This window comes from Dendrobates tinctorius, unplaced genomic scaffold (genome assembly GCF_039654945.1).
Source record: "Dendrobates tinctorius isolate UK_male_01 unplaced genomic scaffold, ASM3965494v1 ptg000129l, whole genome shotgun sequence".
Lineage (NCBI taxonomy): Eukaryota > Metazoa > Chordata > Amphibia > Anura > Dendrobatidae > Dendrobates > Dendrobates tinctorius.
The window spans coordinates 32,233,740-33,250,000 of NW_027361797.1; the positions used below are offsets into that span (position 1 = coordinate 32,233,740).

Below are 1,016,261 nucleotides of genomic sequence, written 5' to 3' on the forward strand. Positions count from 1 at the left end.
GAAACACACCTTTCCTTGTGTCCTTCACCCCAACCAAGATTGAAGGATGATGCAGGCCATACTACTGATTACTCCATGGAGCTGTTTTCACATACCATGCCTGGATTATCAAGTCAAATGGTGAATTACCCAGGCCAAGATGAATCTGACATGGAGTGCACTGATGCACAGCCGCTGATGGATGATTCTGCTGGTACATTCACTCAGAGCACTACATTGTCCTCGCAGAGTACAGAGCCAGATTCTGACCCTGATGAGACTCAGGTGCCCCTTCCCGCACACTATACCACCATACACGGTGACACAGAGGAAGGTGCACATGACATAGAAGAGGAGGTGATGGATGACCCAGTTGTTGACCCAGATTGGCATCCATTGGGGGAAGAGGGTGCTGCTTCCAATAGCTCAGATGAGGAGCATCCACAGCAGACATCGACATCGCAACAGCTGTTATCTGGCAGGCCCGGAGCACTCCAAAGACAGGTTCCAAACATCAAAAGAGTTGCTGGACAGCTTGTCCAGAGGGTCAAAAGATCACAGCGTGCTAGGCCGCAAAATGTCTGCCAAAGTAGGAAGAGTGCAGTGTGGCACTTTTTTGAACAAAATCCTCATGATCAGGCCAAGGTTATCTGTAAGAAGTGCGCAAAGACCTTTAGCCGAGGGAAAAATCTGAAAAATTTGAATACCAGTTGCATGCTTAGACATTTAACCAGCATGCACTTGCAAGCGTGGACACAACACCAAACCTCAAGTGCCACATGTGCAACTGATCACAACGAAGGTAGTCAGCAACGCTACATTGTTTCCCCCACTGTAAGCCCACCGGTTAGCACAGCAGCAAATGTTGAGGTGTCGTTGCAAGGCCACAGCAGTCAGGGAATCCCACTGTTATATCAACGAAAGACTGATTCTAGGCCATCAGAAAGAACACCAACTCCATCACCATCATCAACCCTCTCTCAGTCCGCCCTGTCCACCGCTACTTCCACCATATGCAGCTCTCAAGTCCAGCTCACCCTCCCAGACACTATGAGTAGGTCAAGAAAGTACTCAGTCTCTCATCCGCGTACACTGGGTTTGAACGCCCACATTGCCAAACTAATCTCGTTTGAGATGATGCCCTTTCGGTTGGTGGAAAGCACAGCTTTCCGCGAACTCATGGCCTATGCAGTACCACGCTATGACCTACCCAGTCGCCACTTCTTCTCTCGCAAAGCCATCCCAGCCCTCCACCATCATGTGAAAGACCGCATTGTCCATGCACTCAAGCAGTCAGTGAGCGGAAAGGTGCACCTCACAACTGATGCATGGTCCAGTCGGCATGGCCAGGGCCGTTACGTGTCCATCACTGCGCACTGGGTTAATGTGGTGGATGCAGGGTCCACAGGGGACAGCGGTGGTGGGACAGTGCTGCCTAACCCATGGTATAGGAAACAGTTGGCTGTAGGCGTTCGACCCTCCTCCTCCTCCAGAAGCGAAAGCTCGTCCACAGAGCGCAGTCGTACGAGCACTCCATCTGCAGCTGCCACTGTTGCACACGATGTGTCCCCCTATCGAGCAGCTAGTGGAAAGCGTCAGCAGGCTGTGTTGCAGATGATGTGTTTGGGCAACAGACACACCGCCGAGGTGCTGGCCGAGTACTTGAAGCGACAAACTGAGTCATGGCTGGGCAGTGTACATCTTGAGGCAGGCAAGGTAGTTAGTGATAACAGCCGTAATTTTGTGGCAGCCATAGCCCTTTCAAAACTCAGCCACATACCTTGCTTGGCTCACACCTTGAACCTGGTGGTGCAGTGCTTCCTCAAAAATTATCCGGAGTTAACAGCCCTGCTCCAGAAGGTGCGAAGACTGTGCGCGCACATCCGCCGGTCGCCTGTACACTCCGTTCGTATGCAGAAGCTGCAGCGATTGCTCCACCTTCCCAACCACCGCCTCATTATCGACATTGCAACAAGGTGGAACTCCACCCTGCACATGGTGGAGCGGCTGTGCGAGCAGAGGCAGGCCATAATGCATTTGTGGGAGGATACACGGCCAGGCACTTTGAGAGCAGACATGGAGTTGACAGGTGTGCAGTGGTTGAAGCTGAAAGACCTCTGTAAAGTCCTTCAGTGTTTTGAGGAATGCACACGGCTGGTAAGTGCAGACGACGCCATCCTAAGCATGAGCATCCCACTTATGTGTCTGCTCATGCAAACTTTGACGCACCTTAAGGAGCAGGCGTCTGCAGCCAATGTTGATGAGGAGGAAGAGGAGGAGGGAATCCTTGATGACATTCAGCCATTGTCTGCTCAGGGACCTCTCCTGGACGAGGTGGAGGAAGAAGAGGAGGAGGAGGATGATGATGGGGATGATTACTTAGGGGAGGAGGATGCATCTCGTGGGGCAAGTGAAAATGTTGGCGTGACAAGGTCTGGTACAGGGTTTGTGCGTGACTGGAGGGATGTGGATTTGCCAGAAAGTGCTCCTCCACCCAGCACTCGCAGTGCATCATTGACACCGGGAACATTGGCCCACATGTCAGATTATGCCTTGCAGATCCTAAAAAGGGACCCCCGCATTGACAAAATGATGAACCTATGACGACTACTGGTTGGCCAGCATCCTGGATCCACGCTATAAAGGCAAATTACAAAACATCATGCCACAGAAGAACCTTGACCTAATATTGGCTAATAAACAAGCAACTCTGGTAAATCGGTTGCTTGAGGCATTCCCAGCACACAGCAGCGGTGATGGTTCTCACACGAGCCGTACGGGCCGGGGGCAGCTTGGCAGAGGTGTTCGTGGTGCACACAGCAGAAGTGGCGTTGGAGACAGGGGTTTCATGACAATGTTGTGGGCTGATTTTTCAAATACCGCTCACACAACTGGTTATACTGCATCGATGGAAAGTGACAGGAGACAGCAGTTGTCAACTATGGTTACAAACTACTTTTCCTCCCATATCGATGTTCTCCCACACAGGTCATTCCCCTTTGACTATTGGGCCGCTAAACTGGACACCTGGCCTGAATTGGCACAATATGCCTTACAGGAGCTCGCTTGCCCAGCTGCAAGTGTGCTATCGGAAAGAGTCTTCAGTGCAGCTGGATCAATCCTGACAGAAAAAAGGACCCGTCTGTCAACCCAAAATGTGGATGATCTAACCTTCATTAAAATGAACCATGCATGGGTTTCCAAGGATGTTGTCCCACCTTCCCCTGATGACACATAGGGTGACAGAAAAATGGCTTGCTTTGGTCCACCTCTTCCTGGGACTTCACCTATTTCGCCTTTTGCATCAGCTGAATGTCCAACATCAACATATGCCACTTTCTAAAACTCCCTAACTGTGCTGCCTCCCCCCCATGGCCGGGGTCACCACCTAGCGCAGGACACCGTGCGAGTGCCGTTGCCCTGGACAGGTGGGTAGGCCGACTCTTGGGCGCGGGCACTGGCACAGGGTCCCTCATAGTGCAATCAAGTGTCTCTGACGGTGGTGGTGCACATCCGCCGTCAGACACACCGCCGTACTATGAGGGGCCCAGTGCCAGTACCGACGCCCACGAGTGGGCCCCCCTTGCTTGGGCAGGGCCCCAGCATTTGCAATCTTTACCTCTCCCTGCTCCTACGCTGTGTAATCTGGGCCATCAAATCCATACGGTGCCTGACACCGTCTGAGCCTGCCTCCTGATGTATAGACATATATTTTGAATGTGTACGCTATCCATACATGTTATCCGGGGATACGGTACCCTTTCTAACCTTTGTGCAATCACGTGCAATCCATAGTGGGCCTAACACCGTCTGAGCCTGCCTCCTGAGACATATATTTTGAATGTGTACGCTATCCATACATGTTATCCGCGGAAACGGTACCCTTTCTAACCTTTGTGCAATCACGTGCAATCCATACTGGGCCTAACACCGTCTGAGCCTGCCTCCTGAGACATATATTTTGAATGTGTACGCTATCCATACATGTTATCTAGGGATACGGTACCCTTTCTAACCTTTGTGCAATCACGTGCAATCCATACTGGGCCTAACACCGTCTGAGCCTGCCTCCTGATGTATAGACATATATTTTGAATGTGTACGCTATCCATACATGTTATCCGGGGATACGGTACCCTTTCTAACCTTTGTGCAATCACGTGCAATCCATACTGGGCCTAACACCATCTGAGCCTGCCTCCTGATGTATAGACATATATTTTGAATGTGTACGCTATCCATACATGTTATCCGGGGATACGGTACCCTTTCTAACCTTTGTGCAATCACGTGCAATCCATACTGGGCCTAACACCGTCTGAGCCTGCCTCCTGAGACATATATTTTGAATGTGTACGCTATCCATACATGTTATCCGGGGAAACGGTACCCTTTCTAACCTTTGTGCAATCATGTGCAATCCATACTGGGCCTAACACCGTCTGAGCCTGCCTCCTGAGACATATATTTTGAATGTGTACGCTATCCATACATGTTATCTGGGGATACGGTACCCTTTCTAACCTTTGTGCAATCACGTGCAATCCATACTGGGCCTAACACCGTCTGGGCCTGCCTCCTGATGTATAGACATATATTTTGAATGTGTACGCTATCCATACATGTTATCCGGGGATACGGTACCCTTTCTAACCTTTGTGCAATCACGTGCAATCCATACTGGGCCTAACACCGTCTGAGCCTGCCTCCTGAGACATATATTTTGAATGTGTACGCTATCCATACATGTTATCCGGGGATACGGTACCCTTTCTAACCTTTGTGCAATCACGTGCAATCCATACTGGGCCTAACACCGTCTGAGCCTGCCTCCTGAGACATATATTTTGAATGTGTACGCTATCCATACATGTTTTCTGGGGATACGGTACCCTTTCTAACCTTTGTGCAATCACGTGCAATCCATACTGGGCCTAACACCGTCTGAGCCAGTCTCCTGATGTATAGACATATATTTTGAATGTGTACGCTATCCATACATGTTATCCGGGGATACGGTACCCGTTCTAACCTTTGTGCAATCACGTGCAATCCATACTGGGCCTAACACCGTCTGAGCCTGCCTCCTGATGTATAGACATATATTTTGAATGTGAACGCTATCCATACATGTTATCTGGGGATACGGTACCCTTTCTAACCTTTGTGCAATCACGTGCAATCCATACTGGGCCTAACACCGTCTGAGCCTGCCTCCTGATGTATAGACATATATTTTGAATGTGTACGCTATCCATACATGTTATCCTGGGATACGGTACCCTTTCTAACCTTTGTGCAATCACGTGCAATCCATACTGGGCCTAACACCGTCTGAGCCTGCCTCCTGAGACATATATTTTGAATGTGTACGCTATCCATACATGTTATCCGGGGATATGGTACCCTTTCTAACCTTTGTGCAATCACGTGCAATCCATACTGGGCCTAACACCGTCTGAGCCTGCCTCCTGAGACATATATTTTGAATGTGTACGCTATCCATACATGTTATCCGGGGAAACGGTACCCTTTCTAACCTTTGTGCAATCACGTGCAATCCATACTGGGCCTAACACCGTCTGAGCCTGCCTACTGATGTATAGACATATATTTTGAATGTGTACGCTAGCCATACATGTTATCTGGGGATACGGTACCCTTTCTAACCTTTGTGCAATCACGTGCAATCCATACTGGGCCTAACACCGTCTGAGCCTGCCTCCTGAGACATATATTTTGAATGTGTACGCTATCCATACGTGTTATCCGGGGAAACGGTACCCTTTCTAACCTTTGTGCAATCACGTGCAATCCATACTGGGCCTAACACCGTCTGAGCCTGCCTCCTGAGACATATATTTTGAATGTGTACGCTATCCATACATGTTATCTAGGGAAACGGTACCCTTTCTAACCTTTGTGCAATCACGTGCAATCCATACTGGGCCTAACACCGTCTGAGCCTGCCTCCTGATGTATAGACATATATTTTGATTGTGTACGCTATCCATACATGTTATCTGGGGATACAGTACCCTTTCTCACCTTTGTGCAATCACGTGTAATCCATACTGGGCGTGAGAATGGCTGGCGAACTGTTAAGCAAGCTACAGCACCTGTGGTTTACACACGTAAGTTTTTCATTTTTTCAGGAATGACGGTTAGGCCTAATTCCGGAACTGCGGTTGACCTGCACTTACTGGGAAATCATTGTTCACGGGTAATAATTGTAATCAGTGATCCCCATCACTAACGTTGTTCAGCGGGTTATCTGCACCTGTAAGCGACAAACGCTGGCCTTTTCAGTGTAGCGCACATGCAGCCACGGACATGTAAGGGCATGACACACCAGTTATTGGCCAATCTCATGTGCCAGAGCCTCACGTGTCCCTCTAGTAAGCCGGACTCGGACCCCGGGGCATGACGGAGTCTCGTTCGTTAACGGAATTAAGCTTGCAATGTGTGCATCTGTTCTGTAGCTGGCATGGTTGAGGATTCCCAGGTGGAGTCGAATTTCACCGTAGGCTCCACCCTGGTGGTGCCCTTCTGGACATTCCTTTAAGGTTCAGCTTTGCAACCATACTACCCACGTAAAACAAACACTTTGCCTTCATGAACGCTGTTTGGAGGGTCATGACTCGTCGGAATAACGCCGCCCAATCAGTTAACCTGCTAGAGAGATCTTTCATTGCTCCCAAGCATGACATCACACTCCCTAGGAAGAAGGTAATGCCACTGTGGCGACCGTACTCCTGGGGGCGACACAAGTGCACTGATGCCCAGCCACTGCTCGATGAATCTGCTGGTACATTGACCCAGACCACTACATTCCCCTCGCACGCTACACGACCTGAATCTGACCCTGATGAAACTCAGGTTACCCTTCCCATATACAGTTCCATTTTACACGGTGACAAAGAGGAAGCTGCAGATGAAAGTGCAGGTTCGGCCCACCCGCCATCAGACACACCACCGTACTACCATTGGCCCTGTGCCAGTGCCGTCGCCAACGAGTGGGCCCCCCCTGCTTGCCAGGATCACAGCACTTGCAAAGTTGAAATACTGTGCAGTGAGATGGAAGATGGGGACGACGAGGAATCCAGACAAGTACAGGGATTCCCTAGCGAGGAGACTTATTTGATTGTTTTCAATGTTGGGACAGCAATTTTTGGGGAGCACTATACTCTGGAGAATGATAGATGGTGCCCACCATACACTGGAACATTCCAAAGGTGGACATCAGACACTGGAGCAGCATTTACAGGGCCCATTATACACTAGAGCATTAGAAATGGGGCCCATTATGTTTGGAGCATTATTTGGGCCCATAAGACAGTGGAGCTTCATCCATGGGGACCAACATATACTGTAGCATTATGTGGAGCTCATCATATACTGTTTCAAACATTATATGGGACCAATGATTCTGTATGAAGAAATAGATGGGCCTCGTCATGAGATGTAAAAAGTGAGGTATTTTTCATTGTACTATACCGCTATTTCTCTGCCGTATCGGAGCATGATGAGTTGTGGTATGTGTTAAAGGGGCGCTCTTTCGCCCAGGGCACATGAAAACCTGCAGCCAGCCCTCCCCCCCCCACAACTTTAGCCAAATAACCCCCATTTTTCAGTGCGTAACTTGTATTATGAAGTTAATTAAGGTTGACAAGCTTAAGTAAGAAGAATTGATGCTTTTGGCATTCAAATGGGCACTGTAGGTGTGTTTCCTGTCCTCCTCTCACTGCCGACTTTTATTCCCCATTGACTTACATTGGGTTTCGTGTTTCGGGACGACCCCGACTTTTCCCTATAATCGGACGATCTTGCTCGACCCGACTTTTGGAAAAGTCGGGTTTCACGAAACGAAACGCGACCCTAAAAAACCAAAAGTCTCTCAACTCTAGTTAATTGCATTTTCCGATATATTGACGGAATTAGAAATACTTAGATTTTTAGAGAATATATTACAGACAATAAATTATTTTAAAGCAAGTCTTTAATTTTATTACATTTATACCTTTCTAGTATAATTTCGTTGGGGCATTTTAGAGAAATCTATTTATGAAGTTTTATCATCAAGTGCATCCGAGCGGGCACTGAACTCTTCAACTGTGTGGTAAGTCACCATCCACTGCCTGATTGACAGATCACCCTTCCCTAACTGATCCTTCATAATTGCCCTGGTTTGTTTCATCAGAAGCAGTGGCGCCTGGTCAGTGAGCTCCTGAGTAGAGTTGAGCGAGCATGTTCGGAATCGGTCGCCAAATCTGAATTTGCCTTACACGAGCCATATTGGTAACTTATTCATGCTGAACTGATGTCTGATGAACAAATTCATTCATTTCTACTCCCATTGACGTTCGACTGTATTCGATGAATATTGCAAAAATAATATAGGATTACTTAAAGTGGAGCCTAAATTCAATATAAAATATATTTTTTTACTAAAGATTCATCACTGGAATATACAAAAAAGACAATTTCGCTTCTTGAGGAGAAGTAGAAGATAGATGTTCAGGTAGACGGCGTTGCTGTGAAAAGCAGTAGTTCAATGTGTGGTAATACATCAAGTAGCTTATATTAATATTTTTCAGGTTTGTAAAATTGATGAAGTTAAGTTTTGAGAAAGGGTTTGGTATGAACCTGAAAAGCCTAAATATTAGCTACTTGAAGTATTATCACACGTGAAACTACTCTTTTTCACAGCAGAGTGGTCTACCAAAACGTATATCTCCTATGTCTCTTCAATCTACATCCAAAAGAAGATCCTTTTTTATCTGCCGATGTGAGTGCAGCAGCTGAATAACCATTATTGGAGTTGTGAGCAGGTACGCACTAGGGCTGAAATTCAGCCCTGACATTTGAAATCACACAGGTCCATGTTGTCCCCGTTCCCAAGCACCAGATGGGATATAATACCCTGGATGGAGGAAAGCAAGACTTACTACAAGACCAATATTTCTAATGATTCTCATGGCCTGCTGGGGTAAGTGACGGAGTCAGCGACTTTGTGCTTTGTCACAACTCTTAACATTATCGGTGTCTTCAGTACACCGATTCTATTAACAACGCAGCAGAAAAGGCGGCCCATGACCAGACAGGCCCTTCTGGCATTTGCCAGAATTGCTAGATGGCCAGTCCGGCCCTGGTTGTGACATACACAACCCAATCAGGTGAGCAACCCCCTCATCCTCCGACTGCACTTTTACAATACATTATTACACTATCTGCACTTGTATCTCTTTTTCTTTTCTACAAGTCCATTTCCTAGCTCAATCAAAATTGTTTTTTACAGAAAATCATCTGTTTCTAAATTCATTTTATCCTGATCTTGATAGACACATTAATCACAGACAATACAAATACTTGGTGCATTTATATGAGACATTCTCCATGAGTAAAAAAAAATGTTACTACTATCAATAAATCCCTAAGATGTGCGAATCTTTTGAATGTTGAGATTCGGACAATTTTTTCAAAACAATGCTATTAGCTGCTAATTCATTGATTTGTCATAATAAATCAATGAATTAGCATCAAAAGTCCGGCAATGCCTCCCATTGTCCTGAAAAGACATGTGCAACTCATAAGACTGTATTCAACCTTTTTCAAGCTCATTAATGCAAACACAACCTTAGAAATGTCAAAGTGACCTCAATATAGTTGACTCTGGGTAGATTGATGGCAAACATTCTGCTGTGCTCTCACACTTTGTTTTACCGCTTCTTCAGTGTTTTATCTCTCCCTAGTCAACTTGAGTGTTTTTAAGCTTTCTGATATTCTTTCAATAAACTCTAGGCTCTAGCCATGAAGAGACGTATGAAGAGAAGCTGTTCTGGCATACGTCCAAGAATAATAATTAAAGGCAGAAATTCATTTTGACCATTAAAATATATTAGTGCAAAATGTGGAAAACACAAATGTTTTGAGTCTGGTACATGTTTCAAACGCTGGTTCCCGGATAACTACCTCCTGCATCTGAAAGCTCTGGTTCAAAACTCATTGACAAGGAGTGACAGATTTAACTCTTCCTTCTGTCTGGTACTAGGCCTAACCCTTGTTTTATTTTGTCCAACAAACTTACTATAGATTTTAATATTCTGTACGGCAAGCTAAACCATTTTAATCATATTTTATTTTAAATTAATTTTCACCTCTGAATATTTTGATATATCAGCCTTTAATGGACTCAACCAAACCATAATATGCTTTTTTTTATTTTAATATATTTTTTTCAATTTTTGTACTTTATTTTTAGTCCCCTGTGGGCAACTTGAGCCTGCAATGGTTTGATCACTTGCCCTATACACTATATTACCGCAGTATTGCAGTATATAAAGAGAATCATAGTTTCCTGCGAAGCCCTGCCACAGGCTGGTCTTCACAGGAATACTGTAATGGCTGGCACAAGAGCCTTCAGTAGGCCACCAGCAGCCATGGCAACCCTTTGGCACACCATGAATATGTTGCAAGGGTGCTGATGAAAAGGAGTAACCCCTGGACTGCGCTTCTTAGCTGCTATCAGAGTTTGGCATTGGCATTTAAGAGGTTAACAACAGTGAGCAGAGCGCAGCTCTTTGCGCTGCTGTTAGAGGCAGATGCAAGCTATATGTAGGCATCTGTCTTCTGAAAATGGTGCGGATGTGGCTATTGAGCCCGCATGATCAAAGCGGACCCTACGCCAGTACATCCAAAGTTAATAAGGGGTTAAAATATTAGTGAAGAATAGAAAGTACCAGAGAAATGTCACAGGAGTTAGACCACTGATGTATATCTACTATAAATCTATTGAAGTCAAGCTGTTGCTTCTCGATATTGTGAAAACCATCATGATTGTTGTCTCATATAAGACTTTGTAACCACCAATCTTGTTACCGCTTTATGAGTAAAGTGCTGTTGAACAGTCTGTGTATGCCTTCACTTGTTCAAACATCCCTAAGTAAGGAACTATTATATAATCGAGGGCTACAGCAGTATACATTACTTAGAGGGTCACACCACCTGCTGGTGCGTCAGGAGTTTTAGTTTGCCCTAGGCCAGACTATACGAATGTGCTCCATTTAGAGGAATACATTTCCATCAAATAGTTTAGTATGAGCGGAAGGCAGTGTTAAACATTGTAAAAGCTTGTGCGGAAGTACAGTATAGGGATAACAGCTTGTATTGTTCTTTCTTTTAATTGTTTCCCTCTTGGTGCTGATTTTAGTGACCAAGTCACTCTCCACTGCAGTGGCCTCATAGTTCCTCGCTTTTCCACTCTAGAAGTTCCCTCTCTCTTGGACTATATTAACTCCTATGGTACTGGGCTTCTATAGGGTGTCTTGGTATAGACTCTGTCTTTCTCTTCATGCCTCTCAATCTCAGGGCCTCTTTACCCTTAAGGCTCACATGCAAGTCAGTCCTCTCCTCTACTTCCAGGTTGACTCAAACATTCTCTTCACCATCATAGCAGACTCAACTATTTGCTCTTAGTAGTGTTTCAACTTTGCCACTGCTCACTAGTGGTTTACTTCCACCAATACTGTTCTCACTAGGTACTTCTGTGGGTCTCCTTGTCCTGCACACACTATAAACTGGTGGGTATTCCAATCCTGGGTCAGTGCACCGGAGCAACACCTCCTTTCGGGAATTTGAGGACGTGCACCCATTGATTAGTCTTCCATTTTATATGTTGCAGGCTCTTGAGGTCACATGAGGCTTCAAGCTACTAACATGACCACTGTACCTGTCCCCAAAATATGAGATACAGAGGCAATTATATGTGCTGGGCGCTAGCTCAGGGGTACTCTGTCCTAATACTGACCGACCCCTACAATTCTCTAAACCAATTCAGTAATTGAGAACAGTCAGGCTGAAATATCCCTATGCCAAAAATGTTCAAGTCTCTTGTAAAATGTAATTCAGAGGATAGTTTTTAGCCCTCTTACATACCAATGCCTCCATCTCCACTTATGAGTAATCTAGTAATTTGGGTATAGTCAGTGAAGTCAGCTACTAGCCACTTACTGCCACTCACTCTAAGAAGATAGTGAGCTGGAATGGAAAAGGTGGTAGAACAGATGCTTAGAAATTATTATTTGGACAAGATTTAATAGTGCTATGATTGGTCTAAAAGTCACATTGTCAAATAGTTAATGCAATGTGTTAGGGACCCTATGCGCATTAGACTAATACTGCATAAACCCCAAAAACAGACTGAAAAGGATGCAAATTGTAAGGACTCGAGAATCAGAAAACAAAAAAAATCCTTAAAAACAATGTAATTTTTTAAATATGTATTAAAACCAACAATCAAAGACATTCAATAAATGATAAAAAATGTGGCGGGGCTCAAAGAGGGGAAAACAATTCTAAAAGTAGTTGAGAGTCTCTCTTTTACTATATGTATCCTATATAGGTAACCCTACCTGTCTGCGGAGGTTGACACCCTAATAGATTGATAAGGTGCCCCCGCTCAACGACTAATATCCCTCCCTAGCCCAAGTGAGCCCTACCACCGGTATAAGTACAGTAACTGTATTCAAATTGCTGTTATGTTTTTCAATAGTTTTCAATTACGTGGCAGACTAGGAGTGTAACTCTGCCATTTCTAATATCTCCCAGGTGTTCATTTAAGTCATTACGGAGCTGTCTCTTAATTTTACCCATATAGTTCATAAGGCTGGTGCACGTACACAAATACACCAGTCAAGTTCTCTTAAAATTCGCAAATTGTTTTGTGTAATAATTTCGACCAGTCACCGTGCTCCTGAAGGTCTTAGAAGGGGTAACAAAACAACAGAAACTACAAAAGCCATATCTATGTGTGCACACAGATCTGAGGTAATGCCATGTGCCCGCTGGTCTGGGTGGAGTAAAATGACCATGAACTAAGGAGTCCCGTAAGCATTTTGGTTCTATATATACAGCTTTGGCAAAAATTAAGAGACCACTTTAAAATGTTCAGTTTGTCTGATTTTTGTCTTTATAGGTATATTTTTGAGTAAAATGTAAATTGTTCTTTTAGTCTACAAACTTCTGACAACATGTCTCCCAATTTCCAAGCAATATTTTTTTTTTTTCTGAAAAGAAGAAATGGTAAAATTTTTTAAAAAAAACCCAGTACTTTCAGACCTCAAATAATGCAAAGAAAACAAGCTCATAATCATTTACAAACAACAATACTAATGTTTTAACTCAGGAAGAGTTCAGAAAAAAATATTTTGTGGAGTAACCATGATTTTTAAAAACATCTTTCATGCATCTGGGCATGCTTGCCACCAGTCTTTCACACTTCTTCTGGCCCAAAAATTTAAGCAGTTCTTTGTTTGATGGCTTGTAACTATCCATCATCCTCTTGATTACATTCCAGAAGTTTTCAATGGGGTTTAGGTCTGCAGAATGGGCTGCCCATGACAGGGTTTTGATGTGGTGGTCTCTTAATTTTTGCCAGAGCTGTATGATTATCAAATTCAACCCATTAAACAATTTCTTCTGACAATTCATATGCCTTTTGTTTGCTACAACTATACATGATCAAAATGTATTTGGTGTCTTATACTAGTACTGGGGCTCACTAGAGCTAGAGAGGGATATTCGTCATTGAGTGGGGGCCCAATATTGTTATATTAGTGTGCCAATCTCCACTTACAGGCAAGGTTACCTCTTTAAGGCACAGATAGAGAAAGAAAAACTTTCGTTGTCTTTTAGAATTGTCTTCCTCTCTTTGAGCCCTGCCTCTGACAAAATTATTATCATTTATTGAATGTCTCTGAGTGTTGGCTTTAATAGATAAAACTTCCCCTGATGAAGCCGTACGGGTTACGGCGATACGCGTGGGGTGATGGTCTAGGGCATGGCATCTATGGATTTGCACCTTAATTGCGGCAATTGATTCTTTTTTGGTAATATTTTCTACCTCTTGCTCTCCCTTCTTGCCTTCTTTTGGATTATTAGTATATTGAAGGTTGGATCTTTGCCCTTTCTGGCCACCTGGACTTATTATAGTCTTGGATTGATTTGTTGTGTGTGGCTGTACTCTTGTACTTATGGGCTGTATTTTGTTTAGGGCTATATAGCCCTCATGAGCCTGGGAATAGGGGGAGTCTATTGTCACGCTGTAATCAGATTTATTTGCAGATATTGTATATGCTTTCGTGCTTGATGTATATTGTATTAATATGTATTATGGATATCATGGATGCCATTGTTTTCTGATTTTATCATGTTTGTATCCTGTATAACTTTTTGTATCAATAAAATGATTTCACTATAGTATAATCTACTTTTGGATCAGTATGCGCCTTTTTTGCCGTGGTGTTTTGCTCTTTGCGTCTTTTCCCTAATTTCTATATCCACTGCTGCAGCACCTGGTTACATTATTGATGTTGTGATTATGTTACACAGCTTGGTGCGCCAAAACCCCACTTTTTGTCTTGGTTTAATAGATATTGAATAAATTCCATTGTTTTTACGTTTTTTTGGCTTTGTTTTCTAATTCACAAGCCTACCAATATTGGCAGGATTATTTGACATTGTAATGTTTATGGGGGGGATCCCCCGACTTTCCACTGACTGATGATGTTGGGAGAGAGCAGGATATGACTTATTGGATTTTCCTTTTCTTCTTAGAGAGAAAAGCTGAGACCAGAGGTATCTGGCAGCGGCTGTCATATAGAAAACAGCAATGCTAGAGCAAGCTGAGCATTTCTGTATATTGGGGGATTTTTGAGAGATGGTTGTCACTCAACGGTTGGCTGAAAGTTAATTCCGCTGACAGCTAGCTGTTGTGTATGTTGGGGGCTTTTAAAAAAGAAAAGTTGTGTAAAGTGTGTTTCCCTTTATCCTCTCTCTAGGTTTATTATCTCGGCATGTAAGATTTAATCCATAATGTTGTAGACCTCCGTTGCATTTATATGGTGTGTTATTCAGACAGTGATTGATTATGAAGAACAAGTGCCTAAAGAACAAGGAGCTTAGAAGATTTTCAGAAGGTGTTATAAATATCTCACTTAGTGTTGCATTATAGGATCTGATGACATTTAAACTAATGATCATTCAGCCCATAAACATTGCAAAATAATGACAAGCCTTTTAGGAAATTACACTGACCTTAATATGTTGTGAGGGCATGTGTATAAAGAGAACATATCGTGGCATGCAATAACTCATTAAAGGAGAAAATATGAGTTAGGTTTAGTGTGAGCAGATAGCACAATAGGTTTCCCCTTAAAAGCATGGCTTATTTTGCATTGTCATGTAAGGGTGCTATTGTGTTTGTACCCTTGAAGGCTTCAATCACGTCAATGTATAATATGAATTGTGTCTTGCATCTTTTGTAAATATTGTGTCATGTGAATTGTTTTGTATTGTGATGACTGCCTGTGTAATGTATAATGTGAAGTAATATAAGATAAGTAATGTAATATATAGTGTAAGGAACATTAATAGTTGGGACTAGGCCACAGTGGGAGGGGCTAGTGTTAGGGAGAGTGATTGCTTCCTGCTAGGAAAGCAGATAGGGTCTGGAGTGCAGAATGAACAATGCTGCTTCCGAGGGTGACTCTAAATGAGAAGAGACTGAACAGAAGGGGTAGCGAAATCCTGAGGATGTGACGGAGAGACAGAGTGGCCTTCTTAAGACGGTTCCTAGGAGAGGATGCCTAGCCACAAAACCTTGGGCTTGTAATGCTGAAAAAGTTACAAAATTACATAGTTATATAGGTTGAAAAAAGAACCAGGTCCATCAATTTCAACCTTTCTCCACCAATAATACATTTTCTCACCTATTAATGTGCCCAAATGGCACTAAGAGACTAGGACTAGTGAATGGTCCTGAGCGGAGGCCCAGGGAGCCAGAAGTGGAAGAAATAGGATGCCAAACTGCTGAACAAGTAAAGAAGACTTGTTGTTCAGGACTGTAGCATTAAATCTGGTTTATCGCAAGGTAGGGAGAAACATTGGACATAAATAGTCTTGGAGTATACTACAGAGGAAGGAGACTGTTTGGCTTCATGTTGCAAAGGAAACGTTCATAAGACTTTGTACCGTCTACCGCTAATATATAACTGTTACCAAGTTGCCATTTAGTAAAGAGTTTATTTTTGAATGGTGGTGTACCTCATGGAACTGTGAAATGTATGCTACTGGCAAATCCTGCAACAGCAGTTATATGCGGCCTGCATAGTCAAAATGCCCTTACAGCACAAGTCCACACACCCAGCCTGGATCTCCACCTCCATGTAATGTGCCAGGGTACCAAAGACGAGTGCATCACCCACGGCTACCACCCCGTGCCACGTCTGACACTATTTTTTATAAGGATGAAGGCTAGCCACGTACATATAAATATGTGTGTGCATATATATATATATATATATATATATATATACACATATACACAGGGTGTGCCATTTATAAGGATACACCTAAATAAAATGGGAATGGTTGGTGATAACCACTTCCTGTTTGTGGCACATTAGTATACGGGATGGAGGAAACTTTTCAAGATGGGTGGTGACCATGGTGGCCATTTTGAAGTTGGCCTTTTTGGATCCAACTTTATTTTTTCAATGGGAAGAGGGTCATGTGACACATCAAACTTATTGAGAATTTCACAAGAAAAACAATGGAGTGCTTGGTTTTAACTTAACTTTATTCTTTCATGAGTTATTTACAAGTTTATGACCTCTCATGAAATGTGATCAAAGTGCTGCCCATTGTGTTGGATTGTCAATGCAACCCTCTTCTCCCACTCTTAACACACTGATAGCAACACCGCAGAAGAAATGCTAGCACAGGCTTCCAGTATCCGTTGTTTCAGATGCTGCACATCTCGTATCTTCACAACATAGACAATTGCCTTCAGATGACCTCAAAGATAAAAGTCTAAGGCGGTCAGATCGGGAGACCTTGGTGGCCATTGATCTGGCCCACGACGACCAATCCACTCTCCAGTAAACTGTTCATGTAGGAATGCTCGCACCTGACACCCATAATGTGGTGGTGCACCATCTTGCTGGAAATGAATTTTTAGAACGGTGAGTGCCATCTTTTCTTCTCACATGGATTCAATTATGTCTGTGATGCTATCCTGGAGTATTGCTCTAGTGCACATAGCACTAAGAGGATGGGTTGGTGCATCTGAGCCAGATTTTACCAGCAGCCTGAGAGATGGGACTCTATGGCTGGCCAGATACCTCACCTCTGGATGAGGTAAACAAGTTAAAATGGAGTCCATTGTTTGGCACATGATTGTGTGTGGAAGGAGAAGGCCTCCTGTCTGGCATGTCAGATCGAACTGCTGTACTGGACGTTATCCAGCCTGTGTGATCAGGGCTGGCCTTCAAGAGACTTTACCAAAGCAACTGTGCACTTTATTTTGCCTGCAATAATGGCTGTTTATTTTTCCTTTGCTTGTGGCATGGTTTATGAAGATCAGAACACACTGAACCAGAGCAATACACACAGTATACAGTATATCAACTAGTACTCTTGTATAGACATATAAAGTGCATACGGAAAGTATTCATACCCCCTTTAAATTTTCACTCTTTGTTTCATAGCAGCCATTTGGTAAATTCAAAAAAGTTCCTTTTTTTCTCATTAATGTACACTCTGCACCCCATGTTGACTGAAAAAAACCCCAGAAATGTAGACATTTTTACAAATTTATTAAAAAATAAAAACTGAAATATCACATGGTCATAAGTATTCAGACCCTTTGCTCAGACACTCATATTTAAGTCACATGCTGAACATTTCCTTGTGATCCTCCTTGAAATGGTTCTACTCCTTCATTAGAGTCCATCTGTGTTTAATTAAACTGATTTGTAAAGGCGCACACCTGTCTATATAAGACCTCACAGCTTACAGTGCATGTCAGACCATATGAGAATCATGAGGTCAAAGGAACTGGCCAAGGAGCTCAGAGACAGAATTGTGGCAAGGGACAGATCTGGCCAAAGATACAAAAGAATTTATGCAGTACTCAAGGATCCTAAGAGCACAGTGGCCTCCATAATCCTTAAATGGAAGAAGTTTGGGACCACCAGATGTCTTCCTAGACCTGGCCGCCAAGCCAAACTGAGTAATCGTGGCAGAAGAGCCCTGTTGAGAGAGTTAAAGAAGAACCCCAAGATCACTGTGGCTGAGCTCCACAGATGCAGTAGGGAGATGGAAGAAAGTTCCACAAAGTCAACCATCACTGCAACCCTCCACCAGTCTGGCCTTTATGGCAGAGTGGCCTGACAGAAGCCTCTCCTCATTGCCAGACATATGAAAGCTGGCATAGAGTTTGCTAAAAAACATTTGAAGGACTCCCAGCCTATAAGAAATAAGATTCTCTGGTCTGTTGAAACGAAGATAGAACTTTTTGGTGATAAATCTAAGTGGCATGTGTGGAGAAAACCAGGCACTGCTCATCACCTGCCCAATACAATCCCAACAGTGAAACATGGTTATGGAAGCTTCATGCTATGGGCGTGTTTTTAAGCTGCAGGGACAGAACGACTGGTTGCACTTGAAAAAAACATGAATGCGGCCAAGTACAGAGATATTCTGGATGAAAACCTCTTCCAGAGTGCTCTGGACCTCAGACTTGGCCGAAGGTTCACCTTCCAACAAGACAATTACCCTAAGCACACTGCTAAAATAACAAAGGAGTGGCTTCCTTGCAACTCTGTGACCAGCCAGAGCCCTGACCTAAACCGAATTGAGCATCTCTGGAGAGACCTGAAAATGGCTGTCCACCAACGTTCACCATCCAACCTGACAGAACTGGAGAGGATCTGCAAGGAAGAATGGCAGAGGATCCCCAAATCCAGGTGTGAAAAACTTGTTGCATCAGTCCCAAGACTCATGGCTGTACTAGCTCAAAAGGGTACTTCTACTCAATACTGAGCAAAGGGTCTGAATACTTATGACCATGTGATATTTCAGTTTTCTTTTTTAATAAATTTGCAAAAATTTCTACATTTCTGTTTATTTTCAGTCAACATGGGGTGCAGAGTGTACATTGATGAGAAAAAAAATGAACTTTTTTGAATTCACCAAATGGCTGCAATGAAACAAAGAGTGAAAAATTTAAAGGGGTCTGAATACTTTCCATACCTTCTTTAATTGGTGGTAGTGATACATATGTGCATACAGAGGAATGGCAGACCTTTCAGATTAGTGCAATAGAACCAAAGGAGAAGATGCTGAATAAAGGTCAAAGAGGGGTCATTCAAAGGATGAGATGAAGTAGCAATGAACTAGCTTGGACATTTCAAAGGAAACGCTTCCTTTCGCCTCCTGACGAACCCAAGTGAGTAACATCCCCACAATATATATATATATATATCTTTATTCTATAGAATCCACTTGCTCTAGCAGCAATTAAGGTAAATGTACAAGCTTGTTGACTCTGGTGAAAAGTATTTTGGAAGTTTAGAGTCATCATAACCTTCAGCAAAGTCCTCATGAAAAGAAAATAGCCCTTTTCTGGGCACAAAGGCAACAGAGAATAAACAGTCCATATATACAGCACCAGTTCAGCCATATAGCTATCAGTCCTGCACTCACTACTTTCTGGAAGAGATTGAGCAATACAAACAAGGTCCTTCCTCTTCCGTGCACAGACAATAATGACATCCTACCTGCTTTATATAGGTCATACCACATAACCACGGTGACTCATGTCTCTCCTCGAGGACCTGTCAAGCGGCCATCTTACAGTATACATATATACATACACACGTACACTCACTGGCCACTTTATTAGGTACACCATGCTAGTAAGGGGTTGGACCCCCTTTTGCCTTCAGAACTGCCTCAATTCTTCGTGGCAGAGATTCAACAAGGTGCTGGAAGCATTCCTCAGAGATTTTGGACCATATTGACATGATGGCATCACACAGTTGGCGCAGATTTGTCGGCTGCACATCCCTGATGCGAATCTCCCGTTCCACCACATCCCAAAGATGCTCTATTGGATTGAGATCTGGTGACTGAGGAGGCCATTTGAGTACAGTGAACTCATTGTCATGTTCAAGAAACCAATCTGAGATGATTCGAGCTTTATGACATGGCGCATTATCCTGCTGAAAGTAGCCATCAGATGTTGGGTACATTGTGGTCATAAAGGGATGGACATGGTCAGCAACAATACTCAGGTAGGCTGTGGCGTTGCAACGATGCTCAATTGGTACCAAGGGGCCCAAAGAGTGCCAAGAAAAAATTCCCCACACCATGACACCACCACCACCAGCCTGAACCGTTGATACAAGGCAGGATGGATCCATGCTTTCATGTTGTTTACGCCAAATTCTGACCCTACCATCCGAATGTCGCAGCAGAAATCGAGACTCATCAGACCAGGCAACGTTTTTCCAATCTTCTACTGTCCAATTTCGATGAGCTTGTGCAAATTGTAGCCTCAGTTTCCTGTTCTTAGCTGAGAGGAGTGGTACCCGGTGTGGTCTTCTGCTGCTGTAGCCCATCTGCCTCAAAGTTCGACGCACTGTGCGTTCAGAGATGCTCTTCTGCCTACCTTGGTTGTAACGGGTGGCAATTTGAGTCACTGTTGCCTTTCTATCAGCTCGAACCAGTCTGCCCATTCTCCTCTGACCTCTGGCATCAACAAGGCATTTCCGGCCACAGAACTGCCGCTCACTGGATTTTTTTTCTTTTTCGGACCATTCTCTGTAAACCCTAGAGATGGCTGTGCGTGAAAATCCCAGTAGATCAGCAGTTTCTGAAATACTCAGACCAGCCCTTCTGGCACCAACAATCATGCCACGTTCAAAGGCACTCAAATCACCTTTCTTCCCCATACTGATGCTCGGTTTGAACTGCAGGAGATTGTCTTGACCATGTCTACATGCCTAAATGCACTGAGTTGCCACCATGTGATTGGCTGATTAGAAATTAAGTCTTAACACACAGTTGGACAGGTGTACCTAATAAAGTGGCCAGTGAGTGTATATAGACAATATAAGTGATCCAATTCTGTCCTGAGCTATTGGGCACCTTTGTTTTGTTATTTTTGGTCATAAAATTGACCCTTATCCTGGCTACAGCTCACAATAATTTCTGGCAAAGAATTTTTTACACTTCTTTTTCACATACCAATAGAAAAGTGGACCTTACCTTAGCTTCCACTTTTGGTTTGTTGAGCAAAGACAAGATGCCTTACTTGAAACCTATATAATATATTATGACTTCTACCAGATTATTGGAGATGGGATGTTGATCCATGGAACAACTCTGATTGCCGCAGCTGCAGTCGGGAAGACATTTTGCTCCTAATATCTAGTAATTGACATCTTCTGTGGTCTTAAGAAGGTCTTCCAGATGCAAGTATTATATATGGCTCCCCAACACCCACTGAATTTTACATCAGTAAAACAAAAAACCTAAAGAGAAATACGTTTTTCTTCTTTTCTACCCTGTAAGGAGCATCCAATAATTCAACAATTGCAATTTTTTTTTTATTTTCTAATACATTGATTTACTTTTTGCAAGAACATGCATCTTCATTGAACCATAACCAGGCTGATCATAGACTAATCTGCCTTCTGGTAGAATGTAGGTATGGGAAAAAGGTTAACTGAAATTATCACTATTTCTAGCAAATATCATGCATTGTTTAAATGGCTTGCATTTTTTTTAATTAGGCCGGGATCACACATGCGAGGAATACGGACGCGTCTCGCATGTTAATACCCGGTACTGCCACTGGCACTCGGGAGCGGAGCGTACGGTTCCATGTATTGCTATGCGGCCCCACGCTCCGATCTGAGTGCCGGCGGCAGCGTCGGGTATTAACATGCGAGACGCGTCCGTATTCCTCGCATGTGTGATCCCGGCCTTAGACCGATTTTCTTATGTTAAAGTTGATAAATGAGAAGACCATGGTATGTATCAGCTAATATCTCGCTAGTTAGTCTATGTACTTTATATTTTTTTGTGTTAAGTCATTTTACCATACTATGCATTTTTGCTTTCAAAATATGAAGAGTGAATTTGAAGAACCTTATTGCTAAGAACCATCAAATCGAATCTAAACAAAATCCAGTTCATTTTTAATTAGAACAAATTTTGCAGATTTTAGCAAACCCACATTTTTGGGAATCCAGGGAGCTGCCATTTTGATTGATTTACATGGGCCAGAAAAAAGATTAAAACAGAAAAAAAATCAAACTTATCTAGCTCCTCGAGTGTCCCTGCTGCATGTCCTGCTTTAGTTTCCCAGGCCTCTGCTCCACTCTGGCCCTAGTTCTCCTCGATCATCTCCGGTGACGCCTCTGATGCCAGTGAAATCTTGACTCACGTTCAGATGTCATGTCTAGCTGACTCCGATGGGAATATATACTACTATTGTGCAATATAGACAGTGTAAGCTAATTAAATAGTTTAAAAATGCACAAAACTATTTCAGGCAAACACATATGGTATATATACATACTGTATATATGTATTGTACAAGTCTAATTTCAATAAATTCTGAGTTTCAAATATTCTACTTAGTCTAAATGTTCAAAATCAACCTGCCACCAGTTTTTAGTGTCAGAACAAATGCCCCCACCTTTTACAGCTCCTGTCTCTCTGTATATCCCCAAAAATACCTTTTGAATTGTTAATGAGGTTTGAAAATCAGATGGTCTGGTTAGGTGGGCGTCATTGCTGCGGCATCTGTGCCTCCTCTCGTCACTAATCACCATCCTCCAGCTTTGATTGATGTGGATAACATGTCCTGCAATTTCTAAAAAATTGCTTTTATTGTGTAAAAGTAGCAAAACATAAAAACTCTGCATACAGTAGAGGAAATAAGTATTTGATCCCTTACTGATTTTGTAAGTTTGCCCACTGATAAAGACATGAACAGTCTATAATTTTAAGGGTAGGTTAACCCCTTAATGTCCAATGATGGACACAGTCCGTCATCAGACATCTCCCCTGCTTTGATGAGGGCTCCGGCGCTGAGCCCGCATCAAAGCCGGGACATGTCAGCTGTTATGAACAGCTGACGTGCCCGCAATAGGCGCGAGTGGAATCACCGTCCGTCCGCGCCTATTAACTAGTTAAATGCCGCTGTCAAAGCTGACAGCGTGCATTTAAATAGCATTTCCGGCCGCCGGGCCGGAAATGACGTCACCGCCGACCCCCGTCACGTGATCGGGGGTCGGCGTCATGTTGCCTGGACAACCAGAGGTCTCTATGAGACCTCTATGGTTGTTCCAGGCATATGGCTTTCAGCACCACCCGGTGGTCGGCGCTGAAAGCACAGCAGTAAATCTGCCACATATGGGCGATCTGCTCATCGCCCATATGTAGCAGAGCCGATCGGGTTGCGCAAGCTTCTAGCCTCCTATGGAGGCTATTGAAGCATGCCAAAAGTAAAAAAAAAAATGTTTAAAAATAAAAAAAAACCTAAAAGTTCAAATCACCCCCCTTTCACCCAATCAAAATAAAACAGTAAAAAAAAAATCCCACATACACATATTAGGTATCGTCGTATTCAGAATCGCCTGATCTATCAATAAAACAAAAGCATTAACCTGATCGCTAAACGGCGTAGCGAGAAAAAAATTAAAAACGCCAGAATTACTTTTTTTGGTCACCAAGACATTGCATTAAAATGCAATAACGGGCGATCAAAAGAACGTATCTGCACAAAAGTGGTATCATTAAAAACGTCAGTCCGGCACGGAAAAAATAAGCCCTCACTCGACCCCAGATCATGAAAAATGGAGACGCTACGGGTCTCGGAAAATTGCGCAATTTTTTTTTTTTTTTTAGCAAACTTTGGAATTTTTTTTCACCAGTTAGATAAAAGAGGACATAGACATGTTTGGTGTCTATGAACTCGTAATGACCTGGAGAATCATAATGGCAGGTGAGATTTAGCTTCTAGTGAACCTAACAAAAAAGCCAAGCAAAAAACAAGTGTGGGATTGCACTTTTTTTGCAATTTCACCGCACTTGGAATTTTTTTCCCTTTTTCGAGTACACGATATGGTAAAACCAATGATGTCATTTAAAAATACAACTCGTCCCGCAAAAAATAAGCCCTCACATGGCCATTTAAACGGAAAAATAAAAAAGTTATGGCTCTGGAAAGAAGGGGAGGGAAAAATGAAAATGTAAAACCAAAAATACCCCTGGTCATTAAGGGGTTAATTTTAACATTGAGAGATAGAAAAACAAAAATAAAATCCAGAAAATCACATTGTATAAATTCTACAATTTTTTTTTAATAAATTTTTTATAATTTACACAATGTGATTTTCTGGATTTTATTTTTCATATTCTATCTATCAGTGTTAAAATTAACTGACCCTTAAAATTATAGACTGTTCATTTCTTTGTCAGTGGGCAAACTTACAAAATCAGCAAGGGATCAAACACTTATTTTCTTCACTGTACATGAGTGTGTGCATGCATGTGTATGAATGAGTGTGTGTGTGCATGCGTTTATGCATGTGTGTATGTATCTGTTTGTGCATGTATGTGTGTGTCTGTATGTGTGTGTTTATGAATATGTGTGTGTATGTGTTTATGCATGTAAGTGTTTATGAATGTGTATATGTGTAATTAGTCCTGGTGCCCGCCCGTACCACAGTATTAGCACAAAAGATTTAAATTCTGAAATGTGGCCTCCTGCCTGCACCACACTATTAGCACAAACCATTTAAATGCTGGAAGGTTGATTACACACAGGATCCTACCTAGCTGAACGAGCTGACAATAAACCACCTACCTAAATATCTAACTACTTGCGGCAGCAGCAGCAGCCTCTATGCGCTGTTACACTTACAAAATGGTGCAAAAACAACTTGTTTTTTTTTTTTTATCTGGAGAGGGACACGTCACTTTGGCAGCCAATGACAAAAGCCCTTGTGTCTGGATGTTGTGAATGGTTTTTGTGACATGATTGGGTGCCTAGATCTCCACCCATTAAGTTAAAAAAAAAAAAACTACATTCGGCCGCTACTCCAAGTTCGCACATCTCTAATGACAAGCACTTTTTACTCTTTGTGTCATCCCTATTTCCTTACAGATTGTAAGCTCTTGTGATCAGGGACCTCCTTTCACCTGTCCGGTGATGAGTCCGCACCTTTTCAAGCACATGATAGCTGATCCGATCAACTGACTTGTGCCGCTATCAGCCGCAAGAGGAATCGTGATCCTCCCGCTGCTGTTAACCTGTTAAATGCTGCTGTCAAACACTGACAGCGGCATTTAATGGAGCATTTCCAGTAATCCAACCTGTGGTCATCACTGCCGGATTGCTATGAGCACCACCTGGTGGTCAGCGCTCATAGCAAGTGAGGTATTCTGCTACATGCAGGTGATCTGATCATCAACTGCATGTAGCAGAGCCAATTGGGTTATGGCAGCTTCTAGTCTCCCATGGAGATTATTGAAGCATGCCAAAAGTGAAAAAAAGTTTTTAAAAATATAAAATGAATAAAAAATATGAGGCTGCGTTCACACATCACGTTTTCGCAGCGATTTTGCTGCGAAAATGCAAAAAAACAGCATCCCATGCAATCCTATGGGATTCCGCAATGCTGTGCTAATGCTGCGGATTTTCCCGCGGCGGAATCACATCGCGGAAAAATACGCAGCATGCTCATTATTTTGCGGAATTGCAGCGATTCCGCCCACATAGGAATGCGTTGTTCTGCTTACTTCCCGCATGTAGCTGTGCCCAACATGCGAAAAGTAAGCAGAACATTTGTGGATGGTACCCACGGTCCGGAGGAGAGGAGACTGTCCTCCGGGCTCTGGGTAACGTATCCCTGTAAAAAACAGAATTAAAATAAAAAATTGGGTTATAGTCACCTTCCGGCGTCCTGCGCAGCCTTCCGATGCTCCCGCCAACTCCTGTTCCCAGTAATGCTTTGCGGCAAGGACCTGTGATGACATAGTGGTCTCGCGAGACTGCTACAGTATCGCGAGACCGCGACGTCATCAAAAGTCTCGCAAGGCATTACCGGGATCGGGAGCATCGCGATGATCGGGAACGCTGCGTGGGACGCTGGAAGGTGAATATAACACGATTTTTTATTTTTTTAATTATTTTTTACATTAGATCTTTTTACTACTGATGCTGCGTAGACAGCCTCAATAGTAAAAAGTTGGTCACACTTGTCAAACACTGTTTGATGAGTGTGACCAACCTGTCAATGCGTTTTCCAAGCGATGCTACAGATCGCTTGAAAAACGCTAGCATTCTGCAAGCTAATTACGCTTGCAAATCGCTAGTTTTTCCGTGGGAAAATCGCGGGAATTTAAAATGCGGTTTTCCCATGGAATGGAATCCGGAATTCTCACAGTAACTTCCATGGGAGTTCAGCAACGTGTGCACTTAGCCTAAAAGTTCAAATCACCCCACTTTCACCCCATTCAAAATAAAACAATTAAAAAAATCAAACATAAACATATATGGTATCGCCGTGTACAGAATCGCCCCAGCTATCAATATAAAAAAGGATTGACCTGATCATTGAACAGTGTAGTGAGAAAAAAAGTCAAAACACCAGAATCACATTTTTTGGGTCACCGCGACATTGCATTAAAAAGCAATAATGGGCGATCAAAAGATCATATCTGCCCCAAAATGGTATCATTAAAAAGTCAGCTTGGGGCGCAAAAAATAAGCCCTCACCCAACTCGAGATCACGAAAAATGGAGACGCTCGGAAAATTTTGCAATTTTTTAACAAAGTTTGGAATTTTTTTTTCACCATTTAGATAAAAAAGAACCTAGTCATGTTTGGGGTCTATGAACTTGTAATGACCTGGAGAATCATAATGGCAGGTCAGTTTTAGCATTTTGTGAACCTAGTAAAAAAGCCAAACAAAAAACTACTGTGGGATTGCACCTTTGTTGCAATATCACCGCACTTTAATTTTTTTTCCCATTTTCCAGGACATAATATGTTAAAACCAATGGTGTCATTCAAAAGCACAACTCATCCTGCAAAAAATAAGCCCCCACATGGCCATATTGACGGAAAAAAAAAATGTTGTGGCTCTGGGAAGAAGGGGAGCGAAAAACGAAAACGCAAAATCAAAAATACCTCCGGTTATGAAGTGGTTAATTGTTGAATTTTATGTTACCCTATAATGCCTGATATTGTTTGTAGATGCCCTCTCTGGCTTGTTAAGTGCTGTGGAATGTTAGTGCTATATGAATAAAAGTATTATTATAATTAGGATTATTTATACACACTATATATAGTACACTTATGCTACAACCACTCAGAAAATACATGGTGAAAACATTATCAATGAAACATTAATACTTATTACGAACGTCCAAGGCAAACACAAAATACTAAGCTACTCATATATAAAGGGCAAGATTTTTAGAGAGATGGATGAATCAGTTCCATGGAATAAAATGGATTGTAGAGATTTTATCTGACTGGAGATTTTCTACTCACTGCTTTATAAATCTAGACAAAGACTCTGGAGATACCAAGGGGCTTAATTTACACCACACAATATGAACAATACTGCAGGCATCCCCATAAATGTCACGCTAAGCCCCTAAATCTTGATATGGAATAAGGATGCAAGGCATGTTTGGAGTCATTTGTCAATGCATTAAGCTGAATTTATGTTCCAAATATTCTCTGCGTGTCCATAAAACATCTGCCGAGTAAAAAAAAAAAATCACAGCTTTTATTCAGGAAAATGACACAGATATCAGCAGCACAGCTCTACTATTGCTTAAATTTCAATACCATTTCCTCATCCTTGTGTTAAGTATAACTTCCTAGGCAATAAACATATGCAAGTATATATACTGTGTATATATATATATACATATATATAAAATAAGTGTTTGATACGCTGCCGATTTTGCACGTTTTCTCGCCTACAAAGAATGGGGAGGTCTGTAATTTTTATCGTAGGTACACTTTAAAGGGAATCTGTCACCCCATTTTAGTCCTATCAGCTGCTGGCACCACCATCAGGACTTATCTACAGCATTCTGCAATGCTATAGATAAGCCCCCGATGAAACCTGAAAGATAAGAAAAACCCGTTAGACTATACTCACCGGGGGGCGTGGTCCGGTGTGGTGGGTGTTGCAGTCCGGCGCCTCCCATCTTCATATGATGCCATTCTCCTCCTTGCTTCTCCATCAGCTCCTGTGCAGGCATACTTTATCTGCTCTGTTGAGGGCAGAGTAAAGTACTGCAGTGCGCAGAAGCCGGGAAAGGTCAGAGAGGTCCGGCGACTGCGCACTGCAGTACTCTGCTCTGCCCTCAACAGGGCAGATAAAGTACGCGTGCGCAGGAGCCGTGGCAGAAGTAAGAAGGAGGATATCATCGCATGAAGATGGGAGGTGCCGGACCGGACCGCGACACCCATCGAACCGGACCGAACGCCGGGGTGAGTATAATTGAACTCATTTTTCTGATCTTTCAGGTTACGTTGGGGGCTTATCTACAGCATTACAGAATGCTGTAGATAAGCTCCTGATGGCAGTGTCGGCAGCAGATAGGGCTAAAATGGAGTGACAGGCTCCCTTTAACTGTGAGAGACAAAATCTTAAAGAAAAATCAAGACAATCTCACTGTATGATTTTTACATAATTAATTTGCATTTTGTTGCATGAGATAAGTATTTGATAGAATAGAAAAAAAAGAATATTGGGTGCAGAAACCTTTGTTTGCAGTTACAGAGGTCAGATGTTTCCTGTAGTCCTTGACCAGGTTTGCACACACTGTAGCAGGGATTTTGGCCCCCTCCTCCATACAGATTTTCTCCAGATCTTTCAGGTTTCGGTGCTGACGCTGGATAACAATGAGTGATGTATACTCTCTTGAGGGTCCACAAACATGAAATAGCAGACAAAATACAGCCATTTTTTACTTGGAAAATTGTTGAGAAGCCATTACGTCTTCAATTTTAAAACAGTGAACATTTTTCAGTGTCATAAATAAAGTGATACTTTTTGATTGCTTGTGATAAGCTATTGTGTCCTCATCTAGTAAAAAAAACAAAGTCAATTTTTGCCCCCTTGCATCCCTGCCAACCATGACTTCTTTCCTTTGTGCTGCTTGTGTATAAACATAAGCAAGGCAGGCATCTGCCCTCAAAGGAAGATAATTTTGGACCGTTTTTTACAATTTAAGTAGTCTAAATATTCCGATACTGCAGAGTGTGGTTACTAAGGCTGTTGGTTACCATCTAGTTTTTCCTAGTCAGAGAGCTTGAGGTCACTTGTACTTTGATAAGACTGTGTTTGTATTTAAGAGCTCAAAATGGTTCAAAGTAGGCAAGTCATAGCTTGGTGATCTTTGCTTTGACTGATATGATTGGCTTAATTTGTTCCAAAATTGATTTATTTGTTCTTTTTCCCATTTCAAAGGCATCAATTCTTCTCCTTTCTTGTTTCTTCATTTTCCACATTTCCCATGAGTATGTTACCACGGAAAAGACCAAACTATGTACTAGCCCTGTCTTCTTTGTTATTGAAATGTTCCTTGATTTGAATACTTTGTTCAGTGACTTTATTATTGCTTTGCCCATAGCAATTCTATTGACTTCCGGTGTCGTCCCTGCATCTTGAGTGATCATTGATCCAAGTAGGTTGAATTCCTTTAGAACTTCCAGTTCATTGATGTTCATGTCCAAATGTGTCCTGGTTGTATATGGCAGTAGTCAATAGCTTTGTTTTCTTTGTATTGAGTAGCATTTTGATGTTCAAGCTTTCCATCTTGACACGCTGTAATAAGTCCTTCATTCCATCTACACTTCTTGCTATCAATGTTGTATTGTCTGCGTATTTAATATTGTCCAATTGATTGCTTCTTCTTTTCGGCAAGTCCAGCCTTCCTGACAAAACCTTCTGCATATAAATTGAAGAGAAATGTTTACAGGATGCAGCATTGTCTGATGAACCATGTCATGTCGATGTGTTCTGTTCTGACTTTTGCTTCTTGATTGATGTAAAAGTTTCTATTGAGACTGATGGTATTCCAAATTTTCTGGTGATCAACACAGTCGAAGAGTTTGCTGTAGTCAATGACACAAAAACAGATGTCCTTGATGTATTATTCAGCCTTTTCCATTATCAGTCTAATGTTAGCATTCACATCTCTTGTTCCTCAGCCTTTTTTGAATCCTGCTCATTCCTCTGGCAGACAAAATAGCACTGCAACTGTCCTTGTAGGATCTTCAGTGGTATTTTTGCCGGCACAAGGTATGAGCGCCATAGTCATATAGTCACCACAGTAGGTACCATCTCCCGTCTTCAGAATAGGAACGTCTATCTTGTCCTGTTCTTGAGCCATTTACCAGTTGTCTATATCTGTTGACACAGACATGTGATGACATCAACTGCTGTTTCAGAAGACTTTATTAGCTGTAGTTGAATATTGTCACATCTCTTTGTTGTTTGACAGCAGCATTATCGCAGCAATGACTTTGTTTTTCAGGATGTTTGGCTCTCTATCATTTCCAGTCTCATTTCCTTCCCATACCTCAAAGTCATTTTTGTAGAGGTACTCCATGTACTCTCTCCATCTTTCCTTGATCTTTTCTGGCACAAGTTAGTTTCTTGCTGTTGACGTCTATCAACATGCCTACTCTTGGTTGAAACTTTTGTTGTATCTCTTTGATCTTTAGGCGTGCCTTTCTGACCTTACCCCTCAAATGTCCACTTTCTATTTCTGTACATATCTATTATAGCACCCCGCTCAAATTCAGGGGCCCATTGTTTCACTAATGTATTAAAAGCAGACTGCTTGGCTAGTTGCTCATGTTACGTACCTGTGTGAATTTATGAGCAAAACCTAAATTCATTGAGTAAGAGGTGTGTTCCAATGCTTTAGTTCATGTAGTATGTTTTGAGGCTTTGCCTTTGATGGTACATTTTATAAGTGTTTTTTTTTTGTACATGGATAGATTTGTATTATTATTTATTAATACACTGGCAGACTGTCATAAATGGTTTTAAAACCAAGTAAAAAGGGAATATTTTATTGCTAACAGAGCAACTTAGCTACATCCCTGTAGAACATCCACACACAAGCTATTGATATTGTGCCATATTACATTATTATCACAGAACTAACTCCCAACCAAATGAAACCTTAAATTCCTTGAAGCAACAAGGTAACAACAAGCTGCCACTTTGCTTTATTTTAGTACTTCTGAATGATTTCCCTCTGGACAAACTAGAAACATTCAAATGATGGCTTGAAAAAGTAGATTTGACAGGCAACAAGGTTAGTACAGAAGCAAGAGATTTACAGTACGGGTGGGTCAGAGTGTTACAGATTCTATGACACTGTGACAACTTCAGTAACGTAATACAAAGTTTTATTGAAAAAATGTAAAAAAAAAACTATTTTTTTCTAGGTCTAAAACATGATATTTTATTGAAAGCACTGAGCAGACAGATAACAATTTATACTATGTTGAACTACAAAAGGTTTACGGCTTAACGTCCAAAGTAAAATCAATTTTAGGCAGCCTTACTAAGTCAGCGGATTGGGTTTTGTGGTTTTAGTGATTTGAACCTAGATGACCATGGGACCTTAAGTATTTATCACATAGACAACATTTATCATACATCCACAGAATAAATGAGGAATGTATCTAAGTATGAGATCCAGCTACTAAGACCACCACCGATTCCAAGAACTGAGGGCATGAACTCTCTTCTGTCAGTTCAGAGCATGTGTGACCACCACTACTATGGACAGTGAATGGAGTAATGATCACTAGTGTTGAGCATTCCGATACCGCAAGTATCGGGTATCGGCCGATACTTGCTGTATCGGAATTCCGATACCGACTTCCGATATTTTTTCAATATCGGAAGTCGGCATCGGAATCGGAAGTTCAAAGTTGATTGACAGCCTGACGTCATCATGATGCGCGGTGTGTGCGCATCATGATGCGCCGTCATTTCGGGCCTTCCGGGGGTCTCTGCCGGCCTGCCGGGGGGCTGTGCCGGCCTGCCGGGGGGCTGTGTGGACTGCCCGGGGTCTGTACCGGCCTGCCGGGGGGCTGTGCCGGCCTGCCGGTGGTCTGTGCACCCTGTGGGGGTCTGTACCAGCCTGCCGGGGGGCTGTGCTGGCCTGCCGGTGGTCTGTGCACCCTGTGTGGGTCTGTACCGGCCTGCCGGGGGGCTGTGCCGGCCTGCCGGGGGGCTGTGCTGATGTCCGGGGGTCTGTGCAAGCATCGTCCGATGGGACTACAAGTCCCATCTGGCGATGCCTGCTACCATGACAGTGATTGACACATTAGCCAATGATGGGACAGTAGTAGTCCCATCATCCGGCTAATGTGTTAAATGTTAAAAAAAAAAAAAAAAAAAAAATACTACATACATACTACATGCATGCTACATACATACTACATGCTACATACATACTACATACATACTACATACATACTACATACATACCACATATATACTACATACATACTACATACATAACACATATATACTACATACATACTACATACATACTACATATATACTACATGCATGCTACATACATACTACATGCTACATACATACTACATGCTACATACATACTACATACATACTACATGCATGCTACATACATACTACATGCTACATACATACTACATATATACTACATGCATCCTACATACATACTACATGCTACATATATACTACATACATACTACATACATACTACATGCATGCTACATACATACTACATGCTACATACATACTACATATATACTACATGCATGCTACATACATACTACATGCTACATACATACTACATATATACTACATACATACTACATACATACTACATGCATGCTACATACATACTACATGCTACATACATACTACATATATACTACATGCATGCTACATACATACTACATGCTACATACATACTACATATATACTACATACATACTACATACATACTACATGCATGCTACATACATACTACATGCTACATACATACTACATATATACTACATGCATGCTACATACATACTACATGCTACATACATACTATATATATACTACATACATACTACATGCATGCTACATACATGCTACATACATACCACATATATACTACATACATACTACATACAATACATTCATACAATACATACATAGACATACAGTACATATAACATAGAGTAACATACTTACCAATACTTGTCACATTGTTCCCCGAAGCCATTGTCTTTTACGGAATAAATATTAACATAACAAACCACAAAAATACTCACCCACGATCCGAAGCAGTCCACGAGTGTGTCCCACGACGATCTTGGGTAGAGAACGGCAGCATCAGCTGTTGCTGCCGTTCTCTACGGGCTGCAGGAATCCAATGACGGAAGGTAGGTATCCTTCCGCACTGTATTCCTCCGCGCCACTTAAAAAAAAAAAAAGTCCCTAGTCTCACTTTATGCCATTGCTGCGTGGGAATTTCCCACACAGCAATGGCATAAAGTGAGACTAGGGACTTTTTTTTTTTTTAAGTGGCGGAGGAATACAGTGCGTAAGGATACCTACCTTCCGTCATTGGATTCCTGCAGCCCGTAGAGAACGGCAGCAACAGCTGATGCTGCCGTTCTCTACCCAAGATCGTCGTGGGACACACTCGTGGACTGCTTCGGATCGTGGGTGAGTATTTTTGTGGTTTGTTATGTTAATATTTATTCCGTAAAAGACAATGGCTTCGGGGAACAATGTGACAAGTATTGGTAAGTATGTTACTCTATGTTATATGTACTGTATGTCTATGTATGTATTGTATGAATGTATTGTATGTAGTATGTATGTAGTATATATGTGGTATGTATGTAGCATGTAGTATGTATGTAGCATGCATGTAGTATGTATGTAGTATGTATGTAGTATATATGTAGTATGTATGTAGCATGTAGTATGTATGTAGCATGCATGTAGTATATATGTAGTATGTATGTAGCATGTAGTATGTATGTAGTATGTATGTAGTATATATGTAGTATGTATGTAGCATGTAGTATGTATGTAGCATGCATGTAGTATATATGTAGTATGTATGTAGCATGTAGTATGTATGTAGCATGCATGTAGTATGTATGTAGTATATATGTAGTATGTATGTAGCATGTAGTATGTATGTAGCATGCATGTAGTATATATGTAGTATGTATGTAGCATGTAGTATGTATGTAGCATGTAGTATGTATGTAGCATGCATGTAGTATGTATGTAGTATGTATGTAGTATATATGTAGTATGTATGTAGCATGTAGTATGTATGTAGCATGCATGTAGTATGTATGTAGCATGTAGTATGTATGTAGTATGTATGTGGTATGTATGTAGTATATATGTAGTATGTATGTAGCATGTAGTATGTATGTAGCATGCATGTAGTATATATGTAGTATGTATGTAGCATATATGTAGTATGTATGTAGTATGTAGCATGCATGTAGTATATATGTAGTATGTATGTAGCATATATGTAGTATGTATGTAGCATGTAGTATATATGTAGTATGCATGTTGCATGCATGTAGTATATATGTAGTATGTATGTTGCATGTAGTATGTATGTAGTATGTATGTTGCATGTAGTATATATGTAGTATGAATGTAGCATGTATGTAGTATGTAGTATGAATGTAGCATGTATGTAGCATGTAATTTTTTTTTTTTTTTTTTTACATTCAACACATTAGCCGGATGATGGGACTACTACTGTCCCATCGTTGGCTAATGTGTCAATCACTGTCATGGTAGCAGGCATCGCCCGATGGGACTTGTAGTCCCATCGGACGATGCCTGCACAGACCCCCGAAGCCTGCACAGCCCCCCGGCAGGCCGGCACAGCCCCCCGGAGCCTGCACAGCCCCCCGGCAGGCTGGCACAGCCCCCCGGCAGGCCGGCACAGCCCACCGGAGCCTGCACAGCCCCCCTGGCAGGCCGGCACAGCCCCCCGGCAGGCCGGCACAGACCACCGGAGCCTGCACAGACCCCCTGGCAGGCCGGCACAGCCCCCCGAAAGGCCCGTACAGACCCCAGAGAGGCTGTACAAGGGAAAAACAGGATTTTTCTTATTCCGATACCGGAAGTCCCATAGACTTGAATGGGACTTCCGGTATCGGAATCGGCGACACCGATACTTTTTTTTAAGATCGGCCGATCCATTCCGATCCGATACTTTGAAGTATCGGACGGTATCGCTCAACTCTAATGATCACACATTTTCACTTCTGCTCCATTTACGAAGAGGACATTGAGCTTAATATACCTGAGCATAAAGGCTCCAATTCATTAACACTGGTGTTGCACCAGTTTTGGTGAAGGGGTGTGTTGGAGTCAAAGGTGCCTGATTCATTAAGAGGCAAATTCCTCGTAATGAATCAGACATGAATTATAAATCGCGTGAGTCTCTGTGTGACTCACCACAAATCTTACTTTAGCCAGTAAATGGAGTAAAATTTCTGGCATAAAGGTACATGATTTTGATGAACTGGTGTTGTCATGCCACATCCCGCATGTGGTCTTACTCCATTTACTGACTAAAGTAAAATTTGTGGGGTGTCGCACAGAGACATGTCCGATTAATTACGAGGAATGGTCCTCTTAGAAAATCAGGCACCTCTGATTCCAACACACCCCTTCATCAAAACTGGTACAATGCTGGTCTTGAAAAAAATAAATCAAAAGTAGAGTGAAAATGCCAGAAATCGCAACATTTTTTCACAACTTCTTGTTGCGTAAAAATTTTGCAGATGTTCATCATGGTTTATGCCAGAATATGGCATAAACACTGTGACAAATCTAGTAGTTTACAAAATGGAACCACACTGCACAAAGTATCCTTGGGAACTTCCAGATGTCGTCCAATTTTACTCCAAGTTTTCCTCTAGAAATGCTAAATTCAGTTCTTGTGGAGGAAAACTATCTAATTTAATGCATATAATTTTTGTCAACTTGCGTGCATTAGCCTTTTCTTTTTTTTCCACAAATTTTGTGCATGTTTCATTGAAATGAAGTAATGCCACGTGTTCTGCCCTCTTAATAGGGCAAAGAATGTTTTATTATTGCTGGGTTAATTATAGCACCATCTAGTGGTGGCTGAATTAATAGCAGTGTCTTCAATAGCATTATAAAGCCTGTGACTTTAACAGATGCAATGCACATGGGATTAAAGCAGTGCTTTGTGGGAAGGAAGCAATGTATTCTGGGATGAAGAAGGGCCATTTTGCTTCTGTGGATCTCATAGGATGCACATGTTATTTTGTCTTCCTGTGTAAACTTTGTTTTTCCTGCAATTTCTCTACTTGAGTCACTACCCGGCTAAAGCATATCTGGTAAGCTTAATCTTTCTTGCAATGCAGTGATTCAGAGAGGTGTTATTTACTGTCTAGCAGCCAAGAGATGTCATTAACCCTTTAGTTGCCAGTTCTCAGTAAATGTAATCATAAACTAATGTGTTTCTATGTAATGTTTGCATCTCAATGTACACTTCTGTGATTGTGTTAGCTGTGATCATTTGCCCAATACTTATGCATGTTATTTGTATTCCTTGTAGTTATACCGCGCATGTTCTATACCCTTCAAAAATAAACAAGTTAGACTACAGAGAACAGTCTGCTTATTTTGGAAGACAGAGCTGTGGTTTATACTGTATGCTGGATTGCACATCGTGTCATCGTGCCTGAAGGCAGAAGAGTAAAACAGATCGTCATATGCCTGCGACAGTGAATTCAAGCTGCAAGGGACCGCTATCACCCAGACTGCTCTGCACATGGGTACTACAGCAGCTGCCATACAGCTGCAGGAGACAAGCCCAGGGCTCAGTAAAGGACCGCCTGTTGCACGTGGTTATTGCATAGACAGTACGGGACTGCTAACACCCACTGCTCTGCATACGGGTATCACAGCAGGCGCCATACAGCCGCAGAACGCCACTGCAGCCCGCCAAGAAGTACTACATCTTTCCCGCCATGCGGAAACCCACCATACATAGACTGTTTCCCTCTAATATACTAAGCAGTACTTAGCTAAATGCACTATGTCTTGGAAAAGTACATCCTCACTCAAAACAAGGTCATGGGCAAGCTCCAGCAGGTCGTCCTTAGCAAAGCTAGCTGCTGTTGCTCATGACGAAGCAGCCAAAGCGAGATCCTCCTTCGCCGAAAGAGAGATGCATCTAAAGCTGAGACTAGCAGATCAAGATACAGAAACCGCACGCCTGCAAGCCGAAACCGCACATCTGCAGGCAGAGAGAGAGGCAGAAGCTGCATGCCTGCAAGCCGAAACCATATGTTTGCAGGCAGAGAGAGAAGCGGAAACTGCACGTTTGCAAGCAGAGCTAGAAAGACTTGCGGCAGACAAAGAGACAGCAGCTGCAATAGCTAAAGCAGAGTGCTTGGAAGCTATGAAGAATCCTGCTTCTTAAAGACACAGGAGCATTCTCGGACCAGATCTAGAGCAGCAAGATCCAGCGCAACGCCTTCCGACGTAGATGACAGCCCTGGCCCATCATATCGATCAGCCCATGCCAATTACCAGCAATCCAACCCCGAGCTTCACTACCATAGGCGAGGAGACTTCCAGCACAGAGATGTCGACCACAGCTGCCGTTCCACTGAAAAGAAGGTACAGATCCCAACCCGCCTTAAAGAGACATCTTCTTCACCAACAAGGTACCGCACACATTATCCGGAGTCACAAGTGTCTTACAGGTATGGTGATGCACCAGACACTAGACATGACTATCACACACCTGCTTGTGCCAGCACTGATGGAGCCATCAAGGACCTTGCAAAGTTCCTTGCCCGCCAAGATATGGTTACAAAGGGACTTGTAAAGTTCACTGACAAACCCGAGAACTATCGGTCATGGCGAGCCTCGTTCCGGAACGCCATTCATGGTCTGGACCTTTCTTGTGGTGAGGAGTTAGATCTCCTGGTGAAGTGGCTCGGAAGAGAGTCAGTCGAGCATGCCAAAATACTGAGAGACATTAATGTAAAGCATCCTCGCACAACCCTACGTAAGGTGTGGGGAAGACTCGATGAATGCTATGGGGCAGTAGAAGTCATAGAGAATGCTTTATATAAAAGAATTGAGGATTTTCCTAAGATAGGACCTAAAGGTTATCTAAAGCTTAGAGAACTGAGAGATTTGTTGAATGAGTTGCAGGTTGCTCAGCAGGAAGGAGACTTGCCCGGATTGGCATTCTTAGATACCGCTAGGGAGGTCAATCTGATAGTACAGAAACTTCCTTACAACCTACAAGAAAAGTGGATTACATGTGGTTCAGGGTATAAACACAATCATAACGTATCATTTCCTCCCTTCACTGCATTTGCTGATTTTGTCACCAATCTAGGATTAGAAATGACCCGAGTTTTGATTTTACTCTGTCGTGCTCCACTGCCACTGCTGTCAAACCCGGTAAGACACCCGTGGCAGTCCATAAAACTAACATTGATTACACAGGCCCTCATCACAAGGTGATTAAACCCCCTCCAGACGAGAGTAAATCTCAGGATGTCAGTAAATATCGTCCTCTACACAAGAAACCACATCCTCTACTAAAATGCAGAGCCTTCAGGGAGAAGTCTTTAGAGGATCGCAAAGGTTTCCTCAAGGAGAACAACATCTGCTTCAAATGTTGTGCCGCAACCTCTTACTTTGCCAGGAACTGTGAAGCTAGCATGAAATGTGCAGAATGCAGCAGCACGGATCACAATACAGCCTTGCACCCTGGATCACCTACACGAGTGTTGTCGCAAGCAGAGGAGCACGATGGAAAGCAGAAGGACACTGACGAAGACACCCCGAATGTCAGCTCTAAATGTACTGAGATCTGTAGAGGACTCACAGGAGGAAGATCCTGTTCAAAAATCTGCCTTGTCCAAGTTTATCCTGCAGGCCACAAGGGCAAAGCCTTCAAGATTTATGCAATCCTGAATGACCAAAATAACAGGTCTCTAGCCAGATCCATCTTCTTTGACAACTTCAGCATTGTAGGCCCTGGTTCTCCCTACACCCTGAGAACATGTTCAGGTACCTTTGAGACGGCGGGGAGAAAAGCAACTGGATACAAAGTGGAGTCCATAGATGGCCAGACCTGCCTATCACTACCGACCATCCTGGAGTGCAACCAGATTCCTGACAACAGGTCAGAAATACCTTCATGGGAGGTGGCGACATATCACCCCCATCTAAAGCGTATAGCCCACCTGATACCTGAACTAGATCCTGGAACCCCAATAGCTCTACTTCTGGGGAGAGATATTCTACAAGTCCACAAGGCTAGAGAATGTATAAACGGCTCCAGGAACGCTCCATATGCACAGAGGCTCGACCTTGGATGGGTCATCATAGGAGATGTCTGCCTAGGAGGAGCACACAAACCAGCCTTAGTCGACAGCATGCTTACCAATACTCTTGAAAATGGACGTCCGTCTCTCTTCCAGCCATGTAAGAGTAGCTTCCTGGTAAAAGAGTTGCCACACAATGCTCCTCTACCTTGTCCATTAGCTGATCCTTCCTGTAAAGAGCACTCATGTGACGGTGACCAAGATCACATAGGGTGCACAGTTTTCCACAGAACAAGAGAGGAGAACAAGGTAGCAATGTCCATAGAAGACAGATTGTTTTTGGACATCATGGATCGAGAGATGGTAAGAGATGAGTCAAAGAGTTGGATGGCCCCTCTACCATTTAAACCCCAGAGGCAACGCTTACCCACCAGTCAGAAGTCTTGTAAGGGTTGGCACCATTGCAAACACGCATTTACCGCTCCGAACCTGGAAAATGCCCAAAACACGATAATTCGTACCATACAACGCGAGTGTTATGCCAAAGAAGTAGACAACCTCAACAAAGGTCAACCCATTTCTAGAGACAGCGTCTTGAAAAAGCTTGATCCAATAATTGACCAAAACGAGCTGATAAGAATTGGAGGTCGTCTTCAGGAAGCCAATGTGGAATTCATGAAAAAAACACAAACTCCGTGGCGCGACTCAAAGCCCAAAGATGGCCAATCTCCCATCAGACAGACTTAGTATGGATCCTCCCTTTACCAGTGTTAGACTGGATGTATTCGGGCCGTGGTCTGTGGTTGCATGGCATACTAGAAGAGTCCAAGCCAACGCAAAACGCTAGGCAGTTATGTTTACCTGCATATCCATCAGAGCGGTCCACATCGAAGTGATTGAATCCATGGACACATCAAGTTTCATAAATGCACTCCGACGCTTCATTGCCATCAGATGCACCGTGAAATACATTGGCTCTGACAGAGGCACAAATTTCATAGGAGCAGTGAAAGAACTCCAAATTCCTTCCAACCTAGACATTACCAGTGTGGAAAGATCAATTTACCACTCTCTTCTCACATGGGAGGTGCTTGGGAGAGGATGATAGGAATAGCACGCAGAATCTTAGACTCTATCTTCTTGCAAGAAGGTAGCACAAGACTCACACATGAAGGTTTTACTACATTCTTGGCAGAAGTTTCGGCCATCATAAATGCCAGACCATTGACTGCACTATCCAGTGATGCGGAAGATCCAACCATTCTCACTCCCGCCATGTTACTCACTCAGAAAACCGAGACTCCTAGCGCTCCACTGGGAGAATTCAGCAACAAGGACCTCTACAGATGTCAATGGAGACAAGTTCAAAGTCTCTCCAATACTTTCTGGGACAGATGGAGAAAGCAATACCTCTCCACCTTACAGCCTAGGAAGAAGTGGCAGATCGACAAGCCGAACATCAAACCCGGGGATATTGTGCTCATGAAGGACAGTCACATCGAAATGAGTGGCCTCTGGGCCTCATCACCAAGGTGTTCTTAAACAAAGATGAGAAGGTGCGCAAGGTCGAGGTCAAAGTGTGGAAGGCTGGGGAGAGAAAACTATTCCTCAGACCAGTTGCGTAGCTAATTCTATTGCTTTCGCCTAAAGAGCCTGTAAGTGGCATTAGTTAATGCCAAGTGGGGAGTGTTCTGCCCTCTTAATAGGGCAAAGAATGTTTTATTATTGCTGGGTTAATTACAGCACCATCTAGTGGTGGCTGAATTTATAGCAGTGTCTTCAATAGCATTATAAAGCCTGTGACTTTAACAGATGCAATGCACATGGGATTAAAGCAGTGCTTTGTGGGAAGGAAGCAATGTATTCTGGGATGAAGAAGGGTCGTTTTGCTTCTGTGGATCTCATAGGATGCACATGTTATTTTGTCCTCCTGTATAACCTTAGTTTTTCCTGCAACTTCTCTACTTGAGTCACTACCGGGCTAAAGCATATCTGGTAAGCTTAATCTTTCTTGCAATGCAGTGATTCAGAGAGGTGTTATTTACTGTCTAGCAGCCAAGAAATGTCATTAACCCTTTAGTTGCCAGTTCTCAGTAAATGTAATCATAAACTAATGTATTCCTATGTAATGTTTGCATCTCAATGTACACTTCCGTGATTGTGTTAGCTGTGATCATCTGCCCAATAGTAATGCATGTTATTTGTATTCCTTGTAGTTTTACTGCGCATGTTCGATTCTCTTCACAAATAAACAAGTTAGACTGCAGAGAACAGTCTGCTTATTTTGGAAGACAGAGCTGTGGTTTATACTATATGCTGGATTGCACATCGTGTCAGCGTGCCTGAAGGCAGAAGACCACATTTTAGAACTGGCTGATACAGATTCTAGATCTCACTGATGAAAGAAGGCTAGAATTGGCACAACCATGTGTATTAGATCCGTAATTAATCGGGGTTGAGATTATGGCTTGATAATGTACCCATGCTAGGCTTCCTGGGTGCACACCATAAGAAAATAACAATTATCAAATCTGCAATGCTGAATAAGGAAAATGGTGGCCCTCACCGTCCCATTAAAAACTGTCTTTTATTGTAGAATCATGTAAAAAAGCAGAGGCAGGAGAGAACCATGTGGACTCTAACACACACTTTTTTCCTCCAAAATTTTGGAGGAAAGTGGTGGGTGCATCTATAGTCCGGATGTACCTTAGTTCCGCTGTGGCTGGGGGGTGGTGGTGGTGGTGGCGAACCAGTGGATGACAGGATGCAGGGGCCGGCTGCTGCAGCAAACTCATATGCCCACTGTTAAAGAAAATTAATATTCATTGCTCCCCATGCCCATGGTCCCTCCCACCTCTATGCACTTAAGCTGGTACTGAGAGGTGGGAGGGATTACAGGAGTGGAGAGCAGTGAATATTCATCTTCATTAATAGCAGGCACACTGTTAGCCACAGCTGCTGTCTTCCTGCATCTGCTATCACATTTGCCCTCTGTTAAAGAAAATAAATATTCACTGCTCCTCACACCTATGGAAGTGCAGTGCAGTAAATATTCATTTTCTTTAATAGCAAGCACATGTGATCACCCAGCAGCTGCAGGAAGCCGGTGGCTGCAGCTAACACTGTGTCCACTATTAAAGAAGATGAATATTCACTGCTCTCCATTCCCATAATCCTGAGCATGGGGAGCAGTGAACATTCCGGCAGCTGACCTCGTTGTGTGGACGCACATGGCAGAGATATCATGCGCTGCTTACAAGCTGAAATCAGCTGTTGGCATTAGCACAGGATGCCGCGGAGCAAGGGAGCGAAGGGAAGGTAAGTAGAATCGTTTATTTTTTATGTTTGCAGCACGATAGGGGCCATGTACAGTTGTGGCCAAAAGTATTGACACCCCTGAAATTCTGTCAGATAATACTCAGTTTCTTCCTGAAAAAGATTGCAAACACAAATTCTTTGGTATTATTATATTTATTTAATTTGTCTTAAATGAAAAAACACAAAAGAGAATGAAGCAAAAGCAAAACATTGATCATTTCACACAAAACTCCCAAAATGGGCCAGACAAAAGTATTGGCACCCTCTGCCTAATACTTGGTTGCACAGCCTTTAGCCAAAATAAATGCGACCAACCGCTTCCGGTACCCATCAATGAGTTTCTTACAATGCTTTGCTGGAATTTTAGACCATTCTTCTTTGGCAAACTGCTCCAGGTCCCTGATATTTGAAGGGTGCCTTCTCCAAACTGCCATTTTTAGATCTCTCCACAGGTGTTCTATGGGATTCAGGTCTGGACTCATTGCTGGCCACCTTAGAAGTCTCCAATGCTTTCTCTCAAACCATTTTCTAGTGCTTTTTGAAGTGTGTTTTGGGTCAATGTCCTGCTGGAAGACCCATGACCTCTGAGGGAGACCCAGCTTTCTCACACTGGGCCCTACATTATGCTGCAAAATTTGTTGGTAGTCTTCTGACTTCATAATGCCATGCACACGGTCAAGCAATCCAGTGCCAGAAGCAGCAAAGCAACAACAAAACATCAGGGAACCTCCGCCATGTTTGACTGTAGGGACTGTGTTTTTTCTTTGAATGCCTCTTTTTTTCTCCTGTAAACTCTATGTTGATGCCTTTGCCCAAAAAGTTCTACTTTTGTCTCATCTGACCAGAGAACATTCTTCCAAAACGTTTTAGGCTTTTTCAGGTAAGTTTTGGCAAACTCCAGCCTGGCTTTTTTATGTCTCGGGGTAAGAAGTGGGGTCTTCCTGGGTCTCCTACCATACAGTCCCTTTTCATTCAGATGCCGACGGATAGTGCGGGTTGACACTGTTGTACCCTCGGACTGAAGGGCAGCTTGAACTTGTTTGGATGTTAGTCGAGGTTCTTTATCCAACATCCGCACAATCTTGCGCTGAAATCTCTTGTCAATTTTTGTTTTCCGTCCACATCTAGGGAGGTTAGCCACAGTGCCATGGGCTTTAAACTTCTTGATGACACTGCGCACGGTAGACACAGGAACATTCAGGTCTTTGGAGATGGACTTGTAGCCTTGAGATTGCTCATGCTTCCTCACAATTTGGTTTCTCAAGTCCTCAGACAGTTCTTTGGTCTTCTTTCTTTTCTCCATGCTCAATGTGGTACACACAAGGATACAGGACAGAGGTTGAGTCAACTTTAATCCATGTCAACTGGCAGCAAGTGTGATTTAGTTATTGCCAACACCTGTTAGGTGCCACAGGTAAGTTACAGGTGCTGTTAATTACACAAATTAGAGAAGCATCAATGATTTTTCGAACAGTGCCAATACTTTTGCCCACCCTCTTTTTTATGTTTGGTGTGGAATTATATCCAATTTGGCTGTAGGACAATTCTTTTTGTGTTTTTTCATTTAAGACAAATTAAATGAATATAATAATACCAAAGAATTTGTGTTGGCAATCATTTTCAGGAAGAAACTGAGTATTATCTGACAGAATTGCAGGGGTGTCAATACTTTTGGCCACAACGGTATGCCAGGATGGGGATGAGGAACATGTATATCAGGATGAGGGGACCATGTATACCAGGATGGGTGATCATGAATACCAGGAAGGGGAAGGGGGACCATGTATGCCAGGATGGGGGGACATACATTCCAGGATGGGGATCATATATACCAGGATGGTGATATTAGTACAGAATTGAAGGACATTACCCCTATAACAGTGTCAGCAGCAGATATCCCCTCCATAACAGTGAGTCATGACCACATTTTTGATTCATTTTCCTCTTCTAAAACTTAGGGGCATCTTATGGTCTGATACGTCTTATAGTCTGAAAAATATGGTATATTTAATACATATTTTTTCAAATCTGGTAATGCACGGAGGGCTTAGCTATGATGGCAGGTGTTGTGGTGGAGAAAGATTGGTCTTTTGGAATTCAATATGCCAGATCCTTTATTTTTGGGAGAGTTTTGCTGCCTCCAGAGATGATGGGCAGCTGCTCACTTTCCTGTCCCAACACACAACACATGCTCATTCAGATTAGCTATGTGGGGGAGAAGTTGTAAGGAAATGAAGGGCCATCCTGCCAACATCCCAACAGTGGGGACTTTTGTCAGTATCACATTCTATCGTCTTGTCTTTTTTTATTGCCCGATTCCTTGGAGGATCTGTTGTGTAGTAGATCCTGATGGATGCCATTGACTTTTATTACAGTTAGAATAAAAACAGCATTGATTATTGTTGAAAATTACACCTCTATTCTTTTGCATCAGTTTTCCAAAATAAGCTTCATTGTACTTTAAATTGAATTAAAACATAAATATATATAGGAAGGTTCAGATAACATTCAGCCGGCAAAAAAATGTTCTTTCTTCGTGCTTTAGACACATTTTAATCTAGATGTTATTCTTCAATCACCCAGTTTTGTTATTTCCATTTCATGCTACAGCAGATTTCACTTAAACAAGCCTCTGTGACATTCTGTTTAGGAAGTAAAAATCATTTTGTTGTAGAGTCATTTTTATATGTAAGACAAATATAACCCAATGAGGCTCAACTTTCTCCACAAATCTATAAAGAGGACTCATCATTGTCCATTATTTCTCTTAAAAGACAAGTGTAATAAGAAAGGCAGTAAAATAAAAGGATTTTCTTCTAAGCTGTAGGAATCTGAATGTAAGAGAATATGAGTAAATGCAATGCATTGATAGTAGCCTCAAGTGCTAAAAGGATCATCTGGTTTAGAAAATAACCTCCATCAATTTGCCAGAAAGGAGAAGGGCTAGAAAACCTTTTTTCTCTTTGGAGGCATAGCTTTCTCATTCATTATACAGATATGGTGGCTTGAGAAAGTATTCACCCCCTTGGCATTTTTCATGTTTAGCTACCTCACAACTTAGAATTTCACTGTTGTTTTTTGAGGGTTTGCATCAGTTCGTGTAAAGAATATGCAAACAACTCTGAACATAAAACCTGCAAAAGACAAAGTGAGCAAAAACCCTGCTGTAACTAAATAAGTAAAAGCAAAAGCGCATCTAAATAATACAGAGTTTTTAGTAATACTGTTTTTGATCAAAAGTAGCATGAAAGCTATCCCACCCCGACACGGTAACTCTGTTCGGGATAGTCCTACACTGTCTAATATTAAAAACCTTGCCTTGTGTCAAAGTTGACCTCAATGTGTGAACAAGGGCAGACAAATGGACTGGGTCCCAACCAGTGGACATCATCCAGGGGAAGCCTTATATACAATTTCCAGCTCAGGAGAGGAAGGCCACACCCCAGCTTGCACAGAATGCAAAAATACAAAGAAAAAAACACAAAAATTGAGCTTGGTTTGAGTTGATACACACGCAGCATATAAATGCATGTTGACATTGGCCATAAAACATAAAACATTTAGTTTTCTTTGTTTGTGAAGCAAACAACAAATAGGACAAAATAACTGAAAACCTCAGAGTGCTTAACTATTCACCCCCTAAGGTCAATACTTTGTAGTGCCTCCTTTTTCAGCAAATACAGCTGCAAGTTGCTAGGGATAAGTCTCTGAGCTTTCCAGATCTTTCCGCTGGGATTTTTGCCAAATGCTCAAGGCAAAACTGCTCCAGCTCCTGCAAGTTAGATAGTTTCCTCTGGTGAACAGCAATATTCAAGTCTGACCACAGATTCTCAATTAGATTAAGGTCTTGGCTTTGACTAGGCCACTTCTAAACATTTATACGTTTCCCCTTAAACCACTTGAGTGTGCTTTGAGTCATTGTTTTGTTGGAAGGTGCAACCCAGTCTCTAATCACTGAAAGACTGAAACAGGTTTTACTCAAGAATATCCCTGTTTTTCACACTATCTTCCCCTCTTCTCGGATCATTTCACTGTACCTGGTGCTGAAAAGCATCCCCACAGAATGATGGTGATGCTCCCATGTCTCACTGTGGGGATGGTGTTCTTGGGATGATGAGCGTTGCTGGTTTGGCACCAGACATAGCGTTTACCTTGGTGGCCAAAAAGACCAATTTTGGTTTCATCTAAATACAACACCTTCCTAAGTACATTTGGGCAGTCTCCCACATGTCTTTTGGCAAACTTAGAATGAGCCCTACAAATTTTGTGTTTAAGTAAATGCTTTTTCCTGCCCACTCTTCCATAAAAGCCACATCTATGGAGTGTGTGGCTCATTGGGGTCGTATGGACAGATACTCTGCTTGGGAACTTTGCAGCTCCTTCAGGGTTTCCATTGGTCCCTGTGCTGCCTCTCTGATTAATGCCTTTCTTGCCTGGGCTGAGAGTATAGGTGGACAGCCCTCTCTTGGCATGTTTGTTGTGGAACCATGTTCTTTCCAATTGATGATAATGGATTTAATGGTGCTCTGGAGATCAATAGAGCTTGGGATATTTTTTATAACACAACCCTGACTTTTACTTCTCAACAACTTTGTCCCTGACTTGTCTTGAGATCTCCTTGGTCTTCATGGTGTTGTTTGGTTAGTGGTGCCTCTTGCTTAATGGTGTTGCAGCCTCTGTGGGCTTTCAGAAAAGGTGTGTATATACTGACAGACTATGATGGCACACAGGTGGACTTCTTTTCACTAAGTGTGTGACTTATGATGGTAATTGATTGCATCAGAAATTTTTATAGGCTTCATCGCCTAAGGATCTGAATACGTATGCTCATGCCAATATTAAGTTATTTGATCCCATAAATTTAATTTATGCCTATATTGTAATCACTTCATTTCACTAAATTAGATTATTTAGTGGTGAGGTGATGCATTGCACAAATTGAATTTCAAAAATATTTAAACACAGGTTATAGTGTAACAAAATAAGTAAAAAGTCAAGGGGTGAATACTTTTCCAAGCCACTGTAGCCCACTCATCTAACTGGGCACCAGATTATCCTTCATTTCCTCTTTAAGGTACAATTGAACAATTAAACACTTGCTACCAGCAAGTGCCAACATGCCATAAAAGCACATGGTGCAGTTCCAATGGGAATAATGATGAACCTTGATTGTTTGTTGTCCCTTTGATATTGGGTTGTGACGATGTATAGATAGAAACTAGAGATTAATGAATATTTCAAAATTAAATTTTGCCAAATATTTCCCAAATATCTGATTCTCATTGAATCGATTCGCCATGAATCGCAAGTACTGATAAATATTTCATTATCCATAAAAGATATGTAACACTCTGAGGTCTACTAAGAATGTACTGAACCTTTTTTCAGCTTTTAAGTGCAAACAAAGCCCTAGAAATGTGAAAGAAATTGTAAAAGCTTTTGATTCTTTCACGGGAGCTTTTTAAATGGCACTGTGATGCGTTGCTCAGTGCAAAAAATATATATACACATCTCTTTACGGGTTCTTTTGGTTCCTACAAAGCAGGGGTCTTATGCATGCAATGCCATTATAGAACCTCAGGTCAGAGGTCCAAAAACTTTTACCATTTCCTTGTCTCATCCCTCCGGTAGGAGTCTGGATTCTGGGATTAGGCAGCAGAGATGGAACAGCGTTCTAAATGTGTGCACAAGGCAATTGATTGGTGTTGTTCATATAGCGCAACTAAACTAGGTGAGAAGTATTTTGGTCAACCTATTCAATATCTGATCTCTGTTACAGCAGGAAATGCTGTTTCTTTCTTTTTTCTTAGAAATATGAAGTGACCTCAACATATCTTGCTTGGGACAAATGGACGGTAACTAGTAATAACCAACTACTATTTAACAGCACACTCACTAACAGATGATTTAGGCTTTTTTAACTGTATATGTAGAAAAAAAAAATTAACCTTTTTGGAGGGTATATGCCTGCTTTGCTGATATTGTGGCTTTTTCACAATAAATTGTGCAAAAATGTTCCCTGTTTCGGGAACATAAAGAGTTTTATTCTTTGCTACATGAGGAAACTATAGTTTTTTTACAAGTCGTCCAAAAATTATCTCTTTTTTGGAATCAGCAAAAGAAAAAGTTTTGTCTTCTGAACAAGTTGTGCAAAAATTAGTCCTATTGTGGAATCTTAGAGAGGTTTGCTATTTTCAAAATAAATAAACAATGGTGTATTCTCAAGCTTTGCAAAAATTATCCCTTTATTTAGGGAGCAGAATTGGGTAAGCTGTTTTGAAAGCGAAGGCGAAATGGATTTTTAACTAGATATGAAATAGTTATCCCGTTTTTTGGAATCCACAAACAGTTTGCTATTCGCAAAATGAAAAAACAATTTCAATAGTAAGCCATCCAAAAATTATCAATTATTTAGGGAGCAGGAACAGGTAAGCTGATTACAAAGTGGGGAATCAATGACTTGTCTACAAGTGGTGAAACAATTATCCCTATTTTGGGAGCAGTTTCAAGTTTGTTAACCTGAAGAGGGTACTTTTCTCAGCAGCAGTACAGGATAACTATAGATCATGCTGGACAACCAGGAGACGTGTGTGGGCATCTAGCAGCAATGGCATCAAAAGTGGCAGCGGTAGCAGCAACCACACAGTATAGAATATCACATGGTAAGAAAGTACATGTCTGTCAGTGTTTGGACAGATCTGGCAGTTCAGGCAGCAGTAATAGAGTATAACACCCTGGGGAGTAGAGAGGGATCTTCCAGTCAGCGATGTAGACAGCAGACGTATGCTTTCCTAATCAAGGAACACAGCTCATACTGGTGATACATCAATTTTGACTTCCTTTTGAAAGCCTGAAAAAAATCCCAAATTTTACTTTTAAAGGGAATCTGTCACCCTTTTTTTGGCCTATCAGCTGCCGGCATTGACATCAGGGGCTTATCTACAGCATTCTGTAATGCTGTAGATAAGCCCCCGATGTAACCTGAAAGATAAGAAAAACACGTTAGATTATACTCACTGGGGGGCGGTCCGGTCCGATGGGTGTCGCGGTCCAGTCCGACACCTCCCATCTTCATACGATGCCGTCCTCTTCTTCCCTTCCTGTAGTGGCTCCAGCGCACGCACCCTGCTCTGCCCTGTTGAGGGCAGAGCAGAATACTGCAGTGCACAGGCACCAGACCTCTCCCGACGCCTGCACACTGCAGGACTCTGCTCTGCCCTCAACAGGGCAGAGCAGTGCGCCTGCGCCGGAGCCACTACAGGAAGGGAAGAAGAGGATGGCATCGTATGAAGATGGGAGGTGTCGGACCGGACCGTGACACCCATCGGACCGGACCACCCCATTCCGGTGAGTATAATCTAACGTGTTTTTCTTATCTTTCAGGTTACATCGGGGGCTTATATACAGCATTTCAGAATGCTGTAGATAAGCCCCTGATGTCAATGCTGGCAGCTCATAGGGCAAAAAAAGGATGACAGATTCCCTTTAAACCAATGGTCTAAAAGCATGCCTATCCAATAATTATCCCTATTGCTTGATGTTAACAATATGTCTGTCATTCCCAAAACATTCAAGGATACATCTTGTCAGCAAGACCAAGGGCCCTTTGTGTTCACTTTCCTCACCATGTTGCGACGGTTGGTAATCATGGCATGTCATCACTTTCATTGTCATTTTCTTTTCACTCTGTCAGCCTCATCTTTTGTCTGTGCCTAGAATAACTCAATGTTTGCCTCAACATCCATCTGTTGCTGCTTCTCCTCCTTCACATACAGCCATAAAGTGGTGATGAACACGTACAAGTTACTCTTCTTCCTCCATCCTTTGTTGCATCCTGGTGAGCGTTTTTCCAAGATAAATAAGAGGGGATGACAACACTGATGCCACAGTTGCCCCTACAGACAAATTTAGTAGCCTATTCAATAGGCTTCAATAATGAACACTAGTGATAAGTGAGTATACTTGTTGCTCGGGTTTTCCCGAGCATGCTCGGGTGACCTCCGAGTATTTTGGCATGCTCGGAGATTTACTTTGTGTCGACGCAGCTGCATGAGTTGAGGCTGCTAGACAGCCTGAATACATGTGGGAATTTCCTAACACACAGGCAATCCCCACATGTAGTCACGCTGTCTAGCAGCTTCAAATCATGCAGCTGCGTCGACAGACTAAATTTCCGAGTACGCCAAACTACTCGGAGGACACCCAAGCATGCTCGGGGAAACCCGAGCAACAAGTATACTCGCTCATCACTAATGGATACGCATGCCTCATCGGCTGCCAATAGTGGATCTCAAAGTAACCCTTGCTCCAGTTTGGCTGTTGCATGAAATACAGTAGTTTGTCACCATTTTACGCTGCACATACAAATAATCCAACAAATGGACTGTGAAATCGAATTGAGATGTCACTCTGGCAGACCATTTTGTTTTGTAAAGCCATTATGCATTTTAGGTAACACGTAGAAGGTATCTGTTTGGGGATTGTCTGGTATTAGTTCCAGTAGTGAAGATGAAGTAGAATCAAACCCATTGATGATATGTGTTAGTTCCTCTATGTATTTTTTGGTGGGATCTTCATGAAATGGAGTGTAGTATTTTCTATCTAAGAGTTGTTGTGTTCTTTCTAGATGTAAGCTGACATGTTCATGATGACTACAGTTCCTTCTTTGTCTGCCGGTTTGATGATGATACTGTTATTGGATTTTAAGGATTGTATGGCTTTTATTTACTCTATGCTGATATTGTGAGACACTTTTTTGTCCAATCCTTATGGTCTTTGGCAAAGTACAGCCTGGCTCTCCTTTGCTTCTCATTGATGAAAGACTTTTTTCTAGCGCTACATGACTTGAACCCTACCTCTAGAAGCCTGCTACAAACTGGTCTTGACGTGCACTTCACCCCAGCTGCCATTTGCCATTCCTTTTGTAGGTCACTTGATGTCATCCTGTGGTTGCTAAGTGACATTCGAATAAGATGACGGTCATCCCGATCAGTGAAGAGTCATTTTCGCCCTCTGCCGGTCTGTTTTGTTGTCTTCAATGTCTGCTGCTTGACCTAGTTGTAATGGACTTCCATCTTAGAAATTTTAAAGATGGAGGCAACATGACTCTCACTGTATCCCTCTGCTAGTAAAGCCAGAATTGAGCCCTTATTTTCCTCCCTCAAGACTTTTCTGTTCAACTCCTTTGGCATGGTCAAAAGTTATTTTTTCTTTCCTATTACTTTTGGGATATTACTAGCACATGTTTTGCCATCCAGCTTGTCCTATTGCAAGAGGATTGTGAACACCACAGCAGGGTTTTTTATACTTTCCTTCGTTAAATAAGATTTGGTTTAGGTGATCACCTAATCAGAAGCACATTAAGTAGAATGAGGTGTACTCTGGTCAGAATTCAACTGACACTGGAATGGAATGGCTGTCAGACATGTAGAGAAGCTGATTTTTATAAAACTGTGCAGTGGTCTCTTAATTTTTGCCAGAGATGTATATTTTTTTCAGTCAAGAAGGAGTGCAGAGTGTACATTAAGGAGAAAAAAAAATGAACTTTTTTGAATTTACCAAATGGCTGCAATGAAACAAAGAGTGAAAAATTTAGAGGGGTCTGAATACTTTCCGTACCCACTGCATATATATATGTATATATATATATACATATATATATGCAGTATATCCGCAGTGGCTACGGAAAGTATTCAGACCCCTCTAAATTTTTCACTCTTTGTTTCGTTGCAGCCATTTGGTAAATTCAGAAACAGTTCATTTTTTCTCCTTAATTTACACTCTGTACACCATCTTGACCATTCTTGACCAGCTCTGTGACCATTCTTGACTGGCCCAGCCAGAGCCCTGAGCTAAACCCAATTGAGCATCTCTGGAGAGACCTGAAAATGGCTGTCCACCAACGTTTACCATCCAACCTGATCAAACTGGAGAGGATCTGCTGGAAGAATGGCAGAGAATCCCCAAATCCAGGTGTGAAAAACTTGTTGCATCATTCCCAAGAAAACTCATGGCTGGGCCAGACATGGCTCAAAACTTATGACCATGTGATATTTCAGTTTTTCTTTTTTAATAAATTTGCAAAAATTTCTACATATCTGTTTTTTTCAGTCAAGATGGCGTGCAGAGTGTACATTAATGAGAGAAAAATGAGCTTTTTTGTATTTACCAAATGGCTGCAATGAAACAGAGTGAAAAATTTAAAGGGGTCTGAATACTTTCCATGCCTACTCTATATAAATACTGTACAAATGCATTGTAGTGCACAAATAAGTAGTATAGGCAGTAGGCTCCCTGGCAGCAATAGTTTCTTAATGATATGCAGAAGAGGAGCAGCATAGACTAGCATAAAACATGTCATAATATGTGCAGAAATATATATGGTATCAGCATACTAATAAGGCAACTTAGGGAACCTGGTGGTGTCTTCACTGCTATAGGAACAGCAAAGGATATACAGTTGTGGCCAAAAGTATTGACACCCCTGAAATTCTGTCAGATAATACTCAGTTTCTTCCTGAAAATGATCGCAAACACAAATTCTTTGGTATTATTATATTCATTTAATTTGTCTTAAATGAAAAAACACAAAAGAGAATGAAGCAAAAGCAAAACATTGATCATTTCACACAAAACTCCCAAAATGGGCCAGACAAAAGTATTGGCACCCTCTGCCTAATACTTGGTTGCACAGCCTTTCGCCAAAATAAATGCGACCAACCGCTTCCGGTACCCATCAATGAGTTTCTTACAATGCTTTGCTGGAATTTTAGACCATTCTTCTTTGGCCAACTGCTCCAGGTCCCTGATATTTGAAGGGTGCCTTCTCCAAACTGCCATTTTTAGATCTCTCCACAGGTGTTCTATGGGATTCAGGTCTGGACTCATTGCTGGCCACCTTAGAATTCTCCAGTGCTTTCTCTCAAACCATTTTCTAGTGCTTTTTGAAGTGTGTTTTGGGTCATTGTCCTGCTGGAAGACCCATGACCTCTGAGGGAGGCCCAGCTTTCTCACACTGGGTCCTACATTATGCTGCAAAATTTGTTGGTAGTCTTCAGACTTCATAATGCCATGCACACGGTCAAGCAGTCCAGTGCCAGAAGCAGCAAAGCAACCCCAAAACATCAGGGAACCTCCGCCATGTTTGACTGTAGGGACCGTGTTTTTTTCTTTGAATGCCTCTTTTTTTCTCCTGTAAGCTCTATGTTGATGCCTTTGCCCAAAAAGTTCTACTTTTGTCTCATCTGACCAGAGAACATTCTTCCAAAACGTTTTAGGCTTTTTCAGGTAAGTTTTGGCAAACTCCAGCCTGGCTTTTTTTATGTCTTGGGGTAAGAAGTGGGTCTTCCTGGGTCTCCTACCATACAGTCCCTTTTCATTCAGACGCCGACGGATAGTGCGGGTTGACACTGTTGTACCCTCGGACTGAAGGGCAGCTTGAACTTGTTTGGATGTTAGTCGAGGTTCTTTATCCAACATCCGCACAATCTTGAGTTGAAATCTCTTGTCAATTTTTGTTTTCCGTCCACATCTAGGGAGGTTAGCCACAGTGCCACAGGCTTTAAACTTCTTGATGACACTGCGCACGGTAGACACAGGAACATTCAGGTCTTTGGAGATGGACTTGTAGCCTTGAGATTGCTCATGCTTCCTCACAATTTGGTTTCTCAAGTCCTCAGACAGTTCTTTGGTCTTCTTTCTTTTCTCCATGCTCAATGTGGTACACACAAGGACAGAGGACAGAGGTTGAGTCAACTTTAATCCATGTCAACTGGCAGCAAGTGTGATTTAGTTATTGCCAACACCTGTTAGGTGCCACAGGTAAGTTACAGGTGCTGTTAATTATACAAATTAGAGAAGCATCATATGATTTTTCGAACAGTGCCAATACTTTTGTCCACCCTCTTTTTTATGTTTGGTGTGGAATTATATCCAGTTTGGCTGTAGGACAATTCTTTTTGTTTTTTCATTTAAGACAAATTAAATGAAGATAATAATACCAAAGAATTTGTGTTTGCAATCATTTTCAGGAAGAAACTGAGTATTATCTGACAGAATTGCAGGGGTGTCAATACTTTTGGCCACAACTGTAATATCGTCTGTCATTCTAGAACACAATAGTGAGTTTCTTGTGGCACATGTTCTTATTTTTTGTAAGTGTTTCAGACTCACTTTCAACCCATTTACAAGCTATTTTGACCCAATTAACGATGCTAAAGACATATTGGAATGGATTAATGCCCAAGAAGCAATAATATATTGCAGTACTGACAAAAGAAAACTGTTTGCTGAATACTTTTTATTGTTTTTGACTTCTTGTGTCATTTGCTTTCATGCAATAGAAGAGCCCTTGCTGTTAATTTTCACTTTGGCAGTCCACCATTATGAGCCTTGGGAATCACTGCAGTATTAACTAATTTGGGATACTTGGGGGAGTCAGCGGGCGCAGAACCAGCATGGACCAGGGATCGTCCCGCCACACTCCCACTCTCCCTTTAATATGGGCAAAACGCTACTCTGACACGCCAGGGTGAAGATAAAACAATGTGGCAATACTTTATTGAACCACAAAACAGGCAGATAACATTTACAACAGTCCCAGCAAACTTCCCCAAGATGGTGCACATTACAGTCTCACCCTGACTCGCCAGGATAAGAGCAGCTGTGACTTCAAAGCTTTCAGGGTCGATTACCCCACCTGTGGTAAGCACACAGAGAGGAGGTAACGACAAGCATAGGAAGATTACAGTCCATTCGGGTACAAGGCCAGTTGACCCGAGGTCCACAACCTGACTTCTCCGAACATATCCATGGTGCCAGGTGACCGAATAGTCCACCCTAGTTTCTCCAAACTTATCAATAGGTGCCAAGTGACCTGATGGTCCCAACCTGGCTTCTCCAAACATATCCATAGGTGCCAGGTGACTGACTGGTTCCCACCTGGTTTCTCCATAAGAATCCATAGGTTCCAGGTGATCGGATGGTCCCAACCTGGGTTTCACAAATGTATCCATAGGTTCCAGGTGTTCGGATGGTCCCAACCTGGGTTTCACAAACGTATCCCTGGTTCAGCGATGGTGAACTGTGTACTGTGTAATAACTGTGTCTGACCATGAAGGAATGTGGTCTGATCATACCACAGATACTGGGCAGGGAAGGGAGCAGAAGAGAGTATGCAGACATTACAGCATGGGATCACAGCTGCTGCATTTTGTGAGGTAAAACATTTCCCTGCCCGTTTAAAAACAATGCTATACCTCAGAGAAAAAATTGTTTTACCTCACAGAAAAAATAACTTACTTCACAAAACTTATCAGCTGTGATCACATGCTGTCCTGCCTTTGTTTCCTCCCCTGCCCAGGAGGTATGGTATGATCAGACCATGTTCCTGCACGGTCAGTCACAGCCATTACACAGTACATAACAGGAGCACATTTATAAGATTATCTCAGCACAGGAATATTTTTTTTAACATATCCAATGGAGGAAATTATTTTAATTCTAAAATCTATTGATTTAAATGTACTTTGTTTGTGGGAAAACACCTTCAAGGCATATTCCAACCAAACCGTTGGATTCTAAACAGGATTACAAGAACCAAAAGATACAAGTCCTCTATATTTTAAAATGTAAACCTCAAGTTCATGAGAAAATATAAGAAATTATCTTCAGTGTTAGTTCTCCAAGCTGTACCTTATTCTTCACTACCAAGGAATCAATTCTTCCATATGTCATGAGAAGCAATGATATGTGTCGACAAGTCAGCACATTACAAAATCGTTCTCTGCAATGTCCATTTGTTTTGGAATTAAACATATAATTCTCTTTCAAAAATGGGATCTTCGAATGTTCTAAACCATGCCAACCGATTTTAACCATGCCATACATTTCCCTTAGCGCTGCATCTAAGCAGTCTGTTATTGTTGGAGGGTCATTGGGATGAAGGTACAGATGTTTGCTTTGCTAGCATATTTGGAAATAGATCAGTAAGCTGTTAATAGAATGCCAAAGGCTATGACAGATGACTGTGGCTTATGCAGAACCCTGGGGACAGCAAATCAGCATGACCTTGTAATTCCACACTGACGTCAATACATCAGCAATGAAGAGAATCATATGTTTGCGGCAAGGAAGAGAAGACAACTTCTGACAGTTAGGCCACAACCAAGTTGTAATATTGTGAATATGACATAAATAAGATGAAAAAGGTGTCGTATTAGCTCAAGTATAGTATCATACACATGGAAGCTGTACTGCACTTGATATATTATAGCATTATTATTATCAAGTGACACCTAATTACCCACCGAGACCAATTGGTGTAAAATATGTTGTAATTCGTCTTTTTAGCTTTACATCTTGATTAATTGGAAAATCAAGAGTAAAGACAAATATTCCTAAAGGGAAATGAATAATATAGGTAAATAAATATATGTCAAAATCATAAGCATTGAATCCTATGCACACAGGAAGAAAAACTGGGATCAAAAGGTTCAAAATTAAGAAGTTCAGCACCAGTACAGATTAATAAAAATGTGCATTTTATTTTACCTATTCACAATCCATGTTGCAGTAGAAAATCTCAGGCAGTACACAGGCAGGAGTTCGCAGAGCTCATACAGCATATTAATATGGTGCTCTGGTTGTGCTGGACCTGAAATTGTGCCCTTGTGATCAAGAGCAGGATTGACAATGCAAAACATACCTGTATCCTGCTCTAATGGTGGACATCAGGGAAACATCTGATCTTTATATGCGCATATGCATTGAATTTTCTGAAATTCACAGTTTCATGTAAGTTGGAACATTTTCAGATTCAATTCACCGTTTGCAAAAATAAAAACTTAACACCATTTCCCATAGTGTTGAATCAACAGAGAGCAGGGAAACGTCATTTTGCTTTGCTACGAGGGCTTCCTAGTTGTGCCCTGCAGCTATGACATCTTATGGATATTATACCTTGTACAGTGGTGGTCAGTACCTGGGTCATAAAAGATGAGCGGTTCCCAATGCAGCACAGTTTATACGGCAGAGTCATTTTCCATCTCCAGAGTCACTGGGAAAGTCTCCCCCACCTGTAGAGTGTAAGCTCTAATGATCTGTGGGGTCCTCTCTTTCTTGTCTGTAAAGAGTAACCTCTTATTTTCATAGGGGCCTTTCTGTCTTATAAACCTATGATTCAGTTGTAAGGGACCTCCAGGGTAATCGTGCCCAACCCCCTGCTTAATGCAGGATTCACTATACCATCTCATCTCCAGTAGGGATGAGCGAGTAGTGAAATACTCGGACTCGCTGTACTCGTTACGAGTAGCTCCTAATACTCAGATATTTGTAACGAGTAGAGAGTCCAATGTAAGTCAATGGGAAATGTGAGTAATTGGCAGAGAATGTGTGTGGGCGGAGAATGCGTGTGGGTAGAGACTATGTGTGCACGGAGAATGTGTGCGGAGAATGTGTGCGGGCGTCTCTGTGTGTGCGTGTGGGGCCTGTGTGGGACTCTGCCGGGCCTGTGCCGGTGCTGTGCCGGCCTTTGCTGGGCCTGTGCAGGGATGTGCCATGCTCTGCCGGTACTGTGCAGGGCTGTGTCAGGCTCTGCCAGGGCTGTACGGGGCTGTGCTGGACTCTGCCGGTGCTGTGTGGGGCTGTGCTGGCCTCTGCCGGGGCTGCGCCGGCCTCTGCCAGGGCTGTGTGGGGCTGTGCCAGCCTCTGCCAGTCCTGTGCGGGCCTGTGCCGGCCTCTGCAAGGCTGTGCTGGCCTCTGCCGGGCTTGTGCAGTGCTGTGCTGGGCCTGTGCGGGGCTGTGCCGGCCTCTGTCGGGGCTGTGAGGCCCTGTGCCGGCCTCTGCCGGGGTTGTATGGGGTTGTGCCGGCCTCTGCCAGGGCTGTGCCGGGCCAGTGCACGGCTGTGCTGGGCCTGTGCGGGGCTGTGCTGGACCTGTTCTGGCCTCTGCCGGGGCTGTGCGGTGCTGTGCGGGGCTGTGCCGGCCTCTGTCGGTGCTGTACGGGGCAGTGCCCGCTTCTGCCGGGGCTGTGCCTGGCCTGTGTGGGGCTGTGCCCGGCTGTGCGGGGCTGTGCCGGGATGTGCAGGGGCTGTGTGGGGCTGTGCCGGGGCTGCGCCGGGCTCGGGCTCTGTGGGCATCGTCCGATTGGACTACTTGTCCCATCCGGTTATGCCTGCTTCAGTGACAGCATTAGTGGATGATGGGAAAGTAGTATTCCCATCATCCGGCTAATGTGGTGAATGTTAAAAAAAAAAGACATACAGAACATATAACATACAGTACATACACATAACATACAACACATAACATAGAGTACATACTCACTGCACACACTGCGGTCACATCAGCTGGTGTGGCAGCTCTCCACAGGAGATCATCGTGGGACAATCGTATTAATTGGATTACGATGGAAAGGTGAGTATATTGTTGGTTTATTTTAATTGTTTTGCAGGTGAGCGAGGGCTTCGGGGAATTAGGTGTGTGCAGTGAGTATGTACTCTATGTTATGTGTCGTATGTTATGTGTATGTACTGTATGTTATATATTGTATGTTCTGTATGTCTTTTTTTTTTACATTCACCACATTAGCCGGATGATGGGAATACTACTTTCCCATCATCCGCTAAAGCTGTCACTGTAGCAGGCATAGCCAGACGGGACAAGTAGTCCCATCGGACGATGCCCGCACAGCCAGCAGGGCCCGAGCCGGCATATCCCTGCAAGCCCCGGCACAGCCCCCACACATCCCCGCACAGCCCCAACACAGCCCCGCACAGCCACGACACAGCCCCGCACAACCCCCGCACAGGCCCGGCACAGGCCCGCACAGCCACGGCACAGCCTCACACAACCCCATCAGAGGCCGGCACAGCACCGCACAGCACCAGCAGAGGCCGGCACAGTACCACACAGGCCCGGCACAGGCCCAGCACAGGCCGGCACAGCCCGGCACAGGCCTGGCAAAGCCCCGCACAGCCCCAGCACAGTCCCGCACAGCCCCAGCAGAGGCCAGCACAGCCCCACACAGCACCAGCAGAGGCCGGCACAGCCCCGCACAGGCCTGGCACAGCCCCGCACAGCTCTGGCACAGCCCCAGCACAGCCCCACTCAGCCCTGGCAGAGACCGGCACAGCCCCGTACAGCAGAGGCCAGCACAGTACTGCACAGGCTGGCACAGTCCCACACAGACAAGGCACACACACACAGCCTCGCAAACAGACACACACAGCCCCGCAGACAGACACGCACACATTCTCCACACACACGCACACAGCCTCACAGACCCCCGCACACATTCTCCGCACACACACAGTCAAAGCCTATGACTCATAGGCTATTACTATGACACTTCATGGCCAGCCAATCACAGTAATGCCACAACAAAGAAGGTGGCGGCTTTACTGTGATTGGCTAGCACATGCCGGGCCGGAGATCCGACTATTGCGAGGCGAGTAGTGAAATTTACTCGCTAGGATTCAAGTACCACATTACTCGCCGAATACCAAATCCTATCGAGTATACTCGCTCATCCCTACTGTCCAGCCTATGTTTGAAGACTTCCATTGAAGTAGAATTCACCATCTCTCATGGCAACCTGATTCACTCGTTGATCACTGTCAAAAAGTTTTTTTTATAATATGTAGTCTTTATCTTCTTCCTTTCAGTTTCATTCCATTGCTTCTCGTGTTTCCATGTGCAAATGATAATAAGGATAATTCCTCTATACTGTGACATCCCTTCAGATATTTGTAGACAGCTAGTAATTCTCCTCAGCCTTCTTTTTTGGAAGCTAAACATTCCCAGATCCTTTAACCTTTCCTCATAGAACATACTTTCCAGTCTACTGACCATCCTGGTAGCTGTTCTCTGAACTTGCTCCAGTAAATTACTGTATTCTTATCCAAGAACTTGCATACATGCTGTTTAATAATTTGTTCAAATATCTATCCTGGTATAGATGTAAGGCTCACTGGCCTGCAATTTCCTGGCTCCAGCTTTTTTCCTTTTTTGAAGATAGGGACAACATTTACCCTTTTCCAATTTTCTGGGACTTCTCCTGTTCTTCAGGATTTTTGAAGGATTCTCTCTAGTGGTTCTGCAATTTCCTCTGCTAACTATTTCAGTACCCTAGGATGTAATTCATCTGGATCAGGATATTCAATTAATTCAAAATTATCTAAGTGTTCCCTCACTATCTCCCTGTTTATTGATAGTGTAGATTATTTTATTCCTTTGATAGCACTGTGAAGATCTGTTGCTGTTACATGTGCTTTCTTAGAGAACATACTGTAGATGCAAAATAGGAATTTAAAAGTTCGACCTTCTCAGCATCATTTTTCACCACTTCACCCTTTTCATCTTGTAAAAATCCTATAGCATGTTTGACTTTTCTTTTGCTTTTGATATACCCACAAAATTATTTTTTTATTGCCTTTGGTCTCCCTTGCAAGCCTCACTTCATTACTGTCTTTGGCTCTTCTAACGCTCTGCATTCAATGCAGACATCATTATATTCTTCTCTAGATAAGCCCCTCGCTTTCCTTTTGATATACATTTCTTTATTCCTTCTTAGCAAGTGTCAATCTATCCTGGTCTCTTTAGATATCCTGGTTTTCTGTAGAGTGTAAGCGCTTATGATCAGTGGGGTCCTCTCTACTGTAGTGGTAATGGCCTCTATTGTGCCCCCATACAGTATGATCATCCACCTTTGTGACCCTAAACAGTAGTAGTGTCCTCCTTTATACCCCATACAGTAATAATGTCCCCATTAGAGTTGAGCGATACCGTCCGATACTTCAAAGTATCGTATCGGATGGTATCGGCCGATCTTTAAAAAAAGTATCGGTATCGCCGATTCCGATACCGGAAGTCCCATTCAAGTCTATGGGACTTCCGGTATCGGAATAAGAAAAACCCTTTCCTGCCCTTGTACAGCCTCTCTGGGGTCTGTACGGGCCTTTCGGGGGGCTGTGCCGGCCTGCCAGGGGGTCTGTGCAGGCTCCGGTGGTCTGTGCCGGCCTGCCGGGGGGCTGTGCAGGCTCCGGTGGGCTGTGCCGGCCTGCCGGGGGGGCTGTGCCGGCCTGCCGGGGGGCTGTGCCGGCCTGCCGGGGGGCTGTGCAGGCTTCGGGGGTCTGTGCAGGCATCGTCCGATGGGACTACAAGTCCCATCGGGCGATGCCTGCTACCATGACAGTGATTGACACATTAGCCAATGATGGGACAGTAGTAGTCCCATCATCCGGCTAATGTGTTAAATGTAAAAAAAAAAAAAAAAAAAAATTACATGCTACATACATACAACATGCATACTACATACATGCTACATTCATACTACATACTACATACATGCTACATTCATACTACATAAATACTACATGCAACATACATACTACATATATACTACATACATACTACATATATACTACATGCATGCTACATACATACTACATGCTACATACTACATACATACTACATGCATGCTACATACTACATGCTACATACATACTACATATATACTACATGCATGCTACATACATACTGCATGCTACATACATACTACATATATACTACATACATACTACATACATACTACATGCAACATACATACTACATATATACTACATACATACTACATATATACTACATGCATGCTACATACATACTACATGCTACATACTACATACATACTACATGCATGCTACATACATACTACATGCTACATACATACTACATATATACTACATGCATGCTACATACATACTGCATGCTACATACATACTACATATATACTACATGCATGCTACATACATACTACATGCTACATACATACCACATATATACTACATGCATGCTACATACATACTACATGCTACATACATACCACATACATACTACATGCATGCTACATGCTACATACATACTACATATATACTACATGCATGCTACATACATACTACATATATACTACATGCATGCTACATACATACTGCATGCTACATGCATGCTACATACATACTACATACATACTACATACATACCACATATATACTACATACATACTACATACATACTACATGCTACATACATACTACATATATACTACATGCATGCTACATACATACTGCATGCTACATACATACTACATACATACTACATACATACCACATATATACTACATACATACAATACATTCATACAATACATACATAGACATACAGTACATATAACATAGAGTAACATACTTACCAATACTTGTCACATTGTTCCCCGAAGCCATTGTCGTCTACGGAATAAATATTAACATAACAAACCACAAAAATACTCACCCACGATCCGAAGCAGTCCACGAGTGTGTCCCACGACGATCTTGGGTAGAGAACTGCAGCATCAGATGATGCTGCCGTTCTCTGCGGGCTGCAGGAATCCAATGACGGAAGGTAGGTATCCTTCCGCACTGTATTCCTCCGCCACTTAAAAAAAAAAAAGTCCCTAGTCTCACTTTATGCCATTGCTGTGTGGGAATTTCCCATGCAGCAATGGCATAAAGTGAGACTAGGGACTTTTTTTTTTTTAAGTGGCGGAGGAATACAGTGCGGAAGGATACCTACCTTCCGTCATTGGATTCCTGCAGCCCGCAGAGAACGGCAGCATCATCTGATGCTGCAGTTCTCTACCCAAGATCGTCGTGGGACACACTCATGGACTGCTTCGGATCGTGGGTGAGTATTTTTGTGGTTTGTTATGTTAATATTTATTCCGTAGACGACAATGGCTTCGGGGAACAATGTGACAAGTATTGGTAAGTATGTTACTCTATGTTATATGTACTGTATGTCTATGTATGTATTGTATGAATGTATTGTATGTAGTATGTATGTAGTATATATGTGGTATGTATGTAGTATGTATGTAGTATGTATGTAGCATGCAGTATGTATGTAGCATGCATGTAGTATATATGTAGTATGTATGTAGCATGCATGTAGTATATATGTAGTATGTATGTAGCATGTATGTATGTGGTATGTATGTAGCATGTAGTATGTATGTAGCATGCATGTAGTATATATGTAGTATGTATGTATGTATGTAGCATGTAGTATGTATGTAGCATGCATGTAGTATGTAGCATGCATGTAGTATATATGTAGTATGTATGTAGCATGCATGTAGTATATATGTAGTATGTATGTAGCATGTATGTATGTGGTATGTATGTAGCATGTAGTATGTATGTAGCATGCATGTAGTATATATGTAGTATGTAGTATGTATGTGGTATGTATGTAGCATGCAGTATGTATGTAGCATGTATGTAGTATGTATGTAGTATATATGTAGTATGTATGTAGCATGTAGTATGTATGTAGCATGCATGTAGTATGTATGTAGTATGTATGTAGCATGCAGTATGTATGTAGCATGTAGTATGTATGTAGCATGCATGTAGTATATATGTAGTATGTATGTAGCATGCATGTAGTATATATGTAGTATGTATGTAGCATGTATGTATGTGGTATGTATGTAGCATGTAGTATGTATGTAGCATGCATGTAGTATATATGTAGTATGTATGTGGTATGTATGTAGCATGCAGTATGTATGTAGCATGTATGTAGTATGTATGTAGTATATATGTAGTATGTATGTAGCATGTAGTATGTATGTAGCATGCATGTAGTATGTATGTAGTATGTATGTAGCATGCAGTATGTATGTAGCATGCATGTAGTATGTATGTAGCATGCATGTAGTATGTATGTAGTATTTTTTTTTTTTTTTAACATTTAACACATTAGCCGGATGATGGAACTACTACTGTCCCATCATTGGCTAATGTGTCAATCACTGTCATGGTAGCAGGCATCGCCCAATGGGACTTGTAGTCCCATCGGACGATGCCTGCACAGACCCCCGAAGCCTGCACAGCCCCCCGGCAGGCCGGCACAGCCCCCCGGCAGGCCGGCACAGCCCCCCGGAGCCTGCACAGACCACCGGCAGGCCGGCACAGCCCCCCGGCAGGCCGGCACAGCCCCCCGGAGCCTGCACAGCCCCCCGGCAGGCCGGCACAGCCCCCCGGCAGGCCGGCACAGACCCCCACAGGGTGCACAGACCACCGGCAGGCCGGCACAGCCCCCCGGCAGGCCGGTACAGACCCCGGGCAGTCCACACAGCCCCCCCGGCAGGCCGGCACAGCCCCCCGGCAGGCCGGCAGAGACCCCCGGAAGGCCCGAAATGACGGCGCATCATGATGCGCACACACCGCGCATCATGATGACGTCAGTCTGTCAATCAACTTTGAACTTCCGATTCCGATGCCGAATTCCGATATTGAAAAAATATCGGAAGTCGGTATCGGAATTCCGATACAGCAAGTATCGGCCGATACCCGATACTTGCGGTATCGGAATGCTCAACACTAGTCCCCATACATTAGTAGTGTTCCCTATTGTGCCTTCCATACAGTTGTAACAGCCCCATCAAACCCCTATACAGTAGTAATGACCCTCTTTGTATCCTCATATATTTGAACATAGTCCCCCCATACAGTTGTTACGTCACATTTGTGCTCCCAAACATTATTAACATCTTTCTATGTGTCCCATATAATTATAATGTCATCCTTACACCAACATATAGTAGTAACATTCTTTTAAACCTATTTAAAAGTAATATCTTTCTTTCTATCCCTTATAAAGTAGTAATGTTCCCCTCTGTGTCCCTATATGGTACTTTTATTAATACTGTCCCGTCAAATTGGTCCTCTTGCTAATTCCCTCTTCATTAATAGTGCTTTCATACAGTAGTTATAATATTGATCCCCTTTTACTAATTGTGCCCCCCACATAGGTGTTCCCTTTAGCAAGCTCAGGTCAACTTTTTGCTGAATCATAAAGGGCTTGAAAATAAAAAATAAATAAAACTCTCTTCACTGCTCACCTCTCTGGCCACCTCTATTATGTGATGTCCCCAATACGGTTTTTGATGCAGCTTGTGATAGCCATCACGCTATGCATTTTCACGAGACTGTCAGCCTCCACTAAGTTGTGACGGACTCAGCTTCTGCTGAGTCGATTTTTTGAGTGGACCCTCTGGGTTGTGGCATGCACCCACTGAAGGCGAACTGACCTTGTGAGGAACCACCCCCTATACAGGGATTGTCATGGGCAAGACCAAGGGGGTGAGCCACCACGACTGCTGGGACCAGACTGCCAGCTCAGGGGGACACAAGTGAGTGTCTAATAATAGGAACGAGCAAGATGCAAAACATATAGCGAGGTCACTGGGTTTTTTCAATAAACGTGGTTTCAAGCTTTAATCAGGTGCAAGGCATAAACAGTGAAACACAGCAAAGTGCGTGCAGGGGCACGCCAAATGTTCAAGGCATAACACGTGCTAGAAAACATACCAGGGTCCAAGGCAGGGTACGTGCTAGGAGACACACCAGGGTTTCAAGGCAGGAGGCCTGCTAGGAGACACGCCAGAGTTCAAGAGAGGATGCGTGCTAAGAGACATGCCAGAGTTCAAGAGAAGATGCGTGCTAGGGGACACGTCAGAGTTCAAGAGAGGATGTGTGCTAGGAGACACGCCAGAGTCCAAGACAGGGTGCATGCTAGGAGACACGCCAGGGTCCAAGGCAGGGTGCATGCTAGAAGACATGCCAGGGTCCAAGGCAGGGTGTGATGGCATCGGACTCCGGACTACTGGCAACGACCGACAGGATCCAGGCATCAGGCTGCGGAAATCAGCTCCGGACATCAGGCTGCAGTCATCTGGTTCCGGAACTCAGGCAGCAGTCAGCAGGTTTCGGGAATCCGGCAAGCAAGCCAGGGTTCAAGGCAGGGTGCATGCTAGGAGCCATGCCAGGGTTCGAGGCAGGGTGCGTGCTAGGAGCCACGCCAGGGTTCGAGGCAGGGTGTGTGCTAGGAGCCACGCCAGGGTTCGAGGCAGGGTGCGTGCTAGGAGCCACACCAGGGTTCGAAGCAGGGTGTGTGCTAGGAGCCACGCCAGGGTTCAAGGCAGGGTGCGTGCTAGGAGCCACGCCAGGGTTCGAGGCAGGGTGCGTGCTAGGAGCCACACCAGGGTTCGAGGCAGGGTGCGTGCTAGTAGCCACGCCAGGGTTCAAGGCAGGAGACACGCCTCACTGGCCAGTGCACATGGCTGAGACACAAGCAAGCGGCACGACTAAGGCACAGGAGGCGGGCAAGGGGCAATCTGTCACGTATGCCTGTCCTGTGTGACACGACCCGAAGGCCGGTAACTAAAACAACAAGACTGACATGTGACACTGTCCTGTGTGACACGACCAACAGGTCGGTACTGAAACAACAAGACAAGGGGAAGGGAAAACCAGACAGGGCAAGGAAAAGACAAAGCAAGGAGCGGAACCTAGGCAGAAGCACAGAGCGAGCTCAGAGAGAGTACAGGAAAGGAGAGTGTGCCAGGAGGCACCACAAAGCAAGGCAGAATACAGAGCTAGCAGCGGAGCATAGGCCGAAGCCCAGAGCCGGGTCAAGGAAGAACCTTGAGACTAGCCTGGAAATGTGCTGGAGAAGCACCATAGGTCAGAGAGCAGAAATGGTGTGTGTGCCAGGAGGCACAACAGAGCACCAAGCAGTGCAAAGGCAAGACATGGCAAAGCAGGCAAAGGCAGAGAACACAGGAAGGACTACAAGTCAAAGCATAGCAAAAGGAAGACATGGCAAAAAAGGGCAAGGCAGAGAACACAGGATGGACTACAAGTCAAAGCATGACAGAGATAAAATAATGGCACAAAGGACAGCACAAGACATGGCACAGGACAAGAGGAAGAATACAAGTACAGAGCGTGTGCAGAGATGCACGACATGGCAGAGTGCAGGGGCACAGAATACGTGGAGCGACCAAGCAGACCAAGCAGCCATGCAGGGAAGCCACACGGTAATCAGGCCACGACCATAGGAAGGGGTGGTCTGATATAGGGCATTAGCACCTGCACTTCCGGGTCAGGACCAGGAGGGGACTTCCGGTTCAGTTCCTCCAGGATCATAGAGAGCATTGCTAGATCAGACTGGGCTGGACCATAGAGAAGGTCACATGATCAGGGGCTCCAGAAACACTGAGAGGGTAGATGGGTCAGACAGTGCTGGAACATAGGAAAGGTCACATGATCAGGGGCTCCAGAAACACAGAGAGGACTGCTGCATCAGACAGTGCTGGAAAGGTCACATGATCAGGGTCTTCAGGAACACAGAGGATTGCCGCAGGCAGAGCAGAGACAGCTGGTCACACAGCCATGGCATGCAGACACGAGGTGAGGTGCGCATGCACACTGCTCCAGGCATCTTGCAGCACAACAGTCACGAGGTGCATGTCCACACTGCTCCAGGGATCTTGCAGCATAAGACATGAGAGACCTCCAGGGCGCCCGCAGGGACCCGGCACTGGGGGCAAAGCGGCATGACAGGTATGGCAGGCGTGACATAAGTCCTGCAGGGCGTTCTCTCATAGAGTGTGCATTATAAGGTTATGGCGTGTCCACGACCTTACAAAGCTCTTACACAGAGAACGCAACCATGCTTGGGACTTCTCTGTATATGCCCATTGTAAAGTCATGGCAATATCGTGACGTCATGAGACCACAGCCTTATGACATACACTCTAGGCCGGTACTTCCATCCTCAATGAGGCCCAGGATGACTTTGCACTTGTGCAGTCATGTCAAGCTTTGTTCTTGACTGAATGATCAACTTAGCATGAAGATGTAGCGCATGTGGTGGTAAGAAGATGCAACGAGGACACTATGGGGAACAGTGAGCAGCATAAGAGAAAGCTTTTTTTGCAAACTATCCATGAATTTACGGAAGGTTGAAATAATTTTTTATAAATTGATATGTGCATTTGTTGTTTATCACATTATCAAAAGATTTTACTGAAAAAAAAGATATTTTATAATATATGATAAAATACTCCTTTATGTATGTTATCGAAAAGGAGGTATTGGGGTTAAGAAAATAAAGTATTCTGAATAAATTGGATATCTGAAAATTTGACTTTATCTAATAGAAACTATATTTTTGCAAATTAGATTCAATCACACTGAAAGCATGAAATTGGAAAACCTTTGAAAATATGTGCAAGGAAAATAGCGAGACAGATAGTCAATGTATAATCACAAAAGAGGAATCCAAACACTCTGATGTGATCCTTTGTGTATAATGACTGAGGTAATATGGAAGCAGAAAGGAACAGGTTGTTTTTCATGGATTGTAAGAATGCATTTTATATAATAGCATATAGTAGGAAGAGAAATAGAATAATTTACAACTCAGTGGCTAAGGATTGTAAAGAAATGTAGAAATTGATTAAAACTTGGCTTTCAGGCAGAAAACATGAGGTTTTAATGCAGATTGTCATTCACTATTCAGAAATTAGGAAGGGAACATGAGATGCTGCAGGGAAGCATTATCTCCACTCTTGTACTTTATATGGGGATGTCTCAGAGAAGGATTATGTTCTTATAACATGTTAAGAGGCAATTTTAGTTTCCCTTAGCATAATCTAGAGAGGAGCTCACTTTGTGTCTTTTACAGAACTTGATTTTTTTGTAAAAATATTTTAAAGCATACCTATCCCTCCATAGGAAACCCGTCACAAAGTTGGAATGTTTTTGGAAAACTTGCCAATCTAATATGTCTATGTACCGTCACATTCATCTACTCTGTAACTTGCCATTTGCTCTTTTTCAATGGGTGGGTCCTCTTCATCAGAATTCTTCTAGCACAATAGGTTACTTACTTCCCAGAAAGCTTTGAGTCTGCCATTGTCCAATGGATGGCCTGTCCTGAACTGAGAGCTTGCCTCTCTCTTATGTCTGAATACAGTTTGACAGACAGGAGAGCAGGAGCAGAGAGATACAAAGTCCTGCAACCACTTTCTGTAATCTGTCTTGGCTTTGTTGCTGGAGACAAACTACATTAAGGGTCCGTTACACACAGCGATCTCGCTGGCAAGATCGCTGATTTTGTGTGTGTGACATCCAGCAGCGATCGGCCCCCCCGCGGGGTATCGCTGATCGTGCTGGATCGTCCTGGCCCGTTTTTTCATCGCTGGTCTCCCGCTGGCCAGCACGCATCACTGCGTGTGGCAGCGGGAGCCAGCGATGAGCGACACTGCACGCTGGTTACCAACGTAAACATTGGGTTTCTAAGGGCTGCGGGACCCTTAGAAACCCGATATTCACCCTAGCTACCAGCGTGCACTGCAGGCAGGGCGGGAGGTGGAGGCAGAGCGGCGCACAGATCGGAGTAGCTCTGCTATCTGCTACTCCAGTCTGTCAGACCGGAGTAGCAGATAGCAGAGCTACGCTGGTCTGTCTGCGCCGCTCTGCCTCCACCTCCCGCCCTTCCTGCAGTGCACGCTGGTATCTAGGGTAAACATCGGGTTTCTAAGGGCCCCGCAGCCCTTAGAAACCCGATGTTTACATTGGTAAGCAGCGTGCTCGCTGTTCTTGATCACTGGAGGGGCTGTCTATGTGACAGCTCACCAGCGATCAGCTAACAATGTCCCAGCAATCCCATCCTTGTCGGATCGTTGGTGGGATCACTAGGACATCGTTATGTGTAACAGTACCCTTAGACAACAGGCAGTGGACAGCAAGTTAGACCAAAAGGTGACTAAGTGGCCAGCACTTTGGAATGATTTTTAAGGGGTAAGACAACATTATATTTAAATAAACAGATTTTCAGATTGTCTGATCATCATATAAATATTAGAGTTGGTGCAAATCGCCTCGCAGGACCCTGTCCAGTGACCAGTTCAATAGTCTCTTGCCATCAGACCCGAACCTTGAGAATTGCCTCCTACCTCCCAGCATCTGCGGCTCTTCTTTTGAATCAGGACATATACATCGCGCCGCAACAATGCCGATGATTCTCAAGGCTCCTGACCATGTACCAGAGATTACTGACCTGGCTGGTGGACTGGGCTTGCAAATCGATTCACAATAACTCTAATAGATATTTATCAAATAGAAATGAGCAAATCAAATCAAGGCAAATCATATTATCTTACAATTTCACAAAAATTTTGGATTTGCCATATTTTTTTCGATTTGATTCGCTTGAACGAATCAAAATGGCAATCTGCTGGTTTTTCTTTTCCTTGATTGTTTTTAGGTATAGGAAAGGGTTGAAAATGATGGAAAACAACAACATTATATTCACCATGCTCCTCACCTGTTTAGGTGCCGCAGCTCCACACCTCATTCCCGACTCGCTCGCTTCCTTCCTCTAGCTGTGTTCTCTATTTTTACTGTTTGGTTGCTCTTGCATGGACAAAGGCTCAAAAGATGTCATGACATCATGAACATATCCAAATCATGACTTTGTGGGAGGTCTATTGAGTGCCAGAGGCATTGAAGTCCAAAGAACACTTAAGATAGAAAAGAAGACTGGAAATAGAGGGAGGAAGCAAGTAAGCAAAGGGTGGGCAGGGAGCTGCGCCCCAGGACAGGTGAGAGGCAAGATAAGTACAATTATTTTTATTTTTTGAACCCCTCCATTTATTATGTTTTGGGGTTTAGAGAGACCTCCCAGCATGATAAATGGCTTTTGCCAACAATTCAATTAACGTCAAATTTAATCGTAATTGAATTTGCTGTCAAAATTCGAGAGAATCAAAACAAATTTTGACAGATTCGCTTATTTTTGTTATTATCATTCCACATCATCAATAAGGTCATATAAATTATCTGTCAATCAAACCATAATATATACATAGACCCTAGTTGCAAGTGGTCGACCACGAAAACAGCACAAAAAATATTACCTAATATTTGAACCTATGTGGGCCATTTTGGATTATTTTTGTTTTCTGAAGTGCACATGTGCTCACTGGTATTGAAGTTACAAAAGCTCTAGTATCTGAAGAAGCCCAATGTCACTTCTAATTTGAGAAGACAGAATTATTACAGCGGGTCTGGTTAAAGGTTTTAAGTTGAGTCCAGAAGCTTTAACTTATCTCTCCATCACTGGATTACATGGGTAAAGAGACATTGTCATAGAATTAGGTTAACAAGGTGTACAATTCTATGCTCTGGAATAAAAAAAAAGATCATGACAGCGTAGGCAACTAAACGGTATAATATAATTGCTATGTAGTGGGACAAAAAAAATAAAATAAATAAATGAAAAAGGAAAAAAAAGTACATCCATAAGCACTTTCATGACTAAAAAGTCATAAAAAAATAGAAAAAGGAAAAAAATTACGTTTGTAACACATGCATGCCGTTCTGCAGAGATGGGCAGAAAATCTTTTTTGTAAATTTTATTATAAAATCTAATAGACCTTATTTCTGCTTTCCTATCCGTGGTTACCAAACAGGCACCAGGTGTCTCATGCACGGCAGCTATGAGAAGGTTTTTGACCCTAAGAAGTCCCGCTACCAGGGTTGGGCAATGGAAAGTGAAGAGAAGGAGTAGGCATGAGATAATCTGGAAATGTCACTTGGGAGGAATAGGGTGCAGACAACTGGTTGGTGTGAGGGAGGAAAGTATTTGGAAAATCAAAACTGAAAGATGATATCAGACAACGTTTGTGGAGTGAACACCGGGTCAGGGATGCAACTTGATGGAGGCATGGAGAACTGGAGAGGAGACAGGGAGCCGTTGGAGTGGCTGGAGAGGTGAGTGGTCAGGTATGAATTTTTTTTTCTTTTTAAACTTTTGCCGGCTCTCTTCTGTTCAGCAAGATGGAAGCCACCCCTGGCTACCATTTTGTTGAATTCCCACAAAGTAAATTACAAAAATGATATGTTCTGTAGATCTTAATAAAATTTTAGTAGAATTCATTTCCACTTGAATAAATGCTCCCAAGTATAATAATATTACATCATGACTTGCCTTTTATGGAACATTTGCCTTTCAGTTCTGTGATTAAATACATATGATATACCCCTTTCAATGTAGTAACTAAACCTTCTTTATAAATTTACTTTGCCTGGCTTTAATTTCCTATCCAATGCACATTTTAAGGGGTCAAATATCAACCTATATTGCTCTGCACATTAAGCATAATTTAGTTCTTGCTGTCTATGGTGAAGATTGACAATCTGCTTCATAAAAATGCCAATAACTGTTAAATAACCCAGTAAGTAATGAGATCCTTAATGTAAATGTAGAAAAAAAGCCAAGCTATTCTACCATTAGTCAAAAGCTATCTTAGTGATGAAAATTTGACAGCCCACACACCGTCTATTGGAAATCTAAACATAGAAACATGAATATAAAACTTTGACGTGTGCTGTAGCTAATCTGCTGTCAACTCCCAAACTCTACTCTGCTCTCAGTTTCAAAATATAGTAAAATGTGGGGGAGGTTTTGTTTATTTATTTTTACCATAAATTAAATGGAGATATTTGAATATTTCACTTTTAATCTCTGCACCCCCCCGGCCTGTGGGAGTACTGTCCTTTAAGCTGCTGTGTATACTCTGCACCTACTACCTGTGGAAGTACTGTCTTTGAAGCCACTTTGTGTACTCTGCACTCCCGCATCTGTGGGAGTACTGTCCTTTAAGCCGCTGTGTGTACTCTGCACCCCCTGCCTGTGGGAGTACCGTGCTAAAGGCCACTGTGTGTACTCTGCACTCCCCTACTTGTGGGAGTACTATCCTTTTCGCTGCTGTGTGTATTCTGCACCCTCTGCCTGTGGGAGTACTGTCCTTTAAGCCGTTCTGTGTACTCTGCACCCCCCGCCAGTGGGAGCACTGTCTTCTAAACCGCTGTGTATTCTCTGCACCACCCCACCTGTGGGATTTCTGTCCTTGAAGCCACTGTATGTGTGCACTCTGCACCCTCCTCCTGTGTGAGTACTGTTCTTTAAGCCGATGCATATACTCTGAACCTACTACCTGTGGGAGTACTGTCCTTTAAGATGCTGTGTGTGTACTCTGCACCCTCTGCCTGTGGGGGTACTGTCCTTTATGCCGCTGTGGGTACTCTGCACCCCCCACCTGTGGGAGTACTGTCCTTTAAGCTACTGCATGCAATCTGCACCCACCCTGTTTTTTGTAGTAGTAGTCTGAGAAATAAATAATTGACATCATATGTCTCATTGCCATTAGAAGGCCAAATAAATATTTTTTCAGGACCACTATGTATTTTCTAGTAGTTCCACAAATAAATATATTTCATCACCCTCTTCCTTGAAATTTCTAGGACCAAAAAATAATTTCTCTGGACTGGTGAGTGTTTTTTTACTGGTCTGTGAAATAAATAATTGACATCAGCGGTCTAGTTACAATTTCTAGACGCAAAAAATAGATTTTCTAGACTGGTGTGTTTTTTACTAGTCTGTGAAATAAATAATTGGCTTCAGCCATCTTGTTGCCATTTCTAGGTCCAAAAGTAATTTTTCAGGTCCTCTGTGTGTTTTCTAGTACCGTTGCAAATAAATTACTCTACTCTTCTGCCATCTCTTTGCGAGTAATGTTTAGAAAAAAACACTTCCAAAACTGTGAGAACATCAAATAAGGAACGTAGATGTGGTCATGGTGGTGCTGTTGTAGCTGCTCATGGTGATGGTGCAGCTGATACAGGGAGAAGACATGGTCGTCATGTGCCTGCTACATGCTCAAATATGAAATCTTCCTCTGGTTCACGCAGGCAACAGGTCGTTATCAGTCCTTTCGTAGGCCCGAATACCACTGCACAAATAGTGAGGCCACAGAATGTTAAAAAGTACTGGATGGCTGAGGGTGGTTCCAGTTCCTTTGCATTATCCTCCACTCAGTCCATTGCAGAAAGTGCACAGTTGGCAACTAAGGACCATGGTCATCTGGCTTCCACCTCTCACCATTGTAAATCAGCCAAGCAGTCTTTGTTCCAAGTCATGCAGCAGTCTTGCATGCTTTTTGATTACTCAGCTGGCTGGAGTTCCGTGGCCCATCCACATAGCCCTGCCCCGTAAGTGGGAGAGACTGAGTTCACTGATGCCCAACCACTTATCAGGCTGGAGGATGAGTACGTGAGAGAGCTAGTGCACATGGCTAGTGGTCCATCGCAGCACATGTCGGATGATGACGAAACTGCCAACTGCAGCATCCTTCTGCAGACTGACAAGGAGTGCAGGGTTGAGGAGTCGGTGGAAGATGATGCTGGGGATGATGAGGTACTACACCTCACATGGAGCAGAGGCCATCTTAGTGACGTGCGCAGTTCGGATGAAGAGGAGCTGGCCACATTGCCACAGCAGCACAGCAAAAAAGGGAGCAGTGTGCAGCTGCTCTATTGTATGCTACTGAAGATAAAAGTTTGACTCTGGGTGAAATTTGTAAGCTGCTTCTGTAGGGGTATTCTGCCCCATGGGTTGTGGGTGAAATTTTTAACTGGACTGTTGGTAGCAAGCCTCGCTATGGACCACCAGCTCGATTAAAGATCATACTAACTGCTTTTCATTGGTGGCAATTGTAATGCACACTACGGGAGCATACATTTTGGAGCTGTGGGTATACTGTGCCCCAATGTCTGGGTGTGACATTTTTAATCAGCTTTCTCTGGGAAATGTGAAATCATGCTTTGTGGGAGGAATTTGTTATCAGCTACTTTGGGATAAATGTGGATACATGCTCTGGGTGAAATTTCTTATCAGGTTCTGTGGGATAAATGTAAGTAGCGATGGCACTACTAGCACCAGCTGCAAAAGGTAATATTAAAATATTAATAGTAATGTAGATACATCCTATTTTGGCAGAGATGACTCATTTTGCATGATGTAAGGGAGTGGGATCACCAGAAGGTCAGGACACATTGACTGGTCCACTGAAATGCAAATCCATTTAATCCAGTTAATAAACAGGGATTATATACACCAGTACTGCTCTGAAGATGGCACCATATTTGCCATTATTAATGGAAATGCACTTCAAAAGTATGACATAAACCTAAAAAAAAAGTGACAGCTGAATCCTCTTACCTTAAGAAGTGTCACCAAAAGAAAAAACCCTAATGATACGTACCAGTTTTGGATTATATTTCTCAAAGTGTATTATGCAATTTTTAATTAAGCACTAAATAATGAGGCACAGAATATTCATAAGACACTTATTTAGGTTAATCCTTTCAGTTCTCCACTTGAAGGCTCTCTTTGAATGACATCCTCAACGTAAAAAGTCTTTAGGAATTCATACTTCTGTTCTAATGTTCGATTTCATATCCAAGAAGTAGACACCTGTGACATTTCAGATGCTTTGTACACACAATTACATCTTATGAGGACCCATCCCCAAAGGATTCACAACAGATTTTATATTGAGATTTTTTTTCAAGCATTTAAAGACTGAGAAAAAAGATAGGAAAAAAACAACAAAACACATTTTCTGTTTAATTAATTGCTCTAGAGGGCATAAAGAACTTTGCAAAAGCTGGATGCATTTTATATTTATCTTGCTGTTCTCCCCCAAAATATAATGTGTTATTAGAGCCATAAGAAAAAGCTTGCCTGTGAAATTCGGAGAGGAGAGAACACAACAACATCTGTCGAGGAGTGAAGAGCAAAACAGATAAAATTGGGTTAAATTTGACAAAATAATTGAGAAATTATTCATTTAAAGACAGTGGAGAATTCTACTCTTGATTGTTTAAGGCCAAGTCCACCATTTCAGCCAAATTCCTTTGCTCTCAGGAAATACCAATTTTTGGCTACAGAGATCCAGCTGGAGTAAAGAGACTTACAGGCAATGTTCTTTGGAAACAATACTGTATGTTAATTATGTATTATCCTGACAAAGAAAAAAATCTCTCTCCAGTACCAAGTGTGGGTAGTAGTGATGAGCGAGTACACTTGTTGTTCGGGTTTTCCCGAGCATGCTTGGGTGTCCTCTGAGTATTTTGGCGTGCTTGGAGATTTAGATTTCGTTGTTTCATCTGCATGATTTGCGACTGCTAGACAGCATGAATACATGTGTGGAATGCCTGTTTGTTAGGGAATTCCACACATGTATTCAGCCTGTCTACAAGTTGAAAATCTTGCAGATGCTAAATCTCCGAGCACGCCAAAATACTTGGAGGACACCCGAACATGTTCGGGAAAACCCGACAACGAGTATACTGTCTCATCACTAGTGAGTAGCTATCAGTCAGTGCTGACTCATTAAAGAGCTCTGAAACTACCAATTTCAGACAATCCAGACATCAATCTGTAGACACCTGTTTCAGAGATCATTGAGATGCCTCAGATCTAGCTCTTTGGTGGTATCAATTCTGACTTTTTCCTACGAAGCATTGTCTGTAAAGCCCCCGTCACACATAGCGATCTCCCTAGCGAGATCGCTGCTGAGTCTCAAGTTTTGTGACGCAACAGCGATCTCACCGGCGAGATCGCTGTGTGTGACACTGACCAGCGACCGGCCCCCCTCCCGGTTATCACTGATCGTCCTGGAATGGCCAGGATATTTTTTTGATCGCTGGTATCCCGCTGGCCAGCACGCATCGCTGATTTGGCAGCTCACCAGCGATCATGTAGCAACACACCAGCGATCCTGACAAGGTCATATCGTTGTCGGGATTGCTGGTGCGTCGCTATTTGTGACGGAGCCCAAAGCCTCCATAAACCATCTGTATCTCTGGAAGGTGATTCAGTATTCACCAAGATCTATGTACTGATGAGAGGTATAGTGCCTGAACAGTACTCTTCAAATGGCTGAAAGCTAAAATCTCTGATCATGTTTCAAGACTTTCCTATGGGTCAAATATTAACTTACAGTTACACTAAAGAGCTAATTTTCTTTATATTGCAACTTCAAAAATGTTTTTTTTTGGTTACAGCTCTATTGTGGACCAATGTGAACCAGATTAGGCATAGTGTGGGCACTACTAATCCAATCCTTTGGGTTTGCCCATGTATAATTGCATCATAGACAAAATTGCATACACTGTTCATGATTTTAACGATAATATTTTTCTAAACATTTAAGTATACTTGCCCTTTGTGCCTATTTCCCTAATATTAGGAATTCATAGGTTGTCTCCATCCCAAATTCACTGAATGTGGATAAAATTTGTATGGAGTGTTATGCAGATTCCAAATGCTCAACACTTGACCTTGAGGGATCTAAAGCCCCCGTTACACATAACGATGTCCCAGCGATCCCACCAATGAGCCGACATGATGGGATCGCTGGGACATCGTTAGACAGCCCCAGCAATCAGGACGCTGGACGCTGGTTTCTAATGTAAACCGCGCGACTCCTGGATACCCGATGTTTACATTAGAAACCAGCGTCCAACATCGCTGATTGCTGGACTCTCGCTGCCACACGCAGTGATGCGTGCTGGCCAGCGGGAGACCAGCGATCGAAAAACTGCCCAGGCCAATGCTGCACGATCAGCGATAACCGGCAGGGGGGCCGGTTGCTGATCCCCGTCACACACAGCGATCTCGCCAGCGAGATCGCTGTGGCGTCACAAAATCAGCGATCTCGCTAGCGAGATCGCTGTGTGTGACGGGCCTTAAGATCTTTTCCTTTTTAAGTGATCCTCTCATATAAAAACTCTCATTGAAGCAATCTGAATTACTTGAAGGCTCTCTGAAATTTGCTGAGACAACTATCATAACTCTGCCATTTAGGAATGCCTCTGGTATGGACCGCTGTATCAATAAATGGTGTAAACTTCAATTGCTTTCCCAATTGTTACTTAAAAGGGATTGTTCACTACTAGTGTTGAGCATTCCGATACCGCAAGTATCGGGTATCGGCCGATACTTGCTGTATCGGAATTCCGATACCGACTTCCGATATTTTTTCAATATCGGAATTCGGCATCGGAATTGGAAGTTCAGTTGATTGACGGCCTGACGTCATCATGATGCGCGGTGTGTGCGCATCATGATGCGCCGTCATTTCGGGCCTTCCGGGGGTCTCTGCCGGCCTGCCGGGGGGCTGTGCCGGCCTGCCGGGGGGCTGTGTGGACTGCCCGGGGTCTGTACCGGCCTGCCGGGGGGCTGTGCCGGCCTGCCGGTGGTCTGTGCACCCTGTGGGGGTCTGTACCGGCCTGCCGGGGGGCTGTGCCGGCCTGCCGGGGGTCTGTGCTGATGTCCGGGGGTCTGTGCAAGCATCGTCCGATGGGACTACAAGTCCCATCGGGCGATGCCTGCTACCATGACAGTGATTGACACATTAGCCAATGATGGGACAGTAGTAGTCCCATCATCCGGCTAATGTGTTAAATGTTAAAAAAAAAAAAAAAAAAAATACTACATACATACTACATGCATGCTACATACATGCTACATGCATGCTACATACATACTACATATATACTACATACATACTACATACATGCTACATACATACTGCATGCTACATACATACTACATACATACTACATGCATGCTACATACATACTACATATATACTACATACATACTACATACATGCTACATACATACTGCATGCTACATACATACTACATACATACTACATGCATGCTACATACATACTACATATATACTACATACATACTACATACATGCTACATACATACTGCATGCTACATACATACTACATACATACTACATGCATGCTACATACATACTACATGCATGCTACATACATACTACATACATACTACATACATACTGCATGCTACATACATACTACATACATACTACATACATACTACATGCATGCTACATACATACTACATATATACTACATGCATGCTACATACATACTACATGCTACATACATACTACATATATACTACATACATACTACATACATGCTACATACATACTGCATGCTACATACATACTACATACATACTACATACATACTACATGCATGCTACATACATACTACATGCATGCTACATGCATGCTACATACATACTACATGCTACATACATACCACATATATACTACATACATACAATACATTCATACAATACATACATAGACATACAGTACATATAACATAGAGTAACATACTTACCAATACTTGTCACATTGTTCCCCGAAGCCATTGTCTTTTCCGGGATAAATATTAACATAACAAACCACAAAAATACTCACCCACGATCCGAAGCAGTCCACGAGTGTGTCCCACGACGATCTTGGGTAGAGAACTGCAGCATCAGATGATGCTGCCGTTCTCTACGGGCTGCAGGAATCCAATGACGGAAGGTAGGTATCCTTCCGCACTGTATTCCTCCGCCACTTAAAAAAAAAAAGTCCCTAGTCTCACTTTATGCCATTGCTGTGTGGGAATTTCCCACACAGCAATGGCATAAAGTGAGACTAGGGACTTTTTTTTTTTTAAGTGGCGGAGGAATACAGTGCGGAAGGATACCTACCTTCCGTCATTGGATTCCTGCAGCCCGTAGAGAACGGCAGCATCATCTGATGCTGCAGTTCTCTACCCAAGATCGTCGTGGGACACACTCGTGGACTGCTTCGGATCGTGGGTGAGTATTTTTGTGGTTTGTTATGTTAATATTTATCCCGGAAAAGACAATGGCTTCGGGGAACAATGTGACAAGTATTGGTAAGTATGTTACTCTATGTTATATGTACTGTATGTCTATGTATGTATTGTATGAATGTATTGTATGTATGTAGTATATATGTGGTATGTATGTAGCATGTAGTATGTATGTAGCATGCATGTAGTATGTATGTAGCATGCATGTAGTATATATGTAGTATGTATGTAGCATGTAGTATGTAGCATGCATGTAGTATATATGTAGTATGTATGTAGCATGTAGTATGTATGTAGCATGCATGTAGTATATATGTAGTATGTATGTAGCATGTAGTATGTATGTAGCATGCATGTAGTATATATGTAGTATGTATGTAGCATGTAGTATGTATGTAGCATGCATGTAGTATGTATGTAGCATGCATGTAGTATATATGTGGTATGTATGTAGCATGCATGTAGCATGCATGTAGTATGTATGTAGTATGTATGTAGTATGTATGTAGCATGTATGTAGTATGTATGTAGCATGCATGTAGCATGCAGTATGTATGTAGCATGCATGTAGTATATATGTAGTATGTATGTAGCATGTAGTATGTAGCATGCATGTAGTATATATGTAGTATGTAGCATGTAGTATGTATGTAGCATGCATGTAGTATATATGTGTTATGTATGTAGCATGTAGCATGCATGTAGCATGCATGTAGTATGTATGTAGTATATATGTGGTATGTATGTAGCATGCAGTATGTATGTAGCATGCATGTAGTATATATGTAGTATGTATGTTGCATGTAATATTTATGTAGTATGAATGTAGCATGTATGTAGTATGTAGTATGAATGTAGCATGTATGTAGTATGCATGTTGTATGTATGTAGCATGTAATTTTTTTTTTTTTTTTTTTTTTTTTACATTTAACACATTAGCCGGATGATGGGACTACTACTGTCCCATCATTGGCTAATGTGTCAATCACTGTCATGGTAGCAGGCATCGCCCGATGGGACTTGTAGTCCCATCGGACGATGCCTGCACAGACCCCCGGAGCCTGCACAGACCACCGGCAGGCCGGCACAGCCCCCCGGCAGGCCGGCACAGCCCCCCGGAGCCTGCACAGCCCCCCGGCAGGCCGGCACAGCCCCCCGGCAGGCCGGCACAGCCCCCCGGCAGGCCGGCACAGCCCCCCGGAGCCTGCACAGACCACCGGCAGGCCGGCACAGACCACCGGAGCCTGCACAGACCCCCTGGCAGGCCGGCACAGCCCCCCGAAAGGCCCGTACAGACCCCAGAGAGGCTGTACAAGGGCAGGAAAGGGTTTTTCTTATTCCGATACCGGAAGTCCCATAGACTTGAATGGGACTTCCGGTATCGGAATCGGCGATACCGATACTTTTTTTAAAGATCGGCCGATACCATCCGATACGATACTTTGAAGTATCGGACGGTATCGCTCAACTCTATTCACTACTGTTATAGTGATTGCCTATGGGTCGCCTGCCAGGGCCGTGGGGTACTCGGAGCAGGGCCCGGTGGATTTCAATGGGAAATGTCACAGTGGCAGTGACCCTGGGCGTCCATGTAAAAGGGGGGTAGTGTGGCTGATGATTAAAGTTTATAAGTGGATGATTCGTGACGCCACCTGTGGTGTTCAGCAATGAAGATGTTAAGACGACGCTGCAGACAGATCCGCTGGGACAGATGGTGTGGTGCAGCAATGATGTTGTGGCCCTCCACAGGTAGGGCCGTAGTCCCAGGGCAGTGTAGATGAAGAGCTAGTGAGGAGAGGAGAACGGTGTAGTGTTAAGCGCAGAGATGTACACTAGCAGTGCTGAGTGGGTTGGCGCAGGAATAAGCGGAGGACACCAGGGCATGTAGTTCCAAAGCTTTACTCACAGTCTGTTGTGCATACAGGTGCCCGCCTCGGTGCCGTGTCCTCCAGGTCAGGGGCTCAGCCAACTTCCAGGCAAGATGAAGTACTCCGTTCCAACACTCCGCCAACATATGCCTTCTCTGAACGTCTCCTTTCTAGAGCTTGTATTGAAGTACTTGTGGTTGTGTGTTAAACCGAAGTTCCTCCGTTAAGATGTTCCTTTGAACTCTACTTGTACGGCAGACAGCTGTAGCCTGCTTCGGGGACTCCTTACTACCAAGTCCAGGCTCACTCATGTTGCTGTTGTGCCCCCAATTCTTGTGTGGGAATAAAGTGGTGACAACTTCTATTCCTCCGGTGTCTGCTGCAGGACTATTAGTATCCATACAACCTCGGGGACCGGACCCCGGCCATGTGCTTAGAACTTGAGGAAGGGTTCCACTCTGACTCTAGTCCTTAGTTCTCTTCTTCTCCTCACGTTCCATACTAATCTTTCTTTCTTATGGAGAATCAGGCTTTCTAGTTGTCTTTCCCGTGCCAGCTGTCTCAGGTCACTGAAGACTGCTGCAGCACCTCCTTCAATCCTTCCCTCTCAGGGGATCTTCTCTCACAGACTGACCTAGTCAGACTCACCTTGTCCTAATAATCTCCCGCTCTCTTGTGCAGACTAAGCTCCACCCACCTTCCAGCACTCTTCGTGTTCCAAGCAGGGAGCCACCAAAGGTGCTTTGCTACACTGCTATGTTGTGTGGGATGCAGGTGTTGGAGTGTGGTCAGGAGTCTCCACCCTACCTGGATGGTGGGGTACCACACCTCAGTAGGAGGTGCAGGACCTCTGTGGCTACTGAACACTCAGGGGCGCCACATACCCCCCGTTAAACACAGCACGTCCGCGGGCTGCAAGTGAAACAAAGATGTTACAAATTTTTGAAATGCTTGATAAACAGTTCTTAAACTAAACTTCCCAATATGGGAGGCATTGACTCTTGAACGTTGCATAACAATTTAGCAAACTATCTATAACATAACATATTACCTAATTTAAAGTGCGAAGGAAGTACTAATTATTAAGACGTTTACTACCAATTCAAGTATTATTATTGTCACTGCAGTATCTCTTTCTTTTTCTTTCGTCATACACATTTCCACATTTTACTGTTTCTTCTAGACCATGGGTGACAACCGCTGATGCCTGGTTCGTCACCTGCATTCAAATTTTTATTCAAATTTCACATCTTTATTCAAGCATTACTACAAGACTAAATTCTATAACTCTGTTGCTATCAATATCTTTATTAAAAACTATCATGACAACCTATTCTTATCCTTCACTATAAAATACTAAGCATTGATCATTAAGACATTAGTGCGATTAGTGCATTCTTGGATAAAGTAGACACTAGTCCAGCCCAAAATGTCTTGAAATGTCCTTATGATAGGAGCAGAGCTCCAAGTCCGAGGTAGTTCCTATTTAAAGAAGACTTATGTAAAACCAAGAAAGGGCACCTTAAAAGGCGCAACTATATACAATAAAGTTTGTGAATCATTTCAAGTTCATGATCACTGCAGTTCTAATTTCAATTATACTAATGCCAAAAACTAGGCAAACTTGGGAAAAACATGATAAACAATGAGGCACAACGGTGCCAATACCCTCCTGGGTAACAGTTTAAACAATTCAGTTTGTTGCAGTCATTTTTGGATGCTTCCTTATTGGTGGTCTCCTCCTGGGGTAGTGGAAGCTGGTTTCTTTTGCTGCTTCCAGGGGAGATTATTTTTACAAAATCCCACACAAAATGTTTTTGCGAAAAGAAAGGAATAAGCCAAAATTAAAAAATAACAATTTATTCATCAATAATAAAATTGATAGTGCGTCATAGAGGGAAAGTAAATGGATCTACTGGCTTGGAAGTATGTCACCACAAGGGCTTAATGAAACTTTAAGTTTCAATGCATTTTTGTGAATTCCTTTTAGGTCCTATTCATATTGTTTTTGCCTGTTATTCTGTTTCTATGTGTGCATTTTTATGTTGATTTTAATTGTTTGTTTTTATTTCTATAGTAATTTGAATGCTTAGATGGAATTTCTTTATCTCATGTGATGTGGCTTTCAGCAGATTCATGAATAATCAAGAGGAGTCTTCAGCTTTTTCATATATGAATATACAGAACAAGTCAATTCCTTTATAGGATCCCTTCATTTTTCCACTAATATATTTTTTCACTTTTTAGTATATTATTTTAAGTAATTAATATATGTAATTTTATATATGTATATATAATTTATATTATTGATTTACATTTACGTGCACAGTATTGTGTATGGATACACTTTATTAACAATATGTCGTTTACTTTATTATTTTATGCGCTACCTTTTTAATTCATGAGTTAATCTCTACTCTATATATATTTATTCACTAGCATTTTATTTTTTGATTATTTAATCATTTGTTGTTATTCACTACTAACTCAGTACTTGTCCTTCATTCACACAAGCTTCTGTTATATCTCAGCGCTTGGTCAGCGCATGCGCAGCTCAGAACGGCTCCTTGATTTCACGTTCTGCTCATTATGGATACGCTAAAGCTTCCCAGGCTTGCGTTCCATGAGCGGTAAATGTGAAGTCATTTTTTCACATAGGAGTGAGTTCAGGGAGTGGCACATGCGCACTGATGGACCGGTGATGCCGACATTAAGAACAGCTGATCACCGGGGTATTTATGGACAAGCACTCACATAGCACACATAGTTTGCCCCTCATTGAGGAAGCCATACGGTGAAACGGCGCTGTCGGGGTAGCCTAAAACCAATGAACACCAGTGGTACAGACACTTACGTAAGTTGATATTTGCAACATGCAGCTTTGCACTATTTATTATATGCATTGTCTAGATCATTCAGAATGCTGGGTGATGTTGTGCAGAGAAATTTAATGCCAGTTTGGCGGGATATTTATATGAAATGACTGCACTCATGAAATTCATTTTTTATGGCATCATAAAGGAGATTTGGAGATATATTTTATTGTGCACTGAACAGATTATTTATTTATTATCTCCCTTCTAACTAATGGTTGCTTGATACTTTGACACCCTGCATTTTTATGCACTTATGCTGCGCTATTTATACCAAACAACTGAACATATTTATTGAAGATAGTTTCATTGCGCACTGAGTATATTATTTTTTATTATTTCCCATTTAACCATTCGTTGTTTTAACATTCTGATACTCTGCAAGTTTATATGCACATATGTTGCGCTATTTACAATAATTAACTGATCATATTCACTGTGCTTTTTTGTATATAGTGAAATTGGAGAAACTCTTTTTGTGCATTGAACATATTATTTATTGATTATCTCCAATATAACTTTTTGCCTTCTGACATTTTGATATTTGAATTTTATACACTTGTTGTGTTACTCTTTATATGTAATCATTTATATTTATTGCGTTTTTTTGCACATGTATTTTGCATATTTTTTAAAAATAATCATTTATTGCTTTTTGTCTGCACTTGTACTTTGCAGATTTGCACATTGCTAATTGTTATTTTTTCATCTGATACTAATTTGCATAGAATTTTTCAATATATATTTACAATACTAATATAAACGCAATAATTTGTTATAAGATTATATCATTGTATTTTTACAAACATTTAATATTTGATACAATGCGCAATCGGTTGTTGGAAGATTATACTATAGTGTCTTAAACTTTACTGGTGTAACTACTTGATCTTGGCGGTTTTTTGGAAATTTCCTTGTCTTGTCAATTTTATTATTGATGAATAAATTGTTATTTTTTAATTTTGGCTTATTCCTTTCTTTTCCCACAAAAATTTTGTGTGGGATTTTGTAAAAATACTTTGTTGCTGGAAGGTAGTATTTTCACTCTGTGGATTATATGATATGTATTCCAGGGGAGATTGTCTACTTTTTTCACCTCCTGGCGGATTGACGAATTGTTGGTATTCCTTCTCCCAAGGAGTTAGGTTGGTGGCTGCCTGTGCAGATGAGGTAGCAGCTGGTGGAACTGCTGCCTGTGGTACAGCAGGGGTAGCAACTTGTACCTGGGGGTGTTGTACTTCAGCTTCAGGTGGTATCTCTGCTGCCTTGGCTTTTGGTCGGACCACGGGTGAAACTTTCGCCTGTGGCCGCTTGTAGGGTGAAACGCGGGAATCATGAATCTCTGGAAGGGGGAACCCATGATGCATAGTAACACCCATCAGCTGCTCAGACTCCTTTGCTGAGATGAGAAGATGTCAAATGGGACGCGCCTGCTCCAGCCTTGCCCTTTTTAGCAGAGCCTTCTTCCACTTCCCCATCGCAGTCAGCTTAGTTGCCATGCCAGCAGTCTCAGGTCACTGAAGACTGCTGCAGCACCTCCTTCAATCCATCCCTCTCAGGGGATCTTCTCTCACAGACTGACCTAGTCAGACTCACCTTGTCCTAATAATCTCCCGCTCTCTTGTGCAGACTAAGCTCCACCCACCTCCCAGCACTCTTCGTGTTCCAAGCAGGGAACCACCAAAGGTGCTTTGCTACACTACTATGCTGTGTGGGATGCAGGTGTTGGAGTGTGGTCAGGAGTCTCCACCCTACCTGGATGGTGGGGTACCACACCTCAGGAGGAGGTGCAGTACCTCTGTGGTGACTGAACCCTCAGGGGCGCCACACCTATCCTTAGGACAGCTTATCAAAATTAGACTGGTGTAGGTGCAACACCCATCCCCCTCACCGATTACGTGTTTTCAGGTCTGGCAGAGACCGGATGTTGTCAGTTCCACTCCTATTCATTCAAATAGGGTCAGTTGTGCACTCTTTGGGACCGACCACTAAGCAGTTGACGGAGCTGTGCTGTACAGCTTCACAAGTGATAACATCCGGATGTTGCCGGCATCAACAACATATGATAGGTGAGTTTGCCAGATGTCCCACCCCCACTAATCTGGTATCAATGACCTTTGCTGAGGATAGGGAATATGTATAAAACTGATGGACAACCCTTTTAAAACCTTTGAGGACACCAAGTTCTTTACCCACTCCAAGCAAGAAGCTACATCAGAAAGAGACCTATTGCTCTAATCAGACTTTTGTGTTATTGAGATTTTTAAAACATTTTTGGCAATGTTTTTTTCTTTTCATATCAAAACCATTATTAAAAAAGAAAATTAGTAAAACTTGCAATTTTCCAAAGCATACTTGTCACCCATAATCCACTGCAACAGGTACGCGACGAATAAAGCCCCCTTCACACATAGCGAGATCGCTAGCGATATCGCTAAAGCATCACCGATTTTGTGATGCAACAGCGATATCGCTAGCGATATCGCTACATGTGACACTTACCTCCGACCGGCCCCCCTGCTGTATATCGCTGATCGCGCGAGATCGTCCTTGTCCATTTCTCATCGTCGGCTTCCTGTTGGCACCGACGAGCGACTCATGGACGCGGGAGGAAGTCATCATCAGAGCTGCCGTCTGACAGGTAAGAACGACCGCCGACCGCTGCTATGTCGCTGGTGAGATCTGCCTGTTTGGCAGCTCACTAGCGACCATTTAGCGATGCACAAGCGATCCTGACCGGGTCGTATCGTTGTCGGGATCGCTGGTGCATCGCTAAATGTAACGGTACCTTAACACAATTTCTGACTAGTAATATGGCTTGCACAGTATTCTGCATGTTTCATCAGTTTGTTAGCTCCATATCTAATTGTCAGTTGTCCTTGAGCTCAGTTACAGAGGACTTGAAGGCCAAGATGTCTCTCACACACACCACAAAAGCAGAAGGGAAAATTCTGCTCTTATGTTTATCCCACATAAACACCCACACATAAAACCAGCAAAACCATGGAGGACATTAAACAGTTAAAGCAAAAGTGAATATCCAGCATCAGATTCTTCTGTTAAAAACCATGTATTCATTTAGCAAAAAATATATAAAAATTTAAAATTTGCGGCTTCACATCCAAAAAAAATTAAAATATTATGCAAACACATTTCAGATGTCTGTCCTTATCACTCTCTCCCCCCTATTCATTGAATCTATGTATTATTCACAAACTAGTACCCTCATCTTCTTCAGTCATATAGTTGTATTATTATTGTATGTAGTATTTGTCCATTGCTTTCAGGGTTTCTTTTCATAACTCTTTTGCTGAGCTATGAGTTCTAACATGGCTGCTGCATTCCCTGTCTCAGCTTTTATATAGGCTATTATAGTCCTTCCTTCTTGGCTGCAGCATGTGATGTAATAGCTGCAAGGCATTATACGGAAGCTCATGTGGTCTCACTTGAAGTCATGTGAACTTTTTGTGGCTGCTGCAATCTTCTGCAATGTGTAAAATTGCGCCGGTCATTTCTTTTGCGATTAACCTGAATCAAAAGACAAATTATACAAATTTTCTAGGACCTGCAAATTTTATTAAATGCGATACAAATTTGATTTGCAACAAATTGATTTGCTCATCTCTACTTTATATCCATATTTCTTATCTTCACTTGTTGCATTGATTTTTTGAAAGTTTGTTGAGACGACAATAAGTCAAATATCAGGAGATGCAATCCAATTTTGCAGTCAAAATATTAAAGCTCTATAACAAATATCAATATCAAAATTAAGAAAATGTAATATACTTTCAAGTATTTAATAATAAAAATAATTGCATCAAAATTTCAGTTTGTTTAGTCTGTTTCCCGATCCCTTAATCCAGCATCTGTAAAGCCTCACGTATAAAATACAGAATGCCTTCCTTCACATACTGTGACAGCATTAAGATCTTATACCGGTTAATATATGTAATTCCTATTACACTCATTCGCTTTAGGCATAGAATTTGCATCTTGTCCAACCGATTTAGCCCAGTCCTCTAGGAGAGAGCCTGATCCATATATTCTGGACTAGAATACAAATGATCAAATGGCTTTAACCTTCCGAGTCATCAAGAAGCAGAGAACATCTAGAATAATTCAGTTAAGAAACTGATTTGCTTTTATATTGCCTTTTTATACTCTGGGATATGCATTGACGAGTCCCAGTAGTGTAGTAGTTTTTCAGCCTAGACAATTCCTTATCTTATGGGAAGATTTATAAAATTACATTTTGTTTGTTAAAGGTGCACATCTTTGAAGCTAATGGAACAAGACTATAAACATCATTTTGTAAAATATGTACAGTACAGTGTCATATAAAAGTTTGGGCACCCCTCTTCACAATGACTGTTATTGCAGAATATCCCAGAATTAGGGGCTCCTTCCCTGTCCTTTAAGTTAGGGACGCCATAGGTATCCCTGCTCCCTGGATTATTTCTGCTGGTGAAGACACCGGGGCCACATGAAATGCTGGGTTCCTAAATCAGCCCTTATCTGTCCCCTCCCCCACTCAGGGAAATGGGGAATTATAATGTTTAAGAATACACAAACCAGACTAACAAGGGAAGACGTACAGGGATAAATGAAAATATTATTCATACAAATATGCACTCACAAACAACACAGTGGAATACCAGAAAGTAAAGAACAAATAGGAGAGAATGAGGACATGCACACAGACACATCCCCAAACAGCAGTCTTCTGAACAACCCTCCAAACGCCCCCTCAAACAACTAACACCTCCAACCAGGCAGAATGAAACTAACACTGGCAATCTCTAATTGCCACAGGTCAGTATCTATAGCAGAGGGGAGTGTTCAACACTGTACAGCAGAGACCATCAAAGCAGGAAAGCTCGAGAAGCTCTCAACTGAACAGATCAACCCCTGCACTGTTAGCAGAAACGTGCACTGTTTAACATGATGGTGAAGTTCTTCTAATTAGTCCAGGAGTATGTGAAATCAGACACCATGGTCTTTTGGCCCTTCTCTGTCTTGGTAAACCCGTGACAGTCCCCCCCTTATCTTGATCTCCACTGTTCCTGTTAACTGCTATTTTTTAATTTCATTTTGAACTGAGGAAAGGGAAGCTTGAAAATGCTTTACTATCTTCTTATAGCCTTCTCCTGCTTTGTGGGCCTCCACCATTTTCATTTTCAGAGTGCTAGGCATCAGCTTAGAAGAATCCATGGCTGCTGTTTGTTGGCACAAACTAAGCTGTGAAATTTGCATCACCTGGCTTTTTCTAATGGAGATAGTGAACAAGCCATAACCCTGACAGGCTAATTAAGGTATGAAACTTGGTCACTGTTGTCTGAGCACACAAATCTTCAAGGATGCTCAAACTTTTGCATTTGCCCATTTTCCTTTTGTAATTTTTAAAATGTAAAAAATGATAATATATTTTTTGCTTGCCTAAAATTTCGAAGAGAATGTGTCATCTTTAACTTTAGGCCTTTCAGAAATCATGTCATGTTCAACTCGATTAACTGATTACAATAACAGTAATTGTGACCAGGGGTGCCCAAACTTTTACATGCCACTGTATATACTGTATGTTATATACATTTGGAATAATTTTATATTTACATTAGTAGAACATTTTTATTAATAATGTACGTCCTTAACAATTGTTAAGAAAAGGCCATTCAAATATTTGGGGAAGATTCACAAGGAGTGGACTGCTGCTGGAGTCATTGCTTCAAGAGCCACCACACACAGACGTATCCAGGACATGGGCTACAAGTGTCGCATTCCTTGTGTCAGGCCACTCCTGACCAATAGACCACGCCTGAAGCGTCTTACCTGGGACAAGGAGAAAAAAGACTGGACTGTTGCTATGTGGTCCAAGGTGTTGTTTTCAGATGAAAGTAAATTTTGCATTTCATTTGGAAATCAAGGTCCCAGAGTCTGGAGGAAGAGTGGAGAGGCCACAACCCAAGCTGCTAGAGATCAAGTGTGAAGCTTCCACAATCAGTGATGGTTTGGGGAGCCATGTCATCTGCTGGTGTAGGTCCACTGTGTTTTATCAAGACTAAAGTCAGCACAGCCGTCTACCAGGAAACTTTAGAGCACTTCATGCTTCCCTCTGCTGACAAGCTTTTTGGAGATGGAAATTTCATTCTCCAGCAGGACTTGGCACCTGTCCACACTGCCAAAACTACCAATACCTGGTTTACAAACAACAGTATCACTGCTTGATTGGCCAGCAAACTTGCCTGACTTTAACCCCATAAAGAATCTATGGGGTATTGTCAAGAGGAAGATGAGAGACACCAGACCCAACAATGCAGAAGAGCTGAAGGCTGCTATCAAAGCAACCTGGGCTTCCATAACCCCTCAGCAGTGCCACAGGCTGATCGCCTCCATGCCACGCCACATTGATGCAGTAATTGATGCACAAGGAGCCCTCGACCAAGTATTAAGTGCATTTACTGAACATACATTTCAGTAGGCCAACATTTCAGATTTTAAAATCATTTTTTCAAGCTGGTGTTATATAAAGTATTCTAATTTACTGAGATAATGACTTTTGGGTTGTCATTGGCTGTAAGCCATAATCATCAACATTAACAGAAATAAACATGTGAAATAGATCACTCTGTCTGTAATGACTCTATATGAGTTTCACTTTTTGTATTGAAGAACTGAAATAAATTAACTTTTTGATAATATTCTAATTCAGTGAGAAGCACTTGTATGTACTATTATGTTCAGCCTTCAGTTTACTATCAGAGAGCAGATCAGAGAGAGGATTCAGCTTTATTGCACCCAAGTGGAAGAGGTGAGCCACTACAAGCAAGAGCAACATGACAATTGTCAAAATGATTCAGGTATAGATTACTGCCAACTTTCATACATCTACGGCTGATACTAATGATTAAATTGGCCATACTATCTGCCTTACTGACTGTCCGTTACCTGTCTTCTACATAGTTCTGCTATTGCCAGTGCCGATGGCCCATGCTGAGCTGGGAAACTACTCTTTCTGTCCATCATGACATCTATACTAGAGTACTAGGAATGAGCAGCCCTGTCGAAGGTCGGATTCGGCCAAACTTTAGTATAAAATTCTGTTCAGGTACCAGAACTTGACCTTAACTTGACCCTGAACCCAAACCCCATATAAGTCAATGGAACCCGAACTTTGAGTTTGCAAAATAGCTGTAAAATGGTAGTAGTAAAGGGGAGGCTGCAAAAGGAAGCAAAACGATGGTAAGAGCAGGACAATTGCCCTGAAATCAAATGTGGATATGGATAGGGAAATTATTTAAAACTAGATGATGGCCCAATTCTAAGGCATTGGGTATTCTAGAATATGTATGTAGTTTATTTAAAGGGAATCTGTCATTCCATTTTTGCCCCATAAGCTGGGGTCACTGCCATTAGGGGCTTATCTACAGCATTCTGTAATGCTGTAGATAAGCCCCCAATGAAACCAGAAAAATAAGAAAAACACGTTAGATTATACTCACCGGAGGGGGGAGGTTGGGTGTCGCAGTGCAGTCGGGCGCCTCCTATCTTCAGATGATGATGTCCTCCTCCTTGCTTCTCCCTCCGGTCCTGTGCACATGTACTTTATCTGCCCTGTTGAGAGCATAGTAAAGTATTGCAGTGCGCAGGCGCTGGGAAAGTTCAGAGAGGTCCGGCACCTGTGCACTGCAGTACTCTGCTCTGCCCTCAACAGGGATGATAAAGTACGTGGGCGCAGGAGCCGAGGGAGAAGCAAGGAGGAGGACATCATCGTATGAAGATGGGAGGCGCCGGACGGGACGGCGACACCCATTGGACTGGACCGAACACCGGGGAGAGTATAATCTAACTCTTTTTTCTTATCTTTCAGGTTTTATCAGGGGCTTATCTACAACATTACAGAATGGCGGTGGCTGCATGGCAATTGTCGGGAGATCAGCGGCAGTGGCGTGCGTCGTTCGAATTCAGTGCCAATTCGTGGCCGGACTGCGCCTGTCGCTGATTGGTCGCAGCCGGCCGGGCGCAACCAATCAGCGATGCGGCATTTCTGTTACAGACAGACAGAATTAGATGATTATATAGTAGATAGCATAGAATAAAAAAAAATCTTGAACCAGGAGACGGTGATCCAAGCGGAGAAGTGGAGGACTGGAGCAATGCCTTGCATCTGTAGTTAATCATACTTGCTAATAAACAAAGAAATGAAAAAAACTATGTGAGGTTCTCCCTATTTTTAATAACCAGCCAAGGGAAAAGTGACAGCTGTGAGATGGTCTTATAACCCCTTCATGACCTTAGGATTTTCCGTTTTTGAATTTTCATTTTTTGCTCCCCTTCTTCCTGGAGTCATAACTTTTTTATTTCTCTGTCAATATGGCCATGTGAGGGCTTGTTTTTTGTGGTACGAGTTGTACTTTTGAACGTTACCATTGATTTTACCATATAGTGTACTGGAAAATGGGAAAATCCAAGTGCAGTAAAATTGCAAAAAAGTGCAATTCCACATATTTTTGTTTTTTTTAACATATTCACTAAATGCTAAAACTGATCTGCCATTATGATTTTCCTGATAATTGTGAGTTTGTAGATATCAAACATGTATAGGTGCTTTTTTAAAGTAGTGAAAACATTTTTGTAAAAAACAAAATGCCGCCATATTTTGAAACCTGTAGAATCTCCATTTTTTGGGGTTCTAGGGCTGGGTGAAGGTTTTTTTTCTCATGCCTAGCTGATGTGTTTATTGATACCATTTTGGGGTAGATACTATATATGTTATAATATTTTTTTGCAATGCTGCAGCAACCAAAAAAAGTATTTCTGGCATTTTGATTCTTTTTCTTTTTAAGAGACTTTTACATATGGGATTAATTTAGTTTATAGTTTGATAGATTGGGTGTTTGTGAATGAAGCAATACCAAATATGTGTATTTTTTATTGTTTTTTTAAATGGGGTAAAAGTGGATTGTTTTGAACTTTTATATAGCCCTACTTTGTGTAGCAGAAATTATCATCTCCATGGGTCACGCGCCGGCGTCCATGGATGATCTGCAATGACAGGCACGGGGTTCCTCTGCAGACTCTCGGCTGTCATGCCAACCCATCTGTGCTCTGTGATCATGTGACAGGGGCGCCGATGAGCATGATATGTAATGCCCTTACGGTAAGTACAAGTTAAATGCAATTGTCAGAAATTAACAGTGGCATTTAACAGCCACAGATGGATTGCAATTCCAACCTCTGCTGTTATGGTCATATGTCAGGTGATCATGATAATCAACTGTCATGTGCCTGAAAAGATGCTGGCTTAACACCGGAGCCCGCATCAAAGGAGGCGACTTATGTCGTACCTATAAGTCATAGGTCATCAAGGGGTTAAAATAGGGTGGACCCTTTTTTGGGTCCCTCCATTTTTAATAAGCAGTCAAGGCAAAGCAAATGGCTGGGGGCTAAAATTAATAGGTTGGGAAGGTCCATGGATATTGGCCTCTTCCCAGCATAATAAAGCCACTCGACAGCTGTCTGCTTTCCACTGGCTAGTTATAAATAATAGTGGGGGTCTTATATAATTTTTATATAATTTATTTATTTTTTACTGTCCCAATGATAATCAGAGCTTAGTGGTGGCGCCACCCATGATCCAATACTTAATTATTCAAACTATAGGTAGAAGAGAGCGCAATAGGGTCTTATCAGGGTGATTTATAAAAGACAATATAGAGCTATACTCACCGTTTCCAAGAGAGAGCCGAGCATATAGAATCAATTTGTCAGCCTGCTGCACGTCCAATGGTCCACTCAGTGACCACTACGTAAATCTCTTTATGGAATAAAATTTTTGGACTTATGTGCGCTGCTAGACAGCATATCAAATCCAGATCATGTAGATAAATTGACCTTTTATTTCCCAAAGCGCGTTGTGGCGTGGGGACGGCATCACGGGCTGTAAACACCTCTCTTCACTTTATAGTAAGTATACCCTTTTGGGAACTTGGAATTCATGCGGCTTGCCTATTTTCATTGAGTGGGCAGCAAGCTCAATAATGATAATATAACCAGAGATTTTGGTGGACACTTATGGTAATTTAAGAGAAATGCTATTTGGCATAATATAATAGGATTCCTTGGTGTTACTCTTATATGGTATATATATTTCCCTTGTATTTACATAACATAGGATATGCTTATGATAATTTGCATTTATGTATAATTTATGCCATTGGGCTTACTAACAAGACTTTTTCATTATGATATGTTATATATTTTCCATTGTGATATAGGCATAACCCTTAATGTAAACATGGTTTTTTTTTGAGCCAGTAAATGCTGTCCCCTTGGGGTATGTTGTTTGCATTGACTGAAAGTAGCATTTTTATGGATTTTTAATAATTAAATAAATACATTTTTTGACATCATTTATGGTTCTTTTCTGTTGGTGTCATTTGAAATACTGCCTCCTTTGGTTTGTGTATATTGCTTAGGGAAGTACCATTTGCAGTATTGGTGGACAACAAGTGGATTAATACGTAGAATTTAGTAGTCTAATCTTTAGCTTTGCTCCTAAAACTTTAGGTGTGTAGTGTGTACTCATTTTTGCATAATTGCCTTGAATTAATTTGTTAGTTAAACTACTTTTTTGGATGTGCAAAATAACAAATCTTGTTAACAATCAATGTTCCACATTTGTGGGAGTGTTAGTAGTATAATATCCCATAGAAATATAGATATATGCACAGAGATCAGAACAAAAACTACGAATATCATTGAAAAAAAAATGTGGTACCATTTCTGAAATTTCCTATAATGTTTGAGACTTAGTCTCACTATGACACCACACATCCTTTATTATTGAATTGCTCTAGCTTGCTTTATTTAGTGCCTTTTAATAATGCTGTCACATTCGTTATCTGAACAAAGAACAGGGTTGTGTTTTGGAAAACTCATTATTTTGTTGCAAACAAAACTGTGTTCAGGAGCAAATGTTGTTCTTGTTAATAAGGTCACCAATATATGTTTGAAAATATAAATGAGAGTCTTTGCAACGCCTTTGACTTAACGAAACGACAACATAGTAATTAGCATCAGTGCTGACTAACGATAGTAAGATAAAAATACAAAGTACAAAAGCACAATTATGTGAGAAAGTTTTAAAAATACTGCAATAGTTCATTGTTTACTTGGTGGAGTAGAAACTTGGCATTCTTACCAGTGATAATGAGGAAGCAGAACCTTGTATCCCATGGAAAGTGTTGTAAATAATACAATGTAGAAGTAATTTCAAGATCAAATGTATTTTTGATTCTTTAGTTTATTAAAGTTGTCTGGATTACCAGCCACTAGGGATAAGATAAGCAGATAGTTTGAAATTCAAATTTGTCAGATTCACTGGATTTTCATGAAAAATTTGATTTGTATGAATAAATTCATCAAATATAATAAAGTATATAATATGTGTATAACATTCTGAGGTCATTTGGAAGTGTACTTAACTCCCTTTTGAGCTCTGTAATGCAAACACTGCTTTATTAATGTCAAAATGACCTCAACCGATCTGACTAAGTGAAAACAGATGGTAACTAACAGCCTATTTAACCACACACTGGAGTATTAGACTTTATAGGGTACGTACATTGTAAAAATAGTCCAAAAATTATCCATGTTTGAGGACAGATGCCTACCTTGTTAGTGCATATACTGTGATGCAGTAACCTCTGTTACAGTTAGGGGGCGCTGTGTATGCATTTCAGGATGTGTTTGGAGGCATAATTAAGATGGTAAAGTAGGGAATGGCATTACTGTAAATGGCCGGTATGTGCCGCAGAGGTTCTCTGCGCTGTAAGCCCAAAATGATATGGTTATGCTGGGACTTATAGTTCCACAAGTATTTGTGTATTACTTATACGGTTGGCTTATAGGGTTAGTCAGAGTGCTGGGCGGGAACTGACTAACCACACATGCACTGCCCATCCATGGGGTGATTACAACAATATAATGTGACTGAGGTCTGGTCACATGGACAGAGTGTGTGTAGCTGAATGATTCAGGGTGCTAGGTCCTGGAAGGTCTGGGTTGGAAGATCCTGCAAGTAGGATCGGATTCCTGGAGCACGCAGTGAGACCTTGGACCTGGTGGCATGGGTGTTGGACAAGTGTCCTAAATAGCACCCGGACAGGCCAAATGTGTGTGCAGAGCCTGATACGGCCCCACACTGAGAAAGACGCTGTCCTGTTGAAGAGATTTGACTGACGAGGTGTCAGCCTGTGGAGCAGGAACTTCTGAGAGGAAACCCCGGGCATGGGGATAGAACTATGTGCATTGACAATGGTCAGTTAGTGAGTTGTGCGGTCATCTGGTGACTGGAGAGAGTCTGGCGTGGCTGGTGAATGCTGTATAAAGCCATACGTGATGAAGTAAGAAACTATGTGTAAGTCGGTGATGTGCAACCTGGCTTATGGAGCAGTTTATGACATTTAAATAAACCGTATGAACTGTTTTGTGTGAAAAACTGTGCCTGATTACGTTAATCCGCTGCCAAGCGAGTGTTCCTCAACACACTCAGTAAGCGCTACGCCACAATACACAGGCAATGCAAATGGAAGAAGTGATGGGTTTTTCACATGGTTGTTTCAAAAATGATCCATGTTTGGGACAGGAAAGATATGTATCTTGTACCGTGTTAGCCAGTAGATAGAAGAATATTTAGAATTGAGAGTCCTCAGTGGTTGATACCTTTTAATGGCTAACTGAAAAGATGGTAACACATTGCAAGCTTTCGAGACTACTCAGGTCTAGTGTTGAGCATTCCGATACCGCAAGTATCGGGTATCGGCCGATACTTGCTGTATCGGAATTCCGATACCGACTTCCGATATTTTTTCAATATCGGAATTCGGCATCGGAATCGGAAGTTCAGTTGATTGACGGCCTGACGTCATCATGATGCGCGGTGTGTGCGCATCATGATGCGCCGTCATTTCGGGCCTTCCGGGGGTCTCTGCCGGCCTGCCGGGGGGCTGTGCCGGCCTGCCGGGGGGCTGTGTGGACTGCCCGGGGTCTGTACCGGCCTGCCGGGGGGCTGTGCCGGCCTGCCGGTGGTCTGTGCACCCTGTGGGGGTCTGTACCGGCCTGCCAGGGGGCTGTGCCGGCCTGCCGGGGGGCTGTGCTGATGTCCGGGGGTCTGTGCAAGCATCGTCCGATGGGACTACAAGTCCCATCGGGCGATGCCTGCTACCATGACAGTGATTGACACATTAGCCAATGATGGGACAGTAGTAGTCCCATCATCCGGCTAATGTGTTAAATGTTAAAAAAAAAAAAAAAAAAAAAATACTACATACATACTACATGCATGCTACATACATACTACATGCTACATACATACTACATACATGCTACATACATACTACATACATGCTACATACATACTACATGCATGCTACATACATACTACATGCTACATACATACTACATATATACTACATACATACTACATACATGCTACATACATACTGCATACATACTACATACATACTACATGCATGCTACATACATACTACATATATACTACATGCATGCTACATACATACTACATGCTACATACATACTACATATATACTACATACATACTACATACATGCTACATACATACTACATACATACTACATACATACTACATGCATGCTACATACATACTACATATATACTACATGCATGCTACATACATACTACATGCTACATACATACTACATATATACTACATACATACTACATACATGCTACATACATACTGCATGCTACATACATACTACATACATACTACATGCATGCTACATACATACTACATGCATGCTACATACATACTACATGCATGCTACATGCATGCTACATACATACTACATGCTACATACATACCACATACATACTACATACATACTACATACTACATATATACTACATGCATGCTACATACATACTACATGCTACATACATGCTACATACATACTACATACATACTACATACATACTACATGCTACATACATACTACATATATACTACATGCATGCTACATACATACTACATGCTACATACATACCACATACATACTACATACATACTACATACATACTACATGCTACATACATACTACATATATACTACATGCATGCTACATACATACTACATGCTACATACATACCACATACATACTACATACATACTACATACATACTACATGCTACATACATACTACATATATACTACATGCATGCTACATACATACTACATGCTACATACATACTACATACATACTACATACATACTACATACATACTACATGCTACATACATACTACATATATACTACATGCATGCTACATACATACTACATGCTACATACATACCACATACATACTACATACATGCTACATATATACTACATGCATGCTACATACATACTACATATATACTACATGCATGCTACATACATACTACATGCTACATGCATGCTACATACATACTACATACATACTACATGCTACATACATACCACATATATACTACATACATACAATACATTCATACAATACATACATAGACATACAGTACATATAACATAGAGTAACATACTTACCAATACTTGTCACATTGTTCCCCGAAGCCATTGTCTTTTCCGGAATAAATATTAACATAACAAACCACAAAAATACTCACCCACGATCCGAAGCAGTCCACGAGTGTGTCCCACGACGATCTTGGGTAGAGAACTGCAGCATCAGATGATGCTGCCGTTCTCTACGGGCTGCAGGAATCCAATGACGGAAGGTAGGTATCCTTCCGCACTGTATTCCTCCGCCACTTAAAAAAAAAAAAGTCCCTAGTCTCACTTTATGCCATTGCTGCGTGGGAATTTCCGCGTATGCGTATGTAGTATGCATGTAGCATGCAGTATGTATGTAGCATGCATGTAGTATATATGTAGTATGTATGTAGCATGTAGTATGTAGCATGCATGTAGTATATATGTAGTATGTATGTAGCATGTAGTATGTATGTAGCATGCATGTAGTATGTATGTAGCATGCATGTAGTATGTATATGGTATGTATGTAGCATGTAGTATGTATGTAGCATGCATGTAGTATATATGTGTTATGTATGTGGTATGCATGTAGCATGCATGTAGTATGTATGTAGTATGTATGTAGTATATATGTAGTATGTATGTAGCATGTAGTATGTATGTAGCATGCATGTAGCATGCAGTATGTATGTAGCATGCATGTAGTATATATGTAGTATGTATGTAGCATGTAGTATGTAGCATGCATGTAGTATATATGTAGTATGTAGCATGTAGTATGTATGTAGCATGCATGTAGTATATATGTGTTATGTATGTAGCATGTAGCATGCATGTAGCATGCATGTAGTATGTATGTAGTATATATGTGGTATGTATGTAGCATGCAGTATGTATGTAGCATGCATGTAGTATATATGTAGTATGTATGTTGCATGTAGTATTTATGTAGTATGAATGTAGCATGTATGTAGTATGTAGTATGAATGTAGCATGTATGTAGTATGCATGTTGTATGTATGTAGCATGTAATTTTTTTTTTTTTTTACATTTAACACATTAGCCGGATGATGGGACTACTACTGTCCCATCATTGGCTAATGTGTCAATCACTGTCATGGTAGCAGGCATCGCCCGATGGGACTTGTAGTCCCATCGGACGATGCCTGCACAGACCCCCGGAGCCTGCACAGACCACCGGCAGGCCGGCACAGCCCCCCGGCAGGCCGGCACAGCCTCCCGGAGCCTGCACAGCCCCCCGGCAGGCCGGCACAGCCCCCCGGCAGGCCGGCACAGCCCCCCGGCAGGCCGGCACAGCCCCCCGGAGCCTGCACAGACCACCGGCAGGCCGGCACAGACCACCGGAGCCTGCACAGACCCCCTGGCAGGCCGGCACAGCCCCCCGAAAGGCCCGTACAGACCCCAGAGAGGCTGTACAAGGGCAGGAAAGGGTTTTTCTTATTCCGATACCGGAAGTCTCATAGACTTGAATGGGACTTCCGGTATCGGAATCGGCGATACCGATACTTTTTTTAAAGATCGGCCGATACCATCCGATACGATACTTTGAAGTATCGGACGGTATCGCTCAACTCTACTCAGGTCTCTTCATCAGGCTAGACTAATACAACATCTGAAGTCACATATTTATACACAAGACAGCACAGAAATAACGCAATAGATAAGACAAGTGATGTGCAGCAGAATTGTCATTATGGGAGAGGGATAAACATAAATGTTGGAACAGTTCATAGATAAGGAGCGTGAAAGTATTATTGCCCTCTGATAGGGGTCTGGTTCTGTGTTGTGATGACCCATGTTTGGGAAGTATCAAGAGCTTTTTTCTTTGTTAAATGAAGAAATGATAGCTTTTCACAAAGCATCTCAATAGTATGCCTTTATTTAGAGAGCAAAAACAAGTGTGCCATTTTCAACAAGACAAAGTAATGGCTTTTTAGCTAGGAATGAAAGCAATGTCCTTTTTTTGGGATCCACAATAGATTTGTTATTCTCAAAATCATTAGAAAGCAGTAACAGGTAAGTTCATTAAGTTGAAGAAGCAATGGCTTATTATCAATCAAAAAATTATCCCCATTTTTGGTTGTTTAATATTTGTGCACACTCAAGAGTGTATATTATACAGTACATTACAGCTATATGTGCAGTGGCAGCAGCAGAACCTGTATGGTAGAGAGTTACGACACGGCAGACAAAGAAGTGTAATATAGTGTAGAACCAGCAACGGCAGCCAGGCAGAAGAAGGCCTCTATAGTGATGAGCGAACCCGAACTCTGAACACGGACCTTTTCCCAGAAGTCCCTTTTATTGTTCAGGTCTGGTGCCGAATAAAATTTGTTGAAAGGCTGGAGCACAGCCCATCAACAAGCTTTAGGGCTGTGGGCACTTCTGGAGCCATCCCAGCAATGTCAAGTATTGGATCATCTTTATGGAATAAAATTCTTGGACTTATGTGCGCTGCTAGACAGAATATCAAATCCAGATCATGTAGATAAATTGACCTTTTATTTCCCAACGCGTTTCGAAGTCCATAACACTTCTTCCTCAGGGGATGACATATAATGTGAACAGCGCCGCATACAAGTTTTTTATTGTGCATTAACATACCAGGCAGCCGCCCCCTCCATGTATTGGTAGGCTGTGAGTGGTTGTTTCATCGGTATTCTTGCACCTGTGTTGCCATCTTAATTATATGGGCCCACTGCATCCTGATTTGTCTGGAGGCCTGGACGGGTAAATCTTTTTGCTCTTTTGCTGTTTTCTATTATTAGAGGATTTTTAAGTCCTCTTTCTGTGCTATTTCAGAGTTAGGATTTAGTGTTAGGTACCCGTAAACGTGGAGACCTTTGGCACAGGTTACGGGCTCAAGTATTTTGGCCAAAATATCAGCTAATACTCCACATTTTTTAATGTGTTTTTTGCACTTTTTATTCAGGGTGCAGTTGGGCCCATTTGGTCTTGTAAACTGCCGTGTCTGTTCACATGGCATGCATTTTGATAGTGCTGGGCCAGCCCGCCTGAGCTAAAAGAAGGGTGTCACTACTAGGCTGGTCTGGATGCTGTGCATGGCCATAGTGTGAACAGCGCCGCCTACAAGTTTTTTATTGTGCATTAACATACCAGGCAACCGTCCCCTCCATGTATTGGTAGGCTGTGAGCGGTTGTTTCATCGGTATTCTTGCACCTATGTTGCCATCTTAATTATATGGGTCCACTGCATCCTGATAGTGCATTTGTCTGGAGGCCTGGACGGGTAAACCTTTTCACTATTGAGTACACAGCAGAAGCTGCGGAGGCATGACTTCCTTATTCGTTTGCTAATATTTGAACTGTTATATTGTACCATACCTCTAATATTGTTTAGCTCTACATCTCCCTGCGTGGAGTATTTCCCCTGTAAATAAATCCTGTTAACCCTTGCTCTGTTGCCTGCGTACCGTCACTGCATCCCGCGTTCCTGCTTGTTATCTTACATTTGACGTAGTCGGCAGGATGCAGGGCCAGTATACTGCTAGGGAAAATTTTGAATAATCTCCCCAAGTTCACAGGGAGCAATGTACGTTTATAGAGCTGCACTGAGCGGGTCAGTGGGATGATGAGGATGTACCCCATGACTACTATGTTAGAGGCGGAGATTGCCGTGGTGCAGGGGCGGGCTGGGCCAGGTGGCAGAGAGGCATTTGCCCCCCGGGCCGGTTAATTAGCATCAGACAGGGCCCACCCGCCCCGCAGCCACAGCGTGCAAATTACATGATGGAAAAAAACATGGCCGCCGTGGCCCGCAGTAGTGAAGAGGAGAGGAGAGGAGAGCGGCGAGCCACACACAGAGCGTGGGGCTGCTGGGCGGGATTCAGTTACTGCACTGACTGCAGGCTGAGACCGCGTTGCCGTGGCTGGGATTGGAGCAGTAGTGTAGTTCAGCTCTAATCTCTTCTGTATGCACAGGACCTGTGATGAGGTCACAGGAGGGGAGGAGTCAGGGGTCACATGATCAGGGCCCTCGGTGTATGCAGGACTCTGCTGTGCTGCTTGTCATAGTGCTGGATGAGGGGAAGTGTAAGTGTGGGGTCAGGAGAGGTTTACAGGGTCAGGGTGGATGTAGCAGTGTAGCAGAGCCGTGTGTGTATGAGGTGTACGGAGCAGAGCAGTGTGTTTACGGAGCAGAGCCGTGTGTGTACGAGGTGTACGGGAGCGGAGCCGTGTGTGTACGAGGAGTACGGGAGCGGAGCCGCATGTGTACGAGGTGTACGGAGCGGAGCCGTGTGTACAAAGTGTACGGAGCGGAGCCGTGTGTACAAAGTGTACGGAGCAGAGCCATATGTGTACAAGGTGTACGGAGCTGAGCCGCATGTGTACAAGGTGTATGGAGTGGTGCCGTGTTTGCAAGGTGTACGGAGCGGAGCCGTGTGTACAGAGTGTACGGAGCGGAGCCATATGTGTACAAGGTGTACAGAGCTGAGACGCATGTGTGCAAGGTGTATGGAGCGGAACCATGTGTACGAGGTGTATGGAGTGGAGCTGTGTGTACGAGGTGTACGGAGCAGAAAGGCATTTGTATGAAGTGTATTGAGCGGAGCCAAATGTACAGAACAGAGCCGTATGTGTGTACAAAGTATATCGAGCGGAGCTGCTTGTATACTATGTGCACGGAGCGGAGCCATGTGTGTACGAGGTGCACGGACCGGAGCCACGTGTGTACAAGGTGTATGGAGCGGAGCCGTGTGTATGAGGTGCACGGAGCGGAGCCACGTGTGTACGAGATGTACGGAGCAGAGATGCGTTTGTATGAAGTGTATTGAGCGGAGCCGTGTGTACAAAGTGTGCGGAGCGGAGCCATATGTGTACAAGGTGTACGGCACTGAGCCGCGTGTGTACAAGGTGTATGGAGCGGAGCCGCATGTGTACAAGGTGTACGGAGCAGAGCCGCATGTGTATGAGGTGTACGGAGCGGAGCCGTGTGTACGAGGTGCATGGAGCGGAGCCACATGTGTACGAGGTGTACGGAGCAGAGCCACGTTTGTACGAAGTGTATTGAGCGGAGCTCTGTGTGTACAAAGTGTACGGCGCTGAGCCGTGTGTGTACAGAGCGGAGCAGAGCCATGTGTGTAAAGGGTGTGCGGAGTGGAGCCGTGTGCACAAGGTGTACTGAGCAGACATGCGTTTGTATGAAGTGTGTGGAGCGGAGCCATATGTGTACAAGGTGTATGGAGTGGAGCTGCATGTGTACGAGCTGTATGGAGCGGAACCGCGTGTGTACGGAGCGGAGCCGTGTGTACGAGGTGCATGGAGCGGAGCCACATGTTTACGAGGCGTACGGAGCAGAGCTGCATTTGTACGAAGTGTATTGAGTGGAGTCTTGTGTGTACAAAGTGTACGGAGTTGAGCCGTGTGTGTACAGAGCGGAGCAGAGCCGTGTATGTACAGGGTGAACGGAGTGGAGCCGTGTGTTTATGGAGCGGAGCCGCGTGTGTACGGGGTGGACGGAGCGGAGCTGCGTGTGTACAGGATGTACGGAGCGGAGCCGTGTGTATGGATTGTACGGAGCAGAGCCGCGTATGTACGGGGCATACGAAACGGAGCCCTGTGTGTGCAGAGCAGAGCCATGTGTGTACCAGGTGGAGCCGCACGTGTATGGAGCGGAGCCGCCTGTGTGCCAGGTGTATAGAGCAAAGCCGCATGTGTACAAGGTTTATGGAATGGAGCCATGTGTGTACAAGGTGTACAGAGTGTGGCCACGTGTGTACAAGGTGTACAGAGCAGAGCCGCATGTGTACGAGGTTTACAGAGTGAAGCCATGTGTGTACTGAGTGGAGCCATGTGTGTGCGAGGTGTATGGAGCGGAGCCGTGTTTGTATAAGGCATAGAATCATAGAATCGTAGAGTTGGAAGGGACCTCCTGGGCCATCTGGTCCAACCCCCTGCTCAAAGCAGGATTCGCTAAATCATCCCAGTCAGATGTCTGTCCAGCCTCTGTTTGAAGACTTCCGTTGAAGGAGAACTCACCACTTCTCGTGGCAGCTTGTTCCACTCATTGATCACTCTAACTGTCAAAAAGTTTTATCTAATATCTAATCTGTGTCTCCTCCCATTCAGTTTCATCCCATTGCTTCTAGTCTTTCCTTGTGCAAATGAGAATAAAGTTGATCCTTCTACAATGTGACAGCCCTTTAGATATTTGTAGACAGCTATTAAGTCTCCTCTCAGTCTTCTCTTTTGCAAACTAAGCAATCCCAAATCCTGCAACCTTTCCTCATAAGACAGGGTTTGCAGACCGGTCACCATTCTGGTTGCTCTTTTCTGAACTTGCTCCAGTTTGTTGATGTCTTTTTTAAAATGTGGTGCCCAAAACTGGACACAATATTCCAGATGAGGTCGGACCAAAGAGGAGTAGAGGGAAATAATGACTTCACGTGATCTAGACTGTATGCTTCTGTTAATACATCCTAGAATTGCATTTGCCTTTTTTGCTGCTGCATCACCCTGTTGACTCTTATTCAGTCTGTGATCTATTAGTATACCCAAGTCTTTTTCACATGTGCTGTTGCTTAGCCCTATTCCTCCCATTCTGTATATGCTTTTTTCATTTTTATTGCCCAGATGTAGTACTTTGCATTTTTCCCTGTTAAAAACCATTCTGTTAGCTTCTGCCCACTTCTCCAGTTTATTTATATCTTTTTGAATCCTCTCTCTCTCTTCTCTAGTATTAGCTATCCCTCCTAGCTTTGTGTCATCAGCAAATTTAATCAGTTTACCCTCAATTCCTTCATCTAAATCGTTGATGAAGATGTTGAACAATACAGAGCCCAGGACAGAGCCCTGTGGTACCCCACTTGAGACATTCTTCCAACTGGATGTGCAGCCATTTACGACCACTCTTTGGGTCCGATCACTAAGCCAGTTATGAATCCACCTAACAGTTGCCTTGTCAATTCCATACTTAGTCATTTTTTCAATAAGCATTGTATGAGATACTTTGTCAAATGCTTTGCTGAAGTCAAGATATACTATATCTTCAGCATTTCCTTGATCCACCCAATCAGTGATTCCATCATAGAAGGAAATTAAGTTAGTCTGACATGACTTATTAGTTACGAACCAATGCTGACTCTGTTTAATCACTTCATTCTTATCCAGGTACTGACATACATGTTGTTTAATAATCTGTTCAAAGATCTTTCCTGGTATAGAATTCAGACTCACCGGCCTATAGTTGCCTGGGTCCACCTTCTTCCCCTTTTTGAAGATAGGAACAACATTTGCTCTTCTCCAGTCCTCTGGGACTTCTCCTGTTCTCCAAGAATTTTCAAAGATTATGGAGAGGGGTTCAAAAATTTCTTCTGCTATCTCCTTCAGTACTCTGGGGTGTAATTCATCTGGACCTGGAGACTTGAATTCATTTAGGTTAGCTAAGTGTTTCCTCACTATCTTTCTGTTTATAGATATCCTGGATTCTTCTATTCCCTTAATAGGACAGTGAAGAACAGTTGATGCTACATTTCCTTTCTGAGAGAAAACAGATGCAAAATAGGAATTTAAAAGTTCGGCCTTCTCAACATCCTGTCTTACCATTTCTTCATTTTCATCCTGTAAAAATCCTATAGCATCTTTGACTTTTCTTTTACTTTTGACATATCCCCAAAATCCTTTATTATTGCTTTTGACATCTCTTGCAAGCCTCAATTCATTGTCAGCTTTAGTTATCTGATTTGTGCCCTGCAGGTTCTGCAGACAGCATTATATTCTTCTTTAGATATGCCTCCCTCTTTCCATTTTATAAACATTTTTTTCTTCCTTTTTAGCATGTGCTTAAGTTCTGTGTTCATCCATCCTGGCTTCCTTAAATGCTTCCTATTCTTCCCTCTTTTTGGAATTGTTAACAATTGTGCTTTGAGAATTTCATTTTTCAAGATTTCCCATCCTTCCTGGACATTTTTGTCTTTAAGGATATCCAGCCATTGGATCCCTCCAATTCTCTTTCTGAATCCCTTAAAATCTGCCTTTCTGAAATCTAACCTTGACGTCTGAGTCTTCACAGGTCTTCCTCCTTTAGTTATCCAAGATTCTAAAATAGCATGGTCGCTGCCTCCTAGGGTCCCAGCCACTTTTACCTCCTCAACCATTTCCTCCCTGTTTATTAGGATTAGATCCAAGGTAGCAGATCCCCTTGTCTTCTCCCCTACCTTTTGGAAGATAAAGTTGTCAGCAAGAGAGGATAAGAATTTCCTTGACCTGTTAGTTTTGCCTGAGAGAGATTCCCAACAAATGTCTGGATAGTTGAAATCTCCCATGACAACTATGTCATATTTTTTGGAGAACTTGGCCATTTGATGCATAAAGAGTTCATCCATATCTTCAGCTTGCACAGGCGGCCTGTAGTAAATGCCTACAATGGTGTCCTTTCCATTGTTCTGTCCTTGTATTCTTACCCAAACAGTTTCCACAGAACTCCCAGTCTCTGAAGCTTCAATCTCTGTGCAGATATACGCGTTTCTAACATACAATGCAACACCTCCTCCTCGTTTCTCAAGTCTGTTTCTTGCAAATAAGTTGTATTCTTCTAGTCTTGTATTCCAATCATGTGTATTGTCCCACCAAGTTTCAGTGATTCCAATGACATCATATTTCTTTTCCCGTGTTAGTAGTTTCAATTCTCCTTGATTGTTCCCCATGCTTTGTGCATTAGTATACAAACATTTTAGTTTGTGATTGGTTTCTCTTTCTCCAATATTTTTATGAATTAGATTCTTTTGTCTTTGTTCTTCCTTTCCACTTCTAATAGCAGAGTTCTCAATAGCATTTGTCAGGTGTATGGCTTTTTCTGGTCTTTTGCTTCCCTTCCCATGTTGTTCTAGTTTAAAACTCTCCTTACAAGTGTAGCAAGACGACTTCCAAATACATGTTTTCCAGTCTTCGTAAGGTGAACCCCATCTCTAGCAAGTAGTCCATCGTAAAGTTAATTCACTCCGTGATCCATAAATCCAAATCGTTGTTGATGGCACCATCGACGTAGCCAGTTGTTCACCTGCAGAATCTTATTCCACCTTCTTGTTCCATGGCCATCCACTGGGAGGATGGAAGAGAAGACCACCTGCTCTCCCAGTTCTTTCACTTTCTTGCCTAAGTCTTCAAAGTCTCTGCAGATGGTTTCCAGGTCATTTCTTGCGGTGTCATTTGTCCCCACATGTAGTAGCAGGAATGGGTAGTCATCTGTAGGTCTGAAGAGTCCTGATATCCTGTCAGACTCATCTTTAATTTTTGCACCTGGAACACAGCACATTTCTCTTGAAGTTATATCCGGTCTGCAGATAGCGGCCTCTGTTCCTCTCAACATGGAATCCCCCATGACCACCACTCTGCGTTTCTTCTTCACAACATTTTTCTTTCTCCATTGAGGAGGACTCTGAAGGCGTACAAGGTTGCTGTTTGTGGGCAAAGTCTTATCCTGATGTATTTCTTCATCGTTTTCCTGCGTGAGAGCCTGGTACTGGTTCCTGAGAAGTATGGGTGCTGACTGCCTCCTGATCCTCCTGCTTCTCTGGGTCACATGTCTCATTCCTCTGTTTCTTCAGGTGCACTTCAAATTTCTTCTCTTTCTGTAACATGAAGAGATAATTCTGCTCTGTCTAAGAACTCTTCATCTTCCTTAATGATCTTCAGCGTAGCTAACCTCTCTTCGAGATTTTGCAACTTTTCCTCTAACAGGGACACAAGCTTGCAGTTGTGGCATGTGAAGTTTGGCTTTTCCACTGGTAAGTCTGTGAACATGTAGCAAGAAATGCAGCTCACCAAATGGCTCCTGGCCTCTTCCATATTGAGATTTCTTAAAAATGATGAAAGATGAGCCAAAATTCGAGCGCCGATAGAAAGTGGAACCGTGTGTATGAGGTGTGCGGAGCCATACGTGTACAAGGTATATGGTGGGGAGCATTTATACCTCCCAACCGTCCCGGATCCAGCGGCACAGTCCTGACTTTGAGAGAGAGTCTGCCCTGGCTGGGAGCTTTTCCCACGGACACAGGAGTACATGGCAGAGCACTTTAAAATTTGCACGTGACTTTCCACCAGAAATGACGTGCTAGAAGCTGACCAGAAATGAGGTAATTTCGGGAGGAGATTGTGATGGAACCATGGAGGCACTTAGGGGAATGCTTCAGATCCATCACTGTGTTCTCCGACAGCACGGACAGCGAGATGGCCTTGGACTCTGGAATGTCGGCCATGATATGTCCTGCACCGGGAAGCTCAGGTGGGCATTACAATGGGAGCCGGCCTACTATAGTATCTTTATAGAATCTTTCTTCTTGCTGTGTCTTTCTCTCTCTCTCTGTTCTTTCTTTCTCTCTCTGTTTCTTTTTCTTTCCCCTCTTTTTCTCTCTGTAATGTTTCTTTCTCTCTCTGTTCTTTCTTTCTCTCCCTGTTCTTTCTTTCTCTCCCTGTTCTCTCTTTCTCTCCCTGTTCTCTCTTTCTCTCTCTGTTCTTTCTTTCTTTCTCTCTAATCTTTCTTTTTTCTTTCTCTCTCTGTTCTTTCTTTCTGTTCTTTCTTTCCCCTTTTCCTTTCTCTCTCTCTGTTCTTTCTTTTGCTGTGTTCTTTCTTTCTTTCTTTCTCTCTCTCTCTAATCTTTCTTTCTCTCTCTGTTCTTTCTTTCTTTCTTTCTCTCTCTGTTCTTTCTTTCCCCTTTTTCTTTCTTTTTTCTCTGTTCTTTCTTTCTTCTCTTTCTTCCTCATTTTAGAGGGCCACATCCACATTTTAGAGGGGCACATCATGTGACCCTCTAAAATGTTGATGTGACTCTCTACAATGTGGATGTGACTCTCTACAATGTGGATGTGACCCTCTGTATTGCGGATGTGACCCTCTATAACAGGTGTGGGCATGTAATTTTCCTGAACTGGCCACATGAGAGACCATGACTGTCGTGGAGGGCCGAATCAATAGGCCAAAATTAATTCTTCTCAATATTAATATTGATATTTTATAATTATTATATTATTGATAATTTTATTAATATTAATTGTATCAGAATTGCATATTGAGCAGAATTAAGAATGCCGACAACCCCCTATATATCGTTTGAACCCGAGCACAGTCCCTTCAGTATATTGTATGAGTGCCCCCAATAGCCCCTTATATGCGGCATGAGCCCCACACAGCCTCCCCATATACTGCATGAGACGCACACAGCCTCCCCATATACTGCATGAGCCCCACACAGCCTCCCTATATATGCAGCATGAGCCCCACAGAGCCTCCCTATATACAGCATTAGCCCCACACAGCCTCCCCGTATACTGCATGAGACCCACACAGCCTCCTCCTATACTGCATGATCCCCACACGGCCTCCCTATATACACTGCATGAGCCCCACACAGCCTCCCCATATATATACTGCATGAGCCCCACACAGCCTCCCTATATACACTGCATGAGCTCCACACAGCCTCCCCATATAAATACTGCATGAGCCCCACACAGACTCCCTATATACACACCATGTGCAGCAGCACATCACCCCCTCATGTCACCCCAGGTGTGCAGCACCATGTCGTCACCCACCCCAGGTGTGCAGCACCATGTCGTCACCCACCCCAGGTGTGCAGGCCCATGTCGTCACCCACTCCAGGTGTGCAGCACCATGTCGTCACCCACCCCAGGTGTGCAGCACCATGTCGTCACCCACCCCAGGTGTGCAGCACCATGTTGTCACCCACCCTAGGTGTGCAGCACCATGTCGTCACCCACCCCAGGTGTGCAGCACCATGCCGTCACCCCCATAGCCTCCCAATGCCCACCCACATAAGGAAAAAAAAACACCACATACTCACCTCGTCCCGTTCCCCGTCACTGTGCTTCTCTCCCTGCCTCCGGTACGCAGACTCTCCGGAGTAACAGCTGACGTGATGACGTCATTTCATTGTGTCAGCTGTTTCACACACTGGTGAAAGAAGTGGCCGGCCCCTCCTCCACCAAAGGAGTCAGCAGCGCACATGGAAACAGCGAGAGGCCAGGTGGGCATCATGCGGCCCGTGGACCTCTAATTTCCAGCCTCACAGCTGTCTTGTTCCAGATGTGGTCCCCGGGTCGCACTTTGCCCAGGTCTGCTCTATAATGTGGATGTGACCCTCTGTAATGTGGATGTGACCCTCTAGGTTACGGTGTGCCACAGACCACAGGCCAGAGTCCCACTCCTACTCCAGTCCCTGCTGCCCAGTGCCTGCGCCCTGCGGTAAGTGGTGTCCACGTCCAATATTATCCCTATTTGACAAATGGGTGCTATCCCTGACGGTGCTTCAATACTGTAGCGCATAGCACACTACAGCTGATTGTAAACAATATATACACAGTATATACAGCTCTGGCAAAAATCAAGAGACCACTTTAAAATTTTCAGTTTGTCTGATCTTTCTCTTTATATTTTTGAGTAAAATGTAAATTGCTCTTTTATTCTATAAACTACTGACAGCATGACTCCGAATTTCCAAGCACTAAATTTTGTATTTATTTTCTGAAAATGAGAAATGGTCAAAATAAGAAATGCAGAGTGCTTGCAGACCTCAAATAATGCTAAGAAAACAAGTTCATAATCATTTAGAAACAACAATACTAATGTTTTATCTCAGGAAGAGTTCAGAAATCAATATTTTGTGGAATAACCATGATTGTTAATCCCAGCTTTCATGCGTCTTGGTATGCTTTCCACCAGTCTCACACTGCTTTTGGGTGACCTTATGCCACTACTGGTACAAAAGTGTAAGCAGTTCTTCTTTGTTTAATGGTTTGTGATTATCCATCTTCCTCCTGATTACATTCCAGAGGTTTTCAATGGGGTTCAGGTCTGGAGATTGGGCTGGCCATGACAGGGCCTTGATGTGGTGGTCGCTTAATTTTTAAAATTTTTTTTTTATAAATATATATATATCACCGCGCTGAAAATATGGGGCTGACATATCGGCTGGTTGTATAGGCGCTACTACAACCACTACCAATAATTTAGTTAAATTACAGTAGTATTACCATGTACTGATGGTGGTGGTATAGCGTGCTGAGGGTTCAGAGAGCTGGACCTGCAGCATGGCAGGATTTGTGCTGATATCAATATATGGTATGCTGTGGACCCCTGGCTGACACGCTGATATGAAGCAAATGAGAGAAATAAATTTTTAAATTGAGCACTTACTTATGTTTTCGGTGGTGATACACTAACAGAGCCTTTTTCCTATTGATAAGTATGTATTGTTCCTCAAGCATTTTTATGAAATGGGTTGTTAGGTATACCACTGTTGCACATATACTCAAGAGACCTAAACCTTACAGGGAATCTGTCCCCCCTTTTTTCGAAAATGAGCTGCCGGCACCGACATCAGTGGCTTATCTACAGCATTCTGTAATGCTGTAGATAAGCCCTGGATGTAACATGAAAGATAAGTAAAAGACGTTAGATTATACTCACTGGGGGGCATTGCAGAATGCTGTAGATAAGCCCCTGATGTTGGTGCCGGCAGCTCATATTCGAAAAAAGGGGGGACAGAAGGGCCGCGGGCTGCGTCACAGTGGGCCACTGCATTGTGCTTGCCCCCCAGGCTAAAATTTGCCAGCCAGCCCCTGCCGTGATGACCCTTGACAGAGAGGCGAGGAATTCCGTCATGCTGTGACCCCCCCCAGGTGTGAGACACCTTTGACAAAGTACTGCAAATACTTGAAGAGACGCACGGAGACCCCACAGACGTAGGACAATTACGCATGCGTTTCTTCCGGTGTATTCAAAGAGAGGGGGAGACCGTGACGCAGTACATGAACGCACTACAGGAGCTACACACTGAAATTCTTAAGAAAGACAGCATGGGCATAGAACCCCCCGACATAGTGCTGCGAGACCAGTTAGTGAGGGGCCTGAGAGATGGGCAGGTGTTGCGTGAGCGCCTGCGAGCTAACTCACGCATAACTTTGGCAAATCTTGGCACAGAGGCACACATAGGCAAGCAGGAGCAGGGGGTTGCAGCCTTGACAGGGATGGTCAAGTGTTGTAGAGTACCCACCCCGAACGAGGAAGAGCCGAAGTGGTCCTGCGAATTGCGGAAGGGAATGAGAAGAATTTGGGAAGAGGTCAAGGGCCTGAAGGAAACCCTTGCTGCTGTCCTGGAGTACAACGTCCTACCCCTAGGTAATTCATGGCTAGGGGCAGAAGAAGTCAGAGGGGAGGTGCGAAGCATGAAAGCAACTTTAGTAGCAGCTCCAGACTTTAACACCGTTTCATGGGGTAAAGACTGGAAGCAGAAGGGATACGCTTCCCACAGAGGCTGACAAGGGTGTTGGACATGTAGAAGAATGGGACACCTGTCCAGATGTTGCCCTACTCAAGACAGGTGACGGGGAATGTTCGCTCATCCCTCTGGAAGTCCTGTCAATTGAAGAGAATGTCGTCCCTGGGAGAAGTGGTACCACAAAAAGAGAGGAGCCGCACCCAGTCAGAGCCACAACAGTGGACGCCGGGAAGAGATGGAGAAGGTGTCGACTGTCTACGGTGAGATGGCTACGCTGGTAAGGTGTGAGGAGGCGAGCCTGGTGGAGCTCCAACTTGGATCCGAAGGTTCTGTCTGTGAGACTCAGCCTGAAGAAAAGAAAGAGCCAGATGTCCCTGAAGCTCCCACTCCCACGGTTCCTGTTTGTAAGAAGGAAATATCACTTGACTTGTCCTCTGAAAAAGACAGTTTGCTGGCCATCAGCTCAGGGGGCCCTGATACAATGGAAGACCTGCAATGTGTCCCTGAGATACTCCTGCCAGAAATGGTAGACTATGAAGAGGAAATAGGTCCTGAGACATTACCTTCGACAGCTCCAGAATATGAAGAGGTGAGTCTGGTGACACTCCAAACTGGATCCAAGGGTGCCGTCCGTGAAGATCAACTCGAAAGGGAAGAACAAGTGTCTAGTCGAATGATTCACCGAAGCCTGTCATGTCCCTGCTTGTTATGGGAACCTGTAGAAAGGGAACAGGTGCCATGTGTTCCCAGTACGCCCACTTCCACAAATCCCATTTGTGAAAAGGAAGAACTAGTGGCTTCGCTCTCTGAAGTAGCAAGTTCGCCGCCCGACAGCCCCGGGAAATGTGACCGGTTGAAAGAGACAAAGCAGCCGGGTGAAGCAGAGAGTGTGGCTGAAAAACAATGGGAAGTAATGCCCGCGGGACCCTGCGGGGACGACGAAGGGCCCAGTCTACATGATCTTAATTCATCTGATCTCAGTCCTGACGGCAGTGCGCCTGTCAAAGAGAGGGGGTGCCTTGGACAGGAATTGCCAGTACTTAGTCCACAGACTGAGGAGTCTGAGCAAGACCTCTCTAAGGTTTCCGAAAAAGACATGGAAAAGGACGAACCGTCTGCTGGCAGCAAAGCTAAGGCTGGTTTCACACTTGCCTTTTTTTGCGCAAAAAAATGCATGCATTTTTTAAAAAAAATCATGCGCAAAAACACAAAAAAGCATACAAATGCACGATGCGTTTTTTTATGTGCGTTTGCACTGCACACACAGCGCAGCGCAAAAAAAACGCAAGTGTGAAAGTAGCCTAAGAAAAGGAAAAAGAAGAGGAAAGGTGTGAAAGTGATTGATGTTGCAGAGAAATTGGATGAGACAGAAGATGTGAGAAAAGCAACTAGAGTCCCTACCACTTCACTTGGGAGTTGGAGTGACCTCTACAAGCCTTACTGGGAGAAAATGGAGCCAGAAAGGCAGGAGGAGTTGCAAATTGTGGGCAGCTGTAGGCCCTCAGGTGACCATCCTGGAATACAACGAATCCTCGCCCGTGGAAGGGCGAGTTAAAAGAGAGGGGACGTATAAGGATATAGACTGGACCGCGGGTACCTGCATGCCGGGTCTGGAACTGAAGGAGCTGCATTCTCTGTTCCTGGGGGGAAGCCTGAGCGGGGCGGACCTTCCCCTGAACCCTAGAGAGACGGAGCTGCCTGCTGACAGGAGGGGGCGGGCAGAGACAGAAAAGTGTTATGATTGAGTCACCGTAGGAGGCAGACACAAAAATAGAAGCTACGTCCAGAAAACCAGAGAAGTTGGCAACTATCAGATTGCAGACTCCTGAACCTATCAACACATCTAGCAGTAGCCGTGGGGGGTTCCTACGATGCCCTAGACCCCTCGATCACAGCCGGAGAGGTAAATAGCCAGAAAAGGAAATCTAAACTGCCCCAGAGCAGACCCCAAAGTAAAAGGCAGCCCCGAACATATAATGACGGTGAAGCAAGATGAAAAAACACTCACACAGATAGAAAGATAGGCTGAGCAAACAATGGGGCCCAAGCTAACTAAACAGAACAGGAAAGGAAGGTTGCTGTCTGCAATCTGCCAAAAACCCTATCAAAGACATAAGCCAACAAGCTGATATGGAAAAAGACCCTGAAGCAGCTAGGCTTCAAAAACTAAATCAGCACTCTGGTATTTTCAGAAGACAGAGCTAAAGGAATTCAGCTCACCCCAGCAGGGAATGGCAGAAATCCAGAAAAACAAAGCAAAACAAAGTCAAAGCACCAATGCAAAAAGCCGAGCAGAAAACTTAGCTTTAGAAGAGCAGGAATTCAGACTGGTCTCCAAGGATCCCACAGAGAAATCACCCGCAGGGCAGAAGGGCGTCAGCAGCCTTATATCCAGTCAGCAACTCCACTCAGCCAGTCATCATCAGGCTCAGGTGTTTGATAATCAGGCTCACTACCTTTCTTTACCAGAAGAGGGAGTTCCTCGGGCCTCAGTAGTGAAGGGGAAAATGAACTCACAACAGTAGGGGGATAAAAGAAAAAAGCGTGTGAAGGTGACAGGAGGGGGCGGGGAGAAACAGAAAAGGGCACACAGCAGCAGGGGGATAAAAGAAAAAAGCGCGTGAAGGACTGCAGTCTGGCGCCGGCGGGGAACAGCACAGAGAGCAGCGCACAGGAGACTGGTAAGCAGTACGCACGGGTCCCCCCTTCCTCACCAGAGCGTACCAGGGCAGTGACAGGCAGTGCTGCACCTGAAGAGAGTATTTCCCCTGTAAATAAACCCTGTTAACCCTTGCCCTGTTGCCTGCATATCGTCAGTACATCTCGCGTTGCTGCTTGTTATCTTACACAAGTTTAGATATTAGACAAAGATAACACAAGTAATCACAAAATGCAGTTTATAAATTAAGTATTTATTATAAAGCGGAAAATGAATCCAAACCTACAAGACCCTGTGTGAAAAAGTGATTGCCCCTTAAACTTACTAGAAATAGGCAGCGCAGGGTCACACATTACACCACTGCTCCCATGGAGCAGACAGAGTGAGGTCACATATTACATCACTGTTTCCATAGAAGTGGACACAGCAGGGTCAGACATTACACCACTGCTCCCATAGAAGTGGACAGAGCAGGGTCACACATTACACCACTGCTCCCATGAAATAAGAGGGGATTATAGGGAGAAAAATGGGAAGCGCAAGCTTCTAAGTGTAGTAGTTAATTGTCAAAGGTATATGCTCAGTGTGAATACACACCTATTTGGTGTCTTGAGATACTGCATGTAGATCCAATCCCTGGATCACTCCATTCCTCTTTCCATTCAGTTTGCTGCAAAGATCTGGGAACTATTGAGAGCACTGGAGAGTGCTTTCATAGGTAGTAACACTTGGTGAATGTTTTTCCCAGCAATATGCGCTCCTGAAGGATGCATCATCATTCTTCAGGAGCGCATATTGCTGGGAAAAACATTCATCAAGTGTTACCACTGCTCCCATAGAAGTGGACAGAGCAGGGTCACACATTACACCACTGCTCCCATATAAGTGGACAGAATGGGATTACGCCTTCCACCACTGTTCCCATAGAAGTGGATGGAAGAGGGTCACATATTACACTACTACTCCCATAGAAGTGGAACAAGCAGGGTCACACATTACACCACTGCTCCTATAGAAGTGCACAGTGTGGGGTCACACATTACACCACTGCTCTCCTAAAAGTGAAAAGAACAGGGACACACATTATACCATTGCTCTCATAGAAGTGACCGGAGTGTGGTCATGTGTTATACTACTGCTTCCATTTAAGTGGATAGAGCGGGGTCACACATTTCTAAGGGATCAGTGGTGTAATGAGTGACCCTGCTCCATCTACTTCTATGGGGCAGTGGTGTAATGTGTGTCCGCCTGCACCGACCTGCTTGTATACCAGTTGTTTCTGCCTGTAACCACCTGCGTGTGCATCACCCGTATCTGCTAGTGACTGTCTGCATACCAGTCGTAGCTGCCAGTACCTGCCTGTCTATGAGTTAGCTGAGCTACAGTATACCTACTGTACATTACTTGCCTGCGCCTGTCATTACAGTGTCCTATACCCTTGGAGGTCAGCTGCTATTGCCGGACGTCGCCCTGGAGTCATACCTGGCAGTTACCTGCCCCACAAGCCTGACTTCACCACTAGAGGCTCCAGCAAACACCAAGGTCTAGGCTTAGTCACGTCCCTTCGCGGTAACTCTGGTCCGTAGCACAGTGGGGGCCACGATCCACGCTAAACGGTCTGGGCACGAGCGTAACACTGTGGAGCTGATAACAGGGCATATGGGTCGCCCTCCCAGGGCAGTGGGGTACTCGGTACCGGGCCGATCTCTCAGAGGGGATTGTCACAGCAGCGGTGACCCGGTCCGTGGCCCTGGGCGCCAATGTAAGAGGGGTTGAGTTGGGAATAAAGTTTATAAGTGATTCGTGATGCCACCTGTGGTGTTCGGAAAGGGAGGTGTTAAGCCGGCACTGCAGACAGATCCTCTGGGACAGACGGTGTGGTGCAGCAATAATGTTGTAGCCCTCCACAGGTAGGGCTGTTGGTCCCAGGGCAGTGTTGCGGAATATTTAGGAAGAGGGTGCAGTGTTTGGCACAGAGATGTAGCAGTGCTGAGGATGTTGCAGGAAGGAGGCAAGGACACAACAGGGTGCAGTTTCTTTACCTTTACTTGGCAAACGCAGTCCAGGGTCCTGATTACAGATGGCACAGGAGCAGGCTAGCCTGGAAGCAACTCAAGAATCTCTCTATCAGATGGGTTGTGTAGTCTCCTTCCAGCGCTGGCTTGAGGTACATGCAGTACAGTGTTACACTGAAGTTCTTCCTTCTTATCGTCTCTTAGAACTACCTCGCATGGCAGACAGCTGTAGCCCTCTATCTCTCTTGGCTCACCCGTCGCTGTTGTGCCTCCGAGTCTTAGTTGGGAATAGAGCATTTACAACTTCCTATTCCTCTGGTTTCTGTTGCAGGACCTTCAGTATCCATACAACCGTGGCGACCAGGCTCCAGATCATGCGCTATCACTGAGAGGGAGCTCTCTATCCTCAGCTCAACCTCCAGCTTCTCTCCACACGTCTACACATGTTGCCCTCCTCACACTAACAGACTAATTTCCCATCCTGGCCCTCAGAGAGCACTCCTCCCCCAATTTTGGTTCAGAGCTCCCTCTGCTGGCCCGGAGTGGGAACTGTGTTGCCTGAAAATGATTAACTGCTAGAGAGACCCTTCCTTGCTTCCAAGCATAGAAGGCAATGCCATTGTGGCGACCATACTCCTGGGGGCGCCACACATATATGGAGTGTCTAGCAAACCCCTAAGCCCGTTTTGCCACGTTTGCTTCTTCCTGGGGGGAGAATGCGTGCAAAAACACTCCTCCACTCCTTTCCCTGGTTCAAAAGCCCATGCAGGTCCAACATGGTCCACAAATGGAATCTAAAAAACAAAAAAAGAGAGAATTAAAGACAAAACACTGTCCCTCATTCACCATTAGAAAACAAAAAGTTCCCATGCAGTTATGACATAGTTATTGGCGTTCCCACGATGATCCTCGAATCCAATGTCCAAAGGCAATGGAGCCTCATTCAAAGTACAAAACTCCACATGCTGTAGCAGCATCCACTCCGTCCCACTGCGCTTCACAAGACCCACCGGCTATGACATCAGTAACTACACTGCTCATCATTACGAGTCACGCTACCCTCTGTATAGTGGCCCCATATAGTGCCCCACAGTATAATGGCCCCATATAGTGCCCCACGGTATAATGGCCCCATATAGTGTCCCACAGTATAATGGCCCTATATAGTGCCCCACAGTATAATGGCCCTATATAGTGCCCCACAGTATAATGGCCCTATATAGTGTCCCACAGTATAATGGCCCCATATAGTGTCCCACAGTATAATGGCCCTATATAGTGCCCCACAGTATAGTGTGCCCCACAATGTAATAACCCCACATAGTGCTTCCCATATTGTGCACCATACAGTACAGTTCCTGCTATACTATTATATGGGGCCCATTCTGCATAGAGCCTTATATGGGGCCCATTCTGTATAGAGCATTATATGGGGTCCATTCTATATGGAGCAATAGATGGGGTGAATTCTGTATGGAGTATTATATGGGTCCCATTATACTGTATGAAACATTATATGGGGCCCATTATTCTGTATGGAGCAATATATGGTGCCCATTATTCTGTATGGAGCATTAAATAGTAATGCTGTATGTAGTAATTTATGTGGCACATTATACTGTATGGAGTAATATATGGGGCCTTTATTCTGAATGGAGCATTATATGGGGTCCATTACTCTGTGTAGAGCATTATATGGGGCCCATTATTTTGTATGGAGAAATATATGGGGCTAATTATACTGTATGGAGCATTAAATGGGGCCCATTATTCTGTATGTAGTAATATATGGGGCCTTTATTCTGAATGGAGCATTATATGGGGCTCATTATTCTGTATGGAACAATATATAGGGATCATTATGCTGTATGGAGCATTATATGGGGATTATCATGCTGTATGGAGCATTATATGAGGATCATTATTCTATATGGAGCACTATATGGGGCCCATTCTGTATGCAACATTATATGAGGCCCATTCTGTATGGAACATTATATGGGGCCCATTCTGTAGGAAGCATTACATGGGGAGAAATTCTTTAGAGTATTATATGAGGCATTGGGCCCATTATACTGTATGGAGGGAGTACTATATAGGAGGAAATTGACTTTTGTAAAGGGTGCACTGCTGACTGAGTTTCTGGTGGGGTACATTTATCAATATCACGTCAACCTCTAATACTACTGGCACTAAACCCCTGAATCTTATGAACCTCTGCTCTCTCCATTATCTATAGAGCTGCTGAGCGCTGCGCTTGGCTCTTTCCATCAGTTGCATAAACAATGAAAAGAGCAGAAGTCAAGCATGTGCCTCTCCAATCCATTCATGGCTGAGCTGCAGAGTCCTGTTGTCAGGATTGCTGGGGGTCCCAGAGGTTAGTCCGCCAAAAGTCAATAAGTTATCCCTTATCATCGGGATTGGGAATAACTTGATTTATTTGGGGAAAAACCTTTTATCAGGTAACAGATGGTATACAGTATATACATGGTTGGTGTCATGGTCCAGTCCAGAATTTTCTTTTCTGCTATCCTCTCTCTGGACTGGTCATGTGGGGGTTAATCTCCTCGGCCGCGTTCTGGAGCTAGCTGGGCTATTTCAGTCCATAACAGCCTGCTGACCAGTGTTAGTGATAGCTCAAGCTTCCAGTTTAGAGCCTCTGACCCTTGTACCTTGGTGTTGCTCCTGCCTTTGACTTGCATCCACGTGTATGACCCAGACTGATCTCTGACCCTTTCTCTTGGTATTCGTTTCTGCTGCTATGTTCTCTGTCTGGCTTCTGATTCCCCGGCTTGTACCCTGACCACGTCTTCCATCTCATGTTTTTGGACACCGTGCTCATGTTTCGCTTTTTGACCCTCGGCTTGGTATTTTGACTACATGTATTGCTGCTACTGCTGGTGCGTCTGCTCCTGATAGTTTCTGACTCGGTTCGTCTCACCATTCTCTCGTTACCTGTGACACCTGTGCAGTTGCTCAGCATTGCTGCTCTTAGAGTGTAACCTCTCTTCCCTCACCAGCTCCACCTGGTGGAGGTTTCACTACAGTTGGACTCAGCATAATTGAATCCTAAAGGAGATATATATCTCCATTTCACTAAAAAAAAATATATAATTATATATATTTCTAAAAATTTCCAACAGGGTGGGTATGTGGTTTGGTTGGTAATTTTTGCTGGAGAAAGACTCATATCAGAAAAGTAGTGAAGGCGCCAGGGCACACATTCCCCATGTGTCTTCTCTATAATCTGAACCTAGTCAGCCTTTGTTGGTCTCGTCACATTTGTTACTGGATGACAAGAACATATATAGAACTTCCTTCACTAATTAGCTTACACCTAATTAGTTTGCCACCATCAATGTTTCTGTTGCCATTATGCCGGTTAATTGATTAGAAATGTGTAAGATAAATGCGTTCTTTTGAGGGTAAACTAGATAATTTGGTGATTGTGCAATGATTCTTTGCAACATCCAATTAATATTGACCATTTTAGTAATTTATTTCTGGTAATAAATTGACTCTCGTATATTTCCGGTGTAATATTATAGGACGCATCTGGTCCTATAATATTTACTAGTTTATTAGTAATCATGTTCAGTATCAACTTCACTGTAATAACAAATATATATGGAATTTCGCTCATCTTTTTCTCGTCAATGTTCGAACATGACTGTCTTTACACATCTGTATCTGAAGCTCAAAGGAATGGGTACTACAACACTCCCATGCCTCTCATACAGTAACATTTACAATAAAGTAACATTACTGTTGGAGCCAAGCTCGGTAGAATGGCCGATAAACGACTTTATCAGCAAAAGAAGGATAACGCCGTCTATCAGATCTTGTATACAAAGGAGATCCCACATGGTGGAGCTAGAAAGCATAAAGTCAGCATTGTGAGTTCTATCATAGAAAACGAACAAGGTTTCTGTGTTTTACTGAGCCCTCTCAACCTCTAGCAGTGGGGTGCACTACTCTTCCAGGTCCAAGGAGGCGCTCCATAATGGAAGAAAATACCATTTAAAGGGAACCCATCACCAGGTCTTCCAAAAATAAAGTGCGGCCATCACCTTTCCGGCTTCTTTTACAGCATTCTGGTATACTGTATGTCTCCAATCACCTATGCAAGTCACAAAAAAAGACCTTTTATTATACTTGCAGTCCGGCACGATGGGCGCCTCTGATCTTCATCCGGCGCCTCTTCTTATCTTGCAATTGCAGTCCTCCTTCATTGCTTCATGTGAATGATGCATCCTACGTCATCTACATTGTCCCCTAAAGTGAACATTATTTTAATAATAAGTAGTATTATTTGGTAATTGTGTGACACCAATCTAGGAAAGCAAGTATATAGTATATGGGATAGCAATAGGTAGATCTATGTGCTTCAAAATTGTCAAGGCTAAAGTTCAGCACCAATCCAGTCCCTGATATACTTGCCAACCAATCTGATTTTATACTAATGTTTCTGATTCATGAGCTTAATAAATCGACAATAACTAAAACCAGGTAAGAGGCCTGTATAATCGATAATGAATACATAAATATAGCAGAAATAAAGCGATACTGTATAAACTATTCACTATTGTTACGGTAAAGCCTTCTGTCCTTTAAATCCGATTGATAGTTTATTCTGCAGCCAGTAGATAATAATGATTTCTTTCACATAAGACTGAGGAAAAATTATCCTTCGTGGATCCGTCGTTTTCAATTGTGGAAGCCAATTTGGTGACTTAAACACAAACAACTCTTTTCATGCCTGTAATTCTGAAGCCATTAAACATAAGTTTAGGAAAGCGTTGCAGTCTGACCCATTCAAGTCTAGAAGGGGTTTAGATTGATTTACAAAATGGACGCACAGTTTGTATTTCTCCACATGTTCGCCTTCCATTTTACTTTGACCTGGAAATCATTGATAATGGGAACAGTCTTCCAAATGGAAATGCAATCCACAATGTGAACGCAATTAATTAAAGCTGGCAATAGACAATAAATAATTGTCAAAATTTTCCAGCTGACAATTACAATGGCTAATTCCCCCATTATTATACACACATCAATATAGAAGGGGAGAACAATTGACTGCCAGATATATGTAACACCACTTATCAAACCATAAAGTTTATAATCCAAGAAAAGAAAAATAGAGTTTGTTCAATCTGTGTTTCCATTGACGGTAAACGAGCCTGTCGGCTCAAATAGAAATAGATCAGCACTAGTGATGAGCGAGCACTAAAATGCTCTGGTACTCATTACTCAAGTCTAGCAAATTGTAATGCTCGAGTGCTCAACCCGAGGATCGAGTATAATTGAAGTCAATGAGAAACTCGATCATTTTTCCGGCACCCCAACCAACCAAAGGTCTGGAGGTGGGCTAAAAATTGCGGAAAATGATGGAATCAGCGCTGGCATGACAAGGGAACATCATAGGGAAGACCCCTGGAAGCATCTCTGAATCCCATGTTGCTGCTGGGAACAATGTTGTCAGAGTATTACGCCACTTTTACGGACTGAAAATAAAACCTACAAAACTGTAGTTAAAATGGATTTGATTGAACAAAATGTTAAGAAACATTTTTTCCAGGGTAATGACTTGTATATAAGGAAAAATAAATACAAGAAAAAAAATGCTCCCCTACACCTTGGGCTGTGTTCACATGTAGTGTTTTATTGCCTTTTGCTGTGTTTTTTGCACATTTGCATTGCTTTCATTGGTAAAAAAAAAAACATTTGCAGGAAACATAATTTTAGCATTTTAATACCTTATCTTTCCATGTGGTGTGTGACACATTCTCAGACATATCTTGTGTAATTTATGAAGGAGGTACTCTGAAAGTCACAATTTTTTTTTCTTTTCTAATCCATTAGGCGCCATCACTATTTGTAGCGGTCCAACAGGCGGCCCTTACAATTGTTAGAGAGCCAGCAGGTGGCCCTTACTATTGTCAGAGGGCCATCAGGCAGCCCTCACTCTAATTTTAAAGGGCCAGCAGCCAGTCCTCACTAAAGGCCCCGTCTCACATAGCGAGATCGCTGATGCGTCATTTTTTTTAATAATTCCTCTACTAGCGCCTTCTGGTATTGCAACATTTTATTAGACCTCTCCACCACGGGAAGGAGAGATGTAAAGTTCTCCTTGTAGCATGGGTCTAAAACCAGTGATTAGTATTGGCCAAAATGCGTACAACACGAAGATCACGAGAAAGGCAGCGGAACATAAACTCAGCCATGTGTGTCAGACTTCCAACAGCCAAGACTTCCCTGTCCCCACTAAGAGGGTGGCTGTCCATGTTGTCCTCCTTGTCCATAATCTTCTCTTCCTCTTCAGGCCATGCACGCTGAACAGATAGGATGAAGGTGGAGTGGGTGCTATGATCTGTAGCGCAACCAGCTCCTGTTGCTCCTTCTCATTATCATCCAGTCCATGTTGAGAAGATCTCTCCATCTAAATTCTTAGGGTCCCGTTTCACATAGCGATGATCCAGCGATCCTGACAACGATACGACTTGGTAAGGATCGCTGGTGCGTCACTACATGGTCGCTAGTAAGCTCTCAAACAGGCAGATCTATTCAATGACGCAGCAATGATACGGTGATCCGTATAACGACCTCAGTGGTCTTTGGTACCTTGTCACACAGCAGCTATTCTGACGACTCCCGCCTGCGTCCCTGAGTTCTGTGTCGCCAACGAGGCCGCTTGTCGGAGTCAAACACAGCGATACATGCTGGCCAGCGGGACGCCAATGATCAAAAAATGACCCAGGACATTCGAGCATGATCAGCGATATCCAGCGGGGGGACTGGTCACAACTATGTATCACACGCAGCGAGATCGCTGGTGAGGTCGCTGTTGTGTCACAAAACCTGTGATGTTTCAGCGATCTCGCTAACAATCTCAGTATGTGAGATGGGGCCTTTAAGGCCCCGTCACACACAGCGAGATCGCTGATTTTGTGATGTCACAGCGATCTCGCCAGCGACATCGATGTGTGTGACACACATCAGCGACCAGCTCCCCCGTCGGGTATCGCGGATTGTGCAGGATCGTCCTGGGCCATTTTTTGATCGTTGGTCTCCCGCTGGCCAGCACGCATCGCTGTGTGTGGCAGCGGGAGACCAACAATCAGCGGCGCTGCACGCTGGAATCTAAGGTAAACAGCGGGTTTCTAAGAGCCGCGCGGCTCTTGGATACCCGCTGTTTACCCTGGATACCAGCATACATGCTGGTTTCCAAGGTAAACAGCGGGTATCCAAGAGCTGCACGGCTCTTAGAAACCTGCTGTTTACCTTAGATACCAGCTTGCTCGCTGGTCCTGATCGCTGGTGAGTCTGTCTATGTGACAGGTCACTAGCAATCAGCCTAGCGATGTCCCAGTGATCCCATCCACGTCGGATCGTTGGTGGGATCGCTGGGACATCGTTATGTGTAATGGGGCCTTTACTCTCACTGCACTAACTAGAAAGTGTTCCTCTTGCTAATTGTCCCTGACCCTTGCACACTGGGGCTGTTCCTGAACACATTAACTGTTTCCATCCTAAATGTGTCTACTTCCCGAACTTATCAAATCAAATCAATCAAATCAAATTTATTATCGCCAAGTACATATTACATATATACAATGAATTCTTTGTGGCAAAGAGGCAACATAATATATAACAACAGATACAACAAGTAACATCTAACAAGACAGATACAGCATATAGTCTACACATGACGATTTAATTGTTGAACAGAGAGTGGATAGAAGCTGTTCATATGGCGGTTGGTGCTGCATTTGGGGACTCTGAAGCGATGTCCTGAAGGGAGTAGTTGGAATGAGGAGTGTCCTGGGTGAGAGGGATCGGATGAAATTTTCAATGCGTGGGATCGAATACTCTTATCATAAAGATCCTGGATTTTAGGCAGGGGGGAACCTATAATTCTCTCTGCTGTTCTGAAAGTCCTTTGTAAGCGGAGTTTGTCATGCGCAGTGGCTCCCCCATACCAGACTATCAGAGAGGAACAAATCACAGATCTGATGACAGCATTAAAGAATAAGATCAGCAGATTCTTAGACAAACCATATCTTTTCAGCTGACACAGGAAGAACATCCTCTGTTGTGCTTTTCTTATAACAGCATCCACGTGTTTCCCCCATTTAAGATCATGAGAGATGATAACACCAAGGAATTTGGTCTCTGTGACCCTAAGAACCACTTTGTCATGGATGTAGATTGGAAGTATCTCATGTTGATCTTTCCTAAAATCCACAACCATTTCAGCAGTTTTTTTTAGTGTTGAGTACAAGATTATTGGCTTTACACCAGTCACATATTCTTTCCACCTCACTCCGATACAAGTCTTCAGCATTTCCCCTGATGAGACCAATCAGTGTCATATCATGGGCAAATTTCAAGATTTTTACTGAGTCTGCTGAAGAGATGCAATCATTCGTATAGAGAGAAAACAGTAACGGGGACAAAACACACCCCTGAGGTGCCCCGATGTTTGTGACCAAGGTGTCCGAAGTGAATGGTCCAACTTTTACACTCTGTATCCTGGCTGTCAGGAAGATATAAATCCACAAGCATAAGTTGAGAAGGACTCCAAGAGCTACCATTTTCTTATGAAGTAATTCGGATCAATGGTATTGAACGCTGAGCTAAAGTCCATGAAAAGAATCCGGACATATGAGTGCAGTTCATCTGTATGATCCAAAATGTACTTCAGTGCCAGATTGACAGTGTCGTTTGCCGAACGATTCTCCTTATAGGCAAACTGAAGCGGGTCCCATAGCTTCTGCGTGAATTTTATCAGGTGGGAGATCATAATTCTTTCGAAGACTTTCATAGCTACAGATGTGAGTGCTACTGGTCTATAGTCGTTCAACTCAGAGGATCCCACTTTCTTGGGGACAAGGATAATTGTGGAATTTTTCCAACACTGAGGTACAACGCACTCTTTCAGTGACACATTGTATATATTTGTCAGTATAGGGGCAAGCTGGGTAGCACATACTTTCAGACACATTGGAGATACACCATCAGGGCCAGGTGCCTTTTTGACCTTAAGTCCCTTTAGGATGCGTATCACCTCTGCCTCGGAGATCACTACTTGGGTGTTGCACAATGAATGATCTTTATATGAACAGACTGAGGAGCTTAGAGATGAATAGCCACTGTGTGTAGAGCTTGCCTCAAATCTGCAGTAGAATTCATTTAACTCTGCTGCCCGACTTCTGCTGGGGTTCACTATAGTGGGGTGGCTTTTATAATTGGTGACCTCTCTTAATCCTCTCCATGCAGATCTAGTATCTTTTGATGAGAACCTTTCCTCCAGAATCTTTGCATACTCGTGTTTGGCTAACTTGATCTCTTTAGATAGCGAGTTCCTAAGTTTCTTGAATTCAGTAATATCGCCTGCTTTATAAGCCTCCTCTTTTCTCTTACGGATCAACCTGACTTTATTTGTAAACCACGGCTTGTTGTTTCCCCGAAAGTGGACAGATTTGGATGGAATAAACGTGTCTTCACAAAAACGGATATATGAGGACACTGCATCAACCCATTCATCCAGACCCGAGCATGTTTCCTGGAATACCTCCCAGTCCGTGCATTCAAAGCATGCTTGTAGTTGCAATTTTGCCTCCTCAGACCATGTCTTCTTTGTATAAACTGTAGGTATGGATGTTTTCAACCTTTGCCTGTAGGCTGGAATTAAATGAATTAGACAATGATCTGAAAAACCCACTGCTGCTCTCCTCACTGCCCTGTAGGCCCCTTTTATGACTGTATAGCAGTGATCAAGCGTATTATTGTGCCCACCACTGCACTATACCCAATCCCATTTTATAGCTAAGGCCGGGGTCAAACTAACCGATGCAAAATACTGTCCGTAGTTTACAGGCGTAATACGGATGAATGACCCCTAAATAGTGCTCCGTATGTCATCCGTAAGCAAGGTGTGGTCGCGTATTTTGCGCATGTCAGCATCCGTATGGAATCGGTATGGAATCCGCATGGAATCCGTATTGCGAGATTTTCTCGCAGCCTTGCAAAATGGACAGTTAACGGTTTTGAGGCCTGCTAACTATTTAAATCATTAGCCTGCACCCTATTTATTGCCTCAGGAACAGGTGTGTCAGGAACACCGCACTGCACTTGCTCACTGAGCCAGTGCGGGTGTCCTGAGTACAAAGACAGTACTCAAAGATACCTGTGGAGCAGGGCAGCAGCGGTGACGATGCGTGCCTCAGAGTATCAGGACCTGAAGCACATGACTGCTGGGAGCGTGGCCTAAGCTCCACAGATCTAGGAGCTGCAGGGAAACTCCTAGAAAGGTAACTACGGGACAATGTTACCAAGGGGCATAGACAGAGACAGAAACCAGACGAAGCCAGGGTCAAAGCACCAGATAGCAATACAGTACCACGGGGTTAAGACAGAAAGGATAGTCAGGACGTAGCAATAGGTCAGAAAACCAGAACGGGCAATAGACGGTACAATAGGGACAAACTGTAACGGAGTAACGATAGCCAAGCCAGGAGGTCAGAACCGGAGAAGACAGTAGTACCAAAGCGAGAGACGGAGTACAGAGTGAGGGAACAGGCCGGGTCATACACGGGAAGCAAACAAGCAACCAAGCAACGCAGAATACCAGGGGTCAGACACACCAGAACAACAGTATAGCTGACAGAGAACCCTGGTAAAGAGTGAGTATAAATACCCCTCCCAGATCCAGAAAGAGGCCACGAACACTTAACCCTGTGAGTGCAGGGCAAGAACCCTGTTCAAACCTTGACAAGGTGGCTGCCTCCATTCTGGCCATTTGTGACCTTGCCTTCACTAGGTGTGTTGCTGTTGTATGTGCAACATGGCACAGTCTGAGTTTCAACACAACTGAGCAGGTTTTCTTCAACTGGCTTTTGTCACGCCGCTTTGGCCAACCATACCCAGTGATAGTGGATCCGCGGAGGAGGAGACGCATGTGGGTACATCCACTTTTGAGGCAACGACTCACAAGAGGTCATTTTCACCGCCTCTATTCTTCTCTGCAGGAGCATCCTGTAAAATTCTACCAATACTGTCGCATGAGCCTTGAAACATTTGATCGACTCTTGGAGACAGTGCGCCCTGGGATAACCTTTCAGGACACAAGGATGCGCAAAGCTATATCTGCAGAGGAGCGACTTCTACTCACAATACGGTATGTACTACCCAACCACATTCTCTATGTTCATAATGTGTTGACCAAAGTATTTATTTTTGGCTTCTTTGACTAAGTTTAATGCCCTCATCTTAGTCCACATATGTTTCAACTTACAGACCAGAATGTTATGTGTAATATATACTAAATATCACTTAGTAATTGTGCGACCAAATATGTGTGTGTTAGTCGATCTGAATTCCTAACAAGTTTGGTATGTATGTACCTGTTTTTTTTGTAATTTGTGCATTCTAAAATCTTCCTTTTCTGTTGTTCTTCAGCTTCCTGTCCACTGGCCTGTCTTATGCTGCCCTCCACCATGAGTTTCTCATTGGAAGATCTACCATTTCTGGCATAGTTAGGTCAACATGTATTGAAATCTGGACAAGACTACATCAAGTCGTTATGCCCGAGCCCAGGATGGAAGACTGGTTGAGAGAGCGTGATGTTATTGAGGCTGTTCGCCTTGACTTGGGAATATAGTTAGCTGCAAAAAAAGTGACTAATTGAATAAGGGCAGCACGCCTTTTCTATGCATTATCAAGTGAGTAGTCTATTTTGATCCTTTGACTTTCCCAGTATAGCGCGGTGAAATATTGTCTTTTTTACAGACATGCAATATGTGTCAGAAATGCGTAAGGTAGCCTTGCCTGTCATGGTGGCTTATTAATATGATTTGAAAACCTTCCTAATAAATGTGAGTTTTATCTTTTTTATCTAATTTTGATGATGGAGAACACCTCTTTTTTCCTTTGTATTGGGACTTAGAGCACCAGTTGAAACACACTGGACATCTGGCATCAGACCGCTTATGGACACTGATATAAGGTATGCGTAAACAATTTGCATGTTTTTAAGCCCTTATAAATTGTGGTAAGTTGGGGAAGGAGAAGGCGGAAGAGCAGCCTGTGGTTGCTGCTGGCTACTTTGCCCAACATTGCCCTGTGTGTGGGCATACTGTTGTCCATGATGTGGGTAGTGTCCTTCCTCCTGGGATTGTTGGGGGTACTGGCCAGAGGAATAATGAGGAGGGGCATTTTGTTGGCTCGGGTAGGCCCGTGTCTCATACCCACCAATATAGCCATGTCGTCCCCAACCAGGTTGGGACCAGCCTCCATCACTATGTGGGAAAAAGTGGCCATATTGGTGGGATTGGCTAGAGGCAGACATATGTTGTTGCTGTTGTGAAGGTTGGGTAGGGGGAGGAAGGGGGTAAGGTGTAGGCCCACGTATTTGAGTATCTTCAGACCCTGCTTGAGCAAGCATCTGTGTGGATGGTCTCATGCGCATTAGATTTCGGGGGCAAAGCTGCCACCTCTCCAGATATTCAAATAGCTCATATGGGGTATTGGGGGGTGTGCTTGCATCAAGCAGGATCTGAAAACATCCTCGAATACGGACCCTCACCCCACGGGAAAGTGCATGGAGATAAAGGGCCAGGCTACGTGAGTATGCCTCCTCCCCATCATCTGTATTCACTCTAGCCAGATAATTTAGGACCCCTGTGTCCACATTGGTCCTGGTATCTTGGGCAGGGATGTGGCGCCTTCTTCATCCTCGCCGGGATGTTCCAGCAGGCTGTGGGGAGCCCCGGATCTGGGCAGTTGGGCTGCTGCTCATGTTGCCCTGCTCCTCCAGTATGGGTGATGGTGCAGCAGCAGACGGTCCTGGTGGTGGGGTTTGGGGCGCAGGCAATGGGTTCTCCTGAGATGATTCTTCACCCATGCTTCTTGTAGGGGGAGAAGATGGGCCAGCCACCTCATCCCCTACAGGGTCAATTATGGGCTCTGTATCTGAGCCTGTTCCTCTATCCGTAAGGTTGGTGTGAGTTCTGTTGTGAAATAGAACAGAGCCAAAAATACATTAATATTTTTGGCCCTGTAAAGTATCGGTGTAATGTGGTGTGAGGTATCTACTTACGGTCTCAGATCCAGAATAGGGGCGAGGAAGGAGAGGCGGTCGTAATAAATATATTTTTGTTTGACGTAGCCCGCATCCCCACTCCTGGACCGCTGCTGACGTTCCCGCCTGTACTGATCGCAGATGCTGCGCCAGCGTTTCCTCACATCTTCCACTGCAATGTGACAGGAAATATTCTCAAATTTACATTACATATTTGATCGGTCACATTTGCTACCAGTAGTCTAGGCATGTGGCCTTCTGGGGTGTGCTTTCTACCCAGGGTGGCATATCCAATTGGGGCATCCAGGCCAGATACACAGGGTCACAATAGTTCATGTATCAAGTAACTACACTTAATAACTTGGTTGGCCAAGAGGATGAGGAGCTTGTGGCCTGGGCAAAATTATGACAGTGTCAAACCATGTGTCACATCAAAATCTACCCGCCTCATGAGGAAAAAAGTAGAAGCACAGGAAGGGGGGGGGGGCTGATTTTGTATGCATTTTTTGATGTGAGGTAATTTTAATCAGTTTTTGGCCTTGTACTTACTCAGTTTCTGCTGCTCCTCACGTGGCCGATCACCAAAATCATGGAACATCTGGCGACATGCGCCTCCATGACGCCTCCTTTCTTGCCCGGTTCGCATAATGGGTATCACGTTGGTCCCAGAGTTCTGGCCGCTCCTGAACCAGTACAATGAGCATCTCCACATTCAGGAAATATGGCACCATGACGCTGCTGTACTCCATGGAGGCGTACTTCCTGGATGTCTGGAGCGGTTTTTGAGCTCATTTGCATGTCTAGGCTTCCTGATGATGGATTGGACCATTTCCTGTCATCTGGCAAAAGACCTGCGTATTTCTCGCAACTCACACGTGTGGTCCGTGTGTAATCTGTATTTTTTGCGCTCCCATAGACTTGCATTGGCGTATTACGGGCGTAGTACGCTGACAATTGCAGCATGCTGCGATTGGCACGGTCCATAGAATACGGACGAGAAATATACGGCTGTTGGGAGCAAACCCATAGAGAATAATTTGTCCGTGTGTAATGCGTGCTTTTAACGCCTCTCACTCATCCGTATTCCTCTCTAGTGTGACCCCGGTCTAAATCTTAACCTATGTCCTATGTACTAATCTTATCTTTTCCCTATATCTTATATATTTATCAGAACACATTGAGTCATCCACATATTTTAGCAATACATTAGACATGTCTATAATGTTCTATGCATTATAAAACACTTTCATATGCACAGGTTATATAACCATTTTTCTAATCAAAGGAGAAGCTCACAACCAACCTTGTCACTCTCTTACATTGACATATATAAAGTTTCTGATAATAAAATATAGAAAAAAAATAATCTATAGCTTTCAGAAGGTTTTTTGTGGCATCTAGAGATTTAATAATACTGTATTGTATGAAAAACAAAAAAAATTACAATTCAGATAATACCTATATCATGAGATACTAATTACTCCATTTGGTTAAAAAAAATGGATTGTACAAAATGTTTCAGAAGTCTTAATATATTCTTTAAAAAAATTCACAACAAATAAAAATAAAATAAATAATAAAAGATTTTTTTGTGCTTGTCGGTTTCTGAATTAAAGAGTTGTTCCCAAAATTACAATTTGGTTTTAGAATAATCTACAAATATATTGATTTAATTGTGTAACTATAACCAATTATTAAATCTGCTCCATTTTTGCATATAGCACTCCTTAACCCCTTAACCCCCAAGGCACACTATACCACCATACACGGTGACACAGAGGAAGGTACACATGACATTGAAGAGGAGGTGATGGATGACCCAGTTGTTGACCCAGATTGGCATCCATTGGGGGAAGAGGGTGCTGCTTCCAATAGCTCGGATGAGGAGGAGGAGCATCCACAGCAGACATCGACATTGCAACAGCTGTTATCTGGCAGGCCCGGAGCACTCCAAAGACAGGTTCCAAAAATCAAAAGAGTTGCTGGACAGCTTGTCCAGAGGGTCAAAAAATCACAGCGTGCTAGGCCGCAAAATGTCTGCCAAAGTAGGAAGAGTGCAGTGTGGCACTTTTTTGAACAAAATCCTCATGATCAGGCCAAGGTTATCTGTAAGAAGTGCGCAAAGACCTTTAGCCGAGGGAAAAATCTGAAAAATTTGAATACCAGTTGCATGCTTAGACATTTAACCAGCATGCACTTGCAAGCGTGGACACAACACCAAACCTCAAGTGCCACATGTGCAACTGATCACAAAGAAGGTAGTCAGCAACGCTACATTGTTTCCCCCACTGTAAGCCCACCGGTTAGCACAGCAGCAAATGTTGAGGTGTCGTTGCAAGGCCACAGCAGTCAGGGAATCCCACTGTTATATCAACGAAAGACTGAATCTAGGCCATCAGAAAGAACACCAACTCCATCACCATCATCAACTCTCTCTCAGTCCGCCCTGTCCACCGCTACTTCCACCATATGCAGCTCTCAAGTCCAGCTCACCCTCCCAGACACTATGAGTAGGTCAAGAAAGTACTCAGTCTCTCATCCGCTTACACTGGGTTTGAACGCCCACATTGCCAAACTAATCTCGTTAGAGATGATGCCCTATCGGTTGGTGGAAAGCGCAGCTTTCCGCGAACTCATGGCCTATGCAGTACCACGCTATGACCTACCCTGTCGCCACTTCTTCTCTCGCAAAGCCATCCCAGCCCTTCACCATCATGTGAAAGACCGCATTGTCCATGCACTCAAGCAGTCAGTGAGTGGAAAGGTGCACCTCACAACTGATGCATGGTCCAGTCGGCATGGCCAGGGCCGTTACATGTCCATCACTGCGCACTGGGTTAATGTGGTGGATGCAGAGTCCACAGGGGACAGCGGTGGTGGGACAGTGCTGCCTAGCCCACGGTATAGGAAACAGTTGGCTGTAGGCGTTCGACCCTCCTCCTCCTCCTCCAGAAGTGAAAGCTCGTCCACAGAGCGCAGTCGTACGAGCACTCCATCTGCAGCTGCCACTGTTGCACACGAGTTGTCCCCCTATCGAGCAGCTAGTAGAAAGCGTCAGCAGGCTGTGTTGCAGATGATGTGTTTGGGCAACAGACACACTGCCGAGGTGCTGGCTGAGTACTTTCAGCGACAAACTGAGTCATGGCTGGGCAGTGTACATCTTGAGGCAGGCAAGGTAGTTAGTGATAATGGCCGTAATTTTGTGGCAGCCATAGCCCTTTCAAAACTCAGCCACATACCTTGCTTGGCTCACACCTTGAACCTGGTGGTGCAGTGCTTCCTCGATAATTATCCGGAGTTAACAGCCCTGCTCCAGAAGGTGCGAAGACTGTGCGCGCACATCCGCCAGTCGTCTGTACACTCCATTCGTATGCAGAAGCTGCAGCAATTGCTCCACCATCCCAACCACCGCCTCATTATTGACATTGCAACAAGGTGGAACTCCACCCTGCACATGGTTGAGCGGCTGTGCGAGCAGAGGCAGGCCATAATGCATTTGTGGGAGGATACACGGCCAGGCACTTTGAGAGCAGACATGGAGTTGACAGGTGTGCAGTGGTCGAAGCTGAAAGACCTCTGTAAAGTCCTTCAGTGTTTTGAGGAATGCACACGGCTGGTAAGCGCAGACGACGCCATCCTAAGCATGAGCATCCCACTTATGCGTCTGCTCATGCAAACTTTGACGCACCTTAAGGAGCAGGCGTCTGCAGCCAATGTTGATGAGGAGGAAGAGGTGGAGGGAATCCTTGATGACATTCAGCCATTGTCTGCTCAGGGACCTCTCCTGGACGAGGTGGAGGAAGAAGAGGAGGAGGATGATGGGGATGATTACTTAGGGGAGGAGGATGCATCTCGTGGGGCAAGTGAAAATGTTGGCGTGGCAAGGTCTGGTACAGGGTTTGTGCATGACTGGAGGGATGTGGATTTGCCAGAAAGTGCTCCTCCACCCAGCACTCGCAGTGCATCATTGACACCGGGAACATTGGCCCACATGTCAGATTATGCCTTGCAGATCCTAAAAAGGGACCCACGCATTGCCAAAATGATGAACGATGACGACTACTGGTTGGCCAGCATCCTGGATCCACGCTATAAAGGCAAATTACAAAACATCATGCCACAGGAGAACCTTGACCTAATATTGGCTACTAAACAAGCAACTCTGGTTAACCATTTGGTTGAGGCATTCCCAGCACACAGCATCGGTGATGGTTCTCACACGAGCCGTACGGGCCGGGGGCAGCTTGGCAGAGGTGTTCGTGGTGCACACAGCAGAAGTGGCGTTGGAGACAGGGGTTTCATGACAATGTTGTGGACTGATTTTTCACGGACCGCTCACACAACTGGTAATACTGCATCGATGGAAAGTGACAGGAGACAGCAGTTGTCAACTATGGTTAACAACTACTTTTCCTCCCATATCGATGTTCTCCCGCACAGGTCATTCCCCTTTGACTATTGGGCCGCTAAACTGGACACCCGGCCTGAATTGGCACAATATGCTTTACAGGAGCTCGCTTGCCCAGCTGCAAGTGTGCTATCGGAAAGAGTCTTCAGTGCAGCTGGATCAATCCTGACAGAAAAAAGGACCCGTCTGTCAACCCAAAATGTGGATGATCTAACCTTCATTAAAATGAACCATGCATGGGTTTCCAAGGATTTTGTCCCACCTTCCCTTGATGACACATAGGTTGCCAGAAAAATGGCTTGCTTTGGTCCTCCTCCTATTCCGTGAACTTGACCTATTTCGCCTTTTGCAGCAGCTGAATGACCCACATCTACATATGCCACTTTGTAAACCTCCCTAAGTGGGCGGCCCCCCCATGGCCGGGGTCACCACCTAGCACACAAAACCGTGCAAGTGCCGTTGCCCTGGACAGGTGGGTAGGCCGACTCTTGGGCATAGGGTCCCTCATAGTGCAATCAAGTGTCTCTGACAGTGGTGGTGCACACCCGCCGTCAGACACACCGCCATACGATGAGGGGCCCAGTGCCAGTACCGACGCCCACGAGTGTGCCCCCCTTGCTTGGGCAGGGCCCCAGCATTTGCAATGTTTACCTCTCCCTGCTCCTCCGCTGTGTAGTCTGGGCTGTCAAATCCTTCACTGGGACTGCCACTACAAATTGATTGAACTGAAAGATGATGGTTAAGATGTAGCTATGCCCTGTCCTGCTGGCCGGGCTCTACCTCCAGATGATCAGTGGCTTCCATTTCTTATGGACGTCGACTCACAATTACATGCAGTGGAGGTTTATCATCAGCTTTCACAGTTTTCCTACTCACAAACGTGTGACATTCCGGCGCACATTTCAAAATGTGCCCTCTCATGCCAATCAAATAGAATCGCCTACGGCCTGTGGCTTCTGTCTTTTGCACTCCAAAGTTTCGTGACAGATCAAGATAGCCAGTGAGCACCATGTTTACATCGCTCCCTGTGATAAAAATTGGATTGAGATGAGTAACAGTGATGGAATCCACGGAAGTGCGATACAGCAAGACTTTATTCACAAAAAAATGTTTTCACTGTCTCAATACACAAATTAATTGAGGGTCAGCATCGCCTATGAGAATTGTGATGGAAGTTTTTCCCGTGAATAATAATTCCTAGATTTCTGCAATCAATAGCCTTTATGTCACTAATTGTATGCATCTCATTTCCTATTGCGGAGAGGCTGGACTGTATTACTGAGACAGAAATATATATGAAGATTCAAAAATAACACCAAAAGTATATAGTTGTGTACGCCTCAAATGCATTTCCTTTTTTCCACTTTTTAGATTGCTGTGTAATCCATATTGAGAACACAGAGATTTTGCATGTTTAAACTATGCTATATATACCTGCTATCCAGTGATAAAGTACCCTTTCTCAACTTTGTACAATCTGGTCAAATCCATACTGGGCCTGAGAACATCTGAGTCTGCCTCCTGATCTATAGACATATATTTTTAATGTGTAAACTAGGCTACATATATACGTGTTATCCGGTGAAACTGTACCCTTTATCAACTTTCTACAATGTTGTTGAATCCATACAGGGCCTGAGAACGGCTGCCGAGCTGTTAAGCAAGCTACAGCACCTGTGGTTTGGACACGTAATTTTTTCAGGAATGACGGTTAGGCCTAACTCCGGAATTGCGGTTGACCTGAACTTACTGGGAAATCATCGTTCGCGGGGAATATTCTGAGTCCCAGATCCCCATCACTAACGGAGTTCAGCAGGTTATCTGCACCTGTAAGCGACAAAAGCTGGTCCTTTCAGTGTAGCGTGCATGCAGCCCTGGACATGTACTGGAATGCTAGACCTGTTATTGCTCGATCTCACGTGCCACAACCTCGCGTATCCCTCTAGTAAGCTTGACGCGTACCGCGGGGCCATGCCGGAGTCTCGGTCGTTAACGGAATAAAGCTGAGAAATCGCTAGCACAACTACAAACGGACATACCACACCACACACAGAATCGACAAAGCTTGCAATCTGTCCATCTTTTCTGTAGCTTGTTTGGTAGTGGTTTCCCGGGTGCAGTCCAATTAAGCCACAGGCTCCACTCCTGGTGGTGCCCTTTTGGACATTCCTTTAAGGTTCAGCTTTGCAATCATACTGCCCCCGGAAACCAAAAACTTTGCCTTCAGGGACGCTGTTTGGAGGTTCGTGGGAATAACGCCCCCCGATCAGCAGTCAGCATATGGGTCGCCCTCCCAGGGCTGTGGATTACTCGGTACCGGGCCGGTGTCAGTGGGATGTGTCACAGCATCGGTGACCTGGACGGTGGCCCTGGGTGCCCATGTAAATGCTGTGGTATAATGGTAAAGAGTTTATATAGATAGTTTGACGCCACCTGTGGTGTTCGGCAACATAGATGTTAGGCTGACGCTGCATGCAGATCCTCTGGGACTGATGGTGTTGTGCAGCAAAGATGGTGAAGCTCCCCACAGGTGGAGCTGGAGTCCCAGGGAAGTGTAGATGTAGTGATGGGGGAAAGGCACAGGCGGTGTAGGTGCTGGTACCCAGATGTAGCGGTGCTGGAATAACTGTAGGACACCAGAGCATGCAGTTCCAAAGCTTTACTCACAGTCTGCAGGTTACACAGATGCCTGCCTCCGTGCTGTGTCCTCCGGGTCAGGCCCTCTGCCAACCTCCGGGACCAGAATGGAAAGCTCCCTTCCAACACTCCGCCAACATGTACCTTCCTGAACGTCTCCTTTCTAGCGCTTGTGGGGGAAGCACTCACAGGACTGTGGTTCACTGAAACGCCTCCTGTCTAACAGATGTTCCTCAGACTTTACTTGTATGGCAGACAGCTGTAGCCTTTTCCTTCTGCCTCGCACACTTCGATGCTGGGGCCTCCGAGCCTTAGTTGGGTACAGAGCATTTATAGCTGTTACTTCCCCCGGTTTCTGCTGCAGGAACGTCAGTGTCCCTACAAACTCGGAGACCGGAATCCGGACCATGCGCTCCAGCTAGGAGTGAGCCTTAACTCTGCTCATCCTCCATCTCCCCTTCTCACGTCCACAAGGCAGTCTCGTATGGGGAGTCCTACTCTACGTTTTTTATGTTCGCTGTGCCATTGCGGCCTCCTAAATGTATAAAAGCAAGACCTCATTACATGCACACTGTACCTCAAGCATTTCAGAATCGCTCCTAAGGCACCAGAGAGGACAAGCGCAGTGCATGTAATGAGGTCTTGCTTTTATACATTTAGGAGGCCGCAATGGCACAGCGAACATAAAAAACGTAGAGTAGGACTCCCCATACGAGACTGCCTTGACGTGGCGGGGTAGCTCAAACAATTGATCAATTTTTTGCTAAATGTCTCATTTTTGAATACAGATAGAAACCAATGTGTGTTTTCACACTTTATGTATTACGTTCTGACCACAAGCAGCGCTGGCTTCTCCCCCTCTTTTTTCTTGATATTGGTTTTGTGGCTGACCACCACTGTAGCCGTGCGCGCTGGGTCATGTACGCTATTCTTTCTGTTTTCTTAGTGATTGATCTAGGCTGCTGTTCACATTAACAGCGGCCCTGCCGTGCCCTAGGCTTTATTTGATTACGCACCTGTATCTGGGCCTGGATCGTCCTTTATCTGTGGTGCTGGTCAGGCAGTGTGGAGGTTGGACCTGAAATGTCTGCATGGACCTGGCTAACCTTTATCTGCGCTTGTCCTCTCTGGTGCCATAGGAGCAATTCTGAAATGCTTGAGGTACAGTGTGCATGTAATGAGGTCTTGCTTTTATACATTTAGGAGGCCGCAATGGCACAGTGAACATAAAAAACGTAGAGTAGGACTCCCCATACGAGACTGCCTTGACGTGGCGGGGTAGCTCAAACAATTGATCAATTTTTTGCTAAATGTCTCTTTTTTGAATACAGATAGAAACCAATGTGTGTTTTCACACTTTATGTATTACGTTCTGACCACAAGCAGCGCTGGCTTCTCCCCCTTTTTTTTCTTGATGTCCATTTTTGGAGGTATTGGAGAATTTAAAATGGATATCAGTCATGAGATGTAAGAAGTGAAGTATTTTTCATTGTACTATACTGCTATTTCTCTGCCGAATCGGAGCATCATGAGTTGTGGCATGTGTTAAAGGGGCGCTCTTTGGCCCTGGGCCCACGAAAACCTGGAGCCAGCCCTCCCCCCCACAACTGTAGCCAAATAAACCCCATTTTTCAGTGTGTAACTAGTATTATGAAGTTAATTAAGGTTGACAAGCTTCAGTAACAACAATTTATGCTTTTGGCATTCAAATGGGCACTGTTGGTGTGTTTCCTGTCCTCCTCTCACTGCCGACTTTAATTCTCCATTGACTTACATTGGGTTACGTGTTTCGGGATGACCCCAACTTTTCCCTATAGTCGGCCGATTTTGCTCGACCCGACTTTTGGAAAAGTCGGGTTTCATGAAACGAAACTCGACCCTAAAAAACCAAAAGTCGCTCAACACTACATGTCACGTTTGGAGAGCCCCTGATGTACCTAAACAGTGGAAACCCCCCACAAGTGACACCACTTTGGAAACTAGACCCCCCAGGAACTTGTCTAGATATGTAGTGAGAACTTTGAACCCACAAGGGCTTCACAGAAGTTTATAACGTACAGCAGTACAATTAAAAAATCATATTTTTTCCACAAAAATGATCTTTTCACCCCCAATTCTTATTTTTGCAAGGGTAACAGGGCCCTAAAAGTTATTGTGCAATTTGTCCTGAGTACGCTGATACCCCATATGTTGGTGTAAACGACTATTTGGGCGCATGGCAGAGCTCAGAAGGGAAGCAGCGCCATTTGACGTTTTTGGCTGGAATTGAGATCGGACACCATGTCGCATTTGGAAAGCCCCTGATGTACCAAAACAGTGAAAACCCCCAACAAATGACACCATTTTGGAAACTAGACCCCCCAAGGAACTTATATAGATGTGTGGTGAGCACTTTGAACCCCCCAGTGCTTCACAGAAGTTTATAACGACCCGGAGTGAAAATAAAAAAATTGTATTTTTTCCACAAACCTGATCATTTAGTCCCCAATTTTTTTATTTTCCCAAGTGTAACAGGAGAAATTGGACCCCAAAAGTTGTTGTCCAATTTGTCTTGAGTACGCGGATACCTCATATGTGGGAGAAAACTACGGTATGGGCACACGTCGGGGCTCGGAAGGGAAGCAGTGACGTTTTAGAATGCAGACTTTGATGGAATGGTCTGCGGGTGTCATGTGCGTTTGGAGAGCCCCTGATGTACCTAAACTATTGAAATTCCCCACAAGTGACCCCATTTTGGAAACTAGCCCCCCTGGAACTTATCTAGATGTGTGGTGAGCACTTTGAACCCCCAAGTGCTTCACAGAAGTTTATAACGCCCGGGCGTGAAAATAAAAAAATCATTTTTTTTCCACAAAAATGATATTTTTGCCCCCAATTTTTTATTTTCCTAAGGGTAACAGGAGAAATTGGACCACAAAAGTTGTTTTGCAATTTGTCCTGAGTAGGCTGATACCCCATATGTGGGGGTAAAACACTGTTTGGGCGCATGGCAGAGCTTGGAAGGGAAGGAGAGCCATTTGACTTTTTCAACGCAGAATTGGCTGGAATTGAGATCAGATGCCATGTTGCGTTTGGAGAGCACCTGATGTGCCCAAACAGTGGAAACCCCCCAATTATAACTCCAACCCTAACTCTAACACACCCCTAACCCTAATCTCAGCCCTAACCCTAGCCCTAACCCTAACCCTAGCCCTAACCCTAGCCCTAGCTCTAACCCTAGCCCGAACCTTAGCCCTAACTCTAACCCTAATGGGAAAATGGAAATAAATACATTTTCTTTTAATTTTATTATTTTTCCCTAACTAAAGGGGTGATAACGGGGGGGTTTGATTTACTTTTTATAGCTGGTTTTTATTTTTGGCAGCTGTCACACGCTAAAAGACGCTTTTTATTGTAAAAATAAATAGCATCACCACATACTGAGAGCTATAATTTTTCCATATTTTGACTCACCGAGTCATGTGAGGTCTTATTTTTTGCGGGACTAGTTGACGTTTTTATTGGTATCATTTTCGGGCATGTGACATCTTTTGATCGCTTTTTATTCCGATTTTTGGGACGCAGAATGAACAAAAACCAGCGTTTCATGAATTTCTTTTGGGGGGTGCGTTTACACTGTTCCGCCTGCGGTAAAATTGATAAAGCGGTTTTATTCTTCGGGTCAGTACGGTTACAGCGATACCTCATTTAGGTCTTTTTTTATGTTTTAGCGCTTTTATGCAATGAAAACAATTTTATATAAAAAATTATTATTTTTGCATCGCTTTATTCTGCGAGCTATTACTTTTATATTTTTTTGCTGATGATGCTGTATGGTGGCTTGTTTTTTGTGGGTCAAGATGGCGTTTTCAGCGGTACCATGGATATTTATATGCGTCTTTTTGATCTCGCGTTATTGCACTTTTTGTTTGGCGGTATGATAATAAATCATTATTTTTTGCTTAGTTTTTTATTTTTATTTTTTAAGGGGTTCGCTAAAGGGGTTTACTAGTGGGACAGTTTTATAGGACAGGTCGTTACGGACGTGGTGATACCTAATATGTGTACTTTTATTGTTTTTTTTTTTATTTCCAAAAAATGAATTTATTAGAGAATATTTTTTTTTTTAATTTATTTAGCGATTTTTTTAAAATTATTTTTACACCTTTTTTTTTAACTTTATTACATTGTCCCAGGGGGGACATAGCTGTCATATGACAGATCAGTGATCTGTCACAGGCACTGCACAGGCTTTCCTCATGCCTGCGCTTTGCAGGCACTGAGGAAGCCAGCTCCGTGCAGGCCCCCGAATGTCCCCATCGCCATCTTGGATTCAGGGACCTGCAGGGATGGAGCCCCCCGCAGCAGCGCTGCACATTGCGCTGCTGTGGGGGGCTCAGGGAAGCACGGAGGGAGCCCCCTCCCTGCCGATGCTTCCCTTTAACCCCCGGTACACTGCGATCGTGTTTGATCGCGGTGTGCAAGGGGTTAATGTGTCGGGGGCGGTCCGTGGAACACCAAGCTCTGGCCCAGTCCCAACGGCGGGTTGAGGACTCAGTTCAGGGGGTACTTTCCACAGGCTTTCAGCAGGTGGGGAATAGAGATGTTATTTTAGTCCCACCCGAATCCCCGGTTAAATTGCCAGATACATTTTCTGGTAACAAAGATGAATTCAGAGCATTTAATAAGGGCTGTAAGCTCTTTTTCTCTTTGAGACCCCACTCCTCTGGGGATGAGAAACAGAGGGTGGGGGGTTATGTCCCTACTTAGGGGGTCCCCACAAGCCTGGGCATTTTCGCTTTCCTCTTCTGCCCCTGAGAGAATGTCTGTGGATGCATTTTTTGAAGCCTTAGGGCTTATTTATGATGAGTCTGATAGAGTGCGTTTGGCTGAGGACAAGGTGATGAGTGTCTGTCAGGGGGAGCACTCGGCCGAGTGGTTCTGTACTGAATTCAGACGTTGGGCAGCCGAGATTTCTTGGAGTGATGCCGCCCTTTGGGGGCTGTTTCATAAAGGCCTGTGTGAACGTCTGAAGGATGCCTTGGCACTCCATCCTCCACCTGACTCCCTGGAGGATGCCATGACCCAAGCGGTTCGCATGGATCGCAGACTGCGGGCTAGAGGCATTATGCAACTGGAAACATCATTATTCTCCAGTGGAGATGAGACCCGGACTCTTCTTGTGGCTATGGAGGTGAGTGCTGTCACCTGTGAGGAAAAGGAAAGAAGACGTCGCCGGGAGAAGCAGTTGTGCTTCTATTGTGGGGAATGTGGACACTGGAAGAAGGACTGCCCCTCCTGTCCGTCATCCTCCAAGATGGCGGGAAACAACTAGGTCTGGGTAGTAGTCGAGGAGGCTACCCAGACCTTCAGGTACAATTTTCCTCCCATGCAAAAATGGTGCTGCAGGTGGAACTGGAACTTGGTAATGGTCCGGTTCAGACTACTGCTTTTGTTGACTGTGGTTCTGCTGTGAACCTGATTGATACAAAAATTATGACTCTTAATAAGATAGGGACAGTCAGGCTTCCGGATCCTGTCAAACTTGTGGCAATTGACTTGTCCCCTCTTACCCAGGATGGTATCTGTTGCAGGTCTGAACTTTTTTCTCTAAAAGTGGGTTCCACTCATGTGGAAAAACTAAGTTGTCTTGTGCTAGATAACTTGCCTGCAGGACTGGTACTGGGGATGCCTTGGCTTCAACGCTATAATCCTACCATTGATTGGGTTACAGGGGAGATCATTCAATGGGGATGCAAGGATAAATGTGGTAACCTGGGACATCTTGTTAATGCTGTTAAATCCGTATCTGTGTCATCTGTCGGTCTGGAAGGTATTCCGGAGTACCTGAAGGATTTCGAAGACGTTTTTTCCGAAAGTGAGGCTGAGGCGCTGCCACCACATAGACCCTATGATTGTGCCATTGATTTAGTACCCGGAGCCAAGTTACCTAAGGCTCGATTGTTCAGTTTGTCTGGGCCTGAGCGCCAAGCCATGAAGGAGTACATAGCTGAGAGTCTCCGCAAAGGGCATATCAGGCCTTCTGTGTCACCTGTGGCAGCAGGATTCTTCTTTGTGACTTTCGGGAACTGAATAACATAACGGTTAGGAACACTTACCCGCTTCCCCTCATCCCAGACTTATGTAACCAGTTAGCTGGGGCCCAATGGTTCTCCAAGTTAGAGCTCCGGGGGGCTTACAATCTGATAAGGGTTTGGGAAGGGGACGAGAGGAAAACTGCGTTCCTCACATCAGAAGGACTCTTTGAAAACCTGGTTATGTCGTTTGGGTTAACTAATGCACCCGCTATTTTCCAGAATTTCATCAATGTTGTGTTTTCTGACCTGATAGGCCGTTTTGTTATTATTTATTTGGATGACATTTTGGTGTATTCCCCGGACAGCCAATCTCACTTGCAACATCTATAGACTGTTCTCCAGAGACTCAGGGAGAACCAATTGTTCGCTAAATTGGAAAAATGTTCGTTTTTTTGTACAGGAACTGTCTTTTTTGGGGTTAATCATAGAATCATAGAATCGTAGAGTTGGAAGGGACCTCCTGGGCCATCTGGTCCAACCCCCTGCTGAAAGCAGGATTCGCTAAATCATCCCAGTCAGATGTCTGTCCAGCCTCTGTTTGAAGACTTCCATTGAAGGAGAACTCACCACTTCTCGTGGCAGCCTGTTCCACTCATTGATCACTCTAACTGTCAAAAAGTTTTTTCTAATATCTAATCTGTGTCTCCTCCCATTCAGTTTCATCCCATTGCTTCTAGTCTTTCCTTGTGCAAATGAGAATAAAGTTGATCCTTCTGCAATGTGACAGCCCTTTAGATATTTGTAGACAGCTATTAAGTCTCCTCTCAGTCTTCTCTTTTGCAAACTAAACATTCCCAAATCCTGCAACCTTTCCTCATAAGACAGGGTTTGCAGACTGGTCACCATTCTGGTCGCTCTTTTCTGAACTTTCTCCAGTTTGTTGATGTCTTTTTTAAAATGTGGTGCCCAAAACTGGACACAATATTCCAGATGAGGTCTGACCAAAGAGGAGTAGAGGGAAATAATGACTTCACGTGATCTAGACTGTATGATTCTGTTAATACATCCTAGAATTGCATTTGCCTTTTTTGCTGCTGCATCACACTGTTGACTCATATTCAGTCTGTGATCTATTAGTATACCCAAGTCTTTTTCACATGTGCTGTCACTTAGCCCTATTCCTCCCATTCTATATATGCTTTTTTCATTTTTATTGCCCAGATGTAGTACTTTGCATTTCTCCCTGTTAAAAACCATTCTGTTAGTTGCTGCCCACTTCTCCTGTTTATTTAAATCTTTTTGAATCCTCTCTCTCTCTTCTCTAGTATTAGCTATCCCTCCTAGCTTTGTGTCATCAGCAAATTTAATCAGTTTACCCTCAATTCCTTCATCTAAATCGTTGATAAAGATGTTGAACAATACAGGGCCCAGGACAGAGCCCTGTGGTACCCCACTTGAGACATTCTTCCAACTGGATGTGCAGCCATTTACGACCACTCTTTGGGTCCGATCACTAAGCCAGTTATGAATCCACCTAACAGTTGCCTTGTCCATTCCATACTTAGTCATTTTTTCAATAAGGATTGTATGAGAGACTTTGTCAAATGCTTTGCTGAAGTCAAGATATACTATATCTACAGCATTTCCTTGATCCACCCAATCAGTGATACCGTCATAGAAGGAAATTAAGTTAGTCTGACATGACTTATTAGTTACAATCCCATGCTGACTCTGTTTAATCATTTCATTCTTATCCAGGTATTGACATACATGTTGTTTAATAACACAGGTCAACGAAAAAAAATTTTTTTTCTGGTGTCCAAAATATTTTAATGAATTTGGGGTATTTTTGGGGTGCTGATTCTGAATATGTCATCAGTTTTGCCAGATTGGCTCAAGTTTTTGAGATTTTTGGTATCTTATTTATAGCACTTGTTGGTAAATGCGACGCATCATCTCATTAATTTCTTTGGATTAGTACTTGAACTGAGCAGTTCTCAATATAGTTTTGTGTTAATTAGTGTTCTAAAAGTTTGTTCATAGCTTGATTTTTGCACTAACTTTATGTTGTTGTCTGTTTTCCAGTGAAAAGCATGAACTCATCATGAAGAAGTTGTCTTAACGATCCAGACTCATTCTGTTACATTTGTGGTGAATATACACTGCCAAAACATAGAAGAAACATAACACACTTCGTAAAAAAAGTGTATTTTGCCTATTTTGGGGTTATGCTTGGGGACCAAGACAAGTTTTGGGCACCACACATAGTGTGCAAAGCATGTATCGAATTATTACGAAAATGGAGCAAAGGACAAAGAAAAAGCTTCAAATTTGGTGTTCCAATGGTGTGGAGAGAGCCAAAAAATCATCATGATGACTGTTATTTCTGTGCAGTGCAAGTGCAAGGATTCAATAAGCATAAGAAACGAAAATGGGAGTAACATGGAATCTGCAAGAAGGCCTGTCCCTCATTGTGAAGATGTGCCTGTACCTGTGTTTACCATAAATAACAGTCATCATGATGATTTTTTGGCTCTCTCCACACCATTGGAACACCAAATTTGAAGCTTTTTCTTTGTCCTTTGCTCCATTTTCGTAATAATTCGATACATGCTTTGCACACTATGTGTGGTGCCCAAAACTTGTCTTGGTCCCCAAGCATAACCCCAAAATAGGCAAAATACACTTTTTTTACGAAGTGTGTTATGTTTCTTCTATGTTTTGGCAGTGTATATTCACCACAAATGTAACAGAATGAGTCTGGATCGTTAAGACAACTTCTTCATGATGAGTTCATGCTTTTCACTGGAAAACAGACAACAACATAAAGTTAGTGCAAAAATCAAGCTATGAACAAACTTTTAGAACACTAATTAACACAAAACTATATTGAGAACTGCTCAGTTCAAGTACTAATCCAAAGAAATTAATGAGATGATGCGTCGCATTTACCAACAAGTGCTATAAATAAGATACCAAAAATCTCAAAAACTTGAGCCAATCTGGCAAAACTGATGACATATTCAGAATCAGCACCCCAAAAATACCCTAAATTCGATGAAATATCTTTGGCACCAAAAATGCTGTTGACCAGTGTAATTTGTTCAAAGATCTTTCCTGGTATAGAAGTCAGACTCACCGGCCTATAGTTCCCTGGGTCCACCTTCTTCCCCTTTTTGAAGATAGGAACAACATTTGCTCTTCTCCAGTCTTCTGGCACTTCTCCTGTTCTCCAAGAATTTTCAAAGATTATGGAGAGGGGTTCAAAAATTTCTTCTGCTATCTCCTTCAGTACTCTGGGGTGTAATTCATCTGGACCTGGAGACTTGAATTCATTTAGGTTAGCTAAGTGTTTCCTCACTATCTTTCTGTTTATAGATATCCTGGATTCTTCTATTCCCTTAATAGGACAGTGAATAACAGTTGATGTTACATTTCCTTTCTGAGAGAAAACAGATGCAAAATAGGAATTTAAAAGTTCAGCCTTCTCAACATCCTGTCTTACCATTTCATCATTTTCATCCTGTAAAAATCCTATAGCATCTTTGACTTTTCTTTTACTTTTGACATATCCCCAAAATCCTTTATTATTGTTTTTGACATCTCTTGCAAGCCTCAATTCATTTTCAGCTTTAGATAATCTGATTTGTGCCCTGCAGTTTCTGCAGACAGCATTATATTCTTCTTTAGATATGCCTCCCTCTTTCCATTTTATAAACATTTTTTTCTTCCTTTTTAGCATGTGCTTAAGCTCTGTGTTCATCCATCCTGGTTTCCTTAAATGCTTCCTATTCTTCCCTCTTTTCGGAATTGTTAACAACTGTGCTTTGAGAATTTCATTTTTCAAGATTTCCCATCCCTCCTGGACATTTTTGTCTTTTAGGATATCCAGCCATTGGATCCCTCCAATTCTCTTTCTGAATCCCTTAAAATCTGCCTTTCGGAAATCTAACCTTGACGTCTGAGTCTTCACAGGTCTTCCGCCTCTAGTTATCCAAAATTCTAAAATAGCATGGTCACTACCTCCTAGGGTCCCAGCCACTTTTACCTCCTCAACCATTTCCTCCCTGTTTATAAGGATTAGATCCAAGGTAGCAGTTCCCCTTGTTTTCTCCCTTACCTTTTGGAAGATAAAGTTGTCAGCAAGAGAGGATAAGAATTTCCTTGACCTGTTAGTTTTGCCTGATTGAGATTCCCAACAAATGTCTGGATAGTTGAAATCTCCCATGACAACTATGTCATATTTTTTGGAGAACTTGGCCATTTGATGCATAAAGAGTTCATCCATATCTTCAGCTTGCACTGGCGGCCTGTAGTAAATGCCTACAATGGTGTCCTTTCCATTGTTCTGTCCTTGTATTCTTACTCAAACAGTTTCCACAGAACTCCCAGTCTCTGAAGCTTCAATCTCTGTGCAGATATACGTGTTTCTAACATACAATGCGACACCCCCTCCTCGTTTATCAAGTCTGTTCCTTGCAAATAAGTTGTATCCTTCTAGTCTTGTATTCCAATCGTGTGTATTGTCCCACCAAGTTTCAGTGATTCCAATGACATCATATTTCTTTTCCTGTGTTAGTAGTTCCAATTCTCCTTGTTTGTTGCCCATGCTTTGTGCATTAGTATAGAAGCATTTTAGTTTGTGATTGGTTTCTCTTTCTCCAATATTTTTATTAATTAGATTCTTTCATCTTTGTTCTTCCTTTCCACTTCTAATAGCAGAGTTCTCAATAGCATTTGTCAGGTGTGTGGCTTTTTCTGGTCTTTTGCTTCCCTTCCCATGTTGTTCTAGTTTAAAGCTCTCCTTACAAGTGTAGCAAGGCAACTTCCAAATACATGATTTCCAGTCTTCGTAAGGTGCACCCCATCTCTAGCAAGTAGTCCATCGTATAAGTAGTTAACTCCGTGATCCAGAAATCCAAATCGCTGCTGACGGCACCATCGACGTAGCCAGTTGTTCACCTGCAGAATCTTATTCCACCTCCTTGTTCCATGGCCATCCACTGGGAGGATGGAAGAGAAGACCACCTGCGCTCCCAGTTCTTTCACTTTCTTGCCTAAGTCTTCAAAGTCTCTGCAGATGGTTTCCAGGTCGTTTCTTGTGGTGTCATTTGTCCCCACATGTAGTAGCAGGAATGGGTAGTCATCTGTAGGTCTGAAGAGTCCTGATATCCTGTCAGACACATCTTTAATTTTTGCACCTGGAAGACAGAACATTTCTCTTGAAGTTATATCCGGTCTGCAGATAGCGGCCTCTGTTCCTCTCAACAGGGAATCCCCCATGACCACCACTCTCCGTTTCTTCTTCACAACATTTTTCTTTCTCCATCCAGGAGGACTCTGAAGGCGTACAAGGTTGCTGTTTGTGGGCAAAGTCTTATCCTGATGTATTTCTTCATCGTTTTCCTGCGTGAGAGCCTGGTACTGGTTTCTGAGCAGTATGGGTGCTGACTGCCTCCTGATCCTCCTGCTTCTCTGGGTCACATGTCTCCATTCCTCTGTTTCTTCAGGTGCACTTCGAATTTCTTCTCTTTCTGTAACATGAAGAGATAATTCTGCTCTGTCCAAGAACTCTTCACCTTCCTTAATGATCTTCACCGTAGCTAACCTCTCTTCGAGATTTTGCAACTTTTCCTCCAACAGGGACACAAGCTTGCATTTGTGGCATGTGAAGTTTGGCTTTTCCACTGGTAAATCTGTGAACATGTAGCAAGAAATGCAGCTCACCAAATGGCTCCTGTCCTCTTCCATCTTGAGATTTCTTAAAAACGATGAAAGATGAGCCAACATTTTTCAGCTGCAACGAACGGCCAAAACCCAGTGATCGTTGAGCTCGTGGAGACTCTTCACTTATCCCAGAAGGCACTGGGAATATGCAAATGATCTCCTCAAGACTCTTCCCCTGGTTTTCCGATTTCCTCTTTTCAGCTGCAACGAACGGCCAAAACCCAGTGATCGTTGAGCTCGCGGAGACTCTTCACTTATCCCAGAAGGCACTGGGAATATGCAAATGATCTCCTCAAGACTCTTCCCCTGGTTTTCCGATTTCCTCTTTTCAGCTGCAACGAACGGCCAAAACCCAGTGATCGTTGAGCTCGCGGAGACTCTTCACTTATCCCAGAAGGCACTGGGAATATGCAAATGATCTCCTCAAGACTCTTCCCCTGGTTTTCCGATTTCCTCTTTTCAGCTGCAACGAACGGCCAAAACCCAGTGATCGTTGAGCTCGCGGAGACTCTTCACTTATCCCAGAAGGCACTGGGAATATGCAAATGATCTCCTCAAGACTCTTCCCCTGGTTTTCCGATTTCCTCTTTTCAGCTGCAACGAACGGCCAAAACCCAGTGATCGTTGAGCTCGCGGAGACTCTTCACTTATCCCAGAAGGCACTGGGAATATGCAAATGATCTCCTCAAGACTCTTCCCCTGGTTTTCCGATTTCCTCTTTTCAGCTGCAACGAACGTCCAAAACCCAGTGATCGTTGAGCTCGCGGAGACTCTTCACTTATCCCAGAAGGCACTGGGAATATGCAAATGATCTCCTCAAGACTCTTCCCCTGGTTTTCCGATTTCCTCTTTTCAGCTGCAACGAACGGCCAAAACCCAGTGATCGTTGAGCTCGCGGAGACTCTTCACTTATCCCAGAAGGCACTGGGAATATGCAAATGATCACCTCAAGACTCTTCCCCTGGTTTTCCGATTTCCTCTTTTCAGCTGCAACGAACGGCCAAAACCCAGTGATCGTTGAGCTCGCGGAGACTCTTCACTTATCCCAGAAGGCACTGGGAATATGCAAATGATCTCCTCAAGACTCTTCCCCTGGTTTTCCGATTTCCTCTTTTCAGCTGCAACGAACGTCCAAAACCCAGTGATCGTTGAGCTCGCGGAGACTCTTCACTTATCCCAGAAGGCACTGGGAATATGCAAATGATGTCCTCAAGACTCTTCCCCTGGTTTTCAGATTTCCTCTTTCCAGCTGCAACGAACGGCCAAAACCCAGTGATCGTTGAGCTCACGGAGACTCTTCACTTATCCCAGAAGGCACTGGGAATATGCAAATGATCTCCTCAAGACTCTTCCCCTGGTTTTCCGAGGGTTGATTGTGTCCTGTGAGGGGTTTCGTATGGATCCTAAGAAGGTGCTGGTGATCGCTGACTGGGTTCAGCCTCGAGATCTCAAGGGGCTCCAGCGCTTCTTAGGATTTGCGAACTATTATCGGAGGTTCATTAAAGGTTTCTCACAAGTGGTTAAACCACTCACGGATCTTGCCCAGAAGGGCGCTGATGTAAAAAATTGGTCTGCACTTGCCAAGGAGTCCTTCTCAGCTATTAAGAAATATTTCATGTCCGCCCCGGTGTTGGTACATCCAGACCCATCCAAGCCATTCATTGTGGAGGTGGATGCTTCTGAAGTGGGTGTGGGGGCTGTGCTGTCCGAGGGTCCGGCCACCCTTACCAATCTCAGACCCTGTGCCTTCTTCTCCAAGAAGTTCTCTTCAGCTGAGAGAAACTATGATGTAGGCAATAGAGAACTTCTTGAGGTCAAGCTGGCGTTTGAGGAATGGAGGCACTTTTTGAAGGGGCAGCTCACCCTATCACGGTTGTCATGGATCACAAAAATTTGGCATACCTTGAATCTGGTAAGAGGCTTACTCCTAGACAAGCCCGTTGATCACTTTTTTTTCACGATTTCAGTTCTCCATTACTTTTCGACTGGGGTCCAAAAATGTTAAAGTGGATGCCCTGTCCAGAAGTTTTGACCCAGTGTCTCCCCCTGAGCTACCGTCCTCCATTCTTCCCCCAGGGGTGGTAGTGGCGGGGGTCTCATCTGAGTTGGAACAAGAAATTCTAAGGGCTCAGGCCCTAGCTCCAGCAACCAGGCCAGGGGATAAATGCGGCCTAGACTTCTGCAGGAGTTTCATGAGTCTAGGCTGAGCGCTTATCCCGGTGTCACGGCCACTAGAGAGGCAGTAGCCAGGGGTTTTTGGTGGCCTTCACTAAGGTCCGATGTAAAAAAATTTGTTTCTGCTTGTGGCGTGTGTGCCTGTTCCAAAAGCTCGCATAATCGGCCGGCTGGGGAACTCATACCTTTACCGGTTCCTGATAGGCCATGGACTCATCTTTCCATAGATTTTATTACCGGCCTTCCACCTTCCAGTGGCAATACTGTGATCTGGGTGGTGGTGGATAGGTTTTCTAAACAGGCCCATTTCATTCCCTTGGCAGCATTATCATCAGCAGAAACATTGTCCAGGTTGTTTGTGCAGCATGTGGTCCGATTGCATGGGGTACCCCTGAATGTTGTGTCTGACAGAGGTGTGCAGTTTGTTGCTAAATTTTGGAGTGCGTTCTGTATGAAATTGGGCATCTCACTCTCCTTCTCGTCGGCATATCACCCAGAGAATAATGGTCAGACAGAACGCACCAATCAATCCCTGGAACAAATTCTCAGGTGTCTGACCTCCACCAGACAGGAGGATTGGTGTGATGCGTTACCGCTGGCGGAATTCGCTTTTAACAACCGGGTGAGTCAGTCCACCAACATGTCCCCATTCCTGATTAACTATGGGTTTAATCCGCATTTTGGGTAGTTTTCACGTGTGGATTCTGGTTGTCCAGGGGTAGAGGGGTCCGTTCAACGGTTAAAAAACCTCTGGGCTGAAGTCCAGCGTAATATCTCTCGGGCCCAGGGGAGGTACAAATATTTTGCTGACAAAAAGAGAGCCTTTGGGAGACATGTTTCAGGTGGGAGAGAAGGTTTGGCTTTCCACACGTAACATCAACTTAAAGGTACCATCAGCTAAGTTGGGACCAAAGTTCATTGGTCCGTACGAGATTATGGAGATAGTCAAACTAGTGGCATATAGGTTGCGTCTCCCCGCCTCCTTAAAAATATCCAATGTGTTCGATAAATCTCTGTTGAAATCCGTAGGGTCTGTCAAAGAGGACTCTGAGCCTGTTGTTCCTCCAGTGCTGGTGGAGGATCAATTGGAGTATGAGGTCGGACATATTGTGGACTCTCGGTGGGTGCGCCGCTCTTTGCAGTACCTGGTCCACTGGAAGGGATATGAACCAGAGGAGTGCTCATGGGTCCCTGCTCGCTCTGTACATGCAGATCGCCTGGTTCAGGCTTTCCATGCCAAGTACCCGGGGAAGCCTGGGGGTCCAGAGGCCCCCCGTTGAGAGGCCCCCCATTGAGAGGGGGGTACTGTCATGATCCCAGTGCAGGTTTGTGACCTGCACACCTGGGGTTAATGATTGTGGCCTCTTTTTGGTTCTGGGAGAGCTTCTTAAACCCCTGGGAAGCTCCAATCCCTGTCAGTTATACTTTTGCCTTTGGCCGAGTGTGGTGACCTCTGTGTGCCTGTGCCTGTTCGTTGTTATAGCTTGTTTATATGGTTCTGACCTGGTTCTGTTCCCCATTGTGAGTTTGCCTGTTGATTCTGTACTGCGCTTCCCTCTCTGTGTATGACTCATTGCCTGTGATCTGACTACTCTCTGCTCGCCCCTCTTGTACCTTGCAGCTATCTCTATGTAAGATTCATTGGCTACGTCCTGACTATCCTCCCATCTATGCCCCTTGGTAACTTTGTCTTGCAGTTACCCTTCTAGGAGTTCTCTTGCAGCTCCTAGCTCTCTGGAGTTTAGCCCACGCCCCTAGCAGTCACGTGCTTCAGGTCCTGTTGCTCTGAAGTACGCATCTACTCGGCTGCTGCCCGCTCCACAGGTATCTTTGAGCACAGTTCGCTTTACTCAGGACACACACACTTGCTCAGTGAGCAAGTTCAGTGCGGTGTTCCTGACATCCAGGGTACACAGCGGGTAACTAAGCGCGTGGTGCTTAGTTACCCGCTGTTTACCTTGGATACCAGCTCCCAGCGTCAGCTTACAGTGCTGGGAACTCGCTGATTATTGGTCTCCCACTGCCATACACAGCGATGCGTGCTGGCCAGCGGGAGACCAACAATCAAACAATGGCCCAGGACATTCCTGCACGATCAGCGATACCCGGCGGGGGACGGTTGCTGATGCGTGCCATACACAGCGAGATCGCTGGCGAGATTGCTGATGCGTCACAAAATTGGTGACTCATCAGCGATCTCGCTTAGTGTGAAGAACCCCTTAGATTAGCTTGATGATAACTCCGAGAAGTGAGAATAGTCAGGGAAGCACACATATGATTGTGATGTAGGAGTCTGCAGTACTGAAGAAGGTGTTGCTGGCAAGCATAGATTTAGCAAATAAGAAGAGGACTGCCCATTCAACTTCATAAAGCTGGAAGCAGGGCAAAAGAAATGAAAAATTACACACAGGTACAAAAAGAAATGTTATGTTGCACATAGTCTGTAAATTAACTATAAGTATGCAATTACTGTTCTTTGTGGGAAAAAATGTGATTCTGGGAATAACCCTTTAATGCGCAATTCGTATGTTCACTCATTTGAGTAATTAGTATAACTAGAGATGAGCGACTTTGCCTTTTTTCGGGTTGAGTCGTGAAACCCGACTTTCGCAAAAGTCGGGTCGAACGAAATCGACCGACTATAGGGAAAAGTCGGAGGCCGACTGAAACACGAAACCCAATGCAAGTCAATGGGGAAGCAAAGTCGGCAGGGAGTGGAGGACAGTAAACACACCTACAGTGCCCATTTCAATGCCAAAAACATCAATTCTTAAAACTGAAGCTTGTCAACCTTAATTTACTTCCTAATAATAGTTACGCATTGAAAACTGGGGGGTTATTTGGCTATAGTTGTGGGGGGGTTGGGCTGGCTCCTGATTTCCGTGTGCCCTAGGCCAAAGAGTGTCAGTGCGCCCCTTTAACACATACGACAACTAGAGTTGAGCGACTTTTGGTTTTTTAGGGTAGCGTTTCGTTTCGTGAAACCCGACTTTTCCAAAAGTCGGGTCGAGCAAGATCGTCCGATTATAGGGAAAAGTCGGGGTCGTCCCGAAACACGAAACCCAATGTAAGTCAATGGGGAATAAAAGTCGGCAGTGAGAGGAGGACAGGAAACACACCTACAGTGCCCATTTGAATGCCAAAAGCATCAATTCTTCTTTCTTAAGCTTGTCAACCTTAATTAACTTCATAATACAAGTTACGCACTGAAAAATGGGGGTTATTTGGCTACAAACTGTGGGGGGGAGGGCTGGCTCCAGGTTTTCATGTGCCCTGGGCAAAAGAGCGCCCCTTTAACACATACCACAACTCATCATGCTCCGATACGGCAGAGAAATAGCGGTATAGTACAATGAAAAATACCTCACTTTTTACATCTCATGACGAGGCCCATCTATTTCTCCATACAGAATCATTGGTCCCATATAATGTTTGAAACAGTATATGATGAGCTCCACATAATGCTACAGTATATGTTGGACCCCATGGATGAAGCTCCACTGTCTTATGGGCCCAAATAATGCTCCAAACATAATGGGCCCCATTTCTAATGCTCTAGTGTATAATGGGCCCTGTAAATGCTGCTCCAGTGTCTGATGTCCACCTTTGGAATGTTCCAGTGTATGGTGGGCCCCATCTATCATTCTCCAGAGTATAGTGCTCCCCAAAAATTGCTGTCCCAACATTGAAAACAATCAAATAAGTCTCCTCGCTAGGGAATCCCTGTACTTGTCTGGACAGGTGCTGTAGCTTGCTTAACAGCTCGCCAGCCGTTCTCACGCCCAGTATGGATTACACGTGATTGCACAAAGCTGAGAAAGGGTACCGTATCCCCAGATAACATGTATGGATAGCGTACACATTCAAAATATATGTCTCAGGAGGCAGGCTCAGACGGTGTTAGGCCCAGTATGGATTGCACGTGATTGCACAAAGGTTAGAAAGGGTACCGTATCCCCGGATAACATGTATGGATAGCGTACACATTCAAAATATATGTCTATACAGCATGAGGCAGGCTCAGACGGTGTTAGGCCCAGTATGGATTGCACGTGATTGCACAAAGGTTAGAAAGGGTACCGTATCCCTGGATAACATGTATGGATAGCGTACACATTCAAAATATATGTCTATACAGCATGAGGCAGGCTCAGACGGTGTTAGGCCCAGTATGGAGTGCACGTGATTGCACAAAGGTTAGAAAGGGTACCGTATCCCTGGATAACATGTATGGATAGCGTACACATTCAAAATATATGTCTCAGGAGGCAGGCTCAGACGGTGTTAGGCCCAGTATGGATTGCACGTGATTGCACAAAGGTTAGAAAGGGTACCGTATCCCTGGATAACATGTATGGATAGAGTACACATTCAAAATATATGTCTATACAGCATGAGGCAGGCTCAGACGGTGTTAGGCCCAGTATGGATTGCACGTGATTGCACAAAGGTTAGAAAGGGTACCGTATCCCTGGATAACATGTATGGATAGCGTACACATTCAAAATATATGTCTATACAGCATGAGGCAGGCTCAGACGGTGTTAGGCCCAGTATGGATTGCACGTGATTGCACAAAGGTTAGAAAGGGTACCGTATCCCTGGATAACATGTATGGATAGCGTACACATTCAAAATATATGTCTATACAGCATGAGGCAGGCTCAGACGGTGTTAGGCCCAGTATGGATTGCACGTGATTGCACAAAGGTTAGAAAGGGTACCGTATCCCCGGATAACATGTATGGATAGCGTACACATTCAAAATATATGTCTCAGGAGGCAGGCTCAGACGGTGTCAGGCACAGTATGGATCTGACGGCCCAGATTACACAGCGGAGGAGCAGGGAGAGGTAAAGATTGCAAATGCTGGGGCCCTGCCCAAGCAAGGGGGGCCCACTCGTGGGCGTCGGTACTGGCACTGGGCCCCTCATAGTACAGCGGTGTGTCTGACGGCGGGTGTGCACCACCACCGTCAGAGACACTTGATTGCACTATGAGGGACCCTGTGCCAGTGCACGCGCCCAAGAGTCGGCCTACCCACCTGTCCAGGGCAACGGCACTCGCACGGTGTCGTGCGGTAGGTGGTGACCCCGGCCATGGGGGGGGAGGCAGCACAGTTAGGGAGTTTTAGAAAGTGGCATATGTTGATGTTGGACATTCAGCTGATGCAAAAGGCGAAATAGGTGAAGTACCAGGAAGAGGTGGACCAAAGCAAGCCATTTTTCTGTCACCCTATGTGTCATCAGGGGAAGGTGGGACAAAATCCTTGGAAACCCATGCGTGGTTCATTTTAATGAAGGTTAGATCATCCACATTTTGGGTTGACAGACGGGTCCTTTTTTCTGTCAGGATTGATCCAGCTGCACTGAAGACTCTTTCCGATAGCACACTTGCAGCTGGGCAAGCGAGCTCCTGTAAGGCATATTGGGCCAATTCAGGCCAGGTGTCCAGTTTAGCGGCCCAATAGTCAAAGGGGAATGACCTGTGTGGGAGAACATCGATATGGGAGGAAAAGTAGTTTGTTACCATAGTTGACAGCTGCTGTCTCCTGTCACTTTCCATCGATGCAGTATTACCAGTTGTGTGAGCGGTATTTGAAAAATCAGTCCACAACATTGTCATGAAACCCCTGTCTCCAACGCCACTTCTGCTGTGTGCACCACGAATACCTCTGCCAAGCTGCCCCCGGCCCGTACGGCTCGTGTGAGAACCATCACCGCTGCTGTGTGCTGGGAATGCCTCAAGCAACCGATTTACCAGAGTTGCTTGTTTATTAGCCAATATTAGGTCAAGGTTCTCCTGTGGCATGATGTTTTGTAATTTGCCTTTATAGCGTGGATCCAGGATGCTGGCCAACCAGTAGTCGTCATCGTTCATCATTTTGGCAATGCGGTGGTCCCTTTTTAGGATCCGCAAGGCATAATCTGACATGTGGGCCAATGTTCCCGGTGTCAATGATGCACTGCGAGTGCTGGGTGGAGGAGCACTTTCTGGCAAATCCACATCCCTTCAGTCATGCACAAACCCTGTACCAGACCTTGCCACGCCAACATTTTCACTTGCCCCACGAGATGCATCCTCCTCCCCTAAGTAATCATCCCCATCATCATCCTCCTCCTCTTCTTCCTCCACCTCGTCCAGGAGAGGTCCCTGAGCAGACAATGGCTGAATGTCATCAAGGATTCCCTCCTCCTCTTCCTCCTCATCAACATTGGCTGCAGACGCCTGCTCCTTAAGGTGCGTCAAAGTTTGCATGAGCAGACGCATAAGTGGGATGCTCATGCTTAGGATGGCGTCGTCTGCGCTTACGAGCCGTGTGCATTCCTCAAAACACTGAAGGACTTTACAGAGGTCTTTCAGCTTCGACCACTGCACAACTGTCAACTCCATGTCTGCTCTCAAAGTGCCTGGCCGTGTATCCTCCCACAAATGCATTATGGCCTGCCTCTGCTCGCACAGCCGCTCCACCATGTGCAGGGTGGAGTTCCACCTTGTTGCAATGTCGATAATGAGGCGGTGGTTGGGAAGGTGGAGCAATCGCTGCAGCTTCTGCATACGAACGGAGTGTACAGGCGACCGGCGGATGTGCGCGCACAGTCTTCGCACCTTCTGGAGCAGGGCTGTTAACTCCGGATATTTTTTGAGGAAGCACTGCACCACCAGGTTCAAGGTGTGAGCCAAGCAAGGTATGTGGCTGAGTTTTGAAAGGGCTATGGCTGCCACAAAATTACGGCCGTTATCACTAACTACCTTGCCTGCCTCAAGATGTACACTGCCCAGCCATGACTCAGTTTGTCGCTTCAAGTACTCGGCCAGCACCTCGGCGGTGTGTCTGTCGCCCAAACACTTCATCTGCAACACAGCCTGCTGACGCTTTCCACTAGCTGCTCGATAGGGGGACACATCGTGTGCAACAGTGGCAGCTGCAGATGGAGTGCTCGTACGACTGCGCTCTGTGGACGAGCTTTTGCTTCTGGAGGAGGTGGAGGAGGAGGAGGGTCGTACGCCTACAGCCAACTGTTTCCTATACCGTGGGCTAGGCAGCACTGTCCCACCACCGCTGTCCCCTGTGGACCCTGCATCCACCACATTAACCCAGTGCGCAGTGATGGACACGTAACGGCCCTGGCCATGCCGACTGGACCATGCATCAGTTGTGAGGTGCACCTTTCCGCTCACTGACTGCTTGAGTGCATGGACAATGCGGTCTTTCACATGATGGTGGAGGGCTGGGATGGCTTTGCAAGAGAAGAAGTGGCGACTGGGTAGGTCATAGCGTGGTACTGCATAGGCCATGAGTTCGCGGAAAGCTGTGCTTTCCACCAACCGAAAGGGCATCATCTCAAACGAGATTAGTTTGGCAATGTGGGCGTTCAAACCCAGTGTACGCGGATGAGAGACTGAGTACTTTCTTGACCTACTCATAGTGTCTGGGAGGGTGAGCTGGACTTGAGAGCTGCATATGGTGGAAGTAGCGGTGGACAGGGCGGACTGAGAGAGGGTTGATGATGGTGATGGAGTTGGTGCTCTTTCTGATGGCCTAGAATCAGTATTTCGTTGATATAACAGTGGGATTCCCTGACTGCTGTGGTCTTGCAACGACACCTCAACATTTGCTGCTGTGCTAACCGGTGGGCTTACAGTGGGGGAAACAATGTAGCGTTGCTGACTACCTTCGTTGTGATCAGTTGCACATGTGGCACTTGAGGTTTGGTGTTGTGTCCACGCTTGCAAGTGCATGCTGGTTAAATGTCTAAGCTTGCAACTGGTATTCAAATTTTTCAGATTTTTCCCTCGGCTAAAGGTCTTTGCGCACTTCTTACAGATAACCTTGGCCTGATCATGAGGATTTTGTTCAAAAAAGTGCCACACTGCACTCTTCCTACTTTGGCAGACATTTTGCGGCCTAGCACGCTGTGATCTTTTGACCCTCTGGACAAGCTGTCCAGCAACTCTTTTGATGTTTGGAACCTGTCTTTGGAGTGCTCCGGGCCTGCCAGATAACAGCTGTTGCGATGACGATGTCTGCTGTGGATGCTCCTCATCTGAGCTATTGGAAGCAGCACCCTCTTCCCCCAATGGATGCCAATCTGGGTCAACAACTGGGTCATCCATCACCTCCTCTTCTATGTCATGTGCACCTTCCTCTGTGTCACCGTGTATGGTGGTATAGTGTGCGGGAAGGGGCACCTGAGTCTCATCAGGGTCAGAATCTGGCTCTGTACACTGCGAGGACAATGTAGTGCTCTGAGTGAATGTACCAGCAGAATCATCCATCAGCGGCTGTGCATCAGTGCACTCCATGTCAGATTCATCTTGGCCTGGGTAATTCACCATTTGACTTGATAATCCAGGCATGGTATGTGAAAACAGCTCCATGGAGTAATCAGTAGTATGGCCTGCGTCATCCTTCAATCTTGGTTGGGGTGAAGGACACAAGGAAAGGTGTGGTTCATGAACATGAGCCTCCAATGACGACTCAGTGCTTTTACTTTTTACAACTGAAGAAGAGGAGGCGATAGAGCTGGAGGCTGAGTCAGCAATGTAAGACAAAACTTTTTCCTGATGCTCTGGCTTTAAAAGCGGTTTGCCAACTCCTAGAAAACTAAGCGTTCGAGGCCTTATGTAGCCAGACGATGACGCAGGGTCAGCACCTCCTGCATTCGGTCCTATTTTGCTCTTGCCACTACCATCAGATCCACCACCAACACCATCATTACCAGCTGCCAACCCCCGCCCAATTCCACGGCCTCTTCCACCAGCCTTCCTCATTTTTGGTAGAAATGTAGACAAAATCCAACAAACTATATAGTAATGTAAAACAAGGTACAAGGTGTCTATAGGACAGGGGAGATTTTGAATTTCTGCACACACTTGTGGACAGTGGACACTTTTGGATTGTGTGAGGCCCACTGATATCTGAGCGCTATGTGACAGGCTCGATGGCACTGCTGTGACAAAAGTGACTAGAGGATAAGGGAGATTTTGAATATCTGCACACACTTTTGGACACTGGACACTTTTGGATTGTGTGAGGCCCACTGATATCTGAGCGCTATGTGACAGGCTCGATGGCACAGCTGTGACAAAAGTGACTAGAGGATAAGGGAGATTTTGAATATCTGCACACACTTTTGGACACTGGACACTTTTGGATTGTGTGAGGCCCACTGATATCTGAGCGCTATGTGACAGGCTCGATGGCACAGCTGTGACAAAAGTGACTAGAGGATAAGGGAGATTTTGAATATCTGCACACACTTTTGGACACTGGACACTTTTGGATTGTGTGAGGCCCACTGATATCTGAGCGCTATGTGACAGGCTCGATGGCACTGCTGTGACAAAAGTGACTAGAGGATAAGGGAGATTTTGAATATCTGCACACACTTTTGGACACTGGACACTTTTGGATTGTGTGAGGCCCACTGATATCTGAGCGCTATGTGACAGGCTCGATGGCACTGCTGTGACAAAAGTGACTAGAGGATAAGGGAGATTTTGAATCTCTGCACACACTTTTGGACACTGGACACTTTTGGATTGTGTGAGGCCCACTGATATCTGAGTGCTATGTGACAGGCTCGATGGCACAGCTGTGACAAAAGTGACTAGAGGATAAGGGAGATTTTGAATTTCTGCACACACTTGTGGACAGTGGACACTTTTGGATTGTGTGAGGCCCACTGATATCTGAGCACTATGTGAGAGGCTCGATGGCACTGCTGTGACAAAAGTGACTAAAGGATAAGGGAGATTTTGAATATCTGCACACACTTTTGGACAGTGGACACTTTTGGATTGTGTGAGGCCCACTGATATCTGAGCGCTATGTGACAGGCTCGATGGCACAGCTGTGACAAAAGTGACTAGAGGATAAGGGAGATTTTGAATTTCTGCACACACTTGTGGACAGTGGACACTTTTGGATTGTGTGAGGCCCACTGATATCTGAGCACTATGTGACAGGCTCGATGGCACTGCTGTGACAAAAGTGACTAGAGGATAAGGGAGATTTTGAATTTCTGCACACACTTGTGGACAGTGGACACTTTTGAATTGTGTGAGGCCCACTGATATCTGAGCGCTATGTGACAGGCTCGATGGCACAGCTGTGACAAAAGTGACTAGAGGATAAGGGAGATTTTGAATTTCTGCACACACTTGTGGACAGTGGACACTTTTGGATTGTGTGAGGCCCACTGATATCTGAGCGCTATGTGACAGGCTCGATGGCACTGCTGTGACAAAAGTGACTAGAGGATAAGGGAGATTTTGAATTTCTGCACACACTTGTGGACAGTGGACACTTTTGGATTGTGTGAGGCCCACTGATATCTGAGCGCTATGTGACAGGCTCGATGGCACAGCTGTGACAAAAGTGTCTAGAGGATAAGGGAGATTTTGAATTTCTGCACACACTTGTGGACAGTGGACACTTTTGGATTGTGTGAGGCCCACTGATATCTGAGCACTATGTGACAGGCTCGATGGCACAGCTGTGACAAAAGTGACTAGAGGATAAGGGAGATTTTGAATTTCTGCACACACTTGTGGACAGTGGACACTTTTGGATTGTGTGAGGCCCACTGATATCTGAGCGCTATGTGACAGGCTCGATGGCACTGCTGTGACAAAAGTGACTAGAGGATAAGGGAGATTTTGAATTTCTGCACACACTTGTGGACAGTGGACACTTTTGGATTGTGTGAGGCCCACTGATATCTGAGCGCTATGTGACAGGCTCGATGGCACTGCTGTGACAAAAGTGACTAGAGGATAAGGGAGATTTTGAATTTCTGCACACACTTGTGGACAGTGGACACTTTTGGATTGTGTGAGGCCCACTGATATCTGAGCGCTATGTGACAGGCTCGATGGCACTGCTGTGACAAAAGTGACTAGATGATAAGGGAGATTTTGAATTTCTGCACACATTTGTGTACAGTGGACACTTTTGGATTGTGTGAGGCCCACTGATATCTGAGAGCTATGTGACAGGCTCGATGGCACAGCTGTGACAAAAGTGACTAGAGGATAAGGGAGATTTTGAATTTCTGCACACACTTGTGGACAGTGGACACTTTTGGATTGTGTGAGGCCCACTGATATCTGAGCGCTATGTGACAGGCTTGATGGCACAGCTGTGACAAAAGTGACTAGAGGATAAGGGAGATTTTGAATTTCTGCACACACTTGTGGACAGTGGACACTTTTGGATTGTGTGAGGCCCACTGATATCTGAGCGCTATGTGACAGGCTCGATGGCACAGCTGTGACAAAAGTGACTAGAGGATAAGGGAGATTTTGAATTTCTGCACACACTTGTGGACAGTGGACACTTTTGGATTGTGTGAGGCCCAATGAATATCTGAGCGCTATGTGACAGGCTCGATGGCACAGCTGTGACAAAAGTGTCTAGAGGATAAGGGAGATTGGATTGCTTTTAAAAAAGCAGTTTGCGGAGCAGTGGGTAAACAGCAATGCCAGCCTGTCAGGAAGCCTTAGAAGGCAGCCCAACAACCAACACCACTGATACACCACTATATAGCCTCCCCTTGCACTGCACACACAGTGACTGGTGTGTTGTGCAGGCCAAATTGCTAGCAGCAGAAGTAGTTTTTTTTTCTTCTCAGCAGGACAAAAAAAAAAAATTGGGATTGCTTTTAAAAAAGCAGTTTGCGGAGCAGTGGGTAAACAGCAATGCCAGCCTGTCAGGAAGCCTTAGAAGGCAGCCCAACAACCAACACTACTGATACACCACTATATAGCCTCCCCTTGCACTGCACACACAGTGACTGGTGTGTTGTGCAGGCCAAATCGCTAGCAGCAGAAGCAGTTTTTTTGTCTTCTTCCCTGCCTAACGCTCTCCCTACAGAATCAGCAGCAACCTCTCCCTATACTAAGATCGGCAGAAGTAAGATGGCGGTCGGCGTGCACGCCCTTTTATACCCCCTGTGACGCCCACCAAAGCAAGCCAATCACTTGCATGCCCTTCTGAAAGATGGTGGTGACCCGTGCCTATGTCATCACGTTGCCCACAGTGTCCGTGGATCCTGATTGGCTGAAAAAGAGCTCAAAACAAACTTTTGAAACGCGACTTTGGCGCGTAAGTCGCCGACCTCGTGGCCGACCTCATCCTAGGGTCGGGTTTCGTTTCATGAAACCCGACTTTGCCAAAAGTCGGTGACTTTTGAATTTTTTCGACCCGTTTCGCTCAACTCTAACGACAACTCATGATGCTCCGATACCCCACAGAAATATAGGTATAGTACAATGACACATACTTCACTGCTTACATGACATGACTGATCTATTTTAAATTGTACAATAGCTCAAAAACAGGACAGCATATTACTCCATACAGTGTTATGGCCACCACATTGTGCGCCATACAGAATAATGAGCCCCATATACAGTGGGGAAAAAAAGTATTTAGTCAGTCAGCAATAGTGCAAGTTCCACCACTTAAAAAGATGAGAGGCGTCTGTAATTTACATCATAGGTAGACCTCAACTATGGGAGACAAACTGAGAAAAAAAAATCCAGAAAATCACATTGTCTGTTTTTTTTTTCATTTTATTTGCATATTATGGTGGAAAATAAGTATTTGGTCAGAAACAAAATTTCATCTCAATACTTTGTGATATATCCTTTGTAGGCAATGACAGAGGTCAAACGTTTTCTGTAAGTCTTCACAAGGTTGCCACACACTGTTGTTGGTATGTTGGCCCATTCCTCCATGCAGATCTCCTCTAGAACAGTGATGTTTTTGGCTTTTTGCTTGGCAACACGGACTTTCAACTCCCTCCAAAGGTTTTCTATAGGGTTGAGATCTGGAGACTGGCTAGGCCACTCCAGGACCTTGAAATGCTTCTTACGAAGACACTCCTTCGTTGCCCTGGTGGTGTGCTTTGGATCATTGTCATGTTGAAAGACCCAGCCACGTTTCATCTTCAATGCCCTTGCTGATGGAAGGAGGTTTGCACTCAAAATCTCAAGATACATGGCCCCATTCATTATTTCATGTACCCGGATCAGTCGTCCTGGCCCCTTTGCAGAGAAACAGCCCCAAAGCATGATGTTTCCACCACCATGCTTTACAGTAGGTATGGTGTTTGATGGATGCAACTCAGTATTCTTTTTCCTCCAAACACGACAAGTTGTGTTTCTACCAAAAGTTCCAGTTTGGTTTCATCAGACCATAGGACATTCTCCCAAAACTCCTCTGGATCATCCAAATGCTCTCTAGCAAACTTCAGACGGGCCCGGACATGTACAGGCTTAAGCAGTGGGACACGTCTGGCACTGCAGGATCTGAGTCCATGGTGGCGTAGTGTGTTACTTATGGTAGGCCTTGTTACATTGGTCCCAGCTCTCTGCAGTTCATTCACTAGGTCCCCCCGCGTGGTTCTGGGATTTTTGCTCACCCTTCTTGTGATCATTCTGACCCCACGGGGTGGGATTTTGCGTGGAGCACCAGATCGAGGGAGATTATCAGTGGTCTTGTATGTCTTCCATTTTCTAATTATTGCTCCCACAGTTGATTTCTTCACTCCAAGCTGGTTGGCTATTGCAGATTCAGTCTTCCCAGCCTGGTGCAGGGCTACAATTTTGTTTCTGGTGTCCTTTGACAGCTCTTTGGTCTTCACCATAGTGGAGTTTGGAGTCAGACTGTTTGAGGGTGTGCACAGGTGTCTTTTTATACTGATAACAAGTTTAAACAGGTGCCATTACTACAGGTAATGAGTGGAGGAAAGAGGAGACTCTTAAAGAAGAAGTTACAGGTCTGTGAGAGCCAGTAATCTTGATTGCTTGTTTCTGACCAAATACTTATTTTCCACCATAATATGCAAATAAAATGAAAAAAAAAACAGACAATGTGATTTTCTGGATTTTTTTTTCTCAGTTTGTCTCCCATAGTTGAGGTCTACCTATGATGTAAATTACAGACGCCTCTCATCTTTTTAAGTGGTGGAACTTGCACTATTGCTGACTAACTAAATACTTTTTTTCCCCACTGTATTTCTCAATACAGAATAATTGGTCCCATATAATGTTCCATACAGTATATGATGAGCTCCACATAAAGCTCCATATATAATGGGCCCCATTTGCAATGCTCCAGTGTATAATGTGCCCCTTAGATGCTGTTCCAGTGTCTGATCTGCGTCATTTACAATGCGCCAGTACATGATGGGCCTCATGGATGATGCTCCAGTGTATCATGGGCCCTAATAATGCTCCATATATAAAGGGCCCCATTTGTAATGCTCCAGTGTATAATGGGCCCCTTAGATGCTGCTCCAGTGTCTGATCTGCCCCATTTACAATGCTCCAGTACATGATGGGCCTCATGGATGATGCTGCAGTGTATCATGGGCCCTAATAATGCTCCATATATAATGGGCCCCATTTGTAATGTTTCATTGTATAATGTGCCCCTTAGATGCTGCTCCAGTGTCTGATCTGCCCCATTTACATTGCTCCAGTACATGATGGGCCCTATTTTTAATTAAACCAGGCATGGTATGTGAAAAGAGCTCCATGGAGTAATCTGAGGTGTGTGCTTCCACATCCTTCACTTTTGGTGTGGGTGAAGGACACAAGGAAAGGGGTTGCTCCTGACAAGAAGCCTGCAGATACGACTCAGTGCTTGCATTTTTTACAACTTCAGAAGAAGAGGCAATAGAGCTGGAGGCTGTTTCAGCAATGTAAGCCACAAACAGTTCCTGATACTCGAGCTTTAAAAGCAGTCTACCTACTCCCAGAAAAGGGAGCCTTACAGGCCTTCCAGAGCTACACCATGATGCTGGCTCAACACCTCCTGCTTTAGCTGCTATTGAGTTTTTGGCACTACCAGCAGATGTACCACCACCACCACCATCAGTACCAGGTGGCCCTCCACGCCCACATCCGCATCCTCTTTGTCATAGCTGCTTTTGTTCTGGCCAAGTGTCAGCTGTCCAGATCACCAGTGAGTCCGAATTGTGAGGTTTTTCGCCCTTTCTGTTGCAAGCGCTTGGAGACAGAGACTTCAACACACAAGCCGTGGTCAAATCACTTTATCTGACGTAATGAAATACAAGACATGTTTTTATACCATTTACAACAATATGTGACTCTATGGAGCTCATTTGGCCCCCACCATCACCTCAGGGTCGTACCTTGTTTACAATATACCCAGAACACGTTGTTGAGAACAAATATGATAACAAGTATAGTTTCCTTGAAGACAGAGACTACTAGTCTACATAAGAATAATTCTAGCAATAATAAGGCAAAAGGCAATTGAAGTCTTAAAGGCATTTAAAGGGATATAAAAGCAAACCATTAACTCTTCTATATCAATTTCCCCCTTTTGTAAATGGTATAACCTTTGCCACAGGGTCAGCTGATGTCCACAAAGGAGCTACTGTCTCATGGGTCTAGTACCCATAAGGGGGCTTCCTATCTGCTTCGCCCATCCACCCTCAGTGTGGACACTCACTTTCCCCATCAGCAATGGCCACCTGGGGTCTATGATACACTACAGAAGGTTCAGCCTTAGATTCTTTTTTTCACACATACATTATTCAGTAGCTTAAGTAATACATATATTAGCGCTTTTACGGCTACATAAAATAATAAGCAAAACAACAAAATTTGCATACAAGTCTATATAATGCCAAAAAAAATCCATCCTGCTAAGCTATTAAACCAATTTGCTGGATTTAGGAAAGAGAATGTGTTACCCCACCAGTAATCTCTGTTTGCACTGTGTTGTTTTAACCATTGGTCTCTAAGTTCACCTATTTTGTCTATACTGGCCCTGATCTGGAGATTGCCAACAGGGTCGATATAATTACAACAGGTGGGACCAATTATTTGACACATTCCTCCTTCTTTTGCGGTCAGGTAATCTAGTACTATAGTATGTTGGTTAGTAACTACGATTAATTGTCTCTGTATTGTATTAGTTTCATTAAGAACTTCAAGAATCTGGAAAATCTGATCGTCCAGGTAGTCGGTAGCTTCCACTAATTTATTCCACATTTGGGTTATGAAGGGGTATATTAGCATACTACGGAATATTTTATTTGTTATCCCCATTTCTACTAGATGCGGCCTACCATTTGGCTTATTGTCTGCAGCCCTTCTATACGAGGTGTGAATTGGAACTGCTGCAGTGTCTATTTTACTATGAGGAACTATGAAAGTGGCTGGTGTCAGTTTACCAAGAGTGCAGACCCCTCTTATGTCCGGGCTCACCCACCTGTAGGCACGATGTCCGAAAACCAAGAATACTCCTTTGGGGAGAACACAAACGTGACCAGGGGTCTGTATACATTGGTATAAACTCAAAAGTCCTGACCTACTGTAGGCTTATGGGCACACCAAGTATTATTCATTTGTTTTCCACTTACACCAGATGTACAGTTACCCCTTTCTTTCCTTATTATTTTACCCGTAGATGATTTACAGCCTTCAACACCATCTTGGTACACCGTCTTATTAACCTGTGTTTGATCATGAGTGTATATGCAGAAGCAATTATTGTCCTCACCACAGGTGTCTGCTCCAGTGTGTTGAAGACTGAACCACAGTCCATCATTGGGAATAGGGTCTGAGTGAGGGATTTCAGTCCTCCTCCTGGCGCCCATATTTCCGACATCTGAGTCATATTCCCGCCACAACATTTGTACCTTTAGGCCACGTTATATTAAACTGAAACCAGGGATTAGCGGCCCATTTGACTATAGCCAATGAGGCAGATATATCACGGGGCACATCTTTTCCCCAAAACCCAAATTGAGTCCAAGTCTCATTGTGTATGCAGTGTGGGGTTAATACCTCCCATGGCTCCAGAGGTAAGGCTAAGTATGGCATGGTCCTCGCAGATACTGGGCTGTGTGTACAGATCCAACAGTCCTTCGGTTTCTGTCCTTCCATGTCCTTTATAAGAGCATGATGCCGAATAAGTTTGTTGTCCCAGTCAACATTTAAGAGTTTGTCCTGTGTCTCTGCAGAGTGCAGTAATCCTGTCACTGCCAGCAAGGTGATGAGGAGAACAGGCATTCTGCTGTTGACAGGACCTTCTTGCAGTGACTGGCGTGGATCCAGGTGGGCTTTCCCTCAAGTTTTACTGAAGTGGATGTGGTCAGCTGGACTTGGAAGGGGCCGTCAAATCGTGGGTCCAGGCTCCTTCTCACGTGTCTGCGTATAACCACCCAATCACCTGGATTCAGCTGATGCACATCTGCACTGACATTAGGATCTGGAATGGATGAGAACACATGTTTATGCACCACATTAAGTCTTTCCTGCAAGGCCTGGACGTAGGCTGTCATAGCACCGTGTTGCATTTGTAGCACCTGTGGGAAGTACAGACCAGTCTTTGGTGCACTACCAACAGGACTTCAGAAGGAGACAAGCCTGTGTTTCTATTTGGAGTGTGTCTGACTGAAAAGAGTGCAAGAGGCAAGCACTCTACCCAGCTCTTTCCTGTGTCTGCCATGGCCTTTTGAATTTTCAGTTTAAGTGTCCCATTTAGTCTTTCCACTTTCCCACTACTTTGTGGCCTATATGGTGTATGAAATGTTTGCTGTACCCCGGGGCCTGCATGACTTCCCTCATTATTTCTCCCGTGAAGTGTGTACCCCTATCTGTTTCTGTGGCTTCTGGGACACCATACCTGCAGATCAGTTCTTTCATCAGTTTGTCTGCAGTCGTTTTAGTACTTGCACATTTTACCGGATAGGCTTCCGGCCAACCAGAGAAGAGATCTACACATACTAGGATATTTGCATACACTCCTACCTTGGTAGCTGTATGTCGTCAATCTGCAGTCTCTGAAACGGGTAGAGAGGCCTAGATGTCGCTTTCTTAGGGACTTTTACTGTTTTACCTGGGTTGTGCTGTGCACAGATGAGGCATGATTGTACAAGTTTCGCGTCTGCATAACTCAAAGCAGGAGCGATCCAGAAGGCATCTACCATGGCACTCATGTGACTTTTTGAGGTGTGAGTGGGGCCATGTGCTGCTTGCGCCATGATTGGGAACAGGGACTTTGGTGGGCACAATTTATCCTTATTCTCCCATACTCCATTTGAGTTCAGCTCAGCTCCCAGTCTCCCCCGGTGTACCTTCTCTGTTTGGGCAGCTTTTTGCAGGAGGGATTTCAGGACATCTAGGCTCAATGTGGCTGGAATACGCTGACTCCCCGCCACCATCCACTGCTCTCTCTAGGCCGCCTTGTGCTACTTTAGCAGCCTCGTTCACCCTTCTGTTGCCCTCTACCTCCACGGAGTCACCTTTGTGTGTGCTTTTACCTTGACAATGCCAACCTGGACTGGTAACATCAATGCCTCCATCAATTGTTTCACCAGCTCTGCATTTTTAATGGGCTTCGAATCTGTGAAAATATTAGCGACTTTACCTGCAGCGGCTCTACACGCCTCAGTGAGTGCCTTCAACTCTGCCTCCTGCGCCGACATGTGAGGAGAGAGTGGTTCCGCTCGGATTACCTCATGTGAGGATACTACTGCATATCCAGTGTAGAATCGTCCATCCTGGTGGTATCTGGAGCCATCTACAAAAAAAGAAACTCAAAGTCTGCATTAGGAACCAGTGTTTCATGAACGTGTGCAAACCCAACTGTCTCCTGACTCATCAGTTCTATGCAGACATGTTCATGTGTCATGTCAAAGTATCCTTCCTCACTTGCTAATATGGTCACCAATTCCCCCTTTTCTGAATCCACAGCCAGGAGGGTGGCTGGATTCAGAACGTTACATCTTTTGATGGTGACATACTCAGGAATTAGTAGAGCACACTCAAGTCGTAGCTGTCTGGCCATAGACAGATGTTTTGGTTGAACTTGTACGAGTATGGCATGGATGTCATGTGGGGAATAGATTGTCAAAAGAAACGTCAGTGTGATCTCACATGCCTTTCCTAGTAGTAGTGCAGCTGCTCCTACCGCACAGAAACAATCGATTTTGTGTGAGGTCCCGGGTCTGATGACAAGCAGTCATAAAGTGGTTGGAATATTTGTGAAGCGGACCTTATCCAAGGCCTACTGTAGGTCACTAAACCTAGGAAAGTGCATAGATGCTGATGTGACCTGGGTAGAGGGAGATCTTGAATTGCCTGTTTCCTGTCAGGTGCCTGGTACCTTCGGCAATACAATGTCCCAACAAATGTCACCTTTTGTTTGTAATACTGTAATTTGTCACGTGAGACCTTGCAACCCTTTCCTGATAAATAAAAAAATAAAAAGAAAACATAGCAAGGAAACCATAGCTTCCCTGCAGGACCTCTGGTCCAGGTAGAGCAGCAAAAGGTCATCCACGTACTCTAATAGTACAATCAGCGGATGACGTGATTGCCACTACTCAAGCTTCCCTGCCGTCACTGCTGAATAAATGGCAGGGGATTTCTTTCCCCCTTTGTGGGAGGACTGTCCAACAATATTGTTCACCTTTATGAGTAAAGGAAAAAGATACTGACAGTCAGGGTACAGAGAAAAATGCACCTGCTAAATCAATGACTGTGAAACATTTTGACATTACTGGGATCTGTGACAGTATTGTGTGTGTTAGGGACGATTGAGGTTACACTCACTGTATCATCATTAATAGCCCTTAAGTCATGAACCTTTCTGTAAGTGTCAGCACATGTTCATGAAGATCTTTGCAGTCCGGGGGGGGTTTCCTTGCACCAGAACCCCTGCCTTAACATACTCTCTAATATCTCTGCTCGGGGCAATTGATTTGGCTAGGCTCAAGGGGTATTGCTTAACACAAGGAAGAGTGGTTCCTTTTTTTTTTTCAATTTAATCATGACAGGGGGAATGGGCAACCGACCCACATAATTTTTCCCCCCTTGCCCAAATAGTGTCTGGCACCTGTCCCATTTCTTCATCCTCAGGCATTTTGGTGTCAGGTGTTAGTTTCACCGCTTTTGTCATATACACCATTGCCGCAATCTTACACAAATGTTTATCTGAGAGGGGAGTTGTGACTGTAATACCCTCAGGAGAGTATTGTATGGTGGCCGGGATCGCACTCAGCACATCTGCTCCCAGTAAATTCATAGGGGTATTGTCACTAACAATAAGTTTTGTAAGTACCACAATTCCAGCACCTCACTGTTTCTATGTCCTTAGGACCCTTATTACGTCTCCACTTTTTTCCTTGTGCTCCAGCATACATAACAGGTCGTGTTATCGTCCTTGTTTGCTCAACTTCTTTAGCTACCTTAAGGAGCTCTTTCGGATCTACATATCTCCATTCAGGTCTGGCTGTCTGTACTGCGTCTCGTAAGTCTTTGTTCATACCGTCAATGAATGCATTCACCAGTATTCTAACATCAAGTGGGTTTATGCAAATGTACCCCATGTCTGCCCATTTCAGCTGTAACCGTCCAAAGTACATCTCTACACTCTCTCCTTTTTGCTGTGTCACATTAGTCAGGAATACGGACTGCTCTGATTGTTCCACTGTAGCCCAATGTCTTAGTGACTCACAGTATGTCTCCCCAGATCGTGCAGATTTATCATCCATGCCCCAAGCCTGATTCTTTGTCACATCTGTGTGTGTCTTAATTATATGTCTTAGTGCGTCACCTGCCTTTAAACTCACCAACCTCTCTAGGTCTGCCCAGGTACACCTATATGTCTGCTGTATTTCCTTTATGTGTCTGTAAAACGGGAATGATTGGTCTTCAGGGTCAGGCAACTGCTTCAACAAAGCTAGCTGGTCAGAGGGGCTCCAGGGATAATACACCTGCATCTTTCTTATTCTAGTCGCACTTCTAGGTCCTGATGGGGTTGGTCGTCTGATGTCTACTGTCAGCTTACTCCTCGAAGGTCAATGTCCCCACTACCCACTATCCACACTATTATGTCAGCTTCTTATGATCTTGTCTGGATAGGATTTAGCGCAACTCACTTAGGTCAGTAGCACAGGTCACACAAGTAGCTATTCAGTCTGGGTTTGTCTGAGTCTGACCACCGTGTTTACAAGTCCAGCTGTTTTGTCTGGGTCTCTGGTTAAATTTTGTCAATCAAAACATTCATAATACACCTTCCATACTGCTGCACATTCATTCTCAAGCATCATTTATTCACTTGCTATTTTCTTCCCTTGTCTGTGCCTTTTTGTACATCCAAACATTCACACTCTGGTATTTTTGCCTTTTTAAATATTGGTCCAACCTGTTTCACTGCTTCCTTTCTTCTCTGTCTTTTACAATTTGCATAGCTGTCTTGGATCTCATTGGGGGCACCAACTGTACACAGAAAAAGTTGCCATGGCTTCAACCTTTTTCTGCCGACAGCTCACCTTTCTTCTGAAATGCCCTCCCACTGTGCCTGGACATCTGTCTTACAGGCCACACTTAGCAAGTCAGAGAGAGCCTGCCAAGGTGTAGCGGGAAGGCTCCTTGCCTCACACCCGGTAGACCTACAGGATGTAACGGGAAGGCTCTCTGCCTCTCACCCGCTAGATCAGCTGACTACATAGGAATAGGCCTTCTTCCTTCTAGCCCAGCTCCATGGATTGTGGGAAGGCTACTTCAACTTAGACAGCTCACCTTTCTTCTGAAATGCCCCTCTGTGTGTCTGGACCTCTGTCTTACAGCCCACACATAGCAAGTCAGAGTGAGCCTGCCAAGGTATATCCAGAGGGCTCCTCGCCCTCGCCTCTCACCCACAACAAAAAACCCGCTGACTAAAGTAAGAAGGCCCAGGTGTGATAGGCCTCTGACCTACTTTATCAGCCGTACAGTCAGCTACCTCCTCTGTTGATACACAATTTGCTATACAAATCAATCACACAACTAGAAGCAGGTTCAAACACATTAATGACCAAACAATCACTTACAATGACCAAACAATCACTTACAATGACCAAACAATCACATACAATTTCCTTCTAAATTAGGCACAATATTTTACTTTTAACTTCCAACTTCAATTAAGTACTGTTGCTTTAAAATGCACAAATCTTTCAGCGTATACCTTACGGATAGAATTACAGAGAATTTTGAGCACAGCTCACACTCAGCAGAGATAAGAGCGAAGGGAGAAGAAAAACTGCGCAGCGGCATCATTCCCCCCCCCCCATCAGAATGCAGCATCGTCCTTCACAGAATTCCGTAGTTCTTTAGACTTATCAAAATCAATTTCTACAAAGAAACTCAAAATCACGGGATTTCACTGTAAGAGCAGATAACTGTATAATGAGATTAACCATGCCTTGCCCTTTTTCTGGCCAAATGCATTCAGGAAACTTTACAATGTAATGCCACATATAACACGAGCTATATCATTACTCAATTCATTCAGTCTCAGATGTAGATTTGAAATATCTATAACACATCTGTCCGGGATTCCACCACAACTAGAAAGGTAACAAATCTCTTGACACAAAAATGATGTGTGATGATTCATTCATACGTGCTCATTCAGGGATATATTTATACTCAATTACTCATCTCTCATCTTATTCAGAGGTTCTCATAGACATATATACAAGGATTCACACAGCCTGCCTATCTTGGACCTTGGATTTAACACCTTAACCTACAGCAGTGTCCACTGACACTCTGAGAACACCAAAGCCAACTTTTTTTAAACAACAAGAATCAATGAAAACCAAACCAACGTCAGAAGGTCCAAAACAACCAAAAACCACAGCCCTATACAAAATGCAGCCTCATATGATTTACTGCCAATCAAAAACAACAACAACTGCACAGAGTCTATCCCAGACTTTGTGCTACACAGTACACCAGTACACAACCAGTTAGTATATTAGTATATTGCCACAACAGTTTAACAGATAATACAGATGACAATTATTATGTTATTACTCTATTATTCAACTCTCATACAGACATACTCACCACTCACTGATGATGTGGGTTCTTTTGAACCGTGTTTGTACAGTCTTACCCAGAGATATGTAGACAACCCTTAGAAAGGTTGCAGATGCAGAATCAATGTAAGAATACATGTTCTTACCTGCTGCAGCCTGGATTCTGCATTTTCAACCTCCCAGGAAGCTCCCACATACGGATTCCGAATAGGCTGGCTTCCACGGCCCCACGTTGGGTGCCAAAAACTGTCATAGCTGCTTTTGTTCTGACCAGGCGTCAGCTGTCCAGATCACCAGTGAGTCCGAATTGTGAGGTTTTTCGCCCTTTCTGTTGCAAGCGCTTGGAGACAAAGAGACTTCAACACACAAGCCGTGGTCAAATCACTTTATCTGACGTAATGAAATGCAAGACATGTTTTTATACCATTTACAACAATATGTGACTCTATGGAGCTCATTTGGCCCCCACCATCACCTCAGGGTCGTACCTTGTTTACAATATACCCAGAACACGTTGTTGAGAACAAATATGATAACAAGTATAGTTTCCTTGAAGACAGAGACTACTAGTCTACATAAGAATAATTCTAGCAATAATAAGGCAAAAGGCAATTGAAGTCTTAAAGGCATTTAAAGGGATATAAAAGCAAACCATTAACTCTTCTATATCATCTTCCACCATACTTCTTCATGTTTTTGAAAATGGACCCAAAATACCAGCAGATATATGGTACTGTATCAGAAGCGTAGAGCTCTGTACAGTCTATGGATAACAGTAAATCTCTGTATATATTTCATGAGGCATACACAGACGCTCACAGGCTCAGTATGGATTACCCAATAAAATAACAAGTTGAAAAAGGTATAGTATCACCAGATACAAGGTATATATAGTATAGTGTAAACATTCTGATTCTCTGTATACATTTCAGGAGGCAGACACAAACGCTCTCAGGCCCAGTATGGATTATGCAAGAATATGAAAAGCTGTAAATGGGTTATGTAACACAAGCGTACAGCTGTATGCAGCGTTGGGGTAATCTTAAAGTTCCAAATATATTGCCGGAGTAACAGACAGACGTTTACACGCTCATTATGGATTACACCAGAATCTAAATAGCTAAAAAGGTAACTGGATCAGAAGTGTTCTGCTGTATACAGTGTTGGCCAAATTGAAAATATCAATATATATTTCCGTAGTCACCCTCAGACGCTCACTCAGTTTGGTTTTGACCATAATAAAAAATGTTGTAAAAAAGTTCCTGGATAACAAGATAGCAAGTATATATATTTTTAGGGTACAATTGAAATCTCCGTATAAATTGTCCCGTAGTCACTCTCAGACGCTTACACAGTATGGATTTGACCATAATGCTAAATGTCGAACAAAGGTACTGTATAACAAGATACAAGCTGTATCGAGTAAAGTGTAAAAATTTGTTTCTCCGATTCACCATATATATATAGAAGGCGTAACCCACACACGCTCACTCACTATGGATGATGTAGGGAAGGTGGACTGACAGACAAACCAGCCTGTAGTGAGAAGCAGAGGTGTAGCGCAGTGTAGGTGTGAAACCGCTAAGATAAAGAGAAAGGGTGCAGTGTTTTAGCTTGCCCATTGGAGGGCAGTGGAGAGTGTAGGAGTGGGACTGAATAACTGCCATTGGTCAGAGAAACTGTTAGGTGATGGTGGGCGGAGTTACCAGAAATGGAAGTATAAAAGGCTGAGGGAAGGTTCTGGAAGAGTCAGTCAGCGAAGGGAGCACAGTAAAGAGGAAGTTCTGCTGAGGAAATAGAGACAGTGGAAAGGCTCTAGAGAGGACTGAAAGTTGAGTCGTTCACGGGGGGTGGCCCAGAGGACGGTAGCCGCAGACGAAGACAGCCTGGGGCTATCATACGGATGGTGTGCTCAGACTGATGCAGCGCTATGGTGGTTGGGTCTAGGCCAGCCACAGTGGAAGAGCCACAGATGACGCCACAATTATAGTTACAAAGGAAGTGAAGGTACCGGGGCCTGTGTAGAGAAATGTGAAACGGCTGTGGTGAATTGCTGTTATCGACAGAAGGATGGGCACTAAAAACGGACCTGTTCAATACAAACTCTGTCTCAGTCTTGTGTTTGTCTGCGGCAAGAAGAGGGTCCCCCCCACAGTTGGTTATCCTACAGATGATACCTTAATACAAATTTTTGAAACAAGGTACTGTATCAGCACATACCAGGTGTGTCCAGTCTAGGGTTAAATTTCCATCTATACTTCTGGAGTCAGATACAGACACTCACAGGCTCACTATATATTACACCAGAATTAAAAAAGTAGAAAAAGGGAAAGGTATTCATAGCGTACATCAGTATACAGTGTTGTGGTACTTTTAAATCTTTGTATACATTTCAATCTCAGTAAGCCAGTCAAGAATCACTACTACTGGAAATTACATGGATACAAGTATAGATTCAAAGTCGAGTGTTAGTAGAAATTTTGGAATTGCTCATCACGGGGAAACCTCCCGGTATATGTTGCAGAGGCGATGCAGACCCTCAATTACTGTGTCTGTGGAGAAAGCGAAAAAGGTTCTATGTGAAGAAAGGATTGCTTTATCGCAGTAGTGTGGATCACATCACCGTTACTCATCTCCATCAAATTGTGATCACAGGGAGAGATGTACCCATGGTCCTCACTGCCTATCATGATGTGTCTGGTCATTTTGGAGTGCAAGCGACAGAAGCCACAGGCCGTAGGCTATTCTATTGGATTGGCATGAGAGGAGACATTGAAAAATGGTGGCAGGAATGTCACATGTCTGTGACTATCACAACTGTGAAAGGTGATCATAAACTCCCACTGCATCCGCTTGTAAGTTGACGTCCATTTCAAATGGTAGCCATTGATCATCTGAAGGCAGAGGCCAGCAGGACAGGCCATAGCTACATCTTAACCATCATTGATCAATACACCAAATTTCGAGTGGCCGTCCCTGTGAAGGATTTAACTGCCCAGACTACACAACGGTGGAGCAGGGAGAGGTAAGTATTGCAACTTGCAAGTGCTGTGGCCATGACCAAGCAGGGGGGGCACAATCGTGGTCGATGGTACTGGCACAGGGCCCCTCATAGTACGCTGGTGTGTCTGACGGCGAGTGGGCCCTCCCACCGTCTGAGACACTGTATTGTACTATGAGGGGCCCTGTGCCTTTGCCGTCGGCCATCAGTGGGCCCATCCACCTGTTCAGAGCAACGGCACTTGCCCGGGTGCGCCAGGTCTTGACCCCAGCCGTTGGGGAAAGGGTGGGCAGCCCAGTTAGGGAGGTTTAAAAATTGGCATATGTAGATGTGTTGGATGGACATTCAGCTGCTGCAAAGGGTGTAATTGGGCAAGTCCGAGGAAGAGTAGGTGTGCTTAATGGTGGCGGTGGTCTTACAGTGGGGTTAGCAATGGAGCGTTGTTGGCTACCTTCAGTTGGAGCAGGTGCACATGTACTACCTGAGGTTTTGTAATCCGTCCACGCTTGCAAGTGCATGTTGATTAAATGTCTAAGCATGCAACTGGTATTCAAATTTCTGAGTTGTTTACCTCAGCTAAAGGTCCTTCCGCACTTCTTACAGGTAACCTTTGCCTCATCAGTAGGATTTTGGACAAAGAAGTGCCACACTGCACTCTTCCTACTATGGTAAACATTTTCTGGCCTTGCACTCTGTGCTAAGTTGACCGTCTGGTCAAGCTGTCCTGCAACACTTTTAGTTTTTGTTCCACATTTTAGGACAGCTATGGGCCTGCTAGATAACCGCTGCTGCGATGTCAGTGCCTGCTGCGGATCCTTCTCCTTATCTGAACTATTGACAGCGCCACCCTTCTCCCCCAATGGATGCCAATCCGGGTCCAGAACTGGGTCATCCATCACCTCCTCTTCAAAGTCATCTGCACCTTCCTCTTTACCTTCCTCTGTGTCACCGTGTAAGGTGGTATGGTATGCGGGAAGGGGCACCTGGGTTTCATCAGGGTCAGATTCTGGCTCAATAGACTGCGAGGGCAATGTAGTGCTGTGGGTCAATGTACCAGCAGAATCATCTAGCAGTGGCTGTGCATCAGTGCACTCCATGTAAGATTCATCTTGGACTGGGGAATTCAGGATTTGACTGGATAACCCAAGCATGGTATGTGAAAAGAGCTCCATAGAGTAATCTGAAGTGTGGGCTGCCGCATCTTTAACTTTTGGTGGGGGTGAAGGACACAAGGAAAGGAGTTTTTTATGACCAGAACCCTGCACTGACGACTCCATGCTTGCAGGTTTCGACCGTTCAGAAGAGGAGGCAATAGAGCTTGTGGCTGTTTCGGCAATGTACGCCAAAACCTGTTCCTGATGCTCCGGCTTTAAAAGCGGTTTTCTTACTCCAAGAAAAGGCAACTTTACAGGCCTTCTTGGGCCAGAGGATGACGCAGGATAAACACCTCCTACCTTAGCTGCTATTGTGCTTTTGCCAGAACCAGCCGACGCACCACCACCATCAATACCAGCTACGCCCCCCTGCCCACGTCCACGGCCTCTTCCATCATACTTCCTCATGTTTGGGAAAATGTACCAAAAATACCAGCAGAGAGATGGTTGCTGTGTAAGGTGTATTAAACAAATTAAATCAACGTATATATTATGTTAGTCACAGACGCTCTCACAGTATGTATTGGAACGTAATCCAACAAGCAGATATACGGAACTGTTTGAAAAACGGACACGACTCTAAGGTGTAGGTCTGGAAAAATGGAAAAACTCCTCGCTTTTTTTTTTTCCGGAGTCACAAACAGGTAGCTTCTATTTGTCCGTGCTAGAAGGCGGTACATGGTAGTGTATGAGGAGCGTACACCGCTGTACGGTGTGTGTATGTAAAATTGTCAAGCTCCGTGTATTTGTATACGGACTGACACACGCTGTCTCTGTCTAGTTTAGACCGTAATTAAACAGCAGATATACGAAACTGTTTGAAAAATGGACACGACTCTAGGTGTAGGTCTGGAAAAATGGAAAAACGCCTCAGCTTTTTTTCCAGAGTCACACACAGGTAGCTTCTATTTGTCCATGCTAGAAGGCGGTACACGGTAGTGTGTGAGGAGTGTACACCGCTGTGCGTTGTGTGTATGTAAAATTGTCAAGCTCTGTGTATTTGTATACGGACTGACACACGCTGTCTCTGTCTAGTTTAGACCGTAATCAAGCAGCAGATAAACAAAACTGTTTGAAAAACGGACACGACACTAGGTGTAGGTCTGGAAAAATGGAAAAACTCCTCGGCTTTTTTTTCCAGAGTCACACACAGGTAGCTTCTATTTGTCCATGCTAGAAGGCGGTACACGGTAGTGTGTGAGGAGCGTACACCGCTGTACAGTGTGTGTATGTAAAATTGTCAAGCTCCATGTATTTGTATACGGACTGACACATGCTGTCTCTGTCTAGTTTAGACCGTAATCAAACAGCAGATATACAAAACTGTTTGAAAAATGGACACGACACTAGGTGTAGGTCTGGAAAAATGGAAAGACTCCTCAGCTTTTTTTTCCAGAGTCACACACAGGTAGCTTCTATTTGTCCGTGCTAGAAGGCAGTAAACAGTAGTGTGTGAGGAGCGTACACCGCTGTACGGTGTGTGTATGTAAGCTCCGTGTATTGGTATACGGACTGACACACGCTGTCTCTGTCTAATTTAGACCGTTATCAAACAGCAGATATACGAAACTGTTTGAAAACGGACACGACTCTAAGGTGTAGGTCTGGAAAAATGGAAAAACTCTTCGGCTTTTTCTTCCAGAGTCACACCCAGATAGATTCTATTTGTCCGTGATACCAGCCGGTACACGGTAATGTGTGAGGAGCGTACACCGCTAGACGGTGTGTGTATGTAAAATTGTCAAGCTCTGTGTATTTGTATACGGACTGACACACGCTGTCTCTGTCTAGTTTTGACTGTAATCAAACAGCAGATATACGAAACTGTTGAAAAACGGACACAACTCTAAGGTGTAGGTCTGGAAAAGCGGACAAACTCCTCGGCTTTTTCTTCCAGAGTCACACACAGGTAGCTTCTATTTGCCCGTGATACCAGCCAGTACACGGTAGTGTGTGAGGAGTGTACACCGCTGTAGGGTGTGTGTATGTAAAATTGTCAAGCTCCGTGTATTTGTATACGGACTGACACACAGTCTTTGTCTAGGTTAGACCGTTATCAAACAGCAGATATACGAAACTGTTTGAAAAACGGACACGACTCTAAGGTGTAGGTCTGGAAAAACTCCTCGGCTTTTTCTTCCAGAGTCACACCCAGATAGCTTCTATTTGTCTGTGATACCAGCCGGTACACGGTAATGTGTGAGGAGCGTACACCGGTAGACGATGTGTGAAAAAATGAACGCTCTCTAACTCACCAGGACAAAATAATAATATTTGGAGTGCTTTGAAAAAAGCAGTTTAAACAGCAGTGTGCGCACAGCAATGCAGCTAGCAGGTAGCCTTAAAAGGCAGCCTTATCACCACCAGCGCTGCTGCACACAACAAAAATCCTCACCTTTCACTGCACACTAACTGTGCAGTGAAAAGCACCATCAGCAGAAGCAGTTTTTTTTTTTCTTCTTCCCTGCCTAACGCTCTTCCTGTTCAGAATCAGCAGCAGCACCTCTCCCTATTGTATGCTCGGCAGAAGTAAGATGGCGGTCGGCGTTCACAGCCTTTTACACCCACTGTGACGCCACACAAAGCTAGCCAATCACTTCAATGCCCTTCTCTAAGATGGTGCTGGCCGCTGCCTATGTCATCACGTTGCCCACAGTGTGCGTCCTCCATCATTGGCTGAAAAAAGGCGCTGGAAGCATAATTTGAAACCCGACTTTGGCGCTCGGGTCGCCGACATCATGGCCGACCTCACTCTATGGTCGGGTTTTGTTTCATGAAACCCGACTTTGGCGAAAGTCGGCGATTTTTTAAATTGACTGACCCGTTTCGCTCAACTCTAAGTATAATCCTTTTCTATGTATTTATTTAGTGTTTAATAGTGATACATTTATTAATAAAAAATTATACGCCACATAATATGTTTGAGAGCCAGCAATTCATTCTTTGATGAAAAACATATACAGACCATTTTTCCTATGGATTTGCTCTTCTATTATATCTTCTGTACTAATATATACTGTTGTAGGCACAGCGTTACAAAACCTCCTATGCCTGGTACTGATGTGATAATAATTGCTCTGTTCATTTCTTAGTAATGACTTTTCCGTATTTACAATTGAATTCTATAGACGATTATGTACATTGTATCTTAAAGTTATTTGTCACAATGCATCCGCATGTAATCAAAGCTCTGCAGCCAGAAAAAACTGCCGATGACAGCCTCAGAAAGGAGGCTCAGAGAGAACAACCTTTCAGACCTGTGGATATTTTATAACATTTTCTGTCGAAAGGTGTTGTTATGTAAGTACATACATCAAAACCTGCACTCCTACCGATTTTGCAGTGTATTATTCATTGACAGGTTAGAAAAACTCATGCAGCCCCTACTGGGTCTCTGTTCCTCAAAGGTCAGGAACAGCTCAGACAAAGTCTGCCACTTGGCTTTTAAAGTCAGTTGGAATCAGATCCTATTAGTAACCGAGTCCAACTGAGAGCCAGAACTGTTCTTGCTAAATAATTGATTGTACTGTAAATTGGTAGAGACACTTTGCTGTAGAATCGACAGGCTGAAGAGAAGACACAGCAGATCATGGAATAATTGTTTCAGTTGTTAAATATAAAATACTTTTTTTAGTACATCATTATATCAGTGTATAGGGGTATATAGGTTATGATGACATCTGGGTGCATACTTAGCCTAAAGGTGAATTTTGTTATTTTGTTAAATGGATTGTTGCTTAATCTCAATTTATTACCTATTTCCAGGATGGTATACCTTTCCAATGTCTGGGATTCCCATTAGTCTCAAAAATGGTGTCCAAAGTCCACCGCTTAATCGGAGCAGTGAAGGAGTATATGTGCTTGGAGTCTATGCGAGTCTATTCTGTACTTAGGTATTTCCATCAGTACTACTGACTTTGAATGGAGTGTTAGTGCAAATTTCTTGACCGCACTTTTATTTAAACATGGGCCTTGGGTACCCATTCTTGGAATTGGCGGAACCCACAGATATTGGGTTCTAAGGGGGTTATGTTCCTCCTTATGGAGAGTAACATCACAAAACAATCACTGACCTCAGGGAGACGAGTCAAAGAAAACACTGCGGCAGCCGGCAAAGGCGCTCAATCAGTGAAATCCTAGGTGCATTGCTCCCTGGGAAATAAGAATATGCAAATAAAGTCCGTGGAGCCTTATTTAAGAGTCTCAAACATGGGACTAGCCAGATCTTCCTCCAGGGAAGGACCCAGCCAAGGGGTGGCTCCTTTCGGAAACCACCATTACCACCATATTAAGTGGCCCTTTAAGTCAATATCCAGCTCTTTACGAGTTTAAAGATATGACAAGGGAGGAAGATCTGGCTAGTCCCGTGTTTGAGACTCTTAAATGAGGCTCCACGGACATTATTTGCATATCCTTATGGAGAGTGACATGCCTGACCTGCCAGGATAAGAAGGCTTATAAGGTCGTGCAATGCTCTTCTAGTAAATTAAATATGCAAATTGCCCCTAAGGTGAGGAGGAGGACTTGAACTCTAGTGCCACCTATTGGAAGTAGCAATCCTAAAAGTCAATATTGACCCTTTATTGAGCAGTAAAAATTAAGATTCTGGTTTCACTTTTATCGTAAGTCATGGCAAGGCTGGATAAAGGGTCGATATTGACTTTTAGGATTGCTACATCCAATAAGTGGCTCTAGAGTTCCAGTTCTCTTCCTCTCTGAAGAGGCAATTTTCATACCACAGATGTTGGAAACATATTACTTATTCTATTAATTCTCAATTGTCTGTGCTAATTCAAAGTCTGTGGTATGCTCTAAATCCTTTTGAGCTCCATTGTGCATACCCAACCACCACTCTATTTAAACAGGGGACTTCTGACTGGAAGGGATCCAAGCAGTGGAACCCCTCAGCTCTCAGCAACTTTTCACCTATCCTCAAGAATGGTCATACCTTGGGTTTAAGGCAAAGAAAACAGTGAGTTCTCTACAAATTTCCTAACAATACTATTCATGGGATGTAATCAATTACAACTTCAGTAGAGCTGGTCATCTTAGAAACACGAAGACCAAATTTGCCCTTGTAGTTGTCATGTAAAAGTCGACCAGGGCAGTAGTCGTGACTGATATTTTCAAGTATTGTATACCCTGGCCTCCCTCTACAGGAAAACAGTACCTCTTCTCTTGCATGGTACTATCAGTACTCATGGTGCTGTCAGCGTCTTCTTTGCTGCGCTGGCCTGAAGCTGATCCTGGATCCCAATGAATAGAGACACAGTCCAGGGCAACTCTTTACTGAGCAAATTTATTTACTTCAGGACACAGCACATCCACGTAGTTTCCAGTATTTCCATCATAGTAAAGACGGCACATTACTTCATTTTTCCCTTCACTGTTCCTTGTGTCACTAAGTGTGTCCGCGGGATGGAGCGTCTCATACTGCCCCTCAGTGTCCTCCCTGTAAAGCGTCACCATGGTGAAGCACTCTCCTGCCCGTTTCTCCCCAAACATCAGAGATCCACAACAATCTGGAGTGATCTGCCCGTACACTTTTACGGTTACCTTCAATCTTCCTCTGCTTCCTTCCTTTCTTTTCCTCTCTACTGCTGGTTCTGCTGTACCTTCCTCTTCTCTATGTACCTGTGGCGCCCCCAGGAGTATGGTCGCCACAGTGGCTTTGCCTTCCTCCAGGGGAGGGTAATGCCAGGCTTGGAGGCAATGATGGGTCTCTCTCGCAGTCAATCTATGCATGCAACACAGTTCCACTACAGGCCAGCAGGGGTAACTCTGGACCGGGATTAAGGGGAGGAGTGCTCTCTGAGGGCCAAGAGGAAGGAGTGGTTAGTTAGTTAGTTAGTCTGCGGAGGGTGAAGTGTGCAGACGTGTAGAGAGAAGCTGGAGGTTGAGCTGGGAAGGAGAGCTCCCTCACAGTGAGCGCATGAGCTGGAGCCTGGTCTCCACGGTTGTGCGGATACTAACGGTCCTACAACAGATACCAGAGGAGTAGGAGGCTGTAAATGCCCTACTCCCATCTAAGACTTGAGGGCACAACAGCTGCTTGGATAGAGAGCCGGGACTCAGGAGAAAGGAGCCCCTGAGATAGGCTACAGTTGTCTGCCGTGCAAGTAAGGTTCTTGAGAACATCTGACAGGAGGAACTTCAGTGTTACTCGGTACTAGGAGTACTTCATTCAAACAAGCGCTAGGAAGGAGACTGCACAGCCCGTCTGCTGAGAGAGAATCCCTGAGTTGCTTCCAGGCTAGCCTGCTCCATTACCATCTGTAATCAGGACCCTGGACTGCAGTTATCAAGTAAAGGTACAGAAATTGCACCCCGCTGTGTCTTGTCTGCTTCCTACCCTTACGGCACTGCTACATCCCCGTGCCAACCACCTCTACACTGCCCTGGGACTATAGCTTCACTTGTGGGGAGCTTTTACATCTTTGCTGCACCATACCGTCAGTCCCAGCGGATCTGCATGCAGCGTCAGCTTAACACCTCCCTTGCCGAGCACCACAGGTGGCGTCACGAACTATTCATCTAACTACATTCCACCATTCACCTCTTCTTATTACTTGGGCGCCCAGGGCCACGGTCCGGTCACCGCTGCTGTGACACATCCCACTGACACCGGCCCGGTACCAAGTACCCCACAGCCCTGGGAGGGTGACCCAATTTGGCATCACGAACAGGATTACGGAGCCCGGTACCCCCGGGTCCTGTGTGCCATAGACTGTGTGTGAAAATTGCCGCCAATTGCCGCCATTGCCTCGCTGCTTGGCGCGTGCAGGAAGAAGGGGCAGGCCTTCGTGGCTGGAGCCTGACACAGAGCGTGAAGAGGTGAAGTGACGTGCGGGAAGAGAGGACAGCGCGCGAGAGAAGGAGGGGCTGAGGCCTACAGCCCGGAGCGTCGGGCCTGTGAAGCGGCCGCCGGTGAGCTCACATAACCCCCGGCCCTAGCTAACGTTAACTAGGGGGGGAAGAGGATGTCCGCGCCAGACGGCAATGCAGAGGCAGGCGCTGTTGCCAACCCCACAGCACCGCAAGGAGGAGCGCCCACCGCAGCGGTCTCCATAATGCCGCTGTCCATGCCCTACATACCGGGAGCGGCCTGGCTACCGCAGTACTCGGGTGAGTCGCATACCCTGAGTGAATTTAAAGAGAAACTGTGCAGTTTGTTTAAAGTATACCCTCTGTCTGAAAGCCAGAAAGTGAATATCCTGATTGGACAGCTAACGGGTGCAGCGCAGAGAGAAGTGAAGGCCTGGCAGGATACTGGTAAAGAGACTGTTGCAAAGATCCTGGCCAAGCTGAGAAGCACCTTTGACATCCGCACTGCCGCTGAAATCAAGATGAGGTTCTTTGGCTGTAAACAGAAGGCGCAGGACAGTATAAGGGACTATGCTCTCAACCTGCAGGAGGTGCTGCGAGCAGTTAAGCAAGTTGACCCTGACAGTGTGAAGGAGGAAGATAAACTGTTAAAGGAGCAGTTCATTGAAGGACTCCTATCCAGTACCTACAGAGGACAGTTGCGTATCATAACCCTGCAAAACCCTGATCTGGACTTTCATGATTTTAAGGACAGGGCTATTCGGGTACTGCAGGAATCCACTGACAGCCGTCCAGCGCCCCCTAGGCGCCCAGCGATCACCTACCATCAGGAAGCAACATCTTTTCCTTCCATCCCTGTGGAGGCTGATGCACAGACTCTGGATAAAGATCCAACTGAGGAGCTGCGTCTTCAGGTCCAGGAGTTGACCAAAGGGATGGCTGCACTTACGAAAACCGTGCAGTCCCTGCAAGTGTCCTCCAAAGAAAAGATCCAGCTTGCTTCCAGTCCAGAGGATGTCCCGTGGCTCCGGAGGAGGAGAACCCCACCACTTCGAGGAAGGAACAACGATCGCTATGACCAGGATGGACGTCCCATCTGTCGTCGCTGCTACAAGGCAGGTCATCTTGCAAGATTTTGTCCTTTAAACGAGCAACCCTTGGGGCAGAGGGCCAACCCCCAGGAGTAGGATCCCCAGGCCCAAGGAACTGGAGAGCCAAGTATGTTGGAGGGAGACCGATCCTTCCTGTGGTGATTGACGGCATCCCCATGAATGCTTTGCTGGACACTGGCTCCCAGGTGACCACTATGCCATACATTCTTTATAAGAGGTATTGGGCTGACTCTGAACTTACCCGTGGCCCAACTGATGAACTGACAGTAGTTGCCAGTAATGGTCAGTCTTTGCCACAGATAGGATGTAAAGAAATTACTGTTAAAGTGGGTCGGGTAGAGCTAAAATCTCAAGGTCTGATAGTTGTTGATATTGATCGACGTGAATGTAATCCCATGATGACTCTTGGTACAAATGTAATTGAAAACTGTCTGAGGTTATTGTCTTGTTGCAACAGGTGGCTGAGACTGCTGGTTCCAGTGAACGAGTCCTGCAGAAGGAGATCAGAGCCCTGATGCAAAGACAACAGGTAGAACTCTCTGGCGGAGAAATTGGCAGTGTCAGAGTGAGTGATCCCTTCCCCATTGCAATACCCCCAGATGTGAAATGTTGGTTTGGTGTCGGGCAGCTATAGGTCTTAGAGGGAGAGATTACCAGGCATTGGTAGAACCAGTATACTCCGATAGCAGGCCCACTGTCCTGACAGCCAGAGGGGTGGTTGATGTACAAAAGGGGAGAGTACCTGTACGCCTTTTGAATTGTGGGGAAGAGGAGGCCACGATCCATAGGTACGCCACAGTTGCCAAGCTACTCACTGTCAATAACAACTCTTTGCAGGCAGCAGAGCCCTTGGTCTCATCCGAACAGGTGGAGGACAATGGCTCTGTGAAGCAGCCGGAGGAGTGGTGCCAGCAACTGCAGGTGGGGACTGACTTTACACCTTCATACCAGAAAAATGGGGTTTACAGAGTGACACAAGAGTATGAGCGGGTATTCAGCAAACACCCACTAGATTTTGGGCAGGCAAAAGGGGTTCAACATCATATCCCCACTGGAGACCATCCACCCATAAAGGAGAGGTACAGACCTATACCCCCAACACAATATCAATGTGCTAAGAGTATGTTGAGAGAGATGAAGGAAGCTGGGGTTATCAGAGACAGTTGTAGCCCATGGGCAGCTCCAATAGTTGTTGTAAAGAAAAGGATGGTACCATGAGAATGTGTGTTGATTACAGGAAAATTAATAGCATTACACATAAAGATGCCTACCCATTACCTAGAATTGAGGAATCATTAGCTGCACTTAAAACTGCTAATTACTTTTCCACCTTGGATCTCACCAGTGGGTATTGGCAGGTTCCCGTGGCAGAGGCAGACAAGGAGAAAACAGCATTTACCACTCCAATGCGTCTCTGTGAGTTCAATTATATGCCATTCGGGCTCTGCACTGCCCCAGGAACATTTCAACGGCTGATGGAGTGCTGTCTGGGACCCATGAACTTTGAGACAGTCCTGTTGTACCTTGATGATGTCATTGTTTTCTCCAAAACCTATGAAGATCATCTGGAACACCTGGCTGAAATGTTTGAAGCTTTGTCCAATTTTGGCCTGAAGGTGAAGCCTTCCAAATGCCACCTCCTGTATCCCAAGGTACAGTACCTCAGTCATGTGGTCAGTGCAGAAGGTGTGGCACCACATCCTGACAAGGTCACAGTCCTCCGGGACTGGCCGAAGCCCAGCAACCTTCATGAAGTACGCCACTTCCTTGGACTGGTAGGCTACTACCGAAGATTCATCCAAGGCTTTACCGAAATAGCCACCCCTATGCAAAACCTTCTGGTTGGGCAGTCCAAGAAGACCAAACAGAAAAGTTCCACCTTTGAATGGACTGAAGAGTTGGAGAGATCCTTCACTCGGCTGAAGATGGCTCTCACAGGAGATGAAGTTCTGGCCTACCCAGATTATGACAAACCCTTTGTGCTGTACACTGATGCCAGCAACGTGGGACTAGGAGCAGTACTGTCGCAGGTACAGAATGGCAAAGAAAGAGTGATCTCCTACGCCAGCAGGAAGCTGCGCCCCACTGAAAGGAACCCTGACAACTACAGTTCTTTCAAGCTGGAGTTCCTTGCCATACTCTGGGCTGTCACCGAAAGATTCACACATTACCTAGCCTCCGCCAAGTTTACTATCTTCACGGACAACAATCCGTTGACTCACTTGGACACTGCAAAACTAGGTGCACTGGAGCAGCGGTGGATGGCTCGGCTGTCTAACTATGAGTTTACTATCAAGTACCGAGCAGGGGACAAGAATGCCAATGCTAATGCGCTGTCCAGGATGCCCAATCTGCCTGATGCAGGAAAAGACTCGGAGGCTCTTGAAGAAATAGAACTACCTCCCTTCCACCAGCCAATTGTGGCCCAACGTGCCCAAGGAGTGAGAAACCAACGGTCTGGCTTGAAGGAGGTCACCCTGAATCCATTGCCCCATCATGATTGGGCAGAAACGCAAGATAGTGACCCTGCAGTCCACCTGGTGAAGGAGCTGCTGACACGAGCTGACTCACGTCCAGAGTCGGTTGCTCCTGAAGAAACTCAGCAGTTGTGGAAGGAGAGAGGCCAGCTGTTCATTTATGATGGGAAGCTGTGTTGGAGGAGTATGAATGCCCGCACTCATGAGCTGGTTTGGCAGGTGATAGACCCAAAGAGAGAGGCATCAATGGTCCTGGAAGCATACCACAATGGAGCTGGACACTTCGAATGGAAGAAGTTGGAAGCATTGCTCCGAGAGAGGTTCTACTGGGCTAGTATGAGGAAAGCCATTGAGAGGTGGTGCCGGGAGTGTGGACAATGTAACCTGCGCAGATAGAATCGGGACAGCCAGAGAGCTCCTCTACAGCCAATCATCACCAAACAGCCCCTTGAGTTGGTAGCCCTGGACCATGTGAAGCTGGTTCCAAGCCGGTCAGGCTACATCTATGCTCTTACCATTGTGGACCACTACTCAAGATTCCTGGTAGTTGTGCCTGTCAAAGATCAGACGGCCAGGACGGCAGCCCGAGCATTCCAACAGCAGTTCTGTAGACCACATGGTTATCCTGAAAGAGTGCTTATGGATCAAGGTCCAGCTTTCGAGGCAGAAGTATTCCAAGAATTCTGTAACCTGTATGGTTGTAAGAAGATCAGGACAACACCGTACCACCAATAGACCAATGGCATGTGCGAGAAGATGAACCAGGTAGTGATTGACCTCCTGAAGACTTTGCCCTTGGAGGAGAGGAATCTGTGGCCAGAGAAGTTGCCCGATCTGGTAGACCTCTACAACCATATTCCAGTGAACTCTACCAACTGTACCTCAGCCTATTTAATGAGAGCAAGACCAGGTAAGCTGCCTATTGACTTAGACATGGGAGTCCTGACACCTGAAGTAGCGTCACCAGATGCTGATTGGGACACGGAGAGGCAGCAACAGTACAGGAGAGTTCAAGAATGTGTGGAAAGGAGTCTGGCTCAGGCAAGACAAAAGCAGGAGAAGCTTTACAATCAAAATGCACCTGCCATTCCTTTGTCACCGGGAGAGCAAGTCTTGAAAAGGAAGAGAAGATTGCACAAATTGGATGATCAATGGGAAGCTGAGCCTTATACCATTCTGCCCTCGAACTTTGATAATACTAAGGTATGCCTTGTTAGTAAAGATGGAGGAGAGACATCAGCAGCGGTATCGAGAGATCATTTGAAGTTATGCCCTGACCAGTTAAAAGAAAGAAAAGAAGAACCAGATAACATCCAACCCATAGTGGAAGAAGAGAAGCACAGTGCTTGGCGAATTCCCTGCGAATTGGACTAAAGTGAACGATGCTATAGTGGTGCCAGTGTTGACATTTCCCCAATTGGTAGCACAGGAAGATGTGACTCAAGGAAATCCTGAGGATTAGGAAAATCAGGCAGCAGATGCCACACCAGCAGTGGAGCAAGAGAACCCTCGTCCTGCCAGTGGTGAACCTGTTATGCCCCTGGTGAGTCTAAGAGTTCACAGACAATCTAGGATCCCTGTACCATGCAGAACCCCCAGTAGTGTATCCAGTACATTAACCACTACGCCAGTATTACGCAGGTCTACCCGCATTACACAAGGGATACCACCCATCAGATATCGTGTATAGATAAATGTAAATGTTGAAATTGTAAGTGTATATATGTAACTGTTTTTCAAGTTTTGTGCCTACAGGTAACTTGTAAGAGTTTCCTTTGCAATTGCCAGTTTTATCTTATGGGCATTGTACCACAGGACTTGTGTGTGGTCAAAAACTTTCCTTGTAAATATTTCACCATTTGCCCAGGGATGGACCATGGACATTGATGCTTGGACTTATCATCATATTACGATTTTTGAAGCACTTGGTTTTTGTAACTTTTTAATTTTTAACTCTTGTACAATTATTATTGTCTAACTGTTTATCTGTTTCATGTTTTTGTTCAGCCCAGGAGTGCTGACTTGCACTAGGGGGGAATGTGGCGCCCCCAGGAGTATGGTCACCACAGTGGCTTTGCTTTCTTCCAGGGGAGGGTAATGCCAGGCTTGGAGGCAATGATTGATCTCTCTCGCAGTCAATCTATGCATGCAACACAGTTCCACTCCAGGCCAGCAGGGGGAAATCTGAACCGGGATTAAGGGGAGGAGTGCTCTCTGAGGGCCAAGAGGAAGGGGTGGTTAGTTAGTCTGCAGAGGGAGAAGTGTGCAGATGTGTAGAGAGAAGCTGGAGGGTGAGCTGGGAAAGGACAGCTCCCTCACAGTGAGTGCATGAACTGGAGCTTTGTCTCCACGGTTGTACGGATACTAACGGTCCTACAACAGATACCAGAGGAGTAGGAGGCTGTAAATGCCCTACTCCCATCTAAGACTTGAGGGCACAACAGCAGCTTGGATAGAGAGCCGGGACTCAGGAGAAAGGAGCCCCCGAGATAGGCTACAGCTGTCTGGGGAATCTGTCACCCCTTTTTTGAGATATCATATATTGATATCATTCAATTGTGTGTCACATAAGGATTCTCTTGGTACTTTTGCTTCCCCCTGACCCCGCACCTTTCATGCATAAATACCTTTTTTATATCGGTTCAGATGTATGTAAACTGCCGCAGTCTGGTCCGATGGGCGGGGCTTATTCACCTGCTCCCCCCTACCTGTCTTGCTCTATGCAAGAAGAAATGCATAGAGCAAGACAGGGAGGGGGAGCAGGTGAATAAGCCCCGCCCATCAGACTGGACAGCGGCAGTTTACATACATCTGAACCAATATCAAAAAGGTATTTATGCATGAAAGGTGCGGTGTCAGGAGAAAGCAAAAGTACTAAGAGAATCCTTATGTGACACACAATTGAATGATATCATTATATGATATCTCATAAAAGGGGTGACAGATTCCCTTTAAAAAAAAATAAAAAAATGGTGCATGTTGTAATATTCTGAGATTCATCATTTTGATTGATTTTATTTATCTTTCCATTTGATAGAGCAGTGTGAAGGCTTTTGTAATAAATGAGGCAATGTCAAATCGCAGATTTTTCATTTAGCAAATAGGAAAAGGGGATGGATTTGAAAATATACATTACGTTTTTAAATCTTTTTTCTTTTAAACTGTTTTTACATTTTTCCTAAGACACATTAGTGGATTTGAACCTGCAGCTCAAAGAGGTGGTTCAATAACTATAAAACTCTTTATAACCACCTTGCTTTAAAGTGAACCTGTCAGCAGTTTTGGCCCATATAAGATACGGCCACTGCATTTCAGGGCTTATCTACAGCATTCTATAATGCTGTAGATAAGCCACCGATCCGACCTGAAAGATAAGAGAAATAAGTTTTATTATACTCACTAGGGGGGTGGTCCGGTCCAATGGGTGTCGCAGGTCCTGATCCGGCGCTTCCCATCTTCTTGCGATGCCGCCCTCCTGTTGCTTCATCGCTCCTCAACCCTTCTCCCCAACCCTGCACAGTCACCGACTGGAGTGGCACCAGCAGGTATGGACTGGGACTGAAATTCAGCCCTGGCATTTCAAATCACACCGGCCCATGTTTTCCTCGTTCCCAAGCACCAGATGGGATATATTACTAATATTACCCTGGATAGAGGAAAGCAAGATTTACTACAAGACCAATATTTCTAATGATACCCGTGACCTGCTGGGGTAAGTGACGGAGTCAGCGACTTTGTGCTCCATCACATCTCTTAACAGTATGAGTGTCTTGAGAACACAGATTCTGCTAACAACGTGTCATACAAGGTGGCCCATGACCAGACAGACCCTTCTGGCATTTGCCTGAATTGCCAGATGGCCAGTCCGGCCCTTGGCACCAGATGCAGGAAGACACAGATACTGTTTGGTACATAGTCATACTCTTATCGAGAATCCTCACTACGCAGTGCCCATGATGTGAGGATTTACAAGTCTGCAGCCACATAGAGTGACTGTAGACTTGTAGCTTAAGACCAGATGACCCCTTTAATACGGGCTTTTTTTTATAAGTTGGTCGAGCATGATGGGAGATGGGGGAAAAATATGTTCTGCTTAGGGGCCCTTCACTGTCAGTATTCGCTCCTGCATAAGAAAATGTAGTATAAGACGTCTTTACAATGAACCCTATCAGTATGATCTAAACTCTTCCTTACTACTCCTAGTAGTCACATAATACAGATCAACATTCAAGAAGGTTGTGCTCCACAATATGATTAATTCAATGTTTCCTCTTATTCACTTTGTTTCTTTTCTCATGTCTTGCTCTCAATTTACAGTATATAGAGGAGACTTCGGGAACATATAAAATTTCCCAACGGCAAAATGGTAAACCGACCTTAATGCTTCTACTGGGTGAGTCTATAGTTTTTAATTATAGATGGTTACATCGTAGACGACTTTCTGCTGTTAGGATTAGGAAGAGCGCTGTAGGCTTTGTGCGCCTGTTTATTAATAATAAGTGACAGATCGTTTCGCATTCTCCATAACAAATCCAGTCTCTGTTGGCATTTCATATTTTTACTTCTAAAATTTTGCCAAAGGATGAAACTTTTAGAAATATCTTTTTTATTCTGCCTTTGGAACCGAAATTGCATCCTTCCTAACTAATATCTTATAGCCTTTGTTTTTAATTGTATGGTTGAGTGGAAATCCGAGGACATTTTGTGCAATTCACTAATGCTATGCAACCTTTCTGACTTTGGCTCGTTGTCAGTTAATTAATGTGGGATTAATATTCCATTTGTGACGGTGTAATTTTAGATCAGATGAGCTACATAGTAATAAATTATACCATTAAATATGCATGAAGATAGCATATATCTAGATCTCACTTTCTTTAGATTAATAATCTCCAGACGAGAAGAACTGAAATCTGAAATCTTGTTTAAACAATTTTAACGACTTTGGTGAATGATATATGTAATTATATCTATTTCATGCGTCAGATTAAAGGAACATGCAGAGTAAAATGAACATAATGTGCTATGTGCATGTCCACCAAGTTCAACCGAGGAATGGGAAAGGGTAAAGGGAATGGTCACATGTCCACCAGGACCTGCTCCTGAGATATTTGGTTCTGTTGCCAGGTGCCACCATATTCATTCTGCGTGAGGCACTGATGATAAAAACAACATTGTAACCAATAGCTCTGGATGGCACAGTCTCTGTCCAGCCACTAAAGCCCCCTTTACATTTAGCGATGCACCAGAGATCCCGACCACGACATGACCTGGTCAGGATCGCTGGTGCATCGCTAAATGGTCGCTAGTGAGCTGCCACACAGGCAGATCTCACAGCGATGCAGCGACTCAGCAGCGGTCGTTACTTACCTTTCAGACGCGGCGATGATGACGTCCTCCCGCCCGCGTCCACGCGTCACTCGTCGGTGCCAGCAGGAAGCCCAGCAGGAAGCAGCCAACAAGAAATGGACGTGGACGATCTCGCTAGCAATATCGCTGCTGCGTCACAAAATCGGTGACGCTTTAGCGATATTGCTAGCGATATCGCTATGTGTAAAGCCCCCTTTAGATTTGGGTGGTTGGGACTTGTATTGTTGTCCAGTTTGGCAGTATGTGTGTGCTGTCTAGCAGGAGTGATCAGTTCCCTGCTCCAGTCAATTGGACAGCTCCACACCCTACCAAAGCTTCCAACTTACTGCTGGGAGCTGCCATAGACTTGTACTTCTCTGGTTCAATCCTGCCTGTTTAGCTCCTTTTTGTTTCATTGCTCCTTGTATTGACCTTGGCTTATATTTTCTTACTATTCTTACAGATCCTGATTTTGCCCTTCATGCGACATCTCGGCTTTGACCCTGCTTGGCGACCATTCCTGCACACTTGAGGACAGTAGCCCTTTTGTAGGTAGCAATCCACTGGACCCCATTGTAAGTCCAGAACCCTGCATAGTAATTAAAGGGTGTCGGGGCTTCTCTGGAGTCTGCCAGTCGAAGTGGCTTATACCAAGTCTGTCTGAGGTAGCCTTTTTGAGCCTGTGGCCTCAGACATATGCTACAGGAATGGGATATATACGGTATATACATCATTAATGCATTATCCTGTCTGTCCTAAAAAAAGCAGGCTTTCTAATCCCTCAGGACAGTTGATTTTTTACTTCTTTGGGACAACTTATCAAAAAGTCACGGACAGACTATATTTTTTTATGGACACATTGTAAAACCATAGTAAATCGTTAAGTTTAAAAGTGATCCATGTCTACAGCCAACAATTCTGAAAATACATCACCTGTATTCACTGTAAACTGTAAAATGATGACTATTACAGTCAAAATAATCTACATACAGTGGGTTTCTTCACTTTTAAAAAAAAATCATGGATGCCTTAAAAAAAATTTTGGTACAGGGCAAAAAAGTTTCCTATTTTTATGTGCTGTCCTGGAATTACTCCAGATGCAGGGAAAAGTCTTCTATCTTCTGAGGGGGGTTACGGTACATGAAACAGCTTTAGACCCTACTTTTTATATGGGCCATTTATGCACAGTTTTATCATATCCTTCCTAGATTTCTCTTCTCAAGACTAAATAAATTTAATAGAAATTTTTAATCTTTCCTTATAAAGGCGAACCTCCATCCAACTTATCAGTTTTGTGGATTTGCTTCTTTCTCCACCAGGACTTATTATTCATTTTCAAAATTCTCAATTTCTGTGTAAAATCTGTATTCAGTGAAGACAGATTGTTATATGACTGAAATAAGAGATGACAGTTGTTTTTGATAAGATTCCAGTAGGGTCGGAGGCAGGAGCTCTTCCTATAGCTACTCCCTTCTCCTCTCTCCCCTCTGCATAGAATCTTATCAGCACTAACTCCCATCTCTTGTGTCGGTAATGTAAAAATTTGTCTTCAATGAATACAGATTTTACTCAGAAATTGAGAATTTTGAAAATGAATGAGACCAGTCCAGGAAGATCAGAAAACAGATTTCTCTGATAAGAAATATTGTAAACTTGCTTATCTTCATGAGTACTGTTGATTTTGAAAATAAAAATTAAAACAATAGTTACACTTGAAGTATTGTATAAGTTAAGGGGTCAAAATAAACCATGCATTTAATGAAAATTTCTCATCATATTTGATGCAGTCTGCTAGCTTGGAGGTGGTAACCTCTGCGAGTGTATAATGAAATGTTATGTTACTTTCTTAATCATTTGCAGAATTGTATCTCTTAATCTTTATCTTTTTTTACTATCAGTTCATTAAACATGTTTCATCTAGTCAATAAAAGCACAAGTGACATAGACTTATTAAAGAAAGCTTGGATGGACTAGAACACTAGTGCCCAGATAGCAAGGACTGTTTATGCAAACAGCGGCACGTGCTGCGATCTGGTGTATGGTGCGAGACTTATGTAATAAACCAGTATCACAATGACTCACACTCACCTGACAAATGATAATTATTTATAAGATAGTGATTATAACCCGTAATGTGGACGGATCTGCATTCAACCATAAGCACTTCCCAAGTACAGTGAAAATATTGCCTATGGATGAATAATTAACTGTTTCTCTCCGGAGTAATTGTAGATGTAGCAGATGCATCTGTCACTTGCTAATTGTCATTTGTTATCAGTGGTTACTGTGTAGCAATGTCATACTGATTCATTACGCAACGCTGGCATAACATACCAGCTGTCTAAACTGTGCATACTTTCCTATATCAAGTGAATGCTAGGCATATTTATTTCACATTGATGATGGGTCATGATGATGATCCATTTTGCGGCTAGCTAGATAAGGAGGATTTTGCATTTGGATTTCCCTGTGGTTATGTGTATTTATTTATTTATCCATTCATTCATCCATGTACATTTAATAGCAATATGTGTCTTGCATATTATTACATGTATAATTGCATAATATTATAATACTAAACATCTCACTGTGTGTGATTATGAGAGCAGACTGTCAGTCATTACATGTCTCACACTGGTAGCACTCACTTTTATTTATAATAAGCTCCAGAGGCAGATTCTCAGGGAGTAATTATGAATAAATAATATAATCCACTGGCACTCGACACACAGATTGGTTTCTAGCTGCTTTGTTTGGGTGACAACAACCACCTAATGTCAGAGGTAGAGGAATGAACAAATGGATAATCCAAATAGCGCTCAGAACCAATAAAATAGGGAAAAGAGAGGAGATAGGTTGTCCTCATACAGAGTTTGGCGGTTACCATACACAAATCCTCCCAGCTTAACGTGGGGCCACACTGTGGGAGGATACCATTAATTTCACTAGAGTAATGGTGTCACTTAAAGGGAATCTGTCACCTACTTTTGACGGGCTATTTAAATGAGGTCGGTCCGGTCCGATGGGCGGTGTTTCTGATCTTTGCCGCCTCCCCATCCTTGGCTGCCGTCCGCAGTTTTTTCATGAATAGGAGTAGGTGTCTGCCATTTTTCGCATGTGCTCTAAGCACTCTTTGCCTGTGCATGCGCAGTATGCTTTACCCAACTGCAGGCAAAGCCAAAAAGCCTGACTGCGCATGCGCCGATTAACTAGGCCCCGGAACACAGCAAAATACTTCCGGGGTTTAGTTAACCGGCGCATCCGCAGTCAGGCTTTTCGGCTTTGCCCACAGTTGGGAAAAGCATACTGCGCTTGCGCGAGCCAAGAATGCTTAGCGCACACGTGAAAAATGGCGGACACCTACTCCTATTCATGAAAAAACTGCGGACGGTGGCCAAGGATGGGGAGGCGGCAAAGATCGGAAACACCGCCCATTGGACCGGACCGACCTCATTTAAATAGCCCGCCAAAAGTAGGTGACAGATTCCCTTTAATTTGCTTCTGGATAAAGTGTAACACTAAAGATGACATAAGTAATAGAATGTATACATTGTATACAACATTCTATTACACAGGGTGGGCCATTTATATGGATACACCTAAATAAAATGGGAATGGTTGGTGATCTCAACTTCTTGTTTGTGGCACATTAGTATATGGGAGGGGGGAACTTTTCAAGATGGGTGGTGACCATGGCGGCCATTTTGAAGTTGGCCATTTTGGATCCAATTTCATTTTTTCAAATGCGAAGAGGGTCATGTGACACATGAACCTTATTCAGAATTTCATAAGAAATACTAATGTGCCACAAACAGGAAGTTGATATCACCAACCATTCCCATTTTATTTAGGTATATCCATATAAATGGCCCACCCTGTATATATGATCTTCAGTGGTACACTGAAGTGAGTCACTGTAATGCCGTAGCCATCTTGGTTGTGGCATTATTGTGATTGGCTGGTAGTCTGACATCATCAGAGATTATAAAAGAATAGGCACCACTTGGCTCAACACACTGACATCATTCCACCATTGCACAGCTCTTTGTCTTTAACTCTTCATATTGGAGGGAGAGATTGCTTGTCTAAGCATGTGTGCAAAGTATAACGAATCAGAGGCCTGTAGTGTTGATGATACTGTTACTAAAGCTGAGCCATCATACATTTCTGAGACACACAGTGTTATTTGGTCTATGAACATTTTTGTGTTCTCTAAAAGTGAACAAAAGCTTTTAAAAATATTGTTGGCTTTCATTTCTCAGTTATACAGTGTTACGTGCTCTGTGAACATTTCTGTGATCTCTAAAAGTGAACAAAAGCTTTAAAAAAAGTTGTATGCTTCCATTTCTCAGCCATACAGTGTTACGTGGTCTGCGACTATTTTTGTGATCTCTGAAACTGTTAAAAAGCTTTCAAAAATTTTGTAGGTTTCCATTTCTTAGATATACAGTGTTGCGTGGTTTGTGAATATTTCTGTGATATCAAAAAGTGAACAAAAACTTTTTAAAAATTTTGTAGGCTTCAATTTCTCGGACATGCAGTGTCAAGTGGTCTGTGAACATTTCTGTGATCTCTAAAACTTCTAAATAGCTTTTAAACATGTTGTAGCCTTCCATTTCTCACCATACAGTGGTACGTGGCCTGTTAACATTCCTGTGATCTCTAAAACTGAGAAAAGCATTGAAACATTTTGTCTGGATTGAATTTGATTATCATCCATACATTTTTGCGTTCTTTCTGTTACATTACAGTGGCGCAAACTCACAAAAACCTCTTTGATTGCTGCAGGCAATCAATCTTTTTCTTTTATTAGAAATAAACTTGGTTTTGAGAGACCTAGCAATTACAAAATGCTTAAGGCGTGCGTTAAGGGACGGGGAAGTGGAAGTGTTAATGATGGTGCATGCTGATGCCGAGGACATGGGGCAGGTGGGACTAAGCCTGTTGCTGGAACACAAAAAACATGCCCATCCACAACCCATAGGTTCCTGTCCCACTTTGCAGGGAGGCACAGCACAATGCTTCTAAAGCCAGAGCAGTACGAACAGGTGGTAAGTTGTATAGCAGATAATGCTTTGAACAGGCTTGGCAGCATCACACAGTCTTCCACATGGTCCAGTCTCACCAGCGTAAAGTCTGGATGACTTAATCCTCACCCTGATCCTTCTTTCTCCCACCATGTTGAGTCCTAGGAGACTAGTGATCCCACACTAGAACGCTCCATGTAGCTCTTTCCCTCAATATTTCTTGATTGCGGACTCTCAGTCTGCATGCTCCATGAGGGGCAGAAGGACATGCTGTTCAGTGATGCACAAATCTTAGGCTACTTTCACACTTGCAGGTTTTTTGCGCTGCGCACCAAGCGCAGAGCAAACGCAGATAAAAAACGCATCATGCGTTTGTGTGTGTTTTTTTGCGGGTTTGGGTGCGTTTTTTTAAAAAAACGCATGCGTTTTTATGTGCATACGTGCGCATTACCATGCGCACGTATGCGCACCCATAGACTATAATGGGTGTTTGGATGTAAAAAAGCATTGCGTGCTCATGCGTTTTTTGGGGGCAAGTCGGACGCACAAAAAATGCAACAGGATGTATTTTGTGCGCCCAAGCGCACACTACAAAAAAACGCATGCGCATACAAACGCGTACAAACGCATGTGTATGCGCACCTATGCGCACCCATGTAAAAGCTAGGGAAAAAACCGCATGCGTTTTTTTGCGCTAAAAAACAGCGGAAAAAAAACCGCAAGTGTGAAACCAGCCTTAGAGCAGCTATGACCTCAAGAACGTGACCATGGGAAATTGAAAATTTTGGATAAGCATGAAGATGATGATGAAACACAGTTGCAGTTAAGTCTTGTTGTTAAGTCACAAAGTCAGGAGGAAGAGGCAGTTGTGTGACCAGAGGGACAATGAGGGGAAACTGTTCTGCAGACCATCAACTCTCCTGAATTTCTCAGTGAAACAGTTAGGTGTTCCCCAGTCTCAGACCACCACCAGCATGATCAAGCTCATACCCTCTAAGCACTCGCCTGGGTCTGCGATTGGTGCGATCGGGTGACACCACTGTCTCTTCCCCTGCGTTAGGTGCTTCCAAATCCTTTTTCCAAAAAACTGGCATAAATGCCTCCTGCTCTACACCTATCCTTGCACATTCCAACTTAGCATCATCAGGCAATTCCAAATCCTTGTCCCAGCTCAGCATTCAGTTGTCCCTTCAACAGGGCTTGGAATGAAAAAGAAAATTTCTAGCCACAGACCCACAGGCCCAAATGCTAAACAGGCCCATTTCCAGGCTGCTTGCTGTGTAAATGTTGCCATTTAGGCTGGTAGACACAGACGATTTCTGCCAGCTCATGGTGGCAACCATTCCTTGGTTCTCAGTCGCCAGCCAACACTTTTTCTCCCGTTGTGATGTCCCTGCCTTGTACCAGCACGTGTCCAGGAACATCACCCGTACCCTTACCAATCCACTTACTGGTATTGTGCACTTAATGATTAACACGCGGACAAGCGCTTGTGGCCAGGGATGCTACATTTCCCTGACAGCACACTGAGTGAACATTATGGAGGCTGGGGCCGAGTAACACTCCGACACAGCGCATGTGCTCCAGATGCCGAGGATTGCTGACCCTACTTTTATCAGGGTTTCCTCCACCTCCTACAGCAGTTCCTGCACCTCCTCCTGCTGCTCCTCATTCTCCTTCTCTGATGTGCTCCTTTGAGTTACTTAAAGGAATAAGAGACCAGACGTATCTGTGGTTTTGGCATCTCAACTTACAACAAGGCATTGTCGTGTGTGATAATGGGTGTAACCTGGTGGTGGCTGTGAAGCTTGGCAAGCTCACACACGTACCATATTTGGCACATGTGCTCAACTTGGTAATTCAGCATTTTCTGAAAACATACCGAGATTTTTCAGAGGTTCTGATAAAGGTACACTGCATCAGTGCCCATTTCCACCAGTCGGCTACAGCTGCTGCCACTCTGGCAGTGCTGCAGCAGCGCATGCAAGTGTCAGCTCACCGACTGGTGTGCGACATCACCACGTGCTCGAACTCCACAGTGCACATAATGGCAAGGTTTTATGAGCATAAGAGTCCAGTGGTTGAGTAGCAGCTCCAACATGCCTGTCGGTATTCTGGTCAGATGCCGCACATAACAACTGAAGAGTGGACATGAATATCTGACATTTGTTTGGTTCTCCAAGACTTTGAGGACTCCACAATGATGGTGAGCTGCCATGACACCATAGTCAGTGCAACTATCCTGCTTCTATTCCTACTTAAACAGTCGCTGCTCACAATTAAACAAGCTTATTCAAGCTTTGCTTGCGGACTAGGTGGGGATGGAGGAAGGCATAGCACAGAGAAATTGTAGCCTGCCCAACCTCAACTTATCTGCTCAGCTCAGATTGGGTAACAACCTTCATCCTGTCTCTGCTACATGGATTGACTGAGGATGGGAATGAGGAGGAAGAGAGGGGTTAGGAGAAGGAGATGGAGAATCATCATCATGGTGGAGACAGGGAGTTGTCTGTATGGAGCTTGACACAAATGGCCGACTTTATGTAATGCTGCTTACCCTGTGACCCTTGCATTGCATTCAAATTCACCAAAAAAGAGTACTGGTTGTTCACCCTGCTAGACCCATGCTACAAGGGGAACTTTTCATCTGTTCTTCCTGAGGTGGAGAGGTCTTGTAAAATGGTGCTTTACCAGAAGGCCATTGTTGAAAATATGTTGAAAAAATTCCTCTCAGACAATGCTAGTGGTAGGAGGCAAGCTTCCTTGCCCAACCTAGGAGGAGAGGCAAGGGAGACACACAGCAGAGGCAGGAGTACACTGTCAAAGGCATGGGACAATTTTATGACACCATTGCTGTGCCCAGCGCCTAATGACTGGGTATTTTTGACACGGAGGGAAAAGTTTTTAAAGATGGTCAAGCAATACCTGGCAGACCAAACCAGCGTACTCCCTTAGTTCTCTGTACCTTTTAACTATTGGGTCTCAAAGCTGGACGCCTGGCATGAGCTGTTCCTTTATGCCATGGAAGTGTTGTGCCACCCTGCTGCTAGCTTCTTGTCTGAGTTGGTTTTTAGTGCCACCAGGCAGATCATAACAGACATGTGCTTTCTCCTATCAACAGAGAATGTGCACAGGCTCACAAAATGAACAAAGCCTGTATTATTCCACACTTTTCCACACACAGATGACAGCAGCAAATAAAGTGCTTATAATATTCAATATTTTAATGAGGCCCCCCAGTTGTTGCCTTTCAGAGGGTCTATGGATGACCCTCCTCATAATTTCTGTCTGGCTTTGAACTTTCTCCAAAGACTTTATGATTGTATATCAACTGCACTTTCAAACTATTTTTGTTCAACATTTTTTTATGGATTCAATGAGTCATCCATGCAGTTTAGCCAGGTTATCATTGTATGACAGTGGTATGTAAAACTTTCAAAGAGCGTAGATAAATATTTCAGGGCTAGATTACTCATCCATGCAGTTTTATGTGCTTCCTGTCACATTTTGGTGGCATATAACAGTAGAAAAAAACATTTGAAAATTTTGCTTGTTTCTTCACATTTCTTGCCCATACACTATTTCATGTTCTGGGGTACTATTTTGTAATATATAACACAGAAAAAAAATATTTTGTCTGGGTTAAATCAGTCAGCCATACAGTATTACATGTTGTTGGGTACATTTCTTTGGCATATAACCCTTTAAAAATGTTTTAAAAATTTTATCGTTATTATATTGATGACCCATTGACTATTCCATGGTCTAGAGAACATTTCCTGGGTATATAACTCTCAAAAATATTGTTCAAAATTAATTGGTATTATATTGCTCATCCATAGGGTATTACATCTTGTTGGGTAAATTTTGTTGCTATATCAGCATAAGAAAAAGTTAAAAATTTCATCACTATTATATTGCTTATCCTTAGACTATTCTGTGGTCTGGAGTACATTTTGTTGGTGTATATGTCAGGCATCGATCCCGAGCCTTGTCTGTCTCGGCAGTCCCCCAATCGGGCCCGGCCGCTGCAAGTCTTGCTCAACATAGACATTGGTCCCAGCGTCTTGCTCAGGCTCGTGGTGTATGCTTGCTTATTGCTGGCTCTCCAGCCAAGCCCTTAGTAACCAGTGATATTCAGGTGCAGTCTGGCACTCTGGAGTCTAAGTCCAGAGATCACTGTACTGAGCATGTCCGTGACGTGGCGTCTTCTCATTGGTGGTCGAATGTCAGCTGTTCTGGTTATGTGGCCATGCCAGATTGGTCCACGGGCAAGGTCCTGTCCGACTGGACATGAGCCTAGTGTATGAAAGGCTCTCAGAGAAGCTTGTCGGTGAGCTAGTATCGTATATTTTATGGTCTGAGTGTGGATACTCTACCAATCTGTCTGTATGCTGTGAGATTCTGTCTAGCCTTGGGACTGAACACGTTGGCAGGCAGTTAGCGTCATTGGGGGCAATTAGTTGTTGACTTAGCACCTGTTTACTACACGTTTGTGGTTAGCACAGTGGAGTTACAGAGCAAGTTCAACCCTCAGTCAGGGTATTATATCTAGAGTCATTGATGTTTCACGTGCTATCCCTGTGACTTTTAACAGGGTATTGCACTTAGTATTCTTTTGTTTTGTTCATTTCTGTGGTGCAACAGAGCTTGGAACCCATGCCATGTTCACACTGAATGGTGATAACTCTGTACAAGCATTCGCTCGCTGTGTGTTCCATCATTGCTTACTAGCAGCAGTTATTCATCTCTGCAGAGTGGACCCTGGGTTGCGATTGCACTTTATTATTCAATTTTATTTTGTTGCAATCTGCCAACCCTAACAGTATAAACCTCCCAAAACTTGTTCACAAACTTTATTGGTATTATATTGCTCATCCATAGACTTGAAAAAACTTGTTTAAAAGTTTGTTGTTATTATAATGCTCACCTATAGACTATTGAGTGGTTTGGAGTACTCTTCGATGGTATACAACCCTCAAAAAAACTTGTTCAAAATGTATTGGTATTATATTGCTCATCCATAGGGTATTACATCTTCTTGGGTACATTTTGTTTTTATGAAAGCCTCAATGAACTTGTTCAAAATTTATTGATATTATATTGCTCGCCCATAGGGTAGTGCATCTTTTTTATCACATTTCGTTGCTATAAAAGCCTTAAAAAACTTGTTAAAAAATAAAAAAAAATCAGTATTATATTGCTTACCAATTGGTTATTCCGTGGTCTGGAGTACAGTTCGTTGGTATATAACCCTCAAAAAACTTGTTCAAAATTTAATATTTTCATTTTTTCCTTCAACACTGCTTTCATTCCTGTGAAGCACCTAAAGAGTTAATAAACTTCTTGAATGTAGTTTTGAGCACTTTGAGTGGAGCAGTTTTTTTAAAATAGTGTCACTTTTGTGTATTTTATGTATGTCTCATAAGCCCCTCAAAATCACTGCAAATGTGATGTGGTCCCTAAAAAAATAGTTTTATAAATTTTATTAGAAAAATGAGAAATTGCTGTTAAACTCTTAACCCTTGTAGCTATCTAGCAAAAAAAATATGCTTCGAAATGATGCAGATGTAAAGTAGACATGTGGCAAATGTTATTTATTTTCATATTTTGAAGACTATAAGACAGTTTTTCACCCCAAATGTGGGAGGAAAATGGGGATGCATGTTGTAGTCCAAATGTGGCATATTGGGGGGCAGTGGAGTGGGGCCACAGAAGGCAGAGTCACCAGAGTAGTCCAAATGTAGCATACTGGGGGGGCAGTAGAGTGGGGCCACAGAAGGCAGAGTCACCACTGCAGGAAGCTGACGGCTGCAGGGGTGGAGCGATGCTGCAGTCCATGGGCTGGGAGGAGAAGTGTCCCGGCAGTGTTCAAGAAAATGTCGGAGGTGCAGTCAATAGCAGAGTCCCTGCTCTGCGCATTGCTCTCCCGGAGGTGGCCTACAAGAAAATGGCCGAAGGAGGCGGCACATGGGCAGATTGATATCTTGGCTCATCATTGAGCTGTCTACTAAGTGTGGGTTTCCACCTCCAGTAGGCGTATACTTCTGAAAATAATGCATGACAGAGCACTCGGTGACTCCATCTCCATCGTTATAGTTATTGGTCCTCATTGGCCCACACATCGGACATAAGCCCCAAAAGGACTACAGAATGTGGTGAAGAATGCAGTGTGAAACGGCCCTAAGATGATGATTATATTCTTCAACAAGAATTGTAAAATCTGACCAAAAATGGATCTAACACGTACAAGAAAATAAAAGATGTATTACAAAAATCCCTAAAAAATATTTCCATATTGCTATGATAGTTGCCTTTAGGAGAATTACTTTTTACTTTTTGTGTCTGGCGTACGCGGGAAAAAAAAAGAGAAAAATAATTTTCTAGTAAAATGTAACTCCCGGCAGAGGATTGTTAATACTGTAGCCTCACCCTGCTGATGACCTTATTACTTCATCTAACTAATTACGTGGCATGTGAACATTAAAATCTAAGAACATTTTCAAAGTTTTTGCTATTTTACTATAGTTGGTTTCCATAGCAACTGTTCTCCCTATAACGGGCATGCTGTTGTGGACGTTGCTATTGCCTGCACTTAAGAAATTTAACAGCTTGTGCAACCATCATTTTTCAATGTGCTAAAAATATCACATTTGAGAATATTAAGGTTTGAGCTGTTCGGAAATGCAGTCTATCATTTAATCCTCACTAAGGCTTTTAGGATGTTGGGTCTTTTAGGAGCCATCAATATTTGTACTGAATTATGAATTGCAAAATATTTTACATTGCCATCATTTTGGCTCTTTATATGAACCCATATCTTATTAACAGCTTTCCATCTGTCCAATAACTCAAACGCATAATTATGTGAAGCAGCCAGTCTCAATTTAGATGACAATTTTACATTTGTTCCTGGGAAAGGTCAAAAGTAGCAAAGACGCCCTGCCGGCAAGCCATAACCATGTTGTGCTGCTAATGGACGAAAACAAATTATTACATTTGTTTCATTTGATCTGCATTTTCATGGAAAATTGAAAGGCAAATCAAGTCAACCAAATACCAGTTTAATGCACTTTCTAACTATTGTTTTTCTTGAACATGAATGTTTTGTTTTGAAAATAAATGACTTTGTTCATTTTAGCAGATATTTTGTTCGCATCTTACATCTTTTTTTCCAATTTTGTGTGCATAGAATAAATGTAAAAATGTAAAATACTTGAAAATATAGCTGTCACGATCCATTTTTGGATCTGTGGCAGATTGGATTCTCACATATAAACTTTTTTCCTTTCAGGCCATCCGGGTTAATGCAATTTTTCCCCCTGCTGGCCTGCTGGTGTAACAGCATTTTTGCTGGGTTAGCTGAGGTGGGTGGTGACCACTCCCACCTACCCTTCAAGAGGTCACCTGATGCATCAGCTGACCATTGGTGTTAGCGTTCATGCTACAGCGACCTAGCTGGAGGAAGGCCCTTGCTTGGAGCAGTGGTGCCTCAGCTGTTTATGGTGTATCTGGTGTCGTGATCCTGCTGTGAGGTGCTTTACAGCAGAAAGCTAAGTGTTGTATTTTTGTTACCTTGATCCTTTTGCTGTCTGTTTATCCTTACCTTGTGTTGTATTAGTGCAGCGGTGAGACCAGTGTCCTCACTCTCCAATTTCCTACTCAGGGTAGGTGCAGGGCAAGCGAGGGCTTAGGTATCCTGCTTAGTGACAGGTTGAAAGAACCTGTATAGGGACATTAGTAAGATCAGGGCACTTCCTTAGTTAATAGGAGGAGGTGCCCATTTTCCCCGTTCCCTACCGACAGGGCCCACCGTTGTCAAAGTTTCCCCTGGTGTTTCCTGGTGTGTTTTTTGTTTTGTTGTTTGGTGACCAACCAATTGGGTCATGTCGCACTGGTCAGTCACTCTGTGACAATAGCTTTGACTACTTACAGTAGAAATCTCAAAAAATATTATTCAGTTGGGGTACTTGCATGATCTCCATATAAAAATGCTTTCATAGTCAGGATTAAAAAGGACATGTCACTTATCCAAACAACTGAGCTATAAAACTTGTAAAAATCCCCTTATTCTGACACTCTCTTCCGTTTTATCATGCGTCGCTCCATTGCAGAGATATTCACATTTGTTGCTTTAGGAGTGCAGCATGTGAAATCTCTGCTTTGCAGTGCAACTGAGTTTTTCCTTAGAGTCTTATCTGGGGGCTTGCACTTCCACTCCCTCTCAGACACTGCCAATCACAGCTCAACAAAGTCTGAGACAGACTGTTAAATCAGATGCTTAGCGCTGTAATTGACAACATCTGAGAGGGAGGGGTGAAAGCGCATGCCACCAAGGAAGACCCTGAAAAAAAGCACAGTTGTACTGCAAGCAGAGTTTTTCACATGCTGCACTCCAAAAGCAACAAATGTAAATGTCTCTGCACTTGAGTGACTAAGAGCAAAGCGGAAAAAAACAGCAGAATCAAGGATTTTTACAATTTATTTATTTAACTCAGTTTTTTCAGCAAGTGACTGGTCCTCATTAAGTGCACAAATAATGGGGACGAGTTTGATCATAATTGTAAACTATGCAGGTACTATAGATTTTATTACTGTGGGGGAACGATACTCTAAACCATTAGGAAGAGAAGCTAAACTAATTTTTAAGTTTTGATATTGGTTTGTGAGTTAGAACAAAAAATTACATTGATGGGAATATGAAAACTAATCTATAAAACTAATAAAATAAAATTAATACTAATTAATAATAAAATACCTGAGCGAAAGGTTCAGAGTACTGGGCATAGTGTCAGATGACTTCTTTTACTTTGATCAATCAGTCACTCTTTTATCACCTTACTGTGCCCAATGAGATCTATTTGATAGAACACAATCCGCCAACATCTAATAACATTGATAGGGATGTGTTCTCAAAATTCTCAAAAATAGGTAAAAAAACAAATGAGTCAGATTTTAAAGTTATGCAAATACATGTATACACACACCTTTGAGAAAAACTCTATAAAATGGTCTGATTGGGAATATTTTTGTAAGTGGACAGTCTTTACGACACTTGAGCGAATGCTTTTATTTGCTAATTTTATGTGGATACAGTCCTCTTAAAACATAAAACACACATAAAACAACAATACAGCAAACGTAGTTTATAAAATACATAATCGCATCTCCGCAAAGCTGGAATATATGTTTGTCCAAATTGCTTCTATGGCTCATGGTGGAACAAGTGAACTTACCGGTGGCTGAGTACTCGGCCATCATGCCTGTCTGTTCACTGTCAGACAAGCGTTCCAGCAACAACCACGCTGAATTTGTTACACAAGAAAAGGCAGTTTGCATAATAACATTATATGCAGTTTTAAAGCAGAGACTCATATTCCAGACACCATTAATTTCAATGCTGCAGTAATGAATCCCTTGAATGTATTTAGAAAAGTTCGGTTAAGGTTATTATTGATTTTGATACTTTCCAAGTCTAAATGAGTTGGCAGTTCAGATACTGTAATTTCTAGGCATTTGGCTTATTGGGACGAGTAGCTTTGTTTCAAATAAAGCTCCGTTTTATTGGGTTCTGTTCGCTTTTTCCTATGGACAGCTGGTAACTATAATCCATACTGCCACGTTTCGATCTACTTTAGGAACTGATCTGACTGTTATTGGGCTTTATTTTCCAAATGTCTAATTTTTCAATAAATACTTTAAATTGGAAAATAAATTTTTTATGGTTTTAAATGTTTGAAATAATTTCTTCTTTTCTAGATTTACCAGGATACATTAACCTGAGTATATGGGACATCATCAGAAAATTTTGTATTTTATTAGTGTTCAGTCAAATAAAAACAACATTTCTGTAAGACAGGCTATTTGAGGAGCAACTAGAAGTTATTGGAAAGCGCTTCTCTGCTTTTTGTGATTTTTTTGTTGTATTTTTTGTTAGCATTTATTTAAGGAAAAGTAAAAAGTAAGAAGAAAAAAATAAGTTACAAATGGCTTAGAGTGGATCAATTCAATACAAATCTAATTAATGTAAAATGGTATGAAATTTGTCATTTGAAATTTGGTTTGCGTGAATTGCCCCTCCAAAATGACCTCCGTAATTTCAATCGGTACAGAAGATTGTATCAGAAACAGAAGGCTGACATCACATCAACCTTAATTACTCCATAATGCCATGTAGCTATCCATTTACATGGTATAGTGCAACCAAATTGGAGGGATTATCAAAGCCTTTATAAAATAGAAAGTGCAGCAGGGAATGCAGCAACCATTTCAGGGTGATTATAAGATAAGAGGACATTGGAGCTCACAGTTCAGCAATATGAACAAGAAAAGAAAGCAGACTATGATTCATCAAAGTATTTACTTGTATAGCACTTTCGCAAGTTGTAAAAATTTTGTGCAACGTGTAGCAGAGCAATAACTTTGCCATTTTTGGGAATTTTCATACCAGTCTTGGGGCGGAGTGGGGTATGGCAAAGCCTGCTCATCTACATGGTGGGCAATTTATATGATTACACCTAAATAAAATGTGAATGGTTGGCGATATCAACTTTCTGTTTGTGGCACATTAGTATAGAGGAGGGGGGAAACTTTTCAAGATGGGTGGTGACCATGGTGGCCATTTTGAAGTTGGCCATTTTGGATCCAACTTTATTTTTTCCAATGGGAAGAGGGTCATGTGACACATCAGTCTTATTGAGAATTTCACAAGAAAAGCAATGGTGCATTTGGTTTTAACGCAACTTTATTCTTTCATGAGTTATTTTCAAGTTTATGACCACTTATAAAATGTGTTCAAAGTGCTGCCCATTGTGTTGGATTGTCAATGCAACCCTCTTCTCACACTCTTGACACACTGATAGCAACACCGCAGAAGAAATGCTAGCACAGGCTTCCAGTATCCATTGTTTCTGATGCTGCACATCTCGTATCTTCACAAATATCTAAAATCATTGTAAGTCAGAGGCAGTGTGCTATTGTAGGATACTAGCAGGAATGCGGGATGCAGCAGCGTGCAGGAGGCAGAGCAAGGGTCAACAGGTTTATTTACAGGGGAAATTACTCCAAGCAGGGAAATGAAAGAGTTAAACGGTATTAGGCTGAGTTCACACGTGACTTTTTTTCGCGTTTCCGCGGCGGTTTTAACCGGGCGATTTTGCCGCGAAAACGCGAAAAATAAGCATCCCATGCATTCCTATGGGATTCTGCAATGCTGTACTAATGCTGCGGTTTTTACCACGGCGGAATCGCTTCGCGGTAAAAACCGCAGCATGCTCATTAATTTGCGGAATCGCAGCGATCCCGCACCCATAGGAATGCATTGTTCCGCTTACTTTCCGCATGTGGCTGTGCACACCATGCGGAAAGTAAGCAGAACATTTGCGGATGGTACCCACGGTCCGGAGGAGGAGACTGTCCTCCGGGCTTTGAGTACCATATCCCTGTAAAAAATAGAATTTAAAATAAAAAATATTGTTATTTTCACCCTCCGACGTCCCGCGCAGTCTTCCTGCTTCTCTTCACGCTCTCGTTCCTAGTAGTCCTTTGCGAAAATGCCCGCGATGGCGTCCGTTCTCGTGGGATCGCGAAGTCTCGCGGTCATTCGCGCGACGTCATCGCGAATTACCGCGAGACGTCGCGATCCCGCGAGAACTGACGTCATCGCGGGCATTTTCGCAAAGGATTACTGGGAACGGATGCGCGGGATGTCGGAGGGTAAGAATAACACCATTTTTTTTTATTTTTTTTTTTACATTCTATCTTTTACTATTGATGCCGCATAGGCGGCCTCAGTAGTAAAAAGTTGGTCACACTCGTCAAGCACTATGTTTGACGAGTGTGACCAACCTGTCAATCAGTTCTCCAAGCGGTGCTACAGATCGCTTGGAGAACGCTAGCATTTTGCAAGCTAAATACGCTTGCAAAATGCTAGTTTTTCCGCGGGAAAATCACGGGAATTTAAAATGCGATTTTCCCGCGGACTGGAATTCCGGAATTCTCGCGGTAATTTCCGCGAGAGTTCCGGTACGTGTGCACTTAGCCTTAAAGGCACAGCACAATAGTAACAGTACAAATACATGACAATTTGCGTAACCGGTAGATTAGGAAGTCCTGACTATGCAGCTTCTGCTGCATACTCAATAGCGCCGACAACGGCAGGCGCCGCGTCTCCTCCTGGAGGTCACTGTAAACGTTGGTCCGCCTTCGGGTGACAGTGGTCGGTCTCCGGCACCTTCCACTGCCCCTTGTCTATATATTAACATGACTATTTAAAATGGGCCAAAGAACTGTGCAAGCCAAATGTGGCCCTGGAAAGTCTGTCCTAACTGACGCAGTCAGGTCACAAGGGGTCAGAACAACTATTGAGGGTCCACGTCAGAGATGTGGGTGTCAGGCCTATGAGTGATCCCTCCTGAGCAGCGTGTGTGCGGTACTCACGGTGACGTCGTGCACGGCACCAGTACTCTCTGACTCTCTGGCGGTCACTAGGTACACACCATTGGCCCTGCTCCCCCGGGTCCCCGCTGTTGGCGGCAGGCGGCACTGGACTGTCTGGCATTGTTACTCCCGGCCGAAGCACTACTCACTATGTCCACTGCGACACCCGGGTTGGCTCAGTTCTGGGTATACTGCTCAGCAAGGCTCTGCTCTGCGCAGATAGGCTCCGCAAGACTCTGCTCTGCCTAATTTGGCTCCCCAAGACTATCTCTGCTGGCAACCGTAGCTCCCTCTTTCTTGCCTGTCGCCACACTGGAACTCTCTTGGGGGAAAGACGGCGCACCGCTCACAGTTCTCCCGGCTGCTCTCAGCGCAGCCCTCTGCACTACTGTCTGCAGGCACCAGGCTCTGCATCTTTGCGCGCTTTTTCTCTTTATCCTGCCAACCCTGCACGCTCTTTACAGCTTCCTCCCGCCCCCCTGTTGCTCCAGGAAGCTCCGTTTCTCTCAAGCTTTCCCCAGACTGCAGAAGAAGTTCCGCCTCCCTTATCCTTCCTCCCTGGGACAGAGGATGAAGCCTTTCTGGACCCAGCATTCAGGTACCTGTGGTCCAGTCCACGTCCCTACACTATTCTGATGCACCAATACTGTGTTCTTTTCATTTCTTGTGCAATCACTTTTGTTAAGTAGTGAATGATTGCTTTTGCAAAATACAAAAGAATATTCCACAAAATCCAGAAACTTATCTGTGTCATTCTATTTCACATAATTTGCCGGTCAGAAACAATAGTTTTTTGCATATCTGTTTCACTAGTTAAATTGCATGTTCCGGCTGTTTGGATGCGTACCTACTTAAAATTTCTTATTTTGTCATTTTTGGGAAGAAGGTTGAATAGAAACCAAAATTTAAAAAATGCATACATTATTATTATTATTATTATTATTATTATTTATTGTTATAGCGCCATTTATTCCATGGCGCTTTACATGTGAGGAGGGGTATACATAAAAACAAGTACAATAATCTTAAACAATACAAGTCATAACTGGTACAGGAGGAGAGAGGACCCTGCCCGCGAGGGCTCACAATCTTCAAGGGATGGGTGATAATACAGTAGGCGAGGGTAGAGCTGGTCGTGCAGCGGTTTGGTCGATCGGTGGTTACTGCAGGTTATAGGCTTGTCGGAAGAGGTGGGTCTTCAGGCTCTTTTTGAAGGTTTCGATGGTAGGTGAGAGTCTGATATGTTGTGGTAGAGAGTTCCAGAGTAGGGGTGATGCGCGAGAGAAATCTTGTATGCGATTGTGGGAAGAGGAGATAAGAGGGGAGTAAAGAAGGAGATCTTGTGAGGATCGGAGGTTGCGTGCAGGAAAGTACCGGGAGACGAGGTCACAGATGTATGGAGGAGACAGGTTGTGGATTGCTTTGTATGTCATGGTTAGGGTTTTGTAATGGAGTCTCTGGGCAATTGGGAGCCAGTGAAGGGATTGACAGAGGGGAGAAGCTTGGGAATAGCGGGGGGACAGGTGGATTAGTCGGGCAGCAGAGTTTAGAATAGATTGGAGGGGTGCGAGAGTGTTTGAGGGGAGGCCACAGAGCATGAGGTTGTAGTAGTCAAGGCGAGAGATGATGAGGGCATGGACTAGGGTTTTTGCAGATTCTTGGGTGAGGAATGAACGGATGCGTGAAATATTTTTGAGTTGAAGTCGGCAGGAAGTGGAAAGGGTTTGGATATGTGGTTTGAAGGAGAGATCAGCGTCAAGGATTACTCCGAGGCAGCGAGCTTGTGGGACTGGGGAGAGTGGGCAGTCATTTACTGTAATTGATAGGTTCGTAGGGGGGGTCACGTGAGATGGGGGAAAGATGATGAATTCTGTTTTGTCCATGTTGAGTTTCAGATATCTAGTGGAGAAGAAGGATGAAATAGTGGACAGACATTGAGGGATTCTGGTTAGTAGGGAGGTGATATCTGGTCCAGAGATGTAGATCTGTGTGTCATCAGCATAAAGATGATACTGAAAGCCATGAGATTCTATGAGCTGTCCCAGGCCAAAGGTGTAAATAGAGAACAGCAGGGGCCCAAGGACTGAACCTTGTGGGACTCCGACAGATAGGGGGCGAGGTGAGGAGGTGGTGTGTGAGTGGGAGACGCTGAATGTCCGGTCTGTTAGGTATGATGAGATCCAGGAGAGGGCCAAGTCTGTGATGCCGAGGGATGAGAGGGTCTGTAATAATAGGGAATGGTCCACTGTGTCAAAGGCAGCCGACAGGTCCAGGAGGAGGAGGACAGAGTAGTGTCGCTTGCTCTTGGCAGTTAAGAGGTCATTGGTGACCTTAGTAAGGGCAGTTTCAGTGGAGTGGTGTGACCGGAAGCCAGATTGTAAGCGGTCGAAGAGGGAGCGAGAAGAGAGATGGGAGGACAGTTCAAGGTAGACGTGTTGTTCCAGTAGCTTGGAGGCGTATGGGAGAAGTGATATAGGGCGATAGCTAGATACAGAGGATGGGTCAAGAGAGGGCTTTTTGAGGATAGGTGTGATGGAGGCATGTTTAAAGCTTGAGGGGAAAACACCAGTTGTTAGTGACAGGTTGAAGAGATGGGTTAGGGTTGGGATGAAGACTGTGGTGAGGTTTGGGATGAAGTGGGATGGGATCGGGTCGAGTGCACAGGTGGTGAGATGTGATCTTGAGAGTAGAGTGGAGAGTCGATCTTCTGTAATGGTGGAGAAGTTGGTTTTGAAGGTGGAGGGCTGGGAAGTCGGGAGGAAGGGCTCTGGGGGTTGTTGACCAAAACTGTCCCTGATGTTATCAATTTTCTGCTTGAAAAATGAGGCAAAGTCTTCAGCTGAGATGAGTGGGGAGGGAGGAGGTGCTGGGGGGCAGAGGAGAGAATTGAAGGTGTTGAATAACTGTTTAGGGTTGTGAGACAGGGAGGATATGAGAGATGAGAAGTAGGTTTGTTTAGCTGTGGCGAGTGTGGTCTTGAAAGTAGTGAGGGACTGTTTGAATGCGATGAAGTGCTTGTTGGAGTGGGATCTTTTCCATCTGCGCTCAGCAGCCCTGGAAGCTCGCCTCAGCTCTTTGGTCAGGCTGGTGTGCCAGGGCTGTCTGTTGATTTTGCGAGTTTTGGTATGTGTAAGTGGGGCAGCGGATTCCAAAGCTACAGCTATTGTGGTGTTATATAGAGCGGCAGCGTCATCCGCATTGTGTAAGGAACTTATATCTGTAAGAGGGAGGAGGGATTCAGAGAATGAGTGTAGGTCAAGGTGTTTAAGATTCCTGCGAGGGTGTGAAAGTTTGTGGGGTGGGGATTGTAGACATGGAGTGAAGAGGGAAGAGAATGTGAGCAGGTTGTGGTCAGAGAGAGGAAGAGGTGAGTTAGAGAGGTTAGATAGGGAGCAGAGGCGGGTGAAGATGAGGTCCAGTGTGTGGCCATCTTTGTGGGTGGCTGTAGAAGACCATTGAGTGAGGCCGAAGGAGGAAGTGAGAGATAGAAGTTTAGTGGCAGCTGAGAGGGAAGTGTCGATGGGGATGTTGAAATCGCCCATGATGATAGTAGGGATGTCCGCGGAAAGGAAATGAAGTAACCAGGTGGTGAAGTGGTCAAAGAAGGTGGTGGCTGGCCCTGGGGGGCGGTAGATGACAGCCAGTTGGAGGTTGGAGGGGGAGTAGATGCGCACAGAGTGCACCTCAAAGGAAGGGAGGGTAACAGAGGGTGGCAGTGGGATTGGGGTGAAGGAGCAGGTATCTGACAGGAGAAAACCAACTCCTCCACCATGTTTGCTGCTGGGGCGGGGGGTGTGAGAAAGGTGGAAGCCGCCATACATTGAACATGTATATCTGTTTGACAACTGTACATGCCAAATCTTCACTGGAGCCTGCTGCCACATTTTGCTTTCTCTACATGTACCTACCTACTTAGCATGTCTTGTCATGTCCTTTTGGCAAAGGTTGAATGATTGGCGTTTGAAAGATTGTCAAAACTTAATATAGTGTTACACAAAATGTATAGTAAAAGAAAAAGTGTTAATGGCAATTCATGGGGTAGTGTAAAAGAAAAAAATAATAGTATCATGACTAAGAACGTGAGAGCTGCTAGTAGCAGCAGAAATGACAACACCAACCCTGGCAGCAACAGTGGCACTAGTACTAACAAATACACCCTCACTATTGGCACCCTTTGCCTCCAGAAAACATATTAATGGGGAGAAAGTTTAGGGAATTATGGAATATTTGACACATTACTCTTTTCAGTTATAGTAGGTTGTTACCTCTGACAGCGATACCATATCTTTTAGTCTGTGTTTTGAACAGTCTGCCTGGTCACAAATAACTAGAAGGGATAATTTTTGGACCATTTTTTAATTTTAAAAATACATAAAAATTCTGTCTGTGCACTTTATTGAGACATGGGCTATTGGTTGCTACCTGGCTACCATCCATTTTATGGTGAAGTCACTATGACATTATTAAAGCTGTGTTTAGGTTAAAAAAGCTTACCTAAAATGGATTGGGTACATTTCTAGGAGTTAATCACTTATTTTATTTATTTGAACAATTGAAAGCTTTGAAGTATTGCAATTCATGCAGCCAAATAGAATTTTTGGGAAAAAAATAATGAGAATTGGCAAATTTAAATTTAAAAAAAGTAAATAATTTCTGACGTAGAAATTATAAATTGAAGGAATTGTATACAGAGAGCATAGAAAGATAAAACAAAAGGGGGGGATTTATCATGGCAAGAGTTGACTCTTGAAGTCAGTTTTAATTTGGGGCTTCATTTCTATTTCCTGCACCAAGTGTATTAAAGTATCACACAATGTTTGATGAATTTGGCAAATTTTTGAACAGTACACTTTTATCAAGGTTCTGACAAAAGTGTTCCACCGTAGCACTGAAGCTCTGTACTTTGCATAGGGACTTTCTGATATGTCTTAATTAAAGCCATTTTTTTTTTGGATCTCATTGTGACATTATAATTTTTTCTACCTTGGCCACCGAGCAGACTGAACTTTGGCTATGTAAATGTGTTTTTACGATATCATGGTACGTAGTATTGAGTTGACATGCCATGATTTGTTTGTTTATCTTTACGGAAGCTATCTAGGTTACTGTTTAGGGGTTTAGGAGAGATCCTCTCTCCATTGATGTCCAATAGCTAAAATTTGTGCAAGATTCCTCCCTACTCCTCCCATGATTGGCAATCTGGTAAATTTGCTCATATGAAATAGGGGTAGTGAGGTGACAAAAGACCCTTCCAAGTATGAGTTTCAAAATAGTTGGAAGAATAGTTTAACCTTTTTAGTGGGATCCTATTTGAGTTACACTAAGATACTATTGGATTTGAGGATTTCTAGTTGGGTATGTTGAGTAAAATTATTTACTTTTAATTACGAAATTATGCTATTTTTCTAATGATTCCACTCTTCTGCATGTCTAGGATGGTCTCATTTTGCTCATATCATTCGACTGATGATCGTGTGATCTGGGTAGAAGACATATGTCTGCTGGCGAGTCACTTAGCCACTAAGTCATTCTGGGCAGAAAATGAATTTCCTAAAATGTATGCAACATCATATAAAATTATCAGCAAAATGCAATAACCATTGACGAGAAGAGGTATAACTCTCATCTCCTAGAAATATACTGCTTTGTTATACACTATATTTTCTACAGGGCGACAGCTCAATACATAATTAGTACTCATCAAACAGCAAGCTTTGTACCGGAATAATCATCTCAACAATACTGTAGGTCTCCTGCATCTCAGCTTTCTGTTTCAGGTGATATACAATTATTAGATGCTGTGAAAATGACTTACAATTCATAAAAAGACACTTTCTGTGGAGGTAATATAGTGCAATATTGCAAACCTAATCATGTGTCGAGGTACAAATTGTTTTCAGAGACAGAATGCATGGGACAGCAGGTACTCTCTAATTACTCTGGGAAAACAACTTAAAGAAATACATCCCAATAATAATTTGCCCTTGTTATTTACAGTCAAAGTAACATTACTGATAAATGAACTGTAAACCATTGGGGTTTCATTGCGGAAAATACATTAGCCTGATTTTTAACTAAAAATATTGCTGAATCCAAAATCATAATTTGCAGCCTCTGTTAAAGGAGTCATCTGCTTTGTTACAAGTGTTCCCCAAAAATAAACTGATCATTAGTGCCCCAAATAGGTTTTCCATTTTTTTAAGCTTGCCAATAAAGAAATCATTAAGAAAAAAAACAAGTAAGTCTTACTTAATTACCACTCATATCCCCAGCCGATTTATTTCCACTGTTGCGGTGGTCTTTGCAGAGAGTCAGTGCTTATAACCCCTATGCTGGAGAGATTGGGGATTTTTTTATTATAACAAGATCAGGAAAAATTGCTTTCATTTGCAGGAAAACTTGATGCCATATGATCTGGCAGTATTTAAAGTTTTTTGCAATACTCAGTGAAATGTGGTTACAGGTTGCAAAAGACTTTCATTCTCTTGTAAATGTCACCAAGAATAGTGACCTTGATGATAAGTTAATACTAGAGATGAGAGTATTAATCCACAGAAGATCGAGTTTGAGTCAAGTTTTTAGCCATTTCAGTTCACAGACCTCTCGCTCTTCTCTAGAGTGTAAGCTCTTATGGTCAGCGAGGTCTTCTATCTCTTCTGTAGAGTGTAAGCTCTTATGGTCAGTGGGGTCCTCACTCCTGTAGAGTGTAAACTCTTATGGTCAGTGGGGTCCTCTCTCTTGAGAGTGTAAGCTCTTATGGTCATCAGGGTCCTCTCTCTCTCCTGTAGAGTGTAAGCTCCTATGGTCAGTGGAGTCCTCTCTTCTGTGGAGTGTAAGCTCTTATGGTCATCAGGGTCCTCTCTCTCCTGTAGAGTGTAAGCTCTTATGGTCAGTGGGGTCCTCTCTCTCTTCTGTAGAGTGTAAGCTCTTATGGTCAGTGGGGTCCTCTCTCTTCTGTAGAGTGTAATATCTTATAGTCAACGAGGTCCTCTCTCTCCTGTAGAGTGTAAGCTCTTATGGTCATCAGGGTTCGCTCTCTTCTGTGAAGTGTAAGCTCTTATGGTCAGTGAGGTCCTCTCTCTTCTGTAGAGTGTAAGCTCTTATGGTCAGTGGGATCCTCTCTCTTCTGTAGGGTGTAAGATCTTATGGTCAGCTGGGTCCTCACTCTCTTTCGTGGAGTGTAAGCTCTTATGGTCAGTGGGGTCCTCTATCTCCTTTTCCTCACATGCATTTTCCAAGGAATTACAAGCTTTCCAGTATTGAGATTTGTCACAAATGTATTTCCCATAAATTAAATTTTGCGAAAATTTCTGTGGTCGGCTGATTTGAGTTTCAAAAGATTCACTCATCTCTAATTATGTGTGCAGTAGTCATTGCATTAAAATTGCAAACAAGTATTTGTATCATATGTTTATCATTTATATGCATAGACATTATTTCACCAAAATGGCATTTTGAAGTAACATACCCCTTTTTCAGATCAAAAGAACTATTTGGTAGACTAGCACTCGCGTATTATTAGATTGGGGTCAACAGTATATGACTATTGAATATTGACTATTCCATCTGCAATATGCCCAGTTCCACATACAGAATTACTGCCAGTTCCAAACGCACCAGAAACATTTTTAGTTGAGTCAAGTGAGGAACAAAAGGGCGCTCGGTGTCATAAAGGATCTTCCTCTCACAACCCAGACTTCCTCTCACAACCCAGACTTTCTGTCAGCAATCTCAACTGAAATACACCTTATAACACAAAGTGAAATGAATGATCTTGTTTCAGATTTGGAATCTACCCAAGAGTAAGTTTGAGCTCTTAGGCTCCAGGCCACAGCAGTAGAATCTGCTAGCGGGCGATGTTTGGTTGGTTTGTTCTTCAACCTTGATGAAGTTCTTGTCAGATACTTCTTCATGGAGGGCAGTCTTGGGGCATGCAACAACATCAAAAGTTTAATGGAAGCTCTGAAGATAAGTCATAATCCAGAAGAATGTAGGCTCTTCATCTATTTGTCCAAAGCAACCTTAAAAGCCTTCCTGCTACATAATAGCAATGTGGTACCTTCAATTCCAGTTGGTTAAGCAGTCCACATGAAAAATCTGTGACAACATGAAACAGCTGTTGAGGTGTCTGAACTATGACCAACATTTGTGGCCTCTCTGTGGTGACTTAAAGTTGGTTGTCCTCCTACTTGGTCTACAGGGTGGATACACAAAATGATGCTGTTATCTGTGTGAGTGGGATAGTCATGCAAAAGAATATCATTACAATTACAGAGACTGGTCTCTCCAACATTCACTTCAGCCAGGGAGTAAAAATGTCCTGCATCTAATACTTGTTGACCCACATAAGATTTTGTTACCATCATTGTTTATCAAGTTAGGTCCAATGAAGAACTTTCAAATAGTTAACATCCAGCGCCTCTTTGGATGATTGATCCCAGGAAATCCAAAGTTTCTTAAAGCATCTATTTTTCTTCATGGTTAAAAACAGGTAGCAAAAAGGTTAGGCAGTTTAGATACACTCATGATTGTAAAAAAGTCATAGAAACCAACATGTTTCGACCTGAACAAGTCTTAATCATGGTTTTATTAAAGACACCAAATCAGTGATACAAACCTTTGAAAATTTTGAGTGGGAAAATAGCATGAGTTGGATTACTGCAGATGCGGTAGCCCTAAACCCCTCAATACCCCACAAAATACTCGTAAGCGTTAGAATACTTCCTAAAAACTATTTTCCTTTAATAAAGAGTACTATATCCAGAAAAGAGGCATCAGTATGGGGGGGAATTTTCCCCTTCGCTGGCCAATCTTACAATGGCGCTGTGGGAAGAAAAATATATGTTTTCCATTACGAATCAATACTATAAAAAACTACAATGGATGGGGAGGTATATTGATGATTTTTTGAAGGCAACTCCATGATTAAGACCTGATCAGGTCAAAACATGTTGATTTCTATGACTTTTTTACAATCATGAGTAGTGTTGAGCATTCCGATACCGCAAATATCGGGTATCGGCCGATATTCGCGGTGTCAGAATTCCGATACTGAGTTCGGATACTTTTTGCATGTCGAATACCGGAATCGGAAGTTCCCATAATGCTATGAGCCAGCTTGATTTGATTCAGCCAAAGAGGAATCCTCAGAAGTGTGGACATATCCTGTTAGGCATGTAGGCATGTTAACTAATGGCATGGCTGTGATTGGCTGCTGAAATGATGTCATGATGCACTATAAAAGCCGCCGCCGCCATTTAGGGTTCACTCTGCTGTGAATTCAGTTAGGGACAGGCTGCTGTTCAAGACTCAGAGGGACAGTTAGAGATAGCGATTTGCTATATAATATTGTGCTTTACCCAGGCTACATTATCAATCACTGTAGCTTTCTTTTGACTTGCAGCGCTGTTCACAGCTGTCTGCAAGGTCTGTGTGAGTGCAGCTCATGCTGTAGTGTGTCCTACAGCCACCTCTGGTTGTAGGCCGCTCAGCGTGCGTCACTGCCTCATACATATTTATTTTTGTTTTATTGCTGCTCATTTTTCATTAATTCTCCTATTAGTGTGCATCCATCCATATCCATCTACATTGGTTGCAAACACTATAGAAGTAGACAGCGGAGCCTTTCTGCAGCCTTTCAGTGCTAGTGCCCAGTTCTCTGCACTGTTCACGGCTGTCTGTGAGGTCTCTGTGTGTGAGTGCAGCTCACGTTGTAGTGTGTTCTTCACCACCTCTGGTTGTAGTCCGCTCAGCGTGACGCCTCATACATAGTCCTTTTTTTGTTTTATTGCAGCTCATTTTTCCTGATTTTTTTCTCCTATTAGTGTGCTTCCATCCGTATCCATCTACATTGGTTGGTTGCAAACACTATATAGGAGTAGATAGAGGAGCCTTTTTTCTGGCTTGTGCCCTGCAGCCGCAGCCAGATTAGTATTAGCCTAATTTTTGGAGCCTCATCTATTGCATTGTAGGTTACCTTCCTTCTTTGTAATAGCTCCAAAAAGTTTGTGATACTATCGCTTTCACATCTTTGGTCACATCCTTTTTGCTTTTAAGAAAAAAAAACACGTAAATAAAGTTCACCAAACACTCCACTTGACAGTTGTGTAGGCCACATTAGCTCATATTAAAGTGTAGTCCACACACTTTATGAAATTAGTGTTTCTTATACCTGTTAGCAGCTGTTCAGGAATAAGCACACTAAGCCCCCCCTTTGTACTTTTCTGCCTATCTTTATCAGTCTACCAAGATGAAGAAGGCAGGGAGTAAGGCACATGGTCATGGGCGTGGAGCTTCAGCAGGGAGAGGACGTGGGGATTCTGTGCCTGCTGCGGGCACCAGTGACTCAGCATTCCCCAGTTTTACCAGGCAACAGTCCTTTATGTGCATCTTTGTAGGACCTCACCAAACCCCACTGCTGCGGGACGAACAAATTGAAGCCGTTGTCGGATGGATGGCAGCTAACGCATCGACTTCAATTACTTCCACACCCTCTCAGGGCCAGAGCACTGAAGGGCAACCATCTGTCTCTTCACCACCTGCCAAATTGCCCAGGCAGTCAGAGAGCCCTGGACAGGAGCCATCTCTACTTCTGTTCTCTGAATCTCTTGGCTTGGAAACAGGGGGCCAGCTAAGCAGTATTCTAGAATGTGAAGAAGAGGGAGTATGCAGTGATGCGCAACTGCTTTGCCCCTCTGAATCTGAAGAGGCAGGTGGGCCAGTGCCTATGGTCAGCACACCTCAGTACGCATCAGATGATGAGACTCAGGTGCCACTTTCTGGTGTGTACTGTGCTGGCGAGACTACCCAGGAGAAGCAGGCATTTGAAGAGGGTAGTGTAGATGATGAGGTCCTTGACCCATCATGGCGTGAGGAACAGGAAGGTGGTGGGAGCAGCTCTGAGGAAGAGATTCCATGAACGGCCAAAACAGGAGGGAGGAGGGGGCAGACTTGGTTGCCTGTAGCCTCCACTTCGGCACCCGTTAGGCGCTCCCAGGACTTGCAGGTCGTGGTCCTTTTTTGACACAGTTGCAGATGACATTTGCTTTGTCAAATGCAAGCTGTGTAATCAGAAAGTCAAAAGAGGGAAAAGTGTCAGCAACCTCAATACCACAAATATGTGGAAACATGTGCTGACCAAGCACGTGGTGGAGTTACAAAGACACACTGAAGACGTAGGCCAACCTACAGCACCACCTACCACTTCTTCAGCTCGTGTTGGGGCCTCTTCCTCCAGCTCACACACAGCTGGTTCGGCTTCCTCACAGGATCGCCATGGAAGAACCTCTGGCACTGTTGTCCAGAGACCCTGTGACATTCCACCCACAGCACCACGTTCCCTGTCATCCTCACACTCCCAGGCCACTCTACAGCCATCGGTAGCACAGGCATGGGAGAAAAGGTGGCCATACTCTGCAAACCATCCCTGAGCACAAGCTCTGAATGCTGGCATTGCAAAACTACTGGCCCTTGAAATGCTCTCATTCAGGATGGTGGAGACTAACACCTTCCGTAACTTCTTGGCATTGGCAGTCCCACAATACACCGTGCCCAGCTGCTTTTATTTCAGCAGGCAAGCCATCCCTGCCCTGCAAAAGCATGTGGAGGGAAAAATTAAATATGCGCTACTAAACGCCGTCAGTAGCAAGGTCCACCTGACCACCGATGCGTGGACCAGTAACCATGGACAGGGACGATACCTTTCCCTCACTGCCCATTAGGTCAATGTTGTGGAGCTGGGTACAGATCTTGAGAGTGGCGCTGTACGTGTTCTACAACTCCAAGGATTGCAGGAATCCAGTCTGTAAACATTGACTCCTCCTCATACTCCAGTTCCTCTGAATCAGCGCTGCAGGAGCCGTCACGGTCTACCTCCACATGAATCCGTGAATGCTTACCCGATATGAGCACAGCCATGGCCAAATGTCAACAGGCCGTACTGAAATTAATTTCTTTGGGGAATCGAAGCCACACAGCGCAGGAGCTCTGGAATGCCATCAAGCAGGAGAGCGACGTGTGGTTTGTGCCAGCGAATCTCCAGCCAGGCTTGGTAGTGTGTGACAATGGCCGAAATCTGGTGGCAGCTCTGGGCCTAGGCAACCTCATTCACATCCCATGTCTGGCACATGTGCTCAACGTGGTCGTGCAGAGCTTTCTGAGGGACTATCCGGAGCTTGATGCACTGCTGCACAAGGTCCGCATAGAGTGGGTGCACTTGCGGCGTTCCAGCATGGCAAGATCGCGCATTGCAGCTCTGCAGCGCCGATTCCACCTTCCGGAACATCGCATCATATGTGACCTACCCACCAGGTGGAATTCAATGTTACATATGTTGGAGCGGTTGTGTGAGCAGCAGGCAGCAGTAATGCAGTACCAGCTGCATCAGGCGCAAACAAGTCGCACTGTGCGCTGGTCACACTTCAGCACCACTGAGTGGGCCTCTATGAAGGACATCTGCCATGTTTTGCGTGCCTTCGATGATTCCACGCGGATGGCGAGTGCAGATGATGCACTAGTCAGCATGACTGTCCCCCTTATCTGCCTGCTTCAAAAAACACTGCAAGCACTAAGGGAGGAGGTTTTGGAAGAGGTGGAGGAAGAGGAGTGACAAATGCCATCTGCTTTTGGACAGTCTGCGCAACGTGGTTCCTCACAAAGGCCTAGGCAGGGGACACTTTGTGAGGAGGATGAGGAGGAGTCAACGGAGGAGGAAGACATCTCTCCAGAGGAGGGAGATACACAATGCTCTAGTAGTCAGTATGTACAGCGAGGGTGGGGTGATGCAGAGCAGGCAGAGATGACGCCTCAAGCAGGGGACAGCGTTTCTTGGGCAGTTGGGAGTCTGCAGCACATGGTTGATTTCATGCTGCAGTGCCTGAGAAATGACTGCCGCATCGCCCACATTCTCAACACGGCGGATTATTGGGTGTACACACTCCTAGATCCTCGCTACCGGGACAACTTACAAAGCCTCATAACATCGTTGAATCGGGAGCGTAAAATGCGGGAGTACCAAGACACACTGGTGCATTCCATCATGTTCTCCATTCCACCCGAGAGCAGTGCTGCTAGTGCTTTACAAAGCAGCTCTGTGCATCGAGGCAGTGGAGGAAGCTCTGCACAAAGAGGGAGCAGAGGCAGCTCCTCAGCACAAGGCAAGACCAGTATGGCCCAAATGTGGCAAAGTTTTGTGTGCCCGCCACAAATGTCTACACCATCACAGACGGCTCCAGTCAGCAGGAGGCAACGTTTCCGTCAGATGGTGAGACTACATGTCTTGCCCTCTCAGTGTACTCCAAGACGACTCTTCCCCCTTCAAGTTTTGGGTCTCTAAGCTGGATACATGGCCAGAGCTTAGCCAGTATGCATTGGAGGTGCTGGCTTGCCCTGCTGCTAGTGTATTATCGGAACGCGTCTTTAGTGCCGCAGGTGGTGTATTAAAATACCGTCGCAAGCGACTATCCTCCGATAACTTTGACCGGCTTACTTTTCTGAAAATGAACAAGGCCTGGATCTCGCCGGAATTTGCCAGTCCTCTTCCAGAATAAATAATTGGTTGGCAACAGTATCCAGGTCTCCTGTTGTGTTCATGTTTCTACCACCTGAACTGTAATCCCTGGGCTCCAACACCGCCAGTTGTTGCTTAGAAGTGCCATCTGTACAGAGAAAAACACATGCTCCAGTGTTAGTGGGGTTCAGTAACGTCAGCTGCTCCCCTGCTGTGTGTCCGGCAAAGTCTCCTGCTGCCTCCACATTCAAACTAGATCAGATAAAAAACTTGCTCCAATTAGGCCTCAGCCTAAACCCTGATTGAACCTGGGCTCCAACCCGCCAGTTGTTGCTCAGAAGTGCCGTCTGCACAGAGAAAAACACTAGCTCCTGTGTTAGTGGGGTTCAGTAATGCCAGCTGATCCCCTGATGTGTGTCTGGCAATGTCTCCTGCTCTGTCCACATTCCCATTACTAGTAGTAGGAATGTGGACAGAGCAGGAGACATTGCCAGACACACATCAGGGGATCAGCTGACGTTACTGAACCCCAGTAACACAGGAACAAGTGTTGATTGTGCAGACAGCACTTCTGAGCAGCAACTGGCGGTGCTGGAGGCCAGGGTAAATACTAGAGACAGAGTGGAGCCAGAGGCCTAATTGGAGCATGTTTAAAATCAGTAGTAGTCTACAACAGATATTAAACTTGATGAAATTAGGCCTCAGCCTACACCCTGATTGACCCTGGGCTCCAACATCGCCAGTTGCTGCTCAGAAGTGCCGTCTGCACAGTCAACATACGCTCCAGTGTTATTGGGGTTCAGAAATGTCATCTGATCCCCAGCTGTGTGTCTGGCAATTTCTCCTGCTCTGTCCACACTCACACACAACTATAGATTTTAAAGTTGCTCCAATTAGGCCTCTGTCTCCACTCTGTTTGTAGTATTTTCCCTGGGTTCCAGCACCGCCAGCTGTTTCCCGGCATTGTCTTTGGCACAGGTACTCCCTCCTGCCCAGCCTGGTTCCAGCATGCCTGCTGTTTCCGGGTAGTGTGAATGTCACTTTGCCACCAATACGTTGTCCTGTCGTGTTGCGGTCGGGTTAGCTGAGTCTATGGTGCCTGCAGTTTCGGTGCTTCCTATGTGGGCTGCGGGTTCCGGTAATAAAGGCTGGTTCCGTAGTGCCAATAGGACAAGCACCCCCTGTAGGACTGTGGGTTTCGGTAACTGCGGCTGGCTCGCGGCCTTCCAACTTTGTTTTTCATGGGTACCTTCGGCCACCCATCCGGGTTCCAGCACCGTCAGCTGGTTCTCGGCAGTGCCTTTGGCCTAGGTGCCTCCTTCTCGGTATCTGAGTTCCAGCAATGTCTGCTGGTCCTTGGTAGTGCTTTCTAGCACAGGTACCTCCTGCTTAGTAACCGGGTTCCAGCACTGTCAGCAGGTCCACGGTTGTGCCATTGACTCTTGTTCCTTCTGCTGCCCCTCCGGGTTCCAGCACCGTCAGCTGGTCCTCGCTAGTTCCATTTGTCTTGCAGCTTCTGCTACCCATCCGGGTTCCAGCACCGTCAGCTGGTTCTCGGCAGTGTCTTTGGCACGGGTACTACCTCCTGCCCAGCCTGGTTCCAGCACACCTGCTGTTTCCGGGTAGAGTCAACGTCACTTTGCCACCAATACGTTGTCCTGTCGTGTTGCGGTCGGGTTAGCTGAGTCTATGGTGCCTGCAGTTTATGGGCTTCCTATGTGGGCTGCGGGATCTGGCAACAAAGGCTGGCTCCGTAATGCCAATAGGACAAGCACACCCTGTAGGACTGTGGGTTTTGGTAACTGCGGCCGGCTCGCGGCCTTGCAACTTTGTTTTTCATGGGTACCTCCTGCTACCCATCCGGGTTCCAGCACCGTCAGCTTTTTCTCGGCAGTGCCTTTGGCTGAGGTGCCTCCTTCTCGGTATCCGAGTTCCAGCAACGTCTGCTGGTCCTTGGTAGTGCTTTCTAGCACAGGTACCCCCTGCTTAGTAAGCGGGTTCCAGCACCGTCAGCTGGTCCTCGGTAGTGCCATTGGCTCTTGTTCCTTCTGCTGCCCCTCCGGGTTCCAGCACCGTCAGCTGGTTCTCGTCAGTGTCTTTGGCACGGGTACTCCCTCCTGCCCAGCCTGGTTCCAGCACACCTGCTGTTTCCGGGTAGTGTCAACATCACTTTGCCACCCATACTTTGTCCTGTCGTGTTGCGGTCAGGTTAGCCGAGTCTATGGTGCCTGCAGTTTATGGGCTTCCTATGTGGGCTGTGGGATCTGGCAACAAAGGCTGGTTCCGTAATGCCAATAGGACAAGCACCCCCTGTAGGACTGTGGGTTTCGGTAACTGCGGCCGGCTCGCGGCCTTGCAACTTTGTTTTTCATGGGTACCTACTGCTACCCATCTGGGTTCCAGCACCATCAGCTGGTTCTCGGCAGCACCTTTGGCTGAGGTGTCTACTCGGTATCCGAGTTCCAGCAACGTCTGCTGGTCCTTGGTAGTGCTTTCTAGCACAGGTACCTCCTGCTTAGTAACCATGTTCCAGCACCGTCAGCTGGTCCTCGGTAGTGCCATTGGCTCTTGTTCCTTCTGCTGCCCCTCCGGGTTCCAGCACCGTCAGCTGGTTCTCGGCAGTGTCTTTGGCATGGGTACTCCCTCCTGCCCAGCCTGGTTCCAGCACGCCTGCTGTTTCCGGGTAGTGTCAACGTCACTTTGCCACCAATACTTTGTCCTGTCATGTTGCGGTCGGGTTAGCAGAGTCTATGGTGCCTGCAGTTTATGGGCTTCCTGTGTGGGCTGCGGGATCTGGCAACAAAGGCTGGTTCCTTAATGAGAATAGGACAAGCACCCCCTGTAGGACTGTGGGTTTCGGTAACTGCGGCCGGCTTGCGACCTTGCAACTTTGTTTTTCATGGGTACCTTCTGCTACCCATCTGGGTTCCAGCACCATCAGCTGGTTCTCGGCAGCGCCTTTGGCTGAGGTGCCTCCTTCTCGGTATCCGAGTTCCAGCAACATCTGCTGGTCCTTGGTAGTGCTTTCTAGCACAGGTACCTCCTGCTTAGTAACCATGTTCCAGCACCGTCAGCTGGTCCTCGGTATTGCCTTTGGCTCTTGTTCCTTCTGCTGCCCCTCCGGGTTCCAGCACCATCAGCTGGTCCTCGCTAGTTCCATGGGCTCTTGCAGCTTCTGCTACCTATCCGGGTTCCAGCACCGTCAGCTGGTTCTCGGCAGTGCCTTTGGCTGAGGTGCCTCCTTCTCGGTATCCAAGTTCCAGCAAAGTCTGCTGGTCATTCGTAGTGCTTTCTAGCACAGGTACCTCTTGCTTAGTAACCGGGTTCCAGCACCTTCAGCTGGTCCTCAGTAGTGCCATTGGCTCTTTTTCTTTTTGCTGCCCTTCTGGATTCCAGCTCCGTCAGCTGGTCCTCGCTAGTTCCATTGGCTCTTGCAGCTTGTGCTACCCATCCGGGTTCCAGCACTGCCAGCTGGTTCTCGGCAGTGCCTTTGGCTGAGGTGCCTCCATCTGGGTATCCGAGTTCCAGCAACGTCTTCTGGTCCTTGGTAATGCTTTCTAGCACAGGTACCTCCTGCTTAGTAACCGGGTTCCAGCACCGTCAGCTGGTCCTCGGTAGTGGTTATCACTCTGGATCTCCCTGATGACGACCCTGAAGACGACGATCCTGAAGACCACCCCAAAGAAGACGACCACGAAAACGATGACCCTGAAGACGATGACCCGTAAGACCACCCCGAAGAAGACCAAAAAGATGACCCTGAAGAAGATGACCAAGAGGACAAAGAAGATGAAGACAACCACCAAGATACAGAACAGCAAGAGACAAAAGACCTAGAATCAGAAGACCAAGAAGCAGAAGACCAAGAAGCAGAAGAACAAAAAGCAGAAGAACATTAAGCATAAGACTAAAAATCAGAGCAAAAGATATTAGCTAAATTATAAGCAGAAGAAGACTAAGCAGTGTATGGGGGTGAGTCCGTTCCTCCTTGTGGTGCCCCTGGAAAATGCCTGCTGCTGCAGGCCAAACTGAACGTGGACAAATCCTGTTGTAAATCTTTTGTGACAGGCAGAACGGCTGGTGTAATCTTCAAACTTTTATAGATAACAACTACAAGAATGCCTGTCACAAATAAGAACATGATGAAGAAGAAGAATAAGAAGAAGATGAAGAAGTAGAATATGAAGAAGAATAATAGTTGAATAAGAAGAATATGAAGAATGTAAAAAAAAAGAATAATAGGAAGAAGGTGAAGAAGAAGAAGATGAATAAGGTGAAGAAGAAGTTGATGAAAAAGATGCTACTGCTGCTGAGGATCATGAAGGAGAAAGTGTGGCAGAAGTAAAAAAGAAGGTGAAGAGCATGGAAGTAGTGAAACATACATATCTGATAAAATTTAAAAAAGGTTAACATAGTCAATATCTTTGTAACTCCGAACGTCTTTAAAAAAAAAATGTATTCCTGCTATTCCATTTGATTGGGCTAAACCTCTATGCCTTTAATGTCTCCTCCACCTCCCCCAATACATTCTACATTATTATTAGTTGCTTTTCTTCATGTAGAATTAACCTACAAGGAAAGAAAGGGTTTATTTTAATTCCGATATTTCTGTCCCACTGACTTGCATTGGTTTCCGGTATCGGAATTGGCGATATCCGATACTTTTTGGTTATCGGTCCGAACCCATCCGGGTTCCAGCACCGTCAGCTGGTTCTCGGCAGTGCCTTTGGCCTAGGTGCCTCCTTCTCGGTATCCGAGTTCCAGTAACGTCTGCTAGCCCTTGGTAGTGCTTTCTAGCACAGGTACTTCCTGCTTAGTAACCGTGTTCCAGCACTGTCAGCTGGTCCACGGTTGAGCCATTGGCTCTTGTTCCTTCTGCTGCCCCTCCGGGTTCCAGCACCGTCAGCTGGTCCTCGCTAGTTCCATTTGCTCTTGCAGCTTCTGCTACCCATCCGGGTTCCAGCACCGTCAGCTGGTTCTCGGCGTGTCTTTGGCACGGGTACTCCCTCCTGCCCAGCCTGGTTCCAGCACGCCTGCTGTTTCCGGGTAGTGTCAACGTCACTTTGCCACCAATACGTTGTCCTGTCGTGTTGCGGTCGGGTTAGCTGAGTCTATGGTGCCTGCAGTTTATGGGCTTCCTATGTGGGCTGCGGGATCTGGCAACAAATGCTGGTTCTGTAATGCCAATAGGACAAGCACCCCCTGTTGGACTGTGGGTTTCCGTAACTGCGGCCAGCTCGTGGCCTTGCAACTTTGTTTTTCATGGGTACCTTCTGCTACCCATCTGGGTTCCAGCACCATCAGCTGGTTCTCGGCAGCGCCTTTGGCTGAGGTGCCTCCTCGGTATCCGAGTTCCAGCAATGTCTGCTGGTCCTTGGTAGTGCTTTCTAGCACAGGTACCTCCTGCTTAGTAACCATGTTCCAGCACCGTCAGCTGGTCCTCGGTAGTGCCATTGGCTCTTGTTCCTTCTGCTGCACCTCCGGGTTCCAGAACCGTCAGCTGGTCCTCGCTAGTTCCATTGGCTCTTGCAGCTTCTGCTACCCATCCGGGTTCCAGCACCATCAGCTGGTTCTCGGCAGTGCCTTTGGCTGAGGTGCCTCCTTCTCGGTATCCGAGTTCCAGCAACGTCTGCTGGTCATTGTTAGTGCTTTCTAGCACAGGTACCTCCTGCTTAGTAACCGGGTTCCAGCACCGTCAGCTGGTCCTCGGTAGTGCCATTGGCTCTTGTTCCTTTTGCTGGCCCCCAGGTTCCAGCTCTGTCAGCTGGTCCTCGCTAGTTCCATTTGCTCTTGCAGCTTCTGCTACCCATCCGCGTTCCAGCACCGTCAGCTGGTTCTCGTCAGTGACTTTGGCTGAGGTGCCTCCATCTCGGTATCCGAGTTGCAGCAACATCTGCTGGTCCTTGGTAGTGCTTTTTAGCACAGGTACCTCCTGCTTAGTAACCGGGTTCCAGCACCGTCAGCTGGTCCTCGGTAGTGGTTATCACTCTGGATCTCCCTGACGACGACCCTGAAGACGATGACCCTGAAGACCACCCCGAAGAAGACGACGACCACGAAAACGATGACCCTGAAGACGACGACCCGGAAGACCACCCCGAAGAAGACCAAAAAGATGACCCTGAAGAAGATGACCAAGAGGACAAAGAACCTGAAGACAACCACCAAGATACAGAACAACAAGAGATAGAAGACCAAGAAGCAGAAGACCAAGAAGCAGAAGAACAAAAAGCAGAAGAACATTAAGCATAAGACTAAAAATCAGAGCAAAAGATATTAACTAAATTATAAGCAGAAGACTAAGAAGTGTATGGGGGTGAGTCCGTTCCTCCTCGTGGTGCCCCTGGAAAATGCCTGCTGCTGCAGGCCAAACTGAACACGGACAAATTCTGTTGTAAATCTTTTGTGACAGGCAGAACGGAAGGTGTAATCTTCAAACTTTTATAGATAACAGCTACAGGAATGCCTGTCACAAATAAGAATATGATGAAGAAGAAGAATAGGAAGAAGATGAAGAAGTAGAATATGAAGAAGAATAATAGTTGAATAAGAAGAATATGAAGAATGTAAAAAAAAAATAATAGGAAGAAGGTGAAGAAGAAGAAGAAGAAGATGAATAAGGTGAAGAAGAAGTTGATGAAAAAGATGCTACTGCTGCTGAGGATCATGAAGGAGAAAGTGTTTGAGAAGTAAAAAAGAAGGTGAAGAGCATGGAAGTAGTGAACCATACATATCTGGTAAAATTTAAAAAAGGTTAACATAGTCAATATCTTTGTAACTCCGAACGTCTTTAAAATAAAAATTTATTCCTGCTATTCCATTTGATTGGGCTAAACCTCTATGCCTTTAATGTCTCCTCCACCTCCCCCAATACATTCTGCATTATTATTAGTTGTTTTTCTTCATGTAGAATTAACCTACAAGGAAAGAAAGGGTTTATTTTAATTGCGATATTTCTGTCCCATTGACTTGCATTGGTTTCTGGTATCGGAATCGGCGATATCCGATACTTTTTGGGTATCGGTCCGATCCAATCCGATCCGATATTTCACGATATCGGATGGTATCGCTCAACACTAATCATGAGTGTAAAAATGTTTTAAGAAACTTTGGATTTCCTGGGATCATTTGTCCAAAGAGGCACTGGATGTTAACTATCTGATGCACATCTACTTTCACCCAGTGGATCCGTGCTGCCTGGAGGACACATTAACCAGATGAGGAGCTGAGCTGACAATCTCAAAGTTTTTTTTTATAATGATGAACTTTGGAAATAAAATGGATAAAAATGCAAAAGCATTCAAGTATCGCATTGATAAATGTCCAAGGTTGAGTGAAGCCATAATAAAAGAAGTAGTGTTAGGTGCCAGGATTTTCCCGCTGCATGGGATGGATCCCAAGCCTTGTCTGGTGCTGTGATCTCCCATTCAGGCTCAGCTGCTGGGATGACTTCTTAGCACAGACTTCGGACCCAGCGCCTTGCCCAGGCTCATGCTGCATGTTTAGTTGCTGCTGGTTCTCCAGCTAAGTCTATGGTGATTACTGGTATACACGTGCAGCCTTGTACTCTGGAGCCTAAGTCCAGATTTCACCCTTCTGAGCATGTCCGTGATGTGGCACCTTCACATTGGTGCTCGGACCTCAGCTGCTCGGGTGATGTGGCAGCTTCAGATTCACAGGCAAGGTCCTGTCTGTCTGGACATGAGCTTAAGGTATAAAAGGCTCTCAATGGCGCATGCCTGTACGCTAGTATCATTTGCGCTGTGTGTTTGTGGGTGGAGACTCTGCTGCTCTGTCGGCTTGTATGAATGCCTAATTTTCCTTAGAGAGGCAGGATTTTCTTTTCACTTGACCTAGCGTCTGTCTCGGCCATGTGTGCGGTTAGCACGGGCTGTTTACAGGGCACAGTCAACCCATGTGCTTAAACCCTATTGTTTTTACTGGGTATTGCACACACCTCATTTTGTACCGCTTGGCGGTTAGCTGAGTTGGAACTTATATTTTTGCGCCACTCTGTGGTCTGCTGAGTTAGTGATTTATATTTTCTTTGCCACTCAGCAGTTAGCTGAGCTGGTATTCCTCTTCCTGTGTGTACCTCTCTGTGAAGTTATCAGATACTGGTATCTTGCGTTCAGGTCACACTGTGTGGAGTTAACACAGCGTGTTTCTTTTTGAACATTCACTGCATGGCTCCGCCATTGTTCATTAGCAGCAGTACATCATCTCTGCACAGTGGACCCCCGGTTGCGATCGCACTCTATCATAATTTATATTTAGTGCGATCTGCCAACCCTAACAGTGAGTCTTTATTGGACATCAGATTCATAAGCTTCTTCAAGACAAGGAGTTTCTCTGTTTCTTGCAGGGCAAGGAAAACCCTGCATGGGTAGCATTCAAATTAGTGGTAACTAATTTTTGAGGAAACTCAAAAGCAGATAACAATGAAGAGTTGATGGAAAGTCTCCTCAAAGTATAGAAGGATCTTGGATGTAACATGATCATAAAGATTTATTTCTTACATTCACATCTAGACTTTTTTCCACCAAATTGCGGAGCAGAGAATGGTGAGAGACTTCAGCAAGATATTGCGGTTATGGATAATAGAGCTCAAGGAAAAAGAAATCAATTAATGCTTGCAGATTACTGTTGGTCCATTGTAAGACATGATCCAATGAAGGAGTACAAGAGACAAGCAAAAAACTGAGTGTCACTGAATGAGGACCAAATTTTGTTGTGCAATTTCTGTAACGGCTTATAATTCACAATAGTGTTTAGACATGTTTTATTATTTTGATTGTTGTTAAATTTCCTTTAAATAAATATCAGAAAATTGGCGTAACAAAATATTCTGCATCTTTATATTTGCAAAAATAGTAATGTTTCAAAATACTGAAAGCTTTATGCATTAATTATATGTAGCAGTAAAAGGAAACTCTTTGATATCATAGAAACAAGAGCAAATTAAATACACTGCTCAAAACAATAAAGGGAACACTTAAACAACAGAATATAACTCCAAGTAAATCAAACTTCTGTGAAATCAAACTGTCCACTTAGGAAGCAACAGTGATTGACAATCAATTTCACATGCTGTTGCACCAATGGAATAGACAACAGATGTAAATTATTGGCAATTATCAAGACACCCTCAATAAAGGAGTGGTTCTGCAGATGCGGACCACAGACCACATCTCAGTACCAATGCTTTCTGGCTGATATTTTGGTCACTTTTGAATGTTGGTTGTGATTTCACACTCGTGGTAGCATGAGACGGAGTCTACAACCCACACAAGTGGCTCAGGTAGTGCAGCTCATCCAGGATGGCATATCAATGCGAGCTGAGGCAAGAAGATTTGCTGTGTCTGTCAGCATAGTGTCCAGAGGATGGAGGCGCTAACAGGAGACAGGCTAGTACAACAGGAGATGTGGAGGGGGCCCTAGGAAGGCAACAACCCAGCAGAAGGACCGCTACCTCCACCTTTGTGCAAGGAGGAACAGGAGGAGCACTGCCAGAGCCCTGCAAAATGACCTCCAGCTGTCAGGAACACCGCACTGCACTTGCTCACTGAGCCAGTGCGTGTGTCCTGAGTACAAAAACAGTGCTCAAAGATACCTGTGGAGCAGGGCAGCAGCGGTGACGATGCGTGCTTCAGACTATCAGGACCTGAAGCACGTGACTGCTGGGGGTGTGACCTAAGCTCCACAGAGCTAGGAGCTGCAGGGAAACTCCTAGAAAGGTAACTACGGGACAAGTTACCAAGGGGCATAGACAGAGACAGAAACCAGATCAAGCCGGGTCAAAGCACGAGATAGCAGGACAGTATCAAAGGGTTAACTAGAGCGGATAGTCAGGACGTAGCAATAGATCAGAAAACCAGAACGGGCAATAGACGGTACAATAGGGACAAACTGTAACGGAGTAACAATAGCCAAGCCAGGAGGTCAGAACCAGAGAAGACAATAATACCAAAATGAGAGACAGAGAACTGAGTGAGGGGACAGACCGGGTCATACACAGGAATCAAACAAGCAATGCAGTATGCACGCACACCAGGGGGTCAGACAAACAGCCAGAATAACAGTATAGCTGACAGGGAATCCTAGTCTGGAGTGAGTATAAATACCCCTCCCAGATCCAAAGAGAGGCCGGCAAAAGTTAACCCTGTGAGAACATGACATTAACCATTAGCCATGACACCAGCACGCCACAAATGTGCATGTGTCTGCACAAATGGTTAGAAACCGACTCCATAAGGATGGTCTGAGGGCCCGATGTCCACACATGGGGGTTGTGCTCACAGACCAACACCATGCAGGACACTTGGCATTTGCCACAGAACACCAGGATTGGCAAATTCACCACTGGCGCCCTGCACTCTTCACAGATGAAAGCAGGTTCACACTTGGCAGTGGGTCAGTAATGGTGTGGGCTGGCATTTCTTTGGAGGGCTGCACAGCCCTCCATGTGCTCACCAGAGGTAACCTGACTACCATTAGGTACCGAGATAAGATCCTCAGACCCCTTGTGAGACCATATGCTGGTGCGGTTAGCCCTGGGTTCCTCCTAATGCAGGACAATGCCAGACCTCATGTGGCTGGAGTGTGTCAGCAGTTCCTGCAAGATGAAGGCATTGAAGCTATGGACTGGCCCGCCCATTCCCCAGACCTGAATCCGATTGAGCACATCTGGGACATCATGTCTTACTCCATCCACCAATGTCACATTGCACCACAGACGGTTCAGGAGTTGGTGGATGCTTTAGTCCAGGTCTGGGAGGAAATCCCTCAGGAGACCATCTGCCACCTCATCAGGAGCATGCCCAGGCATTGTACAATACGGAGGTCATACAGGCACGTGGAGGCCACACACAATACTGAGCATCTTTTCCTTGTCATGAGGCATTTCCACTGAAGTTGGATCAGCCTGTAATTTTATTTTCCTCTTTGAATTTGAGTATCATTCCAAATTCAGACCTCCATGGGATATTCATTTTGATTTACATTGATAATTGTTATGTTTTATTGATCTGAACACACTCCACTGTGCAATGAATAAAAATTAGCAACTGGAATATTTCATTCAGAGATGTCTAGGATGTGGTATTTTAGTGTTCTCTTTATTTTTTGGAGCAGTGTATTTTCAGTGTCAGATTTGAATGAGGTCAAAATCATTAAGAAATGGCTCATTTCATAATTGAACCTGACAACTTTTGCACATGTGTAGAGCAGTGTTATTTGTCATTTTGAATTAGGCTACATTCACGTAACCATAGAGGGGTCATATTTTACTGTCTATGTTACGGCTACATTTCCCAGCCCAACTATGATCACTAAAAGAAAAAAAATTAAATACAGGGTGCTCTATAGTGCAGAACCGTAGCTAAACAAGTGTGTAACACATATGAAGAGACAGGTTGTAGCGGTGGTATGCTCACCTATATAAAATGTTTTCTACCAGGTACGGCTCTGTTTCGACACCTTAGGATATGCAAGACTCAGCAACACCTTTTGGAAGTGCACTGAGCAGCAGGGTGGTGTACTGGTAAAAGGGAAAAAAAAAATCTTTTAAATCTTCTGCCTGAGCGAGTGTGAACGAGCTGGGTGTGACCTGAGCGTAAGTGCGAATTGTGGTAAGTGTGTGACTTGAGATTCAGTGACTTTGGATTCAGGGAGTTTCCAAGGGAGGTATTACTGAATTTCTGTTATATTTTATTAATACTTTTTATTTATTTTTGCTTATCTTATTGACTGGTGCAATCCCCATTAGGATGTGCTCCACTATTGCCAATGCCATCCAGTGCACGTCTTGCCGCATGTATGAAATCCTTGAACAGCCGGTCGAGGGTGCATACTGCTGTGCAAGATGTGAGCACGTTGTGCATTTGGAAGCCTAGATACTGGATCTAAATGTGCAGCTGGCAACACTGTGATCCATAGACAATATGGAAAGGAGTCTTCTGCTCACTGAGCAGACGCTCAATGGGATAGATGATGGGGGGATGCTAGGTTGGAGCTGCAGGACAATGAAGCAGCTAGCTGGGTGAAAGTTAGAAGGCGGGGTAGAGGGAAGAGCACCAGGGAGGCTAGTCCTGATCTGGCACACCCCAATAAGTTTGCTAAGTTGGCAGATGAGGGGAGTGTTAGTGCAGGAGTAGCACTGCTGCAGCAAGGCATGTCCTCTGAAAGCTGGAGGAGTGTCTGCTCCAGTAAGGGGGGAAATAGGAGAGCAGGGCAGGCCAGACAGGTTCTGGTAGTGGAGGACTCAATTATTAGGGGAACAGATAGGGCAATCTGTCACAAAGACAGGGATCGTCGAACGGTGTGCTGCCTACCTGGCGCTCGAGTCCGACACATCGCTGATCGGGTTGACAGATTACTAGGAGGGGCTGGTGAGGATCCAGCGGTCATGGTGCACATTGGCACAAATGACAAAGTTAGAGGTAGGAGGAAGGTCCTTAAAGATGATTTCAGGGAATTAGGCTGTAAGCTTAAAGCAAGGACCTCCAAGGTGGTATTTTCGGAAATACTTCCTGTACCACGTGCCACGCCAGAGAGGCAACGGGAGATTAGGGAGGTTAATAAGTGGCTCAGGAATTGGTGTAGGAAGGAGGGGTTTGGGTTCCTGCAGAACTGGGCCGACTTCTCAGTTGGCTATAGGTTCTACGCTAGGAAGGAGCTGCACCTCAATGGGAAGGGTGCAGCTGAGCTGGGGGAGAAAATGGCTAGAAGGTTAGAGGAGTGTTTAAACTAGGGATGAGGGGGAGGGTATTCCTTTTATAGGAGGGGAAGACAGTGCAGATATAGACCTGGGTGCAAATAATGAAATTGGGGGTGGCATGGGGGTGGGGTTAGAACAGTTAATAATTTAAGAAAGAATAGAGGTACAGAGAGATACATAAAGTGCAAGTATACTAAAGCCAGAAGCCTTGCCAACAAAATGGAGGAATTGGAGTTAATGTTGTTGGAACATAATTATGACATGGTGGGGATATCTGAGACATGGCTGGACGAGAGCCATGACTGGGCGGTTAATTTACAGGGCTATAATCTATTCAGAAATGATCGTACAAATAAACGAGGGGGAGGCGTGTGTTTATATGTAAAATCATCCTTAAAACCCATCCTTCGTGATAATATATATGAATCTAATGAAAATGAAGAGTCCCTGTGGGTGGAGATAAGGGGAGGGGGGAAAATAATAAATTACTGATAGGGGTTTGTTATAAGTCTCCAAAAATAATGGAAGCAACAGAGTATATCCTCATAAAGCAAATAGATGAAGCAGCGACTTAAAGAGAAGTCATTATTATGGGGGACTTCAACTACCCTGAAATACATTGGGGAACCGAAACCTGCAGTTCCAGCAAAGGTAATAGGTTTTTGACAACTATGAGAGACAATTACCTTTCACAACTGGTTCAGGACCCAACAAGAGGGGGGGCACTGCTAGACCTAATATTAACCAACAGGCAAGACCGCATATCAAATGTAAGGGTTGGGGGTCACATGGGTAATAGTGTTCACAAATTAATAAGTTTTCATGTATCCTTTAAAAAGATGTGTAGTAGAGAGGTTACAAGGACACTAAACTTCAGGAAAGCAAATTTCCAATGGATGAGAGATGATCTTGGTGCAATTAACTGGGACGATATCCTGAGGCATAAAAAGACACAAAGAAAATGGGAGAGTTTATTAGCATCCTGAATAGGACTTGTGCACAATATATACCGTATGGGGATAAACATGCGAGAAATAGGAGGAAACCACTATGGCTAAATAGAGCTGTAAGGGGAGCAAAAAAAGATAAAAATAAAGTGTTTAGAGAATTAAAGCAAGTAAGGTAGTGATGAGGCATTAACTAAATACAGAAGATTAAATAAATTCTGTAAAAAGCAAATCAAGACAGCAAAGATTGAGACAGAGAAACTCATTGCCAGAGAAAGTAAAAATAATCCCAAAATTATCTTTAACTACATAAATAGTAAGAAACTAAAAAATGATAGTGTTGGCCCCCTTAAAAATAGTCTGGGTGGATGAGGATGAGGAAAAAGCCAATATGCTAAATGACTTTTTTTCAACAGTATTTACACAAGAAAATCCAATGACGGATAACATGATCAGGGATAAAAAATTCTCCATTAAATGTCACCTGCTTAACCCAGCAGGAAGTACGGCGGCGTCTAAAAATCACTGAAATTGACAAATCCCCGGGCCGGGATGGCATACACCCCCGAGTACTGCAGGAATTAAGCACAGTCATAGATAGACCATTATTTTTAATCTTTAAAGATTCCATAATAACAGGGTCTGTACCACAGGACTGGCGTATAGCAAATGTGGTGCCAATATTCAAAAAGGGGACAAAAACTGAACTTGGAAATTATAGGCAAGTAAGTTTAACCTCAACTGTGGGTAAAATCCTGGAGGGTTTTCTACGAGATACTATACTGGAGTATCTGGAGAAGAATAACCTCATGACCCAATATCAACATGGGTTTACAAGGGACCGTTCCTGTCAGACTAATCTGATAAGCTTTTATGAAGAGTTAAGTTCCATACTGGACCAAGGGAATGCAGTGGACGTGGTGTACATGGACTTTTCAAAAGCTTTTGATATGGTGCCACACAAAAGGTTGATGCATAAAAGGAGAACAATGGGGATAGGGGAAAATATGTGTAGGTGGGTTAAGAGCTGGCTCAGGGATAGGAAACAAAGGGTGGTTATTAATGGAGCACACTCGGACTGGGTCACGGTTAGCAGTGGGGTACCACAGGGGTCAGTTTTGGGCCCGCTTCTTTTTAACATATTTATTAATGACCTTGTAGGGGGCATAGAGAGTAGAATTTCAATATTTGCAGATGACACTAAACTCTGCAGGGTAATCAATACAGAGGAGGACAATTTTATATTACAGGAGGATTTATGTAAACTAGAAGCTTGGGCTGATAAATGGCAAATGAGCTTTAATGGGGATAAATGTAAGGTCATGCACTTGGGTAGAACGAATAAGATGTATAATTATGTGCTTAATTGTAAAACACTGAGCAAAACTGTCACTGAAAAAGACCTGGGTATATGGGTGGATGACAAACTCACATTTAGTGGCCAGTGTCAGGCAGTTGCTGCAAAGGCAAATAAAATAATGGGATGCATTAAAAGAGGCTAGATGCTCATGAGGAGAACATAGTTTTACCTCGATATTAGTCACTAGTGCGACCACACTTAGAATACTGTGTACAGTTCTGGTATCCTGTGTATAAGAAAGACATAGCTGAACTGGAGCGGGTGCAGAGAAGCGCCACCAAGGTTATTAGGGAACTAGGGGGTCTGCAATACCAAGACAGGTTATTACACTTGGGGTTATTTAGTTTGGAGAATCGAAGGCTTAGGGGTGATCTTATTACAAGTATAAATATATGCAGGGACAATACAAAGACCTTTCTAATGATCTTTTTACTCTTAGACCTGTGACGGGGACAAGGGGGCATCCTCTACGTCTGGAGGAAAGAAGGTTTAAGCATACTCACAGACGCGGATTCTTTACTTTAAGAGCAGTGAGACTATGGAACTCTCTGCCATATGATGTTGTAATGAGTGATTCCCTACTAAAATTTAAGAAGGGTCTGGATGCCTTTCTTGAAAAGTATAATATTACAGGGTACTGTATATACACTAGTTTCCTTAATATTGCGTTGATCCAGGGAGCTAGTCTGATTGCCGTATGTGGAGTCAGGAAGGAATTTTTTTCCCCAATGTGAAGCTTACTATTTGCCACATGGGGTTTTTTGCCTTCCTCTGGATCAACATGTTAGGGCAAGTTAGGATAGGATATGGGTTGAACTAGATGGACTTAAAGTCTTCCTTCAACCTTAATAACTATGTTACTATGTTACTATGTTACCATGTTACCTCTTCTCTTATGACCGGTCAGCTGGATGGTGCCGCAGTTAAATCCAATAATAATTAAAAATAAAAAAAAACCATTATAAAATACAGTGAACTGAAGAATAGAAATAACTCAGTTGTATCCTTTCAAAGTATTTATTAGAATGTGGATAAAAAACAGGTCTATGAATTTTGGCACTGAAGCAGTGCCTTCCTCAGGCACGAAACAAACATCCATGTACCAATAAATGCTTTGAAAAAATGCACCAGATTCCTTCTCTTATTTTATTCTACTTCTGCTCTTTTTTTATTTTTAATTATTATTGGATTTAATGGCCGCAACCTCCAGCTGACAGGGTATCCAAGAAGAGCTGCAGCTTCCAGGCGTTGAAACAGAGTTGTGCCTTGTAGTAGCACATCTCATATAGTTGGAAACACTACCTCTAGCACCCTGTTTGTCATCATATATGTTAAACACTTTTTAGCTATGGTTCTCCTCTGTGGAACAACCTGTTTTTTTTCTGTTGATCATTTAGTGATCACGGTTGGGCAAGAAATTGCATCCGTAACACAGATAGTAATTTCCAGGTTGCTATTGGTGTCACGTAAGGGATCATTCACATGGACGTATTTCCGGTCCTAGAGTGATCCGACAAAACATCAAATCATACTCGAATCAATGTTATTCTATGGGTCAGTGTACATTTCCAATTTTCTTTGAGTCATTCCAAGAAAAAAATTGCAGCATGCCTGAGATGAATCCAATATATCAGATCACACTCGGCCATGCAAGTCAATAAGTTCATGGAAAAACATTGGACTTAATTTGGATGAATTTCATTGACTGTCATTATGGAGAAGACGTAGGCATTTTTTTTCCGTCTTCTCCTTATCTCCTTATCTGAGAAAATCAGATCATGCTATGATCACACTCTGATCAGAGTGTGATTTGCATAATTGTTCCGATTTTCTCGGATGAGAGAAAATGGTGGCGTGACCCTAGCCTAACAGAAATAAGTTAGAGAAATATTTCATACCCATAAACATATATCAAAATCTAGTAGGACAATTTTCTGGTGCAGGTTTATTATAAAGAAGTATAACATTTTTGCAGAATGGCAAGTGACGTAAGCTTATACCAATATAACGTGTGAAAAATGGTTTTGTATTTTTCACATGCTTTTCATACAGAGTACATATTATTAGCCATTAACCTCTAGGTCAATTTTCAGCAATTAATTATATTTATTTGCATGAAAAACTATACTGTAGGAATTAAGCATTTATGAATCTGAAATCTCCCATGGACCTCAGCAAAGACTCCAAGTGTTAAAATATACAGTAAGCAGCGGTTTATTAATAAAATATCTAATTTCTATGAAGCTTCACTAATAGTCCTCTGGAGAAAAGCCTAAACCACAATTCCCTAGTAACATATATAGCTTTCAAGATTCATTAACTCACTTGCCACAAGCAATAGCAAGTTCTGTACTTTTTGAGTTCATAAAGCAGACTGAAGATGATGCATGGAACGCTCTAATGGGACATCGCAACCTTTTCGGCCTTAATTTCTTTTCACCGCTATTGAAAATAAAGCTAAATTAAATCTTAGGGGTCCTGATTAATCAGATTGTTGTTTCCATTTATCACCAAAGTATTCCAGCTTATACAATCTTTTCCTGTTAAATTATGTTTTGGATTATGCTTACCAGCACAATAATCATTTGTATTGGGTCAATGCTTCCCCCGACATTGTACCTTATCCTGCACAACTTTAGGAGAGTAGGGTTTGAAGGGCATGCTTTTAAAGGGAACCTGTCACCCCCCCCCCCCCAGGGCGTTTTTAACTAAAAGAGCCACCTTCAGCAGCACTAAGGCTGCATTCTGTGAAGGTGGCTTTTCTGTTTCTGACCCCCATTAACGCCGATAAATTGACTTTTATAACTAGGTCCTCATACCTGGATTCAGACAAAGAGGTATGGCGGGTCCCTCTGTTTAAGCCATCTCCCAGCTGTCCATTAACCCCCCTGTAGCCTCCCGGCACCACCTCCTCCTGTGTTGGATGTCGGAGGGTGCCTGCGTTGTTCCAACAGTTCTCGAGCATGCGCAGTGCGCGCTGCCTGGGAACTGACATCAGGCTATCAAGCCTGCGTGTTTTGGAGTCCCATGATCCCGCCCCGCAGAGTGTTATGAAGTATTCACACTGCGGGGCTGGGAATCTTGCACCTGCTCATAGAACAGCTTTAGCTTTGCATGCCCCCATCTCCCTCCTCCTCCTCTTTCATTTTCCTCCTTTGGCAGTGTCTGATGAGCTGAGCGGTTCACTGGCAGTAAAGCTAGCTATGGCATACCAGATACAAGACGCCCAACGGTATTCTGGTCAGCCTCTGTACATAACTGAAGAGTGGGCATAGATATCTGAAATTTGTGATTTTCTCCAAGAGTTTGAGCACTCCACAAAAATGGTGCACAGCGATGACCCCATAATTAATGCAAAGATCTTGCTTCTGTGACTACTTTAACATTCACTGCTGACAACTAACCATGAAGCTTTGCATGCGGACCAGGTGGAGATGAAGGAAGATATGAGACCGGGATATACTACCCAGCCCAGCTTCATCTCTTCTGCTCAGTGTGGATTGGGTAACAATGAGTAGATGGAGGCTGAGGAGGAACTGAGCAACCATATGAGCTGATTGCTAGCGCAACAGATGCTAGTACCTACACAAGCTTTGTCCCGTCTATCCTATGTGGATGGGCTGAGGAGGGGAATGAGAAGGAATAGATGGAGTAGGAGGAGGAGATGGAGAGTAGTCATCATGGTAGATACAGGGAAGTTTTGGCTGTAGAGACCTTGACACATATGGCTGATATTATGTACTACTGTCTTTCCCATGACTCTTGTGTTATATTCATCTTGGCCAAGAAAGAGTTCTGGTTGTTCATTGTGGAAAATATGTTGAAAACATTCAGATCAAACAAAGCTAGCGGCAGGGAGCAAGCTTCCTTGCCTAACCAAGGAGGAGAGGTGAAGGAGACACACACCAGGTCCAGGAGAGTCAGAGGTACACTGTCAAAGACCTGAGACAATTTCATTGACACCCTCCCAGGGTTCCGTCCCTGATGACCAGGTATTTTTGACAAGGAGAGAAAAGTTTTTGAAGAGGGTCAAGCAATGCCTGGCCAACAAAACCAGTGTACTCCCTAATTCCTCTGCGACCTTCAACTATTGGGTCTCAAAGCTGGACATCCCACATGAGCTGTCCCTTTATGCCTTGGCGGTGTTGTACTGTCCTGATGCTAGCAGAAAATGCTGACAGGCTCACTCTGATAAAAATGAACAAAGCCTGGATTAGCCCTGACTTTTCCACACCACCAGATGACAGCAGCACATAAAGTGTTTTTAATCTTATATAATTGAATAAGGCCCTCCAGTTGATGCCCTCAAGGATGTATGGATGACCCTTCTAATAATTTTTTTTCTGGCCTTTCAGTTAGTGCAGAGCCTTTATGAGTGTAGAAGTACCACAACTATACTTTCTTAATTGTTTTATGAGGCACTCCAGTTGGTGCCTTCAAGGATGTATGGATTACCCTCAATATATTTTTTTCTGATTTTGCACTGTGTGAAGAACTTTTACGAGTGTTGAAGTACCACAACTACACTTTCTTAATATTTGTATGAGGCACTACAGTTGGTTCCTTCAAGGGTTTGTGGATGACCCTATTTGAAATTTTTGGCAGGCTTTGCACTGTGGTTTACTTAAATTATTATTATTTTATAAATTCTTTTTAAATTTTAGTAAAAAAAATATACACACTGGTGCTCCTGGGTTATGTGAAGTTTGTAGCTGCAAGTTTTGTTTTTATTATAATCAGTGAGTACATTATGGTGGCCATAATACTGTATAGAGGTATATGGGGAGTGCAGTATATTGTATGGACTAAAAAAGGACTATGGGTAGAGAATTATATTGTATGGACTATGGGGAGTGCATTATACTGTATGGACTATGGGGAGCTCCTTATTGTATCAATTATGAACGTACTAGGCAATCTGATTTCGCGGGATAAAAAGAATCTAAGGGCCCCGTCACACATAGCAATCTCGCTAGCGAGATCGCTGCTAAGTCACAACTTTTGTGACACAACAGCGATCTCACCAGCGAGATCGCTGTGTGTGACAGCAATCAGCGACCGGCCCCCCTGCCAGTATCGCTGATCGCTGCTAGAAACCTCTGGACATTTTTTTCGTCGCTGATCTCCCGCTGGCCAGCACGCACCGCTGCGTGTGACAGGCGGGAGACCAGCGATCAGCTGTAAAATAATAAAAAAAATAAAAAATATTGTTAATATTCTCACCTTCCGGCGTCCCGCGCAGTCTTCCCGCCTCTCTCCACGCTCCCGGTCCCAGTAATCCTTTGCAAGAATGACCGCGAGACTTTGCGATCCCACGAGAACGGACGTCATTGCGGTAATTCTCGCAAAGGATTACTGGGACCGGAGCGTGGAGAGAGGCAGGATGGCTGCGCGGGACGCCGGAAGGTGAGAATAACAATATTTTTTATTTTAATTCTATTTTTGACATGAATATGGCATCAGTGCTAACGAACACAGCGATACCACGCGCGCGGCATCGCTGTGCTAATCGCTGGTGAAGCTGTCTGTGTGACAGTTCACCAGCGATCACATAGCGACTTACCAGCGATCCTGACACGTTGATATCGTTGTCAGGATTGCTGGTAAGTCGCTATGTGTGACTCCAGCTTAAGACCAAGGTTGAGACAAATAAACTGTATTAGCAAAGCAAAGAGTATAACATAAACTAACAGAGAAATTCCTGAAATTACAGCGAAGTGCAACCAGAGCAAAACGGAAATGTCCAGCAACTGTGCTAGCGGAGCACGACCGCTAACTCAAGCAAGTCCAGAAATTATATGCGGCAAGAGTGTGACCTGCACTTATACATGGTAGTCCAGAAATATGCAAACAGTGAAGCTGGCACCTTTCATGGATGTCCAGAAATATGCAGATGGTGAACAACAAGGAGACGTTTCTCCAGTGTACTTCTTTTAGGGCTGAAAAAGTCCAGCTAAAGTCCAGCACCGCAGCCCGCAAAGACACAGTACAGGAGTAAATACTCAGATAATAATAATGTCAAAAAATCTTACAGACCACAGCAGTTCCAGAGATGTGTAGCTCCTCTCCTTAGAAGTCTGGACAATAGGTAGAACAGCCTGGATCAGGAAGCAGCGCAGAGGACTGAAGGTAGCTGGAAGTGATGAAGCAGAGCACAGAGTAAATGAGCAGCAATAGGAACTCCAGAAGCAAGGAGGAGGAAACTCTGAAGCTACCTGCAACAAAATACTCAGGCAAGGAATATTTCCTGACCCGGACTTTAATAACAGGAAAGACAGGAAGTTCAAGGCCAGGGCAAAGTACTAGACTCCGTCTTGGAAGAGGACAAAACAGGCTCCATGGAACATCCGGAAACCTTACACTTATACTGTATGGAGTATGGGGAGTGCATTATACACTATGGAGTACGAGGAGTGCATTATACTGTATGGATTTTTGATAACTATGGGGAGAGCATTATATTGTATGGCCTATGGGGAGTGCACTATACTGTATTGACTATGGAGGACTATGGGGAGTGCATTATACTGTATGGATTATGGGCACTGCATTATAGTGTATGGACTATGGATGACAATGGAGATTGCGTTATACTGTATGGACTTTTTGAGTACTATGAGGTGTGCATTATACTGCACGAACTATGGGGAATCCATTGTATTGTATAGACTATGGGGAATGCATTATACTGTATGGACTATGGAGAACTGTGAGGAGTGCATTATATTGTATGGACTATGAAGAGTGCATTATACCGTGTGGACTATTGAGGACTATGGGGAGTCATTATTGTATTTAGTGAACTATGTGAGGGGCATTATAATATTTGGAGGGTTATGTGGGGGCCATTATAATATTTGAAGGTCTATGTGGCAGTCTTTATACTTTATGGAGGGCTATGTGGAGACCATTATACTGCATGCAAGCAATTATACAGTGTGAAAGTTTGTGTTGGGTCCATCATACTGTGTGGGGGCTGTTATACTGTGGGGAGAGCTAGTGGGGGCCATTATGCAGTGTGGTGAGGTGTAGGGGCATTATACTGCATGTAAGCCCATTATACTGCATGGAGCGCTGTGTGGAGGTCACAGTTGGGGAATCATACTGTGTTGGGCTCACCATACTTTGCCAGGGAAGTTCAGGTGAGGCACAGTAGGGTCATCATTCTGTACATGTGGAAGGTACTGTGGAGGAATTCACTGTGGTGTATCATACTGTGTTAGTGGGGTTTTGTTCACTATGGGCACAATGATAGGGGAATCTAGGGCTTCAGTAGTAGGAAAATTACATTGTAAAGGCTGCATAGTTGTGAGATATGCTCTTCTGTGATCCTGACAAATATTAATTATCTTTTTTCTTGTTGAGGGGCAATGAGAATTTCTGCTGCAGAGCTCTATGATTTCTATAGATGCCCATGGCTTGATCCACCTACTACAGGGGCTGCAGCAACCTTATCTAATGCCATATCAGGGATGTGTTAGGCGCCTGGATTTTCCCGCTGCACGGGATGGATCCTGGGCCTTGTTGGGTGCTGTGGTCTCCCATTCAGCCACGGCCATTGGGACTGCTGCTCAGCATGGACGTCGGTTCCAGCATCTTGCTCAGGCTCGTGCCATACGTTTGGTTACCGCTGGCTCTCCAGTCAAAGTCTATGGTAACAAGTGTATTGCACATTCCGCATTACGTCCTGGAGTCTAAGTCCAGAAATCACCGTACTGAGCATGTCCGTGATGTGGCATCTTAATATTGGAGGTCAGATGTCAGCTGCTCTGGTGAGGTGGCAGCTCCGGATTGGTCCACGGGCAAGGTCCTGTCCGTCTGGGCATGAGTCTATTGTATAAAAATCTCACAGAGGCGCTTGCTGGTGCGCTTGTATCATTTATGATTGGTGTGTGTGAGTGGATACACTACCACTCTGTATGCATGTGAGTGTGTTTAGATACCTCCTGAGTTTTAGCCTGTTAGGGCTTTTTGTATCCGCTTGGCTTAGTGTCTGTTTCCTACATGTATGCGGTTAGCTCAGTGGACGTACAGGGCAAGATCCAACAAAAGAGCTGTGCTTCACAGTTTTTGTGTTTTTCTTTTGACTCAGCATCTGTTTCGGTCATGAGTGCAATTGGCATGGGTCAGTCATAGAGCGAGCTCGAACCCCTTAGCTCTACCTCTCTGTGAAGCTAACAGAGCCTAGTATTGTGCATTCTGTTCATACTGCATGGAGTTAATGCAGTCCTATTTAGGAGTTCGCTCGCTGTCTTTAGTTCGTCATTGTTCACATTAGCAGCAGTTTTACATTTCTGCACGGTGGACCCAGGGTTGCGATCGCACTTTATTATTTATCAGGTGAGCAGTACCAACATTTGATCACCATGTTACTTTGGATAACATCCTATTGCGCTCTTCTTATTTTCTTGTTATTTTCCTAGATTCACATGCAGTGGCAATATGGTAAATCACTGTCATCAATTCCTGTAGCATCTTGGTGATCCAGTTACATTTGAATGAATAGCTCAAAATCAATCGGTACATTTTTGATCGTCATGTAGACCAATGGCCTTTAAGACTTATGGCTTATCCATGGAGTTAGAGTATGTTTTTTGCATGCTATTTTGTATATGATATTGACATCATAAATAACATCTTTTCTTCATGAAGCCATGAATATTCTGCTTAGATAAAGGGTTGCTGTCATATTAGGAAAGCTGTGTATATTTTATAAACCAGAAAATTATGTACACCAGCATAAAATGCTCATTCTGCTGTTCAATCCGAAAATCTATCCCGTGATTTGTTTGCCTAACACAAGACAGAAAGGAAGTATTGTCTCATAAGCAAAATGAGCAGCTGCACCCTGCCGAGACAAGTGTTCTGGCATTGGCAGGGCACCATTAAGTCTTCTGATAGGAAATGCACAGAAATAGTATTTTCCTGATACATGACTCAGCCAGTATCACATATAGGTAAGAACTATCTGAGACTACCACTGTTTTGCAAGTGTAGCTACATGCATGACCAAGATGTGGATTAGTGTTTTCATAACTCTACTTTTCATCCATAAATCTTTTTCTCTATGGAACATCTGTGTGAGGACAGCAGGCTACTAAATGGTTTAGCCCAAAGTAATGAAGTTGTTGTAAACTAACAGTGGGAAGATGGATGTCATATATTAATTTATCTCCAATGTCAGGACCTGTGGAGCATAGCTGCCAGTCATTCCTAAATGGAGATTAGAGGTTTGATAGTGGACCACCTAAAGACTACTGATTATGAACTAGTTCACTGTAAACTATGACCAACTTCTGGACCAGATGTCATTAGAAGGGTTGTCACATCTTCATCAAAGATTAAAATGGCAAAGTCCATGTACTACCAAGGTGCACATAGTAGGAAGGATCCAGCTTTGGTCAAAAAAATGTTGTTTCTTTATTAGAGTCATTAAAATTAAAGCAATAGTTGTGACATCTTAGCAGTTTAATGAAGTATGGAAGGTGCAAGGGAATAAACTGATCAATGTTAATTTATTCATTTGCAATGTATGTGGTCCCTCCTTTCAGTGGCACATGAAGTAGGCACTACAGACCCATGATCCTGCAAAGTAATGTATTCTTCTCAAGTAAAATATATCTCTATTAGACAGCACATTTTTGCACAAATGGTTATTGGCCCCATTTTATTGGCACCATTAACACCATGTGTTCATGTACTGATGTTGGTTATGGTAATGTATTCATGTACTGGTGATGGTTTTGGTGCTGAATTCATGTAGTGAGTGATAATAGATTTGGTGAGGTATTCATGTTCCAATAATTGTCCTGTTGCTTTATACAGCATGTACTGAGAATGGTTTTGGTGATGTATTCATGTACTGATGATGGTTCTGGTGCTGTATCCAATAACTAATAGTAGTCCTGATGCTATATTCATGTACTGATAATGGTTCTGATAGTGTGTTCATGTAATGATGATGGCTCTGATCATGTATTCATGCACTGGTCATGCTTGTGATGCTGTATTCATGTACTGATGGTGGTTCTGTTCTGGGGGCAGTATGGTGGCTCAGTGGTTAGCACTGCAGCCTTGCAGTGCTGGGGTCCTGGGTTCAAATCCCAGCAAGGATAACATCTGCAAGGTGTATGTTCTCCCTGTGTTTGTGTGGGTTTCCTCCTGGTTCTCTGGTTTTCTCCCACATTCCAAAGACATACTGATCGGAAATTTACATTGTGAGCCTCATTTAGGACAGTGATGATAATGTATGTAAAGCACTTTGTAATATGATAGCGCTATGTAAGAAAAAGCATAATAACAAATAACTGTACATATGAATCAATCTATAACTATTTAGTTAACGTGCAACATGGCTATGTTTATATAGTGTAAGTTCTGACAAGTTAACTACATCTTTATTCATGTTAGAAGAATTAAACTTTTGTATTTGCTGCTGTCTTTTTGACGTTCCCATGCCACAGGCTGAACTTCACAGGTACAGTATACAGACCTATACTGTAATGTTGCTGTATTCATGTACTGGTGGTGGCTCTGTTCTGGGGGCAGCATGGTGGCTCAGTGGTTAGCACTGCAGCCTTGCAACTCTGGGGTCCTGGGTTCAAATTCCATCAAGGATAACATCTGCAAGGTGTTTTTATGTTCTCCCTGTGTTTGTGTGGGTTTCCTCCTGGTTCTATGCGATCAGATAATTGCAGGTACAAGATCCCTATGGGGACTACAAAATATTAAAAAAATAAAAATTTTAATCCACCCACTTCTCCTTCTGTTAAAAATAAATATATTAAAAAATAAACAAACTTCATTTCATCGCATCTGTAAAAGTCTGGCTTATCAAAATTATCAAAAAATTAATCAACTTATATGATAAAGAGGAAAAAAAATCAAAATGTTAGAAATGCATTTTTTGTGTCACCTCATTTGCCTAATAAATTGCAATAAAAAGTGATCAAAACATCGTATGTGCCCAGAATTGGTGTAAACAAAAACAACAACTTACCACGCAAAAAAAAACAACAAGCATTATTCAGCTCCATTAAAAAAATAATAATTTTAAGGGTCTCACAAAATGAAACCACAAACCAAAAAGGTTTTAAAAAAATCAATGAAAGTTTGCTGTTGCCATAATCACACTTAGGCTACTTTTACACTTACCGCTTTTTTGTGGGCCACTTTTGCGGGCCGTATCGCCGCAATTTTTACGATCTGCCGCAATAACGGACTGCAAAAAAGCTTGCGGACCACCGTTTTTCATTTTTCCAATACTATGGAAATAGTATTGGAAAAAACAAGTCGTTCCACAAAACCGAAAGTCACGGTACGCCGCAAAAACAAACCTCCATTTGTTTTTGTGGCCCCATTGATTTTCAAAGGGGACCGTGTCTGTACGCCGTGAAAAAGATCGAGCAAGCTTGATCTTTTATCACGACCGCAAATACGGCCCTCATGGTCGTACGGCACACGGCGCACCATAGATTTTTTTGCGGGCCGATTTTGTGGCCTCATAGAAATCTATTGGGGTCGCAATATCGGCCCGCAAAAACACGGTAAGTGAAAAAGCATCCTTACCTGAAGAATTATATCCACTTGCCATTTTACATTACAATGAATATCGTAAAAACATAACCTAAAAAACAATGATGAAAATGCATTTATTCACTGAAGGTTTATATTTCACTGTGGGGAGAGGCACAATTTAAATTTTTGCCACAGATAGCAGGAAAGTTACAATCAACCTCAGTTTTTGGCCAAAAAAATCGATTGAACCATCAAAGATTGATAACTCTTAAAACAACACAAAGAATATGACTATGTAGAAAATCATTTTTTAATCTATTTTTCTTTCAATAGCACAAAGGTAAGTAAGCTGATCTCATCATTTCATGGTTGCTTTCTATCCAATAATCCCGTTCCTCCTTTTCGGATACAATTGAATTATTTTGTTTGTATAAAAGTCAGATTTGTAAATTTAATTAAAGCATCGGTATGAGATGTGGAGATGTCTGCCCGTTAACGTGAATGTGAAATGTTTCCTGGCTGCAGGAGGGATTTGAACAGTGATTTGATGGAGACGATACATTTTCTTAAATTAAATTTAGACCCTGAAGGAAAACTAGATAAAAGCATGGCATACAAACAATACAATTTCCAAACATAATTTTAAAGCAAGTGATTTTGTAATGCCACATTTTTTACAGTGTTGTAGTCTGAAGAGTTCCTGAAAATCATCTCGGAAACAAATAATTATTTTCGGTTTGAGGTGTTAAAGGAAATCCCACTTGTATGGCCTCCAAAAATTTGTATTGGTCTGTATCATTATTGCTTTAGAGGGTTTGTTCATGTTATACTGTATAAGATCTAACAGAGCATTATTTCTAGAAAATCTTGTAAATCTGTTCCTTGGAAATAAAAGAAACTTTGGACTCAGCTCCTCCAATTTCAAAATGTCTATGTTGTATCCATTGGCTTTGTGCAAGAATATGTCCAAAAAGGTGTCACAACAAAAAAATTCAAAAATGTACAAAAAATTGTGTAACGCCTTCAAGACATGGCCAGACATATATGGATGCGCCATTTCTGGGGCTGCTGAGAGCTGATAATTTTAATTTTGAGGAGGCCAATATCCATGGCCCCTTCCTAGGCTATTAATATCAGCCCACAGCTGTCTTGTTTAGCATTTGATGGTTAGTAAATATAGGGGAGATCGCATGTCATTTTTTTGGGGGGTCTCCCCTATAATAACCAGTAAAGACTAAGCAAACAACTGTGAGCTGATATTAATAACTTGGGAACCTTTATGGCTAATCGCCCCTTCCCACAATATTAACATCAGCCCACAGCCGTCGGCTTTCCCTCAGATGGTTGTGAAAATAAAGGTGGTCCGCAGGCCCTTTTTTAAAATATTAATTTATTTATTACCTAAATGGAGAGGCGCCAGCTGGTGAATACACTCATCATTGTGCCTGATCTCACTACTATCAGTGAAACCAGGTGTATGATGATGAGAGTAGTACTCTTGTCAACCAATGCTTGTGACTGGCGGTAACCTTATCAATGCCGGTCACAGCTGCTATATCACACAGTGTAATCTGTGTGACAGCATAAGAACCACAGCGCCATGACCTAGGATAACATTTAACGTTACCACCGATCAGAGCCGCTGTTTCTCGCGCTGTCATACAGATGACAGCATGGGGAACACCGGATGTTCAGGCACCCCATTCATTTGAATGAAGTCCGGGTTCAAGATCGGTTATCGTTCTTGTACCTGAACTGAAACATCCACAGGTCCGCCCATCACTACTCATTACCACCATATACCACCAGGAAAACTATCAATTATTCAATTCACTACCCTATGGCACTAAGTAATTTGCCATCATCACATCCACTTCTTTGTACCTCTAAGGACTGCAGCATTAACCACTTCTTGGTCATAAATCACTACAGATGCAGGCATTACCATACTGTATATATTGTTTAAAGGGAATCTGTCAGTAGGATCAACTCTCCTAAGCCGTCTATATGGGATTTTAAGTCATATAAAGTTGAATAAATGATATCTTGATATCTGTGATTCAATTGCTTATTCCAGAGACATTCATGTTGGTCTATACGTAAATGAGCTGTTTTAGATCTATGTGTTGGACATACAATAGATCTTTCTGAGATTCTGCCTCTAGAGCACATTTTAAATGAAATGGGGCTTTACCAGTATGAAACATGTCAGTCTGCTCTACTGATCTCCATTTCTCACACCGGCAATGTCCCCTTTTATCTATATATATAATTGTCTTATCATGTCTGTCTGTAACCGAAATCCTGCGTCGCTGATTGGTTGCGGCAGCTAGGCCGTGACCAATCAGTGAAGTCGCTTAGTCGTTGCGGCAACACGGCTACATCGCTTATTGTACAGGCACATTACAGCCGTTAAAGGCATCACTGCTGCGTCGCTCATTACACAGGCACAGTCCTGTACATATACAATACATTAGGTAAGAGCAGAACAGTGACTGCAGCTCTGGGTGTAATAGGAGTACATTAGGTAACAGCAGAACAGTGACTGCAGATCTGGGTGCAACTGGAGTAGAATACATTAGGTAACAGTAGAACAGTGACTGCAGCTCTGGGTGTAACTTGTGTACAATACATTAGGTAAGAGCAGAAAAGTGACTGCAGCTCTGGGTGTAACTGGAGTACAATACATTAGGAAAGATCTGAACAGTGACTACAGCTCTGGCTGTAACAGGAGTATAATATATTAGGTAAGAGCAGAGCAGTGACTGCAGCTCTGGATGTAACTGGACTACAGTACATTAGGTAAAAGCAGAACAATGACTGCAGCTCTGGGTGTAACAGGAGTACACTACATTAGGTAACAGCAGAACTGACTGCAGCTCTGGGTGTAACAGGAGTACATTAGGTAACAGGAGAACAGTGACTGCAGATCTGGGTGTAACTGGAGTACAATGCATTAGGTAACAGCCAAACAGTGACTGCAGCTCTGGGTGTAACTTGAGTACAATACATTTGGTAAGATCTGAACAGTGATTGCTGCTCTGGCTGTAACAGGAGTATAATACATTAGGTAAGAGCAGAATGGTGACTGCAGCTCTGGGTGTAACTGGACTACAATACATTAGGTAAAAGCAGTACAGTGACTGCAGCTCTGGGAGTAACTGGAGTTCAATACATTAGATAACAGCAGAACAGTGACAGCAGCTCTGGGTGTAATTGGAGTACAATACATCAGGTAACAGCAGAACAGTGACTGCAGCTCTGGCTGTAACTGGAGTACAATACATTAGGTAACAGCAGAACAGTGACAGCAGCTCAGGGTGTAACAGGAGCATAATACACTAGATGGTGGCCCGAATCTATCGCATTGGGTATTTTAGAGTCTCTGTTAAAATAAAATATAGTTATATACTCACCTTCCAACGGCCCCCGGACTCTGTCCCTCCTCTCACCACGCGCCCGGCATCTTCCGGTTTCAATAATGCTTAGCGAGAAGGGCTGAAGATGACGTCACTCTCGCGAGAGCGCAATGTCATCAGCGGTGTTTCGCGCAAAGCATTACTGGACCGGAAGATGCCAGGAGCATGGAGAGGAGAGAAAGAGTCCGGGGGCCGTCGGAAGATGAGTATATAAGTATTTTTTATTTTAACAGAGACTCTACAATACCCGATGCGATAGAATCGGGCCACCATCTAGTTTAATATAAGCTTTAAAGACAGAATCTCGGGAGATCTATGTCTAGCCCATAGATCTTAACAGGTAATTGGAATATTAAGAAAACTCAGGATTTCTCTGAAATAAGTAATTCGATCACAGATATCAAGGTATCATTTTATTAAGTTTTCTATGTCCAACATGCCTATATAGATGAGTTTGAAGGGTTGATCCTACTGACAGATTCCCTTTGTGTAGTAGCACAGACATTAGTATAATTTAGCACAGACTAGGCCTCGCTTATCAATATTTTTTATGTCTCCTGTTTACACCAAATACAATACTCAATAAAATCCCAATAAGACGACCCTTTTTTCAATTTGAAATTATGTAGTAGGTCCTGACCTAGAAATTGCAGTTGATTAGCTGTTGATACAGTAAGTTTTACATGGAAGATTATTAATTTATGCTACTTTTGTAAATATGTAAATTAATGGAAAGACAGCATAATACGTGGGTGGGCTAGGTTTGCCAGAGCATCAGTTCCTTTTATTGAGCAGCTGTACACTTTGAACTCTGTAGCAAAATATTCACAGTAAAACCAATAAAATGACTTATTATTGAATATTCTACCCAGTGTGAGACCATTAGGTCTGATTATATACGTATATAGATAGTACAAACTATAAAAAGTGGAAATACTAACATAGTCCTTAGGTGCACATTGACAAGAGAAGAAGAATAAAATCTTATTTTGGCAGAAGCCTATAGGCTTGATGTGCATAATCATAACAGCAGAGCTATTGTTCATTGCCTGTCATCGTCTATTGGAAAATCTGAAGCTGTAAGCAAGAGCTGTCCTGTGTGACAAATCATTTTATAAATTTATAGCCTCCAGGATCCCAGAAGCCGACCCTGTAAACATAATCAATTTTAAAAATCAATGTCAAATATGGAACTTGCAATGATAATCTGAACTTGACAAATTTCACAATGAACCGCTAGGTTTTGCCAGGACTCGTTCTTTAACTTTTTAATAACAGTTTTCTATTTTTTTATATATAATTTTCAGACACTGGATTCAATTCTCAAATGTCTAAATTGTATATGTACAATTTTTCATTAAATAGCAGCGGTCAAATGTTTTTACACCCGTTCAATCAGTTGTTTTCCTTGTCCTTATTGGATTGTACACATTGTGGATTCAGACTGATAGCAGCAAATCTCCAAACGGACACATATAATAAACAATGAGTAAAAAAATATGGGTGAAAAACACCCAGTATATGTGTGAAATATTAGATTACTTAAAGGGAATCTGTCACCCAATTTTAGCGCTATAAGATGCGGCCACCGCCATCAGGGGCTTATCTACAGCATTCTGTAATGCTGTAGATAAGCCCCCGATGAAACCTGAAAGATAAGAAAACCACGTTATATTATACTCACCGAGCCGGCGGAGTCGGGGGCGGTGGGTGTTGTGGTCCGGTCCGGCGCCTCCCATCTTCATACAATGATGTCCTCCTCCTTGCTTCTCCCTCGGCTCCTGTGCAGGCGTACTTTCTCTGCCCTATTGAGGGCAGAGTAAAGTACTGCATTGCGCAGGCGCCGGAAAAGGTCAGAGAGGTCCGGCGCCTGCGCACTGCAGTACTCAACAGGGCAGATAAAGTACGCGTGCGTAGGAGCCTAGGGAGAAGCAAGGAGGAGGACGGCATCGTATGAAGATGGGAGGCGTCAGACGGGACGGCGACACCCATCGGACCGGACAGAACTCTGGGGTGAGTATAATCTAACTATTTTTTCTTATCTTTCAGGTTACATCGGGGGCTTATCTACAGCATTACAGAATGCTGTAGATAAGCCCCTGATGGAGGTGCCGGCAGCTGATAGGGCTAAAATGGGGTGACAGATCCCCTTTAAAATATTCCCGTTTACTCTGATGACAGATTGACAGATTTACACCCCCTTCTCATTTTCTCAAGCAGCTTCAGCAGGTAGTCACTTGGAATGGCTTTTCAACAGTTTTTATGGAATTTCCAGAGATGCTAAGCACTTAGAGGCTGCTTTGCTTTCACTATGTGGTCTAACTCATCCCAGACCATCTTAATTGAGTTGAAGTCAGATGATTGTGGAGGCCATATCATCGGATGCAGCTCCTTCTTGGTCACATAGTGTTAACATAGATCAAATTACACTGTTAGGCGCAAGAGTTTCACATTTCTATTCATGCCCATTACATTTCTATTGGCTCATAGTTCAGAGGGAACATTTCCTTTGCCTGCGACCCTATTTTAAATGCTTAGAGGTGCAGAAGTCCTGAGTACACCATACAAGGCTGTGCTGTATTGATTTTCTGAGCGCTCGTAAAACAAATCTTGTTAATTAGCAGTTTGAAAGGCATAGAAGAAAGTGTATTTTGCTCACAACTTTAACAATAAAGTCCTGCTTTCCATAGCCTCCTCTGAAACGTTGATTTTGAAAAATGTTTGCTACTTGATGTCTGTGCATCATTTAAAATGGCTGTTTTTAAAGTGCTGCCAATTTACAGTTTCTGAGGCTGGTAACTCTGATTAACTTATCCACTGCAGCAGAGGTAATTATTGTTCTTGCTTTCCTGAGAGGCACTTAGTAACATAGTAACATAGTTGTGATGCTCCTGCGGTCTCAGTCTCCACAGGGTACTGCACTTCATCCAGAGGTGTGGTACTCTGCTCTCAGGTAAGGAACAGGCACTGCCAGGACTCACACACCAGCACCCAACACTAGTCCCCATCTGGCATCTGGCGAGGGGGTAGTTAATTAGAGGGTGTGGGTGGAGAAAGTAGAGAAGGGGTGGTGCATAAGGGAGTGACAGTTGGTGGGAGGAGTTAGTGCTGAGGTAGAGAGATTGTTCTGGAAGGAGTCAGTCAGGAGAGAGAGAGAGAAGAAATCGCTTATGGAGATTGAAGCTGAGTGCAGCTTGTTTCCAGACTAAAGAGGGTGAGAGAGACGGAAAGAAGATAGAGAAGAAAGGAAGGAAAGCTCCAGGAGGAGAGGAAGAAGAGGTCTTAGGGGCTCGGATAGTGAGCAATCCATCCGTGGGGACCGCATCCATCGGTGTGGTCTGTGGAGGGACCAGTTCGCAGTTAGGGGACCAGCCCGAAAACTAGTGGAGAAACTAAGGACTCACCTAGGAAACTGGAGGCCCCAGTATCTTTAAATGCTGCAGCTGACCCCACACTTGCTATGAACTCATTTTCTGGTCTGCCTCTGGTTTCTGGTGAGGGAGCTGGTTGTGCTGACAGAGGAGTTGTGAGTTCTCTTTCCGGGCTCCCTCTGGTGGTGGCAGGAGGTAATGAAGCTGATCTAATTAACAGAGACCTGCCACATGATAATGAGGAAGAGGATTGGACAGCTGGAGTCTCAGACTGGATTTAAGACAGCCGACTCCCTATTCCCATGCTGGTGATTTTTTCCTGCCTCCTGGGGTCTTAGTTTCCAGCTCAGTTCCTGCCTTCTCGAGCTAAGTTGTCTTTACTAATGTTCACATTTGATTTGGTTTGGTCTATTCAGTTTTTTGTGTGGTCAGCCAGCCCCGGCTGGGGCTGTGCTGAATTTCCACTCTTATGTCACTGTATGTGCCAGTTTGTTTTTTGTCCCTTATTAGATTGGCCCCTTTTTGCTCTGTTCTCAGAATATGCCAGAGTGCTGTTATAGTGGGTGAAGTCTATTGACTTCAGGGTTTTTTTGCTATCAGAAGTGTTGGACATTTTTGCAGGGTTTTTTTGGCGTGATTGCAGACAGTATCTTTCCTTTCCTGTCCTTTCTAGTTAGCGTGGGCACCATCATTTGCTCAGCCTATTTTCCTGCCTGTGTTCGTGTTTTCATCTTGTCTCACCGTCGATACTTGTGTGGGGGTTGTCTATTCCTTTGGGGTCTGCTCTGGGACAGTTTTAGATTTCCCCTTTTCTTGCTTTAGGCTTATTTAGTCCTCCGGCTGTGGCGAGGCGTCTAGAATCATCGTAAATATGCTCCATGGCTGCTGTTAGTTGTGTCGTTAGGATCAGGGGTCTGCAATCCGCGTAGTTACCAACCTCTCTGGCTTTGTGTGACTTAGCTTGGTTTTGATTTCCTCCTCGGTGACCAATTCATAACAGAATCACCAGCCATACCACAGACTCTAGGATACTCAAAAACAGGAAAGAATTGTTAAAAAACAAAGTGTCAGAATTTTTTTTTTATGCGTATTTTTTCCTCTTTTTCTCTGGGGCCGTAGGAGGATTTTTTCTCTAGTGGAGATTAAGCAATTGTCTGATCGTGTGGAGCAGCTCGCTGCTGAAGTGCAGGGAATTTCCACCTATCTCGCTCAGCCACATGCTGTTGAACCAAAGATCCCTACTCCTGATGTGTTTTCTAGGGATCGGTCTAAATTTTTGAATTTTAAGAATAATTGTAAATTATTTCTTGCCTTGAAGCCTAACTCATCCGGGAGCTCTGTGCAGCAGGTTAAAATTGTCATCTCCTTGCTGCGCGGCGATCCTCAGGATTGGGCTTTTTCACTGACACCTGAAAATCCTCTTCTGACTAATGTGGATGCATTTTTTCAAGCCTTGGGGTTGTTGTATGATGAACCTAATGCTATTGATCAAGCTGAGAAAACCCTATTGGCATTGAACCAGGGTCAGGATTCTGCAGAGTTATACTGTCAAAAATTCCGAAAGTGGGCGGTCCTTACTACATGGAATGATGGTGCATTGGCAGCTCTCTTTCAGAAGGGTTTATCAGAGACCGTAAAAGATGTTATGGTGGGATTTCCTGTTCCCTCTGGTCTTGATGATTCTATGTAATTAGCCATTCAAGTTGATCGGCGTATACGTGAACGTAAAACTACACGAGAGGTGTTGCCACCTTTTGAACAAACGTCTGAACCCATGCAATGTGATAGGGTTTTGTCTAGGGCGCAACATCAGGAGTTTAGAAGGCGTAATAAGCTGTGTTTTTTCTGTGGAGACGCCTCTCATACTATTTCTGTCTGCCCTAAACGAGAGAAATGATTTGCAAACACATTTGCTGTAGGCAGTGTACAACCTAAGTTTCTTTTGGCAATTACTCTGATCTGCTCCTTATCCACATTTTCCGCTAAGGCTTTTGTATATTCAGGAGCAGCTTTGAATCTGATGGACTTGGACTTTGCTAAATGTTGTGGTTTTCCTATGATACCTCTGCGGATGCCTATTCCTTTGAGGGGTATTGATGCTACTCCTTTGGCGGAGAATAAACCTCAGTTTTGGACCCATCTGATAATGCGAGTTGCCCCAGACCACCAAGAAAATTGTAAATTTTTGGTGCTGCACAATTTGCATGATACTATTGTTCTGGGCTTTCCCTGGTTGCAAACTCATAATCCAGTTTTGGATTGGAAATCTGTGTCTGTGGTGAGTTGGGGTTGTCAGTGTGTTCCTAGGGACACTCCTGTTTTCTCCACCTCTCCTCAATCTCATGATATTCCTGATTATTTGGCTGATTTTTCTGATGTATTTAGTGAGAGTAAGTCTGCATCTTTGCATCCTCATAGGAGTTATGACTGTGCAATTGAGTTTATGCCAGGGTGTAAATTTCCCAAGGGTCGCCTTTTCAACTTATCAGTACCTGAACATGATGCTATGTGATCCTATATTAAGGAGTCGTTGGAGAAGTGTCATATTAGACCATCTTCTTCACTCTTAGGCTGGTTTCACACTTGCGTTTTTTTGCTCTGCTTTTTAGCGCAAAAAAACGCATGCGTTTTTTCCCTATACTTTAACATGGGTGCGCATATGTGTGCATTTTTATGCGCATGCGTTTTTTTGCAGGGTGCGCTCGGGCGCACAAAATGCATCCTGTTGCATTTTTTGTGCGTCCGACTTGCCCCCAAAAAACGCATGCGCACGCAATGCGTTTTTTTACAGCAAAACACCCATTAAAGTCTATGGGTTCGCATACGTGCGCATTGTTATGCGCACGTATGCGCAAAAAACGCATGCATTTTTTTAAAAAAATGCACCAAAACCCGCAAAAAACGCACACAAACGCATGATGCGTTTTTTTCATGCGTTTGTGTGCGCAAAAAACGCGCAGCAAAAAACGCAACTGTGAAAGTAGCCATAGGTGCTGGGGGTTTTTTGTGGCCAAGAAAGATGGTTCATTAAGACCTTGTATTGACTATCGTTCCCTTAACAAGATGACAGTTAAATATCAGTACCCGTTGCCCATGATGTCTGATTTATTCTCCAGAGTTAAAAGTGCCTGCTGGTTTACTAAGCTTGACCTCAGGGGGGCATATAATCTTATTTGCATCAAGCACGGGGATGAATGTAAGACGGCGTTTAATACTCCGGAGGGACATTTTGAGTACCTGGTGATGCCTTTTGGGCTCACTAATGCCCCTTCTGTCTTCCAGTGCTTCATGAACGATATTTTCCGAGATTTTGTCGATAAATTTTTGATTATCTATCTGGATGATATTTTGATCTTCTCCAAGGATTGGGATTCTCATGTGGAACATATTCGACTGTGTTCCGGATCTTGAGGGAGAATTCCCTGTATGTCAAAGGATCTAAATGCCTTTTTGGAGTACAGAGGATTTCTTTTTTGGGATTTATTTTGTCCCCGTCAACTATTGAAATGGACCCGGCCAAGGTACAGGCCATTTACGATTGGGTTCAGCCCACTTCTTTGAAGGCCCTCCAGAAGTTTTTGGGTTTTGCTAATTTTTATCGGAAATTTATAGCAAAATTTTCTAGTATTGCCAAGCCATTGACTGATTTGACTAAGAAGGGTGCTGATGTGTTAAATTGGTCTCCGGAGGCTGTTTCTTCCTTTCTTCCAATCCTTTATGAATTATATTTTCCGGGACTTTGTGGATAAGTTTTTGATAATCTATCTGGATGATATTTTGATCTTTTTCAGTGATTGGGATTCTCATGTGGAACATGTCCGGATGTGTTCTGGATTTTGAGGGAGAATTCCCTGTTTGTTAAGAGATCAAAATGCCTCTTTGGTGTACAGAGGATTTCATTTTTGGGATTTATTTTGTCTCCGTCGACTAATGAAATGAAGTTTTTGGGTTTTGCTAATTTCTATCGTAAATTTATAGGTAATTTTTCTGGTATTGTCAAACCACTGACTGATCTGACCAAGAAGGGCGCTGATGTGCTGAATTGGTCTCCAGAGGCTGTCTCGGCATTTCAGGAGCTTAAGTGGAGATTCACTTCTGCTCCGGTTTTGCGGCAACCTGATGTCTCACTCCCATTTCAGGTGGAGGTAGAAGCTTCTGAGATTGGTGCAGGAGCTGTTTTGTCCCAAAAAGATCCTGTGACTTCTAAAATGAATCCCTGTGCCTTCTTTTCTCGAAAGTTCTCCCCATCTGAATGCAACTATGACGTGGGGAATCGGGAATTGTTGGTCATGAAGTGGGCATTTGAAGAGTGGAGACATTGGTTGGAAGGAGCTAGACATCAAGTTGTGGTCCTCACCGACCACAAGAATTTGATTTATCTGGAGTCGGCCAAACGCTTGAATCCTAGACAGGCTAGGTGGGCCTTGTTTTTCATGCGTTTTAATTTTGTGGTCTCTTTTCTTCCGGGCACTAAGAATGTTAAGGCAGACGCCCTTTCTAGGACTTTCTTTGCTGATTCTCTTATTGTGACCGAGCCTACTACCATCCTAGGTGAGGGGGTAGTTCTTTCTGCCATTTTGCACGATTTGAGATGCGCCCTGGAGGAATTTCAGGAGGATAAACCTGAGCGTTGTCCTATGGGAAAATTGTATGCTCCTGACCAGTGGAGGAAGAGAGTGATGTCTGAAGTTCATTGCTCCGCATTGGCTGGTCATCCAGGTATTTTTGGTACCAGAGATTTGGTGAGTCTGTCTTTTTGGTGGCCTGCTTTATCTCGTGATGTCAGGAATTTTGTGCAGTCCTGTGGGACTTGTTCTCGGTCCAAACCCTGTTCTCATTCTAGTGGGTTGTTGATGCCCCTGCCGGTGCCCAAGAGGCCATGGACCCATATCTCAATGGATTTTATTTCCGATCTTCCTGTCTCTCAGAGAATGACTGTTATCTGTGATCTGTGATAGATTTTCTAAGATGGTCCATCTTGTACCACTCCCAAAGTTGCCATCTTCCTCTGAGTTGGTGCCCTTATTAAGGTCAGCACAACCAGCTCCCTCACCAGAAACCAGAGGCAGACCAGGAAATGAGTTCACAACAGTACCTCCCTTGAGGAGGGGTCACCGAACCCTCATCCACGCCACCAGGCCGATCAGGATGGGCCCGGTGAAAAGCACGAACCATCTATTGGCATGAATGTCAGAGGCAGAGACAAAAAAATTATCCTCCTGGCCATAACCCTTCCATTTGAACAAATACTGGAGTCTCCGTCTAGCCAAATGAGAATCCAATATTTTTTCTACCTCATATTCCATATTGCCTTCAACCAATACAGGGTCAGGAGGCACCGCCACAGGAACTACTGGCTCAACAAACCTCTTCAACAGAGATTTGTGAAATACGTTATGGATCTTAAACGCAACTGGAAGAGCCAATTGAAAAGAAACAGGATTAAGAATCTCCAAAATCTTATAATGTCCAATAAATCTTGGCTTGAACTTTGGATACGCAACCTTCATAGAGATATTCTTTGATGACAACCAAACCATATCACCCACTTTAAACCGGGGACCAATGCTCCTTTGCCGGTTGGAAAACTGCTGGGCCTTTTCCTGAGAGAGTGACAACTTATCCACCACTTGGTCCCAAATCTGCTGCATTCTCTCTACCACAGTGTCCACACCTGAGCAGGCTGAAGATTCCACTTGCCCTGAAGAAAATCGAGGATGAAACCCAAACGATATCAAAGTGGCAGAACTAGCTCTATTGTTTAGCGTGAATTTGGCCAATGGCAAAAATGAGACCCAGTCATCCTGATCAGCAGATATAAAACATCTCAAATAGGACTCCAAAGTCTGGTTTGTCCTCTCAGTCTGCCCATTGGTCTGAGGGTGAAACGCAGAGGAGAAAGATAACTGAATTCCCAGCTTGGAACAAAAGGCTTTCCAGAATCTGGAAACAAACTGAACTCCACTGTCCGATACAATGTTCTCAGGAATCCCATGCAACCGAACCACCTGTTGTAAAAACAGGGGTACCAACTGTGAGGAAGATGGCAACTTTGGGAGTAGTACAAGATGGGCCATCTTAGAGAATCTATCACAAATCACCCAGATAACAGTCATTCTCTGAGAGACAGGAAGATCAGAAATAAAATCCATTGAAATATGGGTCCATGGCCTCTTAGGTACCGGCAAGGGCATCAACAACCCACTAGAGCGAGAACAGGGTTTAGACCGGGAACAAGTCCCACAGGACTGCACAAAACTCCTGACATCACGAGATAAGGCGGGCCACCAAAAAGACCGACTCACCAAATCTCTGGTACCAAAAATACCTGGATGACCAGCCAATGCGGAGCAATGAACTTCAGACATCAATCTCTTCCTCCACTGGTCAGGAACATACAATTTTCCCATAGGACAATGCTCAGGTTTGTCCTCCTGGAATTCTGAAAACAAACCTATTTCAACACCCTCATCACCTCACTGTCCAATAACCCGAAACGTCTCTTTGACACTTTTCATTCTCTACTCAACCCAAGAGTGCAGGCTCCTACCACGGATCTTCAAGCTGACGATCTGGCCAATTACTTCAAAGAAAAAATTGACCAGATCCGACAGGAAATTATCTCCCAATCACCTCATACCATGCACTGTCCTCCCTCCCCCACTGCATCTAGCTCACTCTCTGACTTTGAACCAGTCACAGAAGAAGAAGTAAGCAGGCTCCTTGCATCTTCTTGCCCAACCACTTGCACCAGTGACCCATTTCCGTCACATCTACTCCAGCCCAGTTCCCCTGCTGTCACCCCTCACCTAACTAAAATATTTAACCTCTCTCTCTCTCTTCTGGTATCTTTCCCTCCTCATTTAAGCATGCCATCATACATCCACTACTTAAAAAACCATCCCTCGACCAAAACTGTGCCGCTAACTATAGACCTGTTTCTAATCTTCCCTTCATCTCTAAACTCCTGGAACGCCTGGTCCACTCCCGTCTTATCCGCTATCTCTCAGAAAACTCTCTTCTCGACCCTCTCCAATCCGGTTTCCGCTCTTTACTTTCTACTGAAACTGCCCTCACTAAAGTCTCTAATGATCTACTAACAGCTAAATCAAATGGTCATTACTCCATGCTAATTCTCTTGGATCTCTCTGCAGCATTCGACACTGTGGATCATCAGCTCCTCACTATGCTCCGTTCCATTGGCCTCAAGGACACCGTTCTCTCCTGGTTCTCCTCCTATCTCTCTGACCGCTCCTTTACTGTATCTTTTGCTGGCTCCTCCTCCTCTCATCTTCCCCTTACTGTTGGGGTTCCTAAAGGATCAGTCCTAGGCCCCCTCCTCTTCTCTTTGCATACTGCCCCTATTGGTCAAACAATCAGTAGATTTGGTTTCCAGTACCATCTCTATGCTGACGACACCCAATTATACGCTTCTTCTCCTGACATCATGCCAGCCTTTCTAGAAAACACCGGCGATTGTCTAAATGCTGTGTCTAACATCATGTCCTCACTATATCTGAAACTGAACCTGTCAAAGACTGAACTCCTTGTGTTTCCTCCCGCTACTAATGTACCTATACCCGACATTGCCATTTCCGTGTGTGGTTCTACTATTACTCCCCAGCAACATGCCCGCTGTCTTGGGGTCATACTTGACTCTGAGCTTTCCTTTGCCCCCCACATCCGATCACTGGCTCGCTCTTGTCTTCTGCACCTCAAAAACATTTCTAGAATTCGACCTTTTCTTACTTTTGACTCTGCAAAAACTCTTACTGTTTCTCTTATTCATTCTCATCTCGACTATTGTAACTCCCTTCTAATCGGTCTCCTCTCATACCAAACTCTCCCCCCTCCAATCTGTCTTGAATGCAGCTGCCAGGATCATATTCCTCGCCAATCGTTACACCGATGCCTCTACCTTGTGCCAGTCATTACACTGGCTACCCATCCACTCCAGAATCCAGTACAAACTTATTAGCCTCACCCACAAAGCCCTCCATGGCTCAACACCACCCTACATCTCCTCCCTTGTTTCAGTATACCATCCGACCCGCACCCTCCGTTCTGCTGATGACCTGAGGTTAGCATCCTCAATAAACAGAACCTCCCACTCCTGTCTTCAAGGCTATACACGTGCTGAGCCAATTCTTTGGAATGCACTTCCCAGGTAAATACGATTAGTCCCCAACCCCCACAATTTTAAGTGTGCCCTGAAAACGCATTTATTCAGACTGGCCTATCGCCTCAACATATTAACCTAATCTATCCCTGTGTGGCACAGCCAAAAGTATTACCATAACCAGGTTCCCCGCATCATGTCCCCACATGCTTTATGCATCCATTAGCCCTCTGCATCCGTACTGTTACACACTTAACATTATGGCTGGTCCATACAATCAGGGCAACTGTTACCACCCACCTTTCGTGTCTCCCCTTTTTTCCTCATAGATTGTAAGCTTGCGAGCAGGGCCCTCCTTCCTCTTGGCAGCTGTTATAATCTATGTGATTATTGTTATGCTGTAATGTATATTGTCTGTACAAGTCCCCTCTGAAATGTAAAGTGCTGTGGAATAAGTCAGCGCTATAGAAATAAAATTTATTATTATTATTATTATTAATTCTTCCAGAGCACGTCTCAAATCGGGCGAGATGGCAGAAAGAATTACCCCCTCACCTAGGATGGTAGCAGGCTTGGTCACAATAGGAGAATCAGCAAAGAAACTCCTAGAAAGGGCGTCTGCCTTAACATTCTTAGTGCCTGGAAGAAAGGAGACCACAAAATCAAAACGCGTAAAAAGCAAGGCCCACCTAGCCTGTCTAGGATTCAAGCGTTTGGCCGACTCAAGGTAAATCAAATTCTTGTGGTCGGTGAGGACCACAACTTGATGTCTAGCTCCCTCCAACCAATGTCTCCACTCCTCAAATGCCCATTTCATGGCTAACAATTCCCGATTCCCCACATCATAGTTGCGTTCAGATGGGGAGAACCTTCGGGAAAAGAAGGCACAGGGATTCATTTTAGACGTCACCGGATCTTTTTGGGACAAAAAAGCTCCTGCACCAATCTCTGAAGCGTCTACCTCCACCTGAAAAGGAAGTGAGACAGCAGGTTGCCGCAAAACAGGAGCAGAAGTGAACCTCCGCTTCAGCTCCTGAAAGGCCAAAACAGCCTCTGAAGACCAATTCAGCACAACAGCACCCTTCTTAGTTAAATCAGTCAGTGGTTTAGCAATACCAGAAAAATTAGCTATAAATTTACGATAAAAATTAGCAAAACCCAAAAACTTCTGGAGAGCCTTCAAAGAAGTGGGTTGAACCCAATCATAAATGGCCTGTACCTTGGCCGGGTCCATTTCAATAGTTGACGGAGACAAAATAAATCCCCAAAATGAAATCCTCTGTACACCAAAAAGGCACTTCGATCCCTTAACATACAAGGAATTCTCCCTCAAAATCCGGAACACAGTCTGAACATGCTCCACATGAGAATCCCAATCCCTGGAAAAGATCAAAATATCATCCAGATAGATGATCAAAAACTTATCCACAAAGTCCAGGAAAATATCATTCATGAAGGACTGGAAGACAGAAGGGGCATTAGTGAGCCCAAAAGGCATCACCAGGTACTCAAAATGTCCCTCCGGAGTATTAAACGCCATCTTCCATTCATCCCCATGCTTGATGCGAATAAGATTATACGCCCCCCTGAGGTCAAGCTTAGTAAACCAGCAAGCACCTTTAACTCTGGAGAATAAATCAGAAATCAGGGGTAACGGATACTGAAATTTAACCGTAATTTTGTTGAGGGAACGATAGTCAATACGAGGCCTTAATGAACCTTCCTTCTTGGCCATGAAAGAAAACCAGCACCTAAGAGCGAAGAGGATGGTCTAATATGACCCTTCTCCAATGACTTCTTAATATAAGATCGCATAGCCTCGTGTTCGGGTACAGATAAATTGAAAAGTCGACCTTTGGGAAATTTACACCCAGGTCTCAACTCAATTGCACAGTCATAACTCCTATGAGGAGGCAAAGACGCGGACTTGCTCTCACTAAATACATCATAAAAATCAGCCAAATATTCAGGAACATCATGCGACTGGGGAGAGGTGGAGAAAACAGGAGTGTCACCAAGAGCACACCGACAACCCCAACTCACTACAGACACAGATTTCCAATCCAAAACCGGATTATGGATTTGCAACCAGGGAAAACCCAGAACAATGGTATCATGTAAATTATGCAACACCAAAAATCTGCAATTTTCTTGGTGGTCTGGGGCGACCCGCATTATCACCAGGGTCCAAAACTGAGAGCTATAATTTTTTCATATTTTGACCCACTGAGTCATGTGAGGTCTTATTTTTTGCAGGACGAGTTGACGTTTTTATTGGTATCATTTTCGGGCCCGTGACATCTTTTGATCGCTTTTTATTCCGATTTTTGGGATGCAGAATGAACAAAAACCAGCGCTTCATTAATTTCTTTTAGGGGGTGTGTTTACACCGTTCCGTGTGCAGTAAAATTGATAAAGTAGTTTTATTCTTTGGATCGGTACGGTTACAGCGATACCTCATTTATGTCGTTTTTTTATGTTTTGGCGCTTTTATGCAATGAAAGCAATTTTAAGTTAAAAATAAATATTTTTGCATCGCTTTATTCTGTGAGCATATATGTAGTTTCCGGTTTTCTTGCAATATTATTGGCTTATAAAGTGAAATGATGCTATTGGTACTTGAGAACCTTGCATAATTAAGCAAAAGATTATAAAAGATGTGACTAAAATAAAGGGGCTTAGTGATCTGCCTCGATCCTCCCGTACAGAGACCCCAGTCTCCGTGTGGTCATTTGGAGTTGCTAGCAACACTAGAATAATTTGGAAATCACTGGCTCAACCGTGAAGGGTTAATTTAGCCATCCCAAAATAGCTACCTCGACAGTGGCGCCCAACGTGGGGCCCCGGAATAGGGACGCCTCTGCCCCCGGAGGACAACAAGACAAAGGACCCTCGGAGCGGACACAGGTGCTGGAAAATTGGGACTGATCACCCCCCCCACGACCACGTTAAGTTGGCAGTTATACTGTTCAGACTGACCGTTGGTGTGGTTTTCCTGTGCTTGTTGCTGCAAAGAGGATCTGAGGTTTGTCCCCTGGTGGGGTGATTCATGGGTGGAATCATATAGAGGTGCAGTCCCGTTGGGGGCCCAGTGCTCGAACCGTACCTCATAAGGGACGGACACCCCGGATTGACCAGTGATTGTGACTCTCTTTATAGTCAAAATATCCTGAATCCCTGGTCATTGTTTGTTATCAGGCGTGGTCATGTGATCGAAGACTGGGTAGGATACGTAACTCAGGTATATATAGATAGATATACTGTATATAACCAGAGGTGTCCGGAGGGATAGTCTGAGACGTCCTCCTCCTTTCACTGAGTACCGCGAATTTTGGGCTTCCCAGAAGGGGTTGACCCTGTGGAACAAACGGAGACGGCTGCTCCAGTATTGTGCACAACTGAAGTAAGGATTTTTAGCTCTAAAGGAGAGAATTATGTTTCTATGGAAGAAAAAGAAAAGTTTGGAATTGTGTGAAGGATCAGATACTGTTAGTCTTATGATTCAAAGACGAGGAAAGAAATGTGTCAGGAATGCAGGAAAAATATTTTCGATTCTGGGATTTCCTAAGGGCGGGAGCTTGCAGCCTATGCTATGGGACAAAGGAGTTAAAAGGTTGACTGATGATGGACTACTTGAAGGCGCTGAGGAATTCCGTGGCTTGGCACATGAATTGTATAATGAAGGTTATGTGGACATTGAACAGCAAGTGAATTCTGATTGTTTCTGTTACTGCTATGTGGAAGAAGGAAAAATTGTCTATTATGACAGGGACAGGATGATTTGTGGTTCAAGCAAGTGACTGTGGTTTGACAATGTGATTGGTTACGAAGGAACTAAGATTGATATTAATGTGTCAGGGAAATAGTTAAAAGTGATGATTTGAAAGAAGAGGTCTCCCTGCTAGATGACAATTGTACAAGGAGACCGAGAGTTGCAGCCCCCACCTCTGCTGACGGCACCTATTATCTTCTGCCGGCAGCCTAAGTCCCCGTTATTGCTAGTGGTTATGAGTAGCCACCCCTTCCATTTACCAGCTCCAGAAAAAAAAAAATAAATAAATACGTTTTCAGTACACTTTAACCTGCTCTGTTCAGGAGAAAAAAAAAAAAAAGAGCAAACAGCAGCCTCTAGCCCCCACTGCAGCAGCGAGCACACAGTGTGCCCTTCAGCCCACACAGCAAACTCTGCCCCCCCTCGACTTCAGCTAGTGGGAACCCTGCTCCTCAGCCCCTCCCTGCTAATTCTCGTTACTGCTCAGTTTGTAATCTCTCTCATATGCCCTGTAAATTTACTAGGGGCAGATTTATTATCACAGTTCTGCTCCTGAATACAATTCCAAGATGATGGTCAGATGGTTTTTTTTTTTTTTTGTTATATAATCCCTATGTAGATGAAGACAGTGAAGATAAATCTGTATTTTGCATGCCCTTCCTACAGTTATGATGGCCCTGATAGGCCCAGATCCACCCCCAATATTGCCTGAGAATCAATGACTCACCCCATACCTCTCAGAGATACTATCTAAAATCTGGTCAAAAGGGTCAAATGATATAGGGAAAATGCCAGTAAGTGTTTCTCAAACCTGGTGCCTAATCCACATACTCTTTTGTCCCAAATACCCCAGGATGCTGCTTGGTTTACAGTTATTGATCTTACCAATGCCTTCTTTAGCATTCCGTTACACAATGACTGCCAGTTTCTATTTGCATTCACTTAGCAGGGACGACAGTTAACATGGACAGTTATGTCACAAGGGGCCCAAAACAGTCCAAACCAGGTTGCAAAAAATATCAGCAGGTGTCTTTTGCCATTGCTGCCACTGTTAGCCTCCTTAAAGCATCTGGCAGCACTGAACTGTCGGGTTTCGGCCTCAGGACTTCAGTTCTGCCTTGGTCAAGTGATATTCTTGGGTCACTGTCTACTTCAGGGTGCCAGACACCTCGCAGAAGAAAGAAAAATAGCTGTCAGCTCCCTTCCTTTCCCAAAAGATGAAGCTGAACTCCAGCGTTTTCTTATGCACTTATTGTTGTCAGTGGATACCGGATGCATCCCGCATAATGCAACCCCTTTACAGCGCCTTGAAAGACGGTATAATGAACTATAAGGAAAGATGGCAGTGATGAGGATTACCTCCAATATGATTGTTCCCAACTTCTGACTGAAGAATCAGCTACTCCACCAAATGTGGGAATCCACTCCCAAATCCTGATCTGGTGTTATAGACGGATGGTTCAAGATATGCTGACGAGTTTGGTAGATTCCACACGGGATATGCTGTTACCACAGAGGACACTGTAGTGCACGCAGCTGCACTCCCGCCCTCATAGTCAGCACAAGAAGCAGAACTCCAGGCTCTGTCTACTGCATGTACTTTGGCCAAGAACAGACGGGCTAATATATACACGGACTCAGGGTATGCATTTGGTATTGCTCATGATTTTGGGGCTCTATGGGCCAATCGAGGGTTTATTACTACTGCCGGAACCCCAGTGAAAAATGCTGAAGCTGTTAAAACCCTCATGGACTCAATCAAATTACCTACTCAGGTGGCCATTATCAAAGTTAAGGCGCACGGTCCTAGGAACAGACCATAGACTGTTGGCAACACATTTGCGGATATGCAAGCAAAAGCCGCCGCTCTCTTACCCGTTGAACCAACCATACCAACTATGGTGACCACACGCTCTCAACGTAAACAGTTACAAGAAGCACTGACCCTACAAGAACCTGATGATCTACAACAGACTGAAGTTTTCTATCGGACCCTGCGAGACCGCTTAATGACGATGCAGAGAATGTCTCCAAAGGAAGAGGTGAAGCAATGGAAGACTGATGGGGGACGAATGGATAATGGTCTCTGGAAAAAGGACCGACTTGTGTGTCTCTCTAAGTGGATGTACCCTGCTATTGCCACATGGGCCTACACATCGAGGAAAAAATCAGGCCTTCGCACTGGTGCAAAAATTCTACTGGGCCCCGGTTCTCCAGTTGGCCGGAAGCATTCCCTGTTACCAACATGACTGTAAAGACCACATCGAAGAAACTGGTGATGGAAGTTATATGCAGATATGGGGTTCCAGAAGTTGTTGAAAGTGATCAAGGCCCGGCCTTTTCTTCTCATGTGTACCAAGAAGTTCTGACAATGCTTGGATCCACTGTAGCCCTCCATACTCCGTACCACCCACAATCCAGTGGGGAAGTTGAGAGGCTGAATGGCACACTGAAGGGACAATTGACCAAAATGATGCAGGAGACTACGACTCCATGGCCAGAGCTCCTACCCACTGTACTATACCACATCCGTACTACCCCTATTACAAAACATGGCTTGTCCCCATATGAGATATTGTTTGGTACTAGGCCCCCAGTTGCAAATTTCCAGCCTTAGCAGTTATCAGAAGAGACTGACCGTGTTGTTCAATATGTTATTCTGCTTAGTAAAAATCTTGCTAACACCTATGTTCTAGTTTTCTTTTCCTTTCCAGATTCAGCAGAAACCGACACTTGTCATAACCTGATGCCTGGTGATTTGGTAGTCGTGAAAAGGCATGTCAGGAAGCGCGGACTAGAACCCTTGTATGACGGTCCCTATGAAGTCCTCCCCATCACCCAACAAGCCAATAGCAAATGAAGGGGACATAATGTTTTGGTTTTCCGCATTTTTCATATTATTATTATTGGTAGAAGTTAAAAGTTAAAGTTAGAAGATATTCAATGACTCAGAGATTAATACGATAAAGACAATGATCGTAATAAGGACAGTTGGTGGTCAGACACTTTCTCCTTTCTCAATCCAGCCAATTGATTTAAGGGAATTGGGGGCTGGATAGCTGGGATCTTACAGAGCTTGTTACACATTGCTGCCTGTATCTTTGTTGTATATGTGATACTAAAACTTGTTCTTTGGTGTATTTCTGTATGTATTAGGAAATTCTGCACTAAGACAGCTAATGATGATACCAAAGGCGTCGTTGCCCCTGCTCTTCTCTGCACCGATCTCAAAAGGATACTTGATGAAGATGTTGAAGCCAAGCACATGGCTACCTACAAAGTTCAACATCACCGTCATCAAAAATTGTTATTCGTGAACTGCAGTATACAGGGGGGATGGGTGCGCCGCGACAGCCATGACTAGTAACACGGCATCAGTCATGTGAAGACCAGTACCCCTCAAGCTGTTAGCTTGGGATAGCACCTCTGATGCTGCATATGTGTTAAAAAAATTTATCTAGGGGGGAATGTTAAGGGTTAATACTAAAATCAGAGTTGAAGTTTCGTTTTATCCATTCAATGTAAAGTTTCGTTTCTCCGTTTTTGCTGCTGTAAGATAAATTTTTGTAATTGGCATGGGCTGTCATGAAACCAGATTGTTCTCATCAGGTGCAAAGATAAGGGAGGTGGGAATGTTAAACTCTGAAGAATATGCCATTATACTACTTTCTATTTGGATACGGACATATATGTAGTTTCCGGTTTTCTTGCAATATTATTGGCTTATAAAGTGAAATGATGCTATTGGTACTTGAGAACCTTGCATAATTAAGCAAAAGATTATAAAAGATGTGACTAAAATAAAGGGGCTTAGTGATCTGCCTCGATCCTCCCGTACAGAGACCCCAGTCTCCGTGTGGTCATTTGGAGTTGCTAGCAACACTGGAATAATTTGGAAATCACTGGCTCAACCGTGAAGGGTTAATTTAGCCCTCCCAAAATAGCTACCTCGACACTATAACTTTTTTATTTTTTCGCCTATGATGCTGTGTGGTGGCTCATTTTTTGCGGGATAAGATGACGTCTTCAGCAGTACCATGGAAATTTATATGCATCTTTTTGATCGCGCGCTATTGCACTTTTTGTTCGGCGGTATGATAATAAATCATTATTTTTTGCTTCGTTTTTTATTTTTATTTTTTAAGGGGTTTGCTAAAGAGGTTAACTGATGGGACAGTTTTATAGGGCGGGTCATTATGGACGCGGCGATACCAAATATGTGTACTTTTTTTTTTTTTTTTTTATTATTTCCAAAAAATGAATTATTTAGGGAATATATATATTTTTTAATTTATTTAGCGATTTTTTTAAAATTATTTTTACACTTTTTTTTTAACTTTATTAGATTGTCCCAGGTGGGACATCACTGTCCTGTGACAGATCGCTATTCTGTCACATCACAGATCGCTGTGACAGATCAGCAATCTGTCACAGGCAGTGCTGCAGGCTTCCTACTAGCCTGCGCTTTGCAGGCATGAGGAAGACAGCTCCCTGCAGGCCCCCGAAGGTCCCCGTCACCATTTTGGATCCGGGGACCTGCAGGGAAGGAGCCCTCCCGCAGCAGTGCTGTACATTGCGCTGTTGTGGGGGGCTCAGGGAAGCACGGAGGGAGCCCCCTCCCTGCCGATGCTTCCCTTTAACCCCCGGTACACCGCGATCATGTTTGATCTCAGTTTGCCAGGGGTTAAAGTGTCGGAGGCAGTCCGTGACCGCCCCTGACACATTGTGCCGGGTGTCAGCTGTGATAATCAGCTGACATGTGGCCGCGATCAGCTGCGCTCCCCCCGTGAGCGCAGCTGATAGCATTAGACGTAATATTCCCTCCATGGGAATTAGGTCCCAGGTCACATGGACGGAATATTACGTCCATTGTAGGAAAGGGGTTAAAGGATACATGAAAACTTATTAATTTGTGATCACTATTACCCAAGTAACCCCCAACCCTTATATTTGATATGCGGTCTGGCCTGTTGGTTAATATTAGGTCTAGCAGTGCCGCCCTTCTTGTTGGGTCCTGAACCAGTTGTGAAAGGTAATTGTCTCTCATAGTTGTCAAAAACCTATTACCATTGCTGGAACTGCAGGTTTCAGTTCTCCAACGTATTTCAGGGTAGTTGAAGTCCCCCATAATAATGACTTCTCCTTGAGTCGCTGCTTCATCTATTTGCTTTACGAGGATATTCTTTATTGCTTCCATTATTTTTGGAGACTTATAACAAACCCCTATCAGTAATTTATTATTTTCCCCCCTCCCCTTATCTCCACCTACAGGGACTCTACATTTTCATTAGATTCATATATATTATCACGCAGGATGGGTTTTAAGGATGATTTTACATATAAACACACGCCTCCCCCTCGCTTATTTGTACGGTCATTTCTGAACAGACTATAGCCCTGTAAATTAACCGCCAAGTCATGGCTCTCGTCCAGCCATGTCTCAGATATCCCCTCCATGTCATAATTATGTTCCAACAAAATTAATTCTAATTCCTCCATTTTGTTGGTGAGGCTTCTGGCATTAGTATACATGCACTTTATGTATCTCTCTGTACCTCTGTTCTTTCTTAAATTAGTAACTAGTGTTGAGCATTCCGATACTGCAAATATTGGGTATCGGCCGATATTCGCTGTATCGGAATTCCGATACCGAGTACTGATATTTTTACAATATCGGATACCGGAATCGGAAGTTCCCATAATGCAATGAGCCAGTGTTGTGACTGTGATTGGCTCCTGAAATGATGTCATCATGATGCGCGGTCTGTGCAGGCCTGCCGGGGGTCTGTGTGGGCTGCCGGGGGGCTGTGCGAGCCTGCCGGGGGTCTGTACGGGCCTGCTGGAGGTCTGTACGGGCCTGCCAGGGGTCTGTGCGGGCCTGCCAGGGGTCTGTGCGGGCCTGCCGGGGGTCTGTGCGGGCTGCCGGGGTCTGTGCGGGCCTGCCGGGAGTTGTGTGTGTGTGCAGGCATCGTCCGATGGGACAAGTCCCATCGGGCTATGCCTGCTACAATGACAGTGATTGACACATTAGCCAATGATGGGACAGTAGTAGTCCCATCATCCGGCTAATGTGTTGAATGTAAAAAAAAAAAAAAACATACATACTACATACATACTACATATATACTACATTCAGACAGCATACATACATACATACTACATACTACATATATACTACATTCATACAACATACATACATACATACTACATATGTACTACATTCATACAACATACTTACATACATACTGCATACTACATACATACTACATATATACTACATTCATACAACATACATACTACATACATACTACATATATACTACATTCATGCAAAATATATTCATACATACTACATTCATACAACATGCATACATACTACATATATACTACATTCATACAACATACATACATATATACATACTACATATATGCTACATTCATACAACATACATACATACATACATATATACTACATTCATACAGCATACATACATACTACATACATACTACATATATACTACATATATACTACATTCATACAACATACATACTACATACATACTACATACAATATATTCATACTTTCATACAATACATACATATAGACATACAGTACATATAACATAGAGTACATACTCATCATCACTTGTCACTTTGATCCCCAAAGCCAGTGTCATCTTTAAAAAATATTAAAATAACAAACAAGCGATATACTCCCTGATCTGCAGAAATCCACGAGTGTCCCACGACGATCTCCTGCACTGAATCAGTGAGAGGTTACTATAGTTCACTGGTCTCACTTTATGGCAAAAGCTGTGTGGGAACTTTCTCACACAGCAATTCCAAAAGTGAGACTAGGGACTATTTTTTTACAGTGGCGGAGGAATACAGTGCGGAAGGATACCTACCTCCCGTCGTTGTATTCCTGGGGCCCCTAGAGAGTGGTGGCATCAGCTGATGCTGCTGTTCTCCACGGGAGATCATCGTGGGACACTTGTGGATTTCTGCGGATCAGGGAGTATATCGCTTGTTTGTTATTTTAATATTTTTTAAAGATGACACTGGCTTCGGGGATCAAAGTGACAAGTGATGGTGAGTATGTACTCTATGTTATAAGTACTGTATGTCTATATGTATGTATTGTATGAATGTATTGCATGTAGTATGTATGTTGTATGTCTTGTGGTGTAGTGACCACTATGTCAGCTAGGGGGTGCTGTGTGGGTGTCCCAGGACGGGTGTACAGGCACATTCAGTGTGGTAACAGGAGCAGGGTCCTAAATGACCATTATGGGTCTCAAGGTGGGTGGCCTTGGGATGCAGGCTCCAGGGTGTATTGATCAGCAGAGGTACTGCTGATCTTTCTGTTACACTGTGTCAGGGAAGCCTGTATGTGCAATACAACCTTTAGTGATGTCATAGCCATGTGATCACCTGTGGGTGTGGTTACAGGGCTATGTAATTGAGGTGTTTGGCACATGTGAGAGTGTGGAGGGAGTCTGTCAGAGTGTGGACAGACTTCCATGTGTCCAGGTGGGACACTACAGAGAGTGTATATGGGGAGGACTACAGCTCCCAGCATGTGCTGAGACTCTCAGTCTGAGTCTGAAGCCACGGACATTTCTGTTCATTTGCCTGAAGTGAAGGTTACATTTCAGTGTTATGCTGTCTATGGTTTATGGAGTAATAAACCTGGTGAAATTTTAAAGGAACGTGCCTCATGTTTGTCTCCCGCTGCACCTAAGCGAGTCGAATCCCTACAATTGGTGACGGACTGCGGGCAGCGATTCCCAGAAGCACGTATGGCAGTGCTGTCGATTCTGAGCCAGGAGAGCAGACGGTCTGACAACTGTGAGTAATACTGACCGAGGTCAGAGAAAGTGACTGTATTAAAATATGTGGGATACCTCTGAGGAGAAGAGGCGTCCAGGAACCTGTGTGGCCGACACAGGTAACAGACAGGAGTCTGTGTTGCACTGAGGTCAGTGAGAGACTGTGTTCCTGGAGGGGTCAGTGAGCAAGGTCCTGGAGGGTCAGTGTTGGGAAGAGCCCTGAAGCACGTGCTATGACCTTGGACCTGGTGAGGCGTGTGTTGGGCAGTCTCAGGCGGAGACGGATGTCCTGAAGAGCACCCGCTGAGCCCCTGGACCTGGTGAGGCTGGTGTGTTGGGAGACCCTGGGAGGAGGGTCGGCTCCCTGAATAGCACCCGGTGTGCCCTGTGTGGTGGACGGTCTCAGGCGGAGACGGTACGTCCTGAGTGGCACACGAACAGGACACGTGAGAGACTGTGCATGTGTTTTTTTTTTCCTTTTCCTCGTTTTCTCTGCAAAAACCTGAAAGTGCTTGCTGTGGCTCAGTGGGGTCATGAAGGTCTCACAGCACAGGGCCCTGGTGTTTTTCCTTTTTTGGGATCTGCCCTGGGAGCATTGGTAGCAGACGCTGTCTGTCTACACCATCCTGCTGCAGCTTTATTGCATGTGACTAAGCGGATACAGTAGTTGTGGCTTTACATAACTATTAAGGGTGAGTACCCTGTATTATTGCTGCATAACCCATTATACCTGCACTGGTAAGGCCCTATGGGCGCACTTTTGTGGCTTTTTTATCTTTGAGGGTGACAAGCGGCTTCCAGTAATCCGGCGGGGTTACGAAGGGGACAAGCGGCTTCCAGTGGATCGGCGGGTCCACGAAGATGGCGCAGCAGGAACTGCAGTGACACCAGCCACTGTGTGTGTGTGAACGGCAGCTGGAGGTGCCGGTGGTTTGTGACAGCAGAAGCTGTGGTGGTGCCAGCAAGGACTTGTCTGGTATCGTGAGAGACAAACTGTGTGGTGTGAACTGTGGCCTAAGAGGTTCTGCAGGACGGACATGGGGAAATCCCAAAAGGGAGTGGTAACCCAAAAGGGGGCGGTGACCCAAAAGGGAGTGGTAACCCAAAAAGGGGTGGAGTCCAAAAAGGGGGTGGTGACCCAAATTGGAGTGGTAACCCAAAAAGGGGTGGAGTCCCAAAAGGGGGCGGTGACCCAAATTGGAGTGGTAACCCAAAAAGGGGTGGAGTTCCAAAAGGGGGCGGGGACCAAAGGTGGTGAGTGCCAAGGTAGAGGAATACCACGGGACTTAGTCTATACCTGGGAGAGGGGCCGGGACTTTCTTTTGTTTGATGACGTTTGGTCTGACGATGGAGATGCTTCGACTGTGGGGCCAGCGGACACTGAGACAGTGACGGCTCCTGACATGGACAGGTCAGAGGTAGAACTGACCAGAGGAAGAAGTACATCTGCCCAACTGACGGACCTGACGTCTCGTGATAAGACAGATGGTGGGCTGGGAGATGAGACTACTGGACTAGACACATTGGTGCTGGACGGTAACTGGAGGGTTCACTCGACTGGTGTGACTGACCCAGTGGTACCCTTTGATGATATAATTAAAGAGGTAGTGGTGAGACACGTGCTGGCCAAAAGAGAACAAGATCATGAGATACAGCTGATAAAGGAGACTGTAACAGAACATGTCGAACGGGAAAGAGTCCTAAGGCAAGCAGCTGAGCACAGAGTGGATAAGCTGGAGAAGGAAGTCTCTGAGCTCAGAGGTCACCTGTCAGCATGTAAAACCATGAACAAAACCCTGTTGGAAGATATGGAGGTGCTCAGAGAGGCCCAAGAGAAGCATCAACAGGAGATTCTCAGGAGAGAGGATCAGCGTCGCTACCTGGCAGAGGAGCGAGATAAAGTTCTGCAAGAACTCAGTGGAGTAGTAAAAGGTCTTCTGCAGAAGAAGTGGATGGGTGAAGACGTACAGTGGCCGTGCCCGACTGATAGCAAGGCAGAACTGCCAAAGCCCATCTTGGAAAAGGGTCCTGAAGACTGTAAATCTCAGGAAGATGGTGAGCCAAGAGCTGCACAAGACAGTCACCCGGTCTTGGCAGATACCTTGAGGGAAGTGTCCGTGGGGAACCCAGAGCCATCTGTCCAGGATGAGAGCAAGTCCATGACCTTCAAGTGCGTGATGGAGGTACCCGAAAACGTGCGAGAAGCGTGTGCCAGCGAAGGTGTCCATGAGACCTTTAAAAAGGCAGTAAAGGCCTATAGTGTGAGCTGGGCACCAGAAACAGACCAGTTGGTGATACTGGCAGAAACGGAAGACACAGAGAGAAGGGTGGCTGTCCTGAAGGAGATGCACCTACAATGTCTCCGCACGGAACAGATGCTCGTGGAGCGTAATAGGAAAGCCGCTCGACGTCTGGAGCTTGCAAGGGAAGCACAAAGTCGGCTGGGCTTTGTGGAAGACATAATTCCGGTACCCAGAAATCTGGTGGGGAAAGTCGTTGGCAGACTTGGAAAGGTGATGCAGGAGATGGTGAATCGGTCCTGTGTGAAGAGAGTGAGGATCCCACCTGCTGGTGAAATCCAAGTCATTATTGAAGATGACATGGTTCCTGTCATTGTGGTTGGTTCGGTGGAAAGCATTGGGAAGCTTCGCATGCTCCTGGAATATCGGGTAGCGTACCTGAAGGAGATTGAGCAGCTAAGACAGGATCGACTGCAGATGAATGAGCAGATAGAGAACGTCAGTTGGCGTCCACCTCCAACCCAAGGTGTAAGGACCCGAAGGGATCCTCCAAGGAATGAAAGGACAGGTAGTCGAAGGCAAGAACGTCGAGAGTCCGCAAGTGGCCGTTCTAATCGTAGTAACATAGGCACGAGACCCGGTGGTGGACATAGTGACAGAGGGTCAGACTCAGACCAGCCAGTTGGCCCAGCTGGACGTGGGACTCATGACAGTGTGAACTGGGAGAGCCGGCCGGTGAGAGAAAGGTCGGGTGACGGAGCGCACTGCAAACAGGTGGAGACTAAAGAGTGTCTGATCACACTGACGGACGTTGACGGGAAGGCCAAAGCCCAAGGCCGAGATACTGACCGCTGGGGGCGGGGGAGGCCTAACGTGAATATGAGGCAGTTTGACTACCGAAACAGACGGAGATGGTCCTCTCGACTTGTAGGGCAAGGTGACATGGGTGCCAGGTCTCAAGATACCTGGGTGATGTCATGTGTTCAACCCCACAAGTTTGAACAGAGGGGGGAGGTATGTGGTGTAGTGACCACTATGTCAGCTAGGGGGCGCTGTGTGGGTGTCCCAGGACGGGTGTACAGGCAAATTCAGTGTGGTAACAGGAGCAGGGTCCTAAATGACCATTATGGGTCTCAAGGTGGGTGGCCTTGGGATGCAGGCTCCAGGGTGTATTGATCAGCAGAGGTACTGCTGATCTTTCTGTTACACTGTGTCAGGGAAGCCTGTATGTGCAATACAACCTTTAGTGATGTCATAGCCATGTGATCACCTGTGGGTGTGGTTACAGGGCTATGTAATTGAGGTGTTTGGCACATGTGAGAGTGTGGAGGGAGTCTGTCAGAGTGTGGACAGACTTCCATGTGTCCAGGTGGGACACTACAGAGAGTGTATATGGGGAGGACTACAGCTCCCAGCATGTGCTGAGACTCTCAGTCCGAGTCTGAAGCCACGGACATTTCTGTTCCTTTGCCTGAAGTGAAGGTTACATTTCAGTGTTATGCTGTCTATGGTTTATGGAGTAATAAACCTGGTGAAATTTTAAAGGAACGTGCCTCATGTTTGTCTCCCGCTGCACCTAAGCGAGTCGAATCCCTACAGTCTGTAGCATGTTTTATGTATGTTGTATGTATGCAGTATGTATGTAGTATGTACTATGTATGTATGTTGTATGAATGTAGTATGTATGTTGTATGTTTGAATGTAGTATATATGTATTATGTATGTAGCATGTAGTATGTATGTACAGTGGGGAAAAAAAGTATTTAGTCAGTCAGCAATAGTGCAAGTTCCACCACTTAAAAAGATGAGAGGCGTCTGTAATTTACATCATAGGTAGACCTCAACTATGGGAGACAAACTGAGAAAAAAAAATCCAGAAAATCACATTGTCTGTTTTTTTTTCATTTTATTTGCATATTATGGTGGAAAATAAGTATTTGGTCAGAAACAAGCAATCAAGATTTCTGGCTCTCACAGACCTGTAACTTCTTCTTTAAGAGTCTCCTCTTTCCTCCACTCATTACCTGTAGTAATGGCACCTGTTTAAACTTGTTATCAGTATAAAAAGACACCTGTGCACACCCTCAAATAGTCTGACTCCAAACTCCACTATGGTGAAGACCAAAGAGCTGTCAAAGGACACCAGAAACAAAATTGTAGCCCTGCACCAGGCTGGGAAGACTGAATCTGCAATAGCCAACCAGCTTGGAGTGAAGAAATCAACTGTGGGAGCAATAATTAGAAAATGGAAGACATACAAGACCACTGATAATCTCCCTCGATCTGGTGCTCCACGCAAAATCCCACCCCGTGGGGTCAGAATGATCACAAGAACGGTGAGCAAAAATCCCAGAACCACGCGGGGGGACCTAGTGAATGAACTGCAGAGAGCTGGGACCAATGTAACAAGGTCTACCATAAGTAACACACTACGCCACCATGGACTCAGATCCTGCAGTGCCAGACGTGTCCCACTGCTTAAGCCTGTACATGTCCGGGCCCGTCTGAAGTTTGCTAGAGAGCATTTGGATGATCCAGAGGAGTTTTGGGAGAATGTCCTATGGTCTGATGAAACCAAACTGGAACTGTTTGGTAGAAACACAACTTGTCGTGTTTGGAGGAAAAAGAATACTGAGTTGCATCCATCAAACACCATACCTACTGTAAAGCATGGTGGTGGAAACATCATGCTTTGGGGCTGTTTCTCTGCAAAGGGGCCAGGACGACTGATCCGGGTACATGAAAGAATGAATGGGGCCATGTATCGTGAGATTTTGAGTGCAAACCTCCTTCCATCAGCAAGGGCATTGAAGATGAAACGTGGCTGGGTCTTTCAACATGACAATGATCCAAAGCACACCGCCAGGGCAACGAAGGAGTGGCTTCGTAAGAAGCATTTCAAGGTCCTGGAGTGGCCTAGCCAGTCTCCAGATCTCAACCCTATAGAAAACCTTTGGAGGGAGTTGAAAGTCCGTGTTGCCAAGCGAAAAGCCAAAAACATCACTGCTCTAGAGGAGATCTGCATGGAGGAATGGGCCAACATACCAACAACAGTGTGTGTCAACCTTGTGAAGACTTATAGAAAACGTTTGACCTCTGTCATTGCCAACAAAGGATATATCACAAAGTATTGAGATGAAATTTTGTTTCTGACCAAATACTTATTTTCCACCATAATATGCAAATAAAATGAAAAAAAAACAGACAATGTGATTTTCTGGATTTTTTTTTCTCAGTTTGTCTCCCATAGTTGAGGTCTACCTATGATGTAAATTACAGACGCCTCTCATCTTTTTAAGTGGTGGAACTTGCACTATTGCTGACTGACTAAATACTTTTTTTCCCCACTGTATGTATGTTGTATGAATGTAGTATATATGAAGTATGTATGTAGTATGTATGTTGTATGAATGTAGTATATATGAAGTATGTAGTATGTATGTATGTTGTATGAATGTAGTATATATGTAGTATGTATGTATGTATGAATGTAGTATATATGAAGTATGTATGTAGTATGTATGTTGTATGAATGTAGTATATATGAAGTATGTAGTATGTATGTATGTTGTATGAATGTAGTATATACAGTATGTAGTATGTATGTAGTATGTATGAATGTTGTGTGAATATAGTATATATGAAGTATGTATGTAGTATGTATGTTGTGTGAATGTAGTATATATGAAGTATGTATGTAGTATGTATGTATGTTGTAAGAATGTAGTATATATGTAGTATGCATGTTTTTTTTTTTTTACATTAAACACATTAGCCGGATGATGTGTCAATCACTGTCATTGTAGCAGGCATAGCCCGATGGGACTTGTAGTCGCATCGGATGATGCCTGCACACACACAACCCCCGGCAGGCCCGCACAGACCCCCGGCAGCCCGCACAGACCCCCGGCAGCCCCGTACAGACCACTGACAGCCTGCACAGACCCCCGGCAGGTCCGCACAGACCCTCGAGAGGCCCGCACTGACCCCCGAGAGGCCCATACAGACCCCGCCCGCACACACAGACACGCACAGTGTCCGCCCACACTCTTCCCCCCTCCCGAGCTGGATGTACAAGTAAAGAAAGGGTTTTTTTAATTCCGATATTTCTGTCCCATTGACTTGAATGGGGTTTCCGGTATCGGAATAGGCGATACCCTATACTTTTTGGGTATCGGTCCGATCCAATCCGATCCGATACTTCACGGTATCGGATGGTATCGCTCAGCACTATTAGTAACTGTTCTAACTGTTCTAACCCCACCCCCCATGCGACCCCCAATTTCATTATTTATGCCCAGGCCTCTATTTGCACTACCCTACCCCCAATCCCTAGCTTAAACACTCCTCCAACCTTCTAGCCATTTTCTCCTCCAGCACAGCTACACATTCCCCATTGAGGTGCAGCCCATCCCTAGCATAGAACCTGTAGCCAACTGAGAAGTCGGCCCAATTCTCCAGGAACCCAAACCCCTCCTTCCTACACCAATTCCTGAGCCACTTATTAACCTCCCTAATCTCCCGTTGCCTCTCTGGCATGGCACGTGGTACAGGCAGCATTTAAAAAAATGCCACCTTGGAGGTCCTTGCTTTAAGCTTGCAGCCTAATTCCCTGAAATCATCTTTAAGGAATTTCCAGCTACCTCTACTTTTGTCATTTGTGCCAATGTGCACCATGACCGCTGGGTCTTCACCAGCACCTCCCAGTAATCTGTCAACCCGATCAGTGATGTGTCGGACTTGAGCATCAGGTAGGCAGCACACCATTCGACGATCCCTGTCTTTGTGACAGATTGCCCTATCTGTTATGAGCTCATTTTCTGCTCCACCAGCTGGGAGTTCTCCTTCTGTTCTCCCTCTGGTGGTGACAGGAGGTAGTGAGGTTGGTTTAATTGGTAATGGTCTGCCACCTGACGAGGAGGATAATGATTGGATCTCTGGAGTATCAGACTGGATATAAGACAGCCGACGCCCTATCCTGGTGCTGGTGATTCAGTCTGCTTCTCAGGTCTTGGACTTCAGCTCTGCTCCAGTCTTCTCAAGTTAAGTTTGTTTTTGCTAATGTTCACACTTGCTCTTGTTGGTCATCTCAGTTTTTGTGTGGTCAGCCAGCCTGGCTGGGCTGTGCTGAATTTCCACTCTTATTTATCTGTATTGCCAATTTGCCTTTTTGTCCTTTATTAGATTGGCCTCTTTTTTGCTCTGTCTCAGAATATTTCAGAGTGCTGATATAGTGGGAGAAGTCTAGTGACTTCAGGGTTAATTTTGTTATCAGAAGTGTTGGACATTATTTTGGGTTGGGTTTTTTGGCAGATTGCAGATAGTGTCTTTCCTTTCCTGTCCTTTCAAGTTGTTTTGGCCCCTTCGCTTGCTCAGCCTATTTTTCTGCCTTTGTTTGTGTTTTCATCTTGCTTCACCATCAATACATGTGGGGGGCTGTCTTTCCTTTGGGGTCTGCTCTGGGGGAGTTAGTTTTCCTCTTTTCTTACTTTAGGCTTATTTAGCTCTCTGGTTGTGACGAGGCGTCCAGGACCATCGTAGGCACGCTCCACGACTGCTGCTAGTTGTGATTTAAGATCAGGGATCTGCAATCTGCATAGTTACCAACCTCTCTGGTTTTCTAAGACTTAGCGTGTGTTGCTTTTTTTCTCCTCGGTGACCCATTCATAACAGAATCACCAGCCATACCGCAGATTCTAGGGTACTCAAAAGCAGGAAAAAATTGTTTAAAAAAAAAAAGGAGAAAGAGAAAAAAAAAAGTGTCAGAATTTTTTTTTTTATATATTTTTTCCTCTTTTTCTCTGGGGCCGTAGGAGGATTTTTTTTTCTTCTCCTAATGGAGATTAAGCAATGTCTGATCGTGTGGAGCAACTTGCTGCTGAAGTACAGGGAATTTCTACCTACCTCATTCAGTCACATGTTGCTGAACCCAAGATCCCTACTCCTGATGTGTTTACTGGGGATCGGTCTAAATTTCTGAATTTTAAGAATAACTGTAAATTATTTCTTGCCTTGAAGCCTAACTCATCGGGGAGCTCTGTGCAGCAGGTTAAAATTGTCATCTCCTTGCTGCGCAGCGATCCCCAGGATTGGGCTTTTTCTATGACACCTGAAAATCCTATTCTTACTAATGTGGATGCATTTTTTTAAGCCTTGGGGTTGTTGTATGATGAACCTAATGCCTTTGATCAAGCTGAGAGAACCCTGTTGGCATTAAACCAGGGTCAGGATCCTGCAGAGTTATACTGTCAAAAATTCCGAAAGTGGGCGGTCCTTACTACATGGAATCATAGTGCACTGGCAGCTCTATTTCGGAAAGGTTTATCAGAGACCCTAAAAGATGTTAAGGTGGGATTTCCTGTTCCCTCTGGTCTGGATAATTCTATGTCATTAGCCATTCAAGTTGATCGGCGTTTACGTGAACGTAAAACTACACGGGAGGCACTGCCACCTTCTGAACAAATGTCTGAACCTATGCAATGTGATGGGGTGTTGTCTAGGGCGCAACGTCAGCTTAGAAGGTGTAATAAGCTGTGTTTTTTCTGTAGAGACGCCTCTCATACTATTTCTGTCTGCCCTAAACGAGAGAAACGTTTTGCACACACATTTGCTGTGGGCAATGTACAACCTAAGTTCCTTTTGGCAATTACTTTGATCTGCTCCTTGTCCACGTTTTCCACTAAGGCTTTTGTGGATTCAGGAGCAGCTCTGAATCTGATGGATTTGGACTTTGCTAAACTTTGTGGTTTGTCCATGACGCCTCTGCAGACACCTATTCCTTTGAGGGGTATGATGCCACTCCTTTGGCAGAGAATAAACCTCTGTTTTGGACCCAGGTGACAATGCGAGTTGCCCCAGACCACCAAGAAAATAGTAAATTTTTGGTGCTGCATAATTTGCATGATACTATTGTTCTGGGTTTCCCCTGGTTGCAAACTCATAACCCAGTTTTGGATTGGAAATCTGTGTCTGTGGTGAGTTGGGGTTGTCAGTGTGTTCTTAGGGACACTCCTGTTTTCTCCACCTCTCCTCAGTTTCATGATATTCCAGATTATCTGGCTGATTTCTATGATGTATTTAGTGAGAGTAAGTCTGCATCTTTGCCTCCTCATAGGAGTTATGACTGTGCAATTGAGTTGATGCCTGGGTGTAAATTTCCCAAGGGTCGGCTTTTCAACTTATCTGTACCCGAACATGATGCTATGCGATCCTATATTAAGGAGTCGTTGGAGAAGGGTCATATTAGACCATCCTCTTCATCTTTAGGCGCTGAGTTTTTTTTTGTGGCCAAGAGAGATGGTTCATTAAGACCGTGTATTGATTATCGTTCCCTTAACAAGATGACGGTTAAATATCAGTACCCGTTACCTCTGATGTCTGATTTATTCTCCAGAGTTAAGAGTGCCTGCTGGTTTACTAAGCTTGACTTCAGGGGGGCGTATAATCTTATTCGCATCAAGCACGGGGATGAAGGGAAGACGGCGTTTAATACTCCGGAGGGACATTTTGAGTACCTGGTGATGCCTTTTGGGCTCTCTAATACCCCTTCTGTTTTCCAGTCCTTTATGAATGATATTTTTCGAGACTTTGTAGATAAGTTTTTGATCATCTATCTGGATGATATTTTGATCTTTTCTAGTGACTGGGATTCCCATGTGGAACATGTCCGGACTGTGTTCCGGATTTTGAGGGAGAATTCCCTGTTTGTTAAGGGATCGAAATGCCTCTTTGGTGTACAGAGGATTTCATTTTTGGGATTTATCTTGTCTCCATCGACTATTGAAATGGACCCGGCCAAGGTACAGGCCATTTATGATTGTGTTCAGCCTACTTCTTTGAAGGCTCTCCAGAAGTTTTTGGGTTTTGCTAATTTCTATCGTAAATTTATAGGTAATTTTTCTAGTATTGTCAAACCACTGACTGATCTGACCAAGAAGGGAGCTGATGTGCTGAATTGGTCTCCTGAGGCTGTCTCAGCATTTCAGGAGCTAAGGCTGGTTTCACATTTGCGTTTTTTGCGCTGGAAAAAAACGCATACGTGCGCATGCGTTTTTTCCCCTATATTTAACATGGGTGCGCATACCTGCGCGCTGGCAAGCGCACGTATGCGATTTTCATGCGCTGCGTTTTTTTGGGGTGTGCGTTTGTATTTTACAGACGCAGCATGTTGCATTTTTTGGCCCTGCAAAAAAGCGCATGCGCACGTATGCGCACGTTTTGCGCTAAAAATGGCCATTATAGCCTATGGATGCGCATACGTGCGCACTGGCATGCTCATGTATGCGTTTTTTTAGCGCTGCGTTTTTTTGGTAGTGTCCACTTGTTGTACTAGTTATAATCTTCTAAAGTCAAAAAAAAAAAGTCTATATAAAGGAGGTGCCTGCCAAAACTCTGCCACTACTACACTGACAGATTGGAGAGCAGACAGTCAACAAGGAAACCATCTTCTATCAGCGAAGAATGTGAGTATATTACATTATATGCCTGTCCTTTTAAATTATGTATGTACTAATGATTTTTATTATTTTTACATGCAGTATGTCTTCAGAATCCGAGTATTCCCCATCGCGGCAGGAATTGGCGCAAGCAGACCGTGAGGTGATTATTTTCGTGCATCTGGTAAGTATATCTGCTGCTTCTCCAAATCTTACGTTTTTTTCAACTTTTTTAAGACATCGTCATCATCATCTTCTTCTGCGGACGGGACTAGTGAGGGCGAAGAGCAGGAGCAGCGAAGCCAAGTCCCGGTGGTGATACGGAATGTATGTATCAAATGATTTGTAATGTTCTTTATTTTTTATCTTCTATTTTTACTCTTTTTTATGTTTCTTTTTTTGTAACTTTTTATTCAATTTAAATTTGATTATTCTAATGAATGTGTTTTGTCTAGGTTCCACAACGGGATGAAGACGTCTACCTGGATAATGAGCAGCTCATCAGCCTGGTCCAGGAGCGTTCGCCGTTGTGGGACAGCCGTGACCGGCTGCACAAGGACATTGTGGTGACCCGGCGGCTATGGAATGAGGTGGCCGCAGCGTTGATGGATGGCTGGGACAGCGCCACAGCATCCTCCAAAAAGGCGTTTAGTGAGTATTTCCCTGCTCTGTATTGTGCCGCAGTGACTGTTGTCCTTGACGGCACTGTTGGGTTTCGTGCTAGGCATATTCTAGCAGGAAACCCAACAGTGTCATCGGGGTCTACAGTGACTGCTTTGAGTATTGTATTGCTACATTGTGCCGCAGTGACTGTTGTCCTTGACGGCACTGTTGGGTTTCGTGCTAGGTGTATTCTAGCAGGAAACCCAACAGTGTCATCGGGGTCTACAGTGACTGCTTTGAGTATTGTATTGCTACATTGTGCCGCAGTGACTGTTGTCCTTGACGGCACTGTTGGGTTTCGTGCTAGGTGTATTCTAGCAGGAAATCCAATAGTGTCATCGGGGTCTACAGTGACTGCTTTGAGTATTGTATTGCTACATTGTGCCGCAGTGACTGTTGTCCTTGACGGCACTGTTGGGTTTCGTGCTAGGTGTATTCTAGCAGGAAACCCAACAGTGTCATCGGGGTCTACAGTGACTGCTTTGAGTATTGTATTGCTACATTGTGCCGCAGTGACTGTTGTCCTTGACGGCACTGTTGGGTTTCGTGCTAGGTGTATTCTAGCAGGAAACCCAACAGTGTCATCGGGGTCTACAGTGACTGCTTTGAGTATTGTATTGCTACATTGTGCCGCAGTGACTGTTGTCCTTGACGGCACTGTTGGGTTTCGTGCTAGGTGTATTCTAGCAGGAAACCCAACAGTGTCATCGGGGTCTACAGTGACTGCTTTGAGTATTGTATTGCTATATTGTGCCGCAGTGACTGTTGTCCTTGACGGCACTGTTTTTTTTTTTTTAACAACAGTGGACAAAGTCCGAACACGTTGGCGTTCGATCAAGGACCGCTTCAACAGTGATGTTCGTGCTGAGGGCCAGGTTCGCAGTGGATCTGCGTCAAGGACCAGAACTCGATACCGTCACTATCACGCATTGCAGTTCCTAAGACCGGTCCTTGCCACGAGATCGTAAGTATTATAAATTTTGGGTTTTTATTTTTATTAATCTGTGTTTTTCTAATCCACAGCTGATGCTTCTTGTAAAGGCATGGTAGTAATGATTTTCCTTTCTTCCACAGCACCTGGAGCAGCACCCTGCAACCTGGCCCTGGAGCGGTCCTTCCTCGGACGTCCTCTGACCCGTCCCAGCCATCCGACAGCCAGGAAGCACCTTGCAGGTCAACCACACACACAGCTGGTGACCAGGAAGCTGGGCCATCAGGTGTTCCCCTGTCCCAGGTCTCTGCCACTGGTTATGCGGGCACTACCCGCCAGCGGCAGAGGGCCTTGGACAGGAATGTCTTGTCCGAGTTTATGCATTTGAGCGAGGCCTTTAATTCCAGCCTCAAGTCACTGTCCGACAGAGTTGAAAGCGGTTTTGCACTCATGGAACGTGGTTTTAACCACTTTGAACACCGCTTCAATTCTGTAGAACAGCGCCTTGACCGTCTGGAGGCCGACCTCAACAGACCAGCACACCATTTTTTTAGTAAGATTGAAAAGGGCATGGCGGAACACCTTAGTCCTGAGCAACAGCTGAATGTGCTGCAGGCCTGCAACAATGCTTTCTTGCAGGCTATGCAGCATAATCGGTACGGTCAGCAGTCAGTGGTGTCATTTCCACCTGTGCCACAATTGACTCGCTTCACCTCACTACTGACTTGTGCTGCATACCACTGCAAGGACACCTCTAGTCAAAGCCAGGACACCCACCGTTACACCACCACAAGTCTGAGTGCAGCTGGTCACTTCACCGACACCACCATGGCAAGCGCTGCTCCTGTCTGGAGCACCACCGCCACTCCCATGCATGCGTGGAGCTCAGCCACCACTAGGCAAACATGGAACAGCCCTGCCGCTACAACAACATGTAGTAGCCCTGCCACCACCACTCTGCAAACCTGGACCATCACTGCCGCCACCAGTCCTCCTGCAAGGACGAGCACTGCCAACGAAGAGCAGCAGCAGCAGCCACCTCAGCAGCAGCCACCTCAGCAGCAGCAGCAGCCACCTCAGCAGCAGCAGCAACCACCTCAGCAGCAGCAGCAGCCACCTCAGCAGCAGCAGCCGCCACCTCAGCAGCAGCAGCCGCCACCTCAGCAGCAGCAGCCGCCACCTCAGCAGCAGCAGCCGCCACCTCAGCAGCAGCAGCCGCCACCTCAGCAGCAGCAGCAGCCACCTCAGCAGCAGCAGCAGCAGCCACACCAGCAGACGGGGGACCTACATTCAATATTTGCCCCTAGTTCAAGGCGAAATCTATCAAGGCGGGCATTGGGCCAAAGTCGGTCCAGGCACACAAGCCTACGGCGACATGCCATTACAACTAATGTACCTGAACAGATTTCCTCTCCTCCAAGTGTTCCTAGTTTAATTCCCTTAACTGGACTACCTTCCCCCACAAGTTTTGTTGCCCCTTCCCCTCAAACACCGTCTTCAACTGCAAGTGTTGCATATTCCCTGCACACCCCCAAATTGAAACCATCTGCCCCCAAACGCCGGAAAAAATAATTTTTTGGTTTATTTTTGTGATTAAAAATAAATTTACATTTGTGGTTCACCATTACAAAGTTTCATTAATGTTGTTTGCGCCGCTCACACACACTGATGGGTAAATACATGTTAAAAACCAACCCAAGGCCTAGTATAGTCATATGTGAAATAACACGGACTAGTATAGTCATACCAAGGCCTAGTGTAATAACTCGAGTTTTACCAACTTGGATCTGGTTTCATGAAAAACAAACTGTTGAAACTTGTCTTAAAAATAAGTTTCTTTCTAGTTTCACCAGTTTGTTTTTTGTGAAACAAGATGCTAGTTGTTAAAAATCGAGTTATTACAGTAGGCCTTGGTATGACTATACTAGGCCGTGGTATTTCACATATGACTATACTAGTAGGCCCAAGGCCTACTATACTCATATTTGAAATACCACGGCCTAGTGTAGTCATTCCAAGGCCTAGTGTAATAACTCTAGTTTTACCAACTAGAATCTGGTTTCATGAAAAACAAACTGTTGAAACTTGTCAAGTTTCACCAGTTTGTTTTTCGTGAAACAAGATCCTAGTTGGTAAAAATCGAGTAGGCCTTGGTATGACTATACTAGGCCGTGGTATTTCACATATGACTATACTAGTAGGCCCAAGGCCTACTATACTCATATTTGAAATACCACGGCCTAGTATAGTCATTCCAAGGCCTAGTGTAATAACTTGTAAGTTGGAATGGAGCAGATTACATTCATCCACTCAATGCTGACTTGTATTCCCCATGGACTTTCATTGGGGTTGGGTTTTGAGGGTTGTGTTTTGAGAAAATCACATACTTTTTTTTCAACTAGTTGCACAATTTTCTCTTGAAAAAAATTGGTTTCCTGATTCATGGCCTGCAGCTTTGCTCGTTCCAATATATTTCACGCAGACTATCAATGCTGCATTTTAACTCATATGTGTATTTACCTGCCCAGGTGTGTGAACATCAAAAAATTCAGTTATACATGGGAAGTTTTTTATTTAATTGGAGTTTAAAAAATATAGTGCACTCAGTAATGGTATCAAATAAGGTTTTTTATTACCATAAACAAACAAAAACATTACACCATTTCATCTTGCCAGTGCACCCGTCCTACATCAGAAATAAAGTAGGCCGCAAATTGGTCCCTCATTTGGCCAACTTCAACGGATGACCTGAGAGTGTGCTGAGTGAATTCAGGCAATGGGTTAGGAGCATCATCGTCCAGTTCAAAGGTCGGGTGCTCTTTAGCCATCACAAAGTTATGTAGAACCACACAGGCCTTCACCACCTCATCGACTGTTTCAAGTTTAAGATTAATGGCCGTGCCAAGAATTCGCCATCTGGAGACAAGAATCCCAAAAGCACACTCGACAGTTCTTCTGGCCCTGGTCAGCCTGTAATTAAATATTTTTTTGGTGTGGTCCAAGTCCCGGCTGGAGTAGGGTTTCAGTAAGTTTCCGCACATTTGAAAAGCCTCATTGCCAACCATTACAAAGGGCAGTGGCGGAGCTTCAGTGTAAGGAAGAGGCCGTGGCATAGGGAAATTAAATTGGTTGCCATACAACCTCCGGCCCATGTCTGAGTTTTTAAAAGCCTGTGAGTCATTACCACGGCCAAATGCTCCAATGTCCACTGCTACAAACATACATCCGGCATCCGCAATCGCAATGAGTACTATTGAAAAGTACTTTTTGTAATTATAGTACTCAGATCCCGTTCTTTGGGGTTTGATGATCCGTATGTGTTTACCATCAACAGCTCCCAAACAGTTGGGAAAATTGCATACTGTCCAGAATTTGTCAGCAATTTCCATCCACTTTTCAGCGGTGGGCAGGGGCATAAATTCTGGACAAAGAACATTCCAGAGAGCCCGGCAGGTGTCAGCAACAATTCCAGACAAGGTAGAGATTCCAATACGGTACTGGAAGTGTAGTGAAGATAGGGTTTCTCCAGTCGCCAGGAATCTGTGAACAGACAAAGAAGTAAAATTAATATTTATGTATATTATTTTAAAAAACTATAAAATAAAATATTAGTACATTCACGAAAACTAATTACCCAAGGTTTTGAATACTAAATTTAAAAAAAAACCATCAGACCGCACCCCTTGGTTTTTAAAACATACCGTAATGTCACCAGTAGCCGTTCCTCAGGAGGAATCGCACGACGGAGCTGTGTGTCCTGTCTCCGGATGGATTGTTGGACACGAGCAAGCAAATACATGAAACTTTCGTGGGACATCCGGATATAATCTGTAAATTTCTCCGGGTTTGACTGGAGCTCGCTGTAGAGGGTGTGGTATGCCCCACGGCTCTCCCGGAGTTCAACAATCAGATGTATCCACATACGCCGCCGTCTTCGCCGCCTCTCTCTCTTCCTTTGTTCATGGCAAGCAACTGCATACGCCTGAGCCATCGCGATGTCCAAATCCAAGTTGAAGTGAAAACTCTTCCAGCGCAGATCCATGGTCACGAGAAGAATCAAGCAAATGTGAAGAATACTGTAGACAGGGTCTATATATTAACATACCACACCCACAATGAAGTCCCATTGGTCTTGTGTGTTGTTGAATGGTTGTTTTTTCTTTTTTGTGGGGTTTTTCCAAAATCTGTAAAAAAACGCAAACGCACAAAAAACGCATACAAACGCGCAAAAACGCTGCGTTTTTTTCCTGCATGCGCATAAAAATGCTTGAAAAAAACGCAGCGTTTGTATGCATTTGTATGCGTTTTTTCAATGCGTTTTTTTGCGGGAAAAACGCGCTGCAAAAAAAAGCAAGTGTGAAACTAGCCTTAAGCGGAGATTTACTTCAGCTCCAGTTCTACAGCAACCTGATGTCTCACTTCCATTTCAAGTGGAGGTAGACGCTTCTGAGATTGGTGCAGGAGCTGTTTTGTCGCAAAAAGACCCTGTGACTTCTAAGATGAATCCCTGTGCCTTCTTTTCTCAAAAGTTCTCCCCATCTGAACGCAACTATGACGTGGGGAATCGGGAATTGTTGGCCATGAAATGGGCATTTGAGGAGTGGAGACATTGGTTGGAGGGAGCTAGACATCAATTTGTGGTCCTCACTGATCACAAGAATCTGATTTATCTGGAGTCGGCTAAACGTTTGAATCCTAGACAGGCTAGATGGGCCTTGTTTTTCACGCGTTTTCATTTTGTGGTCTCCTTTCTTCCGGGTACTAAGAATGTTAAGGCAGACGCCCTTTCTAGGAGTTTCTTTGCTGATACTCTTAATGTGACTGAGCCTACTACTATCCTAGGTGAGGGGGTAGTTCTTTCTGCCATTTCGCCCGATTTGAGACGCGCCCTGGAGGAATTTCAGGAGGATAAACCTGAGCGTTGCCCTATGGGAAGATTGTACTGTATGTTCCTGACCAGTGGAGAAAGAGTGATGTCTGAAGTCCATTGCTCCGCATTGGCTGGTCATCCAGGTATTTTTGGTACCAGAGATTTGGTGAGTCGGTCATTTTGGTGGCCTGCCTTATCTCGTGATGTCAGGAATTTTGTACAGTCCTGTGGGACTTATTCTCGTTCTAGTGGGTTGTTGATGCCCCTCCCGGTGCCCAAGAGGCCATGGACCCATATCTCAAAGGATTTTATTTCTGATCTTCCTGTTTCTCAGAGAATGACTGTTATCTGGGTGATTTATGATAGATTTTCGAAGATGGTCCATCTTATACCACTCCCAAAGTTGCCATCTTCCGCTGAGTTGGTACCATTGTTTTTACAACAGGTGGTTCGGTTACACGGGATTCCTGAGAACATTGTGTCCGATAGAGGGGTCCAGTTTGTTTCCAGATTTTGGAAAGCCTTTTGTTTCAATCTGGGAATTCAGTTATCCTTCTCTTCCGCGTTTCATCCCCAGACCAATGGGCAGACTGAGAGTACAAACCAGACCCTGGAGTCTAATTTAAGATGTTTTATATCTGCTGATCAAGATGATTGGGTCTCATTTTTGCCCTTGGCCGAATTTGTGCTGAGCAATAGAGCTAGTTCTGCCACTTTGATGTCACCCTTTTTCTGAAATTTTGGGTTTCATCCTCGATTCTCTTCAGGACAAGTGGAATCTTCGTCCTGCCCAGGTGTGGACACTGTGGTTATGAGAATGCAGCAGATATGGGACCAAGTGGTGGATAAGTTGTCACTCTCTCAGGAAAAGGCCCAGCGTTTTTCCAACCGGCATAGGACCATTGGTCTCCAGTTTAAATGGGTGATATGGTTTGATATTCCTATGAAGGTTGCATCGCCAAAATTTAAGCCAAGATTTATTGGACCTTATAAGATTTTGGAGATTCTTAATCCTGTTTCTTTTCGATTGGCTCTTCCAGTTACGTTCAAAATCCATAACATATTTCACAAATCACTGTTGAAGAGGTTTGTTGAGCCAGTAGTTCCTGTGGTGGGACCTCCTGACCCTGTTTTGGTTAAAGGCAATGTGGAATATGAGGTAGAGAAAATATTGGATTCTCGTTTGGTCAGACGGAGACTCCAGTATTTGGTCAAATGGAAGGGTTATGGCCAGGAGGATAATTCTTGGGTCTCGGCCTCGGATATTCATGCCAATAAATTGGTTCGTGCTTTTCACCGGGCCCATCCTGATCAGCCTGGTGGAGTGGATGAAGGTTCGGTGACCCCTCCTCAAGGGGGGTACTGTTATGAGCTCATTTTTTCCTCCACCAGCTGGGAGTTCTCCTTCCGTTCTCCCTCTGGTGGTGACAGGAGGTAGTGAGGTTGGTTTAATTGGTAATGGTCTGCCACCTGACGAGGAGGATAATGATTGGATCTCTGGAGTATCAGGCTGGATATAAGACAGCCGACGCCCTATCCTGGTGCTGGTGATTCAGTCTGCTTCTCAGGTCTTGGACTTCAGCTCTGCTCCAGTCTTCTCAAGTTAAGTTTGTTTTTGCTAATGTTCACACTTGCTCTTGTTGGTCATCTCAGTTTTTGTGTGGTCAGCCAGCCCGGCTGGACTATGCTGAATTTCCACTCTTATTTATCTGTATTTGCCAATTTGCCTTTTTGTCCTTTATTAGATTGGCCTCTTTTTTGCTCTGTCTCAGAATATTTCAGAGTGCTGATATAGTGGGAGAATTCTAGTGACTTCAGGGTTAATTTTGTTATCAGAAGTGTTGGACATTATTTTGGGTTGGGTTATTTGGCAGATTGCAGATAGTGTCTTTCCTTTCCTGTCCTTTCAAGTTGTTTTGGCCCCATCGTTTGCTCAGCCTATTTTTCTGCCTTTGTTTGTGTTTTCATCTTGCTTCACCGTCAATACATGTGGGGGGCTGTCTTTCCTTTGGGGTCTGCTCTGGGGGAGTTAGTTTTCCTCTTTTCTTACCTTAGGCTTATTTAGCTCTCCGGTTGTGACGAGGCATCCAGGACCATCGTAGGCACACTCCACGACTGCTGCTAGTTGTGATTTAAGTTCAGGGATCTGCAATCTGCATAGTTACCAACCTCTCTGGTTTTCGGAGACTTAGCGTGTGTTGCTTTTTTTCTCCTCGGTGACCCATTCATAACACCTATCTGTTCCCCTAATAATTGAGTCTCCCACTACCAGGACCTGTCTGGCCTGCCCTGCTCTCCTATTTCCCCCTTAACTGGAGCAGACACTCTTCTGGCTTTCAGAGGGCATGCCTTGCTGCAGCAAAGCTACCCCTGTACTGACAGTCCCCTCATCTGCCAACTTAGCAAACTTATTGGATTGTAAAAATAAATAAAAAGTATTAATAAAATATAACAGCAATTCAGTAATACCTCCCTTGTAAACTCCCTAAATCCAAAGTCACTGAATCACAAGTCACACACTTACCACCGTTCACACTTACGCTCAGGTCACAATCAGCTCGTTCACACTCGCTAAAGCAGAAGATTTAAAGAGATTTTTTTTCCCTCAGCAGCAAACCACCCTGTAGCTCAATGCACTTCCAAAAGGACTTGAGCCCCAACCAGCTGTCCCTTATAAACCCTTAATTATGAACCCCCACCCAAATTAACCCCTTGTGAATATAGATTTAAAATAAGAGATTAATCCTGTAGAGAGAAAAAATAGCTTCTAATAATTTTCCAGATTGACTGACGATTACATGTTAAAGTAATAATGAACTGACATTTCTATTTATTTAGTTGAGTGGGTCTTCCCATATTCTGGCTTAGACAACTTGTAGAATAGAGCACAGCATTGTAAAAATTGTACTCCAACACTTCCTATGGAAAACACACTCATTCTGGTTTGTTTCACATGTGTTTCTTCACTCCTTGTTTTCATATGTGTTCCATCGTGGTTTTGCTGCCTTCGGTCTGAATCGAAAATGTATACTTTCAAATTTGACCAAGAAAAACCCCTGCATGAACAGATTTGTCCAAACTTTTGACTGGCCCTGGGTATATATAAATTCTTCATGGTCTCTGCTTGTAATTTGTTCAAAACAATATACATCTGCAGTATATAGGGTTCATTCAGACTACTGTGCACATTTTTGCAGCAGTAAAAAATTAATCAGAGAAGAACTGTTGGATTTCTCATATCATCCATTTTTAAAACAAGTCCCATACAGTGAATAAGCAATTTGCAAAAAGAAATCAGAATGGAATATCAGAATAAAGAAATTTTAGGCCTCTTCCACATGAGCGTATTATTATACGTCTGTAATACAGATCCGCAATACGGACATTTCTGAGCTGTATGACGAACGCATAAGTTTTTGATCATTTGGCATCTGCATTTTCAGTGATTAATATTGTTATTACTATTGGTCAAAAATATGTCCATGTTTACCACATTGAAAATAATAGCAATGAATGGAAATATGGATACAAAACCCGGTCAATTATTGATGTAATACTGATATTACTCATGCATTTTAAGCTCTCTCTGTAGACTATCGGTGTATTGTAATTGCAAATGAGATTGAAATAGCACATGCTGTGTTTTTTTTTTTTTTTAAATGGACGTTAAAAAAGTTCCCATGAGAATTTTCCCTTTGGTTTACATTAGTATTCTATTTCAATCCATATAAAATGAATGAAATATGAATGACAAATAGCTTGAGTGAAAGCGACCTAAATCTTTATGCTGTCTGGTTTTTGAAGGAGAAGATTTTATTTAGAGGCAATAAGGCACAGTTTGGGGAGATTTAGAAAAGTGTCACTTAATTTTGGAGCTTTTTAATAAAGCATATGCCCTGGTTTGAGCAGCTGTACCTCTTGAGCTCACTTCTGAACCATCTTTTGAGCAATAGGTGGAGGTCTCAGCGCTTGGATCCTCTACTGATCTGCACAGAATTTAATGTTGTACAAGGTATTAAAAAATGTTAAGTTTAGTTGCAATTTAAAGCTGGGTTCAGACCGCCATACCAAAACTCGGGCCAGTTATGTCCACAAATTACGGATGAGGGTAGCTCCCTGTGCATCTCCGTGTGCTTCTCTGCATATTAAACTAGTACAGGAGCTCCCTGTTCTCTATAAGCTCTAGTTTGGTCCACAAATTGTAGACCATTGATACATGTGAAAAACATTTGATTTGCAGCTAATAAATACTGAACAAATAAAGCCAGGCATGTCATTCGAAGAAAGGACCACCAAGCTCTGACTTGCCTATTTTGGACACATTATACAAAGAGAGCAATCACTGGAGAAGGGCATCCTGGTCGGAAGAAAAGATGGAACAAGGTGAAGAGGAAGACCAGCAACCGATGGCTTGACGCTATCAAGATAACAGCAAAGAATACCCTGATGGACCTATAAGATCAGTCTTCCTACAGATGATTCATCCATCAAGTTGCGATGGTTTGAGATTGAGCCAAAGGACATTAAAAAAATACTGAAAGGCCACTAATAGCACGGAAAAGAGAGAGACCAAATTAGCACTTAAGGGTTTAATATTGCCCTTCTTGCCTGCCGTGTGTGAGGAATAAAAAGGCTATTATTAAGGTGCTGTTATGGCAGGATATCTCAGATCAAATAATTCACAGTCTCACTGATTAGTTACAGAACTTCCCTATGTACATCACTTTAATTTTTGGATTAATATTCAGAGACTCACACTACTCCTCACATTTTCAATGTCGTTCGGCACTGCAGTACTACGCCACAATCAGATTTGACTTTTTTCTATCCCTATGTGAAATGAATTGTGAGCTCTGACCTCCTTGGCTGGGCCCCTATCTTTTTATACTGGCTTTTTAGAGCCCCCCTGTGTTTGGCTTCACTACAACCGTGTGATGTTATACAACTGTACGAAAAAAATGAACAGCATTCCATCTGGGTGAAGATAAAATTTCTTATGACATCTTTATTCTGCCAAATGCAACGTTTTGACCCATGAGGGTCTTTTTCTTTTTAAATATTTGTATTAATTTTTAGATTAATACGAGAAGAGGGGGGAAACAAGGGAAAAAAGGGAAACATAAAATATAGAGAACTCCACTCTAATACACAGACATTTACAAGTGATAACATTTCAATTCAGACTTAGCACCTAAGAATAACATTAAACATAGCCCCTGGGTAGTAACAAGATTTACATAAATTTGGAGTTCCATACTCCCCACTTAAGATGGTATTTGGGTAATGAATTATTAAAAGCTATTCTTTCCTCCATCAGGCTGTGTGAACGCAGAATCTCAAGGATATCTACGAACACAGGCACATTTGGTTGTTTCCACCGGAAAGCGATGAAATTCTTAACAACTAGAAAAATATGGATTATTACATGCTTTATAGAGGGACTAATGATTTCAAGGTCCAGAGACAAGATTGCCATCCTGGGAGTAACATCTATTTTAATTGAAGATAAAAAATTTATGTGGTTTTTCACCTCTGTCCATAGAGTTCTCAGACTCGGACAACCCCAGAACATATGACTGAGGTTTCCCCGTGAATTACAGTTCCTCCAGCATAAATATGTCAATATGAGAAAGCCTAGATGGTGTATAATACCACCGTGTCATAACTTTGAAGAAAACCTCATGTAAAGCCATAGATGTAGTGGAGCCATAAGAGTTTTTTATAGCCAATTCCCATTCATCATCTTGAAATGTCGTTTTTAGGTCTGCTTCCCATCTAACCATGTAACAACTTTTAGTAAATATAGTATCACCGTTAATTTGTAAGTAAATACTTTTAAGGCTCCATTTATGCTTATTTGTAGGATTGCTCACTAAAGAAGAAATATTCTCCAAATTTAAGGATCTACTATTTAGAAATAGTTGAAGATGGTCTTTCAAGATCATGTATGACATAAACTCCGTTGATGGCATATGAAACTTCTCTCTGATCCCGGAAAATGAAGTAATACAAGTACCGTCCAATATATCTCCAACCCTTTTAATATTAGACTCGAACCATACATTAGGTAGAAAAAACTTATATATTACTGTAAGTAATTTCAGAGGAAAGTTTTGCATAATAGAGTTTATAATTCTTTTTCTTTAGCTGGGCAAATTTCTTCCAAGCCTCAAGAATAGCATGAAAAATTGGTTTTGTATGGTTTTTTAATGATGGTTTTAAGATATGAGAAAAAAATAAATCTTGTAACGAATCATAAGTGTTGGAAGCCAATTCTAGGTCGATCCACGCTGGGGGGGTCCCCCTCTTTAAACCACCACTGGCTGTGTTTCACTAAAGTTGCCTGATAATACGCCCAGATGTTTGGTAAAGCTAGGCCCCCATTTCTTTTCCTTTTATATAAGATATTAGTTGCAACCCTCAGTTTCTTATTACCCCATACGAATAAGTTTATCAGATTTTGAATTTTGGTTATTAATTTTGCATTGATTTGTAGGGGAATGGTTCGGAAAATATATAGGATCTTGGGTAGTATAAAAGACTTTACCGCTAGGACTTTACCAAGTAAAGTAAGATTCAGTAGATTAAAGTGCGCAAAGTCTTTGGTGATAGTGTCAACAAGAGAAGCAATGTTAGTAGACACAATTGATTAGAAGTTACCAGCGATTTGAATGCCCAGATATACCAGGTTTTCCTTTGCTAGTTGAAATTTAGTCCTGTCCAAAATTTCCCCAATATCCCTATGTGCCATATTAAAGGGCAGAATTTTAGATTTATGTGTATTGATTTTAAAAAAGGAGATTTTAAAAAATTGCTCCAAGATCGTCATCAGGGCCTCAATTGATTTGGTCGGGTCTGTGATAGAAATGAAAAGGTCATCCGCAAATAACGCGAGTTTATGGGAACGTAATTTGGTGTTTATACCTATAATTAGGGTATTCGTCCTGATTGCTTCTGCAAGGGGTTCGATTGCCAATGCAAACAGCAGGGGAGAAAGGGGACACCCCTGCCTGGTGCCATTGGAAATGGTAAAGGGTTTAGAAAAATGATTATTTATGTAAATTTTAGCATTTGGTTCAGCGTATAGGGAAAAAATGGTAGATACAAATTTATTATCGAATCCGAATTTAGTCAAAACGTTTTTAAGGTACAACCAATTTAATCCATCGAATGCCTTCTCTGCATCCAGTGACATGAACAGAGAAGGCACATTTGAAATCTTGACCAAGTGGAGTAGGTTTAGTATTCACCTGGTTCCGTCAGTTGCTTGTCGGCCAGCAATAAACCCGACTTGATCGTTTGTTATCAATTGCGGCAATATATCTTTGAGGCGATCTGCCATAATTTTAGAGTAAATTTTTACGTCCCCATTAATAAGGGAAATGGGCCTGTAATTATGAACGTTTTCTGACTCATTCTGTTTTTGGGTAGCATTACTATGGTGGCCTCCAAAATGTCTTTAGGGAAGGAACCAGAAGTGGACACATGATCGAATAATTTTTTTAATTGCGGGGAAATGAGTTTAGAGAATGTTTTGAAATATTCATTAGTGAAACCGTCAGGTCCCGGGGATTTTAGTAGTTTCAGCTTATTGATTGCATGGATGATTTCCTCAGTACTAATAGGATTGTTTAATAGTTCTAAATCTGACTGATCTATTTGCGGAAGATTTAAACCAGCCAAAAAAAAATCAATCACTGATTGGTCTGGAATTGGAGTTGAGGAGTCTTTTTTTAAGTTATACAGCTTGCTAAAATATGCCGCAAAAACATCCGCTTCTGCTCGGCCTACAACTTGCAACAGTGACCCTATTGCTTCACATCTCCTGCAGTCTCTCTCACCAGTGGTCACCACTCACCTGACTAAAATATTTAACCTCTCTCTTTCTTCAGGTATATTTCCCTCCTCATTTAAACATGCCATCATAACCCCTTTACTTAAAAAGCCATCCCTGGACCAGAACTGCACTGCTAACTACAGACCTGTCTCTAACCTTTCCTTCATCTCTAAACTCCTGGAACGCTTGGTCCACTCCCGTCTAATCCGCTATCTCTCGGATAACTCTCTTCTCGACCCCTTACAATTTGGTTTCTGCTCTTTACACTCCACTGAAACTGCCCTCACTAAAGTCTCTAATGATCTAATAACAGCTAAATCGAAAGGTCATTGCTCCTTGCTGATTCTCCTGCATCTCTCTGCCGCATTTGACACTGTGGATCACCAGCTCCTCCTCACTATTCTCTGCTCTATAGGCCTCAAGGATACAGCCCTCTCCTGGTTCTCCTCCTACCTCTCTGACCACTCCTTCACTGTATCTTTTTCCAGCTCCTCTTCCTCTCCTCGTCCCCTTACTATCGGGGTCCCGCAGGGCTTAGTCCTAGGCCCCCTCCTCTTCTCTCTATACACTGCCCCTATTGGGCAATCAATCAGCAGATTTGGGTTCCAGTATCATCTCTATGCTGATGACACCCAATTATACACTTCTTCCCCTGATATCACCCCTACCCTAATTCAAAATACCAAGGATTGTCTATCTGCTGTCTCTAACATCATGTCCTCCCTCTATCTGAAACTAAATCTCTCCAAAACTGAACTTCTTGTGTTTCTCCCCTCTACTAACCTCACTCTACCTAACATCGAAATAACCCTGGAGGGTTCAACCATACTCCCAAGCAGCATGCCCGCTGTCTTGGGGTCATATTCGACACACAACTTTTCTTTACTCCCTATATCCGATCACTCACTCGCTCTTGTCACCTGCATCTTAAAAACATCTCCAGAATCCGACCTTTTCTCACCTTTGAAACTGCTAAGACTCTTACTGTTGCTCTTATTCATTCTCGTCTGGACTACTGCAACTCTCTTCTGATCGGTCTCCCTCCTACCAAACTTTCTCCTCTCCAATCCATCTTGAATGCGGCAGCTAGTGTCATATTTCTGTCCAGCCGCTTCAACGATGCCTCCATATTGTGCCAGTCATTACACTGGCTACCTATTTGCTACAGGGTCCAATATAAACTCATCTCTCTCACCCACAAAGCTCTCCACAGTTCTGCACTGCCTTATAACTCCTCTTTCATTTCTGTCTATTGCCCTACACGTGCCCTCCGTCCTATAAATGACCTAAGACTAACATCCCCCGTAATCCGAACCTCGCACCTCCGTCTCCAAGACTTCTCTCGTGCTGTGCCAGTTCTCTGGAATGCACTTCCCCAGATGATCAGGCTGATACCTAGCCCTGACCTATTCAAGTGCGCTTTGAAAACCCATCTCTTCAAACAAGCCTATCACATCAACTACTCAGTAAACTAACTTTGCCATGTTCTCTCCTTCCAAATATTATTTTGAATCTGCACCCTACTATTCATCTGTCTCCACACCCTCCATGCACACGATAACTGCACTTGATACTTGACTATTGCACTTAAAACACACGGGCTAATGACCGGATCATGCAGCTTTATATTAAAATCCCTATTTATTATAATTGCCAGACCTGAAATAACAAGCACTTCTCACCTACTGTGTCCCCCCCCCATTTCCTTGCAGATTGTAAGCTTGCGAGCAGGGACCTCACTCCTAATGTCACTGTTTAAATTGTCTTAACTTGTATTGAATTTATTGTCTGTACATGTCCCCACTTAATTGTAAAGTGCTGCGGAATATGTTGGCGCTATATAAATAAAAATTATTATTATTATATTATTATTATCCACGATATCTTGCGGGAGAAACTTGATAATCTCTGAAGGGGATTTGATCTTATTTATTCATCTGTGCGTTCACGTTTTAACTTGTCCATCATGTGTCTCGTTGGTTTATTTGACGACGAATACAAAACAAATTTAGAAGCTCTAATAGCTGAGTCATATTCAGTCAGAATCTGTGAGCTAAGCTCATGATGTAATTTTAATATTTCTAGACGTAGGGCGTGGGAAGGGGTAGTTGAGTTGCTCTGCTGCTCCTCTTTTGATTTTATTTGTAGTTGTAGCGTGGTTATCTTCTCTCTCCTTTCCTTTTTATATCTTGAGGAGAGCTGCATAAATAAATAAACTTTATTTTTATATAGCGCTAACATATTCTGCAGCGCTTTACAGTTTTGCACATATTTTCATCACTGTCCCTGATGGGGCTCACAATCTAAATTCCCTATCAGTACGTCTTTGGAATGTGGGAGGAAACCAAAGTGCCCGGAGGAAACCCACGCAAACACGGGGAGAACATACAACCTCCTTGCAGATGTTGTCCTTGGTGGGATTCGAACCCAGGACTAACCACTGAGCCACCGTGCTGCATAAAACATCTCCTAACAACAGCCTTGTGAGCCTGCCATAACGTAAATGGATTTGTGCCTTCTAAAGAGTTTTCAGTAAAATAGTTACTGATAGTTTTTTCAATAATTTGATTATATTTGGGAATTTTGAGCAAAGTCTGATTTACTTTCCAGAGGAAAGTGCTCTGAGTTGAGGGACCTACATTGAATTTTGCCATAAGCGGGGTATGATCTGAAAAAGACTTGTTCAGGATCTCAACTTTCCTGAATCTGGGCAGAGACAAAATATTTGTAAGGAAAAGGTCGATTCTTGATGCCGAACTATGGATGTCAGAATAATGCGTATACTCTCGAGATGACGAATTGGGCATCTGAAGACGTCGAACATTTCATGTTTAATTAGCCAATCACTCAAAAAGGAGGTAGAGAGTCGCGCCAGGGAGGATGAGTCCATACATCTATCAGGGACATTATTAAAGTCACCAACCAGCACCTGTTCCCCTTTCTTAACTTTATCAATTTTTTTAATTAATTTATTAAAGAATGGGAATTGTTTTTTGTTAGGGGCATAAATGTTAACGATTGTAAACAGCTTGCCATTAATTGTACAAATAAGAATGTGGTATCGACCACTGATATCGGCTTCCTCACTAATCAATTGAAATGATACTTTGTTGCTGATAATGGTTATGAAACCAGCTATTTTTTTGTTACTTAGTGCTTTGAAAATATGAGAAAATTGTTTATGCCTGAAAACGGGGTGGTTGTCTCTCGCCAAACTCGCTTCTTGTAGACAAGCGACGTCGGCTTGATACAACTTGATTTCTTTCCATGTTGTGTATCTTTTATAGGGGCTATTAAGGCCTCTGACGTTATAAGAGAGGATATTGATATCCATCTTTCCCTACCCTAGGGGTCGAACAAAAGGTACGTAGTCTGGAGGAAATATATGAAAAAGAAAACAATAAAGACAAAAAGTAACTAAGGAATGCCAATAAATGGACATCTCCTGAAGGAAACCAAACTATGGTTTCTCTTCTGAGTTCGGGGGTAAAACAAATGTGGCAAAGGTCCCACGTGACCAGCCAATGTCTATATAAAATATGCTGTAAAATTACAATAAATTAGAACTATTAATTCCAAAGAAGGAAATTCAAAAGGTAACACTAGTTTGTATGTTTCAACCTTTGTCTGTAAGGTCTTTGTGAAGGAAGGCAATGAAATCCCAACCTTCATCGACATTAAGTAGGGGGATGTTTTTTACCCTTATGCCATACAATTAATTTGGTAGGAAAAGCCCACCTACATGATACCTCCATGTCTCTCAACTTAGTAGTCACTTCTCGGAAAGACTTCCTCTCCTCCATTGTGTTTTTGGAGAAGTCTGAAAGCACTTTAATGTTCTCATAAGGAGCCGGAAAGGCACCACGTTCTCTTATAAATCTTAGAACCCCATCCTTGGTTTCAAAAAAGAGCAAACGTAAGATCGTGTCCCTCGGTTTATCTGGCGGTATACCTCGTGGAAGGGGCAGCCTATGTACCCTGTCAATTGTTAGCTGCAAGTCTGATAAGGAGGGGACTGCCTTTTTAAAGAGGGCTTTTATGTAATTAGAGAGATCATCATTCTGCAGGACCGTCTCCGGGATTCCTCTTATTTTCAGATTATTGCGTTGACTCCTGTCCTCCAGATCTGTAAGTTTGGATCTCATAGATGCGATTTCCTGCCTCAGGTCTGAGTTTTGTTTTAGGATTGACTCTGTCTTGTTTTCCACCTTTTCAATTCTGTTTTCATTTATTTCGAATCGGTTTGTGAATCTATCACAGATCTCCTGCATGAAATCTCTCTGTGACTCGAAACCCATTGTAATGGAGTCTTTTAAGGATTTGCAGAAGTTGGCCAGGACTCCCTCTGAGACTTGTTTATCTGAGGCCAAGAAGACCTCGTAATTGACCATACCAAGTGAGGGAACAGTCTGGTGAAAAGATTCCGGACAACCCTTTTTGGGAGGGGCTTGATCGGGCTACCATTAAATGGAGATTCCTCTGAAGTGCAATCAGAATCAGAAGCTGCAATCCCTGTCCCTTGAGCCCCATTTCCAAGTTTTTCCTCTTACTAGAGTGAGACATGTCCATAGTGAGTTCATCTGTGTTAACTGTCTCGGTAATTGTACCCGCCTTTGTATTAGATTTTTGTGTATTGGTCTGAAAATCGGGGAGCAAGTCCCTATTTGTCGATTTCTCCTTTGTCCCTTTACCGTGACAGGCATTCAAAGTTTTCGATGAGGAATTCACTCATTCCTCTACTCTTTTATGAGGCGATCTAGATTTGGTGGGACTATGTAGATTAGTAGAATCGCCAGGTTGCTCAGTTTTAGTAGTATTCCATGTTTTTTGAGTTCTGGTGGTTTGCCCTTTAAAGTTCAAGCCTCCAGTCGCTATGTCTTCAAACAATGAACGTGTACGGCAAGAAATATAATATATTTTATAAATGTAAATTGTCAATAAAGTCTCTGTGAAATGGTGGGCAGAGCAAGGAAGCACTCCCAAACTTTATTTCGGGAGTCAGAACCCTAATAAGCAAAGTTATTTTGCCTCACAATAGGCTTTAGAAAGATAAAGTAAGAACCCTTTACTTGGCGGCAGCCTCCACACTAGCGTTTACAGCGGGGTCTTATTATAATGAATGTAATCCAGACCACTATAATTATGGATCCAAAAGGTATCCTCAACTGTAGGACCTGTCAATGGTCTGTTACCCTCTCCCCCTGTTTCACTCAGTGTAGACACAAGGCTTGCACAGCAGATTCCCAAAACTATAATTCTATATTATTATAAACCATATATAATGGAATAGATAGGCAATATATAAATATCCTTCAGAGAAGATAAGCAATGCACGTTAAGAACCTTTTATGCAACAGCCTCCACACAAGCGCTTATAGCAGGGTTTTATTATAGTAAATGTGATCCTTCCTGACCACTATATTTATCAGGTCCAAGAGGTACCCTAAGTATAGGACCTATTAAAATTCTTTTTTATTTTTACCCCCTATTCCACTCAGTGTGGACAGCAGATTTGCACAACAGTTTCTCAATATGATAGCTCTATATGTTATCTAATATATAAAGCTCAAGTGTGTATGTGTGTATGTATGTGTGTGTGTATGTATGTGTGTATGTCCGGGATTGGCATCCGCACCGTCGCAGCTACAGCCACAAAATTTGGCACAGTCACACGTCTGGACCCCGAGAGCGTCATAGGCTATGTTGTGAGGTGAAATTTTAACCCCGCGCGTTCCAATTCACCAAACAATTTTTCCCCTATCTGCATAATGGGGAAAAAGTGTGTGTGTGTATCAAGCCCCGCCCCTCATTATGATGTCATAATGGCTGCCATGGCGATGCTGATGTCATCATAGGTTGCAAGCCCCGCTGCTCATTATGATGTCATAATGATTGACTATGGGATGGAGGATGTGTGATGGGTATATGGGCACTGGATTATGGGATGGAGGACTTGTATGACGGGTATATGTGCACGGGACTATGGGATGGCGGATATGTATGATGGGTATATGGGCACGGGACTATGGGATGGAGGATATGTATGATGGGCTCTTCAGCTAGTTATATATAATATTGAAAGGCAAGTAGTATTGTTTGAAGATTCAAAGATAATCTATGATCTATTAGTGGAACTATGCTAAATAACAAGGCAATATAAATATACCATGCAAAGGTGTCCCGCAGATATAATGTGGCGCCCCTGAGGCGCAGTCGCCACAGAGGTACTGCACCTTCTCCTAAGGTGTAGTGCCCCACCATCCAGGTAAGGTGGGAACTCCTTGCCACACTCCAACACCTGCATCCCACACACAAGGATAGTTCAGTAGGTCCGTCTAGCAGCTTCAGACTGGGGATAGCAGAGCACCCTTCGTGGAGCTCTAATTCGTAACACGAGATGTGCTGGGAGGTGGGTGGAGTTAGTATAAAAGAGGGGGAAAGTGGAGGATTGGAGGTCAGTCTGACAGAAGGTCAGTCTGGGGTAAGTCCCAGAGAAGGAAGAGTTCAGTTCTGAAGTTAGTTTGAGTTCAGTTTGAGTTCAGTTTAGAAAGAGTGCTGCAGCTGCCTCAGTGATCTGAGCCAGCTGGCACGGGAAAGAGAAGAGAAAGAGAAAGACGTAGACCTGCAACCTAAGCTTCCATAAGAGAGAGAAGGAACAGCGCGGAACGAAGGAGTAGGAGAACAGAGAGGAGTTGTGGGTTGGAAGAGGAACCCTGCCTATAGGTTCTCAGCGCAAGGCCGGGGCCCGGTCCCCGAGGTTGTATGAACACTTATGGTTCTGCAGCAGACACCGGTGGAGTAGTTGGCTGTAAATGCACTGCTCCCATCCAAGACCTGGGACACAACAGCAACCGATTTGCGAGCCAGGACTCTGAGAGGAGTCCCCGATAGAGGCTACAGCTGTCTGTCATACAAGTAAGATTCTAGGAACATCTGACAGGAGGAATTCCAGAGAACTACGGTACTGGAGCTCTTCACATTAAAAGGCGCAATAGCGGAGTCGTTCAGGAAAGGCACATATTTGCGGAGTGTTGGAGAGGAGAACCCTGACTTGCCCGGGAGGTTGATTGAGTCTCTACCCCGGAGGACACGGCACGGAGGCAGGCACCAGTGGGTACCACGAACTGTGAGTAAAACTTTGAAACTACAAGCCCTGGTGTCCTCCATTCATTTGCCGCTAACACCTTCAGCACCGCTACATCTGGGTACCAGCATCTATACCATTCAGCGCCCCAGGGCCACGGACCGGGTCACTGCTGCTGTGACACATTCCCCCTTGACACCGGCCCGGTACCGAGTACCCTGCTGCCCTGGGTGTGAGGGGCGACCCAATAACAAATGCTGTTTTAGAAGCCGGCAATCAGGATTTCCACTTCACTGTAGGATGTGCAAATGTGCGTTGGAATTTCAGCTTCCAAGAAATGTACAGGGGGGGCTCCCACAGTACAATAAATAGGCAGCAGTTTATTTATTTTCCTCACCACCAGGAGTTTTCCTAAGTTTGCACTCCCCTTATTACCAATTTGCATGTTAGAATGCACCACCTCTGCATACTCTTTATCCCCCACTTCTTATATCATACACTATTGAATGGGTAACCAAAGAATATGCAACACTCTTAATATACAGTATATATAACTCTTACAAGGAATGTCCCATAAAAAAAGTTACGATGCTCCAATAATGCGTCAGCAGAGTTCCTTGGCTTTGCGAATATATAATAGGAAGGAATTGACTCCAATTACTATGTGCTGCTAGATGGGAGGGAAATCTGTCTCCCCAAAAAAAAAGGTAGTATACAAAATAAGCTCCAGTAGCGAAAATGTACACCCCCTTAATATAAGACAGAGTGTAAAGAGGCACAAGAAAGGGATAAATGTCACCTGCAGCGTGAATAGGATGAAGCTTTTAGGGCCAATTTATTATGTGCTGCCAGACGGTAGAGAAAATTGCCCCCCCAAAAAAGGTGGTACACAAATTAAGCTCCAGTAGCGAAAATGTACAATATAAAACAGAGGGTAAAAATGGACACAAAAAAAAAAGAAAAAAAAAATGTCACCTGCAGCCTGAAGAGATTAATCCTTTAGGGCCAAGTTATGTGCTGTCAGATGGTAGGGAAAACTGCCCCCCCCCCCAAAAAAAAGGTAGTACACAAGTTACGCTCCAATACCAAAAATGTACACCCCCTTAATATAAAAAAGAGTGTAAGGAGGCACAAAAAAATTATGTCACCTGCAGCTTGAGGAAGTTGAATCCTTTTGCTCACCACAGCCCTAACAGGGCTTTTGTGTAGAAGAAAAATAGCTGCTTTTGCTTCTTTCACTCAGCCGCAATGTGACTCATATATCCAGCGGCTAGTGTTGATGCCTCCGGTCCCTTTGAGTCAGTTCTGGTATCTTCCTGCTTTCTCTGTATCTTCTGTGTCCTCACCGCTTCTTCACTCTATCCGCTTCTATCTTCCTCTTCTTCTAGCTTCCGCCTCGTCAGCTGTTTTCATTCTCCAGCTCTGTCACGGCTCCTTCTTCACTCCACCTCTTAATTACCTCAGAGCAGCGGTGGTGTTCGCGCCTTTTTTTCTTCACAACGGCGCCTCTTGTTCCCGGTCTTCCGATGGCCGCGATGACTCCTCTTCACAGGCCTTCGGGTAGGCCTGCGTTACCTCACAGAGGAGGGACTCCCGGACTCCCAATGCCGGCTTCCCGTCAAAAGCGCAGCTCCTCTCACAGCTCCTTTCAGTCAGCTGCAACAGGGAAAATATTAGTCCCGCTTTTTAGAAAATGGCACCAAACGACTCCAGAAGGGTTGTGGACAGTCTCAGGAAGTTTTTTTAATCCGGGTTCCTCTTTGGGTTGATATTTTTTGTCGCTTCACTGGCTGGTCATGCAGGAGCTCAGAGCTCACACGACCGCCACCATGCTGAGCTCAAGCCACGGCCCTCTTCAGGGTCTTTTTCAAACATTATATTGTTGTAATCAAAAGTTTACATACCCCAGCAGAATGTTTGCTTTCTTGGCCTTTCTTTAGAGAATATCAATGATAACACCAAAACTTTTTCTCTACTTATGGTTAGTGGTTTGACAATAAATGGCTTCACCCAACCACTAACCATGAGTGGAGAAAAAGTTTTGGTGTTAACATTCATATTCTCTGAAAATGGCCAAGAAAGCAAAAATTCTGCCGGGGTATGTAAACGTTTGAGCACAACTGTAGCTAAAGGGCAGTGGCGACTCGTCAGCAAGGCTTGGCAAAACGTCATTAGCCTACTTGCTGATGCTACAGCAGTGTGGGAAATGGCGTTGTGCATATTTTTGTTTAAGTAGTAATAGAATGGTAGAGTTTATAGGAAGGGGTATGGTCAACTACAATTTGATAGATTTACTAATTATGGCATCCACAAAAATGTGCAATTTTTTGTCCCACCAATATGCCTGCAGCTCCGAAGAGAAAATATTCTAAAATAATCTGTCTTCTAATATTTATTTTATTCATTTCTCCTAAAGACTCCTTTTTGCCTTGACAGTTTTTCCATTACACTACTGACTTATTGATGAGTTTTTGTACCGCACAACTGTGAAATGTTTTGGATAAATAATTTCTATGCATATGAATCAAGTGCTAGTGTCTTTCAGAAATAAGTTGTGCTTCACAAGTCAATTTGAAGAGGAACAGCAAAATAAGAGATGACGTGAGGCTGCAGGCATCCTAAATAGTCGCCGATGTATTCAGAGCACGAAGCAAAATGAAAATAAAGCTGAAATGTCTGAAATTTATATTTGCTCAAGAAGTAAGTAAAAGTATCTTTTTAATTATACCAATAAGTACAGAATAACATGCCGCCTTTAGAATTCTAGTACGAATTACAGTTTTAGTTTGCAACAAAAAAAGTGTAAAAATATTTAAAATCGCATAAATAGGACTGCATTTTTCATAATTAATAATACTTGACTGAAAGCATGACAAAAAATTGTTTTACTTGCAGCTATTAAATACATTCTTGATGTATTTTTTCTTGAAAATATATCTGCTAAACTGTTAATACGTAGGGGTATATTGACATGATGCTTCGTGCTGCTCTGCTGTATTTTTCTCAAATCATGTTAAAATCAACAAATTTTTGCCATTATTTTAAAAATCGTGGCAAAAACTATTAGTCTTTATCGCAAATTCAGAAAAAATATTGTGCTTCCCCCCATATGTTCTCCATACCGTGTTTTCTACCCCTTCATGTTCTCCATACCCCCCTCATGATTTCCATTCCGTGCTTCCCCCACCTCCATGTTTTCCATACTGTGCTTCCCCCCTTATAGTTGCCATATTGTGCTTCCCCACCTGTCAGGCTGCATCTTCAGCTTTGCGAGCGATTACCTGCTCCAGGATCTTGCATGTCAGGTCAGGGAGCTGATTGGAGCTCAACTGACCCCAGAAGTGCCGGGGGACACGAGGGATCGTGAATACAAATTAAAGCGGCGGACCCGCTCCCTTCTTCAGGTAGACGCCAGTTTTCTTGAAGTGTCTAGAGGAGGAAGGGAGATTTTTTAAAAATTGTTCTTAGGCTGGAGTCACACTACCGTAGAATACGGTCGAGTACTATGCAAGAAAACATTGCATAGCACTCGGCCCAGTGTTAAAATATGGGGCAGCTCACATCAGCGTTTATTTTCCAGCCTTATTCGACATGCATGTAAAATCGCAGCATGATGTGATTGGCACTGAGACTTGGCCGAGAATAGCCAATGCAAGCTCATGGGTGCGAGAAAAAAATTGCACAGCACCTGGCCATGCGTGTGATGTCCAATTTTTACACACCGATGTCCTTTGAAAAGCAGGCAATTCATCTGCCATGTACAGTAAAATCACAGAGTGACAGGTTAGAATAGAATAGATGGAATAGATATATACACATAGACTACATAGATATATAGATGTCAGTGACACACACATATATATGTATATACAGTATATTACATAGATACATAGACAGAAGAAAAGCCGGCAATTCAGCAGCTGAGTAGTGCAATATCACAGCAGGAGCCGACAGGATAGAAGAGATGGATTACATACAGTAAATACTCTTAGAATAGGTAGATATACAGATGTCTGTGACACATACAATTAGTGCAGTGTGTTTGCAGCTTACTGTACATGTATTTAATTAATAGAAGATTATTTTTCTGAAAAAAATGGCGTGGGCTACCACGTAATTTTCTTAACTAGCAGAGGGAAAGCTGATGGCTGGGGGCTGATGTTTATAGCCTGGGAAGTGGGTAATACCCATGGAACTTCCCAGGCTATTAATATCAGCTCACAACTGTATATTTAGCCTTTACTGGCTTTGAAAATGGGGGACCCTAAAAAAATGATGTCGGTTCCTCTATAATTAATAACCGGCAAAGGCAATGCAGACAGCTGCTGACTGATATTAATAGCCTAGGAAGGGACCATTGATACTGCCCCACCAGGCCAAAAACTTCAGCTCTCAGCTGCCACAGAAAAGGTGCATCTCTAAGATATGTCACTTCTGCTACTTAGCCTTGCTCTTCCCACTTGCCCTGTAGCCATGGCAAGTGGGGTGATGGTTGGGTGTGTTGCTGTCACCTTTGTATTGTCAGGTGACATCAAGCCCCGAGGTTAGTAATGGACAGGTGTCGATAAGATGCCCCCATTACAAACCCCATAGACAGAGCGTATAAAAACACACACAGATAAAGTCCTTTAATTTAAAGATTGACACAGACTCCTTTAATAAATCTTAATTAAACCATACTTACGACCCCGCCCATTCCACCAACGCCATTGTCTTCTGCAAAAGAGTTAAAAAACAAACAACAATATTCTTCAACTTTTCTCAGAGAAGATGATAATCCATTTGTCATCCAGCAGAGACACTGAGCAACCCTTGACTGTGGAACTACTAGGCCAAAAGCCACTGTGTGTACTCTGCAACCAATATCTGTGAGAATACTGAGCCTTTAAGCCACTGTGTGCACTCTGCACTTCCACATGTGGGATTACTGTACCTTTAAGCTGCTGTATGTACTCTGCACTGCGCCTCTGGGAATGCTGTTCCTTTAAACCACTGTGTTCTCTGCACCCACTCACCTGTGGAAGTACTGTTCCTTTAAGCCGCTGTGTGTTTTCTAGTAGTCTGCAAAATAAATAATTGGCATCAGCAGTCTTATTGCCATTTGTAAACCAAATAAATAATTTTTCTGGCCCGCTGTGTCTTTTCTAGTCATCTGTGAATCAAATAATTTACATGAGCAGTCTCATTGCCATTTGTAGACCATATAAATAATTATTCTGGGCTGCTCTGTGTTTCTAGCAGTCTGGGAAATAAATAAACCTCAGAAGAAGGACTTGCTTTGCCATTTGTAGGTCAAACAAATACATTTTCTTGACCACTGTGTCCTTTCTAGTAGTCTGGTAAATAAATAATTGAAAATTTAAGTAAAAAATTGTACTTTTTTAGACAAACTAATTTGTTTGTCTAATAAAGTACAATTTTTTACTTAAATTTTCATGCGCATGTTGCTTCCCTATTTTATATGATAATTTATTATTGGAAATGTGTAGTACAGTTGACCACTTATATTGGGCAACCTAAATAACTAATTGGCATCAGCCATCTGTTTGCCATTTGTAGGCCAAATAAATCATTTTTCTGGACTGCTGTATATTTTCTAGTAGTCTGTGAAATAAATAATTGGAATCAGCAGTCTTGTTGCTATTTGCAGGTCAAAGAAATCATTTTTCTGGACCACTGTGTGTTTTCTAGTAGTCTGGGAAATAACTATTTGTCATCAGCCTTCTCATTGCCATTTGTAGGCCAAAGAAATAATTATTCTGGAACGCTGTGTTTTTTTTAGCAGTGTGTAAAAAATATTTGTACTCTGTAGCTTTTTTTTGGCTAGTAGTGTGTGTTAAAAATAATTGTACTTTGCAGTGTTTTTTTGCGAATAGTATGTGTTAAAAGTTTTTGTACTCTGCAACATTTTTTGTGAGTGGTGTGTGTAAAAAATAATTGAACTCTGCAGTGGCTTTTTGCGAGTAGTGTGCCTAAAAAAAATTGAACTCTGCAGTGTTTTTTGGCGAGTAAGGAGTGTCAAAAATAATTTTTTTTGCTGGAAGTATATGTACGAAATTATTGTACTCTACAGCTTTTTTTGTGAGTGGTGTGTGTAAAAAATCATTTTACTATGCAGCCTTTTTTGCAAGTAGTGTGTGAAAAAAGAATTGTACTCTGCACTTATTTGTCTGTTTTTTTGTATATATTCTTTATTTAGAAAATTTTAATAATACAACAGAAAATGAAAAAAGGGTAACTGTCATGCTCGCACCTTGGCTGAATGGCGTGAGCCGTGGGGTTGTGGCCCCACTGTGCCACAAACCAGACTACCCTGCAAGGGGGGTGACTATGACAGCTACCTCGGTCTTTGCTGGAGTCTCTGATGGTGAGGTCAGGCTTGTGCGGCAGATAACTGTCAGGTACCACTCCAGGGTGGTGTCTGGCTGTGGCTGCTGATCCCACTTGGGGACAAGTCACTAGGACAGGTGCTATAGACAGGCAGGCAGGTAGGCACGGCTTGGAGACACAGGGCAGGCAGGCACGGCTTGGAGACACAGGGCAGGCAGACATGGCTTGGAGACACAGGGCAGGCAGGCACGCTTGGAGACACAGGGAAAGCAGGTGTGGTGTATGAAGGAACAGGTAGGGACTTGTTAGCACAGCAGGAACTGGTACTGGCAGGAAGGAATGGAATATGATGGGTCAGGTTTGGACCTGTTCACAGGAGGAGCAGGCATGGATGCGGAGCCGCAGGAGTGTGGAGTAGGCAGAGCCACAGGAGTGCAGAGTAGGCGGAGCCGCAGGAGTGCGGAGTAGGCAGAGCTCCAGGAGTGTGGAGGAGGCGGAGCCGCAGGAGTGCGGAGTAGGTGGAGCCGCAGGAGTGCAGAGAGACACTGCAGCAAGAGGTTCTGCAGTGACAGCAGGAGTGGAGCAAAGCTGAACCACAAGGTCTGTGGAGAGAAGCTGTAGCAAGAGGTTCTGCAGCAGCAGAGCAAAGCTGAGCCACAAGGTCTGTGGAGAGAAGCTGCAGCAAGAGGTTCTGCAGCAGCAGAGCAGGCAGTGCTGCAAGGGTGCAGAGCAGTCAGAGCTGCAGGGGTGCAGAGGCACAGACAGAGCTGCAAGGCTGCCGAGGCACAGACAGAGCTGCAAGGCTGCAAAGGCACAGACAGAGCTGCAAGGCCGCAGAGGCATAGACAGAGCTGCAAGGCTGCAGAGGCACAGACAGAGCTGCAAGGCCGCAGAGGCATAGACAGAGCTGCAAGGCTGCAGAGGCACAGACAGAGCTGCAAGGCTGCAGAGGCACAGACAGGGAGGACACAAGGAAAGACACAGTAGGGGAGGAAGCCAAAGACAAGGAGGCAGGGGTAGGACAAAGTTCAGACAAGGTACAAGGACAAAGACTCAAGGACCAGGATATGCTGCCTCCTGGCAGGCGGACAAGGTACTAGGCAAGACAAGTAGTATTCCTCCAGGGAAGGAGGAGATACACAGGAGAGGATCTGGCAGGCTCAGTAGCAAGATGCTAACTGAGTTTAGACATTGTACAGGCAATGTTCCAGTGGGTGTGGCAGACGTAAATAGTCCAGGGCTCTAGGTCATTGGTCAGGGACAGATTAGACAGGTGCTCCCTGACTGCATTAGAACCAGAGAGCTCTGGCGCCGCCCCCCTATACACACATAGCCAGGAAGCATGCAGGAGAGCAGAGGCACAGAGCATAGAGCATAGAACTGGCAGCAAACAGAATTCACAGCATGACCCGGAGCAGTGAGTAAGTTGGTGTGCGGGGGATGGGAGGCCATGCAGTGATGCCAGCAGGGTTGTTACAGTAACTATTTTCCAGAAATAGTAAAAGAAAGATTGAGAGGAAAGAAAAAAAACCAATTGTAATTAACCACAACGATAACAATACAAGCTGCGGATTTGCGAACCAAAAGGGTTGTAAGAAGAGTTTAAAAACTAGGGGCAGTTGTGGTGAGGGACACGGGAAGGAAATTTTGACCTCCATCCACAGCTCCTGCGCGATGTAGGATTTTCCCCAAAACAGATGTTTTTCAGAACAACTTGCTATCGATTTCCCCTGGCTGTGCTGAAATTGGTTGCGCAGGTTTTACTTTGACCAGATATGGGGGTCAACGAGGAGGCCTCACCATTCATCCAATGGTACGAAATTGCACAGTACGTCCTGTTGATTGCTTGCATCAAAGGAAGGTTTTTCATTTTGGCCCGTAGCAGACACAGATCGACCAAGCCTTCTCTCTCCCTGCAGCACCACAACCATCACCACCACCAGCAACAAGGCCACATCTCCTATTTGATGTTCTCCTCATTGTTTTCAAGCTAAAAAATTGTAGATTATTATATGGCCTGTATACAGAGAGAGAGTGGCCAGCAGATTATTGCACTACCTGTTTTAAGAGCACCCCAAAAAAATCAATAAAAAAAACAAAACTCAAAAACAGTGTTGGCTATCTCCTCCTCCGCCTCTTCCACCTACACCTTCATATCCTCTTCAATCCCCTGCTTCACTTGGACCAAAGCTTCCTGTTTCAAGATTATAACTTTTTTCTTTTCATTTATTTTGTGTTATTTTAAGTCATTTTACTATCCACATTTGATTGCATGACAATTGTCCTGCTCTTACCCCCATTTAGCTTCCTTTTGCAGCCCCTTAGCCATTACTATGACCACTTTACAGCCAATTTTAAGCATCAAAGTTCAAATCCCCATTGGCTTCTATTGGGTACGGGTCAAGTTTGGGGTAACGTTCAAAACTGAATCAAACTTTTAACTGTAGTTTTGTCGAACCCGGAAAACCCGAACATCCCGGGTCCGCTCATGCCTGTAATGTCCACACGTTATGAAGAATTCAAGGTATTAAACTTTAGATATCTTTTATTCTTCGTCCTCCAGCACACAGCATAACAGTTGCATTACCATGCTACACAGAAGTGAAACTGAAACTTCCCTTCTCATCCCTCTTGTCTCCACCCCCCAAGCCCCATAAGTCTGGCTTGCTTAAAGAGACAGATCTAATTATTATACATTACATCATCCCTTTTTTTTTTTTTTTCTATAAATAACCCATATTACTGATAAATGCAACAACATGAAAACGTCCAAAGAAATCATGTGTCCGTTTAGTCTTATTTGTTCAATTCCAAGACCAGAGAAACAAACAAAAAATAAACAAAACAAAACTGTAGTTATACTTCTTCAATAAGCCTCGATGGAGCTCTTCTCTCTCGTGTAGGATAACGTCTGGGCTCATTGAGAGGGTTCAGTATTGATGGACCAGCTACCTCTTGTTGGTCCTCTCCACCATCGGATACTAAATCTTCCACCAAAGAGAGTTCATTGTCATCATTCTGCGGTATGATTTTAAAATATGAAGAATTTCGCGTTATGGAGTGTCCATCTCATTCAGCCGTGATCATGCTGCCTTTCCTTTTAGTAACATAATATTTTGCAGGACCATATACAGGTGAGGTCTTGTTGGTTGGTCTTTGACGTACCACCACGACATCCCCTCTTTCGATGACACTTGACTGTGTCCTTCGCCTTCTGTCTGCATAACGTTTCATGGCTTGTTTGTTGGAGAAATCTGTGGATCTCACTGAGGAGTCACTCGGTCGGGGATGGCTGGTCACATCAAGGAGACGTATACGCAGGGTTCTGCTGAACATTAACTGAGCTGGAGCAGCATTAGTAGTGGAGTGTGGCGTATTGCGGTAATTACGCATGAATTTGTATAATGACTGTTTCAGTGGGATGTGCTCCAGGCTCGCTGCCTTGATACGTTTCCCCAGAGTGCGCATAAAACGTTCCACAATTCCATTAGCTTGCGGCCAGCAAGGTGTGATTTTCCTGTGATTGAATCCCAAGTATTCAGAAAATTGTGTAAACACATGTCCATTGAAGGGAGGTCCATTGTCTGTTTTGACCACTCTTGGAATACCATATGCCGAGAAAATGTCGTCCATCTCCGGTATGACATTATTAGCAGATGTTGAAGAGATAAATGAAATGACAGGGTATCGAGAATATTCATCAATTGTTACGAGAATGTATTGGCCATTTGGCAATGGTCCATATATATCGACTGCCACTTCCTCCCAGACAGCAGTGGGTAACGGAGACATTTGTAATGGGAACCACACTTTTTCTCTGAGTAACTTCTTTGTGCCAACAATTCCTAAATGACCTTCATGTGCTATCTGTATGACTAAGTTACGCAAAGTCTTAGGTACAACTAGTTTGGTACCTCGAAGAATGAGGTGTTCTTCAGTGACTGATAATTCCTCACGTACGTTTGAGAATAGTTTTAACTCTTTCAGATCAATCTCAGAATCAGGAAATTTTTCCTTTTGAATTTCATGCCACCTTCGATTTTGGATGATTTGTATTAGGGCACAGAGTGTCTTGTCTTTTGTTGTTTCATTTATAAATTGATCAAGAGAAAGTGCTTTTGGCACGGCATGATCTGTAACAAAACGTAGGTATTCTTCAATAGAGGAATGCACAGGTATATCATCATTAGTAGGATGTCTTGAAAGATAATCAGCCGGATTACTGCATTTTCCAGGTTTGTGAACAATTTTATAGTTGTAGTCCTGTAGACGTAGGCCCCATCGTTCAATTCGTGCATGCATTTTTGCTCTGGGATTTCCAAAAATTGTAAGAAGTGCTTGATGATCTGTGACAATGGTGAAGGGAGCTCCATAAAGAAATAAGTGAAAGTGTTCACATCCCCAGACAACTGCCAAGCTTTCTTTTTCAGGTTGAGAATATTTTCTTTCAGTGTTTGTTAAGCTCTTACTTGCATAAGAAATGATGTGAGGATTTTGAGTGTTATCCCTGTACTGTGCTAGAATAGCACCCAGTCCCACGGGACTGGCGTCCACAATCAGTTCAGTTCGAAGAGCTGGATCAAAATAAGCCATGGTGGTCGTCGAGCAGAGTTCATTTTTAATTGTTTCAAAAGAGGCCTGACAGTCTTGAGACCATTGAAAAATACAACTTTGTTTAGTAAGTTCCCGTAGTGGATTGCTGATTGTTGAAAAATTCGGAATATATCTAGCACAGTAACTTGCCATTCCAAGGAAAGAACGCACTTCACTGGCATCCTGTGGAATTGAGGCTGTTCTGATAGCTTCAACTTTCTTGGGGTCTGGTTGTACTCCTTTTGCCGAGAAGATGTGACCATAAAATTCTAATGAACCCTTGTCCAACTCGCACTTCTCTTTGTTTAAAGTGAGTCCAGCAGAAAGCAGACATTCGAAGATAGCATATAGAGCACGATTATGCTCAGCTTGAATTTTACCAAAAACCAATATGTCATCACTGTAATTAAAGGCATTTGGGATGTGTTGAATGACACTCCTTATTGCATCCTGAAAAATTTCTGCTGCTGAGCAGACTCCAAAAGTCAATCTTTTGTATCTTCTGAGGCCCACATGGGTGGAAAATGTGGTCAAGTATCGGGACTCTGGACTCAGTTCTAATTGATGATATCCCTTATTGAGGTCGAGCTTTGAGAAGACGGTGGCTCCATTTAATAAATGAATAATGTCATCAATCGTAGGTGAGATATGTCTTTCCCTCTGGATAGCGGTGTTGGGCAGGCGCATGTCAACACACAGTCTCACTTGATCAGGAGTCTTTGGTTTTGGAACTACCACAAGTGGAGAGACCCACGGAGTGGGACCAGTAACAGTTTCAATAACGTCCTCATCCATGAGCAATTGGAGTTCCTTTTCTACCTTCTGTCTCAGGTGAAATGGAATACGCCTGTGAGGCTGGGCTACTGGATGAACATTGTCGTCCACATGAAGGTGTACTTGAGAGTCCTTTAGTTTTCCCAAACCACTAAATAGGGAGGGAAAGCTGTTCACCATAGTTTGTACATCCATATCCGCAGGGTCAGTTATGGCATGAATAATCTGGATGAGCCCTAGCTCCAAGGCAGTGTGATAGCTGAGAAGACAGCCTCCCGATCCTTGTAATGTGTGGAAAGTGGTTTTCTGCCTGTTTTCTTTATATCTAATTTCAGCATCAAATTGTCCCATTATAGCTAGAGGTGTTTTAGATCCATAAGGAAAGATTTTAGTGTGCACTTGTTGTAAGACTGGCCTTGTTTTCAATTGTTCATATGTAGTGCCATCTATGATATCCACTGAAGCTCCTGTATCTATTGTAAAGGTAATGTCAGTGTTGCAGATTGAGAGTGTAACACAGGGAGACTGTACTGAACCAGTGACAGAGGTAGTGAACACATAGTTCTCAGTCGCAGACATGTCTTCTGTGTCCTGATTTATCACTTTTACATCTGCAGATTTTGTCATAGGCAGCTGAGGCTTGTAATGCGCTGATTTGCAAACAGCTGCAAAATGATTCCCTTTTCCACATTTACTGCAGGTTTGTCCCATAGCTGGACATTTGTTCTGGTGGTGAGGGAAATCCTGTCCACATCTATAACATTTCTCCTGTTTCTGGGCTTGTTTGTCTGGTAAATTTTTCTGTTTGAGATTATGCACATGTAATTTATCCCCATTCTCCATTACGGTAGCCTGATGATCTGCTATTTCTATAGCACGGGCCATTTTGAGCAAATCATGTAGAGAGTTATCCTGCTGCAGAGCCTTACACCTTAGGTTATTAGACGAGCAGGTGACAATTATTTGAGTTAGAATTTCATCATCTACATCTGTAAAGGCACATCCATGTGCTAACTCTTTCAGCCGTGTGACATAAGTGTCTATGGACTCTTCTGGAAGCTGCTTGGCAATCCTGAATTTATATCTTTCATATCTGATGTTCTGTTTGGGGTTGAAGTAGCCAGTGAGAGCTTTAGTGCAGTTGCTGTATGTGTCTGTTTCTGCTGCAGGTAACGTACTGTATATGTCATAGACTCCTGTGCCTGCACAATGCAGGAGCAAAGCTCTCTTTCTTTTTTCCTCCTTTATGTCCATGGCTTCTAGGAAATTCTCAAATCTGTTTAGCCATTTTCTCCAGTTATGGGAGAGATTAATGACATCAGTCATATCGAATTGTGGGAATGTGTGCAAGTAGTCAGCCATGATAGAGTCTCTCAGTGGTGCTGGCGTGTGAAGCGGTAAAATATAGTCCGTACTCACAGCAGTAGGTGATTATATCCCATCCTCGTCGCCAGTTGTAATGTCCACACATTATGAAGAATTCAAGGTATTAAACTTTAGATATCTTTTATTCTTCGTCCTCCAGCACACAGCATAACAGTTGCATTCCCATGCTACACAGAAGCGAAACTGAAACTTCCCTTCTCATCCCTCTTGTCTCCACCCCCCAAGTCCCATAAGTCTGGCTTGCTTAAAGAGACAGATCTAATTATTATACATTACAATGCCTAGTCCTCAGCGCTGCAAAGTTACAGTGCTAACTATGAGCCTCAGTGCTGCCCATGACTTTATATACATAAATATGGCTTACAGGTGTATTTTATTCCAGCACGAATAAAGGAGGTATTAGGTATTAAAAAAAATTAATATCCAGTCACTGCAGACACAATGTTCAGTTAGTAAATATATTTCCTATCAGGCATGTGGATGATCATTAGGCGAAGCAATGTTCAGTAAGATATGAGGTTTCCAGCTCACCTGCTGCTAATCTGCAGATTTTTAATCGGATGTTTCTAACTGCTTGTGGTTTATGTCTTTGAATCTGTCCATGAAACTGGAAAATCACAGTAAGGATTGCATGCCAGGGCATGTGGCAAAGTATTCCAAGTCGGGAAGTCAATTGTGATGCTGAACAGTGAGACTACTGAACTATCAGGATGACTTTTCATAGGATGACAAATGCCATATGAATCCTATCAGCTGGATTATGGGGATATGTTACTTGCTAAGACCAGTGAGAACAGTAGTGATGTGTGTCCACCATGCTGTATAGTGATATTGGAATACTATGTACACAGAGAATCATTCACAGAAATACACGACTATTCCTCTGGTCAAGACCCAGATCTTCACATTCCAGCAAAATACAGCATATAAATTTGGACGGGGCCTAACAAAGAGTACATGGCCTACAAGAAATACAAAAAAACAGGCAACCACTTTTTAGGAAGCTTATCTGTTACAGATAAATGTTAGGTATCACTGCTTGTCATGTCCACTGTCATGGTATGGGATGCATAGCTTGTAGAGATGGCAGAATTGATGTGAAGGACATCATGTCTCCGGTATCTGAGCTGTTTTTCCCAAACTAACATAGATGGGAGAATCAATTTGCAGGTCCCTGATCCATCAGCCAGGTCAATAATATGTGACGCTAGGCCTGCGTATCTCCTACGGCATTCCTGACTTTCTTTTGACTAGCCAGGCTGGTGCAACGTCATCGTTGAGGAGTAGAGTTGAGCGAAACGGGTCGAAAAATTTCAAAAGTCGCCGACATTTGGTAAAGTCGGGTTTCATGAAACGAAACCCGACCCTAGGGTGAGGTCGGCCACGAGCTCGGCGACTTTAGCGCCAAAGTCGCGTTTCAAAAGTTTGTTTTCCGCCCTTTTTCAGCCAATCAGGATCCACGGACACTGTGGGCAACGTGATGACATAGGCAGGGGTCACCACCATCTTTGAGAAGGGCATGCAAGTGATTGGCTTGCTTTGGGGAGCGTCACAGGGGGTATAAAAGGGCATGCACGCCGACCGCCATGTTACTTCTGCTGATCTCAGAATAGGGAGAGCTGCTGCTGCTGATTCTGTAGGGAGAGCGTTAGGCAGGGAAGAAGACACCAAAAACTGCTTCTGCTGCTAGCGATTTTGCCTGTACAACACACCAGTCACTGTGTGTGCAGTGAAAGTGGAGGCTATATTTTGCTGGATCAGCTGTGTTGGTTGTTAGGCTGCCTTTTAAGGCTTCCTGATAGCTGCATTGCTGTTTTCCCACTGCTCTGCAAACTGCTTTTTTAAAAGCAATCCAAATTTTTTTTTTGTCCTGGTGAGGCACTGAGCGTGCATTTTTTCACACCATACAGCAGTGTACGCTCCTCACACAGTACCGTGTAACGGCTGTTATCTCGGCCACAGTGAAGCTATCTGTGTGTCACTCTGTAAGAATAAGTCGAGGACTTGTTCCATTCTTACAGACCTACACCTTCTAGTTTTGTCTGCTTTTCAAACAGTTAAGTATATTTGCTGTTTGATCACATTCAAAACTATAGAGAGACAGCATGTGTCAGTCCGTATACTTAAAAAACACGGAGCTTGACAATTTTACAGACACCGGACAGCGGTGTACGTGCACGCTCCTCTCTCAGTACCGTGTAACGGCTGTTATCATGGCCACAGTGAAGCTATCTGTGTGTCGCTCTGTAAGGATAAGTCGAGGACATGTTCTGTTCTTACAGACCTACACTCTAGGGAGATTCCTATTCTGCCCAATTCTATATACACCTTGCAGTTTGTCATACACTAGCCAATTTCTGCCTGTGACATAGCGGTGTGATATTCACTGGGCCTCACACAATCCAACAGTGTCCACAAGTGTGTTCAGAAATTCTACATCTCCCCTGTCCTATAGTGACATTTTTCACACCTGCGACATTGAGCCTGTGACATAGCGGTGTGATATTAACTGGGCCTCACACAACAGTGTCCACAAGTGTGTTCAGAAATTCTACATCTCCCCTGTCCTATAGTGACATTTTTCACACCTGCGACATTGAGCCTGTGACATAGCAGTGTGATATTCACTGGGCCTCACACAATTCAACAGTGTCCACAAGTGTGTTCAGAAATTCTACATCTCCTCTGTCCTATAGTGACATTTTTCACACCTGCGACATTGAGCCTGTGACATAGCGGTGTAATATTAACTGGGCCTCACACAACAGTGTCCACAAGTGTGTTCAGAAATTCTACATCTCCCCTGACCTATAGTGACATTTTTCACACCTGCGACATTGAGCCTGTGACATAGCGGTGTGATATTAACTGGGCCTCACACAACAGTGTCCACAAGTGTGTTCAGAAATTCTACATCTCCCCTGTCCTATAGTGACATTTTTCATGCCTGTGACATAGCGGTGTGATATTAACTGGGCCTCACACAATCCAACAGTGTCCACAAGTGTGTTCAGAAATTCGACGTCTCCCCTGTCCTATATACACCTTGTACCTTGTTTTACATTACTATATAGTTTGTGGGATTTTGTGTACATTTTTACCAAAAATGAGGAAGGCTGGTGGAAGAGGCCATGGAATTGGGCGGGGGTTGCCAGCTGGTAATGATGGTGTTGGTGGTGGATCTGATGGTAGTGGCAAAATAGGACCGAATGCAGGAAGTGTTGAGCCTGCGTCATCGTCTGGCTCCACAAGGCCTTGAAGGCTTAGTTTTCTAGGAGTTGGCAAACCGCTTTTAAAGCCAGAGCATCAGGAAAAAGTTTTGACTTACATTGCTGACTCAGCCTCTAGCTCTATCGCCACCTCTTCTGAAGTTGTAAAAAATAAAAGCACTGAGTCGTCATTGGAGGCTCATGTTCATGAACCACACCTTTCTTTGTGTCCTTCACCCCAACCAAGATTGAAGGATGACGCAGGCCATACAACTGATTACTCCATGGAGCTGTTTTCACATACCATGCCTGGGTTATCAAGTGAAATGGTGAATTACCCAGGCCAAGATGAATCTGACATGGAGTGCACTGATACACAGCCACTGATAGATGATTCTGCTGGTACATTCAGTCAGAGCACTACATTGTCCTCGCAGTGTAATGAGCCAGATTCTGACCCTGATGAGACTCAGGTGCCCCTTCCCGCATACTATACCACCATACACGGTGACACAGAGGAAGGTGCACATGACATTGAAGAGGAGGTGATGGATGACCCAGTTGTTGATCCAGATTGGCATCCATTGGGGGAAGAGGGTACTGCTTCCAATAGCCCAGATGAGGAGGCGGAGCATCCACAGGAGACATCGACATCGCAACAGCTGTTATCTGGCAGGCCCGGAGCACTCCAAAGACAGGTTCCAAAAATCAAGAGTTGCTGGACAGCTTGTCCAGACGGTCAAAATAGCACAGCGTGCTAGGCCGCAAAATGTCTTCCAAAGTAGGAAGAGTGCAGTGTGGCACTTTTTTGAACAAAATCCTCATGATCAGGCCAAGGTTATCTGTAAGAAGTGCGCAAAGACCTTTAGCCGAGGGAAAAATCTGAAAAATTTGAATACCAGTTGCATGCTTAGACATTTAACCAGCATGCACTTGCAAGCGTGGACACAACACCAAACCTCAAGTACCACATGTGCAACTGATCACAAAGAAGGTAGTCAGCAATGCTACATTGTTTCCCCCACTGTAAGCCCACGGGTTAGCACAGCAGCAAATGTTGAGGTGTCATTGCAAGGCCAAAGCAGTCAGGGAATCCCACTGTTATATCAAGGAAAGACTGAATCTAGGCCATCAGAAAGAACACCAACTTCATCACCATCATCAACCCTCTCTCAGTCCGCCCTGTCCACCGCTAGTTCCACCATATGCAGCTCTCAAGTCCAGCTCACCCTCCCAGAGACTATGAGTAGGTCAAGAAAGTATTCAGTCTCTCATCCACGTACACTGGGTTTGAACGCCCACATTGCCAAACTAATCTCGTTAGAGATGATGCCCTATCGGTTGGTGGAAAGCGCAGCTTTCCGCGAACTCATGGCCTATGCAGTACCACGCTATGACCTACCCAGTCGCCACTTCTTCTCTCGCAAAGCCATCCCAGCCCTCCACCATCATGTGAAAGACCGCATTGTCCATGCACTCAAGCAGTCAGTAATTGGAAAGGTGCACCTCACAACAGATGCATGGTCCAGTTGGCATGGCCAGGGCCGTTATGTGTCCATCACTGCACACTGGGTTAATGTGGTGGATGCAGGGTCCACAGGGGACAGCGGTGGTGGGACAGTGCTGCCTAGCCCACGGTATAGGAAACAGTTGGCTGTAGGCGTTCGACCCTCCTCCTCCAGAAGCGAAAGCTCGTCCACAGAGCGCAGTCGTACGAGCACTCCATCTGCAGCTGCCACTGTTGCACACGAGGTGTCCCCCTATCGAGCAGCTAGTGGAAAGCGTCAGCAGGCTGTGTTGCAGATGATGTGTTTGGGCGACAGACACACCGCGGAGGTGCTGGCCGAGTACTTTCAGCGTCAAACTGAGTCATGGCTGGGCAGTATACATCTTGAGGCAGGCAAGGTAGTTAGTGATAATGGCCGTAATTTTGTGGCAGCCATAGCCCTTTCAAAACTCAGCCACATACCTTGCTTGGCTCACACCTTGAACCTGGTGGTGCAGTGCTTCCTCAACAATTATCCGGAGTTAACAGCCCTGCTCCAGAAGGTGCGAAGACTGTGCGCGCACATCCGCTGGTTGCCTGTACATTCCATTCGTATGCAGAAGCTACAGTGATTTCTCCACCTTCCCAACCACCGCCTCATTATCGACATTGCAACAAGGTGGAACTCCACCCTGCACATGGTTGAGTGGCTGTGCAAACAGAGGCAGGCCATAATGCATTTGTGGGAGGATACACGGCCAGGCACTTTGAGAGCAGACATGGAGTTGACAGGTGTGCAGTGGTCGATGCTGAAAGACCTCTGTAAAGTCCTTCAGTGTTTTGAGGAATGCACATGGCTGGTAAGCGCAGACGACGCCATCCTAAGCATGAGCATCCCACTTATGCATCTGCTCATGCAAACTTTGATGTACCTTAAGGAGCAGGTGTCTGCAGCCAATGTTGATGAGGAGGAAGAGGAGGAGGGAATCCTTGATGACATTCAGCCATTGTCTGCTCAGGGACCTCTCCTGGACGAGGTGGAGGAAGAAGAGGATGAGGAGGATGATGATGGGGATGATTACTTAGGGGAGGAGGATACATCTCTTGGGGCAAGTGAAAATGTTGGCGTGGCAAGGTCTGGTACAGGGTTTGTGCGTGACTGGAGGGATGTGGATTTGCCAGAAAGTGCTCCTCCAACCAGCACTCGCAGTGCATCATTGACACCGGGAACATTGGCCCACATGTCAGATTATGCCTTGCAGATCCTAAAAAGGGTCCCCCGCATTGCCAAAATGATGAACGATGACAACTACTGGTTGGCCAGCATCCTGGATCCACGCTATAAAGGCAAATTCCAAAACATCATACCACACGAGAACCTTGACCTAATATTGGCTAATAAACAAGCAACTCTGGTAAACCGGTTGGTTGAGGCATTCCCAGCACACAGCAGTGGTGATGGTTCTCACACGAGCCGTACGGGCCGGGGGCAGCTTGGCAGAGGTGTTCGTGGTGCACACAGCCGAAGTGGCGTTGGAGACAGGGGTTTCATGACAATGTTGTGGACTGATTTTTCAAGTACCGCTCACACAACTGGTAATACTGCATCGATGGAAAGTGACAGGAGACAGCAGTTGTCAACTATGGTTACAAACTACTTTTCCTCCCATATTGATGTTCTCCCACACAGGTCATTCCCCTTTGACTATTGGGCCGCGAAACTGGACTCCTGGCTTGAATTGGCACAATATGCCTTACAGGAGCTCGCTTGCCCAGCTGCAAGTGTGCTATCGGAAAGAGTCTTCAGTGCAGCTGGATCAATCCTGACTGAAAAAAGGACCCGTCTGTCAACCCAAAATGTGGATGATCTAACCTTCATTAAAATGAACCATGCATGGGTTTCCAAGGATTTTGTCCCACCTTCCCCTGATGACACATAGGGTGACAGAAAAATGGCTTGCTTTGGTCCTCCTCTTCCTGGGACTTGAACAATTTCGCCTTTTGCATCAGCTGAATGTCCAACATCAACATATGCCACTTTCTAAAACTCCCTAACTGTGCTGCCTCCCCCTCCCATGGCCGGGGTCACCATCTAGCGCACGAAACCGTGCGAGTCCCGTTGCCCTGGACAGGTGGGTAGGCCGACTCTTGAGCGCGGGCACTGGCACAGGGTCCCTCATAGTGCAATCAAGTGTCTCTGATAGTGGTGGTGCACACCCACCGTCAGACACACCGCCATACTATGAGGGGCCCAGTGCCAGTACCGACGCTCACGAGTGGGCCCCCTCTGCTTGGGCAGGGCCCCAGCATTTGCAATCTTTACCTCTCCCTGCTCCTCCGCTGTGTAGTCTGGGCCATCAAATCCATACTGTGCCTGACACCGTCTGAGTCTGCCTCCTGATCTATAGACATATATTTTGAATGTGTACACTATGCTATCCATACATGTTATCCGGGGATACGGTACCCTTTCTCACCTTTGTGCAATCACGTGTAATCCATACTGGGCCTGAGAACGGCTGGCGAGCTGTTAAGCAAGCTACAGCACCTGTGGTTTGCACACGTAAGTTTTTCATTTTTTCAGGAATGACGGTTAGGCCTAATTCCGGAACTGCGGTTGACCTGCACTTACTGGGAAATCATCGTTCGCGGGTAATAATTGTAATCCCAGATCCCCATCACTAACGTTGTTCAGCGGGTTATCTGCACCTGTAAGTGACAAACGCTGGCCTTTTCAGTGTAGCGCACATGCAGCCACGGACATGTAAGGGCCTGACACACCAGTTATTGGCCAATCTCATGTGCCAGAGCCTCGCGTGTCCCTCTAGTAAGCCGGACTCGGACCGCGGGGCATGACGGAGTCTCGTTCGTTAACGGAATTAAGCTTGCAATGTGTGCATCTTTTTTGTGGCTGGATGGTTGAGGTTGCCCATGTTGAGTCAAATTACGCCGTAGGCTCCACTCCTGGTGGTGCCCTTCTGGACATTCCTTTAAGGTTCAGCTTTGCAACCATACTGCCCACGTAAAACAAACACTTTGCCTTCATGAACGCTGTTTGGAGGGTCGTGACTCGTGGGAATAACGCCGCCCAATAAGTTAACCTGCTAGAGAGATCCTTTGTTGCTCCCAAGCATGACATCACACTCCCTAGGCGGAAGGTAATGCCACTGTGGCGACCGTACTCCTGGGGGCGACACAAGTGCACTGATGCCCAGCCACTGCTCGATGAATCTGCTGGTACATTGACCCAGACCACTACATTCCCCTCGCATGCTACACGGCCTGAATCTGACCCTGATGAAACCCAGGTTACCCTTCCCATATACAGTTCCATCTTACACGGTGACAAAGAGGAAGCTGCAGATGAAAGTGCAGGTTCGGCACACCCGCCGTCAGACACACCACCGTACTATCAGGGGCCCTGTGCCAGTGCCGTCGCCAACGAGTGGGCCCCCCCTGCTTGCTCAGGATCACAGCACTTGCAAGGTTGAAATACTGTGCAGTGAGATGGAAGATGGGGACGACGAGGAGTCCAGACTAGTACAGGGATTCCCTAGCGAGGAGACTTATTTCATTGTTTTCAATGTTGGGACAGCAATTTTTGGGGAGCACTATACTCTGGAGAATGATAGATGGGGCCCACCATACACTGGAACATTCCAAAGGTGGACATCAGACACTGGAGCAGCATTTACAGGGCCCATTATACACTAGAGCATTAGAAATGGGGCCCATTATGTTTGGAGCATTATTTGGGCCCATAAGACAGTGGAGCTTCATCCATGGGGACCAACATATACTGTAGTATTATGTGGAGCTCATCCTATACTGTTTCAAACATTATATGGGACCAATGATTCTGTATGGAGAAATAGATGGGCCTCGTCATGAGATGTAAAAAGTGAAGTATTTTTCATTGTACTATACCGCTATTTCTCTGCCGTATCGGAGCATCATGAGTTGTGGTATGTGTTAAAGGGGCGCTCTTTTGCCCAGGGCACATGAAAACCTGGAGGCAGCCCTACCCCCCCCACAACTTTAGCCAAATAACCCCCATTTTTCAGTGCGTAACAAGTATTCTGAAGTTAATTAAGGTTGACAAGCTTAAGTAAGAAGAATTGATGCTTTTGGCATTCAAATGGGCACTGTAGGTGTGTTTCCTGTCCTCCTCTCACTGCCGACTTTAATTCCCCATTGACTTACATTGGGTTTCGTGTTTCGGTCGGACCCCCGACTTTTCCCTACAGTCGGCCGATTTTGCTCGACCCGACTTTTGGAAAAGTCGGGTTTCATGAAACGAAACTCGATCCTAAAAAACCAAAAGTCGGTCAACTCTATTGAGGAGTGATTGACACAAATTCCAAAGAGGATCCAGGAATGTCAGGAGGTAACGAGACTTGTAGTCATCCCGTCCAGTTATCACAGATTACTCACTTGGCCAATGGATCAGAGACATGCGAATTTATTCTCCCATAATTATAATTATAATAATTTTTATTTCAATAGCGCCAACATATTCCGCAGCACTTTACAATTAAGCAGGGACATGTACAGACAATAAATTCAATACAAGTTAAGACAATTTAAACAGTGACATTAGGAGTGAGGTCCCTGCTCGCAAGCTTACAATCTACAAGGAAATGGGGGGGACACAGTAGGTGAAAAGTGCTTGTTAATTCAAGTCTGGCAATTATAATAAATAGGGATTTTCATATAAAGCTGCATGATCTGGTCATCAGCCCGTGTGTTTAAGTGCAATAGTCAAGTATCAAGCGCAGTTATCGTGTGCATGGAGGGTGTGGAGACAGATGAATAGTAGGGTGCAGATTCAGAATAATATTTGGAAGGAGGGAACATGGCAAAGTTAGTTTACTGAGTAGTTGATGTGGTAGGCTTGTTTGAAGAGATGGGTTTTCAAAGCGCGCTTGAATAGGTCGGGGCTAGGTATCAGTCTGATCGTCTGGGGAAGTGCATTCCAGAGAGCTGGAGCAGCACGAGAGAAGTCTTGGAGACGGAGGTGCGAGGTTCGGATTACAGGGGATGCTAGTCTTAGGCCATTTGTAGAATGGAGGGCACGTGTAGCGTGATAGACAGAGATGAGAGATGAGATATAAGGCGGGGCAGAACATTGGAGAGCTTTGTGGGTGAGAGAGATGAGTTTATACTGGACCCTGTTGCGAATAGGTAGCCAGTGTAATGACTGGCACAATTGGTAAAGCGGCTGGACAGAAAAATGACCTTGGCTGCCGCATTCAAGATGGATTGGAGAGGAGAAAGTTTGGAAAGAGGGAGACCGATCAGAAGAGAGTTGCAGTAGTCCAGACGAGAATGAATAAGAGCAACAGTAAGAGTCTTAGCAGTTTCAAAGGTGAGAAAAGGTCGGATTCTGGAGATGTTTTTAAGATGCAGGTGACAAGAGCAAGTGAGTGATCGGATATAGGGAGTAAAGGAAAGTTCAGTGTCGAATATGACCCCAAGACAGCGGGCATGCTGCTTGTGAGTTATGGTTGAACCCTCCAGGGTTATTTCGATGTTAGGTAGAGTGAGGTTAGTAGAGGGGAGAAACACAAGAAGTTCAGTTTTGGAGAGATTTAGTTTCAGATAGAGGGAGGACATGATGTTAGAGACAGCAGACACACTATCCTTGGTATTTTGAATTAGGGTAGGGACGATGTCAGGGGAAGAGGTGTATAATTGGGTGTCATCAGCATAGAGATGGTACTGGAACCCAAATCTGCTTATTGTTTGTCCAATAGGGGCAGTGTATAGAGAGAAGAGGAGGGGGCCTAGGACTGTGCCCTGCGGGACCCCGATAGTAAGGGGACGAGGAGAGGAAGAGGAGCCGGCAAAAGATACAGTGAAGGAGCGGTCAGAGAGGTAGGAGGAGAACCAGGAGAGGGTTGTGTCCTTGAGGCCTATAGAGCGGAGCATAGTGAGGAGGAGCTGGTGATCCACAGTGTCAAATGCGGCAAAGAGATCCAGGAAAATCAGCAGGGAGCAATGACCTTTCGATTTAGCTGTTATTAGATCATTAGAGACTTTAGTGAGGGCAGTTTCAGTAGAGTGTAAAAAGCGGAAACCAGATTGTAAGGGGTCGAGAAGAGAGTTATCCGAGAGATAGCAGATTAAACGGGAGTGGACCAAGCATTCCGGGAGTTTAGAGATGAAGGAAAGGTTAGAGATAGGTCTGTAGTTAGCAGTGCAGTTCTGGTCCAGGGATGGCTTTTTAAGTAAAGGGGTTATGATGGCATGCTTAAATGAGGAGGGAAATATACCATCTCTACTAGCTTGGGATAAAGAGCTCAGATATCGGATTCATGATGCTAGCAACAGGCAACTGCTTTAAATAATTCTCACCCTACTTTACCCTTACATGTGTAATGATGTCCTTCATCACCTAATTTATTATAACATCTGCAAAGGAAACCAGACTGTCGTAAAACTACTTATTGACCAGAAGGATTGAAAGTAAAAGCCACGTGAAATTGAAGTGTCCCTGATATCTCACAGGTTTGCAGAACGCACTCATGTCATCATATATTTAACTTTCTTATATAGCACAATTAATTCCAACGTATTTTACAGGTATCGTCATCTCCGACCCTATTGTGGCTCACAATCTAAATTTGCTATTAGTATGTCTTTGGAGTGTGAGATGAAGCTTGAGAACCGAGAGGAAACCCACACAAACATGGGGAGAACATCCAAACCCTCTGAAAATGATGCTCTTGATGGGACTTAAACTCAGGATCCCAGCGTTACAAAGCAACAGTGCCAACCACCGAGCAGCCACCGTGCTGCCCATTAAACTATGCGGTCTGGTCTTTGAGAATGTTATATTCTTTTCTGTTTCTGCCAATCCAGTAAATGCAAACAATTTACCATGTTTCATGAATCAATCTAATGACTTTTTCACCTAAATTCACATTTGCTTTCATAAAATCTCATAAAGTGTAAGTGAAGATTTTTCATAAGTCATATAAATAGTCAGATGCTCCTTAGCAACAGGCTCAGACTTTCAAATTTTCATTACTAGTGGCAGTTCGTGTCCTGCTTCTAAAGAATATTTGGCAGATTTGAAAATGACATTGAAGCTTAAACTAGATTTAAAAAAGCCTCTGTCCCCAAATGTTCTTTGCATGTGTGGAAACTATTTATTATTTATTTTACTCTCTTATATAGTACCATTAATTGCACAGCACTTTATAGACATCATCAGCATCTCTTCTAAATTCCCTATCAGTATGTCTTTGGCGTGTGGGAGGAAACCGGAGTACCCGGAGGAAACCCACGCAAACGCGGGGAGAACATACAAACTCCTTGCAGATGTTGTCCTTGGTGGGATTGGAGTCAAGGATCTCATAGCTACAAGGAACCACACTGCACTTTATAGTTGAATGATATACAATGACATGTAAAAGTTTGGGCACCATTGGTCAAAATTACTGTTATTGTGAACAGTTAAGCAAGTTGAAGATGAAATGACCTCTAGAAGTCCTAAAGTTAAATATGACACATTTCATTTGTATTTTAGGCAAAAAATATATAGTCATTTTTTACATTTTAAAAATGACAAAAAGGAAAATGGGCCGATCTTCAACTTGCTTAATTCATCTTCAACTTGCTTAACTGTTCACAGTAATAGTAATTTTGACCAGGGGTGCCCAAACTTTTACATGCCACTTTAATAGTTGCTTTGTGCACACAATCTTGGCTGAAAGTGTTGGCACCCTTATAATTGTTCGATAAAATCAAGTATTTCTCCCAGAAAATTATTGCAATTGCTTCATATTTTGTTATATCCATGTTTATTTCCTTTTTGTGTATTGAAACAACACAAAAAAAACAGAAAGAAAGACAAATTGGAGATAATTTCACATAAAACCCCAAAAATGGGCCGGACAAAAAAAGGGCACCCTCTACTTAATATTTGGTTACACACCCTTTGGAATAAATAACTGCAATCAATCACTTCCTATAACCATCAACAAGCTTCTTACAACTCTGAACTGGAGTTTTTGACCACTCTTCTTTTGCAAACTGTTCCAGGTCTCTCATATTTAAAGGGTGTCTTCTAACAACAGCAATTTTAAGATCTCTCCACAGGTGTTCAATGAGATTTAGATCTGGTCATTTTAGAACTCTCCAGAGCAACCCATAACCTAGGAAGCAAACCCAGATTTCTGACACTGGGCGTTACATTGCTAGCCAAAATCCTTTGGTAATCTTCAGATTTCATGATGCCTTTCACCCAATCAAGGCACCAAGTGCCAGAGGCAGAAAAACAATCCCAAAAACATCTTTGAACCTCCCGCATATTTAACTGTAAGTACTGTGTTTTTTTCTTTGACGGCCTCAATTCCATTTTTGGTGAACAGTAGAATCATGAGCTTTACCAAAAACCTCTATCTTGGTCTCATCTGTCAATAAGATGTTTTCCCTGAACGATTTTGGCTTACTCACATACATTTGGACAAACTACAGTTTAGTTTTGTCTTTTTATGTCTCTGTGTCAGCAGTGGTATCCTATGTCAGCAGAAGTTTGCACTGACAATGATGCACCCTGAACCTGCAGGACACCTTGAATTTCTTTGGAACTTATAGAGCCTGCTTATCTACCATCTGGAACATCCTGCATTGCAACCTTACATCAATTTTTCTCTGCCATCCATGTCAAAGGTGATTAGGTACATTGCATGAGTTCTAAACTTCTTGATTATGTTTCGCACTGTTGATAAAGGAAACAGCATGATCTCTGGAGAAGTATTTGTAATCTTGAGATTGTGGATGCTGCTCAATGCTTTGATTCTCCAGTCCTCAGACAGTTCTCTTCTCTTTCTGTTCTCCATTCCTAGTGTGGCCCACAGACACATAATGCAAACATTAAGTCACCTTCTCCCCTTTTCATCTGGTGTCAGGTGTGATTTTCATATTACCTGCACCTGTTACTTGCCACAGGTGAGTTTGAATGAGCATCAGATTGCTTGAAACAAAGTTGTTTACCAACATTTTTGTAAAAGTGTTTTGTTAAAATTTGTCTAGTTTACCTTTTTTTCTCACACAAAGGAAATAAACATTTGTATAACAAAACTTGTATAATTACAATAATTTTCTGGGAGAAATACTTAATTTTCTGGAACAATTTTAAGGGTGCCAACACTTTAGGCCATAACTGCATGTGGGTGCTCTTTTTTCATAGGAGTTTGCGCCAACAGCAGAGTCATGTGCACAAATCAGTCTATATTTAGGAGCTTAAAGAAGCTCTATTAGAGATTGGGGTTGAGGAGCTTCAATATGTTTATCTTTCCTCTAATAAAAGGAACCAGCAAAGCCACAAAAAGAGGACTTAAAAATCCTCCCAAAAATTCAAATAACAGCAGAAAAAAGACAGATGTTTACACAGGATGCAGTGGACCCATTTAACACAGGTGCAAGAATGCCGATGAGACAACCACTCACAACCTGCCAATCCATGGTGGGGGCGGCTGCTTGGCATATTAATGCACAGAAAGGTCTGTATGCGGCGCTGTTCACATACAGGTGATGCAGAGCATCTGGCTTACAGCCTATTAGTGATGCCCATATTCTTTAGATCAGGCGGGCTGCCCAGTGCTATCCAACATGCATCCCGTGTGTGCAAACACCACAGTTTACAGTACACAGTCAAATTGGCCCAGCTGCGCCCTGAAAAAGAAAGTGCAAAAAACACATACAAAAATATGTAAGGTACAGTATTAGTTGATATTTTGGTCAAAATATGCAAGCTCGCAACCCACGTCAAACCCCCTCCATGGATTGGCAGGCTGAGAGTGGTTGTCTCATTGACATTCTTGCACCTGTGTTAAATGGATCTGGATCCACTGCATCCTTTTAGTGCATTTGTTTGGAGGCCTGGGCAAGTAAACATCTCTGCCTTTTTTCCCCTAATAATACTGCAATATCTAATATTATAAAGTATAACTGGTTTATAGAAAATTATTAATATATATTCTTTAACCCTTTGCTAACAATAGTGACTGCGGCACCCGGGCTTTATGACTCAAGATGTGGATTCCTTCTATCACTTCTCCTTCCTCTTTGCTATACAACATCATGGGATTCCAATTGCTTGTGATTTTGACATCTACCATTAAGCCCTGGAAAAGCTTACAGAAAATCAATAAAATTACAACATTTGCAATACAGAAGTATTGCAGTGTATTGTGTCAGTGAGCAAGTGCTTGCAGGCTAAAAGTTATTAAAAAAAAAAAAACATAAAATAAACAAAATTGTCAATCACCCATTTTTTCCATTAAGTAATAAAAAATCTTAAAAATAAACATATTTGGTAAAGTTCGTGTGAATCGATTTGTAGGACTCTGATCTATTTCGCCATATCAGTAATCTCTGGTCACTGGATATGATCCCTAAGAACCACCACCTCCCTCCTGACATCCACGGCTCTTCTTTTTAGTAATCAGGTTGGCGTGACGTCAACGTTGCGTGAGGCCAGCTAACCAAAATACTGTAAGAGCCGCAGATGCCGGAAGGTGGAAGATCCCAGTGTTCCCATCTATTGGCCAGAGATTACTGACACGGCTGCTGGACTGATTCCTGCAAATCAATTAACACCATCACTAATATTTAGTTTTATATACTTAAAAAAAATAAAAACCTTTAAAATACTTAATTATTTATCCCATATGATATATGCTGTAAAATGCAGAATTGTTATTTTTTTCATCAGCTTGCTGGCACAAAAAAAACCTGAAAAGTTATCAAAAATACAAATGTAACCCAAAATGGTATCAATCTGTTTTATTTATTTTTTGAAGCTGTAAAACTTTTAAAAAAATTATACAAATTTTATATCTCCTTTCTCCTGACCTATAGAATGTTAACATGTCATTTTTACAGATATATTACAACTCGTTCTGCAAAAAAATAAGCCATTTTACAATTAGGCAGAAAAGAAAATTAAAAAGTTGATCTTGAAAGACACTGATGAAAAAAACAAAAGATGAAAAGTTAAAACCCAAAATTTTCGCCCCAATGGTCCGTTTTATGTTTAGTTGTTCTGTTTACTACAAAGTTGAGGGAATTCCAGATTTTTATTGCTAACATGGAACACAATCATCCTAGTTCATATTGCCTTAAGTTCCAGATTACAGAAGAATAATAAAGACGAAACTTTCGTAAACTCATGTAATCTTTGCGAATATTTGCATTTTCAAAACTGGTTATCTCCAAGTTACCCTTAAGCACTATAGAAATGTATGGCTTCTTTCACTGATCAGAGCTTTGCTTCATAACCTATGATCAGTTAGATTAGTCCACAGCTCAACAGCTTAATTCATTTTTCCTGCTAAAGAAGAATAATGGAATTAATCAAAGCATTCTGGAGTCATGAATCGCGGACACTTAGAAAACAGAACAAGCCGGCCTTTGAATCATTCTTATTCTTGATCATGTATTATTTTAATCATCCTTTTACTTATAAAATATAGGAGGGTTAGCGTGACTTCAGGCTTAATATTCTGATAATCCTTGAAGTCACATCTTGCAACCAATCGACTAGTAGGATTCTCTTTTATTATAATATATTTGTTCTCAAATTTCCATGGCCAAGTCACCAAAAAACAGAAACAGGTATTTTTGATGCATGAAAATACGTCATCGGTTCATTTATACACTATAATTGTATTCTGCAATTTATCTGAATGTGATCTTCAAGAACTTTCAATTGAATGATAAAATATGGGAGATACAGGAAAGATATATATCTTTGTACCGTGTTAGCCGGTAGATAGAAAAATATTCAGAATTGAGAGTCCTCAGTAGTTGATACCTTTTAATGGCTAACTGAAAAGATGGTAATACATTGCAAGCTTTCGAGACTACTCAGGTCTCTTCTTCAGGCTAGACTAATACAAAATCTGAAGAGTCACATATTTATGCACAATACAACACAGAAAAAATGCAATGGATAAGACAAGTGACGTGAAGCAGAACTATCAATATGGGAGAGGGAGAAACATAAACATCGGACCAGTTCATAGATAAGGAGTCCGGATGTTTTATAGTCCTCTGATTGGGGTCTCCTAATGTGTTGTGATGCCCCCACCAGGTTTTGAAAGCAAATTCCCTAATTGATGTAAAAAGACATAAATCCATGCGACACATTCATTCCAGCAATGAGAGTGTCAAAGGTCGTCATAAATTTATACTCCCAAACACGTCTCTCTCTCTGAGATATGAAGTTACCATTCAATACCAGTAATTTCATATCCATGGTGTTGTGGTCCATCATACAAAAATGTTTTGCCACAGGTAGATCCATTCTTTTTTCTCTTATTGTGTGACGATGAGCATTCGTCCTTGTTCTAAGCTTTTGCCCTGTCTCCCCCACATACAGACCCCCAGTTGGACATTTAGTACAAATAATTAAGTACACCACATTAGATGTAATGCAGGTGAAAGTACCTGGGATCTTGTAGTCCTGATGTGAGTTGGGGATCTTTATCTTGTCTGTGGTCATTATAAATGGACAAGTTTTACATTTTTTCTGGTTGCAAGGAAAGGTTCCTGCAGCTGTTGGAGAGGACAGGGAGCTTCTGACAATGATGCTTCTTAAATTTGGGGGCTGCCTAAAACACAGCAGTGGGGGGTCTGGAAAAAATGGACTGTAATCGGGCATCTTTTTGTAGTAAAGATTGTAATTTCCGTGCAGCTCCCCTTAGCACTTCCAGATTTGGGTCGTAGGTGACTACTAGAGGCACCCGGTTATAAAAAACCTCGCCCGTACAGTCTATCAGCCTACAGGATTTCCTGTTCCTGAAATATAACAGTCTTTTGGAAAACCACAGGGGTTCATCAAAGACTGATCAGTTCAAATTTTGCCTGGGAAACACGAGGTCTTTCTGATATGGTCAATTTTCATTTTTAAATTTTTGTCCCCCTCCATCACACTTTTTCCAAGAACCATAACTTTTTTTTTACTTTTCCATCAGCACCAATGCATGAGGGCTTGTTTTTGAGGGACACCATTTATTTTACCATATACTGTACTGGAAAACGGGAAAATAATTCCCAGTGCGGTGAAAAAAAACAATAAATAATGTATTTATGACAATGTTTTTTGGGGCATTGTTCTTACGGCGCATATTGTCTGGTAAATCATGATTGTCCAGGTCAGTACAATTACGGGGATCCTAAAGTTATCCATTTTTTCTTTTATTGGTAAAAAAATTTACTGGGTTGATATTTTCAGAGACCTGTAACAATTTAATTGTCGATGGAACTGTGTGAGGGCTTATTTTTGGAAGGCAAGCCATCCACTGTTTTGGAGTAGATACTGCATTTTGATTGCTTCTTACTGCATATATTTTGTTGCTTTGATTCTTCTCTTTATGGAGTTTATTGATTGGGTTAATTAATTTTATATTTTGATAGAAAGGACTTTTATGGACACATGAACATTAAATATGAGCTTTTGAGCTTTTTAAAAAACATTTTTAATATATGTTTAAATTGGGAATGGTGTGTAGTTTGAATTTTTATGTCCTAAAGCTTGCGATCCTCTGTGCTAAAAACAGTAATACTATGGTGTTTCAGTCTATACTATAAAGCACAGTTTCCACAGCCTGGGATTGAATTTGGATGGAGTTCCATCATGGCCGGCATACAGGTCTTGCTAAGGGGTACTGTTATGATTCCACCACACGGCGGGGAAAGAAGGTGCCACTGAGCTCCACCCCCCCGCTGACCCTACCTACTTGCCGGTCCCACCCTAGCCGGTGGGCGACAACTGGGCGGCGGTCCCTTCCTCGGCGTAAGTGCAGGGAGCTACAGTGAGGGTAAACCGAGGGTGGAATTAATGCTGGACAACCTAAGGGAGACAAGCAGCAGCAAGGAGGACTACAAGAGTGATACTAAAGAGAGAACGAACCTGAAGGGTTAATCCACGAAACCCAAAACTAACACACCAAACAGTACTAAACTTTCAGCAAAGACAAAGCGGAAAGCTAGAGTCCAGAGGTACTCAGACGAAAGAGAGACCGGGAGGCTGTCAGAGGTTGTACCGGGCAGCGCAGTGGAGAAGGCAGGAATCCGTACCACAAAAGAATCACCGGCAAGGAGTGAAAGCCCTGAGGAGTGCTAAATAGGAAGAAGGCGGGACATACGAACAGGAAACAGTGAAGCAGCCAATCACCAGAACGGGGAAGAATGATGAACGAAAAAGAACTAGTTGATCCGGACCCTCACCCGGGGAAGGCTTCTCAGGAAAATCGACATGGAACCTCCTACACAACCTGGGGGCATGAACCTCGGAATGAGACACCCACGACCTCTCCTCAGGGCCATACCCCTTCCAGTCCACCAGGTACTGCAGGACCCCACGAACTTTCCTGGAGTCCAAGATCTTTCTTACCTCAAACTCGGGGTGACCAAGTACAACAACAGGAGCAGGAGGTGTGTCAGCAGGACAAACTGGAGGTACATAAGGTTTTAGGAGAGAAACATGGAATACCCTATGCACTCTCATCGCCTGGGGGAGGTCCAATTTGATAGAAACAGAGTTGATTATCTGAGATATTTTAAAGGGCCCAATGTACCGGGGAGCCAGTTTACCAGAGGGGACTCTCAGTTTCAGATTTTTAGTAGAAAGCCACACTTTCTGCCCAACTTCAAAGGAAGGATGTTACATCACCTGCTGCCACGCTCCCCGCTGCTCCCCCTGTGCCGCTCGTGGCCGCGTCCTCTGCTCCGCCTCACGAGCGCCGGCGCGCTCTCCTCTCCCGGCGCGCTCCCGGTAGGCGCGCGCATCCTCCTGCGTCCTCTCCTCCGCCGCCGCTGCCGGCCTTCCGTGCCCGCTGGGTGCGCCTGCGCACTGCGCGCCACTAATCCTGCTTTCACTGCTCCACCTCCTGTCCCCTCCTGACCCGGAAGCGCTGCTTGCCGCCCTTTATCTAGCAGTCCCGCCTCCTGCTCGGTGCCTGACTATCCATTGTGCCTAGCACGGCTTATTCAGGTCCCCTCTGCTCTGCACTTCTCCTGCCTAGCGCCTTGTCCTGTTTCCTCTGTGCCCAGTCTCCTCTTGTGATTGCTCCCTCTGTTTTTTTCCCTAGTGTCTGCTTCGTCACCGGTCTCCAGCTCCCGCCGCAGGGTCTACCTCTGTCTGCCTGGATCCGTACCTGCCTAACCTAACCTTGTGGCTATCCCTGTTCTCTCCCTACTGTGTCCCCGGGTACCAGCTTCCGCGGCGATAGTCTCTCCGAGGCTTGTCCCAGACGCTCCCTGTATAGGGGGTGGTCCACTTGGCCAGCTCGCCTCGAGGAGGTTCGTCGTCGCGGTCCTGCGGGTTCACTTCCGGTTCCCCTCAGTTCTCCAGCATAACAGTATAGTCAGGCCATGGACCCCGCTGGTGCTCCGACCCCAACCCAAAAAGAGCTCCTATTCTTAAGGGAGAATCAGGCAAGGATAATGTCCTTCCTTAAATCCATGGAGACCCGCTTGTCATCTCTACAGGCCTCTGATCCTGGGACCGCCTCCCAGCTGGGCAGTCTCCAACAGGAGCTGGCTCAGCAGCGAGACACCCAGGCCCATATATTGAATTATATGGCTTCCATAGATAATCGTCTCCTTGCCCTGCAGTCTGTAGCCTCGACCCCGGCCCAGGCGGCGGTATCCCATCCGCCGCCCCGTTTGGCAAAACCCCCCCGTTATAGTGGCGATTCTAAATCGTGCAGGGGTTTTTTGAATCAGTGTCAGCTCCATTTTGAGCTATTGCCTCTACAGTACCCCACCGACAGAGCCAAGGTGGCCTTTGTCGTGTCCCATTTGGAGGGTGAGGCTTTAGCCTGGGTAAACCCCCTTTGGGAGCGTGATGACCCCTTGGTCTCCCAACACTCCACCTTCCTTGACTCTTTTCGCAAGGTGTTCGACGAGCCGGGTCGCGTAGCCTCTGCTACCGAGTCACTTTTTAACCTGCAACAGGGCTCGCTCTCCGTGGGTCAATACGCCATTCGCTTCCGTACCCTGGCCTCCGAGGTTGGATGGAACAATGAGGCCTTGGTAGGAGCTTTTTGGCGGGGCCTCTCAGGTCGAATTAAAGATGAATTAGCAGGACGGGACACTCCAACCTCGTTGGAGGATCTAATTTCCCTGGCTATACGCATCGACTTGCGCTTCCAGGAGCGTTCTCGTGTTCCAACCGCTGCCCGCAGCCCACCTCGCTCACGCCCTGCCCTGGCGTCGGCATCCCCCGCACCTGAGCCTATGCAAATAGATCGCCTCAAGCCAGTGGAGCAACGCCGCCAGGAGAGGTTCACTCAGGGTCTTTGCCTGTATTGTGGGAGTGCATCACACTTCTTGCGTTCCTGCCCTGTGCGTCCGGGAAACGCCTCCGCCTAGGACAGGTAAGAGAGGCCTCCCTAGGTACCAATGACTCCTCTCTACCCTTGACTCTTTCTGTTCTCTTGCACCTTGGTTCCAAGCGTTTCTCCGAGTGGGCTTACATAGATTCAGGTGCGGCTGGAAATTTCATTCAGCTTGAGGCAGTCAGGAGGCTTCGTATTCCGGTCAGATCCCTGGAGACTCCTCGGCAGATTGCATCGGTTGACGGCCAACCCCTGCGGGTGTCCGTTACACAGGTCACCGAAGAATTGGACCTTCAGATCGGCGCCTTGCATCTGGAGAGGATTGCCTTCTATGTGCTGCCGACCCTATCACACACTATCCTGTTGGGTCTTCCTTGGCTAAGAAAACACGAGCCAATCTTGGACTGGCGGTCTGGTGACGTCGTACGGTGGGGACAGTTCTGTCACAGAGGGTGTTTGCTTTCCGTCCAGCCAAGAGACTCCTCTCGGCCAACTTCGGTATCTCCAGATTTACCTTCGGCCTATTGGGCCTATGCGGATGTCTTCAGTAAGAAAGAGGCAGAGGCCCTGCCCCCTCACCGTTCCTATGACTGTCCCATCGATCTCGTTCCCGACTCTACTCCTCCCCGAGGTCGGATTTATCCGCTGTCGCCATCAGAGACCCAAGCCATGTCCGAATATGTTCAAGAAAACTTGGCCAAAGGCTTCATTCACCCTTCTTCCTCGCCCGCGGGTGCGGGTTTTTTCTTCGTCAAGAAGAAGGACGGAACCCTGCGTCCCTGCATTGACTATCGGGGACTCAACGATATTACAATTAAAAACAAATATCCGCTTCCTCTCATCCCGGAACTGTTTGATCGTCTCCGAGGGGCGCAAATCTTTACCAAATTGGATTTGCAGGGAGCCTACAACCTAATCCGCATCCGTTCCGGAGATGAGTGGAAAACGGCTTTCAACACCCGCGATGGCCACTATGAATATCTGGTTATGCCCTTTGGTTTATGCAACGCACCCGCCGTGTTTCAAGAATTCGTCAATGATGTCTTCCGGGACCTTCTCTATTCTTGTGTGGTGGTGTACCTGGATGATATTCTGGTATTTTCCTCGGACCTGTCTTCTCACAGAAAGGACGTCCGTCAAGTCTTGTCGCGCCTAAGAGAGCATCGTCTCTATGCCAAACTTGAAAAATGCGCCTTTGAACAGTCCTCTCTACCGTTTTTGGGCTACATCATTTCTAATACTGGTCTACGGATGGATCCGGGAAAATTGTCGGCCGTACTAAACTGGCCGCGTCCCCAGGGAGTGAAGGCCATCCAACGATTCCTGGGGTTCGCCAATTACTACCGGCAGTTTATTCCACACTTTTCCTCCCTGACCAGCCCTATCTCCGCTCTGATCCGTAAGGGGGCTAATCCCCACTTCTGGTCTCCTGAGGCCGAAGACGCATTCCGCTCCCTGAAACAAGCTTTTGCAACGGCTCCCGTACTCCATCGCCCAGAGGTCAACAAAACCCTTCACTCTGGAAGTAGATGCCTCTGCCATCGGAGCCGGTGCACTTCTCTCCCAGACGGCACCCTCTGGTCGATTGGTCACCTGTGGCTTCTTTTCTAAGTCCTTCTCCACCCCGGAGAGAAACTATACCATTGGCGATAGAGAACTGCTCGCCATCAAGTTGGCCTTGGAGGAATGGCGGTACCTCCTCGAGGGAGCGGTCCACCCCGTCAGGATCTACACTGACCACAAGAACCTGGCGTACATCCGGACGGCGCAAAGGCTCAATCCCCGTCAAGCCAGGTGGTCTCTGTTCTTCGCTCGGTTCGATTTCGAACTCCATTTTCGCCCCGGCGATAAGAACCTCAAGGCAGATGCCCTATCCAGGTCCTTTTTGGTTACCGACTGTGACGAAGAGCCTTCGCACATCGTGGATCCTAGCAAGGTCATGGTGGTTGCTCCTGTAAACCTAACTTCATTGCCCCCGGGTAAGACGTTTGTTCAAGAGGACAATAGGAGACGAGTCTTACAGTGGGGTCATGCCTCCAAGCTAGCTGGCCACGGCGGTCTCAAGAAAACCCTCTCCTTCATCTCTCGTTATTACTGGTGGCCCTCTCTTGCTCAAGATACCCAAAGTTTTGTCGCCTCTTGTCCGTCTTGTGCCAAGAATAAAGTTCCCTGACACTTACCCGCTGGTCTTCTTCACCCGCTCCCGGTTCCTTCGGCTCCCTGGCAGCACATCGCGTTGGATTTTATTACCGATCTACCTCGGTCTTCGGGTCACACAGTCATCCTCGTGGTTGTAGATCGATTCTCCAAAATGGCACATTTCATCTCCCTGCCTGGGTTGCCCTCCGCTCCTGAACTGGCGAGAATCTTCTTTTCCCATGTCTTCCGGATTCACGGTTTTCCTCAGCATATCGTTTCGGATAGAGGAGTTCAGTTCACTTCACACTTCTGGCGAGCCCTGTGTAAACGCATGGATGTCACTTTGGACTTCTCCTCAGCCTTCCATCCTCAAACTAATGGTCAGGCTGAGCGCACAAACCAGATTTTGATAAACTATCTTCGCCACTTCTCCAACGCCCACCACAACGACTGGTCCCACCTGCTCCCGTGGGCCGAATTTGCCTACAACAACCACATCAACGAGTCTTCGTCTAAATCTCCTTTCTTCATCGTCTACGGGCAACATCCCAGTGTACCTCTGCCGGTACCCCATGTCTCGGGTGTGCCGGCAGCCGATCTTCTGACCGAGAAGTTCTCCAGGGTCTGGCAGGAAACCAAGTCTGCACTCGAGTTAGCGCAGGATAGAATGAAGAGACACGCAGACAAAAGGCGTCTGGATTCTCCGTTGTACCATCCCGGAGATAAAGTGTGGCTGTCCTCCAAGTTTGTTCGTCTCAAGGTCCCCTCATATAAGCTAGGCCCTCGGTATATCGGGCCTTTTGAGGTCATGGCTCGCATTAATAACGTTGCCTACAAACTAAAACTTCCCGCCTCACTGCGAATCCCCAATTCTTTTCACGTGTCCCTCCTGAAACCTGTCATTTTTAACCAGTTTCATGCCTCTGTTGGTCACTCTCCCCAGCCAGTCTCTGGCCAGGATGTCTTTGAGGTCCAGGACATCCTGGCCGTAAAGAGATCTAGAGGGAAGACCCTCTTCTTAGTTGATTGGAAAGGTTTTGGTCCCGAGGAGAGGTCTTGGGAACCCCGGCAAAACATCCAGGCTCCCCGCATTCTTGCCAGGTTCCTTGCCAGTCTCAAGAAGAGGGGGCGTAAAGAGGGGGGTACTGTTACATCACCTGCTGCCACGCTCCCCGCTGCTCCCCCTGTGCCGCTCGTGGCCGCGTCCTCTGCTCCGCCTCACGAGCGCCGGCGCGCTCTCCTCTCCCGGCGCGCTCCCGGTAGGCGCGCGCATCCTCCTGCGTCCTCTCCTCCGCCGCCGCTGCCGGCCTTCCGTGCCCGCCGGGTGCGCCTGCGCACTGCGCGCCACTAATCCTGCTTTCACTGCTCCACCTCCTGTCCCCTCCTGACCCGGAAGCGCTGCTTGCCGCCCTTTATCTAGCAGTCCCGCCTCCTGCTCGGTGCCTGACTATCCATTGTGCCTAGCACGGCTTATTCAGGTCCCCTCTGCTCTGCACTTCTCCTGCCTAGCGCCTTGTCCTGTTTCCTCTGTGCCCAGTCTCCTCTTGTGATTGCTCCCTCTGTTTTTTTCCCTAGTGTCTGCTTCGTCACCGGTCTCCAGCTCCCGCCGCAGGGTCTACCTCTGTCTGCCTGGATCCGTACCTGCCTAACCTAACCTTGTGGCTATCCCTGTTCTCTCCCTACTGTGTCCCCGGGTACCAGCTTCCGCGGCGATAGTCTCTCCGAGGCTTGTCCCAGACGCTCCCTGTATAGGGGGTGGTCCACTTGGCCAGCTCGCCTCGAGGAGGTTCGTCGTCGCGGTCCTGTGGGTTCACTTCCGGTTCCCCTCAGTTCTCCAGCATAACAAAGGACTTCTCCTCCGCTTCCTATTAGCAAAGCGGCACTGTGACTCATGAGCCTTTTTGATGTTGCTTTGGACCTGCTACCAAACCGACCGCAGATCAGAGGAAACAATCTCTACCTCAGGACTGTCCGAGGGGTCCTCAGAGAAAGAGCTGGATTTAGGGTGAAATCCCATGTTGCAGAAGAAGGGAGACATCCCTGTGGAAGAGTTCACCCTATTATTTATGGCAAACTCTGCCAAGGCAATAAAAGATGCCCAGGTCTCTTGCTTATCAGCCACATAGTAACTTAAGAATTGTTCAAGGGCTTGATTGGCCCGTTCTGTCTGCCCATTGGTCTCCGGGTGAAAGGCCGATGAGAAAGCAAGGGAAACGCCAATTTTACTACAGAAAGCTCTCCAGAATTTGGAGACAAATTGGGTACCCCTATCTGAGACAATATTAGAAGGAATTCCATGCAGCCGCACCACATGATTTAGAAACAAGGGGACCAATTGCTTGGCGGATGGTAATTTGGGTAAAGGAATAAAGTGCGCCATCTTACTAAAGCGATCTACCACAACCCACAAGGTAGTCATTCCCAGGGAGGGAGGTAAATCAGTAACAAAGTCCATGGACAGATGGGTCCATGGCTTGGAGGGAACAGGTAGAGGACATAGTTCTCCCAAAGGCCGTGAGCGGTTAACCTTAGACCGGGCACAAATGTCACACGCCTTGACATAGGCAGTGGCATCCCGGCGTAAAGTCGGCCACCAAAAATTTCTGGAGATTGACTCCATAGTACCCGAAATACCAGGGTGACCTGAAAGAGGAGAGTTGTGGTATTCATTCAGCAGTCTCAAACGCAAATGACAGGGAACGAACCATTTATTATCAGGAGAGCCGGACGGAGACAAATGTTGAAATTGTTTAACTTCAGCAAACAAATCAGAGGTATTAGCAGCCAAAAACACTTTCTCAGGTAAAATGGGAACAGGTGGGATGTTTGACGGTTGTTCAGGCAAGAAGCTTCTAGATAGCGCGTCTGCTCTGGCGTTTTTGCAGCCGGGTCTGAAAGAAATCACAAAATTAAAACGTGAAAAGAACAACGCCCACCTTGCCTGTCTTGGATTTAGCCGTTTGGCCGTTTTGAGATATTCAAGATTCTTATGGTCGGTGAGGACAGTAACAGGATGTTTGGCCCCCTCCAGGAAATGCCGCCATTCCTCAAAGGCCAACTTTATAGCGAGCAGTTCCCTGTTCCCAATATCATATTTTTTTTCTGCTGGGGAAAACTTCTTTGAGAAGAATGCACAGGGTTTCAAATGAGTCAAAGACGAAGTCCCCTGTGAAAGTACTGCCCCCACCCCCGCTTCCGAGGCGTCAACCTCAACAACAAAGGGTCTCTCCTGATCGGGCTGGGTAAGAACAGGAGCAGTGGCAAAGCTCTCCTTAAGAAACGTGAAGGCGTCCACTGCATCCTTACTCCAGTTTACCAAGTCGGAACCTTTCACAGTAAGATCTGTGAGAGGTTTCACCACAATAGAGAAGTTTTTTATAAACTTGCGGTAATAGTTGGCAAACCCCAGAAATCTTTGAAGAGCTTTCAAAGATGCAGGACGAGCCCAATTAAGAACCGCTTTTACCTTCTCCGGCTCCATTGTGATGGCCTGGGGTGTCAAAATATGACCCAAAAAAGATAGACTTTGGACCCCGAAAATACACTTTTCTTGCTTGGCGAAAAGTTGGTTATTGCGGAGTACCTGGAGTACATCCCTTACATGATTCAAATGTGAGTCCCAGTCAGGAGAGAACACCAAAATATCATCCAGATAGACAATTACATAGCGGCCAAAAGCATGTTGGAAAATATCATTGGTGAAATTTTGAAAAATCGCCGGAGCATTGCACAGCCCAAAGGGCATAACCAGACACTCGAAGTGGCCCTCGGGGGTATTGAAGGCGGTCTTCCACTCGTCGCCAGCCTTTACACGAATGAGATTATACGCCCCTCTCAGGTCCAACTTCGAGAACCATCGAGCCCCCTGAACCTGGTTAAACAGGTCCGGAATCAACGGTAGTGGATATTGGTTACGGACAGTTATCTCATTAAGACCTCGGTAATCTACACACGGCCTGAGTCCTCCATCCTGTTTACTGACAAAAAAGAAACCTGCGGCCAGGGGTGAGGTGGACGGACGAATATGCCCCTTTCTTAGAGCCTCTTGTACATACTCACGTAAAGCTTCTCTTTCAGGAGGAGATAAATTGTATAAGCGTCCCTTAGGGAATTTACAATTGGGAACCAAATTGATAGTACAGTCATAAGAGCGATGAGGTGGCAACCGCTCAGACTCCTTCATAGAAAAGACATCTGCGAATTGGCCCAAAAGACTCTGAAGAGAAGCTTGTACGGAGACGATACCACAAACGTGTGTTAACAGGCATTTCTGTGAACAATCTGCACCCCACTTCTCTAATTCACCAGAAACCCAGTTAATGTTGGGATTATGGAGCTGGAGCCATGGGAGCCCCAATATGACACTAGTTGGGAGGTCATGCATAACCAAAAATGACAGTTGTTCCACATGCAGTACACCAACCTGAAATGATAGCAATGGAGTACAGAGACTAATCTCCCCATTAGCTAGTGGGGTGTTATCAATACCAACTAATTTAGTGGGGTGAGCGAGTGGAATTAAAGAAATACCCAAAGAGACAGCAAACTCATAACACATAAAATTAGCAGTAGCCCCTGAATCAATCATGGCCACTCCTTCTCCCTTAGAGGAGGAGAAAGCGATAGAAATTGGCACTAAGAGTCTCTTAGAACTTAAAGGAATTACCTGTCCACCCACAGGCCTAGGTGGTGTATTCCGAGAAGATTCTTGTGGAGTGCAAGGGCGCCGCGGGCAATCCTTTATCCAGTGCCGAGGATCCCCACAGTAAAAACAGGTTCCAAGTGCGTGGCGTGGACGGCAAGGACTAGGTTCTGTGGTAGTTTGCATGGCTCCCACTTCCATAGGTTCGGCAGCTGGCAGACTTGGAACAGCCGGAGTGACCCTAGAGAAAACGGAAACCTGCGCTGCTGCCTGCTCCGATCTCCTCGCCCTTAACCTGCGATCAATTCTGACCATTAAGGCCATCAGCTCCTCTAGAGACTGGGGCAGGGTGTAATGTACCAGTTCATCCTTTAGGGCTGGAGAAAGGCCCCGCTGAAATTGATTCCGTAGGGCGGGATCATTCCAATGGGTAGCTAAGCTCCATCTACGAAACTGGGTGCAATAAATCTCTACCTCCTGATCACCCTGGAACAGGGAGGTGAGATTTGCCTCGGCCAGAGCTACTTGGTCAGGCTCATCATAAATATTCCCTAAGGCTTGAAAGAAGTCGTCTACTGAAACACGGAGATTTGAATCTGGCGGCAGAGAGAAGGCCCACTCTTGGGGCCCCTCCCGTAAGCGAGAGATTATGATACGGACTCTTTGAGCTGGAGGACCAGAAGAAAGAGGTCGTAATTGAAAATATAATTTACAATTTTCTCTAAAAGAAACAAATTGGCTTCTATCTCCGAAAAATGGCTCGGGTAAGTTAACTCTAGGCTCAGAATTAGTTGTCCCTGCCACGGCAGCTGCTTGAATTTGCTCCTGACGCTGGACCTGCGCAGCAAGATCTTGCACCAGCTGAGTAAGACCCTGCATCTGATTGACTAAGGAGGTCATAGCGTCCATTTGGGTGGCCGGTGATTATGTTATGATTCCACCACACGGCGGGGAAAGAAGGTGCCACTGAGCTCCACCCCCCCGCTGACCCTACCTACTTGCCGGTCCCACCCTAGCCTGTGGGCGACAACTGGGCGGCGGTCCCTTCCTCGGCGTAAGTGCAGGGAGCTACAGTGAGGGTAAACCGAGGGTGGAATTAATGCTGGACAACCTAAGGGAGACAAGCAGCAGCAAGGAGGACTACAAGAGTGATACTAAAGAGAGAACGAACCTGAAGGGTTAATCCACGAAACCCAAAACTAACACACCAAACAGTACTAAACTTTCAGCAAAGACAAAGCGGAAAGCTAGAGTCCAGAGGTACTCAGACGAAAGAGAGACCGGGAGGCTGTCAGAGGTTGTACCGGGCAGCGCAGTGGAGAAGGCAGGAATCCGCACCACAAAAGAATCACCGGCAAGGAGTGAAAGCCCTGAGGAGTGCTAAATAGGAAGAAGGCGGGACATACGAACAGGAAACAGTGAAGCAGCCAATCACCAGAACGGGGAAGAATGATGAACGAAAAAGAACTAGTTGATCAGAAATTGAATATTCCGACTGGCTGTGTGGCACAGCCAGTAAGGCAGCGAAACATGCTGTGGAACCCAGACTAGACCCCGGTACGAATCCTGACAGGTACTTCACGCTAAGCGAGATCGCTAGCAAGATCGCTGATGCATCACCGATTTTGTGACGCAACAGTGACCTCGCCAGCGATCTCATTACGTGTGACACTTAGCAGCGACCGGGCCCCTGCTGCGATGTCGCTGATCGTGCTCAAATGTCCTGGGCCATTTTTTGATTGCTGGTGTCCTGCTGGTCAGCATTCATCATTATGTTTGAAACCAACAAGTGACCTCGTTAGCGACTCAGAAATCATGGACGCAGGCGGGAGTTGTCAGAATCGCTGCTGTGTGACACTAAGCGACGCACCAGCGATCCCGCCGAGATCGTTGCGGCGTCGTTGGGTAAATTTGACTGTTTGACAGCTTACTAGCAGCGACCGCTTAGCGACGCACCAGTGATCCTTACCAGGTCGTATCATTGTCGGGATCGCTGGTGCGTCACTTAGTGTAAAGGAACCATAACATAGCAACCCATTGGTGCCCCGTGATCGCTTTGCAGGGTGGTGAATGGGTGCATAAAATGAAGTTGACGTAGGATTTTAACAGATTAACAGTTGTGAGCTTAGCTCCACTCCACCTGTGGCTATTAGAGGCAGGTCCTATGTGTGAAACACAGCCATTATCTGCCAGATATGAGGCGGGCTTTGAGCCTTCTCCATACCTCCACTCCCGTTTTGTTACATACATGTAAGGCAGATCTGGAAAGAGGTTAAAGTGATTGTTCACTTGAAAAAACATAGAGAATGAGCTTAGCTATTGAAATGAGCTGGTAGGCTTTCACCCTTTACTCAAAGCGCATATGCTTGTTGACACAGGATTCTCCCTTTTTTGTTGAGTCTAAGCTGGATGTGAAACTGTTCGGCCCTAGGATCAACACTAGAGTAGAACGAATTTATCAATATTTGGTTCTGATTACTATCGGCCGCGAATATCGAATTTGCAATATTCGCCAAACATAGCTTAACGCCTTTGGAGTCAATGGGAGTAGAAATAACCGAATATGTTCGAAAACGATCGTCAAACATAAATTCGACACAAATAGGGTACCAATATGGCACAAATATGGCAAATTCAGATTCGGCAACCATTTTCAAATATATTCGCTCAACTCTAATTAGCACTGATATTTTGAGATCAGGGTTCCTCAAAGAGACCTTGTCAGCACAATTTTGTAATGTAAGAGAAAGAGATCACATAGAGCTGAAAAGCATTTGAGGGAAATCCACACAATCCTTGCCTGACTGATATAATCATACAATGCGTAAAATGATGACAATAGGTTTTGAGAAATACTGTATGTGTAAATTGAATAGCATATTGTTCAAATTCACCAAGACCTGCAGAGTTCAAGTAACACAACTTGAATTCGATTCTACCCCAATCAATTTGTTTTACTTCACTGTTATTGAAGTCTAAAGGAACCAGAAAATTAAAATTCCAGTGGACGAAAGAGGACAAAAATTTGATCACAATGAAGTGTAAAAACATTGAATCTATATTTTAGCTGCACCGTACTGATGGAAATTTTAGATTTTGTCGCAAGCAGCATGAATCGATGAATCCTTTCTGTCGAGTAACAACAGTTCACGATGGCGGAGGTGGAGTATATAGTGTAGAGAATCATTTAGAAGAATTAAGTTAAATGTTTTAGCACAATTTTATGAACTTAAGGTTCTTTTACACTTACCGTTTTTTTTTGCGGCCAGTTATTCCAAGCCTTTTTTGTGGCCTGCATCGCCGCAATTTTCATGGTCTGCCACAATAATGGACCACAAAAAACTTGCGGATCGACATTTTTCAGTTTTCTAATACTATGGAAATAGTATTGGAAAAAAAAACTGCGTTGCGCAGAACCGGAAGTGACGGTGCACCGCAAAAATAAACTTCCGTTGTTTTTGCGGCTCCATTGATTTTCAATGGGGGCTGTGTCCGTAAGCCATGAAAAAGATCGAGCAGGCTAGATCTTTTTTCACGGCCGCAAATACAGCCCTCACAGCCATACGGCACACTGTGCACCGTGGAATTTTTGCGGGCCGATTTTGCGGCCCCATAGAAATCTATTGGGGCTGCAAAAACAGCTAGCAAAAACATGGTAAATGTAAAAGAAGCCTTAAACTAATAAAAGTGAAGATCACACCATTTGGGAGTATCACACCACTTCTTCATTTGTAATGTGTCCCTCAATTCGAATGGAAGAACATTTGAGCAGTATGCTTACCTGAGTATTATGGCTTAACTCTGAGTGGGTAAATTCAGGGGGAAAGGGTACCTTCATAGCATCTGTTTACTCCAAGGCAAAAGGGCAGTTTTATGAGGGTACTGTAGCACTAAGATCTTATCGTAGATTGGTTTGTAGGAACATTACATATTCTCTTCCTTCTTTGGCCTTCACTGTCCCAGTATTTTAATCCTATACGATATCTCTGTTATGAGGTAGAACAGGTTGTTCAGAGAAGGTCTGTACTTCTGTCTAGTTTAGGGTAATTGCTAGAAGCGAATGATTTTAACTCCTTGTGGAGTTGAAGCCATGACAAATTGTTATGGTTCTGAAGGCAAATGAAGATGCAATGTGCTACTAGAAGAAGGTCTCTGATGAAGTCACCATTCAGTATATTTTATGGATTACATCTATGTTTATTTTCGGAAACACTGGTCATAATTAATTCCAAAATAAAAATACATTAATTTAGCTTTTGTTCTAATCACAATATTCTCTGAGGCTGATCTGTTGTTATTGTTGCTAAACACATAATTGTGAGCATATTGTACATGTCTTGTATGACCCTTGAGGCCATCAGAAACTCTCAAGCTTGTTACCACAGTAATACTTCATTTTATCAGTTAATTAATGATTATTCTAGGGATTTACACTGTGATTCATAAACAGAACCACAACAAAAATATATGTGGCCAATCTGCATTACTTTCTATGATTGGCACCCATTATATGCATTAAAGATGCAATTTTAGGAATTCTTTCCATAAATAGTTCTATAGAAAATTCCACAATCTCATTTGTGTTTATTTAGCATCTGAATATTATTTTTTTCTTTTGATGCAAAAAGTGGAGCTATAATTTGCAGCATTATGGGATCCTAAATTTTAAAAAGCAGTGGCTCCCAAGTGACTTCAAACCAGGCAGTCCCAAGAGATCAAATTACCTTATCATGGCAATTGGTGTCACACAAAATCACGTGACAAGAAGGAGGTAGTGAGGTTAAGTAGGAATGGTTTCCTTGGGACATATTTTGGTACATTGAATAATAGTATACAAAAGAACAGAAAGTTCACCAGGATTATCATAAAAAAGTAAAGCATTTAGACAATCACCAGTCATAGATCGAGACATAACACATAGCTGAGTTAGGCTTTTAAAGTGATGTTCAACTGTAGAGATGACGGAATCAAGAAAATCACCCGTTTCACCGACTTTTCCCTAAAAAAAATTTTGGCAGAAAAGTTACTCTCCATAAACTGAATTTTCTTTATTATACATTGGGGTTTCTCCGGCCCACAAAGAAGAATAAATGTAAGATGTGAAAAACTAAAAAATACTTATGCCCAGCTTACCACTCACCTCTCCTGCCCTTCACCATGACCCGTCCGGTCCACGTCGCATCTTCTTATAAACAAAAGTGCGCACAAGATCACAATATGATGGGGTCACCTCACCCTGCGTGAGCAAATGTGGAAACATCCCAGTACTCATCAGAGTCGGAACTCCTGGCCTAGTGTGAAGAGCCATGGGGATTCAGCACTCATGGTGGTGATAAGAAATTGTGGCAAGCACTGGACAGGTGATGGTGAATAGTGGTAGGTGTTTTATGGTGATTGGTAAGGTGAATATAAGTATTTTTTTTAATTTTCTAATCTTTTGATTGCCCTTTATGGTTCAGCAAAATTACAAAAAGAATACGCATTTTATAGATTAGTAAAATGTGAAAAAAATTTAATTTCACTATGATACATTCATTCACCTATACTCAGCAGCATAGTAATAGAGTAGTCCAGAACTAAGAACAATATAATCCTTAGCACTCACCATATATCTTTTCCAATTAGTTTATTATTCATAAATAACAGGATCACAGGAGAAGTAGTATTCCAAAATAACCTACAGCTGACTCTTTGTTAGGGTTTGGGGAATGTTGATCTCTGTTGCGATTGTGTATGTTTACAACATCTTGCCTGTAATGGACAGATGCGATCTTATGGTTTGTATGTGCTATTTTTGAGGTTTTTAATATACTAGATTTCTCAATCTAAGGTTTAAAAATAATACTAAAAAACTCATTAACCGCAAGGGGGAAAAAAGGGTGTTGTGGATAAAGAAGTAAATCTACGTAGGACTGTGTCACCTTATTGAATGAGAATACACTTGTTCTTTTTTCTTGCAGCTTATATTAAAGTATAATGTAATTATCTGTGTATTGAATAAATAATTTAATTATCTAGTAATTGTGCCCTTTTTTGTACTATTCTGTATATAATCAACATCTGTGCATTGCTGTTTTTCATTATAAGTGTTGCCTCTAAAGATTGTAATGTATGTGTATTTAACAATTAATGTTGTGGTATTCCTATAAGTCGTTAAGAAGGCAAATGTACACTCAAAATAGCAGTAGATTATTTAGGACTATAGTGCCAGTGTCAGGCAGCTGCCACCAAAGCAAATAGGGTTATGGGATGCATTAGAAGAGGTCTGGGGACACGAGATGAAAACATAATTCTCCCTCTGTACAAATCACTCGTCAGACCACACTTGGAGTATTGTATGCAATTTTGGACGCCAGTGCTCAAGAAAGACATTACTGAACTTGAAAGGGTTCAAAGGCGGGCTACTAAAGTGATAAATGGAGTTGGTTCACTACAATACCCAGAAAGGTTATCAAAATTAGGTCTATTTACTCTAGAAAAGAGAAGACTTAGGGGAGACTTAACATATATGTACAAGTATATCAGAGGGCAATACAGAGATCTCTCCAGTGAACTGTTTGTACCAAGGACTGTGACAAGAACAAGGGGGCATTCTCTTCGTTTGGAGGAAAGACAATTTCTGCACCAGCATAGAAGAGGGTTCTTCACGGTAAGAGCAGTGAGGCTCTGGAATTCTCTTCCTGAGGAAGTGGTGATGGCCAACTCACTGAATGAATTTAAGAAAGGAATGGATGCTTTTCTTGTGAGTAACAGTATAAAAGGTTACGAATAACATAATATTATAGGTAGATGGTTGACCCAGCTTAAAGGAAGGAATTTTTTTCCCTATGGAGAAAATTGTCTTCTACTCTGTGGGTTTTTTGCCTTCCCCAGGATCAACAATGCAGAACAGCGGCACTAAAATAGGCTGAACTAGATGGACATAAGGTCTTCCTTCAGCCTCCAAAACTATGTTACTATAAAGGTTCACTCACACCACTAATTTTTTTTTATCGAGGGCACTCTATCCAATTTTATTCAATGCTCAGGCAAAGAAACCCTGACGCGCGTTTCACAATTGCTTCTTCCTTCGCCTGAGCAGCTCCTTTATCCAGGTATCATTATCACTTCCAATTGAGCCCCCACATGATTCCTCCATATCTGTATTCAAAACAGCCTTCTATAAATGTGTTTTTTTCTATGCCTTTGCATTATATACTGCAATTTCTACTACCCTTTTGGGATGATGATCAGCTAGGTCTTCTCTCTCTCTCCTATACAATGTAAGTATTGTGGTCAGTGGGGTCCTGTCTCTTTCTACAATAGTGTGTAAGCATCTTATGATCAGTGAGGTCATCTGTTATGAACGAGTCACCGTAGGAGGCAAAAACAGAAATGCTAGCTAAGTCCAGAAAATCAGAGAAGTTGGCAGCTATCGGATTGCAGACCCCTGAACCTATCAACAACAACTAGCAGTAGCAGTGGGGGGTTCCTACGGTGCCCTAGACCCCTCGATCACAGTCGGAGAACTACATAGCCTAAAATGCCCCAGAGCAGACCCCAAAGCAATAGGCAGCCCCCAACATATAATGACGGTGAAGCAAGAAGAAAAAACACTAACACAGATAGAAAGATAGACTGAGCAAATGATGGGGCCCAAGCTAACTAGATAGGACAGGATAGAAAAGCTGCTGTCTGCAATCTGCCAAAAACCCTATCAACACAAGAGCCAACAGACTGACAGGGAAAAAGGCCCTGAAGACGCTAGGCTTCAAAAAGACTATGTCAGTACTCAGGTATTTTCTGAAGACAGAGCAAAAAGACACAAAGGAATTCAGCTCACCCCAGCAGGGAATGGCAGAATCCAGAAAAGCAAGGCAAAATAAAACCAAAACACAAATGCAAAAAGCAAGGCAGAAAACTTAGCTTTTGAGGAGCAGGAATCAGACTGGTCTCCTAGAATCCCTCAGAGAAATCACCAGCGAGGCAGAAGGGCGTCGGCTGCCTTATACCCAGTCAGCAACTCCCGTCACCCAGTCATCCTCTACCAGCTCAGGTGTTTGGCAATCAGCCTCACTACCTTCCTTCACCAGAAGAGGGAGTTCATCAGACCTCAATGGTGAAGGGGAAAATGAACTTACAACAGTCATCTCTCTCACCTATAGAGTGTACGCTATTATGGTCAGTGGGATCCCCTCTCACCTATAGAGTGTAAGCTCTTATGGTCTGTGGGGTCCTCCATCTCTCCTGTAGAGTGTAAACTCTTATGCTCAGCGGTGTCCTCTCTCTCCTATAGAGTGTAAGCTCTTATGGTCAGTGGGATACCTGTGACGAGCGTCAGCTTACACTGAGTCGTTTTTCTTTGAATGAGTGGACCCACTGGGCCGTGGCACCCACCCACCTAGGGCGAGCTGACCTAGTGAGGAACCACCCCCTATACAGGGAGTGTCAGGGGCAAGACAAAGGGGTTGAGCCACCATGGCTGCTGGACCAGATGACCGGCTCAGGAAGCAAGACGAGACAAGGCATTAGTTCAAGTAAACTTCATTCAGGAACACTTCAGGGTACAACAGGTGTAAAGGTGAACACACAAAGAACACAAAGCAAGATGCGTGCAAGGGCACGCCGAGGTCCAAGGCATGAGGAACTCTTCAAGGTAGAACAGGTGCAAAACGTGAACACACAGAATCCATATAACAAGGTGCGTGCCAGGGCACGCCAAAGTCCATGGCAGGGTGCGAGGAATCGGACTCCGGAAGACTGGCAAGGGCTGACAGGGTCCAGACATCAGAGTGTAGACATTTTGCTCCAGACCTCCGGCAGTAGTCAGCTGGCTTCAGGAATCCGGCAGACAAACTAGGAGACAAAACAGGGTGCATGCAAGGACACACGCCAGGATCAGATTCACAAAACGGAGACCTGCGCATGCCAAGGGACATGCCAGGGACGGGTACAAGGATGAAGGCCTGTGCGTGCGGGGGCACACCAGGGAGGAGCACAAGGACGGTGGCCTGCGCGTGCGAGGGCACGCCAGGGACGGGTTCAATGGCATCGGAATCCGGGGTGCTGGCATCGACCGACAGGGTCCAGGAATCAGGCTATGGACTTCAGCTCCCGACATCAGGCCGCAGTCATCTAGGTCCGGACCTCTGGCAGCGGTCGGCAGGTTACGGGATCCGGCAGGCAAACTAGGGTTCAGAGCAGAGCAAAAGGCTTTGTGCAAGAGTAGGAACAGTGCGAGAACCAGCGTGCGTGCAAGGGAGCACGGAGAACACAGCTGGAGGCACCGGCAGGTGGTACAATTGATGGCATAAGCAGGTGGGCACGACTAGAGGCGGCACCGCTGCGGCCACGCAGCCGGAAACCATTATAGCACTGGACAGCGGGCACAGCTGAGGCACACAGGCGAGCACGGCTAGAGGCGGCACGGCTGAGGCACACCTGGCAGGCACAGGTGACCAGTTATGTGCACGGAGGCACGGAGCCATAAGGCAGGGCTAGGCAAAGATACAAAAGACGCGTGCAGACAGCACGGCTAAGCCTAGTACGAAAAGTGCAAGAGCGCACGAAGTATCAGAGACAAGGCATAGAGTAGTAGAAAGGACCCTGCGTATACAAAGGACATGCCAGGGGCAAAGTACAAGGCGAGACCTGCGCATACCGAGGGGCACGCCAGGGACAGAGCACAGAATGGAGGCCTGTACGTGTAGACAGACACGTCAGGGACAGGGACAGAGTTTAGCAGCGGAGCGTAGGCCGAAGCCCAGAGCCGGGCCAAGGGAGAACCTTGGGACTAGACTGGGTACAGAGCGGAGGCCTGCACGTGTAGACAGACACGTCAGGGACAGGGACAGAGTCTAGCAGCGGAGCGTAGGCCGAAGCCCAGAGCCGGGCCAAGGGAGAGCGGAGACCTGCACGTGTAGACAGACATGTCAGGGACAGGGTACATAACGGAGCCTGCACATGTAGGAGACACAACAGGGACAGGGTACAGAGCGAGGCCTGCACGTGTAAAGAGGCACATCAGGGACAGAGCAAAACATAAAAAGGAAACATGGTAAGGACAAACAGAGCACGGAGGACAACAGGAGACAAAGCACAAGACAAGAGACGGAATACGAGCACAGAGCGTGTGCAGAGACGCACGACAGAGCAGAGTGCAAGGGCACAGAATAGAGGGAGCAACCCCACAGACAAAGCAGCCATGCAGAGAAGCAACACAATACTCAGGCCCTGAGCATACGAAGGGGCGGTCTGATATAGGGCATAGCACCACCACTTCCGGGTCAGGACCAGGAAGAGCTTCCAGTTCAGATCCTCTAGGATCACAGAGCGCAGTCACATGATCAGGATTCCAGACATGCAGGGATGATTGCAGAACCGGACAGTGCAGGATCCTAGGAAAGGTCACATGATCAGGGTTTCAGACATGCAGAAATGATTGCAGAACCGGACAGTGCAGGATCCTAGGAAAGGTCACATGATCAGGGTTACAGACATGCAGAGATGAATGCAGAACCAGCCTATGCTGGAACATAGGAAGGACACATGATCAGGGATTCTAGAGCAGAAACGCAGGCATCCTGCAGCTCAACAGACATGAGGTGAGTGTGCACACTGCTCTAGGGAACATGCAGGATAGCAGACACGAGATGCGCGTGCACACCGCTCCAGGGTTTCTTGAGGCAAAACAGACATGGCAGACATGACAGACATGGCGGACATGACAATACCCCTCTCACCTATAGAGTGTAAGCTCTTATGGTCAGCAGAGACACCTCTCTCTTCTCCCCATGTGTAATATTGCAAACTATTAAAAGCTTTCCGTTATTGAAATTTGAGCAAATTTATTCACCGCAAATCAAAGTTTTAGTAAAATTCGGAGAAGGTGTCAAATTTCATTCTGCTCATCTCTAATGTTCTGCAAAAAAAGATAATAATAAAGTAAAGATTTGCAGTATCTTCTATCATCCATTTGATGAAAAAAGCTTTGCACCAGAAATCCATTCCAGCTCCTGAAAATGTTATCTTAGGCCATCCAGGAACATAAAGATTAAACCAAGCGACTGAGGGCCAGTGGGGAAAAGGGTAAATTGCATTTTTCATGAATCATTAATACTACATCATAATGAATATTTCACACCTAGCAAACTTCTAATGAAAATGTCATTTCAGTGCACAGTTTTCCTGACGTCCTATTAATCATCTCGCTATTAAAGTAGAGAACAATAAAGGAAATTGATTTTTTAATTAGGCGTCATGATATTTTAAATTAAAGGTTATTCAAAAAACAGTTATCATAGATATGTTACCCTCTCTTAATCGCATAGGAACACGCTGCTTTGGCCACTGGCTATTACCCAAAGTCAATATGACTGATGTTAGATATTATCGACAAGTACAATTTCAATTTAAGATTCCGCAGCGTTTTGTCTAAGGGCGAATAGTTGACAAAAATATGGTTAAATATAAAAACACACATGTCCGCTTGTGCGCATAATGCTAAGACAAAGCATATTGTCAGCTCAGTTAACATGGAAGGCAATTGTAGCAAGACAAATGATTGTATCCCGCAGAGTCATAAATTCATGGCTGCTGATTTATGTTCAATATCCCTTTTTTCCAGGCGAAAAATAATTTATAATGCTACAGAAATCTTCCCTGCTACCCATGTATGCTATTTACGGGCATACATGTCATAATGTTTGCACCCAACTTACCATTGAACCATTCATCTTTTTCTACTCCTGAGCTTTTTTAATTAACACATCTCAAGTCGAATTGCATGTATCTTTTGAGCTCAAGGTCATGAGTGTCACAGTCGGTTCTTGGGGTAAGGTTGGAATTTGGTAAATTAATATTGAAAACTTTGTTATAATAGTACTACAAATTGATGTCATACATAAGGTTTAGACTTTAGACATTTTGAGGAAGGAAGGAAATGGAGATTATACTGCCATAATACTGCCCAAATATCGGTGTCAAAAGAAATTATGTGGAGCTCCTCCGCGCTGCTGAACAGTTGAAAGACGCCAGTCCGAGATAAATAAATTGTGGTTTTTATTCTTAGTCTATGTGTTTCAAAGTTACAGGTACTTCTTCAGGAAAAGACAGACCACATGTAGCTTCTTGTGAAGAAGAAGGGCCTGTAATTTTGAAATGCATAGAATAAGAATAAAAACACAAAATGTATTTATTAAATTCATCTCGGACTGATGTCTTTCAACTGTTCAGCAGTGTGGAGGATCTCCACATAATTTCTTTTGACTCGGATATCTGATGGTCACAAGGTGGCCCGTGGATCTGCAGCATCTGATAAACACATCCTACAAGCGAATAAAAACTGGCGCAGTGTCAGACTGAAGAACATTGGGCCCACCAGAGGATTTGATTCTGAGGGCCCACCTTTCTCTCCCACTTAAGAGCCATATAGCAGCTGCAAGGTTTGCACTATGAACGCTCCTGAAGAAGAAGCCAGGGCTCACCGGAGGATTCTACGGTTCTCGGGTGGACCAGTCCAACCTTGGGCATCATTTTAGCAAAACCTGATATCTTTTCCTTGATGCCTACCCTATTTTGCGCTATTATTTCTCCCCAGTATATGTACTTACGAAATATCAACACTATGGTGCCTAAATAAATGTAACAAGGCTTTGTCAGAGGTGGCCTGGCAGCTTCAAATAGGGCTTCCATGGACAGGCTTTGTTCAAGCTACTCTATCAGATGGCTTGCTCTTTAACATTTCAACTTGAAATATGCAGCTCATTGGCAGAAATCATTTTTTTTTAAACATTGGAGTCTCTTAATGCCACTGTCCCCCCCAAAAATAAGATCTCATACATCTATGTTGTTGAAAAAAATAGAAAAGGTCTGGCACTTTGAAGATCGGGAGGAAAAGTCTGAAAGCACAAAAGCACATCAACGGAATGGGGATAAACTAAGAAAAGCAATGACCCCCGTATAAGTCTACAACTTTTAAAACCACTCATCAGTACAAGATATATGCATCATCTTGACTTTTTTTTTCTGAAGAGCAGTTCTTCTGACTCCTGACTCCATTGTGATTACCAGTATTGGCCAAACTTCACAGACTATGAAAAACAAAAATCACAAAGAAATAAGAACTTCATTGGAACTAATTTAGAAAAGTTTCCTTCTTACTTGAAAAGCAGCACAAGTAAAACACATGAATAGCAGATGGTGCACAATCAGTTTCGCCTTCTAGCTTCGTCAAGGGCGATAAGCTCTGAAGATTTAGTAGGAAAATAATCTATTTTGAGCCAATTTATATAAAAAAAAATGGTGTGGTTGGAAAACACTTTCCACCAGACACATGTTTCCATCTGTTACATTATTTTTATTACATGTGTAAGATTTTCTGTAAAATATACATTTATCTAAATACTGAATAGCGCTTTGTTTAGGAAGGTTATATAACTCAAACTGACAAATCAAACCATTTCTTGCTTTTTTCCCAAATCAGAATTATTAGAGTGTTTGGATATCTTGCATTTTGTAATTTCCGTTGCTGTACAGCACATTTGTTCTCTGTTGATTAAAAATCACTTTGTAATTACATCTCAGTGAATAGGGAGTTATTGGGATAGTCAGCGTTAATGTTCTGCTGCAGAATAAATGCTCTCATTTTAGCATTCCTGTCTTATTTACTGCGGCATGATCAAGCCAGTGCTTTTCGATAGAATTAAAGGAGAAATAATGCGTATATATGATTCACTTCTAACAAGCCGCTTGTGCTTGTTTTCAAGCAAAACATGAAAAAAAAACAAGTAATGTGAGCTATATCCATTAATCCCCTGCCAGGCGCGTTTCGTTCATTACAACAAAATATTCTTGTTTGTTTGCACTTTTTTTTATTGTTTTTTATTAAAAGCTTTTTTTTCCAAATCATCATAGGCAAAGATCTTATTATATTTATTGATGTCAGTTTGAATAGTGCCTCCATAACTGTAAGCTGAATAACATTGAGTATCTGACTCATTGAGGCCAATGTTCCAATTGTCTAAAACTGGCCAAATACTAGAGACTAGAAATGAGCGAAAAGAGCTGAACTACTGTGGTCCAGTATAAGGTTTGGTCTTCCATGGCAGCCGGACAGGGGCTGTGTTGACTTTGACAATTCTCTTTCCAGCATAGTGGGTGCCTCTGACGCTTATCAAGCCTACAAGACATCATCATGTCGTGGTGCAACTTACATCATGACTACTAACTAGGCCTCGTGCAACACCATGATGTCGTGGGGGCCTAATAAGTATCAGAGGTACCTAGAATCCTTTGAAGAAAGGAACAGTGCCCTGTTACCACTGTCACGGAGGATGTTGGATGAGGGTAGCTTGACTATTTGTGCTAATCTCTATGACATATTTCAGACCTTTCCTGTCTACTGGACCTGTAACCTAATCAAAAAAATAATTAAATGACTTGTAAGAGTCTCTGAGCTCCCTGTTTCTGCCACTTTTTTACGTTACGTGTGTGTAAAGGGGTGAAACATAAGAAGGACAAGAAAGGGTTTACCTCCTCTGCTCCATGCCTGGAGCCATATAGCTGCACAGTAGGGTTGCCAGGGGGAAGACTCTTGGACCTGGACCGACTGCATCATGGACCTGTCATATAATACTTAGGAGAAGAAACACAAGAGCACGCAATAAATTCCATGTAGAAAAATATAAATTTTTTATTATTAAATAGTTTACAAAAAATGGATAACAAAAGATGTGCTCATAAACAATTTGGACAATAAATCCCATGTACCGACCAAATCCCCTCCAGATGGAAAACCAGGTGAGAGTATACTGAAGGCCTCAAATCATGTCTAAGAACTAGGTATCGCCCCAGCAAATATGAAATCCATAATCACGGTAGCGGTAACTGGTATTACCAGTATCAATACACGCTAACAGCGGAGATCAAAGTGCTGGTGGAAATAATAGATGACCATCGGAAAAATGCCACCCCAGCAGATGTAAAGTGAGTAATCATGGAAGCAGTGACTAATGATACAAGTGCCAAGCATACACTGCCAGTGATAGTCAAAAACGCTGGTAGTAGTACAGAATCAAATAAATAACAACTCACCAGGGAGGGGAGGAGGAAGGGGTCCAGCAGTGGGGCCTCCGACGCGCATTTCGTGACGTCCCCCGCCGCTTTATCAAGGAGGAGTGTATGGCAGTGTATGCTTGGCACTTGTATCATTAGTCACTGCTTCCATGATTACTCACTTTACATCTGCTGGGGTGGCATTTTTCCGATGGTCATCTATTATTTCCACCAGCACTTTGATCTCCGCTGTTAGCGTGTATTGATACTGGTAATACCAGTTACCGCTACCGTGATTATGGATTTCATATTTGCTGGGGCGATACCTAGTTCTTAGACATGATTTGAGGCCTTCAGTATACTCTCACCTGGTTTTCCATCTGGAGGGGATTTGGTCGGTACATGGGATTTATTGTCCAAATTGTTTATGAGCACATCTTTTGTTATCCATTTTTTGTAAACTATTTAATAATAAAAAATTTATATTTTTCTACATGGAATTTATTGCGTGCTCTTGTGTTTCTTCTCCTAAGTATTATATGTTATTGAGCTTGCGTTAGGGTGTTGGAGCTGGGTTGTCCCTTGTCTCCTTCATACCCCTTATTTATGGGACTATTGTTGTCAACAAATCATGGACCTGTCAGTAGCAGTGGGGAGGAGGAAGTTGTGCTGCACAGGAAGGAAGCCGGTCAGAGAGCCAGAAGACAGGGCATGCTGAGGGGGGATCAGCTTGTGCAGGGGAGAGAGCAGGACGCAGCTGCACACCGCAGAGGAGAGAGGTCTCACGGCCAGAGATCTAAGACAGGTGGACAGGACACAGATATTGCGGCCCGTGAGTACCTGAAAGCGGGGTCTTCAGTGAGTAGCGAAGTGCGTCCTGCAGACCGTGCAGAGACTTATAGAGACACCAAGCCCCTGATTCCTGCTGAGAGAATTATAGAGATAAAGAGCCCCTGATTCCTGCTGAGAGACTTATAGAGACACAGAGCTCTTGATTCCTGCTGAGAGACTTATAGAGACACAGAGCTCTTGATTCCTACGGAGAGACTGTTTAGTTTTGGAGCATAGACTCAGAGCAGGGGACACCCGGAATGCCTTGTGTTCCCCCTGCCTGTCCTCATTAACCCCCGAGACCCCTGTTGTGGGTGCATAGAGACTGCAGAGCCTACAGCGACTAGAGAGACAACAAGTGCCGCTGCTGACGTGGGAGAAGACGACCCTACAAGCAAGTACTCATCAGACTGATAAGTTCCAAGAACACCTGTTTCTAACTGTTATTCTTTTTGACTGTTTGATATACTGCTTTAAAACCAGTTTAACCCCCACTGCTTTCTCCCTGCAAGGAGTATCATATCCCTGTAAATAAAACCCCTTAACTTTTGATCTGCCTTGGTTCCGTGGTGACATACCAGCACCTGCACGTTTATTACATGTGCACTGAGGGTGGGTTAGTTACTGGCTAAGGCATCGATCCTCCATTTTATTCACTGAACTGATTAAGGCCTAATGCAAGGGTGCACAATCTTTTTTGGTCCAAGTGTCACATTGTCATACTGAACCAATACAAGGTCAGCACTAAAAATTACAGCAGCATCACCTTCAGTGACATTGGTGGCGTATCAAAAGTATATACAATGAATATACAAATTCTACTTAGAGGAATCTTGCCTCCACCAAACTGTGCTCTAATGGTAGGCTCACAACTTTCTGATGAGGATTTCGGCACAAATTATGCTTCTATATCCATGTAAAAATTTGTCAAATTTTCTTTGAATTAGTTTAACCCCTTCACCCCCAAGGGTGGTTTGCACGTTCATGACCGGGCCAATTTTTACAATTCTGACCACTGTACCTTTATGAGGTCATAACTCTGGAACGCTTCCATGGATCCCAGTGATTCTGACATTGTTTTCTCGTGACATATTGTACTTCATGTTAGTGGTAAAATTTAATTGATATAACTTGCATTTATTTGTGAAAAAAACGGAAATTTGGCAAAAATTTTGAAAATTTCGCAATTTTCCAACTTTGAATTTTTATGCCCTTAAATCACAGAGATACAGCACACAAAAAACTTGATAACTAACATTTCCCACATGCTTACTTTACATCAGCACAATTTTGGAACCAATATTTTTTTTTGTTAGGAAGTTATAAGGGTTAAAAGTTGACCAGCGATTTCTCATTTTTACAACACCATTTTATTTTTAGGACCACATCACATTTGAAGCCACTTTGAGGGGTCTATATGATAGAAAATACCCAAAAGTGATGCCATTCTAAAAACTGCACCCCTTAAGGTGCTCAAAACCACATTCAAGAAGTTTATTAACCCTTTAGGTGCGTCACAGGAATTTTTTTGAATATTTAAAAAAAATGAACATCTAACTTTTTTTCACAAAAAAATACTTCAGGTTCAATTTTTTTTATTTTACCAAGGGTAACAGGAGAAATTGGACTGCAAAAGTTATTGTGCAATTTGTCCTGAGTACGCTGATATCTGATTTGTGGGGGGGAATGCCTGTTTCGGCGCATGGCAGAGCTCAGAATGGAAGGAGCGCCGTTTGACTTTTTCAATGCAAAATTGGCTGGAATTCAGATCGGATGCCATGTCACGTTTGGAGAGTCCCTGATGTACCTAAACAGTGGAAACCCCCTACAAGTGACCCCATTTTGGAAACTAGACCCCCCAAGGAACTTATCTAGATATGTGGTGAGAACTTTGAACCCACAAGGGCTTTACAGAAGTTTATAACGTACAGCGGTACAATTAAAAAATCATATTTTTTCCACAAAAATGATCTTTTCACCCCAATTTTTATTTTCCCAAGGGTAACAGGACCCTAAAAGTTATTGTGCAATTTGTCCTGAGTACGCTGATACCCCACATGTGGGGGTAAACCACTATTTGGGCGCATGACAGAGCTCGGAAGGGAAGCAGCGCCATTTGTCGTTTTTGGCTGGAATTGAGATCAGACACCATGTCGCGATTGGAAAACCCCTGATGTTCCAAAACAGTGGAAACCCCCCACAAATGACACCATTTTGGAAACTAGACCCCCTAAGGAACTTATCTAGATGTGTGGTGAGAACTTTGAACCCCCAAGGGCTTCACAGAAGTTTATAACGTAAAGCCGTACAATTAAAAAATCATATTTTTTCCACAAAAATGATCTTTTCACCCTCAATTCTTGTTTTTCCAAGGGTAACAGCACCCTAAAAGTTATTGTGCAATTTGTCCTGAGTACGCTGATACCCCACTTGTGGGGGTAAACCACTATTTGGGCGCATGGCAGAGCTCGGAAGGGAAGCAGCGCCATTTGACGTTTTTGGCTGGAATTGAGATCGGACACCATGTCGCGATTGGAAAACCCCTGATGTACCTAAACAGTGGAAACTCCCCACAAATGACACCATTTTGTAAACTAGACCCCCCAAGGAACTTATCTAGATGTGTGGTGAGCACTTTGAACCCCCCCAGTGCTTCACAGAAGTTTATAACGCCCGGGCGTGAAAATAAAAAATTCGTATTTTTTCCACAAACATGATCTTTGAGTCACCATTTTTTTATTTTCCCAAGGGTAACAGGAGAAATTGGACCCCAAAAGTTGTTGTCCAATTTGTCCTGAGTATGCTGATACCCCATATGTGGGAGAAAACTACTGTATGGGCACACGTCGGGGCTCGGAAGGGAAGTAGTGACGTTTTGGAATGCAGACATTGATGGAATGGTCTGCGGGTGTCATGTTGCCTTTGGAGAGCCCCTAATGTACCTAAACAGTGGAAACCCCCCACAAATGACCCCATTTTGAAAACTAGAACCCCTAAGGAACTTATCTAGATGTGAGGTGAGCACTTTGAACCCCCAAGGGCTTCACAGAAGTTTATAATGCCAGGGCATGAAAATAAAAAAATCGTATTTTTTCCACAAACATGATCAATTAGTCCCCAATTTTTTCATTTTCCCAAGGGTAACAGGAGAAATTGAACCGCAAACGTTGTTGTCCAATTTGTCCTGAGTATGCTGACACCCCATATGTGGGAGAAAACTACTGTATGGGCACACGTCAGGGCTCGGAAGGGAAGTAGTGACGTTTTGGAACGCAGACTTTGATGGAATGGTCTGCGGGTGTCATGTGCGTTTGGAGAGCCCCTGATGTAACTAAACTATTGAAACTCCCCACAAGTGACCCCATTTTGGAAACTAGACCCCCCACGGAACTTATCTAGATGTGTGTTGAGCACTTTGAACCCCCAAGTGCTTCACAGAAGTTTATAACTCTCGGACGTGAAAATAAAAAAATCATTTTTTTCCACAAAAATGATATTTTTGCCCCCAATTTTTTATTTTCCTAAGGGTAACAGGAGAAATTGGACCCCAAAAATTGTTTTGCAATTTGTCCTGAGTAGGCTGATACCCTACATGTGGGGGTAAAACACTGTTTGGGCGCATGGCAGAGCTTGGAAGGGAAGGAGCACCATTTGACTTTTTCAACTCAGAATTGGCTGAAATTGAGATCAGACGCAATGTTGCATTTGGAGAGCCCCTGATGTGCCCAAACAGTGGAAACCCCCAATTCTAACTCCAACCCGAACCCCAACACACCCCTAACCCTAATCTCAGCCCTAACCCTAACCCTAGCCCTAACCCTAGCCCTAACCCTAGCCCTAACCCTAGCCCTAACCCTAACCCTAATGGAAAAATGGAAATAAATTCATTTTTTTAATTTTATTATTTTTCCCTAACTAAGGGGGTGATAACGGGGGGGTTTGATTTACTATTTATGGCAGTTTTTATGTTTGGCGGCTGTCGCACGCTAAAACACACTTTTTATTGTAAAAATAGTTTTTGCTTCACCACATATTGAGAGCTATAATTTTTCCGTATTTTGACCCACCGAGTCATGTGAGGTCTTATTTTTTGCGGGACGAGTTGACGTTTTTATTAGTACCATTTTCGGGCACGTGACATTTTTTGATCGCTTTTTATTCCGATTTTGGGGACGCAGAATGAACAAAAACCAGCGTTTCATGAATTTCTTTTGGGGGAGTGCGTTTAAAAAAATTGATAAAGCGGTTTTATTCTTCGGGTCAGTACGGTTACAGCAATACCTCATTTAGGTCGTTTTTTTATGTTTTGTCGGTTTTATGCAATGAAAACTATTTTATATAAAAAATAATTATTTTTGCATCGCTTTATTCTGCGAGCTATAACTTTTTAATGTTTTCGCTGATGATGCTGTGTGGTGGCTCGTTTCTTGCGGGACAAGATGATGTTTTCAGCGGTACCATGGATATTTATATGCGTCTTTTTGATTGCGCGTTATTACACTTTTTGTTTGGCGTATGATAATAAATCATTTTTTGCTTCGTTTTTTATTTTTATTTTTTAAGGGGTTCGCTAAAGGGGTTAACTAATGGGACAGTTTTATAGGGCGGGTCGTTACGGACGCGGCGATACCTAATATGTGTACTTTTATTGTTTTTTTTTTTATTTCCAAAAAATGGATTTATTTGGGGGAATATTTTTTTTTTTTCTAATTTATTTGGCGATTTTTTTTTAATTATTTTAACTCTTTTTTTTTTTTAACTTTATTAAATAGTCCCAGGTGGGACATCACTGTCCTGTGACAGATCGCTGATCTGTCACATCACAGATCACTGTGACAGATCAGCAATCTGTCACAGACATTGAAGAAGGCTTCCTCATGCCTGCGCTTTGTAGGCACTGAGGAAGCCAGCTTCCTTCAGGCCCCCGAAGGCCCCCGTCGCCATCTTAGATTCGGTGGCCTGCAGGAAAGGAGCCCCCCGCAGCAGCGCTGCACATTGCGCTGCCGTGGGGGGGGCTCAGGGAAGCACGGAGGGAGCCCCCTCCCTGCCGATGCTTCCCTTTAACCCCCGGTACACCGCGATCGTGTTTGATCGCGGTGTGCAAGGGGTTAACGTGTCAGGGGCGTGTCCGTGACTTTGCTGGTCACTCAGGCATACGCTGTGACGCTCAGTGTTAAAAAAAAAAGTCCATTGGGTTTATTAGGCTAGGTTCACATTAGCGTTTGTGTGCGCAGCATTTCATCTGCGTGCCCAAACGCATGTCAAAACGCATGCAAATGCATGTTTACGCCGCATTAGCTTACGCATGACGGCAAAAAAACCCCGCGTTTGCATGCATTTTTTGCATGCGTTTGCGTTTTTGCAGCACATGCGTTCGGAGAATTTCCTTGACATAAGCCACACCCAATGGGCGTGTCTCATTTCCCGGACATGATTATGTGAAAAACTGACTGTAATGCGTTTAATTGACACACTCATCAGCATGCACATGAATGCGCATATTTGATGGATTTTTTCGCTTCCAAAAATCCAACATGATGCGTTTGCCGGACCCACCGCACACAGAGAAACGACGCATGCATACGCAGATGCATGCAAACTGATGCAAATGCATGCCCTTGCATACACCATGTTAAAGATAGGGAAACATGATGCATGCTGATTGCTGCGGTTGAAACGCTGCGCAAACAGACGCAAATGTGAAACCAGCCTAAGTTAACAGCATAAATGGCACCTCAGGAACCAAGTAGTATAAATCCATCAATACAATGTCCTTTAACCATTCAGCTCTATGGGAAAACACTGTCTCTTACTGACCCCAATCAGCATAACACAGACTCCTTCCCATTACCTGTTGGTGTCGGCCACACAGGTTCTCGGATGCCTCTTACATCCTCAAAGGTATCCCGTAAATATAGCATAACACATTCTCTCACTGACCCCAGTCAGTATCACTCACAATTATCCGACTGTGCACTCCAGAGGTATCTCACAGACCTCCTTCCTCTGGCTCAGCCTAGCCAGCACTCCTCAGGCTGTGCGATGTCCAGCAAGCAGGTTTGGTCTGGAGCCACACATGCAGGAAGACTTCTCCTTCACTGCACACAGACCACTCTGTCGTGTCCAGCCTGAACACATGGAAGTCTGTCCACTCTGGCAGACTCCCAAACACTCACTGCCATGTGCCAAACACCTCCATTACATAGTTCTAAGCACACCCAGGTACCTATCACATGGCTAGTCAGGTGATATGACATCACCGCAGGTCCTCAAACACACAACCACACACAGGCTTCATCTTGGGTGTTCAGACACACCCCCTTGGGTGGGCATGTAGGTGTGTGGACCCAACCATCTGTCCAAGTCACCTGGAAGCCTCCCAATGTAAAGCAAATCCCTCACCAGCAGATCTGCTGAGCAAAACACACCCAGCATTCCATCACAGGGTCACCCACCTCTGTGATACATACCGGCCATTCATCACGACACCGGTCATTGTCTCACCATTATATTACACCTCCCAGCATATCCTGAGGAGCCCATACAGTGTCGGCTAGCTGTAACAGGGGTCACAGTATATATACACAGTGATGAGCAAAAGGGTAACAATGTTTTGAACTTTTGACTTTCAGGCTCCATATCTCAACATCCACTACTGCTTCAAATGTGAGACTACCATCATTTATAGATAATCATCTTGGCTAGCTCATACATAAATTTGTCTTTCAACTATTTTTGTCATGTCACTGCATTGTTACTGCTTTTCTCCTAAAAATCTAAAATTTTAGTTTTTATTATTTTGTAAATCCACCTTTGGCTTTCAACACTGCCTGAATCCTTCTGGACATGCTCTCCATTAGATTCAAACATGTCTCTACCAAAATTTGATTCCAGGTCTCTTCCACACATTCCTAAAGTGGGTGCATACTGGTCGGCCCACTTGGGTATGTATGCAGTTTTTTCTCTCTACCCACAAGTGTTCGATTGGGTTGAGATCTGGAGACTGTGAGGGCCAATCCTGCCCATCTACTTCATTGTCATTGAACCATTTCTTTGCCAATGTCAACATATGCTTTTGGTTGTTGTGATACTGTGTTTTGTAGAATTAGAGTATATTGCTGCTGCTGGGGTTCTATGAGGGTTCTACACAAAAAGAGAAGTGCAGAACTCAATAACTAAACATAAAAAAATCTTTATTTTTACATGTTTAAAAATAATTAAAAACATGCAACATCAAATATATAGAGATTTGTGTCAATTAGGTACAGTATATGTCTAAACACAGGGGGATATGTCAGTATATATTAATATATGCACCATGGCCGGAAAGGAAATGTATGTCTTCTAAGTAAACATATATGGTGGAAAAATATGGAGACCATAAAATATGGTGGATAAAAAAATTAGCTTAGTGGAAACTTATTATTCAAGCGCCCCAACGCACCTTTCGACAATCTTTTTGGGGATGTCTTATGGTTCTTTTTGGGGGTGTCTTATTGTTCAGTGCTCAAGAAATAGTTTCTAAAAGTGCTAAAGATTTTGGCTACACAAAGATAAAGTGCAGAAATTCATATAAGAGCATTCTGTATAATACATACACAATGGTATTTACATGTTCACCCAAGAGAAAGCACCCGACATGCGTTTCGCATACAGCTTCATCAGTGAATAAATAGACCACACAAAATACATGCTGCTTAACTATAATTGTACCAATCAGAGCCTTCCAGACCAGATATGAATATGATGTCATTCAGAAATGCTGAATTTTAGTTACAAGGTTTATATGAATACAGAGCTCTAAAACAGGAAGTGAGGAAAGATACCGGTACCTACGCCGTACAAGAGACAGTGAGATCACATTACAATAAGTCACGTGATTGCAGTAATAGTGCATTGTGACATAGGCAGTCCTCACAAGAAGAAGAAGAATTGAGACTCAAAAGGGAAGGTCAGTTCACCTGCAGGATAAGGATACCGATTGCTTGAAGTACTGCAAGATACATAAGAAAGCGAGATTCCAGGAAAAGGATCCTTCATGTTCCTGACTTTGAGGTGGGCTTACACTCTGAGCCCACATCTTTACCGACACGTGATGGCTGATTTATTCAGCCATCATGTGCCTTTAACAGCCTCGGGTGGAGCAGTGCTCCGGCCACAGCTGTTAACCTGTTAAATCCTGCTGTCGATCTCTGACAGAGTGACTTTACACGCTCCGACAGAGGTGCGCGTCATTCCACGCTCTCATCAGCGTGCCAGTGATGTGATCATGGGGCACCGATAAGTTGTGATAACAGCCAGGGGTTTGCTGATGACCCACTTGCCTGTCATTATGATACTCCTTTGAAAACGATCGGATAATTGTAGATTCAAGTCTCCTAAGGGGACTATTAAATGAAGTAAAAAAATAAATAAATAAAAAATTTAAAAAAAAATACAAAAGTTCAAATCACTCCCCTTTTGCGTCATTAAAAATAAAACAATTTAAAAAATACACATATTTGGTATCCCTGCGGTCATAACAATCAAATCTATCAAAATATAAAATGAATTAATACAATTGGTAAACGGAATAATGATAAAAAAAATCTGAAAATGACAGAACATTGCAATAAAATACTATAAGAGGTGATCAAGACATTGTATCTATCCCAAAATGGTGTCATTAAAAATGTCCACAAAGGTTGCAAAAAATAAGTCCTCACACAGCCCCAAATCCCGAAAATTGAAAACGTTTTGAGTCTCGGAAAATGTCCACACAAGCAAAACATTTTTTGCTTACAAATTTTCAAATTATTTTCACCACTCAATTAAAAAAACTATACATGTTTGGTATCTGCATACTCGTACTGCCACGGAGAACAATATTGCCAGGTCAGGTTTACCACATAGCGAACAAATGGGAGAAAAAAACTAAAACAAAAGAATAGCAAAAGTTTACAGCTGTTTTTCCATATCCACATATGGATGATGAGAAGAGGGAAATTATGATCTTGTCCAGCCTAATAAGTTAGCTATTGACCATTGCATCCAGGAGATGATAGTATGGAGATACGACTGGACATGTGTGCAGCTTTGTCCATTCTATTCTTCACAATTTACCAGAACAGGTCAACTAGCAAACTTGGCAGTATCAGTAACTAGAGATGAGCGACTTTGCCTTTTTTAGGGTCGAGTCGGGTTTCATGAATCCCGACTTTCTCAAAAGTCGAGTCGAACGAAATTGGCCGACTATAGGGAAAAGTCGTGAAACACGAAACCCAATGCAAGTCAATGGGGAGAAAAGTCGGCAGTGAGTGGAGGACTGTAAACACACCTGGCATGAATTTTAACCCTAGAGGCAGCGAAATCTCTCTCTCTCTCTTCTCTCTCCCTCTCTCTCTCTCTCCCACTCCCACTCCCACTCCAGCTACGCTCTGCTTCTCTCATTGGCTGAAAAAAGTCACGTGCAAGCATTCGGTGAAACCCGACTTTGGCGCTTGGGTCACCGACCGCATGGCCAACTTCACACTGTGGTCGGGTTTCGTTTCATGAAACCCGACTTTGGCGAAAGTCGGCGACTTTTGAATCTGACCGACCTGTTTCGCTCAACTCTGTCAGTAACTCTTATAGAAATTGTTGCCGTGGTTTCATATAGGGAACAATTGTACAGAACCATAATATAAAGAAATGCTCACAGAGAGGATATAAATAAAATCTTGATGCTGACATGGCTCATTTTTTTCCTCCAGACCTTTGCATGTCTCAATTAAAATTCGAGTCATACAGAAGTAAAGTACAGACACAGACTATGGACTGCCTTACCACCATTTGCTAGTCCTATTACCAGTTAGCTGAAGAGGCGACCACGAGTAGTTTCACCATTTTTCCCTGTGATCATACAGGAAAATGCTTTTAAATATCTAGGTTGTTGAAAACAATGCAGATAGCCAAAAGCAACAGTGGACTGGATTATCTAATATATAAAGCTCAATGTGGGTGTGTATATGTTTGTATGTATGTGTGTGTATGTCCGGCATTGGCATCTGCACCGTCACAGCTACAGCCACAAAATTTTGCACAGTCACACGTCTGGACCCCAAGAGCGTCATAGGCTATGTTGTGAGGCGAAATTTTAACCCCGCGCGTTCCAATTCACCAAACAATTTTGCCCCTAGGTACATAATGGGGAAAAAGTGTATGTATGTATGTGTGGATGTCCGGCATTGGCATCTGCACCGTCACAGCTACAGCCACAAAATTTTGCACAGTCACACGTCTAGACCCCGAGAGCGTCATAGGCTATGTTGTGAGGCAAAATTTTAACCCTGCACGTTCCAATTCACCAGTTTTGCCTATTCTTATCATTTCTATGGTGTATCGTCCTTCTGTAAAGCTGGAAATAACACAATTTATTACCGTGCCAACACAGACCACCCTCTGACACAGACTGCAGGGGGAGCCCAGTATCACACAGGATAGGATTAGATACATGGCTCAGCAGTCAGTATCACACAGAATAGGATTAGATACACAGCTCTGCAGTCAGTATCACACAGGGGAGGATTAGACACATGGCTCAGCAGTCAGTATCACACAGGATAGGATTAGATAAACGGCTCAGCAGTCAGTATCACACAGGATAGGATTAGATACACAGCTCAGCATTCAGTATCACACAGGATAGGAATAGATACACGGCTCAGCAGACAGTCACACAGGATAGGATTAGATACACAGCTCAGCACACAGTATCACACAGAATAGTATTAGATAGAAGGCTCAGCAATCAGTATCACACAGAATAGGATTAGATACACAGCTCAGCAGTCAGTATCACATAGGATAGGATTAGATACATGGCTCAACAGTCAGTATCACACAGGATAGGATTAGATACACAGCTCAGCAGTCAGTATCACACATCATAGGAATAGATACACGGCTCAGCAGACAGTATCACACAGAATAGGACTAGATACACAGCTCAGCAGACAGTATCACACAGGAGAGGATTAGACACACGGCTCAGCAGTCAGTATCACACAGGAGAGGATTAGACACATGGCTCAGCAGTCAGTATCACACAGGATAGGATTAGATAAACAGCTCAACAGTCAGTATCACACAGGATAGGATTAAATACACAGCTCAGCAATCAGTATCACACAGGATAAGAATAGATACACGGCTCAGCAGTCAGTATCACACAGAATAGTATTAGATAGGCGGCTCGGCAGACAGTATCACACAGAATAGGATTAGATACACGGCTCAGCAGTCAGTATTAGGGATGGGCGAATCCTGAAATACTCGGAATCGCTAGACTCTAACGAGTCCGACTCGGAAACTCGCTATTCGTTGCGAGTCTAGCGAGTCCAATGTTAATGAATGGGGATGCGAGTATTGCAGCGATTCCTGTGCTGCCATTTTTTTTGTTCCGCTTACTTCCCGCATGTGGCTGTGCACACCATGCGGAAAGTAAGCAGAACAATTGCGGATGGTACCCACGGTCCGGAGGAGAGGAGACTGTCCTCCGGGCTTTGGGTACCATATCCCTGTAAAAAATAGAATTTAAAAATAAAAAATATTGTTATTCTCACCCTCCGACGTCCCGCGCAGCTTCCCGCCTCTCCACGCATCCGTTCCCAGTGGTCTTTTACGAAAATGCCCGCGATGGCGTCCGTTCTCGCGGGATCGCGAAGTCTTGCGGTCATTCGCGCGACGTCATCGCGAATGACCGCGAGACATCGCGATCCCACGAGAACGGACGTCATCGCGGGCATTTTCGCAAAGGATTACTGGGAACGGATGCGTGGAGAGGCGGGAAGGCTGCGCGGGACGTCGGAGGGTAAGAATAACAATATTTTTTATTTTTTTTTACATTTTATCTTTTACTACTGATGCCGCATAGGTGGCCTCAGTAGTAAAAAGTTGGTCACACTTGTCAAACACTATGTTTGACGAGTGTGACCAACCTGTCAATCAGTTCTCCAAGCGATGCTACAGATCGCTTGGAAAACGCTAGCATTTTGCAAGCTAATTACGCTTGCAAAATGCTAGTTTTTCCGCGGGAAAATCGCGGGAATTTAAAATGCGATTTTCCCGCGGAATGGAATTCCGGAATTCTCGTGGTAATTTCCGCGAGAGTTCCGGTACCTGTGCACTTAGCCTTATTTGCATTGGACTCGTTACTGTGCGAGTAATCACTTGGAAACTCGCAGAGTACCGACTCCTGCGAGTCCCCTACTACTCGCAGAGTAACGAGTCCTAACGAGTAGATTCGCCCATCCCTAGTCAGTATCACACAGGATAGGATTAGAAACATGGCTGAGCAGTCAGTAACACACATGATAGGATTAGGTACACGGCTCAGCAGTCAGTATCACACAGGATAGGGTTAGATACACAGCTCAGCAGATGGTATCACACAGGATAGGATTAGATACACTGCTCAGCAGTCAGTATCACGCAGGATTGGATTAGATACACGGCTGAGTAGTCAGTAACACATGATAGGATTAGATACACAGCTCAGCAGAAAGTATCACACAGGAGAGGATTAGGTACACAGCTCAGCAGACATTATCACACAGGATAGGGTTAGATACACAGCTCAGAAACAGGATGTGCCAAAGGAGAGGACATTTTCATTCCAAGAATTCCACTCATTCCCTCTGATTTGTTCTTTGATTTTAAACGCCTCCAGTTTCCAGTTCAACTGCTATTTGCAATGTCCATTAACAAAGCTCAGGGACAGTCCTTGAAAGTAGTGGGGATCGATTTGCAATCTCCATGCTTTTCTCATGGTCAACTTTTCGTGGTCTGTTCAAGAGTTAGTATACTGTCCTCATACACGTTAGCAGGGTGTGCAATGAGACATGTAGCTAAACCCCCTGTCTTCTTGAAGAACAGAGGCTGTAAAATTGTAACCTTCTTTTATTGATTGCAGATGTGACAGGAAAGGGTGAAACTATAGAATGCAATAACAGGAGCATTTAAGAATATATAACTGCACAGAGCATAAAATACAGATAGTCTGCAATACACAGTAACATGAGGTAATACATAGGTACCATGAGGTAATACATAGGTTCCATGAGGTAATACATAGGTAACATGACATGAGGTAATACATAGGTACCATGAGGTAATACATAGGTAACATGAGGTAATACATAGGTACCATGAGGTAATACATAGCTGATGATTACCTATTTAATACGACAAACGTTATAAACACAAGAATATAACACCTAGATAGTGCTTACCAACTATGCTTAGAGCAGGCTGTTTAAGAAGCATGAAGAACACAAATGCTGTAGTTTCTCCTAAGACACATGGAGGATTAATGGCTGCTGTTCCCCTCACAGTGTCATAAACAAGACTATGATGTAACAGGAACAATCCCACAATACATTGCAAATTAAACTAGAATCTATTCATTAAACGGCCAGCAGGTGGTGCTGTTACCTTACAGTATGAAATATATGAAGGATTAATACATAAAAAATGACTTTCTAGACAGCAATTATATGGCTGGACATTACACTCCCCGCTTGACATCAGCCGACGTAACTATTGTGTTTATTGGACGAGAACAGCAGAACGAGTTCCCCTACTGGCTCGAGGAACAATTTGGTCTCGCTTTGTTTTCCTATTTTTACTTCCACCTTACGTACGATTCCATCCTTACTTGGGAATGTCTGGGTAATGAGACCTAATGGCCATTCATTTCTTCGAGACTGACAGTCTTTCATTAGTACTATATCGCCAGGCTGGAGGTTAGGCTTGCTGGTTTACTGTTTTTTCCACTTGTCCCAAAAGGCATTGGAGAGACTCTGTACTTGTCTCCATCGACTCCTGTAACAGTCTTAAACATTAAATTCTCCAGGTGGAGAGCAATTAGGGTCGGTCTTCTGCGTAAGCAGCAGGGCTGGGGTGAGAACAGTTGGGTCATCAGGATCACTGGAAATTGGAGTCAACGGTCTGGCGTTTATGATGGCTGGCACTTCGGCCATGAATGTTGTCAAGCTTTCGTGTGTCAGTCTTGCAGATCCTTACTGTAAGAAGATTAAATTGAGGATTCTCCTTGCGACACCTATCATTCTCTCCCATACACCTCCCATATGTGAAGAATGTGGTGGGTTGAACGTCCAAGTACACCCTTGTACACTTAGGTATTTTTCTACATCATATCCAAGTTGGAATAGAGTTGCAGCTCTCTTGCTGCTCTAAGTTTCCTCAGAACATTATCTTTTGGTATTGGTCGTTGATGGGTTAAACAGTCGATTTCTTTGGCATAGTTTTCCCGATGTACAGCTCGGATAATTATATTCTTCGACTGCTCTAGCTGTAGAGCTGTGAGGACGTGTTTACCATGGTGCCAGTGGTCCTCAAAGTCTTGAAGTGTAGGTGCTAACTCTGTATGACCGTTCTTACATATCTTCTCCATAAAGGTTAAGAAATGGTCTTTCATCTCTGGTTTATTATGGAAGCTGTGCCTGAGGGAGACAAATCGTTTGTAAACTTGTTCTCTGTTGTTAGGCAAGCATTGTCTTTGAGGCTTGAAGAGTAGAGGTGCAATCCAGCTCTTCGTTTTGTCTTGCACCATTCCTTGCTCCATCATCTCTAGGAACAGTCTATCTTCAAATGACATTGCTATCCGATTATCTTCTTTGGTCTTGTGGAAGACCGTACACCCAAGGTGATCTTGGTCACAATTCTGAATGCAATCATCATTGGCACAACTCGCTAAGATACTTGGTGCTGAAGTGCTGTGTAGCAACTCCTTTATGAAGTAGTGATTTTCACATGGTTGAAGGAGAGAGAGATCAAGCGTACTGGTAAGCATGTTGTTAACCACTGTCGGTTTGTGTGCTTCTCCTAAACAGTCCTCTCCTACAATGACCCACCCAAGGTCGAGTCTCTGGGCATATGGAGCATTGTGAGAGCCATTGATATGCTGCCTAACCTTGTGGACTCATAGAATATCTCTCCCAAGGAGCAAGACTATTTGAGCCTATGGGTCAAGGTTAGGAATCAGGCGTTCTATACGCTTCAGATGAGGATGATACGATGTCACTTCAGGCATAGGTAGCTCTGACCTGTTGTCACGAATCTGGTTACATTCCAGTATGGTTGGTAAGGGCAGACACATTTGGTCATCTATAGACTCGACTACGTAGCCTGTTGTTCTTCTACCAGCTGTCTCTACTATACCGGCACAAGTTTTCAAAGAGTAGGGGGCACTGGGTCCTCTGACGTTAAAGCTATCAAAGAAGGCAGACTTGGCTAATGACCTGTTACTCTGATCATCTGAAATCGCGTATACTTTGATGGCCTTGTCCTTTTCGTCTGCTGGGTAAACTCTCACTAGGGAAATTTTAGAGCAGGACTTGCCTCCTATGAAATTTCCACAAACTTCTGTACACTTAGAAGTAATGGCTGGAGTGTCAGTATTTGAGTCCTTCGGCTCCCCGCTATGCTCTTGGGGCAAAGCATCCAATGGTGGTCCAGGGTGTAGAACTGAGTTATGTTCGGTGCTGTCACATTCGGTACACCTTGCACTAACCTCACAGTCCCTGGTGAAATGGGATGTTGAAGAGCAGCATTTGTAGCAGATGCGGTTCTCCTTAAGGAAGGCCATCCTTTCTTCCAATGACTTCTCTCTGAAAGCTCTGCACTTAAGTATGGAATGTGGCTTCTTGTGTAAGGCACACTGCCTGCTTGGGTCCTTGGAGTTGTCTTCTCCTTGACCGGAGCTGAACTCTTTGTGAACTGAACCTGTGGAAAAAATGTTAGTTTTGTGAACCTCTACAGTTGTTCTACAAGGTTTACTAACAGAGTTATTGGCACATGACAGCAAGAAATCAAAGCTAGGATCATTTCTAATTTTTGCTTGTTCTGAGACAAAATCTACAAACACATTGAATGGAGGAAATGGTACATTGTAAGTCTGATTATACCTAGAACCATATGTAACCCATTTGTCTTGCAGGTTATATGGGAGTTTTTGAACTATAGGGTTCACACCTCTAGCAGTGTCGAGATATGTCAACCCCACAAGATCTCCTTCTGCTTTTGCTACACACAACTCCATTAACAAGTCAGTTAATTCTCTGAGCTTTGAATAATCCTTGTTCGCTATTCTAGGAAAGTCCTCTATTCTTTTAAACAAGGCACTTTCTATAACCTCTACTGAGCCTTAGCATTCATCAAGTCTATTCCAAATTCTTTTGAGGCCGACATCTGGATAATTTACATTAATGTCTCTGATTCTCTTTGCGTGTTCGGCAGACTCACTTCCTAGCCATTTTACCAAGAGATCCACTTCTTCACTACATGATAGAGCTATGTCTCTTATGGTATTATTGAAGGAGGCTCGCCAAGCCCTGTAGTTTCAGCACAATCGCTGAACTTTACAAGTCCCTTAGTGACCAACTCACGTTGAGCAAGGAACTTGGCAAAGTCCATCGTGGCTTGATTGGCACTGATGCCAGCTGATCGAGTGTTGTCAGAGTACATATGTTCTGTGTGATCATACCTGTTAGATGTCTCTGGTTTGGTCCAACTGCTGTAGTACCTTTCTGAAGTGAAGGGATTCTCTTTAAGCCGGGACAGATTCCGGATCTTCTGTTCTGGAGAAAGATTATTGTAGTCAGTATCATCCCAATGTGTATTTCCTTGCTTTTGGTAGGGAGACTGATAGTTGGCTTTCTGGGGATCCGAATTATCTGGTTGGCTTGACTTGTTGACAAAATGCTCTGTCTTCGCCTGTGGGTCTGGAGCGTCATTTGATTTGGAATGCTGATGGACGTACTCTGCAGTACGCTGAAATGGATCGTGAGTAACTTGCTGTAGGCCTAGCACACTGCTGCGTCTGCTGTGTTCGTCGTCAGAATATACGGCAGCATCTAAGGCTTCTGCTTCTGCAATGGCAGCTGCTGTTTCTTTTTCAATAGCAAGTTTCTGTAATGTTGCTTCAAGGCGCGCTTTCTCTTCATCCAGGCATGCTTGTTGGCGTGCTTTCTCTGCATCCAGGCATGCTTGTTGGCGTGCTTTTTCTGCATCCAGTGACGCTTTTTCCGCATCCAGGCATGCTTGTTGGCGTGCTTTTTCTGCATCCAGGGATGCTTGTTGTAGTTTCAATTCTATCTCTTGCTCAGCAAAGGTGCTTCTTGCTTTTGCCGCTTCAGCTTTTGCGTGGGCAATAGCGGCGGCATTGCTGACGGATGATATCTTGGAGGAACCAACTCGTGATCTCGTCTTGAAAGAGGATGCTCGGCCTTGAGACATGATTCAACAGTTAGGCGACCGCTGTGATATCCCTTTGTCGGCTCTGCGTGGATAATGGCGGGCTCCGTATGGTCCGATTATTCGGTCCGACCGTTAGGAGGTTGCTGCAATATTCGTATGCAATAACCGTATGCTTGGATAATGGCAGACTCTGTAACGTCAGATCTTCTGAGCTTGTTCTCAGCAGTTGTTTCACTATACTGTCCTCATACACGTTAGCAGGGTGTGCAATGAGACATGTAGCTAAACCCCCTGTCTTCTTTAAGAAAAGAGGCTGTGAAATTGTAACCTTCTTTTATTGATTGCAGATGTGACAGGAAAGGGTGAAACTATAGAATGCAATAACAGGAGCATTTCAGAATATATAACTGCACAGAGCATAAAATTCAGATAGTCTGCAATACACAGTACCATGAGGTAATACCTAGGTTCCATGAGGTGATACATAGGTAACATGACATGAGGTCATACATAGGTACCATGAGGTAATACATAGGTAACATGAGGTAATACATAGCTGATGATTACCTATTTAATACAACAAATGTTATAAACACAAGATTATAACACCTAGATAGTGCTTACCAACTATGCTTAGAGCAGGCTGTTTAAGAAGCATGAAGAACATGAATGCTGTAGTTTCTCCTAAGACACATGGAGGAATAATGGCTGCTGTTCCCCTCACAGTGTCATAAACAAGACTATGATGTAACTGGAACAATCCCACAATACATTGCAAATTAAACTAGAATCTATGCATTAAACGACCAGCAGGTGGTGCTGTTACCTTACGGTATGAAATATATGAAGGATTAATACACACAAAAATGACTTTCTAGACAGCAATTATATGGCTGGACAGAACAGTTGGAACTGCCAAAAATCTGTTCATCTTTGCACCGAAAGGAAAAACCAAAAATGTTGTTTATCAAAAGGCTCTTGAATGAGTTGAAAATAAAAGACTATCAATACTTGGGTAATCGTTTAGTTAATTTGTGTTGCAAATCTGTAGTGTTGAATATATGATGTGAAATGTTTTTATGTGCAATATAATCATTATAATTTGTTATAATTAACCACAGTTGGTTACTATGCCCAGGCAACCCTGGGCTCTTCAGCTAGTAATAAATAAAAGGCAAGAAGTTTGATGTTTAGAATGTCTCTCTAAGAGGTATCAAGCTTGAACAGAGGTGGTAAGTTGGTGTAAAGTAACAATCTAACTCTGATAGCATATTTGTTGTACTTTTGATCATCTGCTTGCAAACACTTCAGCAGCACTTCCTTCACACAGGCAAAATCTCTTTGTCTCTTTTACATTCTCAATGATATTCATTGCCCCTTCTCTTAGTCACCTCTCTTGGCAGTGACACCCTGCTGGAGCTCTAGTCTGGCAACTTGCAAACTACATTGTCAGTTATCACACCACAATTCCTCACATATAGGCACGTATATTTCACACTCTCTGATGTGGTAATTCTCTTTACACTCAGGTTTCAGACACATCTTGTGTGGAAAATCTTATGGTTGGGAATAAACCTCTGTACTCCCTTTCTTGCCTCTAACAACAGCTAACTTCATCTTGTCAGTGGGCATACAATTCACTCACAGGAGCAAGCCACTTTGCTCTCCTCTATAGTGGAAATCCTCAACCACTGTATGTAATGGTGGATCGCTAATCCGAAAGAGCTTTTTTCTTTCTATTGGGGCAAACTACAACCATTAAGACACAAAATGGAGTTTTGCACATGCTCATTTGTAGTCCTAACCAGTTCTGTGGGGTGGCTCACCAACTGCTAGCTTCTCGTTTCTGTTGACCACAGTCTGCAATCCCCTTCTGAACTCAGACAACACAAAACACTCTATAAAAATGAAGCAGTCCATGAATGCTATCGTCACACTCCCCAAGACTCTGCATTTCACACACCAATCTCAGTATATTAACCCCATGTGCTCTTTAATTACGCACTTCCGACATCACTCGGTGGCTTGCATTCATCCATTGCATTGCAAGTCTGGGCATGCAAGATCTGAGTGATTTCACCTGCAAAAAATATATTGATGCACACAACACCGATCCCTAGTATCAAACATGCTATAATAGATCTATCGCACACTTGTAGCCGCGTACATATAGCATTCTATAAAACATTGCATTACATATAACAGCATATCATTACATCGAGCACAGTCGTGAGCAGTACAACACGGAGCAATGGAGGTTCACATAGCAACAGTCTTTGTTATTTGTAAGAGGACGGAAGACCCACTTTCAACCCTCTTGCAAGCAGCTTGGCAGCAGTCACACCATGCCTTCTCAATCTCAGCCAGGATATTAATCAAATTTTTCTAAAAATACCTTTTGGTGTAGAAACATTTAATACCATGACATTAGCTTAATAGCAGATGCCGCAACAATCTGTCATTAATTCTGCACTGTGCAGGCTGAAACTTTAAATCTGTCAGTGATCATTTTTAGCAGGCTTGATGTTAGGGAATTTTTTTTTTCATTTCCCAATATAATTCAATAATATAAAGCATCTAACCGATGGCTGTATATTTAAATAATATCCACAACACAGAATACATTTATAAAAGGAGTTATGGACCACTTTTTAATTTTAAAGGGAACTTGTCCCTTTGAGAAATGCTAGATTACCTACAGGTGCTTCTCACAAAATTAGAATATCACCAGAAAGATAATTTATTTCAGTTCTTCAATACAAAAAGTGAAACTCATATGTTATATATAGCCATTACAAACAGTGATTGTAACTTGCTGCTGTAGTGCAGTACAGCGCAACCTCCACCAGGGGGTGATGGTGAGAGATGAGAGGTTGCACACACACAGCGTAGTAACACAGAGCAACAGCACAGGTGTCACAGGTAATGAAAGAGTGGTCAGACTAGCTGAAGTCAGCAACTGTCAGGAGCAGAAGTACCAGGGGAGATATCAAGTGCATACTCAGGGTTGAGTGAGAAGCCAGGACCTACCAGGAATGTGGTATCAGAAACATAAGATGTAAGCCGTTGTCAGGGTACAAGCCAGAGAGTCAAAAAACTAGTCAGAAAGCGTGGTATCAGAAACGAAAAAAAACAGAAGCAGAGTCCAGAGATCAAGCCAAGTCATACACAGGTCCAGGTAATCAAGGGCAGGAGGAACACTAAAGGAATACAGGTCAGAGGCACTAGCTTGGAAGCTTGCAGTATAGCTGATTCTGGCCTGCAGGTTGCAGAGGACTGAAGTAGCCTAGCCAGCTCCAGAACGAGGAAGAGGGGATTAACCCCCGCATGACCAGTCCAAAGAGAAGACAGCATAAAACAAACTCTGGACTGGATCATGACAGTGATCTATTTCACATGTTTTTATTTCTCTTAATGTTGATGATTATGACTTACAGCCAATGAAAACCCAAAAGTCATTATGTCAGTAAATTAGAATAATTAACAAAAAAACACAGTTGAAAAAGAAATTCTAGAATCATGCAAATTCTTCTCTTATAATGGTTTAATTGGTTAACGCTATTTAGGGGACGAACACATGGTTCATCTGGCCTCCTCATGGCCACAACTTCATCCACCTGAACCATACCAATGTCCACACGAATGTGAAACAAGATCGTTCCATTGGCTTGCCATGGGTGAACAGTGGTTTGGCCGTTGCCTCGCCGATGCGTTAGGCCACACCCCAAGTCATCTGCATATAATTGTGTGAAATTCCACATTACCTTGAAGCTCTTTGCTGAAAACTGATTTTTCAGGAACCCGATTAATAGAATTTTCTGGTGTTTTGAACATTTATAATAAAATGTATTCAGCGTGACATTACTATGAGATCAGATTTCTATCAAGGTTAGTGCTGGTTAGTATACGAACAGGATATTTAGTACAAGCAATGAGTCAATATTATGTAAATGAAAGCTATGGACTAAAATCCTGCATTTCTTTTGACATTATTTTAGTGCCACATTATTTTATTTTCTAAATCTGTTTGCACAGATGAAGTCTACCAAAAGCACATAACATAAGCTTCAATGGCTGTCTGACGTGCTTTGAATTCTATCAACAGTGGTCAACTTTTGACAATACATTGTCTGAAGTCTTTGTCATGTCAGACTACAAATGGCTTTTGTAGTCAGACACTTTTTGAACAGGTAATGGATTGCTGCACAATGATGAGTTATTTCTCTAACTTCATGAGGAAATGCTTTCTACTGGGCTGTTAGATTTAGAAACAACACCACTATCATATCCAGTATAAAAGCATGAAAAAGCCAAATCATAACAAAATCATATTGTATAAAATGTTCAAATTAATTTATCCAACTTTTATCATTTGAATATTTGAAATATATTTGTTAATTAATTAAATGAAATAATATATATATATAGTACATACTGTATATTATATACAGATTCATATAGTATACAGTGGGTACAGAAAGTATTCAGACCCCTTCAAATTTTTCACTCTTTGTTTCATTGCAGCCATTTGGTAAATTTAAAAAAAGTTCTTTCTTTTTCTCATTAATGTACACTCTGTGCCCCATCTTGACTGAAAAAAACAGATGTAGAAATATTTGCTAATTTATTGATATGATTTAGGGTCAGCAGATCAAATTCATCAATATAGAGGATCAATAGGCACTTATAACAAATCATCTCATTCCTCTTATTGGTCCATCCCTATCTATACATAATACCCATCAATAAATTGTCAAACCAGGAAGTCCCTATGGGACCCAGATTTACAGCACACCACCTTCTCCAAACACTTCTGGGTCTCTGTGATGACGTTCTTGCATCTGCATATCGACACAGCTCTGGATTGAAGCAAGGGTGCATGTCAGAGAATCTGGATCTAGCATCTGCACAGGAAAAGCTACAGCTCACATTTTGGCTGGTCACTCACCAGCAGCACACTCTGCTCAAGATTCAGCAGACTGACAAACCTAGTGAACATGGGCCCTGGTTCTTAGTAAAAAAAAAAAGCTAGGTAGGTGCATCTATTCAAATCCTGCTGAGCTAGGATTTAATCCTGTCCCACCTAGCTCTGCTACAGTGTTAAGTTATATTGTTTGTTTAAATAGCCTGTAACATTGTAATAATATAATCCTTAGCAATATCTGCTCTGCTATAAATTTGTCAAATAAACTCACCTCAATTATAGCAGATGGCTCCTAGAAAAACTTGTTTTGACAGGCCTATTACCATATTTAATAATGTTTTGCATCGTATTGCTATATATTTGCTGTGAAGTTGTAAGTAAATATGATAATGAAAACTATTGGGACCCAATAGTAATTATAATGGCACGGCAGTCAGTTCTCATCTCATCAAAGAGTATGAGTCCATAGCAGGTTCAAGCACAAAAAACGCTCAATAAGTATAATAATAAAGGTTTCTGTTGAAAACTTTAATATATCACCATTCACCTATATTTCGGTTTTCTATTCATCTACTTTAGTGGGATCACATTTAATGAAGTGTAGGAATTTCCCCTGAGATAACATTTTTAATTGCTCTGATTCTCACTTATGTCTTTAAGACATCCTCGGTGGCATTGATTGATTTCAATTTGCATTCCTGCACTGTTTAATTGGATGAAAATAGTCAAGGCACAGAGTGTCTGTTCAATCCAAATACTGAAGAAAGATCGGTGACAAAAAAAAAAGAACACTTCCAAAGGGACAATTCTCTTCCTTATTTTCAGTAGAAGACACACTTATATAAATTGTGTGTTTTGGATGTCAGTTTTTTCTCTGGAGTAGGTTGTATCAGTTACACCCTGAAGCCGGTGGCTTATAATGTCTGTGACATTATGAAGAACAATCTTTTGTTAAGGCAGTGACATCCAATTGGTGACGAGATCACATGTGGCTGTTAGGGCTGGCGGAACGCACCAAATAATAAAGATGGTAATAAGGTGCGTTCGCAGCCCGAGGTCCACCGTGCAGGGGTGGTAACCTGGATGCTTTATGGCGGTATACTATAAAGACACACGCGGGTTATCGTCACCTGGTGTGCATGGGGGCGGACTCTGTTGCTTCACAGAGCCACACTACAACTGAACATAAACGCCGGAGCCTGTTTGTGCTCACAGAGCTTGGCTAAAAGAGCGCACAGTGTATGGCCACAGAACGCTACCCCAAGGACACGGGGTTAGAGTCTCTCTAGGCCCACTGAGCGCGCGGCATCGCTGCCACGAGCGCCGCTAAAGACGCTGGCAGTGGAGTGTGGAGCACGTGCACTGAGGCGTGCTGGATCACTGGTGAGGACCAATGTCTGACTCCAACCCTGACCTACCTACACCTAAGCCTGGGTGCTAGCAGGCTAGGCTGCACAACACATGCGTACCAAGGTTTCATAATGAGTCAGTCACCAGATACATTCATACGTGCATACATCTCTCACACCTTATAGTCTGTAAATACAGTTTATCCTAGTGCATGGGCGAGCGGCCATGCGAACCTTTTATAGCCGCGGGCGTCCGGGACCTTCCTGGCTTCTCGGATGGGCTAATCTGAACATGAGCAGGACCTGAGCACGTGACCCTCGATCTCCAATGGGAGATCACTCCACGGGCATGCTCAGTGGCCCGACATGAGGCCTTAGTCCCTGGAGAAACTTGCTGCTGAGCAGCATGCATTGTCATAGCTGTGCCAGAGGTGGCAGCAGCAAGAAAACCCATGGAGTTGGCCTGGGCAGAGCGCCAGGACCGACGAATCTGCTGAACAGGCTCTACTGTGGCCAAAGAAGAATGGGAGACCACTGGGTGCAAGGCTCTGGATTCCTGCTGTGCAGTGGCAGGAACCTGACGCCTAACAGTGGCGTATATACACCAAAATATATGTTGAATGTATCACTATTGTATTGTATACTGAATACAACATGGTGGGTCAATGGTTAGCACCAGGGCCGGACTGGCCATCTGGCAATTCTGGCAAATGCCAGAAGGGCCTGTCTGGCCATTGACCTCTTTGTCTGCTATGTTGTTAATAGAATCAGTGTTCTCAAGATGCCCATACTGTTAAGAGTTGTGAAGAAGCACAAAGTTGCTGACTCTGTCACTTACCCCAGTAGGCCACGGGTATCATTAGAAATATTGGTCTTGTAGTAAATCTTGCTTTCCTCCATCCAGGCTTATATTGGTAATATATCCCATCTGGTGCTCAGGGACAGTGACAGCATGCGCCTGTGTGATTTCAAATGCCAGGTTTTGAATTTCAGTCTCAGTCCGTACCTGGTTAGCACTGTTACTTTGCAGTGATTGTCCTAGGTTCAAATCTCACCAAGCAAAATATTTTTAACCCAAGAAAGCATAGCTATGACCATAAATCACCATAAAATTGAATATACTTTATTGGTACACAATAGTAAAAATGTATCGAAAAAATAATAATCCACACAATGTAGAGGAAAAGAAAAGCTGAGGTGGCAGCCAGGGAAAATCGAGAACCCCAAGTGATATCAATGTGAAAAGTGACTTACATTAATACATATGAGATAGTACATGTGTATGAGTGGCATCAGGGATAGAGATATAAATATGAAAATGCAAGGCGTACAATGTACATAGTAAGTTACAGATTTAGTACTCCATGGTGGCAGCCATAATAATAAACACACATATATAGTGAACCCATATACAAATGTAATACATATTCAGATACTATAATACCAACCAAAGGTAAGGGAGAAGTCGAGATGCCCAGCCATCCAGCCAGCCTGACGCACGTTTCGCCCAACGTGCTTCATCTGGCTACTCTGGTTTCCTCCCAACACTTCAAAGACATACTGATAGGGACCTTACATTATGAGCCCCAATGGGGACAGTTATGATAATGTCTTTAAAAGGAATCTGTCACCCCATTTTTGGCCTTTAAGATGCAGCCACAGCCATCAGGGGCTTATCTACAGCATTCTGTAATGCTGTAAATAAGCCCCCGATGTAACCTGAAAGATAAGAAAAACGAGTTAGATCATACTCACCCGGGGGTCCAGTCCGGTCCGATGGGTGTCGCAGTCCGGTCCGGCGCCTCCCATCTTCTAGCGATGACGTCCTCCTTCTTACTTCTGCCGCGGCTCCTGCGCAGGCGTACTTTATCTGCCCTTTTGAGGGCAGAGAAAAGTACTGCAGTGTGCAGGTGCCAGACCTCTCTCCCCTTTCCCGGCACCTGCACACTGCAGTACTTTACTCTGCCCTAAACAGGGCAGATATAGTACACCGGCACAGGAGCTGCGGCAGAAGCAAGGAGGAGGACGTCATCGCTAGAAGATGGGAGGCACCAGACCGGACCGCGCCCCCGGTGAGTATAATCTAACTCATTTTTCTTATCTTTCAGGTTACATCGGGGGCTTATCTACAACATTACAGAATGCTGTAGATAAGCCCCTGATGGCGGTGGCTGCATCTTATAGGGCAAAAATGGGGTGACAGATTCCCTATAAAGTGCTGCAGAATATGATGTTGCTAAATGAATAAGTAAAATAAATAATAATGAATAGCCCTAGTATAAAGGACAGCAGCAAAGGGCAGAGTAAAGAATTGTAGTGCGCATGTGCCGATGCTCTTTGGCAATTCCGCATGCATCTGTCTTACAGTACTTTGCTCTGCACTCGGCAAGGCAGAAAGAAGTGCGCCTGTGCAGTGGTGAGATGCTGAGGACACTGTGTGGATGACAAAGGACTCTGCTGGCACCTGCCTGCAGAAAGTTTTTTTTTAAGTATGTACATATATTCATTATGTAAACTAGGGGGCAGATCAGTCTGCATTATGAATATCTAATCAGAGCACCACCTGAAGACCCCACACAGGCTGCCCCGGAGCACGGCCATATCATTAACTAAAAACTGAAAATAAAGATTAAACAACAACCACAAGACGGATTTTATCACCAGGTATCATTTTAATCAGTATAATGGCGCCGACCTGACACTTTCTGTAGGTTACTATGCACAATCCTGCTGACAGGTTCCATTTAATTAGTCCTACACATGACCTGGGGGAATTTTAGCCCACTCCTTCCTACAAAACACCTTCAACTGTCTTACGCTGATGAGTTTTCCTGCTCTTTACACATCCTTCCACAACATTGCTATAGGATAAAGCACTTAGCTAGATAAAGGAGTCAAACATTTTTAAGGAAAATTATTTAAAAAGTTGCTTAACTTTGCATTTAAGAAGCCAATGAACAATGCAAGAAAAACTGTGCAAAGGTGGACAAATCCTTTAAATTGTAAAACTGACCAGCAAACATGGCTGACTACTTGCTGGAAAAATAATTATAAAGTTGTAATATGTATTATATATGAAGCAGCTGTATTCGCATTACTTAATTTTTTTCACTGAATTTATCAGGATTGTTCTAGAGTTATATACTCGGTGACATCTCTGCCGTTTTAGGACAGCACCTTGGATTAGATAATCATTTGGGAATGCACAGTTATGTATGTAGACAGCAGAAGCCTCTATGGATTGGTTCCTTTCAGCTGAATGCCCAGTTAAAGTTGTCAAAGTTTGTATTGTTGTAGAAAATTGTGACAAGCTGTCCCTTGTCACACGCTCCAATGCGGTTCATATATGGAATGACGCTCGTGTTTCAGAAACATATCCGAACAAGTCAAAGACTTTGCTTCATTACGTGGAGCTAGGGATGAACCCAACTCGATGCGATAATGCCCCATTTTACATCCCCTTAGTGACATCTTCCATTCATTATGTGCATACACTTTTCAATATTTAATACTCAGCTGTCAGTGCACAAAATGAACCAAAATTTACAGTGACATAATAAAATAAACTAGTAATATATGTATGTAAAGCAGCCAAAATTTATGAATATAATTGCAGAGAATCCAGTGCAAGTTCAGTACATCCTGGGTGTACAGTATATTTGGGGACATTCATCATCAAATCTTATCTATATATATAAAGCTGAGTGTATGGCTGTGTGTGTATGTATCAAGCCATGCCCACTCCACATAGCCCCGCCCACTGGCAGCTTGAGAGCGGGGTTGCAGAATGAAAGTGCGGGACTTGGGTGGAGAGTGAAGCTGCAAGGGAGATAGCGGGATATGGATGGAGAGAGGGGCTGCGGAGGGATAAAGCAGGATGGCGCATGGAGAGCAGGGCTATGGAGGGAAAGTGCGGGCTATAGAGGAAGAGCGGGATACGGATGGAGAGTGGAGCTGTGGAGGGATAGAGTGGGACGGCACATGGAGAGCAGGGCTGTGGAGGGAGAGCGGGACACAGATGGAGAGTGGGGCTGTGGAGGGATAGAGCTGGATGATGCATTGAGAGCGGGGCTGTGGAGGGGGAGAGCAGGGCTGTGGAGATAGAACGGGACACGGATGGAGAGCGGGGCTGCGGAGGGATAGAACCGAATGGTGCATGGAGAGCGATGCTGTGGAGGGAGAGAGCAGGACAGTGGGTGGAGAGTGAGGCTGCGGAAGGAGAAAGAGTGATGGCGGGTGGAGAGCGGGACTGTTAAGGGAGAAAGTGGGACCCACAGTTAGTTACTATGCCCAGGCAATGCCAGGCTCTTCAACTAGTTAAAAATATTTTCAGCAAAATAGAGTTCTCAGTGACTTGAACTTTGGCCATTTATGTTATAGTTAGTCTGATGTTTCTCTAATCATGGCAGCTTTAGCAGAAGCTTGACTGTCATCTTACTATCATAATACCCCTGAGGAAACTGTACTTTACAGCAATACATGTGGTGTTTCCTTCTCCACCTCCAGTACTGGTCTCTCTCATTCTTTCAATCATCTTCTCTTGGCTTGCTTGTTTCATTGGCAACATGTCACGTTGTATGTATAATTCTTTTATTTTAGACTACATTTCCTAATCTTGGTGTATTTAAATTTTTGTGCATTTTTTTCAAGAGGATTTTTGTTTGCATATTTCTTAGGCTGGTTTCACACTTGCTTTTTTTTGCAGCGCGTTTTCCCGCAAAAAAACGCATTGAAAAAACGCATACAAAAGCATACAACTGCTGCGTTTTTTTCAAGCATTTTTATGAGCATGCATGAAAAAAACGCAGCGTTTTTATGCGTTTGTATGCGTTTTTAGTGCGTTTTTACCGCGTTTCCGTTTTTTTCCAATATTAGGTGGCCCCTCACACTAACCCAAACCATGATTTTACTAACCCTGACCCTAACCCTAACCCTAACCCTGACCCTAACCCTAACCCTAACCCTGACCCTAACCCTTAACCAAACCATACTTAACCCTAACCCAAACCCTAAACCTTAACTAACCCTAACCCTGACCCTAAACCTAACCCTAACCCTAACCCTGACCCTAACCCTAACCCTAACCCTAACCCTGACCCTAACCCTTAACCAAACCATACTTAACCCTAACCCTAACCGTAACCCTAACCCTGACCCTAACCCTGACCCTAACCCTAACCCTAACCCTGACCCTAACCCTTAACCAAACCATACTTAACCCTAACCCAAACCCTAAACCCTAACTAACCCTAACCCTGACCCTAACCCTAACCCTGACCCTAACCCTAACCCTAACCCTTACCCTAACCCTAACCCTAACCCTGACCCTAACCCTTAACCAAACCATACTTAACCCTAACCCAAACCCTGACCCTAACCCTTAACCAAACCATACTTAACCCTAACCCAAACCCTAAACCATAACTAACCCTAACCCTGACCCTAAACCTAACCCTAACCCTGACCCTGACCCTAACCCTAACCCCCTTAACTAACCCTAACTCTAACCCAAACCCCTAAATTCCATGGTTAACAAAAAAAATGCATGTGCAAAAAAACGCATAAGCATGCCAATGCGCACATATGCGCACCCATAGACTATAATGGGTGTCTTGCTGTAAAAAAACGCATTGCGCGCGCATGCGTTTTTTTGAGGCAAGTCGGACGCACCAAAAAATGCAACAGGTTGCATTTTGTGCGCCCGAGCGCATACCGCAAAAAAACGCATGCGCGGTAAAACGCGTACAAACGCATGTGTATGCGCACATAAGCGCATCCCATGCAAAGTATAGGAAAAAAAACGCATGTGCTATTTAGCGCTAAAATACCGCGAAAAAAAACGCAAGTGTGAAACCAGCCTTATTGAGTACAATTTCATACATTTAGATTTTTAACTTAATGTAATCTGTATAGTTTAGGGGACTTTTGGGGAATTAATGTAACAGTTTTGTCTATTATAATCACTTGTTTTTCAAACTATGATTGCACTGTTCATTGTAATTCTGGCTGAAATTTGCATTTCCACGGTGGACAGTTTAAATTTGTGTTGTTGTAAGATTGTTGACCACAGAGGATTTGCCTAGGTGTCCTGTATTATCCTCTCGATTTTTAGACATTGTAAATATCATGTAAATTGATTAAAGGGGTATCCTCTTTCATCATATCCCAGCTGTTCTTGACCTTGACTGTGGCAATAAAATAATTTTAGTGAACCCAGCATCAGATATTTCTCCAATTATGGCTGTTTCAGCAGGAGATGAACTGTCATAATTCTACTATCCTAATTCCCCTGGGGAAACTGTACTTTACAGCAATACTGTGACACTGAGTCACTTCCCATGGACAAGCCATGAGATAAGGAGGTCAGGGAGTCCAGGATCAGATACCAGGAGGGCACCTCAAAGGTAAAAGGGTAAGACAAAAGAATGATCAAAAAAGGCAAAATCCAAGGTCAGGCAGCAAAGGTCAGAGTATGTCAAAGGCAAAGGGGCATTACAAAAGAATGTTCAAAAGGAAAAGTCCAAGGTCTGGCAACAAAGATCTGAATAGCTGAACACAAAGCACAAGTCACACACACAACTAAGCAAAGCTGGGGGGCATGTTGCAGGTGTGCGCACTGGCCCTTTAAGAACAGGGCAGCATGTGTGCACCAGGTGCGCTGTCGGGAACTAGACCTACCAAGAAACAGAGAGCACACCGATGGATATGCCGCGTAGCTGGTGTGGTGAGTATGTCAGCGTCCCTGCATGAAGGGGGAAAGGGAACCATCCAGAGGCGCTGGCATTAATGTTACAGCTGTCGTTAACAATACTGGCAGCCCAACATGCCCCTGATTCTATAGGATGGCTAACCTATCACTCAGTGTGTCCCTAGAACCCAATGATTGGTGGATTGTGTGCAGTTTCCGTCTTCACTTCTATTAATTCTCTCGGTTTTAGGTGTTTTTGTTCTCATGTAGCGGTGTTGGTGTTGTTTATACCTTCTTATTGCATTAATATTTATACCTTCTTATTGCACTAATAAAGCTGTTATACACACGTGGTCAAAAGTTTTGGTACCCCTTGTTTAAAAAACCCACAATGGTGACAGAAATAACTTGAATCTGAGAAAACTAATAATAAATCAAAATTCTATGAAAATGAACAAATGAAAGTCAGACATTGCTTTTCAACGATGCTTCCACAGACTTTTTAAAAAATAAAACTCATGAAATAGGCCTGGACAGAAATGATGGTACCCCTGAAAATAAAGTGACAAAAGGGACATGTTAAATCGCGGTGTGTCCACTAATTAGCATCACAGGTGTCTACAACCTTGGAATCAGTGAGTGGGCCTGTATAGAGGCTACAGATACTCACTGTGCTGTTTGGTGACATGGTGTGTATCACACTCATCATGGACCAGAGGAAGCTAAGGAAAGAGTTGTCTCAGGAGATTAGAAAGAAAATTATAGACAAACATGTTAAAGGTAAAAGTTATAAGAGGGTACCAACATTTTTGACTACATGTGTATATGTACTAGATGTGCACATTTATGCGACCTTCTTGTTGTTTTTGACAAAGTAGTAGCTTGACTGGCATAATACGGCCAAGCATCCACTCCAAGACAGCATGAACCACGGAAGCAGAGCCTTATGTATAGTGCTGTATAAAGTCCTTACTAGCATCTGCAAAAATGAGATGATATTAAACGGTTAAAAATTTCAATAGGACAACATCAACAAATTATTATTCTTTTGCAGATTTACATTGAGCTAGTTAAACTGAACTGAAATACATTATACCTTTTGATGATGATTTTCATTAAGCATAGTTTTTATGTGCCAGAGATAGTCCTACATTACTTCAAATTACCAGCAATTCCCATATTAATGCCTCTTTCCCATACAGATAAATATCACAGTAGATGTTATTTATTCTTGTATCTTCTATAATTTATATCATTTTTTATCATCTCGTTTGACTTATTTACAATGTTTCTCGCACACATGATTTATTAAGAACAAAAACAACCCAATCACAAATTTAAGCTAATGACTCATTTGCCACTGTGAAGTAAGAGTTTTCCCTGGTGGAAAATAACTCAATTTTTTTTTTTTACAACAGCAATTTAAGAACAATTATAAACATTCATTTTCAAAATTGCAGCTATAGTGTCTTGAAAAAGTATTCACACCCTGTAGACTTTTTCACATGTTTTCACATCACACCCATAAACTTAAATGTTTTTTTTTTATTTTTATTTTATGTGATATACATCTTGTTATCTACACATTTTTTCCCTCCTTCTTCTTGTTTTTCAGGCTTCCTTTTGAATTTGAACCCCAACCCCTCAGTGGTGCCCTAGGCGTTTGGGCATCCATTTTGGTCTATACATATCTCCATGTACCAGTGTGTTTAACCTGTTTTTTTAACGCTTGATAAAGATGCTGTGGGCAGAGAAAATGCTGCAATGCGCATGCGCTGGTGCCCTTTTGACCTTTCTCGGCGCATGCGCACTGCAGAAATTAGCTATGCCCTCGTCAAGGCAGAGAGAAGTGCGCCTGTGCAGAATTACGAAGATGAACACTGCGGATGACGTAGGATTCATCATCCACACGAACAACAGATAATGGTTTGAAGCACAAGAAAAGAGGCACCGGACCAAGATCAGAGATGCCCATCAGACCGGACTGCGCCGTATGTGAGTATAATAAAATGTCTTTTTTTTGCGTTACAGAGCGAATTGGAGACATACAGTATGTGCAGCATTATAGAATGTTGTCATATGGGGCTGAGAGATGGTGGCTGTAGGTGATATCGGAAAAAACTGGTGACAGGTTCCCTTTAACCATTTGGTGACTATATTGTCACCAACATGATCTTTTTTGATAGATAATGTAGTAACTAAACAATCTGAAAATCACTTTATTTAATAATCATATTGTTTTACCTCTGATAAATCCTTTGAAGGTGTTCATCAATAGGTGTCTCTTGAAATTGCTATCTACCACCAGTTGTCAATTGTAATCCATCTCTAGTAGCACTGACACTGAGATGACTGGTTATAAAAGGCAAGTCTTTATCTTTCCACAGAAATTAAAGGTGGGTCATCATTATCTCTATGGATGGAAGTGAGGACAGGTCTTTATCTCTCTGCAGTAATTGGAGGTGGGTCATCATTATCTCTATGGATGGAAGTGAGGACAGGTCTTTATCTCTCTGCAGTAATTGGAGGTGGGCCATCATTATCTCTCTGTAGGAAGTGGGGACAGGTCTTAATCTCTCTGCAGTAATTGGAGGTGGGTCATCATTATCTCTCTGTAGGAAGTGGGGACAGGTCTTTATCTCTCTGCAGTAATTGGAGGTGGGTCATCATTATTTCTTTGTAGGAAGTGGGGACAGGTCTTTATCTCTCTGCAGTAATTGGAGGTGGGCCATCATTATCTCTCTGTAGGAAGTGGGGACAGGTCTTAATCTCTCTGCAGTAATTGGAGGTGGGTCATCATTATCTCTCTGTAGGAAGTGGGGACAGGTCTTTATCTCTCTGCAGTAATTGGAGGTGGGTCATCATTATCTCTCTGAAGGAAGTGAGGACAGGTCTTTATCTCTCTGCAGTAATTGGAGGTCGGTCATCATTATCTCTCTGTAGGAAGTGGGGACAGGTCTTTATCTCTCTGCAGTAATTGGAGGTGGGTCATCATTATCTCTCTGTAGGAAGTGAGGACAGGTCTTTATCTCTCTGCAGTAATTGGAGGTGGGCCATCATTATCTCTCTGTAGGAAGTGAGGACAGGTCTTTATCTCTCTGCAGTAATTGGAGGTGGGCCATCATTATCTCTCTGTAGGAAGTGAGGACAGGTCTTTATCTCTCTGCAGTAATTGGAGGTGGGTCATCATTATCTCTCTGCAGGAAGTGAGGACAGGTCTTTATCTCTCTGCAGTAATTGGAGGTGGGTCATCATTATCTCTCTGTAGGAAGTGGGGACAGGTCTTTATCTCTCTGCAGTAATTGGAGGTGGGTCATCATTATCTCTCTGCAGGAAGTGAGGACAGGTCTTTATCTCTCTGCAGTAATTGGAGGTGGGTCATCATTATCTCTATGGATGGAAGTGGGGACAGGTCTTTATCTCTCTGCAGTAATTGGAGGTGGGTCATCATTATCTCTCTGTAGGAAGTGGGGACAGGTCTTTATCTCTCTGCAGTAATTGGAGGTGGGTCATCATTATCTCTCTGTAGGAAGTGAGGACAGGTCTTTATCTCTCTGCAGTAATTGGAGGTGGGTCATCATTATCTCTATGGATGGAAGTGAGGACAGGTCTTTATCTCTCTGCAGTAATTGGAGGTGGGTCATCATTATCTCTCTGTAGGAAGTGGGGACAGGTCTTTATCTCTCTGCAGTAATTGGAGGTGGGCCATCATTATCTCTCTGTAGGAAGTGAGGACAGGTCTTTATCTCTCTGCAGTAATTGGAGGTGGGTCATCATTATCTCTCTGCAGGAAGTGAGGACAGGTCTTTATCTCTCTGCAGTAATTGGAGGTGGGTCATCATTATCTCTCTGCAGGAAGTGGGGACAGGTCTTTATCTCTCTGCAGTAATTGGAGGTCGGTCATCATTATCTCTCTGTAGGAAGTGGGGACAGGTCTTTATCTCTCTGCAGTAATTGGAGGTGGGTCATCATTATCTCTCTGCAGGAAGTGAGGACAGGTCTTTATCTCTCTGCAGTAATTGGAGGTGGGTCATCATTATCTCTATGGATGGAAGTGGGGACAGGTCTTTATCTCTCTGCAGTAATTGGAGGTGGGTCATCATTATCTCTCTGTAGGAAGTGAGGACAGGTCTTTATCTCTCTGCAGTAATTGGAGGTGGGTCATCATTATATCTCTGTAGGAAGTGGGGACAGGTCTTTATCTCTCTGCAGTAATTGGAGGTGGGTCATCATTATCTCTCTGTAGGAAGTGAGGACAGGTCTTTATCTCTCTGCAGTAATTGGAGGTGGGTCATCATTATCTCTATGGATGGAAGTGGGGACAGGTCTTTATCTCTCTGCAGTAATTGGAGGTGGGTCATCATTATCTCTCTGTAGGAAGTGGGGACAGGTCTTTATCTCTCTGCAGTAATTGGAGGTGGGCCATCATTATCTCTCTGTAGGAAGTGAGGACAGGTCTTTATCTCTCTGCAGTAATTGGAGGTGGGTCATCATTATCTCTCTGCAGGAAGTGAGGACAGGTCTTTATCTCTCTGCAGTAATTGGAGGTGGGTCATCATTATCTCTCTGTAGGAAGTGAGGACAGGTCTTTATCTCTCTGCAGTAATTGGAGGTGGGTCATCATTATCTCTCTGTAGGAAGTGGGGACAGGTCTTTATCTCTCTGCAGTAATTGGAGGTGGGTCATCATTATCTCTCTGTAGGAAGTGGGGACAGGTCTTTATCTCTCTGCAGTAATTGGAGGTGGGCCATCATTATCTCTCTGTAGGAAGTGAGGACAGGTCTTTATCTCTCTGCAGTAATTGGAGGTGGGTCATCATTATCTCTCTGTAGGAAGTGGGGACAGGTCTTTATCTCTCTGCAGTAATTGGAGGTGGGTCATCATTATCTCTCTGTAGGAAGTGGGGACAGGTCTTTATCTCTCTGCAGTAATTGGAGGTGGGCCATCATTATCTCTCTGTAGGAAGTGAGGACAGGTCTTTATCTCTCTGCAGTAATTGGAGGTGGGTCATCATTATCTCTCTGCAGGAAGTGAGGACAGGTCTTTATCTCTCTGCAGTAATTGGAGGTGGGTCATCATTATCTCTCTGTAGGAAGTGAGGACAGGTCTTTATCTCTCTGCAGTAATTGGAGGTCGTCATCATTATCTCTCTGTAGGAAGTGGGGACAGGTCTTTATCTCTCTGCAGTAATTGGAGGTGGGTCATCATTATCTCTCTGCAGGAAGTGAGGACAGGTCTTTATCTCTCTGCAGTAATTGGAGGTGGGCCATCATTATCTCTCTGTAGGAAGTGGGGACAGGTCTTAATCTCTCTGCAGTAATTGGAGGTGGGTCATCATTATCTCTCTGTAGGAAGTGAGGACAGGTCTTTATCTCTCTGCAGTAATTGGAGGTGGGTCATCATTATCTCTCTGAAGGAAGTGAGGACAGGTCTTTATCTCTCTGCAGTAATTGGAGGTCGGTCATCATTATCTCTCTGTAGGAAGTGGGGACAGGTCTTTATCTCTCTGCAGTAATTGGAGGTGGGTCATCATTATCTCTCTGTAGGAAGTGAGGACAGGTCTTTATCTCTCTGCAGTAATTGGAGGTGGGCCATCATTATCTCTCTGTAGGAAGTGAGGACAGGTCTTTATCTCTCTGCAGTAATTGGAGGTGGGTCATCATTATCTCTCTGCAGGAAGTGAGGACAGGTCTTTATCTCTCTGCAGTAATTGGAGGTGGGTCATCATTATCTCTATGGATGGAAGTGGGGACAGGTCTTTATCTCTCTGCAGTAATTGGAGGTCGGTCATCATTATCTCTCTGTAGGAAGTGAGGACAGGTCTTTATCTCTCTGCAGTAATTGGAGGTCGGTCATCATTATCTCTCTGTAGGAAGTGGGGACAGGTCTTTATCTCTCTGCAGTAATTGGAGGTGGGTCATCATTATCTCTCTGCAGGAAGTGAGGACAGGTCTTTATCTCTCTGCAGTAATTGGAGGTGGGTCATCATTATCTCTATGGATGGAAGTGGGGACAGGTCTTTATCTCTCTGCAGTAATTGGAGGTGGGTCATCATTATCTCTCTGTAGGAAGTGGGGACAGGTCTTTATCTCTCTGCAGTAATTGGAGGTGGGTCATCATTATCTCTCTGTAGGAAGTGAGGACAGGTCTTTATCTCTCTGCAGTAATTGGAGGTGGGTCATCATTATCTCTATGGATGGAAGTGAGGACAGGTCTTTATCTCTCTGCAGTAATTGGAGGTGGGTCATCATTATCTCTCTGTAGGAAGTGGGGACAGGTCTTTATCTCTCTGCAGTAATTGGAGGTGGGCCATCATTATCTCTCTGTAGGAAGTGAGGACAGGTCTTTATCTCTCTGCAGTAATTGGAGGTGGGTCATCATTATCTCTCTGCAGGAAGTGAGGACAGGTCTTTATCTCTCTGCAGTAATTGGAGGTGGGTCATCATTATCTCTCTGTAGGAAGTGAGGACAGGTCTTTATCTCTCTGCAGTAATTGGAGGTGGGCCATCATTATCTCTCTGTAGGAAGTGAGGACAGGTCTTTATCTCTCTGCAGTAATTGGAGGTGGGTCATCATTATCTCTCTGTAGGAAGTGAGGACAGGTCTTTATCTCTCTGCAGTAATTGGAGGTCGGTCATCATTATCTCTCTGTAGGAAGTGGGGACAGGTCTTTATCTCTCTGCAGTAATTGGAGGTGGGTCATCATTATCTCTCTGCAGGAAGTGAGGACAGGTCTTTATCTCTCTGCAGTAATTGGAGGTGGGTCATCATTATCTCTATGGATGGAAGTGGGGACAGGTCTTTATCTCTCTGCAGTAATTGGAGGTGGGTCATCATTATCTCTCTGTAGGAAGTGAGGACAGGTCTTTATCTCTCTGCAGTAATTGGAGGTGGGTCATCATTATCTCTATGGATGGAAGTGAGGACAGGTCTTTATCTCTCTGCAGTAATTGGAGGTGGGTCATCATTATCTCTCTGTAGGAAGTGGGGACAGGTCTTTATCTCTCTGCAGTAATTGGAGGTGGGCCATCATTATCTCTCTGTAGGAAGTGAGGACAGGTCTTTATCTCTCTGCAGTAATTGGAGGTGGGTCATCATTATCTCTCTGCAGGAAGTGAGGACAGGTCTTTATCTCTCTGCAGTAATTGGAGGTGGGTCATCATTATCTCTCTGTAGGAAGTGAGGACAGGTCTTTATCTCTCTGCAGTAATTGGAGGTCGTCATCATTATCTCTCTGTAGGAAGTGGGGACAGGTCTTTATCTCTCTGCAGTAATTGGAGGTGGGCCATCATTATCTCTCTGTAGGAAGTGAGGACAGGTCTTTATCTCTCTGCAGTAATTGGAGGTGGGTCATCATTATCTCTATGGATGGAAGTGGGGACAGGTCTTTATCTCTCTGCAGTAATTGGAGGTGGGTCATCAATATCTCTCTGTAGGAAGTGAGGACAGGTCTTTATCTCTCTGCAGTAATTGGAGGTGGGTCATCATTATCTCTCTGTAGGAAGTGGGGACAGGTCTTTATCTCTCTGCAGTAATTGGAGGTGGGCCATCATTATCTCTCTGTAGGAAGTGGGGACAGGTCTTTATCTCTCTGCAGTAATTGGAGGTGGGTCATCATTATCTCTCTGTAGGAAGTGGGGACAGGTCTTTATCTCTCTGCAGTAATTGGAGGTGGGTCATCATTATCTCTCTGTAGGAAGTGAGGACAGGTCTTTATCTCTCTGCAGTAATTGGAGGTGGGCCATCATTATCTCTCTGTAGGAAGTGGGGACAGGTCTTTATCTCTCTGCAGTAATTGGAGGTGGGTCATCATTATCTCTATGGATGGAAGTGGGGACAGGTCTTTATCTCTCTGCAGTAATTGGAGGTGGGTCATCATTATCTCTCTGTAGGAAGTGAGGACAGGTCTTTATCTCTCTGCAGTAATTGGAGGTGGGTCATCATTATCTCTCTGTAGGAAGTGGGGACAGGTCTTTATCTCTCTGCAGTAATTGGAGGTGGGTCATCATTATCTCTATGGATGGAAGTGGGGACAGGTCTTTATCTCTCTGCAGTAATTGGAGGTGGGTCATCATTATCTCTCTGTAGGAAGTGAGGACAGGTCTTTATCTCTCTGCAGTAATTGGAGGTGGGTCATCATTATCTCTCTGTAGGAAGTGGGGACAGGTCTTTATCTCTCTGCAGTAATTGGAGGTGGGCCATCATTATCTCTCTGTAGGAAGTGGGGACAGGTCTTTATCTCTCTGCAGTAATTGGAGGTCGGTCATCATTATCTCTCTGTAGGAAGTGAGGACAGGTCTTTATCTCTCTGCAGTAATTGGAGGTGGGTCATCATTATCTCTATGGATGGAAGTGGGGACAGGTCTTTATCTCTCTGCAGTAATTGGAGGTGGGTCATCATTATCTCTCTGTAGGAAGTGAGGACAGGTCTTTATCTCTCTGCAGTAATTGGAGGTGGGTCATCATTATCTCTCTGTAGGAAGTGGGGACAGGTCTTTATCTCTCTGCAGTAATTGGAGGTGGGCCATCATTATCTCTCTGTAGGAAGTGGGGACAGGTCTTTATCTCTCTGCAGTAATTGGAGGTCGGTCATCATTATCTCTCTGTAGGAAGTGAGGACAGGTCTTTATCTCTCTGCAGTAATTGGAGGTGGGTCATCATTATCTCTCTGTAGGAAGTGGGGACAGGTCTTTATCTCTCTGCAGTAATTGGAGGTGGGCCATCATTATCTCTCTGTAGGAAGTGGGGACAGGTCTTTATCTCTCTGCAGTAATTGGAGGTGGGTCATCATTATCTCTCTGTAGGAAGTGAGGACAGGTCTTTATCTCTCTGCAGTAATTGGAGGTGGGCCATCATTATCTCTCTGTAGGAAGTGGGGACAGGTCTTTATCTCTCTGCAGTAATTGGAGGTGGGTCATCATTATCTCTCTGTAGGAAGTGAGGACAGGTCTTTATCTCTCTGCAGTAATTGGAGGTGGGCCATCATTATCTCTCTGTAGGAAGTGAGGACAGGTCTTTATCTCTCTGCAGTAATTGGGGTGGGTCATCATTATCTCTCTGTAGGAAGTGGGGACACGTCTTTATCTCTCTGCAGTAATTGGAGGTGGGCCATCATTATCTCTCTGTAGGAAGTGGGGACAGGTCTTTATCTCTCTGCAGTAATTGGAGGTGGGTCATCATTATCTCTCTGTAGGAAGTGAGGACAGGTCTTTATCTCTCTGCAGTAATTGGAGGTGGGCCATCATTATCTCTCTGTAGGAAGTGAGGACAGGTCTTTATCTCTCTGCAGTAATTGGAGGTGGGTCATCATTATCTCTCTGTAGGAAGTGAGGACAGGTCTTTATCTCTCTGCAGTAATTGGAGGTGGGCCATCATTATCTCTCTGTAGGAAGTGGGGACAGGTCTTTATCTCTCTGCAGTAATTGGAGGTGGGTCATCATTATCTCTATGGATGGAAGTGGGGACAGGTCTTTATCTCTCTGCAGTAATTGGAGGTGGGTCATCATTATCTCTCTGTAGGAAGTGAGGACAGGTCTTTATCTCTCTGCAGTAATTGGAGGTGGGTCATCATTATCTCTCTGTAGGAAGTGAGGACAGGTCTTTATCTCTCTGCAGTAATTGGAGGAGGGTCATCATTATCTCTCTGTAGGAAGTGGGGACAGGTCTTTATCTCTCTGCAGTAATTGGAGGTGGGTCATCATTATCTCTCTGTAGGAAGTGGGGACAGGTCTTTATCTCTCTGCAGTAATTGGAGGTGGGCCATCATTATCTCTCTGTAGGAAGTGAGGACAGGTCTTTATCTCTCTGCAGTAATTGGAGGTGGGTCATCATTATCTCTCTGTAGGAAGTGGGGACACGTCTTTATCTCTCTGCAGTAATTGGAGGTGGGCCATCATTATCTCTCTGTAGGAAGTGAGGACAGGTCTTTATCTCTCTGCAGTAATTGGAGGTGGGCCATCATTATCTCTCTGTAGGAAGTGGGGACAGGTCTTTATCTCTCTGCAGTAATTGGAGGTGGGCCATCATTATCTCTCTGTAGGAAGTGAGGACAGGTCTTTATCTCTCTGCAGTAATTGGAGGTGGGTCATCATTATCTCTCTGCAGGAAGTGAGGACAGGTCTTTATCTCTCTGCAGTAATTGGAGGTGGGCCATCATTATCTCTCTGTAGGAAGTGGGGACACGTCTTTATCTCTCTGCAGTAATTGGAGGTGGGTCATCATTATCTCTCTGTAGGAAGTGGGGACAGGTCTTTATCTCTCTGCAGTAATTGGAGGTGGGCCATCATTATCTCTCTGTAGGAAGTGAGGACAGGTCTTTATCTCTCTGCAGTAATTGGAGGTGAGCCATCATTATCTCTCTGTAGGAAGTGAGGACAGGTCTTTATCTCTCTGCAGTAATTGGAGGTGGGTCATCATTATCTCTCTGTAGGAAGTGGGGACAGGTCTTTATCTCTCTGCAGTAATTGGAGGTGGGTCATCATTATCTCTATGGATGGAAGTGGGGACAGGTCTTTATCTCTCTGCAGTAATTGGAGGTGGGCCATCATTATCTCTCTGTAGGAAGTGAGGACAGGTCTTTATCTCTCTGCAGTAATTGGAGGTGGGTCATCATTATCTCTCTGTAGGAAGTGGGGACACGTCTTTATCTCTCTGCAGTAATTGGAGGTGGGCCATCATTATCTCTCTGTAGGAAGTGGGGACAGGTCTTTATCTCTCTGCAGTAATTGGAGGTGGGTCATCATTATCTCTCTGTAGGAAGTGAGGACAGGTCTTTATCTCTCTGCAGTAATTGGAGGTGGGCCATCATTATCTCTCTGTAGGAAGTGAGGACAGGTCTTTATCTCTCTGCAGTAATTGGAGGTGGGCCATCATTATCTCTCTGTAGGAAGTGAGGACAGGTCTTTATCTCTCTGCAGTAATTGGAGGTGGGCCATCATTATCTCTCTGTAGGAAGTGGGGACAGGTCTTTATCTCTCTGCAGTAATTGGAGGTGGGTCATCATTATCTCTATGGATGGAAGTGGGGACAGGTCTTTATCTCTCTGCAGTAATTGGAGGTGGGTCATCATTATCTCTCTGTAGGAAGTGAGGACAGGTCTTTATCTCTCTGCAGTAATTGGAGGTGGGTCATCATTATCTCTCTGTAGGAAGTGGGGACAGGTCTTTATCTCTCTGCAGTAATTGGAGGTGGGTCATCATTATCTCTATGGATGGAAGTGGGGACAGGTCTTTATCTCTCTGCAGTAATTGGAGGTGGGTCATCATTATCTCTCTGTAGGAAGTGAGGACAGGTCTTTATCTCTCTGCAGTAATTGGAGGTGGGTCATCATTATCTCTCTGTAGGAAGTGGGGACAGGTCTTTATCTCTCTGCAGTAATTGGAGGTGGGCCATCATTATCTCTCTGTAGGAAGTGGGGACAGGTCTTTATCTCTCTGCAGTAATTGGAGGTCGGTCATCATTATCTCTCTGTAGGAAGTGAGGACAGGTATTTATCTCTCTGCAGTAATTGGAGGTGGGCCATCATTATCTCTCTGTAGGAAGTGGGGACAGGTCTTTATCTCTCTGCAGTAATTGGAGGTGGGTCATCATTATCTCTCTGTAGGAAGTGAGGACAGGTCTTTATCTCTCTGCAGTAATTGGAGGTGGGCCATCATTATCTCTCTGTAGGAAGTGGGGACAGGTCTTTATCTCTCTGCAGTAATTGGAGGTGGGTCATCATTATCTCTATGGATGGAAGTGGGGACAGGTCTTTATCTCTCTGCAGTAATTGGAGGTGGGTCATCATTATCTCTCTGTAGGAAGTGAGGACAGGTCTTTATCTCTCTGCAGTAATTGGAGGTGGGTCATCATTATCTCTCTGTAGGAAGTGAGGACAGGTCTTTATCTCTCTGCAGTAATTGGAGGAGGGTCATCATTATCTCTCTGTAGGAAGTGGGGACAGGTCTTTATCTCTCTGCAGTAATTGGAGGTGGGTCATCATTATCTCTCTGTAGGAAGTGGGGACAGGTCTTTATCTCTCTGCAGTAATTGGAGGTGGGCCATCATTATCTCTCTGTAGGAAGTGAGGACAGGTCTTTATCTCTCTGCAGTAATTGGAGGTGGGTCATCATTATCTCTCTGTAGGAAGTGGGGACACGTCTTTATCTCTCTGCAGTAATTGGAGGTGGGCCATCATTATCTCTCTGTAGGAAGTGGGGACACGTCTTTATCTCTCTGCAGTAATTGGAGGTGGGTCATCATTATCTCTCTGTAGGAAGTGGGGACAGGTCTTTATCTCTCTGCAGTAATTGGAGGTGAGCCATCATTATCTCTCTGTAGGAAGTGAGGACAGGTCTTTATCTCTCTGCAGTAATTGGAGGTGGGTCATCATTATCTCTCTGTAGGAAGTGGGGACACGTCTTTATCTCTCTGCAGTAATTGGAGGTGGGCCATCATTATCTCTCTGTAGGAAGTGGGGACAGGTCTTTATCTCTCTGCAGTAATTGGAGGTGGGTCATCATTATCTCTCTGTAGGAAGTGAGGACAGGTCTTTATCTCTCTGCAGTAATTGGAGGTGGGCCATCATTATCTCTCTGTAGGAAGTGGGGACAGGTCTTTATCTCTCTGCAGTAATTGGAGGTGGGTCATCATTATCTCTATGGATGGAAGTGGGGACAGGTCTTTATCTCTCTGCAGTAATTGGAGGTGGGCCATCATTATCTCTCTGTAGGAAGTGAGGACAGGTCTTTATCTCTCTGCAGTAATTGGAGGTGGGTCATCATTATCTCTCTGTAGGAAGTGGGGACACGTCTTTATCTCTCTGCAGTAATTGGAGGTGGGCCATCATTATCTCTCTGTAGGAAGTGGGGACAGGTCTTTATCTCTCTGCAGTAATTGGAGGTGGGTCATCATTATCTCTCTGTAGGAAGTGAGGACAGGTCTTTATCTCTCTGCAGTAATTGGAGGTGGGCCATCATTATCTCTCTGTAGGAAGTGAGGACAGGTCTTTATCTCTCTGCAGTAATTGGAGGTGGGCCATCATTATCTCTATGGATGGAAGTGGGGACAGGTCTTTATCTCTCTGCAGTAATTGGAGGTGGGTCATCATTATCTCTATGGATGGAAGTGGGGACAGGTCTTTATCTCTCTGCAGTAATTGGAGGTGGGTCATCATTATCTCTCTGTAGGAAGTGAGGACAGGTCTTTATCTCTCTGCAGTAATTGGAGGTGGGTCATCATTATCTCTCTGTAGGAAGTGAGGACAGGTCTTTATCTCTCTGCAGTAATTGGAGGTGGGTCATCATTATCTCTCTGTAGGAAGTGAGGACAGGTCTTTATCTCTCTGCAGTAATTGGAGGTGGGCCATCATTATCTCTCTGTAGGAAGTGGGGACAGGTCTTTATCTCTCTGCAGTAATTGGAGGTGGGTCATCATTATCTCTATGGATGGAAGTGGGGACAGGTCTTTATCTCTCTGCAGTAATTGGAGGTGGGCCATCATTATCTCTCTGTAGGAAGTGAGGACAGGTCTTTATCTCTCTGCAGTAATTGGAGGTGGGTCATCATTATCTCTCTGTAGGAAGTGGGGACACGTCTTTATCTCTCTGCAGTAATTGGAGGTGGGCCATCATTATCTCTCTGTAGGAAGTGGGGACAGGTCTTTATCTCTCTGCAGTAATTGGAGGTGGGTCATCATTATCTCTCTGTAGGAAGTGAGGACAGGTCTTTATCTCTCTGCAGTAATTGGAGGTGGGCCATCATTATCTCTCTGTAGGAAGTGAGGACAGGTCTTTATCTCTCTGCAGTAATTGGAGGTGGGCCATCATTATCTCTCTGTAGGAAGTGGGGACAGGTCTTTATCTCTCTGCAGTAATTGGAGGTGGGTCATCATTATCTCTATGGATGGAAGTGGGGACAGGTCTTTATCTCTCTGCAGTAATTGGAGGTGGGTCATCATTATCTCTCTGTAGGAAGTGAGGACAGGTGTTTATCTCTCTGCAGTAATTGGAGGTGGGTCATCATTATCTCTCTGTAGGAAGTGGGGACAGGTCTTTATCTCTCTGCAGTAATTGGAGGTGTGTCATCATTATCTCTCTGTAGGAAGTGGGGACAAGTCTTTATTTCTCAGCTGTAATTGGAGGTGGGTCATCATTATCTCTATGGATGGAAGTGGGGACAGGTCTTTATCTCTCTGCAGTAATTGGAGGTGGGTCATCATTATCTCTCTGTAGGAAGTGGGGACAGGTCTTTATCTCTCTGCAGTAATTGGAGGTGGGCCATCATTATCTCTCTGTAGGAAGTGGGGACAAGTCTTTATTTCTCAGCTGTAATTGGAGGTGGGTCATCATTATCTCTCTGTAGGAAGTGGGAACAGGTCTTTATCTCTCTGCAGTAATTGGAGGTGGGTCATCATTATCTCTCTGTAGGAAGTGAGGACAGGTCTTTATCTCTCTGCAGTAATTGGAGGTGGGTCATCATTATCTCTCTGTAGGAAGTGGGGACAGGTCTTTATCTCTCTGCAGTAATTGGAGGTGGGTCATCATTATCTCTCTGTAGGAAGTGGGGACAGGTCTTTATCTCTCTGCAGTAATTGGAGGTGGGCCATCATTATCTCTCTGTAGGAAGTGGGGACAAGTCTTTATTTCTCAGCTGTAATTGGAGGTGGGTCATCATTATCTCTATGGATGGAAGTGGGGACAGGTCTTTATCTCTCTGCAGTAATTGGAGGTGGGTCATCATTATCTCTCTGTAGGAAGTGGGGACAGGTCTTTATCTCTCTGCAGTAATTGGAGGTGGGTCATCATTATCTCTCTGTAGGAAGTGGGGACAGGTCTTTATCTCTCTGCAGTAATTGGAGGTGGGTCATCATTATCTCTCTGTAGGAAGTGGGGACAGGTCTTTATCTCTCTGCAGTAATTGGAGGTGGGTCATCATTATCTCTCAGTAGGAAGTGAGGACAGGTCTTTATCTCTCTGCAGTAATTGGAGGTGGGTCATCATTATCTCTCTGTAGGAAGTGGGGACAGGTCTTTATCTCTCTGCAGTAATTGGAGGTGGGTCATCATTATCTCTCTGTAGGAAGTGGGGACAAGTCTTTATTTCTCAGCTGTAATTGGAGGTGGGTCATCATTATCTCTATGGATGGAAGTGAGGACAGATCTTTATCGCTCTGCAGTAATTGGAGGTGGGCCATCATTATCTCTCTGTAGGAAGTGGGGACAGGTCTTTATTTCTCAGCTGTAATTGGAGGTGGGTCATCATTATCTCTCTGTAGGAAGTGGGGACAGGTCTTTATCTCTCTGCAGTAATTGGAGGTGGGTCATCATTATCTCTCTGTAGGAAGTGGGGACATGTCTTTATCTCTCTGCAGTAATTGGAGGTGGGTCATTATTATCTCTCTGTAGGAAGTGGGGACAGGTCTTTATCTCTCTGCAGTAATTGGAGGTGGGTCATCATTATCTCTCTGTAGGAAGTGGGGACAAGTCTTTATTTCTCAGCTGTAATTGGAGGTGGGTCATCATTATCTCTATGGATGGAAGTGGGGACAGGTCTTTATCGCTCTGCAGTAATTGGAGGTGGGCCATCATTATCTCTCTGTAGGAAGTGGGGACAGGTCTTTATTTCTCAGCTGTAATTGGAGGTGGGTCATCATTATCTCTATGGATGGAAGTGGGGACAGGTCTTTATCTCTCTGCAGTAATTGGAGGTGGGTCATCATTATCTCTCTGTAGGAAGTGGGGACAGGTCTTTATCTCTCTGCAGTAATTGGAGGTGGGTCATCATTATCTCTCTGTAGGAAGTGAGGACAGGTCTTTATCTCTCTGCAGTAATTGGAGGTGGGTCATCATTATCTCTCTGTAGGAAGTGGGGACAGGTCTTTATTTCTCAGCTGTAATTGGAGGTGGGTCATCATTATCTCTATGGATGGAAGTGAGGACAGATCTTTATCGCTCTGCAGTAATTGGAGGTGGGCCATCATTATCTCTCTGTAGGAAGTGGGGACAGGTCTTTATTTCTCAGCTGTAATTGGAGGTGGGTCATCATTATCTCTCTGTAGGAAGTGGGGACAGGTCTTTATCTCTCTGCAGTAATTGGAGGTGGGTCATCATTATCTCTCTGTAGGAAGTGGGGACATGTCTTTATCTCTCTGCAGTAATTGGAGGTGGGTCATTATTATCTCTCTGTAGGAAGTGGGGACAGGTCTTTATCTCTCTGCAGTAATTGGAGGTGGGTCATCATTATCTCTCTGTAGGAAGTGGGGACAAGTCTTTATTTCTCAGCTGTAATTGGAGGTGGGTCATCATTATCTCTATGGATGGAAGTGGGGACAGGTCTTTATCGCTCTGCAGTAATTGGAGGTGGGCCATCATTATCTCTCTGTAGGAAGTGGGGACAGGTCTTTATTTCTCAGCTGTAATTGGAGGTGGGTCATCATTATCTCTATGGATGGAAGTGGGGACAGGTCTTTATCTCTCTGCAGTAATTGGAGGTGGGTCATCATTATCTCTCTGTAGGAAGTGGGGACAGGTCTTTATCTCTCTGCAGTAATTGGAGGTGGGTCATCATTATCTCTCTGTAGGAAGTGGGGACAGGTCTTTATCTCTCTGCAGTAATTGGAGGTGGGTCATCATTATCTCTCTGTAGGAAGTGGGGACAGGTCTTTATCTCTCTGCAGTAATTGGAGGTGGGTCATTATTATCTCTCTGTAGGAAGTGGGGACAGGTCTTTATCTCTCTGCAGTAATTGGAGGTGGGTCATCATTATCTCTCTGTAGGAAGTGGGGACAAGTCTTTATTTCTCAGCTGTAATTGGAGGTGGGTCATCATTATCTCTATGGATGGAAGTGGGGACAGGTCTTTATCTCTCTGCAGTAATTGGAGGTGGGTCATCATTATCTCTCTGTAGGAAGTGGGGACAAGTCTTTATTTCTCAGCTGTAATTGGAGGTGGGTCATCATTATCTCTATGGATGGAAGTGGGGACAGGTCTTTATCGCTCTGCAGTAATTGGAGGTGGGCCATCATTATCTCTCTGTAGGAAGTGGGGACAGGTCTTTATTTCTCAGCTGTAATTGGAGGTGGGTCATCATTATCTCTATGGATGGAAGTGGGGACAGGTCTTTATCTCTCTGCAGTAATTGGAGGTGGGTCATCATTATCTCTCTGTAGGAAGTGGGGACAGGTCTTTATCTCTCTGCAGTAATTGGAGGTGGGTCATCATTATCTCTCTGTAGGAAGTGGGGACAGGTCTTTATCTCTCTGCAGTAATTGGAGGTGGGTCATCATTATCTCTCTGTAGGAAGTGGGGACAGGTCTTTATCTCTCTGCAGTAATTGGAGGTGGGTCATTATTATCTCTCTGTAGGAAGTGGGGACAGGTCTTTATCTCTCTGCAGTAATTGGAGGTGGGTCATCATTATCTCTCTGTAGGAAGTGGGGACAAGTCTTTATTTCTCAGCTGTAATTGGAGGTGGGTCATCATTATCTCTATGGATGGAAGTGGGGACAGGTCTTTATCGCTCTGCAGTAATTGGAGGTGGGCCATCATTATCTCTCTGTAGGAAGTGGGGACAGGTCTTTATTTCTCAGCTGTAATTGGAGGTGGGTCATCATTATCTCTATGGATGGAAGTGGGGACAGGTCTTTATCTCTCTGCAGTAATTGGAGGTGGGTCATCATTATCTCTCTGTAGGAAGTGGGGACAGGTCTTTATTTCTCAGCAGTAATTGGAGGTGGGTCATCATTATCTCTATGGATGGAAGTGGGGACAGGTCTTTATCTCTCTGCAGTAATTGGAGGTGGGTCATCATTATCTTTCTGTAGGAAGTGGGGACAGGTCTTTATTTCTCAGCTGTAATTGGAGGTGGGCCATCATTATCTCTCTACAGGAAGTGAGGACAGGTCTTTATCTCTCTGCAGTAATTGGAGGTGGGTCATCATTATCTCTCTGCAGGAAGTGAGGACAGGTCTTTATCTCTCTGCAGTAATTGGAGGTGGGTCATCATTATCTCTCTACAGGAAGTGGGGACAGGTCTTTATCTCTCTGCAGTAATTGGAGGTGGGCCATCATTATCTCTCTGTAGGAAGTGGGGACAGGTCTTTATCTCTCTGCAGTAATTGGAGGTGGGTCATCATTATCTCTCTGTAGGAAGTGGGGACAGGTCTTTATCTCTCTGCAGTAATTGGAGGTGGGTCATCATTATCTCTCTGTAGGAAGTGGGGACAGGTCTTTATTTCTCAGCTGTAATTGGAAGTGGGTCATCATTATCTCTATGGATGGAAGTGGGGACAGGTCTTTATCTCTCTGCAGTAATTGGAGGTGGGTCATCATTATCTCTCTGTAGGAAGTGGGGACAGGTCTTTATCTCTCTGCAGTAATTGGAGGTGGGCCATCATTATCTCTCTGTAGGAAGTGGGGACAAGTCTTTATTTCTCAGCTGTAATTGGAGGTGGGTCATCATTATCTCTATGGATGGAAGTGGGGACAGGTCTTTATCTCTCTGCAGTAATTGGAGGTGGGTCATCATTATCTCTCTGTAGGAAGTGGGGACAGGTCTTTATCTCTCTGCAGTAATTGGAGGTGGGTCATCATTATCTCTCTGTAGGAAGTGGGGACAGGTCTTTATCTCTCTGCAGTAATTGGAGGTGGGTCATCATTATCTCTCTGTAGGAAGTGGGGACAAGTCTTTATTTCTCAGCTGTAATTGGAGGTGGGTCATCATTATCTCTATGGATGGAAGTGGGGACAGGTCTTTATCTCTCTGCAGTAATTGGAGGTGGGTCATCATTATCTCTCTGTAGGAAGTGGGGACAGGTCTTTATTTCTCAGCTGTAATTGGAGGTGGGTCATCATTATCTCTCTGTAGGAAGTGGGGACAGGTCTTTATCTCTCTGCAGTAATTGGAGGTGGGTCATCATTATCTCTCTGTAGGAAGTGGGGACAGGTCTTTATTTCTCAGCTGTAATTGGAGGTGGGTCATCATTATCTCTCTGTAGGAAGTGGGGACAGGTCTTTATCTCTCTGCAGTAATTGGAGGTGGGCCATCATTATCTCTCTGTAGGAAGTGGGGACAAGTCTTTATTTCTCAGCTGTAATTGGAGGTGGGTCATCATTATCTCTCTGTAGGAAGTGGGGACAGGTCTTTATCTCTCTGCAGTAATTGGAGGTGGGTCATCATTATCTCTCTGTAGGAAGTGGGGACAGGTCTTTATCTCTCTGCAGTAATTGGAGGTGGGTCATCATTATCTCTCTGTAGGAAGTGGGGACAGGTCTTTATCTCTCTGCAGTAATTGGAGGTGGGTCATCATTATCTCTCTGTAGGAAGTGGGGACAGGTCTTTATCTCTCTGCAGTAATTGGAGGTGGGTCATCATTATCTCTCTGTAGGAAGTGGAGACAGGTCTTTATCTCTCTGCAGTAATTGGAGGTGGGCCATCATTATCTCTCTGTAGGAAGTGGGGACAAGTCTTTATTTCTCAGCTGTAATTGGAGGTGGGTCATCATTATCTCTATGGATGGAAGTGGGGACAGGTCTTTATCGCTCTGCAGTAATTGGAGGTGGGCCATCATTATCTCTCTGTAGGAAGTGGGGACAGGTCTTTATTTCTCAGCTGTAATTGGAGGTGGGTCATCATTATCTCTCTGTAGGAAGTGGGGACAGGTCTTTATTTCTCAGCTGTAATTGGAGGTGGGTCATCATTATCTCTATGGATGGAAGTGGGGACAGGTCTTTATCTCTCTGCAGTAATTGGAGGTGGGTCATCATTATCTCTCTGTAGGAAGTGGGGACAGGTCTTTATCTCTCTGCAGTAATTGGAGGTGGGTCATCATTATCTCTCTGTAGGAAGTGGGGACAGGTCTTTATCTCTCTGCAGTAATTGGAGGTGGGTCATCATTATCTCTCTGTAGGAAGTGGGGACAGGTCTTTATTTCTCAGCTGTAATTGGAGGTGGGTCATCATTATCTCTATGGATGGAAGTGGGGACAGGTCTTTATCTCTCTGCAGTAATTGGAGGTGGGTCATCATTATCTCTCTGTAGGAAGTGGGGACAGGTCTTTATTTCTCAGCTGTAATTGGAGGTGGGCCATCATTATCTCTCTACAGGAAGTGGGGACAGGTCTTTATCTCTCTGCAGTAATTGGAGGTGGGTCATCATTATCTCTCTACAGGAAGTGGGGACAGGTCTTTATCTCTCTGCAGTAATTGGAGGTGGGTCATCATTATCTCTCTGTAGGAAGTGAGGACAGGTCTTTATCTCTCTGCAGTAATTGGAGGAGGGTCATCATTATCTCTCTGTAGGAAGTGAGGACAGGTCTTTATCTCTCTGCAGTAATTGGAGGAGGGTCATCATTATCTCTCTGTAGGAAGTGAGGACAGGTCTTTATCTCTCTGCAGTAATTGGAGGTGGGTCATCATTATCTCTCTGTAGGAAGTGGGGACAGGTCTTTATCTCTCTGCAGTAATTGGAGGTGGGCCATCATTATCTCTCTGTAGGAAGTGAGGACAGGTCTTTATCTCTCTGCAGTAATTGGAGGTGGGCCATCATTATCTCTCTGTAGGAAGTGAGGACAGGTCTTTATCTCTCTGCAGTAATTGGAGGTCGGTCATCATTAACTCTCTGTAGGAAGTGGGGACAGGTCTTTATCTCTCTGCAGTAATTGGAGGTGGGTCATCATTATCTCTCTGTAGGAAGTGAGGACAGGTCTTTATCTCTCTGCAGTAATTGGAGGTGGGTCATCATTATCTCTCTGCAGGAAGTGGGGACAGGTCTTTATCTCTCTGCAGTAATTGGAGGTGGGTCATCATTATCTCTCTGTAGGAAGTGGGGACAGGTCTTTATCTCTCTGCAGTAATTGGAGGTGGGTCATCATTATCTCTCTGCAGGAAGTGGGGACAGGTATTTATCTCTCTGCAGTAATTGGAGGTGGGTCATCATTATCTCTCTGCAGGAAGTGAGGACAGGTCTTTATCTCTCTGCAGTAATTGGAGGTGGGTCATCATTATCTCTCTGTAGGAAGTGGGGACAGGTCTTTATCTCTCTGCAGTAATTGGAGGTGGGTCATCATTATCTCTCTGTAGGAAGTGGGGACAGGTCTTTATCTCTCTGCAGTAATTGGAGGTGGGTCATCATTATCTCTCTGTAGGAAGTGGGGACAGGTATTTATCTCTCTGCAGTAATTGGAGGTGGGTCATCATTATCTCTCTGTAGGAAGTGGGGACAGGTCTTTATTTCTCAGCTGTAATTGGAGGTCGGTCATCATTATCTCTATGGATGGAAGTGGGGAGAGGTCTTTATCTCTCTGCAGTAATTGGAGGTGGGTCATCATTATCTCTCTGTAGGAAGTGGGGACAGGTCTTTATTTCTCTGCAGTAATTGGAGGTGGGCCATCATTATCTCTCTACAGGAAGTGGGGACAGGTCTTTATCTCTCTGCAGTAATTGGAGGTGGGTCATCATTATCTCTCTACAGGAAGTGGGGACAGGTCTTTATCTCTCTGCAGTAATTGGAGGTGGGTCATCATTATCTCTCTGTAGGAAGTGGGGACAAGTCTTTATTTCTCAGCTGTAATTGGAGGTGGGTCATCATTATCTCTATGGATGGAAGTGGGGACAGGTCTTTATCTCTCTGCAGTAATTGGAGGTGGGTCATCATTATCTCTCTGTAGGAAGTGGGGACAGGTCTTTATCTCTCTGCAGTAATTGGAGGTGGGCCATCATTATCTCTCTGTAGGAAGTGGGGACAAGTCTTTATTTCTCAGCTGTAATTGGAGGTGGGTCATCATTATCTCTATGGATGGAAGTGGGGACAGGTCTTTATCTCTCTGCAGTAATTGGAGGTGGGTCATCATTATCTCTCTGTAGGAAGTGGGGACAGGTCTTTATCTCTCTGCAGTAATTGGAGGTGGGCCATCATTATCTCTCTGTAGGAAGTGGGGACAGGTCTTTATCTCTCTGCAGTAATTGGAGGTGGGTCATCATTATCTCTCTGTAGGAAGTGGGGACAAGTCTTTATTTCTCAGCTGTAATTGGAGGTGGGTCATCATTATCTCTCTGTAGGAAGTGGGGACAGGTCTTTATCTCTCTGCAGTAATTGGAGGTGGGTCATCATTATCTCTCTGTAGGAAGTGGGGACAGGTCTTTATCTCTCTGCAGTAATTGGAGGTGGGTCATCATTATCTCTCTGTAGGAAGTGGGGACAAGTCTTTATTTCTCAGCTGTAATTGGAGGTGGGTCATCATTATCTCTCTGTAGGAAGTGGGGACAGGTCTTTATCTCTCTGCAGTAATTGGAGGTGGGTCATCATTATCTCTCTGTAGGAAGTGGGGACAAGTCTTTATTTCTCAGCTGTAATTGGAGGTGGGTCATCATTATCTCTATGGATGGAAGTGGGGACAGGTCTTTATCTCTCTGCAGTAATTGGAGGTGGGTCATCATTATCTCTCTGTAGGAAGTGGGGACAGGTCTTTATGTCTCTGCAGTAATTGGAGGTGGGCCATCATTATCTCTCTGTAGGAAGTGGGGACAAGTCTTTATTTCTCAGCTGTAATTGGAGGTGGGTCATCATTATCTCTCTGTAGGAAGTGGGGACAGGTCTTTATCTCTCTGCAGTAATTGGAGGTGGGTCATCATTATCTCTCTGTAGGAAGTGGGGACAGGTCTTTATCTCTCTGCAGTAATTGGAGGTGGGTCATCATTATCTCTCTGTAGGAAGTGAGGACAGGTCTTTATCTCTCTGCAGTAATTGGAGGTGGGTCATCATTATCTCTCTGTAGGAAGTGGGGACAGGTCTTTATCTCTCTGCAGTAATTGGAGGTGGGTCATCATTATCTCTCTGTAGGAAGTGGGGACAAGTCTTTATTTCTCAGCTGTAATTGGAGGTGGGTCATCATTATCTCTATGGATGGAAGTGGGGACAGGTCTTTATCGCTCTGCAGTAATTGGAGGTGGGCCATCATTATCTCTCTGTAGGAAGTGGGGACAGGTCTTTATTTCTCAGCTGTAATTGGAGGTGGGTCATCATTATCTCTCTGTAGGAAGTGGGGACAGGTCTTTATCTCTCTGCAGTAATTGGAGGTGGGTCATCATTATCTCTCTGTAGGAAGTGGGGACAGGTCTTTATCTCTCTGCAGTAATTGGAGGTGGGTCATCATTATCTCTCTGTAGGAAGTGGGGACATGTCTTTATCTCTCTGCAGTAATTGGAGGTGGGTCATCATTATCTCTCTGTAGGAAGTGGGGACAGGTCTTTATCTCTCTGCAGTAATTGGAGGTGGGTCATCATTATCTCTCTGTAGGAAGTGGGGACAAGTCTTTATTTCTCAGCTGTAATTGGAGGTGGGTCATCATTATCTCTATGGATGGAAGTGGGGACAGGTCTTTATCGCTCTGCAGTAATTGGAGGTGGGCCATCATTATCTCTCTGTAGGAAGTGGGGACAGGTCTTTATTTCTCAGCTGTAATTGGAGGTGGGTCATCATTATCTCTCTGTAGGAAGTGGGGACAGGTCTTTATTTCTCAGCTGTAATTGGAGGTGGGTCATCATTATCTCTATGGATGGAAGTGGGGACAGGTCTTTATCTCTCTGCAGTAATTGGAGGTGGGTCATCATTATCTCTCTGTAGGAAGTGGGGACAGGTCTTTATCTCTCTGCAGTAATTGGAGGTGGGTCATCATTATCTCTCTGTAGGAAGTGGGGACAGGTCTTTATCTCTCTGCAGTAATTGGAGGTGGGTCATCATTATCTCTCTGTAGGAAGTGGGGACAGGTCTTTATTTCTCAGCTGTAATTGGAGGTGGGTCATCATTATCTCTATGGATGGAAGTGGGGACAGGTCTTTATCTCTCTGCAGTAATTGGAGGTGGGTCATCATTATCTCTCTGTAGGAAGTGGGGACAGGTCTTTATCTCTCTGCAGTAATTGGAGGTGGGCCATCATTATCTCTCTGTAGGAAGTGGGGACAGGTCTTTATCTCTCTGCAGTAATTGGAGGTGGGTCATCATTATCTCTCTGTAGGAAGTGGGGACAGGTCTTTATCTCTCTGCAGTAATTGGAGGTGGGTCATCATTATCTCTCTGTAGGAAGTGGGGACAGGTCTTTATCTCTCTGCAGTAATTGGAGGTGGGTCATCATTATCTCTCTGTAGGAAGTGGGGACAGGTCTTTATCTCTCTGCAGTAATTGGAGGTGGGTCATCATTATCTCTCTGTAGGAAGTGAGGACAGGTCTTTATCTCTCTGCAGTAATTGGAGGTGGGCCATCATTATCTCTCTGTAGGAAGTGGGGACAGGTCTTTATCTCTCTGCAGTAATTGGAGGTGGGTCATCATTATCTCTCTGTAGGAAGTGGGGACAGGTCTTTATCTCTCTGCAGTAATTGGAGGTGGGTCATCATTATCTCTCTGTAGGAAGTGGGGACAGGTCTTTATTTCTCAGCTGTAATTGGAGGTGGGTCATCATTATCTCTATGGATGGAAGTGGGGACAGGTCTTTATCTCTCTGCAGTAATTGGAGGTGGGTCATCATTATCTCTCTGTAGGAAGTGGGGACAGGTCTTTATTTCTCAGCTGTAATTGGAGGTGGGCCATCATTATCTCTCTACAGGAAGTGGGGACAGGTCTTTATCTCTCTGCAGTAATTGGAGGTGGGTCATCATTATCTCTCTACAGGAAGTGGGGACAGGTCTTTATCTCTCTGCAGTAATTGGAGGTGGGCCATCATTATCTCTCTGTAGGAAGTGGGGACAGGTCTTTATCTCTCTGCAGTAATTGGAGGTGGGCCATCATTATCTCTCTGTAGGAAGTGAGGACAGGTCTTTATCTCTCTGCAGTAATTGGAGGTGGGCCATCATTATCTCTCTGTAGGAAGTGAGGACAGGTCTTTATCTCTCTGCAGTAATTGGAGGTCGGTCATCATTAACTCTCTGTAGGAAGAGGGGACAGGTCTTTATCTCTCTGCAGTAATTGGAGGTGGGTCATCATTAACTCTCTGTAGGAAGTGGGGACAGGTCTTTATCTCTCTGCAGTAATTGGAGGTGTTCCATCATTATCTCTCTGTAGGAAGTGGGGACAGGTCTTTATCTCTCTGCAGTAATTGGAGGTGGGTCATCATTATCTCTCTGCAGGAAGTGGGGACAGGTCTTTATCTCTCTGCAGTAATTGGAGGTGGGTCATCATTATCTCTCTGCAGGAAGTGAGGACAGGTCTTTATCTCTCTGCAGTAATTGGAGGTGGGTCATCATTATCTCTCTGTAGGAAGTGGGGACAGGTCTTTATCTCTCTGCAGTAATTGGAGGTGGGTCATCATTATCTCTCTGCAGGAAGTGGGGACAGGTCTTTATCTCTCTGCAGTAATTGGAGGTGGGTCATCATTATCTCTCTGTAGGAAGTGAGGACAGGTCTTTATCTCTCTGCAGTAATTTGAGGTGGGTCATCATTATCTCTCTGTAGGAAGTGAGGACAGGTCTTTATCTCTCTGCAGTAATTTGAGGTGGGTCATCATTATCTCTCTGTAGGAAGTGGGGACAGGTCTTTATCTCTCTGCAGTAATTGGAGGTGGGTCATCATTATCTCTCTGTAGGAAGTGGGGACAGGTCTTTATCTCTCTGCAGTATTTGGACGTGGGCCATCATTATCTCTCTGTAGGAAGTGAGGACAGGTCTTTATCTCTCTGCAGTAATTGGAGGTGGGCCATCATTATCTCTCTGTAGGAAGTGGGGACAGGTCTTTATCTCTCTGCAGTAATTGGAGGTGGGCCATCATTATCTCTCTGTAGGAAGTGGGGACAGGTCTTTATATCTCAGCAGTAATTGGAGGTGGGCCATCATTATCTCTCTGTAGGAAGTGGGGACAGGTCTTTATCTCTCTGCAGTAATTGGAGGTGGGTCATCATTATCTCTCTGTAGGAAGTGGGGACAGGTCTTTATCTCTCTGCAGTAATTGGAGGTGGGCCATCATTATCTCTCTGTAGGAAGTGGGGACAGGTCTTTATCTCTCTGCAGTAATTGGAGGAGGGTCATCATTATCTCTCTGTAGGAAGTGGGGACAGGTTTTTATCTCTCTGCAGTAATTGGAGGTGGGCCATCATTATCTCTCTGCAGGAAGTGAGGACAGATCTTTATCTCTCTGCAATAATTGGAGGTGGGCCATCATTATCTCTCTGTAGGAAGTGGGGACAGGTCTTTATCTCTCTGCAGTAATTGGAGGAGGGTCATCATTATCTCTCTGTAGGAAGTGAGGACAGGTCTTTATCTCTCTGCAGTAATTGGAGGTCGGTCATCATTAACTCTCTGTAGGAAGTGGTGACAGGTCTTTATCTCTCTGCAGTAATTGGAGGTGGGTCATCATTATCTCTCTGTAGGAAGTGAGGACAGGTCTTTATCTCTCTGCAGTAATTGGAGGTGTTCCATCATTATCTCTCTGTAGGAAGTGGGGACAGGTCTTTATCTCTCTGCAGTAATTGGAGGTGGGTCATCATTATCTCTCTGCAGGAAGTGGGGACAGGTCTTTATCTCTCTGCAGTAATTGGAGGTGGGTCATCATTATCTCTCTGTAGGAAGTGAGGACAGGTCTTTATCTCTCTACAGTAATTGGAGGTGGGTCATCATTAACTCTCTGTAGGAAGTGGTGACAGGTCTTTATCTCTCTGCAGTAATTGGAGGTGGGTCCTCATTATCTCTCTGCAGGAAGTGGGGACAGGTCTTTATCTCTCTGCAGTAATTGGAGGTGTTCCATCATTATCTCTCTGTAGGAAGTGGGGACAGGTCTTTATATCTCAGCAGTAATTGGAGGTGGGTCATCATTATCTCTATGGATGGAAGTGAGGACAGGTCTTTATCTCTCTGCAGTAATTGGAGGTGGGTCATCATTATCTCTCTGTAGGAAGTGGGGACAGGTCTTTATCTCTCTGCAGTAATTGGAGGTGGGCCATCATTATCTCTCTGTAGGAAGTGGGGACAGGTCTTTATCTCTCTGCAGTAATTGGAGGTGGGCCATCATTATCTCTCTGTAGGAAGTGGGGACAGGTCTTTATCTCTCTGCAGTAATTGGAGGTGGGTCATCATTATCTCTCTGTAGGAAGTGGGGACAGGTCTTTATCTCTCTGCAGTAATTGGAGGTGGGTCATCATTATCTCTCTGTAGGAAGTGAGGACAGGTCTTTATCTCTCTGCAGTAATTGGAGGTGGGTCATCATTATCTCTCTGTAGGAAGTGGGGACAGGTCTTTATCTCTCTGCAGTAATTGGAGGAGGGCCATCATTATCTCTCTGTAGGAAGTGGGGACAGGTCTTTATCTCTCTGCAGTAATTGGAGGTGAGTCATCATTACCTCTCTGTAGGAAGTGAGGACAGGTCTTTATCTCTCTGCAGTAATTGGAGGTGGGTCATCATTATCTCTCTGTAGGAAGTGGGGACAGGTCTTTATCTCTCTGCAGTAATTGGAGGTGGGTCATCATTATCTCTCTGTAGGAAGTGGGGACAGGTCTTTATCTCTCTGCAGTAATTGGAGGTGGGCCATCATTACCTCTCTGCAGGAAGTGGGGACAGGTCTTTATCTCTCTGCAGTAATTGGAGGTGGGTCATCATTATCTCTCTGTAGGAAGTGAGGACAGGTCTTTATCTCTCTGCAGTAATTGGAGGTGGGTCATCATTATCTCTCTGTAGGAAGTGGGGACAGGTCTTTATCTCTCTGCAGTAATTGGAGGTGGGTCATCATTATCTCTCTGTAGGAAGTGGGGACAGGTCTTTATCTCTCTGCAGTAATTGGAGGTGGGACATCATTATCTCTCTGTAGGAAGTGAGGACAGGTCTTTATCTCTCTGCAGTAATTGGAGGTGGGTCATCATTATCTCTCTGCAGGAAGTGGGGACAGGTCTTTATCTCTCTGCAGTAATTGGAGGTGTTCCATCATTATCTCTCTGTAGGAAGTGAGGACAGGTCTTTATCTCTCTGCAGTAATTTGAGATGGGTCATCATTATCTCTCTGTAGGAAGTGAGGACAGGTCTTTATCTCTCTGCAGTAATTGGAGGTGGGTCATCATTAACTCTCTGTAGGAAGTGGGGACAGGTATTTATCTCTCTGCAGTAATTGGAGGTGGGTCATCATTATCTCTCTGTAGGAAGTGAGGACAGGTCTTTATCTCTCTGCAGTAATTGGAGGTGGGTCATCATTATCTCTCTGCAGGAAGTGGGGACAGGTCTTTATCTCTCTGCAGTAATTGGAGGTGTTCCATCATTATCTCTCTGTAGGGAGTGAGGACAGGTCTTTATCTCTCTGCAGTAATTGGAGGTTGGTCATCATTATCTCTCTGTAGGAAGTGAGGACAGGTCTTTATCTCTCTGCAGTAATTGGAGGTGGGTCATCATTATCTCTCTGTAGGAAGTGGGGACAGGTCTTTATCTCTCTGCAGTATTTGGAGGTGGGCCATCATTATCTCTCTGTAGGAAGTGGGGACAGGTCTTTATCTCTCTGCAGTAATTGGAGGTGTTCCATCATTATCTCTCTGTAGGAAGTGAGGACAGGTCTTTATCTCTCTGCAGTAATTGGAGGTGTTCCATCATTATCTCTCTGTAGGAAGTGAGGACAGGTCTTTATCTCTCTGCAGTAATTGGAGGTTGGTCATCATTATCTCTCTGTAGGAAGTGAGGACAGGTCTTTATCTCTCTGCAGTAATTGGAGGTGGGTCATCATTATCTCTCTGTAGGAAGTGGGGACAGGTCTTTATCTCTCTGCAGTATTTGGAGGTGGGCCATCATTATCTCTCTGTAGGAAGTGGGGACAGGTCTTTATCTCTCTGCAGTAATTGGAGGTGGGCCATCATTATCTCTCTGTAGGAAGTGGGGACAGGTCTTTATCTCTCTGCAGTAATTGGAGGTGGGCCATCATTATCTCTCTGCAGGAAGTGAGGACAGGTCTTTATCTCTCTGCAGTAATTGGAGGTGTTCCATCATTATCTCTCTGTAGGTAGTGAGGACAGGTCTTTATCTCTCTGCAGTAATTGGAGGAGGGACATCATTATCTCTCTGTAGGAAGTGAGGACAGGTCTTTATCTCTCTGCAGTAATTGGAGGTGGGTCATCATTATCTCTCTGTAGGAAGTGGGGACAGGTCTTTATCTCTCTGCAGTATTTGGAGGTGGGCCATCATTATCTCTCTGTAGGAAGTGGGGACAGGTCTTTATCTCTCTGCAGCAATTGGAGGTTGGTCATCATTATCTCTCTGTAGGAAGTGAGGACAGGTCTTTATCTCTCTGCAGTAATTGGAGGTGGGTCATCATTATCTCTCTGTAGGAAGTGGGGACAGGTCTTTATCTCTCTGCAGTAATTGGAGGTGTTCCATCATTATCTCTCTGCAGGAAGTGAGGACAGGTCTTTATCTCTCTGCAGTAATTGGAGGTGTTCCATCATTATCTTTCTGTAGGAAGTGAGGACAGGTCTTTATCTCTCTGCAGTAATTGGAGGTTGGTCATCATTATCTCTCTGTAGGAAGTGAGGACAGGTCTTTATCTCTCTGCAGTAATTGGAGGTGGGTCATCATTATCTCTCTGTAGGAAGTGGGGACAGGTCTTTATCTCTCTGCAGTAATTGGAGGTGGGTCATCATTATCTCTCTGTAGGAATTGGGGACAGGTCTTTATCTCTCAGCAGTATTTGGAGGTGGGCCATCATTATCTCTCTGTAGGAAGTGGGGACAGGTCTTTATCTCTCTGCAGTAATTGGAGGTGTTCCATCATTATCTCTCTGCAGGAAGTGAGGACAGGTCTTTATCTCTCTGCAGTAATTGGAGGTGTTCCATCATTATCTCTCTGTAGGAAGTGAGGACAGGTCTTTATCTCTCTGCAGTAATTGGAGGTTGGTCATCATTATCTCTCTGTAGGAAGTGAGGACAGGTCTTTATCTCTCTGCAGTAATTGGAGGTGGGTCATCATTATCTCTCTGTAGGAAGTGGGGACAGGTCTTTATCTCTCTGCAGTAATTGGAGGTGTTCCATCATTATCTCTCTGCAGGAAGTGAGGACAGGTCTTTATCTCTCTGCAGTAATTGGAGGTGTTCCATCATTATCTCTCTGTAGGAAGTGAGGACAGGTCTTTATCTCTCTGCAGTAATTGGAGGTTGGTCATCATTATCTCTCTGTAGGAAGTGAGGACAGGTCTTTATCTCTCTGCAGTAATTGGAGGTGGGTCATCATTATCTCTCTGTAGGAAGAGGGAACAGGTCTTTATCTCTCTGCAGTAATTGGAGGTGGGTCATCATTATCTCTCTGTAGGAAGTGGGGACAGGTCTTTATCTCTCTGCAGTAATTGGAGGTGGGCCATCATTATCTCTCTGTAGGAAGTGGGGACAGGTCTTTATCTCTCTGCAGTAATTGGAGGTGGGCCATCATTATCTCTCTGTAGGAAGTGGGGACAGGTCTTTATCTCTCTGCAGTAATTGGAGGTGGGCCATCATTATATCTCTGTAGGAAGTGGGGACAGGTCTTTATATCTCAGCAGTAATTGGAGGTGGGCCATCATTATCTCTCTGTAGGAAGTGGGGACAGGTCTTTATCTCTCTACAGTAATTAGAGGTGGGCCATCATTATCTCTCTGTAGGAAGTGGGGACAGGTCTTTATCTCTCTGCAGTAATTGGAGGAGGGTCATCATTATCTCTCTGTAGGAAGTGGGGACAGGTCTTTATCTCTCTGCAGTAATTGGAGGAGGGCCATCATTATCTCTCTGTAGGAAGTGGGGACAGGTCTTTATCTCTCTGCAGTAATTGGAGGTGGGTCATCATTATCTCTCTGTAGGAAGTGGGGACAGGTCTTTATCTCTCTGCAGTAATTGGAGGTGGGTCATCATTATCTCTCTGTAGGAAGTGAGGACAGGTCTTTATCTCTCTGCTGTAATTGGAGGTGGGTCATCATTATCTCTCTGTAGGAAGTGAGGACAGGTCTTTATCTCTCTGCAGTAATTGGAGGTGGGTCATCATTATCTCTCTGTAGGAAGTGGGGACAAGTCTTTATCTCTCTGCAGTAATTGGAGGAGGGCCATCATTATCTCTCTGTAGGAAGTGAGGACAGGTCTTTATTTCTCTGCAGTAATTGGAGGTGGGTCATCATTATCTTTCTGTAGGAAGTGGGGACAGGTCTTTATCTCTCTGCAGTAATTGGAGGTGGGTCATCATTATCTCTCTGTAGGAAGTGAGGACAGGTCTTTATCTCTCTGCAGTAATTGGAGGTGGGTCATCATTATCTCTCTGTAGGAAGTGGAGACAGGTCTTTATCTCTCTGCAGTAATTGGAGGAGGGCCATCATTATCTCTCTGTAGGAAGTGGGGACAGGTCTTTATCTCTCTGCAGTAATTGGAGGTGGGTCATCATTATCTCTCTGTAGGAAGTGAGGACAGGTCTTTATCTCTCTGCAGTAATTGGAGGTGGGTCATCATTATCTCTCTGTAGGAAGTGGGGACAGGTCTTTATCTCTCTGCAGTAATTGGAGGTGGGTCATCATTATCTCTCTGTAGGAAGTGGAGACAGGTCTTTATCTCTCTGCAGTAATTGGAGGTGGGTCATCATTATCTCTCTGTAGGAAGTGAGGACAGGTCTTTATCTCTCTGCAGTAATTGGAGGTGGGTCATCATTATCTCTCTGTAGGAAGTGGGGACAGGTCTTTATCTCTCTGCAGTAATTGGAGGTGGGTCATCATTATCTCTCTGTAGGAAGTGGGGACAGGTCTTTATCTCTCTGCAGTAATTGGAGGAGGGCCATCATTATCTCTCTGTAGGAAGGGAGGACAGATCTTTATCTCTCTGCAGTAATTGGAGGTGGGTCATCATTATCTCTCTGTAGGAAGTGGGGACAGGTCTTTATCTCTCTGCAGTAATTGGAGGTGGGTCATCATTATCTCTCTGTAGGAAGTGGGGACAGGTCTTTATCTCTCTGCAGTAATTGGAGGTGGGTCATCATTATCTCTCTGTAGGAAGTGGGGACAGGTCTTTATCTCTCTGCAGTAATTGGAGGTGGGCCATCATTATCTCTCTGTAGGAAGTGGGGACAGGTCTTTATCTCTCTGCAGTAATTGGAGGTGGGTCATCATTATCTCTCTGTAGGAAGTGAGGACAGGTCTTTATCTCTCTGCAGTAATTGGAGGTGGGCCATCATTATCTCTCTGTAGGAAGTGAGGACAGGTCTTTATCTCTCTGCAGTAATTGGAGGTGGGTCATCATTATCTCTCTGTAGGAAGTGGTGACAGGTCTTTATCTCTCTGCAGTAATTGGAGGTGGGTCATCATTATCTCTCTGTAGGAAGTGGGGACAGGTCTTTATCTCTCTGCAGTAATTGGAGGTGGGCCATCATTATCTCTCTGTAGGAAGTGGGGACAGGTCTTTATCACTCTGCAGTAATTGGAGGTGGGTCATCATTATCTCTCTGTAGGAAGTGGGGACAGGTCTTTATCTCTCTGCAGTAATTGGAGGTGGGCCATCATTATCTCTCTGTAGGAAGTGAGGACACATCTTTATCTCTCTGCAGTAATTGGAGGTGGGTCATCATTATCTCTCTGTAGGAAGTGGGGACAGGTCTTTATCTGTCTGCAGTTATTGGAGGTGGGTCATCATTATCTCTCTGTAGGAAGTGAGGACAGGTCTTTATCTCTCTGCAGTAATTGGAGGTGGGTCATCATTATCTCTCTGTAGGAAGTGAGGACAGGTCTTTATCTCTCTGCAGTAATTGGAGGTGGGTCATCATTATCTCTCTGTAGGAAGTGGGGACAGGTCTTTATCTCTCTGCAGTAATTGGAGGTGGGTCATCATTATCTCTCTGTAGGAAGTGGGGACAGGTCTTTATCTCTCTGCAGTAATTGGAGGTGGGTCATCATTATCTCTCTCTAGGAAGTGAGGACAGGTCTTTATCTCTCTGCAGTAATTGGAGGTGGGTCATCATTATCTCTCTGTAGGAAGTGGGGACAGGTCTTTATCTCTCTGCAGTAATTGGAGGTGGGTCATCATTATCTCTCTGTGGGAAGTGGGGACAGGTCTTTATCTCTCTGCAGTTATTGGAGGTGGGTCATCATCTCTCTGTAGGAAGTGAGGACAGGTCTTTATCTCTCTGCAGTAATTGGAGGTGGGTCATCATTATCTCTCTGTGGGAAGTGGGGACAGGTCTTTATCTCTCTGCAGTAATTGGAGGTGGGTCATCATCTCTCTGTAGGAAGTGAGGACAGGTCTTTATCTCTCTGCAGTAATTGGAGGTGGGTCATCATTATCTCTCTGTAGGAAGTGGGGACAGGTCTTTATCTCTCTGCAGTAATTGGAGGTGGGCCATCATTATCTCTCTGTAGGAAGTGGGGACAGGTCTTTATCTCTCTGCAGTAATTGGAGGTGGGTCATCATTATCTCTCTGTAGGAAGTGAGGACAGGTCTTTATCTCTCTGCAGTAATTGGAGGTGGGTCATCATTATCTCTCTGTAGGAAGTGAGGACAGGTCTTTATCTCTCTGCAGTAATTGGAGGTGGGTCATCATTATCTCTCTGTAGGAAGTGGGGACAGGTCTATATCTCTCTGCAGTAATTGGAGGTGGGTCATCATTATCTCTCTGTAGGAAGTGAGGATAGGTCTTTATCTCTCTGCAGTAATTGGAGGTGGGTCATCATTATCTCTCTGTAGGAAGTGGGGACAGGTCTTTATTTCTCAGCTGTAATTGGAGGTGGGTCATCATTATCTCTCTGTAGGAAGTGGGGACAGGTCTTTATCTCTCTGCAGTAATTGGAGGTGGGTCATCATTATCTCTCTGTAGGAAGTGGGGACAGGTCTATATCTCTCTGCAGTAATTGGAGGTGGGTCATCATTATCTCTCTGTAGGAAGTGGGGACAGGTCTTTATCTCTCTGCAGTAATTGGAGGTGGGTCATCATTATCTCTCTGTAGGAAGTGGGGACAGGTCTATATCTCTCTGCAGTAATTGGAGGTGGGTCATCATTATCTCTCTGTAGGAAGTGAGGATAGGTCTTTATCTCTCTGCAGTAATTGGAGGTGGGTCATCATTATCTCTCTGTAGGAAGTGGGGACAGGTCTTTATCTCTCTGCAGTAATTGGAGGTGGGTCATCATTATCTCTCTGTAGGAAGTGGGGACAGGTCTTTATCTCTCTGCAGTAATTGGAGGTGGGTCATCATTATCTCTCTGTAGGAAGTGGGGACAGGTCTTTATTTCTCAGCTGTAATTGGAGGTGGGTCATCATTATCTCTCTGTAGGAAGTGAGGATAGGTCTTTATCTCTCTGCAGTAATTGGAGGTGGGTCATCATTATCTCTCTGTAGGAAGTGGGGACAGGTCTTTATCTCTCTGCAGTAATTGGAGGTGGGTCATCATTATCTCTCTGTAGGAAGTGGGGACAGGTCTTTATTTCTCAGCTGTAATTGGAGGTGGGTCATCATTATCTCTCTGTAGGAAGTGGGGACAGGTCTTTATTTCTCTGCAGTAATTGGAGGTGGGTCATCATTATCTCTCTGTAGGAAGTGAGGACAGGTCTTTATCTCTCTGCAGTAATTGGAGGTGGGTCATCATTATCTCTCTGTAGGAAGTGAGGACAGGTCTTTATCTCTCTGCAGTAATTGGAGGTGGGTCATCATTATCTCTCTGTAGGAAGTGAGGATAGGTCTTTATCTCTCTGCAGTAATTGGAGGTGGGTCATCATTATCTCTCTGTAGGAAGTGGGGACAGGTCTTTATCTCTCTGCAGTAATTGGAGGTGGGTCATCATTATCTCTATGGATGGAAGTGGGGACAGGTCTTTATTTCTCAGCTGTAATTGGAGGTGGGTCATCATTATCTCTCTGTAGGAAGTGGGGACAGGTCTTTATTTCTCTGCAGTAATTGGAGGTGGGTCATCATTATCTCTCTGTAGGAAGTGGGGACAGGTCTTTATTTCTCAGCTGTAATTGGAGGTGGGTCATCATTATCTCTCTGTAGGAAGTGAGGACAGGTCTTTATCTCTCTGCAGTAATTGGAGGTGGGTCATCATTATCTCTCTGTAGGAAGTGAGGATAGGTCTTTATCTCTCTGCAGTAATTGGAGGTGGGTCATCATTATCTCTCTGTAGGAAGTGGGGACAGGTCTTTATCTCTCTGCAGTAATTGGAGGTGGGTCATCATTATCTCTATGGATGGAAGTGGGGACAGGTCTTTATCTCTCTGCAGTAATTGGAGGTGGGTCATCATTATCTCTCTGTAGGAAGTGAGGACAGGTCTTTATCTCTCTGCAGTAATTGGAGGTGGGTCATCATTATCTCTCTGTAGGAAGTGGGGACAGGTCTATATCTCTCTGCAGTAATTGGAGGTGGGTCATCATTATCTCTCTGTAGGAAGTGAGGATAGGTCTTTATCTCTCTGCAGTAATTGGAGGTGGGTCATCATTATCTCTCTGTAGGAAGTGGGGACAGGTCTTTATCTCTCTGCAGTAATTGGAGGTGGGTCATCATTATCTCTCTGTAGGAAGTGGGGACAGGTCTTTATTTCTCAGCTGTAATTGGAGGTGGGTCATCATTATCTCTCTGTAGGAAGTGGGGACAGGTCTTTATCTCTCTGCAGTAATTGGAGGTGGGTCATCATTATCTCTCTGTAGGAAGTGGGGACAGGTCTATATCTCTCTGCAGTAATTGGAGGTGGGTCATCATTATCTCTCTGTAGGAAGTGAGGATAGGTCTTTATCTCTCTGCAGTAATTGGAGGTGGGTCATCATTATCTCTCTGTAGGAAGTGAGGATAGGTCTTTATCTCTCTGCAGTAATTGGAGGTGGGTCATCATTATCTCTCTGTAGGAAGTGGGGACAGGTCTTTATCTCTCTGCAGTAATTGGAGGTGGGTCATCATTATCTCTCTGTAGGAAGTGGGGACAGGTCTTTATTTCTCAGCTGTAATTGGAGGTGGGTCATCATTATCTCTCTGTAGGAAGTGAGGATAGGTCTTTATCTCTCTGCAGTAATTGGAGGTGGGTCATCATTATCTCTCTGTAGGAAGTGGGGACAGGTCTTTATCTCTCTGCAGTAATTGGAGGTGGGTCATCATTATCTCTCTGTAGGAAGTGGGGACAGGTCTTTATTTCTCAGCTGTAATTGGAGGTGGGTCATCATTATCTCTCTGTAGGAAGTGAGGATAGGTCTTTATCTCTCTGCAGTAATTGGAGGTGGGTCATCATTATCTCTCTGTAGGAAGTGGGGACAGGTCTTTATCTCTCTGCAGTAATTGGAGGTGGGTCATCATTATCTCTATGGATGGAAGTGGGGACAGGTCTTTATCTCTCTGCAGTAATTGGAGGTGGGTCATCATTATCTCTCTGTAGGAAGTGGGGACAGGTCTTTATCTCTCTGCAGTAATTGGAGGTGGGTCATCATTATCTCTCTGTAGGAAGTGGGGACAGGTCTTTATCTCTCTGCAGTAATTGGAGGTGGGTCATCATTATCTCTCTGTAGGAAGTGAGGACAGGTCTTTATCTCTCTGCAGTAATTGGAGGTGGGTCATCATTATCTCTCTGTAGGAAGTGGGGACAGGTCTTTATCTCTCTGCAGTAATTGGAGGTGGGTCATCATTATCTCTTTGTAGGAAGTGGGGACAGGTCTTTATTTCTCAGCTGTATTTGGAGGTGGGCCATCATTATCTCTCTACAGGAAGTGGGGACAGGTCTTTATCTCTCTGCAGTAATTGGAGGTGGGTCATCATTATCTCTCTACAGGAAGTGGGGACAGGTCTTTATCTCTCTGCAGTAATTGGAGGTGGGTCATCATTATCTCTCTGTAGGAAGTGGGGACAGATCTTTATCTCTCTGCAGTAATTGGAGGTGGGTCATCATTATCTCTCTGTAGGAAGTGGGGCAGGTCTTTATCTCTCTGCAGTAATTGGAGGTGGGTCATCATTATCTCTCTGTAGGAAGTGAGGACAGGTCTTTATCTCTCTGCAGTAATTGGAGGTGGGTCATCATTATCTCTCTGTAGGAAGTGGGGACAGGTCTTTATCTCTCTGCAGTAATTGGAGGTGGGTCATCATTATCTCTTTGTAGGAAGTGGGGACAGGTCTTTATCTCTCTGCAGTAATTGGAGGTGGGTCATCATTATCTCTCTGTATGAAGTGAGGACAGGTCTTTATCTCTCTGCAGTAATTGGAGGAGGGTCATCATTATCTCTCTGTAGGAAGTGAGGACAGGTCTTTATCTCTCTGCAGTAATTGGAGGAGGGTCATCATTATCTCTCTGTAGGAAGTGAGGACAGGTCTTTATCTCTCTGCAGTAATTGGAGGTGGGCCATCATTATCTCTTTGTAGGAAGTGGGGACAGGTCTTTATCTCTCTGCAGTAATTGGAGGTGGGCCATCATTATCTCTCTGTAGGAAGTGGGGACAGGTCTTTATCTCTCTGCAGTAATTGGAGGTGGGTCATCATTATCTCTCTGTAGGAAGTGGGGACAGGTCTTTATCTCTCTGCAGTAATTGGAGGTGGGTCATCATTATCTCTCTGTATGAAGTGAGGACAGGTCTTTATCTCTCTGCAGTAATTGGAGGTGGGTCATCATTATCTCTCTGTAGGAAGTGAGGACAGGTCTTTATCTCTCTGCAGTAATTGGAGGAGGGTCATCATTATCTCTCTGTAGGAAGTGAGGACAGGTCTTTATCTCTCTGCAGTAATTGGAGGTGGGCCATCATTATCTCTCTGCAGGAAATGGGGACAGGTCTTTATCTCTCTGCAGTAATTGGAGGTGGGCCATCATTATCTCTCTGCAGGAAGTGAGGACAGGTCTTTATCTCTCTGCGGTAATTGGAGGTGGGTCATCATTATCTCTCTGCAGGAAATGGGGACAGGTCTTTATCTCTCTGCAGTAATTGGAGGTGGGCCATCATTATCTCTCTGTAGGAAGTGAGGACAGGTCTTTATCTCTCTGCGGTAATTGGAGGTGGGTCATCATTATCTCTCTGCAGGAAATGGGGACAGGTCTTTATCTCTCTGCAGTAATTGGAGGAGGGTCATCATTATCTCTCTGTAGGAAGTGAGGACAGGTCTTTATCTCTCTGCGGTAATTGGAGGTGGGTCATCATTATCTCTCTGCAGGAAATGGGGACAGGTCTTTATCTCTCTGCAGTAATTGGAGGTGGTCCATCATTATCTCTCTGCAGGAAGTGAGGACAGGTCTTTATCTCTCTGCAGTAATTGGAGGTGGGTCATCATTACCTCTCTGTAGGAAGTGAGGACAGGTCTTTATCTCTCTGCAGTAATTGGAGGTGGGCCATCATTATCTCTCTGTAGGAAGTGAGGACAGGTCTTTATCTCTCTGCAGTAATTGGAGGTCGGTCATCATTAACTCTCTGTAGGAAGTGGGGACAGGTCTTTATCTCTCTGCAGTAATTGGAGGTGGGTCATCATTATCTCTCTGTAGGAAGTGAGGACAGGTCTTTATCTCTCTGCAGTAATTGGAGGTGGGTCATCATTATCTCTCTGTAGGAAGTGAGGACAGGTCTTTATCTCTCTGCAGTAATTTGAGGTGGGTCATCATTATCTCTCTGTAGGAAGTGAGGACAGGTCTTTATCTCTCTGCAGTAATTTGAGGTGGGTCATCATTATCTCTCTGTAGGAAGTGAGGACAGGTCTTTATCTCTCTGCAGTAATTGGAGGTGGGTCATCATTATCTCTCTGTAGGAAGTGGGGACAGGTCTTTATCTCTCTGCAGTAATTGGAGGTGGGCCATCATTATCTCTCTGTAGGAAGTGGGGACAGGTCTTTATCTCTCTGCAGTATTTGGAGGTGGGCCATCATTATCTCTCTGTAGGAAGTGGGGACAGGTCTTTATCTCTCTGCAGTAATTGGAGGTGGGCCATCATTATCTCTCTGTAGGAAGTGGGGACAGGTCTTTATCTCTCTGCAGTAATTGGAGGTGGGCCATCATTATCTCTCTGTAGGAAGTGGGGACAGGTCTTTATCTCTCTGCAGTAATTGGAGGTGGGTCATCATTATCTCTCTGTAGGAAGTGGGGACAGGTCTTTATCTCTCTGCAGTAATTGGAGGTGGGCCATCATTATCTCTCTGTAGGAAGTGGGGAAAGGTCTTTATCTCTCTGCAGTAATTGGAGGTGGGTCATCATTATCTCTCTGTAGGAAGTGGGGACAGGTCTTTATCTCTCTGCAGTAATTGGAGGTGGGCCATCATTATCTCTCTGTAGGAAGTGGGGACAGGTCTTTATCTCTCTGCAGTAATTGGAGGTGGGCCATCATTATCTCTCTGTAGGAAGTGAGGACAGGTCTTTATCTCTCTGCAGTAATTGGAGGTGGGCCATCATTATCTCTCTGTAGGAAGTGGGGACAGGTCTTTATCTCTCTGCAGTAATTGGATGTGGGCCATCATTATCTCTCTGTAGGAAGTGGGGACAGGTCTTTATCTCTCTGCAGTAATTGGAGGTGGGTCATCATTATCTCTCTGTAGGAAGTGGGGACAGGTCTTTATCTCTCTGCAGTAATTGGAGGTGGGTCATCATTATCTCTCTGTATGAAGTGAGGACAGGTCTTTATCTCTCTGCAGTAATTGGAGGTGGGCCATTATTATCTCTCTGTAGGAAGTGGGGACAGGTCTTTATCTCTCTGCAGTAATTGGAGGTGGGCCATCATTATCTCTCTGTAGGAAGTGGGGACAGGTCTTTATCTCTCTGCAGTAATTGGAGGTGGGTCATCATTATCTCTCTGTAGGAAGTGGGGACAGGTCTTTATCTCTCTGCATTAATTGGAGGTGGGTCATCATTACCTCTCTGTAGGAAGTGGGGACAGGTCTTTATCTCTCTGCAGTAATTGGAGGTGGGTCATCATTATCTCTCTGTAGGAAGTGAGGACAGGTCTTTATCTCTCTGCAGTAATTGGAGGTGGGTCATCATTATCTCTCTGTATGAAGTGAGGACAGGTCTTTATCTCTCTGCAGTAATTGGAGGTGGGTCATCATTATCTCTCTGTAGGAAGTGGGGACAGGTCTTTATCTCTCTGCAGTAATTGGAGGTGGGTCATCATTATCTCTCTGTAGGAAGTGGGGACAGGTCTTTATCTCTCTGCAGTAATTTGAGGTGGGTCATCATTATCTCTCTGTAGGAAGTGAGGACAGGTCTTTATCTCTCTGCAGTAATTGGAGGTGGGTCATCATTACCTCTCTGTAGGAAGTGGGGACAGGTCTTTATCTCTCTGCAGTAATTGGAGGTGGGTCATCATTATCTCTCTGTAGGAAGTGAGGACAGGTCTTTATCTCTCTGCAGTAATTTGAGGTGGGTCATCATTATCTCTCTGTAGGAAGTGATGACAGGTCTTTATCTCTCTGCAGTAATTGGAGGTCGGTCATCATTAACTCTCTGTAGGAAGTGGGGACAGGTCTTTATCTCTCTGCAGTAATTGGAGGTGGGTCATCATTATCTCTCTGTAGGAAGTGAGGACAGGTCTTTATCTCTCTGCAGTAATTGGAGGTGGGTCATCATTATCTCTCTGCTGGAAGTGGGGACAGGTCTTTATCTCTCTGCAGTAATTGGAGGTCGGTCATCATTAACTCTCTGTAGGAAGTGGGGACAGGTCTTTATCTCTCTGCAGTATTTGGAGGTGGGCCATCATTATCTCTCTGTAGGAAGTGGGGACAGGTCTTTATCTCTCTGCAGTAATTGGAGGTGGGCCATCATTATCTCTCTGTAGGAAGTGGGGACAGGTCTTTATCTCTCTGCAGTAATTGGAGGTGGGCCATCATTATCTCTCTGTAGGAAGTGGGGACAGGTCTTTATATCTCAGCAGTAATTGGAGTTGGGCCATCATTATCTCTCTGTAGGAAGTGGGGACAGGTCTTTATCTCTCTGCAGTAATTGGAGGTGGGCCATCATTATCTCTCTGTAGGAAGTGGGGACAGGTCTTTATCTCTCTGCAGTAATTGGAGGTGGGTCATCATTATCTCTCTGTAGGAAGTGGGGACAGTTCTTTATCTCTCTGCAGTAATTGGAGGTGGGCCATCATTATCTCTCTGTAGGAAGTGGGGACAGGTCTTCATCTCTCTGCAGTAATTGGAGGAGGGCCATCATTATCTCTCTGTAGGAAGTGAGGACAGGTCTTTATCTCTCTGCAGTAATTGGAGGTGGGCCATCATTATCTCTCTGTAGGAAGTGAGGACAGGTCTTTATCTCTCTGCAGTAATTGGAGGTCGGTCATCATTATCTCTCTGTAGGAAGTGGGGACAGGTCTTTATCTCTCTGCAGTAATTGGAGGTGGGTCATCATTATCTCTCTGTAGGAAGTGAGGACAGGTCTTTATCTCTCTGCAGTAATTGAAGGTGGGCCATCATTATCTCTCTGTAGGAAGTGGGGACAGGTCTTTATCTCTCTGCAGTAATTGGAGGTGGGTCATCATTATCTCTCTGTAGGAAGTGAGGACAGGTCTTTATCTCTCTGCAGTAATTGGAGGTGGGCCATCATTATCTCTCTGTAGGAAGTGGGGACAGGTCTTTATCTCTCTGCAGTAATTGGAGGAGGGTCATCATTATCTCTCTGTAGGAAGTGGGGACAGGTCTTTATCTCTCTGCAGTAATTGGAGGAGGGCCATCATTATCTCTCTGTAGGAAGTGGGGACAGGTCTTTATCTCTCTGCAGTAATTGGAGGTGGGCCATCATTATCTCTCTGTAGAAAGTGAGGACAGATCTTTATCTCTCTGCAGTAATTGGAGGTGGGTCATCATTATCTCTCTGTAGGAAGTGAGGACAGGTCTTTATCTCTCTGCAGTAATTGGAGGTGGGTCATGAATATCTCTCTGTAGGAAGTGGGGACAGGTCTTTATCTCTCTGCAGTAATTGGAGGTGGGTCATCATTATCTCTCTGTAGGAAGTGGGGACAGGTCTTTATCTCTCTGCATTAATTGGAGGTGGGTCATCATTACCTCTCTGTAGGAAGTGAGGACAGGTCTTTATCTCTCTGCAGTAATTGGAGGTGGGTCATCATTATCTCTCTGTATGAAGTGAGGACAGGTCTTTATCTCTCTGCAGTAATTGGAGGTGGGTCATCATTATCTCTCTGTAGGAAGTGGGGACAGGTCTTTATCTCTCTGCAGTAATTGGAGGTGGGTCATCATTATCTCTCTGTAGGAAGTGAGGACAGGTCTTTATCTCTCGGCAGTAATTGGAGGTGGGTCATCATTATCTCTCTGTAGGAAGTGGGGACAGGTCTTTATCTCTCTGCAGTAATTGGAGGTGGGTCATCATTATCTCTCTGTAGGAAGTGAGGACAGGTCTTTATCTCTCTGCAGTAATTTGAGGTGGGTCATCATTATCTCTCTGTAGGAAGTGAGGACAGGTCTTTATCTCTCTGCAGTAATTGGAGGTCGGTCATCATTAACTCTCTGTAGGAAGTGGGGACAGGTATTTATCTCTCTGCAGTAATTGGAGGTGGGTCATCATTATCTCTCTGTAGGAAGTGAGGACAGGTCTTTATCTCTCTGCAGTAATTGGAGGTGGGTCATCATTATCTCTCTGCAGGAAGTGGGGACAGGTCTTTATCTCTCTGCAGTAATTGGAGGTGGGCCATCATTATCTCTCTGTAGGAAGTGGGGACAGGTCTTTATCTCTCTGCAGTAATTGGAGGTGTTCCATCATTATCTCTCTGTAGGAAGTGAGGACAGGTCTTTATCTCTCTGCAGTAATTTGAGGTGGGTCATCATTATCTCTCTGTAGGAAGTGAGGACAGGTCTTTATCTCTCTGCAGTAATTGGAGGTGGGTCATCATTATCTCTCTGTAGGAAGTGGGGACAGGTCTTTATCTCTCTGCAGTATTTGGAGGTGGGCCATCATTATCTCTCTGTAGGAAGTGGGGACAGGTCTTTATCTCTCTGCAGTAATTGGAGGTCGGTCATCATTATCTCTCTGTAGGAAGTGGGGACAGGTCTTTATCTCTCTGCAGTAATTGGAGGTGGGCCATCATTATCTCTCTGTAGGAAGTGAGGACAGGTCTTTATCTCTCTGCAGTAATTGGAGGTGGGTCATCATTATCTCTCTGCAGGAAGTGGGGACAGGTCTTTATCTCTCTGCAGTAATTGGAGGTGGGCCATCATTATCTCTCTGTAGGAAGTGGGGACAGGTCTTTATCTCTCTGCAGTAATTGGAGGTGTTCCATCATTATCTCTCTGTAGGAAGTGAGGACAGGTCTTTATCTCTCTGCAGTAATTTGAGGTGGGTCATCATTATCTCTCTGTAGGAAGTGAGGACAGGTCTTTATCTCTCTGCAGTAATTGGAGGTGGGTCATCATTATCTCTCTGTAGGAAGTGGGGACAGGTCTTTATCTCTCTGCAGTATTTGGAGGTGGGCCATCATTATCTCTCTGTAGGAAGTGGGGACAGGTCTTTATCTCTCTGCAGTAATTGGAGGTGGGCCATCATTATCTCTCTGTAGGAAGTGGGGACAGGTCTTTATCTCTCTGCAGTAATTGGAGGTGGGCCATCATTATCTCTCTGTAGGAAGTGGGGACAGGTCTTTATCTCTCTGCAGTAATTGGATTTGGGCCATCATTATCTCTCTGTAGGAAGTGGGGACAGGTCTTTATCTCTCTGCAGTAATTGGAGGAGGGTCATCATTATCTCTCTGTAGGAAGTGGGGACAGGTCTTTATCTCTCTGCAGTAATTGGAGGTGGGCCATCATTATCTCTCTGTAGGAAGTGAGGACAGGTCTTTATCTCTCTGCAGTAATTGAAGGTGGGCCATCATTATCTCTCTGTAGGAAGTGGGGACAGGTCTTTATCTCTCTGCAGTAATTGGAGGAGGGCCATCATTATCTCTCTGTAGGAAGTGGGGACAGGTCTTTATCTCTCTGCAGTAATTGGAGGTGGGCCATCATTATCTCTCTGTAGGAAGTGAGGACAGGTCTTTATCTCTCTGCAGTAATTGGAGGTGGGTCATCATTATCTCTTTGCAGGAAGTGAGGACAGGTCTTTATCTCTCTGCAGTAATTGGAGGTGGGTCATCATTATCTCTCTGTAGGAAGTGGGGACAAGTCTTTATTTCTCTGCAGTAATTGGAGGTGGGCCATCATTATCTCTCTGTAGGAAGTGGGAACAGGTCTTTATCTCTCTGCAGTAATTGGAGGTGGGTCATCCTTATCTCTCTGTAGGAAGTGGGGACAGGTCTTTATCTCTCTGCAGTAATTGGAGGTGGGTCATCATTATCTCTCTGTAGGAAGTGGGAACAGGTCTTTATCTCTCTGCAGTAATTGGAGGTGGGCCATCATTATCTCTCTGTAGGAAGTGGGGACAGGTCTTTATCTCTCTGCAGTAATTGGAGGTGGGTCATCCTTATCTCTCTGTAGGAAGTGAGGACAGGTCTTTATCTCTCTGCAATAATTGGAGGTGGGCCATCATTATCTCTCTGTAGGAAGTGGGAACAGGTCTTTATCTCTCTGCAGTAATTGGAGGTGGGCCATCATTATCTCTCTGTAGGAAGTGGGGACAGGTCTTTATCTCTCTGCAGTAATTGGAGGTGGGTCATCATTATCTCTCTGTAGGAAGTGGGGACAGGTCTTTATCTCTCTGCAGTAATTGGAGGTGGGCCATCATTATCTCTCTGTAGGAAGTGGGAACAGGTCTTTATCTCTCTGCAGTAATTGGAGGTGGGTCATCATTATCTCTCTGTAGGAAGTGGGAACATGTCTTTATCTCTCTGCTGTAATTGGAGGTGGGTCATCATTATCTCTCTGTAGGAAGTGGGAACAGGTCTTATCTCTCTGCAGTAATTGGAGGTGGGTCATCATTATCTCTCTGCAGGAAGTGGGGACAGGTCTTTATCTCTCTGCAGTAATTGGAGGTGGGTCATCATTATCTCTCTGTAGGAAGTGGGGACAGGTCTTTATCTCTCTGCAGTAATTGGAGGTGGGTCATCATTATCTCTCTGTAGGAAGTGGGAACAGGTCTTTATCTCTCTGCAGTAATTGGAGGTGGGTCATCATTATCTCTCTGTAGGAAGTGGGAACAGGTCTTTATCTCTCTGCAGTAATTGGAGGTGGGTCATCATTATCTCTCTGTAGGAAGTGGGAACAGGTCTTTATCTCTCTGCAGTAATTGGAGGTGGGTCATCATTATCTCTCTGCAGGAAGTGGGGACAGGTCTTTATCTCTCTGCAGTAATTGGAGGTGGGTCATCATTATCTCTCTGTAGGAAGTGGGGACAGGTCTTTATCTCTCTGCAGTAATTGGAGGTGGGTCATCATTATCTCTCTGTAGGAAGTGGGGACATGTCTTTATCTCTCTGCAGTAATTGGAGGTGGGTCATCATTATCTCTCTGTAGGAAGTGGGGACAGGTCTTTATCTCGCTGCAGTAATTGGAGGTGGGTCATCATTATCTCTCTGTAGGAAGTGGGAACAGGTCTTTATCTCTCTGCAGTAATTGGAGGTGGGCCATCATTATCTCTCTGTAGGAAGTGGGAACAGGTCTTTATCTCTCTGCAGTAATTGGAGGTGGGCCATCATTATCTCTCTGTAGGAAGTGGGGACAGGTCTTTATCTCTCTGCAGTAATTGGAGGTGGGTCATCATTATCTCTCTGTAGGAAGTGGGGACAGGTCTTTATCTCTCTGCAGTAATTGGAGGTGGGCCATCATTATCTCTCTGTAGGAAGTGGGAACAGGTCTTTATCTCTCTGCAGTAATTGGAGGTGGGCCATCATTACCTCTCTGCAGGAAGTGGGGACAGGTCTTTATCTCTCTGCAGTAATTGGAGGTGGGTCATCATTATCTCTCTGCAGGAAGTGGGGACAGGTCTTTATCTCTCTGCAGTAATTGGAGGTGGGCCATCATTATCTCTCTGTAGGAAGTGGGAACAGGTCTTATCTCTCTGCAGTAATTGGAGGTGGGTCATCATTATCTCTCTGCAGGAAGTGGGGACAGGTCTTTATCTCTCTGCAGTAATTGGAGGTGGGTCATCATTATCTCTCTGTAGGAAGTGGGAACAGGTCTTATCTCTCTGCAGTAATTGGAGGTGGGTCATCATTATCTCTCTGCAGGAAGTGGGGACAGGTCTTTATCTCTCTGCAGTAATTGGAGGTGGGTCATCATTATCTCTCTGCAGGAAGTGGGAACAGGTCTTTATCTCTCTGCAGTAATTGGAGGTGGGCCATCATTATCTCTCTGCAGGAAGTGGGGACAGGTCTTTATCTCTCTGCAGTAATTGGAGGTGGGCCATCATTATCTCTCTGTAGGAAGTGGGAACAGGTCTTATCTCTCTGCAGTAATTGGAGGTGGATAATCATTATCTCTCTGCAGGAAGTGGGAACAGGTCTTTATCTCTCTGCAGTAATTGGAGGTGGGCCATCATTATCTCTCTGTCGGAAGTGGGAACAGGTCTTATCTCTCTGCAGTAATTGGAGGTGGGTCATCATTATCTCTCTGCAGGAAGTGGGGACAGGTCTTTATCTCTTTGCAGTAATTGGAGGTGGGTCATCATTATCTCTCTGTAGGAAGTGGGGACAGGTCTTTATCTCTCTGCAGTAATTGGAGGTGGGTCATCATTATCTCTCTGTAGGAACTGGGGACAGGTCTTTATCTCTCTGCAGTAATTGGAGGTGGGCCATCATTATCTCTCTGTAGGAAGTGGGGACAGGTCTTTATCTCTCTGCAGTAATTGGAGGTGGGCCATCATTATCTCTCTGTAGGAAGTGGGAACAGGTCTTTATCTCTCTGCAGTAATTGGAGGTGGGCCATCATTATCTCTCTGCAGGAAGTGAGGACAGGTCTTTATCTCTCTGCAGTAATTGGAGGTGAGTCATCATTATTATCTCTGCAGGAAGTGAGGACACATCTTTATCTCTCTGCAGTAATTGGAGGTGAGTCATCATTATCTCTCTGTAGGAAGTGGGGACAGGTCTTTATCTCTCTGCAGTAATTGGAGGTGGGTCATCATTATCTCTCTGTAGGAAGTGGGGACAGGTCTTTATCTCTCTGCAGTAATTGGAGGTGGGTCATCATTATCTCTCTGTAGGAAGTGGGGACAGGTCTTTATCTCTCTGCAGTAATTGGAGGTGGGTCATCATTATCTCTCTGTAGGAAGTGGGGACAGGTCTTTATCTCTCTGCAGTAATTGGAGGTGGGCCATCATTATCTCTCTGTAGGAAGTGAGGACACATCTTTATCTCTCTGCAGTAATTGGAGGTGGGTCATCATCTCTCTGTAGGAAGTGGGGACAGGTCTTTATCTCTCTGCAGTAAATGGAGGTGGGTCATCATTATCTCTCTGTAGGAAGTGAGGACACATCTTTATCTCTCTGCAGTAATTGGAGGTGGGCCATCATTATCTCTCTGTAGGAAGTGAGGACAGGTCTTTATCTCTCTGCAGTAATTGGAGGTGGGTCATCATTATCTCTCTGTAGGAAGTGGGAACAGGTCTTTATCTCTCTGCAGTAATTGGAGGTGGGTCATCATTATCTCTTTGCAGGAAGTGAGGACAGGTCTTTATCTCTCTGCAGCAATTGGAGGTGGGTCATCATTATCTCTCTGTAGGAAGTGGGGACAAGTCTTTATTTCTCTGCAGTAATTGGAGGTGGGCCATCATTATCTCTCTGTAGGAAGTGGGAACAGGTCTTTATCTCTCTGCAGTAATTGGAGGTGGGTCATCATTATCTCTCTGTAGGAAGTGGGGACAGGTCTTTATCTCTCTGCAGTAATTGGAGGTGGGTCATCATTATCTCTCTGTAGGAAGTGGGAACAGGTCTTTATCTCTCTGCAGTAATTGGAGGTGGGCCATCATTATCTCTCTGTAGGAAGTGGGGACAGGTCTTTATCTCTCTGCAGTAAATGGAGGTGGGCCATCATTATCTCTCTGTAGGAAGTGAGGACAGGTCTTTATCTCTCTGCAGTAATTGGAGGTGGGTCATCATTATCTCTCTGTAGGAAGTGAGGACAGGTCTTTATCTCTCTGCAGTAATTGGAGGTGGGTCATCATTATCTCTCTGTAGGAAGTGGGGACAGGTCTTTATCTCTCTGCAGTAAATGGAGGTGGGCCATCATTATCTCTCTGTAGGAAGTGAGGACAGGTCTTTATCTCTCTGCAGTAATTGGTGGTGGGTCATCATTATCTCTCTGTAGGAAGTGAGGACAGGTCTTTATCTCTCTGCAGTAATTGGAGGTGGGTCATCATTATCTCTCTGTAGGAAGTGAGGACAGGTCTTTATCTCTCTGCAGTAATTGGAGGTGGGTCATCATTATCTCTCTGTAGGAAGTGAGGACAGGTCTTTATCTCTCTGCAGTAATTGGAGGTGGGTCATCATTATCTCTCTGTAGGAAGTGGAGACAGGTCTTTATCTCTCTGCAGTAATTGGAGGTGGGTCATCATTATCTCTCTGTAGGAAGTGGGGACAGGTCTTTATCTCTCTGCAGTAATTGGAGGTGGGTCATCATTATCTCTCTGTAGGAAGTGGGAACAGGTCTTTATCTCTCTGCAGTAATTGGAGGTGGGCCATCATTATCTCTCTGTAGGAAGTGGGAACAGGTCTTTATCTCTCTGCAGTAATTGGAGGTGGGTCATCATCTCTCTGTAGGAAGTGGGGACAGGTCTTTATCTCTCTGCAGTAATTGGAGGTGGGCCATCATTATCTCTCTGTAGGAAGTGAGGACACATCTTTATCTCTCTGCAGTAATTGGAGGTGGGCCATCATTATCTCTCTGTAGGAAGTGAGGACAGGTCTTTATCTCTCTGCAGTAATTGGAGGTGGGTCATCATTATCTCTCTGTAGGAAGTGGGGACAGGTCTTTATCTCTCTGCAGTAATTGGAGGTGGGTCATCATTATCTCTCTGTAGGAAGTGGGAACAGGTCTTTATCTCTCTGCAGTAATTGGAGGTGGGTCATCATTATCTCTCTGTAGGAAGTGGGGACAGGTCTTTATCTCTCTGCAGTAATTGGAGGTGGGTCATCATTATCTCTCTGTAGGAAGTGGGGACAGGTCTTTATCTCTCTGCAGTAATTGGAGGTGGGTCATCATTATCTCTCTGTAGGAAGTGGGAACAGGTCTTTATCTCTCTGCAGTAATTGGAGGTGGGTCACCATTATCTCTTTGCAGGAAGTGAGGACAGGTCTTTATCTCTCTGCAGCAATTGGAGGTGGGTCATCATTATCTCGCTGTAGGAAGTGGGGACAAGTCTTTATTTCTCTGCAGTAATTGGAGGTGGGCCATCATTATCTCTCTGTAGGAAGTGGGAACAGGTCTTTATCTCTCTGCAGTAATTGGAGGTGGGTCATCATTATCTCTCTGTAGGAAGTGGGGACAGGTCTTTATCTCTCTGCAGTAATTGGAGGTGGGTCATCATTATCTCTCTGTAGGAAGTGGGAACAGGTCTTTATCTCTCTGCAGTAATTGGAGGTGGGCCATCATTATCTCTCTGTAGGAGGTGGGAACAGGTCTTTATCTCTCTGCAGTAATTGGAGGTGGGCCATCATTATCTCTCTGTAGGAAGTGGGGACAGGTCTTTATCTCTCTGCAGTAATTGGAGGTGGGTCATCATTATCTCTCTGTAGGAAGTGGGGACAGGTCTTTATCTCTCTGCAGTAATTGGAGGTGGGCCATCATTATCTCTCTGTAGGAAGTGGGAACAGGTCTTTATCTCTCTGCAGTAATTGGAGGTGGGCCATCATTATCTTTCTGTAGGAAGTGGGAACAGGTCTTATCTCTCTGCAGTAATTGGAGGTGGGTCATCATTATCTCTCTGCAGGAAGTGGGGACAGGTCTTTATCTCTCTGCAGTAATTGGAGGTGGGTCATCATTATCTCTCTGTAGGAAGTGGGGACAGGTCTTTATCTCTCTGCAGTAATTGGAGGTGGGTCATCATTATCTCTCTGTAGGAACTGGGGACAGGTCTTTATCTCTCTGCAGTAATTGGAGGTGGGCCATCATTATCTCTCTGTAGGAAGTGGGGACAGGTCTTTATGTCTCTGCAGTAATTGGAGGTGGGCCATCATTATCTCTCCGTAGGAAGTGGGAACAGGTCTTTATCTCTCTGCAGTAATTGGAGGTGGGCCATCATTATCTCTCTGCAGGAAGTGAGGACAGGTCTTTATCTCTCTGCAGTAATTGGAGGTGAGTCATCATTATTATCTCTGCAGGAAGTGAGGACACATCTTTATCTCTCTGAAGTAATTGGAGGTGGGCCATCATTATCTCTCTGTAGGAAGTGAGGACAGGTCTTTATCTCTCTGCAGTAATTGGAGGTGGGTCATCATTATCTCTCTGTAGGAAGTGGGAACAGGTCTTTATCTCTCTGCAGTAATTGGAGGTGGGTCACCATTATCTCTTTGCAGGAAGTGAGGACAGGTCTTTATCTCTCTGCAGTAATTGGAGGTGGGTCATCATTATCTCTCTGCAGGAAGTGGGGACAGGTCTTTATCTCTCTGCAGTAATTGGAGGTGGGTCATCATTATCTCTCTGTAGGAAGTGGGGACAGGTCTTTATCTTTCTGCAGTAATTGGAGGTGGGCCATCATTATCTCTCTGTAGGAAGTGGGAACAGGTCTTTATCTCTCTGCAGTAATTGGAGGTGGGTCATCATTATCTCTCTGTAGGAAGTGGGGACAGGTCTTTATCTCTCTGCAGTAATTGGAGGTGGGCCATCATTATCTCTCTGTAGGAAGTGAGGACACATCTTTATCTCTCTGCAGTAATTGGAGGTGGGTCATCATTATCTCTCTGTAGGAAGTGGGGACAGGTCTTTATCTCTCTGCAGTAATTGGAGGTGGGTCATCATTATCTCTCTGTAGGAAGTGGGGACAGGTCTTTATCTCTCTGCAGTAAATGGAGGTGGGCCATCATTATCTCTCTTTAGGAAGTGAGGACAGGTCTTTATCTCTCTGCAGTAATTGGAGGTGGGTCATCATTATCTCTCTGTAGGAAGTGAGGACAGGTCTTTATCTCTCTGCAGTAATTGGAGGTGGGTCATCATTATCTCTCTGTAGGAAGTGGGGACAGGTCTTTATCTCTCTGCAGTAAATGGAGGTGGGCCATCATTATCTCTCTGTAGGAAGTGGGGACAGGTCTTTATCTCTCTGCATTAAATGGAGGTGCGCCATCATTATCTCTCTGTAGGAAGTGAGGACAGGTCTTTATCTCTCTGCAGTAATTGGAGGTGGGTCATCATTATCTCTCTGTAGGAAGTGAGGACAGGTCTTTATCTCTCTGCAGTAATTGGAGGTGGGTCATCATTATCTCTCTGTAGGAAGTGGGGACAGGTCTTTATCTCTCTGCAGTAAATGGAGGTGGGCCATCATTATCTCTCTGTAGGAAGTGAGGACAGGTTTTTATCTCTCTGCAGTAATTGGTGGTGGGTCATCATTATCTCTCTGTAGGAAGTGAGGACAGGTCTTTATCTCTCTGCAGTAATTGGAGGTGGGTCATCATTATCTCTCTGTAGGAAGTGAGGACAGGTCTTTATCTCTCTGCAGTAATTGGAGGTGGGTCATCATTATCTCTCTGTAGGAAGTGAGGACAGGTATTTATCTCTCTGCAGTAATTGGAGGTGGGTCATCATTATCTCTCTGTAGGAAGTGGGGACAGGTCTTTATCTCTCTGCAGTAATTGGAGGTGGGTCATCATTATCTCTCTGTAGGAAGTGGGGACAGGTCTTTATCTCTCTGCAGTAATTGGAGGTGGGTCATCATTATCTCTCTGTAGGAAGTGGGAACAGGTCTTTATCTCTCTGCAGTAATTGGAGGTGGGCCATCATTATCTCTCTGTAGGAAGTGGGAACAGGTCTTTATCTCTCTGCAGTAATTGGAGGTGGGCCATCATTTTCTCTCTGTAGGAAGTGGGAACAGGTCTTATCTCTCTGCAGTAATTGGAGGTGGGTCATCATTATCTCTCTGCAGGAAGTGGGGACAGGTCTTTATCTCTCTGCAGTAATTGGAGGTGGGTCATCATTATCTCTCTGTAGGAAGTGGGGACAGGTCTTTATCTCTCTGCAGTAATTGGAGGTGGGCCATCATTATCTCTCTGTAGGAAGTGGGAACAGGTCTTTATCTCTCTGCAGTAATTGGAGGTGGGCCATCATTATCTCTCTGCAGGAAGTGAGGACAGGTCTTTATCTCTCTGCAGTAATTGGAGGTGAGTCATCATTATTATCTCTGCAGGAAGTGAGGACACATCTTTATCTCTCTGCAGTAATTGGAGGTGGGTCATCATTATCTCTCTGTAGGAAGTGGGGACAGGTCTTTATCTCTCTGCAGTAATTGGAGGTGGGTCATCATTATCTCTCTGTAGGAAGTGGGGACAGGTCTTTATCTCTCTGCAGTAATTGGAGGTGGGTCATCATTATCTCTCTGTAGGAAGTGGGGACAGGTCTTTATCTCTCTGCAGTAATTGGAGGTGGGTCATCATTATCTCTCTGTAGGAAGTGGGGACAGGTCTTTATCTCTCTGCAGTAATTGGAGGTGGGCCATCATTATCTCTCTGTAGGAAGTGGGAACAGGTCTTTATCTCTCTGCAGTAATTGGAGGTGGGCCATCATTATCTCTCTGCAGGAAGTGAGGACAGGTCTTTATCTCTCTGCAGTAATTGGAGGTGAGTCATCATTATTATCTCTGCAGGAAGTGAGGACACATCTTTATCTCTCTGCAGTAATTGGAGGTGGGTCATCATTATCTCTCTGTAGGAAGTGGGGACAGGTCTTTATCTCTCTGCAGTAATTGGAGGTGGGTCATCATTATCTCTCTGTAGGAAGTGGGGACAGGTCTTTATCTCTCTGCAGTAATTGGAGGTGGGTCATCATTATCTCTCTGTAGGAAGTGGGGACAGGTCTTTATCTTTCTGCAGTAATTGGAGGTGGGTCATCATTATCTCTCTGTAGGAAGTGGGGACAGGTCTTTATCTCTCTGCAGTAATTGGAGGTGGGTCATCATTATCTCTCTGTAGGAAGTGGGGACAGGTCTTTATCTCTCTGCAGTAATTGGAGGTGGGCCATCATTATCTCTCTGTAGGAAGTGAGGACATATCTTTATCTCTCTGCAGTAATTGGAGGTGGGTCATCATTATCTCTCTGTAGGAAGTGGGGACAGGTCTTTATCTCTCTGCAGTAATTGGAGGTGGGTCATCATTATCTCTCTGTAGGAAGTGGGGACAGGTCTTTATCTCTCTGCAGTAAATGGAGGTGGGCCATCATTATCTCTCTTTAGGAAGTGAGGACAGGTCTTTATCTCTCTGCAGTAATTGGAGGTGGGCCATCATTATCTCTCTGTAGGAAGTGAGGACAGGTCTTTATCTCTCTGCAGTAATTGGAGGTGGGTCATCATTATCTCTCTGTAGGAAGTGAGGACAGGTCTTTATCTCTCTGCAGTAATTGGAGGTGGGCCATCATTATCTCTCTGTAGGAAGTGGGGACAGGTCTTTATCTCTCTGCAGTAATTGGAGGTGGGTCATCATTATCTCTCTGTAGGAAGTGGGAACAGGTCTTTATCTCTCTGCTGTAAGTAGAGGTGGGTCATTATCCTTCTGTAAAAAGTAAGGGAGTGTTTTTTTTACTCTCTGCAGGAAGTAGTTACATGTTTTTATTCTTTTGCAGGAAGTAGAGACTGGTATTTATCTCTCTGCGAGAAGTTGGGGTGGGTCATTATCTCTGTAGGAAGTGAGGGTGGGTCTTCATCTCTCTGCATGAAGTGGAGGTGGGTCATTAACTCTCTGGTGGCAGTGGGTATGGGTCTTCTTCATCTCTCATCAGGAAGTGAGGGCAGATCTTTACATCTTTGCAGAAAGGGAGGGTGGGTTATTATCTTTCTGCAGTAAATGGGATCAAGTTTTTATCTCTCTGTAGGAAGTGGTGTTGGGTTTTTGTCTCCCTGCAGAAAGTGGAGGTGAGGCTTTGTCTTTTTGCAGGAAGCAAGGGGGAGGCTTTATCTCTGCTTTTGTTGCCCTGTCTGTCAAACTGCACACGGATATACATGACAGATAAATGAGCTTTCAGTTCAGAGCAGGCAAACCATTGGGCAATGGTAGTATCAATGCATGCCGTGAAATGAGGGAATGAAAGTTTCCGCACCAATAATGCTGGCTGAATGCTGATGAAAAGGAATCATTTACTTTAAAAGAGTGGATAACAAGTTGCAGAATGCGGAAATGGGGATAGTCTCTGACGTATTAGTCTGGAATTTGCGCAAAAAGCAGTTTGGGGAGATGAAGTGAAAAGACCATGCATTTCTATTGGTTTTGTGTGGAACATGTAGGCTTTAAATATTTATCCCCTTCTTCACAGATGGACATTGTCAGACACTGCTTGTAAAAACCATCATAATTTGTAATTTACAGTTTATTAAAATTTTCAGCCATTCTTGAGATACTGTATCTTCTTTCCCTTTGTTTACAGCTCATTGCCTAGGAAACCTGCCACTGCTGCTGTCTAGCTTGTAATCACCGCTCGGTAGCTGGCTGGGGTTATGAGCTAGCAGCGCACTAGGTGGTGGTTGTTCTCCAACATAACGAGCTGTAAACAAAACATCTCAAGAAAGGCTAAAAATTCTATTAAGCAGTAAATTGAAAAATGTCGTTTTACTATCACTATCCGACAATATCCATTTGTGAAGATGTACATAACCAGTGGCGTAACTAGAGTCCGATGGGCCCCAGTGCAAAAGTTGGACTTGGGCCCCCACCTGTATGTTCGTCAGATGTATGACCCCTTGTAGGGTTCTAGATCCTGTGAAGACACAAGTTCATCCTCTCATGCAACAATGTCCCTGATCCTGGCGCCTTCCTGTAATAATGTCCCTCATCCTGGTATTCTCCCATATATAGTGTCCTCCATCCTGGGCCATTTCTTGGCATAATTTCCCCCATCCTGGAATATAGTCTCCATCCAGGGGCCCTTCCTGGTATAATGTCTCCCTTTAAAGATATAGTTGTCACGTGTACCAGTCCTGTGTGACACGACCCGCAGGTCGGTAACTAGAACAAGACCAACACATGTACCTGTCCTGTGTGACACGACCCGCAGGTTGGTAACTGAAACAACAAGACAAAGGGGAAGGGGAAACAGTTACAATGGTGGGTCCTGCAATAGGGAACGGGGACGTGGAGACCTCCTGCACTCCCCTGAGGCAGTGTCCCTAAACACTCCTAACGTTCCCTATACAGGCTCCTCACCTGGCGTTGACCAGGATACCTGCATCCCTAACTCACCCTGCACCTATCCCTTTCTAGGGAGCTGGGTGATGCGGACACAGGGCTCACCGCTGTACTAATACACACAAAGGAAAAAGGGGAAAACACGAAAACACTTATCTTTCTCTGCTGCAGTCACCAGGCAGCAGAGTGCATCACCGGATTAACTTTCAGCAGTGGCTCGACACCTCAGAGCCAGCTGCTACCTTCGCCATCTTTCTCTGCTGCAAACACCGGGCAGCAGAGTTCAGCACCAGTTTTAGCAGTTGCTCAACACCTCAGAGCCTGCTGCTCACTTCACCGTGGTTGGAATCCACAAAGGATCTGCTATCACCAACCCCTGCTGATAGACCAGCTGACCTTATATAGCAAAGGAGGAGCTGTCACATCAGCAGGGGTCAAAAACAAATGTAATAACCCCAGTGACCACCGGGGGCAAAAGGTAAAACAAAGAAACCATCATAATGTAATGACACTTGTGGCCACCGGGGGCAAAAACCCATTTTAAGCTCCCAGGTCTGAAAGGAAAAAAAAAGGTTTAACTGAGGGAATCCCGAATCTGACACAGATCCAAGAATTGGACTGTGACAATAATGCCCTCAATCCTGGACCCCTTCCTGGTATAATATCTCCATCCAGGGCCCCTTCCTGGTATAATGTTGCCCTTTAAAGATATAATGTCCTCATTCCTGGACCTTTTCCTGGTATAATGTCTCCATCCAGGACGCCTTCCTCACATAATGTCTCCATCCAGGGCCCCTTCCAAGTATAATGTCTCCATCCAGGGCCCCTTCCAGGTATAATGTCTCCATCCAGGGCTCCTTTCAGGTATAATGTCTCCATCCAGGGCCCCTTCCTGGTATAATGTCTTGAGTTACTCGCACCCTCCACGATTGTTACACCCCTGGGAATAACCCTTCAAACATTTCTATTGCCTTAAATGGCAAAGCACAGGTTACTATTGATTTGAAAAAAAAACCTAAGAACTGAAGAGCCTGTTGTGATTTATTTTTGCAGAGTGTTTACACTCTTCTTTTTTATACTTATTTAGGTTACATCTGTCATTCTGTCATTCTTCCTCTGCCTGCTAGCGAAAGCGAGGTGATAACATTCGATTTCACTATAGGCGGTAATAGCTTTCGGACTTGTCTTCAGTGTAGGCTGTTTAATTAGTAAATGTAATTACTGCAATATTAAATCATTATTTTCACATGGATAAACATAACAAAATGAAAAAAGGCAAAATATTCAAGTAAATTGGACTTCCCACTTTTAGACAGTTTTTTGTGTAATGTCAGCAGCATACATAATACAGCCATACTGCCACACAGTGACAAAATAATATCACTACATATGGCCCACATAATATCACCATATGGTACTCAAACTCAATGAAGTACCCAAATAATATTCTTTGAAGTAGCCCAAGTCTGAAAGAAAATTCCTAAATAATAGTATCATACACAACTAAATGTAACTATATGGTTATAAGTTTGCTCATGAGCTTCCGTTCTCATCCCTAGTGATCACCTAAAAATTGGGAGCCCTGGGCAATGGCCTCGCTTGATACCCCCTACATTTGGTCTTGGCTAGATACTGTAAGGCTGTGTGCACACGTCTGGAATTCCTGCGGATTTTATGCGTTTTTGATGCTCTTTTTTGCCGCGAAAACGAGCCAAAAACGCTGCAAAAATGCATAAAATAAGCAAGCCATTGTATTCAATGGCATTCTGCACGTGCTGTGCTAATGCTGCTTATTTTTCCGTCGCAAAATCGCATTGCGGAAAAATACGCAGAATGCCCATTCTTTGTGCTGAATCACGGGAATTCCACACACATAGTAACATAGTAACATAGTTATTAAGGTTGAAGGGAGACTTTAAGTCCATCTAGTTCAACCCATATCCTATCCTAACTTGCCCTAACATGTTGATCCAGAGGAAGGCAAAAAAAACCCATGTGGCAACAAGTAAGCTTCACATTGGGGAAAAAAATTCCTTCCTGACTCCACATACGGCAATCAGACTTGCTCCCTGGACGGGAAGGTAAGAATAACACGATTTTTTATTTTTTTGATTATTTTTAACATTATATCTTTTACTACTGATGCTGCATAGACAGCCTCAATAGTAAAAAGTTGGTCACACTTGTCAAACACTATGTTTGACGAGTGTGACCAACCTGTCAATCAGTTTTCCAAGCGATGCTACAGATTACGCTTGCAAATCACTAGTTAAAATGCGGGAAATACGCGGGAATTACACATGCGGAATTCTAGCATATTTCCCGCAGCAGGGAGTTGTGGAATTCCCGCGGCAATTCCGCAACGTGTGCACATAGATGTCACTCTGAGTACAAATTAAGTAGCACCTGAGAGGATAAAAGTTAAGCAATTGCTAGCTTAAAAATGCCCTAGTTTATCATCTTCCATTCGTTTCAGACATTCATTAATGTTCCAGTTTCAGATTTCCCGCAGCTTTCCGATAATCCCACATTATCTAGCGAAATCCTGTAATGAGGCGACTTTTTCAACAATATTTTAATTGTTACATTTAATCAGGCCGCTCTTTGTATTTATTAGTTTATTATAAGACATCTATTTAAAGAACTTATTAGAGACACTAATTTTTGTAATCTGTATTTATTTAAATTAATTAAAGTGACATTAATTGGCATTATTCCCCGTGGTCTGGCAAAATAATTTGCATTAACTACAGATGATTAACCATGTAATCACTCAAACCTATTTTTTTTCCCAATGATTTCAGAATAATTCTGCTGCTTTAATAGACGCCCACACATGCATATACTATACGTATTGCCATTGCAGAAATGTCCAAAAACATATTAATGCAAATATATAGGGAGCTTCACTATAGAAGTAACTCACAAAATGCATAAGGGTTTAGGGGTGTGTGAAAATACAGCCACCTGATAAATGGATACCAAGTATCCGAACACACCACTCACAGAAAGAGAGTTTAAAGTGCAACAAATTTTATTAAAGATACAAGGTTTTCATAAAATCTCAAAGTCAAAATTTGCATATAGTAAAACATATTAAGAGTTTTTACCCAAGTCAAACGCACAAAGTGGAATAAAGGGAATACATGCAGGCTATGGGGTCTTGTGACATTCATACAAATACTAGCACATTAACATGCAATAAATAGACCATGTCCATGGTATTCAGAATAAACCATAAAGTGCAAAGTGCAGGTGCATATAGCGTATGACACATACCCACGATAGTGCGCCTGTCCACAGTACCACAAATGCCCCGACGCGCGTTTCGCATACCGCTTTCTCAAGGGGAGGGGTGCATACAGTAAATCAATTTATAAGGAAAATAGAAAAATCAGCATTCAATACGCATACTACTAATACGTATTTATAGGCTTGTGATCACACCTACATCAATGTCTATAAGGCTAGGATCTCACGACCGTATTTTCTGTCTACTGAGAAAATTGGTCCCATTATACTAATCCCACTCTGATCAGAGTTTGATCAGAGTGGGATCATAGTTTAATCCGATTTTCGGATGCAAACTGTGGATGCAAATTATGGATGCTGTGATTTTTCCTTGGACAGACTGAGTCTGCACAACCCCATAGAATCATATTGGTCCAAGTGCGATCCAATGTTTTGAGAGACCAAACTTGGACCAAAAATCCAGGCATTTGCACAAGGCTTATCACTCTTACTGTGTTCGGAGCAAGACTGATGTATATCAATGAGCTACTGGCTGTTGTAACCTGATATACTGGTGCAACAACAGTTGAGATACATAGAAGAAGGCATAATACACAATAGACTCTGAGTCTTGCCCTATTTTCACCTATTTTTGCATTATTTATGTGTAGTTTAGAGGTACAATGTTTGTGTCCAATATATCAAAGTTTTAATTATAGTTTTATTTTTTATTTGTTATATATCATTTATTTTCTTTATTAAGTGTAGGGCACTAGTATTTGTATATACGGTTTATGCTGTAGTATTGTTTCTATGTTTCTATGAAAAGGAATGCTGCATTCACTCTCTGCCCTGTGCAGATGGCTTTCCCTGCTCGGTCTTCCAGCATCGGATGTGACAAACCTACTGCTTTTATTTCCATTTTTAAAGCATTATGGATAGAGTTGAGCGAAACGGGTCGCTCATATTCAAAAGTCGGCGACTTTCGCTGAAGTCGGGTTTCATGAAACGAAACCCGACCATAGCGTGAGGTCGGCCACGAGGTCGGGGACCAGAGCGCCAAAGTCGCGTTTCAAATGATGCTTCCAGCGCCCTTTTTCAGCCAATGATGGAGGACGCACACTGTGGGCAACGCGATGACATGGGCAGCAGTCACCACCATCTTTGAGAAGGGCATGCAAGTGATTGGCTGGCTTGGTGTGGCGTCACAGGGGCTATAAAAGGGCGTGAACGCCGACCGCCATCTTACTTCTGCCGATCTTAGCATTAGGGAGAGGTTGCTGGCTGCTGATTCAGAATAAGGGAGAGTGTTAGGCAGGGAAGAAGAACCAAAAAAACTGCTTCTGCTGGTAGCGATTTCCACTTACAACACAACAGTTTGTGTGCAGTGACAGGGGAGGCTCTATTTTTGTGCATCAGCTCTGTTGGTTATTAGGCTGCCTTATAAGGCTCCCTGATAGCTGCATTGCTGTTTGCACACTGCTGTGCAAACTGCTTTTTTAAAAGCAAAAGTTATTTTCTTCCTCTTTTCTGCACAGTTACCAAGCGTTCATTTTTCCACCCTTTTGTGTGTGCAGCACTACTGCTTATTAGGCTGCCTGCTGCCATACTTGGATTGAGAGCATCATTGTCAGCGTCCTCAAATCTCTAGTGAGATCCAAATTCTCACCAATTCTATAGACACCCTCCACCTTGTCATACACCATCCAATTTCAGCCTGTTACATTGAGGTGTAATCTCTACTGGGCCTGAGACAATAGTTCAGCGTTCTCAAATCTATATAGGAAAGATGTATATCTTTGTACCGTGTTAGCCAGTAGATAGAAAAATATTCAGGATTGAGAGTCCTCAGTAGTTGATACCTTTTAATGGCTAACTGAAAAGATGGTAACACATTGCAAGCTTTCGAGACTACTCAGGTCTCTTCATCAGGCTAGACAAATACAAAATCTGAAGTTTCACGTCACTTGTCTTATCTATTGCATTTTTTCTAGGCTGTATTGTGCATAAATATGTGACTTCAGATTTTGTATTAGTCTAACCTGATGAAGAGACCTGAGTAGTCTCGAAAGCTTGCAATGTGTTACCATCTTTTCAGTTAGCCATTAAAAGGTATCAACTACTGAGGACTCTCAATCCTGAATATTTCTCAAATCTATAGTGAGATTCAAATTCTCACCAGTCCTATAGACACCCTCCACCTTGTTATACACCATCCAATTTCAGCCTGTTACATTGAGGTGTAATCTCTCCTGGGTCTGAGACAATAGTTCAGCGTCTTCAAATCTATAGTGAGATTTAAATTCTCACCAATCCTATAGACACCCTCCACCTTGTGATACACCATCCAATTTCAGCCTGTTACATTGAGGTGTAATCTCTACTGGGCCTGAAACAATAGTTCTGCGTCCTCAAATCTATAGTGAGATTCAAATTATCACCAATCCTATAGACACCTTCCACCTTGTCATACACCATCCAATTTCAGCCTGTTACATTGAGGTGTAATCTCTCCTGGGCCTGAGACAATAGTTCAGCGTCCTCAAATCTATAGTGAGATTCAAATTCTCACCAATCCTATAGACACCCTCCACCTTGTCATACACCATCCAATTTCAGACTGTTACATTGAGGTGTAATCTCTACTGGGCCTGAGACAATAGTTCTGCGTCCTCAAATCTATAGTGAGATTCAAATTCTCACCAATCCTATAGACACCCTCCACCTTGTCATACACCATCCAATTTCAGCCCGTTACATTGAGGTGTAATCTCTCCTGGGCCTCAGACAATAGTTCGGCGTCCTCAAATCTATAGTGAGATTCAAATTCTCATCAATAGTAGATACACCTTCTACCTTGTTTTACAGTACCATATAGCTGGTGGTATTTTGGGTACATTTTCACAAAAACGAGGAAGTATGGTGGAAGAGGCCGTGGAAGTGGGTGGGGGTTGTCATCTGGTCCTGATGGTGGTGGTGTTGGTGGTGCATCTGTTGGTAGAGGCAAAAGCACAATAGCACCTAAGGCAGGAGGTGTTGAGCCTGCGTCATCATCTAGCTCCACAAGGCCTCAAAGGCTCCCTTTTCTGGGAGTAAGTAAACCACTTTTAAAGCCAGAGCTTCAGGAACAAGTTTTGGCTTACATTGCTGACACAGCCTCCAGCTCTCTCGCTTCCTCTTCTGAAGTTTCAAAAAATAAAAGCACTGAGTCGTCAGTGGAGGCTCCTGGTCAGGAACAACACCTTTCCTTGTGTCCTTCACCCCTACCAAAAGTGAAAGATGTGGCAGGCCACACTACCGATTACTCCATGGAGCTCTTTTCACATACCATGCCTGGGTTAGCAAGTCAAATCGTGAATTCCCCAGTCCAAGATGAATCTGACATGGAGTGCACTGATGCACAGCCACTGCTAGATGTTTCTTTTGGTACATTCACTCAGAGCACTACATTGTCCTCGCAGTGTACTGAGGCAGAATCAGACCCTGATGAAACACAGGTGCCCCTTCCCGCATACTATACCACCTTACACGGTGACACAGAGGAAGGTGCACATGAAATTGAAGAAGAGGTGATGGATGACCCAGTTGTTGACCCAGATTGGCATCCATTGGGGGAAGAGGGTGCCGCTGCCAATAGCTCAGAAGAGGAGGAGGAGGATCCGCAGCAGGCAACAACATCGCAACAGCTGTTATCTGGCATGACCGTAGCAGTCCAAAAACGTGTTACAAAAACCAAAATAGTTGCAGGACAGCTTGGCCAGACGGTCAAATTAGCACCGCATGCAAGGTCTCAAAATGTCTTCCATAGCAGGAAGAGTGCAGTGTGGCACTTTTTTGAACAAAATCCTAATGATCAGGCAAAAGTTATCTGTAAGAAGAGCGCAAAGACCTTTAGCCGAGGGAAAAATCTGAGAAATTTGAATACCAGTGGCATGTTTAGACATTTAACCACCATGCATTTGCAAGCATGGACGGACTACCAAACCTCATGTACACCTGCTCCGAATGAAGGTAGTCATCAACGCTACATCGCTTCCCCCACTGTAAGCCCACCGGTTAGCACACCACCAGCAGCAAATGTCGAGGTGTCGTCGCAAGGGCAATGGAATCACAATGTTATTGCTACAAAAGACTGAATCTAGGCCATCAGCAACACCACCAACACCATCACCAACCCTCTCTCAGTCCGCCATGTCCAACGCTAGTTCCACCATATGCAGCTCTCAAGTCCAGCTCATCCTACCAGAGACTCTGAGTAGGACAAGAAAGTACTCATCCGCGTACACTGGCTTTGAACACCCACATTGCCAAACTAATCTCGTTAGAGATGATGCCCTACCGGTTGGTTGAAAGCAAAGCTTTCCGTGAGCTCATGGCCTACGCAGTACCACGCTATGACCTACCCAGTCGGCACTTCTTTTCGCGAAAAGCCATCCCAGCCCTCCACGTGCATGTGAAAGACGGCATTGTCCATGCACTCAAGCAATCAGTGAGTGGAAAGGTGCACCTCACAACAAATGCATGGTGCAGTAGGCATGGCCAGGGCCGTTACGTGTCCATCACTGCGCACTGGGTTAATGTGGTGGATGCAGGGTCCACAGGGGACAGCGGCGGTGGGACAATGCTGCCTAGCCCATGGTATAGGAAACAGTTGTCTGTAGGCGTTTGACCCTCCTCCTCCTCCTCCAGAAGCGAAAGCTCGTCCACTGAGCGCAGTCACACGAGCACTCCATCCGCAGCTGCCAGTGTTGCACACGAGTTGTCGCACTATCGAACAGCTAGTGGTAAGCGTCAGCAGGCTGTGTTGAAGATGATGTGTTTGGGCGGCAACAGACACTCCGCTGAGGTACTGGCCAACTCCTTGCAGCGACAAACTGAGTCATGGCTGGGCAGTCTACATCTTGAGGCATGCAAGGTAGTTAATGATAACGGCCGTAATATTGTGGCAGCCATAGCCCTTTCAAAACTCAGACACATACCTTGCCTGGCTCACACCTTGAACCTGGTGGTGCAGTGCTTCCTCAATATTTATCTGGAGTTAACACCCCTGCTCCATAAGGTGCGAAGACTGTGCTCACACATCCGCCTGTCGCTCGTACACTCCAGTCGTATGCAGAAGCTGCAGCGATTGCTCCACCTTCCCAAGCACTGCCTAATTATCGACGTTGCAACAAGGTGGAACTCCACCCTGCACATGGTTCAGAGGCTGTGCGAACAGAGGCAGGCTGTAATTCATTTGTGGGAGGATACACTGGCAGGCAGACATGGAGTTGTCTGGTGTGCAGTGGTCGAAGCTGAAAGACCTCTGTAAAGTCCTTCAGTGTTTTGAGGAATGCACACGGCTGGTAAGTGCAGACGATGCCATCATAAGCATGAGCATCCCACTTATGCGTCTGCTGACGCAAACTTTGACGCAGCCGAGGGGGAAGAGGAGGAGGGAAGCCTTGATGACAGTCAGCCATTGTCTGCTCAGGGAAGTCTCGTGGACAAGGTGGAGGAAGAAGAGGAAGAGGAGGAGGATGATGGGGATGATTATTTTGGGGAGTAGGATGCTTCTCAGGGGGAAGAAAAAATGTTGGCATGGCAAGGTGAGGTACAGGGTTTGTGCGTGACTGGAGGGATGTTGATTTGCCAGAAAGTGCTCCTCCACCCAGCACTCGCAGTGCATCATTGACACCTGGAACATTGGCCCACATGTCTGATTATGCCTTGCAGATTCTAAAAAGGGACCCCCGCATTGCCAAAATGATGAACGATGATGACTACTGGTTGGCCAGCTTCCTGGATCCATGCTATAAAGGCAAATTCCAAAACATCATGCCACAGGAGAACCTAGAGCTAATATTGGCTAACAAGTAAGCAACTCTGGTAAACCGTATGTTTGAGGCATTCCCAGCACACATCGGTGGTGATGTTTTTCCAACGAGCCGTAGGGGGCAACATGGAAGAAGTGTTCGTGGTGCACACAGCCAAAGTGGCGTTGGACACAGGAGTTTCATGATCATGTTGTGGACTGATTTTTCAAGTACCGCTCAAACGACTGGTAATACTGCATCGATCGAAAGTGACAGGAGACAGCAGTTGTCAACTATGGTAACAAACTACTTTTCCCATATCGATGTTCTCCCTCACCGGTCATTCCCCTTTGACTATTGGGCCAGTAAACTTGACACCTGGCCTGAATTGTCACAATATGCCTTACAGGAGCTCACTTGCCCTGCTGCTAGTGTGTTATCTGAACGAGTCTTCAGTGCTGCTGGATCAATCCTGACAGAAAAAAGGACCCATCTGTCGACCCAAAATGTTGATGATCTAACCTTCATTAAAATGAACCATGCATGGGTTTCAAAGGATTTAGTCCCATCCTCCCCTGCTGACACGTAGGTTGCCAGAAAAATGGCTTGCTTTTGTCCTCCTCTTCCACGGACTTCTCCAATTACTCCATTTGCAGCTGCTGAATGTCCAACATCAACATATGCCATTTTTTCCACCTCCCTAACTGGGCTGCCTCCGCCCACGGGGCCGGGGTCACCACCTGGCACACGCACCCGTGCGAGTGCCTTTGCCCTGGACAGGTGGGTGGGCACTGTTTGGCAACGGCACTGGCACAAGGTCCCTCACAGTAGAATCAAGTGTCTCTGACGGTGGGGGTGCACACCCGCCGTCAGACACACCGGCACGAGTGGGCCCCCCCTGCTTGCTCAGGGCACCAGCACTTGCAATACTTACCTCTCCCTGCTCCACCACTGTGTAGTATGGCCTGTTAAATACTTCACTGGGACTGCCAATACAAATTTGGTGAAATGATAGATGATGGTTAAGACGTAGCTATGCCCTGTCCTGCTGGGCTCTATCTTCAGATGATCAATGGCTTCCATTTGTTATGGATGTCGACTGACAATAAGATGCAGTGGTGGTTTATCATCAGCTTTCACAGTTTTCCTACTCACAGACGTGTGACATTCCTGCCCACATTTTTAAATGTGTCCTCTCATGCCAATCCAATAGAATTGCCTACGGCCTGTGGCTTGTGTCTTTTGCACTCCAAAGTTACCTGACAGATCATGATAGGCAGTGAGGACAATGTCTACATATGTCCCTGTGATCACAATTTGATGGAGATGAGTAACGGTGATGGGTTCCACGGTACTGCGATACAGCAAACCTTTCTTCACAAGAACTGTTCTCGCTGTCTCCACAGACAAAGTAATTGAGGGTCAGCATCGCCTCTGAGAATTCTCCCGGGAGTTTTTACCGTGATTAGTAATTCTAAAATTTCTGCAATCACTCGACTTTCCGTCTGTACTTGTATCCATCTCGTTTACTCTTCGCGGAGAGTCTGGACTGTCTTACTGAGACTGAAATATATATGAAGATTGAAAAATACCCCAACAGTGTATACTGGTGTATGCTTCGAATACATAACCCTTTTTCTACTTTTTAGATTCTTGTCTAATCCATACTGAGGCTTTGTCGGACTCCGGAAATATACACGCAGATTTTTAAAGTTTAAACTATGCTATATATACCTGTTATCTGGTGATACTGTACCCTTTCTCAACTTTGTACAATCACGTCAAATCCATACAGGGCCTGAGACCCTCTGAGTCTGCCTCCTGATATATAGACATAGGTTTTTCATGTGTAAACTATGCTACATATATACCTGTTATCGGGTGATACTGTACCCTTTCTCAACTTTCTACAATCTTGTCGAACCCATACTGGGCCTGAGAATGTCTGAGTCTGCCTCCTGATTAGAGATGAGCGGTGTTCGAGTCGACCTGTTCGCCAAGTTAAAATTCCAGCTGTTTTGGGCGGTGTTCGTGCCGTTCGTCGATCTCGAACACTTTGCTTAAAATTCGTCTGTTCGAGGTTCCGTTCGAGAACGGTTCGTTCACCAAAAGCTTAACTTCATTTTCACATCAATAATAGTTTTCAATGTTAATAGACTGTTTCATGGCATAGTAGCGGTGTGTGGTAGCAAGCGGTGTAGTACACCTGTCAAGGAGCTACCCCATGTGTGTTTCTAATTATTTTTTACCGCATCTTGTCCAGAAATCCTTTTGGGCCCTGTAGCACTGTCTGCTACTCAGCAGAGGAGCCCACCAGTGAACCAAGCTATGCCGCCTGTTTATGTAAGAACTGTGTGCTACTCAGCATAGGAGCCCAGCTGTTAAGCAAGCTACAGCACCTATGGTTTGGACACTTAATTTTTTATTTTTTCTGGAATGCCGGTTAGGCCTAATTCCGGAATTCCGGTTGACCTGCACTTACTGGGAAATCCTCGTTCGCGGAGAAGAATTGTAATCCCAGATCCCATCACTAACGGGGTTCAGCGGGTTATCTGCACCTGTAAGCGACACACGCTGGACCTTTCAGTGTAGCGTGCATGCAGCCCCGGACATGTAAGGGCATGACAGACCTGTTATTGATCGATCTCGCGTGCCAGAGCCTCGCGTGTCCCTCTAGTAAGCTTGACGCGTACCGCGGGGGCATGCCGAAGTCTCGTTCGTTATCGGAATTAAGCTTACAAATCGCTAGCACAACTAAAAACGGACATCCACCACCACCCCCAGGATCAACAAAGCTTGCAATCTGTCAATCTTTTCTGTAGTTGGCATGGTTGAGGTTTCCCGGGTGAAGTTGAATTAAGCCGCAGGCTCCACTCCTGGTGGTGCCCTTCTGGACATTCCTTTAAGGTTCAGCTTTGCAACCATACTGCCCCCGGAAACCAAACACTTTGGCTTCATGGACGCTGTTCGGAGGTTCGTGGGAATAACGCCGCCCGATCAGCAGTTTGCCTAATTTATGGTGGGAAGTCCGACGGTATACAGTCATATGTAAAAGTTTGGGCACCCCTATTAATGTTAACCTTTTTTCTTTATAACAATTTTGGTTTTTGCAACAGCTATTTCACTTTCATATATCTAATAACTGATGGACTCAGTTATATTTCTGGATTCAAATGAGGTTTATTGTACTAACAGAAAATGTGCAATCTGCATTTAAACAAAATTTGACCGATGCAAAAGTATGGGCACCCTTATCATTTTCTTGATTTGAACACTCCTAACTACTTTTTACTGACTTCCTGAAGCACTAAATTGGTTTTGTAACCTCATTGAGCTTTGAACTTCATAGCCAGGTGTATCAAATCATGAGAAAAGGTATTTAAGGTGGCCACTTGCAAGTAGTTCTCCTATTTGATTCTCCTATGAAGAGTGGCATCATGGGCTCCTCAAAACAACTCTCAAATGATCTGAAAACAAAGATTATTCAACATAGCTTTTCAGGGGAAGGATACAAAAAGTTGTCTCAGAGATTTAACCTGTCAGTTTCCACTGTGAGGGACATAGTAAGGAAATGGAAGAACACAGGTACAGTTCTTGTTAAGCCCAGAAGTGGCAGGCCAAGAAAAATATCAGAAAGGCAGAGAAGAAGAATGGTGAGAACAGTCAAGGACAATCCACAGACCACCTCCAAAGACCTGCAGCATCATCTTGCTGCAGATGGTGTCACTGTGCATCGGTCAACAATACAGCGCAATTTGCACAAGGAGAAGCTGTATTGGAGAGTGATGAGAAAGAAGCCGTTTCTGCAAGCACGCCACAAACAGAGTCGCCTGAGGTATGCAAAAGCACATTTGGACAAGCCAGTTACATTTTGGAAGAAGGTCCTGTGGACTGATGAAACAAAGATTGAGTTGTTTGGTCATACAAAAAGGCGTTATGCATGCGCTGTATTGTTGACCGATGCACAGTGACACCATCTGCAGCAAGATGATGCTGCAGGTCTTTGGAGGTGGTCTGTGGATTGTCCTTGACTGTTCTCACCATTCTTCTTCTCTGCCTTTCTGATATTTTTCTTGGCCTGCCACTTCTGGGCTTAACAAGAACTGTACCTGTGTTCTTCCATTTCCTTACTATGTTCCTCACAGTGGAAACTGACAGGTTAAATCTCTGAGACAACTTTTTGTATCCTTCCCCTGAAAAGCTATGTTGAATAATCTTTGTTTTCAGATCATTTGAGAGTTGTTTTGAGGAGCCCATGATGCTACTCTTCATAGGAGAACTACTTGCAAGTGGCCACCTTAAATACCCTTTCTCATGATTTTATACACCTGGCTATGAAGTTCAAAGCTCAATGAGGTTACAAAACCAATTTAGTGCTTCAGGAAGTCAGTAAAAAGTAGTTAGGAGTGTTCAAATCAAGAAAATGATAAGGGTGCCCATACTTTTGCACCGGTCAAATTTTGTTTAAATGCAGATTGCACATTTTCTGTTAGTACAATAAACCTCATTTGAATCCAGAAATATAACTGAGTCCATCAGTTATTAGATATATGAAACTGAAATAGCTGTTGCAAAAACCAAAATTGTTATAAAGAAAAAAGGTTAACATTAATAGGGGTGCCCAAACTTTAACATATGACTGTATGATTGTCTTCGATTTCAGATTTTTACTGTTTTTTGGCATGTTACATTTTTATTCCAGCCTTTCTTGACTTCATAAGGGCATGACATGCCTATATCTGTGTCTCCTCCTCCTTTTACTCCTCCACCTCTTTTCTATATGTAGTTGCCCTTTTCCATATGTTATTTTTGTATTCTGAGCATTTTGTCTGCTTTGGGACACCTTTTAAGGTGTTTTGTAATTGTTTTCTATGTGTTTGTATGTGTTTGTGTTTGCCTGCCATTGTTTTCAATGGTGTTCGACGTTGTTCGTCGAACAATCGACATACATTCAACGAATTTGCCTCGTGTTCGACGAACCAAAACGAACTGGAACACTAGTGGGGTGGCTCAACACTACTCCTGAATATATAGACCTACATTTTTAATGGTTAAACTATGCTATATATATCTGGTATCTGGTGATACTGTACCCTTTCTGCCAGGAAGTCCTCCTCCACCCACCACTCTAAGTGTATCATTAACACCTGGAACATTGTCCCACATGTGTGATTATTTGTTGCGGATCTTCTTGTTATATTGTGGTGTGATCCATCCTGAGTGTGTGACAGTCTGTGGGTTACTCCTGCAATTTAGATGTACATTTAAAAATTACCCCAACACTAGTGTATACAGCTCTACGCTTGTGATACATTACCCATTTACTGCTTTTTATATTCTGGTCTAATCCTAACTGACCAAGTGAGAGTTATTTTCTGACTGTGGAAATAAATACTGAGATTGATAACAATGACCCCTACACTGTGTACAGCTGTACTCTTCAGATCCCTTACCGTTTTACGGCTTTTTAAATTGTATTGTAATCCATACTGAGCCTGAGAGCGTCTGAGTCTGCCTCCTGAAATATCTACGGAGATTTAGAATGTTTAAACTATGCCATATATACCTGCTATCTGATGATACTGTACACTTTTTCTACTTTTTCTATTCTTGTCTAATCCATACTGAGCCTCTGAGCATCTCTGTGTGACTGATAGAATATATAGGGAGATTGACAGTCATCCTTTGACTGTATAGAGCTGTACGCTTCTGATACAGTACCATATATCTGATGTTATTTTGGGTTCATGTTCTGCAACATTTTGAAGTTTGGTGGAAGAGGCCGCGGACGTGGGCGTGGGGGGGCCAGCTGGTGCTGATGGTGGTGGTGCATCTGCTGGTAGTGGCAAAAGCACAATAGCAGCTAAGGCAGGAGGTGTTGAGCCTGCATCATGGTCTGGCTCCGGAACGCCTGGAAGGCTACCTTTTCTGGGAGTAGGTTAATCGCTTTTAAAGCCGGAGCATCATGAACTGGTTTTGGCTTACATTGCCGAAACAAACTCTAGCAAATATGCCCTCCTCTTCTGAAGTTTCAAAAAATGCAAGCACTGAGTCATCAAGTGCTGGCTCCTGGTTGGGAAAAACCCCTTTCCTTGTGTCCTTCACCCCCACCAAAAGTGAATGATGCATCAGGCCACCCTTCACATTAGTCCATGTAGCTCTATCATACCATGCCTGGGTTATCAAGTCAAATCGTGAATTCCCCAGACCAAGATTAATCTGACATGGAGTGTGGGTGGCCAGCCAGGGCAGTGGGGTTAATCGGTACCGAGCCGGTGTTTCAGAGGGATGTGTCACGTTGGTGGTGATGACTCTTCCGTGGTCCTGGGCATCCATGCAAAGGGGTGAATAACGTTTATAGGTGAATGATACGTGATGCCACCTGTGGTTTCTGATCACATTGACCCGCGCTACAATGTCGCTTCTCTGGGACAGATGTTGTGATGTAGCTAAGATGTAGAAGCCCTGCACAGGTAGGGGCGTAGTCGCAGGGCAGATGAAAGAGTTGGTAGATGGTGTGCAGTGCAGGATGTAGCAGAGCCGTGCGCCAGGCGCAGGAGAAAGATGACAGACAATCGTGCTGTTCCTTTACCTGTAGTTGGTAAGTGCCGTCCAGGACCCAGAGTACAGATGGAGAAGGAGTTGGTCAGCCTGGAAGCAAATTTGGAATTCTCTCTGCAGATAGGTAGTGTGGCCTCCGTTCTAGCGCTTATCTGAGGTACTCGCAGTACTGAGTTCACTGAAGTTCCCCCTGTTGACTCTCTTTTGGAACTTTCTCGTATGGCAGGGAGCCATAGCCTTTTCCTTCTGGCTCACACACGTCGCTGCTGGGGCCTCCGAGCCTTAGTTGGAAACAGAGCATTTCCAGCTGCTACTTCCTCCGATTTTTGCTGCAGGACCGTCAGTGTCCCTACAAACTCGGAGACCGGAATCCCGACCATGAGCTCCAGCTAGGAGTGAACCTTAACTCTGCTAATCCTCCAGCTCTTTAGAGGTAGCAAATTGGTATATCAAACAATAAAACATAACCTTTAATGATTCTTTAAAAACCATACATCAAATCAAAATATGGTTTTTAAAGAATCATTAAAGGTTATGTTTTATTGTTTATGATATACCAATTTGCTACCTCTAAATATCTGACATTGGTTTGAGACACCCCCGCTATATAATCCTCCAGCTCCCCTTCTCACGTCCACACACTTCCCCTTCCCTTCACAGACTGCCTTAACTTCCCTCCTCCTGACCACAGAGAGCAGCTCCTCAGCAGTCAGGTTCAGAGGTCTCCCTGCTGGCCTGGAGTGGGAACTGTGTGTTGGTTTAACTGCTAGAGAGATCCTTCGTTGCTCCCAAGCATGACATCAAACTCCCTAGAAGGAAGGTAATGCCACTGTGGCGACCATACTCCTGGGGGCGCCACAAGTGCACTGATGCCCAGCCACTGCTAGATGATTCTGCTGGTACATTGACCCAGACCACTACATTCCCCTCGCACTCTACACAGCCAGAATCTGACCCTGATGAAACTCAGGTTCCCCTTCCCGCATACTATACCACCTTACACGGTGACAAAAGAGGAAGGTGCAGATGAAAGTGCAGGTTCCTTGAGTAGGTGGGGGAATACTCATGGGCGACGGCACTGGCACAGGGCCCCTCATAGTATGCAAAAGTGTCTCTGCCGATCACCCGCCATCAGACACACAGCCGTACTGTGAGGGGCTATGTGCCAGTGCCGTCGCCAACGAGTGGGCCCCCCTGCTTGCTCAGGATCACAGCACTTGCAAAATTGAAATACTTACTTCTCCCTGCTCCACCGCCGTGACGTCTTCTGTGTTTCCTGACAGTGACATTCTGGTCAGAGAGCACGATGACATCACGTCTGTACGCCCTCTGCCTAAACAGTCCAAGTGCAGTGAGATGGAAGATGGGGACGATGAGGAGACCAGACTAGTACAGGGATTCCCTAGTGAGGAGACTTATTTAATTGTTTTCAATGTTGGGACAGCAATTTTTGGGGAGCACTATACTCTGGAGAATGATATATGAGGCCCACCATACACAGGAGCATTCCAAAGGTGGACATCAGACACTGGAGCAGCATTTACAGGGCCCATTATGCACTGGAGCATTAGAAATGGGGCCCATTATATATGGAGCATTATTTGGGCCCATAAAACAGTAGAGCTTCATCCATGGGGATCAACATATACTGTAGCATTATGTGGAGCGCATCATATACTGTTTCAAACATTATATGGGACCAATGATTCTGTATGGGGAAATATATGGGCCTCATTACTCTGTATAGCGCACTATGCGGTGGCTATAATACTGTATGGAGTAATATACTGTCTGTTTTTGGAGCTAGAATTTAAAATGGATATCAGTCATGAGATGCAAGAAGTGAAGTATTTTTCATTGTACTATACCGCTATTTCTCTGCCGTTTCAGAGGATCATGAATTGTGGCATGTGTTAAAAGAGCCCAGTGACACTCTTTGGCCCAGGGCCCACGAAAATCTGGAGCCAGCCCTACCCTCCCCCCACAACTTTAGCCAAATAACCCCCAGTTTTCAATGCCTAACTATTATAAAGTAAATTAAGGTTGACAAGCTTAAGTAATAAGAATTGATGTTTTTGGCATTAAAATGGGCATTGTAGGTGTGTTTCATGTCCTCCACTCACCGCCGACCTTGGTTCCCCATTGACTTGCATTGGGTTTCGTGTTTCAGTCGGCCTTCGACTTTTCACGATAAACGGCCGATTTTGTTCGACCCGACTTTTGAGTAAGTCAGGTTTCATGAAACCCGCCTCAACCCGAAAAAAGGCAAAGTCGCTCATCTCAAATTATGGATTCATATAATGGAAATAAAAGTTGCATGTTTTGATTCCTGATATTGGACCTGAATTATTATTATTTTCATCGTTTGTATGTACAGTACATGTGACGGTAATATTTGTTAGTTCAGTATATAGCGACTCTGAAAATGACATAAAATAAAATTTTAAAAAATCTAAGAAAACTGGCAACCATATTTTCCAACACCAGGTCACAATACTAATGCACTACAGAATGCAGGAGACCCCCATGATAAAGGTGGATTCAGCACAGGAGTAAAATACTGATGAAACTACCACTCACACGCTGAGCATTCATGGAGGGGGTTGTGGCCCTAGTATTATAAATGAAAGCTGCACTGTGTAACGCTATAGTATGCAAATATGGAATATATGAAAATGGAATTGCATAAGTTAACATGAAGATATGTACCATAAAAATTGGCAAATTCATATGTGTCCAATGGCTAACGACAAGGCGACCTTATTTGTTAGGAACCTAATATGATTCCTCTATTGGGCTGATAGTGTCATGCCCCAGAGGCCGTGGGATACTCGGTACCGGGCCGGTAGTCTTAAAGGGATGTGTCACAGAGACAGTGACCTGGTCCGTGGCCCCAGGTGGTCATGTAAAAGGGGTAGAATTGAATGGGAATAAAGTTTATGTAGTGATTTGTGACGCCAGTTGGAGTGTTCGACTGTAGTATAGCCAGCACTGCAGATGATCCTTGGGGGAGTAGATGGTGATGGCAGTGCAGATGTTTAACCCTCTCCAACCAGGGCTGACCCCCAGAGATTGTGATGGTAGTAGAAGGCATGGAGTAATAAGACAGGAGACAAGTGAAGTCACTTTACCATTTACTGTAGTTCATGTGCAGTTCAGCGGAGATATTTCAGCTCTCACCAGGTTACAGTCTGCTCTGCAGAATGGGAGTTATCCTTCACTCTGTTGTGACTCAGTGTAAGCTTCCTGCTAATCTAATCCCTTCTAGGACCAAGGGGTCCCGGAGTTTGGAACTTTCCAGTGTAGCCACTACTCACTGTGTTTTCCTCCTCTGGCAACTTGCAGCTTGGATCCTGTGTGAAGCTCCAGTTCCTTCTTGCACAATCCTTCGCTGATCCTAGTTTGCTGCTGTCTTCCCGGGGGAAAACACCCCACTGTTGGTTGTATAAACTCAGAGAAGAAAACAGCTGCACTCTGGGAAATTTTGATTTTCAATGCAAAAAAAATTTTTTATTATTGAAGACACCACAGGGGAATAGTGCGTTGAGGTAACGTTTCGACCTTATGTCGGGTCTTTTTCAAACCTCACTAGAAGAGACACATGCAAAGATAGACATTAGGATATATACAGTGATAATCACAAAAATGTACAAACTCTGTAGAGGTTTAAACAGATATACATATTTACACAATTACATATTTACACTATATACAAAATCATCATATACAGGATCGTTGTGTGCAAAATCATTATAGAACAAAATTGTACAAATCAATCAGTTAGCCCATAGGATGTTGGAGTTAGATCCAGTAAATATTGATTGAAGCAGCTGTGGAGCTGGGTTACGGCGAGGCCGGCATAATGGAGCAAATCACATAAATGCAACATAATCAGGCAGTGCAAGCATGGAGACTGACCTTAAAGCACAAGAGAAAAAGAAGCAATCACGGCAGTATGAATGTGCAGGAGGGGCTGAAAAAGGAGGAAACAAACAAGAGGTTTGGATCAGAATAGGACACTGCAGTAGGGAAAAGAAAGGGGGTAGGAGGGACAGAGGAGAGGCATACCTAAAGTGCCATATGTAGAAGTCCGGTCTGGCAGGGACCAGGCAGAGGTCCTGAGATGAGCTGAGGGGACAGGCAATGCAAGAGTTAACAGCATGAAAGCATTCTAAAGTAGCTCACAGTGCAGCACTGCTGCAGGACATACCTGGAAGCGTGGGGCAGCTAGCGCCGTCTGTGGTGTAGTGTGCAGGCACTGGTGGTCAGTGAGTTAAAGTAGCCTGGAGACCGGAAGTCAGTGGGAGTGTCTGAGGTGTGCTACTGTGCGGGAAACATCAGTGGTGTGTACTGAAGCGAGGCTTGTAGCGCTGTTGGTGGGGGCGCCTGCGCTGTGTGCTGAAGGTAGAAACTATGGTGGTGTCTTCAATAATAAAAAAAATTTTTTGCATCGAAAATCAAAATTTCCCAGAGTGCAGCTGTTTTCTCTTCACTGGATGACTGTCTGGACTAAGTTCCAGGTTCAGCTTGCACCTACCTCATATCCACAGAGTGCACGCCTTGTCTGTATCACTACTGGTTGTATAAACTCACACAGTCTCTCAGCTTACCACCCTGCTCTGGAAGCATGGACGGCCTAGGGGCTGACTCCCTGATGCTTCTTAGCTTTACTCCTGGAGGGAGCACATGGCATGGTTTCCAAGAGCGTTCTCCATCTTTCCTCCACCTTCTTCTTCACTGAAAACCATAACTCTCGACTCCTCCCCCCTCCCAGTTAGGGTATGTCTGCAAGGCTCTAAACTTCAGGCAAGTAAGAGAGTGAGGTAAATTGTGTGAGTGTGTTGTGATCTTTAGCAGAGAAAGCATAACTCCCATTGCTCACAAAACACATACAAAACAGTACATATTTAACACTTTTGTGGCGGTAAAGACGCAGGGCACCACAATAGCCTACAATGATGTGTGTAGATAGGATTAAACTGTGATAAAATCTAAATCTACCATATGCTGATGGGTGGAGTGCTAGGTCAGAAAGCCTGAGTATACAAATATCAAAGACTCACCGTCACTTCCAATTCACTTCACCTACAATTATATGTGTAGGTAGAATCGAGCTGTGATTAAAACTGTGCATTCCACCGATCAGCCTATGGCGGGACACCACTCTATGCAGCTCATCTGTTCCTACCCTCCTGTGGTCCAACTCTATATGTATTAAATCCATTTAAGTCATTTTTATCATTTATTGTGGGATACCTACTGTACATTTATCATAGTATCATTATTCTTGTTAAGTCTAGGCACTGATTTTTAATTATATTTTAGTAGAAATTCCAAAAAAGATTTGTATTTTAACTTGATGGGTCTGTTCCTCATTCTATATGATTGTTTTCATACTGGAATTTGTATTAATTCATCATACAATGCAAAATACAGTCCGGATCTGCAACACATGTGATTGCCTGGAAAATCCAGCCAATTAGCATTGGCCTCTCATTGGTAAAACAGCTGAATTATTAAATTGTATGCACCGATTGGCTGCCTCTACAATATGGTACAGTGTGGTATTACATGGGCATGTGCAATACTGCTTTATTCCTGTGCTATGATAAGCTACTTTGAATGCCAAGTAAATGTGGCCTTGCTTTATTTTTATGGCATTATCTGAACTATATAGAAAGAAATATGGCAGTATCAAGAATTATAAAGCTAAGGCTTTGTTCCCATCTATATTGGAGTTTCGATCAGTAACCTTTGATGCAGATTCCATAAAAATAGCTGCATGCTTTAGCATTCGCCCCTGTGTCCTGGTGCTATGAAACTAAAATATCTCTTTGTCATCTTGAACCAATAAGATGGACTCTTAAAATTAATTCATTCATTCTTATATACATGCATTTAAAGTGGTTTTACACTACTTGGACAACCAATTCTAGATCCCTATGTTACCCCCTTGTAAAATAATAACCTCTTATACTCACCTCCCAAGCAAGCACTGTTCCATCAGTGTCAGCAGTGGCTCTCCCAGGACTCACTTGACACTATTATGTCACGCGATCCCTGCAGCCAATTGGAGCTGGATTCACTCTCAGCAATGCAGCTCTCACTTCCTCTGGAGGTATGTGATTTATCCGTAGGAGAAGAGCATGAAGCAAGTGCTGATTGGCCACAAGGATCACATGACATAAAGTCACGTGAGTCCTGGAAAAGCCAGTGCCAACACTGCTGAAATGGAGCCCGTATCGGAGGGGAGTATAAGGGGTTATTATTTTAATGGGGAAAACATGTGGATTCAGATGGGGTTGTCCAAGTAGTGGACAATTTCATTAAGACTTTCTGGTTTTCTAATATCTGGCAGATTGTGTATAACAATTAGATGTCTTTTTCTAATAAGTGGTGTCTGAAGCACATTTGTAGCAATATGTTGTTTTTTTTTCAGTTCTCTATTCTAAGCTCATCTTTTGACCCATCTTTTCTATGATGATTGAAGACAGCTTTCCAAGCATTTGGTGACTCCAGCGGGAAAAGAGTTATTTAATGCTCCAGTTTCTGAGATGGCTAATTTTACATGTCTCCAATCTGAGTGCATCTGACATTTATGTCAAAATGGGATTAAGTGTAAAAGATGAAAGATATTGATTTACATTCTATGTAAGTAACACTGCTCGAGTAAGAAAACACCTTCCTGCAGCAGCATTAATGTACAACCATTATCTACAGCTGCTGTTATTGTCACGACTGCAGCCGCAGACGCGGCCCAGCAGGGGCCTCCACGCCGATGGCAAGGGGGCGGGCGTTCCCCGGGGATGCAATATGGACCCTCTATACCACAGAGGGAGACCCGGGTCTACCCAAACTAGGGAAGGGCAGCGACCGGGATTCTGTGGCAGATGAGCATGTGGACAAGGACATGTAGGACTTGATGACACCGCACAACTTCAGGTATAAGGAAAGTAACGTTTACTTAAAGTAAAGTCACAGTACATAGATGAAACAGGGCTATGCCAGGCTCCCGATTCCACACCTCCCAGAAGGGTACCACCCAGGGGACCTCAAGGCACCAATGGATCATCGAAGCACACATAAGCGGGACATCGGAACACAGGCAGGACATCAGGGTACACGAGGTCATCAGGACACATGAGGTCATCAGGACATCAGGGTACATGAGGTCATCAGGACATCAGGACGCACAAGGTCAACAGGACATCAGGGTACACATGAGATCATCAGGACATCAGGACACACGAGGTCATCAGGACATAAGGACACCTGAGGTCATCAGGACATCAGGACACACAATGTCATCAGGACATCAGACAGGAGTCGTTTGGTTCCAGACATCACTGCAATCATCAAGCTCCAGGCAGCGGTCATCAGGTTCCAGACTGCGGTCGTCAGGATCCGGGCATTGGACCTAGGAAGGAACTCAAGCGTGATGGTGCTAGAACCGCAGGATTGTTGGGTCTGCATGGAGCTAGCACCGCATGGTAGTCAGAGCACAGGCTAGTAGATGCTCAACAGGAACACCGGTTACAAGAGACTCAGAGTCACTGGGTGCAAGGCTCCAAACACAGAGGGATTCCGGGAACATAACACAGCAGACAGTTCAGACATAGTCAGGTACGGGATAGGTACAGGATCAAGGATTCAAGCCCGAATATACCACCTCCGGGGCAGGGCGAGTGAACAGGACAAAGCAGGAATCAAGGCAGGGAATTTGGTACCAAAACAGAGACAGACGAGGTCCAGGGACACAGACATGAGACACACATGGCAAGGTTCAGGAGCTTGTGAGTAGCTCTGGCCCCACCCATAGGGCAGGGCAAGTTTATAAAGGAGCTGCCCCTCAGCAAATGGCTGGGGACAGCATTTCAAGTTCACACACTAACCCTGATAAAAGCAGGGGAGGTGTGGCTGCGCACGCCCTAAGCACACACAGAAACCATTGCAGCACAGTCACTGCAGGAACTGCAGCCTAGAGCACCAGGCACCGTCTGCAAGCCTAGACACACGTGGAAAGTCATGCACCAGCTGCAAATGACCTCGCAAACCGTGGACAGCTTCCACAGCGGCAACCAGGGACCGCACATGCGGATGGTCAAGCAGCAGAGCAAAGACCTAACACCACATGTGCAGCTATGCAGCAGTGCAGGGAACTGAGCAGGTTCCATACAGGTAACAGCCAGCAGTATCCCAGCTCAATTAGGGGGAAAGGAGTAAGGGGTTAAATCAAACACATGCATTGTCACGCCGACAAGCAGATACAGACAGAACGGCATGACAATTATATTAATGTTAAAGGGAAACTGTCAGGTTCTCTAATCATCAGAAACCGCCATTATATTGTTATATACACTTATTGCTTTATGCTAATAAACTCTTTTATGTAATAAGGGTAACATTTCCTGGTTTTAGAAAATAACTTTTTAGTACCATATGTAAATGAGTCAGGACTAGTCTGGAGGGGAGAGACTAGTCCTGCCCCATTGAGTCAGCGTGATTGACATCCTTCATACAATCTCCATCATGATAGGACTGCTGTAAATATTGCAAATATGCACAGAGTCTTCCCTGCTAGTGGTTTTATTGTGACTAGTGATGTACGAACCCGAACAGTAAAGTTCGGGGTCAGTACCGAAACCCTACTGTTCATGCATGGACCCTGAACACAAACTTCTCCAGGATATCTGTGTTACTGTTTGGGATCGGCAGCTCAAACATCGGCTGTTTCCCACGCTGTCTCAGCTGACATCAAGCCCACAGGTTAGTAATGGAGAGGCATCAGTAAGATGCCCCAATTATTAAACCCATAGTATTCTTGCAATAAAAACAGCAAGAATAAAGTCATTTATTTGAAATAAAACTGCCCACCCTCTTTATCCTATTTATTTAAAAAAATTAAAATAAAAAACACATATTCCTCCCTTGTCCTACGAGAAGATAATCCATATCTGTCCCACAAAAAACTCTAGCTCTGCTACATCTGGGTGGTTTATTGAGTGGTGGCATGATGTAACCACTCAGCAAGTCAGCCAGAACACACTGAGACAGGAGCGTGAGAACACTCCTGCAGTGTATAGCGCTGACGTGAGAAAGGTCACCAGAGTTCATAGCTGATGAACCCCGGTTACCTCACTGACGTAATCACTTGCTGCGTGAAGTTCTCAAGAGCTCTGACATCAGTGAGGTGACCGGGGTTCATAAAAAATGAACTCTGGTGACCTTTCTCATGTCAGTTCTACACACTGCAGGAGCGCAATCATGCTCCTATCTCAGTGTTCCAGCTAGCGTGGAGAGCTTTCGCATCACTGATGTGAATACTCTTCAAATAATCAGGATCATCATGGGACATGGCCAGTAATGGATTATCATCGGACAGGTGAAGAATATGCTGTGTCATTATTTTTTGCTTTTTACAGTGGGACATGGGCAACAATGGATTATTGGCGAACAGGTGAGGAATATGGTATTTTATTATGTTTTAATTTTTACAGTGGAACAATGGCATCAATGGATTATCAGCAGAAAGGGGAGTATAACTTTGTTTTTTTCAGTTTTAGTTTTTTAGAATAAATGGGAAAAGGAGGGTGGGGAGTTTTTATTTCAAGTAAAGGAGTTTATTCTGGCTGTGTATTCCTTACAATCTGACTTTGGGGTTAGTAATGGACACCTCTCCATTGGGGACACCCAATGCCAGAGGCTATTTCTCCTGGATGATTCAGCTGACACTAGCCAACTACCACTGTTGCAAGCTAGTCAAAAGTCGACAGCACATGCTGGCTTGCCCTTGATAGGCAGTGCATGGCAGTGATGTCATGTGCTACCCGTGCTGGAGTCAGCTGTAGACTTCAGCGCCGGCCATAGAGGAGGACAATGCATGCTGTAAGAGCGGAGTAAGGTAAGAATAATTGTTTGATTATTTTTAAAATATGCTAATGTGCTGGAGAACAATGGAATAGGGTCAGGATGGGGGGCATTATACCAGGAAAGAGCTAAACATTGGGGCATTATATCAGGATGGGGCCCAGTATGGAGGGCATTATACCAGGATGGGGCCCAGCATAGAGGGCATTATACCAGGGTGGGGCCCAGCATGGAGGGCATTATACCAGAATTGGGCCCAGCATTGAGGGCATTGTATCAGAATGAGGACATTATACCCAAATGGGACCCAGTGTGGGTGACATTGTTATAGGATAGGGAGCATTATTACTGGAAGGTCAAGGACAGGGGACATTATTACTGGAAGGGGCCAGGATGGGACATTATTACTGGAAGTTGCCCAAGATGGCGGACATTTTTATTGGAAAGAGTCCAGAATGGGGACATTAATACATGATGGGGAACACTATATCAGGTAGGGGCCCAAGATAAGGGACATTGTTATAGCAATAGTTCCCAGAATGGAAGACATTATTCTTGGAAGTGTCCAAGAATGGGGAACATTATTACATGATGGGGAACACTATATCAGGAAGGGGCCCAGGATGAGGGACATTGAAAAAAAAAACTATAACAAAACATAAAAAATTATTTAAAAAATATGTTTAAAGCATTCAATTTAGTTTAAACAACAGCTAATTTCTGGTGATAAATTTCACATTTTAGACTAAGGCTACTTTCACACATCAGGTTTTCGGCATCAGGCGCGATCCGGCGTCGTGCCGGAATGCCGGATCCGGCAAATGTTTTTTAAAACCTGAAGTGCCGGATCCGGTTTTCTGCCGGATCCATCTTGTTCTTGACAGACAAAACCGGATCCGTCTCATCCGGTTCATCCGTTTTTCTATCCGTTTTTCGACGGATTACGCCGGATCCGGTTTTTAAAATTGACCCTTGTGGCCTTCCGAACGGGATTGGCTACTGGAAAACTAGATATAGCATGTTCCTACAGCCCTTCTTTGACAGGTTGTAGAGAAGAAAGTGCAGGTTGGAGAGAAGAGCAAGTTACTGGCGAAGATGGATGTTGTCATTGGAAATATTACCACTAGAAGTTCTGTGACGGTTTCAGGGACAATTTTCCACTATACTTTATGTCACCTCAAGGCAGAGTACACTGGGATGACAGAGTGTGAAAGATTTGTGCCCTAAACGTGTGTACCTTCTGGACCAACAGTATATACCTTTGCCAACCAAAGTTGGCTATCTTGTCATGGTCTTACTATTTTTACCTTTAGGCCACAGGTGTGTACCTGGTTGTGTTTTATGCAAAGTATTTCACCTTTTAACAAAAGTTGTGTACATTGGTAGGAAATCACCAATAATAAACACAACTTTTTAGGTGAAATACTTTGCTTCAAACACAACCAGGAACACAACTGTGGCAAAAAGCTAAAATTTACCCACAGTTATATACCTGGTTTTGAATACCTTTTTACCTTTGAAATACCCTGTATTTAACCTTTTTTTAAAACATAGTTCGCCGCAGAAAGAAATGACAGACAACCATTGTGAAACGATAATTTAACTTTTATTTAAATTTTTTTTTTTGTAAAATGTTTTTAAAGTGCAAAAAACTTTTTTAATAAAGGTTTTAAACCCAATGGGCATTTTTATTACAAAAAACACACATTACAAATCTGTGTACTGTGGGGTGGAAATACTGCTGGAGGGGCTGCGGGACACTTCGACACTGGGTGTGTGGAGAGAGGACTGGGATCGTGGTGGGGAAGGAACAGTTAGAGGTGAAGGTGTGGAAAAAGCTACAGAATGGGTGGACATGTGGGAGGCAGAAGAGGTGGTGGGCGGTGGAGTGGAGGGTTGGGCAGGGACTGTAGGAGCAGATGATGTTGATGGAAAGTTGTATGGGGAAGGAGTTTGGTACGGGGAAGGAGTTTGGTACGGGGAAGGAGTTTGGTACGGGGAAGGAGTTTGGTACGGGGAAGGAGTTTGGTACGGGGCAGGTTGCTGGAAGTGGGGAGATGTCTGGTACTGGGGAGGTTGCTGGTACTGGTGAGGTTGCTGGTATGTAATAGGAGGGGGAGGATGGAAAGTGGCTGGAGGGGGTGCAGATGTAATAGGAGGGGGAGGATGGAAAGTGGCTGGAGGGGGTGCAGATGTAATAGGAGGGGGAGGATGGAAAGTGGCTGGAGGGGGTGCAGGTGGAGGAACTACAGTGGTGGGAGGTAACCTGCTGTAGAGCACCGTGGCACGAATGCATTACATGCATCTGCTGGGTAGGACATAGTGTTGCCATGCGCTCCACAACAGACCTGAAAAAGGTGTGGTTTGGCGAAGATCTTGCTTCTGAATGCATGGTTTGCAGAAGTGTCTTCACCTCCAGAATGCTGGAGTTGATCTGCTGAAAGCCTGCGGAGATTTGCTCTGACAAGACTTTGAGACAGTTCTGGAAAGATGCATTCAGATGCAAGAACTCTTGCGCATAACTCTTTTCCTGACCCCTCTGCCGCTGCCGCCCAGTACCCGCAGGTGTACTAGAGGTGGCAGGGGCAGAAGGGTGGGGTAAAGGGAAAGCGATCTCCTCACCAGCAGCTTCATGTAATGTAGGCGGCCACGATGCTCCTGTGCTGGTGGATGGGACAGATGGGTCGAATGTGTGGGAAGGCTGGGAAGGTGCAGATGTACCGGGGCGGTCGAAGTGTCCCTCGGTGCCGGTCTCCTCAGGGATCGCCTCAGAAGGGTCCAATCGTGCAGGCTCCCGAGTGCTGCTCACCGTGCTGTGTAATAAAGAGAAAAAAAAACAATTAAAATACTGACATGGTATGGCCCTGGCTGAAAAAAAAAGTTACATCTAACATTTTTTTCACATGTGGTGTGTAATATTTACCTTCTGGTGAGCATTGTTTCCCGGAGGAACGACAGGGCTTGTGCGTACTTGTACTTGCTCCTGCGTCCTCCAGATCCACTTGGGGCCCGCATCTCTTTATTGAACTCCTTCTTGAAACGATCCCTCACAGACCGCCACCGATTCACAATTCTGTTCCCTGAAACGAGAAAGGAGTGGTTAGTATATAACATCAGTGTTTCACAAACTCCAGTCCTCATGGTCCCCAGGGGTCATGTTTTCAGGATTTCCATAGTAAATAGAAATCCTGAACACATGATCCGTGGGGACCACGAGGACTGGAGTTCGGGAAACACTGGTTTACATCAAGCAACCGGTACTGTATATACTTACGCTCTTTAATCTGGGCCCGAGCTTCGAGGTCCTCCCAGTGGCCCACAAGGAGAGAAAAGATTTCCTCCCAGAGTCGTCGGGTAACGATCAGGTCAGCGTGGCGGCGGTCAGCCATATTCCAGAGCGGCTCCCTTTCTCTGACGAGATCGATGAGGCGGTCCACATCAATCCCTCCATCCTCACAGTCAGAGTTGGGAGCACGCTGTGAAGGCTGTTAAAGAAAAAGACAAAAATAACATAATTAGCCTCCACAAAAGAAATGAAATAAAAAGTGCAAAAAAACAAAGCAAAAATATTTATACTTACACGCTGGTGACCGCCGCGTTGCTGTCGCCGACGACCCTGGGAGGCACTGCGAGGACCTCTTGGCCGAGCACCAGATTGGGAAGACTAGAGAAGAAAACAAAAAATGTTATGTCTTTGGATGTAGGCATTTGTTTGCTGTGTGTGGTCTGCAGAACATTGTTTTCTATGTGTTGTGTGTAGTGTGATGTTGTGTTTCTGCGTTTGATGCAAAAAACTTACCAATTGTGAGCCCACTCCAGGTGTCTGTCCACCCCTTCCTTCTTCTTCTGGGAGCTCCTCTTCATCTTGTGATTCCTGTTTTGAAATAAAAGTCAATGAATAGACATATATTACAGAGATGATGGATTTTGGAAATAAAAACTTACCGTCAAATGCTGACGATGCGAGGGAGGGCTCCCAGAAGAAGATGTGCTGTCCTGTTGATGGCCAGACTCCATGGCTGTGGGTATTGCTGCTGCTGTTGCTGCTGCCAGTGATGCCATTTCTGCTGCTGCTGCTGCTGCTGCATCTCTTGGGCGGCTGTTGAATAAAGAGAAACAAAGGGCCAATGAATATCTTGATATTCCATGGCCCTAGTTTGGAGGAATGGGGGATTTGATAATTACCGTCTCTCATCTGCTGCTGGACTCCCCTCCTCAGCATGTTCCATATGCTGTTCCATTTGCTGCTCCATTTGGGGTGGTGGTGGTGCTGATGGTGCTGCAGTGGTCTCCTGCCTTCTCCTGCTGCGCTTGGTTGCTTTCTTGGGTGGCATGTTGGGTGTGGCTGAGGGTCCCATTGTCTTGCTTTTATATATCTCCTGTGGGCAGAGCTACTGAGCATGCTCAGACCAAAAAACCGGATCCGGCGCATTGCGGCGCTCATAGGCTTTCATTGTGTGAAAAAGCCGGACGCGCCGGATCCGGCGTGTCCGGCTTTTTCGCCGGAGACAAAAAACGTTACAGTAGACGTTTTTTCCAGACGCCGGATCGCGACACATTGCCGGATCCGGCGAAAACCGGATGAAACGCATGGCCATCCGGCGCGATCCGGCGCAAATGCAAGTCAATGGGGGGGAAACCGGATCCGGCATTGCATTTCGCCGGATCCGGTTTCTGTCAAAAGCGCCGGATCGCGCCTGACGGCGAAAACCTGATGTGTGAAAGAGGCCTTAGTGTCATTTTGTGTTGTTTTAGTACGTTTACTTTTATACAATATTTACGATGCACATATTCATACCAAGTGAAAACTGCAGCAACCGGCAGTCCTTGCGTTCTTCATTCGCATCGCAGGGTCATGTCACGATAAGTGTTTTTACCTTGACCAATTTAATTAACATGGCTTGCAACAAAGTAATAATTTCTGCCAAACCAAAACTGATGTTAAATTTGATGTTCAAAAGAAATGTTCCTTTCTACATAAATACATTTTCTGGAGATAATATGCGGAGAGCCTGCAGCCCCAGAAACATGTCATTATTAACCTTTTTATTAACCATCTTTCTTTGGTGTTAAATAAAAGCATTAAAGTTTTCAGGAGAAGGTTTATAGGCTTTATGTGAGAATCACTTTCATATTCAGGATTTACATTTTCAACACATTCAAAATCGAATTTCACAAAAATGGACTTTTGATCAGGGTTATTTAATATAAAATACATATAAAATCTACCTATTATCTTCTCCTGGAGGGGGCGGCCATATTATGCCTCTATCAAGTGCGGACACGTTTCACAATCTTTTTCAGATGTTTCCAGGAAATACAGTCATTACGTATTAAACAGATGCAGTTCATTACAAAAAAATAATTTCAATATAATATTTAGATACCCATAAAAGTGACTCAAGAACGGTCTAAAATTTTGATGTAATAGCATAATGCAGAGGCATATATAGACAGAGGGTTTCAAAAGCAAAGATCAAAATGAGCTCAGGATATTGGCATCAGTTTTACCACCTAAAATGGACTGATACTTATTTTTTTAATCCAATTTTCGCATATGCAGCAAAATAGAGATCGGTTGAATGGGCCAAGAAAGGAACTTGACAAATTTGAATTTCAGCATATTATTTTATTTTTATCTGTAACTTTATGGAAAACCCTCTATAAATTTCCCAGTGTTATAAAAACCCAGCCTCCTCTAACCTTTTGCCAAACAACAGCAGCCATGGGTTCTTCTAAGCAGCTGCCTAGCATTCTGAAAATGAAAATTGTGTAAGCCCACAAAGCAGGAGAATACTATAAGAAGATAGCAAGTTGCCCTTTCTTCAGTTTGAAATGTTATTTAAAAAATGGCAGTTAACAAGCAGTGGAGGACAAGATAAGGTCTTGAAGGGCAAGCAAAATTTCAGTGAGAGCTGCTCAAAGGAATGCTAGAGAGGCAAATCAGAACCCCTGCTTGACTGCAAAAGACCTGCAGAAATAGTTAGGAGACTCTGGAGATTGTAGTACATTGTTCTACTGTTCAGAGACACCTGCACAAATACGACCTTCAAGGAAGAGTCATGAGAAGAAAACCTCTCCTGCGTCCTCACTATAAAATTCAATGTCAGAAGTATGCAAAACAACATCTAAACAAGGCTCATGCATTTTGGAAACAAGTCCTGTGGATCAATGAGGTTAAAACAAAACTCTTTGGCCACAATAATCAAAGATATATGTGAAGAAAGAACGGCACAGAATTTCAGAAACAGAACATCTCACCAACCATTAAGCATGGGGATGGATCAATCATGCTTTGGGGCTGTGCTACAGCCAATGGCACAGGGAACATATCACGGGTAGAGGGAAGAATGGATTCAATGAAATTTCAACAAATTATTGATGCAAATATAACACTATTTGTAAGAAAAACTGAAATTGAAAAGAGGATGGCTTCTACAAATGGATAATGATCCTAAACCCACATCAAAATCCACAATAGACTACCTCAAAAGGCAGAAGATGAAGATTTTACAATGGTTCTCACAGTTCCCCGATCTGAACATCAATTAAAATCTGTGGCTAGACCTCAAAATAGCAGAGGAAGCAAGACGACCCTGGAATCTCACAGAACCAGAAACTTTTTCCAAGGCAGATTGGATGAAAATTCCTCAAACAAGAAATGGAAGACTCTTGGCTGGCTACAAAAACCGTTTACAAGCTGTGATACTTGCAAAAGGGGATGTTACTAGGCAATCACCTTTCAGGATGCTCAAACATTTGCATCTGCCCATTTTCCATTTGGTAATTTTAAAAATGTGAAAGATGGAAATACATATATATACAGTCATATGTAAAAGTTTGGGCACCCCTATTAATGTTAACCTTTTTTCTTTATAACAATTTTGGTTTTTGCAACAGCTATTTCACTTTCATATATCTAATAACTGATGGACTCAGTTATATTTCTGGATTCAAATGAGGTTTATTGTACTAACAGAAAATGTGCAATCTGCATTAAAACAAAATTTGACCGGTGCAAAAGTATGGGCACCCTTATCATTTTCTTGATTTGAACACTCTTAACTATTTTTTACTGACTTTCTGAAGCACTAAATTGGTTTTGTAACCTCATTGAGCTTTGAACTTCATAGCCAAGTGTATCAAATCATGAGAAAAGGTATTTAAGGTGGCCACTTGCAAGTAGTTCTCCTATTTGATTCTCCTATGAAGAGTGGCATCATGGGCTCCTCGAAACAACTCTCAAATGATCTGAAAACAAAGATTATTCAACATAGCTTTTCAGGGGAAGGATACAAAAAGTTGTCTCAGAGATTTAACCTGTCAGTTTCCACTGTGAGGAACATAGTAAGGAAATGGAAGAAAACAGGTACAGTTCTTGTTAAGCCCATAAGTGGCAGGCCAAGAAAAATATCAGAAAGGCAGAGAAGAATGGTGAGAACAGTCAAGGACAATCCACAGACCACCTCCAAAGACCTGCAGCATCATCTTGCTGCAGATGGTGTCACTGTGAATCGGTCAACAATACAGCGCACTTTGCACAAGGAGAAGCTGTATGGGAGAGTGATGCAAAAGAAGCCGTTTCTGCAAGCACGCCACAAACAGAGTCGCCTGAGGTATGCAAAAGCACATTTGGACAAGCCAGTTACATTTTGGAAGAAGGTCCTGTGGACTGATGAAACAAAGATTGAGTTGTTTGGTCATACAAAAAGGCGTTATGCATGGAGGCTAAAAAACACAGCATTCCAAGAAAAACACTTGCTACCCACAGTAAAATTTGGTGGAGGTTCCATCATGCTTTGGGGCTGTGTGGCCAATGCCGGCACCGGGAATCTTGCTAAAGTTGAGGGTCGCATGGATTCAACTCAGTATCAGCAGATTCTTGACAATAATGTGCAAGAATCAGTGACGAAGTTGAAGTTACGCAGGGGATAGATATTTCAGCAAGACAATGATCCAAAACACCGCTCCAAATCTACTCAGGCATTCATGCAGAGGAACAATTACAATGTTCTGGAATGGCCATCCCAGTCCCCAGACCTGAATATCATTGAACATCTGTGGGATGATTTGAAGCGGGCTGTCCATGCTCGGCGACCATCAAACTTAACTGAACAGGAACTGTTTTGTAAACAGGAATGGTCACAAATACCTTCATCCAGGATCAAGGAACTCATTAATAGCTACAGGAAGCGACTAGAGGCTGTTATTTTTGCAAAAGGAGGATCTACGAAATATTAATGTCACTTTTATGTTGAGGTGCCCATACTTTTGCACCGGTCAAATTTTGTTTAAATGCAGATTGCACCTTTTCTGTTAGTACAATAAACCTCATTTGAATCCCAAAATATAACTGAGTCCATCAGTTATTAGATATATGAAACTGAAATAGCAGTTGCAAAATCCAAAATTGTTATAAAGACAAAAGGTTAACATTAATAGGGGTGCCCAAACTTTAACATATGACTGTATATATATATGTTGCTCAAAAAAATAAAGGGAACACTTAACCAACACAATGTACTAGGATGTGCTCCCTTTATTTATTTTAGCAGTATATCTATTTTGCTTAAAAGACAAAGGAAATTGTCAGGGTTAGGGGGCTATATGACCTTTGGCCGCACACGGCTATCACATGAGCAGGGGGGCTTATCTTAGTTATCCCACCGCTGACACACTGTGATGAAAAAACAGCAAGCTAGTCTTGCCCTAACAATTTACCGCAGGGGCTATTTTAGTCATCCCACTGCTGCCACACTATATCACGAACTGCCGGGATTTATGTTTATCCCACTTTTCAGTTCCACATTGGAACTTGCTGCTCTCCGCCTTTACCCTCAGGTCAGTCAGGGAACTGCACCTAGGATAATTAGTAATCGGACAGGCTACTTGTTGTGCACTGGCTATTATGCCCACTGCAGCGAGGCAATTATAAAGGCTCTGGCCGCAGCCACACAATCAGCTTGTAAAACCCGCTCCGTCACTGCCAGTGCTACCCACCTAGCCAAAACACACCGCTGTCACCAGCTTCCGATTTCTCGATTAATATTTAGAATTAACAAAGGGGTACGAAGCCAACCCAAATTAGTAGCATAATTACTACAGGCACGTAAAAGTTGGGTATAGAACATGGAGACGAACTAGTAGTTTTATATTTACTCCAAAAGGTAGGCAGTGTTTACAGAAGATATAAAAAGATTTTACCATATGAGACAATTAAATTATGTACAAGGCGAATACAAATAAAAAAGAGGATTAACAGAAGAAATAAACTCACATGTTACTTAGATTATTTCAGGCAAAACCATGCTGGTGGGAGGAGCCAGACATCACAATGCACTGAGTGGTCTGATTGCAGCAACTTCCCTGGCTAGAAGTGACTGCAGACTGAGAGAAAGTCCCTTATACCTCTGGGCTTGCGACATCACTAAAGGGGCTGGCTTGTGGTGGTCCTCCCCCCTGCTTTCAGAGTTACAATCTGCCTTAGAAACTTATAATAATCATATCTCACAGAGGGGACCTCGTATAGAAACACACAGAGCATCATCTTATTCAGCTTGTCGCTGGCGTTCATTGAAAACCAAACACAAAGCATTGGGCTGCCCCGGCTGCACAGGAATCCAGTTCTTGGATTCTGCTGGAACTGGAATCTAGCAAAAGGCGCTGAAGGGACGCTCTATCGAAGCACATCCCCATATGTCATTTTCATATTTCTGTCACTGATTTGGCCCGAGTTATGGCCTCTTTAATATCTCCATCTCCCATATATATATATCTAATATATAAAGCTCAAAGCGTGTATGTGTGTATGTGTGTATGTGTGTGTGTGTGTATGTTTGTTTGTATGTCCGGGATAGGCATCCGCACCGTCGCAGCTACAGCCACAAAATTTGGCACAGTCACACGTCTGGACCCCGAGAGCGTCCTAAGCTATGTTGTGAGGCGAAATTTTAACCCCGCACGTTCTAATTCACCAAACAATTTTGCCCCTATCTACATACTGGGGGAAAAAAGTGTGTGCGCGTCAAGCCCCGCCCCTCATTGTGATGTCACAATGCCCCTATTTGCATACTGGGGAAGCAGTGTGTGCGCGCCAAGCCCCGCCCCTCATTATGATGTCACAATGGTTGCCATGGCGACGCTGATGTCATCAAAGGTTGCAAGCCCCGCCGCCGCTCATTATGATGTCATAATGGTTAACTATGAGATGGAGGATGTGTGATGAGTATATGGGCACCGGACTATGGGATGGAGGAGATGTATGATGGGTATATGGGAACGGCACTATGGGATGGAGGATATGTATATGGGCACGGGACTATGGGATGGAGGATATGTATGATGGGTATATGGGAACGGGACTATGGGATGGAGAATGTGTGATGGGTATATGGGCACTGGACTATGGGATGGAGGATATGTATGACGGGTATATGGGCACGGGACTATGGGATGGCGGATATGTATATGGGTACGGGACTATGGGATGGAAGATGTGTGATGGGTATATGGGCACTGGACTATGGAATAGAGGATATGTTTGACGGGTATATGGGCACAGGACTATGGGATGGAGGATGTGTGATGGGTATACGGGCACTGAACTATAGGATGGAGGATATGTATGACGGGTATATGGGCACGGGACTATGAGATGGCAGATATGTATGATGGGTATATGGGCACTCGACTATGGGATGGAGGATATGTATGATGGGTATATGTGCACGGGACTATGAGATGAAGGATGTGTGATGGGTATATGGGCACTCGACTATGGGATGGCGAATATGTATGATGGGTATATGGGCATGGGACTATGGGATGGAGAATATGTATGATGGGTATATGGGCATGGGACTATGGGATGGAGAATATGTATGATGGGTATATGGGCATGGGACTACGCAATGGAGGATGTGTGATGGGTATATGGGCACTCGACTTTGGGATGGAGGATATGTATGATGGGTATATGGGCACGGGCCTATGGGATCGTGGATATGTATGATGGGTATATGGGCACGGGACTATGGGATGGAGGATAATTATAATTTTCTATAACTAACCACAGTTAGTTACTATGCCCGGGCAGCGCCGGGCTCTTCAGCTAGTATATATATATATATATATATATTTAAGAAGAACATGGTCTCTTTTGGACAAAGGACAGCTCTGGCTAATTAACATCCCTTAGGGGGGAAGGGGAACAGGAAGGAGCGAGTGAGGAAAGAGTGTAGTGTTACAAGCTGTAAGTGAAGATGCAGGCAGGGAAAAAGGAATGGGGGGTCGAATCTACAGCGTGTGTGAGTGTGAATAGTAGAGTCTGGAATGTTCCAGAAAATGTGATAATAGGGAAAAAAATACATGATACATTACATTATCGTTACAGAAATGTGTCATCTTCAACTTTAGGCCTTTTAGAGATCAATTCATCTTCAACTTGCTTAACTATTCACAATAACAGTAATTTTGGCCAGGGTGCTTAAACTTTTACATGCCACTCTATCTATGCTCAGGGAAGTATTAGGGACAGAGGGAAATTTACAATGTGATGGCTGACCATTGGTCATGCTTTTTTTCCATAGGACATCCTTTATTGAATAAGTATCTCAATGGGACAACTCCAGTCTTAAGGGGCCTTTACACATAGCGATATCGCTAAAGCGTCACCAATTTTGTGACACAGCAGCGATATCACTAGCGATATCGCTATGTGTGATACTTACCTCCGACCGGCTCCCCCGCTGTCTGTCGCTGATCACGCAAGATCGTGCAGCTCCACTTCTCATCGGGCGCTTCCTGCTGGGCTTCCTGCTGGCGCCGACGAGCGACGCGTGGACGCGGGCGGGTGGGCGTCAGGATCGCCACGTCTGAAAGGTAAGTAACGACCGCTGCTGCGTCGCTACATCTCTGTGAGATCTGCCTGTGTGGCAGCTCACTAGCGACCATTTAGCAATGCACCGGCGATCCTGACCGAGTCGTATCATTGTCGGGATCGCTGCTGCATCGCTAAATGTAAAGGGGCCTTAAGTGACATAAAGGAATGGTGCCCTGTTTGAAAACCTCTCTATTCAATTAGAGCATCAATTTTTGGAATAGATGACGAGGTATAGTACTTTCTTTTAGCCTTTTTGATTACTAAATGGCTTGATTTCGAAACTGAAAAACTTTAGGCCTTCATTATCTAGGTAAGACACAAAGAAGAATAGGGCATTAACAATACCTGTTTGCTGAGTGTTGGGAGAAGTACGCAGAAGCCTGTAGCAGGACTGTGACAGTGAAGGAATTAAAGCCATCCTATTTAATATTGAAACACAGATTCTTAGTGTTAAGTTAAATAGCCAACATGGTAATTGTGGCATATCAGTGTTTTTTTCTTGACACGAGCCGTAATAGGTTCTTGGAAGATTTGTTTTTGACTCAACTTCGTAAATTACTGGTTCATATGTAAATGACTGAAAATGAGCTAGCAGGGGACATTAATGAATTAGAAACGCAAGATTTCTAGCCGTCCCAGTAATTTAATTTGTTCCTTTTTCTTGCAGACTATCCATCACTATAAATCCCTGATAATTAGAATTGTAGACCCATGCTGTAGTCTGAAGACATTCTACCAGGACAAATTGTTAATATTCTCCTGTTTTTCTCCAGAAGCTTAATTTAACAGAATATCTTGGTATTAAAAGATCCAGGCATAACTTCTTGCCTGCAACAGAAAATCTGTAACAGTCTGCAAGAATCCCCAAAACATCAGTAAGTGGATGTAACTGCTACCTCTGCATCCCGTAGAGTAACACCCATAGTAAGGTTTTTGAAGATTTCCATTTGAATGCATTGCTGGAGCTGTTCCCATCTCTCCATCCCGTATAGAGCAGACAAAAATATACTACAACCATTCAAACGAGCTGCTACAAAGTAATATTTTTCATGTCAATCCAGGAGACACTTTCTTAACTTTAAAGCAAATTAGAATTTTCTCACCAAAAGCAATTAAAATTAATTATATGCCCCTATTTGGAAAGAAATGTAATGGTGTATCCTGTGACCCATGTTCTTAGTACTAAACACCTGTGAGAACAATAAAAGTTTACACCTCCTTTGAATTCTCTAGTTTTACATATGAGGACATGAGAAAAAACATCTGTTCCTCAGAATGTCTTAGAATTAAGTAAATACATCCTCCCGTGAATAAAAATGCATAAAAAATTACACTGTGATATTGTGCATTTAAGAAAAAGTAGACCAAAAATAATAAGCAGTAGAGATGAGCGACTTTGCCTTTTTTAGGGTCGAGTTGGGTTTCATGACTTTCTCAAAAGTCAGGTCGAACGAAATCGGCCGACTATAGTGAAAAGTCGGAGGCCGACTGAAACACGAAACCCAATGCAAGTCAACGGGGAAGCAAAGTCGGCAGGGAGTGGAGGACATTAAACACACCTACAATGCCCATTTCAATGCCCAAAACATCAATTCTTATTACTGAAGCTTGTCAACCTTAATTTACTTCATAATAATAGTTACGCATTGAAAACTTGGGGTTATTTGGCTAAAGTTGTGGGGGGTAGGGCTGGCTCCTGGTTTTCGTGTTCCCTGGGCCAAAGAGTGTCAGTGCGCTCCTTTAACACATAGCACAACTCATGATGCTCCGATACGGCACAGAAAAATAGGTATTGTACAATAACAAATACTTCACTGCTTACGTGACATGACTGATCTATTTTAAATTGTACAATAGCTCAAAAAAAGGACAGTATATTACTCCATTCAGTATTATGGCCACCACATTGTGCGCCATACAGAATAATGAGCCCCATATATTTCTCCATACAGAATAATTGGTCACATATAATGTCCATACAGTATATGATGAGCTCCACATAATGCTATAGTATATGATGGTCCCCATGGACGATGCTCCAGTGTGTTATGGGCCCAAATAATGCTCCATATATAATGGGCCCCGTTTGTAATGCTCCAGTGTATAATGTGCCCCATAGATGCTGCTCCAGTGTCTGATCTGCCCCATTTAGAGTGTTCCAGTATATGATGAGCCCCATGGATGATGCTCCGTTGTCTTATGGGCCCAAATAATGCTCCATATATAATGGGCTCCATTTCTAATGCTCCAGTGTATAATGTGCCCCATAGATGCTGCTCCAGTGTCTCATTGGCCCCATTTAGAATGCTCCAGTATATGATGGGCCCCATGGATGATACTCCAGTGTCTTATGGGCCCAAATAATGCTCCATATATAATGGTCCCCGTTTGTAATGCTCCAGTGTATAATGTGCCCCATAGATGCTGCTCCAGTGTCTGATCTGCCCCATTTAGAGTGTTCCAGTATATGATGGGCCCCATGGATGATGCTCCGTTGTCTTATGGGCCCAAATAATGCTCCATATATAATGGGCTCCATTTCTAATGCTCCAGTGTATAATGTGCCCCATAGATGCTGCTCCAGTGTCTCATTGGCCCCATTTAGAATGCTCCAGTATATGATGGTCCCCATGGATGATACTCCAGTGTCTTATGGGCCCAAATAATGCTCCATATATAATGGTCCCCATTTGTAATGCTCCAGTGTATAATGTGCTCCATAGATGCTGCTCCAGTGTCTGATCTGCCCCATTTAGAATGCTCCAGTATATGATGGGCCCCATGGATGATACTCCAGTGTCTTATGGGCCCAAATAATGCTCCATATATAATGGGCTCCTTTTCTAATGCTCCAGAGTATAATGTGCCCCATAGATGCTGCTCCAGTGTCTGATCTGCCCCATTTAGAATGCTCCAGTATATGATGGGCCCCATGGATGATACTCCAGTGTCTTATGGGCCCAAATAATGCTCCATATATAATGGGCCCCATTTGTAATGCTCCACTGTATAATGTGCCCCATAGATGCTGCTCCAGTGTCTGATCTGCCCCATTTAGAATGCTCCAGTATATGATGGGCCCCATTTTTAATTAACCCAGGTATGGTATGTGAAAAGAGCTCCATGGAGTAATCTGAAGTGTGTGCTGCTGCATCCTTCACTTTTGGTGTGGGTGAAGGACACAAGGAAAGGGGTTGATCCTGGCCAGAAGCATGCACTGACGACTCAGTGCTTGCATCTTTTTAAATTTCAGAAGAGGAGGCTATAGAGCTGGAGGCTGTTTCAGCAATGTAAGCCAAAAACAGTTCCTGATGCTCCGGCTTTTAAAGCAGTCTACCTACTCCCAGAAAAGGGAGCCTTACAGGCCTTCCAGAGCTACACCATGATGCAGGCTCAACACCTCCTGCCTTAGCTGCTATTGTGTTTTTGGCACTACCAGCAGATGCACCACCACCACCATCAGTACCAGGTGGCCCTCTATGCCCATGTCCGCATCCTCTTCCACCATACTTCTTCATGTTTTGGAAAATGGACCCAAAATACCAGCAGATATATGGTACTGTATCAGAAGCGTACAGCTCTATACAGTCTAGGGATAACAGTAAATCTCCGTATATATTTCATGAGTCATACACAGACACTCACAGGCTCAGTATGGAGTACACAATAAAATAAAAAGTTGAAAAAGGGTACAGTATCACCAGATACAAGGTATATATAGTATAGTGTAAACATTAGGAATCTCCGTATATATTTCAGGAGGCAGACACAAACGCTCTCAGGCCCAGTATGGATTACACAAGAAAATGAAAAGCTGTAAATGGGTAATATAACACAAGCGTACAGCTGTATACAGTGTTGGGCTAATCTTAAATCTCCAAATATATTTCCAGAGTAACAGACAGATGTTCACTGGCTCATTATGGATTACACCAGAATCAGAATCAGAAGCGTACAGCTGTATACAGTGTTGGCCAAATTTGAAATCTCGGTATATATTTCCGGAGTCACCCTCAGACGCTCACTCAGTCTGGGTTTGACCATAATAAAAAATGTTGTAAAAAAAGGTACTGGATAACAAGATAGCAAGTATATATATTATAGGGTACAATTGAAATCTCCGTATACATAGTCCCGTAGTCACGCTAAGATGCTTACTCAGTATGGATTTGACCGTAATACTAAATGTCGAACAAAGGTACTGTATAACAAGATAGAAGCTGTATCGAGTATAGGGTAAAAATTGGTATCTCCGATTCACCGTATATATGGAAGGCATAAACCACACACGCTCACTCCCAATGGATGATACCGTAATAACACATTTTTAACAAAGGTACTGTATCAGCACATACCAGGTGTATCCAGTCTAGGGGTAATTGTAAATTTCCGTCTATACTTTCGGAGTCAGACACAGACACTCACAGGCTCACTATGTATTACACCAGAATTTAAAAAGTAGAAAAAGGGAAAGGTATTCGAAGCGTACAACAGTATACAGTGTTGTGGTACTTTTAAATCTTCGTTTATATTTCAATCTCAGTAAGCCAGTCCAGACTCTCCGCTACTGGAAACTACATGGATACAAGTACAGACGGAAAGTTGGGAATTACTCATCGCGGGAAAACCTCCCGGTAGATGTTGCAGAGGCGATGCAGACCCTCAATTACTGTGTCTGTGGAGACAGCAAAAACGGTTCTTTGTGAAGAAAGGATTGCTTTATCGCAGTAGCGTGGATCACATCACCGTTACTCGTCTCCAAAAAATTGTGATCACAGGGAGAGATGTAGACATGGTCCTCACTGCCTATCATGATGTGTATGGTCATTTTGGAGTGCAAAAGACAGAAGCCACAGGCCATAGGCGATTCTATTGGATTGGCATGAGAGGAGATATTGAAAAATGCTAGCAGGAATGTCACAGGTCTGCGACTATCACAACTGTGAAAGGTGATCATAAAGCACCACTGCATCCGCTTGTAATTTGACGTCCATTTCACATGGTAGCCATTGATCATCTGAAGGTAAAGGCCAGCAGGACAGGCCATAGCTACATCTTAACCATCATCGATCAATACACCAAATTTCTAGTGGCCATCCCTGTGAAGGATTTAACTGCCCAGACTACACAGCGGTGGAGCAGGGAGAGGTAAGTATTGCAACTTGCAAGTGCTGTGGCCATGACCAAGCAGGGGGGGCACACTTGCGGTTGACGATACTGGCACAGGGCCCCTCATAGTACGCCGGTGTGTCTGATGGCGAGTGGGCCCCCCACCATCAAAGACACTGTATTGTACTATGAGGGGCCCTGTACCAGTGCCGTCGGCCATCAGTGGGCCCATCCACCTGTTCAGAGCAACGGCACTTGCCCGGGTGCGCCAGATGTTGACCCCAGCCCTTGGGGGGGTGGGCAGCCCAGCTAGGGAGGTTTAAAAAATGGCATATGTTGATGTGTAGGCTGGACATTCAGCTGCTGCAAATGGCGGAATTGGGCAAGTCCGAGGAAGAGGAGGACAAAAGCGAGACAGTTTTCTGGCAACCTATGTGTCATCAGGGGAAAGTGGGACAAAATCCTTTGAAACCCATGCATGGTTCATTTTAATGAAGGTTAGATCATCAACATTTTGAGTCGACAGACGGGTCCTTTTTTCTGTCAGGATTGATTCAGCAGCACTGAAGACTCTTTCAGATAATACACTAGCAGCAGGGCAAGCGAGCTCCTGTAAGGCATAGTGTGCCAATTCAGGCCAGGTGTCCAGTTTAGAGGCCCAATAGTCAAAGGGGAATGACCTGTGAGGGAGAACATCGATATGGGAGGAGAAGTAGTTTGTAACCATAGTTGACAACTGCTGTCTCCTGTCACTTTTAATCGATGCAGTATTAGCAGTCGTGTGAGCGGTACTTGAGAAATCATTACACAACATGGTCATTAAACCCCTGTCTCCAACGCCACTTCGGCTGTGTGCACCATGAACACCTCTTCCATTGTGCCCACTATGGCTCATGGGAGAACCAGCACCGCTGCTGTGTGCTGCGAAAGCCTCAAACAAACGGTTTCCCAGAGTTGCTTGTTCGTTAGCCAATATTATCTCTAGGTTCTACTGTGGCATGATGTTGTGTAATTTGCCTTTGTAGCGTGGATCGAGGATGCTGGCCAGCCAGTAGTCATCATCCTTCATCATTTTGGCAATGTGGGGGTCCCTTTTTAGGATCTGCAAGGCATAATCGCACATGTGGGCCAATGTTCCAGGTGACATAGAATCATAAAATCGTAGAGTTGGAAGGGACCTCCTGGGCCATCTGGTCCAACCCCTCTGCTAAAAGCAGGATTCGCTAAATCATCCCAGTCAGATGTCTGTCCAGCCTCTGTTTGAAGACTTCCATTGAAGGAGAACTCACCACTTCTCGTGACAGCTTGTTCCACTAATTGATCACTCTAACTCTCAAAAAGTTTTTTCTAATATCTAATCTGTGTCTCCTCCCATTCAGTTTCATCCCATTGCTTCTAGTCTTTCCTTGTGCAAATGAGAATAAAGTTGATCCTTCTACAATGTGACAGCCCTTTAGATATTTGAAGACAGCTATTAAGTCTCCTCTCAGTCTTCTCTTCTGCAAGCTAAACATTTCCAAATCCTGCAACCTTTCCTCATAAGACAGGGTTTGCAGACAGATCACCCTTCTGGTCGCTCTTTTCTGAACTTGCTCCAGTTTGTTGATGTCTTTTTTAAAATGTGGTGCCCAAAACTGGACACAATATTCCAGATGAGGTCTGACTAAAGAGGAGTAGAGGGAAATAATGACTTCACATGAGCTACACTGTATGCTTCTGTTAATACATCCTAGAATTGCATTTGCCTTTTTTGCTGCTGCATCACACTGTTGACTCATATTCAGTCTGTGATCTATTAGTATACCCAAGTCTTTTTCACATGTGCTGTTGCTTAGCCCTATTCCTCCCATTCTGTATATGCTTTTTTCATTTTTATTGCCCAGATGTAGATGTAGCACTTTGCATTTTTCCCTGTTAATAACCATTCTGTTAGTTGCTGCCCACTTCTCCAGTTTATTTATATCTTTTTGAATCCTCTCTCTCTCTTCTCTAGTATTAGCTATCCCTCCTAGCTTTGTGTCATCAGCAAATTTAATAAGTTTACCCTCAATTCCTTCATCTAAATCGTTGATAAAGATGTTGAACAATACAGATGTTGTCAATAATGCACTGCCACTGCTGGGTGGAGGAGCATTTTCTGGCAAATCCACATCCCTACAGTCACGCACAAACACTGTACCTGATCTTGGAACGCCAACATTTTCTATTGCCCCCTGAGATGCATCCTCCTGCCCAAAATAATCATCCCCCTCATCCTCCTCCTCTTCCTCTTCTTCCTCCACCTCGTCCAGGACAGTTCCCTGACCTGACAATGGCTGAATGTCAGCAAGGCTTCCCTCCTTCTCCTCCTCCTGTTCCTCCTCCTCTGCTGCAGACGCCAGATCCATAATGTGCGTCAAACTTTGCATGAGCAGATGCATAAGTGGGATGCTCATGCTTATGATGGCATCGTCTGCGACGACCAGCCGTGTGCATTTCTCAAAACACTGAAGGACTTTACAGAGGTCTTTCAGCTTTGACCACTGCACACCCGACAATTCCATGTCTTCCCTCAAACTGCCTGCCCGTGTATCCTCCCACAAATGCATTACAGCCTGCCTCTGTTCGCACAGCCTCTCAACCATGTGCAGGGTGGAGTTCCACCTTGTTGCAACGTCTATGATTAGGCAGTGCTTGAGGAGGTGGAGCAATCGCTGCAGCATATGCATACGACTGGAGTGTATGGCCGAGCAACGGATGTGCGAGCACAGTCTTCGCACCTTATGGAGCAGTGATGTTAACTCTGGATAATTATTAAGGAAGCACTGCACCACCATGTTCAAAGTGTGAGCCAGGCAAGGTATGTGTGTGAGTTTTGCACGGGCTATGGCTGCCACAAAATTGCAGCCGTTATCACTGACTACCTTGCCTACCTCAAGATGTAGACTGCCCAGCCATGACTCAGTTTGTCGCTGCAAGTAGTCGGCCAGTACCTCCGCGGTGTGTCTGTTGTCACCCAAAGGCATCATCTTTAACACAGCCTGCTGATGCTTACCACTAGCTGTTCGATAGTGGGACACCTCGTAGGCAACACTGCCAGCTGCGGATGGAGTGCTGGAGTGACTGCGCTCTGTGGACGAGCTTTCGCTTCTGGAGGAGGAGGAGGGTCAAAAGCCTACAGCCAACTGTTTCCTATACCGTGGGCTAGGCAGCACTGTTCCACCGCCGCTGTCCCCTGTGGAGCCTGCATCCACCACATTAACCCAGTGCACAGTGATTGACACGTAACGGCCCTGGCCATGCCTACTGGTCAATGCATCTGTAGTGAGGTGCACCTTTCCGCTCACTGACTGTTTTAGTGCATGGACAATGCGGTCTTTCACATGCCGGTGGAGGGCAGGGATGGCTTTTCGAGAAAAGAAGTGCCAACTGGGTAGGTCATAGCATGGGACAGCATAGGCCATTAGCTCGCGGAAAGCTTCGCTTTCAACCAACCGGTAGGGCATCATCTCTAATGAGATTAGTTTGGTAATGTAGGCGTTCAAACACAGTGTACGCGGATGAGAGGATGAGTACTTTCTTGTCCTACTCAGAGTGTCTGGTAGGGTGAGCTGGACTGGAGAGATGCATATAGGGGATGTAGTGGTGGACCGGACGGAGTGAGAGGGGGTTGGTGATGGCATTGGTGGTGATGGCCTAGATTCAGTGTTGTGTTACAAAACCATTGTGATTCTCTGAGTGCTTTGGCCTTGCGACGACACCTCCACATTTAGTGCTGGTGGTGTGCTTAACGGTGGCGGTGGTCTTACAGTGGGGGAAGCGATGGAGCGTTGCTGGCTACCTTCAATCGCAGCAGATGCACATGTGGTACCTGAGGTTTTGTAGTCTGTCCACGCTTGCAAGTGCATGTTGATTAAATGTCTAAGCATGCAACTGGTATTCAAATTTCTGAGTTGTTTACCTCGGCTAAAGGTCCTTCCACACTTCATACAGGTAACATTTGCCTCATCAGTAGGATTTTGGACAAAGAAGTGCCACACTGCACTCTTCCTACTATGGTATACATTTTCTGGCCTTGCACGCTGTGCTAAGTTGACCGTCTGGCCAAGCTGTCCTGCAACTCTTTTAGTTTTTGGTCCACGTTTTTGGACAGCAACGGGCCTGCCAGATAACCACTGCTGCGATGTCAATGCCTGCTGCGGATCCTTCTCCTTATCTGAACTATTGCCAGCGCCACCCTCCTCCCCCCAATGGATTCCAATCTGGGTCAAGAACTGGGTTATCCATCACCTCCTCTTCAAAGTCATCTGCACCTTCCTCTTTACCTTCCTCTGTGTCACCGTGTAAGGTGGTATAGTATGCGGGAAGGGGCACCTGAGTTTCATCAGGGTCAGATTCTGGCTCAGTAGACTGCGAGGGCAATGTAGTGCTCTGGGTCAATGTACCAGCAGAATCATCTAGCAGTGGCTGTGCATCAGTGCACTCCATGTCAGATTCATCTTGGACTGGGGAATTCAGGATTTGACTTAATAACCCAGGCATGGTATGTGAAAAGAGCTCCATAAAGTAATCTGAAGTGTGGGCTGCCGCATCCTTAACTTTTGGTGGGGGTGAACGACACAAGGAAAGGTGTTTTTCCTGACCAGAACCCTGCACTGACGACTCCGTGCTTGCATGTTTCGAACGTTCAGAAGAGGAGGCAATAGAGCTGGTGGCTGTTTCGGCAATGTACTCCAAAACCTGTTCCTGATGCTCCGGCTTTAAAAGCGGTTTTCCTACTCCAAGAAAAGGGAACCTTACAGGCCTTCTTGGGCCAGACGATGACGCAGGCTCAACACCTCCTGCCTTTGCTGCTATTGTGCTTTTGCCAGAACCAGCCGATGCACCACCACCATCAGTACCAGCTGCGCCCCCCTGCCCACATCCATGGACTCTTCCACCATTCTTCCTCATGTTTGGGAAAATGTACCAAAAATACCAGCAGAGAGATGGTATTGTATAAGGAGCGTCCAGCTGTGTAAGGTGTATTAGAAAAATTAAATCTACGTATATATTTTGTTAGTCACAGACGCTCTCCCAGTATGTATTTGACTGTAATCCAACAAGCAGATAAACGGAACTGTATCAGAAGTTTACAGCTGTATGCGGTTTTTGTGTAACTAGCAATCTCCATATATGTATTTACGGAGTGTCACACACACACGCTGACTCTGTATAATGCGAACTGCAGATATACAATACTGTTTGAGAATCGGACAGCTCTATACGGTGTCTGTATGGAAAATTGTCAATCTCCGTCTATTTTTATACGGAGTGACACACGCTGTCTCTGTCTAGTTTTGACCTTAATCAAACAGCAGATATACAAAACTGTTTGAAAAGCGGACAGCTCTATAAGGTGTAGGTCTGGAAAAATGGAAAATCTCCTCGGCTTGTTTTTCCAGAGTCACACCCATATACTGTAGCTTCTATTTGTCCGTGATACCAGCTGGTACATGGTAGTGAGTGAGGAGCGTACACCGCTATACGGTGTGTGAAAAAATGAACGCTCAGTAACTCACCAGAACAAAATAATAAAAGTTGGAGTGCTTTGAAAAAAGCAGTTTGAACAGCAGTGTGCACACAGCAATGCAGCTAGCAGGTAGCCTTAAAAGGCAGCCTTATCACCACCAGCGCTGCTGCACACAACAAAAATCCTCCCCTTTTACTGCACACTAACTGTACAGTGAAAAGCGCTATCAGTAGAAGCAATTTTTTTTCTTCTTCCCTGCCTAACGCTCTCCCTATTCAGAATCAGCAGCAGCAGCAGCACCTCTCCCTATTCTAAGATCGGCAGAATTAAGATGGCGGTCAGCGGTCACGGCCACACAAAGCCAGCCAATCACTTCAATGCCCTTCTCTAAGATGGTGGTGGCCACTGCCCATTTTATCGCGTTGACCACAGTGTGCGTCCACCTTCATTGGCTAAGAAAAGGCGCTGGAAGCATTATTTGAAACGCGACTTTGGCGCTCTGATCGGCGACCTCATGGCCGACCTCACACTATGGTCGGGTTTCGATTGACGAAACCCGACTTTAGTTAAAGTCGGCTATTTTTGAATTTGACCGACCTGTTTCACTCAACTCTAATAAGCAGTATATAAAAAATTAAATACACCCTTACTGCTTCGAAAGGAATTAAGAAGGTAACCAAATCCTTGTGATAATTATTCATTTGCAATTGTGACCACCTCTATAAAAGCAGACGTTTAGATTGTTTCCTGGTCTGAAGCTTTCAGACGTGCGTTAACTCAAAGCCAAGGAGAAAAAACGTTAGCAGTGATCTTAGAGAAGCAATTGTTGATACCTAATAATTTGGGAAGGGTTAAAAATATATTACCAAGCAATGTGGGGTGAGTATTAATTCTTGCCAAACTTCCGAGGAGTGGAAGTCTCAGCAATGCTCAGACAAATTGTAATAAACCCAAGAGCTACAGATCAGACTGTAATGGCCCCAGTAAGGCCGGTTTCACATTAGCGCTTTTTAAGCGCACGCACGGCCGGGGGTAGCTCCGCCCCCGAGCCGGCTCTCTGCCCGGCGTGCCCGCCCCTTGCTTGTAGCGCCGCCTACTAGCGGACAGCGGCGCCTGCGATCGGCGCACCCTATCTTTAGCATAGGGTGCGCAGATCGTGCGCAGGCCGTGCGCTAGTTGCGCTTTGACCTGCGCTGCGCACTTTTGACGGTGCGCCGTGCGCGCCAAAATCAAACTTTTCGGATTTTGGCGCGCACAGCGCACCGTCAAAAGTGCGCAGCGCAGGTCAAAGCGCAACTAGCGCACAGCCTGCGCACGATCTGCGCACCCTATGCTAAAGATAGGGTGTGCCGATCGCAGGCGCCGCTGTGCGCTAGGAGGCGGCGCTACAAGGAAGGGGCGGGCACGCCGGGCAGAGAGCCGGCTCGGGGGCGGAGCTACCCCGGCCGTGCGTGCCCTTAAAAAGCGCGAATGTGAAACCAGCCTAAGCATGTTAAATGGTCAAGCTCATGACAGCACAAATAGAAAAAGACTGAACATTCATCCACTCAATGCTGACTTTTAATCCCCATTGACTTGCATTGGGGTCGGGTTTCGGACGAAAATCTGACTTTTTTTGCCCTAGGCGGACCAGTTTCATCTGAAACAAATTTTGTTTCATGAAACCCGATCCGACCAAAGTCACTCGACTCTACTACCCAACTTTCCCAGCATGGTTTTCCCTCTTATTCCTCTTCTCCAGCATAGATTCCTTTTCTTATTCCTATTTCCTAGCATAGATTCTCCCTCTTATTCCTCTTCTACAGCATAGATTTCCCATCTTATTACTATTCTCCAGCATAGATCCCCCCTCTTATTTCTATTCTCCAGCATACTTTCCCCATCTATTTCCTATTCTCCAGCATACATTCCCCCTCTTAGCCCTATTCTCCAGCATAGATTCCCCCTCTTATTCTGATTCTCCAGCATAGATTCCCCCTCTTATCCCTATTCTCCAGCATAGATTCCCCCTCTTATTCTTCTTCTCCAGGATAGATTCCCCCTCTTATTCCTATTCCCAGCATAGATCCCCCCTCTTATTCTTCTTCTCCAGGATAGATTCCCCCTCTTATTCCTATTCCCAGCATAGATCCCCCCTCTTATTTCTAGTCCCAGCTTAGATTCCCCCTCTTATTCTGATTCTCCAGCATAGATTCCCCCTCTTATCCCTATTCTCCAGCATAGATCCCCCTCTTATTTCTATTCTCCAGCATAGATTCCCCCTATTATCCCTATTCTACAGCATAGATTCCCCCTCTTATTCTTCTTCTCCAGGATAGATTCCCCCTCTTATTCCTATTCCCAGCATAGATCCCCCCTCTTATTCCTAGTCCCAGCATAGATTCCTCATCTTTTTCCTATTCTCAACCATAGGTTCCCCCTCTTATCCCTATTCCCAGCATAGGTCCCCCTCTTATCCCTATTGCCAGCATAGATCCCCCCTCTTATTCCTATTCCCAGCATAGATCTCCCCTCTTATTTCTATTCTCCTGCATAGATCTCCCCTCTTATTCTTATTCTCCAGCATAGATTCCCCCTTATCCCTATTCCCAGCATAGATCCCCCCTCTTATTCCTATTCTCAGCATAGATCTCCCTCTTATTTCTATTCTCCTGCATAGATCTCCCCTCTTATTCTTATTCTCCAGCATAGATTCCCCCTTATCCCTATTCCCAGCATAGATCCCCCCTCTTATTCCTATTCTCAGCATAGATCTCCCTCTTATTTCTATTCTCCTGCATAGATCTCCCCTCTTATTCTTATTCTCCAGCATAGATTCCCCCCTTATCCCTATTCCCAGCATAGATCCCCCCTCTTATTTCTATTCTCCTGCATAGATCTCCCCTCTTATTCTTATTCTCCAGCATAGATTCCCCCCTTATCCCTATTCCCAGCACAGATCCCCCCTCTTATTCTTATTCTCAAGCATAGATTCCCCTCTAATTCTGATTCTCTAGCATAGATCCCCCTTCTTATTCCTATTCCCAACATAGATCCCCCCTCTTTTTCCTATTATTCAGCATAGATTCCCCCTCTTATCCCTATTACCAGCATAGATCTCCCCTCTTATTCCTATTCTCCAACATAGATCTCCCCTCTTATTCCTATTCTCCAACATAGATCTCCCCTCTTATTCTAATTCTCCAGCATAGATTCCCCCTCTTATCCCTATTCCCAGCATAGATTCCCCCCTCTTATTGCTCTTCTCCAGCATGGATCCCCCTCTTATTCCTATTCCCAACATAGATCCCCCCTCTTTTTCCTATTATCCAGCATAGATTCCCCCTCTTATTCCTATTCCCAGCATAGATCCCCATCTTTTTCCTATTCTCCAGCATAGATTCACCCTCTTATCCCTATTCCCAGCATAGATCCTCCCTTTTATTCCTATTCTACAGCATAGATCTCCCCTCTTATTCCTATTCTCCAGCATAGATTCCCCCTCTTATTCCTATTCCCAACATAGATCCCCCTCTTATTCCTAGTCCCAGCATAGATTCCTCATCTTTTTCCTATTCTCCAGCATAGATTCCCCCTCTTATCCCTATTCCCAGCATAGATCCCCCCTCTTATCCCTATTCCCAGCATAGATCCCCCCTCTTATTCCTATTCTCCAGCATAGATTCCCCCTCTTATTCCTATTCCCAGCATAGATCCCCCTCTTTTTCCTATTATCCAGCATAGATCCCCTCTCTTATTCCTATTCCCAGCATAGATTCCCTCTCTTATCCCTATTCCCAGCATAGATTCCCCCTCTTATTCCTATTCTCCAGCACAGATCTCCCCTCTTATTCCTATTTCCAGCATAGATCTCCCCTCTTATTCTTATTCTCCAGCATAGATTCCCCCTCTTATCCCTATTCCCAGCGTAGATACCCTCTCTTATTCCTCTTCTCCAGCATGGATCCCCCCCCTCTTATTCCTAATCTCCAGCATAGACCCCGCCCCTCTTATTCCTATTCCCAGCATAGATCCCCCCTCGTATTCCTATTCTCCAGCATAGATCCCCTTCTTATTCCTATTCTCCAGCATAGATCCCCCCTCTTATTCCTATTAGATCCCCCCTCTTATTTTAATTTCCCAGCATCATTTCCCCTCTTCTTCCTATCGCCCAGCATGGCAAATCTAAGGTCCTTTTTACAGAGTGTTTCCACATTACATCCAGGGGTCCCACTTCAATACGTGAGAAACAGGTTTCAAACAGAACCTTGATGGAGTCATAGATGGGCGGACAGATGCTCAGAATAAAAGCACAAACAGATTTCATTGGAACTTCATTCTTGTCATAGTTTATGGCTCCTGTTATGAATGAGTCACCGTAGGAGGCAAAAACAGAAATACTAGCTAAGTCCAGAAAACCAGAGAAGTTGGCAGCTATCGGATTGCAGACCTCTGAACCTATCAACAACAACTAGCAGTAGCCGTGGGGGGTTCCTACGGTGCCCTAGACCCCTCGATCACAGCCGGAGAACTAAATAGCCTAAAGACAGAAAGGGAAATCTAAACTGCCCCAGAGCAGACCCCAAAGCAATAGGCAGCCCCCAACATATAATGACGGTGAAGCAAGATGAAAAAACACTCGCACAGATAGAAAGATAGGCTGAGCAAATGATGGGGCCCAAGCTAACTAAATAGGACAGGATAGAAAAGCTGCTGTCTGCAATCCGCCAAAACCCTATCAAAACAAGAGCCAACAGACTGATAGGGAAAAAAGCCCTGAAGACGCTAGGCTTCAAAAAGACTATATCAGTACTCAGGTATTTTCTGAAGACAGAGCAAAAAGGAATTAAGCTCACCCCAGCAGGGAATGGCAGAAATCCAGAAAAACAAGGCAAAACAAAACCTAAACACAAATGCAAAAAGCAGAGCAGAAAACTTAGCTTTTGAAGAGCAGGAATCAGACTGGTCTCCTAGAATCCCTCAGAGAAATCACCCGCAAGGCAGAAGGGCGTCGGCTGCCTTATATCCAGTCAGCAATTCCAGTCACCCAGTCATCATCATTCTGCTCAGGTACTTGGTAATCAGCCTCACTACCTTCCTTCACCAGGAGAGGGAGTTCATCAGACCTCAATGGTGAAGGGGAAAATGAACTCACAACAGGCTCCATTGGGGGTTAATATGAATTCCTGAGGACTCCCCCAAATGTTCTGAAGAAATGCTATCTGAACAGGGCCTAAGACTTGATCGTAAGAGTCGCTTGTGCTATTAGTGCCATTTTGATCATCAAGTGAATATATTTATATCATTGCCTATTTTCTTCTAATCATTCTAATTGCTCGTCAGTCATCTCCTTTGACTTTTCATCGGAGGATTACATTTGCATATATGAGGAGTATATGCCCTTTATTCAATAGATGGGTTTTGACAAGCGCAACTCTGTGATCCAGCTCTTGTCAAGTTCATTCAAGTTCATACAATTGAATGGAAAAAGCCGGTTGTATTTTATATTCCATAAAGTCAGATAAAGCGTTCAGCTTATTTGCAGTCACAAAGTAGCAGATTACCAGAGGAAAAAGGTCTGAAAACCACTGTGGAAGATATACAGTAAAAAATAGATGTGTTACAATTTCCTGCTAATAGAAAATGAAGGTGTGGCGTTCAAGATTCTTCACGTAGATTTTATTTTATTTCCTTTAAAAAGAAGACATGGAAAATCATAAGAAGTGCAATATGGGAACATGCCCTTAACTTCTACTTCCTTCCCTAAGTTTTCATGAAAGTAATCTCAAAATCAGATATCGGCACCATATACAAACCATCGAGTGCTGAACTAGTAAAGTTGAGGAGAGAGGGCCTTTCTTTCTCTTTGAACGTCGCACATCTTGCTTCTTATGATTGATGAGTTACATTTTCTACTGTGGTGAAAAGGAAAATGTGTTTTTATGTTTCAACAGTCAGAGTGCGGAGATTTTCCTGCAGAAGTAATAGTTTGGTGCTGTATTTGTACGACATGCCATACGCACCACTGAAGATGATAACGGTTTCCTCCAGAGCTGGAAAATATACTTTAGAACTTAAAGGGGTATTCCCATCTCCAAGATCCTATCCCAATATGTAGCAGGTGTAATAATAAGAATAATATTAGCAAATGCCTCCAATTAGAAATGTAATATAGTTTTTCTGATTTGATATGTCTCTTTCCTCATGTACAGGCATTGCAGGACCTTAGGTATCAATGATTACAACCATGGATGCCTAAGGTCCTGCAATGCCTGCACAAGAGGAAAGAAGCATAGCGAATCAGAAAAACTACACTACAGATGGGAATACCTCCTTTAAGGAAAGAAACTTATTGTTGAAAATGAAAAGTTTTATGAAATAACTATATTGTGCTGTTGCTCCGAAAATGTTTAAATGAAAAATAGTGAAAAATTGATCACTAGAGATGAACAAATTGATTTGATGCAAATTGGCAAATTTTTAGGAAACCGATGGAATCGCATAAAATATCTGCCACCATTTTACAGAAAGGAGAATAGAAAGCATCAGCTAAAGAAAGATCATATGACCTGGGGTGTAATTCTTTGCAGATATCACATGTTGGTAAGAAAAAAGGAAGGCCAGCGCAACCATCCGTAGGTAAAAAAAAATGATTCCATTTTATTAATAATCCATTAAAATTAGAAGAAGCGTTATAGCACAGCCAATCAGGAGAGAGACTATCATAGGCTGTATAAAAGCAGAAGCAGGAAATGCAGAAGCTAATTTGTGATGACTCTGGATAGTGGGAGGATGATACAACTCATAGTTTAGCCACAGAGATAGGGAGAGAAAGCCATAAAACACTGAAGAAACTGTACAGATAGTATGTGAGAGCATAGCGATAAAGAAGATTAGTATGTGGGTGGGAAACTGAACAATGCAAATGTAATTGGTAGGGCGTGAGAGAGATAGGAGAGTTATGGTTTGTATACACATTAGACTAATGTCAGGTGAACTCACTAATATTGATGGGTTTGGGCCACGGTCTAATGTGAATGGAGCCGCCGGCTGACTGGTGGATGGTAGAGATGCCAATGGGGCATATCCAATTTTGGAAGAATGATCGCATTGTTCTCCCTGAGTTAAGCCACTGGTAAATGAGTGAGTCGATGACTTTATCATAGAGAACACAAAAGTGCTCAGCCAAATGAGATGTCTATTGGTGAAAGCATCATTTGGCTGACAGCCATCTAATGTGTATGGAGAGTCTTATTCCCAATAAGGCAGGACCAGAGCGGAACACACAGCTGTCATCTGCTGCTTGCTTGATCAGAGTGGCTAAAATGCTGCTGCAATTCAATCACACATAGACATCTTTTCCAAATAAGGCCGGGGTCACACTTGCGAGTGCAATGCGAGAAACTCACGCGAGTCTCTCGCCTCAATACCCAGCACTGCCGCCGACACTCGGGATCAGAGTGTGCGGTTGTGTAAGGATATAGACCGGACCTCAGGTACATACATGCATGCCTGGTCCAGAACTAGAAAGGCTGCCTCCTCTGTTTCCGGGGGGAAGCCTGAGTGGGACGGACCTTCTCCTGCTGCATGAGGGAAGCATGAGTGAGATGGGGCTTCCTGCTGACAGGAGGGGGCGGAGAGACAGAAAAGGACACGCAGCAGCAGAGAGATAAAAGGAGAAAGCGTGTGAAGCAGAGCAGTTTGGCACCTGGGCAGAGCAGCGCGCAGAGCGGTGAGTGGCACACGCTACTTTCCTTGTCCCCTGCATGGAGTACCGACGTTGCGATGGGTCGCATAGAAGGAGCACCATCGCCTGCAGAGCCAAGCGGGTACAGTAGCACGCCAGAGAAAGAGACTTCAGCGGAGCAGCGCAGCGGAGCCAAGCTGTGTACATAGAGCTATGACATGCACACTGAGTAGAGCTGAGCAAGACGTGCAGCAGCCAGAGAGAGAAGTGCCAAGTCCTGAGAACATCGGCAGTGTGCAAGCTAGTGCCAGACGTTGCCCGTCCCCAACAGCGGGGACCATAGAGAAAGAGGCATACAGCATGAGTCCATTGACTGTTAGAAAGCAAGGCACAAAACACTTCATGTCCGTGAGTATAACACACGTGGTGGCCTGACCACACTGGCAGCCCAGTGCGCGCTAGGGCCCCCCTACATTTTATTCAGGCTTCTCCAGATTTATATTAAATGAAAACCCAGCGCCTGCCAGGCCCCCCCCGCACCATGGTCCAGCCAGTGCCACAATCCCCCCTGTGCACAATGGTCCTGCCACAGCGCCACCCTCACGTGACATCACACACTGCTCTGCTCCACTTCCTCATTCGGTGTGCCATGATGTGGGAGTCGGAGAGGGACGGAGCCTGGCCGCTGGAGCGTGGGCAGGTAAGAAGCACTTGTTTTTTTTTTTTGTTTTTTATTGAGAGAGGCGATCCGGGGAGCCCGGGGCAGACTGTGAGATGGGGGCAGAATGCTAGACGCTGGGGGCAGAATGCTGGACACTGGGGCAGAATGCTGGATGCTGGGGGCAGAATGCTGGAGGCTGGGGCAGAATGCAAGACACTGGGGCAGAATGCAAGACATGAGGGCAGAGTGCTGGACACTGGGGGCAGAATGCTCGCTGCTGGGGGCAGAATGCTGGACACTGGGGGCAGAATGCTGGACGCTGGGGCCGAATGCAGACAAGGGGGTAGAATGCTGGACACTGGGGTAGAATGCTGAACACTGGGGCAGAATGCTGGACACTGGGGCAGAATGCAGACATGGGATAGAATGCCAGACACTGGGGCAGAATGCCTGACACTGGGGCAGAATGCTGGACGCTGGAGGCAGAATGCTGGACGCTGGGGGCAGAATGCTGGACATTGGGGCAGAATACAAGACATGGGGGCAGAATGCTGGACACTGGGGCAGAATGCAGACATGGGGGTAGAATGCTGGACACTGGGGCAGAATGCTGGAGACTGGGGAAGAATGCAGACATGGGGCAGAATGCTGGACACTGGGGCAGAATGCTGGAGGCTGGGGCAGAATGTTGAACACTGGGGCAGAATGCTGGACACTAGGGCAGAATACTGTACACCTGGGCAGAATGCTGGACACTGGGGTAGAATGCTGGACACTGGGGTAGAATGCTGGACACTGGGGCAGAATGCAGAACACGGGGGCAGAATGCAGAACACGGGGGCAGAATGCTGGACACTGTAGCAGAATGCAGACATGGGGGCAGAATGATGGATGCTGGGGGCAGGATGCTGGATGCTGGGGGCAGAATGCTGGACGCTGGGGCACAATGCTGGACATGGGGGCAGAATGTGACAGTGAGACACACAAGGGGGCAGAATGTGACAGTAAGACACAGGAGGGGGCAGAATGTGAGACACGGGGCATGATTGGAGACACGGGGCATGACTGGAGACACAGGGCATGATTGGAGACAGATGGGGCAAGGTTGGAGACAGATCGCACAGGATCATGGGGCAGGATGGATACAATGGAGACAGATGGGCCAGGATCATGGGGCAGGATGGATGCAGATGGGGAGATCATATGGGGCAGAATGGATACTCGTGAGGGTGGGATGGGAGAACATATAGCTGAGCCAGGAATGAGACACACGAGGGTCAGGATGGGGGATATTATTACCATAGAGGCTAATTAAGGGATATTACTGCAGTGATGTATTTAATTTTTTGAGTATACTGTTTTAAATGGGGGGCGGTCCTGTTACTGTGCAGAGCGACACTATGTCGCCTTTTTTTCTTCATGTGGTAGAAGTTGAGAAAAAATAAGTAATGTGTTCTGCAAGCGGACCACTAGATAACTGTGTTATTTCCTGCAGAGACGAGCCCTGGCTGGAAGACGTGATGGCGATCTGTGCTGCATGAAAGATGAAAAGCAAGGATGAAGGACTTTACCTAGACGTCACTGGTGAGTTAGTGTGTTACCTGTACACTGACACTGTACACTATATACAGAGGTCCTGTATATAATGTCACCAGTGATTACTGTGTTACCTGTACATTATATACAGAGCTCCTGTGTATAATGTCATTGATCACTACAGTATATTACCTGTACACAGACACTTTATACTAAGTACAGATCTCCGGTGTATAATGCCACTTATGGTGATAGTATTATGTTTTTTTATTAATGGTCAGTGTTGTAGTATTCAGTCACCATGTGGTGGTAATATGTGGTCTGGTCATGGTGCAGTGGTATTTGTTCCTTGTATGTGATATTATTCGGTCACTATGGTAGAAATATAATAATAATAATTTTATTTCTATAGTGCCAACATATTCCGCAGCACTTTACATTATAGAGGGGACTTGTACAGACAATAGACATTACAGCATAGCATAGCAATAAACATATAGATCAAAACAGATACCAAGAGGAATGAGGGCCCTGCTCACAAGCTTACACTCTATAAGGGAAAAGGGGAGACACGAAAGGAGGATGGTAACAATTGCTTTTATTGATTTTATGGTTTGGACCTTCCCTAGTGTAAGAATCGGGTGTTCCTGTTGCTGCATGAACCAGTTAACAGTCTAAATACGTAACAGTACAGACACAGAGGGCTATTAAATGCAAAAAGCATGTGAGAACATGATGCGAGGAACCTGGTTATGGTAAAAAATTTAGAAATGAGCGACACAGGGATATTTACGTTAATGCATTGAGGCGATAGGCCAGTCTGAACAAAGAGCTTTTAAGGCACGCTTAAAACTGGGGTTTGGGGATTAATCGTACTAGCCTGGGTAGTGCATTCCAAAGAATTGGCGCGGCTTGTGAAAAGTCTTGGAGACGGGAGTGGGAGGTTCTGATTAATGAGGATGTTAACCTCAGGTCAATAATATGTGGTCTGGTCATGGTGTGGCGGTATTTGTTCCTTGTATGTGGTATTATAGGTCACTATGTGGTGGTAATATGTGGCCTGGACATGGTGTAGCGATATTTGTTCCTTGTATGTGATATTATTCTGTCACTGTGGTGGTAATATGTGGTCTGGACATGGTGCTGTGGTATTTGTTCCTTGTATGTGATATTATTGGTCATTTTAAAAATTGAAAAATAAATAAAAATATACCTAAATTTTATTGCATATTTTAACAAATATTTAATAGGTTACAGTAGAGTAGGGCCGGGCCAAAAGTTTCTACCCTGTTATGGTGGCGGCTATAAAAAATCTTTTGGCCAAAGCAAAATCTGCTGGCTATATGTGTGATCTGGTGATGGGATCAGTTCATGTGTGATTGGTGAGAAGTGGAGTTTTTCCAAGAGAGAGCGGTGGGGCTGTGGACAGTTTGAGGGGTGGAGCCTGGGCAGAGTCTCAAGGGGGCCCCGAAAATTTTGCCAGTATGGGGCCCCGAAATTCATAGTGGAAGCCCTGACAGGACAGACCCTTGTACCTTGACCATGCCAGTAAATAACTTCTAAGTCACGTGGGGCCCGTACCAGATCGTGACCCCTTTTACCTTCAGCCACTTTGGGCTCACTTGACCCAGACTGTGAGGAGAGTTGTGTAGAAGTCTCGTTGAGCTTAGGCAGTAGTCGTGGCCCTTACCTTTGTAGGAAACTACAGTATATTGAATAGGGGCAGTGGAAGGTACCGAAGACTGACCACTGTCACCAGAAGACGGGGGCATTGTTGTTCTATTGAACCCCATTAAAGGACACTGCGTCAGCCGTTGCTGGCGCCATTGAGTTTGTAGCAGGAGCTGCAGTTTTGAGACTTCCTTATACATTTGCTACTAAACCGCCGATAATTGTACTGTTGTCCTTCATCTTGCAAAACCTATTGCCATTTATACTGTTCCATCTTTTACCTCCCTGCATGGAGTATTCCCCTGTAAATGAACTTATTAACCCTTGCTCTGTTGCTTACATCCCGTCACTGCATCCCACGTTCCTGCTTGCTACCTTTAGAGCTGCATGTCTTTCTATGCAGCTGAACTCTCCGGTCCGAACTGCTGTCGGCAGTGCCGGGTATTGATGTGAGAGATTTGCGTGAGTTTCTCGCATTGCATTCGCAAGTGTGACCCCAGCCTAACTAGAAGATTTGGAGTAGTTTCATTTGACAGCAAACTGATTTTCTACAAATGTAATCGTCTGGCAAAATTTGGTTAAGTTGGAAAATTTCAATTTCGAAAAATTCGCTCATCTCTATTGACATAAATATTACTGTATTTCTGGTTGCAAATATGGCCACTATATCTGAGTGATAAAGTAAAAAACTTCTCTGAAGATCTCATTCAGATGTTTGTGATTTTTCACGTAAACAAAGAATGGTCCGATTTTAATCAGTTTTTCGGATCCAAGTCTCCTCAGTATTTGGTCAGTGTCAGTTTTTGCCATCATTGTTTTATCAATGATTTTCTCTTGTAAAAAAAAAATAAGAAAAAAACGGCAAAGCTTTTCTATACATTGCGATTTTTTTAAATGGACAGCACAACAATGACAATGTGTGCTGTCAGTGATTTTTCATAGAAATATAGGGGTAATTTTTATCTGTTATACATGGTCCAATGAAAAAACAAGGACATGAACAGCTCCATTCACTATAATGGATACGTTTTCTAATGGTGAAAAATGCAGGACACATATGTGACTCACGGACTGAGTAATGAGGCCTGAGAAAAATAATAATAATAATTTTTATTTATATAGCGCCAACATATTCCGCAGCACTTTACTATTAAATAAACTTAATTATCACGTTTTTGGCTAGCATTTTTTGTAGGAATCGTTTTAACACTTTTAAGGCCTGCCCTATTTTGTCCTTCAGGATTTTCATAGATTGTAAACTTATGATAAGGACCCTCGCTCCTCTTGTTTGAAATGTAGAATTATGTGCTGTCTGTAATCTCTGATGTGGCTTGTTCATGTATCTTCTGAATTGTAAATGTGTTTGAGCTATAAAAAAAATATATAATTAATATTGTTTAAATTTATTTTACTAGCTTATTTACAACATTAATTCCACAGCGTTTTACAGACATCCTCATTACTGTCCCCTTTGGGGCTCACAATGCAAATTTACTATCAGGATGTGTTTGGAGTGTGGGAGAAAACCGGAGTTCCTGAAGGAAACCCATACAAACATAAGAATATGCCACCGCCTTGCAGATGATGTCCTTGGTGGGAGTTGAACCCACAACCCCAGCACTGCAAGGCTGCAGTACGCAGGATCAAAAAAAAAAAAAACACACACACATGTGACATGCACAAATGTGAACACGTCGATCAGACAATGCTCACACCACCCACTAACTGAGATACAACAAGAAAACACAGAATGACAGATTTGCAAAAATACTCTGCAATAAAAAATGGCAATAATCAGCAAGTGCTGGATAACAAATACAGGGTATTTAGTCGATACATTTTTTGGCGCAAAAAAAGTACACCAAGCTGCTCCACCATGTCAAGGTAACCCCTATTGAAGCAGTCCCTATCTAATGTATTAAAAACCTGAACATATGAACAGTGTCTAATATGAACAGGATTCAGACAGGCCGCTCCCTAGTATGGGCTTGTGGTCTGAGACAGCTCTTATGTGCACCTCACACAAGAGAGGGGTGGGGTCTCCCAAACCATGCTAAGCAAGGAAAAAAAACAGATTAAAAACACACATGTGACATGCACAAATGTGAACACGTCGATCAGACAATGCTCACACCACCCACTAACTGAGATACAACAAGAAAACACAGAATGACAGATATGCAAAAGCAGTCCCTTCAATAGGGAGCATTGTCTGATCAACATGTTCACATTTGTGCATGTCACATGTGTGTTTTTAATCTGTTTTTTTCCTTGCTTAGCATGGTTTGGGAGACCCCACCCCTCTCTTGTGTGACATGCACATAAGAGCTGTCTCAGACCACAAGCCCATACTAGGGAGCGGCCTGTCTGAATCCTGTTCATATTAGACACTGTTCATATGTTCAGGTTTTTAATACATTAGATAGGGACTGCTTCAATAGGGGTTACCTTGACGTGGTGGAGCAGCTTGGTGTACATTTTTTTTGCGCAAAAAAACGTATCGACTAAATACCCTGTATTTGTTATCCAGCACTTGCTGATTACTGCCATTTTTTATTGCAGAGTATTTTTGCAAATCTGTCATCCTGTGTTTTCTTGTTGTATCTCAGTACGCAGGAGCAGCAGCAGTAGTAGTGTTGACAGCCTTTATTAACACATTCCAGATATGACTTTTCTATTTCTCAGCTGTAAAAGCTATCAAAAGACTTGTTTCACGCTTTGTATTAAATGGAATCAGTTTGTGTACATGTAACATACTGATAAACTTTTACAAAATAAATCTTGGAATAGAGATGAGCGACTTTGCCTTTTTTAGGGTCGAGTCGGGTTTCATGAAACCCGACTTTCTCAAAAGTCGAGTCGAACGAAATCGGCCGACTATAGGGAAAAGTCGGAAAAAGTCGTGAAACACGAAACCCAATGCAAGTCGGCAGTGAGTGGAGGACTGTAAACACACCTGGCATGAAGTTTAACCCCAGAGGCAGTGAAATCTCTCTCTCGCTTCTCTCTCTCTCCCTCTCTCTCTCTCCCACTCCCACTCCAGCTACGCTCCCGCTACGCTACGCTACGCTTCTCTCATTGGCTTAAAAAAGTCACGTGCAAGCATTCGGCGAAACCCGACTTTGACGCTTGGGTCGCCGACCACATGGCCAACTTCACACTGTGGTCGGGTTTTGTTTCATGAAACCCGACTTTGGCGAAAGTCGGCGACTTTTGAATCTGACCTACCTGTTTCGCTCAACTCTATCTTGGAATAATAAATTTCATAATTTGAAAAAAATGTTCATTTGCTGAGATAATCTTATCCCTCCTATGTACTGTGTTATTTGCTGTGTCTGACCACGTAAAGCTGCTGCAGCTCATGGTCGGCACTTACCAAAGCTCCTGGCCAAGGGAGATGGCATAAGAATATACGGACAACAGAACAGGGGCTCGCAGCTTCTTTTTTCTGTGAGGTGACACATTTCCCTGCCTGTTTTATCACAGGAGCGAGTGTTTCTGCCACGTCTCCAGCCCTCTGAGGGCATCATAAATCAAGTCAACATTCATTCACGATAATCTTTCAATGAAAATTCAGTTTAACTTCTCACTGCAAAAGAATGATGGAACTAGGGACCCAAATTCTGGGGATCGTGCAAGGCTAAGCAGTGGAGGTTCCAGATAACATACATTTATGATTTATATAAAATATGGTTTGAGTGGAGATAACTTTTTAATCCATCAGAGCTCTTGGTTAGTTCTCACGGCTCCCTGTGTGCTACCCAACCCTTCTCTCAGGATTATTGACAGCATCAAAGATCTTTAAAACATGAATAAGGGAGAAAATAAGTACAGCCCTAGATAGAGCAGAGAAAATACTAAACTGAAGAAGGAAAGCACATGAAGATTAAATAAGTGCAGGATAGAAGCTGTGCTTTAGGATAGAAGCTGTACTGATAGACAGAAGCAAATGAAGACAGCAGCGCCCTGAATTCACACAAACATCACATACAAAAATCTGAAGCTTTTATTGAAATTATTACTAAGGTAACCACTGACATGTATAAAAAATAGGTTTTCCATGTCTAAGGTGTCCAATTCCTTGAGGAAAAAATGGGTTATTGCTAGTTTTTTTGCTTTTACAGAAGTTCATATAAGTATTAATACAATTCTGCGTGCAGAATAACTTCCAGAAGTGTTTCCTTCTCGTCAGATTGACAATCGAGATGCACTGTCCAATTGTCGCAGTTCCCATTACAATAGACTCTTCTATCTCAAAGCTTTTGTTGCACATTGAAAAGCTCCTTCTATATCTTATCAAGACTCACTTTCCATGGAATAAAGAAGAAAAAAAAAAGTTACATTTAAGAGAAAGCATTCCTTAGAAGCCAATGAATTCATATAACATGATCCACAGGTTTAAACTACAGAATTAGAACATTATTTGTGTCTGGGATTACTGGGGGGAAAATCAGATGAATAAAGTGGCTTTCAGAGTTACGGACGTTATCGGCCTCCTGGATTTCTCATTTATTAGCTACAATGAACTGTTAGTTTTGGATCACAATGACGCTGACTGCGAAGCTTGATTAATTTGCTGTCTTCAAATTCGCAAGGACGTTTTAGAGTCTTCAGCCTTTTTGATATATACCTCATTGGCATACAGAAGAGATTATTGCAGCGGCCTTTATATTAGGAACACAAGGCACAGAAGAAAAAAAAAACATCTCCAAGAAAAGATTACCACATTTAAGAAAAAAGAAAATTCAAGGTGAAACCAGACAAATTATCTCTCTCTCAAAGAGGGGAAAAAAGGTATCAAGGTAATGCCATTTATAAGAGGTAGCCACCCAATAAGTCAACATCTTACCCTTTAATAAGCCTTGAATCACAGCCATGGATATGAGCCATGCCAGACACCTATGTACACGGAGATATTTGGAAGCATTTGCAGGATCACAACAGAGCAGGGTGTGACTGGCTCCCATGAAGAATTGCCAAGAAGGCTTTATTTAAGGAGACCACTCCAATGCTAGTTTAAGCCAGAATTATACTAAGGCTGGGGTCGCACGCGACCATTTTCCTCTCAACCAAGAAAATCGGTCCGATTATGCCGATCACTCTCTATCAGAGTTTGATCAGAGTGTGATCTGATTTTCTTGGATATGGAGAATAAAAAAAAGTTTATCCATCTTCTTTTCCATCTTATCCATCCAGTCTGCCAGTGAAAATTGGGCCGCATGTAGATAATATCTCCAATTTTTTTCATGGGCCCATAGACTTAAACAGCCAAGTGCAATCTGATCGGAGGCAAATCGTGCACACTGCATTAACATTCTCCTCATCAGTATGATTACATATTTTTCTAGTTTTTCTATTATTTTAGTGGTGAAAAAAGTCAAAAATTTGTAAAAAAAATAAAAAAAAACTAAAAAACTTTGTTTGCATCACCATTTTCCAAGACCCTTAACATTTTCATATTTTGTTGGTGGAGTTCTGTGATTGATTATTTTCTGCAGGCTGAGACAATGTTTTTTGTTGAGGCCATTTTGGGATAGATATGACATTATGATCTCTTCTTACAGGATTTTTTTCAGTGTTGTGGTGACCAAGGAAATGCAATTTTCGTTTTTATTTCTGTTTACAGTGTTTACTGATCGGGTTGATTACCGTAACTTTATATTTTGATCAGTCTGACTTATGAATGCAGTGATACCCAATATGTGTCATTCATAAATGTATTAATATCTTTACTTTTAGTGGGAGAAAAGCCGTATGATTTCAACTTTCATGAATTGTTTTTTCATATTTTTATATTTTCACTTTTCACTGTATGTGTTAGTCCCTTTAGCCATGTATTGCTGTATATAGCAATATAGCCAGAAGCTGACACTGCCAGGAGTATTTTCATGACAGGCACAAGGGTCTTCAGAAGGCCCCCGGCCATCATGGCAACCATTGGTGAAAATCTTAAAAATTAGGATTACTCAGGGGGGCAACAGGAATGAAAGAGGAGCAAGACCAAAACCTGCCCACTGTTAGCTGTCAGTATTGTTTGTTCAGTATATTCATTAAAATACTTTCTTGTCACTGTCTTCTGGTGTTTCCAGCAACGTTTTAGTTCTCTCCTGCATATGTTTAACCCCTTAGTGACAGAGCCAATTTGGTACTTAATGACGAGGCCAATTCTTACATTTCTGACCACTGTTACAATCACATCAGAGGAGAAAGCAAATAAATGGGAAATCGGACTATTTTTGCAGTCGCCGTTATACCGTTAATAACAACGATCGCAACACCGGGGCCAGTAAAAACCGACCCGAATCATGTTCTCTTGGGTCTCAGCTACCCCCAGTAGCCAAGATGCTGGAGAAATTCCGACTCTGGGGGGCGCTATACACTTATTCCTCAGCACCGCTAAAAAGCGGCGCTGTTGTTTAAGTACCCTTAACTGCTGCTGTTAAAAGGCATATTGGCGGTCGTTAAGAGGTTAAATAAAAATGTATTGATTATCCCCTTATAAAATAAATAATCCCCCACTTTAAAATTAGTAATGATGACCTGAGTGCTGCTTATAAAGAAAAAATACTCATTCAGTCCCCCTTAAAGGAAATATGTCAGCAGGTTTTTGCTCTATAATCTGAGAACAGAGATCCTAATTGCAGTGATGTATCACTTACTGGTCTATACGTTGCCATTTTGATACAATCACTGTATCCTCTTCTGCTTTGTATAACTCCGCCCACACCTCTGATTGGCAGCTGTGTACACTGTACATTGACGTAAAGCTGCCAATCAGTGCTGGGGGCGGGGTTACATAGAGCAGTTGACCAGGAGGCATGAGACACCTAGTCCTCTAGTGATAATTTGCTGCTGATAAAACATGGATTTTCTGAAAATTGCAACACACAGCCTTGTAAGTGACATATCGCTGTAATCAGTGTCTTTGCCCCTGTTTCATGTTGCACTAAGAAAACATAGCAAAAATGTGCTGAAAAATTGCCTTTAATAAGAAATAATGCCCAAGTGCTTTCTTAACATGTAATAACGCCCCCGTTGTCTGACAATGCAGTTAAGAGTGGCACTCATCCGTACAGACAGCTGTGAGACACACATAATAGGCACACAAGACACATATGGCTCACATGTGGCTCACATGCCACTAATTGGGGAGCCTAGCCTTAGAATGCTAAAATAGACAGCACATAGTATTGCACAAAGAAGCAAGACTTATGAACGTCTGAAGCAGTCCTTCAATAAGGTGCTCCTGTCCTGCTTTTTTGCCCGTTACAGTAAGGCTATGTGCACACGTTGTGGAATTCCTGCGGTAACTTCTGTGGGAATTCCGGATTCCATTCCGCGGGAAAACGCATTTTAAATTCCCGCGATTTTCCCACGGAAAAACTAGCGATTTGCAAGCGTAATTTGCTTGCAGAATGCTAGCGTTCTCCAAGCAATCTATAGCATCGCTTGGAGAACTGATTGACAGGTTGGTCACACTCGTCAAACATAGTGTTTGACGAGTGTGACCAACTTTTTACTATTGAGGCTGCCTATGCAGCATCAGTAGTAAAAGATCTAACGTTAAAAATAATAAAAAAATGAAAAATCGGGTTATATTCACCTTCCGGCGTCCCGCGCAGCCTTCCCGGGCCTCCGCGATGCTTCCATTCCCAGTAATGCCTTGCGAGACCTTTCGCTGTCTCACGATACTATAGCGATCTCGCGAAGAATAGGGACCGCTACAATATCGAGAGACCGCGACGTCATCAAAGGTCTCGCAAGTCATTACTGGGAACGGAAGCATCGCTGAGGCCCGGGAAGACTGCGCGGGACTCCGGAAGGTGAAAATAAGCCAATTTTTTATTTTAATTCTATTTCTTACAGGGATATGGTACCCAAAGTAAGCAGAACAATGCATTCCTATGTGGGCGGAATACCCGTGATTCTACATAATTAATGAGCATGCTGCGGATTTTTCCGTGATGCGATTCCGCCGCGGGAAAATCCACAGCACTGGCACAGCATTGCGGAATCCCATAGGATTGCATGGGATGCTGTTTTTTGCATTTTCGCGGCAAAAACGAGCGTTAAAAACCGCCGCAAAAACGAGAACAAACCGTGACGTGAGCGCAGCCTAAGGGTATGTGCACACGTATGCAGAAAATTCCTGACAGAAAACCCGTCTCCTTCCCAGAAAACGCGTATTTTTTCTGTGCTTTTTTCGATTGTTTTCTGCGCGATTTTTGCACGTTTTTTATGAGTTTTATTTCCGCGTGTCCCCAGTCTCATAGAAAATAGCTAGAAATGTGGATTTTTCTGCAAAATAAATGAGCATGCTGCGTTTTTTTTACCGAGATACTTTTTTTTCGCAGAAAAAAACGCATCAATATGCACAAAAAGTGCAGAATTCATTAAAATGAATGGGATGCTTCTTGCAAGCGTTTAAGCGTTTTGCCGGTAAAAACTCTTAAAAAACGCGAAAAAAACACTTACGTGTGCACACAGCCTAAATATTTTAGACTAAAGGTAACTGGTTAGTATTATTATTTATAGATTTATATATTTTTTAATTATATGTTGTAGATATAGATATATTTTTTTTCCTTACTTATTTTCATCACTCGTCTTGCATAGTATAGGTTTCCTAGAGTAGCTCACCATATTTTGACATATAGTAATTTCATGCACTCTTGGATATGGTGAGGGATGTCTAAAGCTTCAATTATGTCTCTGTATGAGGGAAGGTAACTTAAGAAGAGAGTATTACAAAGTCTTCTGCTTTTTATTCTAGTGGATAATAAAATATCTAGACGAACGATGAGCAAATCATTTCTATACAAACCAAATTCATGTAGAATTTTTAGGGATAAGTGATTTGCTTCACACAAATCACCTACACTGTGTTCCAAATTATTATGCAAAGAGTTTAGGAGTGATAAGGTTAGAATTTTTGTTTGTCATTTAAACTCATTGATGGTGATGTGGGTCAGGGCTCTTTATATCACTGAAAGCAATTGCAGATACCTGTGCAAATTAGTTTGGCAGGTGTGTCCAAATAAAGGCAAGACTACTTAAGAAGGCTGTTCCACATTATTAAGCAGCCTACATTTTTTGCCAAAATGGGAAAGAAAAAGAATGTGTCGGCTGCTGAGAAGCAACAAATTGTGGAGTATTTAGGTCAAGGCATGACTACAATCAACATTGCCAAGACACTTCATCGTGATCATGGCACAATCAAGAAGTATGTAGCTGATTCCCAGCACACACGTGTGCGTGCTGATAAGGAAAAATTGAGGACTCTTTCCAACAGGCAATTGCGTCAGGTTAAAAGAGCAGCTGCAAAAATGCCTTGTCATAGCAGCAGACAAGTTTTTGAAGCTGCTGGTGCCTCCAACGTCCCCCGAACAACAAGTTGCAGGGTCCTTCAGAGGTTTTTAGCTGTGCGTAAGCCATCCTGTCGACCACCTCTGTCCACTGCACACAAGCAGAAACGGCTCCAGTGGGCCAAACGATACATGAAGACTGACTTCCAAACTGTTTTGTTCACCGATGAGTGCCGTGCAACGCTCGATGGTCCAGATGGATGGAGTGGAGGATGGCTGGTTGATGGACACCCCATGAAAACACGGCTAAGGCGCCAACAAGGAGGAGGTGGAGTAATGTTTTGGGCTGGAATCATGGGGAGAGAGATTGTCGGCCCCTTTAGGATCCCTGAAGGGGTAAAGATGAACTCCATAATCTATGTGGAGTTTCTAAAACAGCACTTCCTGCCATGGTTCAAGAGGAAGAACTGTGCTTTCCGCAGCAAGATCATTTTCATGCATGATAATGCACCGTCTCATGCTGCAAATAACACATCTGCATCTCTGGCTGCTATGGGCATAAAAGAGGATAAACTTATGGTGTGGCCACCATCTTCTCCTGACCTCAACCCCATTGAGAACCTCTGGAGCATCATTAAAAGGAGTGTCTATGATGGCAGGAGGCAGTTCACATCTAAGCAACAGCTCTGGGAGGGTATTCTGTCCACATGCAAAACAATTGAAGCACAAACCATCCAAAAACTGACAAATTCAATGGACGAGAGAGTTCAGAAGCTTCTTTCGAACAAGGGGTCCTATGTGAAAATGTAACATCACCTAGAATAAAGTTTTGACTTGAAAACTGTTTGATTTCATTTTGTAATAAGCTGATAATGCTTATAATTTCACAATTGACCATTTTTTTGTTCAAAATAAAAATAAAAAGGTTGAAAACTCTGCTGTGCATAATAATTTGGAACATGCATTTTGAGTGTTTATTATTTTTAAAAATATACTGTTTTCATAGGCAGTTTGTTCAAAAACATTGCAATTATACTAGAATATTAGATGACTGTAAAATAACAATGACTGCAATTCATATAGGTAATTCAGAGAAAATATGAGGAAATATATTTTGCATAATAATTTGGAACACAGTGTAAAATTTCCCTCTGATATTTTATGCATTGCAGAAAATTGAAGTATCACATGACGATGGAGATGTCTGGGAGGGCTTCCCAGTAATGCCCTGCACCTATCAGACCACACAGTATAGTAGAGCGACTCAGGAGCTTCTGTATAACAGAAACAGGAAACATAGAAGCCATTTTGGGGTGAATCTGGATGGAGAGAGGACGTCACAGCTCACAGCTTACCGATAGACGATAGGGAAAGAAAGCCATCAAAAACTCAACAAACAGCACAGGCAGTGTATGACCAGTGAAAAAGATTAGTGTGGTAGGATAAGGGATAATACAGACTTAATTGAGAGGATGAGAGAGATACACCATGTCTATAAGGTAGGACCAGGGAGAGACGCACTGATGGCAGCTGTGGTTTGCTTGGTCATTGTGGTTATAGTGCTGCTGCTATTCACTCCCACATACATTTCTTTTCAGGGCAACAGTAGGCTTTGGTGTATGAATATATTCATCCATGGTCCACTGAGTTTTTACAAATTTCCTTACAAATTCGGAAAAGGTGGAAAAGTTGAATTTCTAAAGATCATCATTAATCGAAACTAAACACGCATACAGCTGTGTGATCTTAAAGGTGGTTAAGCAGTTAAAGAGGTTTGCCATGCCTACTTTTGTGAGCACCTATCATTTGCATAGTTCTCAATGATATCAGATTCATGGCGACACAATACCGGACACCCCCACCAATGTTGTTTTTAGAAAGCTTTGTTAAAGAACATAATGGATGTTTGAAGCGCGTAGCTATGTCTACACTCATGATGGAACCTATATTTTTAAATCAATACATTTTTGCAAGTTTGGAAGCTGGATCATCTCCTCTTTCTCTTCGTCTTGACAAATGGTCCCTTGTAGTTCCATGAGTCCAAGCCGGGGTGAGCTGGTTTTCTTTATCTCTACTGGTGATGTCATTTGGCCAGCCAATCACTGTAATGCCACTACCAAGATGACTACGGCATTACAATGACTTTTATGAAATTCCCGCACACTTATTGGTTGTGTAAGAGGCGTCAAACATGTGGGGCTTGGATTGAAGTTTCAAATTTGAGCACCTGCTAATGCCCGCTGAGTGCCAAGCACATACGAGCACCCAGATACTCGCTGATATCCATGATATCCAAGTATCACCGAGCACGTTCACTCATCCCTATTGCACTTTTACTGTATAGGGGCAATATTACAGGGTGGGCGCATTAGTACTAGTATTAGTAAAAATCAATGAGAAAAGCCAGCTCACTGTTACATGTGCAATCCAGTGTGCAGGGAACAAAATTCTGACCCAAAGTGGAAACTTGCAATTGGAAGCAATGGGTTTCAGCTTCTGGTAAAAATTGTATTTAGCTTTGTTAAGGTTAAACATCTATGTCACATATGAAGTGGGGGGACAAAAAGCCCAAAGGCACTAGTAGTTAACAGAATGAGTGAAAATTGAATAGACAAAGACATTTGAGCAGAAATTTTGCAGACTTCTCATGTAGGGAGAAGTTGTCATCGAGGTCTGGATCAGAGGGAGAAAAAAAGAAACAACCCCGTTTAGAGAATGTATGTATTCATTTAAGGATGCTAAAGTGACTGCTATTCACAATTTGTGGTAAAGATGCTGCAAATATTGTCTTAAATAAATGGGAGTGGAATGAAGAAAAATTTTGAAGTGCAATCCCATCTTGAGAATTTCTATGATGGTCCTTCTCAAAAGTTGACAAGAATGATCAAACAACGCGCATAAAGACCTATGTTTATGTTCAGTCACACATTAGAATGGCATTGTGTTAGAAGCAAGAATTTATAGAAGAGTTATTTAGCATCTTGTGCCAAAATTTTATTAAAAAAATTACAATTTATAGTGCATATATGTTTTGCGCAAAAATGCAGAGTTTAATTCAGTGTTACACATTTCTAAAAAATTATAGTGCAACTTAAAAAATTGTAAAGCAAATCTATCCAGTTTGATTTGTTGTTGATTGAATATGCAAAGATGAAACAAACGTATTAAGTTGTGGCTTTTAATAAATTTATCGTATTTTTAAGACTATTAGAATGAATATTCACTGCTCTCCACTCCCATGGGCGTGGGTAACATTGAATATTTTTTCTCTTTAATAGCGGCCGCACGTCATCACCAAGCCGCTGCAGGAACGCATGGCTGTGGCTAACAGTATGTCCTCTATTAAACAGAATGGATATTCACTGCACTTCATGCACATAGTCCCTCCCACCTATCGGGGCCAGCTTCAGTGCATACAGGTGGGAGGGACTATGGGAGTGGAAAGCAGTGAATATTCATTATTTTTTAACAGTGGGCACACTGTGTTAGCTGCAGCATCCGGCTTCTTCTTCCTGTGACCCGATCCTGCGCCACTGCCACCCCTCATCCACAGCCACACTATAAGGTAAGTCTGGACTATAAGAAGCACCAACCACTTTCCTCCAAAATTTTGTGTTACGTAAAAAAAAGGCTGTCCGATACTCTGACAACCCCTTCTAAATTCCTGTGTTTGCCCCCAGTAGAATAATAACACTTAGGCCGGGATCACACATGCGAGAAACACGACCGAGTCTTGCATGTTGACAGCCGGCACTTGGATCGGAACGTGCGGCCGCATAGCAATACATGCAGCCACACGCTCTGCTCCTGAGTGCCGGTGGCAGTGTCGGGTATTAACATGCGAGACTCGGTCGCGTTTCTCGCATTTGTGATCCCGGCGTTATACTCACTACTGGTGCCGGCGCCAGTCCTTCAGTGTTGGCACTGGCTATCTCAAGGATTGCATGACGTTGTTATGTCATGCAATCCCTGCAGCCAATCAACGCTGCTTCACTCTCTTCTCCTTTGGACGTAATTGACATTCAGAGTAGGTGCAGGAGGTGGGAAAGCAGCAGTATCTCTCACTTCCTGTGGATGTCTTGATTTGTCCAAAGGTGGGGAGAGTGAATCCAACGGACACAGGGATAGCATGACATTAAAAATGTAAATTGATCCCCAGGAGAGCCAGTGATGACACCACTGGATCAGCATCAGCACCAGAGAGAAGTGTTATTATTTTACTGGGTGCAAACATAGCGATTTAGAAGAGGTTGTCTGAATAGCGGACAACCCCATTAAAATTACTATATAAGTACCAATCTTAAGTATATGCACTCATAATTTCCAGCTACCCATTTTCAGATTAATGGGCAGTTGATGAAATTTCTGCAAACAAATCTGCCAGATGTGAATATATCTTAACAATGCAAATGCGCAGACCCAGAATACCCGCCCTTGTTATACACATGAAAACTGAATAATTTGAATTAAAAGAGCTCTAGTCCTGCATACTGACAAGACAGACTTTAGGGTCAGTTACATTTCCCTCCAGATTCCTCTGCAATTTATCAGCTTCTGTGATCTTATATTGAAATGTATATCATTTCCAACTTTATTTTATTTCCTAAAAAAAAGTTTAGAGAAGGAAAGTCATATCCTAGAGGTAAAATTCAGAGGAAAATCCAGCAAACTCTGACACTCCAGTTGTATTTTCTCCAGGGTTTTATTTTCACATTTTCTTAGGATAATAGTTTTCTTGCAAGCTATTAACTGCACAAATGAGGCTAACAAAATGTCTCCATACTGCAGTTCCTAGAGGAAATAATATTTTTATATAGTTTTCTGCCAAGGCTAATGGAAACACATAACCAGCTCTAATAACTCTGGGAAGGAGTGAGGGATTGCTATTTTGATCTTTTTAGGGGAAAATGTGTTTTATTTTGTAGGGGGCTACTCTCTGAGTCTTTCATTTTGGGCAAGAAGTATTGTAGCATCTCAAGTTGAAGTTATAAAAAGTGTACTGTATCGTCACTGTTGTTTCCTTAATCTTTGAATCAATAGTGAAAACAAATATATAAAAAGTTTTTGGAATATATCTAATCAGCCAAATATACTTCATTGTAAACTTTGAGCTACTTTTTCCCCAGTACAGAACGCTGACAGATTTCTGTAAGATTTTGCAGGTCAGCTAGCTAGGTGAAGGACATCTTTGATACTACAACTTTTTGAAAGTATTTAGAAAAAAATATCTATCCAAATTTATACAGAGCCTTTGAAGGGATTGTCCAGGTTTGGCGTAAAAGTCTGCAGTCACTCAATGTGACTGCAGACTTGTGAATCCTCACCTTATGCAGAGAGCACGCTGTCACCGGCGCCGGTGGTGAGAACTGTCACCAGGTCAAACTAGACCTGCAGGCTTCACTAAATTCCCTTTTATTGAATGGGGCCATGGTTAGTCGGAATGTGGCCGGGAGAATGTATATCACATACTTGCAACCACATGATTGCCCACTTTCTTGCAGGCACCAGAGAATCCTGACAGTGTGCAACGTGAGACACGTTTTCAGCTACACACAGTGTCAGCAAACTTTCAAGAAGAACTTGGACAATCTGTCTATGGAATGAAAGCTAGATGAGGAGCAGCAACAACTTCTGTAACTGGTGGTAAACTTTTCATTTAACTTCCAACAGTAACCTATAATGAATTTCTGCTTTCTCCCAAATCATTTGTGTAAATTTCATAGAATCATAGATATGGTAGAGTTGGAAGGGACCTCCAGGGTCATCGTGTCCAACCCCCTGCTCAAAGCAGGACTCACTAAACCATCTCAGACAGATGTCTGTCCAGCCTCTGTTTGAAGACTTCCATTGAAGGAGAACTCACCACCTCTCGTGATAGCCTGTTCCACTCATTGATCACCCTCACTGTCAAAAAGTTTTTTCTAATATCTAATCTGTATCTTCTCCTTTTCAGTTTCATCCCATTGCTTCTCGTGTTTCCATGTGCAAATGAGAATAAGGATGATCCCTCTACATTGTGACATCCCTACAGATATTTGTAGACCGCTATTCAACAATTGAATAAATGTTATGGAAAAATGATGATCTTACTGATCACTTTTAAAATTTCTATAGGCATCGTAAGTCCAAAGGTTCTTTTTAGCGGCAAATACGACAGTCATTGCCTGGAGCTAAGGCGCAAGAAAAACCTTGAAGCTCCATAGAATCTGTCCATACACATTAGAGGCGTAGAAATGAAGGGTTAATGTCTCCGTTCTTTACACACTTTACTTTTATAATAACAAATTTCATTTTTGCAGCCCCCCCCCCAAAAAAATGGAATTTCTGTGAAACCAATCCTCAAAGGTTGTAAAAGATGAAAATTAGTGCTTTCAAAGACTCAGACAGATGGTAAAAACGAAAGGTTATGATGAAAGGATAGTAAACTTAGTGAAGACTAAAGCTACAGAGAATGAAATGTGTCACATATACCGGGGAGGCTGTACAGGAATGAATCAGGTCTCCAATCAGCCCTTTGAGTTCTCTCTGATATCTCCTCTACAGAGAAGATTAAAAGAACGATTCAACAAGATTGGTACATTCTAGAATCAGATAGCAGATTACTGGAATCTTTAACCTTCTCCCTTTGATGTTTCCATAAAAAGTAATAGAAACACTGAATAGATTGGTTTTATATTTGATTTTTAGAAATTAGACAGAAAGGTCACTTTCAAAATAAGTTGTTGCTACACATTTCTTTTGCTATTTCAGGACGTGTAATAAAGTTTGCAATAGAAAAATCAATTATTCCACCTGAAAAGCAACGTGACAATGCTGGCAAGTCATTTTGTACCAGGAACATTTAAATAATACATGTTATTTGTGTAGCTGCAATTTAGCAATGTAACATTTCTATTATTTGCTATGTTTAATTTTGGAAAAAGGGGACCATGCTACGCTTGACATTAAAGAAAAGTAGTATTGATTGGACAGAGCATGTAGCAAAAAAACCAAACACACGAACGCAAAATGAGCTTGGAAGTCACAAAATGGATTATGTTTAGAGTCAAATGATTCATGAAAACGGTACAAGAATTAGGCAGAACATTTATTTATAAACTTGTTTTCATATATCAGCAGTATGTAAAGAGGAAGACCGGGCTGCGGAACTGTCGAGGCTGCATCCAGTGTTGCCGAGGGGAAAGAATGGGGAACCGGACAGGTCCAATGACCATGGGAGAAAGGGCATGGCTAAGCCGGACAGTGAGCAGGAAGCGCGGGAAAGAGCTCTGTTTCCCGCCGGCAGTGAAAGCGGAGGCAGGTGTGCGATGTGCTCCGCAGCGAGAGAGGCAGCGTGGAGCCGTGCCCCAGCAAAACTTGCGTGAACGTTCCAGTGAGACAGTGTGTGTGCAGAGCTCCGTACGCCCGGTTAAGTAGAGTAACGTAACCTACTATGAAAAGATAATTTATCAACAAATGCTCGAAAATACCTTACTTATGCAATATGTCAACTTTATGTCTTGCTGGAGCGTTGCTTTAAAAAAAATTGTCCCCAAAGGTGGATAACCCGAGTGAGACCATTCACTTTGAAAAATATACTGGACATTATAGCCCTACTGGTATTCATTCACTTTGGGAACAAAGTGGCATGGCTCCCTGTATCCTTGAAGGATTTTATTGTTCAGGTATCTCTGTAAGGCCGCATTTACAATTTCAGGTTTAAGGTACAATTTTTGAAGTCAAAATACACAAGTGGATTGAAGAGAAAGATAAATCTCAACCTTTTCTTTACAGGTCTCTTCGATTTACAATCTTTTTTTTGCTTTTTTACATCAAAAACTGCATAAAGAAACCTGAATATGGAAACTCAGCCTAAGCATGGAATGGCACTTGTGACTGAATCAATTCTATGCTGAAGGCCAAATAATGTTTCTTCTATTTAAGTACAGCCGTGTGTCCAGTAATCAGAATTGGAAGTGTTGCTCAAATTTCGAGATCAAGATCTTGTCACTTGCCACCTGTAAATATTTCCTGTACCTTCACCCTATATTGCTACTTTCTTGTTCACTGTATGGGAAATAAAATTGCTGCTAGAAATTCATCAAAAGTGTGCGGTAATTATATATACTAACAACTTGGAACATGTCATTGAGGTAAAATTGGTGATATAACATTTTATTCCAAGGGTTGCAGAAAATTCTGTTCTTTGCGGGGAGAAATGAGATGGATCACAGTGCAATGGGGTCTGTAGAACTAGACCATGCTCCTGACAATTCAGTGACTGATTCTGAAACCAAAGGGCTGTGGAGTCCTAGGGTAGAAGATGAACTCTGCTATCTCTGTAAAAGTTAAAAGCATAAGGTACTTAATTAACAGTTTTTCATAAAAAATGCAAAAGCCATCCAACCACGTCAAGGTGTACCTAAATATGGATGTCCCTATCTCTAATGACCTACCTCTCCATGTGCCAAACCAAACCGCATCTAAACTGGGGAAGTGAAAGGAAACCAGGCATCTCTCACAATTAAAATCTTGTCTGGGAAAGACGGGTGGACAAAATTTTTTCTTTTTTTTTTTTTTCCTTTTTATTTTCCTTTGCGAAACATTGCACTGCAGTGAAATTTCTACTGGCCAATTTAATGAAATGCCCCCCCCAAAAAATAGCTAACACTAATAAGCCGATGCCCTATAAGAGATTAATCTGAAGCCTAGTCTTTTTTGCTGTTATTCCTTTTTCTTTTATTTTTAACAAAAAAACACACAAAAAAATAGACTCATGCATGACTCTGTAGGGAAGGTGACCTGACGGACGGACGGACTAGTCAGATTGAAGAAGGAAAGGTTTGCACAGTGTAGGTAGGTGTCAGTTATTACAGTGCGGAAACAGCTAGGAAAGTGTAGTGGATGTGCAGTACCTTGGGTTGACCATTAGATGGCAGGGAGGAGTGTGAGCAAAGGACTTGACAACAGCTTAGGGCTTAAGAAACCGTTGGTCATGGGGGGCGTGGTTACAGTGACAGGGGACCGAGAGAGCTATAAATACAGAGGGAGGGTTCCAGAAGGTTCCAGTCCCCAGGGGGAGCTCCAGTGGCAGGAGGACTGCGACAGTCTGTGCGCTGTGAGGAGAATCTAAACCAGGGGGACTGAGGAGAGAGAACATCAGGGGGGTGGTCCTGACAGGAAGAACCGCAGAAGGGACGAGGCACTGGGTGTGAGACACTGTATTTGACACGACAACTGTTCAGTGGAAGCGCTGTTGGTTTACGGGCCTAAGGCGGCCACAGTGACGGACCAGTCAGGAGCGTCGACGAGTGAGGAGGGGACGGTGTGTGCATACACGTCCCCAGTATACAGTACGGTGTGTAAGAAGCGGCCCTGGAAAGGGAGGGCCGTGAGGTAAAGAAAGTGTGGTGTGCTCTGAGGCCGTCAGACGGACGGCGAAAGTGCGGTGTGCTCTGAGGCCGTCAGACGGACGGCGAGTGAAATAATCTTGGACCTGTTGCACCCAGAATCTGCCTCCATCTTGTCTCTGTTACATCTCTGCGCGGCATAAAGAGGGACCACCCCCCCCAGCCCGGCCCACCGACTCTACATTTTGGCGTAGTCGGCAGGATCGCCGCCGCTAATACGCTATCTTCTGCGGCAGGCCTGCGTCTGAAGGTGAGAGTTCCCCCGGCTCTGCCAGCGGCTCTGCCAGCGGCTCCGCAAGAAGTCCCCGCTACTGAGCCGCAGAATGCGGCCCCCTGTGTATCCAAAAGTCTGGCCGAGGAGGCCCTTACTGTTTACGCTGAGCTGAGCAGGGCCTCCGTTACCGTTCCTGATTCATCATGCCCGGTGGCGCCACATCTGGTGTCGCCGGTGCGGAGACTGTCTACAAAAGACGCTGCTACGTTCCCCCTGCTGATAGCAGCTGCATCATTGGAACCGGCCGTTACTCCGACTCCGTTGGAAGTAGTGGATGCGGCCTGTCCTGAGGCCGCGGTTATGCCGGTGCTGGAGCCGGCTGCGGCAGACTTAGCAGGCCCTGTGACTTCAGCCCTCAAGGACCCAGCTGTCCCCATTTGCCACCTGGCCCCAGCGGCTGCTGAGCCGCAGATATCATCGGCCGCCTCTGCCCCACGCGCTTTTTCGGCAAAGTCCCGCCCACCGGACTCTGGGACTGGCGCGACACCCTCCGTTTGGGTTGCGGAGGTTATTAAGGGGAAGAAGGCTTGGGAGCAAACGATTTGGAAGACGTGAGAGAGACAGCCGTCCTAGGTCAGGTCCCCAACACCACGGACCCCCCTGAAGGAGGAAGGCGGGCGCTGGTAATGATCTGGAAGGTATGAGACCTCAATCATGGCGTACCGAATAGTGGAAGGTGACAGTAGGGGAAGGTAAACGCCATAGAGAGAATATGGGTGTACCTAGCCCAATTTGAAAGACGTTGTCATGTGGCGTGCGCGCTGGTGAGTAGCAGTAGGCTGCTCAGAGCATAGTGCTCCCAGTATGGTTCGGCCCCCGCAGATAGTGGGTTTGGCCCAACAGCTGGTCCGACAACAGAGTGTAGGTGTAGCTTCAGAACGACGAAGGCAGGGATGACGATTGTTGAGGACAACAATGGACAAAGGAAGGGGGAGTGTAGGGAAGGTGACCTGACGGACGGACTAGTCAGAGTGAAGAAGGAAAGGTTTGCACAGTGTAGGTAGGTGTCAGTTATTACAGTGGGGAAACAGCTAGGAAAGTGTAGTGGACGTGCAGTACCTTGGGTTGACCATTAGATGGCAGGGAGGAGTGTGAGCAAAGGACTTGACAACAGCTTAGGGCTTAAGAAACCGTTGGTCATGGGGGCGGGGTTACAGTGACAGTGGACCGGGAGAGCTATAAATACTGAGGGAGGGTTCCTGAAGGTTCCAGTCCCCAGGGGGAGCTCCAGTGACAGGAGGACTGTGACAGTCTGTGCGCTGTGAGGAGAATCTAAACCAGGGGGACTGAGGAGAGAGAACGTCAGGGGGGTGGTCCTGACAGGAAGAACCGCAGAAGGGACGAGGCACTGGGTGTGAGACACTGTATTTGACACGACGACTGATCAGTGGAAGCGCTGTTGGTTTACGGACCTAAGGCGGCCACAGTGACGGGCCTGTCAGGAGCGTCGACGAGTGAGGAGGGACGGTGTGTGCATACACATCCCCAGTATAGAGTACGGTGTGTAAGAAGCGGCCCTGGAAACGGAGGGCCGTGAGGTAAAGAAAGTGCGGTGTGCTCTGAGGCCATCAGACGGACGGCGAGTCAAATAAACTTGGACCTGTTGCACCCAGAATCTGCCTCCATCTTGTCTCTGTTACATCTCTGCGCGGCATAAAGAGGGACCACCCCCCCAGCCCGGCCCACCGACTCTACAACTCAATAGACCTATTGAGTCACGCATGAATCTATATGCTCAGAAAATCACTGGTGTGATAAGGTTTTTTCTCAAGGCTGATTCTTTAATGGGGTTATTATGCATTGTGTTTATCAATATGCCTCCCCTTTGTTATGTCAGCCATACTGTAAAGGGTGCTATACGCTCTGAGAAAGATTAGGCTTATGGCATATATTCTCTTTCCCTACCCTTGATCGGCTCTCTTTAGCTTTATGAGCTCCTGTATGACACCGTGACTATTGCTATCATTAATCACACCCCACACATACTGTCTCATAAACATGTCAATTATGGAAGGTACCAGAATTTACATAAACAGGAGTCATGCCTCCGGACATGCCCCTTTCTTACGCGTTTCGTGTAACTCAGTTTGCGGCAATCTTACTGGCTGGCCGGTGATGATCATGATGACTACATCTGTAGACACGCCCCCGATGATGATTGCTGCGTCATCTCAGCTGGAAGAACCGATTGGCCAATTTAGGACAGGCCTCTGTTCCAGCCTATAAGTGCTGGCATCACATGTCAGGCCTTTTTAAAGGTGCCATGATAACTAAGGCATAATTTTATATGGCTTAGACAGAGCCTATCAGGCACATTTCAGGAGAAATTTCCAATGCCCCTTTGAGTATTCAGTGCCACCGCACTACTAAATTAATCAACTCATATATATATATATATATATACATACAGTACATACCCCCTGATTATACTCTCTCCTGATGAGGCCTATGCAAGAAGGCCAAAACTTGAAGGGAATGGTTGGGGTTCATTATTACTAGGGTGACACTTGAGTACTGCCCTTGTTAGGGCGGAAGTCCTTCACATGGGGTGCGAGAAGGAATAATAGGGACAGAATTTTTCCATTCCTCTTCCTCCAGCGAGGTCTTCTACGGGCGACACGGGTGAGATCGTCCCAATTTTTAGCACTTGCACTGTTGTCGTCGTGGGCACTTCTTTATATAATTGTCATAAGTGCTAAATGATTTATACTATTTACTTGTGGTTTTGAGTGTATTTTTATTATACCTTATTCAAAGTTAAGTTTGGTGGTATCCTAAATTGATGACTTTACTAAAACTCACCTGATGAATCCAGATCAAGGAGGAAACGAGTCGGGAGAAGTGTCTTGGTCTCTCATCTCGATCTAAAAATGACAGATGGGCGCTGGTCTTACGCCCTCTCTCCGATGTCAAGACTTTATCTGCAACATCTGGAAACACCTTAAGGAAAATTAAAAAATAGCATATTCATATGATGTTCAGTTCAGATTGCTCAACTAGTCAATGCTAAAGGTGGGGCTTTAAGTTTGTTTACAGCCACAAAGATTGTCTATAATTTGATATAACTAAGGAAGAATTTTGAAAAATTTGAAAGAACAAAATTTACTGGAACAAAATTTCAGCTTTCGGTCAACATTGCAAACTCTTTTCAATTCTGTATATAAAAATGAAGAAATGTATAACATTAGAGAGGAAAGTCCTTGACCAGAATCTTCCATATGAATAAACAAATAACACATTATCTGCAAAATAAATTACTGAGTAACTGATAAATATTCACTTCCTAAATGAATCCTAAAGGAATCAGTTGTCTCCAGAAGCTTTATAATGAACGGATTTGAGTCCAAAGAGTATAATTAAAATTTTTCAAGTGATTTCAGATCAATACTCCAAGAAGTTTGGGGGGGAAGACATGCCAAACGATGCGTGTTTAAAACACCTGCTCATTTTATAGCTTTAGAATATTATACATCCTGGTTTTTGAAAGGAGAACACATTTTATTAGACTACTTGCTAACCCGCCACTGCTCCATTTATTGCTTATAATTAACGTTACTGTGTGATTTGGATTAACTAGCAAGAAACTGAATTGGAGTTTTTGACCCATTCAGAACACAGAGTCAATGTGCGTACAAGGGGATCAAGAAGCAGAAGGCCCAGTAGGGCAGAAGTGGTAGGACAGAGGCCATGGTGAAGAACATGGAATGGGCGAGTTAAGGCCCCGTCACACACAGCGAGATCGCTGATTTTGTGACGCCACAGCGATCTCGCTGTGTGTGACACACATCAGCGACTGGCCACCCCTGCCCGGTATCGCTGATCATGCAGGATCGTCCTGGGCCGTTTTTTCATCGTTGCTCTCCCGCTGGCCAGCACGCATCGCTGCTGGGCCGCAGAAATCTTCGGCCGTTTCTGTCTTGCGGTCTTTTTCAGCGGAGTCCCGCCCACCGGACTCCAGGGCCCGTGCTGTTCCCTCCATGTGGGAAGCGGAGGTGATCAGGAAGAAAAAGGCCAGGGAGCAGGAAGTGTGGAACCTGCTCCACACTCAAGGAGAGGCCGTCATGGAAAAGAAGAGGACTTGAATGGACACCCTCAGTATCCCCGTGGAGCCCTCACCTCTGTCCATTGAGAGTGGTATAGACTGTCAGGAGTTCGATGCACCGTTGTGCAGATTATAAGGACAGTTGCATTTAGAAAAAAGTTTTGTTGTTGTTTAACTGATGCAACTATTTTCTCTCTCTCTTTCTTTCTTCTTTCTATGTTCTTTATATACGAAAATATGTTTACCTGACAGAACGGGGATACGGAAAAGTGGAGGAGTGTCCAGGTCCAAGGAAGGGGGGAGGAAGAAAGAGGAAATGCAATGTTATGTTATATTTTGGTTTTAAAAGCAAGAAAAAAAAAAAATTATAAAAAAAAATGGGTACTTGTGCTATTATAAAGTTGTATGATGTATAATATGCAAAGTAAAATGCAACAGGTCCGGGTAAGGGAAGGTCTGCGGGACCAAAGGAAAGTGTGAGATCCGGTAGGGATCTAAGAGTTGAGGTCTGGAAGACCGGGACGCCGACCATGACATGTAATTGAAAGAAGGAAAATGAATGGGAAGATGTGAGAAAGACAGCCGTCCTAGGTCAGGTCCCCGACACCACGGACACCCCTGAAGAAGGAAAGGCGGGCGCCGGCAATGATCTGGTAGGTGAGTGGCCTCGATCATGGCGTACCGGATAGTGAAAGGTAACAGTAGGGGAGAGTAGGGGAAAGATACACGCCGTAGAGAGAATACGGGTGTACCTTGCCCAATTTGAAAGACGTTGTCATGTGGCGTGCGCACTGGTGAGTAGCAGTAGGCTGCTCAGAGCATAGTGCTCCCAGTATGGTTCGGCCCCCGCAGATAGTGGGTTTGGCTCAACTTCTGGTCCGACAACAGAATGTAGGTGTAGATTCAGAACGACGAAGGCAGGGATGACGATTGTCGAGGACGACAATGGACAAAGGAAGGGGGAGTGTAGGGAAGGTGACCTGACGGACGGACGGACTAGTCAGAGTGAAGAAAGATAGGTTTGCACAGTGTAGGTAGGAGACAGTGATTACAGTGGGGAAACAACTAGAAAAGTGTAGTGGACGTGCAGTACCTTGGGATGACCATTAGATGGCAGGGTGGAGTGTGAGTAAAGGACTTTACAGCAGCTTAGGGCTTTAGAAACCGTTGGTCATGGGGGGCGTGGTGACAGTTAGTGACAGTTTCAAGGAACCGGGGAAGTTATAAATTCTGAGGGAGGGTTCCAGAAGGTTCCAGTCCCCAGGGGGAGCCCAGGTGACAGGAGGACTTCGCCAGTCTGTGTGCCCTGAGGAGAATCCGACCAAGGGGACTGAGGAGAGGGAAACATCAGGGGGTGGTCCTGACAGAAAGATACCGCAGAAGAGACGAGGCAGTGAGTGCCACATACCGTATTTGACACGACGACTGACCAGTGAAAGCGCTGTTGGTTATTGGGCCTAGGGCGGCCACAGTGGCGGACCTGGCAGGAGCGTCGAACAAGTGAAGGAGGGACAGTACGCATATGTACGTCCTTATTGTAAAAGTACGGTGTGTAAACGGCTCTGGAAACGGAGGGCCGATAAGTGAAGAAACGTGCGGTGTGCTGCGGAGGCCGTCAGGCGGACGGCAAGTAATGAAATAAACTTGGACCTGTTGCACCCAGAATCTGCCTCATCGTGTCTCTGTTTTTATCTCTGCGCGGTAAGAAGAGGGACCACCCCCCCCAGCTCGGCACCCCACTACCGACACTACATGGCAGCGGGAGCCAACGATCAGCGACGTTCCCAGCGCTCTAAGCAGACGCTGAGAGCTGGTATCTTAAGGTAAATAATGTTACTAAGTGGCGCGCGTCACTTAGTTACCCGATGTGTACCTTAGAAACCCGCGTGCTCGCAGCTCCCTGCATGAGCACGCAGGTTTCTAAGGTACACAACGGGTAACTAAGTGACGCGCGCTGCTTAGTAACCAGATATTTACCTTAGATACCAGCGTCCTCGCTGGTGCTGATCGCTGGTGAAGCTACCTGTTTGGCAGCTCACCAGCGATCATGTAGCGATGCACCAGCGATCCTGACAAGGTCGCATCATTGTCGGGATTGCTGGTGCATCTTTAAGTGTAACGGTACCCTTAGGCCCCTGACTCAGTGACCTTAAGCACTTGTGGTGCACACAACCGATTATCTCGGACAAGTGCTATCCATGGATTTCAAAGATAGCACTCAAACTCAAGACATTTTATGGTGTACGTGTCCAGTTTAGTCCAAGGAGATGCATCCAAGGTTGTCTATCTGCCTTTTATGCCGGCTCCGAAACTGAGCCCGCATCTTTCTCAGCACACGACAGCTGATTTGAGCAGCTGTCATGTGCCTCTAACAGTGGTGGGTGGAATCGCGATCCACCCATGGCGGTTAATATGCTAGATGCCGCTGTCAATCTCAGAAAGCGGCATTTAACTCGCGCAACCCAGAAGCGAGTCATAAGATACACCATCGGCGCCCCGCGATCACATGACAGGGGCGCCGATGGATTGTCATGACAGCTGGGGGTCTAAAGAAGACCCTCGTGCCTGTCATTGAAAACCTCCTATGAGGTGGCCGGCATTCATAGATAGGAGTCTCCTAAGAAAACCATTGAATCAAGTAAAAAGTAAAAAAAAAAAAAAAGGTTTGAAAAAAGTAAGAAAAACTAAACGTTCAAATCACCCCCTTTAGCCCCATTCAAAATAAAACAATAAAAATACACACATTTGGTATCACTGCATTCAGAAATGTTCGATCTATCAAAATATAAAGTAACATGCAGCCGCGGGAACTCAAATGTATTTTTCGAGCACACCGAAGACACTCGATTAGCACCCGAGCATGCTCAGATAACACCTGATCCAAGCATTTCCAAGAGATGGGACTCTTACAGATGTTAATCTGTAGCTATGCCATACATGTCTTAGATGGGAAAACCCCTTTTAAAGCTGTTCTGTGATTAAAGTTTACAATACTAACTACATATAATACATAGATCTTTTGGCCCTGATGAGGCTGGTGTACTTACTTTGAAGATCCATATCAGAATAGCAGTATAAATCTGCATAACGCTCAAACAGAAATTAGCATTTTATTAGTTTAGCTAAAGAGTGAGAGAGAACTTATGAATCTAAGTGTCGCAGCTTGTACAGATCAGTGAGAAGTTTCAGTAGCAGCAGGGAGGAGGAGCTCTGAGCAGCTGTCAGTCAGAAGCGGTGGGCAAACAGTGTGTTTAAACTTTCATAAAGGATTATATAGTCATTTTGACATGGATTTTCAAAGTAAACACATCAGCCACATCAGACCTAAGAGGTCCAATTATTAAAGTAAAATATGCAGCTTGTATTGTAAAATTTTGTTACATAGTCTCTTCGAATATACTGTATATATGAATAGGCCCATGTTATTGCACATGTGAGAATATTTCATGAAAAGAGAATTTATGATATTTTCTTCTATTGTTTACTATAATATATAAGCAACCACTGGAAAAAAAATAAATATAACTTTTATTGCATCCTCTAGCTTTTTTTTTCTTTGCGCAAACACAATTCAATTCCCAATTTCAGCGGCGCTCATATTCCCTGATCTAATTTAACTGCCATTTATGGTTTTCTCATTGATATATCTTCTCTTGCCTAATATACCGTATATGTTTAATATAATGTTTATCTCTTGGAAAATTAAACAAGTCAGAAGGAATCAAATAAAGTAAGAATATGTTTTCTGAAAAGTCCAATAATAAAAAAAAAAACAAGATTATATTATATTTTTCCTTCAGTCTAGACTGTGATAGATATTGCTTACGGCTCCTACAGTTAACTGATTTTTCGAAATAGTAAGATCAATGGTGAAATGTTACACACGCTGCCACTAAAACTGACTGTGAATATACTGGGTGTGTATAGAAATATATATTTGTTTATATTTTTACAGGGGTTGGAGGTTACATTTTAGATTCTACTAGGGTGTGGGCTTACGGATGATGAGTTTATAAAGTTAAGCGGATATGTTACAAGATTTCGCAACACAGCGCTGTACATATTATTCGAAATTATTAAATAGATGGCTTAGACCTTTTGAGACTGGTGTACTTATTCTGAAAATCCATGTCAGAATGGCTACATAAAAATTAAAGATTAGATTATCAAGGCTTTTGACATTCGAATTTGCCAGGTTCAGCAAATTTTTTCAAAAATATGATTAGCGGCGAATTTAGGTACTCCAAACGTCCTAAAATGACGTATCTAACACTCTGAGGTCCAACCTTTTCTAGTCTCTTGAACAGAAATAGAGCATTAGTAAAGTATCAACATAGAAATAAATGGTTACCAATAGCCCCTTTTATAACACAATGCACTGACAGATTTTAATATTATTTAAAATAAAATAAAATAAAAAACAGTCCAAAAATTATCCAGCTTAATCATTTGTGATCAGGCAGACCGTTGTGCTCAGAACGCTGACTCATCCTGATGGTGTCGCTGTTAGGGCCCCATTAGGGCGAGATCGCTGCTGAGTCACAAGTTTTGTGACACAACAGCGATCTCACCAGCGAGATCACTGTGTGTGACAGCGATCAGCGACCGGCCCCCCTGCCGGTATCGCTGATCGCTGTAGGAAAGCCCAGGACTTTTCTTTGGTCGCTGGTCTCCTGCTGGCCAGCATGTATCGCTGCGTGTGACAGGCGGGAGACCAGCGATCAGCTGGTAACTAATGTACACATCGGGTATCCATGGGACGTGCGTCACTTAGAAACCCAATGTGTACGTTAGTTACCAGCGCGCTGATGCAGGGAGCTGGTAACTAACGTACACATCGGTTATCTAAGGGACGCAGGTCCCTTGGATACCCGATGTCTACGTTAGTTACCAGCTCCCTGCATCAGCGCGCTGGTAACTAACAAACACAGCGGCGACGCCGCACGCTCGGCGTCGCTGTGCTGATCGCTGGTGAAGCTGTCTGTTTGACAGCTCACCAGCGATCACATAGCGACTTACCAGCGATCGTGACACGTTGATATCGTTGTTGGGATCGCTGGTGAGTCGTTATGTGTGACGGGGCCCTTAGAGGAAACATTATCCTACTGTGACTGCGATGAGTCATTTGCCATATAGTCCATATTCCTTATTGTCCTCCGATTCCTCTAAACTAATATGCTTGGCAGAGGTAAAAGAGGTGTTGGCATCGGATTCATGTCTGTACGGTCCAACTGTTTAACCGTGAACATATATTTATTTAATGATAACAGCTTACAACTGGTATTTCTTACAGCTTGGGATCTTAGCATCTTTTCTGTCAGCATGCAAAGTGAAAGCAAAACTCTGAACCAGCTACATGCACAGTGAGTGAACAAAGGCTATGTTCACATGTTCCATTTTCGCAGCGTTTTTTTAATGTGTTTTTTTAATGCAAATTTTCACCTGCGTTTTACATTACCAGCAAAGTCTGTGACTTTTCAGAAATCTCAGGCACACAGCTTGGTTTTTTTGGTCCACAGTATTTTGTGCAAAGCCTAAGGTTTTACAGAATGTAGCATTTCACTTCCATCAGCATTTCTTCAGCGTTTTTCACCCATTGAAAGCAATGCGTGGTGCAAGAAATGCTGAAAACAATGCAGGTTTTCGTTTTTTGATGCCTTTTTTGTGCCAAAGCTTGATGAAATAGAATCAGATTTTTCTTTTTGCGTTAAACTTTATCAGCATGCACAAGAGACAAATGAAAAATGGCAAAAACGCTGCAAAAAATTGCAACAAAAACTAAGCAAAACCTGCTTTTTTAAGGCAAGTTTCTTACTGCCAAGAGAGCAGGTTTTCCCTTAGGAAAAAAAAATGCACCAAAAACACAATGTGTGAACACAGCCTAACAATGCTTTACTGCCAATATAACACTTGCTGGTGACCAAAACTCATGCAACACTAAATAGTAGCAAATCGTCGTTGATGCAATATACTCTACAATAATAAGAATTAATCCAACAGGAGGTCAGTTGTGGCCTGCGTCTGATAGTACTACTGCCTGGAAGGCTGATACTAAAGCCGGGGTCACACTTGCGAGTGCAATGCAAGAAACTTGGGCATCAATACCTATGCAGCTGAACGCCCTGGTCCCAAGTGCCGGCAGCAGTGCCGGGTATAGATGCGCCAGTTTCTCGCATTGCACTTGCAAGTGTGACCCCCAACGTAATGGTGGTCCTTCTGCTGCCACTTGCAACACCATTATTTTCAACCATGGTATTTTTTGGTTCTTTTTCACTTTCTTGTCCTTTGTCATTGCTAGTTTTTTATCATATATTTTGCTCAACACTGTAATTAATTTATGACAATCTTTTCAACCCCAATTATTTTGAGCAATGCCAAAAAGGACATAATAACAAATGTTATGGAGGTAGGTACATGTACAGAAAGCAAGATGTAGGAACAGGTCGCTCTATATGTCTGGCGTGTACGGTTGTCAAATCGACCTAGTGAAAGAGGTGTGCAAGAACAGACATGCACAGTTAAATGTCTACTTTTTGTAATTTCTTCTATTTTTTCAAAACAAGTACACACAGCGGGGATTCTCCGATGCCAGTGGTGGGAGTGGGCGATCATGTGACCGCAAGTGTGTCATTTCCAAACTTCGGGCCACATTCCGACTAGATGTGCCCGACCTCACTCAATACTCTTGTATTGAGTGAGGCTGTGCACGTCTAGTTGGCACATGACCGCATGTACGCAAATCGCATCTCGTAACAATTTTAGCACTTTCAGACATGACTAACCAGAAAAGGTGCATCGGCTGAGCGAGCATCCCAACGCGCGTTTTGCTTCATCATCAAAACATACAGTTTCGTAGTAGAAAATCCGTGATAAATTCTTAATGTGGATTACTGCAAATTTCACCCTTTCCATTACAAATCTTCTGAAGGCAAGTTTTAAATTCTCATCCACAGGGCTGCTATTGTGTTATGTCTGACCCATGTGAACATGCCCTTAACTGCAGCAGCCAGTAAATTAAAAGTAGAATATGGATGGAGCCTGAAGAAGAGCTGCATCATATTACATGGCTGTTGGTCGGTTACGCATTGACAATTGCACATGGGTAAACAGAGCTGGAATAGAAATGTACATGGCACAACAATCTAGACAATATAACAAAGCAGATATGTTTAATATAAGTATTTACTGAATACCATATTGTTCTTATACAGTATATTACATTTGCATATACAGTGCTATGGAAAATTCAATATAATCCATAGCGCTGCCCATAGACGAGAAATTGGGTGTGTTTCCTGGCATTGAATTAAGACTAAAACTGCCAGGTCAGAAGCAAAAGATCAGATGAACAGACCTCAAGGCTTAGCATGTGCCAAGCAGGGAGGTGCCGCTGTACTCAATCCAATTTCTTCTGTAACCAAAAGAAAAAAATCTAATTTTCCCCTTTTCTTGCCTGACAAATGAATTCCAATCTCCTTTAGTTAATCAGTATATTCACACGACTGTTAGAGTTGAGCGAAACGGGTCGGTCAAATTCAAAAGTCGGCGACTTTCGCTGAAGTCGGGTTTCATGAAACGAAACCCGACCATAGCATGAGGTCGGCCACGAGGTCGGCGACCAGAGCGCCAAAGTCGCATTTCAAATGATGCTTCCAGCGCCCTTTTTCAGCCAATGATGGAGGACGCACACTGTGGGCAACGCGATGACATGGGCAGCGGTCACCACCATCTTTGAGAAGGGCATGCAAGTGATTGGCTGGCTTTGTGTGGCATCACAGGGGCTATAAAAGGGAGTGCACGCCAACCGCCATCTTACTTCTGCTGATCTCAGAATAGGGAGAGCTGCTGCTGCTGATTCTGAATAAGGGAGAGCGTTAGGCAGGGAAGAAGAACCAAAAAACTACTTCTGCTGGTAGCGATTTCCACTTACAACACAACAGTTTGTGTGTAGTGACAGGGGAGGCTATATTTTTGTGCAGCAGCTCTGTTGGTTATTAGGCTGCCTTATAAGGCTCCCTGATAGCTGCATTGCTGTTTGCACACTGCTGTGCAAACTGCTTTTTTAAAAGCAAAAATACTTTTCTTCCTCTTTTCTGCACAGTTACCAAGCGTTCATTTTTCCACCCTTTTGTGTGCAGCAGTCCTGCTTATTAGGCTGCCTGCGTCCATACTTGGACTGAGAGCATCATTGTCAGCCTCCTAAAATCTCTAGTGAGATCCAAATTCTCACCAATACTACATACACCCTCCACCTTGTCATACACCATCCAATTTCAGCCTGTTACATTGAGGTGTAATCTATAGTGGGCCAGAGATAATAGTTCAGCGTCCTCAAATCTCTAGTGAGATTCAAATTCTCACCAACACTACATACACCCTCCACCTTGTCATATACCATCCAATTTCAGCCTGTTACATTGAGGTGTAATCTCTACTGGGCCTGAGACAATAGTTCAGCGTCCCCAAATCTCTAGTGAGATCCAAATTCTCACCAATACTACATACACCCTGCACCTTGTCATACACCATCCAATTTCAGCCTGTTACATTGAGGTGTAATCTCTACTGGCTCTGAGATACTAACTCAGCGTCCTCAAATCTCTAGTGAGATTCAAATTCTCATCAATACTATATACACCTTCTACCTTGTTTTACAGTACCATATAGCTGGTGGTATTTTGGGTACATTTTCACAAAAATGAGGAAGTATGGTGGAAGAGGCCGTGGAAGTGGGTGGGGGTTGTCATCTGGTCCTGATGGTGGTGGTGTTGGTGGTGCATCTGTTGGTAGTGGCAAAAGCACAATAGCACCTAAGGCAGGAGGTGTTGAGCCTGCGTCATCATCTAGCTCCACAAGGCCTCAAAGGCTCCCTTTTCTGGGAGTAAGTAAACCACTTTTAAAGCCAGAGCTTCAGGAACAAGTTTTGGCTTACATTGCTGACACAGCCTCCAGCTCTCTCGCTTCCTCTTCTGAAGTTTCAAAAAATAAAAGCACTGAGTCGTCAGTGGAGGCTCCTGGTCAGGAACAACACCTTTCCTTGTGTCCTTCACCCCTACCAAAAGTGAAGGATGCGGCAGGCCACACTACCGATTACTCCATGGAGCTCTTTTCACATACCATGCCTGGGTTAGCAAGTCAAATCATGAATTCCCCAGTCCAAGATGAATCTGATATGGAGTGCACTGATGCACAGCCACTGCTAGATGTTTCTTTTGGTATATTCACTCAGAGCACTACATTGTCCTCGCAGTGTACTGAGGCAGAATCAGACCCTGATGAAACTCAGGTGCCCCTTCCCACATACTACACCACCTTACACGGTGACACAGAGGAAGGTGCACATGAAATTGAAGAGGTGATGGATGACCCAGTTGTTGACCCAGATTGACATCCATTGGGGTAAGAGGGTGCCACTGCCAATAGCTCAGAAGAGGAGGAGGAGGATCCGCAGCAGGCAACGACATCGCAACAGCTGTTATCTGGCAGGCCCGTAGCAGTCCAAAAACATGTAACAAAAACCAAAAGAGTTGCAGGACAGCTTGGCCAGACAGTCAAATTAGCACAGCGTGAAAGGCCTCAAAATGTCTTGCATAGTAGGAAGAGTGCAGTGTGGCACTTTTTTGAACAAAATCCTAATGATCAGGCAAAAGTTATCTATAAGAAGTGCGCAAAGACCATAAGCTGAGGGAAGAATCTGAGAAATTTGAATACCAGTTGCATGCTTAGACAGTTAACCACCATGCACTTGCAAGTGTGGACGGACTACCAAACCTCACGTACCACATGTGCACCTGCTCAGAATGAAGGTAATCAGCAACGCTAAATCGCTTCCCCTACTGTAAGCCCACCGGTTAGCACACCACCAGCAGCAAATGTCGAGGTGTCGTCGCAAGGGCAAAGCAGTCATGGAATCACAATGTTATTGCTTCGAAAGACTTAATCTAGGTCATCAGCAACACCACCAACACCATCACCAACCCTCTCTCAGTCCGCCATGTCCACCGCTAGTTCCACCATATGCAGCTCTCAAGTCCAGCTCACCCTACCAGAGACTCTGAGTAGGACAAGAAAGTACTCATCCTCTCATCCGCGTACACTGTCTTTGAACAACCACATTGCCAAACTAATCTCGTTAGAGATGATGCCCTACCGGTTGGTTGAAAGAAAAGCTTTCCACGAGCTCATGGCCTACGCAGTACCACGCTATGACCTACCCAGTCGGCACTTCTTTTCGCGAAAAGCCATCCCAGCCCTCCACGTGCATGTGAAAGACCGCATTGTCCATGCACTCAAGCAATCAGTGAGTGGAAAGGTGCCCCTCACAACAGATGCATGGTCCAGTAGGCATGGCCAGGGCCGTTACGTGTCCATCACTGCGCACTGGGTTAATGTGGTGGATTCAGGGTCCACAGGGGACTGCGGCAGTGGGACAGTGCTGCCTAGCCCACGGTATAGGAAACAGTTGGCTGTAGGTGTTCGACCCTCCTCCTCCAGAAGCGAAAGCTCGTCCACAGAGCGCAGCCGCATGAGCACTCCATCCGCAGCTGCCAGTGTTGCACACGAGGTGTCCCACTATCGAACAGCTAGTGGTAAGCGTCAGCAGGCTGTGTTGAAGATGATGTGTTTGGGCGACAACAGACACACCGCGGAGGTACTGGCTGACTACTTGCAGCGACAAACTGAGTCATGGCTGGGCAGTCTACATCTTGAGGCAGGCAAGGTAGTTAGTGATAACGGCTGGAATTTTGTGGCAGCCATAGCCCTTTCAAAACTCAGACACATACCTTGCCTGGCTCACACCTTGAACCTGGTGGTGCAGTGCTTCCTCAACAATTATCCGGAGATAACACCCCTGCTCCATAAGGTGTGAAGACTGTGCTCGCACATCCACCGGTCGCCGATACACTCCAGTCGTATGCAGAAGCTGCAGCGATTGCTCCACCTTCCCAAGCACTGCCTAATTATCGACGTTGCAACAAGGTGGAACTCCACCCTGCACGTGGTTCAGAGGCTGTGCGAACAGAAGCAGGCTGTAATTCATTTGTGGAAGGATACATGGGCAGGCAGTTTGCATGCAGACATGGAGTTGTCTGGTGTGCAGTGGTCGAAGCTGAAAGACCTCTGTAAAGTCCTTCAGTGTTTTGAGGAATGCACACGGCTGGTAAGCGCAGACGACGCCATCATAAGCATGAGCATCCCACTTATGCGTCTGCTCATGCAAACTTTGACGCACATTAAGGTGCAGGCATCTGCAGCCGAGGAGGAAGAAGAGGGAAGCCTTGATGACAGTCAGCCATTGTCAGGTCAGGGAACTCTCCTGGACGAGGTGGAGGAAGAAGAGGAAGAGGAGGAGGATGATGGGGATGATTATTTAGGGGAGGAGGATGCTTCTCAGGGGGCAAGTAAAAATGTTGGCGTGGCAAGGTCAGGTACAGGGTTTGTGCATGACTGGAGGGATGTTGATTTGCCAGAAAGTGCTCCTCCCCCCAGCACTCGCAGTGCATCATTGACACCTGGAACATTGGCCCACATGTCTGTTTATGCCTTGAAGATCCTAAAAAGGGACCCCTGCATTGCCAAAATGATGAATGATGATGACTACTGGTTGGCCAGCATCCTGGATCCACGCTATAAAGGCAAATTCCAAAACATCATGCCACAGGAGAACCTAGAGCTAATATTGGCTAACAAACAAGCAACTCTGGTAAACCGTTTGTTTGAGGCATTCCCAGCACACAGCGGCGGTGATATTTCTCCCACGAGCCGTAGGGGGCAACATGGAAGAGATGTTCGTGGTGCACACAGCCAAAGTGGCGTTGGACACAGGGGTTTCATGACCATGTTGTGGACTGATTTTTCAAGTACCGCTCACACGACTGGTAATACTGCATCGATTGAAAGTGACAGGAGACAGCAGTTGTCAACTATGGTAACAAACTACTTCTCCTCCCGTATCGATGTTCTCCCTCACCAGTCATTCCCCTTTGACTATTGGGCCAGTAAACTTGACACCTGGCCTGAATTGGCACAATATGCCTTACAGGAGCTCGCTTGCCCTGCTGCTAGTGTGTTATGTGAAAGAGTCTTCAGTGCTGCTGGATCAATCCTGACAGAAAAAAGGACCAGTCTGTCAACCCAAAATGTTGATGATCTAACCTTCATTAAAATGAACCATGCATGGGTTTCAAAGGATTTTGTCCCACCCTCCCCTGCTGACACGTAGGTTGCCAGAAAAATGGCTCCCTTTTGTCCTCTTCCGCGGACATCTCCAATTACTCCATTTGCAGCTGCTGAATGCCCAACATCAACATATGCCAATTTGTCCACCTTCCTAACTGGGCTGCCTCCCCCCACAGGGCCGGGGTCACCACCTGGCGCACGTGCCCGTGCGAGTGCCGCTGCCCTGGACAGGTGGGTGGGCCCACTCTTCGGCAACGGCAGTGGCACAGGGTCCCTCATAGTACAATCAAGTGTCTCTGACGGTGGGGGTGCACACCCGCCGTCAGACACACCAGCTTACTATGAGGGGCCCTGTGACAGTACCACTGGCCACGAGTTGGCCCCCCCTGCTTGCTCAGGGCACCAGCACTTGCAATACTTACCTCTCCCTGCTCCACCACTGTGTAGTCTGGCCTGTTAACTACTTCACTGGGACTGCCAATACAAATTTGGTGAAATGATAGATGATGGTTAAGACGAAGCTATGCCCTGTCCTGCTGGGCTCTATCTTCAGATGTTCAATGGCTTCCATTTGTTATGGACGTCGACTCACAATGAGATCCTTTGGTGGTTTATCATCAGCTTTCACGGTTTTCCGACTCACAGACGTGTGACATTCCTGCCCACATTTTTAAATGTGTCCTCTCATGCCAATACAATAGAATCGTCTTTTGCACTCCAAAGTTACCTGACAGATCATGATAGGCAGTGAGGACAATGTCTACATCTCTCCCTGTGATCACAATTTGATGGAGCTGAGTAACGGTGATGGGTTCCACGGTAGTGCGATACAGCAAACCTTTCTTCACAAGAACTGTATTCGCTGTCTCCACAGACAAAGTAATTGAGGGTCAGCATCGCCTCTGAGAATTCTCCTGGGAGTTTTTCCCGTGATTAGTAATTCCAAAATTTCTGCAATCACTCAACTTTCTGTCTGTACTTGTATCCATCTCGTTTCCTCGTGCGGAGAGTCTGGACTGTCTTACTGAGACTGAAATATATATGAAGATTGAAAAATACCCCAACAGTGTATACTGGTGTACGCTTCAAATACATAACCCTTTTCCTACTTTTTAGATTCTTGTCTAATCCATACTGAGGCTGTGAATGTCTTTGTCGGACTCCGGAAATATTCACGCAGATTTTTAATGTTTAAACTATGCTATATATACCTGTCATCCGGTGATACTGTACCCTTTCTCAACTTTCTACAATCTTGTAGAATCCATACTGGGCCTGAGAACGTCTGAGTCTGCCTCCTGATTAGAGATGACCTGTTTGCCAAGTTAAAATTCCAGCTGTTTTGGGCGGTGTTCGAGCCGTTCGTCAAACTCGAACACTTTGCTTTAAAATTCGGATGTTCGAGGTTCCGTTCGAGAACGGTTCATTCACCAAAAGCGTAACTTCATTTTCACATTAATAATGGTCTTCAATGTTAATAGACTGTTTCATGGCATAGTAGCGGTGTGTGGTAGCAAGGGGTGTAGTACACCTGTCAAGGAGCTACACCGTGTGTGTTTCTAATAATTTTTTACCGCATCTTGTCCAGAAAATCCTTTAGGGCCTTGTAGCACTGTCTGCTACTCAGCAGAGGAGCCCACCAGTGAACCAAGCTATGCCGCCTGTTTATGAAAGAACCCGTTTTTGACTGCATTTAGCACAGTTAATACTTTGGGCCTAGTAACTGTGTCTGCTACTCATCAGAGGAGCCCACCCGTGAACCAAGCTGTGCCACCTGTTTATGTAAGAACCGTTTTTTAACTCCATTTAGCCCAGTGAATACTTTGGGACTAGTACCGGTGTCTACTGCTCAGCAGAGGAGCCCACCTGTGAACCTAGCTATGCCGCCTGTTTATGTAAGCACTGTCTGCTACTCAGCAGAGTTGCCCACCCGTGAACCAAGCTATGCCGCCTGTTTATGTAAGAACTGCGTGCTACTCAGCATAGGAGCCCAGCTGTTAAGCAAGCTACAGCACCTGTGGTTTGGACACTTAATTTTTCCATTCTTTCTGGAATGCCGGTTAGGCCTAATTCCGGTTGACCTGCACTTACTGGGAAGTCCTCGTTCGCGAGGAAAAATTAGAATCCCAGATCCCCATCACTAACGGTGTTCAGCGGTTTATCTGCACCTGTAAGCGACATACGCTGGTCCTTTCAGTGTTGCGCGCATGCAGCCCCGGACATTTAAGGGCATGACAGGCCTGTTATTGCTCGATCTCGCGTGCCAGAGCCTCGTGTGTCCCTCTAGTAAGCCTGACGCGTACAGCGGGGGCATGCCGGAGTCTGGTTCGTTAACGGAATTAAGCTGACAAATCGCTAGCACAACTAAAAACGGACATCCACCATCACCCACTGAATCGACAAAGCTTGCAATCTGTCCATCTTTTCTGTAGCTGGCATGGTTGAGGTTTCCCGGGTAGAGTCGAATTAAGCCGCAGGTTCCACTCCTGGTGGTGCCCTTCTGGACATTCCTTTAAGGTTCAGCTTTGCAACCATACTGCCCCCCGGAAACCAAACATTTTGCCTTCATGGACGCTGTTCGGAGGTTCATGGGAATAACGCCGCCCGCTCGGCAGTTGGCATAATTTATGGTGGGAAGTCCAACGGTATATGATCGTCTTCGATTTCAGATTTTTATTTTTTTTTTGTATTTTACATTTTTATTCCAGTCTTTCTTGATTTCATAAGGGCATAACATGCCTATGTCTGTGTCTCCTCCTCCTCCTTTTACTCCTCCACCTCTTTTCTATATGTAGTTGCCCTTTTCCATATGTTATTTTTATATTCTGAAAATTTTGTCTGCTTTGGGATACCTTTTAAGGTGTTTTGTAATTGTTTTCTATGTGTTAGTGTTTGCCTGCCATTGTTTTCAATGGTGTTCGACGGTGTTTGTCGAACATTCAACGAACATTCGACAAACTTGCCTCCTGTTCGACGAACCAAAACGAACTCGAACACTAGCGGGGTGGCTCAACACTACTCCTGATTAGAGTTGAGCGAAACGGGTCGAAAAAATTCAAAAGTCGCCGACTTTTGGCAAAGTCGGGTTTCATGAAACGAAACCCGACCCTAGGATGAGGTCGGCCACGAGGTCGGCGACTTACGCGCCAAAGTCGCGTTTCAAAAGTTTGTTTTGCGCTCTTTTTCAGCCAATCAGGATCCACGGACACTGTGGGCAACGTGATGACCTAGGCACGGGTCACCACCATCTTTCAGAAGGGCATGCAAGTGATTGGCTTGCTTTGGTGGGCGTCACAGGGGGTATAAAAGGGCGTGCACGCCGACCACCATCTTACTTCTGCCGATCTTAGTATAGGGAGAGGTTGCTGCTGATTCTGTAGGGAGAGCGTTAGGCAGGGAAGAAGACAAAAGAACTGCTTCTGCTGCTAGCGGTTTGGCCTGCACAACACACAAGTCACTGTGTGTGCAGTGCAAGGGGAGGCTATATTGTGGTGTATCAGTGGTGTTGGTTGTTGGGCTGCCTTCTAAGGCTTCCTGACACGCTGGCATTGCTGTTTACCCACTGCTCCGCAAACTGCTTTTTTAAAAGCAATCCAATCTCCCTTATCCTCTAGTCACTTTGGTCACAGCTGTGCCATCGAGCGTGTCACATAGCGCTCAGATATCAGTGGGCCTCACACAATCCACAAGTGTCCAGTGTCCAAAAGTGTACGCAGAGATTCAAAATCTCCATTATCCTCTCATCACTTTGGTCACAGGCAGCTGTGCCATCGAGCGTGTCACATAGCGCTCAGATATCAGTGGGCCTCACACAATCCACAAGTGTCCAGTGTCCAAAAGTGTACGCAGAGATTCAAAATCTCCATTATCCTCTCGTCACTTTGGTCACAGGCAGCTGTGCCATCGAGCGTGTCACATAGCGCTCAGATATCAGTGGGCCGCACACAATCCACAAGTGTCCAGTGTCCAAAAGTGTACGCAGAGATTCAAAATCTCCATTATCCTCTCGTCACTTTGGTCACAGGCAGCTGTGCCATCGAGCGTGTCACATAGCGCTCAGATATCAGTGGGCCTCACAAAATCCACAAGTGTCCAGTGTCCAAAAGTGTACGCAGAGATTCAAAATCTCCATTATCCTCTCGTCACTTTGGTCACAGGCAGCTGTGCCATCGAGCGTGTCACATAGCGCTCAGATATCAGTGGGCCTCACACAATCCACAAGTGTCCAGTGTCCAAAAGTGTACGCAGAGATTCAAAATCTCCATTATCCTCTCGTCACTTTGGTCACAGGCAGCTGTGCCATCGAGCGTGTCACATAGCGCTCAGATATCAGTGGGCCTCACACAATCCACAAGTGTCCAGTGTCCAAAAGTGTACGCAGAGATTCAAAATCTCCATTATCCTCTCGTCACTTTGGTCACAGGCAGCTGTGCCATCGAGCGTGTCACATAGCGCTCAGATATCAGTGGGCCTCACACAATCCACAAGTGTCCAGTGTCCAAAAGTGTACGCAGAGATTCAAAATCTCCATTATCCTCTCGTCACTTTGGTCACAGGCAGCTGTGCCATCGAGCGTGTCACATAGCGCTCAGATATCAGTGGGCCTCACACAGTCCACAAGTGTCCAGTGTCCAAAAGTGTACGCAGAGATTCAAAATCTCCATTATCCTCTCGTCACTTTGGTCACAGGCAGCTGTGCCATCGAGCGTGTCACATAGCGCTCAGATATCAGTGGGCCTCACACAATCTACAAGTGTCCAGTGTCCAAAAGTGTTCGCAGAGATTCAAAATCTCCATTATCCTCTCGTCACTTTGGTCACAGGCAGCTGTGCCATCGAGCGTGTCACATAGCGCTCAGATATCAGTGGGCCTCACACAATCCAAAAGTGTCCACTGTCCACAAGTGTGTGCAGAAATTCTAAATCTCCCCTGTCCTATAGACACCTTTTACCTTGTTTTACATTACTATATAGTTTGTTGGATTTTGTCTACATTTCTACCAAAAATGAGGAAGGCTGGTGGAAGAGGCCGTGGAATTGGGCGGGGGTTGGCAGTTGGTAATGATGGTGTTGGTGGTGGATCTGATGGTAGTGGCAAGAGCAAAATAGGACCGAATGCAGGAGGTGCTGACCCTGCGTCATCGTCTGGCTACATAAGGCCTCGAACGCTTAGTTTTCTAGGAGTTGGCAAACCGCTTTTAAAGGCAGAGCATCAGGAAAAAGTTTTGTCTTACATTGCTGACTCAGCCTCCAGCTCTATCGCCTCCTCTTCTTCAGTTGTAAAAAGTAAAAGCACTGAGTCGTCATTGGAGGCTCATGTTCATGAACCACACCTTTCCTTGTGTCCTTCACCCCAACCAAGATTGAAGGATGACGCAGGCCATACTACTGATTACTCCATGGAGCTGTTTTCACATACCATGCCTGGATTATCAAGTCAAATGGTGAATTACCCAGGCCAAGATGAATCTGACATGGAGTGCACTGATGCACAGCCGCTGATGGATGATTCTGCTGGTACATTCACTCAGAGCACTACATTGTCCTCGCAGTGTACAGAGCCAGATTTTGACCCTGATGAGACTCAGGTGCCCCTTCCCGCACACTATACCACCATACACGGTGACACAGAGAAAGGTGCACATGACATAGAAGAGGAGGTGATGGATGACCCAGTTGTTGACCCAGATTGGCATCCATTGGGGGAAGAGGGTGCTGCTTCCAATAGCTCAGATGAGGAGCATCCACAGCAGACATCGACATCGCAACAGCTGTTATCTGGCAGGCCCGGAGCACTCCAAAGACAGGTTCCAAACATCAAAAGAGTTGCTGGACAGCTTGTCCAGAGGGTCAAAAGATCACAGCGTGCTAGGCCGCAAAATGTCTGCCAAAGTAGGAAGAGTGCAGTGTGGCACTTTTTTGAACAAAATCTTCATGATCAGGCCAAGGTTATCTGTAAGAAGTGCGCAAAGACCTTTAGCCGAGGGAAAAATCTGAAAAATTTGAATACCAGTTGCATGCTTAGACATTTAACCAGCATGCACTTGCAAGCGTGGACACAACACCAAACCTCAAGTGCCACATGTGCAACTGATCACAACGAAGGTAGTCAGCAATGCTACATTGTTTCCCCCACTGTAAGCCCACCGGTTAGCACAGCAGCAAATGTTGAGGTGTCGTTGCAAGGCCACAGCAGTCAGGGAATCCCACTGTTATATCAATGAAAGACTGATTCTAGGCCATCAGAAAGAACACCAACTCCATCACCATCATCAACCCTCTCTCAGTCCGCCCTGTCCACCGCTTCTTCCACCATATGCAGCTCTCAAGTCCAGCTCACCCTCCCAGACACTATGAGTAGGTCAAGAAAGTACTCAGTCTCTCATCCGCGTACACTGGGTTTGAACGCCCACATTGCCAAACTAATCTCGTTTGAGATGATGCCCTTTCGGTTGGTGGAAAGCACAGCTTTCCGCGAACTCATGGCCTATGCAGTACCACGCTATGACCTACCCAGTCGCCACTTCTTCTCTCGCAAAGCCATCCCAGCCCTCCACCATCATGTGAAAGACCGCATTGTCCATGCACTCAAGCAGTCAGTGAGCGGAAAGGTGCACCTCACAACTGATGCATGGTCCAGTCGGCATGGCCAGGGCCGTTACGTGTCCATCACTGCGCACTGGGTTAATGTGGTGGGTGCAGGGTCCACAGGGGACAGCGGTGGTGGGACAGTGCTGCCTAGCCCATGGTATAGGAAACAGTTGGCTGTAGGCGTTCGACCCTCCTCCTCCTCCTCCAGAAGCGAAAGCTCGTCCACAGAGCGCAGTCGTACGAGCACTCCATCTGCAGCTGCCACTGTTGCACACGATGTGTCCCCCTATCGAGCAGCTAGTGGAAAGCGTCAGCAGGCTGTGTTGCAGATGATGTGTTTGGGCGACAGACACACCGCCGAGGTGCTGGCCGAGTACTTGAAGCGACAAACTGAGTCATGGCTGGGCAGTGTACATCTTGAGGCAGGCAAGGTAGTTAGTGATAACGGCCGTAATTTTGTGGCAGCCATAGCCCTTTCAAAACTCAGCCACATACCTTGCTTGGCTCACACATTGCAGTGCTTCCTCAAAAATTATCCGGAGTTAACAGCCCTGCTCCAGAAGGTGCGAAGACTGTGCGCCGCCGGTCGCCTGTACACTCCGTTCGTATGCAGAAGCTGCAGCGATTGCTCCACCTTCCCAACCACCGCCTCATTATCGACATTGCAACAAGGTGGAACTCCACCCTGCACATGGTGGAGCGGCTGTGCGAGCAGAGGCAGGCCATAATGCATTTGTGGGAGGATACACGGCCAGGCACTTTGAGAGCAGACATGGAGTTGACAGGCGTGCAGTGGTCGAAGCTGAAAGACCTTTGTAAAGTCCTTCAGTGTTTTGAGGAATGCACACGGCTGGTAAGCGCAGACGACGCCATCCTAAGCATGAGCATCCCACTTTGACGCACCTTAAGGAGCAGGCGTCTGCAGCCAATGTTGATGAGGAGGAAGAGGAGGAGGGAATCCTTGATGACATTCAGCCATTGTCTGCTCAGGGACCTCTCCTGGACGAAGTGGAGGAAGAAGAGGAGGAGGAGGAGGAGGATGATGGGGATGATTACTTAGGGGAGGAGGATGCATCTCGTGGGGCAAGTGAAAATGTTGGCGTGGCAAGGTCTGGTACAGGGTTTGTGCGTGACTGGAGGGATGTGGATTTGCCAGAAAGTGCTCCTCCACCCAGCACTCGCAGTGCATCATTGACACCGGGAACATTGGCCCACATGTCAGATTATGCCTTGCGGATCCTAAAAAGGGACCCCCGCATTGCCAAAATGATGAACGATGACGACTACTGGTTGGCCAGCATCCTGGATCCACGCTATAAAGGCAAATTACAAAACATCATGCCACAGGAGAACCTTGACCTAATATTGGCTAATAAACAAGCAACTCTGGTAAATCGGTTGCTTGAGGCACTCCCAGCACACAGCAGCGGTGATGGTTCTCACACGAGCCGTACGGGCCGGGGGCAGCTTGGCAGAGGTGTTCGTGGTGCACACAGCAGAAGTGGCGTTGGAGACAGGGGTTTCATGACAATGTTGTGGACTGATTTTTCAAATACCGCTCACACAACTGGTAATACTGCATCGATGGAAAGTGACAGGAGACAGCAGTTGTCAACTATGGTTACAAACTACTTTTCCTCCCATATCGATGTTCTCCCACACAGGTCATTCCCCTTTGACTATTGGGCCGCTAAACTGGACACCTGGCCTGAATTGGCCCAATATGCCTTACAGGAGCTCGATTGCCCAGCTGCAAGTGTGCTATCGGAAAGAGTCTTAAGTGCAGCTGGATCAATCCTGACAGAAAAAAGGACCCGTCTGTCAACCCAAAATGTGGATGATCTAACCTTCATTAAAATGAACCACGCATGGGTTTCCAAGGATTTTGTCCCACCTTCCCCTGATGACATAGGGTGACAGAAAAATGGCTTGCTTTGGTCCACCTCTTCCTGGTACTTCACCTATTTCGCCTTTTGCATCAGCTGAATGTCCAACATCAACATATGCCACTTTCTAAAACTCCCTAACTGTGCTGCCTCCCCCCCCATGGCCGGGGTCACCACCTACCGCACGACACCGTGCGAGTGCCGTTGCCCTGGACAGGTGGGTAGGCCGACTCTTGGGCGCGGGCACTGGCACAGGGACCCTCATAGTGCAATCAAGTGTCTCTGACGGCGGTGGTGCACACCCGCCGTCAGACACACCGCTGTACTATGAGGGGCCCAGTGCCAGTACCGACGCCCACGAGTGGGCCCCCCTTGCTTGGGCAGGGCCCCAGCATTTGCAATCTTTACCTCTCCCTGCTCCTCCTCTGTGTAATCTGGGCTGTCAAATCCATACTGTGCCTGACACCGTCTGAGCCTGCCTCCTGAGACATATATTTTGAATGTGTACGCTATCCATACATGTTATCCGGGGATACGGTACCCTTTCTAACCTTTGTGCAATGACGTGCAATCCATACTGGGCCTAACACCGTCTGAGCATGCCTCATGCTGTATAGACATATATTTTGAATGTGTACGCTATCCATACATGTTATCCGGGGATACGGTACCCTTTCTAACCTTTGTGCAATGACGTGCAATCCATACTGGGTCTAACACCGTCTGAGCCTGTCTCATGCTGTATAGACATATATTTTGAATGTGTACGCTATCCATACATGTTATCCGGGGATACGGTACCCTTTCTAACCTTTGTGCAATGACGTGCAATCCATACTGGGCCTAACACCGTCTGAGCCTGCCTCATGCTGTATAGACATATATTTTGAATGTGTACGCTATCCATACATGTTATCCGGGGATACGGTACCCTTTCTAACCTTTGTGCAATGACGTGCAATCCATACTGGGCCTAACACCGTCTGAGCCTGCCTCATGCTGTATAGACATATATTTTGAATGTGTACGCTATCCATACATGTTATCCGGGGATACGGTACCCTTTCTAACCATTGTGCAATGACGTGCAATCCATACTGGGCCTAACACCGTCTGAGCCTGCCTCATGCTGTATAGACATATATTTTGAATGTGTACGCTATCCATACATGTTATCCGGGGATACGGTACCCTTTCTAACCTTTGTGCAATGACGTGCAATCCATACTGGGCCTAACACCGTCTGAGCCTGCCTCATGCTGTATAGACATATATTTTGAATGTGTACGCTATCCATACATGTTATCCGGGGATACGGTACCCTTTCTAACCTTTGTGCAATGACGTGCAATCCATACTGGGCCTAACACCGTCTGAGCCTGCCTCATGCTGTATAGACATATATTTTGAATGTGTACGCTATCCATACATGTTATCCGGGGATACGGTACCCTTTCTAACCTTTGTGCAATGACGTGCAATCCATACTGGGCCTAACACCGTCTGAGCCTGCCTCATGCTGTATAGACATATATTTTGAATGTGTACGCTATCCATACATGTTATCCGGGGATACGGTACCCTTTCTAACCTTTGTGCAATGACGTGCAATCCATACTGGGCCTAACACCGTCTGAGCCTGCCTCATGCTGTATAGACATATATTTTGAATGTGTACGCTATCCATACATGTTATCCGGGGATACGGTACCCTTTCTAACCTTTGTGCAATGACGTGCAATCCATACTGGGCCTAACACCGTCTGAGCCTGCCTCATGCTGTATAGACATATATTTTGAATGTGTACGCTATCCATACATGTTATCCGGGGATACGGTACCCTTTCTAACCTTTGTGCAATGACGTGCAATCCATACTGGGCCTAACACCGTCTGAGCCTGCCTCATGCTGTATAAACATATATTTTGAATGTGTACGCAATCCATACATGTTATCCGGGGATACGGTACCCTTTCTAACCTTTGTGCAATCACGTGCAATCCATACTGGGCGTGAGAACGGCTGGCGAGCTGTTAAGCAAGCTACAGCACCTGTCCAGACAAGTACAGGGATTCCCTAGCGAGGAGACTTATTTGATTGTTTTCAATGTTGGGACAGCAATTTTTGGGGAGCACTATACTCTGGAGAATGATAGATGGGGCCCACCATACACTGGAACATTCCAAAGGTGGACATCAGACACTGGAGCAGCATTTACAGGGCCCATTATACACTAGAGCATTAGAAATGGGGCCCATTATGTTTGGAGCATTATTTGGGCCCATAAGACAGTGGAGCTTCATCCATGGGGACCAACATATACTGTAGCATTATGTGGAGCTCATCATATACTGTTTCAAACATTATATGGGACCAATGATTCTGTATGGAGAAATAGATGGGCCTCGTCATGAGATGTAAAAAGTGAGGTATTTTTCATTGTACTATACCGCTATTTCTCTGCCGTATCGGAGCATGATGAGTTGTGGTATGTGTTAAAGGGGCGCTCTTTTGCCCAGGGCACATGAAAACCTGGAGCCAGCCCTCCCCCCCCACAGTTTGTAGCCAAATAACCCCCATTTTTCAGTGCGTAACTTGTAATATGAAGTTAATTAAGGTTGACAAGCTTAAGAAAGAAGAATTGATGCTTTTGGCATTCAAATGGGCACTGTAGGTGTGTTTCCTGTCCTCCTCTCACTGCCGACTTTTATTCCCCATTGACTTACATTGGGTTTCGTGTTTCGGGACGACCCCGACTTTTCCCTATAATCGGACGATCTTGCTCGACCCGACTTTTGGAAAAGTCGGGTTTCACGAAACGAAACGCGATCCTAAAAAACCAAAAGTCGCTCAACTCTACTCCTGATATATAGACGTACATTTTTAATGTTTAAACTATGCTTTATATACCTGGGATCTGGTGATACTGTACCCTTTGTCCCACATGTGTGATTATTTCTTGCAGATCTCCTTGTTATATTGTGGTGTGATCCATCCTGAGCATGTGACAGTCTGTGGGTTACTCCTGCAATTTAGATGTACATATAAAAATTACCACAACACTAGTGTATACACCTGTACGCTTGTGATACATTACCCATTTCCTGCTTTTTATATTCTGGTCTAATCCAAACTGACCAAGTGAGAGTTATTTTCTGACTGGAAATAAATACTGAGATTGACAACAATGACCCCTACACCGTGTATAGCTGTACTCTTCAGATCCATTACCGTTTTGTGGCTTTTTATAATAATATAATAATAAATTTTATTTTTATAGCGCCGACATATTCCGCAGCACTTTACATTTCAGAGGGGATTTGTACAGACAATAGACATTACAGCATAACAATAATCACATACAGTAGATTATAACAAAATACCAAGAGGAGTGAGGGCCCTGCTCGCAAGCTTACAGTCTATGAGGAAAGAGGTAGACACGAAAGGTGGGTGGTAACAGTTGCCCTTATTGTATGGACCAGCCATAATGTTAAGTGTGTAACAGTACAGACACAGAGGGCTAATGGATGCATAAAGCATGTGGGAACATGATGCTGGGAACCTGGTTATGGTAAAATTTTTGGCTCTGCCACACAGGGATAGGTTAGGTTAATGTGTTGAGGCGATAGGCCAGTCTGAATAAATGCGTTTTCAGGACACGCTTAAAATTGTGGGGACTGGGGACTAATCGTATTGACCTGGGAAGTGCATTCCAAAGAATTGGCGCGGCACGTGTAAAGTCTTGGAGACGGGAGTGGGAGGTTCTGACTATTGAGGATACTAACCTCAGGTCATCAGCAGAACGGAGGGCGCGGGTAGGGTGGTATACTGAAACAAGGGAGGAGATGTAGGGTGGTGCTGAGCCATGGAGGGCTTTGTGGGTGAGGGTAATAAGTTTATACTGAATTCTGGATTGGATGGGTAGCCAGTGTAATGACTGGCACAAGGTAGAGGCATCGGAGTAACGATTGGTGAGGAATATGATCCTGGCTGCAGCATTCAAGACAGATTGGAGAGGGGAGAGTTTTGTAAGAGGGAGACCGATTAGAAGAGAGTTACAATAGTCGAGACGAGAATGAATAAGAGAAACAGTAAGAGTTTTTGCAGAGTCAAAAGTAAGAAAAGGTCGAATTCTAGAAATGTTTTTGAGGTGCAGATGACAAGAGCGAGCCAGTGATCGAATGTGGGGGGCAAAGGAAAGCTCGGAATCAAGTATGACCCCAAGACAGCGGGCATGTTGCTGGGGAGTAATAGTGGAACCACAGACGGAAATGGCAATGTCGGGTGTAGGTACATTAGTAGCGGGAGGAAACACAAGGAGTTCAGTCTTTGATAGGTTCAGTTTCAGATATAGTGAGGACATGATATTAGACACAGCGTTTAGACAATCGCCAGTGTTTTCTAGAAAGGCTGGCGTGATGTCAGGAGAAGAAGCGTATAATTGGGTGTCATCAGCATAGAGATGGTACTGGAAACCAAATCTACTGATTGTTTGACCAATAGGGGCAGTGTACAAGGAGAAGAGGAGGGGGCCTAGAACCGATCCTTGAGGAACTCCAACAGTAAGAGGAAGGTGAGAGGAGGAGGAACCGGCAAAAGAAACAGTAAAGGAGCGGTCGGAGAGATAGGAGGAGAACCAGGAGAGAACGGTGTCCTTGAGGCCAATGGAACGGAGCATAGTGAGGAGGAGCTGATGATCCACAGTGTCGAATGCTGCAGAGAGATCCAAGAGAATTAGCATGGAGTAATGACCATTTGATTTAGCTGTTAGCAGATCATTAGAGACTTTAGTGAGGGCAGTTTCAGTGGAGTGTAAAGAGCGGAAACCGGATTGGAGAGGGTCGAGAACAGAGTTTTCTGAGAGATAGCGGATAAGACGGGAGTGGACCAGGCGTTCCAGGAGTTTAGAGATGAAGGGAAGATTAGAGACAGGTCTATAGTTAGCGGCACAGTTTTGGTCGAGGGATGGTTTTTTAAGTAGTGGATGTATGATGGCATGCTTAAATGAGGAGGGAAAAATACCAGAAGAGAGAGAGAGGTTAAATATTTTAGTTAGGTGAGGGGTGACAGCAGGGGAAAGGGACTGGAGGAGATGTGACGGAAATGGGTCACTGGTGCAAGTAGTTGGGCGAGAAGATGCAAGGAGCCTGCTTACTTCTTCTTCTGTGACTGGTTCAAAATCAGAGAGTGAGTTAGATGCAGTGGGGGAGGGAGGACAGTGCATGGTATGAGGGGATTTGGAGATAATTTCCTGTCGGATCTGGTCAATTTTTTCTTTGAAGTAATTGGCCAGATCGTCAGCTCGGAGCTCAGTGGTTGGGGCCTGTACTCTTGGATTGAGTAGAGAATGAAAAGTGTCAAAGAGACGTTTCAGGTTATTAGACAGTGAGATGATGAGGGTGTTGAAATAGGTTTGTTTGGAGAGGTGAAGGGCAGTGTTGTATGTTCTAAGCATAAACTTAAAATGGATGAAATCTTCGTGTAGATTGGATTTTCTCCACAGACGTTCGGCGCACCTGGAGCACCGCTGCAGGAAACGTGTTTGCACCGTGTGCCAGGGTTGTCGCCGTCTGCGTTGTGGTGTTCTATTTATAGGGGGTGCAAATTCATCCAGGGCAGTTTGAAGTGTTTCATTGTAATGCTTCAATGCAGAATCAGGACATGAGAGGGAGGAGATAGGGGCCAATGAAGACTGCAAGTTCTTCATAAGTTTCTGGGTGTTAATGGCCTGTGTGTTTCTATAAGTCTGGACAGTGGGGGTGACCTGAGCAGCCTGGCAGTTCTTTATAGAGAATGAAAGAAGATTGTGGTCAGAGAGCGGGAGAGGGGAGTTTGCAAAATCATCCACTGCACAAAGCCGAGAGAAGACCAAGTCGAGGGAGTTTCCGTCTTCATGCGTTGGAGACTTAGTAAGCTGCGAAAGGCCAAATGAGGAGGTTAGAGATAAAAGGTGAGTAGCAGATGGGGAGAGGGGAAGAGCAATGGGGATGTTGAAATCTCCCATGAGGAGGGTAGGGATGTCACAGGAGAGAAAATGTGGAAGCCAAGTGGCAAAATGATCTAGGAACTGATGGGAGGGGCCGGGAGGACGATATACCACCGCCACTCGCATGGAGAAGGGGGTGTAGATTATATTGTGTTGCAATGCATACTGAGCCTGAGAGCGTCTGTGTCTGCCTCCTGAAATATCTACTGAGATTTAGAATGTTTAAACTATACTATATACCTGGTATCTGATGATACTGTACACTTTTTCTACTTTTTATAATCTTGTCTAATCCTTACTGAGCCTGTGAGCGTCTCTGTGTGACTGATGGAATATATAGGGAGATTGACAATTATCCTTTGACTGTATAGAGCTGTACGCTTCTGATACAGTACCATATATCTGATGTTATTTTGGGTTCATTTTCTGCTAAATTTTGAAGTTTGGTGGAAGAGGCCGTGGATGTGGGCGTTGGGGAGCCAGCTGGTGCTGATGGTGGTGGTGCATCTTCTGGTAGTGGCAAAAGCACAATAGCAGCTAAGGCAGGAGGTGTTGAGCCTGCATCATCGACTGGCTCCGGAACGCCTGGAAGGCTACCTTTTCTGGGAGTGGATTAACCGCTTTTAAAGCCGGAGCATCAGGAACTGGTTTTGGCTTACATTGCCGAAACAGACTACAGCAAATATGCCCTCCTCTTCTGAAGTTTCAAAAAATGCAAGCACTGAGTCGTCAAGTGCTGGCTCCTGGTCAGGAAGAACCCCTTTCCTTGTGTCCTTCACCCCCACCAAAAGTGAATGATGCAGCAGGCCACACTTCACATTAGTCCATGTAGCTCTTCCTATCATACCATGCCTGGGTTATCAAGTCGAATTGTGAATTCCCCAGTCCAAGATGAATCTGAGTGTGGGTGGCCAGCCAGGGCAGTGGGGATAATCGGTACCGGGCCGGTGTCTCAGAGGGATGTGTCACGTTGGCGGTGATGACCCGTTCCGTGGCCCTGGGCGTCCATGCAAAGGGGTGAATAACATTTATAGGCGAATGATACGTGACACCACTTGTGGTTTCTGATCAGATTGAGCCGCGCTGCAGTGTCGCTTCTCTGGGACAGATGTTGTGGTGCAGCTAAGATGTAGAAGCCCTGCACAGGTAGGGCCGTAGTCGCAGGGCAGATGAAAGAGTTGGTAGATGGTGTGCAGTGCAGGATGTAGCAGAGCCGTGTGCCAGGCACAGGAGAAAGATGACAGACACAGTCGTGCAGTTCCTTTACCTGTACTTGGTAAGTGCCGTCCAGGACCCAGAGTACAGATGGAGAAGGAGTTGGTCAGCCTGGAAGCAAATTAGGAATTCTCTCTCTGCAGACAGGTAGCGTGGCCTCTGTTCTAGCAATTATCTGAGGTACTCGCAGTACTGAGTTCACTGAAGTTCCCCCTGTGGATTCTCTTTTGGAACTTTCTCGTATGGCAGGCAGCCATAGCCTTTTCCTTCTGGCTCACACACGTCGCTGCTGGGGCCTCCGAGCCTTAGTTGGGAACAGAGCATTTAAAGCTGCTACTTCCTCCGGTTCCTGCTGCAGGACCGTCAGTGTCCCTACAAACTCGGGGACCGGAATCCCGACCATGCGCTCCAGCTAGGAGTGAGCCTTAACTCTGCTCATCCTCCAGCTCCCCTTCTCATGTCCACATACTTCCCCTTCCCTTCACAAACTGCCCTAACTTACCTCCTCCAGACCACAGAGAGCAGCTCCTCAGCAGTCAGGTTCAGAGGTCCCCCTGCTGGCCTGGAGTGGGAACTGTGTTGTGTGTTGGTTTAACTACTAGAGAGATCCTTTGTTGCTCCCAAGCATGTCATCACACTCCCTAGGAGGAAGGTAATGCCACTGTGGCGACCGTACTCCTGGGGGTGCCACAAGTGCACTGATGCCCAGCCACTGCTAGATGATTCTGCTGGTACATTGACCCAGACCACTACATTCCCCTTGCACTCTACAAAGCCAGAATCTGACCCTGATGAAACTCAGGTTCCCCTTCCCGCATACTATACCACCTTACACAGTGACAAAGAGGAAGGTGCAGATGAAAGTGCAGGTTCCTTGAGCAGGTGGGGGGGCATACTCATGGGCGACGGCACTGGCACAGGGTCCCTCATAGTACGCAAAAGTGTCTCTGTTGGTGGGAGGGCACACCCGCCGTCAGACACACCGCCGTACTATGAGGGGCCCTGTGCCAGTGCCGTCGCCAACGAGTGGGCCCCCCCTGTTTGCTCAGGATCACAGCACTTGCAAAGTTGAAATACTTACCTCTCCCTGCTCCACCTCCGTGACGTCTTCTGCGTTTCCTGACAGTGACATTCTAGTCAGAGAGCGCGATGACATCACGTCTGTACACCCTCTGTCTAAACAGTCCAAGTGCAGTGAGATGGAAGATGGGGACGACGAGGAGTCCAGACTAGTACAGGGATTCCCTAGCGAGGAGACTTATTTGTTTTCAATGTTGTGACAGCAATTTTTGGGGAGCACTATACTCTGGAGAATGATATATGGGGCCCACCATACACTGGAGCATTCCAAAGGTGGACATCAGACATTGGAGCAGCATTTCCAGGGCCCCTTATACACTGGAGCATTAGAAATGGGGCCCATTATATATGGAGCATTATTTGGGCCCATAAGACAGTGGAGCTTCATCCATGGTGACCAACATATACTGTAGCATTATGTGGAGCTCAGCATATACTGTTTCAAACATTATATGGGACTAATGATTCTGTATGGAGAAATATATGGGCCTCATTACTCTGTATAGCACACTATGCGGTGGCCATAATACTGTATGGAGTAATATACTGTCCGTTTTTGGAGCTATTGGAGAATTTAAAATGGATATCAGTCATGAGATGTAAGAAGTGAAGTATTTTTCATTGTACTATACCGCTATTTCTATGCCGTATCAGAGGATCATGAATTGTGGCATGTGTTAAAGGAGTCCAGTGACACTCTTTGGCCCAGGGCCCATGAAAATCTGGAGCCAGCCCTACCCCCCCACAACTTTAGCCAAATAACCCCCAGTTTTCAATGACTAAATATTATTATAAAGTAAATTAAGGTTGTCAAGCTTAAGTAATAAGAATTTATGTTTTTGGCATTAAAATGGGCACTGTAGGTGTATTTCCTGTCGCCTGCCGACCTTGGTTCCCCATTGACTTGCATTGGGTTTCGTGTTTCAGTCGGCCTTCGACTTTTCACGATAATCGGCCGATTGCGTTCGACCCTTCTTTTGCGAAAGTCGGGTTTCATGAAACCCGACGCGACCCGAAAAAAGGCAAAGTCGCTCATCTCTAACGACTGTATTTTCAGTCCGAGAAAAACTGTCACAGTATATACTGTTCGGTATTCGGAGGAAACTCGCCGATTCAAGCCAATGGGTGCGCCCCCCCAAAAAAAAAAAAATTGGATGCCATACGGAACAACCAAATAGTATCCAGTTTTTATGAATACAGTACATTGCCATTATTATAGGAAACTGGTTTTGGTCTTAAAAGTTTTGTAGAAAAATGAACACCATATGGATGACAATACTGATGAAATATCGTTGTTTGCCAGATGGATCAAATACTTATTTCTAACTGCAAAATTGAAATAAATTTATATAGTTTTTACAATGTGATTTTATGGATTTTATATTTGATATTCTATCTCTCCATGAAAAAATTAACCTACCCTTAATATTACAGACGATTCATGTCTTTGTCAGTGGGCAAACTTACAATATCAGCAAAGGATCAAATACTTATTTTCCCCACTGTATATACACTCCTCAACACTGAAATTGCAACACCAAGAAGGAAGAATCATAGATTTCGGGAAATCACAGGATTGATAGACATGTTAGTGATATACAAATTATTAAATAATGGTACCAAAATTTTCAAAACTTCTCATTTTTTTCAGTATTGAGTAGGAGGGCAAAGAGCAGAAATTCCCGCACTTACATGTCTTGGCTGCTATAATGAGGTTATTGGTGAATGTCTGAGGTATCCTCTGTCATGGTAAGCACATTTGGGCAAATGGTCAAGATCCTTTGCTGGCAGCTTCCTTTGAATTGCCGACCAATGACGTCTCAGATGGAAGACGAGTCTGGAGATGCTGCAGGCCATGGTAGCATGGTTATTCCAAGCAAGCAGCTCACAGTAGCATAAGTAACATGCGGTCTGACATTGTTCTGCTGAAATCTTGTGACACTGTAGTGAAATGGACGCAAAGTTGGTTCAAAGACCAAATCAATTTTATGGCCTGTTAGAGTACCTGGAATGAAGACTAGAGGAGTCTAGCTTCTTCACTCTATATCACATCATAATCTAGGAGTAGGACTGTGACGTTACCTTATGAAGGCCTTTTCATGGCATTGCTCATTTGTTCTCCGGTCCAATCGCCAAATATCATCAAGTACAAGACAAAAGCGGGACTCAACACTGAGGAGGACAGACTTCCATTCTTGCCTCCATTGCTCCATTCCAGCCTCCTTTCTTTATGTGGAGACCACATGGACAGCAACATGAAGAGGCCTTTACAAGGGATCATCACACCGGTCCTACTCTCAGGAGTTTGGTGTTGGTGGCATAATCTGCAATAGCCATCCAGTCTTTATACCAGGTACACTAACAACTTTGCGTTACATTGATGTGGTCATGGAACCAGTGGTACGGCCATTTATCTAAAGTGTTCAAAGAGATATTTTTCAACACAACAATGTCAGGCCACATGTTACTTGGGCTGCTATGAGCAGATTGCATGTTCTAAATGTATTTCTATGGCCTGCAGTTTCTCTGCATTTGTCTCCCATTGAACACTCCTGGGATGTCATTGATTGGCAATTGCAAAGGTAGCTGCCAGCAGCGGATCTTGATATTTTACGTGTCCAACTGTATTTAGTCTGGAAAAATAATCCGCAGACAACTATTAATAATCTCATTGATAACAGTCAAGGTGGGTACAGTAAGGGCGAAGATTTCAGCATGTGTTTCTCATACTCGAAATTGAATAAATCGAGATGTTTTCAAAATTTGGTTTCTATTTTTTCGTCCGATTTGATTAACATGTCTATTCATCCTGCGTTTTCTATAATTCCACAACTTTTCCTTCTCCTTCTTTGAAGTACAATTTTAATGTTGAGGAGTGTATTTACCTCCTGCAGAACTATGCAGCTAATTGATGACAGACTACAACCAAACCCTATGTCTGATCCTACAGTCATATTTTATTTGATAACCTAATTTTTCGAGAGTGGAGTAACACACAACTCCAGGATATGACAGTCCCTTTTCTGTTTTCTCTTGAGGTATACGTTTCAGTTTTTTGCGCCCAGTTCTATAAAATGTCTCAATTGGTTCATTAATTACGTGCAAAGCTTTTTGTGACTTTCAGATCAAAAAAACGCAGCTTACACAAAATCTCATCAGAAAATGTGCAAGAAAAAAATTGGCGTACTTAAAATCACTTCATGGGAGTAATTGGAGTGAGTGTACATTTTTTCAAAAATTTAGTTTTTTTTTCTGAAAATTCGCAAATGATCAATTAGGTGAAGACATCTGTGAACCCTAAATCCTGCCCACAATGGCAAACTAAAGAATAAAAACCCTATAGAAAAATTAACTTTAATAAAAGCGCAAATGAAAAGTTAGACACATTGAAAAACAAAACAATAGGCGCAAAGTACACAAACAGATGTAAAACAAATGAGCAATAAACTCCATAGTGTGAAAATATAGAGATCTGCATACACAAAATGATAGGATATATTTAGTCAGGAATATTTGTAAAATGTCTTAATCTGCATAACAGTAATAACATATATTGCTTTCCATCTTGTATTTTGCTGCAGGTCCATGACAAGTGTACATCAAAATTAGCATGTGTTTCGAGCAGAATTATTTGACCCCATGCACTGTACACATTTTTGGACATCGTGACCCCTTCACTACCGAAGCTTTTTCGATTTTTTGTTTTTGTTTTTCGCTCCTCTTCTTTCCAAAGCCTTAACTTTTTTATTTTTCTGTCTATATGGCCATATGAGGGCTCATTTTTTGTGGGACGAGTTGTACTTTTAAATGACACCATTGGTTTTACCATGTCGTGTACTCAAAAACGGGAAAAAAATTCCAAGTGCGGTGAAATTGCAAAAAAAAGTGCAATCCCACACTTGTTTTTTGCTTGGCTTTTTTGCTAGGTTCACTAGATGCTAAATCTGACCTGCCATTTTGATTCTCCAGGTCATTACGAGTTCATAGACACCAAACATGTCTATGTCCTCTTTTATCTAAGTGGTGAAAAAAAATTCCAAAGTTTGCTAAAAAAAAAAAAAAAAAATTGTGCAATTTTCCAAGACCCGTAGCGTCTCCATTTTTCGTGATCTGCGGTCGGGTGACAGCTTATTTTTTCCATGCTGGGCTGACGTTTTTAATGATACCACTTTTGTGCAGATACGTTCTTTTGATCACCCGTTATTGCATTTTAATGTAATGTCATGGCAACAAAAAAAACGAAATTCTGGAGTTTTGAATTTTTTCTCGCTACGCCGTTTAGCGATCGGGTTAATGCTTTTTTATTGATAGATCGGGCGATTCTGAACGCGGCGATACCTAATATGTGTATGTGGGATTTTTTTTTTTACTGTTTTATTTTGATTGGGGTGAAAGGGGGGTGATTTGAACTTTTAGGTTTTTTTATTTTTAAACAATTTTTTTACTTTTGGCATGCTTCAATAGCCTCCATAGGAGGCTAGAAGCATGCGCAACCTGATCGGCTCTGCTACATATGGGTGATGAGCAGATTGCCCATATATAGCAGATTTACTGCTGTGCTTTCAGCGCCGACCACCGGGTGGCGCTGAAAGCCATGCCTGGATCAACCATAGAGGTCTCATAGAGACCTCTGGTTGTCCAGGCAACATGACGCTGACCCCCGATCACATGACGGGGGTTGGCAATGCGGTCATTTCCGGCCCGGCGGCCGGAAATGCTATTTAAATGCCCGCTGTCAGTTTTGACAGTGGGATTTAACTAGTTAATAGGCGCGGGCAGATGGCGATTCCGTTCGCGCCCATTGCGGGCACATGTCAGCTGTTCATAACAGCTGACATGTTGCGGCTTTGAGGTGGGCTCACCGCCGGAGCCCACCTCAAAGCGGGGGACCTTACCGATGGCGCACTATTACTTCATCGGTAAGGAAGGGGTTAATACCTAGCTTGAGATTGGTCAATGGATTGTGCAATATTATATTAATCCTATTAATTAATCCTGTGACAAGTCATCACCGTGTGCTGTGTTTTCTCAAGGTAAACTTTGCTTCATCTGAATGATTCGAGCCCTAATGTGGTCAGCTTCTGTTACCACCGCGTGTCCGTGAGGAAGACGAGCAGTTCTGGATCTTCATCCACAGCTGTCTCTGAACAGGGGATTAGTTTCCAAGTGGTTTTGAGAATCAATTAGCTGAAATCTAGCATTACGTAAAACGTATGTACTCATGATGACTTCTGCTGACCAAGAGTGGTGGCAACAATAATCTTTGCCTTAAGGCACGGAAATCCCTCACAACCATATAACCTCAGCTCACTACACCTCGTAGCGTTGCTGAACATTCTTCTCTTTGTATCTGAGTAAACATTTTTGTTCAGCTTATTCTTTGCCTACGTCAGGGAACTAGTCTGATTGCCGTATGTGGAGTCGGGAAGGAATTTTTTTCCCCAATGTGGAGCTTAGTGTTTGCCACATGGGTTTTTTTGCCTTCCTCTGGATCAACATGTTAGGCTATGGGTTGAACTAGATGGATTTAAAGTCTCCCTTCAACCTTAAAACTGTTACTATGTTAGCCCATTGCGCCAACGGTATGATCCTCCCTTATAGTGGCAGGGTCACGTGGACTCTCTACTACCTCAACCTTACAGCTCCTTCGACTAGGTTCGAACACGCGCTTGATATATCTGCCAACCACAGTGTTTTGACCATTCATGTGAATTTGTATGACCATGACTGTAAATTAATTCATAATATGTTCTACATAATCCAGACAGATTACTGTTTCTATACGTATATGTGAGCAAATCTTTTGAAATTCAAATTTGCCAGCTTCGATGAGATGAAATGAAAAAGAGAAAGTGAAATAATCACAAGTACACAAATTTCACTGATAAGATGTCTTTAACACTCTGAGGTTTCCTAAGACTGTTTCCAACCCCTTTCATGCAAACATAACCTTAGTAATGTCAAAGTGACCTCCACATATATGACTATGGGAAAACGCCAAATGGTAACCGATGATAACCATCACGTTTAATAACACACTGCATGTCGGACTTTTTAGAATTTTTTAAAATGTACTTATCCCCAAATTATCGTTTTATAGGGGCAGAGTCTGCCATGCTGATGTTTATACACAGCAACGTACATGGAAGAAGACACAGCTTTTTGACAAGCAGTAGTCCAAAAATTATCCCTTTTTAAGGTCGGACCTGAGATCCTTTACAGCTGCTGACACCATTCTGCTCCTGTGAAGACATCACATCTTCATCCTCCTGATCTGGTTCCCAGGGTCTGTCCACCTGAATTATGCTGACAGGTTACATTTAGCCCTACATAGCTACGCAGACCTATAAGACCTCCATGGGTGTTTGGGAAGCTGAAGGACTCAGGACCATTACCAAATCAGCAGTATTTGCTACATTTTATAGGGTATCAGCAATATTTTTTTGGGATCTAAGCCTGCCATACACATCAGATGGCTGTCAGCCACAACAACGTTACAGCCGATCGTTCAGCCGGCAGCCATTTTGTCCGTTTCTCCCATATTCAGGAGCGCTCATTTGGCCAAGCGCTCTTATGTTCTCTATGAGAAAGCATATCTGGTGGCAGCTTATCTCAGAGAACGAAAAGATGGTCAGTCCAAAATCGAACGTGCTCCAAAAATCAATTGTCCAGGGTCCCCATACACATTAGTCTCATTAGTCTAATGGATACAGGGTCTTTGGAGTTAATAAGGTCAGTTTGAAAATGAAGACCCTCATTTGTTAGCAAAGTTAGAGAGGAGCTACACGGTGCCTTTCGCTCTGCAGGACATGACACAGTCATGCATTACACAGACGGTTCATTCATCTCAGTAGGAACTGTGTAATACTTCATTTTCCTTGGTAGGACATTGCAGAAAAATTAAATATTGACTTGATTTTTAGGTACCAAAACATAGTATTTGTAGCAAATTAACATGGAAAGTTGCACTTGTCTGATTCAATGACCTATTTTTATATTTTTTACAAGTTCTCCTTTCACTTGGGCGTTTTGGGGACACATAAAAAATGTTGACTCACTTCTTGCATGTAACACATACATCAGATATGACAAGCATACCTTGTGATCATAAGGAGAAAAGGGGAATCCTGATCTTGAGCGTGATCATTTCTGGAAAGCAGATTTGTTTTGTGCTTTTATTCTATGGTTGTTTCATTTTATGCAAAGCAGCAAAAAACAGAACGACACAACGGATGTACGATGATTCGCAACCGGGGATATGATGGAGCAGCGCAGAGTCCTTCAGCGAAGGAGCGTCAAGGTGAATGTACAGAATTGCCCAGTAGGTGGCGCTGTAATGTAACGTCTCTGTTCTAATAAGTGTCCATCTCCTGAACACATGAACACCTCTTCTGTCTCCGAACAGAGCGCTGCCTGTGTGGAAGTGTTATTCCAGCCATGAGAAATGAGTAATAAGCAAACTTGATTCTTTGCCATGTAATTACAAATTCAGGAATGCTGATTACGGGAAGAAATAATGGATTTCTTTTGCAGCACAGACAGTGATATAGGTGTGAGGAAACCAGGAGCAGAATTTCCACTGCAAAATGCAGATTATAGGAAAAATACTAATTACATAGTTATATAGTTTGAAGAAAGACCTTGGTCCATCAAGTTCAACCTTTCTCCACCAATAATACATAATACATGATCTATAACCCCCAATGCTATGTGTTATCATATTACTATATACCTCACCATATCGATTTATTTCTGTCACATCTATCTCTTTCTCTGTTTTCTCTCTGTCCTTTATCTATCTATTATCTACAGTGGGTACGGAAAGTATTCAGACCCCTTTAAATTTTTCACTCTTTGTTTCATTGCAGCCATTTGGTAAATTCAAAAAAGTTCTATTTTGTTCTCATTAATGTACACTCTGCACGCCATCTTGACTGAAAAAACAGAAATGTAGAAATTTTTGCAAATTTATTAAAGAAAGAAAAACTGAAATGTCACATAGTCATAAGGACATACCGTATTTTTTGGACTATAAGACGCACTTGTTCCCCAAAATTTTGGGAAGAAAATGGGAGGGGTGCGTCATATAGTCCAAACCCAGGCTTATTAGGGGGTTGCGGCAGTGGTGAGGCAGCGTCCCTTCCTTGGGGAACTGGCAGAGGTGTGGTGATGCTGAGGTTCGGTGTCGGCGGTGGACGGTGCGGAGTGTATCGTTGTGGTTTCCCTGCGGCCAGCTTCCTGAAGCAGTTGGACCCCGGAGGCAACGTATGCATGGATTGAGATCTCGGCTGACCTCTTGTGCTCTGTTTTACTGAGGCTGTGGGTTTGAGATCTCGGCGGCCCTCATCTTCAGGAAAATGGCCACCGCAGGCCGCGCGTCCACATATTAAGATCTCGGAGGCCATTTTCCTGAAGCTGAGGGCTGCCGAGATCTCAATCTGTGCACGCACGGCCTCAGGAAGAAACCGGTGATGCACTGGGCTCTGCTCGCCATGGACACCGGGCTGTGGTGTCGCCACATTTCTACCACCGGCAACTGAGCCAGTAATAACGTGAAGATGCTGCAGTGTCTGGTAAATGATTCCAGGATCTGCTCCTTGCTATCTGCTTTGCCTCAACGCCGACCTGCAGCATGTCCCGGAACTTCAGCATTGCCCCACGTCTGCTACCGCCGGCCTCCAGAGGAAGGGATCATGCCTCCTGTGACCCTGCTCTACCACCGCCGGCCCTCTTATTCGGACAATAAGATGGACCCCCATCTTATAAAAATATTTTTTCTGCTATTTTCCACCCCAAAATTTGGGGTGTGTTTTATGATCCGGTGCATCTTATAGTCCGAAAAATATGGTTATTTATTTTTCTATCGTTTACCCTAAAAGTTCCCTCTGCTGACATTTGACACAACTGTCCTGGTGAGAAGTTGAAGGCTCTGGACGTTCTGAATGAACTAATGGAAAATTCCTCCTCTGTGGTGAGTGGAGAAAAGGTAATTGATAATCCAAAATACACTAATTTAAAATCCAAGAATAAAGCCATGACACCAGTATCCACTGGGACAGATATTAGGGCCTTATCGGAGGCTATGCAAAAAGATCTAAAAAAGTAAAGATTCACTAATTTACACATGGGTTTTTTGAGTAAAGATCAGAGAAAGGCTCTGTATGAACTGAAAGCATTACTGGGGATGATCATCAAAGGTAGTGATAATGGTGGCGACATGAGGGTAACAATGGTGGTGATAAAGATAGTGATAAAGGAGGTAACATCTGTAGTGATAAAGAAGACAGCTTTGCTTAGTGGAAAGAGGAAGATTATGTGAATGAGGTTAAAATAGAGCCAAGGTTGTTCTAGGCAATTGGGTAATAATCCATTAGAGGGTGTTGAATGTAAGTAAATTAAGTCCCTTCTTCGTGACTTCAATGAAGAAAACAACTAGACCGAAAAATACCGGATTCACTGACTCTAACAGGTCCCTATAGATATGTCAGGTTACCTGCCTGCGGAGGTTGGCAGCCTAGAAATTCGACATGGCACCCCTGCTCAACGTCAACATAACCCCTAACTAAGCACACACATATATACAAAACCCTATACGATGTAAAGTCATGGAGTAGTTGCTGCTGGGATTCGAATTATCCATGATAATCAGATGCAAATTTTTGAATCAATGGCGGTAACCAGATAGAACACTGGGCACTACTTATTATGTTCAAAAACACTTTTCAGACAGAATAATAAGGTGCATCTGTGTTAGTCCTTGACTCGTAAATGGAGCACTGACAATCCCCACACAATATAATACGGTACATCTGTGCTTTAAGTATTCTGGTGCAACCACCGTTCTCATAAGTCAGTGAACTTCAATAGTGGTACATATGTATTTAGATCCTCCCCTGAATAATTCATATATCCACAGCAATCGTACAAAAACAAAGACAACTTATCTGTAAGCTGTATTAAAAGGTCCCTTTGTCCCAAAACATTTCACACCCTCCTTATTGGGGCCCATCAGGGAACCATATTTCGAGTAACCCTCAGTGGGTCGACAGGCAGATATGGGGTGTGGTTAACCCCCGACGGGCCATGTCTGTGCAGGAACAATCACAGATAAGGTGTCTGTGGATATATGAATTATTCAGGGGAGGATCTAAATATTTATGATGTTTCCATATGAAATAAATGCACTTTGGTGGGGTTTGACATGGAATCATTCATATACATCTGTTCCACACAAAAAGGGATTATGCACTGTGTCTTATTCTCATAACTATCAAGGCCCAGATTGGTCTGCTCAGAATGAATTTATCATTTACGTAGCTATTATTTCAATCTCTTACATAGCACCATTATATTTTGAAGCGTTTACAGACATCATCACCATTGTCCCCACTGGGGCTCACAATCTAAATTCCCTATCATATCAGTATGTATTTTGTGTGAGAGGAAACTGGAGTACCTTGAAGAAACCAATGCAAATACGGGGAGAACATACAATCTCCTTACAAATGTTGCAAACCAGAGGCTGCAATACATGAGGACCTCTTTCCACTAACCCAGGTGCAGTCAGGCATATGACGGAGCACAAGAACACTCAATCACAGTCCCCTATACCTAAAGATATCATCAAAAACAAAATGATTACATGGTGGAATTTGAATAGAGGACCCTAGTGCTACAAAGCAATAGTGCTATCCATGGAGCCCATCATGGATATGTTAAGATGTATTTTGCAATGTGTTAAGGCCCCTTCTCACATAACAAGATTGTTAGCGAGATCGCTGTTGTGTCACTGATTTTGTGACGCAACAGCGATCTCGTCAGCGATCTCGTTACGTGTGACACATAGCGGCGACCGTGCCCCCGCTGTGATGTCACTGATCGTGCTCGAATGTCCTGGGCCATTTTTTGATCGCTGGTGTCCCTCTGGCCAGCATGCATCGCTGTGTTTGACGCCAATGAGCGACCTCGTTGGCGACTCAGAACTCAGGGACGTATGGGCGAGTCTCCAGAACAGCTGCTGTGTGACAAGGTCCCAACAACTACCAAGGTCGTTATACGGATTGCCGGATCGTTGCTGCATCGTTGAGTAGATCTGTCTGACAGCTTATTAGACTATTTAGCTACGCACCAGCGATCCTAACCAGGTCGCATCATTGTCGGGATCGCTGGTGCGTCGCTTAGTGTAACTGGACCCTTACCATCTTTTCAGTTAGCCATTAAAAGGTATCAACCACTGAGGACTCTCAATTCTAAATATTCTTTTACATAATAATCATTTTGATTTTCATGATAGACAATAAATACAAATGCAAGGGACTGCAGTGGGGTCTTTCTGTACCCGTCATATGCCTTACTGCATCTGGGGCTGTAGGAAGAGGTCTTCATATACTGCAGCCACTGATTTGCTTAGTTTATGGAAACGTGGCTGTGGTACATAGGCGATATGTTTACGATTTGGTTTGGTAATGAGGCTGATTTACCTGCACGCAACCTCTGATCCTCACAAGATCTCTTTCTCTACTTGCCTCTTATCTCCTCTTCCCACAATCGCATGCAAGATTTCTCCCACGCATCCCCCCTAGTCTGGGACTCTCTACCTCAACATATCAGACTCTCACCTACCGTGGAAACCTTCAAAAGGAACTTGAAGACCTACCTCTTCCGACAAGCCTACAACCTGCAGTAACCACCAATCCACCAAACCGCTGCTTGACCAGCTCTACCCTCGCCTACTGTATCCTCACCCATCCCTTGTAGATTGTTTAAGATTACTGTACTTGTTTTTATTATGTATACCCCTCCTCACATGTAAAGCGCCATGGAATAAATGACGCTATAGTAATAAATAATAATAATATGATTGAGTCCATAGATTAGATGAATTCCAGCTATTCAAAATATAACATATTGACAACTGGAACGTTTAGAAAGCCTACTGAGGGGAATTCTTTACTTTTGGCACCAAGTCATCATCCCAGTGCCCTAATATGAGGGAACTTTATTGGGCAGTTCCTACAAACAATCAACAACCCATTTGATGATATGTACTTTTATAATGAGTGTGAACAATTAACTGTTCATTTTAGACTCGAGGAAATAGGAAAAGGAAGTTCAAGAGGGAATTTAAAAGAGCAGCTAATAGTGTCAATGAGCCTGTTTTCTGAGGTGGCAGAATCAAAAAGGAAAAAAAATAAGAGAATACCTGTTATGGAAGTAAAGTAACTGAATTTTCTTTCCATTTTTTTAAATGAACAGTCCCCAAAAACGGGGCTCATCTCAGGAAATCACAGTTATTATTGGTGAAGGTCAAAGTTGGATTGCCAAAAGAGCACCTAATCTGGTTGACCTTTTGGTAACGAGTGAATTTATTCAAAAAAAGTCCCATTAACGATGTGGTAGAGAAATGTTCTATTTGGGATGAATAGGTGCAGGGATTACTGTTATTGTGATTATGTCTTAAGATCAAATAACTAATTTCTTTTTATATTAAGAAATTCCTTACCTGTAAATCAACTATGGTTGTAAATCTTATTATATGTAATTAGATACACATAGGAAAAACAAAGTAACTATAACAGGTGAGAATATCTAAACATATGAAGAACATCAGGAAGGCGACGATTATAAGACCCTGGCATCAGATTTTCTCCATCATCATGTCAAAAAGCATTCTGAATTTTGTTTTACGGTCATCAACATTTATCAACTGTATGAAAATCGTAGAGGTGGGAATAGTGATAAAATCACATGCTGATTAGTCTTTCATCACATGGGCTTAATACTGATGCCGATTATTCAATTAATAAATATGACAAATACTACTTGCTAATTATTATTTATTTTTAAATTAAGATTATTCATTTTTTATGTATTTTTGGCTACAACAATTTGGGTGTTTTGACTCTATTATATTAGATGATCTGTAAACCCTATTTTTGTGTTATTTCTAATTGTTGCTTTTATAATACATGTAGATTTTGCTTTAGGTTGGGTATTTATTCTTCCAATGTGGTAAAGTAGTTGGTATATAGATTGGAAACAGAAGCAACTGCACATACACCTTCAGAGTCCGGAGATGAATGAAACGCGTTGGTATGGCATCAGGACACTACTCCACAAGAGCGATGACCATTGAGTTTGGCTGTGAGATGAGCTGATGGCTACAGTGCAAAGAAATTTATCCGGAGCTGCTACTATTACCGCCCTCCTTCAATGACATTAAATCAAACCCCTCTATGTGTGAGCCAGAATTCTCTATTACATTGTAAGTCTATGGAGTCTCGTTCTGCAGCTCCATAGACTTACCCTGCATCAGCCTCTTTTGGGTCACATAGAACGTTGTACCCCAGAGAGTCTGAAGAATGGTCATGTGACTCAGATGTTTTAACACGACCCCGGATGAAGCTAAGTGAAACGTGCGTTGGGGTGCAGGGCTACACCCCTGAAAGGGCTCCACATTATTACTAATGTTTGCCTCCTATACTCTTCTATCTGATGTATATGTTAATGATTAGGGAATGTACTGCTATAGATATGTGGCCATACTAACTATATACTGCTTATAGCCTTGGGAGGTTTGTTGTTTGCGCTCCATTGAGCTACTTTTTTTTTTATAACAAAATCTGCTATATTTTATATTTATTAAAGTGGATATATTTGGGAGATAATTTGTAGCATGATTTTTCTTTTGGTTTATCTAAGAATCACAGGAAAGATGTATATCTTTGTACCGTGTTAGCCAGTAAATAGAAGAATATTTAGAATTGAGAGTCCTCAGTGGTTGATACCTTTTAATGGCTAACTGAAAAGATGGTAACACATTGCAAGCTTTCGAGACATCACTTGTCTCATCTATTGCATTTTTTCTGTGCTGTGTTGGGTATAAATATGTGACTCTTCAGATTTTGTATTATTCTATGCCTGATGAAGAGACCTGAGTAGTCTCAAAAGCTTGCAATGTGTTACCATCTTTTCAGTTAGCCATTAAAAGGTATCAACCACTGAGGACTCTCAATTCTGAATATTTTTCTAAGAATCACACAAATTTTTTGGGAAACAGTTATGGGAGTACTTCTTTGAGAATGGAGGGATTCTTTATTTTATAGCATACAGCTCCTTACCTGAGTTACCAGACACCTCTGCAGACTACCAAGAGGTGGTCAATTTTCGTTTGCAAGAAGCACATGCTTCCTTGCTGTTTGCTATAGAGCTTGCAAGAGCTACTTTGAAGCTGGCCATATTGCTGATCCCCACCGGCGTCGGTGCCCCTGCGTACTTCCAATGCTACTGAGGCAAAGTTGCGTCTACTTGCAGTATGGTCCGAATTGTCAGTCATTTGGAGCGAACCACAGGGAGGCAGGAGAGTTAAGCGCTTTTGAAGATCCAGTGACAGATATGCATTCGTGCAACATGTGCAGCGGCACAGGGGCCCAAGAGGTAAGGGAGCCAATTTTCACCAATGAAAATTGAGCACTACGGTGAGTTATTGGAATGGAAAGGGCCCATATACTGCTTTTGTACAGGAGCTCTCTACTTTCTGTGCCCACCAGTGAGAAGTTCAATCATGTGAGCGCATGTATAAGTCTACCCAAGTTAAAATGATCTATGGGGAAGGCAAATGTGTCTCCATTGTGCTGTCAATCTGTTATCCCCCAGGAAATAAATGAGTACATTGACAACTGGCTATCCCTCTTGACAATGTGACTGTGACACTGACAGCACTGATTGGATAGTGTCAGAGGAGTCATTTGCAATAAAATCAGCTCCTAACTATCCAGAGCGCAATTTGTAGGATTGTAGGCCCTGTCAATCTGGTGTAATGTTAGTTATCCTCATTTTGTTTTTTTCTTGTTTTTTTCTCTGAAATGGCCACAGTGTAAACATGATCTCACACGTTGCATGTTTACCAGCTTATGCTCCGGCTCATTTCTTTGGTTTTGCTGTAGTTTCTTGTACTTGGTACAAACAGGCATGGACCCACTTTCTGAGCTAGGCATTTCAGCTACATGGTATAATGTTAGCGTAGGTTACACATCTGAATGAGGTCAACTTTTTATGGTAGGAATGGAGGTCACAAAGTTTGATCAAAATGTGCACTCATGTTTTCAGAAAATGGTTCTTTAGAATTTCTGAGTTTGTTTTTTCATTTGTGATGCATAGTAGATATCTAGAAGAAAAGTTTGGAATTTCCAGCTTAGGAGGTCCAAGGGGTAACATTTCTTCTTGAGGAAAGTGACATGTCAAGCCTGATATGCTGAGGTGAGGAGACGTTTAAGCCGCAATGCTCCTATGTGAAATATGCAAATTGTCTCTTTAGCGAGGAAGAGGACTAGAACTCTAGAGCCAGCTATAGGAAGCAGCAATCCTAAAAGTCAATGTCGACTCTGTAGCAAGCCTAGTCACATGACTTAGGATAAAAGCCAAAACCAAAATCTCAATTTGCAGACACTGTGTTTTGGGGTCTTGCCCCTCATCAGTGCAGAGTGTGAGATCTGGTTTGGCTGGGTGAGAGTCGCATGACCGGAATCCAAGGGGTAACATTTTTCCTTGTGGAGAATGACGTCAAATCTGACACATAGCACTCTGCTCCATGTGCAGTATCAACGGAGCATCTCTGTTAAGCTCTGCTCACATGTCAAGTAGTTTTTTTTATATAAAAATGGACACAAAAAATTCCAGTACTTGGCCCATTGGCATCTGAGCCATTCACATGATGTAACAGTATGTCTGATTGTGGTAAATGACTTGCAATCCAAACATAAAGTCATGCCCTTTATATATAGTATTATAAAATATATTTTATTTTTACATAGCACTAACATATTCTGCAGAACTTTAAAGTTTGCACACATTATTATTGCTGTTCCTGGGGATCACAATATGAATTTCCTATCAGTATGTCTTTGGAATGTGGGAGGAAACCTGAGAACCCGGAGGAAACCCACACAAACACGAGGAGAACATACAAACTCCTTGCAGATGTTGTCCTGGGTGGGATTTGAACCCAGCACTCAAGCACTGCAAGGCTGCAGTGCTGACCACTGAGCCACCATGCTGCCCTTAAAAAAAAGTAAAATGTTGTTATCATTCATAGAAGCCATTATTAGGCCACAAAAGTCAAGAAAGAGGTCACGTATCTACATCCCTTCATGAAGATGATAAAACGGACATTTGGGGAAAGTTCATAGCTGTATGGTTTTAGTGAAGTTCTCCTGGCTATTTTCTCCTCCTGTATTTGCCTCTAGCATAGGTTACCTGAATAAGGTTTTGAAGGATATATCAGCAAAAAAATATTTCAAGTATCAGGGAAAATTTCATTGCAGATGGCACCATGTACATGATAATAATTCTAATTTTCTTCACCTTCACTGTCTCCATATCTCAATCCTAACATCTTTGAAATTGGCATAAGTAGGTTGTAGAGGTGGAGGATCGTATCATAGAACATCTTGAATGTGTTTCGTTGATCATTTGTGGTGCCACCAGTTGACGGCCATTGACCAGTGTTATGATATCCTCCAGGAGAATGACTTCTGGAAATATTTGCCATCGTAATCTGTAGAACAGCTCATACACTGGGGTCGTGGGTTCAAATCCACCAAGGACAACATCTGCAAGGAGTTTGTATGTTCTCCCCGTGTTTGCGTGGGTTTCCTCGCACACTCCATAGACATACTGATAAGGTACTGTCACACTTAGCGATGCACCAGCGATCCCGACCAGCGATATGACGCGGTCAGGATTGCTGGTGCATCACTAAGTGGTCGCTAGTGAGCTGCCACACAGGCAGATCTCACCAGCGACATCGCAGGGGTCGCTACTTACCGGTCAGACGAGGCGATCCTGATGTCCTCCCGCCCGCGTCCATGCGTCGCTCGTCTCCACAGCAGGAAGCCCGCAGGAAGCTGACGATGAGAAACGGTCCAGGACGTTCTCGCGCGATCAGCGATAACCAGCAGGGGAGCGGACGGAGTTAAGTATCAGACATAGCGATATCGCTAGCAATATCGCTATAACGTCACAAAAACCAGTGACGTTATAGCGATATTGCTAGCGATATCGCTTAGTGTGACAGGCCCTATAGGGTATCCAGATTGTGAGCCCCAATGGTGACAGTGATGACAATGTCTATAAAGCATTGTGGAGTTAATGGCACTATATAAGTGAGATAAATATACTACGGTATCTGGTATGGCGGGTCACAGTGTATGGAAAATGGTGCTAAAACGTTATTTTGCACAGTCAATGTTATGAAAAACAGGCAATTTTACATTAATTACAATATCAGTGCCTAAGTGTATAATGATTAATTAAGGCTTTGCCCAGGAATATATTGCCCACCCGGAGTACAGATCAGGCAACACTGAAGCCTAAACACATAGGAGTCAAGTATTTCTTAGCGGTAGATGTTTTACACAGTAATAAATTGCACATGGCAGTGTTGTTCTCTATTGACAAGTATCTCATAAAAGGATTAAATTATAGTTGGGGGGAGGGGTACAGATTAAATTTCCTCTAAACTTTTTAGCAGCGGTTGTAATAATTCACAAGTTGCAATGTGAGCGTTTCACCGGCTCGTGTAGAGCCAGCAGTCGGAGGCAGGCAGGTTCGAGGAATATGGTCTTTTCACCTTTCACTAAAATAAAATTGATGATGGCACGTTGGAAAAATCCATTCTACAACACGTGTGTCAAATGCAATAAAATGGACGGACCAATACATTCCAGCCCTAGATTGTACAGGAGAATTTATCTGCAGTGGTACGTTATGAGAGTTGAGGGTAGGTACATTGGCATTAGTTACCATCAGACAATTATCTAGCTATCTCCAGAATATATATTCAGGCAATACAGGACACTAGTTTTATTCATTTTATTGTAATATTTCCAATTAATTGTCATCTTCCAGCCTAAAGCCATCATTTTGGCTCAAGTTTAGCATGTTAGTTTGAGAGCTGACCTCCGGAAGGGTTGGTTAGGGCACCTAGTCTGGTAACCTTCTCGTTAGTTTCACTTATTAATGACAGCTATCTCCAACGACGTTCCCATATATGAGAACACACAATTTTCCCAAGCATTCTTGTGTTCTCTTTGAACTACTTTGGCAATGGCTTATCTCCCGAAGAACAAAAAAAAAAATCAGTGTTGGAAATCTAACAGGCCGGATCATAATCTCTCCTGATATCCTCTGTCGGAGGAGAGTCCAGAAGGCCCCATAGGACCCAGCCAATAGCTTTAAGTCCCCCAAACTCATTAGACTAATACCGGCCGATCCTGCTGATATCGTCAGGTTGACCCGAAAGTCTAGTGGGTATGGAGACGCCGGCCGACTGGTTGTCAAGAGAGATGTCAATTTCGCACGTCCGTTTTCGAACTGACAATCACATAGTTCTCCCTGAGATGAGCCACCAGCCGTTGTGTTAGGCTACGTTCACATGTCCATTTATCATTTGATAAAATGGATCCTGCAGCAATCTATTGACAAAAAAGTTGTGAAGACCCAACTTTTTTGTCTGGCTAAAAAAAACTGATTTCAACTGGATCCATTTTTTTCAGATTGAAGTCTATGGAAAACGGATCCGGTTTTTGCATACTGGATCCATTTCACATGAAATAAAAACAGATGGCAATATAGCGGATCCGTTTTCTATAGACTTCAATGTAAAAAAAAACAAAACAGATCCAGCTGAAATAAGTTTTATTAGCCAAAAAAAAAAGTTGTGTCTGCACAACTTTTTTGTCAACAGATTGCTGTTGGATCTGTTCTAGTAGATTATTACTGGACATGTGAACAGACCCTTATTTGTCAGCTTTATCATAAAGAATGGAAATGTCGGCTAAGATAGCTGGAGGCCTAAGAATCAGCCTAAGCATGATGACAGCCATCTAATGTGTATGGCCCCTTTTAATCTCATGTGTATGGGACCTCTAGACTTCCGATTTCCTGCCAAGGTTGGTGGGTTCATACACTCAATTCTTTAAAGTGAATGTTTCAATAGGATGAACCCTTCTAAGTCGTCTATATAAGCATGTAGATCATAGAAAGTTGAATAAAATGACACTTTGATATCAATGATCTGATGTACTGTTCCAGAGAAATCCACATTTTTCTTAATATTTAAATTAGCTGTTAGATATATGAGTCAGGCATAGATCGCCCTGAGAATCTGCCTCCAGAGCTTATTTTAAATGAAATGAACGTTACTACCCCATTCATTTAAAATATTCTCTGGATGCATATTCTCAGGGATATCTATGCTCGACACATAAATATTAACACACCAAATTTAAATATAAAGAAAAACATAGAGTTCTCTGGAATAAAACATCAGCTCATAGATATTAATGCATCATTTATTCAAATTTCTATGACCTGCTTAGCTATATGTCTTACAAGGATTGATCCCACTGACATATTCTCTTTAAACTCTCCTCTACTAAGGAAGATTTGTATTATTGATTATTTTAAGGGGTTGGCCAAAGATACCAACTTGTTATCTACCCAGTATTCAGATCACAGGATTTTTGGGGAGCCGCAGTAGTCCGACAACCAAGCAATCATCAGCATTCAAATTGTTATGGTGGATCATCTGCTTTAGATCTTTTCTCTAACTGGTCAAAAAAACGTAAAAGCGGTCCCACCACATCAAGGTGACTGTATTCGGGACGGTCCTAACCTCTAGTATTAAAACCTTACCATATGTCAAATGAGCTTTTCTTTTTAGCTGGACATTACATTCATATAGCTCTCGACTGCTGGGTGTCCATTAGACAGGATCACGGTCCTGTTCGACCCTAATTCATATTTCTGTAATTTGACATATGGTAAGATTTTAATACTAGAGGTTAGGACCACCACCTTGGGTCACCTTGACGTGGTGGGATGGCTTTTACATTTTTTTTTAATCAAAATTATGTTAACCAAGTTATTTTCATGCACTATTGTTATTTATTTACTTACTGCAGGGTAGATTTAGCTTTTATGTGCACAGCCCAATACAGTAACGAGTCCGCGTGAGATCCAAGGTTTTGTCGCATCACACTCGTAATGAAAATAAGGTCGTTGCATGAGCCCTCAAAGTATATAAAGACACGCACCCACATGGTAACACCCAGTTGTTACTTTTTTCAGAAACTTTTTGGAGAAATAACAAAGGGATGACACAGTACAGTTTTCTAAAAGTGGCAATGCACATTGGATAGAATTAGGTCAATAGCTGACAACCATTGCTGGAGTGATTGGTGTACGATCATAATGCAGATAAAGTCTTTGGTCCATAGAGTTGTTCAAATATAATTTTCAGTTATATTGGGCAAATAATGAAGATCAGCTTATCAATATTCTTTCAAAGAAAGATGGTTTCATGGATGAAAGCTTCTTGTGCCCAGATTCATCCGAGTCTTCTTTTCAGAAGTAAAAACACTTGTAATGCTACTTATAGTGACTTTTATGTTTGCGCTTTATTCATTATTTAATTTGCATCTCCTAAAACTGATTTCATTTTTGCACAGTTGAAGACTAACGTGCGACATTTTAAAGGGAACCTGTCACCACATTTTTGGCCTATTAGGTGAAAATATCACTTGAGTGTCAGCTATGCGTTCCACAACTAGTTCTGAAACCCCCTGACTCCCCATGTGTCACCCATAAAAACCTTTTTTATTTGTCCCGCTCTGTATGTTAATCTGTTCGGTCCGGTCCGATGGGCGTTGCCTTTGTTCCGTCACTCCACCCCTCCTCGGCTTGCTGTGAAGATCACAGACCGCGTACATTTTTCGCGCGCGTGCGCATTAAAATGTGACCTCGCGCGTGTGCAGTATGCTTTGCCCAACACCCATCGGACCGGACCGAACAGATTAACATACAGCACGGGACAAATAAAAAAGGTTTTTATGGGTGATACATGGGGAGTCAGGGGGTTTCAGAACTAGTTGTGGAACGCATAACTGACACTCAATTAAATGATATTTTTACCTAATAGGCCAAAAAAGTTATGACAGTTTCCCGTTAAAGATTTTTATGCAACTTGTTACTCTAAAACGGTAAAAGACAAAAAATAACATCTTTAATTTTGCAAAAAATTTATCAATCCGTGTGCACAATTTGGAAGAATTTGGTGCAAAAAAAAGCTATTAACACATAACAAAAAAGAAAACTATTTTAAATAAAAACGCAAATGATGAATCAGGGGCCTTTCTATTTTAATTCATCGCTGTTTAAAAGGTTTGCTGTCCTTGAACAGAGGTGGAAAATCTCTACATAGCTAGTCCTGCTCTCGACTGAAAAGCGGACTCCTATAATGCAGAGAAACATTTTTTCCAATGTCAGATTACTGTACAGCGACTTGTGCAAAGAGAAACCTACCGGAATATTAATCACTAGAACGAGCCAACAAAGACTACAGGAAGATTTCATCTCTGAAGTCTGCAGAATCTGAACGCAGCCCTGGACTACAATACAGATTGCAACACAAGTTTTCTAGCTTTGTACTGTACAGTTGGCTGAGCTACACAAGATCATAGGGTCTAATTCATCAACGTATTTTTGCTAGAAATGTGGAATAAGGCAAATGAAACGGTGCAAAATTTTTCTGACTTTTGAAGTTTTTACACCACAGCCGGCAGTGGTGTAAAAATGCCAAAAGTTGCAAAATAAATTATTGCAACATTTCATTTGTCTAATTACACAATTTTAGCAAAAATACCTTGATGAACTGATCCCCGTTGATGAAGTATGCCCTATAAATTATGCCAAAAATGTACTCCATCGTCACATGATGGGCAAATACGTATGTTTTTGTAGGTTCTAGGATGTTACAAGGGCCCATACATCGGACTCTAGTTATGCCATTGCTGCAGCTCATGAAGACTGGCATAAAAGACCCAATTCTTGATTAATCAAGTAGCACTGTATCATACATTTAAGGGGTTGTTTAATCCTATTAAATGGGAAAAAGTGCAAAGTGCTGGTAAAAACCAGCATCTTTAAAAATGATCCCTTATTAAAAATCCTTTCCGTTCTCAAGAATGGAAGGATTTTTCATCCGGTAGTGAACAGCTCGTTGCAAAAATGGTCAGTGTCCTAGGTCAGGAGCAAGCGCTGCTCCTAAACTGGCCAAATTGTTGGATGCGGTGTAACAAGGTGGCACAGGGTGGTAGTGGTGGGTGAGTTCAATAAGCACCAGTCAGTGAGAACCCTGGCATTTTGTACACGAAAAGATAAATAAAGTCCCTTGTACTGCATGTGCAGCATGCACCACAGCAAACTCCCAGGCTCTGTCAGATTCCCCTTAGCTGCTGCCATGTCGGCTCCACAAATCACTTCAGAGACGAGGTCTTTTTCCAACAGTTGAACTTTACTAGACAACAGCGTATTCATCACATAGGCAGCACAAGTCAAGCACAGAGACATCTTCTTATCTTTCCCTGTCATCCGGACAGGCTCTATCTTCTGCATCAGCTTCCCTTTCCCGGCAAGCTCAACTATATCCATGGACAATCCGTGTTCCACTAGATTCCTAGGACAATCGATGTCCCTCTTCTGGATAATCTCTATCCCACTCGTGCTCCAGGCTCACCAGCTTCCTACCAGTCCCAGGTCCGGCTGTGAGTTATAGGCTAATGGGCTCGCCAACTGAGCTGCCTCCTAATCCCAGCCGCTAGCTTCAGATCCTTCCTTGGAACGGTTCTGTATAAGCTGGTGACCACCTGCACAATTCTCATCCTGGAGCCCCTTACTGAAACAGCTTTATCTCCACGGCCTGTAATATTCTGCTCACACGTCCTGCCCTTGGGCAAGGTGCCCAGGCATCTCTGCCTCTAATCAGGAAGTGCCTTTCCTATACCTCCCTGCTCTGTGCTGCTCTGCTCTACCTCCTCCAATCTACTTAACCCCTATGCTGCCTATACCTTACTACTCCTTCATCTATCCTATGCTCTATCTCTACTGTGCCCCCTCTATTCTAATCCCCCTATGGTCCTGCACTACTTATTAATCTATCCCTAAGCTAAAGCACAATACATCACATTACAGTACATGACAAATACATTACAGTGCACACAATAGCAAAACATTAATAAAACATCAGGGTGCCATATATGACACAGGAGAACAGCATCAAGGAGAGAGAAGGTACATGAGGGTCTCTGTTACCTCCTTACAGCGGCCAACCTCAGTGTCCCTACACTTCTTCCAGGGTGAGAGAGGCAATGTCGCCTGTGCTATTTCCATGTTACAGCTCATAGTCATGAAGCTGGTAGAGGCCACAAATCCAGGTAGAGAGTAAATGGAGCGGTAACTACCTATGTGAATGACTGTCTCCATTCAAGTCAATCAATGCCATGCCCTCCACACACATTAGACTAACATTGGTCGAATTCATCATTATTGACGAGTTCAACAGACAGATTAATGTGTATGGGAAGTCCGGACGACAAATGATTGTAGGAGATGTTACCGTAAGTGTTATGACTGTCAAAGCACATTCACACTGATCATGTACAAACCAGGGGGACAAATACCTGAACCTGATAGGTACCTGTTTGGACTGAGAAAAGCTCTTTTCTGACCTTTGTCTATCCCTGCCTGAGCGCACAGATTGGCACTCTAAGATAACACAATATGGCCCCCATTTGATGGTGGCTTACTATGAATGCCCTTAGCAGCTCCTAGGATCACTAGAGCAGCAGTTCCCTAAGGAATAATCACACATAAAACAACTGCATCCAACACAAACTACAGCAAAGTGTATAAATCCTACAAAATGTATCACCAGCAGGAAACACTAACGGGGAAGGTATTTAAAGCTGCACCCAAAAGGTGATAGGACAGACACACAGTAAATTAAAAACACTTGTTACCCTGAACCAACAGAAACAATGATAATAGATAAAAGACACCCAATGAAAAGGTGAATCTGTTGTGACTCAGCGGAATGAGACGCCGACCACAGAATCAAGAGTTCAAATCCAGAAGTATGAGGCTGCGTTCACACGTAGCGTTTTTGTGCGTTTTCACGGTGATTTTAAACGCGCAATTTTGCCGCGAAAACGCAAAAAAACAGCATCCCATGCAATCCTATGGGATTCCGCAATGCTGTGCTAATGCTGCTGATTTTCCCACGGCGGAATGGCATCGCGGTAAAATACGCAGCATGCTCATTAATTTTGCGGAATCGCGGCAATTCCGCCCACGTAGGAATGCATTGTTCTGCTTACTGTCCGCATGTGGCTGTGCCCACCATGCGAAAAATAAGCAGAACATTTGAGGATGGTATCTACGGTCCAGAGGAGAGGAGACTGTCCTCCAGGCTGTGGGTACCATATCCCTGTAAAAAATAGAATTAAAATAAAAAATATTGCTATTCTCACCTTCCGGCGTCCCACGCAGCCTTCCCGCCTCTCTCCACGCTCCCGGCATCTTCTGGTCCCAGTAATCCTTTGCGAGGATGACCGCGATGACGTCGCGGTCTCGCGGGAGGGCGATATCTCGCGGTCATTCGCGATGACATCGCGGGAGCGCGACGTCTCGCGGTCATTCGCGCAAAGGATTACTGGGACCGGAAGAGGTCGGGAGCGTGGAGAGAGGCGGGAAGGCTGCGAGGGACGCTGTAAGGTGAGAATAGCAATATTTTTTTTTTCTAATTATTTTTTACATCCTATCTTTAACTAATGATGCTGCATAGGCAGCATCAGTAGTAAAAAGTTGGACACACTTGTCAAACACTGTGTTTGACGAGTGTGACCAACCTGTCAATCAGTTCTCCAAGCGATGCTACAGATCGCTTGGAAAACGCTAGTATTCTGCAAGCTAATTCTGCTTGCAAATCGCTAGTTTTTCAGGGGGAAAATCGCGGGAATTTAAAATGCGATTTTCCCGCGGAATGGAATTTCGGAATTCTTGCGGTAACTTCCTCGGGAATTCCGCTACGTGTGAACTTAGCCTGATAGTTAAGGATCTGGCATGTCCGATTTTGGACTGCCAATTTTTTGGTTACCCCAGAGATAAGCTGCCAATAGACATGTCAGTTTGTGCTTTTCTCTTTAACAGAGGAGCACTTGGCTGAACAAATGCTCCTGTGTTCATGAGAAAAGGCCGAGATAGGTGTAGGTGGAGCGATCTGTTTAAACATTATTCGGCCTAAAGCCATCTAATGTATATGGCAGGCTCTAGGATCCGTTCACACAAATGTTCTTTCTGGCCATGTGCTGTTTATTTGTATGCGAAGTGTTAGCGCACATCAATTATCTTCCATATGGACCCCATGTTTGAATGCAAAAAATTGCAGTCTGCATTAGCCTGATCCCCTGACCAGACGAGTGTATGCAAAAAGCAAGTTCTGGGCTAAGTGGACTAGTGTACAAAGCCAGCCACTACCATAATTTCTGGATGTGATGGCTACGACAGGTAGAGCTCTTCTGAACTTAGCCTTAGCTGATAGGTAGGAGACGGAGTCCCAGAAGTGGAATCTCCGGCAAACATCTATGGTGTATTCTGTGGATATGACATAAATATCTGATATGGTAATAATATCTGTTTACATTTATTATCCACTTGCTTAATTCCTCGTTACAGCACTCCACAAAGTATAAATTACGGCAGACCACAAACCCATAATGCCCAGATAGGAGGGGCTGTAATGATGTCCTGTTTGCTTTTGTGACAATCTGTCTGATTTCTCCATTGTGGCAACAAAAGGGAAATTCCAATAATGTACTGTTTCCATTGCGAGTATTCATCACTATAAATATTTCTATAGTATTTGTTTCCTGGGCAGGGCCAGTCTGCAGAAGTGGTGGTATGTAATTGACAAACAATATGTGTCCATCTGTAGGATCTGGTATACAATATATCTATTCTTTTTGTTTAGCTTTTTTTTTTTGTAAGGGGGAGAGTGAAGACATTGGCCCCAATTCATTAAGTCTGGCATTTCGCATACCAGTCTTAATGATGGGTTAACATGCACCAGATTCATTAATAGGCGCATGTCACTTGATGAATTCGGCACATATTATCAGTGGGGTACACATTTGTACGCCTAACCAGAAATGTTACTCCAGTCACTGACTGGAGTAACAAACTTGGCATAAGAAATGCTGCCATTTTCCATGAATTTCAGGGGTGAGAGTAGCCTTCACCATTCTCACCCCGGCTACTTCCATTTTGACGGAACTTTTTAAAAACGATTTGAAACTGACAAAAGTCACACAACATATTTGCGCAAAATTATTTTGTGTCTATTCAAAAATGTTTTACGACATTATTGTGGTAGAAGCGCGCTGATGTGTCGGCCACATTGTTTTCTGAGACGGTTTCTTAGAGAAAATATTTTCTTTTACTAGCGATCATTTTCAAGTTGCATGTGTTTTGCAGCAGTTAGGACGGTAACCAAGCGAGCAGCCATGACCGATAGCACTCGGCTGATGGAAAGATTGCTTCATCTGCCTCTACCACGCCGCCGGCCTTGTGTTACCTAAATATTGTGCTATGTAAAGGGCTAGAGAAGCTGATGTAGCCAAACAGATAAACACAAATACTTTATTGTTACTAATGTCAATAATAATTACTGCAGTTTCTCTATACACAGGTCCAATCCCTGCTCCGCTATCACTCTGCAGCCAAGCAGACTTATGTGTAGGAATTAAAAGGGTGTTCTCCCACAAAGGCTTGTGGACAAAGTAGTAAATAAATTCCATTATTTCACATAATTTATGGAAATCTATGGGCTGATTTCTTTATAATGTGTATATACTGTATATTTATATATGTGTATATAGTGTGTATACAGTAAATATATATCTAGAGTGTGCATATAATATTTATAGATAAACATGATACACGCTTGCAGACACAGATGTAGGAGTGTGTGTGTATATATATGTATAGTGTGTATATATAGTATGTCTATATATAGTGTGTACATAATGTATATATACTGTATATTTATATATGTGTACAGTATATAGTGTGTATATATATATATATAAAATTGCAATGACCAGAACACCAATCACAACAACCTGACAAAAGCCAGAATCAGGAAGATGGTAGATGAGGGGCAGGAGAGGTACGTAAGTGACTGGAAGAACGACATCATCAGCTCACAGAAACTGACCATGTACCAGAGACTACAGAGAGACTACAGACTGGCTCCATACCTGGAGAAACTCTCAGCCCCCAGAGACTGACAGATCCTGAGCTGGTATAAACTCAGTGCCCACAATCTGGCCATCGAGGTCGGCCGGCACAAACAGAGCTACAAGCCCAGGGAGGACAGACTGTACTACACTGTGATCTGGAGGCCCTGGGGGACGAGACCCACTTCCTGCTACACTGCACCAAATACTCAGCAGTGAGGGACACTCACTTCAGGAGACTCTCCACTGTTCCCGGATTTCATCACCATGAGGGAGGAAGAGAAAACATATATCCTGCTGGGGGAAGAAGAGAGAGCAGTGGAGATAGCAGCGCAATATGGACGCGCATGCCATAGGCTGCGAGAAAGACAGCCATGATATGCCATGGACTTCTATGGCCCCCACCCTGGATATGCCCCAACCCCCCATCCACCTTCCTTTCCTACAGCCCCTTCCCAACATCCCTACTCCATTTTGTACACTTGCTTTGGCAAAACTAATGTGTATTTAGTCCTGCCAATAAAGCTTCTTTGAATTTGTATATATATGTACAGTATAGTGTGCGTATATATAGTATGTCTATATATATTGTGTGTGTATAATGTGTATATCCTGTATATTTATATATGTGTATATAGTGTGTATATATATGATGTATATATATATATATATATAGTGTGTGCCCAGTGTATATATGATGTATATATATATATATATATATATATAGTGTGTGCCCAGTGTGTATATATGATGTATATATATAGTGTGTGTATATATGATGTATGTATATATAGTGTGTGCCCAGTGTATATATGATATATATATAGTGTGTGTATATATGATGTATATATATATAGTGTGTGTATATATGATGTATATATATAGTGTGTGTATATATGATGTATATATATAGTGTGTGTATATATGATGTATATATATAGTGTGTGTATATATGATGTATATATATAGTGTGTGTATATATGATGTATATATATAGTGTGTGTATATATGATGTATATATATAGTGTGTGTATATATGATGTATATATATAGTGTGTGTATATATGATGTATATATATATATATATATATAGTGTGTGCCCAGTGTATATATGATGTATATATATATATATATAGTGTGTGCCCAGTGTGTATATATGATGTATATATATATAGTGTGTGTATATATGATGTATGTATATATAGTGTGTGCCCAGTGTATATATGATATATATATAGTGTGTGTATATATGATGTATGTATATATAGTGTGTGCCCAGTGTGTATATATGATGTATATATATAGTGTGTGTATATATGATGTATGTATATATAGTGTGTGCCCAGTGTGTATATATGATGTATATATATAGTGTGTGTATATATGATGTATGTATATATAGTGTGTGCCCAGTGTGTATATATGATGTATATATATAGTGTGTGTATATATGATGTATGTATATATAGTGTGTGCCCAGTGTATATATATATATATATATATAGTGTGTGTATATATGATGTATATGTATATAGTGTGTGTATATATGATGTATATACAGTGAGTGTGATATTTGGGACACCTCATCGCCACCTCTGCAGACACAGCAGTGTGTGTACCATGGCCGCACTCCTCCTCCTCCTCCTCAGCATCCCAGGCTGGAGCCGGCTCGTCCTGCACCTCTGGAGGGGTCTGGGCTTTTCGGTGGTGGTTTGCAGCCCCTTGTCTGTGGCTGGCATACATCCCCCACTCTCGGAGCAGAGGAGGGGGCTCAGCCTCCGCCCGCCACATCGCAGCTCCCTCCTCTTTGTGGTGACGTCTCCCTGTGTGAGGAGGCTGCTGCTGCTGCCGCTGCTGCCGCTGGGCTCCGGTGACTGAGTGAAGATGGTGCTGGCGGTGGCATCATGCCCTCGCAGGCTGGCCAGGCGCTCCCGCTCGGCTATCGCCGCGGCTCTCACCGTGCTGCTCATCCAGACTCTCATCGTGTGGAATTTCAGCAGCCTGGATTCTGGGGACGAGCAGAGAGGAGGCGGAGGAGGAGGCAGCAGCCGGGAGAAGAGGGACAGGGGCAGCCACAGAGATGAGCCCCGGCTAGGACAGGAGCAGCAGCAGCGCCGCAGAGGAGCAGCAGGAGCTCTGGTAGGTGCTCCCTGGCATCACTGGCACCAGCCTGGCTTCATACATGCAGGGCACAGGAATGCTTCTAGGGTCACCTTACAAAAAGACCCTGGGCTTAAGGTCCACCCTGGCACCAGGTGAGGGGTGTCCTGAGGTGGCACATGGATGGTGCAGGTCTAGCTCATCGGTCCTGATGGACACCCAAGTGACTGGAAACTTTTCAGAGTGTAGCGTCGTTGCTGTGGGGTTATGCCACTCTTCCACGTACCTGGCACAATTTTTTTAGGTGGCAAATGTGTTGACGATGACGAAAAATTGTTGCGCGTCGGCAGGTTGGTCAGCATGATGTATGGAGAGTGAGCGACTGGGTAAAATGGTGGCACCGGAATGGGAAATCCGGGGTGTATATCAGTAGAAACCTCTTCTACTGTCTCTAAACCATCACCACAGATCATGGACCTTGGTGAATGGTGTCCGAATAGTGGACCACGAATGGAAGACCAGTCTGGAAGTATTGATGGTCACGTCACCGTGGGATCTTGGTCAGTTGACCATCGACGATCCGATTTTTACCACGCATCAATATTTCTGTAATACCAAATTATCGGGGAAAAGGTCCTAAAATATATTGAGCGCCAATCATGGTGCCGCCATGACGTCCCTGATGAGACACCGACTTCTGAACACAACGGCAGACTATTTAATTTATTAGGAACTTGGTCAATTTTGAAAATACGAATCAGTTTTAGGAAAAAAGAAAAAATTGCAATGACCATGGCTGAGTTGACTTGAATGGCACAATATGCTAAGTGGGCATCACTGCCACTCGGCTGAGCTTGAATAGACCATTGAGGCAGCAGGCACGGTGTGAATGGGAGCCTGACTCCGATAAGGGGGCTGCATGGTGGGTTCTTCATGCAAACAGCATGTGTGGCCTCTATTGTGACATTGATGGGATGTGCTCCGCTGGAGATATCAGACGTGTTCGGTGGGCGACGTCCTTGTGAGGGGCTCCTCAGATGTTTGCTTGTTCTAGCATGAGAAAGTGACAGGATGACACAGATTGAGACGCAGCAGTGGGGGCTTCCTCAGCCATTTTTTGTACATCTCTGTGAGATACCAGTGGTGACGGAGAAAGGGGGTGTTCCACCTTATAGAACGTATGACAAAGCGGGGATCCTACCTTATGTAATGGATCTCACATGGGCTGTGTAGGGGTCACCATCATATTTTCACCCAGTGTCCTTGCTGTATGTGGCTCCAGTAGGATGACTACTCCCCATATACTACACCGCTACATGTATCACAGTGTAAGACATTGTATATCCCACACATAGGAGGATGACTACTCCCCATATACTACACCGCTACATGTGTCACAGTGTAAGACATTGTATATCACACATAGGATGACTACTCCCCATATACTACACCGCTACATGTATCACAGTGTAAGACATTGTATATCCCACACATAGGAGGATGACTACTCCCCATATACTACACCGCTACATGTGTCACAGTGTAAGACATTGTATCCCACACATAGGAGGATGACTACTCCCCATATACTACACCACTACATGTGTCACAGTGTAAGACATTGTATCCCACACATAGGGGGATGACTACTCCCCATATACTACACCGCTACATGTATCACAGTGTAAGACATTGTATATCACACATAGGAGGATGACTACTCCCCACATACTACACCGCTACATGTGTCACAGTGTAAGACATTGTATATCACACATAGGAGGATGACTACTCCCCATATACTACACCGCTACATGTATCACAGTGTAAGACATTGTATATCACACATAGGAGGATGACTACTCCCCACATACTACACCGCTACATGTGTCACAGTGTAAGACATTGTATATCACACATAGGAGGATGACTACTCCCCATATACTACACCGCTACATGTATCACAGTGTAAGACATTGTATATCACACATAGGAGGATGACTACTCCCCATATACTACACCGCTACATGTGTCACAGTGTAAGACATTGTATATCACTCATAGGAGGATGACTACTCCCCATATACTACACCGCTACATGTGTCACAGTGTAAGACATTGTATATCACACCTAGGAGGATGACTACTCCCCATATACTACACCGCTTCATGTAACACAGTGTAAGACATTGTATATCACACATAGGAGGATGACTACTCCCCATATACTACACCGCTACATGTGTCACAGTGTAAGACATTGTATCCAACACATAGGAGGATGACTACTCCCCATATATACTACACCGCTACATGTGTCACAGTGTAAGACATTGTATATCCCACACATAGGAGGATGACTACTCCCATATATATTACACCGCTACATGTGTCACAGTGTAAGACATTGTATATCACACAGGAGGATGACTACTCCCCATATACTACACCGCTACATGTGTCACAGTGTAAGACATTGTATCCAACACATAGGAGGATGACTACTCCCATATATATTACACCGCTACATGTGTCACAGTGTAAGACATTGTATATCACACATAGGAGGATGACTACTCCCCATATACTACACCGCTACATGTGTCACAGTGTAAGACATTGTATATCACACCTAGGAGGATGACTACTCCCCATATACTACACCGCTACATGTGTCACAGTGTAAGACATTGTATATCACACATAGGAGGATGACTACTCCCCATATACTACACCGCTACATGTGTCACAGTGTAAGACATTGTATATCACTCATAGGAGGATGACTACTCCCCATAAACTACACCGCTACATGTGTCACAGTGTAAGACATTGTATATCACACATAGGAGGATGACTACTCCCCATATACTACACCGCTACATGTGTCACAGTGTAAGACATTGTATATCCCACACATAGGAGGATGACTACTCCCCATATACTACACCGCTACATGTGTCACAGTGTAAGACATTGTATATCACTCATAGGAGTATGACTACTCCCCATATACTACACCGCTACATGTGTCACAGTGTAAGACATTGTATATCACACATAGGAGGATGACTACTCCCCATATACTACACCGCTACATGTGTCACAGTGTAAGACATTGTATCCAACACATAGGAGGATGACTACTCCCCATATATACTACACCGCTACATGTGTCACAGTGTAAGATATTTTATATCACTCATAGGAGGATGACTACTCCCATATATATTACACCGCTACATGTGTCACAGTGTAAGACATTGTATATCACACATAGGAGGATGACTACTCCCCATATACTACACCGCTACATGTGTCACAGTGTAAGACATTGTATATCACTCATAGGAGGATGACTACTCCCCATATACTACACCGCTACATGTGTCACAGTGTAAGACATTGTATCCAACACATAGGAGGATGACTACTCCCCATATATACTACACCGCTATATGTGTCACAGTGTAAGACATTGTATATCACACATAGGAAGATGACTACTCCCCATATACTACACCGCTACATGTGTCACAGTGTAAGACATTGTATCCAACACATAGGAGGATGACTACTCCCCATATATACTACACCGCTACATATGTCACAGTGTAAGACATTGTATATCCCACACATAGGAGGATGACTACTCCCATATATATTACACCGCTACATGTGTCACAGTGTAAGATATTGTATATCACTCATAGGAGGATGACTACTCCCATATATATTACACCGCTACATGTGTCACAGTGTAAGACATTGTATATCACACATAGGAGGATGACTACTCCCCATATACTACACCACTACATGTGTCACAGTGTAAGACATTGTATATCACACATAGGAGGATGACTACTCCCCATATACTACACCGCTACATGTGTCACAGTGTAAGACATTGTATATCACACCTAGGAGGATGACTACTCCCCATATACTACACCGCTACATGTGTCACAGTGTAAGACATTGTATATCACACATAGGAGGATGACTACTCCCCATATACTACACCGCTACATGTGTCACAGTGTAAGACATTGTATCCAACACATAGGAGGATGACTACTCCCCATATATACTACACCGCTACATGTGTCACAGTGTAAGACATTGTATATCCCACACATAGGAGGATGACTACTCCCATATATATTACACCGCTACATGTGTCACAGTGTAAGACATTGTATATCACACAGGAGGATGACTACTCCCCATATACTACACCGCTACATGTGTCACAGTGTAAGACATTGTATCCAACACATAGGAGGATGACTACTCCCATATATATTACACCGCTACATGTGTCACAGTGTAAGACATTGTATATCACACATAGGAGGATGACTACTCCCCATATACTACACCGCTACATGTGTCACAGTGTAAGACATTGTATATCACACATAGGAGGATGACTACTCCCCATATACTACACCGCTACATGTGTCACAGTGTAAGACATTGTATATCACACATAGGAGGATGACTACTCCCCATATACTACACCGCTTCATGTAACACAGTGTAAGACATTGTATATCACACATAGGAGGATGACTACTCCCCATATACTACACCGCTACATGTGTCACAGTGTAAGACATTGTATATCACACCTAGGAGGATGACTACTCCCCATATACTACACCGCTACATGTGTCACAGTGTAAGACATTGTATATCACACATAGGAGGATGACTACTCCCCATATACTACACCGCTACATGTGTCACAGTGTAAGACATTGTATCCAACACATAGGAGGATGACTACTCCCCATATATACTACACCGCTACATGTGTCACAGTGTAAGATATTTTATATCACTCATAGGAGGATGACTACTCCCATATATATTACACCGCTACATGTGTCACAGTGTAAGACATTGTATATCACACATAGGAGGATGACTACTCCCCATATACTACACCGCTACATGTGTCACAGTGTAAGACATTGTATATCACACATAGGAGGATGACTACTCCCCATATACTACACCGCTACATGTGTCACAGTGTAAGACATTGTATATCACACATAGGAGGATTACTACTCCCCATATACTGCACCGCTACATGTGTCACAGTGTAAGACATTGTATCCAACACATAGGAGGATGACTACTCCCCATATATACTACACCGCTACATGTGTCACAGTGTAAGACATTGTAACCCACACATATGAGGATGACTACTCCCCATATATATACTACACCGCTACATGTATCACAGTGTAAGACATTGTAACCCACACATATGAGGATGACTACTCCCCATATATATACTACACCGCTACATGTATCACAGTGTAAGACATTGTATATAACACATAGGAGGAGGACTACTCCCATATACTACACCGCTACATGTGTCACAGTGTAAGACATTGTATATCACACATAGGAGGATGACTACTCCCCATATACTACACCGCTTCATGTAACACAGTGTAAAACATTGTGTCCCTCACATAGGAGGATGACTACTCCTCATATATACTACACCGCTACATGTATCACAGTGTAAGACATTGTATATCACACATAGGAGGATGGCTACTCCCCATATATACTACACCACTACATGTATCACAGTGTAAGACATTGTATATCACACATAGGAGGATGGCTACTCCCCATATATACTACACCGCTACGTGTGTCACAGTGTAAGACATTGTATCCCACACATAGGAGGATGACTAATCCCCATATACTACACCGCTACATGTGTCACAGTGTAAGACATTGTATCCCACACATAGGAGGATGACTACTCCCCATATATACTACTCCGCTACATGTGTCACAGTATAAGACATTGTATATCACACATAGGAGGATGACTAATCCCCATATACTACACCGCTACATGTATCACAGTGTAAGACATTGTATCCCACACACAGGAGGATCACTACTCCCCATATATTCTATACCGCTCCATGTGTCACAGTGTAAGATATTGTATCCCACACATAGGAGGATGACTAATCCCCATATACTACACCGCTACATGTATCACAGTGTAAGACATTGTATATCACACATAATAGGATGACTACTCCCCATATACTACACCGCTACATGTGTCACAGTGTAAGACATTGTATATCACTCATAGGAGGATGACTACTCCCCATATACATCACCGCTACATGTATCACAGTGTAAGATATTGTATATCACACATAGGAGGATGACTACTCCCCATATACTACACCGCTACATGTATCACAGTGTAAGACATTGTATATCACACACATAGGAGGATGACTACTCCCCATATACTACACCGCTACATGTATCACAGTGTAAGACATTGTATATCACACACATAGGAGGATGACTACTCCCCATATACATCACCGCTACATATATCACAGTGTAAGATATTGTATATCACACATAGGAGGATGACTACTCCCCATATACTACACCGCTACATGTATCACAGTGTAAGACATTGTATATCACACACATAGGAGGATGACTACTCCCATATACTACACCGCTACATATATCACAGTGTAAGATATTGTATATCACACATAGGAGGATGACTACTCCCCATATACTACACCGCTACATGTATCACAGTGTACGACATTGTATCCCACACATAGGAGGATGACTACTCCCATATACTACACCACTACATGTATCACAGTGTAAGATATTGTATATCACACATAGGAGGATGACTACTCCCCATATACATCACCGCTACATATATCACAGTGTAAGATATTGTATATCACACATAGGAGGATGACTACTCCCCATATACTACACCGCTACATGTATCACAGTGTAAGACATTGTATATCACACACATAGGAGGATGACTACTCCCCATATACTACACCGCTACATGTATCACAGTGTAAGACATTGTATATCACACACATAGGAGGATGACTACTCCCCATATACTACACCGCTACATGTATCACAGTGTAAGACATTGTATATCCCACACATAGGAGGATGACTACTCCCCATATACTACACCGCTACATGTATCACAGTGTAAGACATTGTATCCCACACATAGGAGGATGACTACTCCCATATACTACACCGCTACATGTATCACAGTGTAAGATATTGTATATCACACATAGGAGGATGACTACTCCCCATATACATCACCGCTACATATATCACAGTGTAAGATATTGTATATCACACATAGGAGGATGACTACTCCCCATATACTACACCGCTACATGTATCACAGTGTAAGACATTGTATATCACACACATAGGAGGATGACTACTCCCCATATACTACACCGCTACATGTATCACAGTGTAAGACATTGTATCCCACACATAGGAGGATGACTAATCCCCATATTTACTACACCACTACATGTATCACAGTGTAAGACATTGTATCCCACACATAGGAGGATGACTACTCCCATATACTACACCGCTACATATATCACAGTGTAAGATATTGTATATCACACATAGGAGGATGACTACTCCCCATATACTACACCGCTACATGTATCACAGTGTACGACATTGTATCCCACACATAGGAGGATGACTACTCCCATATACTACACCGCTACATGTATCACAGAGTAAGATATTGTATATCACACATAGGAGGATGACTACTCCCCATATACATCACCGCTACATATATCACAGTGTAAGATATTGTATATCACACATAGGAGGATGACTACTCCCCATATACTACACCGCTACATGTATCACAGTGTAAGACATTGTATATCACACACATAGGAGGATGACTACTCCCCATATACTACACCGCTACATGTATCACAGTGTAAGACATTGTATATCACACACATAGGAGGATGACTACTCCCCATATACTACACCGCTACATGTATCACAGTGTAAGACATTGTATATCCCACACATAGGAGGATGACTACTCCCCATATACTACACCGCTACATGTATCACAGTGTAAGACATTGTATATCACACATAGGAGGATGACTACTCCCCATATACTACACCGCTACATGTATCACAGTGTACAACATTGTATCCCACACATAGGAGGATGACTACTCCCCATATACTACACCGCTACATGTATCACAGTGTACGACATTGTATCCCACACATAGGAGGATGACTACTCCCCATATACTACACCGCTACATGTATCACAGTGTAAGACATTGTATCCCACACATAGGAGGATGACTACTCCCCATATTTACTACACCACTACATGTATCACAGTGTAAGACATTGTATCCCACACATAGGAGGATGACTACTCCCCATATACTACACCGCTACATGTATCACAGTGTAAGACATTGTATCCCACACATAGGAGGATGACTACTCCCCATATTTACTACACCACTACATGTATCACAGTGTAAGACATTGTATCCCACACATAGGAGGATGACTACTCCCATATACTACACCGCTACATGTATCACAGTGTAAGATATTGTATATCACACATAGGAGGATGACTACTCCCCATATACTACACCGCTACATGTATCACAGTGTAAGATATTGTATCCCACACATAGGAGGATGACTACTCCCCATATACTACACCGCTACATGTATCACAGTGTAAGACATTGTATCCCACACATAGGAGGATGACTAATCCCCATATTTACTACACCACTACATGTATCACAGTGTAAGACATTGTATCCCACACATAGGAGGATGACTACTCCCCATATACTACACCGCTACATATATCACAGTGTAAGATATTGTATATCACACATAGGAGGATGACTACTCCCCATATACTACACCGCTACATGTATCACAGTGTACAACATTGTATCCCACACATAGGAGGATGACTACTCCCCATATACTACACCGCTACATGTATCACAGTGTACGACATTGTATCCCACACATAGGAGGATGACTACTCCCCATATACTACACCGCTACATGTATCACAGTGTAAGACATTGTATCCCACACATAGGAGGATGACTACTCCCCATATTTACTACACCACTACATGTATCACAGTGTAAGACATTGTATCCCACACATAGGAGGATGACTACTCCCCATATACTACACCGCTACATGTATCACAGTGTAAGACATTGTATCCCACACATAGGAGGATGACTACTCCCCATATTTACTACACCACTACATGTATCACAGTGTAAGACATTGTATCCCACACATAGGAGGATGACTACTCCCATATACTACACCGCTACATGTATCACAGTGTAAGATATTGTATATCACACATAGGAGGATGACTACTCCCCATATACTACACCGCTACATGTATCACAGTGTAAGATATTGTATCCCACACATAGGAGGATGACTACTCCCCATATACTACACCGCTACATGTATCACAGTGTAAGACATTGTATCCCACACATAGGAGGATGACTAATCCCCATATTTACTACACCACTACATGTATCACAGTGTAAGACATTGTATCCCACACATAGGAGGATGACTACTCCCATATACTACACCGCTACATATATCACAGTGTAAGATATTGTATATCACACATAGGAGGATGACTACTCCCCATATACTACACCGCTACATGTATCACAGTGTACGACATTGTATCCCACACATAGGAGGATGACTACTCCCATATACTACACCGCTACATGTATCACAGTGTAAGATATTGTATATCACACATAGGAGGATGACTACTCCCCATATACATCACCGCTACATATATCACAGTGTAAGATATTGTATATCACACATAGGAGGATGACTACTCCCCATATACTACACCGCTACATGTATCACAGTGTAAGACATTGTATATCACACACATAGGAGGATGACTACTCCCCATATACTACACCGCTACATGTATCACAGTGTAAGACATTGTATATCACACACATAGGAGGATGACTACTCCCCATATACTACACCGCTACATGTATCACAGTGTAAGACATTGTATATCCCACACATAGGAGGATGACTACTCCCCATATACTACACCGCTACATGTATCACAGTGTAAGACATTGTATATCACACATAGGAGGATGACTACTCCCCATATACTACACCGCTACATGTATCACAGTGTACGACATTGTATCCCACACATAGGAGGATGACTACTCCCCATATACTACACCGCTACATGTATCACAGTGTAAGACATTGTATCCCACACATAGGGGGATGACTACTCCCCATATTTACTACACCACTACATGTATCACAGTGTAAGACATTGTATCCCACACATAGGAGGATGACTACTCCCCATATACTACACCGCTACATGTATCACAGTGTAAGACATTGTATCCCACACATAGGAGGATGACTACTCCCCATATTTACTACACCACTACATGTATCACAGTGTAAGACATTGTATCCCACACATAGGAGGATGACTACTCCCATATACTACACCGCTACATATATCACAGTGTAAGATATTGTATATCACACATAGGAGGATGACTACTCCCCATATACTACACCGCTACTTATATCACAGTGTACGACATTGTATCCCACACATTATAACTGTTTCTCTTTATTTTCTGTGTAATATTTTAGATTTCCCTACAAACACCTTTTCTATTATCATATTTTGTGCCAAGACCCCTCGTCTCCTCTTCTCCCATCACAACAGCCCCTTCCTTCCAGTCTTTAGTGTCCTTGACAGTTTTTGTAGGAGGAGCCTCCTACATGTTGATTTGTGGCCATATGTTTAACTCAGATGTAGTTGTGTTGAGTTTGAAATTTGTGTAGAGCTGAGTTTGCAGTGGAGCTGGGTTTATTTGTACTGGAGTGGGTTTGTTATTTGTAGCAGAGTTGAGTTTGCTATTTGTAGCATAACTGAGTATGATATTTGTAGCAAGACTGAGGTTGTTATTTGTAATGAAGCTGAGTTTGTTATTTGAAGCAGAGCTGAGTTTGTTATTTGTAGCGGAGCTGAGTTTGTTATTTGTAGCGGAGCTGAGTTTATTTGTAGTGGAGCTGAGTTCCTTATTTGTAGCAGAGCTGAGTTTGATATTTGTAGCAGAGCTGAGTTTATTTGTAGCAGAGCTGAGTTTGTTGTTTGTAGCGGAGCTGAGTTTGTTATTTGTAGCAGGGTGAGTTTATCTGTAGCAGAGCATAGTTTGTTATTTGTAGCAGAGCTGAGTTTATTAGTAGCAGAGCTGAGTTTATTTGTAGCGGAGCTGAGTTTATTTGTAGCGGAGCTGAGTTTGTGGTTTGTAGTAGAGCTGAGTTTGTTATTTGTAGCCGTGCTGAGTTTATTTGTAGCGGAGCTGAGTTTGTTATTTGTAGTAGTGCTGAGTTTGTTATTTGTAGCAAAGTTTGGTTGGTTATTTGTAGTGGTGCTGAGTTTGTTATTTGTAGCGGAGCGGAGTTTGTTGTTTGTAGCAGGGCTGAGTTTGTTGTTTGTAGCAGAGGTGAGTTTGTTATTTGTAGCAGAGCTGAGTTTATTTGTAGCGGAGCTGATTCTGTTGTTTGTAGCAGAGCTGAGTTTGTTGTTTGTAGCAGAGCTGAGTTTGTCATTTGTAGTGGTGCTCAGTTTGTTATTTGTAGTGCTGCGGAGTTTGTTATTTGCAGCAGAGCTGAGTTTGTTATTTGTAGTGGTGCTCAGTTTGTTATTTGTAGTGGTGCTGAGTTTGTTATTTGTAGCGGTGCTGAGTTTGTTATTTGTAGTGGTGCTCAGTTTGTTATTTGTAGTGGTGCTGAGTTTGTTATTTGTAGCGGTGCTGAGTTTGTTATTTGTAGCGGTGCTGAGTTTGTTATTTGTAGTGGAGCTGGGTTTGACATATGACACATAAATGAAACATCATGTTACATCATTTATGTGTTTTGCATAGAAGTGCAGATAAAACTCCCGCATTATGGCTCAGTGAGTTATCGTCACACGCTGACTTTTGCAATCCGAAAAATAAAAAATTAATGTGATACCAAAGCTTGTGATATTAGTCATTAAGGAGAGAGAGAGAATAGGATATAAAACCCATATTAAGGTTCGGTTGTGCATGTTCTGCTGAGGGAATATGGGGCGGGGATGATGCTGTAGGGGGACCACAACTCCCAGCATGTATTGGCTGTGTAGGATCCCTTTACCTACAGTAGATGACAACAGGGAGGGTGGACCTAATATCAGCACTAAGGAGGGGATTAAGAGCGCAGATCCTCAGCTGTGATCCGTTACCCAAACCCCCACTTAGGCGCTGGAGTAATGTCTCATAGTTCGGGAGAAGGAGCAGAAATTGGATGCAGACTTTAATAACAATGACACAATAGATTGATGAACACTGGAAAGCTTGATGGAAATATTGAGAATGCTTTATATTTCATAGTGTTAGTTTGACTTTATAATTGGGTTCTGTTTTAAATTACGATAACTAAATGCCGAGAATAATAGAATGGGCGTCTCTTCTCCCCCCAAAAATGTCCCACAAAGCCCCTATTAAACCATGTCAGTAGAAAGCTGCATTACATCCTATAGAAGTGGGAAAACTGAGTTGTTATTTCCAGCTCTCCTGACGCCCTATAAATAATTAGGCAGGGATCATTTATGAGATGTGTTATTCGGGAGCCTGTGATAGCTGTGTGGCCCTTGTTTGGAGCTGTAATACTAAATTCCCTGCAGCTATAAGGCTGTATTCATAGTGTGCCGAATTGCCATATTTTGGAAAGGTAGTTTGTAGCCGTGTGGCTTATTCAAGTGAAGTGAGGCCGGCAAGGGTGAAAAATAGGGATTGGGACCCCTTTAAATCAACACCTACAAGTTGTGTTCCCCCAAAATCATATCACAAAACTACCGAAATCCTCTCTAAAGCGCACCAGGTTTTGTTCCACGTCTTTTGACCTGTCGACACCAGCCGTGCGTGGGCACATTACACCCATGTGTAAGGCTGTGTCCACATTATTTTTGGGGGCTTGTTGTCACAACCCCTGAGTTCAAGAAATTTTCGAAAACTCTATTAACCGTTAATGTCACAGATTCTGCTATTCCTGCCATAAGGACAGTATTAAATTTAGAAGAAGTTCCTATTAAGGACCCCATTTGCGCTATGCAACCTAATCATCAATGGTCTTAAACCTGGGCCTCCCCCAGCTGACAGGGCATGCTGGGAGTTATAGTTCTACAATAACTAGTTTGATGGGTGTCCTTTAAACAGGGGTGAAAGACGTCATGTACCATCAAAGTGATATATCATCCATCTGCCGTTAAGTGGCGCTCCGCAGTCATTCCAGCATGCGCCATGTCAGACGTCACCGGACATTTGAGGGATAAAGCCAACATAAAAGATGTAGGTTTTATATTACTTTTCTAAAGCTCCTGGTTAGTAAAAGTATGTGATACCGGTACAGGTACATCGGAACTGATTAGCTATGTCTTAACAGAGTCTGGTAACCCCATGTTCGCCATTGTTTTCTTTCTGTATTCTGAGTAGCCCCCCCAAAAAATTTTTAACCATCAAAACAGTTGCGAGTGTCTGCAGCCGCTCCCGTCTATACCATTAACCACAGGGCACTTTCCTGAGAGTGCAATTTTCCAATAGCATCTGACAGATGTTGTCTTGTGAGTGGATTTGTATTACAGTGATTCGGTTTCCTTTGAGAGGATTTAAGATTGCAATGTTTTTAGTGAGACTAGTGGCGGAGACCCTGATTCCTGAGACCTGATTGTGGAGCCTTTATATTCCGTCTTATAATCATGGGGGTCCGCTGTGTGCTGAGCACCGGAGACCCCGCTGTTTTGTGTCTGACGGGGACCGATTGTTTTTTTATTTTGGAAGAATAGAAAAAATGCATGTGATTTATTTACCGTATATCATCATAAATCACCAATTATTGTATATTCTATAGGGTGTATATTAGGCAGGAGCAGGATTTATGAAAAAAATATCTATGATATCAAATCTCATATCTATTATCTATCTATCTATTTATTTATCTCATATCTATTATCTATCTATTATCTGTCTATCTATTATTATCTATCTATCTATCATCTATCTACCTATCTAGCTATCTATTATCTAGCTACCATCTATCCATCTATCCATTATTTATCTATCTATTATCTATCTATTTATTATCTATCTATTATCTATCTATCTAGCTATCTACCATCTATTATCTATCTATATATGTACTATCTATTTATTATCTATTATTATTTATCTATCTATCATCTATTTATCTTCTATCTATCTATCTGTCTGTCTGTCATCTATTATTTATCTATCATCTATCTATCTATCTATCTATCCCATATCTATCTGTCTGTCTATCTATCTATTATCTATCCATCCAGATATCTAATGTTATATATATTTGTCTATCTTTATATGTTTATTTTTAGTTGTAATTGTGGGTTTTGTAAGAGGAATAAAATTAATAATTATAACATTTATGAATTAGTCTGTAATCTATTCTTATAAATATTATTATTATTACTTTTTTCATTATAGGTTTAGCATTGACTTTAATGGCATATTGACTTGTCTGCTAGAGCTTGTCCCACCTCCTCACATAGAGAACAGGGGTCCCCCAACCTGCCAGAGATGAGGTGCGCTCCTGTCAGATATTTATGGCACACCACATATTGTACATTATATATCCTACATGTCTGAGTTGGGAGAACCCCTTTATGTCTTGTAGGTACTGTATATAGTCAGTAAGACCCATACTAAGCTTCGCCATATGTATAAGATTATCACTGAATCAGCCAAATATGTATAGAGGGAACAACATGTTCCTCTTGGAGATATGCCGGTGTCAGAGGGCTGACATATCCCCTCTTCTCATTAAATTGGGGGCCATATTGCATTATCTAATATTATCTAATATCATCTCTCCTAACATGTCAGTTTTAGTTAATACTTGTGTTCATCATGAAATAACAATTCTGGAATATCTTTTCTTAGACTCAACGTTGTGGTTTTTTTCTGGTGTTTCTCCTGGAAATGTATGAATAAATTGAGAAATTTCTATGCAGCTGAGCGCTCCGATCCGAGTGCCGGCGGCAGTGCCGGATATTGACGTGCGAGACTCGTCCGAGTTTCTCGCAAGTCTGACCCCGGCCATAGGCTGGGATCACACATGCAAGAAACACGGCAGAGTCTCGCATGTTAATACCCGGCGCTGCCGGCGGCACTCGGATCGGCCGCATAGCAATACATGCAGCCGCACGCTCCGCTCCCAAGTGCCGGCGGCAGTGTCGGGTATTAACATGTGAGACTCTGCCATGTTTCTCGCATGTGTTATCCCGACCTTAGATTCTAAATCTTATTTTTCAGTGCCTCATTTGAAAATGAGAGAAACATATAATTGGCTGCCATGGCCAAGTTTGGATGACTCTCTATGGTCTTCATTCATTGGGTGACTTGCTCGAGCAAAGGCAAGTAAAGTAGTTGCTCCCGGAAACCAATCATCTTTCAGCTCTCATTTTTGAAGGACCCCTTTTTAAAAAGAAAGGTGAAACCTGATTGGTTGCTATGGGCAACTACTTTACTTTCCCATGCACCTGTTTTGATATTTCTCCTGCATTGTACACTGGTTCTCAAAACACTATGGCAATGTTTACATCTGTACAATACATGCTGCTAATCAAAATGGCAGACACCTTTTGTTATCTGATGGACCCCAATGTTTTTCATCAGGGTCCGCCGGCGGACGCTGGTAGTGAACAGATCAGATGGGTGTATGGCCTCTGCCCTATCGAGTACCGCACACATTGAGGTATTCTTCTCAGGGTGCAGTGTCTTGTTCTTCTCATGGAGCCTGTCATCATTTCTTTGTCAGATATTCGTGGAATCTGACAGAAAAAAAAACTTCATTTACCTTTGTGTGAATATTAGAGGCCTTTGAGTGTAAAATTGAGGCCGCACGGACATCTGTCGAAGCCTCATTACAATTTCATGCAAAATTTATGGTCGTGCATACACTGGCGGGCCCAGACAGAAGAGGGCCCCTGTGCAAGAACAATATATGGGCCCTTTGCAGTCCAGTAGCTCATCATAATGCACAATTGCACCTGTTTTGGAGGTGGAAATGGGCCACCTTATTTCCTGGACCCCTGTGCGATTGCACCAATGATATGTCCACCTTTGTGTGTGCGTGATCATTTAAGGCTGGAGTCCCCAACCTGTGACTCAGGAGCCACACGTGGCCTGCGGTACCAGGATGTGTGTCTCACAGCTATCTGTCAACAACTTGGTGCGTTAACCTTCAGAAGGTCTCCAGATGTTGACTTTTGTGAGTTGCCCTCACAGAAGAGCAGATCTGGATCCTCATATACTGGTCAGGTAGGAGAAGGGTGGGGGAAAAATACGGTAAACTGGAGATAACATGATACTATTACTTAGAGGGGTTTTGAAGCTGCATATGGGAGTATGGTGGGAATGCTTCATGCGAGAATTCCTACCGGGAGTAAGATGCGAACCCCTGGATGTCAGTATACTGCCTCTAAGTGAGGGTGATACAAAGTGCTTTAGCTGTCATTATACCGGTAATTGGGCGTGGATGAGGGTGGACGCGCTGGATATGGCTCTCGATCATCTCTCAACGTAAGAAAGGTTGAGGGCCTTAGGGTATTTGCACACGCACCTTCAAAGCCTTCACTATGACCCTGGTCAAAAAAATAACACCAAAATCCGCAAATCTGTATGGTTTCACTCAGTGAATGATTAGGATCTGAAATATGCAGTCGGCAGAGGATCAGAGGGCGAATTTATTAGTTGTGAAGTCCGCAACTGAAATTCAACAGGATGCACACAATGTGTAAATCCAGTCTTCTGATACGTTTATACCAATAGGTGATCGATCATTCGCGATACTTTCCTGCTGTCAACAATGATCACCTGACAAAGGAACAAATCAAATTATGCCAGCAAAAAAATAATTGTTATTACCCAATGTCAACAGGATGCATTACCAATGTCATAATACTCTATTGGGACAGAAAAATTGTAATAGCGACCTGATCATTATGTCCCCATCATTGATCGTCGACCTGTGTAAACGGGCATGTAAACAAGCGCCGATCGACGATACGCAAGTATAGAAGCGCTCATTAATGGTGGATTAACGGGCACGAAATCGACACATCTAAATAAATGCATCACCCGTCATAGAGCGGCAGCAAACCGTGATGTGAAGAACACCTAGTTGCTTGTGAATGTCTGCTAATCGGGATGCGTTCCCATTTATTTCTTATGGGCTGTCTGACATGACTGTTACTCTCTCAAGGATGAATCCGTTTCACAGTTCTATTATTTATATATCAGATCTGACTACTGTCGGCAATTAGTGAAGTATAATCAAGTGTTTGTTGTGATTATCGGAGACGGAGATTTTATGTCCCAGCAAAACAGGAATGTAATGTGTGCAGCGGAATGCAAAAATCTCAGGAAAACACGAAAATCACGCCGCCATGATACAGAAGAAGGGACAGTGAAATGTAATGACAACGTACGTGCCGGGGGTAATACAAATATTCATTTAAATGGTTGCCGTGGCCTTAGTGATGAGAGAACGTGCTAGGAAAAGGTGTTATCCGAGCATGCTCGGGTGCTAACCGAGTGTCCTTGGCGTGCTCAAAAAATATGTTCCAGTCCCAGCGGCTGTTTGACAGCCACAACGCATGCAGGAATTGCCTGTTTGTTTGGTTACCACACGAGCATGCTCAAATAACGCCTGATCCGAGCACATTCGCTCATCACTACTGGCTATCTTTTGGGTGTTGGGTGTTGGCGGGATGTCCGAAGGTAATTTGGTAATCACAAATTGGTGATATGGATGTGATATTAAAGGAAACCCGTTATTACATTCATAACAGTTTTGCTACTGAAACTAGTGGTAGGACTCTACAGGTCCTAGTTCAGTGTAGTAACTTGATGTGTCAGCACTGAGAAGTCAGATCAATGCAAACTAGTCTGGAAGTGCATTGGGGATGGGATGTGCCGAGGAGGCTTTCTATGTTTTAAAATGATCCCCTATCCGGGAAATAGGGGATAAGTTCCCGATCGATGGGGATCCAACCTCTGTGACCTTCAACAATCTCGAGGTGCTCTGTATGAATGGAGCGAAGGTCGATCACGCACTCTGCCATTCCATTCATTCTTGATGCAGCGCCATAGACGAGCCGCACGCATTGCTCAGATATCTCCAGCGATTCCATTAATGAATGGTGCTGCAAGTGCACATGATTCACATGCCCCTGTTCCTGGGTGCCCAGTGGTCGGACCCCCAACAATTAAGATGGGGATACCACATGAACTTCTAGGCTAATTTGCTTGATTTCTCAGTGTTGGCACATCCGTATACAACAAGACAGGTATCATTTTTATTGTTGCACTATGACCTATACAACCATACCACTAGTTCTATTTGTTAACACATAATGGGTAAAGGTGACCACGTGGTTATTTATTGTGTAACATCATATGAATAGATTTACTTCTTTTGTAACCATCAATGAAGTAGATGTTGGCGGTAAGGGGTCAATCTGTCATAATACCGACTGCCTTAAACAGCTTTATATTTCATCCCCTGTCACTGCCTTTATTTTTTGTTATTTGACATGGATAATAGAATATAAGAAGATTATTATATATGTATTTAAAAAGTTTTATAGTCAAACCTAAGTTTAGCTTAAAAGGGTTTTCCAACATCTAAGTTCACACTAGGCGTTTTTGCAGCATTTTTAGGCAAATTTTCAGCTGCGTTTTAAAGTACTAGCAAAATCTATGAGATTTCTGAAATCTCATGCACACAGCTTTTTTGTCATACTTTTGTAAAAGTTTGCATTTTTTTTTGCTCATCTCACTCCAATCTGTCCCTGGAGTAGGGTTCTGGAGGTGTTTTCACTTTGGCATATTTTTGCAACTTTTCAAAACATTTGCGAGTTTCAGTGCTGAAAAATCATAAAAAAACAGTCAAAGACAAAACTAAAGAACAGTTTTGATTTTTCAACAAATTTACGAACCACGTGTGCCAATTTGAAGTATTCGTCTCACAAAATGTCAGGGAATACCACAAGACAAAAAAAGAAAAGTGACTTCAATAAATCACAAGTGGGGGGGAGTTGGGTCCAAGTCTTTGAAACCTACCCCTGCACTTTGGATTGGATTTCTAACCTAATTTTAGATATTTTATGGAAAGGTCTACATTAACCATTCAGTTTATTTTGGGGAAACCAGCTGTGGAGTTCTCGAAGTTTATTACTATTCTTAAAGAAGAGTTTTAGAAGTTGGGCACATAGACGGGATTCCTTGGATACACAGTTTAGGATTGTGTCATGTGCAGAGTTATACTGAGGCGTGGGTGTAAATAACTTTTGCATGCTACTCTTTACACTAAAATGGTATTTTGAGCTCGTCTACAGGTTGCCATGAGACGTGTGAACATTTGCACGCTTGTCTCCGGATGACTATTTTAAAATTCTGTAATATTTGTACTGAAGAGAAAAATTGAAAGGACAGTTCTAAATGTGTAGAGAGTAGTGATGATCCAGCACTAAAATGCTCAAAGGCTTGGTGCTCGAATTGAGCAGGTCGTATGCTCGGACGGGCTCGACTCTAGTGCAGAGGATAATGGAATTGATGGGGGAACTCAAGCATTTTACCGGCAGACCTTAACAGGAGAGTTGAGGAGGCAGGAAAAATCTCTCCCTCTAAACACCTCTCCATCAAGTAACGAGCATACCCGAGTACCCTGTTGCTCGATCAACTATGGCTCATCACTAGTAGAGTGATAAAAAACAAGAGGCGCTCCCTGTCTAACACCGTGGGCAACAGGAGAGGGAGAGTTGGAGGATTGATCGCTCACCTGAACAGGTTGTGTGCGGCACAACTACACAAAGAGTGATGTATAATCCAATCGTGACTGCTTCTCCAGGCACTGTACTCACACTAAATGGAGAGAGGACATAACAAGTAAAGGAGAGAGGAGTACGTTGGATACAGGCGCTGCCGCTGACAAAGGTTAACCTAGGCGGTAAGTATAAAACACTTCCAATTTATTGCAAGCGTTTCGGTATCCTGAGGAAGGAGTAGGTTCTTCTCTGAAACACGTTTCAAAAATTTGGTTTTATACTTACCGATTAGATTAACTTTAGTCAAAGTCAGCGCCCGGGATCCACCTCACTCCTCTCTCCTTTACTAGCTCTAAATATGTATGATTTGAATCTATATCTGAGGATCGATTACTATACAGTTAAGTTGCCAGTTTTAGAAGCCCAATTAATTCTTCAATGAGTTTTAGTGACAACGGCAACTTGGAGAATTTCAACAGCCATAGGTAGACTCACTTTCGTATGATCCAAACTTGTAAAATGAGAAATTTTTCTAACAAGTCAGGCTATAAGGGATGTGTGTCCATGTAAGGTATAAGTAAAAATGCTTGGTGGGCGCCATGTAATGCTTCATTTTCCATATGTTGGTGCTTTTGAAGAATTCTGTACCTGCTACTAAGTTCATCAACAGATAAGTCTGATCACTGTGGTCTCGAACATTAGCAAACATTCTGCTGTCACCTTTGAAGAAACAAGAATTTTCAATATATGTAAAAGGCAAAAAAATGGAGTGATTCACCAAATTTTATCTCATTAAAGGGGCTGTCTAACGTTGACTATTTGGTGCGCTCCTGATTGATCGATAGTTTAGACTGTTGGCAGCCACACGCCACTCTCCTCAACTGTCCGCTCTCCGATCATACAAGCAGGAGCAGCATTGGAGAAGTACAGGGAACCTGGATCCCGCTATCTTCAAAGCAGCGCTTACATGCTCCTAGCGCTCCTAGTTTACGAGGCCGGCCACTAATTTACGAGGCCGGCCACATGTGCATCTTATCAGTAGGTCCAGTCTCCTTGACAGAAAGCAGTAAACTGTAAAATTAAAAAACCCTCTGTTCTCGACACTGGAGTAGATTTTAATAAGAAGTGCAACGTTGGTTATTTTACAAGCTCTTTGGATTTTTACTCATTTAACAACTTGGAAATAACCCTTTAGCTGTAGACTTTTTTTTTAAGTCTCATCTTCCTGGTATGAACTTCTGGATTTCCTTTTCCTTTCCTCTACAGATGTACTAATACCTTGACCTTTACTTGGCAATTGTTTCCCGGCTTGTTAGCAACTTAGATACTGTAGAAGCCTGTCTGTAAATAGCGTTATAGACCCTTTGTAGCCTGTAGGATGCCAGAACACATCGGGCCATTGTATCTATAGGTTTTTGTTTTTCACGTACACGCACAGATCTTTTTTTTTTTTTTGCAATTGCAAAGTTGATTCTCTTGTAACGTCGATTTTAGTTAATTTGAATAAGTTCCAAATTATTATTATGATCATTAAATAGAATTATTGTATCTTAGTATATCGATTCTTGTAAAATGACTGGCCAGGTAAATATTCACAAATTGTGGGGCGTATTTTCTTAGACGTCTGCTCGTGCTGTTCCTCTGTTATTCTCCTTGAAATTTTTTTAAAATGAATTGACAGCTAATCTTCATGGATTTACCTGCACATTGTGACTCTGTCGTCTCTGATTGTTTAGTGTCAGGGCACTTCAGCTGGACCAAGATCGGAACGCAGTGCGCCGACTGGCCGGCGTCAATCCTGACCAGAACGTGACGGCTCTATGTATTTCTATGCAGCTGTCGCGCTCGGGTCAAGAGATTCGCTGCCAGTCCGTGCACTGCTTTACGGTCTTGGTCCGATTTATACGGCCGTCTGACTACGCCCTTTCAGTGTGTAGTTACGTGCCCCCTCGTTAGTCGGTTTATTACTGTATTTCTAGGAGGCGAGGCAGAGGGACTGTACAACATAGAGTTTTAAGAAAGGACGCATTAGAATTGATATTTTATGGGGAATTCTAGTAGTTACTAATTAGTGATGAGCGAATGTGCTCACATAAGGCATTAGCCGAGCCTCCTCAAGTGCTAACCAAGTGTGTTCGACGTGCTCGAAAAATATGTCCAGGTCCCCGCGGCTGTTCGACAACGCAACACACATTTGTTCCAGCTGTCGAACAGCCGCGAGACTTGCAGGAACAGAGACTCTTAACATATTTTTCGAGCAACACGAAGACACTCGGTTAGCACCCGAGCATGGCCGGCCAATGCCTTACCTGAGCACGTTTGCTCATCACTATTACTAATATGAATATGTCAGAAGTTTGCATTTACAAATGGTCAGTCAGAGTTGAGTGATTTCATCTACTTTCTATGGGATCCTCTCCTATACAATGGCGTGACAATGCAGAAGATTAATGACAAACAATATGTGGAGGAGGAGGTAAAAAGGTACAAATCTCAATATCCCCTATAATGGGTGAATAATACAAATATAGATATATATCCTCAACACATATAGCAGACTCCAATATGACCGATTGTCAAATAATGCATCAAAAGGGGAGAGGGAAAAAAAAACAAAGGACAATCACACTGTCCAAAATAAAGTACATATAAAATTGCTTTAAGTGTGGACAAACATATATGGACCAACATACAGTCTGCATGCTGAGGGCATGTTGGACCATGAGAGACCCATATAAGAAGTGACATATATCAAATGTAAATGCAAAAATAGCATCTCAAATTGTCTTATATTTAGGGACTCTATAGCGACGGGGTCTGTTTCACAGGACTGGTGCATAGCAAATGTGGTACCAATATTCAAAAGGGCCTCTAAAAGTGAACCTGGAAATTATAGGGCAGTAAGTCTAACCTCTATTGTTGGTAAAATATCTGAAGGGTTTCTGAGGGATGTTATTCTGGATTATCTCAATGAGAATAACTGTGTAACTCCATATCAGCATGGGTTTATGAGGAATCGCTCCTGTCAAACCAATCTAATCAGTTTTTATGAAGAGGTAAGCTATAGACTGGACTAAGGTGAGTCATTGGACGTGGTATATCTTGATTTTTCCAAAGCGTTTGATACCGTGCCACACAAGAGGTTGGTACACAAAATGAGAATGCTGGGTCTGGGGGAAAATGTGTGTAAATGGGTAAGTAACTGGCTTAGTGATAGAAAGCAGAGGGTGGTTATAAATGGTATATTCTCTAACTGGGTCGCTGTGACCAGTGGGGTACCGCAGGGGTCGGTGTTGGGACCTATTCTCTTCAACATATTTATTAACGATCTGGTAGAAGGTTTGCACAGTAAAATATCGATATTTGCAGATGATACAAAACTATGTTAAGCAGTCAATACAAAAGAAGATAGTATTCTGCTACAGATGGATCTGGATAAGTTGGAAACTTGGGCCGAAAGGTGGCAGATGCAGTTTAACAATGATAAATGTAAGGTTATACACATGGGAAGAAGGAATCAGTATCACGATTACACACTGAACGGGAAACCTCTGGGTAAATCTGACATGGAGAAGGACTTGTGGATCCTAGTTAATCATAAACTTACCTGGAGCAGCCAGTGCCAGGGAGCGGCTGCCAAGGCAAACAGGATCATGGGGTGCATTAAGAGAGGTCTGGATACACATGATGAGAGCATTATACTGCCTCTGTACAAATCCCTGGTTAGACCGCACATGGAGTACTGTGTACAGTTTTGGGCACCGGTGCTCAGGAAGGATATAATGGAACTAGAGCGAGTACAAAGGAGGTCAACAAAATTAATAAAGGGGATGGGGGAACTATAATACCCAGAGAGATTAGCAAAATTAGGATTATTTAGTCTAGAAAAAAGACGACTGAAGGGCGATCTAATAACCATGTATAAGTATATAAGGGGACAATACAAAAATATCTCTCCGAGGATCTGTTTATACCAAGGAAGGTGACGGTCACAAGGGGGCATTCTCTGCGTCTGGAGAAGAGAAGGTTTTTCCACCAACATAGAAGAGGATTCTTTATTGTTAGGGCAGTGAGAATCTGGAATTCCCTGCCTGAGGAGGTGGTGATGCTGAACTCAGTTGAGGGGTTCAAGAGAGGCCTGGATGTCTTCCTGGAGCGTAACAATATTGTATCTTACAGTTATTAGATTCTCTAGAAGGATGTAGATCTGGGGATTTATTCTGACGGAATATAGGCTGAACTGGATGGACAAATGTCTTTTTTCGGCCTTGCTAACTATGTTACTATGTTACTAAATAGTAAAGCCAGACAACTGATAGTGCTGTATATGGAGGTCAGGAACTCCAAATCTGTAGGGCATAGTGGACCCTAAGCAGTGCCCATCAAAAAATACAAAGCACACGGTTTATCAATATATTCCATCTATAGTAATATATTGCATGGAAAAAATACTATTAATTACTGCACCTGAAAGAATGCCTGACCCAAGGGCTCAAATGGTCCGTATGCCGCCCCAACGCGCGTTTCGGAACACCTTCGTCAGGGGGCTTGAGTAAAATGAATTAAGCCAGCTGGATCATGTGCACTAGAAGTGTATATATTGGGCTGATGCTTAAAGGGAATTTGTCCTTAAAATCAACCTTGCTAAGCTGTCTGTTTGTACATGAGGGTCATAGCAACCTGAGTAAAATGATACCTTGATATCTGCAATCTGATGACTTATTCCAAAGACTATACCCGCCTCCTGTCGAATTAACAGGAAGAGGAAGTCAGAGATCAGCTGCAGTCCTGACTTCCTCTTCATGTTCGATTTGTCCTAAGGCGGGACAATGATACCAGCGCTGATTGGACGCCGGCGTCACGTGTCACAACACTGCACGAGAGCCCCTTTTAAGTAAAACATGTATTTCTCTGGAAAAAGACATCACACATATCAAAGTCTCATTTTATTCAGCTTCCTATGACCTGCATGCCCATATGTACAGCTTAGGAGGGTTGATCTTACTGACAGATTTTTTTTAAATTCACATTTAGTCTGATTTTTGTAAAAATGAAGAAATAAAAAAATGATATTTTAATTTATTTAGCAAAGCTTATCGGAGGTTTGGTTTATATTTATAAGAGAAAAAAAAGGACGATTTACAAGTAAACTCATGTTAAAATATCCTTTGATGGAACATTATCACTTTCTCACATGTCGGGAGAAGAGGAGGAAAGGTGTGAAGCGAGCGCTTTGGATAATCGGTTTGACAGCCATTTTGCACCATCTTGTTTAAATGCATTGTCTTCCGCAGCCTCGGGGACGGAGTCAATGAGGTGAAGGGAAAAGTGAGATGTGAATGTTAATCTGGAGACACATACCTATCCATTGCACATCCAGAGAGATCCCATCCCATACGGGAACCGGGGGGGGGGATGGCTTTTTATTAATGTCATATGTCATGAAGTACCATAGGGTTTTTAGCAATCGCCGTTAAAAGTCATTGCACAAATGCCGACGCATTTGTTAATATGTCTGCTCATTGAGACGTAACTCTTGCCTGGTGGTGGTGGTAAATAAGATTTTTATGCAAACTACTTCCGTCTTCTTACGAAAAACATAGATCGCGGAATGCCAGATATTTTCGACACTCGTTCTAATTAGGACTTACTAATTGGTTTTGTATTAACGAAACGTCTACAAGAATCCATTTTTCAAATACCCGGGTCTTTACGAATGAAGGGAGAATATCGGTTTCCTTTCTTTTTATTTTCCAAGTGCGTTTTGCAATTATGGAATTGGAGAAGCAAGCCTTCAGTAACTCTCCCTACCCAAGCAATTTCTAAATTGTCTTCACAGCATCCGATAATTATTGCACGTTCCAAAAAAATGCGCCAGAAACGTTCATTGCTTCGTTGTACAATTCGGGATAAAATAACTTTTTTTTTTCTTTATTTAGTTTTTGTAAATTAGCTAAATTTCTAATGTCTTCTGGCAGAGACTGCTGACATGCAGAAACTGCTGAGGAAATCATAAAGGAAATGATAAGTTCAGTTTTACTGCGCTGAGTCATTTTGGAACTTTTTTTTTCTATTTTTGCAAACTTTTCCTTAGGCTTTGTTCACACTACCGCCATAACTTCTGTTTTTATCGAATGACAGCCGTGCTGTGACATTTGCAAATCCTGAGCTGCCCCAGCGATCTTAAAGGGAATCTGTCAGCAGGTTTTTGCAGTCTCATCTGAGAGCAGCATAATGTAGGAAGAGAGACACTGAATCCAAAGATATATCACTTAGTTTACTGGGTGCAACCGTTCTGACACAAGCAGAGCTATTAGATTTAGAATAAAGCAGAGCTGAGAAAGCTAATCCCACCCACACCAGGTTCTATGTAGACTAGTCATAGACAGTGAAGTGCTTATAACAGGGGAAGGGTTGTTGCCAGACTGATATAGTTAACACCAGTGTTAATCTCTTAGTGATAAATCCTTCACAGTTAGTAAAGCACTTTGACAAGTGACACATCCCTGAATTTTGTGTCTCAGCCTCTTATGTCCTGCTATCTTCAGATTACATAGCAAAAACCTGCTGACAGATTCCCTTTAAGAGAGTACATTGCACTTCTTTTGAGGTTCCAAGATCAGCAATGTGGACTTCAATTCCTTCAAAAATTAAATTGCTGTATTTTTAAAGGGCATAGGAATTGGCTGTTTTTGTTTTGTTGTTTTTTTTGGGTGCCTTTTTTTTACTGGGGAGTCAGAGTCATGGAGATGAATTTGTGCTGCACTTTATGTATATGCTCAGTAGTGATCGGGGCTCTGGGGTCGGAGTTATGGAGATGAATCTGCTGCACTTTATGTACATGCTCAGTAGTGATCGGGGCTGTGGGGTTGGAGTAATGGAGATGAATCTGTGCTGCACTTTATGTACATTCTCAGTGGTGATCAGTGCTGTAGCGTTGGAGTCATGGAGATGAATCTGTCCTGCACTTTATGTACATGCTCAGTAGTGATCGGGGCTGTGGAGTCAGAGTCATGGAGATGAATCTGTGCTGCACTTTATGTACATTCTCAGTGGTGATCAGTGCTGTAGCGTTGGAGTCATGGAGATGAATCTGTCCTGCACTTTATGTACATGCTCAGTAGTGATCGGGGCTCTGGGTTCGGAGTCATGAGATGAATCTGTGCTGCACTTTATGTACATTCTCAGTGGTGATCGGGGCTGTGGGGTCGGAGTCATGGAGATGAATCTGTGCTGCACTTTATGTACATGCTCAGTAGTGATCGGGGCTCTGGGGTCGGAGTCATGAGATGAATCTGTGCTGCACTTTTTGTACATTCTCAGTGGTGATCAGGGCTGTGGGGTCGGAGTCATGGAGATGAATCTGTGCTGCACTTTATGTACATGCTCAGTAGTGATCAGGGCTCTGGGGTCGGAGTCATGGAGATAAGTCTGTCCTGCACTTTATGTACATTCTCAGTGGTGACCAGTGCTGTGGAGTCGGAAGTCAGGGAAACTGGGGAGTCAGATTCGGTGGTTTGTCTTATTGATTCCACAGCCCTGTTTGTAACGCAGACAACCCCTTCAATGGACGAGAGCATTTTCATGAATTTTAGATGGTCCCCGCAATGCCCCTGTATATTAGCTCTGCAGTAGATGATGCATATCTATACAATATGATCTCCATTTGGCCTCCATCACTTCTGATATGAACCTCAGAACAGGTCATGCTTTCAGTAAGAAACCCCGTCACCTAGCGGGCATAGTGAAACCTCATGCTACATTCATTTTAACAGGAACCAGTAGTTCAAAAAAGAAGGATCTTAATTAATTGAGAGCATTATGGCGTGGACAATTTGCTTTGTATTTTCTGTGAGAGCTTATTGCAGATGTTCTGTTTTTTTGTTTTTTTTTAGATGAATACCTATTCATTTGCTTGTTTCTGCCTTGAGAGCCAGCTGTTCCAGAAAAGGCATATACAAATCCCATTTACTTGTCATGAAATATTGCAGATGACAGCGTTTACAGTGTAAAATACCCTCATTACCTGCCATTTGTTTAATTTATACCGGGAATTATTTCTTGCAGCGCTTCTCCGTAGGAACAAAAGGAATCTCCTATTGAAAGAGTCTAAATATAAAATGAAAACGCGTGACCTACAGTGTTCCTGAATGTGGGAGACGGGTTCATTTACAGCGACCTACACCGTGTGCAGAATTATTAGGCAAGTTGTATTTGAGAGGATTCTTTTTATTATTAAATAACAACTATGTTTTCAATCAACCCAAAAGACTCATAAATATCAAAGCTTAATATTTTTGGAAGTTGGAGTGCGTTTTTTTTAGGAGGATATCTGTGTGTGCAGGTAACTATTACAGTACAGTGCAGAATTATTAGGCAGCTTAATAAAAACCCAATATATACCCATCTCACTTGTTTATTTTCACCAGGTAAACCAATAGAGCAACACAAAATTTAGAAATAAACATTTCTGACATTCAAAAACAAAAAAAAAAAAGTGACCAATATAGCCACCTTTCTTTACGGTGACACTCACCTTCCTTCCATCCATAGATTCTGTCAGTTGCTTGATCTGTTTACGATCAACATTGCATGCAGCAGCCACCACAGCCTCCCAGACACTGTTCAGAGAGGTGTACGGTTTTCCCTCCCTGTAGATCTCACATTTTATGAGGGACCTCAAGTTCTCTATGGGGTTCAGATCAGGTGAACAAGGGGGCCATGTCATTTTTTCTTTTTAGACCTTTACTGGCCAGCCACGCTGTGGAATTTTTGGATGCATGTGATGGAGCATTGTCCTGCATGACAATCATGTTTTTCTTGAACGATACCGACTTCTTCCTGTACCACTGCTTGAAGAAGGTGTCTTCCAGAAACTGGCAGTAGGTCTGGGAGTTGAGCTTCACTCCATCCTCAACCCAAAAGCGTCCCACAAGTTCATCTTTGATGATACCAGCCCATACCACTACCCCACCTCCACCTTGCTGGCGTCTGAGTCGGAGTGGAGCTCTCTGCCCTTTACTGATCCAGCCTCGGGCCCATCCATCTGGCCAATCGAGTCACTCTCATTTCATCAGTCCATAAAACCTTAGAAAAATCAGTCTTAAAATATTTCTTGGCCCAGTCTTGACATTTTATCTTATGTTTCTTGTTTAAAGATGGTCGTTTTTCAGCCTTCCTTACCTTGGCCATGTCCCTGAGTATGGCACACCTTGAGCTTTTTGATTCTCCAGTAACGTTGCCGCTCTGAAATATGGCAAAACTGGTGGCAAATGGCATCTTGGCAGCCTCACGCTTGATTTTCCTCAATTCATGGGCAGTTATTTTGCGCCTTTTTTTATCAATACCCTGTTGGCTATTTGCCATGAAACACTTGATTGTTCGGTGATTACGCTACAAGAGTTTGACAATTTCAAGACTGCTGCATCCCTCTGCAAGACATCTCACAATTTTTGACTTTTCAGAGTCCGTCAAATCTCTCTTCTGACCCATTTTGCCAAAGGAAAGGAAGTTACCTAATAATTGAGCACACCTTATATAAGGTGTTGATGTCATTAGACCACACCCCTCCTCATTACAGAGATGCAAATCACCTGATTTACATAATTAGCAGTTGGCTTTCAAGCCTATACAGCTTGGAGTAGGACAGCATGTATAAAAAGGATGATGTGATCAAAATACTAAATTTGCCTAATAATTCTGCACCCAGTGTATACTTGCATGTATTTAAAGGGTCCGAAACCTAGAAATGAATACTTAAATTTATTGAGAAATATGGTTGGTCTCTGTGTTTGTTAGTCTGGAAAATATTTTGTACGATCCTAAAACACTTAATCTTGTAGAAATCCTGCAGAGAACACAGGAGTTAATGTCCTGCTGATCGGCGCCATCTTAAGTTTCGACTTCTTGGTGTCTGTAACTCCTCCCCATATTCTAAAGGGGTGGGCCTTATCAGCAGACAGGGCACAGTAATGAGGCTTCTGCTGCAGCCAGTTGTCTCACAGCCACACACAGAGAAGCGAGGAGGAGGACGGGGACATGGCTGATCTCCTTAGACACAGAGACGATTTATTTATATATTTCTCAGTTTTTATTGTATTTTGAGAATATCTAGTATTAAAAAAATAAGTGATTCACATATATTAAGCTTTCAAGCCTCCCGTAACCGTAGAGGGTGTTGGCTAAAACAAAACTTTGCAGAAAAGAGAGGCAGTCTGTTGTATATCAGATTTTTCTTTTATCTCTTAATCATTTCTTCTCTTACGTATGTGCACATGGTTAAATGGCTACTTGGAGAACCTGACCTGGCAAACCTGGCAGAAGAGAAATAAAATAGATTATGCCAGTCAAGTTTCCGCTCTGGAAGAAGATTTTTAAAGATTTTAAAAAGTTATAAACTCATTTTTCAACCATTTTATTACTTAGTCCCATCCATGGATTTTTTTTTTTGTTTACACGGATATCAATCATACCTATAATATTATGTGGCGGGGTGCACATGTCCATTTTTTCCTCGGAATGCTCAACGGAAATGATCGGAAACATGTTATTTGGACCCAAGGGGTCGGATCAAAATCAGCAATGCAAGTCTACGGGTTCGTGAAAAAAAAAATCGGACTGCACTCGGATGACATCCAAGTGCAGCCCGATTTTCATGGACCTACAAAATGGAAAAGGTAGATTTTTTTTTCTTCCACGTCCGAGAAAAACTGATGACATTCCGAATAATCAGTCCGTTTTTCACATGTATATAGAAAACAGTCTTGTGAAACTACCCTTAGGCTAAGTTCACACCAGTGTATATAAATCATCGTTTCATCTAGAAAAAAAATGAGCAATTTTTTACCTTTATTGTCAACCGTATGCAATCTTTATTGTATCTGTTTTTTATACGTAAGCAATTTTATTAAAATTTACAAGACCAAATGCAGTCTTATGTTAAAAAGTCGCAATGTATCCGTAAAAATTGGATGTATATAGTTGATCCGCATGGGGTCAGTTTTTTTACACACCCATAGACTTGAATAGGCGAGTCTCATCCGACATACAGAAGAAACTAGCGCGTGCTGCAACCATGGAATCAATAGTGCGCTAATAAAAATAATTTAAAAAAGCGCCAATAATAATAATAAAAAAGAGCGCTAATATAGTAATAATAATAAAAGAGCGCCAATAATAATAATAATAATAATAATAATAATAATAATAATAAAAAAGAGCGCTAATAATAATAATAATAATAATAATAAAAAAGAGCGCCAATAATAATAATAAATAATAATAATAAAAAAGAGCGCCAATAATAATAATAAATAATAATAATAAAAGAGCGCCAATAATAATAATAATTAATGAGCACCAATAATAATAATAATAATAATAAGAGCGCCAATAATAATAATAATAAGAGCGCCAATAATAATAATAAAAAAGAGTGCCAATAATAATAATAATAATAAAAAAGAGCGCTAATATAGTAATAATAATAATAATAAAAGAGCACCAATAATAATAATAATAATAATAATAAAAAAGAGCGCCAATAATAATAAAAGAGCGCCAATAATAATAATAATAAAAGAGCAGAAAATGTTTAATTTTAGTCATTTATTTCTCAGGACTATACCAGTCTAATATACGGGTGATGAAACACAGATGAGCAGCTCCCGCAGCGCAGTCTCCATTTATTCTGATTCTATTTGTTTCCATGTGAGCAATACTAAAAAATGTCTGTCTTACAAATTAGGAAATGGGAGGATAATTGCAGAAATGTTTACTATTTCAGAGCTGGATGCTCATTCGTGCTGCCGGCAGTCGCTAATTGAAATGCAAAACAATTACTTACTGTTTAAAATGTCTAATCCACATCTAAAATCAGCCCCTGGGCTCAGAGTCATGTAACGCTCGGATGCTCTATTCAGATTCCATACATATCTGACTGCCCTTTCCCCAAATACACAGAATACACTGATGTCACCTGTTGCTAAAAGAATATTTTCCTGTTGGATTCTTGTACAGGAAGATGACAGGCGGGAAGTATAAGAAGATGGAAGTGTTGCCCACGTTTCCCCCTGAAAGACGTGTATTGTTGCAATGTATTTTATGTGCGACATGTCATTTGTGATAGATTGTGTTTTGCCCAGCCTTAGGGAGCTTTTAGGGACAGTTAGGGTTAATAGTTGGGACTAGCCCAGAAAGGGAGGGGCTAAATTGAAGAGACAGTTTCCTGTCAAAAAGACAGATAGGGTCCAGCTGCAAACGGAAGCAGACCTATGACCTGACCAGTGAGCAGAGCCGCATGAAGTGGGTGTCCTTGAAGTGAGAGAAGACCAAGGCAGAGACGAGGAAAAGATATAGAAGGAGTGAGTGATTCTCTAGAGACTGGATCTGAGAGAGGAGGTCCAGTGGGACAGTTCCAAGCTTGCAAGCCAAAGAGGCAACTGGACGAATCGGAGCAGGTAACGTGAGACAAAGAGCGTTGCATGTGTGGTAGTTCCGAGGTGTTCCAAGCAGAGAAGCTAAGTAAAGTCCATAGTGGCAGAAGTAGATCACCTAGGGGAAAAGGGCGCGGAGCCGTGGGTTGAGAATTAGGACTCTCACTTACTGGACTATAGTGCTGTTTTTGGGGACAAGGAAAGCTCCGTAAGCACCGTGCTGGGTTGTAGTGAAGTAAGAAGAACTGAGGAAGAATCGTGTGAGGTTTAGGATGAAAGATTGTGCATAAAAATGTTCTGTGACATCTGTGAAGATTTGCACCCCCCGTCCACTGCACATTCTCCGCCCCACGTTATGGTTCAGTAAGAGACAGTTTATTTTTAAGTGGTGGTCTTCCTCATTGGTCTGTATAACATCCGGTTCTGGAAAGCCTAAGTCACTGGCATAATGTGGCCTGCAAGGGCGAAGAACCGCCATAGTCCACACACCCAGCCAGGATCAACATTTTCAAGTAGCGTGCCAGAGTGTGAATCACGAGTACCTCACCCACCATGGCTACCACCCGATGCCACGTTACAGGAGCATATTCACAGTCTCCAGTATGGGCACTCACAGGCTACTGCTACATAACAATTGGCGTCACAGTCTCCAGTATGGGCACTCACAGACTACTGCTACATAACCATTGGCGTCACAGTCTCCAGTATGGGCACTCACAGACTACTGCTACATAACCATTGGCGCCACAGTCTCCAGAATGGGCACTCACAGACTCCTGCTACATAACCATTGACATCACAGTTTCCAGTATGGGCACTCACAGACTACTGCTACATAACCATTGGCGCCACAGTCTCCAGTATGGACACTCACAGACTACTGCTACATAACCATTGACATCACAGTCTCCAGTATGGGCACTCACAGACTACTGCTACATAATCATTGGCGCCACAGTCTCCAGTATGGGCACTCACAGACTACTGCTACATAACCATTGGCGCCACAGTCTCCAGTATGGGCACTCACAGACTACTGCTACATAACCATTGGCGCCACAGTCTCCAGTATGGGCACTCACAGACTACTGCTACATAACCATTGGCGCCACAGTCACCAGTATGGGCACTCACAGACTACTGCTACATAACCATTGGCGTCACAGTCTCCAGTATGGGCACTCACAGGCTACTGCTACATAACCATTGGCGTCACAGTCTCCAGTATGGGCACTCACAGACTACTGCTACATAACCATTGGCGTCACAGTCTCCAGTATGGGCACTCACAGACTACTGTTACATAACCATTGGCCTCACAGTCTCCAGTATGGGCACTCACAGACTACTGCTACATAACCATTGGCGCCAGAGTCTCCAGTATGGGAACTCACACACTACTGCTACATAACCATTGGCGCCACAGTCTCCAGTATGGGCACTCACACACTACTGCTACATAACCATTGGCGCCACAGTCTCCAGTATGGGCACTCACAGACTACTGCTACATAACCATTGACATCACAGTCTCCAGTATGGGCACTCACAGACTACTGCTACATAACCATTGGCGCCACAGTCTCCAGTATGGGCACTCACAGACTACTGCTACATAACCATTGGCGCCACAGTCTCCAGTATGGGCACTCACACACTACTGCTACATAACCATTGGTGCCACAGTCTCCAGTATGGACACTCACAGACTACAGCTACATAACCATTGGCGCCACAGTCTCCAGTATGGGCACTCACAGACTACTGCTACATATCCATTGGCGCCACAGTCTCCAGTATGGGCACTCACAGACTACTGCTACATATCCATTGGCGCCACAGTCTCCAGTATGGGCACTCACAGACTACTGCTACATAACCATTGGCGCCACAGTCACCAGTATGGGCACTCACAGACTACTGCTACATAACCATTGGCGTCACAGTCTCCAGTATGGGCACTCACAGGCTACTGCTACATAACCATTGGCGTCACAGTCTCCAGTATGGGCACTCACAGACTACTGCTACATAACCATTGGCGTCACAGTCTCCAGTATGGGCACTCACAGACTACTGTTACATAACCATTGGCCTCACAGTCTCCAGTATGGGCACTCACAGACTACTGCTACATAACCATTGGCGCCAGAGTCTCCAGTATGGGAACTCACACACTACTGCTACATAACCATTGGCGCCACAGTCTCCAGTATGGGCACTCACACACTACTGCTACATAACCATTGGCGCCACAGTCTCAAGTATGGGCACTCACAGACTACTGCTGCATAACCATTGACATCACAGTCTCCAGTATGGGCACTCACAGACTACTGCTACATAACCATTGGCGCCACAGTCTCCAGTATGGGCACTCACAGACTACTGCTACATAACCATTGGCGCCACAGTCTCCAGTATGGGCACTCACACACTACTGCTACATAACCATTGACGCCACAGTCTCCAGTATGGGCACTCACACACTACTGCTACATAACCATTGGCGCCACAGTCTCCAGTATGGGCACTCACACACTACTGCTACATAACCATTGGCGCCACAGTCTCCAGTATGGGCACTCACACACTACTGCTACATAACCATTGGCGTCACAGTCTCCAGTATGGGCACTCACAGAATACTGCCTTATCCCAACTGCTGCCACATTCCCCAAAATAGCCGCTCAGAGACTACTGCCACATCCCTACGGCTACCACATTTCCCATTGTGGGTGCTCACAGACTACTGCCCTATCTCTATTAAAGCCCCCATTATGGACACTCAGAGACCATTGCCCCACCCCTACTGATATCATGGTGTCAATATCGTGGTGGTGGACTACACGTTAACTAAAGCTGGTCATACATTTTAGATATGTATTATCGGATTGCCAGTAGGTACATGAAGCTCTCGCTATAGATCATCCTGTGGGAAATTTTGAATCTCGCTCAACTTTGTAAGGTAGAAGAGACATGTGCCTATCTCAGTAGATTTTGACTTGTCTTCACGTTGAAATTGAAGTCTCTATCTGATATATACTGTATAAGCAGGTGTAATTTTGCTTCTCTTTTACACACCATTTTGAAAATTGGTGAAAGGTGAGACAAGTCACGTATGTCACTCAAATATTGCATGTGGCATATTTTTTTAGCTTTCTATGTCATAAATGGTAGATAAAATCCGCATTTGTAATGCCACAATCTTCACTTTGCTACATCCGCGTATATTGAAGGGAAGGCAGAAAATTATAGAGCAGGAAAAGCTGAATAAATTGATATATAGTTTTGTGGGAAGGCTGTCAATCACTGATTAGGACCGCCCACTGGACTCCTAAGCCCTGAGTAAGTAATGATGTAGCTATATAGTTTGCATGTTATACTGGATATTTTCCCACAAAACATTCTATTAATCTATTCTACTTCTCCTGCTCTATAGCATGACGTCTGCAGATCAGGCGGAACATTCAATATGACAGGTCCCCTTTAAGCTTGCTACTTTATCTCAGACAGCCTTAAGTTGTATCTGTCTCCTTTCTTCTCGTCGGCATTTCCTCTTTGATGCATAGAGTGTAATATTAGGAGGAGGCAAAGTCTTCAGGAAGTAAAGTATGTTCCAAAATAACATAACAGATTCTGAAATCGAGATTTTACTTCTTTTTGGACAAGGTAATCACTAAAGTAGCAATTCCACCATTTCCTTTTATACAGTACTAAAGCAGAAAACTTTGAGAAAATCAATCTTCTGTTGCTTTCCTTAAAAGTTCATTCACACGTTGGAGATTTTTTTCGGACACAAAAATCAGTTTTATTGGTGTTTTTATAGTATTTCGCATCATTTTACAACTTGACTTTGAAGTTAAATGGAACCTGCCTGGCACTTAGAGCCCTTCTTGTGGAAGGAAATAAACTTTATTCCTCCCGGCAGCATTCAGCATTCAGTCATAGAGGTGGCACCGGCACGGTTTCAATCACTGCTCTGTGTAACTGCGCCTCCAGCACTGACTGACAGCAGGCTCATCATTATGGCTGTCAGTCAGTGCTGGAGGCGCAGTTACAGTTGCTGCTCACTATAGATTGAGAAGTGACTGAAACCATGCCGGTGCCACCCCCGTAAATGAATTTTGACTGCTGAGGGTGAGGTAGTAAATTTCCTCCCAACAGAGGGGTTCTAAATGTGGGCACCAGGCAGATTCAGAGTGCTATTAGCCTGCAGATTAAACCTATACAGTGGGGCAAAAAAGTATTTAGTCAGTCAGCAATAGTGCAAGTTCCACCACTTAAAAAGATGAGAGGCGTCTGTAATTTACATCATAGGTAGACCTCAACTATGGGAGACAAACTGAGAAAAAAAATCCAGAAAATCACATTGTCTGTTTTTTTTTCATTTTATTTGCATATTATGGTGGAAAATAAGTATTTGGTCAGAAACAAAATTTAATCTCAATACTTTGTGATATATCCTTTGTTGGCAATGACAGAGGTCAAACGTTTTCTGTAAGTCTTCACAAAGTTGCCACACACTGTTGTTGGTATGTTGGCCCATTCCTCCATGCAGATCTCCTCTAGAGCAGTGATGTTTTTGGCTTTTCACTTGGCAACATGGACTTTCAACTCCCTCCAAAGGTTTTCTATAGGGTTGAGATCTGGAGACTGGCTAGGCCACTCCAGGACCTTGAAATGCTTCTTACGAAGCCACTCCTTCGTTGCCCTGGCGGTGTGCTTTGGATCATTGTCATGTTGAAAGACCCAGCCACGTTTCATCTTCAATGCCCTTGCTGATGGAAGGAGGTTTGCACTCAAAATCTCACGATACATGGCCCCATTCATTCTTTCATGTACCCGGATCAGTCGTCCTGGCCCCTTTGCAGAGAAACAGCCCCAAAGCATGATGTTTCCACCACCATGCTTTACAGTAGGTATGGTGTTTGATGGATGCAACTCAGTATTCTTTTTCCTCCAAACACGACAAGTTGTGTTTCTACCAAACAGTTCCAGTTTGGTTTCATCAGACCATAGGACATTCTCCCAAAACTCCTCTGGATCATCCAAATGCTCTCTAGCAAACTTCAGACGGGCCCGGACATGTACAGGCTTAAGCAGTGGGACACGTCTGGCACTGCAGGATCTGAGTCCATGGTGGCGTAGTGTGTTACTTATGGTAGGCCTTGTTACATTGGTCCCAGCTCTCTGCAGTTCATTCACTAGGTCCCCCCGCGTGGTTCTGGGATTTTTGCTCACCGTTCTTGTGATCATTCTGACCCCACGGGGTGGGATTTTGCGTGGAGCACCAGATCGAGGGAGATTATCAGTGGTCTTGTATGTCTTCCATTTTCTAATTATTGCTCCCACAGTTGATTTCTTCACTCCAAGCTGGTTGGCTATTGCAGATTCAGTCTTCCCAGCCTGGTGCAGGGCTACAATTTTGTTTCTGGTGTCCTTTGACAACTCTTTGGTCTTCACCATAGTGGAGTTTGGAGTCAGACAGTTTGAGGGTGTGCACAGGTGTCTTTTTATACTGATAACAAGTTTAAACAGGTGCCATTACTACAGGTAATGAGTGGAGGAAAGAGGAGACTCTTAAAGAAGAAGTTACAGGTCTGTGAGAGCCAGAAATCTTGATTGCTTGTTTCTGACCAAATACTTATTTTCCACCATAATATGCAAATAAAATGAAAAAAAAACAGACAATGTGATTTTCTGGATTTTTTTTTCTCAGTTTGTCTCCCATAGTTGAGGGCTACCTGTGATGTAAATTACCGACGCCTCTCATCTTTTTAAGTGGTGGAACTTGCACTATTGCTGACTGACTAAATACTTTTTTTCTCCACTGTATCTGCCGGTGAATAGCATTTTTTCATGTGACAGGTTCCCTTTAAAGTCTAACTGTCGTTTTATTATTATTTTTGTTTATATATAAATCAATGCTACATGTGAAAATAAGAAACTATGTTATATATTTTTAGAGACGGGACTGAACTGATCAACATTCTCAGGTAAAATATGGTTTAGTAAAGACAGACTTCCTCACTTTTAAGATAGAAGATAACAGTTGGTGCTCATAATAGTTCTATTGAACCTACAGTAGTGTCGGCCTTAAGCCCCTCCCCTCTCCATAGAATTTTATAAGCACCAACTGTTATCTCCTATCTCTGTAAAGAGAAAGTCTGCTGTCACTTAATACAGATTTTACCCATGAATTGAGACAATCCGGGAGGAGAAAGGCGCAGATTTTTCTAACAAGATACGTTGCTTATTTTCATGCGTACCATTGATTTCTAAAATTAAAAAAGGAAAATGATGGTTACTCTTACCTTGTCTATGGGAAACACTACTCAATTTGAATTGTTTTAAACATTTCTTGAGACCGTTTGTGCTGCCGAGAGAACACGACGGCTGGAGTAGACGTATGCATGTGTACAGAGGAGAGCAGAGTGTGGCGGCACACAGCAGCTCTGCAAACCTGTCCCTATTTACTAAATTGCTACAGTTATCATATTTTTTTTTCTCCCTCCATTTAGCTGAGTGCTCTAGTGGCAGAAAAAGAACCCAGAGGGAATATTCATTGTACGGGCGTTAGAGAGAGGATGGAGATATCCTTCGCTGATAGGACAATTGGCCTCTTTTTGAAGTGTCAGAGCGATCGTATAATTAGCATTCATCAGACACATACGTTCTTATGGATACTGCCCTGTTTGATGTTCTATATTTGGAACATTTGCTGCCGGAAAACAGGGATAACTGGCCTTTCATGTCTGCTCAGGATTAGTTAAACTACTTACTAATGCTGTTTTAGGATTTGCCTACACAGAACTTGATATCTTTCTTATTCCGTGGATACACATTTTAAGGATGTGCGCGACACCTTCATTGGTGACCTCACTTATCTACTCTGGCCTCCTGGCTTGTCTTCGAGAGCTTTTCTCCTGCATCAGAATGGGAATGGCGGTAGTTTGCTGCAGGTCTTCGTGCTGGAAGGATGCGGATACTTGGTTGATAAACCGTCTGGCTGAGAAGATCATGCTGGTGTATATACTGACTAGTGACGAGTGAACGTGTCTGGTTAAGGTGTTATCCGAGCGTGCTCAGGTGCTAGATTCTGCATCATATTATTCGTCCCATTGGTCTTTTTGCTAAGACTTGTGCCAACCAACTGTTTTCAGCGTCTTGAACGCCTGGTGGTCTTCTAGGTCTAGGACAACTGTGTTAGCTGGGACGTGTTTTTTATTAACGGCCTTCAGCTCGATCTCGAGCCATGGCGAGTTGATGGATGAGCACTCTTGTAGGAAAATCGATCTTGTGCAAGTCTAGATAGGTCCACCTGGGTCTTCTCCATCATTTTCTTGATCGTATCAAGCCATTGGGTCCTGGCCTTCCCCTTCGACTTGTTCTTTCTATTCTTCCGACCATGATGTTCTTGTCCAGTGATCGCTCTCTCCGCGTGATGTGTCCAAAATAGGCAAGTCGTAGATCGTATCAAGCCACCGGGTCCTGGTCTTCCCCTTCGACTTGTTCTTCTATTCTTCCGGCCATGATGTCCTTCTCCTGTGATCGCTCTCTCCTCGTGATGTGTCCAAAGTAAGCATGTCGTAGCTTGTTGACCCTTACGTTGAGTAACGTGTCTGGTTTGATTTGTTTGTTCCTCTTGCCATCCATGGTATTGATAACATCCTTCTGAGCCCCAATGGGGACAATGATGATAATGTCTGTAAAGATCTGTGGAAATTAATGGCGCTATACATGCCAGTAAAATAAATAAAGAGGTTGGCATTTCTGTAGAGGAGCAGGGTGTTCTGCTGACGTCTCATCTCTTTTGGCCTTTTATATATCACTTGATGATCATGATGTTGGAGTTATTAGGACAATATTCCTCGATGAGTGTGGATAATGATGCATTATTACGTACAGCGCAAATTTTGTCACCTGCCAACTACGTCTGTTAGTCTAATCGCTCTCGCTCGGTTCTCCCTGCCCGTGGATCATGTACAGATGGTCCGAGCTTTTAATCACCTCTGTCTAAGAAGATTAGAGCGTTGCTGAATGTGTTGTCGCCTCGGCTATTTGTGTGGTCTGTGTGCAGCTTTGTGATATCACAGGTCTCTGCGCCTCGTCTTGGCAGCGCATGCTAAGAGTGTAAATTTGAGAACTAATGATGTTTTCATATCCAGACTAACAGTGTCGGAACATTAAATTGTTAATTATAGTCAAAAATGATGGCGAAAATACATTAATTGTGCACATTGTAGGGTACATTTATCAAACAGTTTTTTAAAAAAATCTGCTCTTAAAGAAGCAGTTCCATCAGGTTTTATCTTCTTAATATATTAGAATCACCATATTATACAGCACTATGTACTTACAATTGCTCATTTTGCCTTTCTACCCAGTTACTTCTCTTTTCTCTGCTCCTTGTAGAAACAGGAAGTCTCTGTTCCCTGCATGATCCATTCCCCTCTTCAATTCCTGACCAAGCTGCTCCACTCCTCCTTGCCAGGAAATTTTGCAGTGACTCATGACTCATGCAGGGAAAATTGACCTACTGTTTCTTCCTAGAGCTTAGAAGGACTCAGCTAGTCAGTTTTTAATCATGTGATGTCATAGATCTAATGGAAAAGAGAAGCATTAGCTTGGTAGAAAGGCAAAATGAGCAATTGTAAGTACACAGTGCTGTATAATATGGTGATTGCAATATATTAAGAGGATACAAATTTTGATGGGAGGGCATCTTTAGAAAATAAAAGGTGTGTTGCGATTGGTAGCAATAAAGATTCTGACAACTCTCTTTTAGGCAGGTTTCACATATCTGCTGATATCTGTCTGGAAAATTGTGTTTCTGCTTTGACGGTGTAAAGTAAAAAAAGTTGTCAACAGAAATCAAATTTTAATATAGCACATTCATGCAAGAATCTGATTGGCTACTTAGGGCAGATTTGTCAAAATTGTTCCATCGCGTTGCAACTTTGATTTTTCCAGAGCTATTTATAAAAAATGAAAGCTGAACTTTGCCAGCTATGGACAGGTCTTTTGGAATCATCATATTACTGGGAATCTGTCAGCAGGTTTTTTGCCATCTAATCTGAAAGCAGCACGGTGTAAGGGAAGAGACCCTGATTCCAGCGATGTGTCATAAACTAGACTGTTTCAATAAAATCAGTGTTTTATCAGCTGGGGAATATCTCTACAGGACTAGGTGTCTCATGTTTCCTAGTGAACTCATCTGTGTAACCCCGCCCCCACCACTGATTGGCAGCTTTGTGTCAGTGTGCACAGAAATCTGCCAATCAGTGCTGTGGGCGGAGTTGTACACAGCTCAGTATTCCGAGCACAGATACACTTGTAGCAGAAAAAATAGTGATTGTATAAAAAGCAAGCAGCCCTGTAAGTGATACATCATTGGAATCAGGGTCTTGGCCTCAACATCATGGCTTAAATTTCACAAGGAAGCATGTGTCAAAGCCTCAGTTCTCAATTAGCATTACAGGAAGATAACCCGAACCAAGCAATCCTATGAATGAGGGAGTTGGGATAGTTTGCCCGACAGCTATATAATGTGTATGACAAACTTAGGACAGCGTAGTACAATATCTAGTTTAATGTAGTTTGTTGCTTACAGTTATGATGAGAAACACTGTTTGGACATAAAGGGGTTGGGCACACTGTCATGGTTCTCCGGCGCCGGCAGCAGGTTGGCGCGCAATTACATATATCTGAATTGCATCCATGGGGTCATGTGTCGACTAGACGTGCACGCCCTCGCTCAGTACAGGTGAAGTGAGTCAGGCTGGACATGTCTAGTCTGAATGTGGCTGGAAGTATGCAAATCACACACTTGCAGTCATGTGACCGCCCGTCACCGGCAATAGAGTATTCTGACCTGTTTGCACACAGATTTGATCCCCAAGCCTTGACATTTCCTTTAAGGTGAAACGACCGCTGGCGAGTAAGCATTTACCGAAAAGTGGTCACTTAATATAGCCTCTTTACACAGGCACCCTGCACATAATGATGCGATATGAATAGATCATTAAGTGCCATTGTTCTCGACAGCGCGAGTCCTTTTAAGACAATAAAATGTGCTGCCGAGGACGATGATCTTTTTGTGCAACTCATGAACGTTTTGCTTCTTCATCAGGTGACCAGCGGACTATTTAGAGTGCAAGATTTTCATGAAGCGAGCGTTCCTAAAAATGTTTGTTCTTGATAATCTTACAGTGTGTACGGAACCTTGCAAAGTATAGCAGTAAGATACCCCTCCCCCCACAATAATTAACAACAATGGCTGGAAGTGTGTAGTTATCGACTCCAATGATATTTATCGGTTGGATCGCCAGCTTGTCTTTGGCTGCTTACAGACAATGCAATCGGTTGTTTGATCGCATACTATTGTTTAGCCTGAGCCTTACAACATATACTCTTGTTGCACGTGAACTTCTGTCTGTTCAGTTAAAAGCCGGCGGAGGGTGGATCAGTATAAAGCTATCGGGGCGATCTCTGCGGTGTATCTATGTAACTCGCAGATGCGATAACTCTGAGTCATACTATAAGTCGAATTCTGTATCCAACTCATCTGCTTCTAGTGTAAATTCCCTTTTATGTCTTGATAGACAGGAAAGGGGAACCGTACTTTGTTCCTCCTTTTGCAAATTTTGAAGCACGTAACTGAAATTTCTGTTTTTTTATTGTTTTCTTTACGAGGTAAAATCCAAGAACTGATAAGAAGTTGTTGCAGGAAATGATGATTCTACAAATGTTTCACAAAATAAATAGTAAAAGACAGAAAGCTCAGCCCATATTACTGTTGTTTTCTAGATTTCCTCCTTAGTCCTAGAAAAGACTAAATGTGGCTGTACAACACGTTAGGGTACGTGCACACGCTGCGGAATCCGCTGCGGATTAATCCGCACGGATTTTGCAAAAACCGCAGATAATCCGCAGGTCCAAAGACCTGCGGATTATCTGCGGTTTTGCCTGCGGTTTGGTCCTGCGGATTCACTATCTCCACAATGGTGGAGATAGGAACCCGCAGCGGTTTCCGCAGAAAGAATTGACATGCAATTCTTTCTGCGGATTCAAAACCGCAGCGGAATCCGCAGCGTGTGCACACAGCCTTAGACAAAAGTTGATGAACATGGATTATCAAAACTGTAAGGAACAATAAAAAGTATTTGTCTCGAATGAAGTCAAACAATAGTCCAACGACAGACCATTCTATCACAAAATGTTTCGAGAAAGATTGTTTGTTCTTAACCCTATATAATTGAAATTACTGTTAATGGTTGGGTCGAAAGACTTTAAAGGAGGTATCCAGGACTTATGAAAAAACAAAAAATGTACCTAAGCACTAACAGACAGGTAACAGCAGCCTACCTGCCTGTTGTGCATGGCTCCGTTCTTCCCTGGCACAGAGCGGCCATAGACCGCTCCTGCCGGGCATTCAGAAGCCTCTGCTGACGCAACGGGGTGGGACTTCTGGCGTCTTTATGACTGACATCGGCTCCCCCAGTTAGGCAGCGGGGATCTGGCTGTCAATCAGAATGACACCGAAAGTCCCGCCCCATCGACAGAGTGTAGCGGAAAAGACTTGTTGTCAGCAGAGGCTTCTAAATGACTACAGACCACTCCTGCCGGGGAAGAACGGTACCGGGCACAACAGGCAGGTAATCTGTATTTACCTGCCTGTTGGTGCTTAGGTACATTTTTTGTAAAGACCCGGATATCCCCTTTGAAGGGAACCTCTCACCAGGTTTTCCTAATATAAAGTACTGCCGCCACCTTTAAGCCCTCTTTTCAGTCTTCTAGTATGCGGAATGTAAGTCCCCAATCCCATCTGCATAGCACAAAAAAGAGCAGTGCGGTCCAGTCCGATGGACGTCTCTGGTCTTGAGAGCGAAGTACGTCTTCACAGTAGTTTGATTGGGGGACACTGTAGATGACGTAGGACGTGTCATCCACATGACATAAGGTCATCCACAGGAGGATGGCGATTGTTGGAAGAAAGGAGGCACCGGATCAAGACCAGAGACGCCCATTGTAACTGACCTTATGTGAGTATACTAAATGTTTTTCTTTGTGCTATGCAGAGGGGATTGGGTGCATATATACAGCATAGCATAATAGAATGTTGTAAAAGAGATATTAAAGGTGGTAGCTGTACCTTTTATTGGTAAAACCTGGTGACATGCTTCCCTAAATGACTTGGAATATTAATCGTTCATCAGATGATCATTTGTTCAGGTTGGTCAGCCATCAATGTTCTTCTGCCTAATGTTTTGACCACCTTATAGGGGTTGCTTCATTGCTTAGTTTTTCCTTGGCCTAATGCTTGTTGAGGGGCGGTGTGCTCCTGCTTCATTGACTTATCACACCACCAGCATTGTTGCACTACTGACCCGAACTGCACACTCTCAGATGTTAACACAGAGTCCTTGAAGATCTCTGGATCCAGTGATTCGGCCCGGCCAGCTTCAGAGCAGGAGTTGCAAGTAGGGATGAGTGGAGTCGTGGAAGTTTGGGTTCTGGTACCCTACTGGAATTTTATTCCAAAGTTCGGTTCAGGTACCAGAACTTTACCCAAATGTGAACCAGAACCCAAACTCCATTGAAAATAATGATGACCCGAACTTTTGAGCTGGAAAATCTCTCTCTTTCCTCCCAGACTTTCCCGGAATTCCAGACATTGCAATGGACATTTGAGAATAACTCCTTAAAGATCACAACATGCCAATATGGCTTTCTCCATCCTCAACAGTACTATGTAGTGTGCCACTGGATCCATCTCATCCTTTATTGATTGTAATGGGTAGGTCTACCATTTGGAAATCTGGACATGAAGATTTGTGAGTTCTGTAGTGGTGGCCTTATAGTTTTTTTCCCATGGAAATCAATATGACTAATAGAGGATGCTTAGTGATTTCCATATTATTAGTATTATTTTCCATTTTTTTTGGTAGCACCAACAAATTCTACTGCTTTGTACGGAGATTTCGACATAAGTCCTCTTATAGCAAATGGACCTTATAGATGGACCTTTGAGATGCACATGATTAAGACCTGAGGCGTCGAAACGCGTTGTTCTGTAGTCATCCGACAGATATGCTGTACCTGCTGGAATTTTAATATGCAATGGCACAATAAAATGGATTTTTAATTTTCCATTCCTGGCGCTGGAACTTCTTTTTTCTTTCCTATTTGAGATGCACACTCCCGTTAGCCAATGGAGATGGCCTTTCTGTATGAGTTGGGAAATTAATATCATGGAGTTCCCCTTTTGACTTATCTTATTATCTTTAACTTTCGAATGCGTCACGATATTTATCTCTCTGTTGTCACAGCCATAAAAGTGGCGCCTCTTATTCTGAATGAATTTGTTGTGCCACTTCTGGCGTCTCATGGGAATCTCATGCCTCATAATGAAGAATAATGGCTATAATTCACATAGGCACCATAGTAGGGAGCACGCGCTAAGAACAAGCATAAACAGATATTGGAAATCTCATTAAGTGATACGTACTGTATGTTTCCTCTCGGGAAAAATCAAGACCAATAAAAGGGACCTGCTGATGTTTCCACAATATCGTTAATTGGAAAAGCAGCTCAGCAAAAAAAAATCTTTACCGAGATATTACGTTTGATAACATCCCAGCAACATTCAGCCGTTGATGGCGAGTACGCACCTAGTGATCATGACTAGCGTCAATCGTGGCTGTCTACAGTTGGCATCATTGACTGTGTATACAAAAGACGTTCTTAAAGGGATAAATTAGTAGACTTTTGTTGTGTAACCCTCCCCCAGATCACTATTTTGGGGGCTACACAATTCACTGCTTCTATGCTGAATCAGGCCGTCAGCGTTAGTGGGTGGACTGAGACCCGTAGAAGCGCTACCGCAGTGCGAAACGGCCGTCATCTCCTCCACTCATGCTCCCATCCCATGTTTTAAAGTATTGGAATAAAGAGTGACTTTTACCTGTGAGTGCCATCCTGCTTCTTTTTTCTAGAGCAATGATAATGCTCCCATATAGATTAGATAAAAATTGGCCGAACCGACCAATTTAGGTGGGATCAGATGACAATTTGTTGTACATAGGGACCTCCCAACTCTTCCCCGATGCATAATGTCAGAGGAGAGAAGTATCAGGCCATTAGAGATGCATTGACCCATCCTTTTGTACATTGAGTAGACCAGCCGCTGTCAGAATCATCTCTCCAGTAGAGGACATGAGATTGCTCATCTGAACTTTCCTGTATAGTGGGAAATCGGGCGTTGAAATTTAAGAGGCTCAGTCCTTCCTTCTCTTAATGGCATCCGTCACTGGAGAGACAAGAGGCCTCCCTACACATAGGATGAAAGGCCGGTCCTGCCGAAATTGATGACTTTGCTAAATATGTAAGGCCACCTTGCCATTATTTAACAATGACCTGGATATATGTAATAAATGTTAACATGCTTTGTATGGATACAAATAATTTCTCTAGGAGCTTGAAGAACTATGGGAAACTTGTTTTTAAGACACCTTAGATAGCCCCCAAAAAATGATGTATTCACTGTGAAATGGACAATGGTGGAGTCAAACTCAAGAGAAATATTCTTCAATTTAAAGCTACAATTACCGTATTTTTCGGACTATAAGACGCACCAGACCATAAGATGCACCCCAAATTTTCAGAAGGAAAATAGGGGAAAAAATATAATGTGTCAAATGGGGGTCCATCTTACAGTCTGAATTCAGCTTACCGGGTGGGATCGGCACAGGTGTAGGTGTGGTAACAGGGTTCGTTCGGTGGTACAGGCTGGTGCGGTGGCCTCCAGGAAATCTTATCCCAGGCTGGTGTGACGGTGGTGCTCTGTGATGCTGCTCTGTGGTGCGGCTTTGGTTGTGCTCTGTGGTGCTCCTCTATGGTTCAGCAGCGGCGGTGCTCCACCGGCATTTCGTGAAAGCCCGGAGGCCCCCGCAGATCCAGTGCTGTGATGTGGTGGCCTCCGGGAAAATGGATGCCAGGGGCGGTGCATGCTCAGTTTCATGGACGAGATCTCGTTGCCGAGATCTGAATCTGAGCATGCGGTGGCCTCCAGGAAATTAACCGCCATGGCGCATGCTCACATTCATATCTCGACAACAAGCTCTCGTTGCAGAGATCTGAATCTGAGCATGTGCCGCCCCCGGCGGCCATTTTCCCAGAGGCCATCGTATTGCAGCACTAGATCTGTGGGGGCCTTTGGGCTTTCACGAAATGCCGGTGGAGCCCCACTGCCCCACAGAGCACCACCACTGCCGTCGCCCCACAGATGAGCACCACCGCCCCACAGAAAAGCACCACTGCCGCACCACAGCCACACGAGCCTGGGAAGGGAGGCTGCATCGTCCTGCAGCGTCGGACCGGAACAGCCGCCACAGTATTTGTAAGTATATTCCGACCATAAGACGCACCCCAATTTTCCCCGAAAATTTTTTGGGAAAAAAGTGCATCTTATGGTGCGAAAAATATGGTAAATTCTGATAATTCAGGAAGTCTGATAATTTGAGACTTTTTTTTTTAATAATGCAACTTCAGGGCTATGATATTTCCTAAGACCAGAAACAGAATACTAACCATAGAGTAAAAAAAAATTGCAAAATTCTTCGAACCGTTGTAGTTTCAGTCTCAGTCTCAGATCTTATTTTGACAAGTGTTTTGTAATTCAGAAAATCTGATAATCAAACACCTCATTCATCCCATCCATCTAGTTTTCATAAAAAAAGACATTTCGCTACAGATAGAGAGCAAAAGTAAGAAACTCGCTCGTTGAGCTCAGATCTCCTCCATTTCTTTTTCCGATGACTGAAAAATTGAGAGTTTTAAAGTGCTAACAATGAACTTCTTGTAACATCCTCGCGTTATTCCGTCAGGTGTTGATAAACCGATAATTAAACACCACGGCATCCGAGAAGATGAATAAATACTTTTTTTTCTTCCAGTAAATGATTTTTTGAAGTTTTTTAGGCATAAAGTATCCACAAGTAACCCTGAGCTGTCAGAAAACATCAGCGGCGCTCAACAGTGACATCTTGAGAAAATCTTCAATTATTAGAAATGTTGCAGTCGTTTTTCTGGGCCTTTGTGGAGTAAATTGCTTCCGCACTTCCTACGGTGTTATTTATTGGATTGCACAATTTAGAATGTGTAATATTTTTTATCTGTCCGGCACCCTGAGCCTCAGGAAATGGCTTATGTGCGGGTTAAACCCTTGAAAAAACTAGGACGGAGTTGGAAACTCGTCTCCATTTTTGGGTCTTAGACAAGATTTTTAGAAGAAAGCTGTGTCTAAGGGTTAAAAAGGAGCTAACGCTTTTGACATTTTTGAATATTGGGGTGGAAACTAAGGATCTTCCACGGGTCTAGTTCATCCGTTCCGGGAAAGTGGTCAACTTTAATGTTATTTGCTCGGCATATTCTATTGACTTAAGACCGTATAAGAAAGTCTTTGTCTAAATTGTCTCCTTAAAGGGAATCTTTCAGCTGATTTTTCTATGTAATCTGAGAGCAGCATAATATAAGGCAAGAGAGCCTGATTCCAGGGATGTATCACAAACTGGACTCTTTGATGCTGTTTTAATTGAATCCCTGTTTTATCTGTTGTAGATGTAGCAGTGATCATAATGCTGAGCTCTGTATAACCCCGCCCATACCCCTGATTGGCAGCTTCTTACATACATTGTCAGCAAACTGCCAATCAGTAGTGGAGGCGGGGTTATACAGATTAGCCTGACTGCCCTTCACCTGAGATCTAGTCCTGCAGTGATAATCTCCTGCTGATAAAACACTGATTGTACTGAAACTACAACACACAGCCAAGTAAGTGATACATCCCTGGAATCAGGCTTTCTTGGCCTTTATTATGCCGCTTTCAGATTAAATATCAAAAACCTGCTGTCAGAATCCTCTGTAGATAAGCCCCGTGGGAAATCGAATCTCTGTACTTTAAATCTCAGTTTGCTGGCAATATTTCTTTTTAGAAAAAATATATATATTTCTATAAGGGTTTAATCATGTTAAATGCTGCACAAGGTTTAGAAAACTCATTCTTTTTAACGGTGTATCACAACCATGTGACATCCATATGTTATAGGTGCTGGTTCCAGCTATCTTTTACCAAAGTGCCACCTTTGCCCACGTGAGGTTATCGAAGTTATTGGTGGACACAATTGCACCCTCTAAGATTTTTAGGTCTTTCTACAGATCAATATCATAAGACCTGTGTCTTTCCCAAAAAAAAAATAAATGATGGTGTCCCGTAGATATGTGGTTCTCCTTTACATATTAGGTTTTTACATTAGTTTTTTTAGAGCTTTTCCCTTCTACTTGTCTTGTAACCCGATTGGCATCTTGCTCTGTTCATCATAAAATCACTGTGATGAACCCATCGCAGCGGTGAAAATTTTGGGTGCGGAAACGCAAGGAAGGCTGACGCTCAACCCATTAGATTCCGTCGGCGAAATAATATGCCGGCGGTGCCGACCCTGCGAGGGACACATTATTGTGTACTAATACTGATATGCTTGATATATGCAGTGACATTTGTGTACAGTTTTCATTTACCTGACGCCGCCGTCTTCTCCTATTTCACAAGTCAGTGAAGCGGAGACGCCATTCTACCCGTCAGCGGCTTCTCTGCATTTACATGTTGCATTCTGCCTTTGTCCGTATCTTAGTAAAACCATCGGCGCTCTGTTCCCTGCCTGTGAATTTGTAAGTGTCCTTGTTAAACGTTGTAACTAGTTAACGTTACAATGAATTTGATTAAACAGACGTGATGTGACCAGGATGCGGATCTGCCTTATATATAATGTGACGCCTAAAGAGGTCTGAAAAAGATGTAGTTGGATTATGATTCATGTAACCTTGCAATCAGTTTTTTGTGGGATCCATATGCCAGGAATAAGATATAATACGTGCTAATCACTAACCCCTTTAAACCAGCGTTTCCCAAACTCCAGTCCTCACGGCCCCATCAACAGATCATGTTTTCAGGATTTCCTTAGTAATGGAATTCTTATCAAGTTATCAGAAATGGTCACTGCTAAGGAAATCCTGAAAACATGATCTGTTGGGGGGCCCTTGAGGACTGGAGTTTGGGAAACGCTGGTTTAAAGGGGTTGTCTGGGACTTTTACATTGATGGCCTATCCTTAGGGTTCATGTTGATGACTGTATTTTTGGTCCAAGTGCAATCTCAACAGAACGTCAGACTGCACGCAGACCAGTGTAATTCTACGGGGCCGTCCACATGTCTGTTTGCTGCATGCTCGAGTTGGATCCGATTATCGGATCGCACTAGGCCACGCAAGTCAATGAGTCTGCAGAAACCATCAGACTGCACTTGGATGGTATTTGAGTGCAGTCCCATTTTCACGGACTGAAAGAATTGAGAAGATCGAGAAATTCCTTTTTCCCATTTTTTTCATAATCTAAGAAAATTGGATCACACTCTGATCAGTGTGTGATTGGCATAATCGCCCCGATTCTCTCGGATGAGAGAATATACGCAGGTGGGACCCCAGCCTTAGTATTGGTCATCAGTATCTGATCGTGGGAGTGCGACGCCCAGCTGTTCCCAGAGAACCCAGAGGAAACACATGAAGACACGGGCAGAACATACAAACGTCCTTGGTGGAATATGAACCCAGGACCCCAGCGCTTCAAACCATCAGTGCTAACCACTGAGCCACCAGGATGGAAATTAAAATGTATTAATATAACATGTTAATGGACATTTGCATTGATAGTTAACAAAAGCAGGTGCCAAGCTTTGTTCTGAACCCTCCAAGCATGGCTTCCTCTGCTCTAAGCGACAGTCCCGATACCGCATGTATGTTGCTGGTGTGAAGCGCCCATTGTGTGCTCATCATGGCAGTCGGAGCGTTCTCATGTTTTACATTTGTATCAGCGATGTCACAGCACACGAGCGTGGAACTTGAAGGTGCTTTGTGCGAGCGTCATGGCATCCCCCCATCATCTTTTCAAAGAACAATTCCAAATATTGACTCATTCACGGCGCCCAGAAACAACATTGTCAGAAGTGAATTGTCGCAGTTCTGCGCTATTAAGCGGAATGACGGAAAGCAGTCACCTTTCTCGCGTTTCGGAGCCTATTAGTATTCCGTCCACACGTGCTTCGCTTGGGAAGAAAAAAAAAAGCATCTTAATGGGCTATGAACAAGACCAACTAGCAGCTTTTGTTGGAGGAGAAGCCAGATTCGTCGCTACCGCTCGTGACTTACAGCGGTGACTGTCTAATACAAAGCTAGATCAGGGTCAGGAAACAGCTTAGCATGGCATCAATCAGCGTGCGCGACATGGAGAGGCGGCCGAGACAGTATAGGTTCTCACATCATACGGCTGCAGAAGGATGGGATTAAACACAGCCTGGAGTGTTTGGATTGAAGCAAAGATAACCAAGCTTGCTTGAAAAGAAATGGCGAATTAGATGTTGTACGGTTAGATAATATATAAAAAGCTTACAGAAACAATCCTCTTTATACTGCGCCTTTAAAAGTACTTACTGATCCTCTTACGGTAAAGGGAAACCTAACAGTGATTTTTATTAAATTAATTGTGACACCATTCTAGTATGGTATCGAAGTCGTTTAAGGGAATGTGTCACCCTTATTTTTTATTTTGTTTTACTGATAATATTAGATATGCTTTTTAAATCCGTTTTTAATTTCTGATTGCTGAATTTTGTTGTTATTCTGTTTCCTGTACATGATTACGAGGACAGCCACCTTGCCAGAGCTACTGCTAAAAAAAATCCTCCAAAAAGAGATTAATGCTATATATAACAGTCTCCGATCTCCCCTTATTCTGCCGCTTTTTTCCATTTTGTGCTACGTCGTTCCGTTGCTAAGATATTCACATTTGTTGCTTTTGCAGTGCAATATGTGAAATCTCTTCTTGAAGAGCAACTGGGCATTTTTTTTTCAGTCTTCTCAGGGGGCAGGCACTTTTACCCCTCCCTCCCAGATGCTGTCGGTCACAGCTTGGCAACTGATCCAGCAGTCTTAGAAGCTGCTGTGCTGTGATTGGTAGCTGTTGGGAAGGAGGGGTGAAAGCGCACAGCCACAAAGAAGACTGTGAAGAAAGGTACAGCTGAACTACAAGCAGAGATTTCTATTTTTTTCTATCCATGACACGGTAATGTAAACATAAATTTAAAAAAATCTTAAAAAATTAAGTTTAACATAAATAGGTTTATTTAAACATTATGGTAATGCATTCTTCTTAAAGACACATTTATTTTTGACATGTTCAGATGTGTAGAAAATGGGAGGCTGGAGTCTCAAGGGCAAGACAACAAGCTGTTCAGCCCTGGCCAGAATATTTAGATATAAAGTTAGGTTAGAAAACTGAATCTCTATCACAGGAATAGAAAAGACTATCTACAACTCTTGATGTCATAGCCAAATAAGCTAGTGTGTCATGAACCTTAACCCCTAAATTTCCAAATGGAACCTAATAATCAAGGTGTGGAGCCACATGACCTTCATCAGCATACATAGAAGTCATAATGATAGCAAAATCTAAGTACAGAGGAGGACAGTTTGTCATAAACCATATGGCTCCCAGATGGACAGTATGTATTTTTAGTTTACTGCCATTTTGAAATCTGCCTGGTCCATTACAGAAACACCTATATTTGTCTTCAGAACCTGTGACCAAAAAGCAGATGGTCAGTCCTTAAAGATATTCTCTAAGAATGTAATAAAATGACCTCTACCATGTAATTCAAACAACAAACCATGCTAATTACATGTCAGTATGTACTGCAGTCTGGACAAACGCAGCTCCGTGACCTGTGTCTCAAGTGACATAGGAGCAGAATGATAAGCACACATACCCAAGCCGCCAGAGGAGAACGGTGACAGGAGAAGAAATAAATATCCTCTGTTGACTGAGCTTGGAAGCCTGGGGTTGGCGAAAACAATTCTTTGCTCTAAGTCAGCGAAGGAAAATATTTACTTCACCTGTCACGTGGAGATATGTGTGCATACAATGCAGCTCCTCTGGCAATTGAGACAAAGGTCTCGAGAGCTCTGTTTCTTCAGACTGCAGCCTATCCTGACACGTAACTAGAACAGACTGCTGTTTGAATAACATCACGAGGGGCCATTTTATTACATTCTTGGACAATCAATACAATTAAAGTTTCTAAAAGATTTTTTCTGAAAATGAACAACCAGTCATCAATGTTCTAGCTAGCGTTCATTGTCCAGATGCTCAACACCTGATGATCAGGACCAGTATAGGACTGAACGGCACTGCCAGTAACCCGTACAGATGAGTGTTATTTTGCTGATTGGTAGGAATTTTGGGGGAATTAGACCTCTCCCCTGTCATGCATTTTTATATATGTTGCAGTACATAAGCTGATTCATTAGGCTCAGGGATTTGCAAAAACTATTATCCAAATTAACGAATTACACCTTCACACTGAGTTGGTTATGCCATGTGTACAAAGAAGCCAGAGGACAGAAAATAAGATTTTTTTTTGCATACCTGGCTGATAAAATCCCTATGTGAAGACGCCCCTCATTTCTACCCTTTCACTTCTTTGCAGTCATGTCTGGATTAAGCAGGAAATCGTTGTACGTGCTGCCAGGACATCTCAAGTGCTGATTTCTCATAATCCACTGCTTACCTCTAAATCAGGACAGGCCTTCACGGATTTCGGCTGTCAGTTCATTCATGGCAGTGTTGAACATATGTCAGGGCGCTTGGATTTAGTGTGGTGTGGATGCATTTTACTGCTGTGCATCAGCTGACTGGGTCTGTACGCATCCAGGAATATAAGAGAAATCCATCACGAGAAACTGCTATTTTTCCCAAGTTTCGGCGTGGAGAACTCTGCGATTGGCCATTTTTGTAAATCCTTATAGAGCGGACCTGTAAAACATGTCATAAAATGACAACAATAGGATTGTTTTTATCTATTGGAATTAACATTTAGTGCAGCCGAGCGGAAAAGACTATTAGGTAATAAGAGATTTATTAGTAGGATGTGTTAATTGGTCATTAAAACAGATCCGTACCTGGGCCTTTAACTTTTTACTATATTGTGGATATTGTCAGGTTTCGCAATTGGTCATTAAATTAGGATTGTTACATGAGATGCCCATATTAGTAGCCGAACATGTGCTGTGTTACCAAGCTCTTTTCTATTAAACTTGTAAGCGCTCCTCTGAAGATAGTTGGGATTGCTGGAGTACACTGTTGGCCAACGATGCCGGCCAGCCTCAATATTCAGCCGGGGTCCGATTTGCGAGAAACTTGGATGAGTCTCGCACGTCAATACCCGGCACTGCCACCGGCATGCGGATTGGAGCGTTCAGCTGCATAGAAATACAGGCAGGTGAATTCTCCGATCCGAATGCCGGTGGCAGTGCTGGGTGTTAACGTGCAAGACTCATCCGAGTTTCTCGCAAGTCTGACTCCGGCCTTCCTGTGCTCCTCCGATACTACAGAGGCAACGTTGGCCCATGTCGCAGCATCTGGAGCACACCATTCGGGCCAGTGACGCAACAGTGTTGCTGGTTTGATCTTTCAGTAATTCATGAATGTCGTCCCCCAACAATCAGGGAGTCAACTGGCTTGGGAGTGGTGCTCAAGTGTCTGGTCCATCAGTAACCAGTGATTCTTTTGACTTTATTTTCATAGAATCATAGACTGTTAGAGTTTGAAGAGACCTCCAGGGTCATCATGGCCAACCAACTGCTCAATGTAGGACTCCCTAAACCATCTCGGACAGATGTCTGTCCTGCCTCTGTTTGAAGACCTCCATTGAAGGAGAACTCACCACCTCTTGTGGCAGCCTGTTCCACGCATTGATCACCATCACTGTCAAAAAGTTTTTTCTAATATCTAATCTGTGTCTCCTCCATTTTAGCTTCATCCCATTCCTTCACCATCCATAACAATCAGTCTTTGTAAGTTGCGATTTTACGTTCGATGGCACAATGTTATCACCCTGGTTTCTCGAAAGGACTCATTAGAATATATTTTCGGGTTTATTGTGAGTTTATTTAAAGGGAGTCTGTCACCCCTTTTTTCGAATGTGAGCTGCCGGCACCGACATCAGGGGCTTATCCACAGCATTCTGTAATACTGTAGATAAGCCCCCGATGTAGCCTGAAAAAGAAGTTATATTATACTCACCGGGGCGCAGTCCGGTCTTGTTCCGATGGGTGTTGCCGTCTGGCGCCTCCCATCTTCATACGATGCCGTCCTCTTCTTTCCTTCCTGTCGCAGCTCCTGAGCAGGCGCACTGCTCTGCCCTGTTGAGGGCAGAGCAGAATACTGCAGTGCACAGGCGCCTGACCTCTCCCGGCGCCTGCGAACTGCAGGACTCTGCTCTGCTCTCAACAGGGCAGAGCAGTGTGCCTGTGCAGGAGCCACGACCGGAAGGAAAGAAGAGGACGGCATCGTATGAAGATGGGAGGCGCCGGACCGGACGGCGACACCCATCGGACCGGACCGGACGCCGGGGTGAGTATAATCTAACTATTTTTTCTTCTCTTTCAGGTTACATCGGGGGCTTATCTACAGCATTACAGAATGCATTACAGAATGCTGTAGATAAGTCCCTGATGTCGGTGCCGGCTGCTTATATTTGAAAAAAGGGTGACAGATTCCCTTTAATTTATTTTTTAGCTGTAATGCTCTATAACCTAATGTTTCCAATTCATTGTTTTTTTTTCTGTTACTTCTCTGGATTTAAGCCATGCTGGTCACTCAGAGAAGAATTAATCCCGCTAGTATATATCAGTCGCCTGTATCCGTATCCGTGCAGCTTGCTCTGGCTGGAAGTGATTGCACTGGCTTCGTATGAAATCCACAACTTGGCGGAGCAAGCATCTGTGTAACTTCACAAGGACAGCGAGCTTCCAAGAAAAATGTTAAATGTTAATCATCAGGGAAATGACACATTTAAAGCCACAGTGCCAGAACTTCTATTATGTCACTGCTGTGACTAAGGTCCTTTTACAAGCTGTGAAGGGGGGGAGCAGGCGGAGTGTTAGCTCATTTTTTTGCCAGATGGCTCAAGCAGTATATAATCTATTACCTTTTTACCTTCTACTAATAGACGGTAATCATCAGGTATACAGAACGTACAAAATTATACAGAGGGAGAAATAAGTATTGAACACGTCACCAATTATCTAAGTAAATATATTCCTAAAGGTGCTATTGATATGAAATTCTCACCAGACGTCGGTAACGACCCATCCGACCCACACAGGCAAATAAATCAACCCATAGATGTCCATAAATAAAGTTGTGTATAATGATACAAGGAAAATGTATTGAACACATGAATAACAGAGAGGTGTAAAAAGCCACGGAAAGTCCTGACACCAGCAGAAATCCGTAATTAGAAAGCATTCCTGGCACTTAGTGAAAAATAATATCAGCTGGATCAACTGATGGCCCTTTTTTATCTGGTTTCAGGTGTGATTTCCATATTTCCCACACCTGTTACTTGCCACAGGAGAGTTTGAACAAGCATCACGTGCTTGAAACAAAGTTGTTTACCCACATTTTTGGAAAGGTGCCAACAATTTTGTCCGGACCATTTTAAGGGTTTTGCATTAAATGATGTCCAGTTTTCCTTTTTTTTCCTCTATTTTTTTTGTGTTGTTCAAATACACACAAAGGAATTAATAATAAATTGCAATTATTTTCTGGCAGAAATACTTCATTTTCTGAAAAAATTTCAAGGGTTCCAATAGCTTGGCCAGGACTGTGTACGTATATAAAACTGTACTAACAGTAAAATAACAACATGTACAGTTGTGGCCAAAAGTATTGACACCCCTGCAATTTTGTCAGATAATACTCAGTTTCTTCCTGAAAATGACTGCAATCACAAATTCTTTGGTATTATCTTAATTTTATTTGTCTTAAATGAAAAATCACAAAAGAGAATGAAGCAAAAAGCAAAACATTGATCATTTCCCACAAAACTCCAAAAATGGGCCAGACAAAAGTATTGGCACCCTCAGCCTAATACTTGTTGCACAACCTTTAGCCAAAATAACTGCGAATAACCGCTTCCGGTAACCATCAATGAGTTTCTTACAATGCTCTGCTGGAATTTTAGACCATTCTTCTTTGGCAAACTGCTCCAGGTCCCTGATATTAGAAGGTCGCCTTCTCCAAACTGCCATTTTTAGATCTCTCCACAGGTGTTCTATGCGATTCAGGTCTGGACTCATTGCTGGCCACCTTAGAAGTCTCCAGTGCTTTCTCTCAAACCATTTTCTAGTGCTTTTTGAAGTGTGTTTTGGGTCATTGTCCTGCTGGAAGACCCATGACCTCTGAGGTAGACCCAGCTTTCTCACACTGGGCCCTACATTATGCTGCAAAATTTGTTGGTAGTCTTCAGACTTCATAATGCCATGCACACGGTCAAGCAGTCCAGTGCCAGAGGCAGCAAAGCAACCCCAAAACATCAGGGAACCTCTGCCATGTTTGACTGTAGAGACCGTGTTTTTTTTCTTTGAATGCCTCTTTTTTCTCATGTAAACTCTATGTTGATGCCTTTGCCCAAAAAGCTCTACTTTTGTCTCATCTGACCAGAGAACATTCTTCCAAAACGTTTTAGGCTTTTTCAGGTAAGTTTTGGAAAACTTCAGCCTGGCTTTTTTATGTCTCGGGGTAAGAAGTAGGGTCTTCCTGGGTCTCCTACCATACAGTCCCTTTTCATTCAGACGCCGACGGATGGTACAGGTTGACACTGTTGTACCCTCGGACTACAGGGCACCTTGAACTTGTTTGGATGTTAGTCGAGGTTCTTTATCCAACATCCGCACAATCTTGCGTTGAAATCGCTTGTCAATTTTTCTTTTCCGTCCACATCTAGGGAGGTTAGCCACAGTGCCATCTGCTTTAAACTTCTTGATGACACTGCGCACGGTAGACACAGGAACATTCAGGTCTTTGGAGATGGACTTGTAGCCTTGAGATTGCTCATGCTTCCTCACAATTTGGTTTCTCAAGTCCTCAGACAGTTCTTTGGTCTTCTTTCTTTTCTCCATGCTCAATGTGGTACACACAAGGACACAGGACAGAGGTTGAGTCAACTTTAATCCATGTCAACTGGCTGCAAGTGTGATTTAGTTATTGCCAACACCTGTTAGGTGCCACAGGTAAGTTACAGGTGCTGATAGTTACACAAATTAGAGAAGCATCACATGATTTTTCGAACAGTGCCAATACTTTTGTCCACCCTCTTTTTTATGTTTGGTGTGGAATTTTATCCAATTTGGCTTTAGGACAATTCTTTTTGTGTTTTTTCATTTAAGACAAATTAAATGAAGATAATAATAACAAAGAATTTGTGTTTGCAATCATTTTCAGGAAGAAACTGAGTATTATCTGACAAAATTGCAGGGGTGTCAATACTTTTGGCCACAACTGTAACAGTAAAGTATGGGACACCAAGGGGCAGCTATGGCACTGTAGGCTTATATAGGCTCCTCAGCCATGGACATAAATCCTCGGTGACATATTTGAAGTAAAATAAAATTCTTTGAACTGGCATAAAGGGACCTGATTTTTTGCTATTTCATCTGAGACTATCATAAAGTAGGGGCAGAGACACCGACTCCAGTGATTGTGTCACTGGGCTTCTTGCTGTAGATTTGAGAACATCCCTGTTTTATCTGCTGCAGATCTAGCAGTTCTCTGACTGCTGAGCTCTGTATAACCCCACCCACACCACTGATGGACATCTTTTGTGTGCACTTTGCATAGGCAGAAAGTTGCCAATCAATAGTGTTGGCGGGGCGGGATCATACAGAGCTCATGAATATGGAGGACTACAAGGAAGCAAGTTTACTTGTCCTCTAGTGATAATCTCCTACGGATAACAACTGATTGTATGAAAAATATACCAAGTGGCTCAATAAGTGACACATCACTGGAATCATGGTCTGTCGCTCTACATTATGTTGTTCACAGATTGGGGGGCAAAAACATAGTATTAGATTCTCTTTTAAAAAAAGTTTTTGGAGTCAAAGGCTGATGACCTATCCTTAGGATGTATAATTAGGGAGATCTTGGAAGAATGGAGGAGCCATGTCACCGCTGATGTTGGCAGTAGGCACAAACGACTTGTTTGTAAGGGTTTCAGCGCTAATATGGAAGCTCAGTATTATTCAACTGGCTCTAAAAAGGGCAGCGGTGCCCACTGGACACAAACGAGAGAATATAAGGATCCTTTGTCCTCTCTGCTGCTGCCGTGCCCTATATCAGAATGTGAGGGCATGTATGGCGCTCGGTAAGATCTCTCTAGGGTTGTCGCCCAGTTTCCGTAAGCTCATGAACAGAAGATCTGGCTGGTGATGCTTCGGGTCATGCTTCACAACATATTAAAGTCTGGGAAAGTTAGTATATATTTTTATAAGGCCAGTACAGTGTGTAAATTACAGGGTGAAAAGTTTGTACAAGGCACCTAAGTACAAAGATGATCAGAAGAAATGCTTTGTGGACTCTGACAACGTTGTGGTTACTTAAGTCTTTGAGTTTTAATTAGATCTGTAACTTTCCTGTGTGAAAAATCACATCTGTGTCACCGCGGTCGGACATGTAAATTTGAAGCAGGAGGGTTAAATCAAAACTTGCCTGCAAATTTTCTTTGTATTTTTGCCTTAGAGCCGATGATGCAGGACAAAATGTAACTGTGATACCTGCCGGCAGTCTTATGTCATTTCAATACTTGATTGAGGAAGTGTCACGGGGTTACCGTGACAGTGTGGAGCCAGAAAGCCGCAGCGTCTGATTGCTCCTACTTCGGCGCTGAGAAGAAGCACTTCTTCATTATAATGTGTTTATTTCTTCTGGCAACACAGGGGTTAATCGGCCATATTGGAAATCCCTGTGTTCACAGCTGAGCTCGGTTAGCCACTCCTTTCCCCTTTAAAATCTGGGCTCTGTTACAAATCCTTGGCAGAGCTAGCATTTGCTGCATGGCTAATGGTGGGAGAGGAGTTCTTATGAGAGGGAGAGGTGACTGTTGCTTGGTTTGTAAATGTGTTAATTCCTTATCCTTCTCTATTTTGGTTTATTCCTCTACCTCCAATCCCCGATGCAGTCCTCTGTTAAGGCCCCGTCTCACATAGCGAGATCGCTAGCGAGATCGCTGATGCGTCACCGATTTTGTGACACAACAGCGATCTCACCAGCAATCTTCCTACATATGACACATAGCGGTGACCGGCTCCCCCTCTGGATATCGCTGATCGTGCTCGAATGTCCTGGGCCATTTTTTCATCGTCGGCGTCCCGCTGGCCAGCATGCATCGCTGTGTTTGACACCGACGAGCGACCTCATTGGCGACGTAGAACTCAGGAACGCAGGCTGGAATTGTTCAGAATAGCTGCTGTGTGACAACGCACCAGCTGTCCTCACCAGGTCGTATCGTCGTCGGGACCGCTGGTGCGTCGTTGAAGAGATCTGCCTGTTTGGCAGCTTACTAGGGACCATATAGCGACGCACCAGCGATCCTTACCAGGTCGTATCGTTGTCGGGATCGCTGGTGCTTCGCTATGTGAAACGGGACCCTTATATGTGAGTGAATATTTTGTATGCCTGGAGTTTTCTGTTAACCCTTGTCCGTGTTGCATTGTTTGTTGGTTTAGTGTACTATGGTGCACAGTAGCTCCCCTCTTCCCTGGGTGGGGAAGGAGAATGGGGTCCTTGGTTCAGATCCAACCAAGGACAACATCTGCAAGGAGTTTGTATGTTCTCCCCGTGTTTGTGTGGATTTCCTCCAGGTTCTCCGGTTTCCTCCCACACTCCAAAGACATAGTGATAGCGAATTTATATTGTGAGCCCCAATGGGGACAGTGATGATAATGTCTGTAAAGAGCTATGGAATGTGATGGAGCTATATAACTGAGTAAATTAGCTAAATTGGGAGGAATAATCATCAGCCACGAAGCATTCAGCCAATAACTGATAAAAGTTTATGGCCAGTTTAAGAGTTTAGGGTGAGGTCAAGGCACCCAGAAGCAAAATAGCCAGTATTAGCGTGAGCGGCTGTTTCCTCAGTGGCTTTCTCTTTGCATTGCCCAAGGCTACTAGAAAGAGTCTGTGAACGGATTTGCCGGCCGTCAGCTGGATTGTCCGTTCCGCTGAGCTGCTCTTATTTCCTATGGCAGGTTTCATGGGTCAGGCGAGAAGTGTTCTCTGTTTGGCTTCTCAGAAGTAGGTAAAATGTGCACAACTTACAGTATCATCCAAACTAATTGTTTTGATTCCTGATAATTACCTGCTTGTAGGATTTCACCCTAGAAAGCGGAAAAAAAGACGCTACAACCGCTGTCAGCCGACTAATTCTATATGTGTGAGTGATTTTATGTGGACACTATACGCTGCCGGATAGGCTTCAGTGACGATTTGCTGATTGTATGGGTCTGGGCATTTAGAGTCCCATAACCCCTCCGCTGCTTTGTATGGCTCAATGTAATCCTATTAAGTTACTATTGATCCTTTTATGACTTTGGCTACATAATCTTAACACCTCGGGTCAGGGTCAACTCAAGGTTTAGGCAGGTGAGTCCCAGTGGGCCCCTCTTTCCTTTCGATTTTTTCTCTTTGCCTTCCAAGAGCTATAACTTTTTTATTTTTCTATCTTGTTTTTGGTTTGTTCTGTTGTAGCTTTTTATCATTGTCATTATGTGGTGTCCATATCACTTTCTGATTTGGAGGCAAAGTAAGCACAAAAACTGCGATTCTGCCATTTAGATTTCTTTTCATTTCGGCTTTCATCGTATGGGATAAACATTTGATATCTAATTAGTCTGGACAGTTACGTGATTACTTGTCTACATTTTTTATTGGTCCTCCAAGGGGACTTGAACCTGCCGTCATTGATTACTTGGACAATACGCTGCAGTACTGTAATATTACAGTGTATTGTGAAACTAATTTTTTTAGAGGCCCAGCAACAGAGGTCCGCAGGTACGTGGATGGGACGGTGACGACAATCGGAAGGGACACCCCAATTCCAATCTCTCAATTGATGTCATGACTGACAGCGGGATCTAAGAGGTTAAGTTGCTGCTGGCGCATCTAGAGCGCATCCACTGTACGCGTGTCTCAAGTTGAAACTTCGTTCTGGGGGAAAGACCGTCACCTATGCTCCTGAATCACGTGCTCGAGGAAAGGACAACATCCCCGACTTAATTGAGGTAAAATCCTCATCACAGAAATGATGATTGAGAATTAAGACATTGATGCAGTAAGTGAATATTTTATTTTGGTCCGGCAAGAAAAGGTCCAACGTTTCGACCAATAACGGTCTTTATCAAGGCCTGCACACAGCAGCATCTACCGGACCTCCTACCCGGCTCCTCTAAAATACTTGAAAATATGTCCTTGATAAAGATTGTTGTTGGTCGAATCGTTGGACCTTTTCTTGCTTGATCATAATAAAATATTCACTTCTTGCATCAAGATCTTCATCCTCCATCGTCAATTTTTGCCTTTTTTGTAATTTGAAACCTGGTCGGAGTAGGTCCACCTAGCACCATGGCCACAGGTACTTGATACGCTGCTGGATGCTAAAGTCAGCCCTCCTGCCCCGGGCTCATGCACAGTTATAGTAAGGATCGGTGTTAATGGTGAGTAGATATACAGTGGGGCAAAAAAGTATTTAGTCAGTCAGCAATAGTGCAAGTTCCACCACTTAAAAAGATGAGAGGCGTCTGTAATTTACATCATAGGTAGACCTCAACTATGGGAGACAAACTGAGAAAAAAAAATCCAGAAAATCACATTGTCTGTTTTTTTTTTCATTTTATTTGCATATTATGGTGGAAAATAAGTATTTGGTCAGAAACAAAATTTCATCTCAATACTTTGTGATATATCCTTTGTTGGCAATGACAGAGGTCAAACGTTTTCTGTAAGTCTTCACAAGGTTGCCACACACTGTTGTTGGTATGTTGGCCCATTCCTCCATGCAGATCTCCTCTAGAGCAGTGATGTTTTTGGCTTTTCGCTTGGGAACACGGACTTTCAACTCCCTCCAAAGGTTTTCTATAGGGTTGAGATCTGGAGACTGGCTAGGCCACTCCAGGACCTTGAAAAGCTTCTTACGAAGCCACTCCTTCGTTGCCCTGGCGGTGTGGTTTGGATCATTGTCATGTTGAAAGACCCAGCCACGTTTCATCTTCAATGCCCTTGCTGATGGAAGGAGGTTTTCACTCAAAATCTCACGATACATGGCCCCATTCATTCTTTCATGTACCCGGATCAGTCGTCCTGGCCCCTTTGCAGAGAAACAGCCCCAAAGCATGATGTTTCCACCACCATGCTTTACAGTAGGTATGGTGTTTGATGGATGCAACTCAGTATTCTTTTTCCTCCAAACACGACAAGTTGTGTTTCTACCAAACAGTTCCAGTTTGGTTTCATCAGACCATAGGACATTCTCCCAAAACTCCTCGGGATCATCCAAATGCTCTCTAGCAAACTTCAGACGGGCCCGGACATGTACAGGCTTAAGCAGTGGGACACGTCTGGCACTGCAGGATCTGAGTCCATGGTGGCGTAGTGTGTTACTTATGGTAGGCCTTGTTACATTGGTCCCAGCTCTCTGGAGTTCATTCACTAGGTCCCCCCGCGTGGTTCTGGGATTTTTGCTCACCGTTCTTGTGATCATTCTGACCCCACGGGGTGGGATTTTGCGTGGAGCACCAGATCGAGGGAGATTATCAGTGGTCTTGTATGTCTTCCATTTTCTAATTATTGCTCCTACAGTTGATTTCTTCACTCCAAGCTGGTTGGCTATTGCAGATTCAGTCTTCCCAGCCTGGTGCAGGGCTACAATTTTGTTTCTGGTGTCCTTTGACAGCTCTTTGGTCTTCACCATAGTGGAGTTTGGAGTCAGACAGTTTGAGGGTGTGCACAGGTGTCTTTTTATACTGATAACAAGTTTAAACAGGTGCCATTACTACAGGTAATGAGTGGAGGAAAGAGGAGACTCTTAAAGAAGAAGTTACAGGTCTGTGAGAGCCAGAAATCTTGATTGCTTGTTTCTGACCAAATACTTATTTTCCACCATAATATGCAAATAAAATGAAAAAAAAACAGACAATGTGATTTTCTGAATTTTTTTTTCTCAGTTTGTCTCCCATAGTTGAGGTCTACCTATGATGTAAATTACAGACGCCTCTCATCTTTTTAAGTGGTGGAACTTGCACTATTGCTGACTGACTAAATACTTTTTTGCCCCACTGTATATGGACCAATACTGAATATCTTTGTGTCCCAGATTTTGTATAGATTCATACAGAAGCCATTACGGAACAAATAAACCGTTGGACACCATATCTTAGATGTACTCCTAGAAGTATCTATAATGTCTGAAGGCAGATGGGGTGGTCCTGATAAGACCTGATCAATCCAACACAGATCCAGACCTACTTTTTGGGGGTCCCGATTGGTCTCTGCTTTCTTCCTGCAGTGATCAGTGATTGGCTGCAGTGGCATAGATCACTTAAGAAATTAGAGACCGGCAGGAACCGTTATGGCGGAGGCGTTGGAGGGATGGGGGACTGAGTATAGTTTGGTGTTTTATTTGACGTATTCCTTGCTCTTGGCTCCATTTTAACAAATCATTTCCAGACATAACCGGTAAACAAAAGCGGCACATTTCTCAGAAAAAAAACAAAAACCTTAAGCATTTTGAATGATTTGATTCTGTTGTATTTTATCTTTGTTAATGGCCAGAAGCTTTTTTTTCCTGTATGTTTTGCCCAGTGCTCCAGCCCCTCTTGAGCTCTGAAGTTGAATGGTTTAGCAGTTAACGGCGTGGTAAAGAGCTAATAAAAGGTGAAATCATGGCGCCATGCTGTTGGAAAACAAATAGTTCCATAATTGATGCTTCCAGTATTTCAGTGATCCATGAAGATGTTAGCTGGCTGCTAGACTGCATATAATTAGTTCAAATAGATGTGAAGTGCGAGACTTTAGTGTCGTGTTTTCGTCAACTAGTACATTGAGTGCTTTGAAGAAAATAAAATTAACCTGTGCTCAAAAGTGCAAGCAGAGCAATCTCAAAATATGCAGATGATCTTGATTGCTATGAGAAGAGCTGTCTGCTTTATATAGTGAACAGACAGAATTGTTTAACTGCTTATTATGTTCTCAGAAGTACTCATTGCTAATAGGATGCAAAGTAAGCTGAAGAGAACCGGTCAGGTCCCCTGACTGTTCCCAATCACTATATTAGCAGTATGTATGTGGATTTTTTTAATCTGATAAGATGTTCGATGTTATTTGCAAACACTGCAATTTGTGAAGAATTTACTTTTTGTTACTACAGCTCATATGCCAATGAGGCAGGACTAGCCCAATGATACGTTTCTCTTCTGGACTAGTCCTGGTGGTGCACTTTTAATCACACCTTCCTAGTCTTCTAGTCTTGAACAATATACTGTTTCTTGCAACAGCTCATATAATAATGAGGCAGGACTAGTCCAGCAAAACATCTCTCACCCCGGGCTAGTCCTGGTTCTACTCTTCTAATCACGCCTTCCCAGGCTTGAAGAAATGTACTTTTTCTTGCAAGATCGCTGTGAAGATCGGACGTTTTGGGTTGTAATAATCACCTAGGCAAGTTATCAATGCAACTATTTTTTATTCCTTACATCTGTAGTCTCACAATACAATTTTCCCAGTCCAAAAGATCCCATCCTGGGGCCGATAGTTCTACTGCCCCCGTACTAGGCGATACCCACTGTCTCCCAACTTTTGGATGGCCAACAGCTTTTGTATCACCGTCCGTTTTAGTCTGTAGACACAGCCCATGCTCCATGCTACGACCGTAGCACATGTCTCCCACTCCAGCTTTTGACAACAGGCCTTAAGATAGTTCCTCACCTCTGAACAATAGATATCACAACCATAGCATGTATATCAAGCTCCAGCCAGCAATCTCCATAGGCCATCCATACTGAGGCACCATTATCTCACCAACAGATCATCACCCCTCAGGTTTTTTTCCCTCACTAAACATGTAGCTTATTGTTTAATCAGTGGGGATCCCAACTATCAGACCCTCGCCGATTGCCAGAACAGAGTACTTTTATCCCCCTTTGCAATGGAGTAGCAGTGCGCATGCGCAACCTTCCCTCCATTCACTCCCTATGGGTCTGCTGGAGAAAGCTGTGTACAGTGCATTGGCAGTCCCGTAGAAAATGAGTGGTAGCAAGTACACACGGCCACTCCACTGCAATTTGTATGAGGATAAATGATAACTTCTTCCTACTAGAACACCCTTTTAGGCCACTTGCATATGTTCATTATCTACTCAGTATTTTTCATCAGTATTTGCAAGCCAAAACCAGGAGTGGGTGATAAATTCAGAAGTGGTGACAGATTTCTACTATACGTTTCCTCTGCACACTACATGAAGGTGAGGGTCCTGGCTGGATGTGTGGGCTTCGTCTATGGGGGCGCTATGAACGTGCAGGCCACGTGATGTTGGTGACTGCAACGGGCCAGGACCAGATGGTATAAAGTCCAATGAGACAGACCACCAATCAACAATAAAAAGTCTTTTACTAAGCTTGGTGGGAACTATGTACAGTAGATAGTGGGTGCAGTACGTCATGAACACATTGAACAACTTCACCATCTTCACATACATTCCTCCTGTCCTTCTCAGAATGACTCGGTTCTGCCTCAATCAGTCCTATGCCTTCACCACTACCCAGCACAGTACTACAGTCCAGTCAGTGAGAGTCCTATTTTCAACCCACGGTTCCGTATCCTCTTCCATCTTAAGGGAACTAGTTTGCCAATATAGCCGGTACTTAGCTTCTCTAATTCTGATGTCTTGGAACTCCCGTCCGGGTCAGTCTCTTCATCTCATGTTCTCTGTCCCATATTATCCCATTACCTCTCTGAGTTATAAACTCAGGACCGTACTGCTAGACGTCCTGTCCCAGGACCCGTTTCCAATGCATCACTCCATCCTTCGATCCCTTCTCTTTTTCCCTCTCTTTACTGAGGATCACGTCATCCAGTACTTAGCTTCTCTGCTTCTGATGCCTTGGAACTCCTATCCGGGTCAGTCTCTTCATATCACGTTCTCTGTCCCATCCTGGCCCGTTACCTCTTTGAGTTATAAACTCGGGGCTAGACGTCCTGTCCCAGGACCCGTCTCCGGTGCATCGCTCTGTCCTCTGATCACTTTTCTTTTTCCCCCTCTTTTCTCAACATCACACCATCTAGTACTCCCACTTGCGGCACTCTCTTCATCTCACTTTCTCTGTCCCGTCCTGGCCCAATATCTCTCTGAGTTTTAATCTCAAGGCCCTACTGCTAGATGTCCTGTCCAATGACCCATCTCCAATGCATCAATCCATCCTTTGATCACTTCTCTCTTTCCCTCTCTTCACTCAGGATCACGGCATCCACTCCTCACTGTCAGAGCTGCATGACGTGGGTATCCTTGATGTGAGTGGAGTCAGTGGATGGGGTGATATGAGCAATGACGTTCCCCCTTGTAGACACGTGTTCTAATATGTAAAGTGAGCCCCTTTCCTTACACAGACGCTGAAGAAGCAGGACGTGCTTGATGATTGGAACTTGGCATTTTTCAGAATTTTGTGAAGGAAAATTTTAATAGCTGATGAAAGCTTTAAAACCTTTCAGTACTGAAGATGTTAATGCACAGTATAAGCCAAGGGACAAGCGTCCGTTTACTATCTACTTCTCTTCTTTACAACTGACTTCCTGCCATTGAAAAACTTCCTGTTTTGATGCGCTTAGATTTCCATTGAGAAGCCTTAATATTACAGAAGACCACCAGATACATCACGGGCTGTATCTTCAGAGTGAGGACATCAGGACCATGCAACTTTATTCCACCGGATGGAACGTCTGTAGGGTCCGAGCCCCTGTTCTTTGTGGTTCTATCACTGGGTATTCCTTCCAGCCATTGTACAATATTACATTATGTAAATATCTTGTCTATCCGTCAGAAGAGCGACATACACAGCTGTCGTGTAAATAAAATATCACTATGCTAAAAGTTACCCTCAGGTGTCGGGAGTTGTCTTCTGGAATAAAACTTTAATGCATCCCTGAATCACACAACGTACTGAATACATAATAGATTATTTATATGCTATTATTCTAGTGTACAAGCAGCGGTACGATCCCCGACCTCACACTTTTCTGCATATTCCTGGGACCGAAGCCGTGCCATTAATTTCCTGTTTACTTTTACGTTTACAAATGGTTAAAGTGCAACTCCGGAAAAAAAATATAATTCTGGATATATACTGTATATATTTAGTATAAATAAATCAATTTTCCTGAAAGCCACGGACACCTTTGGCAAGCAAAAATGGTTTTACATCTGATACCTGGATCACACTCGGCCATGCAAGTCATTGGAAAACATCGGACTGCACTTGGATGGCATCTGTGTGCAATGATTTCCACAGACTGACAGAATGGAGAAGATGGAAAAAATTTGGTTTACCACATTCTCATTTGAGAGAATTAGATCACACTATGATCACACTCTGATCAAGCGCTGATCAGAGTGTGATTTGTGTAATTGACCTGATTCACTCAGTTGAAAGAATATACAGCTGTCTGCACCTTCCTTTAGTCTGCAGCATTCCTTCCTTCACTCATTTTCCATACCCCTGATATGCAGTTTTCAGCCTGATCCAAGCTTCAGATTTTTCTCTTGTGGAGTGTCTCTCCAAGTAATACAGGCTGGATGTAAGTTAGGTGTTTTTCCTGGCTGCTGCTCTCTTCACTTGCCTTCATGTAGAAGCATAGCTCCAATACTGTTCTCTCCTCTTCATTTCCACCTAGTTCTTTCCTCTTCATTTCCTCCTTGTTTGTAGCCTGTTTGCTCTGCTGTCCCTGAGATACTTTCTCCCCTTTCCACTGCTGATCTGTGTACACCCCCCTCCCAGCTGCTATCTCTAACACTGAGAGAAGAGAGGTGAAGAGCAGAGACAATGTCAGACCAGGCGCAGAGGTTCTGACAGTGTTTTAACATGTTTTCAGCTCCAGTAAGGACTGGAATAAACTCTTCAGCAGCAATTTGGTAAAAAAAAAATCATGAAGACAATTTAGAAAGTTGATTTAACTTTGTATTTAGTAAGCAAATTTGCAAAAGAAAAACTTCTGTGCACAGGTATACTTAGCCTTTAAGCATTAATGATCAGTATTCTTTGATCTGTAGGGGGTCGTATATGTATGCTTGTGCCTGGTAGTGCAAGTCATCTGTGAGGGGTTGTATATGTGTGCTTGTGCCTGGTAGTGCAAGTCATCTAATATAGGAGGAGAATGGGATGGTGCTGCAGTACTAAGCACAGGAACATGGGGTTAATCCTGTGTAAACAATGTAGGGGCTTATGATAAACTTTATAATATACTTTCTGTATCAAACTCTCAGAATTTTCTAGATCTTTGCAGTCAGTGAAGGAGTAAAAAAAAAAGTTCAGGAACGGTTTGTGGAACAAAAGTGCACATAGTTGGAACACGCTCACCTGTTAAGGTTAGTGAGTACGGGCTCACCTGGTTGCGACAACACCTGTAGATGCTTGTAACTGCTGCTGCGGCCCCATGGCTGGAGGAGAAAGACTTCTTCTAGATGGATACTAGTAGAGGAGGACGATATCACGGTGATCGGACTGCACAGCGGTAAATGAGAAACCTTTCGTGTTCCAAAATGGTTCTTTATCCTGCCCACGCGTTTCGGCACTGGACCGACGCTTTTCTCAGTTTTCTCAGCTTATCTCAGGAACAACAATGGAATCGGCAGTATGAAATCGGAAATGTGTAATCGAAATCTCTCCCGACGATCAATCGACTGGTGTCGCCATACTGTATATAGTGGAGAAAAAAGTATTTAGTCAGCCACCAATTGTGCAAGTTTTCCCATTCTAAAAGATGAGAGAGGCCTGTAATTGACATCACAGGTAGACCACAACTTTGAGAGCCAAAATGAGAAAACAAAACCAGAAAATCATCTTGTCTGATTTGGCAAGATTTCTTTTGCAAATTATGATGGAAAATAAGTATTTGGTCATTAACAAAAGTTCATCTCAATATTTTGTTATATATCCTTTGTTGGCAATGACAGAGGTCAAACGTTTTCTGTAAGTCTTCACCAGGTTGGCACACACTATTGGTGGTATGTTGGCCCATTCCTCCATGCAGAGCTCCTCTAGAGCAGTGATGTTTTGGGCTTGTCGCTGAGCAACACAGATTTTCAAATCCCTCCAAAGGTTTTCTATGGGGTTGAGATTTGGAGACTGGCTAGGCCACTCCAGGACCTTCATATGTTTCTTACGAAGCCACTCCTTCGTTGCCCTGGCGGTGTGCATGGGATCATTATCATGCTGAAAGATCAATCCACATTTCATCTTCAATGCCCTTGCTGATGGAAGGAGGTTTTGGTCTCATTCATTCTTTCATGTACATGGATCAGTCATCCTGGTTCCTTTGCAGAGAAACAGCCCCATAGCATGATGTTGCTACCCCCATGCTTCACAGTAGGTATGGTGTTCTTTGGATGCAACTTTTCACTATGATCAAGGACAACCCTTATAATGTACAATCTGTGAGTGTAGTGAACTTTATTAGTGACTGTTTTTATAGATGCCAAGGGCCCACAAGTAACCCACTACAGGGCCCCACTTTTCAGCTACATACAAATGTGACATCCTCAGTCACAAATGTCTATAACAGTGAACTGGGTAGATTGTTAAATGAATAAGATGACGCCATTGTCTGTACATAATGATTCAAGTTTATTGTGTAAGTACTAATATATAAGAAAGTGGTGACACACTTCTGCAGAGGGGCCCACCGGAGGATTCTCCTGTTCTCCCAAAGGCCAGTCTGAGCCTGCATGTAACTAACCTGCCTTAGCCCTAACCATGTATGCATTTTATTACGTATTGTTTTTCAAGCCCTAAGATCAGGGCTTACAGTATATACGTCCTATTTAAGCTTGCCTTTACAATCCTTATGCCTTTTTTGCCTTGTATCAAGAAAATCTCATCTTGCCTGCCACTGTCCAACCTTAGCCATGCTATAGAAGCTCAGCCAACATCTTGCCGTTTTAAGGTCTAATAATGTCCAAGAAACCAGAACTATGTAAAAAAAAAATGCATCGTAGTGTTTTGCACGTCTCTTAAAAGCAAATGTGATTGTCTTTCGGAAACAGCCGAGCTTGCAAAACCCACTGCAGCGGCTTCTCTCATCCACACAAGCTGGAGAACAAGCAATGGTCTGAGACTGTGTATTGCCCTTGCATGGGCATTATAGGAGGCAATTCTAAACCCTTTGTTATAACAATTGGAATTGTTTCTATAGTGACAATAGTTTTTGCAGTTTTTGTCAAGTATTGGGCGCAATAATTTTGTTCAATTCTGCAAAATTGATGGCTTATCAATATCAGAACGTGTAGGATCGATATACTGTACATTTCATTTTAGTAGCGTCTATGCTTGGTACTCTGCTCTGTCTCAAAAAAAACCCAAAAATACCCACCTACTACCCTGTTTCCCCGCAAATATGGCGCCCCCCGAAAGTAAGGCATGCTAGGGGGAGCACTGTGCCTGCTAATATAAGGCACCCCCCCGAAAATAAGGCATACCTTGTTCTGTGCATGGGGCATGCAGTTGTTGCTCGCTCCCGCTGTCCCCGCTGTCCGGTGCCCGCCATTGCAGCCGAGCTGTTTGCAGGAGTTAATCACAGCCTCGGAGCTGTGTGCAGATCTCCGCCCATGAGCCCTGCGCCAATCACAGGGCAGGAACCATGGGCCAGCTGACGTCATCCATAGCCTCTGATTGTTCCTGGGCTGTGATTGGCCCAGGGCTCCTGCGCTCTGATCTGCCCAGGCCTCCTGCACCACCAAAGCACTGAAAGCAACACCGCGGAGGAAACCAGTATGAAAGTGAAAGTGTGTGTGTGTGCGTGTATGTCTGTGTGTGTACGGTACACACGGGAGGCAGCAGTGGGATACTGTGATAATGGGAGGCTGCAGTGGGATACCGGGATGATGGGTGGCTGCAGTGGGATGATGGGAGGCTGCAGAGGGATACTGTGATAATGGGAGGCTGCAGTGGTATACCGGGATGATGGGAGGCTGCAGTGGGATGATGGGAGGCTGCAGAGGGATACTGTGATAATGGGAGGCTGCAGTGGGATACCGGGATGATGGATGGCTGCAGTGGGATGATGGGAGGCTGCAGAGGGATACTGTGATAATGGGAGGCTGCAGTGGTATACCGGGATGATGGGAGGCTGCAGTGGGATGATGTGGGATGATGGGAGGCTGCAGTGGGATACCGGGATGATGGGAGGCTGCAGTGGGATGATGGGAGGCTGCAGAGGGATACTGTGATAATGGGAGGCTGCAGTGGTATACCGGGATGATGGGTGGCTGCAGTGGGATGATGGGAGGCTGCAGAGGGATACTGTGATAATGGGAGGCTGCAGTGGTATACCGGGATGATGGGTGGCTGCAGTGGGATGATGGGAGGCTGCAGTGGGATACTGTGATAATGGGAGGCTGCAGTGGTATACCGGGATGATGGGAGGCTGCAGTGGGATGATGGGAGGCTGCAGTGGGATACTGTGATAATGGGAGGCTGCAGTGGTATACCGGGATGATGGGAGGCTGCAGTGGGATACTGTGATAATGGGAGGCTGCAGTGGGATACCGGGATGATAGGTGGCTGCAGTGGGATGATGGGAGGCTGCAGTGGGATACTGTGATAATGGGAGGCTGCAGTGGGATACCGGGATGATAGGTGGCTGCAGTGGGATGATGGGAGGCTGCAGTGGGATACTGTGATAATGGGAGGCTGCAGTGGGATACCGGGATGATGGGAGGCTGCAGTGGGATACCGGGATGATAGATGGCTGCAGTGGGATGATGGGAGGCTGCAGAGGGATACTGTGATAATGGGAGGCTGCAGTGGTATACCGGGATGATGGGAGGCTGCAGTGGGATACTGTGATAATGGGAGGCTGCAGTGTGATACCGGGATGATGGGTGGCTTCAGTGGGATACTGTGATAATGGGAGGCTGCAGTGGGATACCGGGATGATAGGTGGCTGCAGTGGGATGATGGGAGGCTGCAGAGGGATACTGTGATAATGGGAGGCTGCAGTGGTATACCGGGATGATGGGAGGCTGCAGTGGGATACTGTGATAATGGGAGGCTGCAGTGTGATACCGGGATGATGGGTGGCTTCAGTGGGATACTGTGATAATGGGAGGCTGCAGTGGGATACCGGGATGATAGGTGGCTGCAGTGGGATGATGTGGGATGATGGGAGGCTGCAGTGGGATACTGTGATAATGGGAGGCTGCAGTGGGATACCGGGATGATGGGTGGCTGCAGTGGGATGATGGGTGGCTGCAGTGGGATGATGCGGGATGATGGGGGGCTGCAATACTGTACTGTAGATTGATGGGGGCTGTAATGGAATGATGGGGGTGCTGTATTGGGGACTGTAAAGGGATGATTAAGGCTGCAATGGGATGATGGGAATATTTGGGGCTGCAAAATGATGATGGGGTTGCTACGGTAAAGGAACTGCTGTGGGTGATTGTTACGGTAGCGGTACAGTGTCCAGAAAGTGTGTGGGAGCCATTTTAGAGCCCTTATGTTTTGTGGCCCTGTGTGGGAGTCAGGCAATTACAGTACCGTACCGTAGTGTGTTACTTTGATTTGTTGTCTGCTTTTCTGCTGAACGGTCTATATGTCTGACTACTGGTTTTACGCTACAGAACGTTCCTTATGTAAGGGTAGAGCGCGCTGGAATGTTTCTCATGAAAATAAGACACACCCCGAAAATAAGACATGGTGCAACTTTCGGAGCAAAAATTAATATAAGACGATGTCTTATTTTCGGGGAAACAGGGTATGTACATGTGCTTTATTAAATAAGTAATTAAAAAGAAGGGGCTTATATACTACACTGGGTGGAGCTGGAAAGGTGAGGAGTAGGGGAACTGGTCCTAATATTGGCCTAATTGTATCCCTACCTTGCCGCAGAGGTTTGCGCCCTACTCCGCTCATTTTAAGGGGTTGTCCTCTACTGAGACCCATATAACATAAAAACAATTGATGCTCACCAGGAGGTGCTTGGCTGCAGTGGCCACATGACTAGACAAGCGTGTCAACGGATGTTTTGCTGATAACTCACACCTAACCGCCGCAGCTAATCACAGGCTGCAGTAGTCCAAACAACTTCATAGTGGAGCAGACATTACTTTCAGGAGGGGTGTAGAGTTTTGGAGACAACTATACTAGATCCACCGGAGTGCTTAAGGGTGAGTATGTCTCCATATATTCAATAAAACCATCAAAGGCTGCTAAGTGTTGGACAACCCCTTTAAAGTAAGAGGTCCATGAGGTCCTTGATGAAAGTACCGTATTAGGGCACAACTCAGTTTTTTTCATGAATTCTGCCTTTACAGTCAATTTATAAAATGTATTTCACCATCAGCTGGTCTTATTGAAAAATTGAAACGTTTATGAGCCACAGCAGCTCAGCGGGAGCGGCCACTAAACGGTGTACAGAGCTGTGGTGTTCTGGTTATGTACTCTGTATACAGTCTTGTCTCTGCCGCATCTGGTAACAGTTGATTAGTTGGGCCGCCAGATGTTAGACTCTCAATGATTATTTTAGTGATGACCTTTTCGTGCAGACGTCCGTATTTTCGGTCCAAGTTTGATCCGACAAAACATCAGATCGCACTCGGACCAGTGTTATTCTATGGTGCTGTGCACATGTCTGATTTTTTTCCTCGGGCATCATGCTCGATTTGCATCCGATATTTGGCCATGTAAGTCATGAGTCCTTGGAAAAAAATCGGACTGCACCATGATGACATCTGGATGCAGTGTGATTTTCAAAGAATGGAGAAGATGGTGACATCTTTTTTTTCCACCTTCTCCTCCTCCAAGAAAATCGTCTTACTCACTGATCAGAGTTTGATCAGGGTGTGATCGGCGTATTTTGCCCGATTCTGCTGGATGAGAGAATACACGGTGCTGTGATCCTTGCCTAAGTCATCAATATCATAGTGGTGGACGAAATATATAACTTACGAGCCATACATACATTCACGTCTGCTTGGTGCGCTGATGACGCTCTTACGGCCAGATCCATATACACATAATGGCTTTATATCTCGTCCTTGTCAGACATAGCATAGGAAATTTTGAAAGGATTCGCACATTAGTTTCAGAAATCAATTTCATTTTGGCATTAAAGCCCTTGCAGTATATTAATACACAGAGTAATATGAGAGCGATGGCAAAATTAGAAATGATAGAATCAGAAAAGTGGTAATAGAGAGATGTACATGGCTCTTGATCTTCAAATCTATACCATTAGTCGCCATTAGAATACATATTTCATAGCTATTTAAAGTGGAGTTTTCAAGAGCAATTACTACCAGTCTGAGAGGAATGTCATTCTGATCTTTTATCTTTACCAGTGTCTAAAGGAATGTCAATTTCATTCAAACATAATGACCCACAATCACTCCGGCACATCTTACGCCAGTCTAAGTAACTGTATAGATAGAGTGGATCAAATTTATTAAAGGCACACATCTCTTAAGGCACAAAAAAGACCTTTTATTATACTCACAGACGGCGCCGTCTGGTTAGTTGGGCATCTTTGGTCTTGATCCATCACCTCTTCTGCCATCCTACTTCCCTGCTTCATGTGGATGACGTATCCTACGTCATCCACACAATGTCCCCTAATCGCGCTCCCGCGCACTTCTCTCTTCCCTGCCAAGAGCAGAACACAAAATTGTAGTTCACTTGCGCCGGCTTTATCTACGGTCATCGGCGCTCTTTAGCTTTTCCCAGCGCATATGCACTACAGTGAATTGCTGTGACATCAGCAGGGCAGAGAAAAGTGCGTCTGCATAAGAGCGTGATGGAGGACACTATTGATGACGTAGGATGCGACATCCACATAAAGCAAGCAAGGAGGACGGTGATCACAAGAAGAGAGGAGGCTGTTTAGATGCTTTTTTGCGTATTTCTGAGGCTGAATTTTATTGTGAGGATACAGGAGAGGTTTTCTTCTCATGACTCTTCCATGAAGGCCATATTTGTGTAGGTGTCTCCGAACAGTAGAACAATGTACCACAACTCCAGAGTCTGCTAAATCTTTCTGAAGGTCTTTTGCAGTCTTGCGGGGGTTCTGATTTGCCTATCAAGGAATCCTAAGAACAGCTCTCATTGAAAAAAAAGAATGGTAAGCGGAGAGTAAATAGCTGTCAACAAATATCTGAAGGGATGTCACAGTCTAGAGGGATCATCCTTATTCTCATTTGCACATGGAAACACGAGAAACAATGGAATGAAACTGGAAGGGAGAAGATACAGAAGAGATATTAGAAAAAACTTTTTGACAATGAGGTTGATCAATGAGTGGAACAGGCTGCCACGAGAGGTAGTGAGTAGTGATGAGCGAGTATACTCATTGCTCCAGTTTTCCTGAGCACGCTCGGGTGTTCTCCGAGTATTTTGGCATGCTCGGAGATTTAGTTTGTGTCGACGTAGCTGCATGATTTATGGCTGCTGGACAGCCTGAATACATGGGCGGAATGCCTGTTTGTTAGGGAATCCCCACATGTATTCAGGCTGTGTAGCAGCCATAAATCATGCAGCTGCATGGACACAAACTGAATCTCTGAGCACATACAAATACTCGGAGATAACCCGAGCATGCTCGAGAAAACCCGAGCAACGAGTATACTCGCTCATCACTAGTGGTGATAGACATCTGTCTGAGGTAGTTTAGTGAACTCTGCATTGAGCAAGGGGTTGGACATGATGACCCTTGTTCCTGATAACTGCTATTTATTAATTACATTTCGAATTGAGGAAAGGACAACTTGAAAACACTTTGCTACCTTCTTATAGCCTTCTCCTTCTTTGTCGGCCTCCACCATTTCCAAAATGCTAGGCAGCTGGTTAGAAGAACCCATGGCTGCTGTTTTTTGACACAAGGTTAGAGGAGGCTGGGTTTTTATAATGCTGGGAAATTTGCATCACCTGGCCTTTCCTAATAATGATATTGAACAAGCCATAACCCTAACAGGCTAATTAAGGTCTGAAATCTGTGAGCACACAAATCTCCAAGGCTGCCCAAACTTTTGCATTGGCCCATTTTCCTTTTTGTAATTTTTAAAATGTTAAAAATGACAATATATATATTCTTGCCTAAAATACAAATGAAATATGTCATTTTTAACTTTAGGCCTTTTAGAGATCATTTCATCTTCAACTTGCTTAACTGTTCACATTAATAGTAATTTTGACCAGGGGTGCCCCAACTTTTACATGCCATTGTATGGATGTAAAATAGCCATTTTTTCTGGATGAAATAAGGGCGATTTTCTTATATGGTCTTGAGATCTTAGCCCAAGGGCTGGTGTAGATGACTTGTTTCCTCTCCATCCGAGAAACATGGTCCCATTATGCTACTCAAACACTGATCCACCTCTGATCACAGTTTGATTAGAGTGGGAAGCGATTTTCTCGGAAGTGTAGAGAAAGAAAAAAATGAGTTCACCTTCTCCATTCTGTCACCTGAGTGTGGATCGATTTTTTTCCCATAGAGTTGAATGGCCGAGTGCCATCCGATTCTTGGAGGCAAATCGTGCACGCTGTCATTCTTTCCCTCGAACTGCTTGGTTGGAGGAAAAATCTGACTTGTGCACAGTCTCATAGAATAACATGGGTACGAGTTCTATGAGTCAAAGCCATAGACAGCACTTGTCCAATTTATAAAGTTGTGTGCACGAGCCCTAATAGTCAGAAAAAAAAGTCTAAGCCTTTTCAGCATTGGTAAGGTACGAGTAAAGTCACTCCACGAGATAATTTGCAACTTTTTTTGAAGTGGTTTTTGCTAAAATAAAAATGGGTCAGCATTAGCCTTCAAGTGAAGTTGCAACCATTATTTTGGCCATTTCTACTTATGTGCGCTATGGAGACTGTCTACAAGCTTCTGTTGATGGGTCGGTAGTTCTACGTGTGTTTCTATTTAAGATAGGCCTTCAATATTGTTTTGATGGAGGTCTGACTCCTGGTACGTCCACCAAACATTAGACTGAAAGGACACCCCAGATTCCTCTATTTGTTGTTGACCGGCCGCTAGTACATTTTATAGCAACTGATATAGACCCGTAGTAGCGCGGCAGTGCGAAACGGCCGTCGTCCGTACCTGACACATAACTCCTCTGCCGCAGTTTTTGGATTTTAGAATGTTGAGTGCCATCCTTCTCTTCCTTCTTATCAGTCCAGCCTGGATCACTTGATGGTTTCTCCTAAGTATAGACTTCCGATACCAAAGCCCCACATAGATAGCTGGTGCAGTTATTTCTTTATTAAGCAGACTCTGCTTCTTCGTGTGTTGCCGGACATTAAATATTCATATGTTACTGAGCCGATCTGTCCGGGCTATTCACATAACCCATAATTACAATAAAAACGCTATTATCAGATCCATTTCCAGCAGCTAGCCTGTTTTTAGGTAGAAACAGATTACCTCCTGCGCTTCCCAAGGTTTAAGCAGTAATGATGAGAGAACGTGCTGGGATAAGGTGCTATCCGACCATGCTCAGGTGCTAACCGAGTGTCTACAGCATGCTCGGAAAATATGTTCGAGTCCCCACGGCTGCATGTCTCCCGGCTGTTAGACAGCAGCAACACATGCAGGGATTGACTAACAAACAGGAATCCCTGCATGTGTTGCAGCCGTCGAACTGCCCTGAGACATGCAGCTGCGGGGAATCAAACATATATTTTGAGCATTCTGAAGTCACTTGGTTAGCACCCAAGCATGCTCGGATAGCCCTTTATCCGATCATTTTCGCTCATCACTAATAAGCAGCAAATTGTATTTGTGTATACATGTAAAATGTATGTTAAAAAATTCCCTTACTTTTCCAGTATTAAGGCTGGTTTCACATTTGCGTTTTTTAGCGCTGGAAAAAAACGCACACCTGCGCATGCGTTTTTTCCCCTATATTTAACATGGGTGCGCATACCTGCGCGCTGGTAAGCGCATGTATGCGATTTTCATGCGCTGCGTTTTTTTGGGGTGTGCGTTGGGATTTTCCAGACGCAGCATGTTGCATTTTTTGGCCCTGCAAAAAAAGCGCATGCGCACATATGCGCACGTTTTGCGCTAAAAATGGCCATTATAGCCTATGGATGCGCATATGTGCGCACTGGCATGCTCATGTATGCGTTTTTTTGCATATGCGTTTTTTTTTTTAAACCATGGAATTTAGGGGTTTGGGTTAGAGTTAGGGTTAGTTAAGGGGGTTTAGGGTTAGGGTTATGGTCAGGGTCAGGGTTAGGGTTGGGGTTTGGGTCAGGGTTAGGGTTAAGTATGGTTTTGTTAAGGATTAGGGTCATGGTTAGGGTCAGGATTAGGGTTAAGTATGGTTTTGTTAAGGGTTAGGGTCAGGGTTAGGGTCAGGATTAGGGTTAAGTATGGTTTTGTTAAGGATTAGGGTCAGGGTTAGGGTCAGGATTAGGGTTAAGTATGGTTTTGTTAAGGGTTAGGGTCAGGGTTAGGGTCAGGGTCAGGGTTAGGGTTAAGTATGGTTTTGTTAAGGATTAGGGTTAGGGTCAGGATTAGGGTTAAGTATGGTTTTGTTAAGGGTTAGGGTCAGGGTTAGGGTCAGGATTAGGGTTAAGTATGGTTTTGTTAAGGATTAGGGTCAGGGTTAGGGTCAGGATTAGGGTTAAGTATGGTTTTGTTAAGGGTTAGGGTCAGGGTTAGGGTCAGGGTTAGGGTCAGGGTTAGGGTCAGGGTTAGGGTTAAGTATGGTTTTGTTAAGGATTAGGGTCAGGGTTAGGGTCAGGATTAGGGTTAAGTATGGTTTTGTTAAGGGTTAGGGTCAGGGATAGGGTCAGGGTTAGGGTCAGGATTAGGGTTAAGTATGGTTTGGTTAAGGGTTAGGGTCAGGGTTAGGGTCAGGGTTAGGGTCAGGGTTAGGGTTAGGGTCAGGGTTAGGGTCAGGGTTAGGGTTAAGTATGGTTTTGTTAAGGATTAGGGTCAGGGTTAGGGTCAGGATTAGGGTTAAGTATGGTTTTGTTAAGGGTTAGGGTCAGGGTTAGGGTCAGGGTTAGGGTCAGGATTAGGGTTAAGTATGGTTTGGTTAAGGGTTAGGGTCAGGGTTAGGGTCAGGGTTAGGGTTAAGTATGGTTTTGTTAAGGGTTAGGGTCAGGGTTAGGGTCAGGGTTAGGGTCAGGGTTAGGGTTAGGGTCAGGGTTAGGGTTAGTTAGGGTTTAGGGTTTGGGTTAGGGTTAAGTATGATTTGGTTAAGGGTTAGGGTCAGGGTTAGGGTTAGGGTCAGGGTTAGGGTTAGTAAAGTCATGGTTTGGGTAGTGTGAGGGGCCACCTAAAAATGTTGGAAAAAAACGCAAACGCGGTAAAAACGCGCTAAAAACGCATACAAACGCATAAAAACGCTGCGTTTTTTTCATGCATGCTCATAAAAATGCTTGAAAAAAACGCAGCAGTTGTATGCTTATGTATGCGTTTTTTCAATGCGTTTTTTTGCGGGAAAAACGCGCTGCAAAAAAAAGCAAGTGTGAAACCAGCCTAAGAACCATATAGTTTGGATCTATGTGTCTGGGTATCTTGGCTCCGACTTGAAGAATTCCATGGGGAACTCAAGCTTTATTGAATGACCCTTTACAATTTATTTTTGGAATTGCTCTTTATACACAAAAAAAACGTCTAAACGGCCCGAAACACCTAGATGTGGGTATAGGTTTTGGTAAACTATTCTCTGTTTGCTGTCCCGTTCCGGAGATTACCCCAGCAAAACTGGGACTGTTGGCAAGTGACCTCTGTGCCACATGAATCCAACCCTGAAAAATCTATCTGGTTCTATAACCCTGCACCTCCTGATGATGCTCAAAAAACACGTGAAAATATCAAAACGTAAATCTGCACCTTTTTTTTTTGGAACACCTTGGTACCATATCACCACATTCCCGATTCATCATGTGTTTTTTTTAGTTTTTTTTTAAGACCCTTTTTTTTTCGTCTTGTAGCATTTGTTGACATTTTTGCTCTAAATTCTTCTAAATAGCGCATGTGGTCCCTCAATTTTTGGTGCAATGCTATCTTTTTTGCACCTTTTTAGAGCAAAAAGATGCAAATTCCACGCTACATGTCAAGAAATTTTCCAAAATTTTCAAGCGTTCCTAAAATCACTCAAAGAGAAGTGGACAACTCTTTTAATACATTTTTTCATTTTAGTTTCAGTGTCACAAAATCAGTTAATCCTGCATCTTTGTATAGGATTCTACATGCTGTAGGAGGTAAAAAGAAAACCAATGCTTATTCCTGAGCTTGGAAGTGATCACATTCCTGGGTGGTAAAGCTGCCACTTCCTACTCGCAGCAATACAAGAACTGGTAAAAATAGCTTTCCTAAGAACCTCTCTTCCAAAACGCTGAGGTATTGAAATATTTTTTAAATATACATTTTTCTTTCGTAAAAAGTCCCAGTATTCTTCTTCTGTTTTTTATATATCTTTTAATATGTTATTTTTAATGGCCAGACTGTGCGTCATACTCACCACTGATGTTTTTCCATAACCCAGAAGCCTTTCATACAGGATCAAATTCCTAAAAATGGGCCATACATTGCCATTTTGCAAACAATTTATATTGTACTAATATTTATCTCATCTTCCTAAATTTACTTTTAATGCATACTTTTTACAACGTCATGAATTTATACCTTTTTTTTGCAAGGTCAGCACAGACTCAATCCACAGATTGGCTTCAAACCAAGAATTCTAAATTAGGGTATGCCAGATTCTCCATTTTTGGGACTAGTTACCTCCTTGCTTGTCCCTTATGGGTCATATCACCGTCTCATATCTTGAGAGATTGTGTGATTGTGAAGAATACGGGAGTCAGAATAAGATACATTTCCCATGGAAAAGGAAATTGCAACTCCGACTTCATAGGTTCTAACTCTCCTGGAACATCCGGTTGGGCTCCGGAAAAATGGGAAACCTGCTTGATTCGTAGAATAGTCATCAAGTCTTCCAGGCACCACATAGACCTCCCAGAAGGCAACCCGTGTTATTGTTTTCTTCTCTGGGAGTTTAGGGCTCTCTGATGCACATAGACTCGAAAGTCTGTCCTTGAAGGCGATGTCCGGTGAAAACAAGTTATCGCCTATATCTAGATAGGCAATAACTTACTGATTGTTGGGGTTCGACCACTGGGAACCCCACCAATCAGCAAAACAGGGAATTTTCATCCTTGACAAAGCTTTTTTATCCTTGTTACGAAATGGAGGATACCCTACAGCTGCTCTATACATTCTCTGAGACTGCTAGGAAAAGCCACATCACTTGGCAGACCCAGAGAGAATGAATGATTCACCACCGCTCCATTCCGGGCCTGTCAGTTCTGGGTTAGCCTTATGAGTGTGTAATGCCTTCAGTCATACGGAGTGCATAATTTATTACTCTTAAAAATGGCTTGGTCACCTGATCTCACACTTGATGCCGCAAACTATGGAAAAACAGTTGCATCGAATGCTGTCACCGTCTTTAGTTTATGATTGTACTGTCTGGCATTATTATTTGGCCATTTTATGGGAAAATTATCTGGGCACAACAAGATGCCATTAAAAAAAAGATACCACAGAAAGAACTGGGTCGCCCTCCAGTCCCAGGGCAGTGGGGTACTCGGTACCGGGCCGGTGTCAGGGGGAAAGTATCACGGCAGCTGTGACCCGGTCCGTGGCACTGTGTGCCCAATGTCAATGGTGGTGTGTGGTTAATGGAATTGAATAGTTCGTGACGCCACCTGTGGTGTTCGGCAAGGGAGATGTTAAGCCGACGCTGCAGACAGATCCTCTGGGACAGATGGTGGGATGCAGCAATGGTGGTATAGCCCTCCACAGGCAGGGCTGTTGCCCCAGGGCAGTGTAGATGTGGGGACACCTTGATAGTGTAGTGTCCGGCGCAGGGAATGTAGCAGTGCTGGTGGACGCAAGAAGGAATGGAGGACACCAGGGCTTGCAGTTTCAACGCTTTACTCACAGTTCTTGTTAACCACTGGTGCCCGCTTCCATGCCGTGTCCTCCGGGGCAGAGATTCAATCAACCTCCCGGGCAAGTCAGGGCTCTCCTCTCCAACACTCCGCCAACATGTACCTTTCCTGAACAACTCCTCTATTGCGCCTTTTAGTGTGAAGAGCTCCAGTACCGTGGTACTCTGAAGTTCCTCCTGTCAGATGTTCCTAGAACCTTACTTGTATGACAGACAGCTGTAGCCTGCTCAGGGATGCTCCTGGATCCCGGCTCTCTATCCATGTTGCTGTTGTGTCCCAAGTCTTAGATGGGAGTAGTGGATTTACAGCCAACTACTCCACCGGTGTCTGCTGCAGAACCATAAGTGTCCATACAACCTCGAGGACCGGGCCCCGGCCTTGCGCTGAGAACCTATAGGCAGGGTTCCTCTTCCAACCCACAACTCCTCTCTGTTCTCCTACTCCTTCGTTCCGCGCTGTTCCTTCTCTCTCTTATGGAAACTTAGGTTGCAGTTCTACGTCTTTCTCCTTCTGTTCCTTTCCCGTGCCAGCTGGCTCAGATCACTGAGGCAGCTGCAGCACTCTCTCTTCTATCTCTCTTCTGGGGAGCTCGTTCCACCAAGAACAGTCCTCAGCCTCTCCTGACTGACTGTCTTCCTCCGCCTTGTCCTTCCCTCAGGCTGACCTCCTGTCTGCCTGCTCTCAGACTGAACTCCAGACTGAACTGAACTGAACTCCTATTCTAAACCTTCCCACTCTTTTATACCTAACTCCACCCACCTCCCAGCACATCTCGCGTTATGAAGCAAGGACCCACAAAAAGTGCTCTGCTGCCCTCTAAGCATGGAGCCACAATCTGGTCCATTGCTGAACTATTCTGTGTGTGGGTGCAGGTGTTGGAGCGTGGAAAGGAGTTCCCAACTTACCTAGTTGGTGGGGCACTACACCTTAGGAGAAGGTGCAGTACCTCTGTGGCGACCGAGCCTCAGGGGCACCACAGAACCATCCAAATTAAGGTCATTTATCTGTAGGATCTACTTTCCCAAACCATTTATATGCACGTATAGGTCATAGAAAGTTGAATAAAATTATATCTTGATATCTGCGATTCAATGTTCTATTCCTGAGAAATCCACAATTTTCTTAATATGTAATTAAGATCTATGAGCTCCCTGAGAATCTGCTTCCAGGACTTATTTTAAATTAGAGGGGGCATTACCAGTGTGAGACATGAAGTTCAGGAGAGTAGACCGTCAGTCATTACATGTCTCACACTGGTATCCCCTCCTTCAAATCATATCAAACTCTGAAGGCAGAATCTCAGGGAGATCTATGTCTGCCCCGTAGATCCTAACAGCTCATTTACATATCAGAAAAATGTGGATTTCTTTGGAATAAGACATCAGTATGGAATAATTTTATTCAGCTTCCTATGACCTACATGCTCATATAGACGGCTTCGGAGGGTTGATCCTTCTGATGGATTGCCTTCAAGTTCTGTCCATTGTTGGTTAGCACTTCTCTAGCAACCATGCTCTTAAAGAGCAAAATTAAATTGGCACAAAATTGACCGGTGAAAAGTGTCAAAAACGTTGGCATCATTCAAATCAAGTTTAATCTCCTAGATTTGTGTGGATAACTTATTTAACTGGGCATGTATCCCTCTTTATTTAATAGATACTACCATTGTTGTCTTACGACAAATAAGGATATCAGTTCTTCACCGTGAAAGGTTCTGGCCCAGGTCCATGTATGTGTTTGGTAGTTAGTGCCTTTGCTGACAATGCCAGTTCTTAATGTTGTAAAACATTATTTAGTCTTTGTAGATACAAGCAATCCTTGTCCTTGTCACCATTAAAGCTCCCAGCCTGTGTTTTGGCATCCGCTGTTCAGACCTTCCGAGGAGCTGTCATTTTCTTCGCAGGTAATCTCGAGTTCATCGTATGAATTAACTTAGACTCAAAAAAACCCAACCCGCTGTAATATTTATAATTAAGAGTCACGAGGATGAGAACAGACAATGTGCTTTTTTTCCCATAAATCCCTCCAGTATTTCGGCAGCTACTATTCCCGTGGAAGTTGATTATGACGTCCGTCAGTGGTACCATGTCTGGATTATGAATGCTTTCCATACTTCAGGTCATAGCGGGTTGCGGGTTTCCTGTGCCCGGGCAAACGACAATTAAATTGCTTTATTAGAGGGATCAGTAACTCAATGAAGTATTGTCTTTTCTAATTGCAGTTGGAATGCTGTGTAATGAGTTAATTAACTGTTCTTAAGTGGCTCCTATGTATAAGCAATTTAATGAACATTTTCCAGACTGCTGATTAATGAAAATAGAATATGCAGTAAGTGATAGTACCTGGTCACTTAAACTACCGTTATTACCCCATGAAAGACATACTTCTAAGTATAGAGCAATCTGTACATCTGACAGTGGAGAACGCTTAATAATAGATGAAGAATTTGCTGAATTATAATTTATCTTCATCTACTGTTCTTTGTTATTTTGCCAAATTATGATTGATATTGGCCACAAGCCATTACTTGGCCCTACATGCTACTTTGCATCTCTATCTATAATGGATGTCTGATGTCTTTTAGTAAATTAAAGTAGTCTATAAAGGTGGCGAGATGTAATAGTGGCCAAAGGGGCATATAATGACCCATCTGTTTGTAAGAGTATATACATGGCAGCATAAGTGCCATGATTTAGTCAAATTTGCTTCTTAGGTCTGGCAGAGGAGAAATTGATCTAGCTCCAGCGTCAACAACTTCATGTGGTCTTGGCATCTTCATAGAGGCTTGACAAATTCATGCGATTTTGGCAAGTTCTTGTGTTCTTGTTAATATCTTCATGTGTTCTTAACAAGATCTTTATGTGTTCTTAAATATCATGGTCTTCACAATGTCTTCATGTGTTCTTGAGCATATCACCACGTGGTCTTGACAATGTCTTCATGTGTTCTTGAGCATATCACCATGTGGTCTTGACAATGTCTTCATGTGTTCTTGAGCATATCACCATGTGGTCTTGACAATGTCTTCAAGTGCTCTTGAGCATATCACCACCTGGTCTTGACAATATCTTCATGTGATCTTGACAATATTTTAATATGTTTTTGACAATATCTTCAAGTGGTCTTGGCAATATTTTCATATGTCGTTGACAATATGTTTATGTGGTCTTGACAATATCTTCATGTGGTCTTGACAATATTCTCATGTGTTCTTGACAATATCTACTTGTGGCCTTGACAATATCTTTATGTGTTCCTGACAATATATTGATGTGTTCCTGACAATATCTTCATGTGTTCTTCACAATACCTTCATAAGGTCTTAACTAGAGATGAGCGAATTTGTTCGGATTCGGTTCCGAATATGATTGGCAGCGAATATTGTTTTCGCAATATTCGGCGAGCACAGCCGAACTTCATTTGAGTAAGTTGGAGTAGAAATGCCTGAATATGTTTGGAACTGAACATAAGACATACATTCGGCCCGAATAGTATTTGAATATGGCCCGAATATGTCAAAATTAGATTTGGGGACAAAATCTGAACAAATTCGCTCATCTCTAGACTTAACTACTTATTCTCGTGATCTTGACAACACCTTTAAATTTTCTTCATAATTTGTTTGGTATTCTTGTCTAAACATCTATTTTTCCAATTTCTTTATGTGCAAGTCAAATGAATAAGCTAGCATAGTACCAGCATCTAATAGGAAGTAAACTGTTTATATATACAGTATATATTGTGTTAAAATGTATAAGGTGGCCATGTACCGTAGAAGATACCATCATCAGACCTGATATGTGGAGACAAGAATCTATATCTTGAGAAGGTGCATCAAATTGTGGGCCATTAAAACCTTTTATAACAATAAAATAGTATAGAGTCTGTGGCACGATCTAGCAGGAAATAATTTAGGTGGACTGGGTAATGTTGGCTATTTTTATGTTCTTTATGGTGAGCGAATCAAAGACAGTACAGGTTGACCATCTTGCTTCTGTTTCTGTACTTCCTTGGTTTTTATTTGAGGTTTGCCATGCGTGGCAGTAGGCCATTCTGTCTCTTACTTTTTTGCTTTCCTATAATAAATTGCCACATTATGTAGACATGACAGCTACTGCCACATTAGATATGTTCCTATTGATTATCTGATTAGTCTTTTATTCATTTTTGGCGGAAAGACAAGAAAACATTTACCTTTATTAGCAGCTGAAGTTGATCCTGCGTGAATTGATTGTCAGCACTTTTGTGAACTCTCATTCACGGGCAATCAGAGATTTTTCCACATATCACTCATTATATAGTTATATTTTTTGTGTGCAGTCATCACATTCATTATTCATTGTTCAGAAGATGGAATTAAAAGACAGATTTACAGAAGTTAAAAGCAAGCTAATTCCAGGGAAAAAATATTTGAATACACATTTTATTATCTGGCATCAATGTCTCCAATTTGGCGAACGCCGTAGACTAATTCACGTAAGTATTTTTCCACACCAACAGTAAAAATAATGGTAATCCCTGTATTAATTAGAAACAAAAAGTTATTTGTTATAGTTTTATGAATCTCATCTGAGGCATTATGTTAGGTGTGCATGTCAGAGTAGAAGACAGAAAATTCTGGAAAAAAATGAAAACAAAACATATCCCAATATTTCTTAAATTAATCCATTGATCTATTTTTTAATCCATAATATTTTGTGCCATATTACAATTAAAACTCCCCTATGTCCTGTGTGTGGCAGTAAGACAACTGACCCCAGCAGAAGCCTCCCTCCTGTGCTTTCTTTGTCTGAAGCTTATGGCAAAAGATGGCTATGCTCCACTGTTATGATTGAGTCACCGTAGGAGGCAAAAACAGAAATGCTAGCTAAGTCCAGAAAACCAGAGAAGTTGGCAGCTATCAGATTGCAGACCCCTGAACCTATCAACACAACTAGCAGTAGCCGTGGGGGGTTCCTACGATGCCCTAGACCCCTCGATCACAGCCGGAGAATTAAATAGGCCTAAAGAAAGAAAGGGGAAATCTAAACTGCCCCAGAGCAGACCCCAAAGCAATCGGCAGCCCCCAACATATAATGACGGTGAAGCAAGATGAAAATACCAACACAGACAGAAAGACAGACCGAGCAAAGAGGGGCCCAAGCTAACTAGGTAGAAAAGGACAGGAAGGCTGCTGTCTGCAATCCGTGAAAAACCCTATGAAAATAAGAGCCAACAGACTGACAGTGAAAAAAGCCCTGAAGATGCTAGGCTTCAAAAAAGCTATGTCAGTACTCAGGAATATACTGAAGACAGAGCTACAGGCAAAAGGAGATTCAGCTCACCCCAGCAGGGAATGGCAGAATACTGAAAAGCAAGGAAAACAAAAAGCAAAACAAAAAAGCTAACAGGCAAAACAGAAAACTTAGCTTTAGAGGAGCAGGAATCAGACTGGTGTCCTAGAAGTCCACAGAGAAATCACCCGCAGGGCAGAAGGGCGTCGGCAGCCTTATATCCAGTCCGTGACTCCACTCAGCCAGTCATCCTCATTAGACTCAGGTGCCTGATAATCAGGCTCATTACCCTCCTTTACCAGAATAGGGAGTTCACCAGACCCCAGTGACGAAGGGGAAAATGAACTCACAACACTCCACCCCTTGACTGAATGGTTGGGGCTTCAGTCTGGTGCTTGCTCAAAATTTAACTGGTCAGCAGGAAATGACCCCGATCAACAGGAAGAATGTTTCATTATTTTCAGCTCGGCACGATTGGTTTTAAAACGCGATGTTTCCGAGAAAAACACACGATACTACTGGAGCCGTCAGGTATCAAGCCGTATTTGAAATTTGTCAGTCAGGAGTGTCCCCGTTGGTTTCTCCCCACCCTCTCCCCTTGAGTGACAGGTCTTTCTCTTCGTGCTTGTATAGGGAGAGATCTGTCATTCCCAAGAAGATCGGGCGGGGAGAAGTAGACAGGGGCCTGCTGTCCGACTTGTCTACAGCTTGGTCTCTGGTGGCTTTTAAACCATGTTCTTCTCTGACACCATTTCAGAGTCAATATCTTCACGTGGTCTTGACAATATCTTAATATGTTTTTGACAATATCTTCAAGTGGTCTTGGCAATATTTTCATATGTTGTTGAAAATATGCTTATGTGGTCTTGACAATATCTTCATGTGTTCTTGAGCATATCACCACGTGGTCTTGACAGTATCTTCAAGTGGTCTTGACATGATCTGATACACGCAGTCCAAAGTTCGGGCAGCATGTATTATTTGTGAGGTTCTCGTTAAGAACAAAGTTCAAAAATACTTTGCAGCTGAATGTTTTCCCAGTGGAACATTTGCCTACCTATAAAAGCTCAGCATTGTATTCTTTTCGATAATAGCATATAAAACTCAGTAAGAATTATCTGTCAGCACTTGTTGCACGAACCGCTAATAAATGACGCATAAAGTTAAAATGTAAAGTATATGTCACAGTCATCTCTTGCTAATGTAGCTATAAAAAAAAAGCTCGGAGTGACTCAGTGATTCCAATGTAAAGGATTGTGCACTTATAAAGTTGAGGATGATATTATTAGAAAGTGAAGCAAGTCCTCGTACGGATTTATGGAGGATAGGTGGAGTTGTGTGAACTTCTCTTTGCACCAGATGTCCTTTTTTCCAAATAAATCTGTACACCATTGCTAAGTCTTCTAAAACAGAAGCTGTTTACGTAGCTCACTTTTATCTCGTGTCCAAAATTTTGGGAGTGGAGTTGCAACCACGACCGCATTAAGAATGGTTTCACAAACAGTTCGAAAAGGCCGCTTTTTTACAGTTTTTCCAAACTAGATTTTTTTTTAAATGTAACTCAGTAAAAAATATTAACAAGCTACAAATTGTTTTTTTTGTGGTGCTTTTATGCTTTCACTTACCACTGATGTAATTTGTTATAGTTGTACATATGTTTAGGTTTCACAAAAGACTTTCCATACAGTTAGTTGCCTTTAGGTCTCTGTCCTGTGGAATCTTACTCATCTAATCTTAGGGCAGGTGCAGGCGACCGTATATTTCTCATCCGAGAGAATCGGGTCAATTACGCAAATCACACTCTGTTCAAACTCTGAACAACGTTTGATCAGAGTGTAATCATAATGTGATCTGATTCTTTTGGATGAGGAGAAAATGGGGAAAATTATGTCTCCATCTTTCTTCCCCGTTCTGTTAGTCAGTGGAAATTGCACTGCACCTAGATGACATGCGAGAACAGTCCAATGGTTTCCACGGACTCATTGACTTGCGTGGCAGAGTGCGTCGGAATATTGCATCAAACGTGGGTATGCTGTGATTTTTTTTTTCCCTCGGACATGTGCGTGGACTGATATTTTGTCGGATTGCACTCAGACTAAAAATACGATCATTTGCACCCTTAACAATGAACTTGTAAAAAGTCCAAAAGTCCCAGCTGGCCTACTTTTAGTCCAGTTTGATTCAACCTCCTTCTCTCGCTATACCGCAAAGAAGGGGACAAGCTTAGTAAATGAAATCGGCAGTTAGCCAGCCCCCTTCACTCACTGCTATCGCCACAGCAAATACCATATGTTGAAAATAAGATGGCAAAAGTGCCTGCTCAGACCTCACAGGCAGTGGCTATAGGGTGATCGGGTCACCTGGACTGAAAAGAGTACGTTACTAAGTGATCTAACATAGCCTTAGTTCAGACAAACACATTGCTCTCCGATGAGCACTGCATCTGGGTTTCTGACGTAATCCGATGGAAACCCCATCAGAGCCTCAATGGGGCCATGCACAAGTATGAGGCTGATGAAGTCACTTTGGATTTTTTCTCAATTCCATCTTGGTACCATCCGATCTTTACATGTGTAAAAAAGCATAGTGTACCACGCTTTTGAGGAACTTTGCTAGGATAAAAGCCAAATAAGAGTCCAAAATAACTCAATCAGCCTCATACAAGTGATTGGCTACATCTGGGATCATGTCAGCATTAGAGATGAGCGACTTTGCCTTTTTAGGGTCGAGTCGGGTTTCGTGAAACCCGACTTTCTCAAAAGTCGAGTCGAACGAAATCATCCGTCTATCGGGAAAAGTCGAAGGTCCGACTGAAACACGAAACCCAATGCAAGTCAATGGGGAAGCAAAGTCGGCAGGGAGTGGAGGACACCTACATGCCGGACCGCTTTTCTCCCTCTCCCCGGACACTGCACATGTCATCTCGTTGCCCACAGTGTACGTCCTTGCTCACTGGCTGAAAAAAAAAGTCACGTGCAAGCATTCTGTGAAATCCGACTTTGGCGCTCGAGTCGACGACCACATGGCCGACCTAACGCTATGGTTGGGTTTCGCTCTGCGAAACCCGACTTTGGCGAAAGCCGGTGACTTTTGAAACTGACCGACCTGTTTTGCTCAACTCTAGTCAGCATCCTTTTTTTGGGGATTCCAACAGAAACCTCAGCGGGAATCGCTGCATTCGTAAGAGTCTAGCCTTAGTATGTGAAGCTCATTTATTAACATCTTGAATTTGCTGGAAAACCCCTTTAAACGGTTTTAGAATATAGTTTAGGTCTCTTAAGATCAGTAGTCACATGAAAGACGAGCAGCAAACAATAAGTCCCGATTGCATACTTTACTGTATACTCAACATGCGAAACCAAAAGAAAACTCCAGTATACCGTGCCAGTATAAATATGCAAATTTTATTTACTCAATCAGAGAAATATATATAAAAATAACCCGCTCAAAGTAGACGAAGGGACGAAACGCGCGTTGGGGCGCCTGGGGAGACCACATCCTGCAGAGTGCAGACCACCTTTGATGTAAGTGCTCATGTAATTATCATACCCCATTTTTATGCCATGGTTGGACATGTAATATGCCAGGTACCTGAGATCTAGATGGTGTAGTAGGGATAATTTTTCAGCACTGTTTACAATGGCTGTAGGTCAGGCTTTTTGTTGGTACTAACCCCTAATGTGGTTTAATAGTGACCTTGTATGAATTTAATCTACTTTGATCGTGTTATTTTTATATATATTTCTCTGATTGAGTAAATAAAATTTGCATATTTATACTGGCACGGTATACTGGAGTTTTCTTTTGTTTTCGTACATTTAAGCAGTTTTTTGTGTCATACAGATTTTGATGGATCTTTTGTGATGTTTATACTCAACATGTCTATTGGTATCCACCACTATAAAAGGTAAATGTTTGAAGGAATTTCAGAACAAAAAACATTTAATTCATAAAACATTTACTGTAAATGCATAAAGTACTGAGAGAAAGTGGAATAATCTTCTCTTAAGAGCTATTTAAAATTGCTGCAGCGGCACTTCTTGCGGGAGCGGAGAGCGTACTGCTTGCAAGGTGACGTGTTTTCATTCTCTAATGTCTGCTCTACTTTTCTAAAAAAAAACGTTCATAAGTCAACCTATTTTCTTCCGAGTTATTTGACAAAAAGCTGAAAGTGCATTTTAGCGAAGTGAGTTTGTAAATGCTGACTCTAAAAAATCTGTAGGCGACTTTAAGGGGTTTCCACTATGGAAAATTCTTATTTGTTAGAAGGGACCCTTCTAATCTGAATCTACTTGAAAATCGAACTCCAGGGATTATTTTAAATGAAAATAAAAAAATTCTGTTGTCCGTTATCCTCTAGGAGTTTAAATGAGAATGTGTAATTTTAATAACCTTCCTTTATAGTTTATTTGTCCTGTTTTTGTAAAATTATAGAATTGAAGTGTTTATGGCTTCAGTGCCATATGCTGACGCTCAAGGAGTGTAACCACCGCCAGGTATTGTAATATTTTTCTATTTGGGATTGAGATCATCACTTTTTTTGTCCCATGATACAACTTTTACTTTTTTTTTTATTTTTTAGAAAATTGTACACAGTCTGATGTTTTTGGGTGAGTGAGCAGCGTAGAAGTGAAACAGATGTAGTTGATTATTATGTCATTTCTCTTCAAGGGACACTTGTTGGAATTTATCACGTGTCAACGTTTTCTGAGAGTAGGAAAGGTTCGCCTGGAAATTTCGCACAAACAGAGCTTCCTTTGTTGTTTCATATTATGTCACCGTCAAATCAGGGGCCCTAGAAGAAGTTCTAACTTTTATTAGCCAAGTAGGAAATTTTTTTTCCAGGGGGTCCCTCCTGCAACTGATTCTGGTAAATCCATTTTTGACACTTCCCAGGGTAATGGATTTAACAAGGAATTTTATGGTGTAAATAATATTTAAGGAGTGTGATGCTTAAATGGACATGTGTAGGAAAATGAGAAGAATGTGGGACATTTGAAAATTTTTTATAATTTTGACAATTATGAAATTAATTCTTTAACAGCAAGGGAATAAACAGCAATACAATAGAATAAACAGCAATACAATAAACAGCAATAGAATAAACAGCAATAGAATATGGTAAACAACAATAGAATAAACAGCAATAGAATAAAAGTATATGGGAAAATGTAAAGCAAATACACATAAAAATAACTTAGATTGGATGAAAACCATCAAGATTTCTTGAATGACATTCCTAAAAAGTGGTAAACCCCATTGTTGTATTTCCGGTAGAGATTAGATGTTCACTAGCTGAGATATAAGGTGTTGTTTGCTAGAGCCTTATACTGTAGAGCTGCCTAAGCTGAGGAACAAAAAGGTCACGTATTAAAAAGGTTATTGTAATATGACTTATTACGTAATTGTGCTGTCAGCTTCAGCGCTTAGGTTCTTAAAGTGTGGTACGTAGCTCCTATGGGGTGCAATCCAGTTCTCTAGGGGTTTCCTTTTGCTATCTAATGCTCTGTATTTAATAGGTGAGTAGTGGATAAGTGAATTGTGACTGTTTAGAGAAAATTACGGATTTCATATGTTCTTTTACTGGGTATGTATGAAATAAAAGGGTGCTGATGTGAAGAATAATCATTGCAAAGTGTTTTTTTTTACCCCCTTGGGGTTATCCAGAGGTCCAAAATCCAAAAGCACCCGATATTCTCCAGTTAATCACTTTATTAGTTACATCATACATAGAGCAAAGAACATGCAATGTTTCAGCCACATAGGGACTTTGTCAAGCCATAAGTGAACAGACATGCAATACACAGAGCAAATAACATGCAGTGTTTTGGCCATACAGGGCCTTTGTCGAGCCATAAGTGAACAGAAGTGTATACACAGAGCAAATAACATTCAATGTTTTGGCCACATGGGACCTTTGTCGAGCCATAAGTGAACAGAAGTGTATACACAGAGCAAATAACATTCAGTGTTTTGGCCACATGGGACCTTTGTCGAGCCATAAGTGAACAGAAGTGTATACACAGAGCAAATGATGTGCAATGTTTCGGCCACATAGGTTCTTTGGCAAGCCCTTGAGGTTAGATCTCTGAACACACCACTAAATCTGCACTCCAACCCCATTACTCATGGCTCAAGGAGTTCCCAGAGGTTGCCCAACCATGATCATTAAGTGATGGCATATCCTTGTTATAGGCCATCAGTTACTGAGTTGGGAATAACCCTTTAACCCTATTGTGTATTAAATTAAAGTCCCATTGACTTCATAGCATGTCATGTAATGCTTCATTGAAATAAACCCTTGCTGGCCACTTATTCTAGAAATGACTTCTAGAGAGTGTCCCAGTAGTTAACAGCTGCGCAAGCAACACACTAGGGGATCATTCAACATTGAGTTCATTTCAACTTGAAAATTCAGGTTTCACAGCAATTAACTTTGATCCCACTTCTTCCTGAAAAGGTCGTAGGAAAATTTAGAAGGATACAGTGGTGTAATTTTCAGACTTTCGAGTTATTCAAATATTAATTTTTAGGTATTTTGGACAAAATTTAGATAATCGTTCTACTTTTGAGATTATGCCTAGATGTGTTTTTAAATTTGTTCAAACGGGGATCACATCTGCCTTTGAGTATCTTGTGTGTTCCATTTCAGGAACAGACAAACAGAAATCATGTCTAAAGCGCATCTATGGAATTACAGTTATTTAAACGGAAGAAGAGGTTAACCAATGATTATCATGGGATCCGTCTGGGCTCTGTTTTGTTAAAGTTTATAGAATGAAATTTAAATAGTTTTACATTATGCACCCTTTTTTATATAATTCTGTCTCGTGATGGAGCCTAGACTGACCCCCCCGCTTCTGTTTTCATCTGTTCTATAGCTGATTAGTTTTAGACATTTTATCTGATCACAGTACAGACAAGGTGTGAATCCAGCATTATAAGGTTTACTGTTTAAAGAGAACAGAGTAGGCCACATTCTAGTTCTGGGTCATATCCCAGAGGAATGGCTTTACGTATAGAAAACCACCAAATTGCTCGATGTATGGCTGTGGGTATTTTAACGAGGAAACCAATTAAAGTACATACGTTTTTCTTTGCAGGTCACTGTGAAGTGTAATACCGTATATTATCCATCTGTGGTAGCTAGATAGATAGACAGGTGGAGCCCTTTATCAAACCAATTAGTGTGAACTTCGCTTCATAGTGTGATTGCTGTTGGCTGCAAGTAACTTTTGTTACCTAGTGAAAATTTAACTCTGATGGCACATTGCAAATATTATATTCTCCTTCTATGAGCTTTTCTCTTACATAGTGTACAGCAAGTTTCCCTGGAGCTTAGCTACCAAATCCTGGCTAAGTGTGCACTGTAGTCACATTCCAGGAAAGGAGTTAACTTCTGACATCCTAGCCATCTCTCTGTAGCCAATTGATTTCTATACAGCAGTTATATACTGAATTCCCTGCCCCTCCCTCTAAGCTCCTGACGAGCTGCTGTTACAAATCTTGCAAAATTATCATCCCACAGCACTGTCAGCTTCCAGAGCAGTTCTTCTAATAAAGGCCCTCCTTGTGTTCCTGAGCCTTGTGCTTGTTTAAATGCCCTCTGACCTCTATATGTAAATAATATAACAGTGTACACTCCAGAGCAAATCACTGATAACTGAACATGTTATAGCAGAACTTGTGCTGAGCTTGACAGTTCTACTAATACTCTTCAGCTCTGCTACTCATCAGAACTGTCACTCGAAGAAAAGCACCCGCCCCCCCCCAGAAACTAGGAAGTAAAGAGGCGGTAGAGATGTGAGCTGTTAATGAGACAATTTGGGAGTAACCCTATTATGGGCAGCACGGTGGCTCAGTGGTTAGCATTGCAGCGCTGGAGTTCTGGGTTCAAATCCCACCCAGGACACCATCTTCAAGGAGTTTGTATGTTCTCCCCTTGTTTGCGTGGGTTTCCTCCCACACTCCAACGACATACTGATAGGGAATTTAGATTGTGAGCCCCATCGGACACAGTGATGATAATGTGTGCAAACTGTAAAGCGCTGCGGAATATGGTAGCGCTATATAAAAATAAAGATTGTTATTATTATGGAATACAGGGCATAAGGGAATAAGAGACATAAAATAAGTTTTTTTTTCCAACTCGATAAAGATGGAAGCTGTACACTGAACTCAATATAGCCTAAGTAATCGTTACTCTGTGGGGAAGGCCCACTGTTTAATTATATACACATATGCTACTGGCAATTTGCCGTATGACCTACAGTATCTCAACATTACTTTTAATTTGGCCTTGTTCATAATGTCCAACCGGCCATTTACATGAATTAACCCTTTTAATGCACATTTCTGTTTTAACAGTAGTCTAATCAATGCGCTGTTGTTCTTTCAATCTCAGTGATTTATTGCCTGTAAATGATATGCGATCTCTTTTATCGTAAGTGTATGCACAGTTCTCGGATGTATCCCAAGACGCTTCCCTTTCGTTTTTTGGCTGCTGTGCATCTTTGCATATTTTCACTGTGTACTTTTGTTTTATTATATTACTTTCCTTGTAACCGAAGATTAGAAACAGATGACGGCACTTGGATCAGAAAACGGAGATGTCGAGGAGTTTATTAAAGACAGGAGCTCATGATTGGAAGCAGACTGAGCTGTAAACCGGACCGATTCTTAAAAGCTGTCCTGTATATATAAAATATATAGTGTCAGGGCGTCAATTGCTTTTTCCTCCTCTGAACCAAATGCAGACGGCCTATTCCATGTGTACACACAGCTGTCGAGTCCGCTGAAGGAAGCATCTCCGAGAGCAAGCTGAAGTGGCGGACATGCCCCGCGTCAGTGTGAGGAGCTCCGCAGTCATGACACAGGCCGGACTCACATTAACGCATCCTGACTGCTGACTTATGTGCGGCTCCTCTGGCTCACCCCTGAGGACATGTGCATTAAGTACCAATAGGAGGAGTGGAGTAGTAAGAGGCAGGCCCTGAGCGGTTTAGATATCGTCGGTCATTAAGGTCTTCCCCATAACATCTCCATGTTGGGAAAATGACATAAATTCAATCTGTCACCCTGCGTCAAGGCATATTGGTGCCTTTAAAGCATTAAATATGGATATGTAAAATTTGTTTTGAGTTAAAGGAGTTCCCTGGGAGCAGTAATGTGCAGCTGACAAGCCGAGTACAAGACGTTCTCCAATGTCCTTATGAAGTCTAAATCACACATCCAACCCCAGGCAGTGAATGCATAGACCACAGAAGACGACATATGCATTTCTACTTTATGGCTAAGATGTACAACTATTCCTTATTTGTGTATGTTTTGTTTTAATATTCATAGATAATTGTGCAAAAATTGACTTTGTATGTCTATAAAAGGTTATTAAAGAGAACCTGTCGACAGGTTTTTCCCATATAATGTACAACCATCGCCATTAGGGACTTTTTTACAGGATTATGGAAAGCTGTGAAAAAGTCATCAATCCTGTCGGCAGATCTAAAAAAAAAATAGCTTTTATTTTGCTCACATACACTGCGGTTTGGTTCATTGGGCGTCTCTTGTCTTGATCTGGCGCCTCCTCTCTTTTTGTGATTGTCGGCCTGCTTCGTGGGGAAGACGCAGCCTACATCATCCACTCAGTTTCCTCCATCAGTCGCACTTCTGTCTGCCCTGCTGAGCGTTGAGCAAAGTAGTGTAGTGCGCATGCGCCGGGAAAGGCCAAAGATTACCGATTCCCCGGAAGTAAAGCCAAAGCATGTGCACTGCAATGCTATATTCTGCCTTCGGCGGGACAGAGAGCATGATGTGGGGCACTGTGTAGATGACTTAGGGCACGTCATCCAAACGCTTTTCAGGAGAAATCATAGTTGAGAGAGCAGCCAGGAAAGGGTTGACTAGTCCAAGAGGCAGCTTCTTCCCACCAGCTCATCTAGACTGAAAGCTCACATATAGGGAGAGACATGACAATCTAGCTGAGCGGTTTGGGAAGCGCTAGTGGGTCCTGCATCTTGGGACTAGTGACCTCGTTCCTGGCTGGCTATGCTTTTCTCTGAAACGCAGCAGTGAACATAGGTATTTAGAATCCAGGAGTCCATCTCTGATTCCTGCTGTGCACCATTCGGACAGCTTAAATCAGCTGACAGGTTCCCTTTAACAGTGGAGATCAGTCGTTTAGGCATGTTTTGTGAAAAATAGGGAGCGAGCTGTCAATCCAGCTGAGTTGGGCAGGGAGAAGCCTGCTGAGAGCTGCCAATCCCTTTTTCTAGGTTGTTTGGTTAAGGGCTGCTCCCCATAGTCACTGAATGAGGTTTTTACACATCAGCTGTCTTCATGTAAGAGTAATATTGCTTTCTTACGTAGTTTAATCGAATATCTCTGTTTTTCCAACATACCAAACCCATCTTGTGCTTTTATGATTTGGAGTCATATCGATCCCTAGAACTTTCTGCCGCCGACCTGGTTACGTCTCTCCCTCGGATAACCGTCCATGACATCATTATCCATTTAGATGCAGCATTTTGTTATTTAACTAAAATCTCTGACCTTTACAGCAAAGTGGTGTAATTCTATTGCTTGACAATAACTCCCAAGAAAAGTCTGTCATTGTGAACCATTATTTTACGATTTATGATTTCTGTAAATCGGCCTATAAAGATGTGATGTAATTGTGACTCATCCTACGTTGCTTTAAAAAGAGCTGCCGGCTGGCTTCAAAGCAATTTTTTTTTCATTTATGGTCTGTTTCATCTTTTTATCTGATATTATATATTTAGTACAGCTTTGGAAAAAGTAAAAAGTTATCAACTCCTTTACGAAAATAGATTACTTTTTTTTTTCCCCCTAAATGCAATAATCTTGATTTCCTCTGCGCTATCGGCATAGTTCTTGTACATCAAGTTATTCTTATTGCAAAAGGATACATTTACAGTACCTTGAAAAAGTATTCATACCCCTGGAATTTTTCTATGTTACACCCACAAAATTAAATGTATTTTATTTGGATTTTATGTTATATACCAAGTGTAAAGGAAATGAGACATGTTTTTTTTAAAATATTTTAAAAATATAAATCTGAAAATTGTGACGTGTATTTGTATTCAGCCCCCCTGAGTGAATTCTTTGTAGGACCACCTTTCGCTTCGGTTACTGCTGCAAGTTTTTGGGGATATGTCTCTACCAGCTTTGCAGATCACAAGGTTGATAACAAGCTCTAGCTCAGTTAGATTGGATGGAGGCATCTGTGAACAGCAATTTTCAAGTCTTACCACAGATTCTCAATGGGACTTAGGTCTGGACTGTGACTGGGCCATTCAAGCACATGAACATACTTTCATCTAAACCATCCATTTCAGCTCTGGCAGTATGTTTAGGGTTGTTGTCCTGCTGGAATGTAAAACTGTGCCGAACTGTTAAGTCTTTTGTGAACTCTAACAGCTTTTCCTCTATGATTACCCTGCATTTAGCTCCATCCATCTTCTCATCAACTCTGACCAGCTTCCCTGTCCCTGCTGAAGAAAAGCATCCCCACAGCATGATGCTACCACCACCGTGTTTAATGGTGTGGATGATGTTTCTCAGGGTGATATGCAGTTTTAGTTTTCCGCCATACATAGCGTTTTGCATTTAGGCCATAAAAGTTCTACTTTGGTTTTTATCTGACTAGAGATCATTCTTCCCCATGCCATGTAGGGGACACAGCTAGCGTGTGAAAGAAGGTGTTGTGGTCACATGAGACAAAAGTAGAACTTTTTGGGCTAAATGCAAAGAACTCTTTGTCATGCTGTAAACTTTAAATAGGGTTAACAAGATGTGGTTTATCTGGTGATGATCCAACAGATGCCCTGAATAAAGGGATCCTGAAGCTTGGGCACAAAACTAGATTTCTTTGGTTTAAAAGTCAGTTCATCCCACATATATCAACCATTTAATGCTTATGGGGTGCCTCCGACGTTCTGCCAACAAATGATGTCAGGGAAGAAAAGGACAGAGCATGATCCTATTGTTGGTGTCGTTTTTGAGATACTGAATGAGGTGTCTGGCAGTGGCTTACTCCTCATTAAAAAAAAAGTGCATTCATCCAAACAATTTTTCCTGTTTAAAAAATTGACACAACCCCTATAATATAAATTTAAAGGGCCTGTCTGGTTGTCTGGTGATGTATATTCTTTAAATTGCGCCCTTGAAACAAGTCGGCGCAGTCAAGTTATTTACAAAGGAAATGCAGGGGGTAAACAAGTCTTCTATAGATGCAATGACATGACTTCCCAGATACAAGTTTCCAGCTGTGAATCCTATACAGTCTTTGCTAGAATGCTCCTTAACAGGTGAAAGTGATCCAAGAGGCTCTCAGCCCGGTTACAATACCTTCCTTTTCCCCACAATGAGGTTAACGACAAAGGAAACTGATCCTGCTTCTCTCAGGGTTCTTCAGTAATTGGTATTATCCTGGTGCTCTCTTTTCAAGTCTTGCTGCAATGATTAATTAAATAGCATGAAAGCTTGTGTCATCGTATACCCTGGGTGTCATGCTCTCATCTCCCTTTACTTTTTGTTTTTATTGATTTCCCATGTCAAAATGTAGTATAAAGCGTGATGTAACAGATATGGAGGACCAAGCACAAATGAGATTTATATACTTTACTGATGTAACATATATAATAATCTGGAAGGAGTGCCACGTGCAGAAATCCCCGCACTTCTCTGCTATCAGTAAGGTTATTAGCGGTTGTCTGAGGAATGTTCTGCCACGCTGAATGCATTTGGGCAAATCATCAAGATCCACTGCTGGCAGTAGCCTCTCCATTGCAATGACATCCAAGATGTGCTCGATGGGAGACTGGAGCCAGAGAAATTGCAGGCCATTGTAACATGTTTAAAACCAGGCAGGCCTCTCACAGTAGCACAACCAGTATGCGGCATGGCATTGATGTTGAAAAATGTCTCTTTGTACTCTTTGAAGCAGCGGCCATATCACTGCTTATACAACTAAATTAATGTAACGTTGTGCCATTAGTGTACCTAAAGGGGTCCGGCTACTGTACATTATACACCTTAATGAGTAGAATTGATGTGACATTCTGTCATGAAGGCTGCTTCATGGCATTGTCCACTTAGTCTTCAGATGTAGGCTGGAATGGAGCACTGAAGGCTGGATGGGAGGTATATCCTCTTCAGCAGTGGTACCTGCTTTTGTCTTGGGTTCAATTATAGCCGGTTGGTCTGGAGACCACGTGGGCAATTCAGTGAAGGGGCTTTCTCAAGGGAACGTCACACCGATCCTCCACCTAGATAAGGATGTGAGGTGGCATAATGTACAGTATCCAGACCCTCTCTAGCCTTTATTCCAGGTACACTAACAGCTCAGTGTTACATTGATTTGGTTCGTGGAACCAGTGGTATTGCCATTTATCCAACGTGGCCCAGTAGCCATTTTTCAATGCAATAAGGCCAGGCAACATGTTGCCTGTGCTACTCTGAGTAGCCTGCATGAACTGAACTTGCTACCATGGCCTGAAGCATCTAAGGACATGTCTCCCTTCGAGGACATCTAAGACAACATTGGTCAACAAATGCAAAGGCAGCTACCAGCAGTAGACCATGATCATTTGCTCAAGTGCATTCACTGTTGCAGAACATTCTTCAGACAACCATTAATAACTTGGTCAAATGAAGTGGTTGCCTAAAAGAGAATATTATTATATGCTGTTGTTGAACATTGAGTCATTTCCCCTTTAATAGGTGAATATTTGCTCTATTTTGTCCATTGGCACGGCTGCTCTACCTAGAATTCCATTGAAGTCAATGCAGGCATCAATATACTGTACTTTTTTAAATGTGACATGAGGATTTTGCCATTAGTTTGATCCCACTTTGAACTTATTAGCTTAAAAGGACAACTGTTGGAACATATGGATAGTGATGAGGGGCGCCATCACTAAGAATTGTTCTTTATCACCAAGAAGAGAAAACCACTAAGGGACTGCGGTACATACAGTAGCTAGAGACTACTATATAGTTATTTCTGAAGTCAGATCATTTGAAGAAGACCTCAAGAATGTAGACTTTTTTCACTGCTGTCTTCCATATCACACACTACTGAGAATCAGCAACCAAAGACTACAATCTCCAAGATTTGGAAATCTCTTGTCACGATTCCACAACTCACTGTATCCTAGGGATGCAGCTCAGCAGCCCTATGGATTTCAGGGGTGTGCTGGGCTTTCAGTTTTTGAATAGGATTACTCAGCCGCCCAATCAAGGGCAGGGGAGCGCTGGGCTATCCCCATGCAGATTAAGGTTTGCTCAGCAGCCCAATCAATTTGGGCCTGCTGAGTTTCCTCCAGGTGTAACCCTTTCTTGGTCATTACCTAGCTAGTTAGCCAGCTGACAATTGTCAGACCATTACCAGTTGTAGCTTTGATCTGCGGTGTGTATTCCTTGTCCTCTGCGTTCTGCTGTTCTTATCTTTGGTGCCTCACCTCGGACTTTGCCATTTGACTATTCATTTGTCTTGCCCCTTTGCCTTTGATGTACACTCATGGTATTTGACCTCGGACTCCTTGAATCCCCTGCCTCGTTGTTGGCCGTGTGAAGTGACTAGTCAGAGTTGTGTCTCTGTAGTATAGACACTGAACAATCATGAATTCTGGGACTCTTGAACTTTGGGTCAAAGTTTCTATGTGTAGAAGTATATTACATTTTTCTTTGTTTTCACTTGACATTAACAGATTCATAAGACATTGATTCATTATGATAACCCAGGGAAACAGCTACTTGTCATTCCGTAGGTGCAGCCTCCCAGACTTTCTAACAGAGAGATGGATCGTAGTAAAGATGGATCTTCACTGATATCTGGAGCTTAGTTCCGTGCTAAAAGACAAGCTCGTAATTCCTCCAATTTTGTTTCATTAAATCAAACAGGGCAGATCTGTCAACACCATATGCTGCCGGTATATTATTCATAAAGCATTAAAAGTTTCATGGTTGGATTACACGCTGTAATATCATTTATGGTGAATTTGTTATACTGTTGTTAAAGGGATTGTCTCACAAGATGAATGTTAAGTTATAGATCAGTGGGGATCTGACCACTGGGACCCCCACCAAATGCCAGTATAGGGCATTTTTACCCACTTTAGAATGATGTGGCAGTGACATACTCCATTTATTCTCTATTGGACAGTGGAGCACTGCAATCTTCTTTTTTTTTGGCCGTCACAAAGAGAATGAATGGAGGAACATTCCATTCTAACGGGGAGAAAAGTGCCCTTTTCTGATGGGAGTCCAAACTATTTGAACCGCACTGCTTTATAAGATATCACATATGGGCAATTAATATTTCCAAGGGGCTACAAGTTCCTCACAGGCAGGACGTAGGGAGCAACATGCACATAGCCTGTCAGACACGATGACAGAAGTACAGAGTCGCAACATCATGTAGATGTGACCTCACTCCTAGACGTAGGTCAGGTGCCCATGAAACACTGTGCAAGCAGACAATGATGCTGGCCCTTTGGCTGCCCCTGTCCGCAGGCCGAACAAGGATAGTAACGAGGCCAGTTGTAGCCTGTGGGCCATAATTTGCCCACATCTGACCTATCCTTTTATAGGTGATAACTTCTTTTCACCAGATAAGTCTTTGAAAATTGTGTCAAGTTTCTGTTTCTTTGAATATATGATGGCCACCAACATTAGGGATTTGTCAACTTTTTTCATTGATTTCATCAGGATTTGATGACAATGTAATGTGTATAAAAGCAGAACCACATGTTTGACATGTTGACTTTTACATATCCATCCATTCCTTGATGCAGGCAGCTCCACTTAAGACTTTTTTTCAACACTGGAGGGTTTTGTAAAGTGCATGCCGGGAGCTTGCTGCCTGGCTTCATTTGCTGTCTATAATTCAGTTGTGATGAGTATGGGAGCTACCTTGGTTATTTAAATGACTCTGTTAGACACAGAAATGGGAAGAAAGCTCTCTTCTGTGTCACAATTATGTAGAAAATGGGGCTTCCGAGACCCAGGACACAAAATTGGATGTACATTTCAAAGCTTTTTAAAGTGTCTTATTGTTGGATCTGCCAAGATGTGGCTGGAAACTAGGTAATGGAGGCCCCTGAGAAATTGCCTCTCTTACTTTTCTTATGATTGGAATATCATGACATTGACCTATATTGGGAGCTGGGGTGGACACATAACTTGCATTAAGGCTCAATATGTACGGTAGGTAAACAGAGTAAATGTTGAAGTCAGAGCAGCTCCTCTTGTGAAACTTTTCTGGGGTGGACTTTCATATTGCATCCATGAAGGAAGGACCATGTTGCCCTTGCCACTCAGAGCTTCCATCCCAAAGCCCAGCCCGAACCAGCAAAATTCTCTTGATCATTTTTTGAGTTGTTTTGGCTACTTAGCTGTTAGAGCAATGTTATTTGGACACTGTATAGAAGGGTCATGTGCATATTACACTAATATATTATTTAGGTCCTATATGTTGAAAGTTGGGCATCGTGAAACCTAGAATTTTTTTGGAAGTAAAATCTCAAAACCAAAATTTTGGCATCATTGTAGATTATCTTCTCACAGAACAGTTTTCCCCAGACTTGAATGGTTATTCTTCTAGTTCATCATGCTTTTGTCATCCTTATTTATCTGGCTAGTGCTTTTCTGACGAGTCTTTGATGATATTTCCGCAAACAGAGTCTAAGGCAGCCATTGTCCTTTCAATAAGCGGTGATAGAGGAGTTCTGGAGGTCAATGGTACGGAGTTATAGAAAGTCACTCGTTCTGAGATTTGTGTTTTCCAGTCTGGCAGTCGTATTGATTGTTTCCAAATTGATTTTGTGAAGACAGCATACATGATAAGATGTGTGACACAAAGCTTGTCTCTCCTTACGTAAGGGGGACTGCAAATGCCGAAATTCACCTGTACTCTGCAAGAAATGGAAGATTTATGCTGCGATAGCGTTGGGATCGTTCAGAAAGCTCTATATGGTGAAGACAAAGTAGAACATAGGTAAAAGCAAGAAGAAAAAAAGGTGTATTCTCATCTTCTACATTTATGGTGTAACCAAAGGATAGATGCTGGTCCCACCAATAGAGTGTGGAGAGGAGATGGGAATTCCCAGTCATTAGTGTAGAAAGTCGGAGAACCTCTCATCTGACAACAGCACTTGATGGGGCCCTGTTCTTGATTTAGATCCTGGTCCTACCAGTGAGATCGATATCTGTCATACATTTATGGTATATCCCGTGGATATACTTTAAGTATATAAGATGGGTAACTGTATTTTATAAGTCTAAATACAATTGGATATAGCGTAGGCATATTTCCATTTTAGTGATGGCTTAGTACTACGATATGCCATTACTTAAAGGGGTATTTATATGAACAAAAGAATATTTTAATTAAAAGATCTTGGAATAAAAATAAATTCTCCAATTGGATGTGTTTAAAAAAAATGTTCCTGTGCTGAGATAATCTTATAAATGTGCCCCTGCTGTGTACTGGTGGCTGTGTCTGACCGTTCAGGAACATGGTCTGATCATACCACAGCTGCTAGGCAGCTGAGGATGCAAAAGAGAGTACACAGACAGGACAGCCGGGGATCGCAGCTGATCAGGGTTCTAATAGCTAACATGAAGCAGAGCTGAGAAAGCTAACCCCGCCCACACCAGGCTCTGTATCTACATAGTCTATTGACAGCTGCTTACTGCAGGAGTAGGCAGAGTCAGACTACCATGTAGTCTGGACAATGAGGATGATCACCAGGTGGTAAAACCTTCTTTGTAATTAAACAGTATCATACAGCCTGAAAAGTGACAAATCGTAGAAATGTATAATTTAACCCGTTCCTCATGTTGTCTTCAGTTTACATATCAACAACCTGCTGATAGATTCCTTTTAAAGGGGTTGTCTACTAATCAGAAAGACCCTTTTAAATTCTACATTATCCCTTGTAAAATACAAACACCTTATACTCACTTTCTGTACTGGGCTGTTCCAGCAATGTTGGGGTCTTGTCTCCCAAGGCTCGCGTGACATTATTATGACACGTGGTGAGTCCTGCAGCCAGTCATTGGCCAGTAATGGGCTGCAGCGCTCACACCTCGCCTGGACATCGGAGGTTTGCCGAAGGAAGTTAGAGCTCACCAGCTGAAAAGCGGCGGCTGATTGGCTACAGGACTCACGCGGCACAACAACGTCACGAGAGCCTCGAGAGACCCGGACCCAACGTCCCTGGAACGGCGCTGCTATGGGAAGTGAGTGTCAGATATTTTTATTTTACAAGGAGGAAGATCTTATTTAAGAAGGGGTTGTCCGACTTGTGGACAACCCCTTTAACTGCAAAATATGTTAGATCTGTGTGAGTTTTTCATTTCTCTGACAGCATGCAGAAATTTTGACAGTGGAAAGTAATTTTGGAAGAAAAATTTCCTAAAGTTCCAGTCATATAAAACTTGAATGTTATGCAGTTAGAAGTAAAAAATAATATTTTATATAGCGCCAACATATTCTGTAGCAGTTTACAATTCAGATTGTGATCTGATGCAGCATCTGTATCCATTGGCTGTAGGTGATGTTGCCATTTCTGTACGAGCTCATTTTAGATGATCTATTTTAATTTGATCTCACCACCCTTTCGAGTTCATTGACGTCATATAGCGAAGTCAGTTGTCAGGACATAAATAGACAATGTGTGGATTTTCAGCAGCTGTGGAACTATTAGTCCCAGAACAGCACGTCTACGACTGCCAGCTTCCAGCGGCAATCACAGCACCAGACGCTGCCAACTATTCGTGTATCAGTGTTTTGTGAGACGTTTATTACTTGTAAAGCTGATACGTTTCTGCGCAGCATCTTCTGAGTCATAGTGAATCTGACTGGAGGGCGGCCAGAAGATGTTCGGCACAGCAGCAATACTACTGAGAGGAGCCAGAGAGCTACTACAGGCTGAGCTAATGGTCTGGACTACACATCTCGCTGAACATCTGGAAATCTGTCTGCTCTGGAGGTTTCTTCATGATTGCAAGACAATATCAAAGTTAACGGCAGTTCGAAAGCAGAATGTAGGACTGGATACAGTAACACTTGATAACAGAAGATGCTGGTTAGTGACAAGTATGGACTTAAAGGGAATCTGCCACCAGGTTTCTGCTACCTCATCTGAGAGCAGCATAATGTAGGAAAAGAGACCGTGATTCCAGCGATGTATCACTTAGTTTACTGGGTGCAGCCGTTGTGACACAATCAGAGTTTCTAGATGTAGCATCTAGCAAAGCTCAGAAAGATAGTCCCACCCACACCACAGCTTTGTCTATTGACAGTGAGCTGCTTATCAAAGGAGGGGGCGTGGTCGGACCAGTGCTCGCATGCTCTGTGGTCAAAGCAATGACAAACTCCTGGTGATGAAACATTTATTGTAAGTAAAAAACATCACATCGTTGAAATCAGGGTCTCAGCGCCTACCTCATGCTCTCTCCAGATTGCATAGCGAAATCATTCTGACAGATATCCTTTCTGACCCCCATATACATTAAATAAAATTTCTAAAAACCATCCATATATGTAACATGTCCAGCTGGCCATACACATGAGATAGCTATCGTCTAAACCTTTGTTTTGCCTACAACTCTCTCTCCCACCTTCCCCATACACAGGAACATGTTCATATGTTTTCAACAGTCAGAGTAAACCAGTACTACACTCCTGGGGTATATTACCTGAAAGCAATTGGATTGGACAATACAATTTTACTACCAGCCTTTATCTTCTCCGAAATCTGTAGGTCTTTAAATGACCCCCTGTCAGCTTCTACGTAGCCAGTTGGTGGTCGTTCAACACAGTTAAGGGTCCGCCAGTGTAAATGCATGTTTATGGGACCTTCCTTGATAAATGATTATTAGGGGAGGTAAGAAATGGAGGATTTCAAAGGCTTGATCCTTTTGTTTTTCCTTAAGATGAATAGTTAATGGATCTGTCTGGCAGAGGCTTTCATTCCATCCTTCATTAAAAGATTCGGCAGGGAATCGGGAGACAGTTCTCTAAAGGGCCCATACTCATTAGAAGAAAGTTGACCAAACTTGTAGATTTCAAAGGGACCAGCCAACTATCTGCCATCCTTGGTACTTCTTGGGAAGACTCTCTTCTATTCTTGTGGAAAGCACATGAATGCTTGGCAGAAGTGAGTGTTTGTGTATGTGGTCAGGAGAAATACGAACGTTTGACCGAAAGCTGTCTCATGTGTAAAGCCAGCTTAAGATTAGTAGGCAACCTTAGAGTTGTTTTGTGTTGCATCCCCTTCCATGTTCGTTCTGTTTTTGCTTCTGTGTGTGGGCGGCACCCTGCCTTCCTGGCAGGCGCCCCTGGGCAATAGTGCAGTATTTTGGTTGTTATTCTGAGACTAGGTGTGCTACCCAAACTTCGAGCTTGGGAGTTAACTCCTATCCTGTGATATTTAGCTTCTTTCAGTAACCCTGGTCTTGGTTCACACTATCTAATCCCCTAATTTTCCCCCATTAGTTGTTAATTGCAAGCTCAGTTTGACCTGGTTCACACTCTTTATGTCTCAGCTCCTGGTTTTCTAGTGCTTTTTCTGTTATTGACCCCGGCTCGCATTATGACAATCTTCTTGTTGGACGATTCTGCTCCTAGACCTTCTGGTATTATCCCAACCATCTTTTTTCAGCCAAACTGCTTCTCCGTCCAGGAAATCTCTTTAAGAACTACCAGTCTACCGTGGACAGAGCTTCTGTGACATCTTAGCCTCTGGGCAGTAAGGCTGATGGCGTCCTTACAATGATACTGAGTTATAACTCTTGTCAAAGATCCAGTACAGTTTTTAGGTGGTTGTAGAGCTGTGGGACCCACTGAAATAGCAAACCCTTCTGAAGTGCCCAATTAGCCAAATGGTCAGTCCTCTGGTTAGACATTCACAGAAGTAATTGAAGTTTTCACTGACCTCGTTGCGGTTGCCTTGATGGTTTATCATTACTCTGGAGGTTAAGATGCAAACATATATCATAAGAAAATTGGAAGAGTAGTCAGTCTGCCTTCTTCCCCTTCTGCATGTAGGTCAATCATAAAGGGGTTGTCCAAAGCCAAAGACACAAAAATATAATCATCACTCATATAATATAAAAATAAAGACACCAATTAGCTTCTGGTAGCAAAGGACTTCTTATGTGACCCTGGAACTTTAGTCGTTTCTTAGAAACCTGTCATCAACTGTAGCTGCCACCTCCCCAATGTCATCGCCGAGAGCCACCACCTCCCCAATGTCATCACCGGGAGTCACAATCTCCTCAATGTCATCACCGGTAGTCACCACCTCCCAAATGTCATCACCAGGACCCACCACCTCCCCAATGTCGTCACCGGGAGCCACCACCTCCCCAAAGTCATCCCCAGGAGCCACCGCCTCTCCAAATGTTGTCACCAGGAACAACCACCTCCCCAATGTCATCACCGGGAGCCACCACCTCCCCAATGTGATCACCAGAACTCACCACCACCCCAGTATCATCACCAGGAGCCACCACCTCCCCAATGTCATTACCGAGAGCCACCACCTCCACAATGTCATCACTGGGAGTCACAATCTCCTCAATGTCGTCACCGGTAGTCACCACCTCCTCAATGTCATCACCAGGACCCACCACCTCCCCAATGTCGTCACCGGGAGCCACCACCTCCCCAATGTCATCCCCGGGAGCCACCGCCTCTCCAAATGTTGTCACCAGGAACCACCATCGCCCCAATGTCATCACCGGTAGCCACCACCTCCCCAATGTCGTCACCAGGAGTCACCACCTCCCCAATATCATCACCAGGAGCCACCACCTCCCCAATGTTGTCTCTGGGAGCCTCCTAATTTCTACTTTATGTGTCAGTGCGTCTTTGGTTATGCAGGGTAAAGGGGCCTAGAATTTTGTTGTGTTGATGATCATGTGGATGGAACGGGAGCTGGACGGAATAACAGTTGGGGGCGGAAGCAGAATCTCCCAGCCAATATCTTGCCAACACCATCATGAGTTTCTAAAAAAACTACTAAACTTCCAGGATCACTTGATCGCTCCTCTGTTTGGGTAATCATAGAAAATAATTCATAAGTACTTTATATTTGGTAACAATTTTAAAGAGATTTTCCATATTACGTTGATGGCATATATTCGGGATATAACATATGCCCTTTATTTAAAGTCCACCTATGCCATGTCTCATGCTACCAGTACATATAGGGACTCTACTTGCCGGACTTGTGTCATCATGGCTATAAAAATACACATTCTGAAATAGTAGACTCCGGATGGATTCTCCCCCTCTCCCAGCAGGGCTATGGTCAGAGTACAGTAAATTTGGTAATATTATGTTATTCTTGCTACAGTTATGGGAAATGGTTTCATTATTCCAAACCACAGACAATGTTTGTTAGAAATCCAAGCTACACCGAGCATCTACCGATCAATATAATTAACTGTAATTATAGTTGATTTTTATTGAGCTGGACGATAAGTGCAGTCACCGTTGTGCAGTGTTTTGTATTTCTGGTGCGATGTACCACAATGACCGCAAGGGTCTGACTTTACTATTGTCCTGTTTAGACTGGAGAGTTTATTAGGGAGGTTGTAGCATAAACTAATATTATTTAACAGCCATTGAAATGAGAATGTACAGATATCAGAAGGGACAGGACAGAGATCTTTCTACTGATATTTTTACATCTAGGCCTTCAACAGGGACAAAGGGACAATCTTTTACATCTAGAGGAAAGAAACTTTAGTCATCACAGGCAGCGATTCTTTACTGTGAGAGGAGTGAGATTATGGATTCTTCATTGTGCAAGCAGTGAGATTATGGATTCTTTATTGTGTGAGCAGTGAGACTATGGATTCTTTACTGTGTGAGCAGTGAGATTATGGGTTCTTTACTGTGTGAGCAGTGAGATTATGGGTTCTTTACTGTGTGAGCAGTGAGATTATGGGTTCTTTATGGTGCGAGCAGTGAGATTATGGATTCTTGACTGTGCAGGCAGTGAGACTATGGATTCTTTACTGTGTGAGCAGTGAGATTATGGATTCTTTATTGTGTGAGCAGTGAGATTATGGATTCTTGACTGTGCAGGCAGTGAGACTATGGATTCTTTACTGTGTGAGCAGTGAGATTATGGATTATTGTGAGAGCAGTGAGATTATGGATTCTTCATTGTGAGAGCAGTAAGTTTATGGATTATTTATGGTGCGAGCAGTAAGACAATAGATTCTTGATTGTGTGACCAGTGTGATTATGGATTCTTTACTGTGAAAGCAGTCAGATTATGAATTCTTTACTGTGAGAGCAGTGAGTGAGATTATAGATTCTTTACGGTGCGAGCAGTGAGATTATGGATTCTGTATGGTGCGAACAGTGAGATTATGGATTCTTTACTGTGAGAGCAGTGAGATTATGGATTCTTTATGGTGCGAGCATTGAGATTATGTATTCTTGATTGTGCAGGCAATGAGACTATGGATTCTTTATTGTGTGAGCTGTGAGATTATGAATTCTTCATTGTGAGAGCAGTAAGATTATGGATTCTTTATGGTGCGAGCAGTAAAGGCCCCGTCACACTAAGCGACTTACCAGCGATCCCGACACCGATATCAAGGTGTCAGGATCGCTAGTAAGTCGCTATGTGATCACTGGTGAGCTGTCACACAGACAGCTTCACCAGCGATCAGCACAGCGATGCCGAGCGCCCGGCATCGCTGGCCATCGCTGTAAAAAATAGAATCAAAATAAAAAATATAGTTATTCTCACCTTCTGACGTCCCGTTCAGCCATCCTGCCTCTCTCCACGCTCCGGTCCCAGTGATCCTTTGCGAGAATGACCGCGAGATGTCACGGTCTCGAGGGATAACAAAGTCTCGCGGTCATTTGTGCAAAGGATCACTGGGACCGGAGCGTGGAGAGAGGCAGGATGGCTGAACGGGACGTCGGAAGGTGAGAATAACTATTTTTTATTTTTTTTATTATTTTTTACACCTGATCGCTGGTCTCCCGCCTGTCACACACAGCGATGCGTGCTGGCCAGCGGGAGACCAACGACCAAAGAAATGTCCAGAGGTTTCTTCCAGCGATCAGCGATACCGGCAGGGGGGCCGCTCGCTGATCGCTGTCACACACAGCGATCTCGCTGGTGAGATCGCTGTTACGTCACAAAAGTTGTGACTCAGCAGCGATCTCGCTACCGAGATCGCTTAGTGAGACGGGGCCTTAAGACTATGGATTCTTGATTGTGTGAGCAGTGAGATTATGGATTCTTGATTGTGCAGGCAGTGAGATTATGGATTCTTTACTGTGAGAGCAGTAACATTATAGATTCTTTATGGTGCGAGCAGTGAGATTATGGATTCTTGATTGTGCAGGCAGTGAGATTATGGATTCTTTACTGTGAGAGCAGTAACATTATAGATTATGGTGCGAGCAGTGAGATTATGGATTCTTGATTGTGCAGGCAGTGAGATTATGGATTCTTTACTGTGAGAGCAGTGAGATTATAGATTCTTTATGGTGCGAGCAGTGAGATTATGGATTCTTGATTGTGCAGGCAGTGAGATTATGGATTCTTTACTGTGAGAGCAGTGAGATTATGGATTCTTTACTGTAAGAGCAGTGAGATTATGGATTATTGTGAGAGCATTGTGAATATGTATTTTTTTATTCTAGCAGTGTGATTATAGAACTGCTGATGAACAGTGTTTTATAATGGTAAATTTACTAAAAAAAAGTCCAAGGAGGGTCTGGATGCCTTTCTTGGTAAATATAATAGTACAGGTTATAGGTGCTAGATTCAGTGATGGGGCGTTGATCCAGGGAACAAGTCTGATTGCCATATGGAGTCGAGAAGGAATTTTTCCCTTTGATATGGGGCAATGTGAATCTGCCTCATGGAGTAATTGCTTTCTCCTGAATCAGCATGTTAGGTTATGTTATAGGCTCAATTTAATAGATTTATGCCATTTTTTTGAATATCTAAGTAATATCTTTCTATCTATCTTTGTATTATCTATCATCTATCTATCTATCTATCTATCTATCTATCTATCTATCTATCTATCTATCAATCATCTATTTATCAGCGTTCTTTCTTTCTAGCTAATATCTATTTATCAGCGTTCTTTCTTTCTAGCTAATATCTATCTTTCTATCTATTTTTATCTATTACGCTGGGTCTTAGCACAGTATGATTCTTAATATATGGGCTGTTATAGCTAAACAAGCTCTAAATGTTGCAGTGATATTTTAGTCATGGGCTTGCGGCGTCTTTGGACAGCAGCCGTCCGAGGACACATCACAAATACCTGGATTGCTGATGACTTGGCTGTAGTGTTTCTGGCAGGATGACGCCGTTAAGGCAACTCCTGACATTGCTCATCATTGTCGTTGAGTCTTGGCCTTTATAACTGTCTGCTGCCTTATGTCTCACATTATGGTAATGTCTAGCTCTGAAAATCTCAATAATGGTACGGCCTCTGTTAATTTATAGGTAAAGTTCACTTTTTTTTTAAATTTTTTTTAACCAAGTTTCCCAGATATTTCTCCCAGTACACTACCTGCAATTAGGGTTTATCTAGCAATTTAAGCATAGAAATGCTATATAATACGGTATAATAAATTCTACCAGATTCACAAAAGACAAGTTAATCATTTGGGCTACAAAAAGAATTAAAAAAAGCCTCCTACTCTTGGGTGTTCACATAGAACATAGGGTGGAAAAAGCGTCAAAATGTCACCTCCTACAAACCACAGAAGTCATAAAGAGCCAAAAATTTAACGTAAAAGTTATAATTCTTTATATAAAAAAAAAAAATCTATCTACACAAATACACATGTATAAATATATATTTTTTAATAATTTTTTTTAATTTTTTTATTATTTAAATAGATAAATATAGTAAATTTGATAAATTTGACGCATTTTAAGACTGTCCCAACCTACTTAAGAGTCAAGAGGTGAAGGCGTTTGTAAAAGTCATTGCAATCTCAAAGTGTGATGTTGCAATTGCAAGTTCACTAATGTGTGTTTAGTGCTTTGATAAAGTGCGTCGCTGATATGGAAGCGGTACACCTGTGTTTAGTGTGATTATCTAGACAATGGGACTAATTATCGGTGTATGGTCCAAAGGTTAATTGGTCTGTGAATAAGATCAGCAAGGTGGTAAGAAGTAGTAATGGAAAGACGGAAACTTAATAACTTATCATATACCAACATATATTACCAAGGAAAGTAGACATTAAAGGGGCTTTCCAGAACTTCTCTTTTATATAAAGTTGTACAATATTGTTCTCCCCTTTCGTACTGATGCTCCGGTTCTTGGTCCCATCTGCCCATTTCCGCGTAAGAAGGGTTGATCACTTTCAGCAAATCTTGTCCCCGTGTACAATTTTGTTGTAAACAGAGCCAACTGTGCTTTACTCACCCTCCCCTGGTCCGGCACTTAGCCTTCACCACTGCTACCGGTGTATGGTATTGCCAGCAGCGCCATCGTTATGGTTGCGATCAATTATTTTAGCGCTTCTGCCCATGTAGATGGAGCGCCCCGCTCAGCGCCCCTGATTGGCTGCCGCGCTGTTGATGTCACGTCAGCACCACATAAATACCAGACACCAGGAGCAGCGGTGGAGATTCAGTGCTGGACCTGGGTAGGGTGAGATAGGTGCAGTTTGTTCTTTTGGGGCAGCACGGTGGCTCAGTGGAAAGCATTGCAGCACTGGAGTCCTGGGTTCGAATCCCACCAAGGACAACATCTGCAGGGAGTTTGTATGTTCTCTCCGTGTTTGCGTGGGTTTCATCCCACATTCCAAAGACATACTGATAGGGAATTTAGATTGTGAGCCCCATCGGGGACAGTGATGATAATGTGTGCAAACTGTAAAGTGCTGCGGAATATGTTAGCGCTATATAAAAATAAAGATTATTATTATTATTATTTATAACAAACTGCGCCAGGGACCAAGATTTTCTGAAAGGGTGCAACCTCTTTACGATGTACCCAATGTAGTCATGTCCATTGCAGAAGCCAGGTTTAGAGCTATTTCTCTGCGGTGTATACATGGATAAAGAAAAAAGAAATGTTCATTTAGAGACGTAGCTCGAGGTGTGCCATGTTCAGTATGTGCTATACCGCAGACTACCTTATCATGCTGCACAGACTAGTTCTAGGCTCCTCCCACTCATTTTGCCTTGTACAAAAGATCTTGCCCTCTTTACTGTATGAGACATTTAATACAAGGGAGCAAGTGCAGGAGACAAGGAAAGCTGCTGTGCATGTTATCTACATGCTGAACAGATGGCTTGACAGAGATTTGGGTAAAATGAGAGCAAAGTGAAGGGGTATGTGTATATGACGTCTGCCCGGAATCCACCCGAAAAAGCCCCACAGCAGCACTCCATAGAATGAACATATTCCACCGAAACGTCAAAGCGAACACTGCTGTGCACAATTTCTCTTAACCCATGTTATTCTATGGGGCCGTGCATACGTCGGAGGAAAAAATCGCAGCATTCCTGATTTCGATCCGATATTCAGATCACACTCGGCCACGCATATCAATGAGTCTGTAAAAAAAAAAGGAAAAACAGGCCAAACTCGGATGACATCTGAGTGCAGTGCGATTTTAACAGACTAACCGAATAATGGAGAAGATAGAGAATTTTTCTTTCCCATCTACTCCACATCCGGACTCTGATCAGAGTGTGATTAGCAAAATCGTGATTAGCGAAACCCTAGCCCAACAGTGCCCCTCCTGTTTATGGTCTGTATCTTGTATTGCACTTCTTTTTTTTTTTTAAGAACAGCGCCACCCTTGGCTACTGGATGTGTCCGGTATTGCAGCTCATTCCCGTTTCCTATTCTTAAATATCCCATGTATATCCCTTATTAAAACGGAGTAATTCATGGAGATATCTTTTAATACGGTATTCATTGCAGCTATAAATGAAGGCCATACAGTATTAAAACTCGGATTATATCATCTGATTTGGTACTATAGTTTGCTCCATTTTTCCTAGTGTTATCATTTTTGCCTATGTCTTGCGTCAGACCCCAGTTACTGTCGTACGTTACGTGGTATTTCATTATCCAGATTCCGTGGCTCGTACGGGGAAAGCCGGAGTCGTCGATTACTTCCCTGGTAATCTTTTTCCGCTTCGAGTTAAAAATTCCCAGGAGCTCGGACTGAGAGGGTGCCAAAAATATGCGCTGTCCTTTAATTAGCTATTGTAATTGTTTCACACTAATCTGCATGATTAGCAGCAGCATTAAATACAGAACAACGGAAAGGTCTGCCACGGAAGAGCTGCATACACTAGACTGATAGAGGGCAGTCCCGAGGAGCGGGAGGAATAATGGCGAGCAGAAAAAAAAAATGCAATGGAATAAATATAGTCAATGTATAAAATTATATGCGTATAATAAATATTTATATTATGTGAATGCTAATTATTATTATGCCGCAGTTTGGTGCTCCAGTAAGGGACATTTTATATGTTATAATTGCCCAAGCAATGGTTTGTGCTAATGATTGTTCACAATCACCATTGTAATCCGAACGATGAAGGATAACGATTAGTGACGAGGGACCGTGCTGGGATAAGGTGTTTTCTGAGCATGCTCGAGTGCTAACCAAGCGACTTCGGCGTGCTCAAAAAAATATATTCAAAAGTGGCAACACATTCCTGTTCAAATTCGCCTTCAAAAACTTCCCAAAGCGCTTTCCACTAAAATGGTATGCGCATACTGTTTTTTTTTTTTTAGGAGGTTTCAGGGGCAGAAATTGAGTGGAAACTCTCCAAATCTCAAAACTTCTTAAAAAGATAGAGATCCTGCTCATTTTCGGCTTCGAAGACTCCGTATAGCAATTTATTTGTCCCTGTAAAAGGGGCTTTACTGTTGCTTAAAGGGGTATTCTAGCTCCACTCACTTCTGCTTGCTAGTATGCATGTGTGATCCACAGGTATCAGTTAGACACGACATCGTCGGCCCCTCTCACCTCCCGATACAGAAGTGAGCGGAACCAAAATTGTCTGGTGAAAAAGAAAATTAACTTCTAAAAATTATTTGTTATCTAATAATCCCTCTGGAGGACCCGGCATATTGATTTCAATAGAAATAATGTAATGCCAAATTTCCCCTTGAGTTTTGTTAAAAAGGATTTGGCTCTACCATTTCTTCTTTTGGAGAGTGAGAAGCCAAGCCTGGCATGTCAGAGTGAGGAGACTTATAGGCCATGCAATGCCCCTCTGGGAAAATAAATATGTAAATGGTCTATTCAGAGAGGAAGAGGACTAAAACTCTAGCTCTACCGATTGGACTATTTAACGAGCCTTGTGATAAAGCCAAACCAGAATCTCAATTTGCAGACACGTTGTTTCGGGGTTGTTGCCCCTCATCAGTGCAAAGTATGAGATCTGATTTGGCTAGGTGAGAAGCTCTGCTTGCTGCCCGGTTCAGAGCAGACACTGATCAGCGTATTGTTGGGGGACCTTTTAAGAAATCATCCAAAGCAGACAACCCCTTTGAGGAAATTATAATAAGTGAACGTATTCTGCGCCCACGCTCAACCTCGATCCCAACGATCCATTCCTTTGCATTCTTTTTTATTCCTTCAGTATGTATCATCACGCCTGGTGCTTAGTTATATACGTACTATTTATATATTCCTCCATTAACCGTCACATTGTAATAGTGGTGGAATGTAATGTGCAGCACAGAGCTGCTCAAGCTGAAAATATTATGAGCAGAGAGAATGCTGCGTCTCATTGCTTAATATAGACCAGATTTCAAGAGTCCTTCAGCGAAAAAGGCTTTGAATTTCTTAAGCATGTAAATGATGTAACACATCTCTACGAGTTAATCTCAGTGAGTTCTTAAATGCGCTCTTATGTAACCGTGTCATGGAGAAAGGAGGTGGCTTTTGGTGGGGGTCGGCCACTGCTTCATTTAATTGCTCTACTTGAGCCGCAAAGCAAAAAAAGGGAACGTCTTCTCATTTCATTACATTACATTACAATTAGCTCTTGTGTCAGGCCTGAAATGTACTGTATAAATAGTCGAGATTAAGGGCAGCACGGTGGCTCAGTGGTTAGCGCTGCAGCCTTGCAGCACTGGGGTCCTGGGTTCGAATCCTACCCAGGACAACATCTGCAAGGAGTTTGTATGTTCTCCCCGTGTTTGCGTGGGTTTCCTCCCACACTCCAAAAAAACATACTGATAGGGAATTTAGATTGTGAGCCCCATCGGGGACAGTGATGAAAATGTGTGCAAACTGTGAAGCGCTGCGGAATATGTTAGCGCTATATAAAACTAAAGATTATTATTAATAATACGGAACGGACTGAGATCTCCGGGGCTGGTGTATGTTTTGGGTACCACCTTTGCTCCTACACGTAGACTGATCAAGATCTTGCCTCAAAGGCAAAATTGTTATTAAATCATCAAAATGTATAAACGTTTAATATAAAACCTCTTGCAGTTAAAAAGATGAAGTTCATATCATATTAGAGTTGCTCTCACTAATTTTCATGCATCACCATAGCTCCATTCCTTGAGGAACTTCCTCTTCTAGCGTCCTTGAAGGACCAAGTGCTTTCCTCCCTATCTACAATCAAGTGAGCTGCCCTTCCTAATGAATTGAATGATTTTCTCCACCCTCTCTGATCCGCAGTGAATAACCTTCCCCTCTCTGCTGCTTTCTCCAAAGGCCCCCATAATAATGTCTGCATCAAATGAGTCCAATGTATATGAATGCTTCCAGACTCTCTGACAAATGATGTTGAGGGACCTAAAATGAAGCTCATGGGTTCCAATGCAAAAGCTCCAACGTGGCCCCAAATTATTGCAAGTCTTTAATAGTAAGGGCCCACTAGACTCCAGGGCAATGGTGCGATTGTAACCCCTGTACCTACTCTACTTGCACCCCTGGAGAGAAGGATCCAGCCTATTGAATTTCCAACTTCCAATCCTTTTGCTCTTCCACGAGAATATGCAGCCCTGGCTGTGTCTCTCATAGAAAGTACTAGAGCGCAGAGATTTCCAGTGTGTGTGAGGGAGTTAGGATGATGGCCGTCGTTATATAATGTGTATGGGAACCTTAAAGAGGTTTACCAAGGGGTTCAAGTCTGCAGTCAGTTTATGTGACTGCAGACTTGTGAATCTGCACATCACGTACAGTGTACGCTGTCAGGATTCTCCTGTGATGGGAGTGAGCAGTCATATATGCGATTTGCATACTTTCGGACACATTCCGACTAGATGTGTCCGTCCTCGCTCTATTCACTTTCATTGAGTGAGGACACGAACGTCTAGTTGGCTTGTGACTGCATGTATGCAAATTACATACTTGTGGTCACATGACCCCAGGATTTACAAGTCTGCAGTCACATAGAGCGACTACAAACTTGAACATGAAGCCTGGACAGTAATATTGAGAAAAAGGAGGGAGGAGAGCATAGAGATATCTGAGACTGAAGCTGAGATTGGTCAGATTTGCGTCATAATTTGCAGACCATTTAGCTAGATAAAAGACTGGTAGGGCGTTAGTGAAGACTACTGTATTTAGAAAGTTGAGTTTAAGTAGAGAGGTGTACAGATCCTATATATCCCAGCTAAGATGAAGTGTGACTGCTGCAGCCAATCTGCCGCTGTTGACCGACTGCAATGGGCACCTGACGCCTTCGGCCAGAAGAGGAAGGAAAGGGACCGCTGGGGTACACAGTGTGGAAAAGTAGCTCCGGTCGAATATTTGTTTTGCTTTTTTATGTTTTATTGTTTTTTATGTTCTCACCATGATGGGCCCATTTGTACATTATTAAAATACGTTGTAAATCCTTTTTAAGGCTATATGCACACAACATCTTCTTCAGGCAGATTTTGCCTGGAATCTGCTTTAAAGGGAACCTGTCACCAGAAAGAAACACTACTAATCTGTAGGTACAGGGTTAATATGCAAAGTTAATAGCGCTATTAACCTATCGGAGCGCTGCAGGGAGAAAATTAACTTTATTTCCCCCCAGCAGCGTGCTTGAAAAATATGTTCGAGTACCTGCGGTTGCATGTCTCGCAGCTGTTCGACAGCCACAACACATAGGGATTGCCTAACAGCCATGAGACTTGCAGCTTCGGGGACTCGAACATAGTTTTCGAGCATGCTAAAGACACTCGGTTAGCACCCGAGCATTCTCAGGTAACACATTCACACATCGCTGTTAATAATTGTTTTGTAATGTCAGCACCGTTAGTTGTGATCCAGATTTCCTGAAAGATAGAAACTAAAAAAAGAAATTAAAAAAATGCACTTTACTATATCTTTTTACATCGCCGCCCACTGTACTTGCTCCCAATGGTCTATAAAGCCTTCAAAGAAGCAGATTGTGGGATACGAGAGGGGCGGAGCCGATACAATATGCCGTCGCAGACCCGCAGACCTCTCTGACTCCCATCTTCTATTACTTTAAGTACAATTGTTGTAACAAGATAGTTTTTGTTAGCAAATAAATGCCAGAGAGCTTGGCTGCTATCGATCACTAATGGGAGCAGCCAGGCATCTGCTGGTAAGTGAAACCCTTGTTTTCTGATATGTTTTCTAAATACAGTTGCACATAATTGAAAGGACTGGAGATATATTTGGCTCCGAGCGCGTTGCTGTCTACAATGGGAGAAATATTATTTAAGCCCATGTCAGGATGTTGAGGTCAGTGATGAGCTTTGACTGGAAGTCGTCTCGGAGGAATATATGTTCTGGTAAATACCGGAGAGGACTTAATGCGTTCTGCTTGTTTTCTTACTCTCTATATATAAGGCTTATGTGGCTTGTGCGAGACGTAGCCCGTGAGTTGTGATTTTACACGCAGCGCCATAGAATGTGATAACGCACAACATTGCAGTGTCGTGTAATTGCAAATGATCGCACTCATTTACCATCTATAGTTAATGGAGATATTTACCACCTGTCTGTTCACTTCTTCCCGGTATGACGAAACGCGACCACTGCAGCCAATCACTTTCTGATTGGCTGAAGTGATTGCTTGATGCTCCCCGCAGACTGGTGGGGAGACACAGCTTTCAGTGTTGAGGACCGATCTGCAGGTTTTGACCCACCAGAGTTGAGAGGTGACGTGTGCGCCATGTGCTCGGCTGGCAAAGCAGGTTGATGGCTACTTCTTCTGGTTAATCAGGCGCACAGGTCAGTGGCCCAATAAGGGAATGCATTGGTGGCCAATCAGTGGTACCAATGACTTACCAAAGTTTTTAGGTTTGCTGTGCCAAGTTTTATAAGCAGTCCCCTGATCTGAACATCATTGAAAATCTGTGACTAGACCTCAAAACAGCAGAGTATGCAAGAAGACCCAGGAATTTCACAGATCTGGAAGGTTTTTTCCTAGGAAGAATGGTTTAGTCATTGGTTAGCAAGGGTCAGCGACTACTCCGTGAACGCTGCTAAGTACAGATTTTCCCTGTGGGGATAAAGGGTGAACACTCAGGAGTTCCTTAGCCTCTGCCAGGAGCCTATTTTGACCCAACACTATTGCACTTTTACTCTTGATCTTAGAGGATGTTTATTTCTTGGGGACCTTCCCGGGACCTACTAGAAAACTGCACGATCAGGCAGTGAATTATGGAGGATGAAAATTTAATAGCGTTACACGATTTTGTAATTTAATCTCATAAAAAATTACTCTAATCTCTTCTGTAAACCCCTTCTTTGGCCCCAATAATATAAAAAAACTTATACTCCTTTGCCAGCGTTGTTCCCGCGGTGTCGGCACTCGCTCTCCTCAGGGCTCTCGTGCTCCTGTTGTGATGCCCAATCAGTGCTGGCGTCACTGTCTCCGCCTTCTGTCAAATTGAACATAAAAGGAAGTCAGAGATTGGCTGCAGCCTGGACTTCCTCTTCTTGTTCGATTCAACAGAAGGCGGAGGCAGTGACGCCAACACTGATTGGGCGCCTGGGTCACGTGACACAACAGCAGCACAGGAGCCCGTGCTGGAACTGCGCCGGCACGGAAGGTGAGTATAAACTTTTTAATTTATTCGGGGCCAAACATTTAGATCAAGAAGGGGTTTTCTTAGTAGTGGACAACCTCTTTAACAAAGGAAACTGGAATTGGTCAAGTAAATGACTGATAGCTGCTGGATTGTATAGGGATAACGAGTGGGAAAATAATGGATGAGGCTCTGAACAATTTTTCTATACGCTCGTGTGATCCTGCCCTTAATGTGGTGAGGTTTATTTACAGCCGATAATACTTAGTACTATTGAATGCAGCTATTTTGTTTTCCGGCTATCCAGTAAAGAATTACATTGTGTGACCTAGTTCTGTCATGTGGACTAACAGTCATAAACTGACTCAAAAACTGCTGGCATCCCCCTCCATAATTAAATTTGAATATTGTTTTTATTGGAGGCGATCACACTATTTAGCACAACTGGAGAACGTGTTAGCTTGTTGGAATTAGGTTATGGCTTCTGTATCAACGACAGGAGCGAAGGAAAGAAGCTCCGGCGTCAATGGCGAATAATCAGTGCAATGTCTACCATCCCTTTTATATTAGACAACTGCAAAAGTAGCAATTACTGAGTGCACTGGTATGATCACAAAGGCTAGTTTTACTAATAAGAATCTTTGAACACAATCAGGGTTATGGGGCATTATGCCCATGTTCTCTAGTCATACGGATGTCATGGGAGCCAGAATGGAGAATGGTGGACTCCAGCTGTCAGGGCTTGGACTGGACACTCGGGACAACAGGAGAATCCACCGGTGGACCCCTCTGCAGGAGTATGTCACCACCCTCTTATATGAGCAGCACTTGGCACAATAAACTTGAATCACTGTGTACAGGCAATGGCGGCATCATATTCATTTACCAATCTACCCCGTTCATTGTTATATAAATTTGTGATTGGGGATAATGCCACATTTGCATGTAGCTGAAAAGTGGGGCCCTGGAGTTGGTTACTGGTGGGCCCTTGGTACGCCAGTCCGACACTAATTACAAGGGTGACCATTGTTCTGCATGGCCACTATGTAATTCTTCTTTTCCTATGTCACAAACACTGCAGGGAAAATATCTAGTTGGTCACTGGCAAAATCTGATGAGCCAACCATATACTATTAAATTATGAGATGAAATGTGCAAATAGCCTCTCAAAGAGGAAGAAAACGGGGTGTATAGTGCCACATTTTAAAGACCCTTGCCACATGGCTCAGGCTGGGTTTTGCTATTTAATCTGAAAGAAGCATAAAATAGGGACAAAGAGCCTGATTCCAGGGATATATCTCTTATTAGGCTATGTGCTGTAGGTTTAATACAATCAGTGGTTAAGCACTGCCTACTGCACCACCACAATGAGGCTCGCTCTTCCAGTTAGACAGTCTAACATATTTTAAGCCAAATTTATATGTTGCAATAGTGGTAATCTGCCAGCAAATAACATTTTTTTTAGCTGATAAGTTCCCTTTATAGGGGTTGTCTTGACTTAGAGTACAAGTCTGCAGTCACTCTATGTGACTGCAGAGTTGTGAATCCTCACAGCGTGCTCCCTGCAGGCTGTGAGGATTCTTCGGTGCCGCCTTCTAAAATCATTCCAACTAGACCAGTCAATACACTTGCACTGAGCGAGGTCGCGCACGTCTAGTCGGCTTGTGACTGATGTATGCAAATCACATACTTGCAGTTACGCCCCGATCGTGACTTGTGAGGATTTAGAACTCTGCAGTCATATGGAGTGACTGCAGACTTGCACCCTACGGCCGGACAACTCATTTCTTCTTTTTAGGGAGAGATTACATTTTACAACAGATCTGACTACAATATTAAAGTTGTTTTATGTGCAGTGTTTTCTTTAAAAAAAATGTATTCGGGAGAAGTACCATATATGTTACTCCTTTAGATTTTCCATTACTTTTGAATCAACTTCTGGCTTTGGCTAAAAAAAAATAGCATTTTTCCAATAAACTACTGTGTGTGTGAAACCACAGTTAAAGGCGTTGTCAAGGACTCACATACTGATGACCTATCTGTGGGATTGTGGGGGTTCAACACCTGGCAGTGTATGGAGCAAATAACTCCTTTAAGGGGATGGATATATCTGGCATACAGTTTAGTTTGTTGTTACTTAAAGAAGCACTCCTTCTCCTCTTCCTCACTTCAAAGTATTTATCCTCTTAATATATTGCAATCACCATATTATACAGCACTCTGTACTTACAATTGCTCATTTTGCCTTTCTACCCAGCTAATTCTTCTCTTTTTTCTGCTGTATATAGAAACAGGAAGTCTCTTTTTCCTGCATGATTCATTCCCCTCTTCCTGACCCAGCTACTCTCTCCTCCACCTGCCAGGAACGTTTGCAGTGACTCATGACTCCTACAGGGAAAATTAACCTCCTGTTTCTATATAGAGCTTAGAAGGAATCAGCTAGTCAGTTTTTAAATACGTGATGTCATAGATCTAACGGAAAAGAGAATAATTAGCTGGGTAGAAAGGCAAAAGGAGCAATTGTAAGTACACAGACTACGATATATTAAGAGGATAAAAATTTTAATGGGAGGAGGGCTTCTTGAAAGATTACGGAAAAACACAAATCGGATCCAAAGTAGGAAGATCAGTTATATGATTCTTGGTAAAAGCGATAGCTGTAAGATAAGAAAATGCAGAATTCCTGTGGTCGTTAATGGGGTTAATGTGCCCAATTTACATGGTATAATGCTCGTTAGTGGTTTTGCATCGAACGTCATAGAAGCCTTGTGGAAGAGTTCTGTTCATTGTCCCCTTCCCGGAGCGCAATGAAAGGAATAGCTTCAGGGCGAAGTAATCTGGAACTGTTTGGGTCCATTCATCATTTACCTAGAGAGGCGGCCACCGTATTTACCGCACCAACCCATATAAATTCGCTAAACACTTTTTTCACTTGTGTTAAACAGTATCGGGCTTGTCCGCGGTGTTTGGAGTGGCAGGAGATTTTTTTTTTCCCCTGAAGCCGAACGTTCGTGTTTCCTGTTAATCACAGTCAGGGATTCATCCCGCTGCTAACCACAGACCCGGTGCTGAAAGCCTCCCTGTGCTGTGTCACAGGCCTGTTTTGTCTGATTTGCTTTTCTGCCATCCTCCATGGCGGGCGCAGCGCCGGCAGCATGAACAAGCAGAATGAATTTTAACAAATATTTACTACCGGAAAATGTACAGATGTAGCAGTGCGGAGTTTGTTATTTAACTCCTTGCTGTTTGTGAATTCTTATATCATTCCGATCAAGCAGAGAACTTATATGTTACACGCCCTGCAAAAAATGGTGGTAAAAATTATGCCAGGAATTTACTCCATATACTCCTAATTCCAGATGCACCTAATTTGTTAAACGGAACCTGTCATCAAAATTTCACTCCCCCAAACTATTATTATGTAGCACTTTCAAGGACAAGTCCAACAATACCTTTACATGGCCGGTCCGTTCCTCCATTCCTGAGAAATCAGGGTTTGAATTGATATGCAAATGAGGCTGAAGAGCTGAACAGCTATGGTAGATCTGAAGCCTCTGTCACTCCAGCTCTACTCCCTGCCCTCCTGCTTCACTCACAGCCTTTATGATGTGTGACTTCAGGCAAAGGAGTCATCAGTCAAGCAGGGGGAGGCATCGTTGGGTGGAGAATAGAGCTGGAGCGATGGAGACTTCAGATCTACCATAGCTTTTAATCCCTATTTGCATATCAATTTAATCACTGATTTCTTAGAAAGGGAGGAACAGGCTGGCCATGTAAAGGTATTGCTGGACTTGTCTTTGAAAGAGCTACATGCGCATATAAATAGTTTTGGGGGTAAAATACTGCTGATAGATTCCCTTTAATAAATTAGGTGCATTTTAACACATCATCAAGCCTGGCATACAAAATGCCAGAAAGAAGCAACCGGTGAGATATTGACCATCAATTCAATGAGAGCAGTGGATGATCGGTAAGGTCAATATTGTTTGTTTTTTACTTTTTTAAATTAATTTTAAGCCAGTTTTAAAACAAATAAATACGTTATATTACCACGAAATAGAATAAGGTGTATTGTAATAATGCGGACTAAAAAACTGCCCGGCATAATTCTTTTCTTCGTGTTGACCTCCATGTTATGGGAAATCCGGACACAATGGCTGTTCGTAGTGTTTCCTGTATTTCCCTTTAAGAAGAACAGTATCTACATGTCATAACATATAGCGGTGAGTGGTGTGTGTGTTATATGTATGGATCGCCTGCTACATTTACTCCATTACTTGTTAATGTGTAGGATTATATTACAACGCTGATAAGTTACTTTCGGAGCTGATGACATTTTGTTGGCGATGATCTAGCACTTATCTTCCATCTCCTGTTTCTCTCACGATTTATTAAGACATTAATGTCCTATCTGTAGCATTCAATTTTCTCAGCGGCCTGCAATGTGTGCCGCAAAAATAAAGAATAGCGCATGTAACTTCTGGGCGATCTCATACTTTACATGGGACTACAGAACAGGAATCATCGTAGGGCCGGGATCACACATTCGAGGAATAAGGCCTAGTCTCACATGTTAATACCCGGCATTGCCGCCGGCACTCGGATCGGAGCATGCGGCTCCATGTATTGCTATGCGGCCGCACGCTCCGATCCTGAGTGCCAGCGGCAGTGCCGGGTATTAACATGCAAGACTCGGCCGTATTCCTCACAAGTGTGATCCCGGCCTTATTGATGTACTAGGACTTGGGATGAACGAGCGTGGTCGGGTGTTATCGGAGCATGCTCAGGTGCTAACCGAGCAACTTCGTCGTGCTCGCGAAATATGTTCGAGTCCGCGCGGCTGTTCGACAGCAGCAACACATGCAGGGATTTCCTAACAAACATGAAATCCCTACTTGTGTGTTGCGCCTGTCGAACAGCCGTGAGACATGCAGCCGCGGGTACTCGAGCAAATTTTTCGAGGACACCCAAGACACTCTGTTAGCACCCGAGCATGGTCAGATAACACCTTATCCCAGCAGGTTCACTCATCACCAACTAGGACCTATACAGTCGTACCACCCACTAACTTTGGTAGTAACAGGTTCTCTTTCAAAAGCAGCTTGAGACATCATCATTACATATTATGATAGCTTTGGCTTACGGGGTTCAGATTTTCCTTTTTGAATGCCAAGTGCTGGCAGCTCTAAGCAGCAAATCTCTTGCTTTCAAAGTAGTAAAGAGGGAAAAAAAAAGAATCAATATCCCTCTAAAATAGACATTTAGGAAAATGGATCATTTGATATGTGCAATGAAGTAACAGAAAATTGTGCTGCAAGGAAGAGAGATGGTCTGTGGGCACTTAGGTTGCATTCTCCTCCCAAATTACATGGCAGTGTAATGTTTCTGTAAGGTTTTATTGAAAATGCTGCTGGATGTAGCTTATCATCTTGTCTACACTGCTTTCATCCAGAACCTCAGTATATTGTTTTTTTTCATTTTTTTAAAATGCAAACTATTAAAAAATAATTCTGATTGTATAAAGAAAGGAGCATTTTGGTTAGCACTGGTGCTTTACAGTACTGTAGTCCTGGGTTCAAATCTCTCCAAGGAGAACATCTGTAAGGAGTTGGTATTTTCTTGTCACGGGTCTGTCAGATGCTACAGACAGTTGCTCTGCATCTGGCTGCAGAAAGTCTTGGCGTTTGGCATTGCAGACGCTTTCTTAAACCTCTAACTGACACACCTGGACCTGGGTGTTTATGGACTCTCAGGCTGCTTCAGGGAGTCGCCGGTGATATTCACATTTGCCCTTGTGAAGTCTTGGAGCTATTGCAGCCAGCTTACTTCCTATCTGGTGCTCTTGGAGGACGTTTGGTGTTTCCTATCTGAGTCTACTCATGCTAAGTTGCTTCTCCCTTGTTTGTCTCCCTTCTACTCTTTTGTGTACAGTGGGGACTGAGCAGTGCTCATCCCCCCACCTTCCGTATTCAGGACCTAGCTCTAGGGATATACAGGGCTTAGGTTTCTTCTCGGCGATTGGTGTGGAGCTAATATAGAGACAGTAGGGTAGGCATGATGCTATTAGAGCTGCCTAGGGGTTTTTCCACTCCCCCTTTTCCTAGCATTTGGTCTTCCTTCCCCTCTTCCCCTTGTGTTGCACTTTGTCTTCCCACACTGGACGTGACAGTTCTCCAGATGCTTGCATGTGTTTCCTCAGGGTTATCCGGTTTCCTCCCACACTCCGAAGACATATTAATATGTATTTTAACATGGCAACACCAGGCAGAATATTTCTTGTGCTACTGTGAGCAGCTTGCATGGCCTTAACCATGTTTCCTTGGCCTTCAGAGTCTCTACACTTATCTCAAATTGAGCACATCTGAGACGTCATTGGTCAGTAATTGCAAAGGAAGCTGCCAGCAGCGGATCTTGAAGATTTACATACCCAAGTGCATTCAGTTTGGAAAGACTTTTCTCAGACAACCATTAAAGGGGTCATCCAGACTCGTGGTACAAGTCTACAGTAACTCTATGTGACTCGAGAATTGTAAAAACTCACAACACGCGCACTGAGCACTGTGAGATTGACCGTAAGTATGCGAATTGCATTCTCCTGATCACATTCTAACTAGACGTGCCCATTCTTGCTCAATTCAATTATACTGAGCGAGGGCGGACATGTCTAGTTGTCATGTGCAAATCACACATTTGCAGGTACGCACCCGCCCACTCCCAGCGCTGACACCGGGCAATCGTCACAGTGTGCACAATTGTCCATTCAAGTTCTTAGACCTACCGTTAAATCGGGGCCTGCATATATAATACAGGAGCACAAATGCCCCCGTAATTGAATTAATAGTTAGAATAAATTCCGAATATACATATCCCAAATAAAGCTTCCAATAATTGATGACTTAAATTCTTGGGTCCTTGATGGAAAATCATAATAGAGCATCAAACACTTGTGTGCGAAGAATAATTGGGCAGCATGTGTGTGACCACAAGAGTTGTTCCCGATATTTCCATAGACTTTGATAGAATGAAAAAAAAACCTTATGACCTCTTATGAGTGAAGAAACGTGATTAATCCTCACTCCACTGATGATTACATTATATCATTACAGATAATTATAATAATTATATAATTAAATTAAAATTCCTAATTGTATGAATGGCATAGTGGAATGCCAGGGATTGAATAAACTCACCCCAGCTCTGCTGCTCCATTGCTGCATTTATTTCATTTACCTGATAATGAAATGTGACTTTCCTTTTTAGCAGACAGAGAAGAATAATGCCTGACTGGTCCCAGTTCAATATCCGCAGGAGTAAATTAAGTTTGAACTGCCCACACATTAGCGATGGGGATCCCATGGATTTGTAATGACATAATTGCTCTGTACATGCCGGCAGAGGCCTCCGGTTGATAGAAGAAACGGGATCCGTTCATTAATGGGGAGTATCTTCGGATCATATTTTTAGGAGTAATTAAGACCTCGCACTGCAGGGAAATGTTATGTTAATCTGGAATAAATTAAATACATTTTTATTAAGTCTCTCGAAGTACAGTTAAGCTAGTTTATGAGATTATAGAATTCGGCATTTTATAGCATTTCTGTTATTATTAAATTTGTTTATAATTATATATATATATATATATATATATATATATATATATATATACAGTGGGGAAAAAAAGTATTTAGTCAGTCAGCAATAGTACAAGTTCCACCACTTAAAAAGATGAGAGGCGTCTGTAATTTACATCATAGGTAGACCTCAACTATGGGAGACAAACTGAGAAAAAAAAATCCAGAAAATCACATTGTCTGTTTTTTTTTTTCATTTTATTTGCATATTATGGTGGAAAATAAGTATTTGGTCAGAAACAAGCAATCAAGATTTCTGGCTCTCACAGACCTGTAACTTCTTCTTTAAGAGTCTCCTCTTTCCTCCACTCATTACCTGTAGTAATGGCACCTGTTTAAACTTGTTATCAGTATAAAAAGACACCTGTGCACACCCTCAAACAGTCTGACTCCAAACTCCACTATGGTGAAGACCAAAGAGCTGTCAAAGGACACCAGAAACAAAATTGTAGCCCTGCATCAGGCTGGGAAGACTGAATCTGCAATAGCCAACCAGCTTGGAGTGAAGAAATCAATTGTGGGAGCAATAATTAGAAAATGGAAGACATACAAGACCACTGATAATCTCCCTCGATCTGGTGCTCCACGCAAAATCCCACCCCGTGGGGTCAGAATGATCACAAGAACGGTGAGCAAAAATCCCAGAACCACGCGGGGGGACCTAGTGAATGAACTGCAGAGAGCTGGGACCAATGTAACAAGGCCTACCATAAGTAACACACTACGCCACCATGGACTCAGATCCTGCAGTGCCAGACGTGTCCCACTGCTTAAGCCTGTACATGTCCGGGCCCGTCTGAAGTTTGCTAGAGAGCATTTGGATGATCCAGAGGAGTTTTGGGAGAATGTCCTATGGTCTGATGAAACCAAACTGGAACTGTTTGGTAGAAACACAACTTGTCGTGTTTGGAGGAAAAAGAATACGGAGTTGCATCCATCAAACACCATACCTACTGTAAAGCATGGTGGTGGAAACATCATGCTTTGGGGCTGTTTCTCTGCAAAGGGGCCAGGACGACTGATCCGGGTACATGAAAGAATGAATGGGGCCATGTATCGTGAGATTTTGAGTGCAAACCTCCTTCCATCAGCAAGGGCATTGAAGATGAAACGTGGCTGGGTCTTTCAACATGACAATGATCCAAAGCACACCGCCAGGGCAACGAAGGAGTGGCTTCGTAAGAAGCATTTCAAGGTCCTGGAGTGGCCTAGCCAGTCTCCAGATCTCAACCCTATAGAAAACCTTTGGAGGGAGTTGAAAGTCCGTGTTGCCAAGCGAAAAGCCAAAAACATCACTGCTCTAGAGGAGATCTGCATGGAGGAATGGGCCAACATACCAACAACAGTGTGTGGCAACCTTGTGAAGACTTACAGAAAACGTTTGACCTCTGTCATTGCCAACAAAGGATATATCACAAAGTATTGAGATGAAATTTTGTTTCTGACCAAATACTTATTTTCCACCATAATATGCAAATAAAATGAAAAAAAAAACAGACAATGTGATTTTCTGGATTTTTTTTTTCTCAGTTTGTCTCCCATAGTTGAGGTCTACCTATGATGTAAATTACAGACGCCTCTCATCTTTTTAAGTGGTGGAACTTGCACTATTGCTGACTGACTAAATACTTTTTTTCCCCACTGTGTATATACACTCACTGGCCACTTTATTAGGTACACCTGTCCAACTGTGTGTTAAGACTTAATTTCTAATCAGCCAATCACATGGCGGCAACTCAGTGCATTTAAGCATGTAGACATGGTCAAGACAATCTCCTGCAGTTCAAACCGAGCATCAGTATGGGGAAGAAAGGTGATTTGAGTGCCTTTGAACGTGGCATGATTGTTGGTGCCAGAAGGGCTGGTCTGAGTATTTCAGAAACTGCTGATCTACTGGGATTTTCACGCACAACCATCTCTAGGGTTTACAGAGAATGGTCCGAAAAAGAAAAAAAATCCAGTGAGCGGCAGTTCTGTGGCCGGAAATGCCTTGTTGATGCCAGAGGTCAGAGGAGAATGGGCATACTGGTTCGAGCTGATAGAAAGGCAACAGTGACTCAAATTGCCACCCATTACAACCAAGGTAGGCAGAAGAGCATCTCTGAACGCACAGTGCGTCGAACTTTGAGGCAGATGGGCTACAGCAGCAGAAGACCACACTGGGTACCACTCCTCTCAGCTGAGAACAGGAAACTGAGGCTACAATTTGCACAAGCTCATCGAAATTGGACAGTAGAAGATTGGAAAAACGTTGCCTGGTCTGATGAGTCTCGATTTCTGCTGCGACATTCGGATGGTAGGGTCAGAATTTGGCGTAAACAACATGAAAGCATGGATCCATCCAGCCTTGTATCAACGGTTCAGGCTGGTGGTGGTGGTGTCATGGTGTGGGGAATTTTTTCTTGGCACTCTTTGGGCCCCTTGGTACCAATTGAGCATCGTTGCAACGCCACAGCCTACCTGAGTATTGTTGCTGACCATGTCCATCCCTTTATGACCACAATGTACCCAACATCTGATGGCTACTTTCAGCAGGATAATGCGCCATGTCATAAAGCTCGAATCATCTCAGATTGGTTTCTTGAACATGACAATGAGTTCACTGTACTCAAATGGCCTCCTCAGTCACCAGATTTCAATCCAATAGAGCATCTTTGGGATGTGGTGGAACGGGAGATTCGCATCAGGGATGTGCAGCCGACAAATCTGCGCCAACTGTGTGATGCCATCATGTCAATATGGTCCAAAATCTCTGAGGAATGCTTCCAGCACCTTGTTGAATCTCTGCCACGAAGAATTGAGGCAGTTCTGAAGGCAAAAGGGGGTCCAACCCGTTACTAGCATGGTGTACCTAATAAAGTGGCCAGTGAGTGTATATATATATATTGCTCAAAAAATAAAGGGAACACTTAAACAACAGAATATAACTCCAAGTAAATCAAACTTCTGTGAAATCAAACTGTCCACTTAGGAAGCAACACTGTTTGACAATCAATTTCACATGCTGTTGCGCAAATGGAATAGACATCAGATGGAAATTATTGGCAATTATCAAGACACACTCAATAAAGGAGTGGTTTTGCAGGTGGGGACCACAGACCACATCTCAATACCAATGCTTTCTGGCTGATGTTTTGGTCACTTTTGAATGTTGGTTGCGCTTTCACACTCGTAGCATGAGACGGACTCTACAACCCACACAAGTGGCTCAGGTACTGCAGCTCATCCAGGATGGCACATCAATGCGAGCTGTGGCAAGAAGGTTTGCTGTGTCTGTCAGTGTAGTGTCCAGAGGCTGGAGGCACTACCAGGAGACAGGCCGGTACATCAGGAGATGTGGAGGGGGCTGTAGGAGGGCAACAACCCAGCAGCAGGACCGCTACCTCCACCTTTGTGCAAGGGGGAACAGGAGGAGCACTGCCAGAGCCGTGCAAAATGACCTCCAGCAGGCCACAAATGTGCATGTGTCTGCACAAACTGTTAGAAACCGACTCCATGAGGATGGTCTGAGTGCCCGATGTCCACAGAGGGGGGGTTGTGCTCACAGCCCAACACCGTGTGGCTCTCCAAAGAAATACCACCCCACACCATTACTGACCCACTGCCAAACCGGTCATGCTGAAGGATGTTGCAGGCAGCAGATCGCTCTCCACGGCATCTCCAGACTCTGTCACGTCTGTCACATGTGCTCAGTGTGAACCTGCTTTCATCTGTGAAGAGCACAGGGCGCCAGTGGCGAGTTTGCCAATCCTGGTGTTCTGTAGCAAATGCCAAGCGTCCTGCACTCCTTTATTGAGGGTGTCTTGATAAGGCCTCTTTCACACTTCAGTTTTTTACAATCAGTCACAATCTGCCAGGTTTTGAAAAAAACAGATCCGCAATTTTCTTTTGAGGATCCGTTTTTTTCCCCATTGACTTCCATTATTGGCGGATTGTGACGGATTGCCATCCGTTGCATCCGTTTTTTTTGCGGATCCGCCAAAAGTTCCTGTCCGTCATCATCCTCAAAGATTTCAAAACGGAGCTTGCAAGGTTTTTTTCTGTGGCGGATCCTCCAGACACTCATTTAACCCGAAATTCTTTCTGGGTGCCGGACCAAAAAAAAATTCTCTCTCTCTCTCTCTCTCTCTCTCTCTCCTTTTCCAATTCTTTTGTCGGATCCATAAAAAAAACGGACGGGGGCCATCCGTTGTCATCAGTACTAAAACGGATCCGCCATCCGTCCTTTTGGCGGATTATGACTGATGCAAAAAACTGAAGTGTGAAAGAGGCCTAATTGCCAATAATTTCCATCTGTTGTCTATTCCATTTGCACAACAGCATGTGCAATTGATTGTCAATCAGTGTTGCATCCTAAGTGGACAGTTTGATTTCACATTAGTTTATTTTACTTGGAGTTATATTCCGTTGTTTAAGTGTTCCCTTTATTTTTTTGAGCAGTGTATATTAAAAAATCCTTTTATTTTCTGACATTACTCATTACTTTGAAAATCTTGAGTAGACCTCCATTGTTGATGTGTGATAGACCGCTCCTTCCCATGGTTTCTCATGTTGAGTGACACCTGGGAAATTTTCTGTTTTTGCCTCCATTGAATGACTACCATTGAAGGTGTGCTAAAGACGGGACATAAGGTGATGACTTAGATAAAATACAGACTAAGCATGAGATTTTGTACTGACCACGAAGGGTTGTGTTAGGCACAACTCCTGTAAAAATGTATTAAAGTCAACATGTGTGAAGAAATGTAAGAAACAAGGTTAATGGAAGAAATAATGGATCTGCAGTCTCTGGATTAGACAAAGGTGAGAGTTGTTTTCCCATGCATTTCGAAGCCGGATTGGCCACTTTTTCAGGACACAAATGTGGTTTCTGTCTTGAAAAAGATGCCAATCAGGCTTCAAAACCTGTCGGAAAATAACTCTCACCTTTGCCTAATCTAGAGCCTGAAGAACCGTTATTTTCAGCAGCGCGGCCATTACATTTGTTTCTTCTTTTTCTACCTACTATCACTGCAGCATTTTCCTGGGCAATTGTGTCCCTGTTGATACCCTGCTGTCGTTTGGTGACGTATCCTTATGTAAAATGCCAATGGGGCTCATCACGAAACTGCTCAATAGTCATGGTAGACAAGTCTAAGTTTGATATAAATTGTATTTAAGTTACTTCCAGGAGGCCGGAGACTTTTCTATTCAGTTTAGTATCAACGTGTTCCGAAGTTATCCGACTTCTCCATGAGGAGAAACCACAAGTACTTGAAGATTCTCCTGGAGTCTTCTTTTGGTTATCATCATCAGCGCGGTTGACCCTCTGATTTCCTTCAGACCCACTTGTGTTGAAAGGAGTTGGCAAACAGAAAGATCTCCGATCTACTGGAATCTTCTTATGACTGTCATCAGCAATGCAGTTAACCCCATTTCCATCCATTATGAGAAATGTATGGTCACTTTTCAGCTGCAGGGTAGAACATCGCTTTAAATTTTACATGGATTGCCTTTGTTTGGTATCTCTATTCATGCCCTTAAATCCATATTGGACTATTATCGGCTCTCTGTGATTGAGGTTTTATCTTGTATTATTCTCTACCTTGATGCAAATTTTCAGTGCAAATTTGTTTTTTATTAGTTCTTCTGATTTCAATGCATTTTCCCATTCCCTTTCTCCAGCATTATATGTGTTATATTTTCCAGCTGCCTGTTTTCAGAGGATGGCGCCGCATTATAATTGCATATATCCAGTATTGATTTTACAACCCTTGAGAGTTCTGGCTGCTGTAACAAGTATAGGTGGATGAGTATCTGTACAGTACTGATAAATGTTCCAATTTATATTCTAGCATAAAGCTTTTGCAGCAGACTGTTGTAACCCGGCTCGCTGCAGAACGTGTCAAAGTGGAGTCGTGCTTTTAGATCTAACCGGCAGCGGCGGTCTTTTTCTCGCAATGAACGAAATGTGCAGCTGATTGCAGCGCTAGCCCCCCGCGCTTTTTAGTAGAGCCTCCCAGATTAATTCTTGTACGCGGTATTTGCGTGTCACTTCGGTGGGCTGCACCTTCTTGCTGTCACGGGTCAGCGATATCTTTGCAGCTTAAAGGCAGCCCGGGGAGAAGCTTAAATAGTTAACGTCAATATCTAATTGGAATAAAAAATCATAACTGCATGTAAGATCAGGAAAACAAAGTGTGTAATGGCTAGAGGAGATGCTGGAGGAAAAGCGAGAAGATTTTTCCATTTTCACACATTTTCACCGTTACACTCTATATACTGTACACCTCCAGCCAATGTTCTTCTTCATACATGTCCAGGGTTAATGATAGTGTTAGGCGTCAGGTTTCTGCGTCTGCTCTGCGGGAATCCAGAGCCTCACATTCTGCGGTCTCATGCTGTCTTTCTACTGCAGAGGAGATTGCTTTGCAGCAGACCGCTCCAGAGACTAAGTTCCTCTGTGCTCCTACTGGGCATGCTCACGAGACGATCTCCGATTGGAGATCGGGAGTCATGTGCCCAGGTCCTGTTCCAGATCTCATTGGAGATCTGGAAGGTCCCGCATGGCTATAAAAAGCGCGCCTGGCCGTTCCGCCATGCGCTAGTATAGACTATACTTGCTATGTGTAAATGGGTATGGATGTATGATTCTGGTGACTGACTCATTTGAAACCCCTTCCCTCTGATATTACGGATGTGGTTAGGGATTTAGTTTAGTAGTCAGCGCCAGTCAGTGGCAAGCCTTAAGCCACTGTACTCTCTGCACCTCTACGCTAGCGTCCGACATTGCGCTTGCCTTCCAGCCTTGTCGCCGAGCGGCAATGTCCTACGCCGCGCTGCAGTTGCAGTCCCTCTTGGCGCTCACAGTAGCGACGCCGCACACATGGTAGGTCTAGAAGGATGCAGCTCCTCTGTCTTAGGGCCTGCTCCTGTGACCAGATACCGTGTGTGCATTTTACTGAACCCTGTGACACTAACAGGTTCAGTGTTCTTTGTGTTTTTGTGTTGCGGCATCTCTGTGTGTGAACAGAGCCCGCTCTGCGCACTACGGGTGAAGTTGAACCCGTGCGCATTATACCTCCATATTGCGCCTGCCATCACTCAGCAGCGGTTGTAACACCTACTGCACGGTGCATTCCGCCGTTCCTAACATTATACTAGCGCCAGGGTCTGGCTAGTGATGGCAGATCAGCAGCAACTCCTTCAGTGCATTCGCCAGCTAGAGGGTCAGTTGGCTACTCTTGAGAGTGTCATCGCAGCGGCGAAATCTTCAGAGGCTGCTGTACAGGCGATCGCCGAGGCGGTTTCCCGTATGTCCACGTCCTCCCACGTGCCGACAGTTACCCGCCTCCCGTTGCCCGATAAATTTTCTGGCGATGGCGCCTCCTGTAGGGGTTTTGTCAGCCAGTTCTCTATCCAGCTGGAGTTACTGGCTGCGCGATTCCCTACGGAATTTTTATTTAGTGCATTCCGCCGTTCCTAACAGAACAATTCCTAATTCATAACAGTTCATGCTCTCAAGATGTCTTAGATTACACCTATATATACATACTAGCTGAAGAGCCCGGCGTTGCCTGGGCATAGTAACCAACTGTGGTAAGTTATAACAAATTATAATGATTATATTGCACATAAAAACATTTCACATCATATATTCAACACTACAGATTTGCAACACAAATTAACTAAAAGATTACCCAAGTATTTATAGTATTTTATTTTCAACTCATTCAAGTGCCTTTTGATAAACAACATGTTTGGTTTTTCCTTTCGGGGCAAAGATGAACAGATTTTTGGCAGTTCCAACTCTTGAACAGATCACGTAAAGTTGACCATGAGAAAAGCATGGAGATTGCAAATCGATCCCTACTACTTAAATCGATCCCTACTGCTTTCAAGGACTGTCCCTGAGCCTTGTTAATGGACACTGCAAATAGCAGTTGAACTGGAAACTGGAGGCGTTTTAAATCAAAAAACAAATCAGATGGAATGAGTGGAATTCTTGCAATGAAAATGTCCTCTCCTTTGGCACATCCTGTTTCTGAGCTGTGTATCTAATCCTATCCTGTGTAATAATGTCTGCTGAGCTGTGTACCTAATCCTCTCCTGTGTGATACTTTATGCTGAGCTGTGTATCTAATCCTATTGTGTGTTACTGACTGCTGAGCCGTGTAGCTAATCCTATCATGTGTGTTACTGACTGCTCAGCCCTGTGTCTAATCCTATCCTGTGTGATACTGACTGCTGAGCCATGTATCTAATCCTTTCCTGTGTGATACTGACTGCTGAGCCGTGTATCTAATCCTATTCTGTGTGATACTGTCTGCTGAGCCGTGTATCTAATACTATTCTGTGTGATACTGTGTTCTGAGCTGTGTATCTAATCCTATCCTGTGTGATACTGTCTGCTGAGCTATGTACGAGTTATCTATTCCTATCCTGTGTGATACTGACTTCTGAGCTGTGTATCTAATCCTATCCTGTCTGATACTGACTGCTGAGCCATGTGTCTAATCCTATCCTGTGTGATACTGACTGCTGAGCAGTGTATCTAATCCTATCCTGTGTGATACTGACTGCTGGGCCATGTATCTAATCCTATCCTGTGTGATACTGGGCTCCCCCTGCAGTCTGTGTCAGAGGGTGGTCTGTGTTGGCACGGTAATAAATTGTGTTATTTCCAGGTTTACAGAAGGATGATAACACCATAGAAATGATAAGAATAATAGGCCTCAGTTACCACAACTGTCTACAAAGAAAACTGTTGCTGAGAGCAACCAATCACAGCTCATTTTTCATCTTTTAAACAGCTCTGGGACAGCGTGGCGAGTTTTGAGTGGCGACTTTTGTGTTTCGACTTTTATGTGGCGAGGTTGGTGTATGTGTGGTGAAATGTGTGCTGAGGGTGGTATATGTGTTGAAGCACGTGGTAGTGTGTGGCGCATTTTGTGTGTGTGTTCATATCCCCGTGTGTGGTGAGTATCCCATGTCAGGACCCCACCTTAGCAACTGTCCGGTATATACTCTTTGGCGCCATCCCTCTCATTCTTTAAGTCCCCCTTGTTCACATCTGGCAACTGTCAATTTGCCTCCAACACTTTTCCTTTCACTTTTTCCCCATTATGTACCTAGGGGCAAAAGTGTTTGGTGAATTGGAATGTGCGGGGTTAAAATTTCGCCTCACAACATAGCTTATGACGCTCTCGGGGTCCAGACGTGTGACTGTGCAAAATTTTGTCGCTGTAGCTGCAACAGTGCAGATGCCTATCCTGGACATACACACATACATACAAACATACACACACACATTGAGCTTTATATATTAAATAAAACTGGCAAACTACTACTTAAGTGCTAATTAAAGGGTTTTTTGAAACAAAAACAAAGAAAAATTAGGAAGTTATAGAATTTACTAATAGGGTTCAGTTAAGTCTTGAGCCTCCACCCTCTGTCCCAAGTCCTGACCATTTCTCTTCCAGTCTTGTCTCCTGTGTTGACACAACGCGTGAAGAGGGTCACAGCTGATGTGCATGAAGAAAAGGGCTTAGACATTAAAATGAATAGTTAGCTAGCGTCCTTGTTAACCGGTCAATCGCCCACAGCACTGGGAAGAGCCGGAGTTTGTTTTCTCTGAAACTCTGGAGTGTTTCAGAGAAGAATTTACCTGGCTTCAGTCATTCCTCCAGACTCTGATTTTTGCTGTCCGTGGTTTGCGTAGAGTAAAACAGGTGACAGGTTCCCTTTAAAGCACACCATTAGGCTAAAGTCACACGAAAATTTTCTTTGCACCCAAGAAAAACAGTCCGATTATTCTGATCAGAGTTTGATCAGGTTGGCATCAGTTTTTCTCAAACGTGGAAAGGAGAAATTTTTTTCCCACTTTCTCCATTCTATCAATCCGTGAAAATCGGACTGCACTCAGTTGTCTGAGTGCGATCTGATTTTTTTCACGGACCCATACACTTGTATCACCGATTGATACGACACTTGGATCAATATCGGACATGTATCCAATTTTTTTCACAGACCACTTGGTCCAAGTCAAAAATGAGACTTGTATAGTCCCGTAGAATATCAAAGGTACAAATGCTAGCCATGAAAACCATTCGTCCGACAAAAATTGGTTGTGTGCACGAGCCCCTGAGGTGCTGAAACTCTGTAAAATATACTGAGAATAAAAGACAAGTAGAAGTGATACATTCATTAATACCAGATGTGCTCAGCAAAGCGTAAATAACAATCAATTCAATTTTTGAAGGTAAACGAGGGATGAGTGTTTCCGAGTGCCTAAAAGTGTCTTTTAGCTTCTGTGATTTAGCAAAAAAATCTGCTTTTGCTAAACTAAACTCATCAATACACATTACAAATATAGTCATGTCACAATTCGTCCTCTCAGTGAGCGATTGTTATGCTGACCTATGGAAACTGGATCATAATGAGTTGTCAGTGTTTTGATTGACACCTCGGCTGTCCAATCTAGTGATGGGCGTTCTGTGCTGTTAGTGCTTTGATTCACAGCTCGGCTGTCCAGTCTGTGACTGGGAAATGCAGGACTTTCTCCAGGTGTTCTGTGTTCTGGAGATTGCCCAAGCTATTTAACTGAGCTTTCTGAAAGACGTGGATTGTGCTTCCTGGTGAGTGTTTGCCTGATTCTGTTGTTCTGAGTCCTGATCTTCTACTGCCTAACGCTTTGGACCGTGTTCTGACTATCCCTTTGTCTTGTCCTTTTGCTTTGATCCGCTATCTCCTGGTATTTTGACCCTTGGTCAGTGACCTGGCTTATACCTTTGTCTTATGCCTTGGTTACCTATGTGATTTCTTGGTACTGACCTCGTAATGCATGACTTCTCTAGCTCATGGTCTATCCGTGAGTAGTGACTAGCATCACAGTAATTTCTTTGTGGGATTTTTTTTCCGCTAAACATTTAATAAATACGCACCTGATCTAGTGTACATCTAAATAAGTATCTGTGCGATATTGTTTGAGATGGACCATTGATTGAAAAATTAGTTCTCATTTTTTTCTATTAGATATTAGAAGGATTTTTCAGAATACTTATTGGCACGGACTGGCCGACGGCTCTCTCCACTCGAGCGTGATATTTTCATGTATTTCATGTACACCTTGGTGATTGGATCAGTGTTTAGATTGCGGATGAAATCACAAATATCCTTCACAATGTTCTTAGAAAGTCTGATTTTTGCTTGTTTTTATGGCCAAGTTCTCCAGAACATTGGTTCTTGAACTCGTCTTTTTCCAAAGTAGTTAAGTGTATTCTTTGAAACCAATAGGACACTTCAAAATTAATTGCCTGGCAAATGTCCTCATATTTATTGATTCGTGGACTGTAAACCAAAGGTAACCCTCGGATTCCAAGCTTTAAATTCCAGTAGATAATGAAATATCAGCAATCCCTAATAAAAAAAAATGAAAAAGAGAAAACGACATAAAGCCGTTATAGGAATTCCATTATAAGAATGCCTGGAGGGGAAAATGCTAAACATTTGCTTATTAAAAAGCCTCAATGGGTTTTTGACATGTTGATGAATGAAACTATGATACCTGCATAACAAATAAAAGGATATTTGCTAGTGATACTATAGGGTTTATGACAGAGCTACACAAAGCTCGTGGCCTACAAAGTCTTTTATGTATGTTTCATTTGGCACCTGATTTTTTTGTTGTCAATTCTGAGAATAGCTAAGGATCAAAGATTCTAAAAAAACGTATTCTCACCTATCACGTGTGTTATGTCATGCCATTCAGGCTAACCAGCAACATGACTATGTCCACACCCAACCAAACTTGTATTCTACCAAATGGGTCAAGATTAGAAAATCACCTATCCTTCATATTACGAGTTTATATGGCATGCTGCCCGTATTTAACATTGCAAAGGATAGGAGAAGCTTTGTCATTCATGAATTTATCCATCTGTGAAAAATACCGATTACACAATGACCAAACACTGACACACGGATCCATAACACCGATTACACTGGTACCATTTTGTGTGTACTTTAAAAATGCTGAAGTCTGAATGAGGCCTTATTGAAAGGGCAGTTTACAAAATTCCAGCAGATGTGGTTAGAAAGTCATCATTAAGTGCTGTTAAATGTGCATGGAATAAACATGTATCTGTCCTAAAATTAAAGGGAATCTATCAGTAGGATCAACCCTCCTAAGCCGTCTATATGAGCATGTAGGATACAGGAATCTGAATAAAATGATATCTTGATATCTGAGATCCTATGTCTTATTCCAGAGAAATCCATGTTGTTTTTATATGTAAATGAGCTGTTAAGATCTATGGGCCGGACAAAGATCTCCCTGGGAGAATTCCTTCAGAGCTTATTGCAAGTGAAAGTTGGTGTTATCAATGTGAGACATATAGATCAGGAGAGATGCTATAAGGGAATATAAAGCACAAAAATGGTCTTCTGTTATGAATGAGTCACCGTAGGAGGCAAAAACAGAAATGCTAGCTAAGTCCAGAAAACCAGAGAAGTTGGCAGCTATCGGATTGCAGACCCCTGAACCTATCAACAACAACTAGCAGTAGCCGTGGGGGGTTCCTACAGTGCCCTAGACCCCTCGATCACAGCCGGAGAACTGCCTAGCCTAAAGACAGAAAGGGAAATCTAAACTGCCCCAGAGCAGACCCCAAAGCATTAGGCAGCCCCCAACATATAATGACTGTGAAGCAAGAAGAAAAAACACTAACACAGATAGAAAGATAGACTGAGCAAACGATGGGGCCCAAGCTAACTAGATCGGACAGGATAGGAAAGCTGCTGTCTGCAATCCGCGAAAAAACCTATCAAAATAAGAGCCAACAGACTGACAGGGAAAAGGGCCCTGAAGACGCTAGGCTTCAAAAAGACTATGTCAGTACTCAGGTATTTTCTGAAGACAGAGCAAACCAACAAAAAAGGAATTCAGCTCACCCCAGCAGGGAATGGCATAATCCAGAAAAGCAAGGCAAACTAAAACCAAGACACAAATGCAGAAAGGCAAAGCAGAAAACTTAGCTTTTGAGGAGCAGGAATCAGACTGGTCTCCTAGAATTCCACAGAGAAATCACCAGCGAGGCAGAAGTTCGTCGACTGCCTTATATCCAGTCAGAGATCCCCGTCGCCCAGTCATCCTCTCCCAGCTCAGGTGCTTGGCAATCAGCCTCACTACCTTCCTTCACCAGAAGAGGGAGTTCATCAGACCTCAATGGTGAAGGGGAAAATGAACTCATAACAGTACCTCCCCTTGAGGAGGGGTCACCGAACCCTCATCCACGCCACCAGGGCGATCAGGGTGAGCCCGATGAAAGGCACGCACCAATCTTTTGGCATGAATATCAGAGGCAGAGACCCAGGAATTATCCTCCTGACCATAACCCTTCCACTTAACCAAATACTGGAGTCTCCGTCTAGCCAGACGGGAATCCAGTATCTTCTCTACCTCATATTCCATGTTACCTTCAACCAATACAGGGTGCCACCCCAGGAACTACTGGTTCAACAAACCTCTTCAACAAGGACTTATGAAACACATTATGGATTTTAAATGTGACAGGAAGAGCCAAACGAAAAGAGACCGGATTAATGATCTCCAAAATCTTGTAAGGCCCAATAAATCTAGGCTTAAACTTAGGAGAAGCTACCTTCATAGCGATATTTTTTGATGATAACGAAACCATATCACCCACCTTAAACTGAGGACCAACGGTCCTATGTCGGTTGGAAAACCGCTGGGCCTTTTCCTGGGAGAGAGATAACCTATCCACCACTTGGTCCCAGATCTGGTGCATTCTCTCCACCACAGTGTCAACACCTGGGCAGGCAGAAGGCTCCACCTGCCCTGAAAAAAATCGAGGATGAAACCCAAAGTTACAAAAAAAAGGTGACATCAAAGTGGCAGAAATAGCTCTATTATTTAAAGCAAATTCGGCCAAGGGCAAAAATGAAACCCAATCATCCTGATCAGCGGAAATAAAACATCTCAAATACGACTCCAAGGTCTGGTTTGTTCTCTCCATCTGCCCATTGGTCTGAGGGTGAAACGCAGAGGAGAAGGACAACTGAATTCCCAGCTTGGAACAGAACGTCCTCCAAAATCTAGACACAAACTGAACTCCTCTGTCAGATACAATGTTCTCAGGAATCCCGTGCAAGCGAACCACCTGTTGCAAAAACAGGGGCACCAACTCAGAAGAAGATGGCAACTTAGGGAGTGGTACAAGATGAACCATCTTAGAGAACCTATCACAAATCACCCAAATAACAGTCATTCTCTGAGAGACAGGCATATCAGAGATGAATTCCATTGAAATATGGGTCCATGGCCTCCTGGGGACTGGCAAAGGCATCAAAAACCCACTAGAGCGAGAACAAGGTTTAGACCGGGAGCAAGTCCCACAGGACTGCACAAAACTCCTGACATCACGAGACAAGGCGGGCCACCAAAAAGACCGACTCACCAGATCTCTAGTACCAAAAATACCTGGATGACCAGCTAATGCAGAGCAATGAACTTCAGACATCACTCTCTTCTTCCACTGGTCAGGAGCATACAACTTTCCACTGGGACAACGCTCAGGTTTGTCCTCCTGGAACTCTTCCAGAGCACTTCTCAAATCGGGCGAGATGGGAGAAAGAACTACCCCTTCGCCTAAGATGGTAGCAGGCTTGGTCACCACAGGAGAATCATCAAAGAAGCTCCTAGAAAGAGCGTCAGCCTTGACATTCTTAGTGCCATGAAGAAAAGAGACCACAAAATCAAAACGTGTAAAAAACAAGGCCCATCTAGCCTGTCTAGGGTTCAAGCGTTTGGCCGACTCCAGGTAAATCAAATTCTTGTGGTCAGTGAGGACCACGACTTGATGTTTAGCTCCCTCCAACCAATGTCTCCACTCCTCAAATGCCCATTTCATGGCCAACAGTTCCCGATTCCCCACATCATGGTTACGTTCAGATGGGGAGAACTTTCGGGAAAAGAAAGCACAGGGATTCATTTTAGATGTTACAGGATCCTTTTGGGACAAGACAGCTCCTGCACCAATCTCAGAAGTGTCCACCTCTACCTGGAACGGGAGTGAGACATCAGGTTGCCGCAAAACCGGGGCAGAAGTGAATCTTCGCTTCAGCTCCTGAAAGGAAGAAACAGCCTCCGGAGACCAATTCAACACATCAGCACCCTTCTTAGTCAGATCACTCAATGGCTTGGCAATACTAGAAAATTTTGCTATAAATTTCCGATAAAAATTAGCAAAACCCAAAAACTTCTGGAGGGCCTTCAAAGAAGTGGGCTGAACCCAATCATAAATGGCCTGTACCTTGGCCGGATCCATTTCAATAGTTGACGGAGACAAAATAAATCCCAAAAATGAAATCCTCTGTACCCCAAAAAGGCATTTCGATCCTTTGACATACGGGGAATTCTCCCTCAAGATCCGGAACACCGTCCGAACATGTTCCACATGAGAATCCCAATCCTTGGAGAAGATCAAAATATCATCCAGATAGATAATCAAAAATTTATCCACAAAGTCTCGGAAAATGTCGTTCATGAAGCACTGGAAGACAGAAGGGGCATTAGTGAGCCCAAAAGGCATCACCAGGTACTCAAAATGTACCTCTGGTGTATTAAACGCTGTCTTCCATTCATCCCCATGCTTAATGCGGATAAGATTATACGCCCCCTGAGGTCAAGCTTGGTAAACCAGCAAGCACCTTTAACTCTGGAGAATAGATCCGAAATCAGGGGTAACGGATACTGATATTCAATAGTAATTTTGTTGAGGGCACGATAATCAATACAAGGCCTTAATGAACCATCCTTTTTGGCCACGAAAAAAACCCAGCACCTAATGGTGAAGAGGATGGTCTAATATGACCCTTCTCCAATGCCTCCTTAATATAGGATCGCATACCCTCGTGCTCGGGTACAGATAAGTTGAAGAGCCGACCCTTGGGAAATTTACACCCCAGGCTCAGTTCAATTGCACAGTCATAACTCCTATGAGGAGGCAAAGACGAAGACTCATTCTCACTAAATACATCATAAAAGTCCGCCAAATTGTCAGGAACATCATGCGACTGAGGAGAGGTGGAAAAAAACGGAGCCTCACTAAGGGCACACCGACAACCCCAACTCACCACAGACACAGATTTCCAATCCAAAACTGGATTATGAATTTGCAACAAGGGAAACCCCAGAACAATGGTATCATGCAAATTATGCAACACCAAAAATCTGCAATTTTCTTGATGGTTTGGGGCGACTTGCATTACCACCTGGGTCCAAAACTGAGGTTTATTTTTTGCCAAAGGAGTAGCATCAATCCCCCTCAAAGGGATAGGCGTTCGCAGAGGTGTCATAGGAAATCCACAACGTTTAGCAAAATCCAAGTCCATTAGGTTCAAGGCTGCTCCCGAATCCACAAAAGCCTTGGAGGAAAATGTGGACAGGGAGCAGATCAGAGTAATTGCCAGAAGAAACTTAGGTTGAACACCACCCACAGAAAACGTGTGTGCAAAACGTTTCTCTCGTTTAGGACAGACAGAAATAATATGCGAGGCATCTCCACAAAAAAAACACAGCTTATTACGCTTTCTGAACTCCTGACGTTGCTCCCTGGACAAAACTCTATCACATTGCATAGGTTCAGACACTTGTTCAACAGGCGGCAACACCTCTCGTGCAGTCCTGCGTTCACGTAAACGCCGATCAACCTGAATGGCTAATGACATAGAATCGTCCAGACCAGAGGGAACAGGAAATCCCACCATAGTATCTTTTACGGCTTCTGACAAACCCTTCCGAAAGAGAGCTGCCAAGGCATTATCATTCCAGGCAGTAAGGACCGCCCACTTTCGGAATTTTTGACAGTACAATTCTGCAGAATCTCAACCCTGGCTCAATGCCAACAGGGTCTTTTCAGCCTGATCAATAGCATTAGGTTCGTCATACAACAACCCCAAGGCTTGAAAAAATGCGTTCACATTAGTCAGACTAGGATCATCAGGTTTCAAAGAAAACGCCCAATCCTGGGGATCGCCACGCAGCAAAGAGATGACAATTTTAACCTGCTGCGCGGAGCCCCCTGACAAGTTAGGCTTCAAGGCAAAAAATAATTTACAATTATTTTTGAAATTCAAAAATTTAGACCGATCCCCAAAAAAACACATCAGGAGTAGGGATCTTTGGTTCAGCAGCATGTGAATGAGCAAGGTAGGCAGAAATTCCCCGCACTTCCGCAGCGAGCTGCTCCGCATGATCAGACAATTGCTTTATCTCCATTGAGAGAAAAAAAAATTCCCCCTACAGCCTCAGAGATATAGAGGAAAAAATATACACACTTTTTTTTTTTTTTAATTCTTTCCTGCTATTGAGTACCCTAGGATCTGCGGTATGGCTGGTGATTCTGTTATGAATGAGTCACCGTAGGAGGCAAAAACAGAAATGCTAGCTAAGTCCAGAAAACCAGAGAAGTTGGCAGCTATCGGATTGCAGACCCCTGAACCTATCAACAACAACTAGCAGTAGCCATGGGGGGTTCCTACGATGCCCTAGACCCCTCGATCACAGCCGGAGAACTGCCTAGCCTAAAGACAGAAAGGGAAATCTAAACTGCCCCAGAGCAGACCCCAAAGCAATAGGCAGCCCCCAACATATAATGACGGTGAAGCAAGAAGAAAAAACACTAATACAGATAGAAAGACTGAGCAAACGATGGGGCCCAAGTTAACTAGATAGGACAGGATAGAAAAGCTGCTGTCTGCAATCCGCAAAAAACCCTATCAAAATAAGAGCCAACAGACTGACAGAGAGAAAGGCCCTGAAGACGCTAGGCTTCAAAAAGACTATGTCAGTACTCAGGTATTTTCTGAAGACAGAGCAAACCGACAAAAACGGAATTCAGCTCACCCCAGCAGGGAATGGCAGAATCCAGAAAAGCAAGGCAAACTAAAACCAAAACACAAATGCAAAAAGGCAAAGCAGAAAACTTAGCTTTTGAGGAGCAGGAATCAGACTGGTCTCCTAGAATTCCACAGATAAATCACCAGCGAGGCAGAAGGGCGTCGGCTGCCTTATATCCAGTCAGAGATCCCCGTCGCCCAGTCATCCTCTCCCAGCTCAGGTGCTTGGTAATCAGCCTCACTACCTTCCTTCACCAGAAGAGGGAGTTCATCAGACCTCAATGGTGAAGGGGAAAATGAACTCATAACAGTCTTCTCCAAGTTGGCCGAATTGGTGAACATATAAGATATGCTCTCCTAGTGTGGTTGTGTGTGACATGACCACTTGAATTTTCAGTCAAAGATCCCGGGACAAAGAATTGTTAAAAATGGTCTAATGTCAATGCGTTTTAAAGCCAGCAAACTCCTTTAATACAACCAAATGTACCAGGTACATATATATCAGGAGAGCAGACTGTCAGTCATTACATGTCTCACACTGTAAACTCACCCTTACATTTAAAATAATCTCTTGAGGCATATTCTCATGGAGATCTATGTCTGCCCATAGATCTTAACAGCTCATTTACATATTAAGAAAAACATGGATTTCTCTGGAATAAGACATCAGATCGCAGATATCAATGTATCATTTTATTCGGTTTCCTATTACCTGCATGCCCATACAGATAGTTTAAGACAGTTGATTCCATTGACAAATTCCCTTTAATATAAGGCAGTAGACTAGATGGATAGGTTGTTTAATTCTGCCGACAATCTTCTATATTCATATGCATTAGATAAAAGTCGTCCAAAATCTTCCTATCGTCGGCTGACCATATAGTGTCTATGAGGCCTTCCGACTCTCTTCCGCTAGATGACGATGTGGGAAAAAAGCATCCATCCTGTTGAATTTTAGGGTCCGATGCTTTTATTCCGAGGGGATATACGGTAAGTTGTTATAGAAAGCAACGGTGCACTCCTAGGTATAGAGAGTCGATAGAGATAGCTGTCAGTCCAACAATAGTTTTCAGGTATTTAACGTATGAACATCCTAAGACCAGATTCAGGTGTCCATGTATCACAGTCGGATTACCAATTGCGATGCATGGATCAGCTGTGGGTCTCCTGACCTGATCTTGACAACCTCATAGGCATATATGAGATTGTCAAGTTTCGGACAGGAGACCCACATGAGTCCTTACATAGTAGACGATACTCAGACCGTGATACATGGACACCTGAAATTCCCTAAGTGCTCATATAGAGGGAAAGGGGTTCATCTATGTAGATGGACTGGACAATAAAAGGAACTGATAGTAGTACTGAAGTCATTTACTCTCATGACTTTTTTCCCTTCTACGAAGTCTCCGCAAATGTCTTCTTAACAACTTCAATCGTGCCGAGAAAAGAAACATAAAGTGACAATTCATTTGCTTTTATTTCCCTTTCTCCCACACTAAAATATTGAACGTTGATAATACATGAAAGTGGAACTTATTTATTACTATCGAACAATGCAGCATATGGAAAAAGCAAATGACATTAACATCTGCTGGATTCTCACCATCTGCTCCCTTTGGCGCTTTTCGTGTCCAGACCTGCCAACGCTATTTGTTCTCAGAGGGTCTTGCGGCATATTAATCAGTTATACTAATACTTAATTTTTACTCTTCTTTTAGCTGTGTTATCTGTCAAGCTAAACCACGCACATTAATCGTAAAATGTAATCTTTTTATAATCTACTTACTTTTGCCAAATTCCTCGGGGCCAAACATATGTATATTATGTAATGAGGCTGTACATGTGGTTAGCAGACTACCTAAGCTGTGTGATGTGCTCTTCACCGACACTGAGGCAACATGTATTAATGGAATATACCTTGATATGTTTTCTTCTCAGTTGTAGGGGTTTCTGTGTATGATCAGTGGGGGTCTGACCTCTTAGAACTTCACCAATCGGCAGAACAAAGGGACCTGGCTCATTAAACATGGCTGAGCTGTAAGACCAAGTCCAGTGACACTGGACATTGTGTGTCTGAATAAACCATAGAAGGAACATGAGGCTCTGGTAAACACCATGTTCCCCTGGTTCTGCTGATGATTGGGGGTCTCTCCCTACCAGTTATGAATTGATAGCATATTATTATTATTTATTTATATTGCACCATTGATTCCATGGTGCTGTACATAAAGGCCCCGTCACACTAAACGATGTCCCAACTATCCCACCAACGATCTGACATGATTGGATCGCTGGGACATCGTTAGACAGCCCCAGTGATCAGGACCAGCGACGCTGGACGCTGGTTTCTAATGTAAACGTCGGGTATCCAGGAGCCACGCGACTCCTGGATACCCGCTGTTTACCTTGGAAACCGGCGTACACGCTGGTTTCCAAGGTAAACATCGGGTATCTAGGAGCTGCGCGACTCCTTGATACCCAACGTTTACCTTGAAAACCAGCGTGTACGCGGGTTTCCAAGGTAAACAGCTGGTTTCCAGGAGCCGCGGCTCCTGGATACCCGACGTTTACATTAGCAACCAGCGTCGCTGATCGCTGGTCTCTCGCCACACGCAGCGATGCGCGCTGGGCAGCAGGAGACCAGCGATCGAAAAACGGCCCAGGCCGCTCGAGCATGATCAGCGATAACCGGCAGGGGGGCCGGTCGCTGATCCCCGTCACACACAGCGATCTCGCTGGCGAGATCGCTGATGTGTCACAAAATCATTGTGACGGGGCCTTAAGAAGGGGTTACATACAAATTACAGATATCACTTACAGTAAACAAACTTACAATGAAAGACTGATACAGAGGGGAGAGGACCCTGCCCTTTCAGGCTTACATGCTACAGGATGGTGGGGAAGGAGACAGTAGGTTGATGGGTTGCAGCAGTTCCGGTGTTGGTTGAGGTGATATCTCCGGTAGTGGTGAGGAGGCAGCGGGGTCATATAAGAATAGGCCAATAAAGTGGTCCCACTAAACATGAGTATTACCTGTACACAGGATAGGTGATAAATATATCCTTGCAAGAATACTTGGGCACTCACTGTTCCCATGAAAGGGTGTTCAAAAGTCCCATGTGTGAATTGAGTGTTGGTGGCACATGCGCACCACTGTTTTTTTTCCAAACGGGACTTTTAGTGGGGTCAAGTGTTTGGATCATATGTGATACTGCTAAGGATAGCCTCTAAACACATTTAATGGGATGACTTAATTTAATAAAAAAATCTTAGAAAACTAATCAAAGAACATAGTGAACTTTTATGACTCGATTGTTAGGGAGGTTATTAGGACAATCTAGATAAGGAAGGAATAGTAGACTATTAAACAGTCTTGAAATGTTTTCTTTATAAGTCACTTCCATGGATGTGAAACATCTCCATATATATTTGTGGATGTATTCTTTATCTATGGATGAGATACATGTGAACAAAATCCATGAGGGAAGACCACCACTTGACATTTGAGGGAAAATATGAGAACTTCTAATTGTTGCTTCCATCTGGTATGTTTATATATACTTATATACCATATATATATTCTGTTAACATTTGGTTAGGGACAACCTTTTTTGTTAATACTTCTCCTGTTCATTTGAAATGTACTAATTTTGCCGGGGGATGGGACTAAACAAAGTAATTAATCAGGTCATTGTCATTTATCGCTCTGCAGTGGGACATGATGCAATTATTCAGCCTAATTTGCTAAGTGTCTGGTTGTTATCCAATTTGGCAGCCACTATTATAAGTGGCCAAATTGGCCAATTATCCTATTTACTCACTCCTTAGCCAAGTTAAGCATTGACTTGTCCTATGAACTGAGCTGTCCAAAAGCAGATGCAGTAATGTGAGGCTCCACAAATTCATGGGGCATGTATTATAAGCATCTTATTTTAGGTTTTATGGTTATCATATACAAGATTCTCATACACCTTTAATTAGCGGAATAAAACACTGCCAGATACCTTTTGGCTGCAGCTTAGCTCAATTGAGGCCATTAGAATTGGACACTGAGATTCAACATGCCCAATCCTTCCTCGTCCAGACATCATACTTTGTGTCCACTGTGGCTTTTTTAGATTCATATTTCCTGTCCTTTCATGAAAAGTTTCCAGCAGGCTCTGTATCATCAGAGGCAGGATTAGGTTATACCTCTATACACAGCTGGTAAAGGATCCATCTATCACAAAAGGCAATGTCACCACTCCCCCTCCTTTCACAATGACTTTTGCATATGCTGATTAGAAACCATTGTGGCTTGGTACATGTGTTATTTCTTGAAACAGTAGGAAGTTAGGGTCTAAAAAATCCTCAGTGCTCAGAGTGAAAATTGCAATATTTCTATTTTTTTTTTTACCATTAATACAGATTGTGATATGGAAAAAGAAAACAAAACATTTCTGAAGTGTAAAAAATACATTTAAAATGAAATCATGATTTAAACAGTAGGTCATTTTCCAATAAAAGATTCCCTTTAAGGCATCTCTAAATTGGTGATATTTTATATAGCCAGTTCAGATGAGACATGACTTTTAAGGTAGCAGGTTCCATTAAAACTTTCCTATGTAGTTAGATGGTGACCTTAAACACAGCTTTGGATCTGAAAGTCATGCATCCATTCTAGTGATTATCCTACTCAATGCCAACTCATTAAAGCTAAGTATTGCTTTTATCTCAATAGAGTTTAATTTAGAGCCTTTAAAGGATGCAGATTTCCTACTCTTATAACTGTGTGAGAATTTCCAAATCTCTGGTTGAATTAACTCACCTCAAAGGGGTTCTCTGTGTGACTGCAGACTTGTGAATCCTCACTGCATGCATTGTGTGCGCTGTTAGGAATCTCCAGTGCGATTTGAATACTTCTGGCCACATTCCAACTAGACTTGTCCGGCTTCACTCAATGTGCTCAATTCACTTGTCTTGAGCAAGGCTGTGCATGTCTAGTCGGCACGTGACTGCATGTATGCAAATTGCATACTTCTGGTCAGGCACCCGCCCACACGCTCCCGCTGCACACTGTGAGGATACACAAGTCTTAAGTCCCATAGAGTGACTGCAGGGTTGATTCCCAAGCCTAGACAACTCCTTTAAATGAATATTCTAACTTCAAAAATCATCTGTCACCATTTCCTCACTGACTGTGGCATAGGGACTCTGTGAGTGACAGCTCAGCATCCTATGGGATCTGGAGTGTATTGGACTGTTGCATTTGTGAATGACAGTCCAGTAATCCAATCAGATCCTCGGGTGTTCTAGGCTGTAAGTATGTTGATTGACAGCCTTGATGCTCAATTTGGTGTAGCCTGCTGGCGTTTCCCCAGGTGTCTACTGTCCTCAATGATTTGCAAGCTTTTTAGCTGGCTTGCTGTGAGCAGCACATATTCAGTTGTAGCTTAGCTTAGTTCAGTGTGTTTGCTAGCTCTGTGTCATGCCTTATTGATCTTGGTGCTGGACATCGGATTTGTCGTGACTATTCGTGTGAGTTATCCCTTCTGCTTTGACTCTCTCTGACTTCCAAGTATCTGACCCCGGACTCAGCCCTTGACTAGCCATTTGTTATAATCCCTTGTCTTGACGTACCCTGCTGGCATTTGACCCATGACTGTTTTCGGACCACCCCCTTGTCTTACTCCTATGTATCTGACCTCTTGCCTCCTGACTACCCTGTCTCACGGCTTGCCCGTGAATAGTGACTCAGCGTCACATCATCTCTGTAACACTCAATGATCAAAGAATGGGGATCCCCTGAACCCATTGGCCGTGATGAGGTGACTGGAAGTGCCTGCCAATTAGAACATGACTTTGTGTAGTGGTAGCCACGGATGCACTTCAGTTTAGCTTGCAGAATCTGATTCAGACCACCAATCTCACTTACAGATAAGGATTCCGTATTAAATCACCTTGAAAGGAAATGCTGAGCCGTAGATAGTTTTAATATGCTGTTTCTGAGCTCAGTAGTTGCTTTACCCCTTTTCACCTTCTTGGTTTTTAGAAATCTCAGGGCATCCTGCACCAATTGTGATTTGTAAGATGTTTTGGCTCTCACGTCAGTCTCCATTCACCTGATGTATTATTTTTCTCTCAACCTCTTCTTCTCAGTCATTTGTAGTTTAGCTGCTTGATTACTGTCATGCAGGGATGTTTTACTTGAGAATCCAGGGCTTAGGAAAAGAAAAGGCTTAGAAAACAAAAACCTATAAAGGAGGGGTGGAAATCATAACAAATTAAATTACTGCTCGCTTTCTTTATAAAAATCACTGCATTTTGGTATTGTGGAAATTAATCTAATTGCTTTTAAGAGTTTGTTTTAAACAAATGGCATTAGGAGAAATAAACCAGAAGATCTCCTAATGGACCCAAGGTCTGTCTCAACTTTGGGCTTCAAAAGTCCAGCAGAAGTTACCATAATTCTTTTTTGGAGATTATTTCGAGCCGTTCACTTTTCCCTAACATTTATTTCATGCTTGCCAAATCTAAAAATTGCTTTGCTTGAGATACAGGTTTTCAGTGATCCCAATCAAATTTTGATTTGCCACCACCCTTCCCTATTTCCACCAACCATTCCCCATCCATTCTCTGTTCTTGCCCCCTAAATGAAAAAGGCTGGTGAGCTCTGCTTTCCTTTTGGTTTTGGAAGACCTTTGCAGTGCTCAGAACATTTTTCAACCTTTCCAGTAGCCTAGGAGGTCTCCACCTTTTTAGCTTTTTAGGAAGTTCCTGGATAATGAGGAAGAGTTGGCAAGTATAATATTAGGAAACATTTTGGTAGGTCAAAGGAACCTTTTCAGGAACTTCCTACATAATCTGGGAGAGTTGACAAGTATGTTATTAGGAAACGTTTTGGTAGGTCAAAAGAACCTTTTTAGGAACCTTCTTCATAATCTGGAATAGTTGACAAGTATTGTGTTAGGAAACGTTTTGGTAGGTCAAAGGAACCTTTTTAGGAACTTTCTACATAATCTGGAATAGTTGACAAGTATGGTATTAGGAAACGCTTTGGTAGGTCAAAGGAACCTTAATTTGATGCTTGGTAACTTCTGACATTTTTATAATTGTACAACGGGGCTTCCGAAACTTCTTGTAGGTGAATGTCTATGTAGCTTGCTGTGAGTTTTCGAGTTATGATATTTTTTAATAAAAATTCCAAGATTTCCAAAGCTGTTTTCGCAGTGACAACAAAACTTTCTGAACCCTACATAACTTCCAGCGATTACCTTGCATGACTGAGCAGTGATTGCATGTGTTAAAAGTATATGGTCAACAGTGGTTGTCATATGTCTTACCTCTGAGGTGGAAACCCTCAGACTCCCATTTATTGCTTCCTATTGGGTCGAGTGCCTTCAATATAGTTTAAGAATTTCATTAAAATAGAAGAGCTTATCAGCTCTAAAAATTTATAGAAATGTGAAGTCTGCATGAAATTCATGGATTTTCAATCATTCTTGGCAGATATACAAGCTGAGCATGAACATTTAAAGATCTGCTTGCATATACATGTGTGTAGGCAAAGAGCGGAACTATCCTTTAGCAGTCACTGCAATGTCATATGTTCTTATCACCTCTTCAAATATATTCCGTATATATAAAATACTTATTATTATTCTTTATATACCACTCAATACACTTAAGAAAGAAAGATGAAATCAGCCATTAATATTATATACCGTAGTAACCAACATGTTCAGAAATAATCCAGAAGATAAGCTCTGAAGCTTGGTGATTTGGTACATTGGACAAGACATGGTAATTTTGGCCCACATTGTGCAAAATAAGCCAGTAAATCTGCTGTGGCTTAAATGGTTCTATATTAGGAAGTCATGGAGCTTTGACCGAAATGGTACCGGCAGCGGTCTAACCCACTGTCCTTATTAAAAGCACATGCACCAAACCAGGAGCCTTCCACCGGCTCTTACTCAAAGTTTATGATCACTTTTACAGATTGACCTTTTGGTGCTTGGCAGTACCAGGCCTTTTTTCTCTTAACTAGACTATAAAACAGCAAAACAACACCTAATAATGTAAAAAAAATGCATAAAAGATGTCCACCAAAATGAATACCTACATATTCCAAAATATATAAAAAATACAGATATAGAACTAAATATCCCAGGTAAAATGAAGCAAAATAACGAAGCTAACTTGTAGGCATGATAATTACGAGTTGATATATTATGCAGTCATTGACATTTACTGTCTCTAAGCTCTGGTTGGAGATGCAATTTAATCGGAAGAAGATCCGTCAAGTAGTGAGGATGAGGCATCAATGTGTTTGAAAATTGAAAGGGCATTGAGATTCTACTGTGTCATTTCACTTGGATAAATTACCTTCTAATTAATCACATTCCTTAATTGTCAGCAATTGTGCCTAAATATCTATGAAGTCATTTTCCTTTCATAATTATACCAGCCATAAAATGTCTCAGGGCCTTAGGGCGAATAAAATAATTGTGCCCCCTTACATTTCTCATCAGGAGACTTGACCCGTCTCATTTTGTTTACGGGGTAAAAACAAGCAACTCTGATATTAATTTCTCATCTCTGTTCTCAAGAATTAGGTTATAGGTTATTGCTTGTTGTCTAGGTCACCAGCTACCGCTACAGTATATCAGAGGTGGCCAGTTCCAACGGCAAAGAAACTGGCCAAATCCCAGGATCTGACCCACTTTAGCTCTGAATCATGCACTCATGTGTTCTCAGTGGCATTGGAGAAGAGTCGGCCAATCCCACCGATATCATCTGTTTCGAACGACTTTAATCTAATGTGTATGGGGGCTGTAATAGTGGACTTGATGAAATTCGATATAAATTACTCAAGTACTACTGATTCCAAGGATTTATTATGTCACCCTCGGTGCCAGCAGCTCCACCTTCTGTGATTGTTTCTTGTATGGGGCATGTCATCAACTCTGTATGTGAAGGAGCTGACCGCTCAATTTGACAAGTAAATCAGCCCTAGCTATTGAAATAAATAGTGAGTACCCCACCAATTTTGATGACAATTCCAGTAATTGGTCAAATTAAACGCAATGTTCAACAAAAAAGACACAAACAAACCTAAAGGATAAGTTCTATGTAGTATATATACAGCTTAAAAGAGAAAAGAGATGCAAGTCATTAAAAATTTGCGGTTCCATTGGAAACCTCTAATCTGCCTGTAGGAGACCATCTTGTTAATGACTTAAAGCTTTTTAGCTTCTTTGTTCTCTCTCAACAACACATGGTCCTCATCTGTAATATGTCTTTATGTCTCTTTCCCATTTGGCCTTTTGCAACCTTTAGGCTGTGTGCCCACGTTGCGTTTTTGTAAGCGTTTCCACAGCGTTTGAGCCAGCTCAGACGCTGCAGAAACCCTTAAAAGAAGCTTCCCATTAAATTGCATGCATTTTTGGCTTTTTGTGCCAATGCATGCGTTTTTAAACGCTCAGAAAACGCTTAGCGGCTAAAATGCAGCATGCTCATTAATTTCTGCATTGGTCCGTGTTTTTAGCCATTTCCAATGTGCCCAGAAACTGCGCAGAAAAAAACGCGCAGTTTTTGTGCAAAAAGCGTGCAAAAAACGCGCGGAAATAAAACGCGCGGTTTCTGGGAAGGAGTCCGGTTTTCTGAGCGTTTAAAAACGCTAACGTGGGCACATAGCCTAAAGCTTTTACAGATCTTCTACTCATTTAGACAATAAATATAGTGTTCCATTTTTCCAAAAGACCACTTCAATGAGAAGTCCACCCTTCTATCCAGACTAGTTTTACTCACATATTTCAGTTGAAACATATATCATACATATATTAAACAAGTAGAAGAGCATTTGACCATTGCAGTCAATCATTAACATACTGATCGTGGTCTTCCCTGGCTTCCAGTGGCGCTCAACTCCTCTTCTAGATCACATGGTCACTCCTTTCCTTTGCTGGTTCATATAAGGACCGTTGTGCTTGCTGGTGATACTTCCACCAAGCCTACGAGACCCAAAACAAGGCTTAAAATACTTGTGTGTGTGCTTGTCTGATTTGAGGTTCCATGATCCAGACGAAGACCAAAGTGTCGCCAGAAACTGGCGCTTAGTAAGTGTTTTAATGTACCTACACTACATTAGAAGGGGTTAGAGAATTTTTTTTGCGAAGAGTGCTTCTTTAAAATGTCTGAGACCCAATTAGGATCTGCGTTGTTTTCTTCTGGATCATCATTGTATGATCTTTTAACATTAGGTTAAACTTGATAGACCTACTTTACCTTAATTTTTCTATGACAGGCTTTTATCACATTTACATTGGCAGCTCCATTGTAGATCCCTTTTGTTCTAAATGATCAATAATAATGAAACCAAGACTTTTTTTTTGCGCTCTTTTACCTTCAAGAGATACATTTTAACAGTGGAATTCTAGGCTCACACGTATCTGAGGTTCTCTTCATTACATATATGTTCCCATCTAATATGCTCTTCTTTTAACTGCGTACTTTTAGTAAAGCCCCCCCATACACATTAGATGTCAGACATCTCGGCTGTCTCTCATACACAGGAGCACTCACTTAGCCAAGCTCCTGTGTTCTCTTTGAGAGAGCTGCTGCCAGGCGTGTCTGATGTCTTGTCTCAGAACAAAAGGATTGGCTACCTGAAATCGGATATGCTGGATCCTTAACTTCCCCAACAATCCAGTGTCCGGGGCTCCCAAAAACATTTGACAGTCTGTCAAACCCATTGTTATCAGTGGGTTTCACCTATATTAGTCTAATGGATATATGGGTGGCTTTGGAATCGAGTCATAAGCACATTTGGCTCAAACATCTATGTTCTTCAAGTATAAGACGCCAATAGACAGCTTCAGGATACCTCTGGCGCTTCTAATCAACAGGAGGGTCAAAGAATCTAAGTAGTCATGGACATAAAGGTACTGTAGGTCTGCCTCTGAGTTCTTATAGAGGCATATTCTTCATTAACATAGTAACATAGTAACATAGTTTTGAAGGCTGAAGGAAGACCTTATGTCCATCTAGTTCAGCCTATTTTTAGTGCAGCTGTTCTGCATTGTTGATCCTGGGGAAGGCAAAAAACCCACAGAGTAGAAGCCAATTTTCTCCATAGGGAAAAAAATTCCTTCCCCTAAGCTGGGTCAACCATCTACCTATAATATTATGTTATTCGTAACCTTCTATACTGTTACTCACAAGAAAAGCATCCATTCCTTTCTTAAATTCATTCAGTGAGTTGGCCATCACCACTTCCTCAGGAAGAGAATTCCAGAGCCTCACTGCTCTTACCGTGAAGAACCCTCTTCTATGCTGGTGCAGAAATTGTCTTTCCTCCAAACGAAGAGAATGCCCCCTTGTTCTTGTCACAGTCCTTGGTCAATTAGATAATTGCTTCTAGAGGAGAATAATTCTGTGAAACAGCGTTATGGGAAGTACCATATGGGAACACAATAAGAAAAACAGGAATTCCACATTAACACTGCTGTTTCCATTTGAAAAGAGTCTCCTCAGTTTAAACACAGCAACCACGCTCACTCAGCGGGTATTCTGCATACAGGTAACGATGCTCAGCACTATAGCAACCAAGTGCCGAAATATCAAGGAAAACACTTGTGGCACTCGTCGTAAATAACTTGTGCTTTGTTCCAATTTACTTGTAAGCTACACCAGACAGACGGCGTTTCCCAAAGGCCGACCACGTTTCGCGTGAACACAAGCTTCCTCAGGGCCCCCATATGTACAGTGTATGTATAGCAGCACAATCTCTACTATGTTTATGAGGCCTAACAGGTAAAAAGCCAACTAATTTTTCAAAGTTAACCTGATATTAGAACCATGCTGCCCGAACCTTGATCAGCATGAATCATACACTGGTCGCATAATTACAGTCATGTATGTTTTACTCTGAAACGTTGCGACATTTCAGACAAAACATACTCTGAGAAATGTTATGTCTAGTTCGAGGCTCACTCCGTACAGCTTTTCCCCATCCTTGCCTCTTAGACTTACAGGTCTTTCCCTTTGTGTGTGCATAGGGCGAGATCTATTAGTCCAGGTAAGAAGAGAAATCTCCGGGGACCATCCTTGGACGAGTCTCCCCGCACTGCACCATGCATACTGCAACTGAACTGCAGAACTATGCACCGCAGCACATGTAACTACCAAAGGAGCCATCATTCCTTTCAGTCCGCTACTTGTCAGTGGTTGGATTTCCATTGATCAAATTTTACCTGATAGACCATCAATATTAAACTGGTTGTCCGGCATTCTGAAAATATGTCTGTTTTCCTATAAAAACAATGCAACGCTTCTTCATAGGTTGTTTGTGATATTGCTATGTGTTTTAAAGAAGCTGTGCTGCAATACCAAACACAACCTGTGGTCAGTTATGGCGCTATTTCTAGTACAAAGAATCACTGATTTTCCCAGAAAAACCCTTTTAATTGTCTTTTCACTGCTCAGCTTGTATCATTTTTACCTTGTTACTATTTTATAGAGAGGATATATCTATAAAATTATGACTTACCTTGTGGATGAAAAATGATGGCAGACCTATTTTTGTTCTCTCAGAGCCCTATTTCTCTGAGAACTGTTCCATTTTTAGAATGCAACAAAAAGTTATTGATTTAGAACTTCACATAACCCCTGTGCTACAAAAAGGTCTTCGCTGCAGGTTCATAGATAGAAAATAATTGGTGAGATTAATTTTGTTCATAAAAAAGTATAAAAAAATCCCTAAAAAAATCTGAATATTTCGGTTTTATCAGCAGCAAAATCTGAATGCTTCTTTAATTTAAGAACTAATTAAAAATGTTTTCAAGCAGTTGTCATTTCTGGTTAGGATGACTTGATAAATATAGGTGTTTTTCTCACTAGACTTTTAAATAATTCACTTTTATTTCTGATGGCTCTAAGCAACGCTTTGAAAGTTTTGCAATAAACAAGTTAAATCTGGACCAGCACTAATTATATTCATGGATTTGGCGACTCTTGTTTAGCGTCTCATGATAATATTTTTGGGTTTGTATTCTAGCAATTACAGAATTCTTAATATTAATACAAATATTCATTTTCTAACAAGGAACATTAGCATTCAGCAGAATGTTTCTGAGGATATTTCACAATCTTACATTTGCAAATAGCCTCTTCAGGAGGAGAGGAATGTATCCCTGGTGCTACCTATTGGTTATAGCAACCCTAAAAATCAATATCGACCCTTTAACGAGCCTTGCCACATGACTAAGGAGAAGGCAAACCAGAAATAATTGCAGACACGTGTTTCAGGGTGTTGCTCCTCTTCAGTGCAAACCAGGACATCTAATAATCTTTCAGTTATCTTACATTTGTCTTACAACTCTGTTTCCTATTGGTTTTAATTTGTTAAACCTGATCACTTTGATTCATTAGTAGAAAATGCAGAAAACACTCAAATTTATACAGGCTAGCCAAAAGGAGAGAATGGAGTTTAGGGTACTTTCAGATGACTGTAATGTGATCACATTGTCGCATACATAAAAATGGGCACAATATACAGAGTTTTTGTGGTTTTGCTGAGCCAAACTTAGATCGCTATAGGGTTCTATGGTCATCTATGCTTGGTTGAGTAGAGAACTGGGAGGTCAAGATATGGTATCTGTAATATAGGTACTAAAATGCCACAGGTAATCTGTTAATGTTTCTAACAAGAACCACAATGATATACCCAATCTGTATATAGTCAGGGTTAGGCTACATTCACACATCCGTGCGACATTTCCTACTGCTGTCTGTTTTTTTCTCGGACAGTATTTCTAACGAGAACCACAGTGATTTGCCCAATCTGTATATATTCAGGGTTAGGCTACATTCACACATACATGTGACATTTCTTACTGCTGTCTGTTTTTTCTCGGAGACTATTTGTAATGAGAATCACAATGATGTGCCCAATCTCTATATATTCAGGCTTAGGCAACATTCACACATCCGTGCAACATTTTCTAGTGCTATCTGTGTTTTCTAGGACAGTATTTCTAATGAAAACTACAATGATTTGCCCAATCCGTGTATATTCAGGGTTAGTCAACATCCACACATCCGTCCGACATTTCCTAATGCTATCCAGGCTCGGACTGGCCCATAGGGGAACAGGGGAATCCCCCGGTGGGCCCCTGTGCAGATCTGGGCCCCCAACCCCACTGTATGGGCAGTACTTGGCATAATTCACTTGATTCACTCTGTACAGAAAAAATAGCATCATCTCATCATTCATTTACCAAACTACCCAGTTTATGATTATATAGAGATACAGGTGAATTTGTGAATAGGCGTAGTGTAATATTTGTATGCAGGTGAAAAGTGGGCTCCTCAAAGTCAATGTTACTGGTGGGCCCTTGGCACCCCAGTACAACACTGGTGCTATCTGTTTTTTTCTTGGACAGTATTTCTAATGAGAACCACAATGATTTACCCAATCTGTATATATTCAGGGTTAGGCTGCATTCACACATACCGTACGTGTGACATTTCTTACTGCTGTCTGTTTTTTTCTTGGACAGTATTTCTAATGAGAACCACAATGATGTGCCCATTCTGTGTTTATTCAAGGTTAGGCTACATTCACATATCCGTGCAACATTTCCTAGTGCTGTCTGTTATTTTTCTCGGAACGTACACTGACCCATAAAGTTTGATTGAGCCATCCACACATCAGTATTAAAAACGGGTCCATGTCTCCTTTCGGTAAGACTCAGAGCATGTCCTACGTTGATCAGATTTTGGGGATCATTCATTAATGTATATGAGGATCCATGAGACAAATGACACTAGGAAGACAGACTTCATGCTTCAGTTTTGCATCCTAGTTTCATCCGTTTTTAACTGTTACATTGTTAAGAGTCAATGGATAAAAAAGATCAGACTGTCTGCCTGCTCCAATGAAAATAAAAAGGTATGATAAAAAAAACCTCATGCATCTAGGATGACACTTGTGAAAAAATTGGTCCATTTCACTCAGACGGTAAGACTGCATTCACAAATCCAATGCTATCAGATATTTTATAGGAAAGCACTTGGACCCCTGCAGTAATGCAGATCCATTCATATAACCGTGAAAATGCCGGATTTGAGGAGATCCGTGAAACTCCTAACATGTCCTTTCTGATCGTATGTTGAGGATCAGAATAAGGGCTCATGCAACCGTCAGTGTAAATTGGTCCGATCTTGGACCGCAACGCACGGACTTTCCACGAGTCTCGTGACTAGTACATGACAGTTTTGTGCATGTCAATGAGGCTTGGGTCGGGAGAGCTGCACTCAGTCCATAGATTGCAGTACGAGATCGGACAGATTTGCACGGATGTCTGCATGAGCCCTAAGGACGTACTCAGTTGGCAGCAAACCAAATCGGGCAGCAAACTGACATTCACACTGATGTTTGAATGCATCCTAAAAACATAGACAATTGTTTCCATTGCAGTTAGATAACGTGATAGATATAATTGCTTTCAAAAGATCAATTTGAAAATGTGCGATATTGAATTCTGGCGCTTGCTTCTTATCAACCCTTTGAAGCTGTGCAGTTCTCTGAAACTCCATGGTTACAGACTACAAACATGCCATTGTTTGTAGTCTGATCCCGCAGTCATGTGTTTCACTTCTGTTAGTCTTCTCTTTTATTGTCCATCAGAGAGGGCAGATGAAAGTGACATGTGACTGCAAGATCAGACAACACAAAGGCTTTGAATTCCTAGGATCTGTAGACAGGGTATTTTGTTTTGGAGCAAAAAAAAAAAGAATTGGCGATATTGTTGTTCAACCTTATGACTGTAAGTCTAATGTAATCAGAACAGGATGGAGAAATATTTGCTCAAGATGGGTCTTCTTGTCTTAAGTATACTTACACTAAACCTCAAATTTCCTCTCTTTGTAGGACGGTTATTTTTCCCACCGCCCGAAGGAGAAAATGCGGACAGACAGCAATAATGAGAATTCAGTTCCAAAAGACTTTGAAAATATTGATAACAGTAACTTTGCTCCAAGGACTCAAAGGCATAAGCACCAGACGGAGCAAGGGAAGAAGCCTCTGAGCAGGCAGAAGGAACATTTAAAAAAAAAGTTAGCCCTTGAGGAAAAAATAAAAGAAAATTCACTCCTAGAGAAAAATTCAAATGAAGTTTTACATTATGTAGGTGTCCCTTCCAAGAACCTCACTTCGACAAGCCTAAAGGATGGATATAGGAGTACTAAGCTACACCATGCCAAGAAGACTGGAAACGGCTCCCCTGAAATAAAGTATGAGCTACCCCCGAAATGTGAGATCACCGGTAAAGAGGCGATATCAGCACTTTCTCGGGCGAAGTCAAAACTGTGTCGCCAAGAAATTGCTGAGGTCTATTGCCAACATAAACAAGGGAAACTGATGCCGGAGAAAGTGACCAGACTTTGCCCTCTGGAAGGTAATTTGGTTTCGCTAGTCTTATTTTTTAATTATTGTATTTGACCACCATGGTATAGTCTGTGAGAAGACAAGACTCTGCGGTCATTGAGGCAGGATCAAACTTCTTTTGATAGACACCCATGTCTATCATTTGTCATAACTTTGGAGCACTCCTGAAGAGTTTTTTGTTTCCTATAGTAATTTGTTTTGGATTAATTGAGGGTCCTAAACCTGATACCCACTGAATTTATATTAGTTTTACATGCCTTCACACAAAAAAATGCATTTAAGTGGAATGGCCCTCAAGCAATAGTAATCAACAGGGCTCAAAGATTTAAGCATGAGGATTTAGTAGAGAAATATTTAGACTTAGTAATCTGAAAAGACAGACAAATCAATTAGACTGTGTAGAAATTTTAAAAATCGCTCCAAAAAATTGACCTAACATTTCGTTTAATCAAGGAAGCGCAATCCAGAGATCAGTTGCAGCACAGGTGAGTGTTTTTGATACGGGACATGATCATGATAGGTTGCTAGCAAAATAGAGGTCATGTTTAGGGTAAGCATGTAAATTATTCAAATTTTTATTTCTTTAAATAATTGCAAATATACTGGCATTTTGTAGCCAGTAGCTCTCTTCTGCATCTAAAAAAACGCATATTGCATTATGTAAGGGTATGTGCCTCTAGTGTGTGAGCATTTAGATTGTTATATTTTTAACAAACCAACATTAATGCAAGCAGCATGGTAAAATATGATTGTATGTATGACTGTTCTTTATTTTAAGGAAATTTTTTTGCCAAAAGTTAAAGATTCTCCGAACTTTGTTGTTTATTTTTGTCATGTACCCTAGCAGGTATAGCATTTTTCATATTTAGCAGGTGATTTGCCTGCAGATCGGTGAGGCTATGGGTCTTAAGACCCCTACTGATCATGTACAAGACCCCCAAGAAGTATGCATCTCCTCACACAACTCCTGTTTCAACATGTGCACAGCCCAGAGAATGTGAATATTACTCAATTTATTAGATCCAATTTTAAGCTTTCAGTAACAAAACAATCATGAGTCTAGACATTCCCTTCTAATAGTGCTGCAAAAATTTACAATCAGGAGATGCAACGTGCTCAATTCCAACATAGTAGAAAAAGTATGTACAAAATATCTATACAGTATATATACAGTGGGGCAAAAAAGTATTTAGTCAGTCAGCAATAGTGCAAGTTCCACCACTTAAAAAGATGAGAGGTGTCTGTAATTTACATCATAGGTATACCTCAACTATGGGAGACAAACTGAGAAAAAAAAATCCAGAAAATCACAATGTCTGTTTTTTTTTCATTTTATTTGCATATTATGGTGGAAAATAAGTATTTGGTCAGAAACAAAATTTCATCTCAATACTTTGTGATATATCCTTTGTTGGCAATGACAGAGGTCAAACGTTTTCTGTAAGTCTTCACAAGGTTGCCACACACTGTTGTTGGTATGTTGGCCCATTCCTCCATGCAGATCTCCTCTAGAGCAGTGATGTTTTTGGCTTTTCGCTTGGCAACACAGACTTTCAACTCCCTCCAAAGGTTTTCTATAGGGTTGAGATCTGGAGACTGGCTAGGCCACTCCAGGACCTTGAAATGCTTCTTACGAAGCCACTCCTTCGTTGCCCTGGCCGTGTGCTTTGGATCATTGTCATGTTGAAAGACCCAGCCACGTTTCATCTTCAATGCCCTTGCTGATGGAAGGAGGTTTTCACTCAAAATCTCACGATACATGGCCCCATTCATTCTTTCATGTACCCGGATCAGTCGTCCTGGCCCCTTTGCAGAGAAACAGCCCCAAAGCATGATGTTTCCACCACCATGCTTTACAGTAGGTATGGTGTTTGATGGATGCAACTCAGTATTCTTTTTCCTCCAAACACGACAAGTTGTGTTTCTACCAAACAGTTCCAGTTTGGTTTCATCAGACCATAGGACATTCTCCCAAAACTCCTCTGGATCATTCAAATGCTCTCTAGCAAACTTCAGACGGGCCCGGACATGTACAGGCTTAAGCAGTGGGAAACGTCTGGCACTGCAGGATCTGAGTCCATGGTGGCGTAGTGTGTTACTTATGGTAGGCCTTGTTACATTGGTCCCAGCTCTCTGCAGTTCATTCACTAGGTCCCCCCGCGTGGTTCTGGGATTTTTGCTCACCGTTCTTGTGATCATTCTGACCCCACGGGGTGGGATTTTGCGTGGAGCACCAGATCGAGGGAGATTATCAGTGGTCTTGTATGTCTTCCATTTTCTAATTATTGCTCCCACAGTTGATTTCTTCACTCCAAGCTGGTTGGCTATTGCAGATTCAGTCTTCCCAGCCTGGTGCAGGGCTACAATTTTGTTTCTGGTGTCCTTTGACAGCTCTTTGGTCTTCACCATAGTGGAGTTTGGAGTCAAACTGTTTGAGGGTGTGCACAGGTGTCTTTTTATACTGATAACAAGTTTAAACAGATGCCATTACTACAGGTAATGAGTGGAGGAAAGAGGAGACTCTTAAAGAAGAAGTTACAGGTCTGTGAGAGCCAGAAATCTTGATTGTTGTTTCTGACCAAATGCTTATTTTCCACCATAATATGCAAATAAAATGAAAAAAAAACAGACAATGTGATTTTCTGGATTTTTTTTTCTCAGTTTGTCTCCCATAGTTGAGGTCTACCTATGATGTAAATTACAGACGCCTCTCATCTTTTTAAGTGGTGGAACTTGCACTATTGCTGACTGACTAAATACTTTTTTGCCCCACTGTATATATTGAAAAAAAGGGGAAACAGCACAGTACTTAGCTTCGGGTGCCCGGCCCCTGGCAGAAAGTCCCGTTTTCAGCCACAATATCCAATATTCATTCCAAATAAAGGCAGCACTCCATAGTAACTTTTTTCAAGTGGTAGTGAGTTTTATTCAGCCCACATATCAAGGCAACGTTTCGGCTCAACTGAGCCTTTCTCAAGCAGTGGGTGTTACAAAAAAGTGTCTTTTTATAGACCGTATAACAATCTCTTAATAGTGTCAATCATTTTACATTACAAAAATACATTTAAGTGCATACAATTTCTTTCATTATAGTCAATAGGATCCATATGTGCAAATAGTGCAAAAAGTGCTATGCGCTTGTCACAATCTTTATGCTTTATATTAAAGGGGTTGTCCGGGCTTTTCACATAATCTCAGTGCATATCTGGGCTGCAGAATGTTGACAATAAGTAATTTACCTTCTGTGGCCAGTTTGCACAGTTTCCAAGATATGATCTCTTGCTTCTATGAAAAACGACCAGGGGGGGGGGTGTTCTGGCATTGAAATGAGAACTGGTTGTTTCCTCCTCACTGGTTTCACTTTCCATAGATCACTGTTCAGCGTGTGTCTGGGGGAGGAGCAGCTTCTCTATGCACAGAGGCTGCTAGAGGGGGAGGATTTGTTACTGTGTGAGGAGGGCTTGTTCATGTGGTCGGGGAGGGCCTGTTGCTGTGGAGGGTGGGGTTGTAGCTATAGAGGGCAGGTTTTTAGTAGAGTAGGAGGAAGCGACCAGTTCTCATTTGAATGCCAGAACACACCCCCCCTGGACGTTTTTCATAGAAGCAAGAGATGATATCTTGGAAACGCTGCAAACTGGCCACAGAAGGTAAATTACTTATTGTCAGCATTCTGCAGCCCAGATATGTACTGAGATTATGTGAAAAGCCCAGACAGCCCCTTTAAGCTCCATCTCAATAGTGTTTATGTGATTGCTCATTAATCATATTAATTATACAGCACTACAGTGTCTCATATAATCCCTTTACTTTACATACCACCACATGGAGGACGCAAACGCAGTATCTGGCACTCCTATAGCTCTACTGCACATGTGCTATGAGTCATCAGCTCTGTCATGTTTAGCCAGCCAATAGGAGAGCGTGTGTGGCATTTTCCTTCTCTGCACAGGCGCTTTGGTGTATTCATCACTTCAAAAACGCCATATTAGGTGTGGCAGAAGGTCAAATAACGCTACTAGTCCTTCATTATTATTGATATTATATATTAAATCCAGCGTTTTGCTTAAACCATGCAGCACCATTAACATACTATTCTTATAGCCCCTTTTGTCACAATATTTTTTAACATTGCAAACATTTTTAACCCCTGGTATTTCCTAGAATATTTTTTATACATATAAGTGAATCTATATAGCTGCTGTCATGGTCCAGTCCGGAGTTTATTTTCTGTCGTCTTCACTCTGGACTGGTCATGCGGGGGTTATTCTCCTCAGTCTCGTTCTGGAGCTAGCTGGGCTATTTCAGTCTCTCACAGCCTGCTGACCAGTGTTAGTGATAGCTCAAGCTTCCAGTTTAGAGCCTCTGACCCTTGTACCTTGGTGATCCTCCTGCCTCTGACTAGTATCCACGTGTATGACCCGGTCTGATCTCTGACCCTGTCTCTTGGTATTTGTCTCTGCTCCTACGTTTCCTCTCTGGCATTTGACTTCCCGGCTTGTTCCCCGACCACGTATTTCACCTCACGTTTCTGGATCCTGTGCTCATGTTTTGGCTTTTTGACCCTCGGCTTGGTATTTTGACTACATGTATGGCTGCTCCTTCTGGTACGTCTTCTCCTGCTATTTTCTGACTCGGTTCGTCTGACCATTCTCTCTCGTTACCTGTCACACCTGTGCTGTTGCTCAGTGTTTGCTACTCTTAGTGTGTAACCTCTCTTCCCTCACCAGCTCCCACTGGTGGAGGTTTCACTACAGCTGCTTTTTATAAAGGAATTTTAATATTATTAGTTTGCCCTGGAACCCCGGACAACACCCTTACCGGGTTGCCTCCGGTTTATCCAAATAGCCACTCACGTGCGCCACATGACCTTCATCAGGCCACCTGATTCACCCCAGTAACTAAAGGGCAATATATCAGTTATCCCCGCAGCTATAATAATCCACTAGTCATCAAATTAATAAAAAATTGGCTGGCCTCATGACAGAACCAATATAAAAAACCTTATTCATAGAAAAAACCTTTTAGTCAAAAAGTCACTTCACAAGAAAAGTTTTCTTTATATATAAAATTTTTTTTAACAAATGTTCATTCGTCCTATTGGCTGGCTAAACGTGACAGAGCTGATGACTCATAGCACATGCGCAGTAGAGCTACAGGAACGCCAGATACAGCGTTTTCAGTGTTCATGGCGTCCTCCATGTGGTGGTATGTAAACTAAAGGGATTATATGAGACACTGTAGTACTGTATAATTAATATGATTAATGAGAAATCACATAAACACTATTGAGATGGAGCTTAATATAGAGCATAAAGATTGTGACAAGCGCATAGCACTTTTTGCAATATTTGCACATATGGTCTGTGTTGGCACGGTAATATATTGTGTTATTTCCAGCTTTACAGAAGGACGATAACACCATAGAAATGATAAGAATAATAGGCCTCAGTTACCACAACCGTCTACAAGGAAAACTGTTGCTGATAGCAACCAATCACAGCTCATATTTCATCTTTTAAACAGCTCTGGGACAGCGTGGCGAGTTTTGAGTGGCGACTTTTGTGTTTCGACTTTTATGTGGCGAGGTTGGTGTACAGTGGGGCAAAAAAGTATTTAGTCAGTCAGCAATAGTGCAAGTTCCACCACTTAAAAAGATGAGAGGCGTCTGTAATTTACATCATAGGTAGACCTCAACTATGGGAGACAAACTGAGAAAAAAAAATCCAGAAAATCACATTGTCTGGTTTTTTTTCATTTTATTTGCATATTATGGTGGAAAATAAGTATTTGGTCAGAAACAAGCAATCAAGATTTCTGGCTCTCACAGACCTGTAACTTCTTCTTTAAGAGTCTCCTCTTTCCTCCACTCATTACCTGTAGTAATGGCACCTGTTTAAACTTGTTATCAGTATAAAAAGACACCTGTGCACACCCTCAAACAGTCTGACTCCAAACTCCACTATGGTGAAGACCAAAGAGCTGTCAAAGGACACCAGAAACAAAATTGTAGCCCTGCACCAGGCTGGGAAGACTGAATCTGCAATAGCCAACCAGCTTGGAGTGAAGAAATCAACTGTGGGAGCAATAATTAGAAAATGGAAGACATACAAGACCACTGATAATCTCCCTCGATCTGGTGCTCCACGCAAAATCCCACCCCGTGGGGTCAGAATGATCACAAGAACGGTGAGCAAAAATCCCAGAACCACGCGGGGGGACCTAGTGAATGAACTGCAGAGAGCTGGGACCAATGTAACAAGGCCTACCATAAGTAACACACTACACCACCATGGACTCAGATCCTGCAGTGCCAGACGTGTCCCACTGCTTAAGCCTGTACATGTCCGGGCCCGTCTGAAGTTTGCTAGAGAGCATTTGGATGATCCAGAGGAGTTTTGGGAGAATGTCCTATGGTCTGATGAAACCAAACTGGAACTGTTTGGTAGAAACACAACTTGTCGTGTTTGGAGGAAAAAGAATACTGAGTTGCATCCATCAAACACCATACCTACTGTAAAGCATGGTGGTGGAAACATCATGCTTTGGGGCTGTTTCTCTGCAAAGGGGCCAGGACGACTGATCCGGGTACATGAAAGAATGAATGGGGCCATGTATCGTGAGATTTTGAGTGCAAACCTCCTTCCATCAGCAAGGGCATTGCAGATGAAACGTGGCTGGGTCTTTCAACATGACAATGATCCAAAGCACACCACCAGGGCAACGAAGGAGTGGCTTCGTAAGAAGCATTTCAAGGTCCTGGAGTGGCCTAGCCAGTCTCCAGATCTCAACCCTATAGAAAACCTTTGGAGGGAGTTGAAAGTCCATGTTGCCAAGCGAAAAGCCAAAAACATCACTGCTCTAGAGGAGATCTGCATGGAGGAATGGGCCAACATACCAACAACAGTGTGTGGCAACCTTGTGAAGACTTACAGAAAACGTTTGACCTCTGTCATTGCCAACAAAGGATATATCACAAAGTATTGAGATGAAATTTTGTTTCTGACCAAATACTTATTTTCCACCATAATATGCAAATAAAATGAAAAAAAAACAGACAATGTGATTTTCTGGATTTTTTTTTCTCAGTTTGTCTCCCATAGTTGAGGTCTACCTATGATGTAAATTACAGACGCCTCTCATCTTTTTAAGTGGTGGAACTTGCACTATTGCTGACTGACTAAAAACTTTTTTGCCCCACTGTATGTGTGGTGAAATGTGTGCTGAGGGTGGTATATGTGGTGAAGCACGTGGTAGTGTGTGGCGCATTTTGTGTGTGTGTTCATATCCCCGTGTGTGGTGAGTATCCCATGTCAGGGCTCCACCTTAGCAACTGTACGGTATATACTTTTTGGCGCCATCGCTCTCATTCTTTAAGTCCCCCTTGTTCACATCTGGCAGCTGTCAATTTGCCTCCAACACTTTTCATTTCACTTTTTCCCCATTATGTAGATAGGGGAAAAATTGGTGAATTGGAACGCGCGGGGTTAAAATTTCGCCTCACAACATAGGCTATGACGCTCTCGGTGTCCAGACGTGTGACTGTGCCAAATTTTATGGCTGTAGCTGCGATGATGCGGATGCCAATCCCGGACATACATACATATACACATTGAGCTTTATATATTATATATACACTCACTGGCCACTTTATTAGGTACACCTGTCCAACTGTGTGTTAAGACTTAATTTCTAATCAGCCAATCACATGGCGGCAACTCAGTGCATTTAGGCATGTAGACATGGTCAAGACAATCTCCTGCAGTTCAAACCGAGCATCAGTATGGGGAAGAAAGGTGATTTGAGTGCCTTTGAACGTGGCAAGATTGTTGGTGCCAGAAGGGCTGGTCTGAGTATTTCAGAAACTGCTGATCTACTGGGATTTTCACGCACAACCATCTCTAGGGTTTACAGAGAATGGTCCGAAAAAGAAAAAAAATCCAGTGAGCGGCAGTTCTGTGGCCGGAAATGCCTTGTTGATGCCAGAGGTCAGAGGAGAATGGGCATACTGGTTCGAGCTGATAGAAAGGCAACAGTGACTCAAATTGCCACCCGTTACAACCAAGGTAGGCAGAAGAGCATCTCTGAACGCACAGTGCGTCGAACTTTGAGGCAGATGGGCTACAGCAGCAGAAGACCACACTGGGTACCACTCCTCTCAGCTAAGAACAGGCATCTGATGGCTACTTTCAGCAGGATAATGCGCCATGTCATAAAGCTCGAATCATCTCAGATTGGTTTCTTGAACATGACAATGAGTTCACTGTACTCAAATGGCCTCCTCAGTCACCAGATCTCAATCCAATAGAGCATCTTTGGGATGTGGTGGAACGGGAGATTCGCATCAGGGATGTGCAGCCGACAAATCTGCGCCAACTGTGTGATGCCATCATGTCAATATGGTCCAAAATCTCTGAGGAATGCTTCCAGCACCTTGTTGAATCTCTGCCACGAAGAATTGAGGCAGTTCTGAAGGCAAAAGGGGGTCCAACCCGTTACTAGCATGGTGTACCTAATAAAGTGGCCAGTGAGTGTATATATATATATATATATATATATATACACAAACACACACATTGCGAGTCACAATGAGATGCCCTGCTGCTCTGAATTTACAGCCTAAGAGGAATCACATTCCAGACACTATGGAGAGAAATTCTTGTTTGGTACAGTGGATTAGCTACAGAGTTCAATGAGCCATTTGTGATCCATAGAAGCTCAAATAAAAAGTGTTGAGAGACGAGATACAAGAAGGGAGAAGGAATTAGTAAAGAAATATTTAGGCTTAGACTTAGTAATCCGAAGAAATGTACAAACTAGTTAGAGTGTGTAGTGTTTTTAGAAAAGATCATAAAAAAGCAACCTTACATTTAAGTGCGGTTTAGTTGAGGAAGAGCAATCCAGTGTTTAGGTGCAGCACTGATGAAATCCTCTCGATTGTTTTGTATATGAGCGTAGGATAATAAGTTTGCTAGAAAACCAGGGGACAAAGGTGAAGTAGATATGTACATTATCTTATAGAGTGCGTAGAGTGGATAACTTTACAGGTGAAGAAAAGCCATAAGAGTTTGGAACTTTTCTGCATTAACTGACGAAGCAGAGGAATTCATAGAATTGTAGGATGGGTTAAAAGCTCAATTTGGTTGCTGCATTTGGGATCATTTGCACATGCCAAAGCTATCAGCTCGGATTCAGCATGGCAGCCAGTAGAGCTTTGGTGCCCATATACAGTATGTAATATGGTATGTGGTAGAACATGGTACAATCTGTGCCCCTAGTTACCCTTATGTGGTACGACGCGTCTGTACAGTACATACCTAAATAAATTAGTCATCTCAATGAGTTGTTTGTTTGAGTAGTTAAAGGGGAAAACCCCTTCTCGATCTGAATGTTTGCTTCTGATAAAATAAAACCCCTTGTACTCACCTCTTGTGCTGGCGCCATTCCAGCGGTGTCAGTACTCGCATTCCTGGGGCTATCGTGTGGTTGTTATGACACTTAGGCTGTGTGCCCATGATGCGATTTTTAAGCATTTTTGCCGCGAAAATGCGGCGAAAACGTTTAAAAATCTTGTACATGACGCACCCCATGCATTCCTATGGCATTCCGCACATGCTGTGCTAATGCTGCGCTTTTTTCCGCGGCGGAATCACATCACGGAAAAAATCGCAGCATGATCATTCTTTTGTGCGGAATCGCAAAGAATTGCCGCGATTCCGAACCCATAGGAATGCATGAGAATCGCTTACTTCCCGCATGTGGCTATGCCCACCATGCGGGAAGTTAAGCGTCTCATGTGCGGTTGGTACCCACGGTGTGGAGGAGAGGAGACTGTCCTCCAGGCCCTGGGTACCATACCCCTGTAAAAAAAAGAATAAAAAATCGGGGTATATTTACCTTCCGACGTCCGCGCTGCATTCCCGGGCCTCAGCGTTCCCAGTAATGCCTTGCGGCAAGGTCCTATGATGACGTAGTCTCGCGTGACTCTAGCGGTCTCGCGAGATCGCTATAGTAACGCGAGACCAACGTCATCACAGGTCTCGCAAGGCATTACTGGGAACACTGAGGCCCGGGATGGCAGCGCGGGACGTCGGAAGGTAAATATACCCCGATTTTGTATTTTTTATCATTTTTAACATTTTATCTTTTACTATTGAGGCCGCATAGGCGGCCTCAATAGTAAAAAGCTGGGCACACTTGTCAAACACTATGTTTGACGAGTGTGACCAACCTGTCAATCACTTTCCAAGCGATGCTTCAAATCGCTTGGAAAGTGCTTGAGAAAATTGCAGCAAAATCGCGAACAGAATTGCGGTAAAATCGCGGTGAAATTGCGCAGGAAAAAACCGCACGATTTCTGGAAAGGAGTCCGGTTTTCATTGTGCGTTTTAAAACGCTACGTGGGCCCATAGCCTTAAGCCCTGTGCCCTATCAGTGCTGGCGTCACTATCCCCGTCAGACGTATTGAACATCTACAATAAGCCAGGGATGTGGCTACTCTCTGACTTCCTCTTTATGTTCAATTTGTCCAAAGGCGGGGACAGTGACGCCATCGCTCATTTGGCGCCGAGCTCATGCATCCTAACAGCGAAACAAGGGTACGCAAGTGCCGACACCGCTGGAATGGTGCCGCCACGGGAGGTGAGTATAGGGGTTTTTATTTTGTCGCCGCAAGGAATGAGAAGGGGTTTTCCTAGTAGTGGTCAATCCCCATTAACATGAGGAATTATAAGAGTGATATTTAGCAATTTTTTTAACAAGATTTTTAGGCATTTTATAGGTATTTATTTTATATATCTTTTTTTCTTTGCTAGTATCTGTACAGTTTTTCTATATTTGTGCTGTGGATATTACCGGGTCTTGTTGCTGTACATAAAAAAATAATTTGCAATACAGGACACATTATTTAAAGTAATAAAGTTGCATTCCAATTTTGTGAGCTGAGAAGGCGCATTGTGCCGAGCCTGACCTGCAATTCTGCTGGTTACTTTATGATTAACCTGACTCAAGAGAGCCGTTCTCAAGTAAAATAATATCATCCTTGTTTTAGAAGAATAGAGACATTGATTTCCCCCAGAGAGAACCTCCGTAGGTCAGAGTAGCCATGTCTCCACACATAGTGTACTCCCTGGTGACCGTAGTTCCTGGTGTGAGTCACCATGATTGACGGCAGATCATCCTCATACACAAGATCATCTAATGTACTAACTCGCACTGCAAGGTAAATCAATTACAAGTACTCTGAGCTCATTGTACGCTGTCAGTCTTCATTGGGTTAAGAGATGAACTTAATCAATTACCTAATCATTAGTTACCACTTTAAAGGGATCGCGTAATAATGGATGACACCGTACTTAAAGGGATTTTCCGGTTTTAGCAAGTAAATGTAATTTTTTTTTTACAAAATAATAAGCTAAACAATTTTCCAGTATACTTGCTGTATCCGTTCCTCAAAGATTTCAAAACCTCTGCTTGCAGTCATCAAATAGGAACCATCATTGTTTACATACAGCAGATAAATCTGTCCTTTAAGGCCCCGTCACACTAAGCGAGATCGCTAGCGATATCGCTTAAGCGTCACCGATTTTGTGACGCAGCAGCCGTTTCTCGTCGGCTGCTTCCTGCTGGGCTTCCCGCTGGCACTGACGAGCGACAAGTGGACGCGGGCGGGAGGACGTCTTCATCGCCGCGTCTGACAGGTAAGTAACGACTGCCGACTGCTGCTATGTCGCTGGTGAGATCTGCCTGTTTGGCAGCTCACTAGCGACTGCTTAGCGATGCACCAGCGATCCTGACTGGGTCGTATCATTGTCGGGATCGCTGGTGCATCGCTAAGTGTGACGGTACCCTTAGTCATGTGAGTAACACACAAACGTACGGACTGTTACACACCTGTACGTGGTATTTCCGGCTTCTCTCCCTCTCTTGGGTCACCAGTTCTTCTCTCTTTTCTCCTGGGTCTCCGGGCTTCTCTGCCTTCTTCTGGGTCGCCCGGGCTTAGAATCATAGAATCATAGAATCGTAGAGTTGGAAGGGACCTCCTGGGCCATCTGGTCCAACCCCCTGCTCAAAGCAGGATTCGCTAAATCATCCCAGTCAGATGTCTGTCCAGCCTCTGTTTGAAGACTTCCATTGAAGGAGAACTCACCACTTCTCGTGGCAGCCTGTTCCACTCATTGATCACTCTAACTGTCAAAAAGTTTTTTCTAATATCTAATCTGTGTCTCCTCCCATTCAGTTTCATCCCATTGCTTCTAGTCTTTCCTTGTGCAAATGAGAATAAAGTTGATCCTTCTACAATGTGACAGCCCTTTAGATATTTGTAGACAGCTATTAAGTCTCCTCTCAGTCTTCTCTTTTGCAAACTAAACATTCCCAAATCCTGCAACCTTTCCTCATAAGACAGGGTTTGCAGACCGGTCACCATTCTGGTCGCTCTTTTCTGAACTTGCTCCAGTTTGTTGATGTCTTTTTTAAAATGTGGTGCCCAAAACTGGACACAATATTCCAGATGAGGTCTGACCAAAGAGGAGTAGAGGGAAATAATGACTTCACGTGATCTAGACTGTATGCTTCTGTTAATACATCCTAGAATTGCATTTGCCTTTTTTGCTGCTGCATCACACTGTTGACTCATATTCAGTCTGTGATCTATTAGTATACCCAAGTCTTTTTCACATGTGCTGTCACTTAGCCCTATTCCTCCCATTCTATATATTCTTTTTCCATTTTTATTGCCCAGATGTAGTACTTTGCATTTCTCCCTATTAAAAACCATTCTGTTTGTTGCTGCCCACTTCTCCAGTTTATTTAAATCTTTTTGAATCCTCTCTCTCTCTTCTCTAGTATTAGCTATCCCTCCTAGCTTTGTGTCATCAGCAAATTTAATCAGTTTACCCTCAATTCCTTCATCTAAATCGTTGATAAAGATGTTGAACAATACAGGGCCCAGGACAGAGCCCTGTGGTACCCCACTTGAGACATTCTTCCAACTGGATGTGCAGCCATTTACGACCACTCTTTGGGTCCGATCACTAAGCCAGTTATGAATCCACCTAACAGTTGCCTTGTCCATTCCATACTTAATCATTTTTTCAATAAGGATTGTATGAGAGACTTTGTCAAATGCTTTGCTGAAGTCAAGATATACTATATCTACAGCATTTCCTTGATCCACCCAATCAGTGATACCGTCATAGAAGGAAATTAAGTTAGTCTGACATGACTTATTAGTTACAAACCCATGCTGACTCTGTTTAATCACTTCATTCTTATCCAGGTATTGACATACATGTTGTTTAATAATTTGTTCAAAGATCTTTCCTGGTATAGAAGTCAGACTCACCGGCCTATAGTTACCTGGGTCCACCTTCTTCCCCTTTTTGAAGATAGGAACAACATTTGCTCTTCTCCAGTCTTCTGGCACTTCTCCTGTTCTCCAAGAATTTTCAAAGATTATAGAGAGGGGTTCAAAAATTTCTTCTGCTATCTCCTTCAGTACTCTGGGGTGTAATTCATCTGGACCTGGAGACTTGAATTCATTTAGGCTAGCTAAGTGTTTCCTCACTATCTTTCTGTTTATAGATATCCTGGATTCTTCTATTTCCTTAATAGGACAGTGAATAACAGTTGATGTTACATTTCCTTTCTGAGAAAAAACAGATGCAAAATAGGAATTTAAAAGTTCAGCCTTCTCAACATCCTGTCCTACCATTTCATCATTTTCATCCTGTAAAAATCCTATAGCATCTTTGACTTTTCTTTTACTTTTGACATATCCCCAAAATCCTTTATTATTGCTTTTGACATCTCTTGCAAGCCTCAATTCATTTTCAGCTTTAGCTAATCTGATTTGTGCCCTGCAGGTTCTGCAGACAGCATTATATTCTTCTTTAGATATGCCTCCCTCTTTCCATTTTATAAACATTTTTTTCTTCCTTTTTAGCATGTGCTTAAGTTCTGTGTTCATCCATCCTGGTTTCCTTAACTGCTTCCTATTCTTCCCTCTTTTCGGAATTGTTAACAACTGTGCTTTGAGAATTTCATTTTTCAAGAATTCCCATCCTTCCTGGACATTTTTGTCTTTAAGGATATCCAGCCATTGGATTCCTCCAATTCTCTTTCTGAATCCCTTAAAATCTGCCTTTCTGAAATCTAACCTTGACGTCTGAGTCTTCACAGGTCTTCCGCCTCTAGTTATCCAAAATTCTAAAATAGCATGGTCGCTACCTCCTAGGGTCCCAGCCACTTTTACCTCCTCAACCATTTCCTCCCTGTTTATAAGGATTAGATCCAAGGTAGCAGTTCCCCTTGTTTTCTCCCTTACCTTTTGGAAGATAAAGTTGTCAGCAAGAGAGGATAAGAATTTCCTTGACCTGTTAGTTTTGCCTGAGAGAGATTCCCAACAAATGTCTGGATAGTTGAAATCTCCCATGACAACTATGTCATATTTTTTGGAGAACTTGGCCATTTGATGCATAAAGAGTTCATCCATAGCTTCAGCTTGCACAGGCGGCCTGTAGTAAATGCCTACAATGGTGTCCTTTCCATTGTTCTGTCCTTGTATTCTTACCCAAACAGTTTCCACAGAACTCCCAGTCTCTGAAGCTTCAATCTCTGTGCAGATATACGCGTTTCTAACATACAATGCGACACCCCCTCCTCGTTTATCAAGTCTGTTTCTTGCAAATAAGTTGTATCCTTCTAGTCTTGTATTCCAATCATGTGTATTGTCCCACCAAGTTTCAGTGATTCCAATGACATCATATTTCTTTTCCTGTGTTAGTAGTTCCAATTCTCCTTGTTTGTTGCCCATGCTTTGTGCATTAGTATAGAAACATTTTAGTTTGTGATTGGTTTCTCTTTCTCCAATATTTTTATTAATTAGATTCTTTCGTCTTTGTTCTTCCTTTCCACTTCTAATAGCAGAGTTCTCAATAGCATTTGTCAGGTGTATGGCTTTTTCTGGTCTTTTGCTTCCCTTCCCATGTTGTTCTAGTTTAAAGCTCTCCTTACAAGTGTAGCAAGGCGACTTCCAAATACATGCTTACCAGTCTTCGTAAGGTGCACCCCATCTCTAGCAAGTAGTCCATCGTATAAGTAGTTCACTCCGTGATCCAGAAATCCAAATCGTTGCTGACGGCACCATCGACGTAGCCAGTTGTTCACCTGCAGAATCTTATTCCACCTCCTTGTTCCATGGCCATCCACTGGGAGGATGGAAGAGAAGACCACCTGCGCTCCCAGTTCTTTCACTTTCTTGCCTAAGTCTTCAAAGTCTCTGCAGATGGTTTCCAGGTCGTTTCTTGCAGTGTCATTTGTCCCCACATGTAGTAGCAGGAATGGGTAGTCATCTGTAGGTCTGAAGAGTCCTGATATCCTGTCAGACACATCTTTAATTTTTGCACCTGGAAGACAACACATTTCTCTTGAAGTAATATCCGGTCTGCAGAGAGCGGCCTCAGTTCCTCTCAACAGGGAATCCCCCATGACCACCACTCTCCGTTTCTTCTTCACAACATTTTTCTTTCTCCATCCAGGAGGACTCTGAAGGCGTACAAGGTTGCTGCTTGTTGGTAAAGTCTTATCCTGATGTATTTCTTCATTGTTTTCCTGCGTGAGAGCCTGGTACTGGTTTCTGAGCAGTATGGGTGCTGACTGCCTCCTGATCCTCCTGCTTCTCTGGGTCACATGTCTCCATTCCTCTGTTTCTTCAGGTGCACTTCGAATTTCTTCTCTTTCTGTAACATGAAGAGATAATTCTGCTCTGTCCAAGAACTCTTCACCTTCCTTAATGATCTTCAACGTAGCTAACCTCTCTTCGAGATTTTGCAACTTTTCCTCCAACAGGGACACAAGCTTCCATTTGTGGCATGTGAAGTTTGGCTTTTCCACTGGTAAGTCTGTGAACATGTAGCAAGAAATGCAGCTCACCAAATGGCTCCTGGCCTCTTCCATCTTGAGATTTCTTAAAAACGATGAAAGATGAGCCCAAATGATGAGCTTTTCAGCTGCAACGGCCAAAACCCAGTGATCGTTGAGCTCGCGGAGACTCTTCACTTATCCCAGAAGGCACTGGGAATATGCAAATGATCTCCTCAAGACTCTTCCCCTGGTTTTCCGATTTCCTCTTTTCAGCTGCAACGGCCAAAACCCAGTGATCGTTGAGCTCGCGGAGACTCTTCACTTATCCCAGAAGGCACTGGGAATATGCAAATGATCTCCTCAAGACTCTTCCCCTGGTTTTCCGATTTCCTCTTTTCAGCTGCAATGGCCAAAACCCAGTGATCGTTGAGCTCGCGGAGACTCTTCACTTATCCCAGAAGGCACTGGGAATATGCAAATGATCTCCTCAAGACTCTTCCCCTGGTTTTCCGATTTCCTCTTTTCAGCTGCAACGGCCAAAACCCAGTGATCGTTGAGCTCGCGGAGACTCTTCACTTATCCCAGAAGGCACTGGGAATATGCAAATGATCTCCTCAAGACTCTTCCCCTGGTTTTCCGATTTCCTCTTTTCAGCTGCAACGGCCAAAACCCAGTGATCGTTGAGCTCGCGGAGACTCTTCACTTATCCCAGAAGGCACTGGGAATATGCAAATGATCTCCTCAAGACTCTTCCCCTGGTTTTCCGATTTCCTCTTTTCAGCTGCAACGGCCAAAACCCAGTGATCGTTGAGCTCGCGGAGACTCTTCACTTATCCCAGAAGGCACTGGGAATATGCAAATGATCTCCTCAAGACTCTTCCCCTGGTTTTCCGATTTCCTCTTTTCAGCTGCAATGGCCAAAACCCAGTGATCGTTGAGCTCGCGGAGACTCTTCACTTATCCCAGAAGGCACTGGGAATATGCAAATGATCTCCTCAAGACTCTTCCCCTGGTTTTCCGATTTCCTCTTTTCAGCTGCAACGGCCAAAACCCAGTGATCGTTGAGCTCGCGGAGACTCTTCACTTATCCCAGAAGGCACTGGGAATATGCAAATGATCTCCTCAAGACTCTTCCCCTGGTTTTCCGATTTCCTCTTTTCAGCTGCAACGGCCAAAACCCAGTGATCGTTGAGCTCGCGGAGACTCTTCACTTATCCCAGAAGGCACTGGGAATATGCAAATGATCTCCTCAAGACTCTTCCCCTGGTTTTCCGATTTCCTCTTTTCAGCTGCAACGGCCAAAACCCAGTGATCGTTGAGCTCGCGGAGACTCTTCACTTATCCCAGAAGGCACTGGGAATATGCAAATGATCTCCTCAAGACTCTTCCCCTGGTTTTCCGATTTCCTCTTTTCAGCTGCAACGGCCAAAACCCAGTGATCGTTGAGCTCGCGGAGACTCTTCACTTATCCCAGAAGGCACTGGGAATATGCAAATGATCTCCTCAAGACTCTTCCCCTGGTTTTCCGATTTCCTCTTTTCAGCTGCAACGGCCAAAACCCAGTGATCGTTGAGCTCGCGGAGACTCTTCACTTATCCCAGAAGGCACTGGGAATATGCAAATGATCTCCTCAAGACTCTTCCCCTGGTTTTCCGATTTCCTCTTTTCAGCTGCAACGGCCAAAACCCAGTGATCGTTGAGCTCGCGGAGACTCTTCACTTATCCCAGAAGGCACTGGGAATATGCAAATGATCTCCTCAAGACTCTTCCCCTGGCTTCTGTCCCTTCTCCTGGGTTGCCTGGGCTTCTCACCCTTCTCGTTGGTCACCCGGGGTTCTGTCCCTTCTCCTGGGTTGCCTGGGCTTCTCTCCCTTCTCCTTGGTCGCATGGTCTTCTCTCCCTTCTTCTGGGTCACCCGGGCTTCTCTCCCTTCTCCTGGGTCTCCCAGGACTCTCTCCCTTCTTCTGGGTCACCCGGGCTTCTCTCCCTTCTCCTTTGTCTCCCGGGCTTCTCTCCCTTCTCCTGGGTGACCTGGGCTTCTCTCCCTTCTCCTGGGTGGCCCGGGCTTCTCTCCCTTCTCCTGCCTGGCCCAGGCTTCTCTCCCTTCTCCTGGGTGGCCCAGCTTGTCTCACTTTTTCTGGGTCGCCAGGGCTTCTCTCCCTTCTCCTGGGTAGCCCGGGCTTCACTCCCTTCTCCAGGGTCCCCTGCCCTCTGTTGTGCTCCGCATTATGCTCCACTTCAAGATTTGCAGGTTGCCTGGCGTGGTTCAATTAGGTCATCAACCGAGACCTATTTAAGGCCCGTTGACTCACTCACCTGTGTCTTGGGATTGAGTCTCTAGCCTCCTGTTTGGAGTGCTCCACCATCTGTGCATGCTGTGCTTCTCTTACTTCCATCTCTGCTGGGTTCCACTTTATCTCTCCTGCCGCTCCTGAGATTCCCAAATGTGTCAAGTCCTCGCTGCTCACATCCTTCCCACCTTGTTGTATGAACACCTGGGGGTCCATATGTTCACTCTGACCTGGGGCTCAGAGGATCCACTTCACCTGGTGAGCCCTTACAGGCTTGTTACAGTCAGTATAGATATCAAAGTTGGGTCTTTTTATTAGTCAGACATTTGTCTGCCCATCAAGTAACTATGATCAGATGTACTGATTTATTTGTCTCCTAGGAACAAACAATGAAGGTTCCTATGTATGATTGCAAATTGAGGTTTTTAAAGCTGTAAGAGGATGGTACAGAAAATATACTGTAAAATTCTTCAACTTATTGTTATAAAAAAACTAATATATCCCTTTACACTTTAAAGGGTTTATACCGAGTTTATAAGTAATTCTCTATCCTATGATAACTGAGCACTGTGACTTTACACCAACTTGAAATACACCTGTCTGAATGGAGCAGAGGTCAATCTTGCCCATCTTTACTCCATTCATTCTCTGACTGCCAGAGGTAGCCAAGTACGGATGGCTAAGTACACTTTTTCTGGAAATCCCATAGAGAAGATTGCAGCGTCAGTGCGCATGCTTGAACTCCACTTCTTGAATGCAGGGTTCTGCAAATCCTCGATCTCAGAATCGGTTAGTGTCCAGTGGTCAGAGTCCCAGTTATCATAAAGTTGTTGCCCATCCTAGTGGAAGAGGATAACTTATAAACTTAGTGAAAACCTTTCAAGTGTTACTGCATTTCCAGGTGACTTTTCAGAAGAAGCTGTCATGTGTTGATACGTGAGGAATAACACGATTTCTGGCCATTACGTGACTAACATTCTGTATTTCTTAGCAGTTGTCTCTCTGCAGTAGAAGCCTCTACAGTTTATCTTTGTCTTTCTCTGCTCTTGTTTCTTTCTTCTTTAGTCCATACACTTTTATAGGCAGCAGTTATAATCTTATCCCTCACTGAAGACAGAACTGTAGACAGATTTGAGTATTTTTTTAGAGTGCATGAGAAATGTTTTATTTTTTCTCTACTAAGTTGTTTTACAAAGTTTGTTACCTTTTGCTTGTATTATTGATTTATTGAGAAAAAATAAGCTAGTTATTATTTAAGGAGTTTTGTAACAGACAATAAGTAGCTATTGGCATTTAGACTCTGTACTAAAACCTAGTTTTTAAATATTTGAGATTTTTTTTGTATTATTTATTGTTGATTTATATAATTTGTCACAATCTAGGGTGACCCACATGTAGCAGTGTGTGCTCCCTGGACATACAAGCACCATGCTTAGTGTGAATTGCCACCGATTTGCTGTGCAGTTTTCACCCACATGGCAAGTACATATGAAGCACATAGTTTTGTAAGTGACCTGTACTTGCTTCACGTTTGTATACCATATTTATAAAACCACTCCTGGCAAAACTGAATGCGGTAATACACCTACGTACTTGTTTATTTGTCTACATTGGTCATATAAGTGGTTACGAGTGGGAAAAGAAAAATATGGCCAGTGGTGATTGTTGTTCAACCTTGTAGAGGAAAATGTTGTAATATAAGTAATAACACACAGTATAAAACAATAAATAATAAAAAATAATGTAGAACATATGTCCAAATATTACATGATGAGCACCAAAACCCAAAACAAAAGATGACCATTCCTGTGTATATGGGCTTGCCGAGGGTCAAGTAGTAAAATGCAAGTGGCTTCTGCTGCGACCAGTAGAAGCAAAGTTGGGAACTGAGGTCTACATAAACCTGTCATTTGCAGACCACAGTTTACTGCCATGTATATTTAGCTTTGTTTTCGTTAGTGTTGGTGTATTATATATGTATCATTTCTGACATCCGATTCCTGGAACAATTTGGTGTTTGGCAGATTGCGAAGTCGGATGTCACTTTGGGCACACCCATGGAAGGGCATATTTATAGGCAGAAAAACAATTTGACATAAAGAAATTTTTTTGTGATAAAATATTATTAAAGAGGACCTTCCACCAGTTTGAGCATGTTAAGCTGGTGTGGGGATTCACTCAGGTAGGCGTTAGGCAGCGTTCACACAGGTATACAGTTTCTTTGTCCATGCCGACAGATTTATTAAAGTTCTTAAACTTCCAGCACAGTGAAAAACAAACAGCCTTTCTCCTTTATAGAGGAATAAAATATACAGTCCAAATACGCGCACATGTCGGCTCACCCATTCAGATAAATGTCCAGCTGTCTCTCAAGATCTGTCAGAGAGACCAGCACCAAGAGATCTTCCCAGACACAGACCACTCTCTCTCACTTGTGCGACAATTCTGGCATGTCACCTGGTTCAGTGTAGTCTGCAACAAATGGTCCTCCGCAGCTCCCAGCAGAATCTACTCAATGCTCAGTTCCTCAGCACACTGCACACCAAGTGAACCTACTTCCTGCTTCTAGTAAAAAGCTATGCAGGTGTGTCTAATCAACCCCTGCAGAATTGGGATTTAACTCTGTCCTACCTGGCTTTGCAACACTGATCACATCATGGAATACTGGCTTCAAACCTGAATAAAACATAGTTTGTATTTCTCCTCTCCATTGCAGAGACATTAGCATGCAAAATTTAGGTTATAATTTATAAGTTTAAGGGGACATTGCCATAGATTCCTGTTAGGGTGGAGTGTACTTTCTCCCCTAAATGATGTTGACCAATCAAAAGCAGTAGGTGTCATTCAGGGGAAAAAATAAAGAATAAAATAAGTTGGGTATAGTAGTTCAATGCAGTATTTTCTGTTAATGTTTTCATAGTAATTTGGCAAAGTTATGAAATGTCCTATAAATGTCTTTTCTGTTCCTGATCTAAGGATATCACTTTTAGTTTAGATGAATCTGTGCTGCACTTTATGTACATGCTCAGTAGTGATGCAGTGCTGTGGAGTCTGAGTCGTTGAGTCGGAGTTGGAGTCAGAAGTCAGGGAAATTGAGAAATTGGAAATTGAGGTTTGACTTGCTTATTCCGCCGAACTGGTCAAAAGAAGTTCACCCTGCTCTAGTCCAAATACCCCAGAGTAGCAATTTGAAATCAGAATCAGGTTCCCACAAACATTGTTGAACAATTTTACCTCTGATTGAAAGAAATGGAACATTAGTAAAAGAATAGCATTAAGTGGACTGTGTTTAGCCAATGTCCCAAACATTGGGGTATAGGCTTAGAAGGGCACAAATGGTGAAAGAGACTACCGGCCCCTTCCTACCCAGTTTGTTATTACATTAGGGAATCGTTTTATAAGCAGGCATCTGTCCTTTATCACATAGTTTTTGTGAGTTGTGTTTTATACCAGAGACTGTAGAAAAAATTTCAATGAATATCGGAGCTGTGTTGAGAAAGTACAAGACCGCGTAATGAGACAAATGTGAACTTTGTTATATGTAAATGTCTAAACACAATAGTAAATGGAGGAAATGTTAGTCGATCCCCCATGGTGGATGGTGAGGCTGTTAATTCTGATGATAATTTGCATTCCGGTAATTTTGAAGGAGGTTATTATAATAGGAGGAAAAAGAGTATTAATAGTTTTGAACATATAATAAGTTTGCGCATGTATCAGGGGATGATCTGCCCTAGATGCTAGGAGCCATTCTGGAGAAGATCTGTAATACTAATTAATTTTGCTAATTTTTCCTAGTTCTGTTACAAGTTGTCCTACATTTGTGGGCATTCAGGTTGCCCATATTCCCGACATTTGAGAACCTTCAGTGGAAGAAGATATAGACACCCATTAAAGAAGCCATAGCACCCTGAAGCTGATCCGCTAAAGCTGGGGAGGAGGAGAGATAATTTCCATGCCTTTTTTTTCCCGGGAGCATTGCTGAGGCGGACCAGGACCCCCATTGACAATAATAAATAACATTGTATAAATGTCACATTATGCCTTCTGATGCCAGAACCTGACGATTATACGGAGAAGGCCACTATCTATTTCTTCCTGAAGGAGCAATCTGTCATCAATCCCTTTTGTTTAAAGTTCCTTTTCCTCCGTAAACCACTGATTGACTGATACGCAGTGTATTGCAAGCTCTCTATGTGACAAAGAGGTTCTTAAGCAGCTACAGCATATATAATATGGTTGTGAAATTTCCCATGGAAAAAGGAGGATGGTGTTTTTTGTCACTCAATTGGGGAATAGAAACTCATCTTACTCCTGAAAAGAGGTTCTGCAACAGTGAAGATGTGTCTTCAAATGAATTATGAATAAAGTCACCTTGGAGTTTCTTGACCTATATAGGAAAATGCTTATATATGCAATTCAGTGTAGAGGGTATATTACCCCGTATATAAGGCCCATAGATGGCCACTAATGACCAATAGTACATTTGAATATTAAATTAAAGTTAATTTTCTTAAGATGCTATATGCATTAGTTAGCTGTTGGCCAAATACCATTCTTGCTGACCTCCTCATATCCGTGCAGGTCCTGGCAGGCCCTATATAACTTGGGAACACAGGAATGATTGAAAACTAGCATGCCCTTGGACAAAAGCCTCAGTAGATGCTTGGCCCATCTCAGTATCAGCTAACGATTTGTCTAATATGTATTACAAATTTTGCCAAAATCCACAGCTAACTGTATATATGGTAGAAGAGATATTTTATTGTGAGGTTGACTAACAATAAAAGTAAAATTACAATCTAAAAAACACAACGATGATCAATGTGCTTGGCTGCCCAGTTAGAATGAACGACAGCAGTGCTTTGACAATCAGGAGATCTGGCTGAGTGGCTAGTCTGGGGGTTGGCCAATGGGCCAAGCACAGAATGGTTTCAGTGGTCCTGGCATCTTAAGTCACCCTATGTATTCTTGCAACTGTTCCCTACCTGTCATTTATCGCTGACTTTCTAGATTCAGTTCTGGCTGCTCGTGACTCTGCTTCTTGTTCTGCGGTGCTATCAGTCCCTTATGAGAAAAGAGAAAGAGAAATGTTTTTGTTGTTGTTGTTGATTCGGTCCTTCTAGTGTTTCTCCAGTTTTGACACCAATTAGTTTAGTATTTCCAATAAGTCAGCAACTTTGGAGCCCCTGCAGCAAAGTCAAAATACCAGTATAGGGATTAAACAGAGGATACTCCTTGGACTTTTGCTAGACAGAATGCTATTTAGAAGTTATCACTAGAGATGATCGGATCACTTCATGGGATGTCCATGGTCCAGCTCAGTGCTCTCTGGTCGTGGACAGGAGCTTCAGGTTTTTCCTTACTTTCCAATATCAAAGGCTCAGCTTATAATTTGCCAGGCTGGCGAGACATCACCTGTGTGCTCTGCACCACACAGATGGCATAACACCAGGTCGTTGAATCAATTGCTGTGCCGAGGAACCTGGAAACTCAGGAAATTCGTGTAGCTCATGTCCATGGCCAGAGAGTACTGACATGGACCATGGACCAGAGTTGCACAAAGTGATCTGATCATCTCTTATTATCACCTAGTTCTTAACTTTTAGACTGGTGTAGGACCCAATGCAAAGACCCCCCACTAATCACCAGACTGGGGAACTTTCCCTTTTGAAGTAAACTTGAGTCCACACGCTTCATCACCACTTAAGTTATTCCCTTTGGGGTTGCCAGAGAAGGCCCAGTGATGCGCTACGGCAGACAGCAGTCACATAGAAAATTAATGGAGCATCGGTCCATCATGTGCATTGCGGCTTTATTCTACCAGAGATTAAAGTCCCTTATTCCGGGGATCAATCCGGGTCCCAATGGTTGGATCACCACCGATCTAGAAGTTGGATACAGTAGGTGATAACTTCTTCCTACCAAAATACTTCTTTAAATCTTGGCATTGTCCAAAGAAAAAATATGTATTTCACATCAATGTAAACTATAATCCTGCATCCAATAATCAACAATTTCAACCAGACGCAGAACTGCCAGATAAGGCCGAATTCCTTTACCGCATGACCTGTATATTATACTGGTTAATGATAAGTGAGGTCATTATTTTCTTCCCATATACAGTCTCTCATGGAAATCTTAATATTAATATTTCCTTATTCAATTCTCCTTCAAATATAAATAGTACTGTGAAATGAATTCTGCCGACGTCTGCACTAACTCCCGCTGGTAGCTGGCAATTGCAGGCGAGCAGGCATTTTCGCGGTGTTTAGCATGCCGAGTCATATACAGTCTTACACGTCCTTGTGGAGAGAAAGATTTGCTGTCTGTTTGCTGCCGAAGCCTGAACTTTAAATATTTATGCATTGGGTTAACAGATTCATTCATTATGTGTTTGTACGGTTTCATCGAGCTCCGACTTCCATAGAGATGTCATCCTCTGTGTAATTTTCCTGCATGGAGCCGGGGATACATAGTACTTGAAAGCTACGTAGCTGCTAAATGTGAGCATCAATCAAAATAAACAATTCCACCGAGTTGGCTTGTCATAAATTCCTGGTGAGGCAGTCACATCTGCTCCTATCGACAGGAATTACATTCTACAGCCATTCATTTATTATTTCCTTTTACATTCTACTCCCCGTATTGCCTAGTAACATTCCTTTAACTACTTGTGGACTGCCCAACAGCTTAAAACATCGGGCCAATCTACATTTTACTCTTCAATAACGTTTTAGAACGTCATTACAGAGTCTACATATCATTCAGGAGACAGATATCAAAAATGTCTTGACCAGCCATAGAGAAGGCAGAGATTGGTAATATACCATCTCTGCCTTCATGATTGCTGTACACAGCATTGATTAGCTGTGCATCCTATCGGAAGTGCTGATAGCATGTGATTGCTGGGTGACGGAAGGAAACCGGATCTGCTGAACCCTAATAGACCTAGAACAGCTCTGCTGAGCAGCCAAAAGGCAGAGTTTGCCCTGTAAATGGGGCTAAGGCTAGTTTCACATTTGCGTTTCAGGGCGCAGCGACGGCCTGCGCACGGCCGCCGCTAAGCCCCGCCCCCTGCCGCACCCCCTCCGATAGCTCCGCCTCCGGGCGCATGACGCTGCATGCGTCATGCGTCCCCTATCTTTATCACTGAGGGCGCAGGCCTTGCGCAGTATGCGTTTGGCGGCGCCTGCGTCCTTTTGATGGTGCGCCGAGCGCAACCAAATTGCAACAGGTTGCATTTGGCGCTGGTCGGCGCACCGTCAAAAGGACGCAGGCGCCGCCAAAAAGCATACTGCGCACGGCCTGCGTCTTCAGTGATAAAGATAGGGGACGCATGACGCATGCAGCGTCATGCGCCCGGAAGCAGAGCTATCGGAGGGGGCGCAGCAGGGGGCGGGGCTTAGCGGCGGCCGTGCGCAGGCCGTCGCTGCGCCCTGAAACACAAATGTGAAACTAGCCTAATATGGCTACACTCAGTTACAGAGGAAATCGGCAATAATCAAAAGGCATTAAAATCTTAAAATGCCCTCAAAAGATCTTTTGTGACTTTATGGGTGGGGGGGCACAATGTGTGAAAAATATACGTTAATAAAGAAAAAGATGAAAAAAGATGCAATTAAAATCAATAAATACATAAAAGCTTATGCTGGTGAATTACTGTTTTGGCTGTGCCTTTAAAAAATAACCAAACATTTACCTGATATTTAAAAACAATTTTTACGGAAAGTGGAATACACATTTTAAAATATATTTTAGTGACTTTCTATGGTCTTAAAAAAAATTGCTAAAATGGACATACTTCCTTTTTTTTACCTTTACGTTTTCCCACAATATCGTCAAACAATATGAAAAAAATAAAAATTAGACCACATATCCTGAAAAAAAACAAGCAAACATTTTTTGATGCCCGAATTCTAAATAAATTTAGAAAATGTGCTTGGTCAATTTAATCCACATGACCAGTACATTGAATGGGGTTCAGTACTTGGCCAAACCAAAAAATGCTCAGATCAAAGGTTCATAAAGAACAACAGGGTTTAGGGTTTGAGAATTAGGATACCTCTATTCTTTGTCTTAGCGTCAAACCTTTTTTTCTTTATAAATGTCATGAAGGAACCATCTGTGTGTTTTCTAAGAGTCATCCAGTATATATTCTTGTATTTGCAAATCTTTGCATAGTCATTTTAACATATGTTATGGAAATATTCAAAACCCCCTAAAATACAGAGCCATGCGAAAGTATTCGGCCCCCTGGAACTTTTCAACCTTTTCCCACATATCATGCTTCAAACACAAAGATACCAAATGTAAATTTTTGGTGAAGAATCAATAACAAGTGGGACACAATTGTGAAGTTGAACGAAATTTATTGGTTATTTAAAATTTTTGTGGAAATTCAAAAACTGAAAAGTGGGGCGTGAAATATTATTCGGCCCCTTTATCTTAATAATTTGTTGCGCCACCTTTTGCTGCGATTACAGCTGCAAGTCACTTGGGGTATGTCTCTATCAGTTTTGTACATCAAGAGACTGAATTTCTTGCCCATTCTTCCTTGGCAAACAGCTCGAGCTCAGTGAGGTTTGATGGAGATCGTTTGTGAACAGCAGTTTTCAGCTCTTTCCTCAGATTCTCGATTGGATTCAGGTCTGGACTGTGACTTGGCCATTCTAACACCTGGATACGTTTATTTGTAAACCATTCCATTGTAGATTTTGCTTTATGTTTGGGATCATTGTCTTGTTGGAAGACAAATCTCCGTCCCAGTCTCAGGTCTTTTGCAGATTCCAACAGGTTTTCTTCAAGAATGGTCCTGTATTTGGCTCCATCCATCTTCCCATCAATTTTAACCATCTTCCCTGTCCCTGCTGAAGAAAAGCAGGCCCAAACCATGATGCTGCTGTAGTGTCGGTGGTGGGGTGCCGAGCTGGGGGGGTGGTCCTACTTTTATACCGCGCAGAGATGATAACAGAGACACGATTGAGGCAGATTCTGGGTGCAACAGGTCCAAGTTTATTTCTTCACTTGCCGTCCGACTGACAGCACACCTCGCGGCCCTCCGTTTCCAGAGCCGCTTCTCACACCGTACACTGGAGACGTGTCTGCACACACCGTCCCCTCCTTTACTGTCGACGCTCCTGACAGTTCCGTCACTGTGGCCGCCTTAGGCCCATTAACCAACAGCGCTTCTACTGCTCAGTCGTCGTGTCACATACGATGTCTTACACCCAGTACCTCGTCTCAACTGCGGTCCTTTCCTGTCAGGACCACCCCCCTGACGTTCTCTCTCCTCAGTCCCCCTGGTCTGGATTCTCCTCAGAGTGCACAGACTGTCGTAGTCCTCCTGTCACTTGAGCTCCCCCTGGGGACTGGAACTTTCTGGAACCCTCCCTCAGTATTTATAACTCCCCCGGTTCCTTGAAACTGTCACTCTGTCACCACGCCCCCCATGACCAACGGTTTCTAAAGCCCTAAGCTGCTGTAAAGTCCTTTGCTCACACTCCACCCTGCCATCTAATGGTCATCCCAAGGTACTGCACATCCACTACACTTTCCTAGTTGTTTCCCCACTGTAATCACTGACTCCTACCTACACTGTGCAAACCTATCTTTCTTCACTCTGACTAGTCCGTCCGTCCGTCAGGTCACCTTCCCTACACTCCCCCTTCCTTTGTCCATTGTCGTCCTCGACAATCGTCATCCCTGCCTTCGTCGTTCTGAATCTACACCTACATTCTGTTGTCGGACCAGAAGTTGAGCCAAACCCACTATCTGCGGGGGCCGAACCATACTGGGAGCACTATGATCTGAGCAGCCTACTGCTACTCACCAGCGCGCACGCCACATGACAACGTCTTTCAAATTGGGCAAGGTACACCCGTATTCTCTCTACGGCGTGTATCTTTCCCCTACTCTCCCCTACTATTACCTTTCACTATCCGGTACGCCATGATCGAGGCCACTCACCTACCAGATCATTGCCGGCGCCCGCCTTTCCTTCTTCAGGGGTGTCCGTGGTGTTGGGGACCTGACCTAGGACGGCTGTCTTTCTCACGTCTTCCAACTCATTTTCCTTCTTTCAATTACATGTCATGGTCGGCGTCCCGGTCTCCCAGACCTCCTCAACTCTTAGATCCCTACCGGATCTCACACTTTCCTTTGGTCCCGCAGACCTTCCCTTACCCGGACCTGTTGCATTTTACTTTGCATATTATACATCATACAACTTTATAATAGCACAAGTACCCCATTTTTTATAATTTTTTTTTTTTTTTCCGTTTTCTTTTGCTCATTTTAAAGCCAACATATAACAACATAACATTGCATGTCTTCTTTCTCCCCCCTTCCTTGGACCTGGACACTCCTCCACTTTTCCGTATCCCCGTTCTGTCAGGTAAACATATTTTCGTATATAAAGAACATAGAAAGAAGAAAGAAAGAGAGAGAGAAAATAGTTGCATCAGTTAAACAACAACAAAACTTTTTTCTAAATGCAACTGTCCTTATAATCTGCACAACGGTGCATCGAACTCCTGACAGTCTATACCACTCTCAATGGACAGAGGTGAGGGCTCCACGGGGATACTGAGGGTGTCCATTCAAGTCCTCTTCTTTTCCATGACGGCCTCTCCTTGAGTGTGGAGCAGGTTCCACACTTCCTGCTCCCGGGCCTTTTTCTTCCTGATCACCTCCGCTTCCCACACGGAGGGAACAGCACGGGCCCTGGAGTCCGGTGGGCGGGACTCCGCTGAAAAAGACCGCAAGACAGAAACGGCCGAAGATTTCTGCGGCCCAGCAGCCGCTGGGGTCAGGTGGCAAATGGGGAGAACCGGGTCCTCGGGGGCTGGAATCACAGGGCCCGCTAAATCGGTCGCAGCCGACTCCAGCAGCGGCATAACCGCGGCCTCAGGACAGGCCGCATCCACTACTTCCAACGGAGTCGGAGTAACGGCTGATTTCAACAATGCAGCTGCTATTAGCAGGGAAAGCGCAGCAGCATCTTCTTTGGGTGAGCTCTGCACTGGTGACTCCGGGCGGGGTAGTTCGGGGACATGAGCGGGGACCTCGCTCAGCTCTGCATACATCACGGGGCCCGTGGTAACTAGGCCTTCCGGTGCGCAGGGGGCCGCGTGCTGCAGCAGATTGGTGGGGGCCGCTTGCGGAGGCACTGGTAGGGCCGGGGGTACTCTCACCTTCCCCGGCGCTGCGGCCTCCGTTCCATCATCACGCAGTTTCCCCCGCAGCCTCCGTTCCTTGCTCCACTGTCCTGCGGGCCTTCCCTCCGGACTCGGGGGCTCCGCTGAGAAGTCCTCTGCTGGTATTGGTGGCAGCCGTTCTTGCTGACTCCCCTCAGGCTCCGCTCCCCGGCTCAGCATCCCGCTGCCTGCCCGTAAATCTGAAGATGACTTCTGGTGCAGCTCCATCTCCTGCCACCATTGCCACTCTAGGCGGCCAATGCCCCGACACCCGCAGCATCTCATACCGTTGGTTGGGCAGCACTCGAATGGCGTCAGACAGCCGCAGCCAAGTTTTTCTTTTGTGCCACTCCCTCTGTGAGGTGGGGTGTCGGCAGGCCTCTCCACCCACCTGTCAGGGTCCAATATAGGGAAGCGTCGATCTCCAGGCACATACTGCTTCTTTTTGGGGTACGTTGGAGGGGGTCCCAGTCCATTCTGAACAACTGCAAACACCCGGACCTCTCCTCTGCGCTGAAGCAATACCGTCATACTGCACAGTACCTGGTACCGCCCCGGATCCTCTGCTGGCCACACAGATCCGACACAGCGCTCCCAATTCATATTCCACAGGTAAGTCATTTGTAATCCACAGGTGTTTATAATCCATGCAGCATAGTCCAAGTCCTTTTCCATTACTTGAGGCAGGTCTGCCGCAGAAGATGAGGTATTAGCGGCGGCCATCCTGCCGACTACGCCAAATGTAGTGTCGGTGGTGTGGTGCCGAGCTGGGGGGGTGGTCCTACTTTTATACCGCGCAGAGATGATAACAGAGACACGATTGAGGCAGATTCTGGGTGCAACAGGTCCAAGTTTATTTCTTCACTTGCCGTCCGACTGACAGCACACCTCGCGGCCCTCCGTTTCCAGAGCCGCTTCTCACACCGTACACTGGAGACGTGTCTGCACACACCGTCCCCTCCTTTACTGTCGACGCTCCTGACAGTTCCGTCACTGTGGCCGCCTTAGGCCCATTAACCAACAGCGCTTCTACTGCTCAGTCGTCGTGTCACATACGATGTCTTACACCCAGTACCTCGTCTCAACTGCGGTCCTTTCCTGTCAGGACCACCCCCCTGACGTTCTCTCTCCTCAGTCCCCCTGGTCTGGATTCTCCTCAGAGTGCACAGACTGTCGTAGTCCTCCTGTCACTTGAGCTCCCCCTGGGGACTGGAACTTTCTGGAACCCTCCCTCAGTATTTATAACTCCCCCGGTTCCTTGAAACTGTCACTCTAACTGTCACCACGCCCCCCATGACCAACGGTTTCTAAAGCCCTAAGCTGCTGTAAAGTCCTTTGCTCACACTCCACCCTGCCATCTAATGGTCATCCCAAGGTACTGCACGTCCACTACACTTTCCTAGTTGTTTCCCCACTGTAATCACTGACTCCTACCTACACTGTGCAAACCTATCTTTCTTCACTCTGACTAGTCCGTCCGTCCGTCAGGTCACCTTCCCTACACTGCCACCACCATGTTTGATAGTGGGGATGGTGTGTTCAGGGAGATGAGCTGTGTTGCCTTTACGCCAAACATATCATTTGGCATTGTTGCCAAAATGTTCAATTTTGGTTTCATCTGACCAGAGCACCTTCTTCCACGTTTGGAGTGTCTCCCAGGTGGCTTGTTGCAAACTTTAAACAACACTTTTTATGGATATCTTTGATAAATGGCTTTCTTCTTGCCACTTTTCCATAAAGGCCAGATTTGTGCAGTGTACGACTGATTGTTGTCCTATGGACAGACTGTCCCACCTCAGCTGTAGATCTCTGAAGTTCATCCAGAGTGATCATGGGCCTCTTGGCTGCATCTCTGATTAGTCTTCTCCTTGTTTGAGATGAAAGTTTAGAGGGACGGCCGGGTCTTGGTAGATTTGCAGTAGTATGATACTCCTTCCATTTCAATATGATCGCTTGCACAGTGCTCCTTGCGATGTTTAAAGTTTTGAAAATCATTTTGTATCCAAATCCGGCTTTAAACTTCTCCACAACAGTATCATGGACCTGCCTGTTGTGTTCCTTGGTCTTCATGATGCTCTCCGTTCTTCAAACAGAACCCTAAGGGAATGTGCATACGTTGCAGATTTGTGTGCAGAATTTTCTGCACAAAAAATGCATCTCCTGGCAGAAAATGCAGCTGCAGATTTCACAAACTTCATTGCGTTTTTTGTGCGTATTCTATGCTTTTTTAGTGCGGTTTTTCTTTGTGGTTTTCCACCTGCAGATTTCTAGAATGGAGAAGGTGGAAAACTGCAGCAAAAGCACACAAAAGAAGTGACATGCTGCTTTTTTCATTCCGCACCAAATCCGCACGGAAAAAAAAGCAGCATGTGCACAGCGGATTTTGTTTCACATACAGTTAGGTCCATATATATTTGGACAGAGACAAAATGTTTCTAATTTTGGTTCTAGACCTTACCACAATGAATTTTAAACAAAGGAATTCAGATGCAGTTGAAGTTCAGACTTTCAGCTTTCATTTGAGGGTATCCACATTAAAATTGGATGAAGGGTTTAGGAGTTTCAGCTCCTTAACATGTGCCACCCTGTTTTTAAAGGGACCAAAAGAAATGGACAATTGACTCCAAGGCTATTTCATGGACAGGTGTGGGTAATCCCTTCATTATGTCATTCTCAATTAAGCAGAAAAAAAAGGCCTGGAGTTGATTTGAGGTGTGGTGCTTGCATTTGGAAGGTTTTGCTGTGAAGGACACATGCGGTCAAAGGAGCTCTCCATGCAGGTGAAACAAGCCATCCTTAAGCTGCAAAAACAGAAAAAACCCATCCTAGAAATTGCTACAACATTAGGAGTGGCAAAATCTACAGTTTGGTACATCCTGAGAAAGAAAGAAAGCACTGGTGAACTTATCAATGCAAAAAGACCTGGGTGCCCACGGAAGACAACAGTGGTGGATGATCGCAGAATAGTCTCCATGGTGAAGAGAAACCCCTTCACAACAGCCAACCAAGTGAACAACACTCTCCAGGAGGTAAGCGTATCAATATCCAAATCTACCATAAAGAGAAGACTGCATGAAAGTAAATACAGAGGGTTCACTGCACAGTGAAAGCCACTCATAAGCATCAAGAATCAAAAGGCTAGACTGGACTTTGCTAAAAAAACATCTAAAAAAAGCCAGCACAGTTCTGGAAGAACATTCTTTGGACAGATGAAACCAAGATCAACCTCTACCAGAATGATGGAAAGAGAAAAGTATGGCGAAGGCGTGGTACAGCTCATGATCCAAAGCATACCACATCATCTGTAAAACACGGCGGAGGCAGTGTGATGGCTTGGGCATGCATGGCTGCCAGTGGCACTCGGTCACTAGTGTTTATTGATGATGTGACACAGGACAGAAGCAGCCGAATGAATTCTGAGGTATTCAGAGCCATACTGTGTGCTCAGATCCAGCCAAATGCAGCCAAACTGATTGGTCGTCGTTTCATGCCACAGATGGACAATGACCCAAAACATAAAACCAAAGCAACCCAGGAGTTTATTAAAGCAAAGAAGTGGAATATTCTTGAAAGGCCAAGTCAGTCACTTGATCTCAACACAATTGAGCATGCATTTCACTTGTTAAAGACTAAACTTCAGACAGGCCCACAAACAAACAGCAACTGAAAACCACCATAGTGAAGGCCTGGCAGAGCATCAAAAAGGAGGAAACACAGCGTCTGGTGATGTCCATGAGTTCAAGACTTCAGGCAGTCATTGCCAACAAAGGGTTTTCAACCAAGTACTAGAAATCAACATTTTATTTACAATTATTTAATCTGTCCAATTACTTTTGGTCCCTTTAAAAACAGGGTGGCACATGTTAAATAGCTGAAACTCCTAAACCCTTCATCCAATTTTAATGTGGATACCCTCAAATGAAAGCTGAAAGTCTGAGCTTCAACTGCATCTGAATTGTTTTGTTTAAAATTCATTGTTTTTTTTTTAAACCAGTTATTTTTATTTAGGTTTCAAAAGATTTTAAACAATAAACAGTGGATATCAATATACATGTAACAATTCACATATCTTGTAGTAATACAATCAAAGCCATCCCCCCCTCCCCCCTCCCCCAATACTCCTTATGCCGGGTATACTTGAGAGTCTTAGCAATCATATCACCGCCATCCAGGCGGACCATAATTTTTCGAAAGTGCTTTCACCATGCCTTCGCCTGTAAATGCTTTCCTCTAAATGCATTACCGTATGTGTCTGAGCAATAAATTCCCTCCTAGTGGGGGGTTCCGAATCCTTCCATTTTCGTGCTATTAGTTTGCGTGCCACATACAGCAACCTCGCTATTGCCACTTTGTAATGTTCTGAGACAGGTATCCCATCGTTTAAAATTCTTTGTGGTAATGTCTAGAACCAAAATTAGAAAAATGTTGTCTCTGTCCAAATATATATGGACCTAACTGTAAGCTTTAATGCTACTGTACATCACATGCAGTTCTGCGTATACGCAGGGCCAAATCCGCTGCGTATATGCAGCAGAATCCGCACCGTGTGCACATAGCCTGAGACTATCACAGAGCGGGTGCATTTATATGGAGACTTGATTTCACACAGATGGATTATATTTATCATCATTAGTCATTTAGGACAACATTGGATCATTCAGAGATCCACAATGAACTTTTAGAGTGAGTGCTGCACTGAAAGTAAAGGGGCTGAATAATATTGCACGCCCCATTTTTCGGTTTTTGCATTTCCACAAAAATTTAAAACAACCAATAAATTTCAACTTCACAATTGTGTCCCACTTGTTGTTGATTCGTCACCAAAAATTTAAATTTGGTATCTTTATGTTTGAAGCATGATATGTGGAAAAAGGTTGAAAAGTTCCAGGGGGCCGAATACTTTCGCAAGGCACTGTATGTCAGACCCCAAACTGGACCTCTAAATTAATATGGACCTCAAATCAAACATGAAAAAATGAGTGTCCTTTTCCAGTCAAGCCATGTACAGTAGAATATCATGATATCAGGAGTCATGCCAAATACGAGCAGTATAAGGCTACTTTCACACATCAGGTTTTCGGCGTCAGGCGCGATCCGGCGTCGTGCCGGAACGCCGGATCCGGCAAATGTTTCGTAAAACCGGATGTGACGGATCCGGTTTTCTGCCGGATCCGTCTTTTTCTTGACAGACAAAACCGGATCCGTCTCATCCGGTTCATCCGTTTTTCTATCCGTTTTTCGACGGATTACGCCGGATCCGGTTTTTAAAATTGACCCTTGTGGCCTTCCGAACGGGATTGGCTACTGGAAAACTATATATAGCATGTTCCTACAGCCCTTCTTTGACAGGTTGTAGAGGAGAAAGTGCAGGTTGGAGAGAAGAGCAAGTTACTGGCGAAGATGGATGTTGTCATTGGAAATATTTTGAAGAATTTGGCGGATTTTACAGCGGAGGCGAATCGTTTGAGGGTGATTGTTCTGGAGAAGGAGAGAGCGAGACAGCAGCGCATCAGGCATCGTAGACGACGTTTGTGGATCCACCCCATCACAGCCAAGAGAATGACGCGTGGGGTCTATTCTACACTATGCATGGACCTTCGACGAAACCCGGATAAATTTTTTGGATATGTTAGGATGAAAATGGAGAATTTTGATTACTTGGTGGAGCGCATTGCACACCTCATAAGAAAAGCGGACACCTATTGCCGCTTCTCTGTTTCACCCGCAGAGCGTCTGATGGTGACTTTAAGGTAAGCCACATTTATTGGATGTGATCGCATCAGAGCACACTTTCACTGCAATCTTGTTGGTGGTAGTTTGTATCTCCAAGTGTTATAGGTCAGTTTTGGTATGTAATGCTGTGATTTAAAACTAATTTATTGTTTTTTAATTCCCCACAGATTTCTTGCAACTGGAGAATCCCTTTCGTCACTGCATTTCCAGTACAGACTCGGGATTTCCACCATATCTGGAATTGTGAAGTACACATGCCGTGCACTGTGGGACTCCTTAGCTGAAGAGTTTTTACCAGAGCCCACAACAGAGAGGTGGATTGAAATTGCTGACAAGTTTCAACAGATATGTCAGTTTCCAAACTGCTTGGGCGCTGTGGACGGGAAACATATCCGCATTGTAAAGCCAGCTGGATCGGGATCGGAATATTTCAATTACAAGAAATATTTTTCAATTGTCCTCATGGCCATCGCTGACGCGGAATACAAATTTATTGCGGTTGATATTGGGGCCTATGGCCGCTCCAATGACTCTCAAGTTTTCAAACTGTCTGCCATGGGGCGTAAACTGTATGGAAACACCTTCCAGTTCCCACCACCTAGACCGCTGCCGCAAACATCTGGTCCACCTATGCCATTTGTCTGTGTAGGGGATGAAGCCTTCCAGCTGTCAGAACACCTTTTGAAACCGTACTCTAGCAGAGGATTGACAAGACCAAAACGCATTTTTAATTACCGCCTCACAAGAGCAAGAAGAATGGTTGAATGTACCTTTGGTATTCTGACAGCCAAATGGCGGGTCCTATTGACTGCGATCAACCTCAAGACAGAAACTGTGGACGAGGTGATCAAAGCGTGCGTGGTACTCCACAATTTTGTTATCTGCAAGGAACCCATTTCCATTGAGGACACCTCTGAAGAAACCACCTTGCAAGATTACCATGACATTACCACTAGAAGTTCTGTGACGGTTTCAGTAATGAGGGACAATTTTGCACTATACTTTATGTCACCTCAAGGCAGAGTACACTGGCAGGATGACAGAGTGTGAAAGATTTGTGCCCAACCAAACTTGTGTACCTTCTGTACCAACAGTATATACCTTTGCCAACCAAAGTTGGCTATCTTGTCATGGTCTCTATTTTTAGCTTTAGGCCACAGGTGTGTACCTGGTTGTGTTTTATGCAAAGTATTTCACCTTTTAACAAAAGTTGTGTACATTGTTAGGAAATCACCAACAATAAACACAACTTTTTATTTTAAATACTTTGCTTCAAACACAACCAGGAACACAACTGTGGCAAAAAGCTAAAATTTACCCACAGTTATATACCTAGTTTTGAATACCATTTCACCTTTTAAATACCCTGTATTTAACCTTTTTCGCCGCAGAAAGAAATGACAGACAACCAGTGTAAAATAATTTAACTTTTATTGAAAAATGTTTTTTTTAGTAAACTTTTTTAAAATTTTAATAAACTTGTTTAATAAAACTTTGAAACTATAAAACTGAAACCATAAAACTGGTCATTTTTATTTAAATACACACATTATAAATCTGTGTAGTGTGTGGTGGAAATACTGCTGTAGGGGCTGCGGGACACTTCGACACTGGGAGTGTGGAGAGAGGACTGGGATCGTGGTGGGGAAGGAACAGTTAGAGGTGAAGGTGTGGAAAAAACTACAGAATGGGTGGACATGTGGGAAGCAGAAGAGGTGGTGGGTGGTGGAGTGGAGGGTTGGGCAGGGACTGTAGGAGCAGATGATGTTGATGGCAAGTTGTATGGGGAAGGAGTTTGGTACGGGGCAGGTTGCTGGAAGTGGGGAGATGTCTGGTACGGGGCAGGTTGCTGGAAGTGTGGAGATGTCTGGTACGGGGCAGGTTGCTGGAAGTGGGGAGATGTCTGGTACGGGCTAGGTTGCTGGAAGTGGGGAGATGTCTGGTACTGGGGAGGTTGCTGGTACTGGGGAGTTTGCAGGTACTGTGGAGGTTGCTGGTACTGGGGAGGTTGCTGGTGCTGGGGAGGTTGCTGGTGCTGGGGAGGTGGATGGTGCTGGGGAGGTGGATGGTGCTGGGGAGGTGGATGGTATGTAATAGGAGGGGGAGGATGGAAAGTGGCTGGAGGTGGATGGTATGTAATAGGAGGGGGAGGATGGAAAGTGGCTGGAGGGGGTGTAGATGTAATAGGAGGGGGAGGATGGAAAGTGGCTGGAGGGGGTGTAGATGTAATAGGAGGGGGAGGATGGAAAGTGGCTGGAGGGGGTGCAGGTGGAGGAACTACTGTGGTGGGAGGAGGAGGTTGGGAGGTAACTTGCTGGAGAGCAGCGTGGCATGAATGCATTACATGCATCTGCTGGGCAGGAGAGAGCGTTTCCATGCGCTCCACAACAGACCTGAAAAAGGTGTGGTTTGGCGAAGGTCTTGCTTCTGAATGCATGGTTTGCAGAAGTGTCTTCACCTCCAGAATGCTGGAGTTGATCTGCTGATAGCCTGCGGAGATTTGCTCTGACAAGACTTTTAGACAGTTCTGGAAAGATGCATTCAGATGCAAGAACTCTGGCGCATAAGTCTTTTCCTGACCCCTCTGCCGCTGCCGCCCAGTACCCGCAGGTGTACTAGAGGTGGCAGGGGCAGAAGGGTGGGGTAAAGGGAAAGCGATCTCCTCACCAGCAGCTTCATGTAATGTAGGCGGCCACGATGCTCCTGTGCTGGTGGATGGGACAGATGGGTCGAATGTGTGGGAAGGCTGGGAAGGTGCAGATGTACCGGGGCGGTCGAAGTGTCCCTCGGTGCCGGTCTCCTCAGGGATCGCCTCAGAAGGGTCCAATCGTGCAGGCTCCCGAGTGCTGCTCACCGTGCTGTGGAATAAAGAGAAAAAAAAACAATTAAAATACTGACATGGTATGGCCCTGGCTGGAAAAAAAATTTACATCTAACATTTTTTTTCACATGTGGTGTGTAATATTTACCTTCTGGTGACCATTGTTTCCCGGAGGAACGACAGGGCTTCTGCGTACTTGTACTTGCTCCTGCGTCCTCCAGATCCACTCGGGGCCCGCATCTCTTTATTGAACTCTTTCTTGAAACGATCCCTCACAGACCGCCACCGATTCACAATTCTGTTCCCTGAAACGAGAAAGGAGTGGTTAGTATACAACATCAGTGTTTCCCAAACTCCAGTCCTCATGGTCCCCAGGGGTCATGTTTTCAGGATTTCCATAGTAAATAGAAATCCTGAACACATGATCCGTGGGGACCACGAGGACTGGAGTTCGGGAAACACTGGTTTACATCAAGCAACCGGTACTGTATATACTTACGCTCTGTAATCTGGGCCCGAACATCGAGGTCCTCCCAGCGGCCCACAAGGAGCGAACAGATTTCCTCCCAGAGTCGTCGGGTAACGATAAGGTCAGCGTGGCGGCGGTCAGCCATATTCCAGAGCGGCTCCCTTTCTCTGACGAGATCGATGAGGTGGTCCACATCGAGTCCTCCATCCTCACCGTCAGAGTCGGGAGCACGCTGTGAAGGCTGTTAAAGAAAAAGACAAAAATAACATAATTAGCCTCCACATAAGAAATGAAATAAAAAGTGCAAAAAAACAAAGCAAAAATATTTATACTTACACGCTGGTGACCGCCGCGTTGCTGTCGCCGACGACCCTGGGAGGCACTGCGAGGACCTCTTGGCTGAGCACCAGATTGGGAAGACTAGAGAAGAAAACAAAAAATGTTATGTCTTTGGATGTAGGCATTTGTTTGCTGTGTGTGGTCTGCAGAACATTGTTTTCTATGTGTTGTGTGTAGTGTGATGTTGTGTTTCTGCGTTTGATGCAAAAAACTTACCAATTGTGAGCCCACTCCAGGTGTCTGTCCACCCCTTCCTTCTTCTTCTGGGAGCTCCTCTTCATCTTGTGATTCCTGTTTTGAAATAAAAGGCAATGAATAGACATATATTACAGAGATGATGGATTTTGGAAATAAAAACTTACCGTCAAACGCTGACGATGCGAGGGAGGGCTCCCAGAAGATGATGTGCTGTCTTCCTGGTGGCCACACTCCATGCCTGTGGGTGGTGTTCCAGCTGCTGCCATTGCTGCTGCTGCTGCATCTATTGGGCGGCTGTTGAATAAAGAGAAACAAAGGGCCAATGAATATCTTGATATTCAATAGCCCTAGTTTGGAGGAATGGGTGATTTGATAATTACCGTCTCTCATCTGCTGCTGGCCTCCCCTCCTCAGCATGTTCTATTTGCTGCTCCATTTGGGGTGGTGGTGGTGCTGATGGTGCTGCAGTGGTCTCCTGCCTTCTCCTGCTTCGCTTGGTTGCTTTCTTGGGTGGCATGTTGGGTGTGGCTGTGGGTCCCACTGTCTTGCTTTTATATATGTCTTGTGGGCAGAGCTACTGAGCATGCTCAGACCAAAAAACCGGATCCGGCCGCCGGATCCGGCTTTTGCCGGATCCGGCGCATTGCGGCGCTCATAGGCTTTCATTGTGTGAAAAAGCCGGACGCGCCGGATCCGGCGTGTCCGGCTTTTTCGCCGGAGACAAAAAACGTTACAGTAGCCGTTTTTTCCAGACGCCGGATCGCGACACATTGCCGGATCCGGCGAAAACCGGATGAAACGTATGGCCATCCGGCGCGATCCGGCGCAAATGCAAGTCAATGGGGGGGAAACCGGATCCGGCATTGCATTTCGCCGGATCCGGTTTCTGTCAAAAGCGCCGGATCGCGCCTGACGCCGAAAACCTGATGTGTGAAAGAGGCCTAAGTGTACATTCATGCATATCGGCTGTGTTTCAGTTATTGATATGCACTCTACAACCAATTGCCATGAAAACAGCTGTGAATGGGGATGTGACCCATTGCTATGAAATCTTGTGGTGCTCATGGGCCGTGACCAAAAACAACCAATGTACAGGTGTTTCTCACCTTCAAAAGGTTAATTTATTTCAGTTCTTCAATACAAAAAGTGAAACTCATATATTACATAGAGTCATTACAAACAGAGTGATCTATTTCAAGTGTTTATTTCTGTTAATGTTGATGATTATGGCTTACAGCCAATGAAAACCCAAAAGTCATTATCTCAGTAAATTAGAATACTTTATAACACCAGCCTGAAAAATTATTTTAAAATCCAAAATGTTGGCCTACTGAAATGTATGTTCAGTAAATGCACTCAATACTTGGTTGGAGCTCATTTTGCATCAATTACTGCATCATTGCGGCATGGCATAGAGGCGATCAGCCTGTGGCACTGCTGAGGAGTTATGGAAGCCCAGGTTGCTTTGTTAGCAGCCTTCCGCTCGTCTGCATTGTTGGGTCTGGTGTCTCTCATCTTCCTCTTGACAATACTCCATAGATTCTCTATGGGGTTAAGGTCAGGCGAGTTTGCTGGCCAATCATGTACATTAATACTGTTGTTTTTAAACCAGGTATTGGTACTTTTGGCAGTGTGGACAGGTGTCAAGTCCTGAAGTGCTCTAAAATTTACTGGTAGACGGCTGTGCTGACTTTGGTCTTGATAAAACACAGTGGACCTACACCAGCAGATGACATGGCTCCCCAAACCATCACTGATTGTGGAGAGTTCACACTAGACCTCAAGCAGCTTGGGTTGTGGCCTCTCCACTCTTCCTCCAGACTCTGGGACCTTGATTTCCAAATGAAATTCAAAATTTACTTTCATCACCACCACCTTGGACCACTGAGCAACAGTCCAGTTCTTTTTCTCCTTGGCCCAGGTAAGACGCTTCTGGCATTGTCTATTGGTCATGAGTGGCTTGACACAAGGAATGCGACACTTGTAGCCCATGTCCTGGATACATCTGTGTGTGGTGGCTCTTGAAACAATGACTCCAGCAGCAGTCAACTCCTTGTGACACTCTCCCAAAATTTTGAATGGCGTTTTCTTAACAATCCTTTCAAGGTTGCGTTTATCCCGGTTGCTTGTGCACCTTTTTCAACCACACTTTTTCCTTCCACTCAACTTTACATTAATATGCTTGGATACAGCACTCTGTGAACAGCTGGCTTCTTTAGCAATGACCTTTTGTGGCTTACCCCCTTTGTGGAGTGTGTCAGTGACTGCCTTCTGGACATCTCTAAAGTCAGCAGTCTTCTCCATGATTGTGGAGCCTACTGAAACAAACTAAGGGACCTTTTTAAACGCTTAGGAAACCTGCGCAGATGTTTTTTGTTAATTATTTTAATTTACTGACATAATGACTTTTGGGTTTTCATTGGCTGTCAGTCATAATCATCAACATTAACAGAAATAAACACTTGAAATAGATCACTCTGTGTGTAATGACTCTATATAATATATGAGTTTTGCTTTTTGTGTTAAACTGAAATAAATAACTTTTTGATGATATTCTAATTTTAGGAGAAGCACCTGTATATATAAGATGTAAGGCTGCTTTGGTTGCCATGAGCCCTCTGGAAGCCTGAGACCCCACTGGTATTGACCTAATTATCCCTTCTGCCGCCTTTATATTAGTCAACCCAATTGATCTGCTATAGAGCACCGAAAGCCATAAACCCAAGCTGCCCAAAGTGAATGTCTTAGCAGGACCGACAACATATTAATTGGCTGCGTCATGAGTTTTTCCTGCTGTAGTAAATTTACTGTGAATATGCTAATTGCAAATTAGCCATTCTTGGATAAGTATCAACAAGCAACATTCAGGGAAATTGTGATGGTAGTCAGTACTCACGGACAAGCCGTGAGGCTGTGTAGTCAAAGTCTCTGGGGTCAGGTACTAAGAGGACTCATAGTGAACAAAGGGGTAAGGCAAAGGCGAAGTCAGGTCACAATCCGAGCTCAGAATTCTGAGATGTTAGCGGAAAAGCAAAGGGGAAAGGCAAACGGATGGTCAGAGGCAAGGTCCATGATCGTTCAACACAGATCAAAAACAGGAACACAGAGTACAAAGCAAGTGCATGCCATTTGAGCTAAGCTACAACTGGCACTAATTGGAGGCAGATAGAAAGCTAAATAGCCAGGTAATCACTCGGATAGCAGACATATTAAGGAAGCTCCGGCACGGCCCTGATTGGATGGCTAAACTGTCCATCACCATACTGACAGCTCAGCATGCCCCTGTCCTAGATTGGATGGCTGAACTGTCACTCACTGCTTCCAGACACAGTGATAGGTGGAATAATTACAGGAAACAAAAAATGGTTCTGAATTAATAGCATTAAGGATATAAAGTAATCACCATGCATGGTGAGCGAACTCCAGCAGGAAGTTAGATTTGTTTTCTATGGGAAAAGTCAAGTATTCTAGACTAGCAAGTTATTTGTCATGGAGCCATTAAAGCTAGATTTATAGTGTAAAACCTTATTTTGAAGGGTGAATAATTTTAAGAAAGTAATATCCTTCTCGGAGGTTAGGATCAAGTGCTAAAAATGAAAAGAGCAAGAAATGAATTTTTAGATTTGACACTTTTAAGGGTTACCGAGCAGAATATATGAAATCTATTCCCTGGTGCGAAAAACTCTGCTGAAGTAAACCATTCCTTTCCTGTGCAAAATTGTAGCACCCCCACCCCCACCCCCACCCCCACTGAACTTTCACAAAGAGATACAGTGACTGCATTGTAGTTACACTTTAATTACATTGTAGATGCACAGGGTAATGCTAAACCATCGTGTCATAGTTATAGTTATTGGTAGATTCCAAATGAAGCACTTTTTTTCTTAATCTTCTATTCGTTTTGGAGGCTGCGCTACAATTTAATATTCATAAAGATATATAGAGAGGAGGTAAAAAACGTTGATCTGTAGGCACTGAGAAGTAAATTAGAATGGAAATTAAAAGATAATAATGCGTCTCCATGTTTAAAAAGGGATCGTGTCACCTGTTACTTTCATTGCATGTATTTGACTGAAATTCAGGTCTACAAATATGGCCGTCAAAAGTATAAGTTGGGATTTTGGAATATCGGGAGTCAGAATTATTATGATCAGTGGTACAAATGATATTTGGTCAAAATGTACACTATTAGTGTATGGATTTGGTTTTTAATCCTTAGTATAGCCTTCACCTACCATATATTAGTCTTTGCTTTTACGAAGGTTGGTAGGGTTCAAGTTTGATCAGTATCAAGGCACAACAATGGACGCTAACTAAGCCAAAGGATTATACTGAAAAAAAAACCCTGTGGGTTTTTGATAACAGTAAGAAAAAGTCTTCTGTTCTTTATGGTACTTGTCACCACTGTTGTAGTTTCTCATGGTGCTCAATCTCAAGCAAAATGAGCGGAGACCCAATGGGTCATTGTAGTTAACTGGTATCATTCGGCAGACTGCTTTCTTTCCCCTCATGAATAGGAAAGCTCACCTAGACCTATTATTACTCTTAGTATTTTGAATACTAGTATTCATGTTTATCAATGGGTAGAGGAAATAGACACTGCTATAAACCTCTCAAGTTGGTTTGGTTTTCATGAAAACAAGCACATCGAGCATTGAAATTCCTAATGGACGATCCTTCTTTTCCCTGACGATGTCTGTCAAGGAAGAGTCAGGAAGCCCTCATACACATCTGATCGTCAGACAATCCCACAGAAATCGCTGTTTTCAATTGACTTTATTCTAATTTATAAGGATATTAGACACAGAAAAAACGGAGCAGAGAACACCATCCAATAAAAAGCATTAATTTATTGATTCAAACAATTGAAAATACAAAAGGGTATACATACCAATAATGGCTTATACAGTAAAAAGGAAAAGGAGGGATACTAAGGCCAAAACAGAGGTACACATGGTGATCTTGCGACCAAGGGTTATAAAGTGTATAAAGCGACAATATGGTACAACATAATAAGTCCCGGGCGAAGTACCCATACAAGATATAATAAATATTTTCTAAAGCATTAAGCAAATCAAGTGCCCTTCAGCATCTGACTAATGTCACTTACCCATGATCGCCAGTACACCAATGTGCCCTTCTGAGACCCCCTGACGCGCGTTTTGCGTTGGATGCTTTCCACTTTATAACCCTTGGTCGCAAGATCACCATGTGTACCTCTGTTTTGGCCTTAGTATCCCTCCTTTTCCTTTTTACTGTATAAGCCATTATTGGTATGTATACCCTTTTGTATTTTCAATTGTTTGAGTCAGTAAATTAATGCTTTTTATTGGATGGTGTTCTCTGCTCCGTTTTTTCTGTGTCTAATATATCAATGGGAGCATTTCCATTTTCTAATTGTTGTTAGGCTTTGGCCTTACTCTTTGGATTGAAGTTATTTCTTCATTATATATTATAGTTTATTTATGCTTATTCTGACTATTTTTCGTTTTCATAATTTATAAGGATGTAATGGATTTGGCTTGGGCTAAATCATGGAATAGAGTGAATATTATGTATTTTTCACCCTCAATCCCAGAAAGGAGGATGGCAATTTCCAACAAGGAGTCTTCAGGTTGTCACCGATGGAGTAGTTTGGGGTTTTGTGTCGGTCTTTGTAATTTTTCAACGCTCCAATAAAATCCCATCAGGAAGCATCTACTGAAAATTAATAAGACTAAGCTAGAGTTGGATTATCGGTCATCGAACAAACGTGTACCAGAAAGTGCACAGTCTAGTCCTTGGGTTCTAAGACCAGGAATTCTACTTCTAGGAATGAATACTTATACGATTGGCCAGATTTTTAAAAAGCAAATGATATAGAAGAGTGTGAAAATGGAGATGGTTTAAAGGGTTAATGTTTCTCAAAAAATGAAAATATGTAAAAAAAAATAAATCTAGATAATTTGCTGGGAGCCATAATCACGACGAGAGCAGAGCTCTTCCCTGTTTAGGGAAAGTAAATGTTATTTTTTTTTACTTTCAACTCATCTAAGATAAAAATGTAAAAATCAATATTTTGTTCCATTCATATCAAAAACTGGCAGAGAGTGCCATTGCTATGCATTCATGAAGAGCTCTTTATTACAAGGTCAATACCTCTCGATCTACTTTTATTGAGAGGATTGAGCAGATTGGTATCCTCTTCATGCTAATGGTATAATAAAATATAAAGCTGTTTTCTGGAGTTCTGACTCCACCGTAGAAAGGGAGACAAATAAATATATCAGATTTTATAGGGTTTTATAACTCAAAGAATATGGTAAATATGAAATGTGGTCAGTAGAAAGCCTTGGTAATTAGGGCCATAGAGTACTTTAGGTGATGCTAGATAGACTACATGATCTCTTTGTGTCTTCTTCATGCCAGTTTTGGTTTTCTTGTGGAACGTGACTGTTCAGGGTTGTGACTATACATGACAAATAAGCTGCTCCTATATGGAAATAATCAAATAAGTAGCTTCATTCAACAATTAGTAGCACATAATAATCATATCCAGCATTATTCCATAACTAAAACAAAAACTTGGAAAATCTACATCAGCCCTCCAGTACTTTCTCTAAGAGTCCAATCAAGGTAAAGCCACATTCATAGGTCCTATTTGGAGTAAACAAGTGCCTAGTGATCCATCCTATGGAACCATGTGCTGTCGTATGGGGTCCTAATGAAGCACACGAAACAGTGATGGGGCATATTTAACCATACTATCTAATTCTTAGACAGTGCAAAATTGGACTAGACTGTTTTAAAATATGCCAGATTTATCAAAGTGGTTCAGTCTGCGTAGTAAATCTGCCACATCTGTAGACTGTTTAGTCTCAGTTAAGCCCACCTACTTGTTGGCTTACTTTTTGGTTGAAATTTGCACCAAAATTTTGGATAATTTTCCGGCTCAAAAAGTTGTTGTTTTAAATGAAACCCTTTTCCTATTAAGTTACGTCCCTTTTAGCAAAACCATGCCACCTGTCTGACAAGTCGCAGAGTGATGTCTAAAACATAATAAATATGGTGCACGTCATGAAAGGCAGTTCTTCGGTGCAAATTGTGCCATAACACTCGTGAATTTAGTTTGTTTAATATCCTACAATTTGTTTAGAGGAAATACCTCTGAAATAAGACATGAGTTACATGCTTTACAAGATTTAGAACATGAAATTCAGACTAATGAAACCCAATCCTGGAAACTTCTCCAAAATGGTCTCTGTTGGGTGTAGTTTTGCTCAGTCTTTCTATTATGTTCCAGGAAAATCAGGACTGTTGACTGGTATGGAGATTTACCAGACAGTAGAGTTGAGCAACAAGATTAGCAGGTTCCTGTTCCAGTGGTCATGTCAATAGTCCTTGTATGCCCAACTACAGCCCAGTTGAACCTTCTCCTAGCTGACAGCATATTCTTCTGCACTACTTCTAATTAGTTGGCAAGATATGACATCATCGTTGCGGTGTAACTCAAGGGACGCTTTACTGATTATTCAAGACTTACTGATGAGAAAAGGCCCTACCAACTATGAGGAGGTTCACAGATCACTTGCCCGGCTACCAGTGTGTTCTTTAGACAAGGGTCCTGCAAATGTTTTTGCTCAACTCGTTCAAATAACTCTTTGTTGCACCATATGAATTTGGAGGAAAAGTATGAACCTAATAGATGGCTACGTATATGGTACTATAGATTAATACAATGCTGATCCATAATACAGCTATATGTATGATTCTCTATATTCGTACATGTGCCAGCTTCAGTCCTTGGCACACATTAATTAGCTGATGGGTGAAGGATGATCCGACTGGCATACAACTCAGCCGGCTGTCCCATACACATGAGTGCTAGTTTGGCCGGGACCTCGTGTGTTCTATATGAGAGAATCAATAAATTTTCCGGGTCTCCCATACACACTAGACGTATCGGTGGGTTCGGCCGACATTACTCTGTGTATGGGTTTTGGGTTTTGAGTGTCAAAAATGCTTCCTATGTTATGATTTTTTGGGATTTTCACAAAAGTGCTTTCCCCAAATCAGAGCTTCCTGGAAATGAAGACTCTGTACATGACATTGAGCCTTATTTTTGAAAATAAGTAAAGGGAACCTGTCACCAGTTTTGCCAATATAAGTTATGGCCATCACCTTTCAGGGCTGATCAATACAACATTCTATAATGCTGTATATCTGCCCCCAACCCGACCTGTAAGAGAAGGAAAATAACTTTCATTATACTCACCTGCGGGCAGTCTGGTCTGAGGGATGTCCCTTTTCTTCGTCCGGCGCCTCCCATCTTCTTGCAATGCTGTCCTCCTGCTTGCTTCATGTGGATGACACGTCGCTGCATCATCCACACAATCTCCTCGGCATTGCGCTCCTGCACAGGCGTACTACTTTTTGGGGCTCTTTGACCTTTCCCGTCGTCTGCGCACTAAGGTACTTTGCTCTGCCCTCAACAGGGCAGACAAGTATGCCTGCGCAGGAGCGTGATGCGTCATCCACATGAAGCAAGCAGGAGGACAGCATTGCAAGAAGATGGGAGGCGCCCGGCCGAGAAAAGCGACACCCATCGGACCAGACCGCCCCGCAGGTGAGTATGATAAAACTTATTTTTCTTCTCCTACAGGTCAGGTTGGGGGCTTATCTACAGCATTATAGAAAGCTGTATATCAGCCCTGAAAGGCAGTGGCCATAACTTGTATCGGTCAAAACTGCTGACAGGTTTACTTGAAAGTAGTGTGGATAAATTTGGAGAAAACTTAGCTGGTATAAAACTGAGTGTCCATACCAATGGACACTTATGTAAGGATAGGTCATTAGTCAGGTGACCCTTTCCAATTAGTTGAAAAATAGTGTCATGGAGATAAGCGACAAACATCTACAAAGTGTAAAACAAAGATTTTCCAATATATTATTGGGAGTTAATAAATTTTAACATTTTCTATTCCGTCTAAGTAAACATGAAGAGCATTTCAATACAAATAATCAATAATCTTTTACAGTATGTTGGGAAACTTGCCATGTAATGACCGTATCGATGAGTATCTGCAATAATTGCTCTTAGATAATTGTCGAAAAAAAATCTCTACGTGAAAATGTTAAATCTTGTTTCTATCTTCTAAAACTCCAGATTTGATGCATGAAGGTCAATGTCTATAATAACAGAACACATCTGTTTTATCTTCTAAGACGCATAATCTGGATTCATAAATAACCATGACCCTGCCGAGAGAGACTTTTACTTGGTTTCTCATAATCTGATAACTTGTTATAGAACAGCGGCCTGTGATCTTACTGTGCGAGCCATCTGTACCCCCCAGTGTCTTTCAGCACGAAATTAATATAAGGTAGAGCTTTATTCATCTTTCTTTTGGAAAGGAAAACTTTCCATGAGCAGATTTGGGTATCTACATTTTAGAAAATCAATTGTTCTACGGATGTCACATTCCTGGATGGGGATGGAAATATCTCTTGCAGTTCCTTTTCCAATTTTAAGAAATTTCCTGCAATTTGTCGGTTTCCACAATCTGTTTCCTAATTCTCACAGTATTCTGCAAACGTGGCTCTGAGGCTGGAGGACGCATAGATAATATCTCCCATTGCACGTTGTAGGGTTACCAGGAACAGAAGGTTCTGGGACCACTAGGATCAAGTCAGGGGAGAATGACACAAGAAGAGAGCATGAACCCAAGATACTATGTATACTAATTTTAGGGGCTCTTTAATGACCATCTGACATTGGGGAGCATCAGTAATGAGCACCTAGAAGAGTCCATCACCACCGTGCCCATGTTACCCTACCCACAATTCTAGTTATAAATATTCTGTCATTGGGGTGCTGCCAATGACACCCTAGAATAGTTTAAAATTGTTACGCTTACTGCAGATGGTCTCTACACCAGGGCCAAAAACCTAGTAACTCCACAGTGGTGTCAAGGAGGAGTGTCATTGCTGTAGACTAACATCCTACCAGCGCGTCCATTGTAAATATTTACCTACTAAATTTCACCAGTATCATAGAATTGGTCTTAATATAGTTTTGTAGAATTGCCCACAATGTAGATAAAAGGATTTTGCTGACAATCATAGAGTAATACATCGAGGCCAGAGACATTGTATTGTAGCATATACATTGAGTGGAAATATACTCGGAACTACAGAACAGGAGAAGGACTAGGATATTCTGGTTACAAGTAAGCTGAGCAGCAGTACTCAATGTCAGGCAGCAGCCGCAAAAGCAAACAAGGTTTTAGGGTGTATAAAAAGAGATAAAATCCCGCTATCCCAAAGTATTGTTATCCCTTTATTAATCACTGGTGAGGCCACATCTAGAATACGGGATGCAGTTTTGGGCACCAGATTTTAAAAAGAATATTCAGAAGTTAAAGTGGGTTGAAAGGCGGCAACTAGATTATTAGAAGAGATGGAAAGTTGGGCTTGGTAAACTTTTCATGGAAAAGTTGTGCTTAGTATCCTCTTCATGGAAAAGTTAGGCTTTGTAACCTTTTCATGGAAACGTTGGGCTTGGTATCCTCTTCATGGAAAAGTTGGGCTTGGTAACCTCTTCATGGAAAAATGTTGGGCTTGGTAACCTCTTCATGGAAAAGTTGGGCTTGGTAACCTCTTCATGGAAAAATGTTGGGCTTGGTATCCTCTTCATGGAAAATTTGGGCTTGGTATCCTCTTCTTGGAAAAGTTGGGCTTGGTATCCTCTTCATGGAAATTTTGGGTTTTGTATCCTCTTCATGGAAAAGTTGGGTTTGGTACCCTCTTCATGGAAAAGTTGGGCTTGGTATCCTCTTCATGGAAATGTTGGGCTTGGTATCCTCTTCATGGAAAAGTTGGGCTTGCTTAGCTTAAACAAAAGATGTCTCAGAGGAGATTTCATTTATACGTATAAATACATGTGTGGTCAGTACAAAGGACATGGCACCTATTCCTTCCTTCCGTAGACCTAACAACGGCCAGGAGATGTAATTACATATGGAGGAAAGGCGATTTTGACAGCTAAATAAGAAAGGATTCTTTACAGTTAGGGCAGCCAGACTGTGGAATACCTGACAACAAGGGGTAGTAATGGCAGACACTATAACAGCATTTAAAAAAGGGCTGGATGATTTTCTCACAAGATAGAGAATGTAGACCAGGTGGAGAATAATAATAATAATACATTTTATTTCTATAGCGCTGACATATTCCGCAGCACTTTACATTTCAGAGGGGATTTGTACAGACCATAGACATTGCAGCATAACAATAATCACATACAGTAGATTATAACAAAATACCAAGAGGAATGAGAGCCCTGCTCGCAAGCTTACAGTCTATGAGGAAAGAGGGAGACACGAAAGGTGGGTGGTAACAATTGCCCTGATTGTATGGACCAGCCATAATGTTAAGTTAGGTTGAACTTGATGGACCTGAGCCTTTTTTCAACCTATATACCGTAACTATATAACTATGAAATCTTGGGTGATCAAATATTATTTGCAACGATGCGTTGGCCAAGAATGTGCACCAAGAAATGCTGTATATATCAAATCCATTGGATGAGTGTGGGACCCCTCTATGACATCCATACAACCTATAAGGATGGGACAGCTCACAGAGCCCTCATTATATTGCACATTTAGCACTTGAGCATACTCCGGGGCGCTTTATCTGAATCCTAGACTTTTAGGATTAGTGACTCGGAAATCACACATAGTAGGATTGCATTATATTGGTTTGTGTTAAAGGCATTTTTCAGAGAAAGGCTATGTTCACACATTTTTTCAGCATTTTTTCACCCATAGAAAGCTATGAGTGAGTGCAAAAAAACACAGATATCAGTTTTTGCTGTTTTTGGTACAAAAACCTAGCGAAGTTTTTTTTTTAAGGATACACTAATTTTTAGCAACAAGAACAAAAGACAATAAAAACACAGGAAAAACACGCAGCAAAAAAACCGCAGCTTTTTGCAAGCAGCTTCTTTACTGCCAAGAGAGCAGGTTTTGCCTGCAGAAAAAAAAACGCCGCAAAAACACACCGTGTGAACATAGCCTAAAATAAAGGATCTGTTTCTTTGCTTAGAAATAGCGCCACCTCTGTCCATGGGCTGTGTCTGGTATTGCAGTTCAGCCACATTATGTTACATTGGGTGACGCAGGGTGAGGACCTCTCCTGGACGGATCCAACATTAATTTTTAGTGACCATTTAATCTCTCAGCTCCTACATTGGCGCTCGGCGCTCCATTAGCCTGACCAAGCAGTTCACTGCACATTCCCAACCAAGTGTGTAGCATTTATCTCGGCTCCTCTAAAACCACAGCTGTCAATCAAGCAACAGTGGGAATGGAGGCAAAATTAAGGTAGGATGGTGCACGGAACTGATCCGCCACACCAAGGGAGCTTGGTTTGAACAGTCATTTTATGCTGACAGTCCTTTCAAGGATCACTTTGGACAGTGTCATTGATGCTAGTGCCCGAATTCCCTCGTTGGCACACCCAGACTTCTCTAACATAACACTTATGAAGAAGTCGTCTTGGCGTCAGATTTGTTTCAACAAGTCTGAATTCATGCAGATTGTTATTCTAAGGCTTAACAAATGGTTGATATTTGCTAAGTTAAACTCTTGTCTGTCTACGAAAGATAATTCTTATACTGGGTGAGTAATGAGCTAAAGATTTAGTGGATTCATTTCAATACCTATCAGCAGGCTAAGCTCTATATTAGATGCACACTAGTAAAACTCGGTGAATAGTCCTAGGATGTGTAAATCTGTGCACCAATCAGAGTGAACAGGAGGATTCATGAACTGTATTTGGAGTTGCGTTCTTTTGTCTGGCTGCAGTTCCTAAACTGATTGGGGTTTAAAGGGGTTGTCCAGGCTCTTCACTAATGTCTGTAGTCAATGCTTGTGACAGCATACTTGTGAATCCTCACAGTGTGCCTGCTATTCTCTGGTGCTAGCGGCAAGACCGAGCAGTCATGTGATACAATACCCATTCTCTTGGCCACATTCCGACTAGACTTGCATGTCCTGTATTGAGCAAGGCTGCACCCTTCTAGTTGGAATGTGGCTGACAGTGTGCATATTGCATATTTGTGGCTACATGACCGCTTGGTTTCGTCACCGGCACCAGAGAACTCTCACAGCGTGCACCGCACGCAATATGAGGACATAGAGTTACTATAGACTTTTATGAAAAGTCTGGACAACCCCATTAAAACCGCCGTACATATTAGATAGCTGTCATTTGGCCAGCAGTTAATGTATCTTGGCCATCTCTCCCATACACAGGAATGCTCGCTCTGCTGAGAGTTCCTGTGATCTCTGAAAAAGTAAGTGCCAGACATTTCTGACAGTGGCTTATCTCCTATGGAACAAAATGATCGTCAGTCCAACATTGGCCATTCCTTATCCATATCTTCTCCAGCATCAGCTGTTGGGGGAGAGTTGGGAGCTACCATACACATTATACTGTTGATTCTTGCTGTGTGCTATGTAATCTGAGAGCAGCATGGCGTAGGGGCAGGGACCTCGATTCCAACATTGTATCACTTAATGGGCTGATTGGTGCAGTTTTGATAGAATTTCTGTTTTCTCTGTTGTAGATGCAGCAGTGCTCAAATGCTGAGCTCTGTATAACCCCGCCCACACTCCTGATTGGCAGCTTCCTGTGTTCACTGTACATTTTCAGCAAGCTGCCAATCAGTGGTGGGCCTGACTGACCTGCATGTGAGAACTAGTCAGGCAGTGATAATCTGCTGATAAAACAGAATGCTGAGCTCTATATAACCCCGCCTGCACTCCTGATTGGCAGCTTCCTGTGTTTACTGTACATTGTCAGCAAGCTGCCAATCAGTGGCGGGCCTGACTGACCTGTATGTGAGAACTAGTCTTGCAGTGATAATCGCCTGCTGATAAAACACTGATTGTATTGAAACTACAGCGCACAGCCTAATAAGTAACACATCTCTGGAATCAGGCTCTAGTAGACCGACAATCCAAGAGACAAGGATAATCAAAGTCAGAAACAAGATCAGTACAGTTGGAGAAAACAGTAGTGATAACTGATGTCAACCTGTAGTGCCAGTAGCTTTTGCCTCCAGTGTGAGGCTGCTACCTGCTGTAGCCTTTGGGATGAATTGCATCTTCTGTGGCACTGAAAGCAGATAAGGGGAGTAATAAACGCGATATTTACTGGTATTGGTTTGGGTTGCATGGCTTGGTCAACCCAGTTTTTAAACAACACAGTCAGCAAATTGGTTATTGGGAGCCAATGAGTATGTTTTGGGTAAACCGTTGGGTATACATTAATCATAGAATCATAGAATCCTAGAGTTGGAAGGGACCTCCTGGGCCATCTGGTCCAACCCCCTGCTCAAAGCAGGATTCGCTAAATCATCCCAGTCAGATGTCTGTCCAGCCTCTGTTTGAAGACTTCCATTGAAGGAGAACTCACCACTTCTCGTGGCAGCCTGTTCCACTCATTGATCACTCTAACTGTCAAAAAGTTTTTTCTAATATCTAATCTGTGTCTCTTCCCATTCAGTTTCATCCCATTGCTTCTAGTCTTTCCTTGTGCAAATGAGAATAAAGTTGATCCTTCTACAATGTGACAGCCCTTTAGATATTTGTAGACAGCTATTAAGTCTCCTCTCAGTCTTCTCTTTTGCAAACTAAACATTCCCAAATCCTGCAACCTTTCCTCATAAGACAGGGTTTGCAGACCGGTCACCATTCTGGTCGCTCTTTTCTGAACTTGCTCCAGTTTGTTGATGTCTTTTTTAAAATGTGGTGCCCAAAACTGGACACAATATTCCAGATGAGGTCTGACCAAAGAGGAGTAGAGGGAAATAATGACTTCACGTGATCTAGACTGTATGCTTCTGTTAATACATCCTAGAATTGCATTTGCCTTTTTTGCTGCTGCATCACACTGTTGACTCATATTCAGTCTGTGATCTATTAGTATACCCAAGTCTTTTTCACATGTGCTGTCACTTAGCCCTATTCCTCCCATTCTATATATGCTTTTTTCATTTTTATTGCCCAGATGTAGTACTTTGCATTTCTCCCTGTTAAAAACCATTCTGTTAGTTGCTGCCCACTTCTCCAGTTTATTTAAATCTTTTTGAATCCTCTCTCTCTCTTCTCTAGTATTAGCTATCCCTCCTAGCTTTGTGTCATCAGCAAATTTAATCAGTTTACCCTCAATTCCTTCATCTAAATCGTTGATAAAGATGTTGAACAATACAGGGCCCAGGACAGAGCCCTGTGGTACCCCACTTGAGACATTCTTCCAACTGGATGTGCAGCCATTTACGACCACTCTTTGGGTCCGATCACTAAGCCAGTTATGAATCCACCTAACAGTTGCCTTGTCCATTCCATACTTAGTCATTTTTTCAATAAGGATTGTATGAGAGACTTTGTCAAATGCTTTGCTGAAGTCAAGATATACTATATCTACAGCATTTCCTTGATCCACCCAATCAGTGATACCGTCATAGAAGGAAATTAAGTTAGTCTGACATGACTTATTAGTTACAAACCCATGCTGACTCTGTTTAATCACTTCATTCTTATCCAGGTATTGACATACATGTTGTTTAATAATTTGTTCAAAGATCTTTCCTGGTATAGAAGTCAGACTCACCGGCCTATAGTTGCCTGGGTCCACCTTCTTCCCCTTTTTGAAGATAGGAACAACATTTGCTCTTCTCCAGTCTTCTGGCACTTCTCCTGTTCTCCAAGAATTTTCAAAGATTATGGAGAGGGGTTCAAAAATTTCTTCTGCTATCTCCTTCAGTACTCTGGGGTGTAATTCATCTGGACCTGGAGACTTGAATTCATTTAGGTTAGCTAAGTGTTTCCTCACTATCTTTCTGTTTATAGATATCCTGGATTCTTCTATTCCCTTAATAGGACAGTGAATAACAGTTGATGTTGCATTAGAAGGTTTAACCTTGGCACTGGTGTCAAGATGAGCTCATTTATCAATACTGTCTAAAATAAAAGCTGTCTTTCTTGCATGCGCTAACCAGGAAATATTCGTAGGGCATGACCAAACAGGTCTACACGACATGACGGTGCATCCACTAGGAACATGTTCAGTCTGTTCATAATGTTGGGCCTTTTGTACATTTTCGTTTTTTACCTCTGGCCAGTCTCTGATTATGTCTTATCGCACAATGTTAGCGTAGTCATTCACTGTCATCTTTTTTGGTTTTACGTCCTTTGTACTTTTTGACATAATTCTAAATAAACATGTCTGGGATGTTCTTCACACTTCATGTTACAGCAAAATGCTTAGTATGAGATACGTAACCTAGACATCTTGTCTCCTTTAGCCATATCTTATGAACAGAACGAGGATATATAGATGTGAAAAGGAAAATTTATAATAAATATCTACAGAAGTTGTGCACCAAATATTTTTAGAGGGGTTGTAAAAGTTTAGAAAAACATGACTACTTTGCTTTGTCCAACTTTAAGAAAGGATGGGATGTTTCAAAATTAATCAAAAAACAGTTTAACCTCCTGCTCTTCCTTCTCTACTATTGAGGCTCCAGTAGCACCCCGTTCTTCCATCTCCTGATCACTAAAGCCGTTGATTGGCTGCAGTGGTCAGGTGGATAGAACAGGAAATCATTTTGCATCTGATGATATCCCATTCTAGTCACTTAAAAGCTGCAACCAATCATAGCACTCTTTGGTAAAGGGATCGAAGAACTGGATGCCGTTGCTTCCTGTTCTCCTTGCGTAATACCAAGTGAGTATACATTTTTCTTTTATTATTTTAAAACCATTTGGAGAAAAAAATATATAAAGGATTTATTAACTTTCAGAGAGAAATTTGTTAACATAAATTCATGTGTTTAAGGCTAAAAATCATTTTTTAAAAACTTGCACCATTTAGTTTTTTCAAGGCTCTTTCTTTCCCGACACATCCTACTTTAATGTGGTCTGTGGTCATGAATCAGCTGAGGGGAGGGTAGACGAAGACCGGTAAAAGAGTTACAAACGCTTTTCAGACTGTCATAGCGAGCTAATTGACAGATTCTCAGTTAAATTGGTTAAATTAAAAACACCTCGCCTTGCCGGCGCCATTGTAGATAAGAGGTTGTCCTAGTAGTGGACAACCCTTTTAACTCAATAATAATAATAATCTTTATTTATATATTCCGCAGACCTCTACAATTCAGAAAATCATATAAAACAGTCATAAGTATCAACGTTAAAGTGATACAATTATTAAAGCAAAAATAAGACAACCCTTCCCGTAAGAGCTTACAATCTACAGTGAGGTGGGGGAGACACAAAGTACAGGTGCGTATTTACAATGATGGTCCAGCCATCTTGAGGGAGTGGGGGATAGATAAAGACTGCCTGAGTTAGTCACTTGCCAATATTTGTTGTGCTTTTGGGTGCGGGGGAGTTTGATGGAGAGTTTTGTTCAGAGATATAGTGAATGGGCTATATATATATATATATATATATATATATATATATACCCTATATGGACTTCGATTAGGGAATGTGATAGGCCGCCCCAAACAGATGTGTTTTTTGGGAGCGCCTGTATCTGCATAAGTTGTGGTTAATCCTGATTTCTTGGGGTAGAGCATTCCAAAGAATAGGTGCAGCTCTGGAGAATTCTTGGAGCTTGGAGTTGGAGGTATAGATTAGTGCGTAAGTTAGTCGGAAGTCGCTTGCCGAGTGTAGAGAGCGGGTAAACTGATAAACAGAAATGAGAGAGGAGATGTATGAGAGCTTTGTGGGTGAGAACAAGCAATTTAAATTGAATCCTATAATGTATGGGCAGGCAGTGCAATGAGTTACACAGAGTGGAGGCATCCGAGTTACGATTAGCCAGATACACAGATACATGACCCTGGCTGCTACATTAAGGATGGACTGGAGAGGGGAAAGTTGAGTGAGAGGGAGGTCAAATAATAGAGAGTTACAATAGTCAAGGCGGGAGTGGATCAGAGCGACAGTGAGGGTATTTATTGTTTCCATGGTGAGGAAGAGGCCAATTCATTCTGTAGCCAGCAATAGATAGAACATCACAGAGGCTTTAGTAGGCAAATGATTCAACACTTTTAAAGAAACCCAATTGCAAAAATTATTTTTAGCCTCTATGAATTGAATTTAAGTAAAAATAAATGTCGGAGAAGCGAAGAACCTCTGTAAGTTGAACAGTCTACAAGCCGGACTGGCGCTTTACTGAAAGAATCTCAAAGCAGATGAAGGCGTAGTCTAGCACATAGAAAAGTGAATGTGGGATTGATTTGAGTGGATCTCACCAGATTTCTCCTGGTTATTTTGCTTCTATTTTTCTATATGTGGTTGGGTTTTCGAGACCCCTCCCAAATATATTTCATTATAGTTTGCTGTGGATTTGCGATATGGATTAAACACTGCATTAATTAGCTAAGTAGTGTGTGACTGAGTGAGTGCCGACATTGATTACACTTTGGCTCCAGAAAGTTAAAAACAACTTGGTTAAAGCTTGACACGGTAATGAATTATTTCAGTGTGTAGATGACATTCTGTCCTGGGTAGGCTTTGGAGATAGTTTGATCTTAATACTTTCTAGTAAGAGTCCAAGTCTTTTTCAAGTCTGAATGTTTTCATTGTATTTAGTCAGTTGGCTTCTTCTTGTTGTTTTCTCATAATATTCTAAAATAAATAAATAACAATAGGAACAGTAAAATCTCCAAAATTACATAAAAAATTGGATTCTAGGGATAATCCTCTCAATGGATTCTTAGTATATGACGCTCCTGAGAACCTGTCACAAGAAATTTGGTTTCTGGAAGGTCAACTTCTCCCCTTTTTATCTGGTTTCAGGTGTGATTTCCATATTACCCATACTTGTTACTTGCTACATGTGAGTTTGAACGAGCATCAGATGCTAGAAACAAAGTTTTTTACCCACAAATTTGGAAAAGAGCCAATAATTTTGTCCGAACCATTTTTGGGGTTTTGTGTGAAATTATGTCCAATCTGTCTTTTTTTCTATGTTTTTCTTGTGTTGGTCCAAAAAAACCACTAAGGAAATTAACATGTGTGTAACAAAACATGTGTAATTGCAATAATTTTCTGGGAAAAATAATTCAATGGTGCCAACACTTTCAGCCATGACTGTATATAGACTTTTGCCAAGATTCTCCTTTAAAGAGAATGGGGTGAATTATTAACCCCTTACTGCCATGTGACGTACTATCCTGTCCATGTGCCCTGGGACTTAATTCCCAGAGACGGGATAGTACGTCACAGCGATCAGCAGCGCCCACGTGGTGAGCGCCACTGATCGCGGCCGGGTGTCAGCTGATTATCACAGCTGACACCCGCCACAATGTGTCAGGGGCGGTCACGGACCGCCCCCGACACGTTAACCCCTTGCACACCGCAATCAAACACAATCACGGTGTACCGGGGGTTAAAGGGAAGCTTCGGCAGGGAGGGGGCTCCCTCCGTGCTTCCCTGAGCCCCCACAGCAGTACAATGTGCAGCGCTGCTGCGGGGGGCTACTTCCCTGCAGGTCCCCCGGATCCAAGATGGCGGCGGGGCCTGCAGGGAGCTGGCTTCCTCAGTGCCTGCAAAGCGCAGGCAAGAGGAAGTCTTCTTCAATGCTTGTGACAGATCGCTGATCTGTCACAGTGATCTGTGATGTGACAGATCAGCGATTTGTCACAGGACAGTGATGTCCCCCTTGAGACAACCTAATAAAGTTAAAAAAAATGTAAAAATAATTTAAAAACAATCGCTAAATAAATAATAAAAAAAAATATTCCCTAATAAATTCATTTTTTGGAAATAAAAAAAAAAACAATAAAAGTACACATATTTGGTATCGCCGCGTCCGTAACGACCCGCCCTATAAAACTCTCCCATTAGTTAACCCCTTTAGCGAACCCCTTAAAAAATAAAAAACAAAGCAAAAAATAATGTTTTATTATCATACCACCGAACAAAAAATGCAATAACGCGCGATCAAAAAGACGCATATAAATATCCATGGTACCGCTGAAAACGTCATCTTGTCCCACAAAAAACGAGCTGCCAGACAGCATCATCAGCGAAAAAATAAAAAAGTTATAGCTCGCAGAATAAAGCGATGCAAAAATAATTATTTTTATGTAAAATTGTTTTTATTGCATAAAAGAGCCAAAACATAAAAAATGACTTAAATGAGGTATCGCTGTAACCGTACTGACCCGAAGAATAAAACCGCTTTATCAATTTTATCGCACGCGGAACGGTGTAAACGCCCCCCCAAAAGAAATTCATGAAACGCTGGTTTTTGTTCATTCTGCGTCCCAAAAATCGGAATAAAAAGCGATCAAAAAATGTCACATGCCCGAACATGATACCAATAAAAGCGTCAACTCGTCCCGCAAAAAATAAGACCTCACATGACTCAGTGGGTCAAAATATGGAAAAATTATAGCTCTCAATATGTGGTGATGCAAAAACTATTTTTACAATAAAAAACGTCTTTTAGCGTGTGACAGCTGCCAAACATAAAAACCGCCATAAATAGTAAATCAAACCCCCCGTTATCACCCCCTTAGTTAGGGAAAAATAATAAAATTAAAAAAATGTATTTATTTCCATTTCCCCATTAGGGCTAGGGTTAGGGTTAGGGCTAGGGTTAGGGTTAGGGCTAGGGTTAGGGCTAGGGGTGTGTTGGGGTTAGGGTAGGAGTTATAATTGGGGGGTTTCCACTGTTTAGGCACATCAGGTGTGATTTAAGGGCATAAAAATTCAAATTTGGAAAATTGCAAAATTTTCAAAATTTTCGCCAAATTTCCATTTTTTTCACAAATAAACGCAAGTTATATGACTGAAATTTTACCATTATCATGAAGTACAATATGTCACGAGAAAACAATGTCAGAATCACCGGGATCCATGGAAGTGTTCCAGAGTTATTACCTCATAAAAGGACAGTGGTCAGAATTGTAAAAATTGGCCCGGTCATGAACGTGCAAACCACCCTTGGGGGTTAAGGGGTTAAAGGGGATCTGTGACCCCATTTTTGGCCTATCAGCTGCGGCCACCGCCATCAGGGGCTTATCTACAGCATTCTGTAATGCTGTAGATAAGCCAATGTAACCTAAAAGATAAGAAAAAAGAGTTAGATTATACTCACCCTGGTGTCCGGTCCGGGTCTGATGGGTGTCGCTGTCCCATCTGGCGCCTCCCATCTTCATACGATGACGTCCTCCCCCTTGCTTCTCCCTCGGCTCCTGTGCAGGTGTACTTTCTCTGCCTTATTGAGGGTAGAGCAGAGTATTGCAGTGCGCAGGCGCCGGAGGTCTCTGACCTTTCCCGGTGCCTGCGCACTGCAGTAATTTTCTCTGTCCTCAACAGGGCAGAGAAAGTACGCGTGCGCAGGAGCCGAGTGACAAACAAGGAGGAGGACGTCATCGTATGAAGATATGGGAGGCGCTGAACTGGACCCCGACACCCATCGGATTCGCCCCGGTGAGTATAATCTAACGAGTTTTTCTTATCTTTCAGGTTTCATCAGGGGCTTATCTACAGCATTACAGAATGTGAGACTTGGCAGGCGAAACATGGGCGGGACGCTTTGTTGTCAAGTCCTCACCTCAAATTCATCATAAGTTACACGTCTAAAGCAGTATAACTTTCTCCAGAAATGTATGCTAACCCCTGGCTGGGGTAAATTTCCTTCTGCTGCCCACGCTGGGGTACCAGATGTTTCTGATTCACTAAAGAATCAGGTCACTGTACATCGGCGAGAACTGCCGTTGGCAGTGACGGGTATTGACGTGCGAGACTCGTCCGAGTTTCTCGCAAGTCTGACCGCGGCCTAAGACTGACGTACGCTAACGTTAATGAGTTACCCCCAATGTGTTATCAAATAATTACCTATTGTGTAAATCAGTTTTTGCATTCCATGTTTTTTTCTATGGCAGTGTTAGAAATGTAATTTTTACACTGGCGACTCAGTCTATTTTAGGCTCATAATTTCTTTCAGGAAGAGTTTTCAGTAGGCTCCTTATCATCAGTGGCAGGATAGTAATCACAAGTAACACTTCTGTACACAGCTGATAACACAGAATCCACCAATGAGAACAGGTGATGACCCTGCTCTCCCTCCCTTCCCAATGATCTTTTCATATACTCATTAGATGCTTTAATACAAAAGAGTCAGTCTTTTGGGTCAGGGGGGTCACGGTCTGAGTCAATCTTTTGGTTCAGGGGGCACAGTCTGTGTCAGTCTTTTGGGTGGGGTTTCAGGATCTGAGTCAGTCTTTTGGGTCAGGGGGTCAGTGTCTGAGTCAGTCTTTTGGTTCGGGGGGTCAGTGTCTGAGTCAGGCTATGTACCCACGTATGCAGAAAAAAAGCGGACTCCTTTCCAGGAAAAATGCGGGGTTTTTTTTGTTCATTTTTTGCACGTTTTTTACGCTTTTTTTTCAGGAGCATCCACATTCTCATAGAATATAGTTGGAAATGCGTTTTTTTCCGCAAAATTATTAAAAATGCTGCGTTTTTTTCCGCGATGGATTCTTTTGCGGAAAAAAACGCATCATGTGCACAAAAATTGCGGAATCCATTAAAAATAATGGGATGCTTAATGTATGCGTTTTTTAAGCATTTTTGCTGGGAAGAACGCTTAGAAAAACGCAAAAAAAACGCTTACGTGGGTACACATCCTCAGTCTTTTGGGTCAGGGGGTTCAGGGTCTGAGTCTGTCTTTTAGGTCATGGGTGTCAGGGTCTGAGTCAGTCTTTTAGGTCATGGGTGTCAGGGTCTGAGCCAGTCTTTTGCTTCTAATGGACATGTTGAATCCTTGAAGGAAAAGGAAGTTAGAGACTAAAAAAAAACAGTGATTATTGTGAAAATGTGCAATTTCTCATTTTGATTTTTAATGCATATTGTAATATGAAAAAAAAAAAAATTCTACAATTTAAAAAAAAAGTAGCAAAATAACCCCTTATTTTAAGCAGTGAGTCATTTTCTGATGACACATGCCATTTAAGTAGTAGAACATGTAGAACCCGAGCTCTTAGAAATACTCTATTGGACATTTAATCCTATACATTCAATAATATAAAGTAAATAAATTGCGCATTAAGTCATCAAACATCAATAGATTCATTTGGCCCTTTTACCAGCAGATGAGGTTCTTATGTAAAAGTATTAAGTACAAATCCATAAAATGAACGAGTCTCATGTGCAGATGACCAGCTCACCTTAAACAACATTATTATATAAGAACAACCCTAGGAAACAAACATGAAGTGGTAAAAAAATGGGTTAAAGCCTGAAATTCTTCTGCTTTGCTGAACCAGTGGTAACCGTTGTAGATGGAGTCACACATCTTGTGTTCGGTATGCCCCACGTTCTTTTTGACCGGCAGGTTGTCTATCAGTATGTACCGCGTTAATACACTACAGTCCAGCAAAGTCTCCTTCATCGTGAAGTGTAGTCACCCAACTGAGTAATATGTTCTGTACTTTAGCCTTGTTCTTGCAGTTCAGCAGCAGGTCATTCGGAAATGTTGATGCCGCCATGAAATTATTGCTCAGATAAAAGTCAGTAAAAAGTGGTCGAAAGAGCAGTGAGACCTGAGCTAACATCCGAAGCGTCCACCCCATTACCTGTCTACACGTTAGCAGAAAACTACACACATCTAGGAGTTACTGCATCATTTTATTGCGCTTCACTTGTGTATACGGTGGAAATTCTATGCAGTAATGATATTTTATGGAAGTGGAGTAATCTTTATGAATGCAATTGACTCACCTAAAGAGTGAGCCAGGTCATGTCTTGGGAGGAGGCAACTGGAACAAATGCCAGACCTGCTCATCTGTTGGTTCTAATTGTTTGGCCATCTCAATAGGGCACCAATTTTCTTTTTACATTTTCATTGGATTACTAAGTCCCATCTTTTCCCATTTTTTCTCTAAAGATGACTTTGATGAAATCAGTACAAAGCTGGCCTCGTATTTTATTGGCCAAACCCACCAATTATGGCAGCACTGGCTGACAAATGTGTTGTGCATCGAGGGGTGTCCAGATACCATCTACTGTTGCCCAACGTGCCTGATACTTATTGTGTTTGAGGGTGATAAGCCACCACCAGAAGTGTCTGACTGTAGCTGACTCTTCTCTCCCTATTGAGAACCCATGCATCCTCAGCTCAACTTGGGTGTGCATGATACCTAGAGGATTAGTTGGTAACCGAAAGACCCAACCACTATATAAGGTGTATGCACAGCTTAAAAGTGGCTTCCCCTCTAGTGATCCAGGCCTGTTCAGGCACTACATGGTTGGACCTTTATTTCCATTTAAATCATTCATGCATTCCTACAGGGAAAATAACCTAACACGGCCTCCCTCGGTGATAACAGCCGAATACGAGGGGTTACAGCTCCATGAACCAGGTTTCTATATTTGCCAACGATTAAATTTGAAAACTTTGAACATTTAAGCCACATACTCGGAAACACATGGGACAGCCCCAAAAGTTTCCGAGCGGTTGTTACTCACTTGTCCCATCTACAGTGCTTGACTCTACTTCCCTTGTGCTTATCAGGATACTATAGATAAGAGGCAGACACCTTGTTATTTCACTCTTAAGGGGGTTTTACACTAAGCGAGATCGCTAATGATATCGCTCAAGCGACACCGATATTGTGACGCGACAGCGATCACGCTAGCGATCTCGTTAAGTGTGAAAGGTAGCAGCGACCGGACCCCCCGTCGGCTATCGCTGATCGTGCTCGAATGTGCAGGTACATTTTTCCATCGCTGACGTCCCGCTGTCCAGTAATTATCGTTGTGTTTGAAGCTTTAAAAACGATGAGCGACGTCAATAACGACGCATGGCTCAGCGACACAGGCGTGACTTACCGGCCACGCCTCCTCTTCCCTATTGGTCTTCACAGCGCTGACAATGTGGGAAATGTATCTGACAAAAAAGCTATAAAAGACAACGCTGGAACGCCTCATTCAACACTTTGTTCCCATGCATATTGGATGTTAACCGGTTTGGCTTAAACGTTCCAGTGTGAGTCGCTACAGCGTTTATATTTTAACGGCTTTCACAGCGCGGTTGCTTCGGCGTCCCTATTGCAATCGCTATTGCGCTTTTATTAGTGGATTCATTTTATTCATCAAAAGAACAACTCTGTTTGCCAGGTATGTATTTCAATAGTAACATGCCTTTTTTTTTTAGAGTAATACTGTTATTGATTATTGTGTTGGCTTTATACAAATGAAGCTCTTGTTACCAAATCGTCTATTGATTTTATTTTATGTTGCAGTTTGTATATCATGAACGGCGCAGAGCGTGCTATTGTGGCTGCTGCTTTGGTGTTGGAGGCTGGTCGGCTACATGAAGAGGCACAGATGCAAGAGAGGCGGTCCAAAAGAAAGCGGCGCATGTGGACCAGAGAGTGGTTGGCGAAGAGGTCCGAATTCTCACACATGCAGCTCGTAAGAGAACTGCAGGAGAACAATCCTCAGGATTTCAAGAACTATCTGCGGATGTCAGAGGACTCTTTCAAATTTTTACTAGCCAGGGTGACGCCATTGATTGAAAGGAGAAATACCAAAATGCGAGCTGCTGTGCCGGTAGACGAACGATTGACCGTGACGCTGAGATTCCTGGCCACCGGACGATCACTGAAAGATCTGCAATTTTCTTCTGCCGTTTCTTTGTCACTGCTCAGCAGTTTGATTCCTGAAACATGCAATGCCATAGTTCAAAGCCTCAGGAGCTACATCCAGTTTCCTACAACAGTGGCGGAGTGGAAAAATATTGCCTCTGATTTTGAGCGGCTTTGGCAGTTCCCAAACTGTGGGGGGGCTTTGGATGGTAAACATGTGAGGATCACCCAACCGCCGAACAGTGGATCCTATTTTTACAATTATAAGGGCTATTTTAGTGTAATCCTTATGGCCCTTGTTAATGCAAACTACGAGTTCATAAATGTTGATGTTGGCATGAACGGCAGGGTTTCAGATGGTGGAGTGTTAGAACATACACTTTTTGGAGAGCGATTGACCAATTGTGACCTGAACCTGCCTCCCAACACAGAGACAACCGCCAACCTCAACTTTGTTTTTGTTGGTGATGAAGCCTTCGCGCTGCATGCGAATCTGCTGAAACCGTACCAACAAAAAAGTGTGACGGAGCAAACACGTATATTTAACTACCGTTTGTCAAGGGCACGAAGGGTTGTTGAGAATGCGTTTGGCATCATGGCCAGCCGCTTTCGGATTTTCCACACACCCATAAACCTAAAGTTGGAATCCATTGACTCGGTCGTTATGGCTTGTTGCGTGCTGCACAATTTTCTGCGGCGCCGTGATGCAAATGATTACACTCCGCCTGCCTTTGTGGACTCTGTTGACACTACAAATGGTCAGGTTCTTCTTGGTAGGTGGCGCGACAATGATCCCGCAGTACCTGGACTTCAAGCACTGGCAAGGGGAAGAAACCGTGATGATGCTAAGACCTGCAGGGACCAATACTGCCAATATTTTAATGGGCCTGGTGCTGTTACTTGGCAGCATGAAATCTAGACAGCAAAAGTGTTTATTTAACGTGTTTATTTCATTCTTGTGTGATAAAAACAACAATAAATTCACATAGTTGCTACTTTTCAAAGTGTTACTGGTTTTTAAAAGAAAAAAAAGATAACATAGCCCTGCGACACAGTATCAGCACTGTAGCGATCCGTTAACACGCCATTTTACAACCGCCCTTAAGTGGACTCTATAGCGTCACCGATAAGCGCGCAGTAGTACCATAACTAAAAGTACGCAGTAGCGTCACCAAATGAGGCGGGAAAACGTCGTGACGTCACGACGTTCTTGTGGCCGTCCCTGCTGCGTTGTGAAAGCAAAACAGGAAGCAATGGCTGGTAGACAGAGAGCTACACCTTGGGGGGAGGCCGAAATGCGTTTCCTGGTACAGGAGATGGAGAGGCGCGATTATGCGTGTGGACAGGCGCATGCACACCCCATGAGACACAAGCGGGCTGTGTTGCGGAGGATCAGGCGAGGACTGTTACGCCGGTTCGGAGTTGAGCGCACCACAACGCAAATCAGGAAAAAACTGGCAGATCTGCGCTTTCGCTCAAGAGACCTCCTCAACAGCCTCCAACAACAAGTGCGGAGGGACCGAGGTGAGTGTTCCACATAGTATGTTTTAAACATATGTTTTTTTTTTTTGTTTTTTTTTTTCAACAGGGTTTACAGTGTAAAAAAAAAAAAAAATATTTTTTGATTCGCACATGTGAAATTGCACAACGCAAATATAAGTGGTTTTGCGCTCAGTTTTGTTTTTTTCCAAACAGCGGCGCATGCGGCGGCCCCGGCCCCATCAGTACCTGCAGCACCAACAGCCCCCGCAGCACACGCAAGCCCGTCGGTGCAAGCATCTCCTGAAGCAGAGTCCGTAAGTGTATAAAATGCGTTTGTTCAGGTTATTAGTATTTTTATTGGGTTGAAAATTACAAGAATAGGGGGGGGGGGGGGGTGAAATCATGGTTCACATAAGCCGAACGGTAAATAAAAACCAAAGTTTATTCCAGGGAGGAAACAATAATGGAGTATTACAATACCGTTTCTTTTTTTTTATGTTTTCACCGCTTTGGAAATGTTCAATGCTCAATTTCATATTTTTAGATACCTGAGCCCGTAAGGACCCCCTCGCCCCCCTCAACGCCTCAACCACAAATTGCTTCCTCCACTTCATCCCCAATTGGTGTGTTTTCTCCAGTATCACTCCGGGAAGCTGGAGCTGACTCGACCTCCGGTAATCATTTTTTTTTTTTTTTTTTTTTTTAAGCATGTGAGAATTTATAATTTGTGTAACAGTTGCTGGCATATTCTTTATTTAGACATTTTCTTTTCTAGTACGTGTTGCCACTCGACGTGGAAGGGCTGTTATCTCCTCATCTGAAGAGTCAGAGGCGCAACAAAAACGTAAGTGTTTGACCACAAGCATGAACCGTATGCACCCATCTGCTGCCACTTAACACTATGGCCCCATATTGCGATCCATAGGATATGGCCCCATTTGCTACCAAAACCACATTATGCCACCATATGCTGCTCCACATGCTATGGCACCGTATGCATGCACATTTACAAAACCGCCATCAACAATGTAAATTTCCTCAACAGAAATACCAACCTTACCTGAACTCTTGGCAGCACACAGGAGGGCGATGTCTGCGTTACACCAACTCGGAGTGATGCTGGACCAATTTGTGGCAGCCCAACCGCAGGGTGATAACATTTAATTTTTTTTTTTTTTTTGTTTACAAAAATTGTCTATGTCATGTTGACATATGTTAAACTACAATGGTTTGTTTAAAAATCAGCCTTAAAGAAAGAAATTAAAAAGCCTAATTGGCAAAACAATTTTTGTCTCAGTCTAGAAAGGACTTGAAATTGTAGTCATGTGTAATGCAAAAATTTAAATTTCAATTTTTATTTTTTATAAACAAACAAAAAAGAAAAACCAAACAATTTTGTTAATACAACAAGTAAACATAAAAACTATAATTGAGTGTAACTAAAGTCTGAGTCATTCAGTTGCTGCCTTCCAGGATTTATGAATGGGCCAGACTGCCAATGTGGGGTTCCAAAGTTCATGCTGTGTAGCGGCTGAATCACCCTTCTTGGCGTGCTTGTTACCAGTTCTTGTGTCTGCGGCCATGGGGTTATTGACATTGCTTGGGAATCCACCAGAATATAACTGTCTTTTAGTTGTCCAACAGCAGCTTTATTTAGCGCTTCAAATATAATTCTCTCAGCCTGAAGCCTTTGCGTAACGTCCAGAGACCGAAGTCTTTCGTCCACCATGTGTGCAAAGCCCCCAATGGCTTGCTTTTCCTGCAGCACCAATATGTTCTTTGCTATATCGACAAACTCAGGAAAAGGTGGAGCGGTGGCCTTTCTTTTTCTACTCACAGGGTTACGCCTTTGCACAGTGTACGCACCCACGGACACACTTGCCTCCTCTGCCTCCTCGTCGGTTGGGTTTGATGTTGCAGGGGTTTCAGGAATTACACATGGTGTAGGTGACACCTCTTCTGTTACATGCTGCAAGAACAGAAAAACAAGGTTAAAACACAGAAAAAGTAAAACGAGTGTTTTGTAAACACATAACAATAATTTATTAAGAGGGGGTGTGAACATTGGTACTGGCTATGTACTGACATCGACAATTTGTAGAAATTATGTTATGATAAACCAAATTAAAATGAAGAGGTATCAGCTGTGAACAAAGTTTCAAATCATCAACTTAATGAATAAAACTCAACTGTACCATGTACATATATATGTATCATAGGTTATTGTAGGGAAACCCAAAACATACTTACATCGACTAGAGGGGAATCAGGCCGTGTCACTGTTTCTTCCTCTTGTGGCAGTGACATAGAACAGTGCATAACCCTGGGGATTTCCTGGTCTCGCGTAAACTCCAGCAAGTTGTAGTACCACAACTTCGGAACATACACTTCATCGGTACCCGCCCCAGACCTTGTAGACTTTTCCACCTTGTTCAATTCCTTCTTGAACACAGTGCGTAGAGCTTGAATTTTTTTTTTAATAACAGCCTCATCAACCGTTTCGCTAGGGTGATTTTCTTGATATAGCTGTACAAGTTTTTCATATGCAACCTTCTTCTTGTATTTGTTACTGTAGTCTGGAGACTTCACCTTCCAGAGGCAGGGCAATGACCGATACATCTCAATAAATAGGCGTATAAAGTCTTGGCTGTTTGCAATTTGGCTACTTGATGCCATCTGTAATAAAAAAGAAAGGAAATGGTGAGAACTCTTTCATTTAGGTACGGACATACATTTTATAAAAAAAGAGTTTGAATCGCATAAGCTAGGTCGCTGTCCTAGAAAGGTATCCCGTTCAACAATTACAAAAATGGGGGCGGGCGCGGTTTCAAAACTAAAATGGCTGCTCGGACATGTGCATATGGACAAAATGAACATAGACACAATAAAAAAGAGTTTGAATCGCATAAGCTTGGTCGCTGTCCTAGAAAGGTATCCCGTTCAACAATTACAAAAATGTGGGCGGGCGCGGTTTCAAAACTAAAATGGCTGCTCGGACATGTGCATATGGACAAAATGAACATAGACACAATAAAAAAGAGTTTGAATCGCATAAGCTTGGTCGCTGTCCTAGAAAGGTATCCCGTTCAACAATTACAAAAATGTGGGCGGGCGCGGTTTCAAAACTAAAATGGCTGCTCGGACATGTGCATATGGACAAAATTAACATAGACACAATAAAAAAGAGTTTGAATCGCATAAGCTTGGTCGCTGTCCTAGAAAGGTATCCCGTTCAACCATTCCAAAAATGGGGGCGGGCGCGGTTTCAAAACTAAAATGGCTGCTCGGACATGTGCATATCGACAAAATGAACATAGACACAATAAAAAAGAGTTTGAATCGCATAAGCTAGGTCGCTGTCCTAGAAAGGTATCCCGTTCAACAATTACAAAAATGGGGGCGGGCGCGGTTTCAAAACTAAAATGGCTGCTCGGACATGTGCATATGGACAAAATGAACATAGACACAATAAAAAAGAGTTTGAATCGCATAAGCTTGGTCGCTGTCCTAGAAAGGTATCCCGTTCAACAATTACAAAAATGTTAGCGGGCGCGGTTTCAAAACTAAAATGGCTGCTTGGACATGTGCATATGGACAAAATTAACATAGACACAATAAAAAAGAGTTTGAATCGCATAAGCTAGGTCGCTGTCCTAGAAAGGTATCACGTTCAACCATTCCAAAAATGGGGGCGGGTGCGGTTTCAAAACTAAAATGGCTGCTCGGACATGTGCATATGGACAAAATGAACATAGACACAATAAAAAAGAGTTTGAATCGCATAAGCTTGGTCGCTGTCCTAGAAAGGTATCCCGTTCAACAATTACAAAAATGGGGGCGGGTGCGGTTTCAAAACTAAAATGGCTGCTCGGACATGTGCATATGGACAAAATTAACATAGACACAATAAAAAAGAGTTTGAATCGCATAAGCTAGGTCGCTGTCCTAGAAAGGTATCACGTTCAACCATTCCAAAAATGGGGGCGGGTGCGGTTTCAAAACTAAAATGGCTGCTCGGACATGTGCATATGGACAAAATGAACATAGACACAATAAAAAAGAGTTTGAATCGCATAAGCTTGGTCGCTGTCCTAGAAAGGTATCCCGTTCAACCATTCCAAAAATGGGGGCGGGCGCGGTTTCAAAACTAAAATGGCTGTTCGGACATGTGCATATGGACAAAATTAACATAGACACAATAAAAAAGAGTTTGAATCGCATAAGCTAGGTCGCTGTCCTAGAAAGGTATCCCGTTCAACCATTCCAAAAATGGGGGCGGGCGCGGTTTCAAAACTAAAATGGCTGCTCGGACATGTGCATATCGACAAAATGAACATAGACACAATAAAAAAGAGTTTGAATCGCATAAGCTAGGTCGCTGTCCTAGAAAGGTATCCCGTTCAACAATTACAAAAATGGGGGTGGGCGCGGTTTCAAAACTAAAATGGCTGCTCGGACATGTGCATATGGACAAAATGAACATAGACACAATAAAAAAGAGTTTGAATCGCATAAGCTTGGTCGCTGTCCTAGAAAGGTATCCCGTTCAACAATTACAAAAATGTTAGCGGGCGCGGTTTCAAAACTAAAATGGCTGCTCGGACATGTGCATATGGACAAAATTAACATAGACACAATAAAAAAGAGTTTGAATCGCATAAGCTAGGTCGCTGTCCTAGAAAGGTATCACGTTCAACCATTCCAAAAATGGGGGCGGGTGCGGTTTCAAAACTAAAATGGCTGCTCGGACATGTGCATATGGACAAAATGAACATAGACACAATAAAAAAGAGTTTGAATCGCATAAGCTTGGTCGCTGTCCTAGAAAGGTATCCCGTTCAACAATTACAAAAATGGGGGCGGGTGCGGTTTCAAAACTAAAATGGCTGCTCGGACATGTGCATATGGACAAAATTAACATAGACACAATAAAAAAGAGTTTGAATCGCATAAGCTAGGTCGCTGTCCTAGAAAGGTATCACGTTCAACCATTCCAAAAATGGGGGCGGGTGCGGTTTCAAAACTAAAATGGCTGCTCGGACATGTGCATATGGACAAAATGAACATAGACACAATAAAAAAGAGTTTGAATCGCATAAGCTTGGTCGCTGTCCTAGAAAGGTATCCCGTTCAACAATTACAAAAATGGGGGCGGGCGCGGTTTCAAAACTAAAATGGCTGCTCGGACATGTGCATATGGACAAAATGAACATAGACACAATAAAAAAGAGTTTGAATCGCATAAGCTTGGTCGCTGTCCTACAAAGGTATCCCGTTCAACAATTCCAAAAATGGGGGCGGGCGCGGTTTCAAAACTAAAATGGCTGCTCGGACATGTGCATATGGACAAAATGAACATAGACACAATAACAAAGAGTTTGAATCGCATAAGCTTGGTCGCTGTCCTAGAAAGGTATCCCGTTCAACAATTACAAAAATGTGGGCGGGCGCGGTTTCAAAACTAAAATGGCTGCTCGGACATGTGCATATGGACAAAATTAACATAGACACAATAAAAAAGAGTTTGAATCGCATAAGCTAGGTCGCTGTCCTAGAAAGGTATCACGTTCAACCATTCCAAAAATGGGGGCGGGCGCGGTTTCAAAACTAAAATGGCTGCTCGGACATGTGCATATCGACAAAATGAACATAGACACAATAAAAAAGAGTTTGAATCGCATAAGCTTGGTCGCTGTCCTACAAAGGTATCCCGTTCAACAATTCCAAAAATGGGGGCGGGCGCGGTTTCAAAACTAAAATGGCTGCTCGGACATGTGCATATGGACAAAATGAACATAGACACAATAAAAAAGAGTTTGAATCGCATAAGCTTGGTCGCTGTCCTAGAAAGGTATCACGTTCAACCATTCCAAAAATGGGGGCGGGCGCGGTTTCAAAACTAAAATGGCTGCTCGGACATGTGCATATGGACAAAATGAACATAGACACAATAAAAAAGAGTTTGAATCGCATAAGCTAGGTCGCTGTCCTAGAAAGGTATCACGTTCAACCATTCCAAAAATGGGGGCGGGCGCGGTTTCAAAACTAAAATGGCTGCTCGGACATGTGCATATCGACAAAATGAACATAGACACAATAAAAAAGAGTTTGAATCGCATAAGCTTGGTCGCTGTCCTAGAAAGGTATCCCGTTCAACAATTACAAAAATGGGGGCGGGCGCGGTTTCTACACTAAACTAAAATAAAACGATAAAATAAAACAAAAAAAAAAAGGGCATAAAAAAAAAAATAAAACTTTAGAACCAAAATACACTTACCTTTGACGTTGCGAAAATTACGAAAGTTATGGAGAAAAAATATGAAAAAATTTGCACTGTTGATTCTTAAGATGATCTTAAAAATGGAGGTATTTGAAAATAACCAACGATGATGATTCTTCAAGAGGGTTGCTGAAGGACGAATAGCGAAATCTAACCAAAAATGCACTTTTGTCTCTAGGGAGAAAAATGCTGGTTTAGAAGCTAACCACGGCGCTCCAGAGATTTAAACTGTAACGCTATTACGTCCTCTTTAATGACGCCGCCGGCCAATGACAGCGCAGCGGTGACCACCAATCGGCGCTTTGGGGGGCGTTGTAAATTAAACGCTGAAGCACGCCCACCGAGGTCTGAATCGTTTTTTGTTTAGTAATGTGAAAGGTACTCAACGAGCAACGAGGTCGCTATGCAGATCGCTTATCTCTCTAGAGTCGTTGACGAGAGTGGACTGTTTGAAAGCTATCTAGCGATCACGTAACGACACAACAGCGATCTATGCCTGGTCGGATCGCTATCGTTATCGCTGGTGCGTTGCTTAGTGTAAAAGGCCCTTTATAGGCTTTATAAGGCCAGCTCAGGAAGCTACACACTTGCTACCTAGTCTGGAATAACTGTGGCTCCTAACAAACTCTCCTGGAGTCCACAAACTCGGCTCTGTTACATCAAAGTGACCTCGAACTAGACTCTGCTGTTCCAGGGTGTTGTCCACGCACTTGGCTCTGTTGCATTAATGTGCTTGTCTGCATACCCGACTTTGCTGTTCCAAAGCACTGTCTGTATACTATGCTTTGCTATATTAAGGTGCTGTTTGCAAACTAGAACTGGTGTTCCGAAATGTCCACACTCAGGTCTCTTGTGTCAAGGTGCCTCTCTGCATACCCTGTTCTACTGTCTCAAGGTCCAAGTCCGCATACTTGGCTCAGCTGTACCAAGGTGCCATTCTGCTCCACTGTTCCACATACTCTCCAGCTTATCCAGTTCCACTCTGTTCCATGTACCATCCATCATACTCAGCTCCATTGTTGACCACTGTGTCCAGCTTCTTAAGGTCTGCTGTATCTCAGCCTGAACCTTCTCATCCAGACCTACAGCTTAGCGAATTCACTTCACCAGGTGAAACATAACAGCAGCTCCCAAAATGGTCACATATGTGTCTTTTATTAAACCCAAACCCAAAATTTGGACCTTTGGTATTAAGAAATGCATTGAATGGGCACCAGACACTGAAGCAATGTGACACTGCATCTAGAAATAAATGCAGAATGTTTTATTTTAATCTCATCTTACCCCATTAAGTGGGTATTCATTTCCATTATATCCATTAGCAATATCACACCGTATCTATTGCTCTAATGCATTGTAGCGATGACAGTCCGGGTCTCACTGTAAATAGCACATGGCAGGAACTCTGTCCCGGTGACCACACAATCTAATTTACTTGCCTGATGAAGACATTGACATTCAATCCCCAGTTCCAGAGTAGTTGCATTGCAGAAGACGGTCTATGTGGTATAATTGATGTTCGTCATACTCACACATGGGGACAACACTCCAAGATGTAACATAGCATATTCATATTATCAATAAATTATTATTTTTTTCATTAATTTTTTTATTTTTATACAATTTTAAGACATCATGCAAACTCAATATAATTCACATTTATGTACAATAAATGGTTATTTGCTGCCAATTTCACAAAAACGTGACTTATATAAATTGTTGGTTGTAATTATTTATTGTTTTAAGCTGTATAAAAGTTTTCTTCCCCAGTTCCAGAAGTGGCTCCATGTAACATACTGTAACCAATGGAGGAATCAACCTGACTTCGAAACGCGTTGTATGAATGAGTCAAGGATCAAGAAAACATACACTCTTGTCTTCACTCTGGGCAGCGCCCGAGAATCGCTGCTTTTTTCCTGTTTGGTTTGAATACAATTTCAATAATAGGGAAGTGATGCTGAAAGGTCGTGAGGACCATGAACAGGACGAGTAGAGCGGAGACATGAGCTATAGATATTGGTCTTCATACAGAAGAATGACACATCCTCCAGCAAGTTTAGCATGATGTATGGAGAAAGATGTGATTCCAGACAATGGTTGTGACCCAGGACATGAAACCAAACACAAATCAATGAAATGTTGAACGTCAACGGAATATATCATTAAGATGATTGCAACTGCGGATACACGATGAGGAATATTGTCATAGATACATGTGTAGAAAGGGTGAAAGTTTGTGAACTCTGGAATTTCGTGCTCATGTGGTCATATTAGGATTTTTTTTATTAAAAGATTGAGTTAATTGTGATAAAAGTATGTAGACACTCAACCTTCATGTCTAGTACCAGAGGATTTTTCCTTTGATTCCTGTAGATTTAGGATTCTACAGTGCATCCTTAGGATAGGCCATATATTTGGGATGGCAGCGGCCTCAGTTTTGGAACCTTTGACGATCTGCAGAATGAAGGGGCAGCATTGATTACTCATTTATTAGCTGACACAGATATTACTATAGTGATGTAGTTGTCTCTTGTACTGCCTGTGTCTGGTACTGAGCCTGTGTATTTGATCGACAGTTCCAGAAAGAGCCACGTGAATGCAGGTCTAGATGTATTCAGCACTGATTTCCACGTTGTACTTTGTAGTCCCAATTTACTGAACAATACCCGTCCAATCTGGCATTGTTTAATGTGACTTAGTAATGATCCATTCAAAATCAATAAGTCTACAGTCACTCTATGTGATTGGTGACTTATGAGTCTCCCCAGCGCATGCACTGTGCGCTGCGGGAATTGACCGGTTTCGGACCCGGGCATGGAGGGCATGTATAAGTTATATATACCATCGGACAATGGGTGCTGCCTTGCTCTATCCACTTGTATTGAGCCGATGCTGCTCCCCGACCAGTGACGCGCGATGGCCAGTGTGCGTGTATGACTAGAGGGTACGACCTTGCTCCGTACAAGTGTCCAATCTTGGCCCATTAACAAGTTCTGATCAACTATTTACAAATTGATCGACTCATTTACAGGCCTGATTACATGGATACTGGTGATAACAGAACCATTGTTAATATGATCGTTTTGTCCCCATATAGGATCCATGTTATCGGCAGCACATGCCCTGTTTACACAAAGTGATGTCCTGACAATTACGGTGATTTTTCTGCACAAACAATATTCTCACCCAATGAATGAGCCTTTATTTTCATTCGATACATGAATGCCATCGTGTTTACAGGAGCCGATAATCAGAACAAGTTTATGATGAACGTACATTGATCAAATCTTCCTGTCTTAAAGGGAACCTGTCAGATGATTCATGGTGACCAAACTGCAGCATGAGTCAGAGCCTGGTAGCACTGTTTCTTCGGCACTTCGGATAAAATGTACTGTAGAGCTCTGACCTGAGACTATAGCCGGAGACAAGACTACTCCAGATCCCCGCCTGACTGGCTTCTCCGAAGTCTGCTATAATAATAATAATTTAGACAGTCCTAAAAATTGACGCATATGGGTGAGTATAACCCCAGGGGTATAGCCAGTAAACTGGAGAAGACAGCAAAATTTTAATGTGTGAAATGTAGATTTTGCAAGATTTCACCCTTGCTACATTAAAGAGGTGGAGAGGTGATATCCACAAAAAAACTTTGCAACAGACAAGCCGCAAATTTGACAATACACACTGCCGGTCAGTGCAGGCCACTGCTCTTTCACTACAGTACTGAATACATCTACATCTGCATTTCTGTGGCTTTATGGAACTGACGATAAAATACACAGGCTCAGTACCAGACCCTGGCAGTACAAGAGATAGCTACACCACTATAGTAATATCTGTGTCACCTGCCCCTTCATTCGGCAGATCAGCAAGTGTGCCAGAAGTGAGGCCGCTGCCATCACAACTATGTGGCCTATCCTAAGGATGTACTGTAGAATCCAAAATCTACAGCAATCAAAGAAAAATTCCTCTGGTTCTAGACATGAAGGATGTGTGTCCACATACTTTTACCACATTTAACTCCATCTTTTAAGAAAAAAATAATTCCTTATATGACCACATGAGCCAGCTGCTTCGCTTCTCCACCTGCCAGGGACTTTTGCAGTTGCACATGACTCATACAGGTCATAATGTATACATAATATATTGTCTAAGGTCTAAATTGACCTTTACATAGAGCTTAGAAGGATTCAGCTAGTTGGTTTTTAATCACGTGATGTCTTAGACCGAATGGAAAAGAGAAGAATTAGCTGGGTAGAAAGGCAAAATGAGCAATTGTAAGTACACAGTGCTGTACAATATGATTATTGCAATATATTAAGAAGATAAAATCTTTGATGGGAGGAAGGCTTCTTTAAGTTGTTAAATAACTGTTTTGATTGAATCAATACATAAGTTCCATCATTTCTTTGATTAGAAATTCATATATTGCCCAGTTTTTGGATGCTACATACTGTATCTACACATCAGCTCCTACTAAGTCAGCGCAAGACTCTATGGCTTTTTAATAACTTATCCTGTATCCTTCTCGTGGCCACTGAGTGATGGTGATAAGGTTAAACATACACCAGACTTCAAGCTTCGAGAGACAGTAGAGTGAAAGGAACGATCAATAATTCTCCCTTCAGTGCTCCGGCCGCAGCTCAACACCAGGTGATTCATTGTGTTCTCACCTTCTTGGGTCTCGTCCTATCGATATTCTACCCTTTCGGTCCCATGATTGAGCTCATGCGCTTCCCGCAGTTCACATTCATCTCTTTGTGCCAATCTTTAGAAAAATGATATACAGCTTCATCTTAGAAACGTAACATAAAGCTCCATGATATTCATGTTTAGTATTTACAGGTGCGATGCAAAATGTTACCATAATTTGTCGTCTCCGCGTATAGCGGCGTTGCCACCATCAGCTCCGAGCGTTTTTCAGTCAAAGACAGTAAGAATGCTCGAAATGATGGGGGGCTGTTACTTCCCTATATCTTCACAGCTTCTCAGGTGTACATATTAAAGAATAACGCGGGTATCATGATTGTAAGGAACGCGGAGCTATTCTCTGACTTGCAGGTGGTGTACATTATAGATGTGAAAGTTGCCCATAACTTATGTATGAAAGTGCCGCTGTCATCGGCTACACCAGGTGCTGCTTAATTCAGGAAGAACGCAACTATATCCAATGCCTTAGAATACTTCTACTTCTTTAAAGGAGAAATTTACTTTTAACCCCTTAATGACAGCCAATATGTCTTTTTACTGACCTGAGATATAAGAGAATAGCATCCCCATACAGGTGACAATTCAGCAGCTGATAGCTGTCCACTATAGCTGACAACTTGCTGTATCACAAAGGATTAGTGTTGGCACCATCCGGATCTGTTTAACCCCTTAGTTGCTGCTGTCAAAAGTGACTACATCTAATAAATGGTTAATAGATTGTGGGTTCTTCTGCTTTAATCTAATTAACACACGGAGATCATGATTGTGTGGTCCTGATGTCTACCCTAGCAGTTCATGGCCAAATAGCGGCCCTAAGGTACTGTCACACTTAGCGATGCACCAGCGATCCCGACCAGTGATATGACGCGGTCAGGATCGCTGGTGCATCACTAAGTGGTCGCTAGTGAGCTGCCACACAGGCAGATCTCACCAGCGACATAGCAGGGGTCGGGGGTCGCTACTTACCTGTCAGACGAGGCGATCCTGACGTCCTCCTGCCCGCGTCCACGCTCGTCACTCGTCTCTCCACAGGAAGCGCCGCAGGAAGCTGACGACGAGAAACGGTCAAGGACGTTCTCGCGCGATCAGCGATAAGCAGCGGGGAAGCGGTCAGAGGTAAGTATCAGACATAGTGATGTCAGAGGTAAGTATCAGACATAGTGATGTCGCTAGCAATATCGCTATAACGTCACAAAACCTGTGATGTTATAGCGATATTGCTAGCGATATCGCTTAGTGTGACAGGCCCTTTAGAGTCTATCGGCTATAGCGGTCAGTTCAGAAGTCAGCGACATTTAGGTGGTAAACAAGCACTTCTTCATTCTGGCTGTACCATTTTGCATTAATTCCTGAAAATCACCTGAAAGGTTAATAGACTATTTGACAGCAGTTTTCAATGTGTCGAGGGGTGCTGTTTTTAAAATGGTATCACTTTTGGGGTCTTCCAATATATAGGACCCCCAAAGGCACTTCAAACCTGGATAGGTCCCTCAAAAAAATAAATTTTGTAAATTTCCTTGAAAAATTGCTGCTACATTTTTAAACCTCCTAAAAGGCTAATAAAATAAATTAGCGCTTTAAAAATGGTGCTGATGTAAAGCAGGCATGTGGGAAATGTTATTTATTAATGTTTTTGTGTGATATGACTATCTGGATTAAAGGGATAATCATTCAAATTTTTTTACATTTTTGTCAAATTTCTGAAACTTTTTATAAATAAGCACAAAACTTATCAACCTAAATTTACCATTATCATAAATTATAATGTGCCATGAAAAAACAATCTCAAAATCAATGGGATTTGTTGAAGCGTTCCAGAGTTATCACCACATAAAGTGACATTGGTCAGAATTTAAAAAATTGGCTCCGTCACTAAGGGGTTAATATAACAAGGTGGTGAGATCCGAGAGCTGGGACATCTCTGGTAGAAGATTGTCTCTTGGGAGGACAAAAAGGTTCAGGAACTCAAAATTCCAGAACCTGACCAAAGATATCGGGGGAGAGTTTGGCGGTTTTTAGGGATACAACTGACATATTCTCACACTACTCACTTTGTGCTTTGTGCAAGTGTCCAGGATCAGTGCCATACAGAGAGGAACCGGGAAGGTTTTGCGGTGCTCAACTCTTGACGCAGCTCCTTTAATTTAAGGAGTGTGAACGATGCACCGACTTTGAAGGGACCCCATACTAGTCACAATTTATGGCATATTTTAGGAATATCCCTTAACATAATATCCCAAAGTCACTGAGTACAAAAGCTCCTTTTGACTCATCCCCATTAAAGGGAATCTGTCACCGGGTTTTTGCTTCCTCATCTGAGAGCAGCATAACATAGGGCAATAGACCTTGTTTCCAGCGATGTATCACTTAATTTACTGGGTGCAGCAATTGGAATGCAGAGTTTTTAGATTAACATATAGCAGAGCTCAGGAAGCTAACCCCACCCACACCACTGATTGGCAGCTTTCTATGTACATTGTATGTTGATATTAAGCTGCTAATCAGTGCTGAGGGGGTGTGGAGCTCTGGTGTGGTGGAATAACACGTGGTTCCTGGTGCCCAGTCATCGCTGGCATCACTGTCCCCGCTTTCATACGGATAGAACATCAAAAGGAAGTCAGAGATCAGCTGCAACTTGGAATTCCCCTTCATGTTCAATTCATACGAAGGCGGGGACAGTATTGCCAGTGCTGATTGGGCACCAGGCACCACGTATTATTCCACCACACCAGAGTTCCGGGACCAATAGTGCTGACACTGCTGGAACGGCGCCAGCATGGGAGGAGAGTGTAGGTTTTTTATAGGGGCTAACCATTTAGTTAAGAAGGGGTTATCCTAGTAGTGGACAACCCCTTTATACCAAGCACTGAATTGAAATCTCTATCAGAAGTGGTCAGAGCTATTAGTTTTAGTATTAGATATATACTGCAGCCCATAGGACCAGCAAGGTTTGCACTTCTAGTGGGTACACCAGTTTGTACCGACACAGCAGAATTTATTGCAACTGTTGTACAATTCTGCTTTTAGCAAGGGAATAGTGAAGATAAGCTTCTATGACTTATTCCAAAATGTAGCAATGTTTGTCGAGGGAAACAATTCAACTATTTCATGTTGTCTTTTTTTTGTTCCCCCAGGAAAGGCCAACAACAATGTCCAGTGGGATGAGGACTCCATGGAGTATATTGCCGCCAATCCAGTGAGGATAGCCTTTGTTTTGGTAGTTCACGGAAGAGCTTCTCGACAATTCCAGAGGATGTTAAAGGCAATTTATCACAAAGACCATTACTACTACATTCATTGTGACAAGGTACGGGTCTAAAGCTCGCCCTTGTCACTCATCACAGGCCAATGGAGTTTTTCTAAAAAGTATTAGCGACTGATAAACACATACATAATGTTAACAAAGAGACTATCCCAAGGGAAAATCAATCTCTGCGGTCTTGTCCATTTATTCCTTATCATCTTAAGGTACTGTCACACTTAGCGATGCACCAGCGATCCTGACAACGATGTGGATCGCTGGTGCATCGCTAAGTGGTCGCTAGTGAGCTGCCACACAGGCAGATCTCACCAGCGACATTGCAGCGGTCGGGGGTCGCTACTTACCTGTCAGTCGAGGCGATCCTGACGTCCTCCTGCCGCGTCCACGCGTCGCTCGTCGGCACCACAGGAAGCCTAGCAGGAAGCTGACGATGAGAAACGGCCCAGGCCGTTTTCCTGCGATCAGCGATAACCAGCGGGGGAGCCGGTCGGAGGTAAGTATCAGACATAGCGATATCGCTAGCAATATCGCTGCTGCATCACAAAACCAGTGATGTTACAGCGATATTGCTAGCAATATCGCTATGTGTGACCGGGGCCTTAAGTCTTGCAGTTGTCAGCACAGCCATTTTTGTAGAGCCTCAAAGACTAAGAGAGAATGCAGAGTCCTGAATTTTTTGGGATGGTCCTAATTTTTTGGTTGAAGTCCCGGCCAATGTAAGACTGTTTCGGGATACAAAGGGATGGGGTTTCATTAAAACTTTCAGAAGTGGGTGGGTGTATTCTGTACAGTATGTGGGTGTCACTGGGTAGGACTGGGGGGCGAGACTCTTCCAAGTATGCAAAAGGCAGGGGTCCCAACAGAGGAACGACCCCCCCATCTGTGCCAATCATCATGTACTTTTAAGGGACGATTTAGTTGCCGGACTATTTTTTTTTATTAGAATTTTTATTAAAATACATTTTTTATTTTTTACAGGAAAAGTAAAAATAAATTAGCCATTTTAAAGTTTTCACTATCATTTATAGGTAGTCAACCAATCTTATTCATTCGGCTAACTATTTTCATGTATATAAAAAGTAAAAGCTCACGAACAAACAAACACATAGACTCAGAAAAAGGAGAAGGGAGACAGGTTTGAATATTAAAAGGGTTGTCCGGGCTTTTCACATAATCTCAGTACATATCTGGGCTGCAGAATTATGACAATAAGTAATTTACTTTCTGTCACTAGTTTGCACGGTTTTCTAGATATTCTGAACAGAACGTCCAAGGGGGGGGGTGGTATGGCATTGAAATGAGAACTAGTCGTAACCTCCTACTCTACTCCAAACATGCCCTCTATAGCAACAACCCCACCCTCCATAGCTACAGGCCCTCCCCGTCCACATGAAGAAGCCCTCATCACACAGTAACGAATTCTTCCCCTCCAGCAGCCTCACTGCAGAGAGATGCTCCTCCCCCAGACACACGCTGTACAGTGATCTATGGAAAGTGAACCTAGTGAGGAGGGAAAATCGTCCTGTATTCTGGGCCACTCCATGATTACAATACATAACTCATTATCAGTAATTCCTTCCCTCACTGTCCCAGGCTGCTGGCAGCAGTGAGAACAGACTGTGTGATGGCCAGTGATGGGGGTCTGCAGCTTCTAATCTGCACAGGGGATGGCAGTCACTGATGTAATCTTTTGTGTGACAAAGCCTCTGCTGTGTGAATGAGACAGCTCTGTGTCACTGATGTCTTCACACAGCAGCAGATTTGGTGCAGTGTATGTGTGAGCACTGTGTCTCTAATGACACAAATACTGATGGGAGCAGCCTGTCCCAGAATACAGGACGATTTTCCCTCCTCACTAGTTTCACTTTCCATAGATCACTGTTCAGTGTGTGTCTGGGAGAGGAGCAGCTGCTCTCTGCACTGGTTGCTAGAGGGGGAAGATTTGTTACTGTGTGATGAGGGCTTGTTCATGTGGACGGGGAGGGCCTGTAGCTATGGAGGGTGGGGTTGTTGCTATAGAGGGCATGTTTGGAGTAGAGTAGGAGGTTATGACTAGTTCTCATTTCAATGCCATAACACACACCCCCTTTGACATTGTGTTCAGAATATCTAGAAAACCGTGCAAACTAGTGACAGAAAGTAAATTACTTATTGTCATAATTCTGCAGCCCAGATGTGTACTGAGATTATGTGAAAAGCCCGGACAACCCCTTTAAATCGACCCTTTAAATATCCTGATGAAATTGCTTATACTCTCCAACATTTATACCTCAAATTCAAGACATTTAAAGGGATATTCAATTGTGTTCTATCTACAGGATTTTTGGTTACATTATATAATGGGAGTGGAGGGTAGGCAAGGATTAACCTTTGAGTCTCATTTATCCTCATTTATTTCTTAAAGCAGAGTGGCAGTGCACTTGCGCAATCATCGCTTCATTCTTTCCCTATCAGATTGCCGGAGAAAGCAGAGTGCACCGCTCTAGCAGACCCATAGAGAATGAATGAAGCGGCGGTCAAGCATTTGCACTGCTGCATCATTCTAATGGAGATAGAAGTGGCCATTACCAGTTATCAGTGGGGAACCCAGCAGTTGAAATCCTTGAGCCCCGTCCTTGTGGATACATGATAATTCCTTACAGTAAGGATACCCCTCCCCCAACCAGAATTACCAGCAAACAGTTGCATACTGCTTCTTTTATGGTCTGGTTGTAGCTTTTCCTGTACTTTTAGAAGCTTATCTTCATAGAAATTATTATATATATATATATATATCACAATTATATAGTACTTATCATTATTTTCTCCCTTTCTTTCTGTACAGAGGTCTAATTATCTACACAGACAAGTAGCCCAGTTTGCCAGTCAGTATCCCAATGTCCGAGTCACATCGTGGAGAATGGCTACGATATGGGGCGGGGCAAGTCTGTTATCCACATACCTGCAAAGCATGAGAGATCTGCTGGACATGTCAGATTGGTCGTGGGACTTTTTCATCAATCTGAGTGCTGCTGATTATCCAGTCAGGTACAGTATTTCCTTTTTGCTATATAAAACTTTATAGAAATCAGTCAGAGGCGAGGTCCCACGGTGCAAAAACACAACGGATATTCTGCTGCACCTTGCGGCACAATGATTAACTATTCTATGGAGCTATGATCTGTTGTTGAAGCGCTCGTGTTTGACTCCACTGTGAAATATACTACATGTTCATATTTTTCATTATTTAGGACTTCACTAGCTCAATACAACCCTTCAGTTCATATGGTTCTGGGTTTTTTCATGCCTTGACCTTCCTTTATTTTTTATGATTTATAACATGTATCATAAAGCTTGTGCCCATATGTATTTATAGATAGATACATAGATAATAGATATTTAGATAGATAGATAGATAGATAGATAGATAGATAGATAACAGAGATGGACAGATACATGGATGTTCGGATCTGCCAGGTTTGGCCGAAGAGTTACAAAAATTTTGGGTGTGTGTAGCAGAACAGGACTTGGACCCCATTCACTTGAATGGGAGGTCTGAACATCCAGTGTTTGCTGCCTGTAATGTGCATGACAGCGCGGCAAACACCGCTTCTGATCGGCAGGGAAATGATTCCCGTCGGTCAGAGAGCTGCGGTTCCCATGCTGTCAAAAGTCAGCGTGAGTGCTCAGCTGTGATCGGAGATATAAAGTTTACCTCCGGTCACTGGTGTTGGTTGATGGGACTACTGCTCCCATCAGCCGATGCCTGTTGCCGCTAATTGCAATGAGAGCAGGAGCGGCGGAAGGGAGTATTCATCAGCCGCTCCTGCGCTGTAAATAAATAATTTAAAAAGCGGAGTGGGTTCCCCTGTATTTTTGCTAACCAGACAGACAAAACTCACAGCTGGGGGCTGCATCCCTCAGCTGTCAGCTTCAGCAAGGCCAGTTAGCAAGAATAGAGACGTTCCCACACTGTTTTTTTTAATTAGTTAAATAAATACTTATAAAACAACGGTGTGGGGTCCCACCCTCATTTTTGACAACCAACCTTGCTAGAGCAGACAGTTGGGGGCTGGTTGGGGGTTGGTATTCTCAGGCTGGTAAGGGGCCATGGATATTGACACCCCCCAGTCTAAAAATAGCAACCTGCAGTTACCCAGAAAAGGCACATCTATTAGATGCGCCAATTCTGGCGCTTGGCCCGGCTCTTCCCACTTGCCCTGTAGCGTTGGTAAGTGGGGTTCATATTTGTGGGGTTGATGTCACCTTTGTATTGTCAGGTGACATCAAGCCCACAGCTTAGTAATGGAGCATCGTCTATAAGACACCTATCCATTACTAATCCTATAGTTATATGGTAAATAAAGATACAGCCAGAATAAAGTCCTTTATTTTAAATAAAACTAAACACAGATTTCCATTTTTATTTTAACGCCTAATTCCAGCGAAGCCCTCGATCTCCTGTAATAAAAGTAAAGTAAAATAACAACAATATACCATACCTGTCTGTCGTTCTGTCCCACGCCGTAATCAATGTCTGTGGGATAAACAGTTTTCAACCTGGACAGAGCCAAGATGTGACAGTCCAGGCTGAGAACCACTGGTGACTGAACGGCTGCGAGCGCAGCCTCAGAGTCCAGTGGTGACATCATCAAGGTTACATCCGGTCACTGAGGCTCCATTCCCAGCCGGGCTGAACTGCCGTGACCTCGGTAACACCCCCCGCTAGCACCGTGAGAGTTTTTATATATATATGCAAAAGTCTTCGATATATTGGCACACTAATTATTTGATTTAATTTTCTCTTTTGTTCATTCACTTTGAATTTTGCTAAAGGTAGTGTGTCTCAACAGGTTTTTGCTATTTAGACCAGGATCACACTTGCGAGAAACTCGCACGTGTCTCGCACCTCAATACCCGGCACTGCCGCCGGCACTCGGGACCGGAGCGTTCAGCTGCATAGAGATATATGCAGCCACACATTCTGGTCCCGAGTGCCGATTGAAGTGCCGAATATTGAGGTGCGAGACACGTGCAAGTTTCTCGCAAGTGTGATCCCAGCCTTAATGTGAGACCAGCATAATATAGAGCAAGAGACCCTGATGTATGAATTATTAAGTTTTATGTTATCGTTTCAATACAATTAGTGTTTTATCAGCCGGACTAGGTCTCATGTCAAGGTCAGTCAGGCTAATATGTGTAACCTTTCTTACATCTCTGATTGGCAGCTTTCTGTCTATGCACAGGGTACTCAGAAAGCTGACAATCAGCGGTGTGGGCGGGGTTATACACAACTCAGCATCTGACCACTCCTACATTTCCAGCAGAGAAAACAGGGATTCTATAAAAACTGCACCAAGCAGCCCAGTAAGTGACACATTTCCGGAATCAGGCTCTCTGCCCCTACATTATACTGCTCTCAGATTACATAGCAAAAACCTGCTGATATATTCCCTATAATTGATAAAAATAAACTTTTAACATTTCTATTTTTGAAAGTATTCTTACTTTGCATAATTTTTTCGCATCTGCCTAAAAGTTTGGCACAATACTGTATATATATTAATATCATAGTATGCGCTCTAAGTATTTATAGTATATTTTATGATATATAATACGAGCCGCTTTTGAGTTTAGTCTAGACTATAGTTATTGTTTCAAACCCTCAGCTGTGAGAAGAATTAGGTCTGGGCAGTTTTCAGCATCTACATGTGAAGGCGATTGCACCTGTTCATGGGCAGAGAGCAGAAACTTTGAGAAAACTTGTGAGAATTCCAATGGCAAAGTATAGAAGAAACTAGTACAGGTTTTTATTATACAGTGGATGCCCCTTGAAAATCTCCACATGTGAAAATAACTGGAGATTACGTCCTCCTTGATGTACAGGAAGTGACAGCCATAACCAACCATCCATTACTGATCATCATAAGTCACTGAGATCTCTCTTCTGTCAGACCCTAAGTGCTCCAGGGGGCTTAGCGGTTTTTACTATTTTCCAGTACATAAATGACTGCGGTTAAAATTGTAGTCTTTGTTCTTTTTGAGTGTCTAATTATTGTCATTATTTGGTAAGATCCGACTTTTAATTTTAAGCTAAGCTGCATGGGAAACTTCAACCACAAGAATATTTTTTTTTAAATCCCAACCCAAATATTTTGTCAAATGGATTCAAATCCATTTTAATGTAAGGCATCAAAGCATGGTGAGTTATGTCTTGGTGAGTAAGGTAATCTGTCACTACTTTTTTGCTACCTCATGTGAGAGCATCATGATGTAGGGGCAGAGATCCTGATTCTAGTGATCTATCACTTACTGGGCTGCTTGCTGCTTTTTGATTAAAACTGCCATATCTACTGCAGATCTAGCATGAATGTTGAGCTCTGTATAACCCCGCCCACATCACTGATTGGCATTTCTCTGTGTACATTGTGCATAGGCAGAAAGCAGCCAATCAGTGGTGTGGAGCGGGGTTGTACTACATGGCAAGTGATAATCCACTGCTGATAAAACTGTGATTTTCTGAAAACTACAGCAATCACTGGAATCATGTTCTCTGCTCCTGCATTATAGTGCTATCAGACTATGCAACAAAAACCTGCTGACAGTTTCCTTTTAAAGTGTTCCTTAATCAAAAAATAGTTGTGTTCCAGCCTACAATGCCACCCTCTGTTAGTCCATTGCTCCATTCACACAGGGGATTCTTGGAACCCCGATTCCTGGTTGTGTGGGGATGCCACTAGTCAGACCCCCATCGATTATACATTTATCACCTTACCTGTTGATACCTGTGGGCCAAACCTTTAAAGTAGCCAATAAGACTCCCTAGTGGCGAATTATAATGGTGAACTCTATTAATGGGCTTGCCCCTTTTTGATAACCCATGTCTACAAGGGCACCAGTGAAATAGGACCTATCACCAAGTCGACAGTAGACATTTTTTGCATCTATTTTATCCCCGCTGCTCTTCTGAGTATTCTGGTTTTCCTTTTTCCAAAGCCTGCCATACGGTGAGATATGGGCCTTTTTTATTCAGTGCTCATTTTTATGGTTTTTACAAAGGGGTGTGGCTCACATGGTAATAATGCAGAGCAGATTAAAGACACACCCCTGAGGTTCCTGTGACAAAAACCCCATTCGGTAAGGGGGCCATAAGATTCAGTAACAAATGGAGAGGACAATATCTCTGGAACTGTAAAAACAATACCAGGATAACAGCGGAAAAGGCATAAGAGCAAAAATTGGCCACTTATGACCTTTAATGACTGCCTGAACCAACCCAACAATCAAAAGGCAATGTGGGAGCTGATTGTGACCACCTGGCATTATAGCTTGTCTGCCATCTTTTTCTGAAATGGATAACATTTTTTTCAACCTTAGTATTGGGCTCTGAAATGCCCTTTGCATGTGCGCCACCACTCCATGCCTTGTCTACGGGACTTCGGGAGATTGTTGAATGCTGCATCCATTGTCCTACAGAGCAGCGGCGTACCTGCCCTGCAACCTCTACATTGTAACGGGACAAGGAAATTAAAAGTCCTAATGAATAATTACATCTTTGTAAGAAATGTCCTGTTTGGACAACCCCTCTCGAGAAGGCCCCACATTGACTAGCTTATCGATAGGGAAATGCGATGCTGGAGCTGCCATTTCTGAACCCTTCCACCGAACCCATATAGAAAGAACAATGCTCCTACCATCCAGAACTTACCAGAAGTTAACCAATCAGTGTCCATCCACAAACGCATTCATCTTTTTCTTAAAGGGTCCAAAATCTTTCTATAAATATGGACCTGGGCACCTATTGTGGATGGAGATCTGAATTCATGAGATTTTCGCATGGCCAAGTTCATAAATGTCTTCAAGAAGGATTGTGCCATAATCAGTTTGAGAACAGTCGACTCTTGGATCCTTTGAGATGATCGTCCTACCTTAGTTTTATCGAATTCATTGATACTGAAGGAAACTAGTTTGATATTTTCCACCATGTTGGATTTTCCTTGCTTAAGGCATGAGCTGCTGTGACTAAAGCTTACACCACAGGCGGTGGAGATAACCGCAGAGAATAGAAAGCTGTGACACAGTGTCTGTAGTCACTGTCTTAAGGTGTTGCCTAGAGCACTTCATATACTCAAAGCTGTCCCAATAGACTGAGTCTGGAAGATTATAAGAGCAAGATATGTTTTTGCATTTTTATAGTAGATATATATATACGGCTCAAAAAAATAAAGGGAACACTAAACAAATTTTTTGAGCAGTATGTATATATATATATATATATATATATATATATATACACAGTCATATGCAAAAGTTTGGGCACCCCTATTAATGTTAACCTTTTTTCTTTCTAACAATTTTGGTTTTTGCAACAGCTATTTCAGTTTTATATATCTAATAACTGATGGACTCAGTTATATTTCTGGATTCAAATAAGGTTTATTGTAGTAACAGAAAATGTGCAATCTGCATTTAATCAAAATTTGGCTGGTGCAAAAGTATGGGCACCCTTATCATTTTCTTGATTTGAATACTCCTAACTACTTTTTACGGACTTCCTGAAGCACTAAATTGGTTTTGTAACCTCATTGAGCTTTGAACTTCATAGCCAGGTGTATCAAATCACGAGAAAAGGTATTTAAGGTGGCCACTTGCAAGTAGTTCTCCTATTTGATTCTCCTATGAAGAGTGGCATCATGGGCTCCTCAAAACAACTCTCAAATTATCTGAAAACAAAGATTATTCAACATAGCTTTTCAGGGGAAGGATACAAAAAGTTGTCTCAGAGATTTAACCTGTCAGTTTCCACTGTGAGGAACATAGTAAGGAAATGGAAGAACACAGGTACAGTTCTTGTTAAGCCCAGAAGTGGCAGGCCAAGAAAAATATCAGAAAGGCAGAGAAGAAGAATGGTGAGAACAGTCAAGGACAATCCACAGACCACCTCCAAAGACCTGCAGCATCATCTTGCTGCAGATGGTGTCACTGTGCATCGGTCAACAATACAGCGCACTTTGCACAAGGAGAAGCTGTATGGGAGAGTGATGCGAAAGAAGCCGTTTCTGCAATTACGCCACAAACAGAGTCGCCTGAGGTGTGCAAAAGCATATTTGGACAAGCCAGTTACGTTTTGGAAGAAGGTCCTGTGGACTGATGAAACAAAGATTGAGTTGTTTGGTCATACAAAAAGGCGTTATGCATGGAGGCTAAAAAACACAGCATTCCAAGAAAAACACTATTTTTATGATGCTGCAGGTCTTTGGAGGTGGTCTGTGGATTGTCCTTGACTGTTCTCACCATTCTTCTTCTCTGCCTTTCTGATATTTTTCTTGGCCTGCCACTTCTGGGCTTAACAAGAACTGTACCTGTGTTCTTCCATTTCCTTACTATGTTCCTCACAGTGGAAACTGACAGGTTAAATCTCTGAGACAACTTTTTGTATCCTTCCCCTGAAAAGCTATGTTGAATAATCTTTGTTTTCAGATCATTTGAGAGTTGTTTTGAGGAGCCCATGATGCCACTCTTCATAGGAGAATCAAATAGGAGAACTACTTGCAAGTGGCCACCTTAAATACCTTTTCTCATGATTTGATACACCTGGCTATGAAGTTCAAAGCTCAATGAGGTTACAAAACCAATTTAGTGCTTCAGGAAGTCAGTAAAAAGTAGTTAGGAGAGTTCAAATCAAGAAAATGATAAGGGTGCCCATACTTTTGCACCAGCCAAATTTTGATTAAATGCAGATTGCCCATTTTCTGTTACTACAATAAACCTCATTTGAATCCAGAAATATAACTGAGTCCATCAGTTATTAGATATATGAAACTGAAATAGCTGTTGCAAAAACCAAAATTGTTAGAAAGAAAAAAGGTTAACATTAATAGGGGTGCCCAAACTTTTGCATATGACTGTATATATATATATATACTGTATGTGTAGATTTAAAAATAGACTACATATACATAGGTATTGGGACATTTATACATTATACCTATGGGAGCTTTGATGGCTACATCCATTGCCGTTATTACAGAGTTGGTTCCCCTTTTATAGCTATAAGAACTTCTACTCTTCCGAGAAGACTTTCTACAAGATTGTCCTTGGGAATTTTTGCCCATTCGTCTCGAAGAGCATTTGTGAGGTCAGACATTGGTGTCGCATGAGAGTGCCTGGCTGGTAATCTCTGTTCTAGTTCATCCCCAAGATGTTCAATAGGGTTGAGGACAGGAATATGTGCAGCAGTCAAGTTCTTCCACACCATCTCCTCCCATCCTGCATTTTTAGACCTGGTTTTGTGCACTGGAATACAGTCGTGAGGAACAGAAAAGACCTTTCCTCAAACTGATCCCACAAAAGTAAAGGCATACATTTTGCCAAAACGTCGTGTATGCTGAAACATTCAGACTTCTTTTCACTGGAACTAAGGGGCCTAGATCAACCTTTGAAAAACAACCTCTTAGGCTGGTTTCACATTTGCGTTTTTTTTCGCGGTAATTTAGCGCTAAATAGCGCATGCGTTTTTTTTCCTATACTTTGCATGGGATGCGCTTATGTGCGCATACACATGCGTTTGTACGCGTTTTACCGCGCATGCGTTTTTTTTGCGGTATGCGCTCGGGCGCACAAAATGCAACTTGTTGCATTTTTTGTGCGTCCGATTTGCCTCAAAAAAACGCATGCGCGCGCAATGCGTTTTTTTACAGCAAGACACCCATTATAAGTCTATGGTGAGCATATGTGCGCATTGGCATGCTTATGTATGCGTTTTTTTGCACATGCGTTTTTTTTTTTAACATTAGTTTAGACAATGGAATTTAGGGGTTTGGGTAAAGTTAGGGTTAGTTAAGGGGGTTTAGGGTTAGGGTTAGGGTCAGGGTTAGGGTTAGGGTTAGGGTCAGGGTTAGGGTTAAATATGGTTTGGTTAAGGGTTAGGGTCAGGGTTAGGGTCAGGGTTAGGGTTAAGTATGGTTTGGTTAAGGGTTAGGGTCAGGGTTAGGGTTAGGGTTAGGGTTAAGTATGGTTTGGTTAAGGGTTAGGGTCAGGGTTAGGGTTAGGGTTAGGGTCAGGGTTAGGGTCAGGGTCAGGGTTAGGGTTAAGTATGGTTTGGTTAAGGGTTAGGGTCAGGGTTAGGGTTAGGGTTAGGGTCAGGTTCAGGGTTAGGGTTAAGTATGGTTTGGTTAAGGGTTAGGGTCAGGGTTAGGGTCAGGGTTAGGGTTAAGTATGGTTTGGTTAAGGGTTAGGGTCAGGGTTAGGGTTAGGGTCAGGGTTAGGGTCAGGGTCAGGGTTAGGGTTAAGTATGGTTTGGTTAAGGGTTAGGGTCAGGGTCAGGGTCAGGGTTAGGGTTAAGTATGGTTTGGTTAAGGGTTAGGGTCAGGGTTAGGGTTAGGGTCAGGGTTAGGGTCAGGGTTAGGGTTAGGGTCAGGGTTAGGGTTAGGGTTAAGTATGGTTTGGTTAAGGGTTTGGGTCAGGGTTAGGGTTAGGGTCAGGGTTAGGGTCAGGGTTAGGGTTAGTAAAGTCATGGTTTGGGTTAGTGTGAGGGGCCACCTAATGTTGGAAAAAAACGCAAACGCGGTAAAAACGCACTAAAAACGCATACAAACGCTTAAAAACGCTGCGTTTTTTTCATGCATGCTCATAAAAATGCTTGAAAAAAACGCAGCAGTTGTATGCTTTTGTATGCGTTTTTCAATGCGTTTTTTTGCGGGAAAAACGCGCTGCAAAAAAAAGCAAGTGTGAAACAGGCCTTAGCAATATCACTCCTCCACCAAACTTTACAGATGGCACAATGCAGTCAGGGTGGTGACGTTCTGCTGGGATTCACCACACTCTGACGTATAATAATAATAATAATAATCTTTATTTTTATATAGCGCTAACATATTCCGCAGCGCTTTACAATTTGCACACATTTTCATCACTGTCCCCGATGGGGCGCACAATCTAAATTCCCTATCAGTATGTCTTTGGAGTGTGGGAGGAAACCGGAGTGCCCGGAGGAAACCCACGCAAACACGGGGAGAACATACAAACTCCTTGCAGATGTTGTCCTTGGTGGGATTCAAACCCAGGACCCCAGCGCTGCAAGGCTGCAGCACTAACCACTGAGCCACCGTGCTGCCCACCAGATAGAGAGCCAGTGATTTTTCACTCCATCAAAACACGTTTCGCCACTGCTGCAGACTACAGTGGCTACTGCTTTACTCCACTCCATCCATCACTTGACATTGTGCTTGGTGATGTAAGACTTGCATACAGCTGCTCGGCCATGAAGCTCTTGTTGCAGTTTTTGTGCTGATGTTAAAGAAGTTGTCCACTACTTAGACAACTTCTTCTCATACCCATCAGTTGGCCCCCATAAAATAATAACATTTATACTCTCCTCCTGTGCCAGCTCTATGCCCGCGGTGTCGACACTCTCTCTTGGGACTCATCTGAGGTTGTTGTAACATATGACGCCGGCGCCCAATCAGCGGATCTCGGGCTTCTTCCTGCTCAATTCGACAGAAAGCACGGATGGGCGCTGATTGGGCGTTGGCATCACAACAACCGCACGCGAGCCCCAGGATAGCAAGTGCCGACACAGCGGGAACATCGCCGGCATGGGAGTTGAGTGTAGGGGTTATTATATTATCGGCCCCAAACATTTTGATCAAGAAGGGGTTATCCTTGTAGTGGACAACTCCTTTAATGCCGGAGGTGATTCAGACTCTGCAGTTATGCAGAGAATTGGTGACTTTTATGTCCTCTGCTCCTCAGCACTCGGTGATCCAGGTCTGTGACTTTTCTCGGCTGCCGTTCTAGTCTTCCGCTTTCCAAAATTGCCGTTAGAAGGTGATGATGAAATATTTTGTAAGGAAGACATTTCATGGACTATCTTTTAACACCGGTGATTCCTGTTCCAGAATTGCGCTCGTATCAGTAAAGCTCTTTCGAAATGTTAGTAAGGCCTCTTTCACACATCAGGTTTTCGCCGTCAGGCGCGATCCGGCGCTTTTGACAGAAACCGGATCCGGCGAAATGCAATGCCGGATCCGGTTTCCCCCCATTGACTTGCATTTGCGCCGGATCGCTCCGGATGGCCATGCGTTTCATCCGGTTTTCGCCGGATCCGGCAATGTGTCGCAATGTGTCGCGATCCGGCGTCTGGAAAAAACGTCTACTGTAACGTTTTTTGTCTCCGGCGAAAAAGCCGGACACGCCGGATCCGGCGCGTCCGGCTTTTTCACACAATGAAAGCCTATGAGCGCCGCAATGCGCCGGATCCGGCAAAAGCCGGATCCGGCGGCCGGATCCGGTTTTTTGGTCTGAGCATGCTCAGTAGCTCTGCCCACAAGACATATATAAAAGCAAGACAGTGGGACCCACAGCCACACCCAACATGCCACCCAAGACAGCAACCAGGCGCAGGAGAAGGCAGGAGACATCTGCAGCAGCACCATCAGCATCACCCCAATTGGAGCAGCATGCTGAACAACGGGAGGGGAGTCCAGCAGCAGATGAGAGACGGTAATTATCAAATCACCCATTCCTCCAAACTAGGGCTATTGAATATCAAGATATTCATTGGCCCTTTGTTTCTCTTTATTCAACAGCCGCCCAATAGATGCAGCAGCAGCAGCAGCAATGGCAGCAGCTGGAACACCACCCACAGGCATGGAGTGTGGCCACCAGGAAGACAGCACATCATCTTCTGGGAGCCCTCCCTCGCATCGTCAGCGTTTGACGGTAAGTTTTTATTTCCAAAATCCATCTTCTCTGTAATATATGTCTATTCATGGCCTTTTATTTCAAAACAGGAATCACAAGATGAAGAGGAGCTCCCAGAAGAAGAAGGAAGGGGTGGACAGACACCTGGAGTGGGCTCACAATTGGTAAGTTTTTTGCATCAAACGCAGAAACACAACATCACACTACACACAACACATAGAAAACAATGTTCTGCAGACCACACACAGCAAACAAATGCCTACATCCAAAGACATAACTTTTTTTGTTTTCTTCTCTAGTCTTCCCAATCTGGTGCTTGGCCAAGAGGTCTTCGCAGTGCCTCCCAGGGTCGTCGGCGACAGCAACGCGGCGGTCACCAGCGTGTAAGTATAAATATTTTTGCTTTGTTTTTTTGCACTTTTTATTTCATTTCTTTTGTGGAGGCTAATTATGTTATTTTTGTCTTTTTCTTTAACAGCCTTCACAGCGTGCTCCCAACTCTGACGGTGAGGATGGAGGGATTGATGTGGACCGCCTCATCGATCTCGTCAGAGAAAGGGAGCCGCTCTGGAATATGGCTGACCGCCGCCACGCTGACCTGATCGTTACCCGATGACTCTGGGAGGAAATCTGTTCGCTCCTTGTGGGCCGCTGGGAGGACCTCGATGTTCGGGCCCAGATTACAGAGCGTAAGTATATACAGTACCGGTTGCTTGATTTAAACCAGTGTTTCCCGAACTCCAGTCCTCGTGGTCCCCACGGATCATGTGTTCAGGATTTCTATTTACTATGGAAATCCTGAAAACATGACCCCTGGGGACCATGAGGACTGGCGTTTGGGAAACACTGATGTTGTATACTAACCACTCCTTTCTCGTTTCAGGGAACAGAATTGTGAATCGGTGGCGGTCTGTGAGAGATCGTTTCAAGAAGGAGTTCAATAAAGAGATGCGGGCCCCGAGTGGATCTGGAGGACGCAGGAGCAAGTACAAGTACGCAGAAGCCCTGTCGTTCCTCCGGGAAACAATGGTCACCAGAAGGTAAATATTACACACCACATGTGAAAAAAAATGTTAGATGTAAATTTTTTTTTCAGCCAGGGCCATACCATGTCAGTATTTTAATTGTTTTTTTTTCTCTTTATTCCACAGCACGGTGAGCAGCACTCGGGAGCCGGCACGATTGGACCCTTCTGAGGCGATCCCTGAGGAGACCGGCACCGAGGGACACTTCGACCGCCCCGGTACATCTGCACCTTCCCAGCCTTCCAACACATTCGACCCATCTGTCCCATCCACCAGCACAGGAGCATCGTGGCCGCCTACATTACATGAAGCTGCTGGTGAGGAGATCGCTTTCCCTTTACCCCACCCTTCTGCCCCTGCCACCTCTAGTACACCTGCGGGTACTGGGCGGCAGCGGCAGAGGGGTCAGGAAAAGACTTATGCGCCAGAGTTCTTGCATCTGAATGCATCTTTCCAGAACTGTCTAAAAGTCTTGTCAGAGCAAATCTCCGCAGGCTATCAGCAGATCAACTCCAGCATTCTGGAGGTGAAGACACTTCTGCAAACCATGCATTCAGAAGCAAGATCTTTGCCAAACCACACCTTTTTCAGGTCTGTTGTGGAGCGCATGGAAACGCTCTCTCCTGCCCAGCAGATGCATGTAATGCATTCATGCCACGCTGCTCTCCAGCAAGTTACCTCCCAACCTCCTCCTCCTCCCACCACAGTAGTTCCTCCACCTGCACCCCCTCCAGCCACTTTCCATCCTCCCCCTCCTATTACATCTACACCCCCTCCAGCCACTTTCCATCCTCCCCCTCCTATTACATCTACACCCCCTCCAGCCACTTTCCATCCTCCCCCTCCTATTACATACCATCCACCTCCAGCCACTTTCCATCCTCCCCCTCCTATTACATACCATCCACCTCCCCAGCACCATCCACCTCCCCAGCACCATCCACCTCCCCAGCACCATCCACCTCCCCAGCACCAGCAACCTCCCCAGCACCAGCAACCTCACCAGTACCAGCAACCTCCACAGTACCTGCAAACTCCCCAGTACCAGCAACCTCCCCAGTACCAGACATCTCCCCACTTCCAGCAACCTGCCCTGTACCAGACATCTCCCCACTTCCAGCAACCTGCCCCGTACCAGACATCTCCCCACTTCCAGCAACCTGCCCCGTACCAGACATCTCCCCACTTCCAGCAACCTGCCCCGTACCAGACATCTCCCCACTTCCAGCAACCTACCCCGTACCAGACATCTCCCCACTTCCAGCAACCTGCCCCGTACCAGACATCTCCACACTTCCAGCAACCTGCCCCGTACCAGACATCTCCCCACTTCCAGCAACCTGCCCCGTACCAAACTCCTTCCCCATACAACTTGCCATCAACATCATCTGCTCCTACAGTCCCTGCCCAACCCTCCACTCCACCACCCACCACCTCTTCTGCTTCCCACATGTCCACCCATTCTGTAGTTTTTTCCACACCTTCACCTCTAACTGTTCCTTCCCCACCACGATCCCAGTCCTCTCTCCACACTCCCAGTGTCGAAGTGTCCCGCAGCCCCTACAGCAGTATTTCCACCACACACTACACAGATTTATAATGTGTGTATTTAAATAAAAATGACCAGTTTTATGGTTTCAGTTTTATAGTTTCAAAGTTTTATTAAACAAGTTTATTAAAATTTTAAAAAAGTTTACTAAAAAAAACATTTTTCAATAAAAGTTAAATTATTTTACACTGGTTGTCTGTCATTTCTTTCTGCGGCGAAAAAGGTTAAATACAGGGTATTTAAAAGGTGAAATGGTATTCAAAACTAGGTATATAACTGTGGGTAAATTTTAGCTTTTTGCCACAGTTGTGTTCCTGGTTGTGTTTGAAGCAAAGTATTTCACCTAAAAAGTTGTGTTTATTGTTGGTGACTTCATAACAATGTACACAACTTTTGTTAAAAGGTGAAATACTTTGCATAAAACACAACCAGGTACACACCTGTGGCCTAAAGCTAAAAATAGAGACCATGACAAGATAGCCAACTTTGGTTGGCAAAGGTATATACTGTTGGTCCAGAAGGTACACAAGTTTGGTTGGGCACAAATCTTTCACACTCTGTCATCCTGCCAGTGTACTCTGCCTTGAGGTGACATAAAGTATAGTGCAAAATTGTCCCTCATTACTGAAACCGTCACAGAACTTCTAGTGGTAATGTCATGGTAATCTTGCAAGGTGGTTTCTTCAGAGGTGTCCTCAATGGAAATGGGTTCCTTGCAGATAACAAAATTGTGGAGTACCACGTGCGCTTTGATCACCTCGTCCACAGTTTCTGTCTTGAGGTTGATCGCAGTCAATAGGACCCGCCATTTGGCTGTCAGAATACCAAAGGTACATTCAACCATTCTTCTTGCTCTTGTGAGGCGGGTAATTAAAAATGCGTTTTGGTCTTGTCAATCCTCTGCTAGAGTACGGTTTCAAAAGGTGTTCTGACAGCTGGAAGGCTTCATCCCCTACACAGACAAATGGCATAGGTGGACCAGATGTTTGCGGCAGCGGTCTAGGTGGTGGGAACTGGAAGGTGTTTCCATACAGTTTACGCCCCATGGCAGACAGTTTGAAAACTTGAGAGTCATTGGAGCGGCCATAGGCCCCAATATCAACCGCAATAAATTTGTATTCCGCGTCAGCGATGGCCATGAGGACAATTGAAAAATATTTCTTGTAATTGAAATATTCCGATCCCGATCCAGCTGGCTTTACAATGCGGATATGTTTCCCGTCCACAGCGCCCAAGCAGTTTGGAAACTGACATATCTGTTGAAACTTGTCAGCAATTTCAATCCACCTCTTTGTTGTGTGCTCTGGTAAAAACTCTTCAGCTAAGGAGTCCCACAGTGCACGGCATGTGTACTTCACAATTCCAGATATGGTGGAAATCCCGAGTCTGTACTGGAAATGCAGTGACGAAAGGGATTCTCCAGTTGCAAGAAATCTGTGGGGAATTAAAAAACAATAAATTAGTTTTAAATCACAGCATTACATACCAAAACTGACCTAACACTTGGAGATACAAATTACCACCAACAAGATTGCAGTGAAAGTGTGCTCTGATGCGATCATATCCAATAAATGTGGCTTACCTTAAAGTCACCATCAGACGCTCTGTGGGAGAAACAGAGAAGCGGCAATAGGTGTCCGCTTTTCTTATGAGGTGTGCAATGCGCTCCACCAAGTAATCAAAATTCTCCATTTTCATCCTAACATATCCAAAAAATTTATCCGGGTTTCGTCGAAGGTCCATGCAGAGTGTAGAATAGACCCCACGCGTCATTCTCTTGGCTGTGATGGGGTGGATCCACAAACGTCGTCTACGATGCCTGATGCGCTGCTGTCTCGCTCTCTCCTTCTCCAGAACAATCACCCTCAAACGATTCGCCTCCGCTGTAAAATCCGCCAAATTCTTCAAAATATTTCCAATGACAACATCCATCTTCGCCAGTAACTTGCTCTTCTCTCCAACCTGCACTTTCTCCTCTACAACCTGTCAAAGAAGGGCTGTAGGAACATGCTATATATAGTTTTCCAGTAGCCAATCCCGTTCGGAAGGCCACAAGGGTCAATTTTAAAAACCGGATCCGGCGTAATCCGTCGAAAAACGGATAGAAAAACGGATGAACCGGATGAGACGGATCCGGTTTTGTCTGTCAAGAAAAAGACGGATCCGGCAGAAAACCGGATCCGGCACATCAGGTTTTACTAAACATTTGCCGGATCCGGCGTTCCGGCACGACGCCGGATCGCGCCTGACGCCGAAAACCTGATGTGTGAAAGTAGCCTAAAGGTAGACGTCATGGCGGGGGGATGGGTTTTAGACGCCTGTTGCAATGTGACTGAATTAAACACGTGAATTGAATGATTAAGAGATGAGTCCCGATACTTTTGTTCGTATAGTGTTACATATAATCCTTTACTTATGAGATATGCATTTTTTTTTGCTATTTGCTTAATTGTCTAATTGTAAAAGGCTGGCTCTACCATTTAATTGAGCAGAATCATGTACCAGCTTTAGGAAGGCAGCGCCATCTAAACTGCCGATAATCCCGTACTACGTGCTCTAAGCACACGCTGGTGATTACCACTGCACTGACATCCATTCAGCCCGCCTGAGCGGATACACATGTAATCTCTCCCAGATGTTCTACATGAGATGCTTGCAACTTGTAGATCTGCAATACTGTTAATTCACGCATGTTAACGGCTCTGGCTAATTAATGAAACATGAAAACACACGCTAACGGGTGACGAAAGATAGATTCACATGGATGAGCAGATCCATTGTCTAGTGATACCTTGCTCCTCCCGTCGGATCTGCTGCCTGAAATGGAGCATATGAAGAGTAGAAAGTAGGTCAACCACTATTTTTATATCGTATAACTGTGTGTTTGTGTTTCCACTGTTTGGTTAAGTGTCGACATTTTAGCATTGGGTTAGGGAAGTTCTATACAGTACATTCATAGACAATGTCGGGGGACTTCTGTTTAGATAGGAACGACCTATTCAGACTTATGGGTTGGACAGGATAAGGAAAGCATGGCCAACACTTGTCCAGGCACCAAGATCTCCTCTACCTACCCAAGCACTGAGTTAAGCCAAGAAGTGGTAAATCATGCAACCACCACCATGTTAAGTGCCATGGATGAGTACGCCACTGCCGTCCATCATTTGCAAAGCTCAATGCATGGTCTTCCAAGGGCTATAAAGAAAATTTGGGGTAAGAATTGGTACAATCAGCAGTTGCTTCTGTCAAAAAAGAGGTTTCACCATTTTTGGAAATGTAACTACAGGTTTTGGGGCCTTATGTAAAAAAGTCAAATTTTGTAGTGATACCCTAAGAAGATTGGATTTTTTTTAGTAAGTTTAAGTTCACACTGGGCATTTTTGCTGCGTTTTTTTTCTACAGCAAAACCTGATTTCTTGGTAGGAAGGAAGCTTCGGCAAAAACGCATGTTTAGGTGTGTTTTTGGTGCGTTTTTTTTCATGCGTTTTTGGGGCTAATTTGTGTCTCTTTGTTTAGGTGTGTTTTTAGTGCGTTTTTTTCATGCGTTTTTGGGGCTAATTTGTGTCTCTTTGTTTAGGTGTGTTTTTGGTGCGTTTTTTCATGCGTTTTTGGGGCTAATTTGTGTCTCTTTGTTTAGGTGCGTTTTTGGTGCGTTTTTTTCATGCGTTTTTGGGGCTAATTTGTGTCTCTTTGTTTAGGTGTGTTTTTGGTGCGTTTTTTTCATGCGTTTTTGGGGCTAATTTGTGTCTCTTTGTGCATGCTAAGAGTATGATAAATAGAGAAAATGGTAAAAAAAAAAAAAAGAATTGTTTTGCAGCTTCTTCTTTCCCTACATGTTTACAAGCAACCCAATCATTAAGGAGGCGACTTCTCCACCCGTCTTGTAGGCCTGGATCACACTTCCGTTTTTTCAAATCCGTCAAAATCCGTCGGTTTTCGTCAAACGGAACCGCCATTTTTTTGGAGGATCCGTTTTTTTGTCCCATAGACTTCCATTACCGGTTTTTTTTTAAAAAAACTGATCCGTTTGCGGCAAAAAGCGGAAACGGATCTGTTTGGTGGACACAAAAAACGGATGTGTGAAACAGGCCTAACAGAAGAAACACATTAACCAACTTAAGCAGCTATCTTGAGAGAAGGCTCTGGGGGTAAATGTAGATTTAACTTCTACAAATATCACTGGTATCAGCTGAGCACCACATGATTTATATTTTACAGTTGAGAATAAAAAACGGTTTGCAAAATTAAAAATTGAAAATAGAGCAATTATATTCCAATCAAGGAAAAGTAGTAATTTTTCTTCCTATTCCATTTTCCCTATCAGAAGGTATAAAAGAAAATCTGATTTTTTTTTTTGCTTTTTTTCCTCGATTTCTCTGGGTCACATATTATGGCTGTATAAGGTCTCTAAGAAATCTTTGGCACTAAAATTACTTTTTTTTTTTTTTTTTAGAGAGATCACATTTATGTCTGATCCATTTGGAATCAAATAAGGATTTTTTTGGCATTTATGGCACATTATCTTATGATTTATAAAATTATAAAATCCTTTTCTTTTTTTGGATAAGTTTTTCTGAGATTCTGAGTTGTATCTCCTCCTGTCATTGAGATCCCGTTTTAGGATCTGTCATGTCACCATTTCTTCTCCTTCTACAGGATAATTAGTTTGGTAGAGCATGCAATTTGGTCTGCTGGAAAGTGAAAACCTGATAGAAAGAGGTTGAAAGGGAATCTGTCACCAGGTTTTTGCTAGTTAATCTGAGAACAGCATAATGTAGGGGCAGAGCGCCTTATTCCAAAAATGTGTCACTTGCTGGCCTGTGTGCTGTAGTTTCAATGCAATTAGTGTTTGATCAGCAGCTGGACTAGGTGTCACGTGCCAAGCAGTCCAGCTAATCTGTATAACTCCTCCTCCACTACTGATTGGGAGCTTTCTGTGCCAATCAGGGGTAAGGGCGGGGTTATACACAGCTCAGCATTCTGTGAGCACTGCTACATTTACAACAGAGAAAACAGGGATTCTATCAAAACTGCACCTCTGATTGGCAGCTTTCTGTGTACACTGTGCATAGGCAAAAAAATAATCCTGCTGATAAAAGTGATTTTACCAAAACTACAGCAAGCAGACTAGTAAGTGATACATCACTGGAATCAGTGTGTCAGCTCCTACATCATGTTGCTCTCAGATTACATAGAAAAAAAAGCTGCTGACATATTCTCTTTAATTGATGCCATCGGGTTGGAATCAAACGGAAACATTTTATGTGAAATATACAGGACAGAACAGTATTGAGGAACTGCTTTCATGGACACGATCTTGAAGGGGTTTTCCAGTTTAGCCGAATTACGAATCTGTGTTCTATGGATACACAATATGGATGTCTAATATCTATCCATTAGCACAGTGTGGCGCACAGATTGTGTTCTTGGCATGCTCTTTTACATGCTATATGATGGCGGTATTGTCTAGTACACGGGTGGGGAACCTCAGGCCCCAGGGCCATTTACGGCCCTTAATGACCTTTTATCCGGCCCCCCCGGCAGATTCTCAGGGACTGCAGTGCTTTGGCAGGGAGTTATATTTTGATTGCCACCTGCTCATTCATTTCTTCTTGCTCTGTGAGCATACACACGCAGTGTTCACTACTGAACACTGAAGGGTATGCAATGAAAGATTATACCCTGACAAAAGTGCCAGAGTCAGGATGTAGTTTGTGGGCGGAGTTTGTATGGCCCCCGAATGATGGTCTAAATATCCAAATGGCCCTTGGCAGAAAAAAGATTCCACACCCCTGGTCTAGTAGAAGCTTAGCTTATAGAGGGTCATAGGTTGCCATGAGAAGGCTCTATACGATGGCACATGGCGTTCCTCTGGGTGCACTCTAGCTCTTTATTTTCACATTAAGGAGTTAAAATAATGATGAACACTTTCTAATTTTGCAGAAACAATCTTTTGGAAACCCTTTCAAACTTAATGCAGTTCTCCAATGGCATGCAAATCTGTAGATAAGCTGTGTGAAACCATACATAAAGGGGCTAATCTTCACATCCTTTGATATATGATAACCTGTTTGATATTACTGGAATAATTGAATTTAGGAGTTATCTTAGCATTGTAATTTATATTAATTGCTTATCATAAAGCAAATGTTGAAGACCGACATATACTGACTTTAATGCATCACGTTTACACGCTCATGAACCGTCATGGCAACGCACTGCACAATTAGGTGACACGGCGAAGGAAAAATTAGGTTTCTGCATGACAGCTACCTGCTTGAGGGTCCAAATAAGTGCCATCATCAAGGGAATTTTTAATAGCTTCTTATTAAAGGGGCAAGAGCAGGGGTTTTAATACGCAAAGACCCCATTTTCAAAAACCCTATTACAGTGAAGAAGTTTCACTCCAGGACTCTCTTAACTACATGCATTACACAGATGAACCATTGATGAAATAGTGATAATGCGCAATACCTCATTTAGCCTGCGGAGGCAACAGAGCAGAATTCAACACTTGCTGTAAGGATCTGTGGGGCGATCATTGGTGATCAGAGAAGTAGAACACTTTTTAAAAGAAAGTGTTGAGAGCAGACAACCCTTTGGAACTGACAGTAACGATACCCAGCTCAGTTTGGTGTGGGAAATATTTATTTTTCTCCTCTTAATGTGAATCCAAATCCAAACAAAATACACCCAATGGCCTAAAAATCAGTACATTGGCAAATACATGAATTAGTACATAAGTGTAGGTGTTAAAATCATGGTGACTCATTAGTTAGTATTGAAATAGTGGAGGTCCAGCTTCTGATTTTATCAAGGACAAGATCTGCATTGAAGGGGTATTCTCAAGTTATTCCCAATGGATAGGGAAAAATGTGCAGATTTCCATGATTCCAACCAATGGGACACTCACCGATTCCAAGAACAGGTGCTACAAAGAGCCCCGTGTTAATAGAGCAGTGGTTGATCATGCACACTGCTGCACCATTCATTCTTACAAGAGTGCTGAATGCCAGTCGATTGCACCGCTCTCCGGCCGTCCCATTAATAATTGATGGAGGGTCAGTGCGCATGATCATCCACCACTCCATTCACACGAGTCTCTTCAGAGCTCCAGTTTGCAAGATCGGTGCGGATCTCAGCTGTCAAGACCCCCCAGCAATTGGGAAATTAGTCTCGATCCATTGATAATTTTCAAACTTGAGATAACCCTTGTATATTGTCTTTCCTCTCTGGATTCTGTGTGTTTTCTCCAAGATCTCTTTGTTTCCACATACTTTCCAGATATACTAATCGAGTAATTGGTGTCATAAGTAAATTGCTTTGTGCATTAAAGAAATTGTCAGGAACTTGTCATTATCTTTTATGTCCCTAAACCAATACGACTGGCTAATACTTTTTACCTTTGTAAATGTTTCCCCATCTGCATTATCCGTAACTGCATTATGTAAAATAAAGAGTTTCTGTTACTTGTATGCAATTTACTTACTAATAGTCACAGTGTTGGAAGAAATAGAGAAAGAAAGAAATAGAAAAAGAAAGCGGGAAAGAAAGAAGGAAAGAGAGGGAAAAACAGAAGGAAAGAAACGGAAAGAAAGAAAGAAAGAGAGGGAAAACAGAAGGAAAGAAAGAGGGAAAGAAAGAAAGAGAAAGAGGAAAAGAAAGAATGGAAGATAGAGGGAAGGAAAGAAAGAAAGAATGAACAAAAGAAGGAAAGAAAGGAAGAAAGAAAGAGGGAAAGAAAGAATGATAAAAAGAGGGAAAGATGGAAGGAAAGAAAGAAAGAGGGAAAGAAAGATAGAAGGAAAGAAGAGGAAAAGGGAAAGAAAGAATGATTGAAAGAGGGAAAGCAATATGGAAGGAGAGAAAGAGGGAAAAATGAATGAAAGAAGGAAAGAAAAAAGAAAAGGAAAGAAAGAAAGAAAGAAAGAAAGAGAAAGAGGAAAAGAAAGTGGGAAGGAAAGAAAAAAAGGAAAGAAAGAATGAACAAAAGAAGGAAAGAAAGGAAGAAAGAAAGAGGGAAAGAAAGAATGATAAAAAGAGGGAAAGATGGAAGGAAAGAAAGAGGGAAAGAAAGAAAGAGGGAAAGAAAGAATGACAGAAAGAGGGAAAGAAATATGGAAGGAGAGAAAGAGGGAAAAATGAATGAAAGAAAGAGGGAAAGAAAGAATGATAGAAAGAGGGAAAGAAAGAAGGAAAGAAAAAAGAAAAGGAAAGAAAGAAAGAAAAAAGGTCTTCCTGCTTCTTCCTGAGCAGCGTGGGCCAGAAGACTGCAGAGAGCCGTTGGAGGAGGTGGAGGGCCACAGCCTATGTTAGAGGGGAGACCGCTGACCGCTACAGAAAGAAAGGAGAAGGTCTGCTTACCGGAGGAGAGGGAGGTGAGCTGGACACAGAAGCCTGGCTGGTGATCAGAGGGTGACCGCAGTGCTGAGTGCTCCTGGTGGCTGGGTCGGGCGCTCCTTGCTGTGTACAGTGACTGGTGATTTGGAGGTGCTGCTCCCCCTTTCCGGAGACGCTGGGACCTGCCTGACCCCACACTACAGCAGTAAGAAACAATATATATAGGGCACCATATCAAGGCCTTATTTACTGATGCCTGCGCTCCACCCTTTAAGAAGCATGAGGTCTTTTTCATCCATGAACATGTATTAATAGACTTTCCCTAAATGCACGAGTGGTGACTTTAAATGCACGCTTCAATTTAACATTATGGTCAAATCTAATAAAGAGCGTGCAAAATCGCTGGATGCTGGGGCACATCGAGGCAGGCAAGGCGAAATGGAGAAATTTTTGAAAAATAAATCAGGGTCGGCTAGGCCCACACCAAAAAAGCTACACACTAATGCTGAGGTAGAGGAACGGGTCGAGGACTCTGACTCAAGTGAAGATGTCTCAGGCAGTGACATTACCCACTCAGACTCTGGGAAGTTCTCTAGATCAGTATTTAAAAAACTTCTGACCCAAGCATTAAAACCTTTGGTTACAGAGATATCCGGTATGAGAGCTGATTTGTCACATATAGGTAACAGAGTGGAGTCCCTTGAAGCATATCAGTCCTCTCTTATTAGCCACTCTAATGCCATGAGGGACCATTTGGAATACCACAGAGAACAGCTTAATAACTCTCTTCTGGCCTTGGAAGATCAAGAGAATAGAAGCCGCAGAAAAAATATAAGGATTAAGGGATTGTCTGAAAGTGTTTCTGCAGAAATATTGGAAAAATCCACGAAAGATATCTTTGCCCTTCTAATTCCACAAGAAAAATGCGACCAAATTGTGATTGAGAGGGTCCATAGATCGCTCAGACCCAGGCCTAAGTCCTCTGAACCCCCGAGGGATGTGATCTGCGGCTTGTTGAGTTATGTGGACACCAATGTTATTCTGTCTGCTGCAAGGGATGCTAAAAATCTCGCTTACGAAGGATCTGCCATACAACTCTACCAGGACATTGCGCCGTCAACCCTTGCAAAGAGAAGAATCCTGAGACCCTTATTGGAAATACTACGCTCGCGTAAAATTCTCTATAAATGGCTGTTTCCGTTTGGAATATCGGTAAATGGAGACGGCAAGCAAGTAACAGTGAGAAGTCCTGTCGACTTAAGCAAAATATGGGACACTTTTGGCATTGCTTCTATTGATATCCCCTCTTGGCTACCTTTGGATATGGATCTTCGCACGCCTCCTCCTATCAACGCTTATACAGGAGGTCAGGGGGAGTGGGCCTCAGTGAAGAGACGCATCCCCTCTAAGCGAGGGAAATCTGAGGCAAGAAGAGAGATGCCCCCCTGAATATTGTATAACTGGGTCTAGTCGCATTTTCTTACATTTGGACTCAGTAGTTTCTTGGTTTCATTTTACAATGGCTTGGTTCACTTGTGTTTGCCTTGATTGACGCCTGCCTAGGTGTTGACACTTTCATTTGATTGCTATACAAGCTAATGTGTGCTACTCGTGTGTTGGGGATGTGATTCCCTGATCTGTCATGGGGGGGTACGTTGGTCCCCCTGCTCCTGCCACTGGCAGGTAGATGGTTATTGTTATTTATCGGTTACTGTTATTTCACCTTGTATTTTGTATCTTTTGTGGTCTGTCGGCATGTGACACTTTATTATTTATTTTTTCTTTTGTTACATCTAACTTACTATGGGTGACACGGAAAAATTTGCCTCTATAATAGTGGCTTCGTATAATGTAAAGGGGTTACGCTCCCCGTGTAAGAGAAATCAGATACTGAACCTTTTACATACAAAAAAGGCTAGTGTGATCTTTCTACAGGAGACACATTTTAAAGTGGGGAGAGTACCAGACATGTCCAGATCTCGTTACCCGACCTGGTATCATAGTACAGGGGGGTCGGCATCTAGAGGAGTGAGTATTGCTATTAAAAAAGGTGTTCCTTTTGTCTTACATGACTGCCTTTCAGATTCTGAAGGAAGGTATGTTATACTGAAGGGCCTTATTGCTAATACCAAAGTTACCTTATGTAACCTCTATGCCCCAAACAAGGGTCAGGTTGGTTGGTTGTGCAGGACGATGGATACTTTAAAACTATTTACTGAAGGTTTACTGCTGATGGGGGGAGACTTTAATGTCCCACTCAATCCATCTTTAGATACTTCCACGGGCAAGTCTGCCCTTTCCCAAAAGGCACTGAGAAAATTACACCTTTCTTTCCAGAAGTTGCATTTGATAGACCCCTGGAGGACACTCTCTCCTTCGGACAGAGACTACACTTTTTATTCCCATCCGTGTGGTAGCTACCATAGAATTGATTATATATTGACAGAGACAACCAACCTCTCATTAGTCAAAAACGCGACCATAGACGTCATCACACTTTCGGACCATGCTCCTATTTTCCTCGATATGGGCATAAAAACCCTTCCGCGACCAGCCGGGTCTTGGTCGCTTAATGAGACATTATTAGATTCAGATTCCCATATTACGAGACTGACTGCCACTCTGGACTACTTTTTTCAGACAAATTTGCACTCTGGCCCACCTACTCCTGTGGTGTGGGAATCACATAAAGCGGTTATGAGAGGAGAGTTTATAGCTTTGAGTTCCTATCTCAAAAAAGAAAGGACAAAACAGGTTGTGTCTATTTTACATCAAATTAGTTCTTTGGAAAGATTACATAAGAGATCTCAAGTAACTAAGACACTAGCTGAACTAACGGACCTAAGAAATTCGCTAAAAAATCTTTTGAATATCCAATCGGCCAAAACCTATATGAGATGTAAACAGAGGTTCTATCTTCATGGCAATAAAAGTAGCAAGCTTATGTCTTCATTGCTTAAAAAGCAGCAAGAAAGGACGTCTGTTAGACAACTCAGGTCTCTGGATGGCTCCTCAATTTTCGAGACTGCTGATATTGCCGAGGAGTTTAGATCCTTTTATGATAACTTATATAATCTAAATGTACCAGATAGCATGCGAGACCCAATAATAGCTATAGAAAAAAATTAGAGAATTCCTGACTCCACTAGTTTTACCTAAAATAACCCCGGAGGGCCAGGCTTTGTTGACCGCTCCAGTTACCCCTAAAGAAATTTTGGATACTCTTTCCACCATTCCAAATGGAAAGGCTCCGGGCCCGGATGGTCTTCCCATTATTTATTACAAAAAGTTTATAAAATCACTCTTACCTCAATTGGTTACCTTGTTTAACTCCTATTTGAAAGGCCAACTTCCCCCTAAGCAATCATTAGAGGCATATATTACGGTTCTCCCGAAGGAGGGTAAGGACCCAAACCTGTGCGCCAGCTATAGACCAATTTCATTACTTAATGCGGACATAAAACTGTGGGCTAAAATTCTAGCGGGCAGAATAGGTAATTTTTTACCCAAATTAATTCATGCGGATCAGGCGGGCTTTGTGAGGGGGAGGGAAGGTAAAGATAACTCCACCAGGGTCATACAGTCCATAATGTTTGCTAAAACCCGACAGGTCCCCTTGGTACTCTTGTCAACTGATGCCGAGAAGGCCTTTGACAGAGTGTGCTGGAGATTTATGGAGCAGGTGTTGATTAAGTTTGGCTTTCCTCCTCAGTATGTAGCAGCAGTCCTTTCTCTCTACTCCCAACCGACGGCCAGGGTCAGGATAAACGGCACCTTATCTAAAAGTTTGGAGATTCACAACGGGACTAGGCAGGGATGCCCTTTGTCCCCTTCTCTGTTCATTTTGGTTATAGAAACTTTGATACAACGTATCCGACAAGAACATCATATAGAGGGGTTGACGGTGGGCGCGGGGACGTTTAAAACGCTAGCTTTCGCAGATGATTTGCTTTTCCTCATATCCAATCCACCTCAGGCATTCCCGATCATCCTTCAAATTTTTCAACAATTTGGCTCCCTCTCCAATTTTAAAATTAATCTTGCTAAATCTGAAGCGTTAAATATCACTCTCCCGTATCCCCAACTTTCCACTCTTCGTACTCAGACTCCCTTCTCTTGGGCTAAGGATTCTATCAAATACTTAGGAATATTTATAACTAGGGATCCTACTAACTTATTTCAAAGTAATTTCGTTCCCTTATTGAAGAAAGTTACTAACCTGATGCATAAATATAACCTACCTACTTTATCTTGGTTGGGTCGCATAAATGTATTTAAGGCATATATTATGCCCATCATTTTGTATACCATGAATATGGTGCCGATTCAGATACCCCTGACCTTTTTTGGGTCATTAAAGTCACTGATAGGAAAATTCATCTGGAAATCTAAACCGGCTAGGTTGCCTTATAGGCTTCTTACTTACCCAGTCTCTTCTGGTGGATTGGGAGTTCCAGACCCCTTGGTATATTATAAAGCAATTCACCTTGGCAGATGGTTAAAGGTAGTGTCTTGCTCTGAAGGAGGGGAGGGAGCGTGTGTCGATCTGACTTTGTTGGGTCCGAGGGGCTTGCCTTATTTATGGACTAGGGCTAAACCACCGGCTACCCTTAGACTGGATGAGATAACATCTACTACATTACGTACCAGGAGATTGATGTTGGGGGAGTTACCGGAGAGCACTTTCCCTTCGACATTTACGCCGATTAGCTCGATACCGTTTTTATTGGATTCTGATTTTCAGGATCTCTATAATCTGTGGTTTACCCTCCCTAGAGATACATTGAATAGCTTTTACGGTAATAAAATATTACAGGGAGGATCTTGGCCATCAAATGCAACGAGTCAACCAACTAACTTTCTCCAGTGCCAGCATATTCGACGCACGCTCATGCAGTTTAGGAAGAAATTCCCGATCAAATCGAACTGGTCCTGGTTAGATATTATGATTAAACTCCCGCTTCCACGGCTAAAAATCTTGTCTCGTATTTACTCACATCTGATCTCTCCAGGGGTACATTTTAAGCCCTCATTTATTTACTCCTGGGAGATGGAACTTAATGTTGCGTTTACAGGGGAACAAGTATCTAGGATGCTATCTAGTGCACGGGGATTCTCCAGGTGTGTTCTTTTGCAAGAGAACTCTTATAAAATTTTGACCAGGTGGCATTGGACTCCCGCGAAGCTCTTTCGGAGGGGTCTTGCTGATAATGATGCTTGTTGGAGATGCCTTAATCCTGGAGGGCATCATACACACATATTTTGGGATTGTCCCAAATTGAGACATTTTTGGGACGGTGTCGAGCTGGTTCTCAAGAATTTACAGCTAATTAAGACCAGTCTCGGGGCGACGGAGGTCCTTCTTTCGTGCCCATCAAAGGATTTTTTACCAAAAAAACATGGCCTACTCCCCTTGATGTTAAGCGCTGCAAAACAACTGATAGCTGTTCATTGGAAAGATGTCGCTCCCCCCACATTGGAGGAGTGGCGTGACAAAATAAATCAGATTTCTCATCTGGAGGAGCTGTCTAGCTGGGAGGTCTTTAGTCACAAATCTTATGTGTTGACTTGGGCCCCGTGGACTAGATATTTGAGGGACAACCCTCGAGGAGAGGGATCAGATACTATTTGAACCTCGCTTAGATTTGGTGGCCTTGATTTTTGGAGTGGCTGGTTCCAGGGTTACGTATAAAACTGTTCACCTGATCTAATTTTATATTACATGCACTTATTGCTAGTGTCGATGCCGACGACTACTTTGTTTTGATGTTATTGTTATTGTTTGTTATTATATATCCCTCCTTTCCCTTCCCCTCTTCTTTTTCCTTTTTCCCGTCCACTTTCCCCTCCCCCTCTTGCTTTTTCCCCATTTATTATTTTTTACACCTTGGATGGACGCCTAAACAATCTTTAACCATATGCATTTGTAAAGTGTTGATCTGTCTTATGGTGTAATTGAAACTTGAAAATAAAGAATTTAAAAAAAAAAAAAGAAAGAAAGAAAAAACAAAAGAAGGAAAACAAAGAGGGAAAGAAACAAGGTAATAAAGAGGGAAGGAAAGAGGGAAAGAAAGGAGCAAAAAAGAGGGAAACAATGAAAGAAAAAAGAATAAAAGTCCCAGTTCCCATACCCTAAACATATCCACTGAAGTTTGATTGACAACCCTGAGCCCAGTATATATCTTGTGACGCCTGCTCCTCCAGCATCCAGCGCATGCGCAGTGCGCAGATAAACCCAGGGACCGTACACCTCACTTCACAGGACATGCTCCGGCGCAGGCTTAGAATAGCATAGTTGCAGAGATGTCAGCCAAGCTAAAGTGGGTGTTTAGAGCGCGGTCAGCATAGCTGTCCATCCTAGAGGCTCCACCTCTGTGACTACCAGAAAGTTTTTTGCTGGGATAAAACTGTTGTGTATTTCAGATTTCAGCAGAGAGAAAATGAACTGTTTTATTTGGAATAGTAATCGAACGTCACCAATTTCAGCTTTAAAAGGGCGTCGCGCCAACTGCGCAGGCCCTTTAACAGTTACTAAATTGCAGCGCATAAAAATGTCTCTACCAAGCATAAAATCTTGTACAATATAAAAATAGATGACAGCACATTTAGCAGAGTAAAGACACGCCGCGCTGCAGAGTCGGTGGGATAAGATTGAGGTTCCTCACCTGGTTTCTTTTTTTCAGTTCCGTGTCGTGTGCATTCAGTGGAATAAACTGTTCGGCAAAATAGTTTTTGGTGTGATGAGCTGAACTTGCTGACATTGATGACTCCGGTGTAGTGTATTTTTTTTTATCTCACAAAATAAACCTTGGCATTTATCTGTGTCACTGTTTCTTGAGAAAGCTGCTGATGTAGGTGCTCGGCCCTGATAGCGAATGAAGGTTACAAAAAAAAAAACTGATGCCAAATGATGGCCAGGCATTTTCTATAGACGTGTACGGTCATGTTTTCAGAGTTAACCCCATAGCATCGCTATTTGTTTTGTGCACAGAGTTTTGCCCTTGGTACAAACCATTCAAGATGTCGGTAATCATAGATGATTCAGAAAGAGAAAAGACGCGGACCAAAGATCGGTTCCACTTCCTAAATTTTAGCAATGTAAAACTTTATTATATAGCAAACGCAGAAGTCAAGACAAGGAAAGTAAAGACCTTTAAAGGTTTAAAGGGAGTCTGTCACCCCCAAAATGCCAGTTAAACAGCCTAAACATTTACATAGGGGATCTAGTCCCTATATAAATCATAATAGGCCTATATAGTTTAACTACACCCACTTCCTGGGGCAACAAGTGGCGGCCGCAGACAAGAGCTTTTGAACTAAGACTCAGCCAGACTCGAAACGCGTCAGATATTTTTATACCCATGCTACTATTTATCTGAATGCACAATAAAGAATTTCTGCTTTTAATTCATTTTGCTGGATTGAAAAACCCTTTTTCATCACTTTGAACAAGTAAAGGTCACTTCATGCTAGTGACTGACTGAGGTCTCCAAATCCACCCATGTATCAACCAAAGTGGCTGGCCTAAAGGTCCAGTTACTATGCACATCATGAATGAGCGTTCTTAGGAAAGCTCTTTTGATGCTAATTGTGCAGTTAAAGTGATCATTATTCTCGGCAGCACATTGTTCTTTGCAAATTGGACTTGCAGAGAACAATGCCATGTTAGGGGCATTGAATCATCTATTACAGATCTTTCAGTGCACATCTGAAGAGCAGACTGATCAGCAAACGCATAGCTGGCTGGGGGTCGTATAAATAGACCATACCCAACTACTGTAATTGGGACGCCCTCCCAGGGCTGTGGGGTACTCGGTACCGGGCCGGTCTCTCAGAGGGGAATGTCACAGCAGCGGTGACCCGGTCCGTGGCCCTGGGTGCCCATATAAAAGGGATGAAGTGATGGAATAAAGTTTATGAGTGAATGATTTGTGACGCCACCTGTGGTGTTCGGCAATGAAGATGTTAAGCCGACGCTGCGGACAGATCCTCTGGGACAGATGGTGGGGTGCAGCAATGATGGTGTAGCCCTCCACAGGCAGGGCTATAGTCCCAGGGCAGAGTAGATGAAGAGGGTAGGTGTTGAGGAAGAAGGTGTAGTGTTTGGCACAGAGATGTAGCAGTGCTGGAGAGGTTGCAGGAAGAAGGCAAGGACACAACAGGGTGCAGTTTCTTTACCTTTACTTTGCTTGGCAAATGCAGTCCAGTTTACAGATGGCACAGGAGCTGGCTAGTCTGGAAGCAACTTAGGAATCTCTCTTGGCAGATGGGTTGTGTAGTCTCCTTCCTAGCGCTTAGTTTTAGGTACTTGCAGTACTGTGTTACACTGAAGTTCCTCTTGCTCTCTTTCAGAACCCCCTCATATGGCAGACAGCTGTAGCCTCCTTCTTCTGGCTCACACGTCGCTGTTGTGCCTCCGAGTCTTATGTGGGAACAGCATTTACAGCTTCCTATTCCTCCGATTTCTGTTGCAGGAACATCAGTATCCATACAACCTTGGAGATCGGGCTCCAGATCATGCGCTACAGCTGGGAATGAGCCTGAACTCTCTGCTCAATCTCCCAGCTCTTTTCCTCACGTCCACACACGTTGCTCTCCTCACACGAACTCCTAATTCTCCTTTCCTGGCCCTCAGAGAGCAGCTCTTCCCCCAGTTTTGGGTTCAGAGCTCCCTCTGCTGGCCTGGAGTGGGAGCTGTGTTGTGTGTTGTGATTAACTGCCAGAGAGATCCTTTATTGCTTCCAAGCATGACATCACACTCCCTAGGAGGAAGGCAATGCCATTGTGGCGACAATATTCCTGGGGGCGCCACATAATATTGTTAGATAAGAAAACAAAATATAAGAAAGAGAACTATTAGACTCCATTCCCCGCATACCAGGGAAAGGAAGAGACATTGTACGGTATATTCTATAGGGGTGTATATACTACAGGGCTGCATATTCTATAGGGGTATATATTAGGCATCGAGGAGCAGGATTTTACTTGCAAAAACCAGATTAATGAAAAAAATTACTACCTATGATATTAAATCCCATATCTATCTGTCCATCTAATCTCACATCTATCTGTCTGTTAATCTGCCATATTAACCTTTCTTTCTTTCATCTATTCTGTGTATCGATTTATCTATCTACAAAAAAAAGAGAGCACAGTAGCACTCTGTAAGGGCCAAGATATATGCAAACACTAAATACATGTGATCTAAACGCATTGTTGCAAAATTAAATGTACTTACAAAAATGAAGGTTCTTAGCACATAAATTGGCCAATTCACGGATGCCCATCAAATATGTCAAGGTGACCTCCCACTGATCGGTACCTATTCAATTGGAGGTTGTGACTGCCTTCTTTCTGACTCTGCACTCCTCTCCTTTTAATTACAGTAGTGCTGGTTCCTTCCTATCCATTTAAGCTGTAGGCTTATAGCCCGAGAGAGGCAGGTTTTGATAAGTATTAGGATAGGTATCCATCAGAAGGAGGACACCTTGCCGTGGTTGATGGGCATTAGGGTGACCGGATCTCATAAGGGGGGGAAAAAATGTCAGAATCTTGTTCGTCTGGACCCCACAAAACGATTCCCCTTTCCAGATATTGAGAGAGCCAAAATTTGAGCTCGATCAAACGACGTTAACCCGTGCCGCTCGTCGCTCAAAGTTTGAAAAAATCCAAATTGAGGTATTTTAAGATTTAGGTATTTTGCATAGTCTGTTAGACTATAAAGAATGTGACAACAACATTGCAGAAATAGCCCTGACCAAATTTTCGAACCATTTGTGGCATTTGAATGCAGAGTTGGTGGGATTATCGTTTTTTGATCCCACCATTACAGACAATGAAAAGTTGTTAATGGCTAATAAATTGCTCAGTAGCACAGATGAACCATCAGAGCACGCTAACCTACATGAGTTGATAATTTTACATAGTTATCTAATCTATTCTAGAGCTTTTGTTAAAGTAGTTTTTGAAACGTCAGAATATAATGCTCGGCATTTGCTTACAACTTGCAGGACATATTGCTTTTGTTCTTCATCTTTTGTCAGAAGGTCGTTAAAGTCGGTTACTTCCTACCTCTTTTAATTTTTCTTTCCTAACTTTTGGATTTACAACCCTAGCGTGCTCTGATGGTTCATCTGTGCTACTGAGCAATTTATTAGCCATTAACAACTTTTCATTGTAATGGTGGGATCAAAAAACGATAATCCCACCAACTCTGCATTCAAATACCACAAATGGTTCGAAAATTTGGTCAGGGCTATTTCTGCAATGTTGTTGTCACATTCTTTATAGTCTAACAGACTATGCAAAATACCTAAATCTTAAAATACCTCAATTTGGATTTTTTCAAACTTTGAGCGACGAGCGGCACGGGTTAACGTCGTTTGATCGAGCTCAAATTTTGGCTATCTCAATATCTGGAAAGGGGAATCGTTTTGTGGGGTCCAGACGGACAAAATTCCGACATCGATTTTTTGCGGTCACCCTAATGGGCATACATGAATTGGCCAATTTATGCGCTAAGAACCTTCATTTTTGTAAATACATAATATTTAGCAACAATGTGGTTTAGATCACATATATTCACTGTTTACGTACTGTGTATTTGGGCCCTTGCAGAGTGCTGCTGTGTTCTCTTTTTTGTATTATATGCAGCCATTGCAGCTTGCACCTGTTCACACTATATGGAGGTGCTAGTTAGTTTTTTTTTTATTTACCTATCTGTCTGTCTATCTATCTATATAAAAATAAAATGCTGTGGCATGTATTATGGAAATTATTCACTATGCCATGGACATGCAGTTTGTGAGCAAATTAAAGAGCAGTGAAGTGGGTTGATGTTTAGGCTAAGGAATAAATGAAGCAAGATGTAGAGATTCAGCAAATTAGAAAAAGGGAACTTATAATGAGTGTTTGTCCTTCTTGCAACTGTCCTGGGGCTTATTAATACATATTGGTTTCGCATTATATGTAGGTTTCCTTTTTTTTACCATTGGCCCCAGGCATTTTGTGATTTCAAGGGATATCTCTATAAACAAATATACAACTCCTAACAATAATGAGATTTTTTTCTCTAATCCGTAAGATTTGTTAAACCAATATATCTAATTAGATTAAGTATTCAAAGTCTTGTAGATTGAGCTGATTGTCGCTCTTCTACTGGATGCATTTAGGTTAATGTATTATAAACTGTTCCATAGCCCACTAAACTGTGTCAATCACCTACATAGAGTGAACAGGGATACTTTACAAATGTGGGCTTTCACAGACATATCCCCATGCTTCCATGATAAAGGATTGTTCTTGCATTAATTGCCCCTGTAGTTCCAGACAGGAGTTCCACTTATTTTGTACAACCTTTGAGCCAAAAAAGAGATAAAAGATAAAAGAGGTTGTGCACTGGACTGCTTTATCATTGATGATCTATGACAGGAGACCCAGGAGGACCCACTGCTGACACTGATACATGAAAAAGCTAGACTGCAGTTTGCCAAAATGTACGTGAGTAAGTCAAAATCATTTTGGGAAAGCGTCTTGTGGACAGATGAGACCAAGATAGAGCTTTTTGGTAAAGCACATAATTCTACTGTTTACATAAAGTGTAATGAGAAAAGAACACAGTACCTACAGTCAAATATGGAGGAAGTTCAAAGAGGTTTTGGGGTTATTTTGCTGCCTTTGGCATATAAGGCATCATGAAATCTGAAGACTACCAAAGGACTTTTTGGCACAATATGGTGCTCAGTGTCAGAATGTTGGGTTTGTGTCCTAGGACATTCATCTTCCAACTTGGCATTGACCCCAAAAATACTACAGAGCAAAGTACTGCAGTGCACAGGCGCCGGGAAAGGTCAAAGAGGCCCAGCGCCTGCGCACTGCAGTACTTTGCTCTGCCCTCAACAGGGCAGATAAAGTACGCCTGCGTATGAGCCGCGACAGGCAGCAAGGAGGAGGAAGTCATTGCTAGAAGATGGGAGGCACCGGACCGCGACACCCATCGGACCAGACCGGACCCCGAGTGAGTATAATCTAACTCGTTTTACTCATCTTTCTGGTTACATCGGGGGCTTATTTACATCATTCTGTAATGCTGTAGATAAGCCCCTAACGGGGGTGCTGGCAGCTTATATACGAAAAAATAGGTGACAAATTCCCTTTAAAATTCTTGTTGTGAGAAAGCACCTTTCAAGTAGGAGAGACCTGGAGCAGTTTGCAAAAGAAGAGTGGTCCAAAATTCCAGTTGAGAGGTGTAAGAAGTGTGTTGATAGTTATAGGAAGTGATTGCAGTTATTTATTCAAAAGGTGTGCAACCAAATATTAAGTTGGGGGTGCCAACAATTTTAATTTTGGGGTTTTGTGTGAAATTATGTCCAATTTGCCTTTTTTTCTCTGTTTTGTTGTGTTGTTCAAAGACACACAAAGGAAATAAACGTGTATAACAAAATGTGTAATTGCAATAAATATCTGGGAAAAGTACTTCATTTTCTGGAACAATTTCAAGGGTGCCAAAACTTTTGGCCATGACTGTACATCGTGTACTGTATGTTATATTTCCCTTTCAATGAATTTACTGCATAGAAAGTTTATTTCCACTTTATACTTTTAGAGCAAATGAAGGAAACTCTTTCTGAGTCACTCCCAAATATTCTTCTCGGTAAATTGCATCCTTGCATGTCTTGGAACCTACACTAAGAACTTTGCCATTGAAACTATTTCATGTGGAAGGATTGTTGAGTAAATCCGCTAAATGTCCATTCATCTCGCTGAGATAGGGAATTAGCCAAGCGGAAAATGTGGACCTCTATGCAGTATTCTGTATAGGGAAAGTTTTTCTTTTCCCTATAGCTGCCAAATGGAAGCGTAAAACCTAACCCTGGAAGGCATTTACTTTCACTTGAGTAAACATGGAAAGAGGCCCTCACTGGTCTGAAATCATTAATTTCCGCATTTCGTGGGCATACATCTCAGCACCCTCTCTTACTCATGTAAGTTAATAGTTAATATGTCATTTGTTTAATCACTTATTTATTTGTGAAGCTTGGGAACTTGCTTTTCAACCATGCTTCCAAACATTTTTTTAAAAAATAAATCTAATGAAATAGGCCTGGACAGAAATGATTATGAAAAAATAATCTGGCACTCAAATGATTGCTACAGCAAAAAAATTTTTTTATTATTTCTCACAATCCAAAATATTAACGTTTCGGTCTAATCAGCGACCTTCATCAGACAGTTTATGCTAATGTAAGTAAGCCCCATAGACATAGAAAGCTGGAGCATCAGTAAAGAATCATGTGAAAGGAACCCTGAAAACGGAGCGCTGTGTGGTAGCGGTAGTAGTCGGTGAGAAATACTGGACAGAAATGATGGTATGCTTAGCTTACTATTTTGTTGCACAACCTTTTGAGGCAATCACTGCAATCAAACGATTCCTGTAACCGTCAATGAAACTTCTGCACCTCTCGACAGGTATTTTGGCCCATTCCTCAAGAGTACACTGCTCCAGCTGTCTCGTCTTTGAAGGTTGCCTTTTCAACGAATCGATAAAACATTTTTTTTGTTATGTCAGCTGTTATAGAGGTTGTCCAGTGGAATAATGTGAATTTCGTGGGGTCCATCACAAAATATCCCAAAGGGACCGACAGCTATAACTGGTCTATAATAGAATTGTTTTTTTTTTGCATAAAGATACCTTTTGTACCCCATTAGTCTCTGGTCTCTGCACCCAATGTGATCCATTTTGGCATTGCTTTTTGTTAGAAGAGTCCTTCAGTGATAATCAGAAAATTGAGATTCCTCTTTCTGTGCCTATAACGATCAACTGTGATCTTTGGGATAATAATCTGTCAGCAGATGTTTAATTTTCCTACAGCACTCCCACTGGAGAAATATAGTATTACACAGTTCAGTTCTGTGCTGTTCTGGATCCTCCAGAGGAAGACATGTCCTGTGTGGCAATTCTACAGGTTTTTTAATGAAAGTGTTCAACATGAAAAATTCATTATTCTAATTAACCAGTAATGAATTGTACTGTGGTCCTTCAAGTGTTTAGTATCGACGCCTCCTCTGGTTGTTTCATATTTGTCTTTTTTGCGTTCTCTCTCAGTCTATAAAGCATATAACTATATCTACGTGTTATATAAATAACTCATTAGTCTGGAAACTTTTCACCATAAGACATCATCTGAGTTCTTTATACTATTCATTCCTACATCTTGTCCTAGAGTCATCTGGGTTCATTGATTACTTTCGCTATTGTCTGTAGATAACTAACAGCAAACGTCTATGGTCTTCTAGATGCTACGATACACTTCAAGGACGGTGTTTCCGGTCTGCTCTTAATGGAAGCTTAATTGCTACTGATACATTCCATAAATCATCTTTGCATGAAAAGACAAGCGTTCTGTCTGTCTCGTTATTAGAACATTGTGGACCGATAAGTAGGTTTTGTTCGGCTCTTGACGAGATCCATGTGACTTATATGTCCCATACTTAATGTTTCCGCAGGACTAATGACCAACTGGTGGCGTTTCTCTCAAGATATAGAGACATGAACTTCTTGAAATCACATGGAAGAGACAATGCAAGGTAATTGTAAATCAGTCTATGTTGTAAGGTTTAGTTGGTACTATTTGGATGGATCTCCGAAAATCAGGTAAAGTCACAACTAGAGATGGGAAAATCTGCTAACATTCGAGATCCGCAAATATTCCGATTTGGTCAGAGCATTAAATTTAGGGTGAAAAAATTGAAAAACCTCAGTTCCTGTTCAGCTCCCTATTTTAATTCTCCACAGTCAAGAAAGGTCTTCTTCCTCCATCTTTACTCGATGTGCGTTGCCCCAGGTCTAGTCAGAAAATTGCAAAGCATGTCGTTGTCACTTTAGCACCGCATACCCACCCCTGACTTGGGTAAGGCTATGTTCACATGTTGCATTTTTGCACTGTTTTATTCTGCAGGCAAAACATTATCTCTTGGCTGTAAAGAAGCTGTTTGCAAAATGCAAGTTTTAGTGCGTTTTTTATATTTTTGTGTGCTGATTATATCTGTTACATGTTCAATAAAACTAGTTTTAATCGCCAAAAATGCACGGTTGTGTTTTTTTTTTTGCAGCATTTTTGCACTTGCTATCTTTGGTCAAAAAACGCTGCAAAAACTCTGAAAGAAGTGACACACTGCAGATGTAAAAAAACGCTGCGGTTTTCCAACTCAGCCAGAAAAAAACAAGCGTGTTCATGAGATGTATGAAATCTCAGCACTTTTGCAGATACTGTAAAAGCGGCTTTTAATTTATACAAACAAAAAAAAACGCTGCAAAAACACAACATGTGAACATAGCCTAAACATGGAGTAAGAGGATGTTGCATGAAAGCATTGGGAAATGTTTTACTCTGGGTGTACAATACCTCAAAATGAATTGCTCTCTATGGTGCATATGGTGTCATGTGAAAATTACCGTATACAAAAAGCATTTAATGAAGAACATAACACTAAAATATACGAAGTAGGAAATGAAGTATAAGGCTATGTTCACACACAGCGTTTTTTTCGCGGTTTTTCCCGCGGATTTGCCAAAAAATCCGTGAAAAAGAAGCTTCCCATTCATTTCTATGCATTTAGCACTTTTTGTGCACATTGATGCGTTTTTTACCGCGAAAAAAACGCAGCATGCTCATTAATTTTGCGTTTTTTTCCGCGTTTCTGGCTTTTTCCATGTGTCTAGAAACCGCACCGAGAAAAAACGCAAAAAAATTGCAGTGAAAACGCGCGGAAAAAAACGCGCGGTTTCTGGGAAGGGAGTCCTGTTTTTCAGCAGAAAATTTCTGCTACGTGTGCACTTAGCCTAAGAACAAGTTTGCATACTGGGTGATCAAATGACCAAAAACAGTTCTCAGTAGCTTTTAAAATGGTTGGCAATAGTTGCAATTTCCAGTAGGAAGAGCAGCTCTGAAGAACATATTTCTGCTCTAAGGAGTGGAATACTGTGAAGACAATCTTTATAAACATGTGTCGTTTATTGAATTGCTTAGTGTAGTTTGCATAGTATTTGTTCTCACTTTCATAGATATTTCAGGAATCTTTATTTTCGAGGACAATTTTATCTGTACAATAATATGCAAACTACGGTAAACCCTCCCAAAGAATTGTTCCAGAACATATGTTGGTATGAGTAAAATGCATAGGCGTGCATTCACACTGTGTACATGTAACAAACATATACCCTTTAGTAAGTAAATAAATAGTAATAGTCCATGCAAATAACATAATGTACTTACGCAACACTGTTTTTTTTATCAAAAAAACATAAAAGCCATCCCACCACGACAAGGTGACCCAATCGGGAAGGTACCTAACTCTTGTAGTTCACCTCACTATGTGTCAGCAGGCATAAAAAAAAGATAAGCGCAAAGTAGGACCTGGGTCCCGACTGCTCAGACACCTGCCCATGGAAAGCTATATAAACTATAATATAATGTGCATATGGAGGATTGACACTATAACAGCACTCTCTTCATGTTTTAAGCTGATAATGAGATTTTTTATTTTTTGAAGAACTCTTATCAGCAGGATTTCACACACCCCCAAACTATTTACCGTATATGCACATGTAGCTCTCTCAAAGACCAGTCAGCAATACCTTTACATGGCCAGTCCATGCCTCAGTTACTGAGAAATCAGTGTTTCAATTGATATGAAAATTAGGCTGAAGAGCTATGATAGATCTGAAGGCTCTGTCACCACTCCAGCTCTGTTCTCCGCCCAGCACTGCCTCCACCTCCTGCTTTACTTACATCCTATCTACTGAGGGACTTCAGGAATTGGAGCCATCAGTCAAGCAGGAGGAGGCACTGCTGGGCGGGGGAATAGACCTGGAGTGACAGAGTCTTCAGATCTACCATAGTCCTTCAGCCTCATTTACAAATCAATTCAAATGCTGATTTCTCAGTAATGGAGAAACAGACCGACCATGTAAAGCGTGTGCATGAGATTTCTGAATTCTCAGAGCTTTTGCATGTACTGTAAAAAGCAGCTTTTAATTTGCACACAAAAAAAAAACCGCTGCAAAAACATGTGAACTTTGCCAAACCATGGAGTAAGAGGATGTTGCGTGACATCATTCTGAAATGTTTTACTCTGGGTATACACTGCCTCAAAATTAATTGAAACAAAAGGTAGATGAGGTTGTTGTTGTTGTAGGAGGAGGCAGTGCTGGGGGAAATAGAACTGGAGTGGCAGAGGCTTCAGATCTACCATAGTTCTTCAGCCTCATTTGCATATCAAATAAAATGCTGATTTCTCCGTAACGGAGGAACGGGTCAACCATGTAAAGCTATTGCTGGACTTGTCTTTGAAAGAGCTACATGGATATAAAAATATCTTTTTTTTTTTTTCGGGGGGGTGGGGGAATCTTGCTGACTGATTCCTTTTAATAGACTTCTTCCAATTCAGGCACATTTTTGTCTGATTTACATTTTTGACACTATTTTGCCATTTAATATTGCTCTTCTAAAAAGATGTCAGTATTTTATACTATTCTCATAAGGGCACTTTAGATCACACTTGTAAAAAATAAGACACGCGTTAGGTTAGAAACCGCATTGCTCTTGTAAGAGAACATAGAGTCGCTGAAGAGCAGCTCTCCAAATATTAGAAGAAAAAAACCCCATAAAGGTGAAAATGGCACTTCATCTCGGCAGGATCAACATTATTTTTTGGAACCACGGGATGCATTAGTAGAAATTGCATACGCGAGTTGCCGGTGGTAGACGACTGGTTTTAAGTTCTATTTCCAGGTGCCTTGTAGCTTCCCAGGTCATTAAAACCTCCATGAAATCCCACTAGGCTTCCGCATTTAGAAGGTGGAACATTTCTGATGGTAATGGCACCTGAGATACAGAGAATCATAGCAGGTCTGTACGATATTTTTCATAGCAGGTGTAATTTTTAAGCGCTTGCTTAGAACCGAACGGACTCCTTGGAAAAAATAAAACGTTCACGTTCCATGTTTATTATAATGACTGCCAACATTGCGATGTCTTACAGGTCCCCAGTTACCTACAATATGGGTATATTTTAATGAGAAAAAAAACCAGTAAAACAAGATGCAACCAATTTAACCCAGCTGGGAAGCTACAGTAAATTAGATAGCTTCATATACAGCGATTGTTCTACCAGGAATAGACAAATCTGCTAGGGCACATAACTCCAGGTCACACAAATTGTAAATTCGACAGCTGGAAATGGATTGCTGAATAATTTCCAATTTGACTGTTTTTTTTTCAGGACGTGACGCATTTAATATTCACTAAATCTTAGAGGCGGCAGCAACATAAAGCTACCCTGAAATTAGATATATGGAATTGTAGTCACACGTTAACGTTATATCGCTCTTTTTGACTCGATTTTCACAAAATATTACTTTAAAGGGGTTTTGCAGGACTATTGTGTTTTTTCACTATGGGCCAAAGAACTAGCTGCCTGTTGTGCCCGCTGCTGATGTCTACATAGTGGTCGCAGACCGCTCTTGCCGGCAATTCAGTGGCTTCCGCAACGTCACATCGAAAGAGCAGTGGCTTCTCATTTCTCTCTGCTGACAGCATGCTGATTGACAGCTGGCTCCCTGCTGCCTAACTGCAGGGAGCCGGCTGTCAATCAGCATGACGTCGGCAGTCACGCCACGGCGGCTCAAAAGATGAACTACTCTGTTGATGTGGAGCAGCTGAATCGCTGGCAGTAGCGGTCGGTTACCGCTCTATTTAGAACTGGCAGGTAATTAGCAACTACCCGCTTGTTAGTTTTTAGGTCAGTAGTAAAAAAATAGAATAAAATGGTCCCTCCCGGACAACCCCTTTAATAATCACAACACTATTATTTCTATCATAAAGTGTAGTTTAAAGGGGACCTGTCATCAGGTCAACAATGACTAGTTATTGCATTTATTTTATTCCTGCTGCATCGCTGACTATTCCTTTTATTTTTGTTTGTTTTTTAAAAGTTGCCATTAAGTTCCAGCCTCTTTATGAGGTGTACCCAATATGCGAACCTGATGTTCTTTACTAAGTCATTATGTAAAGTAGCCTAATGACACACCCCCGAGGACCCAGTGAGCAACACCTCGTTGGAAAAATGTAAAAATTAACATATTGAGCACAGTAAAAAGGCCCTTATTTACCTTTCTATATTCAGATGAACCAAGGAATTTAAGAAATCATTCAGTTGAGACGTCTAATCTGCTAATTATAATGTAATAGGGAGCAGCAATATTAGAAATTCCCTATACACTGATGAAAGCTACAGATCCAAGCTGGGGCTTTGCTCCGCCAGAATTGATGGGATGATAAGAATATTAGTTCTGCAGTCAATGCAGTTTAGATATAGCCTGTGAGTAAGACACAAGATATCAAAGGCATATTTAATTGCTGAAGCTGTGGTAACCATTACATAATCAATTACTACACGGGGAAATGATGTAAAGCATATAATTTATGAGGATGAAAATCTCATTAGCAGCGTTAAAGTAGTCTAGTGTTGACAAAGACTTCAATATAGATCCTGAAAGAGCCGACCATGTAATATGTTTCTGGTCACTACGGACCGTGCACATTATGACGGCCTTTGTGCCTGTGATTCTACTTTTTATGCAGACGGCCGTAGAATTGACTTGAAATGTAAGTGTAGATCTCTATAAAGTGTATCTAAGTAATAGCACAGGCATGAAGGTATGGCTTTCTATGTGTCCCGATGCTTCATTGTGCATGTAAATGGTTCTTGAGGGGTATATGTGGAGGTGAAAGGTCTGTAGATGACAGCTATCTCCTCCAACTGGCCCCATACACAGGAACGCTTAGCTCAACCAACTATTGCTGCATTCTACATGAAAGAGCTGCTGCCAGGATCATCTGGCAGTGGCTTATCACAGATAAGAAGAAACAGATTGGCCACTGAAGTTAAGAAGACCCCATCCTTCTCTTCCTGACATCATCTGTTGGGGTAAAATCAGGAGACTCCTATACACTTTAGATCATCTGGTGATCCCGCCAATAACTGTGAGTTTGACCAACTCTAGTCTAATAGCCATTTATTAGAGTTGAGTGGATCTATTTGCAGGACTCTGGTCTAGGTCAATGGTACCTAGTCACTAGATGGGAGTCCTGTGAATCTCTTACCTCCCGACGTCCTTGGCATGGCATTTGATTTGTCAGGATTGTGTCACGTGATGGTCAAAAGCCATGTCAGGGACACCAAAAGGTAAGAGATTTCCAGTACTCATGTCTAGTTGCCAGGTATCACTCACCTGAACACTGGACTCGAGTTCTGCGAATCGATCCTCTCATCTCATTACGCCTTTGTTCTCGAGGAACTGTGTTGAGCAGACAGCAGGTAGCCTTGTGTTAATTTATAACCTCTCTATTTTGTTATGACTGCATTAAATGACCTCTTTATTTTGAATGTGATCAGTAATGTTCTGTATCCTCCATGTTATTGTGATGTGAATAATAGCATAAGTCAGAACCTCCTAAATGTGGTAGCTTAATTAAAAAGGGGTTCGACTAGACTACTATGATATTGATGACCTATCCTTAGGAGAGAATAATATCCATAGGATAGGTAACTATTATAAGATTAGAGAGGGTCCAGCACCTGACACCCCTACCAATCAGCTTCAGCAGGATCCAGATATAGTCTGTATTTCTGTACATGGCATTCATACTCGATACTCAATAAATCAGGATGATTTGAAAATATTGTTTTCATTTTTTCATCATTTACATATCATTGACATGTCTATCCATCCTGTGATTTTTGATGTTGCTATTTTAAGGTTGAGGAGTGAAGGAGTGCGTAATTGTCCTGACGATTGGAGGCAATGGACTTTTGTTCACCGACGACTTGTTGGTGTTCTCCTTGACAAATGGTACTAGCCGGGAGATCTGTGTGATCTCCTCTGTTGGATCCATGAGAAATTGGTGGCAGCAGTGGTATCTCTGTGGGTCTCACTGGCTGTTAACCTTGACAAATTGGTGGCAGCAGTGGGATCTGTGTGATTTCTCTGTTCTTTTCCTTGACTTAATTTGTCAAGGAGAACAGCCAGGAGATCACGCAGATCCCACAACTGCCACCAATTTGTCAAGTAGAACAGCCGGGAGATCAAGCAGATCCCACCGCTGCCACCAATTTGTCAAGGGAACAGCCTGGAAATCATGTATATCCCACTGCTGCCACCAATTTGTCCAGGAGAACAGCCTGGAAATCATGTATATCCCTCCGCTGCCACCAATTTGTCAAGGAGAGCAGCCTGGAGATCACGCAGATCCCACCGCCGTCACCAATTTGTCAAGTAGAACAGCCAGGAGATCATGCAGATCCCACCACTGCCACCAATTTGTCAAGAAGAACAGCTGGGAGATCATGCAGATCCCACCACTGCCACCAATTTGTCAAGGAGAACAGTCGGGAGATCACGCAGATCCCACCGCTGCCACCAATTTGTCAAGGAAAACAGTCGGGAGATCACGCAGATCCCACCGCCGTCACCAATTTGTCAAGTAGAACAGCCGGGAGATCATGCAGATCCCACCACTGCCACCAATTTGTCAAGAAGAACAGCTGGGAGATCATGCAGATCCCACCACTGCCACCAATTTGTCAAGGTGAACAGTCGGGAGATCACGCAGATCCCACCGCTGCCACCAATTTGTCAAGGAAAACAGTCGGGAGATCACGCAGATCCCACCACTGCCACCAATTTGTCAAGGACAACAGCCTGGAGATCACGAAGATCCCACCAATGCCACTAATTTGTCAGGGGACAACACTCCGCCAACCTCCAATCATGAGGACAACTACGTAGTTGACTGACAAGTGATGGACGAACGATATGTGTTTTCACTACTAGGCCAGTAATTGGGAAACTCACAGTGAGTGTATAGTAATTTATATATTACAGAGGTCTTCTCAAAAAAACTTGTTTCTAGAGGAAAAAAACATGCCATTTGTAGCAAAATATAGCGATACAGAAAGTTCCTTCATCTTTGTTATCCAGTGCCATAGTGCTGTATGTCCTCTAAGTTGGGCCCTCTGGATACAAAAGAGATAAAATAGCATAGTATTGAAGTCAGCAAGATCAGTAACAGCCATACCTGTCTGCCAGGTGTGATAATAGTGATGAGAAAATGGAAAACGGACTTAGGAGAACAGGAAAGGGACTCAGACAAGAGATGGGTTTAAACCACAACGTGTTTCGACGGAGGATCCGTCTTCATCAGGTGGAAGTTTATTAATGACATAGGGGATGGGGTATTTAAATGGAAGCAGCCAAGGAATAGTACAGTTGGATTCCCTCAACCAGAGATTTTTACCCTATCCTCTCCCTTGAGGATTGACTCGCATAATTCAAAAATCACCCATTTTTTTCAGGTGGTACCGGGCCACCAGCCAAAAAGAAAAAAGGAACACGAGGATGCAGGGGCAAAGGCAAACACAAAAAAAGCCTTTGGGCAACCTGCAGGCCCTCCAGTCAGGGAACCAGCAACAGCCCTGACAATTTAGATGCACGTTCCAGCATCTTCAATTTGTCAGACTATAATCTTAGTGATGATGAAAGGTCACTTTTAGAATGGGGCCTATCGTTTTGTCCAGATTCACCGCTGAATGTTTTTAACCTCTATCTTGATCTGAATGATTTCATTCAGAAACTTACTATACCAACGTCACTTTTTAATTGAAAGCAATAAGGTTGACAATGGTTCTGCAGCGAATATTCCCTCCACCCAACAGATCCATTTTTGCATGTGGCCCCAAGAAATGCCCATAGTCAGTTCTATTCTCTTCACCACAAAGGGTCACATATAGAAACATTCCAACAGCTCATCTTTAAGGAAGTTCGCTCGCTATCCCCTGGCAAGAAGTTAATTACTAACCTGAGCACTGGTGAAAAGGCAGCCATCAAGTCCCTTCGTGAGAACAGCAATATTATCATAAAAAAATGATGATAAAGGGGGTGGGGTGGTTAAAACGAATAGGGCATCCTTTATCCAGGAAGGGTTCAGATTACTCAATGATCCGGATTTCTATTCTAGGCTGGACCATGATACCTCGATATCGATATTTTTCTTGAATACACTGCATTCATTAAGGGAGCCCACTCTTCAGGTATCTTGAATAAAAAAGAATTTAATTTCCTCAACATCCCCCGTTTCAAAACTCCATTCTGTTTCTTTCTACCAAAAATCCATAAGAACCCGCTTAACCCTCCTGGACGCCCTATCATTTCCGGCATTGGCTCAATTACGAGTAATCTATCCCATTATGTAGATCTCTTCCTTCAGAAGTATGTTATGGGTTTAGACTCGTATCTTAAAGATTCCTCCCACCTCATTGATTCCCTTCAAAGAATACCACCTATTCCTAATTGCCTTCTTGTCACAATGGATGTTCAAGCACTCTATACGAATATATCTCATGATCGAGGCATAGAGGCTGTAGACCAATTCCTTTCTACTGATGCTTTATTGCCCCCTCTTCAAAGGGAATTTCTAAAAAATGCTATTCGTTTTGTGCTTAATAATAATGTATTTTCTTTTGAACATTCCTTCTTTCGCCAAGTCAAGGGCTGCGCGATGGGGACGAGATTCGCCCCCAGTTATGCAAATCTCTTCATGGGGGCAATTCATCGCGCAGTCCGACCTGGCATTGGGCAAAATAGCCTTTTATCGACGCTTTATAGATGATCTGTTCATTATCTGGACCGGCACAGAGGAGGAAGCTCTTGAATTCATCCGCAATCTAAATTTGAATGCCTGGGGCCTCCGCTTCACAGCTAATACCTCCACTGCGTCCATCCAATTCCTGGGCCTGTTGGTACATGTTGACAAATTGGGACAGTTTTTCACCACCAAACATTTTAACCCCTTCACTACCAAGGGTGGTTTGCACGTTAACTCCCGGGCCAATTTTTACAATTCTGACCACTGTACCTTTATGAGGTCATAACTCTGGAACTCTTTCATGGATCCTGGTGATTCTGACATTGTTTTCTCGTGACATATTGTACTTCATGGTAGTGGTAAAATTGCATTCAAATAACTTGCGTTTATTTGTGAAAAAAACGGAAATTTGGCGAAAATTTTGAAAATTTCGCAATTTTCCAACTTTGAATTTTTATGCCCTTAAATCACAGCGATACGGCACACAAAAAACTTAATACATAACATTTCCCACATGTTTACTTTACATCAGCACAATTTTGGAACCAAAATTTTTTTTTGTTAGGAAGTTATAAGGGTTAAAAATTGACCAGCGATTTCTCATTTTTGCATCACCATTTTATTTTTAGGGACCACTTCACATTTGAAGCCACTTTGAGGGGTCTATATGATAGAAAATACCCAAAAGTGACACCATTCTAAAAACTGCACCCCTTAAGGTGCTTAAAACCACATTCAAGAAGTTTATTAACCCTTTAGGTGCGTCACAGGAATTTTTTGAATATTAAAAAAAAAATGAACATTTAACTTTTTTTCACAAAAAAAATACTTCAGGTTCAATTTTCTTTATTTTACCAAGGGTAACAGGAGAAATTGGACTGCAAAAGTTATTGTGCAATTTGTCCTGAGTACGCTGATACCTGATATGTGGGGGGGAACCACTGTTTCGGCGCATGGCAGACCTCAGTAGGGAAGGAGCGCTGTTTGACTTTTTCAATGCAAAATTGGCTGGAATTCAGATCGGACGCCATGTCGCGTTTGGAGAGCCCCTGATGTACCTAAACAGTGGAAACCCCCCAAGTGACCCCATTTTGGAAACTAGACCCCCCAAGGAACTTATCTAGATGTGTGGTGAGAACTTTGAACCCCCAAGGGCTTCACAGAAGTTTATAACGTACAGCAGTACAATTAAAAAATCATATTTTTTCCACAAAAATGATCTTTTCACCCTCAATTCTTATTTTTCCAAAAGTAACAGGACCCTAAAAGATATTGTCCAATTTATCCTGAGTACGCTGATACCCCACATGTGGGTGTAAACCACTATTTGGGCGCATGGCAGAGCTCGGAAGGGAAGCAGCGCCATTTGACGTTTTTGGCTGGAATTGAGATCAGACACCATGTCGCGTTAGGAAAGCCCCTGATGTACCAAAACAGTAGAAACCCCCCACAAATGACACCATTTTGGAAACTAGACCCCCCAAGGAACTTATCTAGATGTGTGGTGAGCACTTTGAACCCCCCAGTGCTTCACTGAAGTTTATAACGTCCGGGCGTGAAAATAAAAAAATCGTATTTTTTCCACAAACATGATCTTTTAGTCCCCATTTTTTTATTTTCCCAAGGGTAACAGGAGAAATTGGACCACAAAAGTTGTTGTCCAATTTGTCCTGAGTACGCTGATACCTCATATGTGGGAGAAAACTACTGTATGGGCACACGTCGGGGCTCGGAAGGGAAGTAGTGACGTTTTGGAATGCAGACTTTGATGGATTGGTCTGCGGGTGTCATGTGCGTTTGGAGAGCCCCTGATGTACCTAAACAGTGGAAACCCCCCACAAGTGACCCCATTTTGGAAACTAGACCCCCCACGGAGCTTATCTAGATGTGTGGAGAGCACTTTGAACCCCCAAGTGCTTCACAGAAGTTTATAACGCCTGGGCGTGAAAATAAAAAAAAACATTTTTTTCCGCAAAATTATATTTTTGCCCCCAATTTTTTATTTTCCTAAGGGTAACAGGAGAAATTGGACCCCAAAAGTTGTTTTGTAATTTGTCCTGAGTAGGCTGATACCCTACATGTGGGGGTAAAACACTCTTTGGGCACATGGCAGAGCTTGGAAGGAGCACCATTTGACTTTTTCAACGCAGAATTGGCTGGAATTGAGATCAGACGCCATGTTGCCTTTGGAGAGCACCTGATGTGCCCAAACAGTGGAAACCCCCAATTATAACTCCAACCCTAACCTCAGCACACCCCTAACCCTAATCTGAGCCCTAGCCCTAACCCTAGCCCTAGCCCTAACCCTAGCCCTAACCCTAGCCCTAACCCTAACCCTAGCCCTAACCCTAACCCTACCCTAACCCTAACCCTAGCGGGAAAATGGAAATAAATACATTTTCTTTTAGTTTTATTATTTTTCCCTAACTAAGGGGGTGATAACGGGGGGTTTGATTTACGATTTATGGCGGTTTTTATGTTTGGCGGCTGTCGCACGCTAAAAGACGCTTTTTATTGTAAAAATAGTTTTTGCATCACCACATATTGTGAGCTATAATTTTTCCGTATTTTGACCCACCGAGTCATGTGAGGTCTAATTTTTTGCGGGACGAGTTGATGTTTTTATTGGTACCATTTTCGGGCACGTGACATTTTTTGATCGCTTTTTATTCCGATTTTTGGGGCGCAGAATGAACAAAAACCAGCGTTTCATGAATTTTTTTTTTTGGGGGGGTGCGTTTACACCGTTCCGCGTGTGGTAAAATTGATAACACGTTTTTATTCTTCGGGTCAGTACGGTTACAGCGATACCTCATTTAGGTCGTTTTTTTATGTTTTGTCGTTTTTTTGCAATGAAAACAATTTTATATAAAAAATAATTATTTTTGTATCGCTTTATTCTGCGAGCTATAACTTTTTTATTTTTTTGCGGATGATGCTGTATGGTGGCTCGTTTTTTGCGGGACAAGATGACGTTCTCAGCGGTACCATGCATACTTATATGCGTCTTTTTGATCGCGCGTTATTGCACTTTTTGTTCGGTGGTATGATAATAAATCATTATTTTTTGCTTCGTTTTTTATTTTTATTTTTTAAGGGGTTCGCTAAAGGGGTTAACTAATGGGACAGTTTTATAGGGCAGGTCATTACGGACGCGGCGATACCAAATATGTGTACTTTTATTGTTTTTGTTTTTTTTATTTTGAAAAAATGGATTTATTGGGGAATATTTTTTTTTTTTTTTTACTAATTTATTTAGCGATTTTTTTTAAAATTATTTTTAACACTTTTTTTTTTTTATTTTTTACTTTATTACCTTGTCCCAGGTGGGACATCACTGTCCTGTGACAGATCGCTGATCTGTCACATCACAGATCACTGTGACAGATCAGCGATCTGACACAGGCACTGCTGAAGGCTTCCTCATGCCTGCGCTTTGCAGGCACTGAGGAAGCCAGCTTCCTCAGGCCCCCGAAGGCCCCCGTCGCCATCTTGGATTCGGGGGCCTGGAGGAAAGGAGCCCCCCGCAGCAGCGCTGCACATTGCGCTGCCGTGGGGGGCTCAGGGAAGCACGGAGGGAGCCCCCTCCCTGCCGATGCTTCCCTTTAACCCCCGGTACACCGCGATCGCGTTTGATCGCGGTGTGCAAGGGGTTAACGTGTCGGGGGCGGTCCGTGACCGCCCCTGACACATTGTGCCGGGTGTCAGCTATGATAATTAGCTGACACTCGGCCGCGATCAGCGGCGCTCACCACGTGGGCGCCGCTGATCGCGATGACGTAATATTCCGTCCATGGTAATTAGGTCCATGGTCACATGGACGGAATATTACGTCAATTGTAGGTAAGGGGTTAAAGAAGTAGATGTGAACAGCTACCTTAGTTTCAACACTGGTCATCTACCCAAGTGGATTCAGAACATTCCATACGGGCAATATTGGCGTATACGAAAAAATTGCACAGCGGATAGTGACTTTATTGAGGAGGCAAAAGTTTTGAAACAGCGGTTTCAGCAGAAAGGGTACCCTAAAAAATTGGTCCAAGATGCATTCCTGAGAGCCAAAACTTTCACACAGAAAGACTGTATAAGCAAGATTATGAGTAATAAAACAGCTTGTTCTTCTGGTACGGATCTAGGTAGATGGAGTTTCGTTACCACTTTCAACCAATCCTATGGGTTGATTAAGAAGCTCCTTACCAAGTACTGGTTCATCCTGAAAGGGGACCCAGTTTTGACCAAGCATATTCCCCCCCGACCTAGAACGGTATTCCACAGAAACCGCACGTTACGGAACCTTGTTGCACCAAACAACATCACCTTGAGTTCAGGCTCCCTATCCTCTCTCCCAATTTCTCTGAACCCTGGTTGCTATGCATGTAGAGCCCCCAAATGTCTTTGCTGCACCTCCATTTTAAATGGGGTACATGAATTTAAATCCAACACTACAGGTACCTCATATAAAATTAATTTTCATGTTAACTGTCAATCCATTTTTGTGATATACTTGATTGAATGTGGTTGCGGCATACAGTACGTAGGTCGAACCATACAAACGATGCATGTTAGATTGAACAAGCATCGACAGAATATCCGAAATGGCTTTCTCCTGCACAGCCTTTCTAAACATTTTTAACTGTGCATCAAAAAAATCCAAAAACGTTGAAACTAACGATTATTGACCACATGCATGATACCGTGGCTGATCGCTTCAACAGTTTAATCAATAGAGAAAGCTTTTGGATATTCAAGCTTGGCACACTTGCCCCTGAAGGTCTGAATTTAACTATAGATAAAGTGACCAGATAACTTTATTTGCCTTTTTATCATCAGTGCGTTTTACTTAGATGCTATTGTTTACATGCTTTTATTATTAATATGGGTTCTCGCTTTTTTATTGGTCTTTTTACTGGTCTACTAACCTTTTAATAATTTTATTCATTTTTATCTATATTATTTTATTGCTCCTTTTTGCACATTTTATACATTTAAAACTTGTTTAGCTCATGCTGTTTTATCTCGCGTTTTACATAGGTTGTTTTTATCTCCTTTTTTTTTTAATAATATATGATGTCATCTTGTCGTAACGTGTGACTATCATAACATGTGACTGTTTTGACTGTTGTGATTGGCTGCTTCCCATTTAAATACCCCATTTCCTATATCATTAATAAACTTCCGTCGAAACGCGTTGTGGTTTAAACCCATCTCTTGTCCGAGTCTCTTTCCTGTGCTCCTAAGACCGTTTTCCATTTTCTCATTGCTACTATCCTCCATTGGAGGTTTTCGGCTGGAGCTGCGGTGGAGACCTGACATCCTTGTCTGCCCCTGGGTTGCTTCCTAAGCGCTCCTTTATGACCGCTTATCACTGACTCTTATAGGTGTGATAATAGTGACTCACAATATTTCTGTACATGACACGACGTGAATAATTCGTATTGTTCTATCTTCTCCTTGTGAGAGTTATGAAGTTATTTGCTTTACAGAGAACACAAGGCGCTTTACATTGAGTTTGTAGTCTTTTTTTTCTCCTGGACTAAACACCTTCTTGCAGCTTTATATTTGGAATTAGCATATTGAACTGGCCAGGATAAAAGCCTCGGCTGCGATACGGAAGGGCTTCTTCCTTTTATGTAACATCTGCGTTTATTGTTAATATGAAATTATATGTAATTAAGTTTAATTATGACTGGAATGGTTCCTGAGTGTACAATATTTAATGCATTATCGGTATTTAAAAGTCAGCCTAATTAGCGCTATTTTCTTCCCCGCTACGTGATGTGTATCGATGAGTGCAGTAAAGAGGCAACATTTCTAACAAGTATTAAAGGGCATGCAGGGCCGGCGATGATGCGGCATTCAATTAATCATTGTGCAATGAAAATGTACTGTCTTCAGCTTTGTATTATACTTGTGGGATGAAAACTGGCGTAAAATGTCGTGCAAAAGTTCAGCAACTTTTGATGTTTCCATGCTGTTTGAAGCAGCTCCACCAAAATGGGTGGCACTGGGGAGGATCCGAGGCGGGACAGGACGACGCCTGGCGGTAAAATCCTAAAAATGTGTTGGCGTTTGTTACTCCAGTCCCTGACTGCAGTAACATTTTTGGCAAAATGCACAGAATCGCATACTACTGAAAAGATGCTATGAATTCATTGTGACGCGCACTTCTTAATGGATTCGGCGTAACCTACTCCAGAGGGTCATTCATTAAGATTGGCCCCGTACAATGCCAAATCGGCTCCTTAGCGTCTCAATTATGCAATATTTTCCAGATCTGTGTTCACACGTTGCGTTTTTTGCATCGTTTTTTTAATGCAGTTTCATAATGCAAATTTTCAGCTACATTTTACTGTACCAGTGAAGTCTATGAAATTTCAGAAATCTCATGCACACAGCTTGTTTTTTTACTCTTAGTATTTTGTGCAATACCTTGTTTTTTTGGCAAAATGCAGCATGTCACTTCTTTCAGCGTTTTTCACCCATTGAAAGCAATGGGTGGTGCAAAAAATGCTGCCAAGAGAGCAGGTTTTGCCTGCGGGAAAAAAACGCATCAAAAACGCAACGTGTGGACATAGCCTTAGAGGAGATTTATGAACCCCTTCACGCTCCATGATTGATGTGTAGGTAGGTCATAGAGTCAGGGTCAGGGTGTGGGCAGGGAGCACAGGAGGTAAACTTGCTTCACACAGGTTGGGTGCCAGCTGTGTGATACAACCAGCATATGCCTCCACCGGCAGCAATCGGTTCCAGTTTAACACTGTAAATGCTGGACCAAAAACAGTGTCAAAAACGGGATAAAAACACGTTAAAGACTGCACACAAAAAGGCAATGGAAAACCTTGAGTAACCTAATTTTACATAATAGGTGCAGAAATTCTACGGCATCAAAAGCTCACTAAAAGCTCATTATGGGAACGTACACCTAAGATTGAGCAAAAGGATTTGTGGTGCCTGGGTATGCCCGGTACAGAGGTAAAGACTGCACTAGTCCGGCCAACATGGAGGACTGGACTGGATGCTGGACGCCAACATGGAGGACTGGACTGGATGCTGGACGCAAGCAGCACAAATCTTTTAGTCCAATAACTAAATACATAAGTAAATTTCAAATAAGATACATAAAATGTAAGAAAAAAAATGGTAAAAAGCAGTATAAAAAAAGGCAAAAAAAACAAATTTTTGTATAAAATAGGTGTATTAGCTATAAGGAGCTACCACAAACATGCATTTGAGAGAATATATAATAATCCATTTCTAGAGGCCCAGTCCATGGGCTCTCCAGCCTATAGAACAAAAAAATGAATATTTCACTTATTCACTTTGATTTGACAAAAAATTGAACCACAAACAGATCCGATTTGCCCAACTAGGCCTCATTTATCAAAACTGTCTCACAGAGACACGGGCCTTGTGGTCCATAGCAACCAGTCGAAGCCGCTTGCGTTCTCCTTAGTTGCTGTGGACCACAAGGCCTAGTTCTTTCAGTCTTCGGCTTTGATAAATAAGGGCCAGATTGTCTCAATAATAAATGGAATTCTGGAAATAAATGACTACTCTCGTCTCCAGCAGTCACTTTGCCTCGTGTGACAAACAGGAGAACGCTTTGATTTCTCCTCATTGCTCTCCGTGAGGTGATTAATGCGGTATTATGCTTTCTAGAAACATCCTCGGCATTTTGTACAGTCGTGCCACCAAGTGATATGATTGTTACATAGCGGAGCACGGAGGCCATTTGTTATAGAAGCCCCCGGATGTTTTAATAACAGCTGAGGGGTAAACGGCACTGCGTCTGCAGCACATCGCATAAAATGCAGCGTTACATTTCACCCAACACAGTATGGCGGTGACACGTAGCCGGTGTTATAGAGTAATTAGCATCAGAGCAAGTGGCTCCGCGTATGCCATTCCTTTTCATGGTCCTGACTGCGGTAATGGGACATTAAGCCTGACACAGCCTCATTGCTCATTAATTATTGCGCTATTAACCCATGCCGGGCAGGCCTTGCCCGTGAGAACGTCATATTTATATTACTGGAAGCTGCTAGAGAAAAAAAATAAGAGTGTGAGTTTATGAGAAATAAATCAATAGAAAAGCATGAAAGAGGGGATCTTACCACTGATAACCAACACACTGCCAACAGCAACCGATGGGCACAGGAGGTAAAGCAAAATGATACCCCCCGCACTGACACAGCGCCTCCATACTCAGCGTAGTATCCCCTATCGGTCTGCTGGGATCAACATCTGCCAGTCAACGTGTAAATGCTGCAACCGATCAGTGGCCACTTATTGAGTGCACCACTCTTATGACGCAGGGCTGAGTATGGTGGGGCAGAACCAGTACAGGAGGTTGAGTATCAATTTTACTTTTATTCTTTTCAACTCCGTCGGACACTAATAAGTGTTCATTACGTATTATTATTATTAATGGTCCCAGGATACTCACCTCACAGATTGATGCCGATGCCACTCCTCCATTCTCAGCATAGCATCTCCTATCGGTCTGCTGGGATCAACATCTGGCAGCGTCATTGAGTGCTGCAGGTAATAAGTGGTTACTGAGTGTTTTTCTGTAAGGACAAAATGTCAACGCTGCAGCCGATCAGTGGCCACTTATTGGGTGCATCGCTCCTCTGAAGCCTGGCTGTGTATGGAGGAGTAGGGCCAGTACATGGGGTTGACTATCAGTTTTTGTTTTTTCTTTTCACCTCGCTTGGCCATTAATAAGGGGTTAGTGGACAACACCTTTACGGTTCGTAGACACCTTAGATAACTTTTGGCGAAACGACTGCCATCTCTCTTGACTTTGTGGTCCCCTAAAATGACACCTTTCCCGCACTTTTCCTTTATATACCTCTCTTTTTTTCTGCCCCTTCCCCCCTACTGTCTCAATCCAATAATCACCTATCATGCAGGCCTATGCTTAACACGTTCAGCTCCAACCCATTGTTATTTGATGGTTGGCTAATGCCCCCGAAATTGCCGGCTTAGTTCTCTTTTATGTGATTTCTTTTTTTTTGCGACCCTAAGACTTTTCCTAATTTCTATAAGTAACCCTATGAGTCTTTTGTTTTCCTAGTTGGAAAAATAACTATTTTTTCCTCAGAGATTTAACTTCTGTGTACTGGGCCCCAATGCAAAATCAATAGTGTATATCTATAGATCTTTTGTAAGTTATGCACATTTGCTAGATTTGCAGAGGTTCGCACAGTTGGATATATCATGAAGGATTGTCCTCTTGGAAAGAGAGTCCTATGCCGAAAAAGATTCCTCATTTAGGTGCAAGCTCCTGCCTTCAAGGGTTATTCTCCCAACTATATGATCTCCAGGGGGCTGGCATTAATGATTGATTGACAGTTCAGGCCAGAAGCATCATTGCATTTCTCGCCCAATTGTGCATTCTTGATGCTGCTATATGATGCAGCTTCACCTCTGCAGTATCATAGGATCTCAATGGGATTGATGCTGGCTGTGATTAGGAGCTAACAGCGCTCTCCCACAATCCTTGACAGTCTCTGTACAGTGTTTACAAGCTCAGTATGAAAGAACTTGTAAGCACTGCACATATTTGTCCAAGGATGCTGTATGACAGTTAAGCGTTTGGCATCAACCTATGAACAGCAAAATGAAAAAAGTTCAAATTTGGAGATAACAGAGGGAAATTTTTATGTAGTATATCTCATAGGAAGATCAATGTAAAAGATTGTACTTACTGAAAAAGGGCTGAGGCTTGAGGTTCAAGTCTGCAGTCACCCTATGTGACTGCAGACTTCTGAATCCCCGCAGTGTGTGCTGGTAGGATTTTACAATGGCGGAAGCGAGTGCATTTGCATACTGTATATGCAGTCACATGTCGACTAAACGTGCTCAGCCTTTCTCAATGCAAGTGAATTGAGTGAGGCTGAATACGTCTAGTCTGAATGTGTCTGAAAATATGCAAGTCGGCAAATCCTGACAGCGCATTGTGAGAATTCACAAGTCTACAGTCACATAGAGCCTGGACAGATCCTTTAACTGTGTTGTCAATGTGATGATTTACCTGGGATGCTTCGAGTTATTTCTTAGACGTGATGGATATAAGTTGTGGTAAGGATGGAAAAATGATGGTAAAACAGCCTGTTACTTTAAAATCTGCGGCAGGTAGAACAGCTCGCCAATACGCATCAAAAAATTGTGCCGATGCGTTCCAAAACTGACAGAATCACCTACTCTTCATGGCTTTGTGAAACGCATTGTAGTTAACGTAGGGAAAATTCTGCAAAAAAAAAAATACAAATAACCTCAGCAATCACTGAGCCACAATTGCTATTTTCTGTAATAGCGGTTCTGGGAACAAACGAAAAAAGCAAAAAATAAAGAAAGTAAAAAATATAGAAATAATGCATGATAACTATTTTTTCATTGACGTTTGTCTGCTAGTCTGTGCTGCACCACTACAGGTCCGTGTATACACCTCTTTGGTCACCTTTAGTGATGAACAACGTGCTTGGATATGGTGTTATCCGAGCATGCTCGGGTGCTAATAGAGTATCTTCGGCGTGCTCGACTACTATGTTCGAGTCCTTGCGGCTGCATGTCTCCCGGCTCTTCGACTGTTGTAACACATGCATGGATTGCCTAGCAAACAGGTAATCCCTGCATGTGTTGTGGCATATAGAACAGCTTCGAGACATGCAGCCGTGGGGACTTGACCATAGTATTCGAGCACGCCGAAGACACTCTGTTAGCACCCGAGCATGCTCAGATAACACCTTATCCAAGCACATTCGCTCATCACTAGTCACCTTGCCTTTTCTTGATGTTCCATAACTCATTGGACAGATGCCGTATCATACAGCCCAATAGTATACACTAAAACTAGAGATTGAACCATTCGTTAAACCCCAGTCCGTCATATGTGGCCCAGTTGAAGCCAAAATTAAAATTGCAGAAAAAAGCCCGTATTGGTGCCCCTCTTTATTATCTACATAGGAGTGTAAGAATTCTTCTCCAGTCTACGCCAGCAGAATATACAATTGTGGGTTATTGATGTGGGCTGGGAAGTGATCCTCTGAGAGATATATATGTCAATCCTTGTCATTATAATTAATTATCACCCCTTGCATCGCCTTCCATGCTGCGTCCTATGTCACTCCCAGTGTACAAATCACAAATTAGGGGCAAACTGTAAGGTCAGCATGCATTCAGACATGAAACTCATTAGCAACATATTAGCAACAAGACAATTTATACTGAGGCCGTGTTTTTGTGTAATACAGCTCATCCAACATAGAATATAGTGTAAAAAGAATATTGTTGGGGGAGGGGTAATACAATTCATTACCATTTTTGCTTTTGACGGACATATAATATATGTGATCTGTATTGTTCCGTTACTGTTATGTACATATTTCAGTTTAGGTGTGAATTAGTATAAGCCAGTGCTTCTATAACAATCTGAAAGGGAATAAATTATAAGAAACTAGCATCTTATTTGATTTGTTTTTCATTTAGCATAAACCTAGCTTTTACTTTTTATGGTTCATGTGACTATCCATATGCAAAAAAAAAATGAATTTATGGCACTTTTCCCATTGGCAAACTGGAGCAAACTCAAAAACCTTACTACTAGAGATGAGCAAACCCGAACTTAAAAGTTCGGGGTTTGTACTGGACACTCAGTGTCCGGCATTAGACACAGAACACTGACTTCTCCCGGAAGTCTGTTGCAATGTTCGGAGTTCTGGGGGAAGTCTGTTGCACTGTTCGGCGTTTCGGGGAAAGTCTGTTGTAATGTTCAGCGTTCCGGGGGAAGTCTGTTGCAATGTACAGTGTTCCGGGCGAAGTCTGTTGCAATGTTCGGAGTTCCGGGGGAAGTGTGTTGCAATGTTCGGAGTTCTGGGGGAAGTCTGTTGCATTGTACAGTGTTCCGGGGGGAAGTCCATTGCAATGTTCGGAATTCCAGTGGAAGTCTGTTGCAATGTTCAGAGTTCCTGGGGAAGTGTGTTGCAATGTTCTGAGTTCTGGGGGAAGTCTGTTGCAATGTTCGGCGTTCTGGGGGAAGTCTGTTGCAATGTACAGTGTTCCGGGGGAAGTCCATTGCAATGTTCGGAGTTCCTGGGGAAGTCTGTTGCAATGTATGGAGTTCCAGGCGGAAGTCTGTTGCAATGTACGGAGTTCCTGGGGAAGTCTGTTGCAATGTACGGCGTTCCAGCGGAAGTCTGTTGCAATGTACGGAGTTCCAGGGGAAGTCTGTTACAATGAACGGAGTTTCGGGGGGAAGTCTGTTGCAGAGAGAAAGAGAAATAGAGAGAATTTTTTTGCCAAAACCAAGTTTTGGATCTCCATTGTTTTCAGTAGGATTCAGGGTACTGCTTCCCGAACCGTACTTTGGACTAAAGTTCAGGTCAGGTACCAGAACCTGAACTTCTACGGGCCCGCTCATCCCTACTTGCTAGTTGCTACACCTTCTTTGAATAACACTTTCGCCCCTGTTCATCATTTTTCTGGAATAATTTGTTCCTTTTTACATTTCAAATTTTTCTCTATACATTTTATTTTTTGAGTTGTCTTTCTTTTTTTAATTTTCTTTTAAATGAAATTTAGATGAAAGTCAACCGCACCTGCCGATTTCAGCAGTATCGCGCACTCATCTCACATCCCCTACAGATGATTTTGAGTGAAAGAAAGACTGGGCAATTAGAATTTCAACACTCAATACTTTTGTTATCAGGAGAGATAAGCTGCTGAAAACCAGTCTAGCAGCGCCTTTCTCCCCTCTCCTGTTGAAAACACATGAATGCTCTGCTAAACCGAGCACTCGTGTATATGCCCTCATCTTGCGCCTCGACTACTGCAATATCTTCCTCTGTGGCCTTCCTGCTAACAGTCTCGTACCTCACCAGTCCGTCCTTAACTCTGCTGCCTTAGTAATCCACCTCTCCTCTTGCTTCTCCCCTCTGCAGATCCCTTCATTGGCTCCTAATTCCTCAACGTATCCTGTTCATACTGCTGACATTGACCTACATTGTCTATAATCTGTATCCTCCATATATCTCTGAACTAATCTCCCGTGATTGTCCCAAACATAATCTCTGGTCCTCCCAAGACCTCCTTCTCTCCTCCTCATGCGTATGTTCTTCACCCAGTCGCCTCTAAGACTTCTGAATATCCTCCATCCTCCGGAATTCTGTGGCCAAACATTTCCAATTATCCAGCACATTCGCACCTTTCAGAAAGGACTTGAAAACTCATCTCTTCAAGAAAGCCTACAGCCGACAATGACCCTGCTACCACCTCTCTACCGTCGGAGCTGCCGCAACCTCCCAACTTACTGTCTCCTTCCCCGTTATCCTGTAGACTGCAAGCTATTGAGGGCAGGGCCCTCTCCTTTCTGTACCTCTCAGTTATTGTTAGTACGTTCATTCCAATCTATATTTTTTATTTGATATGTAACTCCTATGCATATAGGTATACCCGTAAAGTGGTTTACAACTGAAACATAAACCTCATAAAATAAGTCGGAGTCGGAGATAATGCAGGGTAGACTAGAGCCATTGCCATCCACAGTCTAATTTACGGTAGACGGTGGTATAGATCTGATAGTCCCTGGTCTTAGGGTAAGGGTCTATATCCCACCAACTTTGAATTTACTGAAGAGTTTGAGCCGCCATAAAGCACAAACTGTTGTTCGGTACAGATACCACTGGAAGGTTGTGTCTTGAAGTTTTCCAAAATAAAATATAACTACAACATCAAAAAAAAAATCAAAGAGATGACATCTCTTCTAAAGGAAACTCGAAATTGAAATACATTATATTGACAAGCCTCATTTTTAGGAGATCGCCTCATTCTGTTTCTTCGGCCGGTGCTTTGCACTTTGCTGGCTCATCAGCTTATCCTTTGCATGCAATAAATTCAAAGCAGTGAATTCTACCAGGAAAAGGCGACAAATGCAAACAGAAATTAGAAGTAATTTCACTTTTCCGAGCGCTCGTAGATAAGTACATATTATTATAATTGTAATTACCAAGCAGCAAGTCTAAAATTATCCATTATTGCCTGAGATTTTACTGTTGGTATTAAAAGCCGCCTCGGCACCTCCCGTTCTCCTCGCAAGGAACTGTGACTTATGAGTCCTCCTATTTACATCTAAGATTGTATTTTGCTTCAGTGCCAATGACAATTCTTGAGTTACAATTACTGGAAGGTTACGCCGCAAATGTGTTATTTTCCTGTCACTCAGACATTATTTTATTTCTAAATAACTATGTAATGTACTTTTTGTTTATTTGTGCCAGATACTGTGATAATGGTAGACAGTGCGGAGGCTTGGGAGTTTTTTTTGTTTTTTTCTTCTTACAGGGGAATATCTAAAATGAAATGGAGCTGTAATTGGATTACAGTAATTCCATTACATGGGTTGACGAATGTTCTAGTAACTAAGTGTATGGTATACTGGGGTCCATCCAATGGGGTTTTGACACTTGACACTCTCTGCTGTCAGTGGAGAGGTGATCAGAATTCCTTCAGTTCCTTTGTATGGGGACAGCCTGTCTACTGAGCGCTGGGCCCTGGTCTCGAAATTAACGCAGGTTCCATGGGTGTGAATACATCTACCATACATTGGTGACCTATCTCCTGGATGTGCCATAAATGTACAAGATGGGAATACCCCATTAAAAGAGTGGTTTTCAGCGCTAGTAAATTCTCATGGAAAGGACCCAGATCACATAGGAGGAAAGAATTGCAGTTTTGATATCTACACGTTTCGAAGTTATCCTATATCTTCCTCGGGGTGCAACCACTATCCTGAGGAAGAAGTTGAAACCACCTCCTGGTCCTGTGACCCATCGTCTTGCAGCAGATGGGATTGATGGGATTGATGCTTTAAGATTGTTGTATTTCCACAACCCCATCAGGTGAACAAGTACCCGGCACCATTATATTGTAACCACTGGATACCCTATAGCAATATTTTTACTCCCTAGCTCTTTTGGTACAGTACCCTATTAAGGCTCATGCATACAGCTGCATCACCGATCTGTGTTTTTCATGGGAATCTATCAGCGTGTTTTGGTTTTGTAATCTAACAGCAGGATGATGTAGGGGCAGATACTTCTGATTAAGTAATTTATTGTCATGATCCATGCTGGATCATGACAGATAAAAGCGCATGTAACCTTTTTTTTTCCTTAAGCTGTGTGCTTAAGTTTGGTTTTGCCCCCCCGGTGACCATTAGGATTATTACACAGTGGTGTCTTTTGTTCTAGTTTGCCCCGGTGGTGGTGAGTGTCATTGCATTCTGGTTTCTTTAGTTTAGTTGCATATGATGATAAAGCAGGTGTGATTGCTGGCTCTTACCTATAAAAGAGTGTCAGGTGTTGCAATCACTGTTGGTGATAGTGTTCATTTCAATCATCCTTGGTGGAGGAAGGATCTAGAGAGAGGTCCTGGCAGCTCAGTCAGAGCCCTGATGTGGAAGGAGTCAGAGGGGATTTCCTTGCAGCTCTGGCAGAGCTTGGTGGCAGCTATTCAGGAGGAAAGCTGCATTCTGGTCGTGGACCCTGTTGTTGGGAGCAAGAGCAACAGAGCAAAGCTAAGTGGTGTTCCCCTGTCTGTATTTTTCCCTGGTGTGTATTAGTACAGCGGTGGGGCCAGTGCCTGCATCACCCAGCTCCCTAGCAAGGGATAGGTATAGGGTGTGCTAGGGTGACAGGTATCCTGATCGGCGCCCGGTATGTAACCGGCCTAGGGAACGTTAGGAGTGTGAGGGACACTGACTCAGGGGAGTGCAGGAGGTCTCCACGTCCCCGTTCCCTATCACCGGGCCCACCATTGTACCTGTTTCCCCTTTCCCCGTGTCTTGTTGTTTTAGTTACCGGCCTGCGGGCCGTGTCACGCAGGACAGTTTCACATGCCGTGTCTTGTTGTTTAAGTTACCAGCCTGCTGGTCGCGTTACACAGGACGGGTCCACGTGACATTTATTGGGTGCAACACTTGTGATAAAATCACGGTTTTATCTGCTGCAGATCAAGCAGATCTCAAAATATTGAGCACTGTATAACCCCGCCCACACCACTGATTGGCATCTTTCTGTTCACATTTTTTATTGGCAGAAAGCTGCCAATCAGTGCTGGGGGCGTGGTTGGACTTGGAGGCACAAGACATCTAGTCCTGTAGTGATAATCTACTGCTGATAAATCACTGATTTTATTAAAACAGCAAAACACATCCTAGTAAGTGACTCATCCCTGGAATCAGGGATCCTACTTCATGTTGCTCTCGGATTACATGCCACAATCTGCTGATGGATTCATTTTATTAGCTAGCTTTAAGATACCATACAGCAGTACAATGAACATAAGGTATTTGTGCGCTTCAGTGCAGACTCCCTGCCATATGCATAAGGCCTTATGGTACAAACTGTATAGCAAGGGTACCATGTGTATACCAGGTGTTAACCTATACTGAGTAAGATTTTAAGGGCATGCAGATCTGCAGGGTTGGAGACGATTTTTTCCACATACAGGATTTCAATTATTGCGTAGCAATGGATCTCAACCGTGTCATTTCTGGGACAAAATTTGCAGTATGCATTATTACCACCAATAAAAAGAAGGGCAAAAGAACCCTCAAAGAAAGAGTATATTAAACCCATTAAAAACATTATTTATTAGACAATTTTAAAATCTACAAAATTAAGCAAATACAGAGGCTTCTAAGCACAATGCAGGGAATCACACAATGTTGTAAATAGTGGTAACACATACATATGAAAATACTGGTAGAGATACGTATCAAATATTCTTGTGTATTATGAGGTAAAATCTCCCCAAGAAAGAAGAATGAGCAAACAATCAATAAGTAGTGCACTTACATGTACAGACCACGGGTAGCTGTGATGTCTCCGCTGCCCCAATGCACGTTTCGCTCTTTCTTCATCGGGAGGGTGCATGATCCAATTTGCGGAGCCACTCACAGCATTTTGTGATTTTTTTTTTTCTCTTGCCGAATTGGTCTGTAGAAAAAAAATCAGATCAGCACTTATCTATAGTATAAGATTGGTGGCAGTGCTAGCCGATAAAACATTGGATAGCACTTGTCCGAGTTATATGCTCGTGTGAGCGAGCCCTCAAGAACAGGTTTCTTGTCTAGAGAAAACGAGTGTGATTTGCTAATTAAAGGTATTTAAGAATTTATTCATAATTTCATTTTCTTGCTTTTTTTCTATTCTGAGAGGACCCTTTTGAGCAAAGAGAAGAGTAGAAGAACACTACAATATAATATGTGAAAAAGCCTTCTTTTATAGTTATATACAGTATATACATATATATATATATATATATATATATATATATATATCATTTTTTGTTTTAAAAAAGCATTTGGAATATAGAGCATTTTGATTTATATTCTGTTGCTTCCTTTGTTCTTACAGATTCATCAGAAAGCAAGGTCTGGACAGGTTATTCCTCGAATGTGACACCCACATGTGGCGTCTTGGAGACAGGAAGATCCCAGAAGGCATTACTGTAGATGGTGGATCAGACTGGTTTCTTCTAAATAGGAAATTTGTGGAATATGTGACCTTTTCCAATGATGATCTAGTTACGAAGATGAAGCGATTCTATTCCTACACGCTGCTCCCCGCCGAGGTATGTTACATATATACCGTGTCTGTGTTATACGAAACCATGGAGACTGCCGATTAGTTTACGAAGTCTCTTCACATGGATCTAAGGTGTGCATTTTAATGTGCCTCTATACAGAGCCTCTGCATACCCGTCTTCATTAACCTACATTAAAGGGAATATATCACCAGTCCAAGACATTTCTGTACTAGGGGAATACTTTAGAAATGTCAATAAACTAATTTAGCTTTCATCAACCCCATCTTACATATATTAATTGCGCCCATATTTTGTATTTCTATTGATATAATGTGCATCTCCCTGTCAATTCTAATCTATATCACTGCTTGTTACTGTATGAACCAGATATTACATGAACTATTACGCACCAGAACATTTTTTTGCTCTCCAAAGTTTCTTTATACATTGTACAACTGCGGTAATTGACAAATTGTGCCATACCGGTAAACTTATGAGATGGGTCCTCAGGGAGAAATGAATGTAGCTCAAAATGAAGACAGATATCAGACACCCCCTCTTAACTAATTCAGACCCTATACAGGAGCTCGAAAAGAAAGAGGCCTCATAATGATGGAGGTACGGCACTCAAACATTTATTTGGTGGCTAGTGGTAAAACCCAGAAATCTGATACATTCTGAGGACTCATTTAGACATCCAATTTTTCCACATACGAGAAAAACGGAACGATTATTTTTCAGAGTGTGGTCCGAGTGTCAACCGTTTTTTCTCATACGTGGAAAAATAGAAACACAAAGTTTCTCCACCTTTTCCTTTCATCCAAGTGTGGTCCACTTTTTTGCATGGACCAATTGACTTGCATTGCTGATTTTGATCCGACCTCATGAGTTTCCCAAGGACCTCTCGATCTATGAGAAATCATGGACACGAGAATGGGTGCATAGATTATCATAGGTACGAGTGTTAGCTGTGAAAAACATGGATAGGGCACAACGTGTGGGAGGGGACAACGTGCATGGTCATTTTGAAATTTGATTGCATCCAGTAAAAGGAATCTGTCAGCAAGATAGATCAACTCCTGCCCCCCCCCCCCCAAAATACACGTTGATATGGACATGTGGGTCAGTGAAAGATAAATGCATATGGACCTTTAAATCCACTATCCACTGGCTGAATCCATTGAAATCCACAATTTTTGCAATATGTAAATGAGACATTAAGTGCTTTGTCGTGCTCAGAGCACCTAATCTGCTCTGTCTCCTGAGATTATATCCATTGCTATCACCTCACTCTCTGTCAAGTGTTAGCTCAATTTGTCTGTGACATCAGGAAATCAGAAAGACACATTGAGCTTTTACTGATAGAGAGAGATATGCTAATGATGGAAATAACCTCAGGAGGCAGAGTTTCTTTAAGTGCTCTGGGTGTGATAAAGCACTAAACTCTTCATTTGCCTATCATGAACATCATGAATTCCTCTGGATTCAATCAACAAGTAGTGGATATAAAGATACCAATGCTTTTATCACTGACCTACATGCCCAAATAAATGGTTTAGGGGATTGATCTTATTGACAGATTCCCTTTAAACAATATGGCCCAGGAACAGGATGGCTTTTAACTGCTATGTACAGACAGTCTATTGGATAACAGGCATTTCCTGGAATTTATTCCTTTGGCTGACCACAACCTGGTCTCAGTCTCAGATTCTCTTGCCATTGCGGAATGGTCTCCAACAAAAACAGATGGTAGTTCTCCTTCATATAGGTCATAGTGGTTTCACCATATTTTACTTCATTGGGTTGTGGCACTTGACTTGTCAGTCCACGAATACTACCAAGATCCCTCAGGCAGCCATGAAATTCTGGATGTCCGGAGGAACAGTAGGATCTTCCAATAGCTACAACTCTTTACCAGTGGTGCAAAAGTGACTGTTATGTGCCAACTTCTCTCCACTCGTGTGATACATTTTTTAATCAGACAAAGACCCTCTACACCTGCTGTGCCCACCCAAGATGACCAGGCCTGAGAATCATGGCTGAACAATATACAAATCTTATTGGGCCTGATTCATTACTGTATTTTCTCCAAAATCCTTGCATAAACCACCTTGAAATGTTGCAAGATTTTTGTGCAACTTGTAGTTGCATAAAAAATTTGCGCCATTTGGTGGTTTTACACCAGTCCTGGAGAGCTCCTCCAAAGCGATTGTAGCTGGCAGGACAGGGGTTGTTCCCCCATCAAATTTATAGGTATTTGTGCCACTAAGGTAGCGTAAATTACATCAGAAATTTATGACAGCTCTTAGCTGGAGTAACATTTCTGGCACAGGTTTATGACAGTGGAAAGATGTGTTTAATTCATTAAGAGATGTGTACCTTTTAATAAATTTGACGTACTGTAACTAACTCCAGACCTGTCTTCATTAAGCCTGGCGCCAAAAAAAAATAAAGATGCTAGGTCAGCCCTAAAGTAATACTGAAAGAAATGAACTGGAGTATAAGCTGGCATACATGCAACATGTAGGAGCATGTTCACACTGGCCTAAACAGACAAAACCTTAGAAAGAAAGAAAATGAACAACCCTAAAGTAATATCTGTGCGTGACCCTGTAGTAGTATATAGAGTATGAAAATAGATTGGGTCCCAATAGCAAAAATCAAATTGACCTTGCATTTTTTGGTGTTTTTCTCTCCCTCGAAAAAAGGGAGTATTTAACAGATTTTTACCCTCTAATAGCATAGGGGATGAGACTAAGCAGGATTCCCTATCCCCTCCCCCCTCAATTGTCTATAGTTTTATAAAGCTATCTAAACACTCTTACCATTCTCAACCACAGGAGGATCAGGGTGTGAATATTTTCTCTCTGCATAGTAGATTTTTTTTTCCTTTTACACGACACGCTCCGTTAAATCTAGGCCATTGCGCATCTCTCAGACCGCTGGTTGTCATAATTTGACTGGTTGAATTCGGCACACATGTTAAATAATCCATTTTAATTCCATTTCAGCTACAATCACCTTTTCCTCTCAATTCCGATAACCTTTTCGTCCATTATCTCGCAGAGAATTTCTGTATCATTATGAAAGGACACAGGGCAACGGATAATTGGGAAGTTTCGCTGCGCTCGAGTGAAAATGCATGCCTTTATCATTTTAACCAGCCAATTCAAGCATAAAACACATATTCACTGGGTTGTCACGAAGTATTAAACAATGTCAGGGGGATTATTTAGACGAATACGCTAGTGTTAATGCCATGTTATTTATTTATAGATCCTGATATTTCCACCCAGAATTGCGCTCCCTCGTCTATGTCCGATCTGATGTCCTCTTATCATTGTAAATTGGTCAGATAAACACAAATTATTGAATAGTAAGAGCAAGTATTACAAAGTGTCACGTGCACATCACAAATATCTGACATGTATGCTGTGATATGATCTCTGGAAGCTGCAGCCTCAAGTTCTGAGCCTGATGAGACCGGTTTCTTCAGTCTCCATCCCTCCTCCTAGCTTTTCCATCCCTCCTCCCAGCTGCTGATAATCCTCCTCCTGCGGTAATTGACGTGGATGACGCCTTTTGCGTCATCTACCTATCCAGGCAAAATCTCACGCCTGCGCAGAAAAATAGCTGGTTTGCGCCTACAGTTATGTTTTTGACTCTGCATGCAACAGGGCAGATCATAGTGTTCAGGTGCAAGCCAGCAATTTCTCTGCGCAGGTGTAAGATTTCACCTGGTTAGGTGGATGATGCAGAAGGCGTCATCCACGTTAATTAAAGCAGAAGGACAGCTATCAACAGCCGAGACGATGGACAGAGAAGCCGGAATCAGGGATTGAGACAGCAGAAACCACGCCCATCGGACCCGATGGACAGGATTAGCATACAGCGTGGGAGAAATTCAAAAGCTTTGGGGGGGATTATACCGGGGGAGTCAGCAGGTTATGAAACCATTGATGGACTGCAGCATAGGTGCTGATTAAGGTGATAGTTTAAGTTGACACAGGACAAAACTGGTGACAGGTTCCCTTTAATGTAGAGTTAATTGAAAGTTACGCTTGACTCTACATTTAAGTCAATACAAGTTTTTTGGAAACCGCCAAAACCCTGATAGACCCCTCTTTTTCCAAAAACTTTAGGAATACTTTAGGAATTCGATTTCCAGAGGTGGGACCCCCAAATTATTAGACATTTATGGTATAACCTGTGGATATTCTGTTGACTTTTAATGTAATTAAGGTTCTCAATAGTTGAATCTCGTGCATGATAGTTGTATCAGAAACTTGAAATCCCTTTCCCTACACTTGTGTGAGGCTGAGAAGATTTGCAGTAAATAGCATAAAAGACCTAAAAGACTGTACATTGTAGAAGGAACATAATGTCCTAAAAGCAATTCAGTCAGTAGCGCGGCAACATTATAAAGAACAGTCACTTCAGCATCAATTAACTTAAACCATTTTTATCTTCTTAAGTAGCCTGTATGAAACACTTTAAGAAGCAATTTCATGTTGTGTTTGACCCTCAAGGATCGAGGCTATAACATCCATAGTAATCTTATTTTTATGTAAAGGATTTTCAGCCTCTACACAATCTAATAAAAATGAATAAGCCATTGCTGTTTCTCTGATATTGGTGCCCAAGGCTTTAGAAATGGGATCAGGAGCTGAAAATAGGATGGCTTTTTTTTGAGGACTTTTCTTAATTTACCAGAGACCTTTTCTTTTGCCACTATTCATTACATCTACTTTACATTTTATAGAAACTGATAATCAAGTGAAAAGTATAAGTTCTAGTAATCGAGTCATGTAACAGAAACATGGTATGATATCTTCAATCTGCTTTCGTCATTGTCGAAATGACGCCTATTATTTCATCCAAATAGGTCGAAAATGTTGTACTCATCTTTAATCTTTTACATATTATTATGGGGACTGGAGGTCCAAATTTGCATACCATTTTGTGCTGCAGTAATCATTAGCGTAGGCTTGTTATGTTATGTTAAAAGGGTTGTCCACTATTAGACAATCTCTTTTACAGCTAAAGTCAAATAAAAAAAACAACATATACTTACCTCCAAATGTCAGCGCACTCTCCCAGCCGTCATTGTTATGTCATGTAACCACTGCAGTCAATCAGCAGACCTTCAAGCGCTGTCTCCCAGCAGTCAATCAGCAGACCTTCACTTCAATAATAAAAATCTGCAGCTGATCAGTGGCTGCTGATTGACTGTGGCAGTCACATAATATAACAATACCACGTGACCTTCAGGAGACTATGCTGATAACAAAGGACTTGCACCAGTCCCGGAGATAACGATATTTTTTTTTACTTTCTTATGGCCAGTTTAGGTGTTAAAAAAGTGTTGTTGTCCAGTAGTAGAAAGTTGCATAAGAGCTGGGAACCATGTGAAAAAAAATAAACGTAATTAATCCCCCACCAATACAGCACTACTACTCTTGTGGTTCTCAACAGTTCTGAAGTTACCACAAAGGGGGACATATGGAAATAAAGAGTATAAGAAATGTGAAACAAACCAGAATGTGTTAGATCTTAGATTTCTCACAGTTCCCCCTTTTATTCTGCTAACAGCTTTAGACATTCTTGGCAATCTCTCAGTCAGCTTCATGAGATGTCACCTCTAATGGTTGCCCAACAGTTTTGAAGAAGTTCCTAAAGCTGGGGAACACTTTTTGGCTGCTTTGCCTTCACTCTACAGTCCAACTCTTGCAAAACCATCTCAATTGGGTTGAGGTTGGGTGGTTGTGGAGGCCATTTAATCTGACACCGCACTCAGTTCCTCTCCTTCATTGTTACATAGCCCTTACATTACCTTGAGTTCGGTTTGATGTTATTGTCCAGTTGCATTACAAATAATGGTCCCACTATGTGCAAATCAGATGGGCTGTCATGTCATTGCAGAATGTTGTGATAGTCATGCTGGATATTTGTGCTTTGCGTTTGAAATCACCAACATTGTCAACAGTAAAGAATACCCAAACTATCACACCTCACACTGCATGCTTCATGGTTGGGGCCACATGGAGAAATCATCCACTTATCTTTTCTGCATCTCACAAAGACATGAATGACAGTTGGTATAAAAATCTAAAATGTTGGTTACAGTGCAGATTTCCACTGATCTAATGTTCATTCCTTGTGTTGTTTGGCCCAAACAATTCTCTTCTTCTTCTTGTTTGTAGTCCTCAGTAGTGTCTTCTTTGCAGGTCTGTTTCTTGCAATTTCCTCTGGACAGTTGATGTTGAGATATGTCTTCTACTTGATATCTGTGCATCATTTATGAGTACTGTTATATATGGTATTGTCAATTTGTGGTTTATGAGGCTGGTAACTCTGGTGAACTTATCCTCTGCAGCAGAGATAATTGATGGTCTTCCTAGGGCAGTCCTCTTGAGAGTCAGTTTCATCTTAGTACTTGATGGTTTTCATTACTTCACTTTAGAATACCTACAAGGTTTTAGCAATTTTACGGATTGACTGCCATATTTCGGTTAAGAACAGCTGAGAAATAGGTTTCAGCACTCTATGGGACTGTGTATCAACACTGCCTCTGGAAAACACACCTGATGGGTGCAAACACGATTTGATTCCTGAAATAAACTTGTTCATTGGAAGCTATTCCAGGTGATTGCGCGATGAAGCAGCTTGAGAGAATGCCAAGTTAGTTTAAAACTATCAGAGTAAAAGGGGTGTGCTTTGAAGAATCTAAGGTTTAACAAATGTTTTGGTTTATTTCACGTTTTTTTTACTTGTTTCCATATGTGGTTTTTTTGGTTTTTCTGCCTTCAGTCTGAATCTACAATGTGCACCTTCCAATACCATTAAGGAAAACCATTGCATATATAGGTGTTTTCAAATTTTTTACTTAAAATCAGTGCATCAGTCTTGTAACAGATAATATATATTTCCTGTTGCAAAAGAAGTATAGATATAATCTAAAGATATCTGACCCAACAAAGATTCTGTCTTGAGGGCTCAACGACATGCAAAATATTGTGTCTTCTTATCTGACAGAGAGGTCTTTCGTGCCTCTCAGTAACTGAAGGTCATACACATTAGATAAGTCTGCCCAAACTGGTGATGTTACTGGGATTGACCGACCATATAAACAAGTGTATATGGTCTCTTTGTTAAAAGATTATGTTATGTCAGGTGAGAGAAGGATCTGACTTATTGAATTTCAATGGCTGATCCCTTTTTGACATAGAAATAAGAAGAATCTCACAGTGGCTCTCTTAGCGAATACAGGAACGCTTAGCCAGGCCAAGTATTCCTGTGTATGGAGGAATCGGGGGAGATACTGTATCTGTTGGCTATTTGTCAGGTTCACTTTAAGGCCTGGGTGCAACTGCCATATCTGTCTTGTAGCCATTTTCCTCCTTGAAGAGTAATACCAACTGTACGCATCGTGGCCTAGTGGCTGTAATTGTAACCTTACAACTCTAGCATCCTCGGTTAACATCTGATATAGAACAGCATCCTGAACAAATCTGCATGTTTTCTTATGAAATCAGTTCAAGTGTGTGACATAGAGAATTAGGATTGGGAGCTCCTTTGGGGACAGGGCCTGTTGTGAATGGTAGTAATCTCTGCAGAACTACAAAATACATTAGCACTATGTAAGCAATGGGAGCTAAAATTTGGAGCCCCATTGAGGACAGGTAACAATGTGAGTAGTAGTAATCGCTGCAGCACTGAGAAATATGTTAGCTCTATGTAAGCAATGGGAACTAAGATTCGGAACCCCATTGGGGACAGGTACCAATGTGAGTAGTAGTAATCGCTGCAGCACTGAGAAATATGTTAGCTCTATGTATGCAATGGGAATTAAAAAATATACCCCAGTGTAATTACCCTTACTTATTAGAGCCTATGAACAAACACAAGTACCCAGAAAATAACCATGTAAGCACTAGGAATGTACAAGCATCATACAGAAGTCGCTCCTGGTCATATTTGAACCCATTTATACAGATAAATAGTTGGGAGCTACAGTAGAATATATAAACTATACATAGTTCTAGTTCTGAAGCTAGATATATTCTTTAGAAAGAAACATTTCCTGAGCCTGTAGGCCAATATTTACATGGCTGTCAAGTATACTTGTGATCAGCACAGTATGGCGTCACGGCATCTAAAAATGTAAATATAAGAAACAGATAGTATATGCACATAATAAACAGCCTCCGTATATTTTCTGTCCATGTAAAGATTTTAACATAGAATTTATTTTAGAGACTGGATGCCCTTGTAATTAGAAAATGGCAGCAGAAGGCAGAATGTTCTCGCACTATCCGTACATATTCTCCTTCTCTAACCAGTTTTATCAATAGAACTTAAACAAATTACAGTAATCATCTGGATGCGAATTAGGTTCCTTTCTCTTCTATGTTGCTGCTAGATTATAAATATCAATTACGGTATATTCTGCGGCAGGTCATTTTTTTTTTTTTTTTTCAAAATCGGAATTTCTTTTTTAAAATAGGAAATAACTTAGTAAACAGTGACAAGAAAATGGATCCACGGAATAAGGAATTTCTCAGTGCTGGGACTTTATAGAAATTGCAATTTTTTTTTAAATTATTTAAAGACGAGTTATAAATAATTTATAGAAAAAAACAACGTTGTCGTAGAAGCCAAATAAAGATAAATTTGTATAAACTTTAGCATATTGTGACTTCGTTGAATCATTCAACTTTTCTTTTTTTATTACATGCCACAAATAAGGTTTAATTTAGGAACTCTCATAAGTAGACATAACTAGAGTTGAACGAATTTTTGAAAATTTGATTGTTTTTGCATTATTCACCGAACACAGCCGAACGTCATTGGAGTCAATGGAAGTAGAAACCGATCATCAAACATAAATTCGGCACGAATAGGAGACCAGTATGGCACGTATATGGCAAATTCTGATTCGGCGACCGATTCCGAACATATTCGCTCAACTCTAGACATAACCACAGTTGCAGGGGTTGCTCCATTCTCATTTCTCATGGGTGGAGTGAACATGGACAGGGCACCTCCTCCTCATAGCCAAGGCAACATTAAAAAAACTATTTTTTAAAAAGAATATACCTTTAAAGCTCATAGTATCTTCATCCAGTGTCTTACATGCCCTTTCATCCACTGTATTTGCTGCTTTCCAGGTCATTTCTTGTGTTTGATTGAGTCTTATTGACTAGCCGATCTTTAAACTTTTTTTTTCTTTTCGCTTTCAGTCTTTCTTTCATACTGTTTTGGAAAACAGCCCTTATTGTGACACCATGGTTGATAATAATTTGCGAATCACTAACTGGAATAGAAAACTAGGCTGCAAATGTCAATATAAACACATTGTCGACTGGTGTGGCTGCTCGCCAAATGACTTCAAGCCTTCTGACTTCCACCGCTTTCAGGTATGTATGTTTCCTTTACAACTAGTTTTCTTTTATACTTTCCTATTGTTTCTGTTTGTAGCATGAAAATATGCAAGTTCATATGATCATAGTGATTAAAATATTCTATCAGTTTTAAAAGGGTATGCCCAACTTACTGTATGCAGTGATCGTTATATCAGTAGGCTATTACATAATCTCATGAATGGTGATGGCCAGATCTTTGGAACCCCATTGATGCTGAAGATTGATTGATTTAATGCAGTGGGCATTTTTTTCCCCACAAAGGGTGCTTTGGCCACCTGCTGTATGTAGGAATTGCAGCTCTCTTCCATTCAGGTGAAAAGGATTATGACTCTATATCTACTCTCAGCACCATTACATGTATGAGAAGACCTCTGTGAAGGAAAAACCAAGATCAGTAGCTTGAATTTTGACTGATTACAGAGTGAGGGCAAATTTTAGCTGACACAAGGTCTACCTGAAGTAGTTGATCTGCTATTTTGATCTAGAATAGGCTGTTGCTCAGAATAACAATGGCGGTTGTAGAGACAGACAGATTACATTGGTAAACAGAGTTCATAGTGTGAACAGACAGAAAATTAGAACTGGCCGAATACTTTCAACACAGGTAACATGTAGAGGAACAGGGTAGGCGACAGACAAGTAAATTGTCATACGAAAAAAGTGTATCTAGTGACATGACTATTTTGGTTCAGTCCTTGCTAGCTCCCTGACTACTAGACTTGGACAATATCAATTCGCATGACCAGGTCCATTGGCCACATCAGTAACCTGTTGCTGTTGAATAGGAGGCATGAGGACTACCTCTTACCAACAACAACATCTGAGGCTCTTCTATTGATTAGCTGGCCTGTCGTGACAGCACCGATGTGATGCGACTTACATATTGAAAAGAATGATGGTGTGCACTCAGCGCTACTGAGAGGTGCTAGTGGATGTCCCAGGGTAGAGAGGAAATTACCACATTCTCACTGAGTCTGAATTAAGTGTGATTTTATTTTAGCAAGCACAAACAACATGTAAATATGTACAGAGACGTATGTCTTAACAGGTACCTGGATTCAACAGCGCAGACAATGAAGAGAAAGAGGTACCTAAACAAACAACTATTTATTCTATTAACACAATCAAAGGGATGTCATTGGCACAATATCCAGGGATAGCACAAACAGTGAAAATGGAGCAAGAAGAATACAGTAATTCAGATAAACACGATATTGACAAAATGCTATTTACACTATTGTTCTATTATTATCATTAATTATCTGTTATTTTCAGTAATGCCTTAGTCCTATTACTCCAACCTAAAGGGCGTCACTATCACTACTGGACCCATCACCATCGTCACATCTAGGCAACACAAAACCTCACACAGGCCCTGTGACATCGGCGGCCGTGCCCGCCGATGCCCCTTTAGCGACGGCGCCCGCCGCAGCTCCCTCTCACCTGCGCCCTCCGGTTCGCGCGTTCCTCCGCGCTGCTTGCCGCTCTGCTGCGGGTGACCGCGGCGGCCTTAGGCCGCGCACGCGCGTTCCCCCGGCTTCTTCCGTTGGCAGGGGGCGTCGCTAGGGGAGGGTCTGTAGGGCGCACTTCCGGTCTCCGCATATATCAGGCGTCCGCTCTATTCTGAGGGCGCCTGATGATTGTTTGTGACTCGCAGCACCCATCGGCCCTACCTTCTTCTGTGTACCCTGCCTACCCTTGCTGTTCCTTTGTCTGCCCTGTTCCTGGTCCGTGTCTGTCTGCCTGCCTCCTTCCTGTGGTCCTCGCTGTACCTTTCCTGTGGGCTTCCAGCCTCTTTCTACTGGCCTCCACTTCGCTACTCCTGCTCTGTCTGCCAGTCCTCCGAGTCGTCCCTGCTGGCTCCGGCTGTCGCGGTTCCGCCCCCTGCGGTCTTGCCCCTAACGATCCCTGTATAGGGGTCGGTCTTCACCAGGTGTGCTCGGCCCAGGGGCTCCGGATCCGCGATCCAGAGGGTCCACTCTTGGACGTAATAGCCAGAGGCGTCACAGTATCATCAGGCCAAGGATCCCGCCGGTGCCGCAGCCGCCACACAAAAGGAATTGCTGTTCCTTCGTGAAAATCAGAACCGGATAATGTCCTTTATGAAGTCTATGGACACCCGGTTGTCCGCCCTGCAGACCTCTGACCCCGGGCACGCTCCTCTCTTAGTCAGCCTTCAACAGGAGCTCGCGCAGCAGCGCGACGCCCAATCCCACATCTTGGGTTACATGGCATCCGTGGATGACCGATTGCTGGCCCTGCAATCCTCTGCTGCCGCTGCAACTTCCTCCCCGGATGTAGCCCCTACTCCGGCTCCCCGTCTGGGTAAACCCCCCAGGTACGGCGGAGATCCCAAGTTATGCCGGGGTTTTTTAAATCAATGCAGGCTACATTTTGAGCTTGCCCCCCTTCAGTATCCTACTGACCGCGCCAAGGTGGCATTCGTTGTGTCCCATCTTGAGGGTGAGGCCCTGTCCTGGGTGAACCCCTTGTGGGAGAGAGATGACCCCGTAGTGCTAAATTTACAGACCTTCTTAGAAACCTTTCGCAAGGTATTCGATGAACCGGGTCGCTTAGCATCCTCCACTGAGGCCCTTTTTAACCTCCGCCAGGGTTCCCTCACAGTGGGGCAATACGCCATCCGCTTCCGGACCCTCTCTTCTGAGTTAGGGTGGAACAATGAGGCTCTAGTGGGAGCCTTTTGGAGAGGCCTCTCCAGCAAGATCAAGGATGAGCTTGCCGGGCGAGACACCCCCACCACTCTGGAGGACCTTATTTCGCTGGCCACTCGCATAGACCTACGCTTTCAGGAGCGCGCTAGAGAGGCAGTCGGAGAGAGAAGGTCCTTTAGGTTGTATCAGGCTCCTGTCCCCCGTTTCCCTGTATCTCCTGTTAGCGCCGCTCCTGAACCTATGCAGGTTGATCGGGTCAGACTGTCCGAGCAACGCCGCAGGGAGAGGATGACCAAGGGCCTCTGCCTGTACTGTGGAGGGGCCAACCATTTCGTGCGTTCCTGTCCAGAGAAGCCAGAGAGGTCGGGAAATGCCTCCACCTAGGTCAGGTAAGAGAGGACCCCCTAGGTGATCAAAATTCCTCTCTTCCCCTTACTCTTTCAGCTTTGCTAATTACAGGTCGGGGGCGCGGGTCTGTGGAGGCGTATGTGGACTCGGGTGCTGCCGGTAATTTCATCCGCCAGGAGGAGGTTGACAAACTCCAGATTCCGGTGTTGGTATTGAAGAACCCTCGCGCTATTTCCTCCGTTGATGGTAAACCTTTACCCGGACTCATCACCATGATTACCGTCGAAGTAGATCTTCAAATCGGAGCTCTCCACCTCGAAAAGATAGCCTTTTATGTCCTGCCACAATTAGCCCATGCGGTTCTCCTAGGACTGCCCTGGCTCAGACGGCACGAACCTGTGATTGACTGGCGCTCTGGGGAAGTTCTCCGTTGGGGGCACTCCTGCCAGGAGCACTGCCTACGGGCCCTCACGCGTCCTCGTCCATGCTCGAAGCCTGCCGACCTCCCGGGCTTACCCGCACCCTATCACACGTTTGCCGACGTGTTCAGCAAGAAGGAGGCGGATTCCTTACCCCCCCATCGCTCCTATGACTGCCCTATCGACCTAGTTCCTGGTGCCACTCCTCCCAGAGGGAGAACTTATCCTTTGTCCCCAGCAGAGACCTCGGCTATGTCGGAATATATACAGGAAAATCTGGCCAAGGGGTTCATCCGAAAGTCCTCGTCCCCTGCGGGCGCAGGTTTCTTCTTCGTCCGGAAGAAAGATGGGTCCCTGCGACCCTGTATTGACTACCGGGGTCTGAACAACATCACGGTCAAAAACCGGTACCCGCTCCCGCTGATTCCTGAACTCTTCGACCGCCTGAGGGGGGCCAGAATCTTCACGAAGTTGGATCTGCGGGGAGCTTACAACTTAATCCGAATCCGAGCGGGGGACGAGTGGAAGACGGCCTTCAATACCCGGGACGGCCATTATGAATACTTGGTCATGCCGTTCGGTCTCTGCAACGCTCCAGCGGTGTTTCAGGAATTCGTAAATGAGGTGTTCCGAGACCTACTCTATTCCTGCGTAGTGGTATATTTGGACGATATCCTCGTTTTCTCGACCGACCTCTCCTCCCACCGGAGAAGTGTACGCATGGTCCTGCAGCGCCTTCGAGAAAATCGTCTTTACGCCAAGATCGAGAAGTGCCTCTTCGAGCAAACAGCGTTACCCTTCTTGGGGTACATCATCACGGATTCCGGTCTTAAGATGGATCCGGACAAGCTGTCCGCGGTACTCCAGTGGCCTCGTCCGGTTGGCATAAAGGCCATCCAGCGTTTCCTCGGCTTCGCTAATTATTACCGGCAGTTTATACCCCACTTCTCTACAGTCACCAAGCCCATTACGGTCCTGACCCGTAAGGGGACGAAGCCTAACGTCTGGCCCTCTGAAGCCGAGGACGCCTTTCTTGCCCTGAAACGCTCGTTTGCTTCTGCTCCGATTTTACACCGTCCTGTGGCCAGTAGGCCCTTCATTCTGGAAGTTGATGCCTCCTCCACTGGAGCTGGGGCGGTTCTCTCCCAACAGGCTCCATCTGGACGTCTTGTCCCCTGCGGGTTCTTCTCCAAAACCTTTTCTCCGGCGGAGTGCAACTACTCCATTGGGGACCGGGAATTATTGGCCATTAAAATGGCGCTGGAGGAATGGCGATATCTGCTCGAGGGGGCAGTGCACCCCTTTACTATCTTCACGGACCACAAGAACCTGGCCTACCTGCAATCTGCCCAGAGACTCAACTCCAGACAAGCCAGGTGGGCTCTGTACTTTTCCCGTTTTGAGTTCAAGCTCCACTTCCGGCCCGGCAGTAAGAACATCAAAGCCGATGCGCTTTCCAGGTCTTTGCAGCCTCCGGAGAGGGAGGAGGATCCATCGTATGTCATCGAGCCGGCTAAAGTTATCTCCGTGGCCCCCGTGAGTTTCTCTAACCCTCCGCCTGGCAAGACCTTCGTCCCTCCAAACAAACGCCTGGAAGTACTGCGCTGGGGACATTCTTCTAAGGTTGCTGGGCACGTTGGGATTAAGAAAACTCTTTTGCTTCTTTCCCGGTATTACTGGTGGCCCTCTCTCCACCAGGATGCTAAGGACTTTGTAGCCTCCTGCAGGTCTTGTGCTCAGAACAAGGTTCCAAGGACTCTCCCCTCCGGCCTCCTTCATCCGTTGCCTGTCCCAGAGGCCCCTTGGCAGCAAATCGCCATGGATTTCGTGACTGATCTCCCTCGCTCGGCTGGGTGTACTACCATCTTAGTCGTCGCTGACCGCTTTTCCAAGATGGCCCACTTTATTCCCTTGGTCGGACTGCCATCTGCCCCAAAGTTGGCCGAAATCTTTATCCACCACGTGTTCAGGCTACATGGCCTCCCTCTGCGAATCGTGACCGATCGAGGGGTCCAGTTTACTTCCCGATTCTGGAGGGCCCTCTGTCGGCTCCTGGGCACGTCTCTCGACTTCTCTTCAGCGTATCATCCTCAAACCAACGGCCAAGTGGAACGGATTAACCAAATTCTGACCACCTACCTACGCCGCTTTTCTAACGCCCATCAGGATAATTGGGTCTCTCTTCTACCTTGGGCAGAATTCGCTCATAATAATCATTCCAGCGAATCAACGTCCAAGACACCGTTCTTTGTGGTAACTGGGCTAAATCCTGGGGTTCCATTGCCCTTTTCCGCATCGTCTGGAGTTCCTGCAGCAGACACTCTCGCCAAGGAGTTTTCGCAAATTTGGAAGGAGACCAGAGAGGCGCTCGAGCTAGCCAACGTCCGAATTAAGAAACACGCGGACAAAAGACGAAGGGATCTACCCCCGTACCAGCCCGGGGACAAAGTCTGGCTTTCTACCAAACATATCCGCCTGAAAGTCCCTGCTTACAAATTAAGTCCTCGGTACATCGGGCCTTTTGAAGTACTTGGGCGCATTAACAAGGTAGCCTACAAATTGAGGTTGCCGGCGTCACTCCGGGTCCCTAACGCCTTCCATATCTCGCTCCTTAAACCTGTGGTCTTGAATCGGTTCCAACCAACCTCCATGTCCCCTCCCTCGCCAATTTGTTCTGACAATGTCTTTGAAGTAAAGGACATCCTGGCTATGAAAAGGGTCAAAGGTAAGACTCTTTTTCTTATCGACTGGAAGGGTTTTGGCCCAGAGGAGAGGTCCTGGGAGCCCCGAGAGAATGTCGATGCCCCCCTTATCATGAAAAGATTTCTAACCAACCTCAGAAGGAGAGGGCATATGGGAGGGGGTACTGTGACATCGGCGGCCGTGCCCGCCGATGCCCCTTTAGCGACGGCGCCCGCCGCAGCTCCCTCTCACCTGCGCCCTCCGGTTCGCGCGTTCCTCCGCGCTGCTTGCCGCTCTGCTGCGGGTGACCGCGGCGGCCTTAGGCCGCGCACGCGCGTTCCCCCGGCTTCTTCCGTTGGCAGGGGGCGTCGCTAGGGGAGGGTCTGTAGGGCGCACTTCCGGTCTCCGCATATATCAGGCGTCCGCTCTATTCTGAGGGCGCCTGATGATTGTTTGTGACTCGCAGCACCCATCGGCCCTACCTTCTTCTGTGTACCCTGCCTACCCTTGCTGTTCCTTTGTCTGCCCTGTTCCTGGTCCGTGTCTGTCTGCCTGCCTCCTTCCTGTGGTCCTCGCTGTACCTTTCCTGTGGGCTTCCAGCCTCTTTCTACTGGCCTCCACTTCGCTACTCCTGCTCTGTCTGCCAGTCCTCCGAGTCGTCCCTGCTGGCTCCGGCTGTCGCGGTTCCGCCCCCTGCGGTCTTGCCCCTAACGATCCCTGTATAGGGGTCGGTCTTCACCAGGTGTGCTCGGCCCAGGGGCTCCGGATCCGCGATCCAGAGGGTCCACTCTTGGACGTAATAGCCAGAGGCGTCACAGGCCCTAACAGGAATCGACGGTACTACCCGCTAGGCCGTAAGTCTCAGGTTGTTGAGCTACTCGATACACTCGTCACACTGGCCACCTTTGTTCCCTGAAGCACGACCCGGTGCCCACATGGTATTGTATGTCTACACTGGAAATGACGGCTCGCACAAACGTCCCTCTGTTGCAGCCTAGTCTTCTCTCTCTCAGTATTTTTCTGCTCACTCGGCTCAGCTCTTCCAGCTCTGGTCTCTGTTGGGTCTTTACTCGTATCTGATCTCTTGGCTTCTTTTTTCGGATCTGGTTTCTCGACTCCTGTACCCACATCTGGTCTCTCAGCTCCTTTACTCGGATCTGGGCTCTTGGCTCCTGTACTCAGATCTGGTTTCTCGGCTCCTATACTTGGATCTTGTTTCTTGACTCCTTTAATCGGATCTTGTCTTTCAAATCTTTTACTTGGATCTGGTCTCCCGTAATAGTGGCTATAAGTCAGCTGGCTATATTGCAAGTCTGTCCTGCTACAGGTTGTGAGATCCAACTCCACCCCTTCACTGCCCTCCTGGGCCTTTTATAATTACTAACTGCACCACAACTATCACCTGGCCTAGTGTCTCCTCCAATCTCTACCTTGAGGGAACATGCACTTCACACTTGGGTTGCTACTAATGCAATTCTTTCTACTTTCACTTTATGTTCTTTGACCAGCGGTTGGCTGTTTGCATGCAACCACTTTGTTAGGCATTAACTAAGTGCGTCTTCTCACTTGTCTATTTCCTTACATATAGGACAAGGTAACCTTTCCCATATGTCTTCATGCATTTTGACACGTTGTCTGTGCTTGTCATAACAAAATCACACTTGATTCAAGACTCTGTGAGAGTGAGTTTGTTTCCTCTCTACGTGACTTACATCATCACGCTAGGCTGGCTAATCAAGAGAGTAAGCCATCAATTACTAGGAGGTTCACAGGACTGCAGTTCATTATCCACAGATTACTGATGTGGCTGAAGGACCGGATCCTGCCTATTCATTTGCACAAACTCTAGTAGTCAGGGAACTAGGCTGGTCGGAGCTAATAGAGACAAGTCACTAGATACACTTTTTTTCACATAACAGTAGCATTTAATACCTTATTGCTTATACATTGGGCATTTGGAAAGGGAAGTGCACTAGCTATGAAAAAAAATGTTTGGCTCCCATAACCTATAATGGATGTTGTAAGAAGTACCAGAGCCAGAGGTTATGGCAGAAAGAGGAAGACATGCCCAGAGTCCAGAAGCAAGGCAAGTAGAAGGAAGCCACCACCTGCCATTTGGAAAGCAACTGGGGCTGTGGCGATAAGAGAGATAGACCCTAGTGAATTTCAAGTTTTGCAAATCTGTCAATTGAATACTGAAGTCTTTAGTTACTAAATAGGATACAGAATACCGATGGATGTTGCATTTTGAATATGGGAGTGCCAGGGACGTTGTTGGCACAAGGCAAATCTGGCAGAATCAGCTTGCCCAGGGTCTACTGTGTAAACATGCATAATGATTGTCAAGCTAAAGGTGGGCCAGACATACAGGGGTTGGACAAATAATGGAAACACCTGGAGACATCAACAAAAGTTAGTTTAATATGGTGTAGGCCCACCTTTTGCGGCGATTACAACCTCAATTCTCCAAGGTATGGATTCATACAAGGTGTGACTTGTTTCCAAAGGAATTGTAGCCCATTCTTCAGTTAAAACACCCTTCAGTTCTTTGAGCAACGATGGCGGCGGAAATCGACGTCTAGCTTGAATCTCTAAAATCGACCATAAATGCTCAATAATGTTGAGGTGTGGGGATTGTGGGGGCCAGATGAGATGCTCAACTTCATTACAATGTTCCTCGTGCCATGCTTTAATGATTATAGCTGTATGAATTGGTGCATTATTGTCCTGAAAGATGGCGTTCCCCTCCGGGAACAGTGCTTGAACCATAGGATGCACTTGGTCGCCAAAAATGCCTAAATAATCACGGCTGTTAATTCTTCCTTGAAGGGATATCATTGGCCCGGCGGATCTCCACGAAATAGCACCCCAGATCATCACAGAACCTCCGCCATGTTTTATGGTTGGGAGAAGGCAGTCTGGATGGAATGCTTCTTTCGGCTGTCTTCAAACGTACACTCGGCCGTAGGTCTGAAATAGGGTAAACGATCATTTGTCTGAGAATATCACATGTTTCCACTGCTCGGGGGACCAATTTTGGAGGTTTCTACACCTCTCTAAACACTTGGAAACATTTGTCATTGAGTGCAGCGGTTTTTGAATTGCATCTCTTCCGTGAAATCCAGATTTGTGCAGCTCCCGACGAACAGTTTTCATGGAAACTGGGTTCTGCAGGTGTTCATTGAGCTCAGCAGTGATTTTCGGAGCCGTGGTCTTGCGATCCTCTCTCACAATTCGCTTTAGAGTCCGGCGGTCTCTCTCAGTCAACTTCGACTTTCAGCCGGACCTGTGACCTGTGCTGACGTTTTTCCTTCTCTTTCAAACGCAGTCATTTCTTTGGAGACAGTACCTCTTGACACGCCAAGCATTCGAGCACTTTCTGTTACACTAGCGCCTGCCATACGAGCACCAACAATTTGGCCTCTTTGAAAATCTGAGAGGTCTGCCATTGGTATCAGGTTTTCATCAATATTCTTACAATTCTGCAAAACAATTAATTTACATACACGTATCACATAACAAATAATCAACTACAAAACATTACCATATGTCACGGTTTGCATGTTTATAACATGTTCTAAGATTATGATGTCAAAACGTTAGGTGTTTCCATTATTTTGTCCAACCCCTGTAGGCGTTATCATCACTGTTTTGTCCAAGGTTTCACTTATACCTGGAGCATTAATCTACTGTACCTGTATCACTCAGGTTTTATTTTCAACTTACAAAAATAATTTGCGAAAAACTTTCTTGCCAATAACTTCCTGAGCTTCCTCTAAATATCCTTGCCAGTTGGTTAGAGGTGCCCAGCATACTGCGGGAGCATTAAATGTATGCAAATAAACATCATTTACATTCAGCAAGCTTTGTATGTGAATGAATTTATGTTCACACTTAATGGATGTTTTGACAACTAAAGTCGTGAGTTGGACAGGTCTAGTCTACTGCATTTATCTTTCAGCTGAAATATATCAATGTAGAATCAGCTCCGCCACGACCTTGATTTGTTCTGCATCCACTTGCGAAGGTCGCGAAGAAGCAGCAACAGCTTACCTCCTGTAGCAGACAGGATTTTCATGGACATCAGCCAGACGGTTCCTAGCATGAACCGACCATTAAAGGATATCTCACTGCAGATGCCAAACAAGCATTTTTTTCATTATTGCTCTTTTATTAACGAAATGTCCTGAGTAATCAGAGTATTTAGTTACCATTTCACTTGAATTGGGTTCACTTTGTCTGTAAGCTGTATTCCTTTACAGATCTTGTCACATGGGAAAAGAGGCCAGTTTTGGTCGTCATGTAATTGCTGCAAACAATATCCACTTCTCTGAAAAGCCAATAGTCCTAGAAGGAATCAATTCCTTCTCCTGTGATGTATTTGGCATTGTCTAGACATAATTAAAAGCTATAGGTCGTACAGAACATTTTACACTTGGGTTCTAATATGGATACTGAATATTCTGAATGCGTTCTACAGATAAAGCTTTCGGCTAGGTTGTACTATATAGCAGTCTCAAATGACCCCTACTCGTGGAATCATAACCCTCTATTAGCATAAAGGGATAAAAGCACTAAAAGTGATGGGGTTTGGTTAGGTTGACCTTTTCTGGTCATAAATAATTCAGTTATAATTATAAATGGTGTCGGACTGAGATGCCAGGAGCCCACTGGTAAGGTTCACTTTAAAGGCCCACTTTTCAGCTACATGCAAATACTACATCACCCTATTTCACAAATTTACTTATACTATTATATAATAATTGCCTTGGCAGTTTGTTAAATGATTGATGAGATTCTGCTTTTTTCTGTACAAAGTGAGTCAAATGTATTGTGCCAAGTACATACCGGGGCCCACCAGGGAATTCACCTGTTGTCCTACAGGCCAGTCCAAGCCTACTTAAAAATCCTATAGAGAGTGGTTCATCACATGAATGGGATTATGAAGCCTTCACTGATAATTAGGTTGTGGTCTCAGGTAAGTCAGCTAGCATTAGTCACGAAGACGCTTCAAATTACACCTTAGGCATGTTTTTGCTCCTTTTTCTATTCTTGGACAGGTATTAAGATATGTTGATTTTGCGGAAAAAAGTGCTCCAGTTGCTCAATATGTTGATGTTGAAGGAGACCGTTTTGAAGGAGACCGTAAGATTCAGGGGCTTCTTGGCATCGCCATTGGACGATTGTGGTAGCGGAAAACGTCAGTTTAAAAGTCCACCCTATCAGTCACGCCGCTACTAATGCTCCACACATAGGTAGGTTCCAGCACCATTCCAGGACTCCTATCTAGCACTATTAGCAGTTTTACAGGGTCAAAACTGCTAACAAACTCCCCTTAAACATGAAATGTAGGTTTTCAGATAGATTTAGAACAAAATAAACTTAACATTTGAAAATCATTAAGGAGACCATGATTGAGTGGTACATATGTGTCAGGTTTATTGTGCCCCGTAGAGTCATTTGTGCAGAAAATGTGATTTTTGAGTGAAAAAAAGACAATGCCGCGTCCAGTAAAATGTAACACAATAGCGCATGGAAAAAGCATTAGATTTAATATCCATCTGAGTAAAAGCCATCTTTCCAGCCACAATGTGAAGAACACCTGTGGCCACGAGCCGTTTGACAGTCATGTGGTTTTATATTGCTGCTCAGCTGTTGCGGAAACTTAAAGCCACACATGGCCATTAAAAAACTGTGTGAACCATGTGTTGGCCTTTAGTCCTTGTCTTTAGTTATATTTTTTTTCCCTGTAATCATAGTTTGATAAATTTGACTCGAGCATATGTCAAAATTTTATTAAAAAATCTTTTTTCTTTTAAAGGGACAGTATGCCACTAATCTGGTCTTTATGGGGCTTTTCAAATTTTGGCTAACTTGTGCCAACATGTATTATTACATTTGTGCTTTTGGTGAACATCAGCTACTTTACATTTCGCATTGCGTTTTCTAGATGGTAGTAAAGGGTCTTTTTTGTATATCTTCTGTATGTGTTGAGCTGTGGTGCAAGCAAAGCTTACATTTGGGAAGATTGGTGCAAGTGAATCCTAATAGCTGCTTAATGTGATTTATTCCAATTTTATGAAACAGACGATTCATTTTTCTGTATTTAAAGGAAACCTGCCAGCATATTTTTCCGTATGAAAGTATTGGAATGACAGTATGGCTTTTGTGAAGATCTGATGTGCAAAACATTCTAAGTCCATTGATACGGCCCCAGTGCACTTCCAGCCTGATTTGCATTTATCGTCTATTCTGGTTTTTTCTTGTCTGGTACATTAAATTACTACTTAAAAATTGTACCATTGTGTTATTGGATGTCAAGTCTATAATTCCATATATTCCTACTTCCATTTTGTACAATTATGCAGTCAAGTTACTCCAGGCTAAAGTGAAAAATGTTTTAATGTCTTTTGTGGGCCATAGGGGCAGTGTATGACATATTTGTTAACCAAAGGGAGAATCTGTGTGATGCACCACCCCCTCATGCCCAGCATTAGTTACAACATAATGTGTGTGTCATGCACTACTGCACTACCCCTTCAAGCCCGGTACTAGGCTTAACACAATACGTGTGTCATGCACTACCCTTTCATGCCCAACACTAGGCACAACAACATCTGTGTTTCATTTACCACCCCTTCATGCCTGGCATTAGGCATAACACAATCTGTGTGCCATGTACCAACCCCTCATGCCCGGCACTATGCATAACATTATCTGTGTGCCATTCAAGACCCCTTCATGCCCGGCACTAAGCAGAACACAATCTGTGTGCCATTCAAGACCCCTTCATGCCCGGCACTAAGCAGAACACAATCTGTGTGTCAGGCACCACCACATCATACCTGGCATTAGGCATAACAGAATCTATGTGCCATGCACCACCCCTCATGCCCGGCGTTAGGCATTGCACAATCTGCATGTGATGTACCACCCTCTCATGTCCTGCACTAGGCAATCTGTGTGTCATGCACCACCCCTCATGCCCATCACTAGGTATAACACAATCTGTGTGTCTTACACCACCTCCTAATGCCTGGCACTAGGTATAACACAGTCTGTGTGTCATGCACCACCCTCTCATGCCCGGCAATAGTCATAGCACAATCTGTGTGTCATGCACCACCCTCTCATGCCCGGCTATAGTCATAGCACAATCTGTGTGTCATACACCACCCTCTCATGCCTGGCAATAGTCATAGCACAATCTGTGTGTCATGCACCACACCTCATGCCCAACACTAGGTATAACACAATCTGTGTGTCTTATACCACCCCCTAATGCCTGGCACTAGGTATAACACAGTCTGTGTGTCATGCACCACCCTCTCATGCCTGGCAATAGTCATAGCACAATCATAGAATCATAGAATCGTAGAGTTGGAAGGGACCTCCTGGGCCATCTGGTCCAACCCCCTGCTCAAAGCAGGATTCGCTAAATCATCCCAGTCAGATGTCTGTCCAGCCTCTGTTTGAAGACTTCCATTGAAGGAGAACTCACCACTTCTCGTGGCAGCCTGTTCCACTCATTGATCACTCTAACTGTCAAAAAGTTTTTTCTAATATCTAATCTGTGTCTCTTCCCATTCAGTCTGTGTGTCATACACCACCCCTCATTCCCGGCACTAGGTATAACACAATCTGTGTGTCATACACCACCCTCTCATGCCCGGCAATAGTCATAGCACAATCTGTGTGTCATACACCACCCTCTCATGCCCGGCAATAGTCATAGCACAATCTGTGTGTCATGCACCACCCTCTCATGCCCGGCTATAGTCATAGCACAATCTGTGTGTCAGACACCACCCCTTATGTCTGGCAATAGTCATAACACAATCTGTGTGTCATGCACCACCCTCTCATGCCCAACACTAGGTATAACACAATCTGTGTGTCATGCACCACCATCTCATGCCCGGCACTAGATATAACACAATCTGTGTGTCATACACCACCCTCTCATGCCCGGCACTAGGTATAACACAATCTATGTATAATACACCACCCTCTCATGCCCGGCAATAGTCATAGCACAATCTGTGTGTCATACACCACCCTCTCATGCCCGGCACTAGGTATAACACAATCTATGTATAATACACCACCCCCTCATGCCCAGCAATAATCTTAGATGGTTGAGTATAATAAAACTTAGTTTTCTTATCTTTCAGGTCGGATCTTAGCGGCTATTTACAAAATATCATTTTTTATGTATATTGGACAGGACAAGGTTAAACAGTGATCAAACTTCCAGTTCCATTGTTCATAGGAAGTCAGTCCTTGAACGGTTTGTCAGGAAGGAGTCTACGTGGCTTAAAACATACGCCAAATATTGTTTTGCTCATAAATGGTCAACGGGTTTAAATTTTATCTGTAATCATTAGTAAATAATGGCGTCTTGTGTGTCTATTTACGACTGGTGTCTATTATGGTAATTTTCAGAAAACTCAGCCAGCCTGGAAACATTAGTTCCAAGTAATATAATCAATGTGTGTTTGGGAAGAAAATCCATCTTACTGTATATTGTAGCAACGTATTCTTGGAAATGTGGTAAATGAGTTGGATATTACTGTTTGTAATTATGTCGTTATGTTAGTAAGTCCGCGTACACAGCCTTGTCTTTTATGCATGCAGTAAAAGAAATCCGTTAAGATGATGTATAGGAAATCACTATGATAATTTTATTGTTTGAAACTTTTTTGTATTGTAATTGAATGGATGGACATAAAAATTTGCTACATCTCATCCCCCCATATGACTATTAAAGGTGCCTTCACATCTCATATTGTGATGAAATGTAAAGCGCTACGGAATATGTTGATGCTATAGAAACCAAAATGATTATTATTATATTATTACTAGCTGAAGAGTCCAGCGCTGCCTGGGCATAGTAACTTACTGCGGTTAGTTATAACAAATTATAATAATTATATATATATATATATTAGCTGAAGAGCCCGGCGCTGCCCGGGCATAGTAACTAACTGTGGTTAGTTATAACAAATTATAATTATCCTCCATCCCATAGTTCCATGCCCATATACCCATCATGCATATCCACCATCCCATAGGCCCATGCCCATATACCCATCATACATATCCTCCATCCCATAGTCGAGTGCCCATATACCCATCACACATCCTCCATCCCATAGTCCCGTGCCCATATACCCATCATACATATCCTCCATCCCATAGTCGAGTGCCCATATACCCATCACACATCCTCCATCCCATAGTCCCGTGCCCATATACCCATCATACATATCCTCCATCCCATAGTCCCGTGCCCATATACCCATCACACATCCTCCATCCCATAGTCCCGTGCCCATATACCCGTCATACATATCCTCCATCCCATAGTCGAGTGCCCATATACCCATCACACATCCTCCATCCCATAGTCCCGTGCCCATATACCCATCATACATATTCGCCGTCCCATAGTCGAGTGCCCATATATATATAGATAGATAGATATCATTATTATAATTTGTTATAACTAACCGTAGTAAGTTACTATGTCCAGGCAGCGCTGGACTCTTCAGCTAGTAATAATATAATAATAATCATTATTATACTCATTATTATCACTACTACCCATAATATCCCACATCATCACATCAGCCAGAGCCACCGGACTACTACCACTAATATCCCACATCGTCCCATCAGCCAGATGCACCAGACAACTACCACTAATATCCCACATCATCCCGTCAGCCAAAGCTACCGGACTACTACCCATAATATCCCACATCATCCCGTCAGCCAGAGCCACTGGACTACTACCCCTAATATCCCACATCATCCCGTCAGCCAGAGCCACTGGACTACTACCACTAATATCCCACATCATCCCATCAGCCAGAGGCACCAGACAACTACCACTAATATCCCACATCATCCCGTCAGCCAAAGCTCCCGGACTACTACCCATAATATCCCACATCATCCCGTCAGCCAGAACCACCGGACTACTACCCATAATATCCCACATCATCCCGTCAGCCAGAGCCACTGGATTACTACCCCTAATATCCCACATCATCCCGTCAGCCAGAGCCACTGGACTACTACCACTAATATCCCACATCATCCCATCAGCCAGCGGCACCAGACAACTACCACTAATATCCCACATCATCCCGTCAGCCAAAGCTACCGGACTTCTACCCCTAATATCCCACATCATCCCTTCAGCCAAAGCTACCGGACTACTACCCATAATATCCCACATCGTCCCATCAGCCAGAGCCACTGGACTACTAACCCTAATATCCCACATCACCTCGTCAGCCAGAGCCACTGGATTACTACCCCTAATATCCCACATTATCCCGTCAGCCAGAGCCACTGGACTACTACCACTAATATCCCACATCATCCCGTCAGCCTGGAGTCAGAACCAGAGCGCTGAGTGGAATGGTCCTAACTTCCATACTGGGGATCCCTTTAACAGAGGCCTGGGGTCAGAACCAGAGCACTGAGTGGATTTGCCCTGACTTTCATACCAATGATCCCTTTAATAGAAGACTGGGGTGAGAATCAGAGCGCTGAGGGATTTGCCCTAACTTCCATACCGGAGATCCCTTTAAGAGAGGCCTGGGGTGAGTACCAAAGCGCAGAGTGCATTTTCCCTCACTTCCGTACCGAGGATCCCTTTAAGAGGGGACTTGGGTCAAAACCAGAGCGCTGAGTGTATTTGCCCTGACTTGCATACCAATGATCACTTTAATAGAACTCTGGGGTCAGAATCAGAGCGCCAAAGGATTTGCCCTAACTTCCATACAGGAGATCCCTTTAAGAGAGCCTGGGGTCTGTACCAGAGCATATTAAGGCAATTGCCCTGACTTCCATACCGGGGATCCCTTTAAGAGAGGCCTGGGGTCAGAATGGATGGATTTGCCCTGACTTCCTTACCGGAGATCCCTTTAAGAAGGGCCTGGGGTCAGTACCAAAGCGCAGAGTGGATTTGCCCTAAAATCCATAGCAATGATCCCTTTAAGAGACCCTGGGGTCAGAACCACAGAGCTGAGTGGAACGGTCCTAACTTCCATACCGGGGATCCCTTTAAGAGAGGCCTGGGGTCAAAACCAAAGCGCTGGATGGATTTGCTCTGACTTCCATACCAATGATCCCTTTAACAGGGAAGATGTGCCTATGGGATGGAGGATGTGTGATGTGTATATAGGCACGGGGGGGATTCATTTCTGTCATGTTCTCTCTGCTCCATTCAGAGGGGCAGACAATGGCTAGGAGCTTATGTTCCCAGGGATGCTAGATTTCTCCAACCATGTCAGTGTCTGCTGAGGTGTTGTCCAGTGGGAAAACGGTTGCTCATAGCAACCAATCACAGCTCAGCTTCTTTTGAACAGCTCTGGTGAAATGAAAGATGCTTCGTGATTGGTTGGTGATACACACACACACACACATTCATTTTTATATATAGAGATGGTGTACCTCGAGGATATGCGATCAATGGTGGTCAAAAAGCTATCACCCTACAAACCCCTCACAGCAACCCCGACACTGCAGTGCAACCCCATTCAATTGGCTATGTTATGTTCTCTGGATGGATGAGGGTCCCAAGGTTGAGCTGCCACTGTCATAAGAGTACTGGCATGTCCTAGTGATAAGCCTTTACTTTGTGAAAAAGCTAAAAAGAAGTTGAGATCTACCATAATTTACTTTTTGCTGGACCTAGCAGAAAAAAACGTAAAGTTTGCAAAAGTCATGAGTATAACAAATGGAGAAAAATGTCATTCGGATCAAATTTTTTTTTAACTATGTAGATGGACAGCACGTCGGCTTGGTTGTCAGCTCTGTTGCCTTTCTACACTGCGGTCTTGGGTTTGGACCTGACCACAGCTGACATCTGCATGAAACTTTCATCTTTTCCCTGTGATTGTGTGGTTCTCCTTTGGTCTCCTCCAATAGACCAAGAACCTACTTTTAGGTTTATTGACTCCTTTTGAAATTGGCCTTAGTGCGTAAGAGTGACCAACTCAGTACAGGGCTGCACAATATGCTGACTTTATATAGGCGAAATGAAGGAATTTGCATTGTCTATTTTCCGATTTTTTTAAAAAGCTCTCAATACCCCAAATCATCATTTTTGGCTTCTATATAGCCATTATAGACAATCTGCTTCACTATTCAAAACAGAAGCATCCTATAAAATTTTTTTTTTTTTTTTTTTTAAAAAGAACAGTAAGTGTTCTTTTTTATAATGAGAGCATATGGATAGCAGACATGCGTCAGAGGTATACTGTGCATTGGAGGTATTTGTCAGAAAATTCTCCCAACATATAACTTACATTAACCACTTCAAAATGCCTAATAGAAAATAAAATATAATAACATTCCTTTCTTCGGTTAGTTATGCTTCCGTTTTTGGGCCAGACTGGAAACCTATTGGTAGGACGTAAAGTAATTTTTGGTAATACCATAAAATTTGTAGGTGGATTTGATAACTGATGTGTCATAGGGCGGTGTGTCATAACTAAAGGTCATAGGACAGTATGTTGGCTCAGTGGTTAGCATTGCTGCTTTGTAGTACTGTGGTCCTGGGCTCAAATCTCACCAAGGACCACTTCTGCAAAGAGTTTGCATACTCACCCCATGTTTACATGTGTTCCTTCTAAGCACTCCGGATTTCTACTAATGGGGACCTTGATTATAAAGTGATGTGTATTATGATAGGACTATGGAAGCCCAGCAAATAATAATATGCTAAAAATGTCAAACTTTTCATTCTTGTCTCTAGGTCAGCGCAATCTAGAATCAATATTTGTGATCTTCACGCATAGAAAAATACATTTCCTCAAACCTTCTGATTTACTCTTTATTTTCATTTCAGCAAACGGCAAGACCAACTTTTTTCGCTCGGAAATTTGAAGCCTCGGTGAACCAAGAGATAATTGGGCAGTTAGACTACTATCTGTATGGTAACTACCCATCCGGTACGCCAGGCCTGAGATCATACTGGGAGAATCTGTATGATGAACCAGACGGCATCCACAGTATTAACGATGTTATGTTGACCATGTTCCATTCATTCTCCCGCATGGGCCTCAAAAGAGCTGAGGGATCTCTGCACACCGATGGAGAAAACACTTGCCGGTATGTTCATGGCTATATCTACTGCGTACTACTTTTATTACACTGATAAGCAACGGCTATTAAATGCATAAAGTATGTGAGAACATGATGCAAGGAACATGACTAAGGTAAAAAAAAAATTGAATGGGCCACACAGGGATATTTAGGTTAATGCGTTTAGGCAATAGGCCAGTCTGAACAAATGCGTTTTTGGGACACGCTTAAAACTGTGGGGATTAATTGTATCAACCTGGGTAGTGCATTCCAAACATTTGGCGCCGCACATAAAAAGTCTTGGAGATGGGAGTGGGAGGTTCTGATTATTGAGGATGTTAACCTCAGGTCATTAGCAGAACAGAGGGTACGGGTAAGGTGATAGGCTGAGACAAGGGAGGAGATGTAGGGTGGTGCTGAGCCATGGAGTGCTTTGTGGGTGAGGGTAATAAGTTTATACTAAATTCTGGAGTGGATGGGTAACCAGTGTAATGACTGGCACAAGGTGGAGGCATCGGTATAACGATTGGTGAGGAATATGATCCTGGCTGCAGCATTCAAGACAGATAGGAGAGGGGAGATTTTTCCATGGTACATGACGGCACCACTAGAGAGGGGATCCGCCCTACGAGGACAGGAAACCTTCAAGATAAAAGGGGGCGGCTCCTCTCTCCGCATCAGTTGGTTTCCTGTCCTCGACGGGGAACCCTCAAGATGGAAGCCTCTTTGAAGATTCCGAGAAGAGGATGCCTGGGCCTGGGTCGGGTGATTAATGGCAGGCATGGGTTTGCTACACCCGACACCAGGTGCCGGTAGTCGCCTCGGGGGCCATATACACCTATGCCCCCCCTGAGCGAGAGCATGGCCACAGCCGGAGGAGATACCCAGGCGAGCGGATGTCAGCGAGGAGGTCCAGGGAGGCCACTGATAGTGTTCCCTCCCTGTTGACATATAGTGGCCATGCAGCCCGGGAGGCACATCAGTGCCCGGGCAGAAGAGCTCCTCGGAGGCCACAGATTGTGTACCCTCCCTGTGAGCACCGGACCCCGCAGCGGAGGTCGGTTCCGCACATACCTGCGCCAGAGCGGGGAGATGGGGTCCACCATGCAGGTAAGAGGTGTCTGGGGGTCCCGAAATGCAGACGCTCAGTCGGCGGGGCCGCACCGGGAGGCGCGCGCGCTGGGAGCGCGCATCATGGCCGACGAACCGGAAGTGGTGCGGCGACCCAGAAGTAGAGCGGCGCGCACGACACCACGGGGCCTGGGAGAAGCAGAAGGTGTGCACAGTCCCGGGAGGGGCACGGAGCACGCATGCGCGCGCACGTCCACACAGAGGCGCGGCAGGTGCGAGACCAGTTGGTCTAAAAAAAAAAAAAAAAAAAAAAAAAAGGGGGGGCTATTTAAGTTCGCCAGAAAAGGCGAGCAGGCGTCACAGCACCAATTTGGAGCAGAAGTGACTGCTTGCAGCCATAAGCAGCGTAATGGAGAGCCCTTCGCCAGAGCATGTGCTACCACGCCAGGAAGCAAAAGAGAGGCGGTCGCGCTCAGAGGAAAAAGCACGTCGCAGCAGTAGTGTGAGCCACTCGGGCAGCGCACGGGCGGGTCGTCACCGCAGGGAAGAGGGGTCCGTAGTCTCGTTGGGAGACAGTGAAAGGACCAGCCAACCTCCAGATCCGGTACCCGTTCTATGAAGCGTCCGAGTGGTGAGTGAACTTCGAGAAAGTCCAGTAATCTAATATCTGTTCTCTTTCTCCTTTTCTTCTCTCTCTCTCTCCCTCTCCTCCTCCTCCTCTTATATACATTGGCGGGGTGGAGTATAGGACGTCCCTAAGAAATGTAGAGGGAAGTCGAAGAATAAGGAATGTGCCTTATGTAAAAATCCCACAGAGGCAGCCTGGAACAAAAAGTTGTGCCAGGAATGCATTAACAAAACCATAGCGGAGGAGACACCCTCATTTTCGGCTAGTCTGAGGACCATAATTCAGACAGAAGTTTCAAAATCAGTAAGAGCATTACAACCTGTAGATACAGAAAGGAAAAATAGGAGAGCAAGCCCCTCAGGGGTCTCGCAGCAAGACTCTACAGAGTCAGAGGACGACTCAAATAAGTCTCAGTATTTAGGAAGTAGCTCGGACGGGGAAGATACGTTTCCAGTAGAAACTACGGATGAGCTCATTAAAGCAGTTAGATCTACCATGGGGCTAGTAGAAGAGCAGACAAAAAAGACAGCCCAAGATCTCATGTTCAGCGGATTGCAAAAGAAAAAACGTAAGACCTTCCCTGTTAACGAGCAACTAAAAGCACTAATAAAACGCGAATGGGAAAAGCCAGAAAGGAAGTCCCAGATAACGAATTCCCTAAAGAGGAGATACCCCTTTGAGGAGGAAGCATCCTCGTCCTGGGATAGGGCCCCCAAAATTGATGTGGCGATATCAAAGGTCGCCAGAAAATCTTCCCTACCCTTTGAGGACCTGGGGTTCCTAAAAGAGCCACTGGACCGAAAGGTAGACAATTCCCTTAAATCAGCCTGGGAAACCTCGGCTGGCGCACTAAGACCCGCCATCGCAGCCACTTGTGTGGCTAGGTCCCTAAAGATATGGACAGACAACTTGGAAGATCAATTAGAACAAGGAGTTCCCAGGGACATGATTCTGGAATCATTACCAGCTATTAGAGCGGCGGCGGGCTTTCTTGCAGAGGAGTCAGCAGATTCGGCCAGACTAGCGTCAAAATCAGCAGCCTTAACAAATGTAGGACGGCGGGCGGTATGGCTCAAGTGCTGGCCGGGGGACACACAGGCAAAACTGAAGCTTTGTTCTCTACCATGTGAGGGAAATTTCTTATTCGGTCCAGCACTGGATGAAGTATTGGAAAAAGCGAGTGACACAAAAAAGAATTTTCCGAAACAACCGTTTCAGGCCTTTCGGCGCTCCTTTCAGAGGGGCCGAAAGTTTAGAAGGCAACAGTTCAAAGAACGTGACAGAAATAATTCTGACAAACGATACAGAGGAGGGAGAGGCTTCTATTTTAGTAAGCCCCCTAGAGAGGCCAAAAAACCCGCCCAGTGACGGTCCTTCTCAGGTGGGGGGAAGGCTCTCTCACTTCCTCCCAGCCTGGGAAAGGATCTCATCCAGTACCTGGATCCGACAGATAGTAGGGTCAGGTCTGGAGTTAAAATTCCACCACTGGCCACCACAAAAATTCATTCAAACTCCGGTACAATCATCCCAAGAAAGACAAAAGAGTTTGGAGGGGGAGGTGTTATCGCTTATACAAAAACGCGTACTGGAAGAAGTTCCAGAAGGGGAAAAGAAGGAAGGTTTTTACTCCCCCCTATTTCTGATAAAGAAACCAGACGATTCCTGGAGGACGATTGTAAACCTGAAAGGCCTCAACAAGTATTTAGTAGTCCCATCATTCAAAATGGAGACGATAAGGTCTACGGTGAAACTCCTCTTCCCTCGGTGTTACATGTCGGTCCTGGATCTCAAGGACGCTTACTATCATGTCCCGATCCGGCAGCAGGACCGCAAATTTCTCAGAGTGGCAGTCCAGATAAACTCTCAGTGGCATCATTTTCAATACAAGGCTCTGCCCTTCGGGGTAGCAACAGCCCCCCGGGTCTTTACGAAGTTAATTGCGGAGGTCACGGCACATCTCAGAGAAAAAGATGCTCTAGTAATACCATATCTGGACGACTTCTTGATAGTGGGGAAGGATTTCGCTCACTGTCAGGAACAAGTCAAGACAGTAATAGAGACTCTTCAGACTCTGGGTTGGCAACTGAACTTCAAAAAATCCAGGTTGGAGCCAACGATGGTCCAGAATTTTTTGGGCCTAACAATAGACTCGGTAATGCAGGAGTGTCGCCTCCCAGAGGAGAAAGAAGAGAAAATCAAAAACTTAATCAGAACAACGTTAGGAAAGCCAACAATGACTCTGAGGAAAGCCATGTCAGTGTTGGGGTCCCTAACCTCCTGCATACCAGCGGTAAAATGGGCCCAGCTTCACACAAGGGAACTTCAGTGGTGTGTGTTACAAAACGATCTGACGCTTCAGGGGCAGTTGGAACAGAAGCTTACCATCCCGGTTCCTGTACTCCAGTCGCTAAAGTGGTGGCTACAGATAGAGTCCTCTCCGAGGGGAGTACCCTGGACATATGCAGCCTCCAGAGTAGTCACAACAGATGCCAGTCCCTGGGGCTGGGGAGCCCATCTAGACACCCTGTGGCTCCAAGACCCTTGGACGCGGGGGGAAAAAGATCTATCCTCAAACGAGTGGGAACTACTAGCCATCGAAAGAGCGCTGGAAGGATTACTGACACACCTAAGAGGACATCATGTGAAAGTCCTATCAGACAATCGTACGGCGGTTGCATACGTAAACCATCAAGGGGGCACTCGTTCTCGGTCTTTGATGGAAATAGCGAAAAGAATCCTGACTCTGGCGGAACATCAGTTCCTTTCATTATCGGCCCTGCATATCCGAGGCACGGACAACCTGAAGGCGGACTTTCTGAGCAGGAACCACTTAAAACAAGGAGAATGGTGCCTAAAAGAGTCCATTTTTCAGCAAATTGTGCAGAGGTGGGGAAAACCCATAATAGATCTCTTCGCCTCAAAAACCAACAGAAAAGTTCAAAAATTCTGCTCCCTAAGACCAGCAGACATGCCACTGGCAGTAGACGCCTTCAGAATAAGATGGACATCAGGTCTCCTGTACGCCTTCCCTCCGATATGCCTCATTCCATTAGTCCTGAAGAAAATCAGGGAGGATCAAGCCAGAGTAATTATGATAGCTCCTTTTTGGCCAAAAAGGCCGTGGTTCTATTGGCTGAGGGTGATGTCAGTGACAGACCCATGGGTGCTCCCAGAGGATCACGACCTCCTAACACAGGGTCCCTTCAATCATCCTCCGAATTCCAGGCTGCATTTGACAGCCTGGAATTTGAAAGGTCACTGTTAGAGAAGAAAGGCTTTTCAGCAAGATTGATTTCCACCCTAATTAGTAGCAGAAAGCCAGTGACCACAAAAATATATGGGAGGATATGGAGAAAATTTTTGTCCACCTCAGGCCCAATACAAGAGGGGGAAGTGCCTGTGAGGGCGGTACTAGAATTCCTACAAAAGGGTTTGGACCTGGGCTTAGCAGTCAGCACCCTGAAAGTACACGTTTCAGCCCTGGCAGCATTATTTAATTATGACCTGGCAAGCGATAGATGGGTCGCCAGATTTATCCGGGCCTGCACTAGAGCTGACTCTGTCCCATCTCCTAAACCTCCTCCCTGGGATCTAAATTTAGTCCTATCATCCCTAACGGAAAGTCCGTTCGAACCAATAAACGCAACATCAGATAAAGTGCTAACTTTAAAAACAGCCTTGTTAGTGGCGCTCACATCGGCACGTAGGGTTGGGGACTTACACGCACTATCAGCAGATCCACCATACACTCAGGTTATGGACGATAGAGTCGTGTTGAGATTAGATCCAGCATACCTCCCTAAGGTAGTGTCAAAATTCCACAGAGCCCAGGAAATAATCTTGCCATCCTTTTGTCCTAACCCCGGTAACAAAAAGGAAGAGAGATTACATTGCTTAGACATTAGAAGATGTATCCTACAGTATTTAGAGGTGACAAAACCATGGAGGAAACAGAGGGCCTTATTTGTCTCGTATCAAGGAGCAAGGAAAGGCCTTAAAGCCTCTAAGCAAACTATAGCTAGATGGGTGAGAGAGGCCATCATACTAGCATATAGTAGTGCAGGTAGGGCTGTTCCAGAGGGCCTAAAAGCCCACTCCACGAGGGCCATGGCAACGTCCTGGGCGGAGAAAGCGGACGCCTCCATCGACCAAATCTGTAAGGCGGCCACTTGGTCCTCTCCATCTACCTTTTTCAGACATTACAGATTAGACCTATCTGCCACCTCTGATCTCACATTTGGGAGAAGAGTGTTACAGGCAGTGATCCCCCCCTAAAAGAGAATACAAATCTCTGTAACTCTCTCGTGGTGCCGTCATGTACCATGGAAAAACACGGGTATTACATACCTGGTAATGTGTTTTTTCATGAGACATGACGGCACCCTTATATTCCCGTCCTATTTTGATCACGTCATTAGTTGGGTGTTTCGTTAGTATTATACACTCCCTTGGTGTTGGAAATTTAGCAGTGTAAAATATGTATTGTTCATGTGTGCACTAACCTGCGGAGTTCCTCTCGTGCTCTGTAAAACATCTGATGCGGAGAGAGGAGCCGCCCCCTTTTATCTTGAAGGTTTCCTGTCCTCGTAGGGCGGATCCCCTCTCTCGTGGTGCCGTCATGTCTCATGAAAAAACACATTACCAGGTATGTAATACCCGTGTTTTGCTAAGAGGGAGGCCAATTAGTAGAGAGTTACAATAATCCAGACGAGAATGAATAAGAGAAACAATCACATAATCTCTAAAGAGGACTGCGATTCATTACCCGACGTAACCGTCTAACGTAAAGTCTTCCAGGGGGACGTGACACCCTCGTGACAGGTCTAGGGACTGTGGAGGCCAGACCAGTACTTCACTGTCATTGAACCATTTCTTTGCCAATCCTGACGTATGCTTTCAGTCGTTGTCCTTTTGGAACACTATGTCATCCTTTTCATACCCATAATACTTGAGTGTACGAAGTAGTCTCACATTCGAAGCACTAGTGGATTGTAAAATATGGAGCCTGAAAGTAAGAAGTTCAAAACATTGTTACCCTTTTGGTCGTCAGTGTAAATAAATCCAAAAAATAAACGCCACTATCAGAAGTGATAAGTTCTCAAATTGTCTTTTTTTCCAGTATTCGTTTCAGAAAGTAGTGAGTGAAGGCAAATACACTATGGGTCATTAATAGGTTGTCAGCTAGACTTTTTGGACACCAAAATTAAAAACCTGCCTAAATTAATATGATATTGGTGGAAATGTGTGTCTGCTTTCTACCTTAGTGACTATTTACCTGTTAATTAATTTAGCAATGACCTAATTAATTTGATAAAGGTTTCCAGTTGACCAAGAATTGCTTTTCTATATCTATATCATCAGATTATGGCTAGTTTTGTACTTACGTTTTAGTAGCTGAATACGCTTCATCATATCACTTTGATAACTAGTAGATCGGTGGGAGTCCAGCAGCGAGGCGACTTGATATCATACTGACATCACTCCCTTATTAGCTTTGACATTGGACATCTCTCTGCTTTTTTCTGTCTAGCTATGGACACTGGGTCAATGCACAAAGTGCCATTCTGAATGTCTGACTCAGACATTAAACATTGTACAGTACAATGTTTACCTATCTAGGCATGGAATAGAGCTGGAGTGACAGAGGATCTAGATCTATGGTACCATTTGCATATCAATTCAAACACTGATTTCTCAATAATGGAAGAACGGACTGGTCATTTAAAGATATTGCTGGACCTGTCTTTGTAAGAGCTACATGCCCATGTAAATCATTTGGGGGGTGAAATACTGCTGATAGATTCCCTTTAATGAAAGTCATTCTTACTCCTTTTTTTTTACAACTTACAAATTTTAGCAACGTATCTCAAACAGATTCATAAAACTAACTACCCAATCCCTAGTTCAGGAGAATCTTTCATTCAAAGCTTATGGTATGAAGGTTTAGAAATCTTTTTTCCTGCATGTATATGATAAATATTGCTGCTACACCATTAGTTTATACTATAGAATGCATAGAATGTTAATCTCCAGCTGTAATATACATTGCCGATATCCGTTAGTACATTACCGGAATATCATAATCTATAAGCAGGGCCGTTGTAGCTTCATTGTACGCTAAGAGGAGCTCTCTAATACATGACACGTGGAGTCACCAAGGTCAGGCCAATAGTATAAACAATTCTGCCGCGATGTAAGCACTTTACCGCTATTGTCCAGACCTTCCATTGTGAGGTTCTCCGAGACCCTTCCTATGCACATCAACAACCTTGTTGTCTGGCCGCATATCTAAAGAGCTGACGTCAATACCGCTTCTTTGTTCAGAAGAAATTCCTATTCACGTTGAAGTCAAACATCCCATCGATCCCTGCATCGCTTTACTTATTTGAATTCTCTCAGGCGGCTTTGGGATCAAAAAAAAATTCTGCAATTAAATTGTTTAGGTTTTTTCGATCATCTATTTTGCAAGAACCGTGAAAATTTGCTCGAAATATTCGAGGGCTAAGTGTTTACCGCCGCACATGCTAATAAAGAGCAAGGCACGTTAGTATTCTGCACGGCAGGTGGAGTTCTGCTTATATTGGCTGTGATGATTCGTTTGCAGCGTCTTTGCGGAGTCCATCAATGTCGGTCTTGTTTGTATTCTGACTGCTCTGCATTTGTTAAGACATAGCGAGCGTAAAAAAGAAAAAAATCCATCCAGATGTTCTATATCTCGACAGCATTATTTTATGAACTAATGAAACATTTTTATGGGGTCTTGTTAGGCTAGATGTGTACAATATCTTCAGACTTTTAGTTTCTTCTCATTATTTTGAGTTACTCTGTTAGTCTACGACACATCTGTTCAGAAGCTGCTTCACAAATCACCTTACGAAGCAGATGGAAGGCAGAAATTTAATGGATAGTACTATACAGAAATGTATCTGTAGGAAATGTATATATAAAATATGGATGTACTAATACATCTAAGCAAATGACTTAGGAGCACCGATCAAGAGCCTAAACCAGTCACATCCCCTATGCCATGATTTCCATGAACCTAACTTAGTCATGCTGTCCCATTATCTGACTTACTGCACCCACTATACTATGGTCGTCATATCCTTTACCCCAGTTACAGTTTCAGATGTAGAAAAATCCTTGGCAAGTTATGTCTTCAAAAACAACCAATAGAAACCTGAAAAAATGTATGAGCCGAGGCCGAGGGGCCCACCAGAGGATTCTCCTGTTCTCCAGTGGGCCAGTCCAAGCCTGGGCTGAGTTGTGGGAGGAGAAAAGTCATATATACTTGGCGCAATCTCTGATGTCTCAATGCAAAAGATGCAGTAGTAGCGCCTAACACCTCCATGATTGGGAGCAATTAATTGTGAAAGTTTTCATAGATTTTCAAGCCCTGTTCATTTCTACATGTTAAGCTCACATATCTGCCTAGATATGTACATATTCGGTAGGTATCATGTAACTGTCCTACTCATTTTACCTGCCGATACACACGCATGCTCAATTTGCCCAAGTGTACATGTGTTATCTTTGAGGAGAGGAAGTAGACACCTTGTACGGTATCTTATCTACCTGGATCCGGCAATGAAATTTAATATCTCCAATCATCTGTCAGGGATGAAAGTCAGGAGGTCCCAACACACATAAGAGCGTCAATATGTCCCGTAGAAATTGGCAGGTTCTTGTCTAATGGGGGTTACTCTTAAAATGCTGGCATCATCTAGTTTTTTCAGTGTCAGCAGGATTGAGATACTGAGATACAAGCACTTTTAAAACCCCCTTAATAAACACTTTTATAACATTTTACACATATAAGATGAAATAGCGCATAATCTTTTTTATTTTAGCTTGATGGAATCCACATTCTGTGACACCATAGCTCTCACAATCTGAAGAAAGATTAATGAATGCCAGTAGCAAGGATTAAACCTTTTCTTTCTGTTTTTCTCATTCTGTTCCACTTTTCAGGTACTATCCCATGGGCCACCCAGTGTCAGTCCATCTTTATTTTCTCGCTGACCGCTTCCAGGGTTTTCTTATTAAACATCATGCCACTAATCTCGCAGTCAGTAAACTTGAGACATTGGAGACCTGGGTGATGCCTAAGAAAGTTTTCAAGATTGCCAATCCAACGAGTGATTTCGGGAGGCTGCAGTTTTCTGAGGTGAGTTAAAACCAAATATAAAAGGAGAAAGAATATATTACAACTGTAAGAACTTTTATTAAGTCTTAAGTCCTATCTCTAACATCCACAGTAGGCTGCAAGTCTATTTGCAAGATTGTAAGAAGCGCTATGACCTGTGGAAGTACCGGTAGACTTGAAGGTCATCGACGATGGAGGTTACAGTGCAACTGAGATGGTGAAGCACTTCTTCTGTGCTCCCAGTCTTCGTATTCTGGGTGAAATTGGGGTGGCATCACTGGGCCTGCAAAGGGACTTTATGCTTCCATTCACTGAACATATGACTCTAGAGACATTTGATAAGTAGGGTTCCAACATACTACAAGTTCCCAGCTTCTATAATAGGGATGGTTCAAGTCTACAATCTTCTAAAACATCAACTATGTCCCCCATGATATAAATATGGGAATACCAAGAAGCATCTCATAGTTTAATATAAAATATATAATTTTATCGAAACAATTAATTACAATATACACAGAAGGGATGCATTTAAAAGGAGGGACCTAGCAATCCAAGCTGTGCCAAAATAATGTGCGGACAGTAATCCTATATCAAAAGCACATACCAACAAATGTCATAAAATCTATATGATGTCTATTGATTTGGCCCTTCCATCTTTGAATGGTAATTTTCCAGCGTCTGGTCAATACGCATGCACAGACTATGAGCTCGCCAGTTCACGTGTTTCCGGTCTTTTCATGATGACGCACGCGTGGAGAGCCTGAGTGGGCGTTCCAGCGTGTGTTGATACATGTGACCGGAGTACCAGGAACTACTTTGATATGGGAGCAAGATTAATCAGCGCATGTGCCGATGAGACCTATGCGCTTGTGGGTCTTTCCTCCGGATTGGTCAGAGACGGTATTTAACCATGCCGGCCCCCTGCCCTGACACGCCTCCCGAAGAAGCGAAGCGAAACGCGCGTCAGAGCAGAGGGACTCCATTGTCTGTGCAGCGGGCAGCACTCTTGGTGTCAGGTAATCTATTTCCCCCTATTTTATAAACTCTTTGGGCATGTTAACTACAGCCGGTATTTATTGGGGGTTTTGTTCCTGTCAGCATATAGACACATCTGGTCACTAGGAAAATTGGTTGAACCTAAAATTGATAATGCATATTTTTGTAAAAATAATTATGGTTAAACCTTGTCCTTTCACATAGATTTTATGACATTTGTTGGTATGTGCTTTTGATATAGGATTACTGAACGCACATTATTTTGGCTCAGCTTGGATTGCTAGGTCCCTCCTTTTTGGCGACAGGAGGATACTTGCCAAGGTGAGCTACATGGTGCAGAATAATTCCCATCCCATGCATGAGACCGTGACAAAGATGTGCAGTACTGTCAGTGACCGGCTACTTCATCCTAAATGTGAGAGGGAGCGCTATCGAAAGTCCTTCCTTCCTGCTGCAGTTAGGCTGTATAACCAGCACTGTCCAAAACGGAGAACGACCCAAACAGAGAACTGATAGATCCAAAGTTGTGACAGTCCGGTTACATTTTTTTTTTTTTTTTCCGTATATGTACCTACCTACTGTCAATGTAATGCCTTTATGCATCTGTATTTGTACTTGTTCCTGCCTTGCTGCTGTAATGCTCTGAATTTCCCCATGGTGGGACGATTAAAGGATTATCTTATCTTTAAATGCACCCCTCCTGTGTATATATAGTAATTAATTGTTTCAATAAAATTATATATTTTATATTAAACTATGAGATGCTTCTTGGTGTTCCCATATTTATATCATGGGGGACATAGTTGATGTATCATTGTTGTGAGAAGTAATACATTGTTGTTCTCTTTTTTTGGATGAATTTTGGGTAATTAAATCTTCTAAAACAGCAAAACAAAAGAAATGAGCCAAGACGTAAGTCGGTTTAAGTGCAATGTGTACAAGCTTGTTCACACTGTTGCCATTTCACAGACAAAACCCAAGAGAAAACAAAATGAGCGTATACCCTGTAGTAAGTAAATGGTATTAGTACATGTAGATAATATAGGGTACATCGTTAACACTATTTTGATCAAAACAGCATAAAAGCCATCACACCACAACGAGTTATACCCAGTCGGGACCATCGTATCCTGTTTCTAGTACTAAAACCTTACCACATGGTACAAGTCCCCACGTTCTGTTACGGGGATGGTTTGAGTGTCCAAAATTCTGAAACAGTCTTGTCTAGGAAAGAGTGACTCATCTTCTCTTGGTTCTCTCCATGGTTTGGTTAGATTTTTACCGTAACCACTATCAGCGGGATCTGGAAGCTAATCCAAGGGTAGAAACAGCCACAGAAAATTAGTGTGGAGATAGGTGCTGCTTCATAGATATAGTTCCAATGAAGCAGAATTAGCTAATAAACTGTTGGGTTTTTTTCATATAAAGACAACACGTTTCGGTGCAGGTTCTTGCACCTTCATTAGTTAATGAAGGTGAATGTACTTGTACTGAAATGCCTTGCATTTATCTCAATAAAGTTGTTTTTCCGCCTAATTGGAGCTTTTTGCAGGCAGCGTCTGTCTCCATATTAGTTCTCTGTGTCCAGATCTAACTTTTCACCAACCTATGTCTCTTAGGACTTTTTCCCACATTACTGATTTGGAGAGGGAAATCTGCAGAGGATCTGGACTTGAGCATGGAGAATACATTAGCAACAAGTGAATAAGATTTCACAGTTTCATCCACACATTGCGGAATATTTCTGCGTGGATATTGACTTGCATTGCGGATTGTTACATCCCCAGAATATCAATTCTTGGTGCAGATTTTCACTGTGGACTTCACCCTTCATTATCCATGTTGGGAAATCCACAACAAATCTGCATGTAAGGCGAATTTTGTTGCCGATCTGCAAAAGAATCTACGCCGATTTTCCATCGCATGTTAACATACCATTATACTGGAAACAGAAGAAATTGAAGGGAAAAAAATCTGACATAGGATCCTTGCAGAAGGACTACCAGTGCTTGTGGTTCCGGGCGATGAAGTGTTTTTGAAAGTAGGCACTGGTTTAACACAAATTCTTGTCATGTTGGTCACTCAATAGATATTAAGATAAGAGTATCTTCCATTTAGGAATATGTATAGAAATAAGGATAGAATATGTGGTTGGAAGATAAGTATTAGAGTTAACAAATCCTATATCCTTGTGCTATGCAGAAGAATGGCAAATGATATACAGTGCTGTGATATAAGTATTTAGTATTCTGTTCCAACCGGAAATTAATTGGGCACATTCTTTTTCTATCAATGTGGCCAACATAACAAATGGCGATCGTGATTGAGCAATTAAGAAAGACCAATGTAGAGCTCAGACTTTTGGTGTGTGTGGCAAATCCCAGACATTAATGTTCCATTAAGGAGATTAATGCTTTGTTAGTGCTGTTTATCAAAGTGTCTGCTGGTTGACTTTTAATTCCCTGAAGTGATAAGTTATCACCGCTATAATGTTTCCCACTTTTTACTTTCATTTGTTTGTTACTGTCGCATCTACTTTACCATTTAAATAAAGTCTCCTTGTGCTAGAACTTTACATGTTTTTGAAATTGTCAAATATCTAAGAGATCTTTTAAATTATAGACTCATGCACATAGCAATGGTGAGCGCACAGACCTCAGATATACTATATACAGTATGATACCTCTGTGATCCACTTATTCTCTCATAGAAGTACTGTGTGTCACGGTTTCATCACTCACTGTGTCCTATGCACAATGTGAGTGATAGCTCAGCCGCCCTATAGGATTTGGAGTGTGTCTTCGAATTTCAGTATGGTTAGTGACAGCCCAGTCACCCAATCTGATACTGGGGTGTGCTGGGCTGTTAGTATTTTGATTGACAACCCTGCTTCTCAATCTGGCCTAGCCTAAGGTCTTTCATCCCGTTCTTGATAATTTGCTAGCTATTTATCTAACTAGCTATGAGCAGACCATTGTCAGTTGTAGCTTTTCTCAGTGGAGTGTGTGCTCATTGCTCCGCGTCTGATTTCCTTAACTTGTTGCCGGACCTTGGATTTGTCTTGATGATTTCTATGTACTATCCCTTTTGCTCTCTATCCCTTTTGCTCTCTGACCTCAGGTACCTGACCCTGGACTTGGCCTCTGACTACCCGTTTCTCTTATACCTTTATCTTGACATACCTTTCTGGCATTTGACCCAGGACTGTGATTTAACCATGCCTTTGTTGCCCCTCTCTACTACGAGCCCTCCTGGTATGTGACCTTGGACTTTCTGACTACCCTGTCTCACGGCTTGTCCGTGAGAAGTGACTCAGTGTCACTCTGTGCATAAATTACATATTTTTAATGCAACCTTCCTATCTAAACTAAAAACGTGACCACACGTAGCTGTATAGTACACAAAAGTATACCCTTCATAAAGTAGTCCGTGGCATCTATTTTGTGATGAGGGTTCAGAAGAGAGAAACAGCTATAGTCGCTTTGAAAAAGAGGACATCAATTATGTATTCCATACGTTATCCATGTACGGTATGGTCAGTTTTCTACTATAGACTGAAGGATTACTTTAAAGGGGTTTTCTCAACCTCTGTATTCAGGAGAGCACCACTTCCCAGGTACGTGGCTTCCTGCTTGCCAGGGCAAGATGCGCTCCTAAAAAATTGACAGCTCGGCATGTTTCATATACAAAAAATCAATCCTTAAAAGATACTTTATTAACCAATTCATGCAATATGAAAAATGTGTTGTTGGGGATTAGAGGCAATAGCAGCGTTTTGTGATGTGAGAAATGTACATTAATGCTGCTTAAGAACATTTAAATGATTGTGTATCTGTTCTGATTGATATCTTACCCCCTTTACTTGCAACTGCCTCTGCTAATGCACTATTATCCCATACACTGTATACATCAGTTTGCAGATACATTTTTTTTTTTTATTATTATTATTATTATTATTAAAACATTTTTTGTCTTTGGGGGGGATTTTTTCAGGGATAATTCTAAGTTATTACCCCTGTCTCCCTTGGCCATATGTTCTGACACCCTCTTTCCTCTTTCTGGGTGAGAAGTGTAGGGGTCAGTAAGGGTCAGCCCACGTGGAGCGGGGGCACCAGAGTAACGTAGGGTGTAAAAGCTCCGCTGTCAGGCAGGGAGACACCTAAATAGGGTTATTTAGACCCCTTTTCCTCCCAAAGCAAATGTTTACAAATCTGCCAAAAATTAGGGTTTTTTCCAGTTACTATTCCTTATATTTTTGTCTTGGTGGTTTGTGGCATGGGGTTATTATCTATTATATTTTTGTCCCCGGCCATCTGTTGTACTCCAAGCTGATGTCATTTAGATAGGAGTCAACAGGGTGATTAGGGAGAGCCGCCGAGGAGCGGGGGCGCCATTTGCGTATCAAGAGGGTGCCAACCTCCGCTGTCAGGTAGGAGAGAGATATAGGGCCCTATAGGGACAAATAGGTTTGTGACCCTCTACCTGACATTGGAACGACTCTCTAGTGTTTGTGGCTGGATTTTGAAAATCAGCAATAAGCCTATTTTTGTTTGCCTGTTTTTTGAAGTTTTGAAAACTTTTTAATGATTGGTTAATAAAGTATCTTTTAAGGATTGATTTTTTTGTATATGAGCCGTTGAATAATTAATCCAGAATTATATTTATTAAGAATTTTAGCTCGGCATGTTTGCATCATTTGTGCGCTCTCTCATCATGCAAGCAGAGGCAGTGTCCTGTTTGCAGCACTGGAGGAGCTCTTGGTTTCATCGATCTGGCCAGCTTCACAGCAATGCTTTCAAGCTCTAAAGGAAAAAGCTGTGTAAACACACTCTCATTGCTTAGGAGACCAGCCACCTCTGAAAGATTGCAGAGGTAGCCAGAAATGAAGCAGTGAGCAGTAAACTATAGAAATAAAAATCTTGTTAAGGGGTAAATTTCAAACGTTGCTTGTCTTTGCAAGAACATTGCAATTTTACCCATTTAAGAAGATGAGACAACCCCGTTAATTGAGGTCTGAGAGATTGAACCAACTCTATTCTATTAACTAAGGTGAATCCTTATAGAGAAGTGATTGTAGGTAGGTACTGAAATATATTTTGATCAGCTTGTAATACATTTATATCATTAAGTGGTTCCTGAAGGCTGAAAACCCCATGTCAGTGCAGTGTCATGTAATATTGATATCATAGAAAGGATCCTTCACTAGAACCAATATCGCTAGTGATCTGGTATTGTTCACATTCATAACAGCAGAACTACGGTACTAAGCTCCCAATGGTAAAACCTATGGAGGCAGAGTAGTAAGGTAGAAGGTACAACTCTCTGTGGATGTATCAACGTCATTTTCTCAAAAACTTTGTTTCAGGAGAGGTTAGAGCAGTCTTCCATTTCTTCTCTGATTCTTCTGATCCTTCAATAGGAGCAGTTGTTAAAGGGGTTGTCACGGGTTTACCGCGACAGAGAGGACCCAGAAGACCGCAGCATCTGATTTCTCCTACTCCTGCATGGAGAATTAAAGCAATTCCCCTTCTTATTAAATGGTGTAAATTTCTTTTGGCAGGGCAGAGGTTAATCTGCTTTGTTAAAATTAAACCACAGTGGGCATGTGATTTCTATAAATCCCAGCAAATATACGCAGCGTCAAAAATACACCCAAAGAATATTGTGGGAACGTAGCTTTAAGGTACCATTTACCCTGTAAGATTATCGTGAATGTGCGGTTCATGATAATTTTGCAGTCTAAGCAGGATGATGGTCGCAGGGAACCAGAAAAGCTTTAGTTCATCATGTGAAATAATTTTTTGTGCTGCAGCGCATTGTCCTGTGTAAACAGGATTACACTGCCGAGAACAATGGAAAAATCTGTCCATGTCTGACGATACTATAACTCTACGCGTGCTTAATAGAAACGATCTCATGAGCTACATGGACTGTATCTGGAGGTCTGTCTATGTACATGTAGTTCATGAGTTTACTCATTATTGGCTAGAATACATAATACTGATTTGTTATTTCTATAAATAAAGGAAGCCGAAGGTCTGTTCCATCATTGTACTTGATGTTTGCGTATTCTGACCATTTCGCTGTCTTCTGCACAGTTATCTCCACAATAAGGCAGTACTCAGCTTCTGATTCCTGCTTAAAGCAGTCCATACTCATCATACGAAAGTCCATGCTTCGGCCAACAGTCGACTCTCATACACACAGGAGCGATCATTTGGGCGACCGCTTCATTGTTCTGTATGAGACAGCCCCGACTGACATGTTGGCTGGCTGCTTATTTCCAGGAGAACAAAGCCGAAATCAGACATGCCTGATCGATATATTTCCCGACAATTAGTCCATCGGCGACGCCATACACATTAAACAGTTCACCCGACTTTAGTCTAATGTGTATGTGGGCCTTCAAGACTCTTGCCCAAACTACTTGGCATGTGTTCCTTGGTAATTGACACCTTCTCGGTCTCAAGGTTCCCAAAGTATCCTCAAACATGTTGTTAGCCATTCTGAACATAGCTCATGATGATAGACGAGGAGCTCTGAGTTATGTTACCTTACCCAAGCACGGAAAACTTCCCCAGTATTTTGTACATATCTTCCCTTCTTCTCTACATCACTACCCTACCAGATATTCAAGACTTGGTTGAAATATACACAGTCAATTGTTTTCCTTAGTCAGTTTTAACCATGCATTAGGAGTTGGTTTCATCAGATGCAACGCAACCAATGTCAACACATCTATCATGGGGTGAAATAATTTATGCCTACAATGTCATGGTGACTATGTGATACATCTCACTCTTCACGCTGACCTCTATTGACTATGCTTAGTAGGTCATTGTTTAATCAATGCTAGTCAAGGTTAAATCTCATCACAGTATTCCATCTAATGACTTGTAACATCTCACAATATACACTCCACTCCGAGCAGTTTACCGTAGGGACCACAACTGTTTTTTTTTATCTCTCTGTCCGTTCTCATGTTTTCAGCTCTGCAGTATCAAATTAGCTGCCAGCCTTTGCAATAAAATAATTTATTGGTGTTTATTTCCTATGGGAACAAATGATCAATAAGGACAAACGAGCGAAGACATTTTTTTGTATGATGCTATTGGCCGTTATTTTCATGTCAACTGGAAGGAGATAATAAGACATGAGGGCCATGATCTGAAGTCACTTTTTTTGTTTTGTAACATTTTTTCTTTAGGATATAAAGGAATTGCCTCAAGTTTGAACAGAACAGGAGGCTCTAAACAGTTTAAAACACCAAAAGATATTATACTCTTCTTTTATGGTGATTGCCATGTTGGCACCATATGCTCTTGTTCCACCGTGATGACGACACCTCTCTGCATCACTTGACCTGCAACTAATCTCTGGCGGCAGCGATGTTTTCAGTTCTGGTGCCAGAGAGTGGTTGTGGAGGCACGTAATGAAGAGATGAGGCATTTTTGCTCTGTCGAAATGATTAAAGCCAGTGGTGACCAAGTGTCATGGGCACAGTAGGCATTCCAGAAGGTAAATGTAGTCATTTTTTGCTTTTTTAAACTGGAGCCTTCTGCTGTATTTTATTCTCTTATACAAAGAAATATATTATATTTATAATTTTATTACTAGGTTTAGCAGAATAGCACGGCTCCGTTCACTGTGTAGTGTCCATAGCCAAAATATGCCTCTCAGATCCTATACAATGTTGAATAGGACCTGAGCTTCAATTCTCAACAACAACCATTACACGGTAAACCAAGCAGTGCTGTTCCACTCCGTACTTTCCGTACATCTTGCCAACTTTGGACCTGATAACACTGATGGGTGAGGGTACCATATGTTGGACCACCGCTGATCTCATAATGATGACGTAAAGATAGGTCATCAAAATTGTAAGGCTGGGCAACCTTTTTAATATTTTAGATGGTTAGTCTCATTTCAACAAACTTTGTATAAATCTGCGGTTCAAGTGAAATATAAGAAGCTTTTCTATTTTAACTATTATCTAAGGGGTAAGGTTTCTCCTTGTGGAGAGTGACATACCAGCTTTGGCTTGTCAAGGTAAGGAGGCTTATTCACCTTGCAATGCTCCTCTGAGAAAATAATATGCAAATTGCCTCTTCAGAGAGGAAGAGGACTTGAACTCTATAGCGTCACCTGTTGGTAGTAGCGATCCTACAAGTCACAATCCACGCTTTAACAAGTCTTGTAATATGACTTAGGATAAAAGCCAAATCAGAATCTCAATTTGCAGACACAGTGTTTCTGGCTATTGGCCCTTGTCAGTGCAAAGTATGAGAACTGATTTGGCTTGGTGAGAGGCTCTGGACTGAGGTCTAAGGGATAAGGTTTCTCCTTGTGGAGAGTGACATACCAGCCCTGGCTTGTCAAGATTTGGCTTTTATCCTAAGTCATATTACAATACTAACTTAAAATGTAACTTAAGTTAGTTCTAGACAATTGCTTTATCAGTGACCTATTGCTAGGACTGGTCATCAGTATCGGATTGATGGGGGTCCAACACCCAGTACCATCCGCTGCTATTTGCTTTGGTGCTTGAATATAAACAATGCATGGGTTGGGAACAGCGTGGGCCGAATGTTCTTCAGTCTGACACTGAATGCGGCTCAGGTCTACGGCCACTACACAATGGACGAGCTGTACACTGCTTACATTTGGCCAATGCCAGAACAAATATCAGCTGATGGGCAGTGCTGAGGGGTGTCAGACCCCCACTGATCTGATATTGATGACTAATTCTAAGGGCCCCGTCACACATAGCGATCTCGCTAGCGAGATCGCTGCTGAGTCACAAGTTTTGTGACACAACAGCGATCTCACCAGCGAGATTGCTGTGTGTGACAGCGATCAGCGACCGGCCCCCCTGTCGGTATCGCTGATCGCTGCAGGAAAGCCCAGGACATTTCTTTGGTCGCTGGTCTCCCGCTGGCCGGCACGCATCGCTGCGTGTAACAGGCGGGAGACCAGCGATCAGCTGGTAACTAACCTACTCATCGGGTATCCAAGGGATGTGCGTCCCTTAGAAACCCGATGTGTACGTTAGTTACCAGCGCGCTGATGCAGGGAGCTGGTAACTAACGTACACATCGGGTATCTAAGGGACACTCGTCCCTTGGATACCCGATGTGTATGTTAGTTACCAGCTCCCTGTATCAGCGCGCTGGTAACTAACCAACACAGCGACGCCACGCGCTCGGCGTCGCTGTGCTGATCGCTGGTGAAGCTGCCTGTTTGACAGCTCACCAGTGATCACATAGCGACTCACCAGCGATCCTGACACGTTGATATCGTTGTCGAGATCGCTGGTGAGTCATTATGTGTGACCGGGCCTTTAGGATTGGACGATCCCTTCATTTGTATTACTTGCCATCCCTCCTTATAAACAGGAGCTTGCGCTACCTAACACAATAAAGCTGCATTGATTTATTCTGCACATTCCACTGGAAAACATAAAACAATGTTTTGGTATAAATCATTTTTATCAATAAAAAACAGGGGAAAGTTAAATTTCTTATCTTATGTAAAGGGCAGTGCGCAGACTTAGTGTGAGCCTTAGTTAAATGTGAATAAATTGTGAATTTCTACTGATTTCTTGTGGTCAAATTAATTATATTTATTGTATTCTTTATTTTTTTTTTTTAGGCAGGAACAGAATGGGATGCCAAAGAAAGAATATTCCGGAATTTTGGTGGCATTATGGGGCCTATGGATGAGCCAATTGCAATGCAGAAATGGGGAAAAGGACCCAATATAACGGTCACGGTTGTGTGGATCGACCCGGTAAATGTCATTGCTGCTACGTATGATATTCTTATTGAATCCACTGCGGAATATACTCATTACAAGCCTCCTCTGAACCTGCCTCTCAGGCCTGGGATCTGGACTATTCGGGTTCTTCATCACTGGGTTCCTGTGGCTGAAACTAGATTCCTGATAAGCCCACTTACTTTTTCCAACCGGCAGCCCATTAAAAGTGGTAAGTACAAGAATCGGTGATTGTCAGCATTGACCAAAAAGATTTGCCGGCCCATTGTCTAGTGGCCAAATTGGTGATCCATGACCACCGGATCAGAGCCCTATGAACCTCCTACTACCATGGTCCTGCAATTCTTTTTTACACAATTGTAGCGAATGTTGTATCAATTTATGAAAGAGCTGCGTTGTCATTGGACTGTAATCTCCAATCTGTAGCATTCCAGCTGTGAAACTACAGCTCCCGCCATGCACTTATCGTCGCAGGCTATAGATCCACAGTTTGGTGACCACTGTGAATATTAAAGGGGTTACCCAGGACTTTTATTATTTTTGGATAGGGCTAAAAACTAACAGGCAGGTTGTTGCCAACTACCTGACTTCTCTGCCCGGTGCAGGTCTCTACCAGATCAGCCGGCAATTCTCTTGCTTCACTTCACCTCTTGTCAACAGAGCAGCACCTTCTCTTCTGGGTTGCTGTGTTGACTGGGTATCTGGTGATGTGATGTTGACTGCTTATTGGCTCCCCGCAGCTGGGTAGCGGGGAGCTGGCTGTCAGTCAACATGACATTGTCAAAAGAGCAGAGAGGAAGAGAAGCGGCTGCTCTGCCAACATGACGTCATGGTAAGCCGCAGCTCTGATCTTGCATAGATCGGTGCCGAATAGAACCGTCAGTTAGTAACTACCTGACTGTTAGTATTTAGCTCCAAACGCAACACTACTAAAAGTAATAGTATAGACTGAGCTGAGCACCTCTTGCAGGTTTTCCACAAGAATTAATTAAGAAATCCATTACTATTGCATAGTGCGATATTCTGTTTTTATTTCATTTTTACAGGAAAACCCTTTCTTCACTTAGACATGTTTTCTATACATTGAGCATATTTGGGCAACCGCTGTGAGCTAATGCTCTTCTAATCCTCCTTAGCAGGAGAACCAGCTGGCAAATATCTTATAATAACAATAGATTTAAAGGCTTTTTCTTTAATTCTTACTATTTCATGTTTTTATAAATGATTTGTTGTTTTTTTTACTTTTACCATGAACACTTTGTAAAAATAACTTTGACAGCAAGTATTGTATTTTTACAAGTAGTCCACTGTTGATAAAATCACATTATTACGCCAAGTTTTAAGGAACTGCTTTTTTAACAATTTTCTAACATAATCGGTCGGTGTAGAAATGAGCTTTATTTCTGCTGAATGACACATATCACATACCACCATGTGAACATGTGCTTACGATGATCTGTCCTTCTTAGGACTAATTCACACAACTGCTGTATTTTCTTATCTGTTTTACAGCAGAAAGTCCCGGCCCGACCCTGGTCTTGTGATCTGAACTAACATCATCATGTATGGTTATGAGGCTCTTAGTTTGGGTCATGAGACCGGGACTCAAGAAAATACAGCTGCTATCCATTTGCTTTACAGGGAATCTGTCAGGTTTTCGCTACCTCATCCGAGAGCAGAATGATGTAGGAAAAGGAAGCCCTGAATGTTACCGTTCTGACACAATCAGCGTTTTTAGATTTAGCAATGCAGCAGAGCTGAGAAAGCTAACCCCGCCCACACCAGGCTCTCTGTGTACATTGTCTATAGACATTAAGCTTCTTATCACAGAAGGGGCGGAGCTGGAGCAGAACTCACCTGCTTCTGTAGTCCAGCAGTTAGAATTAGCTGTTGATAAAAATCTTCAGTCTAAGTAAACAATACCACACAGCCTGACATGTGACACATCATTGAATTCTGTGTTTAAACTTTAAACCCGACCTCATGTTATCCTCAGATTACATAGCAAAAACCTGCGTACAGATTCCCTTTAATTAGTCCTTATACTATACATGGATCCTAGGAATGACCTTTTACATCCCAGAATGAATGCTGTGCCATTCAAAAATCTGTTCTTGTTATTGTATGGATCATTATTATAACCACTCTGCTTTATCAAGGGTTTCTCTGAGTTGGTAGTGGTGTGGTTTCCTTACCCAGCGCTACGACTACATAAGAGCTGTAAGGTACTAGCATAGTAGTGACGGGACACAGGCAGAGCAAGGGTTAACAGGTTTATTTACAGGGGAATACTTTCAGGGAGGTAAAGGTGTTATGATTGAGTCACCGTAGGAGGCAAAAACAGAAATGCTAGCTAAGTCCAGAAAACCAGAGAAGTTGGCAGCTATCGGATTGCAGACCCCTGAACCTATCAACACAACTAGCAGTAGCCGTGGGGGGTTCCTACGATGCCCTAGACCCCTCGATCACAGCCGGAGAAATAGCTAGGCCTAAAGAAAGAAAGGGGGAAACTAAACTGCCCCAGAGCAGACCCCAAAGCAATAGGCAGCCCCCAACATCTAATGACGGTGAAGCAAGATGAAAACACTAACACAGGCAGAAAGATAGACTGAGCAAAGACGGTGCCCAATCTAGCTAGATAGAAAAGGACAGGAAGGCTGCTGTCTGCAATCCGTGAAAAACCCTATGAAAATAAGAGCCAACAGACTGACAGTGAAAAGGCCCTGAAGACGCTAGGCTTCAAAAAAGCTATGTCAGTACTCAGGAATATTCTGAAGTCAGAGCTACAGGCAAAAGGAGATTCAGCTCACCCCAGCAGGGAATGGCAGAATCCAGAAAAGCAAGGAAAAACAAAAACAAAACACTAATGCATACAGGCAAAGCAGAAAAACTTAGCTTAGAGGAGCAGGAATCAGACTGGTGTCCTAGAAGTCCACAGAGAAATCACCCGCAGGGCAGAAGGGCGTCGGCAGCCTTATATCCAGTCCGTGACTCCACTCAGCCAGTCATCCTCATCAGGTTCAGGTACCTGAGAATCAGGCTCATTACCTTCCTTCACGAGAATAGGGAGTTCACCAGACCTCAGTGACGAAGGGGAAAATGAACTCACAACAGTACCTCCCCCTTGAGGAGGGGTCACCGAACCCTCAACCACGCCACCAGGGCGATCAGGGTGAGCCCGATGAAAGGCACGCACCAATCTTTTGGCATGAATATCAGAGGCAGAGACCCAGGAATTATCCTCCTGACCATAACCCTTCCACTTAACCAAATACTGGAGTCTCCGTCTAGCCAGACGGGAATCCAGTATTTTCTCTACCTCATATTCCATGTTACCTTCAACCAATACAGGGTCCGGAGGTGCCACCCCAGGAACAACTGGTTCAACAAACCTCTTCAACAAGGACTTATGGAACACATTATGGATTTTAAATGTGACAGGAAGAGCCAAACGGAAAGAGACCGGATTAATAATCTCCAAAATCTTGTAAGGTCCAATAAATTTAGGCTTAAACTTAGGAGAAGCCACCTTCATAGCAATATTTTTTGATGATAACCACACCATATCACCAATCTTAAACTGGGGACCAATGGTCCTATGTCGATTGGAAAACCACTGGGCCTTTTCCTGGGAGAGAGATAACTTATCCACCACTTGGTCCCAGATCTGGTGCATTTTCTCCACCACAGTGTCAACACCTGGGCAGGCAGAAGGCTCCACCTGCCCTGAAGAAAATCGAGGATGAAACCCAAAGTTACAAAAAAAAGGTGACATCAAAGTGGCAGAACTAGCTCTATTATTTAAAGCAAATTCAGCCAAGGGCAAAAATGAAACCCAATCATCCTGATCAGCGGAAATAAAACATCTCAAATACGACTCCAAGGTCTGGTTTGTTCTCTCTGTCTGCCCATTGGTCTGAGGGTGAAAAGCAGAGGAGAAGGACAACTGAATTCCCAGCTTGGAACCGAAAGTCCTCCAAAATCTAGACACAAACTGAACTCCTCTGTCAGATACAATGTTCTCAGGAATCCCGTGTAAGCGAACCACCTGTTGGAAAAACAGGGGCACCAACTCAGAGGAAGATGGCAACTTAGGGAGTGGTACAAGATGAACCATCTTAGAGAACCTATCACAAATCACCCAAATAACAGTCATTCTTTGAGAGACCGGCATATCAGAGATGAAATCCATTGAAATATGGGTCCATGGCCTCCTGGGGACAGGCAAAGGCATCAACAACCCACTAGAACGAGAACAAGATTTAGACCGGGAGCAAGTCCCACAGGACTGCACAAAATTCCTGACATCATGAGACAAGCTGGGCCACCAAAAAGAGCGACTCACCAGATCTCTAGTACCAAAAATACCTGGATGACCAGCCAATGCAGAGCAATGAACTTCAGACATCACTCTCTTCTTCCACTGGTCAGGAACATACAACTTTCCACTGGGACAACGCTCAGGTTTGTCCTCCTGGAACTCTTGCAGAGCAAGTCTCAAATCGGGCGAGATGGCAGAAAGAACTACCCCTTCGCCTAAGATGGTAGCAGGCTTGGTCACCACAGGAGAATCAGCAAAGAAACTCCTAGAGAGGGCGTCTGCCTTGACATTCTTAGTTCCAGGAAGAAAAGAGACCACAAAATCAAAACGTGTAAAAAACAAGGCCCACCTAGCTTGTCTAGGGTTCAAGCGTTTAGCCGACTCTAGATAAATCAAATTCTTGTGGTCAGTGAGGACCACAACTTGATGTTTAGCTCCCTCCAACCAATGTCTCCACTCCTCAAATGCCCATTTCATGGCCAACAGTTCCCGATTCCCCACATCATAGTTACGTTCAGATGGAGAGAACTTTCGGGAAAAGAAAGCACAGGGATTCATTTTAGCTGTTACAGGATCCTTTTGGGACAAAACAGCTCCAGCACCAATCTCAGAAGCATCCACCTCTACCTGGAACGGGAGTGAGACATCAGGTTGCCGCAAAACCGGGGCGGAGGTAAATCTTCGCTTCAGCTCCTGAAAGGAAGCAACAGCCTCCGGAGACCAATTCAACACATCAGCACCCTTCTTAGTCAGATCAGTCAATGGCTTGGCAATACTAGAAAATTTTGCTATAAATTTCCGATAAAAATTAGCAAAACCCAAAAACTTCTGGAGGGCCTTCAAAGAAGTGGGCTGAACCCAATCATAAATGGCCTGTACCTTGGCCGGGTCCATTTCAATAGTTGACGGAGACAAAATAAATCCCAAAAATGAAATCCTCTGTACTCCAAAAAGGCATTTAGATCCTTTGACATACAGGGAATTCTCCCTCAAGATCCGGAACACAGTCCGAATATGTTCCACATGAGAATCCCAATCCTTGGAGAAGATCAAAATATCATCCAGATAGATAATCAAAAATTTATCGACAAAGTCTCGGAAAATATCGTTCATGAAGCACTGGAAGACAGAAGGGGCATTAGTGAGCCCAAAAGGCATCACCAGGTACTCAAAATGTCCCTCCGGAGTATTAAACGCCATCTTCCATTCATCCCCCTGCTTAATGCGGATAAGATTATACGCCCCCTGAGGTCAAGCTTGGTAAACCAGCAAGCACCTCTAACTCTAGAGAATAGATCCGAAATCAGGGGTAACGGATACTGATATTTAATAGTAATTTTATTGAGGGCACGATAATCAATACAAGGCCTTAAAGAACCATCCTTTTTGGCCACAAAAAAAAAACGGCACCTAAGGGTGAAGAGGATGGTCTAATATGACCCTTCTCCAACGCCTCCTTAATATAGGACCGCATAGCCTCGTGCTCGGGTACAGATAAATTGAAGAGCCGACCCTTGGGAAATGTACACCCCGGGCTTAGTTCAATTGCACAGTCATAACTCCTATGAGGAGGCAAGGACGCAGACTCATTCTCACTAAATACATCATAAAAGTCCGCCAAATAGTCAGGAACATCATGCGACTGAGGAGAGGTGGAAAAAACCGGAGCCTCACTAAAGGTACACCGACAACCCCAACTCACCACAGACACAGATTTCCAATCCAAAACTGGATTATGAATTTGCAACCAGGGAAACCCCAGAACAACGGCATCATGCAGACCATGCAACACCAAAAATCTGCAATTTTCTTGATGGTCTGGGGCGACCCGCATGACCACCTGGGTCCAAAACTGAGGTTTATTTTTAGCCAAAGGAGTAGCATCAATCCCCCTCAAAGGGATAGGCGTCTGCAGAGGTGTCATCGGAAATCCACAACATTTAGCAAAATCCAAGTCCATTAGGTTTAGCGCTGCTCCCGAATCCACAAAAGCCTTGGTGGAAAATGTGGACAGGGAGCAGATCAGAGTAATTGCCAGAAGAAACTTAGGTTGAACACCACCAACAGAAAACGTGTGTGCAAAGCGTTTCTCTCGTTTAGGACAAACAGAAATAATATGCGAGGCATCTCCACAGAAAAAACACAGTTTATTACGCCTTCTGAACTCCTGACGTTGCGCCTTAGGCAAAACTCTATCACATTGCATAGGTTCAGACGTCTGTTCAACCGGTGGCAACACCTCTCGTGCAATCCTGCGTTCACGTAAACGCCGATCAACCTGAATGGCTAATGACATAGAATCGTCCAGACCAGAGAGAACAGGAAATTCCACCATAGTATCTTTTACGGCTTCTGACAAACCCTTCCGAAAGAGAGCAGCCAAGGCATTATCATTCCAGGTAGTAAGGACCGCCCACTTTCGGAACTTTTGACAGTACAATTCTGCAGAATCTCGACCCTGGTTCAATGCCAACAGGGTCTTTTCAGCCTGATCAATAGCATTAGGTTCGTCATACAACAACCCCAAAGCTTGAAAGAATGCGTTCACATTAGTCAGAATAGGATCATCTGGTTTCAAAGAAAACGCCCAGTCCTGGGGATCGCCACGCAGCAAAGAGATGACAATTTTAACCTGCTGCGCGGAGCTCCCTGACGAGTTAGGCTTCAAGGCAAAGAATAATTTACAATTATTTTTGAAACTCAAAAATTTAGACCGATCCCCAAAAAATACATCAGGTGTAGGGCTCTTTGGTTCAACAGCATGCGAACGAGCAAGGTAGGCGGAAATTCCCCGCACTTCCGCAGCGAGCTGCTCCACACGATCAGACAATTGCTTTATCTCCATTGAAAGAAAACAAAAATTCCCCCTACGGCCTCAGAGATATAGAGGAAAGAATATACGCACACCTTTTTTTTTTCTTTTTTTTTTTTAAAACACAATTCTTTCCTGCTATTGAGTACCCTAGGATCTGCGGTATGGTGGGTGATTCTGTTATGATTGAGTCACCGTAGGAGGCAAAAACAGAAATGCTAGCTAAGTCCAGAAAACCAGAGAAGTTGGCAGCTATCGGATTTCAGACCCCTGAACCTATCAACACAACTAGCAGTAGCCGTGGGGGGTTCCTACGATGCCCTAGACCCCTCGATCACAGCCGGAGAAATAGCTAGGCCTAAAGAAAGAAAGGGGAAACTAAACTGCCCCAGAGCAGACCCCAAAGCAATAGGCAGCCCCCAACATATAATGACGGTGAAGCAAGATGAAAACACTAACACAGGCAGAAAGATAGTCTGAGCAAAGACGGGGCCCAATCTAGCTAGATAGAAAAGGACAGGAAGGCTGCTGTCTGCAATCCGTGAAAAACCCTATGAAAATAAGAGCCAACAGACTGACAGTGAAAAAGGCCCTGAAGACGCTAGGCTTCAAAAAAGCTATGTCAGTACTCAGGAATATTCTGAAGACAGAGCTACAGGCAAAAGGAGATTCAGCTCACCCCAGCAGGGAATGGCAGAATCCAGAAAAGCAAGGAAAAACAAAAACAAAACACTAATGCAAACAGGCAAAGCAGAAAAACTTAGCTTAGAGGAGCAGGAATCAGACTGGTGTCCTAGAAGTCCACAGAGAAATCACCCGCAGGGCAGAAGGGCGTCGGCAGCCTTATATCCAGTCCGTGACTCCACTCAGCCAGTCATCCTCATCAGGTTTAGGTGCCTGATAATCAGGCTCATTACCTTCCTTCACCAGAATAGGGAGTTCACCAGACCTCAGTGACGAAGGGGAAAATGAACTCACAACATAAAGGGTTATGTGTTATAAATTCCCTTGCTCGGACTTCTGAGCTGGAGCTCCCTGTGCTACCTCTGGTGGTTACTGGGAGTAGTGGAGCTGGCCAGGTTGATGGAAGTTTCCCACCTGACGACGATAATTGGGAACCTGAGATTACTGGCTGGGAGCATATAATTGAGCAGGCTGCCCTTGGTGGTTGCTGGTGATTTTCTCCCTGTGCATTTGGAGTTCTGTCTCCTGCCTGATCTGCATGGTTCAGTTAAGTGATTCTTTTGCTAATCCTTTGCATCTAATTTGGTTGTACTTTTGTTTGCTTTCTGCTTTGCTGCTAGGGTTCATCGTACTCCCTGCTGGGGGCAGCGCTTTGTCCCACTCCATATGTTACAGCTTGTGTCAGTTTGTTCAGTCCCCTGTTATATTGGTATCTTTTTGCTTTGCTACCAGTTCACACCAGAGCCAGAGTGCTGATATAGTGGGGGTGAGGTCATGTGGACTCAGGTTTTTTGTATATCAGATGTGTTGGATTTTTCAGGGTTTTTGCGTGATTGCAGACAGTATCTTTTCTGTCCTGTCCTATCTAGACAGCTTGGGCCCCAACATTTGCTCAGTCTATTTTTCTGCCTGTGTTTTTGCTTCATCTTGTCTCACCAACAATATATGTTTGGGGGCTATCTATTCCTTTGGGGATGTGCTCCGGGGCAGTTTAGATTTCGCCTTTCTGGCTTTAGGCTTAGTTAGTTCTTCGGCTGTGCCGAGGCGTCTAGGGCTTCATAGGAACGCTCCACGGCTACTGCTAGTTGTGTTGATAGGATCAGATGTCTGCAATCTGCTCAGTTACCAACCTCTCTGGTTTCCTGGTGGCTTAGTCTGTTCCTGCCATCCTCCTCGGTGACACACTCATAACAGTTATGAATGGAAAAGTATGTAGGCAGACAAAGAGTTATACAGGGGAGACAAACAGTACATTAAATTAAAGGATATTCTTAAGGTGAAGAACAATGGTTCAAAATAACAGCGGTCCAATAGCAGAGATGTCAGGAAGTCCTTAAACTGCAGCTCCTGCTGCAAACTCAGTGGCGCCGGCAACGGCAAATGCGGTGTCCTTATTAATGGGGTCCGGCAAGCAAACAATACCCCTTCTTCTGGTAACAGCGGTTGGTCTCCGGTACCTTCCACTACCCCTAGTCCATATACTGTAGATGAACCACAACAAGAAAGCACAAAATGACAAATTTGCAAAAATACTCTGCAGTAAAAAACATGACAGTAATCAGCAAGTGCTGTATAACAAATACAGGGTATTTAGTCGATACGTTTTTTGCAAAAAATATATACCAAGCTGCTTCACCACTTCACGGTAACCCTTCACGAAGCAGTCCCTATCTAATATATTTAAAACCTGAACGTGTGAACAATGTCTAAATGAACAGGATACAGACAGGCGCTTCCCAGTATATGGGCTTGTGGTGAAAGACAGCTCATTTATGTGCACGTCACACAGGAGAGGGGTGGGGTCTCCCAAACCATGCTAAGCACGGAAAAAGCAGATTAAAAACATATATGTGACATGCACACGTGTGAACAAGTCGGTAAGACAATGCCCACACCACCCAATGGCTGAACCACAACAAGAAAGCACAAAATGACAAATTTGCAAAAATACTCTGCAGTAAAAAACATGACAGTAATCAGCAAGTGCTGTATAACAAATACAGGGTTTTTCATATACTGTAGATGCCTACAAGGGTACGGGCCATGGTGCTGTCTAGGCCCGATGTGACTCCTGCACAACTCTCCTGAAAGTCACAGTCAAGCGAGCCCACAGTGGCTGACGGTAATACGAGTCACGGTCTTGTACGAGCCCAACGTGGCTCGATAGGTGTTTAATGGCCCAGTCAGGGTGCAAGTGTCTGTCCTGTCCCCGGTCACTCTTATGGGGCACATGTGTCGTATTCACGGACACGGAGCGTTCTGCGCCTTGCTTTCTGGCAGCCACAGGGCTTATACTGCACGTCACCTCTCTGGTCCCCGCTGTTGGCGGCGGGTGATGACGGGAACTGGCTTGCACGCTGCTGGTGCTCCCGGCTGAAGCACTCCTCTCTGTGGCTGCTGCAACACTCTGCTCAGCTCTGCTCTGTGTGTTTGACTCTGCACAGCTCTGCTCTGAATTGCTGCTGGGCACACTGCTTCTCTCACCGCAGCAGTCCCTGTCCTTCTGGTCGACTGCAGCACAGCCTATCACAGTGCCGGTACTCCTTGTCAGGATGGGGAGCAGAGCGTGCTGCTCTGCCCTGGCGCCAAACTCTCCTCTTTCGCACGCTTTTCCTTCTTATACTACTGTGGCTGCACTCTCTTTCTCTGTTCTCCCCGCCCCCTCCTGTCAGCAGGAAGCTCTCTCTCCTCCTTCTATCCTGCAGCAGGGGAAGGTCCTCCTCACTTTGGCTTCCCCCCGGGAACAGAGGATACAGCCTTCCTAGTTCCGAACCCGGCATGCAGGTACCTGCGGTCCGGTCTATCTCCTTGCAGAGCCACAAGCCTATAGGTTTCTTTGCAGGAAACAGTTGGCCAAATCCAGAATGATACATTTATATTTTCAGATAGATTTGTTTGTATGATTGCAAGCACAAGATACAGCTGTGGCCAAAAGTATTGACACCCCTGCAATTCTGTCAGATAATACTCAGTTTCTTCCTGAAAATGATTGCAAACACAAATTCTTTGGTATTATTATCTTCATTTAATTTGTCTTAAATGAAAAAACACAAAAGAGAATGAAGCAAAAAGCAAAACATTGATCATTTCACACAAAACTCCAAAAATGGGCCAGACAAAAGTATTGGCACCCTCAGCCTAATACTTGGTCGCACAACCTTTAGCCAAAATAACTGCGACCAACCGCTTCCGGTAACCATCAATGAGTTTCTTACAAGGCTCTGCTGGAATTTTAGACCATTCTTCTTTGGCAAACTGCTCCAGGTCCCTGATATTTGAAGGGTGCCTTCTCCAAACTGCCATTTTTAGATCTCTCCACAGGTGTTCTATGGGATTCAGGTCTGGACTCATTGCTGGCCACCTTAGAAGTCTCCGGTGCTTTCTCTCAAACCATTTTCTAGTGCTTTTTGAAGTGTGTTTTTTGTCATTGTCCTGCTGGAAGACCCATGACCTCTGAGGGAGACCCAGCTTTCTCACACTGGGCCCTACATTATGCTGCAAAATTTGTTGGTAGTCTTCAGACTTCATAATGCCATGCACACGGTCAAGCAGTCCAGTGCCAGAGGCAGCAAAGCAACCCCAAAACATCAGGGAACCTCCGCCATGTTTGACTGTAGGGACCGTGTTCTTTTCTTTGAATGCCTCTTTTTTTCTCCTGTAAACTCTATGTTGATGCCTTTGCCCAAAAAGCTCTACTTTTGTCTCATCTGACCAGAGAACATTCTTCCAAAACGTTTTAGGCTTTTTCAGGTAAGTTTTGGCAAACTCCAGCCTGGCTTTTTTATGTCTCGGGGTAAGAAGTGGGGTCTTCCTGGGTCTCCTACCATACAGTCCCTTTTCATTCAGACGCCGACGGATAGTACGGGTTGACACTATTGTACCCTCGGACTGCAGGGCAGCTTGAACTTGTTTGGATGTTAGTCGAGGTTCTTTATCCAACATCCGCACAATCTTGCGTTGAAATCTCTTGTCAATTTTTCTTTTCCATCCACATCTAGGGAGGTTAGCCACAGTGCCATGGGCTTTAAACTTCTTGATGACACTGCGCACAGTAGACACAGGAACATTCAGGTCTTTGGAGATGGACTTGTAGCCTTGAGATTACTCATGCTTCCTCACAATTTGGTTTCTCAAGTCCTCAGACAGTTCTTTGGTCTTCTTTCTTTTCTCCATGCTCAATGTGGTACACACAAGGACACAGGACAGAGGTTGAGTCAACTTTAATCCATGTCAACTGGCTGCAAGTGTGATTTAGTTATTGCCAACACCTGTTAGGTGCCACAGGTAAGTTACAGGTGCTGTTAATTACACAAATTAGAGAAGCATCACATGATTTTTCGAACAGTGCCAATACTTTTGTCCACCCTCTTTTTTATGTTTGGTGTGGAATTATATCCAATTTGACTTTAGGACTTTTTGTGTTTTTTCATTTAAGACAAATTAAATGAAGATAATAATAACAAAGAATTTGTGTTTGCAATCATTTTCAGGAAGAAACTGAGTATTATCTGACAGAATTGCAGGGGTGTCAATACTTTTGGCCACAACTGTATACTGTGAGTTTTCCTTCTGGAGCCAAGAGGTCTGACCTGTGATCTTTGGGTTTGTTCCAAGGCAAACGGTTCCTTATGTTATTGTTGCTCCTCGCTTATCTTAAGTGATTACTATAGTTAAATTCTTGGCAATCTGTACTGATCTATAGCAACTGAGATTAAAATAGGATGCAGCATATGTAAGAAGCATATGGCGACACGTGAAAACGATAAGCTGTCTAAGCATAAGGCACACAGTATAGTCAGTATAAACTGGGAAAACATTAACAGCCAAATGGTAACAATGGAGAAATATACGGCACATATATAATATATATCTGTACTATGCCTGTGGTAAAATACTTACCAGGTGCCATTTTCTGCTCTTCATGGCACAGCTCCAGTCCTACTCCGCTATCTTGTGACAACAGCTCCTTATTGGCCATAAGTACTTTGCAAAAGTGTTTTGTTTTGTTCTTTTTTTTTAGGGTGGGGTCGGTTTTGTGGTGCTTTGTTAGGCAGGGTTCTAGATGGAATTTGCCTGAAAAAATGCATCATTTGCACATAGCCTAAGTATTTATAGTATTCATTTCTGCGCAGAGATCTTAAAGGGATTGTATGACAGTAATATATATATATATATATATATTGTCATGGATTTGTGCACTTTTCTTGTCACCAGACCGCTGCAGCCAATTACAGGCTCCTGCGCAATGACTTCCAAGTGGGCAGCCACTGCTTCTTGAGCTCGGGCAGACCTCTGGAGACTCCGGCAATGTAACCCTTGGCGGCACTACCCCCATTTATTATTTTAACCAATCCTTGCAAAAAAATTTGATTTAAAGGGGTATTCCCATTTCAAAGATCCTATTTCAATATGTAGTAGATGTAATTATAATATAAGCATATACCTCCAATTAGAAATGCAGTATAGTTTTTCTGATTCGCTATATCTCTTTCCTCATGTGCAGGCATTGCAGGACCTTAGTTATCCGTGGTTACGACAACTGATATAGTCACAGCTAGTTGCTAGTGGTCATAACCATGGATACCTAAGGTCCTGCAATGCCTGCACATGAGGAAAGACAAAGCGAATCATAATAACTATACTACATTTCTAATTGGAGATATTTGCTAATATTAATATTATACACCTATTACATGTTGGGAGAGGATCTTGGAGCTGGAAATACTCCTTTAATACTAGACAACACTTGTCCCTGTAATGAATGCATCTGTGTATTGTATACTCCTAGAATTCTCCTGTCACATACCTTTCACAAACACTTACAGTTCCTTTGACCACTATTGTGAAAATAAACTATGTCAGGCATTTTAGTAGTCCTCAGAAGTATAGAAACTTGCAGTTGGGGGTATATATAAATGATGGATGCCGAGAGGACATTTTTCAGGCATTAGTCACGCCCGTGGGGGTCTATGCACACATTGGGAATGTGCTATGGGAGCATCTCCGGCTCAGTGTGAATAAACCCTAAGGATAAGGATATTTGCTTGTTTTGCAAAACGTTTTGCTTATATTATATTATTCAGACCCAGAAATCGACCAATATACCACTATGAACATATTCCTGGCATTGCCCGGCTGCATCCTGAACTGCAGAAACAGCAGAACTCGGAAGCAAGCTTACACATCCATAAATTTAATTACAAATGTGTTCTTCGTCAATGCCGGTATCTTGGGACATTGTGCCGTTTGGATTTTGTACACCTTCATGAATGCAGCACACGAGCTTTTCACTGGCAAAGCAGTCTGGTGAATGTACGTCTCTATTCCCACTCTGCCTAATTACTGCCAATATCAGGCATATCTCCTATGCAGAGTAGGCTGCGGTGTCACCGGATAGCTGCGTGGCAGCGTCGCGCTTGACAGATGCTCACAATTCTTGGACGCACGTCGCTATCTAAAGAAAAAGAACACATTTCCCATCTAGCGAGCCGAATAGGAGCTCTCTGTACTCTGGATTATGTGGTTCTTGGATGGCTTGCAAAATTGTCAGTTTAATGTTGACCAAAAAAAAATTAAAAATGAATGGGGAATTGAAGGTAAAGGTCTGATCGTCGGTGAGAAAGCAGTTTTCACACATTGGCAAAGTTTGTAGAGACGTGTGAATGGCCGTCGTGTTTGTGCCATGTTGAATTTCGACAGTGTGTCTCTTTTTCATCAAGGCCGTTCTGTATTTTGCACCATGGATATGAATGGAGGGCTTGTTCCTCGCTTCATTTGGCCAACGTCAGCCATTGCTGTTTATCGGAAGCAGGCTCGAAAGCTGTCTCATTTTTTTAATTACGGTATTTTTTTTTTTTTTTAAAAGGTCAAAGTCGCCTTAAACATCATAAATCAATTATAAAACATTTAGCTTGAAATAAAAATGCATCCCACTCGCTGCAAGGCACATTTATTGAAGTCGAGATGAAATGCATGCTCCTTCCATCCTGACATGAGATTCAAGCTGTGAAGAGCATAATTATTAACTTCAAATACACGGCATATGTTGTTTTTTTCTTGCTGGCTAGTTATTGTGTTAGACCTCACACTGCAATATTAAATTGCTCGGGCTGATGATGGATTTATACGATATGGCTAATACAAATGTCAGTCTAAAAATAATAATAATAATAAAAAAAAATCACATTGTGCCTTAAAGCTGTTAAAGAGTAGCGACAATCAAGTCAATATGCAGGGGCGTCGTAAACTTGGTCTGAGGACGTGGTCGGCGGGAAGAAATGTATTCGATGTTGTGACATTCGCAGCGGGTGTCAGTGATACAGAAAAAAAACAGTGTTCTTTTATTTTACATTTGTATTCGGTGTGAGTTGGTTCATGTGCGTCATTCCACTGAACTTTGTGCGATTCATGCTGGGAACAAATGTGCACCTAATAGCAGTAAAGGACTGTTACCGTCAGATCTGCTTGCGCTCTTTTATTTTCAATGATTCTTTCGGGGGTTTGAAGATGAAGCCATTGAAGTATTTATTTTACTCACTTATATAGCGCCATTAATTCCACACCCCTTACAGACATTATCGGAACTGTCCCCATTGGGGCTTACAATCTGATTCCCTATCAGTATGTCTTTGGAGTGTGGGAGGAAACTGGAGAACCCGGGGGAAACTCACGCAAACATGGCGAGAACATACAAACTCCTCGCTGAAATGGAATCCCTGGCAGAGATGAACGAATATCGTCGGTTGCCTCCTCATTCTGCATCGGGAGCCCGGATACGTGGAGCGTTTTCGATAATCAGATGTTCGGCGCCATGACACTGGCAGTTGAGGCGCCGAACAGTTGATTATCGGGAGCTCTCCAAGTTTCCAGGTTCCCGATGCAGATTCTTCGGTAAGCGCTAGAGCTTGCCGAATAAGGAGGGAGCCGACGATGTTCGTTCAGCTCTAGTCCCGAGGTCCTATGGTTAATAGTGATGGGCGAGTAGCATTGTTACTCGGGTTTTCCCAAGCATGCTCGGGTGTCCTACAAGTATTTTGGCGTGCTCGGAGATTTCATTTTCGTCGTCTCAGCTACATGATGTGCGACTTGTAGACAGGCTGAATACATGTGGGAATTCCCTAACAAACAGGGATTCCACACATGTATTCAAGCTGTCTAGCAGCCACAAATCATGCAGCTGTGTCGACAAACACTAAATCTCCGAGCACACCCAAATACTCGGAGACCACCGGAGCAACGAGTATACTCGCTCATCACTAATGGTTAACGAATGACGCATAATAATATTTGGCTTTGTGGTTAATATGAACCTCAAGTTATGTAAGGTATTTCCTAAATGATTTATAGATTGACAAGTAGATGCTCAATGTCCCAGATGATTTATTGCCCTTGTGCCATGCTTTCAGTGAAGGGAACACATATAAAATTTTGAGCATGATATCGATGTTGTAGGGGAAGTCAACCACATTGATCAGATTCCGGATGTTGAACTCAATGACTGGCAAGAGAAACCAATCTGGCACTACCCATCTTACCACTTGACGTTAATTTTCATACAGTGAAGGGCATAAATAGTTTTTTTTTACAGATATGCAAGGCTGCAAGGATGGAATATAAACTGGAGAAGCTGCTTATTTCTAAGATTGCAGTAGGAACAATTTACAACGGGAAACATGGTGACAGGTTTCCTTTAAATGAATGAACATCCTTAGAATTCTGTGACGCTTAGTTCTTGCGCACAAAGTTTGGTTTCAATCAAGGCACCATGGGGACCTATATGTTCTCAATATACTGTCAATGTTCTTTAAAGAAGCCCTTGAAGGCTCATTTCTTGATCAGAAAACTGTAACCTCAATACACCGATATACCCAGCGAATACGCTTACTTTTTAACAGTGAGAAGCCTTATTTCACAATTTTCTGCAGAGGGCCTGGGATTTTTTCCAGCCAGTAAACATGTTTGTGTATAATAAAGATTGAATCCATCCATTAATACTCAGAACTAACAAGATGTTTTTCTTTATTTTAGATGATGTAGCCAAGTTTCACGGAGGTCCTCCAAAAAATGCGTACATGGAGCAAAGTTTCCAAGGCTTGAATCCAGTATTGAATATACCCATTAACTCAAACCAGGTGGAACAAGCGAAAAAGAATGCAGCACTTGTAGGGTCAAAACTGGAAAGTTGGCTTGACAGTTTGGCCAGTAACATTTGGTCAGCAGTAGACATCTGCACAACAGGACCCTCCTCATGTCCAGTCATGCAGTCATGTTCTCAGACAGCCTGGAGTTCACTTAGCCCTGACCCTAAATCAGAACTTGGACTTATCAAACAAGATGGGCGTTTGAGGTAGCATCTGGTGTACCCTTCAATGGCAATGGATTTAAAAGGGAAATTAACCAATCTTACAAAAAGAACAGATTCCTTAGCAATTTAAAAGGTATTCTGCTTTTCCAAGGAGCCCACCGTAACAGGTGTTGAGAAGTCCTTCCATCTCTCCATTGTAGGTTTTACGGTCAGACTGGCATTGGTAGCACTTCCCTACAATTGGCAGAGCACCAACAGAAGACATTGATCAAGGGCTCAAATTCACAAAGATTTCCCTTATTATTGAGTCATGAAAAGTCCCGTTCTCCCTTTGCACAAATACTTTCTATTTTTCTACTTCCATGTATTTTTGTGTTCGTCAGTGTTAATAAGAATTGTTATAAAAAAAAAAAAAAAGGAATATGTCAGATGTCATGTCAAGAACGTGGCTTTTTCATTACATTGTGAGAAATTATTGCAAAAGGTTGCCTTTTAATGACTTGTGTTGCCAAAGAAGTCCCAAAATGGAATTGCAGACACCTCTGGCAGCCAAAGGGTTATAGGACGGAGATATTTTGGATTTTAAGCAGTACGTGTTGCACATGTGTACCCCGTGCCATCTCTTCAGACATTCATGTTCATTTGGATCTCATCGATCTGACTGGTTGGCTTCGTTATCACATATTTCTCTTACTTGTACCATGATATTCCATGACGTTAAAGTCAAGTGAGGGACAAATATGTGTAACCTGTGCAGAAGCCCTATGGGTATGGGGCCTGTTACAACTCTAGTACTATCTTCCTACTATTAGATTACTGAACGTTCTAGCTCTTAATTACAGGTGGAACATTAGAAGGTTGCTGTGGGATGAGATTTTGGAGACCAAGGGGCCCATATTATGTTTTTACAGAGGGCCCTTTGCTATTGTTGTCCACCTCTGCCTTTTTGATAAGAAGTATGTCTTTTGGCTAAGGCTGGTTTCACATTAGCGTTTTTTAGCGCAGCGCATCGTGGGCGTCCATGCGCATGCGCCCCTATGTCTAACGTGGCGTGCGCATGGTCTAGCGTTTGCACGCGTTTGTATGCGTTTTCATGCGCATGTGTTTTTTTGTAGTGTGCACCTAGGCGCGCCCGACGCAACCTGTTGCATTTTTGGGTCCGTCCAACGGCGTAAAAAACCGCATGTGCACTCTTGCCCACGGAATGCGCAAAAATAACACATTACAGTGTATGAGAGCGCAGGCGTTAAGGCTACTTTCACACTTGCGTTTTCTTGTTCTGCCCTGCATGCGCAGTGCAAATGCGCATAAAAAACGCATCATGCGGTTTTAATGCGTTTTCTTGTTTTTTGCGCATGGTTTTTACAAAAAAATGCATGCGTTTTTAAACGCAGACGTGCGCATGACCATGCGCACGTCAGCGCTCCCATAGACTTTACTGTGTTTTTGGGTGAATTCCGTGCGCATGCGTTTTTTTTAGACAGGTCGGACGCACCAAAAATGCAACAGGTTGCATTTTGTGCGCCTGGGCACACACTACAAAAAAACGCATGCGCATACAAACGTGTACAAACGCATGACAATGCGCACTCATGTTAAATATAGGGGGAAAACGCATGCGCATGTATGCGCAAAAACACAGCGCAAAAAAAGCAAGTGTGAAACCAGCCTAACATGGCTAGAAACTGGTTAAAACGCATGCGCCTAAAAACCGCAAAGGCATGCAAAACGCATTATGCGGTTTTTGCATGCGTTTCTACTGCGCACAAAGCACAGCGCTAAAAAACGCTAATGTGAAACTAGCCTGAGAGGTCCATTTTGTGTGCCAGACCAGTATTTACAAAAAACCTGGTCAGTATGATAATTTTTTATTTCTTTGGAACTGGTAAGCAAAATTCCAATCAGTATTGAACCAACCTTCTAACAAAATATCTGTTTTGTCTATGACAGTTCTTAGTCTTTAGGCTACAATCCAAATTCTCGTGATAGTGTTGGAGGAGTTACAAAACTGCCTGACATGTTACCCTTTTAGGGGCTGCAAAATAACACCACCCCTTTTTCTGGCATATCATAGCAATGTCCGTATGGCAGATGGGGTATCTCGTTTGTTTCATAGTACAAGCCTTAAAGGGAATATGTCAGTAAGTTTTTTGCTATGTAATCTGAGAGCAGCATAATATAAGGGGTGTGTCACATACTGGGCTGCTTGGTGTAGTTTTGGTAGTTTTGATAGAATCCATGTTTTATCTGCTATAGAATAGCAGTGCTTAAATGCTGAGCTGTGTATAGCCCCGCCCCCACTCCTAATTGGCAAATTCATGTATACATTGGAAGCAAACTTCCAATCAGTGGTGAGGGCGGAGTTAAACAGATTAGCTGGACTGCCTGGCACAGGACACTAGTCCTGTAATGATAATCTCCGGTTATTAAAACACTTATTGTATTGAAACTACAGCACACAGCCTAGTAAGTCTCACATCCTTGGAATTCGGCTCACTTGCCCTATATTTTGCTGCTCTCAGATTATACAGTAAAAACCTGGTGACAGATTCCCTTCCAAGAGATTATTCCATGAAAAGCTTTTGCAACCTGTCCACAGGTAAAAGTATGATTCCTGGGACCCCACTAATCACTATAATAGTGGTCATTAGCTCACATTCTGGAAAGGTATGTCTGAAGCAGTCGTCCTTCTGGCACCCTACCTATCTATTTAGTGTCTTTAAGGGCAAGTGCAGACAACAATATTTTTGGTCTGCGTACGTTCCGACAAAACACCGCACCAGGACCAATGTTATATTATGGGGACGTGCAGCATTCCTCAGTTTGATCCGAGTTAACATTCGGATGGCACTCAGCCATGCAAGTAAGTGAATCCATGGAAAACATCATCCTGCACTTGGATGACATCTGAGTGCAGTCCAATTTCTGCGCACTGACAGAATGGAGAAGGAGAATTTTTTTTCCTCCTTCTCCTCATCCGAGAGTATTGGATCACTCTATGCTCACATTCTGATCAGAGTGGGTTTAACATAATCTACCTGATTTTCTCCTATGAACTTGCCCTAAGATCAATGAAGGTAGCTGAGTACACTAATCTGTTATTCCTTTAGACATCATTGACTGGACCATTAGTGTGCATGGATCGCTATGACTCAATTCAAACTTCCTCCAAAAGGGTAAGTGATCATGGGGGTCCCAGCAATCAGAAATGTATAATTTGCAAATTTGTTTTTCATAGGGTAATCCCTTAAGTTTCACAAACATTTCCATATATTATCACTAACACATTGAGTTCACCCACTGAATGGTTAACGAAAGTGAAATCCTTTTGTAAATTGGTTTGTGTTTGACTGTGAAATTCCAAAGGCAAACAGAAAACTGGGGTGGGCAAAATTTAGATATTTCCAACATCTTGCGAAATATGGAGGATGAGATAAAAACCCTTGTAGTGATTACATACTGTTAAACTTAGTGACTTCATTATTCCTTTTATTTCTTTCATATGGACCAAAGAGAGATAAGTCTTCCTTTTCCTTTATACACATCTCCTCATGTACTGATTTAGTAAGATCACTTTTCGGATAAGTTTGAGCTTCCAACACTTATTTGACCCTTTCCTGCCAGAACCATATTCTTAATTATACCATGAGCTCTTTGGCAGCCATTCTACATTTATTTATCACAGATATCTACAAATTAACTTGTCCATGTGTAAGAAAGAATAGTCTCGGAATGAATTTTACATTGGAATATACATAAACCCCCATTTCCTGTTGTATCAGAAGGACTTCCGGTACAACGCCACCACTCCTGTCATCACATTTGTTACATCAACCATATTCTTAATTATACCATGAGCTCTTTGGCAGGCATTCTACATTTATTTATCACAGATATCTACAAATTAACTTATCCATGTGTAAGAAAGAATAGTCTCGGAATGAATTTTACATTGGAATATGCATAAACCCCCATTTCCTGTTGTATCAGAAGGACTTCCGGTGCACCGCCACCACTCCTGTCATCACATTTGTTACATCAACCACATTCTTAATTATACCATGAGCTCTTTGGCAGCCATTCTACATTTATTTATCACAGATATCTACAAATTAACTTATCAATGTGTAAGAAAGAATAGTCTCGGAATGAATTTTACATTGGAATATACATAAACCCCGATTTCCTGTTGTATCAGAAGGACTTCCGGTGCACCGCCACCACTCCTGTCATCACATTTGTTACATCAACCATATTCTTAATTATACCATGAGCTCTTTGGCAGCCATTCTACATTTATTTATCACAGAGATCTACAAATTAACTTATCCATGTTTAAGAAAGAATAGTCTCGGAATGAATTTTACATTGGAATATGCATAAACCCCCATTTCCTGTTGTATCAGAAGGACTTCCGGTGCACCGCCACCACTCCTGTCATCACATTTGTTACATCAACCATATTCTTAATTATACCATGAGCTCTTTGGCAGCCATTCTACATTTATTTATCACAGATATCTACAAATTAACTTATCCATGTTTAAGAAAGAATAGTCTCGGAATGAAATTTATATTGGAATATACATAAACCCCCATTTCCTGTTGTATCCGAAGGACTTCCGGTACACCGCCACCACTCCTGTCATCACATTTGTTACATCAACCATATTCTTAATTATACCATGAGCTCTTTGGCAGCCATTCTACATTTATTTATCACAGATATCTACAAATTAACTTATCCATGTTTAAGAAAGAATAGTCTCGGAATGAATTTTACATTGGAATGTACATAAACCCCCATTTCCTGTTGTATCAGAAGGACTTCCGGTGCACCGCCACCACTCCTGTCATCACATTTGTCACATCAACCATATTCTTAATTATACCATGAGCTCTTTGGCAGCCATTCTACATTTATTTATCACAGATATCTACAAATTAACTTATCCATGTTTAAGAAAGAATAGTCTCGGAATGAAATTTATATTGGAATATACATAAACTCCCATTTCCTGTTGTATCAGAAGGACTTCCGGTGCACCGCCACCACTCCTGTCATCACATTTGTTACATCAACCATATTCTTAATTATACCATGAGCTCTTTGGCAGCCATTCTACATTTATTTATCACAGAGATCTACAAATTAACTTATCCATGTGTAAGAAAGAATAGTCTCGGAATGAATTTTACATTGGAATATGCATAAACCCCCATTTCCTGTTGTATCAGAAGGACTTCCGGTGCACCGCCACCACTCCTGTCATCACATTTGTTACATCAACCATATTCTTAATTATACCATGAGCTTTTTGGCAGCCATTCTACATTTATTTATCACAGATATCTACAAATTAACTTATCCATGTTTAAGAAAGAATAGTCTCGGAATGAAATTTATATTGGAATATACATAAACCCCCATTTCCTGTTGTATCCGAAGGACTTCCGGTACACCGCCACCACTCCTGTCATCACATTTGTTACATCAACCATATTCTTAATTATACCATGAGCTCTTTGGCAGCCATTCTACATTTATTTATCACAGATATCTACAAATTAACTTATCCATGTTTAAGAAAGAATAGTCTCGGAATGAATTTTACATTGGAATATACATAAACCCCCATTTCCTGTTCTATCAGAAGGACTTCCGGTGCACCGCCACCACTCCTGTCATCACATTTGTTACATCTGGCAAGATTAGATGATTCCCTTCAAGGTAATGAAGCTGATCAATCAGAAATTCGTCAACCAGACCGGTATAACCCTTCTGGTCTGTACCCTACCGGACAAAATCATATGACGCCTGTAGATGGACCGGGAAGCTCTCTAGGTGTTAGCTGTGCTGATACCATGTTCTTACAGGTTGGAAGGTTGGAACGTATAGTTCAGCCCCATCTGTCTAGGTAGCAACGTATAGTTAGGTAAATGAAGTATTTTAGATATTTATTATTTATATTTTTAGTCAATGACTAATTAGTAAGTGCTGCTTTTGTAGCTTGAAGTTTACCATACTAACTATGGCTGCCTTTCTTCAGTAAAGGCCCAGCGCTTTGCATTTTATTGTTTTTCGAGCAAGTGTAGACATGGCCATGTTGAGATTTATTATTCCCCATGTATTTGTGTTTTTGCTGCACTCTTTCAGTCCATAGTTTTAATTGCTAGCATATTTGATAACACTTTTGATTTGCTTTGACTGATCGAGATACTGATTGGCTCCTTTCAGTATACACATACAGACCTAAAATAATGAAATCTTGCATTACCAAGGAATACCCCTATACATTTTATTAATCAGGTGATGGCATTAATATCCTATCAAATCAATGAATGGGACACTATTTTAAAAACATGTGGGTCCCCATCTATCAAAACAATATAAAAAAAACCTGCCCGTTTCGTTCATATCAACCAATCACAATGCTGCTTTTTTCTTCCAAAAGCAATTTAGAGCACCACTCCAGTGTTTGTTTGTTTTTTTCAGCCCTGAGTGGCACTTTGAATGTAAGTTCCCTGACTCCGTTCTTATTACTCACCTTCCGGTGGCTTCACCTTTTACCGACTCCGCTCCGGTCCCGCGGCGCCATCTTGTGCCCGTAACTTCTGAATTGTCCGGAAGTCAGAAGTTACGTCACTAGTGCGCAATGCAAGTCCATGAGAGCCAGAACGAGGACAGAACAAGGTCCTCATAGACTTGTATTGAAAAGCGACTTCTGTCGCGCTCCATGAAACACTGGAGCTTACGGCAGGTTACTTTTCGCCGGAGACCAACGGGAGCGACACTGGAAAAGGATGAAAGCGGCAGCAGGTGAGTATGAGACAGGGAGCAGGGGAATTAAGTTTAAAGCACCACTCCAGTGGTACAGTAAAAAAAGACAAAGCTGGAGTGGTGCTCTAAGAAATAAACATTGAACCCTGGGATGGCTGACATGGGCAACAACATTGTTTTTTTTTTCTTTTCGTTTTGATAAATGGGGTTAACTTTTTTTTGCATTCTCCATAATATGACTTATCTTGAGGTTTATAATGTTTAGATCTCTGGAGATCTGCCTGATTTTTTTTTTCTTCCAAAATAGAGTAATGATTGATATATTAATAATGTCACTATTCCAAACAATTATTTTCGATGTAGCATAGTGGGCACTTAAATGGGTTGTGCAATATCTCTCATTTACGCAAGAAGTTGCCAATAGCATGCAGAAATCATACGCTTATTAATAGGACACTTGCACAATACACACCGGGTGTTGGAGGATTCCCAGAAAACCATAGTGTCGATTAACGCTAATGGCAAAAATTAGGGGCTGTGGGCACTCATTCTAAATTTTTTTTGTTTTAAACAAATCCCAAGTAAGGTCACCTATCGTAATGCAGATCTGTATTTAACCTAGTACATTAATGCCTTACTAAGTCACTCTTCGCGGTAATCCTCACTCTGTCCACTAGTCTCTTTAGTTATTGCGATGTAAAGTGAGCCTTAGGATAGGCTATCAAGATTTGGTTAATAGATGTCTAACCCCACGGGGCTACCAATGATAAGCAGAACTATGGCACAGATGACTTAACATATGGCCAAATCCTATTCATCATCTGCCCGCATGTTCCACCAATTGTGAGTGGTTAGTGAATTATCTTATGAAATAAAAATGTATAAAGGCATATAAAATGGTCTCTAGCAAAGTGCCTATATGTCATAGATGCAAGTTATCGATGGCTAGTATTTTTTCCAAGAGTTGATGCAAACTAGATATATATAGGGTGATGAATAACACTTCACTTTAGTCATTCTGTTATAATATTGTTGTATCTGCCCTGATACAGAATGAATTTTGGTCTAGCGTGAAAGTTATCTTTTTCCTCCAGCGGATGCTACTGCCAGAGCTACCTCTCAGTGTTCACATCAAACCGGACAACGCAACGTTCTGCTTTAACATACCGTTATTTGAATGTATAAACTATGCAAACCATCTCTTTGTTTTTTGTCACCTTCATTTTAGAAAAGCTTGGAAGAGTTAAATGTTACCTTGCCATGTAACAGCAAGAAACTGTACAGGCTTCTCTGATAACAGAGTGAATCTATTTGGCGCTGTTCACAGTGCTCTATTTGTATATTATAACACTGTCAATTGGTTTTGCTTATGTTGTAATACTTATTGTTTCTTTTTTTTACCTTGATTGCCCAGTGGTTATTATAATGTTCTGCCACTTGTACGAGGCAAGATGTATTAAAACAGTCAGTCTGGGTTCATATTGCTGTTGTAAAACGCTCCTTAAAGTAATATATTTGCAACAAGAAACAGTGTTATTTTTTGTACATTTTCTTTGTTGAAAGTATATTTTGACATGTTGGTTCTTACTATCCAGGAGAATGGTATTTTCCATCAGATGATCAACAAAAACTAAAAGTGCAACCGATAGCTTAGAGTGTAGATTATTACCAAGACACTAGAGATGAGAGCCTTGATTAGCAAAAGATCAACATAGAGTCAAATTGCCTGACATTTGCGATTTTGTGCAAAGTCGGACACTTTATAATTTGATTTGCAGATTGCAAAAAGAAAAAAAAACTTGCCCAGCACCATTTCCCACACTGCTGAGGCATCAGAGAGCAGGGGAATGCCTTTTTGTGAGGCCTCCCCATAATGTCCTGCAGCTATGACACTTAGAGGATTAGCATACCTTGCATTGTACAGTGGTGGTCAGTACGTGAGCCATCACAGTCCAGACTGTTGGGAAGCTAAAATTTGGAGACCACAAATTTTTCACCAAGGTAAAGCAACATTTAGAGTTCTGTATCAGAAAAAAACTTTACGAGAATCACGATCAAGAGATTAATCAGCAATGAATGTGGATCTGAAAATAACACGATGAAAGGTAGACATTCACTCTCAAAAATTCAAGACTGATGCATAGAAGCAATTTTTGAAGCAACTCATGGAAAACATAAGGTCACATGATATTGGAGCGAAGCAGATGGCGTTTGTTCATTCTGTTTGTTAACATATGACAAATTGACTCCTAAACTGCCCATTCAACTAGAGATTTAGAAACCTTTTCTGAACAACTTTTGGTTCATTGTTGGTCTCTGAATGTTGTGATTTTGGACAACAAAGAAATAAAGCAAAATGGCAAACCAAAAATTGATATCTGCCATGATCTGTGGTCTAGTCTGGTCTTCCATTAATGAGATGCAGATCTGTTGTTTGGAATAATCTTCACTTGTATAGCACCCAACAAAGACTTTGAAAGGTCCACCATGGCAAATCAATTATTAGTTGTTTCGAGTGAAGGGGCCTAGAGTTGGCAGAAAACCATCTAAGCCACTCTTTTTAGACAGACTTAATGCAAAAATCTAGCTTTACATAGATTTAGAACCAATCAGTTTTACATTTTAACAGACACTATTACATTATTTTGTTTTTCTTCCTGGTATATGCTCTATTAAGCCGTAAGTCTTTGAGGAGTGGCATGAAATTAAATTGGCTATAAATACGTTTCTGATTTATGTCTGAAAATTTCCAAAATTTCCAATTATCCTAAAAACATTCAACATGTATGAAAAATAATACAAAATGTCTTCATATTTTTAGTTACAGAATTATGAAGAAAAGCTTAATGGAGGATTTTGTGGAGCAAAACAATGTTTGTTTGGCCACCAATTTATCCCAACTCCTCAACTCCATGATTTAGTAGTTGGCAAGATAAATTCAGGTCCCTTATTCCAGCAATCAATGCTGAATCCAACAGTCTAACCTTTTCCCCCCATAGTCCAACAGATATTACTTATGGGACTTTTGGAACTGGAATCCGATTTGGTTCACTAGATACTAAAGATTTGGTGGAACTCAATTCCTCCTGAACATTCTCAGGATTTACCTTCATTCCTGACTTAAGTACCTTCACAAATGCCTCAAAGTTTAAACTGCCCCACCACCAAATGATGTGAACCTTCTCTCCGGCTTTGAATTGATCATACAAATTATTCTCAAATGTTTTGGGTGTGTTGGTGGTTTGAGCCTGGACTAGATATCAATTTCAGTAGGGCACCCAACTTTTGAGTGATTAAAGTAATGCAGTTTTTTCTCTAAATAGAAGTCAGTCAATGAAAATAAATAAAATCTATTTTCTTATATGGGTGAGGTGGGATATAGGATTGTTATATGGATCACCCACTTTTCATAACTGGCCAGTCATGGTTCATGGGTGTTGCTAATCCATCATTGACAGTAGACTTGTCTTGATCTAGTTTCATACTGTTGATGAACGTACAAGACTTTAATATTTATAGTCTAATACTATGACAATAAAAGCAAAAGATTCATAATGTGATCAGTTGTGACATGTTTGGTCTTCAGTGACTAATATTATCTATCACTTGACTGTAAAAAAATGTGGTAATGTTGTCTCTTTATCCTTAGTAACCAGACTGTCACTTCAAAGATGGATTAGCAATGTGGTGACAGCAGAAGAGGGAAACCGTAACCTGGCAGTGGTCATATTCTCCATCTTATGTTGTGAAATTAATAAGATTCTTCTAAATATAAATTTAGGTGGAACTTCTCTTAAAATAAAAGCTCTGTTCACAGTAACATCATGATTTATGTTGGTACCAGAGCCATGATCCCTGTTGAGGATCTGTTTGTTTGCTTTTTCTTACGTTGGACAAGACCCCATTGACTAGACTGGGACAAGTTGAGGTGGCTTTTTTGGGGGGCAGGAAACATAAAGTTTCATGCGTCACTATTTTAAAATTCAAAAGAAACTAAAAACCTCTTCAATTATGGCTTGGGCACACAAGGCAGATTTCCCATCCGGATATACGAATGAGAAATCCTTTGACGATGAAAAAAAACGAGAATAATGGATGGAATTTCCACAGATCTCATGCACAAAATGACCTACAGCAAAGATATTTTGATCAGCATACCAGTTATTTTTTGCAGAATAGTCTCAGGTAAAGGTTTGCTGGGGATTTCCGCCATTAAGTTCAATGGAGAAGTGAAAATCCATAGGTCTACCACAAAATCCACAAGTTTAAAATAAAAAATCACCTACTCTGACACTTGTGGCTCCCTTATGGATATCAGTATCACATGAGTTCCTTCAAATACGTTTTGGGCTATGTGATTGTTGTATCCAGTTACAGGCTGGATCAAAAACACTTCGTCGTAAGAGTCTGGTTTGTGCAGAAACCCGTAGAGGACCAGGCAAAGGAGCCCTGAAAGAACCAGGGAATCTGAATATAGGTTTTTTAACTAACTTTACACTATTTTACACAATTTGCTGTTTTTCACTCGAAAATTGGCAGCAAAATCAGTAAGAATTGGTGGCGTTTTGCTGCCGAGGCTTGAGGAGTTTTGCAGAAATTTTCCATACCCGATGTGCTGTGTGTGAACTTATTCTTATGACTCTGTTTTCACATCACATCCACTTGTAATGTTATATACGCCCAATATTCTAAATTTACCATATGTGAAGAATTGAGTTTCGCGAGTTACCTTGTAAAACGAATTCCCACCAAGATGTCAAGTAAAAGTTTACAAAGGTCTACAAGACAAAGCATTACTAAAGGGTTCATTGTGAGAGTTCATTTTACAGATGTTTCTTTTATTGTATCCCACCACCCTTTTTCTTTTCTTGTCTGGCAACACCGTACCTTAACTATTTTGTTACGAGTCATCTTGTGCATTTCTCTGTACAGTTCGATTTTGTAATTCTATCGGGTAAAATACTGTAAATATGAGTGCTGTCAAAAAGAAGATAAAGTGAGTGGTACACACTGAAAGATGTAGATATTTTGATAATTTATTTCAAATGAGTATTTTATGAATTGAAAAATAAACAACAAAAAAATGTCTTAAATTTGACCGGTCTTAAAAAAAAAATGTCAAAAAGTCTGAATTTTCCTCGTAGTAGAATGTGATTTTTAACACTTATTGCACTACCCTAATGTTTTTATTTCTGCCTAACAAATTGTGCCTTAGCTGTATTTTTTTTGTCTAGGGAAGTCTTTTCTTTTTGTCTAATAAAATATGATATTTTTCAAAAAAAAGAAAAAATAGTGGATGTATGGTAAAATTGTATTATACCAAAAAAAAAAAAAAATACAGAAAAATATCACCCAGCTGCGGTTGTATATAAGTGCTTTCTGTCATATTGTGTTTTCAAATGCAACATTTCTCAAATAAAATAGGAATAAAAAAAAGCCTTGATATTGTTTTCTCGTTTAAATACAGAGTGAACTAGCCTTTGGTGATCTGTCCTTGTCGCGCTGTACATATGCTGAATATCTGAATATCCAGTTTTTATGTTGCCTTTCGGAATGGCAAAAGCAAAGGGTAGATTGATGCCGAATACCATCGACACTGACATTTTACAAAATAATGCAATATTGTTTTTATTCTTTTCAGTATCTGAAAATGAAGGGAGAAATATCCTTTGGTTCGAAATCCGGTGTTGATATCATTCTTAACGAGAACCCTTCACTATGACAAACATATAAAAACAAGAATGTCAGCATAACTCACGAGCTACAATATTGCAACAATATTTCCAAGGACATTCCCGATTGTTGGTCCTGATACACATGTTCAATAATCAAATGATATGGTTGTTCCATTGCAGCTTTTACAGCCCTGCTGATTGGGTCACTTACAGTGGCAACTCTCAACAGTCTGTCCCCTAGCCATCAGTAAGTTATTCTTTATCCTGCAGTTAGAAGATAACTTTCATTATGGGAATAACTCCTTTATAACCTTTTGTTTGCTACTTTGGGAAATTTTAACAGGGCAGATACACATTTTCTGCCGGAGAGTTACATTTTACTTGGATCGAGGTGCAGAGGCACATTACAGTTTCAACAGTGCACCACAGAATAACAGGTGTATTAGCCCAACAGTAGGGAATTTTACAGGGTGGGCCATTTATATGGATACTCCTGGGTGGGCCATTTATATGGATAAACCTAAATTAAATGGGAATGGTTGGTGATATCAACTTCCTGTTTGTGGCACATTAGTATATGGGAGGGGGAAAACATTTCAAGATAGGTTTTGACCATGGTGGCCATTTTGAAGTTGACTATTTTGGATTCAATCTTTATAAATAGCCCACCCAGGTTTATACATATAAATGGCCCCCCCTGTAGTCCAGTTATAGGAAGGCTCTCAGATATTAGATAGTTTCTGAACTTGAAGACTCTCGAGTTTCTTTGTTTTCACTAACTACAGATTGTAGCCTTCAACTCGTCTTCCCCCCCTCCGCACGGTAGACGCATCTACACACCAACAGGAGGGGAGCCCACCTTTCTCAGAGTATCATGGGCACCACAGATACCTGTTCACTTTTCTACCCCAACATCAGTCCTAATAATTAGTAACCAAATCTGGACGCAAAAACTTGTGCTATTACTTATTCAAAAAATAGAAACATTTAAAGACTGCTCAAGACACAATATATACCTATAAATTACTCCTTAAATATAAATAAATATATAGATGAAAATATATCCAATTATTATTATCAAACACCAATAAATATATATATACATGCCTGCCTAATGGAAAAGGTTAAAAAGTACTCATAGAAAGCAGAAAAAATCGCCAGTGTTGTCAGTGGTAAATCATACAATGACCCAATATAATCAGACTATGCACTGACATTCAGACAGTAGGGATACCGAGCAAGCATGGCTACAAACATGATGAAAAATTTAGTGAACAACCTGAGAACCCAAACTGCTTTTCTGTCACTGGATGCCGAGAAGGCGTTTGATAGGCTAAACTGGCTTTACTTAAAAGCAACTCTCGCTAGATTTGGCTTTGACGAGAAGTTTCTATCAACAGTCTTCGCCTTGTACTCGGGTCCTAGTGCCAGGATTTATGCAAGCAATTTCCTCTCCGACCCGTTCGACATTACCAATGGCACGAGACAGGGGTGCCCCCTGTCCTCTCTTCTATTTGTGCTTGCCATAGAGCCCCTAGCCGAAAAAATAAGAATAAACTGATATTAAAGGCTTTGAACTGCCATCACGAAATTTTAAAATTGGATTATTTGCAGATGATCTATTCCTCACGCTACTGGATCCTGCAAACTCCATTAAAGCCCTTTCAGTTGAACTAGAGCTCATCCGACTATTTATTTGGAAAGGTAAAAAAGCAAGAATATCTGCAGACTTGATGTACAAAAATAAAAAACATGGGGGCGCAGGACTGCCCAACATATACGCTTATTATCAGGCCTCGCTCATCAAACAGAGCTGGCACTGGTTTACTGAAAACATGACGCATCCAGCTTGGTATGGCTTGGAGAGAGATGCTAGTGATAAAGGTTCCTTGCAAAAGCTTTTCTTTCACTTCCTTCTGCAAAAGCCCAGTGCGAACTCATCTCATCCTATATTCCGGCCGATAATCTCAGCCTGGAGGGATCTCATTAAGCCGACTAAAAATATAAAAAAAGCAGAGCAAATCTTAAAGTTGCCTCTATCTTCATTGGCACTGATGGATGATCTCCCGATACCGGAGGTTTGGGGGAAATCTGGAATTAAAAGGGTGGGGGATGTTTTTAGTGGAGTGGAGTTCCTGAAATTCGGTGAGATCAGGGTTAAATATAATTTACCGTCATCTGAGCTAGTCTTTTACACCATGTTGAAAGACAGAATTTGGAAATTCATAAAAGGGAAGACTTAGCATTTCATAATTCAATCTTCACTATTGTGCAACCTTAAAAATAAAAACCTCTGGAGTCTGCGTAATTTGTATAGATCTGTTGTCAAAGACCTAACGAGCCACAAAAACATATACATGAAGAGATGGGAGTCCGATTTTGGTGCTGATATCCGTCTCGAGAACTGGAACGATGCCATCAAAAACACTTACAATTCCAACATATCAATGGGTCTTCATGAGAGTTATTTCAAATTGTTAAATAGGTGGTACTATACTCCAACGAGGTTATCGCATTTTAACACAGAGCTATCTTCGCTGTGCTGGAGAGATTGTGGACACCAAGGGAACCTCTACCATATTTTCTGGGGTTGTTCAAAAAACAAAAACCTCTGGCTTCAAGTCACACAGCACATTAACCTCATTGCTAAGGACTTCACAATTACACCCGAAAGAGCACTTCTTTCATTAGACATGGAACAATTTGATGATTCGGTAAGACACATTATCATACACATCCTCTTAGTGACCAAGACCATGTTAGCACAATGGTGGAAGAAAGCAGAGGTTCCCAAGTTTTCAGACATACTTGACAAGATAGGCCAACACAGCGATTTAGAATGCAGATTTGCGATTAACAACAATCACATTCACAAATACTCAAAAAAATGGAAGACCTGGAACAACAAATTTCATATCAAATAGACTTAACATGAGGCACTATATTTTGAAGTTTAAACCTGGGCGCTTTAGTACTGGGATGCTGTATCTCCTTCCAAGAATGTTACCCCATAATAAGAATTGTCGATTTTTTTTTCTTTTATGTTGTTATTCGATATATGTTATTCTATGCCTATTTGTGGGTTCTCTAGTTTTTAAAAATTTTTTCTGTACCTGTACAAGGTTGTTTATTCCCCACTCCCTTCCCTCCCTTCCTACCTTCCTTTCCCTACCCTGTTTATTTCTAAAAAAACAATACAATTATTTGAAAACAAACATGATGAAGACCAATAGTAAATAATAATTATAAGCATGATCACAAATATTGATAAAGTGGTATATGTACTCAGAAAGCCAGAGATTAAAGGTAAAATTCCTCAGGGGGAATTTCTACCACTGTACAGTCATGCCAAAGTAACATTGCCAGCACAAGCCACTGTAAATGGAGCAAAAGCCAATCATATTGCCCAGTAACCAACATGTGTTTCGCCTACATCTTCATCAGGGGGTCTTAGTAATGTTCGCTTGTCACTACAATGACGCACTCCCCAAATAGAAAGTGGCTTAATCCCTTCTTCGGTAAAACATATTACTTAATTGGGTCTAAAACTTTTGCCTGTCCCTGTCTAAGGTAGCCAGGGCGCTATCAATGAGTTTGCGAAGATGAGATACAGTAGTCTGACAATTACTAAGCTCAACTCCCTCAGTATATGTGGATGAATGCCATCCAGCTCAGGGTTTTGTCATCACTTAAAATGCTCAGATGTAGCCGTTGTTCTTGTGTCATATTAGTTAATATAGAGGGGTGAACTTTGATTTATGCCTTGCTGAATAATACCTGGCGCAGGCAGTTCATCGATGAACACAGATAAATAGAGCATGCTTAATATCTCATATTTTAAATAGAAAAAAAATGGTGCAAATTTTGTATCAAATTATTCATACAAGAACCATCATGTGTCTAGGTCATTTTTTTTCACCATTTAACCCCACTTGGAATTTTTTGCCAATGTTTCAAAACATTGATTGGCAAAGAGAGCGATATCATCTGAAACAACAACTGAAATGAGCCCTCATATGTCTATGTCGGTGGAAAAAAAATGAAAAAAATTATAGCAGTTGGAGCAAGTGGAGGGAAAAAGGAAATGCACAAAAATATCCCCGAATAATTAAAGGGTTAAATAAGGAGCATCGCTGGTCTAAATGTCGCCCTGTCTCCATTCATTTCTCTAGAAAAATATTCAGAATTGAGAGTCCTCAGTGGTTGATACCTTTTAATGGCTAAGGCTGGAGTCACACACAGCGAATAAAAAATTGGTCCCAATTTAACGGTCCGAAATCGCACAAAAGTATCTTAACCAGTGATCCGTTTTTGATGCGATTTTTCTTCATTTATGCGATTTTAATCTCAGAGAGAGAGACGTGTTTGGGAGTATAAATTTATGACGACCTTTGACACTCTCAGTGCTGGAATGAATGTGTCGCATGGATTTATGTCTTTTTACATCAATTAAGGAATTTGCTTTCAAGACCTGGTGGGGGCATCACAACACATTAGGAGACCCCAATCAGAGGACTATAAAACATACGGACTCCTTATCTATGTACTGGTCCAATATTTATGTTTCTCCCTCTCCCATATTGATAGTTCTGCTTCACGTCACTTGTCTTATCCATTGCATTTTTTCTGTGTTGTATTGTGCATAAATATGTGACTCTTCAGATTTTGTATTAGTCTAGCCTGATGAAGAGACCTGAGTAGTCTCGAAAGCTTGCAATGTGTTACCATCTTTTCAGTTAGCCATTAAAAGGTATCAACCACTGAGGACTCTTAATTCTGAATATTTTTCTATCTACTGGCTAACACGGTACAAAGATATACATCTTTCCTGTATCAAAATGGAGGATACCAGAATGTACCGCATCTTTATGGAACTAAAACCACTTCTGAAGAAACGTGCACAAATGGACAGCGACATTTTTTTCTTATCTAAATGCAAAAAGGAGAATCTAATTTCCAAAGGACTCTGGATTACAAACCCAATTCTTCATACCTACAATACCCATTATGCACAAAACCTTTGTCACAGGACTTCTGAGAGACTAAGGAACCATCTTTTACATGTCTGCTACAGCATAAGGAGTAAAGTCCAGGGGCAATTTGAAACTCTGAGGAAAACACTTACAGAAAGCACAGAGCAAAAACTACAGCAATACTACAACAAACTACAGACCTTTCTGGTTCATAACAAGGAAAAGAAACTACACAGACTGCGTCTCAATTCAGGACTCTATACAAACAGATACGAAACCAATCTAAAACTTGACAACTTGGACAAACACTCCATTCCAGACACAAAAGCATCTAACTGTGTCATCAATCTCTCAGATTATAAACCCAACAAAGTGGAATTGGCCGTGCTTTCTAGAGGACTCTCATTTTGTCCCACTAAGGCCCTAGACAAAACTGAACTCTGCAGTGATATGGAACATTATTTCAGGAGACTGCGCCTGAGGGAATATTTCAGTGATACAGAAGATTCAGAAAACACTCAGACCGAAGGAAAAGGGATCCTAACAACTAGGAAAAGGTCAGACTGGACACCTCCACCTGGAAGCAACCCTCATTTGGATAAATATATAGACTCCTTCAGACATTTGATAAAATCCACAATCATAGACACCAACAGGAGACAAGCATCCAACATCAGTGCCCAGGAGAGAAAGGCCATACAGTCTTTAAAAACCAACAAAGAAATCATCATTAAACCTGCTGACAAGGGAGGTGCAATAGTCATGATGAATACGTCAAACTACATGAAGGAAGCAAAAGGGGCAACTTATGGACACATGATACTATAGAAAATTGGAGTCGGATCCTACACAGGACTATTACAAGGAACTAAACAAGTTGGTATCTTGTCTGCCTGACCAGTCCATAAGAGCCGGTGATGACCTGATACCAGAGAATCCAAGAATAGGGACATTCTACATGCTTCCCAAAATCCAAAAGTCTAGAAATCCAGGAAGACCAATTATTTCATGTGTGGGCACCCTTACTGAGCAGGTATCTGGATGGTTAGAGGGTATTCTTCAACCACTGGTGAAGGATACAACTAGCTACATTCAGGACACAACTGACCTATTGAATAAACTAGCAGCAATAGGTCCTCTACCAGAAGGAACCATCCTGGCCACCATGGATGTGGAATCTTTGTACTCTAATATCCCCCACCAAGATGGATTAAATGCCTGCAAATTCTTCATGGAAAACACAGGGACTGATGCTGATGCTGTGGTGAAACTTATAAAATTCTTCCTCATCCACAATTACTTTGAATTTGACAACAAGATCTATCTACAAGAGACTGGCACAGCTATGGGAAGTAAAATGGCTCCACAGTATGCAAATCTTTTCATGGCCAAGCTTGAAAGCGACTTTTTGTCCTCATGCCCCATCAGGCCCCTGGCCTACTACCGCTTCATTGATGATATTTTAATCATCTGGACGGAGTCTGAGCAACAGCTAAAGACGTTCCACGAACAGTTTAATCAATTTCATCCCACCATCAATTTAACATTCAACTACTCCAACACTGAGATTAACTTTTTGGACACCATCATTAAGCTAAAAAACAATGAAATAGAGACATCCCTGTATCAAAAGCCAATCGACCGTCCAACATACCTTAAATGGGACAGTTTCCATCCAAAATACATAAAGAACTATATTATCTATAGCCAAGCCATCAGATACAATCGTATATGTTCCAACCCCATGGATAGAGACAAACACCTTGGTCGCCTCAAAAAGACCTTTTTGAATCAGGGCTACCATCCAAGAATAATTGAAAACCAAATTACAACAGCCACCAGAATGTCAAGGAATCACCTGCTACATTACAAAGCTAAAGAAGAAAATAACCGGGTGCCTCAAGTAGTCACCTACAACCCAAATCTGGAAGTGCTAAGGGGAGCTGCATGGAAATTACAACCTTTACTACAAAAAGATGCCCGATTACAATCCATTTTTCCAGACCCCCCACTGCTGTGTTTTAGGCAGCCCCCAAATTTAAGAAGCATCATTGTCAGAAGCTCCCTGTCCTCTCCAACAGCTGCAGGAACCTTTCCTTGCAACCAGAAAAAATGTAAAACCTGTCCATCTATAATGACCACGGACAAGATAAAGATCCCCAACTCACATCAGGACTACAAGATCCCAGGTACTTTCAGCTGCATTACATCTAATGTGGTGTACTTAATTATTTGTACTAAATGTCCAACTGGGGGTCTGTATGTGGGGGAGACAGGGCAAAAGCTTAGAACAAGGATGAATGCTCATCGTCACACAATAAGAGAAAAAAGAATGGATCTACCTGTGGCAAAACATTTTTGTATCCCTGATCACAGCAACATGGATATGAAAATACTGGTATTGAAAGGTAACTTCACATCTCAGAGAGATAGAGACGTGTTTGGGAGTATAAATTTATGACGACCTTTGACACTCTCAGTACTGGAATGAATGTGTCGCATGGATTTATGTCTTTTTACATCAATTAAGGAATTTGCTTTCAAGACCTGGTGGGGGCATCACAACACATTAGGAGACCCCAATCAGAGGACTATAAGACATACGGACTCCTTATCTATGTACTGGTCCAATATTTATGTTTCTCCCTCTCCCATATTGATAGTTCTGCTTCACGTCACTTGTCTTATCCATTGCATTTTTTCTGTGTTGTATTGTGCATAAATATGTGACTCTTCAGATTTTGTATTAGTCTAGCCTGAACAAGAGACCTGAGTAGTCTCGAAAGCTTGCAATGTGTTACCATCTTTTCAGTTAGCCATTAAAAGGTATCAACCACTGAGGACTCTCAATTCTGAATATTTTTCTATCTACTGGCTAACATGGTACAAAGATATACATTCATTTCTCTAGTATTTTTGATCTCCACCATGAATCTGTCATCTCATAGTTTATGGCAACGACTTTGTAGAAATGCCAACTGGTCGTCGTTGAGATTTCTCAGCATGTTCCCTTACGAATATTCACTAGAGAATCTTGCATGATGCTCAGATAATATTTTCACCTACTATAATTGATGTTTGGAGAAAATTTATACTGTAGTGTATCTGTGAGTGGTTCTATTTTGTAACATTATTAAGAATTTTGGTTAACTATTTCTATGGGCGCATAGTAACTCCTCATGATCTACCTAAGTGACTTTACGAGGTTGCCAAAGTTGAGAACGAGATCATCAAACTTGGCGGGTGGAAAAAAAAAATTGCTCACTATCTTTTTGACAAGATAATAGCCTTTGGCTACGAGCACCTTTTTTGCTTCGTTTTTTTTTCCCTCTTTGGGTTTGCAAACTATTCTCCACATTTTTGAAATTACCAAAACTAGGACAATGAAGTTGTATTGCTCAAACAGGGGTGCTGTAAACTTAATTATATTGTCGTAGACTTTACAACAAAAGTTCCATACCTGACAGCATCACAAAAGTGTTTTCAAAAGATATATCCCATGCACCACTCCGTAACCGTCTAACCCTGGTATAGCCCCTCTATTGGGTTGTGAGCTTTTTCTTGGCTTGATAAATGACCTGCGTGGCCAAAACGTAGTTATATTTCCTGTTTGTACATTGGTGTCAATAAAGCCTTTCTGGAAGGAAATTACCCTGTGCCTTAGATTTTTGGCTTGTGAGCAGTGAGTTGATCTTTTGCCTTTTTTTTATAGCAGATCTGTCACCCAATTTCACATTACAAACTGCATAAATTGTAAAATAAATCTTAGATCTGGTGAGATTGGTGTAACTACTTTTAAAATCCGTGTCACAAAGACTTTCCAATCCTAATATTAAAATGATAATTTTATGAGTCCAGACAAAGATTGAAAGAGTTCAAGTGTATGCAATCTCCACCCAACCCAGCTTAGCAGCTGAAGCTTGTACTGAGCAGTGTGAAATCTCAGCAGGGAAGAGGGCCACTAAGGAGCTGTTAGTCAGATTACATGGGAAGTTTCATGCTAAATTTCCAGAAAGGATTCTACAACCATTGTGACATGTTTTTTTCAAAGTAAGTACAAAAGCCTCATAAGGTCTAAATGATTTATTTAATAATTTATTCAATTTGTATTGTGAAATCTAGTGTCAGATAAGAACCTTTGTTTTGGCACACAAGAAATTCAATCAGTGTAAGCTAGCCAACGCAAATGTGTCACAGTGTCATGGTATATAATATAATATTACTAGCTGAAGAGCTCGGCATTGCCCGGGCATAGTAACTAAATGTGGTTAGTTATAACAAATTATAATGATTATCCTCCATCCCATAGTCCAGTGCCCATATCATCATCATACATATCCTCCATCGCATAGTCCCATTCCCATATACCCATCACACATCCTCCATCCCATAGTTCTGTGCCCATATACCCATCATACACATTCTCCATCACATAGTCCCATTCCCATATACCCATCACACATCCTCCATCCCATAGTCCAGTGCCCATATGCCCATCACACATCCTCCATCCCATAGTCCTGTGCCCATATACCCATCATACATATCCTCCATCCCATAGTCCAGTGCCCATATGCCCATCACACATCCTCCATCCCATAGTCCTATTCCCATATACCTATCATACACATTCTCCATCCCATAGTCCCATGCCCATATACCCATCATACATATCCTCCATCCCATAGTCCCGTGCCCATATACCCATCATACATATCCTCCATCCCATAGTCCAGTGCCCATATGCCCATCACACATCCTCCATCCCATAGTCCTGTTCCCATATACCTATCATACACATTCTCCATCCCATAGTCCCATGCCCATATACCCATCATACATATCCTCCATCCCATAGTCCAGTGCCCATATGCCCATCACACATCCTCCATCCCATAGTCCTGTGCTCATTTACCCATCATACATATCCTCCATCCCATGGTCCCATGCCCATATACCCATCATACATATCCTCCATCCCATAGTCCAGTGCCCATATGCCCATCACACATCCTCCATCCCATAGTCCTGTGCTCATATACCCATCATACATATCCTCCATCCCATGGTCCCATGCCCATATACCCATCATACATATCCTCCATCCCATAGTCCAGTGCCCATATGCCCATCACACATCCTCCATCCCATAGTCCTGTGCCCATATACCCATCATACATATCCTCCATCCCATAGTCCAGTGCCCATATGCCCATCACACATCCTCCATCCCATAGTCCTGTGCCCATATACCCATCATACATATCCTCCATCCCATGGTCCCATACCCATATACCCATCACACATCCTCCATCCCATAGTTCTGTGCCCATATACCCATCATACACATTCTCCATCCCATAGTCCCATGCCCATATACCCATCATACATATCCTCCATCCCATAGTCCAGTGCCCATATGCCCATCACACATCCTCCATCCCATAGTCCTGTGCCCATATACCTATCATACACATTCTCCATCCCATAGTCCCATGCCCATATACCCATCATACATATCCTCCATCCCATAGTCCAGTGCCCATATGCCCATCACACATCCTCCATCCCATAGTCCTGTGCTCATATACCCATCATACATATCCTCCATCCCATGGTCCCATGCCCATATACCCATCATACATATCCTCCATCCCATAGTCCAGTGCCCATATGCCCATCACACATACTCCATCCCATAGTCCTGTGCCCATATACCCATCATACATATCCTCCATCCCATAGTCCAATGCCCATATACCCATCACACATATCCGCCATCCCATAGTCCCATACCCATATACCCATCATACATATCCTCCATCCCATAGTCCCGTGCCCATATACTCATCATACATATCGTCCATCCCATAGTTCCGTGCCCATATACCCATCATACACACCCTTAATCCCACAGTCCCATACCCATATACACATCATACATATCCTCCATCCCATAGTCCAGTGCCCATATACCATTATACATTTCCTCCATCCCATAGTCCCATGCCCATATACCCATCATACATATCCTCCATCCCATTGTCCTGTGCCCATATACCCATCATACATATCCTCCATCCCATAGTCCCGTGTCCATATACCCATCATACATATCCTCCATCCCATAGTCCTGTGCCCATATACCCATCATACATATCCTCCATCCCATAGTCCCGTGTCCATATACCCATCATACATATCTTCCATCCCATAGTCCCGTGCCCATATTCTCATCATACATATCCTCCATCCCATAGTCCAGTGCCCATATACCCATAAAACATCCTCCATCCCATAGTCCCATGCCCATATAGCCATTACACATCCTCCATCCCATAGTCCCGTGCCCACATACCCATCACACATCTCCCATCCCATAATCTTGTGCTCATATACCCATTATACATATTCTCCATCTCATAGTCCAGTGCCCATATACCCATCACACATCCTCCATCCCATAGTCCCATGCCCATATACCATCACATATCCTCCATCCCATAGTCCCGTGCCCATATACCCATCACACATCCTCCATCCCATAGTCCCGAGCTGGGTGGCACTGAGCAGGGAGTTCCTGGAGATGTGCTGTTATGTAACCTGGCAGTGCGGCTCTGTGTGCGGCCGCTGATGATGCAATTTTCTACACCAGTAACAATAGAGCCCGGCAGTAATAGAGGAGGGAGTAATTCATTTCTGTCATGTGCTCTCTGCTCCTTTCTGGGGGGCAGACAATGGCTGGGAGCTTTTGTTCCCGGGGATGCTAGATTTTTCCCACCTGGTCAGTGTCTGCTGAGGTGTTGTGGAGTGGGAAAACTGCTGCTCATAGCAACCAATCACAGCTCAGCTTTCATCTTTTAAACAGCTCTGGTGAAATGAAAGATGCTTAGTGATTGGTTTCTATGGGCAACACAGGCAGTGCAACCTGTTGTGGTCAAGAAGATGTGCCTATGAAATATATAAATTACATATTTATTTTATATGTATATTAGATATTAGATATACAATATATATATATATTTATATTAGATATTTATTATGCATATATTAGATATTATACGGGGCTTTGCGTGTGGAGTGTGGCTATGTGGAGTTGGCTGGGCTGTGTTGAGTGGGTGTGGCTTGATACACACACATACATACATTCATTTTTATATATATAGATTTATGCTGACAGCCACTGTTTTTATGAGATTAAGTTATTTTTAAAGCAAGGAATGACTTCAGTTTATCTGAATATTCTTCATAATAACAAACTGAAGCACGAAATTTGTGACAATCAACATTTCTGCCAGTGTCAAACCATTTGGCAATGACTTTAGTTCCTGCTAGATTGCTCAAGTAACCGGCAAACTCCTTTGATGTCATCATCCAAGGCTTTTTAAGGCTGCTTCCAATAGCTATGTGCTGTCTTAATATTCAGGTCCCTTTGCATGTACTTCTAAAGTTTTTCCTATCATACATTTCTCTCAGTTAGCTAATAATCGCTTCAGCAAACTCCTGCTTGTTTATCATCTAACTGTATTTACTTCCTGGCTCACACCTGCGGTTAACCATTCTTCTGCTGTAAGCATAAAAATCTCTTCATTGCCAATACTGGTGGAGTTCACACTATAACACTGCAACAATAGTGTATATCTTCTCTGCAAACAAGTATTCAGTCACCTAATCATGACTGCTGTCAGTGGTTAACCATTTGTTTGCTGATTGTGCACACCTCTGCCTTTGACCATTGGTCTGCTGATAGCATACAACTCTGTCATCATCCCTTTTTGGTACTTGTATATATCCACGCTCCTGGCTCTGTGTCTTCTGTTTTTTATTGCTCTGCCTTCTGTCCTGCATATCCTGCTATCCTGTCTTTGGGTGGTGTTCCTCACCCTGACTTACGGTTTAGAGAATCCACTTCACCAGTAATCCCATAACAAGTTTGTTTCCTTTGGAATTTTTAGTAACAATGATGCTTTAGAAGTTTAATCAACAATGAAGATGTCCAGTTTTATGGATCAGTTGAAGAGCGTTTGAAACCTAGTGCTAGTCCAAGAATTCCCTATGATGTTGATGCTTCAGATATAATTCTATATAAATTATATAGTACTAGCTGAAGAGCCCGGCGCTGCCCGGGCTGTTGTGAGTTCATTTTCCCCTCCGTCACTGAGGCCTGGTGAACTCCCTATTCTAGTGAAGGAAGGTAGTGAGCCTGATTATCAGGCACCTGGGACTAATGAAGACGATTGGCTGAGTGGAGTCACTGACTGGATTTAAGGCAGCCTACGCCCTTTCTGCCCTGCGGGTGATTTCTCTGTGGACTCTTGGACACCAGTCTGATTCCTGCTCTCCTAAAGCTAAGTTTTCTGTTTTGCCTTTTTGCATCTAAGATTTGTTTTTGTTTTTCTTGCTTTTTTGATTCTGCCACTCCCTGCTGGAGTGTGCAGTGTTCCTTGAGCTCTGTCTCCTGAAAGTACCTGAGTGCTGATTTAGTTTTTGAAGCTTAGTTGCTTCAGGGCCATTTTTATATCAGCTTGTTGGCTTTAGTCTCTGATAGGGTTTTGGCAGATTGCAGACAGCAGCCTTCCTATCCGTTCCTATCTAGGTAGTTTTTGGGCCCCGTTTTTGCTCAGCCTGTCTTTCTGTCTGTGTAAGTGTTTTCATCTTGCTTCACCGTCATTATATGTGGGGGGCTGCCTATTGCTTTGGGGTCTGCTCTGGGGCAGTTAGATTTCCCCTTTCCTTCTTTAGACCTATGTATCTCTCCGGCTGTGATCGAGGGGTCTAGGTCATCGTAAGAACCCCCCACGGCTACTGCTAGTTGTGTTGATAGGTTCAGGGGTCTGCAATCTGATAGTTGCCAACTTCTCTGGTTTTCAGGACTTAGCTAGCATTTCTGTTTTTGCCTCCTACGGTGACTCAATCATAACACCAGGCATAGTAACTAACTGTGGTTAGTTATGGAAAATTATAATTATCCTCCATCCCATAGTCCCGTGCCCATATACCCATCATACATATCCACGATCCCATAGGCCCGTGCCCATATACCCCTCATACATATACTCCATCCCATAGTCGAGTGCCCATATACCCATCACACATCCTCCATCCCATAGTCCCATGCCCATATACCCATCATACATATTCTCCATCCCATAGTCCCATGCCCATATACCCATCATACATATTCTCCATCCCATAGTCCCATGCCCATATATCCATCATACATATTCGCCATCCCATAGTCGAGTGCCCATATACCCATCACACATCCTTCATCTCATAGTCCCATGCCCATATACCCATCATACTTATCCTCCATCCCATAGTCCTGTGCCCATATACCCATCATACATATTCTCCATCCCATAGTCCCATGCCCATATACCCATCATACATATTCGCCATCCCATAGTCGAGTGCCCATATACCCATCACACATCCTTCATCTCATAGTCCCATGCCCATATACCCATCATACATATCCGCCATCTCATAGTCCCGTGCCCATATACCCGTCATACATATCCTCCATCCTATAGTCCAGTGCCCATATACCCGTCACACATCCTCCATCCCATAGTCCCGTTTCCATATACATATCCGCCATCCCATAGTCCCGTGCCCCTATACCCATCAAACATATCCTCTATCCCATAGTCCCGTGCCCATATACCCATCATACATATCCTCTATCCCATAGTCCAGTGCCCATATACCCATCACACATCCTCCATCCCATAGTCCCGTGACTATATACATATCCGCCATCCCATAGTCCCGTGCCCATATACCCATCATACATATCCTCCATCCCATAGTCCATTGCCCATATATCCATCACACATCCTCCATCCCATAGTGCCATTCCCATATACCCATCATACATATCCTCCATCCCATAGTCTGGTGCCCATATACTCATCACACATCCTCCATCTCATAGTCAACCATTATGACATCATAATGAGCGGCGGCGGGGCTTGCAACCTTTGATGACATCAGCGTCGCCATGGCAACCATTGTGACATCATAATGAGGGGCGGGGCTTGGCGCGCACACACTGCTTCCCCAGTATGCAAATAGGGGCATTGTGACATCACAATGAGGGGCGGGGCTTGATGCGCACACACTTTTGCCCCCAGTATGTAGATAGGGGCAAAATTGTTTGGTGAATTGGAACGCGCGGGGTTAAAATTTCGCCTCACAACATAGCTTAGGACGCTCTCGGGGTCCAGACGTGTGACTGTGCCAAATTTTGTGGCTGTAGCTGCGACGGTGCGGATGCCTATCCCGGACATACAAACAAACATACACACACACACATACACACATACATACACACATACACACTTTGAGCTTTATATATTAGATATAGGACAATAGCACAAATGTAGCAGATACTCTTCAGCTAATCATAGACTCTTCTTAGCTTTCGGATACATATATTATACACAAAGTAGACATTTTCGCACTTGCACAATTTGCTGTTGTGGGCTACGTCTCTGCTATGATTCTTAAGAAGAAACAGACACGGCGCTCATATGATCGCCAAAATGGTGGTGCTCAAGTAGGGTATCGAACCTGTAGTACAAATTGTAGACAAAACTTGGCACTCAGAGAAAAGTGGCAAAAACAAAATGTTCCATTTATTGCATCCAGAATTATCGTTAAACGTTTTCGGTCCACATCAGGCCCTTCATCAGAACTGGCATGAGAAGACTGGGTTTTATGTCTTGTTATGGATCTCCTGTTTTCTAAAAAAAAAGTCCAGGAAAAAAAGCCAAGTAGCCTGGATGCCTGGTGGAGTTAGCGTGAGGCAGCGCGTGGGAGCAGGCGAACGTGGTCACAGAGGGTGAGAGCACTCATAACACGACATAAAACCCAGTCTTCTCATACCAGTTCTGATGAAGGTCCGAATGTGGACTGAAAACGTTTAACGCTAATTCTGGATGCAATAAATGGAAAATTTTGTTTTTGCCACTTTTCTCTCTGAGTGCCAAGTTTTTTCTACAATCTGCTATGATTCTTGACCCCTGAAGTTATATCCCTGGTATTCTCAGGGTGTATGACTCAGATTTCACAGATTCCTTGTACTATCCTTTTTGATAACTTACAGCCTATGGGAATAAAACAGATGATAATTTCGTATGAAGAGATAAACAAATTCTTGACAAACATGAAAAGCAATAACTTTCAGAGCTGCCATATGGTTAGAGTTTCTCTTAAAAAAACTGGAAGAAACTGCATAATCAGCGAGTTGGTAATAATAAGAGGGAGCACTAATTCTAGAATCCTATATGTCTATTACTATCACTGGCTGCTGAGGAAATATGTGTGTTTATATTCATAGAAGGGTAAATGCGCTTATATCATTGGTGCCTTTGCAAATTGCAATATTAAGTCATCAGTCCAATTACCTATAGACTAATCTCAGCTCGTTAGCATTAATTCTATATGCAAAATTTAACATTTCACTGCACAGTTTGAAATGTTAATGTGAAAATTTATACTACTAAAATCCAGGCTAAAATCATGCCAAAATACAGTCACAAAATTGGGGACAGCTTTTTGGGGAAAAACCCCATGGCAGTTTTTGAAGCTAAAGTCAGAAGTGGATTCAGCATGAAGGAGAAATATGTTTCATGTGGGATCTTTCTTCATATCTTCCATGCCCTTTAAATCAGCTTTTACCCCTGACTTGTAATTTTTTGATTTTCTGCAGAAATTTTCTAAAACGAATCTTCTGAAATATGAAGCTACAAATTTGCACCAAATTGGGCGAACTTTGTTGAAGATTTGCAGCCGGGTAGTCCAAAAGCTGATTGACTAAAATGAAAAAGCAGTAGACAAACCTTACCAGTCTTTTGCTGTTCTTCACCCATGTTTCTTTGGTTTCTTGGCCTGTAATTACATATGATCATAGCAAGACATTCATGAAGACCAGTAAACAAAGACTGGCTAGGGAACCATGGAAGCGCCAGAAATCTGATCAAGCGAATACATTCATTTTTATTTAAAGATGATTATTTACACCTATGGATTTTTCTGTAGATCCACAAGAAATCCATAGATAAATTTGCAACACTTAAAATAAATAGCAGATTTTTAATTTCTCTTTTAAGTAGTATGAAAAATCCTCCTTAAACCTACACTACACTGTTCCTACACTAGAAATTGACAAGCTGCAGATAAAAATATCCCAATACAGCATGTGGCTGACATTTGTTCAAATCTTAAATACATATCTAGAAATTTAAACCTTTGCAGTTTTTGGCTGCTCAAATCCACAGGTAAAATCTGTTTTCCAAATGTTTTATTTGAGTTTCAATAAATGGGGAGGATGGGGGAGGAAAGATGGGGAAAAAAAAGGGGGGGAGGGAAAAATGTAAAGGGAAAGAAGGAAAAAGGAAGGACAATAACGTCCAAATATAAAGAAGACATAAAATGAAACAAGTTAATGCAGAAGCATATTATGCAGTGAATTATTACAAAGGTAGGTATTTAAGCATATAATATATTAATATATATGTTCCAAAGACCCAAACACAAGGGGCCTTAGGCAGGTGCACTCTGGGTGAAGACTTAAGAGAACAACTCCAGCCATCTAGACCATTTCCCAGAATATTTAGAAAAATTGATCATGCACATTCGCAAATTTCAATTGAAAAGATTGATGAAGGCTAAGTTTGTCTATAATTTCATTAATTTGTGGGGGTTTTGGGTTTTTTCAAAGAAAGGCAATACTATGTTTGGAGACTAGTAAAATGTGCATAATCAATAGCCTGTTAGAAGTATCAATTTTGTCTGCGTCCAGAGAAAGAAGGGCCAGACGAGGAGACAAAATAAGTCGTGTTCCTAGGATAAAATCGATAAGGTTAGAAATCTTTCTCCAAAAGGGAACAATTTTGGGACATTGCCAAAATATATGCAAGATATTTTCTGGCCTTCCACAACCCCTCCAAAAGAGCGGAGAATTGTCAGGGTTGATTCTATGAAGTCTAACAGAGGTATAATACCATCTCGTTAAAAGCTTGAAGTGGGTCTCTTGTAGTGATAAGGAAATGGAAGAAGCATACGAGAGGGTACATGCCTGTTCAAGGTCAGAAGGGTCAATTGTCGTGTGCAATTCGGTTTCCCATTTGACAATATTTTGAGTCTTTACCGCTTCAAAGCTATTGCTACACCATTTGTACGTGTATTCAAAACTCCAAAAAATATTATGATCTATATTACAAATAAGGTTAACTGCTGGTTCAGAGATTCTTGGGTAGATAGTAAGGAACTCATGGATTATGTCTTTGAGGATAACATATTGTAAGAAAGCAACGGTAGTAGATTGAAATCTTTCCTTGAGTTTATTGTAAGGTGTACAAGTAACGCCATCGTATAAATCTTTCATTTTTTAAGTCCAAGTTCAGACCAAATGGGGTCAATGGTCTGATTAGACGCTTGAAAGATAACTGATAGAGCCAGATTTTTTATTGTGACTTCTTTGTTAGAGCCTCTTTTTGGAGCAGAAAATTTTTTCCAAGCTTCAGAAATAGCTTGAAAAATCGGATGAGAATTTGTAATTAATTTTTTATGAAGGAGTTGGTTCAGAAATAGTAGGTGAAGAGGTTTATAATTATTAAAGAACAGTTCTAGTTCATGCCAAGCTGGTGTCGTATCATGAGGCCACCAGTATGAGCTTTGTTTGACTAAATTTGCAATGTAATAGGCCGTAATATTTGAGGATCCAGCTCCACCATAAGATTTATGGTTGTATAGAATATTTTTTGCTATTCTGGGTCTTTTGTTATTCCATATAAAGGAGTTTAATGAGGCTTGAAGGTTTGTGAGAGAGGAAGTGGGTATTTTTAAAGGCAGTGAGTGAAGTAGGTATAGGATTTTTGGGAAAATATACGACTTGACCATCATGATTCTTCCCCACCAAGAAAGCCCATCATCTCTAGATGTACGGAATTCATTAAAAAGCTTTTAAGTAAGCAGCTCTAAGTTTATTTTTATTAGAGTTTACGTTTTTGACGAATTTTAGGCCTAGATATGTCAGCCCATCAGTGGCCCACCCCCAAGGTGAGAGGCCCTCAATTTCCTCTTGGTCTGATCCTAGGTTAAAGCCAAGTATTTTGGATTTTGAGTCGTTTATTTTAAAATAAGAGATTTTAGCAAAAGTCTGGATTAAGGTTTGTAAGGCAGAGATAGAGTTGCTTGGATCTGTGAGGGTAAGAATAATATCGTCTGCATACAACGCTATTTTAAAATCTCTGTGCAAAGTTTTGATTCCCAAGATCTTTGTGCTGTTCCTGATTAGTTGGGCCAGAGGTTCCATAGCTAATGCAAAAAGCAATGGTGACAATGGGCAACCCTGTCTGGTCCCATTAGCTATAGTAAACGTAGAGGAAAGATGATTGCTGGAATAAACCCTCGCACCAGGGCTGGAGTACAAAGCCATAATACCTCTCATGATCTGAGAAGCCATTCCAAATTTTTTGAGTTGCTTCGAGATATGACCAATTAAGACGGTCGAACACTTTCTCAGCATCTAGAGAGATAACAATGGCCCTGAGTTTGTTCGAGGAAATAAGCTTAATTATGTTAATGAGTCTTCTCGTACCATCTATGGATTGTCTTCCTTTGATGAAGCCTATCTGATCATTGGAAATTAAACTCGGGAGGAATTGATTTAGTCTATTGGCCAGGATCTTTGCATAAATTTTTACGTCTGTATTGATGAGGGATATAGGTCTATAATTAAAAATTTGGCTAGTGTCAGAATTTGGTTTTGGGATTACGATAATTGTCGCTTCCAGCATCTCTTTAGGCAATTGACCTGTTTGGAAAGCGGAGTTAAATACTTTGACAAGGTGGGGGGTTAATATATTACTAAAAGACTTGAAACAATCATTACTTCTCCCGTCTGGGCCGGGTGATTTGAATGGTGGTTTGTTTATGGTATCTAGGACTTCTTGTTCATTAAAGGGAGAAGACAAAAATGATAACTCTTCAGGGTTAAGCTTTGGAAGGTTCATGCTGGAAAGAAATGATCCAATCTCTGAGGTAGATGGCTGCATATTGTGGTTGTCTTGGTTGATATTGTACAGATTTTTGTAATAATCGGCAAAAGCTCCTACAATATCTTTAGGGTGGACCAGGGATGTACCATTAGAGGAAGTTATACTGTCAATTCTATTCCGTTTCCGTATATTCTTAATTCTGTTTGACATGTATTTTGAAGGGTGATTTATAGATAAGTAAGGCTTGCATTTTGCTGATCTAATAGCTGAGTCGTAAAAATTGAATATGATTTTCCTTAACTGCAACCTGAGATCAGTAAGTTCTGATAATACAGCTTGTTTGTTAGAGGAAACAGAGGATTGACATAGTTCCTCTTCTTTAGATTTAATAGACTGTTGTAGGGTAAGGAATTTATCCCTATTAATTTTTTTTTTGTCTGTAGGAAATTTGAATCAAGACTCCCCTCAACACCGCCTTGTGAGCATTCCAATAGGTAAACGGATTGAGGAGGTTTGATTCGTTTTCACTAAAATAATTTTGTAAGGCTGAGTTGATTTCAGGTTTGATGGTGGGGTTATGAAGCAGAGAGGAGTTGAATTTCCACATGAATCGGGGATGAATTGGGGAACCTATTATCAGTTCTGCAGTTACCGGGGAATGATCTGAAATAGATTTATTAAGTATGGAGCTGGAGGAGAACCTTGGCAAGGAGAAGACATCTGTGAGTATCACATCTATTCTAGATGCCGACTGATGGCCATCAGAAAAATGAGTAAATTCTCTAGATGTGGTGTTCAAACAGCGGAATGAGTCATATAGCTCGTGATTATAAATCCAGCTGTTCAAGGATTGCGTTTTTTGTCTGCTGGGAGAGGTGGAGTCTAGTACACCATCTGGCACCATATTAAAGTCCCCCAACAAAAGTAGGGTTCCTGATCGTAAGGTGTCTAATTTTTTCATTAGCTTATTCAGGAAGCTAATTTGTCTGATGGTGGGAACATAAGTATTAACTATTGTGAAGGTTTGGCCGTTCAATTTGCACAGGAGAATATGATAATGTCCTTTTTCGTCTTTTACTTCAGAAAGCAATTCAAAGGAAATTGAGTTACTAATCGGGATTAAAACCCCAGCTTTCTTTCATGGGCTGCAAGATTCAAATACAAATGGGACATTTTGGAGATTTATAGAAGGGTGGTTGTCTTTTTTGATCTTGGTTTCTTGAAGGTATACAACCTCAGGATGCATCCCGTTAATCTTCCTACCAATGGAAAATCTCTTCCAAGGGCTATTTAGCCCCCTGACATTGTATGATACGAATTTTATTTTCATGTTACAAGAATTGCTGGGTTCATATGAAGTGGGGTAGAGGAAATGCAGAAACCAGAGTGCACCTACCTTTGTACAACTTAGTTGTCCAAAAACCTCAAACTATATACCTATTTGAAATCAAAAACAAAAGAGACACAAAAACAATAAGAACAAAATTGTCCTTCAGGAAGAGCCGATCCGGAAGGCTCTAATTCCTTAGTGGGGAAATTTTGTGTATGGATCCCTTTGGAGGCATCCCTTGGCATAACAACACTATTCCCAGAAGGAAAATAATCTCATGTGATATATGAGTCCATAAAGTAGTACTGTGGAAAGAAGAATAATAAGCAGTACAGTACAATACATTGACCGAATAATCAAGAAGTGTAGAGAGGCCTTATAACAAGGTGAGTAAATATATTGGCCAGGTCTCTCCGTTGGATCATCCCTTCTCTTCTCTAACGAGCGCCCAGGGTCTTGAGAGTTGGAGATTCTATGGAGGTCAGGTATCCTGTAGTAGGACAGGAAATCTCTTCCTTCTTTAGGTGAGAATAGGACAGTCGTCTTTCCTTTGTAGATTATAAAAATTTAAGTGGGAAGCCCCATTTATAGGTGATATTATTTTCCCTCAAGGTGGAAGTGACTGGCTTAAAAGACATTCTTCCTTCAATCGTTTCCTTTGAAAGATCCGTAAATAGCTGAAGGTGAGCATAGGGTTCTGGAAACCTCCTAGATCATTAACCGTTTGTTGAATTTTTTCCTTAATTGTGAAGAAGTGTACCCTTAAGATGGTATCTCTAGGTAGATCTTTATCGATATTTCATGGTTTGGGAAGTCTGTGGATCCTATCTATGATGAGATCTTGGTCTGTAAGTGTCGGTAGTAATTTTTTGAAAATTGTCTTGACGAAGTCGTCTAGTTTATCCGGTGAGATAGATTCTTGTATTCCTCTTATTTTCAAGTTGTTTCGTCTGTTCCTGTCTTCTATATCCGCAAGTTTAATTTTAAGTCTGTGAAATTCAGATTTGAGGTCATGGGTGTCTTTTGATAAATCATCAGTGTGTTCTTCCACTACAGTTAGCCGTTTTTCGTGGTTGTCTAACCTGCTGCTAAATTTATCCAAGGTGGACAGTAAAATTTTATTTTGGTTTTCAAATGATTGAGACATACTGGACGTGATTTTCTGGGCGAGAGTATCCATGTAAGAGTGCATGGATATAACATCCAGATTTGGGGAAGGAGAAGGATTGGTGTTATCCATCTTAAATTTTGACCTTTCCGGCGAAAAGTTTGGTGAATTATTTCCAGACTCAGGACTTGAAGCGTCGGCTGGCGATGTGAATTTTTCACAAGTTTTACCAGAATTTTTCCTTTTTGATGAGAGAGATGTATCCATGACCTCTTTATGAGGAGATCTGGCCTTAAATGGGTTAACGATATCCACTTGATCTTTAAAGTGAGGATTGTAAGAATCCTGAAATTTTTGTGCTTTTTGAGGAGTCATATTAGACACTTTCGTTAATTTGGACACTAGAGTAGCCGTGTGACTCATCTTGTGCCCTTTTTTCAATCCTGCCTTGCAGGGATTATATTAGAGAGAAATGATATTATTGGTGATGTTTATACTGAATAAACGTTAAAAATATAGAAAATTCTTGTGTCTTCCTATGCCTTTTTATAAAAGGGACTGTGAAGAATGTGATACACCACAGAATCAGATGGCACTTTAAATATTGTATGATGCATACAGTAAAATCCTTTATTAACTGTGCGCTGATATAGACGCGCTCCCTGTGACTTTAAATGCGGTCGTGACAGGCGGCTAGTCTTCACACAGGGCTCAGTGACGTCAGTCCCCACTCATAAAATATGCAACAGGGGAGCCGGCAGCTGATACACGGCACCGCTGAAGAAAGGCAGATCACCCCAGTGGAGCCGCACAGGAGCGGTGGGGAGTGGAGGTACCATAGAAATAGGCACAAATCACGGACTATTTTGTGTCCTTCCGCCTCACACATCTGTTATGACAGGAAAATGGCGTACTTGAGATAGGACGTTGAGATGAAAGCGATCCCTCCGCAACCGTTATAGCTCCCGCAGCCTCGTACAAAGCAGGGGAATATAGCTAAATTAGGACACTCTGGGACTTCCAAAGGGTCTAAAACAGACAAGAGGAGAGTCCAAAAAAAAAGTCAATGTCTTTTAATTATGCAACGAGAGAAATCCTGTCAGATTAGGCACTGGGTGGGGACTATTTTGTATCCTTCCGCCAATCAGCTGGTATATGACAGGATTTTTGTAAAAAAAACATCTCCAAAAGACAATAAAAGTCTTTAAAATGTGGTAGACAAGCATGGAGATACTTTTTCTGAGGACAAGGACAGCCGGTGGGTAATGGAGGGAGCAGGGAAAGGATTTTTTCACTCACGGTTTAAAATGGTGTCACCTTGCAGTAAAATGGCGGGAAAAGGCCTCAGATGTCAAAAATGTCTTTTTTAATGTCCAAAGCTCAGACAAGGGGTATCAGAATGTATCTCTGAGTAACGAGAAAACAATCCTTCTGTGGGTTATCGGAGAGAACGATTTTCTTTTGCTTTATTTGTCGCTTTAGGAGATGCCTCCTCAGAGATCCTGAGCCGTGCGTGTTACACCATCGCCAGCTCAGGCCACGCCCCCACAGGTAAAATCTGAAGCTTTTCTATCGTGTTTGCAGTTTTCAGAAAAATGTTCAGCATTCAGACATTATGGAAGAATTAAATGTTTTACTAGGGCATATACCGAAACCATTATCTTCAGTTTTTAAAAACATAAAGGGTACAGGTAGGAACTGACACAAACAAACCAAAGAGGTCATCCAGTACAGTATTACCAAACTCTATGGATGCTTTGACATTGTGTTCTGGCACCCGTTAGGTGGTCCCATAGGGGCTTATGTCCAAACCCACCTCACAAAACCGGATTCAGGTGTATGCGCCGATGGGGGGGCCACAGTCTATAGTGGTGCTTCCTAGGGGAAGCCAACGCAAAACGCGCGTTGGGGCAGAGTGTATGGAACCACAGATACATATATGGGTAAGAGCCAGTGAATTGTAGGATTCATACCACCATCATCAATGTTATAACTTATGTGACTAGTTGATTTGACCATATATACTTTGGCTTGGTTCCATTGGTGTGGTTTCATGAATCTGATATTTTCTTTTTTTGTTGAATTAGTAGCACTATCACTTTACTTAGAAACATGCCTCAATACCAGGCTCTCCCTTATCACATTGTGTCTATGGTGCTACACCACATTTCTTTCTGTGCACCCCGTATGTGATCTAAATAGCTTTGTCATCGATACGTTCTTTTTTATCTATTTATTGCCTTGTATGTAATTTAATATTCATTAAAGATTTTTTACTCTCTTTTGGATTGTACACTCCAATTTTTTCTCAATACAGCTGGGTCCCTTATGTCAGGCTCCCTTTGCAGTGTCAAGGATCTTCCTGCCATATCTAGATATTTCCACCACTCTTCTTCAGTACAGTTACTTTCAGGGCTTGCTACCTCAGCAGTCTTCCTATTACACACACACACCAGTAGCGTGACCTGCATCCTGCTTCTCTCAGAACTACTTACTATCTGTTCACTCACTATAACTAAGAAGAAACTCCCTCCTTAGTCTGAAATGCTCCTCCCATGGGCAGGGCCGGCTGCTAAATCTTTCATGTTCTACAGTGTACCTTCATTATCCCAACACAAGAGAATTAATTCTACTTTTGCAGAGCCTAATAATGTCATAAGTAGAGTTGAGCGAAACGGGTCGAAAAAATTCAAAAGTCGCCGACTTTTGGCAAAGTCGGGTTTCATGAAACGAAACCCGACCCTAGGATGAGGTCGGCCACGAGGTCGGCGACTTACGCGCCAAAGTCGCGTTTCAAAAGTTTGTTTGTGCTCTTTTTCAGCCAATCAGGATCCACGGACACTGTGGGCAACGTGATGACCTAGGCACGGGTCACCACCATCTTTCAGAAGGGCATGCAAGTGATTGGCTTGCTTTGGTGGGCGTCACAGGGGGTATAAAAGGGCGTGCACGCCGACCGCCATCTTACTTCTGCCGATCTTAGTATAGGGAGAGGTTGCTGCTGATTCTGTAGGGAGAGCGTTAGGCAGGGAAGAAGACAAAAGAACTGCTTCTGCTGCTAGCGATTTGGCCTGCACAACACACAAGTCACTGTGTGTGCAGTGCAAGGGGAGGCTATATTGTGGTGTATCAGTGGTGTTGGTTGTTGGGCTGCCTTCTAAGGCTTCCTGACACGCTGGCATTGCTGTTTACCCACTGCTCCACAAACTGCTTTTTTAAAAGCAATCCAATCTCCCTTATCCTCTAGTCACTTTTGTCACAGCTGTGCCATAGAGCGTGTCACATAGCGCTCAGATATCAGTGGGCCTCACACAATCCACAAGTGTCCAGTGTCCAAAAGTGTACGCAGAGATTCAAAATCTCCATTATCCTCTCGTCACTTTGGTCACAGGCAGCTGTGCCATCGAGCGTGTCACATAGCGCTCAGATATCAGTGGGCCTCACACAATCTACAAGTGTCCAGTGTCCAAAAGTGTACGCAGAGATTCAAAATCTCCATTATCCTCTCGTCACTTTGGTCACAGGCAGCTGTGCCATCGAGCGTGTCACATAGCGCTCAGATATCAGTGGGCCGCACACAATCCACAAGTGTCCAGTGTCCAAAAGTGTACGCAGAGATTCAAAATCTCCATTATCCTCTCGTCACTTTGGTCACAGGCAGCTGTGCCATCGAGCGTGTCACATAGCGCTCAGATATCAGTGGGCCTCACCCAATCTACAAGTGTCCAGTGTCCAAAAGTGTACGCAGAGATTCAAAATCTCCATTATCCTCTCGTCACTTTGGTCACAGGCAGCTGTGCCATCGAGTGTGTCACATAGCGCTCAGATATCAGTGGGCCTCACACAATCCACAAGTGTCCAGTGTCCAAAAGTGTACGCAGAGATTCAAAATCTCCATTATCCTCTCGTCACTTTGGTCACAGGCAGCTGTGCCATCGAGCGTGTCACATAGCGCTCAGATATCAGTGGGCCTCACACAATCCACAAGTGTCCAGTATCCAAAAGTGTACGCAGAGATTCAAAATCTCCATTATCCTCTCGTCACTTTGGTCACAGGCAGCTGTGCCATCGAGCGTGTCACATAGCGCTCAGATATCAGTGGGCCTCACACAATCTACAAGTGTCCAGTGTCCAAAAGTGTACGCAGAGATTCAAAATCTCCATTATCCTCTCGTCACTTTGGTCACAGGCAGCTGTGCCATCGAGCGTGTCACATAGCGCTCAGATATCAGTGGGCCTCACACAATCCACAAGTGTCCAGTGTCCAAAAGTGTACGCAGAGATTCAAAATCTCCATTATCCTCTCGTCACTTTGGTCACAGGCAGCTGTGCCATCGAGCGTGTCACATAGCGCTCAGATATCAGTGGGCCTCACACAATCCACAAGTGTCCAGTGTCCAAAAGTGTACGCAAAGATTCAAAATCTCCATTATCCTCTCGTCACTTTGGTCACAGGCAGCTGTGCCATCGAGCGTGTCACATAGCGCTCAGATATCAGTGGGCCTCACACAATCCACAAGTGTCCAGTGTCCAAAAGTGTACGCAGAGATTCAAAATCTCCATTATCCTCTCGTCACTTTGGTCACAGGCAGCTGTGCCATCGAGCGTGTCACATAGCGCTCAGATATCAGTGGGCCTCACACAATCTACAAGTGTCCAGTGTCCAAAAGTGTACGCAGAGATTCAAAATCTCCATTATCCTCTCGTCACTTTGGTCACAGGCAGCTGTGCCATCGAGCGTGTCACATAGCGCTCAGATATCAGTGGGCCTCACACAATCCACAAGTGTCCAGTGTCCAAAAGTGTACGCAGAGATTCAAAATCTCCATTATCCTCTCGTCACTTTGGTCACAGGCAGCTGTGCCATCGAGCGTGTCACATAGCGCTCAGATATCAGTGGGCCTCACACAATCCACAAGTGTCCAGTGTCCAAAAGTGTACACAGAGATTCAAAATCTCCATTATCCTCTCGTCACTTTGGTCACAGCTGTGCCATCGAGCGTGTCACATAGCGCTCAGATATCAGTGGGCCTCACACAATCTACAAGTGTCCAGTGTCCAAAAGTGTACGCAGAGAATCAAAATCTCCATTATCCTCTCGTCACTTTGGTCACAGGCAGCTGTGCCATCGAGCGTGTCACATAGCGCTCAGATATCAGTGGGCCTCACACAATCCACAAGTGTCCAGTGTCCAAAAGTGTACGCAGAGATTCAAAATCTCCATTATCCTCTCGTCACTTTGGTCACAGGCAGCTGTGCCATCGAGCGTGTCACATAGCGCTCAGATATCAGTGGGCCTCACACAATCCAAAAGTGTCCACTGTCCACAAGTGTGTGCAGAAATTCTAAATCTCCCCTGTCCTATAGACACCTTGTACCTTGTTTTACATTACTATATAGTTTGTTGGATTTTGTCTACATTTCTACCAAAAATGAGGAAGGCTGGTGGAAGAGGCCGTGGAATTGGGCGGGGGTTGGCAGCTGGTAATGATGGTGTTGGTGGTGGATCTGATGGTAGTGGCAAGAGCAAAATAGGACCGAATGCAGGAGGTACTGACCCTGCGTCATCGTCTGGCTACATAAGGCCTCGAACGCTTAGTTTTCTAGGAGTTGGCAAACCGCTTTTAAAGGCAGAGCATCAGGAAAAAGTTTTGTCTTACATTGCTGACTCAGCCTCCAGCTCTATCGCCTCCTCTTCTTCAGTTGTAAAAAGTAAAAGCACTGAGTCGTCATTGGAGGCTCATGTTCATGAACCACACCTTTCCTTGTGTCCTTCACCCCAACCAAGATTGAAGGATGACGCAGGCCATACTACTGATTACTCCATGGAGCTGTTTTCACATACCATGCCTGGATTATCAAGTCAAATGGTGAATTACCCAGGCCAAGATGAATCTGACATGGAGTGCACTGATGCACAGCCGCTGATGGATGATTCTGCTGGTACATTCACTCAGAGCACTACATTGTCCTCGCAGTGTACAGAGCCAGATTTTGACCCTGATGAGACTCAGGTGCCCCTTCCCGCACACTATACCACCATACACGGTGACACAGAGAAAGGTGCACATGACATAGAAGAGGAGGTGATGGATGACCCAGTTGTTGACCCAGATTGGCATCCATTGGGGGAAGAGGGTGCTGCTTCCAATAGCTCAGATGAGGAGCATCCACAGCAGACATCGACATCGCAACAGCTGTTATCTGGCAGGCCCGGAGCACTCCAAAGACAGGTTCCAAACATCAAAAGAGTTGCTGGACAGCTTGTCCAGAGGGTCAAAAGATCACAGCGTGCTAGGCCGCAAAATGTCTGCCAAAGTAGGAAGAGTGCAGTGTGGCACTTTTTTGAACAAAATCCTCATGATCAGGCCAAGGTTATCTGTAAGAAGTGCGCAAAGACCTTTAGCCGAGGGAAAAATCTGAAAAATTTGAATACCAGTTGCATGCTTAGACATTTAACCAGCATGCACTTGCAAGCGTGGACACAACACCAAACCTCAAGTGCCACATGTGCAACTGATCACAACGAAGGTAGTCAGCAACGCTACATTGTTTCCCCCACTGTAAGCCCACCGGTTAGCACAGCAGCAAATGTTGAGGTGTCGTTGCAAGGCCACAGCAGTCAGGGAATCCCACTGTTATATCAACGAAAGACTGATTCTAGGCCATCAGAAAGAACACCAACTCCATCACCATCATCAACCCTCTCTCAGTCCGCCCTGTCCACCGCTACTTCCACCATATGCAGCTCTCAAGTCCAGCTCACCCTCCCAGACACTATGAGTAGGTCAAGAAAGTACTCAGTCTCTCATCCGCGTACACTGGGTTTGAACGCCCACATTGCCAAACTAATCTCGTTTGAGATGATGCCCTTTCGGTTGGTGGAAAGCACAGCTTTCCGTGAACTCATGGCCTATGCAGTACCACGCTATGACCTACCCAGTCGCCACTTCTTCTCTCGCAAAGCCATCCCAGCCCTCCACCATCATGTGAAAGACCGCATTGTCCATGCACTCAAGCAGTCAGTGAGCGGAAAGGTGCACCTCACAACTGATGCATGGTCCAGTCGGCATGGCCAGGGCCGTTACGTGTCCATCACTGCGCACTGGGTTAATGTGGTGGATGCAGGGTCCACAGGGGACAGCAGTGGTGGGACAGTGCTGCCTAGCCCACGGTATAGGAAACAGTTGGCTGTAGGCGTTCGACCCTCCTCCTCCTCCTCCTCCAGAAGCGAAAGCTCGTCCACAGAGCGCAGTCGTACGAGCACTCCATCTGCAGCTGCCACTGTTGCACACGATGTGTCCCCCTATCGAGCAGCTAGTGGAAAGCGTCAGCAGGCTGTGTTGCAGATGATGTGTTTGGGCGACAGACACACCGCCGAGGTGCTGGCCGAGTACTTGAAGCGACAAACTGAGTCATGGCTGGGCAGTGTACATCTTGAGGCAGGCAAGGTAGTTAGTGATAACGGCCGTAATTTTGTGGCAGCCATAGCCCTTTCAAAACTCAGCCACATACCTTGCTTGGCTCACACATTGAACCTGGTGGTGCAGTGCTTCCTCAAAAATTATCCGGAGTTAACAGCCCTGCTCCAGAAGGTGCGAAGACTGTGCGCGCACATCCGCCGGTCGCCTGTACACTCCGTTCGTATGCAGAAGCTGCAGCGATTGCTCCACCTTCCCAACCACCGCCTCATTATCGACATTGCAACAAGGTGGAACTCCACCCTGCACATGGTGGAGCGGCTGTGCGAGCAGAGGCAGGCCATAATGCATTTGTGGGAGGATACACGGCCAGGCACTTTGAGAGCAGACATGGAGTTGACAGGCATGCAGTGGTCGAAGCTGAAAGACCTTTGTAAAGTCCTTCAGTGTTTTGAGGAATGCACACGGCTGGTAAGCGCAGACGACGCCATCCTAAGCATGAGCATCCCACTTATGCGTCTGCTCATGCAAACTTTGACGCACCTTAAGGAGCAGGCGTCTGCAGCCAATGTTGATGAGGAGGAAGAGGAGGAGGGAATCCTTGATGACATTCAGCCATTGTCTGCTCAGGGACCTCTCCTGGACGAAGTGGAGGAAGAAGAGGAGGAGGAGGAGGAGGATGATGGGGATGATTACTTAGGGGAGGAGGATGCATCTCGTGGGGCAAGTGAAAATGTTGGCGTGGCAAGGTCTGGTACAGGGTTTGTGCGTGACTGGAGGGATGTGGATTTGCCAGAAAGTGCTCCTCCACCCAGCACTCGCAGTGCATCATTGACACCGGGAACATTGGCCCACATGTCAGATTATGCCTTGCGGATCCTAAAAAGGGACCCCCGCATTGCCAAAATGATGAACGATGACGACTACTGGTTGGCCAGCATCCTGGATCCACGCTATAAAGGCAAATTACAAAACATCATGCCACAGGAGAACCTTGACCTAATATTGGCTAATAAACAAGCAACTTTGGTAAATCGGTTGCTTGAGGCATTCCCAGCACACAGCAGCGGTGATGGTTCTCACACGAGCCGTACGGGCCAGGGGCAGCTTGGCAGAGGTGTTCGTGGTGCACACAGCAGAAGTGGCGTTGGAGACAGGGGTTTCATGACAATGTTGTGGACTGATTTTTCAAATACCGCTCACACAACTGGTAATACTGCATCGATGGAAAGTGACAGGAGACAGCAGTTGTCAACTATGGTTAAAAACTATTTTTCCTCCCATATCGATGTTCTCCCACACAGGTCATTCCCCTTTGACTATTGGGCCGCTAAACTGGACACCTGGCCTGAATTGGCCCAATATGCCTTACAGGAGCTCGCTTGCCCAGCTGCAAGTGTGCTATCGGAAAGAGTCTTCAGTGCAGCTGGATCAATCCTTACAGAAAAAAGGACCCGTCTGTCAACCCAAAATGTGGATGATCTAACCTTCATTAAAATGAACCACGCATGGGTTTCCAAGGATTTTGTCCCCCCTCCCCTGATGACACATAGGGTGACAGAAAAATGGCTTGCTTTGGTCCACCTCTTCCTGGTACTTCACCTATTTCGCCTTTTGCATCAGCTGAATGTCCAACATCAACATATGCCACTTTCTAAAACTCCCTAACTGTGCTGCCTCCCCCCCCATGGCCGGGGTCACCACCTACCGCATGACACCGTGCGAGTGCCGTTGCCCTGGACAGGTGGGTAGGCCGACTCTTGGGCGCGGGCACTGGCACAGGGTCCCTCATAGTGCAATCAAGTGTCTCTGACGGCGGTGGTGCACACCCGCCGTCAGACACACCGCTGTACTATGAGGGGCCCAGTGCCAGTACCGACGCCCACGAGTGGGCCCCCCTTGCTTGGGCAGGGCCCCAGCATTTGCAATCTTTACCTCTCCCTGCTCCTCCGCTGTGTAATCTGGGCCGTCAAATCCATACTGTGCCTGACACCGTCTGAGCCTGCCTCCTGAGACATATATTTTGAATGTGTACGCTATCCACACATGTTATCCGGGGATACGGTACCCTTTCTAACCTTTGTGCAATGACGTGCAATCCATACTGGGCCTAACACCGTCTGAGCCTGCCTCATGCTGTATAGACATATATTTTGAATGTGTACGCTATCCATACATGTTATCCGGGGATACGGTACCCTTTCTAACCTTTGTGCAATGACGTGCAATCCATACTGGGCCTAACACCGTCTGAGCCTGCCTCATGCTGTATAGACATATATTTTGAATGTGTACGCTATCCATACATGTTATCCAGGGATACGGTACCCTTTCTAACCTTTGTGCAATGACGTGCAATCCATACTGGGCCTAACACCGTCTGAGCCTGCCTCATGCTGTATAGACATATATTTTGAATGTGTACGCTATCCATACATGTTATCCGGGGATACGGTACCCTTTCTAACCTTTGTGCAATGACGTGCAATCTATACTGGGCCTAACACCGTCTGAGCCTGCCTCATGCTGTATAGACATATATTTTGAATGTGTACGCTATCCATACATGTTATCCGGGGATACGGTACCCTTTCTAACCTTTGTGTAATGACATGCAATCCATACTGGGCCTAACACCGTCTGAGCCTGCCTCATGCTGTATAGACATATATTTTGAATGTGTACGCTATCCATACATGTTATCCGGGGATACGGTACCCTTTCTAACCTTTGTGCAATGACGTGCA

The 1,016,261-nt window shown here is 43.5% G+C and overlaps 2 protein-coding genes and 1 long non-coding RNA gene across 4 annotated transcripts; 1 reads left to right on the top strand and 2 right to left on the bottom strand.

Moving 5' to 3' along the window:
* Positions 1-475,107: 475,107 nt before the first annotated feature.
* On the bottom strand, positions 475,108-665,980 carry LOC141047705 (uncharacterized). Of its 2 annotated transcripts, XR_012219892.1 has the most exons (5): positions 665,875-665,980; positions 663,786-664,094; positions 647,866-648,110; positions 534,478-534,615; positions 475,108-476,242 (listed from the first exon to the last, which is right to left on the bottom strand). It is a non-coding gene; the product is annotated as an uncharacterized lncRNA (long non-coding RNA). The 2 variants fall into 2 exon arrangements; XR_012219891.1 differs by lacking the exons at positions 475,108-476,242; positions 534,478-534,615 and having other exon boundaries at positions 647,305-648,110.
* On the top strand, positions 593,610-971,833 carry XYLT1 (xylosyltransferase 1). The gene is made up of 11 exons (XM_073542934.1): positions 593,610-593,928; positions 758,113-758,638; positions 838,805-838,977; positions 841,757-841,959; positions 878,035-878,115; positions 904,655-904,871; positions 914,069-914,245; positions 933,241-933,503; positions 943,147-943,342; positions 953,972-954,305; positions 970,939-971,833. Exons 1-11 carry the CDS (start codon positions 593,674-593,676, stop codon positions 971,259-971,261), a joined length of 2,748 nt encoding a protein of 915 aa, XP_073399035.1. The 5' UTR covers positions 593,610-593,673; the 3' UTR covers positions 971,262-971,833.
* Positions 826,104-838,322, bottom strand: LOC141047822 (uncharacterized). The gene is made up of 3 exons (XM_073543146.1): positions 838,146-838,322; positions 826,931-827,356; positions 826,104-826,649 (listed from the first exon to the last, which is right to left on the bottom strand). The coding sequence occupies exons 1-3, from the start codon at positions 838,320-838,322 to the stop codon at positions 826,104-826,106; spliced, it is 1,149 nt and encodes a 382-aa protein (XP_073399247.1).
* Positions 971,834-1,016,261: the final 44,428 nt, after the last annotated feature.

What these genes read in the sequence shown, in the direction of transcription:
- LOC141047822 (XM_073543146.1), bottom strand. Translation starts at nt 838,322, where the DNA reads ATGAAGGGGAATTCCAAGTTGCAGCTGATCTCTGACTTCCTTTTGATG. An exon ending in GCTTAATATCAACATACAAT is followed by an intron (nt 827,357 to 838,145) that starts GTACATAGAAAG and finishes TTTTTATTACAG; the next exon opens with ATGGCATCAAGTAGCCAAAT. An exon ending in CTGATTCCCCTCTAGTCGAT is followed by an intron (nt 826,650 to 826,930) that starts GTAAGTATGTTT and finishes CTGTTCTTGCAG; the next exon opens with CATGTAACAGAAGAGGTGTC.
- XYLT1 (XM_073542934.1), top strand. Translation starts at nt 593,674, where the DNA reads ATGGTGCTGGCGGTGGCATCATGCCCTCGCAGGCTGGCCAGGCGCTCC. An exon ending in GCTGCTGATTATCCAGTCAG is followed by an intron (nt 841,960 to 878,034) that starts GTACAGTATTTC and finishes ATGTTTCCGCAG; the next exon opens with GACTAATGACCAACTGGTGG. An exon ending in GATGGAGAAAACACTTGCCG is followed by an intron (nt 933,504 to 943,146) that starts GTATGTTCATGG and finishes TCCACTTTTCAG; the next exon opens with GTACTATCCCATGGGCCACC.